This window comes from Dama dama, chromosome 27 (assembly GCF_033118175.1).
Source record: "Dama dama isolate Ldn47 chromosome 27, ASM3311817v1, whole genome shotgun sequence".
NCBI classification, from domain to species: domain Eukaryota; kingdom Metazoa; phylum Chordata; class Mammalia; order Artiodactyla; family Cervidae; genus Dama; species Dama dama.
In genome coordinates this window covers 21,774,492-22,927,924 of record NC_083707.1, presented here as the reverse complement: position 1 = coordinate 22,927,924, position 1,153,433 = coordinate 21,774,492, and the positions used below count along the sequence as shown (strand labels likewise).

Below are 1,153,433 nucleotides of genomic sequence, written 5' to 3'. Positions count from 1 at the left end.
GGTCATAGCTTTTCTTCCAAGGAGCAAGCATCTTTTAATTTCATGGCTGCAGTCACCATCTGCAGTGATTTTGGAGCCCCCCAAAATAAAGTCTGTCACTGTTTCCACTGTTTCCCCATCTATTTGCCATGAAGTGATGGGACCAGATGCCATGATCTCAGTTTTCTGAATGTTAAGTTTTAAGCCAGCTTTTTTACTCTCTTCTTTCACTTTTATCAAGAGGCTCTTTAGTTCTTCTTCACTTTCTGCCATAAGGGTGGTGTCATCTGCATATCTGAGGTTATTGATATTTCTCCTGGCAATGTTGATTCCAGCCCAGCATTTCACTGTTGTACTCTTGCCTGGAAAATCCCATGGATGGAGGAGCCTGGTAGGCTGCGGTCCATGGGGTCGCTAAGAGTCAGACATGACTGAGCGACTTCACTTTCACTTTTCACTTTCATGCATTGGAGAAAGAAATGGCAACCCACTCCAGTGTTTTTGCCTGGAGAATCCCAGGGACGGGGGAGCCTGGTGGGCTGCTGTCTATGGGATCACACAGAGTCAGACATGACTGAAGTGACTTAGCAGCAGCAGCACTCTGCTTAGAAGTTAAATGGGGTGACAATATACAGCCTTGACTGTGGAGAGGTATAAAGCTTGTAAACAGTAACCAGAAGGAAGTTGGAGTACCTTTACTAATACCAGATAAAATAGACTTCAGAACAAGAAATAATATTAGGGATAAAAAGAGGTATTACATAATGATAAGAAAGTGACTTATCTAAGCATATGTAAGGATTCTAAATGAATATGGACTGAACCACAAATGTCCAAACTCCATGAGAGAAACACTGTTAAAGCAGAAAAGTCAAGTTGCTCAGTCATTTCCGACTCTTTTCGACCACATAGACTGCAACCTACCAGGCTCCTCCATCCATGGGATTCTCCAGGCAAGAATACTGGAGTGGGGTTGCCATCTCCTTCTCCAGGGGATCTTCCCGACCCAGGGATCAACCCAGGTCTCCTGCATTGCAGGCAGATGCTTTGCCCTCTGAGCCACCAGGGAAGCCCTGTTAAAGCAGAAAGGAGGGGGTCAAGTTCACAAGTGCAGTGGGGACATCAGTTTTCCATTCTCAGTCATGACAGAGCAAGTGGCCCAAAGATCCATGATGATGAAAAATATCTGAACAACACAACCAACAGCATCATTTTCTCCTAGCTCTCAGCATTATCTTTTTGTAAAATCCACTTCTCTTTTCCTGATTCTTTCTGTGTGATCCCCCCACCAATCTGGAATCGTTTAGATCTTCTTTTCATCTCGCATGCTCTGAGATGTAGTGATAAACTTCCTGAGCTCCTCTTTTCCCTCCTGTTTGTTTTGCCATCTGACTCTCAGATTGAGGGCTCCCTTAAGTATCTGGTGATCTTGAGTGGAAGGCGCTACTGTTGTCTAAGAACTAACCGCAACTTCAGAGACCATGAACTTTATTATGGAGTAGTGGGGCCTTTCTAGGGGTTACTCTCAAAAATTTCTAGAAGTTTCTAGAAGCCTTTCCTTTGGGTCATGCAGACTCTCCAGAAGAGACCCCATCAAGGAAAGAAGAGTTGTGCTGACGAACCCAACCAAGAAATGAACGAAAGGAATGGGGAAAACGGGCAGTCAAGGGATTATTGGAGTCAAAGAACAAGATGACATGAACGGTGGGGGGTTGAGAATTCCCTTAACCTGAATAAGGTAATAAGAGGTGGGGAAAGTTAGGAGGAAAATTAGGGTAAGAGAGGTATTAAATGTGTGATCGCCTGTGCTGTGGAGACAGGGCAGAGCGGAGGGTGCGGGTCTCACACTTCAGTGTTCACTGCCTCCTGATTTCACCTGTGGCCAGGCCTGCAGGCGACCTCCAGCCACCACTGCACCCTGCACCCCGACACCCGAGCCCCGGCGGTTCACAGGACCAACCACTGGCTCATGGGGACCAGTGCAAAATGAACATGCATGGTTCAAAATGTAGTCAGAATTTCGTGGGGGAAATGGGGAGATGTTGGTCAAACGGTACAAACTTTCAGTCATAAGATGAGTATGTTGCTGGATCCAAGATACAGCACAGAGACTGCAGTTAACAAGACCGAACCGTATTACTTGAGAGTTCCTGTGACAGTAGAGCCTTAACGTTTTCACCGTTAGCAACAAGAAAATGGTGATTATGTGAGGGAAAGGATGTGTCAGCTAACCTTCTTATGGTAAGCACTTTGTAATATATAATGTATATATGTTTGTATATATGTTTATCGAGTCATCATATTGCACAGTTTAAACATACACAGCGTGTGTTAATCGCTGAGTTGTGTCTGACTCTTTGCGACCCAATGGACTGTAGCCCACCAGTCTCCTCTGTCCTTGGGATTCTCCAGGCAAGAATACTGGCGTGGATTGCCATTTACTCCTCCAGAGGATCTTCCTGACCCAGGGATCAAACCCATGTCTCCTTCATTGCAGGCAGATTCTTTATCATCTGAGCCATGAGAGAAGCCTCTGCATACAGTGTTGTATGTTAATTATATCTCTATAAAGCTGAAAAGCAAAGTAGCTGTGGTGGGGATAACGAACCAAATCATACAAAGGTTGATGTGGTAATAACATCAAATCTGATCTTTAAACCTTTATATTCAAACTACTGGCAAGAAACACAGTCCCCAAAAGGCCAGGCTTTTAAAAGTATTTAAAACATTCAGGGAAGGAGAAGTCTTTGTGTCTGGACTTAAGGGAGTGAATGAACATTTTCTTCAAATCGGTTGAATGAGGGGATTTACTCAACATTCAAAAAAAGAAAAAAAATGAAAAAAAAAAAAAAAAGAATTTCAACAGAGCACAGCAGACTGTCCACAAGCTGTAGGAACATGAAGCAGACAAGCCCTTGCGGTACGATTTCTCAAAAAAGTAACCTCCCCTTGCCCATTTGAGGGAAGTGGGGTAGGATGGAGATAATTAAGGGAAGAATCAATCTGGTGGTCCCCCTGGCCTGGAGGCAGCCCGCCACCCCCTCATCCATGGTTTTGAGGTCACCTAAGAGGTGCCTGCTGGGTTTCTGAGAGAGCCCTCCCTCCCCTCAGCAGCCTCTCTCTGACCTTGCTTAAATCAATTCTCCTTCCCCTTTCTGTTAATCTTTTTTAAAAAATGTGTTCAGATTTCTCATCCAATGCTGTCTTTAATATTCTTGTTCCTCATGGGTGGACACATTCCCTACTTGTTTACTATAATTTGGTGGGACTTGAGGGGAAGTAGAGTTCAGTAACTGAGACTGGTCTGCCACATAGGGCCTTGAAAAGAAATCCACAAAGAGGGGATAATAGCAAGCTCAGAAGGGGCTTCTGATGACACGTAGAATCTCTCTGCCAGGCCAGCTCTGAAGCAGGGCTCCTATCCCAGCCCCCAGTCAGCAGTCACGTGACCTGGGCATGTTACTGCTTCTCGTTATGCCTTAGTTTGCTTACCTATGCAACAGGGGTACTGTAATAGTACTGCTGATACTGAAATCTTGGCCTTTCTGCACAGGAGCAGAATTGAGTCTTAGAGACAGAGTTCTGGGTGAAATAGAAAAGAATAGCTCTATTGCTTTGCCAGACAAAGGAAGGCACAGCAGGCTCTTGCCCTCAAAATTGTGTGTCCCCAACCTGAGAGGATTTGATGAGGAGTCTTATAGTAACAGTTCATGGGTGGTGGTTGTTCTTCAGTTCCTCAGTCGTGTCTGACTCTCTGTGACCCCATGGACTGCAGCACACCAGGCTTCCCTGTCCTTCACCATCTCCCGGAGTTTGCTCAAACTCATATCCACTGAGTTGGTGATATCATCCAACCATCTTGTCTTCTGTCATCCCCTTCTCCTGCCTTCAATCTTTCCCAGCATCAGGGTCTTTTCTAATGAGTGGGCTCTTCGCATCAGGTGGCCAAAGTGTTAGAGCTTCAGCCTCAGCGTCAGTCCTTCCAATGAATACTCAAGGTTGATGGAGGCTGCTGATAAGAAAAGGACGTAGGCAGGCCCTGCAGTTCTCTAATCTAGTCTCAGATAACCTTGATGATGCTGGATCATGGCATCTGGCTTCATCACTTCATGGCAAATAGATGCGGAAGCAATGGAAACAGTGACAGACTTTATTTTGGGGGGCTCCAAAATCACTGCAGATGGTGACTGCAGCCATGAAATTAAAAGATGCTTGCTCCTTGGAAGAAAAGCTATGACCAATCTAGACAGCATATTAAAAAGCAGAGACATTACTTTGCCAACAAAGGTCTAGTCAAAGCTATGGTTTTTCCAGTAGTCATGTATGGATGTGAGAGCTGGACTGTGAAGAAAGCTGAGTGCTGAAGAATTGATGCTTTTGAACTGTGGTGTTGGAGAAGACTCTCGAGAGTCTCTTGGACTGCAAGGAGATCCAACCAGTCCATCCTAAAGGAGATCAGTCCTGGGTGTTCATTGGAAGGACTAATGCTGAAGCTGAAACTCCAATACTTTGGCCGCCTGATGTGAAGAACTGACTCATTTGAAAAGACCCTGATGCTGTGAAAGATTGAAGGTGGGAGGAGAAGGGGATGACAGAAAATGAGGATTGGGTGGCATCACTGACTCAATGGACACGAGTTTTAGTAAACTCTGGAAGTTGGTGATGGACAGGGAAGCCTGGCGTGCTATAGTCCATGGGGTCACAAAGTTGCTACATGAGTGAGCAACTGAACTGAACTCACAGAACCTTGATGAGTTTCTCTAGTTCCTTAAATCTAGCCTCAGGTGCTTTCTTGGCTGCTCCTCCCTTGATTAGAAGTCAAGGAAGTTCATGGAGGCTGGAGTCTGTCCCCTGCAAGCAGAAAATGGGGGACAGAAAGACTTCTGTGCCCTGGACCCCCACAGGGTGCTGCTTGGTTTTACTACCTCACATGTGTGTGTTACTTGTTCAGTCCAGTCTGACTCTGCAATCCCATGGACTGTAGCCCACAAGGCTCCTCTGTCCATGGGATTTCCCAGGCAAGAATACTGGAGTGGGTTGCCATTTCCTACTCCAGGGGATCTTCCAAACCCAGGGATTGAACCCAGGTCTCCCTCATTGCAGGCAGATTCTTTACTGTCTGAGCCACTGGGTTGGAGGACCTCACAGTGTTGTTAATATAACAGAATGAATTAGTACCTGAAAGCCCCTCAAAAGTTTATTATTGAGATGAAGAGGGGAAGGTGAGTCCCTCATGGCTGGAGCAGACAGCAACCTCTGTAGGGTACTTCCCCCAGAAATGGGAAGACAACGGGCTTTGAAAAGAGGGGCAAAGGTCTGCTTACAGCTTGGGAACAGTTCTCATTTTGCTTTTTGTAGATGCCGATTACTTAGTGTGTGGTCAGGCCACTTAAGGTGGCTGTTCTCTTGGTCTCTATAAATCGCCTGCCTGACCAGTACCTGCTTCACCTACACTCGACTCACTTGACCGACCTTCCTGCATGCTTTCAGCTAGTGACTGTTCTTATCAGAGGGCGGTGAGGGGCAGGCCCCTCTGCTGGTTTCTCTGGTGACTAATGAACACACCTGATGTCGACTCCCCTATAACTGGTTCTCTCCCCTTTCCCCCGGGAGCTGACTGCTGCCATGTCCTGCCTGTCGTCCTCCATACACGGTGGGGTGTCTCTGCAAGACCTTGCTCAGACATGTAAGCTCCCCCATCCATTAAACACTGATAACTCCTTTGCTGACTCCAGGCTCTTTTCTTCGGTCTTGAAGCTGGGCAAGCACAGGCCTTGCAGGTCTGCAGGGTGCTGCCCAGCACTTGGTTTATCAGCTTGACCTTGGCCCAGAATGTGGAAGAGTAAGCCACATGTCTGACCTGTTTGTGGAACCACCCTCTTCTCTCTCCCCCGCTTCCTTTTGGAGGGTCTAGATCCAACCCCGCCCTCCCAGAAGTCTAGTTAGCGACAAAGCCTGTGGGCATCTAGGATCCCACTGGTGTAGGGAGCACGTGTGCTGAGCAAGGCTCTTTTGGTTACTAGAGACTGAAACCCAGGTATTCTCAGGTAGCTTAAGAAAGTTTCGGTGGAAGTAAATAATCAATGACGAAGTTGGGTGGGGCAGGCCTTGGAGACAACATCAATGTACTCTCTCTTCGTTCAGATCTCAGCTCTGCCTGTGTGTGACTCATTTTCTCACACTAGCGTGCACACCCGGGGCTGTGGCCCTGAAGCTGTGTGCTTTGGGGTTCCAGCCAGGCAGGTGCTCTACTGTCTTCTCCAAAGTTGTGCTTGTGGCTTTGTGAGGTTATTTAGTGTTCACAGGCCTAGAGGCATGTGCGCGCTTGGGAGCTAGGGCTTCATTTTGTAAGATAAAGGCCACATCTGAGAGCGTTCTCATCTTCTCAGAACTTGAGTGACAATAAGCAAAAAGCCAATGACATCAGGAGGGAAAACCAGTGCAGAGCAGAATGCTGTCTGCACAGACCTTTGATCTGAGTCCACCTGGGCTGGTTTTGAAATGAGCTGTGTAACTCACGAGCTTCGGAAAAATGCTGGAGCAGAGGCAATTTTCCCTACTGCACCTGAATAAACAAAGGTTCCTGAGATCGCGTCCTTATTTCTCCTTCGTCAAACATCAATCCCCTTTTTAGAAGGGATGCTCACATTTCTAAATTCATATTTTCCATGACCAAAGACCAATTTAATATTATTCTGATGCCACTTGAGAGAAGAGGTAAAATTCCTAGATCATTGGAAGAAATAATATACAGTCCAGAAAGAAAAGAAACTAGAAAATGTAAGATTTTGAGGAAGTGAACGGAAATAAGGCTGGAATCAAAGTATTGTTGACTAGAACAAAAGGCAACAGAGAAGAAAGTGAAGAACCAGGGTAGTACTCAAGAAACTGAATGAGAAGCTATAAGACCTCCTCAGAAACAAACACAGAATAGATAGATAGATAATAGATAGACAGATAGATATGAATTAATAGATCCAGGCATGACCAAGGCATCTTCCTAGATGGCACAGAGTTGAGTGAATATCATCTCAGACCCACTCACAGATGACCACATCGGCTAACCTACAGAAAAACAAGTGGCCCAGCTTAAAAGAGGTAAGAGGGAATTTTCAATATTTGTAAATGATTAGGCAGGAAACTGAAGACCTAAGGAATATACATGGTATTGTTGTTACTTCTCACAAGCTGTCTATGGGAGTTTGGGAGAGAAATTTATTGAGGAAGTGGTTTTCTACCAGATGGTATGAGCCCATTTGGCATTCTGGACCTTCACATAAACAGCTGGGATGAGGTGTTTCTAACCAGAGGGGAAAGGGAGCCCACAAAGATAGAGAAGAATAGTCTTGCCCAGAGACTAGCTGACCTGCTCAGGAAGATGCTAAAGGAAAGCCTATTAGGTTTTTTGTTCTTGTTTAAGCCTATTAGTTTTTTAAAAAATAAAGAAACACAGTAATAAAGACAATAATGATTCAAAAGTTTACTGGACAGAATAAATCTCAATTTTAAACAATGAAAAGATACAATAACTTATGCACTTATGAATAAAGTTTAAACAGTAACTAAGAGGCTTTTATACAAAATATGAATGAGGATGGAGGGAAAGAAAACAAGTATGACATGGAAAGAGGACTAAGCAGGCAAGAGGTTCCCAATGACTCTCATGAGGAAAGTGGTTGAGAAGCAAAATGCTTATGGCCTCAGTTTCCCCAATGTGGAGGAAACGGCCAATAAGGTAAATTCATAATTTTAGTTAATTAAGACTGATATGTTGAAATTCAAAAGTAGAATGTGATGGAAGACCTTACTTTATTAAAAAGAAACATGTATTTACACATCAAGAAAATGTGTAGCAACCTTCATGAAATCAGTGTATTCATCAAGCACGTATTATCTATTAGTAATTAGATATCTATTAGCTATCTAATAGCTAATAGTAGCTATTCTGGATATTGGAATCCAACAGCTGCTCTCAAGAAGCTTATAGTCCATGAGCTCGAATTGCTTTTTGGATTCATCCAGGTATGCGTGCATGTAGCCCGCGAGGCTCCTCTGTCCATGGGATTCTCTAGGCAAGAATACTGGAGTGGGTTGCCATGCTCTCCTCCAGGAGAAGCCCTCATCCAGGTATAAATAATCCCAAATTGTTCTAGTGGGTAAATAACAACGTACCTACAAGAAAGCTGTGTTAATTCACTGAACGCTTGAGTTGTGATCAGTCTTTTTGAAAACACACACACAGAAGAGGGAAAGGAGGACACAGGACCAAGGATGATTGCACGGTTAGACAGATGTGTGAGAACGCTATCAGGAAGAACAAAGCCCAAGTGGAGACAGGGCTTGATTTTTTTCCTTCAGTAAACATTATGGAACAACAGCATGCATACCCCAAAGCACAACAATCACAACCGTATCACTCATTCATTTTCACAACTGAACACATCCATGTAACCAGCACCCAGATTAAAACATCACCAGAACACAGCCAGCACCTCTAGAAACCTCCTCAAGGCTTTTCTAATCATGAAGCACCCCAACCCTCACTCTTGGCTAAGGCTAACTGCTATTTTGACTTCTAACATGATATCTTAGTTTTGCCAAAAATAGTTCACTTTCTTAAAACTGCTTTGCTCAGGTATAATCTGAACATATTTAACTGTGAAATTAAACAACACCCAGTCAAGGTACTGAACATTTCCTTCCGTCACTCTTGAAAAGTTCCTTTGTCGCTTGGTAACCCATCCCTCCTACTCCCCCTGTCCGTCGGTAACCTCTGATGTGTTTCTGTCACTATGTTCTTTGCATTTACTAGAATTTTATGCAAATGAGATCCTACAATAAATGGGATCATATATTCTTTTTTTTTAACTCGTGTCTTCTTTTACTCAGTGTAATGATTTTCAGATCCATCCATGTTGTTTCATAAGTCCGTGGTTTGCTCTTTTGTTTGCTTGAGTAGCATCTATTGAGTGACTACACCACAATTTGTTTATCCATTCACCAGCTGACAGAAGACATAAGACATTACAGGCTTATGGTTATTACAAATAAAGCTGCACAAAGTTGCTGTGAACATCCATGATCCAGTCTTTGGAGAAACATAAGCTTTCACTCTTCTTAGGCAAATACCTAGGAGTGGAATGGCTGGATCATACTGTGTGCGTTTCACTCCTTAAGATGCAGGCAAACTGTCTTCCAAAGTGATGTATGAGAAGGCCAGTTGTGTCCCATTCTCACCACTACTTGCTTTATCAGTCTTTTTAAAGCATATATTTATTCATTTAGGCTGCAGTGAGTCTTAGCCATAACACGTGGGATCTTCAACCTTCGCTGTGGCAGGCAAACTCTTAGTTGCGGCATGTGGGATCTAATTCCTTGATCAGGGATTGAACCCAGGCCCCCTGCATTGGGACCATGGAGTCTTAGTCACTGGACCACCAGGGAAGTGTCTGTGCTTAGCTGTGCTAAGCATGTCGCTCAGTCGCGTCAGACTCTTTGCGACCCCATGGACTGTATCCCTCCAGGGTCCTGTCCATGGGGATTCTCCAACAAGAATACTGGAGTGGGTTGCCATGCCCTCCTCCAGGAGGGAAGTCCCTACTGTCTGTCTTTTTAAAGTTTAGTTATTCTAGGGGATGTATAGTGGGGTTTCATTGTGGGTTGAGTTTGCATTTTCCTGATGACTAGTGATGTGAATCATCTGCTCATGCCCTTCTTTGCCATTTTAATAAATTCTTTTGTGAATTGTTTGAGTGATTTTTTTTTTAATGCCAAGATCAGTTAAAGGGACTTACACAAATGTTCAGAGGAAGAGAAGGGAGAGTGGACCATAGATGCAGTATTGCTGGATAATAAGGACAATGCAGACTCTTTAACGCTTATTTTGCTTTAGGCTTCTATTTCAGGGGAAAATCTGCAGTCTAAAAGGAGGAAAGGCAGGTTGCATATAGGAAGAAACAGTGGATCCATAAAACAAATTGGAGAGTAAGGGAAAGACCTAGTGGTCCACCAATAATCATCTCCCCCTTCTTTCTTTGGGGCTTCCTCAGTGGCACAGTGGTTAAGAACCCACTGCCAACATGGAAGACCTGGGTTCAATCCCTGGGTCGGCTAGATCCCCTGGAGAAGGAAATGGCAACCTACTCAGTATTCTTGCCTGGAGAATCCCCATGGACAGAGGATCCTGGTGGGCAACAGTCCATAGGGTAGCAAAGAGTCAGACACGACTGAGTGGCTAAGCACAACCAATGCAGGAGAAATAAGAGACACAGATTTGATCCCTGGGTCAGGAAGATCCCTTGGAGTAGGAAATGGCAACCCACTGCAATATTTTCGCCTGGAAAATTCCATGGACAGAGGAGCCTGGCAGGCTACACTCTATGGGTTTACAAAGAGTCAGACATTACTGAGCACATACACACATCTTCTTTCTTTAGAATCTCTGAGTTTTAGTTAGATATAGAGTGGCCAGCCTCTCTTTTTGCCCAGGTCTGCAGGGATTCCTAGGATGCAGGACTTCCTAGAAAAGACCTTGGTAAACCTAGAGAGGTCCTTGGCCATCAAAAATGAAGATGTCTATTTCCCAGGCTCCCGTTCAGCTAGATGTGGTCATACAATTAAGTTATGACCAGTGACATAAAGCAAAGGTGATGTCTAAACTTTCTGGAGTATTCACGTTGAAGGAAAGAGCATGCCCTCCCCTCCTTCTTCCCTTTTTGCCTTCCCACTGGCTCGAATGAAGATGTGAGAGCAGGAGCAGGCATGCCCATCCTAATCCATGAGATAGAAGCTGCAGGTTAAGAATGCCACAGAAACAGGAGAGAAGGACGATGAAGCTGCCACAACAAACAGAGGTGCCTACTCAGCTTTTATGTAAGACAGAAATAAATTTCGATTTTGCATAAGCTGATGCTTCAGACCTCCTTTTAAAGTTTTCAACATAATACAGTATACAAGAGCTCAACCAGGCAAGCTAAATGATTTTAAATGGATATAAATGGAGTTTTTGAAGGACTTCCCTGGTGGTCCAGTGGCTTAAAGTTCATGCTCCCAATGCTGGGGGCCTGGGTTCGATCCCTGGTTGGGGAACGAAGATTGAAGATCCAAGTACTACAGTTAAGAACCTGTACAACCAAATAAATAAAATTTTTTTAAAAATTAAAATCATTTTTTTTTTAATCTTCAAAAGAAGGAAGAAGGCCTACACAAACTGCCAACTGGTAAATTTGATGACAGACTTGGGTAATTTTTCTAGAGTGGATTAATAAAATGATCTTGGTGAGTCACTTAAAAAGGCAACACAGATTGCTAGGCTTGGACATGGTTGCACCAAGGACAAGTCTTGTTAAACTTGTTTTGTTTCACTCTTTCGAGATGTTTATTGTACTGGTAGCTCAGCAAAATGTGTGCCTGTAATAAGGCTACTGACAAGAACATATGTGGCATTCATGCAGACTTGTTCTGGATACAACTAGGTGGATTAATAATCAGTTGAACAATCATACCTAAAAGGTATTGAGTAATGTATCAACATCAGTTTGGAAGGAAATTTCAAGAGGTAAGCTTTGATCTAGCTTAATATTTTATCAGTGATTTGGATGACTGGACAGTGAAGTACTCATCCTATTGGCAGATGACAAGAAAAACAGTATATACTAAAGAAGACAGAATCAGAACTAAAAGCTCTTGCTGGCTAGACTGGAAGAATGAAACGAACAAATTGAAGTAATAAATGTGTATTTATATACTCAGATTTTTTTTTAAAACCCATCCAGTAAAAAATGGGGGAGATATGAATTATTATTAAGTGTTTTAGGTGATGGCTCTAAATGAGTCAACAGGGCAAAACTGAGGCAGTCCTGGTTGACTCTGTTAATGGGGTGACAGCATCTGCCATGGGGGGATATGGTTCTGTTAGCAATGTTCATAGTGGCAGTTCTCATGCCATGATCTGAAAGATGTGTAAATAGAGGCACGGCTTGAAGGAGTGGAGGAGACATGAAACTAACCTCAAACATTGGAGGGCTCTCCTCTGGCATTCTAACTGTACACAGACATGGCCCTGGTCCTTCACTCTGACGCTTACATTTCACGCACATGTATACAACTATCACCCTGCTCCTGACCCTCAAATTGCCAGTCTATTACTGTTGCTTATCCTCACATATTGGTTCATCCTGCTGCTGTCTGCTTTGGGAACGTTGTCTTTCTGATTTGAGACCTTGAAATCAAGGAGACTGGGTAGACACATGAGTGGAGAAACTAAGGGTGAGCAGTGTGAATGGTTATGCCCCAAGAACTTCCCGTTAAAGCAGTGTCTTTTCATATTGTGAAATGCATCCAGAAGGCAGTTAAAAGCAGTCACTTTTTTTTCTTTTGTCGGGGGATGCTTTGCTGTGTGACCTGTGGGATGTTAGTTCCCCAGCAGAAATTAAACCTGTACCCTCAGCATGAAAGCATGGAGTCCTAACCACTGGGCTGCCAGCAAATTCCCAAAAGTAACAACTTTTTAATGTGTTCTTTTCTCTGAAGTGTAGAAGTTGCTGTGCTTCTGAGGCTTAATGGGTAATATAGGGCAGTATGATGAACTACATACCTTAAATAACCATCCCAAAGATACAACTGAAACTGCTGAATACAATTTTAAAATACATGTATTTAAAAATGCATTACTGAACTTGCAGGAAAAATGCCTCACAAGCCAAAAATGAAATGAAAGTTAAATCCAGGGAGGGAAGATAGCCCTGACGTTGGCTTTTACCTTGAGACCATCAGCCCAAGTGACCCTGATTTTTCAATAGGTAGTCCTTCAGGATAGGAAAACAGAAGCCAAAATCCAAGGCCTGCCCAACTGTAGAGTCTAAAAGGATATCCTGTGTAATGTTGGGAACCCCCAAGGAACATAGCATTGATAAAATGATAAATTACAAAGAAATCCACCCTAATGAAAAAGACAACAAGGAAACATGTTGACTTTGGATTGGGGTAGAGGGAGAAAAGTCTACCTGGTAAGTAGTCAAGTAAGTCCACCTGGTAAAAGTCTGTCTGGGAAGGTGTGTAAGTCCGTCTCAGTCAGCCTCATCTGAGTTTTGTCCTGTATTCAACTATCTACAAGGTTCTAAAAAAATCTTAGTCTAAAAAGTTAAAGTAACTTCAGGTACTTAGAGAAGCAAGTCAAATCTTTTGTGAAAACTTGAAGTCAGACCTTAAAGAATTTCCAGATAAAGTTCCAAAGAACAGGAGCTCACTCTCGAGAACTACAGAATATGCAAGAAAACAGGGCAACCCAAGTGAGAGCAGACAGAAGACTCAATCTACAAAAATGTCTATTAAGTGGAAGTATCATATACTAACTATAAAATAAATTTGCTTAATTTGTATGTAGAAATAAAAAGGGGAGAGAAATACGACTAGAGAAAAAGAGCAGTAAGAAAAATAACCAAGGATAATTTTAAATGACGAAAAAGAAGTTCTAGAAAATGAAAAATATAATAGTTCCAAGAGCAGGCAAAAGGTCAGTTAAAAAGTAGATGTTTTAAATAACATTATAAGCCAAGTAGATCTAATAGTCATGTGTATAACATTCTATCTAATAGCATCAGAATTTAAATTCTTCTCAAGTGCACATAGAACATGCTCCAGAATACAGCATATTCTAGGGCATAAAACAAGCCTCAATAATAGAAATTAATATTGAAATCATACAAAATATGTTATCTGAACACAGTAGAATGAAATTAGAAGTCAATAACAGAAGAAATTTAGGATACTTATAAATATATTAAAATTAAATAATATATTCCTAAATAACCAACGGGTCAAAGAAGAATTCACAAGAGAAATTAGAAAATACTTTGAGATGACTGTGAAAATGAAACACAAACAGAACAGGGCTTAGAGGGAAATTTATACCTGCAAACATCTATATCTAAAAAAAAAAGAAAGAAAAATCTCAATCAAGAGCCTGATCTTCTACCTTAAGAAATTAGAAAAAGAAGAGCAAATTAAACCCAAAACAAGCAGAAGGAGCAAAATCATAGAAACTAGAGAGAAAATAAATAAAACAAAGAATATAAAACCAAAAGAGAAAAATCAACAAAATGAAAAGGTTTTTTTATTTGAAATATCAAAAAATTGACAAAATATGAGCTAGAAAAGAGAGAGAAGATTCAAATTACTAAAATTAGCTGTGAAAGTGGGGATAGTGTTTCTGATCTTTCAGAAATAAAAAGGATTATAAGGGAATACAATGTTGAATGTTCTATCACTTAAGTCCAAGCATTCAGCAGAACAATAAATCTAGAAAACGATAATAATTTTTAAAAGTCGATAGACTAGATAAAATGAACAAATTACTAGAAAGACACAAACTATCTTAACTGAGTACAAAAGAAAGAGAAAATCTGAGTAGAACTATAAGAAGTAAAGACATTGAATTATCAGTGAAACAAAAACAGAAAGAAAACAAACAAAACACCAACCAAACAATAACTTTCCAAAATGAACAATCCAGTCCCACATGACCTCGCTAGTGAATTCTACCATCTTTTAAGAAAGAATGTACACCAATTCTTAATAAACTCTTCCAAAAATTAGAACAGATGGTACACTTCTCAACTCATTCTATGAGGGCAGTGTTACCTTGATACCAAAATTAAGCAAAGACATCACAAGAAAACTACAGACCAAAATCCCTTATGTATTGACTCAAATATCCTCAACAAAATACCAGCAAACTGATTTCAACAGCTTATAAAAAGGATTATACACCATGAAGAACCGAGATTTTTCATAGGGATGCAAGGTTGGCTTAAGATATGAAAAATAATCAATGTAAAACACTATATTAATAGAATAAAAGACAAAAACCACATAAGCATCTCAACAGAAAATACAAAATTCTTAGAAGAAAACACTGGAGTAAGTCTTTGAGACCTTGGGTTGTATGATTTCTTAGATATGACATGAAAAGCACATACAACAACAGTAAAAGCAGATACATTGGACTTCATCAAAACTTTAAAAAAATGTGCTTCAATGGACACCATTATGAAAGTGAGAAGAAACCTACAGAATGGAAGAAAATATTTACAAAACAGATATCTGATATGGGACTTATATCTAGAATACGTAAAAATCTCTTACAACCCAATAATAAAAAAATTGCTTTAAAATTGTTTTAAAATTTGGGCAAAGGATTTGGCTAGAAATTTCTCAAAGAGAGATACATCAGTAAAAGTATCAGTGAATCTAAACATTGTTAGACTTTCTAGAAGAAATAGAAATATTGTACTATCATCTCTAAACTGTTAGATGGGTAAACATAAGTGACAGGAGAAAAGTAGAATGAATTTTTTAAAAGACAAAAAAAGGACACCAGACACAAAATCAGAAAAATAGGACAAGAAAGTATAAAATGAAAGTAGGACTAGATTCAAATATAATTCTAAATAGAATGAACTCAGTCTTGAATACAAAATTTGCTGCTTACTTTTAAACTCTAGTTATACATCATTTTCAAAAGACATACCTAAAACATGAGACACAGAAAGTTGAAAATTAAAGTGGTCAGCAGAGTGGGGCAGGAGAGGATGGATGGTCACATACCAGGCCACGTCCGACCGAGTTCATGGGATGGCTGCCAATTGTGGGTTGTTGGCTTTGCACCGGAAAGAATTCAAGAGTGAGCCACAGTAAAGTGAAAGAAGGTTTATTCAGGGAAGAAACACACTCCATAGACAGAGGGAGGGCCGTCTCGGAAGGCAAGAGGGATAAGGGAGGCCCCTTGGTATGGGGTTGTCAGTTTTTGTAGGGGTGGGTGATTTCACAGGCTAATGAGTGGAAGGAGTATTCCAGTTACTTTGGGAAAGGGGTGGGGATTTTCGGGAACTGGGCCATCGCCCACTTTTTGACCTTTGTGGTCATGGCCCCTGTGGCGGTGTCGTTTAGCATGTTGATGTGTTACAGTGAGGGTATACTGAGGCTCAAGGACAAGTGAAAGTCAGTTCATCCACCACCCTGGATCTAGTTGCTTTTAATGGGTTTAATGTCATGTCCTTGGGCTATGTCATTCTTTTAAATGTTTTATCCCCTTCCTGTCTCAAAAGGACAGGAAAAAAAATATACCCAAAACACCAAAATAGATAGTGTAACTGTTTTAATGTCAGCAAAATTGATGTTAAGGTGAAACTAAAGGACACAGATTTTCTGTCAGTGTAAGCCAGAAATGTCTAAGGGAGCTATAACAAAAGTGGAATGAGTGACTTCTGGAGTCACTGAATTCTCAATACTTTGAGAAATTAAAATCTGAGGTGATGACCTCTTGGTAGATATGTTAGGGAGGACATTATTAATAAAACATCCAGAAAGGTAGGAATTTGATGACCATACAGTTTCTCTGTATGCCAAAATCCTAATATCTTATCTGATTTTTCCCATTGACTTTCAAATTATTTTATTTTCTGATGGCTAGAAGATTTTCTGATTAGTCATGTATCAGAAGGAAGCGCCTTCATTCCTGTCTCATCTCCTTTTTACCTCATCTCTAAAGTAAAAAGTCTCTTGCACATATATGTCTACATAACAGTGTAATTTTTGTGTGTGTTAGGCTCATTGGAAAAGACCCTGATACTGGGAAAGAGGGCTTCCCTGGTGACTCAGATGGTAAAGAATCCGCCTACAACACAGGAGATCCGCGTTTGATCCCTGAATCAGGAAGATGCCCTGGAGAAGGTAATGGGTCCCCACTCCAGTATTCTTTTCTGGAGAATTCCATGGATAGAGGAGTCTGGCGGGCCACAGTCCGTAGAATCACAAAGACTCAATCATGACTGAGTGAAGTGGCTCAGACAGTAAAGGATCCACCTGCAATGTGGGAGACCTGAGTTCGATCCCTGGGTTGAGAAGATCCCATGGAGGAGAGCATGGCAACCCACTCCAGTACTCTTGCCTGGAGAATCCCCATGGACAGAGGAGCCTGGAGGGCCACAGTCCGCGGGGCTGCAAATAGTCGGACATGACTGAGCGGCTAAGCACAGCACAGCACATCACAATCTGCTCCTGCCTCCTCTGCCTTCTTCTGCCTTCTGCTGGGAAAGATTGAAGGCAAGGGGAGAAAGGGGCGGCAGATGATAAGATGGTTAGATAGTGTCATGGACTCAATGGACATGAATTTGAGCAAATTTCTAGAGATGGTGAAGGACAGAGGAGCCTGGCATGCTGCAGTCCATGGGGTTGCAAAGAATCAGACACGACTTAGCGACCAAGCAACAAGAAGACACACATGTACATTGTTCAGGCTTCAACTTCCTCTGCTTCAAGATTTGTCTTCCAGTCATTTGTCTGAAAGAGATGTTGAGAAAACTCCCAAAGAAAAATATTAATGTCTTACCTTGTCTCACTTAGTCAACAACAGTTAGTTGTCTGAGTCACTAACAGATATGCAAAGAAAGATAAACATATCAAAGTCTTCAGAATACGCAACACATTTTGAGGGTGGGGTGGGTGGCAACTGTTTGGCAATAGCATTCAGCTGTTCTTTTGCAATACAGATCTTCAAGTTTTAAACTGCTAGATCAAGATCTATCCTAAAAATCTCAAAAAATTTCCTGGAAGATGTCCGGATCTGGGAGTGGATAGAACCTGTTCTACCTGCTCCACAATCTTCCAGCAGTGGGACCCAGAGAATCCTATTTTTAACAGGCATCTCCAGAGGAGTCTGAATCACACTAAAGATTGAGAAACATGAATTTAAGATATCTCAAGGCTTTAGTATAAAAGAAGTGAGCTCTTTCTCCATGCTTTTAAGTATCTATTTCTTTAAAATATTCCTTGATTGTCTTTTTTTTTAAACTGGTGACACAGATTATAAAGACATTTGGAGGTAGTGTTCTCACCTTATTTTGAGGAGAAACCATGTTGGGTCCTTTTTTCCAATCATATTTCATTTATTCTCATCAACTTTAAAAGGAGATCATGTCATTACTCACTATAATGGCAGGAATCTGGCCTTCGTGGTCTAAGTCAGGGGTCCTCCAACTTCCGGGATCTAAAACCTGATGATCTGAGGTGGAGCTGATGTAATAATTATCGAAATAAAATGCACAATAAATGTAATGCATTTGAATCATCCTGAAGCCTTCCCTGCCACCCCGCTTCCCTTCTGTGGAAAAATTGTCTTCCACAAAAGCAGTCCCTAGTGCCAACAAGTTGGAGGCCACTTGTCTAAGTGATCTAGGAATGTACCCACAAGAAAAGGAAAGAAATGGTCATGGTTTTGTTTTCTTTGCTGGTATAGATACCTAGGTTAGGGGGTGTGAGTGCTATGATCCTGTAAGAAAGTATAGCAATAGACAAACCAAACCAGCGGGAAGCTCATTGGAAATGTGATCAAGTTGCAGGAGAAGCCAAAAAGAGGGAATAAAAAGAATGAATTTCAACTGTATAGTCATTTACTAAATATTTAAAATATTTAATAATCATTTTTAAATGACAGTAATGGAAGAAGATTAGAAGAAAAGGAAACTTTAGACAGGAAAATAAAAGGTAGCTTTCAGCAAAAGGGGGCAATAGAACAAAGGAATGGCTAACTTTATTTCCTCCTCACAAAGTCTCAGAATTTAATATTTTTACCAGAAGGTGGAAAAATAAATAGCTTTTATTGTACACAGTCTCGTCAAACACAAAATAAATGACTGAATGCAGTTTGGCTTATTTAAGAATCCATTATGTAAGAGTCGTTTAAGATTTATTCCTGACCACAAATGTACTCCTATACATTGAAGCTCTCTGAGAAATAACTGTGTTCCTCTTGTATGTGCCACACATATCTTCAACACTGTTTATCATGTAATAGGATATCAAAAATGCTTGTTGGTTAAATAGTTGACTGCTTTTTGAACAGAACTTATTGTGGACTCACATAATTCTTATGAAATTTGACTGTACTAAATTAAAGAGGAATATCTGGAAGCTTCTTGAGAGCAAAAACAACTCATTTGCTGAAGGATTCCCTGGTGGCTCAGCTGGTAAAGAATCCGCCTGCAATGCAGGAGACCCCAGTTCGATTCCTAGGTCGGGAATATCCGCTAGAAAAGGGATAGGCTACCCACTCCAGTATCCTTGGGCTTTCCTTGTGGCTCAGCTGGTAAAGAATCCACCTGCAATTCAGGAGACCTGGGTTCAATCCCTGGGTTAGGTAGATCCTCTGGAGAAGGGAAAGGCTATCCACTCCAGTATTCTGGTCTGGAGAATTCCATGGACTGTATAGTCCATGGGGTCACAAAGAGTCGGACATGACTGAGCAACTTTCACTTTACTTTCACATATGGCTTTCAGATTTTTCAGCTTTAGGCTGGAATACAGCAGAACAATGCCTTCAAAATGCTAACAGAAAGTCATTTGGAATGTAGAGTTCTTTATCTAGCCAATTTACCAGTCTGCAAGCCACACTGAAAGAATTCAACGTTTACCTCCCTTTATGGAAAAAAAATCACTTGAGTATATACACTTTAAGAAAACAAAAATCAAACCTAGCAATCTCAGTTCAGTTCAGTTCAGTCGCTCAGTCGTGTCCGACTCTTTTCGACCCCATGAACCGCAGCACGCCAGGCCTCCCTGTCCATCACCAACTCCCGGAGTCCACCCAAACCCATGTCCATTGAGTCTGTGATGCCATCCAACCATCTCATCCTTTGTCTTCCCCGTCTCCCCCTGCCCTCAATCTTCCCAGCATCAGGGTCTTTTACTGGGCATATACCTTGAGAAAGCCATAATTCAAAAAGATACATGTACCCCAGTGTTCGTTGCAGCACTATTTACAATAGTCAGGGCATGGAAGCAATGTAAATGTCCATTGACCAATGAATGGAGAAGGAAGATGTGGTATGTGTATTTGATGAAATATTACTCAGCCATAAGAAAGAAAGAAATTGGGTCCTTTGTAGTGATGTGGTTGGACCTAGAGTCTGTCATACAGAGTGAAGTAAGTCAGAATGAGAAAAAAAATCATATATTAATGCATATGTATGGAATCTAGAAAGATAGTACAGATGAACCTGTTTTCAGGGCAGGAATAGAGATGCAGATGTAGAGAACAAATATGTGGACACAGGGAGGGAAAAGGAGGGCGAGATGAACTGGGAGAGTAGGATTGACATATATATATATATACTGCCATGTGTAAAATAGATAACTAGCGGGAAGCTGCTGTAAGCACAGGGAGCTCATCTCAGTGCTGTGATGACCCAGAGGGGTGCGAGGAGGTTCAAGAGGGAAGAGGTATATGTAGACATGTAGCTGATTCACTTTGTTATATACAGAAGGTAGTACAACATTGTAAAGCAATTACATTCCAATTTAAACAAAAAGAAAATCAAAATAAAAAAGATGAAGATATGGAATCCAAAAAATAATGGCCATAACTCAGAACAGCAATAAAATGAATCCTTAGGCTGTTTGTTGGGCAGCAGGTATAAAGATAATTGTTTCAAAATAAAAATAGAAGGCTTTTAACTATTTAACTAGTTATAAGACTTTTCAAACAAACTCATTCAATAAGAAAATGAATTCACTTTAAGAAACAAGTATTATTTTAAAAGTTTCATAAACTTAGTGATAGAGTGAAGGCGATTGTTTCTTCTGTTAACAAGAGAAAAGTAAGGCAAACGGAAGTTTTCTAAAAAAATCTCTATAGCAAAATCACAGCCTATATAAAACAAATGTAACATGATTCTCACTAGCATATGGAGTGTAATGAAAATAAAATATTCAGTCTTGGTTTCTGAAATATTATTTTTGAATCTACACATGTTTAGGAAAAGTGTAAGTGCATTTCCTTCTCCACAGGTCTATCTAGATTTCTTGACTTTACATAAAATAATACGTACACAATTTTATATTTCAAGCACCTTTTACGGGATTTTAGTTTTTTAAATCAATTTATACACAAAGCATGGAAGATTTACTTATAGTTCCAGAACAGAAGGAAAACGTTATAAACCTCTATAATGTATAAATTATGAGATGTAAAGAGAAGAGAGGATATGAGTATAAGGGTGAAAAAAAGAAGAGTATAAGGGTGTACATATCCTCATTTTTTTATAATGAAGACTCTTGTGAGACACTTCCTGAAGTTGAGTGATCCAGAAAGCACTTTCTCTTTGTAATTTAAGGTTATAAAGTAAGCTAGTAGAAGAAGTACTTATAACACAACTGACAAAGTATTGAAAAGAGGAGGAGGACAGAGGTGGGGTTAATAGGCCCAAGTCCTAATCTTTGGTAAGTGAAAATCAATAAAAACTTGCATGTGTTAGATGTTGTTGTTTCCAAATTTTTGCTTCTTCTACATAGTGGATAATGCATCCACTCTGTCATGCTACCTCACAGGGCATGTATGTTGTTATTCCATCACAAAGTCAACGTCTGACTCTTTATGACCCCATGGACACCAGCACACCAGGCTTCCCTGTCCTTCACTATCTCCCAGAGTTCATTCAGATTCATGTCCACTGAGTCAGTAATGCTAGCTCACCATCTCATCCTCTGTCACCCTCTTCTCCTTTTGCCTTTGAGTTTTGGTGCTGGAGAAGAATCTTGAGGGTCTCTTGGACTGCAAGGAGATCAGACCAGTCAATCCTAAAGGAAATCAACCCTGAATAATCATTGGAAGGACTGATGTTGAAGGTGAAGCTCCAAAACTTCGGACACCTGATGCGAAGAACTGACTCATTGGAAAAGACCCTGATGCTGGGAAAGATTGAAGGGCATACATAGTTTCTCCTTTATCCCCATGAGCTCTGGGTTTGGCCATCTGAATTATTTTGAACAATGCAATGTGGGTGGAAATAACAGTGGTTAGCTCTGAACAGAGGCTTTCAGAAGTAACACCTGTTTCAATTGTTTCTCTTCAGCTATGGCCCTCTGCCATGGGAAAAGCATATCCCAAATAATAACAGACACTCCATTAGCCCAAGGCCCACGACTAACCCAAGCCAAACCAAGTCCAGCATGTTGGTAACCAATGACTTGTGAGATTGCAGTGTTTGTTGTAAATCACTATTTGAGGATTATTTGTATGACCACAAGGATTGATAAACACAATTGTCTAAAGTTGATATATCAAGAATTTGAACTATATTATTTAGAAGTAGGGGAGATTTCCATCAGGAGAGGTGGGGTGGCAATGACCAGGAAGGATCAGTTAAAGGCAGTTATCTTTGGGGATGCTGTTGGGTTGAAAGAATTTGAGCCTTTGTTTCATATCTTTCCATCCTATTTGAATTTTTTATCATATGTCTATACCTTATATATGTATATATTACTTTCATATGTAAAATGTGCAAAGTATAGCGCATACTGTCTAGGAGGTGATATAAACCATAAACACACAAAACATTGTATATACCATATCATGAGTCAGCTAATTTGTGTGGGGAAAAAAATGTCCCAGATGATAGGAATTAAAAAAAAAAAAGAGAGAGAAAAGATTGACTCTACTGAATAGGTTGTAGAAGGTAAAGAAGATTGCACTGGAAAAGAATCCTTAGGGATTAAGACAGGTGGAGGAAAGAAGGCCAGGAAAAATAAACAACATAATAAATCTGGAGAGAGGGAGCAGTGAGCTGGCTGGTGTGACTGCAACAGAGAATACTTATGAGTGAGCTGTGGGCAAGAGGGCTGGGATGGGTGGAAATCAACCAGGTTGTGAAGGGCTTGGATGGCTTGAGTAATATGTGTGTGGACAGAGCGGTTTTATGAACTTGGTGTTTCAGGAAGACCAACACGGCAGGGCAGTGTAAGACGGATTGTATTCAGAATCCTCAGAGCTAGTAGAAACTATCTTAAGGGTCACTTAGCCAGGTGGTGTGGCATATTGTGAGGGTTTTGCTATTAGTCACTAAGCTTCTGTTACCACATCTTTTGGATCTAAATCTATAAAAGCAGTGCCTCAGTCCTTTACTAAAAATGTGTAAATAATTCTTCAGGTTGACTGGTGCCCTGCAAGACTGGCAAGTTATGACTGGGGGAAAGAAGGGGCCAAGAAAATGCATTTTATAAATTTCTCAAAGCCATTCTTAGCTGGAAAAGACCTGCAGTCTCCTCTTCCACCAGGTGCTAGTTACCAAGTTTTTTTTTCACTGAGTCTTCCTGAATGTGATCTAACAATACCATGAATTCACATGTGCTAAAACTCAGATTGTTTTACTCCACCTAGCTCTTTTGAACGGAGAATCCATCGTCTCTCCCATTTTTCTTCCTTTCAGATTCATTCCATTTGATTTCAAGTGATGACTGCCCACCCAAATCTACTGTCAACTGACTTGCTCCCATTGCCCTTAATGATTTTTGTTCCTGATAGGCTTTAGCTTCTAAACTGTCTCCTGCTTTCCTTAACCTTAAAAAAAAAAAAAAAAAAAATCATGTTGATGACCTGTCTGACTCTGTTATTTTCAGTGTCTTAGGTTCATTTCTGTCAATGCTTTCTTCACCTTCACTGACCATGTGCCCAAATGGCATATTCTGAGGCTCCTCAGTGTAAGGCCTACTGCACTTGCAGAACCTCCAGCTTCTTCTTCTAACTGGCTGTCTCAGCTTTTCCACTCCTTCATGCTTGCTGACCTCAGACTCCACTGAGTCTATGATCTGGCCGTTCTCAAGATTTCCTCTATTATTTCTCATATAAGATTACAGCCCACGTAAATGTTCAGAGTATATGTGTAGAATTCCTAATAAACCAGCAATAAATCTTGTCTTTTCTCTCTGACTCATAAAGGCCTACTGAAATGCAAGAAACTGGGAGTAATTTTTTTTTTTAATAGGAATAATCTGCAATCTGCTCTCATTTAGGTTTTAAACCTTTATTCTCAACTTCTGGTTCCTAATAGTTTGGTTGGAGTGCATTTCTCACTAAGAACAGGTAAAATCCCTGGACATTGTATATGAAACAAACAAGAGAAAACTCTGAAAGGCAGAGAGAAAGCAATTGACTAAGGACTTTGGGATCCAAGGAATGACAGGACGATGAGTTCTCTGAGCTGTTTTCTGTTGGTTTGTTTTGCCCTGTATGTCTTGGACTGGAGAAGCTGGCAATCCAGGAGCCCGACAGAGCTTTTTTTTTTTAAAAAAAAAAAAACAAAAAAAAAACCCTAAGCAATGCCTGCTCTCACTAGCCAGAGGACCAGGAAAGGCGCAATGTATAAAACGTTTACACCAGGAACTACCCTATTCTGACTTCCCTGCTGGCTCAGATGGGAAAGAATCTGTCTGCAATGTGGGAAAGCTGGGTTAGATCCCTGGGTTGGGAAGTTCTCCTGGAAGAGGGAATGGCTACCCACTCTAGTATTCTGGCTTGGAGAATCCCCATGGACAGAGGAGCCTGACAGGCTACAGTCCATGGGGTCACAGAGAGTTGGACACGACTGAGCAACTTTCACTTCACTTTATTCTAGCCAAAGCCTGCAGCAAAAAAAAAAAAAAAGAAAGAAGAGAAAAAGTGACCTCACTCCCGTCTCAGGTAACTAAAGGCTGAACAGAGGGAGTACCACCTTCACCCTAACATTAGAAGGCACCACTCATGGCCCCTCTACCCACTGCTGGGGTGGTGTTAGAGACCACATGAGGAGCCAACACTTTCACCCCAGACCAACTGACAAGTGATGAGCAAAAACAAACAAAATGACCAAACCTTATGGAAGTGTATTATGCTGTCTAAAACAAAATAATAATTTAAAAAAGGACTTACCTGGTGGTCCAGTGGTTAAGAACCTGCCTTCCAATGCAGGAGACATGGGTTTGATCCCTGGTCAGGGAAATAAGATCCCACATGTCCCAAGGTAACTAAGTCTGAGTGCCACAACTACTGAGCCCACACACAAGATTCCACATGACATGACTAAGACCAGAAGCAGCCAAATAAATAAATAATAAGAATTTTTTTTTAAAAATAGAAGGCTGTGGGCAACATGGAGGGCCCACAGTCCATGCTTAACTGGCAGAGATAAAAAAGAAAAAACCAGTCTCAAACGGTCACATACTGTATAATTCTATTACATAACATCCTTGAATAAAAAAAAATTATAAATGGAAAACAGATTGTGGTTGCCAGGGGTTAGAGGGTGTGGGTGGGGGAGAGATGGGGGTGACTATGAAGGAAAAGTGTGGAGATCTTTGTGGTGATGGAATAGTTCTGTACCTTGATTGTTAGAGAATCTGCACATGTGATAAAATGGCACCGAACCATACACATACATTGTACCAATGCCAATTTTCTGGTTTTGATATTTTGATATTTAAGTATAGTTACGAGTTTATAGCTTTTTAATAAGTTACTGTTATAAGAAGTGACCACTGGGGGGAATGGGTGAAGGGTATTAAGTATGTCTCTGTACGGTTTTTACAACTTCTTATGCATTCATAATTATTTCAAAATAAAAGGTTAAAAAAAGTTATACTCCAATTTTGATACTTATGATAGTCATTAACATTATAATCCAGATTTTTGCAGCTCTCTGCTTTTTGGGGACAATGTTGGGATTTATTGCATTTTCCTGCTTCTTTGAAAGTTACGTAGGGCAGGTCATTTGATTTGGCCATTGAAACACATATACAAAAATGACACTGGGAGAAGTGTTGGGAGACCTTGTGCAACTTGCCATGTGCCCTTCTACTGTCTCTACCAAAGATGAACCATGTGCTGTTCTGGACTCTTCTTCAGCCTGGGCTGATGTCCCCCACCCCCACTGCTACCCCCAAAGGACATGGAGTGCAGGCCGGAAAGGAACTGTGTAAGCTCCCAGCATTTGGGGCTTTTGGATGTAGACATCAATAAACTAATACAACAATTAGTCACCATTACTTGCCCATGCCCCTTACAAATGCTTCAAATGTACTGCTCTTATCACCAGATCCAAAGCAAGGCAACTTCCCCACTGCTTACGATCCCCATTAATCCCCATTAATCCCTGCCTTCACCATGCTGCCTAACCTTACCCATGATCGCCACCCACTTGGCTACTTCCACTAAGTTTAATGTTTTTGAGGTTCCTCTGTGATGTATGTACCTTCCACGTATGTTCTATGTACCTTTCATTCTTTTTTATTGCTGAATAGCAATCACTGTAAACATATACCACACTTAGTGTATCCATTCACCAGTTGCTGGACATCTAGGCTCTTTCTACCTTTCGGGTATTGCGAACAATGCTCCTATGAAAGTTTATATACAACTTGCTATCTGAACATATTCTCAGGTTTTTTTTCCACCTAGGAGTGGAATCACTGGGGGCATGTGGTACTCTTAGGTATAATTTTTAAAGAATCTTTTAAATCAACTTCCAAAGTGGCTGCACCACTTCACATACCCATCAGAAATGTAGATCAGGGTTCTAATTTCTCATCTCACCAACACTTGCTATTTTCAGTCTTATTACAGTCATTATAGTGGGTGTGAGGAGCTTTCTCATTGTGGTTCTGATTTGCATTTCCCTAGTGACTAATGATGTTGAACATCTTTTCATGCTATAGTTGACCATTTAAATATTTTTTTTTGGTAAAATGCCTGTTCTATTCTTTTGTCCATTTAAAATTGGATTATTAGTCTTATTGTTATAAGAGTTGTTTATATATTCTGAATACAAGTCTTTTAGCAGATATACAATTTGCAACTCTTTTTTGCCTGAGATGGTTTTTCTCCCCCCCTTAATACGGTTATTTTTAAAAAAGATACAAACTTCAAAGTGAAGTTTCCTTGTGGTACATTAACAGGCCAATCATGATTCACTTTGTTTCAAAATATTATGTAAGTACTTTTAAAAAGCAACTTTAAACTTTTATTTTAGACTACTTGGAAAATGTAGATAAGCACAAAATAGGATAGTAAAATTCCAGAGACAATCTTCGGTAACATTATTCGCTTCCAGCTTTTGGGCTCTTTCTGTGAACATACCTTTATTTAAAAAATAAAAAGTATAAACATGAGCTTCATCATTCCAACTCTTGGCTGGCAAGCAAGACTTTACAAAAACCTCTGAATGATTCAAGCAGAAAATTTATTATGTCTATGAGTGACAGAGGACCAGGCTGCGTCTTCCCTTCGATTAAGGGACAGCTAGGTACTGGAATTAGTGCCAAGGAAGAGTGGTTCCCAGGGCGGGCACAAGAGGAAGGGGCCCTCTCAGCTCCACGCGGGGGACACTGCCCCAGTTACCCGCGTTGCGGGGGGCCGCGGCTGTTCAGTACCCCCCAAGGCCTGGCTGCCTCTTCCGGCTGTGCCGGTTGGGGGCCTCCCCCTCGCCGCCCACCCTAGGTCCAGAACCTCCTGCATCCCCGGCGCCGGCCTCAGAGCTCAGCACGGCCGGACCGAGGGGCCGCTGACCGTCCTCCCGCTCCGAGTCCTCCGCCGCCGCTCGCGGGTGAGGAGCAGCCCTGGGCTCGATGCGAGGATCTCGTCGGCGCGGTGAGGGCACCGTCCTTTCCTCCCACCCCGCGATCTGCTCGACGTGAAACGGCCCGAGTTGTGCTTCACTTGGGGCGGCGGCGGCGGCGGCCCCTTTGTCCGTGCCCAGGTTCAGGTGGAGACCACCAGCCCGGACGGCACGGCCGAGCCCGTCGCAGCCCCAGCCTCTCGCCCGGGGACCCCTCGCTGCAGGGCTCGGGTTCCGCGCCTCCCCGCGCGTCGGGCCGGCAGGGGGCAGAGGCGCCTAGGAGCCGGAACCTCCAGGGCCCCGAGGGAAGCGCGGCGGCCCCGAGGTGGGCTCGCCGCAGGGGCGGGGGCGGCGCATCCGGGTGAGCGCGCGGCGCCCCCGCCTCCCCCGCGCAGCCGCACGGGCCGCCGCCGCCGCGAGCACGCCGCGCGCGCGGGGAGGACCGCGCCCAAGCGGCCTGCGCGGGTGGCCCTGCGGCCCCGGCCCGCCGCGCTGAGGCGGCCCCGAGCGAGCGGCAGCGGCGGCGGCATGCGGGGCGGCCCGGAGTAGCGCGCCGAGCCCGCGAGGCCCGGCGCGGAGGCGGGGGCGGGCGCGGCGGAGGCGGGGCCCGCGCCGGGCCCGCCCGCCCGCCGGGGGAGCCGCCGGCAGTGGCCGAGAAGGCGGCGCGGCGGACGGCGGCCCGAGAGTAGCGCCCGCGCTGCGGCCCGCGGGACCGCGCCGCGACCGCCGGGGCCGGCCCCGAAGAGCCCCCGCTGCCGCCGCCGCCGCCGCGCGCGGAGCGAGGTGAGTGTCCGCCCGCGCCCGGGCCGTCCCGGAGCCGCGGCCGCTGGCGCGGGGCGGGCGGCGGCGGAGGCGGAGAGGCCCGGCCGCGTCCGCGTCTCCCGTCCCTTTGTGGCCGGCGCGGCCGTGGCCGGGGCGCGGGCGCGCGAGGCGCGGGGTCCGGGTCGGGGACTCGGGGGCTGCTGGACACGCGGCGTCTCTGGTTGGCAGCTGCGGCGAGCAGCGAGTTTCCGTCCTAGTTTGACATTGAGTTGGGACCGTTTTTCTTTAGAAGACGGAAGTTTGTTTTATTGACCAAAAAATACAGCTAAATATGGCTCCTGGTTCGGTCCGGCGGTGTGGTACTTGGAGCCGCGGTGCCAGGCTGACCCTCGCCGGGCCGGCGCGACGGAGGCGGGGAGGACACGCGGGCGGCCGGAGGTGGGGGCTTCCCGGCCCTCTCCCCGCGAAGAGGACCCGGCCCTGAATTAGCAAATATCTGTGGATGGGAAGTAGCGGGCTTTAGGTAATGTGGCAGCACTTCCTGGAAGAATGAATGAATGAAATGTCATTTACTCATCCATAATCAATACAATGCCCGTTTAAAGATTTGCCAGGAATTGTGATGATTTGCAGTGTCATTGCCTCTCTTACCTGGTCAACCTTGCTACGTGAAGGTCCCCCCTCCTCCGAACTTATGACCTTGGCCTCATTCACAGAGCCACTCAGCTAACCAAGCGGTCTTGGCACTTTCTGGCAAGTGTGGGCAATGGTCAGAGTAGTCTTGGTGATTGTGAAGTATTTCTGGAGGGCAGAGACGATACTTTATGCTTAATACAATGACCTGTAACAATTCTTGTCAAGAACCCTGAGAGGCTGGAGGTGGGGTGGGAGTGTATTTTGTCCTCCTTTCACAAATGAAGTTGAGGCCCTGAGAGATTGTAACTTTCCAGGTCACAAGCTAAAGCAGGAAAGCTGGAATTCACAACATCACATCTGTGTCTAGACCTAGATTGGCTATTATGGTAGCCACTAACCACATGTGGCTATTTAAATTAATTAAAATTGAAGTTTTGAAAAATCACTAGCCACGTTACAAGTGTTCAGTAGCCACGTGTGACTAGTGGCTACGCTTGGACTTGTCTAAGACCATTTATCCATTTGTGTATTCAGTAAATATTTATTGAGTGCTATCGTGTATAAGGCACAGTTTTAAGTCTTGGGTATACTGTGGTGAATAAGAGGCAAAATGTCCTTGGCTTTATGGAGCTTGCATTTTACTTGATAGTTTGAGGGATGTTTTCCGTGGTACCTTCACTGCTTTGCTAATTTCGGTATGGTTTGTGATCCAGCAGCATCTCTGTCATCTAAGAGTTTGGAAGAAATGCCGACTCTCGGGTCACAAACCACGTCAGCTGAATGAGTTTCTGTTAAAGTGATTTAGCAGGTCACAGGTGATACACATATCAGATCTCAAGTGATTAAATTTCACACTGAAGGCCTTATTCAGAACACCAGTGATAACTGGGTTTAGCAATTGTCCTGATGGATTGTTTGGTAGGACCCTTAAGCCAACTTTGAAAGGCTTGGGAACACTCATCATTTACACAGATACTTGTTAAATGCCTGGCTTCTGCAGCAGAGAGTCAGCTTTTATGAGAGCAGAGAGGGTGTCTTCCGTTTCTGTGTCTTTTCCAGGCGTGTATTCCCAGAGGCTTTACAGTGCCTGGTAAACAGTAGGCACTCAATAAATGCTTGTTGCATATATTAATGAGCCTATTCAGAAGTCAAAACTAGTTAATTCCAAGCAGTTTCAGGCCAAGTAATTTTCAGGGCATCAGGTAAGGGCATAGCACCAGAAGCAAAATGAAGGTGGATCTACATGTAGCTTTTCAGCTCTAAGCCCCTAGCTACCCCGACCTAAGTTTCATTTCCTGGTTGACTTGCATGCCCCATCACTTTCTCTTTTTAATAATATAAAATAGTATTTATAAATCTGAATCTTCATTCTATGTTAATACCATGTATATACGCACATGTGCGTGTGTGTGTGTGTGTGTATATATATATATATATATGTATCTTTTGTTTTTAAACTAAATTCCAGACTGTATTTGGATTTCGCCAGTTTTTCCATTAATGCCCTCTTTCTGTTCCAGGCTCCAGTCCACGGCACCACATTGCATTTAAAGTCATGTCTCCTCAGTCTTTGGTCTGTGGCAGTTTCTCAGTTTTTCTTGTTTTTTGTAACCTTGGTAGCTTGGAGGAGTACGGTCCTGGCTGTCTTCAGTGGACAGCTTTCCATGGACCAGATAGGATCATCAGTTCTGGGCAAACCCTCTCATATTCAGGAAAGTAAGGCCATGACAGGAACAGCTCCTACTGGTTTGTTTATGTAATATATGAATCGGTTCTGCTTCTGTAACAACTTGTAACTGTAGTACTCGGTTTTCAGTAGCAGACTCAGGATAGGTTCTTAATTGGTTGAGATTCAAAAGAGTGTTTACAGCATTGCATATGAACCCCTGTTTTAAAATATACTGTTTTTATTTTTATGATGGGTTGAGAACTGGGCTGAGGTGGAGCAAGGAAAAAGGAGGGATGAGCTAAAAGAGGTAGCTGGTCAGAGAGGGACCAAGCTGCATGGAGTAACAGACAATGGAGGAAGGAAGACAGGCAGCTGCGTAGAAGAGGACTGGGAGTGAGTACCTACTGTCCGTTCACTGACTCAGTTCACGTGTACTGGGCAGTTACTGTGTATCAGATCCAGTGCTGCTAGGTACTCAAGATGACAGGTGAGACAGCATTAGATTGTCGTGCAGATAAATACATGATAATTACAGTTTGTGCTGGGTGCTAGAAAGAAAAGGTGAAGGGTGCTGGAGAGATAGGAGGGGGGTGGGTGGAGCTGCCGCTTTTGGTTGGCTGGGTTGGTGAAGAAGTCTTCTTTCAGTAAGTGATATTTGCATCCCTCACTCTGGCTTTTGGGGGCCTTTCATTGTTACCCCACACTGCTTATTCCATCTTTGTTGTTATTTCACAACGCACACGTGTCCCTTTCTCCATAGGTACTGTGCTTATTTTTAGCTCCGCGTCTTTATATGTGATTTCTTCTTCCTAGGGTGTCCCCCTGTCCACTTCCACTTGTGGAAGTGCTGTCTCTTGTTCAAGAATTTGCTCAAATCCCATCTCCTTTATGAAGTCTTTCACTGTTGATTTATGCCTGTGTTTGTCTTGCTACTTGAGTGTATGGTGCTTGAGGGTAGGTATAGTGTTTTACATCTATAACTATGCATCCCCAGTCGACCACAAAGCCAAGGTTGATAAGGGGTTGTTACAAAGGTAGACCTACTCCGAAGTGTTGACATTTGGGTAATGAATGTTAGAGCAGTGAGTGAAGGTCCAGTTTTGGGCTTTTTAAAATTAAACTTGTTTTTATGGGGCATGGTTGCAGATCCACATGCATTTACAAGAAATAATCTGGAAAGATCCCATGTACCCTTTACCCAGTTGCTCCCAGTGGTATCATGTAACGCTGTAGTGCAGTATCAGCCACTAGGACAGTGTCACTGAAGCGGTCAAGATAAAGAACATTTCCACACTGCATGGTTTCTGCATGTGGTTCTTTTATAACCATGCCCTCTTCCCTTCCAGCTCTATCCACTTCTTAAGTCCTGGCAATCACTAATGTGTTCCCCATTTCTATAATTGTGTCATTTCAAAAATGTTTTATACATGGAATTATATAGTAAGTACCTTTTGGAATTCGCCTCTCCCCCTTTCCTCCCAGCATAATTCTCTGGAGACTGAGAGAGGGGCTGTGTATATTAGTAGTTGCTTCTGTTTTATTGCTGAGTACTACTTCATAATGTGGATCTGCTTTTATGGTTCTTATAACCATTTTCCTGTTGAAGGGCCTCTTGTTATTTCCAGTTTGGGCTATTGTAGCAATGTTGGTTGAAAAGACAACATTTTCCTCCATGGAATTGTTTTTTTTACTGTAAAAAAAATCAGTTGAGTATATGTGTATGAGTCTGTTTCTAGGTTCTTTATTCTGTTCTATTGATCTGTGTGTTTATCCCTCCTCTAGTATTATAGTCTTGGTTACTATGGGATATAATAAGTCTTAAGTAGGTGTAGAATGATTCCTCCCACTTCAGTCTTCTTTTTCAAAATTGTATTAGCTTTTCATTTCTTTGCCTATCCATATGAGTTGTAGAATAATCTTGTTTATATTTACAAAAAAATCTTATTGGAATTTTGATAGGAATTAGACCTGTATATCATTTTGTGCATTGATGTCTTACCATGTTGTCTCTTCTAATCTATGAACGTGGTATGTCTCTCCATTTATTTAGATCTTTGATTTCTTTAATCAGCATTGTGTAGTTTTATCGTAGAAGTCTATGTTTTGTTAAATTTTGTTGGGTTTTTGTTAGACTTATATATAAGTATTTGTTTTGAGCAACTGCTGTTTAAAATTTTGGGGGATCCATGTGTTCATTGCTAGTATAGAGAAGTATTATTAAAACTTTCTTATGTTGATCTTGTATGCTGCAGTCTTGCTGAACCCATTTATTAGTTTAGGAGTTTTTTGGTAGATTCCTTGAGATTTTCTAAATAGACAACCTTGTCATGTCTACATAGGGACAGTTTTATTTCTTCATTTTCCATCTGTATGCTGTTTATTTCCTCCTCTTATTGATACTGGCTAAAACTTCCAGTACTGTGTTTAAGAAGAATAGTAAGAGAAGACGTCTTTGCCTTGTCCCAGATCTTAGGGAGAAAGCATTCAGTCTTTCACTACGTTTTGGGTCAATCTCAGGCAGTTCATAGTGACACCATTGGCTGGAAATGACCGAGGGCATTCACCTGGGCCTCCGGTGAGCCCCCACCCAGACTTCTCCCCTTTTGGAGCCAGTGTTGTGTCTGGACTGGCCCTGGTGGTTCTTACCATGATTGTAAGAGATGCCTCAGTGACAACCATCAGGGAACTTGGAAAAGGAAAGGTTTGTTACTTACAGGACCTGGAGGAGGGTGCCTGGCACGCCTGAGGCCTCACGGTGCGAGTGTGGGTAGAGAGTGCTGATTGGGCTTCTGCTTTCACTGTGGCTGATGATGAGGTTCCTGGGGTTGTGGGTTCTCTGTTGGTGAATGTAAAATGTAAGAGCAAGAGTTAGGACACAGGAAGGGAAAAGCAAACTGTCAAATGGTCAGTTATCTAATCTACAGAGCTCTCTTGAAAAAACCGAATTTTATGTGTGAGGTGGCCTGGCTCTTTATATTGTATATCTGGCAGTGTGTTTATTCAAGATGGATGTCTTCAGATGCCATCAGAAGCTTAATGCTAGGCATTTATATTGTATAACCAAAAAAGCTGATTGTTGGGCATTTATGCTACATACTGATTAGTGTTAACTGTAGGGTTTTTGTAGATGCTCTTCATCACGTTGAGGAAGTTCCCTTTTTTTTAAATTTTATTTTTTATTTATTTTATTTTATTTTTCATTTGTTTTTATTAGTTGGAGGCTAATTACAGTATTGTAGTGGTTTTTGCCATACATTAACATGAATCAGCCGTGGATTTACATGTATTCCCCATCCCGATCCCCCCTCCCACTTCCCTCTCCACCCGATCCCTCTGGGTCTTCCCAGTGCACCAGCCCCGAGCACTTGTCTCATGCATCCAACCTGGGCTGGTGATCTGTTTGACCCTTGATAATTCCCTTTTATTCCTGTCTTTCTGAGAGTTTTTATCATGAATGGGTGTTGAATTTCGTTAAGTGCTTTTTGTGCATTGATTTTTATGGTCATGTAATTTTTCTTCTTTAGCCTATTGATATGATGGATTATTTTGGTTGGTTTTTAATTGAGCCAGCCTTGCATTCTTGGGATAAATCCCACTTAGTTTTTTATCTCTTTTATATGTTGTTGAATTCTAGTTACTAATAATTTGTAAAGGACTTTTTGGATTTATGTTCATGGGGGCTTTTAGCACTATAAATTTTCCTCTAAGCACTGTTTTAGTTGTGTCTCATGAATTTTGTTATGTTGTGTTTTTTTGTTTTCTCTCAGTTTAATGAATGTATTTATTTCCCTTGAAACTTCTTTGACCCATGGATTATTTAGAAGTGTGTTGTTTAGCTTCCAGGTGTTTGGAGATCTTACTATTATCTTTCTGGTTTTGGCTTCTACTTTGATCCTATTGTGGTTGGAGAACAAACTCCGTATGTTTCAGTTCTTTTAATTTTGTTTTGGTTTGTTTTATGACTCAAAGTATGCTCCATCTTGGTATATGTTCTGTGGACACTTATAGAATGTTTTTTCTGCTGTTGGAGTGTTTTATAAATGTTCATTAGATCCTGTTGGTTAATGGTGTTGAGTTCTTCTGTACCTTCCTGCTTAAGTGTTCTGTCAACTCTTGAGAGAGGGGTACTGAAGTCTCCAACTATATTTTTGGATTTGTCTGTTTCTTTTTTATTTTTTAATGTTGACCATTTTAAAAGTGTTTATTGAATTTGTTGCAGTGTTGCTTCTGTTTTATGTTTTGGTCTTTTGGCCCCTAGGTATGTGGGATCTTTGCTCTCTTAACAAGGATTGAACCTGCACCCTCTGCATTGGAAGGTAAAGTCTTAACTGTTGGACTGCCAGGGAAGTCCCTTGTCTGTTTCTCCTTTTAGGTTACATCCGTTTTTAGCTTTACATATTTTGCAGTTCTCTGGTGCACACAACATTTAGGGTGGCTGTGTTTTCTTGGTGGCTTTACCCTTTCTGTCACTGCATGATGTCCTTCTCTGTCTCTAGTAATTCTCTTTGCTCCAAATTCTACTTTGATATTAACATAGCCACTACTTTTCTTTTTTCCTTCTTTGATTGCTTTCCTTTTATTGTTTGGATGATATATCCTTTTCCATTCGTTTACTTTCAACCTGCCTAAACTGTTTTGTTTGAATTGTGTCCTGTAGACAGCGTATAGTAGGGTTGTTTTTCTTTAACTGATGTTAGCAATCTTTGTCTTTTTCATTGAGGTATTTAGACCATTTATATTGAATGTAATTCTTGATGCTAGAACTTAAGTCTGACATTTTAACTTTCTGTTTATTCTCTCCATTTTTTTGTTTTTGCTCTGCCCCCAGCTTCCTGTGGATTACTTGAACTTATTGTTTTTTTTTTTTCCTTTTTAGAATTCCATTTTAATTTATCTATACTGTTTTTGTGGAGAAGGAAATGGCAATTCATTCCAGTATTCTTGCCTAGGAAATCCCGTAGACAGAGGAGCCTGGTAGGCTACAGTTCATGGAGTCACAAAGAGTCGGACACAGCTGAGCACGTGCACACACACACATACTGTTTTTTTCAGTGTATTTCTTTGTACATTTTTTTTTAATTAAAAATGTTTTTACTGGTGTATTTTTTCTAAGTATTACATATTTTTCTAAGTATTATATATATGTAGCTAATCATTGTCTACTGGTGTCATCATTTTACCTGTTCAAATGTAGCACGGAACTCTTACTTCCCTGTACCTCCCTTTATCCTCCCTCATTTTAATATGATTGTATATATTTCTTCTAAAAACATTTATAAGCACCCTACACACTGTTATAGTTTTTGCTTTTACAAACATAAATGAGTAAACTCAAGGGAAGAAGGGAAGCCTGTTTTTTTATATTTTTGCGTATTGTGTTTTTTCCTGATGTCTCAAGGTTCCTCCCCTTATTATTTATTTCTTTTTTGAGCACTTCTTTAGCCTTTCTTAAGGATATGTCTGCTGGTGACAGACTTTCTTAGTTTTTCTTCATTTGAGGATGACTTGATTTTGCTGTTCATTCCTGAAGGATATTTTCTTTGGGTATAGGACTATGTGTTGTGGGTTTTTTTTAATTTTTATTTATTTATTTTTGGCTGTGCTGGGTCTTCGTTGCTGTGTGGGCTTCTCTCTAGTTGCAGAGATCAGGACTACTCTGTAGTTGGGGTGCATGGGCTTCTCATTGTGGTGGCTCCTCTCTGTTGCGGAGCATGGCCTCTAGGGCATGTGGGCTTCAGTGGTTGTGGCACATGGGCTCAGCAGTTTTTCGCTATAGAGCACAGGCTCGGTAGTTGTGGCACATGGGCTTTAGTTGCTCCACAGCATGTGGGATCTTCCCGGATCAGGATGGAACCTGTGACTCCTGTGTTGGCAGGTGGATTCTTTACCACTGAGCCACCAGGGAAGCCCAGGATTCCGTGTTGGTCTTTTCTTTCAGCACTTAAAAGCTATTGTACCATTTACCTCTGGCTTCTATGGTTTCTTCTTTCCTTTTTTTCTTCTAAATTATAACCTTTTTTATTCTACTGTTTTCTTGTTTTTGTTTTGTTTGGCCGTACCATGCAGCACGGGATCCTAGCTCCCTGACCAGGGATCGAACCCGTGTCCCCTGCACTGGAAGCATGGAGTCTTAACCACTGGACCACCAGGGAAGCTGCATGGCCTCCATGGTTTCTAATGAGAAACCCGCTGTTTGCAGGTTTTTCCTCTGTATTTAAGTTATCATTTATCTCTCACCATCCTCAGGACTTTTTCTTTACTTCTAGTTTTCAGTTTAATTGCAGTAAATATTGGTTTGGATTCCTTTGGGTTTATCCTGTTTGCATTCACTCAACTCCCTGAACCTGTAGGTTTATGTGTTTTGCCAAATTTGGTAAGTTTTTGCTATTATTTCTTTTCTTTTTTAAAAAATATTTATTTGCTTATTTGGCTGTACCAGGTCTTAGTTGCAGCTCTTGGGATCTTAAATCTTGATTGCAGCATGCAGGATCTTTTTTTTTTTTTTTAGTTGTGGCCTGTGGGATCTAGTTCCCTGACCAGGGATTGAAACCAGGCCCCCTGCATTGGGAGCTCAGAGTTTTAACCACTGGACCACCAGGGAAGTCCAGCCATTATTTGAGTGCTTTTTCAGCCCACTCTCTTCTCTCTCTTCTCAACTCTTAATTACTTAGATGTTAGATCTTTTCTTATGGTCCCACAGGTTCCTAAGGCTGGCACTTCTTCTCTAGTTTCTTTCTACTGTACAGATTGAGTAATATCTATTGCTGTATCTTCCAGTTTTGTCCCTTCCATTCTGCTATTGAGTTCATCAACTTTTTATTTCAGTATTTCTCAGCTCTAAAATTTCCATTTTGTTCTTATTTGTATCTCTTCTTTCTTTGTTGAGGTTTTTTATTTGTTTTATTTATTTTAAATTTCAAGCATGCTTGAAATTTCCTGTTGAAGCATTTCTGTCATAGCTGCATTATAATCATTCTTAGATAATCCTGCTGTCTCTGTCATTTTAGTGTTGGTGTCTGCTGATGTCTTTTTCATTTAGTTTGAGGTCCTCCTGGCTTTTGGTATTGTGAGTAATTTTTCTTTTCTTTTTTTTTTTTTTTTTTAATTAAAACCTGGATATTTTCACAATATGGTATGAAATTCTAGATCTTATTTAAGCCTTTGTTTTAGCTGGCTCTTTTTTTTTTTTTTTTTGATACCTCTCCATCAGGGGGTAGGGGGTACCATGGGGTGCTGCCTTGTTACTGCTAGGGATAATAGAAGTACAGGCTCCCCACTTGACTCCCCTTGACCTAAGAAGCAGAGTATTCTCTTATGGCCAGGTGGGGTTAGAGGTCCAGGGTTCTCAGGGAACATGGTGTGGAAGGGTGCCTTGTTACCAGCTGACATAGATGAAAGCCTGGGCTCTCTACTTGGCCTTCTCAGCACCACTCCATTGTGGAGGGGTTTGGGGTGCCTCGTTACCGCTTGGTGAGTATATGGAAGTCTGAGCTTGTTGTACCTTACCTTTGTTGGCCTGGGTGGGCCACAGTTTTTTCTATGATGTTTGTCTGGAGTAGAGTGATTTTCTTTTTCCCCCTAGAGTTTTCTGTCTTGCCAGGATGTCCCATTTCTGGTCCTTTGGCTAGAGAGAGCAGGCTTTTGTTGGGTTTGTTTTTTTTTTTTTTGGTCTGTGCCTGTTGGCATTTCCAGTTGGCCAGCTCCTTCAGCTCCAAGTCCAGGATATATGAGGCAAAGGTAAGACCCAGGGTAGTCACCATTGTGTTGTTCTTCAGGGACTGAGGTTTTGCCTTCTCTCCTCATTTATGAGTTTTATTATGTTTGTTTCTTCCCGGAAGCAAATGTCCCTGACGACCAGTTTTTTTTTTTTTTAACATTTTTCCTTTGTCCTGGGCCAGTTCTTTTCTAACATATGTAAAAAATGAATTACAAGAAAAATGAAATAAAAAATGTGCAATATATAACTTCCAATTTTGTAGTTTTAGATTCAGTGGATGTAAAATTCTGTAACGTTGCTGTCAGTGTTTCTGAGTCTTTACTCTCAGTCTCTGTACTCACTGCTCGTGGAGTATGTACAAGCAGTTTGCTGTCTAAGGACCACACTGACTTTCATTGCCTAGTGTGTAACTCCTTGATTCTTTTTGAAATTAGAAGTCAGTAATCATTCATTCAGTTCAGGCTCTCCTCTGCCATTTTCCTTGTATTTCTGTAGGGACGTCTTCAATGTGAAACCCTTTTAATCCTTAAGGAGGAGGGATGTTTCAGGGCAGATGTAGCATTAGCAATGAGAGTTCAGAGTGCATCTCTGATTTTATATGTCTTATTTCCCCTTTAACTTTTAGGGTTCTTATAAAATGTCATAAGTTATAGAATAAATTCTTATGCATGTTTATAAGAATCCTTTACAGTCACTATAACTTCCAATGTTACATAGAGAATGTATGATTGTTTTGGGTTCTGTAAAGATGTCTAAGCATAGGTTTCTGGTATGTAGTCTGGTTGACAGCCTTCACTATGGGACAGACACTAAGGGACACTAGATGAAGCCTTCTGGGGAGCCTTGAAGTGAATTGAAAACAGTTCCTTAGGTTTAGATGTCATGGTTTTTGCTGGATTTTGTGTCCTCGGTAGTTATGACTTCCTTTTTGTTTAAAAAAAAAAAGTTTTTTTAAAGTATCAGTTTAGTTATAAAAAGAAGTAGAATTTGCATTTGTTGGTAAAGCCACATGCTAAGTTATTGGATTGGTCTTTGGAAATTGTACATTGCAGTTTATAATTTATTGTTTCTCTTCAGGTTAAAGAGCGAGTGAAATTTTCTAGTAATCTGATTTTTCCGTCTCTTGGGATTAGTGAGTTATCAATAAACATTTTACTAGTATTTACAAGTCCCTGTGCATGGCAGGCGTTGTAGAGGGTTAAGTGAGGTCTGACCGCTTCAGAGAGAACTCCATATTCTGTTCATAGTCAGGCTGCAGAATTAGTTTAAATTATTATAAACGTTTCCATGCAAAGAGAACACATCCTAACGAAATAGGACTGTTGCAGGGAGAGCAGGCATGAGAATTTCAACTTTTACCCAGAATCAGGGGCATAAGAGAACAAAAACAGTTTTGCCACTCAGCATGGAGCAGGGTTGCAAGATGGTCTCTGATGGGAAACTTGGGAGAGGGGTGAGAAAGGAGAGGAACGAAGACGGTTAACGGTAGACGGGGCGTCTTTGCGCGGAGCTGGAGCCCTACGACAAGCAGCCTCTGGCACATTTCAGTGCTTGAGCTGTAAGGACGCCCCGGAGAGAAAGGGGCTTGGTAGGAGCTTTAGACTGGAAATGCTCTGAGCTGGAGGAAGGGGTGCAGTGCTGGCGGCTTACCAACCAGTGTTGATGAGCTGCTGTTGCGGGCTCTCACCGCACGAGGGGAAGCTTGGGGAGTGTCGGGGAACAGCAGGTTGATCGAGATAGACTGGGATGTAGGCTGTTGACAGCTGGAGACGGTGCTCCAAAACACACACAGGACACAATGCTTGGAGCACTGATCAGTGCCAGGCACTGTTCTGAGTGTTCCGTGTATACGAATTCATTTATCTGTTGTTTTGCCTGTTTCTTAGCTTTCATTGTAATTCATCTATTAACAGTTCCTGGAGGTTAATACTTTTACCATTATCCCATCGTACAGATGAAGGACGACGGGACCACAGCCCAGGGAAGTTGGTGAAGCTGGGGTCTGCACTCATCCCTCTTTCTGTGCCTTTACATGGCAGTCTGGCTCCAGAGTTTATGGCCTTAACCACTAAACTCTCAGTAGACCGCCTGGTTAGGATAGTGCAGACAAGATAGAGAGGCTTCGAATGCCAAGCAGAAGAAGATCACTTATTTGGAAGACAGTAGAGAGCCATTGATTTTGATGGGACTGTTGGCTGACATCCGAATTCAACTTTGATATGTGTGTAGTTGGGTGACTTTTATTTTGAGACTAGAGGTAGGACCTGAGGCTAGTGCACCTGTCTAGTTGACCATATGTACAGGAACATATAGGTGAATTTTCAGAGGTGTAATCAGTTTTTCTTGTCGGTGAGTGAAGGAAAGAGAGAAGTTAGTCACTGGAGCTCTAGAAGAATATCATCATTAACAGAAATGCAAAAAGACGGGAAAGTTTGTCTGAGGATAGTTGCTGAGTGTGACTTGGGACACATTCAGCTGCAGGTGCCAGAGAGGGACTCCTAAAACCGTCCTGCAGTCATCGTAATTGTGGCGCTTGATCTTGGCAGGAGAGGTCAGTTCTGGAGGTACAGATGAGCGTGAGAAGCATGGAGATGATGAAAACAGGGAGTGGAAGAGAGGGCTGAGAAACGAACCCAAGGGGATGCTTACATTTAGGACTTCAGAGAAGGAAAGGGCCTTTTACATCATCACTGAGCAAATATTTATTGAGTGTCTGCTAAGTGCCAGTTACTGGAAATACACAGTGAACAAAAAACATGGTTTCTGTGCTTGTTAATCAAAAAGTCTAATGGGGTAGAGAAAAATAAGGATAATTAAGTGAGTTATGGGAGTTTTCAAAACTAAATAATGGGGAAATGATGTTCCAGTTGAGATCCAGATGTCAGAAAAGATTTTAGTACAGAGAGTGGGGGCCAGAGGATTCCAGGTAACAAGAATGGTGTGTGCAGAAGTCAGGCGGCAGAAAAGAACTCACCCTAAGGAACTGAAAGATCAGTGTAGCTGAAGGGCCACTGGTGCAGTGGAAAGAGGTGAGATGCAGAGAGAGAAATCAGTGTGGGGTGATGGGATGAGGGACGTTAATCCCAGTGCTGTGGGAAGGCTTTTAGCAGGAGAGAACTCTGTTTCAGATATTAGGCAGATCACGCCACTGCCGTGGGGAGCGTGGTTTTGAGCAGGAGGCAGGATGGGTGGAAGAGAGGCGTGGAGACCAGTGAGGAGACTTGCAGGAGGCCTGGGCTGCAGTGGTGGCGGTGGGTGTGTGAGAGGCTGAGGACAGCGCTAGTGTTTCTCCCAGCAGGCGGCCCGGGCCCTCCCTGGCCTTCCCCTTCATGCTGCTTTTTTCTCTGTTGCGTTGTGTATCATGTTGACGTTCAGTTTATCCATCTGTGTTCCCTCTAGACTGTGACTTCCTCAGCAGAGGTAGGGACCTTCCCTTACTGGTCTCTTAGGCACCGGTACTTCACAGCTGAGGAGTGAGCGGTAATGCTGAATAAGAAAATTCGCCTGCAAACCTTTGGAGGTGCAGGACTGTGGTTAGGTTTGGATTGAGTTTTTCTCTGAGAGGAACTCTAAGGCTGGCCGGTGGCAGTGTTTTAGGGAGAATGTGCTCACTGTGGGGTCAGTATGGCACTCAGAGGCGTTTCCAGGTGCCCGGTCACCAGAGGTCGGGAGGCGACACCGAACAAAGTCAGGAGAGCCGTGGGGGCGGCCTTGTGAGAGCGACTGTCCAGCACTCAGGTTCCGGTGCTCTTGGGCTGGAGGACCTGGAGAGCCTCTCTGCGGTTCCAGCAGAGCTGACAGCAGAAATCCTGTTACACCGTGAGAAGTGGTGGCCGCAGGGGGAGCCAGTTCCCCGAGGAAGCGAGAAGGGGAGAGGGTGGGGTCGATGGGGGCAGCCGGGTGGGGTGACCTCCAGGGCCGCGGTAGGGGGTGGGTGGCAGAGCCGGTGTGTAAGCAGCGGGGTGGCCTGTGCAAGCAGGGGCCCGCACGGGGCTGGCGGGGCAAGGAAGGAGGCGGCGGCTGCCTCGTGGACCAGGGCGGCCAGCCGGCCAGTCATCAGCTCTAAGGACTTTGCTCTTTGGGTGTGCCCCTCCTTCGGGGCAGAGGGTTCTGTTTTCCCACAGGAGCCAGGAATCCTGATCTTTTTAAGTGAAAAGTCCTGATTTTTCAGTGTTGGCAGTTCTTTTTTTTTTTTTTTTTTTTAGAATCTTGTTTTATTGGGGAGAGACCAAGCCCTCACCTCTGACAGTTACCTCAGGAGAAGGGGCTGGTGAGTGTGAGAGACAGGAGGAAAGTGTGTGAACAGGGCTTCCGAGGCTGTGGATAGGGAGGAGTCAAGTGTGCCAGAGGAGAGCACGGCCCTTGAGGGTGGGGAGGGCTCTGAGCGGAGCAGAGGGCTGTGAGTCTCGGGAAGAGAGACTGTGGAGTCGGGGCTGGGGCTGCCTGGTGTGGCCAAGGGGGTGTGCACATGTGGGTGTGAGGTGCACACATGGGCGTGATGTGCACACGTGGCCAAGAGTGTGTGCACATGTGGCCAGGAGGGTATGCACACATGGTCAAGAGAGTATGTACATGTGGCCAAGAGGGGTGTGCACACGTGGCCGGCCGGGCTGGTGAGGCGGGTTTACAGTGGACGTAGTCAGCCTGTTGTCAGGACTTTCTCTGTAATGTTAATATCCTGGAAGTCAAAGCAGAATAAAACAGTGGCGCTGGCCTGGGGTTCGGACTGAAAAGCTGAAAGGTCCAGTGGGTGAGGGGTTTTTGTGTCAGGAGGTGTTATGACCAAGGTTGGATGACTTCTAGGTTGGTAGCTGAGCATGTGGGAAGTGGGATGGGGGAAGAGGAAGTGGCTCAGGGGCAGATGGAGAAGGGCAGATTTGGTGGGGTGAGGAGTGTGTGCGCCAGATGGGCGGAGTGTGGCCGGGTGTGGTCTGTGTCTGGGTTTGGGCTGAAGGATTGTGTAAGGTAGGGGCTTCCCTGGTGTCTCAGGCAGTAAGGAATCTGCCTTCAGTGTAGGAGACCAAGGTTCGATCCCTGGGTCGGGAAGATCCCCTGGAGAAGGGAATGGCAACCCACTCCAGGATTCTTGCCTGTGAATTTCATGGACAGTGGAGCCTAGCAGGCTACACAGCCCATGAGGTTGCAAAAGAGTTGGACACGACCGAGCACACACACACACACACATCATGTAGAATATCGATAAGCAGGTTGGTGTCAGGCTGTGAGACAAAAGACAGATCACAGGATAGAGGCTGATGAGGAAGACAGTGTTAGAAGGCAACTTGAGTGTTGCAAGCAACAGAAGATGGAGGGGTTGGAAGTGGGTAGTGAATCCATTGCTGACTCAACCCATTGGGGAAGGTTGGGTGGTGTCTTGAAGATCAGTCTCAAAATAAGGATACTTTGGGGGTGGGGCCTAAATGAAGCAGCAGATTTTGACTAATCCACAGTTCAAGCTTAACAATTACAATACACTATTTTTAATAATATGGCAAATGTCCTATGTAGAATACTCTCATATATTACAAAAAATGTAATAAAATGACATGTAAGAAGGTTGGGACTGAACCATTTTCTTAGGGCAGACAGGTGGGGCCCACTTGCAATTCACTTTACCCACACCCACAGCAAAGCTTGATTGCCAGCCCTGACCTGTTCTGTTCTCATTTCTTAGCAGCTCCCAGACTTTTGAGAAGTGGCAGTGACTAACCCAGTCAGGCACCTAGAAATCCTTGCCTATATCACTTTCTGCAAGGTCAGGGGCTCAATGAAGGTCTTCAGATTTTCCTTAAACTTCCAGCAGTAGAAGACCTTGTCTGGCTTAGTAACCAGACCATAAGCCTATGGCAACAAGCTGCTGCCTGTTGACTTGGCACCCTCCAAACAAAACTAAACAAAAATGATTATGAATTTAGGGATGCTTTCTTCTCTCCATCTGATGTCCACATGTTCCTGCATAAAGATACTACTGGGAGAGTAAGGAGACTAAAGTCATTTTTTTTTTTTGCATTATTAAGTAATGGGAATTTTTTTTTCTTAATAGAAGTTAATGTTTACATAGTAAAATATCCTGACAGTACCAAAAGTTATACAGTGAAAAGTAATTCTTCTGCCCCAGTATTTTTTTTTTTTCACTTGCAAATGGAAGTCATAGACGTTTCTGGGTCAGACGAAAGTTGCCTTAACTTTATTTTTGTAAATTAGAATATTACAGAGAGACATAAAGACTAAGCTATAGGGAAAGAAACTCCCAGTTGGATGTGATTTTCAGTAGGCATTTTTTAAAAGTTTAATTTGGGTTGTATTTAGAGAAATGAAAGAAGGTAAGGAGTATATTTTGGAGAGAGAGGGTGCTGTTGAGACCAGGGAAAACAGGAGAGGTTTGGGAGAGAACTTAGGACACAGGATGTTAGATATAGACGTTAAGATAGGTTTTGTCAGAGCAGAAAGCAACACAAAGTCACTTAGGATGGGTTTCTCTGAGCCCTGAGAATTAAAAACTTCTTTTCTCCACAGACTCAAAATGGGAGCTAAAAACAGGAGCCAGATTCAGATTGGGCAGGAAAGTGGAAATAAGAAGACGGATCACAGTAGCCTGGAATCTAGTGATGTAGAGTAGCAGAGTACAAGTAGAATTCCAGGAAAACTTGTTGAGGACTTTACACCTAGAACAACCTAGCTGGATAACTGGCGCTTTTCTCCTCCCTTTGGGTAATCTCTGCCCTCACGCGCCACGGGCTTCCCTGGTGGCTTCGACTACAGGGAATCCACCTGCAGTGCAGGAGACCCGAGCTCGATCCCTGGGTCGGGAAGATCCCCTGGAGAAGGGAATGGCAACCCACTCCAGTACTCTTGCCTGGAGAATCCCATGGACAGAGGAGCCTGGAGGGCTGCAATCCATGGGGTCACAGAGTCAGACACGACTGAGCGACTAACACTTTCACTCAACTTCACATACTGTTGAGCTATAATAGAGTTTCATTATGAATATGAACCTTTTAAATGCTAAAGTGTGCAGAACTAGGGAAAAAGGTTTCCACCAGAGAAAGAAAGAGGGGGAAGGTCTGCCCCTTTGTATTTTTGTATCGAAATCAGCAGTGAACCTGAGGTAGGCGTATGCTGCTGTAGTTTCAGCAAGATTATATAGGCAGGAAGAGGTAATTCTCCCAAAAGGAAGTTAGGATGGATGCTAACAGCTAAAAAGAAATGTCTCCTTTTCAATATCAAAAATTTTCATGATTCTTAAAGGGAGCCTTCATAGACAGTTGGTGACAGTGTCAATTGGTGCAGCCACTATGGAAGACAGTTTGGGGGTTCCTCAAAAATTAAGGCTAGAACTACCATATGATCCACCTTCCACTTTTGGGTATTTACCCAAAGAATTAAAACCACTAATTCAAAAAGATATATGCATGCCTACATTCATCACAGCATTATGTACAATGGCTAAGACATGAAAACAAATTGAGTGCCCATCAGCAGATGGGCAGATAAAGAGTATGTGGTATATAGACAGAATGGACTACTACTCAGCCATGAAGAAGATGGCATCTTGCCATTTGCAGTAACATGGATGGACCTTGAGGGTATTATGCTAAGTGCAATAAGTCAGACTAAATACTGTTTGATTTCACTCATGTGGAATCTAAAAAACAAACAGAAAACCAAAATAAATGAACAAACCAGACAAAACAGACATGTTTATGCAGAGAACAGAGTAGTGGTTACCAGAGGGCAAAATGGATAAAGGAGAGCAACTGTATGGTGACAGATAGAAGCTGAATTTTTGGTGGTGAGCACCCTGTAGGGTATATAGAGGTAGAGATACAATGTTGTACACGTGAAATTTATGTTACAAACCATTATTACCTCAGAAATGTTTTTGCAGTTCTTCCCATTGTAGTACCTTACTTGTAGGAGACAGATAATAGCTAGAATTTATTTAGTGCTTTGCTCAATACAGTTTATAATGTCTGATATCAGCCCTTCACATGCTGCTTCCTTAATCATCACAAAAGTCTTGTAATGTGGGTAACCACTTGTGTGAACTTCCCTGGTAAAACGTTCAAGAGCCAGGTACAAACCCAGGTAGTGTGTGCTGCATCGCCTCTGTGCTGTTCAAAAAATTATGAGTTAGTTAATGCTTTTAAATAAAATTGAGTTTTATTAACCTGTGTGTGTGCAGATTTTTAAATGGTGGTACCATGTATCTCTCTCTCTTACACCCAACTTATATAATGTGTTAAGAAAGTTAGTGAGGGAGTTCTTCAACTTCCCAAGGCTTCTCGGCTCTAGATTAGGAATCAGTGGCCATGCTTGTGTCGATGTGCAGTTCTCTCCCAGTCATGGCTTCTCGTCTCCCCACTGTGTGACTGTCAGTGGCCCTGAGTAATCTAAGGCAGTCATGGTAGTCCCATACCCCTTGCTAGCGACTCATTCACAAATAGCCTTGTTCCCATTTTAGGCTGAGGAAAGTGTGCAGAGTCTTCTGGGAAAGACTTTTTTCCTTGTACAAGTCACAGGGAAGAGGCCCATCTCTTTCTGTAGGTATTGTCAGATCTGACTATGAGGCTCTGAGCTGCTACAGTGATCTTGTTATCAAACTCGAGGAGGAATCCAGCTCTAGAATGTGGCTGAAAGAATTGCAGAGGAATGGAGCAGGAGTTGTTAGGCTAAGCCAGTCCTGAATTCCACCCTACCCCTGGAATAACAGTTACGTGAGCCAGTAATTTTCCTTACGTTTAAGCAGTTTGAGGTGTCATTTCTGTTCATTTACAGCTAATGGCATCTCGGCAGATGTCATAATGCAGAATTGCAGTGAGAAGAGATAACAAGATTCCTTCTGCTAGATATTCAAAGTAAAACTATTGAGGTACTGTTAAAACAGGCTGGTCTGCTAGCCTGGGAAGGAAGAAATTGCATGAGGTAGAGTCAGAGGACCCGAGTTATAGTTTGTGCTTTGCCCTTAAGTACCTATGTCACGGGCTTTCCTGGTGGCTCAGTGGTAAAGAGTCTGCCTGCAATGCAGGAGATGTGGGTGTGATCCCTGGATTGAGAAGATCCCCTGGAGGAGGGCATGACAACCTACTCCAATATTCTTGCCTGGAGAATGCCATGGACAGAGGAGCCTGGCAGGCTGCAGTCCATGGGGTGGGTCACAAAGAGGCAGACTGAAGCGATTGAGTGTGCATGCACACACGCATGGATATCACAGAACTAAATTTTCCTATCAGCAGTGACAAGAAGGTTGCCCTGAACAAGCTGCCAAGTACTTTTCATCTCAAACATCCTCTATTTTGGGGCCCATGAACAGTATCTAGTTAAACTTAATTAGGAATTGAGGGTTTTTTTTTTTTAAACAGTGAGCCATCTTAGATTTCTGTCACAGTCTAGGAGCCTCGAGGCACCTTGTTTCTGTGGCTTGTGTGTACATAGCACCGGTAAAGTTTTTAACTGTTTTAAAAACTCTTCCACCCACCCCAACTCTCCAAGGGCTTAAAGCCAGTAGCACTTTTATTTATTTAAAAATTTGTTGGATTTTTTTTAAGATTCTTCAGATTGTTTGTATCCCCCCCATCATGTCTCTCTCTCTCTCTCTCTAACATTTACTGTGGAATATTTCAAATATATGCGCAAGTAGAATAGTATAATGAATTCCCATATATTCATCTTCTCACTTCAGTAATTACCAACATTTTGACAGTCTTAAAGCCGTAGCTTTTTCAGTGCTTATAGTTGGCTCTTCTGGCAGAGATTTTTCTCCCCAGCTAAACTTTGGAGCTAAATTAGGTCTCCCTTGCTTTAAGGTTTCAGTTGTCTGCATTTGTTTGTTTAATACTATTTCTTTAGCATCAGAAGAAGTTACAGCACTGTGAAAACAAGTCTTTCTGTTAGCAGCTGTGTCCAAACAATTACGACTGTTTAGGCATTTGTATTTGTACACGTCACGGTAGGATGAGTTATGCTGTACTAATGTGCATCCCCCAAATCTCAGTGGCTTATATACTAGTTGGCTGGGGACTCTGCCTTCTCCCCTTCTGGGAGCCACGCTGGGGGAGCAGTTACTGTCTTGAATGCCGCCAGCACTGTCACAGAAGGAAGAGAGCAGGCAAATTGTGCACTGTCTCTTAAAGCTTCTTTGCGTCATTTTTGTTCACATATCAGGGGCCTGAGCAAGTCATATGGCTAACCTATATTTTAAGGGGATGGAAAATTGCAAACCTACCAGCTGCCTGCCGAGGGAATCAGAAGTATTTAGTGGATAGCACTAAATGATTATCTCAGTATTGAGACAAATAGAAAGTCTCTTCTGCCTTTCAGCTTTATATGTAACAGCTAATGCTTCAAAACTTGTTTCCTCTCATGGAACAAGTATAGGTCATGATATTAAAATTAACCTCATTGTTTTCTTAGCTCTTGTTTATTTAAAAGCTACTTTCAGACAAGTTATTTAGGAAAAGTTCTCAAGAGAGGAAATACCAGTTTTGAGATCAGATCCCTGCCTCTTTCTGGAAGAGACAGGTTTTCCGTGTCTCTCAGCTGATACGGTGGGTCAGGGAATGGGCAGGATAATTGCAGCTGCCTCACTTCTCTTCAGAGGAAGACCTTTCCCCATCTTTGCCCCTCATCTTCTAAAAAATAGCATTTTGGATTTGAATTCTGACATGGGTAAAATCCTGGTTCAGACCCCTGGAATGTTTCAAGTGGGGCTCAGGATTTTATATCAGATCTCTTTTGTGTATGTCTTTTGCTGGATTCTAACCGTGCCACATGAGTCCTGTCAGTCATAGCACCGGCCATATTTATATCATCTTATGGAGGAAAGTATGTGATCCCCTCTGGTCACTGCTCCAAGGAGCTCTTGGTTGGTCTTGATTTTATAGCCTTCAGGAATGTGCACCAGACCAAGGCAAGGCAGCCAGGCTTCTATGAGGCCTGGCTTGAAAAGATAAGTGAGACCAGCTAGCTCCTCTCTATTCTGGAGAATTTAACCTCCAAGACTGAGTCCGAGGCTCTGAGCCTGTTACAAAGCCAGGGTAGAGTAGAAAAGAGACTAGATCAATTCTCGCTGCCAAGGGTCTTTGCATTTCTGCTTCTGTGTACCCAGCTCTCTGGTCACTTCTGTCTTGCATGGCTTGGGAGTCCTGGTTTCCTTGCATATTCTGTAGGATAGAATTAGTTAGGCATATTTGTTCCAAAGACCCAGAACAAGAGTAGCTGGGGCAAGAAAAGCTGTTCTCGCGCGTCCAAGTCGGGGCACAGATGGCTCTTGGTGGGCGTGGCAGCTCCACGGGGCTCTGGGACCTTGGTAGCTCCAGCTCCCTCCTCTGCCTTCCCGGGGTCTCGTCTTCATCCTCGTGGCCGGAGCGGTCACATTCACATTCCTCTAAGCAGGATGGAGGAAGAATAGAAGAGGTTGCATGTTGTCGTTGTTCAGCTGCTAAGTTGTGTCCGACCCCATGGACTGCAGCACGCCAGGCTTCCCTGTCCTTCACCATCTCCCGGAGTGTGCTCAGACTCATGTAAATTGAATCGGTGATGCTGTCTAACCATCTCATCCTTTGTCGCCCCCTTCTCCTGCCCTCAGCTCTAGTCCTCTTCGGACACCTCAGGAAAGGTGCACAAGACTTCTCATATCAGCTAGAACTTCACTGCAGGGAGACTGGGAAATGTAACCATACTCTAGCTGTCCATGTGCCTTGTAAAAATTGGGGGTTCTGTAACTACAGAGGGCGGCTCAAACAGTGGACCCCTCACGATCTGCTTGGTGTATCTTGAAAGTAAACTCTGTTGCTTAAGCTGTCTTCATGCCTTGATATAAAAGGCATGTAAGTCACCTCTCAGAATGTCCTTTCATTTCATGCCTATTTGTGCCTATTCCACTAATTTAGTTTCAGCTAAACTAAGCAAAGATTCATGTGTCTGTTTACTAAAATGTTCTTTAATCATCATCCCACTTCAAGTACAGTCCTGGGTATTGAGAAAACACAAAAATGAAGTAATACATGACTCCTGCCCTCAAGGAGCTCACAGTTTGGCAGAGAGAGATTAAGTGAATAGCAGCACTGTTGTGTGATAAATGCAGTAATGAAGATCCTTGTTGAAGACAGGAAGTATACTGACTAGGATGGCGGAGAGGACTGCTGGCTGCATCATGCCCCTCTTTTCTTCTGTCAAGACACAGGAAATGAAGGCCGGCGCCCTCGCCCTGACTAAGCGCTAGCCATGGTCAGGGCACCATTTGTGCAAATGCAGACACTCTTACCTGTAAGAACTTCCCAGTGCTTTCCTGTTAGTTCGCAGAGTAAAAGGTTTCTAAAAGCAAATCCCTGAGTCTATCACAGTGAAGAGCAATATATATACACAGTTTATAATATACACATATCTGTATGTACAGTGCTTTGCCATATAGCCTTCTCACTACAAACCTCAGTTATCCAGAAATCCAGTTACCTAGTTTTAGCAAAACTAAGATTTCTTTTGGATATTATCTATATGACAGTCTTTGTTACGATGGTGTTTTTGTTTTACTTTAAATCTTCTTATTTACGTTTAGCCTGCCTCTGTCTGTAGAGAGCTGATCTTTGATCGGAATTAGTGGTACTTTAGGGAATACACAGTAATCTTAGGTTGAAATGGAATTTTTATACAAAAAAATTCAGATCAGTTAAAGTGCTGTCAGCTTATCAGATGAAGGGGATAACTTGAGATTAATACAGCATTGCTCCTGCAGCCTATTTCATGGGATCTGGAAATGGCAGTTTTTCAGACCTCTTCTCTGAAATGGTGTTTTCCTCTTTGATGATTTTACCTGGAGCCTGTCGTTGCTTTCATTGAACTCTTCTCTGTCTGCTCTGTTAGATTATGTGTTAAGTTTATACGTTGAAAACACTGCTATACATCATAGTTTATTTAGATTAATTATAACTAAACTTTGTTTTAATCCTAATCATAAGTACTATCGGGACTTTTAAAATTTTTTTCCTCAGAATTACTTTTTAATATGGAAGGTGAAAAAGACAGATATGGTCAGAAGCATTTGGGAGAGAGCAGTGACTAAGAGACAAAGTGAATTAATTTTTTATATTGATTATAATCAGCTGCTTACTCTTTGCTTATATTAATCCCTTAGATTACCTCTTTGAAGGAGTACACTGTAATAATGACATCTCAAATAATACTTAACATTTTTTTGTATTTAAAAATGGAATGAGTCCCTACCATTTAAATTATCTTCAATGTACACTTGATTCTTTTTGATAGAGGTAGAAATTTATTGATAGAGGTAGAAAATTATTCTGAAAGTAATTATTCTGAAACTAATAGAGCATAGGTAACTTCAGGTGTTTTTGGTTGTTGTTTGTTGGTTTTTTAATCTTCATTGTGCCTGGAATGGTAGAGGTGTACTTGCATGAAGTCACAGAGTATTAGAATCTAAAGGAATAGCGTGTGTGCTAAGTCCCTTCACTTGTGTCCGGCTCTCTGCAACCTGGTGGACTGTGTAGCCCACCAGGCTCCTCTGTCCATGGGATTCTCCAGGCAGAAATGCTGCAGTGGGTTGCCGTGCCCTCCTCCAGGTGAGCTTCCTGACCCAGAGGTCGAACTTGGGTCTCTTAGGTTTCCTGCATTGACAAGCGGGTCTTTACCACCGGCGCCACCAAGGGATAGCAGTAGTTATATAATGTGAGTGAGTCCAGTGCAAAATGAAAATTCGGGGCCTCTTATTAAAAGCCATGAAGAATTTCAAGACTGTGAAAGAGCGTTTAACCAAATGTGGAGCCCTTCCAAGTGTGGGGCCCCATGTGACTCCACAGGTCACAGGTGTGTGAAGCCTGCCCTGCAAGGAAATATTAGTGTACATTTAGTACCGGCCCCTCCTTTTATAGATGAAAATACATAGCATTTATATGCAATGAGATGCTGATACATTATTACCATATAACAGGACCAAAACCTCAACCTTTAAAGATTGCCCTTCTGAAGGTTTCTCTAGGCGTATTTAGTCAGTGTAATTTAAAACTGCTACCAGTTACTCGTAGTGGTCATAAAAATAATGACATTGATAGGTGAAATAAATGATTCCAGAGGATTGTATCCTAAATTGTTTCCCAGTTTTCCATCCAGCAAGGTTTCTCTTTTCTTTTTGTCATAGCTTCTGTCCTGCTGCAAATTTTATTAGTTTAGATTTAAATTTCTTTATTCTCCTGGAAATGCCCTGAGAGTTTCTAATGAGCCTTGAAAGGCCCCACAGGAAAGGGACTGAAGAGAAGCAGAGGACATTATAACCTACAGTGTAGATAATGAGCCCTTTACAACTGAGAATGTGCCTGTGTCAGTGTGGTGGATATTCCATTGCTGTGGGGCACGTGGAAGAACAGGCAGCATGTGTTTGTTATTTATTTTTATATATTTATTTTATTTATTTGACTTTACCCGGTCTTAGTTGAGGCATACAAACTTTTAGTTGTGGCATGTACGATCTAGCTCCCTGACCAAAGGATTGAACCCCTCCCCCCTGCATTGGGAGCATGGAGTCTTAACCACTGGACTACCAGGGAAGTCTACCAGGGAAGTCCCCAGCATGTGTTAGTTATTGAAAGTCTGCTGTATACATCCCTGTCACTATAGTTTTGTTTTTTTTTTTTTTAAATACTTTTATTAACTAGTAATCAGATGGTTTTGGAGAATACCTTTAATTATGACTGCTGATGGAAATAAGTGGAAGCAGCTAGCGCTTGAGCATGATGGCTGGTCACATCACTTTAAAACTTAAATGTTGCTCAGATAGCTACTTCAGGGGGCATTTTTATATCTTGTTTCATTAGCTTAGCCAGTTTTAAATGAGGTTTTAATAAAACTGACAGACAATATAATGTGAAGTAGACCTGCTTTTCTGGCATTGTAGAACCCATTGGATAGCCAACTGAAGAGAACTACTAAAAAAGTTCACGAGCAAACAAGCTACAAACTTAGGAGCATGTTGGGGTTAAGGGGTTTGTGATGCAGACAGCTGCCATGTCGTGGGGCCGCCTCTCAGCTCACATAACAGAAATCAGCTCAGTTGATGAGAAACAATAAGACCTAACACCCTTCTAAATTGAATGATTTGGGGGTCATCTTTTACTGTTTTGATTGTGAAGTTGCCTGCTTGAATGCTGAATCCACTTTACTCAACTTTTCGTTTTTGGCTGACTTTTAGTACAGTCTGGTGTCTAACAGGGAGCCTTTGCTTAAGCGCTGAGCCAGAAGCCGAGACCCGTGACGAGCATACCAGACATCTCTTGCACATTAGGGTAAAAACAGAATAAGGGAAATGATATGCCTGTTTGAGAAGTGTTGCCTTTTACAGAATGGCTCGGAAGTTCATAAAGTGCTTTGCAGGTGAAATTCAGTAATCTGGTGAACATTTTTGGAGTGTGTGTGATGTGTTAGAGTCTGTAAGTGATAGACATAATCCCTGCTGTAGTTAAAGATAAGACCTAAAACTATAGTTAGATTAAAAGTTGGTTCAGTGATGTAGTCACTTTTCTCATAGCTCGGTGAAGCAGACACTGCTCCGCTCCGCGAGTTCAAAAGTGGCTTCCAGGACCCGCAGTCAGAGAGTGGACTTGACGGTCAGACGTACACCTGCGTGATGACGTCAGTAGAGGTGAGGCGCCAGCCGTTCCTCGAGCCCCAGCCGTGTGTCAGCAGGCACCGCCCGGGTCACAGGAGTACAAACCCGGCCTTCACGGACCTCTGTCCCGAGTGGTGTATGAATCCGGCAGATGGATAGGTAGAGGCCGTTTCAGACAGAGGCTTCAACACCTGTGCAGACGGGGAAGCAGAGAGCATGGCCCTGGCGCCTGGGCGTGGTGGCAGGCAGGGCCCCTGAGGGAGGTGCGGACGGGGGCTGACGCGGGGCGGCTCGTGCCGGGCGGGCCCGGCGCTCCTCCAGGCTCGTCTGTGGCTTCCCGTCTCCTCAGTGGCACTGCCGCGGAAAGCCTTTCCTGGTCACCCGGCAGAGAGGAACTGCCCAGGCCCTTGATAACACAGCACCTGTCCTTTTTATTTATTTTCGGAGCGCTCCTTACTGGCTGACGCTTTTTGTTTATTTTTTATTTATATTCTGTGTCCCGACACTTGGCTCCAGTGAGGGCAGGAGCCCGTCTGTCATGTTTATTGCTGTGTCCCTCGCACCTGGAGTCCAGCATACAGCTGGCATCTGCTGCGTGTTTGTGGAACGAATTTAAGTATGAATGTTTTACTATAAATTTTGGATTTTATTCTGTAGACCAATGGCTCTCAATATTATTGTTCTCTTGACCCCTTTATACCAAAAAATTATTGAAAACTTCAAAGTTTTTTTTTGTGTGTGTGGGTTATGCCTCTTAATATTTATCATATTAAAGATAACTTAGACATTTTAAAGACATTAATTGGTTTAAAATAGTAAACCCATTACATGTTAATATAAATGTATTAAAAAAATAACTGTCTTTCAAAGCAAAAAGTGAGTGAGAAGTGTGAAAGTGTTACATTTGTGCACATCTCATTGTCCAGCTTCTCACAGCCAGATTCTCAGATCTTCTTCCCTATTCAGTCTTTTACAATATCATATGTCCCCTATCCTCTGGACTCCGCTATATACTCATGGTGGAATGAGAGTGAAAGGCGAATGGTGACTTGATATTAGTATTCAATTAGTTTTAACCTTGCAGACTTCTTGAAAGGATCTTGAGGACCCCCCACCCCAGATGGGGTCTGTGGACTGCTGTCGTTTTAAGATCTGCTGTAGGTGGATGGTTTTGTAACTTTTTAGTAGCAGGAGTGTGTTCTCAAATATCTTCTACCAAGCTTCAAGGTATAGATAAAGAGAGCTGTAGGGGTTACTGTATGGGTTATTAGAGTGTACCTCTGTTTCTTTGAAGTGGATCGAATTGTGTAATATTAACATATCTGTAGGCTGCTTAGTATCCTACTTCACATCAACAGCAGAGGAAAATGCTCTTAGAATTGTATGTCTAGTAAAAATTAATTGGTGGTATGTGGTGGAAATACTTAATGTTTTTTTTTTTTTAGTAATAGCTGCCTTGTTTAAGGTTGAAGTCCTCACCTTACTCTAGATCCTTCTTAAAGGATTGTTATTTCTTCTTTCCATTGTTCCTACTACCTTCTGGGATACAGTTCAGTTTGCTTACGTTTTACTGTTTGCTGTCTGTACCTCTCGTCCCACTTAAGGTTTTTGAATGCGTTACTCTTTATTTAGTGGTATATGCCAAGTGTGTAGAACAGTGCATCTGTGTTGGGAGTTAGGTCCCAGGACCCCTGAATTCACTTTCTTTCTCATTCCTTGGCTAAGCTGCTAAATTGGCCAAGGAGTTTAATACTTCCAGAATGGGAACATTGTATGAGAGAGTGAGCATAGTGTGTTTGCTCTGAACCACTTGGTATCATAGTTAAATTTCAGTGTTTTATTTTATTTTTTCACTGTTTTATTTAATGGCGGTTAATATAGCATAGCTTACTATGTTTTAGCATGCACTACTAGAATTTTATAAAGGCTGTTTTCCCTAAAATACAACATTATCATTGGTTTGCTTTTATTTAAAAAAAAAAAAAGATTAATTGCAACCAGAGACCTTACTTTCTTAGGTTTACTTTTCCAATAATAAGAAATTGTACTGATATTTTCAGCAACCTTATAGAAATATGTATGCTGTTAAACATTACCTAACCCAGGTTTTTAAAAAACTAGTTGGTTTCTTTATACATCTAAGAGTAAGTAAAATAAAATTGAATCAAGGCCCAGTATGTAATCAGACAAAGTGAGACGGTAACATAATCTAATTCTACTTGCCAAATACAGGAGAAATTCTCATGGTTGGGAGAGTGGAGGAGAGGGGCAGCTGTCAAGAAGCCAGCAAGTGCTTGTGAAGTTGAAAGTCACTGAGTCGTGTCGGAATCTTTGCGACCCCATGGGCTATACTGTGCATGGAATTCTCCAGGCCAGAATCTTGGAGTGGGTAGCCTTTCCCTTCTCCAGGGGATCTTCCCAACCCAGGGATCGAACCCAGCTCCTGCATTGCAGGCAGATTCTTTGCCAGCTGAGCCACAAGGGAAGCCCAAGAATATTGGAATGGGTAGTCTATCCCTTCTCCAGCGGATCTTCCCAACCCAGGAATCGAACCGGGGTTTCCTGTGTTGCAGGCGGATTCTTCACTATCAGAAGCCTTGGCCACTGCTATAAGCAGCATCACCACTAGCTGTATTTAGTATGCTGCTGTGTTTAAAATGCTATTGTAACTCAGGAGCTTCCCTGTAGCTCAGATGGTAAAGAATCTGCCTGTGATGCAGGAGCCACAGGTTCGATCCCTGGGGAAGGGAATGGCGACCCACTCCAGTATTCTTGCCTGGATAATTCCATGGACAGAGGAGCCTAGAGGGCTACAGCCCATGGGGTCACAGAGTCAGACACAGCTGAGCAACTTTCACTTTGCCTCAGGAAACATTCTCAAGTTAGTCTGTTTTGTTATTATGTGGAACTGTTTCTAGTATTTTTTATCTTGAAGAAAGATTACAGTTTCCTCTAAAGCTTCTCTTTTTATAAGTATATCCCATCTCTCTGTTTTGTATGTCCTGTCCTTTGGGAGTTTTCGCTGACAAAGTAAAGTGACCATGTTGGAACATTAGTCCATTACCATCATTATTCCCAGTATCATTAAAAAAGAGATCATCCATTGTTTATAATTACAATACAGTGTTTAAATATAAACTCTAGCTTTATTGTCTGCCTTTTAAGAGATGGAAGGGAAGATTGAGGGATACAGAGAAGGGCAATGAAAATAATTACAGGACTGAAAAGTACAGTCTCAGTTTTGTAGTTCAGTGTTTTAAGGTGTGATTTAATTACTGACTCAATATGTGGTTCTTATGAAAAGAGAAAAACGTGTTTTTAAAGAGTTATAAGTAGGGCACTTATATTCTATCCATAAAAGATAGAATTAAATATAATTGGGCAAATTGCCTTCTTTATTAGGTTCAACATTCAGAAGAACTGCCTAATTAGTAACAGCAATTGATTCCCTAATTATCTTTAGAAGTATGAAGGATGATTCTCATTTAACCATTCTCTCAGTAAATGTTAAAGTATCTGTTTTGCTTGGATATCATAAGTTTATTTTTAAGTTTCACTTACTTTAATTTTTTGAATAGGTAGCATAATAACTTGTTAAGTAGCATCCCCAATTATTAATATTAGAGTGTACTGTTAATATTAGAGTGTACCTCTGTTTCTTTGAAGTGGATCGAGTTGTGTAATATTAACATATCTGTAGGCTGCTTAGCATCCTACTTAACATCAGGAGAAGAGGAAAATACTCATTTCTTATAATTGTATGTCTAGTAAAAATTAATTGGTGGTATGTAGTGGAAATACTTAATGTTTTAGTAATAGCTACCTTGTTTAAGGTTGAAGTCCCCACCTTACTCTAGATCCTTCTTAAAGGATTGTTATTTCTTTCAATTGCTCCTACTACCTTCTGGGATACAGTTCAGTTTGCTTACGTTTTACTGTTTGCTGTCTGTACATCTCTTCCCACTTACGGTTTTTGAATGCGTTAATCTTTATTTAGTGATATATGCCAAGTGTGTAGAACAGTGTTTGGTATGTTTTTGTTAATCAAATGAATCATTTTTCTTTTGGGTTTTAGAAGTAGAGGTACATTTCTTGGCTGGGGGAGGATACTCAGCAACAAACTATTCAAAATGTATAGAGGCTTCGGTTTCTGGCAGTGTGGCAAATTAGACAGTAAAAAAAAAAAAAAGTTTCCTCTTAGAAACATTGCAAATACTAGATCAGATATTCAGAGTGCCTTTTAAATGTGTAGATGAACAGACAAGCAAGGAAACTCCTCAGAAGTCAAAAACAAGACATCTTGAATCCAGGGAGGTACGCTAATGGAATTACAGCTGCTGAGCCAGGGTGCTGGTATCTGTAGATCCCTGGAGGCCTGGACCTTTGGGTTTTCAGGGTGCCCGTGGGGAAACTGTCTAGATAGAGTCTGTGGATCAAGCAAGGTGAGAAGTTAGGTCCAGAGACCCTTGTATAAAGCTGAAATTCTCTAATAGATGTTGGTAGATAAACTAGGAAAAAATTTAAAAGCCTGTCGCACAGTGTGTGGGTGGGGACAGTAGATGTGAGGTGAGGAGGATTGCCTGTCTCAGGTTGTCTTTCATTGGAAAGGTGAACAGTCCTCCCTGGGAAATGATAACTACACGTCCACTCTTCACCAGGTTTGGGGTTGGAGCTCATGCTACCAGAATGGCGCACACACACACACACACACACACACACACACACACACACACACACACACACACACACACAAAAGCCAAGAAATTAGTGAGGAGAGGGGGATAGTTTCTTATTTCACACCATATTTAAAAAAAAAAAATTCCAGATGGATTAAAAACTTGAGAAAGGCAAAGCTTAAGCCTTCAGAGGATGCTTTATGATTTCAGGCTTTCTTAACTAGTTTCCAGAAGCACAGCTGTTGAAGGAAAAGGTTAATAAATTGGGCTGTATTAAAACTAAGATGTTTTGTTTCTTGTTGAAAACAGTGTGTCGGTACTTCCTTAGTGGTCCTGTGGCTAAGCCTCCACAATCCCAATGCAGGGGGCCTGGGTTCAGCCCCTAGTCAGGGAATTGGATCCTACATGCTGCAGCTAAGACCTGGCTCAGCAAATAAATAATAAACTAAAAGAACAGAAAACGGTGTGTAAAGAGAAGTTACAAGTGCACAAATAGAAGTTATTTCTAACACATACAACTGACAAAGACTTTTTTTATCACAGTAATATATACGCTCACATGCATATATGTCAGTACACACACATATGTTAATGTGAAAAGATAAATGAGCAATAGAGAGGAAAAGCTTTTCAGAGAAAAAAATGAATAGCCACTAAATATTTGTCAACAGGGAAATGTAGATTAAAACTACGTTGACAAAATTATAAAAGTTGAATAATACCCCGTACACTCCTGTAATGCTCTATGGCCAAGGTCAGCCAACTTTCTATAAAGGGCCAGATAGTATTTTAGGCTTTTCAGGCTGTGCAATCTCTTTTGTAATCGCTCAGCTTTGCTATTGTAGAGCAAAAGCAGCCATAAACCATACATAAACAAATAGAATGGGTGTGGCTGTGTTTCCATAAAATTTTATTTATAAAAATAGTGGTTTACCAACCCCTGCTCTGTGGCGCCAGAGGTGATGAACTATTAATAAATCAACATGGACAGATCTCACAAGCTGGATTACTAAGATAGCAGAAAAGATATTATCATGTGATTCCATGAATGTACCTTCCAAAGGTGGACATAAAGAATACAGATTTATGGGTTTACCATGTTTACTAGGACTTGACTGATTTTGAGTTCTGGCCTTTTAACAGAGTCTCTGTTGGCCAAATTATCTACCTTTCTTAGAGCATCAGGATTCTTACCTGTCCGATGATGGGCTTAATGGTTCCTAGCTCTTTGGCTTGTTGGGAGGATTTTGTTGTATCGTGGCCCTGAAAGTGCTTAGCACAAAGTTAAAAGTTCAGTAACTGTGGCTCTGCCTTCATTCTCCTTTTACAACCTAAATTTCCATTAAAAGAAAGGATAACCTTTCTTGCTTTGGGAACTTGAGGTATTTTTTTTATCCAGCCTTGCACTGCATGTGGTTAATGTGGCTGATTTGAAATAGCCTTACCCCGAAGTCCTGAGTAAGGTTTAATTTCTTTTAATTAGCACAGTTTGTGAGACCCTCTGATGTTTTAGTGTCATGTTTAAATCACCAGACTTTGTGTAACTTGCTAAATACATGACAAAAACAGCTTCCAGTGTCACTTAGCCGTCCTCTGTAACATGTAGCATTGTAGGAACTCCTTTCTCAGAGCTCTGTCATCTTTTGCTTTTATGTCCCACTCTCCAGACTCTTCTCTGACCTCTTAGACCTTTCAGTTCTCTAAATGTTGCTCACCCCTGAAACTCATGACATAGCAGCTTCTTCAGCTGAAAAATGATAAAACCCATTCAGACAGTTTTCCCCTCGATCTTTTGTCTGTGGCTTCTGTTCTCTGTAACTTCCTTTCATACCATCAGTATCCTGATCACAGATGTTCATATTAGCTGTCTCCTCCCTAAGGATAATGACGTGGTCTAACTCACCTTTATTTTCCCGTGGTCTGGTTACATGCTTGGTATATAGTACATAGGTGCTTAGTATATTGAAGTTTGTGAATGAATGTATTCATAACTTGATTTTGTTCACAAAACACCAGTGTTTTTGATAATTGGCCTGCCAAAGTAGGATTTTAAATCTATTCATAACTCTAAATCAGCTTTTAGCTATCTGAAACAAATTTAAAAGTTGTTTCTTTATATCTCAAAAAATTGTAATGTATTTAAAAGTAGAGGAAATAGTAAAGCGAACCCCTGACACTGGTTTCCATCTTCCAGATTCAGCAAAAGTTAAGATTTGCCACGTGTGCTTCACCTCTCAATTCTTTGTACCACCCTCCTCCCAAGCCCAAGTATCTTTTTTTAAATTAATTTTATTGTAGCATAGTTGATTTAAGATGTTGCATTAGAAACCCAAGTATCTTAAAGCAATAGGAGACATCATGCTGTTTTGCCTCTAACAGTCTTCATAGTGGATCTTTTAAGAGTGAGTATATTTTCACATCTAGCCGTAACGCTGTTATTCCTAATAAAATTAACAATAATTTCTTAGTATCATCTGTTACCCAGTCCATAGTCGAATTTCCCCAGTGGTCCCTTAGTGTCCATTTGAGTTGGCTTGTTGATTCATAAGTCAGACAGATCCACACATTACATTTGGTTTTTGTGAAAAAACCCTTCTTAAGAAATAAAGCAATACCTAGTTTTTATTATTTCTCTCTTCCCCCCTTTTTTTTTCTTTATGCTCTCTCAAGATTAGAGTTCTTTATAATAAAACCAAAATCTTTGCAATTTTAGGTAAAGGGTTTATTTCCTTTAAGACTGCTTTGCTGTTCTTTTTTGTTAATCACTGAACATGTACAGGGCAGTACTATCCTCAACAGCACAGCAAAATGCAGACTGAAAGCTGTTAAATTTAACAGTTTCCTGCAGTACTGTTAGGTCTTTTCATTAAGCCTATAAAACTATTTTATCTTCATTAAAAGTTATGCTCTTAGATAATGTTTACGCATATCTCAAGTATTTTATAGTTATTTTTCTTGAATTTATGATTGTAAGGAGGAAGCTAAATCTAGGCTGTAACATAGTATGTTTGGAAAACTACTTATTGATGAACTTAATTCTTAAGTTCTGACATGGAGAAATATCATCTGTAGAAAATTTACATTTTGGTTATATTTTTGTCAGTAATAAAGAAAAATGTATAACTGTTCAGTGTGTATAATAAGGAAAGGAGCGATGACTCAAGTGTTTAGAGGTTTTGGCAGAATATAATTTTGAGAATTAAGTGGAACTTAAAAAAATAGTGCAGAAGTAATGTTTTGAGTTCTTGATGTGAATTAAATAGAGTTATTTCAGGGACTTTTTCAACAGTTTCCTTGTTAACTTTCTATTATATTGTTAAGTGATTAATATCTTAATTGCAATGGTTTTGGGGGTTTCTGAGAGCAAGAGGCAAATCCTGTGTTTACTCCCAAAGAGCTGAAAAAAAAAATTCCAAGAAAATACACTTGGGGTATTATCTCCTAGTGTGGATCTTAAGTAGCGTCAGTGCAGAAGCCATGTGAAACTAGAAGACTAAATTAAGGGAGTGAGGTAGAAAATAGCTTTTCACAGAAACAAAAGGCAAAGGGCCAGAGTTGAATAAAAACAGCAAGAGAAAATTCAGAAACAATATAAGCAACAAAGAGGTTAAGTGGCGGTAGGGAGAAACCAAATTGGGGGGAAAAAATCCCCACAAAACCTGATATACCACATTGCTGTCTGGTTAAGGGGAGAATCTGAAGAGCATCTTATAATCTCTGGTGCTTATTGTTGTTTAACTGCCAAGTTTTGTCTGACTGTTTTGAGACCCTATGGACTGTAGCCCACCAGGCTTCTCTGTCCCTGGGATTCTCCAGGCAAGAATACTGAAGTGAGTTGCCATTTTCTTCCCCAGGGGATTTTCCCAACCCAAGAAGAGGCCTGCATTGACAGGTGATTTCTTTACCGCTGAGCCACCAGGGAAGCCCTGTAATGTGTGGACCTGGAATATATCTGTGAAGTAGAATTCATGACTAACTGGAATACCATCTTTCTGTAACACAGTAATAGATTAACAAAGGGTTGGTGTTTTGTTTTTGTTTTCCTGTCTTGTTTTAATGGCAACTAAATATTTCAGACCATTATCTTGATCTGATGCCTACCTTCATCCCAGATTTCCATTTTGGTCTGTTGAGCAAATTTAAAACTTTTTCAATCTCAAAAGGTCACTTGAAGTTAACATCCAAGTAATATCAGACAGTGTTTTAAGTGAAGTAATTCTCAAAAGCCTCTTCATGTTTGCAGTCATAAAAGCCAGATTTCATTTAAGGGTCCTGTTGTCCTTTGATAGTTTTCCCCCCTTCTCTCTTTCCAGATGATTCCATGGTGGAGGAGGAAAAGTGTGGCACTGAGCTCTGGGGGGTGCATGGGAGAAGGAAAAATAGGAAAAGGGAATGACAACAGAGATTTCCATTTAGTCTGCAAATGTTTTTGGTTTTTCTCATCCGAAGTCCAGAGCCAAGAGACTGTGGGCTCTTACAGTCTTGTTTGGTATCCAGACTGGCAGGAACAGTGCTGGTGGTAATAGCATAGTACTGTCTGCATTCTTGGAGTATGGTTGGTTGGCCAGTTTCTAGTGAATTCTTTATCTGCTCTGCTTGGCCACCTCAGCGTATACATGTTGCCTGTGCATTTTGGCTTGATCTGTGGGTCAACATCTACCTATGGGTGACATTTAAGAATCTCTGTTTAAAAAAAAAAAAAGAATCTCTGTTTAATATCTGAGAAGTAAAGGACATTTTTTAAATAAAAGATTTTAAACATACGGAAAAGTACAGTAGCAGAAGACAAGGAACAGCCATGAACTCACCTTTTCCCCGTGTCTTATCTTTACGTTTTTTGCTGTTTGATTCTGTGTCAGTTTATATTCGTTTTAGCACTGTTCTTCACGTTTTCATTCTGGGCAGTGAAGTCAGTTCCCTCTCAGTACCCATACCCCGCCCAGTGATTTCTGATTAATCCTTGGTGGTGGTTTAGTCACTAAGTCATGTCCGACTCTTGCGATCCCATGGTCTGTAGCCTGCCAGGCTCCTCTGTCCATGGGATTTTCCAGGCGACAATACTGGAGTGAGTTGCCATTTCCTTCTCCAAAATTAATCCTTACTGGCTACCTTAATCTGTGTGGCAGGCCAGGATATGTAAATTGCCAGTCACAGTACAGTAGTTTGAAAAGAGACAAGAGGAAAGCAGATATTCAGGGAACATCTAGCAACTTGCCACAATTTTAGGTCTCTTACTTTTAAAAAAAAGTCCATTGTAGTTGAAGCCCTTCCTTCTTCCTGAGAATTAACCGTATATGAATGTGTTATATTATTCTCATGCATATTATTTTGTCTTTACATTATATGTTTGTGTCCATGAACAGTGTTTTATTTTAGAATCTTTTAAAACTGTGTATAAGTGGAACATTCTGTGCATATCCTGCAGATTACTTTTTTCCTTCATTCAGCATTATTTACCAGGTTGATATACATAGTTCTACTTGAACTGTGTGTAGCATTGTTATAGGGTTCATGTATCCACTTTCCTCTTGATGCATTTTTAGATTACCTTTCTTCCCCATTATAAACAATGCTGCAGTGTTTGTACATGTTTCTCTCTACACCTGTATAAGGGTTTCTCCTGGGTGTGTACCTGGAAGTGGAATTACAGAGTGATAAGATAGTGCTTTTGTCAACTTTACTAGACATTGTCAGATTGCTCTCTGAAATGACTGTGTCAGGTTGCACTTGGAACAACGTTGTATGGTTTGTGCTTTTTGAGTGTTCATTTAAAAATTCTTCTGTAACCAAGGACTTACAGATACTTTGCCTCATTTTTTTTTTTAAAGTTTGAGGTAGGAATTTTACTTTTACATGTGGATGAACATTTATAGTCCATCCCTTTCATATATTTGTGGTGCCACTTCTGTCATGTACCATTTGCATACTCAAGGGCATCTGATTCTGGACTTTGTTCTGTTTGATTAATCTTTTAATCTGCCTCTGCCCAGGATCACACCGACTACATTCCTATAGCTTGATTGACATGTAGCAGTCAGAGTTGCATTGCCTTGCTGTTCAAAATTTTTATTGGCCACAAAAAAATCAAAATCTTTTGTGGCTTTGCCCTTCAGTTTGATTTTAGGATCTGCTTTTAAAGTTCTTTGAAAAACTATATTGAGGTTTTTCTTGGAACTGTATTAATTATGTAGATTGATACTGAGATAATTTACTTCTCTAATAAATCTTCCATATGTGAGCATGCTATATCTTCATCTTTTAAAAGGTCTTTCTAAGAAATTTTCTTAGAATTCTTAGATGAATTTTGTATGTTTATCTTGAATCCAGCAACCTTGCTAAAAGTTCTCATTAGTTCTAATTGTTTTTATTTTTTTGGATTTTCTGTCATTTCCTTTGTGGTTGCTCTGTTTTTTTCTTTCCAATTCTTAAATCCTTTATTTCTTCTTGTTTTACTGTTCTGAATAGGAATTCCAGTACACTGTTCAGAGGAAAAAGTGATAGAAGGCATTTTTGACCTTTTCTAACTTCATTCAAAGGGAATGCCTCCAACACTTCACCAGGAGATTTAGGGCAGATAACCTTATCAGCTTAACAAAATTCATTCTTTTTTCTAGTTTCCTACCATTTCTTTGTTTTTGTTTTAAATATCATGAATAGATGCCAGGTTGTATTATTAAGTTTAAAAGGTAAGTCCCTTGCAACCATATAGTTATATTTCTTCCCACCACTATCCTTTGCTTTAATATTGTCTTATACTTCATCTGTATGTTAATAAATTGTACAATATAAAGTTAGAAATTTTTTTTTCATCAACCATCTCTTTTAAGAAATCAAGAGGAAAAATCTAGGCTTTTGTATTTACTGATATTTACCATTGCTGATAGTCTTCATTTCTCTTACAGATCTGAGTTTCCGTCTGGTTTCATTTTCCTTCTGTATTTTGAGAGACGAGGTGTTTTGGCTTTTACTTATCTGAAAATGTCTTTGTTTCATGTAATGAAAATTCATCCATTTTTTCCTCTGTATATGATACTGTCTTTTTTTTTCTTCCTCTGGTTGGTTTAAGATTTTCTCTGAATCTTTAGTTTTCAGCAGTTTTAATACGATGTGCTCTCGTTGTGATTTTCTTTGTATTTTGCTTAGGGTTAACTGAACTCAGATTTGCAATTTTCTCTTTTCCACCAGCTGTGGACATTTTCAGTTCTTACTTTTATGTATACTTTTCTGCATATCTTTCTCTGCATAAGTTTCTCAGGTGGAAACTTCATGGTAGGGCTTCCCTGGTGGCACAGTGATAAAGAATCCGCCTGCCAGTGCAGGAGATGCAGGTTTCATTCCTGGGTCAGGAAGATCCCCTGGAGAAGTAAATGGCAACCCACTCCAGTATTCTTGCCTGAAAAATCCCATGGACAGAGGAGCCTGGCAGGCTACAGTCCATGAGGTCGCAGAGTCAGATACGGCTTAGCAACTAAACAGCAGCAGCAGCAAACTTCGTGGTAGATGATGGTTCCTGCTGGATGAGAGTTCCTTGCCAGTGTTTGATGTTGTCAGTGTTCTGAGCTTTAGCCATAGGAGTACATCTATAGAGGTATTTTGTTGTTTGAATTGTATTTTACCGGTGTATGGAGCATCTCTTCATATGTTTATTTGTCATCTGTACATCTTTGGTAAGGTTGCTTTCACTTTTAACTGCTCTGTAAACTGCTCTGAATCCTTACGTAGCTTTTGTTGAAAAAAATCCAATCTGATAACTTTTAATGAATAGAGTTAACGCTTTTTATCTTTATTTAAATTACTTATGTGTGGGGATTTATTTCTGCCATTTTGTGCTTTCTCTATTTGTGGGTTTTTTAAATCATTTTAAATTTCCTTCTTGTTTTATTCTAAATTGACTGGTCTTATTATTTCTTCTTTTTTTCAGTTTGGTTTTTAATTATACATGCTCTTTTTACTTAATTGTTATCTTTTAATTTTAAAAATATTAATCGTAAAGGCCTTAAATTAATAAAATATGTCTGCCCTAAACCTAAACACAGCACCCTTAAAATGCTTTTATTTCAGGTACCTTTGTTTCTTCTTACATGCTGTTGCTTTCTGGTATTTTTGTTCTTTTAACCAAATAATTATTAACTTCTGCCATGTGCCAAGTACTATTCCAGGTGCTGTAGTAATAGCATTAAAATAAAGTTTCTGCCCTCATGAGGCTTACAAGATAATTAATACATATTACATTGTAAATTAGTGTTTGGTGCTAGAATGGAAAGAAAAGCATTAGGACAAAATAAAGAATGACTTAGGAGTGGAGATGTTATTTTGTACATGAGTTTCTGTTGTCCTCAGACATTTTATGAGATTTTTAGAGCTTAAATATGAAAAACTTGATTCCCATGCTGGAGGAACTTGCATTCTAACCAGAAAGTCACAGAAGTTTAGAGAGGTGGGAGCCATCAGCATATGGTGGGTAACGCTTTACCTCTGGTGAATTCCCCAGGGACCTGTGTAGCGTCAGCCTGCAGACACATCCAGGGCAGAGGGGGATAAGCCAGAGAAGACTGCAAGCTTGTTGAGAAAAGTGGGAGAGCAAGGAATGACCCTGGAACCAAGACAAGCAGAAGTTCGGTTCTATTTACAGTTTGTCTGTTCCCCAGATATTAGTAATTTAAGAGGCTGAGACATCAGGTAGGATGAATATAAGAAAGGAACTTGTCTTGGTAGTTAGAACACTGGAGTGATTTGATTAAAAAAAAAGTTTCATTGAAGTGGAGCCAGACCACATTGGGTTGAGAATTTGAGAAGTTAGACACAGAAAATGAAGACTTCTTGCACAGAAGGTAGTAAAGGGAACTGTAATATATAATACAGTGAGAGAGTGATAATTTGAAGGGAAGAGGGCAGCATTGTGGAACTCACGGCTTAGATGGATGTTCTGGCAAAAATGTGAAACAAAACTCCCCTTGGAGACTTTGGGGGCTCTATGGCCAGGAGATAAAGTGGGCCTCTGGGCTGGAGGAGGTTTCCTCCTGGATCTGTTACTTGCCAGAAACCCCTCCCCAGAATCTCTAGTTTTTCCATTGCTGATGGTGGTAGTGTATTTCCTTGTATCTGAGTTCGTGGTTAGGAGGAAAGATGTAAATTTTCAGAAACCACAATGTTCTGTTGTAATGAGTTGACATTTGAATTCAAGAGATAAAATTAAAAACACGGGGCAACATTCCCTGACCATTGCTCTTCAAACGCCTTAGCGTGAGAGGACATTATCGTAATGTGCTAACAAGGCTCTTTCTTATATTCTCTCTACTTGAGACATCAAGTAGAATGGGATTTCCCTTTTCTGAACACACAACCACATCTCCCCATTTTTCTGTTCATTGTCCCCAGAAGTCCCTTGATTTTTCTGCCTCCCTATTTTAACTCATATTGTTTTGTCCACCTGAAATATCCTTTTGCCTTTTCCTAGCTCAGACCAGTTCCCCAGTCGTTCTTCACCATTTTCTCTGCTTGGTGCGCAGTAGCTCCTTGTAACTTGGCACCTGTTGCAGACATAGAAAAGCATGTTGTAAATTGTAAAGTGTCATACAAACTTACTAATAGTATCTGTCCGTCTGGACTGCAAGCTCATGGAAGGCAGACGCTGAGCCCTTTTCACGTTTATGTACATCAGACTACTCCATGTTGTGTCTTGTGCATCCTTGTTGTTTATTAAAGTCTGAATGAATTAGGGATATGTGATTCTCTGATAGGCTTAAGGGTTGTTAAGAATGGGCATGTAACACACCAGATTCTATCTTGCAACTATTACATTTATATTGAAATTCTTCTATGGAATCTCCTTTAAAAGTAGATTCTCTAATTTGGATGCTCCACTGGTTTACATTTCTCTTTTTTCTTCACAGGCTACATAGCTATCTAAATCAATAATTATAGGTTGCATAGTGATGTACTGGCATACTTTTGACTGTAGTATCGCAGAATATCCAATTAAACAGTCAGAGCTTTATCCCTTTGGTAACAAGAAGTCCAGCCCTATGCAGTTTCAGGATTAGTCTGTTAGTGGCCCCGGGAGACAGTCAGGGTCCCTTTTACTTTCTGTGTTCTCACCTTGTCATCCTTAGCATGTTGATGGTGACTCCCCTCATGCCCCCAGGATGGCTCCAGCACTTCTTGGCATGTTCTGCATGCAGTATCCAAAGGCAGAATAGTGTCTCCTCCTGCTTCTCTGTGAGGGAGCGTAACTTTTCCTGAATGCGTCCCAACAGATTTCCCCTCAGATCCTACTGGTCGAGATGTGGTTACTTACACTGGCAACAGGAGTGGAACAGTCACAGTTGGCTGGGACCAGTCAAGAATAGGCAGTCTAGCAGAGAATGATCACTTGAATTCAGTTAGAGGTCTAATGCCATGAAAAGCATGGAGTGGGGGTGGGATATGGAACAGTGTCTGCCACAGGTACTATCTGTGAGTCCTTGGCCTTCCCACTGGGGAAGTTAATATCCTTGTAGATTTCCAAGAAGAGGAAAGATACTTTTTACAATATTTCCACTGAGCTTGGTGTTGGATCTCAGAAATACTGTATTCATTGACTCACTTATTCACATAGTAAACATTAACTGAACACACATTTTGTGCCAGGTGTTGTGCTCAGCACGGGGGAAGTGGCTGAGTAAGACCTGGTCCTCATCCTCAGGTGGTGGCTGGCACTTAGTTCAGTGGAATAGGGTGGCTGAAGTAAAGTGGGGAGGATAGAGTTATTCTGTAATAAACTGATTTTAGGAAATTTATTTTTCAGCAGGAGATGTGGGACATGTGGATTTGGGATATGAATTCATTTGAAAAGCCACTTTGGGGTAAGTTGATCGCTGGGCGTAAATGACTTCAGGGTTGGACTTCTCTTTACATTGGGATTTGCTCTTAACAGTGGCACAGGTTCAGATTTACCCTGACTGGACTTGATGCCTCATATACATGCCAGAAAGTGAGTGACTTGTACTAAAATCCTAGCATAGTAATTTGAGAAATATAACCATCAAGCATAACCACCTGTGGTACTAATTAATTAGCACATTTACTTCTCATTCGTGAAAGCAATGTGAAGACTAAATGAAGATCAGGTTTAGAAATAGAAAGATAACTTACTATATACGGTTTAACCTGCTTGTGTTCAACCAGTAATCCTGACGTGTGGACTGGAAAGCACTCATGGAAAGCGCCAGTGTTAGGAAGATGGAGGTTTCAAGTTTGTCTCTGAGCTTCTCTTTGCAGGACTCCAGTTGCATCAGTACAGATGTAAAATATTCCTAATTTTTTTGTTTCATCTAAGAACGAGCCTTTAGAATTACTGTTTAATATTTACTAAGTGTTTACTGTGAGTGTGTTGTGCATTACTGCATTTAATTCAGGGACTGTGATGTGGGTATGTTTTTCTCATTCAAGGAATAAGGAGGCCCAGGTTTATGCAAATAAAGTACAGTTGCTAGGAGCACATTACTGATATTAATACGTTCTGGAATTGAAATGTGAATTTCAGTATTTGGCCTAATACACCATCACTTCTGTTTTAAAATGCTGATTGTGTTGGCTTTTCCCAAGACCATCCCCAGGTTTAGTGATTGCCTAGGAGGATTCATAGCATTCAGCATATGATCTCTGAATAATAGCTAAGATATATTACAGCAAAAGGATACAAAGCAGTGTTAGCAAAGGGAAGAAGTGAAATCTGGAGGGAAGCAGTTACTGTCTTCCTAGAGTCCAACCTAGGAATAAGCTTAATTCCTCCAGGTAAGCTTAATTCCTTCAGCAGTGAATTTTGACAACACGTGTTAAGTGTTGTCAACCAGGAAAACTCATTAGACTCAGTGCCAGTGTTTTTATCAGACCTGGTAATGGAGGCACCTTCTGCCTAGCATGTACCAGAATTTCAGGCTCCCAGAAGGAAAAGAGATGTTTTGCATAAATCATATTGTTGTACAGACAGTTTCAGTACAGTGAGGCCCGCTTATCATTTAAGGTAAGATTTATATCAGTGTAGGAAACTCTATCACTCAAGTTCCCAAACACTAGCCAAGGGCTAACATTGCAACCAGACCTTTCTAAAGACAGTAATCTCAGGCCTATGTCTTAGCTTTTATGCTGTACGCTGATTTATTCATTCAGGGATATCGTCCTTATGATCTTGCAGCTTCTGAAAAGGAATGCGAGAAGTAGGTATTATGGTGTTGGTTTTGGGGTCCCTGTGACTGCCGGTTAGTTTGATTTGCTGGAAAGACTGCCACAACTCAACATAGTGTTGTACCCACAGCTGCATTTTTATTACAGCCAAAGATACAGTGCAAGAACAGCAGAAAAAAGATATAAACAGGTGAATGTTGGAGAGATCAGGGGTGGACTTCTGAGTCTTCCCTCCGTAAGGATCACAGGAACACGAGTTCCCCTCCAGCTGTGAATGATAGAGACATGTACAAGATGTCTCTGGTCAGAGAAGCACATGAGTGTTATAGCCTAGAGTTCCTGTTGGTAGCCAACTGGTCACATAGGCGTATTCCTGCGATGTGGCCAGCTTTGGCAACTGAGATTTGGGCCCCAGACCAGATACCAGGTGCACGTCATAAATCTTGAGGATCTCTTTAAACAATGCTGACAGCCTGGTACATCCTGACTCACCACCTCTAATATCCTTAACAAATAACCGTGAACATTCCAGGAGTTTCTTTCTCAGCATTTGGCCAGGGGTCATTGCCATGGCCCTAGGCATCCCCCTGGGCTTAGCAAGGACAGGGTAGAACACACCTGCTGTGTTAACTCTTTCCTCACAGACTTCCACATGAAATAATGTTGCATTTGCTGAATGCAAAATTTAATGTTGATATATTCTGTAGAATATGATACTCCACACTTGAAAAAAAATAAATGATAGTAAAAATAGTTGGCAAATTTCACTTAACCTGAAGGGAAGCTTCTAGATTCTTTTCTTTTAGGGATTTATATATAATGGTGACTTTTGGATTTCTCATTTTGTCCACAAACTCTGGTGGCTTAGACAGTAAAGAATCTGCCTGCAATGCAGGAGACCTAGGTTTGAACCCTGGGTTGGGAACATCCCCTAGAGAAGGGAATGGCAACTCACTCTAGTATTCTTGCCTGGAGAATTCCATGGACTGAGGAGCCTGGTGGACTACAGGCAGTGGGGTTGCAAAGAGTCAGACATGACTGAGTGACTAACACTTTCACTTTTCATTTGTACTGTATACAGGTATATGTTATGTTAAAATATCACAAAATTAACAATATTAATTTTATTACATTAATTAAAATATTACAAAATTACACATTGATCTTCTCTCTAGGAAAGTCAGCTTCATGAGAGGCTTTTAAACACAGTGGGATTTCTTTTCTTTTTTTGAGGGGGGGGCGGATTTCTTTTTTTTTTTACTCAGTTTGCAGCTTTACAGAAATAGTTTTGCAGAAAGAAAATAACTCATAGCTTAAAAGTTAACTGGTTCCAGGATTTAAAGCCAGTCTTCACTAGTTATTGCTGTTTGAAAACTGCTTTGTGTTGTGCAAAACAGGAAGACAGAGTAGTTGGGGGAGATTCCATGCTTGAATCTGAGAAGTTCTGAGTTAACAGAATCATACAGCTTCCCTCAATGCAGGGCTTCATAGAACCTTTGGTGCAGTAATATACAGAATGAATCTCTCAGAGCAAATTGAGGAAGTAACATTTCCCTAACTTATTTGATCATGGAATTTCTTTAGTGAGAACTCTGAGGTATGAGTCCTACAAATGGTGTTCTTCAGAACAAAATAGCAGGACGTCGGGAAGCCCTTAAAGGATTTTAGCTAAAGGAGAGAGAGAAACAAAACATCTGTAGAAAAAATTTAAAGAAAACCTTGTTGCAGCGAAGTTTAGTATCTTACACTGTCTGATAAAACCTGTTTAGAAACTTCCCTATCTACATGTCTTTTTCCTGCCAGGTTTCCTGAGCTGGTGTTTCTCTTTTGTAATGTGAATGGCATGTCTCTTGCCCTGGTATTTAATAGTGTGATAACAGTTTCCATGGTGTGGATCGTTGCCTTCATGCTCCTAGCATCTACAGTGTCTGACCCGGTATCAAGAACAGAGTTGGCCAAGACTCAGTAAATATCCAGGCAGCATGAAATGATTGGGACTCTAAAATACTGCTTTTTTTTTTTTTTTTTAAAGGAATAACAATGTAGTAGAGATACTATACATTTATTTTAATAATGTCATTTTGAAGAACATTTTTAGAACTTTTCTTTTGACTTCTTGAATTTAATTCCTCTTCTCATCACCAACTTTTTTTATGACTTCTGTGAATTTTTAATTGGTTTATTTTCTCAGAACAGTAAAATTGTTCCGCCATAGACATATAAGCATTTTTAACTACTGGATTTCTTCTGCAATAGATGGAATGTCATTTTAAGTAATTAAATGGTCAGCATAGCTAAGGAAGGCCGGTGGGTCAGAAGTAGCTAAGGCACTCCTCAACTAGTAAAAGGTGAGAATATTTGCTTTACTGGGTACCAAGAATTGTTGTAAAGCTATAGTTAAGACGCTGTGTGGTGTAGGAATAAGCAGACCAATGGAACAGAATGTAGAACCTCAGAAACATGACTTATGACAAAGTTGACATTGCACACTTTTAGGGCAAGATTAAACTTTCCATAAACAGTACGGAGACAATTGGTTCTCCATATGGAAGAAAATACTCTTGAATCTGTACTTACACTGGAAAGGTAAAACTTTAAAACTTGTAGACATTAAAATATTTTTAATGATCTCTAGGTAGAGAAAAACTTTTTAAGACATAGAAAATATGAACTACAAAAGACACCTCTTATTAAGAAGATAAGCTATAAACTGGGAAAAGATACTTGTAGTACATGTAACCGACATGGATTAGAATCCAGACTGTATAAAGATCTTTACAAACTAATCGGAAAAAGGCAAAACAACTTCACCCAATACAGTAAACTTCAGTGGGTACATTAGGAAGAGGAAATGGAAATGTCAGAAATGGTGGGGAAACTCAAATTAAATTACACACTTACCAGATTGTCAAAAAATTAAATAGTTTGACATCAATAAGTGTTGCCAAGGACATAACACATCCAGAGCTCTCATTTTGCTTTAGAAATCTGGGAAAGCAAGTTTGCCATATGTTGTCATATTGAAAATATGTGTAGTCTTATGACCTAATATCCCTAGGTATGTACTCTAGATCAGTGTTGTGACAACTCATGAATTAAGAGAGATTTTTAACATCTTTAATTGGTTAAGAAATAATTTCATAATTTATAATTTAAAAATTACATGAGATTAAAATTTAATGTCCATAAATAAGCTTCATTTTATTGGAATACTGTCACATTTACTTGGTTACATATCACGGCTGCTTTTGTGGTACAACCCCAGATTCAGGTGGTTGCCACAGAGATCTTACGTCCCGCAAAGCCTAAAATGTTTACTGTCTGGCCCTTTGCAGAAGTTTGCTGACCCCTGGCACATGTGTACCAGGAAACATGCTTAAGCCTAGAAATAACCCCATGCCTATTAAGCATGAAAGGGATAAACTATGATTAGCCCCCTAGTGTATGATTACATTACTATAAGCCAGTTGAGTATTACACAGTGGTGAAAAGGAAGTGACTACAACTACATGCAGCATGAATGGGCTTGAGGAATGTAGTGTTAGAAGAAAAGCAAGCCTCAGATTTTTCCATTTATAAGCAATTCAGTGTCCTTTCAAGTAGCATAGTGTGCCTCATAATGTATAATTGTTCTGACTCGTAGAGAGGAACTTCAGAAGTGGACCAGAGCCTGTGTGACTTTAGGTTTCCTCTGTCTCTGCTCCACTCCCCCCACTTCCACATCCCAGGTGTATGTAAGGAAATCCGTTCAAACTCTCATAAGTGGAAAAGGGGATTATTAGAAGGATTCCTGAGTGGTCACGAAAGCCAAAGAAGAGATAGGGACTCCAGTCACTATGGGACCCTCCTCCTCTCATCCTGCATGCCTCTGTTTGGACTCACCCTCTTGGACTACAGGTCGGCTTTCTCTCCACGATGGGCAGTGTAGCTGACTGTAGCACTAGGTTAGCACAGGCTTCCAGCTCTGTGACTCGGGAGGTGAAGGGCTGAGGGCTTGTGGTTGGCCTGGCAGGTCATTCGGCTGTCCTGTGCCCATGGGACTAGGTCTGTTACCAGAAGTCCTTGGGGTAGGGTGGTCAGAGCAAGAGTCAGAATCATGAGCCAGGAAGCCACCTCAGCCTGTGTCTATTTTCTGTCTCTTCTTTAAAGAGTCTTTAAAGTCTTCTTTTAAGACTTCCCTGATGGCTCAGATGAGGGAGACCTGGGTTCAATCCCTGGGTCAGGAAGATCTTCTGGAGAAGGAAATGGCAACCCACTCTAGTATTCTTGCCTGGAAAATCCCATGGACAGAGGAGCCTGGTGGGCTACAGTCCGTGGGGTTGCAAAGAGTCAGACACGACTGAGCAACTTCACCTTCAACGTGTAAAACAATATGTGGCATTCTGACACAGCTTTGTGGATATCAGGCCTTTTTTGAAGTGATCATTAAAGCATTTGTTGTCTAAGATAGTATACTTGGTGGTTGTGGTGGAAAGACAGGTTAGAATGTCTGTTGAGTGTATTAGTTTAATTTTAAAAAAATCTCAGCAGCATTACCACAGAGATCTCTCATGCTACCCCTTTATGGTCATGAACATTTCAGTCTTTTCCTCCTGTAGGGACATTTAAGATGTTAAAATATTTGAGTCAAAATAGATGTTACACTTGCTTCAAAACATGATATACCTGGACTTCCCTGGCGGCGTAGTGGATAAGAATCTGCCTGTCAGTGCAGGGGACACGGGGTTGATCCCTGGTCCAGGAAGATCCCACAAGCCTTGGAGCAGCTCAGCCCATGCACTGCAACTAGTGAGCCCACGCCCCTCAGCAAGAGAGGTCCCTGCAGGGAGAAGCCCGGGCGCCGCAGAGTAGCCCCCGCTCACCCTAGCTGGAGAAAGCCTGCGAAAAGCGACGAAGGCCTAGCGCAGGCAAAAATAAAAATAAATAGTATGAAAAAATTTATTTGGTTCTGTAAAACTATAACCGTGTACCCAGAACTCATTCCAAAAGTTCTGAGAATATATAGGTATAATACAATTACTTAAAAAAGACATGACATACCGCTGATTTATTCTGAATGACTGGGAGGGTACTTAACCCATTGGTAATAGTGTTTAAGGTACTTAAAGAAATATACAACAGTTATCCTCCTAAAATTTAAATTGTTTCTTTGAAGGGTCCTCACCTCTTCTATATTTACCTGTTTTTAAGGTTATTGAGGTTCAATTTATTATATACAGTAAAATTCACCCTTTTAAGTGTAGTCGTACCTGTTTGGACAAATGGACACAGTTGTATGACCACCACCACAAGCTGGGAGTAGAGGGTTTCCAATTATCACAAGTTTCTTCACTGTCTTTTGAGGGTAGTCCCCTACTCTTCCAAGCCCCTGTCAACAGCCGATCTGATTTCTGTCTCAGAAATAGCATCATATAGTATACAAAATGCAGCCTTCTGTTACTGACCACTTTGACTTAGCATAAGGGTTATGAGATTCATCAGTGCTGTTGCTTGTACATCGAGAGTTCTTTTTGATTGCTGGACTTCTGGGTTGAAGTCTTCACTGTTTAGAGTACCACAATTTGTTTATCCATTCACCAGGTGGTGGACGTGTGGATTGTTTCCAGATTTTGATGGTTATGATTAAGTTGATTGAAAGGTTGTGTACAAGTCTTTGTGTGGACGTATATTATCCTTTCTCTTAAGTAAGATTCTTATGGGAGAAAAACGCTTATTTTCTGGAGAGACTGTACCATTTTGCATTCCACTGGCAGTGTGTTAGTGGTCCAGTTACAGCAGTTCTTGCGAGCATTTGGTAGTTTTCTTTTTTCCTTTAGCTGTTTATATTGGTGCATAGTGGTGTTTCATTGTGTTTTTAATTTGCAGTTCCCTAGTAGGTGGCTTTAGCGGCAAAGAATCCATCTGCCAGTGCAGGAGACACAGGAGACATGGGTTTGATCCTTGGTTCAGGAAGATCTCCTGGAGAAGGAAATGGTAACCCGCTCCAGTATTTTTGCCTGGAGAATGCCATGGACAGAGGAGCCTGGTAGGCCACAGTCCCTGGATTGCAGAGCAGATCTGACTGAGTGCACACACACACAATAGCTAACAATGTTGAAAATCTTTTCTTGTACTCATTTATCACCTGAATTGCTGTTCCGCTGAAGTGACAGTTCAAACCTTTCGCCCATTGTTTTGGATTAGGGTTTTTAAACACTGTATTTGGAGAGTTTTTTATGTGGTCTGGGTACAAGTAATTTATCAGATGAATCATTTGTAAATATTTTCTCCCCATATGTGACTTGTTTTTTATTTAACTGTCTTTTGAAGAGCAGATTTTATTAAGTTCAACTTCCAGTCTTTTTTTTTTTTTTTTTAATGATTTGTGCATTTTATTGTTAGTATCTGAGGACTCTCTGGCTGGTTTCAGAGGTTTTTGCCTCTTTTTTATTCTCCTTTCTCCCTGCACCTCCTGCTTTCTCTGTACTGCTCTCCTTCCAAATAAACACACACCCACTGCGGTTCATCTTCAATTTTAGAATCTAATTGTGCTGCCTTGGAAAAATTAAACAGGGATGGGTACAGAGTTATAAAGACTTACATTTAAGTGTTCTGGGCTGTAAGCTTTGAAAGAAATAACAATCAGCAGGCTTTAGAGAACACAGAGCCACATTTGCAACCTGGATATCGCACCAGCAGTTAGACTGCTTGCTTTGCCAGTGACCAAGAGAGGTAGCCTTGCACGTGAAGTGGCTTGAAATACATGGTATATCGGCTTCTCTGGAGAGATCTGTTGTTCCTTGACACTGTGCATTGTAATCCTTTTGGCCTTGCCCTCACCCCAGTCACTAGAGTTAGCAGTGATTGCTCACCACATGTGAGGGACTTGAGGCAGAATCCAACAGGGCACCTCTGTTCTCAGGGTGCAAGTGGGGAGTTTTGGTTTGATGGAAGGAGACTGATAGGCAAGAAATCATAGTCCCCAGAGAGGTGAGCAGAAATCATACTTCACAGTTACAAGTGTCACTTAGTATTTTGGGGGTGCTTTTCAGGTTGCTGGCTAGCCGCTTCGTGAGGTAGGAAAGAACTGTTATCTTTTTCATAAATAAACTCTCTGGTCTGTCCCGGGTTCATGCTGCATAAAGTGCCCTTGTAAGAAGCTCCTGGGCCCCCCTGGTAGCATCCCAGCCCTTCAGAGCATCTGCGCATTGGCTTTCAGTGGGGGCACCTGTGCCGGGTGTTTCCTCCATCCACCCAAGTGCAGCTGGTTCTTCCGTCTCCCAGGCAGCGCTTGTCACGCGCCTTTGAGCCTTGGTGCCCACGGCTCCATGCGATGACTCCTCATCTGAGGTCCCTGGGACTGCTCCAGTGTGCCCCCAGATAAGTGCCAACGTGCCAGGAGTGTTTCCGGTCTAGCCATCCCAGATTTGGTGACCAGTTCTCCAGTCATTTTCTCAAGATGCTGTAATAGATTGGGGTGGGGGTGGGGCACATAGAAACGAAACTTCGGGGAAGTCTATGCAGTTACTGTCAGAGCCAAGTCCAGGCCTCAGATCTCTCGAGGCCCTTTTCTTCTATGCTTTCCATGAGTCTGTTTCTGAATAGCTGGTGACTAGCATTTTAGAATGGGATTCAGTGGGACAGAGGGATAAGAATCACTCCAGTTAAGCTGCTGTAGTACAGCTACCAGGAGAGCTCATATAAATCTTGGACCATGGGAACTCAATGGGAGTGTTTGAAATGGACTGGGAATTACTGATTTCTTAAACCCCTGTGGCAGTTAATGGCTTAGCTTTCACTTCAGCATTTAATATAGCAGTTGAACAGAACGCAGTTAAGCCCCACGTGTTTAATGGATATGAAATAGTCGCTCACTGTTTTAATTTGTATTTTCCTAATTGTAGTGAATCAAGCCCATTTTCACTTGTTTATTGGCTCTTCCGGTTTCCTTTCTGCAAAGTGCTTGTTTGTGTCATTTACCCATTTTTCTATTTTATTGTGTATATTGATTTGTAGGAGTTATTTGCATGTTTTTGATACTATCAATTTTTATATATTTTACAAGTATTTTTTGAAGTCTGATTTAAAACTTATTCTTCATAGTAAAATTTCATACGAGTATTAAGTTAATCTTTCGATTGTGCTTTAGGTTCTGAATTTTTTAGTTAATCTTTTTTCTTTTTCTGTCTGTAGGTTATGAAAGTGATTTCTGATGAAACTGGATTGGAATAATTTTCATGATCTTTGTATATTTATATATATATATTTTAAAATTTTGCATTTGACTTAAAGTGCCATGAGAAAATTTGCATACTGCAAGGTGGTCCTAGCCACCTCCTTGATTTGGGTACTCTTGGATATGTTCCTGCTGCTTTACTTCAGTGAATGCAACAAATGTGATGAAAAAAAAGAGAGAGGACTTCCTGCTGGGGATGGTGAGTGACATTTTATAATAATGGGCCTGTTTTGATACACATGTTACTTGTTTGTAGTATCTAATTTGGGAACTATAGAATTTTAACATTTCTTTAGATTAATAGTAATCCCTGGCTTTCTATGTATGATGATCTTATTTCTATCAGTTCTCTGGTGGGTTCTAATAACAGTATTAAAGTGTCATGTATACAATTGCTAAATTTGAGTGTTCAGTGTTAAAAGTAGTTAATTTTCTGGAAGTTGTATTACCAAATAATGTAGGGAATCGCATAGCTGGGACTACCAAAACTGCAGAGATTAGTCTAATGTCGTAATGCTGAGTAGAGTGTTAAAATTGCATTATCAGGCATGAGAGAGAATTCTCTGGCCCTCCTATCTCAGTCCTAAGGGAAGAAGTTATTTTAGGTAGATGTGGTCTGGTGAGTTCATTTTGTTAATGCTGTCGATAGCTCCAGTTAGCACTTTTAGGGAGAGCTTATGAAAAGATCAGACTATAAAATCAGTGCTGCATTGAGAACACTGCAGTCTCTGGCGTGGGAAAGGAAGGAGACACCTGAAAAATTCCGTTTTAGACTCTGTGTTTAAACCAAAAACCAAATGCCTCCTTTTATTATTTTTAAACAAAATGAAAATGGCTCTGCATTGTGAGTCAGTAATTTAGCTATTCTGGGCCATGTACTATGTCTGGTTAGTTATAGAATATCTGGCTAAACAATAATTCTGTTTTTAGGAATTATATGTAAATGTTTTATTTGAATATACAGCCATATTTAAGTATCTTACACTTTTATAATGAAGGTACCTGGTCCTTTAAAATTTATAATCTAAAACTTAACTTGCCTACATACTATAATTTTTATAGATGGGATTATGTAACCAGTTCTGTTTATTTTATGGGAAATTTGCCTAAAATTAGTCTCAGTTGCTAACCCTGAACTTTAGTAATACTACTAGGCTAACCCCTAACTTTTAAATTTTTATCTTCCCCATTATGTAACCAGTTCTGTTTATTTTATGGGAAATTTGCCTAAAATTAGTGTCAGTTGCTAATACTGAACTTTAGTAATACCTAGGCTAACCCCTAACTTTTTAATTTTTATCTTCCCCATAATTTTTAATAAGATATACTTTTATACAAGGTCAGCCTATCTGTTGACTTTCCTGGTTTCCTTTAAGGCCCTGCTGCTTAGTAAGTTTGTTGTGTGACAGGACCCTACCTCTTTAACTGGTGTTAGAGCTGTAACTCTGTTGACATTTAAATCGGAGGGCGGGTATTGCTATTCACCATTAAAAAACTAGGATATTTCCAAATGGAACGGATTAACTTTCCCTCACTCCACCCTAACCAATTGCCGTTTATAGTGGGAACTCATGGTGTTCTATCTTAAATGCAAAGGCACAATCATAAGACAGACTGGGACCTCTGTAGTGGGTGAAGACACACTTGGTCTTCACCAATGATTTGTAATGTTTTGAATGTTTTGTAAACTGCTATGTGCTGAGCAGTGAGCTACGTGCCAGTGATACACATTTCAACAGGACAAAATAGTTTCTCCCTTTGGGGAACTCCCAATCCAATAGCAGAGGAAGAATAATAGGCAAATAGTGATATGATAGCTTCCCTGACAGCTCATTTGGTAACGAATCCACCTGCAGTGCAGAAGACCCCCATTCGATTCCTGGGTCAGGAAGAGCCACTGGAGAAGGGATAGGCTGCCCACTCCAGTATTCTTGGTCTTCCCTAGAGGCTCAGCTGGTAAAGAATCCACCTGCAGTGCAGAAGACCCCGGTTCAATCCGTGGGTTGGGAAGATCCCCTGGAGGACGGAAAGGCTACCCACTCCAGTATTCTGGCCTGGAGAATTCCATGGACTGTATAGTCCATGGGATTGCAAAGAGTCGGACATGACTGAGCAACTTTCAGTGATATGGTAGATAGCACACCAGAGGTGTGTGGGAGGAAGGAACACCGTGAGGCCTCTGAGAAGGTGCTGCAGGGAAGTAACACTCAGGCTAAAGATCAGGGTGCATGGGTGTTTATTAGGTTTGATGGGTGAAGGGAATACATCCCAAGCAAAGGAGAAAAGCATGCATAAGATAAGCACATGAGAGAACAGAGTTGATGGATAGGAAAGCGTGAGGAGAGAGCACAGATGAAGCTGGGAGGTCAGCAAAGACCACATCGCAGAAGGCATTTTATAACATGCTGAGGGTTTTGCACTTCATCCTGCAGGCGAGGCATGCCATCGAAGGATTTTAAAGAAGGGAACAAGTAACCTGATGGGATCCTGACTTTCAGAACAGAGTGGCCACTTGGCTGATGTACTGAGAGAGAATGAGACATCTGAGACTGGTTGTGAGACTGCTGGGAAAGTTTGGAGACGTTCCTGGGGCCCACAATAAAATATATCGGAAGTTTGTAGATAGTGGGCTTTACACAGCAGGGAGAGTCACTGAATGTAGGTAATAGGGCAAGTGAATGTAGGTAATAGGGCAAGTGAAACGTCTCCCATGACTCTCAGGTCTCCATCTTTGGGTAAACTGATACAAGGAGGGGCCTCAGAGGCAGAGCAGCTCCAGTGGGAAGGCAGAAGGACGAGTTGTGTTTGGAGCATTTCATGTGCAGGTGCTGGGGGCCGGGGCTGCGTTCTGCAGCAGCAAGTGGCTGGGGTGGAGCAAGGGGGCAGTGCTGTGGGCTCCGGAGAGTGCGGGAGAGACAGGCAGAGTTGGAGAGGATCACGGAGGGTCAGCAAGGGCAGAGAAGGCTTCTGAAAGTCAGAGGCAGCGGAAAAGCCAGAGGAAGTGGGGTCATGGAAATCCAGGAGTGACGGATGTTCGTTCAGGGATTTCACCTGAGATGAAAAAGTGGTTGTGATACATTTCCTAATGGGATTTCTCGTTACCCTAGAAAGTGCCATTTCAGTACCAGTGGACTTGATATTTACTGGTGTGTAGCTTATCCTTTTAGGAAGCTTTGCCACACAGACTACAATAGTTAGAAGAAAGGAATGGAGCAAAAGTTGGTTTTCTGTGTACAGACGTATTTTTTATGTATTCTGAAGAGGTTGAAAATATAAAGGAATGAAGTAATACTTGAAAGAACAAATTCTCAGCAGAGGAGACAGTGGGGTATCAAAACCATAAGAAAAATTTATCCTTGAAGAGGATTCTAAGTTTAGTACGCTTCTGAAAACCACTAGTGACATGAGCATCAGAGAAAAGGAGTAGCTTTTATGCAAAGTACAGAAGTACAGAGTAAAGGAGATATGGTCTGAGAGTGCAGTGTGGAGCCATGAGAGACAACAGCACCTCCTGACAAAAGGAGAATGAAGGTGGGTGAGGGTTGTCAGCTTAGTGGGCCTTGTGAGAGTCGGGTCTCAGTCTGGTGGATGGGACCTCTGTGTTGAGGAAACTTGATATTTACTATGTGGAAATAGCAAGATGGTATTGATGATTGAGAAAGAGGTCAGCAGCGGCAGGATGAGAGAAGGCTGAGCAGTACGATGCCAGGAGGTGAGTTAATAGCTGAAGGGAGAGACTTAATGAGAGGCCAGCGATTCCAGACGGGGCCGTAGAGCATCCATTTTTCAAACTGTGTTTCAAGGGATTGAAGGGAAAGAGTGGGGAAATGACTAAGGGAATGGGGACAATGGCTGCCAAGCAAGAACAGTTTGGAAAATCTGCTCTGACGGGACGTTTCAGTGCAGTGGGCACTAGGCGGTCCCAAATAGTGTAGGAACGCTAAGGTTACTCCTCTCAATATACGGCTACTGAGAAATTGTGGTGCCTGTGAAGAGATCTTTCACTAAAGTAGTTGGGAGAGGGTTGACAGGCAATGGCATCAAGGATGTAGACCTTCTTATTGGGATTAGCAGCTACAGTCAGTGACCTGGAAGAATATAAGTCTCTTCTGTTAGAACACATAAGGTCTCCAGGATCTTCATTCTCTGAGGCGTTTGAAAAACCAAATTAACAACAAGCAGATATGACACTCTAGAGCAGTTGTCTCAGTATTGTAAGGACCTCCTTTCTGAACTGCTTTGAACAGCTTTACAGCTCCAATTTGGTGAAATTTACCAAATTCTGTTCTTTATACTGTTGTGTGCAATTAAGCAGAATGGATTCATTATCCCCATGATAATGCTCATCAGATTATCCTAGGGTCTTACATGTACTCGCTACTCACCTACATCAGGTACCAGCAGGCCTGTCTGGTGATTACACAGGGTTGATTTTATTCTGTTTTGTTTTATATTCTTGAGCAGTTCTCTCTCATGGTTTTATATTTACTTGTATTTTATACACCAGACTGTCTGAGAATAGGAAAATTCTTCTTTTGCTAGAGAATTAGATAAAATTGCCCTTGGAAAAATAAAATTAGTACAAGTTATGTCTTACAAGTATTTTTGCAGCTCCTCTGCCTTGTTGGAATTAACTCATTCAGTTTATGGATTTGGATGTTGCATAGAACATTCAGTATTTTTACAGATACACTTTCAAGTAGGAGTTAATCCTTTGTGCCAGCTCGGTACATGATTTTCAGATTACTAAAATATTGATTATTCCAAGTTTTTACATGCTTATGCTAGAATTACTTCAGTTGTCAAACATTAGGAAGACTTTGAGAACATATCTTATAGAAGAAACTTTAGATAATTAAAAACTTAAAAATATTGTTAGTAAAGACTTTCAGAAACTATTAACAGACTTTTAGTGTACTTAGAGTTTTATTTGTACACATTACAAATGAATTGAATATAAAATTGGAATAAGGGTTAAAACAGGTATTGAGGTAGCAGAGAGTTATCAGTGAATTTTGTTATATGCAATAATATTTTGATGTTAAAAAATTAGGTAATTTGCTTTGTTTATATAATACTTATTATTTTATATAACACTAAGAAAGCAGAAACATTTCAATTATCATTGTAAGCCAAGTCCCAATTTCAGAGATATTAAAATATGGGGAAAATATTTTGGAGTAAGTGAAATTTAGTACCTAAAAACAGGAAAAATTATAATCGCCTAAGAAAATTGCTTGGGAGAAATGCTTTTAGCTTTTTATCTTCCCAAATGGAAATCATCTAACTTTGAAAAAGTGAAAGTGTTAGTCAGTCAGTCATGTCAGACTTTTTGTGACCCCATGAACTGTAGCCCACCAGATTCCTCTGTCCTTGGAATTCTCCAGGTAAGAATACTGGAGTGGGCAGCCATTCCCTTCTCCAGGGGATCTTCCTGACTCAGGGGTCGAATCTGGGTCTCCTGCACTGCAGACAGATTCTTTATGACTGAGCCACCAGGGTTTATTCTACTTCCAAGAGAAAATACAAATTGTAGAAATTTGTAAGATGTGTTAAAGCTAAGGTATGTCATGTGATTTGTATATGTAAATCTCATTTGGCAGCAATCAGAGTGAACTTGTAGTTTTTTTGATAATTAAATTTTCTAAGAAATGAAACTTCTCTACTTTGTCATGTAGATGAAGTTTAGCTAAAGTATACAATAAAATGTTAGTATTGTGTTTTCACATAATACTTCAGAACAAGACTTAGTTACCCCCTTGTCAAAGCTGATTTGATTCTTAGAAATGATCTACATATGAAATTTTATGCCAAAGAAAGTATTTTTTCAGTTCAGGAAAATGATAATATCCAAACCCATTTCCATTGCTTTCAAACAAGTTTCACTGATCTCTTTTTTAATTTACATGAAAGACTGGTAAGTAGAAAATAAGGAAAGTTAATACTTACTATCTTTTTTGTTAGCTGCTTTTTGCAAGTGTGATAGTCTACGGGGTCGCACGGAGTCAGACACTACTGAAGTGACTTAGCAGCAGCAGCAGCAGCAATAAAAGTATTCATAAACTAGTTGCATTTTATCCTGGCATCTTTGCCAAAGAAAATTAGTTTACTGGTCCCCCTTTAATCCTTTGGGATATTATAATTTCTAAATTCAGGTATTGTGGTGGGTTCTGTAAGCAGAAGTCACAAGACTTTTGATTTATGGTCATTTTAAATGTGGCTCTGAAAACTCACATGTATCAGTAGGTTAAAGTATGTAATGTGGGTATTACAGTAGATATTCAGGTTGTTAATAACTATCAGCTGATCAAATTTGTAAAGTATTGTAGCCAGGAAGATTTTGTATGTTGTACAGTTTTGCCCAATTCTTTAAGACTTCCAGGCTGGAGTTCACTATGATGGGGCAGGATTTTAGTTTTCTGGTTATACAGTCTCTTAGGCTATAAGCAATCAAGTTTATACTTCCTAGTCTTACTAGTTCTTACTGTAATTTCTTGAGTGCTCCTTCATACTCCCCCAATCCTCATGGAAAATTTGAAACATAAACAAAATTAGAGAAAACAGAAAATTGGTCTCCCGTATACCCATTCATCTGGAGAAGGGCAAGGCTACCCACTCCAGTATTCTGGCCTGGAGACTTCCATGGACCGTATCACCCATGGGGTCGTAAAGAGTCGGACACAACTGGGCAACTTCCACATACCCATCATGTCTTCAGCAGCTGTCAATGCAAAGCTAGTCTTGTGGCATAGATACATGGTACCTCTTCTTGTCCTCCCCACCCTGCTTTGTTGGTTGTTGTTGAAGAAGAAACTGTTTTCTTTTCTCCAGTTTTCCACAGTCAGGATTTGCATTCTGTTAATGTTTTTTTTTTTTTTAATCATGTCCTCCGTCACCAGTAGTATTTCCTGTGAATTGATAAGTGGGTCCAGGGGCTTGATTACATTCAGAATCTACTCCACCTCACGTTGCCTCAGGCGAAAATATGTTATAGATGGTGTTCTGTATAACTTAATATAATACTCAATTAAAAATTTAAAAACTGAGCAGTGTGAGAATGTTTCCATTTTAACTTTTCTTTAAAGCATCATCTTATACTAAAATAGGGCGCAGGTAACAGAAGGACATTTATAACCAGGGCCACTAGATGTCTCCCACCTACTCTCTATTTGTGCCATGCACAAAAGGTAAGTGTGACTTCCAGAATTCCAGTGCTTTGTACTGACCCCTGAGTGTCCCAATCCCCAAGTCTGTCTTGCTCTTTATTTTCAGAGACAAGTAAGTAGAAACTGACTGTGAGAGTTTAATAATTTATGGTTTTTTAAGTTTTAAAAGTTTATATGAACATTATGTTTCTGTACTTACAGTTTTTATTGTCATTGAAAATTTTTGTCACTGAGAATTTTTTTAAAATTCTTATATTTAAAGAGCTTACTTGGCAAACATTAGATAGGATTTGTTTTTTAAAATTGTATTACAGAGAGTTTATGATTTTTCAAGTTATTTCCTATTATTTTAACTTCCTTCCTGAAATCAGTTTCTAAGCTTCCTAGAATGGGGAACATTCTTATACACCATTTTTTCCTTGATAATTCTTTAAAACAGATTTTATGTTCTGTTTCTGTTTTATGTTGAAGGCATAGTGAGTGATATTCTGCAGCTCTGGTATGGATAGGTTGCTTTATACCTGCTCTGGACAGTTGTCCTGTAGGCCAGCTTTGCCGACAAGCGTTGTTCTCAGTCGGGCAAAGCCTGTCCGAAGAGAACTCCTGGTTCGTCTACTACCATGATGTCGTCAGACATTTCCATCCAGAGACTTTGGGGGGATACCTTAAAAACACACTGCAGGAGAATAAAACTTTCAGCTTAAAAAACAAGTAATGTATAAACAGATAGTTTCATCCCATTCTTACCCTCACCTCATTCTCTATCCGTCCCTTTTAGGTGGGAAGTTTTAACACAATTTTTTCAAATTTAATATATTCTAGAACATAAACATAAAAGAACGTTTTTCTTGGAACACTTTTTAATATCTCAAAAGTATATAACTAGGAACAAGATTTGGGATTTGCTGGTCAGAAATATTCTTCTTTTTACTAATACAGCCAGTCCTCCGTATCTGTGGATTATATGGAGGGGTGACTGTGCCACATACCTTTTTATATAAAGGATTTGTACATCTGCGGATTTTCGTATCCACAGGGCGGGGTGACGCGTATCTTGGAACTAGGCCCTCATGGATACTGAGAAACAACTCTATGTTAAGAGACAACATTACTTCTGAGATGTTCCACCTTGCATAATGCTTATTATAATGTCTACTGTTGTTAATTCTAGGATTCATTGTGATTTATTTTGAATAACACTTGTACTCATGTATTAATTTAGCATATAGTTATAAAATGCCTGTTAAACACTGCTGAACTCCACAGAAGGTACATGAATACATAAAAAACTCCAGCTAATAAAGAAATCATAATCTAGCTAGGTGGGGTGTTATAGGCATGTTTAGCAATCATAATTAGGGAAAGCTGTTGGTTAGAGGGACTTGGCTTCTGGCTCAGTGATAGAGAATCTGCCTGCCAATGCAGGAGATGCAGTTTTGATCCCCGGGTCGGGACAATCCCCTGGAGAAGGGAATGGCAACCCACTCCAGTATTCTTGCCTGGGAAATCTCATGGACAGAGGAGCCTGGCAGGCTACAGTCCATGAGGTCAGAAAGAGTCAGACACGACTGAGCGTCTAAACAACAACAACAATTGATTAGAGACATAGAGCCCTGGATGAAATGATGTGGTCAAAAGTAGCAAGCCCTTGAGAGATACAGAAAAGCTGCAGGAGAGAAGCCGTCGTAGCTGGGCCTTGGAGGACTAGTGTGGGTTTGGTGTTGCGCAGGTAGAGGTGGGAGGTGCCAAGGGAGGAGGCCAGTGTGAACAGAGGCACCGACGCAGGTAGGCCTGAGGCACAGAGAGGAGAGCTGGAGGCGCTGCCTGACGGGAGGGTGAGCATCTGGGGGCTGGGAAGCGGGGAGCCCAGCGGGTGGTAGGTTTGGAAACTTAAATTTCCTGTTAAAGAGATTAGACTCCCAGAGACCATGGGAATAGCACAATGAAGACTGTGCTTTAGAGAAGTTACTGTGGCCACAATATTCGAGATGGGAGTGCCAAAGCCATGCAGTGATTCAAGGGAGTGGTGCATGGTGAGAAGGTCTGGAGTCAGGGCACAGTGTGGAAGCAAGGGACAGGGCAGCCCCTAGGCTGTGTCCCAGATTGGTAGAGGGTGGGCTCAGAGGTGGCTCTGGTTGTTGAGGGCATAGTTTAAACATAAAGGTTATTCAATAGAAACATGAATTAATTGCTATAAAATTAATGTTAGTTAAATTTCCTCCTTATTCTTAGTTCTAGAGCCAGTACAAAAGCCTCATGAAGGTCCTGGAGAAATGGGGAAACCAGTCGTCATTCCTAAAGAGGATCAAGAAAAGATGAAAGAGATGTTTAAAATCAATCAGTTCAATTTAATGGCAAGTGAGATGATTGCACTCAACAGATCCCTACCAGATGTTAGGTTAGAAGGGTGAGTACCTGGTGTGTTCCTGATAGTACTGAACGTGAATGAAAAGTTGTTCTGAATTCGCAGTAAATTGCACTTTAGTGTTGACTATTCTTGAAATGAATGTTACATCGCTGAGTTACTTCTTACCACCACCCCCCACTTAAGAAATAATTAAATGCTGGTAAAATAACATCTTAAGTTCTAGAGATCTTTGGGACCATGTGTTTTAGGCTTTGAAAGATAATTGTTTATCTTGATGGATTTAGTAGGGATTTTAAGCCTCATTATTACCAAAGCATTTATATAATCAATTTTATAAAGGATCATTTTAAGTTGTGTGTATCTTAAAACAGTGAAGTATACAGTCATAAGCATACAAATTACTGAATTGCTACATACATGTTATCCTGTCTAATCATCGTCCAAATCAAATTATAGAACATTTTCCTCACCTCTAAAAGTTCTCTTATGTTCCTTTCTGATCAGTACTCCCAACCCCAGGGGCAGCCATTGTTTTGATTTCTAAACATAGATTAGTTTTGTCTTTCTTTGAGCTTTTTATAGATGCATCTATACTGTTTATAGTCTGGTGTCTCTGAGATCCATGTTGTTGCGTATATCAGAAACTTGTTTTCCATTGCAGTGTGGTGGTTGTTATATGAATATACCATAACTTACACACTGATAGATATTTGGGGTGTTTCCACTTTTTCATTATTATGAATAAAGGCTATGGTGATATTTCTGTGAATGTTTTAGGAAGACCTAGGCTCTCATTTCTATTTGGTGTATATATTGGGGAAAGGAATAGGGTATACACTTATCGTAGCTTTAGCACATTCTTCTAAGATAGTTGTACCAACTGACACTCCCGCTAGCACCTAATGTCCAGCTGTGCCATGTGATACAGGTGTCTGGACTAGAGGACAACAGGCGCTGTTAAGAGCAAGGGAGCTGTCCAGAGAAAGGTGGACAAAGTGAACATTCTAGCTGTGAGACACCCTTAGCCACCTTTCCTTCTGTGGTAATGCTTCAGTAATGCCAGCAGCTGAGCTTTATCCCACCAGGCAAGAGATTGGAGGATCTTTTTCAACAGAATTGGACTAGCCCTAGAGAAAAGGAAAACAACTGCAGACACTGCCATCAGAGATGCTCCAATTTAATGACGGTAGCCTGATCACTCCAATGAAGAAAACTCATAGTCAGAAAGCCTCACATACTGAGAGCTTACAGTCAGTTTCTTGGCATTCTATTTTTAATGTTAGGTAACCAAGAAATACTAGACATCACAGAAAACTCTCAAACATGGAAAGTATAGTTCAGAACTTTAAGCAACTTGGAGGAAGCAAAGACTGACTGTTCAGTTAGAATTCCATCACCACCTAGCTTTGTTCATAGTAATACTTCCTAAGGCCCACTTGGCTTCACACTCCAGGATGTCTGGCTGTAGGTGAGTCTCTACACCATCGTGATTATCAGGACCATTAAGTCCTTTTTTGTACCATTCTGTGTATTCTTGCCAACTCTTGATCTTTTCTGCCTCTGTTAGGCCCTATTCCTGACCTTTATTTTGCCCATTTTTGCATGAAATGTTCTCTTGGTATCTCTGATTTTCTTGAAGAGATGTATAGTCTTTCCCATTTTATTGTTTTCCTTTATTTCTTTGCGTTGTTCACTTAAGAAGGCTGTCTTACTTCTCCTTGCTATTCTTTGGAACTCTGCATTCAGTTGGGTATATACATTAACTATTTCCTTTGCTTTTCACTTCTCTTCTTTTCTCAGTTGTTGGAAAGGCCTCCTCAGACAGGAGGCTTTCTTGCATTTTGCTTTCTTCTGTTTCTCTTTCCTGGGGGATGATTTTGGTCACCACCTTTTGTACGGTGTTTCAAACCTCCATCCATAGCTCCTCAGGCACTCCTGTGTATCAGATCTAATCCCTTGCATCTATTTGTCACTTCCACTGTATAATCATAAGAGATTTGATTTAGGTCATACCTGAATGGCCTAGTGGTTTTCCCTACTTTTCTTCAATTGAAGTTTGAATTTTGCAATAAGGAGCTTATGATCTGAGCTGCAGTCAGCTCCAGGTCTTGTTTTTGCTGACTGTATAGAGCTTCTCCATCATTGGCTGCAAAGAATATAGTCATTCTGATTTCAGTATTGACCATCTGGTGATGTCTCTAGTGTTACCAGGAGAGGGTGTTTGCTATGACCAGTAAATTCTCTTGGCACAACTCTGTTAGCCTTTGCCCTTCTTCATTTGTACGCCAAACTTCCTTGTTTCTCCAAGTATCTCTTGACTTTCTACTTTTGCATTTCAGTCCCCTATAATGAAAAGGACATCTCTTTTTGCTGTTAGTTCTAGGAGGTCTTGTAGTTGTTCATAGAACTGTTCGACTTCAGCTTTTTTGGCATTAGTGGTTGAGGTATAGACTTGGATTACTGTGATGTTGAATGGTTTACCTTGCAAATGAACCAAGATCATTCTCTTGATTTTGAGATTGCACCCAGGTACTGCATTTTGAACTCCTGTTGACTATGAGGGCTACTCCCATTTCTTCTAAGGGATTGTTGCCCACAGTAGTAGATATAATGGTCATCTGAATTAAATTTCCCATTCCCATCCATTTTAGTTGACTGATTCTTAAATGTCAGTGTTCACGCTTGCCATCTCCTATTTGAGCACATCCAATTTACCTGATTCATGGGCCTAACATTCCAAGTTCCTGTGCAGTATTGTTCTTTACAGCATCAGACTTTACTTTCACCACCAGATACATCCACACCTGGGCATTATTTGCACTTTGGCTCAGCCTCTTCACTCTTTCTGGAGCTATTTCTCTGCTCTTCCCCAGTAGAGTATTGGACACCTACTGACCTGCAGGGATGGTGCCTATCTTCCAGTTTCATATCTTTTTACCTTTTTTTCATCCTGTTGATGGTGTTCTCAAGGCAAGAATACTGAAGTGGTTTGTCATTCTCTTCTCCAGTGGACCATGTTTTGTCTCCTGCAGAGGCATGAACCAACAGTGGCCTGCCTTCTGGTCAGGAGTACTGGCAGCAGCAGTCCTGGGAGGCATGGTGTGTTGACATAAGTCCTCTTGCCATTAGTGCTATCACAGAGCCTCTGTCTCTGTCATGGAGACTGCAGACTCCAGGACTGGTCCACCTCAGGCCAAACTACTGGGAGGGAGCACAGCCCCATCCATCAGTAGAAAATTGTATTGAAGATTTACTGAGCATGACCCTGCCCACCAGAGGAAGGCGCATTTTCCCAACAGCCAGTCCCTCCCATCAAGAAGCTTGCACAAGCCTCTTATCCTCGTGCATCAGAGAGCAGACAGAAAAGCAAGAACTGCAGTCCCGTGGCCTCCAGAATGAAAACCACAATCACAGAAAACTAACCAAAATGATCACATGGATCACAGCCTTGAGTAACTCAATGAAACTGTGAGCCATGTTGTGTAGGGCCACCCAAGACAGTTGGGTCATGGTGGAGAGTTCTGACAAAACATGGTCCCCTGGAGAAGGCAATGGAAAACTAGTAATAATTACATAGAAAAGCATCACAAGAAAAAAAAAAAAAAACCTCATTAATTCCAGGGAGTCAATATTATGAAAATGACTATACTACCAAATGCAGTCTACACATTCAGTATGATCCCTATCAAATTACCAATGGCATTTTTCACAGAACTGGAACAAAAATTTTGCAATTCATAATTTGGAACACAGAAGACCCCAAATAGCCAAAGCAATCTTGAGAAAGAATGTAGCTGGAGAAGTCAACCTTCCTGACTTCAGACTATACCACAAAGCTACAGTCATCAAGACAGTATGGTACTGGCACAAAAATAGAAATACAGACCAGTGGAACAAGATAGCCCAGAGATAAACCTACATGCCTATGGGTACCATATTTTTGGGGGCAAGGGGTCAAGGATATTAGACCAAAGGAGGCAAGAATATTACAGTGGGACAAAGATCGCCTCTTCAGTAAGTTGTGCTGGGAAAACTGGGCAGCTACATGTAAAATAATGAAATTAGAGAACTTCCTAACACCATACACAAAGATAAACTCAAAATGGATTAAAGACCTAAATGTAAGACCAGAAACTGTAAAACTCTTAGAGGAAAACAGAATGCTCTGTGATATAAATCACAGCAGGATCCTCTATGACCCATCTCATAGAGTAATGGGAATAAAAACAAAAATAAACTAGTGGAATCTAATTAAATTTAAAAGCTTTTGCACAGCAGAGCAAACTATAACAAGGTGAAAAGACAACCTTCAGAATGGGAGAAAATAATAGCAAATGAAACAACTGACAAAGGATTAATTTCCAAAATATACAAGCTGCTCAGACAAGTCAATACCAGAAAAACAACCCAATCAAAAAGTGGGAAAAAGACCTAAATAAACATTTCTCCAAAGAAGACATACAGATGGCTAACAAACACATGAAAACATACTCCAGGGAACATTTTTTTAAAAATTGTTCACAGAATGCAGTCATGGTTTATCATTACATGGCACAGGTTTGAATAAAGTCAGAATAAGGAAACCATTGAATACTGTGCCTGTAAAAATTAAACTAAGGGGCTGGAGAGGATCTGTTCATCTAGCAAACTGGTTAAGTGGACATCAATCAAAAGGAGCTTCATTGTAAACTTAGATTTTCACAAACTGTACTTTCTGAGTAATTTAATGGCTATTGAAGCAAGCTAGGTTTCTCAGGGACGTCTCAGATTCAGCAATGTTTAAAAGAACCTTAACTATTACTGTTTATAGGAGAGTTGTTTTTGTACTTTAATAATTCCCCTAAATACATCACTGCTATCAATACATTTTATTAAGTGTTTTCTAAAAGTCTTTCATGTGGTTCTTGAAGATACTTTTATTAATGAGTAGTTTTTAATTGTATTATAAGCACTAGTTTTTGCAGAGTGAACAACTTTATGATAGGGAGATCAGTGTTTAAATGATGTGATACTTACGCTTGTACACCAAATTTGGGGCTTAATGAGAACTCTCAGACTTGAAAAACTCTTGCTTTGTGCTGGATTGCTAGTCCAGCTGCTAAAACAGTCTTTCTGGCAACCGTTGTGTCTCTGTGGGACTAGGCTGCTTCCAGGTGGAAGTGGCACAAAATCACTACTACTACTGAAGAGCCTTTTTTTTCCCCTTAAACCTTCTTATTCCATCTGTGTGCTTTTATTCTTTGTTTAAAAACATTCTGAAAAGCTTTTTATTATGGAAATTTTCAACTATATACAAAATAGAGATAATAATGTGAACCCTAATGTATTCATCACCTTGCTTCAGTAATTCCTGAAAGTTCTATTGTGTAGCCTCAACTGCAACAATCTCCATCTCCTGGTATTCACTCTTTGGATGTCTCTTTCTCTGTTGTGCCAGGATTGGTCTGTATGACCGGCAGAACACAGTACAGGTGATAAAGTGTCATCTTCCACTGTCATATCTTTCTGCCTTTTCATACTGTTCATGGAATTCTTGCGGCAAGTATATTGGATTGGGTTGCCATTTCCTCCTCCAGTGGACCACATTTTGTTAGAAGTATTCACGGTGACCCATCCGTCTTGGGTGGCCTTGCACGGCATGGCTCATAACTTCAGTGAGTTATGCAAGCCCCTTTGCCACAAAAAAGCTGTGATCCATGAAGGGGAGGTTATAAAATACACTGTGGTTTCCAATTTGGTCTTTTATTCTCACTTGGATCATTGACTGGGGTCAGCCAGCTGACATGAGAGGAGTGGCGCTTGGGAGAAGCCCACACAGTTTGTGGATTTGGGGGATCAATCAGGTGAGTGAGATGAGAAGCAGATTCCCCAGCCCCAGACAGAGACATACCGTTTGTAAATATTACAGTATTTATCTCTGAAAGATAGGACTCCTAGAATCGGGGAAAAAGAGAAATCATGGTACCATTTTTCATACTTCAAAATATATTTATAGTGAGTGATTCCTTGGTAACCTGAAATGCCCAGTTAGTGTTTACATTTCCTAGTTATGTCATATATTTCCCTTTTCAAATAGTGTTTGTATCAGGATTGCAACTGGTAGGTATCTCTCTCAAGTCTTTCTCAGTCTGTAGGTTCCCTCTTCTTTTTTACCCTCATGGTTTATTATTTGAAAACCAGGTAAAGTGTCTTATGGGCTTCCCTTGTTGGCTCAGCTGGTAAAGAATCAGCCTGTAATGCAGAAGACCTGGGTTCCATCCGTGGGTTGGGAAGATCCCCTGGAGAAGGGACAGGCTACCCATGCCAGTATTCTGGCTTAGAGAAAGTCCACAGACTGTATGGTCCATAGAATCGCAGAGAGTCGGACACGACTGAGTGACTCACTCACTTTCACAGTGTCTTATGTCCTTCCTGAGCCTGCCTTTTGCTAATTGCATCACTGGTACCATTGATTGTTCCTTTCTTCCCTGTAGATCGGTAAGTTAAAGGTGTTTTGTACCAATATCCTTGAAGTCAAATGAGTTCTGGCTTATTAGGTCTATTATATGTCCCATTGGGCTTCCCAGGTGGCTCAGTGGTAAAGAACCCTCCTGCCAATGCAGGAGACTTGGGAGATGCCAGTTCAGTCCCTGGGTCGGGAAGATCCCCTGGAGTAGGAAGTGGCAACCCACTCCAGTATTGTTACCTGGACAATTCCATGAACAGAGGAGCCTGGAGGGCTGTAGTCCAAAGGGTCTTAAAGAGTCAGAAGCTACTAAGCATGCAAATGGTATGTCTCATCAGTCTGTGTTCTCTCACTGAAACTGCTATTAGCCAGGCTTTGGACTACTTGCATTGATTCTCTTAGTCCCTTTTATTTTTATCTTTTCTCATCTTTCTGTTTACTTCCAGGGAGAACTCTTAGGCTGCCTTTCAGCTATTCTTTTGAATTTCTTTTATTTGTTAAATTTTTAATTACTAAGTGCTTGCCATTGTTTTCTGACTTCTTAAAAATATAGGCATAAAACCCTGCAATTTACTTTTTTATTCATGGAAATATTTGTGAGATGTTTAGTATAACAATAGCCTTTTCATCTTTCTAGTTTTTAAAGTAATTTTAATTTGCTTTAAAAAATTATCAGTCCCATGTGGCTGCTGGTAAGTGCCTCAGAGAGATTGCTGTAGCCCAGAACAATTGAATCAGGCTCAAATCCAGGGCTTCTGACTTCTTATTCCCTTCTTTCTCGACCTAATTACTGAAAGTTACTTTTTTTCCCCTCATTTTGTTAACTGTTCCTTCTACTATTAGATAAAATTCTGGAAACAGATCAAAATCTACAGAATTCTGTTTTCTCATTTCAGATAAGGTTCTTTTAGATGATTTTGATGAACTTCTGAAAATTGCTCTGCTTACAATTTTTAAGACCTACAGTTTTGTATTCTTTCAGGTGTTTCCAGTGACTTTGTTATAATTCTGTAAATAGTAGTTCCAAGGCTGATGTATATTTTGTTTCAGTTAAGTAAAATTTTGTAAACAGTATTGTAAACGACTCTTTGTTGTTGTTTTGACTGTGCTGAGTCTTCATTGCAGAGTGGGCTTCTCTGGTTGGGGTGCGTGGGCTCTAGAGCACGCGGGCTTAGTTGCCCCTCGGCATGTGGGATCGGGACTGAACCTGCATCCCCTACTTTGGGAGGCATATTCTTAACCACTGGGCTACCAGTTACCCAAATCTTACTCTTTGTATCTGTATCCTCTTAGAATGTGGTTTTCTACCTGCTTCATGAAATGTAAATTTTTTTGTTTTACAAGTCTAGTGAGTTCCCTGATTTTTTATCTGTTGCCCTAATACATACATGATATAGTTTAAAAAAAAATGTTTTAAAATACTTGAAGTTTTTTTCTTTTGCATTTTCCATTTTTACTGGTGGTCTCCTAATCTTTTTGAATGAAATGGTCTAAAAATTCAGAAAGCTGTAGGAGATAACAAAGCTTTGTACCAACCACTAACTTTATTGAATCTCAATAAGTTGCCATATTCCTTCATATTTTGTTTTTAGCAGTAAAACTTTACAGCTACATTTGAAACCATTTGTGTATCCCTCCCCAGTTATATTCCATTCTTCCCTAACTGTAGGTCTGATTTTTTGCATTTATCACTGCTGCATGTCTTTCTGTCTACCTACCTACCTAAATAATATATAGTATAGTTTCATAGTTTTAACAAATGCTAGTACAGCATATGTACATATTCTTCTACAACTTTAAAACTGTTTTTGTTTAAGCATTGATTTTGAAATTTGGCCATGTCATTACATATAATTCTAGGTTATTCATTTTAAGTGCTTTGTAGAAGTCCATTGTGTGAATATGCATCACAGTTTACTGATTGTGCTTTTACTTAAGGGTTTATATTTTAAAGTTACAAAGTATCTGTAAATATCCTTTTTAAGCCAACATGTTATTACATCTCTTGTACAGATGTAAAAGTTTTCTCTGGAACAGTGCTTTCCGAATGTAGATTTTGGGACTTCGCTGGTGGTCCAGTGATTAAGACTCAGAGCTTCCAATGTAGGGGGTACAAGTTCAATCCCTGGGTGGGGAGCTGTGATCCCACATACTGTGTGGTACAGCTGAAAAATAAAGCAAATTAAATAAAAAAACCTAAATTGCAGGTCATGACCCTTCAGTTATTAATGGATATGAGATCAATTTAGAAAACCTTAGGCCTTAAGTTTGTTTTTTTTTTAAATGATATTTCATACACAATGTGAGTGCCTGTTAGCATTTTAATTAGTGAAATAGAAGATAATCAGAGTATGTTTCATGTAATAAGTTTATTTTTCATTAATCATTGTTTCAGAATATATGTTCTGGATTACTGTAAAATATATTTGTTACCATGGATTATGGTCAGTTTCACAGAGATATGAAATAATTGTGCTGAGAGGAATGCACTTTAAATTTCATAGGATTTTTTAAAAATTGCTCCCACTGTGGTTTCACCAGTGTATGTTTTCCAGCTGCAGTGGATGAGATATTCATGCAGAGTATAGGAGTGGCATGAGTAAGATTAATAGAGGCATGGTCAAGGTGAAGAACTCAAATTCTGATAAAATTCTGATTGTATATTTAAGACAGAGGCTGTCAATGCTGACAGATTGGGTGTGGAGCAAAAGAAAAAAACAGACCTGATGAACTATCTGAATTATAGTGATAGTTTACATATAGTGATAATTTCTTGCCAAGATGGAAAGAAGAGGAGAGTAGAAATATGGGAATAGAAATCAAGAATTGTTAGCACATATTTATAAAATCCTCGCATTCAGGGGAGAGGTTGCAGCTGTAGTCACTAAAGGAACAAGAGAATTTAAAGACAGTACTGGTTGAGATATCTGGCTGTTATCCACCAGGAGTGGATGAGGTGAAAAAGAGGTTAGGGTTCCAGCTGTCAAAGATTGAGAAAAGAAGGAAGATCTAGCAAGAGGCTGAGGAGAGGTGAAATAATGTCTCAAGGAGGAGCTGGCCAACTATGTTAAATCTACTGAGAGGTGAAGTAAGGTGAGACGTCTAAATTGACCAGTGGATTTCAGTGTGTGGAGGTTACTGGACAGAATTGTACCTTTGGAGTAATGGGAATGAAATCATGATTTAAAAGAATGGGGAAACTTTCCATTTCTATATGGCTGGTGGTCTGGACCAACTCTCTAGTTGAGAACATGTAGAGAGTTGGGAAAAAAATACGTAAAAATCATCTGCTTGAAAATGTCTAGAGGTTAGAAGGCAGAGATTAGAAGGTAGTGAAGAATTATAGAGCCAAAATCTGAGAGAAGATAGAAACGCAGAGAAATGAGCTTAGAGTTTGGAGGCTACCTTTACCTAGAGGCATCTACTGTATCTGGAAGATATATTCTGAAAAACTAAAGAGTGCTTTTGAAAGGAAAGAGAAGATAACAGGAGCAAGAGGGACTTGGGAGGTGCCCATCATGTTCCTATTTCTTCATCTGAGTCATGATTACATGAGCATTTGCTGTGTGATAACTCATTCGCTCTAAATTTGTGTTGTTGTTTTTTTTTACACTCTGTTATGCTTCACATAAAATCAACATGAGAAAAGAGTGGGAGAAGCTCAGTGGGAGGGGAAGCAGTGGAGACAGCAAGGACAGCAGTCCTTTTGAGGTGTAGCAGTTGGAAAAAGAGAATTGGGGCAGTAAGCTGGGGGGATCATGCAATCAAGGGCATATAGCACATGTTTCTATATTGATAGAAATGATCCCATTGAGAGAAGTTTGGGAGAGTTATGTTAAGAGCACTGAACTTGAGTAGATGAGAAGGAATATAATTGGTTTCAGACAGGAACAGGAATAATTCAGACTTTGCCTGTATAACAGGGAAGAGGCTCAATGTTTATGATCACAGAAACCTACAGGATGGTCAGTGTGTTGATGAGGGTATGGAAATCCTCATCTGATGGCATTTTCAGTGAAGTTAGAGGTTACACCTGTGTGTGAGGAGAGTGGGAAAGGTATTGGGACTCTGTGGAGATGAGCAGTTTGAAGGGGTTAACTAGGAACTGTAGTGGGAATACTGGCTATGCCAGGAGCCTACTTAAGGTTTGTGTTTGTAAACTGAAAATGAGACCAGTCACCATGCTCGTATGTTTTCTGTATTAATTCAGCAGCCCCAGTGTAGGTGCAAAATCAGCAGAAAGTTGGATTTAGCGAGGATTGGGATAATGCCAAGCTAGTGAAATAGAATAGGGAGAGATACCAAGTGATGATTATAATAAAGGGAAAACATGAAGAGGGTAACAGCGAGTGAGAGGATGGAAGGGTCTGGATTGGAGATCCCAATGAAGGACGATAAAGATCTGGGATTATTGGAGTAACTGAGTTGGAATAAGCCTGGATGTTGGGGGAAGGGAGGAGGGATGGGAGGTGGAAGAGCAATGGTGACCAGAGATTGGGATGCTTAAAATGGAGAGTATCAGTAATGATGTGATCTAAGGGAATAGCATGAAAGTAAGTGGGTGAGATATGGTGGAGGAGAGCAGAGCATAGCACAGATCTGAGAGGCTAACTATTGAAAAATCGACTTCGTGGAAACTCGAATGACCAGGAGTATGACGACAAGACTAGTGGCAGAGTTGGTCGGGAACGCGCCAGATGACTGAACAAGGCTGGGCTGGCAGTTCTGGTAGCAGTGTCTTTAAAGGACCTGAAACTTCTTCAGGAGGAGGGAGAATCATACTCTTGAAACAGCAGTGAGGAACAAGGGAGATATTTACCCCCCACCTCCAGACTCAGTGGTACAGAAGTTGAAAAAGGCCAGCCTTCTTTTGAAAGAACACTCAGGAAACAGTATTCTTGGGGGATATTTTAATTAGTGTAGGATATGGCGGGAATATTCAATGAAGAGATTGTGACTATAAGGAATTTTGCTAATGACAGTAACCATGAATTCCAGAGGACACAGTGGAAAGGCTTACAGATTATGATCTTTAGTTAGCCAGATCACAATTAGAATTTGGGTAATTCATGATGAACTGGAAAGCTTGGTTTTTTTGTTTTGTTCACAGCATTATCTTAGGTACCTCATGATTTTAAAACATTTTTACTAGATCTGTAATTATATATCTATTCTCATTTTTAATATTGTTTTTCTCTTTTTTCCTTAGGCAGTCTTGTTAGTGGTTTGAAATTTTTAAGTTTTTTAAGAGGAGTAGTTATTCCTTTTGGCTTATCCGGTTTTAAAAGATTTGTTCTCTATCTTTTCTTCTGTTTTGTGTTTAATCTGTTTTTTCACTTCCTTAATTAAATGCTTAACCTGTTAATTTAAAACATTTTTGTTTTGTAATAAATTCATCAAACACTAAATTTACATCTTTGAATCAAGTCAGTGCATCCTGCTAGTTTTATGTGTAGTGTGTGCTTGCTAAGTTGCTTCATTTGAGGCCAGCTCTTTCATCCTTATTCATTTATAAGTAGTTTGTAGTTTCCATTTGATTTATGTTTAACCCAGGTTGACTTAGAAGTACATTAAAATTTTTCTGTGTACATTTCCTTTTGCTTTCTGATTTTCTCATTATTTTTTATTATTGATTCCTAGATTAATGATCTGTACATAAAGATGATCTTTTTGTGTTGAAACCGCCTTTGTGATCTAGAAAGTGCAATTTTTTTATGTTGTATTAAAAACTTCCACTGTGATTGTGGATTTGACAGTTTCCCTGGTGGCTCAGATGGTAAAGCGTCTGCCTACAACGCGGGAGACCCAGGTTCGATCCCTGGGTTGGGAAGATCCTCTGGAGAAGGAAATGGCAACCCACTCCAGTACTCTTGCCTGGAAAACCCTATGGACAGAGGAGCGTGGTAGGCTACAGTCCATGGGGTCACAAAGAGTCGGACACGACTGAGAGACTTCACTTTCTTTTCTTTCTTTCTATGTCCTTCTTTTAGTTTATTTTTCAAGTTTGTTGCTTTGGATGCATTTAAGACAATTTACTCTGTGTATGTGTGTGTGCTTATGCATATGTATTTTTTAAACTCAGTGTTCACTGTATCTTTATTGCCTTTCTTCCTCCTGATTTTGATATTGTCATGTCACTTTTAGTTTAACATTTTCCTGGTGTGTCTTTCTTCTTTTTTTCCTTTTTTATTTATAGCCATCTGTATGATTTTTGTTTTAAGTGTACCTCTACTAAATGGCTGAATTATGTATTTTTAAATCACTCTAATAATCTGTTTTTAATAGTTGAGTTTGATGCATATACATTTATTGTGACTATTGACATATTTAGACTTCTTTAAGGCTGAACCAAATAAAATGGATATTCATTCATTTTTTACTTACAGAAATGACAACTTTATAAAAAGATCAATCTAATAAATCATATTTTGTTTACCATCTTTATTTTTTCTTTCCTGCAATACTAATTGCTACATTTTCAACTGGTAAAATTTTTAGTATTCATGTTTTTCTGTCTCTTGGTTTGGAAGCTGCACGTTTTATTTTTATTCCTTTAATGGTGAGATCTGGGCCCATTGTAGTCTGTCAAGGTGTAAATTTACCTATGTGCTCAGCGTGTATAGTGTCCCTTTGATCCGAACAGTCATGTTATTTTTCACATTTAGGACATTTCTAGTTGTAATCTCAAATTTTGCTGTGTCACCGTGCCCTCCAGGATATTCTTCTGGAACTGCCCCTGTGCACATACCAGGAACTTCTTAATCTGCACTGTTAGTTTTTCTCACTTTTTGAATTGTATCTAGATGAATTTCTCATGAATGTCTTGATACGGGCAAAGTCTGGGTCTGCTGTTTACTGGCTTTGTGGCTTTGGACAAGTTCCTTGACCTTTCTATACCTCAGGTTCCTTATCTGTACGGTCAGGACACTAACAGGGGTTGTTGGAAGACTCTAGTGCTTTGAATACTCACTGGTCTAGGATGCAGAGAAGGCCTCTGTCCAGAGAATGAGCTCTCCATCCCAGTGCAATTCTCAGGAAAAGGCGACTCGAAGTATGCTTTTCCATCTTCACTCTTTTTTACTTTTCACTGTCTGGCTTCTGAAGTGTATTCACAATGCACTGTTAAATGAGAACTGTCAGACTGATAGTTAAGTACCCCTCCACTGAGCTGGACAAAACTGGCCAACAGGTGCTTTTCAGACCAATCCCCCAGAGGCGGAAGAGGAGTAGTGTGGGGCAGTGCCTAGAGAGCAGCCTTTTCGCCCCCTTATCTGGATCCAGAAAAGTCTTGCTTGTCTGAGCTGTAGGCTTAACTCCTTGTATAGCTGGAGTGTCAGGTCAGCTTGCAGCAGAACCTTTACCACCTTATAGGATCTCCAAGGACAGGTTTTTGAAGGCAACTGTTGCAAAGAAGAACATTGTTACAGTGTCAAGAAGAATTCAATAGAATTAACAGTCCAAAAAAACCCATTGTTAATGTGTAATCTTAGGGAAGAAGATGAATACAATTTGAAGGCATCTAATTTGGCAATTCCATCCTATATAATTAGTCTCAGATGATTAAGAAATAACAATAATACCACTTATTGAGTGTTTATTATGTAACAGGGGCTGTACACATTACTACCCTGGTGGGTAGTATGCCCAGTTTACAGATGGGGTAACTCAGACCAGAAAGAACTTCTTTTAGGGCTCTTTCTTTGTGATTCTAGTGCACACTTCCAGTTTTGGAGTCTGCCTTTGAGTGCAGCCTGCCTAATACCAGAGGGAAAAAAATGGAAAACTCACCACTGGTTGGATGGAACTTCAAATTCCCATCTCCTTTGCCAGTTGACCTGCTACCATTCACATTTCAGTGTTCCCTCAAACAGCTGCTCTCTGCATTCTGTCCAGGAGTTACAGTTCCACCCACTGGGAGTAACAGAGTAGAGCTCACTTAATCCATCTTTCCTGGAACCAGAAAATATACCCATTTAAAGTGTATGATGCAGTGATTTAAAATATTTATTAATAACTGTAGTAAACTTGCAGAGTTATGCTGGTATCACCACTCTTAGAAAGTTTGTTGTTGAGTTGCTCAGTTGTGTCTGACTCTTTGTGACCCCATGGACTGCTGCACACTTAGTTCCCCTGTCCTTCACTATCTCCTGGATTTGTTCAAACTCATGTCCATTGAGTCCATGATGCCATCCATCCATCTCATTCTCTGCCACCCCCTTCTCCTCCTGCCTTCAATCTTTCCCAGCACCAGGGTCTTTTCCAATGAGTTGACTCTTCGTATCAGGTGGCCACAGTATTGGAACTTCAGCTTCAGCATCAGTCCTTCCAATGAATATTCAGGACTGATTTCCTTTAGGATTGACTAATTTGATCTCCTTGCTGTCCAAGGGACTCTTAAGAATCTTCTCCAGCACCACAGTTTGAAAGCATCAGTTCTTTGGCACTAGCCTTCTTTATGGTCCAGCTCTCACATCCATACATGACTACTGGAAAAGCCATAGTTTTGACTATACAGACCTTTGTTGGCAAAGTGATGTCTCTGCTTTTTAATATGCTGTCTAGGTTTGTCATAGCCTTTCTTCCACGGAGCAAGCTCTTTTAATTTCATGGCTGCAGTCACCATCCACAGTGATTTTGGAGCCCAAGAAAATAGTCTGCCACTGTTTCCATTGTTTCCCCATTTATTTGCCATGAAGTGATGGGACCAGATGCCATGATCTTAGTGTTTTGAATGTTGAGTTTTAAGCCAGCTTTTTCACTCTCCTCTTTCACCTTCATCAAGAGGCTCTTTAGTTCCTCTTCATTTTCTATTATTAGGGTGGTGTCATCTGCATATCTGAGGTTATTGATATTTCTCCTGACAATCTTGATTCCAGTTTGAGCTTCCTCTAGCCAGCGTTTAGCATGATGTACTCTGCATATAAGTTAAATAAACAGTGTGACAACATACAGCCTTGACATACTCCTTTCCCAATTTGGAACCAGTCTGTTGTTCCATGTCCAGTTCTAACTGTTGCTTCTTGACCTATGTACAGTTTTCTCAGGAGGCAGGCAAGGTGGTCTGGTATTCCTATCTCTTTAAGAATTCTCCACAGTTTGTTGTGATCCACACAAAGGCTTTAGCATAGTCAATGAAGCAGAAGTAGATGTTTTTCTGGAATTCCCATACTTTTTTTTATGATTCAGGAAATGTTGGCAGTTTGATCTCTGCTTCCTCTGGCTTTTCTAAATCCAGCTTGTACATCTGGAAGTTCTAGGTTTACCTACTGTTGAAACCTATCTTGAAGGATTTTGAGCATTACCTTGCTAGCATGTGAAATGAGCACACAATTGCACTCATTTGGAAAATTTCTGTTCACCCCAAAAAGGTCTCTGGTGTGCGTTTGTAGTCACTCTCCATTCCCACTCTCAGCCCCAGGTTAAAGTTATCACTAATGTGCTCTATTTATGTAGACTTGCCTTATCTGGCCATTTCATATAAACAGAATCACATAATATGAAGTCTTTGTGTCTGGGTTCTTTGACTGAGGATAATGTTTCTGGGGTTCTCCCAATTTGTGGCATGTCTCCTTTGTTCCTTTTTATTGCCCAGTGTTACTCAGCTGTGTGGATGTTACTTCTGTCACCCGTTGATGAACATTTGAATTGTTCCCCTTTTTTGACTATTATGAGTAATGTTACTAAGAACATTTGTATACAGGAGTTTGTGTGTATACATGTTTCTGTTTTTCTTGGGCAAATTCCCAATGGCAGAGTCTTATGATACTCTTTAACTATTTAAGAAATTGGCAAACTATTTTCCAGAGCAGCTGCACCATTTACACTTGCACCAGCAGTGTATGAGGGTTCTAGTTTCTCCACATCCTTATCAATGCTGCTTTTTTACTGTGGTTTTTACTATAGTCATTTTACTGGGTATGAAGTAGTACCTCATTGTGACTTTAATTGGGGTTTTTCTAATGATATGGGGATCTTTTTATGTACTTATCAGCCATTTTTGTATCTTTAATGAAATGTCTTTTCAAATATGTTGCCCATTTTTAGTTGGATTATTTGATTTCCTGTTGCTGAGTTGCAAGAACTCTTTATATATTCTGGACAAATTATAAATATCAGACATGTGATTTCCAAATATTTTCTTAGATTGTGGCTTGTGTTTTCCATTTTCTTAATGGCTTAATGGTACATTCAGGTACAGAATGTGCTCATTGGCACAGAAAAATTTAATTTTAATGAAATCATATTTATCAGTTGTTTCTTTTACGGATTGTGCTTCTAATGTCACATCACACTTTATGGAACAAGACTGGACTTCTCCCTGCTAAGGTCAGAATCAAGCAAAGGATGCCTGCTCTCCACTTCTTCTCAAAATTGTACTAATCCAAAACTCAGAAGTGCACTGTGGGTACAGGAAGAGAGCCCGAGAAGTAGCCCTCTCTGGTCTGAGATACGAAAAGAGGGTCTCTTAAGGATCACTTTTTTTTAATCTTCCCTATACTCTCAGCCCCTAGGCAATACTGTCAAGGCACACAGCCATGAGAGTACTGGCCAGGGAAGCAACTAAACATCTGAGGAAGGGAAAGCATCTCTTTGATTAGAAGAACTCTGGTCTTCAGAGCATTTGTAGAATTCCCGTTGCTTTTCTTTTTCTGTCTCCCACAGTTTGACCCGAAACACAGATACAGTCTTGGGAAATATGCAGCAGAGAGAGAAAACTAAAGCCTCACTTTCTAGCTATGTTGGAAGACTCAACATAAAAGATATCAATTCTCCAGTACAGGGATTCCTTAAAAAACTAGGAATAAAATTACCATATGGCCCAGCAGTCCCACTGGCATATACCCTGAGAAAACCATAATTCAAAAAGACACATGTACCCCAGTGTTCACTGAAGCACTGTTTACAACAGTCAGGACATGGAAGCAACCTAGATGTCCATTGACAGATGAATGGATGAAAGTTGTGGTACATATGTACAATGGAATATTACTCAGGCATAAAAAGGAATAAATCTGAGTTAGTTCTAGTGAGGTAGATGAACCTGCAGCCTGTTACACAGAGTGAAGTAAGTCAGCATGGAAAATATCATGTTAATGCATATATATGGAATCTAGAAAAATGGTACTGATGAACTAATTTGCAGGACAGGAATACACAGACATGTAGGACACAGACTCAGAGACTGGTGGACACCACAGGGGAAGGAGAGAGTGGGAGGAAACTGAGAGAGTGACACTGAAACATATACATTACCATATGTAAAACAGATAGCTAGTGGGAAGTTGATGTATAACACGGAAAGCTCACCCAGTGCTCTGTGACAGCCTAGAGAGGTGGGATGGGGTGGGGGATAGGAGGGAGGTTCAAGAGGGAGGGGACATATGTATACTTATGGCTGATTCACACTGTTGTGTGGCAGAAAGCAACGCAGCATTGTAAAACAGTCATCCTCCAATTAAAAATAAAAATTTTTTAAAAAATAGATGCATAGTAGCCCATCAAAAAAAGATGTCAATTCTCCCTCAGTAGATGTTCGGTAAAATTCCATTCAGAATCTGAGCAAGGGATTTAAATTTTTATTTGAAAAGGCAAAAGAAATAAAATAACTAAAATAAATTTGAAAATGATGAATAAATTTGGAGGAAATACATTACCCAATTCAAAGACTTTCTATAAAGCTGCAGTAATCCAGTATGATGTTGGCAAAAAGAGATGTATAGATTAGTGGTATAAGATAGAAAGCTCAGAAATAGACCCATATGAAAATGGCTCTTTTTAAATTTTATTTTATTGAAGCATAGTTGATTTACAATGTTGTGTTAGTTTCAGTTGTATAGCAAAGTGATTCAGTTTTATATAAATTATATTCTTTTTCATTATGGTTTATTACAAGACATTGAATATAGTTCCCTGTGGTATACAGTAGGACCTAGTTTGTTTGTTTTATATATAATAGTTTGTATATGCTAATCCCAAACTTCTAATTTACCCCCCACTCACCCCCTTCGCTCTTTGGTATTTATTTGGTTTATTTTGTGAGTCTGTTTTTATTTTGCAGATACGTTCATCTGTATCATATTTTAGATTCCACTTATAAGTGATATCATATAGTATTTGTTTTTCTCTCTATGACTTATTTCATTTAGTATGATAATCTTTCAACTTCCCAGGTGGTGCTAGTGGTAGAGACCTGCCTCCTAATGCAGGAGACATAAGAGACACTGGTTCTATCCCTGGGTCAGAAGATTCCCTGGAGGAAGGCATGGCAACCCACTCCAGTATTCTTGCCTGGAGAATCTCATGGACAGAGGAGCTGGGTGGGCTACAGTCCATAGGGTCACAAAGAGTCAGACATGACTGAAGCAACTTAGCACTCAATGATAATCTCTGGGTCCATCCATGTTGATGCACATGGTATTATTTCACTCTCTTATGGCTGAATAATATTCCATTATATATATTCTTTATCCATTCATCTATTCGTAGACACTTAGGTTGCTCCCATATCTTGTGTATGTACTAAGTCACTTCAGTCATGTCCAACTCTTTGCAACCCCATGAACTGTGACCCCCCCAGGCTCCTCTGTCTATGAGATTCTCCAGGCAAGAATACTGGAATGGGTTGCCAGGCCCTCTTCAGGGAATCTTCCCGACCCAGGGATCCAACCCACATCTCTTGCATCTCCTGCATTGGCAGGAGTGTTCTTTACCATTAGCCCACCTGGGAAGCCCTGAGAACCACTGCTCTGTATTTTTCCTTTTAAATAAAGTTGTTAAAAAGACGAAATTCATCTGTAATGCTAGCGGTCCAGAGGAGTGGTCACCTTGGGAACGGGTGCAGTGGGAGCCTCCGTGGAGTTGGTAATGGTCCGTTTCTTCTTCTGGGTGCTGACTCCTTGATGCATTCACTTTGTAGAAACCCATTGAACTGTATACAGTTGTCAACTTGTGTATATATTTCAGTAAAAAGTTAAGACTCTTCTTTTCCCTCTCTTCCAAACCCATACCCTGTTGTTAAGTCTGTGTGTGGTCTTTCTGTTGTGTTTGTTTTTATTTTTGTTTTGTTTGTTTTTAAAGTAGCATAGCCTTCCACTTGCGAGTTTTCATCCCCAAGGATGAAAGGCTCAGTTGGGACACAGTGGAAGAAAATGGCTTCATAACACAGCCTGTGCTCATCCTTAGCTCGATGTTGCCTTCCTCCAAAGGGTTACCTTCCCTCCAGCCCCACAAGGACAGGTGGCCCCTTCAGGGGAGAAGCTTAGCTGTAATGCTGAAAGCCTCTCTGGTTCTCCTTGGGTGCTTTATGGCTTTTCCAGGTAGAAGGTAGTATATGTGTGTGTGTGTGTGTGTTTACATGTTTGTGATCATTTATAAAGATTTTCCCATATTTTCTCTGTTTTCTGTTTTTGTTTTTAATGAAATCGTGTGGGTTTTTTTTAAATAACTTTTATTTTATTTATTATTTTGGGGTCTTATGACTTCCTTACTATACACTTATTACTTACTCATTATGCATGGGGTCTTCACTGCTGCATGAGGGCTTTCTCAAGTTGTGATGAGCGAGGCTACTCTTCACCGCAGTAGCCCCTTCACTGCAGTCTGCCCGCAGCGCAGACTTTTCACTGTGGTGGCCCCTCTTGTTGCAGAGCACAGGTTCTGGGTGCACAGACTTCAGTAGCTGCAGCACGCAGGCTCAGTAGTTGTGGCACATGGGCTTAGTTGCTCTGCAGCATGTGGAATCTTCCCAGACCAGGGATGAGACCCATGTCCCCTGCATTGGCAGGCGGCTTCTTACCCACTGTAACACCAGGGAAGTCCTGGGAGAATGTTTATGAGTTTGTATTTCTCTGAATGATTAAATTCAGTTGTTTGATTTAGGAAATTGTTATCCTTTTTGTCATCTGTTCTTCTGGGTCCTCATACTCACTCTGCTTTCTGATTCTTCCATCCTGCTTTGAATGATTTCTGTTTTAGTCTTCTTTATTTCCAGTGTTCCGTAGCCTGACTTCCTTTCCATACAACTTCAGAAGGTAATTCCTTAACCTGTTGTCCTAGTAGTGAATCTGACCTGCAGAGCCGGCCCCTCAGAGTTCTCCACCATCTTCCTGTTGGCTTCCAGGTTGTGCACCCAGCTGGCTCCCCAGCGAGCAGTACTGTTTATACATGGCAGATTTACCTCATCGTCATCTAAGTCTCACTGGAGTTTGTTCTTTTTGTTGTTTCTGTTAAGCTAGCTTTCTAGTCACCATGGCTGTATTCTGTTTCCCAATACTCATAAGTAGGATTAGCTTGTGAAACAAGATGACTTATGACTTAAAATGATTCAATTGAGCAATGTTAGAATGTCCTGAAACACATGCCTTGACGTCTGGTTACTTAGTCCTGCTGTCGCCCTCGGGGGGTCTGTTTCTAGTGGCTTCATCTAGCTCACAAGACTGAAAGATGAGACCATGTAGAGCTAGTTTATTGATTCTGTGTGCAGATATTTTGAGTGTGTTTGGTCTTTTCTGATGACTACATTTCTAGACACAGTCTATACTGAACAAGATGTGTGCTGAAATTGCATGGTGGAACAGCAGCATCAAGATTGTGAAGCCCACAGTCAGGCCCTGCCACTCCCTGCCTGGGTCTGTCCTTGGCTTCTCGTCTGTGAATTGTGGCTCCAAGTACCTCACAAAAATATTAGGAAGCTTCAGTGCCTAGTACCTAGTAGATACTCAGTAAATATTAGTTCACTTCCTTTGTGGAAGGGAATCTTTTGTTTAGATTATTCAACTGTTAGCCTGTAGTGGTTCTGATTTTTTGTCTAATGGGATTCTTGAGACCTGTTCACTTTGGGATTAGTGATATGGCCTTGGTACATTCTCCATTAAAAAGAATCAACAGAAGACATATCAGGAGAGGTGCCTGATTTTAAGAATATGACTAACATCTTTAAAATAGTTTCAGTCTAAGCATATATAACTTTAGGTACTGTTTTATTAAATGCAACATTAACCAAAACCTAAATAAATGAGAAGTTACTGAGAGTTGTACCACTAGAACCAACTGCCTTTATTCCTCTGTCACCCCTCCTAGTCTGGGTTACTTGATTTTGCTGTCTTAACAGTTTTACAAAGGTATTTGCTTTGTTTTCAGGTGTAAAACAAAGGTGTATCCAGATAACCTTCCTACAACCAGTGTGGTGATTGTTTTCCACAATGAGGCTTGGAGCACACTTCTGCGAACTGTCCATAGTGTCATTAATCGCTCACCAAGACACATGCTAGAAGAAATTGTTCTAGTAGATGATGCCAGTGAAAGAGGTAAATTTTACATTTAATGCCAATAATACACTACACCTTTTGTCATTAGTGCTTATAAAACTAGCTGCTATCAATGATAGCTGCTATCAGTTTAACCTAATAATTTTATACAAGCTTCTAATTTATCCTAAAAGTTATTTATGACATTTGGTCTCGTTCACATATGCAAACAATTTACACCCTTGTGAAACTTAAAATATTACTTTAATTAGCATTTAGTTGTGTCACATCTTAATCTTGTTTTAAAAAGAGATAACTGTGTAAAAATTTATGCAAAACAGTGGGGGAGGAAAAAAAAAAACCACTTAATTTTGTCAGGATTTTCTCTGTGGGAAGCTCAGCCCGGAGTCGGTGGAGAAAGACTGGCTCTGATTTAGAGCCATGAAGAGAGATTTAGTGCATGGACAGTGGGAAGCATCCCTGCCAGCAGAGCAGAGCCTCAGCTGGGCGAGTCCAAGTTCTCCAGGTTCTTCCGAGGTCTTCCCATTTTCTCCATTCCCAAGGTCAGGCGTGGTCCATAAAAGGGTGCACAAAAGGGTGATGAAGGGACTTGTGGGAAAGTGGTGTATAGTATGTCTCTGATCTCATGATGAGTCTCTGCAATGGCTCTGGCCCAGACATTCTTCCACGAATCTCAGAATTTTTCACGGGCTTTTTTGTTTTTCACAGCACAGCTGTTTAGGATCATTAGGTCATGTGCTTTCCCCAATATTCCTATATTCACATGAGAAAAATTTGGAGGAAACTACAGAAAATGGCTTTTCCTTCCTTAAGCAGCTTGAAACTTCATGACTCATGTTTTAAACCTTTTTTTGTTGTTATCTTCACCTTTCTCGCCTAATCTTATTGCATATGCTAAGATAGTTTAGTCAAATATTATACCTTCTCCTTCCTGTGCCCACACTGCTACTAAGTCACTTCAGTCGTGTCCAACTCTGTGCGACCCCATGGACCGCAGCCCACCAGGCTCCCCATCCCTGGGATTCTCCAGGCAAGAACACTGGAGTGGGTTGCCATTTCCTTCTCCAGTGCATGAAAGTGAAAAGTGAAAGTGAAGTTGCTCAGTTGTGTCCGACTCCCAGCGACCCCATGGACCACAGCCCACCAGGCTCCCCATCCCTGGGATTCTCCAGGCAAGAACACTGGAGTGGGTTGCCATTTCCTTCTCCAATGCATGAAAGTGAAAAGTGAAAGTGAAGTTGCTCAGTTGTGTCCGACTCCCAGCGACCCCATGGACCACAGCCTACCAGGCTCCCCTGTCCATGGGATTTTCCAGGCAAGAGTACTGGAGTGGGGTGCCATTGCCTTCTCCGTGTGCCCACACTAAACATATACATTTAAGCATGATGAAATTTAATTACTTCCTATTAACTATTGGGATTAATTTGCACATTGATAACAATTTAAATCTTCTTGCTTTGCCAGATTGTAGAGGTAAAAATAAATAGGTTACAGCCTTGCTGTCTCAAGGGCCTTGTAGCTTACTTCCTTAATCTAATCAAGGAGATAGTTTATAGTTTATAATTGCATAAAACATTTAATAATAATATATACTATAATTAATGTCAAAATGGATGAGAGCTGTTATAAATTAAGAATACCACACTTAAATAATTACTATTGACAGTAGACATATAAATTTCACCTGAATAATTGTTAACTAGGAATTAATTAATCCCTCTTTTAGAAAATTAACCAAAGTTAATTTAGCAGTGATATATAAAAACATCTCTGTCCTCTGAGTGACTTACTTGTATGTTGAAACTTGTGAAATTAAATGTTCCTCAAGGAGAGAGATTTTTCCTCAGATGAAATGATTTGTTTTTACATTTCCCCCTGTTTTCTCTATCATTTTGTTGCAGGCCTGAGAAGGCTGTGTGAAATAGTAAGTTTTTGTGGGATGTAGCCTAATCAGAAAGATCCATGTGTCCACAACATGAAGTGGCAAAGAAAGTCACGTATCCCAGTTATTTTTTCCTCCCTCATGTGGGCCCTTCTGAATCACCGTGGCCTGTGTAAACCTGTAATTGGAAACGTGTGGGCAGGTGTCTGCCTCCCTGCTCTGCTGGGCTCTTAGTCACCAAGCAGGTCTCCAAGTGTCACTGCACAGCCCTCACAAAGAACTTGGTTCTTCTGTATCTTCTTGCCTGGAAAGCCTCAGGGGTTCTGATTGCCACTTCTGATATTTGGGCACCGCTGGGCGTTGTGCTGTTGTGGTCATAGCTGCAGTCTTGCTGCCCAGACTGAGAACGGTCTGACCTTCTTGTTTGGGTGGTAGCTATGGGCCCAGGAACCAGAGCCAGCTCTCTAAGTCTACCCCTTCCTGCTCATGAGGCCCAGCCAAGGCACCATTAATTCTCACCTGGCTGATGAAATAGACTAGTCTCCCCATAAACATTGTCTCCCTGAAGGAAGCTTTTAAACATGCAGACCAGACCACATCACTTGTCTGATGAAAACGTTTCCTCGAAACAAAGACCTACTATATAACGCAGGGAACTATATCAGTATCCTATAATAACCTACAATTGAAATAAATCTGAAAAATAACATGTATATAACTGAATCACATTGCTGTACACCTGAGAACATTGTAAATCAACCATACGTAAAAAAAATCATGCCTCTGAGGCCTACAACTATACTTCAATTAAAAACAAGCGAACAGCTTTCCTCTAAGGCCTGCATGACCTGGTCTTTGCCTGCATCTCCAGTCTCATCTTGTAATTCCCTGCCCACCCTGTCCCCACAGTTCAGCTCAGATGTTTCATCAGAGTCAAGTTACGTTTAGAGAGGCCTTCCTTGACCTCCCAAGACCAGGTCATGTCCCACTGAACACCTCTCACAACGCTGTATACTCCCCAGCACCCCCTAGAGCTTTACCGTTATACACCCCCCCTCCCCAGGCAGGCACTGTAACTCCATCAGGAAGGACTGTTTGCTCACCATTTTCTCCCCAGTGTCCACAGTGCCTGTTACATAGTAAGCAGTCCAGAATATATTCAGTGAATGAAGGAAAGAGTAATCACAGTCAGTTAATCCTTGCGTTTTCCTCCTCGTCTGCATAGAGTTCCTAACTAGGTTGTGTAGCATGTGTAGTCTGCTCATGGCCTCAGGGTACTGGATTTCACGGTTAACCTGCTGAGACATCAGTAGCTCCATTTATTAAGTATGAAGTAGGTGCTATAATTATCCCTATTTTATTGTTAGAGCAAAATGAGACTTAACCATAAACCTAGGGGTTAACCTCTTAACTACTGTGTACTTCGCATCTGTCATAACTTTACTGTTACAGGGTCTGTGATAAAGATGGAATCTGGATGAATCCCTAGTTCATGTTCAGAGTTATGCAGTTGTCATCTCAAAAGGGTATCTTAAGACTTAGAATTGATACAATGTTCTTAATCTGACATGACTATTGTTTTTCTCATTTTACACAAAAGAAAACAGGTTCTTACTTAAGTAGGGATTAGGAGTCAGGTTTATTAATATTACACTCTAAATTCCTTGCTCTTTAGAATTCTAAGATATCTCAGTTGTTGCCGGGAGCAGTGAAATTTTCCCTGACCTTTACTCTGCCAGCCTCGCGATGCCTGAGGTAGAGATGCCTTGGGATCTGTTTATAGACTAATAGTTGTAAAGATATCTAATAAATAGGATTCTCCCTTATTTTTAGATGACGACGTATCTTCTGGTCATAATCAATTAACCCCCATGGCTTCATTTTCAAAAACTGAGTTTTGAATAAATAGTTCCTAATCCCCCATCTAGTCCTGAGCACATAATTCTCTGTCAGCTGTTAGGAAGACACCTATTTTGTAGCCATATTGCATGAGAGCCACAAAGATGTCAAATAAAATGCCAAGAAAAGTTGTTGAATAGCAACTTTTTTGAGCTACCAGACCATGCATTTTTTCATTTTAATTACAGACAGGACAGAGTATCATAACTTTCAAAGATATAGGACTCAGGGATTAGATTGCTTTGATTCTTAAGCACTTCAAACTGTCTAATTCTGGAAGGAAGACTTACTGGGAGATGCGTTGTGACACAGTTGCACTTGACTGGTCTAAGGTACTAGAATATAACTCATACCTCATCACATGAGATTCATCAAACTCTGAACATAAAGCAATGTAAATGTGTATCAGGTCGGGCAATTCCACAGTCCTGAAATTTTTCCTTGGTTGTTTCCTTGTAGGATTTCTTGCTGTGGGTGAAAAGATGGGCCTTGAAGTCAGGCAGAGCTGACTGTTGGATCTACTCCTTAATAAACTGTATCATCTTGATCAGTTCATTTAATATTCTGAGCCTTAGAATTTCATATCTAAAATAGGTTTAATAACATCTCATAGGGTCATTATGAGGATTAAATGAAATAAAGTCTGTAAAGAGCCTGGCATTATACTAAACAGACATAAAAGGGTAAAATGTTGCTTTTCATCGGGATTGGCATCACCCTCACCTTTTTACTCAGAATCAAATTATAGCTTTCTGGTTCATAAAATCATGGTTATCAGGTAGGAGTTCTCCCCATATTTTTCAGATAACTCCTTTTAGCTCAGATATTTTAGAAAATGTGTTAGCAGACATGGAAACGATCGGTGTTCTGGTGTAGTGGACATAGAGGCCTTTTTTCTCTTTCACTATTGTCATAGCCCTGATTATTCCATTGTTGAATCAGTCAGGTCTTACCACTTCCAGTGAGCAAGAACCATTTCACTCCTATTTGTCTTTTCCTCTCCTGTATGTAGGAATCCCTTTGGGTTCCCACATTTAGAATTTACCCCCTTAATATACCCAACCACCCTTATGGAGATCCCATGGGACAGAGGTAGCCATAGGCATCCTGGTAGCTCCATGTCAAGATTTTCCTTCCCTGGAGAGGTTGTCCTTGTACTTCTTATATGGGGACAAGTTGGAAAGACATTTGCCCACCATCCATTGCTTCTCTGGCATAACTACCAGAAACTAACCTGATCTGCAACTTCTCTTGGCCTTGAGGAAGTGGATACTTTTCTGCTTTTTTCTTTTTAAAATTTATTTATTTGGCTGCACCGGGTTGTAGTCATTACACATGGGATCTTCAGTCTCCCTTACAGCATGCAGGATCCTTAGTTGCAGCTTGTGGGATCTAGTTCTCTGACCAGGGATTGAACCTGGGCCCCCTGCATTGGGAGTGCAAAGTCTTAGCCACTGGACCACCAGGGGAGTCCCCTTGTCTGCTGTTTAAAGTCAGTTATGTACTCTGGAGGCAGGAAATCCTTGACTTAAGGGCACAGCCTTTCTCTGAACTCTCCAGGATAGCTGCTGATTTTCTCTTTAGTTGCTCTTCCCTCTTGAAAGCTCTTTGACTTGGACCAAACTGTCTGTTAAGGTTTCTGTTTGGTCTTGCAGCTACAGCCCAGCATTCTCTTACAGCTTGACCTCACTCCCCACCTCCTGCAAGAAGAACTGCATAGTCAGAGACTATGACAGTCTAAGACAATTCGCTTCTGTCTTTGAAGAAACCACACAGTTTTCTGAACTCTTAACAGCTATTGTGTATTCGTTCCTTCTCTCTATTGAGGTCTGGGTTTAATTCTCTTGAACTACCTTCTTTCTGTTCCTGATCCTTAAGCGTGATTTAAAAAAATAATGATTGAGCCTGACAGAAAGCTCCTTCAAGAAATGTACTAACATGCCTTTGACTGAGCCTGAGCCCAGAGACTCTCTCCTAATTCCTCTACCAAAGGAGAGGCAGTTCTGGCACATTCTCTCAGGAAATAAAAAGCCTTCCTGGGTGAACTGGGTTTGTGAGTCAGGGAGCCTCACTCACAGTGCTCAGTAAATACATGTTAAATGAATACTGCAGTCCAAAGTTGCTTTCCACCTGGGTAATGCCAGCTCACAGGTTTTTCATGTTATTTTCTTAATTTGTTTTATTCCTTTTCAGACTTTTTAAAAAGACCTCTAGAGAGTTACGTGAAAAAATTAAAAGTACCCGTTCACGTCATTCGAATGGAGCAGCGTTCTGGATTGATCAGAGCTAGGTTAAAAGGCGCTGCTGTGTCTAAAGGCCAAGTGATCACCTTTTTAGATGCTCACTGTGAGTGCACAGTGGGATGGCTGGAACCTCTCTTAGCCAGGATCAAACAGGACAGGTAATTTGATGGGATTTATAAATTGTTTTCAGTGCCTTTGTGTTAAACTATGGTAAGTTGCAAGATTCTGTTTCAAAGTAAATATAAAAATATTTTCATCTGAGTTTTCCTTTTAAATACCTATGAAGAGCGCTCGTGCTCAGTTCCTGAGTTGTGTCCAACTCTTGTGACCCCATGGACTGTAGCCCACCAGGCTCCTCTATGCATGGGATTTTCCAGGCAAGAATACTGGAGTGGGTTCCCATTTCCTTCTCCAAGGGATCTTCCCAACCCAGGGATCAAACTTGCGTCTCCTGCACTGGCAGGCGGATTGTTTATCACTGAGCCATCTGAGAAGCCCCATGAAGAGTGCTCTAGACTGAATGTGAAGACCACATTCTAAAGCCTGGAAGCACTGTTTGCAGACTGTCTTGTTAGTGAGGCTGGGGTTAGGAAACTTGTTGTTAGGATGTTTATTGTCTGCTCTCTTCACTGAACAGGAGCAGAACATATAGACACTTATCTCAGGGGTGGTAGGATAAAAAGCCCTGTACTTGTCCCTGCTCTCTAAGGCTGACACGAGGGTCTGGGCAGGTCATCTCCTCTCTGTCTGCATCTTTACTGAGGCTGTATCTCTCAGCCTGTAGCACAGAGTTAAAGGGAGTGAGGAGATACACGTTGCCCCTGAAATGCTTGATTGTATATGAAAATAAGCACTGTAATCTTGGCTAATACAGGTGGAACATTGGGAGCAGTGAAAGTTCATGGTTGTAGTCTTTCATGATGCAGTTTTCAAAGAATTGCCTACTGCTGGGCTCTGGCTTAGTTCCTAGATATCAGGAAAAAACCTAACTAACTTCATTCTGCAGGACCTAGGTTTGTTGCATTTCTGCTTTGTCATTGCAGTTTGAACCAGAGGCTGGTTGTCAACTTAACATTAAGATTTAGATTTCAGCAGGGTAAACTCTTATTAGTCAACTTGAGCATGCGTGCATGCTAAGTTGCTTCAGTCATGTCCGATTCTTTGTGACCCTGTGGTCTGTAACCTGTCAGACTCCTCTGTCCATGGGATTCTCCAGGCAAGAATACTGAAGCCCTCCTCCAGGGAACCTTCCCGACCCAAGGATTGAACCCAAGTCTCTTATGTCTCCTGCACTGGCAGGCGGGTTCTTTAGTACTAGGGCCGCCTGGGAAGCCCCCAAGTTGAGTTTAGTGGGAGCTTGTCATTGCATCTATTCTGTTTGTAAGCAAATGCTGGACCTACATCTCTCCCCTTTCAAAGATGAATTGCCTGGGCAATGAGAAGATACAGTAGCTTTAGGAAGGAGAACACTGCCTGAAAAAGACATAGGATTATTTGTAAATTTTTTTCTGTATGTAACAGATGACTGATTCAGGAAGTGTTTTCTTGCGTAAAGACAGTCTGTAACCTTTATGAAGCAGGAGCCTAGACCTTTGGAGAAAGCAGTGTGAAGTGATGACAGAAATATGAAAGGGAAATTGCCTGAAATAACAACCACAACAACTTCCAGTTGGACCATATGGTAGATGAGGTATCCTGAATAACTTTTCCAACTGAAAAAGCTAAATTCTGGATAAATACAAAACACATTTTTAAGTGCATCACCAGGTTGGCACTAAAGTAAGAAATTTTGCAGCTCTCAGAACGAAGTGCATACAAGTAAGTAGTCCAGACACTAAAGCCAGCTTTCACCTACAGGGTTTCCTGCTGAACTTCTTGAAAGACAAACAGATGGGAGGATAGGAGCCAAGGCCAGGGCCCTGCCTACAGTGTGAAGACAAATAGCAAATATCTGCATAAAGCTAGGCTTCTGTTGTTTGTACTTCTGGGTTAGAATGAGAAGTGAATTCTTTCACACTAAAGGCAACCTGGCTGTTTCAACCTTGATATGGGGTGAAGGAGGGAAAACAGATCTCTCTCAAGAATTTGTAAGCAGGATACAGAAAAAGAGGATACCAGTTCAACTTGTTTTATGTGACTAGTATAACCTTGATAAGAAATCAGAAAAGAAGTACATGGAAAATTATTCAAACCCACTGGTGAACCCTAATACGAAAATCTCACACCACCAGCAAGCTGAGTCCAACTGGGATTTATTAATATCATATGAACATGTATAAAAAACACAGGGATCCCCAACTTCCAGGACCTTGTGCCTGATGATCAGAGGTGGATCTGATGTAATAATAATAGAAATAAAGTGCACAATAAATGTAATGCACTTGAATCATCCCAAACTCACACTTCCCCCACTCCATTTTCATGGAAAAATTGTCTTCCATGAAACCAGTCTCTGGTGCTAAGAAAGTGGGGGACCACTGATAATATATCAGTATATATGTGTATATATAACATATCATTACTACTTGGTTTAATATTAAAAAACCAATTCACAAAGTAGACAATGTTAACATATTTCTGAAACTGTGATTAAAACCCTGTCATTAAAACTCTATAATCACTTTAGTAGATACAGGAAAAAAAATGTTCATTTATGATTAAGATGAGCATTGATTTATGATTTAAAATACTTAGGAAACTATTACAGAATGGAAATTTACAAATTTTAGAAAGGACAGCGAAACACACACATGTTAACTGGCAAACATAACAGAGAAATGTTCAAAGTGTTTTGCACAAGATAAGGATGCCCTGAATTATTCTTATTACTCAGTATTATTAGAAACCTTAGATTTTGCAATAATACAAGAAATAAATAAATGGTGTAAGAATTGGAAAGGAAAAAAACGAGTGCTATCAATTGCAAATGATGTGTTTTTTACAAAGAAAAGTAATCTATACACAAAGTAGTTGAGATAATAAGAATTTAGCAGTGTTGCCAAATATAAAACCACCATAGAAAAGTCAGTTGCTTTCTCCATACCAGCAGGAATAGTTAGAAAATATAATGTAAAAAGAAGAAAAGAAATGATACCATTTATAATAGCAATGGAAATCATAGGCTGTGATTAGGAATATATTTAACAAACGATGCATGAAATTGAAAATGGTTGAAATTCACTGGAAAATAATCTGAACAGAGAGAAGGATAATGTTAATGGATAGAAAAGTCAATATAAAAATGTCATTTCTCCCCACATTGATCTATAAATTCAATGTGTTTTTAATTGAAATCTCAGCAGAATTTTCTTGGAGGAACTGGCTGATGCTGACATTTATATGGAAATACATATTTTAAAAAAAAATAGCTAAAATACCCATGAAAAAGAAGAGTCAAGTACAACTAGGCCTGTCCTACTAGATATCAAGACTTATTTTAAAGCTGTTTAATTGTGGCAGTGATGTATTGATGCAGGGATTAGACTCATGAAACAGAGCCAGTCCATGTTTATGTGAAAACTTGAATTATGACAGAGCTGGCCCTTATGATTACAAGAGACTGTGAGATAAGTAGCACTAGGACAGTTGGTCACCCATAAGGAAAATAAACGAAGTTGGATACTTGATGCATGAAAACCCAAAATCAGTTTCATGAAGACTAAAGACAAATGTGAAAGGCAAAATATAATTCATTTTGAAGATAATATAGGAGAATATGATTTGGGAGTAAGGAAAGATTTCTTAAATAAGACACCAGTTGGATGGGGAGGATACTCTAAAATGTGGCTCCCAAGGGCTCTGAGAAGGGGTAGTGTTCCTTAGAAAGAGCTGTGGTCATGTATGGTTTTTCAGGTGCATAAAAATTGCAGTAACCAAAAGGAAAAAATTTTAGTGTGTATGATCAGACAATTTATATGAAGAAATACAAACTGCAATAAAAAGTACTCATTCTAATAATTAGAAAAGATAAATTTTTTAAACCCAGAGATACTATTTAACATTATTATAATTACACAGTTGTAAGAAAATAGCATCCAAAGTTGATGGCATTATAAGAAAGCTGTATATACATATATATAAAACATTTTTGGAAAGCAGTAATGAGCAGTGCCACAAAAAATTATTTAATTCACTAGTCTCACTCCTAGAAGTTTACTCTTCAAGCAAAAGTGAAAATATATATATGAACATGATCCCTTAGTTTCTTAACAGCAAAAATCTATAAGAAACACAAATGTCCGAAAGTTTATTTTTTAAGAAAGTTATTAGCTTAAAACTGTTAAATATGTAGTCATTAAAAGTGTTATTTTTTAATACTGTAGAGATATTTGAAGTACTTTTCATGTGGCAAAAAATGTAAAAAGTCTGAATGGAAAATGGGTGGAAGGTTATTTTCAATGGGTTATAAATAAATAGGATAAATGATGCTAGCTCGGTAGGATAGAATGGGGGATTTTTTTCACCATTGTCTTTAACATTATAGAATGCATTTTTATTTTAAAAACACTTAGTATGTACTTGTTATGTAGTTGTTATGACAGACCTCAAAAAGGAAAGTTTTCAAAGATTTTTCATCTGCTTTTATGATTCTAGGAAGACAGTGGTCTGTCCCATCATAGATGTGATCAGTGATGACACTTTCGAGTACATGGCAGGTTCTGACATGACCTACGGCGGGTTCAACTGGAAGCTCAACTTTCGCTGGTATCCCGTTCCCCAAAGAGAAATGGACAGAAGGAAAGGTGATCGGACTCTTCCTGTGAGGTAATTGATTCGTCAAACATTTTCCGCAAAGTGTTACTGGCAGGGGATTGTGAAGCTTCGGGAGTCACATTAGAAGGATTTTAAATGTATTTTGAAAGACATGAAGGATTTGTTCACCATATGTGAAGTTAAGAGCCATTTTTCATTTATTTGAAATAATATCATTATTATTTATTTGAAATAATGTCATTATTTCAAAGACGGATTTCTTTTTTAAGTAAAAAAATAAGTTCAAATTTTTCATTTCTATAAATCTAGTGCCTGTGAGAAATGATAGTGACATGCATATGTTCTTTCATTCCTATATGAACAACAGTTTGCAAATCTGTAATTTATGCTTTAATTCAGTCACTAAGGATAATAATATTTAACTTAAACCATCCCTTCAGTAATTTTAAGTGCCAAGATGTGAAAATATTGCCTAAAACTGGGTAATAAAATGTAAGACTTTAAATTCAGACATCTACCATCTGACAAGGTTAGAAAAAACTTGATTCAAGTATAAAAATAACTAGAATTGACAAAAGTATAAAAGGGATATCCATTGATGCATTTCTGCTTTTTCTTTTGTTCTGTATTTGGTCTTATGTAGATCTTTTTTTTTTTCCAGAAAGGGATAAAAAGCTTCATGCTATTGAGGACCTTTAGAGAGAGACCTTGAGCCTTCTGAGCCATCCTAGGATTTATTCTGGTTGCATCAGCCTGTTGCTTCTGTAGTAATTGAGACTTGATTTTTAGCCTTTTTAGCCTTCTCCTCTCCTAGGCTTCCCAGATCTGTCTGCCTTTGAATTGAGTCCAGTTCTGACAGTTGGAGAGAGGTTTCACTAGTTCTGTGCTCTTTGTCCCTAGCCAGCCCAAGTACTCTCCTACTTTCCCAGTAAAGGGACTTTTTCACTCTTTGGCTCACAGTTCAAATCAGCATCTAAACCACTGGTTGTTAAACATTTCGTGGATGATAGACTGCTTTGAAAAATCTGATAAAAGCTAGGAGTCTTCCCTAAACTGGGGGGGTAGGGCAGTAGGCAGGGATGCCTGTATAAATGCCTGTTTTACATGTATAAACAGATGGGTTTGCATAACAGTTCTAGGAAAATTAGATGCCAAACCTAGGTCAGGAAACCCCTGCACTGAAGGATAATGCTGGGTGTCAGCCTATTTCCTTTGACTCCTAAGATATTAGGCTTTCTCATTCTTTTTTGTCTAAAATCAAAAGTAAGTCCTAACTTCTTGGTGGAAACAACTATTTCTTCTGTAAAAGCAAATGCTACCTCCCTCACCAGTGCATGGAATGAGAATGTTTCAGGGTTATGTAGGTGACCAGTTCATCCTAAACTATTATCTCCATGTGTCCTCTGTCCCTAGAATTTAATTACGTTCTCCCTAGTTGGAACCCATTTTTCTCCCATACTCACTCTTCAAGTAAACTTGAAGTTTACTTGGTAAACTTGGTATTCATTTATTTAAATCCTCCTTTGTTATCATTTCTCTGCTTAATTCAACCTATTCCCACCCACTCTGCATACCTGAGCGATGTTTTGTGGCAGACAATTTACTGTACTTGGTCAGGATGATGATCCCCTTAGGAGGAATATATTGATTTTATCCTGTACTTCATCTGCTTCCTTAAAGTTCAGGAAAAGAGCTGCATTGTTAAAAAAAAGAAAAAGAAAAAAGAGCTGCATTGTTTTCATCCTGTTCAATCGTACATCTTTGCAGTGTTTGCCACCCTTTAAAACCTGGCGTGCTAGAGCTGCTGACGTGAGTCTGGTTGGTTAACATGGTCAACTGCATTTTTAGTTGCTCGAAACTCTGGAGTGCATGACAGTCAGATGAAGAAGATCACAAGAAATAGCTTCAACTTACGGAGTTTAGGGTGGAAGCTCAGTCAGGACCTGAGGATCAAGAATGGTACTGAAGACAGTAAGAGCCCTTGGGACCAGGCAGGGAAGGGTGTCCAGGCTGGAGGTGTGACAGCGTGACTGGGGTGCAGGTCATATCTGGAAATCAAATAACTCAGCATAAAAACAAAGCCCTTGGGGCCTGTGAAAGTTTCTGAAGAGTGTGAGAATCAGCATTTATTCCATAAATAGTTAAAAAACTACTTTTAAAAACAAAAACTGATAATAAACTTTAAATTGTTGCAATTAACAGTATAGTATTATGATTGAATTTCAGAACACCTACAATGGCAGGAGGCCTTTTTTCAATAGACAGAGATTACTTTCAGGAAATTGGAACATATGATGCTGGAATGGATATTTGGGGAGGAGAAAACCTAGAAATTTCCTTTAGGGTAAGTTCCCATTGAAAAAAGTAACCTGTATAACCTCAAATATGAATATGCTTTGAATATTTGTGTTCTTTCTAAAGAAAAAATAAAAAGTGAATTTAATATGAGTTTAATCAGACTTCACAGCCTTCAGCCCATAAAAAGTTTGGAGATACTATTAAAGGTTCATTCTAAAGTTTTTTAAGTAAATAATTCAATTATATTAGTAGTACACCTGTAAAATTTACACAGGATTCCCCAGTTGTCTTTACTTTCAAGGAAGTAATTCAAACTCTAAAAGTAAATAAAAACAACATGTAGTTCATAAATGCTACTTTGTTCCTTAACTTCCAAAAACATAATTTTACCTTCTTTAATATTCTGTGTTCTTCTGGTTTGAGAATTTTTCTCTCTTATTTAAACCTGGCCACTTTACCAGCTTTCTGTTTTTCAATAAAAAGAAAAAGGCAAAAGAATTCTGAAATTATTCTAAATTAATTTAACCCAGTCAGCCTTAATTCTTATGCATTTCATGTTCACAAAAATCAACTTATTTTTAGAATGATGTGTATTTCTGAAAATAATGAACTTTAGACACATGGCTTATTGGAAACCATAATGAACTGCACAGAAGTCTAACCCTGCTAGCTAACTGCATTCCTGGTGGATCACCTTGCTCCTTATAAGAGGAGAGGTTTGGACTCCAGAGCATCTTGGAGATCCTATTTGGCTGTATCACTTTATGATCCTGGGAAAACGTTAAAGTAGGCACACTGAGTATTTAACAAAGTCAAGACTTTTCAAAAAGCATTGTAATTGAAAATAGTCTACAGTTAAACAGACTTTTAACTTACAGAAAAATGTATTTTGAAAGGAATAGAAGGATAATTGATTAAGGATGTGAAACCACACTTAATGATCTTCCTTTTACCCCTTTTTTTGTTTCTATGCTCACAAAGACACTAGACTGCTCTCACTGGCCACTGAGTAACTCATGAGTAATCCACAAGTTGAGAGTCCTAGGTTCTGGTTAATGTATAGGTTGTGACACAGGTTTGGAGGACAAACAGGGCTCCGGCTGAACACTCCATGGTCAAAAGTTTTTTGACCATGAACCATATTAATAAATACATTATACATACAACCCATAATGTAAGCATTTCATCAAACAGTATGTCTTGTTACTAAGTGCTGGTTCCAGTTCATCAAATTTGAATTTTATGACCCTTATAAGATTGATGGACTGCAGTTAGAAAAACACTGCTCTGGACCTCACGTCTTTTCTAAATTTAACCTTCAACTTCTGGTTTGATCAGAACCAGAAATTGAGGAGGCACTGACTCTGGGACCATGTAGCAGGAGCTCCACTGCACATACACCCTTGATTCTGTGAAATTCCAGCCATGAAATTCAGTAGATGTGAACAATTTTTTTTTTAACTGCCGGTGTTTAAAAGGCGTCTCCTTTGTGGCTGTTTCCAGATTTGGCAGTGTGGAGGAACTTTGGAGATTGTTACTTGCTCACATGTTGGACATGTGTTTCGGAAAGCTACACCCTACACGTTTCCAGGAGGCACGGGGCAGATTATCAATAAAAATAACAGACGACTTGCAGAAGTATGGATGGATGAATTCAAGAATTTCTTCTATATAATTTCTCCAGGTTAGCATTATTTTGCATTAGAAACACAAGACAAACTTTCTTGGTTTGATCCTAATGCATTCTGAGGAGAGGTAAGAAGGGGTGGAAAAGAAGCTTTGAGCAGAGGCAAGACACTTACCTCAGAGGTTGTTGTAAAGAATAAATGAAATTACATATATAGAAAGTGCTTAGCAAAAGCCTGGTACAATATTTACATCACAGGAGACACAAGAGACACAGGTTCGATCCCTGCATCAGGAAGATCCCCTGGAGAAGGGAATGGCTTACCCATTCCAGTCTTCTTGCCTGGAGAATCCCATGAATAGAGGAACATGGTGGGCTACAGTCCATAGGGTCACAAAGACTCAGACACAACTGAAGCGACATAGCACGCACAAGGGAACAATAGTAATACATGATCCAGTATTGCAGAAATTACTGTTTCAGTCCAGGTACTTTCCATGTTTTTTTTCTTTTTTTTTTTTAAACCTAACTGCAACATTTAACATTTACATGAAATGGTCAGGTATTTCAAGGCCAGTGCAAAGCCCCGTATCATGCCTCCAGGAGTTTTTCTCTGCTCTTCAGGGTTTTGTGGCAACAGCTGTTCCGTCAGCTATAAATCTGCCTGACATTATGATTCTATCCTCTTCCAGTCACCACAAGACTGTCCGGGGTGGAGGTTGGGGGGTGGGTGCACAATTTAGGGAGCTGTGTGAGAAATACCTGACTGGAAACAATTGCTCTGTTTAACATCTGTTTCATATTTGGGCAAAATTGATCTTTGTTTTTGCCTTGGCAAATATTAAAGTTTTGTGATCCCATGTAACTTACGTTTGTGTGTATTGTTAGTGGCATGTAAACTGTTCTCATGTGAATTTAATTTTCTTTGGAAAACGCATTATTTTCTTGTTTTATACCTTGGGAGGTAGATTTGTGGTATGTCACCAAAATGATATTGCTTTTCCTGTTTGGCTTTGTTAGATGCAATATTTAAATAGAAATGCATTGCCTGACAGAACATTAATAATTCAGTGACTTATTTCTTTTACCAGGTGTTACAAAGGTAGATTATGGAGATATATCATCAAGACTTGGTCTAAGGCACAAACTCCAATGCAGACCATTCTCTTGGTACCTAGAGAATATTTATCCTGATTCTCAGATTCCACGTCACTATTTCTCTTTGGGAGAGGTAAAAAAAAAAAAAAATGTATTCTGTGTGGTTCTCACTGATTTGTAAAAAAAAAAAAAGAATAGAGGTTAAACTTCTAACAAGGGTGTACCTGTATGTTAAAATTACTTAAACTCAAGTATGGGAAAGTCCTTGTTAGTTGATGTAGTCTGCCTCATAACTTGAAGTCTTATTAATTTATCATGTTACCTTTTATTAAAATAAGGCTTTACCTCTCACCTTTCACAGTTGGACTTTTGTTATATTAGTGTCTTCAATAGACTTATTTTAACAAACTGGTCCATTTAGTTGAAACCATATATTCCTGAAGGTGATATCCGAGCATTAACTAGACTGAATCAAAGTTTGAGGAACTTCAAAGTAGAATTGTAAAGAACTGACAAGGAAACTTGAAAGACTGTGTATAATCAGTTGTGTTTTTAACACCTGTTTATTTTCCTTTCAGGGCCCAAAATCTCCATTTGGGCTTGTGCGTTAGCATGCCTACTCTAATGATGACTTTAGTCTTTGCTCTTAGAATCCAGCAGCAAATCTTCTTGAAACCTGAAATTATTTATTAATGCTTATAATTAGTCAACACAATTAGCTGTGCTTTTGGAGTTTCGATGCCGATAGTAGAGGATCTGGTTTGAAAGAGGCTTGCCCTTTTACCTTCTGGTGTAATTGCCAGGTGGGCTCAGGGAAGTATTTCCTGTGCCCTGTCCTCGCCATGTTCCTAGGATGTCAACAGCCAGTCTCTCTGCTTCCCAGCCAAAGCTGTGCTGTGTGTAGGAAATCTGAATGGGTCCTTCCCTTAGTTCACGGGTGTGATCAAGTCAGGAGTTCCAGTACTTTCCTAGGGCTGCTGTTATAACATACCACAAACTGAGTGGCAGAGAACATGAGAATGTATTGTCTCACGGTTCTAAGAACAAGAAATCCGAGATCAGAGTGTGGGCAGGTTTCTGAGGCCTGTGAGGAAGACTCTCTCCCCTGCCTCATTCTAGCTTCTGGTGGTTTGCTGGCAGTCTGTGGTGTTCCAAGGTGTGTAGAAGCATCACCCTGAGTTCTGCCTTCATCTTCACATGGCGTTCTCCTGTGTACACATCTGACTCCAAATCCTCCCTCTTTACTAAGACACCAATCATACTGGATTAAGGCCTACCCTAATGACCTTATTTTAATTTGATTGCCTCTGTAAAGAACCTGTCTCCAAATGATGTCACATTCTGAGGGTAATGGGGGTTAGGACTCCAACATGTGAATTTGAGGGGACACAGTTTGGTCTGTAACAGAGACTGAGCTAGGTGGGGCTGGATTGCAGTTGTATAAAGACTTAGTTCACTTCCAGCTCAGGTAGGTTCTTAGGCCTGGTCTTTCAAAGTTTCTGAGTAATCGCACGGAGGGGTCTCTGTCTCCTCAGCCCTGACAGTTTTGCCTTTCTGAGGTTTTGATGTTAGTACTTTAGCCTCTCACCCTTTTCTGTGGGAGGACCAGTTGTTATTTTTTCAAGTCTCTTTCTATCAGGAATTTGTCTCCTAAGCACCAGGAGATGTGGATGGTTTCTGTTTTAATCTATTGAAGTATCATTGATTTACAGTGTTGTGTTAGTTTCTACCATACAGCAGAGTGATTGATACATATATGTATATATACATTATTTTTCGTGTTCTTTTCCATTATGGTTTATCACAGGATGTTGAATATAGTTCTCTGTGCTCTACAGTTGTTTATCCATTCTATATGTAATAGTTTGCTCTACTGACCCCACAGTCCCAATCCACCCCTCTCCCACACCTTCCCCTCGGCAACCACAAATCTGTTCTCTCTGTCTGTGAGTCTGTTTTTGTTGCATAGATAAATTCACTTGTGTCATATTGTAGCTCCCACACATAAGTGGTATCATTTGGTGTTTGGCCTGATAATCTCTGCGTCCATCCATGTTGCTGCAGATGGCATTACTCCATTCTTTTTTATTCCCCTGTGTATATCTGCCATACCTTCTTTATCTGTTCACCTGTTGAAGGACATCTAGGTCGCCTCCAGCTCTTAGCTATTTTAAGCAGTGCTGCAGTGAACACTGGGGTGCATGTTTTAAATTACAGTTTTCTCCAGATATGACTAGTAGTGGGATTACAGGATCATATGGCAACTCTGTTTTTAGTTTTTGACGAATCTCCGTACTGTTCTCCATAGTAGCTATACCAGTTTGCATTCCCACCACCACCTCTCCAGCACTTGTTATGACTTTTTAATGGTGGTCGTTCTGACCAGTGTGACAAAGTACCTAGTTGTACTTTTGATTTACATTTCCCTAGTAATTAGTGATATTGAGCATCTTTTCATGTGCCTCTTGGCCATCTGTGTGTCTTTGGAGAACTGTCTGTCTAGGTCTTCTGCACATTTTTTGATTGAGTCGTTAGTTTTTTGATAGTGAGCCACAGGAACTGTTTGTAAATTTTGGAGACTAAATTGTTTGTTGATGGCATCGTGTACAGATATTTTCTCCTATTCTGTGGGTTGTCTTTTGGTTTTGTTTATGGTTTCCTATCTTTAGGTAGGTAGTTGCATTAAAAAAAAAAAAAAAAAAAAAACCTGTAGTTTGGATGAAAGTTTGGGATGGAGATCTAAAGTTAGGGATTGTCAGTGTATAGGTGGTTTTTAAAATCACAGAACTTGATGAGAGCACCTTGGGGTGAGTGAGTGTAGATGGACAAGAGGGAAAGAATGAGGAATAAGACATTAAGAAACTCCACAATTTAGACATTATAAAGGTGAGAGGGAATCAGCTAAAAAGACTGAGAAGGAGCAGGCTTTGAAATAGGAAGATACCCAGGAGAATGATGTGCCAGTAAGTGAAGGACTTGCATTAAGAAAGAGGACGAGATCGACTGTGTGGAGCACTGCAGAGAAGGAAGACGAGTCCTGAGAACTGGCCACTGGGTCCGTGAGGGAGACACTGTCCGGAAGCGCCTCTCACAGAGTCGGGCGGGTTTCCTTGGAGATGGGGAAGGGACGGGATCTCCAATGGCTTCACAGGAGATCAGGAGAAAAAGTGGAGATGAGAAGTGTGGACAGGAAATTGTGCTATAAAGCTGAACAGAGAAGTGAGTGGTAGCCGGAGGGGTCAATGGGGTTAAAGAAGGGCTTTTCTATTTATTTTTACTAAGATGAAACTGTGCTGATGGCAGTGATACAAAGGAGAAAATTTGAAGATGCTAGAAAAGAGCCACTGATGCTGGAGTCACGTGGAGGGGGTTCATGGTGAGCTCTGATGCACAAGTGGGGAGGTGGTTGGGGGGGAGAAGGCAGTCCTCCACTGCACCAGGAGGGAAGGTAAAGGGGTGGGCCCAAGTCAGGTGAACTGTGGGTTGAGGGCTGGAAGCTGGAACTTTGAGGTGGATGTGAGAGGAAGCTATCTGGTGACTTGATTCTTCAGCTGAACACACGATTGTTGGCTGAGAGTGAAGGGGGATTGTTGGTGGTGGCGGTTTGGGGAAAGAGGGGAAGACGTAAAATGGAAAAGGATTAATAGGATACGGTGGAGCAAATAGATCACAGGGGGAGCTGCAGGGCAGTGAGGAGCTGCCTGGTCGCAGCATCTCCAGAGCCAGGGCGAGCATGGACACCTGTGTCTGTCCTTGGTAGTTACCGAGGCTGCTTCAGGGCTGATGTGAGCTCCCTGCCTCTGAACTTTGTTGTGATTTAAGGAAGTCACCTCAAACACACGAGGGGTATGTGGAGCTCCTTGCCTCATTAGTGAGCACCTGCTCCCTTTGCTGTATCCTCATTCCCGTCAAGGAAGGCCCAGTGTGGGTGAGGCCATGGGAAGACTGATAGCAGTTGCTTACCTTTAGAATGGGGCTTCCCAAGTGGCACTGGTGGTAAAGAACCCACCCACCAGTACAGGAGATGTAAGAGACTAGGGTTCGATCCCTGGGCTGGGAAGATCCCCTGGAGGAGGGCATGGCAGCCCACTCCAGTATTCTTGCCTGGAGACTCCCATGGACAGAGGAGCCTGGCGGGCTTCAGTCCCTAAGGTGGTAAAGAGTCGGACACGACTGAGGGACTTAGCACAGCACAGCACCTTTAGAATAAAGATTGAGGAGCTTTTTTTCTTTCTTTCTTTCTTTGAACCGACCCAGTTTTGGACAACACTTAGGCATTGTTAGCTAGGTCAGAATATAGGCGTATTACAAAGAGCTGCTTGTCTAACCCACAGTAGCTGATTGCCAAGGCAAGCTTGCCCTTTACCTGCCTCTTGCCAGCAGGTTTTGTGTATAAAGAACAGATTTTACCCTCTCTGGCCTGCTTGTTATTGCCTTAGTAACAGCTGGTTTTAAGCACTTATGCCCTTCAAACCAGGCCACGCTGTCCCGGGTGAAGTGCTGCTGTGGGGACTGGGGTTGCTTCCAAGCACCTGCCACAGTGCAGCCAGGGAGCTTGTGCTTGTGATCATAGCTCCTCCTGTGTGAGCTTTCCTTCCCCAGAGACTAGAACTTAGCCCATCAAGGATCACTTGTCATCTTATAAGGGCCCAAGGAAACCTGAAGTCACAGATTTTAGAGCAGAAAGAGAAATCAGAAGGTGTACATTTAGTGTGTCTGGATTCATGAAATCCCGCTCTGTAATTATAACTCTGGTAGGAGCTGAAACTGAATAAATGTGTTTTATTGTGATCTCTAATCATTGTTAATCCAGGAGTTGAACTGTCTAAACAATAGCCACAGAAAGCAAATAAATCCAGTCTTTTACAGTTTAACCAGTCTTAAGGACTGACCATTTGCTTTTCCACCCTAAAATTTTCTGAGCATGAACTTTATGTCAAGCACCAGTCTGATGCTTTATGAATATTAACTCATTTTCCCAACACTTTGAGGTAGGTGTTATTATCCCCCACTTTACGGGTACGTCAATTAAGGCACAGAGAAATTATTTAAGCAACATGGCTCAGGTCACAACCACAAAGTGGAAGAGACAGGGTTTGAAAACAAGCAGTGTGGCTTGAGAGCTTGTGCTCATAACCACTGACACTCATACTCTTTCTCATGTCTAACCAATATTACTCATGAATCTCACGGCAGAGAGTGAAAAAGTCAGTCTAGATTCCTTAGTAGTAGATCCCAAAATACCTTTAATTGCTTACACTGTCCCCCCAATAAGGTGTCAGAATTCTGGAGGAGACTATAGCAGAAACCAAGAAACTGAGGCTCTGATTTCTTGCCTGATTTCATTCACATTCACAATCATCAACTTGTAAGGTAGAAAATAACATTTTAGTGACAGCCGTGTCACTAAGCTAAGGAAGGAAAATCGGTAGCTATTGTGGGCCTACTGGGTGTTGGTTTCTGCTGGGTCTGTTACCTCGCTTACAGGTGAGAAAATGAGATTTTACAGCAACTTCTCCTGCTGATGTCTGATGTCTCTCTAAGGTGCCTGTTAGAAAGGCAAGGGACAGGGGAGGAGAGGTGGATTTTATGGCCAAAAATGTTTGGGAAATGCTGTTCTTTATATCTTATATTCTTCTGTATCTTCAGTCCCCACCCCTACCAGCAGTCTATTAAAAGGCTTTGAGAAGTTGTTCAGTAAAGAAAATCTATTTAAATTTGTTAATCCACTTCAGTCACTCAGTCATGTCTGACTCTCTGCGACCCCATGGACTTCAGCATGCCAGGCTTCCCTATCCATCACCAACTCCCAGAGCTTAAACTCAGGTCCATTGAGTTAGTGATGTCAATCCAGTATTTCCCAAACATACTTGATCACAAAATCCTTTGTTTAATGGCAAGTACTGTTGTGCAAATCATAGTTTTTGGAATCACTCTTAGAATACTGGCCCGCCAAGGTCACATGGCTAGTAATGAGGCCCAGCCCTGCACGTCCCCCAGCCCTGAGCTCTCATGCCTATCCATCTGCCTCCAGACACCTTGAAAGTGGCCATTGCCCCCTGACTGCGTACCTCAGATATTGTTATGATTTTAAGTGTCAAATTTTGAGTAAACAAGTCTGGTACTTATTTCCATTCCAGTATGAACACTCAAACAAGTATATATCACCACCATTTCTACTTTCCATAGTTCACGGGAAAGCAGGTGATTGGTTACATAGCCTTAAGGCTGTATATAGAATTATAGTTTTGAACATCTAATCCAACATTTCTTTAAAAATGTTTGTCCCTAATTTTTTCTTCTTCCAAAGGCTCCAAAATTAACTCCCACCACACCAGCTTATTAAATGATCTACTGCCTCTTGACATCATAAAGGATAGAACTGTTCCCAAAATTCACCCCTAGTCATCCTGGTTTTTCATGTCCTCAAAAAATCATTTCGCACACTCCATAGGTGAGGTGGCCCATATGTATTCCTACAGAAGAGGAGGATATTCCCTGAAAAGTGTCTTCTCTAGCAATCAGCACATGGAAAAACTGCCTGGAGAGCAGCTCAGAGATGCCACTTGTATGTTAAGCCAGACAGAGTCCTCTCTGCCCAGGGACCACGCATCACAGCTGCCCTTTTACAGAAGTGCTTTCTCACTGTGCAGTGCTTCTCCCCAGGCTTCCCGTGTGCTTTGGAGCAGTGCCATCAAGCCCCAGCAGAGGACTGACCTCTCAGTCCCTGATCACCCATCTCAGTGGGGCCACTTCTTGCTGGTCAAGGTTCACTGTCACCAAGACAGGTGTTGGGAAGCCGTGGTTTCCAATCTTTGGAGAACTCTACTTCTCACATCTAGTTAGTAGTTTCCTCAAGGGATGGAGGCTCAGATCTCTTATGTCAGAAAACAATCCAGAGTTGTTCTTAGAAATGTATAAAATAGTATAAAATGTTACAGGTAAAACTCATAGAACAATGCCTAGTGCAGAGTACTTTATTTGCTGTAATTGTTAGCAACATCAGTTATGGTAACATAATCACTAAAGTTGATATAAGATAGTTACAGAGTAACACGAAGTCCAGTTACACCTGGGGAGAATTGTACTTTTTAAATTTTGATTCATACTCAGTTTGGTAAAAGGTAAGTATTTAACCAAAAGATCATTTCATGTGAGAGGGAGAAGCTGACAGAGTAATGTTGGTTCTTCCCTAATCATTTCTGTGACATTTACCACTTGTCTTCAGAAACCTCTACATCTATATTTGAGAGAAAAAAAAAATTGAAGAAAATGTAGGACTGGGGATTGGTAACTTTTTCAACAGTATAAGGAAATAATCAGTTTATATGGATATATGAGTTAAAGACTCATCTTGTCAAAATTGGAACTAAATTTTTTGTCACATAAGAGAGCCGTGATCATCAAGTATTAATTGACTACCCACTGAGGTGCAGAAAGGTGTCTTTCATGCATATTTGTATCTAAGTATAAAACCTTTTATAAAATCTACTTATGAGGTTTCTGCTTTAAAATAATGGATAAAAAGATGATGTGTATTATGCAGTAAAAGAATTCCTGGAGACTGATGTGATATGTTATACCCAGGAGTCTCCTCAGAGTTAGGAGTGGCAGTGTTATGTTAAAATGTTCAGGTGAAGAAATGTTAGCATTAAGGACTTGAAAAATCCTTTATTTGCTTGAACCAAGTTTGAGGTTTTGATGGAATAGCCAGATGGAGGTGACTGGTGATAAGGCAGCAATGCAGATTATTACTATTTCTGAGTCCATTCTGTGCTGGACTCCAGAGTAGGTACATCGATGCCCTGTCTCACCCAGCCTCAGCATAGAGCTAACTAGTCACTTTTAGGAAATTGTCCTCAGAGGATCTGGATTAGACCCCCTCTTAGGCCAAAGCCCCAGTTCTTATTCTGACCCTCTGGGAATAGTAGTTATTCATACTTAGACTGTTGTATCTTCATATGAAGAAAAAAATGAATCTGGACTTGTTAGTGCCTTATTAAAATAGCAGAATAATATGTAGACAGCACATGTTTATGAAAATAAATGAGTTACTTGTGGTTTTAGCTTTACTGCCATGCTATCTATCACACACAACTTTCTTTCCATCTACATAGCATGTAGTTTGTCACACATTTCTCTTCTGGCTTACCTGCTAACGCGTGAGACTAGATTTGGGCTTTACAAATGTCTGTTAATTTGCCATATGCTTTTAAACTACAGTGGTTCAGAGGGAAACAAATATCAAGGAACAGTGCTTAAAATATTCTTCCTAATTCTGATGACTGATTCAGCTTTTTACAGTAATTGACAAATATCTAACAGAAGAGTGGTGTTTGCACTGCAGTATGCCTAGGCTTCCCAGTTAAGCCAACTTCTAGATTCTTTGCTTAGAAAATACCCACCTTAAGTCTCCTAAGAAGTCGTCAAAGTAGTTATCAAAAGTACTGCCCCCTTATCATGGGGGCAAACAGTGTCCACAGGGAGTTGTTCAGTTGCTTTAAAATTATTAGGCAAAGTGGAGCTTACTGAGTTAAATACAAATCCCAGAAGAACAGCTTGGGAATAAAAGAAATAAGAACTTTTAAAGGATTTCTCCTTGAAACACAAAAATTATTATATAAATAGTTAAGAGCTTTTTAGACCACAGAATCTTAGGCCATGATGTGTCCTCCCCACCCCCAACGCATAGACTTTGCCTCAGGAGTTAAAGATTTAGTGGGAAGTTTGGATCAGTTTTAATGTGTGTGTAGATCTGTATGTGTCTGTCTAGTGAGCCTCTCTAACTCGTGGTGTTTTCATTATTCATTTTCCCCTAGATACGAAATGTGGAAACAAATCAGTGTCTAGATAACATGGCTAGAAAAGAGAATGAAAAAGTTGGGATTTTTAACTGTCACGGTATGGGAGGTAATCAGGTGAGTATTTTAGTAAAGCTTTAAAGGGATACTTTTTGGATTTGTTTTAATCTTCCCTTTTTGTCTCATGACATCATTCAGGAAGTATTTTCCTACCTCTAAAGAGCAAATAATAAAGACCTTTAGAAGAATGGAGCCTTCAATCTAATGACTGTTTTTAAAATGAAACATTTGTAGACGGCCCTTTGTGAGAACCATATTTACATTGTTGTACATGAGATTTATTTTGCCCTTTTTAGTCAAACAGATGACAGCTCTTGACAATAAACTCAGTGTTTACAGAGAACTTAAGGTCATTTTTTCTTCTCCTTTGCAAAAATAGTGGTGGCTTTTCTGAGTCATTTATTCTCTATTATACTAATAAAAGTTCAAAAAGCATTTATTTTCAATACTTGTTATTCCCCTGCCAGATCCTTGGGCACATAAAACAGTAACTTAATTTGCTGTTAAAGCTTATATGTGCGTTTTTGTTTATCAGGTTTTCTCTTACACTGCCAACAAAGAAATTAGAACAGATGACCTTTGCTTGGATGTCTCCAAACTTAATGGCCCAGTCACAATGCTCAAATGCCACCACCTAAAAGGCAACCAGCTTTGGGAGTATGACCCGGTGGTAAGTTATATTCCAGTTGAAAATAGGAATAAATATAGGAATAAAATTGTGTGTCATAGGGTATACTATATAAACTACTTTATATCTAAAAGAATGAATTCTTATGGAGCCTGCATACTATAGATCAAATTGTTCTTATACTCCCAAAATTGACAGGAAAAGCAATATAAGTTAACAACAAAAAAAAATACACACATGTTGTAATCTCTCCAGTAATTAAATTAGGGTTGACTCCAGGCCCTGGGTCTTGCTCTCCTGTGGAGCTGTGCCCCCTCCGCACCACCCGTGTGGTGCTCAGAGAGAGGACTCAGAGCCTCCCCAGTAAACCTCACTTCCTCTCCTCGTGCCCGACTAACCTCCCGGCTGATGCTTGTGCTCTGCCATTCTGGAGCCGGCACCGGCATCTTCAGGATGTGTTTCTCTGGTTCTTTTTCTTCTGCTTCCAGCACTGGCTTTCTTCTCTTCGCATCGGGACCGACTTTTGTTGCTACTTCATTTTCTACATACCATCCTACTCTTCTCTCTTGTTGTATGACGGCGAGTGAATGGCTGACACTCAGGCCTCTGGTTCTTCATCCCTGGCTCCTGCCTTGGCCTGACACTGCAGAAACAGCTCCTGGATGCAACACCAGAGCTTTCTCATCTCTTGTCCTTAACTTCTCTATAGCATTTACGACTGCTAAGCAGATACTTTTTCTAAATCCTCTCCATGTTGCCTGTAGATGCCCGACTGTTCAGTTTCTTCGAATAGCTTTCTCTCTTCTGCTTGCGTCACTCTGCTGCTTCATCCTACCCCTTAAATGAGATCCAAACCAAGTTTTTACTTTGGCTGCCTTTTCTCCTTATACTGTGTCACATACGAATCCTGGTCTACTTTCATGTTTCACCAGCTATTCTCTGACCATATCCTGTTCTTTCCTACTTTATATTTAAGGTCATACTGTTCACTCTGCCTGACAGATCCTGCCTGTTCTTGAGGGCCCAGAGTTGACATCACTTCCAGCCAGAAATTAGCTCTGTCTTAATTATAATTGTTTCTGACCCCTGTGATTTTGTGCTTCTCTGTAGTTATTAGGTTGGTGAAAAAGTAATTGTGGTTTCAGACCGTGAATTTTAAATCATTACAACTAGGCTCAAACACATCTTTTCAATCAAAATAGAAACCATACAATCAACACATTTTTGCCAATGAGAACTGAGTTTATTGTAGTATAAAAATCCATGCTTCAGGATTCAACAAACTCTTGGAAAGCATTTTCTGCCTCCTGCTGGTTATGGAAGTGTTTTCCCTGCAAAAAGTTGTCAAGATGCTTGAAGAAGTGGTAGTTGGTTGGCGAGAGGTCAGATGAATATGGCGGATGAGGCAAAACTTGGTAGCCAAATTCATTCCACTTTTGAAGCCTTAGTTGTGTGGCCAGGCGTTGTCATGGGGAACTGGGCCCTTTCTGTTGACCAGCACTGGCTGCAGGTGTTGCAGTTTTCAGTGCATCTCATCATGGGCTGAGCATACTTCTGGTTTTGCCAGGATTCAGAAAGCTGTAGTGGATCAGACCGGCAGCAGACCACCAGTCAGTGACCATGACGTTTCTTTGGTGCAGGTTTGGCTTTGGGGAGTGCTTTGGAGTTTCTTCTCGATCTAGCCACTGAGCTGATCATCTCCAGTTGTCATATAAAATACACTTTTCATTGCACTTCCCAATCTGATTGAGAAATGGTTTGTCATTGTTGCATAGAATAAGAGAAAATAACTTTTTCTGATTTGCGGTCAGCTCATGAAGGCACCCCTTATTGAGCTTTTTCACCTTTCCACTTTGCTTCAAATGCCCGACCATAGAATGGTCATCATTTTCTTCAGCAATTTCTCAGGTAGTTGTTAACCTTCGATGAGCCTCTCAATTGGTGTTATCAACTTCTGATGGCCGGCCACTGCACTCATCTTCAAGACTGTTGTCTCCTTTGCAAAACTTCTTGAACCATCACTGCACTGTATGTTCATTAGCAGTTCGTGGGCCAGATGCCTTGTTGATGTTGCAAGTTGTCTGTGCTGTTTTACAGCCCATTTTGAACTCGTATAAGAAAATTGCCTGAATCTGCTTTTTGTCTAATATCATCTCCCTATTCTAGAATAATATAAAATACACAGCAAGTAATAAGTCATTAGCAAACAAAGCAAGAAATGTGCTTTAAAATGATGTAGAACATAACTTTAAGATTGCATTCTAATAACAGAGTTCAACAATGCAACTGCAGTTAGCTTTGCACCAATCTTAATATTTGTCTCCCAGTCTTTTTCTCCTCTATTAGCAGGATCCTAGAGGATCCTGTAGTATCAAACTACAGTTAATATATATACACACACACACACACATACATACATGTATATCTATGTATGAGAAAGTGTGTGTGTGCAGTAGCTCAGTTAATATGACTGTTGGAAATGGACTGAATATTCTGGAGTTTTCCATGGTGCATGCTGTTGCCACTTTGGGTGTAGCTGCTCCAGGTACTGCAGGATATATGGCATCTCTGACTCCAAACAGTAAATATCAGTGGCACCCCACAGTCATTATGAAACCAAAATATTTTTAAAAGCCTCCCAATTGTATATGTTTATTGAAAAGTGACAGTGTATTTAAATAGGTAACAAACCTATTTATAGTAGCATGAACAAATAGTGGGCTTTTTCCTTAAGTCTGGAGGTAAGTGGCTTCTGGTGTGGGTTCAGTGACACAGCGCTGTCAGGTAACTGCAGCACTATTCTCGGCCACTTTCTTGTGGCCCCTAGAAGGCGGCCTCAGTTCACCGTCACTCCCAGTTCAAGGCAAGAAGAAAAGACGACTGGTACGCTGCTCCTTGAATTCCTCTTTATCAGGAAAGCCAAAGCTTTTCCTGGATCCTCGTCTTATGGGCCATAAGTTCTCAGAGTGATCCTCCAGCTGCGCGGGAGGCTGGGAAAGCAGGCATTTGCTTTTCCAGTCTTTACGGTAGGATGTAGCTGGGAGACAGGGTGGGGATGGCTTTTGGCAGACTGTGCATAACCTATATAGTCTACCACAACAGTTTTTTAAAAAGCAAATATTTGATTAGAAATTAAGGTGCTTCAGGTGATTTAGGATACTTTGAAAGAACCAGTTACGAGTGTAAAGTTTTAAAACCCCTGGAGCATCTTGCAAGCACGCTGGGTTTTCCCGGAGGCAGGCTCTACTCTGAGGTCAAGCCTTAGCATTCAGGATGTTTACCAGGGAGCACCCTTTAGATCAACACCTGTGAAAAGGGAGATGGCAGAACTGGGCAGAGGCGGAGTTAGGCTGCAGCGGGGGTCTCACAGCCTGGCTTACTGCACAGGGAGCTCCGGATGGCCGGTCAGCGTTCTGCTGCCTCCAGTCGAAAACAGCACTCTGGAAAAATAAGATTTATGTCAGTAATGTATCATCTAAACCTAAAGTTGTGAAATCTTAGATTTCAAAGGAACCCTAGAAATAAAATTCAGGGCCTTGTTTAATACATGTAAATATTGAAGCCCAGAATAGAAATTAATTGCCCAGGGTCACAGAGCAGGTAAACAGTGCTACCAGATCTCAGACAAACCTGGGATTCTTGAACAAGGATTCTGTGCAAAGAATTAATCTTTTATTTAATGTCTCTTCTTACATCTTTTAAGTCTTGTTTATATTACATTTTGCAGAGTTTATGATACTTGGCTCTTTTGCTTTGACTGCTTGTAGCTGTCCTTTCTGGAATGAAAATGTAGATTTTTACCACAGTTACATGAGAGGCAGGGGGCAGCAAATTTTTTATGCAGTGATAACTATAGCTATATCCTCCTTTCAGAGGTTACAGTTAGCCCATTGCCTTCATAACCCTTTTTCTGTGCAGATGCTGGTCAGTGCTGGCAGAACTCTGCTGCATACAGTGACCACAGTCCCCACATGGTCACGAGCCCCAGAACTCTGCCCTGCAGTCAGCAGCCAGGTCTCCTGAAGGGAGGGTAGCCCCCTGAAATTATGGGGATTCTGTCTTAATTTTGAGCAGTTAAATACCCAGCATGGATCATAACCTCTTTGTTAACGAACTTATTTTAATGACTCTAAATAAGTGAAATAATGCATTTTTTACTTTTATTAATACTAACAATGGGCCTGATGAAGGTGGCCATCCAGAGAAGCTTTGAAGGGCCGGTGGAACGTTTGAGGGGGTTCTTTTTAAAGTGCTCTGTTTTTGTCCTACACACGACCGAAGGCCTTGGCAGCAGTGGTATGTGTGGGGACCTTCGGCGCTTGGGGCTGCCAGACCGTCCACAGCCGCTCAGGACGTTATGGAACGTTCCGACAGCGCGTGCCTCTGAGCTGGCTGCGCTCTCTGTACACTGTATTAATATTTCCTCATGCCTCGAGAAGTATGTCTCCCCATTTCATCGTTAAGGAACCTGGGGCTATCAGGGAGGTTTTTGCTTCAGGGCGTGTCGTTGGTTTGTGACAGATCTGGGGTTCACTCCAAAAATGTCTTAACTGCAGAGCCCATCCCCTCAACACATAAACTACACGGCATGTGCATAAAAATAAAACCAGCCACAGCCATGCTGACTCTTGCATGTCCTGTTCTGAAGCATTTATAAGGATTAAGTATCTAATCCTGAAGTCGGTGTTGATAGTAAACTGTGACATCTGCGAGTGTGCACTGCCCTTTATCAGCTTCTGCTTGGGCCACAATACAGAAGAAGAAATGACTGAAAGCTAAGATAGCTGTGTTGTAGACAGTCACCAGGTTTTGCTTTGTTTGAAGTTCAAATAGGTACAAAAGAGGCCTTGTAAGAAAAACACCAATACAATATATTAACGCATATATATATGGAATTTAGAAAGATGGTAACAATGACAGCCTATATGCAAGACAGCAAGAGAGACACAGATACATAGAACAGACTTTTGGACTCGGTGGGAGAAAGCGAGGGTGGGATGATTTGAGAGAGTAGCACTGAAACATGTCTATTACCATATGTGAAATCGATGACCAGTCCAAGTTCGATGCATGAAACAGGGCACTCAAAGCTGGTGCTCTGGGACCACCCAGAGGGATGGGGTAGGGGGAGGTGGGTTCGGGATGGGGGACACATGTGCACCAAGGCTGATTCATGTCAATGTATGGCAAAAACCACCACAATATTGTAAAGTAATTAGCTTTCCTACATAGTTGCTTTGGAGTTCTTCACCTGACCAGGGCTTGGTATCATATTCATTAGTATGGTCAGTATGTGTCTCTCAATGCCCATCTGTCCATTTTTATTTTTTTAATTTTCCTAAAAATCAACATGACAGCCTCAGGTCTGGAACGCAGACAAGTAGAGAGGAAGATACATAGCAACATCTGTCAGCCACTAATTAAGGACTGTTTTATAAATCTTATGAGTTCAAGTCTTCAGAAAGACCTGAGTTTCCAAGAACTTGAAGTTTGAAATCAGAGTTAATTTGAACAGCCTTCTCATGGGAAAATGAAGCAGTTTTGAAATACCTTTTGGAAAATAGGCTGAGGATCCTAAATTGGGAATCACTAATAAGTTTTTTTTTTTTTTTTAGGAAATCAAAGCACAAAAAGGGATTTTCTCACAGTATTACAGAGCTTACCACAGAATTGGAACTTAGAATTGAGGTCATCTGATCGCAGCTCTAGCATAACCCACTGTAGTCCGTGCCTCCCCCCAGCGTTGCTGTCTTTACATAGATACATTCCTCCAATGTCTTAAATAATCTGTATTTCATATTGCAAAAACAAAACACTTTTCTACAGAGGAACTTCATAATCACAAAAATACAGTGTTGGAGGTGCTTTGGTTTCCGTCTTCCACTTTCACGTTAAGACTTCCTTTCCTGTCTCTCTCAGAAACTGACCCTGCAGCATGTGAATAGTAACCAGTGCCTGGACAAAGCCACAGACGAGGACAGCCAGGTGCCCAGCATCAGAGACTGCAGTGGGAGCCGGTCCCAGCAGTGGCTTCTTCGAAACGTCACCCTTCCAGAAATATTCTGAGACCAAATTTACACAAAAGAGGAAAACGTAAGGACTGACTGGGCTACCTCAGCATACATTTCTGCCACATTCTTAAGTAGCAAAAAAAGGAAAAGTGCTTTCCTTCTGCAGGATGTAAGGTTTATCAGCCATTAAAACTTTATAGACTGCCCTCGCTTCCACTAGCTGTGAACCAGCCTTCCTGTCCAAGGACGTGCAACTACGTAGTAGCGAGACTGTGCACACTGATGTTTACAAGATTGAAAGAGTTGTTCATCAAGAGTCATCGTAAAGAATACTCAGACTGAAACAATCTACGAAATGTGCTTTCCAGAGAGCTGCACCTTTTATGGTTTGCTTGCACATCAGTGATTTCCGCTGAATGTGCTGTCATAATGAAGAGATGTCTAAGATTTTTTCTGATTAGAACTGGTAGCCAGTATATTAAATACTGATATAAAAATAAATGAAAAAGAACTGGAACCAGATTCAGAATTATGAAAACATTTTTACAACAATTTAAAAAGCAAACTATATTAAACAGGGTTTAAAGGAAATTAAAACAGAAATATGAAAAGTACAATTTGTTATAGTATAGTATCAAATTTCTATATAGATTTTATACCTCAGTGGGGAAAAATAACTGATTCCAATGACATTCATTCTATTTTCATCTGTGATAGTCATGGATGTTTTTTTTTTCCTTGGGGTGCTGAAATTGAGCTGAAAAAAGTGGCTCTTTGAACGTAGTTTTAATTGCTTTCTACAGGTTTTTTTTTTTTTTTTTTGGTTTGTGGGCTGTTGGAATTGTAATTTTTAATTGCCTTCAAAAAAATGGAGATTTAAAGTGGTGTCTGGTCTCACTGAACAAGTTAGATATCTCAGTTGTTCTTGGGTCAACTGGCTTACAGACTTTCCTCACACACACACACAAATTTCTTATTAGAGTTTCAACTTCCTAACTTGATTCAACTGATTATGCTTACTTAACACCCAAGACTCATACTACTGTACTACAGATTGGTTTTCACAGCAATAAATCTTGTTTTTTGTTTATGATTCCACTCAACAAAAGGCCTGCAGAAGTGATTTATAATTTGGGTATTTGGAGATGATACATTTGATGGTTTTTTGGAAAAATTTTTTCACTCCATATTCGGATGTGCTTCATTGTCAAGTGCATATTTAGATTAGTTTCTTGAATTGTAATGTTGATCTGCTGCTTTTTTTTTTTTAATAAAATCCGACTGAAAATGTTTAATTGGCATTTTTTACTGAGTTAACCAAAGAAGTGCAGCTATTATACCACATTATTAGGCCTGCATTTCTTCCCTAAAAATTCCACTTAGGGTAAAACGGTTTTCTTGTTCCGATTTTAAATACAAGATAACCTGAGGATCAATTAAAAGTTGAGTATCAATTAAATTAATGTTTTAATCTAATGGAAAGAAAATCTAATTGTAACATTTTTCCTGATACGTGAGGCAATCCATTGGCCAAAATTACGTGTATTTTCCTTCCTATTTGTAAGATTATATTTAATGATATTCTTTTCTTTATCAGAGACTCTCACTGCAGGCAGTGCTATTTCTTGTGCCTAAGACTGTTTCTGAAAGTTGCATCACTAATGATACTTGCCAAGTTGAGTGTACAGAAGGTCTCTCATACCACATTCAAGTCGACACCAAGCACGCGTGGCTGCTGCAGAGTGAAGCTGTAGTGCAGAATGCGTGGATTCTGCGCCTGGGAAGTCTGAGACAAAGCAGGTGCTGGGTGGGGTTTTCCCTACTCCATGAGCTATGTTCATTCTATCTTTGGTAGGCCTTATGCTTGAATAAACCGGATGTCTAAATTATTTTCATGCTCAGAATTTCAGGATTTTGTACCTAGTGTAGGTTGGTCTTATTTCTTACTGTAAGAAAACTTACCAACAATGTGATTTAAGGTTTTGTTGTGTTTTTTTTAAGAGGGGGATGTGACTGATTTCATTCATGGGTACTTTTAGAACCTGATAGATAATCCCATTGCCTTTATTTTTCTAATTAAAGAATTCCTAAATACGTTGAAAATATAAAATATTCCTGAATAGTTGTGCCTTACATTGGTTTTATTTGAAGTTAAAAATGTATCCCTGTTGTTTATAGCTATTTGTAGATTAGGCAGTGTGCTACTCACTGTTGTAAATTAAATTGGGAAGAAAGGAATGAATGAAAAAGACCATGAAAAGATTTGATCACTTGACCAGTGAATCATTCATAAATGTGACCGTTAAAGATAATTTGAATCTCACAAATCTGTTCACCCTACTCCAGTCCCAACCCATTTTAATATGTCTTTCTGGTCTAATTGGGATCTTGAAAAATAGTACTTTGTTCACCATTCTGCAAATAAGCAGCAGCATGTAGGCCATGTCCTCATTTCCCTGTGCTACATTCAGTTGAAAAACAAAGGTTCCTCTGAAAAGATTTGGTGCTGTCTCCATTTTTCAAGAACTATACCAAGAAAAAATTTAACTCCAGGATTACATGTTCTTCAAAGGAGAAGGAAATCAGAAAGAAGGTAGTATTCCTGAGGTGGTAACTGTGAAAAAAGGTATACAAAGGGCGAGTCCCTTTTTACTCTGCAAATCGGATGTCTTATGACACTGCTCATACTGTCCGATTTCTTGAAGTGTGCTTGATAAATCTACCAGAACTAACAGTTTTGCAGGACATGAGGCAACTCAGTTGTACTGTCTATACACTAGCCACAAACAATTGAGAATTAAACTTTAAATATGCAGTTTATCATCAAAGAAGTCAAATACCTTAAAAGCAATTAACAGATGTACAAGCCTTCTACCCAGAAACTACAAAACACTGCTGAGAGAAACTAGACTAGTTTCTACAGAAAACTGTAATCAGTATGTTCATAGATTGAAAAACTACATACTGTTAAGATCTCAGTTGGCCACAAATTGATCTATAGAATCAATGAAACTAAAATATGGGGCTTTCTTGTAGAAACTGGCAAATATATATGGAAATGGAATAGACCCAAAAGAGCCAAGAAAATCATGAAGAAGGAAGAAAAAAAGTTGGAAGACTTTATACTACTTGATTGTATAACTTGCTTTAGAGCTACAGAAATTAAGAGAGTGTGATACTAAAGTTAGGAAAATAGATCAGTGGATAGAACTGAGTCTAGAATCCACACACACATAATTACTGACTTTTCAACAAACAATTCAGTAAGTGAGGGGGAAGTGTTTTCATTTAGAGCTGGAATAATGATACCCATAAGATAATGAGAAAACACCAAACACTAATGCTTTCACACAACCTACACTTACTCAGAGTGGATCACAGATCTAGATGAATGAGAAGGGTAAAGTAAATCTCCTGGAGGAAAACAGAATATATCCATGACTCTTAGAATAGGCCAGTATCTCAGGGCACAAGAGATGTTAACCATAAAAGATAAAAACTGATAAATTTCACCAAAATTATGGTACTTCCCTGGTGGTCCAGTGGTTAGGGCTGTGCTTCCACTGATGGATTTCATCCCTGATCGGGGAAGTAGGATCCTACATGCCACACCGTGTGACCAAAAAAATAAACTTTACCAAAATTAAGCCCCTCTCATCAAGAAGATGCTATTAAAGTGAAAAGGCAAGCTATGGCCAAGGAGAAAATATTTGCAATACATACAAATGACAAAGGATTTGTACACAGGAAAACAACTTTTAAAAGCCATTGCAAAAGCCACACAAGATAAAAATCAGTGACGTGAATACATGCTTCACAGGAGCTGTCCTAATGTACAATTAGCCCAGGAAAAGAAGCCCAACGTCAGAGAACACAAGACTAAACCAGAAGGAAGCAACGCCGCATGCCTACTGAGTAGCGAGAACGTGGAGCAACTGTCACCTTGGAAAACAGCTTGCCAGCTCCTCATAAAGGTAAATATATGCTTACTCGCTGACTCCACTTCCACAGATACAACCAAAAGAAACAAAGGCTGGTGCCCATAGTATGATTTGTGCAAGAATATTCTCCTAGTTCCAAACTGGGACCTACCCAAATATCCATCCACACATTAGTGAATAATCAAAATAAAGGTATATTTAAGGGCTTCCCTGGTGGCTCAGACGGTAAAGCAGCAGCAGCCTGCAATGCAGGAGACCCAGGTTTGATCCTTGGGTTGGGGAGATCCCCTGGAGAGGAAAACGGCAACCCACGCCAGTGTTCTTGCCAGGAGAATTCCACGGACAGAGGAGCCTGGGGGCTGCGGTCCATGGGGTCGCAGAGTCGGACACGACTTAACAACTAACATACACTGAGATAGTCTGCAATTTAAAAAAGTAAATTTCTGGTAGAACAGGGATAAGTCTAAAAAATGTTGAACAAAGAACGCTTGACACATTACATTATATCAAGTTCAAGGACAGGCAAAACAAAACTAGGGTGGTAACCTCTGGATGAGCATAGGATGGAAATGAGCATGAGAGAATTTTCTGGAATGATGGAAGTATTCTACAAATTGGTTTACATAATGGTAATATGCATAAATACTCAAAATTTATTGAGCTATATATGTATATGCATTTATTACATGTAAATTAGAAAATATGGAAAATCCCTAAGGTCTGGGGAAAAAGGGGGGAGAAAAGGACACATAAACGAGCCACAAATATACTGCTGCATTGAAGGCCTTTCCTCTCCAAGGATGAACTATATTCAGTTCAGTTCAGTCACTCAGTCGTGTCCAACTCTTTGCAACCCCATGAATCGCAGCACGCCAGGCCTCCCTGAACTATATTAGGTTGGTGCAAAAGTAATTGCGGTTTTTGCATTGTTGAAATTTGTCATTTGATATTGGAATACATTCTTAAATAAATGTGGTTGTTATACTTCATTTTAATACACATTTTCTGGTTTTTGTTTTTTTGTTTTTTTTGCTAATGACATTACTTGCTGTTTATTTTATATGTATTTTAGACTGTGGAAAGGATGTTAGACAAAAAGCATATTTGAGTTCAAAATGGGCTGTAAAGCAGCAGAGACAACTCACAACATCAACAACACATTTGGCCCTGTATGTAATTCATTAACATTTGCTAATGAATGTACAGTACAGTGGAGGATCAAGAAGTTTCGCAAAGGAGATGATAGCCTTGAAGGTGAGCATAGTGGCCAACCATCAAAAGTTGACGACTGAGAGCAATCATCAAAGCTGATCTTACAACTACATGAGACGTTGCTAAAGAATTCAGGGTTGCCCATTCTGTGGTCATTCAGCATTTGAAGCAAATTTGAAAGGTGAAAAAGTTCAGTAAGTGGGTACCTCATGAGCTGAGTGAAAATAAAGTTGTTTTGAGATATCTTTTATTCTATGCAACAACAATCCATTTCTTAAGCGAATTATGATGTGTACGATAAAAAGTGGATTTTATATGACAACCAGTGATGGGGCTGAGAAGAAGGGGCTCAGTGGTTGGGGCTGAGAAGAAGGTCCAAAGCACTTCCCAAAGCCAAACTTGCACCAAAAAAACGTCATGGTCACTGTTTGGTGGTCTGCTGCCCGTCTGATCCACTATAGCTTTCTGAATCCCAGCGAAACCATTACATCTGAGAAGTATGCGCAGCAAATCGAGATGCACTGAAAACTGCATACCTGCAGCTGGCACTGGTCAACAGAAAGGGCCCAATCTCCGTGACAACGCCCGACCACACATCTCACAACTAAGGCTTCAAAAGTTGAACAAATTGGGCTACCAGCTTTTGCCTCATCAGCTATATTCACTTGACCTCTTGCCAACCGACTACCACTTCAACCCCATGAATAAATGCATGAAAAAAATGCATCTTGCATGAATAAATGCATGAAAAAAATGAAAAAAAAAGCATCTTGACAACTTTTTGCAGGGAAAACGCTTCCACAACCAGCAGGATGCAGAAAATGCTTTCCAAGAGTCCGCTGACTCCCAAAGCTCAGATTTTTTTATGGTAGAAGAATAAACAAACTTACTTCTCATTGGCAAAAATGTGTTGATTGCAATGGTTCCTATTTTGATTAATAAAGGTGTGTTTGAGCCTAGTTACAATGATTCAAAATTTACAGCCCAAAACTGCAATTTTGTTTGCACCAACCTAACAGTTACCAGAGTTTGGGGAGTGGGAGCTTAGGTCTTGAGCCTAAACAAAGTTGGAGAGTTAAAGATCTGCATAAAGCTGAGACAGTCAGAGGAGTTACATCTACAAGCAAAAGGGTAGGTAAGGAAGTCTGCTGCCTTGTGAAGGAAATCAAAGGGGAATTGACTGATTCTGTCCCTTCTTCAAGTGTAAATGGTGAGAAGACAATGCCACCTCTTTACAGAGGCCTGTTTTTACGTAGATCAGCAGTTTAATGACACAGTCATATTAAGTAGATTTATGGCACTTGCTGGAAATCATTAGAATACAAGTCTTTTTGAAGAAAATCCAATCCCCTACCCTCCCACAAATTATGAAATCATTATCAAAAAGAGGAAATAAGCCCCCAATGTGAATGCTTAAACTTTTTTTTTGCTGGACCTCCCCTCACAAACACATCAAAATTACAACTACATATAGAGCAACTCCCAGTGAAATCAACCTGGGGACTAAGAACAGCTCCTTTACAACCAAGGCTGTAAAGAAACACCCCCACAGAGCCTGGTAAGAAGGAAAGAGAGGCAATCTGGTGGAGACCTGCACCCCTAGTGGGGGACACAGAAGAGGAGAGGGGAGATCACAAGCTCAGGGATCCTCCCTGGAGAGTGAGGGGTTCCGGTCATATAATAGGCATCCCAGCCCTTAAGTCTGACACCAGGAAGATAAGCCCTTTGAGTTGGTCTGAACACCAGTGGGCGTTACCTGAGGACTACAGGAAAGGGAGATTCCCGTTCTTGAAAGAGCACACACTTGGACTTCTTATCCCTGATCACAGTGTGAAGGCTGCAGATGATGGAGAACTTCTCGGGTTCTGGTCAGCTTGCAGGGACCATCCTAGCACACCCCCAAGCCCACACTGGACTTCTGCTGCAGCCCCTCTTCCTCTGGTGTGGCTCTCCACTCAGGCAGAAGCTGCCGTTTGCAGTGAGCATGTGCACACTTGGAGATAACTGGGGTCAGCTACCAGCCCTACCTCTGACCAGACTGGAGACAGCCCTTGCCAGTGAGCCTTTGGTGCGCACACACAGGCGAGAATGAAGTTAGCTCCAGGACAGAGACAAGCATTGCTGGGGCACGTGTCTTCAGGCACACATGGGAGGGGGCTGAGCCATCTTAGTGGGCGGCGTCAACCCCTGCTTCCTCTGCCCAGCCTCTCACCAAGGCATGCACACCAGGGGAAGAGTGAAACAATTACAGAAGTGTATCCACAAGTTCTCAGGCATGTCCTAAACTGAGATGAAGACTGCCATCACACCTGGGAGAAACCCATCTCCCTTGGGGCTCCAGCTCCATCCCCTGAGACCCCAGCCCTGGTCCCAAGAGGGCAGTGATGGCCACTGAGCATCGGAGAAGCCCCAGCTGGCGCCTGGCTCTAGCTCTAGCCCTTCCAAATCCAGTCTCAGCTCCCACCGAAGGGGTGGCTGCCAGCACACCGTGAGCAGAGAGGCAGCTCAGGCTCGATTGAGAACCAGCTCTCCCCCAAAGCTACTGGGTACATGCAGACTGCATAGGATGTTCCCATATAAAGACACATCTTCAGGGGACTTCCCTGGTGGCCCAGTGGTTAAGACCTGCGCTCCCAATGCAGGGGGCCGAGGTTTGATCCTGGGTCAAGAACTGGATCCCATGTGCCACAACTAAAAATCCTGCACACCACAACAAAAAATGAAGACCCTTGTGCCACAACTAAGACCCTTGTGCCACAACTAAGACACACACACATATTTTTAACAAAGAACACACCTTCAAGACCAGGATAGATAACTGCTTTACCTAATTTCATAGAGACAAGGAAAGTTAAAATAATGATACAGAGGCATGTGTCAAAAAGACACATGCACCCCAGTGTTTATGGCAGCATTATTCACAATAGCCAATTTATGGAAGCAATCTAAGTATCCATCAACAGATTGATGGATGAAGAAGCTCTGGTGTCTATGCATGAACACACACACCTCGGAATACAACTTGGCCACAAAAGAAATACAATTTTGCCATTTGCAAAAACATGGTTGGACATGGAGGGCATTACACTTAATGAAAAAGTCAGACAAAAAATGACAAATACTATATGTTATCACGTATAAATGGGCTTTCCAGATGGCTCAGTGGGTAAAGAATCCACCTGCAATGCAAAAGATGCAGGTTTGATCTCTGAATTGGGAAGATCCCCTAGAAGAGAACATGGCAACCCACTCTAGAATTCTTGCCTAGAGTATCCCATGGACAGAGGAGCCTGGTGGGCTACAGTCCATGGGGTCGCAAAGAGTCAGACACAACTGAATCAAGTAAGCACGCACACACTTATAAATGGAATCTAAAAATGAACAAATCAATGTAATAAAAATAGGCTCACAGATACAGAGAACAAACTTAGTGGTTACTGCAGGGGAGAGAAAAGGAGGTAAGAGCAAAAGGGATAAAGAATTAAGATGTACAAAGAACTATTTATAAAAGAAATAAGCTACAAAGATATATTGTACGGCTCAGGGAATACAGTAAAAATTCATAATAACTTTAAATGAAATATAAGCTATAAAAATTCTGGATCACTATGTTGTACACACAAAACTAAAATAATATGGCAAAATCAACTATATAATTCCATTAAAATGAAATATTAAATGTATCAAATGACATTTTAAATATTTGAAGATGTTTAAGTTTGTAAATGAAACACTCATCATTCAAAAGCCCCTTAAAAAGATTGTTAAAGTTTGATCAGTCAGTTCAGTCAGTCATGTTCGACGCTGCAACCCCATGAACTGGAGCATGCCAGGCTTCCCTGTCCATCACCAACTCCCAGAACTGATAGACTTTTGATGGACTTATAAATAGAAAAATAAAAAAAATATAAGCTAAATCTTAAAACTTGAGGAAGAGCTAGATTTTTATTTATAACAAAATATTCTTTTAAAAAAATTAGTGGCTTCCAATTGTGTTAATAATAAACTGCATCATCTACAGAAAAGCCTATCACCCTCTTCAACATCATTTTCAGCTTCTTTCCTTTTTGATCACTATGATCCAACCACCCTGTCTTTCAATTTGTCCAACAAACCAAGCTCTTTTTCACATGAAGGCTTTTGCTTTGCTGTGCCTTTATTATCCTAAAATATCCTACATCTGCCAGCTATTTTCCATTTATTATTCATATCTTAAGTAAATGACCCTTCCTTATAAAGCTTTCCAAAACTGACTATGCAATTCCAAATAGGCACCCCTTTAATTCACTTAGAATCTTTTCCTTTGTCGCTCATAACAAAATGTTTGATCATTTAATTATCTGGGGATTTACCTTATCTTACCACTAAATGATAACCTGTATCAGTTCAGTTCAGTTGCTCAGTCGTGTCCCACTCTTTGCAACCCCACGGACTGCAGCACGCCAGGCTTCCCTGTCCATCACCAACTCCCGGAGTTTGCTCAAACTCATGTCTATCGAGTCGGTGATGCCATCAATCATCTCATCCTCTGTCGTCCCCTTCTCCTCCCACCTTCAAACTTTTCCAGCATCAGGGTCTTTTCCAATGAGTCAGTTCTTCGCATCAGGTGGCCAAAGTATTGGAGTTCAGCTTCAGCATCAGTTCTTCCAATGAACACCCAGGACTGATCTCCTTTAGGATGGAGTGGTTGGATCTCCTTGCTGTCCAAGGGACCCTCAAGAGTCTTCTCCAACACCACAGTTCAGAAGCATCAGTTCTTCGGTGCTCAGCTTTCTTTATAGTCCAACTCTCACATCCATACATGATTACTAGGAAAACCATAGCTTTGACTAGACAGACCTTTGTTGGCAAAGTAATGTCTCTGCTTTTTAATATGCTGTCTAGGTTGGTCATAGCTTTTCTTCCAAAGAGTAAGCGTCTTTTACTTTCATGGCTGCAGTCACCATCTGCAGTGATTTTGGAGCCCAAAAATATAAAGTCCCTCACTGTTTCCATTGTTTCCCCATCTATTTGCCATGAAGTGATGGGACCAGATGCCATGATCTTAGTTTTCTGAATGTTGAGTTTTAATCCAACTTTTTCACTCTCCTCTTTCAGTTTCATCAAGAGGCTCTTTAGTTTCTCTTCACCTTCTGGGATTGGAATGAAAACTGACCTTTTCCAGTCCTGTCCCCAAACATCATTGATAGCATTTACTGACAAATACAGTGCTTGGAACACAGAGAATAAATATATACTTGTTGAAGGAGTAAACCAATAATTGCTATAAGGGTGGTGTCATCCGCATATCTGAGGTTATTAATATTTCTCCTGGCAATCTTGATTTCAGCTTGTGCTTCCTCCAGCCCAGCATTTCGCATTATGTCCTCTGCATGTAAGTTAAATAAGCAGGGTGACAATACACAGCCTTGACGTACTCCTTTTCCTATTTCGAACCAGTCTGTTGTTCCATGTCCAGTTCTAACTGTTGCTTCTTGACCTGCATACAGATTTCTCAGGAGGCAGGTCAGGTGGTCTGGTATTCCCATCTCTTGAAGAATTTTCCAGTTTGTTGTGATACACACAGTCAAAGGCTTTGGCATGGTCAATAAAGCAGAAGTAGATGTTTTTCTAGAACTCTCTTGCTTTTTCAATGATCCAACAGATGTTGGCAATTTGATCTCTGGCTCCTCTACTTTTTCTAAATCCAGCTTGAACATCTGGAAGTTCACAGTTCACGTACTGTTGAAGCCTGGCTTGGAGAATTTTGAGCATTACTTTGCTGGCATGTGAGATGAGTGCAATTGTGCAGTAGTTTGAACATTCTTTGGCATTGCCTTTCTTTGGGATTGGAATGAAAAATGACCTTTTCCAGTCCTGTCCCCAAACATCATTGATAGCATTTACTGACAAATACAGTGCTTGGAACACAGAGAATAAATATATACTTGTTGAAAGAGTAAACCAATAATTGCTATTGTTCTGTAATAAATTTACAATGTGCAGAAAAAATTATTTCCTCTTAGTTCTTCATTATGTGGCACAGTTTAATAAAGAGTCTGTTCATTATAAAAATCATATAAGTCATTTAATAAAATGACATTTTTTTTAAAAGAGGAAAAGTCATGATAATCTATACATGCATTTGATACTCGGAAGGAGGTAAGACAGAGATCAGAGGCTGAGGGAGAAGTTGATTCATGCCTTTCTCCTCACTTCCATTCTTGCTGGCAGTCCATGGCTTACAGATGCATCACTCCAATTTCTACCCTCTTCTACACATAGCATCATACTCTGGGTCTCTCCTCTTATAAGGACACGATATATATACTGAACTGAGGGCCCACCCTAACCTAGTTTGACCTCTTAACTAACTACATCTGCAAAGATACTGTTATGGGTTGAGTCATGTCCACCCAAGATATGTTAAACTCTAATCCTCAACACCTCAGAATACAACCTTATTTGGAAACAGTGTCTTTACCGAGGTAATCAAGTTACAATAAGGCTATTAGGGTGGGCCCTAATCCAATATGACTGATGTCCTTCTAGAAATGGGAGACTTGAACAGAGAGAGACACATGGAGGGAAAAGGACGAGAAGACACACACAACATGCTCTACAAGCCAAGGAGTGCCTCAGGGAAACAGAACCCAGGAGAGACGCAAAAACAGATCACCTCTTACCACCCTCTGAAAGAATCAACTCTGCCAACCCCTTGATTTGGGTTTTTTAGCCTCTAAATTCCAAAACAATAGATTTCTATCGTTTAAGCCACTCAGTGTGTGGTACGTTAAGAGTTTTTGCTTCTTTGTTTTTGGATGCACCATGAGGTTTGTGGGACCTTAGTACCCCAACTAGGGATCAAACCAGGGCCCTCGGCATTGACAGACATAACCACTGGCCCAGGAATCCACAACATGTGGTAATTTGTTAAGGCAGCTCTAGGAAACCAACACGGACCTTATTTCAAAACTAGGTCCCATTCTGAGGTACTCAATAGACATTAATTTTGGGAAAACACTATTTAAAATCAGTACATCCACTAAACATTTAAGGAAAGATTAACACCAGTCCTTCACAAACTGTCCATTAAAAGAAGAAGGAGAAACAGCTCAATTCATTCCATGTGACTAACATTATCCTGATATCAAATCCAGACAAAGATATCACAAGAAAAGGAAAGTGAAAAACCTAAACACCAATATCTACAATGACTGTCAATGAAAATATCAACAAAATACTAGTAAACCAAATTCAGGAGCATATTAAAAGTATTACACACCATGATGAAGTGAGATTTATCCTAGGAACACAAGATTGGTTCAACATATGAAATCCATATAATACACCATATTAAAAGAAAAAAGGAAAAAAAAAAAATAAAAAGAAAAGAAAAAAGAACAAAAACCACATGGTCAATTTCAATAGATGCAGTAAAGGCATTGGATAAAATCGAACAACCTTTTATGATTAAAAAAAAAAAAAACACTCAACAAACTGGGAATAGAAGGGAACTTCCTCAACATAACAAAGGGCCTCTATGAAAATCCACAGCTAACATGATATTTAACAGTGAAAGACAGGATGACTTCCCCCTAAGATCAGGAAAACAAACAAGGATGTTCGATCTGGCCATGTCTATTCACCATGGTACTGGAGATTCTAGACCAGGCATTTAAGCAAGAAAAAGCACCCAGATTAAAAAAGAAAATTAAAACTATCTTTATTTGCAGATGACATGACCTTGTATACAGAAAACTCTAAGGAGTCCACCAAAAAATATTAGAAATAATGAGTTCAACAAGGTTTCAAGATAAAAGATCAATAGTCAAAAATCAGTTGCATTTCTACACCCTAGCAATGAACCACTCAAAAAGAAAATTAAGAAAGCTCATTTAAAATGGTATCAAAAAGAAATACTTGAGAATAGATTTAACAGAAAATTACAAGACTTATACACTGAAAACTTTTTGAAGACAAAAACCTAAAAGATGACCTTGCTGCTGATGCTAAGTCGGTTCAGTCGTGTCTGACTCTGTGCGACCCCACAGACAGCAGCCCACCAGGCTCCCCCGTCCCTGGGATTCTTCAGGCAAGAACACTGGAGTGGGTTGCTATTTCCTTCTCCAATGCATGAAAGTGAAAAGGGAAAGTGAAGTCGCTCAGTTGTGTCCGACTCTTAGCGACCCCATGGACTGCAGCCCACCAGGCTCCTCCATCCATGGGATTTTCCAGGCAAGAGTACTGGAGTGGGGTGCCATTGCCTTCTCTGAAAGATGACCTTAAGAAATCACATATTTATGAATCAAAAGACTTAAACTTGTTAAAACGGTGCTATTTCCCAAATTGAGCTACAATTTCAGTAAGTTCTTACCAAAATTCCAGGTTCTTTTTTTTACAGAAATAAACAAGCTTTTCCTAAAATTCATAAAGAAACTCAGAAGACCCAGAATAACCAAAGTAATCCTGAAAAAAAGGACAAAAGTTGGAATATTAAGCTTCTTGATTTTCAGCCTTTCTGCAAAACTACAGTAATCAAGACAGTGTGAGACTAGCATATGGACAAATAGATCAATGAAATAGAATTGAGACCATTCAGAAAGACTCTTACATTTATGGTCAATTGATTTTTCAACGAGAGTGCCAGGAAAATTTAACAGAAAGAGTAGTTTTTTAAACAAATGGTGGTAGGACAACTGGATATCTACATGCAAATGAAGGAAGTCTGACCAATATATTTAACCATATACAAAAATTAACTCGAAATAGATACAAGACCCAATATAACAGCTAAAATTACAATACTCTTAAAAGAAAACATAAGCATAATTTTCATTAATTTGGATTAGGCAATGATCTATTAGGTATGAATTAAAAGCACTATTCCTATAAAAACAAATATAGAAATTGAAATTCATCAAAATAAAAGAGACTTTGTGTTCTCAGGGGCCCCCATCAAGAAAGTAAAAAAACAAACCAGAGAATGGGAAAAATATTGGTCAATCATATATTTGATAAGGGACTTTTATCCAGAATATATGAAAAGCTCTTACAACTCAACAATAAAAAGACAAATAATCACATTAAATAATGGCCAAAGCATTTGTATAGACATTTCTCCAAAAAAGATATAAAAATGGCCAATAAGAATATGAAAAGATGCTCAACATCATTAGCCATCAGGGAAATGCAAATCAAAACTACAACGAAATACCACTTCACACCCACTAGGATGACTATTTTAAAAAGACAATAAGTTCTGCTGAGGATATCGAGAAATCAGAACCTTCATATATTGCTGGCAGAAATGTAAAATGGTGCAGGTACCATGGGAAACATTTGGCAAGTTCCTTAAAAAGTTAAACATAGAATGATCATAAGATGCAGTAATTTTACTCCTAGGTTTATAACCAAGAGAACTGAAAACATGTCTACACAAAAATTTGTTCATAAATGGTCATAGCAGCATTATCCATAACAGCCAAAGAGTGGCAGCAACCCCATGTCCATCAAGGGATAAATGGATGAATAAAATTTATCTCCATACAATGGAATATTATTCACAAAAAAGAATCAACTACTGGAGAGTGACATCAGCAAGACAGTGGACAAGAATCCCACAGGCCCACCTCCCCCCACAAAGACATTGAGTTAACAACAGTATATAGACCAGAGAACCTCTGTGAGAACTCTAGAGACCAACCGAGAAGCTACGGAACCCAGACTACTGTAAAATCAAGAAGAAACTCCAACAAAAGGGATAGGAAAATTCACATTTGACGCACCTGTTCATGCCCCTTCCTTATGTAGCGTGGCATAGAGGAAGCTCTTGCTCCTCCTTAGGATGGAAACAAGAGAGTAGATCGTGTAGCCACTGGGGCTTCCCTGGTGGCTCAGATGGTAAAAAAAAAATTTGCCTGCAGTGCAGGAGACTCAGGTTCAATTCCTGGATTGGGAAGATCCCCTGGAGAAGGGAATGGCTACCCATCCAGTATTCTTGCCTGGAGAATCCCTTGGACAGGGAACCTGGTGGGCTACAGTCCACGGGGTCGCACAGAGTCAGACAGGAGTGAGTGACTAAACATTACTACTACTGCTGTGTAGCCAATACTCCACCTTGCTTGGGGGCGTCTTGAAGGACTGGTTTCTCTTGTCTGACTCAGAGCATTAACAGGATCAGGACCAAAATTTGGAAGATGCTGAAACTGAAAGCAAGCAACCTATCAGAGCAGCAGTTTTGCATGAAGACACCAAGGGGAGCAAGAGATAAAAACTGAGAGATCAAAAAAAATTAAAAAAAAAAAAACGGAGAGATCCTAGAAACTACAGCCAGGCTGACTGGTGACGACCTTACCTGTGCAAAGCTGGTGTACAAAGACTGGGAGAGGTGGTTTTTTTCTTCCAAATGCCCAAAATCCAGGGGAAAAAAAAAATTATAAGGTATACAAAGATACGTGAAAATGTGGGCCAGTCAAAGGAACAAAATAAAACTCTAGAAACTAATCCTAAAGAAATGCAGATCTACAAGCGCCCCGACCAAGAAAAAAAAAAGAAATCAAAATAACTGCTATAAAGATACTCCGTGAACTAACAGAAAACACAAACAACTAAATTAGGAAAATGATGAATGAACAAAATGAGAATATTAACAAAAAGATAGAAACCATTTTTTAAGCAAGAAAATTCTGGAACTGAAAAATACAATAACTGAACTAGAAAATTCAATAGAGGAGTTTGACAGCTGCCTTGACCAAGCAAGCAAGCAAGCATGAAGGCAGTTCATTTGAAATTATTGAGTCAGAGGAGCAAACAAGAAAAGAAATGAAGAAAACCAAAGAGAGCCTAAGGGACTTGGTGTACATTCTCAGGGGGACCAGGATATACATCAAGGATTCTCAGAAGGATAAGAGAAAGACAGAAAGGGGCAGAGAGTTTCTTTGAAGAAATAATAGCCAAAAGTTTCCCAAATCTGAGAAGATAGATATTGAAGAAACTCAAAGAACTCCAACTAAATAAATCCAAAAAGGACAACATCAAGACACATTATGATCAAACTGTCTAATAGCAGAGATATAAGATCTTGAAAGCAGTTAGAGGAAAGCAATATATCACATACAAAAGGAGCCCCCAATAGGATTATCAGACTTCTCGGCAGAACATTTGAAGGCCAAAAGGAAGTAGTATGATATATTTCAAGTACCAAAAGAACTCAATCAAGAATACTGAATCTTCAAAATGAAGGCGAAATTAAGACCTTCCCAGATAAATAAAAGCTGAGGAATTTCATTACCACTAGAACTGATCTATAAGGAATGCTAAAAGAGTCCTTCAAGTTGAAATGAAAAGACAGACAGCGACATGAAACTGTATGAAATTATAAGGCTCTTCAATAAAGCTAAATGCATGAACAAATGCAGTAACTTCTAATATTGTAATTTTCACACAAAGAACTTAAATGACAAAAATTTAAATAACCATAAATCTATACTACTAAGTACATAATATTTAAAGATGTAAATTGTGACATCAGTAATACAAAATGTGTGAGGTAAAGCTATAAAGGAATAGAGGTGAAACTTAAGATGTTATCAGTTTAAAACAGAAAGTCATAATTTTAAGATAGGTTGTTAGAACTGGACATGGAACAACAGGCTGGTTCCAAATAGGAAAAGGAGTACATCAAGGCTGTATATTGTCACCCTGCTTATTTAACTTATATGCAGAGTATATCATGAAAAACGCTGGGCTGGAGGAAGCACAAGCTGGAATCAAGATTGCCAGGAGAAATATCAGTAACCTCAGATATGCAGATGACACCACCCTTTTGGCAGAAAGTGAAGAACTAAAGAGCCTCTTGATGAAAGTGAAAGAGGAGAGTAAAAAAGTTGGCTTAAAGCTCCACATTCAGAAAACTAAGATCATGGCATCTGGTCCCACCGCTTCATGGCAAATAGATGGGGAAACCGTGGAAACAGTGGCTGAGTTTACTTTTCTGGGCTCCAAAATCACTGCAGATAGTGACTGCAGCCATGAAATTAAAAGATGCTTACTCCTTGGAAGGAAAACTATGACCAACGTAGACAGCATATTAAAAAGCAGAGACATTACTTTGCCAACAAAGGTCCGTCTAGTCAAAGCTATGGTTTTTCCAGTAGTCATGTATGGATGTGAGAGTTGGACCATAAAGAAGGCTGAGCACCGAAGAATTGATGCTTTTGAACTGCAGTGTTGGAGAAGACTCTTGAGGGTCCCTTGGACAGCAAGGAGATCCAACCAGTCCATCCTAAAGGAGATCAGTCCTGGGTGTTCACTGGAAGGACTGATGTTGAAGCTGAACTCCAATACTTTGGCCACCTGATGCAAAGAGCTGACTCATTTGAAAAGACCCTGATGCTGGGAAAGGTTGAGGGCAGGAAGAGAAGGGGACGATGGAGGATGAGATGAGTGGAGGGCAACACCAACTCAATGGACATGGGTTTGGGTGGACTCCGGGAGTTGATGATGGATAGGGAGGCCTGGCGTCGGACGCGACTGAGCGACTGAACTAAACTGATTCATGTCAATGCTTGGAAGAAACCAACACAATACTGTAAAGCAATTATCCTTCAATTAAAAATAAATAAATTTTTAAAAACTGCTACAAAAGACAAGGAAGGATGTTGAACACTCAAAAAAGGGTGAGTTCACCAAGATTTATCAGATATAAATATTTATGTACCAAACTTCCAAACTCCTAAATAGATGAAGCAAACCTTGATAGAATTGAAGGGAGAAACAGAGAGAAGCGCTCTGCAACTACAGAAAGCCCATGCACAGCAATGAAGACCCAGTGCAGCCAAAAATAAATAAATATATAAAAGAAATTAAAAAGAGGGCATTACAATCACAGGGGGAAAGGATTTTAAGAGACTACAATGAACAATTGTACGCCTAATTGGGTAACCTAGAAGAAAAAAATAAAATCCTAGAAACATGTCACCTGACAAGACTGAATCATGAAGAAACAGAAAATCTTAACAAACCAATAGTGAGTAAAAGGATTGAAGAGGTAATCAAAAGCTTCCCCAAAAGAAAAGCCCAGGACCATCTAGATTCACTGGTGACTTCTACCAAACATTTAAAGAAGTAATACCAGTTCTCCTGAAACGTTTCCCAAAAACTTAGGAGGACGTACACTTCTAAGTTCATTCTATGAGGCTAACATTACTCTGATACCAAAGCCAGATAAAGATACTACAAGAAAGTAAAACTATAGACCAATATCCCAGATAAATATTGATGCAAAAATTCTTAGTAAAATACTAGCAAACATAATTCAATAGAACTTTAAAAGGATTATACACTATGACTAAGTGGGATTTATTCCTGGAATCCTAAAATGACTCAACCTATAAAAATCCAAAGAGAGTAGAAGGAAGAAAATAACGATTGGAGCAGAGATGAACTAGAGAACGGAAAAAGAGAAAACATTCAATGAAACAGAACTGGATTTTGTAAAGGGCAATGAAATTAACAAATCCTTAGTGAGATTAATTAAGAAAGAAGAGAAGACTCAAATAACTAATATTAGAAATGAAAGAGAGGGACTTCCCTGGTGATCCAGTGGTTAAGAATCCACCTGCCAATGCACAAATTCGATCCTTAGTCCAAGAAGATTCTAGATTCCACATCCAGTGGAGCAGCTAAGCCCGTGCACCAAACTACTGAGCCTGTGGATCACAACCACTAAAGCCCGCATGCTTCGAGTCCACTCTGCAACAAGAGAAGCCGCCGCAATGAGAGGTCCGTGCACCACAACTAGAATTTACTGCAACATAAGGCCATATACGAGAAGCCCATAGTTGTCATTATGCTTAAAGGTGAAAGACTTGACAGTTTTTCCCGTGAGATCAGGAACAGGCAAAGATATCTGCTCTTACCACTTTTTTCCCCCCAACATAGTATTGGAAATCTTAGCTAGAGCACTTAGACCTAAAACTCTTAGAAAAAAACAAACAGGAAAAACTGTATAACATTGAACATGGCAATGGTTTCTTGGATATGGCATCAAAAGAACAAACTACAACAACAACAAAGACATAGACAAACAAGGCTAGATCAAACTTTAAAATGTTTGTGTCAAAGGACAAAATCAATAGAATGAAAGGCCAACTCTGGAATGGGAGGAAACATCTGTAAAAAGCACATTGTCTGAAAAAGGGGGGTTAATATCCAAAATATATAAAGAACTCCCACAAATCAATCAAAAATAAAATAGCCTAACTAAAACATGGGCACAAATTTTAAGAGATATTTCTCCAAAGAGGATATGCAAATGGCCAACAGGCATATGAAAAGATGCTCAACATCACTAATCATCAGAAAATGCAAATTAAAACCACATTAGATATCACTTCACACCCACTACTATGGGTAATATGAACAAGACAGAAAATAACAAGTGTTGGCAGGGATGTGAAGAAGTTGGAACTTGTGTACTGTTGGTGGGATTGAAAAATTGTATGACCTTTACCTAAAACAGTATGGAAGTTTCTCAAAAATAAAAATAGAACTACCATGTGATACAGCTGTTTCATTTATGGGTACATATCTAAAAGAAAGCAGAGTCTCAGAAAGACATTTGCACACCCATGCTTATATAAGCCCTATTAGCAATAGCCAAGAGAGAAACAACACAGATGTGAATGGATAAATAAAATGTGAGATAGATAGAGATGTAGACATAATCACACAGTGGATTATTACTCAGCCTCAAAACAGAAGGAAATCCTGACAAGGATGAATCTTGAGTACATTATGCTAAGTGAAATATGCCAGTCACAAAAAGACAAATATTATGTGTTTCCACTTAGAGATATCTAGAGGAGTCAAATTCACTGCAATAGAAAGCAGAATCATGGTTACCAGGGGCTGGAAGAAAGAGAGAAAAAGGAGTTGCTGTTTAATGGGGATTTTCACAGCAATGTGAACATACTTAACACTAAAGTATAGTTAAAACGGTGAAAATGATAAACTTTAAGTGTTTTGTCCCCCCCACACACAAATGAACGCACCAAATGCTGGGAGTATACAGAACAACAGGAACTCTCATACCCTGAGAGATGAAAATGGTACAGCCACTTGGAAGACAGTCTGGCAGTTTCTTATAAAACTTAACATACTGTTAACACACCACCCAGCAAACATTCTCCTTGGTATTTACCCAAAGGATTTAAAAACTTTTGTCCACATAAAACCCCCCACAAGGATGTTTACAATAGCTCTATTCACAATTGTCAAAACTTGGAAGCAACCAAAGTGAATGAATAAACTCTGGTATGTTCGAACAATAGAATGTTACCCTTAAAAAAAAAACACATAGTGGAAGCTTAAATGCATATTACTAGGTGAAAAAAAGCCAATCTGAAAAAGCTACCTAATGTAGGATTCCAAATACAATAACATCCTGGAAAATCAAAACTATGGGGACGATAAAAATAGTAGTGGTTGATAGGGAGAGGGTCAGGCAGAGCAGAGTACCCTAAGGGCAGTGAAAATACTCTCTATGATATTATAATGATGAATAAATGTCATTATGCATTTGTCCAAGCTCACAGAATATACACCACTAAGACTGAACCCTAAGGTAAACTATGGATTTTGAGTGATTATGGTTTGTCAATGTAGGGTCACCCTTGGTAACAAGTGTATCACTCTGGTGAGTGATGTTGGAGGCTTTGCATGCGTAGGGGAAGGTGGGTATATGGGAAATATCTGTACCCCACCTCAATTCTACTGTGAACCTAAAATACTGCTCTTAAAAGAAATGTCTTTTTAAAAAAGGAATGAAATACTTCCTAAGGCATGCTACAATATGGATGCACCTTGAAAATATGCAGCATGAGAGAAGCCAGACACAACAGAACACATATTTTATGTGAAGTGTTCAGATCAGGAACCCATAGAGACAGAAAATAAGTTGGCAACACCTTGGGGAAGAGGAAATAAGGAATGACTATGGGTTTCTTTTTGAGATTATAAAAATATTCTGAAATCCGATGGTGGATGTGGCATATACAACACTGTGAAGATACTAAAACCACTGAATTGTTTACTTTAAAAAGAAAATAAGCAAAAAGTCGAAGGGGAAATAAAGACATTTTCAAGTAAATGAGACCTGAGCGCCTCTGCGGCCAAGGGTCCTGCACTATAAGAAATGCTGAAAGAAGTTCTTCATACTGAAAAGGAAACGGCAGCAGGTGGACATTCAGACCTACACCAGGGAGCCAAGAGCAATAGTAATGATGACTACACCCGAGGGCAGCAGGGTGGGGTGGGAACGGCCCTCCGAAGCCGACTCCCGGGTGGTGGGTTGGTTCCTTTGCCATCTTGCTTCTTCACTCTCAGGAACCAGGGACCCCCCGGGTGACTCTCCCCAGGCAGCGCTCACCATACACTCTGTTATTCAGGTGGTGGAGGGGACCCCAGCAAAGCCCCACCTAAGCAGATGAGCCCAGGGTGCTGGGCTACTGCCCTGCTCCCCTGCAAGCAAGCACCCCAATTCTACCCAAGAGGGACACAGTCAGGAGAGGGAGAGACTGACGTCCCTCAAAAGTCACCCCCTTCCTGCCCTCAGACACTGGAGTTGAGCTACTGAAGGTTGCAAGGAAGAAGGGCTGGGTCACACACAGAAACGTCCCTGCAAGCCCGATGGTCTCAGCTCCTGCCTCATGGACCAGAAAGAATCTTCACTTTCTGTCCTCAGCTTTGGGCCTTTGCCAGATTTCAAGATAGCAGGCAATATTGTACTGCATATGCCATCAGAAGAGCAGAGAAGGCGAGGGACACAGTCTCTTCACAACATCTGCATGGCCAATGTGAGAGGGTCAGTTGTGAAAGGAGGCAGTGGTCTTGTGGATAGAGTACAGGCTTTGAGGTCAGAATAACCATAGGTTCGGGCTTCCCTGGTAGCTCAGCTGGAAAAGAATCTGCCTGCGATGCACAAGACCCTGGTTCGATTCCTGGATGAGGAAGAGCCCCTGGAGAAGGGATTGGCTACCCACTCCAGTATTCATGGGCTTCCCTGGTGGCTCAGATGGTAAAGAATCTGCCTGCAATGTTGGAGACCTGGGTTCAATCCCTGGGTTGGGAAGATGCCCTGCAGGAGGGCATAGCAACCCACTCCAGTATTCTTGCCTGGAGAATCCCATGGACAGAGGAGCCTGGTGGGCTACAGTGCATGAGGTTGCAAAGAGTCAGACAAGACTGAGCAACTAAGCCAGCATAGCAATCATAGGTTCAAATTCAAAGTGGGCCACTACAGTATTGTTAAGTAATGAGCCTCCAATTAAAATAAATAAATTCATTTTAAAAAATTCGAAGTGGGCCATTTATCAGCTGAGGGACCTTTAGCAAGGCCTTTCATCTCTGTGGGCCTGTCTTGTCATATCTGAACTGCCTGCCTCACTGGGGAATTAAGACACCTTGACAGAGATGGCATTAACAAATGATTTTTCCCTTCTACTGCGCTCATTATTTGCTTCTGCTGGGACTGAAGCCTGTGGTGGGGGCAGCTGCACCCAGCCATGTGCCAGACCAGACCAAGGACCCAGTGTACAGGGCAGCTGGAAGAGGATCCAGTCCAGAAGAATGGAAATCTGGCCCTCCTTAACCAATACCTGACTTGATTTGACTCTAGCAAAGAGACATTTAAAACTACAGAAAGTGGGACATTCTTGGTGGTCCAGTGGCTAAGACTCCACGCTCCCAATGCAGGATCCCTGGGTTTGATCCCTGGCCAGGGAACTAGACCCCACACGCTCCAACTAAGAGTTCGTATGCTGCAACTAAGACCCAGCGCAGCCAAGTCAATATTAATTAAATAAAAATAAAACTGCAAAAAATGAGAAGAAACAAGTCAGTATTTACTCTTTAGCACTTCTGCTCGGCCCAGCCCACCTGGCTCTATCCTGCACGCTGAGGGTGTGGCTTCCATAAAAGACTGATCTACAGGCCACAGGCAGCTTTAGGGACAAAGAGCTGGACTTGAAACAGGCAACCAAAAGAGAGACAAAAAAATTCTCAGCCAGTCTCCCTCCTGATTGCAGATTCAAAACTCCTAGAGAGAAGATAAACAGAAAGAATTCACCATTATATTAAAAGAAGCATTCATTTCAACTTAGTTGGGATTGTCTCAAAATTTAACCAAGGTTTGAGAGAAAAGCTATGAATGTATTGGACAGTGGATGGCTGATAAAACATTACTAGTAAGCCAAACACTTGTTGCAAAACAAGTGTTTAACATGTTTGGTTTGAAGTACTATTGTACTTTAACTTAAATGTTTCCAAACCAAAGGCCAAATTTATATTTAACGATAAAACCCTAGAGACTTTGTTATTTAAATCAAACAAAAGAAGGATGCCTGCTATCACCATTACCACTTAACAGTGTTCCGGAAGTTCTGGCAATACATTAGGACATGAAACAGAAAGGAGGCAAGAATGTCATCAAGAACAGCAATTTGTTCTCATGATTTGTAGACGATCATCATTTGTTAATTCACCAAATATACACTGAGAGTTTCATCTATGTCCCACACCATTCAGGGACTCAATGCAAACTCCCCACCTTCACAGAATTCACAAGAGAAGGGAGGGTGGGAGACAGATAAAAAATCAAGTGAAACAAAATAAAGAATGTGCCTTGACGAAAACTGAAAGAGGTGACCAAGTGACAGGGCAGAAGGAGCCATCCAACGGCAGGTGAGCAGCTGAGCTCAAAAAGGAGTATTTGACCAAAGCCTGAAAGGTACAGAAGAGCAAGCCAAGGGGCAAGCGGGCAGTGGGAGAGGCCCTGGGAGAGAAACAAGGTCAGCGGGCTGATTAGCAGGGCAGTGTGGACAGGGAATGCTTAGGTGAAGGAAAAAGCCCAAGACAGGCCCCAAAGGCAGGCAATGACAGGGCTAATTACAGGCAGGCAAGAAGATGACTGCCAAAGATGACCATGTCCTAATCCCTGCAACCTGTGGCTACATTCACTTACTTCGCCAAAGAGAATTAAGTTTGAAGTGGATATAAGGGTGCTCATCAGCTCACCTTGAGATGGGGAAATAATCCTGGATTATCTGGGTGGTCCCACTGCAATCACAAGCCTCCTTCAATGCAAAGGAGGGAGGCAGCAGTCTGTGTTAGAGCGATGTAAGAAAGTCTCAACTGGACATTGCTGGCTTTGAAGATGGAAGGGGGCCATGGGCCAAGAATGCCAGCAACCCCTAGAAGCTAGGAGAGGTGAAAAAAAATTATTCCTGCAAATCTCCAGAAAGGAAAATAGCCCTACCGATACCTTGATTTTAAGCCAGTAAAACCCATTTTTGGACTTCTGACCTCTAGGACTGTAAGACATCAAATCTGTGCTTTTAAACCACTAGTTTGTGTTGTTATGACATCAATAAGAAACAAACATAATGGTGTATTACACTGTTTTCAAATATTTAATTAGCACTCCATCACTGGAATAAATCCCATTTAGTCATGGTGTAGAATTCTTTTAGAGATTGGTGAATTCTGTTGGTTAATGTCTTGTTAAAAGTTTTTGGAACTTTTATCCATGAGGGATATTGATCTACAGGTTTTCTTTTTGTGTGTGCTATCTGCATAGTTTAAGAGGTCTTTCTATGTTTTTAAGATATTTTTTGAAGTCTTTATTGAATTTGTTACAATATTGCCTATATTGTTTATATTCTGGTTTTTAAGCTGAGGCATGTGGGATCCCAGCTCCCCAACCAGGGATTGAAACCACACATCTTGGAAGGCAAAGTCTTAACCACGGGACAACCAGGGAAATCCTCTTTCTATATTTTGGATAATAGTCCTTTACTAGATGTGTCTTTTGCAAATATATTCTCCCAGTCTATGTCTTGTCTTTCCATTTTCTTGATACTATCTTTCACACAGTAGGAGTTTCCAACTTTAATGAAGTCCAACTTATCATTTTTTTCATGGATCTTGTCTTTGTTGTTCTGTCTAAAAAAGGCACCATAATATCCAAAGTCTATAAACCTATCCAAATAACATAGGTTTTCTCCCATGCTATTTTCTAGGAGGTTTACAGTTTTGCATTTTACATTTAGATCTATGACCCAGGGCTTTCCTGGTGGCTCAGTGGTAAAGAATCTGCTTGCCAATGAAGGAGACACAGGTTCAACCCCTGATCCAGGAGGATCCCACATACCACAGAGCAACTCAGCCCATGGGCCACAACTATTGAGCTCTATGTTCTAGAACCCGAGAGTCACAACTACTGAGCCGATGTGCTGTAGTTACCGAAGGTCATGCGCCCTAGAGCTCAAGCTCCACAGCAGAAGAAGCCACAGCAATGAGAAGCCCGTGCACCGCAACCAGAGAGCAACCCCACTCGCCACAACTAGAGAAGAGCCCACACAGCAATGAAGACCCAGCATGGCCAAAAATAAACAAGCAAAATTACAAAACAGAACAGATCTATGATCTATTTTAAGTTAACTTATGGGACGGGTGTAAGGCCTGGGTCCAGGTTCATTTTATTTTGTATGTAGATATCAGTTGTTCTAGCATCAACTATCGGAGAGACTATCTTTGCTCCATTGTGTTGCCTTTGCTTCTTTGTCAAAGATTAGTTGACCATACTTCTGGGGCTCTAATTTTGACTCTATTCTATTGATCTGTCTGTCTGTCTTTCACCAACATCCCGCTGTCTTAATTACTGTAGCTATACAGTAAGTCTTGAAGTCGGGTGGAATCAGTCCCCTGATACTGTTTTTCTCCTTCAGTTTTGTGCTGGCTGTTCCTAGTCTACTGTCTCTCCATATGAACTTCATAATCAGCTTGTGGATATTCCATAAAATAACTTGTTAGTTTCCCCTGAGGGTAGGTCTTGTTAGGAAGAACAGATTTCTTGGCATATTTCAAAATGGTTTCTTTTCCCCTTGTGCCAGATGCCCTGAGGTAATTTTTCTCTGATATTTACTGTGGGGATCTGACTGAGCTCCTGAGGGTAAGTCTCACAGTATTGTGGAGGTCCCTCTGTGCCTGGGTGCCCTGGAGTTTTTAACTCTCAGATTTGTCCACCCTGAGCCTCCAGCAATCACAGTTCAGATTTTCCTATCCTGTCACCAGTTTCTGCAGTGAATTCTGCTCATGAGTCTACTCCTCTGGTAAGCAGGGGTAAACTGCAACTTCCTGTATGCGCCTGACTCTTCAATTTTGGGGCAGTGGTTTGCCCTGTCCTCCTCCTCCTATGGATCCAAGAAGAAGTGTTGATTTTCCAGTCCGTTCAGCTTTTTATACATTGTTAGAATGGATGGTGACTTCCAAGCTCCTTGCATGTGAAACTGAAAACCAGAATTCTGTCCTGTAGGTCTTAAACTTCCACTGGTACTTCAATTCAGTTGAGTCACTCAGTCCTGTCCAACTCTTTGTGACCCCATGGACTGAAGCATACCAGGCAGGCTTCCCTGTCCTTCACTATCTCCTGGAGTTTGCTCAAACTCATGTCCACTGAGTCGATGATGCCCTTCTCAACCATCTCATCCTCTGTCATCCCCTTTTCCTCTTGCCATAAATCTTTCCCAGCATCAGAGTCTTTTAGAGTGAGTCAGTTCTTTACATCAGATGGCCAAAGTACTGGAGCTTCAGCCATTAGTCCTTCCAATGAACACCCACAACTGATCTCCTTTAGGATGGACTGGTTGGATCTCCTTGCTGTCCAAGGGACTCTCAAGAGTCTTCTCCAACACCACAGTTCAAAAGCATCAATTCTTTGGTGCTCAGCTATGGTCCAACTTTCACATCCATACATGACTACTGGAAAAACCATAGCTTTGACTAGATGGACCTTTGTCAGCAAAGTCATGTCTCTGCTTTTCTAGAGTTTTTAACTTCTTATAGCTTTTTAATGCACTTCTTTGTATAGTATTTTTTAAGCAGTTTGCTCAAGATACTATACTATTTATATGTATATAACATCAGTCTACTGAGGTCAACATTTTTTCAGTTCAAGTGAAGCATTATGTTTTTAACATTCATCCTCTTTAATTGTGTCCTGAATGTACACATGAGATTTTTAGATCAGGATTAGATTTCCTATTATTGACCTTACAGAAAATAACAAGCATGTGCTTCTCCCGTATCCACAATGAGAGTCAGGTCAATACGATGAGAGCCAGTTCAAATACGAAGACACATGCACAGTCTACATTATAAGTGAGATACACAGAGGAGTGAATTTTGGCCATTTAACATGCAGAAAGAGCAGCTATCTCTCTCCCTTTTTAAGAGAGTCTCCTCGGAAATGTCTTACTCTAACACTTTGAAGTAAATATCTCAAGGATCCAAATAAGCCCAGTTCTCAACTTTTACAATTTACAAATGTCTGTGTGTCCTGGGTTTCATCCCTTTTGAAATTTCAAAAGCTATTACCTGAAAAAACAATGCTCAAACCTAGATATTTATCCTGAAATGTAACTTTTCTGTTCCTGGGGGGATAAAAGGAGGCTGTTGGATGGAAGCAATTAGCTCTACTATTAAGGAAACAGATGCCTGCAGAGCTAGTTTCTGAGGGACGTGAAAACAAACATTCTCCATGTTTACTGAATATTAATTTCTGAGTCTCTGGAGTCCAAGACTTTTATAGGAACATTGAAAAATTCATGTGATTTACTTACCAAAAAAAACTTTATCTCCTTTTGATCCCTTTTACTGTTCGCTATTTACATTTTGATTGTCATAGCTATTTTCTCTAAATATACTGAGAACCACATCAGAAAATGTAGTAATTTTTGCTTTAACCACCAAACATAATTTAGAAAACTAAAGAGGAAGAGGAAAATCTATTGTATTTACCCATAGTTTTACTCTTTCTGTTTTTCTTTCTTCCTTACTGGTGTTCCAAGACACTTTTATTCTTTTGGTAACAGCTTTATTGAAACGTAATTCACATAATACAATTTACTCATTGCAAGTATACAATTCACTAGTTTTTAATATATTAACAAAGTTGTGCAACCATCATCACAATTGTAGAATATTTTTATCACTTCAGAAAGAAATCCCAAGTTCTTTAGCCATCACTCAAGTCCTAAGCAACCACTAATCTACTTTTTCTCTCTACAGATTTGCCTATTCTGAAAATATTATATAAATGGAATCTTATACAGTGTTTTCTGATTGACTTCTTTCATTTCGCTTACAGTTTCAAGATTCATCCATGCTGTAACATGTATCAGTACTTCAAGTCCTTTCTATTGCCAAATAATATTTCATTGTGTGGATATACTACATTTGATTTACCCATTCATGAGTTAACAGACATTTGGGTTGTTTCCACTTTTGATTATTATGAATAATGCAGCTATGAATACTTATGTACAAAATTTTGGGGAACATTTTTCTAGAAGTGAAATTGCTGGGTCATACAATAATTCTGTTTATTTTTTTGAGTGCCTGCCAAATCATTTTTCAAGCAGTTGCACCATTTTACATTGCCACCAGCAATGTATGAGTTTTTCAGTTTCTTGACACCATCAACAATTGCTATTATCTGCCTTTTTTTAATAACAGCCATCCTAGTGAGTGTGAAGTGCTATTTCATGGTGATTTTACTTTGCATTTCTCTGATGACTAATGATGTTGACACTCTTTATAGCTGATTATTGGCCCATTGTATATCCTCTTCAGAGAAATGTTTATTCAGATTTTTTGTCCATTTTTAACAGTTTTTTTTAATGACTAAATTGGAAGAGTTCTTTATATTATAAACACAAGTCCCTTATCAGCTGTATAATTTGAAAATCTTTTCCCATGAGTTATTTTTTCACTTTCTTGATAGTACCTTTTGAAGTACAAACATTTAAAGCTTTGATAAAATCTAATGTATCTATTTTTCTTTGGTCTTTATGCTTTTAGTGTCATGTTTAAGAAACCACTGCTGAGTGATGGGATCAAGATGGCAGAAGAGTAGAAGGTGGAGCTCACCTTCCCCCACAAAAACATTAAAAATACATCTACAAGTGGAACAATTCATACAGAACATCTGTTGAATGCTTGCAGATAGACCTCAGACTTCCAAAAAGGTAAGAAAACATCCAGATAACTGGGTAGGACAAAAGGAAAAAGAAAAAGAAAGGAACCAGGACAGGTCCTGCAGCCCAGGAAGAAAGCAGTGAAGGAGGGAAGGTTCCCACACCCTGGGAAGTCCCCTCTCCAGTGGGGAGATCAACCTGGATGGAAGGGAACATCAGGGCCTAGGAGGTGAGCGTAGCAACTGGTTTATGGAGAGCAGCCAGCACACAAGGTTGGCATTTTCCTGGGAAGTTGGCACTGGCCTGCACTCCCCAGACTGAGATGCTCGTCTTTTTGGTGCAGCTGGGAGCTGAAGCTCAGGCTTCAGAGGTCAGAACAAGGGAGAGAACTGGAGACAGCCTGAAGAGGCTGGGCGGTCACAACTGTGGGTGTATTCGGAGGAGGTCTGGGCCTGCCAGAGAGGCAAGGTGCCATTTTAGGGGGCAGTGCATGAGGAGAGGGGTGGGACCACCATAAGAGCTTCTTTCCCCATGAGTGCTCCCAAGCAACAAGACATTGCCTACAGGAGCTCTGGGGGCAGGCGCGAGTCGCCACCACTGTTGCAGGATCCAGAGGCTGGCCCGGGCCACCTGCACTCCTGCGAGACCCACGAGCAGGCTCCAAGTGCTGCCTCCACTGTCCTGGGAGTGTGTGAGCCACAGCTGCCTATACAAGGCCCGCAAGGAGGTGCCAAGGGCCACGCCTGCTGTCCCGAGGGTATGCAAGGGCCGCCACACCTGCACACCCCAGATGAAGGGAATAACAGCCAGCACACACTGAGGAAAGAGGCAGTAAGTACCCAAACTAAAAGCAGCCCCTTGATTCCAGAGGAGATGGTGCAGTAGGAGGACTTGAGCTCACCTCCTCTCAGGAGAACACCAAAATCACAACTAACAACTGAACAAAGACTGGAACCTACCAAAAAAGGTTTTCAAAAGATAAAGAAGAAGCCACAACGAAATGGAAGGAGGGGTGCTTTTGTGACCTAATCAAATCCCATACCCACTGGGTGGGTGACCCACAAACTGGAAAATAATTATATCACAGAGGTTCGCCAAAAGAGTAAGAGTCCTGAGCCCCACACATCAGGCTCCACGGGGGGACTATAGGGAAGAAGAATCTCTAGAACATTTGGCTTTGAAGGCCAGTGGGTTTTGACTGGGGGAAACAGAAACTCCTCTCTTGGGGGTACACACAAGGTTTCATGTATGCTGGGCCCTCACACAAATCAGTAATTCCATAGGATCCTGGGCTGACTTACTGCGAGTCTTGGAGGGCCTCCTAGGGAGGCAGGGGTCAGTTGTGGCTTACTGGTAGGGGGAGCCAAGGACACTGGTGGCAGAGGCCACAGAGAATACTGATTGGTGTGAGACTGCCATTTCGGCATCAAAACCTGGCTCTAGTCAATAGCCTAGCAGCTCCAGTGCTAGAATGCTTCAGACCAAACAACAAGCAAGATAGGAAATACAGCCCCACCCATCATAAACAGGCTTCTTGAGCACCTAGCTATCTCTAAAGGTACTCCTTGACACAGCCCTGCCCACAGGAGGAACAAGACCCAGCTCCACCCACCAGTGGGCAGGTACCAGTCCTGCCCACCAGAAACCTCACAATCTCCAGTACCAACCTCACCCACCAGGAGGCAGACACCAAGAGCAAGAGAAGCTATGATCCTACAGCCTGTGAAAAGGAGACCACAGAGAAAGGGAAAATGAGATGGCAGAGAAATATGTTCCAGATGAAAGAACAAGATAAAAATCCACAAGAACAACTAAGTGAAATGGAGATAGGGAACTTAACTGAAAATGATTTAAAGTAATGGTAAAGATGACCAAAGATCTCAGGAAAAGAATGGAGGCACAGAGAAGAGACAAGAAATAATAAAGACCTAGAATAACTAACCTTAATAAAGACCTAGAAGAACTAACATACTTACAGAAAAGAACAATAACTGAAATGAAAAATACACTATAAAGAAATAAACAACAAGATACATGAGGCAGAAGAACCAATAAGTGAGCTGGAAGACAGAGTGATGGAAATCTCTGCTGTGGAACAAAATAAAGAAAAAAGAATGAAATGTCTCAGAGACCTCTGGGACAACATAGAACCCACCAACATTCACATTATAGAGGTTCCAGAAGGAGAAGAGAAACAGCCTGAGAAAATATTTGAAGAGATTATAGCTGGAAACTTCTCTAACATGAGAAGGGAAACACTGACTCAGGTTCAAGAAGCACAGAGTCCCATACAAGATAAACCAAAGGAGTACAATGAGACACACGTTAATCAAATTGACAAGAATTAAAGACAAAGAAAAAATATTAAAAGCAACAAGGAAAAAGCAACAAATAACATACAAGGGAATCCCCATAAGGTTACCAGCTGACTTCTCATCAGAAACTCTGTAGGCCAGAAAGGAGTGGCAAGACATATTTAAAGTGATGAAAGGGGAAAAACCTACAACCAAGAATACTGTACCCAGCACAGCTCTCATTTAGATTTGACAGAGAAGTCAAAAGTCTTACAAACAAGCAAAAGCCAGGAGAATTCAGTACCACCAAACCAGCTTTACAACAAATGCTAAAGAAACTTCTCTAGGTGGGAAAATAAGGCCACAACTAGAAACAGGAAAACTGTGAATGGGAAAGATCACCAGTAAAGGCAAACATAAAGTAAACGTGGTAGGAAAACATCCACACTCAAATATAATATCAAGACAAGCAATCATGAGAGGAGGAGAGAACAAATACAGATTACTAAAAAGCATTTGAGGGGGCGGTCCTAAGATGGTGGAGGAATAGGAAGGGGAGACCACTTTCTCCCCCACAAATTCATCCTAAGAACATTTGAACGCTGAGTAAATTCCACAAAACAACTTCTGAATGCTGGTAGAGGACATCAGGCACCCAGAAAGGCAGCCCATTGTCTTCGAAAGGAGGTAGAAAAAAATATAAAAGATAAAAAGAGAGACAAAAGAGGTAGGGTCGGAGATCCGTCCCAGGAAGTGAGTCTTAAAAAAGAGAGAAGTTTCCAAACACCAGGAAACACTCTCACTGGCCAGTCTGTGGTGAGCCTTGGAACCTCAGAGGGCGACATAACCCGGAGGAAAAATAAATAAATAATGAAAACCGACAGATTAGGCGCCTAAGGGCAACTCCCAGCGGAGAAGCAGTGCAGACGCTCGCATCCGCCACTTGCAAGCAGGGGCCAGCCAGGGAGGGCGGGCTGCATTGCTTAGGGTGAGGACCGGGCCTGAATGTCCTGAGGGAACTAACTTATCCCATGAAAAGCCCTAACCTAAGACACCGCCAGGCCGGCTCACAGAACAAAGGACTGAGTGGAGCTAGCCGGCTGCGGACCGGCCCATCCCCCGCCGGAGACAGGCAGGCGGGTGAGGGCAGCCAGAGCCGGGAGGGGGCAATCGCGACCCCAGAGAGGCAGGCAGACTTCATTGCTAACCAAGACTTCTTGGGGTCTGGATGGTGGACATCCGCCGGGAGGGTCACAGCCAGAGACCAGCTCCCCAGAAGAGACACACGGCACACCTGCGAAGGTGCGCCCGTTGTGCACCCAGAAAAACCAGCGGCGGGGACGGGGGAGGCGATCAGACGCAGCCCCCACCTGGGGCGACTCCGCACGCCAAGCACCTGGTCACCCGAGCTGCTCGGACCTGGGACGGGCGCAAAATGCAGGCCCGAGTCTGCGCCTCTGTGGAGAACCCGAGAACCTGAACGGCTTAGACCTGGGGAGTGCATACAACCCAGGGCCCGCCTCAGACAGCTCCCAGCAGAGCAACCTGGAGCCTGAGCAGTGTAGACGGAAAAAGCACACACGCCGTGGGCGGGGGCAAACCCAGGGTGGCCGGCGGAGACACTGCGAGCGCTCCCCACACACGCCAGTGATGTTCCCCAGAGCACGGCTGAACAAGTGAGCCTAAAAAAGTGACCGCCACCGCCCCCTTGTGGCAGGGCAGAAATTAGACACTGAAGAGGCCAGCAAACAGAAGCTAGAACAGAGGGAACCGCCTTGGAAGTGACAGGTGCAATAGATTAAAACCCTGTAGCTAGCATCCACTACATAGGAAGGGGAAGTGTAAGCCAGATCAAGGAACTATCTGAAAATGAACTGACCCCACACTGTCCACAACAACACCAGAGAAAGTCCTAGATATATTTTTACTATTATCATTTTTTTAATTAAAAATTTTTTTAATTTTTAAGTCCTCTATTACTCCTTTAATTTTCATTTTTATAACCTATTACTTTGCAAAAAAAAAAAGACCCTATTTTTTAAAGCAAACTTCATATTTTATAATTTTTGTGACTTTTTTTCTTTAATATTGTTATTTTGAGAATCCAACCTCTACTCTAGATTTTTAATCTTTGCTTTTTGGTATTTGTTATTAATTTCTTATCTTTAAGAACCCAATCTTCAGTACCCATTTTTACTTGGGGGCAAGATTACTGGCTGGATTGTTCTCTCCCCCTTTGGACTCTCCTTTTTCTCCACCAGGTCACCTCTATCTCCCCCTCTCCCTTTTCTTCTCTACCCAACTCTGTGAATCTCTGTGTGTTTTGGGCTGTGGAGAACACCTAGGGAACTGATTACTGGCTGGATCTGTCTCTCTCCTTTGATTCTCCCTTTTCTCCTCCTGGCCACCTCTGTCTCCTTCCTCCCTCTTCTCTTTTCTGTGTAACTCCGTGAACATCTCTGAGGGATTCAGACTGTGGAGAGCACATAGGGAAGTGATCACTGGCTAGCTTGCTCTCTCCCATTTTGATTCCCCCTCTTCTCCCTCCTCCCTCTTCTCTTCTCCATGTAACTCTGTGTACATCTCCAGCTGTCCCTCACTGTGGAGAAACTTTTCATCTTTAACCTAGATGTTTTATCATCAGTGCTGTATAGATGGAGAAGTCTTGAGTCTACTGTAAGAATAAGACTGAAAACCAGAGGCAGGAGGCTTAAGTCCAAATCGCTGAGACCAGTGAATTCCTGACCCCAGGGAACATTAATCGATTGGAGCTCATCAAATGCCTCCATACCTACAGTGAAACCAAGTACCACCCAAGGGCCAACAAGTTCCAGAGCAAGACTTACCATGCAAATTGTCCAGCAACACAGGAACACAGTCCTGAGCTTCAATATACAGGATGCCCAAAGTCACACCAAACCCATTGACATCTCAAAACTCATTACTGGACACTTCAGTGCACTCCAGAGAGAAGAAATCCAGCTCCACCCACCAGAACACCAACACAAGCTTCCCTAACCAGGAGACCTTGACAAGCCACCCGTCCAACCCCACCCACAGTGAGGAACCTCCACAATAAAGAGGAACCACAAACTGCCAGAATACAGAAAGGCCACCCCAAACACAGCAATATAAACAAGATGAAAAGGCAGAGAAATAGGAAATTGAAAGAGGAACGGATAAAGAAAATGTGGTATACATACACAATGGACTATTACACAGCCATAAAAAAGAATGAACCAATGTCATTTGCAGCAACATGGTTGCACCTAGAGATTATCATCCTAAAAGAAGCTAGAGAAAGACAAATGACGGAAACCACTCATATATGGAGTCTAATTTTAAAAAATGATACAAATGAACTTATTTACAAAACAGAAACAGATTCACAAAAATCAAAACCAAACCTACCAGATAGGAAATGTGGAGGAGGAGGGATCAATCAGGCGCTTGGGGCTGACATAGACACACTACTATGTATAAACAGATAATCAACAATGGCCTATTGTATAGCACAGCAACTCTGTTCAATATACCACAATCACTTACATGGGGAAAGTCCGAAAAAGAATCTATACGTATATGCATAACTGAATCCCTTTGCGGTACACCTGAAACTAACACAACACTAAACTCCAACAAAATCTTTCTTTAAAAAAAACTAAAAGAAAGAAACCCTTGCCAAATTAAAGGTCACACAGATTTACTCCTACGTTTTCTTCTAAGAGTCTCATAATTGTAGCTCTTTGATTTTTTTGTTAATTTTGTATAAGATATAAGGTAGGTATTAAGACTCCTCCTTTTATCATTTACTTCTGTTTTAAGAACTTCCTTTAGCCAATCTTTTAGAGTAGTTCTACTAGGAACAGATTCTCTTAGTTTTTTTTTTTTTCATCTGAGAATATCTTAATTTACCTTTCATGCCTAATGGATATCTTCAGTGGATATAGAATTTTGGGTTGACAATTCTAACACTTGAAAAATGAGGTACCACTTCCTCTGGCCTCTGATATTTATTGAGAAATCCATTGTCCTTTGAATTACTTTTCCTTTATGGATATGGGGTCACTTTTCTGTAACTGATAAAGAATTATTTGTCTTTAGCTTGAAGAATTTTTATTATGGTATGTTTTGGTTTGTCTTTCTTTGGGCTTATCATACTGGGGACTTGCTCAGTTTCTTGAATCTGTAGACTATCTTTTTTTTCAAATTTGGGACATTTTCAGCTATAATTTTTTTGAAGACCTTTTCAACCCTGCACTCTTTCTCATCTTCTGAGGCACCAGTTAAACAAGTGTTTGCTCTGTTTTTATTAATATAATCCACAGGTCCATAAGGGTTTTTTAAATTATTTTTTAATCTGCCTTTCCTCTATTGTTCAGGTTGTATAATTTTTCTATTGTTCTTTTTACTGCTTACATGCTTGTTTACTTTTTAGACAGATGCATAATTTATGATACTGTTTATAGCTTAAAATTATACAATTTATATGTATGATATTTATAATTATTATTGTGATTGTTATTTGCCTATAAACCTGATCCCACTTGAGTAATTAATCTCAGTGTTAGATGTGGGCTGCTGTGTCACATCAAATCAGAATCCACCCCTCTCTCACCCTCACATTGCCACTTTTTTCTGCTCAGTCTTAGGACACCACGTCAAAGCAATTTTGCCACAATCATGTTAACAAGATGACCTCTTGATCTGGTATCTCAAAGCAAGAAGCTAAGTGACGCACAATGCCAACAGACAACTAGTTGACAAGACATTTGGGTGCTTCCACCCAGACTCTTCAGTACAGAATCTAACTCATGCCACCTCTCAGAGCCACACTGCAGAAAGGAGGAGCCAGGCTTTGTCCCAGAGAGGTGCAAGGGCAGGATCATGCGATGCTCGGTCAGGGGAAAGAACTTCACACAGGAATACCAGGAGCCTATCACCTTCTAGGATGCCCAGGGGCCAAAGCCTAGGATACCAGCACCGGCTCCAGGGGCATAAAGCCTATATCTGGAAATCTCAATGTCTGCAGCAACCCAAAATTCTCAAATCAAAAAGTAAGGTATATTAAAAAAAAAAAAAAAGTAAGGTATGTCAGGTTGGCAGAGGAATTCAGAAGAACTCAACGGGAGCCCACCTGATAAAAAATACCCGGTGTTATCAGCCTTGGCCATCTTCCACCATCCAGTTGCAGCCAATCTCCTTCATCATAGCACAAGCCAGTCCCAAGGGGAAGACGGCCCTCGCTCTCAGAAACCAAGGGCATGCTAATAAGTATACAGGTTACAGCTGGCCCTAAGGCACCTTGGGCTACCCATCCTGAACGCTCTTATCCAGAAAAAGCTAGGGATTGGTTGTTTTAATGCACTTCACGCAGTAGGTTTTAGGGGGGAAAAGAAACAAACACGTGCAAACACACACATATAGGCGGGAAAAAAGAATCCCAGGCACTCACCCACATTCTTGGGGCCAGTTGTGGCTGCCAGCAGCTGTGAGATGTCTCGAATTCCTCCCAGGAGATATCACGCCTACTCCTGGAGTCTTTCCTCTGAAGAACAGCCTCAACGTGTTGCTTTCCCGTTGAAAAACCAGCCCAGCAGCCAGCATCCTGCGAGGGGAGAGCGGGTCCCTTCACCCAAGCCCCTCCATCAGGGAATGCTCTGGCGTTTGAACACCACGAAGGTCACATGAGGGCCAAGTGTGGGCCTGGTCAAGGAGGGGTTGCTGGTGGTTGTAAGTGGGGTCCCGAGACCCCAGGCTGGAATGCAGTGAGGTCGGAGGGAGGCTCAGAGAAGGGCAGAGTCCCGCCCAAGGCATCGCTACCTTCGCGGGTCTTTCCGGAGGAAGCCGGATCCGGCAGAATCTCGAGAGATCGAAGTGCCTGCGGGAGGTCCTGGAATGGAAACACCTGGGTTCCCTGCGTGCTGCAGGCCTCTCCTCCTGGACTCCTCCTCTCGCCACCTAGCAACCAGACCCCAGTTCTTATCCGCGCTTCATTCCCCCAACTCAGACTCACCGGGCAGGGGTGCCTCGGCCCAGGGCCCTGCCTGGCCCTGGGTGGGTGGCCGACAGCCCCTCTGACTCCAGGCCCACGGCGCTACCCACCCAGGGCGCACTAGGGACTTTCCTCGCCGCCCGCCGTCTAGGGCGCCAAGCCCGGCTCCCCCGGTCGGGGACCTCTTGCCAAGATCTCCGCAGAGGTGGGCGCAGAAAGCGGGAAGAACACCATGCCTCCTCCGACCCAGTCCAGGATTCTGCGAGCGCTGCTGCTGGGGGTGTAATGCTGGGAGTGAGGTGGGGGCCCCCGAGGGATATTACAACATTGAAATTAACCTGTAAGTGGATCCAAAATTCTCCCGGGTTGAGGTGGGGGTGAGGGGCAGAGGGAGCTTCTCTCTCCAGCTCCCAAATAACATGAAAAGTTATTTGCATGTCTCTAGACAAGAATCATTTTTGCATTATCAATCATCTACAATTTACAGAGTTAGAAGATAGCACTTTGGCAAGAAAAGAAAAGAAGGCCAGAATCAGATAATCCCAAAGTGAAAAATACATTTCCCCTACATCTGAGAACCCCAGCTGAAAGCCCCCAGCAGAATTTGGTTACTCCATAGTGAGGCCCAAGGCTCTGAGTTAACCCTGGAAACCCCAGCCACATCACCCTTCCTGATGAGTGGGAGAGACTCTGGCAGCCCACCCCACCCCCAGTTGCATGCTGCTTGTCAGCCTAACAAGGAATTTGGATTCCAGTGGCGAGGATCCTCAAGACTTTGTAGTAACATCTCTGAATGCCTCCAAACCCACTGGAAATCAGCAACTTATTTTTCCGAAGTCTGTGAAATAATTTGCTTCTAACAGGAATGAATCTGCCAGGGAACACCTGACTTTAATTATGACAGACATTGCAGGTCTTTAGAGCAAATATCTATCCAAATGACTAGTTGTTGTTCAGTCACTCAGTGTCTGAACTCTTTGTGTCCGAACTCAGTGTCCGACTCTTTGCAGCCACATGGACTGCAGCATGCCAGGCATCCCTGTCCTTCCCCATCTCCCGGAGCTTGCTCAAACTCCTGTCATTGAGTCAGTGATGCCATCCAAACATCTCATCCCTTGTTATCCCCTTCTCCTCCTGCCTTCACTCTTTCCCAGCATTCTAATGAGTCAGCTCTTCGCATCATGTGGCCAAAGTATTGGAGTTTCAGCTTCAGCATCAGTCCTTCCAATGAACACCCAGGACTGATCTCCTTTAGGATGGACTGGTTGGATCTCCTTGCAGTCCAAGGGACCCTCAAGAGTCTTCTCCAACACCACAATTCAAAAGCATCAATTCTTCGGCTGTCAGCTTTCTTTATAGTCCAACTCTCACACCCATACATGACCACTGGAAAAACTATAGCCTTGACTAGACGGACCTTTGTTGGAAAAGTAATGTCTCTGCTTTTTAATATGCTGTCTACGTTGGTCATAACTTTTCTTCCAAGGAGTAACCGTCTTTTAATTTCATGGCTGCAATCACCATCTGCAGTGATTTTGGAGCCCAGCAAAATAAAGTCAGCCACTGTTTCCACTGTTTCCCCATCTATTTGCCATGAAGTGATGAGACCAGATGCCATGATCTTAGTTTTCTGAATGTTGAGTTTTAAGCCAACTTTTTCACTCTCCTCTTTCACTTTCATCAAGAGGCTCTTTAGTTCTTCTTCACTTTCTGCCATAAGGGTGGTGTCATCTGCATATCTGAGGTTATTGATATTTCTCCTGACAATCTTGATTCCAGCTTGTGCTTTATCCAGCCCAACATTTCTCATGATATACTCTGCATATAAGTTAAATAAGCAGGGTGACAACATACAGCCTTGATGTACTCTTTTTCCTATTTGGAACCAGTCTGTTGTTCCATGTCCAGTTCTAACTGTTGCTTCTTGACCTGCATACAGGTTTCTCAGGAAGCAGGTCAGGTAGTCTGGGATGCCCATCTCTTTCAGAATTTTCCACAGTTTATTGAGATTCACACAGTCAAAGGCTTTGGCATAGTCAATAAAGCAGAAAAAGATGTTTTTCTGGAACTCTCTTGCTTTTTCGATGATCCAGCAGATGTTGGCAATTTGATCTCTGGTTCCTCTGCCTTTTCTAAAACCAGCTTGAACATCTGGAAGTTCACAGTTCACATATTGCTGAAGTCTGGCTTGGAGAATTTTGAGTATTACTTTACTAGCGTGTGAGATGAGTGCAACTGTGGGGTAGTTTGAGCATTCTTTGGGATTGGAATGAAAACTGACCTTTTCCAGTCCTGTGGCCACAGCTGAGTTTTACAAGTTTGCTGGCATATTGAGTGCAGCAGTTTCACAGCATCATCTTTCAGGATTTGAAATAGCTCAACTGGAATTTCATCACCTCCACTAGCTTTGTTCGTAGTGATGCTTCCTAAGGCCCACTTAACTTCACATTCCAGGATGTCTGACTCTAGGTGAGTGATCACACCATCATGATTATCTCAGTCATGAAGATCTTTTTTGTACAGTTCTTCTGTGTATTCTTGCCACCTCTTCTTAATATCTTCTGCTTCTTTCAGGTCCTTACCATTTCTGTCCTTTGTTGAGCCCATCTTTGCATGAAATGTTCCCTTGGTATCTCTAATTTTCTTGAAGAGATCTCTAGTCTTTCCCATTCTATTGTTTTTCTCTATTTCTTTGCATTGATCACTGAGGAAGGCTTTCTTATCTCTCCTTGCTATTCTTTGGAACTCTGCATTCAAATGGGTATATCTTTCCTTTTCTCCTTTGCTTTTCACTTCCTGTCTTTTCACAGCTATTTGTAAGGCCTCCTCAGACAGCCATTTTGCTTTTTTGCATTTCTTTTCCTTGGGGATGGTCTTGATTCCTGTCTCCTGTACAATGTCATGAACCTCCATCCATAGTTCATCAGGCACTCTGCCTATCAGATCTAGTCCCTTAAATCTATTTGTCACTTCCACTGTATAGTCATAAGGGATTTGATTTAGGTCACACCTGAATGGTCTAGTGGTCTTCTCCACTTTCTTCAATTTTAGTAGGTCCCTATTTATCTGTTTTATATATAGTAGTGTGTATGTGCCAAATGACTAGAATTGTCTCTAAAATCTCAAGTTGTCAGATTTCTACAGCCCGCCACCTATTTTTAACAGTGAGAAGCTAGAAGACAACAGCTTCTGGAGAAGTCAGCCTTTGTGATTTAGCAGGACCTCAGTGAGACAGCCTGGAGAAGGAAATGGCAACCCACTCCAGTACTCTTGCCTGGAAAATTCCATGGACTGAGGAGCCTGGTGGGCTACAGTCCATGGGGTCGCAAAGAGTCGGACACGACTGAGCGACTTCACTTCACTTCACTTCACTGAGACAGACGGGGGCTGGGGGCAGACCCCAGGACAGTAGCGAGCAGTCACCTCTCTTCCCAAGTTCCAACACCCACCCCCACACCGCCCCCTGTGTCACTGTGTTTCGTCCTCACTCAGCCTGGCTCAGACCCTGTGCTGCACTCCTGAGGAGGGAGGTGCTGGAGAATGAACCCCCGGGGTGGCTGGTCCCCAGAAACGATGAGCCAGACAGGGCAGTGTCCTTCCTGGATCAATACTGCACCTTCCAAAGCAGTGAGAGCTCCTTCGAGGAGAAAATGTGCCCCATAGTTATGACCTAGTCAGTGCCTGGCACACAGTAGGTCCTGGAGAAATGTGTTTAACCATCCCGATGGCATTCACTATACCCTGCTTTTAGGGAAATCAGACTCCCCACACCCCTTTTGTCCCTGGGGGAGGAGGTTTAGCCTTAGCTTAAAAATGAGCAGCTGATCTAGGCTCCTGGGGAGGCCACGGTAGTTCAGGTTCAGCCCAGCCCTTGCACACACCCCAGGGGACAAGTGCTTAGGGTCCCAGGAGTCAGAGCCTGGCCAGGAGAAGGGTGGCAGGGAAGGACCCAACCCTACAAGGCTAAAATGGAAAAAAGGCCATCACGGAGTTTCCCAGCCTGGATATCATGGCATCTTAAAAGGTGTTCTGTGGGAAATGGACAGCCCTGTAGGTCTGGGAAACTACAGGTTACACAAACCTAGGTAGGTCTCTTGTGTTTCATGGAGTCTTTCTCACCAGAAGTGACTCCTGCTGAAGATGCAAGATGAAGGTGCCAGATTCTGTGAGCAAAGCGCCCTCTGGGGGAAATGCCTATGGATGTCATAGGGTGGGCTTGTTTAGACCAAATCCCTCAATATTCAAAAAACGAAGATCATGGCATCCGGTCCCACCACTTCATGGCAAATCAGTTCAGTCAGTTCAGTCGCTCAGTCGTGTCCGACACTGTAACCCCACAGACTGCAGCATGCCAGGCCTTGCTGTCCATCACCAACTCCCGGAGTTTTCTCAAACTCACGTCCATTGAGTCAGTGATGCCATCCAACTATCTCATCCTCTGTCGTCCCCTTCTACTCCCGCCTTCAATCTTTCCCAGCATCAGGGTCTCTTCAAAGGAGTCAGTTCTTCACATCAGGAGGCCAAAGTATTGGAGTTTCCGCTTCAGCATCAATCCTTCCAATGAATATTCAAGACTGATTTCCTTTAGGATGAACTGGTTGGATCTCCTTGTTGCCCAAAAGACTCTCAAGAGTTTTCTCCAACACCACAGTTCATAAGCATCAATTCTTCGGCACTTAGCTTTCTCTATAGTCCAGTTCTCACATCCATACATGACTACTGGAAAAACCAAAGCTTTGACTAGACAGACCTTTGTTGGCAAAGTAATGTCTCGGCTTTTTAATACACTGTGTAGGTTGGTCACAACTTTTCTTCCAGGGAGTAGCTTTTAATTTAATGGCTGCAGTCACCACTTGCAGTGATTTTGGAGCCCCCGAAAATAAAGTCTGTCACTGTTCTCACTGTTTCCCCATCTATTTGCCATGAAGTGACGGGACCAGATGCCATGATCAGAGACACAGAGTGCCTGAAGAACTATGGACGAAGGTTCGTGACATTGTACAGGAGGCAGGGATCAGGACCATCAATCCCCAAGAAGAAAAATGCAAAATGGCAAAATGGTTGTCTCAGGAGGCCTTACAAATAGCTATGAAATGAAGAGAAGCAAAAGGCAAAGGGGAAAAGGAAAGATATAAGCATCTGAATGCAGAGTTCCAAAGAATAGCAAGGAGAGAAAAGAAAGCCTTCCTTAGCAATCAATGCAAAGAAATAGAGGAAAACAACAGAATGGGAAAGACTAGAGATCTCTTCAAGAAAATTAGAGATACCAAGGGAACATTTCATACAAAGATAGGCACAATAAAGGACAGAAATGGTATGAACGTAACAGAAGCAGAAGATATTAAGAAGAGATGGCAAGAATACACAGAAGAACTGTACAAAAAAGATCTTCATGACCCAGATAATCACGACGGTGTGATCACTCACCTAGAGCCAGACATCCTGGAATTCGAAGTCAAGTGGGGGCCTTAGGAAGCATCACAGTGAACAAAGCTAGTGGAGGTGATGGAATTCCAGGGGAGCTATTTCAAATCCTAAAAGATGATTCTCTGAGAGTGCTGCGGTCAATATGCCAGCAAATTTGGAAAACTCAGCAGTGGCCACAGGACTGGAAAAGGTCAGTTTTCATTCCAATCTCAAAGAAAGGCAATGCCAAAGAATGCTTAAACTACCGCACAATTGCACTCTTCTCACACGCTAGCAAAGTAGTGCTCAAATTTCTCCAAGCCAGGCTTCAACAGTACATGAACCATGAACTTCCACATGTTCTATCTGGATTTAGAAAAGGCAGGGGAACCAGAGATCAAATTGTCAATATCCGTTGAATCAACGAAAAAGCAAGAGAATTCCAGAAAAACATCTATTTCTGTTTTATTAACTATGCCAAAGGCTTTGACTGTGTGGATCTCAACAAACTGTGGAAAATTCTGAAAGAGATGGGCATACCAGACCACCTGACCTGCCTCCTGAGAAATCTGTATGCAGGTCAAAAAGCAACAGTTGGAACTGGACATAGAACAGCAGACTGGCTCCAAATAGGAAAAGGAGTACGTCAAGGCTGTATATTGTCACCCTGCTTATTTAACTTATATGCAGAGTACATCTGGATGAAGCACAAGCTGCAATCAAGATTGCCAGGAGAAATATCAATAACCTCAGATATGCAGATGACAGCACTCTTATGGCAGAAAATGAAGAAGAACTAAAGATGAAAAGATAGAACTAAAAGATGAAAAGAAGAACTAAAGATGAAAGTGAAAGAGGAGAGTGAAAAAGTTGGCTTAAAGCTCCAAATTCAGAAAACTAAGATCATGCCATCTGGTCCCATCACTTCATGGCAAACAGATGGGGAAAAAGAGGAAACAGTGTCAGATTTCATTTTCTTGGGCTCCAAAATCACTGTGGATGGTGACTGCAGCCATGAAATTAAAAGACGCTTGCTCCTTGGAAGAAAAGCTATGACCAACCTAGACAGTGTATTAAAAAGCTGAGACATTACTTTGCCAACAAAGGTCCATCTAGTCAAAGCTATGGTTTTTCCAGCAGTCATGTATGGATGTGAGAGTTGGACCATAAAGAAGGCTGAGCACCAAAGAATTGATGCTTTTGAACTGTGGTGTTGGAGAAGACTCTTGAGGGTTGCTTGGACTGCAAGGAGATCCAACTGGTCAATCCTAAAGGAAGTCAGTCCTGAATATTCATTGGAAGGACAGGTGCTGAAGTTGAAGCTCCAATACTTTGGCCACCTGATGCAAAGAACTGACTGATTGGAAAAGATCTTGATGCTGGGAGAGACTGAGAGCAAGAGAAGAAGGGAGTAACAGAGGATGAGATGGTTGGATGGCCTCACTGACTCAATGGACAGGGGTTTGAGCAAACTCAGGGAGATCGTGAAGGATAGGGAAATCTGGCATGCTGCAGTTCATGGGGTCACTGAGTCGGACACAATCTAATGACTGAACAACAATAAGGACCCTGAGGCTCCAGGGCAGTTGAGAGGCTCATTTAGGGCTCTGCTGAGATGTGAATAGTATTCCCAGGTAGCTCACTGGTAAAGAATCTGCCTAACAATGCAGGAGAAGCAGGTTCAGTCACTGGGTTGGGAAGATCTCCTGGAGGAGGAAATGGCAACCTACTCCAGCATCCTCACCTGGAGAATTTCATGGGGTGGAGAGCTGGGCAGCCTACAGTCCTTTTTGTTTAGTCACTAAGTCATATCTGACTCTTTGTGACCCCATGGACTGGTGCACGCCAGGCTTCCCTGTCCTTCACTGTCTCCCAGAGTTTGCTCAAACTCATGTCCATTGAGTCAGTGATGCCATCCAACCATCTTATCCTCTGCTGCCCCCTTCTCCTCCTGCCCAAATCTTTCCCGGCATCAGGGTCTTTTCTAGTGAGTCAGCTCTTCCCATCAGGTGGCCAAAATATTGGAGCTTCAACTTCAGCATCAGTCCTCCCAGTGAATATTCAGGGTTCATCTCCTTGCAGTCCAAGGGACTCTCAAGAGTCTTCTCCAACACCAGAGTTCAAAGGCATCAATTCTTCGGCACTCAGCCTTCTTTATTGTTCAACTCTCACTTTCATACATGACTACTGGAAAAACCATAGCCTTAACTAGATGGACCTTTGTCAGCAAAGTGATGTCTGTGGTTTTTAATATGCCATTTAGATTTGTCATAGTTTTTGTCCCAAGGAGCAAGTGTCGTTTAATTTCATGGCTGCAGTCACCATCAGCAGTAATTGTGAATCCCAAGAAAATAAAATCTGCCACTGTTTCCTCTTTTTCCCCATCAACTTGCCATGAAGTGATGGGACTGGATGCCATGATCTTAGTTTTTTGAATGTTGAGTTTTAGGTCAGCTTTTTCACTCTCCTCTTTCACCCTCAACCAGAGGCTCTTTAGTTCCTGTTCACTTCCTGTTGTTAGGGTGGTATCATCTGCATATCTGAGGTTGTTGACATTTCTCCAGCAATCATGATTCCAGCTTTTGTTTCATCCAGCCTGGTATTTTGCATGATGTTCTCTGCATATAAGTTAAATAAGCAGGGTGACAATATACAGCCTTGACGTACTCCTTTCCTAATTTGGAACCAGTTCGTTTTCCCATGTCCAGTTTTAATCGTTACTTCTTGACTTAAATACAGATTTCTCAGGAGGCAGGTCAGGTGGTCTGGTATTCCCATCTCTTTAAGAATTTTCCACGGTTTGTCATGATCCACACAGTCAAAGGCCTTAGCACATTCAATGAAGCAGAAGTAGATGCTTTTCTGGAATTCTCTTGCTTTTTCTATGATCCAGCGGATGTTGATAATTTAATCTCTGGTACCTTTCCCTTTTCTAAATCCAGTTTGTACATCTGAAAGTTCTCAATTCACATACCGTTGAAGCCTCGCTTGTAGGGCTACAGTCCACGGGGTCACAAAGAGTCAGACACGAAGGGTCAGACACAACTGAGCGCCGTGGTCCACAGGAACATCCTCAAATCCAGTAACAAAAAGTGTAGTAGGTAGCTTGTCCAGCAGGTGGCACTGTTATACTAGGAAAAGCCTCTGCAAGTGTGGCAGCCCTTAAATCTTTACAACAGTTTTCTCCACTAGCTGGAATTCTGCATTGTTTCTGCTGGACCACCAGGGGTGGTTTAGGGAGGGGAGGATGTAGCCTAGATGTACCTCTAGCACTTCTGTACACGTAGTGACCCCACGCAGGAGAATCCCCTCCGTCACTCACCCAATGGGAAGGCAGACTAGAACACCTCGGTTCTGACCCTCTGTTCCGTGGCAGGACAACCACAGGATAGTGAATGACCCACAGGACCCCGCCCACAAGGCCACTGAAGATTTCATGCCCCTCTGCAAACTTCACCAGAACCCTGTCCTTTGAATTCGGGAGCCTTTTTACTCCAGGAGAACATGGACCCAGGAATCTCACCTGCACACGGGTCAGGGAATACAGTGATGAGAGTCCCTTACCCCAGGACGCCACATTTCCCCTGGCTGGGTGCTCAGGGAACAGACGCGTGGTGGAGCTAGCCCTTCCCACTGGGGGACAGTGGGAGCAGCAGGAAAGGGACAAGGTCAGTTTCCCGTCTCCACTCCTTCAGGGTCTACACCTGAGCTTGCCACTTACTGCTCCCAGCGTCTGGCGCCTGGTGCATGGGCCCAAGGGTTTCTTTCTTCCTCTGTGCAGGCCACCACCTTCCCACCAGCATCCTCCATCCTTTGTGCTCAACCCAGTGACAAGAAATGGCCCGGGCAAAACAGGGGTCAGGGCTTTGCAGTCTTGGCGTGCATAGTAAAAGATGCAGGAGAGCAAGGAGCTCAAAGAAAATTGTCTCTCCCCACACAGAAAAAATTACGTGAGGAGATAATGTCAAAAATATATTGGATAACTTAAAATGGGGTACTAAAAATATTTTAAGGGAATTCTCTAGCAGTTCAGTGGTTAAGACTCTGCTTCCATTTGCAAGGGGCAGAGGTTGGCTCCCTGGTCCAGGAACTGAGATCCCACATGCCACCCACACAGCCACAAAAATTTAAGTATCCTAAACAAAGGTAGGCAAGGGGAACCAGAAGAATGAAAAATAGAGGGCACAGATGGAAAACGGAAAGGGGAGGTCGGGATCTATACGTATTAATAATTATGTTAAATGTAAATAAGGTAAACATACCAATTCAAGAAACAGTTTGTCAGAACGGGTTTTTTTTTTAAATGACCCAAGTACCTGCTATCTACAAGAAACTCTCTTCACATGGGAGCTCAGTCGTGTCTGACTCTGTGGCCCCATGGACTGTAGTCTGCCAGGCTCCTCTGCCCATGGAATTTTTCAGGCAAGAATACTGAAGTGGAGTGCCATTTCCTACTCCGGGGGATCTTTCCACCTAGGGATCAAACCCATGTCTCTTGTATCTGCTACATTGGCAGGTGGATTCTTTACCACCAGTGCCACCTGGGAAGCCCCTATTATAATACAGGTAGGTTAAAAAGAAAAAGTATAAAAACAAACAAACAAAAAATACCATGGAAACCCCAATGAAGCAAAGAAGGGTAACTACAGTAATATCAAAGTAAACTTCAGAGCAAAGAAATCAGCAGAGCTAAAGAGAGACATTACACATTGTTAGAAGAATCAATCCACCAAGAAGGGAAAACACCTCTAAATGCATAAGCACCTGAGAGCAGAGCTTCCAAGTATAAGAAGCAGAAGCTGTCAGAGCAGAAAAGTGCCAGTCCAGTTCAGTCCAGTCCAGTCCAGTGCAGTCCAGTTCAATCCAGTCCAGTCCAGTTCAGTTCAGTCCAGTCCAGTCCAGTCCAGTCCAGTTCAGTCCAGTCCAGTCCAGTTCAGTTCAGTCCAGTCGCTCAGTCGTGTCCGACTCTGCGACCCCATGAACCGTGGCACGCCAGGCCTCCCTGTCCCTCACCAACTCGCGGAGTCCACCCAAACCCATGTCCATCGAGTCAGGGATGCCATCCAGCCATCTCATCCTCTGTGGTCCCCTTCTCCTCCTGCCCTCAATCCTTCCCAGCATCAGAATCTTTTCAAATGAGTGGTAGACACATCCACAATTAAACTTGGAAGCTGCAGCACTCTTCTCTGAAAAAAGTGAAAGTGTTAGTCGCTCAGTCCTGTCTGACTCTTTGCGACCCCATGGACTGTAGCCTGTCAGGCTCCTCTTGCTCCAGGCAAGAATTCTGTCTACTTTTTATGTGTTACATCGAGAAGCACTCTTCTCTGCGTAATATGTTACATAAACAGAGAATTAGCAAGGATAGAACTGAACAAACCATCAATAACTGGAGTTAATTGCTATTGATAGAACACTCCACACAGTCTTTTCAAGCGCACATGGAGCATTTACCAAGACAGACTGTATTGTGAGTCACAAATCAAACCTCCACAAATCTAAAAGGATTGAAATCATACAAATTATGCTTTCTGACTATAATGAAATTAAATTAGAAATAAGTAACAGAAAGATAACTAAAAATTTTCCAAACACTGCCAAAGAAACAGCACACATAAAAAAGAAATCTCAAAGGAAATGAAAATACTTTAATTGAAATTTAAATTAATTAAAATAGAAAATTAAATAATTGAAAATACATTAAAATGAAAGAAAATTAATATATAACATATCAAAATTTGTGGGATGTAGCTAAAGTGGGAGGGGGATTTATTGCCTGAAAGGCTTATATGACAAAATAAGAACTATCTTAAAGTAACCATCTAAGATTCTCCCATAAAAAAATGAGGGAGGGGGTGCAAAGGAGGAAGAGAAAAATAAACCCAAAGTAAGTTGGAGGTGGAAATAATAAGAATCAGTTATTAATGAAACTGAAAATAGATAAGAAGAGAAAAATCAGTGAAACCGAAAGGTGGTTCTTTGAAAGACTAATACAATTCATGTACCCCTGGTCAGACTGACAGAGAAGACAGAAATTACCAAATCAGGAATGAAAAAGTGAATATAACTCTAAACCTCACAGATTTTAAAACAATAATGTTTCTGTGCCAATGAATTTGACAGACTACAGGACATAGGTCAAATCTTCAAAAACCACAAGCTATCCAAACTCACCCACAACATGAAAGATAAGTCAGTCCTATAACAATTTTAAGAACTGAATTTGTAGTTTAAAGCTGTACTTTAAAATCTCCAAGCCCTGTTGTTTTCATTTTCAAATCATTTTCTTTTAATGTAACAGATTTATTGGGATATAATTCACATACCACACAGGTCACCCATTTAAAGTATATAATTCAATAGTTTTTTATATATTTAGAGTTGGGTAACCATCACCACAGGACTCATGCTGAAGCTGAAACTCCAATACTTTGGCCACCTCATGTGAAGAGTTGACTCACTGGAAAAGACCCCGATGCTAGGAGGGATTGGGGGCAGGAGGAGAAGGGGACAACAGAGGGTGAGATGGCTGGATGGCATCACTGACTCGATGGACATGAGTTTGAGTAAACTCTGGGAGTTGGTGATGGACAGGGAGGCCTGGCATACTCCGATTCATGAGTCAGACACGACTGAGTGACTGAACTGAACTGAACCATCACCACAATTTTAGAACGCATCAACACATCAAAAAGAAACCCTGAATCCATTAGCAATCACAACAATCACTTCCTATTTCCTCCCAACTCTTCAGCCCTAGGCAACCACCAATGTAATTTCTGTCCTATGGATCTGTCTACAGTGCACATTTCATATGAATGGAGTTATATAGTACATGGTCTTTGTGACTGGTTTCTTTCTCTTATCATATATTCAAGGTTTGTCCATGTTGAAGCATGTGCAAGTTCTTTATTTCTTTTTATGGTCAAACAATCTTCTATTATAAAGATACATCACATTTGATTGATTCATTCATTAGTTGATGGACATGTGGGTTGTTTCCACTTTTTGGCTATTATGAATAACTATAAACACTTGTGTAAAGGTTTTTATGTGGACATACATTTTCATTTCTCTTGGGTATACCCTTAGGAGTGGAATTGCTTGGTCGTATGGTAACTCTAAGCTTACCTTTTTGAGAAACAGTCAGACTTTTCCAGAGTAGCCCTAACATTTAAATTCTCACCAAGAGTGTATGAAAGTGAAAGTCGCTCAGTTGTGTCTGACTCTTTGTGACCCAATGGACTATACAGTCAATGGAACTCTCCAGGCCAGAATACTGGAGTGGGTAGCCTTTTCCTTCTCTAGGGGATCTTCCCAACCCAGGAATCAAACCAGGGTCTCCTTCATTGCAGGCAGATTCTTAACCAACTGAGCTATCAGGGAAGCCCAAGGTTTGGAGCAAAAGAAAGGGTTATTGATCAAAATGGCACCAACACAGAAGATGGGAGATGTAGGTTTGCCTCGGATCCATCTTACTGACCAACTAGGGTGTTAGGTTTGTAAAGGCAACATTTGGAGTGAGGATTGCAAAGAGTATGACTGTATACTGGCTGACTGGTGATGAGGTAACAGGATGACGTTTCAGGAATCCTATTAATCGTCAGCCTTTCAGGGTCTGGTGTCTAGAGTGTTGTGCTCAGCATGTAGGCACCACCCTCCATCTTAGTTCCTAAAGAATGACACAAAGATCTGTGTCAGATTACGATGTATGCCCTGAGAAGGAACTAAAACTCCATTTTATCACTGAATTATTGTTTCTTGACCACTTTTCCTTTGTTTCGGAGTTCTTTTACTTTCCTAACTAGTAACTGTTTGAGTCTGTCCTTTGGAATTCAGAGAGGGGCTAGGAGACTAAAGCTTTTTCTACAAACACAAAACAGGGGCACAGCGGGCCTTTGGTGTCCAGGAGGGCCCCGCAGGAGACACAGGTTTCAGGCGCAGTGATGGTCAGTCACCTCCCAGGGGCCCGTGGTCAGCATCTGCAGGTGGCTTCCTCTGAGTCAGATGCTGTGCCTGCGTTGCTTTGGGCAGAATCTGATTCAGTTCTTGAGTCCAGGCACCACATCCTCCCACTAAATGGAACACAGAGGTGAGGGTTGGCTCCTTGCAGCAGTGTAATTAGGAAGGACGGGGAGGAAACTCTGGGCAGAAGAACCCCCGGAGCCCAGAGCCCTGCCAGGTAGATACTCTACTTGGCTTCTGCACTGCTCAGCCCAGAAGACACAGGGGCAAGTGAGCTGATACTGCTCCTGGAAGAAGCCCCAGATTCCCTGCCCCCACACCCAGGGCCTCCTGAGCCCCAGGTAATCACACCAGCTGCTCTGCCATACACCCGCCTTCTTGAGAGAGATTATTTTCTACATTGAAAAAATAACAACACTATGATGAGCAGAGCCTGCTTTGAAAGAAGGGCTGAGAGTGTTTGGAAGATGCATGCCATTAGTCGGTTTTATGGCACATTTGCATTTAAATAGATTCTTTAACTCCTTTTCTGAACTTCACAATAAGATAGCCTTAAAAGTTGCTGACTAACAGGGAGGCGTGTGCTTAATTTTCGCTTTAATTTTAGCACCAATACATTGTCTTATCGTAGCCACTCCAGCTCAAGTGACACAAATGCAAGTTTTAAATGAGTTTTCCTGTTCTCTTTGGTTAAAAATCCAATAATTCTTGGACCTGTGTTATAGGAAAGATGCTTCTCTAGCAAGCCCGTCTGGTTGGCCCTGCTCTGAGCTCTTCTTAGGAGTTGCCCAGCTGTATCTCCTGCCCTCTGCAGCTTCCCTCGGTGGAAACAAGACCTCCCAGTGGCAGAAAGCTGTGTGCCTTGCAGGAGAGCTCCAGGGAAAAGGGCTCTTAGTGCCAAGAACTTCAGCATCAGCAGTGGTGTATCAGAAATGGTGTGTACCACCTCTCAAGGTCTGATTATTAAATTTTCTGGAAACTTGCAACCTAACCTGGGACTCCTGCAGGCAGATTCTTCATTGTCTGAGCCACCAGGGAAGTCAGTTCTTCCACAGTTATTATTAAAACTTAAATTATGTAAACTTAAAAGTAAACACATTATCCTAAAAATGAAAGTGAAAAATCTCTAAAATTCATTACTGCATTATTGTTGTATTACCATTGAAACAGAGGGTAGTCATCAGTTAGATGCATCACACCTGAAACCCGCCTTCACTCATCAAGCTCTCTTTAGTTAATTTCACAAAACTTTGCACATCCTCCAAGCCTCATGTAACCTCAACAATACAATGTTGGTCTAAGTTGTAATTGCAGAGACTTGGACTCAGCTATGTCCAGTTTGAGCTTGAGCCAGTGACGACTGGCTAAGACCACTGACCCTTCATCTGGACAGGAGCAAGTGTCAGCTCAATGACCTTTTTTAATATATTTGGCCGCGCTGGGTCTTCACTGCTGGACAGGCTTTTCTCTAGTTGCAGCAAGCAGGGGCTATTCTCCAGCTGTGCTGTGAGGACTTCTCATCACAGTGATTTCTCCTGTTGTGGAACACGGACTCTAGGACACGTGGGTTTCAGTAGTTGTGGCTCCCAGGCCCTAGAGCACAGCCTCTATTGTGGTGCTCGGGCTTAGTTGCTCTGCAACATGTGGGATCTTCTGGGTCACGAATAGAACCCATGTCTCCTGCATTGGCGGGCGGATTCTCCACCACTGAGCCACCAGGGAAGCCCCTCAGTGACTTTCTGATGTCAGAGGGCCCCACTTCAACCCCCGAGTGTATGGATTGCACCAATTTCTGAACACGTCTCATGGAGAAGTCTGTAGCTTATTTCACCTGCGCAAAATGACCATTACCTCACCTTTTTCTGGGCTTCCCTTATGGTTCAGCTGGTAAAGAATCCGCCTGCAATGCAGGAGACCTGGGTTCAATCCCTGGGTTGGGAAGATCCCCTGGAGAAGGGAAAGGCTACCCACTCCAGTATTCTGGCCTGGAGAATTCCAAGGGGGTCATAAAGAGTTGGACATGACTGAGCGACTTTCACTTTCACTTCACCTTTTTCTTAGCTCCAGTTAGCTTGCCCCACACTCCCCACATTCAGCTTTATCTCATAAATATCCCAGGCCCCTTACCTGCAGGGAGTCAGACTTGAGATCTGTTCTCCAGCCTCCTCACTCGGCTGCTTGGTGAACAAACCTTTTCTCTGTTGTGAACCTCGGTGTCTCAGCATTTGACTTGCTGCACATCCAACCCACAGATTTCGCCCAGGTAATACCAGCTATGTCCCTGAAGTCATTCACATCCATGATGTTGAAATAAAATGTACATTTTATGGCAAGACAAGAAAAATTTAAACATAAGCTTTTGCTCTGTGCATTCAGGCCTCCTCCCTCCCCTCTAGCTTGTGTTGTGTATCAGCATTAACCAGCCCTCCATGGAAAGAGGGGCCTGGCAGGCTTTTCAGTCTGTGGGGTCACAAAGAGTTGGACATAACTGAGAGACTAACACTTTCACTTTTCACTTTGCTTCTTGATCTTAAGATGTAGATGACTCACTAGTCACCTTGTACTTGCAGCTCTCTGCAAACTGTCAATATATCCCCTGACATACAATTCTTTGTCTCAAAAACCTTATAACTGTGCTTTGATCTCTAATGGGTAGAACACTCCTCGGAGCTTTCTGAAAGACTGTCTTCCGGGTTATAATGTTCAGGTTGGCTTGAATAAAATTTTCCATTTCTTTCTTAGATTGCTTATTGATTGTTTTTTGCTTTTATGGACAGGTGAAAGGACTATATAACGGTGTTTAGTAAGGTTATGCTGGTGCTTGAAATTGGTGGGAGCAAACCCCCACCCCCAACCTTTTTCTTCAAAGAGCTGGTTGCTAACCTGTACCAGCACACCACTGATAACTGCATGACCCAGAGCAACTACAGGCCTCTTTCCTGTCTTGTTTTTCGGCCTGGGCAGGATGGTGCTGGGAAGACCCCTAGAAGGACGGCTCTCTGCCCTCCTGAGATGGTTGGGACAGTACCCAAGGCCTACACGATGTTTGTATCAATGAGCCCCAGGTAGCAAAGAAAGCAGTGAGCAAGACTGCGAAGAGGTCTGCCCGGCTGCCTGCACATGCCCTCCCTCTCTTGGCTCTGAGAAAACCCCCCAAACAGACTTCCCCGGGCCCTCAGGCCCAGCCTGCCCTCTGACCCTGAGGACACCCCAAGGTTCCTGCCTCCCACCTGGATGGCAGGAGTGGCATCTCACTGATTTCTCAGCCTTCAAACCTGCCCCACCTGCCAGACGGTCCCATCATGGGACTCGTGAGGCCCCTCCTCTCCTCTAGCAACTATGCTGGCTCCCTACTACCTGCCACAACCCTGGCCAACTCCCCTCTCTGGCTCTCAGGGCCCCAGGCTACTCCCAAAGTCTACCCCCAAACTCATTCTTTAGAATGAGGCTCAGAGAGGGAACAAGGAGCTAACGTCTTTGTGCATGTAAGTTGGTAAGAAAAACAAACAAACAAAGAAACAAACGTCTGCCCATTCCAACATCACCAAGGCAAAGTATCCTTTTATCAAAATGAGAATCATTGAAATTGCTTGGAAGCCAATATTCCGCGAGCTTTCTGCCCCATGGTATCCTGGGGTTCGAATTTGCTCTCACCTCCTATTCCGTTTCTAAATCCTGCGCCTGGGCAGGGCATGTGAAAGCCAACACTGCTTCTCCTTCCTACTATTTCACTCATGTTCAGTCACCAGGTTGTGTCCAACTCTTTGTGACCCCATGGACTACAGCCCATCAGACTCCTCTGTCCATGGGATTTCCCAGGCAAGAACACTGGAGTGGACAGCTATTTTCTTCTCCAGGGAATCTTCTTGACCCAGGGATCAAACCTACTCTCCTGCACTGGATTCTTTACCACTGTGGAACCTGGGAAGCAACTCCTTTCAAACCCAGCTCTCCCACATGGCAGGCAGATTCTTTACCCTTTGAGCCATCAGGGAAGGCCCATTAATACCATATGATACTGTCTAATACTATATGATCTAGCAGTCCCATGCTTGGGCATATATCTGGAGAAAACCGTAATTCAAAAAGATAAAAGCACCCCAATGTTCACTGCATTGATCACCATAACCAAGACGTGGAAGCAACCTAAATGTCCAGCAACAGAAAAATGGATAAAGAAGATGTGGCACATATATACAATGGAATATCACTCAGTCAGAAAAAAGAAGGAAATACTGCCATTTGCAGCAACATGGATGGACCTAGAGATTATCATACTAAGTGAAGGAAGTCAAAAAAGAAAGACAAATACCATATGATATCACTTATATGTGGAGTCTAGTAAAAAAATATATATATATACAAAGGAACTTATTTACAAAACAGAAACAGTCTCACAAATCTTGAAATCAAACTTATAGTTACCAAAGGTGAAATGTGGGAGGAAGTGATAAATTAGGATACTATGATTAACATATACATATTATTGTATATACAATAGATAACTAATAAAGAGCTACTATGGGCTGGAACAAGACGGCAGAATAGAAGGATGTGTACTCATCTTCTTCTTCGGGAACTCCAAAATTACAATTTGCTGCTGAAGAATCATCGACAGGAGAATGTTGGATCCCACCAAAAGAGATACCCCACATCCAAGGGCAAAGGAGAAGCCCCAGCAAGATGTAAGAAGGGGGAAAATAGCATTAGAATCAAACCCCACAGCAAAACAATGCCCAGTTGTGGGTGTGACTGGTGATGGAAGTAAAGTCCGATGCTGTAAAGAACAATATTGCATAGGAACCTGAAATGTTAGGTCCACGAGTCAAGGTAAATTGGAAGTGTTCAAATAAGAGATGGCAAGAGTGAACATCAACATTTTAGGAATCAGTGAACTAAAATGGACTGGAATGGGTGAATTTAACTCAGATGACCATTATATCTACTACTGTGGGCAAGAATCCCTTAGAAAAAAGGGAGTAGCCCTCATAGTCACAAAAGAGTTCAAAATGCAGTACTTGGATGCAATCTCAAAAATGACAGAAGGACCTCTGTTCGTTTCCAAGGCAAACCATTCAATATCACAGCAATCCAAGTTTAAGCCCCAACAAGTAACACTAAAGAAGCTGAAGCCGAATGGCTCTATGAAGACCTACAAGACCTTCTAGAACTAACACCCCAAAAAAGATGTCCTTTTCATTATTGGAGACTGGAATGCAAAAGTAGGAAGTCAAGAGACACCTGGAGTAACAGGCAAATTTGGCCTCGCTGTACAGAATGAAGCAGGACAAAGGCTAATAGAGTTTTGCCAAGAGAACGCACTGGTCATAGCAAACACCCTCTTCAATACAAAGAAGACTCCATACATGAACATTACCAGATGGTCAATACTGAAGTCAGATTGATTATATTTTTGCAGCCAAAGATATAGAAGCTCCACGCAGTCAGCAAAAACAAGACTCATGATCTGTGGCTCAGATCATGAACTTCTTATTGCCAAATTCAGACTTAAGTTGAAGAAAGTACAGAAAACCACTACACCATTCAGTTCAGTTCAGTTCAGTCGCTCAGTCGTGTCTGACTCTTTGCGACCCCATGAATCGCAGCAGGCCAGGCCTCCCTGTCTATCACCAACTCCCAGAGTTTACTCAAACTCATGTCCATTGAGTCGGTGATGCCATCCAGCCGTCTCATCCTCTGTCGTCCCCTTCTCCTCCTGCCCCCAATCCCTCCCAGCATCAGGGTCTTTTCCAATGAGTCAACTCTTTGCATGAGGTAGCCAAAGTATTAGAGTTTCAGCTTCAGCATCAGTCCTTCCAATGAACACCCAGGACTGATCTCCTTTAGGATAGACTGGTTGGATCTCCTTGTAGTCCAAGGGACTCTCAAGAGTCTTCTCCAATACCACAGTTCAAAAGCATCAATTTTTTGGCGCTCAGCTTTCTTCACAGTCCAACTCTCACATCCGTACATGACTACTGGAAAAACCATAGCCTTGACCAGACGGACCTTTGTTGGTCAAGTAATGTCTCTGCTTTTCAATATGCTATCTAGGTTGGTCATAACTTTCCTTCCAAGGAGTAAGCATCTTTTAAGAAGAGGTGGCAAGAATACACAGAAGAACTGTACAAAAAAGATCTTCACGACCCACATAATCATGAAGGTGTGATCACTCACCTAGAGCCAGACATCCTGGAATATAAAGTTAAGTGGGCCTTAGGAAGCATCACTACGAACAAAGCTAGTGGAGGTGATGGAATTCCAGTTGAGCTATTTCAAATCCTGAAAGATGATGCTGTGAAACTGTTGCACTCAATATGTCAGCAAATATAGAAAACTCAGCAGTGGCCACAGGACTGGAAAAGGTCTGTTTTCATTCCAATCCCAAAGAAAGGCAATCCCAAAGAATGCTCAAACTACCGCACAATTGCATTCATCTCACACACTAGTAAAGTAATGCTCAAAATTCTCCAAGCCAGGCTTCAGCAATAGGTGAACCATGAACTTCCAGTTGTTCACGCTGGTTTTAGAAAAGGCAGAGGAACCAGAGATCAAATTGCCAACATCTGCTGGATCATTGGAAAAGCAAGAACGTTCCAGAAAAACATCTATTTCTGCTTTATTGACTATGCCAAAGCCTCTGACTCTGTGGATCACAATAAACTGTGGAAAATTCTTCCAGAGATGGGAATACAAGACCACCTGACCTGCCTCTTGAGAAACCTGTATGCAGGTCGGGAAGCAACAGTTAGAACTGAACATGGAACAACAGACTGGTTCCAAATAGGAAAAGGAGTGCATCAAGGTTATATATTAAGCAGGTGTCACCCTGCTTATTTAACTTATATGCACAGTACATCATGAGAAACGCTGGGCTGGAAGAAGAACAAGCTGGAATCAAGATTGCCAGGAGAAATATCAATAGCCTCAGATATGCAGATGACACCACCCTTATGGCAGAAGGTAAAGAGGAACTAAAAAGCCTCTTGATAAAAGTGAAAGAGGAGAGTGAAAAAGTTGGCTTAAAACTTAACACTCAGAAAACTAAGATCATGGCATCTGGTCCCATCACTTCATGGGAAATAGATGGGGAAACAGTGGAAACAGTGGCTGACTTTATTTTTCTGGGCTCCAAAATCACTGTAGATGGTGATTGCAGCCATGAAATTAAAAGACACCATTCAGGTATGACCTAAATCAAATCCCTTACAATTATACAGTGTAAGTGACAAATAGATTCAAGGGATTAGATCTGATAGACGGAGTGCCTGAAGAACTATGGACAGAGGTTCGTGACATTGTACAGGAGGCAGTGATCAAGACCATTCCCAAGAAAAAGAAATATAAAAAGGCAAAAATGTTGTCTGAAGAGGCCTTACAAATAGCTGAGAAAAGAAGAGAAGCAAAAGGCAAAGGAGAAAAGGAAAGATATACCCATTTGAATGCAGAGTTCCAAAGAATAGCAAGGAGAGATAAGAAAGCCTTCCTCAGTGATCAATGCAAAGAAATAGAGAAAAACAATAGAATGGGAAAGACTAGAGATCTCTTCAAGAAAATTAGAGATACCAAGGAAACATTTCATGCAAAGATGGGCTCAATAAAGGACAGAAATGGTATGACCTAACAGAAACAGAAGATATTAAGAAGACTTGGCAAGAATCCACAGAAGAACTATACAAAACAGATCATGACCCAGATAACCATGATAACTCACCTAGAGCCAGACATCCTGGAATGCAAAGTCAAGTAGGCTTTAGGGAAACATCACAATGAACAAAGCTAGTGGAGATGATGGAATTCCAGTTGATCTATTTCAAATCCTAAAAGAAGAGGCTGTGAAAGTGCTGCGGTCAATATGTCAGCAGATTTGGAAAACTCAGCAGTGGCCACAGGACTAGAAAAGATCAGTTTTCATTCCAATCCCAAAGAGAAGCAATGCCAAAGACTATTCAAACTACTGCACAATTGCACTCATCTCACATGCTAGCGAAGTAATGCTCAAAATTTTCCAAGCCAGTCTTCAACAGTACATGAACTGTGAACTTCCAGATATTCAAGCTGGATTTAGAAAAGGCAGATAAACCAGAGATCAAATTGCCAACATTCGTTGGACCATCTAAAAAGCAAGAGAATTCCAGAAAAATATCTAAAGGGATGGTAATACCATCCTGAGGATGGGAATACCATTCCCGAGGAATACCTCGGGAAGCTTACCTGCCTCCCGAGAAATCTGTATGCAGGTCAAGAAGCAACAGTTAGAAGTGGACATGGAAAAATGACTGGTTCCAGATCAGGAAAGGAGTATGTCAAGGTTGTATATTGTCACCCCATTAACTTACATGCAGAGTACATCATGCAGAATGCTGGGCTGGATAAAGCACAAGCTGGAATCAAGATTGTCAGGAGAAATATCAATAACCTCAAAGAAAGTGAAGAAGAACTAAAGAGTCTCTTGATGAAAGTGAAAGAGGAGAGTGAAAAAGTTGGCTTAAAACTCAACTTTCAGATAACGAAGATCATGGCATCCAGTCCCATCACTTCATGGCAAATAGATGGGGAAACAATGGAAACAGTGAGAGACTTTCTATTTTGGGGCTCCAAAATCACTGCAGATGGTGACTGCAGCCACGAAATTAAAAGACGCTTGCTCATTAGAAGAAAAACTGTGACCAACCTAGACAGCATATTAAAAAGCAGAGACATTACCTTGCCAACAAAGGTCCGTCTAGTCAAGGCTATGGTTTTTCCAGTAGTCATGTATGGATGTGAGAGTTGGACAATGAAGAAGGCTGAGCACCAAAGAATTGATGCTTTTGAACTGTGGTATTGGAGAAGACTCTTGAGAGTCTCTTGGACTGCAAGGAGATCCAACCAGTCCACCCTAAAGGAAATCAATCCTGAATATTCATTGGAAAGACTGATGCCGAGGCTGAAACTCCAATACTTTGGACACCTGATGTGAAAAATTGACTCATTGGAAAAGACCCTGATGCTGGGAAAGAGTGAAGACAGGAGGAGAAGGGGACAGCAGAGGATGAGATGGTTGGATGGCATCACCAACTCGATGGACATGAGTTTGAGCAAGCTCCAGGAGTTGGTGATGGACAGGGAGGCCTGGCGTGCTGCAGTCCATGGGGTCACAAAGAGTCGGACACAACTGAGTGACTGAACTAAACTGAACTGATCCGAAGAACTGACTCATTGGAAAAGACTCTGATGCTGTGAGAGATTGAAGGCAAAAGGACAAGGGGATGACAGAGGATGAGATGGTTGGATGGCATCACCAACTTGATGGACATGAGTTTGAGCAAGCTCTGGGAGCTGGTGATGGACAGGGAAGCCTGGTATGCTGCAGTCCATGGTGTTGCTAAGAATCGGACATGACTGAGCAACGAGCTGACTGAAAAAGCTACTATATAGCACAGGGAACTATACTCAGTATTCTGTAATAACCTATGTGGGAAAAGAATATGAAAATGAAAAAGAAATACATATATATATATATATATATATATATATATATATATATATTCATAACTGATTAACTTTGTTGTCCACCTAAAACTAACACATCATTGTAAATCAACTATGCTGCTGCTGCCGCCAAGTCGCTTCAGTTGTCTGACTCTGTGCAACCCCATAGATGGCAGCCCGCCAGGCTTCTCTGTCCATGGGATTTTCCAGGCAAGAGTACTGGAGTGGGTTGCCATTGCCTTCTCCAAAATCAACTATACTCCAATTACACTCCAATTTAAAAAACAACAACAACAACAAAGGGCGGTAAATACATGTGCAACACTATTGTCAAAGGTAGTGCAGAGGCAGCAGATTCATAAGCTGCCCCATGTTCCCTGGTGGGACACAAGCCCATGATGCAGGACAACTTCAGAAGCCCTGTGACTCTCCCACCCACACCTCATCCAGGGCATAAAAAGGCCCAAGATTTAGTATAAGGGGTCCTCTTCACCTCAAGTATAGACAGGGGCTCCAGCAGGACACCTAAAGAGCTCTATTCATGTTATCTGTGGTTTGGGCGGCACCATGGATGGATGTGGGGCTTCCCTGGTAGCTCAGCTGGTAAAGAATCTGCCTGTAATGCAGGGGACCCTGGTTCAATTCCTGGATCAGGAAGATCCACTGGAAAAGGGATAGGCTACCCACTTGTATTCTTAGGCTTCCCTGATGGCTCAAATGGTAAAGAATCCGCCTGCAGTGTGGGAGACCTGGGTTTGGTCCCTGGGTTGGGAAGCTTCCCTGAAAGAGGGAAAGGCTACCCACTCCAGTATTCTTGCCTGGAGAATCCCCATGTACAGAGGAGCCTGGCGGGCTACAGTTCATGGGGCCAAAAAGAGTCAGACACGAATGAGCGACCGAGCATATATATATTAATTAATTAATTTTTGGCTGTGCTGAGTCTTTGCTCTGGGCAATTTTCTGTAGTCACAGTGAGCAAGGGCCCCTCTCTAGTTGTGGTGTGTGTGCTTCTCATTGTGGTGGCTTCTCTTGTTACAGAAAGGGACTTTAGGGCGCTTGGGCTTAGTTCCCTGCAGCTTGTGGAGTCTTCCCAGACCAGGGATCGAATCCGGGTCCCCTGCATTGGCAGGCGGATTCTTTACCACTGGACCACCAGGGACGTCCTCTGGTCCTTCTTACGGTCCAGGCCCATCACGTGTCCTCACTGAGGTACACCTCTCCTGACTAGAGATTTTGCACTCACCAGTCTTCCCTTCTGAAATGCTCTGCCCCAGGTCTCATCCTTCAGGGCTCAGCTTAAATTCCTCCTTCCCGGGACCCCCTTCCCTGACTCCTCCTGACCTCCTTCCACTGAGGTTTCTGCCTTCCACCCCCACCCTGTGACCACCACTCTAGCACTCATTTTCTTCACGGTATTTTGTATTTAACTTTATATTCATTCCCGTGCTGTGCTGTGCTTAGAGACTCAGTTATGTCCCACTCTTTGCAACCCCATGGACTGTAGCCCGCCAGGCTCCTCGGTCCATGGGGATTCTCGAGGCACGAATACTGCAGTGGATAGCCTACCTCTTCTCCAGGGGAACTCCTGATCCAGGAATCAAAGCGGGGTCTTCTGCATTGCAGGCAGATTCTTTACCAGCTGAACCACCAGGGAAGCCTACATTGATCCAATCAGTAGAACTGAGCGCTGTCCTAGGTGCTGGAGACACAGCCAGGAACAATCCAGGCTCACTCTCTTGCTCAGCTGCTCTCCTACTCAATAAGAGAGAAGAAACTGCATCTATTCTGTGGCCCCCAGGCCTAGCACAGAAAAGGGACGCAGTAAGCACTTGTTAGAAGAACTTGTTGTTCCATTAATGGGTCTGTGAAGGAAGTAGGCTTGAACTCATTAAACAGTGTCTTACCTGTAAAGTCTCATAGAAATGAAATATTTGCAAAGCAAATAAACCAACTAGAATACACCAGAAGGTATTTTGGAGCCCAGAGCAAATCTTTTTTGGGAGCAGAGTTCTTTTGTGATGTAAATGATCCATCGCCTCCTCCCAGCTCTGTGTTGTTCTTGAGCTTTCCTCCAGCTTGCGAACCTTCTAAGATTTTAGGTAAAATATGTGTCAGTGAGCATTTTGTGCATTTTTCTGAGGCATTCATATCTTCCACTAGATTCTTGAAGGGTCCGTTACTCCAGAAAGCTCAGAAGATGTGACTCTGGCTTGTGCTTATTTTTCAGGGCTGTCCTGATGCGCCCTTTCCTGGTGAATCAATTGCCTTGGTAATTGTCTGTTTTTAGAAAACGGATCTTTATTAGCCAGTTTTCCATCCAGCCATCATTAAAAGAGTCCCCAGTTACATGCACTTGGTGAAGCCCATTATTTCTAAAGCATAAAGGTTCTACACTCTTATTACTAAGATGGAATAATATACATTAAAGAGGCTGAAAGCAACAAGTCTCACAAAAATATGAAAAGCAAGATAAGTTGCTCAAAAGCAGGAGAGCCCTTGGAAATTTCCAGGCAAAGAAAAAAGAATGCTCTCTGTTTCAAGCTGCCTCTGGGTCTCAGAGTGAACTTTAAGATGAAGAATCTCTTCCCCTAAGAACCACATCAAGTTAATGTCAGAGGGAGTTGTTTTAAGTCCCTTAGAGAAAACCCTGAGCTTCAGCTCTTTTCCTCCAGGAGTCTAATTCCACCCCCACCCTCCAGTCTGCCAGCAACCCAGGTGCCACAAGAGGAACTGTTCCCTCGTCCTGGAGCCTACTTCCCACTTGCTACCTGGGTCACCAGAGGGCTCTTTGCATCAAAGGCAGGCCACCCCTCTGCCCTCCAAGGGCAAATCTGACCCAGAGCTGCCACCTGCATTTCCTCCATAAAAGATTCCTTATCTTTCAGAGGTACATATGGGAATATTTACAGAATTCAAAACACTTTGAATTCTGGAATTTGCTTAAAAACAATCATCTGAGGATTGGGGTAAAGATGAACCAGGACTGGCAGATATGGAATTGCTAAAACTGTATGGGAGATATACAGACGTTTATCATTCTATTATCGTTTGATAATATCTATATCTATATAGATATAATTCTATATCTATCATCTATAACGTTTATCTCCATTCACATATGTTTGAAGATTTCCCCCCCAAACAAGACGCCCAGCAAGGTGATTCCTGGCAAATAGAAAGGCCTTGTCCATGGATACCAATGGCTCCCTCAAGTGGGTGCAGAGGATTCAGGAGGAGAGACAGCCCTGTACCCGCACACTCGGGCTTCCTTCCTACCTCCCTGCTTGACGATCCTTGTAAGGTTTATGACATTTTCAAAGAGCTTTCTAAAGCTTTCTTCCTGTGTCCATAGGCTTTGAGGAAACTGTTCTGACATCTTCCTGGCTAGGGGCCTAAGGAGGGTCTGAATAAACTGAGGCATTTTTTTCAAGGTTCAAGAAGGTTATATACTTTAGGAATTTTTATGTTTTCTTTTTGTTTGTTTCTTCTTTATTGTGGAAATCTTCAAACATATGCAAAAGGAGAACTAATAGAATGATAAAAGTCTGTATATATCTCCCATACAGTTTTGGCAATTCCATATCTTCCAGTCCTGGTTTATCTTTACCCCAATCCTCAGATGATTGTTTTCAAGCAAATTCCAGAATTCAAAGTGTTTCACCTACAAATATTCCCATACGTATCTCTGAAAGATAAAGAATCTTTTATGTCATTATAACCACAATACAATGGCTACATCTAGAAACTTTTGATGATAATTCTCTCATAATATCAAATACACTGTCAATAGTCATCTTTCCTTGATTGTTTCTGTCAAGGAGGAAGAAAACTTTCCTCTACATGTCTAGATTCTTCTGAATTGGTTGGTAAATTTATAAAGCACAAAGGTTCTACACTCTATGACTAAGATGGGATAATATACATCAAAGAGGCTGAAAGCAACAAGTCTCACAAAAACATGAAAAGCAAGATAAACTAAATTGATGTGAAACAGGAGAAAATAAAAAATTTAATTTTATACCTATAGGAACCCACATAAACAAGAGGGTCAGAGATCCTGTTATCAAACCCAAGTTCATGTGTCCGACGCACAGTGAGGAAGAACTCTGAGATACGTATCTGACGGTTCTGGACCTCCCCTGAGGAGGAGCTCGGACCCTGCTGTATTGCCACACTATAGTTTCTTGACGGCCTCCCCCTTGTTTCTGCATTTTATCACTTCCCTATTGGTAACTGACTAAATCTGCCCTCTGGAATTCAAGGAAGGTCTAGGAGGCTGAAACCTTTCTCTGACAAACAAGAAACATGGGACGCAGAAAGGCTTTTGTACCCAGGAGGGCCCCAGAGTGTCCCGCTTGGTTTCAACCACACACACGAGAGGTTCAGAGACAGGTAAAATGAGGTATGTGCCATCCTGAGCTAAGGAACGGGGCTGCCAGAGACTGGAAGCTCACTCACAAAACAATAAGAGGAGCCCGTGTTTGGTAATTAGATGTTTGCTTGACCATATAGATGGGAACACTTGATAAAATTTCTTGCTGGTGATGACTCTCTTCTGGGAAAAATCTCCAATTTAAATTCTTCCAGGTGCTTAAGGGAGGGGCAGTAGTTTATTTTGAACCTGTAGGATCGCGATTGCCTTTAGCTCAAAGGAATCCTCATGCAAAAATGGCATGTTTGGGACAGATTTGCTCTGAACCCTACATTTCATCATTGGCTTTATGTTTATGGTGTGTTTGTTTAAATCAGAATCCACGTAAGCGCCACACTTCCCTGTTGCTTGATAAAGCGCTGAAGTCTCTTTTAACGTAAAACTTCCCTTCCAACTTTTTTTTCCATGTAATTTATTTGGTGAAGAATATGCTTCAGCTTTAGACATTCTGTTTTTTGCTTTTTGTCTGTGTTTCCTGTGAGATTTCTGATTTTTCTTTGCTTTGTCTTTTCCGGGAACCAGGTTGGGGCGGGGGGCATGGTAGTCTTGCTATGATGTCATTAGTCAATATAAGGCCCATTTTAGAGAATCGGCCCTTTCTTTAGCAGGGTCTGGTGCTCCCCCAGCCTCAGTTCCCTGGGGCCCGGTCTCTCCAGGGCACGCAGCCACCCCGGCTGCCTGCAACGGCAGAGACAGTTGGGTTTGGGCCTGTTGGTGTTCATCAAAGACCACCAGGAGGACGCTTGTAAGTCAAACAGGGTTGAGTTTAGTGTCTTGTTGAAATGAGACTGACAGGTGGAAAACTGAGGGGGCTCTCTGGAAGAGTGTCAGGAAGAACCAGATTATGATTTGGACTTGAGATGGGTGATTTGGAAGTGGGCTCAGAGAAGTGCGTTTTGCTCTGGATCACGGGCTGTCTGGACAGAAGGGGTAATCCTGTGATTGTTTCATGAGCCTTACGTGGTAGTCAGGAGAAGGGAAGTGGGGCTAGGGCTGTAAACAGTAAAGAAGTTTCAATCACTCTCTGAGCCAGAAGACGAGTCTCTGGAACATTTGCCAGGTCCCGGCTGTTCCTGTTTTTGTTGATGCTCAGGCGTGATTGTTAGATGACCTTGTTAGTCACTTTCTGAGCCACAAGAGGAGTCCTGAAACATTCTTCAGGTCCTGGCTGTTCTTGTTTTTGTTGATGCTCAGGATGGCCTTGTTTTTATCTGCATCTGTCACACCATCCAGTGGCCTTGTCTGCTAGACGTGTCCTAGGAAACTGTCTTTGTTCAACAGGAGAATATCATGGCCTTGTGGTAAGGGCCAGGCCAGCTCCTGGCTGTCAGGGGCCTTTTTGTTCTTCTCTAGTTATAGCTACAACTGTGTTTTCAGCCTCCTGATGCCTCTGCTGTGAGTCTTGCAGGCCCTGGACTGACAAGGCTGGCTTCTCGGTTTGCTCCCTGCCAGCTTGCAGCTTCATGCATTTGCTGGGTCAGTGACCACTCAGAGATTGGATACTAAATTTTTGTTGCTATGATCTCTTGGCCAATCTCTTTACCTTTTAGGGTTTATGCCTTTTTGTTGTCTCTTTACTGTCTCTAGAGGACCTTGGGGACAGAACAGCAGCGTGTGACTGCACCCCCACAGCGTCTGTAATCGGCAGTCATGTCAGAATTTTGTCTGGGGCGGGCTTCTGTCTGAGAACTGCTCAGTGAAGTCTTTCTGCACTTAATGAGGGGATGCCTGGTACTTAAGTACAAAAACTCCCTCCTTGATAATCTGGGGGAAATGTGTGGGCCACAGGCTGATACTGAGATCAAGAAGGTTCCAATTCCCTCATTTAATGAAAAACTGCATTTTTTCTGCAATTATCCCACTTCATCATCTATTCTGTACCAAGGACTGTGGCATCATGGGGGAGACTCATGGATTCATTTGTTTCCAAAGTGTATTCCCCACAGCTGAGTATCTTTGTTTCTTTAGATCTGCAGCAGTAGAAATGTTTGCTTCTTAGAAACTTTCAAGGTAGTAAATGTACACTATAATAAGAACCTTACATCTCATCTGTGAGAACTGGTATTTTTAATTAGCTGGTAGGACAGCTACTTGTCTTCTTTAAGATATAAATTATGAAAGGCCAAGGGGGAAAATGTCTGTTTAATGCAATGACATGCTTATACCATGCATCTCAGCAACTTGGCTTGGCTCTGTGGAGAAATAATGACGATATTACAAAAGAATCATTGCTAGGATATGATCTCAGGGAACCAAGAATGTTCCACCATGGTCATAATCACACATCCCTTTAATACATTAAAGGTGGAGGGAATACCTTTGTTTCTGCTGCTCAAGATGGAAGTTGGAACTGAGGATAGAAAGTCTGATTCCTGTTCTGCAAATCCTCAAACATTTAAAGGGGCTCATGACAGACTTGTCAAGAGGTCAGTGAGGCAGGGACTGTGTGAAATGGTCTGTGGTGAAATCCATTTACAACACTCTTTAAAACCTTGCTTTTCTGTATATAATTGTATTTTTAAAGAGCTGTATTTGCATGTAGACTGGGATTTGGTATTGGAAGTGAACATAACCTCTGCATAGAATATGAGGTGCTCACTCACTCAGTCGTGTCTGACCCTTTGCGGCCCCGTGGACTATATCCTGCCAGGCTTCTCTGTCCATGGGATTCTCCAGACAAGAATACAGGAGTGGTTGCCACTTCCTACTCCAGGGGATCTTCCCAACCCAGGGACTCAACTCACATCTCTTGTGTCTCCTGCATTGACAGGCAGATTCTTTACCACTACTGGCACCTGGGAAGCCCCATAGACTATGAGGAGGGCATGTTCTTAGAAAATGACCAGTGTCATTGACGGCAGGTACGCAAAGAAGGCAGAATGCCAAAGAATTGATACCTTTGAAATCTGGTGTTGGAAAAGACTTCTGAAAGTCTCTTGATCAGCAAGGTGATCAAACCAGTCAATTTTAAGGGAGATCAACCCTGAATATTCACTGAAAGGACTGATGCTGCAGCTCCAGTATTTTGGTCATCTGATGTGAACAGATGACTCATTGGGAACATCCCTGATGCTGGGAAAGATTGAGAGCAGGAGAAGAGGGTGTCAGAGGATGAGGCAGCTGGACAGTATCATTGATGCAATGGGCATGAACTTGGGCAGACTCCGGAAGGTGGTGAAGGACAGGGAAGCCCGGCGTGTTGCAGTCATGCGACTGCAGAGTCGGACATGACTGAGTGGCTGAACAACAGTTTTGACAACAGCACCACCCGCCGTGATTTATAGCATGACCCTTGTGTGCCGCATGGTGGACACATCTCATTTTCACAGCAGCCCCATCTAGGGGGTGAGGAAAGAAGGCTGGAGAGGCTGACAATATTACACAGTCAGGGAACAATGAAGCCTCAGTTCAAACATGGGTCTGACTCAGCTCAGGTCACCTCCTCCAGGAAGCCTTCCCTGACCTCCACACACCCTCCACTATGACACCTGCATTGTACCCTGGGTCCTGCTATGCACCTGCCGCAAAAGCAGACTGGAACTTCCTCATTTATTCCCAGTCCTAGCTCAAAGCAGCTTCTGGATAAATTCATTCGAAACAAGCCTGATGCCAAGCCAGGCATCTTTCCTTTGTGACCAGGCACTGTCACTGCCCAGACCCTGTGCAGCCCTCTGGCTCAGGAGCCTGGGGACCTGGGAGGAGAATTCTGTGAAAGGGGCCATCTCTTACATACACAAATAAAGTATGATGTCATTAGCACTGGGGCTGAGCAAAGAACGAGCAAAGGTTGAGAGATGGAAGGCAGACAGGGAGGACATTCTCTGTGTAGACACCCATTTTGTAACCTAACTCTTGCTGGCAGCTCCCTCCATGGAGGCAAAGGTTGGATGCATCCAGGGAACCTGTCATGAAAGCCAGAGGTCTGGGGAGTTGGAGAAATGAAGGCAGCCCAGGACAGGGGGCCAACAGCCCCAGAGGACTGAGGGGGCAGAGAAAGCCTCATTTTAAACTGAGAAACGAATCCATGTCTGAGTTTAAGACACAGGGAGAAAAAGTACTCAAAAGAAGCAGGCTCCTGGGTCTGGCAGGAATACTGGGTAGATTAAGCAGTGGGTAATGATATCAGAAATTGTAGATGAGGCTCTGAACCAGTGCCACCCAGGTTTGGATGCTAGCTGTGTCACATTCCAGTGTGACTTGGGCTAGTTATCTATCTGAGCCTCAGTTAAACCCTCTGTAAAATGGGGTGGTGATAGTACACATTTAACTGAGTTGTTTTGAAGATCAAGGTTCATACCCACGAAGAGCTCAGATTTCTCAGCACAGCCACCGTGGGCTGAGCACCTGCTCTGTGTTAGCACCGTGCTAAGTCTGTCTCTGCTCAATCACAGGATCCTCTTATTAGCATCATCCCCATTTCACAGATGCGGAAACTAAGGCACAGATTGCCTACTGCCTTCCACAAGCTCACACAGCTAACAAGCAGCAAAGCCAGAGGCTGAATCCAGACAGAGTGGTGCCACAATCCCTCTCCCAGCCACTTGCTGTGCTGTCTCTCAGAAATACTCTTTTGCTAAAGCAATTATCCTTCAATTAAAAAAAAAAAAACACAAAAAACCTCATTATTCTAAACCTTAAAGTCAATCTCATAAAAATCTATGAAATAGGATGATGTAAGTTTAAATAACAGTACATATTTATACTTGGGCTTCCCTGGGGGTTCAGTGGTAAAGAATCTGCCAGCTAGGCAGGAGATGTGAGTTTGATCCTTGAGTTGGGAAGATCCTGGAGAAGGGAATGGCTACCCGCTCCAGTGGGGACTTCCCTGGTGGCTCAGCGGTAAAGAACCCACCTGCCAGTGCAGGGGATGTAACAGACTTGGGTTCAATCCCTGGGTCAGGAAGATCCCCTGAAGGAAGAAATGGCAACTTGCTCCAGTATTCTGGCCTGGAGAATCCCTTGGACAGAGGAGCCTGGCAGGCTACAGTTCAAAGGATCACAAAGAATCAGAAGTGATTTAGTGACTAAAACAACAACCACATATTTATATATTATATCCAGCACAGTACCTAAGACAGAGAATGAAGTTTAAACACTTTTAGTATTAAAAAGGCAACTCTTTCTGTAGGATCAAGCTACCTGTTGTGGGTTGAATTACTTCCCCAAGAAGGATCTACGGCAAATCTTAACACCTGGGACCTGTTTGTGCTCATTTGGGTGCTCTTTGGTTTATTCCACATGTGTCTAAATTTGTTAAGAATATTGCACACGGACCAGCATTCAGGTAACTGGGATGAAATGTAGCAAACGAGCAGGTCTTCTGTGATAATACCACATGCAGCCTCGGGTGATGAAAGCAAACCCAGTAAATGAAAATTCCACTTTACACTGAAATGAACCCTTTTCTTTTCAGAAGAGTTGATTAAATTCTGGCTCCATAGTTACCTTTGAAATATTGCTTGCCTCGCCACCCCTCCCCCACGGCCTCTGTCTGCAAGAAGGGGAAATGATGGTGGTTAAGGATAGACTTTCTTTGTCATTTCTGTCTGACCAGGAAGTAAGAACCGGTTGGTGATGTGGAAACGGCGGGACCCAGTGGCATGGCCCCTGGAGACAGGGAAGGTTGGGGGTATGGGGCACATGGGGTGTGCCCCCCTAGGCCTGAAGGGACAATTTGAGTCAGCCGGTATAAGCTCAGTAAGAAACTTGTGCTCTGACAAAGAAGTATTAAGCAGTTAATAGGTAGAAATCTCTACAGCCACGGAAGACCACATCTGACTGTAGGAAGACAGGCTCCAGAACTTACCACTGGATGCGCTTCTGTTAAAGAATGGAAGGATGGCTACCTCTGCTGTATCACAGAGGTTAATTCTAAGCAAGAGCAGGAGGTGGGAAGGATCACAGATGGCGCCTGTTTTAATTTTATTTTGTTCTATGTTCTCTTTGGGCTTTCTATGTGTTCTGCCACAAACACCTATGACTTCTGGAATTAGAACAGTCATTTTAAAGAATAAGAGTATTGGGGGAAGGGGAAAGATGGTGTATCTTGCAAGACATCAAGATATGATAGCAGAAAAGTTGCCATAAAATAATATCACTATTGATGACCAATAAACACATGAAAAGATGTTCAATATTGCTAATAATTAGAGAAATGCAAATCTAAACTACAATGAGGTATCACCTCACACCAGCCAGAATGGCCATAATCAAATATTCTACAAACAGTGAGTGCTGGAAAGGATGTAGAGAAAAGGAAACCCTCATACACTGTTGGTAGGACTGTGAACTGATAAACTATTATGGAGAACAGTATGGTGATTCCTTAAAAACTAGGAATAAACCTACCGTATGGGCCAGTAATCCCACTACTGGGCATATATCCTGAGTAAGCCACAAATCTAAAAGACACATGTACCCCAATGCTCATTGCAGCACTATTTACAATATCCAGAACATGGAAGCAACCTAAATGTGTGTCTAGAGATGAATGGATAAAGAAGATGTACATATACACAATGGAATATTACTCAGTTGTGAAAAAGAACAAATTTGAGTCAGTTCTAGTGAGGTGGTTGAACCCAGAGTCTGTTATACAGAATGAAGTAAGTCAGAAAGGGAAAAACCAAATATCATATACTAACACGTATATTATATGAAATCTAGAAAAACGGTATTGTTGAACGTATTTGCAGGGAAGGAATGGAGATGCAGATATAGAGAATGGACTTGTGGACACAGTGGAGGATGGAGAGAGTGGGACCGATGGAGAAAGTAGCATCGACATATCCACTATCATGTGTGAAACAGCTAGCTGATGAGAAGTTGCTATATACCACAGAGAGCCTAGCCTTGCGCTCTGTGATGACACAGAGATGGGGATGGGGAGAGGGGCGGGAGGCTCAAGAGGGAGGAATATGTGTATAATTATGGCTGATTTACGTTGTTGTATGCAGAAACAAGCTAAACACTGTAAAGCAATTTCCCTCCAATTAAAAAATAAATTTTAAAAATATTTTAAATAAATAAAAAGATCACTATTGGAAGGAAAGCTGCAAGCTGTAAGTTTTTACTGTGAGAAAGTAGTTTGCAACTGATAAATACTTGGAGAATACTTGAAACCTTGGAGAATGAGGAATTTGTCAGTATCTCCAGTGTTAGAAATCATAGACAGCACACACCTGGCTCAGAGCCTTGCACTGGCTGTTGCCTCTGTCCCAACACTTTTCCACCAGACTTCTGCCTGGCATCCTTCCTCACTTCTGGCATGACCCTGATGCAGTGTTTCTCAGACCACCCTGTACAGAAAAGCAGCCCCGCACCCCAGCACATGAATATCCCTTCACCAGAATGTCATCCTCCATGACAGCAAGGATAAGGACCTCCCTGGCACCTGAAACAATAGCTATAATAGGCAATCATCATAGTACTCCTTGGATGAATAAAGGAAGTCACTTAGATGTTTCAGGGGTGATACAAATGGCCATGCCAAAGCCTTTGACTGTGGGGATCACAACAAACTGTGGAAAATTCTTAAAGAGATGGGAATACCAGACCACCTTACCTGCATCCTGAGAAATCTGTATGCAGGTTAAGAAGGAACAGTTAGAATTGGACATGCAGACTGGTTCCAAATCAGGAAAGGAGTACGTCAAGGCTATATATTGTCACCCTGCTAATTTAACTTACATGCAGAGTACATCATGCAATACCAGGCTGGATGAAGCACAAGCTGGAATCAAGATTGCCAGGAGAAATATCAATGACCTCAGATATGCAGATGACACCAACCTTATGGAAGAAAGTGAATAAGAACTAAAGAGCCTCTTGATGAAAGTGAAAGAGAAGAGTGAAAAAATTGGCTTAAAACTCAACATTCAGAAAACTAAGATCATGGCATCCAGTCCCATCACTTCATGGCAAATAGACGGGGAAACAATGGAAACAGTGATAGAGTTCCTTTCTGGGGGTTCCAAAATCACTGCAGATGGTGACTGCAGTCATGAAATTAAAAGATGCTTGCTTCTTTGGAAGAAAAGCTATGACCAACCTAGACAGTATATTAAAAAGCAAAGACATTACTTTGCAAAAAAAGGTCCATCTAGTCAAAGCTATGGTTTTTCCAGTAGTCATGTATGGATGTGAGAGTTGGACTATAAAGAAGGCTGAGCGCCAAAGAATTGATGCTTTTGAACTGTGGTATTGGAGAAGACTCTTGAGAGTCCCTTGGACTGCAAGGAGATCCAACCAGTCCATCCTAAAGGAAATCAGTCCTGAATATTCATTGGAAGGACTGATGCTGAAGCTGAAACTCCAACAATTTGGTCACCTGATGTGAAGAATTGACTCATTAGAAAAGACCCTAATGCTGGGAAAGATTGAAGGCAAGAGGAGAAGGGGATGACAGAGGATGAGATGGTTGGATGGGATCACCAACTCGATGGATATGAGTTTGAGCAAGCTCTGTGAGTTGGTGATGGACAGGGAAGTCTGGTGTGCTGCAGTCCACAGAGTCTCAAATAGTTGGACGTGACTGAGTGACTGAACTGAACAAGTGTCATTTTCTGGCCTTAAGTCAGGAGACCCAGGTTTCTCTCCTTGGGGGGCTCCTGAGGGTGACATATACATTGACTCACGAAGCAAAGCCATGGCCTTAGCCACAAACTTCAATATATTCAGTTCCTGGTGAGTTTTCCATGAGAAAGGGGTTTAAAGAAATTAGACATGTAAAACATAGACTTTGGCCCTAAAATGCCAACTCCCACTAAAAGGAACCAGGATTCCTTAGAGAAATGGCTGATTTCAGATCTGGGGCCAAAAGTGGATAAGATGAGCCTGGGCCATCTTATCCTGCTTGAAAACAAATCTCAAAACATCATGACAAAGAAAGACCCAAGGGCCAACTTGAAAAGGCTCCCATGGCTCAAATGTGACCGTCTGAATAATGACAATGTTTTAAAAGACATGAAACATATTAAAATCTATGAGTCCATATTAATATTCCAGAAAAACCCTAAAACTAGTTGATCACCTTAGATAATGCACAAACTTGTTATTCTGAAAACCAATAAAGCATGAGAAAGACTTGAGTTTTATCCTGTTTTTCTCTACAGGCTATATTTCAAGATAACTAAGAAACAAAATTTATTTCTACAGAAAGCCATTCAAGCTAATAAAGGAAGAAGCAATGAGATAAGTAGAAAATCAGCATTTTGCAAATCCCCAGTGAAAAACAGACCTAGGTAGCAATGATTAATGACTGCTAACCATTCAGTGAAAGTCAATGGAATGTATTTGAATGAATCAGGGTGAAAAACGAAACCTGCAGAGCAATGTGAGTTGATGTCACCAAAAGCGGAGAACCTTGTCTCTTGGGGTGATACAATAGGAAGCGCACAGCACCACCTAAGCAGTAATTTTGATGGAAAAGAATCCTGAATCTGATCAAGCCCTCAACTCTACTCCTAGGAAAGGAAACGATCAAGGAGAGAGGAACAGGTTAACAGATAGTTCCAGAAAGCAATAAGCCAAATTCGGAAATGTAGAAAATTCTACAGGACAAATGACCCAGTTTCTTCAACAAGCATATAGTTTTAAAAAAGAGAAGGACAGCTGTTAGATTAGAGGAGACTTGGGACAATGCAATCAAATGTGGTATATGGCTCTTAATTGCATCCTGATTTGAAAAAACCAACTACAAATATATGTTTTCAAGATAATCAGGGAAAAGTGAATACAAACCAAGTACTGGATACTATTAATAGTAGGAATTAGTTGGGCTTCCCTGGTGGCTCAGACGGTAAAGAATCTGCCTGCAATGCAGGAGACCCGGGTTTGATCCCTGGGCAGGAAGACCTCCTCAAGAAGGAAATGGCAACCCACACCAGTATTCTTGTCTGGACAGTTCCATGGACAGAGGCCTTGTGGGTTACAGTCCATGAGGTCGCAAAGGGTCAGACACAACTGAGTGAGTAACACTTTCACTTTTTTCAGGAATTACTTATTTTGTTGAATGTCATATTATGGTTAAAGTTTTTAAGTCATTATGGTTAGAAACATATATTGAAATATTTGCATATAACATAGCCAGCCAAAAAATATAAATGGGAGAGCAATTGGGACAAGAATGCTAAAATGTGGGTCTTTGTGGGAAAAGATGTTGGCCCTTGAAGTTTTATACATGTTTAGCTTCTCATCTACGTGGGAGAGAAGACTGGTTTGCTTCTGTTTAATTTTCAATATATTGTTGACCAATACTTTTGTAAAATACAACAAAAGCAAATTGCCAAAAAAGTTAACTGATACAAAACCAGACATAACAGCATGTAAGTCTAAATTTTTCCTTGGATTCCACATGTATACAATTACATTGAAATAAATACAGTAGGAACAAATATACTATATGGAACATGAAAATAATTTTTTCAACTCTGGCTGTTTTCCACTGAATGTGTGTATATAAGTGATGAATGTGGAGAATTGCTATTACTTTAATAACTTTTTGTTATTCCATAATCATAACTCATCAGAAAGTTATGAGTGAGATAGTGATTCCCCATATTAAATGCCTCAGCACACAGTTTGAACAAAAATCATAGACATCAACATTTGAAGTTTTTAATGTGAGAGTTGAGCCTGCTTCTTGTTTGTTAATTTATCTAACCTTGTTTGGACTGATGGCAACACTACTCACAGATGAAAATGTGCACCGGAAGTTTTCTTTGCTTTGTTGCCATGACACTTCTCTAGAGAAATCAGACTCACAGAGGTGTGAATGGCAGAAGAGTTTGAAGTAATTTCAGCAGACTCAATATATTCATTTCTAACTTGTATCCAAAATGAAGCAAATAATGATGTATTTTCAAGATTCATCTTCAGTTCTCGATCTTAGCTAGCGCTATCAATTTATCCTGTAAAGCTGTACTTCATTTTAAATTATCCATATCCTTTGATGAAAAAAAATATATTCCAGAACCACAGATTCTTACATGTACATTATCTTTTGGTGGAAAATAAATTTCATAGGCACATGAGTGTACAGTAACAGGCTACCACCTACATTCCTGATTGTTGTTGAGGCAGGTAATAAAAATTACAGAAATCCTAAATTTGCTTTTGCCTTTTGATTCTTTGTTGTATTCCTTTTTGGGTAAAAGTTTTAAGATCATTAAAAACCTCTAAGGAAAAAATAAATAAAAAATAAAAACCTCTAAGAGATCAGGCAAATCAGCAAATCTGGAGTCTAGTTTACATCATTAAACACTGGCTCAAACTGACTCCTTATCTTACAGAAAAATGATGAATTTGTTCCACATTATATTCCAAAATAATTTTCCCCACAACAAACATTGTACCTCAGCATGCAGTAAAAGATTATGTTCCACATCCATACATCACATAAAAGTAGAATGACTTGGATAGCTCAGATGGTAAAGAATCTGCCTGCAATGCAGGAGACCCTGGGTCAGGAAGATCCCTTGTAGAAGGGCATGGCAACCCACTCCACTATTCTTGCCTGGAGAATTCCATGCACAGAGGAGCCTGGTGGCCTAGAGTCCAAGGGATTGCAAAGAGTCAGACACGACTAAGCGACTAATGCTTTCACTTTAATTTCAGTGTTGACTTACATTATTTTGTTCTTTTTTATGGCTGAGTAGAATTCCGTTATATATATTTACCACATCTTTATCCATTCATCTGTCGATGGACATTTAAGTTGTTTCCATGTTAATGCATCTTGATTTTATGTAATTTACAGATTCTTAATTAATCATTAAATACACTAGTTCACCTGAATTTTTGTTTTGGTAACAAGGCTTTATCAATAAAGGAAACAGTGCATTAATTCACAAGCTCCTTAATCCAGGTGACTGCTCTAGAATAGTCTTCCATAATTGCAACTGTACTATTAGAACATGCTCTCTTAGACAAAACAACTTAAAACCACATTTGTTGACAACATATTCTTTCATAATTTTATACAGTTCAGAGCTAGTTGTTTATTGGCAATGAAGTTAAAAAGATCCTTCATATCACCATCATGTTCAAACTGCACACATACTAGAGTTACCACATTAACAAATCTGAACATTATTTACACTACAATGAAAAATTCTTGACTGGCTTTATGTGCTCTATGGGTTGGTTTTCTGTATATGAGGCAGTTCCTCCCTGTATTAAGCTATGGTCATTGAAACATTGGGGTCAAGTAACATAGGGTTAATAAATCAATCAATTGCTAGCTTCCTAGTTAAACTCATAATTTGCTAAATTAAAAATAGACAAGCTTGATTAAAAAATTACAAGTCAATTAAAAATAAACAAATGATTAAACTTCTCATATTTTTACACTCTTTTAGATTTCAGTTGCCAAATTACACTGAAAATTGTATGTGTTGCAATGTGGTACATTGGTCACATTGTACACAATTTACCATGTAAGTTTAACAATCCAAACTGTCTATATCCTGCTACTTGAGATGAATTTAATGAGAGGCACTTGGAGGTTGTGGCAAGGTCAAACTGTTATGAAAGTTTCTCAGTGTTTACCCTCAATTTCTGTACCTAATGCCTCATGGATCAGAAACAGACTTTGAACACAAAGGCCCACAGACTATAGTTTGAGTAGCACTACATTATACTTCTCTCTCTATTTTTATGTGTGTATCTGTTTTCTATTACTGTACAACAAACTAATACAAAATTAGTGGCTTAAAACAACACAGATTTACTATCTCAGTTTTTCTGGGTTAGGAGTCTAGGCATATTTAGTTGGGTCCTCTGCTCAGGGTCTCACAAGCAACTGTCAAGATGTCATCTGGGCTGTCTTCCCATCTAGAAGCTGAATTTGGGAAGAATGCACTTCCAAGCCCACTCAGGTTGCTGGCAAATTCAGATCCTTTCGGCTGTAGGGCTGAGGTTCATGCTCTGATTGGCTGCTGCTCTCCTTAGGCAGTTCACAGGGGGCCTGTTGGCTTTTGTCAAGGCCAGCAGGAGAGAGTCTCTGTTACTTTGAATTTCTTTTAAAGAGCTCATCTGATTAGGTGGTGCCCATTCAGGTAATTCTCTCTTTTCATTAACTAGAGGTTACTTGCTTAAGGCCTTCAGCTATATTTGTAAAATGTATTCATTTTTGCCATATATGAAACCCAATCATGGGCATAACATCCAGGGGTGGAGATCATGAAATTTTTTTAGAATTCTTCCTACAAAGTGTGTTTTAAATTTTCTTAATAATAAATAAAATTATATATAATATAGAGAAAATATATAATGAATTATATACAGAAAAGAGCCCTAAAGAGTCCACCAAAAAACTGTTAAAATTAATAAACAAGCTCAGTAGAGTTGAAAGATACCAAGTCAATATACAAAAATCAGTTGTATTTTTACACAGGAATAATGAACTATTAGAAAAAGTCATTAAGAAAGTAATCCCATTTATAATTACATCAAAAAGAATTTTAAAAAGCAAGAATAAATTTAATCAAGGGGATGAAGAATCTGTACACTGAAAACTATCAGACACTGATGAAAGAAACTAAGACATGAATAAATGGAAAAAATATTTTATGCCCGTATGTTGGACAAATATTAGTTAAAATGTACACACTACCAAAAGGGATCTACAGGTTCAGTGCAAACCCCATCAAAATGCCAATGACATTTTTCACAGAAATAGAACAAACAGTCCTTAAGTTTGTAAAAGACCACAAAAGACCCCAAATAGTCAAGCATTCTTGAGAAAGAATGCTTAACCACACTTCGTGATGTTAAAAAGAAATAAGACCCAAACAGAGTTACTTGTGATAAGACCCTATAAAACCTATAAAAACCTTCCCTTTTATACAACTCCTTGGAGCATCTTTCTATTTACTAGATAGGATGATTCAAAGATTCATGAATCTTTGAAAAAAGTCAATTAGATCTTCAAATTTACCTAGTTGAGTTTTTTAAACATTGATTTCAGACTATATTACAGACTGATAGTAATGAAAACAGTAATGGTATTGGCATAAAAACAGACAAATAGCTCAATGGAGCAGAATAGAAAGCCAAGAAATAGACCCATGTGTGTACAGTCAATGAATTAAGAACTAAGAATATACAGTGCAGAGAGGATAGTCTCTTTAATAAATGGTATTGAGAAAACCAAAAAGCACATGCAGAAGAATGAAACTAGACCACTATCTTATACTGTCTGCAAATCTTAAATTGTTGCTCTTTCTCCCAGTAATCTTGATTCCAGCTTGTGATTCATCCAGCCCAGCATTTCACATGATTGTATTCTTCATATAGGTAAAATAAGCAGGGTGACAATATACAGCCTTGTCATATTCCTTTCCCAATTTTGAACCAGTCTGCTGTTCCATGTCCAGTTCTAACTTGCTTCTTGACCTGCATACAGGTTTCTCAGGAGACAGATAAGGTGGTCTGGTATTCCCATCTCTTTAAGAATTTTCCACAGTTTGTAAGTGATTCACACAGTCAAAGGCTTTTGACTGTAGTCAATGAAGCAGAATTAGATGTTTTTCTGGAATTCCCTTGCTTTTTCTATGATCTGATAGATGTTGGCAATTTGATCTCCGGTTCTTCTGCCTTTTTTTTTTAAGCCCAGTACGTCTGAAAGTTCTTGGTTCACATACTGCTGAAATCTAGCTTGAAGGATTTTGAGCATAACCTTATTAGCATGTGAAATGAGTGCAACTGTATGGTAGTTTGGACATTCTTCGGCATTGCCCTTCTTTGGGATTGGAATGAACACTGAGCTTTTCCAGTCCTCTTGAGAGGGTAACAGGTAGGAAGGCCAGAAGTCCCTAAGCGGCAGGAGGAAATAAACTGCAAGTGGCAGATGTTTCTTTCCTCTACATAAAATTAAAAGAAGCTTCTTTTAATTCTGTGTTGAGGACACTCGGTCCTGCGTTGAGGACACTCGGTCCTGCCTTGAGCAAACCAATGCATTTTTCTTATGGAAATGTTTTTCTTAAGCTATGGTAATGAAACTATGTACTTACTTTGGAATCTTCCTTTCTTCAAAATGGTTCCACCTAAGACTAATGTTTTTTTCTTTTCTCAAACCTTGGGCTGATAATGGCTCAACAAACCAGTATTCATGTCAATTGCCTTATCATAGGGGATGACACACCTTGCACCATCCTCTCTCAAAAATGTATACTGTGGGAGAGGGGCCTGGTGAAACCCTCAGCCTTGAGGTGTCTCTTATCTGATTAATAGCTTGCAAACAGACATAAAACACCTCGCTAAGAACTAGCAAGAGGGCATTCTCTCTGCCTCCTTCTGATGTCTACGTCAGAAGCTTTCTCTATCTCTCTTATACTTAAATAAAATTCTGTTACACAAAAAGCTCCAGTGGTCAAGCCTGGTCTCTGTCCCTGGATCGAAATCCTCGCCTCTGGAGGTCACGAATCCTGGCATAGCACACAGCTTGCAGCAGCAACCTTTCACTGTGGCCACTGCTGAGTTTCCATATTTTCTGGCATATTGAGTGTAGCACTTTAACAGCATCATCTTTTAGGATCTGAAGTAGCTCAACTGGAATTCCATCACCTTCACTAGCTTTCTTCATAATAATGCTTCCTAAGGCCCACTTGACTTCACACTCCAGGATGTCTGACTCTAGGTGAGTAATCACACCATCATGGTTATCCCAGTCACTATATCTTTTTTGTATAGTTCTTCTGTGTATTCTTGCCACCTCTTCTTAATCTCTTCTGCTTCTGTTAAGTCCATACCATTTCTGTCCTTTATCATGCCTATCTTTGCATGAAATGATCCCTTGATTTCTCCAATTTTCTTGAAGAGATCTCTAGTCTTTCCCATTCTATTGTTTTCCTCTATTTCTTTGCATTGTTCATTGAAGAAGGACTTCTTATCTCTCCTTGCTATTCTTTAGAACTCTGCACTAAGTTGGGTTTATCTTTCCTTTCTTCCTTGCCTTTAGATTTCTTTTCTTTCCTCAGCCTTTTGTAAAGCATCCCCAGACAACCACCATACCTTCTTGCATCTCTTTTTCTCTGGGATAGTTTTGGTTACCACCTCCTATACAATGTTATGAACCTCTGTCCATAGTTCTTCAGGTACTCTGTCTATCAAATCTAACCCCTTGAATCTATTCATTACCTCTACTGTATAATCACAAGGATTTGACTTAGGTCATATCTGAGTGGCCTAGTGGTTCTCCCTACTTTCTTCAATTTGAGTCTGAATTTTACAATAAGGAGCTCATGATCTGAGTCGCAGTCAGCTCCAGGTCAGATATGCCAATGATACTACTCTAATGAAAGAAAGTAAAGAAGAACTAAAAAGCATCTTGATGAGAGTGAAAAGTTGGCTAGAAACTCAACATTCAAAAAACTAAGATCATGGCATCCAGTCCATTACTTCATGGCAAATGGATGGGGGAAAAGTGGAAACAGTGACAGATTTTATTTTCTTGGGCTCCAAAATCACTGCAAACAGTGACTGCAGCCATGAAATTAAAAGATGCTTGCTCCTTGGAAGAAGAGCTATGACAAACCTAGACAGCGTATTCAAAAGCAGAGACATCACTTTGCTGAAAAAGGTCCATATAGTCAAATCTGTTTTTCCAGTAATCATGTATGAATGCGAGAGCTGGACCATTGAGAGCATCGAAGAATTGATGCTTTCAAATTGTGATGCTGGAGAAGACTCTTGAGAGTCCTTTGGACTATAAGAAGATTAAACCAGCCAATCCTAAAGGAAATCAACCCTGAATGCACTGAAAGGACTGATGCTAAAGCTGAAGCTCCAATACTCTAACTACCTGATGTGAATAGACAACTCATTGGAGAAGACCCTAATGCTGGGAAAGACTGAAGGCCAAAGGAGGAAGGAGTGGCAGAGGATGAGATGGTTAGATAGCATCACCCACTCAACGGACACGAATCTGAGCAAAGTCCAGGAGAAAGTGAAGAATCGAGGAGCCTGGTGCGCTGCAACCCTCAGGATCACAAAGAGTCAGACACAACTTAGCAACTGAACAACAACAGATGTTATACCATACACAAAAGCAACTCAAAATTGAATAAGATTTGAACAAAAGACCTGAAACCATAAAACTCCTATATTTTCTTCTAGGGGAGTTAAGCTCTCTGACACTGGTCTTGGCAATGATTTTTTGGATTTAACTCCAAAAGCAAAAATGGACAAATGGGACCACATCAAACTAACCAGCTTCTGCACAGCATAGGAAACTATCAGTAAAATGAAAAAGAAGCCTAGAGAGTAGGAGAAAGTATTTACAAATCAAATATATGATAAAAGTTAATATGCAAAATATAAAGAACTCACACAAACTCAATAGCAAAAAAACACCCAAACCAAACCATTCAATTAAAAATAGGCAGAGGAACTGAATAGACATTTTTTTCTGAAGACACACAAATGGCCAACAGGTACATGAAAAGGTGCTCAACATCATTAATCACCAGAGAAATGCAAATCAAAACCACAAAAAGATATTACCTCACTCCTATTCAAATGGCTATTATAAAAAAGACAAGAGATAACAAATTTTAGTGAAGATGTGGAGAAAAGAGAACAAGAGTACTCCGTTGGTGGGAATATAAATTGATACAGCCACTATGGAAAACTACCATATGATTTAGTAATCCTACTTGTATGAAAAATGAAAATATCTTAAAAATATGAAAGAGCAGCTCTATAAAAGCAGTAGAACAATAGTGTCACATGACCCTTATTCTCACTCATCACTGTTGGTGTTAGCGAGCCCAGAAACCAGGAGAATGCACAGAGTCTTTGATGTCACTTCTAAGTCTTTTATGGAATGAAATGATTAACACCTGGGGCACGAACAGGCTGGTGGTGGATTTGCTTCCAGGAGAGCAAGGCTCCTGCAGTCTGTTGGTCAGTGGTTTTGATGCTATTGTGTTAGTCACTCAGTTGTATCTGACTCTTTTCAACCCCTTGATCTGTAGCCTGCCAGGCTCTTCTGACCATTGGATTCTCCAGGCAAGAATACTGGAGTGGGTTGCCATTCCCTTCTCCAGAGGATCTTCCTGACATAGGGATCAAACCTGGGTCTCCAGCATTACAGGTGGATTCTTTACCATCTGAGCCACCATGGAAGCCCATGATGCTATTACGGGGCTTCCAATTAGAGCCCCAGGGGTCTGTCTTTGTGCTTATCTTGTCAACATTTTTAGCAATAACTTTGATGTTTATTCCATTTTCTGACAAAACAGAGCTGGGAAGAAGAGATAAAGTGATAGACAACAGAGTGAAGATTTAGAGTTATCTTGGGAGTCAGGAATGTCAAGTTAACACTAAAAAAGATGAATCTGCACAACTCAGTGAAGGTCAGGCTTTACACAGACATCTTCCATGTCACTTGTAAATTATGAGGATGGGAAGATTTGAAAGAATTCCTGTGATAAAAGAGGCCCGATGATCTCAGTCAGTGCCAGACCCAGTGTCAACCAAGAGTCTGACATGGCAGCTAAACAGATGAGTCCAACCTGGGTTTGCAGCAACTCTTTCTGCACGGCCCTCTCTATGGACCACATCTGGGTGTTAACACATAAGAGCCTCTTCACTGGGCTCGCAGTTGCCCAGCCTTCCCTTCCCCTCCTCTCTGGCTGCACAGCCAGCCCCATCATCATAGGTGAGGGGACCACTTCCACATCCCGACACCCTAGCCATCACCAACTCCTCATTGCCTACCAAGTCATGCAGAAAACTTTGGCCTGGAAGGCAAGTGCTCCATGTTTTGGCCAGCTCCTCTTTCCAGCCTCCTTCTCCCCACTCTCTCCTCCATGTTTCAACTGAACTTGAGATCTTACCATTTTCTGAGGACATTCCAGCTTCTCCCGCCCCCTCACAGGCTGCCATCTCTCTCCAATGTCTTCCAGCTGCACCTGCTGAAAGTTCCAGCCTTTCCTTCACCTCACCTTACCTCTTCTACTTCAACCCTCAATCTCCCACTCGGGAAACTCCTTGTTTTTGCTCTCCTTTTAAGGATATGTACTCCTATCATGCCTGATGTGTGAGTGTTGGGATTTCTGGATGGGGCTGTCGTGTGCACCTGATGGGATGAGGCACAGCATCCCAAGAAAATCTGTATTAGGCTTCTCCCAGCTCCTCCTCACCAGGGCTAGGCTGAGAAGTCTCTGCATGAAGAATAATAGCAGAATGAGAATAAAGTGCCAGGATTAAATGTGAACCAATGCTTCTGTTCTACAAAGTAGAACCCCCTAGGAAAACTCAGTAGTAGGCAGATTTGGTTCAAGGTCAAAGTGGGACACTTGCTCTTCCCACATACACCTCAGTGCAGAGAGAAAGGCAGATGGACAGACAGACAGACAGAGATGGAGTGGCTCAAAAGGGCAGAGTCTACTTACCAGAGTGAACACAACATAGAAATGGTGGATGGTTGGCCTGTCACGAGGCTCCAAGTCTTGCCATGGGGAAGACAGACTGGGCACCACAAATGGGAGGTATCTTTTAAGTCTCAGCCACCTGGTCCTCTAGTAAAACAGGTCCCAGTAACTAACCTGGGATCTACCCAACCACAGGCACAACTTTCCCCTTAGAGGGAGACAGGGAGAGCATGGAAAAGAAGCTTGCAGAAAGGTGCAGAATCTTTCTATTCCCAACTGGAAACTACTGGAAGGCTGAGCTATCGTCTTACACATTTATGAATGACCTCTCTGTAATAAGCAAAAACCTGACACATGCTACTCAGTAATTTTGTAGAAATGAATTTGTGACTTACATTTTAAAACTGGCTTTGACAAGCTTGAGTCAGCCAAGCATATGATATACAGAATGGGGAGAAGTAGTCCAAAAAGCATATAAGCAAGATTCCAGTCATTTCTAGGGGTGAGAGGGGCTTTTCCTGAATTACAGAAGCAAGACTAAACAAGATCAAATGATTATGGGACTCTACAGGGACCCTACGGCTTAAGCCTCTAGCAACATAAAGAAGATGCTTCCAGCAATCAGACTTCAAATAGAGGAAAGGCTGCCTTGAGAAGCTGCCTGCAATTAGAGCAATACAAAGAAGACTCTGGTTCTAAGTCGGGAATTACACTCAGCTTCCCAATTTGAGTCTATGAAACTTACTTCATGTGGGATTTGAGAGGGAGATAAGAGAATGATTTGGCCAAACATTTGAAAAGCAGATTTACATTCTTAAAGTCTCATTAAAGAAAAAAAGAAATCCTATTTCTTTTCTCTTTATCCACCCTGCAGAAAATGTGTTTCAAAGACACTTACATCCCATGTGTTTAATTATGCTATATTATCATTGGGTCTTTGGAGTCGATTATAATCAGTCTCTGGGAGTATTGGGGTTTTGCATCATTATGTCGTGAAGTCATTTATATATAGCCTCAAATGAATTAAAATATAAATACTTTTTCTCTAAAAGTTCAAGGTTACCTATGACTTTGAAATTGGTAATTAGCTTTATTTATAGGGACACAGCTGACATTTGACTGAAAAAAAATGCTGCATAGGTTTGGCTGTGTACTTCAGTTAAAGAACAGACATTACTTCAGTTTTACTTTTTTCCTAACAAAAGATTTGTTGCAAAATTAACAAATCTAAAGCAGTTCGGGGCACAAATGATAGCCTGTATATGTGTAAATATATGAACTAATAAAAGCCACCATCTGAAGCTCAAGAGAAAGCCAGCATTTGTAATTTTACAATTGGGTGAGCGCTAGTTTAATTAATGTGATGAACTTGTGAATTTAGTCAATTTAATTATAGAGGAAATAACTGCATTTTGTTTATTGCTTACTTGGTGTGATTAAAAATTTACTGGAGAAAAATCATCCATGAAAGTTATTTTAACATTTTTCTGTATGCCTCAGTGACATTTGGTGAAAAACAAAAAACAATGAACCATATCTTGTATGTAATATTCAGTTATGTTTCTTCATCACAAGCCAAGCTAGATTTGGTCAGAATCAGCCTGTTGTAAATCAGCAGCTGCTGTCATAATTCACCAGAACAAAACAAATGGTGGAAAGATTGTTTATTAAATTGAGCCCCTTCTTTATTAGTCATTTGCTACAATTTTATTTTATAGTCTCATTTCATTCTAATGCTTTCTCTGTCATAAAATGCCAATAATTTCTCTTAGTATTTCATATTAATTTGTCAAACCAAGCTCACATAATACCATAAACCTGTCCCGCCAAGATGTGGTGGGGGATGGGGAAGTCAACTCAACATACCAATATCATGGGCCAAGCATCAAGTTCAATTTCCAAAAGAGGTTATTGTGTACTTTTTAGCACCATCTATGTGACAGGCATCATGCCAGGCTAGTGATTCTGAGTAAACAGCATAGACCAGGCTCCTGGCTTTGGGAACTCACAGTCTGGTGTTGGAGACATTCGCATGATGAAGCCACGGTGTAACAAAGCCGAGGAGCCATGGAGAGAAGGAGGAGGAACACCAGGATCACCAGCCTGCCGCCCAAGAAAAAGCACAGCACTGAGGTGTCTTTTCAGACTTCTAGATTTGAGGGTTCTTTACCAGATTTAACTAAACTAAGGGGAAGAGAATACATTTAGATCTGCTTTATTTTGAAATGTGAAGTAACATATGTGATGGCTAATTTTATGTGTCAACTGAGCCATGGGATGACCAGATAGTATTAAGTACTATTCTGAGTGTGTCTGTGTTTCTGGGTGGGATTACAATTAGAATGAGTAGTAAAGCAGACTGCCCTCCCAGTGTGGGTGGGTCTCATCCAACCCGATTAAGGCCTGGAGGAGAACTCCATCTCTCTCTGAGCTGACACTGGCCTTCCCCTGCCTTTGGATTCAGATGTGGACTGAAAGTTACACCATCAGCTCTCCTCCTTCAGACTTGGACTGGAACTACTTAGCTTCCATAATCACATAAGCCAATTCCTTACAATAAACCTCTTTACATATATATCCTGCTGGCTCTATTTCCCAGGGAAATTAATACACCATAACACAGTCAACCTATGAATACCCCTTAGTTTCCAGTAGAAATGGTGTAACTCTGCCTCCTTGGAGGGCTTCGCAACTCAAACAAGTTGAACTGATATCCTTTCTTTGACCTAAACTGGGCATACGTGTTAAGTGAAATGTGTCAAATTTTCCCGCTAGGTGAGGACTAATCCATTTCACTCCCAGAGACTCCAAAGCATTCTCCTGTGACTTCCAGCTTCAGAAATGAATACTGTCATCAGAAGAAGACAGAACCAAGGTGGCCTCTAGGACAATGATTCGGAAATGGGATGCTCAGACCACTCAGGGCCCTGTTAAGAGGGTGGATTTGGGGGACCCTTCTGATACCTCTGGGGAACCCTATAGGGGTGACTAAACTCACGGATCTCTCTGTGGTTGGAGCACAGTTCAGCAAGATCTCAGGACACATCCTGACAGCCATTTTCATCACTACCTTTTACAATTAATTCTAGAAACACATGTTTTCTAAATGCATCATTATTTCATTTTGCATAATCTTTTTAAAAGAATTTTCTGCCACTTCCAATCAATCTTAGCTTTTGCAGCCCTGTCAGTTCTCATGGACACCTAACACTTCTTGCTGTCTGCCATGGAATAGTTTCGGGATAGAGATTATTTCCTTTCTTCCTTCTCAGCCCCTACTCAAGGCTTTTTCTGTTTAACTTAAAAACAAAAAACAGAAACTGGTCAAATCTGTATTTTTAGAAAATCTTCTCCTAATTGTATTAGGGCCATAGTTGTTGATCTGGTGACAGAAGAAATTCCTGATTGATTCAATGTGCTATGTCCAGATGTTCTGGCAATAAAATTGTGCCCTTGAAGTGAGAGCCTGGCCCCAGACAGAGTCCTGTGGGAAACCCCTCAATGTGGGAACATACTGCTTCACACTTGGGGGAGGTCCCATGCAATAGAGCCCTTCATGACCCCCGCCCCATCCCCACTCACTGTCCTTGCCTCCTGGGACATGCATCCCTGCCTTAGACTGGAGGAGAGAAGGCAGTTTGCAGGCTGAGATGTTTAAGCCTTACTATCCAAGTGCCCCAGTAAAATGCATGAATGTGTTGACATGACATTATTACATAAGGTTCACAGCTTAACTTGCTGAGTCTCCTCCTTTTGGCTTCAACCCAAATGCCCATCAGCTAATGAATAGATGAGCAAAATATGATATATCCATACAGTGAGATATTATTTGGCCAGAAAAAGGAATTGATGAAGCCGAAAACATTACAATAAATGAAAAAAGTCAGTCACAAAATGTACTCAAAGGGCCTTGCAGAACGAAAGCATCAGTGCAACTCTGCAGTGAGGACTCTGGGGAGAGAAACTCTGAAATACAGCTCAGCAATCTGGTTCTGGGCTTCAGTCTTGAAATTTACTAGCTTGATGGCCTTAGTCAAGATTCAAATTTTTCTAAACTTGAATTTTCTCATCAGTAAAATTAGGATAATAGTGTCGTCATTTGTGAGGACTAACTGAGACTATGTGTTCAGTGCTATGGTAGTTTATTACAGAAATGGGCCCCCAATTACTTCTTCCTGTTTCTCCACCCTTGTGGTATCCTCCCACACTGATTCTGGGATTAGCCATGTGACCTGCTTTGACTGATGGCACATTAGCAAAGATAATTTGAGCAGAGGGGCATATCATGCATTGGGACTTCCCTTTTATACCACACAAGTCTACCATGTGAAGATGCCTAAGCTAGCTTGCTAGAGATGTGTGGTTCAGCTGTCAGCCAGCCCAACCACCAGCCATGCGAGTGAAGCCATCTCACACCATCCTATCCCAGTTGCCTGCCAGATGACCACAGCCATATAAGAGACTTCAGATGCAGAAGAATCAGCCAGCTGAACCCAGCCCAAATTACTGACCTACATGTCAAAGACCACTAGAAACACACTTGTAGTCAGGCAAAGTTAGATTCATTTCGAATGCTATAGCAAGAGATGGTGTACACCAGAGGAACTAGGAAGGGGAAGCAGAAGGAGCTTATTATAGGATTTGGGTGTCTGCTAGGTGATTGGGTGTCTGCTGGGTGATTTCATAAAGCACTTAGGGAAGCTGGAGCCAGTTTTTGATTGGGTGCTTTCAGAAAATAGGGCCAGCTTTGTGACTCTTGATAATTTTTTTTTTTTTTTTGACTCTTGATGATTTTTATCTATGAGGCAGGAGGATGAAAGTAGGACTACAGTTGTCAGTGGTAACTCATTATCGTCCAGAAGGAGATATTTAATTACTTTTGAGTTGCAGAATGTCCTTGTCTCTGTATAGTTTCAGGCATGATCACAAAATAGTCTTGCTCTATATTATTGCATCATGGTCAAAGAATGGCCTTGTCTGAGTATTGTTTAGATGCTGTGAAAATTATTTATATACATTGAGGCCTACTGCAGCTTCCAGCTGCAAGCTGTTGGGGCCACTCTTTACTTTTCTTATACAGAATCATGGGCAAATAGTTGTCTTAAGCCTCTAAGTTCTGACATGGTTTTAAATCCAGAAACATATAAGTAATAAGGACAGTTCGTAATGCCTAACATGCATATAACCCCAGATTCCTTCCAGGGTAGAAGACCCTGACTTCATGGGATTCAAGTGGAGGAAGTAAGCAGAATGTGAGGGAGTTAACCAGGACCACCTGAGGACAAGGGACAGTGGGGACCGCAGAGACCCAAGGTGGCCACGTATATGTAGCAGACAGGGCTGGTTGCTGCCTCTTTCATAGGCTGCTTCCCAGTTACAGACCATGATGTTCCATCTTTCCCAGAGTCCACTCCTGGCTGGAGGGGCATCAGGGCAAGGGCAGGTATCCCAGGACCTTTTCTCAGCTAACATCTCTCACAGGCAATGAAAGCCTCTGATGGTCTGTGCACGATCAATCTATTCTGTTCACAGACCTTTCTGTGGGTTCAGCCATCATAAACAATATTGGAACCTACTTTGTTTTTGGTAGAAAGATATACCTGCCTTTGCTCTGAGTACAGGAGGTACTGACCCATTTCAGGGACGTGTGACAGGGGAGTCATAATTCTTGGTTATTGTTTCACCTCTTGAATGACCAATAACCCAAGTGAACTCTTCTGCTTTTTGACCAGGTACTTTTAGCTTAATTCACTGCTGGTCAGGCTCTGGCTGTAAATCTCCTGAGGACAGGACACGCTTCTTGCAGTTACATCTTCTCTAGCCAAAACCTTCAGTGAAGTTCAAGGGAGAAAGGAGGACAGTAAATCTTATTTTTTCCCTTACAAATTCTCTATAGGTTATTCCCTACTGACAGCTTAAAAATTGACTCAAACTTAACCAACTTCTGGGAAGTAGTCTTTCGCTCAGCTACAAGAATGTGTTCTTCCATTCACCCTCAAAGCCAGAGGCAGCCACGTTATCTATGAGAGTCTGTCACAGTTGGTACAGAAATATTCAGATGACTGAAAAGTAGCCATTCTTCCCGACGTCAAGAAAAAAAAGAAAGCATCCAGGTGGTGTGAGTGGTAAAGAACCTCCTTGCCCACGCAAGAGACCTAAGAGTCATGGGTTCAATCCCTGGGTCAGGAAGATCCCCTGGAGAAGGAAATGGCAACCCACTCTAGTATTCTTGCCTGGGAAATCCCATGGACAGAGGAGCCTGGTGGGCTGCAGTCCATGTGGTTGCAAAGGGTCAGACACAACTGAAGTGACATAGCACACACAAATCACCAGTGGGAACACTGGATATCTACGTTGGTTCAGTAGGTTCTTGAAAGAACTTGAGGAGCCCTTTCTTCATTTGAAGCTGTTGTACTGTATTTTATATGAAAATTTCTCATTCAAACCACAGGGGACTTTTGAATTTCAATGGATACTCCTTTCCTTCCTTCTTACTGTATCAAACCAGTGACGAGCCAAACGTTGGCTAATTGCAGAGCCGGAGCATCAACTCAACCACAAAAACTGAGATCACCCACTCATGGCTGTGCAGTTTGTCAGACAGTGGCAATGTTAAGACAGGAGAAGATTCCATATTCTGAAGCCACTATCACTCAGCAATGATTCCACCCACTTCAACCCATGATAAAAATCCACTGGCCAAATTCCTGACTCTGTACTCCTCTGGCCATCACTAATAGTTTTGTATCTGAGTGCCATGGTTTATAAAATGTGCTTCCACCCATCTCACAGGATTGCTAGGAACATAAAATGATAAGCACAGGCTCTGTGAAATGTTATAAATTTAATGTTACTCCATGAAGTCTCACCATAATTCTATCACAATAGGATTCATGGCAGCAGCTAAAACACATGCTTCCCACAAACAACAGGAATAGCTTGTGAGCGCTTCAAGGATAAGAATCATTTCACTCATCTGATTATCCACTGTGATCCACATCCCTGAGGAAACATCTCTAGGACAGGCTTGGAATAGACAGACGGAACACTGAATGAATGGATGGATGGATGGGTGAGTGGGTGGAAGATGAACAGATATGATGGATTATTGAACAGATGCATGCAGGGCCAAGATGATACACAACATGGGCATTTGGGTTGTCAAAACATTAAAATACTTCCACTTTGGTAGGTAAATGTGTCTCCCTGAGCTCTTCAAGTGCTCCCTGTTGTCCTGATTGCCTTGATGCTCCTCCTCCCACAAAGGCCCCAGTCCTTTCCACAACAGCAATTGTAGGGTTATCATCTGGCACAGAATTTCATGCTGATAGGAAATCGAAGTGGTTGATGCCAGAGCCCTCAGTTAATTGTGAAACAGTTCGATCGTCCCTCTTGCTTGGATGGATGATCATTTCATTACTGGGCTAGTTTTAAGCTCCAGGACAAGGTTCTTAATAAATCCCATGAATGAGATTTTAATTTGTTGTCAGTATTTCCTAACTCATAAAATTAGAGTCCATCATAACCCGAGGTCCTTTAAGATTTTAAATTTTGTTGTTGAATTCCTTTTCTTCACCACACTCCAAAATTTCTAAATAATGATTTGCTACATGTGGGGTGGGACTTTTCCTCAAGTAGTTATTTATTATATTAACTCACTTTCTTAATAGCTGGGTTTGGGGAATTTCTTATTAATTATTCCCCTCCCCCCAGCTTTGCTGCTGCTGCTGCTGCTAAGTCGCTTCAGTCGTGTCTGACTCTGTGCGACCCCATAGACGGCAGCCCACCAGGCTTCCCCATCCCTGGGATTCTCCAGGCAAGAACACTGAAGTGGGTTGCCATTTCCTTCTCCAATGCATGAAAGTGAAAAGTGAAAGTGAAGTCACTTAGTCGCGTCCAACTCTTAGCGACCCCATGGACTGCAGCCTACAAGACCCCTCCGTCCATGGGCTATGCCAGGCAAGAGTACTGGAGTGGGTTGCCATTGCCTTCTCCGGCCCCCTAGCTTTATTGAGATATAATTTACATATACCTTTGTATAAGTTTGGGGTATACAATGTGATGATTTGATACATGCATATATTGCAAATGATTGTCACAATAAAGTTAGTTAGCACCTCCACCATCTCACATGATTACCTTTTATGTGTGCTGTGAGAATATTTAAGATCCATCAGCAACTTTCAAGTATGTAACATAGTATTGTTACTATGGTTACCATGCTAGTACATTAGAGCTCCAAGACTTACTCATCTTCTAACTGGAAGCTTGTATCTTTTGACCATCTCCCATTCTCTCCCACCCCATCTCTGGAAACCACCATTTTTTACTCTCTGTTTCCATGTAAATTACTTTCTTGATAGCATGGATTTGGAGGATTTCTATTCCAAGTAGTTACTTATTATATTAACTCACTTTCTTAATAGCACAGGTTTTGGGGGGAAATGCCTCCTAATTATCATGACCAATGGATCCCTCTGGAATAGTCCTTCATTAAATTCTAGGAGAACTTGTGGCAATTGTACACTGACCTCACCAGGCAGAGCTCATGTCACGTTTTGAAAGAAGAGACGTTCGTCTCACACAGACGATGGTCCAGCCTCATTATGCTGGTGCCTCGTTATGTGGCTCTAAGCGCCCCCATGGCCTTCAGCTCCTCCACTGGGGACTGCAGCTTGGAATTCTGGGACAGCTGCCCAGCTGTCTATCACACATGGCTTTGGTGGACTGGAGCCCCCCTCACCCCACTTCACTCAGTTCCCTGCAATAGTCTTTGGGCAGTAATACTCCACACCCTCAACACACACACACACACACACACACACACACACATACACACTTCCCAGTGATGAGGCATAATCTCCAGAAGCAAAACAGTATAGCAACAGACAGGGGGGATAGTGTTTCCCACGGGTCTCTTCATCACTGTGCTGAGCACCAGCTGAGCCCTTTGGCCCATTCTTCTCTGTCCAGACCATGCCCAGGGCACAAAGGAAGGGGCTCCTTTTCATCCCTTTTCAAACAGCTAAGAGCCCTTATCAAATAGCTGAGAGATTTAGTTTGCAAGTCTGGGGCAGAGCCTTGAAATATAGGTTCTTTCCCTTGGGCCAGAGTGCAGTTCTTAGGAAGGTGACCCCTCTCCCCCTCCCACCTTCCTCAAGAACTCAGAAGCAGAAGGCTCACCCTTCTCAGAGTACTGGTCTCAGGGTTGTAGGGCAGGAAAAGAACTCTCTCAGCCCCAGTTTATCTTTGCTTGGTGCATGTCACCTTCTAAAACATGAAGGATGCATCATCTACTATTTGGAAAAGTTTTTCTCAAAGGGAAGTTGATCTCAGAAACATAACATTTAGCATCCAGAATGTGCACTTCACAGCTGGGCCAGGCAATGAAATGGATCAGCCGCGTCTGCATTTTGAGAAGAGAAAAACAGAGTGTCATCCTTCAACAGAGAGTATATGGAAGGATATTTTATAATTAGCTCCACTCCTCTGACACAAAGAATCAAAGAACTGGAATAGCTCAGTTCCCTCCATCCAAGCATCAGGAAAGAAGCCTTGTGGTAATACAGAGAGAGTCACCTTCGACAGTACCTGCCAGATTTTAAGAAGAGACTTTCTTCTTTCAACATCATTCTCCTCTCTCCTACTGCTAGACAACAGGCTGAATTTCCCCTTCAAACATAGCATTTGTTTGTTTGTTTGTTTGTTTGACAAAGTATCACAACTGTAACACATTAGAAGAAAGAAATAACACAGAGAGGAAAGCCTTCCCTGTTTGCTGAATGCACCAACTACATGGGTCTCCGGGGTTACAAGGCTGATTTGCATCACACTCCTGCTCTCTTCTCCATCACCCATTCCCTCCCTGCTTCCCAGAGACCCTGTGAGACAAAGTCTCCACCCTAGCAGATGGCATTTGCACATTTCCACCCAGGACTCTCCCCTCTGCCCCATCCCCCACCCAGCTCTCGCTGCCAGCGCCTGGTTTGAGGCATTCATGTGTTTCCAGGCAGCTCATGCCCAGTGAACTGAAGCTTTGAGCCATGACCTCACCAGGAAGGACTCGCAGCCTGTCTCCCAGCCAGGATGCTGTCATCTGGGAATAAGAACTATGTTGGCTGCAGATGTTCACCTGACCCTCTTGTGCAAAAGCTGAGGATCTGGGGGAAGGGAGACAGTCCGAACAGTCTGACTGGAGGGTCTCATTACAGATGCTCAGAGCCTTTCTCATTAATAGATAACTTCTATAATCATAACATGTATAGATTTCAAAAAGAAAGAAATGAGCCTCACTTCCAAGCTGGGCAGAGAGGAACAGAGGAACAAGAGCCTCTTCCTTTGTCTAGGCACTGGTTCCCGAAGCACTTGGTGAGAGTCAGGTCTGCCCACGAAAACAGAAATCCTTCTCGGTCTTTGAAGAGAAGAATTTGATACAGGGAATCAGTTGATGAAGCTACAGGAGTGCAGAGAAATTCAACAGAAAACAGGAGAAAAGCAGAGATTAGCCACAGCAGGAAGCCACAAACATGCCAAGGCCCGTGAGACAGTTGCAAGCAGAGGGTGTAAAGAGGGGCTAAAAACCAGGTCTCCTGCAGATGCTGAAACTTCGAGATGGCCCCTTGGGAGCTGGGACCAAAAGGGAGGGGCTGCAGAGCAGAAACTGGAGCTCCGCCCCGCCCCCCCAAGGGAACACGGCCACTGCTGAGATTCGAGAGCAGAGAGGGAGGGAGGGGGACGAAAGCAATAGGCAATTTCCTCCCCTCCCTCCAGTTTTCTGCCAGGCCTCCCTTGGCAAGCCTACCAGTGGTCACTGGTAAAGAAGCCCATGACATGTAGCTCCCTATGATCAAAATAGGAGCAGAGGAAAAGCTGGGGTGGATTCGAGGCATATTTGGTGCCCAGTCTTCCTTATTCACTGACTGAATGACTTGGAAGTTACAGTGTTTATAGTCTTTAGTTACAGACTTGAAAGACCAAGATGAAGACCAAGAGGTTAGATGGTGATCCCACAGTATGTACCAGTGTGCCCTTCTGACACCATCGCACCCTTGGAAGTGAGACAGCAGACAGTGGGGCCCCAGGCTGAGCGGCCGAGCTTGTCTCCCGCAGACACCTCAGGGTAAAGATAAAGGCAGGAGCAAAGAGGAGCTGAGCTCTGCTTGAGTGAAAAGATAAGATGAGCACATTTTTCATTCTTGCGGTCAAGGACATCTCCCCAACTAAACATGAGCCAAAAAAAAAAAAGAAAGGTTCCTCAAAGGTCAAAAAAGGGAGAAGGCATTAGTTCATAATATGTCCTGCCAACCTCCCAGACACTCTTGTGCTGGAATCCATCTTGGCTAAAAGATGTGTGCCCACACTGGGAGGTCTCTAAGTCAGACCAAGGGTTAGTTGCTCAGTTGTGTCTGCCTCTCTGCAACCCCATGGCTTTCCCTCTGTCCATGGGATTCTCCAGGCAAGAAGATGGAGTGGGTAGCCATTCTTTTCTCCAGGGTATCTTCTCAACCCAGGGATCGAACACAGGTGTCCTGCATTGCAGGCAGATATGGACACTAAGCAAGATGCAGCAAGATGATTGGCTAGAGGGAATCCAGAAAACTGACCCCATATAAAGAGTTTAAGCCACCCCCCAAAGCTCGTGACTCTCCCACTTCTGTATCTTTCCACACATACTTTTTTTTTTTTAATAAATGATTTAGTTGTTTCACTACCTTCTCTTTGCTGAATTCTTTCTTTAAAGAAGACAATGACCGAGGTCCTGATTCAAGTCCACTGGCCCTTGTAGTCCAGGAGTTATGATTCCTGGTTTTCACTAGGCAGCCTGGATTTGATACCCAGTCAGGGAACTAAGATCCTGCTTCAAGCAGCCATACCCAGTGGCACCCCCACCAATATTAGAAGGAGGAACAAGCATACGCTCCAAGGTGGGGATGAAAGAAGATCCTACAATGACTCTAGGAGATCCCAGGGTGAGGCTGAGAGGGTCACAATTAGAGTTTGCTCAGGCTGGACTCCTAAGGATGGATGGGTTCTGGGGCCTATGAGATGGTGTCATGGACAGCAGCAGAAATTTAAACCTTCAAATTCCACTAGAGGATCTGGGCTAGAGGTAGTCCATGTTACAGCCAAGGGAGGGAAATTAGATGGGGGCCTCTAGCTGTGTGAAGGTGATTTTTTTAACCATATCATGGACTTGCATTCAACAATCTATTTGTTATTTGAACCCCTAATGCTTTGCACCATAATGAAATTGTCTTCCCACTTTGTAAGGCTGGTGGCGGTTGTGCTGTTGCAAGCTGAGCTAACCTACTGGTTATGAGTCCAGGTGGACCTGGGCCGGAGTCCAAGGCCACAGCCTACAGTCCTGGCTGTGGACCTTATCTGAACATTCAGGTCTCTCCTGGAAGACGGGGCTGCTGACAATGGGGGCGCTGACAAGAGCTGTTGTAAGGACTACGTGAGACGACAACCTTGGCAACGAAACACGCAGCACAGAGCCTGGCTCCCAGAAAGAGCTCAAACAACGGAAGCACTGGTCTGTGGGTAGGAGAACACTCACAGCCTTGCCAGGACCGCCTGCCCACAGGCCCCCTGGGTGGGTCAATGAGGTCACAGCAAAGAACAGGCTCCTTGCACTGCCCTTTCAGCTGGGTGCAGACGGCAAATTGCCTTCCTTGTGGCTCTTTAGTCACAAAAATACAAATCACAGCCTGTCAAGACAATCCCAGAAGCAAATGAGATCAGAAGAATGTAGGTTTTCTGGCGAAATTTACTGCTTTCAGATGCCCTTGGAAATCCTGTTATGTTGAAAAAAAGTGAAAGGCCCTCGTAGAGACAGGGAGAATCCAGAAGTAGCTTCTCACTGTCCAGGAGTCTGGGTTGGGCGCCCTGGGGTTTGGGTGGGGTGAAGGAGCAGTCAGCACGCCTGTAGTAATGGACAGATCTCTCCAAACATCTTGGTGCCCATCTGTCCTCTGTGGGCAGCAGAGATGCGAGGAAGGCCTCACTGGACTGGAACACAGGGAGGCCAGAGGTGGCTTTACTGCCGGAGCTGGTTTACTACCGGCTACCACGGGGCTCAGAAGGTAAAGGATCTGCTGGGAATTCAGGAGACCCCGGTTCGATCCCTGGGTCAGGAAGATTCCCTGGAAAAGGGCATGACAAACCACTCCAGTATTCTTGCCTGGAGAATTCCATGGACAGAAGAGCCTGGCAGGCTACACTCCATGGGGTCACAGACAGTTGGACACGATGAGTGATTAACACTCACACACACCCCACAAGGCCTGGGGGACCAGCACACAGGAATGGAGGAGACAGGCGATGGGGAAATGGGGCAAGAGAGGCCTGAGCTCCATGGCAAGAGCCAGGGGATGAGTCAGACAAATAACAATACAAGTAACAGGTGTGGGTCAGCCCTTAACTCACCCAAGTGGGTACCCAAGGCAGCCAATAAAATACACAATTTCCTCTAAGCCTCCTCTCAGCATGAATGGCTCCTTGAGGAACCTACTCAGCTTCCAGTAGACTTCTCAGGCATAACTTTAGGACAGGCTTTTATTTCCTTAGAGCAGATTCACACCCCCTCGGTCCTCCCCACTGTCAAGGGGCAGTCACAATAGCTCTGCGATTCTGTCTATTGTCAAGACAATGGCCGCTCAGAAAAAGAAACTACAGTTCTTGGAGGAAGGAGAAAGAGAGGACAGGGGAAAGAAAGCTCCAGAAACCCCACAGAACTCTGGCCCGAGGGAGCCAGAGCTTCAGCTAACTGGCAGAGGTGGGACCACAAGAGTGTTCTGGAGACAGTAGGTCTGTGTGTCTGCAGGGCTGCACTGGGAGGTATTTCTGTCAGTGAGCCAGCTAATTCACGCTTTATCAGTATTCATTTTGCTGAATTTGGGGGGAAGAATCTGAGCTTCATCTGACTGAATCAACAATCAAACGGTGACCCCCAGGCATTCTCGGTGAGGTGGGACCATGGTGGCTCAGCGGTGGGGGTGGGAGGGGGCGGGAATCTGGGGAAAAATCTGTTATGACAGGCCTCACGGGCCAGACTGATTCAGTGAGCACTGATAAAAATTCTTTGCTTGACCAAACTTTAGTCAGGCTCCTGAACTTTCTCCAAGCCCATCTCTGCACTTCCTTCTAAAATACAGCTTTAGCAAGAGACACCCTCAGTCTCGACATCCAATCAGGTTCCTCACCCCCCTCATTTCCCAGGTGCCGTCTGATCACCCTGGCCTGCCTTCAGCAAGAATCCTGTTAGGCTGGTTTAGTCTGGGTCCCCTCTTACCCCTGATATTTCCTCTTAATAATTTTCCAGGCACTGCCTCCCACTCTGCTCTTTGGCTGTAAGTTCCCACTTCTAAGTCAAAGTGTTAGTCACTCAGTCATGTCTGACCCTTTGCAACCCCATGGACTGTAGCCCACCAGCCTCCTCTATCCATGGGATTTCCCAGGCAAGAATACCGGAGTGGATGCCTGGAGAAGGGATCTTCCTGACTCAGGGATTGAAACTGGGTCTCCTGCATTGGAGGCAGATTCTTTACTGCCTGAGCCGCTGGGGAAGCCCTGAATTCCCACTTGCCTGTGCTGTATTCAGAGTTAAGTCCAATCTCTTTCCCACTGCAGAATCCCATTCCGGTGGTCCCTATGCCTATCGTCATGCATGTGCGTATCTGCTCAGTCGCTAAGTCATGTCCAGCTCTTTGCAACCCCATGGACTGCAGCCCACCGGACTTCTTTGCCCATGGGATTTCCCAGGCAAGAATACTGGAGGAGGTTGCCATTTCCTTTTCCAGGGGATCTTCCTAACTCAGGGATCAAAGCCATGTGTCCTGCACTGGTAGGCGGATTCTTTACCGCTGATGGAAGCCGTCTATCATCATGGTCCCAAATAACAGTTGCTTCACCATCTTTAACAAATATCATGAAGAATTTTTTTCTTTATCAGGACCACCAGCCTCCCACTCTTACCCCACCTGTAATCACCACCACCCAAACATAAGCATTTCCCTCCCCTCTGGCCACACCTGTGGGTTTGATAGGTGGGCCCCAGCTTGATGCTGCACTCTCAGATGAAGGCACTTCTCCGTCTCTGCCCCAGCGCTTCAGAGTTCTTATAGTGGTGCCACTGCAGTGAACGTGTCTCTGCAAATTGGGGTCTGTCCCTGAAATATCTTCTATACCATACAAACACTAAAGGTGGTAACAGACATACATTAAAATAAAATATAAACATATGCTTCAACTTATGTGCGAAGTAAAATCGAATGCTTAATATACAAGCTGTCAGGCTTCCCAGGTGGTGCTAGCGGTTTAAAAAATAAAACACCCTGCCTGCCAGTGTAGGAGACTAAGAGACATAGGTTCGATGCCTGGGTCAGGAAGATCCCCTAGAGGAGGAAATGGCAACCCACTCCAGTATTCCTGCCTGCAGAATCCCGTGGACAGAGGAGCCCGGCCGGCTATAGTCCATAGGGTTGCACAGGGTAGGATACATCTGAAGCCTCTTGGCACTCACAGACGCACACAAGCTGTGGTGAATATTATCCTAGGCAGATTTTTTGCCTAGAACAAACTGGCTGACACTATTCTTTTTTTTTTTTTAACTTTAAAGGTAATATATAAAAGCATTTCTTCACTTCTTCCTCATTGCCTTCTTGTCAGTTCAATCTTAAAGCCAACAACTAGGGCAGAGCAAGGTGGGAGGAAGCCATGGTGGCTCAGGGCAGCGTCCGAGAGCCCAGTTGGGGTGGGGAGGATGTCTGGTTGTGAGCACAGCATGGCACGGGTTTTCTGAGCCCAGGTGAGAAGAGGAGAGCATCAGAGGGAAGTCAGAGGGGGGAGACCAGCTACATACATACACAGATATTAAGGGAAATGGAATTCAGGTCTCTCACTGACAGAAAAGTAAGTTACAAATAAGGGAGAAAAAAATAACATGAATCCTGTGGTGCTGAAATTTATAGTGTCAGCGTGAACTGATTTTGTCATATATATATATGAATAAAGACAGAGAGAAAGATAGATGCAAATGTTTGTATGCAAGTACATAAAGGTAGATACACATATTCCCTAACTCTGGTCACACCTGGAAGCAGTGGCACCGCAAAAGCAATGAGCACACTTAGCTCCCAGATCTCAGCTTTTAAATACCACTCCCAGCTGAAGAAACCAGGTCTCTTTAGAGTAATTCCTGATTCCAGAGCTGAGACAGGGAATCTACAAGATGAGTCGGGATATCTGATTGTGCCAGATAGTAGGGAAGTGCTCAAAGAACAATAATACAGTTGTCGTTTAGTCGTGTCCGACTCTCTGCAACCCCATGGACTGTAGCCCACCAGGCTCCTCTGTCCATTGAATTCTCCAGGTAAGAACACTGGAGTGCGCTGCCATTTCCTTCTCCAGGGGATCTTCCCAACCCAGGGATAGAGCCCAGGTCTTCTACATTGCAGGCAGATTCTTTACCTCTGAGACACCAAGGTTTCCCTTCAAAGAACAATAAGGATATGTCAAAAGGACTTTGGCTTATAGGCCAAATCTGAGACAATTTAAGCGTTAAAATAGATGATAGTTGCTACCAATGCCTATAGTTGAACCAGTTGGTTTTATTACTCATTACAGTGATGGTGAATACACACCATAAGTAACCATGTGTGTGTGCTAAGTCACTTCAGTCGTGTCCAACTCTGTGTGACGCTATGGACTGTAGTCTGCCAGGTTCCTCTGTCCACAGGATTCTCCAGGCAAGAATACTGGAGTGGGTTGCCACTTCCTTCTCCAGGGGATCTTCCCAACCCAGGGATCAAACCCAGGTCTCTTATGTCTCCTGCATTGGCAGGCAGGTTCTTTACCACTAGTGCCACCCAGGAAGCCTATAAGTAACCACAGGGTTTCTCAATAAGAGGATGTCAGAAGAAATTACTACAGGAGCTAGCTTTTGTTTTGGAGGGCTTGGGAAGTGTCCAAGAACATGGGATTCACTCTGGATCGCACACTGTCAGGAAGTGGAGCTGTTTCTATGATTGGTACTTCAACGAATGTTTCCATAGGGAGAGCAGACTAGAGCGGGGATAAGGCTATAATTATCAAAAAGCAGCAGTCACTTAAATGATCTGGGAGAGAGGGATATTTGGTATTTTCATGGGTTGCATTTTGTTCTTATCTGTGCCTAGATAAAATTATGAAGTGGCCTTGTTTTGTCCCAATTTGCCATGGTCTCAAAGTGGCCTTGTCTGACACTAGTGCTCTGTGATGATTAGTGTCCGACAGAAGAGGACACTCAGCCTATAGCTGTGAGCATCAGGCCGGCTTTACAGTGACACCCGCTGTAACCATCAGACTAGATCTCAGCACTCAGGGACTCCATTTTCACTCTCAAATACAATGACATAACTTATGGGACAACATAGGGCTCTGTGAATCCATATAGATATAAAGTAACTGATTTATTAACTAAATTAGGATAATGATGAAAAATTTTTTTTACAATAATAGACTCTGTTTCAGAGCAGCTTGAGGTTTATAGGAAAACTAAACAGAAAGTTACACAGTTCCCATATATTTCACACACATACACAGAGCTTTCCCTATTCTGAACATCTTGTAATGGTGTGGTACAATTTATAAGGCAATATGACTCATAAACCAGAATCTATAGCTTAGAGTTCACTCTATGTGTTGCATATTCTATGGGCTTCGACAAATATGCAATAAATGTATCCACCATTACAATATCAAACAGAATAGCCTTACTGCCCTAAAAATCCTGTGTTCTTTCTATTCTTCCCTCTTTTCCTCATTCTGAACCTTGGCAACCACTGGTCTTTTCACTGTCTCCCTAGTTTTGCCTTTTCCAGAATGTCATCTAGTTAGAATCATATAACATATATTCTTATCAGATTGGCTTCTTTTACTGAGTGATATGAATTTAAGGGGGCTTCCCTGGGTTGGGAAGATTGGCTGGAGAAGAAAACCCACTCCAGTCAAAGTGAAAGTTGCCCAGTCATGACTCTTTGTGACCCCATGGACTATACAGTCCATGGAATTCTCCAGGCCAGAATACTGAACTGGGTAGCTGTTCCCTTCTCCATAGGATATTCCCAACTGAGAGGTTGAACCCAGGTCTCCCGTATTGAGGGTAGATTCTTTACCAGCTGAGCTACAAGGGAAGCCCAAGAATAGTGGAGTAGGTAGCCTATCCCTTTTCCAGCAGATCTTCCCAACCCAGGAATCAAACCAGGGTCTCCTGCATTGCAGGTGGATTCTTTACCAACTGAGCTATCAGGGAAGCCCACCCACTCCAGTAGTCTTGCCTAAAAAACCCATGTGCAAAACAGTCAGGTGGGCTACAATCCACAGGGTCGCAAAGAGTAGAGTCAAGTCAGACATGCATTTAAGTTTCCTCTGTGCCTTTTTATGAATTGGTAGCTAATTTATTTCTATTGCTGAATAATAGCCCATTGTCAGGATATATCATTTATTTATACTTCACTTCTTAAAGGATATCTTGGTTGCTTCCAATTTTGGACAATTGTGAATAAAGCTGCTCTAAGTATGGGCAGATTCCTATATGGATATGTTTTCAGCTCATTTGGTAAATACCAAGGAGTGCAATCACTGGATCATATATATATGGTCAGCCTATGTTCAGTTTCATAAGAAACTGCCAGACTGTCTTCTAAAGTGGTTGTACCACTTCGCATTCCCACTAGCAAAGAATAAGACATGATAATTGCATGTATTGTGATATTCTGGAAGGGATCTTGTAACAGAAAAAGAACATTAGGAAAATACCCAGAGAATCTGACTAAAGTATGGATGCTAATAATGCATCAGTACTGATGCATTTCCAGCTTGTGCTTCTTCCAGCCCAGCGTTTCTCATGATGTACTCTGCGTATAAGTTAAATAAGCAGGGTGACAATGTACAGCCTTGACATACTCCTTTTCCTATTTGGAACCAGTCTGTTGTTCCATGTCCAGTTCTAATTGTTGCTTCCTGACCTGCATACAGGTTTCTCAAGAGGCAGGTCAGGTGGTCTGGTATTCCCATCTCTTGAAGAGTTTGCCACAGTTTATTGTGATCCACACAGTCAAAGGCTTTGGCAAAGTCAATAAAGCAGAAATAGATGTTTTTCTGGAACTATCTTGCTTTTTCAATGATCCAGCAGATGTTGACAATTTGATCTCTGGTTCCTCTGCCTTTTCTAAAACCAGCTTGAACATCTGGAAGTTCATGGTTCACATATTGCTGAAGTCTGGCTTGGAGAATTTTGAGCATTACTTTACTAGCGTGTGAGATGAGTGCAATTGTGCAGTAGTTTGAGCAATCTTTGGGATTGCCTTTCTTTAGGATTGGAATGAAAACTGACCTTTTCCAGTCTTGTGGCCACTGCTGAGTTTTCCAAATTTGCTGGCATATTGAGTGCAGCAGTTTCACAGCATCATCTTTCAGGATTTGAAATAGCTCAACTGGAATTCCATCACCTCCACTAGCTTTGTTCGTAGTGATGCTTCCTAAGGCCCCCACTTGACTTCGCATTCCAGGATGTCTGGCTCTAGGTGAGTGATCACACCATCGTGATTATCTGGGTCATGAAGATCTTTTTTGTACAGTTCTTCTGTGTATTCTTGCCACCTCTTCTTAATATCTTCTGCTTCTGCTTCTGTTAGGTCCATACCATTTCTGTCCTTTATCAGGACAGAAATCAGGTATGCAGATGACACCACCCTTATGGCAGAAAGTGAAGAGGAACTAAAAAGCCTCTTGATAAAAGTGAAAGAGGAGAGTGAAAAAGTTGGCTTAATGCTCAACATTCAGAAAACTAAGATCATGGCATCTGGTCCCATCATTTCATGGGAAATAGACGGGGAAACAGTGGAAACAGTGTCACTCTTTATTTTTTGGGGCTCCAAAATCACTGCAGATGGTGATTGCAGCCATGAAATTAAAAGATGCTCACTCCTTGGAAGGAAAGTTATGACCAACTTAGACAGCATATTAAAAAGCAGAGACATTACTTTGCCAACAAAGGTCCGTCTAGTCAAAGCTATGGTTTTTCCAGTGGTCATGTATGGATGTGAGAGTGGGACTGTGAAGAAAGCTGAGCACTGAAGAATTGATACTTTTGAACTGTGGTGTTGGAGAAGACTCTTGAGGGTCGCTTGGACTGCAAGGAGATCCAACCAGTCCATCCTAAAGGAGATCAGTCCTGGGTGTTCATTGGAAGGACTGATGCTGAAGCTGAAACTCCAATACTTTGGCCACCTCATGCGAAGAGTTGACTCATTGGAAAAGACCCTGATGCTGGGAGGGGTTGGGGGCAGGAGGAGAAGGGAACTACAGAGGATGAGATGGCTGGATGGCATCACTGACTTGATGGACATGAGTTTGAGTAAACTCTGGGAGTTGGTGATGGACAGGGAGGCCTGGCGTGCTGTGATTCATGGGGTCGCAAAGAGTCAGACACGACTGAGCAACTGAACTGAACTGACTGATGCATTGGTTGTGACAAATGTATCAGAGTGGTGTAAGATGTTAAAATAGGGAAAACTCAGTACACTGAATTCTTATACTATTTTTGAAAAATTTTTTTGTAAATCTAAAACAGTTCTAAAGTAAAAAGTCTATTTAAATATTTTAAAAGAAATGTCAGAATTATCACCATTTCACAATACCCCAATGAATGAATACAGGCATTGAGCACCAGTGACTGCCATGATCACAAAAAGAAAGACAACCAGACCTTATGTGTTTTCTGCTGTCATGCTGAAAGAATTAAACCTGAATCTAGTCCAATTTCTACCTCTGGCTGTCAATTTGTAAGAAATGCAGAAGACAGAGGAACATGTTGCTTTGTACCATAACCAACAGAATTCATTATCACCTATCAACAGTGAAAGAAAACTCCAAAATGAAAAACTAGAAAAGGGAATGTAGCAACACACCAAAAAGAATAATGATAATATTAATACCCCACCGTCACCAGCTATTTCTAAAGACTAAAAAGAAAGAAGAGGTTTTAAAAAAAAGCGGAGCTAAAATTAATTTGGAGATGATATACATATATCCCTGAAAACACCAATATAATCAACTAAAACTATCAGAAATAAGAGAATTTAGCAAATTAGTTAAAAAACTTAAACAAAATGATTGCTTTCCTACATGCAACAATAATTAGCTAGAAAACATAACAGAACAAAAGATTCTATTTCAAAATGACAAGAAACAACAGAAAATTTGCTAAAATAAGATTAAAAATGTGCAGTATGTAGAAGAATTTTAAACTCTATTGACAAAACTGAAAGGACAATTAAATAAATTAAATAATTTTTTACGAGATAAGAAAATCTACCATATAAAAGTGTCAATTCCTCCTAATTTTATCTATAAGTTTAATGTGACCTCAATAAAAATAGCATCAGATCAACATCTAAATAATAGGAATTTTAGAAAGAGCAAAGAAAATGGTAGGGGGAAAATTATCAAAGAAAAATACAATTTCTTGAGCAAAGCATTCCAGATTGAAAGGTCCTTTTGAATTCTTAGTACAAAAAATAGAGAGAAACAAGACCTACACTAAATCATATGATTAAGAAATTACAGAACAAAAGCAAATAATAAAAAGGAAACTCAAAAAAAAAAAAAAAAAAAAAAAGGAAGCTCTTAAAAACTAACGGAAAGGGAGAAAAAGAGACTTTAAACAACCCAGGACTCACAGAAACATCAGACCTCTCAGAAACCAACCTTACTGTGCTTTAGAAAACTCACAGTGGAGAAACCCATTCACAATTCTGAGGAAGAAGAATTTCCATCTTATAATTCATATCCAGCTGAGGTATCACTTAAGTCTGGGGGGAAAAAGTGACTCTTTGTTATTGATTTCCTCATTAAAAAAAAACAAAAAACCTATTTATTGTGTAAAAGTTTAAACATATTTAAAAGTAGAGATGACAACAATATAATAAATTCCCATCTACCTAACAACCAGATTCAATAATGATCAGATCATGGTCAATCTTGCTTCATTGATACCCTAACCACATTTCCCCCTCCTATTCTATCAGTTAGTCACCAGTTGAGTCTGACTTTTTGCGACCCCATCGACTGTAGCCTGCCAGGTTCCTCTGTCCATGAAATTCTCCAGGCAAGAATACTGGAATGGGTTACCATTCCGTTCTCCAGGGGATCTTTCCGACCCAGGGACTGAATCCAGGTCTCCTGCATTGCAGCAGATTCTTATCTGAGCTACCAGGGAAGCTTATCAGTGCACCTCTCTAAAAGATAAGGACTTCAAAATATAAGAATAACTTACACCTAAAATAAAATTGAACAATATCATCAAAATCCAAAGTTCAAATTTCCAATTGCTTCATAGATGTCATGGATTTTTTAGAAATATAGTTGGTTTAAATCGGGATCCATGTAAGATCCACACATTGTAAACTTTCTTTTAAATATTTTAATCTATTGTTTTCTCCTCTACTTTCTGTACAAATTATTTTCTTGCTAATGCTTTTTTCCCTCTTGAAATTTATTTCTTGAAAAAACTGGTTGTATGACCTGTTTTTTTTATGTTGCCCATGTTCTAGATTCATTTTGCTGACTGCATCTCTATGATGTCAATAATCTCTCCATTCTCTCTATTTCCTGAATATTGGTGTTGGGGGAGGGTGTAAGTTCCTTGGTTCTGTCTTGCCACAGCGAAGATTTGAAATGGAAGACCAGTGTTACAGCTCAGTTACAGCTCAGTTTTATTCGGCAAGCAAAGGATAGTACACCCTTGAGGCATGAGGGCAGGCCGACCACAAAGGTGAGGCCTTAATCCTTCTTGGCTCCTCTTTTTAAATGTTTTGTCTCCTCCCCCTGAGCCTGCCCCACGTAAATTGGGCTAGCCAGGAGGGCTGTTTGTTTTCACCCGAGGTTCTCACTCCGGTCCGGATTTTCTTTTGTTCCATTTTCACAGGTTTCTGCCTTTCTTTGTCTTTTAGCCACTGCCATTTTGGACTCCTTTTTCCTATTCTAACTACTTAACATTGGTATTTGGACCTAGAGAAGAACAAGGACTTTATTTGACATGCTTTCCCAGGAAGCCAATGAAGATGGGTTCCACTGAATATAAAGGTAGACCAAAGACCTGGGATCCAGCTCGGGAGAGAGACAAGGACACTCTTCCAGATGACACAGAGGTAAGTCCTGCTAAGTCTCCAGTGAGTGCTAAATAACAGATACAAGGAGCAAAGTCCATGTTAGAGTGGGGAGAACTTGGAGAATATGTCTAAGAACAAAGGGAAACTATAGTTACATGTGATGTGTTTAATCATACTGAAAGCACACTTTTCATTCCATAGCAGAGTTTAGGACTAGCCATGTAGAAGACTAAGGAGTAGAAAAAAAAAGTCAAATATCGTTGTGCAAGAAAGGAAATATAAGAAGAGCTCACTGCTGGTTCAGCCATGAATAATATTTTAGAGCAGGAAATGGCAACCCACTCCAATATTCTTGCATGGAAAATCCCATGGACAGAGGAGCCTGGAGGGCTACAGTCCATGGGATTGCAAGAGTCAGACATGACTGAGCAGACATGCAATAATGCAAACACTGAATACTGATTTAATTTAAAAGAGCAATAAAACTACTGAGAGGAGGAGGGAAGGAAAGAGGCTTCAAGGAGAGTCTGATCTTACATTTGCCAGAAGTGGCCCCTCACAGTACTTATGACTAGAATGAGATAGAATTCAGCAAAGATTTTACTCCTGTTTTTCATTTTCATTGATGTAAGTACTCTTATTCATATCAATAAGTAAATAGGAATGGGAGGAGATTGGTTACAGCAATTCACTCAATGCTCTGAACTCCTTCCGACTTCATATCAAAACTCACAAAGGAATATATCATCAAATAACAAATTTAAAACTAAAAAAAAATTTCCTATGACAGTAATATTCCAAATACTTAAATATTTCTTAAACGTGAACATTTCTGAATTTGATTACGATTACAATGATGAATAGTATGTATTTTATCCAAATGACATATCATACTATGCATTATAAATTTTCATAAGCAATTATTAAACATAGAAGAATTAAGACATGCACTTCCAAATGTTATTTTCCATTATTTTCTTTCAGAAAAATTGAAGAAGGTATTATGGTCACAGGAAAATTTTTTAAGTTTTTAATTGCAGTTATCATACATATCCTTTGTTACAAAAAAAGGACTTTAAAAAAAAAAAAGAAGTGTTTGGTGATGAATGAAGCTTAAGTCCTTTATAATAGGATAAAGTTTTTGAGAAAACAGAAAGGAATGGGGATGCTGACTGCTGGGGGCTAGGGGCTGGAGTTTAAATCTGGAGACCAAGGATCTAGAAACTGGGGATTCTGGGGGCTGAAGGTAGAGGATTCAAGGCTCGGGACTGGGGTGCTGGAATAACCCCTTTCTGCACCTGTCTTTCCTACCTAGGACCTCAGGCCTATTTCTTCTCAGTAGTTTTTTTTTTTTTTTTTTTTAACAATTCTGGAAAAAAGACATTGTTCTGTTTTTCCTCTATTTCACATCATTTTTTCCCAATATGTTCCTATTCTTCCATTATCCCTTCAAAATGCTGAGAGCACTTTCATCATCAGAAGAACCCTCTTGCTCTCCCAATGGGACGTGGGGCAGCCATGCTCTGTGAGGGGGCATTTACACCTGCCTGCCTAGGTGACTCAGACAGTAAAGAGTCTGCCTGCAATGCGGGAGACCTGGGTTCGATCCCTGGGTCTGGAAGATCTCCTGGAGGAGGGCATGGCAACCCACTTCAGTGTTCCTGCCTGGAAAATCCCCATGGACAGAGGAGCCTGGCAGGCTACAGTCCACGGGGTCACAAAGAATCGGACACAACTGAGCAGCTAAACACAGCATAGCCTAAGACCAAAATGCAAAGAAGCAAGTGTTTCAGGGACCCGGGGCCATGTGCCTCTTGACAGGCTTCCTCCATCATCCCCAAGGGGCCTCATCAGCGACACCAGGGCACTAGAGTACCTCACAGTCCAGGGTTTCCAAACTTGGTTCTCAGAACCTCAAGGGGAACCTGGAGTCAGCTCCCGTCTCAGATCCAGATGTGCCTGCCTCCTTCCAGAAGGTCACAATGAAATGGAAATATTACAGTGCTAGGAAACAGAAATTGGCCCAAGGGTTTTCCCCACCATTTATTTCCTATCTAAACTCAGGACTAACTAAATAGAGTGTATTTTCTAATAATAACTCAATATTAGCAATGTGGCTTTAGCAAAGTATGATCTGTCATTAAATTATTGTTTTTGAGTTTTGTTGGTTTTATAGTTGAAATTTTATTTTGGTTTTATATAGCCATGGGCATATGTTACATGTTTACACTTAGTATAAAAATAATTTAAATTCATACACGGGGTCTGTTACCTTTCTTTTTTTTTCTTTGAATGGGGACTGTTCTTTGCTTAAATTTGAAAAACACTGCCTTGGTGTATTATTGTGAGAGATTGCACAGAGCAGCTGTAAAGAGAAAAGGAAAGCCAGACCCTGTTCAGACTTGCTCAGTGTCAAGTCTGTCTCAGAGAGTACAAGCATGTTTGCACGCTCACTCACTTAGTCATGTCTGACTTGTTGTGACCCCCTGGATTATAGCCCATGGGCTCCTCTGTCCATGGGACCTCGCAGGCAAAAATACTGGAGTGGGTTGCCACTTCTCCAGGGGGTCTTCCCGACCCAGGGATCAAACCTGCATCTCCTGCATTGGGAGGGAGATTCTTCACCCCTGTGCCACCTGAGAGGGGCCAAGAAATGGTGTAGGAGGTGCTCCTGGGTCCCTGTGAGTAAGGTGCAGGAGGGTAGTTTGGAGACTATACAAAGGGGTAACTGATCCATTGCCCTGCCGTTCTCGGGGCTTTCAGCTACTACTGACAAAAATCCCACGTCAGACCCAAAGGGAATGGCCTGGCCTCAGAAATGTCCGGGGCCAGCTGGACACCCTCAGGACCCTTCCTTCTGGTACCCTCCTGCCCTCTGCATCTCAGCTTCATTCTGGTCAACCGCAGGAGGGATGCCCCCACTGAGGGGATGAAGGCAAAGCCCCAATTTGGCATCTTCCCTGCTTGGCAACCTTAACAGAAGAGACTTCTTTCTGCCATTGTCTGTATATCAGGACCAACACACGTGAACAAGCTTGTGCCCAAGGAATGGCCCAAGCCTGAATCCTGTGCCAAGGAGAGGGTTGGCACTATCAAGAGGGGGTGAAGGGGAGACTGATGATCAAAGGCAATAGCTCCATTCTCCTCCAGCCCAGGGTGCCAGCTGGGGAGTACTGCTACAAGCCCTAAGAGCCAGCTATACCAAGCCCTGGCAGAAGGAGTGGTGCTCTGTAGAAGAGATAAAGGAAAATCTATTCTGATGCTTGTTAAAGCAGTGAGGAAGACTTTGTTCAAGACTGCAATAAGAGAGAGAGGGGGAGGGAGGGAGATGGGGCTCCACTCCATAGCCAGCAAATACAGTGGGGATTTCTAGCTAAGAAGCAGGGGAAGGGGCCAGTGGACAGAAAATTACTAAGAGGAGACATCAAGGGTCCGGGGTTCTTGCTAAACATGAGGCAGGAAGTAGATGGGCCCCCTGCAGGGTAAAGTGATTGAAGATTCATTCCCTATGGACCAAAACTGCAAGATGAGAACAGCAGGACAATTAAGGGAGGAGACTGGGCCCTGCCCAGGCCACATATTTCTCCTTCTGGAAGTCAGGAGATCTTCTCAACCCACACATGTGTAGAAAAGCTCCTTGGAGGTCAAAGGGGAGTGATGTTAACTAATGCCAGGCTACCCACAGGCCTCTTCAGTAGAATCCATCTTGCCTAAGAGGTGCGTGCACACACATGGAAGGATCCTGAGAAATACCAAATACAGACTGTGAACCAGGCAAATCAAAAAGGATTGGCTAAAGGAAACCCAGAAGAAATGCCCCATAAAAGTAATTCAAACTGCCACGAGGTGACTAAGAAACTCTGAGTCTACACATATGTCTATCTACATGTACTGTACTTTTTTCCTCTTAATAAACTTTACTTGTTTCCCTATTTTCTGTCTCTGTGGAGACAGAGACAGAAAAAAGAAAAAAGAGAAAAGAATTCTCTTTTCTGCAAAGTTGAAGGGACAGGGCCCTTGTCACTGACTCCTGGTTGAGTGGCTACGATCTGGTTCTTCCTTTTTTTTTTTTTTTTCAGGTTTTTCTTTTTTTCATTTATTTTTATTAGTTGGAGGCTAATTACTTTACAATATTGTAGTGGTTTCTGCCATACATTGACATGAATCAGCCATGGATTTACATGTGTTCCCCATCCTGATCCCCCTTCCCACCTCCCTCCCCATGGATCTGGTTCTTTCACCGCTGTGACCTGGTACCACTCTCTGGCTGGGAACCCAAGCCCTGCTCCAAGCCACTGCAGGCCAAGGCTACCCAAAATCAAACTGAGCTAACAGGATCCTTGCTAAAGGCAGGCCAAGGATTTGGAACATCAAAGGCTGAGGATGGAGAACTTGATCAAATATCAGGTGCAGGGTATTCTCTCTAAACTGACTTAGTGGTGACTCCTAAGGAAGGACTCAGAAGGCCAGGGGTTGAGGCCTAGTGAGAAGAGGGCTTACAGGAACGTTTGATAAAGGGGACAGAAGGACTGCTTTACTAGGGCTCGGGAACAAGAAGGCCCAGGAGAGATGAGCCTGTGGCCTGCAGGGCTGGAGGCAACACAAGTTGCAAGGACTGGTTATAAGGACAGCTTCATGCAGGCCCTGGGGCTGCCCTGGGGGTGCGGATGTAGGGGAGAAAAGTAATTTTTCATCTTCCTTTCTAGGTTCTGAGACAGATCCCTCTCTGTAATGAAGGACAGATTAACAAGAGAAAAACAAACTGAAGTTTAATAACATGGATACCAACTGTATAATGGAGGCTACCCAGGAAAACTGGGCAAAACTCCCTGAAATGGCCCAAACCACCACCTTAATATACCATCTTCAGCTACCGACAAAAGAAAGATGTTGGTGGGTAGAAGACAAGTTATGGGAGGTTCCTACGAAAAACACAGCAAACATGGGTAAGATTGTTATGCAGATTTAAGTAACACTGGTAAGAGCTTCTTGTGATTTAGTCTTTCTCTTCCTGATACAGAGAGGGGGACATTCTTACAAATGGAGATTTCCCCCATTAATGTACAAAACAGTACAAACAGTACATTCTACTCTGATTTTCATTTTGAAAAAAATTTTTTTAAACACTTCTGGGTGCGCAGGGCTCATGTGGGATCTTAGTTCCCTGACCAGGGATGGAACACAGGTCCCCTGCATTGGAAATGCAGAGTCTCAACCTCTGGGCCACCGGGGAAGTCCTCTACTCTGCTTTTAGAGCTTCTTCTGTATCTGCCTTTTCTCCAAAACAATCAGTTCCCAGTAATCCTTATGCCAAAGAAGCCTATTTGGGAATAGCATATTCTGCTACCCTTCAGGGACCATCTCTAAAAGCATAAACTATTTTAAATCAGTTCAGTTCAGTCGCTCAGTCGTGGCCGACTCTTTGCAACCCCATAAATCGCAGCACGCCAGGCCTCCCTGTCCATCATCAACTCCCAGAGTCTGCCCAAACCCATGTTCTTCGAGTCGGTGATGCCATCTAGCCATCTCATCCTCTGTCGTCCCCTTCTCCTCCTGCCCCCAATCCTTCCCAGCATTAGGGTCTTTTCCAATGAGTCAACTCTTCGCATGAGGTGACCAAAGTATTGGAGCTTCAGCTTCAGCATCAGTCCTTCCAATGAACACCCAGGACTGATCTCCTTTAGGATGGACTGTCCCTTGCAGTCCAAGGGACTCTCAAGAGTCTTCTCCAACACCACAGTTCAAAAGCATCAATTTTTCGTCACTCAGCTTTCTTCACCATCCAACTCTCATATCCATACATGACTACTGGAAAAACCATAGCTTTGACTAGATGGACCTTTGTTGACAAGGTAATGTCTCTGCTTTTCAATATGCTATCTAGGTTGGTCATAACTTTCCTTTCTAGGAGTAAGTGTCTTTTAATTTCATGGCTGCAATCACCATCTGCAGTGATTTTGGAGCCCCAAAAAATAAAGAGTGACACTGTTTCCATTGTTTCCCCATCTATTTGTCATGAAGTGATGGGGCCAGATGCCATGATCTTAGTTTTATGAATATTGAGCATTAAGCCAACTTTTTCACTCTCCTCCTTCACTTTTATCAAGAGGCTTTTTAGTTCCTCTTCACTTTCTGCCATAAGGGTGGTGTCATCTGCATATCTGAGGTTATTGATATTTCTCCTGGCAATCTTGATTCCAGCTTGTGCTTCTTCCAGACTGGCGTTTCTCATGATGTAGTCTGCATATAAGTTAAATAAGCAGGGTGACAATATACAGCCTTGACATACTCCTTTTCCTATTTGGAACCAAAGAATAGCAAGGAGAGATAAAAAAGCCTTCCTCAGCGATCAATGAAAAGAAAAAGAGGAAAACAACAGAATGGGAAAGACTAGAGATCTCGTCAAGAAAATTAGAGATACCAAGGGAATATTTCATGCAGAGATGGGCTCGATAAAGGACAGAAATGGTATGGACCTAACAGAAGCAGGAGATATTAAGAAGAGGTGGCAAGAATAAACAGAAGAACTGTACAAAAAAGATCTTCATGACCCAGATAATCATGATGGTGTGATCACTCACCTAGAGTCAGACATCCTGGAATGCGAAGTCAAGTGGGCCTTAGAAAGCATCACTACGAACAAAGCTAGTGGAGGTGATGGAATTCCAGTTGAGCTATTTCAAATCCTGAAAGATGATGCTGTGAAACTGCTGCACTCAATATGCCAGCAAATTTGAAAAACTCAGCAGTGACCACAGGACTGGAAAAGGTCAGTTTTCATTCCAATCCCTAAGAAAGGCAACCCCAAAGAATGATCAAACTACCGCACAATTGCACTCATGTCACACGCTAGTAAAGTAATGCTCAAAATTCTCCAAGCCAGGCTTCAGCAATATGTGAACTGTGAACTTCCAGATGTTCAAGCTGGTTTTAGAAAAGGCAGAGGAACCAGAGATCAAATTGCCAACATCCGTGGATCATTGAAAAAGCAAGAGGGTTCCAGAAAAACATCTACTTCTGCTTTATTGACTATGCCAAAGCCTTTGACTGTGTGGATCTCAATAAACTGTGGAAAATTCTTCAAGAGATGGGAATACCAGACCATCTGACCTGTCTCTTGAGAAACCTGTATGCAGGTCAGGAAGCAACAATTATAACTGGACATGTAACAACAGACTGGTTCCAAATAGGAACTATTTTAAAGTAACGGTAAAAGATGACTGCATGCCCTTCCAAACTCTTACGGGATTGTTGCAGGAAGAGGGACCCCTTCCATGGCACAGAAGTGGGCTCTTGTCTAACCCCTGGAAATGAATTGTCCGAGGAGACCCATGTGCTGACAAAGCAAGAGACTTTATTGGGCAGGGGTGCCCGAGTGGAGAGCAGTAGGGTAAGGGAACCCAGGAGAACTGCTCTGCCACGCGGCACACAGCCTCAGGTTTTATGGTAATTGGAGTCAGTTTCGGGTTGTCTAGCCGATCGTTCTAACTCAAGAGTCCTTCCTGGTGGCACATGCATTACTCAGCCAAGATGGATGCCAGCGAGAAGGATTCTGGGAGGTGGTCAGACACGTGTTGTCTCCTTTTGACCTTTTCCAAACTCTTCTAGTTGGTGGTGGCTTATTAGTTCTGTGTTCCTTCCCAGGACCTCCTATTGTAAAATAACTCAGGTAAATGGTTACTATGGTGCTTGGCCAGGGGGGGTGGTTTCAGTCAGCTTGTTTCCCCTAACAGGATCACTGTCTGACAGGCCTAAGGGTCACCTGCTGCTCTAAGAAACATGACCTGGTTTGTCACACTTCTGGCATTCTGTCATCACACTGGGACATCATATACCCACTGACAGAAACCTAATAAACGGTTTCTGCCCGATTTTAGGGTCTTCTTGCTCTGGGGACATCAACTAGTTCTGTACCTAATTCAGCAGTCTCATCTCTGTGTCCTTTCACATGATGTATACACTGGTGTCATTTTAAACCATCTCATTGCTCAGGCAATCGACTGGACCAAGTGTTTGTCAACCAAATTATGCAAATGCTGGAACAAAGCTCTAACAAAGGACAGAGGTCACGCCCAGGACGCTCTGAGCATTCCACTCCAAGAAGTTGAAGCACTGCAGGGGGAGAGGGGCGGGCTGCGGGGATTTTCTAGGTCTCCACGGGTACCAGTCTCAGCAAGGGTGGTTGGGAGCACTCTATTTGCATATCTCACACTTCCTTGGTTTAGAAACTTATTGATTCAAATATGCAAAAAAGCCTGGGGGCAGGGACTGAGTAGGTGTGAACGACAGCCTGATGGCTCTGCTTAGCATCAATTAGCATTTCAAAAAGTGTCAAGTTGCTGGAAGACCTTTTTTTAATTGCTGCTAATCGGAGGTTCTAGAGGGACCAAGGAGCTCTCCCTAGGTGCGAATCCCGTGCTAGTAGAAAGGGATCCGAAAAGAAAATGAGGGGGTGGGTGACATGGGGGATGGGGTGGGGCTGCAGCTCTAAGTAAAAAAGGGCACTTATTTCAGAGGATTTCAAATCCTTCAAACTCAATCCTTGAGTTTTCCATTCAGTGGGTCCTCAGCCCCAGGATGGCCACTTTCCTTTAACATCTGCGTGGGTAATGCAGAGACAAAGCCAAACACTAAGGGGAAAAAAAAGATGCTTTTCTGTTCCTCTGCTGTCATTTTATTGTGTTCTTTTAAGGGAAATGGAGCCCGTCACCATAACATCACTCCCTTTCCATTACAGAGGATATCTTCCCTTTGAGCAGTCAAGGGTAGGAGGGGGCAGGAGCTGAAGAGCTGGATGACTTACCCAGAGTGGAAATAAACAAAGGCTTCCCGAAAGAGAACAGGCAGAGGCTATTTATTCAGAGCTTGCTGTGGCAAGGGAGTCAGTCAGCCACCATCTCTTGGGTTTGGCAGAGACTCAAAGGCAGGCAGGGGAGTGGGAAAGCTTTACAGTGGAAAAACTGGAAGGCTTCAGGTACACTCTAATTGGAGTTTGCCGGCATGGGGAAGCTGGAGGCAGCTAACTAGAAGTGGGGCATCCTGTGGGATTTGTTGGGGGAGCTTATTTGGCTTTTTCGAGTTGGTCCCGAGTGGGAGGGTGGGGGTAGGGTGAGGAGGAGTGGTGATTTCAACATCACAACAGAAAAGGAACCTGCTGTCACTCTGCTAGGGCTGGCCTCGCTGCTGCAGGGGTTGTGGGTCAGAGTTCCATTGGAGTGTTTGGTCTGGCCATTATCTACAAGTATGTTCAGTCTCACCAGGGTTGTATTTACCAGAAAAAGTAAGATCAAGCAGAGGAAATGACTTATTCTTGGATCCAGGTAAAAACACCTGCAAATATGGAGCACAGATGGCAACCAGTTCAGGAACACCTATTATTACACCTGCGACAGTGTTCAGGGAACACTGTTCTCCAAGTCCTGTTGTCACCAGGAAAATGGGCTCCCTAGGTTTGCCAAGGGTGTGAGGAAGTATGAATGCCCCAGTGCCTCACCAGGGATTCCAGCTCAAAAGGTTTCCAATTGCTTCATTTTGGGGGCCTCTTGATCAACAGCATATCTGGTGGGAAAGCCCTGCTGTGGTCAGAGCCAGGCATGGGCAAGACATCTGCATGGTGAGTCAGGGACAAGGGGTGGGCAACCACAGGGGCATGAAAACTGATCCGCTCTGGAAGGTGTCCTGTCCAGGCCAAGAGGGAGGCAAAGCTGGAGGAAGGTCCAGTGATGAAAGACAGATCAATCAACAGAAGAAATGAACCAAGGAGAGCTCGAAAACCAAAATAACTGCTGTCACCACAGTTCACTAAGTTGGAACGGAATCTATTTTGTACTGAGAGCAACATGATGGCAAACGGAAGATGTGCTCTCAGCAGTGGCTGGTCACAGATGTCCAGAGAGACAGGCTGCCCAAAATGAACCTCGGGTCCTTTATTATCCTCGCTCCAAGTGGAAAAACAGCACTGCTTACACTGAGCTTAAAGCTGGCGTGTTCGGCACAAGTTATCTTTTCTCATTCATCTTCTTCCCCAGAGCCCTTGAGGCTGGGTGCCCAGGCTAGAGAGGAAACCTGAGGTCAATGGAAGCCTTTCCTGGAAACCTTGACCTGGGTGGCTTCTATCTGCTCTTCACCTGAAGGAGACCTGGCCCTTGAGACTACGTGGAAAGAACTTTGGATTTAGAGTCAGGAGTTGACCTCAGTATTGCATGACCCTCATTAAGGCACATAAACTCTCTGTGCTTACTTTAGGAGTTGTCAAAATTAAGGATGTCATCCATGTCTGAGCCAGGTCATACACTCATTCTTTTTATCACAAGGGGATAGAAAGTCAGGCTTCTGAGAGACAGAAGGCAGACCAAGGGCATCTAGCTCTGACTTTCTGTGGAAGGCAAGTCCTACAAAATTCACACATTATGTAGTTACAGCTTCCTCTGTCTGAATGTGAGAATGTGCAAATGTCTTGGCTTATTTGTCTTTGAGAACAAAACAAACACTTCCCCCACCCCCCGCCCCAAAAGGGCTTCCCTGGTGGCTCAGATGGTAAAGAATCCGCCTGCAGCGTGGGAGACCTGGGTTCAATCCCTGGGTTGGGAAGATCCTCTGGGAGGAGGGCATGGCAACCCACTCCAGTGTTCTTGCCTGAAGAATCCCCATGGACAGAGGAGCCTGGCCAGCTACAGTCCATGGGGTCGTAAAGAGTTGGACACAACTGAGCAAGTAAGCACACCCCACCCCCACCCCCAAAGAAAACAGAGAGGGCTATAACAGAGGTTGAGTCTCCACCACCTTTCCTGGGAGCAAGGAATCCCACCTTATTTCTATCTCTGTCTTCGAGGCAGAAATTCTAGGTTAAAGGTGACATCTAATCACAATGCTCTTCCCTCCCAAGGGATGCAGTGAGACAAGCATCCCCCAAGTCTTGACTACAAATGTTTTTCAACAAGCAAGCATCATTTCAAAACAAAGAGGGGACATTATCAGGAAATTTGCACAACTGCATGTACTTTTCCTTGCTGCAGATACATAGCACATGTCCAGGAGATGAACGTATCCTCCACTACACAATCACTTAAGAAGAAGACAATGGTTCTATTCTTCCGATCTGCTGTCAATGAGAAAGAAAAATCTCCAGAACCAAAGAAGAGATTTTCTCCAAGCTTTCCCAAAATAGTGCCAGAGGTTCTCTATCAGTCAAACGCTGCACCAGCTTGGTCTGTGTTTGTGTTCCAGAGACAGGGCATGACCGAAAAAATAGATCTGATGATGAAAAGAATTATTCTTTTCCTTGCAGACAAGGGATGTGTGTTGACAGAGAAAAGACAAGGCTCTTGCTTAGGTTTGGAGGAAAGAAGGCCAGGAATAAAAGTGCCAACATATTCTTCTTACCAGAAGTGACACTTTTGATCTTATGGCACAAGAAGCTTGCTGAGGAGGGGAAAGTGTCCAGCATGGTCATCGTGGGGTTGAACTTGCAGAGGACAGGGTGGCGGGGTGGGGTTTGAGCAAGCTTCTTATGTCCCCTCAACATTACCCCATCTCTGCCCTGGAGCGCACACAGTCTCCTCAAAGCTGATCCCACTGGTCACAGTCAGAGAGTGAAGGGACTTGCTCATGGTCACTCTGACCCAGAGACTGTGGTCCTGGTTCTTCTGGGTTTGTATCTTAGATGGTTACTCTAGGAAAGAACATTTGGGGACCCATCATTAAAACAGTTCTGGAGACCGCAGAATGCAGAGTTGTCCCCATGTCCCAGAAGCATTTCTAGTGGCCAAGCAAGGCCCTGGCAGGTCAGTGTGGGTGGCTGTGTGTGACCAGTGATTTGGAAGAAGGCCAACAGGATCTGAGCATCAGCCCGGAGATGCTGCTGTCAAGTTGGAGGGCCAGCAATGTGGCTGCTATGGAAACACTGATTCCAGAAGCTCTTATCACCACCAACAAATATGATAAGATGAAATTTAATAGGGGCAAATGTGAGGTTCTGTGTGTGAGGTCAACGCAATTTTCTGGGAAAGAAAATTTAAAAATTAACTTCTCTTCCTTACTGTGATTAGAGTCTTGGTGGATTTATGCAGAATATTGGGGCTGACAGGAACATAAGAAATCCTCCAGCCCAACCAGACACAGTACAGATAAGGACCGGGAAAGACTGTGACCTAAAGAAGACCTGCATTTCAGTGGCGTCCTCAACTCTGATGGAAGCGGTACCATTGTATATGCATGCGCTTGGGGCCACGTCAGGAGTCAGAACAGAGCAGTGGTCAAGAGTACCAGCTTGGGCTCCAGTTCCAACACACACATGCTGTGAAAATTTGCACAAGCATGTTAACCTCTCTGTTTCCTCCTCTGAAAATGGGATAAAAAGTCAGTGATAATTCATAGCAAATTTTCAATGTTAAATATTAAATTTAATATTAAAATATTAAATTTTAAATATTAAACTTACATTATCATAAACTTATTAGATTTCTATTATAAATATTAAATTTAATATTAAAATAAATATTAAATTTTAAATATTAAATTTTCAATGTTATTTTAATGCTGTGTTTAGTACTTTCTGGAACTCTTCATGTAAATGAATATAATGAACATACACATACATTTAGAAATATATATGTTTACACAAACTATTAAACCTCTCTGTTTTCTCATCTGAAAATGCAGGAAAAAGTCAGCATTTATATGCACATATGTATGCACATGTGTGTGCATGTGTGTGTGTACAACTGTAGGTTAACAAAGGACCAAGCACCTGACTCTGAAAAAAGTCCATCTGAAAAATTTAACAGGTTTCAAATAAAAGCAAATTCAACAAGAACAAAGGATGTGACTAGGCTGCTAAACAAGCTAATGACACTCAAGGCTCCATGAGAATTACCAAGAAATGAAACAGCCTTAATCAGGGATTAATCAGACCAGTTTTAAGCCAGTGGTCTCAGCTGGAAATCACAGTGGCTATCAACCAAGCTGACATCTGGATGGTGGGGAATCTGGAAGCCTTGTCCTACAAGGAAAAATGGAGACCATGGGGAGTACTTAGCCAAGAGGACACTTGGTACCGGGGTGGGAGTACTTAGCCAATGGAACCCTTGGTGCCAGGGATGGGATGTGTTTTAGTATCTAAAGTCTATCACGAGGATGACAGTGATTCAAACAATAAAACCAGGACAACAGATGAAGGTTAAAGGACTGAATAGTGCATCTAGACATAAGGATGGAATTTTTAGCAATCAGAGGTATTCACAAATTCACGGTTTTTCATGCTGCAGACAGTGTGCCTCAGCATCGTGCGTTTGAGCAATAAGCAGCTGTTATAAGTGGCTCCTGCATTTAGTCCTTGGAAATGGTAATAGTTACCATTATTATCTCTAATTCTTACAATTCTATAGGGTAAAGAATGTTGTCTCCACTTTACAGTTGAGAAAACTGAGGCTCAAAGAGATTGTTGAACAGATCCAAAGTCATAAATCTAGTAAGAATGAACCAAGATGGACCAAGATGAACCGAGATTCAAATCCAGATCTGCTTCTGAATAGCACATTCATTCCATTATGCCACAACACTGACCTTTCAGTTCCTTTTTTTTCCCCGTTTCCACCTATCCACCCTATTTCTACCTGACTGGTCAGAGTTAAATGCAGAGCAACAAATTCCCTCCTGGCTTTATCTACTTGATCAAAGTGGCTTACAATTTTTTGAAAGAACTCCTAGGATCCTTAGAAAGGAAAATGCAAATAAGGAAATACCGGTAAGAGTCAAACGTCTTGAATGTAACCACAAAGACAATGCCTTAATTAGAAGACAAAATATATCCCTTAAAAATGGAAATGAACATATTATAGGTTCAGCTTGGCAATGGCCTCTACCAAGTGAAATGAACATAGTGTCACGTCTTTTCTCTTTGCACACTACAGATGTTTTCTGCTGGCTGCATGGGACTCTAACTTCTGACTGGGAGGAGGAGTCAGGACTTGTGCCAATGTCACAGAATTGATCAGGAACAGCATATCAAGGGAAACTCACAGGTCTTCATGGGATATGAGAACAGAAGCTTCTAAATGATCAATAAGAAAGTCACTTCCACTAAGATCATTATGGAAGGTCTCTTTCCTTCTCATTTTACAAGTGAAAAAATAAGGTCCAGAGGGATAAAGTGATATTCCCCAAAACCCAGAGTAAACTGGTATCAGAATTTGGGAGTAGAACCATGGCCTTGAATTTCCCTGGTGGTCCAGTGGTTGAGAATTCCATCTTCCAACGCAGGAGACACCGGTTTAATCCCTGGTCCAGGGAGATTCCACATGCCACAGGGCAATTAAGCCTGTATGCCACAACCACTAAGCCCACATGCCACAACTACTGAAGTCCACACATCCTAGAGACCAAGATCCACAAAAAGAGAAGCCACCACACGGAGAAGCCCAAGTACCGCAACTAGAGAGTAGTTCCTGCTCACCACAGCTAGAGAAAGCCCACCGGTTGCAACAAAGACCCAGTGCAGCCCCCTAGATTAATTATTTATTAAAAAAAAAAAAAAAAGGAAGAACCATGGCCTTTGAACTCTATCAGTGGGAGTGATATTAAAGCTGCTGAGGTCAGGTCCCACTTCAGCATTAGTGGACATATATGGACATATTAAATGCTCTACCGAATAATTTACTGTGCATGCATGATTAAACATTTGCAACACAACTGCTTTTTTATTTGTACTTTTGCCAATATTTCTAGGATTTGCTTTTATAAGAGGTTTGTTAAACTACAAATCACATACCATTTAATTCCATCATTTAAAGTATATACTTCAATGGTTTTTAGTATAATTCAGAGATGTGCAGACAATGACCACATTAAATTTTGAATATTTTCATTGTCCATATTCTGTACTTCCCTTCAACCTCTCTAGTTCTAGGCAACTACTAATCTACTTTTTTTGTCTTTACAGATTTTCCTGTTCTAGATATTTGTATAAATGGAATCATGCAGCATGTGGTCTTTTGTCACACTGGCTTCTTTCACTTAGTATAATGTTTTCAAGTTTCATCTATTTGTAGCATGGATCAGTATTCCATTCTTCTTTGTTGCCAAATGATATTTGATTATATGGATACACTACCTCCTATTTATCTTTCATTAGCTAATGGACATTTGGGTTGTTTCTACTTTTTGGCTATTATGAATAATGCTACTATGAACGTTCACACACAAATTTTTGTATAGACATATGTTTTCATTTTTCTTGGATATACGGCCAGGAGTAAAAGTGCTAGGTCATATGGTAACCCTATATTTAACTTTCTGAGTAACTGCCAGACTGTTCTTTAAAGCAGCTGCACCATTTTACACTCCCACCAAAGAATGTAAGAGGGTTCCAATTTCTCTACATTCTCACCAACACTTGTCTTTCTGATTATAGCTATCCTATTGTGTATGAAATGGTATTTGGTTATGGTTTTGATTTGCATTTTCCAAAGCTACCAGGTTTTTATTTTTATATTTTCAAACTGTATCTTTAGCCATATGATTACTGAATCTTTTTATTGAAATGTAACATCGATATGAAAAAACTTTATCCTAGACAATGCTTCATGCCTTATATTCTATTTTGTCTGATGTGACTATTGCTAAGCAAAATTTTTTGTTAACGTTTTCTTGGCATGTATTTTTCTATGTCATTTTGTTTTAAAGAGCCTCATATACAGAACAAGCTGATTTATTTATTTATTGAAACCACTCCAAACTTCAATAGAATGTAGTCCATTCATACTTATTATGATTACTTAAAAGTTCTGCTTTATTCTTTCAAATTTACTATCATTTTTTAACATTAAAAAAAAAGTATTTATTAGGCTGCACTAAGTCTTTGTTGTTGTATGTGGGTTTCCTCTAGCTGCAGTGAGCAGGACTACTCTTGGTTGCTATATGCAGGCTTCTCATTGCAGCGACTTCTCTTATTGTGGAGCACAGGCCTGAGCACACAGGCTTCAGTAGTTGTGCCTCACGGGCTCCAGAGTTCAGGTTCAGTAGTTATGACGCACTCACTGAGTTGCTCAATGGCATGTGGAATCTTCCAGACCAAGGATTGCACCCATGTCCCCTGCATTGGCAGGTGGCTTCTTATCCACCATACCACCAGGGAAGACCCAATTTTTTAATATGTTTTCCTTTCCTGCCTTTTATAAGAGTGATTGAATTTTGCCTATTCCATTTTGTTCTTTTAGCAGTTTTCCTTTAAAACCTAAAGCATGTATTTATACATATATTTCTGTTCATTAGTATCTTTAACTTACCCCTTGAAAGGGAAAAGAAATTTAACAAGCTTCTTTTCCTCTTATTCATCCCTGCTGCCACTCATGTTCCAATTATCTGGAATTGTCAGTTTCATTAATATGAATACTGTGGGTGGTAGTGGTTTAGTCACTAAATCGTGTCTGACTCTTGCAATTCCATGGACTGTAGCCCGCCAGGCTCCTCTGTCCATGGGATTCTCCAGGTGAGAATACTGGAGTGGGTTGCCATTTCCTTCTCCAGAGGATCTTCCCAACCCAGGAATCGAACCTGGGTCTCCTGCATTGCAGGCAGATTCTTCACTGACTAAGCTGTGAGGGAAGCCCATGAATACTGTTAGTAATAACAAATGAAACTAATACTTACGGAATAACTTACTCTATTCCACAATGTATAAGCATAAATTCTTCCAATCTTACCAACATGTTTATGAGATATACACAAGGTTATGTTGCTTTCTAAAGATAATACAAATAATAGTAGAGGTTATATTAATGTTATTCCTCAACATTTATTTAAATTTAACAAGTCTCATTGGTTGTTAAAATGGCCATACTACCCAAAGCAATCTACAGATTTAATGCAATCCCTATCATTTTACCCATGACATTTATCACAGAAGAATATTTCACAAATAATCCTAAAATTCATATGGAACCATGAAAGACCCAGAACTGCCAAAGAAATCCTGAAGAAAAAGAACAAAGCAGGAAGCATAACCCTCCCAGACCTCAGACAACACTACATAGCTACAGTAATCAAAATAGCATGGTTTGGCACAAAAACAGACTTTGGATCAAAGGAACATAATAGGCTAGAAATAAAACATACTTAAGGACAATTAATCTTCAACAAAGGAAACAAAAATATAAAATAGGGGAAGACAGTCTCTTTAGCAAGTGGTGTTGAAAAAGCTGGACAACCACATGTAAATCAATGAAGTTAAAATATACCTCCAAACAATACACAAAAATAAACTCAAAATAGCTTAAGACTTACAAATAAGATATGCCACATAGAACTCCTAGAAGAGAATATAGGCAAAACATTCTCTGACCTAAATCACACCAGTGTGTACTTAGGTCAGTCCTCCAAGGCAATAGGAATAAAAGTGAAAACAAACAAACAGGACCTAATCAAACCTACAAGCTTCTGTACAACAAAAGAAACCATAACAAAATGAAAAGACAAACTATGGACTAGGAGAAAATATCTGCAGATGATACGACCAACAAGAGCTTAATTCCCAAAATACATAAACAGATCATATAATTCCAATAACAAAAAAACAAACAACCCAATCAAAACCTGGGCAGAAGACCTAAATAGACATTTCTTCAAAGAAGACATACAGGTGGCCAATAGGCACCTGAAAAAAATGCTCACTGTCACTAATTATTAGAGAACTGCAAATCAAAACTACAATGAAGTACCACCTCAGACCAGTAAGAATGACCATCATTAAAAAAAACTACACATGAAAACATGACAACTCAAAACCTATGGGATGCAGCAAAAGCAGTTCTAAGAGGGAAGTTTACAGCAATAAAATCCTACCTCAAGAAATAAGAAAAACATCAAATAGACAACCTAACTTTATACCTAAAACAACTGGAAAAAGTAGAACTAAAAACAACAACAACAACAACCAAAATTAGTAGAAGGAAAGAAATCATGAAGATCAGAGTAGAAATAAATGAAAAAGAAATGAAAGAAATAATAGTTAAGATTAATAAAACTAAAAGCTGGTTCTTTGAGAGGATAAAAAAACTGACAAACCTTTAGCCAGACTCATCAAGAAACAGAGAAAAATCAAATAAGCAAAATTAGAAATGAAAAAGGAGAGATTACAACAGACAATGCAGAAACACAAAGGATTATAAGAGATTGCTATGCACAACTATATGGCAATAAAATGGATAACCTGGAAGAAATGAACAGATTCTTAGAAAAGTTCAATCTTCCAATCTTCCCAGACTGAACCAGGAAGAAATAGAAATTATGAACAATCCAATTATAAGCACTGAAATTGAAGCTGTGATCAAAAATCTCCTAGAAAACAAAAAGCCCATGGCCAGATGGCTTCACAGGAGAATTCTATCAAACATTTAGAGAAAAGCTAATGCCTATCCTACTAAAACACTCTCAAAAAACTGCAGAGGAAGGAACACTTCCAAACTCATTCTACAAGGCCACCATCACCCTGATACTAAAGCCAGACAAAGAAAACTACACAGAAAAGAAAACTACAGGCCAATATCACTGATGAACATAGATGCAAAAATCCTCAACAAAATTTTAGCAAACAGAATTCAGCAACACAATAAAAAGCTCATACACCATGATCAAGTTGGATTTATTCCAGGGATGCAAGGATTCTTCAATATATGGAAATCAATCAATGTGATATGCCATATTAACACATTGAAAGATAAAAACCATATGATAATCTCAACAGATGCAGAAAAAGCCTTTGACAAAATTCAGCACCCATTTATGATTAAAACTATTTTTTTTTAAAAAAATGGGCATACATTATACAGAGTGAAGTAAGCCAGAAAGATAAAGAACATTACAGCATACTAACACATATATATGGAATTTAGAAAGATGGTAATGACAACCCTGTATGCAAAACAGAAAAAGAGACACAGAAGTACAGAACAGACTTTTGAACTCTGTGGGAGAAGGTGAGGGTGGGATGTTTCGAAAGAACAGCATGTATATTATCTATGGTGAAACAGATCACCAGCCCAGGTGGGATGCATGAGACAAGTGCTCGGGCCTGGTGCACTGGGAAGACCCAGAGGAATCTGGTGGAGAGGGAGGTGGGAGGGGGGATCGGGATGGGGAATACGTGTAAATCTATGGCTGATTCATATCAATGTATGACAAAACCCACTGAAAAAATAAATAAATAAATTAATTAATTAAAAAATGGGCATAGAAGAAACCTACCTCAACATAGTCAAGGCCATATACGATAAACCTACAGCAAACACTATTTTCAATGGTGAAAAACTGAAAACAGTCCCCCTAAGATCAGGAACAAGACAGGGGTGTCCACTTTCACCACAGTTTTTCAACATAGTTCTGCAAGTCCTAGCTACAGCAATCAGAGAAGAAAAAGAAATAAAAGGAATCCAGATCAGAAAAGAAGAAGTAAAGCTCTCACTATTTGCAGATGACATGATACTGTACAAAGAAAACACTAAAGATAATATCAGAAAATTACTAGAGCTAATCAGTGAATTTAGCAAAGTTGTAGGATACAAAATCAATACAAAGAAATCACTTGCACTTCTATGTACTAACAATGAAAAGTCAGAAAGAGAAATTAAGGAATCAATCCCATTCACCATTGCAACAAAAAGAATTAAATATCCAGGAATAAACTTACCCAAGGAGACAAAAGAACTGTACACAGAAAATTATAAGACACTAATGAAAGAAATAAAAGATGACATAAACAGATGGGGAGATATTCCATGTTCCTGGGTAGGAAAAATCAATATTGTGAAAATGACTATACTACCAAATGCAATCTACAGATTCAATGCAATCCCTATCAAATTACCAATGGCATTTTTCACAGAGCAAGAACAAAAACTTTGACAATTCATATGTAAACAGAAAAGACCCCAAATAGCCAGAGTAGTCTTGAGAAAGAAGAATGGAGCTGGAAGAATCAACCTTCCTGACCTCAGATTATACTACAAAGCTACAGTCATCAAGACAGTATGGTACTGGCACAAAAACAGAAATATAGACAAATGGAACAAGATAGAAAGCCCATAAATAAACCCATGCACCTTTGGGTACCTTATTTTTGACAAAGGAGGCAAGAATATACAATAGGGCAAAGACAACCTTTTCAATAAGTGGTGCTGGGAAAACTGGAAAGTTCTATGTAAAAGAATGAAATTAGAACACTTCCTAACACCATACATAAAGATAAACTCAAAATGGATTAAAGACCTAAATGTAAGACCAGAAACTATAAAACTCTTAGAGGAAAACATAGGCAGAACACTCGATGACATAAATCAAAGCAAGATCCTCTATGACCCACTTCCTAAAGTAACAGAAATAAAAACAAAAGTAAACAAGTGGGACCTGATTAAACTTAAACACTTTTGCACAGCAAAGGAAACTATAAGGAAGGTGAAAACCCTCAGAATGGGAGAAAATAATAGCAAATGAAACAACTGTCAAAGGATTAATTTCCAAAATATATAAGCAGCTCATACAACTCAATACCAGAAAAACAAACAACCCAATCAAAAAGTGGGAAAAAGACCTAACAGAGATTTCTCCAAAGAAGACATACAGATGGCTAACAAACACATGAAAAGATGCTCAACATCACTCATTATTAGAGAAATACAATCAAAACTACAATGAGACATCACGTGACACCAGTCAGAATGGCCATCATCAAAATGTCAATAAACAATAAATGCTGGAGAGGGTGTGAAGAAAAGGGAACACTCTTGCACTGTTGGTGGGAATGTAAATTGATACAGCCACTATGGAAGATGGTATGGAGATTCCTTAAAAAAACTAGGAAAAAAACCACCATGTGACCCAGTAATCCCAATCCTAGGCATATACCCTGAGGAAACCAAAACTGAAAAAGACACAAGTATCCCATTGTTTGTTGCAGCACTATTTACAACAGCTAGAACATGGAAGCAACCTAGATGTTCATCGACAGATGAATGGATAAAGAAGCTATGATATATATACACAATGGAATATTACTCAGCCATAAAAAGGAATGCATTTGAGTCAGTTCTAATGAGGTGGATGAACCTAGAGCCTATTATACAGAGTGAAGTAAATCAGAAAGAGAAAGATAAATATTGTATTCTAATGCATATATATGGAATCTAGGAAAATGGTACTGAAGAATTTATTTACAGGGCAGCAATGGAGAAACAAGCATGGAGAATAGATTTATGGACATGGGAAGAGGGGAGGAGAGGGTGAAATTTATGGAAAGAGTAACATGGAAACTTACATTACCGTATGTAAAATAGATAGCCAACAGGAATTTGCTGTCTGGCTCAGGAAACTCAAACAGGGGCTCTGTATCAACCTAAAGGGGTGGGATGGGGAGGGGATGGGAGGGAGGTTCAAAAGGGAGGGGATATATATATATCTATACCTGTGGCTGATTCATGTTGAGGTTTGACAGAAAACAACAAAATTCTGTAAAGCAATAATCCTTCAATTAAAAAATTAATTAATTAAAAAGAAAAGTCTATAGAAACAAATAAAAAAACTGCACAAAATGGCAAAAAAAAAAAGTTCCAAAAAAACCTCTTTCCTAATTCTAATAAAGTATAAGCGATTTCAAAAAAAAAAACCCTACAAATAACAAATGCTGGAGAGGGTATGGAGAAAAGGGAACCCTTCTACACTGTGGGTTGCAATGTAAATTGATGCAGTCACCGTGGAAAACAGTATGGAAGTTCTTCAAAAACTAAAAATAGAGTTGCCATATGATCCAGCAATCCCACTCTTGGGCATATACTTAGACAAAACTATAATTTAAAAAGATACATGCAGCCCCCTATTTTCACAGCAGCACTATTTGTGACAGCCACGTATGGAAGCAACCTAAGTGTCTATCAACAGTTAAATGGACAAAGAAGATGCAGTGTCTGTGTGTGTGTGTGTATACATACATACACACAATGCAATATTACTGAGTCATAAAAAAGAAGGAAATAATGCTATCTGCAACATGAATGTAACTAGCGATTATCATACTAAAGCTAGAGAAAGAAAAATACCATATGATATCACTTACATGTAGAATCTAAAATACAACACAAATATCTGCAAAACAGAAACAGACTCACAGACATACAGAACAAATTTGTGGTTGCCAAGAGGGAGAGGAGTAGGGGAGGGAAGGATTGAGAGCTTGAAACTAGCAGATGCAATCTAGTATATATAGGATAAATAAACAGCAAGGTCCTGCTGTATAGGACATTCAATATCCTGTGATAAACCAGAATAGAAAAGAATGTACATGCATATATATATATATATATATGCATATATATATATATACACACACACTTATATATATTTACATATAACTGAATCACTTTGCTGTATAGTAATGGCAACCCACTCCAATACTCTTGCCTGGAAAATCCCATGGACGGAGGAGCCTGGTAGGCTGCAGTCCATGGGGTCACTAAGAGTTGGACACGACTGAGCGACTTCACTTTCACTTTTCACTTTCATGCATTGGAGAAGGAAATGGCAACCCACTCCAGTGTTCTTGCCTGGAGAATCCCAGGGACGGGGGAGCCTGGTGGGCTGCCGTCTATGGGGTCGCACAGAGTCAGACACCACTGAAGCAATTTAGCAGCAGCAGCAGCAGCTGTATAGTAAAAATTAACACAACATTGCAGATCAACTATGTATTAATAACATTTTTTAAAAATGAAAAAAAAAGTTTCATTGGCTCCTTTGCTTCTATTTCCTAGCTCTTTCAGATTTTTTTTTTTAAACTTATTTATTTTGCTGAAAAAATAACGAGTATTTCTTTCTGAGATAGTTTTAGGGTATTTCTTTTCAAATTTTATTTACTTATGGCTGCTCTGAGTCTTGGCTACTGTGTGTGGGCTTTCTCTAGTTGCAGCAAGTGGGGGCTACTCTACCTTATGGTGCTTGGACTTCTCACTGTGGTGGTTTCTCTTGTTTCACAAGATCTAGGTGCACGGATGCAGTAGTTGTGGTACATGGGCTAGGTGCTCCATGGCATGTGGAATCTTCCCAGACCAGGGATCAAACACATGTCCCCTGCACTGGCAAGCAGATTCTTATCTACTGTACCAGCAGGGAAGTCTCTAAGGGTATTTCTTACATGTTAAACTGTGTCTCTATTTTTGTTCTCAAAACTTAAAATATTAGCTTGGCTAGATATAAAATTAGATTTAATATTATTTTCTTTCAGAATTTGGTTTTTACTGAGTTAAGCATCCAAGTTGTCTTTGGAAATCCTGAGGCAATTCAGATTCTCATTTCTTTGAAGATATTCTGTTTCTCTCCCTCTTTCTCTCAGCTGTACATAATTCCATTGTGTGGATGTCCTATATTTGTCCAACCAACCTTCTCTACATGGATATCTGAGTTATTTCCAACATTTATAATCACAAACAATGCTACAATATGTAGTATTTTACAGAAGCATTGTCAAATTATTGAGTGTGTATCTTTAGGGTAAATTTACAGAGTGAGACTGCTAGATACAAAGCAAACTCATGTGTAGTTTTGTGAGATATGCAAAATTCCCATTCATAAAGGTGCATGCTTTTGCACTCACACTAGTAATGTATAAGAGTTCCTATTTGTCCACATCATTACAAGCAGTATGTTTTTATATTTTTTAATTTTTGCCAATCTGATAGTATTTGCCAATTAAATAGTAACTCATAGTAGTTTTGCATTCCTCTAATTATGAGTGATTTTTAATATTTTTTTGGTGTGTGAATTGTCTGTTTATACCCTGACTCTATTTTTCTATTGACTTCTTTGACTAACTCTTTACTCTTTATCTGTAATAAATGTTGCAAATATTTTCTCCCACTTTGTAACTCATTGTTTCCTTATAGGTTTTTTGTGTTTATACCATGCAAAGTTTGTTTTTTCTTTTTAAATGTAGTTAAATGAATCAATAATTTCTTTTACTATACTATATTTTAAGTGATAGTTAGAAAGTCTTTCCTTATATCCAGGTTATAAATACCCATACTTTCTTCTAATAAGTGCATGGTTTTGTTTTCATCTTTATACACTTGATCTCTTTATGTGCTCAGTCACTCACCCGTGTCTGACTCTTTGTGACCCCATGGACGGTAGCCTGCCAAACTTCTCCATCCATGGGATTTTCCAGGCAAGAATACTGGAGTGTGTTGCCATTGATCCCTTTATAGCTCATTCTTATTCAGCAAGGGTTCATTGAACATAGAATTCTCTGAGTTCTTGTGTATGGTGTTAGAAAGTGTTCTAGTTTTATTCTTTTACAAGTGGTTGACCAGCTTTCCCAGCACCACTTGTTAAAGAGGTTGTCTTTTTTCCATTGTATATCCTTGCCTCCTTTGTCAAAGATAAGGTGTCCATAGGTTCATGGATTTATCTCTGGGCTTTCTATTCTGTTCCATTGATCTATATTTCTGTCTTTGTGCCAGTACCATACTGTCTTGATGACTGTGGCTTTGTAGTAGAGTCTGAAGTCAGGCAGGTTGATTCCTCCAGTTCCATTCTTCTTTCTCAAGATTACTTTGGCTATTCGAGGTTTTTTGTATTTCCATACAAATTGTGAAATTATTTGTTCTAGTTCTGTGAAAAATACCGTTGGTAGCTTGATAGGGATTGCACTGAATCTATAGATTGCTTTGGGTAGAATAGCCATTTTGACAATATTGATTCTTCCAATCCATGAACACGGTATGTTTCTCCATCTGTTTGTGTCCTCTTTGATTTCTTTCATCAGTGTTTTATAGTTTTCTATGTATAGGTCTTTTGTTTCTTTAGGTAGATATATTCCTAAGTATCTTATTCTTTTTGTTGCAATGGTGAATGGTATTGTTTCCTTAATTTCTCGTTCTGTTTTTTCATTGTTAGTATATAGGAATGCAAGGGATTTCTGTGTGTTAATTTTATATCCTGCAACTTTACTATATTCATTGATTAGCTCTAGTAATTTTCTGGAAGAGTCTTTAGGGTTTTCTATGTAAAGGATCATGTCATCTGCAAACAGTGAGAGTTTCACTTCTTCTTTTCCTATCTGGATTCCTTTTACTTCTTTTTCTGCTCTGATTGCTGTGGCCAAAACTTCCAACACTATGTTGAATAGTAGTGGTGAGAGTGGGCACCCTTGTCTTGTTCCTGATTTCAGGGGAAATGCTTTCAATTTTTCACCACTGAGGGTGATGCTTGCTGTGGGTTTGTCATATATAGCTTTTATTATGTTGAGGTATGTTCCTTCTATTCCTGCTTTCTGGAGTGTTTTAATCATAAATGGGTGTTGAATTTTGTCAAAGTCTTTCTCTGCATCTATTGAGATAATCATATGGTTTTTATCTTTCAATTTGTTAATGTGGTGTATTACATTGATTGATTTGCAGATATTAAAGAATCCTTGCATTCCTGGGATAAAGCCCACTTGGTCATGGTGTATGATTTTTTTAATATGTTGTTGGATTCTGTTTGCTAGAATTTTGTTAAGGATTTTTGCATCTATGTTCATCAGTGATATTGGCCTGTAGTTTTCTTTTTTTGTGGCATCTTTGTCTGGTTTTGGAATTAGGGTGATGGTGGCCTCATAGAATGAGTTTGGAAGTTTACCTTCCTCTGCAACTTTCTGGAAGAGTTTGAGTAAGATAGGTGTTAGCTCTTCTCTAAATTTTTGGTAGAATTCAGCTGTGAAGCCATCTGGTCCTGGGCTTTTGTTTGCTGGAAGATTTTTGATTACAGTTTCGATTTCCTTGCTTGTGATGGGTCTGTTAAGATCTTCTATTTCTTCCTGGTTCAGTTTTGGAAGGTTATACTTTTCTAAGAATTTGTCCATTTCATCCAAGTTGTCCATTTTATTGGCATAGAGCTGCTGGTAGTAGTCTCTTATGATCCTTTGTATTTCAGTGTTGTCTGTTGTGATCTCTCCATTTTCATTTCTAATTTTGTTAATCTGGTTCCTCTCTCTTTGTTTCTTAATGAGTCTTGCAAAAATAAACTCAAAATTGATTAAAGATCTAAATGTAAGACCAGAAACTATAAAACTCCTAGAGGAGAACATAGGCAAAACACTCTCCGACATAAACCACAGCAAGATCCTCTATGACCCACCTCCCAGAATATTGGCAATAAAAGCAAAACTAAACAAATGGGATCTAATGAAACTTAAAAGCTTTTGCACAACAAAGGAAACTATAAGTAAGGTGAAAAGACAGCCCTCAGATTGGGAGATAATAATAGCAAGTGAAGAAACAGACAAAGGATTAATCTCAAAAATATACAAGCAACTCCTGCAGCTCAATTCCAGAAAAATAAATGACCCAATCAAAAAATGGGCCAAAGAACTAAACAGACATTTCTCCAAAGAAGACATACAGATGGCTAACAAACACATGAAAAGATGCTCAACATCACTCATTATCAGAGAAATGCAAATCAAAACCACAATGAGGTACCATTACACGCCAGTCAGGATGGCTGCTATCCAAAAGTCTACAAGCAATAAATGCTGGAGAGGGTGTGGAGAAAAGGGAACCCTCTTACACTGTTGGTGGGAATGCAAACTAGTACAGCCACTATGGAAAACAGTGTGGAGATTTCTTAAAAAACTGGAAATAGAACTGCCATATGACCCAGCAATCCCACTTCTGGGCATACACACTGAGGAAACCAGATCTGAAAGAGACACGTGCACCCCAATGTTCATCGCAGCACTGTTTATAATAGCCAGGACATGGAAGCAACCTAGATGCCCATCAGCAGATGAATGGATAAGGAAGCTGTGGTACATATACACCATGGAATATTACTCAGCCGTTAAAAAGAATTCATTTGAATCAGTGCTAATGAGATGGATGAAACTGGAGCCCATTATACAGAGTGAAGTAAGCCAGAAAGATAAAGAACATTACAGCATACTAACATATATATATGGAATTTAGAAAGATGGTAACGACAACCCTATATGCAAAACAGAAAAAGAGACACAGAAGTACAGAACAGACTTTTGAACTCTGTGGGAGAAGGTGAGGGTGGGATGTTTCGAAAGAACAGCATGTATATTATCTATGGTGAAACAGATCACCAGCCCAGGTGGGATGCATGAGACAAGTGCTCGGGCCTGGTGCACTGGGAAGACCCAGAGGAATCCGGTGGAGAGGGAGGTGGGAGGGGAGATTAGGATGGGGAATACATGTAACTCTATGGCTGATTCATATCAATGTATGACAAAACCCACTGAAAAAATAAATAAATAAATAAAGGGGAAAAAAAGAAAAAAAAAAAAGAATTCTCTGAGTTCTTGAATGTGTTAAACTCTTCTTTTACAGCATTGATACTTGAAAGAAAGCTTGGCAAGATATAAAATTTTTGGTTAACATTTTTCTTTCCTTGAATTTCTTATAAGTGCCTTCCTTTTTTTGCTTTGCATGTTGCTCTTGAGAAGTCTGATGCTAGTCTAATTCTCTTGCCCTTGAAAGTCTTTTTGCCTGGAGACCCTGAGGATTTTTTCTTTTTTTTTTTTATCTTTGAAGTCTGATAGTTCACTGTTATTTCTTGGAATCTACCATTCTGGGTGAATTTTCCAAGGTCGCCAGTAGGATTTATGAACATGTAGATTCAGGCCCTTTTTTTCCTAAAATATTATTTTGGATTACAGTTTAAACATTAGTTCTATAATAATGTTTGTTTTTCTACCTTGGGGACTCTATGTCAGATTTGCTTTGCCTGTCTTCTATTTCAACCACTTTCTCCATGATCCCCTTTACATCTTCAGTATCTTATTTTCATTTTCTTGATTGTTTTTCTGCCTGCCTTCAATGACCCATTATTAAATATTCTCCCAAACCACTTCCCACAGAGGATTGTGGTGCAACCTATGGAGATGGCTCTGGCGGGATTTAGGGTTGATTTTTATACTGACAGCTTATTGAAGTTTGCTGTGTTTTTCTGTCCATTGCTTACCCTAAAGGTATCTGTTACATGTGGTTTTACTTGTTCTTCTTATTGATCTGCATATTTTTTTGAGGATATATGCAGTGATTTGGATTTATGCATCTGCCATTTTTCTTGGGTTACCTAGAATTCTCAATATCATCTTTTAACTCTTTGAAGAGTTAATTTAAATCCCAGACCTGATATATTAACTATATGAATCTCCTGTGGGCCTGTTTCTACTGTCCATTGCTTCTCTTATTTTTGGTCATATCGTCTTATTTCTTGTATCCTAGTAATTATTTTTAAGCCCAAACATGTTATATAAAAAAATCAGATATTACTTGAGGCCTGGATGTTGTTATCTTCCTCCAAAGAGGATTTGCTTTTGCTCCTGGTAGGGAGTTAAGAGGGCACTCTCAATTCCAGATCATCTTAATCCAAAAAGAGATTAAGATAATTTGACATGATTTCAGCTGATATGCTGACTGATCTATTTATTGTTTATTCTTACTCCCAGGAGGTAGTTCATGCCAAAGTCTTGGAGTTCAGCAGAATCTTTTTCTGACAGAATCTGAATTCCCATTTTATTCCTTCTAGTTAGTGAGTCTACTGAGTTCCAGGTTCTACCTTCAAATAAATGTCTCTGCTATTCCGTCCAGCCTTCTGGTTTGGCCTCAGAGGAAGTGCTGGGTGAATCAATCTACTCTGTGCGTGCATGGTCAGTCGATTCAGTCGTGCCTGCCTCTCTGCAACCCCGTGGACTACAGCCTGCCAGGCTCCTCTGTCCCTGGGATTCTCCAGGCAAGAATACTGGAGTGGGTTGCCATGTCTTCCTCCACAACCTACTCTACCATTGTCAAAATACTTTCTATGGCATTTTCCTTGTTTCTTCAAGGAATCAAATTAAGAAGAATCAAAGTAAGATAAACCTCCAATTACTAGATAAATAAGTACAGACAAGCAGTGTACAGCACAGTGACACAGTTAATACTACTGTGATATATACAAAAGTTGTTAAGAAAATAAATCCCTGGAGATCTAAACACAAGGAAAAAAATTTTATGTGCTCTTTTTATGAGATGATGGATGCTAACTAAATTTATTGAGGTAATCATTTCACAATACATGTAAGTCAAACCATTATTCTGTATACCTGAAATTTCTGCAAGTGATGTATGTCAATTATATCTCAATAAAACTAGAAAAAATATATACTAACAATAAAAAAGAAGCAAAGTAAGACCAATTCTGTGAATTTGTCTATCCTGCCTGTCATTCTTCTCTTGTAAATGAACATAGGACATCAGGAAATCAAGACACTGCTACTAGCTGCAACTGAACACCATCCTTATCCTTCCTCCATTGCATGGACATGGCTGCCCTTTAAAATAGCAAAACAAAACACACTGATTGCATTAGTTTCCTAGGGTTGCTGTAATAAATTACCACAAACCAGGTAGCTCAAAACAACAGACATTCATTCCCTCTTAGTTATGGAGATAAGAAGTCCAAAATCAAGGTAAATAACAGCAGGGTCACAGTGTTGCAAAAGCTCTCGAGGAGAATCCATCCTTGTCTCTTCCAACTTCTGACAGCCTCTGGCAGACCCTGGCTGGGGCAACATCAATTCTATTTCTGCCTTCTTTACATGACCTTCTTCCCTGTATCTCTAAAGTCTAATGTTTTTGCCCTTCATCTCCCTTTCCTTTCTCTTCTGAGGACACTGGTCACTGAACATCAAGTCCACTGTAAATTCAGGATGGTCTTCCCTTAAGATTCTGAGCATTTGCAAAGACCCTCTTTCCCCATAAGGTCACCCTCACAGGTACCGGGTATTAGGACTTACATATATCTTTAGGGGACATAATTCAACCTACGACACTGATCACATCCTATATGGCAACTGCTATGATGAATCATTTATATGGATTAATCCATTTTTCACTCACAGCAACACTATTGAATAGTTGCTATTCTTTTGCCCATTTACAAATGAAGAAATTAAAATTACGCTAGAAGCTAAGTAGCTTGCTCAAGATTCCACACCTCATGGTTTAAAGATCTGGAATTCAGACCCAGGCGGGCATAAACCCAGATCATGATATTATATACCATGTCCTTCAGGCATCAGACTTTGTGGAACTACTAAATCCAAGGGGAAAGGACAGCAGACACCCAGTTCTCATTCTGGAAACCATGGACAAAAGGTTGTAAAAGGGATCAGGGTAGGAGAACTTCTTCCCCATTCCTCCTCCTTTCCTCTATTCTGTCTCCAAACATGTTATGGCTGCTCTTGGTCTCTAGGTCCCAAATAAGGTGTGCTGTCAACTTTAGGGGCCCACACATACTTTTTTTTACATTTATTTTATTGTAATTACTATATTGAATTACAATATTACAATATTGTAATTACAATATTGTAGTGGTTTTTGCCATACATTGACATGAATCAGCCATGGATTTACATGTGTTCCCCATCCTGATCCCCCCTCCCACCTCCCTCCCCATCCCATCCCTCTGGGTCATCCCAGTGCACCAGCCCTGAGCACTTGTCTCATGCATCCAACCTGGACTGGCGATCTGTTTGACACTTGATAATATAATATGTTTGGATGCTGTTCTCTCAGATCATCCCACCCTTGCCTTCTCCCATAGAGTCCAAAAGTCTGTTCTATACATCTGTGTCTCTTTTTCTGTCTTGCATATAGGGTTATCATTACCATCTTTCTAAATTCCATATATATGCGTTAGTATACTGTATTGGTGTTTATCTTTCTGGCTTACTTCACTCTGTATAACGGGCTCCAGTTTTATCCATCTCATTAGAACTGATTCAAATGTGTTCTTTTTAATGTCTGAGTAATATTTCATTGTGTATATGTACCACACATACTTTAGTGGTTGCTGCTTAGACGCTCAGTCATGTCCAACTCTCTGTGACCCCATGGACTACAGCATGCCAGGCTCCTCTGTCCTTCACCATCTCTGGGAGTTTGCTCAAACTCATGTTCATTGAATTGGTGATGCCATCCAACCATCTCAGACTTGCTTTTATTGTAAAGTGCCAACAGCCACATAATACTGGTCTGTTAAAGCACAGGCTATTTGGAGTATAGCTGGCACATAAGTCGATGATCCTATAGGAACTTGAGAGCAAACACTGAGGCACATTTGGGCATCGCAGGCAACAGAGGTGGGAGCTGTCGGGTTCTGAGGAAGCAGAGGAGCTCTTGTTCTCTGCTACTCCTTTGTGGGCCGCAGTCTCTCCTCTCCCCTCCGTCCATTAGCGACCACCCCCGGCCCCCAACTCCCTCCTGATGCTAGTTCCCTCTTTGGCTTACATGGTGAAGCTTGCCATGGCCTCACCTCCTCTGTGGCCCCCTACCTAACCCCTGGTTTTTTTTTTTTTTTAGCTCAGGTTATTGGGAAAGAGAGTCTGTGGCCTAGTTCCTCTCCCTACATCATAATGAGAGGGTAACAGGCAGGACGACCAGGGGTCTCCAAACAGAGGAAATAGGCTGCAAGTGTCAGACATTTTTTTATCTCTCCCTTAAACAGGCAGGAGGGAACAAAATCTCTATGGAAATATTTTTCTCTTAAGCTATGTTAATGAAACTATTTATTTGCTTTGGAATTTGCCTTTCTTCAAAACAGTTCCACCTAAGACTAACTTTTTTTTTCTTTTCTCAAACCTTGGGCTGATAATAGCTCAACAAACCAGTATTCATATCAATTGATTTATGACTGGGGGATGACACACCTCATGCCATCCTAGCTCAAAAATGCATATTGTGGGAGAGGGGCCTGGTGAAACCCTCAGCCTTGAGGGGTCTCTCTCATCTGATTAATAGCTTCCTAACAGACATAAAGCAGCTTGCTAAAACTAGCGAGGGGGGCACTCTCCATCCCCCTTCTGATGTCTGTGTCAGAAGCTTTCTCTGTCGCTTTTCATACTTTAATAAAACTCTGCTACACAAAAAGCTCTTGAGTAGTGATCAAGCCTGGTCCCTGGTCCCGAAGCTAAATCTTCTTCAGAGATCATGAATCCAACATCAGTAAGCTATCAATATCACACCAGACTCATGGAGAGTACGTAAACTGGTGGCTTTAAGCTAGGCACCCACTCTGCCTGAGCAGAGGAGGGGCCTATGACGAGGGGTGACATGTCCCACGAGGCCATCGAGGCAGGTGTCCTTACAGGTGCTATGGGTGTGGGAGTCTTTCCCAGGAAGAGCCCTCTCAGTATATTCACCTCATATGCTCACCCACGCACCACGATGAACACACAACCATATTTCACCCATCGTGATGCTCCCTTCAGGCTGAAGAAAGTGTGGGTGAGGGACTTACACTCCTGCCCTGTGAGTGTCTAAGGACCCCCAACCCATCACCCATTGCATGTCTGGCCAAAACCGCAGGCTGAGCTGAGTCCCGCTGCTGCACATGTGACAGCCCACCCTGACTCGAGCCCATGATGGATTCATTCTGGTCCTTGTTGCCAGTTCCTGACCTATGCATAGTTCTGCGTGGAGCTTGTATTATTTTCTGTTTTTGCTGTAACAAATTATCACTGTCTTAGCGGCTTAAAACAATACAAATGTATTATCTTCTTTTTTAAAAAAATTAATTAATTTATTTAGCTGCTCCAGGTTTTAGTTGAGGCATGCAGGATCTTTAGTTGTGGCCCGTGGGATCTAGATCCCTGACCAGGGATTGGATCCAGGCTCCCTGTATTGGGAGCTCAGACTTTTAGTCACTGGACCACAGGGAGGTCCGCAAATGTATTATTTTACAATTCTGAGATTTTGAAGTCTAACGCAGCTCTCAGTGGGTCAAAATCAAGGTATTAGCAGGATTCCATTCCTTTCTGAAGACTCTAGAGGGGAATCCATCTCCTTGTTCTTTCCAGCTTCTGGAAGCTGCCCTCACTCACTGGCTTGTGCCCCCTTCCTCCACCTTCAAAGTCAGTAAAAGAGGTCGAATCCTTCTTACATCACTCTCTCTCTCTGCCACTCTCTCCCACTTTTAAGCACCCTTGTGATTATATTAGGCCTACTAGGATAATTCATAATACACTCCAAATTTTAAGGTCAGCAAATTGGCAGCCTTAATTCCATCAACCTTAATTATCCTTTGCTATACAATATAGCATAGTCACAGCTTCCTGGGATGGGAAAGTGCACATCTTTGAGGGGGGGCATTATTCTGCCTGACACAGAGGTCAACTAACATTTCATTGGGTGCATGCATATGTAGTCACTCAGTCATGTCTGACTCTTTGGGACTCTATGGACCATAGCCCCCCAGGCGCCAACATTTCATAAGGTCCTTTTATATATAAGAAATAGTACTTTGGGCCTCATTGTGCCCCCAAAGTAAGTCAAAACTGAGCAGAGAGGCTATGGACCACTAGATGATATAGACCAATACAGAAATATATATACCTTTCCTTCCACAACACACATGCACATACTCACATGCACAAACACACACACACACACACACACACATACGAAGCCAGGAATCAGGAATTCAATATACAACTTATCCAGAGCTTAGGGAGGGAAAGTAAAGACCAGCCTTAAGGAGACTGTGTTACCTGGATTATGTGACCTGGAACTTGGTGACTTAAAAAAAATGAGTTTCGGTAGAGCAATTTTGAAGGTAATAAATGGAACGGAGATAGGGATTGAAAAGGAGGCAAGAAAAACCAAGGTCTGGTGGGTAACACTTACAGTCCAGAAGTTTACCAGACTAAGAAAGAAACAGGGCTGTAGCAAGATTCTCTTTGTCCCAATTGTTCCTTTCGACCTTTCCAAGATCACGGCCCCACGACACATGTGACCTGGGAAGGCCACAGGAGGGCAGGCTCACTGGAACCTAAGCATGGCAGCAGAAGGCAGCACCCGGCTGCAGGAGCATCAGGTGACCTCTGACCCTCCCACACGGTAAGGTACCCGATGCTTGCCTTAATCACTTCTGCAGCAAGGCCCTAAGTTGTGCAGGCATGTGTTAGGGTCCCGTCAGCTGACAGCTGCTCAAAATGAAGAGAATTTAAAGAAGGGACTATTCACAGACAGGAGAGTTAAGGGAACTGAGAAGCACAGAGAAGAACCAAGGGACATAGCGGAGACGCATTAAATCCACAAGCTTCAAAGGGCAATGGAAGGGGGCTGTTACCGTAACCCAATGAGAGCTGCAGCCATGGCAGAGGGTCTGCTTGATGGGAGCTGAGCTGCTGGGCTGGGCCACGGGCAGAGAACAAATATCTCCACCACTTCCCCTTCTCATCCTCTAATCTGCTGCTGGTGCCACCCACTGACCAGTATCATGAGAAGCCAGAGAATAAGATAACACTCAGCGGACACAGCCTATAGACGTTTTCATTGGAACTCAGACTTTGAGGGCACAGAATGGGAGGGAAGGGTGGAGCCAGCAAAATGGAAACAGTGGAAGATTTTATTTTCTTGGGATCCAAAATCACTGCAGATGGTGACTGTTCAGTTCAGTCACTCAGTCGTGTCCGACTCTTTGCGACCCCATGAACTGCAGCATGCCAGGTCTCCCTGTCCATCACCAACTCCTGGAGGTTACTCAAACTCATGTCCATTGAGTCGGTGATGCCATCCAGCCATCTCATCCTCTGTCGTCCCCTTCTCCTCCTGCCCCCAATCCCTCCCAGCATCAGGGTCCTTTCCAATGAGTCAATTCTTCCCATCAGGTGGCCAAAGTATTGGAGATTTAGCTTCAGCATCAGTCCTTCCAATGAATATTCACGAATGATTTCCTTCAGGATTGACTAGTTGATCTTCTTGCCATCCAAGGGACTCTCAAGAGTATTTTCCAACACCACAGTTCAAAAGCATCAATTCTTTGGTGCTCAGCTTTCTTTTTAGTTCAAATATCCATACATGACTACTGGAAAAACCATAGCTTTGACTAGACAGACCTTTGTTGGCAAAGTAATGTCTCTGCTTTTTAATATGCTGTCTAGGTTGGTCATAACTTTCCTTCCAAGGAGCAAGCATCTTTTAATTTCATGGCTGTAATCACCATCTGCAGTGATTTTGGAGCCCCAAAAAATAAAGTGTGACACTGTTTCCACTGTCTCCCCATCTATTTGCCATGAAGTGATGGGACCAGATGCCATGATCTTAGCTTTCTGAATGCTGAGTTTTAAGCCAACTTTTTCACTCTCCTCTTTCGCTTTCATCAAGATGCTCTTTAGTTCTTCACTTTCTGCCATAAGAGTGCTGTCATCTGCATATCTGAGGTTATTGATATTTCTCCCGGCAATCTTGATTCCAGCTTGTGCTTCATCCAGTCCAGCATTTCCCACGAGGTACTCCGCATATAAGTTAAATAAGCAGGGTTACAATATACAGCCTTGACATACTCCTTTCCCTATTTGGAACCAGCAGGTTATTCCATGTCCGGTTGTAACTGTTGCTTCTTGACCTGTATACTGATTTCTCAGGAGACAGGAAAGGTGATCTGGTATTCCAATTTCTTTAAGAATTTTTCAGTTTGTTGTGATCCACACAATCAAAGGCTTTAGCATAGTCAATGAAGCAGAAATAGATGTTTTTCTGGAATTCTCTTCACAGTTCACATACTGTTGAAATGGTGACTGTAGCCACAAAATTAAAAGATGCTTGCTCCTTGGAGGAAAAGATATGACAAACTTAGCATATTAAAAAGCAGAGACATCACTTTGCTGACAAAGGTCAAAGCTATGGTTTTTCCAGTAGTCATGTATGGATGTGAGAGTTGGACCATAAAGAAGGCTGAGCATCAAAGAATTGATACTTTCAAACTATGGAGCTGGAGAAGACTCTTGAGAGTCCCTTGGACAGCAAGGAGATCAAACCAGTCAATCCTAAAGGAAGTCAACCCTGAAAATTCATTGGAAGGACTGACGCTGAAGCTCCAATACTTTGGCCACCTGATGGGAAGAGCAAACTCACAGGAAAAGACTCTGATGCTGGGAAAGACTGAAGGCAGGAAGAGAAGGAAGAGAGAGAATGAGATGGTTGGACGGCATCACCGACTCAATGGACATGAATGTGGGCAGACTCCAGGAGATTGTGAGTGACCAAGAGGCCTGAGGTGCTGCAGTCCAAGGGGTTGCAAAGAGTTGGACACAACTTAGTGACTGCTAAGTCGCTGTAACAACAACAGCTGATACACCCTATAGAAGTGGTCAGAAGCCAGCTTTGATGGCACAGAATGGGAGGGGAGGGTGAAGCCAAGAAAATACTGGCCCCTACCCACCCTTGGGTTACTCCTATTTCCCATCACTCTAGAAATAAACAGATTTGGCCAAGCTCTTTGCGGGGATGGCACTGCAGAAAGTTTCCATCAGTGACAGTAGAACCCCGGGCTCCAGGAGAGCAGTGGCAGGAAGTTCCAAGAGCAAAGGGAAAGAAAGGCAACAGGAAGGGAGAAAAGGCAGCCTGGTGGAGGTAAGAGAGGAGCCTCGTGGAGGAAGCTCTCAGCTGTCAAATTATCCTCTGCAGAGCTCTGAGCCTTTCTTTAAAACTTGGTGTGCGGAGCCATTTACCCACCTTGAGCTCTTTCCACAGCCCCACATCTGTCGTTATTTTGGAGCTCACAGAGCCATCTATGCTGCTCTTGGGCCCATTCTCGGTGATATGAAAGCACTTTTTAATCGCCACATTTTCTGCTGCAGAGAAAGCCTAATCTGAAGGCAGCTTTAAAACCAACAGCAATCAGCAGAGATCCATCAATTAGCATTTGGTATTAAGCAAGGCGGAACATTTGCCAAGGCGCCAAGGGCCTTTCCACACCCAAACATTCTACCAGGTTCATTCTCTCCTTTTTGAATATTTGGAGCTCTTGACTCAGAGTCCTGACTGACAGGTTTTCTTGGCGGCCAAAAGAATAACCAATTTTCTCCCATAACTCTTTTCTAACACAAAAGGTGCAGCTCCAACAAAGTTCTTAACTCTGGTACATACATTTTTTTTTTAAGGGAAAACTATCTGCTTCAAACCACTCATTATAATTTATTATAACAACACTTCCCTGGAAGCAGGTTCTGTCTATAATTAACTGCTGAGGAGTAGGATGGAGCAACTGTTTACTGAGTTTCAATCGACTTGTTCAGAATTTGTCACCCCCTTGAAACTTAGCTCACAATCAGATTTAAATTCAAAATGTTAAGGAAGCACTGTCAACTTCACACTTTGTCAAGCACTAAGAGAATATTTCTTAGTACTATCCTCTCTTTTTAAAGACTTTTCTTTAGATTATGCCATTTTCTTCTATTTGAGATAGAAAAAATTTTATCCTAAAATACTGATATACTTCTGTCCTTTCTGTGATGGTGAAATATGACAGTTGGACATGAGAGGTAGTTTCCAAATGCTTTGGTAGTTTCCAAATGCTTTGGTAGTTTCCAAATGGCCACTCCTGCTGGGTTGTGAGAATTTCGATATGTGTAGCTTTACTGGCATTTCTTCAACTGAACATCATAACAAAAAGAACTCTTCTTCATTTTTGTCCCATTGTCCCTGTCCTGAGACTTGTACAGATTCTCAGTTTCCTTCTCTATAAAGTGGGGATGATTAACGTATAGTCTACAAAGTTGTTGAGAAGGTTGAATGTAAGCTAAGTGTTTGGCACAGAATTTTGCCTCCAGTAAGCATCTCTTCTATTCTTTGCTAGCCAGGAAAACATGGCAATGACTGAAAAGGATGAGAGAGTATTTTTGCTCATGACCAATCTGAGTCCATGATCAAAATGGTCTGCAAATGAAGTCTCTCACTGAGCCAGGCTTCGGAAATCCTTGATCCTTAAATTCACAACACAGTCACCAGAACTAAATGGTTCTAAATTATGAGTTTCCAGTAGCTAGGGAGACAAACACTTCTCTCAATCACCTTCCTATGTAGCTGTTTGTGATTTTCCAAGCATTTGGCACTGTGGACTAAGGTTTTCTTCTAAATGAAGTAAGAGAGTTGGCCCCTAGTCTTCTCTGGTATAAATTCATGGGACTATTCATAAAGTTTGGATCATTCTTGGCAAGGAAAGTTATTCATAGTGATATGTTTCATCTATAGAGTTGTTAAAGATGAGTTTGAATTTGGTTACATCAAACAATATTAGAAGACCAGCAACAAAACATTTCTGATGCATTTCCTTTTTTGGCAGAATGGAATTAATTACTTTGTGAAGATAAAAGCAATGTGTGGCTATTGCAAAACACTGAAAACAAGATAAGTATCATGCAATAATGAGTTAACTCAGCAGGGGACTTTCATGGTGGTTCAACTGCTAAGATTCTGAGATCCCAATGTAGGGGACCCAAGTTCAATCCCTGGGCAGAGAACTAGATTCCACACACCACAACTGAGTCCACTTGTTGCAACTAAAGATCCCAGCACAGCCAAATTAATTAATTAATTAATTTTTAAAAAAGAGTTAACTCAGCAGACTTGGGCTGCTCAAACCCACACATTCTCAAGCTCTTCAGCACTTGCCTTTGGCCCAGTTCTTAGAGTTGGTCTGTTGAGCCTCTGGAGTAGCCTGCCTGATAAGAGTGTCTTGGGCTGAAGCCTTGGGCCATACCAGATCATTTATGCTAACAATGTGATTATGGGATGTGGGGTCTGCATACCTATGTGTCCCATGACACTAGGACTCGGTGATCTTACGCAGTTACGAGCTCCCCTGGTTGGTAACACTGCACATGCATTGTCACATCTTGTTTCTGGGAAAATTAAGCACTTTCTGTGTGACTTCACTGGGTGAGAATTCGAGGCTTGTCCTGGGTGAGAATTCGAGGCTTGTCCTGGTTTTTCCTGGACTCCATCCTGTGTGCTTTTCCCCTTGGCTGATTTTAATATGTATCCTTTTGCTGTAATAAACTGTAACCATGAGTATAACTGCTTTTCTGAGCTCTGTGAATCCTATTAATGAATCATTAAACAATGTATGGTCTTGGGGATCCTCAATGAAAATATTAAAAACTTAAAGTTAAAAATTTTAAATAGAGCCAGATATCCTAGAGTATGAAGTCAAGGGGACCTTAGGAAGCATTACTACAACAAAGCTAGTGGAGATCATGGAATTCCAGCTGAGCTATTTCAAATCCTAAAAGATGATGCTGTAAATGTGCTGCACTCAATATGCCAGAAAATTTGGAAAACTCAGCAGTGGCCACAGGACTGGAAAAGGTCAGTTTTCATCCAATCCCAAAAAAAGGCAATGCCAAAGAATGTTCAAACTATTGTACAATTGCATTCATCTCACATACTAGCAAAGTAATGCTCAAAATCCTTCAAGCTAAGCTTCAGCAGTATGTGAACTGAGAACTTACATATGTACAAGCCGAATTTAGAAAAGACAGAGGAATCAGAGACCACATTGCCTGCATCCACTGGACCATTGAAAAGGCAAGAGAGTTCCAGAAAAACATCTACTTCATTGACTACACTAAAATCTTTGGTCATGTGGATCACAACAAACTGTGGAAATTCTTAAAGAAATTGGAATACCAGATCACCTTTCCTGTCTCCTGAGAAACCTGTATACCGGTCAAGAAGCAACAGTTGGAACCGAACATGGAATAACTGGCTGGTTCAAAATTGGGAAAGGAGTACATCAAGGCTGTATATTGTCACTCTGTTTATTTAACTTCTATGCAGAGTACATCATGCGAAATGCTGGGCTGGATGAAGCACAAGATGGAATCAAGATTGCCGGGAGAAATATCAATAACCTCAGGTATATAGATGATACCATTCTAATGGCAGAAAGCAAAGAGGAATTAAGAGACTCTTGATGATGGTGAAACAGGACTGTGAAAAAGCTGGCTTAAAACTTAACACTCAAAAACTAAGATCATGGCACTTCATGGCAAATAGATGGGGAAACAATGGAAACAGTGATAGTCTTTATTTTCTTCGGCTCTAAAATCACTGCGTATGGTGGCTGCACCCACGAAATTAAAAGACGCTTGTTCCTTGGAAGGAAAGCTATGACGAATCTAGACAACATATTAAAAAGCGGAAATATCATTTTGCCAACAAAGCTCCATATAGTTAAAGCTATAGTTTTTCCAGGAGTCATGTACAGATGTGAAATTTGGACCATAAAGAGGGCTGAGTGATAAAGAATTGATGCTTTTGAATTGTGGTGCTGGAGAAGACTCCTGAGAGTTCCTTGGACAGCACAGAGATCAAACCAGTCAATCCTAAAGGAAATCAGTCCTGAATATTCATTGGAAGGACTGATGCTGAAGTTGAAGCTCCAATACTTTGACCACCTGATGCAAAGAGTTGACTCATTTGAAAAGACCCTGATGCTGTGAAAGATTGAGGGCAGGAGAAGGGGGAAACAGAGGATGAAATGGTTGGATGGCATCATCAACTCAATGGACATGAGTTTGAGCAAACTCTGGGAGATAATGAAGGACAGGAAAGCCTCGCATGCTGCAGACCATGGGGTCGCAAAGGTCAGACAACTTAGCGACTAAATGACAACAAAGTTAAAATAATTCATTGTCTTACTTCTTAAGATAATGTTTTCTTAAAAATATGTCTATATACTGTTAGTGGGAATGCAAATTGGTACAGCCACTATGGAGAACAGCATGGAGATGCCTTGAAAAACTGGAAATAGAACTGCCATATGACCCAGCAATCCCACTGCTGGGCATACACACTGAGGAAACCAGAATTGAAAGAGACACATGTATCCCAGTGTTCACTGCAGCACTGCTTACAATAGCTAGGACATGGAAGTAACCTAGACGTCCATCGGTAGACAAATAGATAAGGAAGTTGTGCTACATATACACAATGGAATGTTACTCAACTATAAAACAGAACACATTTGAGTCAGTTCTAATGAGGTGAATGAAATTGCAGCCTATTATACAGAGTGATGTAAGTCAGAAAGAGAAAGGCCAATACAGTATATTAACACATATATATGTAATTTAGAAAAATGGTAATGACGATCCTATATGCAAGGCAGCAGAAGAGACACAGATGTAAAGAACAGACTTTTGGACTTTGTGGGAGAAGGCGAGGGTGGGATGACTTGAGAGAATAGCACTGAAACATGTATATTACCATATGTAAAGGTAATATACAAGGGCAAGTTCGATGCATGAAGCAGGGCCCTCAAAGCTGGTGCTCTGGGACAATCCAGGGGGACGGGGTGGGGGGAGGTGGGAGGGGTGTTCAAGATGGGGGACACATGTGCACCCGTGGCTGATTCATGTCGATATATGATAAAACCATCACAATATTGCAATTATCCTACAATTAAAATAAATTAACTTTAAAAATTAAAAATTATACTTTTTTCTATACATTTCAATATTTTGTTAATGGACAATGGATTATATTACATACTCTGTTTAGTAAACTTTTCTCACAAAATACAGAATGGACACATTTCCTTCACCCTTAAATATAGATATATTATTTGTACAGCATTATGTTATATAGAATTTATGGTTAAATTATTTAATTGATCATGTCTGACAGCCATTTGGGTTATTTTCCCTTATATTGGTATTATAAACAATGGTGCAACAAACATCTTTGTGGATAACTTATTTGCAAGCTTTTCTCATTTGTAATACAAGGACCTGTGATACAAAGATTTAAGAATTATGGTGAGAATCACCTGAAGTGACTAATGAGATGTGTCAGAACAGGTCAAGATTTCAGACCTCTAACCAGAATATTCTTGATATCTAAAATGACTGGAATTAGACTAGAATCTGAAGAGATCCTCTTTCAATAAATCCACGGAAACCTGTGTCTACACTATTTTCAACTACATCCATATGAGTTCCTAGACCCTAAAATAGGCATTCTTTCTTGGTCCTGAGGACTTACTTTACTCTTTCCCAAAATAAGAATAGATATATATTTTCCTAACACCAAGCAGCTACAAGATCAAGAATATCTGACTCTGCAGGTAATTTAACGGATTGACACAATAAAACTTAACAATCTTTAGGTAAAGACAATATAGCCCAGAGTCTTTACAATGGCTCATTTACAGTGCTCAGCGTTCAGAAAAAAATACTAGAAAATGTGATCTATAATCAAGAGGGAAAACAGTAAGCAGACATGAATGACTCAGATACTCATATTACCAAATAAGGATCTTAAAAATAACTACTATAAATATGTTAACAAATTAAGAGAAAAATATATAAGATAGGTGAACAGATGGCAAATTCCAAAAGAGAAAGAGAAACTCTTAACAAGAACCAAATAATTCTTTATAGAATTTGAAAATGTAATATCTTAATAAAGAATTCATTGGAGAGTTTAGCTGAAGACTGGACACAGAAGAACTGATCAGTGAAACCAAAGATAGGTCAATACAAAGGATCCAAAATGAACTACATAGAGACAATAATAATTATAAGAAGCAAGAACATCTGGGGACGCTATCAGTCCAGTATATATGTATGGAGGCCCAGAAGAAGACAGAATGGGGAGGAAATATATTTAGAGATAGTAAATGAGATTTTTCAAAAACTAATGAAATATGTCAATCTACATATGAGAATCTAAATGAATCCCAAACAGGATGAGGCACATTATAGTCAAACTTCAGAAAACCAAACAGAAAGAGAAACATCTTAAAACAGTCAATGTGGGGAGGGGGGCATACTACATTCAGGGGAACAACATCAATAATGACCTTCTCATCAGAAGCTATTGAAACCACTAGACAGTAGAACATTTTCAAAGTGCTAAAAGAAAATATTAGTTGATTTAAAACACTATACCCAGTTAAAATATCCTTCAAAAATGAAAATAAATCAGAGACATCTGTGTGTGTGTGTGTGTGTGTGTGTTCAGTCACTAAGTCGTGTCCAATTCTTTGTGACCCCATGAACTGTATCCCATCAGGCTCCTCTGTCCATGGGATTTTCCAGGCAAGAATTCTGGAGTGGGTTGGCATTTCCTTCTCCAGAGGATCTACCCAACTCAGGGATTGAACTTGCATCTCTTGCATTAGCAGGCAGATTCTTTACCACTGAGTCACCTGGAAAACCCACAGACATTTCGAGGCAAAACTAAAATTTATCCCAACAGAACTGCACTGTAAATAAAAAAGAAGAAGCTAAAAGGAAATGATCCTATAAAGACCTAGACCTGTAAGAAGTAGTCCTGGAAATGGTAAAGATATGGGTAAACATAAAGAACAAAGGAAGACAAGCTTATTCTAAAATGTATGTGGAAAAGGAAAGGGCCTAGAAGAACCAGAACAGTTTTGACAAGAAGAATACAGTGGGAGGAATTTTTAAACTTACTATATAGCTACAGTAACCAAGACACTGTGGTACTGCTGGAGGAATGAACACAGAGATTGATGACACAGAATAAAGAACCCAGAAATAGACTTGTACAAACATGCCCAACATTTTCTGACAGAAGTTGAAGTGCAATTCAATGGAGGAAGGATAGTCTAGTCAGCAAATGCTGCTGGAGCAAATGGCAAAACAAAACAAAAAAATCCTGATCTAAACCTCACACTTAACTACTCATAATGAGCCATAGGCTTAAATGTAAAACTGTAAGATTTTTGGAAGAAAACACAGGAGAAACTGTTTGGAACCTAGTGCTAAATTCAGCATCACTAGTGATTAGTCATGATATCAAAAGTATAATTCCTAAAAGAACATATTAATAAATAAATCTTCATCAAACCTAAAAACTTTTTTGCTCTATGAAAGACCATGAAAAGTGAAAGCTGCTCAGTCGTGTCTGACTCTTTGCAACTCCGTGATATATACAGTCCATGGAATTCTCTAGGTCGGAATACTGGAGTGGGTAGTCTTCCCTTCTCCAGAGGATCTTCCCAACCCAGGGATCAAACCCAGGTCTCCCACATTGCAGGTGGATTCTTTACAAGCTGAGCCACAAGGGAAACCCAAGAATACTAGAGTGAGTAGCCTACCCCTTCTCCAGGAGATCTTCCTGACCCAGGAATTGAACCAGGGTGTCCTGCATTGCAGGTGGATTCTTTACCAACCGAGCTATAAGAGGATGACAAGGCAAGCCCCAGACTGGAAGGAAATATTTGCAAACTATGTAAGGACTTGTATCTAGAACATACAAAAAACTCACAAACCCAACAGTAATAAAGTAAACAATCCAATGAGAAGAATGAGCAAGAGACATTAACAAAAATTTCACTGAAAAGATTTATGGATGGAAAACAAACATTAAAAAGTTGTTTAACATCATTAGCCATTAGAGCAATGCAAATTAAAACCACAATGAAACATCATGACAAATCTATTAGGGTGACTAAAATAAAAATAATAAGCGCTGTGAGGTTGTGAAGAAACTGAATCTCTCATACATGGCTAGTGGGGATGTGAGATGGGACAATCTGGAAAACGGTTTGGCAATTTCTTATAAAACTAAATATATTCTTATTTTTTGACCCAATACTCACACACTTGGACATTTATTCCAGAGAAATGAAAATTTATGCCCACACAAAAATCAGTATGTGAATGTTCCTAACAGTTTTATCCAAAACAGCCAAAATATGGAAATAGCCCAAAAGTCCTTCAGTGGGTATATAGAGAAACAAACTCTGGTGAAATGAAATACTACTCAGCAATAAAAAGGAGTAGACTACTGATATATGATGCATATTGCTTGGCTCTCAAAGGCATCCTTCTGAGTGGAAAAAGCCAATCTAAAAAGATTACATACTGTATGACCCCATTTATACAACATTCTCAAAATGTCAGTATTACAGAGATGGAGAACAAATTAATGGCTGCCAGACGATAGAGAATGGAGAGGGGGAGTGTGACTATAAAAGGGGTAGCACAAGGGAGTTCCTTGGTATTGATGGAGCATTTTTATATCTTGATTATACAGTAACACAAATCTATACGTGTGGTAAAACTGCATAGAAACATACATACACATACATACAAACTCATTATTGAAAACTGGTAAAATCTGAAGTAGGCAAAGTTAACAGTATGGCACCAATATCAACTTCCTGGTTTTGATACTGTGTATAGGTAATATGTTACTGCTGAAGGAATACGGGTCAAAGATACACAGGATTCTACTACTTCTGCAGCTTCCTGCGAGTCTGTAACTATTTCAAAAGTGAAAGATTTTGGAAAACTATTGACTATTTAAAGTAAAAGCAGTAACAATGTATGGAGGGGTTTATAACAAATATATAAATAAAATATACAACAAAAATAGCACTAAATAAGAAATAAAGTTAAATACAGTTGTAAGATTCTTACATTGTTTGTGTAGTGGTATGACTGAATTCAAGATTAATTGTCATAATTAAGGCTTCATACTATAACCCCTTGAACAGGCACTAAATTAACTATCTGCCAAGAAGTACAGCTAAAATGCAAATAAAAGAGACAAAATGGAACATCAGAATGAACTTGATTAATTCAAGAGAAAGCATGAAACAAGAAACAAAGAACAGATGGGACAAATAGAAAATAGGAACAAAATGGTTAAACCAACCATATGAGTAATTATAGTAACTATAAATGAACTAGACACTCCAATAGAAGATCATTTGTATTTTTTAATAAAACAGTCAAATATATTTTATAAGATTACACATTAAATATAAGTAGACACAGGTTGAAGGATACACGCTACTCAAATGCTAATCAGAATAAAGTAGGTGCAGCTATGTTAATAACAAAGTGGACTTCAAGACAAGGATAATCACCAGTGAAAGAGGAATATTTCATAATGATAAAAGGATCAGTTTTACAGGACATGACAATCCTAAATATATGCACCCAACAACAAGTTTTCACATACAAATAGCTAAAACAAAAAATGACAGAACCAAACAAATTCTTCATCTTACTTGGGTATTCAACACTTTTCTCAGTAATCTTTAGGATAAGCAGACAGAAATATTAATAAGCATACAAAAATATGAAAAACACCATCCACAAAGCTTTCTTAATTGACATTTATAGAACACCCCACCTAACAACAGCAGAAAACATATTTTTTTCAAGTGCACAGGGAATATTCACCAATACAGACTATTTATCGGCCCATTAAACAAGTCAATAAATTTCAAGCATTGCAATCATACCAAATATGTTCTCTGACCACAATGGCATTAAACTGGAAGTCAATTTAAGAAAAAAATAAGTCTTCACCTCTACATCAGCAGAGTCTTCCTGTCTCAAATAATCTAGATAATATTGTCTCAGACCCTCATTCGCTATCTATGGAAATATGCTATCCTCTCCTGTGTTAGTCAGGGTCTCCAGAGAAAGAAAAACAGCAGGATGTGTATACATACATACATATATATAGAGAGAGATTTTTTTTTTTAATTGGCTCATGTGTTTGTAGAGGCTTAATAAATTTCAAATCTGCAGGGTAGGTGAGCAAACTGAAGACTGTAGAGCTGTCATTCAACTTCAAATGCAGTCTGCTCAGAGAATTCCTTCTAGCTCAAAGGAAGTCAGTCTTTGTTCTAGCAAGTCTTCAAGGAATGGATGAGGCTGACTCACCCTAGGAAGGGTTACTGGTTTACTCGAAGTCCATGCATTTAAATGTTAATCTCATCCAACAAAGACTCTTTCACAGAAACATGTAGAATAATGTTTGACCAAATACCTGGTCACCACTGCTTAGCCAAGTTGACACATAAAACCAACCACCCTGCCTCTCCCCACCAAGACTTCTTAAATTTATTGAATGATGAGCATGCCTCTCCAAACTAACATCTGTCCTAAATTAATTCAGTTTACAAATCATCAGGCCACCTCACATGTGCCATGAATGTGAAAGCCAGCCCCTTCTGCCAAGTTCCAACAAAACCAAGAAACTAACAGAACCGCATTCAGAGGAGGCCTTTGTGGGTGTAACAGACATTAGTGAACACTGGGGGATACAGGCTTCTTCAGCCACGCTAGCAACTTCAGATTATACAATAAAACCCCCACCATGTGACCCAATCTCTTCGCTCCGTCTTTTCCTGTTCTTCCCACCTTCAAAGAATTGTTCATTTCTAATACAAGGCAATCTAGATATTTCTACTGATTCCTTGATGTCTGCCAAACCACCTTCCATCCCAAGGTATTTTCCTAAATAAACGCATAGCCTGGGAAGAATTCCAGGACCAGCTGAAAACCACCATTTCATCTCAACCTTCTCAGCCACCTGGTTTCCCCTTCAGTTCATTTAAATATAGTCTCTCACTTTATTCCACTGCCTTCCAAATCAGTCAAGAGAAGGAAAAATGCTGAACCTATTACATTTAAAACCTAGTAAGTTCCTTTTAAAATAGGCGGCTTTATGAGCACCATAAGGCCAGCAAAGAAGTGAAGGAATAAACATGATTTGTACCGAGGACTTGGCGGGTGTGGAAGAAACACACCCAGTTGTGGGTGGGGGATTGACTCAGATCTGGCTGAAAGCCACTAATTGGGGGGGGGGGGGGGGGGCGGTGGGTCAGGTGCACTGCAGAAATGTGACCCACAGACCCCAGTAGTAAAGGCAGGAATCACTCTCTGGACCCCGTGTCCCCAGCTCCAGCCTGTGCTGAGATGGTGAAGGCGCTTGCCTTTGATGCCTCCCACCTCCAGTTGGAGGGTCCTCTGTTGGAGCTTTTTCCCCTATTGAAATTCACCATCAGATTCCATTTCCGTCTCAAGTCCCTGCCATGTTGGAAAGGAATGTAATCAATGAAACCCAGCTGATGCCCGCAATGGTTTAATCTACCACCTTGTAGAAAAATACATTTAAGAAACAACTAAAAAAGCAATGTCTGTTGTCCACTGATGGGATCGCGGGTTTAACGGTGGGCGTTCCCACCAATGCGAGAGACATTAGGGCAGAAACTTTCTTGAGGCCCTTCAAGCCTCAGTGTGGTCACCTGAGCTGGGTTGGGGGGCGCTGCGTATGAGGAGCAGAGAGCGGCCTCAAAACCCAGATCGAAGCAGGCTGTGCGCCCCAGGCAACCTGCACGAGGGACCCAACGCGGACTAGAGGTGAACGAAGCCCTGCACGGAGACTGATCGCCGACCAATAAGGGGTCCGAGCGGGGGCTGCCCCCGGGCCACCCTGTAGAGCGCACACCCACCTTCCTTCCTGCTGCCGAGTCCCGCGCGGGCGGGGAGCAGGCTCTGCTGCAGACCTGCGTCCCTCCGGCTGCAACACAAGACACGAGGGGTCGGAACAGCGCCCGGGTCCCGTGTTGTAGCCCGAGGTCTCACGCCGTGTCGTGGGGAGCCCGGCCGGCGGGCACCTGCCCCGCTTCCTCTTCCAGGTGGGCCGCGGAGAGTGCCGCTCGCTGGGCATGCGGACGAGCGCGCTGTAAAACACCAGAGGCTGCATCGAGATGGAGCGCTGGGACCGGGCCGTCCTCCGGGGACGTAGGGAAAAAACCCGTGGTCTCCGTGAAAGGCAGCCTGGAGCTGAGGCGTCCGGCTGCGTCCCACGAGCCCCGCGCTCCAGGTGCACGTCCAGCTGATGGAAATGCTCCAGGGAGCAGACCGGCTCACAAATATGTAGCTGTCCGCATGCCTTTTCCTTCCAAAAATGAATTACGGCTGTTTACAAGCCACTAATTACAGTTTATTACAACAATACTTCCTAGGAAATGGGTTCTTACTCTAATACTATGATGAGAATTTTATAAATGCCAGACAAGTACAATGAATTGCCCTGAATTATAATAAATATCTGTGCTTTGGGAGTGAGGCAGTAAACACAACATTATTGCTATCCATTTTCAATGGGCCTATCGAGGATTTATTACTTATTTATGGCTTATTTTTATTCAAAAACTCCTACATATCATTTTTATGTGGATTCTTTGTGGTGAGTCATTTCTAGGCTTTCTTACAAAATAAAATGAGGTCTGTCCAGAATTTTTTAAAAAGGGCCCAAGTTCAATTTCCCCAAAGTTGACCTACTGAAATTTCTCCTCCAGACCCCCTGACAGCTAAACTCTTCGCGGAATCATGGATTGACATGAGAATAAACAGGCAATGCTTATTCTACTCCTGCTCCAATAATGCAGACCATCAGCCTTGTTCAAGAAGGCAACAGGCTTTGAACACAGTTTAGACGTTAAGTAAAACTGCAAAAATTTGATAAGACATGGTTTTCTCTCGATGAAAAACAAGAATTCCACAGATTCACCAATTAGGAAGAAGAGAAATAACAATATTAGGTCCACATTTTACACAGAAACTTAAAACTGAATTGTTGCTTAGTCACTAAGTTGTGTCTGACTCTGCAACACCATGGACTGTAGCCAGCCAGGCTCCTCTGTCCCTGGGATTTCCCAAACAAGAATACTGGAGCAGATTGCCATTTCCTCCCCCAGGGAATCTTCCTGACCCAGGGATCGAACCTGGGTCTCCCACATTGGCAAGCGAATTCTTGACCACTGAGCTACCTGGGAAGCCCTAAAATTGAATAGTTTTGAAGGGGAAAAAAAAAAAAATCCCTTTTCCTGCCTAAAGGACCTAAAAAATTCGCAAGGGCTCTTTCAAGTGACCTGAATTCTCACCATTGTCTCTGAGTGTGTGTGCAGGGACCTCGAAGGCACACATTCCCCAGATAAGTTTTTTCCCCAAACTCCTTTCACTTTTCTGTCCGGTATCTCCTGGAATCATTCACCTTTTAAGACTTTGCTCTGTTCTTGGGGCCCAGGACAGGACCTCTGAGAAGAGAGACCTGTCAGGGGGGCCAGGCCTTGCCTGCTGCCGGCTACTGGAAGAAGCTCCCCCAACCCAGAGAGTCCAGACACCCTATGTCAGCCGTGTCCCCCAGCAGCCAGGCTCGGGCTAAACTCAGAAGAAATGGAAATTCTGTACACGATGATCTGGCTTTTGAAAACCAGCAGAAGTGAGTTTGCGTTAGAGTTCTGTTTTAAGAAAGTGAAGGTTTCCCATCGCTTATCAGCACGTCTGACTGTGAGCATGTGTGGCAGCCTACGGCGTAGTCTGAGAAACTAAGGGACATGGAAGCAGGCCGAGCCCCGAAGGGAAAGCCCTGTGGTGAGGCAATGGCAAGGGGCGGTCAAATCCTAGCCCTGCCAGACAGCAGCAGGGGGTGAGCCCACTCTGTGTGGGCCCCAAGAAACAGACCTGGAGGCTGCAGCCACGCCCTGCCTGTTCGCAGGATGCTAGGAGAGCTGGTCCCCACGAACCAGCCAGCAAATATGTGGGCCAAGCAGAGGCAGAGCCTCAGTCCACAGGAGCCCCTGCGCCTGCCCCCTGGCACATCCTCCAGGTGCCCTGAGCCAGGCCTTCCACCCCCAGTGAGAAGCCTGTCTCACCTGGGGGCTCAGCTGGAACAGCAGAGGGGCAGGCCACCCTGGTGAGGAGAGAGCGGGGACCACCACGGGAGATGGGCCTTGCTGGGCTGGAAGGTGAGTCCAGGCAGGGGGAGCAGGGGAGGCCTGAATGGTGGAGAGGGGCGATGTTGCAGGAAGGTGAAGACAAGAGCAGCCTCCTGTCTCCTCACTGCCTGGCCTGTCTGTCCCCACCCCACCCCTCATGGCCCTGGAGGAACCATCGTCTCCTCCACGCCCCTGCTGAGATGGGGCTGCCTGGCTTGTCTGCATCAACAAGAGATCAGAGTGAAGACAGGATGGGAGTCAAAAAAGCTGAGAGCAAAACTCTCAAAACCCCCAGAGCCCACCTGCAGGACGGGGGGACGCTCAGAGGATAAAGGAGAAAAGATTCTTTAGTTTGATCAAAGAGCAGCTGTAGCAGGTGGACACTGTTTTGAAAGTTAGTCACTCAGTCATGTCTGACTCTTTGTGACCTCATGAACTGTAGCCCACCAGACTCTTCTGTCGGTGGAATGTTCCAAGCAAGAATACTGGAGTGGATCGCCATTCCCTTCTCCAGGGGATCCTCCCAACCCAGGGATCAAACCTGGGTCTCCCGCACTGCAGGTGGGTTCTTTACCATCTGAGCCACCAGGGACGGGGAGACTATCGTAGGTGGAAGGTTAGGGGCCTCCTGAGGACAGTGAAGTCTGGAGTGGAGCAGGACTTGGGGAAACTCAGCAGAGTTTATGTCCTGCAAGGGGGTCTTGGTGAAGTGCAGCTGGAGTTCAGGGCTGACACGGCTGCTCAGAGCACCCTGGCAGCTTCCCTCCAGGGTAGGGCTGGGATGGGTCAAGCAGGGCAGACTAAGGCCTGCAACAAGAGGGTGGGGGGCAGAACCCCACCCTGGATGTGCCTCTGGGATGCAGGTCCCTGTGTATCTCCCGGCAGAGGAAGAGTTCAGAACAACCTGCCCAGGAGTGACGGAGGGGAAGTAGAAGGGGAAAGGGGAGCACCAGAGACCAGGGCATGTGAAGTGAGGGTCTGCAATGTCCTGGCTTCCCTGGAACATGGCTCCTGCCCACAGAGCGCCCCCAGCTGGTCACGCAGATGTCATAGCATCATGGACTCGGAGGCGCACAAGTTCCCATCTGCAGGCCTGGCCCAGGGTCTGACTGACTTCAGGAAGAACCATAGAATCTTAAAGGAGGTGGTGAAGTAAGGGAAGGAAAGACAGGCCAAACAGCACTCCTGGAGTTCTAGAAATCTCTTGAGGACTGGCAAATAAGCAAGAGACGGTGGAGCTACTTGTAAAATGATGAAGTCGGAAATGTTAAAAACGGCCATCATTATGCAGGGACGTGGGCTGCGGCGGGAGCACGGTGAAACAAGGCCCATCCACCTTCCATTATCTGCAGGTTCTACTTGCGCTCTATTTTCTTCTATTTATTTTTATACCCCTTTAAAATAAAGCCTCTACATTAAATAGTCACCTTTCATCCATTTGTAATTCTCTCCCTCTGGGGCACCATAAATTTCTTTTATATTATTATCATATTAGAGAACCTAATATATTTTCTCCCCTTGCCTCCAGAGCACAACTCACAGATGCTTCCAGAGCAGGACGAAGACCACACGCGTCTGCCTTAATACGTTTTATAGGATGGGCCCACTGGCGCCTGTTTTGGAAAGAATGCTAATGAGGAAAGAAAGACTCTGCACCTTGGCTTCTACCTCATTACTAGAGGAAGAAGCACAGCCGTTGAGAAGGGGTATTGAGCTAAAGTAAAAAAAGAAAAGAAGGCGGCTTTTGAATTCTACATTGTGATGCCCTTACTCTGGGACTTCAGACAAGTCACTTAAACTTCCTAAGCCTCGGTTTCCTTCTCTGCAAAATGGGGCTGTTAAACCTGTCCTGGCCTTTGCATGGGGTCATTTTTATAGGAGGAGTAGGATAGGATCATGTTTGTTACCCCTTAAATCTGAGCATTAACAATAAAACATTACATTGATGCAAGCCAGTAGTAGAATGATTAGTTAAGGAAATTATGTATTCTTATATATTCATTATACAAACACTTCGTGAGCTTTTAAGGAAACGGCTACCTACCCCAGTATTCTTGCCTGGAGAGCTCCATGGACAGAGAAGCCTGGTGGGCTGCAGTCTGTGGGGTCACAAAGATTCGGACACGACTGAGAGGCTAACACACTCACTAGTGTGTGTCTGACCCTGTGCTAAGCACCGGCAGTAAGGTGGTGAACCGCGTACCTGTCCAGGCGTCAGGTTGTTATCTGTCTTTAGGGGACAGTAAAGAGGTTAAGAGTGTGGGCTGAGCCAGGGCCTGAGCTTTGGAGCCAGAATGTTCTGGATTCAAATCCAGCTTATAAGCTGTGTAACCTGGGCAACATTACATAGTCCTTGTGAAAACAAGTTTCTCCATCTTTAAAATCAGGGTGATAGTGCCACAATTCACTGGAAGGCCATGACGGGCAGGAGGTGAAATGGCAAAGAACTTGTGCCTGGCACAGAGACCAGGCTTCCCCAAGCCTCCCCACACTCCCGCCTCCCCTTTTCCCGATGCAGTACCTGCTGTTGCTGTCATATGCACCAGCGATGCTGTTTCACTCACGGTGACACGTTTAGACATCACGGCCTACTCCTCACAAAGGGGACCCTCAACGCTGTCCTTGCTGGTGGTCAGTCCAGATCCCACCCAGCAGGGGAAACTCTATTCCCTCCACCTCTGGAAGGAAGAACTTGCTGGTGAGGAAGACAAAGGAGAGGAAGAGGAGTTCGGAGAAGGGGAAGGTCATGGAGGCTGACAGCCACAGACATGGCCTGGTTCCTGCACATAGTAGGGCTCAGCATACTCGGCCAAGTGAATGAACCAATAAAGGAATTGATTTGAGCTTGGTCTTTCATAGGAACCACGGTTATAAACATCTGCATTTGTTGTGCTCCTACTGGGTGCTAGGCACAATCTTAGGGTCCTGACCAACTCTGGCAATAGGTTTGAGACTCACCGACAGGTGTGGGTTACCTTCTGGGGAGATTCAAGGCACATCTCATGAAACTACATACGATCAGTTCAAAACTGCGAAATGTCAACCTGCAGATAAGATAAATTTAGTACATTAGTTCCAGAAGGTAATAGGGAAGAAACTTTTATATTCTGTTATAAATTAATTACTAAAGGGATATTGCCTATAAGTTTAAATTATACATAATGGCCCATCTCTGGGAAACCTACCTCCCCAGGTAATGAGCATTAAGCTAAAATACCTTTGCTTAGCTCACAGTAAACAACCTAACCAGACCCACCTGTGAATGACTGCAGGGAGGAGGAAATTAACACACCTCTGGTAGCTGATGGGAGCCAGGAAATATTTGACTGTCCTCCCTCCCCTTTTAGTATAAATGAAGCCTGAATTCTAACTCAGGCAAGATGGTTTTGGGGGGACACAAGTCTATCATCTTCTTGGTTTGCTGGCTTTTCAAATAAAGTCTCTATTCCTTGCCCCAGCAATTTGTCTTTCCCTTTATTGGTCTGTCACGCGGGCAAGCAGTGCAAGGTTGGTCTCAGTAACAAAAACATTGAAGTTGGGGAAGCCGTTTGGGGCAGGAATGCCTTGGAAGCTGGGTTCCCTCCCGATGAAACCTGTACAGTCTTATCAAACATCTGCTTTCCCTATCTGCTGCCCATGACCAAAAATGAGGCCCACCTCCCTCCAGACTGACCTGACATGGTCATGCCAGACTCCCTGAAACTAAAGTTTCACTTCCCCTCTTCAGGCCTTCTACCTGGGCTCCTGCGACGGCGTCCTAGTTGGGTAGAGACTGCTCTCATCCATTCTAATTGTCCCCACTAATACTACCTCTACCGGTCCCTCTTCTTCCCGAAGAATAAAGTTTAACTGCTTAGCCCAGCATTTTAAAAGTGCTTTACAATCTGGTCTCTGCCCATCTCCAGCTACTCCCCCATCAGGATTTCATTGTCCAGAGAAACTCACTGCCTCCTTACCGCCAACCCCCACAACTTTGCCCACACCATGCCCTCCATGGGCATGCCTTTGCCTGTTCCTACCCTACGGCACTGCTCATCCTTCTGGGGCAGCTTGGGAGTGCCTCATACAAACACATCCCCACGTCTCACCTCCTCAGTCACTGAGATTGAACTCCATTTTTTCATGGCTAAGTCTTTTTTTAATAGTTAATTCTTTTTTATCTTATTTATGTACTTATTTGGGGGTCTTCATTGCTGCCCATGGACTTTCCTCTAGTTGCAGCAGGCAGCGGGTACTCTCTGCTGCGTAGGTTTCTCATAGTGGTGGCTTCTCTCATTGCAGAGCGTGGGCTGCAGAGCGTGGGCTCAGCACTTGTGGCATACAGGCCAGCTCAGTTGCCCCTCGGCATGTGGGGACTTCCAGGACCAGGGATCGAACCTGTGTCCCCCACATTGGCAGGCAGAGTTTAACCCCTGAACCACCAGGGAAGTCACCGAACTGCATCTTTGACACGTCTTTATATGGTAGGACTTTGGAACAATAAATCTTATTTTAAACTCCCAGGTTGTAAATTCCATTAGATCAGGAACTGCATCATGTATGGCTTTGTGTACCCTGTGGTCCCTAATAAGGTATCTTGGACACTGAAGGCATGTAATAAATAGTTGTTGGACAAATTAATATTTAATCACTTCATAAAAGTTCCCCTATTTGTCATGGAAATGGCCTTCTTTCTTCCACAGTCACAAAACAATTCAATATCTCAGAAGCTTCTGCTGGTACCGTTTTCTCAAGCACAGTTATGAATAATTTGTCTTAAAATGTTGGTGCAAGTGCCTAACGTGAAGATAAGAGGTCTGCTTTCCTGTTGGTGTTCATCCTCAGCTGTAATTATCTGTCATAAGAGGCATGAAGAGGTGTGAAGATGAAAGCTTGAAAGGTCGATGTGCCACCTTGAAATCCTGAAAGGGGGAGCAATTATCAGCAGCCCTAAGAGCCCAGGGAGTGGGGGGCACAATTAATCGCGTGTGAGGCCATTTGTTCTGCATGTCATAGAATTCCATCTCCCTCCCCCGTCCCATCCCAACACACAAGCTCAAGCACAGGTGCCCACAGAGTCTGCCTTCTCCCTGCTGGGAAAGAGTCACCCACGGATGCTCAGGTCTGCGGAAGGCAGAAGTGTGCTTGTTCAAGGACCAGAACTCCAAAACACATGAGGGTCCAGGTGGGACCACCCAATCTTCCCAAGCGTGAGCCTCTCAACTTAACTCGATCTTCCATTCATCACTAAGGATCATGATCATGAACATCACTCAGTGTGCTGGGCAGTTGGACTGTGATTTTCTCAGAAGTTCCATGCCTTTTCCTCGCAATTGCGAAAATATTTCGTTTCTGTATCTGCTTTTTGTAATTTTCCAATCTCCCCATGATTGTCACATTCTCTGTGGTCATTTCACGAGGGGACAGCCTGCAGAAATAACCCTTGTATTTGCTAAGGCCAGGAAACAAGCTGACCAAGCTGGTCAAGGATATGTCTGAGCACGGAAGTGTGCTGTTAAGAAGATTTAAGAACTAATGGTCCCTGTTATATTTATCCCAGAGGATCTCAGGCCTTTTCCGACGGGCACCCTGGCTCCCTAGGAAGTTCAAGTTGTAAGCAAAGGGGCCCCAGTTCTGAAAAAAATGGGGTATCTGTAGCAGTGTGTGTATAATCGCCACTTTGTAATCAAGCAGTTAGTTTCAACACAGCAGCATCATTCATCACAGTAAATTAATGGCACTAATTTGAATTTTATTGGTTTTGTAGTTTTTATTATATTCAGTTAGAAATCTGTACATGAGCTTGCATGTTTAACTAGCATTACAATAATACAGTCAACCCTAGGGAGCCAATAAGAATGTTTTTCAGTTCTGCCTTGCAAAATCTTTCTCTGACACTTGGCCTGCTCACCAGGGAGGCTTGTCATTGATTCTGTTCTTGCCAAGATGTTGTTACTTGTGCAAAGTGACTGGCAATAAACATTCATTCCAAAGAAAGCACTGATGATCCACTGGGGAACTAGCTTATAAGGCTATAAAGGGGTCACTCAGATCATCCAGAATGTACTGATACTTGTCTTTTTATTACCATCAAAATGCTCACATAATTTTTAATTAAACTTGTTTTGAGATAATTGCAGAGTCACATGAAGTTATAAGAAATAATACCAAGGGCTTCCCAGGTGACTCTGTGGTAAAGAATCCACCTGCCAATGCAGGAGACATGCATTCGATCCCTGGTCCAGGAAGATTCCACGAAGCAACTAGGCTTGTGCACCACAGCTATTTTTGAGCCTGTGCTCTAGAGTCTGGGAGCCACAACTGTGCTGTGCTGCAATTACTAAAGCCCGAGTGCCCTAGCGTCCACGCCCCACAATGAGAAGCCACAGTAATGAGAAGCCCTCAGGGCAATGAAGACCCAGCACAGCCAAAAATAAATAAATACAATTATTTTTTAAAACAAGAAAATAAATAATACCAAGAGACCCCACACATCCCTCACCCAGTTTCCCCAACGGTAACAACATCTCACAAAACTATAATAAGATCACAGCCAGGACACTGACATGGACAACGACTATCACAAAGTACCAATCTGAATCAGATTTCCCCAGTTTAACATGCACTTACTTATTTGCACTTACTTTTGCGTATTTTTAGTTCCCTGCAAGTTTATCCCATGAGCAACTTCCGCCACCACAGTCAAGACAAGGACCAGTCCCATCACCACAAGGATCCCTGGAGCTACCCTTTTATAACCACACACATCTCCCCTCTATGCTGTACCCACACCACCCCCAAGCCCCTGGCAACCACAGATCTCTTCTCCATCTCTATAGTTTGGTCAATTTGAGAGTCTTATGTAAATGGAACCATACAGTATGCAGCCTTTTAGGACTGGCTTTTGTACTCAGTATAATTCCCTTAAGCTTCATCCAAAGCAAAGTGTGTATCAAGAGTTTGTTCTTTTCTTTATTGCTGGCTAGGATTCCATGGTATGGATGCAACACAGTTTGTTTAACCATTCACCTGCTGAAGGACATCTGGTTTGTTTCAAGTTTGGGGGATATTATAAATAAAAGTGCCATGAGCATTCATGTGCAAGTTTTTGTGTGAACATAAATTTTCATTTCTTTGGGATGAAAGAAGTGAGAGTGAAAGTGCCTATAAGTGACAGTGCCGGATTGTATGGTAATTGCATGTTTAGTTTTATAAGAAACCACCAAAGTTTCCCAGAATTTTTTACCATTTCACCCAACAAAGCATTTTAAAATTCTCCTCAAGGACTTACAGATTTCAGTTTGCAAAACACTCATTTAGCGACTGACATCAGATAAATAAAATATCAGCAAGGTGTCCTTAAGGATATAAAAAGGGAAATGGCTAGTTCTGGATGAAAAAAAATTAACTCTTAATTAATTGTTTCTGTTCAGTCACTAACTCATGTCTGACTCTTCGCGACCCCGTGGACTACAGCACACCAGGCTTCCCTGTCTACTATCTCCCAGAGTTTGCTCAAACTCATGTTCAGTGATGAACATCAGTGATGCCATCCAACCATCTCATCCTCTGTCACCCTCTTCTCCTCCTGCCCTCAATCTTTCCCAGCATCAGGGTCTTTTCCAATGAGTCGACTCTTTGCATCTGCCAAAGTATTGGAGCTTCAGCTTCAGAAACAGTTCTTCAGTGAATAGTTAAGGTTGATTTCCTTTAGGGTTGACTGATTTGATCTCCTTGCTGTCCAAGGGACTCTCGATACTGAAAAAAAACTTTAAACTTTCAAGTATAATAATTTTTTGGCTAACAAACAGTAGAGGCTTAAGTTTTGAGGCAGTGTCCCTTGTTATAGGAAAAACATTCTAAATAGCCTGTTGGCTTTTCAAATGTAAAACAAGTACCCCTTGCTCGGGGCTGGAGGACCATGTGCCCAGCACAGGCGCAGTGCCTTCAGCTAACGACACCTCTGAAGCTCCAATTTCAGGGCCATTCTCTTGCCAGGTTGCTTTGCAGACCCTGGAAACACAGTCACATGTTTCTGTAAATATTTTAAACTAAGATATTCTACCATTATTGCATAAGACCACTGCCTATGTCCACTCCAAAGTCTCCTCTGTCATACTCTCCTAGAGGCCAGGTGACAGTGGAATGGCCATGGCATTTGGGGGATCCAGCATGGGAAATAAGGTTGGGGAGGCATTTGGTTTAGAATGTGAAGATAAACTGAAGTCAGATTAGACAGTATGTAGATCAGAATGGAATTTACAATCTAGCTTAAGTGTTTTTGAAAACAGAATGAAGTTGTTAATCAGACTGGTAGAATATTTCCTTTGTAATAAGTACTCAGTCATGATCATGTCTTGATTTTAAGGTAAACTTTATCCAGTGTTGTTTTCTTAGACCAGCCTTACAAGGTGGGTATTTTGCTTATTTACCAAATTATGAAAACATGATTCATAGAAGTTGATGAACTTGTTCACACTTACTCAGTAAGTGGTAAAACCCACATGGGAACTTGAGCCTGAATATCTACTTTGTTCCCCACTCCCCCACCATTGTGTCCATGTGTCTTGCCAGTCTTTCTTATTCTTGTAGTTTCTACACTCTATTTGGCTTAGGTGGTCTGCAGTCACTTCCATGTTTAGCTAAGTTACTGTCCTGGCACAAGAATGTTCCCCAGGAAGGGTCTTGCCATCCTCTGGGCGGGCTCCTCGGGCCTGGCCATGAAGGTTGAGGGCCCAGGGCCGTATTATAACAAGAATATGTCTTGGGCACCCAGCAACAGAACACTGTGGGGAGAAGGATAAACAAGGTTTAAAATGTACCAAGCCAGGAGCTGGTCTCTGGAAAATTCCTTGCCTCACCAGATGTGTAGAATTGCAAGCAGAAGATTCAGCTCTCATCAACAGCAATCAGAAGGGCCATTCTCTCCTGTCACGAACAGTCTCCAGACTGAAGTGTAGACAATTATAAACTTACCATGTTCTTTTCTTGCTTTTCTAGTAAAACTTTTACCAGAACCTCTGTGTTTATAGGACACAAACCTGTAAATACTCCCAACACTGAGCATGTACGTCTCCATGCAAGTCACACGTTTTCTATATCCCAACGTATCAGATCCCATTGGAAGTATCGGACACATCTTGCCCTGCTCAAGTCTGTCATTCCAGATGCAGTGAATTTTGATCAATCAGGCTCAAGGAAATTATGCTAATGTGAAATTATGCCAAACAGAACGTGTTTATCTTTTGATTCCCTCCAGAGAATATGACGGGTGATCAAAGAGCGTGCAGCCAAAAAAAAAAAAAAAAGGGAAAACATAGAGATATATCAGGCTGTCAACAAAAATATTAGGTCATTTCCCTGGATTTGGTGCTCTTGAAGGCATTTTTCAGCATTTTGAAATTTGAAGTTTATTGTCCTTTTTTTCTCATCCTCTGTAAATATTTGTTTTTTGTGACTAATTTGCACCCACAAGAAAGGGCTCCTCCCTGAAGACTTTCTCTGGGAGACACATGGTCATTGTCTGGATGGACTCGGGCTGTGAACCATTGCCTGTTATCATCTGAGATATTGGGGTGGTTGTTTTCTGGCTTCCCTGCATTCTAAGTCACTTCAGTCATGTCCAACTCCTTGCGACCCCGTGGACTGTAGCCCACCAGGCTCCTCTGTCCATGGGATTCTCCAGGCAAGAATACTAGAGTGGGTTGCCATTTCCTTCTCCAGGGGATCTTTCTGACCCAGGGATTGAATCCACGTCTCATTATGTTTCCTGTACTGGTAGGCGAGTTCTTTACTCCTGGGCCACCTGGGACGCCCAAGCAAGCAGTCCTTTGGTGAAGAAAACAGTCCTGAATCCGCCCTCTGCTCACCACTGGAGAGACTGTCCTACAGGCTACTCAGACTCCTGAGGCCCAGCTACCTGGAAGGGCAGACATTGTACATTTGTTGGATGTCTCTGGAGGCCACCAGGGGACTGTGGGTGAGGGCAGGCTTCCCTCCAGAAAGTGTACCTTCCTTCCTGCTCTCCTGGGGCTGAAGGTAGGGCTTGCATCAGACCTTAGAGCTGGTTGACAGATCTGGGGTCTGCTCTGTGAGTGCTGGTGATATCCAGAGCACGGCTGGGCAGGGGAGAGGCTGGTCCCTCTGGCAGTGAAGTGAGTGGCCCTGGGAGAGTCCCTGAGGACAGGCCTGGCCCCCTGAGCCCTGCTGCCTCCCATCCACTGTCCTGGGGCCTCAGGAAGGCCTGGGTGCCCTACCCCACTTCATAAGAGGGTCAGTCTCACACTTGGAGCCATCGCTTTAGGGAGAGCAGCATTTCCTGAGGCCAAGGTTCCCAGAGCAGGAGGCTCTGGGAGGCCAGCGGCATGGTCAGGAGGCTGTGCTGGAAACTGTGGGGGCCCTGCCCCAAGCCCTGGGGGAACCCGGGACACAGCTGGGGATCCTTGAAGAGATCAGCTTACAGGTGATAAGCTCACAGGGCTACACTAGCAGGGCCCTCAAGTGCTTCTCCAAATCCCAGTGCCCAGGCTGCCTCTGGACAAGTCAGATCAGGGGTAGGACCCTGGAGGGGTGGCCCACAGGCCCTTGCCCAAAGCTCCTCAGGTTATTCTAGTATCTAGGCAAGACTGGGGCCACTGAGCTATTGGAATTTGGGCATTTAAAAGGAAATGTGAAAAAAAAAAAAAAAAAGGAAATCTGATCTTATTTTACAGCCATAGCAGGACATTGCATTAGCTGTATATTATTGTGACTATTAAATTCGTCTATGAGAGTGGTGGGAAAGGTCAGCCTCAAGCCACTCTTTATGATACACGAGACGAGGCAGGCTCAGAGGGCTGGACGCTTTGGTCAGGATCACGCAGCAAGTTGGGGGTTGTGGTAGGCAGAATAATGGCTCTGTCTCATTCCACTGCCCTGTCTTGGTCAACCTCCAGCAGCTGCCTTCACTGACATCCCTTCCCTCCACCCCTACCAGCCCCACCTCAGTTCTTAAAGCAGTCCCAGCTGGAAAGGGAAGTGATCAGTCATCCAGCCTCCCTGCCTAGCCCCAGGCTGAGTGGCCTGCACTGACCACTTCATCCCCCAAGTCTCATTCGCAGCCTTTAACACCAGTGACCGTCACCGGCACTCACACATCCTTGCAGATCTGGCCCTCCCACCAGACACCCCATTTGTTCCTGCCCTGGCTCCAACCCAGGAGCCCTGTCCGGTGCTGAAGTCCCACTCCCCCACTCCAGGGGGCCTCTGGACACCAAGTCCACGTAGGCACAGAACCCTCAGTGGCCTCTGCAGCTCTCAAGCATTGACTACCCTGGACTCTAGGTCTCAAAACTCTGGTAGCTGTCCTTGTCCGAACCACACCTGAACTGGCCACACCCTCTGGAAAGAGGCTTCCCCACCCAGTAGACCCTCCATCACCTGCCAGGCCTCTGTCACAGCACAGGGCTCAAGCCAGGGCCCTGTGGGACTTTCCACCTGCTCAAGGAATCACCCTGCTTCATCACCAGCTCAGAACTGTGGCAGGAAGGCCAGAGGAATATGGCTTAGGAGGTGGGTGCTTTAATAGGGCTTTACTACTGGATTCATTTCCTATGTTGCTTTAACAAAAGACCACCCAACTGAATGACTTAAAACAGCACAGATTTGCTACCTTTCAGTTCTGGAAGTCAGAAGTTTGATATGAGTCTTGTGGGGCTAAAATCACAGTGTTGGCAGAGCTGCAATTCCTCTGAAGGTGATGGGGAGAATTTGTTTCCTTGCCTTTTTCAGTTTCTAGAAGTCACCTGCATTCCTTGGCTCATGGCTGCATCACTCTGACCTCTGCTTGCATGATCACATCTCTCTCTTTGACTCTGGCCCTCTTGCCTCCTGTTACATGAACCCCTGTGATGATACCTGAGTACTCCAGGATTCTCTCTGCATCTCAACATCCTTAACTTAATCACACCTGAAAAGCCCTGCTTGCCCTGAAAGGGAGCATCGTCTCAGGTTCTAGGGATGAGGATGTGGACATCTTCAGAGCCATTTTTCTGCTTACCACAATCCCCAACCTGCTGTGTGATCCCAACCAAACCATCCACCTCTCTGAGCTTGCCACATCTTGTGCATCATAAACCGATTCATGCCTTTTAGCTCTGAAACTATGATTCTATGATCTGGGGCTGAGCAGCTTCCTTTAATGAGATGGGAGCTCAGGTCAGGAACAGGGTCTCTGTTTAATGGGCAGAATGTGCCCGTGGAAACCAAAGAACACAGTGACGAGACCAAGGTCTACAGCTTCTCAACATGTTTTTGAGCACAAATTCACATGTTTGTGTGCTGAGTGGCTCAATCGTGTCTGACTTTTTGCGACCCCATGGACTGTAGTGTGCCAGGCTCCTCTGTCTATGGGGATTCTCCAGGCAAGAATACTGGAGTGGGTTGCCCTGCCTTTCTCCAGGGGATCTTCCAAACCCAGGGATCCAACCCGGGTCTCCTGCATTGCAGGAGGATTCTCTACCATCTGAGTCACCAAATTCGCCTAGTGATTTAAATTTTGTCCTGAAGAAAGCTGGAGCAACATCTGAAATATTTTTAGGGAATTAAGTTTTCTGCTCTTTTATCTCCCTTTATCTTAAGTAAAGTTATCTCATGAAGCAAAGGTGACTCTATGCTGTTGTACATGGATTTAGATCTGCAAGTTCAGTCTTCGAACATTGTTTCTTTTCCCTTAAGTGCTTTGCTGAGCTCACATAACACGCTGTTATCTCCTGTAGCCACTGCCCTCAGCCAGGCTGGGTGGAACGGCTCTTTTCCCTCCCTCAGTGATATTCAAAGGTCTCAGGCCTTGCCCTTAGCTTAGTCCACTTCTCAGCTTCCAGCATGGCCCCCTCCTCACCTGTCTGACCAGGCTTGCTCGGGACTCCAGGGATGGGGAGGCATCTGCTTGGAGCACCCGTTCCCCTACCTCTGCGTCCTGGATCTCCACTGCGCAGAGGCGGGGTGTAGAAGAATGGGCTGGATGGAGCTGGACAAGTGGCCTCCCATGTCCGAGGGCTCGAGGTCAACCCTCCTAGCTGCTGATGCCCTCTGAGGGGGTCATCCAAGCCCTGGTGTCTTGAGATCTGAGACAGGCTTCCTCAGAGGGCTGCAGGGTGCCCTAAGTATTCCTTCACCTGTGCCCTTAGCAGACTTGCTCCATTCAGACTCTTCCAACCCCACCCCAGCCCTGGCCTCCAGGAGATCCCTCACACCCACATGCCCATATACATATATAAACATATATATATATGGATCACTTTGCTATACACCAGAAACTGACTCAACATTGTAAATCAACCATACTTCAATAAAAATAAATTTTTTAAAAAAGGAAGGTGACATCTGAGCAAAGTCTTGAACAAGATGAGGAAGTAGGCCCTGTGAATCTCTTGGGAAAGAACGTGCCCAGTAGATGGACTGATGCCAAGGCCCCGAGGCAGGGGCCTCTGTAGGATTTTCGAAGAAGAGGGAGGAGGCCAGGATGGCAGGAGCAGGGTGAAGAAGGGAGAGCAGCGGGGGTGAGGTGGGAGATGTGAGCGGGTAGTACTAGTGATAAAGGACCATAGGGGCTACCACGAGGTCTTTGGAACTTACTCTGAATTCAAACAAAAGACCCTGGAGGGGCCTGGGGAAAAGAGTGACATGATCTGACTTTTCCAGGATCCCTGTGGATAAACAGACTATTGGGAAGCAAGGTCAGAAGCAGGAAGACCAGTTAGGAGGCTGTTGCAGTGACCCAGGCAAGGCATGATGGTGGCTTGCGCCAGCATGGTAGTAGCGCAGATGATGAGAAATGGCTGGATTCATGATGCATCTTGAAGTAGAAGCAACAGAATTTCTTGACCTATTTGATGAGAGAAGTCCATATTTTTGATGGAAGCAACAGGAAAGATGGAGTTGCTATGGAGACGGGAGGAGGAACAGACTGGATGGTGGGGAAGGAGATAATATTACGTGTGGACGTGGCCAGTCTGAGATGCCTGTTAGGCATTCAAGTGGATGTACAGGAAGGCAGTGAATATATATGTCCGGACTCCAGGGGGGATGTCCAGGTTATACATATACATTGAAGAGCCTCAGCAGTGATGTTTAAAGTTACAAAACATGGAAGAGAATAGAGAGTTCAGAAGTAGGCCCACACAAGTATAGTCAACTGATCTTTGACAAAGCAGCAAAGTCAATTAAGTGGAGAAAGGATAGTCTTTCCAATGAAAACAACTGCTGGAACAATGGAATGTCAAAATATAAAAAATAAACTTAGATACAGACTTCCTTACACTTTTCACAAAAATTAACTCAAAATGGATTACAGGCCAAAATGCAAAACCACAAAACTTCTAGAAGAAAATATGAGAAAATCTACAGTGACTTTGGGCTTAGTGATGAGCTTTTACATGCAACCCTAAATGCATGATCCATGATAGAAAAACTGATAAGCTGGATTTCATTAAAATAAATCTGTAAGACTGGATAACACCAAGTGAGAGAGTGCAAAGAAAAGAAGAGGTCCAAGAACATGGTCCACTGGGCCCTCTCACATTTCTAGCATCTCCACGAACAATTCTCTTGAACTCCCATAGTTTCAGGATGGGAGGGTTAGAGATACAAGTTTGGAAATCAAGAGCGATAGTATTTAAAGTAGCCACCATCCTGCAGGTGATCACCTCAAGAGGGTTCCAGGCCAAGGAGAGAAAAGGAGAAGAAGCAAGCTGTGGGATTCTCCAACACAGATATGCTGGGGATGTGAGGAGCAGCAGCCAACACAGCAGACTGAACAGGAAGGACCAGCGAGGCACATGAAAAGCCAAGTGACAGAGATGTTCCAGGGTCCAGAAGAGAGAACTTCAGGAAGGTGGGGATCAAGGTGCCAAAGCAACTGATAAGCTGCACTGAGAGGCTGAGGGTCAATGATGGCATCAGCCACATAGGGTGACTGGCAACGACACCATGGGCCAGTTTGGTGGAGTGTCACATGCAAAGAAGGATCGCTCAGTTGTGTCTGACTCTTTGTGACCCTGTGGACTATACGATCCATGGAATTCTCCAGGCCAGAATACTGGAGTGGGTAGCCTTTCCCTTCTCCAGGGGATCTTCCCAGCCCAAGGATCGAACCCAGGTCTCGTGCATTGCAGGTGGATTCTTGACCAGCTGAGCCACAAGGAAAGCCCAAGAACACTGGAGTGGGCAGCCTATCCCTCTCTAGCAGATCTTCCCGACCCAGGAATTGAACTGGAGTCTCCTGCATTGCAGGCAGATTCTTTACCAACTGAGCTATCAGGGAAGCCCAACGTCAGATGCAAAGCCCTGCCCAGAATGAGTTTAAGAGGGAATTGAAGAAGAGGCAGGGATAGCTGTCTTAGACAATTCCATTCAATGATTCTCTGAAAAGGAAATCAGAGATGATGGGCAGTACCTGAAGAGGAAGCCAGGTCAAGGGTAGGGGTTTTGTAAACAGAAAGAACTGTGGCAGGTGTGCATCCTGATACAAACGGTGAGGGAAAACTCAACAGCACAGGAGAGAGAGGAGAAAAATGCAGGAGGAAAGAAAGGGTCTATCAGAGAAAGAGAGGGAGGGTCCACACATAGCCACCCGATCCTACAGGACACACAGCAAGATTCGAATGTGGCTGTGATGTTCTAGCCTCCTGATTCTGAGCGGTTCAAACACTGGGCCAATTTCCTCATGAAATCTGCCTTGTAATAGCAGCTCATACTCTGAGAAGCCCCCCAGAATACAAGTTAAATGAATGAATATGAATTTCAGAGAAAAAATGGTAACAAACAAATCTAGGCACGCACCCTACAGTCTCCAGGGCAGCTCCATGATCATCCAGCAACATGAAAGTTTGAACCTTCAAGTCAGCCAGCAATTCACAGCTGATCTTTCACAGAATATCTTCAAAGACAAAAAGCAGTAGGTTATTGCATCTTTTAACACATTAAATTATTATACCTTAAAGTTACTGAAATTTTTTATTTTTCTGAGACTATGAAAAATAGTCAACTGGTCTATATTTTGCTTCATCCCAAGTGCAGGGCAGATACTGTGTTTGCAAAGCATCCCCTGTTTCATCCGCATATAAAACTGTTCAGACAGAAAGCAGATCAGTGGTTGCCTGGGCCTGGAGGTAAGAATCGGGTGAGAACACAAATGGGCAGGAGGCTTCTTTCTGGGGGGATGATGGATATGTTCTAAAATTAGATCACAGGATACATACAACTCTTTAAGTGTACTAAATACCATTGAATTGTACACTTAAAACAGATATTTTTGTGGCATATAAATGACACCTTGCTAGATTTCTAATTTAAAAAAAAGATATGCAAAAAGCAACAAAAATTTACTGTATATTAGAGGGAACTACAGTATCAATATCATATAATAACCTATAAAGGAAAATAATCTGAAAAATAATATATGTGTATGTTTATATGTATATTTAATTTATGTGTATATTTATAACTGAATCACCTTGTTGTGCACTTGAAACATTGTAAGTCAATTATACTTCAATGAAATATATCTGTATACATAAAGAAAAAAATTGTTTTCTAAAGACAGAGAAAACTGTTGGTGAGGACTTGGTCCTGTGGGAGGAGGCTAGGAGAGGATGCTTCAACCCTGTAGCTCCCTTCTTGGCAGCCAAACCTTGCCTTCGGTGCTGTTGGATCTGGAAACACCAAAACATCGATCGAAAGTCAGGGTTCTGTCCAATGCGCAGCCAAGAGCTCCTCAACCAAAGTCTAGCCCCAGCGTGTTTGTGTGGTAGTTTTATCTGTAACTACTCGACCAGCAAGCCACAAAGATTCTTTTCAGCTGAAAAAGAATACAGTGTCTGGTGCTCTTTGGTAAGAAAGAATGGTCCTCAAGACCAAAAGATAGAGTTCACGTAAACCAATTTTTGGCAGTCACTCTGTTCCCATGACATAAAGGTTCCCATTTGCTCCCTTAAGGGTAAGATCAGCATTTCTATAGGTTTGCTCCTATCTTAGGATCTTTGAATCCTTGTCCCAATCCCCTGCTCAAGAAAGTCCTCTATGTGATGAGACTCCAGCTCTTGGATTACAGGTCATTACTCCAGACGCGAAGCTCAGCAGGCATGCTCCCCTCTGCAAAGTGCTCTAAACCCAAGTAACCCCTCAATTCCTACATCCATGGCTGCCTTTAACAGTATATAGCCTCAGCAACAGTCTGATAAATGGTGCTATTTGGCCAGTAGAGAGCAGATCTGTCTAGGTTTTCTATGTGGGTTCCGTCTCCTTCTGATTCAAGGCTCTAGGTCTCCTGAGCTGGGAACTGGGCCCAGTTCTGTCTCCATCCATCAGTCTGCCACTGGTCTCTCTCTTACCTTTCTTTCACCCTCCCTCTTCACTTACCTGCTCCCTGTGCCCTGATCACAGCCCTTCAGACCATCACTATTCACGCAAATATTTCTTTCTGTTTGGTCTGAGCAGTTGAAAGCAGACACTCAAATCCTGGCTCCTTCTCTTGGTCACCGAGCACCTTGGGCAAGTGACTTCGGCCACCTATGTGCCAGTTTCTTTGTCTGTTGTGAGAATGGGCTATACAAGGAACTGTTTACCAGCACAGTCCTGTACCCAGCAGTCAGCGCACAGACATCACTAGCTCTACCCGTGGTCAATGAACGGTCCTCTTGCAATGCCTCTGGGAGAGCTTCAGCTGTCGGGGTGTTTTCCGGTGGTATCATTGTTTGTGGCCCAGGAATTGCCACCTTATTGTCAGAGATCTTCTTTATCTTTCGTGCTATCTCGGGGGTTGCAATTGCTGGGCTGCCAACCCTGCATAACAAACGTGCTTTCTGCAGCTATTTGCACTTATTCCAAGGCAAGCCGGCAAGGCGAGACCAGAGGAGCCTGGGACCTGCCAGGAGTGATGCAGCTGTCCCCATCCCTGGTCTGTCCCCACTCCTTGGCTCTGTCCCTGGACTGAGGAAGCGGCCAACATTTGTCACTGCAAAACCCTTGTCCTCTGTAGGGAGTCATTTTCCCTTCCCAGCCCTAATTCTTTGCCCTTTTAAACCAGAGCTATTATTACTTCTAATTTGCATTGAATGGTCCCTTAGCAACCATTGCACATTGAATGGGATATCAACTTGCTTCTAATGCTGCTCGATTTACCAAAACCTTAGCTCTACCAGAGTACAACTCAAAATGTGACAAACAGAAACATAAACAGCTGTCACCACATCCACATACATAAATATCCTCCTTTATAGAACAGCTGCACCACAGGCAAGTTGACTAGAAGGCACGTTTTGGATGAATCCCATTTTCCCCTCGCCATCAATAAAAAACAACCTCATAAATTTATTTACCCCAGAAACATTTTTGGACCCAAAACAGTGCCACTGTTCTTAAGATTTAAAATTATAAGCAATATTTTTTTAGATTTATTTAGTTTTTGGTCATGCTGAGTAGCATGAGGAATCTTAGTTCCACCACCAGGGATCAAACCCATGCCCCCAGATGTGGATGCACAGATAAAGTCTTAACCACTGGACCACCACGGAAGTCCCAACATATGCAATATTAAATAAGATGGATAATTTCATAGTACTTTTTAAAAACACATTAAATGTTTTAATTGAAATATAGTTAATTACAAGGTTGTATTAGTTTCTGGTGTATGGCAAAGAGATTCAGTTATATATACATATTCTTTTTCAGATTCTTTTCCATTATAGTTTATTACAAGATATTGAATTTAGTTCCCAGTGCTATACAGTAGATCCCTGTTGTTTATCTTTTTTATTTACAGTAGTATAGAAAATATACTTGCTATATATTTTACTATATATTGCTAATCCCCAATCCCTAATTTATCCCTCCCCTCCTTTCCATAAGTTTGTTTTCTGTATCTGTGAACCTGTTTCTGTTCTGTAAATAAGTTCATTTGTTACATTTTTTTAGATACCACATATAAACAATATCATATGATATTTGTCTTCATCTCACACTCCACTTAGTATGACCATCTCTAAGTCCTAAAATACACATTTATTAAGATTCCACCATTTCTAGATAAGATATAAACAGTACTATGCTGGTAAACTAGTTCCCTGGAGGCAAAGAAAGGCCTATTTGTAGTGTCTGCTTATATTCATGGTGTAAATATTCCCACTATGGCTGATTTCAAGCTATCAGCTGTGGCTCATAAAATGCCCAAATATTTAACAACCACAAAGGTTCTGGCACATCACTGGAAGGCAACGTAAGAGTGTACATAAATTGCATCAAGGAAACATAAGCAAAAGTAGGTGAAAAAGAAGTAATGAAACAAGCATAAGGAAGGAAAACGGAGCCAGGAATTAGTAAACATGAAAATGTATACTATAGAGCCCTAGACACAGGTTGAATACTCACATTTAGCTTTAAGAAACTTTCCACACTGCAAGAAGCTTACCTGATTCACAGTGTCCTTAAGACAAAAATAAGTCTCATGCTGAGAAGTGCCAGTTTCCTGTTCTTCAAGTAGGTCACATTTCTCCTGAGGGTGTCTGTAAAGCAAGGGCTGTGAATGCCCTCATCAACACCAGGGTGAGAGCCTGACCTTGAGACTATAGTCAAGTGAAAGCAATGCTGCAGGATGCCGGGCCCAGTCTGGGTCTGGGGACCAGCATTCCCACATCCCCAGTTTAATCCCTGGCAGGTGGAGCTGTGGGTGTACTCCACAGCCTTTGAGTAATCTTCCAGGCTTCTGCTAAAGACCAGACTGTGCTAAGTTTAAAACTCTCCCAGGCAGCTCTCCCTACCCGAAGGTCCTTCTAGAAATTCTAGTACTCACAATATTCTAATGATGAAGCTTCTGCCTCAGGGCCCTGATCAACGAAGCCCTGGGGACTTCCCTGATGGTCCAGTGACTAAGATTGTGTGCTCCCAATGCAGGGGGCCTGGGTTCGATCCCTGGTCAGGGCACTTGATCCCATATACCACAATTAAAGAGTTTGCATGCCACAACTACAGACCCCACATGGTACAATGAAGACCAAAGATTCTGCATGCCACAAGTAAGACCCAGTGCAGCCAATAAATAAATAATATATAAAATAAATATTAAAGAAACCAAACAAACAAGGCCCTGATTTGGGGCTGGGTTCCAAGAACCCATGGAGAAGGCAATGGCAACCCACTCCAGTACTCTTGCCTGGAAAATCCCATGGATGGAGGAGCATGGTAGGCTACAGTCCATGGGGTCACAGAGAGTCGGACACAACTGAATAATTTAATTTCACTTCACTTCACTTCCAAGAACTGGAGCTTCAACCAAGATTCAGGTCAATTTCCAGCCGAGTCAATCCAGAGCTACCCGCAATACTTGGCACCTTGTCATATGAATGGTTGACCACTCCCTTTGAGAGTGAGGCCTCTATGTGTCTGGCCCCCCAGCCCCAGCCTGCCCTTTCTAGTCCTCCCCTTGTCTTCCTTGGCACCACCCTTGGTAAACTCACATAATTGCCTGCGCACAGCTCCACCAACTGGCTCCATTTGAATGGAGATTTGCCTTTATCATTGACACGGGCCTGCATCGGTGTTTCTCAAAGCAAGAAACACTCCTGTTCACTCGCGTCATCACCCGAAACACACTGGATTCAACAAATGGTCTTTTCAAGTTTCTTATTTCTGCTTTTTGAGGTAGAAGTGAAGAAGGTTGAGAGAGGTGTTAAGCAGTTGACAGTAATTACTGAAGGGATGACAGCAACACCTAGAATACACACACCAATCCTGTTATAGAGAGAACCTCGGGCCACCTTGGCCTGGTTTTCCTTGCTGAGGACAAAGCCACCAAGATTTGTACTTCCCTCCAAGCCCCTGGCCTCACCCAGCAGTGAACAGGTTCTCAGGACATCTGGGTAAAGAAATGGCACAGCTTGTTCCATCCTCCCCCAGCCAATATGCCCATCGCTCTACCCTCAAGTCATTTTACTCTCAAACCCAAAAGCACACATGCGTATGCTGCAGCATATGGCCAAGGGAACTCGAAAGTCACAGTGCTTCTCCAGGAAAAGGCCTTTAATGGAGGCCGTTATCTTACCCATAGTCCAGCAATGAAAAAGCTGCTTAATGTAAAGGTAAGTCGCCTATGAGTCAGGGTGTGTGTTTACTTGTGTGTGCACTCACAGCATTTCTTCTTTTCCATAAATTCTGATAGCCCTCTATGAATCGCTTACTTCAGACATAAATTATAACCAGATACAAGAAAATATAGGAACTAGGAGAGAAAATGGTTATTTCTAAAAAGAAGTGGAATATTGCATGATTAATTAAAAGGAAAATTATCCAGAACCCTTTTGAGCCCTCTTTGCAGAAACATATTAATTCCTCTAAGAATCTTTCTCCTGTAAAGCAATTGGTAGACACATTGAGCCAAGCACCCGTCAGTTCCCAGGGCACATGGAACCCACCGCTCCTTCTCTGATGCACTAAACTTATATCTCAAACCTACTACCAGTTGGTTGATGGATCACACAAAACTGCACGTGTCTGGTAGAGAAATGATATATGCAAGAAATATAATTGCAGCAAGTTTTCCACCTGCCCCATTCTAAAGGCATCTCAAGACAAATTTTTTCTGGAGGCCAACAAGAGTGAGAGAGTTTTGATAGAACTTACAAGATCTGTCAAGGTACACTCTGGCATTGTTCATCCCAAATAAATACATGTACGCACAGTTTTATAGTAGCTCTCCTCACAGTAGGTAAATGTCCTTCCCCTGTTCTCTTTTCATTGGCCCTGTCAGATGGAGTAAGCAATAAAGCTCCCTCTCTGTCTTACACTCCACCCCCACCCTACCGTGCAGCTCCTGGGGGCTCTGTCGGGGGTCACAGCTACAGGCAGGGTCTGACTAGTCCAGCCCAATTAGAATATCCTTATTCTCCGGTTTAGAAACAGGCTCCCTCAGGGTGTGGCCCAAGCAGAGTAAAGCACAGGGCCTGATCAGAGGCAACCGGCAGCCCCTACCCCTGCGGCAGGAAGCCAGCCTCGAGAAAAAGCCAACACAGAGGCGCACAAGCTAGGAGAAATAGAGCCATCAGCAGAACTCTGATCAAATCACACCAGAAATTCAACAAGCACCTGAGTCACAAGACTCAGTGAATCTCCTCTTAATGCTTGAGCCTGTGCATTAGATGTGATAACCCGCAAAAAATGTCATGTGTCTTTTGAATTATTAAACAATTGATAGAATGGAAACTACCACATCCTGTGTAACAGACATTAGAAATCCTGGTTTTGAAAGGTGCTATACTGAGAAAAACCAAACAACCAATAGTGACTGTATATTTTATTTTATCTTATTTTATTTTTTTGTGACTGTATATTTTAATGGGGACAATTCTAACAATTCATGCATCACTTTCTACTTACACACTGCTTCTAACAGGATGTGAGTCAGCTTACAATACAAAGACCTATAAGAACAATTAAAACAAGAATTAAATATCCAGGGGAAAATACAGATATATCAGAAAACAGCAATGAAGTATAACTGTTACACTGGAACAAACAATTAAACCCAGAGCATCCTGGCAAACAAAGTAAAAATAAAATAGTAGCTTAATTTTACATAACTCTTACCATCTGAAAAAACTTCACCGTTTGCCAGAAATATGACATTTTTTCCTGGCAGTAAGTAAACTCTAGAGTGGTGGAGTCAATCTGGAAAGTTTAGGCCCCTGAAAAGCTGACATTAGCTGAACCACTTCAGTTTATCTGTCTTTAGAAGGTCAACAAAAGCGTCAACACTAATCTAAGTTCTGGCAGTATTAGAATGTTACCAGATTCTGGCAGAGAAAGGTTAATATCAGCACTTGCAAGAAAGTTCAGGGAGTTGCAGGGAATTTTTGAAGAAATTACATTGTGACACCAGCCCGACGGGGGTGCAGCCAACAGCAGCAGGAGGGCACATGGAGGGCTTGAGCTCGGAGGCCCATCTGTACCCAGACAAAGGAACATGGCAGTAAGGTGGAGAAGCTGAGGGATGGGAAAGCAGAAGGGAGGCCACGTGGGAGCCTTTGGAGACGCAGTTAAGCTGCAAGACCCTGAGGTATGCGGCACGAGACAGAAGGTGTGCTTCGTCGGTTTGTGCTGACACAGGGCTCCACAGTTCCCCAAAAAATATGGAAGCACAGAGAGGCTGTGCTCACCTTGAAAGAGAAAAGGGAACTCTGGACACGATTTAGACTAGCAGACTGTTGTTGGGTAACCACAGCTAATCTTTATTGAGCGCAACATTCCATGAGGTAAAGCATCTTAACAGGAAAGAACAAATCTCACTCCATATTAGATCAGTTTCTTCTACTTTAACTTTATATTCTTATTGCCTTTGCTTGGAGTTAAGAATAGTGTCTATAACCTGAAATATACAGGAAAGCCCATTCTCAAGGCTCTGACCTTTAAGGTCATAAAGGTCATTCAGAGACCTTTCCCATTCATATAGATAAAAAGTTGCAAAACAGTTGCAAAATATTTGTCTTGTTAGAAGTTTACAGGAACATCTGGACCTGAGCTACGAGGACAACTGCAAGAACCAAGGATTCCAACACCAAGAAGGTTGCAATAACCAACCATGACCCTCTCTCATTTTGCCTTTAAAATGCTTTGCTGAAACCCTTCTAGGAGACGGGGGTTCTCTGGGGCACTAGTCACCCATTCTCCTTGCGTGGCCCTACAGTAAACCTTTCTCTGCTCCAAATGCCTATGTTTCAGTTTTGTTGGCCTCACTCTGTGTTGGGCATACAAACTTGCATTCAGTAACAATACTATTATTATCCCCAAGGGGATAAGAATATCTGATGATTAAAGTGATGTTCAGCTTTTTGACCAAAATCCCACAGCTAATAAGTGATGGAGTTGGGAATCGGATCTGAGGTCTTCGGGCTGCAAAGACAGCTGCTCACCTCTGGTGAGCATGTCTATTGCATCCATCCCCTCTAACTGGAGCTCCAAGCTGCAGGGGACAGATTCAAGTAAGCTGTGACAAGCCCTCTGGCTTATGCCACACCTTTCCACTTCCCCACACCATCTCACTCTACCTGCAACCCAGAGATGCAAGATAGGGAAGAGACCAGGGAGCTTTCAACCACTGGGCAACAGGAGCCAGTGTAGAAATGCTCTGTGGGCTCTGGCCCTCACAGACAGCTCTGAAAGGTACTGAAACAGAACTGAGCCCTCTACGCAGAGAGAACTCCCACTCCTCTCTGAATCACTCTCTCCTCTCTCAGAATCACCTCCTAAATTGACTGTCTACAGCAAAGTCTTTGTTTCAGAATCTGGTTAAACAGCAAACTTAAGCAAGAGAAGGCATCAGAGATTGAAAAGGACAGTGCATCAAATTCTTCGCAGGTCCAGACTCTCACTGTGAGAGCCATTGACCACTGCTCTGCTCGGGAGAGAGAGGTTTCCAGGGATGGATCGGCGCAGTGCACTGCCAAAGGCAAAGATTTCAATGGACAAGTATGTCTGACTACACTATATATTTTCTGAAGATTGACTTGTCCATTTCAAAGTGAGTCGTGACAGGAATCATCAGACCATGGAGTCAGCGGACAACGTGAGGTGTTCTCAGATAAATGTATTTCAAAGCACTCTTTCTCTTGGGCAGTTGTACAAGGATGATAAAATGGATCTTTGTAGTGTCACTTGCCAGCTTCCTCAGAAGTGGATGATTTGAAGCAGATAAAAAGGGACACATTGACTCTTTTTGCATATTCTAATGCTACGGGTACTCATTTTAAAAAAAAAGAAGAAGAAACAAAGAAAAATGTTGGTGCCTGGGAAGAAAACTAACCTTCTCCAGGTTCTCAAAAGTGTCACATTTTGCAAAGCTTGAACCAAGGCACTGAGAAAAAGACTGGTTCCAAAGAGGAAAAGGTGACAATAGTCACCCTGCTTATTTAACTTATATGCAGAGTACATCATGAGAAATGCTGGGCTGGAAGAAGCACAAGCTGGAATCAAGATTGCCAGGAGAAATATCAATAACCTCAGATATGCAGATGACATCACCCTTTATAGCAGAAAGCAAAGAAGAACTAAAGAGCCTCATGATGAAAGTGAAAGAGGAAAGTGAAAAAGCTGGCTTAAAACTCAACAGCCAAAAAACTAAGATCATGGCATCTGGCCCCATTACTTCATGGCAAACAGATGGGGAAACAATGGAAACAGTGACAGACTTTATTTTGGGGGCTCCAAAATTACTGCAGATGGTGACTGCAGCCATGAAATTAAAAGACACTTTCTCCTTGGAAGAAAAGCTATGACCAATCAAGACAGCATGTTAAAAAGCAGAGACTCTGTTAAAAAGCAGAGTCTACTTTGCGGACAAAGGTCTGACTAGTCCAAACTATGGTTTTTCCAGTAGTCATGTAATGGTGTGAGAGTTGGACTATAAAGAAAGCTGAGCGCCGAAGAATTGATGCTTTTGAACTATGGTGTTAGAGAAGACTCTTGAGAGTCCTTTGGACTTCAAGGAGATCCAACCAGTCAATCCTAAAGGAAATCCATCCTGAATATTCATTGGAAGGACTGATGCTAAGCTGAAACTCCAATACTTTGGCCACCTGATGCGAAGAACTGACTCACTGGAAAAGACCCTGATGCTGGGAAAGATTGAAGGCAGGAGGAGAAGGGGACGACAGAGAATGAGATAGTTGGATGGCATCACTGGCTCAATGGACAGGAGTTTGAGCAAGCTCCAGGAGTTGGTGATGGACAGGGAGGCCTGGCGTGCTGCAGTCCATGAGGTCGCAAAGAGTCAGACACGACTGAACTGAGTTGAACTGGGTGTCTGCAGGAAAAGCTAGAATGCAGTTTGTAGGGCCCCTGCCCCAGCGCCCAGCACGGCATGGGTTTGCAGCTGAGAGACCACAGCTTAATGACTGACACAGCACTCCATAAGACTTTCAGCCTCAAAATGCTAAAGCCCCAATTTCTAATATTTCCTGTGCTTGGAATTCAGTGAGGAAAAAAAAAAATATGGAGGAAGTTGCAGAAGACCTGTAGTCCTGTGTATGTCAGCAAAAGTGCACTCAGCTCAGAAGGTGAGCTTTGGATAAAACCTGAAGACTGTGAGAGATGGCTCTCCTGCATATTTTAGCCACTTCGATAGGAGTGAGGTGGGCTGAAGAGATGCGCTGTGGTAGAGGCATAAACAAGAGACAGGGATACCAGCGGAAAATCTAAGGATAATGGCAGAGAAAAAGGAAAAGGTGCGGTTTTCTGGTACTGAAGAAAGTGCTCTTGGGAATTCCCTGGTGGTCCAGAGGTTAGGACTCTGTGCTCTCACTGCCAGGGTCTGGGGTTCAATCCCTGGTCGGGAAACTAAAAAAAAAAAAAAAGTGTTGTTCTTTGCAGGGAAAGACTGCTTTTGCCTTTTTGAAGAGAACAGGCATATCACATTTTGAAGAGAGCTTTTTGAAGAGAGCAGGCACATTAAATTGCCTCCAGGTATGCAGTCTCACACCTGCGTTTGCTCTTCGGTGAAGAGGCCACGTGGCAAGGAGGCCACTGCTTGGAACTCTTCTAAGCCCACCTGAGCTCCTTCCCAGGGAATTAACAGACAGCAGTTGCCAGGGTCACTCTCCATCTCCTCGAAACAAGACAGTCCATTTAGTTGAGTAAGGAGAGAACATGTGTTGTGTTTCTGGAATGAAATCTGTTCAAAGGCACAGAATCCATGGATGTAAAGGATTGACTTTGTTAATCTAGGAAGCTCATGTTTAGAGACCCTGGATATCCAAGGTGTTACTGACAGTTGAGAAAAGAAAATCAAATCCTCGGGAAATGACCTCTCTGAGAAGAGTCACACTCAACGGTCAAGGCCTGCTTTTTGACTTTTTGACTCAACGGTCAAGGAGAACGTTTTGAAAACCTCAGGATGGAAACCAAGGGCCCCTCCATGGAGAGGAAGACCCTACCCAACCTCCCAGCTTCCTTTTCTGGCCTCATGGTTATACCAGCCTCAGTCTTACTGCCTTCACAAGAAGGGTTCTTGGCCTCTGGGGACAGGTGCCCTGCAAAGCCTTTTCCTATCAAATGATGATAAAGAGGATGTTGAGGTGCAGGACAGGAAAACATGACAAAAGCATGGAATAAATGTACAAGAATGCCCTGAGGGTAAACGGATCATTCACCTCATGAGAAGCCCCCACAGCTCTAAATGCCTACGATTATAGTTCTGAATTTGGTTTGTTTTTGTCGGGTTTGACTCCGGCCACTCACTCCTGCGTAGCGTGGATGTTTTTCGGGTTCAAAGCGAAAACTCTGCCTTTTATCTTTCTTGTAAGGTTTTTCTAATCTTCACCTGGCATTCATATGCTTCTGGCAACAGACACTTCTATCCCCTGCCTCCTTACAGTTCCATCGTGACTCAACTCAGTAAATTTCAATGCTTTGTGGGAGCTTTAATTAGCTTTGGGGGAAGAAAAGTAATTATAATGTGGTAATAGTCCTTTAAGAAGTCAGATACCTCTAGGATAACTTTCCTCCTTTGAGACCAGAGGCAAAGAACCAAGGAACTTAGAGGGATCTGGCAATTGATGACGTCCCCTCCCCAACCCCCAGCAAACTGTATATAAGCCTTTTGTGTGTATAGGGGGTGCTTTCAAGAGAGAAGTCAATAGCTTTCACCCAATTCCGAGAGAATTTCCTGACCTCCAAAAGACTGAGAATCCTGAACGTGTCTAAAATCTGTTTCATGAATGAATGGGAGAAAATTAACAAATGAATTAAATGGCTTTTGTTGTCCATTCAACTTCTAATCCCCACCCCCACCCCACTCACCTTGCACTTCTCCCACTCCCACCCACCTATACACACTTCGCTCCTTTTCCCGTAATAGCTTATTGTGATTGTTCTGAGCTCGGTCTTTGGGGATCAGCCAGTTCCCTTCAAACCACACATAAGTCAAGGGCTGGTCTGCACACCCACAGTCCCTGGGAGAAATACTCTGGGGAATAATTGACTTCCAGTAACACAATCCTTGACCTTGTGTACAAAAAGCCCTCGAGCTATGGGTGAAAAGGTGTTCTCAGAAAAGGACTGTGACTCCTACAGAAAATCAGAGAGAGAACAACAGAGAGGGGTCTTAGGGGCCACTGTCTTAGATGGGGGCTTCCCAGGTGGCTCAGATGGTAAAGAATCTGCCTGCAATGCAGGAGACTGGGTTCGATCCCTGAATTGGGAAGATCCCCTGGAGAAGGGACTGGCAACCCACTCCAGTATTTTTGTCTGGAGAATTCCACGGACAGAGGGGCCTAGCAGGCTACAGTCGCCCATGGGATCAGAAAGAATCAGACACAACTGAGTGACCGACCACACACACATCTTAGATAGAAGTGAGTAAAAAAGCAGGAGGGTGGGGGCAGAGTCCTCTGGCCTGTGGGACGCCTCTCCTCCATGTCCAGGCTGAGCTTCCGAGCAGCAATCCCTACCCGAAGACCGACCCTCATGCCTGATGTTCATGTACAGACACACACTCACAAGCCATCACCTTCACCTAGCACTTTCTGGGGCCTGTCAGCTCTTGCAGATACTTTTATTCATTCCATCAGCTGGCACTTTCAATTAGGCCCCATGATGTACCAGGCACTATACTAGGCTTTGAGGATCAAAGTTTAGTAAGCATGGAGTCTGAAAAGATGGCCAACCAACAATCACACGGAGGTCATGGTACACCTCGTGAGTGCTGGCAATGCACAGCTCAGGGGCACAATCCTGGGAGCCTGGGGACTCTGTTGTCCATTCACCAGGTGAACACGGCTCCTGGAGCTGTGCTGCCCAGAAGCCCAAGAGGTGACCCAGGGACACACAGGTAGGTGGCGGTTATTGTTCAGTCGCTCCCTTGTGTCCGACTCTCTGCAACCCTGTGGACTGCAGCATGCTGGGCTACCCTGTCCTTCACCATCTCCCAGAGTTTGCTCAAATTCATGTCCACTGAGTCAGTGATGCTGTCTAACCATCCCATCTTCTGTCGCCCCCTTCTCCTCCTGTCCTCAATCTTTTCCAGAATCAGGGTCTTTTACAGTGAGTTGGCTCTTCACATCAGGTGGCCAAAGTATTGGAGCTTCAGCTTGAGCATCAGTCCTTCCAATGAATATTCAGGGTTGACTTCCTTTAGGATTGATTGGTTTGATCTGCCTGCAAACCAAGGGACTCTCAAGAATCTTCTCCAGCACCCATAATTCAAAAGCATCAATTCTTCAGTGCTCAGGCTTCTTTATGATCCAACTCTCACATCCATACATGACTATTGGAAAAACCATAGCTTTGACTATACCGACCTTTTGGAGGTGGTGGGCTAACGGTGGGCATCACCATCCTATTGTAATAATGGCAACTGCCCAGAGGATGTGATTCTACCCTTTGACACCATAGATTTGGTGTCTGTACTGCCTGCTCTGTTCTAGTCTGTCCTTCTCCAGCCTTTTAAAGGCCACTTTTCTTGGGCTCTAAAATCACTATGCATGGTGACTGCAGCCATGAAATTAAAAGATGCTTGCTCCTTAGAAGAAAAGATATTTCAAACCTAGACAGCATATTAAAAAGCAGAGATTACTTTGCCAACAAAGGTCCATATAGTCAAAGCTATGGTTTTTTCAGGAGTCATGTATGGATGTGAGAGTTGGACCATAAAGAAGGCTGAGCACTGAAGAATTAATGCTTTTGAACTATGGTGTTGGAGAAGACTTTTGGGAGTCCCTTGGACTAAAGGAAATCAATTCTGAATATTCATTGGAAGGACTGATGCTGAAGCTACAATCCTTTGGCCACCTGATGCAAAGAGCTGACTCTTTAAAAAAGACCCTGATGCTGGGAAAGATTGAAGGCAGGAGGAGAAGGGGACGACAGAGGATGAGATGGTTGAATGGCATCACCGACTCAATGGACATGAGTATGAGAAAGCTCCAGGAGATGGTGAAGGACAGAAAAGCCTGGCGGGCTGCAGTCCATGGGGTCGCAAAGAGTCGGACACGACAGAGTGACGGAACGACAACAACAACATCAAAGCCTATTAACCACATGGGCAAAGGATATGAACAACCAACCCACACACCTGTCCTGAGCTACCCAGGGCCACTAATTATAAAAATAATGTAAATTAAAGCAACACCAACAAACGGGTAAATGTTTTACAGACTGACATCCAGCACCGAGGATGTGGGGGAATGCACTTCTTACACATTGCTCGTGAGGGTATAGATCCTTACAATCATTTGGAAAGTTCTCTGGCAATATGCAATAAAATTAGAAATACAAATCACCTTTGACCCAGGAGACCCACTTTGGGGAACTTATCCTACAAGAATGAAAGCGCCAACATTGTTTATAATGGGAAAAAAATAAAACTGGAAACATCCTCAATATCCACAATAAAGAAATGGCTGACTACATTATTATATCTGTACCAATGAATATTGCACAGTCATGAAAAAGAATGTTAAATGTATACATATTTGCCAAGAAATATACCAATGGTAAATTGTTTAGCAGGAAAGGATAAAAGAAAATTATGGAGAAATGTATAGAGAAGAGGCTTATTCTTGAACAAAAATATAGGGTGGAAAACCATATACATTTTCATAAACACACACACATGAACACATTTGAGCAAAGAGAAAGGTGCAGAAGGTTACAGATCAAACTGTTCAGATTAGTCACTGCCAATGGTACAAATTAGAGACAGGGATGATTATTGAGTTTTTCTGAATATATCTCTGCTTTGTAACATTTGGTACAATGGACATGATTTTTTCAGTAATTAAAAAAATTCTAGTCAAGAAAATGAGAAGACAAGTCACAGAGAGGGAGAAAATATTTGCCAAAGATATTCCCTGGTACAGAACTGTTGAAGAGAACACTCAACAATAAAAAAAATAAACAACCCGATTAAACAATAAGCAAAAGATATGGTCAGATAATTCACCAAGGAAGTTACTGAGATGGAAATTAAGCACATGAAATGATGCTCAATGTCATATGTTGTTAGGGAATTGCAAATGGAAACAACGAGATACCACTACACACTCGTGTTGGCAGCGGTATCGTTTAGTCACTAAGTTGTGTCTAAGTCCTTTCCACCCCATGGACCGTAGCCTGCCAGGCTCCTCTGTCCATGGGATTTCCCAGGCAAGAATACTGGAGTGAGTTTTCATGCCCTTCTCTAGGCGATCTTCATGACCCAGGGATCAAACCTGAGTTTCCTGCGTTGGCAGGCGGATTCTTTACCACTGAGCCACCAGGCAAGCCCACATACTCATCAGAAGGCCAAAATCCAAAACACTGACAGTAAGAAATTTTAGCAAGGGTGTGGAGCAATAGGAACTTTCATTCATTGCTGTAGGGATGCAAAGTGGTAGAGACACTTTGGAAGAGAGTTTGGCAGTTATTTTACAAAACCAAACATACCCTTACCAAATGATCTAGCACTCCTTGTTATTTTACCCAAATGAGGTGAAGTTTTAAACTGTGCGCTGTTTTGAGTAGTGTGATGAAACCTTATGTCTTCTTGCTCTGTCCTCCTGGGACGTGAACCACCCTTGGACTAGTGTACTCACACTAGTGAGTACTATTTGAGGTTTCAGGCATGCACTGGGGGCCTTGGAATGTATCTCCCTCTGATAAGGACGACTGCTGTATATGACATTGTGGAAAAGGAAAAACTATAAAGACAGTAAAAAGATCAGTAGTGGTCAGGAAATGAAGGGAGGGGGAATGCCTAGGCAGAGGACAGAGGATTTGGGGGACAGGGAAACTATTCTGTATGATACTGTAGTGGCAGATACATATCATTATATATTTGTAAAAACCCATGTCACGTACAAAACCAAAAATAAACCTTAACGTAAACTACAAACTTCGGATGATAAGGATGTGTCAATGCAGGTTCATCAGTTGTAATAAACATGCCACTTTGGTGAGGGCTGCTGATAATGGGGGCGTCAGTGGGAGGAAGAAAGGACGGGGTTATAAGGGAAATTTCTGCACTTTATGCTCAATTTTGCTGTGACTCTAAGACTGCTGTAAAAAATAAAGTCTAGTAAAAATTGTTTTAACAACACTCTAAAAAGTCTAGTTAAGTATTTAGTTTTAGATACAGCCTATTTGGAAATGCCTATCATATAGGATTGGTCAGTCGTGGTCCTGACATTCAAGGGGATGCTAGGGAGCAGTTACAAAGAATGAAATGGAGGTATGTATGCTGCAGTAGAAACACACTCCAGGCCTAGAGATAAGAAAAAGATGACAAAACAATCAGCATGACACCATTTGTGTTAAAACAGAAATAAATCACACGTGTGTATGTTTGTTAATACACAGAAAATTGCTAATTGGAGAATGAGACTCTTTGTGGATGCCTACCTCTGGTGGGCGGTGGAGGGCGTTATTAGGAGGGAGGTCTTATACCCTCCTGAGCTGTCTGAACCTTATATGAGTAGATTAGCTTATAAATAAGTTAAAAGCTGTTTTAGGAAGAGCAATTGCTTTCCTTGCCTCATACCAATATACTGCACTAAGGTGTGAATGGATACCCTGCCTAGCTATTATAGAGCCCACGTCAGCTTCAAATTCACAAAATTACTCATCAGTTTCTACGTGTGGTACCACTTGACCCTCAGGTGTTATAAAAAGAAATGTCATAACCTAGTAAAGGTGTGTCTAACTTAAAGAATTATAGTGATACTTACATTTATATAGTGTTTTACAATCTAGGAAGGGCAAAAAGTCCTCTGTGAGGAATTCGTCTTTATGGAAGTAATATATAATGCAAGCAGTAATTTTAAAGGTCCATCAGAAGCAGAATGGCAAGCCTGTCCTCACTATAAACAGCTACAAAAAATATCAAAACAGGCATCAACACCCTGCAGCATCCCTGCCCATAGCCATTACATAAGCAATTATGAGAAAACCCACTCTACAATATTTTTAAGACCCTCCCCACATGGAAGATCACAACTTACCTTTGGTTAAGACACAGCTTAAAACAAATTCAAAGTGTGTTTTCAAGAGCACCCAGATGTCACTGTTTTTTTCTCTCAAGCTGCCTTTGTCCCAGGGGGGCAGTCTAAGCCCCACCTGAAAGCTGCACTGGGCGATCACGTGTCACAGAGCACAAAGGAACAAACACCCCACACTTCCAGTCTCTCCACTTACCCCCGACAGAGTAAAACCAGGCACAGACAATACATTATGGGGAGACTTTGGGCTAACTTTGGTATATCGTTAGATAATGTTCCTCTCAATCCATGATTTTGAAAAAAGTTTTGAAAAAGAAAAGTTTTGAAATTTGAAGTTTTTAAATGTAGTAACAGGATTAAAAATAAATTTTTCAGTGGAAATGATTCTCATTTTATGACAGACATCTATGGGACAGTATTGTTTGATCAATAGCTAACTTTCCAAGATCATCAGTTCCACACAGGGAGCACACAGTAGCTTCTGTAAGTTAAGATACCAGCAATGGCTGCCATTTACTGAGCACACATTACTATTCACATGCACTCTCTCCAATTTTCACAATAACCCTATAAAGCAGGTACCATCAATCCCATTTCACAGATGAGAAAACTGAGGCAGAGCAATAAAGCCTGCTCAGGATCACACAGCCAGAAAAGGGTGCAGCCAGGAATTGGTCCAGTTCTTCCAGAACTCAAGGGCCACGGCTGACTGGGTAAGGGAGGAAGGCGTTGGGGGAAGGGATGGGCAGCCAACTCCGAGCACAGCAGGGACGGGCAGCGGGCTCGCTGGAAGGAGATCTGGTTCAGTCAGGCCTCCTCCCTGAGAACGGGAGCCAGGCAGTCTGCCAGCAGAGGGGAGCGGCCAGCTCGCAAGGTGCACAGAGACGGGGCTGGGGCAGCCTGTCGTCACTCAGGACAGAACTTTGGAGCAGAGACAGAGGGACGAGGCCAAACAGGGGCAGAGCCCACCTGGGTGGTTCAATCCCATTTATGCCAAAGTCTGAGAGTAATGATCCCATTACAAGGACCTTGCTCTTGAGATCCCATCAGTGGCTTTTCTGTCCCAAGCTGCCACCAGGCACCCGGTGACTGTGGACAACTCTTCCCTCCCCTCCCCTACGGGGCTAGCCATCCCCTTCCTCTATGATAACAGACTTCTACCATGTTCAAGGCAACCCAACTAATGAACCTCACTTCTTGGCCATCCTGGCATTTGCAGATAGGAGGCCAGCTAATTGTGTTTCCGCACAATTCAGCAGTGATTATTATTTCTCACAATTCTGTGGGTTGGCAGGGCTTAGCTGGGTGGTTCTTGTGTTCCACGTGGTTTCTTCTAGAGCTAAGCTGGAGCTGGTACAGCTAAGATGGCTTAATGCACATGACTGATACCTCAGCTGGGGTAGACAGAATAACTGGAGACTGGCCGGGCCTCCTTTCAAGTGATTGCTCAGCATTTAGTTGTCTAGTCCAAGTCTCTTTACACAGCAGCTGGATCCCAAGAAACAGTAAAGCCTAGTAAGGCCTTTCAATGCCTTCTATTGGTCAAAGCAAGTCACAGGGCCAACCCTCACACAAGGAGAAAAGAAATAGATTCCACTCCTTGATGGGCAAAGCGACAGGAAACTGAAACCGTTAGTCACTCACTTGCATCCGACTCTTTGGAACCCCATGTACTGTGTGTAGCCCGCCAGGCTCCCCAGTCCATGGAATTTCTCAGGCAAGAATACTGGAGTGGGTTGCCCATTTCCTTCTCCAGGGGATCTTCCTGACCCAGGGATCGGATCTGGGTCTCCTGCATTGCAGGCAGATTCTTTGCCGTCTGGACCACCAGGGAAGCCTGGTGACATGAGCGTACAAGAATTATTGGCAGCCATCTTTGTGGATAATATACCACAAAATATAGACAGGCAAGATACTTGTCACTAAATAATGGAAGTTGTTGAATTTTAGCTACCAGGTGCCGTCTGCCCTTCTCCCTTTCCATTTTGCTCCTGCCTAGAAGGTGGATGTGACAACGGGAACTTTGGCAGTCATCTGGCAACCACGAGGCAACCTGGATAATGGGAGCTACACACTGAGGATAACAGATAGAACGAAGGACATTAAGTCCCTGGTGAGACCAGCAGAGCTGCTGCAACAACCAAAGACTGCCGACTTCCAGAATATTTACACATTAAAAAATAGATAGATCTCTATCTTACCTAAGCAATGATTATTTGGCTTTATCAGTGACACAGGTTCAATGGGAACAGCCAATAGAAGAAATCACAGAGTCCACAACACAATATTTCTTATTTTTTTAAATATAACTAATAGCACACAATCTGATTAATCACTGAATTCCATTTTGGTGGTTTAGTCGCTAAGTTGTGTCCAACTCTTGTGACCCCATGGGCTGTAACCCACCAGGCTCCTCTGTCCATGGGATTCTGCAGGCGAGAATATTGGAGTGGGTTGCCATTTCCTTCTCCAGGGGATCTTCCCGACCCAGAGATTGAACCAGGGTCTCCTGCGCTACAGGCAGATTCTTTACCAACTGAGCTACTAGGGAAGCCCAAATTCCATTTTAGCCATATAAAATATACTCAGGCAAGATTCAAGGTAAAGATTTAGTGACAAACACTTTGTGCCTCAAAGCTGCTAGACATCACTCACTGGGGCTTATGAGAAAGTGCTAAGAAATTCTTTGATATCAATACTTCCATGTAAACCATGCCTGAGAAAAAGACTTCAATGCTTTTCAGCCAAAACGATGTTTGCGTACCTATCCTGAATTCCTCAACATTTAGAAAGAAATAGTATGTAAAGTTTGAATAGGGTCACCACATCCTCCTCTTCCAAGCCTGCAATTTCAGCCAAACGATCCCTTCGCCAATAATTGGGGTTGATTCATGTTCCCTGTTCCAAATTTTCTTAAATGCCAAGCAAACAGGCAAGTTTTAAAACACAAGATTGGTTTTGTTTTGCTTTTTTTAACAGCTGTGCATAGGAGGACCCTAGGACTAGTAAATTGAGAAGTGGGAAGGACAGACAGGTATCGCAGGCCTGACTGGGGCACACTGATCAAATCTGCAATAACAAATACAACCCTCAACCCTCAAATACAAGGACAGGGGAAATGGCTGCATTGTAGCATAATACATCTCTTCTGAAAAGTAGCTGAACTTGGCTATGTTATAATTTCACTCATTTTCATGTAGAGCTTGGCAAATGTTTTGTTTGACTTTTTGCATATATTTCAGAGGATTGGAATATTTTAGAATCCTGTCTATTTTAAACTTGTAATTAGCTATCTTAAAAAGAACACATTCTTGAAATATTTTAAAATATAATTAGAGTACTACTGCTGCTACATGCAATATTATTAAGACAGTAATAAAAATTTTTTTATGTTGTTTTGCAACACTTTTAATCTTGAATTCTAATTATTATTTACATGAAAGGCATTTCCAGAGAGTCCTCTTTGAGTGTTCATCGGGGTGTAGAAACACACAGCACCTGGCAGTTTATCTCCTAATCCAATTAAATCTGTACATTTGATTATCTGTCAGAAGAAAACTTGCTGCTGACAAGGCGCACACGTTTCCATTCCTACCATGATAACCAGCGATAACCAGAGAGTTCTTAACCAAAGACCTCCTTCCTCTGACCCCAATCGTCTGTCCAGGGTCAGGCTCTCAACAGACACATGTCAATCCTGACACACTCCTGCGGCTAACCCGCGAGCCTCACCGAGCTGGGGGGTCCACCCGGCTGTTTCCACGCGGTTCCTTTTCTTGCCTGCCCACATCTTTGCTCATCTTTCTGCTCTTGGCTTTCCGTCTCCAACCTCTCTCGTTGCCTCAGCACCCTCTGACTTTCGATCTTAAAGACCCCTAAAGTGAAGCTGTTTCCTTTCAGCCGCAGCTCATCACCTGCCCACGCGGTTATTCTGGAGCAGAGACCCAGGCTCTACAACTGGTGGCCAAACACACACTTTAGCCAGGGTCCTGGAGGGCAGGACATGTTTAACGTGCAGCGCTAATAAAATGACCACTCTCTGGTGCCTTTCACACACAGCCTCTCAGGTGCAGAGTTTATTTTTAAGGCTAATACTGTGAATCCACTTGGCAGAAGACTGTCCTTTCCGACCCCCCGACCCCCGCCCTGCAAGATACAACTGTGCCCAGGCAGGTATCCCGAATCACCAGCCGGCTTCGCTCTCCGTTTCAACCCATTTTGCCTACTGGCTGCTTGAGTCCTACGACCCGACTCCGACCGAGACCCCAGAGTCCCTGGACGAGGGCTCACCTGGTCACCGGCGGACCCGGGCGGACGCTCACCTGGCTCTCTCTCGGACTCGGGGGCGGGCTCACCGGTCCCCCCGCGGAGGGCGCGCGGCCCCACCTGGGTACCCCTCCTGCCCGCGCCGCTGCGGCCGCTCTGGAGCAGGCTTTGCGCCGCTGCAGCCCTGCACGCCGGGCTGAGCGGTCACGGGGAGTTCCAGCCAACTTACTCCGTGTGCCTGGAAAGACAGAGCTGCTGGGAATATGTATACTCGCTTTCGCGGGTCCTCGCCTTTCGAGTGACCGCTCTAGGCCAGTCCCCTCCGAGCACTGACCGAGCTCTCCCCGGCGCTCTTCCCTTCTTTGCCTTTGGTTAAGGAATTAGCCTCGAGGAGCCCGGATCCATCGGAGAAAGGAAACTACTTTTCCCCCCTGCTGGTGACGGAGGGAACTGCACCGATAAACAAGGTTTTCTTCCCTCCTTGTTTAGTCCCTCAGTCGTGTCCGACTCTGCGACTCCATGGACTGCTGCACTCCAGGCTTCCCCGTCTTTCACTATCTCCCAGAGCTTGCTCAAACTCATGTCCATGAAGTCGGTGATGCCGTCCAACCATCACATCCTCTGTCGTCCTCCTCCTGCCCTCAATCTTTCCCAGGGTCAGGGTCTTTTCCAGTGAGTTGGCTCTCTGCATCAGGTGGCCAAAGTATTGAAGCTTCAGCTTCAGTCCTTCCAGTGAATATTCAGGATTGATTTCCTTTAGGACTGACTGGTTTGATCTCCTCGCTGTCCAAAGGACTCTCAAGAGTCTTCCCCAACATCACAGTTCAAAAGCATCAATTCTTCCACGCTTAGTCACCGGCTTTACGGTCCAATTCTTACACCCATATACAGGACTACAGGAAAAACCATGGCTTTGACTCTATGGACCTTTATCAACAAAGTAATGTCTCTGCTTTTTAATATGTTATCTAGTTTGTCATAGCTTTTCTTCTGAGGAGCAAGCATTTTTTAAATATCATGGCTCCAGTCACTGTCCATAGTGATTTTGGAGCTCAAGAAAATCTGTCAGTGTTTCCCCTTTTCCCCCATCTATTTGCCAATGAAGTGATGGGACTGGATGCTGTCATCTTAGTTTTTTGAATGCTGAATTTTAAGCCAGCTTTTTCACTCTCCTTTTCACCCTCATCAAGAGGCTCTTTAGCTCCTCTTTGCTTTCTGCCATTAGAGTGGTATTATCTGCATATCTGTGGTTGTTGATATCTCTCCCGGCAATCATGATTCCAGCTTGTTGATATCTCTCCCGGCAAGCATGATCCAGCCCAACATTTCACGTGATGTACTCTGCATAGAAGTTAAATAAACAGGGTGACAATGTACAGCCTTGTCCTACTCCATTCCCAATTTGGAACCAGTTCATTGTTCTGTGCCTGGTTCTGTTACTTCTTGACCTGCATACAGGTTTCTCAGAGGCAGGTAAGGTGCTCTGGTATTTCCGTCTCTTTAAGAATTTTCCACAGCTTGTTGTGATCCACACAGTCAAAGGCTTTATTTAGTATAGTCAATGAAGCAGAAGTAGATATTTTACTGGAATTCTCTTGCTTTTTCTATGATCCAATGGATGTTGGCAATTTGATCTCTGGTTCCTCTGCCTCTTGTGAAGCCAGCTTGTGCATCTGGAAGTTCTAGATTCAGGTACTGTGTAAGCCTTGCTTGGAGAATTTTGAGCATTAGCTTTGCTAGCTTGTGAAATGGGGGCAACTGTGCAGTAGTTTGAACATTCTTTGGCATTGCCTTTCCTTCTATGGGATGGAATGAAGATCATTGTTCTTCCCCAACTCCTACCCCTGCCATATGAAAACTTTTGAAAACTTTCCTTTTTATTAATTTTATTGTATTTTAAGTACCATATTAAGGGGAGGCAAATAATTTTTTGGCCTTCTAACTAATGCAAATAAGAAAAATTAAGATATTCCATGCACTCCTTTTGTGTCCTTTCTTTCTAATGATAGAAAATTACAAACTTAAAAAGATGCAGAAGAGCATAATGAGGTTCTAGCTTTTGGTAATGGTGGATTAATTGTCCTGAAGATAAAATTTCTAAAATCTGAGTGAAAGATTTAAAAAAATTATTTGGAGGCCTTAGGGCTTGACCAAAAGAAAGCAGAAGCTGGAGAGAAGACTACACTTGAAAGATGAATGGAAGTTGTTGAGATTTGTGAGGATGTGAATTTTTAATGAGGGCAAAACACGCAATCCATGAGCAACTCCAGCTAAAGAGTGCTGCAGCCTGACTGGCTTGAAGGAGATACAAAACAGAGTGTGAGGACAGTAGAAGAAATTGGAAGGTTAGGGGGAAATGCAGAAAGGAATTTTGGAGAGGATGAACTCCAAAATATGTATCATATTAGTTTTCTATTGCTGTCACAACAAATTACCATAAGCTTAGCGACTTAAAAACAACACAGATTTATTATCTTCCAGTTCTGGAGGTCAGATGTCCTGTGCAGGTCTCACTGGACCAAAATCAGTGTACTGACAGGCTGCATTCCTTCCTAGAGGATGTGGGGGAGAATCCACTTCCAGATCATTCAGGTTTCTGACAGAATTAAGTTCCTTGCAGTTGTAGAACTGAGGTTCCTGCCTTGCCACTGGCTGTAAGCTGAGAGTCATTCCCAGTTCCACTGCCACATTCATTGCCTTGAGGCTTCCTTCTTACATCTTCAAAGCCTGAAGCTCCAAATTCAATTCCTTTCACACTCTTCAATCCAGGTGCAGCTGGACTGGGCACATCCAGATTATCCAGGATAATTTTCAAATTTTAAAGTCAGTAAACTTAATCCCATTGGTGAAATCCCTCTTGCCATAAGTAACATATTGACATGTTCTAGAGATCAGAACATGGACATCTTTCAAGGGGCCATTATGCTGCCTAGGATAGTCTGCCCTCTAATCCTTCAAAGATGGCTCTTCTTAATATCAATAATCACATTAAATATAAATACACTAGGCATGCCAATTAAATGACAGAGATTGTCAGATTGGATTAAAAACTAAAGAAAACAAGACCAAATTGTGTACTCAGACAGTAAAGAGTCTGCCTGCAATTCAGGAGACCCAGGTTTGATCCCTGGGTCAAGAAGATTCCTTGGAGAAGGAAATGATTACCTACTTCAGAGTGCTTGCCTGAGAAATCCCAAGGACAGAGGAACCTGGCAGGCTACAGTCCTTGGAGTTGCAAAGAGTCGGACATGACTGAGTGATTATCACTTTCACTACCAAAAGAACAAAAGGACTTTACAAAGAAATAAATTCAAAGTAAAAGGATGGGGCTTCCCTGGTGGCTCAGTGGTCAAGAATTCGCCTACCAATGCAGGAAACATGGGTTTAATCCCTGGTCCAGGAGGATCCCACATGCCTCGGAGCAACAAAGCTCATGTACCACAACTACTAAGCCTGTGCTCTAGACCCCAGGAACCACAACTACTGAGCCCCTGTGCTGCAATTATTGAAGCCCAAGCACCCCAGAGCCCATGCTCCACAACAAGAGAAACCACTGCAACGAGAAGCCTGCATACTATAATGAAGAGTAGCCCTTACTTGCCACAACTAGAGAAAGCCCATGCAGAAAAAAAAAAAAAAAACCAATACAGCCAAAAATAAATAAATAAAAAAGTATATAAAAAAGTAAAAGGACAGAAAGATACACTACGCAAACAGAAAGAATAAGAAATCTGAAGTGGCCAACAAGCATGTGAAAAGATGCTCAATATCCCTAATCATAAGACTTATGAAAGTCAAAATCACAATGAGATGTCATCTCACATCCAGTAGGATGGTCATTACTAAAAAGCAGACAAACACACAAAAACAGACAGTGACAAGTGTTGGTGAACGTGTGGAGAAATTTGAACCTTTGTGCACTGTTGTTGGAACTGTAAAATGGTACAATTATATTGGAAAACAGTATGGAGGTACCACATAAACTAAAACTAGAATTATGATATGATTCAGCATTCCCATTTCTCAGTGTATATCCAAAAGATTTCACAGCAAGATCTCATAGAGAGTGGCATACCCATGTCCAATGCAGGATTATTTAAAGTAGTCAAGAGATGAAAACAACCCAAGTGTTCATCAACAGATAAACAGATAAAGAAAACCTGGTGTGGTTTACATGGTGGAATATTATGCAGCATTTGAATCAGTTCTAATGAAGTGGATGAAACTGGAGCCTATTATACAGAGTGAAGTAAGTCAGAAAGAAAAACACCAATACAGTATATTAATGCATATATGTGGAATTTAGAAAGATGGTAATGATGACCCTATATGTGAGACAGCAAAAGAGACACAGATGTAAAGAGCAGACTTTTGGACTCTGTGGGAGAAGGTGAGGGTGGGATGATTTGAGAGAATAGTATTGAAACATGTATATTACCATATGTGAAATAGATCGCCAGCCCAAGTTCGATGCATGAGACAGGGTGCTCAGGGCTGGAGCACTGGGATGACCCTCAGGGGTGGGATGGGGAGGGAGGTGGGAGGGGGGTTCAGGATGGAGGACACATGTACACCTATGGCTGATTCATGTCAATGTATGGCAAAAACCACTACTGTATTGTAAAGTAATTAGCCTCCAATTAAAATAAATAAATTAATAATAAAAAAAGAAAATGTGGTGTGGTTTACATGGTGGAATATTACGCAGCCTTAAAAAAGGAAATCCTGTAACATACTATCACATGGATGAACCCTAAGGACATTAGGCTAACTGAAATAAGCCAGTCACAAGAGGGCAAAATACTGTATACTTGCAATCACATAAAATATCTAAAGTAGCCAAAAATCATAGAAACAGAAAGTAGAAAGGTAGTTTCCAACAGCAAAGGAGAAGGGGAAGGGAAATTAGTGTTTAATGTGTGCAGAGTTTCAATTCTGTAAGATGAAACACTTCTAGAGCTCTGTAGCACAATGTGAATATACTTAACATGATTCAATTTAAAAGCTGTTAAGATGATAAATTTAAGGTTATGGGTTTTTTAACCCACCCTTCCAAAAAAAGAAATCAGAAGAATCTATAATATTTGACAAAATAGACTTTAAGACAGAATATTATTATAGATAAAGAGGGAAATTTCATAATACTAGTAAGGTCAATCCAGACAGAGGAAGATGGAAGACAAATAATGTATGATATTACTTATATGTGGAACCTAAAAAATATAGCAAACTTGTGAATGTAACAAAAAAGAAAACAGACTCACAGATATACAGAAGTAGTAATAATAATCAGGAAGAGGGAAAGGGGAAGGGTAATACAGGGGAATTAAGGGGTACAAGGGGCTTCCCTCATAGCTCAGTTGGTAAAGAATCTGCCTGCAATGCAGGCGACCCCAGTTTGATTCCTGGGTGGGGAAGATCTGCTGGAGGAGGGACAGGCTACCCATTCCAGTATTCTGCTCTGGAGAATTCCATTGACTGTATAGTGCATGGGGTCGCAAAGAGTCGGACACGACTGAGAGGCTTTCCTTTTTCACTTTCACTTTCAAGGGGTACAAACTATTATGTATAAAATAAGCAAAAAAGAGATATTGTACAACACAGGGAATACAGCCAATATTAACTATTGAAACTAACTATTAACATTAACTATGGAGTATAACCTTTAAAAATTGCAAATCACTATATTGTATCCCTGTAACTTATATAATGTTGTACCTCAACTACATTTCCATTTTAAAAAGTGGTCTATCCATCAGATCAATAAACAATTATAAGTTTATTTTCCCAAGCCAAACTGTATCCAGCTTAAAGATACTTTTCATTAACAATCACAGTATTTCAAACAGGACATAGGCAGACAATTGCTAGCAGTATACAACAACCTTCAAACTCCCTTTTGCAGTGGACTACCAAAATCAGAAAGCCACTATAAAACTCAAGGAAGTCTTCATCTGATGCTCTGAACAGGGAGAGTTTAGAGTGAGGGTTGACATTTTACATTTAGCATGTTGTTTAACAATTTTTCCTGACTTTCAGGAAATGGGGATGAAAATGGCTAAAGTATCAATCTGAGGACCCACAATCTAAAAAAGGAACCACTGCCCTTTTGAGTGATGCCATCTCAGTGGTACCACTGCAAAGTCCAGGCTGCCTGGCGTACTGTTAACCAATTTGGGGAGGGGGCGGGTTCCAATAGGTCTCTGGGTTTAGGGGAGTCAAGTCAATGCTACAAGTGGAGAGGGAGAAGAGGACATAAAAACTAATTTAAATCTTCCACACCACAAGGCCTTTGTACCAAGGTGGCAAATGTGTGTCAACATCAAGGAATCGCTCCTTCCTGGGAACCAAGAGGAAGTCTCCCAAAACTAGATGGGAAAGATTTTTTTTCGCCATGTCAATCCAGCTCCTGTTAGTGACATGTACCCTTCCCCCAAAAAAACCAATGGAGTGTCCTGTGTGCTAAAAACCTAGTTTTTAAAAGAGTAAAACAAAATTCTGCATTTTTATAAAACTTGATTTAAAAAAATAGTATTTCAAGCTGTACAGTCAGCAAAAGTACACAGTTACCAGGAATGCACACACTTTACCCAGCATCTCCAGCACCGTCAGTTTTCCGTGCCTGATCTATTTGGGCATCTCCATTATCTGCAGGCTTATTCCCATACTAGAATACTGGCAGGATGGCAGAGTAGAAGGACATGTGCTCATCTTCTCCTGTGAGAACTCCAAAATCACAACTTGCTGCTGAACAACTATCGACAGGAGAATGTTCAGTTCAGTTCAGTTCAGTCGCTCAGTCATGTCCAATTCTTTGCGACCCCATGAATTGCAGCATGCCAGGCCTCCCTGTCCATCACCAACTCCTGGAGTCTACTCAAACCCATGTCCATCGAGTCGGTGATGCCATCCAACCATCTCATCCTCTGTCATCCCCTTCTCCTCCTGCCCCCAATCCCTCCCAGCATCAGGGTCTTTTCCAATGAGTCAACTCTTCGCATGAGGTGGCCAAAGTACTGGAGTTTCAGCTTCAGCATCAGTCCTTCTCCCACCAAAAAAAGATGCCCCACGTCCAAGGGCAAAGGAGAAGCCCCAGCAAGATGGTAGGAGGGGAGAAATCGCATTTAGAATCAAACCCCATACCCGCCAGAGATGCTCGGAGGGCTCAACGAAACCTTGTGCGCACCAGGACCCAGAGACTCCACAGAGACTGAGCCAGAACTGTGTTTGAGTCTCCTGCGGAGGTGCAGGACTGCGGTGTCCTGCTGCAGGGGCAGGGGCTCTGGGGGCAGAGCTCTGGGTCACATAGCCTGTGGCGTTAGCCCGCTTGGAGGAGGTCACCATCAACCCCACCATAGAGTCACGGAGCAAACAACCCACAAGCTGCAGAACAATTATACCAAAGAAATGATCACACTGTTAAGAAAGTTCTAGGACCCACAACAGATTTCCCAACCTGGGTGTCTGGCAGAGGGACTGAGAATCCCCAGGGAATTTGAGTTTGGAGGCCAAGTGGGATTTGATTACAGAATTTCTACAGGACCAGGGAAACAGACTCTGGGAGAGCACAAACAAAACCTTGCGTGCACCAGAACCCAGGAGAAAGTGACCCCACAAGAGACTGACCCAGACCTGCCTGTGAGTGTCCAGGAGTCTCTGGCGGAGGCGAGGGTGAGTGATGACCTGTTGCCTGGTTGGGGGCACTGAGTGCGGCAGTGGGTACACCGGACCTTTTGAAGGAGGTTGCCATTATCTTCATCACCTCCACCATAGTTTGGCCTCAGGCCAAACAACAGGGAGGGAACAGAGGCCTGCCCATCAACAGAAAATTGGATTAAAGATTTACTGAGCATGGCCCTGCCCATCAGAATAAGACCCGGTATCCCCCACAGTCAGTCTCTCCCATCAGGAAGCGTCCATAAGCCTCTAATCCTTATCCTTCGGAGGGCAGACAGAATGAAAACCACAATTATAGAAAACTAGTCAAACTGATCACATGGACCACAGCCTTGTCTAACTCAATGAAACTATAAGCCATGCTATGTAGGGCCACCCAAGACAGATGGGTCATGGTGAGGAGTTCTGACAAAACGTGGTCCACTGGAGAAGGGAATGGCAAACTACTTCAGTATTCTTGCCTTAAGAACCCCATGAACAGTACAAAAAAGCAAAAAGATATGACACTGCAGCTGGTGTGCTGCAGTCCACGGGGTCACAAAGAGTTGGACACGGCTGAGTGTCTGGACTGAACTGAACTGATTCCCATCCTTGCCAGCTTTCCCCTTTTTCACTTTGGGGCCCTTCCTTGCAGAGTTTTTTTTAGGCTTGGGCTCTGGCTTTGGAGGAGCAGGTTTAGCAGATAACCTTACAGATCTTCTCTGTGGATCATCCTTCACCTTGGCTTTATCTTCTTTAGCATCCCCTTCAGCCTTTCTCTTGGGCATAGTGGCGATGGCGGCGAGATGTAGGTATTGGACACCAGGATGCAGCGGCGCACAGGCTCTGGTTGGTCCAAGGGTTGCTCTTGCCTGTTCTTCTAATTGTGTTTTCATGCACCTAATGTCAGAGCTTCAAAATAACCTTAAGCAAAACTAACAGAACTGAAGGGAGAAATAAGCAAACCTACAATCACACTGAAAGATTTTAAGACTCTGCTCTTGATAATTGATTGAACTAGACACAAAAACTCAGTAAATATATAGACTATGTTTAAAATGCTATAGTCCAGGGATTGGCGAACTATGGGGTCTATTTGGGTCTATGACCAAATCCCATGAATAAAGTTTTATTGGAAAATAGCTATATCCACTTGTTTATGTACTGTTTATGGCTTTCTATGGCTGTTTTTCTAGAACTGAGTAGATGGAACAGATCCAAATGGCTTGAAAAACCTAAAAATATTTACTACCTAGCCCTTAACAGGAATTTTGCTAACTTCTTACTTTTCTAGAGTGTTCATGATTTCTTCTTGGAACATTTGTATGATAGATGCTTTAAAGTTGTTTTCAGATCATTCCAACATCTATGTCAATCTCAGTTTTGAAGTTTGTTATCTTTTTTGCCTTGTGAGTTGAGATTTTCCTGGTTTTTTAATATATCAAGTAATTTTTATTGTCTCCTGGAATATTTTAATATTATGCAATGAGACTCTAGATCTTATTTAAATTCTGTGAAGAATAGACATATTTTTGTCTTAGGCAAAAGACTTGCTTAGGTTTGGGCTTCAAGTTCACTCTGTCTTCCAAGAGTTGTAGTTCAAATGTAAATTTAGTTTTCAAAGCCCTTGCAGTACTATTTGGATAGATCCTGATTATGTACAATTCAGATGTCATCTGGACCCTGGTTGATTGTATATTAGTTCAGTTCTCAAAGTCACAGATACACTGAACAGACCCATGAACACACAGCCCAGTGGTGAACCCAGAATTTCATATACAACTTTCTGGGATTTTCCTATAAAATTAAGAAAGAGTGCCTCCTCTCTCCACAATCTCCTCAGTATTTTCCAGTTCCCTATGGTTTCCCTTTTTATTTTATGGCCAGAAAGTGACTTCACTCTGTGTACTTCTGTGCCTGCTCCCATCTTTGGTCAAGTGGCAGAAGCAATAGGGATTTTGGTCAAGAAGACAGACGCAAGAGGGATTGGTCAAACTGGGGAGGAATGTTCCCCTTCCTCAGAGTGTTAGCTCCTGCTGGCTTTTGCCATGGCCTTTGCTGTTTTCACCACAGGAAGGCTTCAGGGCTGGGCTCAAGGAAATGGGGAGAAGAAATAAAACATAGACAATTCCACATTTTCTCTCTCTCTGGGTGTTGGGGGTTTCCTGATAATCAGCCAGAACTAAAATGCATCCCTGGAGCTCTCTCTACATGCATCCCAGACTACATCCCAGGCATACATTCAGGCTAATAACTAACAAAGGAACACAAATGGTAAACTCACATCTAGTGCACTGGTGCTTCAAGCCGAATTCTCCATTTAGCTGTTACTAGTCTATGGGGTTGCCAAGAGTTGGACATGACTCAGTGACTAAGCATGCACGCACATTCACTTTCCGTCTTCCTATAGGTGCTCTATGCATTCTGTCTAGGTTTATAGTAACATTCAGTGGAGGGACAGAATGGAGTGTGCTTGCTATCGAGCCACAAGAGCAAAGATTAAAGAGAGGATATCATCACAGATTTTACAGACATGAAATTAGACATACTACTTTAAATAGTTTATGCCAATAAGTTTGACAATTTAGATGAAATAGACAAATTGCTGAAGAGAAAACTTACCAAAAGTAACACAAGAGGAAATGGAATCTCTGAATAGCTTTACCTATTTTTTCTTGAAGTATAAGTTACTTTCAACATTATATTAGTTTCAGGTGTACAACATAGTGATTCCATATTTTTATGCATTACAAAATGATCACCACTATAAGTCTAATTGCCATCTGTCACCAAAGTAGTCACATATATTACCAACTATATTCCTTACGCTGTGCATCACATGCCCATGATTTATTTATTTTATAACTGGAAGTTTGTATCTCTCTTAGAACCCTTGCCCTATTTCACCCATCTCCCCACTTCTTCCTTCCCGCAACCACTAGTTTGTTCTCTGTAGCTTGAGTCTCTTCTGTTTTATATTTGTTCAATTGTTTTGCTTTATAGATTCCATATAAGTGAAATCATACAGTATTGGCCTTTCTCTGTCTGACATTTCATTTACATAATACCTTCTAGGTCCTTCCAGGTTGTCACAAATGGCAAGATTTCATTCTCTTTATGGCTGAGTAATCTACAGTTCATGGGGCCGCAAAGAGTTGGACACAACTGAGCGACTTTTCACTTCAATGTCCCACTGTGTTTGTGTATATGTCTGTCTGTCTGTCTGTCTGTCTACCGCATCTTCTTTATCCATTAGTCTATCGACGGACACTTAGTTTGCTTGCATATCTTGGCTATTGTAAATAATGCTACAGTCAACTTTGGGGTGCATGTATTTTTCCCAATCAATGTTTTTGTTTGCTTTGAATAAAGATCCAGAACTGGAATTGCTGGATCATATAGTTCTCTTTTCAATTTTTTAAGTAAACTCCATATTTTTTCCACAACGGACGTACCAAATCACATTACTACCAACAGTGCACAAGGGTTCCCTTTTCTCCACACCATTACTTGTTACTTATATTTTTCAGTGGTCATTCTGAGAGGTGTGAGATGATATCTCCTTGTGGTTTTTATTTGCTTTTGCCTAATGACTACTGATTAGTCATCTTTTGAGCATCTTTTCATATGCTGTCTGCTATCTGTATGTCTCCTTCGAAAATATGTCTATTCAGAGCCTCTGCCCATTTTTTAATTAGATTTTTATTGTTGTTGAGTTGTGTGGGGTTTTTAAAAAATATATTTTGGCTATTAGCCCCTTATCAGACATATCATCTGGAAATATTTTTCCCATTAAGTAGGTTGCCATTTTGTTTTGTTGATGGTTTCCTTCATGTGCAAAAGCTTTTCAGTTTGATGTAATCCTATTTGCTTATTTTTGCTTTTGTTGCCATTGCCTGAGGAGACATATCAAAAAATATTGCTAAGACTAATTTCAAACAGCACACTAGCTATATATTCTTCCAGAAATTTTATGGTTTCAGGACTTATATTTAAGTCTTTAATCTATTTTGATTTTTTTTTTCAGAGGAAGAACCAGTCATTCTGTTAGCACTTGGCTCTCAAATACATTAAATTCAAAGTTGCTTCTATGTAAAATGAAGCTCTATGTCTCACTTTGTTTTGTTTTGTTTTGTTGGAGTAGTTGCCTTACAGTGTTATATTAGTTTCTGCTGTACAACGAAGCAAATCAGCCAAATATACACATATATCCCTCCCACTTGGACCTCCCTCCCAACCCCCCCATCTCACCCACCTATCTGTCATCTAGAAAAATGGTATAGATGAACCTATTTGCAGGGCAGGGATAGAGAAGCAGATGTAGAATTAATAGAGAAGCAGAATTAATTTTTTATATATGATGAAAGTGGTCTAGTTCCATTCTCCAACATGAAGCTGTCCAGTTTTCCCACACCATTTATTGAAGAGACTATATTTTCTCCATGTTATATTCTTGTCCCCTGCATTGTAGCTTGCATGCATGCCTGCTAAGTCACTTCAGTCGTGTCCAACTCTTTGCATTGGCTACACAAGCATGGGTTCATTTCTGGACTCTATTCTATTTCACTGATCTATGCGTCTGTTTTTGTGCCATCCCATATTTTTTTATTACTACAGCTTGGTAGTATAGTTTGAAATCAGGAAGTGTGATACTTGCAGCTTTATTCTTCTTTCTCAAGGTTGCTTTGGCTATTTAGGGTCTGTTTGAGTTATATACAAATTTTAGGATTATTTCATCTAGATCTGTTGAAATATGCTTTTAGTATCTTGATAGGAATTGCACTGCATCTATAGATGGGTTGGGTAGTATGATCATTTTAATAATAGTACTTCCAATGCATGAGTCTCTTATATCTTTCCATCTGTTTGTGTCATCTTCAATTTCTTTCATCAGTGTCTTATAGCTTTCTGAGTATATGTGTTTACCACTTTGGGTAGGTATTTTGTTCTTTTTAATACAATTGTAAATGGAATTGTTTTTTTAATTTCTCCTTCTGATAGTTCATTATTAGTATAGAAATGTAACAGATTTCTGTATGTTAATTTTGTATGTGGCAACTTTACTGAAGTAATTTATTATTTCTAATAGATTTTGGTGGAGTCTTTAGGGTTTTCTACATATCTTCACCTGCAAACAGTGACAATTTTCTTTCTTCCTATTTGGATGCCTTTCATGTCTTTTTCTTCTATGATTGCTGTGGCTAGCACTTATTAGTTGAATAAAAGTGGCAAGAGTGCACTTCCTTGACTTGATCCTGACCTTAGAGGAAATGCTTTCAGTTTTTTACCACTAAGTATGATTGTTCTATGGGTTTGTCATAAATGGCCAACTATTGTGTTGAGATATGGTCCCTCTATACCACTGCAGTGAGAGTTTATCAGAAGTGGGTGTTGAATTTTGTCAAAGGACTTTTCTGCATCTATTGAAATAATCATATGATTTTTATCATTTTGTTAATTGGTGTATCACGTTGATTGATTTGTGGATGTTGAATCATCCTTGCATCATTGGACTAAATCCCACTTGATCATTGGGTATGATTATCTTAGTGTATTATTGAATTCAACTTCCTAATACTTTGTTAAGGATTTTTGCATCTATGTTCACTAGGGATATTGCCCTGTAATTTTCTTTCTTTCTTTTAGTGTCTTTGTCAGATTTTGGCAATGCTGGCCTTGTGGAATGAGTTCAGAAGCATTCCTTCCTCTTTAATCTCTTGCAGTAGTTTGAGAAAGATAGATGTTGACTCTTCTTTAAACGTTTAGTAGAATCTACCTGTGAAGCCATCTGGTCCTGGACTTTAGTTTGTTGGGAATTTTTTAAACTGCTGATTCAATTTCATTACTAGTAATTGGTCTGTTCACATTTTCAATTTCTTCCTGATTCAGTCTTGGAAGATTGCATGTTTCTAGGAATTTGTTTCTTCTAGGTCCAATTTGTTGGCAGGTGTTCATAGTAGTCTTATGGTTCTTTGGATTTCTGTGATATCAGTTATAATTTCTCCTCTTTCTGTTCTAATTTTATTTATTTAAGGCCTCTCTCTCTCTCTCTCTCTCTGATAAGTGTGTCTCTAAAAGTTTATCTTTTTAAAAAATCTTTTTCAAAGAACCAGCTCTTGGTTTCATTGTTCTTCTCTATTACTTTTAAAATCTCTACTTCTGATCTTTATTATTTCCTCCATTCTACTAATATGCAGGCTTTATTTGTTCTTTCTTTTCTAGTTCCTTTAGGTGTAAAGTCTGGTTGTTTACTAGAGATTTTTCTTATTTCTTGACATGGGTCTATATCACTAGGAATTTCCCTCTGAGAACTGTTTTTGCTGTGTCCCATAGATCTAAGAAAGTTGTTTCCATTTTCAAAGTATTTTTAAATTTCCCCTTTGATTTCTTCATTGACTCACTGGTTGTTTAGTAGCATGTTATTTAGTCTCCACATCTTTCTTCTTTTAAATGATTTCTAGTCTCATATCATTGTGGTCAAAAAAGATGTTTGATATTATTTCAAGCTTCTTAAATTTGTTGAGACTTGTTTTGTGGCCCAACATGTATTCTATCCTGGAGAACATTTCATGTACACTTGAATGTGTATTCTGTACTTTGGGGGTGGAATATTCTGTATATTCCATCTTGTTTAATGTATCATTTAAGGACAATTTTCCTTACTGGATGAGTAGATGATCTCTCGATTGATTCAAGTGGGGTGTGAAAGTCCCCTACTATTATTGAATTATTGTCAATTTCTCCTTTTATGTTTGTTAACATCTGCTTTATATATTTAGGTGCTCCTATATTAGGGGCACATATGTTTATGAATACTATATCCCCTTATAGTGATCCCTTTATTATTATATAATGTCCTATTTTGTCTTTTATTGTAGACTTTACATTAAAGTCTACTTTGTCTGAAATGAGTATTGTTACTCCAACTTTCTGTTCATTTCTATTGGCATGGACTATCTTTTTCCAAGCCCTCACTTTCAGTCTCTCTGTGTCTTTAGATATGAAGAGAGTCTCTCGCAGGCAGCATATAGATGGGTCTTGTCTTTTTTACCCATTCAGCCATCCTATGTCTTTTGATTGGAGCATTCAGTCCATTTACATTTACAGTGATTATTTATAGGCATGTGCTTATTGCCATCATGTTAATTATTTTCTGGTAGTTTATATAGCTCTTCTCTGTACTTTTCTTCTCTCAATCTCTTCCTTTGTGGTTTGATGATTTTCTTTAGTGTCATTTTTGGGTTCCTTTCTCTTTATTCTTGTGTATCTATTAAAGGTTTTTGACTTGTGGTTACCTAAATATTGACATATATACAGTGGTTTATCTTAGGCTGATAGTCCTTAACTTTCAGTGCATTCTAAAAGCACCATAAATCTTTACCATCACCACATTTTGTGTTTTTGATGTCTTATTTTACATCTTCAACTTTGAGTACCCCTTAACTACTTATTGTAGTTATAGTTGACTTTATTGCTTTTGTCATTTAACCTTCATACTGGCTTCTTAAGTGGCCAGTCCACTCTCTTTATTGTTTTTTTATCTTTACCAGTGAGATTTTTTTCATTCATGTATTTTCTTTTTTCTACTATGGCCTTTTCTTTTTTACTTAAAAAAGGCCCTTTAACAAATTATAGTCTAAAATACAATTTACCAAAATTAATACCAACTTAAAAAAAGATGTAGAGTATCTGAGTAGCTTTATGTTTATTAATGAATTGAATTTATTATCAAAAACTCCCAGAGAAAACCTCAGCATAAGATAATTTCATTAGTAAATTCTGTCAAACATTTAAGGAAGAAATAATATCAATCTTACACAAACTCTTTCAGAACACAAAGGATAAAGGCACAGTTGCCAACTTGTTTTATGAAACCAGCACAACCCTAATGCCAAGGACCTTATATGAATATAAATCAGATTAAACTATACATAAATAAATCATGAAAAACTATGATTTAATCTCAGGACTACAAAGTTTGTTAACAATTCAAAGACAAATCAGTGTAACCCACCATATCCAGGTAGTAAAGAAGAAAAGAAAAAGACTGATGCAAAGAAAGCATCAGACAACATTCAATACCCATTCATTATGGAAAAAATTGTTCAGAACTCTCAGCATATGAGGCACAAAAAAGAATTTGCTTAATTTTATTGCAGGTATCTGTAAAAAATTTACAACTACTAAATTCTTAATAGTAAAACACTATACATATTTTCCCTAATATTGGAAATAAAGTAAGTTTCTCTGCTCTTGCCACTTCTATTGTATTGGAGGTCTTTGCCAGTTCAATAAGGGAAGAAAAATAAACACAAGGCACATAAGTTGAAAAGGAAGAACTGTATATACCCTTATTCTCAGGTGGCATGATCATTTGTACAGAAAAATACTAAGGAATCAACTACAAAAAACAACCTAGATCTGAATCATGGGTTTAACTCTTACTCAAAAACTAATGTGTGAGTTTAACAAAATCATACTAACATACTAACAGCAAATATTGGGAAAGTGAATTTTAAAATAGTCTTATTTACAATACCATCAAAAGTATAAACTATTTGGAACAAATTTCATAAAAGACATGTAAGCCCTGTACAGTGAAAACAACTAAACATTGCAAAAATAAATTAAAGACTTAAATACATGGAGATATAGACTGCATTTATGGATGTAAATTTGGTATTTCTAAGATATTAATTCTCCCCACAATGATCTCCCTACAATTCAATGTAAACAGGCTTCTTTTAGAAACTGGCAGGACAATTCTAAAATGTATATGGAGAAGACAAGGATTTGGAATAGACAAAGCAATCTTGGAAAAGTGGGACAAAGCTGGAGCGCTTACACTACCCGACTTCAAAGGTTCTTACAAAATTATAGAAATTATGACAGTATGGTGAACTTCTCTGGTACGGTGGATAAGAATCTGTCTGCCAATGCAGGGGACATGGGTTCAATCCCTGGTCTAGGAAGATCCCACATGCCGCTGAGCAACTTAGCCTGTGTGCCACAACTACTGAGCCTGTCAGCTGCAACTACTGAAGCATGTGCACTTAGAGCCTTTACTCTGCAACGAGAGAAGCCACTTCCATGAGAAGCCCGTGCACCACAACGAAGAGTAGCTCCTGCTCATGGCAGTGAGACAAAGCCCGGGTGCAGTGACAAAGATCCAGCACAGCCAAAAGTTATTAAATAAATACATACATAAATAAAGATAAATAAATAAGCTATGTGTTCTATTAAATAAAGAGACAGTTTGATATCTACATAAGGATAGACAAATCCATACAACAGACTAGAATGTCTGGAAATATACCAATAGCTAATGATCAATTGGTTTTGACAAAGGTATTAGATAAAGTCAATGCAGGAAGGCCAGTCTTTACAATAAACGTTGCTGAAACTACCAACACCCCTCCCTCATACTACACAAAAATTAATTTGGGATGGCTCATTGACCTAAATATCAAAATGAAATTGCCAACTGTTTAGAAGAAAATATAGGAGAATATCTTATGATTTGGGACTAGATGAGCAATAACCATACAAGAAAAATAACAAAAATAAACAAATTAGGTTTCATCCAAATTAAAACTTCTGTTCATTAAAAGACACCATTAAGAGAATAGATAGTTAAGATTTTTATTAAGAATATATAATGAACTCATACAATTTGATGACAAAAATGAAGGCAATTTTTCAAATGGGCAAGATCTGAAAAGACACCTCACAATGGTAGTCATACAGATAACCAGTAAGCACGTGAAAAGAGCTCAATGTCATTATTCACCAGTCAAGTGAATACTGAAACCACAAAGAGATACTACTCTACATCCATGACAATGGTTCAAAAGTTAAAAGACTGATAACACCAAATAATAGCAAAACTATATAGAACTTTCATACATTCTTGATGAGAATTCAAAATGGTGCAAATACCTTGGAAAAACATTTGGGCCATTTCTTATAAAGTTAAACATGCTGTTTAAAATTCTACTCTTATATATGCAAGAAAAGTGAAAACACTGGTTACAAAAAGACTTGTATAAGAATGTTAATCACAGCTCTGTTTATGATAGACAAAAACTGGAAACAGTCGTATGTCCATCAACAGGTGAATGGATAAACAAAATGTAGTATAACCATAAAAGGAAATATTACCCAGCAAAAAAATCAGTAAAGAAAGTACATACTATTTCTTTCCATTAATGTGAAGTTTTAGAAAGTCATAACTAATCTATGTGAAAGGTGTTTATTATATGATTTGTATGAAATTCTGGAAAGGTAAAATTAAAATACGGTAAGAAGAAGAAGAAGGAGGGGAAGGGAAAGGGGAAGGAGAAGCAGAAGCAAAGTGGTGGCCTCCTTGAGGGGCAACTGACTGAGAAAGATCACTTGGAAGACTGGGGGACTCCTGGGATGCTGGAAATCTTGATAGTCTGCAGTTCATCTTCCAGGGGGCTGGAAATGTTCTATATCTTAATAAGAGTATATTCATTTTTAAGTTGTACATTTAAGATTTGTACATTTCAACATGCCTTTAAAAATGTTTACAATTACTATAATTGAAGGGGGTAGGAAGAGGCAGAGATGGCACAAGAATGCTGAGAGTTGCTGTGTGATGGATGTATGAAGGTTCATTATATTATGGTGATTATTTTGCATATGTTTGAGATTTTTCATAACAAAAAATTTAAATCAATAAATAAACATAACAAACTCACTGCCAACAATTGTCAACTCAAGGTCAATCTATTGTATTTTCAACCTCCTTCAACTTCCTTTCCTTCCAGTATGATTTTGCAGCAAATCCACACTGAGCCCCTGCTCTGTTGCCAGCGTCTGCACTGGCGTCTGCATGAACAGCAACAGAAAGGACAGACCAAGTCCTGCTGTCAAGGCATTCAGCAAGAGGCCAGGTAACCCATGAGTGAATAAGGCAATTTCAGATAGTGAGGTTACTGTGACAACAAAAACTAGCAATGGCAGAGAGTGACTTGGTGGGTGGTCCAGAAGCAGCTCTTTATTGGGGTGGTCAAAGAACACCTTCCTGAGAGAGTGATATCTGAGCCAAGATTGAATGAGGAGGAAAAGTAGCTGTGGAAAGGATCCTCATTCAAAGTCAAGGGCCTGGGGTGGATCTGAGCAGGCCATGTTAAGTGATAGAGAGAAGACTGGCATGGCAGGAGCAGTACTGAGTCCCTGGTAGCTCAGCTGGTAAAGAACCCACCAGCAATGCAGGAGACTCCGGTTCAATTCCTGGGTCGGGAAGATACCCTGGAGATGGGATAGGCTACCCACTCCAGTATTAACGGCTTCCCTGGTGGCTCAGATAGTAAAGAATCTGCCTGCAGTGTGGGAGACCTGGGTTCGATCCCTGGGTTGGGAAGATCCCCTGGAGGAGAGCATGGCAACCCACTCCAGTCTTCTTGTCTGGAGAATCCCACAGTCAGACTGGTGGGCTACAGTCCAGGGAGTCGCAAAGAGTCAGACACGACTGAGCACCTAAGCACAGCACACATGAGACAAGGTGAGGTCTGAGGTGGGGCACTGACCGGCCACGTGGGCCCCGGAAAGGATGCCAGGAGCTTGTGTTCCAAGTGCAATGAGGAGCTAGCAGAGGACGCTCCAGCTCCCCCCAAATGACTTACAGTTTAAGAAGGTCACTTTGCCTGGTGAAGAATGGACTGGGAGAAAGGAAGCAGGAAAAGAATGTTGGGGGCCAAGGTAGGGGTGCAAGCAAAAGAAGAGAGGGTGGCCAAGGTGTGGGGAGAAGTGAGCAGTCCTGGGATTTGTGGAGCGTAGGGAGCCACTCCAGGGGGTGGGAAGAGGAAGCAGGTTCTTGGTGGGGCTGAGAAGGAAGGAGACTGGGTGGGAGGGCAGGTTGTGGGGGAGGGCAAGGGTGCCATCTGGGCCCCATGACATCTGAGAAGACAAGTTGTGATGCAAGTAAAGGTCCTGCCTGAAGGATTGGGATACAGGAGTGCAGTGCTCAGAGCAGACAGAAGAGGAGCAGCGAAAGAAAGTGCGCTGAGGGCCAGAAGAATGAGTGCACGTGCACATATAGTGCGGATCTCCCCTTCTGCTTTACTGGCTAGTGAAAGAGGTCAAAGGACACCGACCCAGGGGAGGGGTTGTATCCCTGGGTCAGGAAGATCCCCTAGAGAAGGCAATGGCAACCCACTCCAGTACCCTTGCCTGGAAAATCCTATGGACAGAGGATCCAGAAGGGCTATAGTTCTGGGGTCACAAAGAATCAGACACCACTGAGGAACTGAGCACAGAGCATTAAACAGAGAATCTAGAAGTAGCTGCAACTTTATTTTAAAAAACTCATACAGAGACACTGGCATTTCACCTATGCCATGGGGTTATGAGGATTACATGAATTCACATAAATAAGATGCTTTAAAAAGTGCCTGGCACATATTCAGGGTTCACTGCATATTTTTTTTAAGTTTCAATTCCAGAAGAAAAAGACTAGCTAGTAAGGAATCTTTACATATCTGGGATTTTTGTCCATCTGGAAAAGAATTCAGTTAGATGCTCTACCTCATACTTAAGTGAAAATATATTTCATGTGGATTAAAGATGTACATGGAAGAAATCAAGCTAGAGAAGTATGAGAAAAACATTTGGGTGAACAGTCAGTTGTCTAGCTTCAGCATAAAGATAAAGGAGGCCTTTTAAAGCTATACAGAAAACCCAGACTCAATCACGAGGAGTCTGATCACATACAAAATCTTGGGGGGCAAAATGCTATAAATCTTCCAAGGATACAAGTTAAGTAAGGAACTGGATCTTGCACGTGCAGATGGCGTCACCTGGAACTTGAGAAAGCTGCACCAGGGTATCAGAGGCCTGACAATAGCCAAGAACAAGCTAAGAGGGGAGAAGTCCAGAATGTACTCCACATAGCCCGCCAAAAAAGCTTTAAGGTTAAAAACAAAGCAAAACCAGTTACCACTAACCTTAAGAAGATAAACATTGTGAATGACAAAAAAGTTAACAGAGTGAATAAAGCTTTTGTAGATATACAAAAGGAACTGGCAAACTTCTCAAAAGGCTGTTCCTTTGAACCTCTGCAGAAACAACTGATATCTCAGCAGTGTCATGAAAACGTACCAGTTAATGTTGATGAAGCTACAAGATTAATGGCTCACTTGTAATACACCGATGATGCATCAAATTCCCCAAAACAACCAATAAATTTAATCTTCTATACAAGAAAAAAAAGTTAAGTAAGGAAACATTGCATCATAAATGACAAGCAGAGGATGAATTTCACAAAAATACCAAGATGCCCAGAAAATGATAAACAACCCAATGAAGATTTCTTTTCACAAAAGAAAATGCAAACATCAAGAAATAACTGAAAAGAGGCTTTATCTCAGTGGTATTTAAGTGAGCTAATGACCTTCGCCTTTTCACCTATCTAATTTGACCCAGCTTTCTTAGATATTGATGCTGGGAGTGTGAATTGCTACAACCTTTCTTGGATGATCTAGGAAATTAAAATATGCATATCATTCCACTCGGTAATTTCTCTTTTAGGAATTCAGACAAAGGAAATAAAAAGCATTAGCATATACAAGATATTTGCTGCTGCACTATTAGAACTAGCAAAGCACTGAAAAAAACTGAATGCTCGATAGGAAAATGGTTAAATAAACTATGGTTCATTACATTTTGTCATATTGTCAGCTACTAAAAGCACATGTGAGTGTATATATATATACACTCTCCAGTATACTGGAGAGATGTGTGTAACTTGTTGTTAAGGAAAAAGGCAAGTAATGTGGTAAAGAACTAATATTCTACTTTTGTTTTCTGTATATGTCTTGTTTTGTTGTTGTTGGGTATGTGGTAATGGTACAACCCATTCCAGTATTCTTGCCTGGAGAATCCCATGGACAGAGGAGCCTGGTGGGCTACAGCCCATGGGGTCGCAAAGAGTGGGTCACGACTGAGAGACTTCACTTCACAGGCATTCCAGGTGGCGCTAGTGGTAAAGAACCCACCTGCCAATGCAGGAGACATAAAAGAAGCAGTTTCGATCCCTGAGTTAAGAGGGCATGACAACCCACTCCAGTACTCTTGCCTGGAGAATCCCATGGACAGAGGAGGCTGGTGGGCTACAGTCCATAGGGTCACAAAGAGTCAGACATGACTGAAGTGACTTAGCATGCATGCCTGTATTCATACATGTGCTTATGTGCGTAATGGCATAGGAGGAGAAGAGACCCAACTGCCAATGTTGATCATCTCACAGAAATACGGTGGAAAGGTGGGATGAGCATATGTAAGAACTTTTCTTCTGAAAAATTAAAATCTGGTGTAAAATAGATACTTTCTCTTTACAAACTTTTGTGTCACGTGACTTCTTTCTGAAAACATTTTTTTTTTTTTTTAATTTATTTTTTTCCATTTATTTTTGTTAGTTGGAGGCTAATTACTTTACAATATTGTAGTAGTTTTTGCCATACATTGACATGAATCAGCCATGGATTTACATGTGTTCCCCATCCTGTACAAATATTTTTTAAAAAACCCCAAAACTAAGGAATGTTCTGATCTCCCCTCTCAACTCTAAATATATCAGTTTCACAAATTCTGAAAATATAAGAAACAAACACATATACATTGAAATAAAATTTTGGAGAATATATCTGAGAAGTGTCAGGTTTTGGGGATCTTTTCTGCTGTTTCTTGTGAGGGTTAAATCAGTATGGTGATGATGAGATGGTGATTCAGTCAATAAGTTGTGTCCAACTCTTGTGACCCCATGGACTGTAGCCCATCAGGCTCCTCGGTCCATGGGATTTTCCAGGCAAGAATATTGGAGTGGGTTGCTATTTCCTTCTCCACTGAAAACATTTTTAAAAACGAAGGATAAATAAGAGTCTAGTACCCAGAATATACCTGGTCATGGCAGCCCACTGCAGTATTCTTGCCTGTAGAATCCCATAGACAGAAGAGCCTGGTGGGCTACAGTCCATATGGTTGCAAAGAGTGGGCATGATTGGAGCATCTTAGCACACACGCATGCATCCAGAACACATTTTTTAAAACTGTAACAACTCAACAACAAAAGGCAAGCAATCCAATTAAAAACTGGACAAAGAACTGGAACAGACATTTCTTCAAAGATATACAAATTGCCAACAACACATGAAAAGATGCTTAACATCATTATGCAAATCAAACCCACAAAGAGATGTCACTTCACACATACTAGGATGATTAGAATTAACAAAACCAGAAGATGAGTGTTGATGAAGATGTGGAGTCCTTGTTAAAAATGGAATTACAGTATGACCCAATAATTACACTGCTAGGTATAAATTCAAAAGAATAGAAACTAACACACCTTCAAGTTCACAACAGCAGTATTCACAATAGCCAAAAAGCAGAAACAGCTCACATGTCCATCAGTGGCTGAATAGATAAAATAGGTGTCAATCCTAAAGGAAATCAATCCTGAACGTTCATTGGAAGGACTGATGTTGAAGTTGCAATATTTTGGCCATCTGATGTGAACAGCCAACTAATTGGAAAAGACTTTGATGCTGGGAAAGTCTGAAGGTAGGAGGAGAAGGGGATGCGAGAGGATGAGATGGTTGGATGGTAACAACAACTCAATGGACATGAATTTGGGCAAACTGGGAGATGATGAAGGACAGGGAGCCCTGGGGTGCTGCAGTCCATGGGGTCGCAGAGTCGAACACAACTTGGTGACAACATATATACACTACGCAGCTATAAAAAGGAATGAAGTTCTGATATATAATACAAAGTGTATGAATCTCAAAAACACTATACTAAATGGAAGAAGCCTCACCAGAAAGATCCCATGTATGATTCCATTTACTTGAGGTTGGTGGCTCAGTGGTAAAGAATCTGCCTGCTCATGAAGGAGACATGGGTTCCATCCCTGGAGCGGAAAAATCCCACATGCTGTGAAGCAACCAAGCCCCAGCATCACAATTACTGAGCTCACCTGCCTCACCGACTGAAGCGGGCAGAACCTAGAGCCCATACTTGGCAACAAGAGAAGTCACCGCGATGAGAAGCAAGCGCATGGGAACTACAGAGTAGCACCTTCCACTTCCCCACTCCCTGCAACTAGAGGAAAGCGTATGCAGCAATGAAGACCCAGCACAGCGAAAAATAAAACAAATTTTAAAAAGCGTTATCAGCGGTTGCCAGGGGCCGGGAGGGAGGGGACAATGGGGAGTAACTCCTAGCGGCGTATGAGGTTTCCCCTACGCTGATACAAATGTTTCCAAACTAGTAACAATGGTATTTGTGCAACATTGCAATGGAGCTGGTCACCTTAAAATGGCTAAGGAGTTAGGTGAATTTCACTTCAATTAAAAACAGAAAATAATAATAATAAAGATAAGCTCCTTAGTGCTCATGCCAAGAGCAGGCTGGACTGGAGACCCGAAGCCTCGCTTCCCCCAGCGGCGCCCTTGTTGGCCGCCACGGCCCAGGTCAGGACCCGGGCTCCCAAGTCTAGAAGCGACGGTGCTGGAGGCGGGCGCATTCTCGGCTCCCAATGCTGCCAACCCAACCCAGCCTGAGCTGCTCCGCTCAGGCTCCCATGTGATGTGGATCCCCAGACTGAAAAATCTGCCTGCAATTCAGGGGATCCAGGTTCGATCCCTGTGTCGGGAAGACCCCCCCTGGAGAAGGGAATCGCAATCCATTGTATGGACAGAGGAGCCCGGTGGGCTACCGTCCGTAGTCTCGCAAAGAGTGGGACGCGACTGAGCGCTGAATACTTTCACTTGACTCCCAGCCCGCGGGGGCCAGGCGGGACCCAGGGGCGGGGCCAACGGCGGCGGAAGGGTCGGCCCCCGGACGTCCGCCCGGACGCCCGCCCGGACGCGGAGGGACCGGAACCCTTCAGCCGAAGGTGCCTGGCTCCGGAGGACGGTCGGCTCCGGAGGACGATCGGATCCGGATGTCAAAGTTCGCCGCTTTAGGAAGCCGGCTTCCGGAGTCTCCTTTTTGCTACCGGGTCTCTGCGGCGTGGGCTACCTGCGGGGATGAGGCAGAAGCACTACCTTGAGGCCGCGGCATGGAAACTACAAGATAGCTGCCCGGGCCAGGCCCGCTACCTCCTGTAAGAGAGAAGGGAAGGGGAGAGGGAGGCGAGCGGTAGGCGGGTGTGTCCCGTCCCTTACGAATGTCTGTCTCGTTTGCAGCTGGGCCTACAGCTCGTCACACGGTAAGGAGGACGCCCGTTGGTTGTGGGTCGGGCTCTGGTGGCCCCGCTCCCTTCCTTCCGCACAAGGAACCAGATGATCTAGAGAAATCTGATCGACCCACAGCCATTATAAATCCGCACCAGAGGCTTCTCAGTTCCTTTAAAAAAAAATAAAAACGAATGCCTTACCTTGCCTGACCTATTGGCGTTTGACACAATTGATTATTCCTCATTTCCTTCTGAAAATGTCACCCCACGAAGCCTTCCCTGGCTTCCCTATTTAAGATAATAGCAGCTCCATCAGCAATCTACATTCTTTACAGTCTTTTTTCTTCTTCCCAGCACTTAACATTTGGCTTTGTGTTCATTGTCTATCTCCATGAATTGTGCTCTGTTCACTGTGGTATCTCCCACAACCAGTGCTTGGCCCGTAACAGTCTCTCAGTGTGAATGAATTTTACATTTTTCAGAGCTAAGTTACAAGCATGGTCCTTAGCTTTTCAATAGTGCTATTCCTAGCACTTAACACAGGACTTAGCCTTAAGTATTTATACAGATGATGTGCCCACCTTCATTTTCAGCAACATCACCTTCACACTTCACCTTTCCCTAAATAACCATGCTTGCTTTTTCACTGTACTTGTACCCAAAAGCCCTTTACCAATAATAGATGGCTTTGTCAAATATAGGTAAGAGTTTATAGTCATCTACAATGACTCAAACTGATGTCCATCGAGTCAGTGATGCCATCCAATCATCTCATCCTCTGTTGTCCCCTTCTTCTCTTGCCTTCAGTCTTTCTCAGCATCAGGGTCTTTTCCAGTGAGTCAGTTCTTCGCATCAGGTGGCCAAAGTATTGGAGATTCAGCTTCAGTCTTTCCAGTGAATATTCATGATTGATTTCCTTTATGATTGACTGGTTTAATCTCCTTACAGTCCAAGGGACTCTCAAGAGTCTTCCCCAACACTGCAGTTCAAAGGTGTCAATTCTTCGGCGCTCAGCTTTCTTTACAGTCCGACTCTCACATTCATACATGACTACTGGAAACACCAGAGCTTTGACTAGACGGACCTTTGTCGGCAAAGTAATGTCTGCTTTTTAATATGCTGTCTAGGTTGGTCAGATTTTCTTCCAAGGAGCAAGCATCTTTTAATTTCATGGCTGCAGTCACCATCTGCAGTGATTTTGGAGCCTCAAAAAATAAAGTCTGTCACTGTTTTCCCATCTATTTACCATGAAGTGTGATGGGGCCAGATGCCATGATCTTAGTTTTCTGAATGTTGAGTTTTAAGCCACCTTTTTCACTCTCTTCTTTCATCAAGAGACTCTTTAGTTCTTGTTTACTTTCTGCCATAAAGGTGGTGTCATCTGCATAACTGAGGTTATTGATATTTCTCCTGGCAATCTTGATTCCAGCTTGTGCTTTATCCAGCCTGGCATTTCACATGATGTGAAAAAGGGTGGGGAGTTAACTTATCTGTTGCTAAAAAGAGGGACTCGATAGAACTATAGTGTTTTGTAAAATAAATTATTGCCAATTTATCTTTGTAGATTCTCATATTTTGAGTTTTGCTTAAGGAAAATTTGTATTTGCTCATACTAAATAATATACTCTTTTGCATCTATAATATTGATAGTTTGTGGTAACAGAATACTCTGATTTGATGATTTATGGGTTTCACTTGTGTAATTTTAGATGATAAAAGCACTTTTGAAGGAACATGTCCATACTGTTTCCAGTTGCTTGTTCAGGATAAATCTCGAGTGCGCCTCAAACCCAAGCCCAAACTGACACCCAAAATACAGAAACTTCTTAATCGAGAAGCAAGAAATTATACACTCAGTTTTAAAGAAGCAAAAATTCTGAAAAAGTACAAAGACTCCAAAAGTGTGCTGGTAAGATTTCAATTCCATTCTGTATAAGTAAACTAGACTTTTCTTTCACTTACGATAAGGTTAAGAATTAGCCTGACTATAACTCAGAGGTTTGTAGTAGTATATTTAGATTGTCAAAATATATACATAAGATTTTTTTCTAGTGATTACTGTTTCATCAAGATACAGCTTAGTTTTGTTTCTCAGTGTTACCTAAAGCCAAAAATCATGAACTCTCAGTGCCCAGATTTTATTGTTGAGCACAATTATTTTAACAAATTTGAGGATTTCTTGAGCTCACCAGTGTGACATCATCTGAACTGCAGTTACCACTAAATATTTTCAGCTAATGGTCCTTTTCTTCAGACACAGTAAAATGTATTAGGCATACACAAGAAAGAGTGTCATTTCTTCAGTCACCCCCCTCTGTGTCAGAGTATGTATTTAAGTTTATGTCCAACAAAGATAAGTGTCTTATGTTCATTCATCAAACGTTTATTGAAATTTTTACCTTATGCCAAACAGTGCTAAATATTGGAGATGTAAAGTGGAATAAAACAACCAAATTAAATTACTTATGGTTTACTATGTAGAGACCAGTACTAGATAGACTTTATCTGCATGTTCTGTTAAAATTTATCAACTATTAAAGTGCCTGGTTATTACCTAGGCACTGTGCTGGGCACGGTGGACACTATGACAGCTTAGGTCTGGCCTAAGACTAGAGTCAGTAACAACTTGGATTGGAACTGCCATATTTAGGAGTCTACTGTTACTGGACAGGTAAGTGCATTTTCATAAAGCAACTTAAACCTCTGTGAATGCATTTTTACCTGCTCATGAACACCAGAGTACTTCTCATAAACTAGTTTGTATTAATTTTGTTGAGGCCTGGGCCGAATCTGGTGCCTTGTGAGTCAGATGTGTAGAAGAAGAGCATTTAGCTGCAAAATGGACCATGTCTTGAACAATGAATCCTGAAAAGAAAGTCAACCTCTATTCCTAATGAAGTGAAGTAGGGTGAGAATTCATATGCCTGGTTTTATAAGTTACTTTAGACTTGTATTTATATATAGATTCACTAAAGGTCTGAAGGAGTCAGTTATTTTCAGTGATATTTTGCCATATTTTATTGGGAAAAGGCTTGGAATTTTTCTGCAAAAAAAAAAAAAAAGTTACAAAATATTGTAAAGATATAAATGCCCAGATATTAAAGGGTGTCTTACATATAAAAATTTAATGAATATACAGTTTATTGGATTAAATTATAAGGAGAAATAAGACTCACTCTTTCTTCTTTTTGTGGCAGTTGATTACTTGTAAAACGTGCAACAGAACAGTTAAACATCATGGAAAAAGCAGAAGCTTTCTGTCAGCACTGAAGAGCAATCCTACCACTCCTACGAGTAAACTCAGCCTGAAGACCCCAGAGAGAAAGACTCCAAGTTCTGCAAAGCTAAATCACATGTCTGGTTCCAAAGGCAAGAGCCCAGCATTGATTTTCAGGTATCTTAATCCATCACGCTATATAAATGGCTGTTGTTAACCCCTGAGTTCTAATTTCTCTGTTTAATAAACACTCCCTGAAACTGCCATAGAGTTGAGGAAGTCATCACTGCACTGACTTCCAGGTGTGTTCCTCTACATCCAGCCTCTCCCTGGGCTCATTCCCAACTGCTCTTAAATATGTCCCCTTCCCACCCCTACACGTCCCCACAGGTAACACACTCAAACCTGCCCATCCTAAGTTTCCTTAATCTATAAATGAACATGCCCTTCTAGACATTCTGACCTGAAATGGTCAGTGTAGTTGACAGTCCTGCTCCCTCTGTCCTGGCCCAGTTAGTCACCAGTTTCTATCCATCCCGCCTCCAAGGTGTTCGCAACTGTCCTCTCCTTTTTCTCTGTGCTGCTGCTGTCTGTTCAGATCATTATTCATCCTTTGCCAGGATTACTACAATAATTCCCTGAGTCTTCCTGCTTCTAGTTTCAAACCCTTCTAGTCCACTATTTATTAAAAAACACAGTTCTGATTAGAAAAACACAGTTCTGATTAGAAAAACACAGTTCTGATTAGAATCCTTTGGTACCCCACTCTGTGCATACGAAAGAAACATATTGGCATGGGTTTCCAGCCCCCACTACCTGGCACCGTCTGTCTGCCTATCACTTGCCTTAATTCATCCTTTGTGCCAGCAGAACAACCAGTCAGGGTTGACTTTCCTGCTCTAAACCTTTATTCTTTGTGGTTTCCCCTATCAGAAACTCAACAGAATGGGGATTTGTGAAATGATGTGAAGTTAACTATGTGACTGGGCACATGTTTTATTTTCAGTAATCCTCAATACTCTATTCATTATGCTGACCAATAAATTTAACTCCAAAGAAACTGTGAAAGGAATGTTTAAACATTTTTGTTACAGAAGAGTTTGGTAACTTCTTGAAATTAAATGACAAACTCAGCAAAGACTGGATTATTTCTGCTTATTAAAAATTGAGGTTTTTATATGAGGATTTGCCATTTAAAATTTCAAGTCCAGTTTTCTCTGTATTCCTGATTATTTTGGTGTTTGATATGACAGGAATTCATCGTGAAAGTTTCTCCTTATAGGATACATGCAGATAAAAGAAAATTTGGAATATTTAAAATAATTAACTTGCATTTAAAACCAGACTGCTTGTTAAGTATATGCAGGAAAGAGAAAGCTGTATCATGTTTATCATGGTTGGGGAGTCAGAAAAGAGATGAGATTGACAAACCCCAAATATTGTTTGGGGTTTGAACACAGTTGGAGAGAATGAAGTGGAAGGAGGCATAAATACACACATACCAGATGGGGAATCGTTTATTCAGTGGATGTTTATAGAGAGCACCCTCTGTGCTTGGTTCTATTAAAAAGCACTGGAATATATAGTTAGCCATACAAAACATCTGCCCTCTAGAGCTCACCTTGTGTAAGGGTGAAAATACAACAGAATGGTACCTGTATGCCTAGGTTGAGATTCTTCACTTTTGAGAAAGGAAATGGTCTTGAGCTATGAACTAAAAAAATGTTTTTGCAGTCCTTGCTTAGAATTGTCATGAATTTTGATGTCAGTCTTACAAGGAACTCAGTCCTAATGAGACTTTGCCTTTAGCTTTGTCTTTCAGGTGTGAAAGAAGCTTCTAGACGTACCCATTATACCTTGTAAATTTTGCCGTTAGCCTGTAGTGAGGAGATTTTTTTTTTTAACAAAGTGGGAATGACTTTGCTGGGTACAGCTACTGCTCATGTGTGGCCATAATTATTACAGAAGAGTAGAAAATGATTATAGTAGTAGGTATCTAGGCTTAGTAGGAAGAACTGTTGTCTGTCTGTATATCTAAGTGTGGCTTTATGTTTCTTTTCAGAACACCTACATCTGGACAGTCAACACCCATTTGTTCCTCAAAGAATGTGAGCAAAACAAAGAAACACTTCTCTCAACTAAAAATGTTGCTTAGTCAGAGTGAATCCAAAAAAAATCCAAAGATGGACTTTAGAAATTTCTTATCTTCTTTGTAAAGGATGGACTATGAAGATAAATGTTTAATGCAATTTCTGAAACTAAAGTTAGAAAAACTGCTTTTTAAAAAACTTGTTTATTCTTAAAATAAATGGAAACTCAGGTCCAAGAGCAAACTTTTCTTGACATTCTTCAGTGTTTATGGAGAAAATACCTAATTGGAATGAAAAACTGAACCCTGCCTGCTTCACAGGGTGATTGCGAGGATCAAAAATATATGAAAGGTAAGTAGTAAATATAAATATGGACATTGAGTGGTTATATTATGATTTTCTCCTCCCTTAAGTTTTCATTATTTATGTCATTTTCTTTCATAAGAAATTGAGACCTTTATAAGAGGTCTACTTACTCCTTTCTAGGTGTCTGTGGCCTTACTGTTAATTCTAAAAAAGTGTAAACTATAATATTTCACTGTAAATGGCATTTCATTTGCTCTGGTGAATACCTACTTTTAGGTCTAAAATTTACATTGGAACATAACACAGTAACAGTTTAGCTATCTTAAGTATTTCCTGGAACATAGATATGCTTTTTTTAAATGATAGGCTAGGATTATATTCAACCTGGGTTTAAAAGCTCTTTAAATAAGTAACTTACTTTATAATCTGTTTCCAAGCCTCTTTGCTACTTAAAAGTTTAAAACTTAAATTTCTTAAGAACATAGAGTGAAGAAAGGACAGTCTCTTCAGTAAATGGTACTAGGAAAACTGAAGAGCCACATGGAAGAAAATGAAACTACCACTATCTCACACCATACATAAAAAGTAAAATTAACTCATAGTGAATTAAAGACTTGAATGTTAAGACCTGAAACTGTAAAATTCCCAGTAAAAATCATAGGCAGTGTGCTCCTAACATCATCATTGCATTATCTTTCTAGATATGTCTCCTCAGGCAAGGGAAAGAAAACCAAAAATAAATGGGATTACATCAAACTAAAAAGCCTCCATACAAAAGGAAACCAATAAAATGAAAACCTGCCGAATGGGAGAAGATATCTGCAAATAATATAGCTGATAAAGTTGATAAACTCATATAACTCAACAACAACAATAAAAATAACCTGTTAAAAAATGGGCAGAGAAGCTGATAGACATGTTTCCAAAGTAGACATACAAATAACCAACAGACACATGAAAAGATGTTCAACATCACTAATTAGGGAAATGTAAATCAAAATCACAATGAAATACCACTTCACACCTGTCAGAACAGCCAGGATCAAAAAAGCCAACAAAGTGTTGGCAAGGATGTGGAGAAAAGGAAACCCTTGTACCTACACTGTTAGTAGAAATATTAATTGGTGTAGACACTGGAAGACAGATTTCTTCAAAAATTAAGAATAGAGCTATCATAAGATCCAGTTATCCCACTCCTTGCTATTTATCCAGAGAATACAAAGACACAAATCTGAAAAGTTATCTGTACCCCCATGTTCATCGTGGCATTATTTATCATAGCCAAGATATGGAAACAGCCTAAGTGCTCATCAACAGGTGAAGATTTAAAAAGATGTTACATATATACAGTGGAATACTACTCCACTAAAAAAAAAGATAAAATCTTGCCATTTGCAATAATATGGATGGGTATGGAAGGTATTATGCTAAGTGAAATAAGTCCAACGGAGAAAGACAAATACCATATGACTTCACTCAAGTGGAATATGAAAAACTAATAAAAATAAATGAACAAACCAAACTGTGACAAACATACAGAAATAGAATACGGTACACCTGAAACTTCATAATGTTATAAATCATTGTTTCCTCAAATAAATAGAAAGGAAACAAGTAAAAAATACTTTTCTTCCATTAGAGCTTGGCAAACTGAAAAGTCAAGGTTATCAAAAAGTTGGCTTTGTAGTTACATGAAGTGAAATTACATTAACTAGTGCCAGCATCAAGGAGGGATGGCAACGCCCATCATTCTGGACTTGAACCACAGGCTGCAGAAGCGGGGCCTTCCCTTTGTGTCCACAGCATCCAGTGCAGTATTTTGGTCATGAGAGAGAGTTTACCTTTCTGGCTAACTTCTCACTGGAACAGCTGATTCTCTTCAGCCCTTCTTGCTTTCCTGTTCCCTTACGCTTCTCCCTGGTCACACACTCATAGTGAGCTCTTTGTAGTTCTCAGAACATACTTTCTTGCCAGCCTTGGACTCTGCACAGTTTGAGTCTGCCCTCCTCCAGTCCAACCCCACCCCACTGCATTATGACGGGCCACTCTGATTACAGAGCTGGTGACCCTGTAGTTGCTGTTTCTCATTGTGTCCCTGACTGCCTAAACTTTTTGCAGACCTTGAGGATCTCACTTACTCCTCCAACACATAGCACAAGCTCTGCAAATATTCCTAAGTTACTACACTTAAATTCCTTCACCTACATTTTCCACAGTAGGTCCTTTACAGTCACATGACTGAAAAGTAGGTAAGAAATAGCAAAAATAGGAATTCTTATGTGGGGAGTGGTTCACATTAGGTTAGTTGCAAATCAAGAACACCATGGATTCTTTCTGTTTGGTAGAAGAGTCTGGGCATCTTTATAGTGTGGACAGAAATTGGTAGAAAACAAACCTCTAAATCTTCATAAGCAGTGGTTTCTTAAGTGACACTAAAACACAGGCAAATATATATACAGATAAACTGGACTTGATCACAGGTAAAAACTTGAGTGCATCAAATGGGAACACCATCAAGAAAGTGAAAAGAGAACTTCCTGAGTGATACAGTAGGTAAGAATCTGCCTGCCAATGCAGGGGACACAGGTTCAATCCTTGGTCTGGGAAGATTCCACATGCCACACAGCAACTAAGCCTGCAGAGCACAACTTCTGAGCCCGAGTGCTCCAATCACAGAAGCGCACTTGCCTAGAGCCTGCGCTCTGCAACAAAGAGTAGCCCATGCTCACCACCACGAGAGAAAAGCCCACATGCAGCAGCCAAGGCCCAGCACAGCCAAAAATAATTTTTTTTTTTTTTGCAAAAATAATTTTTTTAAAAAGTGAAGAGAGGGGACTTCCCTGGTGGTCCAGTGGCTAAGACTCTGAGCTCCCAGTGCAAGAGGCCCAGGTTGGACCCCTGGTCAGGGAGCTAGATCCCACATGCTACAACGAAGACCCAGAGCAGCCAAATAAATAAATAAATAAAATTAAAAAAAAAAAAAAGTGAGAGAACCCACTGAATCAAGAAAATATTAGTATGTGTAAGTCACATTTATCTGTTAAGAGGCCTGAATCCAGAATTACAGAGAACTCTTGAAACTAACAACAGCAACAAAAACAACAAAGGATCTAGCACACAATTCAACAAAGAAAATAAATGGCTCCAATGAGCACATGAAAAGATCTTCAACATCTTACATCTAACATTAGTCATTATGGAAATGCAAATCAAAACAATGAGATGCCATTTCATACCCACTGGGATAGCTAAAATCACAAAAACAGTACAAGTGTTGGTGAGAATGTGGTGAAATGGGAACTCTCACGCATTGCCCCCAGGACTGTAAAATTGTGTAACCACTTCGGAAGAGTTTGGCGGTTCCTCAAAGTTTAAAGAGTTATCGTATGACCCACAATCCTACTGCTAGGTATATATACCCAAGAGGACTGAAAACATGTTGATACAAAAATCTTGTATATGAATATTCATAGCAGCATTATTTATAATAGCCCAAAAGTGAAAACTCAAATGTCTATCACGTGTTCAATAATGAATTACTAATGCATACTATAATGTGGATGAAACTTGAAACGTGTTAACTGAAAGAAGCCTGATACAAAAGGCCACATATTGTATCATTTGATTCACATGGAATGCTCAGAATAGGAAAATATAGGAGGAATAGATTAATGGTTGCTGAGGGGGAGAGGGGGGAATGGGGAATGGACTGATAAATGAGAACAGGATCATTTTTCACAGTGATGCAAATATTCTGGGAAGAAAGTGAAAGTTGCACCTGGGGAGAGGGGAGGAGAGGGTGAGATGTATGGAAAGAGTAACATGGAAACTTATATTACCATATGTAAAAGAGTCAACAGGAATTTGCTATATGGCTCAGGAAACAAAACGGGCTCTGTATCAATCTAGAGGGGTGGGATGGAGGGAGATGGGAGGGAGGTTCAAAAGGGAGGGGATATGTGTGTACCTGTGGCTGATTCACGTTGAGGTTTGACAGAGAACAACACAATTCTGTAAAGCAATTATCCTTCAATATAAAAAAAATTTTTTTAACTTTTAAAAAGAAAGTGAAAGTCATGTCCGACTCTGCAACCCCATGGCCTATACAGTCTATGGAATTCTCCAGGCCAGAATACTGGAGTGGGTATTCCCTTCTCCAGGGGATCTTTCCAACCCAGGGATCGAATCCAGCTGTCCCACATTGCAGGCAGATTCTTTACCAGCTGAGCCACCAGGGAAGCCCAAGAATACTGGATGGAATGGGTAGCCTATCCCTTCTTCAGGAGATCTTCCCGACTCGGGAATCTAACCGGGGTCTCCTGCATTGCAGGCAGATTCTTTACGAATGGAGCTCCCAGGGAAGCCCCTAAATATTCTGGAGTTAGTAATTATTGGGTAACTTTAAAAACCACCGAATATACTAAAACCCACTGAATTCTACACTTTATTTTTTTAAATTTATTTTTATTAGCTGGAGGCTAATTACTTTACAATATTGTAGTGGTTTTTACCATACATTGACATGAATCAGCCATGGATTTACATGTGTTCCCCATCCTCATCCCCCCTCCCGAATTCTACACTTTAAAAGGGTGATTATAATGTGTAATTATCTCATTAAAGCTGTTACTTAAAAAATGAAAATAAACATTACCTAAAAATATTCCAGTGTATGTTGGCAGCAATGTAAATTGGTGCAGCTAGTATAGAAAAGGATATGTAGGTTCCTAAAAAAACTAGAAACAGAACTACCATATGATCCAGGAATCCCACTCCTGGGTATCTATCTGGAAAAACTGAAAACACTAATTCAAAAAGATGCAGGCTCCCCAGTGTTCACTACAGCACTATTTACAATAGCCAAGACATGAAAGCAACCCAAATGCCCATTAAGAGATGACTGGATTAATAAGATACATACATATACATATGTGTATATACATATCTACATACGTATATTAATACATACATATACAGATACACATGATGGAATATTAGTTCTAAAAAAGAACGAAAAGATTGCTTGGAGGAGGGCATGGCAACCCACTCCAATATTCTTGCCTGGAGAATCCCATGGACAAAGGAGCCTGCCAGGCTGTACTCCATAGGGTCACGCAGAGTCAGACTTAGCACGTACACATGCACTGTTATTTGCAGCAATGTGTATGGACCTAGAGAATATTATGCTTCATGAAGTGTCAGAGACAAATAATGTATGATATCACATATGCAAAATCTAAAAAACAATATAAATGAATGTAAAACAAACAGACTTACAGAAATAAACTTGTGGTTACCAAAGGGGAGAGGAAAAGGGAAAAGGACAAATGAGGCGTATGGGATTAAGACACAACTTACTATAAATAAAATAGATAAGCAATAGGATATCACAGGGAATTACACCCATGAATCTTGTAATAACCTATAATGGAGTGTATCTGCAAAAATACTGAATAACTATGTTTAACATCTGAAACTAACACAAGTATATCAAGTATCTTTCAATAAAAATTTTTTTTAATATTACAGTGTAGATTGTTGTTATTTAGTCACTAAGTCGTGTCCAACTCTTTTGCAACCCTATGGACTGTAGCCCGCCAGGCTCCTCTATCCATGGGGTCTCCCAGGCAAGAATACTGGAGTAAGTTGCCATTTCCTTCTCCAGGGGATCTTCCTGACCTAGGGATCGAACCTGCATCTCCTACTTGGCAGGCCAGATTCTCTACACTGTATTCAGATACCCCACACTGGCCGGCAGACCAACCCCCACTGAGCCATGAGGGAAGCCCCTGCTGTGTGCCCTTACAAACAAGCAGTCTGCTGGTGAAGACTGTCGTCTCTGTGGTCTTGCCCTACAGAACCAGCCTGTGTCCTTTACTGACTGTGATCTTTGGCAAATTCTTAATTTCTCTGAGTCTGTTTCATTATTGGTAAAATGAGGATAATACTACTACTTACCTCATAAAGGTGCCGTGAGGACTCCATGAGATGGTACCTAGAAGAGTGGATGGAATATTAAACGTGCTCAAGCAATTTGTGCTGTTATCATAGTTGATCAAAAAAATTTTAATATGAACACCAACAATAAAATGGCTAGATGAATAACAAGATCAAACATTACACTATGGTGGTTGCCCTTTGAACATGTCTCACTAATGATGGATGTAGGCAAATTGTTTTTGTTTTAATTATATGGACAAAGACCCTCTTGTCTAAACAACTTCTCTGAGCCCCTTTTTGACCAGGCTTCATCCTTGGGCTTTGTATTTGGCCTGCCTAGTCCACTTCTAGTGAAAATCCTGCTGAGTCAGTTTAGCAAGAATTCCCCCACCCTCAACATCTGATTTTAGTAACTTTCCACCCACTGACCCTCTCATTTTCTGCTCCCTGGCCATAAATCTCAGCTGCCTTTGGCACAGAGTTGAGCCCCAACTTTCTCCCCTATTGCAATAATTTTGATACCTGTAACAAAGGTCCTGAATAAAGTCTTCCTTTCCTTCTTAACAAGTGTTAGATAATTATTTTTTTCTTTAACAGTATCATCACTTGTCTAATATATCTTCAGTCTAAGTTCAGCAAAGCAATGTGGTTTTCTAACAAGTGACAGACTTATTTTGGTGACTGCTATCATGAGGTGGCATGTAGGTAATGGAGGTTAAGGGAAGTCTGATCTATGCATTCATTTCATGAAGTGCAGAAAATCCAAGTGGTTCGGTCTCCAAAGTTATGTCCAAGAGGTCCTTGCGGCCTCAGTTGGGTCTTTCTGTAATGGCTCTATCCACAGTTGCAAATACAAGATTTATACACACAAGCCTCTCTGGAATAATTCCAAAGCATCTTTTACTTTTCTCAAGGACAGAAATTGTAGCAACATGTGTGTAATCAACATATTCTTACATAAACTGGGCATCCCAAAATATTAGTTATAAATCTTGGGTACAATTAGCAGTTGTCATTAAAGTTAACAGACAAAAGAGTGGTACAGGTGTTCATATAGTTTTTTATATATTCAACCTGTCTTTTCAACCTTGTTTTGATATGAAATACTTAAAATTTATCTTTTCAGACCTATTAGCATTTTAGAGAACATTTTCTTACTAATTTTAATATGCAACTATACACACATACACAGCCAATATATATGTCATTTATACTAAACTATGTCTTTGAATCCTTTCTTAACTTTTAAAAACGTAAAATCACCAGTTGTAGCTTAAAGTGAAAAGTGTTAGTCACTTACTCATGTCCTACTCTTTGTGACCCCATGGACTGCAGCCTGCCAGGTTCCTCTGTCCATGGTATTCTCCAGGCAAGAATACTGTATTGAGTTGCCATTTCGTTCTCCAGGGGATCTTTCCCACCCAGGGATCAAACCTGGGTCTCCTGCATTGCCAGAAGATTCTTTACCATCTGAGCCACCAGGGAATCCCTTATTATTTTAGTTATCCCAAAATTTCAGTCTGAACTTGGGTATTAAATATTTATATTTGGGTTTTTTTATGCTTCAATATTTTGTAATTAGAGTGTATGGATCTAAATAATTCTCCCTGCAATTACTAGCTAGCTGCAGTACCAGCTACTTTTTCTCATATACCCTCACTGGGATTCCCAGGTGGTGCTAGAGGTTAAAAAACCCACCTGCCAATCAAGGAGATGTAAGAGACAGAGGTGATCCCTGGTTCGGGAAGATCCCGAGTAGGGCGTGGCAACTCACTCCAGTATTCTTGCCTGGAAAATCGCATGGACAGAGAAGCCGAGAGGGCTACAGTCCACAGAGTTGCAGAGTTGAACACAACTGAAGAGACTTAGAATGCACGCAAACACAAGGCAGGAGAACTGGTATTTAAATAGAACTGTATTTGATTAATAAAAAGAGACATTTTTAGGTAGGTCTAAAATTTAGCATTTTAATTTTTTGGTCAAAAGCAGGACTATTTAAATGTCTGACTTAGAGGAGTTCCCTTGTGGCCTAGTGCTGCCATGGCCCAAATTTAATCCCTGGTCGAGGAACTGAGATCCTGCAAGTCATATGGCATGGCCAAAAATAAAATCTAATTTGGACTTTTGGGTTTTGGGGAGTTCACCCTCCTCCACTAAGATTCCAGTAAGTACTGTGTTATTTCCTCACATCAATTAAGTAAGAATTACATTTCCCTGAGCTTCAAGGATCTCTAAGGTGCAGTATCTTGTCTAGGATAATAGTCCTCATTAGAGATTATGGCCTATCTAAAATATTGCTGCCATGCCAATTCTCTTCTAAAGAATTTATAAAGTTTCTAACAATAGTTTCATACATGCACATCAAATATGCTAATACTGTCTCTAGGCACTTCCTGGAAAACTACAGTACCTAAATTCTGACAAGAGAAAAACACTTAGACCAGTAAGCCTTTGAAACCTGAGGTTATCAAACCTGGGGAAGTTTCATGATCTTGATAATAATATTATTTACTTTTATTTGGCTTTGCTGGGTCTTCATTGCTACTTGGGCTTTTCTCTAGTTGCAAAGAGGGGCTACTCTCTTGTTGCAGTGCTCCTCTTGCTATGGAGCATGGGCTCCAGGGCCTACAGGCTTCAGCAGTTGCAGCACACAGGCTCAGTCGTTGCGGCTCCCAGGCTCCAGAGCACAGGCTCAACAGTTGTGGTGTATGGGGCTAGCTGCTCCATGGCATGTGGGATCTTCCCAGATCAGGGATTGAACTTGTGTCTCCTGCATCAGCAGGTGGATCCTTAACCACGGAGCAACCAGGTATATGTGTATGTGTGTTAGTTGCTCCCGACTCTTTTAGGATCCCATGGACTGTAGCCCACCAGGCTCCTCTGTCCATGGGATCCTCCAGGCCAGAGTGCTGGAGTGGGCTTCCAGTTCCTCCTCCAGGGGATTTTCCTGCACCCAGGGATCTAACCTGGGACTTCCACACTGCATCACCAGGGAAGCTCCATAACCTCAATTATATATGTAAGCCTTTAAGTAAGCTCTTGTAGGGGAATCATTAACTTCAATAAAAGCAGGAAAATATAGTACATTCTCATAAATTAGTGCTTAGGTTAAGCTGTGAACAGAACCCTCACTTGAGTGTGTATCTTACAGGTCCAGGTCTGAGAGACACAGCCAAAGCTGGGTGACGGATGCTCCTCCCAGGAGGATTCATATATTTTACCTCAGCCAGTACGTAGTTCTCACTGTTGCCTCGAATCCTTTACAGTCAGAAATGGCATTCCTCAAATTATGTAGTTAAACAAACTAGCTACTGCATTTACTGAAGACTAAATCTAGCTAGTTAACAGTAAGAACAAGTAGCTCGGTCCTTGGTCTGCAGTCTGACCCTCTCTCCCTATCAAGACAGTCAATCTCAGTCATAATGACGACAGAGTGAAAGAAATCAGACTGTACACCATGTTTCATTTTTATCTGCTAGGATCTTTATTTCACTGGTCCATAGTCTGACAACTGTTGCAAGTGAGTTCAGATACGGAGTCAAGTTTAATGAAACTAAACGTCATATTCTAACCATTGCATTTCCAACAACATGAGTAGAATAAAAAACGGTGTCACTTTTTGTCACAGAGAAGAGAAACATGTGTACACACACACACATACACACACACACACACGTACAGCTGTGACATAGGGTAGTCAAGGAACAATTCTCAAGACAGCTTGTGTTGTCTGGCCCATGCAGCATGTAGCACGTGCCTGAAATCAGGTTTTCCCTTAAAACCTTACCCTTCTTTCCAATAGACCTACTCTACAGTTAGTCATATTATTCAATATGAGTAACATTTAATGCCTTCAGATTTCCATTGAGCAAAAAGCATGTTTATATACACTATCTCATTTAATTTTCATTTAATCCATCAGTGTTGTTGAGACACAGGTAAAGAACACATTTAAAAAAATCTCTTTGTTTGATCCATGTTGAGTTGACAGAGAGAAAGTCAGATGTCACTCCTCTTTTCTATACAGCTCTCTCCAGGGACTTCCCTGGTGGTCCAGTGGTTAAGAATCTGCCTGCCAGTGCAGGAGACACAGGTTTAACCCCTGGTCCAGGATCTAAGATCCCACATGCTGCAGGGCAACTAAGCCCACGTGCCACAACTACTGAGCCTGCACACTCTAGAGCCCGTGCTCTGCAACAAGAGAAGTCACCACAACGAGAAGCATGCACAGCACAGCTGAAGAGAAAAGCCCATGGGCAGCAATGAAGACCCAGCACAGCCAAAAACAAAACTAAAAAAAAATTTTTTAAAAAAAGCTCTAACCTAGATCAATGGATAAAGAAGCTGTGGTACATATATGCAATGGAATATTATTCAGCCATAAAAAGGAATGCACTTGAGTCAGTTCTAATGATGTGGAGGAGTGAAGTAAGGCAGAAAGAGAAATATAAACATCGTATACTGATGCATATACATGGAATCCAGAAAGATGGCATTGATGAGTTTATTTTCAGGGCAGCAGTGGAGAAACAGACATAAGAACAGACCTAAGGACATGGGGGAGGGGAGGAGGGAGAGGGTGAGGTGTATGGACAGAGTAACATGGAAGTTTACAGCACCATATACAAAATAGATAGCCAGTGGGAATTTTCTGTGTGACTCAGGAAACTCAAAACAGGGGCTCTGTGGCAAGAAGGGTGAGACAGGGAGGGAGATGGGAAGGAGGTTTGGGAGGGCGGGGACATGGGTGCACCTGTGGCTGATTCTTGTTGACATGTGACAGAAGACAACAAAATTCTGCAAAGCAATTATCCTTCAATTAAAAAATTATTCCCCATAGACATCGAAACCATTCTTCTGTCAGTGTTGTACATTTTTTCATACCACTTGCATAGAACTGACAACATTATAATATAGTCAGTATCTGCTTCCCACATTAAAACTGAGTTCTGTAAGGGCAGAGGTGCAGCTTACTCATGCTTGAATTCTCTCAGCTTCCGGTATGCTAACTACCCCATATTAAAGACTCAACATATTCATTCAAAAACAACAGAAACCACATTTGCTATATGAAATGGAAAGGAGGTATTTACTTAGACACCATGTGTGCATGTACTTAGTCACTCAGTCATGTCTGACTCTTTGCGACCCCATGGACTAGACCACCAGGCTCCTCTGTCCATGGGATTTCTCAGGCAAGAATACTGGAGTGGGTTGCCATGCCCTTCTCCAGGGGATCTTCCCAACACCATGAACCACTATTAATTGGGCTCCTGACAGCTTAGGTCAATACAATCTTGAAAAGCTGAAATGGGAATTCTGGACTGGGAAACTATGGTTTTCTTGGGAAACTAGAAACTCTTGATACTATCTTCCTCTTACTGGTCACTACAGTTCAGTTGGCACCATTTTTGAAACTGTAAAGGACTCATGAGACTTTTCACCTAAACAGCGAAGAAATGTATTTCAATTCCTGTTCCAACTCCAGTCAACTGGTGATGGCTGCCTGGAGCTCTGATTTTTGAAGACACATTCAGGCTTCATAGAATTAAAGATATTTGCCATAAAAAAGAGACAGAAACTTATGGGAAGAAGGGCATGTATGACATACATGTGTCGTCCCTGCTCTAAAGGAAACAGGGCATGGGTTCAGACAAACTGAATACTTGCAGAGTTCTGTGACAGAACTATTCTCCAGCATGAGAAAAACTGAAGATGACACAGTTTTGACTTCACAGCCCAATTTTGTTGGCTCTTGATGCTATGTCTTTCTAGAAAGTAAGTGCTTAATCTTTTTTATCTGAAGACCTCTGCAAACAACTACTGACAGTTTCGTCCTTTAGAAAAGTACAATGTGCAGAAGCATTCTAGGATGACATAAAATACAAATCACAATTTCATTAAGCAGCATACAATGAAACAAGTCTATATATCCTTAATAGTATATCAATAAATAAGATTTCTAGTCCAGTACCAAGAAACTCTACACACTGCTATCATATCCATGTAATGCACTGAGAAATATAACAAAACGGAAACCAAATCAATGTTCATAAACAAAAATGAAGGGCTGCCCTGTCAGTCCAGTGGTTAAGACTCTACGCTCCCACTGAGTGGGGCATGAGTTCGATCCCTGGTTGGGGAACTATTATAATAAAATCCCACAAGCCGTGCAGCATGGTAAAAAAAAAACCCTGCAAATATGGAAGAGTAATAAACTGCCAACATCCGCTGGATCATCAGAAAAGCCAGAGAGTTCCAGAAAAACATCTATTTCTGCTTTATTGACCATGCCAAAGCCTTTGGCTCTGTGGATCTCAATAACTGTGGAAAATTCGGAAAGAGATGGGAATACCAGACCACATGATCTGCCTGTTGAGAAACCTGTATGCAGGTCAGGAAGCAACAGTTAGAACTGGACATGGAACAACAGACTGGTTCCAAATAGGAAAAGGAGTACATCAAGGCTGTATATTGTCACCCTGCTTATTTAACTTACATGCAGAATACATCATGAGAAACGCTGGGCTGGAGGATGCACAAGCTGGAATCAAGATTGCCGGGAGAAATATCAATAACCTCAGATATGCAGATGACACCACCCTTATGGCAGAAAGTGACGAAGAACTAAAGAGCCTCTTGATGAAAGTGAAAGAGGAGAGTGAAAAAGTTGCCTTAAAGCTCAACATTCAGAAAACTAAGATCATGGCATCTGGTCTCATCATGTCATGGGAAATAGATGGGGAAACAGTGGAAACAGTGGCTGACTTTATTTTTCTGGGCTCCAAAATCACTGCAAATGGTGAATGCAGCCATGAAATTAAAATACACTTACTCCTTGGAAGGAAAGTTATGACCAACCTAGACAGCATATTGAAAAGCAGAGACAAAAAAAAGAAAAGCAGAGACATTACTTTGTCAACAAAGGTCCATCTAGTGAAGGCTATGGTTTTTCCAGTGGTCATGTATGGATGTGAGAGTTGGACTATAAAGAAAACTGAGCCCCGAAAAATTGATGCTTTTGAACTGTGGTGTTGGAGAAGACTCTTTGAGAGTCCCTTGGACAGCAAGGAGATCCAACCAGTCCATCCCAAAGGAAATCAGTCCTGAATATTCATTGGAAGGACTGAAGCTGAAACTCCAATACTTTGGCCACCTGATGCGAAGAACTGACTCATTGGAAAAGACCCTGATGCTGGGAAAGATTGAAGGCAGGAGGAGAAGGGGATGACAGAGGGTGAGATGGTTGGAGGGCATCACCAACTCAATGGACATGAGTTTGGGTGGACTCCGGGAGTTGGTGATGGACAGGGAGGCCTGGCCTGCTGGGGTTCATGGGGTTGCAAAGAGTCAAGACACAACTGAGCGACTAAACTGAACTGCATATTTTAACCAAATGACGCTTAACACTGACTCTTAACTTTTTATAGTGAAAGCAACTATTTAGAATTTCTGAAATGTCAAGAAACAAGCACTTGGGGAATCTCTTCATTGTATCTAACCTAATTAAAGTATTCAAAGGTAATTATTAAGCTACAAAATATATATCTAGTGAATATTTAAATTCACATATGACTATGATTATATAACATCTGAACATAAAATTGCTTACCTATTGCCCTGGGTTATTTGAATTACCAACTGTTGGTTACCAATGTAACCAACTGTTACATTATATAACTAAAAGGATTTTTAAATTAATAATATGGAGCTTTTTACAAAACACTTAGAAAACACTTCTTCTATATTAAAATAATTAAGTTTTCTGTATATTATTTCTAAGTCATTTGTTTTGAAAAGCACACGCCTTAATAAAAAAAGATCTAAGCCATGTTACAAAACCTGGGTAAGAAAAAATTACATTTGAACCAATCAGTTGGCTCCATCATTAGCAGTTCATTTTTTATTGGTTCCTGGTGGGAAAATTACACCCAACTAGAAAAAGAGCTTTATGCCACTTATATAGAACTTCATCATAATTGTAACTGCTGGGTTCATCAATGGACATAAAAGCAAGAAAGAAAAAATAACTAGAAAGAAGTTAGTCTTTCTCCTCATGCTTTCTAAGATAGGGAAAGATTAGCAATTCTAACAGGGAGAATGCTGAGCACTAATGACTAGGCTAGGGTGTCACACGCTATCAACTAGATAAAGGTACAAGGAATGGGACATGAAGCATGCCTGAAGTGCTGCAGAGCTCGAAAGTGAAAGTGTTACTTGCTCAGTCCTGTCTGACTCTTTGCAGCCCCCGGGGATTATAGCCTGCCAGGTTTCTCTGTCCACAGAATGCTCCAAGCAAGAATACTGGAGTGGGTTGCCATGCTCTGCTCCAGGGGATCTTCCTGACCCAGGGAGCGAACCCTCATCTCTTACATGTCCTGCATTGCCAGGTGGGTTCTTTACCACTAGCGCCATCTGGGAAGTTCAAACAGCAACTCAAAAGAACAATGAACACTAAATTTCCCTCACTTAAGCACACTCCAGCTGCAGTCTAACAACTCAAATCACAAAACCACAACCAAAACCACAACCGCCTGATGGCAGTTTATCACCAAATTATACACATACCTTAACAATCAAACAGCATTGTGAGCTCTCTGCTAGTAACCTGACCCCATAAAAGTACTACGAGATTTTACAACATAAATATTAAGAGCTGGAAAAAGGAGACACTAAATAGTAATGTGATATTTCAAAAAAGCCATGTATTAATATATGATTTAAACTTCTTAAAATTTCTCATTTAACTTGTATTTCCATAAGTAAACACGTTTTATTTATTTATTTATTTATTTTTTCACAAGTTTTATTTAAAACAATAAATATTTCTTTGTATATTTGTATTATGACTTTAAGATGATAAATCTAACTAAACAATGCAACTGAATTTTTCTAAATGTATCTGAATATTAAGCCAATGGCTCTGCATAACAATTTCCCTTAAATCAAAATTACAATTTTGTAACTTTTCCATGATGCAGAGAATTCAAATGTGAAATACGTTACTTCCGAAATTCACTTCAGTCATTCCATTTTAATCAGTGATCCATTTATAAAAAGGGCAATAAAGGGACTTCCCTGGTGATCCAGTGGTTAAGAATCTGCACTGCAATGCGGGAGATGCAGGTTGGATCCGTGGTTGGGAAGCTAAGACCCCACATGCCGCGGGGCAACTAAGCCCACGAGCCACAGCTTCTGAGTCGGTGCGCTCTAGAGCCCGTGTGCCGCGACAGAGAGACCCCGTGCAGCCCAGAAAAAGGGGCGGGGGGAGGAAAACATAGTTTTTCATCTTTGATGGCATCCAGCAAGTTGAAAATAAAATCACAGGGATTTCAGTAACTAAAATGGCTAAACCTGTGGTGGTATAAACGTACAGAGCGCTAATCAGCCTTTTCGATAAGGCAGATGGGGGTCAGACCCCGGACTGCATTACTGTTTCTCCTTCACTCCACCATCCTCAGAAGAAGGATAAGAGATACACTGGACAGAGAAATGAAACAAGAAAATATGGACAGATTTGCCAGGGTGGAGACAGGGGGTTTCCTAACTGTAGAAATAATGCAGATGAAAAGCATTTCTTGGCTTGTCAGAAAAGCATACTTTTTTACAATTGCTTTTGTCGCACCAAGTCCTTTTATTCCCTCTAAAGCTTTTCCATACTTGACAATAAAGTGTTGAGGTAAGCGGTCGACTGCCTAGAACAGTGGTACACAAAACAAGCCTGGAACTTTAGTGTGCATCAGGACTACCCAGAGAGCTTGTGTAAAAGATACACTGCTGGTCTGCAACCTCAGATTTTCCAGTTCAGTAAGTCTGGAGCCTGAGACTTCAGCACTCTAAAGAAGTTCCCAGCTGAGGCTAATACTGCTGGCCTATGGAACCACTGGCTTGGAAGACATATGGTAGTTTAAAAATAAAAGCATGCTTTGGTCAACTCTAAAGTGTTACCATACTCCATTCCCACTAGACTGTAAGCCTTCTGAGAGCAGCCATGCAGTTGAATAATCTCTGTATATCTCAAAAGATTTAACACCACACCTTGAACACAGCAGGCGTTCACTGAAATGTCATCTCAGACCATCCCTGCCAACAGCTCATTCTAACACTACTGTGTTGATATGGAAACAACTGCTTAGAAAAAAGCAATTGGAAATCAAAGTAGGGACTTGCACAGATATGTGCACACTCATGCTTACAGCTGTATTACTCACAAGACTCAAAAGACAGAAGCAATCTCACATGCTGTGCAGCACAGCCAAAGACAAAAAATAAATAACAAATACCTAAGGTGGAAGCACAGGGTCCATTGACAAATGAATGGATAAACAAAATTTGGTATATCCACACAATGGAATACTATTGAGCCTTAAGAAGAAAGGAAATTCTGACACATGATACAACATGAATGAACCTAGAGTGGATTATGCTAAATTTAATGAGCCAGGCACAAAAGAATGAATATTTTATAACTCCACTTATATGAGATGCCTGGAGAAGTCAAATTCATAGAGACAGAAAGTAAATGGCTGCAAGGACTAAGGAGTTCTAGTTTAACAGGTAGAGTTTTAAATGTGGAAGACTTTGAAGATATTTTAAAGTGGGTGGTGGTGATGGCTGCACAATAATGTTACTCATCAATGTAATTACGGCCAGAGTACACTTTAAAATGGTGAATTTTATGTTATATTTGACCTCAATGAAAACAACACAAAATACAACTGGGTGTCATAGCTTTTCATAAGCCTCCATTCTTCCCAATGCTTCCAGTTGTTACTTTTTAATTTGAATGTTCGCATCATGTTATAACTTCACATTATGCAAAATGTGATATGGTGATGGTAGAGCTGCTACACAAACGTATCAACGTAACAGGCAGCATTGTGTGGTGGTTCAGAAGCATAGGCTCATAGTCAAAACTTGGAGCTGGGTCTGAATCCCAGCTTCACCACTTGACTTGTTCAGGGTCTGTATCTTAGCTTCTCCATGGGCTTCCCTGGTAGCTCAGCTGGTAAAGAATCTGCCTGCAATGCAGGAGACCCTGATTCGATTCCTGAGTCAGGAAGATCCACTAGAGAAGGGATAGGCTACGCACTCCAGTATTCTTGGGCTTCCCTTGTGACTCAACTGGTAAGGAAGACGCCTGCAATGCAGGAGACCTGGGTTCGATCCCTGGGTTGGGAAGATCTCCTGGAGAAGGGAACAGCTACCCACTCCAGTATTCTGGCCTGGAGAGAAATTCCATGGACTGTATAGTCCATGTGGTTGTAAAGAGTCAGACACGACTGAGCAACTTGGACTCAGTTTAGCTTCTCCATAGGTAAAACTGGAGTAATCAGAGCCATCTATCACAAAGTTATGTGACCTGCTTACAACAGCCCTGGGGCACAGTAAGTAACATATACATGAGACCTACCATCAGTATGTTATAGACCATAATTTTCTCAGTAGGGCACTGTTTCTCAAAGTGCAGTCAAGAATTACCTGCATCAGAATCATCAGGTAACTCATTTAAAATGCTGATTTCCAGGTCTATCCCAAATCTTCCAAAACAGAATCTCTGGATAGAGGTTGTCCTATATAAAACCTACTGCCGTGAGGCAGAAATAGTCGAATGGCAATGGGAAGCCCCCGAATTCAGATAAAGTGACCAGAGGCCATCCAGGGGTGGGAGCCAGGGGCACTGGCCTAAGGACTAGCCCTCCCAAACTTTCTAGATGGTAAAATCACAGAGAATTCTGATCCAGGAGGTATGTGCCCTTCCTGCAAATGTCCCAAGAGAGGCTTATGAAAGGAGTTTAGCAAACAGTGCCCTAGAGATTCGTTAGATTTCTAGTATTTTCCACTTCTGCTTTAAATGTCGCGAGAGGACCTGTACTCCAGGGAGTTCAAGGTACTATAAGTGAATCTGTTGATTCAAAGGCACTTAGACTGTGCAGCAGGTCATAAAAGCAGATGCAGTTTCATTCTCTGCCCCAAGAACTTGCTACATAATGAACTGTAAAACCCATACTCTTATTATTACTTGAAATTGTCTGGAATTACCTGGAATTTTAAGTCGTCAAGCAAGTCACAGACTTTAAAGCTGGTCTAGAGCAGTGGTTGTCAAACTCAGTGGCATCAGCATCAAATTGTTAGGAATGTAATCAGGCCTTACCCCAGAACCTCTGGGGGTGGAGCCCCACAATCTATAGTTTAATAAGTCCTCCAGGTGCTACTGATGTTCGCTCAAGTTTGATTCCCACTGACCAAGCATCTAGAATTTTCTTTGGCAGTTTCTCCACCATTGCACTGCTGAATACTTCCAGCACTTTCCCTCCCTCCCAGCCCATCCTCATCTCCCCTCCTCACCCCATATCCACCTGAGCAAATACACAAAAATGATCTGCACATCTCAAAAAGAACGTAAAACTTTATTAAGAACATCTTATATTGTCATCAGATACAACCAAAGAAAAGGGGGTAAAGAAATAGGGAGACTTCATCTTCCCATGTGCTATTGCCACCTCAGAACAGACTCATGTGTGGATGGCTGGAATTACAGATGGCAACAAATGCTCTGCATAAATAAATTCAGTAAGTAACACAATGCTCCCTTCCTATACAGAGAAGAACTGAGTTTACACTTTAAAAAGCTGTGATATAGTGCAACAACTAAGACTGCCACTTAGAAACTTCTTCTTAATAGAATACAAAGTGGTTAAGTAGCTTTATGTTATTTCATATAAATTTTTTGAATGGAAAATTCAGAAAAGACATTCTAACTTTCCTAATTAATTTGTACTTTTGAGAGCTTTCTGAAGATTTCTCAGAACCAGTTCAATAATAATAGATGAGTTGCTCATCTACAATGACAACTGACAACCTGGTTTTATTTTAATTTTGCAAATCAAGATGACCAGGTCATCTCAGCTTTTGCTGATCCTGAAAGAGTTCTTATAGAAAAACCCTGATTCAGAGCGCATGTGAGATAAGGTACCAAAATAGCTGCACCTGGACTGGTTTTCCTAGAAGGGGAGGTTGGCTATTGAGCACAGCTGATTTTCCCAGACTCCCAGGCTCCCCCATGTGGTTCTTTTACTTACTGTATTGACAGAAGGAGCAGAGGGAACACCAGGGAATCTGTTCAAATTGCCACTCCAGCCAGCTCTCTGCACTGTTTGTGGAGAAAAGAGTGATGGTATCCATTCAAACCAAATATGCCTACTGCAAGTACGGTGACATGCTTTTCTCTTGAGGGGCCAGGCCAAGCTGCACTCAAAATGCATGATTTGCCTCACGTACACAGTGAAGAAAATGTTCATGATTTAGAATTTGGTATTAGAGAACCCCCAGCTAACCCAGCTAAGTTTCTTGAGAAACTTTCATCCCCCTTTTAGAAAGGAAGGCTATTTACTGCTAAGGCTTACCACATTAACTATCAAGACTTCTAAACCAGACCATATCATTTGTGTTTATGGTCAGTGGATTAACCAACAACTGAAGGCTTGTGAAGACTTGGTCAAAGGGTGAAACTGGGGGTAGGATTCAGGTTGAGTACTATCACTTACAACAAATTGCATCAAGCTCTTTAAAAAAATAATGCATTTTTATCATAAATATTTAGAGCAGATACTGGCATTAAAATCAGTATCTAAGTCAGAAGTCTTTCTTAAATATTTCAACAAACTTCTAGTAGGTTTCAAATCTTCCCAGGAGTACACAGTTTATAAATTAGTATTAAATGGAAAAAAATGTATTTTGAATAAGTCACCACTTTAGTAGATCATAAATAAGGCCAAGATGCTAAAAAATAAGTTAATATACAAGTTTTTGCTTTCACTTTAACAAAGTGGCATACTTTTGTAACAGGTATAACCAGGTTTTAATAATCGTGAATTTGTCACACCCTCCACTCCACGCTGAATCTTTTTCTTACATATCCTACAGCTAGGGACAGAGGTACACAAGACAGAGAGACACCCCAATGTGTAACGCTGCTTCACACCATTTCCTTAGTGCAGAGTGATGTCACAAACGCTGGTCAGGATCTACTACTCGTAATTTGTCAACCACATTACAAGTTCACTACATTCATGGTTAAGTGGATTCGGTTCCTGGGTGAGCTCTCTGTGGGAGTGTTCACAGGGAACCTAATTACTACTGTTCCTGTGGGAAAATGTGCCCCGAGTCCCAAAAGCTGACTAAAAACCTTTGGAATATAAGCCATGTATGGGTGGGAACTACTACTATGTGTGTCTGTTTTGGAGAGGCCAAACCGTTAAAAGCACCGTTCTGAAAACTACTGGCTGCTAAAATTACATATTGGCTTTCTCCTTCACATATAGTAAATTCACTTTAACTATAACTTCTAATACTGAGAAAGAGTGAAGCCATTCAGACTAGTGAGACATAACTGACCTGTGGGATTTAAAAAGCTGTTTTATTGACTAAGATGAATCTTCTTACATCAAAAAGAAAAATGTCTAATATGTAATGAACGAAAAAAATGTTTATCCTAAGTAATCACTGAGTACAAAATCCACAGCTTAACAGTGTGATTTAAAGAGAAAGCAGGAGAGCATGCAATTGCTCTAACACAGGGTTAGAAATAAAAGGTAAAAGTACATTTGTTTTGGTAATTCTAAATATACAAATATAATATTTACCATATCTACCCTGTAGTGTAGGACTGCTTAATTCCCAAATATACGTAATTCAAAAACCTTAAGGAAACATTAAAAATGTTCCAGGCTACTTTACTGAACATTAATGAATATTGAGTTCATGAGATATTAGAGCTAAAAATACTACTGTTTTTTAAAGTTAAATGGCTAAGAGAATATTAAGGTACCATTATTCTACTCTTCTTTTAATCCCACAGATGGCTTTTTATGTTAAAGGGATCAATTATGTTAACAGGAGCTTGATTTGACAAACAGAGATTCCAGAATCAGAGTTGTTCTCTTGGTACAATGTCAAATTTTTTTTTAACATTTCCAAAAGCATTTTCATAGCTATCTACCTAAATAACTCTAAACAGCTTTTAATCAAGGGGTCCCTGTATAACACTCCTTTTATCCTACACTGTGGCTGTTGGGATGGAACCCCTGTTGTGGGAAAGTTCTCTAGGTTCTGATCTGACCCTCAAAACAACATCCATGTTTAGTATTAAATGACCAACCCCTGGGGAATAAGCAATCTAAGGTGTTGAGAGGCACAGAACTGATGTTTTGGTTGAGGAGAAGGGTGAAAATCAAGTTGGAACACCTAGTCCCTTCTACAATCAAGTCCTAACTATACCATAATAAAGTCTCAACCAACCTGATTAGTTCTTACCCTTTAGGAATCACATACTATACACTGATTAGATACTGAAGAAAATAAAGAAAAACATTTGAAAATACATGAAGAAATAGAAACATGGAATTTCTCACAAGGCCCTGGATCAAAAAAATTTACAAAAAGATCTTTTGAAAATAATCACTACTTGTGAGCTTAATACACATAAGAGATTCACTTTTGAACTAAGTCATGTTAACTTACCAATAAAATAGTAAACAAACCAACATTTTAAACAATTTTATAAATTACTTGTCATTTCTTTTTGTTAATGTCACTCTCTCAACAATATACAAAAATAACACTACAGCACTATCCACCTAACCTGTCTCCATCTCTTGCAAAGTCCTGGGCCCTGGAAAGAGACTGGTCATCAATCTTCACTGTAGATGTCCCCCGCAAAGGGCAGGTGCATGTGGCTGCCAGTGACATTGGGCAATCGAGATAAGTCCGGCAGGCTCTGGATCCGGGACCTGAGTTCTTTGCGCACCAGGGAAACTCTGGCTAACTTGCGCTTGTATTCCTGTAACATCAAACCACTCTCATTAGCACTGTGGGAGTTCAGAGAAGAGCCATCTAGCTTATCCAGCTAATGCTCTGCAGAAAATATGATAAAGCACTCAGTTTATGCTGAAAAACAAGAGTTTGTGAGCCTTAGGATCAAGAGAGGGATTTGGGAAATTCTCAAGTAGGGAAACTCATTCTTAGGAAAAACTACAATCTTAAGTTGCTGCCTCACACCTGTAAAAAGAACACTAACATATAAATATATCAATATTTAACTGAAGCATATAGCGTTCTCAGGTATACTGGGGCAAGGATAAGAAAAAATATATATTTATTTCCACAAGCTTAAACTAAAATTTAGCACTTTTTTGACTATAAATATTGGGGGGAAAAGACCCCACAGGAGTATTATCAGTATCTTTGAGTTTATCTCGAATAGAAACCAGATGTTTCATTATTACATCACAGTTTTTCACATTTATCACTACTTTGAAATTATTAGATGAACTGCTAGTGTTACTTAATATATCAGTAAAGAAGCACATATTACTGTACAAGTTTTATTACTTCAATAACTATTTCACTGTAACTTTTTTCTATTGTAATGTTATGCATTTTATTTTCTACATTTAAAATATTTAACTTGAGAAGGGGTCCAAGGCTTCACAGGATCACCAAAGGATCTCAATGGCACAAAGGAAAAAAAAAAAAAAAGGTTAGGAAACCCTGCAAACAGTAGCCTAAGGAATCGGACTAGAAACCAATAAAGATCATGTTTGGCTTAAGGGGAAGAGGCCATTCTCTGCAGTGGAAATATCTTTTATTAATAACTGAAGTTTTCAGACTTCAACCAGGAGACAGGAACATTCTTTACTCCATCACCTAGAAGAGGCAGGGTGTGAAGAGGGGAATCAAGAAGTTGATTGTTATTTCCTCCATAAAGACTTGAAACTTTTCTTCCCTCTGACCAAGGGTAAGCTCACCAAGACAGAGCAGGTGAGTAAGAAGCTTTCATCTGGGGTAGAAGGCCTATCCACAAGGAGCCCCTTTTTGTTTCTCAACTCTGACAGAATCTCCTAGGAAATTTTTGGAGAAACTCAGAATTCTCAAAGGAACACCAGCCTCATCAACTATCAAATTAAATGAGAACCTCCAGAAGCGGGTCCAGAGCTCTTGAATTTTGTAAAATCTCCCCCAAAGGATACTAATACACGAGCCACTTCTCTACAGGTTTTGTCTAAAAATGAAATCAGGGAAGCTTCTCTGTATTAGAGTCCCCTCTTTTAAAGAGCAGCCATGAATACGCCTGGGGAAAGGAGTCTGTCAGAATTTACTACATCCCAAACCGCTCTAAAGCAATGGGGGAAAGGGGGTTTCTGAGGCACACTGGGGAAGTGGGCACCCTGGTAGACAAAGCCAACGAGGCTGAAAGCCGGGCACGTTGTAGGACAGCTGTGGATACATAAGAGGTGTTGATTCTCGCCGTGTCTGCCTGTCCTTGCACTTTTAGTCCATCATGAAGGTCAAGGTTCAGTAAGGGAGTTTAACAGGGATCTAAAACCTCAAGGTCAAGACTTTCCTGTTCCCTTTTCCCCTTTGCCAGTGACACCCTGGCACAGCAGGTAGGTTTCAGGACAGCAGCTCCGAGTGGCTCACAGAAGAGCAGCAAGGTGTTCATTCTAGATACACACTTTTCAGTCCATACACATCTCCACACTTAGCACACTTCCTCAGAATACTCCGGTGGGGGCGGGGGCAAACACAGACCTCCATCTGTCCCATCTGCGTGCATGCTCAGTTGCCTCTGACTCTTTGCGATCCCATGGCAGGCTCCTGTCCATGGGATTTCCCAGCAAGAATACTGGAGTGGGTTGCCACGCCCTCCTCCAGATCTTCCTCACCCATGGACAGAACCCATGGCTCCTGCGTCTCCTGCGTAGCAGGCAGATTCTTTACCACTGAGCGACCAGGGAAGCCCCCATCTGTCCCTGTTTATACTAAATCATTCTTTAATAAGTAACACCTAAAGTTCTCCAAGGTTAGCACGATAGATTCAGATGCTGTTCAAGCATGCACAAAAGTAATTACTCTGCTCCTCTTGAGGCTAGATGTCCTGAGAAGTCTTAAGTGCTTTTAGTGATCATTACTGCCCATCCTAATTTCAAGTTTCTAGCAACCACACAGGCTGTTGTTCTTCAGTTATTAAGATTTATCTTAATCCTTTGATTCAAAGGATCTGTGGCAATTAAACCCTCTACCAACTGGTGACACTGCATACAAAAAACTGGTAAACATAAACAAGAGCTGCCCTTTATTGAATGTCCACTGATACACCAGGCATTAAAAAAAGAACTCATTTCATCCTCTCAGTAATCCTGTGAGAAGACTGATTATTTTTCACAAACAGTAAAAATCATGCCTTCCTCAATTAGGAACAAAAGCAGTAACCAAAAATTTTCTTCTACTGTCAGAATCAGACTTTCATCTGAAAGACAAAAGATTTAAGAAGTTGTGGTTAACCATCTGATGTTAGCCTGAAGAAAAAACCAGATGAAACCTGATTACCCAATTCTATGATCCAGGCCACAGTTCTAAAGGTCTTAAATTGCCTCACTGGATTCCACAGGCCGGTTTCCTATGGCAACGATGCTTATAATAAGAGGTGCGCGTTGTTTCGAATCTGAGGCTCTACCTCAGACGTGGAGGCTGAGAATACTGGGGCACCAATAACTCCTGCCCACCGCGCCCACCCACCCCTAGCCCCCCCATCCCCTCTCCGTTCAGGTGGCGGCGGTCTTCACAAGCAGCTGAGAGGAACACAGGCTGGGCACCCCTCCCCTTCACTAGAGCTCAGGTCCTATAGCAGGGGGAGCACTTAGAGAAAAGCCTGCCACTGTCTCCACCCACAGTTCCACAGTCATGACTCAAAGACTTTATAGGAGGAAAGAAACAGGCAATAAAACAATGCCCTCCTGGGGTCAGAACAAATACCTAACACTGACCTCAAAACAAAATCAGTATCTGGAGGCGATTCCTGCACTCCCATGTTCATCGAAGCGTTGTTCACAATAGCCAAGGCATGGAAACAACCTAAGTCTCTGCCAACAAATGAATGGATAAAGATGTGGTACATATGTACAATGGAGTACTCAGTCATGAGAATGAAGGAAATTCTGTCATTTGCAACAACCTGGGCAAGCCTAGAGGACACTGTTGTTGTTTATGGTCACTAAGTTGCGTTCAACAGTTTTGTGACCCCATGAACTATAGTCTGCCAGACTCCTCTATTCATGGGATTCTCCAGGCAAGAATACTGGAGTGGGTTGTCGTTTCCTTCTCCAGGGGATGTTCCCAACACAGGGACTGAACCCAAGTCTTCGGCACTGCAGGTGGATTCTTTAACACTGAGTAAAAAAATTAGTCAGACAAAGACAAATACTACATAATCTCACTTACATGTGGACCCTTTAAAAAAGAAAAAAGGGTAGAAGCCTTCAGTTATAAAATGAATATGCTCTGGAGATCTGATGTAGAAATGCTGACTAGAGTCAATAATACTGTGTACACCTGTATCTGCTGAGAGTGGACCTTATGTTCTCATCACCAAAAAGGAAAGAGAGAAAAAGTAATGATGTGTAGTGAGGAATATATTAATTAACCTGATTGTTAGTAACCATTTCACAAAGAATACTTATGTCAAATTACCCCACCATACTCTGTAAATATATACAATTTTATGTGACAGTTTCACCTCAATGAAGCTGAAGTTGGGGGCAAAGAAATATCTTTTTATTCTTAGTAAAAAAAAAAAAAAAATTACCCTAAGTATAAAAGGGAAAACACAAATATGGACACAGCAGGATGCATGCAACAGGGACAGTCAAGAGCTTGGGTAGCCTAACCTGATAAGCCCATCAACAGGCAAGGCCACTGCAGGTAAGTCCCTTTTAGTTTTCTCATTCTTTTCTAACTAAACCTGCATTTTGCAAAAACGGCTTTCAAAATATTTATTTTGTATTTTAACCTAAAGAACTTCTTTTTCCTAAAAGAATTTAGCTCTGTTCCAGCAATGAAGAGGATCTGAATTCTAAAGTTAATAAAAAGAGAGAAACTGCTGAAAAGCCAAAGCATTAAAAAATCAGGCCCTTTCCTTTAGTAATAAATACTGAACTGATATATACTGCCTTCACTGCAAAAGTAGTGTTCTATTTTATGTTTTTAAGTCTTTATAAATTTTAATTGAAGTATAGTTGATTTATAGTTGCAAACCCTTGTACAACTAAAATAATTAAGTTATATAGAAAATATATAAAAGAATGTATCTATATCATGTTCTTTTTCAGACCCTTTCCCATTACAGGTTATTATAAGATACTGAATACAGTTCCCTCCGCTATCCAGTAGGTCCCTGTCATCTACTTTAGATATAGTCATCTACATCTGTTCATCTCAAATTCCAGACTGTCTCTTCCAGCCTTTCCCCCTTTGGTCTCTTTTTTCTTTTGTTCTCTTCTGTGATTTGTTGACTATCTTCAGTACTTTTTTGGATTACTTCTTGTTTATATCTATTATACATTCTTGGGTTTGCAATTACTCTGAGGTTTTGGTATAGTAGTCTATATAAACACATGTGTTATAAGTCACTGATCTTTCAATTTCAAACACATTTTAAATACCCTGCCATTTATACTCTCTTTCCCTCTCGGTTACATTTTGCTAACGTATTTTACATCTAATTGCTCTGTGTATCCTTTAACTGCATACTGTGGACACAGGTGATTTTTGTGTGTGGGTGATTTCCTTAATCTTTTACCTGTGAGCTTTTTCATCTCTTAGTTTGTTTCTAGTTGCGGCCTTTTCTTTTTCAGTTACAGAAGTTCCTTTAACGTTTGTTGCAAAGCTGGTTTGGTGGTGCTGAATTTTTCTATCTATTATTTGTCTATAAAAGCTTTTGATTCTCCATCAAATCTGAAGGAGTCTTGTGGGTAAAGTATTCTTGGTTGTAGGCTTTTCCATTTCACTCCCTTCTGGCCTGCAGTTTCTGCTGAAAAATCAGCTGCCATTCTGTGAACCACATGTTTTACCTCATTTCCTGCCAACTGTTTACATGAGTTATTTTATTTCTCCCTTGTTATTCCCCACTCATTCAACAAGGCCTATATTTTTATTCTTAATTTACTTGCCACATCTCCACCAACACCACACTCAAACGGCAACCCTCATGTATACTTCAACATCAGTCAATCAGGAGGTGCAATATCTTGTGTGCAGCGAAAGTGGGGGAGAGCTAGGTTGAAATCTGAACCACTAGAAAAGCTTTTCTTTACAGCTAATATTGAGTAGCTCATGTTGTGTCCAAATTTTCTCATTTCACACGACCTATTTTAAGACCAATCTTTGCCACAGCTTTTCCTACTGTAGTTTCACACCAGCTATTAATCAAGTTAGTTCTGAACTTAATGTTTTCTGGTTTATACATCCATAACTGGGGAAAACACACTCTGTGTGTCTCTGTATCCCTTATAGGATCCAGCAGAGCACAGGGCACGAACAGGTAGCTTCCCTGTGGATTTTCCTGGAAATGAAGTCAAAAGATCTGGGTACAAGCACTGCTGTGAAAGTGCTGCACTCAATGTGCCAGTAAATTTGGAAAACTCAGCAGTGGCCACAGGACTGGAAAAGGTCAGTTTTCATCCCAATCCCAAAGAAAGGCAATGCCAAAGAAGGTTCAAACTACTGCACAGTTGCACTCATCTCACATGCTAGCAAATACTCAAAATTCTCCAAACCAGGCTTCAGCAGTACATGAACCAAGAACTTCTAGATGTTCAAGCTGGATATGGAAAAGGCAGAGGAACCAGGAATCAAAGTGCCAACATCCGTTGATCACAGAAAAAGCAAGAGAATTCCAGAAAAACATCTACTTCTGCTTCACTGACTAAGCTTAAGCTTTTGACTGTGTGGACTACAACAAACTGTGGAAAATTCTTAGAGACAGGAATATCCAGCCACCTTACCTGCCTCCTGAGAAACCTGTTTGCAAGTCAAGAAGCAACAGTTCGAATCGGACATGGAACAACACACTGGTTCCAAATTGGGAAAGGAGTACATCAAGGTTGTATATTGTCACCTTGCTTATTTAACTTATATGTTTAACTTGTAAGTTATATTTAACTTATATATTTAACAACATGCGAAATGCCAGGGTGGATGAAGCACAAGCTGAATCACGACTGGCAGGAGAAACATCAATAACCTCAAAAATGCAAATGACACCAGCATTATTGCAGAAAGCAAAGAGGAACTGAAGAGCCTCTTGATAAAAGTGAAAGAGGAGAGTGAAAAAGCTGGTTTAAAACTCAACATTCAAAAAACTAAGATCATGGCATCTGGTCCCATGACTTCATGGCAAATAGATGGGCAAACAATGGAAATAGTGGCAGAGTTTGTCTTCTTAGGCTCCAAAATCACTGAAGATGGTGACTGCAGCCATGAAATTAAAAGATGGTTGCTCCTTGGAAGAAAAGCTATGACCAACCTAGACAGCATATTAAGAAGCAGAGACGTTACTTTGCTGACAAAGGTCTGTTTGGTCAAAGTTATGATCTTTCCAGCAGTCATGTATGAACGTGAGAGTTGGACCACAAAAAGTTGAGCACCAAAGAATTGATGTTTTTGAACTGTGGTGTTGGAGAAGACACTTGAGAGTCCCTTAGACAACGAGGAAATTCAACCAGTCAATTGTAAAGGAAATCATCCCTGAATATTCATTGGAAAGACTGATGCTGAAGCTGAATCTCCAATACTTTGGCCACCTGATGTAAAGAACGACTCACCGGAAAAGACTCTGATGCTGGGAAAAATTGAAGACAGGAGAAGGGGACAACAGAGGATGAGATGATTGGATGGCATCACAGATTCGATGGACATGAATTTGAGCTGGTGATGGACAAGGAAGCCTGGCGTGTTGCAGTCCATGGGGTCGCTGGGTCAGACACGACTGAGTGACTGAACTGAACCCTCCATTCATTACCTATAATCTTAGGCAAGATGCCCTAAGATTATCTACGCCTCAGTTGCTTCCTTTATACAATATGGGTACCTATTTTATTGGGCTGTGAGGCCTAAATAAGTTAATTTTGGAAGTTTTCAAACTATGAAGTGGCATATGACTGTTGTTTTCATTCTGGGATAGCATCAGAACCATCATGCACTAAGAACAGCCAAGAGAATAAATGTCCTGAAATTTGGAGTTCTTAGTCATTTTAGGGCTGACCCAGATAGTTGTTCTAACATTCCAGTTGCTTAAAATGTCTTCACTATTTCTGAATTTTAATGTATATATAAGGGCTAACTTTTTCTTGCAGATGCCACTAAGAAGTCTGCTCTCTTCTTTCATACGTGACTATGACTTAAAAATTAAAAAAAAAAAAAAAAACCTTAGAGAATTTCAACTGTATCCAGGTGAGGACTGTTAGTAGCCAGTAAAGGCTGTGGTCAACAATTTCAAGCATCATGCCTACCATGCTCCAGCCCTTCCTTCCTATCTACTTCCTGAGGCACAATTGCTGCAGCAGCAAAGGAAAACATCAAGTTAGGAAGCCCAGTCCTGATTCTAGTGAGCAAGCTGTGCAGCTTCTCTAGGTATCGAGTCTGAGTGTAATCCAGGTTCCAGAAAACTCTGAACACAGGTTTTGACAAATCATTCTTTCATCTGTGGAATCAATCTTCAGCATCCCCTTCAAGTATAAAATATGATTGGCCCAGATAACAACCAGTTTTAAAAAACATACATACTAGGATATTTTTTTAGTCAAGAAAACATGGACATCCTAGCATGTTGGGGTTATTAAAGACTTTCCCCACAACAGTTACTTCTTAAAGATGGAGACAGTAATATTTCCACATGACATCTTATTTCTATAGTATTCTTAGGTGTACCTATGCAAACACCTAGGGAATTTAATTTCTCCCTTTATAACTATATGTATCCTTAGTTGAAATTTGATAGTAACAACATACTTGAGGATCTTGGGTCACAACGAATTAATGTTGAAGGTAGAGCTAGTTATCTTCATTCCAAACAGTATCAAGACATCATCTTCAGAACATATTATAAGAACGCCTTAGGCTGATGATAATCTCATAATCCTGCTCCTTTTACTGTTCTTCTGCAGAACTCTAAATGGCTCTGTTCTTTGATATGTATTTTATTATGTCTTTTGCCTCTCTCTAGATGTTATCAAGTCTTTCTTATATGACTATCTTCAAATAACTATTTATTAATAGAAGCTCCAATTCTGACTTTTGAGAATCCAACATAATTTACTTCATTTTGCTTTCCCTGGTGTTGGGACTCTTTGCTATGTTAGAAAGGAAAAGTTAACCAAAGTATTTTTATCAATCAAGATTTTTTTAATACCACTTTTTTTTTTTGAAACAAGGCCAAGAAATTCCATGGTGTCAGGAAAATTAGTCAAGTCTGTTGTCGTCTCCAGGGAACAGAGTATAAAGCAGGTCAAGATCTCAGTAGTTTGCAGTAACCTGTCATCTAGAAAACAAATACCCAAATTTAGTCTGGTATACAGTCCTGAAAATTTTCAAAACTGTAATAATTAAAATATTTTTAAAATATCAAATCCTTTCTATTTTCTTTTCACAGTATCCTACTTGTCTCTGATGGACCCATTTTTCCTTGACCATCTGCAGGAAAGTTCTACCTTTTAGTGGGAAATACTTTAGCATAAATGAATGCTATCTAACATTGTCTTACATCATTCAGCTCCTCTGAGGGCTCACTATCATTTTCTTAAGTATTCTAAAAGCAGGTTTTACTTTAAAGTATCCTTGAAGAACATAATTCCCACCTGTTAATAAGTTATAATTCTACTAACACAAAGGCTCATTAGCCTTCTGGATTAACAATATTCAATATTTACTCAGGGACTAAGATTTCTGCAGGGAACCCAATGCCTACCTGGCTGGGTCTTTAAAAAGTCAGTAATGCTAAATTATAATGAGGGTAGATACTGTTACAAATAAGCTTTATACATTTCTAGATTCATCAAGTATGATCCTAATTACAATTTTGATGTGCTTACTAAATGTCAAACACTGTTTTAAGTGGCCCATTTAATCTTCATAGGAAGAGACTACTACTATCCATGCATTACAGGGCTTCGCTGGTGGTTCACCTGGTAAGGAATCTGCCTGCAATGAGGGAGACCTGGGTTGGGAAGATCCCCTGGAGACGGGAACGGCTACCCACTCCAGTATTCTGGCCTAGAGAATTCCATGGACAGTCTAGTCCAAGGGGTGCCAAAGAGTTGGACAGGACTGAGCGACTTTCACTTCCACAGACAATAAAACTAAAGCACATTGCTGCTGCTGCTGTTTAGCCGCTCAGTCGTGTCTGACTCTTTATGACCCCATGGACTGTAGCCTGCCAGGCTCCTCTGTCCATGGGATTTCCCAGGCAAGAATGCTGGAGTGGGTTTCAATTTCCTTCTCCAGGGGAATCTTCCCAACCCAAGGATCAAACCTGCATCTCCTGTTTGGCAGGCAGATTCTCTGCCACTGAGCCACCAGGGAAGTCCAAAGCACAATTAACCACTTGTTAAGAAACTTCCTCTAAAGTTGACAAAGGTTGAAAACGGACAATCTGGCTTCAGAGTCTTCATTCTTAACCATTATTCTATCTTACCTCTCATATCTAGAATTGTTACTGGGATGGGTATTCTGAAGAAGTGTTATCCAACTGAAATCTACCTTACATCAAATATAGGATCACCACAATCACAGGACTAACAGGTTCCTAAACCTCAAAATCCAACACATTAAGGAAACAAATTTTGACCTATAGTAAGTAGTCTATTCCTTCATTAAAACACCTCTGGAATTTCCAGCAGTGGAGAGGAGATGTCATTTTCTCATGAGTAACAGCATACGGGCTTAAAGATATTTTTAAAAAGGTGGGGCGGGGGTGGTGGTGGTGACCAATGATAGTAGCAACACAAAGACCCAAAAGAAAAGAAACAAGAAAAGGTAAAGGGCCAGTCCAATCAGCAATGATGACCAACATTTCAGGGAAGCTGAACCTATTGCCAATTATCACTTTTGACACTGGAAGGGGAGCATGAGCCAGAAGCCTACAGGCCACTTCTCTGTTAACTTCAAAATCAAATGGAAGGAATGAATTTAAGGAAGTGAGATGTAACACATTAATTTTTCTACTCATCTTATATTTACCCTAGGAAGTAGACTTAATCACGCTTTCTTGAAATTTTCATTGTTATCTTTTAGCCTAAATTATTTTCATCTCCTTTGCGCCTTTTAGTCTCACTCCCTAAGAAAATGTTATCCAGTTACTAAAGAATCACACTATCTCAGGGTCATGGAGGTCAGCTAATTTGGTATTTCCCAAATTGGGTGTCCAGTAGGTTTTCCAGTATGTCATGTATGGATGTGAGAGTTGAACTACAAAGAAAGCTGAGCACTGAAGAATTGATGCTTTTGAACTGTGGTGTTGACGAGAAGACTCTTGCGAGTCCCTTCGACTGCAAGGAGATCCAACCAGTCATCTTAAAGGAAATCTGTCCTGAATATTCAGTGGAAGGACTGATGCTGAAGCTGAATCTCCAATACTTTGGCCACCTGATGCAAAGAACTGACTCACTGGAAAAGACCCTGACGCTGGGAAAGATTAAAGGTGGGAGGAGAAGAGGATGACGGAGGATGAGATGGTTGGATGGCATTACTGATACGATGCACCTGAGTTTGAGTAAGGTCTGGGAGTTGGTGATGGACAGGGAAACATGGCATGCTACAGTCCATGGGGTTGCAAAGAGTTGGATACAACTGAGCGACTGAACTGTACTGAAATTGGGTGTCCTGCAGAATATTGCTGCTGCTGCTAAGTCACTTCAGTTGTGTCTGACTCTGTGCGACCCCACAGACAGCAGCCCACGAGGCTCCCCCCTCCCTGGGATTCTCCAGGCAAGAACACTGGAGTGGGTTGCCATTTCCTTCTCCAATGCATGAAAGTGAAGTGAAAGTGAAGTTGCTCAGTCATGTCCGACTCTTAGCGACCCCACGGACTGCAGCCTAGCAGGCTCCTCCATCCATGGGATTTTTCAGGCAAGAGTACCGGAGTGGGGTGCCATTGCCTTCTCCGGCAGAACATTGCTACACAAGGCTTTTAACAGGCAGGCCATAAACCAGAGATTCTGGGCTGTTCAAGAGCACATATAGCTTCTTTGCGACATCCCTGCTCCCGTCTCCAACATGCTCATGTCCAGAATGAAGCTTCAGAAGAGATTCCGGTTTGTAACATTCCTCAAAAACACTGATATACATAACACAGACAAACATCAAAGCCAATATTTCTCTTGTTCTTGTCAATCTCTTCATGACCACCTTCAGCAACAGCCAACATTGTATTCTCTTTCACTTTTAAAGAACAGTTTCACTGGATACAGAATTCTAGGATGGAATTTCTCCCAACACTTTTCACTCTGCTCTTCTTGAGTGGTTCTGCTGTAATTCTTTTCCTACAGGTAAGAGTTTTTTTTTTTCCAACTTTTCCCAAGGTTTTCTCTTTGCAATTCATTTTTTGCAATCTGAATATGACATGAAAATTCAAAGTGTTAGTTGCTCAGTCATGTCCAACTCTTTGCAACCCCATGGACTATACAGTGCATGGAATTTTCCAGGTCAGACCACTGGAGAGGGTAGCCATTTCCTTCTCCAGCAGATCTTCCTGACCCAGGGATCAAACTTGGGTCTCTCAAATTACAGGGAGATTCTTTACTGTCTGAACCACCTGGGAAGCCCCAACACACCTAAGTGCAAACTACATTTTTTACATCCTGTCAAGTATTTGGCCTCTAAGTTTCCTGGATCAGTTTGATGTCTTGTCATTAATTTTGAAATTTCTTTTGCTTCATTTGTTCTCCTTCTGATATCCCAAGCAAATGTTACGTTACACTTTTCCAAACTGCCCACAATTCTTCAATGTTCTAGGTTTGGTTTTTGTTTTGGAGAAAAGGTTGTTGCTGTTGTTCTATTTTCTTTTTGCATTTAAGTTGGGAAAATCTCTATTGACAGATTCAAGCCCATACATTTTTTTTCCCTCAGCAGTGTCCAGTCTACTGAGGTGATCATCAGAAGCACTCATGTCAGTGTTCATTCCTGGCATTTAAACTTTGTTTTTGATTCTTTAAGCATTTTCACCTCTACTTGCATCTGCTCTTGCATGGTGTCTACTCTTCGTTAGAGTTGTTAACACATTAATCAGTTACATTCCTGAACTGGTGATTCTAAAATTTGTGTCATATAAGAATCTACTTCTGACTTCTTGTTTTGTCTCTTTAGGCTGTTCCTTGCCTTTTGGCATGTTTTGCAATTTTTCAAAAGCTGAACATGATTACCAGACAATAAAAAACTGAGGTAAACAAATCTTTATCTTGAGGTTTTACATTGATCTGGCCAGGATTTGGGCTGTATTTAAGGTTTGCTGTAGATGTAGACAGCTGAGGCTTTTTGAAACTCGTTACTTTTATAGTCCTTTCACATTAGGCCAGGTCTAACTGGAAGAATGGTCTCGTCATTTGGAATATATCCACTAGTCCTAATTCGGCCTTCTTACATAAACCAAACTCTTCTTTCCCAATAGCTTTCAAAGTATCTGAAGACAAGCAGCACGTAAATTATGCCTGTCCTTAAGTCTGATCTCTGATATCCCGACATGTTCAACTGTCCAATGTACTTTGTTTTCATCTCCTTTGCCATCCTGACCCCTGCCTCTGAATATACTGTGGTAATTCCCTTCGCTAATGCGGAATCCAGCCCAAGTTGAATACATAAATCGACAAGCAGCACGTAAATTATGCCTGTCCTTAAGTCTGATCTCTGATATCCTGACATGTTCAACTGTCCAATGTACTTTGTTTTCATCTCCTTTGCCATCCTGACCCCTGCCTCTGAATACACTGTGGTAATTCCCTTCGCTAATGCGGAATCCAGCCCAAGTTGAATACATAAATCCAGCTGTGGTTTAACAAGCATCCATGAAATAGAATTTGTTTTTCATATTCTGAACACTCAGTGTAGCTTAACACTTTATGTTACTACAGCTTTATCACCATGCTAACAGCTACATGATGACCCCTGTTTTCTCAAGAAATGATGCCAAGTCAAGTCATACTGATGCAGTTAGCTTAGAGAAGTCTAAATGCAGGAACTGACAGTGGAAATTTTTAAGTGATAATGAAAGCAATGCAAGATTCACAGATTCCCCATTCAATCTGCACTGGTTATGGACCAATGGTTATTAAACTGTGTGTTAGATAGATGTGTATTAGAGGCAGCTTTAACTCAACTAAAGTTGTAAGCAAATCTGGCCAATAAGCATTTTTCAACTTTTGGCCACTCAGAAAATTTAAAAATGACAATGATCTCATATTCTATAATCTGATGTTTCATGAACAAATTTTTTTTTTCTTTTGGCCTTGTCACACAGCATATGAGGTCTTAGTTCCCAGAACAGCGCCTCCTGCAGTGAAAGCACAGTTTTAACCCCAGATGGGAACCAGGGATGTCCCAAACACACTTTTTCTTTAATCAAAGAAAACTGAACATATTTATCTATGGTCCCAAAAGTTAAAAAGTAACTAAAATCTCATTAGGATTTAGAACACAGAATACATTACTATAGCATAATGTATTCAGCATCCAATAAGTTATCAAAAATTTATCAAATTTACTGATAATGATCTGCCTAATTAATACCTGTATTTCACTGTATGTAAAATTATCTCAATTTTAAAATGCACTAAGTATTAATCCTAAAAAACACCCAAGAATACTACTTTATGACGGAATAATATCACCGGATATTGAAAGCTTCCAAGAATGAAATTGGCTTTGCTTTGAAGCAGTGCCTTTCTTCATAACCTGATCTAAGCATGACCAAATTTGACATGTTTTACAAAGAAATTTTGCTTTAGGACGCAATGCCAGGCAGAGTTCTTTCTGTGAGATGACATTAGTATGAATGACATAAGGTTCTCTTTAAAATTTTCATTTAACTACCTAAGAAGTTCATATTTTACTTCAACAAAAATGATGTGTGCAATGGTATCAAAATTACCAAGACAAATTCTAACATGAATCTTACTTCAAAAAGGAGTGGATAAATAAATTAGAAGGTACAGTTACCAAAAGTACCACTCCCCCAGTAAATTGCAATGGTGCACTGAAGGACTGAGCTTAGAGAGGCAGTAAGGACTTGTATTAAACAGATTAACTTCTAGTATTTTTGATAGTAAGCATCTCCCCCAACCAGTATGGTCACACAGACCTAGGACTTCCAACAGATCCACAGCTTACATATCCTACGTGAATAAATGGACCTCTTTCCTAAGGCTTCAGCTGTCTTTTAAATAAAGGAAACAAAACATACAATAAATGCTAGCCACCTATAATGTTGTTTTAAAAAGTCACTATCACAAACACTTTTTAAAAGATGAGATTGAATATATGTAACTATTTAAAACAAAACAGTGGAGTGAAATACACTGAAATATTAAAAATGAGTTTTCAGAGAGGTTGATATAAACTTTTGAGCTGGAATTTTTTCAGTACTTTCCAAATTTCCTATAATAAACATTAATTGTTTTTATGATGGGAAAATGTTTTAGGAATAAAAGGCAAGGAAAAATTTTAAACTCTGCATACAAACTTACTCAGAAGTTTCCAACTATAAGATGAAGAATGGAGGGAAAGTCAAAAACACTGAATTTTAGAGTTTAAACAGATCTCATAAATCATTAGGTTTGATATCTGCATTTTGAAGATGAGGGGGAAAAGAGGTTTATATTACACAACTTCAAGTTCACACTGTAAGTTCTAAAACCCATAACTCTCCAGTTCATTATTCTAATACAAACTTCATACTCACTGAAGGCTAATCAAGATAAATATCCAAGTTGGATGTAAATCTGTACATTGAGTATGGCTGTAACTCTTCTAACATTTTTCTAATTATGCTTACAATGATATTTTTAACCTGTGATTTTTATAAGATTAAGAAAATACATTGAAATGTTATCAGGAGCTAAGTAGTTTTAATATATTCACTTTAACGTAATTACTTTAATATATTTTTCAAATTTCCTTTGACGATAGTATTAACTAATACTTCAGTGCTTCAGTGTTCTCATTCATAAAACAGGTATAACAGTATCCAGCTCATACAGTCACAAATAAAGATAGGATCAGTACCTAGAACTGCACCTTCATAAAGAGTAAATGCTAAGTATTAGTTATTATTTTATAATAAAACTATAAACTGTCTCCTTACAATGGCGTTTAACTGAAGTATCAGGTTTCAGGTTAGACACTGGTCATTTTTCACCCATATAATGTATGGAAAATGTTTCCTTTATTCAGGATTGGGATATTTCATTCAAGAGGCCAAAGATGTTTGGAAATCTAAATAAAAACCAATAAGCTCTTAGAGGCTGTGAAGACAACCTATTTTCTGACGGATACTAATTAGGGATGGGGCAGGATCTCCATGTGTGTAGGCATTTTCAGTAGTTTACATCACTATGTTGGACTTTCCTGTTAACTATTTCTTAGGGGCAAATTCTTCCCTCTGAATCTGCTGTCTTATAAGGAATGCCTGGTGGTTCCAGTGATGTTACTGTCTTTGTGACTAGACTGTTATGTACAACTTACTTGGGTTGTCATTAAAGTGGACAAGATCCAACATGATTATCCCAGTGAATTATTTTCCAGAAAGAGGTGATCTCTATTACTCCTGGGCCTCATCAGCTTGGAGGAAACACTGCCTTTTCCTCTGCTCCAAGCTCCGATACAGACACAAATGCCTCACCGCTGCTACCTGGCCCAGGAAGGGTGGGAGGTGACCTTCCTGCTTCCACTGCAGCACCTTCAGTCACTGGGCTGTTCCAACCTCCTGCTTCCAGATGTTCCACTTCGGAGCTTAGAATAGTTAAGCAAACGCTCCCATCTTGAGGAGGGCACATGCCAAGATGTGGTTTATTTCTTCAATTCCTATCAGTGATCCACCTTCTAAGCAGACTGCCATTTGAGGGAGGAGGGCACCCATAGCATTTCTCTTATTAGAGTGGAGCTATTATATACATCATATTTAATAAATATAACTTCTCCATTTTATCTATCTGTATCTTTTAAGCAATCTTTATCAGTCATTATAAACAGAATTTTCTGTGGCAATGGAAATGTCCTGTTTCTGCACTATCCAGCAGAGTACCAAGAGCCATGTGTGGCTGCTAAGCGTCTGAAACATGGCTAATACTGGTAACTTACATTTTATTCAGTTGTAATCAAATATCACTGTGGCTAGTGGCTACTGGGTAGTGCAGCTCCTTATCTCTTTACATTTCACCTCAACTCCATGTGTGTCTCCAATTCATTTTTCTTCCTCAAATTTCATTTCATCCCCCTCTCTTCACTGTCTCTATCTTTATATTTGTGTAATATATATACATATACATCTTTATTATATGATATGATAAAGACTGACTATGCATATATACATATACATCTTTATTATATGATAAAGGCAGACTATGCATATATACATGTACATCTTTATTATATGACATGATAAAGACACACTATGCTAGGTTTTATAATTCCTTTATTATATTTTAATATATATTAACCTTTTTATAAGTTCTAGGAGGTGGGAAAAGCTGCCACTCAATCTAACATCTTTAAAAAAAGAAACGTCTGCCTTTATTTTCTCTACAGAAGAGTGAAAACCTAAATCAGTCAAGGAAATAATGTGAATATCACACTTTAATTACATCTAAGACTCCTAACAGAATCAATTACATTCCAGACCAACTTCATTTCTGAGACAATTTCACCTCAGATATCATGAAGAACTACCAAAAGGGTGCACACTAGCATTATTGTACCTAATTTTGAAAAAAGGTAGACTCTATAAACAACAGAGAAGTAAGTATGGGGCAGGTAAGTCCAAATCGCAAAAAAAGATTGAATATATTATTTAAAAGAACTTAGGAATCCAGTTGCAATCACTGAGATGCTAAGAACATAACTAGGAACATAAACCCTTGCTTTTTGACAGCTCACACTACAGATATAAAAACACTTATACTCTTTTTACAGTATCCCTATAAATAAAACATAAATTCACTGGTTAAATGATAAAACAGATATAAACTAGCTAGAAAACCTCCAAGTCTCTTTGTTTTGGAGCTGAAACTTCTGGGGCATTTACTATATGCTGAGCAGTTTAAGCACCCCAACTCATTTACATCCTGTAGTAATCATATAAAGCAGGTATAATTATTATTTCTATTTTATAGATAAGGAAACTGAGGTAGAAAAAGATCAGATGATTTGCCATATGCCACTCAGCTAGTGAGTAGTGAAGCCAGATTCCTAACTCAGGTAATCTGGTTCCAGAGTCCCTACTCTTCACCACAGAGCTAAAGTGCCTGGCTAAGTGTTCACTGATCCAAGATCAAGCTGGTTAACTGGGAAAAATGTCTAATCACAGGCATGTGTTTCTAGCCTAGCCTTATCTCTCAAACACACAAAAATATTTTTATTTATAATTTAAAATATATCCTTAAGAAATTTGCAGAAGAAACAAAAGCCAAAACAAGAAGTAACAAAAGTAAAGTGTTTTCAAGAAAAACTCTTAGACTGAAACACTGACTCAGTAAGATAATACAGACATATGTATTTTAAAAACTAATTACATAAGAATCTGACAAACAACTCCAAGATTAAGAATGGCTGATGTTAAAAAAAAAAGTCTGAAATAGTCCCAAAATTAGCATGGGCAAAAAAATGCAAGAGCTACATTGTCAAAAATATACTCCACCAAAAAAAAAAAAACAAAAAACACCTCAGAGCTAGAAGAAAGTTTATATGCAGCCAAAAAAGCCCCAAAGTGAAGGAAACGGTCTTTCTCAAAGGAAAGCAGGATGTTTGCTTTGATATCCCTACTGCATCAGTAACAGAAGTACAGGAAGAGTGGCATGATGCACGGCACTGGCAGCTTTCTGTGGCCACGGAGCAGCCAGAGCTAGAAGGTCCACGGGAAGGACATCGCAACTTCCGAGGACAGCGGGAAGGCAATCGAGGCGTCGGGGACAGTGCGAGGGCAACCAAGGTGTCAGGGGACAGCGGGAAAGAAGTAGAAGCCTCAGAGGACAGCGATCAGGAGGTGGCAACAAATGTAGCAGATTCCAAAACAAAGGCCAGAAGCAGAGTTTTAATAAAGGATTTGGACAGTAATTTGAGGTAGAGGATTTTTCTGGCAAAAACAGAACTATGTTCAGCAATGTGGAAGTGAACATTATTTTTCATACAAAGTTAAAAGCACATTGTATTTCCTTCCTGACTGCTTGCCCAGTCCCCATCTCTTCAAGAGAGAAAAGCTTCATCTAAATTATTTCATCTGACTGATGACTGTCATTTATAACTTTATTGCTACTTCCATCTTGGGTACTCCTTTGGAAAAGGTATATGGATTCATTACATATTCTAATGTATTGTTTATAGATTATAAGATAAAGTCAAGCACGTATCTGCTGATACTTTTTAAGTTGACCTGTCTTTATACTTAGAAATGTCTCTTAATAGTAGGCTTCCCTGGTGCCTCAGATGGTAAAGACTCTCCTGTAATGCAGGATCCCTGGGTCGGGAAGATCCCCTGAAGAAGGAAATGGCAACCCACTCCAGTAATCTTGCCTGGAGAATTCCATGAACAGAGGAGCCTAGCAGGCTACAGTCCATGGGGTTGCAAAGAGTCAGGCATGACTGAGCAACTACATCACTCACTATCACTCAAAAAAGCTCTAAATTATTCATGTTAAAATATTTTATTTATTGGAATTAACTTTAACATTCTTTAAAGAATAAAAAAAAGACATATAATTATTTACTTTGCTTACTGAAGTGATCTTTTCTCAGAGCTCATTACTTTCATCAAACATGTACTTTCAAACACCTATTTATTTGTACAATTCCTAAACCCACAGATTAGGAAAAATAATCTATAAGTAGAGAGAGAAAATGCTTTAAGCACCAACTGCAAGCAATAAAACATATAAGAAGCTAACCTACAAAGAACACATGTGAAAGTTTCATAAAAAAGCAGACAGTAGCAGATTAAGCAGTATTTAACATTCACATTAAATAGGTCCAAATACTCCTATGAATTTCACCAAGCTTTATGGGCAGGACTATTTTCCAGTTGTTAGACATTTATAATGCAGATTCTTCTATGTCTCACTTTAACAAGCAACCTGTGCCTGTGGGGACTCCCGGCAGCACAGGGTGGGTCCAAGGACCACCTGACTGAGGGGTACTGGGTGGCATGGCTCCTGTGCTGGGGAAACAGAGGCAACGCTCCAGTCACGTCTGGGCCGACTAGGCAAACTCGCAGAACCCTTGGTGCTAACATCTCCTCGGATGCCGATTCCCTATGCACCTGCCCCAGAGCTGTATCATCTGTGAACTGGCCAACTAAAAGCCAGTATTAAATCTCTTTTTTTCAACAGAGATCAATAAAACACTGACAAAACTCTCCACTCCCCCCATTAGAGGACCATGCTGTAAGCAAGAACAAGTACAACAGAAACAGCAACATCAACAAAACCCCACAGGACTATTAAAGGAAAACAACAGAAATGAGGAAGAATGATGAGAAAAGATAAACAATGTGGCATAAAGATTCAAGAGAATCAACATATATAACAGGAATTTAAGGAGAAACTATGGTAGCTCAGACGGTAAAGAATCTACCTGTAATGCAGGAGATGCAAGTTCAATCCCCAGGTTGGGACGATCCCCTGGAGGAGGGCATGGCCACCAACTCCAGTATTCTTGCCTGGAGAATCCCAAGGACAGAGGAGCCTGGCGGGGTCCATGGGGTCACAAAGAGTTGAACACAACTAAACAACTAACACTTTAATAAGAAATTAACAAAAATAAATGGCAACACACATTTTTCTGATAAAAGGGTACAGCAACGTCAAGCCAAATTAATGAAAGGCCAATATTCTAGATATGTGATAGTCAAAGTGTTAAATGTGTAGGAGAAAAGAAAAAAAAAGGTAACTAGGCCAAATGAAAACCCAAGAACTCTACATTCAGCCAAGTACTCATATGTGAGCAGAAAGGAAAGCCACTCACAGACATACCAAGACTTGCACTAATTTTGCTATTCGTCAAGACTTCCACATGTCTGTCCTTTTTTTGACATAGTTGACTGGAATAGCTTTTCAAGTAAATTTTTAAATGACATATATGAATAATGTAATAAAATTAAAAAATAAGAAAAATACGATTGTCTACAGACCACTAAAAGGATCTAGGATTCTATAAGTGAAACTGGTCGGTAAAGAGCAAAGAGAAGAGAGGGAGAAAACTAAAAGAGAGCTATTATTTCAAAGTATGCAATTTCAATATCAATAGTAGGTTGTGGTTTTTACCTATAATTCCGGATTTTTGGTATAATCTACGTTTTCCCCAAGAATGTATGTGAATGTATACAAACACACACACACAAATATATAAACATATAAATGAACAAAAACTTTTGTGAAATTTTCTAAACAAAAGTATGTAATAAATTTCTAGCTACTGTTCAGAAAATGGAGATTACTAGTCTGAAAACCATGTGCTCCCTTAGCATCAGAAACATTATTCAAGCAGAGGCTAGTTAACCTATCTTTTGAGAAGTGTGCTAAAATAATTTCCAGCATTGTGTAAATTAGATGATCTCCAAACCAAACATCAATCTAATACTACAACTATCACTTTTCAAAGAAAAAACTCAATTAAAAAAATGGACAAAGGACTTCTCCAAAGAAGACAAATAAATCACTGACAAGCATATGAAAAGATGACTATTAGGAGAACACAAAGCAAAACCACAATGAGATACCATTTCATGCTCATTAGAATGGCTATTGAGCAACAAAGACAGAAACAACAAATACTGACAAGGGATATGGAAAAAGAGGAGCTCTGTACATTATTGGTAGGAATGCAAAATAGCTGTGGCCATTATAGATGGTATAGTATGGCAATGGCAGTTTCTCAGAAAAATGGAAAACAGAATTACCACATGACTTGGCAATCCCACTCCTGGGTATATACCCAGAAGATGTGAAAGCAGGGACTCAAAAAGATATTTGCTATGAACCCATGTTCACAGCAGCATTATTCACAATAGCCAAAAGGTGGAAGCTGCTCCAGTGTTCACTAATGGATAATTGGGGAAAAAAAGAAAAGTTTATACATATTATAAAGTATTATTCAGCCCTAAAAAAGAAAATTCTTGGACTTCCCTGGTGGTTCAGTGGTTAAGAGACCACCTGCCAATGCAGGGGACAAAGGTTCAACCCCTGGTCTGGGAAGATCCCACATGCTGTGAGACAACTAATTCTGTGCACTGCAGCTACTGAAGTCCATGTGCCCTAGAGCCTGTTGCTCTGCAACAAGAGAAGCCACTGCAATGACAAGCCCCACTCACTGCAACTAGAGAAAGCCCTCAAGCAGCAACGAACACCCAGCACAGCCAAAAATAAACTCTTTAAAAAAGAAAATTCTGGCATATGTTATAACATGGATGAACCTAGAGAATATAATCCTAAGTGAAATGAAAGTGGTAGTTGTTCAGTAGTTTGCAACTCTGTGCGACCCCATGAACTGGAGCCTGGCAGCCTCTCTGTCCATGGGATCCTCCAGGCAAGAATACTGGAGTGGGCGGCCATGCCCTTCTCCAGGGGATCTTCACACCCCAGGGATTAAACCTGGGTCTCTTGCACTGCTAGGTGAATTCTTTTATCATCTGAGCCACCTGGGAAGCCCCTGCCGTCAAAAAGACAAATATTGCGATTACACTTACATTATATATCCAGTATAGACTTATTCACAGAGGCCGTTTGTCAGGGGTGATAGGGAATGGGGAGTTGATTAATGGGTATAGTTTCAGTGCTGCTACATGAAAACAGTTCTGCAGACTGGCTACAAAAGAACATGAATATACCTAACAGTATTGAACTGCACACTTTTAAAAATGGTTAAGATGGTCAACTGTATATTTATCTTACAATTTTTTTAAGTGTAAAAGAAAAAAAACTATACCATTACTTTAACTGCTCCCAGAATTTATCCCACTAAAGATTTTTCTGGGTATTATGCAATTTAAAGGATTTGGTAATAGGGCAAAAGCAAAAAAAAAAAAACATTATGTAAAATAATGGCTTTTGGTATTTATTGCCAACTGTCTTTCACAAAGAATGGGTGATACATGAATTTACATCAACAGTGTAAGAGACCCACTCCCATCTCCCCTTGCCATTGCACAGGATGCCATTTCATTTTCTTAAACTTGTAGCTAACTTGAGCATGAAAATCATATCATGTATTACTTTTTCATTTTTCCCCTACTTCTAAGAATTTATGAAACCATGATCACAGATAAGCATATTCTTAAACTGGAAAAAAATAAATGCTAAACAGAAGGCAGGTGGCTAAAGAAATACTTCTTTACAACAGAGTATGATCTAGATATTAAACGAGAATCTCTGGAATCACAGGAAAATATTTACAGTACACATGTAAAAAGGACAATGTATAAAAATGTCATTCATGCTAATGCAATGACTGACCCCATCTTCCAAATCTTGTCAAGGGTTATTTCAAGAGGAATGAGACTTTAGGTGATATCTGTGCTTACCAATAGTTTCTAAACTATGAGGAGCATGTACTACTCATACAGTATTTTTTAAAAGAACTAATATTTATTGGCCCCCTCAAGCTAGCTCTCGGAGAAGGCAATGGCACCCCACTCCATTACTCTTGCCTGGAAAATCCCATGGATGGAGGAGCCTGGTAGGCTGCAATCCATGGGGTCGCCAAGAGTCGGACACAACTGAGCTACTTCACTTTCACTTTTCACTTTCATGCATTGGAGAAGGAAATGGCAACCCACTCCAGTGTTCTTGCCTGGAGAATCCCAGGGATGGTGGAGTCTGGTGGGTTGTCGTTTATGGGGTTGCACAGAGTCAGACACGACTGAAGCGACTTAGCAGCAGCAGCAAGCTAGCTCTCTAGTTTAATATCCTTTTAGTCAATGCCAGAATCATTTGCACCATGGTTTCCAATCTAATTTATCACTGATTCCTCTTACTCCTCTGACCCAATTAACAAATTATGGTGATTCAATTGTTCCCCATACCTGCCCATTCCTTTATTTTCTCATTTACTATCATCAACTATAGTTTAGGCCTTCATTACCCACAATATAAAATTTCCAATTAAGTCCTATCTGGTCTTCCTATTGCAAATCTCTTGCCATTCTAATCCACTTGGCAACTACAACCAGGTTTCCAAACACTGCTAATGCTACAAGTCCTCTCTGGCCTCTGGGCTGTTATAACCATCTGCTCAGCCAGCCATCCAGAGCCCATCACAATTTGATCCCAACCTACTTTTCAATCTCATCTCACTCCTAATAATTCTCAGCTGCTACAGTAACAAGAAATAATTGTAGCAGCTGTCAGTTATTGAGCACTTTACTATACACAGGGTGCTAACTGCTTTATATGCATAAATTCCATAATCACAATGCTTCTCTTGAAGGGTATTACTGGTATGAGTTCTCTTCCACAAAGGAGTTAACAAGCAGAAAGCAATTAGAGTTTAGTTCCTCTTTTTACGTAAACGAAGAAACATAGACGAGGACTGATTTCATTTGTAGCTACAGTTCTTCCACCAGGTAGCACCGTGATGCTTATAAATTCAGCACTTATGGACTGCTGAGTATTACTGTTTGTTATTCATGTTTTCTAATATATCATTAAAGTGTTATTCTACTAAAGACAAAAAGTAAACAGGTAAAATAATTTTAAAATTCCAAAATGGTCTTTCATTCTTTTGTTCAAAATTCTCAGCTGCAGTTCTAGAATCCACAGTCCTTTAACACAAAACCCCTTTTTAAAAAAGTACTGGGCTTATACTAATATGACTTAAAAATTAACTTATTTTCTGCTGAATATAATTTTCTTCAAAAACCTCAAGTATCTTTAATCATTTTGTCAAAGCGTCATTCTTTCTGATTTAATTACAAAAGAAATCATAAATTTAAAATACAAAGATTACATACTGCTTGCAAACTGTATTTGTATTAGCATTCATTCATTCATTCATCATTTGATGGCCAACTATCATTTTACTGACTCAACAAAAACACCTGCCTATTAGGAAAAAAAGTACTGCTCCAAACCCTTAAGGTATGACAATAAATATGAAAAACAAAGTTCTTCCTCTCATGGTACTCACATTCCAGCCATATACAGATATAACTAAGTATATAATAAAGTTTTAAATTTCAAACAGTGGTTTAAGTTCCATGAAGAAAACTTAAAAAAAAAAAAAAAAGATAATGTAATACAGTGGGAGGAAGCAATATATCAGCAATGTAATCAGGAGAAGGGTAGGTGGAATTTAATGAGACAAGGGTTCTAAGGAGGTGATACAGGAATGAAAAAAAAAAGGAACCAAGTTCCCAGGTGGCGCTCGTGGTGAAGAATCCACCTGCCAATGCAGGTTAGACATGAGATGTGGGTTTGATCCCTGGGCTGGTAAGATCCCCTGGAGGGCATGGCAAGCCGCTCCAGCATTCTCGCTGGAGAATCCCATGGACGGAGGAGCCTAGCAGGCTGCAGTCCACAGCGTCGCACAGAGTCTGACACAGCTGAAGCGACTAGCACGGAAGTAAAGACCAGGAGACAGCACTGCAGCCACTTTGGTAGCAACTGGCAAAGCATAAGCCCTGGTGTGAAAACTTGCTTCATCTGCTTAAACTGATGCCTCTGAGACGTTACAAGATAAGGTTAACAGAGACGTGAGACTAGTCATCTCACTGGCCATGTATGGGGTCTAAATAAGATCCAAAAGTGTAATAGGAAGCATTGGAGAGTTTTACACAGGGGCCTGATGAGACCTGTTTTCTTCTCAAAACACCAATCTAGCTCCTGTGACGCAGAGTTAAGAGAAGGCACAGGAACCTCAGCTGTTAAAACAACAGAGGCAACAGACAACAGTGTGGTCTAGCAGGAGTTATGAAACATATATTATTACTTCTATTTAATTAGACACGAAAGGTCTTCCGTTTACATAACAAACTGAACTCCACTCCCTCCCCAAAAGTCACTAAAATAATAAAACAAGCTATCAAGGCAGAAACCCACAAGGAAAAAGGAGGAACCACAGTATACAGATGTCCTGGAAGTTTTAGAAAACAGAAAAAAAATGAAACAAGGGATAATGACCAAGGGTAACATAATTCATCCTGAGGAAGTTTGGACATTCTGAGGACTCTGAGGCACCAAGCTCCTTGAAATGTAATGGTGAGCCTTGTTTTGACAATGAAGACCAAACAGATACATCTTTCCATCAATCTGTTAAAACTCATCCCATGGAGCCAAAAGATGAGGGATAAGAAACTAAGCCAAAGACCTGCTCCTGAGGATCGGAATCACACAGATAAGAGGTGAGGCACTGCTCTGAACACAGATGTCCTATGTTAGCTACTGAGCAAATGTGAACCATTTTCTCTAGAGAAAAGCCATGGCCCAGAAGAGAAGACCTATACAGATTAACGATTATCTGAGAATCATCAAAGACACTGACCTAATATAATCTTACTGAAAGTCTTTAACATGAATCAGCAATTTCATCTTTAGGAATTTATCACAAGAGGTAAGTGAGTAGGGAGTTAATAAAAGAGATGTTCACTGGGAACTCCCTGCAAGTCCAGTGGCTAGGACTCAGTGCTTTCATTGCTGAGGGGTCAGGGAACTAAGATTCCACAAGCCTTGCAGTACGGCCAGAAAAAAAAAAATGTTCACTACAATATTGTTTATAGTATCAAACCAATGGAAACAGTCATAAAGAACAGATAGTTATGATATATCCACACACTAAAAAAGAAAATAGTCACATGATAAGATGCATATATCACCTGAAAAGGATAACAGGCAAAATACATGGACCCAATACATAAGGCTAATAAGCCTTTTGCTTATACAGCTTTTCTCCCATGATGAAAACAGCTTACTGGAATAGTTATTAAAAATAATTAAAAGATTACATAATCCTTGAAAAATGGATATATTAACCATAGCAGTTTTAAACTTAAATGATATTTCAGCCTCAAAAAATAATCTAATTAGGACACTAGTAACATTTGCTTCTTTAAAAAAAATTCATATAGCTCCATCTTATTAAGTTAATTTTAAATTTTAATGAAATCAGTATGATTTCAATGGAAAGACAAAGTATAAATAAATAACTAAAGATTCCATAAGCAGTTCTCCATATTCTTACTACTATGCCCTTGAATGATTCTTGTAATTTGATAAATCAATAAATAACAATCGAAAAGCTACATGCAAACACCTTTAGCATTTCAAAATCTTTAATTCTGCATCTTCAGTGCTATATATTTAAAATATTCTTATTTCTTATATTGAGAGATATAAGCGTTTCTAATCACTAAATGTTTCAAGCAAAACAAAATTTACCTTTATGCATTTTTAAAAAATGGAAATTAAACTTTCTGGAAAGCAAAAAATTTTATAAAAGCAAGCACTCTTGAAAATGCCAAGTAAATTAAGAAATGTCTACTTAGGAAGATGTCATTTAAAATATTAATTATAAATAAAGGCAAATACAAATAAGACAGTAAGAGGGAAGAATTCATAAGCACAATAATCATTAGAAAAAATTAGACAAGAAAAATAACAAAAAGTAATAAAAACAAGAATCTACCAAGTAATTAAATGCATGTAAAACAAATAGGCCAGTAGAATAGAAAAATGACTACATTCACAAATATACATGTATATACAGAAATAAATATGATCAAAATTATATTTTAAAATACAGCAAAATAGACTATCATTAAATGACTAGTCATTAATCAATGACAAGGGGACATTTACTATCACTTTCAAACAGTTAGTTATATCCCTATATCATATATATCATGAACAAAAAGTCCTCATGGATAAAATTATTAGGGAAAAAAACTACAGAAAACTTGTATAGTATTTTTCTAATTATGAATTGAGAAGGCAATCCTAACTATATTCAAAAAACCTAGAATTTATAAAGGCAAAGACAAATATTAATTTGTCACGGAACCATAAACCTAGAACCAAAGTTAAAGAGATACAGGAAATTTGCAGCAGAAATGAAGTGGCTAACAAATATTTTTAAACGACCAACCTAAGCAAACAAAAAAAAATATTTTTAACCTATCAGCTATGCAAAAAAATTGTAATTTTTTATATGATTCATTTTTAAAGTTTTTATTGAATTTGTTACAATATTGCTTCTGTTTTCTGTTTTGGTTTTTTGGCCAGGAGGCATGTGAGATCTTAAGTTTCCCTGACTGGGGAGTGAACACACACCCCATGCATTGAAGGCTAAGTCTTAACCACTGGACCATCTGATTTTGCACCAGATAGGCAAAAATTTTAAAGATCACTGACTTCAGTATTGGGTGAGGTTGTGCAGGAAAAGATGCACTCCCACTTCAAGGAGTTGAAAAAAGCAAAATCAACATTTAACCAGTCATTCTTATTGACCCAGCTATTCTATTCTACTTCTGAGACTCAATCCTACAGATATATACTAGCACAACTAAACAAACCTACATCAACAGGATGTCCTCTGTAATACTAGCTGTAATGCACAAAACTAATAAAAACACCTCAGTGGGTACAATCTGACACCATGAGGGACAGACGTAAACAAACAATATTCATACCATGAATATTATGTCCTCATTTTTTAAAATCAGGTAAATCTGAATATACTGATAAAAGACTGCAAAGGATAAACACTATCCTCTCTGACAGCTTTCCCACCCTGACTTCTATAACTTGGCATTATGATTTGATTTCTCCTTTTAAGAGCCATCAAACCATGATTTCCAATTTTCTATGGAAGTCTACCAATTTAAAATTGATCAAAGTATCATGAGATAAATAGGTATTTTTAAAAAGCCTGTTTTTTATACCAACTGTATCATCAAAAGAAAAGTTACCTGCTTTAATAACCAGCTACAGTTACAAGTCTAAAAAATGACTCATAATTTTCAAAAATTTTTTAAAACACTTCATGTTTTCATTGATTACAAATGTTTTAATACTGGCTTCCTTAAGAAATATGAAATAGCCAATTCCTGAACCGATACTTTATTTATAATCCCTCCTTCTTTTTAAGAGCAATTAAGGACATGTCAATACCTGGTCAATCACACTTAATGTTCAAGGATGCCTGACAAGTGAAAACTATGTGATGCTATCACAGCTGATATGAGCTGACCTCTCAGTCTCAACTTCAAAGGGCTGCCACCTATTTGGCACAAAACATGTCTAAAAAACTCAAATTATTTTCACATCTTCTGACAGAAGAATCACCTAGTTATAAATGATAATTTACAAAGAGTGCTACGGAACAACTCCCTAGTTTATTAGAAATCTAAGTATTTTTTACTTGTAAGAAACATCTGACACAATTTAGGTGTTTTATGGTAACAAAAATCTAGTCATTCTAAAACACAACAAAAAAGTTCTTAGAACACCTTATTTTGAGAAAAGTGACTATCTCTAAGGAGGGAGGAAACAGAGATAGGGCTTTAGCTGCTGCTATAATCTTACATTGAAGCAAAAACTGGAAGCAAAATTTTCATTCTGGAGGCAGATTGCTTGGGTTCTAAGCAATTCACTACCTCTTTATGACCTTGAACAAATTATTTAATCTCCTTCCATTTCCTTTATTTATAAAATTTGTATAAAAATGTTTCCTGCTACACAGGATTAAATCAGTTGATATACGTGAAGTGATCAGAATAGTACCTAACATACGGTAAATTTCACTGCCATTATTATCATCAGCCTCACTACCTGTAATTGTCAATCACGAAATCTGGCTTCCTGGAAGGCACTGGGATAAGAGGAGGTTAGGTCGGATGGTATCTGATCATTTTTCTACACATTTCAAAGATAAATGCTATTTTTGTAATCAGTGATATATAACCAGTTTAAGTGGGAAAGCAGTATGAAGTGGAATAATGAAGTTTCGGTCTTCAATTTTCAAAAACATGAGACAATTCAGGCTTTGGAGTTTGATATTTATTTTTAGCAGGAAGAATATGCTAAGGTTGATGACATCATTAGAAGATACGCCCATGTCCAATACCTGCAACAGAAGCTCAATAGAAGTTAAAGAAACCATACCAAAGACTAAAGACAAAAATTACTCATTACTTACCCTTAATTCTGCTAACAGTAAAACAAGTAACAGTGTGTTTAAGACTGAAGTTCCATCACAAGGTCAAAAACTGGTAAGTTAATTATCAAACTTATTTTTTGGAAAGTTCTATCTGTTCTATGTAAAATTGGGCATCCTCTCTCAAGGTGAGCGAAATGCCAACAACTATGCTTTGAGTGTGTATGTGTGAGCAGAGGAGGGGCAGGCTGAAAAGGGGTAACGCTATACGGTGCTGACAATACCGGTGGGAGAGCTCTGAGGCTGGTACTTAGTCAACTGCGATCACAGTAGAAATGGTAATCGTCTTTGGCACAATTAGAGACTGCTAAAACAAGAACTAAACTCTAATAAATAAAAGCAACTTAACAGATGCAGCATCATAGCATACTTAGAAATTTAAAGAGAACTGTCTTAAAAGGGATCCAGACATTAGAAATTCTAACTATTATTAGAAAAAGAAATTACTATAGAAGCAAACAATTTTAACAAGAACTAATCAAATTAAAGATTCTGTTAAATAAAATCAAATCTGGTTCATTCCCTACCCCTGACAATGGCTATTCTGCTCAAAGGAAATTTGAGTTTCTTGTTTTAACCCCTGCACCTCCAGACTTCTTGTCAACAGTATCAATCATCATTCAATTTAAAGAAGCAATAACCTTCTACTTAAGGGTGTGTCCAACCCGAGAGTGGAGTAGAAATATGTTAAGATTCAAGAATGGAATAATGAAGTAACCCAAAGAGTACCTTTCCTAAGCAAAAATTATAAAACTGCCCAGGAATAGGGAAACTGGGGACTGGCATACTGATAACAGAAAGTCTTTATTTCTTAATTGTATACCCAAAAGACTGCATGTACTCAGAACAGGAATTAAGTCCAAACAATACTTACTGTAGCTAAGACCAGACTTTATACTAACTGCTATTTTCCCATTATTTTTGTTATTGAGGATAAGGGTTTAAACACATAAGATGAATTACTATTACTGGAATATCACATGAGTAATTTTAAAACACAACCAATTTTTGCTCATTTCAAATCTCTTCTTAGGCAGACTGATTTGGTTCAAGTAAAAAACCAATTAATGTAGCTTAATTGGAGTAGCTTACCTGGGCCATTGTCTAAAGGGGTCTATGTTCAAAAAGTCAAAATGTGCAAGAATATTAAGCTATTTTAAAGTTCCTACCAAAAAGAAATTTAATAAACAAACACTAAATAAGGAAAAGGTTACGCACTTCCAATTTATGTTCTTTCTCTGCAAGGGCTTCCTTTTGACAACGAAGAAAATCTGCTAACATTCGAGTGAGCTGCTTCCTATCATCTATTTCAGCCGCCAACCTGCCGTTGTAGTCTGCCAGCAACATACAAGCATCCTCTACCATTTTAGAAAGTCTTTCTCCAGACTCTTTATCTAAGAAAAGCACAGGATAACGAAAGTATTACACAACAAAAACAATGCCATATGCTGTTTCCTTACCCTATCCCCCTGAAAAGTTCACATCAGACTTGCTTTTCTTACCTGTTATTTTATCTAGAAGGGATACTTCTTGAACTTCAACAGGCAAAGAAGCTATCCTTTGATGAACTGCTGCATCACCAGAAGCTGCGTTTTCTAGATCTTGCAATGCTCTAACGAGATCTAGAGTCTAAAAAGTTAATACAACTTTAGAACCAAAATTAGTGAAGTTTAAACAAATATAAAAGACTTAAATTCATTTCATATTCCTTAATCTGACTATCTATTAAAATGATGTGATTCATCTGTAAACCAAATATATACAGTGGTAAGAGGGAAGGCAGGCTATAACTTCAACCTGGAGAATACAAGTTTTATGAATGACATATTCATTATATTATCATTATACTAATACATAAGAAGAATTTCTAGTACTAAATTAGATATTGGGGGAGTGGAAAATACAAATCATCATCTATCATAACACAGAAGAGCCCCCTAAATTCTATCTCCCAATGAAGTAACTAAAGCATAAGAGAAATGCACTTCTGGAATATGTATATTCACAGATACCTTCAATTATTCTATAGTTTGTTACTAAGATCATTAAAATATTACAAAGTTCTATATATCTGGTGACTAATATTTATATAATGCTTAATCAACATTTTAACATCAATATTTTAGTTGCACTGTTTTCATACCAGCTATAATTAGGAGGGATGGGCAAATCTTTGCTGACAATTTCATAATTCATAACATCCCTAAAATTATTCCAAAGAAAACTGAGTAAATTTTCTTTTTCCTAGTCTCCATTCCCATCCACATCCTTTTACTTTTTTCTTTTTTTCAATCTCTAAGCCTAGATTCTGGAACACTAAGAAATTACACACATACATGAAAAGTGTAGGATATTATTAACTCTGTTCATATTTAGATGACACTGACAGCCAGTTTTGAATTTTTCTTTAAGCTATCCCCTTACAAAAAATGTTATTACTGGGGTCTAGCATACAGCAAATAATCAAACATGATTAGAATTAATGGGACCTAGTAAGAAATATACTATTCCCAGTGTGCTTTTAATTCATTACTATGTTTTTAAAATCCAAATATTAAAAAAAAATTATTTTGTTATATTTCCCCACTACAAGGAAAGTGAGCTTAAGAGCAATGACATGACAAGGAAGCTTGTTTCTCATGATGCCACAAATAACTTACATTATTATTATTTTTTAATCAGATTTAGAAAGTTCTAAAATTTTCTGGATTTCTAAGAAACCCAGCTTTATGGTTTTGACAATGTATGCATGCTTTAACTACAAACTACTCTCATTACACCTTCACACTCCTACATGAAGACAGCAAACTGACAACACTAGCCTAGGACTTCCTGAGAGAGGAGAATGAAATGATTAGATCCTATAAAGAGAAATCTTTGCCATTCTGAACCATTGAGAATTAAGCAATACAACTAACCAGAAAATGGTCATCATAAAATCAAAAGCAATTGCACTGTATACAACAAGAACTAGGAAGAGTCACGTCAGAAACTCCTAGAAGTACAACTTAGGTTACTCTTTCATCACGGAGAATAGTAAAGGGTCAGACCCTTTAATTAAAACTGGAGTAAAATACTGTTCTTGGAGTGAGTTTCAGTCCAGGTCTCCAAGTCCATGGAGCACTTAAATTCGTATTACTCTAGAGGATACTGATTCCTGCAAACCACGTCTGCTTCCAGACAAAGCTCAGCAGGAACCACATTCTGGCTCCCATACTGAGTTACGTTCTGTACCGTTTGTAGCCCATGAAGATATTTACCTTGTTTTAAGAGTATGGCTATGTCTTCATTTTCTCCTTTAAAATTCTATCTGTCCCTCCTATATGTTTGAAACATAGAAGGAGGAAGCTTTAAGACTCAATGTCCACATAATTAAGGTAAAAATGTCTTTTTGGAATCATCTGATGGTTAGAAAATGCTATACTGTATCAACCTGGGAGGACATGGAGTATTAAGATAATGATTCTAATTCATCTTATTTTACCATGGAACTACTTAGTTCCATATGGTTACACAGAACTGTATGAATACATACTTGTTAACTCTAACATGCATTTTTAAAAGCACGTTTAAAAAATGTTTAAACATGCACATTTAAAAGCAAAAATACTTAAAAAGATTGTTTATCTCTGGGCATGGAATTTTTAGCATACTTAAACAATAAAATAGTCGTACATTTTATTTAAAAGAAAATTGTTGAAATGGTGGATATCTCACCAGATCTAATCGTACCTGGCAATCAAATACTTTCTATGTGAAATATAATTGCCTAATATACAACACACATTAAACATAAGTGATTAATTGAAAAATAACTTATTCACATAGCTTGTTTCCTGTACCCAGAATTATAATAAGTCAATTTACAGAAATAAAATAGCAAATTAGTAAAGCTTGATGGCTACATGAAATACTAGAAATATAACTCCCTCAACAGAGAAAAACTGCTACCTGTGGTGGTTCACTTGGAGATCCTAGAGAGGAACAGTTTTCATTCTCATCCACCTTTATCTGCTCATACGTTCGTTTCCTAGGCTTCTTGTCACCATCTGAGTTGAAAGAACATTTAAGTTTTAATGAGAGAATGCATTTCAATGAAGAGATAATGATAAAAGATTATATACTTACAAAGAGCTTGCTTAAGTTGTTCTAACACATCATTTTCATAAACAGACCTTTCTTCCCAAATAGATAGCACTCTTCCAAGGTGCTTCTTACAACTTTCATCAGTTTCACTAAAGAGAAGATAAAAACATTAACAGTAAAATGCACAGTGCCATTGCAAAGATAATGGTGGTTTTAAATACAATGGTCACCCATTCCCTGAAAAAAGCTGCCCAAATGTTTACTGAGTTTAAGTAAGTGATCAGCAATTCAAGGATGAAGTGACCAAGACAGACATACTCTCTGCTTCCCTTAAAAAACTTAAGAGTCATACTATTAAGAAAAAAATTACAAAAAAATGATGAAAGTGCTAGTACTGGTGACAAGGGGTTATCAAGAAGGTACCTCTAACCTAATGGGGGCTGAACATAAAGCTAAGGAAGACTGCTAATAGGTGATTTTGAAGCTTATTTAACAAATATTTACTGATGAATGTACGAACTCTGACACTGGAGATACAAATGGAGCTTTATGGCAGCTGTTATTTCTAAGAGCCACAAAAGAGAACAGAGTGTTAAAGATGGGTTTAACAGAGACATGGCCCAATTCAAGAGAGATCAGGAAAGGTACGGTAGGAAAAGTATTTGAGGAAATGATATATTTATTCTGAATTCTAAAGACTGGACACACAGAAGTGGGAAACAGCCCACTCCCAACCACTAACCACCACGTTCACCACTCCCACTGGAGACTGAACTACTATGATCTCTTGCCTGGATTTTTGTAATGGCCTTTCATTGGTTTCCCAAGCTCTACTCCTTCATCCTATTCTCTACTAATGTAAATATCATACTGCTCTCAGTCCTCTAAGAACTAGCAATTATACCAAGGAAAAAAGCAAAGACTTTGTTTACCCTGGGCCACAAACTGGGCATGTTGACTTCCCGGCTACCTTTTAGACCACATTTCCTAAATACAAATCTCCTTGCTGATCCTCAAATATGCCCAGCACATGGCTATCTCACTGTGTCTGCCTCGAGTTTTCTCTACTCAGGATCCTTTCCTGCTAGATAGTCAAATGGCCCGTTTCATCCTACCCTTCAGTCTCTGCTCAAACGCTACCTCCTCCAAACTGTCAATCCTTACCTCATGAAATAACTGAGTCATCACACTCTCTGGCTCCTTCCCTGCTTTATGTTTCTTCATAGTACTTATCTCTTTATTTTGTTTACATTTTTAGATATATTCACTTGTATTATTGTGTCATCCACTGAAATTTAAGCTCCACTAGAACAGAACTTTATAGTTCATTTACTACTGTATCCTCACTGACCAGCACAAAGTAGATGGTCAAAAAACATTTTATGGAATTTTAGGAAGAGGCAATAAATTAAAAAAGCCGAAGCCAGAAAGAACTACAAGTTCAGTTAACTTCAACTACATAAATTAAAGTGGGGTGGGGGGGGTGGCGATGTGAGGAGGTAGAGAAATGTGAGCAGGAGTCTGAAGTAGACTGGGCCAGGGAGAACACCTGAAGCCTTACTCAGGACTTCAGACCTGATCTCTAGAGAAATGAGAACCACTCAAAGACAAAAGACTGTTATAGTCAGTTCTACAACTATGGCTACAGTTTCCTAGATGGATTACACAATACTGGAGGCTACTGCAACTATACAGAAATGACATTATGGTAACTGGAATGACAGGAAGTCTAAGAACCAAGGGAACCATACGTACTATATGGGATAAAGCGAGTGAAGGAGAAAGGGCAGTGTGATGTATTATAAATCATGATACCACAAAGAGTTCAAGATAACACCTAATTTCTCACAGGGGCATCCGGATAGATGAAGTTGTCATTCATCAAGAAAGTGAACTCAGAGAAGGAGCAAGTTTGACAGGGGGGAAGGATATTGTGAATTCAATAACAGACATAGTTAAGTCTCAGATGTGTGGAAGCATACAACTAGAAATCAACAGGCAACTGGATATACCTACAAGACTAAAAGGAAAAACACTGGACTGGAGCAAAGATTATCGGCTTTTAGGGTGTGGATAATAACTAAATATATGAAATGTATAAAATCACCCAGAGGGCTAGTAGAGAATATGACACCAGGAGGCCTTGGACTGAATTCTAAGAAACACCAGCACCTGAAAAGATGGTAAAAGACAGTATCTAAATTGAAGGAAAAATAATATTAATTTAAGAAAGCAATATACAGCAGTGTTTCATACTCTGTAATTCTTTAAAAAAAATGCATCTACTGTGACTAAACTTCAGGGCATGTGGTGAGTATATTTTCATCCTTAAATCATTCATTCAACACAGATCATTCACCACTGAATTCTACAAATTAGACGGATGTAATTGCCTACCCCAATGTTTACCCAGTAATCTACCAAATATTTGCATATAATATCTGGAAATAAGCATTTTAAAAGCACAGACTTATAGCTTCAGAATTTTTCTATAACAAAATTTTCAATAGGCTTGTGATTATTTTAAATATTCTGTATTTACAAAGCACTGAAAAATGTTGTGACATATACCCACACACCAGGAAACATTGAAAATCATTATACACAATACAACAGAAAGGGGTAAGTTTTTCCAGAAATACTAGTTGGAAGATTAATCATTATAAGCACACAAATTTTGAATTCAACACTTATTCATTCTTAATGAACTTCATTCCAATATGGCAGTTGCTTTTGGTCACGAAATAAACAGGTGAACTCCAAACCCAAACGCCCACCTGAGCAAAACCTTTTCCTTCACACAAATATTTAACACATTTATAAATGCCATCACTGATAAGTCTTCTTAAATGAAAACTTCAAAGAAATACAGCTTATTTTTTTATTTTAATGTCTTAAGTTTTAGCAAAAGGACATGTTAGACATTTATAACAGATTACCTAGTACTCAAAACAATGATCATACCTGGAAACATGCTTAAAGGCCTCCACTATAACTGGTGCAAAATCTTTTGTAAACTCTGGCCCCTTCCTTTTGCTGTTCTGAATGACATCATTAGCTAGGTAGAGAAAAGTAAGCTTCCTGTTCGGTTTGGCTGGAAAAAAAGAAAAAACTAATTAAAATACTCTCAACTTAACTGAGACAAACTTTCTCAATACCTGAAGTTAATCAGTTTGAGAACTACAACTTACTAGCCTTTGTATATTAGGCTCAACCCCAGCTTCTCATTCTACTGCTAAATTCAGCAAGTCAATATTCTTTAAAGGATAACTACTCCACTGCTTCTGCAGATCACTCACAGGAGAGAAAAAAGAACTCATGAGGCAGAGGTAGCCAATAGAATATTCCTACACTTTTACTAAGTCACCTAGACCACTTATCTTTGATTAGTAGTCTCATCATTAGTTACAAATTAACAGTTTTATACATGGAAATCATCACATCTGTGTAAAAATGCATTTCTGTGACTATTCTGTACTAAATTTTATTAAAACTATTAAACACTACATGAAATACAGCCACTTAAAATAAGATGGTGACTGGTCATGTTATTAAAATGGTACCTTAAATCTTAACTGAATTTACGACTATTTTATTGACAATACATATACTGATTTAAAAATCAATCATTAAGTTACTGTGAAACAAAACAGAACAAAATGTAAGAGAGGTTGAAAGAGGCATCACTTTGATCAATTACAGATTTTTTCACTTACGAAATAAGTATTTGTCAAGCTAACAGAGTAAATGTTAGAGAAACGAAGTGGACAAAGTTTAGATGTTTCCCCTCTTCGGATTACATGGCCTTAAATAACTGATTCATCTTGAAAAAAATATGCCCCTACTCACAATATTCTGTGGGTACGATTATCCCTCTCAAAGAGCAGACAAGATTTCAATAATCTAACCAGAATACATTTTTACTGATTAAATGTTAAGTGGCATAAAAGTACTGAATATGACTTAAAATTCATACATACATACATATGGAAAAATTAGTTGAACACAACCGTTCATACTGTGTTCACAGTACAATTTTACTAGAATTGGAACCATTCAAAGTTGTATAGTCATATTAAAAAACAGCATACTTTGTGACATCCACATCACACTGGTGTAGGCGACTTACTCTAAGGACTGATAATCCAGTGTACTGTTCACGTGGGTCAGTTTATTGGATTTAAGGCAAATATTTGGGCAGACAGCATTTAGTCCTCAAGATATGAGTATTTAATTTAAAATTTAAGCCAATTTTGAGTTCACATTTTTCTTTTAGAGACTGTAAAGTACTGAGTCACAACTGATCAGACCTCACAAACCTGCAGTGCCCACTGACTGCATAACCTGATTTGCCTGTCTAAAGTTGCAGTCTACCAATTACTGGGCTTTCAAAAGTTGCTGGCACAGAATAAAGATACAGGGAGAGATGGCAATAACAGAGACCAACTTCTGATTCTTCTGGCTCTTGTCTAGTCAGCTAAACCATAGAGTACAACTGATTAACATACCAAGACCCTTGCCTGTGAAGATTATAACAGCAGATTTCCAGTATTCAACCTTATCTTTAAAAAAAAAAAAAAATTCTAACCTTTGCCCACAGAAAACCTCACACAAAGAAAAGGCCTTATTTAATCTAAGTATTGAAAGTATTAATCCAAGTATTTGCATTCTTGACATCAAAAAGAATTTAATACTCAAATTAGTTCTTAGCACTTTATATATATATAAAACCTAATTTAATCCAAATAATATAAGGTATCATTGTTATCTGCATTTTGCAGTTGAACCAAAATAGACATCAAAAAGGTTATCTGTCCACAGTGAGACAGCCAGGAAGGAAGCAGTCATGATTTGAACCACAGAGGTCCAACTCCAAAGCATTTCCTCATAACATTAACAACTGGACTATGCCTCCCGTCATAAATGAAAGTGGGTATCACTTTTTGAGAAGATTTAATAGCAACTCAACCAAACTGTTTCAGAATGTTAACAGTATTATTCACAACAGCTAAAAGGTGGAAATAATCCAAGTGTCTGTCAACAGATGAATGGATAAGCAAAACGTAGTATATAAACACGAATAAACTACTACTCGGTCTGCAAAAGAAAGAACATTCTGACACAAGCTACAATGCTCAGATGGTAAAGAATCCACCTGCAATGTGTGAGACCTGGGTTCCATCCCTGAGTTGGGATGATCCCCTGGAGGAAGGCATGGCCACCCACTCCAGAATTCTTGCCTGGAGAATCCCTATGTTAAGTGAAACAAGCCTGCCACAAAAAGACATACACTGTATGACTGCATTTGTATCAGGTACCTAGAATAGTCAAATTCATAGACAAAGTAGAATGGCGGTGGTCAGGGGCTGAGAAGAGGGAGATATGGAGAATTACTGTTTAATGGGGATAGAGTTCCAATTTTATAAGAGGAAAAGAGTTCTAGAGATGTATGTTAATGACAGTTGCACAACAGTATAAATATACTTAATATCGCTAGAACTTCACACTTAAAAATGATTAAAGTGTTCAATTTTATGTTTATTTTACCACAAAAATTTTAAAGTATATATTTTACAATTTTTTAAATTTGTGAGCTACTAATCTCTTGAAAATAATTCAGAATCATTTTCTGCAATGTATACTAAAGTAAAAATTTACAAGATTTCAACATACATTTCCCAGTATATTCCAAAGGACGAACTCTGTACCAGGAGCGCAACTTTACAGTTGTGCTTGGTCCAAATACCAAGACAGTCTTTTCATTTTTTCCCTTGTGGAAATCACACCAAAATATAAGAAATACCTAGAAACTGCCATAAATTATACCCTTCTCCAAATTTTCAGGGGAAAAAAATGTACTGCCATTTAAAATTTTATGTAGAACAAATAATAAACTAGTGGAACAAATTACAATAAGCAATTCCAGAAGAAATCACATTATTTTCAAATAAATTTTTTTATAAATTGTAAATAAAAGATCCATAAATTGTTTCTAAAACACACAAAGCTAACAACAAGGACAAACAAGCCATTTCACAATTTCTTAAAGAAACAACTCTATTGGCAACAGAGTGTAAGGCTAAATAATGGGTCTGACCTAATCAATTCCTATGCTTTTACTGTTCATAGGGCTCCCTGTAAAGACACCAATTTTCCCAATCTTCCATTCAATTTAACTCATGTTTATTTAATATTTGCTGTGTGCCATGCTGGGTTCAGACCAAAAATAATCTTTCCTATTCAATCAGGACTTTGCAACATAAAAACTGGCACAAGATAGGTCATGTGACTACGTTAGTTCTTTTTTAAAAATTCTCTCTCCACTGATAATATGACACCAACACTGAAAGCAACCATAAACTCAGTATTATATCCCAGTTAGTCTACCCTGGAGAAATTCATGGAGAAATCCATGGACTGTATAGTCCAAGGGGTCGCAAAGAGTCAGATACGACTAAGCGACTTTCACCTCACTTCACTTAGTCTGTGTGTACACGGCTATGTCTGTACCAATGAAGTATAAGCCAAATAAGGACCAGTCAACATATTGTGAGAAATCATTTTCTTATATCTCACCTCACCAAACAAAACTTTAACCTCCTGTAGGTACTAAGCACAAAGCTTCCCAGGTGGCACAGTTCAGTTCAGTCGCTCAGTTGTGTCCGACTCTTTGCAAACCCATGGACTGCAGCACGCCAGGATTCCCTGTCCATCACCAACTCCTGGAGTTTGCTCAGACTCCTGTCCATCGAGGCAGTGATGCCATCCAACCATCTCATCCTTTGTTGTCCCTTTCTGCTCCCGCCTTCAGTCTTTCCCAGCATCAGGGTCTTTTCCAGTGAGTCAGTTCTTCACATCAGGAGGCCAAAGTATTGGAGTTTCAGCTTCAGCATCAATCCTTCCAATGAATATTCAGGACTGATTTCCTTTAGGATTGACTGGTTGGATCTCCTTGCAGTCCAAGGGGCTCTCAAGAGTCTTCTCCAACACCACAGTTCAAAAGCATCAATTCTTTGGCGCTTAGCTTTCTTTATAGTCCAACTCTCACATCCATACATGACTACTGGAAACATGACTAGATGGACCTTTGTTTGCAAAGTAATGTCTCTGCTTTCTAATATGCTGCCTAGGTTGATCACAGCTTTTCTTCCAAGGAGCAAGAGTTTTTTAATTTCATGGCTACAGTCACCTCTGCAATGATTTTGGAGCCCCAAAAAAGAAAATTTCTCACTGTTTCCATTGTTTCCCCATCTATTTGCCATGAAGTGATGGGACCAGATGCCATGACCTTAAGTTTTTTTGAATGTTGAGTTTTAAGTCACTTTTTGACTCTCCTCTTTCACTTTCATTAAGAGACTCTTTAGTTCTTCTTCGCTTTCTGCCATAGGGTGGTATCATCTGCGTATCTTAGGTTATTGATATTTCTCCTGGCAATCTTGATTCCAGCTTGTGCTTCATCCAGCCTGGCATTCCCCATAATGCAGGTGGCACAGTGGTAAAGAATTTATGGAGATGCAGGAGACATGGGTTCCATCACTAGGTTGAAAAGATCCCTTGGAGAAGGAAATGGCAACCCATGCCAGTATCCCTACTTGTAAAATCCCAAGGACAGAGGAGCCTATCTATGGGGGCTACAGTCTATGGGGTGCAGAGAGCTGGATGCGACTGAGCATGCACGCACACACACAGGTACCAAGTATAGGTCTTTGTCCAGGGACCTTGTATATGGACAGGTGAAATGAAGTCGCTCAGTTGTGTCTGACTCCTTGAGACCCCACTGACTGACTATAGCCTACCAGGTTCCTCTGTCCATGGGATTTACCAGGCAAGAATACTGGAGTGGGTTGCCATTTCCTTCTCCAGGAGATCTTCCTGACCCAGGGATTGAACCCGGGTCTCCCGCATCGTAGGCACATGTTTTACCATCTGAGCCACCAGGGAAGTCGCCATATGAACAGGTACATCAAAACAAATAATAACAATTACTAAATTCAGAGAGCTAATCCCTGAAAACATAGTATTACGTAAAAAGTTGAGCATACACCTCAAAAAAGACAAAGCAAGTTCAGTTCATCACACAAGTAAGAAACAGTAATTCAGAAAGAGGGCTTTCCTGGTGGCTCAGTGGTAAAGAAGGCGCCTGTCAATGCAAGAGACACAGGTTTGACCCCTGATCCAGGAAGATCCCACAAGCCTCGAAGCAAGTAAGCCCGAGCGCCACAGCTACTAGAGTCTGGGAGCCACAATTACTACTGGGCCCAAGGACTGCAGCTACTGAAGCACTGAGCAGGGAGCCCATGCCCCTGCAACAAGAGAAGCCACCACAATGAGAAGTCCAAGCACAGCACCTACAGAGTAGCCCCGGCTCGCTACTCTACATGGCAGAGAAAAGCCTGCATAGCAACGAAGACCCAGCACAGCCGATAAAAATAAATTTTAAAAATAATAAAAAAAAACCCCACAAACAATTCAAATAGAAGATCCGTTTCAAAGCTTCAAAAAGATTAGACCAGGCCATTAAATAAAGAAAAAGAAACAAACCCATTCAAAGGATTACAGAAATGACGTCTAGTCTAATTCATAATGAATTCATAATTTAGTTTTACTTCTTCATAATCAGATAGGATAATGGTAAGATCACTACTTATTTTCTTACACTGTTCAGACCACATGCCTACTTGCTTTGATATGATATGGAATATTATAATCTAATTTAATCACTGTGTTCTATGGAGACTGAAATTTACAACCACAGTAGATGATAATGCCGATAAATACAACAAATAGCTAAAAAAAATTGTTATCTATAAACATTATGAACTTTCTTTCCAAGAGACATCTTTATATAGAGAAGCAGCAAAAAAAAAAAAAAAAAATTACATACACATGCATGTGTACACATACACACAAAATAATGAGTTATCAGTGCAATTCTTACAGAAGGAAATAAGAAAACCCATTATCTTGAAACAAAAATCTACTCAATGAAAAAAAAAGAAAAAAAAAATCTACTCAAGATTTATTAACTGTTGGACAGCCTCACTTATTTCCATGATAAACTGATTCACAGACCAGAAAACATGTTCATATGGATGGCTAAGGTGGTTGTAAGGCAGAAACTAACTTAGTAATACTCTTTGCCACAGAAAATGCAAAACCAACAGATGATTCTTGAATGGATTCTATCTATCCCAGATGGGACAAAGCGTTCAGTCAGACACAGATGGCTTCTTCTTCACAGGTTAGGTGGGTGAAAAATGGATAGCGCTGGCGTATTCCTGTATCACTGCTAGGATGCCTCAGACTTTTGGTAGCCCATCCCTTGCTTAAAATCCTTCCAAGATTTTCTATTGTTCTCCACATAACATTTTAAATCCTTAATACAACCTAAGGCCCAGAAAGATCTATCTCCACCTCAACACTATTCTTTCTTCAAGCCCCAATTTCCTGGACTCCTACTCCTGCTTTAGACCTCAGTTAAACGGGTTCCTCTGGTTTTTCTCTGACTACCCACCACAAACTGGTGAGGCAGTCCTGATATGCTCTCATGCCACCTCATACTTTCCTATGGAGCATTTATTCCAACCATTTAACTGTTTTTATTTAACCTAGTGCTTCCCAATTAAATTCCATCAAAAGTAACAATTGTCAGGCTCATCCACCAATCTATGGAATCAAGCCCAGCAGCTAAGTCATAATTTGCTCAACATTTACTAAATCAGTAAATTTTGGGCTAAACCTTTATGTCTGTAGTTATTTGTTCTATTAACTTAGCTTCTGGTCTTCACCTCACCCAGCAGCTAAAAGGGGAATGCAATTACACTACTCTCAGAAACCTCAACTTCAAATTCACATTATGAAAAGACAAACTTTCTTACAGATACAGCTACTCCAGTTCAAATATTTTCCTTTCCCCCCTCCTCCATTCTAGAGTTCTCACAAAACATAACTCCACAGAAAAATAAGCAAACAGTGTGAATGGGAAGGTCAAAGAACTACAAATGTTAATCAATTAAAGCCAACTACCACTTTCTACCTATTTAATTGATCAAGACAAAAGTCTGACACTAAAGTTGGCAAGAGTATGAGTTAAGATTATCCTCTTTAGATACCTTCAAACATGATTAACATTTCAATTAGTGTGACTTTTTACAAAAATAATTTGGCAATACTTATGAAAAATGTAAATGCACAAATCCCTTAACCCTGCAGATTTCCCTTTTAGGACTTTATCCTATGGGATCCTCTCATAATGCACAAAAAACCAAGAAGGATAATCACGAAACAACACAAAAGACAGAATTAGATAAATCATGATATATTCATATAATCCATACTCTACAGCTATTAAAAAGTGAGACAGATTTATATACAGATATAGAAAGATATCTAAGACATATTATTGAATTAAACATATCCACACAAGCACACACACAGTAGATTGCTTTACTTTGAGGGAAGATCAAGAAAGACTCTGAGGGGGATTCAGAATTACTAAAAAAAAAAAAAAACTGTCAAAACAGGAAACACATGAGCTATATATTAAACGATGCACGTGAGCCACATACTGAATAGGGCTCCTGGGTAGTGTGGACTTGCTGCTCTTCCAAAGCACAAACTTCACCCCGGACCACTGTACCACTATAAAAGACAATGCGAACTGGAAAAGATCTACAGAATACATGTCACATTGTTCATGTTATGCATATAGAGAACTGAAACTATAACTTTTTTGGTCTATTAAAAATAATATCTTTAAAATAACACTAAGTTTCTTAAGACCTAGGCACTATTCTAAAAGTTTATTACATATTTCTTTTAATCTTCTAAACAACCCTACAGAGTAATTATCCCCATTTACCAATGAAATAAGTGAAGTAATTACATGCACTCAGAGAAATGCACTGAAATCAAATCAACACCTACTACAATCCCTAAATAATATTTTATTAACAAAAGCAGGAACTACATAAGATGAGCCTGTAACATCTTGTCATGATAGAAGGTAAGAAACCTACTTTAAAAACTACCAGAGTTGTAGCCAAAGGACAAAGGCAATGCTCCAGGATACCGCCACTGACCAGAGTATCAAAAAGATGACTCAATGGTCTGAAACATAATCATCTAAAATCTGTAAGTTCATAAAAAATACTTTAAAAAAGTGGTTGCTAAGTAACTGATCTAGTTGACAAAGGGGGGAAAAATGAGCCATTTAGCCTCCTTTTCCTGTGTGAACTGTATTCCAGAGTCAATGGTTGATGAAGGGAAGTTCTTATACACAAATGCTCAAATTTCAGCATGCTCAGAATCACTTAGAGGGCTTGTTAATACGCAGATAACTGGTTCCTACTGACACAGTTTCTGAGATAGGTCTGGACAGGACCCAAGAATTTGCATTTTCAACAAATAGGTGACGCCGATGCTGCAGAGGCCCATGTTTTTGAGAACCACTGTTAGAACTCTGGATAATAAACACAGAAAGAATGAAATAATTAAAAATTCATAATTTTGCAACTCCTGATAAAAAATAAAGAGTCTAGCCAACTACCATCACAAGCTGCTAAAAGCACTTGGTGAAAGGTGATGGTGCATGTGTGTCTGCACCCAGTCACATCTGAGCTTTGTGATCCCAAGGACTATAGCCCGCCAGGCTCCTCTGTCCATTGGAAGAATACTGGAGTGGGTTGCCATTTCCTCCTCCAGGGGATCTTTCCAACCCAGGGATCGAATCCACATCTCCTGAGTCTCCTGCATTGGCAGGTGGATTCTTTACCACTGCCCCATCTGGAAAGCCTGTGAAAGGTGATAGGGAACTTTATAACAGATTCACAATGATACAAATAAATTCACTGATCAATCTCACTTTTAAACAGAAAACAAACTTGATATTAGATATCTCTTAATGTGATGCAGCAAGAAGTACATAAAACAGGCAATAAAGTATTCTTTGAAAATGACACCATAGGATGGAATCAGTCAAATGCCTAAGGAGGGAAATTATATAGTCCATCTGATAATCTCAACAAATAAACTGCATGAGAAAATGTGTGTGGGGGGACCCACAAATTTAAGAGATCTGTTAACCAAATGTCATAAATGGACCTTGTTGGATTGTTTTGAACATTAACTACAAAGAGACATTTTTCAGGGAATCTAGAATACTGAATATGAACTAGGTTCAAAAAAAAAAAAAAAAATCAACAAAGTTAACTTTGTTAGGTGTGACAGAACTCTTACAATTATATTAAAATTTTAACATAAAGCTTACTTTATCAATTATAAATATATGTAAATATTCTGAAGTCTAGGTTTTGCTTTAAAAAAAAAAAAAACCAGGAAAAAAACTATCAGGGTAGGGAAGATTTAGGGAGATGAAATCAGAAAGATGTAACATTAATAATGCTGAAGCTGGGTGATGGGTTCACTGAAGTTCAAAATCTTATTGTCTCCTACTTCTGTATATAATTTTGTCTATCATAAACAGTTAAAAATCTAAGTAAAGTTGGAGTGTAAAAAGTGAATTCTCCTTTCATCTCCACTCCCTTATCATGAATGAGCTCATTATTATAGTGTGTGTATCCTTTTCACACAACTCTGCCTTTGCAAATACCATATACTCATTCACTTGTCCACAGATACCCACATACAGAGGATTTTTTTCTTCAATAAGATCATGCTATACATAATGTTTTGCAGTTTTTTCACACTTCAAGTATCCAAAGCATTTTTGTATTCATAAACAGATCTGTCACCAAATTCTTTGGGAGCCTCATTCCTTTTAATAACTACTTAATTGATGCTTTTGAACTGTGGTGTTGGAGAAGACTCTTGAGAGCCCCTTGGACTGCAAGGAGATCCAACCAGTCCATCCTAAAGGAAATGAGTCCTGAATACTCATTTGAAGGACTGATGCTGAAGCTGAAACTCCAATACTTTGGCCACCTGATGCGAAGAACTGACTTCTTTGAAAAGACCCTGATGCTGGGAAAGCTTGAAGGCGGGAGGAGAATAGGATGACAAAGGATGAAATGACTGGATGGCATCATCAATTTGATGGACATGAGTCTGAGCAAGTTCTGTGAGTTGGTGATGGACAGGGAAGCTTGGTGTGCTGCAGTCCATGGGGTAGCAAAGAGTTGGACATGACTGTGTGACTGAACTGTAGTCACGTGATACATATATATGTTGTTTCAAATCTTTAACATCTTTTATCTTTGTAAACCTGAGCAAGTATGTCTACAGGATAGATTCTAACAGGCAGAGGTGATAGGTTAAAAGGTATGTTGTTTAAATTTTGACAGACACTGTCAGGCTGCCCACCAAAGAGGGCAACTGCGTGTATTCCTACCACATGAAAATGTTCATTTCTCTACATCATCAACATACTACTATTAATATTTAAGGTCTCTGCCAATCCCCCCAGAGTAAAATGATTGTGTTTTTATTTGTAATTCCCTATATACTACTAAAACTCATTTATTTATGTTCCTTCTTTTGTAAATTGCCTATTCACAGCATGTTCCCCATTTTTCTACTGAGCTCTTTTTCTTATCATAACTCACAAGAGCATCGTATATGTGATGAATATTAGCTTTTTCCTATCTTAGGTAATGCAAATATATTCTGCGAACCTGTTGCTTAAAACCAAAACTTGGTAATTTCTGCATTCAGGTATTTTATAATTTTATGTGGCCAAATCTATTTCCTATATGACTCATGGCCTATACTGTATTCATGATCCAAAACTAGAAATTATAAATATATATTTTTTCTTATATGACTCTATAGTTGAATCTTTTCAGTGCTGTATCTGTAATTCACCTGAATTAATTTCATATATGATATTAGTTAGGAATCTAAGAATTACTTGTTAATATCCTCTTTGGCCTTCCCAGGTGACGCTAGTGGTAAAAAAATCTGTCTGCCAATGCAGGAGACTTAAGAGATGCAGGTTCAATCCCTGGGTCAGGAAGAGCCCCTGGAGGAGGGCATGGCAACCCACTCCAGTATTCTTGCCCCGAGGATCCCCATGAACAGAGGGCAGGCTACAGTCACAGGGCTGTCAAGAGCTGGATACGAATGAAGCAACTCAGCACCCAGCACATCCTAGCTCTCAGCCCATGAATTTCAAGTGTCTAAGTCACCAAATGCTCACATAAAATAGGTCTCCTCACAAATCTCTACTCTGTGTCCTCCATATATTATTATTCCTGTCCCAATAACATGCTCCGCTCACTTCAATGTCTTCACAGTCTCCATGGATACCGAGAAGGACATACTATTTCTATTACTGTTTTCTGGTCAAAACTGTCAAAATTCTCAAGACAAAAACTGCCGTGGCTCTTTCTGCACATTCATGTTTTTCAAAGATTTACAGAATTAGAGTTAAATTTCTCATTGACTGTTCTGAAGTTACAGATTAATATGGGGATAATTGACCTCTCTGCAATCAAGTTTACTTAGCAGTTTTACATACTATTGTATTTTAAAACACATACAATAAAGGCATGCTTTAAAGCAATAAAAAGCAAAAGTGCTTGGCATACAGCTACATTAAAATAAACTTGTTAAAATACTTAACACATAAACCTGAAAATATCCTATAATATCAAAGACAAGAAAACACTGGTAGAAAACACTAGTCTCAGAGTTACAAATGATGTGTCCCAATTCCAGTATAAAGACCAATTTGTAGGAGACTTCTGCTTCTGAGAAGATAGAGCAGACATACATTTTTCTAGTCCTCCTCAAAGTAAAACTACAAATCCTGGACATCATAAATAAACCAAACACAGGAGAAAAAAAAAAAAGAAGGTAGACTGGCGAGGGGCCTTGAGAGTTCAACACAAGGTGGGTTCCCAGAGTTTTCATTTTGCCTCAGATATCTCAGATTCAAAGTTGATGAGGCCAGCAACCCAGAAGTCCTAACAGGTGCAGATATAAAAACCTCCAACAGAAGCCTTCTCACTCTAGTCAAAGGAGTAGGAAAAGGGCAGCCTAAAAAGACAGAAAACTTCTAGAAAATAACCTACCTACTCCAACCAAACACACTACAGAAAGGAAAAGAAAACAGAATCAGTGGCCCCACTCGCACCCACGCCAGCAAAGCCCGTAACGTGGAGCATAACACCTCTCTAGAGCGGTGTCAGAGAAGGCAAAGCAGAGAGCCTGGGCTTCCACCCCACCCAGTAGGGAGACAGTCCTCACTGGGGTGGAGTCACAGAAGGACTAGTGGAAAGTCGGGACCTCCACCATGGTCCAGCAGTATTGGGCCCACACACTCACTCCTACACGTCTGTGGGAGCAGGGGAAGTCTCACGGGACGCTAAAACCCCCATTCACACACAACAGTAATGAAGAAGACCTCCCTCCCCTGATGGGGTGGTGTCACAGAAACCCAGCTAAAATAGAATTCGATAAGGTCCAAAGTCTCATAACATAATACCAAAAAAAATCTATGGATCAAGCAAAAAATCCACCATACCAAGCATCAAGATCTCAAACTGAATGAAAAAAGGCAATCAATAGATGCCAATACAAAGATGACAGAGATTTGAGAATTTATAAAAAATTTTAAGACAGCCATCATATAAATGCTTCAACTAGCATATGCAAATATGCTGAAAATTCAAATTTTCTGGAATAAAGCTGAAGCAGTACTGAGAGAAACTTGTAGTACTAAATGCACATGCTAGAAAAGATGAACAAGTCTAAAGCCAAAAATATAAGCTCTTACCTCAAAAACTGACATTAAGAACATAAAAATAAATATATAAAACAAGGAAATAGGGGGAAATAAAAAAAGTAGAAGCAGAAATAAATGAAAGTGACACACAAAAATAAAGCTGCTTCCCCCACCCCAGTTTTTGAGATACAACTGACACAATGCACTATATCATTTAAGGAGTACAGCACAATGCTCACATATACCATGAACTGACTGCCACAGTTAAGTTAAAATCTGTCATCTCATATAGATGCAAAAAAAAGAAAAAAAATTAAAAAAAACTTTTTTCTCCTTGTGATGAGACCTCTTGGGCTTTACTTTCTTAAACAGAGTCATATATACCATACTAAACTGCTAGTCACTCAATTGTGTCCAACCCTTTGCCACCCCATGCACTGCAGCCTGCCAGCTCCTCTGTCCATGGAACTCTCCAGGCCAGAATACTGGAGTGGGTAGCCATTCCCTTCTCCAGGAGATCCTCCCAACCCGGGGAGCAAACACGGGTCTCCCACACTGCAGGCGGATGCTTTACCACCTGAGCCACCATACAGCAATGTTAATGACAGTCATGTCATCATTTTGTACATTACATCCCTACTATTTATTTATCTTAAAACTTAGTTTGCACCTTTTGACCATCTTCTACTTCTAGCAACTACAAACCTGATTTCTTTTCCTATGAGTTTGGGTACATGGCCTTTTTTAAAAAAAAAAAAAGAAAGAAAGAAAGATTCACATATGAGTTCATACAGTATTTCTTTCCCTGATTTATTTCACATAGCATTATGTCCTCAAGGTCCATCCACATCGACCCCATGGGCTGTGGCACGCCAGGCATTTCTGTCCATCACCAACTCCCGGAGGCTACTCAAACTCATGTCCATCCAGTCAGTGATGCCATCCAACCATCTCATCCTTTGTTGTCCCCTTCTCCTCCCACCTTCAATCTTTCCCAGCATCAGGGTCTTTTCAAATGAGTCAGTTCTTCACATCAGGAGGCCAAAGTATTGGAGTTTCAGCTTCAGCATCAATCCTTCCAATGAATATTCAGGACTGATTTCCTCTAGGATTGACTGGTTGGATCTCCTTGCAGTCCAAGGGGCTCTCAAGAGTCTTCTCCAACACCACAGTTCAAAAGCATCAATTCTTCGGCACTCAGCTTTCTTTCCAGTCCAACTCTCACATCCATACATGACTACTGGAAACATGACTAGATGGACCTTTGTTTGCAAAGTAATGTCTCTGCTTTCTAATATGCTGCCTAGGTTAATCACAGCTTTTCTTCCAAGGAGCAAGAGTTTTTTGTTTTCATGGCTACAGTCACCTCTGCAATGATTTTGGAGCCCCAAAAAAGAAAATTTCTCACTGTTTCCATTGTTTCCCCATCTATTTGCCATGAAGTGATGGGACCGGATGCCATGATGTTTGTTTTTTGAATGTTGAGTTTTAAACCAACTTTTTCACTCTCCGCTTTCACTTTCATCAAGAGGCTTTTTAGTTCTTCTTCACTTTCTGCCATAAGGGTGGTGTCATATGTGTATCTGAGGCTGTTGATATTTCTCCTGGCAATCTTGATTCCAGCTTGAGCTTCATCCAGCCCAGCATTTCACATGATGTGCTCTGCATATAAGTTAAATGAGCAGGGTGACAATATACAGCCTTTCATATTGAAATATGTATTTCAATATATTAGCAATAAATATGTGAACAGTAAAATTAAAAATACAATATCCTTTTAAATTGCTCCAAATAATCAATATATTTAAATGTAAATATAACAAAACACAGGACTTGTGTGCTGAAAGCTATTTGAGAGCTATAAAAAACATCAAAAATTATAAATAAATGGAGAAATATACTATATTCCTGGATTAGAAGATGTGACATAATTAAGGTGACAATTCTCCCTAAACTGGATTAATGCAACTCTTATCAAAAACCCTAAGCAAAATAATCTTTATTGATATAGACCAGATTATTCTGAAATCTGTTGAGAAAGGCAAAAGAACCAGAAGAGCTAAAACAATTCTGCAAGGAATCAATCTACCCGATTTCAAGACTTTCACATAGCTAACAGAGTAACAAAGATTACCTGTGGCACTGGGGAAAGGAGACACACATGGATCAATGGACTAGGCCAGAGAACCCAGAAACAGACTGGCACAAATATGCGACAAAGCAGTATACTTTTGACAAAGTAGCAAAGCAATTCAATAAAGGAAAGACAGTCTGCTTTTTCAACAGAGGATACTAGATCATTTAAACATTGATCTAAATTTTACACCTTATATAAAAATTAACTCAAAAAGGAATATGGACTTAAATGCAAAACTATAAATATTTTACAACAAAACACACAGGGAAAAAATCTTTGGAAAAACAGGTCTAATCAGAGTTCTTAAACTTGACACGAAAAACATAATTTATAAAGAAAAATTTGATCAACTAGGATTAAACGGGGGTGTGTTGGGATTGAGGTGGATGTAGCTAAGAGGCAACACGAGGGATTGCTCGTGGTGATGGGTATGTTCCATATTTTGACTATATCAATGTCAATACCACAGCTGTGATGTTTTGCAGGATCTATAATATCAGAGAATTTTTTAAAAAACTAGTTGTCTGTGATATTACCATTGGCGAAAGCTGGCAGCAGGTAAGTAGGATCTCTCTGCATTATTTCTTAAAACTGACTGTGAATCTATAATTATAGAAAAATAAACACTATTTTTAAAAATATCATGTTTGGGGGCTAAAAAATGACTACACCAGCACTTCCAGAAGAGGGTGGTTAGAAGAAAAATCCAGAGTTCAACTCTACATTTTTATTTATAGACATTAATATCAATTTCAGTTACTTAACTCCAAAAGAATCTGAAAGCTAGAGCTTTAAAAATGAAAACAATTACTACACTGAATTAGGCACAATGAGCTAAAATAAAATTAATGTGAAGCACTCATGGTCTCTGTTAATCTGAAAACAGCTCTCAAACTTTCTGGTCTCAGAATCCCTTCATGCTCTTATACCCATCAATATGTACCTTATTAAAAATTAAAACAGAGGAATTCTTAACATAATCTTTAAAATTACATGTTAACACAAATAGCATTTGTTTAAAAAATACATTTCTCCCCAAAAATCTTAAATGAGTCATACTGTTTTACATTTTTGCAAATCTCCACCTCAACAGAATACAGATGGATTCTCCTGTCTCTCTATAGAATACACTACAGTACATTGCTTTACTGAAAGTAATGAAAAAAAGCAGACCACACCCAGATAAACTTGGTAAGAGCAAACTGTCTGAACAGTTACATAGTTGCGGATATTCTTTGAAACTACACCAAAATCCAAAAAGCCATAGTTTTTAAAAAGATTCTAAATTGCAATATGGAATCTAAAAACATATTGGTGAACTTCTAAAACTCTCTTACATTAAAATACTTTAATCTACCATGCTCTTTGAATGGATCTTTGACTTACATATCATTTTGTAAATCACACATTAGTTTCTTGATAAACATTGGTTTGCTTTTATTAGGTAATTATTTTTAAAAATCACATTTGCAAAAGTATAACTACTGACTTCATTGGAAGAGTGTTTAAAAGCACTGAGAATCAGGTGTCAGGCTCAAGATAGCACATTAAGCACATTAAGTTTTCCAAAATTCTAATTTTTGCTTAAAAATTTTCCAAAATTCTAATTTTTGCTTGAAAATTTTATAATGGACAACAAATACTGTCAGTTGTCTCTCTTGATTAAAGAGAGTCATTACAGTCATTTTGAGAAAACATCTGGCAAATATCCATGTCTCAATAATCACAGTTTCGCGCATCAGTCAGTTTTTTCAAACAAAATGGTATTCCATGAAAAAAGCAGCTGGTTTAGCTCAGAAAGCAATCACACAGGTGTATTTCCTCCAGAATCTGCAGTATACAGAACTTCATGTATACCTCTCATTTTGTTACACAGATTATTTAAAAGACATGTAATCACATCTAATGTGATTCTCTAGTCACTGAGAGCTTTTCCCCTACAATCCGGAAAAAAAGAAGAATGCTCACTTTCACCACTTTTATTCAACATACTACTGAAGCTTCTAGTGAGAGCAATCAGGCAAGAAAAAGAAATAAGATCCAAATTAGAAGCAAAGAAGTAAAATTATCTCTGTTCATCGATGTTACTTGTTATAAAACCCTAATGAGTCCACAAAAAACTTAGAAATAATAAATGAATTCAGCAAACTTGCAGAATATAAAGCATTCAAAAATGAATTGCATTTCTATAAACTAACAATGAACAACAGAAAAAATAAACTAAAAATTCTATTTATAATTTTATCAAAAAAGAATAAAATACTTAGGAATAAATTTAACCAAACAGATATAAGGCTTGTATACTGAAAACCATAACAAGAAATAAAAGATACAAATACACTGAAATATATCTCATTTTCATGGATTGGAAGACTTAATACTACTAAGATAACCATATTCAAAGCAACCTACAAATTAAATGGAATCCCTGCCAAACTGCCAATGGCATTTTGACAGAAATCAAAAAACCTAACGTAAAATTCGTATAGATTTCCAACTGATCCTAAATAGCCAAAACAATCTTAAAAAACAAAATTAAAGTTAAAAGACTATTCCCTGATTTCAGTACCTAAGAGAAAACAATAGTAATCAGTATAGTATAGTATAGGCATAAGGACAGACGTACAAACCAAAAGAATAGAATAAAGAGCCCAGAAACAAACACCTGCATATATAGTCTTCACTAGTCAGTATGGAAATGAAAATTAAACCACAGATACTACTTCACAATCATTAGAATGTCTTTTTTCAAAACAAACAAAAACAGAAAATAATGTGTACTGATGAAGATGTGCAGAAATTGGAATCCTGGTACACTGCAAGTGGGTGGCAACGTAAAATGGCACAGTCAGTGTGGAAAAGAGTACAGTTGTTCTTCAAAAAACTAAACACAGAATTACCACATGATCTACCAACTTCACTTCCGGGTACATACTCAAAAGAACTAAAGAAGGGACTCACACAGATATTTGTACAATCATGTTCATACCAGTGTTGCTCACAATAGCCAAAAAGTGGAAGCAACCCTAGTGCCATCAATAGATGATTAACTAAAAGCTGGTATATAGATATAAGACTATTATTTAGCTCTTAAAAAGGGAAAAAAGCCTGACACATGCTACAGCATGGATGAACCTTGAAAATAATGTTGTTAAATAAGCCACTCCCAAAAGAATAAATTCCATGATTTCACTTAAATGAGGCAACCCAGAGTGGCCAAATTCATACTCACAGAAGTGAGTGGTTGCCAGAGGGTGGGAGAGAATAGGGAATTTACTGTTCAATGGGAATGGAGTTTCAGTTTGGGAAAATGAAAAAAGTTCTGGAGGAGGATGGTGATGACAGTTGCAAAACAGTGTGAATGGACTTAACTGTACAGTTAAAAAATGGTTAAAATGATAAATTAATATTATGTATATTTTACTAAAACAGGGGGGAAAAGGTTAAAGTGTTAAATTTTATGTTTCATATATTTTACCATAATGAAAAAAGCCCAAGCACACACACAGACACATGCACACAAGTGTCAAGATTTAATAAAATCAGTAAGCTGAGCTACTGTGATGAGCATAGTCAGGAAAGTGACATTTTTTAGCTGTGAGCATGCAGTTTGAAAAATACAATGATTACTAGTACAGTCTGGTGCTTCTGCCGTGATTAATGATCAGGCACTACCAGTTTTCACCCACTTTTCCTTTTACCCCATCAAAGAACATACCAACACAGTGAAAAGAGCTGTGTGAGAGAGAATATCTTAGTATTTGAAAATAATTTTTACCTTGTCTCATATGCTTCCTAAAAGGGTGTTGATGATCCACCAAAGGGGACCCAGTGACCACACTTTTAGAACCACTTCTCTAAGAATAGATAAATATGGGAAGAGCAGAACAATATGATAGACTGGAAAAGCCGGAAATTTTTTCCAAGTCTTCCTCAAACAGGTAAATGTTTGTAATTGGAGTTCATTATTAGCCTTAACATGTCAGAAGTTTCTAAAAATATGATGATGGGCACATAACATATACAAAATGTAGTTTGTGAGGACAACATAAAGACATACAAAAAGGTGTTGAATCATCTTTTAAAATTTTTTAATCTTTTTAATTAATTTTTACTTTATTTATTTTGGCCACACTGTGCAGCTTGCAGGATCTTAGTTCCCCAGTCAGGGATCAAACCTGGACCTTCAACAATGAAAGTGCAGTCTTAACCGCTAGGCTGCTGAGGAATTTCCTATATCTTTTCTGAGTTGAGAGGAAATTCATATAAGTTTAAATTAACAATGTTAAAGTATATAACCCAGGGACATTTATCATACAGTTGTGCAACCATCATCTATACCTAATTCCAAAACACTTTTGTCACCCTCAAAGACAACCTCAGACCCATTCAAGTCGTTCATTTCCCATTCCTCTTCTCCCCAGTCTCTGCCAATGACTTTCTCTCTTTTCGGATTCATCTATTCTGGATATTTCATATAAAAAGGAATCCTACAATATGTGACCTTTTGTGCCTGGCTTCTTTCACATCACATGTTTTTGAGGTTCACCCACATTGTACCATGAATTGGCATTTCACTCCTTTTTAAGGCAGAATAGTATTTCTGTGCATGGATATACCACATAAATCTATTCATGCACTAAGGGACAGTCAGGCTGTTTTCACCTTTTGGGTACTGTGAATTGTACTGCTATGAGTATTCTTGTAAAGTATTCGTCTGAATACCTGTTTTCAATTCTTGTGAATACATACCTAGAAGTAAAATTACTGCAAGAGTGCTAGTAAAAGAGGTGGACGGGACTTTCCTGGTGGTCCACTGGTTAGGAATTAACCTTCCAATGCAGGGGCATGAGTTCGATTCCTGGTGGGGGACCTAAGATCCCACATGGCAGGAGGCAGCTAAGCCCGTGAGCCATAACCACCAAGCCTATGGGCTCTAGAGCTCGTCCATCGCCTGGCCCTGCAACAGAAGATGCTGTATGCCTCAACTAAGACTCCATGAGACAAATAAATAAAGATTAAAAACTAAGAAGATGAAGGGTTAGGCAGCAGGGTGGGACAGGACACAAAGTACTGCTAAAACAGGAATAAAAAAAGTTGCAGGTATGAAGCGAGGCGTCCAGACAACCTTTAAGTTCTGAGTTTAGGCAACTGGTAGACAGTAATTCTTTTCACTGAAATAGTAAATATAGGAAGAGTAACAGGGAAGTGGGACAAGAGTGGGGAAAGATGATAAATTGTTATTTTGTACATGTTAAGTCTGACGTGCTCAAGAAATACCAGTGACATTTAGACTGCTAAAAAAGAAAAAAAAATTACTGAATCATCAGCAGAGTGATGGCAGAAAACATATTTTAAGGCATCAATTATAAATATATAAAGTGAAATTATTTTTAATCATTAAAAGCTTTCTACATTCTAGTTATAGCATATTAACTGTATTTTTAAAATTCTAAAACAACTGCTGCCATTGTTCAGTCACCAAGTCACGTCCGACTCTTTGTGATCCCATGGACTGCAGCACGCCAGGCTCCTTTGTCCTCCACCACGTCCCAGAGATTGCTCAGATTCATATCCATTGAGATGGTGATGCTATCGAACCACCTCATCCTCTCCTCCCCCCTTCTCTTTTTGCCTTCAATCTTGCCCAGCATCAGGGTCTTTTCCAATGAGTCGGCTCTTCGAAATAGGTGGCCAAAGTATGGGAGCTTCAGCTTCAGTCCTTTCAATGAACATTTCAGGGTTGATTTCCTTTAGGATTGACTGGTTTGATCTCCTTGCTGTCCATGGAATTCTCAACAATTTTCTCCAGCACCACAATTTGAAAGCATCAATATTTCGGCATTCAGCCTTCTTTATGGTCCAACTCTCACATCTGTACATAGACTACTGGAAAAACCATAGCTTTGACTATACTGACCTTTACCAGCAAAGTAATGTCTCTGCTTTTTAATACACTGTCTAGGTCTGTTATAGCTTTTCTTCCAAGGAGCAAGCGTCTTTTACTTTTGTGGCTGCAGTCATCATCTACAGTGATTTTGGAGTTCAAGAAAATAAAATCTGCCACTGTTTCCACTTTTCCCCCATCTATTTGCCACAAAGTGACAGGACTGGAAACCATGATCTTTGTTTTTTTGAATGTTGAGTTTTAAGCCAGCTTTTTCACTCTCCTCTTTCAGTTTCACCAAGAAGCTCTTTAGTTTCTCTTCACTTTCTGCCGTAAGGGTGGTATCATGTGCCTGTCTGAGGTTACTGATATTTCTCCCCGCAATACTGATTCCAGCTTGTGCTTCATCCACCCTGGCATTTCTCATGATGTTCTCTGCATATATGTTAAATGAGCAGAGTGACAATATACAGCCTTGACGTACTCCTTTCTCAATTTTGAACTAGTCCCTTGTTTCATGTCTGGTTCTAATTGTTGCCTCTTGACCTGTAAACAGGTTTCTCAGGAGGCAAGTAGGGTGGTCTGGTATTTCCATCTCTTTAGGAATTTTCCAAGGTTGTTGTTATCCACACAGTCAAAGGCTTTAGTGTAGTCAATGAAGCAGAAATAGATGTTTTTTCTGGAATTCTCTTGCTTTTTCTATGATCCAAAGGATGTTGGCAATTTGATCTCTGGTTCCTCTGCCTTTTCTAAATTCAGCTTGTACATCTGAAGTTCTCAGTTTATATACTGTTGTTGCAAGCCTAGCTTGAAGAAGTTTGAGCATTACCTTGCTAGCATGTGAAATGAGCGCAATTGTATGGTAGTTTGAACATTCTTTGGCATTGCCCTTTTTTCCAAATGGAATGAAAACTGACATTTTCCAGTCCTGTGACCATGGCTGGGTTTTCCAAATTTGCTGGCATATTGAATGCAGCACTTTCACAGCGTTATTTTTTAGGATTTGAAATAGCTCAGCTGGAATTAACACCTCCACTAGCTTTGTTCCTAGTAATGCTTGGAGGGTAGGTTAATTGTATCTCATAGAGTTCTATTTATTTTGGTAATTATATCTCAACAGAGCTGTTACAAAACAACAAAATGGTCACCTCTCTTTTTGGTTACATTGTATGTATCAAGGATATCGCTACTTTGTTCTTCTTAAGGGCCCTGGGGTATATCTCTCTGGGGGTTTATCTTTCTTTCAAGGAGACAAAGATAAGCAGACAATAGGGGAAATCGTCATAAGGGCATTTATCATAAGGGCATTTGACACGGCATTTCACCTACTCATTCTTACATTTTGACCAGTACTTTTCCCTACCAATGTCATTTAACCACTTCAAGAAACTAAAAAATGCCAAGCTTAATACAAAATGTTCAACTAATTTTCCTTAGTTTATTTCTTGACATTCCAAATTTGATCAATCCTTTCAAAAATACTTATTCTGCAGAGATAATGTGAGGATTCAAGATATCACAGTAAGATGTCTAAAACAATGCCTGGTACTCAGTTAATCACTGTCATCATCATTATGCTAAAGTTGATGAGCAAAACTGCACAGAACAGGGAGGACATCACAGAACAGGGAGGACATCAAGGTTATGTGTGCCCTACAAAGCAACAATCATGTCACAGAAAGGAAACATTTGGCAGAAAATCCCATGTCACACTGAAAAATGCAGCAGCATGATCACCTCCACAACTACCATCATTTCTATCTTCACCATCAACACCCAACACTTCTCTCCCCTAAAGCATCTATTTATATGCCTTTAATTTTTTTTTCTATTTATGGAACATTTAAACCTATGAAAACATTCCCAAACTCAGCTAACAGAGTATCTTCTTATCATTTTTCCCAGTGCTTCAAAAAATGTTTCAAATACATGTACTATAAGCTACACAGATCTGTTTTCATTTCCTCTCTCCCTTGTGGTAGCCACTACCTTGGCCTATCCAGTCAAGCATGTTTTCAAACTTTCACTATATGGCATGATGGTCTGCACCTTGCTTTCTCAGCTCAACATTTTGTTTGTTTGTTGTTTTTTAATTCAGTCATGTTGCTTCATGTAGATCTAGTTAATTCATGAAAACTATTATATTACTATTGTATGAATGTAAAAATATATTTGTCCATACTCTAATGAGATGCTTACACTGTTTATCTAATTTTATTAACAGGCTACAATAATTTCTTGAGTTTCCAGGATATATTCACAGAACTAGTAGGTCAGAGGACATATGCCTTCAACTTCATTAGAGGTTACCAAGTTCATTTCCTTTTTCATTAACTAGAATCAGCAGTCTAAGAGAGTTCTTGTTTCCTGCCCTCCTCACCAATCCTTGGCACTGTCATACATTTTGTGGGGCCATGCTCCCTCAGTTTGCAGGATCTTAAGTTCCCTGACCAGGGATCAAACTCAGTACCCTCCCCCCTTCCCACAGTGAAAGCTTAGGGGCCTAACCACTGGATCATCAGGGAATTCTCTGTCATACTTTTTAACTTTGCAAACCAAAAGGTCTAATGTAGTACTTCACTGATTTATGTCTTCTTGATTAGTAAGATGAGTATCATTTACTGGTCTTTCAGGTTTCTGCTTACGTGAAATGCTTTTAACAGTATGGCCACTTTTCTACTGATCTTTGGTAGTTCTTAAGAATAGTCTGGATAACAATCCTTATGCTCTTATGCTCTTTCTCCCTCCCCTCCAAATATAAACAATATAAAACTGTTGCTGATTTTCATATCTAATAAGGTAGATAAGCAAAGATAATTCCTGCCTTCTCAAAGTTCATAGCTATTATCCAGACATTTATATCTGTGTTTCTCAAACCTTTTTGGCCACTCGCAAGTGAATTCCTCCATGAGGGCCAATACACACACACTTAACACATGAAGTGAAAAACAGGACTGTACATCAGTTTTTTCTAAGGAATTAACAACGGGCAAATACACAAGAAAATCACAGCTTGTCTCCATTCTATATAGACAATTTGGATATGGTATTAATACAACATATGGCTTTCATATGGATCAATACACAAGCATCTGTTTGATTAATTACGGTTTGCTAAAATGCTTAATAAATAATAGCAGGTACATCAAGATGCCTGAAACAACAATTAAGAGTCTACTCTCTTTATCCAGTGAATTAAGAATTAAGGTATAAATCCAGACTAAGCAGATCAAATATTTTAATTTTCAGTCGCACCATCATACAATCAGTTCTCCTGGGTAAATATGCTCTGCAGTAATGAAATGATTCTTCTACATATTTTAGTGACAGCAGACTTCAGCTGGAAAAAAGTTAACTTCATTTACAGAAGCACTATCGAATGCTTTGTAAAATAAAGACAATACCCTAAAGACGTATAATAATAGAGCAAGAAAGTACCTTAGATCACTTAACTAATACATTTTCAGGTGAGACACTTGCAACCCAGAAATTAAATCTCCCTAATCCAGGTCCTCCTAAAATCTACAGTCCTCTAAAATCTACAAATTAGGATTCTTTCCATTACATCATACATCTTCTTATTTTAGACTCTCCCAGTCTAAAAACTCTGATTCCTCTCTTGATTTTACAAGATTGAGTATTGTGTTATAGAAAAGAAATTATCTCCCAACCCCATAACAATCTCTTACTTTCTATACTTCCCAATTTTGCCCTTCCCCCTCTGCTCCATTAGATTGTACACAATGAAAAAAAGAAAAAAACCTGACTGCCTAAATTTCCGACTGTAGTTAGTAGCGGAGTCCTAAGCCCCTGGCTACTGTTTCCACGTTAAACCTTATACCTTATCCAACAACACCTACTAAAGATAGCTTCGCAGGAGGCGCGGTGCAAGCCGCTCCTCCTCGCCCGCAGCCCACCGACGCCAGGGAGCCCGGGGCGCCGGGTAAGGGCGGTGCGGGGCACCCGGGGGCTGGGGTCGCTGGGGGAGTGGGGATCCCAAGGAGCGCGGGGAGGGGGATCCCGGAGGCGGCAGAGAACAGTCCGGGGGGCGAGGAGCGGCCGACTCACCTTTCCGCAGCTCCCGCTCCCACACGGTGACGATGGGCCGCGAGTGCTTGCGATGGTGGATGAGCCACAGGGACAAGGTCTGCACGCTCTGCTGCGAGTTGCTCAACTCCGACAGCTTCTTCTCCAGCGCCGCCTCAGAGAAAGCGGACATCCCTCCGACACCGCGTTCGCGCCGTCCCACGCGGTGGGGCTGAGCGGAGGAGCCTTTCACCGCCCCCGCCGCGGCCTCGCCCCCTCACCCCACCCTTCCCCACGCCCTCACCACCACTGCCGCCACATCCAACACCAGCCGCAAACCAGCAAGATGGCGTCCAGCCGGCAGTGACGTCACGGCTGACCGATGCCCCGCCCCCCGACCAGGCGCGGCCGAGAGGCGGGAACTCCTAGCGGAAGGGGCGGGACCGAGGCTAGTGCTGGAGAGGCGGGGCGGGCCTGGGCGGGAGGCGGGGCGGGCCTGGGCGGGAGGCGGGGCGGGCCTGGGCGGGAGGCGGGGCGGGCCTGGGCGGGAGGCGGGGCGGGCCTGGGCGGGAGGCGGGGCGGGCCTGGGCGGGAGGCGGGGCGGGCCTGCGCGGGAGGCGGGGCGGGCCTGCGCGGGAGGCGGGGCGGGGTTGGCCAAGCTCGTCCTGGGAGCTGTCTTTTCCAAGGGATATTTAAAATCTCTACATAGGTGTTTAAATTTAGTTCAGCCACTTTGGAAGATAATATGGCGTGATATAGTCCATTTTATTATACACGTTTCTTGTGACCCTGAGATTTCTCTAAGTGCTATCAATGCTAGGAAAACACCAGCATGTTTGCCAGGCCTAGAACCTTTCTTCTGGGAGAAACTATGTCTCCAAAGGGGTAATTAAAAATCCCTTGAACACCAGGCGTTGTGTGGTCCAGCTCAGTAACAGAGAGGGGTTGGGACTTTAAGTAAATGGCTAAATTATTTGTGGTAGTTCATATTACAGAATACATGCAGTAGTTTAAAAGATTTATAAATCCAGTGGTGGATTGGGTTTTTTTTTTTTTAAGTTGCAAAAGAAAAGATACAGAATAATGTTCCTTTTATAAAAATGTATATTTTATAAGAATTCATAAGTATGTAAATGAATGGCAAAAAGGTCTAGACAAATACACATTGCATTAATAGTGGTGTAAAGACAGGATAAGAATTGGCACCCTTAAGCTCTGTCTGAATTGTTTTCATCTTTTACAAGAACATATTCATGTATTACAGAATTAAAAACTAATTTCAGAATTCTCATAATTAATTCAGCACATTTTGATATAGCATTTGTCTGAATTATGATACATCACAAAAGAAACAGAAGAGGAGATGCTGTCATATTCTAAATATGAATGCAAAAAAAAAAAAGGTATATAAGAAACCACAGGAATGCCTAAGCCATGTTTTGAGAAGCACTGCTTAAGAACTTCCCACCAAGTAGGCATCAAATAGACCTATTTATTTGAAGCAGTGGGTGCAACACATTGTAGATGTACGTTAGTGCTAGTCACTCAGCTGTGTCCAATCTTTGCCACCTCATGGACTTAGCCTGCCAGGCTCCTCTATCCATTGAACTCTGCAGGCAAGAATACTGGAGTTGACAGCCATTCCCCTCCAAGGGATCTTCCCGACCCAGGGATCAAACCCAGGTCTCTTGCATTGCAGGCTGATTCTTTACTGTCTGAGCCAACAGGGAAGCCCGAAGATGTACTAAGTGCAATTAAATTGTATGTTTTCAAATAGTTAATTTTATGTTATGTGCATTTTATTTCAGTAAAAAAAAAAAAAAAGAAAGAAACCTAATAGCAATGACTACATTTATTTCACATTCTCCACATTGCAATGGACCCAAAACGGTTATGAGGGCTCTTATGTTTACCAAACTTAGGATAAAAGAAAATTTACAAGCTAAAAAAGTTCAGTCCTAAGTTAAATTTTGAGGGTTTTTTTTACTTAAAATTTTTTTATTTTTAATTGAAGTGTAGTTGATTTACAATATTATATTAGTTTCAGATGTACTAAATAGTGACAGCATTTTTGTAGATTATACTCTATTAGAAGATGATAGCTATAATTCCTTGCGCTCTGTATATGTAAATCATTAATAAGCTTATGTTCAATGGTGTATTTCTCCAGTTAAAGGAAGCATACTGATGTTCGTATACAAAGACATACAGTAACAGGGTACAAAAGATTTCACTTACAAGTTTCCAGATTTAAATGTTCTTGTCAAATGATAACATGTGTAATACATTTTATGAACTGAAAGAGTATAGAGATTTTTTTCAATGCTCTCAGGTTATCACAAATTAATCCTTTATACAATATATTACTCTCCTCTATTCTGATAATAGTACTAAATATAATAAATTAGGGAAAGCTGTTCAATCTTATCACCAAAAGTTATGCATGGCTACTGTCTTCACCAGTCATCTAGCCAGCTTCTATATAATTTTAGACCAGGAGCTTTTAGGTTATGAAGATGATCAGAGAAAATTTCAATAAAAAGGACCTAAGCAAGTGCTGGTATCAAGTTACACGACAGTAAAATTCCAAGGTATTGATCCCTGGGTTCAAGTCTCTCAATTAGAGGGACACAAGCCATCATCAATTCATTGTTCCAGTTGTCTCGTGAAGCATAGTAAACCATCCCAAAACAGTGCCTTTTCAAACAATAACAGTCATTTTATTTTAGCTCAAAAACCTGAGGACTTACCAAGGTCAGTTAGCATTTATGAGGTCACAGTCAGATTGTGGCTAGAGTCACCTCAAAGGATTCTTTGCTCATGTTTGATGCCTGGGCTGGCGAGAGTCAAACCACTGGGAGGTGAAGGAGCTAGGGCCCTCAGATCCATCTCTTCTCCTTCCTCCTCTTTTCTTATCTTCTCATCTCCTCCTCTTCTCCTTCTTCCTCTTCCTCTTCTTCACCTCTCTCTCTTCCCCCCTTCCCTTTCTCCCTCCCTCCTTCATCTTCACATGATCTCTCCACCTGGAGACCCCAGAATATGCAGATCTCTTAGACTACTGCAGAAGTCTCCTAGAGTGACTGCCCCAGGGCCAACTAGAGGTCACACAAAGTTGCTTCTATCTTTTCTGTTAGACAACACAGTCAAAGGCCACTCCTATTTATGGGAGTAGGACATAGACTCTTTTTTTTTTTTTTAATTTTTGACTGTATCACATGGCATGTGAGATCTTAGTTCCCCGACCAAGGATCAAACCTGTGCCCTCTGTGCTGGAAGCACAATAGAGTCCTCCTCTTGATGGAGGGAGCACCAACAACCCACAGACATGTTTCCAAGCATCCCACTGGAAGCGTCCCACTTTTTAACTTCAGTTAGTCATTGGTATAATACCTAACGCCTAATGTGATTTTCTTGTCTTTTAGGTAAAACACGTAATAAAACTAACTGTTGGGTTTGTATCCACTTTCCTATGAGTGCTATTCAGTCCCCTCTAGTATCTTTTCCTCATGAATCAAACATCAGTTGATTCTGGTTAACTAAATTCAATTTGTTGTTATTTAGTCATTAAGTTGTGTCCAACTCTTTGTGACCCCATGGACTGTAACCCACCAGGCTCTTCTGTCCATGGGATTTCCCAAGCAAGAATACTGGCGTGGGTTGCCATTTCCTTCTCCAGGGAATCTTCCCGACCCAGGGATAGAACTCATGTCTCCTGCATTGACAGGCAGATTCTTTACCAGAAAGCCACCAGGGAAGCCTAAATTCAATTAATAACAATTTTTTTTTTGGCCTTACGATGTGGCCTGGGGGAACTTAGTTCCCCCACCAGGGATTGAACCTGTGCTTCCAGCAGTGGAAGCACGCAGTTCCCACCACTGGGCCACCAGGGGATTCCTTACTAACAACTTTTTATATGGCTTACACCACAATAGGCAAGACATTCACAAGTCTAACATCCCTGTCATTTCACACCCAGGAAGGGGATGTTTCTGTCTCCATCAAAGTGGAGGAAAGGGGATGCTATATGTTGCGGTAGAGAAGTAATGGGAAAGGTAAGTGAATGCCACCCAAGTCTTCGAAACTCTTTCAAAATTTCATAAACGTGAGCAGGCAATGATCAAAATAGAGTTGTTGTGGATATAATATTGACCTCTCAATGTAGAATATATGTTAGTGTAAAAGAAAAATGTATTTATGTTTCTATGGGCTTCTCCGGAATCTTTAATAATACCAAAACGTTTCAGAAAACAAGAAATAAGGAGGTCAGGTATTTTGGCCTGTACATGTTCTCTCCATACACATAAATATTGCCATAAAGCCCTTGTCACCTCTGATCCAACAGCTCATCTGCTAAAAAAGGAATATGAAGCTCTGACTTTAGTTCAACAGCAGCTAATGTTCTCTAAACAACCTTCTGATGAATGGGATCTTGACAGTAGATCTGAACTTCAGAGTGAAATATCCTGCAGGCTGACTTTATCTGCCCCTGGTTAAAATAGGGAACTGAGAAAGTAAAAAGATAATCTGAAAGCTGATAGCTAGTGTTACCCTAAAACAATGAAACAACCAGTTATTTTTACCAGCAGAATGAGTTTATTTGGGAACAGCTTGCATGTGTTAAACCGCTTCAGTCGTGTCTGACTCCTGGCGACCCTGTCGGGGATCTTCAGGACATACAACTGTGGTATGCCACAAGTAAGTCCAGTAAAACATGAGAGAAAACTCTTACAGAGAAGGGAAAGTTGGGAGGAGCCGTTAGAACCAGAAGGTCCATTGAAGGAAACGGGAGTTTCAAATACAGTGGCTTTATCATTGGCTGGGCTGTTGTCAGGCAAGGAGGGAAAAACTCCCCTCCTTCTGGTGGACGTAGTGTGGCTTCTGCTGGAGAGACAGGGTTTCTCTCTTCCTTTGGGGATCCAGTGATAAGTGTGTGAGAGCGCCCTCTTCTGGCCTCCCAACTCCATTTTAGTGTTGTTCAGTTGCTCTGTCGTGTCCGACACTGGGACCCTCTGGGATGCAGCATGCCAGGCTTCCCTGTTCTTCACCATCTCCTGGAGCTTGCTCAAACTCACGTCCACTGAGTCGGCAATGCCATCCAACCATCGTCCTCTGTCGTCCCCTTCTCCTGCCCTCAATCTTTCCACTTTAGTGAGATTTACCTTTATTAATTTTCACTCTAGGCTGTAATGTCCTGGAGGAAGAAATGGCAACCCACTCCAGTATTCTTGCCTGGAAAATTCCATGGACAAGAGGAGCCTGGCGGCTGCAGTCCACAGAATCACAAAGAGTCGGACACGACTGAGTGACTGAGCCCACAGGCAGTAATGTTGCTAACAAAACATCAAGTTAGGCCTTATAGGATATAAACAATTACCAGACAAGGCCATTCTGAGACTGTAGTGAAACAAGACAGGGTCAAGGCCCCCTGAAGCCATGAAAATGGCTAAAATCTTCCTCTTATACCTACATGAATGATTACAGCTTCTTTACCAATGATAGCTCCTGCCCAATCTTAATCCCTTGGCAGTCCAGATAAAAATTACCAAAGATCTACCAAATTGTCCCTGTGTCCTGAGAGCACCCAATCCAGGACAGGTTCCTGCTTTCCCTAAAGACTCCTTAGAATCCACCAGCATAAGCTCAGATCTTGTAATAAACTCTTCCCAATTCCTTCTTAATGACACATCCCCACACATCCCTATACATTCTCTGGGGTGGGCTCTTCCTTGCTGCAGCAAGCTAAATGAACCTAATTTTAACTTTAGATGGTTCTTGTGGTCTTCAGCTAGTGAGTTTTAATATGGGATAAACATCAGAATTTTAAAAGTGGTTAGCTATATGACTGAAATGGTAATCTCTTCTTTCCAATATTTATATTTCAGTATGGTTTGACTTTTTGACCACAAGCATATATTATTTGTATAATGAGAAAAAATAATAAATAGAATAAACAGATTTTGATTGGGGTAAGGGAGGGACCGCCAATGTGTATCCCTTGTCTATAAGAAAAAGGTCATAGTCTTAGCATGGCATGCAAGGCTCATATGAACTCAGTTCTACCATTCTCAGCAGCCCCATCAGCCACAGCTCCCCTCTCTGTGTTCTTGAGCCCTCAAGCAGTGATAAAACTTTGCTAATTATTTCCCAAATCCTATACAATTCCATTTTCCACTGCTTTATTCATCTATCATGCAAACAATATCCTTCCTGCAAACACCTGGCCTTTCCTTCCCCAAATAAAGAAGCTCCTTTCAAAACTGGTTTGAATTGGGACTTCCCAGGTAGTCCAGTGGCTAAGACTCTGTGCTCCCAGTGCAGGGAACCTGAGATCGATCCCTGGTCAGGGAACTAGATCCCACATGCCTCAACTAAGAGTGCACAGGCTGCGACTAAAAAAAAAAAAACTCGCATATGCCACAACTAAAGATGCCACAAAGGAAGATGCTACGTGCTGTAACTAAGACCTGGTGCAGACAAATAAATAATAAATATTAAAAAAATAAACAAAATAAAATTGGCTTGACTCAACAGACCAGTGGACAAACAAAATGTAGTATATGCATACAATGTGATAATGTTCAACCATAAAAAGGAGTGAAATTCTGATACATGTTACAGCACAGGTGAATTCTGAAAACATGCTGAATGAAATAAGCCCAACCCAAAGGACAAATATTGCATGATTCCAATTATATGAAGTACCTGTGCGTGCACGCTAAGTTGCTTCAGTCGTGTCTGACTCTTTGCAGCCCTGTGGACTGTAGCCCGCCAGGCTCCTCTGTTGATGGAATTCTCCAGGGAAGAATACTGGAGTGGGTTGCCATGCCCTCCTCCAGGGGATCTTCCCAAGCAAGGGATCAAACCAGCATCTCCTGCAGTTCCTGCATGAAAGTGAAGACGCTCAATTGTGTCTGACTCTTTGCAACCCTAAGGACTGTAGCCCACTAGGCTCCCCTGTCCATGGTATTTTCCAGGCAAAAATACTGGGGTGGGTTGCCATTTTCTCCTCCAGGGGATTTTCCTGAACCAGGGATCAAACTCAGGTCTCCCGCATTGCAGGCAGACTCTTTGCCATCTGAATCCCACAGTTCCTGCATAGCAGGCCGATTCTTTACCCCGGAGGCACCAGGGAAGCCCCATAAGTAACTAGAACAGGCAAATCCATAGAGACATAAAATAGAATAGAGGCTACAGCAGTTGGGAGGAGGAGGGAATGCACTGCACTGCAGATGTTTGCTTCTTTGTCCGTTTCCACTTCTAGATGGTGAATCCTCGAAGGACCTAGAACAGCTTGGAGCCACTGTCTTGATTCTTCTTGGGAACTCCATAGGAAGAATGCTGGAGGCCAAACAAGAAGGCCAAACAAGCTTTGGGAGATCTTAATAGAGCTTCATACAAATTGAAGGCAATTTGTCCAGGCTTCTAATCAGTGCCTTAGTCATGTCTATAATGTCCTAGCCCATTATATCTCCAGCCTCAGTTCAGAAGTCAAGTCACTGGAATTCATCTTTCTACTAAGGGCCTCATTTTTTTTTAAAGCTTTTATGGTAAGTGGAAACTTGCTCACTCTTTGACTTACCCATTGTCCCAACTTTACCCTCTGAATTCTTATTAAGTGAGTCTATTTCACTTTCATGTGACAGCCCTTCTGGTATATGAAGACCATCATTGTATTCACTCATTAAATCATTTTTTAAAATGTATGCTTGAATAAGAAAAAAGCAACCACTGACCTTGGGAACTAGTGTCGTCCTCTCAGCTAGGTCTAGGTGGCATCAGTCATTGGCCTGGCACTCACTGACAGGCAAGGCATTTTCCTTGATGGACATAGACAATCTCACAGAACACCTACCTCAATCTAGACTGCCCTGTGACCTTGACAGCAGGAGGTGAAACAAAACAAAAACCAGATCCCTTCAATAATCGTATCTAAGCGGCTATAAAAAATAGGGTCACTGTGTAAACCACAAAAAAACTGGACATCCCGCCTCTCCCTGTTAGTATAACTGCTGCTGCTTTACCAATTACAGTGTTAGCCTTGCACTCTTCCCTCTATCCTGAAAAAACTCATTCAGATACGCCACCAGGGAGTTATTACAGCTTCCAGGCAGCGTCCAATCCAGAGCAAAGCCCCACTTCCTTGAAACCTCTCCCAAATCTCCAATATACTTACTGCTCTAAGTCCTTGCTAACAACTACAGAGTCGCTCCACAGTTCCTCCTGGTACCCTTTCTCCCACTTTGCAAGAGGCCGGCAAACCACCTTGTTTAACTGCGGGTGTGTAACTATGGCCCGCCTGGAGGACACGGACATAGAGAACTCCTGATAGGAGCTGGGCCCTAGGGATGGAGCAGTGAATAAATGGACAGAAATCACTGCCCCTCATAGAACTTATACGGAGGTGAAGAGTGAACCATGTATGTAAGTGTTATATGGCGTGTTGGGTTGAGTGCCATGGGGAAAAGTAAACAGGGTCGATGGGGTTGTGGGGGAGTGTTGATGTGAGTTAGAAGTTTTTAAATGCTTAGCCAGGGAAAGCCTCACTGAGATGACACTTGAAAATCTGAAGGAGGGAGAGCATGAGCCAAGCAGTTATTTCACGGTGTGTCAAGGTGAGGGAAGGACAAATGAAATGGTGCTAACACAGGAGCATGCCTGGTGTGGCTCAAGAAACAGCAAGGAGGGCTCATATGGCTGGAGTGGGGTGATCAGAGAGGAGAGTCATAGGAGGCGGGCAGAGAGTAAGACAGGGCGGGGGAGGGGAGAACAATCACATAGTACTTCGAGGACTTGGGCTTTTACTCTGCAATACGAAGTTCTTGAGAAGTGTTGAGCAGAAAAAGGACATGGTCTTATTTACATTTCAATTTTAAAAAGCCAACACTCTAGCTGCCATGTTAAGAAGAGACTGAGGGGGCTGGACCAAGAGGTTAGGACAAACCCGACACAGGTTTCCCCGGCTATCCGAGAGCAGAGTGACCCTATAAAACTTTTTCTAAGCTGAAATGATGGAAGGAGAAAAAGCAATTGCCTTAGGACACATCTTGCCAATGATGGAAAAAATAAACTGCGATAAAACACAGATGCTCACGCCAACAGTGAAAAGCTCAGGCGCCTTGATGCTGAGGTTCTGAGTGCAGTTCAATTCCCAGGGAAGGAGCTTGGCGGTGCCATTCTCCAGTTTTGGGTGCAGCCTCCATAGCCTGCGAGCTGCAAAACAAACACTAAACACTAGTTTTGCTTTTCTCCTTTTTTCCATAAAAGCGAAAAATCCTCTTGAGATTTCTTTCAGTTAGTAGGTATTTTCCGAAAAGCAAAGTGGCAAAACTCGAACTTTCTGAAACCTAGGAGAAACCTGTACTTGTGATAATCCAGTGAAGGATGATGGTGAGTGAGACCAGGCCAGAAACACTGAGGGTGAGAAGCTGGCAGATTCTGGATATATTTGGCAAGTAGAACAGGCCAAATTTACTAAGGCAAGGCTTGAAAGAGAGAAAAGTCAAGGAAGACATTAGCGTTCGCAGCCCGAGCTGAAAGTGGAAGGCTGACCATTGTCATTGACTGTGGGAAGACAGTGGGAGGGCAGGTTCCTTAAGGAGGAAGAAACAGAAATTCATATTAAATTTGCAATTATAAGTGAAGATGTTGGGTAAGCAACTGAATAGCCTACAGTCCAGAGGAGAGGTCTGGGCTGGAGTTACAGTTGTGGAGTTTGGTGATATGAAGAAAGAAAGTGAAAGTGGCTCAGTTGTGTCCGACTCTTTGCCACAGTCCATGGAATTCTCCAGGCCAGAAAACTGGAGTGGGTAACCTTTCCCTTCTCCAGGGGGTCTTCTCAACCCAGGGATCAAACCCAGGTCTCTCGCATTGCAGGCGGACTCTTTACCAGCTAAGCCACAAAAGAAGACCAAGAACACTGAAGTGGGTAGCCTATCCCTTCTCCAGGGGATCTTCCTGACCCAGGAATTGAACCGGGGTCTCCTGCACTGCAGGTGGATTCCTTACTAACTGAGCTATCAGGGAAGCCCTAGTTCAGAGGAGAGGTCTGGGCTGGAGTTACAATTTTGAAGTTTGGTGATATACAGTATTTAAAATCATGGGACTGCATGAACTCACTAACCAATGAGTGCAGACTGACAGAGAAGATCTCAGGGCACTCCTGTGTTTAGAGGTTGGGAAAATGAGAAGAAATAACCTAAAAACAGCCAAAGGATATTAGCCATTGAGATAGGAGGAAAGCAGTAGTGTGGAATCCTGAAATCCAAAGAATGCATTAGAAGAAGGGAATGATCAACTATGTCAAATGCTGCTACTTAGCCAAGATGAGGATGAGAATTGACTAGCAATTCTGTGTTTTGTCAACTAGCAAGATTTAGCAATATTTTCCTTTGGTCTTTTCTTTTCAGGAGAAACATTTGATTCTATAATCCCTTTTTAAACAAAAAATCACCTTCTAATGCACGCCATAATTTACCTATGTATCTTATTGTCTGCCTATTCTTCTAGAATGAAAGCTCTATTAGGGGAGGGGTTTTTTGTCTGTTTCAATACTTAATAAAATATTACATAGACTAGCATCTGATCATAGTCGAAGCTCGGTAAGTATTTGCTGAATGAACGGTTTTCAGGTCCATCGCTATGTTGGCCTGACGTTTATGAACACACCCGTTTGGCAATGTTTCTCTTGAACCATTAGAGTATGTTCTGGTCAAATCCTGAAATACTAGAATGGTTCCTCTTTGTTCAAAGCCTGGTGTTTTATGGTGCAGCCTAGCAAGCCCAGTCTGTCTGGCAGGCAATCACCCCGTTCTGTCACACCTCCCTATTCAGCACTGCAAACTTCCCTGTGAGTTGAAGAAAAAGTCCAAGGCCAGCCAGCCCTACAGAGCTCAGGACAAGACACATCTCTAATGTGGAATCAGGTATTTCAAAGGAAATGGCAAAAAAGGACATCAGACAACAGATCAGGAAATCCTTTTTAAGATGGGGTGCCCAGTGAGAACTCCCCCAATGTTTCAGCTTTGGAAACTGACAGGACCTGAAGCCTTTTCTGTGGCATCAAGTGGTGCTGAGACTTGTCACACCAGTGAATTTAACTGAGCTTCATTTTCCTTATCTGCAGTATGAAATTAATCAGGTCTATACTGCAGAGTTGTTATGCAGACTGAGAGAATTATGTTCAGGACTACAACAGACCTTAATAAATGCTATTATTCTTTTTTTTTTCTTTTTGGCTGAGCCATGCAACATATGAGATCTTATTTTCCAGACTGGGGGTTGAACCCTTGCCCCCTGCTTTGGAAGCTCAGAATCTTAACCACCAGACTGCCAGAGAAGTCTCAATGCTATTATTACTTCATAATTACTTTCCATTTGCTTACTGTTTACAACTAACATAAAGTGGAAGAGCTTTTTTTTTTTTTTTAATTGTAACTCCATACAGTAAAAAAGGAGAAATACAATACTTGTCCTTTTGTTTCTGGCTTATTTCACTCAGTGTAATGTTTTCAAGGTTCATATAAATTGTAGACAATTTTATTTTTAAATTGCATTTTTTCTTAAGAATGAGAAGTTCTGCAATATGCAATCTCTTATGTGGTAAAAGAGTGGTTTGAATCTTTTTCCATGACCACTCAATTCTCATGTTTTATGTATTCCTCCTAAACAAGAACAGAAAATACCTTTATATTAATTCAAATATTTGTGCCCATTAGCAAAACTTATCAGGATAACTTATTAGCAAAGTTATCCTGATATAGATCTTATATAGATATGTTAAATGAAACTGGCCCTTTTTATCTGCAGGAAAGGAATAGAGACACAGACATAGAGAACGGACTTGTAGACACAGCGGGAGAAGGAGAGGGTGGGACGAATTGAGAGTAGCATTGAAACATATTCATTACCATGTGTAAAACAGATAGCGAGCGGGAAGTTGCTATATAACACAGGGAGCTCAGCCCGGTGCTCTGTGACAACCTAGAGCAGTGGGCTGGTTTGGGGGGTGGGAGGGAGGTTCAGGATGGAGGGGACATATGTGTATTCAGGGTTGATTCACATTGTTATATGGAAGAAACCAACACAATATTGCAAAGCAATTATCCTGCAATTAAAAATAAATCTTAAAAACTGGTTCTTTAAATTGACACAAAACAAAACAAAACAATTATTGAACACAAGTGGCATCACCTCTAAATTATGGCCATCCTGTTTATAAAACTGGAAGTTGCATTAAAATTCCACAAGGCGGCAGACTGGTTCCATTAAATCAGGTTTACTGCATTGATTTAAATACAATCTAAACAGTCTGTATCAGCATTCCCAAGTTAAAAAAAACTTTCTGAGCCAACACAAGGAATCTATGAACGCATTTTCTCCCAGAAACAACTTTGCAAATGATGATTAATTTTGTAAATCAGTTCATAAGTCTTTACCATTAAATTAGTTGCAATAGAATCATAGAAATTTACACATAAACTTAAAAATGATTTAACTATATAATTCTTGCCCCGATGCAAATATATTTATTCTTGGCTTAAAAAAACATGGCAGTTCTATTGTACAGCACAGGGAACTGTACTCAGCATTATGTAATAACCTAAGTAGGAAAACAATCTGAAAAAGAATAGATAAATATATAACAGCATTGCTTTGTGTGCATCTGAAATTAACACACTGTAAGTCAACTATACCCCAATATAAAATAAAAATTTTTTAAAGAACCCTTATATTTACCTTTCCTCTTAACAAAATGCCAGTGGAAATTTAAAATTTTACAGTTGCTGTGGAAAATGGTATGGCAGTTCTTTAAAATATTAAACATAGAATTATGATTCAGCAATTCCATTTCTGGGTATATACTCAAAAGAACAGAAGCAGATACTCAAACAGATATTTGTTCATAGCAGCATTATTCACAAAAGACAAAATATGGAACCAATACTACATCATTGGACAAATGGCTAAATGCAATGTGGTATATACATACAGTGGATACTATTCACCTTTCAAGAAGAAAGACTGTGATACATGCTTCAACATGGATGAACATTAAAAACATTATACTAAGTGAAATAAGCCAGACTCAAAAAAACAGATATCATATGATTCCATTTATATGGTGTACTTAGAATAGTCAAATACATGGAAACAGATCCAAGGGCTGGGGGTAGGGAAGATAGGGAATTATTCTTTAATGGATACAGAGTTTCAGCATAGGGTGGTGAAAATGCTCTGAAGATGGGCGGTGGTGATATTTCACAACAGTATAAATGTACTTAATGCCAGTGAACTGTCCGCTTAAAAACGGTTGAAGCAGTACCATTTATGTGTTTATATTTTACCACACACAAAAAAGGCATCATAAAATAAAATTCAAGTGCAGAAAATTTATCGTGTATGCGCTCATGCTCAGTTGCTCAGTTGTGTCCAGCTCTTTGTGACTCCATAGACTGTAGCTTCTCAGGCTCCTCTACTTATGGGATTTTCCAGTCAAGAATTCTGGAGTGGGTTGCCATTTCCTTCTCCAAGGGATCTTCCCGACCCAGGGATTGAACTCGTATCTCCTGCCATCTCCTGCATTGGCAGGTGGATTCTTTACCACTGAGCCACCTGAGAAGCCCCACAGAAAATTAATAAAGAATACTAAATGGGATGGGACTTCCCTGGGGGTCCAGTGGTTAAGAATCCACACTTCCACTGTAGAGGGGTGCGGGCCCCATTCTCAGTCAGGGAACTAAGATCCCGCATGCTTCACAGTGCAGCCAAAAAAATAAAAATAAAACTCCCCCACCTTACTGTATATACTTAAAATTTATAATTGTACATCCACACCCTTGTATAAATAAATAATTTGTACACTGTACAACTAAATTACCAAAAGTTTTACAGGAAAATTTACTTTTTAAGTTTTCATTGGAGTTCTATAAGCTTTAATACATATGTAGATTTGTGTAATAATTGTTAGAATCAGGATACAGACTGGTTCCATCACCTCAAAAAAACTTGCATTACCATTTTATAGTGACACCCTCACCACAACACTAACCCTGGGAAACTGCTGACCTGTTCTCCCTATCCTATTATCTCCTCCAGAATGTCATACAAATGGAAATATCCAGTATATAACCTCTTGTTATATCTCTTCCACTTAGCACAATGCCTTCGATATTCATGGAAATTGTATATATCAACTGCCCAGTTTTTTTAAAGAGAAAAGTAAAAAGTTTATTGGAAAAGAAAAGTACATGTGGAATGATGCAGGGGTGAACTTCGAGAGGGAACCGGGGCAGTCTTCTGGGTCTTTGTGTTCTTTTTGGCCAATTGTATTGGTTTTTTCGTTTTTTCCCCCATTCCTGAGCATTGCTATTTTGTTCCTTACTGGATAATACTGCATGGAGCAAACACCAGAGTATTATGTATCCATTCAACTGTAGAAGGATATTTGGGTGGTTTCCAGTTTCTGGCAATCCTGTATAGAACTGTTATACAAGTTTTCACGTAAATATAAGTTTTAATTACTCTAGAGTAAACACTCAGAGAGGGACTGCTGGGTCATAATGTAAGTTTACTTTTATAAGTAACTGCCAAAGAGATTTTCACAGTGGGTGTACCTCTTTGCACACCTGCCAGTGTATGCAACTCCCAGATGTTCTACATCCTTGCTGGTAATTGGTATTGTCAGTGTTTTTTATTCTAGCCATTCTAGTAGGTGAGTATCTTATCTTATCTGGTAGGTGAGTATCTTATCATGGTTTGAATTTCCCTAATGGTTAATGATGCTGAACACCTTTCATGTGCTTATTTAAATATCACCACATGTCCTTTTTGGAGATATGTCTGTTCAAGTCTTTTGCCCATTTAAAAAAAGCAGGTTGTTTTATTGGAGTCTGAGTTTTTTATATGTTCTAGATACATGTCCTTAATTGAATGTTATTTGCAAATATTTTTCTTTCAGTCTGTTGAGTCTCTTACATTCTCAATAAAACAAAATTTTTCATTTGATGAAGTTCAAGTTATCAATTTATTCTTTTGTAGACTGTCTAAGAGCTCTTTGCCTAACCCCAGGTCCTGCGGATTATCTCATGTGTTGTTTTCTAAGAGTTTTATGGTCTTGTACTTATGATCTATTTCGGGTAAAATTTTGTACAAGTTGTTAGGTTTAGGTAGATGTTCTTTTTTTTCCTGTAATGTTCAATTATCCCTATTCCATTTGTTGGAAACTTCTGAGTTCTCCATTGTGAACAAATAAGTTGGCTATATTTGTGTAGGTCTATTTCTGGACTCTGTTCTGCTCCATTCATTTGTATATTTATCTCTTAACCAACACCAGAGTCTTGATTATAGTAGGTTTATAGTTAGCCTTAGTTTTTGAGAAGATGACTGTGATTGACAAACTGTAGTTAGATTGATTAAGAAAGAAAAAAGATGCACTTTACCAATAGTAGGAATGATATCACTCTAGAACTTCTGTTGTTAAGAGGATAAATGAATACTCTGCACAGCTTTATGTCTATAAATGTGGCAACTTACATATAATGGACCAATTTTTTGAAATACATGAATTACCGAAACTCATTAAACATGAAATAGATGGCTTGAATATTCCTTTATCTATTAGAGGAATTGAATAGATAGACTAAAAACCTTCAAAGAAAACTCTAGGCCCCAGATTGTTTCAATGGTGAGTTCTAACAAAAATTTAAAGAAGAAATAATACCAATTCTGTAATTAACCATTTCTAGAAAATAAAAAAAGGAAGAAACACTCCCCTCCTCATTTTATGTAGCCAGCATTCTTCTGACACCAGCATCAGACAAGAACAGTACAAGAAAGCTGCAGACCAATATCCATCATGAACTTAACAGAAACAAAAATCCTCAACAAAATATTTGCATATTGAATCCAGCAATATACACAAAGGATAACACACTGGGCTTCCCTCATAGATTGGTGGCAAAGAATCAGCCTGCCAATGTACCAAGACACCGGTTTGATCCCTGGGTCAAGAAGATCCCACATGCTATGGAGCATCAAAGCCCATGCGCCACAACCATTCAGTCTGTGCTCTAGAGCCCAGGAGCCGCAACTACCGAAGCCCCAACCTCCTCAGAGTCTGTGCCCCACAACAAGAGAAGCCACTGAAAGAAGAAGCTTGTGCATGGCAACTGGAGAGGAGCCCCGGCTCTCTGCAACTAGAGAGAAGTCTGCACGGTAACAAAGACCCAGCACAGCCAAAAATAAACGGTTACATCTAAAAAAAGATAACATATCACGTACCATGAGATTTACCCTAGGTATGCAAGGTTAGTTCATTAATTAAAAATTAATCTACCATACTAAATGTATCAACTGATACCAAAAAAGCTTTTGACAAAATTCAACATTCATTCATGATGAAAATTCTCAGCAAACTGAGTAGAAGAGAACTTCGTTAAGATGATAAAAAGGCATCTCCGAAAAACTTACAGCTAACACCACACCTAATGGTGAAAAACTGACTGCCTCTCCTGCTAAGATGAGAACAAAGCAAAGATGCCCAATGTCACTGTTCCTATTCAACATCACACAGAAGGTCTTAGCCAGGGACTTCCCTCGTGGTCCAGTGGTTGAGACTCTGTGCTTCCCCCACAGCAGGTACAGGTTCCATCTCTGCTTGGGGAACTAAGATCCTGTACGCTGCACAGCACAGGGGGGAAATAGGGGAGAGTCTTAGCTGATGTGACAGTCATAGTTTAAGAAAAAGAAACCAAAGGCATACTACATAGAAAATGTCAAGCTATCTACAAAAATCTCCTAGAATAAATGAGTTTAGCAAGGTTGTAGGATATACAGTTAACACAGAGAAGTCAATTGTATATCTACATATTAAAAGAAATTAAAAATTGAAATTTAAAAAAGAATGATTTATAACGTCAACCCAAGTGGCACTAGTGGTAAGGAACCCACCTGTCAATGCAGGAAACATAAGAGATGTGGATTCAATCCCTGGGTCGGGAAGATCCCCTAGAGGAAATGGCAATCCACTCCAGTATTCTTGCCTGGAGAATCCCTGGACAGATGAACCTGGTGGGCTATAGTCCACAGAGTCACAGACTCGGACACAACTGAAGTGACTTAGCATACAAAACCACAAAAGACTTAATTTCAATAAAATGTTTGCAGAATTTGCAGGCTGAACACTATACACTGATGGAAGAAAACTTCAAAGACTAAATAAATGGAGAGATATACTGTTGCTCAATGATCAAAGACTAAATATAGTGGTCAATTCTTCCCAAATTCATCTTTAGTTTTAACCGTAATTCTAATGAAAATACAAGCACAATACTTAAAATATTTTTTATATATTTTTTATATATTTATATATATAAAATATTTTTTATATATTTCTGCCATACAATAACAAGGATCAGTCATAATTATACATATATCTCCTCCCTCTTGAGCCAACTTCCCTTTCCCTCATCTCATCCCTCTAGGCCATCAGAGTGCCAGACTGGGCTCCCTGTGTTATATAGCAACTTCTCACCAACTATCCATTTTACACATGGCAGTGTGTGTATACCGATGCTACTTTCTCCATTCATCCCACTCACTCCCTCCCCCAGTGTGTCCACAACCCATCCTCTCCATCTGTGTCTCCATTTCTTCCCTGCAAATAGGTTCATCAATACCATTTTTCTAGATTCCATATGTTTGTGTTAATATATTTTTCTCTGACTTGCTTCACTCTGTGTAACAGGCTCTAGGTTCATCCACATCACCAGAACTGACTCAAACTCATTCTTATTATGGCTGAGTAATAGTCCATTGTATATATATACCATATCTTCTTTATAAAGGTCCGTCTAGTCAAGGCTATGGTAGTCATGTATGGATGTGAGAGTTGGACTATAAAGAAAGCTGAGTGCCGAAGAATTGATGCTTTTGAACTCTGATGTTGGAGAAGACTCTTGAGAGTCCCTTGGACTGCAAGGAGATCCAACCAGTCCATCCTAAAGGAGATCAGTCCTGGGTGTTCACTGGAGGGACTGATGTTGAAGCTCAAACTCCAATACTTTGGCCACGTGATGTGAAGAGCTGACTCATTGGAAAAGACCCTGAGCTGGGAAAGATTGAGGGCAGGAGGAGAAGGGGAAGACAGAAGATGAGAGGTTGGATGGCATCATCGACTCAATAGACATGGGTTTGGGTAGACTCCGGGAGTTGGTGATGGACAGGGAGGCCTGACGTGCTGCGGTTTATGGGGTCGCAGAGTCGGACATGACTGAGCGACTGAACTGAACTGATGGATGTGGTTGCTTCCATGTCCTGGCTATTGTAAATAGTGTATAATGAGGGTACATGCCAAGCATAATACTTTTGGAGACTGAAAAATTGATTCTAAAATTTACATAGGAAATCAAGGAAATAGAATAGCCTAAACATTTTGGGGAAAAAGGTATGCATACTTGGAGAATCCATGATTTCAAGACTTAACTGATTTCAAGAATTATTATAAGGCTACAGTAATAAAGACAGAATAAAAACTTCAGTAATAGACTCAAACAAATATGGTCCAAAAGCTGTAGTAATAAAAACAGTGTGATGCTGGCTTTAGGATAAATATATAGACCAATGGAATAGAATAGAGAGCCCAGAAATAAACTTATAAAATATGGTTTTCAACAAGGGTGTCAAGACTATTCAGTGGAGGAAAGGACAGCAACAAATGGTGCTGGGAAAACTGGATATCCACATGCAAAAGGATGAAGTTGGACCTTTATGTAACACAGTTAATTCAGAAAAATTAACTCAAAATGGGTCAAAGAGCTAAAACTATAAAACCATTAGAAGAAAACATAGGGGGAAACCTTCATAATATTGGACATGACAATGATTTAGACATGACACTAAATTAAAGGTACAGGCAACTAAAGAAAAAACAAATTGGACTTCATCAAAATAATTTTTTTGTGTGTGCTGAATGACAGTATGAACAGAGTAAAAAAGCAACTCAGAGTGAGACAATATATTTGCGAATTGCATTATCTCATAAAAGATGAATATTCTGAATATGTAAAGAATTCCTACAACTTAACAACAAAAACCAAACAACTCAATTTAAAAATGGGCAAAGAAATCTGAGTAGACAATTCTCTAAATAACATATACAAATGTCCAATAAGCACATGAAAAGATGCTCAACACCATTAGACATTAGGGAAATGGAAGTCAAAACCACAATGAGGCATGACTACCAAAAAGCAATAAACAAACAGAAAACAAATACTGGTGAGGTTCCAAAAACTGGAACCCTGGTACTAGTGGGAATGTGGCATCGTGCAGTCACTGTGGAAAACCATATGGCAACTCTTAAAAAACAGACATAGAATTACCATATGATCTGGCAATTTCACTTTTGGGTATATTATATACCCCTCAAAGAACTGAAAGCAGGGAAACAGATATCTGTACTTATGTTCATATTAAGAGTAGGGTACTTGCAATAGCCAAACAGTGGAAACAACTCAAATGTTCACTGATGAGTGAATGGATCAACAAGATATGCTATATACATATAATGAAATATTACTGAGCCTTAAAGGAGAGAATTTTTGAGATATGTTTCAACATGGATGAACCTTGAAGACGTTATACTAAGCAAAATAAGCCAGACTCATGTGGGCAAATATTGCATTGTATGACTCCACCTATACGAGGTACCTAGAATAGTCAAGCAGTAAGTAGGGCCATGGTTATCAGGAGCTGGAGGAGGGAAAAAAGGGGAATTATTGTTTAAAGGGTTGAGCTTCCCAGGTGGCGCTAGTGGTAAAGAATCTGTCTGCCAATGCAGGAGACATGAGATGTGGGTTCAATCCGTGGATGGGGAAGAGCCCCTGGAGGGCTTGGCAACCCACTCCAGTACTCTTGCCTGGAGAATTCCATGGACAGAGGAGCCTGGCAGGCTATATATAGTCCATAGGGTCGCAGAGTCTGACACAACTGAAGCAACTTAGCATGCAATGCACATTTCAGTATGGGATGAGGAAAGAATTCTGGAGCTGAATGTGGTTGATGACTTCACAGTGTGAACGTATGTATGTAAAGCCTCTGAACTGTACTTAAAACTGGTTTAAATAGTGAATTTTATGTCTTTTCCTTTTTTTAAAAAAAGGAAAAAAATCCATGCTAGCTATCAATGACATAGCTATAGAATTGTGGCAGCTTGCTACTTCCTTTAATATTCATTATACTTTGTATGTAAGCATATAAGTTGGGAGTTTCAAGCGCCACTCCATCTTTGGAATAGGAGTTTCTTTTTGGTCTTTATCAGTTCCTCCCTCTCTGCACATCTCCCTTCCTCTCCACTGCTACTCTTTCTTAAACCCTTGACTTCATAGGATGGGGATATTCAAGGAGACAAGTCTCTAGACTTCTCAAATTCTAGTAAGTTTGTTTCTAATATGCTGAAATGCTTTTCTTTAATCCCGAATGAGAATTATATTAAACTTGTATCTTTCCACTTCACTCTGTTAACATGGTTTACTACAGTAATGGGTATTCTGTTTAGGCATCTTTGTATTCCCAGGGCCACCTTACTTGATTGAAACATACACTTCTGAGTTTGATTTGCTGTTTCATTTAGGATTCTTGCAGGAGACGTACGAGATGTGGGTTTGATTTCTGGGTTGAGAAGATCCCCTGAAGGAGGGCATGGCAACCCGCTCCAGTATTCTTGCCTGGAGAATCCCATGAACAGAGAAGCCTGGTGAGCTGTGTATGATCCATAATGTTGCAAAGAGTCAGACATGACTGAAGTGACCATGCATTCACTTTTGCTTTCCCTTTTTGTACTATCCTGTGAGGTTTTGTAAAGGTCTGGAGTTTTATCCAATTTAGAAGCTATAAGTTAGCCTGTTTGTCTTGTGGATTAGGACATAAGACATGAACTTCTGGGACACAATGGACTTTACTGTTGATAGCATAGCAAGCAGCATGAGCAGCATTTGAGACCCTCTTGAGCATCAGGTCTCATAGGAGCCAAGGGAAAGTTCGCAGGTGGATGGTGCACATGCTGAGTTTGTGTGGCACTGAGGAACACTGAGCCTGGGGAAACCATCTCTCCTATACAAGGTCTGCTCTTTGTCTTCCACCTCATCTTTCAAGGTTGTTCACTGAAAATTGGCCCAGACAGAATTTTCAGGGCCTTTCATTCTTGACTTAACTGCAAGAACATATAGGGAGTATTAAGGTATCAGGCAGATTGCCTTTCCCAGAATGGTTTTGTATCAAGTTACATTAATCTCAATTAACATGATGAATATTCTTTTTTTCTAATCCCATAATCTACTTGGGTAATACGTGTTGCTTGAAGTTTTGGTAAATCTACAGCAAAAGGGTGTTATTTTGAGAGAGGCTCGGGACAACTGTGATGTGGTGGTCATTTTAACAGTTACTGATTTTCAATTTTTTCCTGGAGTGGACATTGATATTTTTTCCAGAAATATTCATAATTAATGATTGTTAATTATGTTAATTATCCAAACAATTAATGATTGTTTGGATCTACTACATCTCTATTTATGTCTCCTTCTTTATTCAAGATATTATTTATTTGTACCTTTTCATTTTCTATCAGTCTGTTAAGTGTTTTCCCCCAAACAGCCTTTGGTTCATATTCTAGTTTCTGCATTGTCCTCTGATCTTCAATCTCTCCCACATGGAGCCATGGGAACCAACTCCTTAAATCTTCTATATACTCACTAGTGAGTTCAAACTGGAGTGCAAAGTATGGTTGCTATCATCCTGTTTTGTGAGCTGGTCCAGCACACCTTCAATCTTCAAAATTTCTGTGAAGGAAGTAGGTACAAGTCGTCTCCCAAACTCCTGGAGGAACAGTTTCCAGTGTTCAGAATTTCATCTTGCACTGACCCAGCAGTGGCATCAGGGCGGGTCTGTGGGTTTCTGGAGCACAGTAATCATTTAGCCTGAGAAGATGTCCCATTTTATCCTTTCAAGCACTCCCCTCGCCCACCCCAATCCAAGTAATTTTCATTAGTCAGACCCCTCTCACTTGGTTTGGGGAACAGAAATGCTGGTCCAAAATTGTCTTTCAGTACACAGCTGTACAGTCTTGCCCAGTTGTTTTTTTTTTTTGCCCAGTTGTTCTTGATTCTCCTTAGAATCTAGGGTATCAGTGCTTCTTCTCAAGCTTAAGTTCTGGGGTTTGTTTTTTGTTTGGGGGGGATTTTTAAAGTTAGGGACAGCTTTGAACAAACTGTGGACCAGTATTTTCTGAAGTGTCCTTTGTGATAAAAATGTAAAAAATTGAATAAAGCCACCTAATACAATAATACAAATGAATCGATAAGTATATATAATCTGGGTTATACTTAAGAAAATCAGACATCTCAAATTCATAGAAATAGAAAGTAGAATGGTGGTTACCAGGTGCTATGGGAAGGAAATGAAGAGTTTCAGTTTTGCAAGGTGAAAAAGTTCTGGAGACAAATTGTATAACACTGTGAATATATGTAAAATTATTGAGCTCTATGCTTAAAAATGGCTAAGATGGTAAAAAAAAAATAACAGGCAAAGAAAATCAGAATATATGATATGAAGCTGACATGGGAATTTATTTTGTAGAAAAGCAACAACTAGAGAATGCCATACAACCCTAGTACATCTAAAGTACTATATATAAAAATGACAACTGCTCACAACAACAACACTGAAGCACTGATACCAAAGATACCAAATTACTTTCTGAATCCAAGAAGTCAAATTATAATCAGTATTGTTTTAATGTTCTTACATATATTGAAATTCTAATATGCTGACAAGTGGTAAATCAGATAACTAGAACATCCAATAATGTACCTTTGGGTGATATATAGCTTGGTGATATCCAAGTCTTTTGACAATACATAAACTTACTCATACTCATCTGGCATATCTCCACACATATTTTAAAATTCTAATTTCCTGGTCAAATGATGTATTTTGCAAATTATTAAATATATTTAGATGCTTTTGCTATACAAAGTTAAACGTACAACTAATTTAGTAAAAAGTGCTGAGGTTTTATTGGAAATTAATACTCTGACAAAAATGTTTATGAATGTACTCTGTACTTTAGTAATACTGCCTTTTTTCATTTATATCTAAATTTCCCCTTCTATTTAATAACCAGTTTTGATTTTTTATACAAAATCTAGAACTTCTTAATTCATATAGATTCTTCTCTTTTTCTTCTTATTTCTTAGCTTAAATTCAGTTTAAGCTTTATTGGTATCTTAAGCTTCATGTGTATTCTTACTCCTAAACACCAGCAGTTTTTCAGAGGCCTAAAATCCAGCATGGGAATCACTATATTAAATTAGTTCTAGAAAAAAAAAATTAAAGATATTTTCTTCTGAAATATACAGAACATGTCATGCCAAATCTCTTGTTTATACAATAAACTGGTAATATTGGTAAATTGCACATACAGCTTATATTCCCAAAACAGAATAACTTAAATATTAAAACGTACCTTTATGTTACCACCATAACTGACCTTATAAGCATAACAAATGACAATATTCAATACAAAAAAAATCACAAAATCCACTAACCTTAAGTGCTACGGATCACATCGTACAAACTCATCTCCCTATGACCTATTCAAACTACAGACAGCAAACTATAGCTTTAAGCTACTCCAGCATTTAAACCCTAATTAGAAATTTATACGAAACACAATTTTATGTTCAAATATGGAAATAAGCAACATAATTCCAAAACCCAAAAGTATCCCAGCATTCTGTAAAAAGAAATATCCCCAGCGGCTACATCCATGGTCACTAGCATCATTGTGCAACATCTCAGGTACCTTTAAAACAAACAAACAAAGAGCAACCTTTAAGTTTCCAGAACCATAGATTTTAGAAGAATTTCCAGGACACTGTACTAGCTTTATATGTAGCTGGATATACCATCAGTCAATTTTCTAAAACATGACTCTAGCTAATAATGTTACATAGCATTTCCTAACAGTTAATTAACAATGATTACTCATGGTCTGCTCAGCAAGTCAAAATTATATTGATCCAGTTTGCTCCACTGTAAAATGGAGAGCTACACTGGTTACCCTGCTTACTGTCTGTATTTGTACATAACATATGGTTCACTCAAAGTTCAGAGATACGGAAATCTTTTAACATATAAAATATAATCTTAGCAGTAAGACTGGCTGAGACTGTTAAGTGGACTTTGGTGACAAAAAGACATAACTCCTTTATCTGTTAGTAAGGATCCTTTAAGTGTTCTGATGTATACACAGTTTGCCAACAGTATGTGGCTTGTACTAGGTTTCTCACAAGTCTATGTACAATTTTTTGCCTGATTACTGAAACTCTACTCTCAGAAAGACACAGCAGAAGCGGGTAGATACTTCTGTGTATCCTGATACACATTAGGCAGGACAAAGATGTGCGTGTGAGCAACAATCCAAAAAGATAAACTAGTAAGGACTTATATTTTATATGCTACTTTGTTGAGCACAGAATCTCACTGAAACTACATTTATGCTACACTCTTTTAAAAAATGCTGTTTCACTGAACATTTCTATTTCACTGTTAGTCAATTCTGTAATTTGACTTCTTAAAAACTTACCATATCAACCAGAGCAACATACATGAACAAGCCTGCAGTAAGTGCAAATATCCACATAGAAACATTCTCAGCATAATGACCAATGAAAATTCCTGTGGCCATTCCAAGATACGCCAGCATGGCTGACAGGGCATTATAAAGAACAGCCTGCTTAACAGTCATGCCAGCCTTGAGTAAGACAGCAAAGTCGCCTTTAACAGAAAACACAAAAAGGCAATTAAAATCATTAAAAAAAATCATTTTTAAGACATATACCCAAAAGACATTCCAGATTTAAGAAATCCTCCAATTTTGTTGAGGAGTGGGAAAAAAAAAAAAGGCAAAATTAAGAATCACCCAGGGTTAACAGAGATAATCAGTATAAAACACCCTAACAGTTTGAAGAGGAACTAAAAAGCCTCTTGATGAAAGTGAAAGAGGAGATTGAAAAAGTTGGCTTAAAGCTCAACATTCAGAAAATTAAGATCATGGCATCTGGTCCCATCACTTCATGGGAAATAGATGGGCAAACAGTGGAAACAGTGTCAGACTTTATTTTGGGGGGCTCCAAAATCACTGCAGATGGTGATTGCAGCCATGAAATTAAAAGATGCTTACTCCTTGGAAGGAAAATTATGACCAACCTAGATAGCATATTAAAAAGCAGAGACATTAGTTTTCCAACAAAGGTCCGTCTAGTCAAGGCTATGGTTTTTCTGGTGGTCATGTATGGATGTGAGAGTTGGACTGTGAAGGAAGCTGAGTGCTGAAAAATTGATGCTTTTGAACTATGGTGTTGGAAAAGACTCTTGAGAGTCCCTTGGACTGCAAAGAGATCCAACCAGTCCATCCTAAAGGAGATCAGTCCTGGGTGTTCACTGGAAGGACTGATGTTGAAGCTGAAACTCCAATATTTTGGCTACCTCATGCAAAGAGTTGACTCTTTGGAAAAGACCCTGATGTTGGGAGGGATTGGGGGCAGGAGGAGAAAGGGATGACGGAGGATGACATGGCTGGATGGCATCACCAACTCGATGGACATGAGTTCGAGTAAACTCCGGGAGGTGGTGATGGACAGGGAGGCCTGGCGTGCTGTGATTCATGGGGTCACAAAGAGTCGGACACGACTGAGTGACTGAACTGAACTGAACAGTTTTATAAACTAAGATATCTTTTATCCAAAGTTTTTCTTAAGGTTTCTTGTTTGTCAAAGAACATCAGTACCAAGAATCTACTACTGTGCTCTTACACTGTCTTCAAGGGGCTTTTAACTGACCACAAGCAGGAAGAGGGGGTAGAGAACACACAGGAAATGATCAGCAAAGGATTAAAGAAGGCAATATACTTTATAATTAAGAGCTGAAGAATCTAATGTTCTGGTTATAAAAGAAGAAAAGAAATTAAGAAATTAAGATCAAAGTACTTAAGAGAGGCTTCATGAAGCCTGAAGGATCTAGAATGTGAGCACAAATCAGATGTTGAGGATTACAAGCATTGAACAGGAAGGTGGGATGCCTTCTAAATGGCAGAACACACGCCAAGGGACAAAAGTGAAAATGGTGCTACAGGTGTGCAGCCACCCGTAAGAAGAAAATCAGGGACACACACACACAGAACCCGGGCAACTCTGGGAAGGCTTTAAGTCCTGGTGACAGAGAAAAAGAATATTCAAAACACAACTCATCAACTTCTCTTTCTTTTTAGTTCCAATGAAATTCTCTTTGTCAAGTTCTCTCTGTTAACGGAAGATGACTCTTTATTTGCCTGTGGTCTTATTCCTATTCTGTGTACAACGAAAGCAGGGCCTCACGTCACCACAGGATGGTAAAAGAAGGTATCTGGCAGGGGAAGAGGACCAGAGACGGGGCTCAGGGATCTGTTTGGCAACCCAACACAGGCAATTGTATAATCACAGTTGCAGGGCTAGAATTCTGGCTGGAAACAGACTCGTCCTCAGTAAGAAACAAAGCTAGCTAGAATAGTAGACTTACGAGAAGCCATAAATGAGAAAGCCTGCTAGAAACTATCGTTAGCAAAAGCCAGTGACACTGAGATATGCTACCCACCTGGAAAATACCATTTATAGGGTTCTCTTACCTAATTCATGAGGCAACTCATGACAAAACACTGCAACAGAAGTACTTAAACCACTCGATAAACCTTCAGTAAAAGCAGCACCTGTGTAAAAAAAAAAAAATCACTGCATTATTTTGTAGGTGTGTATTTTTAAAATTTGTATAGCACATACAATGAGGTAAAAGAAATAAACTATATTCTGGTGGTGAATAAACAGAACTTTCTCAACTGCACTCTGTAACTTTTTCATAACTAATCTTAGATTACATTCAATTAGGCTTAAATTTCCCAAAGGAGCACAAGCAGATATGATTGAGAAGGGAAGGCTGGGCTGTGCCTTTGAGTGATTGAATGATCTTATACAAACCTGAGAAGTAACTGCTACCACATAAAGCACTTATGGAGAAATATAAAACAAACTGATTTAAAAGGTTTATGGGGAAAAAAAACCTCAGGAATCAAGAGTACAAATATGTTTCCTAGCCTCAGAGGAATCCACTGTGTAATTAGACTTTTTTACATTTATTCTTTCAATGTCTTGATAAGGGACGGTTAAGATAAATAACTCCCTGCTTTTAAAAGATAACACGTTATACAACTGATTGTTTGTAAAACCATGACTGAGCATTTGCACATCCTTCTGAGTCCCTTAAGTTGTGCATGGTGCAGAGGAGGAAGGGCATGGTGCAGAGGAGGAAGGGCATGGTGCAGAGGAAGAAGGGCATGGTGCAGAGGAGGAAGGGCATTGTGCAGAGGAGGAAGGGCATGGTGCAGAGGAGGAAGAGCATGGTTAAGAGGAGGACGTGTATGGTGCAGAGGAAGTGCATGGTGCAGAGGAGGAAGAGCATGGCGCAGAGGAGGAAGTGCATGGTGCAGAGGAGGAAGAGCATGGCGCAGAGGAGGAAGTGCACGGTGCAGAGGAGGAAGTGCACAGTGCAGGGAGCAGGGCCTGGGCTCATCTCAGCTGGGCGACAAAACAACACGGCCTTGTTGGACCTCGCCTGTCTGCTCTGTAATTATTTCCATGGCTCCTTCTAGAATTCTGTCTGTGAGCACACGTGCTCATTCATGTTCGACTCTTTGCAACCCTATGGACTATAGTTGACCAGGCTCCTCTGTCCACGGGATTTCCCAGGCAAAATACTGGAGTGGGTTGCCATTCTCTTCTCTAGGGGATCTTCCTGACCCAGGAATTGTCTCTTGCTTTTCCTGCTTTGCAGGTGGATTCTTTACTCTTGTGCTGTGCCACCTGGGAAGCCCCTCCCTTCCTGTACTAAATTACTACAATACGTAAATATTCTATTATCTCTCAATGGTAGCACAACTTACAAAAAGTCTATAATTCTTCTTTGGATAGGGATTAGTAATTTAAACTTTTCAGATGGATGAAGGTTCCTTTAGCATAAAAGAAAAGGTGGTGGAAAAGATACTTTCACTTTAACACATACTATTTATATTGCAGATAAGGGAAAGTAACTTTTGGCAGCTACAATTTAGTTAAAGGGCCAAGCAGTTTCTAGCACTTTTTCATCTTATCTCACATTTATCAAGTACATCACTGTCAAAGCAGTCAAAGAGATAACATTTTGAAAACCTTGGATGTTAATAGCCTTATCAAACCAACCTACCCTTTGCTAAAATCAGCAGCTTAAAGTGGCATTTTCAGAGATAAACGAACAAGGGCCGAAAGGTAGAGACATACCAATTGCGAGGCCATCGCTGAAATTGTGCAGGCCATCTCCCATGATCACCATCCAGGCCAATGTGGCAATGCCAGCATCTTTCAGCTCCTCCCGAGAGTAGCGCTGGCTGTGGCTGTGGGGGTGGTGGTTCTGGTGGTGGTGGTGATGGAGAATATGATGGTAGTCATGATGGTGGTGGATGAGATCATCAGACTGGCCAAGTGTATCATGGAAATGTGAATGGCATTTATTCTTGCACCCTCTGGGTACATATTCATTGTAAACTTCCTGCGGATGGGCATGAGCTATCATGACCTCCTCTTCTTCCAAGATTGCTGGCTGCTGAGAATCAAAGTGGGAGGGCTCTTGTGAGTCAGCTCGTAAATAGCCTTCAGGTCCTAGATGTAAACATAAAGGACATTGAGACAAAGTCAAATGGCTCTGTTAATGAGCACATTTCAAAATCTCCACTGACAGAGTCAACAAGACTTCAAAGCATGTCAACTCTCTCACATATTCCTGGCAGACTAGACTTTAGAGTACTGTTGATGAGAAACATCAGTACGTTTTAGTGAATTTTAGAAGTTAAATGATTTCACTAAGAGTGGATTTTAAATGGTAACCTTCAGGAACCGCCCCAGATCCTCCCTTAAATTCTTTTGCCTCCCTATGTTTTTCAAGATAGTCTTTTTTCCTGATTATAAAAGAAGCACACACATTTTAGAAAAATATTTCACTGCTGACATTTAAAATATTTTAGAAAAATAATCCAGAAAAATTGGAAATAAAAAACACACATAATTCTGTCATCTGAGTTCCTCTCTTTCAAAATTCAAGGGAAAGCAAAAGAGAGGAATTCCTTGGTGGTCCAGTGGTTAGGACTCGGTGCTTTCACTGTCAGGGGTCTGGGTTCAATCCCCAGTCAGGGAACTAAGACCCTGCAAACCATGTACTGTAGCCAAACAAAAATTAAAAAGGAAAAGCAGAAGAATGTGAAATACTATCATCACCAAGAAACATTTATCTGTGTAAAGTAAACTGCAACAATAGGTTTTGTTTTGTCTTTTTTATATACTGGCATCAACTTTCCTGGGAGCATTCTTGACACTATGGTCCAATTTTAAAAGTTATTTCCTCTCATCATTATAAATTCCACTGGAAACTCTGAAGACGGAATAGGTGCGGGAAGACAAGTGAGAGTACTTCGCTTGCTCTTTAGAGAAGACCAGCATGCTGGAAACAAAGGGTGGACAGGAAATCTTAGGACTGCCCAGTAGCAACAATAAAGTTGTTCTTCCTCCTCAGTCAGCAACTGAGTGTCTACTCTGGGCCAGGCACTAGGACACAGTGGAGCAGGACAAAGTCTCTGCCTTCAGGAAGCTCATGTTCTTGGGGGAGACAGACACTTAACAAGGAAACACAGGTATAAATAAGGTAATTAAGGCACTGGCCGGCATGGGAAGAAAATAGAAAAGGGGAATATGAGGAGAGTGAGTGGGAGACCTCTGTATTGGGATGATCCAGGAAGGCCTCTAAAAAGGAGATGTCTGAGTTGAGATTGAAACAATAGGAGGAATTTATATGAAGACCTGGGAGAAAAGTGCTCCAAGCAGAAGAAACTGAATATTAGCCTCTGAGACAGACCTGGTAAGCTCACAGGATGAAAAGGAGGCTGTGCGGCTGGTCAGAGTGAACCATCGGGGAGAGTTGTCATCATGAGCCATTTGGTTTAAAATTTTAATTTTAACAGAGCCTGTCCAACAAGAAATGCCACTCTAACAAGTTCTAGGAAACACAGTAACACAGTAACTTTATAGTGAAGAAACATGGGAGACACAACCTTAGCCAAGTGATCAAAATTACCATCACTGCTATGTGACCAAGCATCATGGTGGGAGGCAGGTCACGTCACTGAACAGGATGTAATACACTTTGTGCTATTCTTGCCCAAACTGATCAACCGAATGCAAAAACAACAGACAAACTCAAAATGAGGGCCAATAAGAGGCAGCATTTGACCCTGAATTGTACTCTGGATGATTTTTTTTTCCTTTTGGGGGTTAGGGGAGGCTCAAGAAATTATTAAGATAATTGGAAAAACATGAAAATGGTCTATAGACTAGAAAATGACATTGTATCAGCTTTAATTTCCTGGTGTTGATCACTGACCTGTAATTGCACAAGAGAATGTCCTTTCTCTTAGGAAACAGAACAAGTGTTTAGAAGCAAAGAAGCATCACTTGTAACTTTCTCTCAAATGGTTTAGAAAACAAAATGAGTAGTATGCATACACAGAGAAAGAGAGAAAGATAAATGTACATAAAATAACTGGGGAATACACGAAGAGGCAGAGGAATTCCTGGAACTTTCCTCTAAGTTTGAATTTACCTCAAAATAAAAAAACTATAGAAAGAAGACATATAAATATACATAGAAATAACCAACTCACTGGCAATTAAAAGAACGTCTAAGTTTTAAAAAAAGGGGAGGGATTCCCTAGCGGTCTAGTGGTTAGGACTTGGCACTTTCACTACTGGGGCCCAGGTTCGATTCCTGGTTGGAAAACTAAGATCCCAGAAGCCTCGTGGCACAGTAAAAAAAAAAAAGAAAAAGGACGGGAAGATTAATGGGGGTGGTATATGGTCTCATCTCTTCCAGATAGTCCAAGCTGCCTGCAAATCACAGACCAATGGACTCCCTCTAGCTCTCAGATTTATAAGGACTTACGATCATCTGCATCTACTTTCTCCTCATTTGTTGAAAGTTGAGATTCATACTTGGACAGCTGCTTTTTAATCTCCACATCATCATCATTTTCAGGTTTTTTCTGATTCTGTAACAGCAAGGAAAAGCAATACTTGAAATAAGTGGTTTAGTTATGCATATGCCTTCAGTTAAACAGTTAAAAGATTTCATAGAAAAAGACAACAAAGTAAAAGACTTCAAAAGGAATAAACCCCATCTAAGGGCAAGGCCTGCACTTAACTTCATAGCACCTAGTAGTTTGTTTTAGGCATAAACTGTTCAGAAAAGTAAAGGATTATGCACCAGTAATATGAAAGAAAAATCACACACTCATCTTTCTGCATGTCCATGAAAACAGCACTGCATCCCCTGGGAGCTATTTAGAAACACATGATCTCAGGCCACACCCCAGAGCAAATGGATTAGAATTTGGATTTTAACTAGGTCTCCAGATGACTCATACACACATTAAAGTTGAGCTCTGCCTCAGGCCATCAATTCAGAACAAGCAAGTCCTCCTGGCAAGTAGTGATCTGCTAACCAACTGCCTGGTTTCCTCCAATGCCTCTTTTGGGCAATGAAACCTCATACTTGCCACACTTCTTATAACTTTAAATTATACTGTGATACTGATATGTATTTGTTACTAAAACTAAAATACTTTTGCTGTCATAAAACACCATTACCAAGTTTTCTCTTTTGAAACAAATCTCTAGTGGTCAGTCTTGAATTTATCACTAGATTTTTACCAACTGAATACCATACTTGAGATACTATCCGTATCTCAGAACCCAAGAATGAAAGTCACTGTTAGAACAATGGGGCCTGTGTATTACCGACTTATATAGAATATTTAGGATAAGGAAAACTGTCACAAAAATAATCACCTTCTTATTTGCAGTATCTTTTGAATATGACTCAATCCCCACCATAACTGAGATTTCATTTTTAACTCTAACAATATATAAAATACCTGCACATTTTTAGGTTATAAGAGTTTTTAAAAGGAAGCACATACCAATCTTTATACCTACCCCTGGCATGATGCCTCAAACACAGAAAGTACTTAAATATTTGTGAAAATAAGTGAATTCAGGATACTTTAAATCACTTAATTGATGTTTCATTTCTTGTTGAGCGATGAATATCTCAGTTTTTAACCAATTCTTTCATTCCACAAGTATTAAGAGCCTCTAATGTTTCCTGTGCTGAATCCTGGCAATACATCAATACACCATAAACCAAGATACACATAGTCCTTGTTCCCATGGAGCTTATCATCCACAGGGAGGGAAGTTTTATACAGGTAATGATTACACAATTTTTTGACTGCAATCTTTGATACACTTTACAAAGGACAAACACACAGTACTACAAGAGTGTATAACATGACCTAAATAATTCCCACGACAGGATTCATTGAGAAAGTGATGTTTATGCCAAGACCTAAAGATGAGCAGGAATTTGCTGGAGAAGGGTGGGGAGGATTAATCCAGGCAGGGAGATGGCATGTGGGAGGACCCTAAAGCAGAAAGGGAGCAGCCCTTTCTTTAACTGAAAGAAGTGCAAGGTGGGTGGGGTCTGGTAGGTCAGAGACTGGGCGGCTAGAAGCGAGGCTGGGTAAGCGGGGAGTCCAGACAGTGCAAACCGTGGACTATGGACTTCATCCATCATGAAGCTATGGATTTCATCCTATAAGCAATGAGATGTACGAGAGAAAGGATTTTCAGCAGTGGTGTCCAACTTCATCAGACTCATTTAAACAAATCACTCTGCCCCCCCCCCCCCCCAACTCTGGATTAGAAGAGGATAACAAAATAATGCAGACAGTCCAGTCAGGAGGCAACTGTTGTCAGTCAGGTAAGCCGAGCTTAGACCAGAACAACAGCAAGGAAGATGGAGAGAAACAAATAATTTCACTTCTGGATACACTTAATAAAACTAGGTTGGATATGAGGATTAGGGAGATTCATAGATGATTTTCAGGTTTCCAGCCTAAGCAAGAAACCTGAGAATCCGGTAGAAAGAAAGTCTGAGGTAGAAGTGTCATAAGAGCCTAACTACACACCAAATATGTGATTCAACCCTAATTCAAATAAAGAGATTGACATATATGGATGTCTTAAGGGAAATCCTAGGTAAAATGTTCCATTATAAGACCCTGATGCTGGGAAAGATTGAAGGTGGGATGAGAAGGGGACAACAGAGGATGAGATGGTTGGATAGCATCACTGACTCAATGGATATGAGTTTGAGTAAACTCTGGGAGTTGGTGATGGACAGAGAAGCCTGGTATGCTGCAGTCCATGGGGTCGCAAAGAGTCAGACATGACTGAGCAACTGAACTGAACTCAACTAAACTGATGCGTCTGAAGAGCTATCAATGCTTACCATGTAAGGAGTAGTTTTTTCTTTTTGAGAGAACTAAATGAGATTTAAAACTGTTACATGAGTAACACTAAGATCTGGATGCCCTTGAAAAAAGATAAACGCAGTATTTTCTAAAAAGGAAGAGAACATGAAATGTTTGTGAAACACCTGTGGGAAGTCTTTGCCTAGAAACTATGCTTATTTACTATTTAATACTTCTTGTGTGTGTGTGCTAAGTTGCTTCAGCTGTGTCCAACTCGGCGACCCTATGGACCGCACTTAGCCTGCCAGGCTCCTCTGTCCATGGGATTCTCTAGGCAAGAACACTGAAGTGAGCTGCCATGCCCGCCTCCAGGAGATCTTCCCAACTCAGGCACCGATCTGAGCCTCTTACATCTTACTTGCACTGGCAGGCAGGTTCTTTACCACTACTGCCACCTGGGAAGCCCTTAATGCTTCTTAAACATTCAACAAACATTTACCAATCCTCTACTGTGTGCCAGACACTATTCGAGGCACTGGAGATATAGCAGTAAAGAAGATGGAGCGGTCCTGGCCCTTAAGAGCTTATATTCTAGCGGAAATTATTTGAGAACAGAAATTTCAAACTTCGTTAACTACCATCCACAATAATATATATGTAACACAAAGAGTAATATATGGAATGTACTGTAATATCACTGTTGCATTTAAAAACATGCGTCAAGACACAAGACTGATTTCACAACTCACAAATAGTTATAACCTAAAGAGTCTGAAAAACATTGATCTGTATTAGACCACAGACAGCCTACCTCTTAAAAGTCCTATGTTAGAGCACCAAGTTAATAAACAGCACTCTTTAGGTAAAACTAGAAAATTACACTGAAATTAGAATGGCATTTGAACCTTAAAATGATTTTTTTTTTAAGGTGAGAATAATCCCAGAGAATGCAGAGGAGGAGGATATAGCCTCAAAGCCATCCAAGTGAAGCAGCAGGGACAATGGGAACATGGAAGACTTCCTGGATTAAGAAGGAGTCAGCTCTTGTTGCTTTACCTGTCCCTGTAAATTGACATTCAGTAACAGTTCAAAATCTGCAGTTTGAGATTTTAGTGACTATAAAATCCATAAGGGCAAATATTCACAGGATGGAGGAGGCTACTCTGCTCACATGCACTGGGTTCCCAACCTGAGCTCTAAGCTCAGCAAGAATCAACTATGTTAGTTGTCAAGTCTCTTCATGCCAGCTATACCTGCTATTGCAAGCGCACGATTTAATTACATGTTATTCAGACTATGAAATGCCAGTGAGAAGAGTTACTGCCATGAAAATTTAAGTTGAATGCTTCTGAAAGATTCAAAGGCAAGTTGCTAATTATATAAGGCAATCACTGTATAAATCTTTTTAATTTACAAAAAATCTAGATTCGACATTAAAATAGCTTTACATGTATGTAACCTCTTGCTCAATTTAAGAGAAACCAAAACTGGAAATTTAGAAGAAGTAGCAGGGCTGCAGAGAAAAAAATGATCATTATAGAACTCTGACTCCAAGAACATCTTGGTCAACATCAAATGATCAGAATATGAGCACACAAATATCCAAACGTGTACATGTCATTATTAACAGTCCCCATGAGGACAGTCTTTTGACTGATTTACCCAGTCACATCAGATAGGAAGAGGAAGATAACCACAGGCAACTCCAAAGATATTTTCACCAGATACAGAGCCTATTGTTGAGCTTCATATTATTTCTGGGGGCACTTTGCAAACAGCAAGTCTGAGTGAGTCAGACAGTCTTTCAAACAAAACATAATATTTAGCTACTGAGTAATTTAAAAGCTGTACATACTTACTGTACATAACTCAAAGAGTGTGGGGTAAGTACACACCCATGAAACCACTGCCACCATCAATGCCTTGTTTGGTTATCTATATAGATATTTACCCTTGCCTGTGACTCTGAAGGGAATACTGAAGACAGAGAAGTCCAGGGTTACTGACTTCTATGAATGCTTCTGGGAGCAAAAAGGTACTGAACCTCCTCACAAATGAAGATCATACACCTTGGAAAAGCTCTGCGAACAGTTCAGTTCAAGTGCTGCTCTAAATTAATGTCCAATGCATAGTAAGTACTCAGTACAGTTTTTCTTACCTTTTTCTTCTTATCTTTAAATTGCTTGATCAACGTGAGGACATGTTCAACAAGAAACATGAAATACAAGCCTCCCAGAGCTGTCAGCCCTTTCCATGTAGAATCAAAATAGGTATTTTCTTGCATGTTTTGAGAAGAGAGGTGGCTGAAAAGTGGTCCCCTCTTCATTTCCATTGCTGCTTCTTCATGGCTGTGACTATGGTGATGACTTGCATGAGACTAAAGGCAAAATAATACAGATTTTATAAATTCGTTTCACATGTCAGAAAAACTGGCTAAGATAATTAACATCAAATATGAAACCATTCAGAATTACGCAATTAACATTCTACTTCAGAATGAGGGGAAGTTTAGGATATTAAAAGTAAAACTACCAACAAGCAGCAGTGACCCAGAGCTAAACATATATGACGCACAATGGCACTTTAGTGGAGTGGATCTACTCAGTGTAGAGACAGACACATTCTCCAATGATCCTCATAACATACGGGTAGAGAGTATTTCCAATGTTCCTCCGTGGCCACAAATAGGTCTCAACAGGCATATAGTGTCCACTGCTCATACCTCCAGTGGAAAAGCCCCACCACTGTTCTCAGGATGCGTCCAAGAAGCCCAGTCTGGGTAATGGGCCCTGGCCAGTGCCTGAGACCCAGGCACCCTGCCCCAGCGGCCTGCAGCTGCGTGCAGCAGGAACTTGTCACTGTGTGTCAGGGACCCAGGTGAGGTGCACACCAAGGTGAGACTGGGGGTCATGGATACAACCCATACAAACACTCCTAGAAACTAAATTCCCAGCCTTTTATACATTATCAATACAGAGCACAAACTGAAAATATATACACTCACTATATAAATTTATAGATGCATGCATATATATTAGTACTTAATGTTGAATAATAAAACACACTGAAGGTGAAAGTCTCTCAGTCCTGTCCGACTCTCTGCGACCCCATGGACTCTACAGTCCATGGGATTCTCCAGGCCAGAATATTGGATTGGGTAGCTGTTCCCATCTCCAGGGATCTTCCCAACCCAGGGATCGAACTGGGGTCTCCTGCATTGCAGGTGGAATCTCTACCAACTGAGCCACCAGGGAAGCCCTATAAAACACACTAATGGGATAAATTATTTACTTACATGTGGAAGAAGGTGTAAGAAAGCATCACCACTCAGTGTCCCAACAGCCAAGGCCACAAGGAAACTCAGAAGAAACTTGAAGAACACCCGATTCATGAGTGGCACTAAGATAACGCCCAGCAAAGACAGGAAACTGATGACGGAAATGGCGATGAAGCCACCAACCCAGGCTGTCAGAACGAGACAGAGCAGACGGCAAGGCAAACAACTGATCAACTTTCAGAGTGAGGCTGCGGAGCGGCACAAAGTCATCTGTAAAAGCAGGGGCGCTTACACCTGTGACTGATTCATGTTGATGTCTGGCAGAAACCAACACAATACTGTAAAGCAATTATCCTTCAACTAAAAATAAACAAATTTTAAAAAAAGTGGGGCTAAAGAAATACAAACGCAGTGGAACAGAACTGTGATAAGAGAGCAATAACCAAGAAGCTGGATCAAATGTGACTGAACCCCCTGGGCAAAAGGCATAAACCTAGGAGAACATTCTTCAGAGAGGGTCCACCTAGTCAAAGCTATGGTTTTTCCAGTAGTCGTGTATGGATGTGAGAGTTGGACTATAAAGAGAATTGATGCTTTTGAACTGTGGTGTTGGAGAAGACTCTTGAGAGTTCCTTGAACTGCAAGGAGATCAAACTAGTCAATCTTAAAGGAAATCAACCTTGAATATTCATTGGTAGGCCTGATGCTGAAGCTCCGATACTTTGGCCACCTGATTTGAAGAACTGACTCATTGGAAAAGACCCTGATGCTAGGAAAGATTGAAGGCAGGAGGAGAAGGGGACAATAGAGGATGAGATGGTTGGATGGCATCACCAACTCGATGGACATGAGTTTGAGCAAGCTCCAGGAGTTGGTGACAGGCAGGGAAGCCTGGCGTGCTGCAGTCCATGGGGTCGCAAAGAGTCGGACACGACTGAGCAACTGAACTGAACTGAGGGTGAAGGAAGGGGAAGGTGTGGTTACCAAGGATGAATTCTCAATCACTTGGGAACTGAGCTTACAGACTCCTCTAACAGTTAAATTATGAGAGAGAAGAGGAAAAAGTTAGGAAAGAAGGGAAGAAAGGAGAAAGGAAAGGAAACTGGGAATCAGTAATATCCTCAGGAAACAAAGCAATCAATTCTTCATTATAGGTTCTGAGCAACACAACTTACACTATAACAGACTGTATCCTGGTTTCATGTATTAATAAGAACACACTAGGATTAGGCTCCTAAACAACTCTGACCATTCTCTAAACAATGTGACAACATACAAAGCAATCCCAATTTTTACTTTTTTATTTTTATTTTTTTTAGCAATCCCAATTTTTAAACTGGAGGATAATTGCTTTACAATGTTGTGTTGGTTTCTGCTGTACAACAACATCAATCAGTCATAAAGATACACATATCCCCTCCCTCTTGAACCTCTCTTCCACCCCACCTCATCCCACTCCTCTGGGTCCTCACAGAATGCTGGGTTGAGCTCCCTGTGCTGTATAGCAGCTTCCTGTGTGTACATGCTCAGTCACATCTGACTCTCCAACCTCCTGGACTGTAGCCCTCCAGGCTGCTCTGTCCATGGGATTTTCCCGGCAAGAATACTGGAGTGGGTTGCCATTCACTTCGCCAGAGGCTCTTCCCGACCCAGGGATTGGACCCGAATCTTCTGCATTGGCAGGCGGATTCTTTACCACTGAGCCACCAAGGAAACCCCCAGCAACTTCCCACTAGCTATCTATCTTACATGTGGTAATGTATATGTTTCAATAGAACCCAAACTTTTTGAATGACCTTGACATATCCTGTGGGAGGACCTCAAACAAGCTACTATTTAACGTATTTTCTGGTTTTTATTTTTTTAAGGGTAAAGCTAACATATTTCCTTTCTTCACATCCAAGGCAGAGAACAATTAAGATGATATATTTGAAAAAAAAAAAAAAAAGATGATATATCTGGAATTATGCTGAAAAATGAGTAGGATGATGTAAATAGAAGAAAAAGCACAACATAAATACATCTACTGGCAATGATTTTTACCCAAAAAAGGCAATTTTACCTATTTGTAAAGAATAGGTCTTTGGAGGGATTTCAGCTTTCTTTTCACTTGTTGTATGAATCAGACACGATCTAGTATCGATCTGATTGATGATGGCTGGGCAGAGATAGTTGAACTCGGTGGCGTTCAATGGAACCTGGATGCCCATGCCATGAGATGTAAGCAGCTTCGAGGCACTGAAACACTGAAGAAAAAAGAAATAAACGATGAAATCTCCGAAAGGCATTCCCGTTAGAGAATCTAAAAAAGCTGCTGACAAAACACCCTTTCCTTACTGAAGCTGCTTCTTTACTTAAGATAAATCAAGATCGACTTTTGCTTTAAGCACTTTGGAATTTGCCTCAAGCTACCTGGAGATACTATACCATAGGGGTGATTTCCCATCTCTTCTGAATATTTCTTCTTGGGAGAAGCAATCATGTCACTAGTCACCTCTGCAGAAAGCCTCAAGAGGAATAAGTTTGAGGATAAATAGATATTTGCAAGCCTATTAACTCACTGTATAAACCTATTAAGGAAATGAGCTTTAATTTCGAGATGGGTTCATTAGAGATTGAGAAATATGTTGTTTCTGTACTAATGCTATCATACCTGGTCTAAACAAGCCCAAAACATGTCACTCTTCCAGCAATGACGGTACTTGCAAAACTTAGCTCAGTGCTGTGTACATACTTGGCAAAATAACACTTCACAACGAGAGAATATTAAATTCTGTAGATCACTCACTCTGGCAGAGGGCAACACTGGTTAATGAAACAAACCTGCACCAGCATGCAGTTGTTTCAAAAATTTAATTAGATGACAAGCTTAGTTTGAAGAGAATCTCTGCTGGAGAATATAAGCTCCCTCTTCTCACCGAAAAAAAAACAAAACAAAAAACCCAAACAAAAAAACCCACAAAAAAACCACTGGCACTAGCACCTGTTTCTCATCTTCTGAAAAGCTATTTCAAACTCCCACAATTCTTGGCCACTACTACTCCAAACAGATTTTATTACTAGTGTCGCTATGGGAATGACCATTAGTAGGATTATCCCAGAATTAGCACAGTCATGTGATGGTCTGAATGAAATACTTAAGTTCTGCCCATTAACGTATACCAACGAATGCCTTGCTGTTGACATCTCTTAGCCAAGGCAAACTGTGTAGAGCCTGGAAGTCTAGCCTCGCAGAAGAAAAACACATGAACTCAGGACCTCACTGCCCAGACTTTTCACTTGTCCAGCATGTAACTCTAGGTAGCAGCTCCAATTTCCTTCACTTTACAAGTCACTGTGATCCCTTTGTCAAGGAGGCAAAGCTGCTCTTGCATTCTCTGGCCCTTTAAAGCACATCTTTCCCTAAAACATGAATTCTAACTCCTGTTCTTTTGATCTTCCATTTTACATTTTTTTTTAATAGTATTCACCTTTAAAGATTTTCTCCCCAAAATAATTTGATATGTTTTAAGTTCTATATTAGAAAATAGCTTCACCAGGCAGCATTATTCTTACTGAAGAACTTACCCCACAAGTTTTTTTTATCAGGAATGTTTTCAACATAGTGGAGACACTTTGAGCTAAGTGTCTTGCTGAGAAAGGAGAAATTCCCCTTTCAATGAACTCGCCATTTTATTTTTAGTTTAGAGAGAATGGCAATGACAGGATAGACAGCAGGCATATTGATTAAAATAACAAGAAACATCTTACCTCCTGAGTATTTTCACCTGGGCTTCTGGAATACATAAAGTCTTTTCTGGGCTCACTTATTGATTCATTGGTTCTCCTACTAGCCAGTCTGCTTGCCCGGCTCTTTTCTGTGACACTGGGTGGAGTGGAACTGTTCACATCTTTGGGGAGAAGTTTTCCATGTTTTGGAGTTTCTATGGTCTCGAGAAAGTGAGTTCCCTCAGAGACAGCATTATACACAGTTGAGGTCACTTCACTAGCACCAACACCCTCCTTGATTAAAACATTCCTTCTGCCACTGGCATGTTCTGATCGATGAGATCCCTTCCCGTGGCTGTTTCTTGGGTCTTTGCTTGAACCATCAGAGTCATGGTCTGGGCAGAGAGTTTTCCGACTAGTTTTACTGGAAGCAGCATGATTATGGTGAGAGTGATGCTCATGGTCAGAGTGATGCTCATGATCAGAATGATGCTCATGGTCAGAGTGATGCTCATGGTCATGGTGTATATGAATTCTCTTAATCTTATCTATGCCTATATTCTGAAGCAACTTTTTGAACCCTTCAATTGACAGGGAATTATTTTCTCCATAGCGGTGGAAAAGCTGCTGGAGATGATGCTGCCGTGCGGTAACTGCCAAGTCAACATTAATGCCAGATTCCCAACTTGGAATAATTTTCTCAGTGGTCTGAGGGAAAGCAGTGGCTGGTCCTACTTCATGAAGGGGATTTGTGACTGACAGAGTCAAGGTCAGGATCAAGATCACTGATAAACTCCTCGCCATCGCACCTTCCTACAGAAGACAGAAAACAAAAGGAAAGAAACAACAACCTTGTCTTCACTTCCAAAACACTTTGAATTAAGAAATCTCATGCTGAAAACTGATGTCTAATCAAATAACCAAGTTTAACAGAGTACTATCTACAGTGATCGGTGTAGTGCTAGATACTGTAAAAAACAAACAAAAAACCAAACTGGAGTCCTGGGCTCTATGTCTGCATTGCTGAAACATGGGAAACAACTGGAGAGCAGTTGAGTGCTAAGACTCTGTAATTAGCACTATAAAAGCAATAGAATTTCAGAGACAGGAGGGACCCACGTGGTCACAGCCATATTGGCATTATATCATGTTTCAAACAAGAATTCCAAACAAAAGAACACAAAATCCAAACTACCTCCCTCCACCACGACTACTACCATTTCATAGAACAATCTTTTAACATAAAAAAAAAAAGTAAATATGGCAATCAGAATAAGCCACATTTAAAATTTTTTTCTTAAACCATATATAAACCTATTTGAGGCCTTTCTCCCCCAAACCCATTCTTCAGAGGCAACCAATTTGGCCAGTTTCTTGAGAATCCCTCACTCATACTCGGGTACATGTGCGCCTTAATCATACTAGTGGGATCTTTTGTTTTTTAAACTCAACAAATGACATCTTTCCATGTGAGTATATTCAAAGTGATCACATCTTTTTGAAAGACTGCACAGTAACAGTTTTTTAAGGAAATTAAACTTTATTAAAAAACTGTGTTGCTCTTATTTTGCTATCACTCATCCGCATAATACTGCTGGGAACCAAAGAACTATGTTCCAAAGAGGAGTTAGGGATCCAGCTGAACCTTGAAAAAGCAGAATTCAGTTAAGCAGACGAGGTAGTATAGGCCAAAGAAGCAGCTAGACTAATATCTCAGGACCCAGCCAGCAGATGCCCAGCGCCAATGATGGGTGGTGATCGTGACCAAATTGGTCTGCCTCCAGTGAAAGTAAGAGGAGGTCGGGCTCCGGAGTGAGATGGCAAGGGCGAGGAGCAATCGAGCTCTACCACCTTCAGCTCTTCTTCCTCGGACCAGCTGGTAACACCTATTTTATACGGAGAGAGAGGAAACCACTCGCATGGATGTATGTGGAAGTGCTCCAAACGCTGTCAGCAGTATTGCACAGCTGCTGCTTATCGTACTGTGAAAAGAGGACGCACGCACTGTCACCAGGCTAGACTCCTAAAAGAACAATCCTTGGGGCCCGAAGTTTTAACCGGCAGAAGAAAACCTTTAAGAAATACACGAGGAGCGAGATGGGTGGGACAGCCCGGACGAATGGCTCAGGAGCAGCTCCGTGCCTTTCCCAAGGGAGGGAAGGATGCTTAGGGCGGTCCCAGACCCGACGACGGATCTCCTTCCCCGCAAGAACACGTGTGGGGGAGAAAAAAGCAGAAGGAAAGGGCCTGGAGAAAGGGGTGAGCGGAGAAAACGGGAAAGAGCGCGCAAAACTGCCTCGAAGGGCTTTTTATTTTTAAACACCACAGTACTCTCTCGGAAAATTGAGGTGAACAGGACAAACCGTTTCCTTATCCCGTTGGAACCCGAAACCCGCTGTGCACCCCAAACTGGGAAGTCCGGCCTCGCCGGCCCCGCGGGGTTCCCCTCTCCGCCCGCCCTTCCTAGACCTGCGGGACTCACCTCTCCGCGGCCTCGCCGACCCCCGGGCCGCTCCCGCGCGCCGGTTCAAGTTCCTGCCGGCGGTGCGGAGCCGACCCTTACTTGTCTCCCTAGAGATCTCTACACAGCAGGGAGGGGCGGCGGTCTCATCGGCCCGGCTGCCCCTCGGTCGGGGTAGCGCCGCGCAGAACCCGGCAAGCCGCGCCCCACGCGCCGCCGTCGCCGCCTCCCGGGAGCAGGAGGACAATTACTAATTAGCGCCGCGCGCAGCACGCTGCCGGGAGCCACCGCCTCCGCCGGCCTCTGCTGTCGGGCATGCGCAGTGCGGCTCCACCCCGTCCCCGGCGGGCGGATCCACGGGTCCGCCTGTTCTTCGGCGCCGCGGGGCTCGAGGGGGGCGGAGACGCGGTCCCGGTGCGCGCGGGGCGGAGAGATTTGCCCGGGTCTCTTTCCTCCAGCTCCTCCGTGCCGCCCGCCTCTCTAAGAGACTCGTTCCTCAACCCCCCACCACCACACCAAGCCAGCCCCGTCTGCCGCTGGGATCCCGGCAGTGAGGGCAGCGGGACGTTCTCTGGGCACACGAGTCCTGGGTCTTTCTGGGGGGTTCTGAGCGCTTCCGGTCGCGTCTGTGTTCCCGGGACGCAGGCCGTTCTTGGGCCACGATCCTCGACACGAGGGCTGGTAGAGGTTACCACACGCACTCTGGGCCGCTCGGGCTGGGGTGGGGGTGGGGCGGGCCCGGCGGAGGCGGGGTCGCCCCCGCCCCGCCCCCGGCCGCCTCGGAAACGCGGTCCGGATAACGCCCGCGGGAAGACGCGGCGGGCAGGCAGTTCCGCTCCGAGGGCGGAAGTGCGTGCCCAGGTTTCGGCCGCTGACCAGACAGCAACATGGTGGCACCCGTGTTGGAGACGTCTCACGTGTTTTGCTGCCCGAACCGGGTGCGGGGAGCCCTGAGCTGGAGCCCCGGGCCCGGAGGGCTTCTGGCCTTCGGCACGTCCTGTTCCGTGGTGCTCTATGACCCTCAGGTGAGAGAAGTGGCCGGACCCGGTCCGCTTCTGGCGCCCCATATGCTGCGTATGCTCGGGGGCGGACTCTGTAGACGCTGCTCCGGAGCCTGGAGATCCGGTGTGCGGCCGGATCCACTTCTGGAAGGGTGTCTGGGCGGTGGGCCTGGCTCTGGCGCGCGACACTCGCCTCTCGCCAGTCTCCTGCGCTGCGTCAGCCTGGGGTCACCGTGTCCTACAGGTGGCCTGTAAGCCACACATAGAATTTCAAACGGTGACAACCTTTTCTGAAGCATTCTGTAGCACTGTTAAGGAATCAATTTGGGTTTGAAAAGATTTGCATTTAAATGTGGGTTAAAGCCATCTCACAGGTGCCATCTCATTCTTTTAAAATTTAAAGTTTTTCTTTTCTGTTTGCCTTTAGCCAATGAACAATATTATGATAATTTAAGGTAACCAGTGAAGGGATTCAGCCATACATATACATGTATCTGAGGCTATCTCATTTTTGTATTTCCCTAAGTGTTACTTAATAAACTATTGCTGTTTTCAGTTTCAAAGAAATATTTCTTGCAGTTTAGCTTCGGGAGTGGACATTTTAAGGAATATGCCATTAGGGCAAAGGTCCTAGCAGGTGGAACTCCTAAGCACTTATCCATTCCCAGAACTGCACCCACATGATTATTTTCTTGGCCTTTTCGCTACCAAACTTCACAAGTGACTAGTTTCTGCATTCTTCCCTGAGTTCATTGTGACCTCGTTCCCACTGGCTGATTTTGGACAATACAGTTAGTGTTGCTTCTCAAAAGAAGCCTAAATATAAAAAGTAAAATACTGGGAATTAAAATGCAATGTAGGAAATAGCTTTTTTTTTTTTTTTTTTTTACTAGTTTATTGCCAAATTCAGACTTAAATTGAAGAAAGTAGGGAAAACCACTAGACCATTCAGGTATAACCTAAATCAAATCCCTTACGATTATACAGTGGAAGTGACAAATAGAGTCAACGGATTAGATCTGATAGAGTGCCTGAAGAACTTTGGACGAAGGTTCTTGACATTGTACAGGAGACAGGGATCAAGACCATCCCCAAGAAAAAGAAATGCAAGAAAGCAAAATGGCTGTCTGAGTAGGCCTTACAAATAGCTGTGAAGGGAAGTGAAAAGCAAAGGAGAAAAGGAAAGATATACCCATTTGAATGCAGAGTTCCAAAGAATAGCAAAGAGATCAGAAAGCTGTCCTCAGTGATCAGTGCAAAGAAACAGAGGAAACAATAGAATGGGAAAGATTAGAGATTTCTCCAAGAAGAGATACCAAGGGAACATTTCATGCAAAGATGGACACAATAAAGGACAGAAATGGTGTGGACCTAAGAGAAGCAGAAGATATTAAGAAGAGGTGGCAAGAATACACAGAAGAACTATACAAAAAAGATCTTCATGACCCAGATAATCATGATGGTGTGATCACTCACCTAGAGCCAGACATCCTGAAATGCCAAATCAAGTGGCTCTTAGGAAGCATCACCGTGAACAAAGCTAATGGAGGTGATGGAATTCCAGTTGAGCTATTTCAAATCCTAAAAGACGATCCTGTGAAAGTACTGCACTCAATATGCCAGCAAATTTGGGAAATTCAGGCATGGCCACAGGACTGGAAAAGGTCAGTTTTCATTCCAAACCCAAAGAAAGGCAATGCCAAAGAATGTTCAAACTACCACAAAATTGCAGTCATCTCACATGCTAGTAAAGTAATGCTGAAAATTTTAGCCAGGCTTCAACAGTATGTGAACTGTGAACTTCCAGATGTTCAAGCTGAATTTAGAAAAGGCAGAGGAACCAGAGATCAAATTGCCAACTTCCACTGGATCATCAAAAAAGCAAGAGAGTTCCAGAAACACAGCTATTTCTGCTTTATTGACTATGCCAAGGCCTTTGACTGTGTTGTGTTGTTTGTTGTGTGGACCACAACAAACTGTGGAAAATTCTTAAAGAGATGAGAATACCAGACCACCTGACCTGCCTCTTGAGAAATCTGTATGCAGGTCAGGAAGCAGCAGTTAGAACTGGACATGGAACATCTGACCGGTTCCAAATCAGGAAAGGAGTATGTCAAGGCTGTATATTGTCACCCTACTTATTTAACTTGTATGCAGAGTACATCATGAGAAACGCTGGGCTGGATGAAGCACAAGCTGGAATCAAGATTACTGGGAGAAATATCAATAATCTCAGATATGCAGATGACACCACCCTTATGGCAGAAAGTGACGAAGAACTAAAGAACCTCATGATGAAAGTGGAAGAGGAGAGTGAAAAAGTTGGCTTAAAGCTCAACATTCAGAAAACTAAGACCATGGCATCTGGTCCCATCACTTCATGGCAAATAGATGGGGAAAGAGTGACGGACTTTATTTTTTTGGGCTCCATAATCACTGTAGATAGTGGCTGCAGCCATGAAGTTAAAAGACGCTTGCTTCTTGGAAGAAAAGGTATGACCAACCTAGACAGCATATTAAGAAGCAGAGACGTTACTTTGCCAACAAAGGTCCGTCTAGTCAAAGCTATGGTGTTTCCAGTAGTCATGTATGGATGTGAGAGTTGGACTATAAAGAAAGCTGAGTGCTGAAGAATTGATGCTTTTGATCTGTGGTGTTGGAGAAGACTCTTGAGAGTCCCTTGGACTGCAAGGAGATCCAACCAGTCCATCCTAAAGGACGTTAGTCCTGGGTGTTCACTGGAAGGACTGATTCTGAAACTGAAACTCCAATACTTTGGCCATCTGATGCAAAGAACTGACTCATTGGAAAAGACCCTGATGCTGGGAGGGATTGGGGGCAGGAGGAGAAGGGGACGACAGAGGATGAGATGGTTGGATGGCATCACCGACTCAGTGGACATGAGTTTGAGTAAATTCCGGGAGTTGGTGATGGACAGGGAGGCCTGGGGTGTTGCAGTCCATGGGATCACAAAGAGGTGGGACATGACTGAGCAACTGAACTGAACTGAGTTTATTAATTTTATTAAAAAGCCCATCATCCTAGACATACAGACAGAAGATGAAATGGTTAGATAGCATCACTGACTCAATGGATATGAATCTGAGCATGGTATGGGTTATGGTGGAGGACAGAGGAGCCTGGCGAGCTGCAGTCCATGGGGTTGCAAAGAGTCAGATGGAACTTAGTGACTAAACAACTACGGACACATGACACATAGACGACCAGCTGGCAACTGAAAAGATGCTCAACATCACTAATTAGAGAAATGCAAATCAAAACCTCAGTGAGGTATCACCTCAGACTGGTTAAAATGGCTATCATCAGAAAGTCTACAAATAATAAATATGGAGAGGGTGTGGAGAAAAGGGAACCCTCCTAGGATGTTGTTGGGAATGTAAACTAGTGCAGCCATATGGAAAACAGTTCAAAGTTCCTTAAAAAACAGATTAGAGTTACCATATGAGCCAGCAGTCCCACTCCTGGACATATATCTGGAAAACAATGTTCATAGCAACACTATTTACAACAGTCAAGACATGGAAGCAATTTATATGTCCATCAACACATGAATGGATAAAGAGGATGTGGTGAGATATATATATACACATACACATACACACAAGGGAATGCAACTGAGCCATGAAAAGCATGAAGTAATACCATTTGCAGCAACATGGATGGACCTACAGATTATTATACTAAGTGAAGTGAGACAGAAAGATAAATGCCATGTGGTATCACTTACATGTGGAATCTAAAAAATGTTACAAAGGAACTTATTTACAAAACAGAAATAGACTCAAAGACAGAAAACAAGCTTACTTTTTTTTGCCTAATGGGAATGGGGCAGGGAGGGATAAATTAAGGCTTTGAGATTAACAGATATGTACTACAATATATCTTATAGATAAACAACGAGGACCTATAGTATAGCACAGGGAGCTATGTTCAGTATCTTGCAATAACCTATAATGGAAAAGAATCTGGAAAAGAATAACTGAATCACTTTGCTTTACACCTAAATCATTGTAAGTAAGTCATACTTTAAAAGTTCCATCATCCTCCTATCCAATGCAGAGTCAAACTTATAAATGAAATAGTTCTACTCATTTTTCTTGACCTTGCTTGCCTCCTTCCAGTTTTTGTTATTACCATGCACTCTTCAAAAACTTTATTTTATTGAAGTATAGTTGATTTATAATGCCGTGTAAGTTTCTGTGTACAGCAAAGTGATTTTAGTTATACATATATATAGTAGCTTGCTTTTGCAAATTCCAAACGCTGAATCCATCCATCCTTCACCCTCTATTCCCCTTGACAATGACAAGTCTGTGTCTGTGAATCTGTTTCTGTTTTGAAGATAAGTTCATTTGTGTCATATGTTAGATCCCACATAATGATAATTGTCTTTCTGACTTTCCTAGTGTGATAACCTCTAAGTTCATCCATGTTGCTTCAAATGGCCTTATTTTATTCTTTTTTTATGGCTGAGTAATATTACCTTGTGTGTGTGTGTGTGTGTGTGTGTGTGTGTGTGTGTGTGTGTGTGTGTGTATCACATTTTCTTTATCCATTCATCTGTTGATAGATATTTAGGTTGCTTCCATTTCTTGACTATTGTAAAGATAATGCTGCTTTGAACATTGGGGTGCATGCATCTTTTGAATTAGAGTTTTCACCTTTCCCAAGTATATTCCCAGTAGTGGAATATCTGGATCATTTGGTAGTTCTATGTTTAGTTTTTTAAGGAACCTTTGTACTGTTTTCCATAGTGGTTGCATCCATTTACATTCCTACCAACAGTGTAGCAGGGTAAACCACTGCTACAACCACTCCCTCTTCAGCATTTGTTACTTGTAGACTTTTTAATGATGGCCTTTCTGACTTTCGTGAGGTGATATCTCATTGTAGTTTTGCTTTCCATTTCTCTAATAATTAGCGATGTTGAGCATCTTTTCACATACCTCTTGGCCATCTGTGTGTCTTCTTTCTAGAAATGTCTAGATCTTCTGCTCATTTTTTGAAAATTTTTGTTGTTGTTTTTGTTATTGAACTGTGTGAGCTGTGTGTATATTTTGGAAATTAAGCCCTGGTTGGTCACAACGTTTACAGATGTTTTCTCTCAGTCTGTAGGTTGTCTTTTAGTTTTGTTTATGGTTTCCTTTGCTATGGTATAAAAGCTTATAAGTTTGATTATATCCCATTTGTTAATTTTGCTTCTATTTCTGTTGCTTTGAGAGACTGGTCTAAGAAAACATTGATACAATTTTTGTCAGAGACTGTTTTGCCTATTTTCTCTTCTAGGAGTTTAACAGTGTCATGTCTTATATTTAAGTCTTTAAGCCATTTTATTTTGGGGTTTGATGTGAGGATGTGTTCTGACTTTATTGATTTACATACAGCTGTCCAGCTTTCCTGACACTTCTTGCTGAAGAGACTGTCTTTTCTGCATTGTATATTCTTGCCTCCTTTGTCAAAAATTAATTGACCCTAGGTGTGTGGGCTTATTTCTAGGCTCTCTGTTTTGTTCCATTGATCCATATGTCTATTTTTTGCCAGTGTCATGTTGTTTTGATTACTGTAGCTTTGTAGCATTGTCTGATGTCTGGGAGGGTTATGCTTCTTGCTTTGTTCTTTTCCATTCACTCTTAACTGGCAAGATAAAGCACATAAAACCAAGGGTAAGCTTTACATTGGCCATCAACTAAGACTGTAGATGCCTATCTTTCTGCAGCTGTCTAATGGATTTGTACCCATCTCTTCTACCACATTTCTATTTTTAATGATAAATTGGTGGCTATCTCAGGGGATTTTAACATCAAGAAAAAAGGTGTATGGATCCTAGAAAGTTTTGTTAAGTATTGTTGGCTGGGTATTTAATTAAATACAGGATTAAATGTGTCAGATGCTAAAGTGAAACTTTGGAGATGATGTTCGTTCAGCAAACTTTTGAGGCTAGCCTTGAACTGAGTGGCGATGACTCAAAAATAATGAGTTATGACTCCTGTCCATCAAGGAATTCTCATTCTAGTGAGAAAGACAATGAAATACTTTAGCAGGCTCCGATATTTTTGGCTCCAGGGACTGGTTTCATGGAAGACAGTTTTTCCGTAGACCAGGGATGGGAGGGTATGTTTTGGAATGATGCAAGGTCATTACATTTATTGTGCAGTTTATTATTATTACATCAGGTCCATCTCAGATCATCAGGCATTAGATCCCAGCAGCTGGCAGCCCCTGCTGTAAATTGTTTCCCAAACTCATATAACCCATATGTGAACTATATTAGCTTATGCACATTTCCCTTTGTATACCTTTTTCTCAGCTGTGAGAGTTCCAGTTGACGGGCGAGCAGGTGTGAAGTCAGTGCTCCAGGCAACCGGTAGAGAAAGGGCTGTAAGAGGAGGGCCCAGTAGGCATAGAGTCTCCAGCACTGGGGGAAGTAGAGGAAGCCCAGGTGTGGAGTGATCTGGTGAAAGCAGCAGTCTGAGGATCTGCAGGCAACCTGGCCATAGGCCCTGAAGGGATCTGATGTCTGAGGACTTTCGTAGTTGTGGCCTAGTGACCTTGTATCGTTAAGGCTGAAGAACCCAACACCAGATCAGCCATGGCATGCTAAGTAAGCCATGGTTTTGCATCCGTCAATCATGCATTCTCTGAATGAAGGGATTTTTCTTTTGGTCAACCAAATTCTTGAATCTGTATAAGCATGGTAAAAGTAGGCCCTGAGACCAGTGAGAACATAGGCTCTTATCTAGTCTGGGGTTTTGGAGACAGACTCCCTAAATAAGAGAGTAGGGCTGAGTGAATGTGGAGTGGGGAATAAGGCAAGAATGAATTTTAAAAAGTGAATGGATGACTTAAGCCATGGTTAAGTTTATGAGTTAAGGTGATTCTGTTTGAAGTAATCCTGAACATTTTCTGAAATATGATTTTTATTAATTTATCAGCTCCTCTGTGGGATACATTCCAACATACTAACTGGTGTTTTCTCCTCTAAAGAAAAGGGTTGTTATCACCAACCTGAATGGTCATGCTGCTCGAGTCAATTGCCTCCAGTGGATTTGTAAACAGGATGGTTGTAAGTATTAATCTGACTTCTCTTAGTTTAGCATTACTGTATCTGATATTATGTATTTAGAAAAAGAGAAGAAAACTGACATGCCCAATGAAATATCTGACTTATACTACTTCTACTTTGTAGCAATTGAAGCATGGATAACACAGCAGTACTTAGGATGAGGGTAGAGGCAGCCCCTTACTGAGGCGAGAGCCCTGCCATTGCCCACAGCTTTTGATCCAAAACCTGTATGCAGGGCTTGTATTGGAGCCCAGACTGGGATTAAGAAAACTCAGCCTGTAGGTAGTCTGTTTCTGCCACAGACAAACAATCGGTTTTTTAGGCAAGGCATTGCATTTTTGTTGACCCTAGTTTGCATCTTAGTAATATACAAAAAGTAAAACTTTGGACTAAATCAGTCCTGATACCTATGAGGTCAAAATTATTTTCTGAATAATACTAAGAAGTTATTCCTAGTCTTCATTCTGTCCCAAGTATGCAGTGCCATTTTCCAGTGGCTATATAATGTGTGATGTTGCCACAGTTTAAACACAGGAGCAGATATGAAAATTCAGGTGTGTTCTAATAAAGTCAGACTTTAAAGAAGTTTTCTGAAATATTAAACAGTGCCTTTCTTCTTATTAATTTTTTTGTTTTGGAGAATACAGGGTTTCCCCCTATAAAAAAAGTTATGTTAGTTCTTGTTATTTGTAAGTGAACTAATATATAAGTATTTTCAAATTTCTTAGTTTTAATTTCTGTTGTGATTAATACTGGCACATATAACCTATATAAACAAAAGGTCTTTGGGCTCCTCAAAAAATTTTATGAGTGTCAGTGAGTGCTGATATCAAAACATTTGGGAATTGCTGGACCAGATTATCTCCAGGTGTCTTTCATCTCTGAGATTCCACGACTCCAGAATTTTTATTTAACATTGCTTTTAGATGGGCTTCTAAAATCCTGTGGAAATTCTTCATGTCTTAACTATACCTACTATCGTGTTTTTATGGACTCCGAATTAATTTTATTTTTTGATTTTGCAACTATTTATTGAGAGCATTCTGCTGCTGCTGCTGCTGCTAAGTCGCTTTAGTCATGTCCGACTCTGTGCGACCCCATAAATGGCAGCCCACCAGGCTCTGCCGTCCCTGGGATTCTCCAGGCCAAGAACATTAGAGTGGATTCTGAGCCAGGCCCAAAGGCAGAATTTCCTGAATTAGTGAGACTTGGCTATGGTTTTATCTGTGACATTAAAAAAAAGTTTAATAAGCTATTTATTACAGTTGGTAATGCAAGGTTAGTCACGTTAGGTCAGTAAAAACCATTAAATAGTAGAAAGAGTGGCTGTTAGTGCATATATTAAAATACAATTGTAATTATATTAATTGCCACCGAATGACATCAAAGTCTACTTGAATCTCAGTATAGGGATTCCTTTTAAAGTATTAATTTGGGCTTGTATGTTTTATCTTCCCTTTAAAAGTGAGGTTACATAAAATGAATTGCTTGTGTATCACTGAAATCTATTATAGTTATGATTGATTTTCTCAGAATTGGGTTCTATTGCCAGATAATTCAGGTACTCTTTCTAACTCATATATCAGTGACATAAAATTCTAGTGATATTATTTTATATTTTTAAAACATCTGATTCTTATCACATTACTTTCGTGTATCTTAGAGCAATTATCAGAATCATATAGTTAGGTCGGTGGCTTAATTGCCATGACACATGAAGAAATTAAAGGCCAAGATCGCAGCTGGCTGGCAGCAGGGTTAGGATATGAGCCTGGGACTTTTGAGTACAAATCTAATGTGTTTAGATAGTCTGCCAGCTGTTTCACCTATCTAAACATAAACCAGCAGAAATAAATAAACGGAAAATCCAAACCAAAATTAGATTATTTCCCCCTTTTTGATTCTTATTCATTTTCTTCTATCAATAAGAAGTAAATGTTTGAAGGAGCTATTTTGAAATATGTGTTTGATTTCAAAAATATTTCATGTACTTGATAGCACCAGCTAACTGTAATGGCTGGTATATGTTATTTCCACCCAAAGTATTTAGCCTGAGTCTCATAAGGAAACAACCAGACAGATACACATTGAGGGACATTCAGCAAAACAACTGACCTGGACTTGCATTGTAACAAAAGGAGAAACTGGAAAGTTATTCAGGATTAAAGGAGACTTAAAAGATGTGTCAATCAAACGCATAATGTATGGTCCTTAGATTTTTGACTAAAAATGAAGTTACAGAAGACATTACTGGGACAATCTTGGGAAATTTTAATATGTATTATTACATAACATTACTATGTCAGTGTTAACATTCTTGAACGTGATAATTATATGTGGTGGCTCAGTGGGTAAAAGATCCACCTGTCAATGCAGGAAATGCAGGTTCGATCCCTGCATTGGTGAGATAGATCCCCTATTGAAGGAAATGGCAGCCCACCCCAGTATTTATGCCTGGGAAATTCCATGGACAGAGAAGCCTGGTAGGCTACAGTCCATGGGGTTGCAGACAATCGGACACAACTGAACGACTAATCAACAACAATGTAGGAGAATGTTCCTGTTTTTGAGAAGATTAGGGTAAAATATCTTGAGGATCAAAGGTCATCATGCCTCCAACTTATTTTTGAATGGTTTGTCAAAAGCAAAAATGGAGGTGTGTGTACATACAGAGAGCAAGATATTAAGCAAATATGGCAAAATCTTAACAGTTGGTGAATACAGGTAAAGGTATGTGAGTTTTGTTTTTTCCATAGTTTTGAAGTTTTTTAAAATAGCTGAGAAAAAAATGCTTCACTGAGATACAATTTTTTTTCAGCTCCTTCAACTGAATTAGTTTCTGGAGGATCTGATAATCAAGTGATTCACTGGGAAATAGAGAATAATCAGGTGGGTAGATATGTTTATGGTTATAAGAAATGACTGTCATATCTACATTTATTTTCAATTTTTCCTGTCATTTTTCTTGTGTTCCTCCTTGATGAAGTGCCTCATTCTTGCTTATCAGTAATCCAGATCCTGTATCTTCCATGTCATAGGTCCTGTCCCCTTCCTTCTAATACCTGCTTCCATATTCATAGGCTGTCAGTCATTTCTTTGAATTTCTTATCATTTGAAATAATTTACAAAGTGCTCTTACATGGGCTGTTTTGTTTTCAGTGACCACAAAAATTCATACTGCTGTGTGCATAGGACAATGGTTGCCTTGTGGATATAGATTTATATAATTTTGCATAATGTTATAATATGCAGTACTGGGTGTGCATGGACCTCTGTGGATGGACGTTTAGGTTGGTTCTAGTTGGAAGCAGAGATTAAAAATGTGAAGTTGGTGCATCAGATATTTGAACATCTGCCATGCAGAAGATACAAGTGAGGCAGAATCCTATTCATGAGTTGTGCATATATATTGAGGGCAAAATATGCTTAAATAACTACAGATTTGTTTAATAAGTACAAAGGTGGCTCTGTGGGTGAGTGCTTGCACTTGCTGAACCACAACCATGCTGCTGTGAAAGTTCAATAGGGATTTAAGAGGCAGCCTGTGAGTTGAGTCTAATAGTATGAGATGATTTTCTTAGGAAGAATGAAAGGGTTGAGGATTCAAGGTAGGAAAAATGCATGAATCAAAGCTCAAGTAAGAAAGGAGACCATTTGCTTAGAAGTATCCAGTTTCCACCATAGCCTAATATGTCTTAAGGGCAGGGCTTTTCGAGCTCGTTCAGAGAATTATTCATCTTTAAGCTCTGTAAAAAGGAATCTTTGGTCACTGTGGAAAAACTATACATACACTTCTCTTAGAGAATCATTAAGTGTACATGAGCATAGTGAAGGCTCTGAAAAGTTCGACATGGACAGACCTCATCTTTTTTCAACCAGTGTTTCCTTCAAGACTGATTCCCCACCCCCCTTTAAGTCCCTTAGCAGCCATTGTAACTTTGAGGAACACAATTTTGGAAATATTTCTGGATACCACAGAGTGGGCAGTAGAAGTGTTACTTTTCTAGTAAGAAGAGGAGGAGACGATCTTGTGAGACTTTGGGTTCAAGAGTTTGTTCTTTATGAACAGGCATTTGGAAGTCATTCAGGATTTCTTGCCTGGAAAAGCCCATGGACAGAGGAGCCTGGTGGGCTTCTGTCCATAGGGTCACGGGAGTCAAACTCGACTTAGCAACTAAACCCACCAGCAGCAGCAGGATTTCTAGGCAGTGGAGTATGTATGTTAAAGGAAAATGAGTCTGACAGGAGAGTGCCAAATTGGGGTAGGAAAAAATATGAAATGTATTTTTGAAGGCAAAATGATTTTGGCATTGACTAGATAGTTGCCAAAGGAGTGGGAAGCTCGTGGGTAGAGAAGTGAGAAATCAAAAACAGTGGGATTCTGTCTCTGGGCCCTGGAAGAAAGATGCTTCTACAAAGCAAAATAGGCAAGTGGGAGGGAAGATGTTGTAAACATTTTACTTGTATTGCTGGCCAGACACCCAGACTTGTCTCCAGAAAAAGGGGCCAGGTTTGGGGGTGGGGATTGTGGAGTCACTTAGACTTGAATGAGAACTGCAAAGGCTTATGTAGCAAAGCAGTTCCTGTTTGGACTTATCTTGGCAGAGGAATACAGAGAGAACCACTTGAGCACTCGTTTTTGAGACCTTGAGTTGAGACTTGCAAGACTCTTTCATCAGGGGTGCTCTAAGCTTCTGTCAGTAGAGAGACTTGCAGGCTAAGTATCTGGTGGCAAATAGAGAACTTAGACATGGCCAGAAAGGAGGCTTGAGGCCAAACAGGAAGAGGAGGAAGATGAAAGGCATCAAAGAGGGATGAAGGGAATAAAAGGATTTGGGGGAAGGAGTCACACATTGTAACTTGAGAGGCTTAAAGGTTCCGTCTGGTATGCATTTTCACGCACACAGGTGCTCACTGCATCTTGACTTCTGATAAAAGGAAATAGTTCTAAGCTGGCATAATGAGAGATTTGAGTCTTTGACCAGTGGGCATTGTTTTTTAACAAGCCAGTGAACTTGAGAGATTTGTTTTGTTTGATCTTTTAAGATTCTCTGAGGGTTGAAATAAAATTATGCTTAAAGATGTGAAGTGACATAGAAAACAAATTTATGATTGCCATAGGGGGAAGGGGATGGGGATGGGGTAAAATTAGGAGCCTGGGATTAGCAGATAGAAACTATATAAAATGAATAACACAACAAGGCCCTACTGTATAGCATAGGGATCTTTATTCAAAACCGTAATAGGAAAGGATATGAAAAAGAATATGTATAACACAATGTAACACTGTAAATCAATGATACTTCAGTATAAAATAAAAGATAAAAAACAGGTGTGAAATGAGTTTTTCCACAGATTTAACATTTGGGAGGTAATTATACAGACTCAGATAGCATTACCAACTGAGTGGACATGAATTTGAGCTATCTCCAAGAGATAGTGAAGGATGGGGAAGCCTGGCATACTGTAGTTCCTGGGGTTGCAAAGAGTTGTACATGACTTAGTGACTGAGCAACAATAGTAACAGTAAATTTTAAATACCAGGAAGTATAAAGAAGGAAAAAGACACAAAATTTCCGTGGCTAACATTCTAATGAAGATTGTTCCATATCTCTAGTGTTTAATTGTGTACTAAAGTGATTTTGTTTACTTGAGTTTTAAAAAGTGTTTTTTTAAAGAAAAAAAAGTTGTTTTTTTTTTTTCAGAGAAGTCAAAGGTTAATGACTACAGGAAGTTAGTGTACAAAGCCTTATACATAACTATTAATTGCCTTTTTGAGTGGCAGAGTTCTACTTAAGTAATTGGAAAAACAATTGAGATATTTAAGATAACTCTATTTCAGCAGACAACAATTTACAAAACATACCTCTCAAGGAAAGTGGTAAATCTTACATATTTGGAACTCTAAAAATACACAATAACAGAACAACAGAATAACAGAAATGTTACCACAGGGCATAATCTTGCATGACAAGCAGGAAGACTGATAACCAGGTGGGATTTTCCAGTTTTTGCCAGTTCTTTGTTTTGTAGCTCTGCTTGATACATGCAAGTATTATGAGTGGATGCTGAAAAACTTGGTAAAAGTTTGATGGAAAACAGAACATTTACTCAGTTCCAAAACATAATCTCACATATTACCACAGAAAAAATTTTCATAGTGAAAAAACATGGTTAACACTACCTTTGCTAAAATATCAAAGGTAATTTCACTGATAATGGAACAGGCTGACGTTGCGTGTCTCCTGGTGTGTTACACTGATGTTGTGATGATGTCACAATGTCAGCCCTGAATCTGTTCATGGGGAGACATCAGAGCAATCCTAGAGGAGGAGCAGTCCACAAATCTGGCCTGTAGTCTTCAAAAGTATCAATGTCAGGGATTTTTGTTGGCTTAGAATATAAGTCTAAAATTATTTAATCAGTTTCCTATTAATACTTTTTTTTTTCCTGTTAATACTTTTAAGTTGATTGCAATTTTCCTGAGGAGTGTATGATAAGTATCCTTTTACATTTGTCTTTTATTATCTGTTAAACTAGTGCTGCTCTCTCAGAGTAGGTTCTTAGATGTGAGATTGCTATGTCAAGGGATGTGCACATTTTGTGTGTTGTTAATATGATCAGACAGACTTCTCACAAGTTTATGTTCTTCTCAGCTTGTTCATGGTCAATCACTAAGTTGTGTCTGACTCTGCAACCCCATGGACTGCGGCACACCAGGCTTCCCTGTCCTTCACTATCTCAGCTTGAGAGGACTGACTTCTGGGTCAGGCATTTTAACAATGCCTTTAATCCTCTGATTCTAGTTAAGTGCAGGTGAAACTGATCATTCTTTTGTTTAACATAGCGTTTTTGTTTTTCTTTGTGATTCAGCTTTTAAAAGCAGTCCCCATCTACGGCCATGAAGGCCCTGTCTATGCTGTGCATGCCGTCTACCAGAGGAGGGCCCCAGACCTTGCCCTGCACACACTGATAGTGTCCGCGGCTTCCGATTCTACTGTTCGGATCTGGTCTAAAGAGGGTTCTGAAGGTAGGTTTACAGACGTTGTTCCAAACAGGTGAAATAGTAATTATCAAATGAACAGCATCTTAGAAGAGCATCCTCATAATTTTTTCAGTCTTTCAAGCAGTTTTTGAAATGTTATATTTCTAATCTGCATGTTTTTTTCTTTTGCACTTTTCTAGAATTCCTGTTTACCAAACTGTTGATAATGTAAATTCCTTCAAAGCATTTTCATTTAAGTCTTTTTGTTCTCTGTAACCTTGTTCTCTTGTAAGGTGACCATTACATGTTCTCTTAAAAGCTGACCATTTAAATTCCCATTGTCACTGGGGGCTCAGGATTGACTTCTCTCATCTCCCTGCTGACGTCCAGGGTTCTGATGATGCCACTGGACCTCTCTAGGTGGATAAGCTGAGTTAGTTGTTCATGGTGTGTTTTATTTCTTAGTGACATGCCTTCAGACCTTGAACTTTGGCAATGGATTCGCTCTGGCTCTCTGCTTGTCTTTTTTGCCTAATACTGATGGTGAGTTTCCTGCTAAGTGTATATTAAAAGAGCAACATATTTTTATATCTTCATACAACCAGGACCTAAAAGAAACATATTGGATCTTAATTTTGTGTCTAAATATTTTTAGGAGACAAGTTGAGAGACATGAATAACATACTTTTGTTCTCAGTAGTCAAATGATCTGTGTATAAAACATAAAGTAAAGGGGGTGACTGTTAGAAACGTCAGTAGTTGTTGAAAATTTAAGTGATTTAATGTGAACTCAAGATTGATACTCCTATTTATCAGATATATGGTCAGTGTAGATGTAATTGGGAAAATTGCCTACCTCTGCAGAAGGTGGAGGTCTGGGATAAGTTGAGAAAGTACTAGGGATGGGCCCTGTGAGCATTTCTCTCAAGGTGACAGCCCCTTCCCATCGTGCACAGTGACAGTTTGCCTCAGACCACTTAAAATCTCTAAAATAAAAATGTCCTTTTGCTGGGAAGCCCGTCTGTACCTGTCTTTGATTATTCTCCACCAGGATGGTGGCCAGTGCACGTCAGACAGTCTTATGGCTCCTCAGTTGCCTGGAGGACAGAGCTGGTGGGCAGAGGCTGGGCCTGGAACCCTCCAGGCTGTTTTGCCCTCTGCAGTGGGAACTGCAACTCCGTGGTCTCACGTGATGTTCCACTTTCTGCCAGGGCTCCCTGGGAGGAGGAACTGCGCATGTTCTGTTCTGGTTTTCGTTACATAGAATTTCATTTCTTAGCATCTGCATTGAGGCTGAGTGACTGGAGTTTTTTGGCTTTTTTTAAAAATTGATTTAAAGAAAACTAATTTTACAGTCACAACTTTCATAGCTTTTTAACCACATAGTTATATATGTGCTTTTATTTTGTTCTTTAATTATGCCATAGATTTTGTTTTATTATCAAATTATTGAAACATACGGTCTTCAAAGTAACAAACATACCCTTAAATCTTTGTGCAGTAACCAGTATGCTGGGCTCTTAGTCGCTCTCCTGGATTTTTTATTATTCACTTGGGCTAATGATTCCTATTAAATGTTCTGGCTGACATGGTTAAGTGCTCCCAGCTTGTTTTTACTGCTGAGCTCTTTTTACTGCTCCTTCTATCGTAAATGACACAGAACAGAGGAGAGGATTCTGTTAATAGTCATTCTTTGCCAAGTATCCATTTAATGGAACATTCTAGAATATTCATTTTATTCCTAAAGATGTTTATTGAGTGCTTTCAATTTATTTGTTCAGTGATGTGGGAAATAGAAGTCGAGGCTCTACCTAGAACTTAGGACCCCGCATAGGTGATTGTCATAACATAGGATGGATGTTATGATGTTGTATGATGTTTTATATATATATATGTTATATGATGCTTACAGTGATGCCTCTTTTTCCTCCCAGTGCCAGTATTAGCATGTGGCGATGATGACCGCAAAATTCACTTATTTGTTCAACAAAACAATCAGGTAATTGTTCATGTTTCTTTAAGAGGCTAGAATTATGTTCTGCTTAATTCCATATCTTAAGACAGACTTTCTAGGTTATAGAATTTGGGGGGTGTTCTAATCTAAGCTGACCAATCCAATAGGAAAATCTTTTTGACAGTCCTCTGTTAAACTGCTTGTCACTCTTTGATCACCAGGTACTCTGCTGCTGCTTTGGCCTCCAAGTCCAGAGTTGTGGAAGACAGGTCGTTAGGTGGGGAAGAAGAGAGGGAAATGTTGTAGTAGTATTTTTTCTTAAGAAATTTAAATGAAGTGTAACATACCTACCGTGAAATACACCCCTAGCAGTGATTATTTATCCTTGTAATCTTTTCCTGTTCTTTGAGTGGTTAAACCAGAGGGAAGTTTCAGAAAGAGGGTTGGTTAACCCTGTGCTCATTTAGTTAGTAGTGAGTGAGTGAAAGTCGCTCAGCCGTGCCCGCTCTTGGTGACCCCATGGACTATTCAGTCCATGGAATTCTCCAGATCAGAATACTGGAATGGGTAGCTGTTCCCTTCTCCAGGGAATCTTTCCAACCCAGGGATTAAACCCAGGTCTCCCGCATTGCAGGTGGATTCTTAACAAGCTGAGCCACCAGGACAGCCCAAGAATACTGGAGTGCATAGCCTATCCCTTCTCCAGCGGATCTTCCCGACCCAGGAATCACACCGGGGTCTCCTGCATTGCAGGTGGATCCTTTACCAGCTGAGCTACCAGGGAATCCCTAGTTAATAATAGAGAGACTTGTTTCTTTGCATTTTATAAGAAAGTTAAAAATCATTGTGTTCAGCCGCCCAGCTTTTTTCTATATTGTATCCACAGCATATGTCATTTTACCTTGTGAACAGTTGGTGTATTTGGGGACTACAGATATTATCTACTCATGACTCCTCAGTTAAAGGATATAGAAGATGAGATTTTTTTCATTCCCAAGTGAAAACTCTATCTTACGACTGATCAGATAGGGTTCCCAGTTTTTTTAAAAAAATGCAGGAGGAATGGCTGAGATCAAATGAAGTCACTGATATACATTAAAATATTAAATTCTTACATTAAGTCCTGTGATTTTTGTTATCTTACTAGTTTCAGAAAATGCTTTTTCTCTCTGGACATGAGGATTGGATAAGAGGCGTGGAATGGGCAGCCTTTGGTCAGTATGAAATATTTCTAAAGTACATATAATGCAGACAAGTATGTGTAACTTTCAAAAAAGTAGCCTCTTAACGTTTAACATTTTCTTTGTATGTGACATTTTTCTGTTGGCCCAATTAGAAAAGAGGATACTTATCCTTTGTATTAAGTATTAGTTGCGATGGCAGAGGATGACATAGGGTGATCCTTACAAGAGGACACTAGCTATTACATGTGCAGACAGTCTTGAGAAGTTCTTCGTGGAAATTAGTAGATTGTATAGGAATACCAAATATTATGACTATTAGCATTTTATGTGTATTTGTCAATGTCATTGAAAATGAATATAGGTCAAATGAAGGAAAGGGAAGCACAGTCTAATTTTTTCGGGAAATTTAGAAAGGTGTGTATTGTAGAAGAAAAACTCATACTTAAATTTAAGAATAGAATGTTCTAAAAATAATAATATCTGTTTTTTTAACCAGGAAGAGATCTTTTCCTAGCAAGCTGTTCGCAAGATTGCCTGATACGCATATGGAAACTGTATATAAAATCAACATCTTTAGAAACTCAGGAAGATGATAATATAAAACTGAAAGAAAATACTTTTACTGTAGAAAATGAAAGTGAGTAATAAGGAAAATATTTAATGCAGTAATTCTTAGATTTCCTAGCTGATTTATTTATCTGTATCACTACACACATATGTGAAGGTTACGTTTTCAGAAGTATCAGATCCCTAGCTGAAACTTACACTATGCATTTTTCCTTTTTTATTTTTATGTGAGAGTAAGTAATTTTTAATATATGAAACTTACTTTTCTAAACCTTGTTAGGTTTTTTTAGTTGCTGAAAAGGTTTAGTATTTTGTCAATAAGTTAGTTTGTAAAATTTTATTTAAATTTCAGTTTTAGCATAGGAAGATCTGAAGGAATAATGTGAATTATTCGTACCTTTGTTGGAGGATGTTCATAAGAGACAACTAAATTCCTATATTTGAATGGTATATGTAGTTCTGATTTTCTTACTGTCTGGCATCAGAACAGTACCCCTCCATGGTAGGTTCTGTTGGAATGTTGTATTTAAAGGAGATAATTTTCTATGGATATGAAAATCATAATGTTAATCCTTATTAAACATTGTTCATCCAGAAATACACTTCTTTGTTATTACTCTTCTTGGTTATAACACCCATTAGAGTTGAGATTTAGTGACAGATTTATGGAGAGAACCAGGAAATACTATAAGCAGCATATTGTTTCCAAATATGAAAACTTCTGTGGTATTTTCATTATTTATTTTGTTTAAAAGTTCACAGTACTGATTTGACTTCCTTTATTTTTACATTTATCTTAGGGGTGTTGTCTCTTTTTAGTGGTAGTTTAGACTATTTCACATAATGAGTGAGGATAGCAAAGGAGGCTGGCATGTTTTTTTTTTCTTTTTAATTATAGAATAAGAGTCACTGTCCCTGAAAATTTAAAATAGAATATATACATTAATTTTTATTTATAGCTAAGTAGGCAAAACATAAAGAAAAATTTATGCATCTTTAGAATTTATATATCTTTTTTCTCCTATAATTTTGAACAAGGGGTAAAGTTAATGAAATTTAGAATTAATGTTTTTTGTTGAATCTAAATCATGTTCTGTTCTTATTTTTTTTTTTAATGTAATTGTATAACTGAGTTGGTTATGAAAATGTTCCTTTTAAAAAGAGCTTTGTGGGAAGAATCTATTTTTTTTTTTTTTTTTGGTTGTAGGTATTAAAATAACATTTGCGGTTACTCTGGAGACTGTACTGGCTGGTCATGAAAACTGGGTAAATGCAGTTCATTGGCAGCCTTCATTTTACAAAGGTAGGAAGAAAATCAAACACAAAGCCCTCATTTCAATTAAATCTGACTGATAGAATTTTAAGCCGACCAAATGAAGTAGAGGATATTTTTGAGTGTAATTAGAAAACTCAGGGACTGCCCTTGTGGTCCAGGGGTTAAGAATCTGCCTGCCAGTGCAGGGGACACAGGTTCAATCCCTGGTCTGGAACTAAGTTCCCACATGTCACAGGGCAACTAACCTGTGAACCACAGCTGCTGAGCCCACGTACCCTAGATCCCGTGCTCCGCAACAAGAGAAGCCACTGCAATGAGGAGCCTGTCCACTACAACTCGAGAGAAGCCCCTGCTTGCTGCAACTCGAGAAAGCCCTAGCACAGCAGCGAAGAGCCAGGGTGCCACAATGAAGACCCAGCCCAGCCAAAACAAACAATAAAAAAAAGAAATCTCAAGTATTAGACATTTTCATGTGGGCAAAGTATAATAATACTGTAACCCGTTCAGCTAGCTCTTCAATTTCATTGAAAGTTGTATTTCTAAGAGGGAAAAGTATGATTCCTGCTTTGATGCCAAAACTGCCATATGGCTTTTAACTTTTTATCTTTTAAGTTTTTACCTGGTCCTTGTGGGGTTTAAGAGAAATTAACTTTCAAGTCAACTTCACTTGATCCTTTACCCTTGGAAATACAAAGTTGGTAATACCAAGCTACATCATTTATGACTAAGTAAAGATTTTCCTTCTGTCTTTTGCCCTTAACCTCTGTTTATGGAGTGATGATTGTGCGCCCGTTCAAGTTGGCACTGAGGTGTAGAGCTGAGCGTGGCAGCCCCGTTTTCTCCTTCCAGCCCCTTCCCCAAGACAAGAGTAGAGAGCAGCAGGAATTAATGCTCAGGTAACACCACCCAGCTTTTATTATATTGTGTCATATTTGCTGCAGTTGAAAAAAAGATAAATTAGATATTATAGGACTTCCCTGGTGGTACAGTGGATCAGAATCGCCTGCCAGTGCAGGGGCCCTGGGTTCGATTTCTGGCCTGAAAGGTTCCACATGCTGCAGAGCAGTTGAATCCGTGTGCCCCGACTACTGAGTCCGCGAGCCACAACTGAGCCCACGCGCTGGAGCCTCCAAAGTCCGTGCATGTAGAGCTTGTGCTGCACAGCCAGAGAAGCCTCCGCAGTGAGAGGCCCTCGCTCCCCTCCTCGCCACAACTAGAGAGAGCTGCGAAGCAACGAAGACCCAGCACAGCCAAAAATCAATGATTAATTAAAGTAAGAGATAAATTAGATACAGATATTGGGGATCCCTGTGTAGTTTTTCCTGAACCCTTCCCCCTCCATCCTTCCCTTAAGGCTGAATTCAGTGTACGTTATTCCCATGCAGTTTTTATCCTTTTATACTGTACATTTATGTAACCATAAACAAAATTGTTTTATACCTGTTAAAATGATATCAATATGCATTTGTGCTTGTACAACCTGCCTTTTTAGCTTAATACAATTGGCTCTATAGTACTGTAATAAATGTGTAATACTTTCACACAAATAATAAACCATCTTTAAGAGCATTGTACCTTGAAAAGTACGGTAGTGCAACACAACGGCTGGCATACAGGGGCTGGCATTGAGTGAACAGGCAAGAAGAGTTACTGACAGGAGGAGGGAGAAGAGGTGGGACATGGTAGAACTGAAGGGTTGTCAAAAGATGAAGGCCAGGCTGCAGTTTCACTCAACACCTGATGTTGATGGCAAAGGATTGGTTCTTTACTGGATTCAAGTCTATCTAAGCCTGTTGAAGAAATGATCCAGTGATGTCTGGGTAGCAGCTCTTCTTCTCTTGTCATAGATGACAAGGTAGCACTGGATTGTATTCTGAATGGCTGCTGCAACCTTCGTGTGTACTGGTCTACGTTCAGGTCCTGTGCCTGAAAAACCAACAGTACCTCCTCAGATAAAATCGTCTTGCCGTTTCCTGTGTCATGAATCTCTTCAGTTCTTCAGTTTCTTTTTCCTCTCTTCTCTCTTCGTCCTTTCTGTGGGCCTCCCGATTCTTCATTGGAGGTCTTCATTAGAAAGTGCCTCGCATCGCACACCAAGAAGTTGAGTGAAGTCGCCCTCTTGCAAATCTAGCTTGAAATAAAGACACTGTACCCCTGGACCCTACAGAGCTGTGAAGCACACAAAAGCATGACCGCCCATAGAGGATGCACACGGTGACAAACGTGTGCTAGACACATGAACCAGCTTACATGGCTGGACATGGCGAACACTGCCTCGTGAAAGTGTGCAGTTTGTATTTTTATTTAGAGGACTTAGTGTAGTTTGTTTTTTTTCTTTAGATGGTGTCCTACAACAGCCAATGAGATTGTTGTCTGCCTCAATGGATAAAACCATGATTCTCTGGGCTCCAGATGAAGAGTCAGGAGTTTGGCTAGAACAGGTAAAATGTGAATATTTAAGGAACAGAAAAATGAGTTTATTAAGCAGTAAATCCCAAGGCTGTGTTCCTAGAGCTACAGATGTTCCCTTTTGTGTATGTTAAATAGGTAAGAACCTAATCTCTGGAATCAGTGGTTTCTGTTGTGAGAAATTGTTTATGACTTGTTTTCTGTGTATTGTTGAGTAGGTTCGAGTAGGAGAAGTAGGTGGCAATACCCTGGGATTTTATGATTGCCAGTTCAGTGAAGATGGCTCCATGATCATCGCTCATGCTTTCCACGGAGCATTGCACCTTTGGAAACAGAGTGCTACCAACCCAGTAAGGAAAATGCTTTTAAATCATTTCTGATCAAATAGAGTAAATCGTAAGTGAAACCTTGGGAAACAGTGATGTTTTACCTCTAACACTCTTCAGAAACATAGTCGAGGCATTTGAGTTCAGATGACGTCACTTTTTCTGTAGATGTTATTCTGTTGTTATACTAAGTAAGAAACTTATGCTCTTCTAAGAATAAAATTCAACTGTCTAGCATTGTTGCAATGTTAAAATTTGCATGTAGTTAAATTTTCTACATAAGTGAAGTTTAAACTGCATAAATTTTAAGCTCTCCCTTAAGCTATATACATTTTGTGATGAGTTTTTCCTAAAATGTTTAATTTCTTTGTCTTCTGGAATATAACATAATTTGATGTTTTCCCTATTGGATAGCTAGGTGCTCCACTGATAATTTGTTGAGTTGTTGAATGACTGACTGACATAAGGGCATTTAGAAGGACCTGTTATTTTATGATGGAATATATTAATGCTCTCAGGGGCTCTTGATATGTGTAATTCTAAATGATCCTGCAAATATTGGGCTTTTCTAGATCTTTCTTACACTTTTTACTCTCTTGGAGAGGGATAATCTTCCTCTAGGTAAGTGTAATAGCTGCTATACAGTATTATTCCAATCTCTTGCTTCCTAATTTGCTTCCGACCTACTTCTCTGGATTTGGGGAAAGGGGATAACACGAACGGTGTTAGGAGCACGTGGATCTTGGCCCCAGAAATTATTAGCTATGTTTCTGAGGACATCACTGAACCTTTGTCTCCAATTCCTCATCTGTAAAATATGGACAGTAATAACACCTACTGAGAGGGATTTCGGAGTTTTGCCAAGAGAACACACTGCTCATAGCAAACACTCTCTTCCAGCAACACAAGAGAAGACTCTACACATGGACATCACCAGATGGTCAATACTGAAATCAGATTGATTATATTCTTTGCAGCCAAAGGTGGAGAAGTTCTATACAGTCAGCAGAAACAGGACTGGGAGTGGACTGTGGCTCAGATCATGAACTCCTTATTGCCAAATTCAGACTTAAATTGAAGAAAGTAGGGAAAACAACTAGGCCATTCAGGTATGACCTAAATCAAATCCCTTATGATTATACAGTGGAAGTGACAAATAGATTCAAGGGATTAGATCTGATAGACAGAGTGCCTGAAGAACTATGGATGGAGGTTTGTGAAACTGTACAAGAGGCAGTGGTCAAGACCATCCCCAAGAAAAAGAAATGCAAAAAGGCAAAATGGTTGTCTGAGGAGGCCTTACAAATAGCTGTGAAAAGAAGAGAAGTGAAAGACAAAGGAGAAAAGGAAAGATATACCCATCTGAATGCAGAGTTCCAAAGAATAGCCAGGAGAGATAAGAAAGCCTTCCTCAGTGATCAGTGCAAAGAAATAGAGGAAAACAATAGAATGGGAAAGACTAGAGATCTCTTCAAGGAAATTAGAGATACCAAGGGAACATTTCATGTGAAGATAGGCACAATAAAGGACAGAAATGGTATGGATGTAACAGAAGCAGAAGATACTAAGAAGAGGTGGCAAGAATACACAGAAGAACTATACAAAAAAGATCTTCACGACCCAGGTAATCACGATGGTATGATCACTCACCTAGAGTCAGACATCCTGGAATGTGAAGTCAAGTGGGCCTTAGGAAGCATCACTAAGAACCAAGCTAGTGGAGGTGATGGAATTCCAGTTGAGCTATTTCAAATCCTGAAAGACGATGCTGTGAAAGTGCTGCACTCAATATGCCAGCAAATTTGGAAAACTCAGCAGTGGCCATAGGACTGGAAAAGGTCAGTTTTCATTCCAAACCCAAAGAAAGGCAATCCCAAAGAATGCTCAAACTACCGCACAATTGCACTCATCTCACACACTAGTAAAGTAATGCTCAAAATTCTCCAAGCCAGGCTTCAACAGTATGTGAACCATGAACTTCCAGATGTTCAAGCTGGATTTAGAAAAGGCAGAGGAACCAGAGATCAAATTGCCAACATCCGTTGGATCATTGAAAAAGCAAGAGAGTTCCAGAAAAATATCTATTTCTTCTTTATTGACTACGCCAAAGCCTTTGTATGAACCACAACAAACTGTGGAAAATTCTTCAAGAGATGGGAGTACCAGACCACCTGACCTGCCTCTTGAGAAATCTGTATGCAGGTCAGCAAGCAACAGTTAGAACTGGACATGGAACAACAGGCTCTTCCAAATCGGGAAAGGAGTACATCAAGGCTGTATATTGTCACACTGCTTATTTAACTTATATGCAGAGTACATCATGAGAAACGCTGGGCTGGATGAAGCACAAGCTGGAATCAAGATTACTGGGAGAAATATCACTTAACCTCAGATATGCAGATGACACCACCCTTATGGCAGAAAGTGAAGAACTAAAGAGCCTCTTGATAAAAGTGAAAGAGAAGAGTGAAAAAGTTGATTTAAAACTCAACATTCAGAAAAGTAAGATCATGGCATCTGGTCCCATCACTTCATGGCAAATAGATGGGGAAACAGTGGAAACAGTGACAGACTTTATTTTCTTGGGCTCCAAAATCACTGCAGATGGTGACTGCAGCCATGAAATTAAAAGACGCTTGCTTCTTGGAAGAAAAGTTATGACCAGCGTAGACAGCTTATTAAAAAGCAGACATTACTTTGCCAACAAAGGTCCCGTCTAGTCAAAGCTATGGTTTTTCCAGTAGTCATGTATGGATGTGAGAATTAGACTATAAAGAAAGCTGAGCGCCAAAGAATTGTTGCTTTTGAACTGTGGTGTTGGGGAAGACTCTTGAGAGTCCCTTGGACTGCAAGGAGATCCAACCATTCCATCCTAAAGGAAATCAGTCCTGCATATTCATTGGAAACACTGATGCTGAAACTGAAACTCCAATACCTTGGCCTCCTGATGTGAAGAACTCATTCATTTGAAAAGACCCTGATGCTGGGAAAGATTGAAGGTGGGAGGAGAAGGGGACAACAGAGGATGAGATGGTTGGATGGCATCACCAACTCGAGGGACATGAGTTTGACTAAACTCCGGGAGTTGGCGATGGACAGGGAGGCCTGGCATGCTTCAGTCCGTGGAGTCGAAAATTTCGAGTCAGACACGACTGAGCAACTGAACTGAACTGAACTGAGAGGGATTTTATGATGCTAAAATGAGGTAATACTTGTACAGTGTGAAAATCAGGGCCTGACACGTATTTGATACTATATATTTTAAATAGATGAAAGAAGTCAGAACATAGAGCAGAATTGAGTCAGCAGAGTTTGAATGTGCATCTAGTAGCTTCACTTCCAAAGTAAAAATTCATGTATCCCGACTGGTGCAATTGATCAGTGCGTGATACTTCTTTAAGTACAGATTCATGAATTTGCTTGACCTTTAGTTTGTGAGCTTTGTAATAGTTGTGTCATATACAAGGATTTGAATTCTCAGTACATGCAGTGATTCACTTTTCTCCTTTGTATCTGCCATTTGGAGTTGACCTTTAAGATTGTTTTTACTATCAAATGAACCAGGGAATCATTATCTATGACACTTTCAAATAAAATTTTTTTAGGATAAAGTTAATTTTGTTCTTAAGAACTTCTCTGAGCCATATTTTATCTGGTCTTAGAGGGCCTTCATTTGAAAAAGCATCAGATGAGTAGGGAGGAACTCTTCTACTCAAGCCAGAGGACAGAATTTCACTTACTTTTGCTTATAACTTGATTTCAAATTTATAATAGCAGTTTACCAAATAGAGTAATTTTTTTAATAGACTGTATTTTTTAGAGAAATTTTAGATTTACAGAAAAGTTGAGCAGAAAATGGAGCTCCCACTTACCCCTGCCCCCCCAAGCATGCTCAGCTGCCTCCACCCTCAGCATCCCACACATTTGTTACAATCAAGGGCAATTTCTAAAAACAGATGCTGCCCTTCAGAACTGTGTTGATAGTCAAAAGTGCTGTACTTTTTTCAAAATCTTTTGGGAACTCCCATTAGTGCTAACTTTAGAGTCAATTTTTATATCACAGAAGAAATTAATAGCATTTCTTTGTTCCAGCCTGTTTATGTTTTTGGCCAGAAAATAATATGGCTTAACCACATTCATCAGAGTTGGCTTTGAATGACCTTTTAGCTATTTATACAGATTTGATTTTTCTTTAAAGTTCAAGTTCTACACCACTTGAGTTGTTCCAAAAGATGCTTGGTGGACATTTTCTGTATTTCATTTCATTATTTGTTTACTGGTTACTGGTGCTGGCTCCCTCAGGAGGTAGACTAACTAGGTTTAATTTAACCTCTGTCCTCTACACCTGCGGCTTTCTACTTAACAGAGAGCTGGTCAGGCATACACTCAGAATCTACAGGCTCGTGTTACCCAGTACTCTTTATTATTTAGTTTGACAAATAAGTACTTGTGTATTATTGATACCTAGTATGTGCCAGTATTGTGTAAATATAAATTCATCTGACTATCGTAATGACTGTAGGAGCTAGGTAGCTCTTTTTCAGAAGAGTTATTTGAGGCACAGAAAGATTGGGTAATGTCTGGGTTCCAGGAGGCATTCACAAATGACGAATGGAGGGGAGTTCCCCAAGGAAACTGCTTTGAAGGACCCAACACATATTTGAATGTTTAAGTTCAAATCTATTTGACTGGAAAACAGATCCTGTTACTGTGAATTTCTATCTTTTTTACTTAACTTTTCACCTTGTTTGGGAGCCGCGGTCTTTTCCATATCAGACCTGAGGACTGAAGGCATTATCAGACTTAATTTTGAATGAAAATACATTGATTATTTTGATGTATCATGAGCACTTTCGTTGCAGAAAGAGTGGACTCCAGAGATTGTTATTTCAGGACACTTTGATGGTGTCCAAGACCTAACGTGGGATCCAGAAGGAGAATTTATCATCACTGTTGGTACTGACCAGACAACTCGACTTTTTGCTCCTTGGAAGAGAAAAGATCAGTCACAGGTAAAATATCTTCCTTCTTGACGGATCCACTTGAACATCCCTGAGCTCTTGAAGAGAGGGGCAGCAACATTAGCCATTAGGGAAATGCAAATTAAAATGATGAATGCCACTGCACACCCTCTGGGATATCTGAGGTATAAAATACTGACAGTGGCAAGTGTAGTAGGTTGCAGAGAGACTGGAACTTTCATACATTGCCAATGGGAATGCAAAATGTTATAGTTACCTTGGAAAATAGGTTTCTTAAAAACTGAAGCACTCCAAAGAAGACATACAGATGGCCAGTAGATGTGTGAACAGATGCTCAACACTAACCATCAGGGAAATGCAAATCAGAACCACAATGAGATACTCCCTTTCGTCTCTCAGAGTGGCTGTCATCAAATAGATAAACAGCGAATGGTGGCAAGGATGTGGAGAAAAGGAGCCCTCCTGCCTTGTTGGTAGGATCGTAAATTGGAGCAGTGCTATGGAAAATGGAGTGGAGTTTCCTCAAAAAATTAAAAATAGAGCTACCCCATGATCTAGGAATTTCATTTCTGGGAATTTATTTAAAGAAAACAAAACACTAATTTGAAAAGACACATCTACCCCCATGTTTATTGAAGCATCATTTACAATATTTACATGTATTTATTTAATGTAATTATTGTAAATATTTACAATAGCCAAGATATGGAAGCAGCTAAGTATCTATTGATAGATGAATAGGTAAAGAAGACATGGTATATATACAATGGAATATTAGCCATTAAAAAATGAAGTCTTAAATATGTATATAACTGAGTCACTTTCTGTACAGCAGACATTAACACAACCTTTTAAATCAGCTACACTTCAGTGAAATTAAAAAGTAAAAAACAATTTTAAAGAGGAAAGTAAAGTCTTGCCATTTATAATAAAATAGATGAATCTAGAGGATACTGTGCTAAGTGATACAAGTTAGATGGAGAAGGACAATCGGATGTATATGTGTAACCTAAAAAACAAATGAACAAACAAAGTGAAAACAAACTTATACAAAGAACAAATGAGTGTTTTCCAGAGGTGTGAAGCTGGGCGAAATAGGTGAAGGGATTAAAAGGCACAAACTTTCAGTTGTAAATAAGCCACGGGGGTATGATATAGAGCATAAGGAATATGGTCAATAATGTTTTAATAACTTTGTGTGAGGACAGGTGGGTGGTTACTAGATTGATGATGGTGACTGTTTTGTAATGTATGTAAATGTTAAATCACTATGTTGTACACTGTGTTGAAACATAATATTACATATTTCAACTGTATTTCAGTAAAAAACCTAAGCATATGTATATTCTTTGTAATTCAAACAATTAAAATGTTAGTTGCCAAAATGTGTTTACTTTAGTTCCACAAAGTTCTCTTATACCTTGTAATTTTAGTTTTAATTCATTAGGAAACTCTGTCAGATCTGCAATAAAAGCTAATTTCTAATATCATATAGTGTCACTTAATAGTTGTTGAGCCCAGTTTTTGTTAAAGAAACTTTTCAGTCTTGCCCTACGCTTTCAAAAACCACAATAAAACTTTACCACTGATAAATCATTGAACTGTGCTATACTACAAAGTATACTCAGTTTCTGATGAAAATTCATGAAACTGACTGTGGGTCAGGCTGTGAGTGCTAATGAAATTGGCCATTGGCATTTCTGCTTTAGCAGCACTTTGGTAGATTAAAATTAATAGAGAACATTGGGAGCAGTACTATAGTCAAGCAAAAAAGGCAGATGATTTTGGAGTGGTTTTCTGTGACTCTTGGTAATTTGCTCCCAATATGTCTCAGTTGTTGTTTACTCAAGATCCTTTAAAAAAAAGAAAAAAATCAGTAAACCAGACTTTATCCAAAATGTGAAATTCTGCCCTTTGAAAGACACTATCAGGAAAATGAAAAGATGAGTCACAAGCTGGGAGAAAATATTTACAAAACACATATCTGATAAAGGATTTTTATCTAGAGTCTATAAAGAACTTTTTAGAACTCAGTAAAAATGAAAACAAACAATCCAGTAAAAAAAAGTGGGGGGTAGTAAATGGGGCAAAAGATATTTCTCTGAAGATGATATATTAATGAAAATAAGAACAGGAAAAGATTTCAGTACCATTAGCCATTAGGGAATGCACATTAAAGCTACAATGAGATACCATTATACCGCTGTTAGAATGATTAATGTGGAAAGCTGACTTGCACAAGTGCTGATGAGGTGTGGGCAGCTGGATCTTTCTTACACTGCTGGTGGGATTGTAAAATGTATAGGCACTTTGGGAAATAATTTGACAGTTTATTAAAAGTTATACAGTCATCATTCAATTATCATACCCATAGGAAGTGTTTACTCAAGAGAAATAGACGCATATATTCATACAGAGACTTGTACATGAAAGTTTGTGACTGGTTTCTCAGTAAGACAGCTGGAAACAACCCAGATATCTGAGTAGGTGAATGGATCAACAATTTGTGGTATAGCCATACAAAAGGAATACTACTCAGCAAGAAAAAGTATTGAACTGTTGATGAACACAACAACATGGATGAATCTGCCCCATGGTCACATTTCCGTGGCATAATGAATGATTTTGTGTTTGATACTTTGCTTGTCGAAAAGAATTCAGTTTTTGAAATGTGTGATCATTTTTTTTTTTTAATCTTTTTTGGCACCCAGGTGACTTGGCATGAAATTGCAAGGCCTCAGATACATGGATATGACCTTAAATGTTTGGCAATGATCAATAGGTTTCAGTTTGTGTCTGGAGCAGATGAAAAAGTTCTTCGAGTATTTTCTGCACCTCGGAATTTTGTGGAAAATTTTTGTGCCATTACGGGTCAGTCACTGAATCGTGTGCTTTGTAATGTGAGTATTCCCCTAAATGTTTTAAGTAGATCTTGCCACTTCATATAACATTTTAAAGAAGTTTTACCTAAGGCTGTAAATGGAGAATATGGGTAGAAAGGAAGTCAAATCATTTTATCATTGGCTTGATAATTTCTGCATATATTCTGCAATAATTTAAATATTAGTATAAGAAATTTTATAACAGATAAGCCCAAGATACTGTAAAGAATTAAAATATTAAGATACAAATACTATGTATGTTCACTGTGTTTGGTAACTGATAAAACACAATGGGTTATATTTTCAAGGAGATTATCATCTTGATGTAGATAAGGGGTAGTGGGTATGGAGCTAATGTACTTACAATTGTTAGATAAAACCAGTTAATTGCTGAATCTTGTGTTGGCTAAAGTAATAGTCATAGAGGGAAGTGTCACTGAGAAAATGGAGCTTCATTAGAATTTTGAAAGGGGTAAGTTTTATTAATGTTCATTTTTACCCTCTTTCTACAAAGGATTTGAGCACTTATAAAAAATATATAGGTTATAAAAATTATCAAGTAACCAGTTTTGAAGGAAGGGAAAGCAAGTAGCCAGGTAGTTGTGTTACACAGAAATGCATGTCATACAGTCCTTTGCAATCCTTAGAGCTGGGTCACAAATTTGCTTCTGAGCTTGAGAAGGGTAAGTACACTTTTAATAGGCAGAAGGAAGGAGAGAAAGAGAGCTGTGGAGTGGTCAGAGCTGCTTGAATGAAAAGTGTTATCAAGGGAAATGGAGAACTGGGGAAAGGTCTAATGGTGGAGGACCTGGGAGGCAGACATAGTTCAGAGTGGTACTGACGACGGGTCCTGAACAAAGGAAGTGATGAAATGCGCTTTGTGGGAAAGAGTGATGTGGGAGCAGGATACCTTTGAGCTCAAAGACTTTGAAGGCAGGGATGTTAGCACCAATCTGGGTGAGATTGGAGAAGAAAAGGAGAATCGTTTTAAAGGAAATGTGCAGCTGCGCTTCCTAGAGTGTATCATGGACACCTCTGGCCACAGGCTCTCTTGATTAGGTAAAGAAGAGGAAAGATTCTGTTACATAGTTTCTAATGCTAATGGACAGTAGAACAATATCAAAAGAGGGGCCTGGATTGTGGTCATTAGATGGAGCATGATGGTGGAGGGCTGGTTGGTTTGAGGATCTAACAATTCTAGGGATTGAAATGTGGTGGTGGGATTTCGTGAGAGGTTAGTCCCTGGTATATATTCAGTTCTGTGTCCCAAGATACAGAGATCCTATAGACTGGAAAGCCACTTGCTGCTTTTTAGATTTTTTTCCCCATATTAAATATGTAGGAATGCCTCTTTTTTGCACTTTTCCATGGTGTTTCATTTTCTTGGTTTCTAAAATAAAGCATCCAGGTAACCAGTGTTGGTGAGTTTAAATTCCCATTGCTCATGTTTGTGTTCAGTTCCAACCCCTGCATTAAAGTTTAGATTTTAAGAAATGCTGTTAGCTTACGGACATGTGCCAATTTTGATGGTTAGTGTTTGTTTCACTTGTAATAACTTAATTGATATGCAGCATATAAACATTATTGTCACTTTAAAGAGTAGTCTGTTATAAAGTTTTAAAATACGCAAAATTTTAGGTATGTTTAATGAAAATACTATGACTGTGGCTTCCTGGGAAACGTATGTTTGCATGAGCATCACCAGGGATGTACCCATGAGACTCTCTTGTAAATAAAGGTTCAAGCCTTCCATTTTTGGCCCACTCTTGGCTAGAAGCCATCACAGTGCTTTCCTTGTCAAACCCTGAAACCTGCTGAACTGCGAGGGTTCAGTGAGCTGGTGGATGAGAGGATACCCAGCTTTATGGGTTTGGTGGGGGCTGGGGTTGGGGCTAGCTGGGACCTGTCCGCTGGACTAGCATTTCATCTCTTGGTTCAGGAAATGGAAGTCTGGGCAGATACCCTCAGTGTAAGTGGTCTTTACACCGCTTCTCAGCACTAATGAGCATAGCATTTTTTCCCCCCCCACGGTGCCTGAAGTAACAGTATCTTTTAGCATTTAAGACATGTCTCACACTTTTTATTCCAGCAAGATGGTGATCTTCCAGAAGGAGCTACCGTCCCTGCTTTGGGATTATCCAATAAAGCTGTCTTTCAGGGTAAGGCTGAGTTCATCTGAATTCGTCTCCAGAATTACTGAACCTATAATGGTACTTACCACCTAGTTACACACTTGTATAACATGTACTAGTGTTCGTTACAGGTGATTTCTCTTTTTATAAATCACAGTACAGGCATCTCTGCTCTCTGTCAGATATTTCATGGTAACTACTCTGTGTACCCTTGCATACCCTGAAATAGGTGCTGCTTTTACAAAGTGTATTTCATGGAGCACTTACAACCCCAGATACTAATGTGGGTTGCCTGAAAAATGTGTTCCATAGTTTATAAAAAGTTTGGGAAATAATCGGTCAAAGGAAAAGGGAGGAATTTTTGTGAGATTGACCACAGCACATATGGAAAATACCAGAGTAGTGGAAATACCCTTGGCTTTGCAATCACGTGAATACAGTTGAATAACCCTCTTTTGATGTGCCACCACTTTCTCACTGGTGGCCTTAACATTGGGATGTGTGTAGGAGACATAAAGATGGGACCATGTTCATGATGTTGATACTTCTTTTAAACTAGGAGATATGGCTTCTCAGCCTTCTGATGAAGAGGAGCTGTTAAATAGTGCTGGTTTCGAGTATCACCAGGTGGCCTTCCAACCCTCCTTACTTACTGGTAAGAAAAGGCAAAAGTATGGTTTACTAGAATCATTAGTACACATAGTGTGGTATCTGTCACTGCTGACCTAAATACGTGCTTCAGAATTCACTTGCATGAAAATAGGAAAATTAACTGCAACACTGTAAATTTATTATAGAACCTCCCACTGAGGACCATCTGCTGCAAAATACTTTGTGGCCTGAAGTTCAAAAACTGTAAGTTAAACTACACTTAGCTGTTTGGTCTGATTCTATCCTAACTTGTGATATTTCCCCCCCCAAAATTTGGTTTTCTCTTTTGCTTTCCTCTTAGCTACATTCCCCCACCCCCAGATCTAAAGATCTCTTGGTTGCCTTCATAAGGGGTGAGAATCAAGCTTTACTTAGGTTTTTATAATGCTGTGTATTATAGTTACTAGATTTATTGGTTTTGATTTTTTAAAGTAGAGAGGCATAGCACCATTTAAAATATGTATATATATATATATATATTTTTTTTTTTTTTTTTTTTCCCCTACAGTGGTTCCCTATCTGAACATTTCTGTGGTTTGTTATTAATATTTATTGTACTGACTGGCTAGGGGTTGAAACTTGTATTTAATTTAGAAGTTTGAATAAGTTATATTATTGCTAGGAAGTTAGATTTTTCTCTACTCTCTGCTTTACAGAAATGTTTCTTAAAAGAACTGTGTGTTAGCTAGAGAGATTAATCTTTTCACATTAAAAAATTTTGCAGCATGAGAATAGATACATTTCATAATACAGGGTCATCCATTTTCTCTTTTTGAATTTTAGATATGGACATGGCTATGAAATATTTTGTGTTGCTTGTAGCAATTCAAAGACTCTGCTTGCCTCAGCTTGTAAGGTAGGGAATGTTACTTTTCTATTCTGCTTGGTCATAGGTTATTTAAATCAGGCTCCTGCAAGCTTAGTGATGCAGGCAGAATTCAACATGAAAGGCCACAGGTGCCTGATTTTTCTGAATCTTGCTTTCTCTGCCTCTTTTCCATCTGTCTCTGCAAAAGCTTGCAGTTGCCTTTTAAATCTGTCTCAGCTGCACATTTTTGTTTTTCAGTACTTGGCTTGAGCCGAGTATTCCCCTACTCAAAAGCTATTTAATCAAATATCTGAAAATTAGACCTAAAATGTGATAAAAATTTTTAGTAATGGGAGTCCTGGAGACACAGGGGAAGGCAAAACCCCATGTGCGTTCCATCTGCCCATTTCTCGGGGCCACTCCGGGTGCTGACCTAAGGGAGCCGAGTCCCTTGCCCCATGCCCCGGTGAGGCAGGGGGCAGCCCGCTCAGCGAGCTGCCAGCAGGGGGCTCTGCAGAATTGTACACTTGAGACACTGGCCTGGGAGAATGATCTTGAACTTGCTCTTCAGTATTTATATACTGTGGAGGATTATGTGAAGGATCTGAGACCCACATATTCCTCTGAATTTCCTCAAATTTGTCTACTTGTTTTAAACAAGAAAATACATTTATTTACTTGTTTTAAGCATGATGGTGAGAGCTGCCCACCTGGATGGCCACCTTTGGGTTTCTTTGTTTTTGGTTTTCTTTCTGTATGTTTGTTTTTTATCCGTGCTCTTGCTGTGGCTTCTTGCTGTTTGCCTGTGTTGAGTTGAGGGTCATCCTAAGAAATAGTGTCATGCTTTTTTTCCCCCACCCCTCTGTTTATTGTCCTCTTTGTGAGGGTGGTCCTGAGAATTCTTCTGTCTGTTAATAACAGGGGCCTTTGGGAGGAATAGGGAATAATAGCAATAACAGCTGTGCTTCTATTGAGCAAACTTTTTTGTGTCATAGAGCACTGTTAACCATATAATTATTTTCTCCTTTTCAAGTTGGCTCACTTGTAACAAGTATGGGCATTTCTCTTTTAAGCTAACATTCTGTAGCTGTTTTATTTAGGTGTCATGAGTGTACTAAAGGAGAAGAGGGCAGCAGAGGATGAGATGGTTAGATAGCATCACTGACTCAATAGACGTGAACTTGAGCAAACTCTGGGGGATTGTGGATGGCAGGGAAGCCTGCTGCAGTCCATGGGATGGCAAAGAGTTGGACACGACTTAGCAAATGAACAGCAACAAAGTACTGTAAATTGCACTTTGAAAGTTGGACAGTTTGATAAATTTTGACATATGTTTATACCTGTGAAATCATCACTACAGTCATGATAATGAAGATACCATCAACCCCCAATCCTGTGCTGTGCTGTGCTTAGTCACTCAGTCATGTCCAACTCTTTGCAACCTCATGGACCGTAGCCCGCCAGGCTCCTCCACAGGGATTCTCCAGGCAGGAGTTCTGGAGAGGGTTGCCATGCCCTTCTCCAGGGGATCTTCCCAACCCAGGGATTGAACCCAGGTCTCCCGCTTTACAGGGAGATTATTTACCAGTATAGTTATAAACTTTGTGTGCAAGTCTTTGCATAGAATATGCTTTCATGTCTCTTGAGCAGATACATATGAGTGGAATTGCTGAGTATGGTAGATATATATTTAAATTTTTAAGAAACTAACAAACTGTTTTCCAAAGTGGTTGTACTACATTACAGTCCCACTGGCAATGTATGATAGTTTCAGGTGCTCCACACCTTCAACAGTACATGATATTGTCAATGTTTTTAACTTTTACCATTCTGATACTTCATAATATCTCACTGTACCTGTAATTTGCATTTCCCTAATGATTAATGATGTTGAGGATTTTTTCATGCGCTAGTTTTCCATCTGTGTATCTTCTTTGTTGAAGTATCCATTCAAATCTTTTGCCCAGTTCTCTATTGTATTCTTATTACTGAATTTTGAAAAGTTCTTTGTATACACTGGATACTCCTTTATCAGGTATTTGCTGTATAGATGATTTTCACCAGTGACTTGCCTTTTCATTTTCTCAGCAGTGTTTTTTCAGAGGGCAGAAGTTTATGTTTTGGTGAAGTCTAATTTATCAGCTTTGTTCTGTGTTGTGCTTCTTGTGTAGAATCGAAGTACCTTCACCTGACTCACAGATCTACATTATTAAGCATGATGTTTGCTGTGCATTATGACTCTAATTCTTTATCAGGTTGCAAAATCTCACTACAGTTCCTAGTTTGCAGAGTTTTTATCAAGAATGGATGTTAGATTTTGTCAAATTTTTTTCTTTGTTGGCATGTCATATGTTTTTTCCCTTTTAATTTATTAAAATGATGAATTACATTGAATGATTTTTCAAATGTTGAACCAGCTTTGCATTCCTGCTCATGATCTATATGTATATACATTTTTTAAAATGATTATTTTTATTGAGGTGTAACTGACATATATAACATTGTATTAGTTTCAGGTGTATGGCATAATGATTCGACGTTTGTTTACATTGGGAAGTGATCCCCCATAGCTAACATCCATCATCATACATAGTTAGAAGAAAAAGTTTTTTCTTGTGCTGAGGACTTTTAAGATCTCAGCAACTTTCAAATATGCAGTGCAGTGTTGATGATAATTGCCATGCTATACATTATGTCCCCCTGACTTAGTTATTTGTAGCTGGACATTTGTACCTTTTGACTCTTCACCCATTTCATCCAGCCCTCAATCCTTGCTTCTGGATAGGTGTTAGCGCTGTTAAGTTTTCCTGTAAGTATTGTTTTTGAGGCATTCTGCAAATTTTGGTATGTTGTGTTTTCATTTTCATTCAGTTAAAAATACTTTCTAATTTCTTCCATCTTTTATTTTTTAACTATAGGTTATTTTGAAATACATTAATTTCCATATACTGAGTATTTTTAAGATATCTTTCTGTTACTGATTTCTAATTTAATTTCATTTTGTTTAAAAAGTAAAGTAAAGCTTCTATCATTTGAAATTTAATCTTGGTAAATTTCCATGTTCTCTTGAAGAAGGTGGATTCTGTGTCTGTTGGGTGGAGTGTTCTGAAAAATATGACTTATATTGGTTGATAGTATTACTGTCTTTGCTTGTTTGGTTCTTTTGTGGGTGGCATTTTGAAATCTCTCATGACAATTATGAACTTGTCTTTTAATCTTTGCAGTGCATTCAGTTTGTACTCTATGTGTTTTGAAGCTCTGTTGTTAGATCCTAAGCATTTATGATCATTATGTTCTCTTAATTAACTGATTAGTTTATTATTATGAAATGAAACTCTTTATTTCTGATAATAGTTTGTGCTCTGAAATCCACTCTGTCTGATGTTAATATAGCCACTCCAGCTTTCTTTCTTTTTTTGGTCACACTGCGAGGCTTGCACCATCTTATTTCCCTGACCAGGGATTGAACCCATGTCACCTGCATTGAAAGCATGGAGTCCTTACCTTAGATGCCAGGAATTCCCTGGCTTTCTTTTGAGTAGTGCTTGAGTTATGTGTCTTTTTTCATCATTTTACTTTTAAGTTATTTGTTAACTTTTATCTCAAGTGGATTTCTTGGAGGCAGCATATAGTTGGATCTTATGTTTTTCTTGTCCTAATAATCTTTCATTTTAATAGGGGTGTTTATTAGACTATTTGAAGTTAATGTAATAATTGATATGATAGATTTACTTTATCATCTTGCCATTTGTTTTCTGTTTAATCCATCTGTTCTTTGATCCATTTTACTTATTTTTGGTGAAATAATTACTTTTTATAATTCCATTTCACTTCTTTCGTTTAGCAGATACAAGTCTTTGTTGTGTTATTTTATTGGTTGTCTCACAGTCTATAGTATGTGTCTTTACCACAGTTTAGCACCAAGTAATATTGCACTGTTCATGAGAAAATAAGTATACTTTCACTTCCTCCTACTTTGTGGTATTTTTTTTTTTTTTTTTGAAAACACAAAAGGCAAATTTATTTTAAACAATAGGAAGATACTAAGTCAAAATGGCTAGCAGATGAATACAAATTAAAATCACAACTTCATTTTAACAATTTTCATTTAGATTGGCAAAGATTAAGTAGGATAATAGCAAGTCATTGAAAATGTGGTGAGAATATAAGCTGAGACAACAATTTTGACATATCTCATAAATCTGAACACTTGCATATCCTGATCAGCAATTCCGCATTATTATACATATCCTCAGATTTCAACTCATTATACTAAGAAACATGCAGAAATATGTTCATTGTAGCAATTTCTATATTACCAAAAAGGGAAAATGATCTAAATGTCCTTCTATAAAATAATGTATAAATACATCCTGTAATATTCCCCCAGTGAGCTATTATATAGAAGTCACAATAAACTGTACCCATGTAAAATAATACAAATAAAATTTGGATACATATTGATGAATGAAAAAACCATTCACAGATTTAAAAACATATGACGCATTTTTATAAACATCAAAAACAAGCATGACTAAACAGTATCTTTGTGCCTGCTGCTGCTGCTGCTAAGTCACTTCAGTCATGTCCGACTCTGTGTGACCCCATAGACGGCAGCCCACCAAGCTCCCCGTCCCTGGGATTCTCAAGGCAAGAACACTGGAGTGGGTTGCCATTTCCTTCTCCATGTGGTATTGTTTTTGTACATTTTGCTTCTTTACAGAAATCCCGTGATACTATTATTTTTGCTTTAATAATCAATTATCCCTAAAGAGATGTAAATAATAAAAAAGTTTTTCCATCAGATATAATTTTCCTTCTGCTTGCAGGATATTCTCTAGCATTTTTTGTAATGTAGTTCTGCTGGTTAGGAATTTTTTCAGTTTTTGCTTGCCTGGAAAAATGTATATATGTCTCCTTCATTTTTAAACTGTACTTACGGTAGGTAAAGAATTGTTTGTTTTCTTTTCTGTACTTTAAAAATGTTGTTTTATTTTCTTCTGACTTGCGTTGCTTTGGATGAGAAGTCCAGTGTAATTTTTCTTTGTTACTCAGTAATGGGTTTTTCCCCCTCCATGTGCAGTTTTTTGTTTATCACTGATTTTAAACAATTTGATTATTGTTGGTATAATTTTCTTCCTGTTTCTTGTGCTTGAGTTTTATTGAACTTCTTGGATCTTTTGGTTTATTGTTTTCATCAAATTTGAGGGCCATTAGCTTTTTAAGTATTTTTTCTTTTCATCCTTTTGCAGACCATAGTTACACCTATATTTGGCTGCTTGATGTTGTCATAGGGTTCAGTGATGTTCTTTTGTTTTTTTGTTTTTTCTACTCTGTGATTCTTTTTGTCCCTTAGGGGTAACTCTTCATTGTTGCCAGACATCAAGTATTTTGGAGTGCCATTGTTTCATGTATTTTGTTTGATCTTTTAGTTTTTTTCAGACAAGATAGTAAATCTGGTCCCTGTTACTTCGTATGGACCAGAAGTGAAAGTCTCTTAACTACTAATTACACAGTTAATACAGAAATGTATTTTGTAAAAATACAATACATGCTTGTAGAATTATGTAAAATACATACTTGAAAAAATAGTATGGCAGCTCCTCTAAAAATTAAAATAGAACTATACCATATGATCCAGCAATTCTGCTTTTGGGTATTTATCCAAAGAAAACAAAAATGATAATTTACAAAGATAAATGTACCCCTATGTTCATTGTAGCTTTATTTGCAATAGACAAGATATGAAAGCAACCAAAGTGTCTGTTGATAAAGGAATGACTAGGAAGGGGTGGGGTGTGTGTGCACTTGAATGTGCAGTATTACCCAGCCATTAAAAAAAGAATGAAATCTTTCCATTTGTGGCACCATGGATAGACCTGGAGGGCTTTATGCTAAGTGAAATAAGTAAATAAGTCAGACAGAGAAAGACAATGATTTCATTTATATGTGGAATCCAAAAAACCAAAACAAATGGACAAACAAAACAGAAGCAGATTCATTGATACAGGGAACAGACAGGGTGTTTTCGGCGGGGTGGACGGATGATGGAAATAGGGGTATAAGAGGTATAAACTTGCAGTTACACAATAATTCACAGTTTCAAAATAAGTCACAGGGATGTAAGGTGCACATAGGGAACATAGTCAATAACAAGGTAAAATATTGTATGTTAATTATAATTTTAAAAATTCTGATTCCACCGCCAGTCTCTAATCATTCGTCATTTCTAATCCCAGTCTATCTCTTCTCAGGGGTTACTATCTGGTTATAGAATTTATAGTATCTTCTCAGAATTTGTGGTTTTTATTTATGCAGATACATGAAGAATACTGTAGAAGCAATGTGTTACTTTGAAAAGTGGTTTTGTTTGTTTTTTCCAGTTTATTTCACTCACATTGCTTTATTGTTTCATCTCTGTCCTACAGGCAGCCAAGAAAGAGCATGCCGCTATCATTCTCTGGAACACTGCATCTTGGAAGCAGGTGCAGAATTTAATTTTCCACAGTTTGACTGTCACACAGATGGCCTTCTCTCCTGATGACAAGTTCTTACTAGCTGTTTCCAGAGATCGAACCTGGTCACTGTGGAAGAGGCAGGACACAATCCCACCCGAGTTAGGTAAACAGCTCCTGGCTGGGAAGAGTACTAGTGAGACAGTTATGTCCATGTACCCACTTTGAGCGGCTGTGGGTAAAGTGAAATGATAACAGGGTGAAGGCCAGAGTCTGGTTACTGGGAGTCTTTCAGAGTTTTGTGACAATTGAGGAAGATTTGACCTTCCTTGTAAGGATGATAATGTTTTCAAATATCTCAGTTAAAGAAGCATAAAAATCTGTATGAACAAAATTTAGACTTTGCAGATGGTTACAGAATGCCACCTTAAAACCAAATGGATGATATATACTGAGGATTTTATGGGACAGGAATAATGAGTATACAGTTAAATTATCCACCTCTTTTACACTGATAATTTAGACATCCACTTGGCTTCCCTGGTGGCTCAGATGGTAAAGAATCCGCCTGCTATGCAGGAGACCCAGATTTGATCCCTGGGTCAGGAAGATCCCCTGAAGAAGGGAATGGCTACTCACTCCAGTATTCTTGTCTGGAGAATCCCATGGACAGAGCAGCCTGGCAGGCTGCAGACCATGGAGTTATAAAGAGTTGGACATGACCGAGAAACTAATATTTGTGAATAACATGACCCCTGGGCAAGATGTTAACACACCTACCTGCCTTCTACTTTGGACCTGGCATAAAATGAAAAAACACTGAAAAGGAAAAAAAAGTTTCCTTTGTGTACTTAGAGCAATAGCCTATTATTCTTCCAGTTTCAGTGAGTTGGTAAAATCTAGAGAGTGTTTAAAGTACTTTTGTGTTATTTAATGCTGCTTTTAATTTTTTCATCAATTAAAACCTATATCAATTTGTCTTACGATGTTTTCAGTTCTTTGGGTTTTTTATATTTTAGAGAATACCAAGTACTATGACAGATACTGAGCAGTATATGTTAAAACAGACTGATTTCATTTGCAACCAGTGATTTCCTAACATATATACTTTACTTTTTAAAGTTAAAGTGAGGCTAATAACATATCTATATTATAATGTGTTATATCTTTGTGGATTGTTGACTAATAGATACATTAGTCTTCCCTCGATACACAGTTACGTCATTTACGTTTTAGTCCCTGTGAGGGCTAGAAGTTAGTTACCCTACACTTAGAATCTTACAAAGGAAAAGATTTTTTTAAGTTTGTTTGTTTTTTTACATTGTTTAAGGGTGCATTATTTTTTTTTCCATAGCTTAATACACAGATTTGGCTACTTCCTGAGTAAGTTAAATTTCTTGAGGCTTCTTCTGTAGGCATCAACTGAACTTTTAGTTAAGTGTCCAGAAGATGTTTTACATCAGTCACTTCAGTTCAGTTCAGTTCAGTCACTCAGTCGTATCTGACTCTTTGCGACACCATGGATTGAAGCACGCCAGGCCTCCCTGTCCATCACCAACTCCCAAAGCTTACTTAAACTCATGTCCATTGAGTTGGTGATGCCATCTCATCCTTTGTTGTCCCCTTCTTCTCCAGCCTTCAATCTTTCCCAGCATCAGGGTCTTTTCCAACGAGTCAGTTCTTCGCATCAGGTGGCCAAAGTATTGGAGTTTCAGCTTCAGCATCAGTCCTTCCAATGAATATTCAGGACTGATTTCTTTTAGGATGGACTGGCTGGATCTCCTTTCTGTCCAAGGGACTCAAGAGTCTTCTTCAACACCACAGTTCAAAGGCATCAGTTCTTCAGTGCTCAGCTTTCTTTATAGTCCAGCTCTCACATCCATACATGACTACTGGAAAAACCATAGCCTTGACTAGATGGACCTTTGCTGGCAAAGTAGTGTCTCTGCTTTTTAATATGCTGTCTAGGTTGGTCATAACTTTCCTTCCAAGAAGCAAGCATCTTTTAAGTTCATGGCTGCAGTCACCATCTGCAGTGATTTTGGAACCCAAGAAAATAAAGTCTGTCACTGTTTCCACTGTTTCCCCATCTGTTTGCCATGAAGTGATGGGACCAGATGCCATGATCTTAATTTTCTGAATGTTGAGTTTTAAGCCACTTTTTCACTCTTCTCTTTCACTTTCATCAAGAGGCTTTTTAGTTCTTCACTTTCTGTCATAAGGGTGGTGTTATTTGCATATCTGAGCTTTATGACATTTCTTCCTGCAATCTTGACTCCAGCTTGTGCTTCATCCAGTTCAGCGTTTCTCATGATGTACTCTGCATACAAGTTAAATAAGCAGGGTAACAATATACAGCCTTGATGTACTCCTTTCCTGATTTGGAACCAGTCTGTTGTCCCATGTCCAGTTCTAACTGTTGCTTCTTGACCTGCATACAGATTTCTCAAGAGGCAGGTCAAAGTGGTCTGGTATTCCCATCTCTTGAAGAATTTTCCACAGTTTGTTGTAGTCCACACAGTCAAAGGCATGGTCAATAAAACAGAAATAGATGTTTTTCTGGAACTCTCTTGCTTTTTCAATGATCCAACGGATGTTGGCAATTTGATCTCTGGTTCCTCTGCCTTTTTTAAATCCAGCTTGAACATCTGGAAGTTCATGGTTCACATACTGTTGAAGCCTGGCTTGGAGAATTTTGAGCATTACTTTACTAGTGTGTGAGATGAGTGCAATTGTGCGGTAGTTTGAGCATTCTTTGGGATTGCCTTTCTTTGGGTTTGGAATGAAAACTGACCTTTTCCAGTCCTATGGCCACTGCTGAGTTTTCATATTTGCTGACATATTGAGTGCAGCAGTTTCGCAGCATCATCTTTTAGGATTTGAAATAGCTGCCCTGGAATTCCATCGCCTCCATTAGCTTTGTTCTTAGTGATGCTTCCTAAGGCCCACTTGACTTCACATTCCAGGATGTCTGGCTCTAGGTGAGTGATCACACCATCGTGATTATCTGGGTCATGAAGATCTTTTTTGTATAGTTCTTCTGTGTATTCTTGCCGCTTCTTAATATCTTCTGCTTCTGTTAGAACCATATCATTTCTGTCCTTTATTGTGCCCATCTTTGCATGAAAAGGGGTATCTCTAATTTCCTTGAAGAGATCTCTAATCTTTCCCATTCTATTGTTTTTCTCTATTTCTTTGCACGGATCACTGAGGAAGGCTTTCTTATTTCTCCTTGCTGTTCTTTGGAACTCTGCATTCAGATGGGTATATCTTTCCTTTTCTCCTTTGCCTTTAGCTTTGCTTCTTTTCATAGCTATTTGTAAGGCCTCCTCATACAACCATTTTGCCTTTTTGCATTTCTTTTTCTTGGGGATGGTCTTGATCACTGCCTCCTGTTCGTACAGTGTCACGAACCTCCATCCATAGTTCTTCAGGCACTCTGTCTATCAGATCTAATCCCTTGAATCTGTTTGTCACTTCCACTGTATAATCGTAAGGGGTTTGACTTAGGTTATACCTGAATGGTCTAGTGGTTTTCTGTACTTTTCTTCAATTTAAGTCTGAATTTGGCGATAAAGAGTTCACATCAGTCACTAAAGAGTGACTAATCAGTATAATATCATTTCCTACTAGAAAAAATAAATGTATTCCCATAGTCTTCTGGTGAGGGGTTTGCTCCCTGGCCTTGATCTGTTGTAAAAGACATCAATTTATGTGTATAGATTGATGACTAAATTACATGATTTATATGGCACTTAAACATAACTTTCTAACAAGGAAAAACCAGGTTTCTCCACTTTGAGAGTAGTGCATAAATGTGTTTCTTTCAGACCCAGTCTTCAGCCTCTTTGCCTTCACTAACAAAGTCACTGCTGTGCACAGCAGGATTATTTGGTCCTGCGATTGGAGTCCAGATGGCAAGTATTTCTTTACTGGAAGTCGGGACAGAAAGGTAATTTTGTTTTAACTTTGTATTTTTTCAAATGTAAGATAATAATATTACAGGTATCTTTGGATTAAAAAAAAACACATAATCCTAATTTTCTAATATGGTTTTTAAAATCATTTATGTATTCCCTCCTGTATTTTTCATATGCATACATAAAAAGACTTTCTTACTTGTTAAATTCTATAAATACATGTCTCTGTAATATCACCTACAGAGGAGACTCTTCAGACTCATTACTAATATCAGATGGTCCCAGTGGGAGAAAAGTAGTCAATGAAATGGGTTAAGACTATCCATACTTTTCTTTTTCATACTTGTATGAATTTTAAATTCTGTGAATAATTGTTTTACCTTTTCATTCATTGGAGGAGGTGGGGTGTGTGAGTGTGTGTATCCCAAGCTTTGAAAAAAATCAGGATAAGTGAGCTAGCAATAGGTTTTTGGCCTTGCCTCTTGCCCTTGTTCTCTGGGAAATGTTTGCCTGGCCCTGTCTTTCCTCTAGTGTTCATGCTCTTTAAAACATCCATGGGATCACAGAGTTGTACACAATTGAGCAACTAAACAGCATGGCTATAGAGAGAAGGTGATTAGGTGGATGAGGATGTTGATGGGGTGGGTTGGGGAGTTTGAATGGAAATTTTCATTTCCAATATATCGTTTGTTATTTCTTATTATTAAAAATTCTGTGTGTAACTGTGATTAGAAATAAAAGTTATTTTAAAATGTTAAAAAAATATATATATCCTTTCCTTCTCTGCAGTTGCTGCAGACTAGAGGTCTGAGGCACCTGAGCGTCTCCTTTCCTCTCCCGCCCTCTCAGTCCTAATCGTGGTATTACTGAAGCAGAGGACTGACGGCATGTTACTCAGTGACACGGAAGTGTCGGCCCCTGACACGCTCTCTCAGCCCTTCGCCCCTCTCACTGGCCTATCCGTGTCTCCCCGGCATTTCTCTGCCTACTCTCTGCAAGCTGCTCAGGCAGCAGGGCTGCTTCCGCCCTCCATGGTCAGGCCCGGCAGCAGACGGCCCAGCTGTGACTCAGAGACAGGTCACGGCTGAAATGGACGAAGTATTGTCCATCAGGCAGTCTCAGGAATGCCTTTCTGCTTGCCTGGGCAGAGTCTTCTGCTCAGTGTCTCTTTGGTCCTAAAGTTGCAGCTCTTGTCTGTTTCACTGCCCTCTCCATTTCTTTGTGATCATTCACACCCCTTCGAGGCCTGAGCTTCCAAGAAAGCCTCATTTCTTCGATTAGTATCATCAAGGTTGGGGCCTCCTGAGAGCTGAGCTGATTCTCTGAACCGGGGTGGGGCATAGAGTAAGAGCCAGGGACTTGGTTGGTTTCATACATTTTAAGGTAATTTCTTGGGAGAAGGCATAGGCACCTCGGTGAACCTAATCTCACTGGATCAGAACTGGTTTCCTGAGTATAAAGAGCAGGCCTCTGAGCAGGGACAGTCGACTTTGGCCCAGCACACTTGGGTAGTTGAGATCTCAGACTTGTATCTCCTACACGGTGGCTTCTCTGTGATGCTTGAAATGCTAAGAAGTCCTGGATCACAAATGAAAATGATGAATTAAAAAATTTCAGAGTGTCACCTATGCTGTTGAAACTCTAACGCATTGCCATTAACAGAAACCTTGCAGAGAGAAAGTGTTACAGAGTTTGATCTGTCTGTGCTAGGTGGTTGTCTGGGGTGAGTGCGACTCCAGCGACGACGCCATCGAGCAGAGCATCGGGCCCTGCTCCTCCGTTCTGGACGTGGGTGGAGCTGTGACTGCCGTCAGCGTCTGCCCGCTGCTTAACCTTTCCCAACGGTCAGTCTTGGTGTGGGGGCCTCATCTCATGTTTCTTTAAGAAGACCACTTAGTCTCTCAGTGTATAGCCCTCTTATACTTTAATCTGTGGGTTCTTTCAGCTTCCAAGTTAACTTTTTTAAAATAATGCTTATGTTTCTCATAAGAATTTCTAGATTGATAGAACTTGATGGTATTTAGAGTGGTGAAATAGAGATGGGGAATGTTGCTCAAAGGTTCTTATTTTACCAAATGGTAGATGGTGATACTTTCTCTGTAACGAGTATCTTTAGTAGCCTGAGGGCCCCACAGCCAGCCAGGGAAGCGCTGGCTCGCGGGCCTTGCCCACCAGGGACAGAGGTAGAACTGTGCACCCTTGATGTTTAAACTATCGTATGTTTAAACTATCCAAAATATAACTTCAAATACAGTTCCAAACAACAGCACCCTTGATGAGAGGCGGCTTCTCGAGTGCACAGCAGAGCAGCGCGTGGATCCTGGGTCCAGAGTCCTTTCAGCCAGAGGTAGTCGGGAACCCTGAAGAAATTCATGTTAAATTAATCAGTCTTCACGCTTCTCTTAAAAACAGATACGTGGTTGCAGTAGGATTAGAGTGTGGAAAGATTTGTTTATACTCCTGGAAAAAGACCGATCAAGTTCCAGAAATAAACGACTGGATCCGCTGTGTAGAAACAAGTCAAAGGTATTTCTTTCCTGTTTTTGCTTCTACCAGATCAGATAGACATCATTGGAGTCTTTAGCAGCAAATCTCATGCCTCATTTGTGTGGAGAAGAATACAAATCCATTCCTGGTGCTTATCTCCAATTGGTACCTCTATGTTTTATGACAGTCTCTTGAAATTGATATTTGTTACTATCTTGCACTTATTTTTAAAAAGTTTATTTGACCACATGGCTGGTTTGCCTGATATTATCTTTAGAGATAACACATTGGAGATGAAAATGAATTTCAAAATGATGGGTTTCAGAATGTGACCGACCACAGTAGAATCTTGGGAAAATTTGATTCAGAATGTTGGTGATTTTTTTGGAAATATTATAGACTGTGTTTGGTAGCCAGATCTCATGTTTGAACACTTCAACTCAGCTCCTGAAATGGAGCAAACCACCAGGTGCCGCTCCCAGCCCTGTGACCCCACTTCAGGCGGAGCGAGGGCTCCGAGCCTTGGGCCTGGGTGCCACCTCTACTGGCTCAGAGCGCCTGCTGCTCACTGCCGCCTCCTCAAACGCCTGCCTGGACAGCAGGGATCACTTGTCAATCAACTTCACCCGTTTATGCATTAGAAACGACGAGACTTGCAAAAAATGTCACACATCATTCTGTTAGTTTTTTTTTTTTTAGGATTCTTCAACATTCGTATGTTTAAACTATCCAAAATATAACTTCAAATACAGTTCCAAACAACAGCACCATGAGGAAGGTCACTGACTTGATGACAAGAGACATGTATTGTATAAGCTATTTCTTCCAGAGGAGTTTGTCTCCTTATCAGCAAAGCATGTTAATGCTTATGATGATTGTATTTATTTAAGTATATTAAAATGAGATCTGATTTGCCACTGCTTCTCTCATGGCTTCACTCCCACTTCTCTGAGTCTGGGTTTGGCTGTTGAAACAGTTCATGCTGCTGGCTTACCTAAGAGGTAGCCAATGAAATTCCATATTTCAGGCATTTGAAATGTTCTCTCTTGCCGGCTTCCCCTCCCTTCTCTCCCTTCCTTTCACCTTGCCCTGCCCACGGTGCTCACTGCCTCTGCCTGGTGCCCAGACCACTTCTGTGACCTGAAAGTGCAACACTGCCAGGAAGCCCCTTAGAAAGCATGGGCAGGGGGCATGTACAGAATTTGAATTTCTCATTAAAAAAATTTTTGTGTCATTATGATGACTTTGGATTTGCAAGAATTGATTCCTGACTTACTTTATATTATTTGGATTGCTAACATTACAGTTACCAAATTAGTAGTAATGTTACCTGAAAGACTTAATTTCAATAGCCATTTCTTGAATTCCACTGATCATTAAAGCAAAATTTGACAGAAATGCATTGTCTATTTCTTGCTGTTTTTGGTGGTGTCCTTGGTTGGTAAGTAAGATGTTTTCAAGGTTAAAATAAAATTGCTAAACTGTTAGTGATAGCACATCTTGATGTTCAGGTTTTGACTTCCATTTATGTTAACAACACTAATAGGAAGAGCATACTAATTTTATTAATATGAATTGAGCAGCCAGTAAAATGTTTCATAGTCGTAGCATATGTTCATCTCATGATTTCTCTTTGTTTTAGCCAAAGTCATACACTTGCTATCAAAAAATTATGCTGGAAGAATTGTAATGGAAAGACTGAACAGAATGAAGGAGAAGGTGCTGAATGGTTACAGTTTGCAAGCTGTGGTGAAGATCACACTGTGAAGATACACAGAGTCGACAGGTGTGCGCTGTAGTGGGCTTAGTGAATACAAGCGTGTACCCATCAGTGTCTGAAAGTATTCAACGTGTAAATGGACAGCCTTTCTTTACCTCGTACTTGCATCAAGTTTTGTTTTTAAGCCTTATGGCAGTAGTCCTTATATGAGTCTCAGACCCTCTGAAATAAGATGGAAGCTGCAGACTCTTTTCTCAAAATGTTTATATACGCACACACTCTCAGAACCTCACCCTTGCTTTCAGGGATTCAGACCTGCATCTGTGTGTTTCTGATTGAGAGCCTCTGTCCCTGCTTTCTTCATGACCAAATTTGCCTAATTCTGTTATTTTCGTCTTCTGTTTTCATATGCTGCTGTTTGGGACATTTTATTATTTACTGCCCTCTTCTGAGGGAGGACCTAAAAAGTAAAGAGATAAAACCCAGATTTTAACAGTCTTTGTAAATAAACGGACCACACTTTGTGTGGTCTTGACTCCTTCCTCCTAGTGCATACCAGCCATTCTAGGAACTTGGCAGGTGGTTGTGAGTTTGAATTGCAGTCCCTCCCTTCTCCTGTTCCTTTAGGGTTTGACTTAAAGTAGAACATCCCAGCATTTAAACTGACAGATGAAGGGGCTGGAAAGTAGAGTTCCGAATCATCTGAACCTCTGTGAGGTCACGTGGAGGAATCATGAGAGGAAGGATGAAGTCATGAGAGTGAAGGATGTCCCCAGGGGGAGTGAGCAGTAGGAACAGAAGAACATGCCAGAAAGAGTATTGGGTGTGCCCGCGGAGGTTTGGGAAGTGGGCCACCAGAGCTGAACACTCGCTCGGGAACTGGGTGGGGAGAGGCTCAGGGGGTGCGGGAGAGCCTGCGAAGCTGGAGGCATCTGACCCCGTGGAAACGAGCCGCCTGGCAGACTGCCCCTTAAACACACACTGTACGTAATAAATGTGCCGGAAGAGGGAGCGGTGGGAGTTTATGCTGTTGTCTAACAGGACATTTTGCTTCCAGAGGAGTTCAGTGATACTTAGTCTAAATGAAAGTTTTTAGAGCAGAACTATCTGCTATTTTTAGTCCAACAGAAATACAGTGTGAGCCACCTATGTACTTTAAATTCTTCTAGTACCCACATAAAGTAAAAAGAGGTGTAATTTATTTTGATGACCCATTTGTTTTAACCCAGTATATCCCAAATAGGGTCATTTTAACAGACAATATAAAAAGTTACAGAGATATTTTACCCTTGTATATGAAATCGTTGTATCCTACAAAGTGCAGTTTACATTTAGAACCCATCTCAGCGTGGACTGACCACATTTCAAGTGTCTGCTAGCCATCTGTGGGCTACTGGCTATACCCATATTTGGACAGTGCAGTTCTGAACTACAGAATCTCTATAAATTTGTCTTAGACCTTTAGTGGTGTGTGTGTGTAAGCACACGTGTGTGAGCGTGTATGCACCAAGGCAGTGAGCACCTCAGCGTCTTAACCTCAAACCAGGATGCCCTGAAGTGTGATTTCTCTGCTAATCTGGGGAAGAATCTGGATCTCCCCATTGGCACACAGTAGTTTGTTCAGTTGCCTCGTGTGTGGGACTTCAGAACAGATTCAAGTGTACTTAACAGTCCTTTGGAACCTTCTCCAGCACACCCTAAGTTCTCCTGAAAGCAGCCCTGGCCTTGGGGAGGCCAAGTTCATGGTTACTGTTTTACCAGTTGTAAATAGTTTTCCCAAGTTGTCCTGACGCATCTGTGTCATTCAGTTTCAGTGAGTGCTCCCAGGAGCTTCATACACACACACTGCAATTTTACGATGATGATCTTCTTTTTAAAAATTCTGCACTGCACTGTCTTTGCTAGTCTTTCTCTAGCTGTGCCCCAGCTCCTCGTGGTGGTGGCTTCTGCTGGTGTGGAGCACGGACTCTAGAGCACTGGCTCAGTAGTTGTGACCCACTGGCTTAGTTGCTCTGTGGCTTGTGGGATCTTCCCAGGCCAGAGACTGAACCTGTGGCCTGTGCATTGGCAGGCAGATTCTTAACTACTGGACCACCTGGCAAGTCCACGATGGTCTTAATCTGTTCTTCCCAGGGAACACTTTGAACCGTACTCTGGTAGTTCATAACATCTAAAGCAAAGGGACAGTCTTGCAGCTTTGCTCTGGAGGAGCTGAAGAGTATTTCAGGATCCCAGACCTACCCATGCCGGTTTGCCCTGATCATTTCATTTCTCTGCCTGATTTACAGCATCAAAGTTCAGATTGATGCCAAGTGCCAGTCTAAGCAGTCTCTTCTGACCTGCAGGACTTTCCTGGATGGAGGAGAGGTGGTTGGGTTGTGTTCCCGGCAGTGTATATCTTGGACAACTAAGAGCTAAATCCCTGCCTTCGCAGCAGCCTTGGGGGAAGCAGCTGTGGTTAGTGATTCCAAAGACAGACTGGGACTGGGGGGAGACTGTGCCAATTCAGGGATAAAACAGAGGGACAGAATCATCCTCTCCTAAATGAGAAGTCCTCGCCATGCCAGGAAATCCTGGCGGTCTGTAAGGAAAATGCAAGGCCTTCTTACCCACTCTACAAATCCTGTGTACTTCTCAAGGGAGTCTGGGTGAGGGTTGGAACCCAGAGGTAAGGAATCAGAGTTGTCTTTGAACCCTGGCTCACATTGGCTGTGTCTGGATAAGCTTTTCTCGTCTCTGTAAGTGGAGATAATGTGTCAGTCTGACCTTGATTCAACTCTGAAAGAAGACGCAAAATATTCTTTGTGGCTTATTGCACGAACGAAGTTTTCTCTCTAAAAAGGAATCTAGGTAGGCAGGCCAGGTTGGGGAGGGAGACTTCACAACCTGATCAGGGTACCCAGGCTGTTTGCCCTCATCCTTGGTGTGTGGCTTCCTCACTCTCCAGGATGGCTGCTTGGCCTCCTGCCATGATCTTTGCATCCCAGCCAGCAGAAAGGAGGAAGGCATAAGAGGCCCCTAACTTTAAGAAAACTTGGAAGTCCACACAAGTTCTGCTTAATCTCTGTGACCTGAATTTTATCTTGTAGCTGTACCTCAAGAGAGGCTGGGAAATGAAATCTTTATTGCAGGTGGTTCTTAGCTGAGAATTGAATTGCTTTATTCTGGAAGAGAGGACAAATGTTAGTCTCATTTCATAAAAAGTAACCACCTTGTGGGGTTGTTTCGAGGATTAAATGAGCCAATGCATTAAAAATGATAGTCCGAGGTCTGGATTTAGTAAGACACCAATAATTGTTAACTGTTACAATTAAATAAAGTTCAGTTTGTGTCACCTCCATAGAGCCTTTCAGTTCAGTTCACTTGCTCAGTCATGTCTGACTCTTTGCGACCTCATGAACCGCAGAACGCCAGGGCTTCCTGTCCATCACCAACTCCTGGAGTCCACCCAAACCCAAATCCATTGAGTTGATGCCATCCAGCCATCTCATCCTCTGTCGTCCCCTTCTCCTCCTGCCCTCAATCTTTCCTAGCATCAGGGTCTTTGCAAATGAGTCAGCTCTTCGCATCAAGTGGCTAGAGTACTGGAGTTTCAGCTTCAACATCAGTCCTTCCAATGAACACCCAGGACTGATCTCCTTTAGGATGGACTGGTTGGATCTCCTTGCAGTCCAAGGGACTCTCAAGAGTCTTCTACAACACCACAGTTCAAAAGCCTCAATTCTTTGGTGCTCAGATTTCTTTATAGTCCAACTCTCACATCCATACATGACTACTGGAAAGAGCCTTTCCATAGAGCCTTTATTTTCCCTCATTTCAAGGATTCTTTCTCTGAATTCATAGTATTTTATTCTCATTTTCTTTTATGGCCTCGGTTGCTTCCTATCTTTTTTTTTTTTTTTTTTTATTAGTTGGAGGCTAATTACTTCACAACATTTCAGTGGGTTTTGTCATACATTGATATGAATCAGCCATAGATTTACACGTATTCCCCATCTTTATTAACGTGTATCTTAGTGTTAGTCTCTCTGTGCCCAGCTCTTTGCGACCCCATGGACTGTACCCACCTGGCTTCTCTGTCCATGGGATTTCCCAGGCACGAATACTGGAGTGGGTTGCCATTCCCTTCCAGGGGATCTTCCTGACCCAGGGATCAAACCTGGGTCTCCTGCGCTGCAACCGGATTCTTTACTGTCTGAACCACAAGGGAAGCTCATATATCCTAAGCGGTATAAATCAGATACTTTCTATGATAAGAAAAGTTTGTCTCAAAAAAGATGCAGGGAATTATTAGCTCATGTAATGGAAAGAAGTCCAGTGGTAGGACAAAGCACAGGGGTGGTCTGACCAGGGCCGTTTCCCTTCCTCTGATTCTCAGCCCTGCCCTCTCCACGTGTCAGTCTGCTGAGGCTGCCCTTCCTCGTGGCTACGAGAGGGATGAGGGCAGCCCCTGAGGTGACAGATTGCCTTGCTCATTCACATCAAAAAGAAGAAACCCTTCAGAGTTCTCTGGTGGTCCAGTGGTGAGGCCTCAGAGCTTTCCCTGCCAAGGGTCTGGATTCAGTCCCTGGGTTGGGGAACTAAGATCCTGCAAGATGCGACAAGGCCAAAAAAAAGAATAAACTTTTAAAGATGAAGACCCTGACTCTACTCTAAGTGAGCCTCTGGACGAACCACAGTGGGCAGAGGCAAGCACACCTCTGGCTGGAGCCTGCCCACCTGCTGTAGCAAGAGCGTAAGATCAGCTGTGCTGGGGCTGGAGGCAGAGGCAGCCCCGCTAGGACCACACGGGGCTGTTTTCCGAAGCAGAGTCAGAGGGGCAGTGGGTGCTGGCTAGGTAGTGAAAGCCAAGTGTACAAGCCTATGAAAGCCTGAACATCAGGGCATCTGATTTGTTTTCCATAGCATCTAGCACAGTTTATCTATCTAGCACCATGTACTGTCAAATAGTTGCTGATTTCGAGAATAGGTTTGATAACACGGCTGACTGGTGGGGGGGGCATTCTCCAGTGTAAGCCACCAGTCAGTAAACGGAGTAATTGGCAGCAAACCCTTTCCCTGCCCTGGTGGCATAAAGAGGGGACAAAGAGCAGGAAGAAGATGACAGCGCAGAGGGGAACAAGAAGGGAGTGGTTTGGCCTTGTTCATTCACTCCTTGAATGAACAGGGAGAAGCCAGGACCCCAGGGAAAGGGCCTCAGGAAGATGCCTGCTGTGGGTCCACCCACCCTTTCGCTCCTGTGGTCTGCCTAGTACTGGGTGGGGTCAAGGGGGTTGTTTTGGACATGAACTTGGATATAATAGAGCCTTGTTCCCAAACATGGTGATTTTGAGCTGCCCTTTCAGCTTCTATTCACAGAGAAGGTCTCCTGTCACTCCAGGGGAGGGAGCTTCCTGGGGTTTTCAGATCTTTCTTTCCACTGCTCTCAAGTTATTTCTACCAGAGCTTCCACCCTACCAGGCTCTGCTGAGAACCCGCTCCATTGCTGTTTCTCTTACTTCCTGCTGTGCAGGTTCTTTTCTTAAAAATACATATATATATTTAAAATTATATATAAATAAAAATTATATATGTGTATATATATATTATTTATTTGGCTGCATCAGGTCTTAGTTATGGTTCGAGGGCTCCAGAGTACACGGGCTAAGTAGTTGCAGAGCTGGGGCTCAGCTGCCCTGCGGCATGTTGGGTCTTAGTTACCTGAACAGGGATTGAACCTGAGTCCCTGCATTGGAAGGCAGATTCTTAACCACTGGACCACCAGACCCTCTTCTGATTTCTCTGGTACCAGGATATCTAGGTCATTGTTCTCATTGTTGGGGAGGTATGCATTTCACTTCTAGCAGGAAACGCTAATTTCATCATCCAAACCAAATTCAGCCTCCTCTGAAACATCCACCCTCATTTTACCTGTCAGGAAATATGATTCATTGTAATTGGCAGCCTCCAACCTTCTCCACAATCAAGAGGCCTGGGGGGGTTTAGCCAATAGAAAAACCTCTACCTTTCCTCACCATTTAAGACCAGGCCTTTATAATGGAGCTCCCATCCCCACCCAGACAATGAAAATGATCACTTAGGTCACTGCATAAGCGACCTCACCTAGCAAGTTCAATAGTCTGACTTGTCCTCGTCCTAACTGGCTTTTCAGGCTTCTCACCACCAAGGTGCTCTGCTCCGGCTCTCCTCCCGTCTCTGATGGTACCTTCTCACGCGTCAGTGGGGTGGAGGCAGGTGACTCCTAAATGTCACTGACCCTGGGACTGTGACTCTTCCCTTGAACACTCCAGAGTTCCTGGGATGACCTGTCCACAGGCCCCTCCCATGAGTTGTGTCTCCAACTGACACTGTCTTTCCTGAGGCTGGGGCCCGAATTTTCGCCTAGACGTCCTGAACTGAGCCCCATCTTCACTCCAATATACCTCGGCCCCTCCTCCCTGCATTCCCCCAGTCTCCTGAGCCAGCCCCCCTCAGTCCCCATCTGTTGCTGAACTCCATCACTTCTGCACCACCTGGGCCTCAGGTCAGGCCCTCACTGCTCCTGTCGGGCCTCCTGCCTGGCCTCTGGCGGGCAGCATTGCCTGCAGCCTTCCTGGGTAGGAAGAGCCTCCCCAGGCTTTTCCTCAGCGCTGCCAGGGTCTCAGACACACCTCCTCCCATCCCTCCTGTACCCCAGACAGGCTCCTCGGCGTTGGGGGGTCTGACAGCTCTCTCACCTTCCTCTCCATCCTCTCCCCTCATCTCCACACTGCAGCCTGTGCTCCAGCCTCAACCAAGGCCCTGCTTTGGGAATATTCCGAGCCTTCTGTGCCTCCAGGCCACTGAACACGGAATGCTCCCCGCCTCCCCCTTCTCCAGGACCCTCTGGAGTCCCAGGTGAGGGAGACGCAACCTTCTGAAGGAAGGCCCCTTCTCCGGCACTCTGCAGCATGGAGGGGTGATCTGGTTTGCAGACCCATCTTCACTGTCCTGGGGGCCTCTCAGCCCAGAGGCCGCCTTGTGGACTGTTGTCTTCCCAGTGCCCACCAGGTTCCCAGCAGGGAGCAGCTCCTCAGTGGACACTGAACGACTGTCCCTGCCAGAGCCCATTTTCATCTGCAGTAATTCAGCCTTGGACAGTTGCAAGAGGACCACCCCACCATCCGGCCTGGTCACAGTCATTAGACAGTTCACCTCTCTGGGCCATTTTCTTGCTCAAAAACCTTCAGAATGATATTCCAGTCCCTTGGCCTGACTTACAGCCTTTCAAAACCCAACCCCCAAACCGGCCCTACCTCCTTCCTTGACCTCCACAGTCTCTAACTCTGAGAGGCACTCTGTTGCCAAACGAGCACATGAATGAATACTACACGAATGAAAGTCTTCTGTAGAGTGGAGATCCTCGAGGGCGGAGCCCATCGCCAGGGAATATGGCCTGAGTACCACTTAGTGGTACTGGATCAGGGACAAAGGCTTAGTGGACTGGATCAGGGACAAAGCCCCACCAAGGAGGAGGGACAGGGCTCCCTCACCTGTCTACCCAATCTGGCTATGAAAGGGAAAGTGTTAGTCGCTCAGTTGTGTCCGACTCTTTGTGACTCCGTGGATGGTAGCCCACCAAGACTCCTCTGTCCATGGGATTCTCCAGGCAAGAATACTGGAGTTGGTTGCCATGTCCTTCTCCAGGGGATCTTCCCGCCCAGGGATTGAATCCAGATCTCCTGCCTTGCAGGCAGATTCTTTACTGCCTGAACCACCACACATATTTTTCATGGTTCTTGGTGAGAGAGGGCCATCCAGGGGATCTGAAGAGTCGTTTCACTACCAAGTTCTAAACTTTGGGTCCTGAGGCTGGCTGCCGGGACCTCAGCATGGACCAAACCATTTTCTGAGGTCCCAGGGCCAGCAGCTAGACCAGGGAGGACGAAGCAGTGGCAGGCCTATAGCACAGGAGTTTATTGAATGATGAACATGTGTAAGACACTCACTGGTGGGGACTGGAGGTTCTACTTCAGGCGGGGTAGGAGTGAGCAATCTGATTTCTGACAGTCACATTCTGGCAGGAGAGGCCCAGAGAATCTTTGTGAAATGCACGTGAAGGTAAGGCGCCCACTCCCGATGTCCCCCTCTGCCCCACCCTCCCTTCTTCACTGTGGCCCAGGTCTCAGGCTTTTTCCTTTGGGGTGCCTTCCCTGGACTCCTGGTTGGAAGTAGCTCCTTTCTGTCCTCCCTCCTGCCATTCTAACCTGCATTCTGAAGCCAAGCAACAGGGCACTCAGACCCCATTGTCTGAGTCTTGTCCCTACGTGGCTATAGGCACAATATCTTCACATCCTCCGGAGCACATGGGGCCCTGGGCAGAACCAGGAGCTTAAAGATACTTCTTGACTTAAGGGGTAGTTCAGTGGTTTTTAATGACCTTAAGTGTTCTACACTGTACATCAAAGGACACAGTCAACAGTGAAAAGGCAACCTACGGAACAGGAGATAACATCACAAATGATGTATCTGATGAAGGGTTAATATCCACACTATATAAACAACTCCTACGACTCAATAAAAAAAAAAAAAAAACCAGCCAATTCAAAAAAGAAGGGGGGCAAACGATTTGAACAGACAGTTCTCCAAAGATGACATACAAATGGCCAATAAGCACCTGAAAAGATACTCAACGCCACCAGTCAGGAGGGAAATGCAAATCAACACCATAGTGAGAGGCCACCTCACACCCAGTAGGATGGCTTTACTATAACAACAAAAATCTAACCAAACCAAATAAAACCAGAAAGTAAGGACTGGTGAGAATGTGGAGAAATTGGAACCCTTGTGCACTACTGGTCAGAACGTAAAATGCTGCAGCTTCTATGGAAAACAGTGGTAATTCCTTAAAAATTAAAAATAGCACTACCATATGATCCAGCAATCCCACTTCTGGTTATATATTTGAAAGAACCGGAAGTAGGATCTCAAAGAGATACTCACACACCCATGTTTATAGTATTGTTTATAATAGTCAAGCAGCAGAAGTATTCCAGTTGTCCATCAGTTTGGATGGGTCAAAAAATATGCTACATGTGTGTGTTATATGTGTTAAATATGCTATATACCTATGTGTGTGTTAGCTGCTCAGTCGTGTCCGACTCTCTGTGATACCACGGTCTGTAGCCCACCAGGCTCCCCTATCCATGGGATTCTCCAGGAAAGAATACTGAAGTGGGTTGCCATGCCCTCCTCCAGGGGGTCTTCCTGACCCAAGGATCAAAACTGGGTCTCCCACATTGCAGGTATATACCTATAGTGGAACCTAAACATATATGCGCACACACACACACATATGTGTATACATATGTGTACACATATATATACATATATGCACACACACATATATTGTAGGTATATACCTATAGTGGAACCTAAACCTATATATGGATCACAATAAACTGTGGAAAATTCTGAAAGAGATGGGAATACCAGACCACCTGACCTGCCTCTTGAGAAACCTGTATGCAGGTCAGGAAGCAACAGTTACAACTGGACATGGAACAACAGACTGGTTCCAAATAGGAAAAGGAGTACATCAAGGCTGTATATTGTCACCCTACTTATTTAACTTCTATGCAGAGTACATCATGAGAAACGCTGGGCTGGAAGAAACACAAGCTGGAATCAAGATTGCCAGGTGAAATATCAATAATCTCAGATATGCAGATGACACCACCCTTATGGCAGAAAGTGAAGAGGAACTAAAAAGTCTCTTGATGAAAGTGAAAGAGGAGAGTGAAAAAGTTGGCTTAAAGCTCAACATTCAGAAAACTAAGATCATGGCATCTGGTCCCATCACTTCATGGGAAATAGATGGGGAGACAGTGGAAACAGTGTCAGACTTTATTTTGGGGGGATCCAAAATCACTGCAGATGGTGATTGCAGCCATGAAATTAAAAGACGCTTACTCCTTGGAAGGAAAGTGATGACCAACCTAGATAGCATATTAAAAAGCAGAGACATTACTTTGCCAACAAAGGTCTGTCTAGTCAAAGCTATGGTTTTTTCCAGTGGTCATGTATGGATGTAAGAGTTGGACTGTGAAGAAAGCTGAGCGCCGAAAAATTGATGCTTTTGAACTATGGTGTTGGAGAAGACTCTTGAGAGTCCCTTGGGCTGCAAAGAGATCTAACCAGTCCATCCTAAAGGAGATAAGTCCTGGGTGTTCATTGGAAGGACTGATGCTGAAGTTGAAACTCTAGTACTTTGGCCACCTGATGCGAAGAGCTGACTCATTGGAAAAGACCCTGATGCTGGGAGGGGTTGGGGGCAAGAGGAGAAGTGGACGACAGAAGATGAGATGGTTAGATGGCATCACCGACTCAATGAACATGGGTTTGAGTAAATTGCGGGAGTTGGTGATGGACAGGGAGGCCTGGCGTGCTGCAGTTCATGGGGTCGCAGAGTTGGACACGACTGAGCGACTGAACTGAACTGAAACCTCTCTCTATATATATAGGTATATATATAGGTATATATATATACACACACACACACATATACATATATACCTATATATGTATACACACATACATACACATTTATACATATATATATATATACATATAGCAGGTATATACCTATAGTGGAACCTAAACCTATATATATGTATACACACATATTTATATACATATGTACCTATACACACACACACACACACACACACACACATATATATATAAGAAGTAAAGTAATAAGTGAAGTCGCTCAGTCATGTCCGACTCTTTGCAACCCCATGGACTGTAGCCTACCAGGCTCCTCTGTCCATGGGATTTTCCAGGCAAGAGTACTGGAGTGGGTTGCCATTTCCTTCTCCAGGGGATCTTCCCGACTCAGAGATTGAACCCGGGTCTCCCGCATTGCAGGCAGACACTTTACCCTCTGAGCCATCAGGGAAGCCTATATATTATTCAGCCTTAAAAGAAAGTGAAGTCACTCAGTCGTGTCTGACTCTTTGTGACCCCATGGACTGTAGACTGCCAGGCTCCTCTGTCCATGGAATTTTCCAGGCAAGAGTCCTGGAGTGGGTTGCCATTTCCTTCTCCAGGGGATCTTCTGGACCCAGGGACTGAACCGGGTTCTACCTGCATTATAAGCAGACACTTGATCGTCTGAGCCACCAGGGAAGATCCTTTAAAAAGGAAATTCTAAACACATTCTACCACATGGACATTATGCTAAGTGAAATAAGCTAGTCACAAAAAGACAAATACTGTTTGATTCCACTCATATGAGGTACTCAGAGTAGCCAAATTTTTATGTACATAAAGTAGAATGGTGGTTGCCAGAGGCTGGGGGAGGGGGAAGAACTCCTTCTTATTTAATGGGTACAGAACTTGTTTTGCAAGATGAAAGGAATTCTGGAGATTGTTTGCACAGCAGGTGGATGAACTTGATACTACTGAACTGTGCACTTAAAAATGGCTAAGAACGGACTTCCCTGGCAGTCCAGTGGTTAAGGCTCCAAGCTTCCAATGCCGGGGTCGGTTAGATCCCTGGTCAGGGAATTAAGATCCCATATGCCTTGTGACTAAAAATAAAAAAAGGAGCTCTGGCTTCTGAAGAAAAAAAAATTGCTAAGAAGGTAAATTTCATGTTATGTATATTTAACACAATTTAAAAAAAAAATTTTTAAGGAGTTCTGACTTGGCCTATTCAGATTGTTTCCTAGCAACTTTGTCCTAAAGTAGCACCCTTGTGGATTTCAGACTTGTTACGCGGCCACATAACATCTTGAGAAGTACTCCGTCCATTCCCCATGAAATGACCTAGGCTGTCACTCCTCAGGGTGCAGTTCAAGGACGTTAACGTCAGCATCACCCAGGCTCGTTAGAAACCTAGAACCCATCCCACTCCTTCCAAACTTAATTAGAATCTGCATTTTAATAGATTTCCAGATAATTCTTGCAGGTTAATTCCTGAAAAACTTGTCCTCACGGAGAAGAAGGGCATTAAAAAGAGGGGTGAGAGGAGCACCCCCCCCCCACCATCCCGCCAACCTAGAGGTAGGGAAACGGAGGCCAAGATGCCCAAGGTTCCTGCTCCAAGCGTGGCTAGAAGGTGTGGCACAGGGAGGTGGGTTGGGTGATGATGCTAAAGAGCAAACTGGGGCACCCATCCATCGATGCATTCATTCCTTCCAGAGTAAGATCCCAGGGATTCTGCTGTGAGTGAGATGAGCCAGAGCAGTGTTTGGGCAGAGTCCATCCAGGCAAGGGCGAGTCTGGGCACCGGCTCTAGTGCTGCAGCCTCTGTACCCAATGCCTCCAGCCTGGGCCAGAACAACCACCACTTCCACCCCCCTCTCCACCAGGGTCTGTCTCAGATCTAGTACTGGGGGCTCAGTTAGGAGGGCTGGCTCTCACAGGGGACCACTGGGCAGCAGGAACCTCGGGGGTGCTTTTTATACACACAGAGGCTGGTCCAGGGCGTCTGCTCCACTCATTGTCAGGCATCCCAAGGCGACCGCAGGCCTGGCGGTGGCACAGGCGATGAACTTGTCTCCTGGGCTCCCTTCCCACCACAGCTTGCTTGAGGGCTGGGACAGGAAGGAAGGGGGCAGAGCACAACCATTAAAAGAATGATGAAACTATTGAGAGGAACAGGATGTAACCAAAACTGGTTAGAACCTCCTAGGCCCAAGATGGCAGATGATTTGACCTCCAGCAGACCTTGCGCCTCATACACTCACTCTAATACATTAGCCTCTGCTAAAGGGCACAGGCACCAGTGCCAGCAGCAGTTCCATAAAAAGTCAAGTGGATGCCACCCCAGTTCCTGAAAATCCCTGCCCCTTCTCCAAGACAGTATATTCCTCCCACTCATTAGCCTATGAAATGACCCAGCCCACTAAAAACTTAGCACCCCACACTTCCAGGCATCTCTCTCACCTTCGGAGACAGTCCACACTCTTGTCTATGGATTGTGCCTCTAACTAAACCTTTCATTTTCCTGTGGCTTGCTCTTGAATTCTTATCTGCATAACCTGCCCCGAGGATAGATATGACCATGATCATCCTCTCATGCCCCATTTTTCCTACTACAGAGCCAGTAGTCCATTCCTGGGGCCCCACCGTGGGTCTCCAAGGACCGGAATCTGAGTCCTCACCTTAGCTCCCTCCAGACTTTCCGGCTTCCCACAGTGGGTTCAGCACAGCCCCCGCTTGGTTCTACACCCGCGGCGCCTTCCCTTCCCTGGGCCTCCAGGACTTTTCATTCCATCCTGGGAAGCGGTCCGCACCTGCCCACCCCGCTTCCTCACTCTCTCCTGGCCTGGCAATTCGCGCACGTGGGTGTGACCCGGCCCTCCACACTCGAGGCAGTGATCCCCTCGGATACAGGGCCCCAGATGGAGCGGAGGAGGAGCTTTTGCTTGGGTTGCACTCGAACTACCCGGTTCCGAACGTGCGCACCTGCCTAGACTTCATTAACCAAACTCTTGGATCCTCAGTGTTTCTCCTCTTTCACCGTTTGCTCAGCCGCATTCTCAGACGCCGAGCGCACGCCCCACTGGGGAGCCGCAACCCTGGACAACGCCCTGCCAAACGCCCCGCCCCGCACCCTGGAGTTCCTCCGGGGAGAGTGAGGGTCCCGGGCGCTGCGCTGGGCTCGGGCCAGGGAAAGTCGGGCCGGGAGGATCTCCAGGTTCCAGGATTCCCAGCAGCAAAAGCAGTTCATTGCATCTTCCATCCGCCTGTCCGTGGGACCGCAGATACAGGAGAACTTTGCGTTCCCAGGGTCTGGGGGCATCTCCATGGACTGCAATGCAAAGCGGGCAACCACGGGTACTGCCTCCCCCGGCCCCCAGGTGGGAAAAGGGCAGAAAGGAGTGAAACTCCGTGAGTCAGCTCACCCGGGCCTGCCCGGCAGGCCCGGAGACGCGCCGCCCCTCGGCGGGGACGCGGTGCCACTGGCGGGCCAGGAGGCGCGGCCGGGGCGCGGCGGGGCGGAGTCCACGCGGGCTGGCCCGGGCGCTTCCCGGCCGCTACCAGCCTGGACGGCGCGGCGGGCAGGCCTGGGTCATGGCCGGCGGGGCCGCGCATCCGGGGGCCGAGCTGCTGGCCTTTGCGCGGTTCCTGGACTCGAGCCTGCAGCCTCTCGTCTACGGGTACGGCCCGGGCAGCCTGCACGAGCTCCGGGCGCGCGAGTTTGGCCGCCTGGCAGGTGAGACCGGCGGGGGGAACCTGTGCGGGGCTGGTAGGGGACAAGAGGTTTCTAGAACCAACGTGCGGGGTTGGGGGGAACTTTTGTTCCGGGCGGGAGCGCCGTTACCTCAGTGGCGTCGCACTTTGAATCGAAAGAACTGGAGGGATGTGTCCACGCGCCCTCTTCGTGGACGCGGCTCGCTGAGATCCTACCTGCAACCCCAAGGTTTGCTGCTTCTTAGACCGACGTGATCCTTTGCTACCTGTCTCTGCCCTCCGGGAACAAGACTAAGGATTCTTTTGGCCTTTGCTTGCCCGAGAGACTCCCGGCTCTAAAAGTCCAACTGGAGACAGGGTTGCAAAATGCAGGAATGTCCGGCAGCTGTGACTGTTCGTCTGCTCGCCCGGGGGCGGGAGCGGCGCTCGAGCGGCCAGCGCGTGGGGTGGGGACCGCGACTCTGCGGGCGCGCGAGGTGGGGACCGATGGGCTGCGCTCCAGGCTCTGGGTTGCCTCGCAGCAACTTTTCTTTTCGAAGTCTCATTTTTTTTCTCACTCGTGTAGGTAAAACAATGCCTCGGAAGTGCAGCTCGGTGGGGGACCTGAAGAATTAGCAAACCGTGCAATTTGGACTTTTAAGTACAGGACGAGCTTGTATATTGGACGTGAGGACCGGGATCACATCGTGCCTTGGAGTTCCGCAAGGCGGAACAGGCAGTTTAAATTGAACAGTCAAGCTCCATGTGGCCCGCGGTCCTCTCAGCCCATTGCTGCAGGGCGGGAGGGGACCACACGCATTGGGTCGGGACTCATCCTTTTGCCGGGGACCTTGTATGAGGGGCTTCGCCAAGCCTTAGAACGGTGTGCTGGTTGAACTGGGAGGTATGAGGGGTAAGGAGCATGTTGTGGCGCCGGGCACCGGGATTTGAGGTGCACTTATTCTGGGCTTCCCTGATGGCTCAGACGGTAAAGAATCTGTGTGCAATGCAGGAGACGGGAGTTTGATCCCTTGGTGGGGAAGATTCCCTGGAGAAGGGAATGGCTACCTGCTCTGGTATTCTTGCCTGGAGAAGTCCATGGACAGAGGAGTCCGGTGGGCTACAGTCCATGGGATTGCAAAGAGCAGGACAGGACTGAACATCTAACATTTTCACTTTATTCTGTCTTGGTGAACAGTGTCACTTTCCAGCTTGTGACAGAACAGCATCATGATGTATGTCTCATTAATCAGCTCTTTGTGTCATTTTCTCATGTTTCAGAAAGTGATTTTTTTTTTTTTCCCTCCTTTGGGATCTTTAAGGGCTGTGGTCCGGTCTGTACTTACCTGGAGAGGCTCCAGGAGGAGACAGGGGCCCTCTGGCCGTCTCTCTTCTCTCCCTGATCTTCCCAGTCCCGCATTCACCTGCTGGAGACAGTTCCCCTTTACCCTCCCGATCTCCCTCTCCTCTGAATTTTTTTGGTTATGGAAACTTTCCACCCACAGATATAGAGACAGCTATAGAATAAACACCCCACAGGTGCAGAGGAAGTGAGAAAGGTGTCCCATTCTTTTCAAGCAAATCCCAGAGGCTGTTATTGTTCAGTCTGTAATTATTTCAGCATCCCTCCTCCTTAATCATTCCCTGATACCCTCCAAGCTGTGATCTCTTACACCCATCATTAGCTGACCCCTCCTCTCAACATCACCTGGGAAAGTAGGAAGTAGGTGTCTCTTTGTTTCATTCTTGTCTCTCAGTGAACAGCATGCTTTTCCCCAGTGTAAAATTTAGCTGTGATAGGATCCCAGGCTAGCCTGAAGTGCCCCTTTAACATCTACTCTATTTGTGGTACTGTTTTGTGATTATCTGTCTATCTGTCTATCATCTATTTGGTACAATTTCCCAGCATTTCCTCTACATTATGATTGTGGTAGACATTTATGGACTAAACTCACCCTTCCCATCACTGGGAGTCTTGGGAAAATATCCCCCCTTTTTCACATGGAAACAAATGAACCAGCAAGAGGGCAGGGGAAAATAAGCAAACCAAAATAACTTAAGATTCCTCCTCTTCTTCTTTCCCCTGACCCCTATCCACACCCTCTCAAAGTTTTCCTTCAGGTTTGAGAATTTGGCTGGTTAAGTGGTTTGCTCTGGATAATTAAATGCTTAACCTTTAAGTGCTAAAATATTTCCCAACCCATTGAATGGGAACATCCTTGTTTTCTTGAAACGAGCTTGTTGATTCCACAGATGTGGTTCAAGTGGTTCTTAAAGCCTCTGGGTGCCGATTGATGGCCACTCACCTTACGTGGAACCAAGAACTGAAGTTACATGAGCCAGAGCAGACCCTGGGATTTGCTTTCTTGAAGACCTAAAGCCAACTAGTTTAGGGGTCTTTTGCCTGTGTGGTTCAAGTGGTTCTTAAAGCCTCTGGGTGCCGATTGATGGCCACTCACCTTACGTGGAACCAAGAACTGAAGTTACATGAGCCAGAGTAGACCCTGGGATTTGCTTTCTTGAAGACCTAAAGCCAACTAGTTTAGGGGTCTTTTGCCTGTTTCTTCGAATAATAACAGCAGTGCACTGTAGCTCTCCCTAATGATGGGTGGATAACAACCTTTCTTTTGGTGTGGTATCTTTCTATTTCTGAATCTTCAGTAAATGAGAACATTATTTGAAAACTAATGTTTTGGACTAGGTAATACATTTAACATGGTACCAAATTCAAAAGGTGCCAAAAGAGGTTGAAGAATGGCCAGGGGGTCCCCCCTCACTCCAGCTGCAGCCACTGGGGCCACCCCACAGTCAATTGCTGCCATTTATGTTTTGTATGCCTTTCCAGTGCTTGTCTATATTTACATGTATGTACACATGTTTGTTTTTTTTCACATGCTTGAGCCATAATGTTTCTTACCTCCTGACATAGTTCACATTTATTTATGGTCTTTCTCTGTCACTAGCATACAGCTTCTATTTTGTCTATTGTTATGTTCCCAGCACTTAGAACAGTGCCTGAAACAGTAAGTGCCCCCAAAATATTTCTTGAATATGATAAACTAGGAATAAAAGGAAACTTCATCAACCAGATAAAGAACATCTACCAAAAAACCCATGGCTAACCTCATACTTAGAGGTGAAAGAATGAAAATTTTACCCTTGAGATTAGGAACAAGGCAAGGGAATCTGTTCTTACAACTTCTATTCAATATAGTCTTAGAAGTTCTAGCCAGGAAAATTAGGCAAGAAAATGAAATAAAAGTCATCCAGATTGGAAAGGAAGAAGTAAAACATCTCTACTTGATGAGAGTATAATCTTGTATACAGAAAATCCTAAAAAAAAATCCACATACAAAACAGAACTAAAAAACAAGTTCAGCAGAGTTGTAGTATAGATCAATATACAAACATCAGTTCAATTTCTATACAGTATCAATGAACACTATGCTAGTGAAATGAAGAAAACAATTCCCAAAGCCTCAAAAAGAATAAAATACTCAGGAACAAATTTATCAAAAGAAATACAAAACTACAAAACATAAAAGAAATAAGAAATAAAAGAAGACCTAAATAAATGGAAAGACATCTTACATTCATGGACTGGAAGACTTAATGCTGTTAAGATGTCACTACTCCTGAAATTGACCTAAGACTCAATGCAATTTCTATCAAAATCCCAGGTATTTTTTTGGACAAGTTGATCCTAAAATTCATATAGAAATGCAAATGATTCAGAATACCCAAGGCAATCTTGAAAAAGAACAAAGTTGAAGGGTTTACACTTCCATAAAAGGAAAGGTAAGTAAGATTTATATAAAGTTACAATAATCGAGACAGTGTGGTATTGGCATAAAGATAGAAACATAGACCAATGAAGTAGAATTGTGAGTTGAGAAGTAAACCCGTACATTTATGTTCAATTTATTTTCATCAGAATGCCAAGACTATTCAATAGGAGAAAAAACAATATCTTAAAAGGTGTATCCAGAGACCAAAGACTGAAATTGGACCCCTCTTCAACACTGTATTTAAAAATTAACTCAAAATGGATCAAAGACCTAAATATAAGAGCTAAAAGTAGAAAACTCTTAGAAGAAAGCATAAGTATAAATCATTAGGACCTTGGACTAGGCAATGGTTTCTTATGACACCAAAATCACAAACAATAAAAACAGACAAATTGTACTTCATCAAAATTAAAAACATTTTTTTTCAATGGATACCATCAAGAAAGTGAAAGAACAGCTAACCAGGGAGAAAACATATGTCCACACAGAAGTTTGTACACACATATTCATATCAGCATTATTTATAATGGGCAAAAATATAACCAAATACTCATCAGTAGATGAGTAGTTAAACAAAATATGTGGCATGCCATAAAATGGAATACTATTCAGTCATAAAAAAAGGAATGAAGTTCTGATACATGCTACAGTATGGATGCCCCTTGAAACTGTTATGCTAAAGGAAAGAAGCCAGACACAAAAGCCCACATGTTGCACGATTCCATTTATATGGAAAGTCCAGAATAGGTAAATCTATGCTGTGCTGTGCTTAATCACTCAGTCGTGTCTGACTCTTTGTGACCCCATGACTGTAACCCGCCAGGGGATTACATTCTAAGGGGATACTCTAGTCAAGAATACTGGAGTGGGTTGCCATGCCCTCCTCCAGGGGATCTTCCTAGCCCAGGGATTGAACCCAGGTCTCCCACATTGCAGGTGGATTCTTTTACCCTTTGAGCCTATAGAGGCAGAAAATAGATTGGTGATTGCCAAGGCTAGGGCTGGATTTGGGGATTGAAGTAATGGCTGTGGGGTCTCTTTTTGGGATGAATGAAATGTTCTAAAATTAGATAGTGGCCATGGTTGCACAACTATATGAATACACTAAATTGTAAACTTTAAAAGGACAAATTTTATGGTACGTGAATTAATCTCAGTAAAGCCATTATAAAATAAATGAAAAATGTATTCTGCACAAAGCAAAAATATTTATTAAGTACGTGAAAGAATGAATGAATCCATTCACATGTATGTTCTTGAAAACATGTCTTGGTGTTTGTTGCATGGCAGTACTTACAAATTACCAGATGGAAGTATTCAAATTCTTTCTTTTAAATACGTAGACAGTGCTGCACTGAATGTCCTCATTGACAGGCCATTTCACAATTTGTAAGATAGATTTCAGGAAGATGAATTGCCAGGTGAAGGAGAGTTTGCATTTTGAAAGCATAAGTGATACTGCTAAGTTGCTGTTCATAAAGAAGTGGTACGAGTTTTCCCTCCTACAGCCATGTCCCAATGGGCCTTTTGCCCATACCTCGCCCACACAGTGAGTTATCCAACCCTTTGATCTGGGGCAGTCTGATTGGTAAGGCTCCGTATCTCGCTGTCATCTAAATTTGCCTGTCTCTGTTTAGGGGAGAGACTGGAAAGGTCGCCTCCATTCCCAGGCATCTCTGAAGGCTTCAGAGCTGTTCTAAGGTTGAGGACTGTGGAAGTCACTGTGGGAAAGTAGAATCAGGGCTTGACGGCCACGGAGGCTGCACGGAAACTCCAGAATGGGGTGTGAGTCACAGCGTGAAATAGCTTTGCCATCCTGAATCAGGGACGTCTGCTAGGCTCCTCCTCCTCCCCTGTGCGGGCTGCTCCTCCAGGTTCAGAAGAGACCTGGTTCATCAGGAAGGCTCTCAGGGCCCTAAGGGTCGTTAAGTGCTGAAGTGCAGTTCTTCCATTGCTCATGACTTTACTTGGATTAAGAAGCGCACATCGACAAGGGAGGGTTGGGGAGTGGAGAAGGACTGGCAGTTTGAGATTAGCAGATGTAAACTGGCTTCCCAGGTGGTGCTAGCAGTAAGGAACCTGCCTGCCAGTGCAGGAGATGTAAGAGACTCGGGTTTGATCCCTGGGTCAGGGAGATCCCCTAGAGGAGGGCACTGCAACCCACTCCAGTACTCTTGCCTGGAGACTCCCGTGGACAGAAGAGCCTGGTGGACTACAGTCCATAGGGTTGCACAGAGTCAGACAAAACTGAAGCAACTTAGCACTCATGCGCAAACTATTATATATCGATGGATAAACAGCAAGAGATCAAACCAGTCCATCCTAAAGGAAATCAGTCCTGAATATTCATTGGAAGGACTGGTGCTGAAGCTGAAACTCCAATGCTCTGGCCACCTGATGTGAAGAACTGACTCATTGGAAAAGACCCTGATGCTGGGAAAGATTGAGGGCAGGAGTAGAAGGGGACAACAGAGGATGCAATGGTTGGATGGCATCACTGACTCAATGGACATGAGTTTGAGCAAGCTCCGGGAGTTCGTGATGAACAAGGAAGCTTGGTGTACTGCAGTCCATGGAGTCGAAAAGAGTCAGACAAGACTGAGAGACTGAACTGAACTGAAACAGCAAGATCCCACTGTATAACACAGGGAACTGTATTTAGTATCATGTGATAAACTCTAATGGAGAAGAATGTGAAAAGAATATTAAAAAAGAAGAAGCACATGTCAAGAGGCTGGGAGAATCAGTGTCCTGTTGTTATGTCTAAACACATCAAATAGGCACTGGCTAGGTTCACACAAAGCAGATCTGGACAAAGTGAGTGAAATACCTCTGAAAATAATTGAAGCTTTATTTTGTATTTTCTTTCAGGAACTGTCTATCTTGACCATGCAGGAACCACATTGTTCCCCCAGAGCCAGATTACAAGCTTCATGAAAGATCTCATGGAAAACATTTATGGTAAAGAAAAACACAGTATAATTATTGTTTGCATTGAACTTCAGCCAGCTATTGGATTGGCTAAAAAGTTCATTCGAGTTTTTCTTTCACTCCGAATGAACTTTCAGGCCAACCCAATACATTCAGCTGATATTCCTATTCCTAATAAAATGTCAGATGGACAGGTGGGAACAGCGTTGAATACACAGTGCTGGGCAAGCCCCTCATGAGAGGAGGTCAGGCAAGCACCTAGGGTCAGTCCCGGAACACATGTGCTGCTGGGTGGGAGGGACTGGTTCAGGGATACGCAGGTAACCTCCAGAAGAAGGGGTCGGTGTCAGGAAGGAGGCCTGGGGTACGAAGGTGCTGCGTTTGGTGGTGGGGTGGCCCTGAGGGGCCAGCGCTGTGCAAAGGATGGGACAACGGGAAACATGAATTCATTCACTCCATCAATGTTTATCAAGCCGCCCTGGGGCTGGGAGCATAGCACTGTAATGGGAAAAAGTAAATACATTCCCTGCCTTCATGGACTGCGGTCTAGGAGAGACAAGACCTCAATCAAGTGATTCCAAATAAATGTAAGAAAAGAAAAAGTAAAGTAGTGTAACACAGAAATAAAGTAAATTATTAATGGTGTGAAGGGCTGTGACCCAAAGGCCCCAGTGCCGGGCAGCGGGGGGAGGTGGTCTGTGCAGAGTGACGGTGAATCGGCAGTGTGGCTATCAGGGAAAGCTTCTGCAGGAGGGGACGGATGCTGGAGGAGGAGCAGGAATTCACTCGGAAAAGAGGAGGAGAGGGCATTTCAGGCAGAAGCAGCAGCATGCGCAAGGACCCTGCAGTGATTTTAGGAACCAGCCCCCAAACAGGGAGGGGAGGAGAACTGTGGAGAGAACAGAGAGCTGGGTAGGCACGGTATTCAGTTCACTTCTTCCACTTGGTGGGGGTGTGGAATCTACAGAACAGCTCAAAGGACATGGCCCAGAATCTATGCTATAGCCCGTGAGGAGGAACTTGGTTTAATGGCTCAACTATTATTATTTTGTCCTGCTTGACTGTTTTCCTATCTTTCTGCACTTTTTCACTTCTCTGATTAAATATACTCTTTGGAACTCAGGGAAGGCTGGGTCATACAGTATTTTTTTGGCTTAACTTTGAGAAACTGAAGGGGAGGGTATTGGAGGAACACACCAGGAGTGACCCTGACTAGTGACCCTGCGACTTTGTCTTTGTAACCTGCCAGGTAACCCTCACAGCCAGAACATCAGCAGCAAGCTCACCCACGACACAGTGGAACACGTGCGCTTCAGGTGAGCAGATCGGGGCGCCCGCCTGCATGGGTGCCTGTGGGTGGATGGACTTCCTACCAGCTGCCCACATCCTACAGAGGTGCTGAGTTGGTTTTGGGAAGACCATGTTCAGCTAAATGGCCACACATGCACACTGCTAACCACCATGTCAGAGGTCAGGAAGGTGAGCGTGAGCAGGTGCAGAGCAGGGCCCATCACAAGTACAGGCAGGCGCCTCTGAGGTGTCCAAGCTGTTGTGTGTGGCTCTGGGCTGGTGCCATCATTCCTGGGGGTCAGAGTGACAAGGAGTGACCCTAGTTCCTAAGTCTTGTTTTCGGGGAGAAGAAAAGTGCTCTCTCTGGTTTTTTCCTTTACGTATTTCAGATTTAGACACCTTGTTTTTTCCATTTCTCCCCTCCCTTTTACTAATATTTGCACATAACAAGTTTTGCAAATAATTTAGGTGGTACCTAAAGATACTTGACTCAACACAATTGCAAATTATTTCCTACTTGAGAGTGACACCTTTTGCTATAGGGTTGCCTGTGTTAAAAGCAACGTGAAACAAGTTGATGACTTAGAACTTGTTATGACAGAGCCAGACAGTAAACCAAGAAGTGGTGTTTTCAGCTGAGTTTAAGATAGTTATGGATTTTGTCTTATCCACTTGGGGGTGGGGATTTGGGAGGCTGGGTAATTTTGCCAGTTTGCACCTCTTTGCATCTCTTCCCCCAGCTTCCTTTGCCCCTGACCTCACTTCACCATTGTGGCAAAGACTATCTGGTTTTTTTTTTTTTTCTAGCTATTAAGATAGAGAGGGGGGCTTCCTTGGTGGCTCAGTGGTAAAGAATCTGCCTACAGTGCAGGAGACGCAGAAGATGTGGGTTTGATCCCTGGGTTGGGAAGATCCCCTGGGGGAGGAAATGGCAACCCACTCCAGTATTCTTGCCTGGAAGCTTCCATAGACAGAGGAGCCTGGTGGGCTACAGTCCATGGGAGTCTCAAAGAGTCAGGCACGGCTGAGTGATTGACCACTCACACACACACACACACACACACACACACACACACACACACACACACACACACACACACACACAGTAGATCAACGTCTTATTAAGTAGAAATACAGCTACCTCTGAATATCTAACACTGGACGGAGACCATGGAGTTGCCTGATGCTGTGCTTCTTCCAGGATCCTGGCGCACTTCCACACCTCCCCAGAGGACTACACGGTGATTTTCACCTCCGGGAGCACGGCTGCTCTTAAACTGGTGGCAGAGGCTTTCCCGTGGGTGTCCCCAGGCCCGGAGGGCAGCGGCAGCTGCTTCTGTTACCTCACCGACAGCCACACGTCCGTGGTGGGCATGAGGAAGATCACCGCGGCCATGAACGTCACTTCCATCCCGGTCAGGCCAGAGGACATGTGGTCCGCGGACAGACAGGACGCGGCTGCGGCCGGGGACCCCACTGGGGACCCGGCTGGCCAGCCTCCGCATCTCTTCTGCTACCCGGCTCAGAGTAACTTTTCCGGAACCAGATACCCCCTGTCCTGGATAGGCGAGGTCAAGTCCGGGCGGAGGCGCCCTGCAAGCCGGCCTGGGAAGTGGTTCGTACTGTTGGACGCGGCCGCCTTCGTGGGCACCTCGCCTCTGGACCTGTCGGTTCACCAGGCCGACTTTGTCCCCCTCTCCTTCTATAAGATCTTTGGCTTCCCCACCGGCCTGGGCGCTCTGCTGGTGAATAACCGTTTGGCTCCTCTGCTGAGGAAAACCTACTTTGGAGGAGGCACTGCCGCTGCATACCTCGCGGGAGATGACTTCTACGTCCCGAGAGAGTCGGTGGCTGAGAGGTAACCTGGTGATGGGAGTGGATGCTGAGCGTCGGCATGGCCGGGGCCTGGCGCGTGCCCCCTGTAGGACTGTGCAGAGGAGGCCGGTGTTGGCTGGTTTGTCCACACTAGGCCTGTGAAGCCCATGTGTGGGCCTCTCCACAGCTGTGGGAGAGCAAGGGCTTCCGGGTAAGGGCTGTGAGCGGAAGACATGAAGGCCTTCCAGGGGTAAGGAGGGTTGGCACCAGGCCTTTGCCCAGAGCACCAATATGAGGGGAAGCTACTGAAGCAGTGACTTTTTTTTATTATAATTTTTATTTTTTTCAATTATGAAAGTATGATAACTCGGGGCTTCCCCGGTGGTTCAGTGGCAAAGAAGCTGCCTACAATGCAGGGGACGTGGGTTCAATTCCTGGGTCAGGAAGATTCCCTGGAAAAGGAAATGGCAACCCACTCCAGCATGCTTGCCTGGGAAATGCCACGGACAGATATGATAACACAATAATAAGAGACTTGGATAACACAGAACAAAGTTACATGTAGTTCCACTATCTATTGCAATTATTTTTTTAGGTAGATAAATTAAGATTTTTTTAGTTGGAGTTTCAATATCAAACTCTCAAAAATTAATAGAATGAATATACAGAGAAGTAGAAGGATATAGAAGACCCGAAAAGCACTATGAACCAATTCAACAAGCACAGCAACCCACTCCAGTATTCTGGCCTGGAGAATCCCTTGGACAGAGGTGCCTGGCAGGCTACAGTCCATAGGGTCGCAAAGAGCTGGACACGACTGATGCGACTGAGCACGCAGGCGTATGATTTTTGCATAGCAGTAGGATACAAATTCTATTCAATTCCCATAGACTGTAAACTTGGAGATACTGGAACATATCCAGGGACGTAAAACAAGGTGCTGAAGCAGTGATTTAAGAATTTGGTACCATTTGGCACGAGTGTGCACACGTGTTGACAGCATGGCTGTATTTCAGCAGCTACAAGCAGCTCAGCTTGCTCTCTGGTCAGCAGGAGGAGTCAGTCAAATGAGAGGCCACCAGATTCAGGAGTGCTGCTAACAGCAGTCTCTAATAGCACCCCCACCCCAGGGGGTGATTACCAGGGAAGTTTGAGGGCTTGCAGCTCCTTGCCTGGGTTTGGTGATCTATGTGTTTTTCTCAGGGTGCAGGGGCAGGTTGTGTGGGAATCTCCCAAATGGCAATGGCTGGGGCATGAAGATTGAAGGTATGAGAGTGGAAATGGCAGTTGATCCAGGGTTCTGCGGGGGCCAACAGCGGGTGGTGGTCAGGTACCATGAGGTGGGGCCAGGACCTGGTCACTGTGCTGGGGCCTGAGAAGGCCACTGGGCCTGAATGGGAAGGGGGTTCAGATCCCCCACAGACCCAGGTCAGACTGGAGGGTCCTGCAGGAAGGGGCATGGCCTCGACAGTAGGGTCATAGCCCAGAGTGTAGGTCCCGGAGCTGGGCTGCTGGGAGGTGGCTCCTCTGCCACCAGCCGTGGGAATCGGGGCCTGTGATTTGACCTCTGCCCCTCATGTTTGTCCTGTAAAGTGCATCTCTTAGAGGAAACAATTCTTTAACACTAACATAGGTGAAGCACCAAGATTGAGTTGGCAACAATACATTATGAAGCTATCCGATGTCTCTCTTATTTAGAACTTCTCCATAGATGGGCAGTTCTAAAAACAGGAATGCTAATGTAGAACCTCTTGAATCCAAGTGTGATAATATAGCGTGTAATGTAACCAAGTGAGAAAAGAATGACAGGCACATCATATAAATTAAAGGCAGAACAAAATAACAGCTGAAATTTTATTAAGCCAATAGGGGCACCTGAAGGTGAGGAGGGACAGGGCTGCTCATTACAGGTGGGGTGTGGGTGTGGGTGGGTTGCCTCTTACGGTCTGGGTGAATTGCCTTCTTGCAGGTGCTGCACCAAGATTCCCAGATAGCTGAATGTATTTATTTACCATTAGAAGTCTCATTTGGGGAGTTTCCCTGGCGGTCCTCTGGTTAGGACTTGGCATTTTCACTCTGGTGGCCCAGGTTCAATCCCTGGTCAAGGGACTAAGATCCTGCAAGCCATGTGGCCAAAAAAAAAAAAAAAAAATCTCATTTTTTTCCTTCTGAGCCTAGATTAGAGCACGCGAGATTTAATACCCAATCCAAATGTTTCTTGAGCATGTACCTGGACCATGCTCTTTTAAAAAATATTTATGTATTTGTTTGCTTGGCTGCACTGGGTCTTAGTTGTGGCATGTGGAATTTTAGCTTCCTGATCAGGGCTAGAACTCGGATTCCCTGCATTGGGAGTGTGGAGTCTTAGCCATTGGACCACCCGGGAAGTCCCATATTCTTAACTTTTTCTATTTCATAACCCAATGAAAACAACTTTTGATGGAAACATAAAACCTCCCTTTTCTCCCGAGTCTATTAATTTTTGATCAATAAATACTTATTTACCATTGATCAATTAATAGCTGAAGTCAGTACTGCCTCAGTTCAGTTCAGTTCAGTCGCTCAGTCATGTCCGACTCTTTGTGACCCCATGCATTGCAGCACGCCAGGCCTCCCTGTCCATCACCAACTCCCGGAGTTTACTCAAACTCATGTCCATCAAGTTGGTGATGCCATCCAGTCATCATGTTTAATTTATTACAGACTCATATGGTCAATTAATTATCAATTGATTCATTGTTAATTCTGTATCTTTACTAATTGCCATTTGTTTTATAAGAAAATTCACATTGTGGTAGTGATATTTTGAGCAACTCTTATTCCTAGAGTATTAAAATACAAAACACAGTATTTCCATTGAAAGCTTCAACCTGCATAAGGCTGCTGTTTTTCACCACTTCCCTGGTAACTCAGCTGGTAAAGAATCTGCCTGCAATGCAGGAGACCCTGGTTCAATCCCTGGGTTGGGAAATCCCTTGGAGAAGGGATAAGCTACCCACTCCAGTGTTCTTGGGCTTTCCTCGTGACTCTGATGGTAAAGAATCTGCCTGCAATGCGGGAGACCTGGGTTCAATCCCTGGGTTGGGAAGATCTCCTGGAGAAGGGAACGGCAACCCACTCCACTATTCTTGCCTGGAGAATTCCATGAACAGAGGGGCCTGGCAGGCCCCAGTCCATGGGATGCTTGCTGGAAACTCCTTACTGTCCCCAGCTCTCCCCTCGATAATGCAGCAGCCAGAGGCATCTTATCAAAAGCCAGGCCCTATCCAGTCACTCCTCTGTTCAGAGCCTTCCAGCCACTCCTCTGACCCAGGGTGAAATTCTCTGACTTGCCCTCCGAGCACTCCCAGACCCACTGATCTTCTTGCTGTTCTGACTCCATCTGCTCAGGGCCTCTGCTGCACCCCCTCCTGGGAATGCTGTTTCCTTCTGAAACTGTGAACTTAACGATTTCAAAAATGAGCAGTTTCCCTTGCTCCCTACTTTCACTCCGCCTCTGCTTGAGTGATCTTCCTCGGAGAGGACGTCCCCTGACCGTCTCATCTAAAGCAGCCGCCGGCCCTTCAGTGCACTTGTCGCCCCTGGCTTGCGCTTATTTGGCTTCCCTGTGTGTTTGGCTTCCTTTATTTCAGTGCCCTTAGAAGGATGGAGCCCTGTGAAGGCAGGAATCCTACTTGTCATGTTCACCGCTGTACCTTTAGCAACCAGAACACTGCCTGGCATGCGGTCCATGGACAATAAAGATTTGATGAGGATTTTGTCTAAATGAACCATTTAAAAAATGTAAATATAATGAACAGCTTGATAACAGGAAGTTTATTGAGAGCCTTCTGATAACTGTGGTCTTGTGGACTTTGGAACGATGGACTTGTTAATAACCTGGTGGCTACACAATGGATCTTACTGAATCGATGCCCTGTCAGGGGTGCTGTCTTGGGGTCAAGGGCAGCATTGTAGGAGCCACAGCACTTGAGGCTGAAGTCAAGTCTGAAGTCTTCCGAGGTCATGACTGTACTTCAGGGCCCCTCATCATCACTGCTAGCCCAGCTGATATAAGCTGCAGAACAGGTCAGAGCCAGAGGTAGCCTGCGTGTCTTGGCTGTGACAACCATCTGTCTCGAGGCGGGAAGGGAGACAGTGTATAACGCAGCAGAGGCAAAGTCTCCATAGACCGGAGGCGCAAAGCCCTGATGTCACATAACATGAAACGCGCATGGAGGCTTTGGTCACAGCTTGACCTTGTCCCTCTCCCCACTGTTGCAGGTTTGAAGATGGCACCATCTCCTTCCTTGACGTGATAGCACTAAAACATGGATTTGATGCCCTAGAGCGCCTCACAGGTCAGTGGACATCTTTTTTTTTTTTGGCTCTACCAGGTCTTAGTTGCAGCACGTGGGATCTTTAGCATGTTAACGCTTAGTTGAGGCATGCAGGATCTAATTCCCAGACCAGAGATCGAACCCGGGCCCCCTGCATGGAGAGTGTGAAGTCTTAGCCACTGGACCACAGAGAAGTCCCCTCAATACACATCTCTATCCGTGTGGCGTTTGCTCCTGTTGCCTGTGTCCTTGAAGGGAGCCCTGGCACGGATGGGATCCAGATGAGGAGAGAGTCTGTGTGAGTGACCCGCAGCTCCACACTGATGCAGGCGGAGCTGATTCTGAACAACTTCCAGAAATGATTTTGCGGCAAGAGCGAGAGACTGGACCTTTCTCTCTCTTTCTTTTTTTTTTTTTTGGTGGGTTAAAATAATGTTATAAGAATAGAGACTTTCCAAATCCTAAGATTAGTAACCTCATAGAAGCAGAGGAGCCATCCTTGGTCCCTGCACTGGGAATGCTTACAGATCCTGAGAACTTACAAAGCTCTTAATTCACTGGGTCTTCCCATGGGGGAGCTTTGTGATGAGCCCACTTTGCCCACAAAGGAGCTTATACTCAGAGATTAGATGCCTTCCCCAGGGCCAGGGAACCTGGGAGGGCTAGGGTTTAAACCCACGCAATCCTAATGCCTTACCCGAGTCCCCAGATGTGGTCTCTGCCGCTGGCTTTTGCAATGACATGTGCTTTCTTTCCTGACAAGAGCTTGGGGTGTGTGAGCAGGTGGGGGACAGTCCCCATAGTCCGACACACAGATGGATGCCACATCCCATCTTGTGTGGGTGACACAGGGTATAGGCTGGAAGAAGCTCTGCCTGGTGAGCCGGGCCTCCCCCCTCCTGCTATGCTCCAGTTGCTCTTTCAGAGGCTGAGCTTCTAGGACAGGGCAGCACTGCTTGTCCTGTCCAGATGGGGATGGAGTTATGGTGAACCAGGGACTCGGCATAGCAGTTAGGCAACCCTTTCTCTCTCTGTCTCTCTCTCTCTCGTCAAAATAATGTAACCCTTAGGTCCTCAGCCTAATCCCAGCACTGCAAACATACAGGACTTGCGGAAGGGCTGTCCCGACAGTAACGCAGGCTGGTGAGTGGGCATCACCCAGACAAAGAGGAGACCGTGAAGACAGACATTGAGAAACAGGCACTTTTTCAAGGAAAGATGCTAACAAGGTGTCCAAACCACAAGGGACAGAGTCTGACAGAGCTGGGGTACTTCTGAAAGCAGATTGACAGTGTCAACTCCGCAATAAGGCAGACCCTGATTTTTCCTTACTTAACTGCTCTTTTTTTTAGAAAAAAATTGTGGTGAACTCTATGTAATATAAATGGCGCCAGTTTAGCCATTTTAAAGCGTGTACAGTTCAGTGGCATTAAGTGTATTCACACTGTAGAGCAATCATTACCACTATCCATGTCCAGGATTTCTAATCATCCCAAACTTAAAAAACAGTACCTCCTCAACTTTCCCTCCCCCACCCATCGTACCTCTATTCTTCCTGTTTCTATGAATTTGCCTATTTTAGGCACCATACATAAAAGGGATAATACAATATTTGTCCTTTTGTGTCTGGCTTATTTTACTTAGCATAATGTTTTCAGAGTTCATCTGTGGTATAACAAGTATTCTTCGCTGCTTTGTATAGTGTTAAACACTCACAATTTGTATGATTTAAACACTCACAAAAAAACAGCAAAAAAGAAATATGTTTAAAGACAAAATTATACATTTCTGCAGTCTGTTACAAAAGGGTCTAAATTAGCTGAATGCTTAAGTAACATTTTTTTTTTTTAAATTTTGAAAAGGAAGATGATAGCAATTTCTATGGAAAAATTCCATAGAAGCAGTAGTGGTAAATTGTCATTCAGTACCAGTGACCTAAACATTTATTGTGTGGGCAGTACCATATTCTGTTTACAAGTACAGTAAATTCCCTACCTATGAACCTTCAAATTGCAAACTTTCAAAGATTCAAACATGCGTTCTTGTATCTAGCCACCTAAGTTAGTTCACGTGTCTGGTGTATATTTTCATATGCTTGCATGCTCTACAAGCAGTTGTACCTTTGTGTACTGTACAGTACGGTAGAGAGTGTGATGGTACAGTATCTTTACTTCAAGACCAAGATGTCTGGAAACAAGGTTAAAAGCAGCAGTGATGTAGCTGGCATTACTGTACTTTTCAAAGTGCTATACTGTAAGATTAAAAATGTTTTCTTTTTGTGTTTGTTTTTTGTGTATTACTTGTGTGAAAAGTATTAAAAACCTATGTAGGTACAGTACTATATAGCCGATCATAGGCTAACTTTGTTGGACTTATGAACAAATTGGACTTACAAATGTACTCCCGGAATGGAACTCATTTGTATGTAGAGGACTTACTGTGTGTAAAATCATCAATATGAGGTCCAAGTTGGCCAGTTATAATGATCTCATCTTCATAGAACCGAGACGGTGAATTTTACATAAAGTTCATGATTCCCTTTCACTTCCACTTACTGCTCTGAGGCGGGATAGAGAACATCCGGCAACACACCTTTACCCTGGCTCAGTACACCTACGCGGCCTTGTCCTCCCTGCGGTACCCCAACGGAGCCCCGGTCGTGCAGATTTACACTGACTCTGAGTTCAGCAGCCCAGAGGTGCAGGGTCCGGTCATCAGCTTCAACGTGCTCGATGACAACGGGAACATCGTTGGTTACTCCCAGGTGCGTTTTCTTTTCATCCTGCCAACCTGTGCCTATCAGAATCGCTCTTGTCTGCAATTCTGTAGCCCTGAAATTTGAAGACAAGGCCTCTGGGCCCTTGCAATAGTCATGACAAATCCTGTGTACTGTTGGAGAGGCCACTGGTCCCCCCTTAGAGTCTCTGTACTTCCATTGACATGTAGTTCTAACAAGCATGGGCTATTTAGTTCTTTAGCCTACTTTATTCAGCCAGTGGTAGTCAATTTCAACTAGGAAGAGAGGCTGAGTCTCTGATGGCAGTGGGAGGGGACAGCTGACAGCTTGCCAGCAAGGGAAGACACCCTAACACAGTGTAGACAGAGCAACCTGTCCGAGGTCATTTCACATACCAACAGCTTGGTAGCCCCACCGTTACATCAGACCGTATTGCAGTGGCACACAAAATCCTGGGCCTCTTACCACCGTTTGTTTACATGTTTCTTGGAACTCATTACTCTTTTTTTATGACAAGTAGAAATGATGTCCTTAGTAGCGCAAAAGCCCTTATTTCTGCTGTAGTTCATTATAATAAGTTCAAAGTATTTGGTAAGCTGGTTATAAAACTGTTTCTGCAGATACACCCTTTGTATGCATTTTCTCAAGAAAACACTGTAGGTAGTGGTTTACAGGTTGGGGACTGCTTGGATCCCTGTGATACTGAATAAGCTGGTCACTGCTCAGTACATTAAAAAAATCTAGAGTCACACTGAACACTCAGACATGGCAGCAGGTGGTCACCAGATGGGCTGTGACAGATTGGGCCTGGGGAGCCCAAGCCCCTTCCCAGAGCCCGGGTTTCTAGAACTGCTGTGAGGAGTGATTTGGTCATCACATCAGTTTGGAAGATGCTGCTTCTCATCCCTTGAAAGCCACTCTTTCCATACATCTATGTTAAATCCAGACTTTCTCAGATGGAATTCATTTCTCAAGGAATTCATTCCTGTCCCTGCTTCTCATGAACTTTCTTTTTTCAATGAAAAAAAAATTTTTTTGGAAGATACATAAACTTTCTGAGGACAAACTTGAGAATTGTTTTCTGGAAGAAATGTTGGTTCTTACTGGTGTCCAGGGACCAACACTCTACAATCATTAGTTGTCTCTTGGGTGAGTTGCTTTTGAAGATATTGGCACCCCCCACCCCTTACATATATAGCAGCAGAAGCAGCCCAGCGTCATTCAGAAGCAGGCAATTTTAAATGCTTTTGAGGGGTGGTGTAAAACACATTGGGGCCAAAGGTTTACCTTCTCAAATACGTTATTCTGGGTAATTGGTACAATAAGTTTCCTTCTTGAATCTAAAATAAGTGTATTTTTGAGGGGTGTGGAGGAGGGCAGGCCGATGACTCTGAAATGTGCTGTGGCAAACATAATATGGAACTCAGGTTGGGCTGCTCACCACTTAAAAGTCAGTGAAGCGGGGGCAAGTGTCAGTAGAATGGAAAGCTATTGAGTCAGAAAAGCTGAAATCCAGGGAGATGGTGGACTCATGTCTGAAGACTAACTCCAAAGATTCTGCTCAGCCATGACAATTTTTAATGGGAAAAAGGGGAAAAAAATCCAAGTTAATCATTAAGGTAAGAGGTCAGGTTCTTTGTCATTTCTCATCATGTGTAGACCCGCTGATGTCTCCTGATCTTCTTTTGGATACTGTCTTGCCTGCATGGTCCACCTGCAGATTTGCCAAGGGGAGCTGGGGGTACAGAACCATTCTTTAACTATGTAATTCTTCATTCTTACTCCTTTTAATCCAGAAAAGGGATCAACTGGTTAGGCCAGGCATTGTGTACCTTCAGTAGAGTGTAAGTCAGAAGTTAGGTTAAATGTTACATCGTGATCTCATTTTTGTAATTAAAGTCTGAGAAAAACAGAGATGAACAAATAGAAGAGGGACAAAAGAACTGCTTACAAATTCCCACTCTCAGGGATCATTCCATTTCTGTGGGAATAGGGGCGAAGGTCTCTCTTCTGTAACTGCTCCATGCTGAGAAAGGGTGTCTGTCTTAGAGTGAAAGGTGTCCACATGGATCTGAGGCATCTCTTTGCTGGCCATTTTAGTTGCTGGCTTACCTATGTGGGCAGGGCAAGCTACAGTTATTCTAATGCCCACAAAGATATAGATTATTATGAGCAATAGTGTTAATCCCATTCTCTCATCAGACACTGAGTCTGTGACTCTGTTGTCCTACTTGTTGACGACTCGAGCCTGCTCTTTTGTGACTCTTGGAGGCCTGGGCGGTTTCAGTTTTTCTGCGAACAAGAGTCAGGGGACATAGAGGAGACTTTGTACTTGGGTGGGAGTGGGGTTCAGTTCCAGGCAGAATGGTGAAAGAATCACCTATTTGCCCAGAGAAGCAAAGAGGAAGATCTCCCCAAGGAGAGGGAGTTGCCCATCTTGGTGTCTGCCTGACTTCACTGGAACCCTGAGGTCTCCCACAGGAGTTTCTCCCTTGTGCATCTATAGAGGAAGCTCATTCCATGAATAGAGGTCATAGCTGGGGCATGGCCAGCTGTGTCAGCTCAGGAGAATCCTGGGTTTGCCTGGTCTTTGTCACATGAGGGAATTCCACAGAGATTTGGAGAGTCTTTGGAAATATTACATGGCATCATGGCTGGGTTGGCTGTCTCTTTTTCAGGGGATTTGTGAAGGAATTGAGCCTTCTGTGAGAAGCTTTTGGGTACCTGTTTTTGATATCCAGGCCTCCTCATTTCAGTGATGCCTCATTGGATGACATCACCGACTCAATGGACATGAGCTTGAGCAAGCTCCAGGAGTTGGTGATGGACAGGGAAGCCTGGCATGCTGCAGTCCATGGGGTCGCAGAGAGTCAGACATGACTGAGTGACTGAACTAACACAAGCACCTCCTCATTTCATTTTCTCCTCTGGTGAAAGTCAGTCTACCCAGTGGTCAAGTGGGTGGGTTCAGATTCGGGCTGCCTTGCGCTGGCTCTTTGAGCTCGGGTGAGGTAATGTCAGCTCCCCAAGTCTCTGTGAAATGAGGTAAGAATGTACCCTGATGACAGTTTGTCATGAGGATTGAATGAGATACAGTATATAGCTCCTTAGTGTCGTGACTTAGCAGCAGCAGCAGCAGTGTCGGGCTGGCATGAAGCAAGTGCCCCATTGTACGGTGAATACAGCACTCATCTTGTTCCAGCAGCCAGCTCCTTCACCTGGCTGGGCACTGGCCAAACCTCTGTGGGATTCCAAAGGTCTCAGGGAGAGAAAAGATGAAGTTGTGATGAGAAAGTAGAATGAAGGGCAACTGTGGCCCAAACAGCCTCTTCCACCCACATGCTCTTCTAGGTGGGGTCCCTGTCTCTTCCCCTTGAACCTTGGCAGTCTGTAATTCACTCATATTCAATAGCACACCTCCAAAGGTGACACTGCTTGGCTTTGGAGGCTAGGCCAGAAAAACCCATGCAGCATCAGCATTGCTCCCTGGGGCATTCACTTTCGGAGCCTCAAGTTACTGTGGAAGGAGGTTTATCCTGAGTGGCCATGCTGTGAGGAAGCCACAAGCAAGCATGTTGGTGACTGTCCTGGTTTGAGCGAGGCCAGATCCATCTTTGAGAAACTGAACCTCGAGGGAATTCCAACCCCAGGCACGTCACTCCCAGCCTTCTAGTCTTGCCAAATGAGATCAGCCATCTCTGGGCCCTTTCTGAATATCTGACCCCCTGTAGCCATGAGCACAAGTCAATGGTTGCTGTTCTATGCCTCAATGTCTGGGTGGCTCGTTTTGTGGCTGTGGTAGCTGGAATAGTGAATACACTCTGGGTCAGGGAGAGGGGTGCACGTGGGAGACTTCTAATTCAGCTTGGCGGGAGCTGGGGTCGGGGAGCTTTCCTAGAGACTGTCCCTTGAGTGGAGGTCACCTGACCCTGGAGGTGGAGTTGACCAGACCCAGTGGGGCCGCCAGGCCTCAGCACAGAAAGCAGGGAACTCCTGGGTTTCATCAGCAGAAATGGCTTCTTCACACTCTGACAGTCCAGGGTGATGGCTAAAGTGCCGACAATGTGGTCTCCACAAAGGTGTGTGGGAGGCACCACCGTTGTGCCCGCCCACCAGGGCGGCCAGGCAGACTCTATGCGTGGTGACCTATGTCTGCAGACACAGGTTTCTGGCCACCCTGCATGTTCTTCCCAGGAAGGAAAGTTTCAAAGCCTTCCGCAGCTGGGCAAGTTGTGTTTGTTTCCTCAAGTGCAATTAGAGGACTTCTCTGAGTTTAGCCTGAGTCACCAGGGCTAAGGGCCCTCCCTGGGCCCCCAGGCCCTTGGGGGAGTGGAACCCCGGACCCACAAACAGAGGAACTGGCACAAACATCCCTCGTGCCAGCTCACCTTTGAGCCTCGAGAGCAAGAATCACCTGTCCGGCTTCCAGGGGAGAGGAAAAGGACTTGGAACTTCTGGACTGAATTGCAATTCTGTGATTGAACCTAAAGTCTAGGATATTATGAAAAGCACATCGGTAACAGGCAGTGTGAACACAGTGATGTTTGTAGTCTGGGCTGGGAGCCAAGGCAGGGCTCCTATGAGTGGCAGCTCTGCCAAGGTCTGCTCTGGGGTCAGGACAGATGGTCCTGGTCTGCCTTGGCTAAGGACAGTGAGGAGCTGCCCCACATCCCAGCCACACTCAGATTTTATTCTTGCGAATATCACTTGAAACCTGTGGGGTCTTTTTTTCAAAAATTAATTCCTTAAAATTCTTTTCTTTTTAACAAGTGAGATCAAATTGATGTATAACATTGTATTAGTTTTAGGTGTACAACACAGTAATTCTATATATGTATACATTGGGAAATGATTTCTACAAGTTTAGTTAACATCCATCACCACACATGGTTATAAAAATGTATTTTCTTGTGATGACAACTTTTAAGATTTACTCTCTCAGCAGCTTTCAAGTATATGATACATTATTGTTAACTATAGTCACCATGCTGTATGTTATATCCCCAAGACTTATTTATCTTATAAGTACAGGTTTGTAGCTTTTGATCACCATCACTTCATCCCACCCTCCCCTGCCCCTGGCAACCACTGATCAGAATTTTGATTTGATTCCACTTGTGTGATCATACAGTATTTGTCTTTGTATGACTTATTTCTTAGCATATTTCATTATGACTGACCAAAATGCCCTCAAGGTCCATCCTTGTCACAAATGGCAGGATTTCCTTTTTTTTATAGCTGAACAATATTTCACTGTGTGTTTATATACATCACATTTTCTTTACCCATTAATCCTTTGATGGATACTTAAATTGTTTTCATGTCTTATCTCTTATAAATACTGCAGTAGACATGGGGGTACAGATCTCTTATCAAGACAGTGATTTCATTTCCTTCAGATAAATACAGCAATTCGTTCTACTTTAAATTTTTTGAAGGATTCCTATACAGTTTTCTATAGTTGCTGTGCCCATTTACATTCCCACCAACAGTGAACCAGAGTTCCCTTTTCTCCATGTCTCCCCAACTCTTGTTATTTGTTGTCTTTCTGATGATAGCCTTTCTAACAGGTGTGATATTACATGTTAGATACTAGATATTTGAGAGGTGATATCTTATTTTAGTTTTAACTTACATTTCCCTGATAACTAGTGATGTTGAGCATGTTTCATGCACCTTTTGGCATTTGAATGTCTTATTTGGAAAAATATCTATACAGATTTTCGACTCATTTAAGAAATCAGATTATTTTAAATGTGAGCTCTCAACTTAGAATTTGGTGCAATATTTTTCACTTTTCACAGCCATATGTCTATTACCCAACTGGATAAGCTTTAATTATCAGTAATGTTTTATAAAATGTATTTAGTAAACCCATGATGGATCATAGCACTTTAGAGAAAAATTCCAAGCTCATATTTTCATTTTACTGTTAGGAAAGAGAGACCCAAATGTGGACCTGAAACTCTTTTCAGTCCAGGCGGTCAGAGTAAAACTGGACATTCCTAACCCTAGTTCTGTGTCATATTAAACCCATAGGTGGATAAAATGGCCAGCCTTCACAACATCCATGTGCGAACCGGCTGCTTCTGTAACACTGGGGCCTGCCAGAGGCACCTGGGGATAAGCGATGAGATGGTGAAGAAGCATCTTCAGGTTGGTACTGGAGCCGGTGGCCCAAACGCTGGCCAGCCAGACCCAATGCTCTTCACCAGAGGCTGGACCCGTGTCTGGGGTGGGGGCTGGTCTTCGGGTTCATTTCTCTGAGCCCACCCTGTGAACATGCAAAGAAAAAAGGGTCAACAAAATTAGAAAATGCTTCAAGATAGTGATTCCATGCCAGGCGTTTTTTAGTTTGAGGGCAAAAATTTAAAGGCAGTAGAGGACGTTTTTGTTTTGTTTGTTTGTTTTTTAATTCAGAAGATGACTTTTAACAGGGACAAGCCAGTGTGAAAATGTGCTCATACATGCAGAGGGTCCTTAACTAGTTCAGTCCTGCCAGAGTGAAATCTGCAAGCTAGAAGTTGCTCATCCTCTGGCAGAGCGAGGAGAGGAACTTTTCCAGCGGGCGTTCTGCATTACTCAGGTCCCCACCCTTCCGGTCACTTCCCTGAGGTGGGGTTTGTCACTTCAAGGTACATTTTAATTTGAACCATTTCCTAAGCCTAGTTTGAGTGGCAAAAAGCCTTATTTATATCAGAATAGTTTATAAATAGTCTCTTTTGGCTACCACTAAATAATGAATATATTAGATCCCAACCAACCATGAACTGTGTTCTGCTTAAAAAGAGAGAGGGAGTCTCCAAACACAAATGAATGCAATTCCAGATATGATATCGAACCTGAGGAATGCCATGGACCCATCTCTTTGGGTATCTGACTTGGCTTCAGCTCTGGAGAGGTAGGCCACTGGAGCAGTGACCAATACATGGCAACAGGGCTTGGAGAGGCTTGGGGACTTCTTGCTTTTCTTTCCCCACCTCCCGGCCAGGCCCTTGGTGCTGCCTTTGGCTTTCATTATGGGCTTGGGCCAGTCATTCCCTGGGGCAGCATCTCTGTCTTGCCCTTTTGTCAAAAGGCAGCGGCAAAGGATACAGGCCTCCCTTTGATCCTGAGAGAGTCTAAAAGGCATGGCCAGCAAGCTCTCCTCCCCCTTCAGCCCTGGGTAGACCAAGGAGCTGACCCATCTGTGCTTCTGAAACTTCGGTATGTCTTTTGATGCTGTTATGGGTCAGCGTTGTATATATGGCTCTGGTAAATGCTTTACATGAACAATTGCTTTTAAATTAAAAAAAATTATTTATTTATATTGAAATATGGTTGGTTTACAGTGTTGTGTCTTTTAAACTTTTTAATGGCCCCTTGGGATTGGTATAGATCCCCGTTCACAGTGAGCCACATGATATCCAGAGAGGGAGTCGCTGTGCTTGTGGAACTATGCCTGAGGCACGCAGCTCTTCTTAGTGTTGCAGTTCTTTTTTCCAAGGTTCATTTTACCTTCTATTATCAACAGAAGTTGTTTTACAGAATGGTTTCTGGTCCATCCGTGAGGAGTGTTCACTCTGGCTGACTTGTTTCTTTCTCCTAGGCTGGTCACGTCTGCGGAGACGATGTGGACCTCATAGATGGGCAGCCGACGGGCTCTGTGAGGATTTCTTTTGGATACATGTCCACGCTTGAGGATGCCCAAGCCTTCCTCAGGTTCATCATAGCAACCCGACTGCGCCCGTCTCACGGCCAGCCTCTCCCTCTGGCCACCCCCGGGGAAGCTGGAGCCCCGCCAGAAGACAGCGAGGCTCAGAACGCCGTGCCTGCCATCCGGGCCAGAGGTAGCCACTCACCTCAGGAAGACGCTTCCCCACACTCTGGGGTTTGGAACAACTCGCCCGCCACTGTGGACACAGAGGGTCCGCCCCTGCTGGAGGCCACCGGAACCCAGCAGACCACTTCAGAGAAAGCTGCTGACGTCCCGGATGGGGACCTCAGGTCACACGTTGTCACCAACCTTTATCTCTACCCGATCAAGTCCTGTGCAGCGTTTGAGGTGAGGGTTTCAATGGCAACTAAAGAGATTGCTTCTTTTGTGTTTACTGTATAACGTTTTTTGATAAAGCAAAGAAGAAAAGTTCAGGAAGTGAAGGGAAGCATGCAGAAAATCAAAACTTCAGTACCTGCAGCACACAGGCTGAATGGTTGCAATTCCCGGGCCCTGGAGCACAGACTCAGTAGTTGTGACCCATGGGCTTAGTGGCTTTGCAGCATGTGGGATCTTCCCAGACCAGGGATCAAACCTGTGTCCCCCGGGTTGGTAGCAGATTCTTATCCACTGCTCCACCAGAGAAGTCCTCATTCTGCCTTTCTTGGTTTGGGCTGACTTTTGACCATGACTCTGCTTATGGGAATCCCCGAGAGGACCCTGTTTCTGGGTGTGACTACCTAGTTACTGTTGATAGTTATGGATGTAACTTTCATGCAGAAGCATTTTACATAACTTTGGTTCATTTGATCATCAAAACAATAATATGAGGTGCTAGGTAATATCATCCCTATTGTATAGATATGGAGCCTGGGGGCTATTGAGGTTAGGCACTCTGCCCAGGTCATGACCCCCTAATAAATGATAGGGAAAGAATTTGAACCCAGGTCTACTGACTCCTTGGGTCCACGCTCTCCTGAGTCCATCTGCTTAGCTTTCCCTGTGAAGGTGAACTACATAATGTCTGCAAACAAGCTGGCCTGACAGTCACCTGACCTGGGAGACGGGAGGGCTTGCCTTGGTTGGCCAGCTGGCCCTGACCCCTCCTGCAATGACCGAACTTCCTATGAGACTATCTTTCTATGATATGTGTGTGTCCCAAGTCCCAGGCAAAGTCCCAACCTCCTGAGCCTCTGGGATCCCAGGCTCCCTAGCTCCTCATTGGATATTCCATGCTGAAGGAGACTGTCCTCCAGTCAGACCATGAACAGGCAAGTTCTTCTCCACCCCTGAAAGCAGGCAGGTGAGGAGTGTCAGGACTCTGTTTTCTCAGATGAGTCATGTCCTGTAGAATACCGTGCTGCACACAGAAACACAGCAAGAATCAGTGTCCCATTTTACAGACGAAGACACAGACTCAGTAAGGTTTCATATTTTGCTAAAAGTCTTCCATCCATCTGCTCATTCAGAAACTATACACTGAGTGCCTACTACCTGCTGGGCCTGCACCTGTGGTGCAGTGGTGAGCAAAATGGAAATGGTTCCTTCCCTCAGGGAGGGCAGTATCTCAGGAGGAAAACAGACACTTTACAACACACACACACACACACATCTATCTATCTATCTATCTGTTTGTCTGTCTACCTATCATTTATCTGTCTATCCATGCATAGCCATGATTTCACATTGATACCTCCAATTCCAATCCAACACCACAGGGTTTATTTAGCCATCCTCTGCTCTTGTAAATCCTGTGAGAAACCTGGCTCCCATTGCCCTCAGTGAATACTTATTTGCTCACATCCTTCTGTAACCCAACCTCCAGCTGCAACAGCTGAAAGTTTGCCCTTCACATGCCAACACAGATATGGTGGCTGAAAGCTTGACCCAGACAAAGAGGAAGAAGGAAGGCGGAAGCCAGTAAATTCAATGTTTAGGTGGCAAATCAAAGGATTGAAAATGATAGACATGTTCCAACAAGTGGGTGTAAGGAACAGCGCCGGGCCTGAGACTGCCCTTCTAGCGAGCTCACAACCCAGCCTGCCTCAGTGTCTTGGATGCTGACAAGAGACGTGAGTTTCCATGGGGCTTCCCTGGTGGTCCAGAGGTTAAGACTCTGCATTTCCAAAGCGGGGGATGCAGCTTTAGGACCTCACATGCTGGGGGGCGGGGGAAGATGAGATTCCTGGGTCAGAGATAAAAGGCTGTTACTCACAGCCTGCAGGTAGCAAGAGCTTCATGTTTGTGTTGCTTTTCTTTCCCCCCACACCCCAAGAAAGGGTCCAGAGGGGCCCTGGTGGATGCTCTGCTCATATTTGGGAGCCCCTTACTCAGGAAACCTCTTTCATAATAGGACGCCAGCCAAGCTGTGTAGTCCTCAATCAGGGAGGAGCTGATACGTTTGTGATACTGGGCTGTGAGCAAACCTTCCCTCTACTCCAGAGAGTTGTAGAGCTGGTCACTATACAAACATCCTCGACAGGAGAGTCTGGAATAGAGGAGAGTGTGCTTCTGCTTGTTAAAACAGTCATGCAGAAATGAGAGATCCAGGGAGAAATGCTACCCAATAATAGATTGTCTTCTAAAAAGCTATTTGTCATTCAAAACATGTTTTCCAAAAGAAATAGTGACTTAGTGGTCACTAATATCGCTGGGCTCTACCAGCAGAAGCAGCCATGGTCTATGGGCAGAGGATGTCTGGTACACAAGACAAGTGAAGGGCAGAGGTAAAGCCATCTGTGGATCATCTGTTATATTCACTTGCTTTACATTTTATACTTGTTTTGTTTTTCACCTAATCCTATGATAACAATGTCCGTTTTATATAATACGTGACAGAGCCAAGGCTCAGAAAAGTGGGAAGTTGTCCAAAGCTGATAACTGAAGGAGGTGAGATCTAAGCCCAGGCTTGTCAGCCCTCAAAGTGCCTATCCCACCCATCCCCCGCTGCACCACATTTCTGCTTCTTGGGTACAGGGCTTCCCCGGCTGGAGGAGCAGTTTCCCTTCACATTTCCCCTCCTTGAGATCTGCGCCCCGCTCACCCCAGGCCTGAAGCTCCTCTCCTTCACTTCCTTCCCCTGAAGCCTCTGTCTTCAACTCAGGTCCCTCCCTCGAGGACCCACCCCAATGTGCCCCTGATTAAATATTCTTCCCTTTTATCATTACCCCCGATTGAAGTTTTCAGACTCCTTTGGGTGGTTGACTTGAGTGCTCAGAGGAAAACAGAAGGGTGAAGTTGATCCTTGTACAGTTGTGCAAGAATGCTGGTCTCTCTTTTTTATTTTTTTCCCATGTATTTTAATTAGTTGGAGGCTAATTACTTTACAATATTGTAGTGGTTTTTGCCATACATTAACATGAATCAGCCATGGATTTACATGGATTCCCCACCCCGATCCCCCCTCCCACCTCCCTCCCCACCCCATCCCTCTGGGTCTTCCCAGTGCACCAGCCCCGAGCACTTGTCTCATGCATCCAACCTGGGCTGGTGATCTGTTTCACCCTTGATAATATACATGTTTTGATGCTGTTCTCTCAAAACATCCCACCCTCGCCTTCTCCCATACAGTCCAAAAGTCTGTTCTGTACATCTGTGTCTCTTTTTCTGTTTTGCATATAGGGTTATCATTACCATCTTTCTAAATTCCATATATATGCGTTAGTATACTATTGGTCTTTATCTTTCTGGCTTACTTCACTCTGTATAATGGGCTCCAGCTTCATCCATCCCATTAGAACTGATTCAAATGAATTCTTTTTAATGGCTGAGTAATATTCCATGGTATATATGTACCACAGCTTCCTTATCCGTTCGTCTGCTGATGGGCATCTAGGTTGCTTCCATGTCCTGGCTATTATAAACAGTGCTGCAATGAACATTGAGGTGCACGTGTCTCTTTCAGATCTGGTTTCCTCAGTGTGTATGCCCAGAAGTGGGATTGCTGGGTCATATGGCAGTTCTATTTCCAGTTTTTTAAGAAATCTCCACACTGTTCTCCATAGTGGCTGTACTAGTTTGCATTCCCACCAACAGTGTAAGAGGGTTCCCTGGTCTCTTAATCATAATACTATTTCAAAAGCAGTGGTTGGTGTGCACCCTTCTTTAACAAACAGCTGGCTCCAGAAGAGCCCTGCTGGGTGGGACTTCTACACAGGCAGTGCTGAAAGCGGTGGGTTTAACCTGTGGACGAAACTGCAAAGACCTGGTCCCACACTATTGATATCTCATTATTTTTCCCCCTAATGTGCTTTTTGTGTTCTGGATCCTATCCAGAATACCACGTTACGTTTAGCTCTCGTGTCTCCTTAGGCTCCTCTGGGGATGTACCAGTTTCTTAGACTTTCCCTGTTTTCAGAACCTTGATTGTTTTAAGGAATCCTGGTCAAGTATTTGTTAGAATACCCATCAGTTTGTTTTTATCTGATGTCTTTCTGAGGATTAGACTGGGGTTTGGGGTTTTATGGCAGGAGGACCACAGAGATAAAGTTCTCATCGTATCGTGTCAGGGTACATAGTTACCATTGTGGCTTATCACTACTGATGTTAACCTGGGTCTCATAGTGTTTGCCAGATTTCTTCACTGTCCAGTTCCCCCTCCACCCATTCCCATACTGTATACCCTTTAGAGGCAAGTGACTAAGGGTAGCCCACACTTAATTGGTAAGGAGTTACACTCTGCCTTCTTGAGAGGGGGCCATTTACGTCAATAATTTGGAATTCTTCTATATGAGAGAGTTGACCTTCCTATTTAATCATTTATTTATATCAGTATGGAATCATGGGTATTTATTTTATATTTTATATTATAATCCAATACTGTGTATATGTGTGTTAGTTGCTGTTGTGTCTCAGGCTTTGTGACCCTGTGGACTGTAGCCCGCCAGGCTCCTCTGTCCATGGAATTCTCCAGGAAGGAATACTGGAATGGGTTGCTGTTCCCTTCTCCAGGGGATCTTCCCGACTCAGGGATTGAACCCTGGTCTCCTGCACTGTCAGCAGATTCTTTTCCAGGGAAGTCACCAGGGAAGCCCAATCCAATATTACATTCTTATTATTATTGTTGTTGTTCAAATATTTCTGTTTTTTTCCCCCATTGGACATGCTTTCAGTTAACTCCTGCATTCTTTTGATGTACCCCCATTATTTTGTTTTTTTGAGCGCTTCCTTACTTTTCCAGCACTACAAGGTACTCCTGGCTCATCTTGTATATTTCCTGACCCAGCCCTAGAATAAACCATTTCTCCAAGAAGTCCTGGTTGTTTTTATTGGAGAATGGTACTAAGTGCAAGATCTGGGCACTGGGCATAATTTGTATTTTAATTTTGTAGAAATATGAAGAATTGAGGAATATACATATTTTATACACTTAAAATGGATCAGCTTAGTGACCATTTCAGTGGAGCCACAATTTGTGCAAGAAACACGTCTATATTACCAGGACATGCCTGTTCAGGCGTCCACCACTGTGGAAGGACACACAGCAGGAGCAGCAGAGACCTGTGCGGAGGGGAGTGGAGCACAGGCTGGGGCAGAGACCTGCCTTCCACGTCCCGGCTAGATACACCTATTGCCCACTCAAAAAGCACGCTAAAGTGGACAGGATGGAGACTGGATCTGGAGGGTAAATGGAAGGTACCTCAATCCCATAGTCTCCTTTGCACTGTCTTCTTCTTTTTAAACATTCATTCATTTGGCTGCGTCAGGTTGTAGTTGAGGCACACGAGGTCTCTGCTGTGTGATGTGGCATCTTCGGTTGCAGCACATGGGCTTCCCAGGTGGTTCTGGTGGTAAAGAATCTACCTGCCAATGCAGGAGACACAAGAGATGCAGGTTCGATCCCTGCATCGGGAAGATCTCCTGGGGAAGGAAATGTCAACCCACTCCAGTGTTGTTGCCTGGAGAATTCTATGGATAGAGGAGCCTGGCGGGTTACAGTCCATGGGGTCTTGAAGAGTTGGACATGACTGAGCACAGACACACATACTCTCTACTCCTGGCAGGCACTCAGGCTCAGTAATTGCGGCTCACGGGCATTCTAGTTGCGGCATGAAGGCTCCAGAGTGAGGGCTCAGTAGTTGAGGTTTGAGGACTTACCCACTCCGAGGCACATAGGATCTTAGTTCCTTGACCAGGGATCGTACCTGCATCTCTTGCATTTCGGGGTGGATTCTCAATCACAAGGCCACCAGGAAAGTCCCTGTCTTCTTTGTTTCCTTCTCTTCCACACTTTCTTCCTTCAAGAGTCTGTGCTGAATTCCTGAAGTCCATCTGCATCTGTGCAGCCCCTGTACAATAAATGAGAAGATCATTTTTGAGGAGCGCTGGCTTAAAATACACTGACTTTTTTTTTTTTTTTTTAGGTGACCAGGTGGCCTCTAGGAAGTCAAGGGCTGCTGTATGACCGAAGTTGGATGGTTGTGAATCACAACGGCATTTGCCTGAGTCAGAAACAGGAGCCCCGGCTCTGCCTGATCCAGCCCTTCATTGACCTGCAGCGGAGGGTCATGGTCATCAAAGCCCAAGGTCTGAAAACGGGGTTCACTTTTACAGAGTGGTTGTCCAGAGTAGCTTTATTCTCATAAAGTAAAACCACGGCTTTTCTTCTACTAAATATTAAAATATTCCAAAAAGAAGTGAAATGATGTCTAGAAGAGACAACGGGAAGTTTGTTCCTCTTGTGTTTTTTGTTTTGTGTGTGTGTGTGGAGGGTATTTCTGGGAAAAGGTAAAGATCTGATAACCCAATCAGAAAGTAAAGAGGTGTCGATTTTGAAATTATATGTTGTCCTTTCACTTACATTAATTTTATTTCCTTCACTCTTCATAGGTTCTGCAAGCTTTAGTTCTTCTTTGTGGATTTTTATTAGGAACTGTCTTAACACATATGAATGTAGACCAGCTCTGTCCAGTGGACCCTTATGTGATGATGGAAATGTTCAACATCTTCATTGTGCTGTTTGGTAGCCATCAATCTGATGTGGCCACTGAGTATGTGTAATGGGACTAGCAGGATGCTGGAGCTAAACTTTAAATTTTATTTAATTTTAATTAATTTAAATTATTACATGTAGTGGCTACAGCGTTGGACAGCACAAACGTGAAGAACAACATACTTACATCATCCTGTTTTAACAAACTTAGCATTTGGCCACATTTGCTTCAATTTCTCCTCCTCCTCTCCGTCCTCCTCCCCCTACCTCTGCCCTCTTATTACCCACCGCCTTTCTCCTTTTGCCACATCCTCTTTCTCCTCTTCTTTCTTTTAAGAAATAAAAACGTTACAGAATAGATGAAATTCCCTATGTACTTCTCTGTGCTCTCACTCCTTCTTCTGTACCCTACCTATCATTTACAGAATATTCCAGTTTCCCTCCTAACTTATAGCTATACTTTTGTGATATATCCCATTTCCATATATTCAGTGATTGTGTTTCTTGGCTGTAGGTGTTCCATTCTGTTCCACTGGTTTATTTTTTCTTGAACCAATGAGCCAATGTTACTACTAAAACTATATACTGAATCTTAATAACTGATAATCTACTTCTGCTTCATGGACTATGCTAAAGCCTTTGACTGTGTGAATCACAACAAACTTTGGTAAGGTTTTCAAGAGATGGGAATACCAGATCACCTTACCTGCCTCCTGAGACACTTGTATGCAGGTCAAGAAGCAACAGTTAGAACTAGACATGGAACAACAGACAGGTTCAAAATTGGAAAAGGAGTACGTTAAGGCTGTCTATTGTCACCTTGCTTACTTAACTTACATGCAGAGTACATCATGCGAAATGCCAGACTGGATGAAGCTCAAGCTGGAATCAAGATTGCCAGAAGAAATATGGATAACCTCAGATATGCAGATGATACTACCCTAATGGCAGAAAGTGAAGAAGAACTAAAGAGCCTCTTGATGAAAGTGAAAGAGGAGAGCAAAAAAGCTGGCTTAAAACTCAGCATTCAAAAAACTAAGATCATGGCATCTGGTCCCATCATTTCATGACAAATTGATGAAGGAAAATGGAAACAGTGACAGATTTCATTTTCTTGGGCTCCAAAATCACTGCAGATGGTGACTGCAGCCATGAAATTGAAAGATGCTTGCTCCTTGGAAGAAAAGCTATGACAAATCTAGACAGCATATTAAAAGGCAGAAACATTAGTTTGCTGACAACAGTCCATATAGTCAAAGCTATGGTTTTTCCAGTAGTCATGTACAGGTGTGAGGGTTGGACCATAAAGAAGGATGAGTGCCTAGGAATTGATGCATTTGAACTGTGGTTTGGGGGAAGACTCTTGAGAGTCCCTTGGACAGCAAGGAGATCCAACCAGTCAATCCTAAAGGAAATCAGTCCTGAATATTCACTGGAAATACTGATGCTGAAGCTAAACTCCAATACTTTGGTGACCTGATGGGAAGAGCCGATTCATTGGAAAAGACCCTGATGCTGGGAAAGATTGAGGGCCGGAGGAGACGGGGATGACAGAGGATGAGATGGTTGGATGGCATCACTGACTCGATGGACATGAGTTTGAGCAAGCTCCAGGAGATGGTAAAAGACAGGGAAGCCTGGTGTGCTGCAGTCTATGGGGTCACAAAGAGTTGGACATGACTGAGAGACTGAAAAACTACAGCAAGAACTGATAGGGCTTGTCCTACCTCATGCTTCCAAATTGTCTTGGCTATTCTTGGCCTTTTGTTCTCTGTATGAATTTTAAAAGATGCACACAATTGTATAGCCACTCCCATAAACGAGATACAAAACAAGCAACAAAGCCCCAGAAAACTCCTTCACGCTATCCCTTTTCAGTCTCTCTTTTCCCCATCCTTAACACCTGGCAGTCAAAGCTCTATCACTATGGCTTTTTTTTTTTTAATATACCCTTTAAAAATTATCACTCTTAGTTTTTTTGAGGATGTTATATAAATGTAATCACGTAATCTGTGACTTTTTGATATTGGCTTCTTTCACTCAGCATGATGCCTTTAAGTCCCATTTAAGTTACTGCATGAATCAGTAGTTTATCCTTTTTAATTATTGAGTAGTATTCCATTGTATGGACATTCCAGAGTGTGGTATGCCCTCCTTTTATCTACTGAAGGGCATTTGAGTCATTTCTAGTTTTAAGCAATGATGACTAGAGCTGCTTTTATCATTCATGTACAGGTTTTTGGGTGCTCAGAAACTTTCATTTCTTTAGAATAAATACTAGGAGTTGATTGCAGGGTCATATAGTAAGGATAATTTACCTTTAAAAGAAACTTCCAGACCATTTTCTGGAATGTATTGTTTTCATTCCCACCAGTAATGTATGCAAATTCCAGTTGCTCCGCATCTGGTCAGTTTTTGTCAGTGTTTTTATTTATTTTAATAGGTGTGTAATGGCATCCCATCATGATTTTAATTTGGTTTCCCTACCGGCTAATGATGTTAAGCATCTTTTGATGTCCTTGCTTGCTCTCTGTGTGTTCATTTTGACCCGTAGATTACAGAAGTGTGTTTATTTCGATGTATTTGGAGATGTTCTTGTTTTCATTGTTATTGATTTTTAGTTTAATTCCATTAAACTCTCCAAAAGAGAATATTTACTTTGTAGATTTTAAATTCATTAAAATTTGTTAAGTTCTAGCTTATAACCAAGAATGTGTTTTATTGCCTTGAGTGTTCCATATACACTTGAGAGGAATGTGTATTCTGTTGTTGGGTGGAGTGTTCTATACATGTTAGTTATATCCACTTTGTTGATCAGTAATGCTGTTTTTCTATATACCTGCTGACTTTTTATGCACTTGCTACTAGTTCTGTTAATGACTGAAAGAAGAGTGTTGAAGTTCTCAGCTGTGATTGTAGATTTATCTGCTTTCTCCTTAGTTCTGTTAGTTTTTGCTTCACATAGTATTATTGACTTCTTGGTGAGTTGTCCCCTCTTTAAACAATGTTCCTCTTTATAGATCATAATTTTTTTTGTTTCAAAGTTTGAAGTGTGAAATTCTTTGTTACAAATCCAGCCATTCATCTCTGTTTTGGTTAGTGTTTGCACAGTATATCATTTTCCACCTTTTTATTTATTTCTTCTAACCTTATCAATATTTACATAATATTCCACAAAATGTATTCATTTAAACTGTACCATTCAATTATTATTATTCTTGTATATTCACAATCATCACCACAATAAATTTTAGAATGCTTTTTCATCACCCTAAATGAGAAAGCCCATACCCACTAGGAGTCACTCCCCATTCCCGACCTCATTCCCAGTCCCTGGCACTACTAATCTACTTTCTGTCTCTATGGATTTGCCTGTTCTGGATGTTTCATGTAATTGGGATCATACAATATGTGACTGACTTCTTCCACTCAGCGTAATGTTTTTAAGGGTCATCATACTGTTGAATAATTAGACATACTTATTTTTTTATCCACTTATCAGGTGATGGATATTTAGATTGTTTCCACTTGTGGTTATTATGAATAATGCTACTATGAACACTTGTGTGTAAATTTTTCAAAATTTACTTATTTTTAATTGAAGGATAATTGCTTTACAGTATTGTGTTGCTTTCTACGAAACATCAACATGAACCTGTATGGTTGGATGGCACAGGTGGGCTACAGAGGAGGTATCCACGGAGAAGGGCCACCACGAATTCTACTCAGGCGTCTTGGCTTCATGCCTTTCCCTGTATTTTTAATAACTCATGAAGGATGAGAAGGCATGCAGAGTGGCAGCATGTCTCAGCTGTTCCAGCCTTTATCAACAATCTTATACTCTTCAGTGGCCTTGGATCAATTTCCTCTAGTCTCTTCCACATATTTTATTCTAAGTTTATATACATATGTTATATGCTCCTTTGTATGTATAATGTGTATAAAAACTTTTTAGAAAAGAATCACTTCCCAGCTCCACTGACATGGTAACAGATTTTTTTTTTTTTTTTAGCGCTAATGATGATTGATTCAGGAATCCAATTTGATGCTGACTCCTAGGAGCTAGGAGAATTGACACTCTATGCTGACATCCTTTCAGAGCGAGCCTTCATGCCAGCCTGTCTATTTCTAGAAGATCTAGGTAGCTTAGAGAGCAATGACATCAGGATGTGGAGTCATCCAGAGGGAGAGACATCTTTCAGAGGGAATTTGCAGCATCACAGGGACTATGGATGTGACTGCCCCAGTGCAGGGTCTCCCACGAGAAAGCTGCTCCGTGCACCTGCTGTTGGTGGTGCTAACAGCGATGAAGAGAATCTCTGTGTTAAAAAGAGATTTCTAAAAAAAAAAAAAAAAAGAGATTTCTAAGACCCAGCCACTTATTTGATTCAGCCAATTGCCTAACTCATTAATTCTTGTATATTTCAGAATAATGGACTTTAAAAACATATCCTTGTTCTTTTTTGCATGATGATAAATTTGTCTCTAACCTTTGTTCATTAGGGATGGAGCCTATAGAGGTGCCTCTTGAGGAGAACAGTGAGCAGGTTCAGATTTGCCAAAGCAAAGTCTGTGCGGACAGGTGAGGCTGTGGCAGGTGAAACTCTCAGGGAAGGGAAGAACAAAACCTCACTTTGTAGACTTTCTCTCTGGTGCTTTGAAAGATGCACCTAAGGCCATTTTCATTATATTGAGCACTCATGGTTCCCAGTATAAGAAGCCTGAGCTCACGCTATCCAACAAAACAGGGATAAATAATTGCAGACTCAGACGGTAAAGAATCTGCTTCATGGTACAAGAGTTGTGAGCTCAATCCCTGGGTCAGGAAGATCCCCTGGAGAAGGGAATGGCAACCCACTCAGTATTCTTCCCTGGAGAATTCCATAGACAAAGGAGCCTGGTGAGCTACAGTCCACTGGGTCTTGAGTTGGATATGACAGAGTGACTAATGCTTTCACTTCCACTTCACTTTCACCCTGAAATGGCTGTATATCTCTCCATGGAAGATTTGCTATAGTACATTTCCAAAATATTCACCCAAAATTCATTACTCTGATTGAAAATGTGCTTTGATGAGTGTTTAAATCTGCACAAGAACTGGCAAGAGGGTACAGAGTGTGCTCACCCCATGGGCCTCCAGCACGGCCAAGGCCCACAATGCCCAATTGGGTAGAGCACCATCCTCACACTATCACCTTCCCACCTTTCCTGAGCATGTACTTCCAGAGGTGCTAACAGCTTGAGTCCAGTTCAGATGTGTGTAGCTTAAGTGTTTGACACATCCCTTCATGGCTTACTTATTCGCAGTGCAGAAGGAAATGCACTCTGATCAGAACTGTGCATATCATGATTTCTGAACACAACTGTACCCACTGACTGCTTTACTGGGTTCACTAAAAGCCGTTGGCATTTTAAAAGTCTTCTACTAGTATATGAATCACTAGTGAACTGTGAAGTTAATAATTTTTGTGTTTGGGGGCTTTAATTGGTTGGGGTATTAGATGTGCTAGGTACCATAAGATCAGGACCCACAATCAGAACATTTGTATTCCACATGTTTTCTGGTTGAGATTAGATTTAGGTAAAAGGAGAGGTAGAAAGAGAAATTTCTAAAGCTTTTAATTTGATCTGAAAACTTTGTAAAAGTCACACTCTCAGGCCTTCCCATGCCTTGGAAATTTCTCTGCAGCTTCCTAAGCACACCTGTCACTATAGGTGTCTATATTGCTGGGGACTTCATTATATTCTATTACATTCTGTTATATTATACTATATAACATTTTGCTATTTCAATTACTTAAAGGAATACTATGTAACGTTCACCATCCTTCCTTTTTCTTTTTTGCCAGGGTAAACACATACGATTGTGGAGAAAAAATTTCCAACTGGCTGTCAAAGTTTTTTGGCCGTCCCTATCATTTGATCAAACAAAGTTCAGACTTTCAAAGAAATGCAAAGAAGAAACACCGCAAAGGTATTACACTTTGGATTGCTTCTTAAGGGACAGGAACTTGAACTCACACTTGCAGGCATGAACATCAGTCCACAAAATGGGTTGACAGGGTAATCTGCTAATGAAGTGGGGGTGGTAGGCTTTTGGCAGACAGGTGCTGAGGTGATCCCACAGGTCAGCAGGACCCACACGTGGTCTTCAGACTGACCCTGAGGAGACTGAGGTGGGCTTGCAGGCTCTGCTCAAGCTCTCTGCCTAAGTCCTGCATGTTTAGAAATGGGTTAGTTTTTGTTTTTTGTTTTTTTTTAAATAAAAACATCGGTAGGTTGCTAGATCCTAAGAAAATCTGGATTTTTAGTCTTGGCCCTGACACCAAGTGATTGTGAGACCTTGGCAAATCCTTGAACCTCATGGTGTTGAAATTCTGCAGACCTCAATTACTCAGATTTAAGGGTTTTGACAGTTTTTCCTGCTGTAAGCTGTTGTGAGCATAAAATGAGACTTTAGAGAAGAAAGTACTTTGAGGTCACAGTACCATATGCGAAGAGTGAGCTTTCAAGGTGTCGGTTCCAATGTCGCCTTCTCAGGGGACCCTTGCCTGACTGCCCTCCTATGAACTAGAGCCGCCTCTTGAACCTCAGCTCATTCCCTGTTTTATTTTTCTCTGTGGCTCTTTTTTTTTTTTTTTTAAATCTTTTGGTCATGCCACAGACCATGTGGGATCTTAGTTCCCTGATCAGAGATTGAGCCTTTACCCCTTGGACTGGCAGCATGAAGTCTTAATCACTGGATCACCAGGGAGGTCCCTCTGTGGCACGTTTCACATTCTGTAAGGCAAACATTTTACTCGGTTTTCCTATTTATGTTCTGCCTTCCCTCTGCTAGATCATAAACTCTGTGAGGGAAGGGTTTTTCTCTGCTTTGTTCAGTGCTTTGTCCTCAGTGTTTAGAGCAGACTAATAGTTGCTCATGGTAGTTGCTCAGTAAATACTAGATGACTAAATCAACAGACTGGATAGTTGCTACATTCCTGATTTGGGCAGGAATGACCTGGCTTAGTCACTAGCTCTCAGGGAGACTGGCTTGTAAGTCTACACCTGGAATGAGTCTTGGAGGGCTTCAGGGAAGAGGTGAGTTTGGAGTTACATTTTAACCGGAGAGTAGGAATATTCCAGGCAGAGAGAGGCAAGAAGACTGCTGAAGACTACTGGCTGGGCTTGGCATTTCATGGGTTCAGGGAAGGGTTTAAGAGGGTGGGATGTGGGTAGGGGGGTGTTGGGGGTAGAGCTGGGGAGATGAGATGAACGTGTTGCTGAGTCAGAAGCACTATCTTGTGGGTGGTAGACTCATTGCAGAATTCTATGCTGGGGAGTTTCATGATGCTGCTTGTATCAGAAAGACAGCCCTGGTGAGGTATGGAGGCTGCAATGGAGAGAGAGAAGAAGGAAGCAAAGAGGTCAGGCAGGCTCTGACTGTCCTGATGGGAGATGGAACCTGGGCAGGTGAAGGGAGCAGCAGAGTGAATCTGTTGCCTGCTCGATACAAGATCAGGGAGTGTCAGCTTGTGAACATTATATTTCAAGGATGCCATTTATGGTGGTGTGGTCTCTGATGGTCTGGGTCTAGGTCTTTGAACACTTAAAATTTTTAAACTACACTACCTCTTTACATTGTCAGCTAAATTTTTTAAAAGTAGTTTAAGCAGTTGCAAAGGATGTGATTTCCAGCATGTTGCATATATACAGGCTTACCTTGGAAATATTGTGGGTTCAGTTTCAGACCACCACAAAAGCAAGTCACACATTTTTTCGGTTTTCCAGTCCATATAAAAGTTATGTTTATGTTCTACCATAATCTATTAAGTATATAATAGCTTTAGGTCTAAAAATCAGTGTACATACCTTAATTAAAAATACTTTAGCCTTCAGCAAGTCATAGTAACATCAAAGATCACATAACTTAGGAACATAGATCATATAGTAACATCACAGATCACCGTAACTAATATAATAATGAGAAAGATTGAAACATTGCGAGAACTACCAAAATGCAACACAGAGACATGAAGTGAGCAAAAGCTGTTGGTGCTGTTGGGAAAATGGTGCAATAAACTTGCTTGATGCAGGGTTGCCACAGACCTTCAATTTATAAAAAGGTACCTGCTAGGTACCTGTGAGGTTCGATTAAGGTGGAATTCAATAAAACGAAGTTTGTGCATGCTGTGAGCTAAATTGCTTCAGTTGTGTCCGACTTTTTGCAACCCCATGGACTGTAGGCCGCCAGGCTCCACTGTCCGTGGGATTCTCCAGGCAAGAGTGTTGGAATGGGTTGCCATGTCCTCCTCCAGAGGATCTTCCAGATCCAAGAATCGAACCTGTGTCTCTTTACGTCTGCTGCATTGGCAGGTGGGTTCTTTACCATTAGTGCCGCCTGGGAAACACAAAACAAAGTACACTTGTAGTCATCAAAATGAAAACACGTATTTTGCCCTTTTAAATATAAGCCAGTGGGATCTCATTATCATAATAATTTGATTCTTATGAGTATTCATTAAAAAATATGCATATGGACAAACTATTTTTTTTGTTTTTTTGGGTTTTTTTTGGCCCCACCTCGAGGCATGCAGGATCTTAGTTCCACAACTAGGGATCTAATCCATACCCCCAGCAGTGGAAGTGTGGATTCTTAGCCAATGGATCAGCAGGGAAATCCTGAAAAACTATTTTTAATGTACAGAAATTATCTTTCTTTCCTTTTCCTTCTTCAACTTGGATTGCCATTCCACTTCCTTGATGGAATTTTATCTTAGTGTTATACATTTTAGGTTTGAAAAATCTTTCCTTGATCACCCTATCATATTTACCTGAAACTAAAATTATATATGAATTGAAATGCATAAAATTTTTTAAAGTTTACTGTGATTGTAGAGTCTCAGTGTTAGGACATTTTTTCCAGGTTGAGTTCTTATCATGATTTTTAGTAATTAAAAAAAAAAATCAACACAGTTGATCAAAGCAATAAAAAGTATATTATAAAATTTGAAAAATAGCTATTAAACAAAGAGAAAAAATAGTGGAAAATAAATCTCTTAATGAGATGACTGACTGCCCATGATTAATTCCTGTGTCCATGAACTGCTATCATCTATTATAGCTGGTGCTGGGCGTTGGTTCTTTTCTGAAGAATCTTATTTAAGTCAATAAAGAGTTGGGGATGGGGAGGTGGGAGGGGGGTTCAGGATGGGGACACATGTAAATCCATGGCTGATTCATGTATGGCAAAAACCACTACAATATTGTAAAGTAATTAGCCTCCAACTAATAAAAATAAATGAAAAAAAAAAAGAGTTGGGGATGATGGAATTTGGTTAGCGCAGTGTCACTCAAACCTTTCTTCTGAGGCACAGGGATCTAACATCAGATGATCTGATGTTAATGATCTGATCATCCTTAAGATCAGATGATCTTAATCATCTGTCACTTGACAGCTTAATTAATTCCTGCAGTTTTGTGGTTAGCAAAGAATTGGAAGTCATCTGACCTACAGGAGAATCATTCACCCACACTTGAGAGACTTTTATTTTCTCAGCACAGACTCCAGGGCTGTGAATGGGACTTTTGTTTTTCCACCCAGGAGATTTTTAGCCCCAGGGCCAATATGCCACACGAAAGGTGCGGTCTTTCCCAGTGAAGGGTGAGAAGGGCCTTTTGTGGACACCTCGCTGCTCTGATGAGCTGTTCTAGCAAATAAGCCATGGAGGTAAAGAACCTGTAAGTGATTCTCTTGGCACTATCCATTCTTTGGTAATCTGGCATCCACAGGCCTGAATCTGAAACAGCTCCCTAGGTTTTGGTCCAGGCAACACTTTCAAATCAACATCTTGTATAGTGACAGCTATGGTGCACCCAACAAGCGGCTGATCAAAGCTGGGTGACAGGTTGAGGCAGTTCTGCATGGCTTTGATATTTTCTTCCACTCCTTTTTCAAAAAAAATTCTGTAGTTTTAAAACTTGTCTTATTTCTATATATCTAAGGTCAATATTGGGCTTCCCTAGTGCCTCAGTGGTAAAGAATCCACCTGCCAATGCAGTGGACGTGGGTTTGATCCCTGGTCCAGGAAGGTCCCCTGAAGAATGAGATGGCAACCCACTCCAGTATTCTTTCCTGGAAAATCCCAGGGACAGAGGAGCCTGGCAGGCTATAGTCCTTGGGGTCACAAAGAATTGGATGCAACTTAGTGACTAACAGCAAAGTCAATATTACAAACTTTGCCAAGGGCAAAACCCAGCTTTTCCTTAACTAGATTCCCTGACTAAATACAGATCGTCCTGGACCCAGGACCCTCATCAAGGTCCTTCTTCTTTCTTGGGGAAGAGTCCCGCTACTTCCCCACAGCTCCATCTCTTCTCGAAATGTTGCCTCCAAGTCTCCTTTGCTGGAACAATTTAACATCAGCATTTTATTATTTTTTTCTAGATTAGTAACAGAATCTTCTAGGAGCTAATTTTCTTTCTGTTTGAATTATGTTTAGAACATTTTTATTATTCCCACGGGCACCAATCTTTCCCTTGTAGAAATAATCTGTATTATTTAAAAATGCAAGTCAATAGAACCACAATTCATTTGCATTCCAAGAAAACAACTCTTCTCTTAAAATTTATTTAATTTAAATTTTTGAATTTAGTATTATTGACATACAACATTATATTAGTTGCAGGTGTATGACACAATTTGATATTTGTATGTATTGCAAAGTGATCATCACAAGTCTAGGTAACATCAGTCACCATACATAGTTACATTTTTTTTTCTTTTGATGACAACTTTTAAGATTTACTCTCTTATCAGCTTTCAAATAGGCAATACAGTTTTATTAACTATAGTTGCCACAGTATACATTATCCTCCCCAAGACTTATATATTTTGTGCTTGGATGTTTGTACCATTTGATCCCCTTCACCCATATCGCCCATCCCACCCTGTGCCTTTGGAAACCACCAATCTGCTCTATGAGCTTGTTTTGTTGTGTTTTGTTAGCTTGTTTTTTGGTGGGTTTTTGTTGTTGTTGTTTGTTTTTTTTAGATTCCGCCTATAAGTGGGATCATACAGAACTTACCTTTCTCTGACTTATTTCATTTAGCATAATGCCCTTAAGGTCTTTCCATGTTATTGCAAATGGCAAGATTTCATTTTTAATGGCTGAATAATATTCCATTGTGCATGTATACCACGTTTTCCTCATGTGTTTACCCATCAGTGGATACAAGTTGTTTCCCTGTCCAGCAGCCCTTCTTTTAAATACTCCATCCTTTTTAGATCAGTCTGCTCATACAACAGCTGCCCTTTCTCTGGTGAATGAGGCACAATATCTGCTCATAAACAGATCCAGTATTTTGGAACTTCAGCAGCAATTAAGCACAAGGTAAGATTCCTTTACTATTTGCTATTTGCCTTGGGAAAGAATCTACCTGCAATGCAGAAGACCCAGATTCGACCCCTGGGTTGGGAAGATCCCCTGGAGAAGGGAATGGCTACCCACTCCAGTATTCTTGCCTGGAGAATTCTGTGTACAGAGAAGCCTGGAAAGCTACAGTCCGTAAGTTCACAAAGATTGGACGTGACTGAGTGACTAACACTTTCAGAATAGCAGACAGGTGTAACCACTTGCCCCTGGGAGTGAGCCAGTTACCTGCCCAGAGAGAAAAATTCTGAGAATCTTGAGTCCAGACCCTTCATTGAGAACCTAAGGTCCACAGAAGTCACAAAACTTTTTGGGCCAGTTTACCTTAATCTTTTAGAGGGTTCTCTTCCAGTGTTCTTCTTGATGCCTTCAAGATGCTTAGTGGAGAATCCCAACTCTTATTGTCTAATCATTTCATTTCTTGACATTTGCTTTAATGAATGGAATTGTCAGCAATTTGACATAGCTGTTTTGCCCACCCTCCCACTGTTCCCTGGCCCCTAGGAGCCTTGTCCTACTTCCACAGTTATTTTGAGTGAAAATAGCAGTTATGCTTTTCCAGTTATAACTGTAGATATCATTTGTATCATCATACAGAACTAGCACCCTTGCCTGCTCACTCCCACCCAGAGATCTCCCAAAGACTCTGGAAAAGTCTGCTCCAGAAAGGGTCTTGGGTGGTTCAAGCCCCCTCACTGTTCCAAAGAGGAAATTGAAATCCCAAGGTAATCAGACCACTGGGACAAAAAGAGCTATTATGTAAGCTATTATGTCAGAGACAGGCGGCTCATTCATCTACACCCGTCTGTAAGCTATTATGTCAGAGACAGGCGGCTCATTCGTCTACACCCGTCTGTGCCCTGAGCCAGGCTCCTGTGACTCTCACATGCCGTGTGGTCCTCGGCACCTGTGTGCACACACACAAACATGTACAAATGTAGCTTAATAAGAACAACAAAGATGGACTTTTGTAGTAGTTCCTGTTTATGTGTGTGCTCAGTCGCTCAGTTGTGTCTGACTCTTTGTGACTCCTATGGACTGTAGCCCACCAGGCTCCTATGTCTGTGGGATTTTTCAGGCAAGAATACTGGAGTGGGTTGCTATTTCCTACTCCAGGGGATCTTCCTGACCCAGGGATCAAACCCGTGTCTCTTGTGTCTCCTGCATTGGCAGGTGGATTCTTTACCACTGCGTCACATGGGCTTCCCAATTCGTGTTTATCATCATCTGCAAAAACAGACAATGGTGTTCCCTTGCTGAGGTCCAGCCTGCCCTGTTTTGGGGGCAGTAACGTGATGCATGGTCCCTGGGTGTTCACTGAGTTTTCCCAGCACTGAGTTACCTTCATTCTTAGGTGCTCAGAGCCCTGGAGGGATCAAGTTTGTGGTTTTTTGGAATTCTTGGTATGGAAGAAGACGTGGCTTGATGCAGCTCTGGTTCCTATCAGCTGGTTTAGTGAAAAGCTGACAAGTGGTGGGGGGTAGGAAGGACAGGTGATCAAAGATAAGAGAAACAGCCTGTGGTTAGTACATGGTGAGCGTTCGTGGTTCTGGTTTCGAATTTGATGGATGCTCTTGTATACATACTGATGCTGATAGCTTTTAGACATAAAACTTTCCCTTTTATAAAGCACAAGGGAGGGTTTATCACCTGGAGGATAAATCCAGAATCAAAGGATATTAGGACTGGGACTTGCTAACCCTCTCCTTTCCCACAGGGACCCTGCGGTTGTCACTGGTCCTGGGAATTACACATAGTGCAAAGCTGGACTTGGTTATTCTGGTCCCTGGCTTCTTCTGGCTGTCCACTGTTTGGAGGGGATTGGGATACAGACACGGACCCGTTTCTCTCCCCCAGAGTCTTTCAGTTCTATCTCCAGGCAGACTCCAGTATGCTCAAGGATTTCCCCCGAAACTTAAAAGTTTTATTAATGTACAATGAAGTGCAAAAATCATAAGTACATAGTTCAGTGAATGTTTACAGATGTCTGTATACCCATGGAGCCACCGCCCAGATCAGGCAGTGGACATTTCTAGTTCACCAGACCCCTTCCTCATGCCCCTCTCAGTCAGCCCCATGGAACATCACCAGTATGGCTTCTTTCACTCTAGAACATGGGTCCCCAACCTCCGGGGTCTAATGCCTGATGATCTGAGGTGGAGCTGATGTAATAATAATAAAGTGCACGATAAATGTAATGCATTTGAATCACCCTGAAGCCATGCCCCCACCAACCCTCATCCAGGAAAAATTGTCTTCCATGCAACCAGTTCCTGGTACCAAAAAGGTTGAACTCAACTTAATGGGCTTATATTGTGTGCTTGTCTGCTGAAGTTTTCAGATGCTTTTTCAGTGCTTTTTTACCTTAGGGATGGGATGCATGGAGGTACAGGGAACGTTTTCATGGTACCTGTGGAGAAGGGAAAGGCTACCCACTCCAGTATTCTGGCCTGGAGAATTCCATGGACTGTATAGTCCATCGGGTCGCAAAGAGTCAGACACGACTAGCGAACTTCATTCATTCATTCATGGTAGTAAACAAAAATTTTAAACAAGAAAATTACATAAATAACATACACCTAGTTAAAACTGCTGGAGAAGGCAATGGCACCCCACTCTATTACCCTTGCCTGGAAAATCCCATGGATGGAGGAGCCTGGTAGGCTGCGGTCCATGAGGTCGCTAAGAGTCAGACACGACTGAGCGACTTCACTTTCACTTTTCACTTCATGCATTGGAGAAGGAAATGGCAACCCACTCCAGTGTCCTTGCCTGGAGAATCCCAGGGACGGGGGAACCTGGTGGGCTGCCGTCTGTGGGGCTACACAGAGTCGGACACGACTGAAGCGACTTAGCAGCAGCAGCAGCAGTTAAAACTGCAAACAGGATGGAAGTTAGGAAATAAAGTTTTTTAATTGAGGTGCAGTTGACAGGCAACATTATATTAGTTTCAGGTGTGCCACACGAGCCCATATTTGTATATACTGAGAAATGGTCACAATAATTCTAGTTAACATCTGTCACCACACATTGCTGCAAAAATTTTTTCTTGTGATGAGTACTTTTAAGTTTTATTCTCTTAGCACCTTTTAAATATGCAATAAGTGTTTTTTTAGACAATGCAGTTATTATTAACTATAGTTGCCATACTGTACATTACACCCCCATGACTTGCTTATAACTGGAAGTTTGTACCTTTTGACCCCCTTCACCCATTCTGCCCACCCCTCACCTCTGGTAACCACCAATCTGTTCTCCATAGAAAATACATATTAAAACCTCCCATGTATATACTCTATATAGCTTTATGATGGTCTAATATCCAAAAATATCCAAAAACAGTGTGAGCTCTTGGTACTTTTTAGGTCCTTGGTAGTTAAGCCTGTTGACATTCTTTAAATGCCTTGTCCTGGCTCACCTTGTAGAATTGGTATTTTCTCACAAGTTTATCCACTTGACCCCTGTTCACTGGGTTACCAAAGTTCTTCATCTTGTCAGGAAGGATCGACTCATCCATCACACTGCCTCTTGTGAGCATCTTCATTGGAGGTGGGACCACATTCCAGGGGAGATCCTGGAGGTCCGACAACAGAGGTGTGTCTTTTAGCCTTGCACTCATGATAAAAGCTTGTTCTGATCATCTAAGCCTCAGGCCACAGTACCGTTGATGAACTCAGGCATCGAAATGGCAGAAATGTTGACTTACTACAATAGTGCAATTATCCATGCCTCCCCACCTTTTCTCTTTCTGGTGTGTCTTAAATAGCTGTGAGAATGGCAAAGAAGAATTATTCCCAATGAACAATCTCATCTCACGATTCCGTGCCAATATTATTACCAATGGAACAAGGGCTTTTGAAGAAGAGAAATGGGATGAAATTTCAGTTGGTTCCTTGCGTTTCCAGGTAAGTTCTGAGAAGTCCTGTTATCTTTCCTTAAGGGTTGTCAGTGGGTATTGACCTCAACCCTTGGCTGGGATAGTAGCTGGTAGAAGGGAATCCCACCCTTGGGGTTGACTCTTCCCTACAAAATCTCAGTGGGAGGGTATGTGACATCTGCATCCTGGGTCACCCCTTAGAATGATCCATCCATCCTTCCTTCAAGGGGGTGGGTGGCAGTTTCACATGAAGAAGAGAGAATGTACAGGTGATGGAGGTACAGACCTCATTGCTGTATCTAGACTAGCTATTTCTTGGAATGCTTGTGTCTGTGAGAACTTCCTCCTCTTGAAACTTGCTGTCTGGAGCTCCTGGAGGACGTCCCAGATGCTTTATGGTCCTTCGGTGCCCGGGGCGGCTGTACTTCTCACGATCTTGCTTCTGGCCTCACTGGAAGCCGGGGAGGAGCTTGCAGTCAAAGGATGAGGCACCAAGTTGCCCTACCTCCCCAGGCTTTGGGGTCCCCAAACCCGAAGTCTTCAGCTGACATCTACATTCCTCACGAGAGTGGATGAGGCCCCCGAGACCTGAGCCCCGTGGCCTCTCCCATCTCCCCAGGGTCAGCACCCCTCCTTCTCTGCCTGTTGTGCGGACCTTCTCTCCATCCCCTCAACAAGCCAAGATTCCTGCCTCAGGACCTTTGCCCTTGCTGTCCCCTCTGCCTGGTGCACTTCTCCTGCAGCTCCTTCAGGTCTAGCTGAAATGTTACCTCCTTAGGAAGACTGTTCCTGACCCACCCGGGGTCACGCTCCACACAGTGTATGCTCATTTTCTCAGAGTGTAGGAGAGTGGGACCAAGTCTGTTTATTCCCCACTGTCCGTCTAGGGCCTGGAACAGTCCTGACCAGAGTCAGTGCACCATGGTTGCTGACAAAATGAATGGCCCGGACAGCTAAGGATGAGCTGGGGACGGAAGGACGGGTCCTCTGCACAGAACATCACTCTAACTTCCAGGAAGGCAGTACACAGTGATTTAACCTCTAAGGGAAGATTTCAGAGTTCTGCAGGTGCTGGGTATGCTGTGCGTGCTCAGTCACTTCAGTCGTGTCTGACTTTTTGCAACCCCATCGACTGTAGCCCGCCAGAGTCCTCTGTCCATGGGATTCTCCAGGCAAGAATACTGGAGTGGGTTACCATGCCCTCCTCCAAGGGATCTTCCCCAGCCAGGGATGGAACCTACGTCTCTTATGTCACCTGCATTGGCAGGTGGGTGCTTTACCACTGGTGCCACCTGGGAAGCCCTGCAGGTGGGGGTAGCGATAAACTGCAGGGCACACACACATAGACACGCACACGAATGCCCCAAAGAGCTTTTCTATCCATTTGCCTCTCCAAACTTCCTCTTATGCTGGAAGCTGCTCCCCCTTGAAAAAGCGATCTCTTTTCCCTCCCGCAGACCTCTCTCTGCGCCAGCCTTCCTGCCCTTCCCCTCATCTGTCCATCCTGACTTCCTCTTCTTCATTTTCTATTGCTGTGTCCTGGCCATGCTGTAAAAGCGTCTGCTCTGACTTATCCTGCCTGGTCCAGAGTAAACACTAAATGTATGGTAGATGGAGAGAGAGGGAGAAAGAAAGGAAGAAAAGAAGGAAAAGGAAAGAGAAAGAACTACAACTAGACTAGGATCACTCTCAGAAATTTACTTTGTAACACGTAAGTTGTAAGATACTGGGGACATGAGTACAAGAAAGGCTTTAAAAAACCTCTCTCAGATGCTTTGCTTTCTTTAGGTCATGATACTTAATAAACATTAATTAATGAAAGTCAAAATATACATGCCCTTTGACCCAATAAATTTACTTGTAGAAGTATATCCCGTAAAAAGTACTCTTACAAATAGGTGAAGATATATTAAAAATTACTTATTGCAATACTTTATAAATATAAAAATTGCAGAATACCTTAAATATCCATAAGAGGGAGGTTGATTAAATAAATTGGGCTATATCCATACAATGTTGTCCTATGCAGGTGTTAAAAATTATAAGCTATAGTTAATATTGTGTCTTTCAAAAAGTAAATGCTAAATGAGGAACCTGGGATTAATGGATACGCAATGACGTATATAAAATAGGTAAACAACCAGGACCTATTGGATAGCACAGGGAACTATACTCAGAATCTTATAAACTGCAATGGGTTATTTTTTTTTCAGATGACTTTGCTGTATACCCAAAACATCATAAATCAACTATACTTCAGTGATAGCAAAATTTTTAAGTAAATGCTTAAGAGATGTTTATTGGTGGTAATACTCAGTGCTGAAGTAGTTACAATGCAAAAAAATCCAGCACATCTCTTTTGGAAAGCAGTTTCTCACTGGGTATTATCAAGTCATAAGAGCTTTATACGTATTGACTTTATAACCTCATTTTGAGAGATTTAGTCTAAAAGATTCAAACATGAGAGAGTTATGTGAATTAAGACCTTTATGGCAAGATTATTGATCAAGCAAAGCATGAGAAGCCGTGCACTTGGCTTCAAAGGAGAAGAGCTGAGTGCATCCACGCACAGGCATGCCAGGCCTTGGTGCAAACTGCAGTGTGTTTCACAGGGGCACCTGTGGTTGCGTGAACTATTTGCCCAAGTCTCAAGTGATCTGTGGCCATCACAGCAGCACAGGGAGTGTGGCTGGCCATCTCCTCCCAGAAAGTCCTGCCATCAGTGCTCGTCTTCCCTGGAGGAAGCCCCACATCCCCTGATAACCACCTGCGAGCCACGACCACCCTTTTCTTTTTCTACAAAACCCTGCTGCAGTGGTCTGTCAGCTGGCAAACACATGCGGGCGATTCCCTAGTGGGCATTGGGAAGAGGTGGCACTCTTGGCTCCTTGCAGTTGGAGTGTTTCTCTGTGAGTCTGAAATTGGCTGTTTACAACCATTCCTCTTGGACCCAGATTCCTCCCTGCAGAGTGGGACAGTCGGGTCAGTTTCATGACAATGCTGTCTTTTCCCTTCTCACCGCCCAGGTTTTGGGACCTTGTAACAGATGTCAGATGATTTGCATCGATCAGCAAACTGGACAACGAAACCAAGATGTTTTCCAAAAGCTTTCTGAGAGGCGAGAGAGAAAGGTAAGCATGATTGCTAAATATGACACCCCATCTTAAGATCCTGATGCATTGTCTACACTGGAATTAATCCTTAATAATGCTGTGATTTTTAGAAGTGGGAGAACATTCTAAGGCTGATGGGCTACCATCAAGGTTCAGACTTTGTGACACTATCTTATTTTTCCTTTCCATTCATTTCCTCACTTTAAAAAAAACTGTTTATTTTTAATTGGAGGATAATTGCTTTATAACGTTGTGTTGGTCTTTGCCATACAATAGCATGAATCAGCCTGTAAATAGACATATGTTCCCTCTCTCTCGAATCTCCCTTCTACCTCCTACCCCACCCCACCCATCTAGGTCTCACTTTTTTTTTTTTTTCTTTTATTTTTTTTTGGCTTTTTATTTATTTATTTATTATTATTATTATTTTTTTTTTTCCAGTGGGTTTTGTCATACATTGATATGAATCAGCCATGGATTTACATGTATTCCCAATCCCGATCCCCCCTCCCACCTCCCTCTCCACCCAATTCCTCTGGGTCTTCCCAGTGCACCAGGCCAGAGCACTTGTCTCGTGCATCCCACCTGGGCTGGTGATCTGTTTCACCATAGATAGTATACATGCTGTTCTTTTGAAATATCCCACCCTCACATTCTCCCACAAAGTTCAAAAGTCTGTTCTGTATTTCTGTGTCTCTTTTTCTGTTCTGCATATAGGGTTATCGTTATCACCTTTCTAAATTCCATATACATGTGTCAGTATGCTGTAATGTTCTTTATCTTTCTGGCTTACTTCACTCTGTATAAGGGGCTCCAGCTTCATCCATCTCATTAGGACTGGTTCAAATGAATTCTTTTTAATGGCTGAGTAATATTCCATGGTGTATATGTACCACAGCTTCCTTATCCATTCATCTGCTGATGGGCATCTAGGTTGCTTCCATGTCCTGGCTATTATAAACAGTGCTGCGATGAACATTGGGGTGCACATGTCTCTTTCAGATCTGGTTTCCTCAGTGTGTATGCCCAGAAGTGGGATTGCTGGGTCATATGGCAGTTCTATTTCCAGTTTTTTAAGAAATCTCCACACTGTTTTCCATAGCGGCTGTACTAGTTTGCATTCCCACCAACAGTGTAAGAGGGTTCCCTTTTCTCCACACCCTCTCCAGCATTTATTGCTTGTAGACTTTTGGATAGCAGCCATCCTGACTGGCGTGTAATGGTACCTCATTGTGGTTTTGATTTGCATTTCTCTAATAATGAGTGATGTTGTCACTTTTTTTTTATTACGTGTATTTTTGATGCTTTCAAATCTTTTTGAAGAGATAAGGAGTATAGATAACAAATAGTTACAAGTGGTTAACCACTTGTAAAAGAATGAAACTAGAACACTTTCTAACACCATACACAAAAATAAACTCAAAATGGATTAAAGATCTAAATGTAATACCAGAAACTATAAAACTCCTAGAGGAGAACATAGGCAAAACACTCTCCGACATAAACCACAGCAAGATCCTCTATGACCCACCTCCCAGAATATTGGAAATAAAAGCAAAACTAAACAAATGGGACCTAATGAAACTTAAAAGCTTTTGCACTACAAAGGAAACTATAAGTAAGGTGAAAAGACAGCCCTCAGATTGGGAGAAAATAATAGCAAATGAAGAAACAGACAAAGGATTAATCTCAAAAATATACAAGCAACTCCTGCAGCTCAATTCCAGAAAAATAAATGACCCAATCAAAAAATGGGCCAAAGAACTAAACAGACATTTCTCCAAAGAAGACATACAGATGGCTAACAAACACATGAAAAGATGCTCAACATCACTCATTATTAGAGAAATGCAAATCAAAACCACAATGAGGTACCATTACACGCCAGTCAGGATGGCTGCTATCCAAAAGTCTACAAGCAATAAATGCTGGAGAGGGTGTGGAGAAAAGGGAACCCTCTTACACTGTTGGTGGGAATGCAAACTAGTACAGCCGCTATGGAAAACAGTGTGGAGATTTCTTAAAAAACTGGAAATAGAACTGCCATATGACCCAGCAATCCCACTTCTGGGCATACACACTGAGGAAACCAGATCTGAAAGAGACACGTGCACCCCAATGTTCATCGCAGCACTGTTTATAATAGCCAGGACATGGAAGCAACCTAGATGCCCATCAGCAGATGAATGGATAAGGAAGCTGTGGTACATATACACCATGGAATATTACTCAGCCATTAAAAAGAATTCATTTGAACCAGTCCTAATGAGATGGATGAAGCTGGAGCCCCTTATACAGAGTGAAGTAAGCCAGAAAGATAAAGAACATTACAGCATACTATCACATATATATGGAATTTAGAAAGATGGTAACGATAACCCTATATGCAAAACAGAAAAAGAGACACAGAAATACAGAACAGACTTTTGAACTCTGTGGGAGAATGTGAGGGTGGGATATTTCAAAAGAACAGCATGTATACTATCTATGGTGAAACAGATCACCAGCCCAGGTGGGATGCACGAGACAAGTGCTCCAGCCTGGTGCACTGGGAGGACTCGGGGGAATCGGGTGGAGAGGGAGGTGGGAGCGGGGATCGGGATGGGGAATACGTGTAAATCCATGGCTGATTCATATCAATGTATGACAAAACCCACTGAAATGTTGTGAAGTGATTGGCCTCCAACTAATAAAAAAAAAAAAGATTAAAAAAAAAAAAAAAGAAATAGTTACAAAAAAGAAAAGGAAAAAAAAGGGACTTCCCTGGTGGTCCTGGTTCAGACTCTGCACTTCCACTGCAGAGGGCATCGGTTAGATTCCTGGTCATGGTACTAAGATCTGCATGCCATATGGTGTGGCCAAGAGCGGGGAAGAAATAGTAAGTAAAGTAATTCTGTCATCTTGTTTTCTTTGTCACAGAAATCTCACGAAGAAAAAAAAAATGCCTTAGAGTGAACAGGATAGCTGCCCAGAAAGATTCAATAAATTTCACTGTAATAAGTTTGTAAGTCATATTCTTGAGGCTAAAATGACTGTTATTATGGAGTTTAAATGATAAAAGCTGACTTTCTAACAGATGATTCATTAGGAAGACTCATTCTGGGCTCGCTCTTTCTGTCAGGACTTTCTCTTTGCAAAGTATTCCAGAAAGCCAAGTAAGCAGTCAGGCTGCATGGAACAATTCTTGAAAATTAATAGAAAGAAGGCAAGTGTTTCATCTCTTTCCAGTAACAGCCTGGCAAGTTAACTGATGGTAAAATGTCTGCATTGTTTCTTGTGTTTCTCCAAAGCCAGAGTTTTTGTTTCACAGCCACTGATCGACAAAACTTTCCTTGCAGATGTGCACAGGTGTGGTCTGCAGAGCGGCTGCACTTGGGTGTTACACTAGTGTCTCTCTCTGCCCAGGTGCAGCCGGCCTTGTCAGCTGGGGGCATGGGGACCTTGAGTCTGCCCCACACAGGTTGTCAGGAGAGGGGACGGGTGGGCACGAATGCTACTAGACATGGAAGTGGTATTTCTCAGCGTCACTATAATTCTTGTGTGCAAGTCTTTTATTTTCTCAAATTTTGGAATAAATTTAGATTTATAGAAAAACTGCAAAGAAAGTACAGAGAACTCCTATGTATTCCTCACCTACATGTACACAAATACTAAGGAATTGATTTGGTTCCGGTCCCTAGCCTGGGGCCTGGACCACGGTGCTGGCCAACTGCTATAATCCCAGGAATGAAGAGACCTGGGAGCATGTCTCATATTCTAAAGGGTTGCTCCTGGCTCACTCGCACTGATGGCAAACCTGGAGTAAACTCACACGACTTTTCAGTTTGGACCTTCCATCTTTATTCCGGAGAATTTGGAGAACTCAGTGCATATCACACGTTCTTATAGAAAATGCAGAGTTTTGCCCATATTTTCACAAAATGGCTTTTGCATCAGGGAACAGAGCAGAAATCAGCCTGACAGTGGGTCAGAAGCCCAGAGCAGGACAAAGCCCTCCTGTGGGAAACTCAGGGGATATAGGCAGGAAGAAAGACTAGAAGGTCCAGCAATAAAAAGGTGTGGAAGACTATTAGGAAAAAACTCTTCAGAATGAGAATCTGTGGTGTCATTTTTTTTTTTTTAATTTTTAATTTATTTTTATTTTTGGCTAGGCTGGGTCTTTGTTGCTGCACGTGGGGGCTACTCTGTCGTGCGGCACACAGGCTTCTTGCAGTGCTTCCCTTGTTGCAGAGTACAGGCTCGGTAGTTGTGGCACATGGGCTTAGTTGCCCGGCAGTACATGGAAGCCTCCTGGACCGGGGATGGAACCAGTGTCCCCTGCGTTGGCAGGTGGATTCTTTACCCCTGGACCACCAGGGAAGACCAGGGTTCTCCCTGTTTCTCACTGCTTCTACTACATGACAGACAGGACATATCAAGTCCCAGGACCTGTCTTTAAAGACCCGACTTAATTTTAGTGGAACATTATTATTTGCAAAGTTATTTTAACTGCTAAAATAACCTGTCTTCCTGGTGTTGCTGTTTTGTTCACAGGTGAAATTTGGAGTGTATCTGATGCATACGTCTTTGGATTTATCTTCTCCATGTTACCTCTCCGTAGGATCTCAGGTGCTCCCTCTGCTGAAAGAAAACATAGAACACCATGATATACCTGCTACTGAGAAATTTCAGGATGCTATCTCCTAAATTTTTTTTCAGTATATTAAAATTTCTCTTTTACCCTCTTCATTCTTTTTTCTTCCAGTTTTATGGAGATATAATTGACATACAGCACTATGTAAGTTTAAGATGTACAGCACAATGATTTGAATTACATATATCATGAAATGATTACCATGTAAGTTCAGTGCGCGTGTGTTTAGTCATATCCGATTCTTTGTGACCCCATGAACCATAGCCTGCCAGGCTCCTCTGTCCATGGATTCTCCAGGCAAGAATACTGGAGTGGGTTACCATTTCCTTCTCCAGGGTATCTTCCCAACCTAGAGATTCAAACCTGGGTCTGTTGCGCATTGGCAGGCCGATTCTTTACCACTGCGCCACCGAGGAAGCCCCAAGTTCAGTGAACCATCTTGTATAGATATATTGGGCTGGCCAAAAGTTTTGTTCATTTTTTCCACAAGATGGCGCTAGTAGAGCTTAGTTGTCTAGCTTCTTTTGAAACAATTTTATTAGATTAAAATATTGTGACTGCTGTCATATCAGCATGCATTAAAAAAAAACATCAAAATTAGTGAATTTTTATATTGCTATTTTAATATTGAAGATGAAGAAAAGCAACATTCTTGGCATAATATGCTTTATTATTTCAAGAAAGGTAAAAACACAACTGAAATGCAGAAAAAGATGTGTGCAGTGTGTGGGGAAGGTGCTGTGACTGATGGAATGTGTGAAAAGTGGTTTGCAAAGTTTCGAGCTTGAGATTTCTCACTGGACAATACGCCACAGTCGGGTAGACCCGTTGACGTTGATGATGATCAAATTGAGAAATTAATTGAGAACAAGCACTGTTACACCACATGGTAGATAGCTGACATACTCAAAATACCCAAACCAAGTGTTGAAAATCATTTGCACCACTCGTTATGTTAATTGCTTTGATGTTTCAATTCCACATAAGTTAGGCGAAACAAACCTTCTTGATGGTATTTCCACATGCAATTCTCTACTGAAATGTAAAGAAAAATGTTCTGTTTTGAAAACAAGTTGTGACAGGCCATGAATAGTAGATACTATACAATAATGTGGAACAGAAGAGATCATGGGACAAGTGAAATGAACCACCACCAACCACACCAAAGTCCGGTCTTCTTCCAAAGAAGGTGATGTTGTGTATATGGTGGGGTTGGGAGTTTTCTGTCATGAGCTCCTTCTGGAAAACCAAACAATTGATTCCAACAAGGACTGCTCCTAATTAGACCAACTGAAAGCAGAACTCAACGAATAGCATCTGGAATTAGTCAACAGAAAATGCATAATCTTCCATCAGGATAATGCAAGACCTCATGCTTCTTTGATGACCAGGCAAAAGCTGTTACAGCTAGGCTGGGAAGTTTTGATTCATGTACTGTGTTCACCAGACATTGCCCCTTCGGATTTCCATTTATTCTCTTAATGGAAAAAATTTCCATTCCCTGGAAGACTGTAAAAGGCACCTGGAACAGTTCTTTGCTCAATAAGATAGAAAGTTTTGGGAAGATGGAATTATGAAGTTGCCTGAAAAATGGCCCAAGATAGTGGAACAAAACGGTGAATGTGTTGTTCAATAAAGTTAGTGGTAAAAATGAAAAATGTGTCTTTTATTTTTACTTAAAAAACTGAAGGAACTTTTTCAGCTAACCCAATAAAATTAAAGAAATGGAAACCAATACAATTTTTCCTTGTGATGAGCACTCTTAGGATTTGCTCTTTTAACAACTTTCCTATATAATATAAAACAGTGTTAATTATATTAATCAAGTTGTACCTTACATCCCTGGGACTTACTTATCTTATAAGTGGAAATTTGTATCTTTTGACTGCTTTTATCCAATTTTCCCACCCATGTCCCACCTCTGGTAACCACAAATTTGATCTCTTTTTCTATGAGTTTATTTTGAAGTGTAATTGACCTGCAATATTATGTTAGTCCCTGGTACACAGCATAGTGATTCAATATTTCTATTCTTTTCAAAATGATCATCAGGATAAGTCTAGTTACGATATGTCACCATAGAAAGATATTACATAATTGACTATATTTCCCATACTGTTTCATACCCCTGACATTTATTTTGCAACTAAAAATTTGTGCTTTTTAATTTCCTTCACCAGTTTTCTTTCTCTTGCTCCCCTCCCTCTGGCAACTACCTGTTCTTTTCTTTGTATCCATGACTTTGCTTAGTTATGTGTACTTATTTGTTTTGTTTTTCAGATTCCACATATAAGTGAATTCATACAGTATTTGTTTATCTCTGTCCAATTTACTTCACAATTAGCATAATATCCTAGGTGCATCCATGTTGTCACAAATGGCAAGATTTCATTCTTTTTTAAAAAAAAATTTTATTGGAGTACAGTTGAATTACCATGTTGTGTTAGTTTCAGGGGTACCGCAAAGTGAGTCAGTTATACACATGTGTACGTCCACTTTAAGATTCTTTTCCCGTGCAGGCCTTTACAGAGCATTGAGTAGAGTTGCCTGTGCTTTATACAATGGGCTCCTATCAGTCATCTGTTCTACGTATAGTAGTCTGTATGTGTCCGTCCCAGTCTCCCAGTTTATCCTCCCCGCCTTATCCCCTGGAAACCATGAGTTTGTTTTCTACGTCCATGACTCTCCTTCTGTTTTGTAAATAACTTTATTTGTATGCTTTTTTTAGATTTCACATGTAAGAGATGTTATATGATACTCGTCTGTGTCTGACTGACTTCACTCAGTGTGACCATCTCCAAGTTCATCCATGTTGCTGCAAATGGCATTACTTTGTTCTTTTTTATGTCTGAGTAATATTCTAATGCATATATGCACCTCTTTTTCTGTTTATCTACTGATGGGTGCTTAGGTTACTTCCATATCTTGGCTGTTGTAAATAATGCTACAATGAACACAGAGATGCATATATCTTTTTGAATTAGTGATTTAATTTTCTGTGGATATAAACTCAAGATTAGAATTGCTGGATCATCTATTTTTAATTTTTTGAGGAACGTCTATATTGTTTTTCATAGTGGTTGCACCAGTTGACCTTCCCACTGTTACGTGAACTGGAAGTTGCTCAGTTGTGTCTGACTCTTTGCGACCCCATGGACTATACAGTCCATGGAGTTCTCCAGGCCAGAATACTGGAGTGGGTAGCTGTTCCCTTCTCCAGGGGATCTTCCCAACCCAGGGACTGAACCCAGGTCTCCCGTATTGCAGGTGGCTTCTTTACCAGCTGAGCCACAATACCATCCCACTAATAGTACACAAATGTTGCCTTTTCTCTGTACACCCATTAGCACTTGTAATTTGTCGCCTTTTTGATAATAATTATTCTGACAGATGATTCTGACATCTCATTGCAGTTTTGATTTTCATTTCCCTGATGATTAATGATGTTGAACTTCTTTTCTTTCTTTTTTTTTGGGGGGGGGGCAGACATTTGTTTCTCAGTTCTGGAAGTTGGGAGTCCAAGATCAAGGTGTTGGCAGATTCAGTGTCTGGTCGGGCCCCTTGTCCTTGTTCACAGCCAGCGTTTCTTCCTGTGTCCTCACTTAGTAGAAGGGGTGAGGGAGCGCGCTGAGATCTCCTTTGTAAGGGCACTAATCCCACTGAAGGGGACTGAGCATCTTTTCATGTGCCTGTTGGCCATTTATGTCTTCTTTGGAAAAATGTCTATTCGGGTCCTCTGCCCATTTTTAAATCAAGATTTCTTGTTTGTTTGTTATTTATATTGAGTTGTATGATTCTTTGCATACTTTGGGTAGTAACCCCTTATTGGATATACCATTTGCAAATATCTTCTACCACTCAGTAGATGGCTTTTTGTCTGTTGATGGTTTCCTTCACTGTGCGGAAGGTTTTCAGTTTGACATAGTCCCGTTGTTTCTCTTTGCCTGTGCTTCCCTTGCCCTGAGAAGACATATCCAAAAATTTTGCTGACAGTGATGTCCAACTGAGTGCCACCTAGTTTTTCTTCTAGAAGTTTCATGGTTTCCATCTTACATTTAAGTCTTTCATCCATTTTGAGTCTGTCTTTGTGCATGGTGTTAAAGAATAGCCTATTTTGATTCTTTTGCATGTAACTGTCCAGTTTTTTCCAACACTGCTTATTGAAGAGGTTGTCTTCTCCACATTGTATATCTTGCCACCTCTGTCATAGATTGAAAGTGTGCACAAGTCATGTCCAACTCTTTGCGACCCCATGGACTGTAGCCTGCCAGGATCCTCTGTCCATGGGATTTCCCAGGCAAGAATACTGGTATGGGTGGCCATGCCCTCCTCCAGGGCATCTTCTTGACCCAGGGATCGAAACCACGTCTTTTAAGTCTCCTGCATTGACAGCCAGGTTCTTTACCATTAGCGCCACCTGGGAAGCCTGTGTTAGACATATAATCATTCTTAATTAGTTGACATTTTTAGTGAATCTCACTGGAAATATTTAACCTCCTCCAGTTGGAGGAGGTTGGAGAAGGCAATGGCGCCCCACTCCAGTACTCTTGCCTGGAAAATCCCATGGACAGAGGAGCCTGGTGGGCTACAGTCCATGGGGTCATGAAGAGTCGGACACCACTGAGTGACTTCACTTTCACTTTTCACTTTCATGCGCTGGAAAGGGAAATGGCAGCCCACTCCAGTGTTCTTGCCCGGAGAATCCCAGGGACAGAGGAGCCTGGTGGGCTGCCGTCTATGGGGTCACACAGAGTTGGACACGACTGACATGACTTAGGAGCAGCAGCAGCAGTTGGAGGAGGTTACCTTACTCTTACTTGGCCTTTAGAAAGACAGTTTAGGCTCTCTTCTTGTACTGGGGAAGGTAGTCTGTGCCCAGTGATCTTGAGGAAATGAGAAATGGCCTCCCTCCACTGCATGTACAGAGGAGGCAGGTTTCTCCTCAAGGCTGAGTGTGACTTGTGCCCACCTTTCTTAGGAGAGGTTTGAGCAGGATGTGTTGCTCGAAGTCACGGGCCAGCAACCCTCTTCCTCCTGCTTCCTACCCCTGCCCACCATTCCTCTCCCCCTTTGATTTGCACTGAGCATTGCTCGCGTGCCTGAAGACATACTCAGTGACTCAGTTGTGTTATGTGAACGCCTGTGCTCCTGTCCACAAACCCATTAGACAGGGTTGGTTTATCTACCCAGAGCCTCCAAATGCTAGTGAAACGAGGAACTTTGGAGGTTGAAGGATCCCATCTATGCCACCTCTAATGAGCACTCCTGCTGCCTCCAGTTGAATATGTCCAGTGATGGGAAGCTCACTCCCTAAAAAAGTTACCCAAAACACTGAGTTGCTCAACAGTTCTTTGCCATGTTGAGCTTGTTTCTGCCTCCTGTGATTTCCAGACATGGGTCTTGCCCTGTCATCAGGAGCTACCCAGGGTGAGTATGTACCCTCCCTCCCCACCCTGCCAAGTCCTTCTGAAGCATGGAGTCCATGTGTGAATCCCAGGTTGCTGGCCAGACCTTTAGTACCTTCCACCTATGTTGTTCATTTGTCCCATCACTTCTTTTCCTTAAACCCCTGCCCAGCCCTGCCTATAGCATATTCCTAAAGCTGGTCTTACCTACTACTCAATTATTTAACATGTCAGTCTCAGGCTTCCCTGCCTAATCTATTCAGAGCTCTTGAGAATAGGAGTCAATTTGTTTCCTTACCTGATTTGTGGGGTTTTGTGTTGCTCCTAACATAATGTGGGCTTTGAAAGATGAGGAGCACCTCTGGCAAGGCTGTTGAGATGTAGCCTTGTGCACACCCTCTCATTTGGTGGCAGGATTAATGATAAGAAGTGGCCTCTGACTTGGTAGTTTCTGAAGCTAGTGAACGAAGAGGCAAATGAGGTTAGAAGGTTTTATTATTTCAAAGAATCTGTGAAAAATTCAGCCTCTTTGGAGACCCAGTGATGCCGCACCATGTATCTGGCCCCATGCTCATCCCCTAACTCACGGGACAGTCATGATCTGACGTGATGGCCTCAACCAGCCCAGTTTCATACGTGAGGAGACTTCCCAGACAGCATGCCACCCAAGCTTGCATACCATCACATATGAGTGGAGCCCAGTAAGAAAGCACGTTTTACAAGAATTTGGTCACGTGTCATCAACATCTTCTCAGGATCAAAGGACAGTTTATTTTGTTCTTGTCTACACCCATGTCACTTTTTGCAGTCAATAATTTTGGGAATGATTTCAGATGTTTTAATGCACGATTGTTTTAAAATTACTTATATTACCGACTGCACATCTATCCGTCTCCACCAGACTGTGAGCTCCACAAGGATAGGGCCTGTGTCTATCTGGCTCACCAGTGCATTTCCAGGGTTGGCAGATAAGGGATGCTCAGTAGAATTTGTTAACTGGCTGGATTTATTAAAGCTGGTCCTGTTTTTATAATAAATCAGTTGATTTTAAGTGTAAATTGTCTTTTGGGTCTAATTTCAATATTTCTCATATGTGTTTTTAGCTAGAAGTGTATTTTGTAGCTTCTGTAGCAATGGTTTCCTATTCAGATTTCTTGGGTATTTATGATTCTGAGTCCTTTCTTTAATTCCCACCTCCTGAACTTCGGCCCTATGTGCTTCTAAAAGAATGTGAAAGTCAAGGGCAATGGCACATCTCTTGAATTTAATTCTAACACCATATCTTAGAAAGTCAATTTGTGTTTTTCATCTGTCCTCAGTATAGGCAACATCGGTGTCTTTCTGGGTGTTCCCTTCATGGTTCTTACAGCTAGGAAAGAGGTTCTCTTCTACATGCTTTATATTGATTCCTTTGAAGGGGGGTGGTGGTTTAGTCACTGAGTCATGTCCAACTCTTTGTGAACCCATGGACTGTAGCCTGTAAGGCTCCTCTGTCCATGGGATTCTCCAGGCAGGAATACTGGAGTGGGTTGCCATTTCCTTCTCCATTCTCTTCTCCTTCTCTTCATTCAAAATGTGCTAAACAGGTTCCATGGCTACAGAAATGAAAGAAACAAAATGTACATTCAGAGTTCTCACCATAGACAACCCCAAGAAGGGAAAGACAGACCAATACATCGTCTGGTGTGATATGGAATGTTTCAAAAATATGCTATACTCCGAAGCATGCATTTGTTGTTTGGCGTTTATTTAAAGGTGTCCAGGAGATGTTCTTTAGTGAGAAAATTCCAGAGGGGTAAAGTACAGTTGAATATTGCTGAATATTCATCTCTGATGTTAGAGGTTGACTTCTAGGCCAAGATGGTCGAGTCTGCATTCCAGGACACACAGCCAAAGAACTCATTTAGAACTAGGCCCTCCATACACATTCCATAGACTTATCTATGTGAAAACAGAATAGAACTTTTATAACATATTACTAATAGCCAGAGTTGGTAAGGGCCTAAGTGTCCATTAACAGGAGAATGGGAGAAAGGTGATCGTGAAAATGAAGGGATTGGAACACCATGTGGAGAGAGAAAGAAGCACATTTCAGAACATGTGCAGTAAGAGTGCCAACAAATCAAGCAAAGCACTACCATGCATTGCTCTAGGGGACACGCGTGCATGCTAAGTCGCTTCCCCTTGTGTCTGACTGAGACCCCATGGACTGTAGCCTGCCAGGCTCCTCTGTCCATGGGATTCTCCAGGCAAGAATACTGGAGTGGGTTACCATGCCCTTCTTCAGGGGATCTTCCCGATCCAGGGATTGAATCCAGGTCTCCTCCAGCTCCTGCACTGCAGGCAGATTCTTTACCGCTGAGCCACCTGGGAAGCCCTTTAGGGTACATACATCCATAGAATAAGGATAAAGAAATGGATAGGATGATAAGTTACACATTTTAGGGGTGGAGAACTAGAAACAGGGAGGGCACATGGGGCTTTGGCTCTACTGGGAATGTTTTATTCCTTTTAAGTTCTCTTTCTCTTCCTCAAAGAGCACAACATTGATCAAGAGAAGGTGCCCTGCCTGTTGAGGTACCCTATGTGTCCCTGAAACTAAGCCAAAAGCAGGCTCATGAAAGCAGGGACTTGCATGTAGGCTAATAGATTTGCTATGTTGGTAGCAGGTGGTATTATCTGAAACTTATGAATGGAATTTTTAAGAAAGATTTTATGTAATTGTGGTAGGAATGCTTGACGTGGGATCTACCCTCTCAAAGCTCTAAACGCACATACATCATTGACTGTAGGTGCAATGTTGTACAGAGGGTTTCTATTCTTCTTGTTTAACTGGAACTTTATGTCTTCTAATTAGTAACTCCCATTTCTTCCTCCTCCAGCCCCTGGCAATCACCATTCTATTCTTCGATTCTATGAATTTGACTATTTTAGATATCTCGTATTGTTGTTCAGTTGCTAAGTCCTGTCCAACTCTTTGCGACCCCATGGACTGCAGCATGCCAGGCTTCCCTGTCCTTCACCACCTCCCAGAGTTTGCTCAGACCCATGTCCATTGAGTACATGATGCTATCTAACTATTTTATCCTCTGTCACCCCCTTCTCCTTTTGCCTTCAATCTTTCCCAACATCAGGGTCTTTTCCAATGAGTCAGACATCTCATATAAGTAGAATCGTACCTGTGATTGGCATATATTTCATTTAGCATAAATGTCCTCATCCATGTTGTCACTTGTTGCTGAAGTTCCTTCTTTTTTAAGATTAAGGATGAATAGTATTCCACTGCACGTATGTATCACATTTTCTTCATTCATTCCTCTGTCTGTGGACATGCAGGTTGTTTCTGTATTTTGACAACTGTGCGTGGTGCCGCCATCATGGGAGTGCTACTGTCTCTTTGAGGAACTGATTTCAGTTCTTTTGGGTAAATATCTAGAAGTAGGATTGCTGTATCATATGGTTGTTCTATTCTTACATTTTTGAAGAATCTCCATGCTGTTTTCCAGGGTAGCTACACCATTTTGCATTCCTACCAGCAAGTGTGCAAGGGTTCAGGGGACTTCCCTTGTGGCCCAATAGCTGAAACTCCCAATGCAAGGGCCCCAGGTTTGAGTCCCTGGTTAGGGAACTAGATCCCACATGCTGCAGAGCTCCCGTGCCACAACTAAAGATCCACATGTCACAAGGAAGACGGAAGATCCTTCATGCCTCAACTAAGACCTGGTGCAGCCAAATAAATAAATAATATCTTTTTATAAAGTGTGCAAGGATTCAAGTTTTTCCAACAAGTTTTTCCGACAAGTTTTCACCAACACGTGTCATCTTTTGTCTTTTTTCATGATAGTGGGTATGAGATATCTCATAGTGATTTTGATTCACACTTTCCTGATGTTAGAGACATTGACCATTTCTTCATACACCCACTGTTCATTTGCATGTCTTCTTTGGAGAAATATCTATTCAATCATTAAGTCAATTTTTAAAAAATGGATTATTAGTTTGTGTGTATGTGTACAGCTATTAAGTTGTAGGAGCTTTTTATGTATTTGGAGATTAATCCACTATCAAATATATGGTTTGCAAATATTTTCTCCTATTCGGTAGATTGCCTTTCACCCAGTTGATTGCTTCCTTTGCTGTTTAGAAGTTTTTTAGTTTAATGTAGTTCCACTCATTTACTTCTTTGTTGTTTTTGCTTGTGGCTTTGATTTCATTGCTGAGACCAATGTCATGAGGCTTTTCACCTATGCTTTCTTCTAGGAGTTTTATAGTTTCAGGTCTTATGTTTAAGTCCTTAATCCATTTTCAGTTGACTTTTGTGCATGGTGTAAAATCAGGGTCCAGTTTTATTCTTTTGCCTGGGATATCCAATTTTCCCAGCATCATTTGTTGAAGAGACTCTCTTTCCTCATTGTGAGTTACTGGCACTCTTTCCAAATATCAGTTGAGCATATGCATGGGTTTATTTCTGTGGTTTCTATTCCATTCCATCAGCCCATACATCTGTCTTTATGCTAATACCATATTATTTTGATTACTGTAGCTTTATAATATATTTTGAAACAGAAAGTGTGATGCCTCTAGATTTGTTCTACTTTCTCAGGATTGATTTGACTCTTTGTAGTCTTTCATGATTCCATATGAACCATACAATTGTGTTTTTTTTATTTTTATAAAAAATGTCATTGAAATTTGATGGGGTTTGCATTGACTCTATAGATTGCTTTGGATAGTTGGACATCTTAACAGTATTAAATCTTCCAATCTATAAACATGGGATGTCTTTCTATTTTTTGATGTTTTCTTTAATTTCTTTCATCACATTGTACTTTTAGTACTATCTTGAATAGAAGTGGCAAAAATAGGCATCCTTGCCTTATTCGTCAACTTAGAGGAAAAGCCTCTAGTTTTTCACCTTTGAGCATGATTTTAGCTGCGGGCTTTTTTTGTGTTTACCGTGTTGAGTTACTGCCCATCTATGCCTACAGGCAAGGGTGTTGAGTCTTGTCAACTACTTTTCTGCATTTATATACATGATTATGTGATTTTTCATCCTTTATTCTATTAATGTATCATATTAATTGATTTTCATATGTTGAAGCATTCTTGCATCCAAGGGATAAATCCCCCTTGGTCATGGTGTATGATCCTTTTAATGTGCTTTTGGATTTTTTTTGGCTAGTATTTTGTTGAGGATTTTTGCACCTTTATTCATCAGGATATTGGCCTGTAGTTTTCTTGTGGTGTCTCTGTTCAGTTTAGTAAGAGTAATACCGGCATAAAATGAGTTTCGAAGCATTCTTTCCTCTTCATTTTTGGAGCATAGCTTGAGAAGAATGGAATTTAATTCTTTAAAATGTTAGAATTCACCAGTGAAGCCATCTGATCCTAGGCTTTTCTTTGCTGGAAGATTTTTGATTATTGATTTAATCTCCATACCTGTTGTAGGTCTGTTCAGACTTTCTCTTCATGATTTAGTCCTGGTAGGTTGTATGTTACTAACAACTTATCCTTTTAAAAAAGATTATTCAGTTTGTTTGAGTATCATTTTTTTGTTGCTTGTTTTTTCTGGTTGTGCCATGCAGCATGCAGGATCTTAGTTCCCCAGCTAGGGACTGAACCTGTGGCCCCTACAGTGGAAGCCCAGAGTCTTAAGCACTGCACTGCCAGGGAAATCCTATAATTATTCATAGTAGTCTCCTATGTTCCTTCTTACTTCTGTGCCATCAGTTGTAAAGTCTTTTCTTTCATTTCTGATTTTATGAGCTCTCTCTTTTTTCTTAGTCTAGCTAAAGGTTTGTAAATTTTGTTTATCTTTTAAAAAAACTCAACATTTAGTTTTTGTTGATTTCACCCGTTGTTTTTCTCTTTTCTAGTTCTTACTTCTGTTCTAATCTGTTATTTCCTTCCTTCTACTAACTTTGGGCTTAGTTTGTTCCTAGTTCCCTGGGATGTAAAGTTAGGAAAGTCATATTGTTCATTAAAAAACTGCTTTGCTTTTGATACTAGTGAAAACATTATGGAAATAAACCTTGTTCGTGATCTGCAGTGGGTCCTCTGTACCTTCCATCCCACCAGATGGTAGTCTTGAGAAAGGGAAAAGCCACAATTCCTGCATTCAGTGAGCCCGATGATTCCTACCAGGCAATCACCAGACTGTGGTGTTTTGAAGGAGGTCCTGGGACAGGGGAACATCTAGGAGTGAGGAGGTTGGCCCAGGGGAGAAGAAGGGAAAGCCCTGCAGTGATGGCCAGGGCAGCGCCATCTCTTCTGGGTGACAGAAACCTGTCCAAGCTGACGCTGACTGGTTGACTTCCACCCACAAATATCTCGGACCTCCAGCGTCTTCCACAAGGGAGGAGCTGAAAATACCACTTAGGACCATGCCCCAAACTTCAGGTTGTGGTGAGAGACGTTAAGCCCTGCAAGGTCAGCTGTGCAGTGGGTGGCATTTGCTCTTCAGAGTGACCCTGCCCTGATTAGAAGACGCCACTGGGACCAACTGAGTGCCATCTTTCTTGGGTTCCTTTATTCAGCCAGTGAGCAGCTGAGGAGAGCACAGGCTGCAGGGATCCAGGGGATCTGAGATCCACTGCTAGAAATGAAAGTCTGTGGGGACTTGAGTGGTGTTTTGACTGATGCAAATGGCCCGCCTGAGACCCTGGCAGTGGATGAAGGCTTCACCGGGTGGGCAGTGTTCAGAGCACCTGGTCTCCAAGCAAGGCTGAGGCTCTTCTCACTGCAAGGGCAGTTCAGAGAGTAACTGGAAGCAGAAGGAAATCTAGGCTCCAGCTGACAGATAATTTCAGCCTGTCCTTTTCTAAATCTTTTTTTTTTTTTTGGAGTGGGGATACTGATAGAAATAACTTCTATCTATCTCACTTTACAAATCCCCAAATTAAAATCATGGCAAACATCATCCCATATTACTAAGTCACTGAACATTTCTAAACCTCATCTGAAAAGTAAGAAAACCCTCATGAAATTGCTTGACAAAGGGGACAGTTTGTGTGTTTAGCACCGGGCCTGAATAAGCCACGGCTACCGCCTGGTGGCAACATTCGGTAAGTGCAGATTTTGTTCCTTCAAGATGAAAAATAGCTCAGATTGGGTGCTGCTGCTTAGACGCTCAGTCATGTCCGACTCTTTGCAACCCCACGGACTGTAGCCCGCCAGGCTTCTTTGTCCATGGGGATTCTCCAGGCAAGAATACTGGAGGGGGTTGCCATGCCCTCCTCCAGGAGATCTTCCCAACCCAGGGATAGAACCCAGGTCTCCCACATTGCAGGTGGGTTCTTTACCATCTGAGACACCAGGGAAGCTCCAGATTGGGTGAACAGCTCCTAAATAGAAGGAAGGCAAACATTAGGATGCTTCTGACTCCCTGTCTACCTTCCTTAATGGAACAACTCTGATAAATTTTTCTATGTTGATATCAGAGTCCTTTAAAAAGGTGGTTCTTAAAGTTCGTTCCTGAACTATTTCTTGGTCAGAGGGACTGTGAACCTACATTGCATCAACCATTTTTTTGAGGTTGCCTATTTTCCTTAGGATTTTAAAGGATGCAGCTTTGAATTGGTAGTTCTCTTCCTGTCTCTCCCTCTCTCCCCACTACCATTTAATATATAATACCTTCTGTCGACTACAGATCCAGGTTTTGTGGCCCCGAAGACTGCACAATCTTAAAGTCATCTCGAAGGAAAGGGATACAAAATAAAAATTGGGCACAAAAGCTAATATTTACTTGCATAGAAGTGTCGGGGCTTAGAAAGAGGTCTGTGCAAGTGAGGGGCCCTGAGCTTGAGCTTTGTTACATTTGCGATGACTCCAGTTTTGCACGGTTTTCTGGCTGCTCTGTTTTCCTGGTACAACTAAGCGCCTCTCAAAGATTACTCTGCTTTTCTCCCAGTTTATAGAATATACCAGGTTTTATTCACTTTCTAAGATAGACAGCCACTTGCAGACCTTTCCTGATCTTTTCTCTCCCACCCGTGGATGAAAAGTGTCTTCTGTCATCACGCTGAGATAGTGACTCACCCTGAACTCATCATTGCTCCAGCTGGGACCGAGACCGGAGAGGTTGATGAGTATGTGAAATGATGCATGGCTGCAACTGTATTGTAAATAATTAAAACATACTCCTATAACAGACATACAAGTTTCTAGTTTTAAATTTTATAAGTGAGACTGTAGTAAATTTTGCTTTTGAATATGGCTATTTACATACTTACTTATTCATTTATTTTTGCATTTATTTTTCCTTCTTCCAAATGATTTCCTAGAAACAAGAGTGGGATTCCAGGATAATTGTTAGGTATTGTTAAAATGTTTTTCCAGTAGAAAGTTACTGACTTACAACCGTGGTGTTTCAAAACTGTGCTGGCCCAGTCACTTCAGGTTCTCTGAGCTTGTGCTCCTGTAAGAAAAATACACTCCATTTCTTGGTGTAGCTCCTTTTGTTCATGGCAGCAGGCAGAGTCTGGAGAAATGAGCCAGAGGGGCTTCAGGGTCTGAAGAAGGTAGGAGTGTGCCTGGCAATGAGAGGTGGGGGAGGGTAAGTGAAACTGTGGAATGAATGGAGTGTTCTCAGCCCTCCCCCACCCAGTTCCCAGTGAGACGATGAGGTCCCCTCTCAACATGTGGTATGTGTGTGCGTGTGTATGAGTATGTGTGTTTGTGTGTGCATGACTTCAGTCATGTCTGACTCTTTGAGACCCCATGGACTGTAGCCTGCCAGGCTCCTCTGTCCATGGGATTCTCTAGGCAAGTATGCTGGAGTGGGTTGCCATTTCCTCCTCCAGGGGATCTTCCTGACCCAGGGATTGAACTCGTGTCTCTTGCATCCCCCGTCTTGGCGGGCAGGTTCTTTACCACTGCGCCAACATATGCGGGGCCCAAGACAAAAATTTAAATGGAGGCCTATAAGCATACATTTAAATATAGTTTAAAAAGTGAAAGTCACTCAGTCATGTCCGACTCTTTGCGACCCCAGGGACTATACAGTCCATGGCATTCTCCAGGCCAGAATACTGGAGTGGGTAGCTGTTCCCTTCTCCAGGGGATCTTCCCAACCCAGGGATCGAACCCAGGTCTCCCACATTGCAGGCAGATTCTTTACCAGCTGAGTCATAAGGGAAGCCCAAGAATACTGGAGTGGGTAGCCTAGCCCTTCTCCAGTGGATCTTCCCAACCCAGGAATCAAACTGGGGTCTCCTGCATTGACTGCAGGTGGATTCTTTACCAAATGAGCTATCAGGGAAAGCCACAAATACATTTAAAATTCATAAATCAAACAAAATGTTAAGTAAAATATGCTCTTCCTACTTTGACAAATACACCTTCATAATGACTTGCAAGGACAGATCTGAGTTGAGGATTCTGACTCCGTGGCACTCCACACAGGAAAAGGTCAGCAAGAAGAAAGCTGGCCCAGCCTGCTTACTGCCATGGCCTACACCCTTCCTCCTCCCACCCCTGAGACACGAACTCCAGAAATGTGGCCCCTGGATCCTGCATGTCCAGACACCACCTATACCCACTGTAAACAGCCACCCCATAGTCTCTTCTTAGGGCTAGGGGGCAGCAGGGGCCACCCTTAGGGGGATCACCCAGGGAAGAGACACATGTGGGCACTGGGTATATGTTCAGGGCCATCTGGGCAAGGGATTCTGTGGTTCCAGGTACCTGGAGACCAGTCTCAAGAGAGAGCAGCTGGAGCCCCAGGTATGTATGAACACTTGGTACAATGGACTCCTTGCCCTTCAAGGGAGGGGTGGGCAGACTGAGGCCCTATAATGCATGGAGCCTAAGGCTGGGCCCCCGTTGCTCTGGGCTAAGAGATGTACTGGTACGAACTTTCCTGGATAAAGTAAACTACCCAAGAAAGAGGACCTAAAGATACTCAAGGAAAAAGCCATCTGTCCACAGCTTATCTGCAGTGAAGCCCAACAGGCAAAGTGCCTCAGTTATACCCCAGAGCTTCCAGTCAGCTTTTAATATGAGTGAACAGCCAAGGATCATGAGTATTTAAGGATAAATTCAACTCTAATAGAAAATGACAGAGAAAGAGAAAGGGGAAAAGAAAAAACTCTCAAAGAACAAAGACATGGTACAATGAAATGAAAAAGTAAAAAAAAAAAAAAAAAAGAAAGAAATGGAATCAATAATATAAGGGAAATCCAGAAAACAAGAACAATGTATGGAAAATCAGAAAACAAGAAAGAGTTCTTGAAAATTAAAAATGGGAATGCTGAAATTAAAATTTAGGTGAGGGACTTCCTTGGTGGTCCAGTGGTGAGGACTCCACACTTCCACTGCATGGAGTGTGAGTTCAATCCCTGGTGGGGGAACTAAGATCCCACATTCTGGGCAGCACACCCAAAATTTAAAAAAAAATTTTTTTTTCAGCGAAGGAGAAGGAACATATAGTTGAGAAAACTCTCACAAAATGTAGAACAAAATAATCAAAGAGATGAACAGGGTGGAAAAGTTAAGAAAATTAGAGGGACTGGTTAGTGTCCAATATCCAAATAAGAGGAGTTTCAGAAAGAGCAAGCAGAGAAAACTGTGGAGAGGAAATTATCAAAGACATGATACAAGAACATTTCCACAAATCAAATAACTGGATCCCTAGGCTAGAAATAGCAGTGGAGTCTCAATATGATAAATGAAAATGAACTCATACCAGAGTAATTTATCAAGCAATTTCAATATACTGGGAATAATGAGAAGGTTCAAAATCCTCCAGAGAGAGGGAAAATAAAAAGTTACATATATTATACAAAGTAGGTAATTACCAGACCACACATCTTCTCAATGGCAATAATGAAGCAATGCCTCAAACTGAGTGAAAGTCATTTTCAACCTAGAATTGTATATCATGGGTGTTAGACTGTTGCAAAGTCACTAAGACCTCCTGGAATGTGACTTTGCTTCTCCCATCAGGGTGTGCTCAGTCACTCAGCCGTGTCTGACTCTTTGCCATCCCATGAACTGTAGCCCGCCAGGCTCCTCTGTTCATGGGGTTTTCCAGGCAAGAATACTGGAGAGAAGTGTCATTTCCTACTCCAAGAGATCTTCCTGACCCAGGAATCGAATTCATGTCTCTTGCATCTCCTGCATCGGCAGGCAGATTCTTTACCACTAGCGCCACCTGGAGTGCAATCTATTTCTCTACTCTTTTAATCTAGGCTGGCCTTGACTTACTTTGATTAAAAAACAGTGGGGAAAGTGACACAGCCAGCATAAGCTCTGAGCTCAAGGTTCAAGAAACTCTTCAGGTTTTGCTCTTGAACTCTTAGTATGCTACCCTAGGACTGCCAATGGGAAAAAGCCAGGTCTAACTTACCGGATGGAGGAGAAGAGACTCCTTAGCCAAGTCTACAAGTTCATTAGATACATTTTCTATCTTCCAAATTTCTGTGGGCAATTGTTTTCTCAATTGTTTTATTGCTACATAACACACGTAACCATATTCCCGGTTTTCAGTAGTGATTTTTTTTTACCCCTATTTCTAGGACCTGGCTTCTTCACATGCTAGTTTCAATCCCATATGCCCAGAGAGTGAGAACAGAACTGTAAGGATTCTTGAAGCCTTAGTTTCAGAAGTCACACAGTGCCACTTTCAACATGCGCTGTCACGGTAAGTCACACAGTGATCCCCATTCAAGGAGTGGGGAAATAGACCGCATATGTTGATGGGGCAAGCGGCAAAGCCACATGGCAAAACGGTGGGAGAAAAAAGGGTGGGAAGGGATGTGGCCAACCTTGCCAACAGCAGTACCACACCAAGGCAAGTGTGGGGCTGTCTGCGTGCTAGTCACTCAGACATGTCCAACTCTTGGCGACCCCATGGACTGTAGCCTGCCAGGCTCCTCTGTCCATGGGATTCTCCAGGCAAGAATACTGGAGTGGGTTGCCATTTCCTACTCCAGGGGAACCTTCCTGACCCAGGGATCAAACCCAGATCTCCAGCATTACAGGCAGACACTTTACCATTTGAGCTACCAGAGAATAAAAATTACTTTAGACATGAAAGTTTCAAAAATTTACATTTTCTCAGAAAGCTACTGGGCCATGTATTTTTTTGAAAAAAAAATTGCAAGTGTAAATCAAGAAAGAATATGACATACCATCTGAGAACCAGGGGTTCCCACACAAGAGGGATGTCAAGGAAATCCTGAGCAGGAAAGGCTGGGAGGAGCAGGAGGGTGGAGGACGGCCAGAGGGATGTTTCTGAGAGGCGTGTCCTAGGGGTAAAATATAGCATTGAGAAATTATTTGATATTATTGAAAGAGGCATTTTCAGAGCTGCTGCAGGATATGAGCTCTAACCGGCTGCTCAAGAAAAAAATAAAGAACTGAAAAAAAAAATTGAGGCAAATATTAACTTCAGAAAAAACCGAAAAAGGTGTTCAAGAAAGGCCATGTAATCATGTGAACTACTTGGCATAAAAGTGAACAATAATAACACAACCATCATTTAAAAAATCATGAGGACTCCCCTGTTGGTGGAATGGATAAGAATCCCCCGGCCAGTGCAGGGGACACAGGTTTGATCCCTGGTCTGGGAAGATTCCATGTGCTATGGAGCAAGTAAGCCCTCCCGCCACAACTACTGAGCCTGTGTGCTGCAACGACTGAAGCCGGTGGGCCTAGAACCTGTGCTCCAAACAAGAGAAGCCACTGCAATAAGAAGCCCGCTCACCACCACAAAGAGCAGTCCCTGCTCGCTGCAACTAGAGAAAGCCCACACAAAGCAACAAAGAGCCAGTGCTGCCAAAAATAAATACATAAAAACCGTTATTGCTGTTTAGTCACTAAGTCATGTTTGACTCTTTCATGACCACATGGACTGTAGCCTGTCAGACTCCTCTGTCCATAGGATTTTCCCGGCAAGAATACTGGCATGGGTTGCCATTTCCTTCTCCAGGGGCTCTTCCTGACCCAGGGAACCCATGTCTCCTGCATTGCAGGCTGATTCTTTATCAATGAGCTACCAGGGAAGCCCAGAATAAACATCAATAATAAAAAAAAGACTCTAAAAAAATCATTGAATAAGAATTTAACTAAAATCGTGATGAAACTATATTGGGATGATGGAGAAAGGAAGTCTGTAATGTAGCATGATATAAAGTCAGTATATTCTCTAAAATTAGTTGATCAAAATAGAGCAGTGTCCTTATTATTTAAAAGTGAGTGCCTCTGGGAAGTGAGAAGGGATGTAGGTGGTGATCATGAAACAGGGGGCTGGTATTTTTTGTTATAAATCTTGACCTTATAAACTACAAGAAGTTAAAACAGAATGATTTCAAAAGATACATTGAGAAAAAAAGTTGGCTGTTAATCAGAGGAAAATATTATTGCTAAGAGCAGTTTCAAGTGAGTTGTCAGGGCAGAAATCCTCAAAAGAATTGAGGATGGCCTCTATGATTAAATTTTTTAAAGGTTTCATTTTAGGTGCCAGTCCCTATTTGAAGTTTTAAAATTAAAATTGAATAAGACAAATTCCAATCCTTAAAGTCTTATGGTTTAGAAGAGCAGGCATACCAGTAAGCAAGTATTTTCAATGCAACATGAAAAGAGTTACCATAGCCACAGTAGAAAGTAATTTGAGACCACAAAGGAAAGAGATACTGTCCTTGTTTGGGCGTGGAGTTGGAGATGTCTCTCTAGAAGAGCTGATCTTAGAAATGTGTGTTGGAGGATAAATGGGTTCAGCTGGCTGACTAGATAGGTAAAAGCACTCCAGATTGAGAAGCTCACATGAAAAATCTCAGCAAGTTTCAGTCAGTTCAGTCACTCAGTCGTGTCCGATTCTCTGCAACCCCATGAACTGTAGCACGCCAGGCTTTCCTGTCCATCACGAACTCCCAGAGCTTATTCAAACTCATGTCCATCAAATTGGTGATGCCATTCAACCATCTCATCCTCTGTCATCCCCTTCTCCTCCTGCCTTCAATCTTTCCCAGCATCAGGGTCATTTCAGATGAGTCAGTTCTTCCCATCATGTGGCTAAAGTACTGGAGTTTCAGCTTCAGCATTAGTCCTTCCAATGAATATTCAGGACTAATCTCCTTTAGGATGGACTGGTTGGATCTCCTTGCAGTCCAAGGGACTCTCAAGAGTCTTCTTCAACATCACAGTTCAAAAGTATCTATTCTTCGGCACTCAGCTTTATTTATATGCTCAGCTTTTCTTAACATGCTCAGCTTTCAGCATGTTTGGGAAAGGGTAATAATTCAATGTGGCCAAGTTGTGAAGGAGTAAGTCTGGAGTAGTAAACTGGAGCAGATCTTAGACAGTCTTGTGGGTCATGCTAAGGGGTTTGGCATGTAAGGATTTTCCCCTGAGGTATGACACATCTAATATACATCTTTGAAAGATCACTGGCTCTGAGACACTGTGGAAGCTCAAATGTAGGATGCAAGACTGGGGATGGGAGACACATTGGAAGACTAGCATAGGAAGTGAGGGCTAGACAGCAGGAGAGTTGAGAAATATTTCAAAGGCTGATTGAGTGACAGGTCATAGTGACCAATAGGAAGATATAGGACCCAGAGATGTCTCTGATGTTTCACTCATTCATCAGAATCTATGGTGTGACTTTTCTGTGCTAGGCACTCTGCCAGGCACTGGGGGTGGGGGGTATATAAGGTTGAATACCACATGGTCCCTGCCCCACATTGGTTTTCAGTTTAGTGGGAACACAGATATATATTAAGAGAAACTGTAGTGATGCTCTATTTTTATGAGGAGAACAGAGCCCAGAGGAAGTGAGAAGAGCTGATGAAGCGGGAGAAGGTGAACTTAGAATGGGTAGAACTAATGAAGCTGAGAGAAGAGAGTTTGAAAAAAGTGTGGTCTATGGTGACAGATGCTGCTGAGAAAGTGGATAGGAAGGCTGAGGTGTCCCCCTAACGAGGCAACGAGGATGGCATTCATGGTCTCAGAATAGCGGGGAGGGCTGTCCATCAGATATTTTGGGGTGTGGAGCAAAGCGGTGGTGAGGATGCTGAGAAATGAATATAGCTCTTGCTTTCAGAAGCTGATCAGGAAGTAAAGAAGAGATAAGCCACGGAGAGGCAGCCTTCATAAAGATGTAGTTTTAAAGACAAAACACTTGAATATTTATGCTCATCAGGACCAGCTGTATCACTTGTGGATCCCAATGCAGAATGAGAATTCCAGTCCTCTTGTTAAATTGTTATGAATTTAAGGACCACAATAGCAGAGCATGAAACCAGTGCGGGGCTCTTCTAAGAGCTGGGATCTGTGGGCCAGGTCCTGATTCTCAAGGGGCAGGAAACTGGAAGGCAGGAAGAAGGAGGCTAGATCAGTGACACAAGCTGATCCCAGAAGAGCCAGGAAGGGACCCAGGATCCAGATGGAAGTAGATCCTTGAGCAAGAAGAAAACCAGGGCTTTGGTCATCTCTTGAGATGGAGGAGACAGAAGATGGACATGGAAGATGGAGAGGAGGGGAGCAGAAAGGGGAGGACTTCACCCTGGAGCGAAGATCTTCTTTACTGAATAATCTGTAGGTGAAGTGGCAGAAGCTTGTGGCAGCCTGAGAGGAATGGAGGGCCACGCTGAGCAGTGCAGAGAAACCTGGGGGGAGCAGGCTGGGTCATTAGGAGCGGCTGCTGCCGGCAGCGGATGGGGCGGGAACAACCTGGAGACCTGCTAGATGAGGCCAAGAAAGTGATGCAGCATGGAGGTCACTGATGGGCTGGGATTCATGTAGGGACAGAGGTGAGAAATGGGGCGGCTAGAAAGATTGGAGGCCTCCCTCACTGAGGAGGAAAGAAAATGGTGATGAAAATGGGAGGGTAGGAGGCAGGGGGTCCAAGGGGATGGGATCTTAGCCTCTTCCCAAGAGCTGACGGTTAAGTCCGATGTACTGGCCTGTCTAAAGGACTCGGGCAGAGTTCTGCAGGCACGAGCAGGTGTCACGGATCATGGTTATTTTAAGAACAGGCGTAAGCCTGCACGTGCGACGGGGAGGGTCCACGGAAACGGAAGGTCACAGGTGCGCGTGAAGAGGCTTAGCGTGGGACGCGGTTTTCTTCCTCTTGAAGCCAGAAGGGGAGCCACAGGTCACAAAATCGCCTTGTTTAGATGCGGATGTTGAGAGCCACTGAGTTTATTCCACGAGACCTGCGTGAGGCACGAGGAGACCCGGGACCTTGGCCATAGCCCGGGAATGGAGGGAAGCGGGAGTTCTTATTGGAAACGAAGGGGGTCACCCTCGAGCAGCGAGAAGCCTTGAGGCGCGGTGCAGGCCAAGGCGGGCAGGCTGCAAACCTTCCCTCCAAGTCCCTCTATGCCCGGTGGGTCCCTCGCTCGCCGCGGGCTCCCTGCGTCGGAAGAGCCCCTGCGGCCCCACTAGACCCATTTAGGGCTTTCGAAGACCTCACTGGCCAAGAGGCCGTGAGGATGCAGAGGGTCAACCAGACACTCAGCCCCTGAAGCCTCCCGCTTGGCGCCCTCCTGGGCTTGTTTCTTAAGAATGGCTGCCAGAGATCCCCGGTTCACCCTCCTCCTTCTTAGCTTCCTTCTCGCCGGGGGAAACCTCCCCGGAACCCTGCCCAGGGCTCCAGGTGGCTGCCACTATCCCGCTTGCTTGCTTGCTTGTCGGGGTTGGGGGTGGGGTACGGGGGGCTTCCTCGCCTCCTGGTGCCCAGCTGGGGCTTTCCGAATCCAGGCAGCAGGAGCCCTGCCGCCGCCGCCTTCATCTGGAAAGAGTTAAGCCTGTTTTCAGATGGATAAGATGCCCGAGGACGGCTGTGCCCCCCCACCCCGCCCCCACACTTCGGTTCCCCGAGCCCCGAGGGGTGCAGCTCGGCCCGGGCGCCCCGGCCGGCGGGGCGCACGTGCTGCCAGGGGCCCAGGCGGCGTCCGCGCTGCGGGGTCTGCCCGCGGAGCGGGGCGTGGGCGGGGGGCTTTCGGCCAGCGCACTCGGCCCAGGGCTGCGGATATTGCGCGAGCCGCTCTCCCTTTCGCGTTCCCGGCGGCGAGTCGCGTGGGTCCCGGCGGGTGCGCGGGGGACGCAGAAGGGGAGGAGCCGGAGAGCCCGGGGAGGAGGGGGCCCGCCGGCCCCGCCCCCGTCCCGCCCCCCGCGGCTGGAGCCGGGGCTGCAGCCAGGCGCGCCGGAGCCTGCGAGCCCGCGAGCCAGCGAGCGGCGGCCGCGGCCTCCCCTGCTTGCGGTGACCCCCGTCGATCCCGGGGCCCGCGCCCCCCTGGGGCAGGGATGCATCATGGCCACGCTGGCCTGCCGGGTGCAGTTCTTGGACGATACGGACCCTTTCAACAGCACCAACTTCCCCGAGCCCAGCCGGCCGCCGCTGTTCACGTTCCGCGAGGACCTCGCGCTCGGCACCCAGCTGGCCGGGGTCCACCGATTGCTGCGGGCGCCGCACAAGGTACGGCCGGGCGGGCGGGCTGGGCCCCCTGGGCGCAGCTCCTACTGCGGGGCGCGCCGGGGTCGGGGCCCCGCGGGCGAGCTGAGCTGGGTGCGGCCGGGGGACCAGCGCCCAAGGGCAGACCTCCCCTCTCCCCGTTAGGCAGAGGGGTCCGGGCGCGCGCCGGCTGGCTCGGGATCGCCCCGGCCGGAGAGGAAGACAGCCCAGCGTTCCGGCCCAGAGCGGGGGCGGGCAAGGCCGAACAGGTGCGGCGCCGACCGGAGGCGGGATGCAGAGGGTTCCCCGCGCCGCGCCGTTAGCTCGGCTGGGTGGGCGGGGTGGGCTCGGACGCCCGCAGTCGGTCCACGCACTCGGGCGGGCGGGCGCTGAACTGCGCGCGGAAAGAACCTGGGCTCTGGGGACTCTGGTCTTTTTGAGGAGAGCCCCGAGCGACGCCCGGGACAAAACCTTTCCGACCTCTGGGGCCGCTGCAGGCGGCAGCGCGACCCTCGCGATAAAGCACGCTTCCCGGGGACGCCTCTCCTTCCTCCCCCGGGGGCGCCGCGGAGGACGCCGCCCGCGCGCAGCGATCGTGCTCAGAGCAGCCCCCTTTTTCTTAAAAGAAGCAGGTGGTCTTGGGGGGAGCAGTGGCCGTGGGAGGAGGAGCGGGGGCTCCGAGGGGCGGCCCGCGCGCACAAAGCCCGAAATGAGTGTCCCCTGGGAAGAATGGCTTGGGTTTTTTTTTTTTTTTTCTTTCTTTCCTTTTTTTCTTTTTTAACTCTTTGCGGGACAGGCATCTTGCAAAGTGTGTGTGTTGCAAAGAGAGCTGGGCACTGAAAGCCAACCATTTAGTTTACCCAGGAGAACCCTTCCTCCCACTTAAATAGAGTGACTGCATCTTGAATTACTTTTCTGGTACTCCTCCCCCCCTTTAGGGTTCATATCAAAGCTCGTAGATGATTTATTCTACGGATCAACAACTGATAAATATTTGGAAAAGATAACGATGACAAAAAGAACAAAATTGATTTTTAAAAAAATTCCTTAGGTTTCTGTATGATGTTCACCTGCCTTGGACGAAGAGAGGGAGGTTGATGTGGAAACCGGTGAACTTTGGCAATGGTGTCTGTTGCTAGTGTATCACGGCTCCCCCCTCCCCTCCCCCAGCCCCCACTACTTAATGAGTAACCTGTCTTCAAGAATGAGGAGTAGGGCAATTCTGTTTCCTTTCTCTGTGTTGGTGCAAGATGGATAGTCCCGGGAACCCCTGTGGCCATGAAAGGTTGGGTTGGGAGATGGGGAGACAGAAAGATGTCTTGTGGATTCAGCTTATCAGGATCACTTTGTCAGTTACTTTAGGAGGTTCTTCTCAATCAATGGATTCAGTTAAAAATCTTTGCAGGGCTTCTTCAGCATCATGGTTATTTCATTCATTATGGTCTCTGATTATAGTGATCCTTTGTTGAGACCACAGAAGACTCATAATTGTGGCCCTGTGACCTTGAAGTGGTTTCCTTGGATTTCAAACCCGGGGTTGACCTTTCAAGCTGGAAACTGACATACATTTTTATGTTTCCGTGGACGAGCCCGGTAGCCTGCTCCAGTGTTCCTGGTCTGGTAGGAGATCCCGATGCCCCAGCGTTACGTCGTCCCCCACCCCCACCCCCTGGGAAGCCACAGCACAGCTGCTGCACTGGCTCCCAGCGATGACCCTTATGGAATAAATGGAACCTGAAGATGTCCCACAGAGACCCTTGATCCCTTGTCTTGGGGGGCCTGGCCAGCCTCAGTCTCAGAGTTTGTTGCCTGAAGACCCCTGTCATACCGTCAGATGTGTGGCATTATTGTTCACATCTCGAGCCGACTAAGTGGCTGGTTGTATTAGCCAGGGTTTCTATAAAGCAGAATTCAGGGCATTTCTGTGCCCAGGTGCGATTACTACTGTAAAATGCTGGTTAATTTCCAGCAGGAAATCTGCCAGGTTGAATGATCCATCTGTGATAGACAGAGCTAATGAGTTTTGAGTGCTTGGTATGTAGGTGTATGCATGCTCTCCTAGGGATGTCAGTGCGGGATCTCATTTCATATTACATGTATCTGTGAAGTGCAGACTTTTACTGGACCTGTTTGATGGATGAGGAAACTGAGGCTGAGAACAGTTGAGTAACCTAGTTTCTCTGCTAGGAGCGGGGAGCTGATATTGAAACCTGGTCTGTGTGACTTGAGACCCCACTGCTGTTCTGCTCCCTGGACCAGTCGTTTGGCCAACTCCGCCTCTACTCTGGCTTCCGTTCCATTAACTTGGGGAGTTCCCGACTCAGTTTTCTAGGCCAGGTACTTTTTGGCCTGGGGCAAGTGAATGTTCCTACTAGCTTGAGTAAGAGCACTGAGACAGAATTGCTGACCTGGTAGAGTTCACAGCCAGAGGGGGAAACAAATCGTTACCAACCTGGCTATGAATTAGCTAACAGTGAGGGAGTGGGCATGCCCCTGCCATGGGTCTCCTTGAGCCCAGCCTGGCAGGAAGAGAGTTTCTGGGGCAGGGGACATTCTGGGTGGTGAGAGGGGAGAAGTGTGACTGTGAAACTTCGGAAACTCTTAGCATCCTCAGCCATCTGACCTGGGGGTGCAGACTTTTGCTCGAAGTAGATGGCACACACAGAAAAGCGTGCAGGCCCCGAGTGAGCAGCTGGATGAATTGTCACTAAGTGGACACACCTGTGTGACAAAATCGCTCAGTCGTGTCCAACTCTTTGCGACCCCGTGGACTGTAGCCCACCAGGCTCCTCTGTCCATGGGATTCTCCAGGCAAGAATACTGGAGTGAGTTGTCATTTCCTTCTCCAAAAGACCCTGCAGAGGGTCTTAATTTGTAAAGCTCCCCTAGGGAGTCTCTGTGCTGGGAACCTCTGAACTGGTTTATCCCTCACATCCATCCCAGACCAAACTTGAGCCTATGTATCTTTTCCTAACCTTGGGAAGTATGTATAAATTTATCTCTTGTTTGCTGACTCCATTCGAAATTAGTTGTTCATTTAAACCATTGACTTGGACAGAAACAACACATTGTTCTTATAATGTTTTATCTTTTTTTTTTCCAAGCTGCTAGACTGAAGCTCTCCCCCCCAGCTTTTTATAGTAGTTCCTTGAGGATGGTTAAACAAATGATTAGTCTCATAACAAAAAGGTCAGTATAGAGAACAGGTACCCTGTTTTCACTGGGGAGATGTTTATTCTGGTGGTTATATATTTTATCTGGACAATGTGAGGCCTTTTGTTTTCAAATGCTGCATGAACAGGTGTTTATTTCTGGTTTAGTGCCTTAAAAAGAATTGTAATTATAGGACTTCTAATTTAGAAAAAGCTGTGCAGTAGAATTAACAGAATCATGGACCTGTCAAAGCATGAATGTATTTGGATTGATTGGTGCTAAAGGCAAAGACTCTAAGGATTCTTATTTATTTTTGAGAGGCAAACTGAAATTGTAGAATATTACAAAGAAGTGCTAACTAGCGTGTGTGTCAATATGGCAATTATGACCTAGTAATTTAATTCAGGAAATGTTTCCATGGCTGCTGCGGACTAGAAAGTAGAGAATAATAGCTCCCAGGTTCTGGCCACTTGCCTGCGCCAAGCACTGTCCCAGACATGCATCCTCCTGCCAATCCTGAGACCACCCCATGGGTCAGGCACTGCGACGGTTGCATCTCAAAGCCGAAGAGCCTAAGCAAAAAAAAAAAAGTCAGTGGGCCACGTGAGTGGGAAGTTCCAGAACTGGCATTTGGCACCAGGTCCAAGCCCTTAATGACTCTACTTTTGTGTCTTGGGTTTCCTCCTTCCAGGCAGCCCGCCCACGTTTCAGAGTTCCATCCTCTCATTGGATTAGCCTGCACGGAGCCCTGTTCTTTCCTTTCTCACCGCCTTTCTTTTTGTGGTTCCCTTGCTGCCTCAGCTACACCACTTGTAAGACAGCTGATTGCTGTGAGGATTGGAACCTTGGTCCTCCGCATGTGGGCTGGGTGTCACCTGGGCTCTTAGAAATACACTCAGGCCTCCCCAGTCCTGCGGAGTCAGAATGTGTGTTTTCCCAAGATGCATCAAAGATTCCTGTTCACACTGCAGTCTGGGCAGCGGGGACTAGAGGTCATTTAGGTCAGACTCAGTACAGGGCTCAGAGGGTTCTCCATGCATCCCCTGTTCACACATACCTGTCTTGAGGTTAAAGACCTGGCTGCCCAGTTCTCCAGGGTTCTCCCTGAGGCTGAGCAGCACTAAGGCTAAGCATGCACCGAGTTGATTGATGGGCGTCAGTTTTAGAACACAAATCCACTGGTATTACTGCTCTAATGAATTTCCACCTTAATCCTCTTAAGGGACACATCTGTTTGTTACATTACATTAAGATTTTTTAAAGATGAGGTCATTAGTGAAGTTGGCCAGTGTGTAGTGTCACATAGCATCTTAGGACAAAACTGTTTGAGAATGCCGTATGAACAGCTATGAGCGTCTCGAAGCAGAGTTGACTCCCAGTCTACCGTAATTAGCTCAGTTGGTTGGAGCTGGGCTATTGAGATCAGGCTCATGGGACTGAACCCTTTATGGGTCAGTTGGCTTTGCGCCATGCACGGCGACAGACTGCATTGGGAACCCAGTTGGATGTCCAGCGGGTGCAGTCATGACTCCCTGCCAGGGTCTGGGTGGGGGTGGTCTGGCAGAAATCTTTGGGGGTGAAGGGCTAACATATAAAGGGCTTGCTCTAGGCACTGTTCAGTGAGACTCGGCGTTACAACCCCAATGATCTCACAAGAGTTTGTGCAGACCGACAGTGGTGTCCCCAGTTAACAGATGAGGAAACTGAGGCACAGGGAGCTTAGGCAGGTTGTCTAAGGCCACGCTGCTTTTAAGTGGAGGAGCTGGGATTTAAGGTCAGGTCTTTTTTTACTCCAGAGCCTGTAGCCAACTGTGTCCCATTATTAGAAAACCAGCAGAGCACGGGCTCTCTGTGCTGGGGGAGGGGCGGGGGGAGGGGCTGTCTGTCACAGGCTGTGACTGAAGTCGGTGAGCCCTGCTAAGTCCTTCCAGTGCAGATGCTCTTGGGAGTCTGTGCCTTTTGCCCTCGGAGTCCAACCTGCTTCCCTTTGGAAAACACAGTACCGCCTTTGCCCTCCTCCTCCAGACTCTGAAATGTTCGTCTTTCACGGTGGCAGATTTAAAACTGATTAACACGCTGAGACTAACTCAGGAGCACTCCCAACCCCCAACTCTAGCCTGCTTTCCCCTCCATGGTTTAGTTCTCTCTGAAGTGTCCCTGGAACCTTCCCGTCGTCAGATGGAAGACAGTCACCTCTCCTGCAGCCGCCACACTGTGCCACCTGCAGCCGATGCCCCGTTGCCTGTGGCCAGCTCAGGAGTGTCCTGGCTTTAAACCTGCTTTTCTAATCTGAGTAGCCGGTTCCGTGGCTGTGGGGCATTTCCAGTCTTGAGTTTGTCAGCATCTGGTCGTTTACGGAGGCAATCAGGCTGCTTTTTGTTTTGTTTTGTTGTTTTAGCTATTTTATTGGGATATGTTTCTGTGCCTTGTTCTGAACTAAGTAAGAAAGAATGGGGGAAATTGTTACAGTGAATGCTAAACCTCACCACAGGGATGTAATCACCAAAATCCAGATTGTGGGAAATTATAGTTTCTCTAACAAATAAATAGTAAAGGAGAAGATGGAGATGGAAGGAAACCTTAGATTAAAAGAGATTTAAGAGATATATCCACCAGTTGCAATGTGTGGCTCTAACTCTAAATTCAAACAAACACATTACAAACAAATATTTGAGACCATTGGGGAAACCTGAATAGTGCCTTCTTGATATTAAAAATTATTAAAGTTAAGTTAATAAAAATAAAATGAATAACAATATTTAACATTAAAATTATTAAAGTGTATAATAATATTGTGCTGTGTTTAAAAGAAAAGTCTCTGTGTTTCAGAGATATACTGTAATATTTATAGATGAAATCATATAATTTGCTTCAAAATAGTCTTGGTTGAGGGGCAAGAAGTAGGTGGGTGAATATATAGAGGAAACATTACAAACAAATATTTGAGACCATTGGGGAAACCTGAATAGTGCCTTCTTGATATTAAAAATTATTATGGATATATGGGTGAGTCATTATACTATTTTCTGTACTTTTTGATATATTTAACTTTTTTTTTTTTTAATAAAAGAGATAAGAAAACTAGGTTATGGGTTCTAAGGTTCCCTTTGGGTTCACAGTCCTTTCATTAAGTGTCACTGTGTGTCCTAGGTGTGTTTGCTATGACTGAGATGTCCAATCAGCAAATTTTTTTATAGTGCCTCTACTGATATTTAAACCCAGTGTTCCCATCCTTGACCCGCTACTGCTCTGTCTGTAGTTTTATTAAATGAAAGCGAAAGGAAAGGAAAGTGAAGTCACTCGTATTTACCATAAACTGTTCTACACCTTGGACTTTCAACCCTGGCTTTCTACAGGCTTTCTACAAGGGTTTCAACCCTTGGACTTTCTACACCTGGCTTTCAACCCTCGTGACCCCCGTGAGGGGACTTCCGCCTGGTCCTCTGACGTCCTCACGCAGGCTGCAAGCAGCTGGAGGGATGTGAGCGCCGGACCCGCGGGGAAGCAGCCGACTGACTGCCAACTGAGAGGCACAGTCTCCGCTGCCTCCCTGACTTCTGTCTTGTCCACAGCTTCAACGGGGGTTTCTGGGCTCCCTGATCCCCTAAGTAGTGCATTCTTGGGCTAACACCCTCCCTCCGCCCCACTGTCTTACAAACCCTAGTTTGTAGCAAGTCTTGATGGAGTGAGGTGGACGTTCCCTCCTTGCCTGGGAACCTGGCCATTAACAGGAAACAGTGAAAGGTTAGAGATGGGGTCCGTTCATTGGGTTTTAATGGAGGGAACAGTGTAGGAATCAGGCCGGTGTGACCTGCTAAGGAGGAAAGGGTCAGAGGCCCTTCTCTCCTCCAAACCTCCCTCAGCGGCCCCTGCCATTCAGGGTCACCCAGGCCCTTGAGGGACTGGCCTGCTGCTCCCTGAGGTCTGGTTGCTTGGTTTGTTTCATGGTCTGCTTGTGTCTAGCCCTAGAGCTTGGAACAGTGCCTGGCACATTGTGCATGTAGAGTAAATAGCTGTTGAATGAGTGAATTATCAAAGGCATTAGAGTTGAAGGGGAAAAAAAGGGGTCTCCTCACCCCAGCCGTGTCCACGCAGAAGTCCCTTCTGTGAAGCCTCTGGTCAGACATGTTCTAGCTGCTTCTCCTCATGTGATAGAGAGCAGTTGGCTCCCTCCCTTCAATGGTGGCCTTTCTCCATTTTAAAAAAATTTATTTATTTTTTAATTGAAAGATAATTGCTTTACAGAATTGGGTTGTTTTCTGTCAAACCTCAACATGAATCAGCCATAGGTATATGTATGTTCTGTCCCTCTTGAACCTCTCTCTCATCTCCCTCCCCATCCCATTCCTCTGGTGGTGGTTTAATCACCAAATCGTGTCCTACTCTTGTGACCCCAAGGACCAGGCTCTTCTGTCCATGGGCTTTCCCAGGCAAGAATATTGGAGTGGGTTGCCATTTCCTTCTCCACTGGATCTTCCCAACCGAGGGATCGAACCAGAGTCTCCTGCATTGCAGGCAGATTATTTACCCTGAGCCACCTGGGAAGCCCCTAGGTTGATACAGAGTCCCTGTTTGAGTTCCCTGAGACATACAGCAAATTCCCATTGGTTATCTATTTTACATATGGTAATGTAAGTTTCTCCATTTTTGAACTTTATTTGTTAGAATTTATTCTTTATTTGTCCTGATTTTCACCTGAAAAGTGGATCCTCATATCCCCACAGATGGGGATGAAAGTGGATCTGGATCATTAATTGCCTAAGTGAGTCCAGGAGGATGGAAATAGGATGGATAAGGCAAAAGAACCATGACCTCAGGGTTTGGTAAGTAGAGTGACCTGCGACCTGCAGATAGTGCTGGAAGGAGTTATGGAAAGTGTGTATACTTTTCCCAGTGATGACAGAAGTAAAAAGCTGCTTTCTTTTTGTGTTAAAGCTGAGTTGTGTGGATTGTTTTTATTACTCAGATCAATATGTATATCTTGATATGTGTATGTCTGGTACCCTAAGGCATCTTCACACTTGCAGTTCCATTTTGCTGTTTGTGTGGAATCAGGGAGACATTGCTGGGGAGAGGTTCCAGCTAACAAAGCTAGATTCAAGGAGGGGAAGGCCAGGGAGCAAAGAGTCTGTCCTTATGAAACAAACAAACGTCTCTTCCCATCACAGAATGAGCATGTGTATGTATTTTGAGACCATGGAAAAGCACACTGAAGATATAGAAATCATGTTTCTTACCACCCAAAGGGAACTATTCTTAACATTTTCTACCAGAATTAAAATATAGCATTATATCTGCATACTTTCCCAAGTCACTAAATATTCTTGGAATGTATCATCTTTAATGCATGTACCATGGCCCATATCAGCATTGCTCCCATACTCTGTGAGGGAAAAGTCTCTGTTTTCTTCAATGTTTATTTGTCCTGTTTATTTCTTCAATGTTAAGTTGCTTTAGTTGTGTCCGACTCTTTGAGACCCTATGGACTGTAACCTGCCAGGCTCCTCTGTCTATGGGATTCTCCAGGCAAGAATACTGGAGTGGGTTGTCATGCCCTCTTACAGGGGATTTTCCCACCCAGGGACTGAATCCGTGTCCCTTATGTCTCCTACACTGGCAAGTAGGTTCTTTATTACTAGCGCCACCTGGGAAGTCTTCCTTTTCTGGTAAGGGCACTAATCCCATCAGGGGGTCCTACCCTCATGACCTTATTTAAATATAATTACTGCCCAAAGCCCCTAATAGCATCACATTGAGGAGTAGGGCCTCAAATATTGCGGAGACACATTCACTTCATGACAGACAACACGAGTTATAAAATTGTACATATGTAAATATAGGTAAGAAATGTTTAAGATGGAACAAGTAGCTTCCTTCTTCCAGACCTGCTCACTACACCCCTTCTGCGTCTCCCTCTTTGGAAACACCCTGAGAACTGCTTGTCAGCCTCAGGTCCTCTAACCTGTCCCGTCCCTTGCTTTCCGTTCCCTGGTCATCCGGGCTCTCATCTGGACTCCTGGCTCTGGATACAGGAGATCTGATCTACCCCCCAACCTGCTTTCTCTGCCGCCGCCTCCTCCTTGCTGGTGGTTCCCCACTGTTATCAGGGTCAAGTCGCAGCTTGTTACAGGACACCCAGGCCTCTCTGGGACCTGGCCTCCTGTCTCGCACTCCCATTGACTGGCCTTCCCTCCCCATCCCTCCTGAGTCCTGGCTGTGCTGAAATGCTTGCAGTTTCACAAAGAGGCTGCCCTGGCTGGTGGTTCAAGCCCATAACTCTCCCCAGTCCGCCCCTCCACCCTCCAGCCTGGAGGAAGACCATGTCTGCGGGTCACCTCTGCTGCCTTTCCCAGCCCCCTCCCCGTGTTCCGGGCGGGCTGTGCCCCTCGCCCCCTCCCACCTGTGATGCTCTGATTCTTCATCCCTTCTCACCATCTCCCCACCAGCTGTAAACCCTCAGTAGCGGAAAGTGCATTTCAACTCCACACTCAGCTCAGAGTTCCTCGAACAGTGCCTGATACACAATAAGCCCCAATAAAAGAACCAAAGAAGGTTAAGTGAAAAAAGTGCAGGATATATTTATATACATGATGACTCCAACAGGAGGGCCTTCAAGAACCAATATCCTCAAGTCTTTATCAAGTTCCTAATCTCCAAACATGATTTGCATGTTATAATTTCCCTCACAAACTGGTGAGGTATAATCAGCTCTTCAGAGCCTCAAAATCTTATTTTCTGGCCTCTTCCACACCAAGCCCAGGCCATGCTCTGAGTCAGGAAGCCTGGGGTTGGCCAGAGCAGGCCCACCGTCAGTCAGCGTCATTTCTTGTTGCGTTGGCAGGGGTGGGTGCGTGCTCCAGGGCCCTCCTGGGTGGGGGTCATGAGGTCTGCTCCCAGGGGCCAGGCTGGAGGCCTGCAGGGCCAGGTGGGGGAGCACTGCCTCATGCCGGGTTTCCTGTTTGTCCCTGAGCCTTCCTGGTTGACTGCTACTGTCCAGGCTGGGCGTGGGGAGGGTGAGGAGAGTTGTGAGCTGGTGTGTGTGTGTCTGGGGTGGGGGGTGGAGGCAGAGGTGGCTGCAGTGAGTGGTGGGAATTCCGAGCAGAGGGTGGATCTGGGAGACTGGAGGGGTGTCCGCAGAGTCCAGCCACCCTTCTCGCCCCCGGGGGAGATTCAGCCCTTTGCCAACCACGGTGGCTATGGGGAGATTTTATTTCAGGGGATGGCACTCACCTAAGAGGGATCTATTACCCTTTCTCAGGATCAGATCGTAGCTGCAGCCGCCGGAGAGCCTGGCTGGCTTCAGATCACAGCTTCCATAAATCACCAGCCCCTCTGGCTTCTGCACGACCGGGGAGTTTCTCAGTGGCTGGTGTCTGAGTGCCCCGTGCCTGGAGGTGAGGAGGCCCGTCTGGTCCTCCTGGGGTCCCCCATTCAGGTTCAGCAGGGCCGGGTGTCTGGGGGCAGGGAAAAGAGAGCAGCTGGGTACCCTGTCCAGAACAATAGTCACGGATATGAGCGGTTTTTTGTTCCCAGAATTGGGTGCATTTTTGTGGACGGTGATTCATCCCTGAATACGCCAGGAGCAGAACCACGGCGTGTCTGTGCAGTTCACAAAGCACTGGGACGCAGGCTCGCCTGGCTGGTCCTCACACAGCCCTGCAGGAGGGGGAGATGGGCTATGCAGGCCCTGTCTCCAAGTTGGGCAAACTAAAGTTATGTTGCTTTCAGGACTGACACACAAAGATGGCTAGAGCTCACATACATGTCTTCTGACTTCAGGCTCACTACGGAGTGAACACAACTGGGGGGATATTTCTGCTGAGTTCATAGACCTCACAGGTAACCACTTGGTGATTATTATTATATATATATATTTTTGAGAGCTGAGGAGCAGGCGGGGCTGAGTGGGAAGCTTTATTTCTATCGATGCCACTGATCCCAGCACATGATAATTATCTCCTTTATTGTGGTGCTTGGTTGGAGGAATAAGTCAGAAAAGTGAAACAGCCTCTAAAAGCAGCATGTGACTCACATCTCAGTGTGATGTAGGCAGCCTGGCCTGTAGAAACGTCAGAAGTGGGAAAACTCCGTGTGGACCGCACAGTCCAGAAACCCTCCTGGAGAGAGCGGTGGGGTGTGAGTGGGTGAAAGGAAACGGGAAGGCCGTCCACGCAGGTGAGAAGCAGATGGGAGGCGTGTGGAGATCAGGTGCGGATGGCTCTGGGTGAGTGAGAAGGGCCTGCTAGCTGTGGGCCACAGGCTGGGCTGGTACCGGCTATGAGCACAAGACTGAGAAGTTACTTCCATTCCATGTAGTGGAAACATGAAGGGAAAGAAAGGGAATAGGAGGAAAAACCAGAAATTTGGGAAGGAAATGATTACAGAGAAAAATCGAGGGAAGGGAGAAACAGGGAAAGGAAGACAGAGTAGGCTGGTCGGGCAGTGACCACAAAGCCACCTTGTGACGAACGCCTGGGAGGATGAAGAACTCGGGGGGACCTGGCCTGGGCCCTGGGCCAGGGTTTCCCAAAGCCCACGGCCACGTCACCGCTGATTCCTGGTGGGCTGAGGGGCTCACCAACGAGGCTTCAGGTATGACCCTTTCTCCCACCTTCCTCGCTTTCGTGGGTTTCTGCTCAGTGTCAGACTCTGTTGGGGCCAACGCAGGCATCAAAGTGAGTGAAAAAAGGGTGGGAGAAGTGGCTGGGCTCCAGTTCCAGCCCGCTCCCTCTCCTCACACTTTTGAACATAGCATCTCCCTTCCGGGGCTGTCCTGAACAAAACCAAAAATGGATCCTGCTATTGCGTGTCCCTGGGGACTGCGACTTGGCCTTCGTGGTCTCCAGCCCTACTGCCCCATGGGCCTGGGCCGGCTGTGCCCCCGTTCCCGCTCCTTCATCTCCCCCACCTCCCCAGAGGCACCGCAGAGACAAAGCAGAACCTTCATCCGCAGCTCCTGCCCCCTCTAGCCTGTCTGCCTCTTTCCATGTGCCCCCTCCTTCCCGACAGGGCAGCTGTGTCCCCTCTCCTAGCTGGGCCAGGCCCCTTTCCTCTGGATCTTCGACCCCTGCTTCCCTCTGGGATCCCTTCTTTAGCCTTGCGATGGACTAACACCGCCTTCATCCAGTATTCCACCCGGCTTCCTGTCTTCTACCTTCACCCCTCCTCCAACCCAAGTGTCTTTCGAGCTTGTCTGAGCCCCTCTGTCTGGCTTCCTCGCCACCAGCCCAGCCACAGCGCCCTTGCCGTGGCATGTATGGGCTCAGTCATGTCTGACTTTCTGCGACCCCAAGGACTGTAGCCCGCCTGGCTCTTCTGTCCATGGAATTCTCCTGGCCTGGATTGTCATTTCCTTCTCCAGGGGATCTTCCCGACCCAGAGATTGAACCCAGGTCTCCTGCAGCTCCTACACTGGCAGGTGACTCTTTTACCACTTTCCACCACCTTGTCACTCATGCCCAGACACCTTCCAGCCTTTATCTTGCTTAATCTCTAAGCAGCACTTGCTGTTCCTGAGTGTCTCCTCTGAGGAATGCTCGCTGTCCCAAGTGTGATGGTGAGCGATCCACCTTGCCTGTGTTCTTCAAGCTTTCTCCTCCCTCCTGGCCTCAGCTCTGTCCCAGGACCAGGACTTCTTGTAGTTTATTCCTTTCCTGGGTGGCTTCCAGGGCTTTCTGACAACCCCCTCGTTGGCATCTGGGACCCCATGCTGTCTCTCTGGTCCTGAGTCCAGCTCCCCAACTGCCCTGGACAGTTTCTTTTGGGTGTCCTGGAGATGTTGAATGCACACTGTGTCCACGTGGGATCGTGATATCTTCCCCCAGACCCGTCCTGCCTCAGTGAGGAACATCACTGTCCGACCAGCTGCCCAAACCCAGAACCGCCCCCCCCCAACCCTGACTCTCATCTCTTAGCCGTCACAGTCTGGTGATTCTGGCACTTCTCTCCCCATTCCATGGATAGTTCTTGGCTATAGAAAGTGCTTAGTAGAGGGTGAAATGGATGAAGGATAGACACGATGGTATATGAGGAAATATCTGTCATGTGGCAGTTGTCCATGGCTGTGAACACATCACTCCGAAGCACAGAAGCGCTCTAAAGTTGCTTACAACATTTTTATTATTGCTCATGATTTCCTTGGACCAGGAATTTCGGGGCAACTCTGAGCACTTTTGGCTCAGGGTCTTTCATGAGGCTGCAGTGAGGTGATGGTGGGGCCCAGGACCATCTCAGAGGCTCTTCAGTTTGGTGTCCAAACCAGGAAGATGCAAATAACTGGGAGTTCCTTGGGCATCTCTCTATGTCTCTTTGGTCTCTCTACCAGATATCTTTAGCATGGCTGCTTCCAGATAGCTAGACTTATGTGGCCATTCAGGGCTCTAAAGAGCGAGGACCAGGATCAGGTGATATTGTATCACTTTTCCTAACCATACTCTCCTTGCACTGTACTCCTTAGAATCAAGTTGCCAAGCCTGGCCCATGTTCAAGGGCAAGGGAACTAGATACCATTGTTTTCTGGGAGAAGTGTCAAAGAATTTGTGAACTTTTGAAAAAGAAATCTATATACAGTGAAATTCATTTTTATTTTTGATGTTCAGTCCTGTGAATTTTAATATACCCATAGGCTTTTTAATTGAAGTATAATTGACTTATGGTATTTTAGTCATTTCAAGTGTAGAGTATTGTGATTTAGTACATTTTTGGAGGTTATGCACCAGAACAAGTGTGAAGTGAAGTGAAGTCACTCAGTCATGTCCGACTCTTTGCGACCCCATCGACTGTAGCCTACCAGGATCCTCAGTCCATGGGATTTTCCAGGCAAGAATACTGGAGCGGGTTGCCATTTCCTTCTCCAGGGGATCTTCCTGGTCCAGGGATCGAACCCAGGTCTTCCGCATTGTAGGCAGACGCTTTACCGTCTGAGCTACCAGGGAAGCTAGAACAAGCATAAATTCTTGTAACTACCACAGGATACAGAGCAATTCCAGCAACGTGGAGAATTTCCTAGGCCTTCCCCTTTGTAGTCAGACACCCCCTTACCCCATCCCTGGTAAACAGGGATCGGTTCTCTCCTTATAGCTTTGCTCTTTCCCAGAAAGCCATCCATAGAAATAAAATCATTTGTATGTAACCTTTAGAGACTGGCTTACCTCACTCTGCACAATACCCCTGTGATCCATCTAAGGTGCATCAGTGGCTCATTCCTTTTTCATGCTGAGTGAGGTTCCATTGTATGGATAAACCAGTTTTGGCTCAGTGATAAAGAATCCACCTGCAATGTGGGAGACCCAGGAGACGCAGGTTCCGTCCCTGGGTTGGGAAGATCCCTTGGTGGAGGGCATGGCAGTCCACTCCAGTATTCTTGCCTGGAGAATCCCATGGACAGAGGAGCCTGGTGGGTACAGTCCACGGGGTCGCAGAGAGTCGGACACGATCGGAGCAACTGAGCACGCATGCACGTTTGTTTATCCTTCCACTTGTTCAAGGGTATCTGTGTGGTTTCCAGGTTTTGGTGGTTACAAACAAAGCTGCTCTATGCATTTGATCTGGAGGCTGATCTCTTTGCTTCTTTAAGTCATACCACCTTTTCTGCTCTACTGATTTGGGTGGAGGTTTTATGGGAACATAAATTTTCATTTTGCTAGGATAAATCCCTAGAATTGGGATGACTTTTTGGCAGAGGTTTACCTCGCTCTCTCCTTAGCAGGACTGTCAGGAGGTTTTTACTTCTTGGGCAAATTACCCTTGGTCAGAAGAATTTGTTATTTGAGTCTTTGGACTTCAGAGTATAATTACTTTTGAAAACACTGCCCACAGAAAGGACCATTCATTTAAAAGCCGCTTACAGTTATTCTTTATTTTTAAGCCTTCAAGGCCCTACCGTGGCTGCATCGGGGTGTCCCCCCCCCCAAGTCCGGTTCCCCTGAGGGCTGACGTCACCCTGCATTCACGCCACACTCTCATCCTGCAACTCTACAAAGGGGCGATGACCCCATGGAGCACAAATCACCCGAAATTCCGCAGTTGGCAAAATACCATAAATAAATGAAGAGCAGCCTTGGAGAATGTTAGCATATGAAAACTGCACTTTGATCACAGAGTGTAGAGATGAAGTAAGCAGAAATGGGGGCAGGGTAGGCAACTGAGGGTGTGCGTCTCTTCCTCTGAAAGTCAGAGACCAGGCCTGAGGTGAGGGAGGTGACTGGGAACCATGGGAGGGGTGGCATATTGAAGTTCAGAGGCAATAATATGAAAGATCCAGGTTTTGAATGACTTTGACCTCTTTACCAAGGGAAAGCTCCATGTCCAGAAGGTCGCTAAGATCTCATGATGTCCTTCATCTGAGCTTTCTGGTCACCCCATTTGTGCTTGGCTGGATGAAACTCCCAGCCTGGGAGCCTGCCTGAAATACAGAGCCCCCCTTTCGGCTCCTCTTCCATTCGTCTGCGTTCCCTGGGAATACCTACCTTTCCAAGGGCACTAGAGTATGCAAATTAGGTCAAGGACCTAAAGGGAGAAGTTCTATGTGGTTCTTCAGGTACCTTTAGGAACCGAAGATGTCGCTTTGTGCATCCTTTAGGAAAAGGAAGTTCAGTGTGAAATTCGTACCTGACCTGTGCAGCAGTCTTTTACTCACCTCGCACAGATGTGAGTTCTTGCTCTTTGTCAGGTTCTCTGCAGTGTATCTGGAAGTCAAAGAAGAATAAAGCATGGGCCATGCTGGCAAGAACGCATAGGCCATGATGGCAACAGGCTGGCCTGGTGTCCTAACCGTAGGTACCACTTTACTGCTATGAAAAGTGCATTGAGAGCTCCAGACAGCCAAGTCATGGTGAACTTACACCCGTCGCCTCCTGGGTATAAGTTAGGGACTTAGCTTATGCAGGAAGTTGTGATTTGGCCTTGATTTAGGCGAGTTTCATTAGAAACTCTTGGTTGTGCCGGGATGTTGAGGACGTCATCAGCATCATAGCTGCACCCCCTGAGAAATCAGCCCTCCTCTTTCTTCTCCAACCTTGGGACTTTTCCTGGTCTCTGTCCATTTCCTTGGCCACTCAAGAGCTCTGCATTCCAGATTCGGCCTCTAGTGACCAAGTCTTTCTGCTCTAATGCATCTTCCTAATTCCGAGTCTCTTGGTTCCCTTGTTCACTCATTGTGTAGAATCTTTCACCAGGTTCACTTATAGATGAAAGTGGGGGGCTTATGCAGAGGGGATGTGGGAGTTAAGGCAGATCTGGGGGCCTTGGGCACATCCCAAGATTCTGAACTTTGCTTGTAGCATTAGAGTTCATGCAGTCTTTGGGTTGGGGGTCCCGGAGATAAAAGCCCAGTGCTTTTTGGGCCCCAGTGCTTTGTGGGTGCTCACATGTGCACCCCGTTATTTTCTGCCCCATGCCTACCTGCAGGGTGACTCCCCCCAACCCCTCATACTGTCCCAGGGAACCGGATTGGTGCTCAGCCAGGCAAAGCCCCCATCTCATCTGTCATCAGCCTGACTTTGGGAGAAGCAGGATCTTCTGGTGAGCCACCCCCAAGGCTGTGACCTGCCAGGCTGGCCAGTGGTGGCTGATGAGACCAGGAGTAAGAGCTAATCCTGGGCTGAGGAGCAGGAAGGAAGGGAGGTTCTTTGTGTCTGGGGCTCTGGGGTCTGTAAGCCTCTCTTCTCCCCCGACCCTGCCTTGGAGAGCCGTTGCTTTCATTTCACCATAGTTCCTGCCCAGTCCTTGAATCAGAACAGGCCATTAAGTCAATGCATGCTATTCTGCAAAGTCTAAGCAGTTTAAATTTATCATTCTGGGCAGTGTTTGGTGATTGGAGTTGGCCAAAGCAGGGGGATCGGTGCAGGGTGAGGAGAGGTTTTGCCCCCCTGCACACCCAGGACCCTGCTCTCTTCTGCCTTCTCAAGCAGGTGGAGGGGATTGAGCTCCGCCACGTTGAAGTTGTTCCTGGGCAGCAGTGGGATCGCTCTCATTTGACTGCCTGGGTCATGGGGGCTAAAGATCCACCTGACAGGGAGACGCTCAGCTCTGAGGCCTTGTGGAGCTGTCTGTGCACATTCCATGGTGTATTTTGGTCATAATGATCCATCATTGTCAAAGGACCTTAGGTGTCATTAGCATTTTAATAGTTTCTGATCAGTTTCCACTTCTGAGGTGGCGCTGGTGAGAAAGAACATACCTACCAATGCAGGAGACATAAAAGACCCAGGTTCAAACTCTGGGTTGGGAAGGTCCCCTGGAGAAGGAAATGACCTTGCCTGGGGAATCCCATGGACAGAGGAGCCTGGCGGGCTACAGTCCTTTGGTCGCAAAGAGTCGGACACGACTGAACAACGAAGCACAGCACGTAGCTGATTAGCAGTGTTGTGATGCTGATTTTGGTAGCACATATACTAAAATTGGAAGAATACAGAGAAGATTAGCATGGCCCCTGTGCAAGGATAACTCACGAATTCGTGAAGCGTTCCATATTTTTAATATTATCCCCGATACCTGCCACCCTAGTCTTAGTTGGTGGTGGAAGAATGGTCTCAGAACTGTTTGACTCAACTGGCCATTTAGGTTTAATAGTAAAAGCCTGGTTAATGATAACGGTGCATCGTAAAACCTTCAGAAGGAAAGGAATATGTTTTGTGGAACATTTGTTTTGTGTGTGGCAGTTTTAAGTTATTTGTTTTTAAAATCAGTACTTTAAAATGGAAACAACTTAACTGAAAATCTGTCACAGAATTTGAGATCCATTTTAAAAAGCTTAGTGAGAAAACAAAAAAAAATATTGTGTTTCAGGTGTACTGCAACGTGATTCAGTTATGCATTTACAAGTATCTATTCTTTTTCAAATTCTTTCCTCTTTTACTGTGTTTCATAATACTGAGCAGAGTTCCCTGTGCTGTATAGTAGGTCCTCAATGGTTATCGATTTTAAATATTGCTTATCCTCATTGCTATGTGTTGTTTTTCCAGAATGTATAAAATTATTGCCTTCCCCTCACTTTAAATCACCTTGGAGAAGGAAATAACAACCTGCTCCAGTATTCTTGCCTGGGAAATTCCATGGATAGAGGAGCCTAGCGGGCTATATACAGTCCATGAGGTAGCAAAGAGTTGGACATGACTAGTTATGCGTGCACACACACACTTTATTTATTTATTTATTTTTATTATTATTATTATTTTTTTCCAGTGGGTTTTGTCATACATTGATATGAATCAGCCATGGATTTACATGTATTCCCAATCCCGATCCCCCCTCCCACCTCCCTCTCCACCCGATTCCTCTGGGTCTTCCCAGTGCACCAGGCCCGAGCACTTGTCTCATGCATCCCACCTGGGCTGGTGATCTGTTTCACCATAGATAGTATACATGCTGTTCTTTTGAAATATCCCACCCTCACATTCTCCCACAAAGTTCAAAAGTCTGTTCTGTATTTCTGTGTCTCTTTTTCTGTTTTGCATATAGGGTTATCGTTACCATCTTTCTAAATTCCATATATATGTGTCAGTATGCTGTAATGTTCTTTATCTTTCTGGCTTACTTCACTCTGTATAAGGGGCTCCAGCTTCATCCATCTCATTAGGACTGGTTCAAATGAATTCTTTTTAATGGCTGAGTAATATTCCATGGTGTATATGTACCACAGCTTCCTTATCCATTCATCTGCTGATGGGCATCTAGGTTGCTTCCATGTCCTGGCTATTATAAACAGTGCTGCGATGAACATTGGGGTGCACGTGTCTCTTTCAGATCTGGTTTCCTCAGTGTGTATGCCCAGAAGTGGGATTGCTGGGTCATATGGCAGTTCTATTTCCAGTTTTTTAAGAAATCTCCACACTGTTTTCCATAGCGGCTGTACTAGTTTGCATTCCCACCAACAGTGTAAGAGGGTTCCCTTTTCTCCACACCCTCTCCAGCATTTATTGCTTGTAGACTTTTGGATAGCAGCCATCCTGACTGGCGACACACACACTTTAAATCAAAGAGCTATGGCCAGCCCCCGGGTCAGGTGCAGGGGTTCATGAGAAGGTGAGGAGAAGCCAGCATCCCTTTGGGGGACCGCCCGGTGCTCAGGAAGTGTGTGTGGTTGGTAACAGGGACTCTTCCTCCTCTTTCTTGCTGTGATGCTAGGTCACTGAGGTAGGGGGGAAGGGCAGAGCCTTCCAAGAGGGTGGCAGCAATTGGGGTAGAAGGAAGACAGCAGGTGTCAGGGCCCAAGGTCAGGTAAGAGGAGGGATGGATGGTGAACATGAAAGAGCAGTGGGTGGCCTGAAACTGCCTACCTTCCAGTCCAGCCCTTGGTGCCCTGAGCCAGGAGAATGGCCAAAGGGACACCCTGCTTCCTCTTGGGAGGATGACAGGGGGCGGGACATCCTTAGGGAATCTCCAGGAGGGCAGTGTATTGTGTCTCTTTTCTTCACTGCTGAATCCCAGGCTGGCCCTCCTTGCAACAAGGTGGGGGATGGACGCGGGGAATGAGACAAGCAGAGACACGGGAGGAGCTGGGGCGGCCCTGAAGCCTGCAGAGAGGAAAGGACGGGCAGGTTCACAGGGGAGCTGGAAGGTTTGGAGTTGGGCATGTAGAGTTGAGACCTCAGGGTCCAGCCGGCCACCCCCTTGGGTTACGGTTCCTTACCAGCCCGTCTCCCGGAGGCCAGGGCCCCTTCAGGAGACTGTCTCCATCTCCAGTGACTGCAGGGTGCCCTCCTCTGTCCAGCCTTGTCCCCTTGCATTTTCCATCTCATGTTTTATGCTTCAGCAGCCCGGCCGCCTTAGTTCCTCACATTCCTTGCTGTTTCATGCTGGCCTGCCCTTGCTTTGACTTCACCCTGCCCTCTGTCCCGGCCCCCTCCTCCTGGTTGGGTCATCGCCTCCTCCTTACACAGATGGCTCTGGTACAAACTCATTCATTCATTCCACGGACCCTTATCGCTGCCTGCAAAGTGTCAGATGGGACTGCTGGGTGCTGCCACCTGCCCCCACCCCCCCCCTCCAGGCCATGTGGGTGCCCCTTGTGAGCGCACCTCCGATCTCTGTTCAGTCCAGCGTAATGATTTTATTTATTTATTTTTTTCAGCGTAATGATTTTAAAGCACAGGCCTTGTATCCCACAGACACATGCTTCCTATCTCTCTGTGCTTCAATTTGTATATCTATGAAATGGGAATAATAACACCTTCCTTGGGGAGGGGGCTTCAAGCCTAAAATGAAATTGTCCCTGGAAGGGACTGAGCACAGCGCTTGGCCCACTCAGAGACAGGGAGGAGTCCTGAGGTTGTTTGTCTGTCTTGTAGCATCACAGGGTTGGGATTCCCTGACTGGGCCCCTTTCCTATGGTACCAAGGGGGTGGCTTCGAGAAGGAAATAGGATTTAGCCAAGTCTGGAGTGCAGAGGTGGCATTAGGTGCATGGGAAAGGGGAGAGTAGGTTAGAGGTGTGGAGAGCGAGGAGTGTGAGGTGAGTAGAAGCTAACCGATGAAGGGTCTGGGATGCCAGGCCCCAGTTCTGGCCTTGGTAACCAGGATTTGGTCCATCCATAGTGGGTGCTCATGATCAGCCAATTTGGGCTCAAGATCCAAGGCCTTCAGGCAAACTGAGCAAGGCAACCAGTGTATTTGAGTGTCTAGAAAAACATGTAGGATCTTGTGTGACATAAGTGATCATTGAGGGGTAAAAGCATTTGGGGAGTAGTAGTTTCAGCACTTCCAGAATACTCTGCCAAGAGGACCCGGGGCTGGGGGTTGGGCAGGAGGGATTGGAGATGTGTAAGTGGTGGAACGAGGAGGCAGGTCTGCTGCCGGTGGGATCAAGAGCTTCACTTTGCCTGAAACTCTGGGAGTACTTCCTAGGGCTTCCCAGGTGGCACCATGGTAAAGATCCCACCTGCCAATGCAGGAGACATAAGAGACGTGGGTTTTGATCCCTGGGTTGGGGAGATCCCCTGGAGGAGGGCATGGCAACCCACTCCAGGATTCTTGCCTGGAGAATCCCATGGACAGAGGAGCCTGGTGGGCTGCAGTCCATGGGGTCACAAAGAGTTGGCCACTACTGAAGCAACTTAAAACGCAGGCACTGGGGGTGCTAGAATGGGTGGGTAGAGGCATTCTGATATGCCTGGGCTGTTCTCCCCCAAGCCAGCAAGGGCTACATTCTATGAGTAATAAAACATGCTAGCTCAAGTCTCCCATTAACTGCAATCTTTCCTCACAGAAGATCCCATCCACTGCAGACTTTTAAAAAGTGTCTTTGCTCATGTTAACTGGAAGAATTTGCTGGTGCACCCCACTGCAGGACTCTGTGTTCTAAATTTTCCTTACCGTCTGCTTCGCTTGCTGCTGCCAACTCCCCGTCTTTTGTGGCCTGGGTGACTGGTGCCTGGAGAAGAGTGTGTTGAGCTGAGTTGAGAGAAGAAAACTGGTTTGGTTAGAAGAGTCTTATTTTGGATCCTGTGGCCAACGGCCAAAGTAATTTGACGTGCTTAATTTGATATTCCTGGCCGTCCACAACCTGAATTCAGCCCGTCTTTGTCCTGCTCTGCTGTTCCCTGACACATTGATCTACCAGCTGTTTCTTGCCTTTTCAGGCTCCCTCTTTAAATATCCAGAGAAGGAAATGTCAACCCACTCCAGTATTCTTGCCTGGAGAATTCCATGGACAAAGGAGTCTGGCAGGCTACAGTCCATGGGGTCACAAAGAGTCAGCTACAACTGAGTGACTGTCACTCACTCACTATTTAAATATCCATAAGGGGAGGTCCCTGGCAGTAAATACAGAAGTTGATTCTGGGCCTTTGTGTCCTAGTGTGTTTTCCAGACTGTTTACATTTGTGAAGGTAGGTTTGGGGAGGCAGGAAAAACTTCCCTTTAGGCAACTGTACCTGCTTCCTGAGCTGTTCTTTGACTGAGTCACACTCTGTACCAGTGACTAGCTACTCCCTTTCCTCCAAACCTTCCTAGATTACAGGGGCTGCTCTAACATTTGTTGCAGCCTCCATGAAGCCTGCTCTGCTGAGCCTGGCCAGAAGTAATCATCCTGCTGCTCGCCTTCCAAGTGATGAGTTTCTACCTTTCCCCAGTTTTCTTTCTCTTTAGATTATGATTTGTTGTTGTTCAGTTGCTAAGTCATGTCCAGCTCTTTGCGACCCCATGGATTGCAGCATGCCAGGCTTTCCAGTCCTTCATCATCTCCCAGAGTTTGCTCAAACTCATGTTCATCGAGTTGGTGATGCCATCCAACCATCTCATCCTCTGGCACCCCCTTCTCCTGTCTCAGTAATTTTGAACTCCTTTTCTCTTGGGAGAGGAGGGATGCTCACTGGCTAGGATCCTGCTTTCATGGATCTCTGTATCCCCTGAAGTGATTGCCACTGCCTCCTTTAACTCCTTTTCAGTCATTTATTTTCTTTTTACTTTTCTTTTCTTCAGATTTATAGGATTAATTTTTAAAAATGAGTTTTCCGTCCTGGTTCTAGGTTTCTGGTATGTATTTTAGGAAGTGACTGAAGATGAAATCTGTAAAGATCATTTGCATTTCAAGTTTAATTCCTCATGTTACTGTCTAGTCTCTAAGGTCCCCTGGCCAAAAAAACAAAAAAATGATTCTTAACCAGCACCCGGCTGAGAAGCTGAAAGGCTGAGTAGAACTACAGATAGTCTCATGATGCTGAGGAGATAAAAATGACAAGTTAAGGGCTTATTACAAAGGTGGAGAGATCCTGGAAATACCTCATGGTTATAAATACCCTGTTGCTTCACTCAGGAACCCTGAAGGACTGTATCCTAGGAGAAATGGCTTACTAAAAATAGGCCAACAGTTATAAAGATTGAAACCCAACCTCAAATTAGCTGACCAGAATAGACCAAGTTTACAAAGATTGAAACCAAACCTTGAATCAGCTCAACCGCTGATTGGATTAAGATAATCTGTTCCTGATCTAGTTGCCTGCCACAGACTAAAGAAAATCATGTAACAACATCTAGCTCCTTTGCAGTTTTAAATATATTTATATAAAACATTCATCATTTAGTTAAAAAAATATAAGGCATATAAACAGGCAGGATCAAGAGAAGAAAAAGATGCTCAAAACAGACCCACAGGTGATACACATACTGTAATTATCTCTCAGTGATTAATAGATTCAAGAAAGAAAATGACAAGATGGAGATTTTGATCAGAGAACTAGAATCTACTTATATATAAAAAATCAGATAGAAATCCTAGAACTGAAATAGTCAGTGATACTAAGCATGCTTGTGAGCTAAGTTGCTTCAGTTATGCTCGACTGTGACCCTGTGGGCTGTAGCCAGCCAGGCTCTGCTGTCCATGGGGTTCTCCACTGGTGGATTTAAACAGTGGCATAGACTCAGCTGTAGGGAGATTTAGTGATCTCTAATAGAAGACAAGTGAGTAGAAATAGCCTGCCTAAGACAGGGAGAAAAAAAAAGATGAAAAATAAAGGAAATATCCACCAAGGCTAAATGATACATAATGAAAAGGCCTAACACACATGTAATTGAAATCCCAGAAAAATAATGGAAGAAGCAAAATTCCAGGAGATACTAACAGAATTTTCTGAAAGCAATGAAATATACCAAACCACAAACTAAAGGAGTACTGTAAGCCCCAAGCAAGAGAATATAAAGAAAAAAGAAATTTGTCAGTAATATTTCTGAAAACCAAAGACAAAAATGAAATCTGAAAGCAGCCCAAGAAAAAAGACATAATTACCTTCGAAGAAAGAACAAGAAGACTGAACTGAGCCCTCAACTGTAATGATGGACTCTAGAAGACAAGTATATCTTGGTACTGTTGAAGTTTTTATATCTAGATTTCCCTCAGAGACAAAGGTGAAATAAAACCTAGACAAGTAGAGACTGAATTTACTGTCAGCAGATACATCCTAAAAGTACTAAAAGGAGTTCTTCAGAAGGAGGCATATGACCCCAGGTAGAGGTGTGGATATGTAGAAGAGAATGAAAATCAGTGGATAAGGTAAACATATGAGTAAATCTAAATTAACTACTGACTGTACAGATGTCTCATGGGATTAAAGTACATGTAAAAACAAGATATACAGCAAGGAACGGTACAAAAGAATGAAGGGGGCAAATCGAATTAAAGTGTTTTAAAACTCTTATTTTCTGAAGAATGGGAAGGTGTTAGTAAATTATAAGTCAAGGATGTTGTTTACATGATACCCTTAAAATAATAGTAAAATAATATTAATTAACCTAATAGAGAAGGAGATATTTAAAAATACAAGATTAATCTAGAAAAAGTTGAAAATTGAAATAATTGAGAGAAGAAGGGACATTAAACATAAAGGACAAATAGAAAGCAAATAGAACGTAGATTTAAATCCAGATCTATCAGTAATTATATTAAATGAAACTGGACTAAATATTCCAATTAAAGCTCTGAAGTTGTGAAATTTAATTTAAAAACATGTAGCAAAATCCTATTAAATGCTACTTGGAAAAAGATGTTAAATATAGACATATAGGAAAACTGATAGTAAATGAATGTAAGAAAAATATACCAAGCCAAAAAGGTGATATTGGAAATGACACAACGTAGACCGTAAGATAGACTTCCCAGGTGGCTCAGTGGTAAGCAATCCACCTGCCAGTACAGGAGGTGCAAGTTTCATCCCTGGGTCAGGAAAACGCCCGGAGGAGGAAGTGGCAACCCACTCCAGTATTCTTGCCTGGAGAATTCCTTGGACAGAGGAGCCTGTTGGGCAACAGTCCATGGAATTGCAAAGAGTTGGACACAACTTAGTGAGTATGAGACTTTAAGACAGAAAACACTTCTAGTTAAAAAGAGGGGCAATTCATCAGGGAGATACCAGAAAACCTATTTGTTTGCATCTAGTTATAGAATGTATAAAATTGCAAGAAAAAATAGACAAATTTATAATTAGAGTGGGTTTTAGCATACTGTTAGTAACGGATTGTAGAAGCTGACAAAAAATCTGTACAGCTATAGAAGATTGGAATCAGTTCAGCCGCTCAGTCGTGGCTGACTCTTTGCAACCCCATAGACTGCAGCATGCCAGGCTTCCCGGTTTGTCACCGACTCCTGGAGCTTACTCAAACTCATGTCCGTTGATTCGGTGATGCCAACCAACCATCTCATCCTGTCATCCCCTTCTCCTCCCGCCTTCAGTCTTTCCCAACATCAGGGTCTTTTCCAATGAGTCAGTTCTTCCCATCAGGTGGCCAAAGTATTGGAGTTTCAGCTTCAGCATCAGTCCTTCCAACGAATATTCAGGACTGATTTCCTTTAGGATTGACAGGTTGCCTCTTCTTGCAGTCCAGGGGACTTTCAAGAGTCTTCTCCAACACCACAGTTCAAAAGCATCAATTCTTTTGTTGCTTTTGTTGTTGGACCTTTGTTGGCAAAGTAATGTCTCTGCTTTTCAGTATGCTGTCTAGATTGGTCATAACTTTTCTTCCAAAGAGCAAGTGTCTTTTAATTTCATGGCTGCAGTCACCATCTGCAGTGATTTTGGAGCCCAAAAAAAGAAAGTCTGTCACTGTTTCCATTGTTTCCCCATCTATTTGCCACGAAGTGATGGGACTGGATGTCATGATCTTAGTTTTCTGAATATTGAGTTTTAAGCCAGCTTTTTCACTCTCTTCTTTCACTTTCATCAAGAGGCTCTTTAGTTCTTTATCACTTTCTGTCATAAGTGTGGTGTCATCTACATATCTGAGGTTATTGATATTTCTCCTGGCAATCTTGATTCCAGCTTGTGCTTCATCCAGCTGGGCATTTTGCATGATGTGCTCTGCATAGAAGTTAAATAAGCAGGGTGACAATATACAGCCTTGACGTACTCCTTTCCTGATTTGGAACCAGTCTGTTGTTCCATGTCCAGTTCTAACTGTTGCTTCTTGATCTGCATATAGATTTCTCAGGAGGTAGGTCAGGTGGTCTGGTATTCCCATCTCTTTTAGAATTTTCCATGGTGTGTTGTGATCCACACAGTCAAAGGCTTTGGCGTAGTCAGTAAAGCAGAAGTAGATGTTTTTCTGGAATTCTCTTGCTTTTTTGATGATCCAACAGATGTTGGCAATTTGATCTCTGATTCCTGTACCTTTTCTAAATCCAGCTTGAACATCTGGAAGTTCGCGGTTCACATACTGTTGAAGCCTGGCTTGGAGAATTTTGAGCATTACTTGCTAGCATGTGAGATGAGTGCAATTGTGTGGTAGTTTGAACATTCTTTAGCATTGCCTTTCTTTGGGATTGGGATGAAAACTGACCTTTTCCAGTCCTGTGGCCACTGCTGAGTTTTCCAAGGTTGGAATACTAATAACCAAAATATCCTAACTGATTATATAGACCACTACACCCAAGGATTGTGGAATACATGTTCTTTACAAGCGTACATGGCACAAAATTTAGTATATTCAGGTCTTAAAGAAATTTATTCTGTAAATTAAACCCTTCCTATAAAGAAATCTCAGTCTCACATGTCTTTAATAGTGAATTTGCCAAATATTTAGAGAAGTGGGACCAATCTTATACCGAGTCCTCTGGAGAATGGAAAAAGAGTTAAACATTTCCCTGTTCATTTTATGAGACTAGCATAACCTTGTACCCCAGACCTGACAAAGACATTACAAGAAAGAAAAACTGCCTCAATCTCTTTCATAAGTGAAGATATGAATCTAAGCAAAATATTGGCAAAATAAGTTCAACAGTATATTCAAATGATAGGCTTCCCTGGTGGCTCAATTGGTAATCTACCTGCAATGCAGGATACCTGGGTTTGATCCCTGGGTTAGGAAGCTCCCCTGGAGGATGGCATGGCAGCCCACTCCAGTATTCTTTCCTGGAGAATCCCATGGACAGAGGAGCCTGGCAGGTTACAGTCCATGTGGTGGCAAAGAGTCGGATACAACTAAGCGACTAAATACACATATTCAAACAATCAGACAAAGCAGCAAGCTAGATTCAGTCTAGGAATGAAATATTTGGTTTAATATTAAAGTGTATTGTTATTAAATATGCTAACAGGCTGAAAGAGAAAAATAATTTGTTCACAATAACCCGAAAAAGCATTTGATAAAGTCAAATTTGATAAAGCATTTGATAAAGCATTTTGTACCCATTTGTGATAAAAAACAACCTTAGCAAACTTGGATCTCAGTGAACTGCCGATATTGATAAATTATATCATTTAAGAAATAGACCAAACATTATATTTAAAGGTAAAATTTTGAAAGCCCTGAAATTGAGACTGAGATAGGGAATTTAGCTGTAATCACTTCTTTTCAACAAAAATTAGAAAATAAAAATGACAGGAGTCAAATCATCCCATATCTAGGGATACATTTGACCGAAGATATTTAAGACCTCTACTTAGAAATGGGAGATATTTAAAAACACTAAATTAAATAGATATAAATGTTCATAAGTTGGAACCTTCAATAGTGTAAAAATGTAATTCCAGTTAAAATCCCAGGAGATTTTTTTTGGTAGAATTGCCAGATGGATTCTAAAATTTGTGTGGAAATGCAAAAGGTCAAAAATGTTCAAGATAGTCTTGAAAAGAGGAAAGTTGAAGCATTTACACTACCAGAAATCAAGAATTCTTTTAAAGTTACAGTAAACAAACCATTATGGTATTGGTGCAAGATTTGATAACTAGACCATTGGAACAACGTAGAGCCCAGAAACACGGCCGCACACATGGGTGATGACAGAGGTAATGACGCAGGGTAGTGGGAGGAGTTTGTTCTTTCAGTAAACAGTGCTGGTCTGTGTGCTCAGTCGTGTCCGACTCTTTTGCGACCCCATGGACTGTAGCCCGCCAGGTTCCTCTGTCCATGGGATTCTCCAGGCAAGAAAGCTGGAGTGGGTTGCCATCTCCTCCCCCCAGGGGATCTTCCTGACCCAGGGATTGAATCTGAGTCAATGTATTGACATACAATACCTATGTATTGTAGGTGGATTTTTTATTGCTGAGTCACCAAGGAAGCCTAAACAGTGCTAGGTCCATTAGATACCCACATGGAAATAAATGAATCTTGACCCTTATCTTGCACTGTATCCAAAATTCAGTTCCAGATGGATCACAGATCTAATGGTGAAAGGTAAACGATACAGCCTTAGAAGATAACAGAAAAATACAGTCACAGCTGTGGGTAGGCAAAGATTTTAGACAAGGTATAAAAAGCACTAGCCATAAAGGGATCAATGTGATAATTTGGAGTGCATTAATGTTAAGATCTTATTCATCAAAAGACATCAATACAAGTGAAAGGGCAAGTCACAAAGTGGGAGAAGATAATTATGCACTCTGTGTGTGAACTGAAGTGAAAGCCGCTCAGTTGTGTTCAACTCTGTGACCCCGTGGACTATACAGTCCATGGAATTCTCCAGGCCAGAATACTGGAGTGGGTAGCCCTTCCCTTCTCCAGGGGATCTTCCAAACCTGGAGATTGATCCCAGGTCTCCCATATTGCAGGCCATAATGCAGGGCCATAAGGGAAGCCCACTCTTTGGGTATGTGTATGTATTTAACAAAGGACTTACATTCAAAATGTATAAAGAGCCTCTACTTTTACTAAATAAGAGAAGACACAATTCAACAGAATAGGCAGAAATTTTAAACAGGCACTTCAAGATGATATCCAAATGGCCAATAGACTTTATTGATCAGGGAAATGTAAATTAAAACTGCATACCCACTAGAAGGGTTGAAATGTAAACGCACAGTTGGCAAAGATGTGGAATCAAAGGAATACTTGCATACTCACTTTTCAGTGCTCTTTTGTAGCTGCAAAGCTGAGTATCTGCGTGCTCTATGATCCAGCAATTCCACTCCTAAACAGAGACCCAAAAGATATGTATACATACATGCCCCCAAAGACATACAGACATATACACACACATACACACATGCATAACAAATGATGTGCATCTATTAATAAATGTCTACAGTAGTAATTTGTGTGATAGCAAAGCAAAGCTGAAATAATGCAAAGTTTATCAATGTGGAATGGATAATTATATTCATACACTAGAATACTAAAGAGCACTGAAAATATATGGTTATATGTAGTAACGTGGATGAGTCTCATAAACATATAGCAGAGAGAAGTAAAAGAAGACCCAGGAGAACATTTACTGTAATTTGTATCAAGTTCAATATGGGGAAACTAGTTTATAATTTTATAAGTTAAGATAGCTCTTACCTTTGGTGATAAGGAGGTTTAAGTGGCTGATTGGGGCTCCTGGGGGTACTGGTAATGTTCTCCTTTTTTGAAATCTGAGTGGTGGTTACATGGGTGTGATCCCTGTGAAGATCCATTGATTTGTATACTTTTCTAAATGTGATACTTAAATAATACTGTTAAAAACCTTGTTGAGAAAAGCACAGAGGATAGAAGCAGTTGGCTTTTGCCATTTGAAGACTGGCTGTCTGGAAAGAGTGAGGTGATGATAAACTTCCTGATTTAGGCCCGTCCCTGATCACCGTGAGTGCTTTAGCATCGCGGTCTCTGAAGGGCCTGAGGTCCAGGAAGCAGTGAAGTATCCATCTCTGTGGCTCTTGGTCTCCCTTGGAGACACCGGAGCCCCCTGGGCTTGGCCGTATCCATAATAGATGATGCTGGCAGGTTCGAGCGCAGTGGGCAGGACACAGGAAACCAGAGACTCCTGTTCCTCTCCCCTCCCCTCCCCTCTCCCACCCCCTCCTCTTTTCTTTGCTGCAAAGAGCTGGAATTCTTGCTCAGGAGTCCACACCCACAGATGAAAAAGACAGAAGGATATTTATTTTGAAAAAGGACAGATGTAAATTCATATTTTGTAGACGAGACGCAAGTGCTTAGACTTCAGAATGTTGTTGGAACATCAACCCTGTGGGCAGTAGAGAGGACTGCTTTGAGAAGGCAAGAATTGCATTTTCAGAAGCTGAATGAAAAGATGTGAAAAATTTTATTCAGGGACTGTTATGGACTGAATGCTTTTTGTCCCCCTTCCCCAATTCCTGTATCGAAGCCCCCAACCTCCAATGTAAAGGTACTTGGAGGGGGGGACTTCTGCAAAGTAACAGGCTTAGATGAGGACATGGCGGGTGTGCTCTTGATGGGGGTATATATATTTAAGTGCCCTTTTATTTACCTAAAAAGCCCTTATAAGAAGTGGGGCCAGGGGAACTGCTTCTCTCCATACTACACTCCAAGGGAAGCCCATGGACCTCACAGGGTGGCTATTTACAAGTCAGGACAAGGGCCCTCACCAAGAACTGAATCTGTGGGCTCAGTAATCTTGGACTTCCCAGCCTGTGTGAGAAATACACTACTGGTGTTTAAGTCACCAAGTCTACAGTGTTTTGTTATAGCAGCTGGAGCTGACTAAGACAGGGAAATAAAACTTGACTTGGTTTAACACCTCTGATTCCTTCAAGCTGGGGTGGTTGCTGCTTTCCTATGGATTTTATCTGCAGAGTGGGACCTCTGGGACCCACTTTATCTGGGACCACTGGGAAGCCCAGCCTGTTCATCTTTTGTGAGCATGGTAGTCAAGTTGAAATAAAAAAAAAATGCCCTTTGTAAGAACTAAAGTTTTCAACCTGGTCCCATCTTGGTATTGAGAAAAGTCAAGGAAAGAAACCAGAAACACTTGAGTTTCTGGGAACAGAAAGTTTCAAATATGCACGCCGGTACCATAGTTAGGTTGATCTCCAAATCAGGGTTTCCCTTTAAAATTTGCTTGTTTTCAGTCTAACCAAATAGGTCATAACGTCTTATTTACTCCTAAAAAAGTGATCATAGAGGAATTTGCTTTTGGGTCTTAATTTGTGCCTCTTCGCCTATGTCAAGTGGGAACTGCAACTTGTTTTCTCCGATTTAACAGACAGTATGTTTAGGTGGTATAGAATTTTCTCCACAGATTTCATACTAATAAGATAGTTTAAACTGCTCTACTTCTTGAGAAAAGAATACTGGCTTGTTTAGTTTGTGAAAAAGTCAAAAGAATGTCAATGGTTTAGGAAACAGACTTAGCAGGAGCAGGTGGCCAGCTGAGTTGTCTTCACCACACCCACCGTTTCTGTGCGCTGAGTCTGGCATTTTAATCCAGTGATTCAAGAGTCTGCAACGACCAGTTATCTGCACCAGCCAAAAATAGGCACAGAATCTGTTGCTTTGCATGGTATCTCTGCAAAGCGTGTCACGAGGTTTTTTTGAATTGGGAGATTTCCCTGCTAATTTGGGAAGCAGCTGAGGAGACCGACAGAGGTCTTGAGTGTCCCTGGGATCGATGCTGTCCTCCCTAAGGCGGCTCAGGTCTTTCCCCAGTTCCCCAGAGCCTGACTTTTCCCACAGCAGTGCTGAAACCACAGACTGCATCAGCTTTATTTACAAAAAAATTTTTAAATTGTGTTTATCAAAGGTAAGTAAAATCCACTGGGTGCTGGCACAGTGCAATTAAAGTTTTGTGAGGATTAGACATTGCTACATATGTAGCATCTAGATTGTGCTTGGAATAGGGTAAATCCTCAAAAAATGGTTAGTCACGTAGGTGTGTTGTGTGCTAGCCATGGCTAGATGCTTTACCTACAGAATGTTGACTCCTCACAACAGTTCTGCAAGATACTTATCTACTTCTGCAAGATAAGTAGCTCTGATTTTGGGCTTCCCAGGTGGCACAAGTAGTAAAGAACCTGCCTGCAATGCAGGAGACATAAGAGATGTGGGTTCAATCCCTGGGCTGGGAAGATGCCCTGGAGGGCATGGCAAACCCACTCCAGAATTCTTGCCTGGAGAATCCCATGGACAGAGGAGCCTGGTGGGCTACAGTCCATGGGGTCATAAAGAGTCGGACACGACTGAAGCGACTTAGCAGCAGCAGCAGTTCTTATTTTATTAATTAGGAAGAAGAGCTTCAGAGAAGTTAAGTAATTTATGTAAGGTCACACAGCTGCTGAATGGTGGTGCTGGGGACTGAATCCAAGTCCATCTTCTCTTCCTCCTTCTCCACCACTGCTGTATTCTCTCTAAATCTGTTTCTCAAGTTGGGATCTGGGCTGCCTGGAAAGTTTGTGGAAGTTTTCTTAGGGCGGTTGTCTATGAGTTTATAGTTTGAAAAATATTGCTTTGTGCAAGAGGTCAGCAAGTGTTTTCTTTAAAGAACCAGATAGTAGTTTATGCTTTAGGGGCCATACTCTCTATGTTGCAACGACTTAATTCTCCTACTGCTGCTCACAGCATGGGCAATATTTAACCAAATAGGTATGTCTGTGTTTGAATAAAACTTTATTTATGGGGAACTTCCTGATGGTCCAGTGGTTAAGACTCTTCTTCCAATCCAGGGGTTGTGGTTTTGATCCCTGGTCGAGAAACTAAGATCCCATATGCTGCATGGCATGGTGAAAACAGAAATTAAAAAATAAAATAACATCTGGAGAGACTTAAAAAATCCAAACCTTTGTTTATGGACATGGGTGAGTGGCCGGATTGGGCCTGCAGGCTGCTGTTTGCTGACCCCTGCTTTATTCCGTGATCCCTTCTGTTCTCTTCAAACCCCTGCAGCTTTGGGTGCTCCAGCTTTCTCTGTCATCTTAGCAGCTTCTACTCTATCTGCTCAGTTGTCAAAATCCCACATTCTACAAAGTTCCTGACCTTATGGAACCAACAGCCGGGTGGGGAGACAAATGTATGGCATGTGGTGAAGGGTAAGAAGAAGGCAAGGGGTTGGAGAGTGATGGTGGAGCAGAGCCCTACCAGAAGGGAGGCATAAACTACGTGGCTGTCTCAGGTGATGTGTTCCAGACAGAACAGCAAGTGCAAAGGCCCTGAGGCAGCAGTGTGCTTGGCCTGTCTTAGAAACAACCAGGAATCCAGAGGGGCTGGGGTGCAGTGGGTGAGGGCAAGAGTGGTGGGAGAGGGGCAGGCAGGCAGGTGAGAGGCAGTTCACGGAGGGCCTTGGAGGTCATTGCAGGGCTTTATAATGAGTGGCCACTGCAGGGGGGCTTGGTTAGAGCAGCTGAGTGTCATAATCTGACTCATGGAACAAAGGATCCCTTTGAGCTGCTGAGTGGAGAGAGAGGAGGGGGAGGCTGGGAGCCATTTAGAGGAAGATGGTGGGAGAAGCCTATAGATTCTAAATATGACACCAGAGCCAATGATTTTCTAACCGATTGAGTAGGATGTGGGAGGAACAGAAGGGTCAAAGTTGACTTGGGGTCTTGGCCAGAGCGGGTGGAAAGTCAGAAAGTGAAAGTCACTCAGTCGTGTCCGACTGTTTGCACCCCCATGGACTGTATTGTCCATGAAATTCTCCAGGCCAGAACACTGGAGTGGGTAGCTTTTCCCTTCTCTAGGGGATCTTCCCAGCCCAGGAATTGAACCCAGGTCTCCTGCATTGCAGGTGGATTCCTTACCAACTGAGCTATGAGGGACGCCTATGGTAAGTCAGAACTGCCCTTTGCTGAGAGGGGAGGATTGTGGGAGTAGATTTGCTGGGAAGATGAGATCAGGTGGGATGTGTTGAATTGGGACTGTCAGTTGATAACCAGGTGCAGAAGTCAAGTAGGCAATGAATTTGTGAGTTAGGAGTTTAAACTGGGACTCTACAGAAGAGAATCAGCAGGGGATGGGTGGCCTTCAAAGCCAGGGGTGGGTTGGGATTGCCTAGGGAGTGGGTCAGAGAAAGAGTGGGCTGACCTGGAGGCCATGGCACCCTCCTCCCCCTGCCCTCTGCACCTGCCAATTTCAGGCCTCAAGAAAGTGAAAAGTGAAGTCGCTCAGTCGTGTCCGACTTTTTGCGACCCCCATGGAATGTAGCCTACCAGGCTCCTCCCTCCATGGGATTCTCCAGGCAAGAATACTGGAGTGGGTTGCCATTTCCTTCTCTAGGGGATCTTCCCAACTCAGGGATCCAACCCAGGTCTCCTGCATTGCAGGCAGACGCTTTAACCTCTGAGCCACCAGGGAAGCAAGACCTAAAAGCATTTTGAAGACTTTCTTGGCAGTCCAGGAGTTAAGACTCTATGCTCCCAGTGCAGGGAGCACAGGTTCAATTCCTGGTTGGGAAAGTAAGATCTTACATACTGCACAGTGCAACCTAAAAATAAATAAATAAAGGAGTAAATACAATGAATAAATAAAGGCATTTTGATAGCTTCCTTCCTAGTCTGTTATCTGTGGAACTACCAGGGCTTCCTGGAGCCCATCACCCACCAGGCCCCTCCCCTCTGAAACCTTTGGGGTGTCTGTGCAGCCTGCAGGAGAGTGTGGGGTACCAGTCTCTCTCCTGTCCTCCCTACACTGCTCATCCGCAGTCTGCCTGCGGGCAAAGCCAGTGATGTCTGCTGCTGTCCCTGCTTGTCCTCAGCCTGCACGGTTCTTCCCACCTGCAAGCACCACCCCTTTCCCCAACATCATGTCATAAATCTGTGTAGCTGTTGTGCTGAAGACATGAAAGGATTCTAGAGAGATGTCAATCATTGTGTGTGAAGACTGACATCTTTAAAAAGTATTCTCTTGCCATGATGAAGAAGGTATTGGAGATGTGGTCATGTTTGGAAGACAGAGAGAGAGTGGATAAGTTGAGTTTTAGCCATAAAGGGATGAAGAAGGGATGAGGCCAGCTGGCATGGTGGTCTTGTCCAAGGGTGAGCAGGTTCCCAGCAAAGCTATGCACCCAGGAGCCACATCCCAACAGGAGAGAGCATCCCAGGGAATAACTTAAGCAGGGCTAACTTAAGAGTAACTTAACTGGGGCACTGCTGGCCTGCCCCGAGCAGCCTGGGGCTGAGGAAGAGCAGATAGCTTTCTCTTGTTTCTATCAAGTGACATCAATTGATAATGCCTGCCTGGGGGTGCAGTCATGGTCAGGTCTCAGAAGAATGAAGACGGTCATTGATTAGTCATGTCTACCGGGAGTCTGTGGGGCTGGGTTTGCTTCAGGACCACCCTGGGTGTTTCTGAACTAACAGAGCTGTCCTGGGCACAAGAGCACTGGTTCTCTCCATCCACCCGTGGGGAATCCTGCAGTGTGATCTGGCCACCCATCGAGCTAGATCTGACTGGAAACTAACCAGCGGAAGTGCAAAGTAACCAAACATATTCGCTTTTAAAAAGTCACAGGTTTTCTCCTGGTGCTTTGAAGGTGACCCTTCGCATTGTTGTGGTCTGTGTTTTACATCATGGAGTGAATTACACAGAAGCGTCTAAAGAAGTGAAAACAAAGCATCTGGGAGAAAAGTACATCCCAAGTAGCAGGAGAGTTCTTTCACCAAAAGGAAATGATGTTTGTGAAAGTATTTCAAGTGCTATAAAGTGCTCTATAAATGTAACGATTTATTATTATGTGCTGCTGGAGGGAAACCAGCTAAGCCATAATACTAACAATTACAGAACAGACTCCTACAATTAAGTTGGAACTTGAAGAGAACCTCTGAGGAAGGGCTTTTCCTGAACTGGATGAGGCCCTTGCTGGTGAGCCCAGGCTGATGGCAGGGACCTGTGTCCCATCGGGGCTTGTGGTCCACCATGGAGAGCGGCAGTCTATCCAGTAGGGATCCAGCCCAGGCAAGGGTGGCCGTTGCCTCCAGTGCTGTGTGAGTTGGCTTCAGATTGGGAGGCAAGCTAGTCACTGAAAATGACTGTCTGCTGGGAGGGCATACGCCAGAGCTGGCCTGAGCCAACCCCTACCCTCGAGAGGAGATCTTCTCTGCTCCCTCCCAGCCCCTTCCAAGCCCCTCCCCTGCCCTTTCAAAAAACCGATTACATCAGATCACAAATATTCTTGAGTACTAATTTCTTTATAAGACTCTGCTTCTTCTGATTCCCTCCAAACTGGTGGGAAATCCCTCCAAAACTGGTGTATATCCAGTTTTTTCCTATTTTCTTTCATAAAAGAGTGAAAAATTATGAACAATAAGATACAAATAATTTTCTCTGCTGGTATTAGATAGAAAGAGGCTATGAAATGTTCACTGTCAGTAAGCATCCAAAAATGTTGAATTGGCGGGTAATTTTTTTTTTTTTTTGAGGTGACACAAACTGAACTTTATTTAATTGTAACAGTTAACAATTATTGGTGTCTTACTAAAATGTTGAATTGGCGGGTAATTTTTAAAAAAAATTGTAGTTATTTTATTCTTGGCTGTGCTGAGTCTTTGTTGCTGTGAGGGCTTTTCTGTAGTTGCAGTTCAAGGGCTTCTCATTGTGGTGGCCTCTGTTGTTGAGGAGCACAGACTTTAGGGCGTGCACGATTCAGCAGTTACGGCTCCTGGGCACAGGCTCAATTGTTGGTTGCACACGGACTTAGTTGCTTCGCGACGTGTGGGATCTGCCTGGATCAGGGATCGAACCGGTGTCTTCTGTGTTGGCAGGGAGATTCTTCACCACTGAGCCACCAGGGAAGCCCTGAACTGGCAGATAATTTAAGAGTCTTCAAGAGGAGGGTTTGAGCCACTCTTCTTGGTTTCTATATGTACTCAACTGACAAAGAAACAGGACTGATTGTCACAAACTGCATTAGAAGTTAGTCTCTCTATAGGTCCTGCTTGTCCCTCTGAGCACATCGATGTCAGCAGATGACGGATGTGGCATTTGCTGCCCTGGGTGCTTCCCTCTATCACCATATGGCTTCTGGAGGATGCATATCTCCTGTTGTAGTGGTCTGCATCCAGGTAGGAGGGAGAAAACACACAGTGAATTAAACAGGGGAAGTTTAATACAAAGAGTTACTAAACTCTGATGAAAGAGTAGCCATAGGATAAATGAAAACTCCTTGTGGTACGTACCCCAGGGCTGGGGGAGAGCAGTCAAGGAAGGACAGACTTGGAAGGGGTTCAGACCTTGTTGGAGAAGGTATAGTTGACCAAACTGGACGGCAGAGAAATTTGCTGGTTTCACTGGTCCTCAGTCCCTGGGCAAACGGGAAGCAGGCCTCCAGGCTTCAGGCAGGGTAGGTGAGTTGCTGTTGTGGGTGTGCCATGGGTGGGGGTACTCAGCGCGGGAGGCTGGAGCACAGGAGTGTGCCTGGAAGGCCACAGTCAGGAGGACCACGGGAGAAGAGGCTGGGGGAGGTAACGAGGGGGCAGAGGGGAAGAGGATGCCAGTATGCACAGGAGGCTGGAGGGCCCGATGTCTGTCCTGGGAGGTCTCTGCAGGGTCTGTGAGGTTGCGGGAGACAGCACCTGCTGGGTGCAGCGAGCCCCCCTGGATGTCCTCACCCCATACCATCAACTGTGTCCCCCTGCAGTCCCTTTCTTCTGCATCGTCCCTCCAGCACCCTCTGCTGAGAAAGGTTAACATCGTGCTGCTATAAAGGAGAAACACTTGAAGGAGTTGCTTTCATTATTGCAGAGCATGTGTTGAAGGGTGAATCTGGGGCTGAGAGGGAAACTCATAGACAACTGATTTCCTTGGCTCCCTTCCCTGCAGCACCTATGGTCCCAGGACATCTGTGAGGAGGGAGGGAACCCCATTCCTCTGAACCACCCTGTTTGCTCCTGAAGATTGGCTCACACAGGGGCTGGCTCGCTGTTGTTCAGTTGCTCAGTCGTGTCTGACTCTTTGTGACCCCATGGACTGCAGCACGCCAGGCTTCCCTGTCCTTCACCATCTCCTGGAGCTTGCTCAAACTCATGTCCATTGAGTCGGTGATGCCATCCAGCCATCTCATCCTCTGTCTTCCCCTTCTCCTCCTGCCTTCAATCTTTCCCAGCATCAGGGTCTTTTCTAATGAGTCAGCTCTTCACATCACGTGGCCATAGTATTGGGGCTTCAACTTCAGCATCAGTCCTTCTAATGAATATTAAGGATTGCTTTCCTTTAAGATTGACTGGTGTTCCACAGTTGATTGGAAGATTGAGTCTTCCCCAACACCACTATTCAAAAGCATCAATTCTTTGGCATTCAGCCTATGGCCCAACTCTCATATCCATACATGACTACTGGAAAAACCATAGCTTTGACCTTTGTTGGCAAAGTAATGTCTCTGCTTTTTAATACATGTCTAGGTTGGTCACAGCTTTTCTTCCAAGGAACCAGCGTCTTCTAATTTCGTGGCTGCGGTTACCATCCACAGTGATTATATAGACTGCAGTTTCTCTGCTGGCAGCTGGGGGAGTGAGGACAATGATGGGGAAGGACTGTGACCCTCATAGGCTGCTGCACGGCTTGAGGTGAAAGGATGTGTGTGTGTCAGAGACTAAGCTGCCACAGGCCAGCACCCCTGCCTGCCAAAGGGTGTGGTTTAAGACTTTAACCTGACCTTGTGGTTGCTGCTGCTGCTGCTAAGTCGCTTCAGTTGTGTCTGACTCTGTGCGACCCCATAGACGGCAGCCCATGAGGCTCCCCCGTCCCTGGGATTCTACAGGCATGAGCACTGGAGTGGGTTGCCATTTCCTTCTCCAATGCAGGAAGGTGAAAAGCGAAAATGAAGACGCTCAGTCGTGTCTGACTCTTAGCGACCCCATGGACTGCAGCCTACCAGGCTCCTCAGTCCATGGGATTTTCCAGGCAAGAGTACTGGAGTGGGGTGCCATTGCCTTCTCCGGACCTTGTGGTTGGGGCAGTGGCATCTCTGATGGCTCACAGAGGGTACTTCCCTCTCTCTCTTTCTCTCTTCAAGCTAACTGGAGGGGCAGAACGCTTGAAAGATGTGTGTTTCTGCAGTCCTGGACCACTGCTCCCATCATAGCTTGGGCAGTTCCTAGTTCCTGTTTTCTTTATTGCTGCAGGTCAGGCAAGAAGGCAGGTTCCCTGCCTGTCGCAGTGAGGGCTGGATCCAACTCTTGGCCCGTGGAGTAAGGGATCATGTTTAAGTCTGGAAGGGCCCCAGCTCCTGGAGATCCTGACTTCATTGATCTGAGCTGGACCTCGACATCATGATGCTTTCACAGCACCGCCAGCTCTGCGCTGTGGTTTGAAAGCCCAGCCAAGGGGAGGACCCCTGGTTTGAGTCAGTCTCCACTCCCCAGGCTCATGCACTCCTCCTTTTACTTGTTTGTGCGTCACTCAGCTGTCGCCTGGGGGCATCCTGAAGGCAGAGCTTTCTCATCCTCTGGTGTATCTGTCCCCCACTCCGTCCCTGGCCGGTGGCAGCCTCTGCCTGCCTCAGTCTGCACTGACCAGCCCTTGGTTCCCTGACATCGGTGGAGTTGCCGGTGCCCCCAGGTTTATCTCAGACTCAGCCCCAGAAGCTCACTGTCTCCCCTGTGAGTGAGGAGGTCTGACTTTTCTAGACTTTCTCAGGATCTGAAGGAGGAACTGAGGGTCCTGGAGAGGATGACCATGAGGCCTATCACAGCCACTGGCTGACTTTGTCTCGGAACACTTTACCTGCTGCCTGTAGCGGTGGGCGTCTGTCAACTCAAATCCTTCTCCATGTTGTTTACAGACTGAAAGGATTCCATGTAGCTCCCACTTAATTGGAGGGGATGGATTCAAACCATAGTAGAGCCACCCAGAGGAATGCATGATACTACCCTTTTGGGTTTATAACCATTCCTGCCTTGGCATGCTCTACCAGGAGGTGTTCTGGCCATTTCCAGATGTGAACAGTCCCTCTCTTGGACAATCCAGTTGTCCCTCCTGGAATATAGTGGGGATGGGGGTGGGACCTCCTTTGTCCCTGTCTAACAAACCCCATTGGAGCAGTTCTCAAAGTGTGGTCCCTGGGCAGCAGCTTCAGTATCACCGGGGTATTTGTTAGAAGTGCAAATCCCATCCCCTCACTGATCCTGGAACTTTGGGGGTGCAGCCCACAATCTCTGTTTTAAGAAGCCCCCAGATGACTGATACATGCTCATGTCTAGGAACTGCTGCCTTACCTAATAGACTGGATGCCTTAGCACACTGCAAGTGCGGCATGTACTTTTCTCCTCTTTCTTTTTGACTTCAGAGACTTTGCCCCTACACATCCCTCTGTTCTTCACGAGTGCCTTTTGAAATCACATCCATGTTCCCGGCCAGAGTCAGGAGTCACTTCATTCATGAAGCCTTACCTGATTCCCCTTTTCCAACAGGTGTGTGCTCACCGCCCTGGGCACCCCTCCCCATTGCCTGTGGTCCCCTCCTGGCAACACTAGCATCACTGGGCCCTCCTTGTATTGTTTTTGTTCAGTTGCTAAGTTGTGTCCAACTCTTTGTGACCCTGTGAACTAGAGCATGCCAGATTCTCTACTATCCCCTGTAGTTTGCTCAAGTTCATGTCCATTGACTTGGTGATGCTATCTTACCATCTCATCCTTTGCCACCCTCTTCTCCTTTTGCCTTCTGTCTTTCCCAGCATCAGAGCCTTTTCCAACAAGTCAGCTCTTTGCATCAGGTGGCCAAAGTACTGGAGCCTCAGTATCAGTCCTTCCAATGAATATTCAGGGCTGATTTCCTTTAGGATTGATTGGTTTGATCTGCTTGCTGTCCGGTGGACTCTTAAGAGTCTTCTCCAGCTCCACAGTTCAAAAGCATCAATTCTTCGGTGCTTAGACTTCTTTATGGTCCAACTCTCACACATGTATATGTCAAAGTCATAGCTTTGACTATACGCACGATAAAGGGCCCTCCTCAGAAATGCAGAATCCCAGCCTGCCCCACTGATTGAGTCAGAATCTGCATTTCATAAGATCTGCAGGTGATTCCTATCTATTTTAAAGGCTAGGAAGCACCTTTTAGACCACCCTGAGTGTACTAAAAGAAATATTTTTTTTTTTAATGATTACATTTTAATGATAACTTATTCATTAGGAAAATAAATGGGATAAAGAAAAGCCCAGAAATTGACGCTGCCATGAGCAGACTTTCAGGGGTCAGTGTTAACAGCCCATCTTTGTTCTAGGAGGGACTGTATTCAGATGACCTTTAGAGACAGGAGCCATGCTTTAAACGACAGCTAACACTATGTCTTGCATAAACCAGCTGTTCAGTAACTTAAAAAACAGGGAATTCAAGAATTCTCTACTAGAATAAAGGGCTTCCTAGGTGGTAAAGAATCCATCTGCCAATGAAGGAGATACAAGATAAACACGGGTTCTATCCCTGGGTCCGAAAGATCCCTTGGAGAGGGAAATGACAACCCACTCCAGTATTCTTGCCTGGAGAATTCCATGGATGGAGTAGCCTGGCGGGCTACAGTCCATGGGGTCACAAGAGTCAGACACGACTCAGAGACTGAGCATGCACACATCCCAGAAGTTGGAGTCCTCAGCCTACTAAAGAGGTAGATGAAGGCTGTTTCTGTCTGAGGATTTCATGGCTGTTAAATCCTGGTGCAGTGACCAGAGTATCTCAGTCTGAATCCTGAGGATGTGAAGCTTGGTGAAAGCGCTGCAGGCTGCTCTCAGGCATGGTCAGGATCTCTGTTCCAGGAACCCACTTTCTGACCTACCCTGAGGACTGGAACTGATAAGGTGGTAGTAGGTTTTACTAGAATTCTCCAGTGAATGTGGCGGGGTTTGGGGAGAGGGGGAATTGTCCTGCCTGCCACTCTGGCTCAGAGCCTCGGGGCTAATTTAATCAGTCCTGTAAGGGGCCGGGCAGCTGGGGAGAGGCTTTCTGAAGCACTCCAGGGCCACCTTCAGCCCGTTCAGCACGCCTAGCTGCCTGCCCTTGTCTTTCTGTAGCTGTGGCCTGTCCCCACCCCCATTGGCCTTGGGAGCAGCTGTGAGCCTGTGGGACCCGATCTGGGCTGTGGGTACACATGGGAATCACCTAGCAGATAAAGCTCTGACCTTGGAGTCCTCATGCCCAGATTCTAGACCTATGCAGCATTTCTCAGCTCTGAGCTCTTTGTCACCTTTGCTTGAGCCGTCTCTTCCTCAAGAAGAGTCAGAGATGGCTGCCTCGGAGTGGGAGGTGGGGTGGGGGTGCCCCATGTGTTCCATGGGAATGTCGCTGCATGCATCACTCTTCCCAGCCACCAGATGGGCAGAAATGTGGGTGCTCCTTGCCAACCTCTGCTGCTAGCTGGCTCTAAAGGGTCAGTGCAGGGAGAGTGTGAACGGTTCCTGCTCACTTGGTCATTCCCCTTCATGAGGGCGCATGAGGGTGTGTGAGAAGCAGGTATATCTGTGCGCGTGATGATGGTCTGGGCCTCTCGCTGCAAGAACAGCACCTGGGTTGGTGGCAGCCTCATTACAGGACGCGGGGTGCTTTCAGACACATTGGGACTGCTGTGTCAGCCTGGCCAGGGCGTTTCTCTCGAACATCTGGGAGCAATCACTTTCTGCCTGACCGAACTGCGTGGTGGCCCCAAGCAACTCCACATTTAGGTGAATTGCAAAAACAAGCAGGCAGTCATGCTCATGAATGCATCTCCGTGCAAATGGCAGATGCAAATGGTTTTCCAGAAACACCTGCATCCTTTTACCTGGAGTGCCCAAGCAGAAAGGGACCCCAGCCAAGTCCTGTCACAGACGTGCCACTGCTTGCACTGGAAGCTGCTGCAACCACCTTGGGGACCTGAAAACTGTTTTTATTTTGGCTTTTTAAAAAAGCCAACATTGGAGTGTGCTTTTTAGCTGCGAAATATCTCTAGACCCCTGACGATGACTGAAGATTGATCCGAATCTCACAGGCAGTAGTCTCTAAATTCACAATTTCACAGCGGAGTTTCACTCAGCAGATCATATGCTATGTTTAAAATTTTCATTGATTCCCAAACTTGATCATCAACCATCTTAGATTGAAACATTTTTAAACTGAAGGTCCAATTCTCTGGGCTTTCAAATGAGCTCAGAACATACCTAGGGTCAGTCATGTGATGATAAATTCTGTTTTTGGTTCCAGAAATGCATTTCCTGCCTGATGAGTGGGGTCTCCGAAGACTCCAGACCTAATTTCTGTGATAGCCCTGCTCCTACCTGCAGGGTATAATGGGAATGAATAATTTCAGAAGAGCTGACAACTTTTTTTCTTCAAACCTGTATCAAACATCAATTAAAGATGACAATATGGGGGGTTTTTCAGGGAATACTTACTTGGAGCACGTGGCATCACAAATGGAAGTTTCCTGCCTTTGCTGTCACTGGCATGTGGCTCTTTGGAAGGTCATCCTTCAATGCCTGGGAGCCCCAGGAGAGATCTGAGAGATGTGTGGTCTTCTGTTCAGGAGCAAGGGCAGTGGTTTTATTTTTTTTCTGATTAAAAATGGACAAGTTGTAATTTAGAAAAAAATGGATGCTTGTGGATTTTTAAATTGGATTTAGAAAGCTGTGGCGCAGAGTACAGGGCCCAGTATTTAACCCCCCCTCTCACCAGCCCTGTGCTTTGCCATACCAGGTGTGGAGAGGCGTTGTCGCTGAGCAGGGCTCTCCTAACCGGGGAATCAGGCATCTCGATGGGGCCCTCTGTTTGCTATGGCAACAGGCAGTGGGGCAGTAGATGTTGACTTGGGTACCTGGGTTGCTGAGGATCTTACATGCTTAGTTGTTCAGTCGTGTCTGAGTCTTTGCAACTCCATGGACTGTAGCCCACCAGGCTCCTCTGTCCATGCAGATTCTCCAGGCAAGAATACTGGAGTGGGTTGCCATGCCCTCCTCCAGGGCGTCTTCCCAACCCAGGGGTTGAACATGGGTGTCCTGCATGGCAGACAGATTCTTTACCATCTGAGGCACCGGGGAAGCCCACTAAGGGCTGATGGCACAAACATCAGTGAGCTCCTGAAGCAGAGTGTTTGGTTGAGGGGTTTCACCTGATCACTAAACTAGGGCTGTCTGGTTACCTTGTTAATGAGTTACTAAGGGAATGGAGCAAAATACCCTGCTGATTTCATGCTGCTGATTTTTAAATCCTCTGTTTACTGAGAAGAACATTGGTGCTATGTATGGTTGAAAGTAAGTGAAGAAATTGGACATTAAATCCTAGAGTGTTTTGAGGATAAAGGACCTTTGAGTTACCTGAGCCAGGGTCCAGATGAGTAATGGAAACAAGCCAGGTGGGCAGGTGATGTCATGTCCGACTCTTTGCGACCCCATGGAGTGTAGCCAGGCTTCCCTGACCTTCACTGTCTCCTGGAGTTTGCTCAAACTCATGTCCATTGAGTCGATGATGCCACCCAGCCATCTCATCCTCTGTTACCCCCTTCTCCTCCTGCCCTCAATAGCACTGCCCAAATAAAGGGTGGACACTGCTTCAGCCTGGCCTCTCTGGGCCTGGAAGAGATGGCCCTGGGTTTCCAGATCCTCCCATTTTTAAAGAGATACTGGAAATCTGAATTTTATGTAAATTTCTTTTAACTATTGGCAACTAAACATAGATATTTTAAAATGCCACGTGGGCAAAATGAGCACAGCAGGAGCTGCAGTTTGCACTCTGATGTCCCGTCTGCCTTGTCAGATGCTGTTACTATAACCGGCCCGCCGCATGTTCCACCACTGGTTTGGTGGCAGCCTGCGGCGTGGAGGCCCAGCCTCTTGTGTCTGAGGCTGATATTCTGGTCTCCCCAAGGCCGATTTCTGGGGACGCTCTAGAGTGACTATGGTGTTCTGGCGGTCCTGGCTAGCGGGCAGCTCACCCTGTAGTGTTCTTGGAAGCTCTTCCTAGAAGTCCACAGTCGTGGCCAGCTGGACTTCCCTGAGGCGTGGCTTCTGCTCCTGGGTGTTCATATCATACATGCCAGGGGGAGCTGGGTTCTTGGCCAGTTTGTGTGTTTTCCTAGGATACCAGTCAGTAGACCTTCCCTGGGGCATCGGCTTAATCCCCGCACACTTGGGCTCCAAGACATACTTTGCCAGCATGAGAAACAGTTCACACAAATACGGCAGAGCGTGAGGGAGGCGCTGGAGACTGGATGAAGAGGGAAAAGTTCCAAAGAGATTGGGACCACTGCCCCTCCCCCAGCCCCCTTGCAATTTCTCCTCTTGGTCCTCAGCCTAATCTGAGCCATCTGTCCTCCCCCAGGGGAGCTGAAGTTAGGTATTGTTGGCACCTTTATTTAGAGTGGACCCCAGGCCCCTGTATCAGATCACCTGCCGATGGTAGAAATAAGTGTCCTGAGCCGTGCGCACCCAGACCCTCAGAATTAGAATATAGGGGTGTCACCTGGGAAGCTCCTTACAGACAGCTCCCTGGAAGGTTAGTGTGCACACAGCAGCATAAGAACCACTGTTCTAGGGATGGCGGAGTCACTGGGCAGTAGGGCCCTGTGATTCCAAGTCATGTTCTATAAGCCCTACCAGGCAGGGATGCGAACAGACCAGAGGAGCTGGTGGTCAGCTAGCCGGTTCTGGCTCACAACCTAGAACCCAGGAGTCAGCGTTGAGTGGTGGCCCCAGGACTGGTCTCATGGGTATGTGACAATGTTGTCACACAGAGCTCTGCACTTGGGATTTAATGCTCTGTAGCCACAGTTTTGAAATTCTTACCTTTACTATTGATTTTGTGCCTTTTAAAAAATTTAATAGAATCAATAATTTTGAATACTTCAGTAAGGGCATTGTTTTGTGTAACTGACACTTTTATTACTGTGAGTGCACAGGGGTGAAGAATACAATGACTAGTAAACTTAAGCGTCTCTGTCTTGATTCTTGCTAAAGTTCCAGTGGTTTTCCCCAATACCAGTGCAAAAGTTAGTTCAGTTAAGAGGCTATAATATCAAGGTAGTTTTGACCTGGTGGATTCCTGAAATAGTCTGAGTCCTCCCGGGAGTCTTCAGGCCATGCTTTGGGAACCACACTGGTCAGTCTTGAACATATTTCTTTTTTCAGTTCTTTCACATCTATGTGGGACAACGGAGCATGCGCTGGGGACTTGGCGCCTTTGCGCACGTGCATTTTTGCCGGCCTTGGCCTCCTTTTCTCAGACCTGGTCTCTGACTGGCTGTTTTGTCTGCTCGCCCCACCCGGTGACTTCTGTCCTGTGCCGGAGTAGGGGCGTGGGTGCCAGTGGGCATGTGCCCACGTGCTGAGTGATGCCGGTGGGGGTCTACACAAGCCCTGTGAGTGTCTCTGAGCTTGAGGCAGCGCAGTCATAACGTGCAGGTTTAAATGCCTCTCTGGGCTTGGAGGAACCTTCCCCTGGCTTTGCTCTGGTCCCTCTGGCTGATCCTCTTCTGTCCTCTCTTCTTTGATGCAGTCACTGAATGTTGGAATTGCAGAGGGATTTATGCACATCTTCCCTCCGAATTGGATATTCTGTTGTAGATAAGGACACAGTCTCAGGAGCCAGGCGGTCTGAGTTGAGTTGCTACTGATTGTAATGATCGTGGCAAGTTGTTTGACCAGTTACAGTTTTGTGTGTGTGTGTGTGCATTTTACATTAATTATAAGATGAAAATAATAATAGTATCTTCCTCATAACTTGTGTGAGGATTAAATAATTAATGTTAATTCATGTCAAGTGAATAGTAAATGTTTTTAGCTATTAAATAGATGTTTGGGCTTATGTTACCCAATACAAGTTCGTGTGCTCAACACACAGTGGCGGTGTAGTCACTGAGTCATGTCTGACTCTTGTGACTCCAGGAACTGTAGCTCGCCAGGTTTCTCTGGCCGTGGGATTTCCCAGTCAAGAATACTGGAGTGGTTGCCATTTCCTTCTCCAGGGCATCTTCTGAACCCAGGGATTGAACCTAGGTCTCCTGCATTTCAGGTGGATTCTTTACTGATGAGCTACCAGGGAAGCTTCTCAACACACAGTGAGGCTAAACAAATTGAAACTTTGGAGTTTGTAGCAGAGAAACGTTTATCTCAGGGCTGAGCAAGAATGGATGGCTCATGTTCAAAAGACCCTGAACTTCCTGAAGAATTTTGGCAAAGCATATTTAAAGGCCGGGTGAGGGAGGGATATCCCAGGATATGTGATCAGCTGGTGCACAGTTCTCTGGGTGATGTTGAGATAGCAGGGTGGTTGGCATCAATCCTTAGGTGTCGGAAGGTCTGGGGGCTGTGTGCTCATGGCCATCAGGTAGTTAATTTCTTTCATTTGGTGGTGGTTTTTAACATCTGAAAAAGTTATGAAATATGCATGAGATAATATTTTCTGGGGACTTCAGAGAGGAGCTACAGCAGAGGATATGGGGCAGGGGTCTGTCCAGGGGAGGCCTCCTAGGGTCTTGCTCAGTTGTACATCTGGCTATAAGGGACTAGCTTGTAGCAGACCAATACTCCTACCGAGAACAACCTTATAAGGTAAACAGAGGACCAAAACCCATGTGTTTGAAGGCACTAGAGAACTCCAAAGGCGCCAGGGCTTGGGAGGCCAAGATTTGAGAGAGAAGAGAAATTTATTGAGGTCATACTCACTAAGTCTGATATTCTTAGTTCTTTTTACTGTGATGCATGTACCAGTTCATCAGTGGCAGGTGCAGAGACTCTGAAGGTAAGCAGATAGTGACTGTGAGGAGGCTGGAAAGTTAAGTAAAGTTACTATTCATAATGCTGGGGAGAGGAAAACAGAGTAGAAGAAGTGTTAACTGAAATCAGGCAAGGCATACAGAGACTGAAACCCAGTTTTGAGTGAGCTCAGTCCTTAATTGGATTACTATGATCTACTCCTACGGCTACCAGAAGCTAAGGAAGCTCTCTCTGGAGGAAGCTGTTGCTCAGAACCTTGAGCTTTTTTTTTTTTTAATAAATAATGATTGTATTCAATAAAATGTACCTGGTATATCCAGAGACATGATCAAGGGGAAGGGGGAGCCATAGAAATGTCTGTAACTGTTCTAGATACTAGAGTTACTAGATGTGATCTCTAAAACATGAGAAATACATTCAAGAAATGAGGCAAGATGGAGAATTTAAACAAAGCAAAACAAGAACACACACACATATATATGGAAGCAAATGAAAGTTGTAGAATGAAAAATACAGAAATTAAAAATAGGGATTTCTCTGGTGGTCCATTGGTTGGGAATCTGCCTGCCAGTGCAGGGGATGTAGGTTCAATTTCTGGTCTGGGAGGATTCTGAATCCCTCAGAGCAACTGGTCCCATGTACCACAACTACTGAAGCCTGCATGCCTAGAGTCTGTGCTCTGCAACAAGAGAAGCGACCGCAATGAGAAGCCTATGCACCATAACTAGAGAAAGCAACAGAGACCCAGTACAGCCAAATAGATCAAGAGTAAATAAATAACCCCCCCCTCCAAATTAATAGAGTGGGTGGTTCAACTAAAGATTAGACACAGATGAAGAGAATATCAATGATGTGAAATATAGATCTGTAGAAGATATTAAGATGTATGGAGCACAAAAAACAGAAAATGCAGAAAAGAACATGATAAGCATGTGGATCACGGTCTAAAATATGTGTTGGAGTCCTCGAATGGGTGAAAAAGGAGAATGGGGCAGAAGGAATATTTGAAGAGATAATGGCCAGTATTTTCTCAAATTAACAAATGACATCAGCCACAACTTCAAGAAGTGCTATAAATTCCAGACAGGATAAATACAAGGCAAACTACACATAAGCACTTCACAGTAAAACTGTTGTAAATTAAAGACAAAGAAAATATTAAATGAAGCCTGAGAAAAAGAGATTATCTTCAAAAGAAAAACAGTAAAACCAGCATCTGATGTTTCATGTGAAATGATGTAAGCTAGAAGACAGTGAAGTTAATAGTTTGTGAGTGCAGGTATATTTAGTTTTATTGTGTTTTGCAGATACTGTGTTTTTTTTTTTTTTTTTTAATTGAAGTTTTTTGGCAACCTGGCTTTGTCACATGGTGGTTAATGTTTTTTATTAAAGCAATAAAATATTTTTTAAATGTACATTTTTTTTAGATATAATGCTTTTGCATACTTAATAGACTGTAATATAGTATAACTTTTAAAATTTTTTATTTATTTTTAATTAGAGGATAATTGCTTTACAATAGTGTGTTGGTTTCTGCCATACCTCAATATGAATCGGCCATAAGTATACATATGTCCCCTCCCTCTTGAACCTCCCTCCCATAAGAAACCAAAAAATTCATGTGACTCACTTTATTGCAGTAGTCTGGAACATAGCCTGCAATATCTCCAAGGTAGCCTGTACTTGAAGCAAGTAACTGCTAATTTAGAATTCTGTTGCCTGCAAAGATATCCTTTAAAATAAAGGTGGTATGATAGCAAAAGCACAAACAACAAAAGAAAAAAATAGGTTAATTGTACTTGATCAAAATTGAAAGCTTTTGAAAGGACACCACTGAGAAAGTGAAAAGGCAACTCATAAATTGGGAGAATATTTTGGAAACCATGTAGCCAATAAAGGACTTGTATGTATAATATATAGGGGATACTTACAACCTGATAACAAAAAAGACAATCCAAATTAAAAATGGGCCATGAATTTATACAGTCATTTCTCAGTAGAAGATATACAAATGACCTGTAAATATATAAAAAGATGCTCACAATCATTCGTCATCAGGGAAATGCAAACAGAAACCATGAAATACCATCTCACTTTCATTAAGATGGCTATCATCAAAAAGAAAACAAGTGCTGGTAAAGTTTGGAGAAGTTGGAACCCTCGTGCATTGCTGGTGGGAATGTAAAATGGTGTAGCTGCTTTGGAAATCAGTCTGCCGGTTTCTTAAAATACTACTCATAGAGATGCTGTGTGACTCAGCAGTTCTCCTAGATACACACCCAAGAGAAATGAAAGTATATGTCTATATAAAAACTTGTACACAAATATTCATAGTAGTTTTATTCATAATAGCCCCAAAGGGAAACAACCCAGTGTCCATCAACTGTTAAATGGATAAATCAAATGTGGTGTATCTGTGTAATAGAATATTATTTAGCAATAACGGGAGTGAGGTGCTGATAAATGCTATAGTAAGGAAGAAATTTGACACCTTTGTACTAAGTAGTGGAAGCAGCTAGTCACAAAAGACTATTGTGTGATTCCATTTATATGAAATGTCTAGAAAGGTAAATCTGTAGAGACAGGAAGTAGATTCATGGTTTCTGGGTATAGAGCGGGTGAGAAGTTACTACTAATGGATAATTGTGATTTCTTTTTGGGATGATGGAAATGTTTTAAAATTGATTGTAGTAATGGATGGACAAATCTGTGAATATACAAGCCAAGGAATTGTATACTCTAAATAGGTGAATTATATGGTTTGTGAATTATATCTCAGTACAACTATTAAAAAAAAAAAGTGAAATAGAGGTGTTTCTAGAAAATAGGAACTGAGGAAATTTGTTGCCAGTAGACTCTCACTCAAAAACTGCTAAATAGACTTCTTCAGGCAGAAGGAAATAATCACAGATAGAAGCACGGAAACCCAGGAAGGAATGAAGGGCAAGAGACCAAAGTGAAAATGTGGTTGAATTTAAATGAACATTGACTGCCAGACAATACTATGTCATAGAGTCCAAAATACATCTCTCATTATGTTGAAAGGTGTATACCATATTAAAATGGTCTAGGGCCCTTACATTTTCTGGTAAGTGATAACTCATTCATAGTAGGTTCTGCTGAGTTAGGAAGCCAGATTATTTAGAGGATAAATTACTGAAAGAATTAATAAAAGAATATATAGCTAGGAATAAGAAGAATAATAAGAAGGAAATATGAAATAGTAGAGAATAATGCTTTAAACTAAAAAGATGTTAAGAAAGGCAGAAAAAGTAAACTAGAACATGTAGGTCAAATAGTAAATATGTAGATTTGAACCTAGACAATAGTAGTCAGTTTAGGTTAACAGACTTTTTAAAAATGCTTTTATTAAAAAAACTAAGATTGTCAGATTGGATAAAAGCTATTATCTTTTTACAGGAGGTACATATCAAATACATGGGTACCAAATGTTGTAAGTAAAAGACTGCAACTCTAACCCAAAGAAACTGGTATGACCATCCTAGTAACAAATGCCAGAATCTGTAAGGCAAGAAGCGTTACTAGAGATAAGGGGGCATCTCATGGTGCTAAAAGACTAGGAAATAATATTTTCACTAGTAAGTCTAAATCAACTAATCAAATATTGACATAAAGGAAAAATAGAAAAATTTGCAGTTGTGGTGGGAAATTAATATACCTCTCTATAGAATAAGCATATGAAGAGCAATAAAGATGAGATTTGAGAAGCTCATTTAACAAGCACTGCAGTTGTTGAGTACACATCCTTTGTGCTTACTGGGCCATAAAATAAGTTTCAATAAATTTCAAGGTTCTAGCATATAGCACCGGGAACCTACTCAATATCCTGTGATAAACCATAATGGAAAAACAAAAGACTATACATATGTATAGCTGAGTCACGTTACAGGAGAAATTAAACACAACATTGTAAATCAACTATAGTTTGATAAACTTTAAAAAAATTTCAAATAATGGAAATCATACAGAATGTATTTCTGGCCATAGTGAAATTAAACTAGAAATAAACAGTAAAAAAGATGCTAGAAAACTCCTAAATATTTGGGAATTATGTAATACACACTCCTAAATAGCCTGTGGGTCAAAGAAGAAATCCCAGTGGAGTTGAGAAAATATTTTGGCTTTAAGGTAATGAAAATACAGCATATTGGATCTTGTGGTCTGTAGTTAAACCTTACTTAGAGGAAAATTATTGTCTTAAATGCACATGATTGAGAGGAAGAAAGACTGAAAATCTTCACGTTTTATACATTAGAAAAAACCCAACTTATTAAACCCAAAAATACTGAAGGAAGGAAATAGCAAAGATAACAGAAATTAATGAGATAGAAAACAGACTTAAAATAATGGAAAAGCAATTGGCTCCTTGAAAAGACTAATAAGTGAATAAAAGAACTCTATTAGAGGAAAAATGGGAAAACACAAATTACCACTATTAGGAACAAAAAGGGGGACACCTTACAGAACCTCCAGCCACAAAGAACTAGCTGTTATCTTAGGTTCACTCGTGCACTTGTGAGCTTTCAACCGCCATGTTTTTATTCATGCCCAAATCCCCAAATCCATTTCTCTACTCAACTCCTCCACTTGTTTTGGACATAACACCAATTTTATCCTATCCCCCTGCCCCCAACAGTTTTTTGTATCATGTTTCCCGTGTTAGTAAATAGTAGCACCGTGTATTAATTTGCTCAAGCGAGACACCCTGTGGGATCCCTCCACATCTGATGAGTCGCTGAGTCGTTCTCAAGTTTCCTTCTTCCCTTCCCCTCTTTTGCTGTATCACTCCTCTCTCTCCTTTTCTGTTTCCACTGCTTCCACTGTTGTCCAAGCCACCTTCAAATTGCCCGCCATTCTTTCAGTGGCCTCTCATTTATCTTCCCCCTTCTGTCCTCATATTGCAAAGTGATCCTGCATGCATCTGTTTTCAACCAATTTCACAGCTTTTTGTTGCCTTAGAATCAAGTCTAAAATCTACTATGGCCAATAAGTCTTCCCCTCCGGAGCCCTGGGCCTGCTTTCTTTTAGTATCCCTACTTCTCAACCTCCTCTGTGTCAGGGCTTTTATATCCATCGTACTTCAGCTCCCTCATCCCTCCAGTGAAAGTAAGAGCAGAAACAGCAAAGTTACTACTAACTCCTTGTTCTCCTCTTTTCCCTGTTTGGTGTGTGGGCCCCCACACAGCCGTGAATGCCCGCTGGAATCCGGCTTATCATACAAGGACATACCGCAGTGCCAGGTCCGAGAAGGAGCACAGGAAAGGATTATTCATCTGAATGAGTGAATGAAAATAGATCAATAATGACCCTGAAACTTGCTACTGATAACTGTTTTTCAACTTGACTGAATGGGAGACACATGTACACCCATAGCTGATTCATGTCAATGTATGGCAAAAACCACTACACTATTGTAAAGTAGTTAGCCTCCAATTAAAAAAAAAAAAAAAGAAAGAAACAAAATGGAAAAACGCAAGTGAATATAGTCTGGCCTTTTTAAGGGAGAAGCTTAATGGATTTTGGTTATTTATTTAATGATAGAAAGGTCCCTTAATATCATACAAATATTTGCCGTATTATCACGCTTGCTCAATTTAAGCTCTTAATGGCAGAAACCTTGCCTTTGTCTTTCTTCTAGAATTTGGCAGAAGCCCTTCCTTTGGTTGGTGAGCTGTGCAATTTTGTTGACTTAAGTAGAAGTCTGGGGCTTGATTTGGAAGCTGCTTAAATCAATATCAGGATGTTGCTTCTCTCACTGAGGTTGCTGGCCACAAATAACATAACTTACTAAAGGTTTCTGAGGAAGTAAAATCCAACCGCTCTCAAAGTAAATACATTCATCTTATTTCATAACCCATATATGCTTGATCTGCAAAAATATTCTTGTACTTAACCCTAAAACATTTATGAAGTACCCACAATATATTTGTTGTTCTGAAGTGGCTAAATGGGCCCCTAGAGATTTAGAAATTCAAATATGATTTGTTGGGGTTAACCAACAGGCCTGATTTCTTCTGATATCAATGTGAGTCAGTTTCCTTTGGTCTTTCTCTTAAAGAAAACTGACCCAGTGTTCCTTTTATTTTTAAATTATGTTCAAATCACAGCTTTGTGTGAAACTATGCATTTTTTGTTGTTGTTGTTGTGAGATGTGCTATGCATTTGAAGGGAATGAACGTGGAAAGTCCGTGTAGTTTGAAGGATGGTGAAATGAGCGCCGTGTCCTCACTCCCCGTCTTAGTAGGTGGCAGGCGGTGGCTCTGCGGCGTGTGCGCTCGTCCGTCGGCCGTGGCCCTCAAGGGGTGGGGGCAGCCAAAGCCCACAGAGGCTTGACCGGCCGAGCCAGGATTCTGTGAAGGTTTTATGAAGAATTGTGAAAGGGACATGCGGCCTTGCTTGTTGGAAAGCTGTCCTTCCTGATGGTTTTGCTTGTCATCCGAGTTTCTAGTCTCTGCTGCCTTTAGAAGGAACCACAAAGTTGAGGGAAGCCGGAAGCTTCATGACTGCCTGGCCGCCAGAGCCCCAGTGGAGGGGGAAACTGTAGCTGTCTCAGAGCTGACCTGCTGCGATGCCTGCCTGCCTGCTACTCTGACGGACAGATGAGCCTGGAGTGGGGGACCCAGGGCGCCCACAGTGGACCCGGCCCTGGAGCGAGACGGGCCCACAGCAGGGCTTCACTTCTGAGCCGGGAGCAGGCCCAGTGCCGTCAGATGGGCCCTGGGCTGGCTGTTGCCATTTTGAACGTCTTCATCATTTTTTCTGTTCGGATGTGCATTTTGTACGACGTGATGAGGGCACGGGCTCAGAGGGCCTGGGATCGCAGCTCCTGCAGGGTTTCACCTCCTGCCGCCTCCTCGCCTTCCTGGGGGGACAGTGCAGCTGGCTGTGCCCCCACTCGCTGGGGCGCCGGGCCGTTCCTCCCAGCAGCTGCTGCTGTCTCCTGTCCTCTGCCCTTGGTCCCTGGTGGGGGCTTGGCCTCCAGGAGGGGCAGGGCCGGCATGTATGTGCCATGGTGGCTGAGGACCGGGCATGGGGCTGGTGGTCCTGCCTTGAGCCAGCGGTGTCACGGTGTGTTCAGCAGGCACCTTCGTGGGGCGAGCCTCTTACCCACCTCAGAGCCAGCCACTGAGCACTCTTGAGTCTGAGGCCGCAATCCCTGGGGGCCCACCTGCTGTGGATGGAGGTGACAGGCTCAGAAGAGATTGGCTGAAAGCAACAAGCATGAAATGTGGTCCCACCCCAGTGGGTCTGCTGGGCAGTTCTGCTTTGGGCCAGTCTGCCGCGTCATGGCTGGCCCTCTCCTGGGTCGGTCATCAGCTGGCGGCTCACTCGGAGCCTTGGGGAACCAGATTGGCCCTGCTCGGCGTGTGGCAGTTGGCAGGCTGTTGGCAGGGGCAGTGGGAGCAACCAGGTACCCTGGAGTCGGGGAACCCGGGCTGCTTCGGGTGGTGGCCGCGTTCCAAGGGCAACAAGAGAGGCCAGCCATAGTGAGCAGGTGTCTCTGAAGTCTCTGCCATGTGACATTCGCCACCACGTTGGCCAAAGCAAGACCCAGGCCAGCCCAGAGTCCAGAAACCAAGAAGGAATCCACCTCTTGATGGAAGGAGCTGCAAAAATGTGGATGCAGGGATGGGAGGAACCTCTGAAATGACATCAGCAAATGACATTTATTTTGATTTTTTCTTTTAAAAATCAGCACGTATTTTCCCACTTCTGAACTCTTACCAAAATTAGCTTAAGATTAGACCTCATGTATTTTTTATAGAACAGTTCTGTGCAAATCTATTTCAGAGTTCCCCAGAACTTTATTGCCTAGACTAAGGATTCCTTTAGACCTGCTGCCAAACCCAGATAATCATTAAACCACCCCAGTAACACGCCGCTTCACCGGATTAAGGAAAGAAAAGAAAGTATAAGTTGAGATGTGACGTCAGCCTCGTTTTAGGTATTTTTTCCTCCCCAGGATGGTGAGCCTGCCTTTTCCAGTTTTTGAATGCCCTGTCTTTGTAGGAACTGTCAGGAGAAGGCGGGTGACCTCGTGCAGGTGGTCTGCAAAGATGGGAGGGCTTGTCTTATGTCTCCAGGGCTCTGGGCCCCATTTTAACGGTTTGTTTTGGCCCAAAGGAGTGGCACAGAATTCCAGAGTGTTTGGAAGGGTCCCTCGTGTGGCTCTGTGACTGACCCCCTCCCCAGCACCCCAGCCCCACCAGATTCCTGGTCCCCTGCCATTCACCTTCCCCAACCGCTGTCCTGAGATCACCCTGCACTGCTGTCTTCCCACCGGCCTTCCGGCTCCGTCTTGTGTCCTGAAATGCCCAGCAGTGTCCTGGCCACCAAACCCAGAGCCAGGAAAGGAGTGCGGGGGCCACACTGCCAGGGCATCAGGGTTGACATGAAAATCGCTGGAGTCAGGAAATTCCCGGGCCCTTCCATCATTTGGGAAGACATTTGACCTGAGAGGCCCGGGGTGGGGGGATCAGGTTCCCTTCATGTCAGGAGGAATTGAGGTTCCTGTGAGGAACTGGCCTGGCAGGGAGGCGTCCGGGTGCTCTTCTCTCTGGGCAGAGTCCGAATGTTTCTGTCTGACCCTTTCTAATAACTCGACTGGAGTTAAGCGCCCCTCGCCGCCTGTTCGCCTCGTTGTCACGTTCTCTCGTAACTGTTAACTTAGTTATCCCTGACAAGACTGAAGCCTGTATTTGGTGTGCCTATCAATTTGTTTGTAACTGAAGCTGAACCCCAAAGTACTGAGGGGGTTTTACTGTTCGTGGGTCAGTCCAGCCCAGTAGCTGTGTATTCCTCCTGCTTGGCTCACGTGATGGTTTACAATTAATCGTGCGTCTGGGGTGTGGTGATGGCGGGGCTCATGTCGTGGAACACAGTGGCCAGCGTGTGCGGATTCATTTGGCATCTTCACAGGCTGCCTGAGTTGCGGGGACCCCTTCATGCACACGTGCCCCAGCTTGCTAAGGGGAGCAAGCTGACCTTGCCCCCTTCCTATAGCCCTACTGTAAGCCCCACTTTCAAGGGACTAAAGGGTACAGAGTCATCATTTCTGTTTTAGTTGAAGGACTTGCACAAATCGCCCAGGTGTTAATTATGGAGGCAGGGTCATGACACCTGGCTTAGGAAGTCAGGCAGCCTTTCTGCTGGAAGGGAGGTGTCCTGTCTGACAGAGGATGCTTGAATCTCAGGGGCTGTGGCTGCTAATTACAACAGAAGGAATACAACTGAAGGTGAACTTCCACACATTTTGACAGTTGGTTTAAGTGGCTTTTCATTCTCTTCTGTGTTCTATTAATGTGTCATACTTGCTTGACAAAATGATCTTTGAGGAAAGGAAGCCCATATGTATTCCTTGGTGCCCAGCCCATGGGTAACATATAATTTTGTTAAAATTGAACCATGGAAATGGCAGTAGCTACTGATGCTCTGAATGTGAGGAGTGGAATCATGAGAACAAGCAGTTCTGCTAAGGTTTTGGGATTCTGTGGTTGGGAGGCTGGGGTGGCAGCGGGTGGGGGTGGCCCTGTTGTGATTTGGGGCTGCTGGGAGCATGAGGAGGCAGGTACCTGGTGGGTCAGGGTGAGCAGTGGGGCCAACCAGGTATTCACCCCAGCTGCTGGGAAATAAAATCAGGAGGCATAGGGTGGAGACGATTTGGAAAATAACCATGGTTGCCAGTAAGAATGGTGGCTCAGATGGTAAAGAATCTGCCTGCAATGCAGGAGACCTGGGTTTGATCCCTGGGTTGGGAAGATCCCCTGGAGAGGAAAATGGCAACCCACTCCAGTAATCCCATGGACAGAGGGACCTGGTTGGGGGTGGGGTGCTATAGTCCATGGTGTCACAAAGAATTGGACACGACTGAGCGACTAACACTTTTTCATATCTGCTGGCCCCCAGTGATCCACATCTGCTCCAGCTAAGGAGGAAAGCACAGGACTGGGGGAAGGGTGAGGACCGAAAGCCTAGGACAGGGTGGCTCAGCCTTTCGTCCACTGCTTGCTAGTGTCCCCTTGAGGTGCCTCAAGTTGACGACCTGGGAGGGCCAGAAGCAGCGTGTGCTGAAGCTGGTCTGGGTGGTTCGAGAGGGAATTTTGTTCAATGCAGCCATCATGCAAAATTAAATTATCCTGTATCAGTATTCAATGAATAAAAGCTATTAGTATATCAGAAGCAAAGGTAAAAATATTCAAATATATACACATAAGTATATACTATGTATAGGCATAACTGAATCCCTTTGCTTTACACCTGGAACTGATAATATTGTGAGCCAACTCTACCTTAAAAAAGTACTCAAAACATGTTACTTTCTAATTGTTTCATTGCATTGAGAGGTTACTTTCATCTCCTGAGTCTGTATGATAAAAATACTATATGCTGGTGAGCTGCAGTGTATCTCTTTTTAGCTCCACACTCAGTGACTTCACACTGGTAGCTTGAAACTGGCCATGGTGGGAATATTTGTACCACATATGCGTGCACGTCTTGCCTCTCTATACAACAGAGCAGTACTTCCTCTCTGACTCGGTTCTCCCTGTCTGGCTTTGAGTGTGGACCATAGCCTCCGAAAGCCTTCAACCCCCTTGAGGGGGAACCAGAAACTCTATCCAAAAGCTTCCTTCTTTGGACTCGACCATTTCCAAGGATGGAGGCAAAAGAAATGATCATAGCTTAAAGGGCTTTCAGTCTTCCCAGGTGGCTCAGTGGTAAAGAATCCATCTGCCAACGCAGGAGATGCAGGTTCACTCCCTGAGTCTGGAAGATCCTCTGGAGGAGGAAATGGCAACCCATTCCAGTCTTCTTGCCTGGAAAATCCCATGCACAGAGGAGCCTGGCAGGCTACAGTCCCTGGGGTCTCAAAGAGTCAGACATTCCTTAGCGACTGAGCATGCAAAGGGCTTTCAGTTTCCTTGTCTTCTAGTCTGTTGATGATATGTGGGATTAAAAATGAGCAGAAGTGTTGATACTGTCAACAGAATGGACCACAAAAGCTTTATTAGTTGGAAATGCCAGTAGGAATTAAAAGAAAGAATGAGCTGCAGTGATTACAGCTCCACGTCCACAAGGACCAGTGAACACGGTAACGGGTTCCTTGTCTAATTAACATTTCCACCTAAGAATGATAAAGTCTGATTTTAGTTTACAGGAGACTCGAACCCAGGAGACTCCTTCTGCAGGAAATCCTCTGCTTCCATAGGCAGGGAAGCCAGCTCCCTGGGTGTCCCCCCCAGAGCTTAAGCAAACCTCCCCTGAGTGTTCCCCCCAAACCCTGGGCGCACCTCCCCTGAGTGTTCCCCCCACCATCGCCCCCTGCAACCTGGGCACATCCCCTGAGTGTTCCCCCCACCATCCCCACCTCCGCACCCTGGGCGCACCTCCCCTGAGTGTTCCCCCCACCATTGCCCCCTGCAACCTGGGCGCACCTCCCCTGAGTGTTCCCCCCACCATTGCCCCCTGCAACCTGGGCGCACCTCCCCTGAGTGTTCCCCCCACCATCGCCCCCTGCAACCTGGGCGCACCTCCCCTGAGTGTTCCCCCCACCATCGCCCCCTGCAACCTGGGCACCTCCCCTGAATGTTCCCCCCACCATCCCCACCTCCACACCCTGGGCGCACCTCCCCTGAGTGTTCCCCTCACCATCCCCACATTCGCACCCTGGGCGCACCTCCCCTGAGTGTTCCCCTCACCATCCCCACGTTTGCACCCTGGGCGCACCTCCCCTGAGTGTTCCCCCCACCATCGCCCCCTGCAACCTGGGCACATCCCCTGAGTGTTCCCTCCACACCCTGGGTGCACCTCCCCTGAGTGTTCCCCCCACACCCTGGGTGCACCTCCCCTGAGTGTTCCCCCCACACCCTGGGTGCACCTCCCCTGAGTGTTCCCCCCACACCCTGGGTGCACCTCTGACACCAGAGTACAGTGAGTTTGACCCGTCGGGTCCCACCTTTCTCAGATCAGGTTGCCCATCTGTAAAGTGCCAGTCAAGAATGTTGACCCTCACCAGCATGCCTTTAATAGTTTGTTATTAGAGAAATAAAACAAGTGAATCAAATAGGATTAACCCCTTCAAATGATTTAACTATTTCTTACAAATAACAAAGAACAAATTCCTTTCATTCTGTGGAGGATAACCAGAAACGTGGAGCTGTGGGGGTCTCTGTAAGAATTAGCAGCTTGGTATAGATGCTGATTCTGGACAAGTTGACAGTCTTTATTTCTCTTGTTCAGGATAATAAAGCTTTTCCATCAAAGGAGACTAATTCCTTGTTTGAAATCTCACTTATAGCAGGAGGATTAGCAGGCCTTTACCTAGATGTTTTGAAGTAGCCACGTATTTGCCTCCACTTCTCTCTAGTCTCCTGGCATTTTGGAATAAGAGCTTTAACTCATCAAGTGGATGAATAATAGGAGCCACCCTTACAGCCTGAGAAATGAAGCATGAGGTTATATACTTGGACTTTCTCATAATGTTCATCTTTGGTTAAAATTACTTTCCTGCGTTTTTAAGTGTATGGATTATTCTAAATGTCATGTCATGCTGGCTAATTGAAACAGCCTCAGAGTCTTAATGACTTACTAGAGCAAAGGCTCATGTCTTGCACTTGTCACTGTCCAGGATGGGTCAGTGGGGGCTGGGCAGCAAAATGCTATCTTCCATGCAGTGATTCGGGGACCTAAGCTGCTTCTGTCTGGGGTCTGCTGGTTTCCAGACTTGGGAATCCTCTCTGGCTCCTCTATATTTGGCCACAGGCATGAGAAGAAAGGTGTACGGTTGGGTAGGAGTGTTTTGGCCAGGCCTGTTGGGATTCTTCCCTTTCACTGATATTCCAGTGGTCAGTACTCAGTTACCCAGCAACAGCACAACTATAAACCTGGGATATATGGTCTCTGTCCCCAGGAGGAAAAGGGAATGGAGTTGGCAAGCTTGCAGCATTACCTTGGCCAGACCAGAACACTCAGATCACCAAAGCTGCATTTTAAGAGTGTATTTTCAAGTCCTCAGAAGGTCTCTGGCCATAGAGCAGATGCAGAGCATAGTGGTCAAGAGCATGACCTAAGTTCAGATTCCCTGAATTCAAATCCCACCTCCATCACTTATCAGATATGACAAGTGTCCTAGTCTGTCTCGGTGACTCAGCTTTCTCATTGTGAAATGGGGATAACAAAGAAAATCACTAGAGTTTGTGTGAGAATGAGATGATGTAACATATGTAAAATGCTTAGAGTTATGAATGGATATAATTAACAACATCTAAGTGTTTGTTAATGGGCTTCCCAGGTGGCTCAGTAGTAAAGAATCTGCTTGCTAATGCAGGAGATGCAGGTTTGATTCTTGGGTCAGGGAAGATCCCCTGGAGAAGGAAATGGCAGTCCATTCCAGTATTCTTGCCTGGGAAATTGTGTAGACAGAAGGAGCCTGCGGACTGTAGTCCACGGGGTTGCAGAGAGTTGGACACAACTTGTCTTCTGAACAATGACAACAACAACAAGTATTTGTTAAATAAATTTTCTAAAAATGAGACTAGTAATAAAGAGACCTATTGTCCTTTTTGGTGAGTTGTCCGTTCCAGTGTTCTTGCCTGGAGAGTCCTGTGGACGGTGGAGCATGGTGGGCTGCTGTCTCTGGGGTCACACAGAGTCGGACACAACTGAAGCGACTTAGCAGCAGCAGCAGCAGTTGAAATATATTGCCATTCAGATGAAGAATGTTTCTTTTTGTTGTAAAAATGTTTATTGAGCAACTATTAATTATAATGGGCCAAACCTGACTATAGAATCTGAGCAAGTGGGTTTGTCACTGAGTCAAAGGAAACAGCATGTTTTCTCCACCAACTTTTCCTTTTAAACTCTGTGTCTATCAATCCATGGTCCCATCGGCATCTTAGTTTCCACTCTCCAAATCCATGGCTTCTTCTGGGTCCCTGAGAGTGAAAGGTGACATTGGCCCAGTGCCTCTCCTCCCCTGGCCACGTCTTATGGGTCCTGTCAAGGTCATTCACGTAGTGGGTATGATTTCTGTCTACCTGTTAGGCAGTTTGCTTCCAATCTGTTTATATGATATACAATATGTATATATGTGCTACCTCTTCCGTTAGGATCCAGATTTGGGGATAATGCATGATTTTATTTATTTATTTTTTAATTGATTTATTTTAAAATACTGATTGATCGATTTGGCTGTGCCGGGTCTTAGTTGTGACATGTGGGATCTTTAGTTGTGGCACATGGGATCTAGTTCCCTAACCAGGGATCAAACCCCGGCCCACTGCATTGGGAGCATGGAGTCTTAGCCTCTGGACCACCAGGGAAGTTCCAGGTAATGGTTGATTTTGGAAAACACAGGAGGGCAACAGGAAGTGATTTCTGGGTTCCAGCCCCCACCGCAGGAGCAGGCTGGCTTAACAGGCTCTTTCTCTTGCAGCTGGACGACTGTACCCTCCAGCTCTCCCACAATGGTACTTACCTGGACTTGGAGGCCACGCTGGCCGAGCAACGGGACGAGTTAGAAGGCTTCCAGGATGACGCTGGGTAAGACTGAATGCTGTCCCTGCCAGCTGGTCCCGACCCTCCACGAAGTGGGGCTTCACTGAGGCCTTCAAATATTTTGGAGAAATCACCATAGCTTTCACCTTGTCTCACTCACAGTCACACAAAAGGACTCACTCACCAGGAGTAACTGCAGACCCTTTGAATTTGAGTAGCTCTTCTTGCTAAGACTACTCAGGGGTTGGAGAATTTCTGGTGTAGTTTAATTAAGCATGTGATATTTACATTCAAAGTTTCTTTTTAAACCAAATGTAGTTAAATCAATATTTTACAGATTTTAGTGGACTGACAACTATTTTATACATTGTTTTTAATGGTAACTACTGGATATTTAGTTTTTTGGCAGATGCCCCTTTAGATCATTTTATACTGTATCATCTTTTGAACTCATTACAGTGGAAAAAATAATTATTAATTATGTTAGTTAATATCAAGTTACTTTTAGCCTGTATCTAGAATTGCTTAGTATTTCTGATTGCTGTGAGTTTGAATAAAGCAATTCATATAAAAAATCAGAAAAATGTACAGAAAGCAAAGCCACTGTAGGAATATACCCATACAATTAGCCATTCCTATATTTATTAGATTATTTTTTCAAGTGATTGTTTTCTTCTCTTCCAGATTTTCTTAACTTTTCGTATCAAAATAATTTTTAACTCCCAGAAGAGCCGAGAGTAAAGCATTGACATTTTCCAAATAACCCTTTACCCAGCTTCCCATGATGCTAACATATTACATAACCAGTGCAAATTTGCCCAAACCAAGACATTAATATTTGTAAAATACTATTATGTATTTATTCAGTTATTGAAATACACTTTGGATGGGGCCCCCTGCCTCCCTTTCTACTCCTCATTCATCCAGAACCAAGTCTGTCTCTGATTTTATCACCTTCCTCCTTACAAACCTTCAGGGGCTCCCTCTTTCTTTCCAAATAATGCCCAGCCATCTTTGTCTGCTATTCAGAGATCTCTTCAAAAATTCTTTTGAGGCTGCCTTTCCCGAGTTAAAAATATATTGCAGTCAAATGAATATTATCTGAGGCTCAAAAAATGAGGAAAAATGGGAACCTTCTTGGTGTTGCTTTCCTACCTGACACCAGAATATATTGATGACTTCCTGGGTTTCCTCTGCTTTAGTACCTATCACAAATTATGGTCCTTTCTCCATTAATGGTCCCCTTAATTATCCCTCTTCTCTGCTGCTAAAATTCTACTAGGTCAGAACTGGGCCTGCCTGAGTATCCAGCCTAGCATTTTCTCAACACATTAGAGGCACTAAGTGTACACTAGGAGCCAGGTGAACAGAGGAGCCCAGAATGGGTTCCTGAGTGTCATGCACTTGAGCACCAAGGTCAGGGTCCTTGGTAGGAACCCAGTCAAGTTCTCTGAGGATGCCCTTCCTGTCTCCTGAGTGCATTCAGAAGCCATGGAAGACCTGGGAAATGCCTTAGGCTGTGCACACATGAGGGGTATCTCTATTAAGTCACATCAAATTCTACTCATCATCATTTAAAAAAATTACATTGTTAAGACTGAAAGATTTAAGGAAATTCCTTTGCTATCATTTTTACCAAGTGTTTGACAATGACATCCTTTTATTTAAGATGTCAGCATTAGGTTGCATGACAGTCGAATGGGATGGCTTCATATTTCATTGATCAAATAGATCTCAGGAGTGTTATGAGTAGATCATTGCCAGTTTGAACAATGTCCCTAGAGGTATTATGCTTGAAGACCATGACCTGTCTGATACATTTTTTTTTTCTTGTCAAAACATGACTAGTTTGGAGATGACAACTTGGAAAAAAGTGTTAATATATTAGCTAACAGTATCAAGAGTTCAGAGTGGGGAAGAAAATAACCTTATGGAGCACCTTACATGCCAACCACTGTGATAGGTACCTTATTCATGGCATGTTTGTTTACTGGTTCATCTCCTTAATAGGCACAAACATGGGATTAGATTTTCTGATCTCCATGTTTCATTTGAAACAACTGAGGGTCAGGAGTTAAATTACATGTCCAGGGAGGCAGAGCTGGTAGAAGGTGGAGCAACGTTTGACCGTAGGTGTGACTGGTTCCAAGTCCGTGCTCCTCTGCCATCCCAGGATCTCCTGGGATGTACATTTCAGGTTCTCCTGAGGATGTACGCTGGCACCTGAGGGGATGTATGGTTGGTTCATGGAAGTGCTTCCTCAGTTCCAGGCTAATTTACTGTCTGTAGCTGGAGCAACAGCTACTGCAGAGGGGCTCCATCCCCTGGCCCTGAGGCTACAGCTCATACCGTAAACATGGTGTCCAGATGCCAGTTTCTTTGCAGCCATGCCCAGCAAGCCAGGGAGCCTGTGGCAAGCCCCCAGAGCAGATCCTGGGGCTAACCTCACTTGGTTCCCTTCTGAGCCGTCACCTGACCATGGCTCTGTCTGACAGGGGCAGCCTTGACCACATTTCTGCACCCTCATGGCATGGGGTGCTGGGGAAACAAGTTATGGAAGGATGTCGGGTAGCCGCACGTTTGACTGCTGGGCCCCAAACCCACCTCAGAATGGGGTTTCTATCTGAAATAGTCTTCATCTGTGGGATTCAGCCTTTGTCCTTTGGAACACATCCAGGATGACTTTCCTGTTTATCTGGAAGAGTGTGAAGAAGCCACCTCTCCTGGTCTCTGGTCGGCAGAGCCCCTGGGCCTGGTCTGGGCTGCAGAAGACAGGCCAGGATGGTGCTGTCCTGGCATTGCTGGGTCACTCTGGTGATCCCTGGGTCCTGAGCACTTCTGTGAGCACTGGTGGCCTGTGGTGAGTTACTGGGCGCTGGCTGGAAGCAGCCTGACGGTGGAGGCTTCCTGCACAGGAGGGAGATGTCTGGGTGCATCTGCAGGGAACGCTTGCACTGAGTGGCCCTCCTGGGTCTTTTTTTAGAGGTTTTGGCATTTGGCAGAGTCTGTGTGCCTGAGAGCTCATGCCTCCCTCAAACAGGAGTTAAAATATAATTTCCTCCTGGTTAAGAATTGCCCTTGTGAAGCGTGAAAAGGGCAAATGAGACCATTCTGTTTCTTGATTTTTTTTGTTGTTAAATTATAGGAAAATACCTGCTCACGCTGTGGCCACTTAATGAAGATGGGTGGCAGGGTGTGTGGAGATGGTGGTGGTGTCGGTTGAGTGTGTTCAGAGTCAGTTTTTCTTGCTGGAGGAGCTGGTTTCTTTGTTCTTGTCCATTACCCTGCTCTTTTCTGCCAGGACTAAAATTTAACTTACCCCTTGTTTATAATGATCACTCAGATTATATAGCTAGTTGGAGAAGAGGAGAAAGACCTTCAAAAGTACAAGGACAAAGCAATTATCATGCTAGCAGAGTAAAGCCAGGTCTGTTTATTGCCTTCCAAAGCCAGCGAAGTGAGCAGACACAGCAGGGGGCAGTGGAAACCGAAGCCCCTGGGTTATTATTCCCGACCCTGCCATTGTGCAAGATGGGGCAAGTCACTCTACCTCTGATGGGAGTTTATAATAAACTCAGGACAGTGTTACCCAGTCCCATTTCCCTCCTTGTATTAGCAGCGACCCCAACAGAGGGTCGCTGAGGAGAGCGTAAAGAGCAGCAGTGCGCAGTAGTTAGGGGCGTGAGTTTTGCAGCTAACCTCAGGGCTGTGTGACTATGGGAATGTTACTTTACCTCTCTGAACCTCGGTTTCCTTGTAAGTGGGGAAATCATAATATAACCATCACACTGCCTCCTTGGGTTGTTGTGAGGTAAAATATGATGATGTATCTAAAACATTAAGCTGGTTCCCAGCATGTAAGACAAACCCAAAGCTAGCAGCTTTAGCTATAATTACCGTCATAGTTTGAGATCATGCACTGATACGGCAGTCATTGGGTTTTAGGATGGGATGGGGTCTGTGCAGAGCACTCATGGGGAGAGCTCATTTTTTTAGTTAAGAAAACCGAGGCTGGAGCCTTTCACGTGGGGCAGAGGTGGCCCAGATTCTGCCTCCCCCAGCCCCCAGCCCTGGACCTTGTTGCTTAGTCCCACCCTCCCTGCCTCTGACAGGAAAGGCACATGGGGACTGTCACAAGGAAGTGGGGTTGGAGGTTAGTCCTGAAGGCCAGAGGGTGTGCTTTGCCAAGGTAGCAAGGGCCACAGGTCGGGGTGTGGTAGACCTGTGAGTGGCCCTGAGAAGCACCGGGCTTCAGGGACGCTGGGAGGACCTGCGTGGTTGTTGAGCACGTCCCCAGGTGCTCCTGACCGGGAGGAACCCTGGACACTCACCTGTGCTTCGGCTGGACTCCCCTCAGGCCTTTGCTAGAGGGTCGGCGCTGAGACAGCGCTTCTCTCTCTCTGTTTCCTCATCCTGACACCCCCACTCCTGTGCCCACCGCACTGTGGGGGTGGGAAGGTCAGATGAGATGAGACCCCGTGGAGTGGGGGTGGGGAGAGCACAGTGTGAGCCTCAGAAATGAAGGATGGGGGTGGGAAGGGCTGTGAGGAAGCCCATTCGCAGGGGCAGGTGGGCCCCCACCCCACCCCGCCAGCCCCCATGATTGGGGAGTGCAGAGGAGTTTGGGGAGAGCTCTGGTTTGATTCTTAGACACCCAGCTTCTCAGCCTGCAGCACGTGAGCCCAAAGATCCATGTGTAGGTAGCAGGGGTCCAGGAACCCCTGAGATTTCTTACAGTTTGTTTGGGTATGCAGGGTTTGGGGGTGGAGAGGGGTTTCATAGGATGCTCAAAGAATTCTTTACTTTCCAAAATGTCAAGTTGGAAGGAATAAGAAGCCGTTTTCCCTCCTTACTGTCTGATACAAAAGTTAACCTGTGACATCTCTGTCAAGGTTTCCTTGGCATCTGGACCTGGTAGAAAGGGAAATCACTAAAATACATTTTAAACCCAAATATGAAAACCTACTGAACTCAAAAAACCAAACCACAAACGAAAAACTTTAACAAAAGAGAGATTCTGGTTAAAGGTGTGGGTGGGACGCAGTAAAGGGTTTCCCCCGACTTTTCCTCTTAAGCCGGGAGTATAGGTATGTTGTTGTCTGAGGCTCTCTTGGCAAATCACCAAAGAATTAAGGATCTCCCATCTTCTCAGTGCAAGGCTCAGACTGCAGACCATCAGCCCTGCTCTGGTTACGGGTGGGTGGGTTCCATGCTGACCTGAGCAGGGCAGCCCAGAGGCCCCAGCACACCGGCTTTGGGTCAGTGCTAGACCAGAACCTCCAATCACCCTGGGAGAAAGTCACTTAGAAGTGCTTGGGCAAGACAAATGAGCTTCCATGCTGAGTAGACAGTGGAACTGGTGTGGCTCTAAGTTCCCTTGAATGCCAAATTGTATGATAGAACAAACATGGTGACAGGTAGGAGTCACGGAATCCAGGTGGGTGCTGGGCTTTCTGGTGTGGGTTGGACTCAGAAGAAAACTGACCTGCAAAGGGGGAGCCCTCCCAGAACCTCTCCAATAACAGAGCAGGGAGACTGCAGTCAGCGTGGCCCACTGTGAGGGGGGAAGGCAGTGAACCTAATGGGTCTGAACCTGGTGGCCAAGGAAGGCAGGTGGACTGGGGCCTGGGCCAGCAAAAGAATCTGTAGATATGATGCTAGTCGAGGGAGGGAAACAGGAGAAGAAAACGGATACCTGCCTTTAGGTGGATGGTATACAGATGGTGGACTACTTAGAGAATTAGGGTGGTTATGGGGGGCAATTTGGGGAGGGGGAGAAGAGGTTTATACATGTTAATCTGGGATTATGTCAAGCCACCCTTAAGTTGCAAGGTGGCCAGGTGAGAAATATTGGCCTGGGACTCAGGTGAGGAACATCAAGGCCCAGAGAGATTGGGGGTGATCTCTTGGAGTTGAAAACCAAAACCTTCTCTAAAAATTGAAGTCTATTAAAAAAATTAACATTTAATTACTTTTATTTTTGAGGGGAACAGCACCATGTGGCATGTGGAATCTTAGTTCCCCAGCTAGAGATCAAACCCGTGCCCTGTGCAGTGGAAGCACGGGGTCTTAACTGCTGGACCACTGGGAAGTCCCAAGTCTGTTTCTTAAAAAGTAGATAATTAAGCCATTTCATGGGTAATAAATTGATTACAAGATGCTCTTAGGAACCCAGGCTTCTTTTATCTTTCTGCTCTGCCATCCTGACGATATAGCTTTCATCTTTCATCATAGTTACAATATGGCTCTCCCACCAGCATCACATCAAGCCAGGAAGTTGTATGTTGAATAGGGTACAGTTTTCCATGATGTAAACAAGAGATTCCAAATTATGGCAGGTTGTGTATAAAGGTAAAAATTTCTTTCCTGTGTAAGAGTCCAACTATAGGTAGTCTTTCTTGGGACTGGTAGAGCAGCCATTCATCTTCAAAATGAGAATTCCATCTCTGTATCTAAAGTTGTTGCTTCAGCTTTTCCCTTTTCACCCTTATCCTAGCTTCCAGAAAGATGGAAATGGACAGAAGGAGTGCATGTCCATTCTGTGGGCACATAGCTTTCACTTTCATGGCATCGGCCAAAGCTTAGGTTCATGATCATGAATTGTGGGCTTCAGTCAATTCAGTTCAGCTCAGTCATGTCTGACTCTGTGACCATATGGACTGTAGCATGCCAGGCTTCCCTGTCCATCACTAACTCTCAGAGCTTACTCAAACTCATGTCCATCGAGTCAGTGATGCGATCCAACCATCTCATCCTCTGTCATCCCCTTCTCTTCCTGCCTTCAATCTTTCCCAGCATCAGGGTCTTTTCCAGTGAGTCAGTTCTTCACATCAGGTGGCCAAAGTATTGGAGTTTCAGCTTCAGCATCAGTCCTTCCAATGAATATTCAGGACTGATCTCCTTTAGGATGGACTGGTTGGATCTCCTTTCAGTCCAAGAGACTCTCAAGTCTTCTCCAACACCACAGTTCAAAAGCATCTTCGGCACTCAGCTTTCTTCATGGTCCAACTCTCACATCCATACATGACTACTGGAAAAACCATAGCTTTGACTAGATGAACCTTTGTTGGCAAAGTAATGTCTCTGCTTTTTAATATGCTGCCTAGGTTGGTCATAGCTTTTCTTCCAGGGAGCAAGCGTCTTTTAATTTCATGACTGCAGTCACCATCTGCAGTGATTTTGGAGCCCAAAACATGATTTTCTTTTTTTGAATGCTGAGTTTTAAGCTAGCTTTTTCACTCTCCTCTTTCACTTTCATCAAGAGGCTTGTTAGTTCCTCTTCACTTTCTGCCATAAGGGGTATCATTCTACATATTTGAGGTTATTGATATTTCTCCTGGCAATCTTGATTCCAGCTTGAGCTTCATCCAGCCTGGCATTTCACATAATGTACTCTGCAAATAAGTTAAATAAGCAGGGTGACAGTATACAGCCTTGATGTACTCCTTTTCCTATTTGGAACCAGTCTGTTGTTCCATGTCCAGTTCTAACTATTGCTTTTTGACCTGCATACAGATGTCTCAGGAGGCAGGTCAGGTGGTCTGGTATTCCCATCTCTTGAAGAATTTTCCACAGTTTGTTGTGATCCACATAGTCAAAGGCTTTGGCATAGTCAATAAGGCAGAAGTTGATGTTTTTCTGGAATTCTCTTGCTTTTACAGTGATCCAACAGATGTTCGCAATTTGATCTCTGATTCCTGTACCTTTTCTAAATCCAGCTTGAACATCTGGACGTTCACAGTTCATGTACTGTTGAGGCCTGCCTTGGAGAATTTTGAACATTTCTTGGAGAAGGAAATGGCAACCCACTCCAGTACTCTTGCCTGGAAAACCCCATGGATGGAGACGCCTGGTGGGCTACAGTCCATGGAGTCGCAAAGAGTCGGACACAACTGAGCGACTTCACTTTCTTCTTTCTTTGCTAGCATGTGAGATGAGTACAATTGTGCGGTAGTTTGAGCATAGTTTGGCATTGCCTTTCTTTGGGATTGGAATGAAAACTGGCCTTTTCCAGTCCTGTGGCCACTGCTGAGTTTTCCAAATTTGCTGGCAAATTAGATGTTACCAAAGCATAATATCATCCTATGTTGCAGACAAGGAAGCTGAGCCTCATAAAGGCTAAGTAGCTTGTCCAGGATCACACAGCTGGCTTCAGAGTTTATTCTTTTCACCTCTGCTATCTCCTAGGGGAGACCAGAATGTATCTGGAGATGAATGCAGTGACAACCAGCTCTCTTGGACTTTGAGCCTCCGAGCAAATTAATCTTCCCTAGTACTACTCTTTATAACTCACTGATGACTGTGTTAAACCCTTCTTCATCCCCCAGACTGAGCCCTGGCTGAGTCTCAGAGGTTCAGAAGCTTCCTAAGAGGAAGCTTATCGTGGGGCAACTGCTGGGGGACCCTTGTCTCTGCTTCTGCTGCATTGTCCAACGTGTGTTTTCTACTCTTGACTGAAATCATAACTTAGTTCAGTGGAGGAATAGCTGGAAGCATTGACTCTGTTGTTGACCACAAGAAAAAGTCTTCATGCCTTTGGCTCCATGCCACTCAAGAAAATAATGTAAGCACTTGTTCTTACATTGCAAAGACTTTATAAGTTTTCTTACAAAAGTATTTTCTTGAGAGACAGGTATAGGACCGAAACACACAGGTTTCTGCAAGACTTATTTGGTTAAACCAGATCTTCTTCCCAAGGCCATAGACATTATTGCAGAAGCTCATGTATTCTGAGAAAGCAGGACATTTGGGGAAGTTCCTTCAGCGATAGTGCCATCACGACCCTGGCATGTGTGCCTTGGCTGAGGTCTCCTCCAACTGAATGTCTGTTTTAGTTCTCTCATCACTTGGGTGGCATTGGCCTTGGGTGTGGGCAGCTGATTGGCGTGGCTTCTCCCTGAGGCCTGTGATGTTTCTCTGGCAGTAGCTGTGCTGATAGGAATGGAATCTGAATCTCCCTGGGGAGCTTTAGGTCAAGTTAAACTGCCTCTGCCTCTTGGTCACCAGATCCTCATAATTGATGCACTCCCATTTCACTCTCCTGCAAACAGGCAAACTTGGAAGGAGAGGTAGCTACAATACTGATCCAATTAGCCTGTATCAGTGAGAAAAAGACCATTAAAGTGTATATGATGAACAGGCATTGACAGACTCTCACTGAGTTTAGGTTTTGGAACATGGAAGCTTCATGAAGGCAGATATCAGAGTTTGTATTAATTAGGGTTTTCCAGAGAAACAGAACTAGTAAGATATGCCAATCCATCTAGTCTAATCTAGCTAGTCTGTCTAGAGAGATTTATTTCAAGTAATTGGCTCACACCATTTTGATGACTGGCAAGTTGAAATTTGTAGAGTGGGCCAGCAGGCTGGAAATTCAGGTAAGAATTGAGGTTGCAATCTTGAGTCCAGAATATGCATGGCGGGCTCATGGGCAGGATTTATATGTTGCTGTCTTGAGACAGACAGTCCTTTGTGGATCTGGTACAGAGTCCAGCACACACTAGTCACGAGTGAACATGTGTGGAGTAAGGGAATGGATGAGGGCACACCCAACTGGGAGGCAGCATCAGGGAGGTGGGAGGTGTACAGACTCTGGGGTCAGGCTGCCTGGGTTGCGTTCGAGCTCTGTCACGTTCTATGTGACATCAGCTATGTTGCATAACTCTTCTGGGCAACAATTTCCTGACTTTCAAAATGGCAATCATATTACCTACTTCATAGGAGTTTTCTGAAGACTAAATCTGTATAAAGTAGTTGGAACCTCATCTGGCACTTGATGAGCATTCCATAAATGTTAACAACTATTATGATGATTATTTGTTGAACCCAGACTGACATAGTATCCCACTGGGGAGAGGGAAAAGCATACCCATGATTATTTAATTTTCCTCTGAAAATTTTAGCTGCAAAATAAAAGACAAGGGCATATTTACTAGAACAATGGGGATAAACTGATTATTTTTAAATGGATGAAATGATTATTTCTCTAAAAGAAGCTAAATGAATCAGCCAAAAGATTTTTAGAGTCAATAATAGCAGCAAGATGGCATATGTAAAAGAAATGCATAACAATCAGCATTACCCAATTACAAAATACAGTGGTGGAAGGAGGGAATCTACCAAATGTAAGAGACCTTTTGATGGATGTTGTCTATACATTGATATTTGATGTAGATAAAGAAAACATGGACATCTTATAATTCTTGAATTCTTAGGATTAACCTTATTTGGTCCTGTTTTATTATATTCATGTATTTTATATTTTGGTTTGCCAGTTTTTTTAAAAAAGATATTTCCATCTTAATTTTTTGTGTCCTTTTCTGTTAGATTTTAATATTGAGGTTAAACCAGTTCTTTAGAAAACCTGGGACACTTTTTATCCTTAGTAAACGCTGGGGAAGGTTCTGAGTGGGGCACTTGTGCAGCAGAGGGCAGGATGATGCGAATGACGTGGAGTCAGGCTCTCTGCTGTCAGCCCAGATCTGTTTCCATCAGTCACATGACTTTATGCAGGTTATGTTATTACTACTAACTTTTTATGTAATTACTACTAATAATTTTTTATGTAATTATTACTAATAATTACTACTAAGTTTTGCTCCTCTGTCTGCAAAATGGGCACAGCGGTGGTACTCACTCCAAAGGTGGGAGAAAGTCGGGGTGGGGGGAGATGAAGGACAATGGTTGTGGACCTGGGTGCACTCACCACCCCCTGGCCTCTGCCTTGGCAGCCCCTCTCCTTTGCCATGGGATCTCCTGGGATCTGGCCCCTCATCCCCCGTTGAGGGCCTTTAGTCTCAAATTCCACTCAGATTTTTTCCATCATTGGATTCTGTGCAAAGGGGCAGACAGGGGAGGGGGTGGCAGTATTGAGACAGAGGATTTATAAGTGATAAAGACAAGTTAAAAATATGTGGGCCTTTTTTATTCTATGCTCTCTTAAATTCCCCTCGGGTTTAACTTTACCAATCTAATTGCCTGTTTTCTCAATATACGAGCACAGAAAAGATGGCACCTCCATAATGGTGGGCTAGTGGCTTCCTCAGAAAGACTGTCCTAGTTCTTATACAGGTGCCTGGATCCCTTGTGACCATGGGAATGGAGAATTCTGTGGGAAAACTGAAACACCTCCTCCAAGTGAACCTTTGCAGTTGTCTGAAGATAAAAGTATGGGCTCTCAATGGGCCCTTCTGAACTTCTCCAGAACTCCTGAGGAATTCTGAACTGTTTTCTCCTGCCGTCCTGTGCTTCCTCCTCTCTGGGCATCTCAAGCATGTATTTTGTCTATCGCTCATTTATTTTTGACTTATAACTGCTGGTAACATGAGTTACAAAAAATCTTGCAGGTTAGAGAACTTTGGGTTTGCCATTTCCAATAGTTAGGGTCTGGCCTCTTTCAGGGGCTCACTGGTTGCTGCTCCCAGCTCTGCCCCATCTCAGCTCTGGGGAGACTGCGTGACTGGTGACTGCTGTTCCCACCCCACCTGTCCTGGTAGTTCACACAAAAGGCTGTTCAGCAACTCAGTTCAACGCACTTAATGGGATATTCCTCCCTAGTATGGTCGACCATAGGAGTGGAAGGAGTGTCATCACTAGGAATGTCTAGAGAAATTTAAATAAAATAAGATGGGAAAGGAATATGTTCCAAATGAAGGGTCAAGATAAACTCCCAGAAGAATAATTAAATGAAATGGAAATAAGCAATGTACAAGAGAAAAGAGTTCAGGGTAATGGTTGTAAAGGTGATTCAAGAACTCAGGGAACCAATGGATGCACAGAGCGAGATGTTACAAGAAGTTTTTAACAGAGAGTTAGAAAATATAAAGAACAACCAAGTAGAGTTGAAGAATACAATAATTTTAGTAAAAAAAAAAAAAGAACTAGAAGGAATAAATAGCAGAATAAGTGAAGCAGAAGAATGAATTGGTGAGCTGGAAGACAGAATGGTGGAAATCACTGCCAGAGAACAGAATAATGGATAAAAAGAAATGAAGACAGTCTCAGAGACCTCTGGGAAAATAACAGATGCACCAACATTTGCATTATAGGGGTCTCAGAAGGAGAAGAGAAAGGGCCTGAGAAAATATTTGATTAGATAATAGCTGACATCAGAAGGGAAACAGTCACCCAAGTCCAGAAAGCACAGAGTCCCAGGCAGGATAAACCCAAGGAGGAAGATGCTGAGACACAGAGTAATCAAGTGGACAAAAGTTAAAGACAAGGAAAACTATTAAAAGCAATAAGTAACATCCATGGCAGTCTCCATATGGCTGTCAGCTAACTTTTCAGCAGAAACTCTGTAATCCAGAAGGGAGTGGCATGATGAGAAGGAAAAACCTACAAACAAGAATACTCTACCTAGCAAGGCTCTTTTCAGATTTGACGGAGAAATCAAAAGCTTTACTGACAAGCAAAAGCTCAAAGAACTCAACATCACCAAACCAGCTTTAAAACAAATGCAAATTGAGACAGTAGCATTGAAACATGTACTTTACCATATATAAAATAGATAGCCAGTGGGAATTTGTTGTATGATTCATGGAGCTCAAATGTGATGCTCTGTGATAACCTGGAGCAGTGGAATGGGGTAGGAGGTGGGAGGAGGTTCAAGAGGGTGGGGACATAAGTATGCATGCGTGCGTGCTAAGTCACTTCAGTCGTGTCTGACTCTTTGTGACCCTATGGACTATAGCCCGCCAGCTTCCTCTGTCCTCTTTCTAACTCAGGGATCGAACTCACATCTCCTGTGGCTCCTGCATTGCAGACAGTTTCTTTACCACTGAGCCACCTGGGAAGCCTGGACATATGTATACCTATGGCTGATTCATGTTGATGTATGACAGAAACCAACACAATATTGTGAAATAATTTCCCTCCAATTAAAAATAAATCATAAAAACAAATGCTAAAGGAAGTTCTCTAGGTGGAAAAGAAAAAGCTATAACTAGAAACAAAATTACAAAATGGGAAAGCATACCTGTAAAGGACTGTTAAGAGAGAAAAGGATTTTTTTGTGCATGAAGAAGATAGTTTTGAAGAAGTCTGTGTTTATAGGAATCTCAAACTTGTCTTTGATGATGGGTCAAGTGTGTATTTGTAAACTCAAGACTGGTACCTTGCACATAGCAGAAGTGAAAAGGAGGGACTTGTGGGCATTTGAAGGGACTGTGAATGCAGACTCTGCCTACGAGGAGCTGCCGGATAGTGGCTGCTCCATATTTTTGTAGGACCATGTGAGTGGTTTTCTTTTCTCCTTTAAAAGAATTTTAAAAAGTTTTTTTTTTTGAAACCATGCTTTCCCCTCTTATCTGGTCTCAAGAATAAAACATATGATCTGGTACTATAATTCCTGTGACTTCATATTTATAATATCATGTGCCCTGGCGAGATTCATGTCCCCTTGTCTTCCAGCGCAACCACAAAGCCAGGAAACGGGAAAGCCCTGTGAGACTCTGTTATACACGGAGCCCTGAGGGGGAGGGGAGAGCGTGGCCTGCAGAGTGATGGGGAGGGAACTCAGCTACAGAGACACCAAACTGATTACCCGCTCCTGTGATGGTTCCTGGCTCTGTTTAACCTGGCTTCCCTCTTTTTTCCCAAAGCTCAAAGTGTTTTCTACACCAGGAAGACAGAACTCATGTGCTCCCCATATATCTTCTCTTATGTGCTCTGGGCTTTGGTTTTCCTCTGTAAGAGTGGGCTGAGCCTTTGTGGGAGGAGAACGGGGGTTGGGGGCATCCTATATCTTCCTCTATAAGAAATGAAGTGAAAAGGAAGCAAAGGTGAGACAAGGTGCGGTGTAAATTGGCATCCTAATGACAAGTAGCCTACATGCTGCCTTTACTGGACCCCATCTTCCTGTTGGAGCAATAGAGAAAAGCGGTGTCTTGAATTGTCACACAGCAAAACAGTTCTTTCTGATTGCCCCACTAAGTGTGTCCTTCTGTATATCTGAAAACATGTAAAAGTAGCCATGGGAATGATCAAGCAGATTTGTGCTGTTATATTCCAGGGATTTCACTTGATGGGCACAGATTTTAAAATCTTCCCAACATGGTCAGGCATGAGTACATGTGACTCTGTGGAGCAGACCAGGTTTGGCAATGAAATGCCTGTGCCAGTCTAATAGAGTCAAACTTCATTGTTTTATTTTCTGTAAAGTCCTGTGACATCACAGTATTTCAGGATAGATAGTTATTCAGTGTGGGTTTCTGCTTATCTGGGGCCTCCCCAGGTGGGCGTGTCCACACCATCAGGTTGATTGACAGCAGGTAGGGTCACCTTGCCAACCCCTCTGACGCCAATGAATGTTTTGTCTCCTGTCTCCATTAGGCGGGGCAAGAAGCATAGCATCATCCTAAGGACACAGCTGTCTGTGAGGGTCCATGCCTGCATCGGTGAGTGACATCTGCAGAAGAGGGTGCTTGCCATCTGCCCTTGGAGATTACACTTGTGATGATTGATGCCACTTCTGGGAATAAAATGCAGTATTCACTCTTATGCTATCTGTGCTTGGGTTAGTCCCTAGCACAGATGGTTAGAGTTTTTAGGGAAGCAGTTTCTGGCAGTTGTTTTTGTAAGCTACCTCTTTCATTCTGGCTTTCTTTGCTGTTTGGCTGGTGAGTAGAGCTGGAGGTAAGATGGATTGCTGATGAGATTCTTTCTGGCGATGTGGGCAGAAATGAGGTTCTTCATGGGGCTGTGCCAGGGTGAACCTCTAGCCAGATGAAGTGACCTTCATGTGCCTCCTAGTGACTCTCTGCAGCCCCCTGGCCTGTGGTCTCAGGCGATTGAAAGGGAAATCAGGTCAGTACAGGACGGACCACACGTGGATGCATAGCAGTCGATGTTGAGCAGATTATTTGTGGTTCAAATGGCCTGCCTGTGGTCACATAAGAAACCTCACCGGCGCCCATTCCTGCAGCCATTGATTTTCCCGGACCCACTGGTTTCTCCACTGTATGCGTGGGCTGGATGGCAATGAGAGCAATAATTTATGTTAAGCAGACAGACTCCATGGGAAGGTTTCCTCCTGGCCTTGGGCCAAGTTGAGGCAAGTATGTAACATAAAAAGAAAAAGAAAGGACCTAAATTTCGCCTTATGCATAGAAGTTTTCTACATCTGAGTCATTTTACATTTATTTAATATGTGTCATGTCTTAATTCAGGCCTCTAATTAGGAGTGCATCGGTCATCCTGCTGAGGCCCAGTCTACATCTGGAGTGTGGTGTGCATGGGTGCAGTGGAAGGAACCATTTCCAGTCCCGCCTCCTCCTCCCTGCTTTCCTGTTGGAGACCCAGGGATGGGGTGAGGGAGCAGCTGACGTGGAGGGGAATCTCTGTAATTCTGTTTCATTTGGGGATAAGTGGGTGAGGCTATGAGTGTCTTGAGGAACAACCTTTGTCTGACCCTGTGGCTGATGAGTAATTGTGCAGCAGACACAAAAACCTCAGGAGCTGGAGGGTCCGTGTGTCGGGAGGGTGCATGATCTTGTTGGAAATGAAGTGAGAGAAATCTGTGGGATCTTCAGCACTGACCCTGCTTTTCAACTGCCTGTAGCACTGAGTGACCTTAAAATATGCACAGGCACTTGGTTGTATTTAATCATTTACTTCCTTGATTACCTGCTTTATAGTTTTTCCAATTATTTTATGTGTGTAAATCATGCCTACCTGTAGAAAAGTCTTGTGATCTATGACTTTGGATAAACTCCCTTCTGACCCTTGTCCTGAATCTAGAACAAAGCCAGGTGCATACAGTGGGCTGAATACAACAAATACTGGATACTGGTTGAAATATAGAAGATATCCAGTCAAATTTGGGACATGAGTGTGAATTGGTATTTCCTAGGAAGAGTAAGGCACTGGAAAGCAGATTTACATTAAAACAGGCTAGATCAAAGTCCTAATGGGCTAACTTGTTTTAAAGAAAATTCACTTATTTGCAGTATACACTTAAAATGTTTCAAATACAGGATTTTTCTAGCTAGCTGGCTTCCATGTTACTGACTCACTGCATTAACTGATATATTGTTCCATAGTCCCAGGTGATACATGTAAGCACACATCTCATCCCCATGGCAACTGAACCCCAGCAGCCAGTCCAGCCTAGCCTGCTATCTCCCCAGACCTGTCTACCCAGGTCTTCCTGCTCAAAGGGTAGAACTCAGTGTTGACAGGATCAGTGTGTTTGTTCCCAAACCTGTTTATGCCAATTGTACTTGCTATTAGAATTATGTAATTAAATGGGATGTGAACACTTTATAAACTGATTAAGTATGAGCATACAAAGTCACTGCTTTGAGTATGTTGAAAAAGATTCAAAATTCCTTACTATAAAAGCATTTCTAGTCAATGTGAGTGGGTTGTGAGAACCATAAAAGGTGTAGTGTTATAAAAATCCAGAAGGATTCTGGTCTTTGTAAGTATCTTCAGTACTTGCTCCACTTCAAAGACACCAAGATTGGGCATCAGAGACTGTATTATGTGAGTGGCTCATGAAAGAAAGTCCATGGGGAGTCCCACTAGACCTTTATTCAAAGAAAGATCATGGCCCTAAATGATGGGCAGGTGCATCTCCTGAGCAGTGTGCCTGGCAACCAACTGTGTCTCATCCCAGAGAAACTGACAGTCAGTCACCATGGCTGCAAGTCTTAAGGTGCACATGTGTCATTTTTAAAAGACTTTCTGCTTTAATCGCTTTTCACCATTAATTACCTCAGGCCTGAGTATATTAAATGAGAAAATTTGACTGTGTGAGTTAATGTCAATACCCAAGAAGGCAAAGTTTCTTCTTTGTTTTAAAAAACCCTCTTTGTCCTTCTGTTTCCTATTATTGACAAGGTGTGAAATAGATTTAATAGCGCAATACTAAGTGTTATCCTTTGGTTTATGTTTATACAAAGGAATGAATGCATCCTATGTGTGGTGTACCAACTGCCATTGTGACATAGTTTTTCCCTTCCCAAATGGAAATATTAGGTGAGATTTCTTTGGGATTAAAAAAAAAGCAACAACAACCAAACCTGGAACAATCGTCAGTTGAAATGGCAAAGGGAAACTTGACAGAGGGAAAAAACCTTTTTCACATCAGTTAGTTGAATCCCTGTTCTTTTTCAAGATCACTTCCCCTCTTCCCCATATAAGAAATGGTTGAATGATTACAGGCATGGGACAGTGACTGCTGTCAGCCTAGCACCATATGCAGCTCCCCCAAAAACTTTCCTTCCCACTGCACGATTGGACTGGAAGGATCCAGGATCCCTGTAGGCTAATGGGCTTAAAATGCCGTCAAGTGAATTTCTCTAAAGTTGTGTTTTCTTCACCCTAATTCTCTCCTCCTTCACCTCTGTTTTTGCTAAGTATAGGAATGTTTAGAATCCAGGACTGCTTGTTGATGAATTGGAGGGAACATGCCTTTGGAATTCTCCAGTGTTAACATTGGAACTCTGTACCCGTTGGGATGAGAGTGGAGTGGAGCCTTCATGATTAGCGACCGAGCAAACCTCATGAGAAATGAAAGCCACGGGGCGCTGCTGTGATGGTCCCAGCCAGAAGCTGAGTCAGGGGTCTTTGCTGATAGCACAGCAGGAAGCTGGAGTGAGTTTTTGGTACATAGAGAGGCCCCATGCTCTTTGTACCTCTGGACTCCTCTCCACTGTATTACTTTGCACATTTTTAGTATGACCGCTTGATGTAACATAAAGTAGCAAACACCGTATGCCTTTGCCCTCTCCTTCTTCTAGTTTCAATCCCTCAAAAAGACAGTGGTCAAATTGTGGAGATGAAGTTAACAGATACAAAGTTAAAAAAAAAAATCTATGACAGGCATGTGAGGTCTGCATTTAATGAGGCTAGCTAGAGAAAAAAACTTTTCTGGTCCCAGCAAGTGATCCTGTTGCCAGAAGTCAGAAAAATGTTCAGCGGGCCAATTAGCCCTGATGACTAAATCTCATCATGAAGAGAAAAGGAGTGGAAGAATTGTGGGGCAAGGAATGGAATTGAGACTTAAAAAAAGTAAGGTTTGAAGTCATTAGGATCCTAAAGTTAATATCTGCAAGTCTTCTACGGGCTGTCTTTGAAGGCATTGTGTTTGACTTCAAACCTCTGTGCTTCAGTTTTCTGAAGCAAACCCTGTCTTCTCATCTAGCAAGTAAACCCTGTTGATTGAGTCTCTGGGAGCCATAGGGCTGACACTTTCAAGTATGCAGCATAGAGTTAAACAAAAGGATAAAAAATTGGCTGAAGATTCCAAAGTGCCATTTATGCTAGTAGTCAGGAGGAACAACCCATATGAGGGGTCTTTAAACCTTTTAGAGTGTGTTTCACCAAACCTCTGAGATGACAAAAGCTGCCTGTGAGAGAGATGTGAGGTTGACAGAAGCTGGCAAGGTGGCAGAAGTGATCAAGCTCTCCATGAGCTTAGTTTCATCTCTCATTAAAGGTCAAATCACAAGGATAAAGCCAGTTTATTTATTTGTTTATTTTGGCTGTACCGGGTATTCACTGTTGCATGGGCTTTTTCTCTAGTTGTGAGCGGTGGCTTCTCTTGTTGCAGAGCATGGGCTCTGCAGCACAGACTCAGTAGTTTCGGAGCAAAGGCTTAGTTACTCCCTGGCCTGTTGGGGTCTTCCTGGACCAGGGATCAAACCTGTGTCTCCTGCATTGGCAGGTGAATTATTTACCACTGAGCTACCAGGGAAACCCACAAGGATACAAAAACGACATAGGGAAAGGCTGTTTCATCCACTGATGCAGAAGAGTAGTTTTTCAGCAACTGAAACATCAGCAGAAGAAAGCACCAGAATATTTGTAGAGCGTTTTCCTCTTCCGAGCTCTGCAGTGCAACTGTGTGCTTTGCCTTACTCTGTTACAGCAGAGAGCTAAGTGATAGTGGAGCGTTTCTTCAAGAAGAACCTTCTAGAGCAAAAGTGACTGCAGCGATTCAGCTCACGTGCCAACAGATGGAGAAGCAGTGGCTCCCTGGGGCACGGTATTGAGAAGGATCCCGAGGCTGGGTGCAGTCTTCTTGGGAGGGATCCTGTCTCAGTGCTGGCTTTCACTGGTGGTGATGGAGGTGGTGTGTGAGTGTGTGGTGTGGGGCTCTTGGTGAGGTATGGACTTGGTCCAGTGTCTGAACCCCCTCTGGTTACAGGGTAGAGAGCCGAGCCCTGGGCTTCCTCTGCAGAGAGTGGGGATGGAGCTGTGACCCACGAGCGCTGCCAGCACCAACTCCTCCCTTTCTCAGGTTCTTTCTTCTTACACCTGTTAGTGTGAGCAAGAGGGCTTGGCTTCGAAATCCTGACTCTCCCTTTGCAGAAGGAGACTTCCAGTGACTGTTTTTTGTTTTAGATTTCCTCCCTTTTATAATAAGTCTGTGACCCATTTTCGCCCAGAGTTCTGCTCTCTAGGTAAAGACAAGCTCTCTGGATTAACCAGATTAAACACTTCTTATCATCTGTTTCCTATTAATCTGTCTCAGCTCCCAGATGACAGATCTCACGAAATGTCCATGTGCCTAGAAGGACATTGGATCTGGGCTGGGGAAGATCGACTTGTTGGCTCTCTTCACTCTCTCTGGGGGCTGCCTGCCTCTAAGATGCCTTATGGTCAAACAGTGATCGACAGATATGCCCCCCACCACCACTCAAAAATAAAAAGGAAGAAGGGATATGTGAAGGAGGTGAAACATACCACGAGGTTGTTAAACAACACATCTGTCATAAGAGGAGATAGATCACAAAGGATTTGTTGCCCAAAATTGAAACAACAACTGGAGATTAAAGAATTGTTCTACCACCTTCAGACACACGAGTAAACATAAATGTGGGGGTGAATAAAGAAAAGGAGACACAAACCTATGAGAGAACACAAGAACCTTCCAGATGCAGCTGGATACTCAGGTCAGCTACGGAAATTAAGAGGCATCCAGAAAGGAAATATGGATGTGGGCAAATGTGAATTTAAGCCCAGGCAAGAAAAGCAGGTGTATCAGGGTCTCTTATGGCAGCTGTTTCATCTTTGTGCTCTCCACTGCTGTCCCAGGATTTTTCCATATTTAAATGATTAATTCATTGCCTCTGTAGGACTGTGTTACCTCTCCTCTCTAGGATCTCTGGATGTTGAATGATGGAATTTAAATATTGCCTTAGAACCATTACCTTCTGTTTGTTTGCCTTGTCCTAGTGAAATTCTTCCCTGGTGGTTCAGAGGGTAAAGAATCCGCCTGCAGTGAGGGAGTCCTGGGTTTGATCCCTGGGTTGGGAAGATTCCCTGGAGGGTATGGCAACCCACTCCAGTGTTCTTGCCTGGAGAGTCCCCATGGACAGAGGAGCCTGGTGGACTGCAGTCCATGGGGCCTCAAAAGAGTCAGACACGAATGAGTTACTAAGCACAGTAGAGTGAAATTCTAGCCAGTGACAACAAAAAATTGACACTGAAGAATGTAGTCGTATTGGTGGAGACACCTGTAGCAGATGTTACAAGTTCAAACCATGTGCTGGCAGTTAGACTCCAAATTTGCTGTCCAGTAGAACCTTACTTCTATCCAGAAAACAACTCCTGGTAAGGAAATCACTGTGCTTTTGATTTCTTCAAGACCGATCTTTCTATAAATGCTTTCCACTCCCAGGTCAGACCTGATGGTGGAGTGTAATGCAAGCTCTAGTGCCTGGCTCTTGGCACCAGTGTCTGTCCCCATGAAGAGACAACCTCATTTTTATCATGCATCAATAAGGCTGTGTGTCAGAGAACAAACACTTTGTCTCCAATTTCTAGAGACATTGATATCCAGAGGACTTAGGAGCTGAAAAGGATGGATGGCTTGCAAAGGTCCTGCTGCATGGGGATTCTCCAAGGATTGGGTGAACACTTGTTTACTTTTCAGGTCTTGCTGAGAGACTTGAAGACACAGATTTCTAGGGAAGGGGATTCTTTGAGCATTTCACCAATTTCTTTTGTGTTAGAAATACCAATGGGAAGTATTTTAACTTGTAAAAAAAAGAACTTGCAAAACATTAGTAGTTCAGAAAAATATGTAGCCAGTTTAAGTTTTAATTTGAAGGGGAGAAGAAAATGTTGGAGGATTTATTGTAAGTGCTATTGGTCTCAAGTTCACATAATAGAGTAATAGTGACAGAATAGCTTGCTCCTTGGGAAAAAAAAGTTGTGACAAACCTAGACAGCATGTTAAAAAGCAAAGATGAAAAACAAAACAAAACAACAACAACAACAAAAAAGCAAAGATGTTACTTTGCTGACAAAGGTCCGTCTAGTACAAGCTATGGTTTTTTCAGTAGTCATGTATGGATGTAAGAGTTGGATCATAAAGAAAGCTGTGCACCGAAGAATTGATGCTTTTGAACCGTGGTGTTGGAGAAGACTCTTTGAGAGTCCCTTGGACTGCAAGGAGATTCAATCAGTCAATCCTAAAGGAAATCAGTCCTGAATATTCATTGGAAGGACTGATGCTGAAGCTCCAATACTTTGGCTACCTCATGCGAAGAGCTGACTCATTGGAAAAGACCCTGATGCTGTGAAAGATTGAAGGCAGGAGGAGAAGGGGATGACAGAGGATGAGATGGTTGGATGACATCACTGGCTCGATGGACATGAGTTTGAGCAAGCTCCAGGGGTAGGTGATGGACAGGGAAGCCTGGCATGCTGCAGTCCATGGGGTTGCAAAGAGTCGGACATGACTGACCAACTGAAGTGAACTGAGCAGAGTAGAAGATGAGAAAAGCTTATATAATTAAAATCTTGTTATCATCACTGAAAAGAAGAACAGCTTCTGTTGTTAATTACACCCAGAGGTGACATGCTTTATCTGTATCCTAATAACTGTACTGTGATGGTGTAGACAGGAAGGGAGTCCACTTTACAAGAACATGGGGCAGTCTTTGTGGGAGGAGGTGTGATGCTAGGTGTGCATTCAATACTTCAGTCACTTCCTAGTCTCTTAAAAAGGCTCCACTTTGGATTTAGTGGTGAACTTACTAACAATCTTAAAATTAGATAATGCAGCTACAAGTATTTCAAAAGTTGTAAAATGCTACAAAGAAGATTAGTTTGAGAAGAACTCTACTAAACTGGAGCTTGTTTGTTGTTCAGTCGCCCAGTTGTGTCTGACTCTTTGTGACCCCATGGACTACAGCACGCCAGGCCTCTTTCTGTCTGTCACCATCTCCCCAAGTTTGCCCAAGTTCATGTCCATTGCATCGATGATGCCATCCAGCCATCTCATCCTCTGATGCCCTCTCCTTTTCCCTCAATCTTTCCCAGCATCAGGGACTTTTCCAGTGAGTTGGCTGTTTGGATCAGATGACAAAAATACTGGAGCTTCAGCTTTAGCATCAGTCCTTCCAATGAATATTCAGGATTGGATTTCCCTTAAGATTGACTGGTTTGATCTCCTTGCGGTCCAGGGGATTCTCAGAAGTCTTCTCCAGGACCACAGTTTCCATCAGTTCTTTGGAACTTATTTACCTTGGCCATTTAAAAAAGGCCATGTGAACCACGTTCACTGGATGACACTTTTGCAGTATTTCTCTTCTCACCCATATTGCATGGACCTTCTCTGCCCCTCCTGAGCCTTGGGAGGGGCTGAGAAGAGTGGACATTTTCTCAAGACCACATGCCTGGGATGGAGAGGGAATAAGTCTTGACGCTGTCTATTCCCTGACTGGGGGTCTTTGCCCTGGCCTGATACTTCTCTTTTTAGGCTATTTTATGTAACCTCCAGGCTTCCCTGGTGGCTCAGTGGTAAAGAATCCACCTGCCAATGTAGGAGACCCAGGTTCTATCCCCTGGGTCGGGAAGATCCCCTGAAGAAGGAAATGGCAACCCACTCCAGTACTCTTGTCTGGAGAATCCCAGGGCCAGAGGAACCTGGCAGGTTATAGTCCATGGGGTCACAGAGTCAGACACGACTGAGCGACTAAACAACAACAACAACAACAATATAATCTTTAGCTCAGTCTTCATATGTGACTGCAGAACGATGCAACCCTTCTGGTTTAAAAAGTCTGAGAAGTGCTGCTGAAACATCTAATATAACATTTTTCCCAAACGAAGTTTTGCCAGGCTTCAGAAGATGGTCTTCCAGCTGAGTTCCCCCAAGTGTGGTTCACAGATTGCCTTAGGGGAAAGGAAACAGCTGAGATAAATGGATTTCACCCTTCAAGAGCTGACCGTGTTTAGCAATGCAGTTACAATCCTTTCCTCTGGGTTGAGCTGCCAACTCCTTTAGATGGAACTGGAGCTTCTGAGTCCCTTCCTGGCTCCATCTTGACCACTGGACATGTGGCCCCTCATTTTGGGCTTCGTGTTAGGACATTTCTGGGAACTATTGCCTCTGGCTTTAGGAGCTATCCAGAAGGAACAGCAGGGTTCTAGGCAGGAAGCTGTTGAGTCCTCCTGCTCCTGGATTGGAGATTGGTTCATACCTGAGGAGATCTATGATATAGGGGTTCCGTCCCAGGTAGCCACGAGCTGTTGAAGCTAGCTTCTTGAAGGTGGACTGTTTTGTATCCAGCCTACAAAACAAAGCAGACCTCAGCTTATTTATTGAGTAAATAAAGCCTCTTGTGATACTATGGTTTCTATTAAGAATGTGTATTTGATCTTCATCCTATTTCTGGCATAGAACTCCTAAAACCCTTGGAATTTCTTAAGTGGTAAGAGCAACAAAGATATTTTTTGTTATGTTAACATGGTGACTTTTGTACCCCACGTAGGGGTGGGAGCTGGTTGCCGATGTTGATAGTGTGTGCTTAGTCGTGTCCAACTCTCTGCGACCCCATGGACTATAACCTGCCAGGTGCCTCTGTCCATGGAGTTCTCCAGGCAAGAACACTGGAGTGGATAGTTATTTCCTTCTCCAGGGGATCTTCCCAACCTTGGAGATCAGGGTTCCAACCTGATTGAACCTGGGTCTCCTGCATTGCAGGGGCATTCTTTACCGTTTGAGCCACCAGGGAATCCCCACCACGTGATTAGAGGTTTGGAACTTTCCAGTTTACCCTCTGACCTTCAGGGAGATGAGAAGGGCTAGACAGAGGTTGGATGAATCACCAACGGCCAATGATTTAATCAGTTATGACCCTGTAATGAAACCTCTATTAAAATCCCCTAAAGTATAGGTTTCAGAGAGCCTCTGGGTTGGTGAACACACAGGGATTCAGGGAGAGTGGCATCTGGAGAGGACACAGAAGATCCTCACTCTTGCCCTTGACTTTGCCTGTTGCATTTCTTCCACGTGGCTGTTCTTGATTTATATCCTTCTATAATGAACTGGTGACCTAGTGAGTAAAATGTTTAAGTCCTGTGAGCTGCTCTAACAAATTAATCAAGCCCAAGGAGGGGTTCATTGGAACTTCTGATCTATTGCTGGTTGATCAGAAGCACGGGTGAAAACTTGGGATTGGCTTCTGAAGTGGGGTGGGGGCCTTCTTGTGGGACGACTTGTGGGACAGCTACTGCACTATGTAGATAGTGTCAGCATCGAGGTGAATGGTAGCACACCCAGCTGGTGGGCTGAGGATGGCTTGTTGGTGTGGGGAAGCCTAGACAGACACACAGATGCACACACACACACACACACACACACACACACACACACAAGAATTGGGTCCAGGAACTCAAAAGAACCACTGAAAAGGTTGTAGAACTGACATGTATTTAATTCGTTTACTTTCAGAAATGAATTTCTTTGGTATTTTCTCAGAAAAAGAATAAAAGGCAGTAAACAGAATGTGGAAGAAAGTAGAAAGTAACAGCTGCGCAAGTGGGCAGAGTATCCTTTAAAGAGTGTTTCCAGGAGAACTCTCAGTTCTGGAGGTCTCATGTGAAGCTGGAAGTGCATAGCCTCTGGTCGCTCATGGCCTGGGTGCCAGGCAGAGTGATGTGAGTGGAGTCTGGGGGCCACTGTCTGCCTCTGCCCTGGGTGGTCTGGGTCCCACATGGAGCTGTGACCTTTAAATCTGTGTCCTGAGGTTGGAGGTAAGATGGTGGTGATTTGGGCTAACACCCTGACATAAGACTGGTCTTCAGAACAGAGCCTGGGTCATTGCTTTTGGGGAAAGGGGTGAGATGCTCTTGGCCCCAAATGTAGCAAGTTGATGATAGACCACTGAAGAACACATGAAGAAGATGGTGAAGCGTCATGAAGGGTGATTGTGGATCTTTCTGGGGCTGGTGATGGAGTGTGCCCCAGTGGGATGCTGATTCTAATTGTTCCGAGCAGGGATGGCCAAGACCTGGTGGTTGACCTGTGCAGGTGACATATAATGACTTTTGAGAGCCTTCTAGCCCCACTGTCTCCTCCTCTTTGGGAGGATACTTCCTGTGGGCACAGTGTGTGCCCTGGATGTCGCCTAGGGATGGATGGATGGATGGATGGATGGATGGAAGGAGCACAGGGATTTAGGTCTGAAGATTTTGTCTGAAAGCCGAGTCAGAATCATTATGAATCACACTGCTCTCCCTGCCACGCACCTTAGTCCAGGGGAGGAGGACCAACACTGGCTTCACCTGGGGCGTTTTGGGAGTGGACGCTGCATGTGAGTCATCCCCAGGCCCCGTCAGCTGCTGTGGTGAGCACCTGCTCCTTGCAGGGTGCTTAACACAGGTTATTCCATTTATCCTCCTGACACATTAATTATCTTTACAGAAGAAGAAAGAGATTCAGAGAGGTTTGCTCGCTCGCCCAGGGACAGAGAGCTGAACTGCAGAGCTGATTCACATCCGTATCTGTCAACTGTTAACTGGAAAAGTCCTGTTGTGTTATTTTTTACGAAGTTTTCCTTTTAGACAAGCAGAAAGGGAAATTTCCACGGCATTTCCTTCCCACCAGACCCTGAGCAAAGTACTATTTACTTTAGTCCTCACAACAGCCTCTGAGGGGAGGGGATTACTGTTCCCATTTATCAGAGGAGGAGACTGAGGCACTTGTGGTCTGCTTGCTTGGCTGAGGTCTCGACGGGAGTACGTGGCAGAGCTGAGATACTCATGTGGGTCTTCCTGACTCCAAGGCCTGAACTTGCATTGGCTGGCCTTTAGCACTGATGACCATGCTCCAGGCATCTGCTGAGCCTTCGAGAGAACACAGAGTCTAGAACCAGACCTGCCCTGAGGAGCTGTGTGACCTTTGGCAAATAACCTCATCTCTGAGCCTCAATGTCTTCATTTATCAAGAGGGGATATTAATGATATCTCTTTAAAAGTATTGTTATGAGGATTAAATAAATATTTCATTGGTGCTGGATCCAGGTTTTAGAAACAGTTTATATTGAGTATTGATTTATGGGCTCAAAGAACAGGTATGTACTTTAGAATCAGACAAATTGGGGTTTAAATGTAGCCCTGAATCTTTGTGTCCATGAGCAAGTTACCCAACCCTTTTAGGTCTGTCTGCTCATATATGACAGTGAGGACAAGTGGGTCCTGACGCCTCCCTGCTGGTACTGATGTAAATATTCTTGGAGATGGTGTCCGTACAGATCCAAGCATGGTGCCTGGCATGTGTTACTTGGGGGCAAATGGTGAATATTATCGTCGTTGTGACAAAGTTTGTATTTTGTTGCTTTACAGCTTGTTAGAGCACAGTTGAAATGTGATTATCCAGTAGTTCTTAAAGTAAATTACCTATAAAGTGTCTGATTTATTCATAGGTAGAAGTGACTTGTAGGAAATCCATGTCTTCTCTCCAACTCTTGAAGGACCTTATTCAGAACTGAATCTCAAGATTGTATGAGATGATAAACTGCAACAATAAACTGTAGAACTCTTATTTAAATATGAATGCAGCTAATACCCAACTAATCTGGTCAGGAAGCAACAGTTAGAACTGGACATGGAACAACAAACTAGTTCAAAATTGGGAAAGGAGAACATCAAGGCTGAATATTGTCACCTTGCTTATTTAACTTCTATGCAGAATACATCATGCAAAATGCCAGGCTGGATGAAGCACAAGCTGGAATGAAGATTGCCAGGAGAAATATCAATAACCTCAGATATTCAAATGACACCACCCTTATAGCAGAAAGCAAAGAGGAACTAAAGAGCCTCTTGATGAAAGTAAAAGGGGAGATTGAAAAAGTTGGCTTAAAACTCAGCATTCAGAAAACTAAGATCTTGGCATCTAGTCCCATCACTTCATGGCAAATAGATGGGGAAACAATGGAAACAGAGACTTTATTTTTTGGGGCTCCAAAATCACTACAGATGGTGACTGTAGCCGTGAAATTAAAAGACACTTGCTCCTTGGAAGAAAAGCTATGAAAAACCTAGACAGCATAATAAAAAGCAGAGACATCACTTTGACGACAAAGGTCTATCTAGTCAAAATTATGGTTTTTCCAGTAGTCATGTATGGATGTCAGAGTTGGACCATAAAGAAAGCTGAGTGCTGAAGAATTGGTGCTTATGAACTGTGGTGTTGGAGAAGACTCTTGAGAGACCCTTGGACTGCAAGGAGATCTAACCAGTCCATCTTAAAGGAAATTGGTCCTGAATATTCATTGGAAGGACTGATGCTGAAGCTGAAGCTCCAATACTTTGGCTACCTGATGCAAAGAACCAACTTATTGGAAAAGACCCTGATGCTGGGAAAGATTGAAGGCAGGAGGAGAAGGGGTCGACAGAGGATGAGATGGTTGGATGGCATCACTGACTCAGTGGACATGAGTTTGAGCACACTCCGGGAGTTGATGATGGACAGGGGGAGTTTGCATGCTGCAGTCCATGGGTTCTCTAAGAGTTGGACACAACTGAGCGACTGAACTGGACTGAATGTATTTACAGTATGTTTTACTTGCTGCCCTTTGCTGATTGGCAGACAGATTTGAAACTATAGGTCGGTAAATTTCTGTTAACATTCTCTTTGGTATTACACAGTGGATCTGGTCATCCCAAGACCTGAAGGGCCATTCTGAGTTCCTGGTTTCTGTTTAGCTAGTGACATTGGGGTCATTATTGTGGTTCTCTTCTTTTCAGTTATACTGGTTTTGATACATTTTAGAATGCTCCAGCGGAGAAGGCAATGGCACCCCACTCCAGTACTCTTGACTGGAAAATCCCATGGATGGAGGAGCCTGGTAGGCTGCGGTCCATGGGATCGCTAAGAGTTGGACACGACTGAGCAACTTCACTTTCACTTTTCACTTTCACATATTGGAGAAGGAAATGGCAACCCACTCCAGTGTTCTTGCCTGGAGAATCCCAGGGACGGGGGAGCCTGGTGGGCTGCCGTCTATGGGGTCACACAGAGTCGGACACAACTGAAGTGACTTAGCAGCAGCAGCAGCAGCAGCAGCAGCAGAATGCTCCACATTTGGAAAGCATTGAACAACATGTTTACTGAACAACTCTCATCTTCACTGAAATGAAGTGGATTTTGTGTTAGTGAAAGGCAGCCTCTCTCCCCGATCCTTTGTGTTCCAAGATCGTGTTCTCCAGAGAGGACTGCTGAAATGGAGGATAATGCTTCTCAGAAATCAAATAAGACAAGTATATGAAAAGGAATAAAAACACGGAGTGCTAGTTACTTTGTATTCATAATTTTAGGGTTGAAAAATTATGCTCTGAACACTGTAAAAGTAGTAAAAAAAAATTCCAAGTTGATATTTAGAAAATGTTCAAATAGATAAGCTGTTCCAATGGTACCTAAAAATATAATCAATATCTTTATTTACAACAGCTATGCTATTGTTGTTCAGCTGCTCAGTTGTGTTCATATCTGCGATCCCAGGGGCTGCAGCATGCCAGGCTTCCCTCTCCTTTACCATCTCCTGGAGTTTGCTGCCCTCTTCTCCTTTTGCCTTCAGTCTTTCCCAGCATCAGGGTCTTTTCCAATGAGCCAGCTCTTTTCATCAGGTGGCCAAAGTATTAGAGCTTCAGCTTCAGCATCAGTCCTTCCATTGAATATTCAGGACTGATTTCAGCAACTATACTAATGATGGTAAACTCACCACACATATAACAGTAATATTGTCAGTTGATTTAGTATCCTGGGGATTTTAAAAAATGACTTGTTTGGCTCAGGGTACTTTAGAAAGCTGCCCCATGATGTCACGCTCTGGCCCTGTGGCCCCTCATCAGAGTCACTGGACATGGGGCTTGGGTGCTGGAGTTGGTGACGGTGAAGTCGGTGGCTGAGGATGGGCGGACCAGGTCCTATCCCCTTCACCAGGCACTGGCTCCAAGGACTCCAAGGCCACCAGGAGGAAGCAGTGCAGAGTGCTACGCAGTGCTTTGCACTTCATCAGAAAGCCATAAAAACAATTACCAGCCCATTATGGACTCTGAAAAGGAGCTCGCAAAGCTGCCTGGCTAGCAACTGCCAAGGCCGGGTGAGTCACTGATGCAATTTGGTGTAGATTTTTTTTTTTCCTTCATGGAAGGTAGTGAAATCTTGAAGAAAAGTGTGTCCATTGAGATGGCCTCCCAGGATGCCTGGAACAGCTCAGGCCAGGCAATTTGAGGTCAACATGCTGGTATGTACCCACTACAGATATCTGGATGGTGGGACTCAGGGGCAGCTTAGCCTTGGGGTTCTACTTGTAGCCCTGCCTTTCTTTGACTCTCCTCCAGGGTTTGGGATTCAGTCCTTTCCACGGTCTGACTTGAGGCCCTGTCTTTGTCAGGATTCTCTGGTGGCTCCAGGCTGTGGCTTCTGGCTTGGGGGGCTTGTGGAATTTGGGGTCTCACTCTTGGGCATGACAAGAGACTGCTGACCTGGGCCTTGTGAGGAGGACTTGTGTTGTTACCTCCAAAGGAGGTTGTATCTAGAATCCAAGATTATATATTTAAAACATACTGGTTTTTATTTCGTAGAATCCTCCTCTGGCATCTCTTCATTTTTCTTAAACAAATGGCTTAGAAGACAAAATAAGAAAAAAAAAAAATCAGGTGTCGTGGACAGGGCCTGCTCAGGTCTGGGGACCCAGACTGTAGTTGAGGGTATTGGTCCCTGTTCAGGGGTGTCCTAATTGAGGAGAACTGGAGGACCAGGGTGGAGCCATGGGAGGCAGGATTCTGATGCTGCTACCAGCATTGTCAGGCAGCCAGACCCGGGACTTGGCACTGACTTCTCCAAAAATGGAGACCCTGTGTTTCCCTTCAGAGCTGCTGAAAGGACTGGTGAGCCGGGTGTCTGTCTTCGGTCAAAAACCTGACGCCTGGCAGCCCTGCGGGATTTCCATGAGCTGGAGCTTTGTTGTTGCTATTGTTAAGATTCAGCAGTAACTTATGAGTAGGCTAGAAAATGTACTCTCATTTATATTCCTGTGATGTGAGAGATATCCAGCTTTCCACCTGACTTAGAAAATAGCTCATCAACGTTTATGGAATGAATGCCTCCTGGGTGTCACCATCATGTCAAGTGCTGTAAAGGAAATGAATCAGTACATAGTAAATGTAGTACAAATAGGAAGCAATTTTTATTAAAGTATAGTTGATTTACAACTTTATGTTAGTTTCTGGTGTATAGCAAAGTGATTCATATATATATATGTATACATATATAAACTTTTTCAGTTTCTTTTCCATTACAGTTTGTTATAAGATATTGAATATAGTTCCCTGTACTATACAGTAGGACCTTGTTGTTTATCTGTTTTGTATATAATAGTTGATATCTGCTAATCAAAAACTTCTAATTTATCCCTCCCCCTCTTCCTCTTTGGTAACCATAAATTTGTTTTCTATGTCTGTGAGTGTTTTTGTTTTGAAAATAAGTTCATTTATATCATTTTTGGATTCCACAATGTAAGTGATATCATATGGTGTTTGTCTTTCTCTGTCTGACTTCGCTTAGTATGATAATCTCTATGTTCATCCATATTGCTACAAAGGGCATTATTTTATTCTTTTTTATGGCTGAGGGATATTCATATGTATATATATATATATATTTATACCACATCTTCTTTATTTATTCATTTGTTGATGGATATTTAGGTTGCTTCCATGTCTTGGCTATTGTAAATAGTGCTCCTATGAACATTGAGGTGAATGTATTATTTTGAATTAGTTTTTGTCTTTTCCAGATATATGGCCAGTAGTGGGATTGCTGGGTCATATGGTAGCTCCGCTTTTAGTTTTTTAAGGAATCTCCATACTGTTCTTCAGTTACTGGATCAATTTACGTTCCCACTAACAATGTTAGGAGGGTTCCCTTTTCTCCATACCCTCTCCAGTATTTGTTATTTGTAGACTTTTTGTGATGACCGTTCTGACTGGCATATGGTCATACCTCATGGTAGCTTTGATTTGCATTTCTATAGTGCTTAGTGATGTTGAGCATCTTTTCATGTGTCTACTGGCCATCTCTATGTCTTGGAGATTCGTCCGTTTAGATATTCTGCTCATTTTTTTTTTCTGTCTATATTTTGATTGGGTTTTGTTGTTGTTATTGAGTTCAATCAGCTGTTTGTTTACTTTGGAAATTAAGCCCTTGTTGGTCACATCATTTGCAAATATTTTCTCCCAGTCTATGTGTTATTTTTTCCTTTTCTCTATGGTTTCCTTTGCTGTGCAAAATCCTCTAAATTTAGTTAGGTCCCATTTGTTCATTTTTGTTTTTATTTCTGTTGTCTTAGGAGACTGACCTAAGGAAACATTGGTACTACTTAAATCAGAGAATGTTTTGCCTATGTTCTCTTTTAGGAGTTTTATGGTGTAATGTCTTATATTTAAGTCTGAAAGCCATTTTGAGCTTATTTTTGTGTATGTTGTGAGGGTGTGTTCTAACTAACTGATTTACATGCAGCTGTCCAGCTTTCCCAGCACCACTTGCTGAAGAGACCATCTTTTCTCCATTGTATATTCTTGCCTCCTTTATCATAGATCAATTGACCGGGGTATGTGGGTTTATTTCTGGGCTCTCTATTCAGTTCTATTGATCTGATGTCTGTTTTGTGCCAATACCACATTGTTTTGATTACTGTGCCTTAGTAGTATTGTCTGAAGTCAGGGAGCAGTTCCCTCTACTCTTGTTTCTAACTGGAAGCTATGTGTTTGAAATTTCCAACTCTGCCCTAAGCTCTGGATCTGCTGTTGAGATGTGTGCCGTGTCCACTGAAGACCTGAACTTCATCCATGCCTGTCCCCCATCCCCCACTGGAAGGGTTCCAGCCTGCCCACCACATGTCCCTGGTGCTTTTTGCGTGGGAGTTTCACCGTTCACCTCTCAATTCTCCAGGTGTGTGATCTGTCCATGTCCCGTTTCCCAGGGCAGGGATGGAGGACCTTCCTCTCCCTGAGGGCAGAGAGGTAAAGCGGCCTTATAGGAGGAAGGAGTTTGGGGTTTCTAGAAGCCAATCATAGAACTGCTTTGTGCCTCAGTTTTCCCACGTGAACTTGGGGACCTAGTTCATATAAATACTGGAAAATTCTCTGTATACATGTAAGACATGTTCTGAGGGAGTCTTTTTAATAGTTTGGTTACACTGGTCTCTCTCTTAAATCTTTTGTCTTTTTATTGTGTTTTTCTCTAAGAATATTTGTTCATAAAATTTTAACTATACCCTCCATTTCTCTCTTCTTGATTTCTGTAGCATACCATGTCTTTCTGACTTTTCCTTGATTCTTAAACTAGATACAAGGCCCAAGCTAAGCAGAGAAAACCAAACAAAACATTTGGAGCCCCTGCGTGCCTCCCTCCGTCCGCTGTCTCTTAGAGAGAAACAGGAAATGGACCCAGTGTGTTCTTGAGTCTGTCGCTCAGCTCCTGAAAGGCCCAGGAGGTCAGAGTTGGGCAGGCGGCCCTCCATTTATGCATTTTTCCTAGTGCACCCGATATCATCTGATCTTGGAAGCTAAGCAGCGTGGGGTCTGGTTAGCACTTGGATGTGAGACCGCCTGGGAATACTGGGTGCTGTAGGCTTTTTGCCTCCCCTCTCTCTCTTGGGATTCTCTGGTGGCTCAGACGGTGAAGAGTCTGCCTGCAATGAGGGAGATCTGGCTTCGATCCCTGGGTCGGGAAGATCCCCTGGAGAAGGAACTAGCAACCCACTCCAGTATCCTTGCCTGGAAAATCCCATGGATGGAGGAATCTGGCAGGCTACAGTCCATAGGGTCGCCAAGAGTTGGACATGACTGAGCAACTTCACTCTCATTCCTTAGGAGGGCAGCACTCCTAGACCCAAGAATGGAAGGAATCACCTCCTTATTCCAGGTAACTTACCTAGTTATTGTCACTGTCCTTTCCCAGAGGACTGTGTGTTAAAAGCATGCTGCCTGTACAGATAATCCTTAGGATGATGTGACATGGATTTTCACTCTCCTTGGATGTGACTACATCACAGGGAGCCCTGAGTCCTACTCTTCCTACTTCCAGAGAGAGCAGGGACTCCTACTCAGCATCCCAGGAGCACACTGTGGCCGCCCCTCCCTCTTCACTCCTGCGCAAGGAGAGATGGTGGGTCTGGGAGAAGGCAGTGAGCAGGTGAGGCTCAGCTCTTCTCCTCTTCGTGTGTCCTGTTTTGAGGACCCTCCAGGTCTTGGCTTTGCCATGGGCCAGCAGCCTGTCCCTCTGGTGGGCCAGGGGTCACCCCCTGGGCTGCTCGGGATGCCCTCTGGCCCTAGGGGCGAGGCCAGCTCTCTCCTGAGCTGCATCAGTGGTCCAGCCCTGTTGGTCTGTCTGGCATGCCTCGTTTCCCACGTGCTTCTGACTTTAGGAGGGCGAGACCCCATTAGCCCCACAGAGAAGATCTCTGCAGACTGGACTCCGGAGTTGGGGATGTGGGTCCTTTTAGCTCTAACCCTTCTCCTGAAGGCAGGCAGGGCGCTGCCTCGTCAGGCAACTTAAAGAGATGCGCCGTGTGCTCAGAAGACGGGGGTGGCATGTCCAGAGTCGAGATGACAGGCAGCTGCTCTTGCCCGTCTCCCCTCGGCCGGGATGGCGGCTCAGGGCAGGCTATCTGCGCCAGGCTAAATTAAAACTGGAGTTGCCCGGAGCTTTGTTCTTTTTAAGGCTGCATTATTTGAGGTGAAAGAGAGGGAGTGAGTCTCAAATAAAGCGTGACTCTGTCGGGGGCGTGTGCTCACTGTTGTCGATAGGGGAGGTGGAACCTGTTCCAGGGCTGGGGTCCTGCTCCCTGGGCGCCATGGCCACTGTGCCCGGGACTGCCTGTTTTGATTTTGGGGGAGCACAGTCCAGACCTTTGATATTTTCTGTTAACACTTGTCCAAATACTGTAACAAAAGCAATATAGCACATCGCACTCTGGCCTCTGCAGCCTGGTGTACCAAGGTGTGAACAAGCGGTGGTTTTGAGGTGAGTGCACTTGTGGCACACTTGCTTGCGAGAGTGACTACATCGTGAGTGACCACGTCGTGAGTGACTACGTTGTGAGTGGCTGACGTAGCAGGGCGCGCGTTCGCCATGACAGTGGTTCTGTCTCCCCTGACATGACTCTCCACTCAGAACATTCGGAGGGGGAAGAAGGAATTACCAAACTAGTAAACCCTGAGATCTAGAGTAATCATGTAATAGAGTTTATGGAGAGATTGCACGATTTGGGGGGAAATGACAACTGGAATACACAGACTAGTCACCAGTCATTCATGGATGAGACCAACTTGCAAAGATCAAGAGTCCACTTCTGTGGACAGGGAATGGCGTTGCCTTAGCTTTCTTGCTTCTTGCCCGTGAAGTGAAGTGTGAGTGTTAGCGGCTCCATCCTGTCTGACTCTTTGCGACCCATGGACTATAGCTCACCAGGCTCCGCTGTCCATGGGCCTTCCCAGGTGTGAATACTGGAGTGAGTTGCCATTTCCTTCTCTCCACACCCCGACTCCACCACTAGAAAGCTGCATGACTTCTCTCTACCTCTTTTCTCTCCTGTTGAGCGAGATAGTCACCGGGGGTTGGGGGTTGAGTTGACCCACGTGGTGTTTAGAATCCCATCAAGCACACGGCAGGTGCTCTGTAAGCACAGTGAGCAGATGTGGGCAGTCTCCCAGCACAGTGCTCCTCAAGGCGCACGGTGGTCTCCAGCCCTGGGGATAATAAGGGAGGGGCGTTTGGGATCCCAGTGAGAGTCCAGCTGCCTTTTCTTCCCCAGTCCCTCTGGAGTTTCCCTGAAGTACTGATGAGAGGTGAGGGCCACAGCTGAGGTGTCTGCTCAAAATGCTTGCCCTGAGCAGGGGTCGGAGGAAGGGAGCTCCCCGCCTTCCCAGACCCTGAGCCCCCGGCTGCTGCTTCCCCCGTCCCTCCCCTCTGGATCCAGCCACGCTGTGCAGCCAGGGCGAAACTTTTCCTGGAACCAGGCGGGTTGCATCTCTCCCTCCTCTGTCCAGCTTTGTCTGTGTTTCATGCTCTGGCAGCTCATTTGTACCTCACCGTGAAGCCCATTCTTTCTCTTTCAGCTACTGTAAGGGCAGACGGGCAGGGCGGTTTTAATGAATTACTGTTTTCTTTTGGAGACGACGCTTTCATTATAAATATAATCACGGACTCATAGCCTTCTGGTCCTTACATATCATTTGCCAGTTAGGATAATGGACTAAAAATGTCCCTGGAAGAGTGACGGGGACAAAGGTCAGCCTGTAACTCAGCCCTGGGTGCTGGCAAAATGAGGTGCCTTGCCAACTGGAAGCAACATAGATCCAGTCTGCCCACCACATGCATGTGCTGAGAGGTCCGAAAATATTCCTGACCTTTGAGAAAGAGAGATTAAAATTAGTAGGCAGCAATGTGGCGGCCGGCTCCTAGACTTTGCGATGTGGTCATGCTGGAGTGTCTGCCATGCCCACCACATGCTTCTGGGACGGCTGCAGGGCAGAAGGCCGTGCTGCTCGATATTAGAGTTGAATAATGCAACGTAATGTCGAAAGCATTTAGGATGGATCTGGTGACTAATGTGATGTTTCCATCCGTTCCTATAGAGGCCTTGGTCTTGCAGGCACTTCCTCTCTCATTGTTTTGTTTCCTCTCCTGCTTGGTAGTGTTGACATTTGGAGCCAGAGACTTATTTATCATGGGTCCTCCTGTGCATTTTACGATGTTTACTGGTATCCCTTACCTCTACCTGGCTTCCCAGGTGTCTCAACTGGTAAAGAACCAATGCAGGAGCCACAGGAGACATGGGTTTGATCTCTGGTTCAGGAAGATCCCCTGAAGAAGGAAATGGCAACCCACTCCAGTATTCTTGCCTGAAAAATTCCATGGACAGAGGAACTTGGTGGCTGTAGTCCATGGTGTCACAGAGTCAGACATGATCAGCACATACGCTGGCATACGTGTACACACGCACACACTGACTTCTGTATACTAGATTCCAGTAGCAACTCCCCTAGTTGTAACAGCAGAAAATTCCTGCAGATGTTGCCAGATCGGGGCAGAATTGGCCCCAGTTGAGAACCACTGCTCAGGAGCTGCCCCCCAGGAGGGCCACCGAGGGACTCATGAGCTGCAGTCATGCCTATGTTGAGAGGAGTCTGATTAGACTGATTCACACCAGGACAGTTGGTGATGGGTTCCCTCAGGAAGCCAGTAATCAGGAGCCCCAGCTGTGTACCTAGTACTGTGTTAGCCAGAGGATGCAAAGTTGAGTGAAACTGACCCTTGCTGTCTAAGAAGCTTCAGAAAATGGGTGTTTTGATGGGGCCAGGAGTCTTCCCCTTAAATTGTACTAAATGGGCTTGTTCCTCACTCCTAACTGGGTTGATGTGATTTCCCCACCCTCACCATTGTGAATATCTGGTTCTGTTGGTATCCCACAGGAGGGCAGAAAGCTAATCCATCTGGACCCACAGGGCTGGGGTCTACAGACAGACTGGCCATAGGAAAAGTCTTGGGAGGTGACAGGTTTGATCAACGCCTGGAAGGGTTTAAGGAGGTGACGTGGAAGGGTTGAAGGAGCCCCTGGAGAAAAGACACACAGTTGGGCATGAGGAGGAGCAGAGTAAATCTGGGAGTAGAGAGAATACTACCTACCTGGACTGAAGACCAAGGCATTAAACGATGTGGGTGTGTGTGGTGGGTATGAAATATCAGGGTTTTCTGAGCTGTTGACTGGGGGGGATGCTACCTGCTTCATGGGTTCATTGTTTCAAACATGATGATAATAGTTTAAACATTGTGCTGCCCAAATAAAGAGTATTAATAAAGTCTTTGGGTACACAGTCTTACAAAAAGACAATGAGATTTTTACTAAGTAGAACATAAGGGAATTACTGAAATCAGATTTTGAGCTGGGGAGTAACATGATGGGAATGGGATTTGTGGAAGAATATTCTGGAAATCACTTTGCTGACAAAGGTCCATATAGTCAAAGCTATGGTTTTTCCAGTAGTCATGTATGAATGTGAGAGTTGGACCATAAGGAACGCTGAGTGCTGAAGAATTGATGCTGTGGTGCTGGAGAAGACTCTTGAGAGTTCCTTGGTCAGCAAGGAGATCAAACCAGTCAATCCTAAAGGAAATCAACCCTAAATATTCACTGGAAAGACTGATGCTGAAGCTGAAGCTCCAATGCTTTGGCCACCTAGTGCAAAAAGTCCCTGATGCTGGGAAAGATTGAGAGCAGGAGGAGAAGGGGATGACAGAAGATGAGATGGTTGAATGGTATCATTGACTCAATGGACATGAGTTTGAGCAAACTCTGGGAGATAGTGAAGGACAGGGAAGCCTGGTGTGCTGCAGTTCATGGGGTCACAAAGAGTCGGACACAACTTGTGACTGAACAACAATAGTAATTCTGGAAATGGTACATAGGATGAATTGGATGGGGAGGAGCCAAGAGGTCAGGGTGGAGGCGAGGAGGCTGGTATTGCTGACTAGCTTCCCCCACTACCAGAGCACTGGAGAGGGGCTTGATGGTGGAGGGGAGCTCCAGGGTTATAGCTGTGTGTGAACTGTGATTGGAGGAAGCAGTGGTTGGCCTTGATTCCACGATTTACTGGTTATAGTTAGACTTTATCCTGTTTCCCAAAATGATTGGAAGTTGTGTAGAGTATTAAAATGACAGAAAACAGTGTGTCAAACAAATATGGATCATGACAGATTATAAGCACCCAAGAGATAGAATGATCCCAGGCATCTGGGGTGGGTTAGTTACTGCAGCTGTTATTAAACCTCCTGCTGGTTTAGTTGTGAAGGGAGACCACTGCCATTGAACCTTGATGTTTCTCTTTTTTCAGTGTATCCCTTTGAGATAGTCTGGAGGGAGCAAAGACCCTGACGCTGGGAAAGATTGAGGGCAGGAGGAGAAGGGGACGACAGAGGATGAGATGGTTGGATGGCATCACCGACTCGATGGACATGGGTTTGAGTGGACTCCGGGAGTTGGTGATGGACAGGGAGGCCTGGCGTGCTGCGTTTCATGGGGTCGCAAAGAGTTGGACATGACTGAGTGACTGAACTGAACTGAACTGGAGGGAGAAACTGTATTTTGGCTCTAATTTATTTAGATCCTCATATTGATACAAAGGCACAGATATTTTAAAACAGGTTTACAGGTTTTATTATGCTCAAATCTTATTAAAGATTTATAAATACCCAAATCTTATTAAAATGGGCATTTCTTATATTGAGCCTCCTTGAAAAAATGGAAGCCCCTTTAAAATTCCTTCCTCGTTGATGTCTGAGTGATGTCATTTCTGTTTTTAACTATACCCTTTCTGTGGCTCAGCTGGTGCCCATGGAGCATGGCAGATCTTGGTTCTGGTTTCTTCCAGGGCCCCTAAGGGTTGTGGGGCATATTATACTGGTGCACAGATGTTTTTCAGTGACATATGTGTGGGCTGAATTCTGCAGACAAGGCTTACATTTTGGTTTGAAGAGACTGGAGCAGGGCTCAGAAAAGCCTAGGAGAAAAGTGACCACATGTGACCAGTTGTCCATCCGTCTCCAGGGCAGACGGCAGGGGACGTTTATCAGGTGAGAGTTACTGCCTCTCTGGGCAGAGACAGAGCCCTGATGGCTGGCTTGGGGTTTTGATGAAGAGGAATCTTTGTTTTTTCCCAGCTATTAAAACCTGCTTCTGTCTTTTAATTGGTTCGTATTTATAAATTATGTTTTCCTGGAATTGTTAACTGTTCTTCATCTGTACAGGGTCTTTTGCATTTAATGCAGTTGACTTGATTTAGCAATTAAACTGTAATTTTATCCTTTTGAATACAGCAGTTTGAAAATTAGAAGGCATAAATGACAAAGAGTGAACAATCCCCTCCCATCCCTGCCGGTCACCCTGTTTTGGCCTGTCAGTGTCCTCAGCTTCTTATGCATCTTTCCAAGGATGGTCTAAGTATGAATGAGCAAGTATGAGCACACCTACACATGCATGTGTAGTCCTTGGCTGTGTAGTGATACAGCCATTTATTTAACTGGCCCTTTCCAAATCCATGCAGTGATAGTGAATTGTTGAATGAGAGGACCCATAGACTTTGAATGGCTATCTGAAAGCAGTTCAAACAATGTTCTTTACGAGTATTTTTGCAGACCTTTATGAGTATTTTGCAGAGAGAAAGCGAGTCAGGGGATCACCAGCAATTTCCAACCCTGCACAGTGGGAGGACAACTAAACCTAAAAGAAACCCAGGACCTGGGAGGAGTGACTGATTTGTGGAGACAGTCTGTGCGTTCAGTTTTGGGCATGTTGAGACTAGAATAAGGACCAGATGTCTTACTTAGAAAGAAAGGTACTAGAGGCATGTGAGAGAGGAGAACTGGTTACGGGTGTAGGGTTGCTTCTGATGCTGAACTCAGACACAGGGGTGGATAGAATAGCCCATGTTTACCCATTTACTTTAAGTCACATTCCCGGAAGGGTCAGAATAACAATACTTAGCAATAGAGAATTAAGGTTCTGTCTTTACATTTGCTCTCTTCATTTTTTTTTAGTTCCCTGTCTACACTGTCAAAGTGTTCAGCTCCGCTCTTCATTTCAGCCCTCATTTCCTTTTAGTTCTATCAGTACCTTCATGTTTGGAGGTCACTGTCAATCCTTATGAGCCTGGTGGGCTATATAGTCCAGGGGGTCGAAAAGAGTCAGACACACCTGAGGTCACCACAGAGAGAGAGAGAGAGAGAGAGAGATCAGTCCTTATATTCATACCTTTCTAGTTATCTTGTGTGTCTGCAGCTCATTCTCCAGTTAGGAAGTCTTTGAGGTCACAACTGTTTTCATAATTCTGAGACATTATTTCCCCTGTTTTCAGCTACTGTCTTTCTCTCACAAGTGCACAGTAGAGTTATCCAGAAGTTACGTGACTTGTGATATCACGGCAGTTTAAATGCATTAGCAGACAGGTGAGTCTGGCTGTTTGGTATTCGGAGAGACCATAAAGAGATTTACAAAAATGAAAGCCAGGCTACTCTTCTCTAAACTATGTCGGTTTACGAAGACAGTTATTTTTCCTAAAATATGTTGTTTATGTTAGCATATAGTGGGTTTGTTGTTTGACTACATAAAACATTAAAATTTCTCTGTTTTAATTTATAAAAGGTAAATTATGTGGCTATCACCCATGTAAACAAAGCTCCTTGGTCTCTTTTGAAAAGTGTGAGGAGTTGGAGATAAACTTGAGGACCCTCATTTAGTAGATTTTTTTGGGGAGAAGCTTCAGGGTTTTGCACATTGTTAAGTTTATTGGTACATTTATACTTAAATTGTTGGCTCTACATGATGTTGTCGGCTCATATTTTCTTTCCTTGTTACTCTCTCCTGCAAAAGTGTTGCTTTTGAAAACTGAAGACCATCCACTTTTCTTTCCTTTATATGTCACTGTTTATGCTAAGACTCGCAAAGGATTTTTTTTCCTTCTGTGAAGTTCAGTAATTAGACTGTGTCTTGGAGTAGGTCATTCTGAGCTTGTGTTCTTAGGTAGATAGTGTGCTCTTTTAGTGTGTATTTTCAAATACATATGCTTTTTAATTTGAGGAAAGTTTTCTTGTATATTAGCTTTTGATATTGGTTCTGTTTGCTTGTTTTGCTTGTCTTCTTCAGGGACTCCTGTTCTCTCTGTGCTAGAGCTTCTTTGTCTGCCTGTCATCATTTACTTTCTTTTGAATCATTTTCTTCTTTTAGAATTAAAAGAAAAAACTCAGCTGGAACTTCCCTCATGGTTTAGTTGCCGATCCTCTGTGATCCCAAGGCAGGGCGCCCGGGTTCAATCCCTAGTCCGGGAATTAGATCTCACATGCCACAACTAAGAGTTCATATACCTTAATGAAGATCCTGCATGCTGCATCTAAGACCTGATAAGTGAATAAGTATTAAAAAAATTCCTATTTAACTTTTTTACATACCAAAGATCATCTGTTGTATTTTTTTACTCTTGTGTTTCTTCCAGTTTAATAAGCATATCTGAATATTAGTGATTTTCTTTTCTTTAAAGTACCTGAATTCTGTAATTCTATTTCTGTGTTCCCAATTCTGATTTATATTGTTCTTTCTTGTCTTATGTAATTTCTCTACATTTTTTTATCCCATTTTAAAAAAGAAGTACAAAGGTTACAAATTTGATTTGTTCTTTAGATATGTCTTTCTGGCATGCTATTCTTGTCTATAAAAATGTTATTCAGCTCCTTATTCTCTTTTCCCCTGTAATAACTCTGTGTGCAATTTGACCTTTATACTTCTTTGTTGTTCATGTGAAATTAGTTTTCCTGAACTTTTAGAAGGAGGCTTGGTTCAGAGTTGTTTTTCTGACTTCACAGAAAAGCCTATTTTAGTACAGTGTTCAGAAACATGACTGGTTGCATTCTGAGATTTCTGGGCTCTCTTTCTGTCTCTCCTTTTTAATTGAATCATCACTTTCCTTTGTACTGTTGCTTTTATCTTGCTCAATTTTGATTCCACTCCCAGCAGTTACTCTATCCTGGAAGGATGTCCCGGGGACCAGTGTTAAGAGTTCACAGGGACTAGACTGCTCCAGTCTCAGAGTCCAGCAGTGGGCTCATGACTTGCCTTGGGTTGGATTGGTCAATACCCTGCTCAGTTCCAGCTGCTATTCTCATATCAGCCTGCCATATTTTCCAGTGAATACCTGTTAGCTATTTTGGGTTCTTCTGATCTCACGTCTGTCAGGTGCCTCATCACTTTCCTCTATTTTCTGCTGAACAGATGACAACACCACAATACCATGCAGTTGGTGGTTTGTCCTCATCCACCTGTGTTTTAGTGTTTGTGGAATTTTTTCTAACCTAGTTGTACTTGACATTTGTCGTTTGACTGTTAAGGCTGTTTTTGAGGTTTTTGTTTTGTTATCTGGTTGATTTTTTTTTAAAAGATAGTACTTAGTAAATTAAAAATATTTTGAGATAATTATAGATTTACATGCTGTTATAAGCATGTTATGGTTACATTCTGTTATAGCATACACAGAGAACCCATTTCTCTATTTTTATGTGGGCATGCCTCTGTCACTGCCTCCATCTTCATGGAATCCTCTCTTTATTGGTAATTGTTAAAAAAAATTCCTTAAAGTTATTATTTAAAATTCATTTTACCACTGTATAACCAACCCCGCAAAACAATAGTGAATGGTTTAAAGATAGTGGATTCCTTTCCTATTGTATAAAAGAAGTCTGAATGTTGCATTCCAGAGCTAGCTAGTATCACAAGTCCAAAGTCATCAGGGACATGGTTCTCTCTCTCTCTTGATGTTCAGGCACTCTTGGCACATCCCTTCCTGTCCAAGATAACTGCCTGAGCTTTAGTCATCACTTCTGTATTCCAGACAGCAGGGAGAAGGGAGTGTGAAGAGACTTTCTAGAAGTTTCTGCCTACTTTAGATTGGCCTGAATTTAGTTCTGTGACTACAGATAGCTGCTAAGGAGTCATGGAAATGAATTCTTTTAGCTGATTGCAGGGCCACCCTAAGTAAAACTGGGGTTCTTTTCCTAAGAAAGAACAGGTGAGTGAATATTGAGGTAGGCAACTCGGAAACAGAGTTTTCCTTCAGTGAGCTTGAGCACAGGCTTGCAGAGAGTGAATAAATATGGTAGAAGTAAAAAGGACATTTTGAGTGTGATTTTAATCTTGACATCTTTTTCTTATTAAATTTATGCTGTTTTGCAAATTAAAACAATTCAGTGCTATGAATCAAACTTTCTGCACAAATCTCAGGATGCTGATGGAATCAGAGTCGGCACAGATCTTTCATCTCCTGGGAGCAGTGCTGGGAGAGGGGAGACGGCTCCCCTGTCTGCCTTTCTGGCAGTACTTCCTAAGTCACTGTCTTTTAAGTGTGGTAACAAGCCGACTCCCGAGAACATCCAAGCTGTGATGACTGTGGATTTAAAGGGTTCCTTGGCATCCTAACTTTGTCGATTTAGATTGGTAAGCATCCATTTAGCCTTTGAAACGTAAGTACCATGATGAGAAGTTTGGGATGACTTTTCCATTTTCATGCTGAAGCTGGGATGTCCTCATGGGATCTTTTGCAGTTCCCTGATGTACTGGAGACAAAGAATTTGACAGAATACAAGTCTGATGTTGGGTTGGGGGAAGTTGTATTGGGCTCACTCTTGTATGAAGTGTGACAAGCCACACATGGTCTCTGGTGACAGTGAGGAGGCTCACCTTCTCGTTGCCATCATGTGTGTGTTGGCTGTTGTGGATAATGCTTCTGTGAACATTGGTGCACATGTATCACTGTAGGATCCTGCTGTCTATTGTTCTGGTCATATATTCATAAGTGTTGTTACTGGGTCCTGCGTGTGTGCGTGCTCGGTCATGTCTGACTCTTTGCAACCCCATGGACTGCAGCTTGCCGGGCTGCTCTGTCCATGGAATTTTCCAGGCAAGAATAGTGGAATGGGTTGCCATTTCCTCCTCCGTGGGATCTTCCCAACCCAGGGATTGAACCTGTGTCTCTTGCATCTCCTACATCGGCAGGCAGATTCTTTACCACTGAGTCACCTGGGAAAACCCTGCTGGATCATATGGTACTTTTAATTTCTTGAGGAAACACCATATTAGTTTCCATTGTGGCTGCACCATTTGACATTCTCACCAACAATGCATGAAGTTTTGATTTCTCTATATTCTTGCCAACAATTGTTATTTTTGATTTTGGTTTGACAGCAGCAGCTCCAAGGGGTATGAGGTGATATCTCATGGTGGTTTTGATTTGAATTTTTACCATTAAATTTTTGAATCCTTACTTTCCCTATCTTCAAATGGAGAAATCTTAGGCTATTCTTTATATGTTGAATGGGCATTTGTTTTGGAGTCAGATTTCCACGTGGTCCATGTGCTGCCACATGGGCTAAAAGAAGCTTCCTCTGCGCTTCATGGAGTTGTGTGTTCAACTCTTGTAGTAAAACTGTTACCTCATTATAGTTGTGCTCCGGAGCCATATGAGTTTTACAAAAAGAAAGTAAAATGGAATCACAGAGGCTCAAGTTAATTGTCTTTTAGTAAAATCTTTGGATGCATAGAGACTTTTTTTTTGTTTCTTATTTACATTTGAAGAAGATCTTTTCATTGCTTGTTTCAAAATTACTTGCTGTTTTCCAAAAGGTTAAAAATTAAAATTCTGCTTAATTGGGAGAGGTGCTAAGCTTTGAATACTGTAATTACTCATATTAGAGCTGCATTGTAATAACTAAGGTCCTGCTAACATTTTAGCTGGTGGTGGGGGTATGGGAGGTGGTTCAGGCTCTTCAGCAGCAAGGATTTGGTCAGAAACAGAATCTTCAAGAAAAAATTTGGCGTTTTTTCCCCTTAAGTAGACCACTTACCTTTAATAAAATAATATATCTTGGCTCTCAGTTTCTCCATTATTTCAGCTGTTTTCATTTTCCCTTGTGCCTCATCTTTCTTGCTTTTTCCCTTCCCTTATTCAGAACCTCAGGATTTTGAAATACCACCCTCCACTTCAGGTCATGCTTGTTTGCAAGCTGGTTTCAAGTCACACATGTTTGCAAGCAAGTTATTGTCTGTTTCTCCCTTTAATCACTGCTTTTTAAAAAAAAATTGTGGTAAAATATACCCCCGTCAGATTAACCATCTTGGCCATTTTGTAAGTGTACAGTTCAGTGGTATTTAATTATTCACATTGTTGTGCAACCTTACCACCATCCATCCTCAGAATGAATCTCATCTTGCAAATCTGAAACCCCAGACACATGAAACAGCAACTCACCATTTCTTCCTCCCCCTGGTCCCTGGTAACCACCCTTATACTTTCTGTCTCTATAAATTTGATGACTCAGGTTCCTCACAAAAGTGGAATCATACAAAGAAGAGATAGAGATACTGTTCGCACCCACTTCCCTTCTAAACAGGAGGGGGAATTTTCTTTTTTTCAATCTGGTTGGTTGCTCTCTGTCTCCCCCAGCCCCTGTTCTTCAGTGGAGACCCCCGAACCTTGCTGTACAAAGTGTCGTCTCTAGACTGGCAGCGTCGGTGCCCCATGGTTAGGATGCACCATCTCAGGCCCCACCCAGATCGCTGGGTGAATGGTGAGCACTTTCAAGGTGGAGACGTGCCGCCCTGGTTGATTTTGAGAAGGAGGCGTCTGTGAGACCCGGGCCTGCAGGCTGGGGAAGCGACGGGCATGGGGGGTAGTCTTCTCACCCAGGCTGTCCACGGAGATGAGAACAGCCCCAGCCCTGGGACAGTGGGGATGACTGGGGGTGGGGGGCAGTGGAGGGCTCACCCGTGTGGCCAGGAGGTGGGTGCCTACAGCCATCTCCGTTGAGATGGAGGCCTTCCTTTTTCTCCATGGACAGTGGAGGAGAGGACCTAGCTTAGAAGCAGGTGGTCAGAGAAGAAAAGGGGATGTGCGGACGTTTTAGGGAGGAAAGCCTGGGAAGGGGGTGGAGGCCACAAGCTTCTGTCTCTATGTCTCAGTTGTGAAGGTGGCAGTTTGGCTGGCCTCTTGTTCCGGCAGGACCACTGGGTGACTCTTCATTCCAGACGTCAGCCTCTGAGTACTAGTTACAGAAAAGAAATGTTTCAGATAACGTGATGCATGGTCTTTCTCACCCGCCAGGAACATCTGAAGGAGGAGCAGGCAGTTGACTTCAAAAGAGCGCGGGCTCAGGAGCTGGATGCCAGGTTCCTGCCCATTGCCTACTGCTGTGTGACTTTGGTTGGGTTACTGCATCTCTCAGATCCCCAGTTTCTTAGTCTGTAAAATAAGCACAACTACATCCTGTACTCTCTGGGCTTTTGTGAGGATCAGATGTGAACAAGTAAATAAAAGGGCTGGAAGCCTGCAAACTCTTTGCTTCCTCTGGCCTCAGGTTTCATGGGTGAGGCTTCTGTGTAGGAAACCTCACCTGGGGTGCACCTCCGGTTGGCGATAGTTGGCTCAACCAACCGGAATGCCCATCTTGCCAGTTTATTGATTTGGAAATATGTTAGCCACCCAGGAGATGATGCCGGCAGGGGTGTGGCTGGCTCCTCTCTCCCCTCACAGGTCGGCAGGCTGGGAGCTGGGGTGCAGACAGGTATGAGGGGGGAGGTTGGTTGGCTGTGTGACTCAGGTATTTGATGGTGTCAGGTGGGGGAGCCCAGTGTGACCGGCCTGTCTCACAGAGACTGGAGGCTGTGGGTCAGGACAGGTTTCCCTCAGTGCTGCTGCTGGCGGGATTGTGAAGATTTTTACACTAGCACCTCATGCATTTAGGTACATATGTGCTTTGCTTTTATTTCCAATATTCTGGGAGGTGGGTCATAGAGGATCTTGCTTTGATTTATGTCGGAGAGTGTTTTGCCTATGTTCTCCTCTAGGAGTTTTATAGTTTCTGGTCTTACATTTAGATCTTTAATCCATTTTGAGTTTATTTTTGTGTATGGTGTTAGAAAGTGTTCTAGTTTCATTCTTTTACAAGTGGTTGACCAGTTTTCCCAGCACCACTTGTTAAAGAGGTTGTCTTTTTTCCATTGTATATCCTTGCCTCCTTTGTCAAAGATAAGGTGTCCATAGGTTCGTGGATTTATCTCTGGGCTTTCTATTCTGTTCCATTGATCTATATTTCTGTCTTTGTGCCAGTACCATACTGTCTTGATGACTGTGGCTTTGTAGTAGAGTCTGAAGTCAGGCAGGTTGATTCCTCCAGTTCCATTCTTCTTTCTCAAGATTACTTTGGCTATTCGAGGTTTTTTGTATTTCCATACAAATTGTGAAATTCTTTGGTCTAGTTCTGTGAAAAATACCGTTGGTAGCTTGATAGGGATTGCATTGAATCTATAGACTGCTTTGGGTAGAATAGCCATTTTGACAATATTAATTCTTCCAATCCATGAACACGGTATGTTTCTCCATCTGTTTGTGTCCTCTTTGATTTCTTTCATCAGTGTTTTATAGTTTTCTATGTATAGGTCCTTTGTTTCTTTAGGTAGATATACTCCTAAGTATTTTATTCTTTTTGTTGCAATGGTGAATGGTATTGTTTCCTTAATTTCTCTGTCTGTTTTTTCATTGTTAGTATATAGGAATGCAAGGGATTTCTGTGTGTTAATTTTATATCCTGCAACTTTACTATATTCATTGATTAGCTCTAGTAATTTTCTGGTAGAGTCTTTAGGGTTTTCTATGTAGAGGATCATGTCATCTGCAAACAGTGAAAGTTTTACTTCTTCTTTTCCTATCTGGATTCCTTTTACTTCTTTTTCTGCTCTGATTGCTGTGGCCAGAACTTCCAACACTATGTTGAATAGTAGTGGTGAAAGTGGGCACCCTTGTCTTGTTCCTGATTTCAGGGGAAATGCCTTCAATTTTTCACCATTGAGGGTGATGCTTGCTGTGGGTTTGTCATATATACATATGGGACCTAATGAAACTTAAAAGCTTTTGCACTACAAAGGAAACTATAAGTAAGGTGAAAAGACAGCCCTCAGGTTGGGAGAAAATAATAGCAAATGAAGAAACAGACAAAGGATTAATCTCAAAAATATACAAGCAACTCCTGCAGCTCAATTCCAGAAAAATAAATGACCCAATCAAAAAATGGGCCAAAGAACTAAACAGACATTTCTCCAAAGAAGACATACAGATGGCTAACAAACACATGAAAAGATGCTCAACATCACTCATTATTAGAGAAATGCAAATCAAAACCACAATGAGGTACCATTACACGCCAGTCAGGATGGCTGCTATCCAAAAGTCTACAAGCAATAAATGCTGGAGAGGGTGTGGAGAAAAGGGAACCCTCTTACACTGTTGGTGGGAATGCAAACTAGTACAGCCGCTATGGAAAACAGTGTGGAGATTTCTTAAAAAACTGGACATAGAACTGCCATATGACCCAGCAATCCCACTTCTGGGCATACACACTGAGGAAACCAGATCTGAAAGAGACACGTGCACCCCAATGTTCATCGCAGCACTGTTTATAATAGCCAGGACATGGAAGCAACCTAGATGCCCATCAGCAGATGAATGGATAAGGAAGCTGTGGTACATATACACCATGGAATATTACTCAGCCATGAAAAAGAATTCATTTGAACCAGTCCTAATGAGATGGATGAAGCTGGAGCCCCTTATACAGAGTGAAGTAAGCCAGAAAGATAAAGAACATTACAGCATACTGACACATGTATATGGAATTTAGAAAGGTGATAACGATAACCCTATATGCAGAACAGAAAAAGAGACACAGAAATACAGAACAGACTTTTGAACTTTGTGGGAGAATGTGAGGGTGGGATATTTCAAAAGAACAGCATGTATACTATCTATGGTGAAACAGATCACCAGCCCAGGTGGGATGCACGAGACAAGTGCTCCGGCCTGGTGCACTGGGAAGACCCAGAGGAATCGGGTGGAGAGGGAGGTGGGAGCGGGGATCGGGATGGGGAATACGTGTAAATCTATGGCTGATTCATATCAATGTATGACAAAACCCACTGGGAAAAAAAAAATAATAATAGGTACATATGTGCGAGTTTATTTTATGAGTTTATTGAGATGTAAATCAAACATACTGTAAAACTTTAGGAAGTGCCTTCCTTTATTTTTTTTTATTTTTTTATTTTTTTCCTTTCTTTATTATTATTATTATTATTTTTTCCAGTGGGTTTTGTCATACATTGATATGAATCAGCCATGGATTTACATGTATTCCCAATCCCGATCCCCCCTCCCACCTCCCTCTCCACTTGATTCCTCTGGGTCTAGAAAGCATTCAGAATTCTCCCTGGCTTTATCGTGTGTTCACAGATTTGTACAACCATCACCACTATCTAATTCCAGAACTCTTTCATTAATCCTCTAGAGAAACATTGTACCCAACAGCAGTTACCCTCCAAGAAGCTCCGTTACTCTTCATTCCCCGCTCCACGTCCTTGGCACCAGTAGTCTTCTTGCCTCTAAGATTTGCCTTTTCTGGAAATTTCATACGTGCATGTGCTCAGTAGCTCAGTCATGTCTGACTGTTTGTGACCCTATGGACTGTAGCCCGCCAGGCTCCTCTGTCCATGGTATTCTCCAGGCAGGTAAGAATACTGGAGTGGGTTGCCGTTTCCTTCTCCAGGAGATCTTCCTGGCCCAGGGATCAAACACCCGTCTCCTGCGTCTCTTACATTGCTGGAAGATTCTTTATTACTGAGCCACCTGGGAAGTTTGGAAATTTCGTATAAATGGAGTCATATGATGTGTGGCCTCTGTGTCTGGTTTCTTCCATTTAGCATGGTCCTTTTCAAGCTTCATGGCTTCTCTTGTGGCTCAGATAGTAAAGAGTCTGCCTGCAATGCAGGACACCTGGGTTCGGTCCCTGGGTCAGGAAGATCCCCTGGAGAAGGAAATGGCAACCCACTCTGGTACTCTTGCCTGGAAAATCCCATGGATGGAGGAGCCTGGCAGGCTACAGTCCATGGGGTTGCAAAGAGTCGGACATGACCAAGCAACTTCACTTTCACTTTTCACTCTTCATCTTCACTGTAGTATGGATCAGTTCTTGATTCTTTTGTGTGGATGAACACTGTTCCATTGTATGGACTTAGCACGTTTTGCTTATCTATTTCTCAGTTGATGGACATCTGAGTTGTTTCTACCTTTTTAGCTATTAGGACTAAATGCTATTGTGAATATTCATGTACACTGTTTAGGTGAACATACATAAGTTTTTCAGTTCTCTTGCATATCTACATTCTTTTAACATTCATTAAAAAATCTGTTGATTTCTTTAGGTGGGAATCTTTTTGCACAAGGTGCTTTTGAAGTTGTGATTGATCATTTTAGCCCTGAGAAGAGAAGATGGCATGGAGCAGGGGCCTCTGGGGCAGGCACAGGGTAGGAGAGAAGAACCGAGTTGGCAGGCTTGGCCTTTTTAGGTTTTCATAGCAGAAAACCTGACAGAGCTCCAGGGGCGAGAAAGCCAGCCGCCTCTTGCTCTTCCTTTCATCGTGGCAGCCAGGAGGCCTTCCTGAGTAAAGATCCATAAACTGTGATGACTGCAGAGGACCTGAGTGCTCCTCTTGATCAATATCCAGGTATCCTGGTTAGTATCTCAATGTGTACGTGAAAGTACCCCAGGGAGGAAGGATGACTTGTCCACAGTCTCACAGTTGGCAACCAGCAGGGCCGGGACTAGAGCCCACTCTTCTGTGACTTCGATCCATCATCTTTCCCTGACATTCACAGCCTCTCCTTTGCAGTGACACTGTGGGAGCCCTTTGAAGCTCGGTCCTTTATGTCTGAAAGGGAAATGGCTTTGTGCAGAGCAGAATTTCATCTCTCTCTGAATTTTAAGGCCTTAACAAGTATGTTCCACTTTTCAGAGTATCCAAACTAGAACCACAGTGAGTTTTCATCAGCTGTAGAAAACCCACCGTTTACACACGGCAGCCTCTTTTGTTTCACATCTGCCAAGAGGAGCGTTGGCCAGGCCTGAAGCTGTGGCCAACGGTGACGCAAGTCAGAAACTCCAGCTGGCCAGAGGGTAGGAAAGTTCTCCTTGGTTAGACTTTGCTAAGTCATGACAATGAAGTGAAAAATCTGTGAGCAGAGTTTCGTGGGGAAGGGGCTATGGTGGTGCGGGATGCAGGTTCCTGGGCTCCTCAGGAACTGCTGGGTGATCCCCTCCAAGGCCAGAGCTGGAGTGGGCTCCGGGGCCCCTGGAAAGCTCTGGGCAGGTGGAGGGAGCCGGGAGCTGTCTCTGGGGCTTCCGTTGTCTTCTCTCCTCTGGGGGCTGTCCAGGGCTGTGTTCTGTCCTCCACAGCCTGTCTGCAGCCCTCCCTTTGGAAAGAGACAGGCTGAATAGGTTGGACATTGCTGAAGGTGACAGGTACCCCAAGGCGTGCCTGTGTAGAAAGGATTGTGATTAACTGACAACCCCCCCTGATTCTCTTCCTGCCTTAGAAAAAGGTGTCTCAGGGGACTTCCCAGGCAGTCTGGTAGTTAAGACTTCATCTTCCAACGCAGGGGCTGCAGGTTCCATCAGGGAGGTGAGATCCCACATGCCTCAGGCCAGAAACCCAGAATGTAAACAACAGAAGGAAGAGCATCACAAATTTAATAAAGACTTTAAAAGTGGTCCACATCAAAAAAAATAAAGATGTCTCAGATCATCTCCAAGGTGAGTGCCACATCCTCCTTTGGTGCTGCTTACTGAGTTCGGAACGTTAGAAGCCCACACGTGTGCCGGGGCAGTTTTACAGATTCATTCTCTCACAGTGAAATTTATCATTCAGGGGTCTTACCATTCATCTTTATAATAAAAGTTATGCTCCAGAGTTTTCACACTTAGTTATTACAAAAAACACTGGAGAGTTTAGTGAAAAACACAAACTAAAATGTCATAAGAAGATATTAGCAAAATACAGATTTCTTTTTTTTTAATTCAACAAAAGGATTTTTTCCTTATTCTTTATTTTTGTTATTTTTTTTTAACACCTAAACATTTTATATTGGGGTATAGCTTAAAAACAATGTTGTGGTAGTTTTACGTGAAGAGCAAAGGGACTCAGCAATACATATGCATGTATCCATTCTCCCCCAAGCCCCCTCCCATCCAGGCTGGCACAGAACATTGAACAGAGTTCCCTGTGCTAGGCAGTAGGTCCTTGTTGGTTATCCATTTTAAATATAGCAGTGTCTACATATCCACCCCGAAATCCCTAACTGTCCCTTCCCCCAGCAACCATGAGCTCATTCTCTAAGTCTGTGAGTCTCTTTCTGTAACAAGCTACAGATTTCATTAGAGTAATTTACTTTGTGAATTGTTCCGGAGTTTTCCCAGCACCTGTCAGTCAAAGACACTTCAATTTCCCGTAGGAATAGTGGTCACTGGATTGGGATGTCCGAGCAATTTCCAAACAGAAATAGTGTCTGGACCGCTCTGCAGCCCAGTGGGGTTTGACTTCCTGGGGGTGAGGCCTGGGCAGTGTGTCCTTTAAAAGTTTCCCCAGGTGATTCTCAAGGGTGCTCACTCACACCCCAGAGCCCTTGGGGTTATGGTAGCTGAGCCCTTGGTCTGCGTTCCGCCTGCATGAAGTGCTCGGCTTGTGGATCACATTTCTGCCTCATTATCAGGGAGGTTTCATTGTCCCCTCCATGCAGAGTCAGCTTCCCAGGTAAGTAGCTTCAGGCCTCCCACCTCCAGGCTGTCCCTTGGAAGTCTGGGCAGTGACGGCCCCCATCCTGGGCCTCCCCCGCCTCCTGAGCTGTCCTGCCTCCTACTGAGCCCTCTGGAGAGCAGCCCCCACCCAGGCAGGTGCTGAGGGCCGTCTGCCGAGGGTGTTGGTGACACAGCTCCTGGAACACAGGCAGCAGCTCCGGGGCTGGCGATGGTCCGTGGCCCGGGCCTCTTGCTGCTCTGTGACCTCACTTAACCTCCCCAGGTCTCCACTCCTTCGTCTGTAAGTGAGGGATCGTAGTGCCTGCCTTATAGGGTGGCTGGTAGAATTAAATGAGATCGATGCATGAAGACTTGGCAAGCTGCTGATGCAAGGGTTGTGTATCATGTGGCCCTCCCCCACCTGGCCCCAGATGCCTGCAGACCCGGGCACATGGATTTGGTAGGTCTGGGCGGGGCCTGAGATGCTACTTCTCTGCCAGGTTTCTAGGTGAGGCCAAGACCTGAGTTGTCAGCTCCTGGGATTCTTGTGCACCCATCGCAGTGGCTAGGAGGGTGCCGATGGTGTGACCCCAGGGCGAGCTGAGTCCTTATATGTCCACAGTGCTGTCCTGCCAATTCTCGGAGCTGAGGGTGCCATCCTTGCTATTCTAATTGTGTTGCTATCAGTGCTTCTAGCTTTTGTGTAGAATTTTTTCAGTCCTTCCAGTTATTAATCATTCAGTTCATTTCAGTCACTCAGTTGTGTCCAACTCTGTGACCTCATGGACTGCAGCATGCCAGGCCTCCGCATCTATCACCAACTCCTGGAGCTTACTCAGACTCATGTCCATGGAGTCAGTGATGACATCCAACCATCTCATCCTCTGTCGTCCCCTTGTCCTCCTGCCTTCAATCTTTCCCAGCATCAGGGTCTTTTCAAATGAGTCAGTTCTTCGCATCGGGTGGCCAAAGTATTAGAGCTTCAGCTTTAGCATCAGTCCTTCCAATGAATATTCAGGACTGATTTCCTTTAGGATTGACTGGTTTGATCTCCTTGCTGTCCAAGGGACTCTCAAGAGTCTTCTTCAATACCACAGTTCAAAAGCATCTTTGGCACTCAACTTTCTTTATGGTTCAACTTTCACATCCATACACGACTACTGGAAAAAGCATAGCTTTGACTAAACAGACCTTTGTTGGCAAAGTAATGTCTCTGCTTTTTAATATGCTGTCTAGATTGGTCATAACTTTTCTTCCAAGGAGCAAGCATCTTTTAATTTCATGGCTACAGTCACCATCTGCAGTGATTTTGGAGCCCAAGAAAATAAGATCTCTCACTATTTCCATTGTTTCCCCATCTATTTGCCATGAAGTGATGGGACCAGAGGACATGATCTTAGTTTTTCGAATGTTGAGAAAACTAATCACTACATATAAGGAATTATATATTAATACTGTGATGTCAAATTAATACACTATTGAATGATGATGCATTGATGCGCTGTTTAATTTTCCTGCTTTTATGAAGTCATTGCTGTTTTATTTCCCTTCTCCAGGGAATCTTTCCGACCCAGGGATAGAACCCAGGTCTCCTGCATTGCAGATGGATTCTTTACTGTCTGAGCCACCAGGGAAGCCCTCTTTTATTTCTTTTTTTTTTTTAACATATCAGATTCCAGCAAGTAGAGCAAGAAATGGACATGATGTTGGAAGTTTAGGCTTCATTCCTGGTGCTGCCGTTTAGTAGCTCTTCCCACAGTCCTTTATGTGTGCATCTGTGAAATGGGTTGAATAGTACCCACAGAACTGGGTTGTTAAATGGCAATGATCTGGAGGCTCAGATTCCACCATTTTGTCTAGTTATATTTTAAGGCAAGAAGTCTTAATTTGCAGAAGAATTTAGGTCAAAAATAAAAACATATTTTTAAAGCTCTGGAGATGTTCCTCTCTATTGCCCTCTCTGATTTGTTTGGTGGTGGTGGTTGGAGGGGGTTGTTATGCTAGAAGCAAAATTGATAGCATGAAATGCAATGACTACAGGATACAATTTAAATTGTAAAGTTTTATTTGTTTTGCCTACATGAATGTGTGACATCTTTTGAATAAATAAAATGCAGATTAAAATAAGAGAATCAAAACCCCAGAGGAATAAAGCTCAGGACCAGTATTTCTAGAACTCAGGAGGAGCAAAGAACACATCTGCATAAGGTTCCCAAGGAACCAGCTCTGAGGACATTTTCAGATGACTGTGAATGTGTCAAAATACAGAACAGATGTGCTTCCTGTCTGCATGGAGGAATAACTCCTGCTTGTGACTGTAAGGTTCATGATGCTGGGAATTGCATAATAATTATTTTCCCTCTTCTCCCTCTCTGTTGGTTAAATGAAGCGAGGCAGTTTCTATTTAAAACTTGGTGCTGCGTGTCATATTTGCCTGTGGGCTTCAGAAGTTGAAGTAACTGATCAGGAGTCTGTGCTCAGCATTGCTAACTAAGCACATAGTAGGTTCTTCATAATGGTCACATCGCAGATTTCAGGAGTGGGGACTTTGATCAGTGCTAAGTTATACTGTGAGCTTCCCCAGTGGCTCAGTGGTAAAGAATCTACCTGCCAATGTAGGAGGCGTGGGTTTGATCCCTGAATCAGAAAGATTCCCTGGAGAAGGAAATGGCAACCCACTCCAGTATTCGTGTCTGGAGAATTCCATGGACAGAGGAGCCTGGCAGGCTAGATATAGTCCATGGGGTTGCAAAGAGTTGGACATGACTTAGGGATGAAACAACAAGTTCATATTGTGGCCTCTTGGCTGGTTTTTAAAGCAAGATGGCACCTGCAAACACATTTAGAGGCAATGGGAGATGAGTGCTGGCTTCCATGGAGTGTTCATGGGCTGGTCCTGGGTCCCATGTCTGCTGTACGCAGCCGTTAGCAGCATTCCTGCTGTATGTGGACTCACTGACTTATGTACTGGGTATGTGGTGTGCCCCAGAAATGTGTGTTTAGGCTCTCAGAAGGACAGCTCACAGGCCCACCAGTCCCCCTCCCTTGTTTATTATTTTCATGTTTTTGAGAGCTAAATATTACACTTTTGCAAGAGTTTCCTGAATTTCAGAGAATCTCTCTGTGTGCTTGAAAACACAGGTTTGGACACATGTGGGGATGAGAGTGGTGGGACCTCTGACAGCGTCAGGAGTGGGTGGTGGTGAGAGAGGGATTCAGAGTCCTCTTACACATGATGCACCAAGAGGAGGGCTGGTCTGATTAGCAAATTCTGTTTTTGAAAGTTGTCTCCCATCTAGTCTACCAGTCCTTCTCCGTGGAATGAGTGAGTTTGATCTGATTGTCTTTTACCTGAAATCAGCTGCCCACTGGGACTGAGTGCTCTTATTTTTGGAGTGTTATTAGGGACTTTTGGAGTTCATAATGCATATTCTGGCTGGTAGCTCAAGAGTCAGAATAGCCTATAAATCACTTTCCTGGGTTCATAAAGAGGAAGGGCAGTTGGAGGAGGTTGTATGTTAATGGTGGTCCCCAGTGGGCCCTCAGGGGGTGTGATCAGACCACCCTCGGGTTCTCATGCTGGTATGTCACATCACCCACACATCCACCGACCCCACCCACCTGTAAACATGTAAACATCCCTGCTGAGGGATGAGGTCATGTATGAGTTCAGGGCTTTGCACACAGAGGCCCTCAGGGGCACTGATCTGAGTGAAATGTGTAGTCTGACTGCATCACATATGAGGATGCTCTGCCGTCCTCTGCTTTCCCTGCCCCTCTCTAGCTACCCTTCATCTTCCTCCTCCCAGGAATGTCCTTGTTCCCCTTCCCCGATCGTGCAGGAGCATGGTCCAGAGTCACCCGTGGTGGTTTTAAAAAATTTATTTATTTATTTTTGACTGTGCTGGGTCTTCATTGCTGCGTGGGCTTTTCTCTAATTGCAGCAAGCGGGAGCTACTCTCTAGGTGTGGTGCACAGGCTTCTCATTGCGGTGACTTCTCTTGTTGAGGAACTTGGGCTCTAGGGCGATGGGCTTCAGTAGTTTTTGTTGCATGGGCTTAGTTGCTCCTCGGCATGTGGGATCTCCCCAGATCAGGGATGGATCCCGTGTCTCCTGCATTGGCATGTGGATTCTTTACCACTGAGCCACCAGGAAAGCCCTTGAGAGGTTTTTGAAAAAGCAGATGGAGGCAGACCCAAGCTGCTTTTGTAAGGCTTTCTGGGTGATTCCAGTGTTCAGCCAAATTAAGAATTACTACTTTACAGATTCTCCTTCTGCTCCAAGTCTCCACTAGTTCATTGATCCTCCCTAATTTGCATTCCGTCACTAGTGTTCTCCCTGTTGTCTGAGCTCGTGAGCGATAATGATGTGTTAATAGTAACAGCCCTGATGCTCTGGTCGCACATCGGGACTGTTGGGAGCCTCACGCTCATTATTTCAGTCTAATTCAAGTCTTACAGGCTTGCAAAAAAGTAGGTGTTGTCATCTTCATCTTACAGATAAGAAAACCGAGGCCTTAAAAGATTCATGGACTGCTAAAGTCAGACACAGGTTTTAAGTGGGAGGGCAAGATTTTGAATTGAGGTCTACCGGAATCCAAAGCCATGTCCTCTCCATAAGTTAGGCTACATCACTAAACTCGGCTTTGAGCTTTGCAGACACCCGACACTAATTCATATCCAATGGAGAGTAGGAGTCAGAGTGTGGCCTCTGCAGTCAGATGGCCTGGATTTGAATCCTGGCTCTGCTGCTTGTTGGCTGGGAGCTTGAACATCCTACCTACCTTCTGTCCCTCAGTGTCCTCATCTGTGAAATGGTGATAATAATAGTACTTTCCTTGTTGGGTTGTTGCATGCTGAATGGAGGCTGGTACATGATTCACGATTGTCAAATGTTTTTTTAGAATTGAAGTGTAGTTGATCTATAATGTTGTGTCAATTTCAGGTGTACAACAAAGTACAGCAAAGTGAATGTTACACATACATATATATCCACCCTTTTTAAAGATTCTTTTCATTATAGATTGTTACAAGGTAATTGAGTATAGTTCCCTGTGCTATACAGTTGGTCCTTGTTCATCTATTTTATATATAATAGTGTGTATCTGTTAATCCCAAACTCTTAACTTACCCCTTTGGTATAAATTTACTCCCTTACCCTTTGGTAACCTGAGTCTATGAGTCTATTTCTGTTTTGTAACTAATTCATTTGTGTCATTTTTTTTTTATTAGATTCCACATTTAAGTGATATCTTGTGATATTTGTCTCTGTCTGACTTCACTTGGGTCAAATATATATATTTTTAAGCAGCACAGTCCTTTCTTTATATATCTTATGAGGGAAGCAGGTGTAGGGCAGGTGATGGTGAGGCTGGGTGAGGATGAGGCCTGGGCTGCCCACGTTCCTGTGGAGAGGGGCCCCTGCAACCCCGAGGACCGCCTTTTGTAGAGCCCCTGAGGGTTACCCTTCTCCAGGGTAATTCTCCGTTCTGTCCATTTACTAACCTTTAAAATCAATGACAGCAAATTTACTTGTTTATTATTATGGTCAGCTGTGGTGGCTCAGTCACTCAGTCTTGTCTGACCCTCTGTGACCTCGTGGACTGTAGCCCTCCAGGCTCCTCTGTCCATGGGATTTTGTAGGCAAGAATCCTGGAGTGGGTTGCCATTTCCTTCTCCAATGGTCAGCAGCAGAGGAAAAGCAAAAGCTGAATGGTGTGCAGAAATCAGGCCATATGCATGTGGAATCTTAAAGATGGTCCTGGTCACTAAGAAGAATGTCCACCTTAGCCTGGTGATACTGTCTCCGCTGGCAGGATGTGCAGGGCAGGGTGCGCCCTGTGGGTGGTTCTATCTGCCCAAAGAAGGGTGTCTGAGAAAGAGCGAGCCTCGTGCTTCTAGGTGGGAGTGGTGTGGGCAGGGCTCACAGGTGTTACAGGGCAGCTGAGAGTTGCTGAGAACGAGGAGTGAAGGGCATGGAGGGCACCGGGGAAGGGAGCTCTGTTGGCACCGAGTGGGAAGATGCCTTCCAGAGACTTCTTGGCAGACAGGGACCTCATCAGGGAACGATCAGAGCTCAAGAACAGCACACGTTGGCTCACACCCGCGACATCGTGCCGGCAGTTACCTGGAGCAAGGGCTGGATTGCCAGGGATGAGCACCAGCACGGCCAAGGGGTTGTCAGGAAGCAGCCAAGGGTAGAGATATAGGGATCTGGCTGGGGCTGGGGGCTGTCCATGATGAGGAAGACAGAAGCTGTCCAGACCCCAGGAGCCAAGCCCCCAGTGTGTGGTGGGTTGTGTTTTTGGGAAAGGCAGGCCTCATGACCCTGCTGTTAAAGGGACTCACTAATGGGCTAAGTAAAGAGACTGAGGCAAGGGGTCACAGTGTGGGTAGGTTGACCCGGTCATTGTTATTGCTGGGAGGGGCTCCTAGGACTCTGCTCACTGCGCCTGCTGGGGAGCCAGGCCAGAGATGCAGTGACTGAGTCCGGGGACACAGCCAGTTAAAAGCAGGGCCGTGGTCCAGTGCTTCTTACAGAGCTGAGCCTTGCTGCCTGGAGAATTCCTTCCTTTCCTGGGAGAAGACACCAGAACTGGCATCCTCCTGCGGCCGTGGGGAACCTTGGGAGGAACTCTTCCTCGAGTTTGGCCAAGGGCTCAGCTTACCACCTCTAGCCTGTGCTTTCCAGGGTACAGAGGAATGAAGTCTGAAGCATGCAGGCATGACATCCTAGACAGGAGAACTGATGTCAACACAGGAGACTGCAAACCTCTTCATCCGCCTCATTGGCATCACGCCTGCTCCTCTCCTTCCATACTGGTTGGCCCTAGTTGTCTTGCACTGTTCAACACAGAGCTTGCTCGTCCAGCAGACCTTCTGCATTTCATCTGTCTTTCTGTGTACCCCACATGTGTGTTCCCAGGGACGCCTGTATGTTTTCCTGGACTTGCCTTCCCTTCTCCTGGGCTCAATGCTCCTTGTCTCTCGGCTATGTGCTCTTGGTGCCAAGCACTGCGTCCATTTCAGGGCCCAGGATGCAGTAGGTGCTCAATAAATGTTGATTGAGTGATTGATTAAAGATGATGCAGTTTGTAGCCAGTCTCCAGCAAGTTCTATACAGACTTCTGGCTGCTAGGAAAAAAACCACAACTTGGATATTTGTCCCAGAGCTCTGCTGGTGCGGTGGGGCTGTTCCAACAGCTGTGGAGGCAGCCTGAGGAAGAGGCATCGCTCTTCCACTCTGAGTGGAAGTGACTTGGTGGTGGATTGTCCTGCTCGCACTCAAACTTCAGAGCAAAGTGTCCTCTCTGCCCAGAAGCCTTCTGTCCATTCCACTCATTGCTGATGGAGAAAGCAGTCAGAGCAGCAGTGCTCGTGAGAAAGGGCTTGATCAGAGGGAAGGGAAGGGACGGTACCCAGGAGCCCCACCCGCACCCCGGCCACAGTGCTGTGAACCTACCCTAAGTATAGCCTCTTACATCCTTTTTTATTTCTTTTTTTTAAAAGAGAGGCTCAGATCACCAGCCCAGGTTGGATGCATGAGACAAGTGCTCGGGCCTGGTGCACTGGGAAGACCCAGAGGGATCGGGTGGAGAGGGAGGTGGGAGGGGGGATCGGGATGGGGAATACATGTAAATCCATGGCTGATTCGTGTCATTGTATGACAAAAACCACTACAATATTGTAAAGTAATCAGCCTCCAGCTAATAAAAATAAATAATAAAAATAAATGAAAAAAATAAAAAATAAAAATAAAAGAGAGGCTTATAATGAATAGTAACCCGCATACTACACAATTCACTCAAAGTATGCGATTCAGTAGTCATTAGTATGACAGATTGTGCAACCACAATTTTAGGACATTTCATCTCCCTAAAAAGAAACTTCATATCCATTAGCAGCCCCCCTCCATGCCCCACTCACCTCCCCAGTCCTGGCAACCTCTCACCTCCTTTCTGTCTCAGTCGATTTGCCTGTTCTAGTGACTTCATTATAAATACATACTGGAGTATGTGGTCTTTTGTATCTGGCTTCTCTCACTTAGCATAATGCTTTCAAAGTTTACTCAGCACTTCATTCCTTGCTGTGGCTGAGTAATTTTCCATTGTATAGATATACTATTAATACATCTTGTTTGTTCATCAGCTGATGGACATTTGAGCTGTTTTGACTTTTTGGCTCTTGTAAATAATGCTGCTGTGAACATTCGTGTGCAGGCTTTTGTGCGGTCATGTGTTTTCATTTCTCTTGGGTAGATATATCTAGACAGCAATTATTAGATCATGTGATAAGTCCATGTTTAACATTTTAAGGAACTGCAAAACTGTTTTCTGAAGCAGCTGTATCACTTTACTTTCCCACCAGGAATGTAGGAGGGTTTCAGTTTTTCCACATTCTTGTTAGCATTTGTTGTTGTCTGTCTCGAGTTATTGTCATTTTAGTAGGTGATTTTGATTAGTATTTCCCTTGTGATTAATCATGCCAAGCATCTCTTTAAGTGCTTATTGGACATGATTGTTTTTGAAGAAAAGTTTTTCAAATCCTTGGTCATTAAAGAATTGAGTATTTGGCTTTTTATTTTTATTTTTTAATATTTGATATTTATTTATTTATTTTTTTTTTATTATTATTTTTTTTCCAGTGGGTTTTGTCATACATTAATATGAATCAGCCATGGATTTACATGGATTCCCAATCCCGATCCCCCCTCCCACCTCCCTCTCCACCCGATTCCTCTGGGTTTTCCCAGTGCACCAGGCCGGAGCACTTGTCTCGTGCATCCCACCTGGGCTGGTGATCTGTTTCACCATAGATAGTATACATGCTGTTCTTTTGAAATATCCCACCCTCACATTCTCCCACAAAGTTCAAAAGTCTGTTCTGTATTTCTGTGTCTCTTTTTCTGTTCTGCATATAGGGTTATCGTTATCACCTTTCTAAATTCCATATACATGTGTCAGTATGCTGTAATGTTCTTTATCTTTCTGGCTTACTTCACTCTGTATAAGGGGCTCCAGCTTCATCCATCTCATTAGGACTGGTTCAAATGAATTCTTTTTCATGGCTGAGTAATATTCCATGGTGTATATGTACCACAGCTTCCTTATCCATTCATCTGCTGATGGGCATCTAGGTTGCTTCCATGTCCTGGCTATTATAAACAGTGCTGCAATGAACATTGGGGTGCACGTGTCTCTTTCAGATCTGGTTTCCTCAGTGTGTATGCCCAGAAGTGGGATTGCTGGGTCATATGGCAGTTCTATTTCCAGTTTTTTAAGAAATCTCCACACTGTTTTCCATAGTGGCTGTACTAGTTTGCATTCCCACCAACAGTGTAAGAGGGTTCCCTTTTCTCCACACCCTCTCCAGCATTTATTGCTTGTAGACTTTTGGATAGCAGCCATCCTGACTGGTGTGTAATGGTACCTCATTGTGGTTTTGATTTGCATTTCTCTAATAATGAGTGATGTTGAGCATCTTTTCATGTGTTTGTTAGCCATCTGTATGTCTTCTTTGGAGAAATGTCTGTTTAGTTCTTTGGCCCATTTTTTGATTGGGTCATTTATTTTTCTGGAATTGAGCTGCAGGAGTTGCTTGTATATTTTTGAGATTAATCCTTTGTCTGTTTCTTCATTTGCTATTATTTTCTCCCAATCTGAGGGCTGTCTTTTCACCTTACTTATAGTTTCCTTTGTAGTGCAAAAGCTTTTAAGTTTCATTAGGTCCCATTTGTTTAGTTTTGCTTTTATTTCCAATATTCTGGGAGGTGGGTCATAGAGTATCTTGCTGTGGTTTATGTCGGAGAGTGTTTTGCCTATGTTCTCCTCTAGGAGTTTTATAGTTTCTGGTATTACATTTAGATCTTTAATCCATTTTGAGTTTATTTTTGTGTATGGTGTTAGAAAGTGTTCTAGTTTCATTCTTTTACAAGTGGTTGACCAGTTTTCCCAGCACCACTTGTTAAAGAGGTTGTCTTTTTTCCATTGTATATCCTTGCCTCCTTTGTCAAAGATAAGGTGTCCATAGGTTCGTGGATTTATCTCTGGGCTTTCTATTCTGTTCCATTGATCTATATTTCTGTCTTTGTGCCAGTACCATACTGTCTTGATGACTGTGGCTTTGTAGTAGAGTCTGAAGTCAGGCAGGTTGATTCCTCCAGTTCCATTCTTCTTTCTCAAGATTACTTTGGCTATTCGAGGTTTTTTGTATTTCCATACAAATTGTGAAATTCTTTGGTCTAGTTCTGTGAAAAATACCGTTGGTAGCTTGATAGGGATTGCATTGAATCTATAGACTGCTTTGGGTAGAATAGCCATTTTGACAATATTAATTCTTCCAATCCATGAACACGGTATGTTTCTCCATCGAGTATTTGGCTTTTTAATAATTGTGTTGTAAGAATTCTTTGTATATCCTGGATATAAGTCCTTTATCAGATATGATTTACAAGAATTTTCTCCCTCTCTATGGATTGCCTTTTCACTTTCTTGCTATTGTGCATTTAAGTATAACTTTTCATATTTTGATGATGTCCTGAATTTACTTTATTTCCCCCCCAGTGATTTTGGTATCATGTGTAAGATTTCATTGCCTTGCTCAAACTCATAAAGGCTTATGAGGAAAACCTACCTCTACCCCTGACATTTAGGTCTTTGATCCATTTTTGAGTTAGTCTTTGTACAATATATGGTGTGAGGCAGGGGTTCAGCTTAACTTATTGATATCCAGTTATAGCACCATTTGTTGAAAAGAATGTCCTCATACATTTTTTTGAATGTCAGTACTTTGGTTTATTTATTTTTGATCAGAGGATAATTGCTTTATAATATTGCATTAGTTTCTGCTCTACAACAATATGAATCAGTCGCATGTATACATATATCCCTCCCTGCTGACCCTCCCTCCTACCGTCCTCCACCATCCCACCCCTGTAGGACATCACAGAGCCCCAAGCTGAGCTCCCTGTGTTATAGAGCAGCTTCCCACTAGCTATCTGTTTTACACATGGTAGTGTATATATCTGTATATATGTCAGTGCTACTCTTTCACACGTTTTTTAATGAATTAATAAATATGTTTTAAATTTCACTTCTCAAGTGCTTTTGATAGCATGGGATCTGTTATAAAGGAAGTTATTAAATTAACTCATTAAACTTATATGCAGGTCAGGAAGCAGCAGTTAGAACTGGACATGGAACAACTGACTGGTTCAAAATTGGGAAAGGAGTATGACAAGGCTATATATTGTCACCCTGCTTATTTAACTTACATGTGGAGTACATCATGTGAAATGCCAGGCTGGATGAATCACAAGCTAGAATCATAATTACGTGAGAAATATCAACAACCTCAGATATACAGGTAATATTACTCTAAGGGCAGAAAGTGAAGAGGAACAAAAGAGCCTCTTGATGAGGCTGAAAGAAGAGAGTGAAAAAGTTGGCTTAAAACTCAACATTCAAAAAATTAAGATCATGGCATCCAGTTCCATCACTTCATGGGAAATAGAAGGAGAAAAAGTGGAAACAGTGATAGATTTTATTTTCTTGGGCTCCAAAATCACTGCAGATGGTGACTGCAGCCATAAAATTAAAAGATGCTTGTTTCTTGGAAGGAAAGCTATGGAAAACCTAGACAGCATATTAAAAAGCAGAGACATTAATTTGCCAACAAAGGTCTGTCTAGTCAAAGCTACAGTTTTTCCAGTAGTCATATATGGATATGAGTGCTGGACCATAAGGCTGAGCATGAAAGAATTGACGCTTTTGAACTGTGGTATTGGAGAAGACTCTTGAGAGTCCCTTGGACCGCAAGGAGATCAACCAGTCCATCCTAAAGGAGATCAGTCCTGAATATTCATTGGAAGGACTGATGCTGAAGTTTTGATACTTTGGCCACCTGATGCAAAGAGTCTACTCATTGGAAAAGACCCTGATGCTGAGAAGAATTGAAGGCAAAAGATGAGATTGCAGAGGATGAGATGGTTAGATAGAATAACCAACTCAATGGGCATGAGTTTGAGCAAGCTCTGGGAGATAGTGGAGGACAGAGGAACCTGGCATGCTGCTGTCTATGGGGTCTCAAGGGTCAGACAACAACTCACCAAAGGGTAACATTTACTTATTATTATGTGATTCTGAGTGAGGGAATCAATTGATTTCATATTTCTCTATATTTGAAACTAAGCTGAAGGATATTTAGTCACAGAATTCTAGTTCTTAAAACACACCAGGGTCTTGCCTTCTTGTTCTTATCTTTCAGTGTTTTTTTCATTTTATTTACTGTTTGTTTCCTGTATTTACTTTTTTGTTTTTAGTTTTTTATGGTATGATATAGAGTGCCTACAATTAAAATGTTTGGAGCATAAAATAGAGCAGTTACCCCTGTGGATTTATCTTCATAATGTGGGCTGAGTGGTCCTGGAGAATGCTGCAGGTATTAGTTTTTAGAAGGAGAAATGAACCAAGATTTTGGTTCCTCTTCTCAAAATGAGAGCACTCTTATTTCAGTGCTATTTGGTACTCTTGTGCCTCTGATTCTAAAACACAACCCCCATATTGGGCCTGGGAGGTTGGCCTGCTTGCTGACTCTTTCCCTTTGAGTAACCCCTGCTCCATTGGCCTCTCCACTTCAGCCCCCATCCACACACTCTTAAAGCAGAGACTGCCCTGATGGGCCATCTGCAGGGTGACAAATGGATCATTGGAGCTGTGGAGAAGGATTTGAGCCCTTTGTGTAAAGCGTGCTCTGGGCTTGCCTAATTATAAGCAGGACAGTCCTGCCACCCCCCTGCCCCCACTTCATGTGGGTGGCAAGGGGGTATTGTTAATAGTACTCAGAGCCACTGCCTTAGGGGGGATGGTTGGAGAGGGGACAGAAAAGCTGTTCAAACCCAGTGCCCTTTCTTTAGCACTTTCAGAACAGCTGTGATGAGGAAGTCTGTACAAGGGCTTTTGTGTGTGTGTTCACACACTCATTTGAAGAGCAATGCAAGATGAAGCTACTTACCAAGAAAAGAAAGACTAGTTCTAGTATTTAAAATTAAACTCAAATTTATAGAAATGTGGATCAATCTAAGGGGAAAGGGTGATACCATTCTTAAAAAAGAAAACAGAAATGTTGCTTAAACTCAGGGTGATTGACAGGTGACAAAGAGTAAAATCAGACTTATTCTTAAGCAGCTGGAAAGGTATTGATATGTCTTAGAAAACTATCATGATGTTTGCTCCATGTGAAAGTCAGTGTAATTCTGGAGAGGTGTTGTCCAGGTGAATTTATTCCCACTAAAGCAAAACTTAAGGTAGAGAGAATAATTTTCTTCTAAAATATTTTTTTGAAAGTCAGAATATCTTTTGCTGTAGTCATTTCAGACTTTCTGTTTTGATTAGAAAAAAAAACCACTATTGTATAACATTAAGATAAACTGATAAATTTATGTGATTATGTAACTATTCCTCACGTAATATCATTATATCAAGACTGGTCAACAGAAAAATAATAGAACTCTTTATCACCAAAACTGTGATTTAATAGAAAAACCTGTAATCACTTTTTAAAATCCAGGTGCATATCAGAAGTGTCTTGGAATTTTTTGAAAAACACAAATGCCCAGGTATTGCTTTTTTTTTCCACCAGAGCTCCAGATATGTTTCTAATGAGCAGTCCTGTTTGAAAACATCTGGACTATATGATGATCTTTTACTTTTATCTAGTTTGTTTCACTTTTTTTTTTGTTTGTTTGTTTTTTTGTTTTATTTTTTTTTGTTTCACTTTTTATGTATCATATATAGTGCTCCCGTTTCTTTTATGTTTTCATTTCTCCATCTCTTTTTTTCTGATGTTCTTTCTCAAGCCTTTATCAAGCATAGTTAGAACAGCTTTTGTGTGTGTGTATATATATACACACACATATATGTATAATGTATATAATTTAGAAAACTTAATGAATTTTTGCCTAGCTAAAAAACTTATGACATTTTGATTCCACTTGTTTTACTTAGTATGAACAGAATGCTAGATTTCTAATTAAAAAATAGATATGCAAGAAGCAACAGAAGTTTACTGTATAGCACAGGGAACTATAGTCAATACCTTGTAATAACCTATAATGGAAAATAATTTCAAAAATGATATATGTGTATATGTATAACTGAATCACCTTGCTGTACCTGAAACATTGTAAGTCATCTATACTTCAATAAAATATATATATTAGGGAAAAAAATATTGGTGAAGTTCAAAAGTTTGTGAAAAGAGTATAAAGAGTGACTATGTAAAAGAGAAAGAATGATATGAACATTTTCTTATCTGCTTGGTGGCACATCTCCATGGAATATGTGTCCCAGACACCTCACTGGTGAGGGGTCCCTGGAGCCTGACTGGTCCACTGTCTATGTGGGCGCGTGGTGAACCTTGTTCAGTGAGGAACATGATGGATGAACCCGTGACAGGCAGGGCCAGAGCCAGAGGCCTGCACCTCTCCTGGAAACACAGTCACAGAACTCAGACACTCTAGTTTTCAGCAGTCTTCATGAGAAACTTCTCAAAAAGGTCGACTCTTTTCTTATTTTCTAAGGTAAGTGAAAAGTTGTTGCTAGGTTGTGTTTGAAGAAGACCGCCTTAAGATATGGTGTCTTGTGAATGAGTCCCTGGCGACGTTCTTCCTGCCCAGAGGGAGCGTGCTGACATCCCAGTGATGCACACGTTCGGATCCACCCCTGGAACGTGTGCTCAGAGCCCTGTAAGACAGGGCCCTCTCCAGAAGCTTCCTTCATGTCTCCCGTAATGAAACCAGTATGAAGCGTGGCACATTCTAACTGGGACCCTTGGAACATGGCTCCAGGTTTTCCATGGACTGTGCTCTGAGCCTAGGCCTGCTGACCGGAGCCTCAAACCCTTGCGCGGCAGGCGTGGGGTGACCAGGGCTGCTCTCCTTGTGGATGGCAAGTTGCTTGTGGACTCAAGATTGACGGTCCCACACCAACCCTTCTTTTGTCAGTCGTCGCCACACCCATAACGTTGGGTGGCTAGATTTATATATTTTATCCATGGCCAAAATATATGCTTCCTTCTCCAGAACTCACCACATCCTACATATAATTAAATTTTTTTGCTGTGGTAAAATACATAGAACATAAAATTTACCATTTTAACCATTTGAAGTGTACAATTCAGAAGCATTAGTTGCATTCAAAATGTTGGACCACCGCCACTGCTATTTCCAAAACTTTTTCATCTTTCCAAGCAGAAACTCTGTTAACCATTAAGCAATACCTTCCCATTCCCCCCTCTCTCCAACCCCTGGAGCCTCTGATCTTCTTTTTTGTCTCTATGAACTTGCCTGTATCATTTTAAGATTTAATTTTTTAAGAAGATTTATTTATTTTACTTTGACTGTGCTGGGTTTTCATTGCTGTGTGCGGGCTTTCTCTGGTTGCGGCGAGTGGGGTCTACTGTTAGTGCTCAGGCTTTTCATTGTGGTGCCTTCTCATGATGCAGAGCCTCGGCTCTAGGCACGTGGGCTTCAATAGTTGCAGCATGTGGGCTCAGTAGGTGTAACTTGTGGGCTCTGGAGCCACGGACTCAATAGTTGTGTTGCACTGGGCTTAGTTGCTCTGCAGCATGTGGGATCCTCCTGCACCAGGGATCAAACCAGCGTCCTTTGCATTGCAAGGGAGATTCTTAACACCTGGACCACCAGGGAAGCCCAAGTTTTATTTTGTAAAAACCGTTTAAAACTGTTCTTAGAAGCAAAGTCTACAGAAGAGTTCAAAGTTTCGATAGAGTCCTTCGGGTTTTACAGTTTTCAGCGGAGCACGTTGAAACCAACAGGTCTCCCTCCCCTTGCTCGTCGTTGCTGGGAGAGACGAACAGAACATGGCAGGAGGGTGACCGGGTCCTTGGGGCGCTTTCATAGATCACACACGGGAGTAGCTGCATGGAGGTCCACAGTCACAGCAGCTGTGCGTGGCAGCCTTCATGAGTGAGTCATTCCTGTTTGAAGACCAAGAAGGTACTTTTCATTGAGAATTGCCATCAAAGTTTTGACCTCAAAACGTCCATCTCTTTCTGTTACTCTCTTCTGTCTTCTGGAGAGTGCAAAGGACACTTTGTAAGGGAAGATCATGCATGATTAAACATCATCATATTTAGCAGAGTGAGTTTCAGAGCCGTAGGTAGCAACAGGGCTAAGGAGGGCTAAGGACACCCTGGGACAGTGTGAGGGGAGCCCCTCCTTACCTGAAGCTGCCAACCACTTGCCCACCCGTGTCGTCTCCTCCCCAGCCAGTCCCTGGTACCAGCCGCGTGCTGGGCTGGGGGGAGGAGCCGGGGGCCCCAGCTGGCTGCCTGTGATGATAACAATGAGGGTAACAGTGCAACCCCTTCCACACCCCCATTCCTTGGGCACATTCTATGGGATGGGCCTGGGTGGGGTTCTCGAGCTTTCTCTTGAACTTGTGCAGCACCCCCCCGCCCCCCCCCCGAGAGAGGTGGGTTTAGCATGGGAAGAGGGACGCTCCCGGAGGTCAAGTTGCAGCTTTCAGGCCAGCCCTTGACTAGTGGTCACAGCACTGGGCTCCCAGGGCCGTGTTAGGGGACTGCCTGATCCCTGGCCAGTGCAGTCCCACCCTGAGCTGTGGAGCGGCTGGGGCAGGGTGCCCACTCCAGGCCACTCCTCTGGCCATGACACAGACACCTGGGTAGCCAAGGGACCTGGCCATCCGGAGAGAGGGTGGGGGCCCGGGGAGCGGGGAATGCAGGGGAGGGGTGTCGGGGGTCTCCACCTCTGGGCCTCCTGGCGGGGAGACCATCACAGGGTTTCAGGGAGATACAGGGCCTCCGCTGAGTGCACCTTTGTCATTGTGAACAGCACAGGTGGGGTGGGGACAGGCCCTGATGGCGATAGCAATCAGAGAAAAGAGTTGGCTCTTGAAATTGTGTGTTAGTACTGATTCACTTTGCACAGAGGAAAGGCCCCCACGTGGCACTTGCTCATGCTTATTTTGCAGTTGACCCTTGAACAACTCAGGGGCTGGGGTGCCAGTCCTTTGCTTAGTCAAAAACCTGAGTATAACTTACAGTCAGCCCTCTGTATCCTTGGTTCCTTCGTGACCGAGATGGTTCTGCCTCAGTGGGTTCAACCCACTGTGGATCGTGTACTGCTGTAGGATTTACTTTTGGCAAAAGCCTACATATAAGTGGACCTTCACAGTTCAAACTTGTGAAGTTCAAGGGGCAGTTGTATTTCTATCAGCTTTATGACCTTATTTCCTAGTTCACAACACATCAGCAAAATCAAGTCAGGAGGGAAAAGTGAGGCTCCTTTGATACACATGCCTAACAGCTAAAGTGGAGGGTAGGATGAGAATCAATTTCAGCAAGTGAAAGGGGAAGAAGAGATTAAGATGAAGAAAAGTTGAGCTTTATGCATCTTCTTGGTGTGCAAGGATTTATTCAAACATTGTTAAAACTTAAACCATTCAGTCTGTTACTGAGGACAAACGGTTCCTTTTAGGCTTCATTTCATTTGCACTGTTTTATCCAGGCAATAAATATTTAATTGGTTGATGTTTTAAAAGTTTACCAGGCTGCGGTAAATCTATATTTAGCATAAGCCCGAGTAACCTTGTAAGTCATTTCCAATAGGATTAAAATGATCAGCATGCTTCCTAAGTCCTAAAAGAAATGTGAAGCTCTGGGGCACATTCAGTTGTACATTTTTAATTTCAGATGGATGTTCATGTTCCACCAGCAAGTTTTTTTAAGACTGCATATAAGGCTGGTCTTTTTCTTTCCCCAGGGATGTCCCAGTGTCCCCACAGGAGAAGGAGAGAAGGATCTGGTCTCTTTGAAGTTTGATCCAACCAGACGATCATCAGGGAATCTTCTTTGTTGTTTTATTTGTGAATCAGCTGGAAATAAATTTGCCTTTCAAACAGATCTCAAACACATAAATGTCTGAGTGTCATAGATATAGCCATAACCATCTGTCATTCCTCTGAAATATGAAAATGTGGGTTGGACATCACTTAGGAAGTGTGACGAGTCCTTGGCTTCTGTCCTGAGCATCCTTGTCTACCTCACTGCTCACCCGCCGCAGGTGACCAAGTGAGCCATAATCTACTCATTACTACAGCCTCCTTCCAAAACTGGTTAATAACACTCATTTTGTCTGATCTCTAATTTCTACATGTTAAGAACATATATTTTTATTTGTCACGTTGTTCCCGTGAGCCCTATCTCTCCATTCTGGTTGCTACTGCCATGATTTGGGGTTCTTGACATCTCTCTCTTGGAGACTGTGGCCTTCTCCCTGGGATCCCTGTCCTCCACTGAGATTCTCTGCCAGCCCTTCATGCATTCTGCAGGGTGATGTCCCCAAAATGCAGACCTGACCAGGACATTCTGCGGCTTAAAGCCTTTCCAGGCCTTTCCTTGTCTTCAGGCCACTTCTGTGCCCCAGACACAGGGGCTCATCTTCCTGCCAGCCAGGGTCCTCTCTCCCCTCCTCTGCCTGCGACGGCCACCCCATCTCCTATCTCCTGTACTGCCTGGGTTTCTCATTGCTGTCAAGAAGCAGTTCAAAATGGAAGAGGTCTACTTGTTTAATTCTATTTCAGTTTTCCCCTGTTGGGTGAGAGATACTGGAGGAACCAGAATATATATACACATGCCTTTATCTCATGAGATTATATACCTTAGAAACCTCTTTCCTGAACGATGTGCTTTGTCTTTTACTGCTGTTGTGTATATTTCTGAGCCAGCAAGGGATTGTCAAGAGAGGAAGAAGACAAATATGAAATGTGCAGTGATGGTCCCTCCCCAGAAATTTGGAAAAATATAAAGTCATTCAGCAAATGAGCTACCTTAGAGAAGATTATAATGTTGGCCTTATCTTCTTTTACCAACTTTCCGCTTCCCTGACATTCACCTAATCAACTACTATTAATTGTCTTGGAAAATTTTTTTTTGTTTACACAGCTTTTTAAGAAAATGAACAATTGCCACCACATTGAAGAAAGTTAGGCCAAAAAATGTTACTCTTAACAAAAAGAGATGAGCATTGGGCATATTAACACATATAATTCTATGTATTATAAGATGCAATCATATTCTTTGGTTTTTCTGCCAAAAATGAGACTTGTTGGTTTTCACCTTAGCGATTCACTGACACTTTGGAGGTGGGGTGCCATTTGGAATTTGGAAATGCTGCACCTTCAATCCATTTAGACAAATGTCCCCATTTCTGATTAGGCCCAGAGTGGGGGGTGCTCTCCCAGAATTGAGATGTTCACAGCAGCTCCACAATTTCGTGGATTCTGAAAAGGGATTTCACAGAGATTAGCATTCAGAATGTTTGTCTAAGTCCAAGTAAAAGACTTTTGGGGTAGAAAGATTGAATAAAGTGCTTTATCCTCTGCTGCATTTTTTCCCCCCTCTTTTCTTTAGAAAGCAGCCCTGTTGCTTTTGTAACAATTTAAAAATATCCCACCTGAGTTTGGATGCTTTGTACTCCAGAACTAGATGGTTTGGGAGTATTACCATGGACCCGAGTTGACAGAGAGTTTAGGTTTATGATGCAGAAAGCATTCAGGGAAGGCATGTGACATGTTTACTTCTGCTGCCTGGCTCTTAAGGGGTGACACGAGTCAGGACCCCTTTGTCAGAACCCACATGCTCTTCCTTAGTGGGAATTTGACTGTGATAAAGAGGCCTGAAACAGCGGAGGGAATTCTCAGCGTCAGAGAGAGAAGAAGGGTAGGAAAGTGTAGGGCTGGAAAAAGAACTTATCATGTTAAAATTACGGTTTATTCGTTATAAAATAGGTCTGGCCATAAACATATTAAATTCTTGCCAGTATCTAGTTCAAGGAAAATGTTGTGAAATAGCATTGCATGCAGTAAAGAAAATTTTAAAACAATTATCATTTGCTGTCTTCTCTGTAGTCAGCCGGACTTTGGAACCTGGCTCTTGGGCTGTGCAGTCGTCAGGAGCTTGTACTTTTTCCCCTGTGATTCTGGCTGTGCTCTATTGTTGACCGACTCCCCTTCGGTTCAAGTGGAGGCCTCCTGGGCAGCTGGTGGCCAGGGCAGCTGTGGTGGCCCGAGTCAAGTGCGCCCCTCCCATGGATGTGGCTCCCAATTTAGCTGCGGGGTTTGCGCATAGCATGCCACAGCCCAGCAATCTGAGCTCTTGCTTTCTGTTTAAAAAGGCAGATGCTTCACACATGTTTGCCCGAATTGACATAAACCATGGAAGGAAGGAATGCCGATGCGCCTTCGTTACCCCGTAGCAGCTTGTTACTTGTAATTTTTTAGGTTTCCTGTAAGATCACATGCCGAGGGCAAAGCAGCGCTTGTGCTCCTGCTGGGTTGGGAGTCTCGCTGTTTTAAGTGCCTGAGTGATGGGTGGACGGGGAGTCTGTAGACAGCCAGTGGGTGAGTCTGATGGACCTCAGGGGTGGGGGGGCTTCCTGGGCCCGCATTGTCGCAGGTGGCCAGGGAGGAACACAGTTGAGGGGAGGAGGGTGCCTCTGTCTGGTCTTTCTTTTGGTATCAAGAAGAGCAGATGCTCGAATCACGGAATTAGCCTGCCTGGGGCGGGTTTGCTCTGGAGCACAGACTACTGGGAAGGCCTAAAAATAAGACCGAGAAAGCGTTGCCCCTTTTCTTGAAGACAACGTCAGCCTACATGACTTGGGAGGTGTCAGACGGCTCCCGACTGACCCTTGTGCCAAGTGACACTCAGCTCTCTCCGTCTCTTCCGGGCTCAGCTCTGCCCGAGGTTGATCCTGTAGAGGCTGGGAAGGGAGGATGGAACCCTGGGCATGTCTCACAGTGGTCCTGGGTTTATTCTCATCTGACTGCACCTCCTCGGTCCTCCACGGCAGTACCAGGCCCACGTCAGCCCTGAATTAACTGACGGTGCGTACTTGAAAGCTGACAGGCCACATTTTGGGGGTGCCTCTGGCCATCACGTACAATCAGGGGTCATGCAGACTGAACCTTACAACTTGTGTATGCCTTGTGGACCAGCTGCAAACACTTAGGAGATGTCGTGTGCCCACCTCGAATTGCATCTCCTGCTTACCACCTGGACAGGTTGCCCCCTCCAGTGTGATCACACACTTATCAGTGCCCCTCTGCCCACCCCAGGTAGAGACCGGTACCTGTGTGCACCCCCCCAGAAGGGCATCCCAGAGGGATCCAGAGTGAGTTTGGGAGCGGATCCATTAAATAAACAAGCTGTTTATTTAAGCGGGTCTGTTAAATAAGACAAGTTTTACCTGTGGCTGGCCCTCGTGAGCACAGGACAGCTGGTTTTATAATAAGGCTTCAGCTAACCACAGTTAGAGTTTGGTGTTAAATACTCTCACCCCCGCACTTCAGGTTTATTAAACACAGTGTTGGCCTAAAAGTAAGAACCAGCTTCTGGGAACGGGTCAGGCCGGAGCCCTAGGATTTGGCTAGTGTCCTTTAGCTTTTCTGTGATTAGCTGAGATGCTTGATAAATTCTTTTCCCGTTCCAGCAGCTTTATGACCGTCGGGGTCTGGCTGTCTGGTGCGGCAGTTCGGGACAGTACGTAGTTGGCGTGGTGTAAATAGTAAGTGGGGACATGTCTTGCCAGCCTGTTGTTTCAGCTGATGACTTCAGTCATGCTGGAGTTTTGATGTTTATCACTGTCTCTTTCACCCCCACTCTTTTCTTACCCAAAAGACAAATGGTGTGGTTAAATATGGCCATGACTCAGCCACGGCTCAGCCCAAGCCCAGTAGTAGCCATGAGGAGAGACAGAGTCACCATCACAGGTTCTGTTGGAGCTGGCATGCAGGCCTTTCAGCGGTCTCGGTTTTCACTGAGGTTTAATAGCTTATTATCAGAACTTATTCTGGCAATCATCTAATAAAGTATGCCTTAGCATGTTTCAAAAACTAAAATAATTTTTTAAAATGAAAGTGCAGATTATTTGATTTGCCAAGTGACATTAACGTGTGAGGAAGTACACATAATTGAACTAAATCTAACTTTTTTTGCTTAGGTAACAAAAGTGAGATGGTTTTGAATTTTCAAAGACTTAGGCAAGCAGTATATGATGAGGAAGTTGGATAGCTTCTTTTGTGAGACTTTTCTCATTTTAATAAAGTTACTTGGCCCTGAAAACTTAAGTTCAGTTGAGCAAAGAGTTTGTGGCATGACTACTGCAAGGATCTTAAAGTTTGCAACCTAAATGAAGACTGCAATTGTGTACAATTAATTTGTTGTGTGGGTTAAATTTTAGAATGGAGAACAGAAGTACAGTGGTGACTGGCTTAAATGTCTTCTCCCTTGAAAAAGTGTTTCAGAGCAGTAGAGGTGATAGGTACAGCTGAATGCGTGAATGCGGGTCTGAGTCCAGTGGGGTTGCCGGCAGATCTTTTGGAATATTCCAGAATCAGTAGTCAACAAGAGGACAGTGGTAATGTGCAACCTCGATATCCAGCCAGAGCTGCCATGAAATTTGGTGGTCGTTTGGGGTCACATGCCATTTCCAGGGGTCAGCAGGGCCATGCTGGTTTCTGGGGGGGTGGGTGGGCAGCACCTGTGCAGATGAGCAGTCTGTAATGGGGAGAAGGGAGGGAGCATGCCACCTGAAGAAGGAGAACTCTGAGGGGTCAGCATAGGAATCAGTAGGGAGACTGCGGCCAGGATGGAGCCAGGATGAGAAGAGCAGGGCTCTCATGGGTCCCAGGGGTAGGGTTATAGACCAGGGGTGGCGTTTCAGCAAGGTGAAAGAAAGTGAGTGTTAGTCACTCAGTCATGTCCGACCTTTGTAACCCACGTGGACTGTAGCCCGCCAAGCTCCTCTGTCCAAGGAATTCTCCAGACAAGAGTACTGGAGTGGGTAGTCATTCCCTTCTTCAGGGGATCTTCCTGACCCAGGGATCGAACCTGAGTCTCCTGCTTTTCAGGCGGATTCTTTACCATCTGAGCCACCTGGGGAAGCCCTTTAACAAGGTGTATCGTTTTTATTTTAATTTTTAAAAAAATTCTTTGCTGCTAAGTCACTTCAGTCGTGTCCGACTCTGTGTGATCCCATAGACGGCAGCCCACCAAGCTCCCCCTTCCCTGGGATTCTCCAGGCAAGAACACTGGAGTAGGTTGCCATTTCCTTCTCCAATGTGTGAAAGTGAAAAGTGAAAGTGAAGTTGCTCAGTCGTGTCCGACTCTTAGCGACCCCATGGACTGCAGCCTACCAGGCTCCTCCATCCATGGGATTTTCCAGGCAAGAGTACTGGAGTGGGGTGCCATTGCCTTCTCCATAAAAAAGTTCTATAATTAAACTCTAAATTTAACTTTTTGGGGAAAAGTGGCACATCCACATACCTACACCTTTGAAAGGTATAGAATGATATATGGTAAAATGTCCATCCCTTTTACCCTAGCCATGTTCCCCATTCCCACTCCCAAAGTTCATGTAATCACTTTGGGATTTACCATCACATGTAATAGTGTTATTAATTCCTTGTGTTTTTATGTGTGAAGAGAAATATATAATTTATCCCCCATTTTAAAATAAAAAGGTAATATATTATGTGTACTTCTTATTCACTTAGTATTTCTTGAGGGTCTCACCATATTAGTAAATAGCTTCCTATTTCTTTTTGACAGCTCTATAATATTCTAATACGTGTCTGTAGGAACCTTTTTTAATCCATTTCCTATTAATGACTAGTTGATTTGTTGCCTGTTCTTGGGCATTAGAAACAATGCTGCAGTCAGTAACTATATATGTGCCATTTTGAACATGTGCAGGTTTATCTGTGGGATAAACTCCAGAAGATGGGGATTAAATGTGGGTTAAATGACGGTTGCACTTAGAATTTTGACATATTTTGCCCATTTGTTTTCCACAGGACTTGTTCTTTTTTTCAACCAGCAATTTGAGGTTGGTCAATTCAAATGTGTCGGAATACCTCTTCAGGCATCAAATGGTGATGCAGAAAGCGTATTGTATGTGCAGGTCTGAAAGCACCATCAGGAATGTGACAGTAGTGCTTCCCAGAAGTGCAGGGAACCCACTGTCCTGGTTTTGTGTAAGACAGCCCCCCAGACAGCAGTGCTTGTAATTCCTGCCCACTGGTGTGCTGGCGTGTGACTGGCCTGGGTTGCAGTTCACCCTCCAGGCTGCCCAGGGCGGGTGTCTTGATTTAATCCCCCAGCAGCAGCTCTGGCTGAAAAAGCCTTCTGAGAAACAAAGAGAATCCAATTCATATTAGAAAATATAGTGTCCTTGAGTAAGCCCTTGGTGAATTAGATCTGATTAAATTAAACACTGATGGAAGCTTTTAGCAGACATGTAGGAAGGACGCATCAGGAAGATGAGCAATCAGCTTATATTTTTTTAATATTTTTAACATTGAGCTGAGAAGAATAAACATTGCCACCATTTTAACATGAGACATGAAACTGTCAAGCTGGGGTTGGGATGTTAGGAAGTACAGCCCAGGGAGCCTTCCTGGGTCTCCCATTGCCCTAGCTTCTCTGCCATTCCTGGCCCCCACCTCCAGGCCTCTGCCCACTTCTTCTCCTGAAACTTTGTGTTGTGTCCAAATCCGCGTTCTGCTATGAATTTTAAAATTTAATGAACTTTTTCCCAGTAATAAGAGCAGTTCACATTGATGGTAGAAAATTTACAATATTTATGATTCAAAGCCGTGATTACAGTTTTGGAATTTGTTAGAGATTACATTGAGATAGAAAGAAGGAATAAGCAGCCATGAGAACGGATGTTGGGAATGGGGATGAGTTCAATTTGGGTGAAGTTCTCCAAGTATGTGGAACAGCTGGAACCATCCCACCACATTTTTGACCACTGGGAAAGTATAAAGAAAAGGCATCCTAAACAGCATTTTGCCAGGGTGAATCGTGATGAGAATCCCTGAACACACAATGAGAATTAGAAAGATGGTGGATGCTAAGAATGTGTTCTGGGTCACTGATCACACAGAGGGGCAGTTTTGGAAATAGTCTTGCTCTCTTTTCAATTGAATCATATTGCTTGGTAATAGCAACAGCAGACACTTCTTGGAGACAATACCAACAGTGAGGTTGGTACCTAGGTGAGTAGAGCATGAGGAATTGTGGGGGATCAGTTGCTAGACTTCTTTAGATGGTGGGTTCCCCATCCATTGACTTGGTGTTTTGGACGTGCCTTCTACATCAAAAGCAGCCCACACATCCAAAGAGACAGAAAGTACAGATACTGGTGTGAAAGAAGGAACTAGCATATATTCATTGCTTACTTCATTCTAAGCAACGGTCCAAATGCTTTCTATACACTGTAATAGTAACTAATGATTTTGGATCTGGACTTTGTGGTAAGTGCTTTTATTTGTTCTCATTTTCATCTTTATAATACCCCCAGACTGGTTCTCTTTTTATCTTCATTTTCCATAAAACTCAAAGAATGTGCACAAAGACACCCAGTTAGTAAGCAGCTTTGTTTAGTCCTCATCCACCAAGCAGTGTGGGGGGAATTATGTTTAAGAATGAGGGCACATAGTGAGAAAGTAGCTCAGTTAGGATTTGAACTCGAATCTGTCTTCGCAGGCTTTGCTCTTTCCCATTATAAATAAGGCATAAGTTGAGCTCTGTTTCTAGAAAAAATGTGGGAGGAGATTTGAGACAGAAATGCTGAGGTTCCTGCAGAACTTAATAAAAATACATGTGTTCTTCAAATCATGGAGATCTTAGAAGAAAAACAATTATCAAGTTGCCAGAATGTACAAAGACATTTTAAATATGAGACAAGGATGATTATGTTGCCAGCAGAGGGATTCTTTGCAAAACCATATCTGATCCTGTCTCTCTTCACCAAAAAATAATCCTTCCTGGTTCCCATTGTCTGCAGAGTGTGAGTCTTGGCACATCTGTTGCTGTGGTCAGTCTCCTGCCACCTCCCTGGGCAATTCACACAAGCACTTCTGTCTCCAGGCCTGAATACTCTCTGTGTGTTCATATAATGATGCAGTCAATGCTCTCCTCGCTTCCCAAAGCTACCTCTCCTGTCTTTCTTGCAAAATCTAGTTCAGTCTTAATACTTTGGGGAAGGCTTCTTCAGATCCCTCAGGCAAAATATAGTTGTTTCATTTTGTTACCCAGATGTTTGCTGTTCTTACTCTCATGAGTTCAGTACACTGGTTTGCCACCATTGGGGGAGTCTCCAAGTGGTTCAAAGATCGTCATGGTTTGAGGCTCTTTTCTCCACCAGGAGCATAATGCTCCTGGTGCCTAACTCAGAGTCTGGGACACTCAGTCAATGTTTGTGCAATGGGTAGGCAGATGGATGGATGAATGAATGGGTAAAATGTTTGAATCATCCCATAAAAAATATGATACATGGTTAATACCTTATTCTAAGTTAGAAAGTATTGCAGCCACAGTCACTGCACAATGAATGTAATTACTGATATTTTCATTGTTTCTGAAAAGTAATCATTCTCAGATATTAGGATGCAAAATGAACTTTGAAGGAAAGGTGTTATAGCTATGTATCTCCCAGTGGGTCACAGTCAGGAAGTGTTAAAACTTTGCATGTTTGCTTTCCCGCTTCTCTAAAACCTACTCTTCCTTCTTGGTCTGAGATGAGCTCTCGATGAAGATTTCCCTGCTCACCAGCCCCAGACCCTCTTGACCAGCCTCTTCAGGGAGCATCTATAGCTGTGGCTGTCAGTTATTTTGAAGTTCATTTCCAAGGTGTATATCATGACTTTATTTTTCATTAATTCTGCCTTGGGTTACTATTGATTCCCCAACCAGATGGTATTATTTAGGGGGTCCTACCCCCTAAATCACATTTGTCCTTTCCTCCCACCCCTCAGCATGTCTGTGGTGGTAAGCATGTTTGTGTAGTAAGCATGAAGGACATTTTTGTTGAGTCTGTCACTCTCTTACTTTGTCTTGGCAAGTTGAAAAATGCCCTTTCATACTTGTGAGGAACAGAGCCCCGCTCAGGTCTGCTTCAGCAGAGGGGATTTGCTATGAAGACGTAGGGGTGTCTCATGGGACAGACGAGGAGGAAGAGCAGGGAGCTTGTGGAAGAGGGTGTGGAAGTGGGGTGTCCTTGGCTACCAGGTCTGTCTGCCTGTCTTGTTGGATGGCCTCTTGTCCCTCCTCTTCCTGGGGCCAGTGACCCACCCTAGTTTCCTCTGTTGACCGGACCTGTTTGCTCTTTGACGTGGCAACAGAATGAGCACTCAAGGGACCATCCTACACTTTCTGACATTTAATAAAATTTTTTTCACACTTTCTTTTTTTATTTTTAGGAGGAGGAACATGACTGGTTCCTTTAGGTCAAGTGGTCTTCCCTGCTCCTGTCAGCTGTGGCCAGATAGATGGGGTCACTGGGTGTCAACATTTTTCAAGCAAGGTAGTGAGAATACATTGTCTAAAGATGGTGTGTGGGCTGACTTTTCTAGTGAAATTTAAACTATGTTCCAGCAGGAGTCAGTTGAAGTGAAAATGTTAAATTAATTAAGGGACCAAGTGCTAACATTGGGCTTGCCCCGTGGCTCAGCGATAAAGAATCTGCCAGCAATGCCAGAGATTCAGGAGACGTGGTTTTGATCCCTGGTCGGGAAGATCCCCTGGAGGAGGGCATGGCAACCCACTCTAGTATTCTTGCCTGGAGAACCCATGGACAGAGGAGCCTCGTGGGCTACAGTGCATGGGGTTGCAAAGAGTCAGACACGACTGAAGTGACTGAGCACGCATGCACATGTCAACACTGCTTGGAATAAAGAGACAAACTGTGCAGGTACATGAAGCTTTATCCTAGGAAGAGGTGCCTCGTGAAGGGTTTTGAGGTCCAATTAGAAACTGGAGGTTGTTTTTCCCAGAAGCCCCTGCCACCAGGAACTCTGAGGAAGGCGCATGGCAGGCGTGGGCTGGGGTGTCACGGAGGTGGCTTCCTTTGTTGTCAGAAGCAGTGCTGTGAGGCACAGGCTTCTTAGGGTGTTGTGTGCATCTGTAGTGTCTGTTTAGGGGAGGGGGATGGGAGTGACACCTTGTACAGTATTAATTGCTATCAGTCTGAAGGGATTAGCAAACTTCAGTGGGAAATCAAAGCTGAAAAACTAGATAGACTTATACCTAATGAAATTCAGAGTCCCGGCCAAAGCAGGTGACGAAAATACCCAGTTCTGTATGGCAGACCCGAGCAGGAGCCCTGCAGGAGGCACTTCTTACAAGCCACCCAAATATTGCAGCTGCGCCTCCATATTTATTGCCTTTGTCCCTTGAAGCTGGCCTCGGGTACATCTGTTACAGATGCAGCTCATTCCTTTGCTATGGGGAAGGAGAATGGCTTTAAAGAATGTCTCTCCGCTTTTTGCCTGTTAACACGGATTAAGGAGTTCTTAGGGCTGGAGAAATAATTCGGAGTCAACTCTGAAAAGGAGTCAGAGGCTTTGACTGGAGACAAACTCCATGCAGGGCAGGAAGGGCCGTGTACAGTAGAGCTGAGGGCGGAGCTGCGGGAAGAAAGGAGGGGCTTCTTAGGGGAGAAGCCTCTCCCGTCCCCTGGAGCATCCTGGAGATAGCTTGTCATCACCAGCACTGAGGGGTGGGGTGGGGGTGGGGGAGTACCTTGTTGCTTAGCAACACCAAAAGTAGAGGAGCAGCCATCTGAAGCGCTGACCTGGTGGCAGACCTGAGCATCTTCCTCTGGGGCTTGTTCGCGTGACAGAGCAGAGCCTGACCGGACCTCGAAGCCCCCAAAGAGCTCAGAGGCAGGTGGGTGCTGTTGCCTCATGCAGGCCTCAGCCTCGGGCTTGTCTCCAGAGACCTTGAGATTCTGGGTATGAAGCTGAAAGACCTCAGAACACAGGAGAAACTTTTATCTCTTTTTACTGTTGGAGGATCTTGACTTGAAAGAAAACAAAGATATGGGACTTTGACAGCTCCTTGCTGTACTCTAAATTATAGGTTATTTCATTGTACCTGATTTCCAATTGCCAGAAGAGTAGGGTTGGGCAAATCAGCCAGTGTTAAAAGTGGAAAATAAGCAATGTTAAAATGGTTACTTTATTTTTATTATTTTTTGTTATTACCAGTATAATATTTATTTATTTATTTATTTATGTTAGTTGGAGGCTAATTACTTTACAGTATTACAGTGGTTTTTGCCATACATTGACATGAATCAGCCATGGATTTACATGTGTTCCCCATCCTGATCCCCTCTGCCACCTCCCTCTCCATCCCATCCCTCTGGGTCTTCCCAGTGCACCAGCCCTGAGCACTTGTCTCATGCATCCAACCTGGGCTGGTGATCTGTTTCACCCCTGATAGTATACTTGTTTCAATGCTGTTCTCTCTGAACATCCCACCCTCGCCTTCTCCCACAGAGTCCAAAAGTCTGTTCTGTACATCTGTGTCTCTTTTTCTGTTTTGCATATAGGGTTATCGTTACCATCTTTTTAAATTCCATATGTATGCGTTAGTATACTGTATTGGTCTTTATCTTTCTGGCTTACTTCACTCTGTATAATGGGTTCCAGTTTCATCCATCTCATTAGAACTGATTCAAATGAATTCTTTTTAATGGCTGAGTAATATTCCATAGTGTATATGTAACCACAGCTTCCTTAAAATGGTTATTTTAATCATAGAAGCTTGACAGTAATCTCTAGTGAAGTCTATTCTACCCAGTACATGGTTGATAATCAGTAATTTCTTTTTTTTAATTAAATCAAAAAAGTGAAAACTTGGGGCAAGTTGATAAGCATATTGTTAGAATTTCTAAATGCCTACAGAATTACTAGGAACCAATGTCATGGGTTAGCTAAGAGTGAATGGAAGTGACTTTGGGCTGTTAGATCTTATTTTAGGAATACACTCGATAGGGCTTCTTCTAATATCCTAGTGGGCTAGATGTTAGATGAACTCACCATTTATTTAAAGACAATCTGGTTGGTGTTTTTTGTTTTTGTTTTGAGCCATCAGAAAGGGACAGGCAGATTCACTGGATGTCATAAGGCTGTCATATCTTCACCTGAAAAAATACTAGTGTTCTATATCTGGAGGGCTTACTCAAAATGGTTGAAAGTGACAGAAAGCTGATAGGAGTACCTAATGTTTTATGACAAAGTTGAGATGTTGATAGGTTGGAATCAACAAAAAAAGTGAAACATAATTGAAATAAATGTCCTGCCTCTTGGGTAAAATTTTATTATGTGAGTATAGAAAGATACTGAGAAAATAGCATTTTTATAAAAGATGACCAATGTGCTTTGTTGTTGTTGTTTGGTCACTAAGTCATGTCCGACCCTTTGAGACCCCATGGACTGCAGCAGGCCAGGCTTCCCTGTCCTTCACTATCTCCTGGAGTTTGCTCAGATTCATGTCCTTTCAATCAGTGATGCTATCTAGCTGTTTCATCCTGTATGCTTTAGTTGACTACATTTTACAAAAAATAAAGCTATATAGGATGAGATGGTCTGTAAAGCTTTATATTCTTTCAAAGGGATATGTAGACTCTGGCTGCAGTGATCTGTAAGCCACATCTTAGGTGAGCCTCTGACTGTTTGAAGGGTGTCCTGAACAGCATGCAGGAGAATTTGGGGGCAGCCAGAGGGCTGAGGGAGGCCTGGCCTTGAAACCTGGCAGGGTTGTGAAGAGCATCTTCCTGATTTTCATGATTGTCTTGGGGAAGGAGCAGGCCTGTGCTGGGCAGCTCCCCTGGGCAGCACTACTTCTGTGGGGAGAGGTTACTGGTGGACGTATTGGGCTCAGGTTTGAGCAAGCCTGTTGGCTGGGTTAGGATGCATTTTCAGTGTGTGGAAAGTAGAATTTCGTGCCCTCTGAGGTCCCTTCCAAATCTTAAATTCTGCAGTCCTGGACACTCTGCATTTTGTTTTAGTTTCAGAGTCAATAGCATATGGTTTAGAGATGAGTTTGTGATTATAATTTGGGTTGTGTAATACTATAGAAGGAAACTGTGATCGTTGTGCGTACTCAGTTGTGTCCGACTTGTCCGACCCTGTGGATTATAGCCCGCCAGGCTCCTCCGTCCATGGAATTTTCCAGGCAAGCATACTGGCATGGGTTGCCATTCCCTCCTCCAGGGGATCTTCCCAACCCAGGGATCGAACTCAAGTCTCCTTCATTGGCAGGTGGATTCTTTTAGCCCTATATAGGACTGTCCTTTAAGTAGAAAGTTCCCAAAGAAGCGAGAGAAACCGGGACTGTTCTGCAGAGCGCAAATTTTGTTGACTGTCACTGTGATGATAAAACAAACTTGTTACGTGAACGATGTGCAGTCCCTGGAGGGAGTATATGGGGGAACATATCATCAGAATTTGTTTTGCATTTAGTCACTGAAGGTTGACTCCATCTGAGGAAATCTGAAGATTAAAAAAAAAAAATCCTGTTTTCCTCTGGTGATTCTTTTTGAGCATTTCCGCCTTCCAGTAATCATAGCTTTGTTTTACCAAGAAAGCTCTGCCTCGAGGGGAGCTGTGATTTTCAGAGCCGTTATTACAGCTGGCACGAGCGGCCAAGGCCTGCCAGGACCGTGGTCGTCCTGGAGATTTTCTTCAGAAACAGACCCTGATTGCTCTTTATTTTTGCTCCTGTTGTTTTACTCTAATTTGTAATTTAAAGTCCACTCCACAGAGAGTCCACAGAGCGCCAGCTGGATACTGGTTTAAAGACTTTGCTTTCTTTCTCTAGTTTTTAAATTTTAAAGAGGACTGTTGATTTTGGTGGTTGCTGTTTCGAAATCGGTGAGATGTATCTTTCTGTTTCCTTAACTTCGGTGGATGGGAAGGTTGAAAACAAAATTACCAGCTTCAGATTTATGTTAAAGGTCTTTTCCTAGTAAAGCGGGTAGGTCCGCCCCGGCCAACTTCATCTTCCATCGATGGAGGGAAGGAACCATGGGGTTTCTGAAATTAGTCCTCTGATTGCAAGTTGTCATCTCAGGAGACCTGGGAGTGTGTGCCGTGTGCCTTGCTATGCTGGTCCTTCTCTGGACGTGTCAGGGTCACACGTGGAAGGGAGGAAGGCAGTCTGGTGGGGCCGACCAAGACAGTACTGGGACTCATGGGTTGTGGTCAACCGCAGAGGGCAGTAAATGGCACCTTCTTGCTGCTTTTGAAAAGCAGATGCTTAACCTCCTATATAATAACGCTGTGCCTTGACTCTTGCTCGGTGTTCTTTATCATATGTTTGGACTGTATTGTTTGGAGGGCATGGCTTTTCTTTTTGGTACTATGATTCTCTGCCTTTGCAGTTTAAGTTAAAGCCTTGTCTTTCTGTTTTCCCTTCCTGTTAATTGTTCAAATGTCTTAGGTTCATTGACTCTTGAACAAAATCACTCATATAACCCAGAATTAATAGAACACCATAAAGTCTTCTTAAACTGCTTTTGCTTTGGGCGTGTAGTCCTTTAGGAAAGCAGTTAGGCAACATGTACTTACATGTATTACTTTTATTATTATTAGGAAAGATCTTTACAAATTTATTCTCTTTGTCCCAGTAATTTCTGGGAATCAATCATAAGAAAATCTTGTGAAATACAAGACATAAACATAAAGAATTATTTATAAGAATGAATTCTAATAAGTATTGTACATTGTTACCTAAATTTTTTTCCTTATGATTTTTTGGTGTAATTTTTCACTTATTCCATCAGTAGATATGGTTTGTACAATGTACATTAGTTTCATTTCAGAAAATAAAAAAAATTCAAATTATGAAAAAAATAAGTATTGTCAACAAACTGTATGTCTAATAGTTGCAAGATGGGTTTTGTTTCTTCTTTCTAATTATTTGCATTTTCAGCCTCTTTTAAAAATGTGTTCATTTGATTTGTTCCAGCAGCTAGTGGGTCACATCTTGTATGGGTGAGAGGCTAGACTAAATGAGATTTAAATTACTTTGCTTGAGTAGCTAGTGTAATGAAAAAAATACTTGGCTTAGGATATTTCATAGTTGTTGATTGTGTACCCTGGGCTTCTGTTCCTGGAAGATAGTAGATGAGATAACTTGAAAACCCTGCTCTCACAGGCCACTTAGTACTGCTGTCTGTAAAACATTGAGTATCCTTTTAAGTGTATGGCAGAGATGACAAGAAATCACAGGCAATCACCAGTGTTCAAAATTCTTTCCATCAGTGAGAGCTATGTGAGCTGATACCAGAGCAGCCTTGCAAAAATGGGCCAGTTTTGGTGACTGCAGAGCACCTAGGAGGCTGTGGAGATAGGAGATGAGACCTTAGGTTTTTGGAGGGTGAGGATTCCTGTTTAAAGTTAGACTCCTCAGGACCACATGCTAGGTGAAAGAATGGCCAGGGAAAATATGCCCACCAGACTAAGGAGATTAGTAGGAGGTTTACCCCCTCTAGCTTGAGACAGGTGTGGTAGGATTTGTAATCTCAGGTGTACCCTCACTTGGGTTTGCGGTTTAAATGACATTACTTGTGTAAGAATCCTTAATCTGATTAATTAGGTTAAGAGGGGTCCCAAAGTGGAGATGCTTTTCTTGAGGGACACTGTACTCAGGCTGCATGGGATTCCCACGTATCAAGTATTTCTGAAGATGGACTCACAATCCCAAATTAAAGACCCCCAAGGGAACCATCTAGCACACCTGAAGCTTAGTACACATGAGTATTTCATTTAAATACTCAGTAGACAAGTTAACCATTGGATTAATAAAATTGAAGAAGAACTTGTATAATGGAAGATGGATGAGAAAAATTTACTGAAATTGTATGAAGCTGCATACTTCACTTAGGATACGGATTGAGAGTTTTGGAAGAACAGCGAAACCAGGGCAAAAAAGATAATGTGTGCATTTTATTACTAAAAGCTAACAAGTAATGTCTAACATCATATAACTTTAATATGTAGTTGAATGTTTCCAAACATATTTTGTATTATTTTATGAGACTAACAAACTGGGTGAGACTAGTAATTGCTGCTATTTTGAGCACTTGCTATGTGTAAAGCCTTTTTTTCATGCTTTCCATTCCATGAGGAGGTGTGGGGGCTCTCTGCTGTTTCTACCTGTCTCTTTTCCCACTTTCCCTGGTAATGGCACTTGCTACCCCTTTGGGGGACCATCCTTCTCTAAGGATGTGGGGAGGCTTGCCTGTGAATCAGGTTACTTCAGATATCCCTGGCTCTGGGTCCCCAGTGGGCAGCTCTCTTCTTGGAATCCTGATCATGAGGTAAGTGCCACAAGGATGAATCTGATTCAGTTCAACAGCAGAGTCCTCTGAAAAGACTGCTTATAATTTGTTGCCCACATCCCCAGGGCTACTCTACTTCCGGCCCTTCCCAAGGCCGAGCCATTAGCTTTTCTTTGGATTCTGAGAGCTACTCTTATACTATTAATGCATTTTTCTTTTTCTTTTTTTTTATGGTATTATTAATTTTTAATGTGTAAAGATTTTTAAAATATATATATATTTAAAATAAAACATTGACTTGATTTAAATAAAAATAGTAATAGTCATACAGGTGGTAGGCAAAAATGGCAAGAATTGCAAACATGGACTGAGCTACTGAACTAAACTGACAGGAAGAGGTATAATGAATAAATGGGGTGAACTGTATGGTGATGGATGACAACTAGACTTGTGATCAGCATCCACACTTCTTCCATGAGAGTTGATTCTTTTTCTTTTTTAAAGCCAGTTACTCTCTTGCTTCAGTTCAGTTCAATTCAGTTGCTCAGTTGTGTCTGACTCTTTGTGACTCCATGGACTACAGCACGCCAGGCTTCCCTGTCCATCACCAACTCTCGGTGCTTGCTCAAACTCATGTCCATCGGCTTGGTGATGCCATCCAACCATCTCATCCTCTGTCATCCCCTTCTCCTCCTGCCTTCAGTCATTGCCAGCATCAGGGTCTTTTCAAATGAGTCAGTTCTTTGCATCAGGTGGCCAAAGTGCTGGAGTTTCAGCTTCAGTATCAGTCCTTCCAATGAATATTCAGGACTGATTTCCTTTAGGATGGACTGGTTGGATCTCCTTGCAGTCCAAGGGACTCTCAAGAGTCTTCTCCAACACCATAGTTCAAAAGCACCAATTCTTTGGTGCTCAGCTTTCTTTATAGTCCAACTCTCACATCCATACATGTCTACTGGAAAAGCCATAGCTTTGACTAGACGGACCTTTGTTGGCAAAGTAATGTCTCTGCTTTTTAATATGCTGTCTAGGTTGGTCTTAGCTTTTCTTCCAAAGAGCAAGCAAGGGGCAAGAGACTCTCTTGCTTACAGTCATAGAAACTTAACTGATTTAGTAGGTATTTAACTTCTCTGTCTTTTAGATACTAAAAATTGGATGTAGAAAAATCATATGATTTCTCACAGCCCATAGGATCAGTAAGGGCTAGAGGCTGAGTTTGAAGCCAGATCTGGTCTGTTCTAGATGCTCCTGTTGCCTCGTTTCCTTGTAGCCTCCCTCCAAAGTAGCTCTTTTGTCCATTGAGACGGATCGTTTCCAGGTCACATATGCTTTCCTTCCATGACAATATCTCCATATACTTGCATGTCTTTGGGATGGAGACTTGTCAAAAGTTAGTGCTATGTACAAATAAGTTTTACTTTTGGATTCCCCCTTTATTAGTTTTCTTTCATTGCATAGTAAATTACCACAGACTTAGGCCTCAACACAATACTTCCTGTTAACAACTTATTTCTAACATTTAAATTAGGAACTTACCCCAGTTTTGCTTACATGGGGGGCTCAGGGTCTCACTAGGCTGAAATAAAAGTTCAGCCAGGCTGTGTTCTCATCTGAGGCTCAGGTTCTTCTCCCAAGCTCACTGGTTGTTGGCAGGATTCAAGTCCTTGAGGTTGGAGGACTGAGGTCCCCGGCGTCTACAGGCTGCCTGCCCTTCCCTGTCATGTGATTCCCTCTTCAACCCATTAGTGGCAGTTGCTAATTGAAGATCAACAGAAAAGCTCCTCTGCTGATTTTTATCTCTTACCTCCATACCCTTCATTAAAGGACTCACTTGATTAGGTCCCCACCCCTTGCCCCACTCCAGGAAATCTCTCCTTTGATGAACTCAAACTGATAGGGGACTAATAACATCTATAAAATGTTGCCATCTTTGCTATACAGTGTATCTAACCATGGGAGTGATAGCCTATCACATTCTCTGGTCTCACCCACATTTATGGGAAGAGGATTATACAGAGTTTGTGTACCATGGAAGGGAATCTTGGGACCATCTCAGAATTCTGTCCACTACACTCCTCTGAACACTTGCCTCAAAGAACTTACAACTGAACAGGATTAGCAACATTTTTTTCTTACATTCCTCTCCTCCTCAGGGCTTCCCTTGTGGTTCAGCTGGTAAAGAATCCACTTGCAATGTGGGAGACCTGGGTTTGATCCCTGGATTGGGAAGATCCCTGGAGAAGGGAAAAGCTACCCACTCCAGTATTCTGGCCTGGAGAATTCCATGGACTGTATAGTCCATGGTGTTGCAAAAAATCAGACACAACTGAGCAACTTTCACTTCACTTCACTTTCCTCCTCAAGTTCACTCATTAGTACTTTATTATTAATTTCACCAAGCTCTCTGTGGGAATGTGCTCTATTACTACTTTTACCATAAGTGAAGAGGTTAGAAAATTTGCTCAGTCTTAAAGTAGGTTGTAATTTTCTGAATCTAGAATATTCTGAGCCTGGGATTTAGGCAGGTAGATAAAGGATTGTCCGTAGATTACTGCTAGTTTGTGAACTGTTTATCAGTTCACAATGAGTTAAATATAGGACCTAATTGTAAGCATTTAGAAACATTAATAAAAATTCAACATTATTAGAGTATCCAAGAAAGGGATCAATAGCCAAATAGTGTTGGCCAGAGTATAAGAGAGGTTGGATGTTGTTGGACTCATGTGGCATATGAGGCATGCATCAGTCATGTGTAACATCAGAACTATGCTACAAGGAGTGATTTTATTTTTAATCAACTGTATTGAGGTATACCTTTCATTTCAGAAAAACGCACCTATACAAGTGACAATTTGATAAGTTTTGACAAGTGTACCACATCCATATAATGACCACTAGCACAAGCAAGGTATAGAACATGGCTGTGTTCCTAGAAGGGCTGCCTTGGTGGCTCAATGGCAGAGAATCTGTCTGCAATGCAGGAGACGCAAGTTCAGCCCCTGGGTTGGGAATATCTGCTTGTGGAGGAAATGGCAACTCACTCCAGTCTTCTTCCTTGGGAGAATCCCTTGGACAGAGGAGCCTGGCGGGCTACAGTCTATGGGATCTCAAAGAGTCAGACACAACTGAGTGACTGAGCATGTACTTCTAAAAAGCTCTCTTTTGCTCCTTCTCAATCATTCTAGGCTTTGTCCCCTTTCTTGCTCCTTCCCTTCCAGCCGCTGGTAATCACAACTGCACTTTTTTTTTTTCCACAACTGCACTTTTTGTCACTGTGGATTGAACCTGTCTTTTCTAGAGCTTCACGAAAATGGAATTACTTATTCACTATGTGCTCTTTCTTTTTTTTTGGTCTGGCTTCTTTTATTCACCACAATGATTTTAAGATCCATTTATGTTGTTGCTGTGTTATTGATAGTATATTACATTTTATTGCTGATGACTCAGCCATTGTGTAGACATACCACAGTTTAACTATTTGTCAAATGTCAAGTATTTATTGACACTTGTGTTTCTAACTTTGGCCATTATGAGTAACACTGCTGTGAACATATATGTACCAGCTATATATATTTTTCATTTTTCTTGTATAAATACCTAGAAATGGAATTTGAGTAATATGGTAAGTGTATGTTTTATTTAATAGGAAACTGACCAAATTTTTTTCCAAAATGATTATGCCATTTTACATTAATACCAGCAGTGCATGAGAATTCCAGTTGCTCCATAACCATGCCAACACTTGGTATTCCAGTTTTTTAAGTATTAGTCATTCTAATAGGCTTGTCATTGTATTTCATCTGGGATTTGGTTTGTTTTTCTCTGATGACAAATAGTGATGAACTTCATTTCACATGCTTATTGGCCATCCAAATATCTTCTTTGTGAAGTATCTGCCCAAAACCTTTGCCCGTTCTTTTTTATTGGATTGCTTGTCTTCTTTGAGTTATGAGTTCTTCATGTGTTCAGTTTTTTATAGCTTAATATTGTTAGCTGAATGTTATTTGTCAGTAAAATTATGTTAATTATTCTTAACCTTAATTTAATACTGGCAAAACAAATGTCACTGGACTTTTTTTGTTTTTGTTGTTGAGAAAAGTCTCCTTTTCTGTGTGAACAGTAGCAGTAAACTAAAAGGTGACAGTGGAAGTCATTTGAAAGCAAAAGATTTGATATTAGTTTTAGTTGACAGTACTAACCTTCATACATTCAGTTCGGTTTTGTAGCCATAATTAGCCAAATAAGCTACCAAACACAGTGTGTTATTTTCTGAGAAAGTACTGGCTGATGAAGAGATCAGACCATTAATTCTTAAAAAGCATTTTCAGATAAACCAAAGAAATACAGTGAAAAACAGAAAGAATTCTTTGAAAGAAAGTATTTAATTAAAAGAGCTGACAGATGGAAGTGTTCACTATTTCATGTGTCAGCATGAGTATTCTGTAGTCTTATTGTTAAAGAACAGTTTGATTTGCTAGGAATAAAAAGGCAATATATCTTTGTCCACACAGTGATGAAGGACTGCATCAAGGATGCTCATGTGGGAATGTTCAGTGACTCTATGGCCAAGAAAATGGCTCAGTACCACTTTCTAGTGATGTATTCAGAAGCTGGCTAATGATACAGAAAGCCAATGCACAGAATAAATAGTAGAGAATTTTTCATTATAGTTTACTAACTGGCAATTCTAGTAAATGTGTAATTTGAACATGATGTCAATATAGGAAGAAATCTTTTTAGTTTCATTGCTGATAAACGCAACTAATTCTGAACTACTATATAAAACCATGAAAATTTACAGTCAACAAGTTTAGTTTGAAATTTGAGTTTTGTGTAAGGGAGCATGTCCTGACAGCATAGAAGAATATTCTAGAGCAGCCACATGGTGTAAGAAGCTTGCTTATGGTGTAAATCACTCTACTCCCCCTCCACTGAGAAAGCCGTGGTTCAGAAGAATGTCATCTCAACAGTGTGCTTGGTGGTGATATAAAAATTGTAAATATGCAAAGGCATTAAAGATTATCCTCCGTTATGTGACACTAATTATCCTCCCATAATATGGGTGCTAATTATTACAAACTGTTACTGCATCCTGAGGTACTGTGGTTGTCTATGGAAAAAACATCTCTGGAACATGAACTGTAATATAAGCTGTAGTATTTTTTGAAGACAGGAAACCAGTTTGCTCTCAATTTTTTAAGAATAGGAGTTAGCTAGACTTGCTTAGTTGTTTGATATCTTAGGCATTAAAACTTCCATGCAACAAAGGAATGCAACATATTTTTATTAATAAATGGCAGATAAGATCAAAAGACAGAAACAAAAGCTATGTGTGTAGAAGAACAGAGTTTGCAGATTGCTAGTTTATGTTCCATGACCATGCCTGGTGCCACTGCCTGAAACTTCCCAGCCACTAGTAGCTACAGCTATTACTGAAGCAGGTAATGATCTTGATGTTGCATCTCTAGGAAACATTATCACTGAATACTAAATGATTTTATCAAGCATTTTGAATTTTATTTTCTATCCAAAAAGCCAGGCTTGTGAAATTTATGGATCTCATTTCTTCTTACTTCATCAAAAGATAATTTAACTTTAACTATCCAGGATAGATTGGGAAATTGGCAACTACTGAAGGATTGAAGATGCATTTGAAAACATGGCATCATCTGCTTTCATTTTGGATAAAAGTTAAAAATTAATGTTCTGAACTTGTCAAAGTTGTGCTAGTCTTTTCACCCATTTTCATCAACATGCCTCTGCAAGATTGGTTTTTACAATGTGATGGGTGTTACTAAAACAAAATAGGAAACAACTTACCTATACATTATCCCCTGAGAATAGCTTTGTAGATCCATCCTAGAATAGATAAGTTAAAAAGCAAAAACTAGAGTAGTTTTTCCCATCTAAAGACTTTAAATACTGATAATACATAGCTTTTATTCTTTGTATGTGTATTAGGTTTTAATGTGGTAAATCAATTTCATTTGCAACTTTTTGTGCTACAACAAAGTTGTGAGAGTAATTGTGACTTAATTGTATGCTTTCTTTTGTATGCTATTTTGTGTAATTCTTTTCATTTTTCTGAATTATGTTTTTTTCAGATTATATTAAGACAGGATTTTGTGTATTAAGTCTAATGATAATGGTATGAATTCGTATGTCCTGTTGTATGTCCTTTACTGGTCATTCATTTTTGTTATAAATAGTTTACCAAGGCATTGGTCAACAGTGGATTGGAAATTACAAGCTGACAAACGAATGCTTCAACCTGGGTAGTTTGAGAAGCACAAAAATGAATGTTTGGTTTCTCCTTGGGAGCATTTATTTTCAGTGGCATCTCCCCTGGTCTGCCTTCTGCCTCCTACCTCTGCCGAGGTGGCTTGTAGGGTCCCTGGACCAGTTTAGTAGCACTTTTCACCACAGGGCTAGAGGGAACCTTGGTGAATGCCTTAAGTAGCTCCACAAAGAACGTCTGACCATAGAAGGCGTTATCCAGAAATAACTTAGGCTTATCTGCTTAGGTTTACCAAGCAGACCAGCATGGTGGGTGTTGTCAGCAACGGCTGCTGCTTCAGCTCTGAGGACACACCAGCACCCCAGCCCTCTGTCTGCATTTCCTCACTGATGCCATCAGACAGGAAATGTGCTTTCAGGTTCAGCAGCTTGGTACTTGCAAATGCAGAGACCTTTTTTCATGTGTCCTCTCTTTCTCCCAAGTCCTGGAGGCTGTTTGCCATCTGTGATTTTTAAATCCTCCTCTCCCACTGGCTTCGCTGGCAACAGGCTGCCCTGCTTTCTCCCTTTTCTTTTTCTCTCCTCTTTCCTTCTGGCAGCTTCTCCGAGTCCTTTTCCAGCTCCTGGTGTGACACCCCCTTCGGCCCTTTCCTCTGGTCTCACTCTGTCCGCTCTCCTCCAGCTGTGACTTCAGGAGCATTTCTGCCTAGCTCCTCCCCTCTGACCTGGATCTCTGTCAGTTCCCGAGATGTCATGTCTCGCAGCCCCTCGGAGTATTGACCAATCAGTAGATCGCTTTTGATGTGGACGATTTTAAAGTGTTTATTGAATTCATTACAATATTGCTTCTGGAGGAGGAAATGGCAACCCACTCCGGTACTCTTGCCTGAAAAATCCCATGGACAGAGGGGCCTGTCCATGGGGTCTCAAAGAGTCCCCATGATTGAGTGACTGAGCATGCACAATATTGCTTCTGTGTTATGTTTGGCTTTTTCAGCCGTGAGGCATGGGGGATCTTAGCTCCCCAATCAGGGATCGAACCCGCACCTCCTGCATTGGAAGGCAAACTAAACCTTCCAAATCTTAACCAAAATCTTACCAAACCTAAACCAAATCTTAACCACTAAATCACCAGGGAAGTCCCTTTAGCAGATCTCTTATCTGAAGATGGTCCCCAACCCTGAGGCCCGGGCAGCTCCCTCATCCTTCCCACTCGCCCGGGCGTGGAGACGGTGTCTGGTGTCCACTGCCTGAAACCTCCCAGCCTCGCTCTCCCCACTCCGTCCTTGGCCTGCCTTGGCTCAGGCCCTCACTCTTCATCTGCTCCCCATTGCTGCCTCCTGGCTCTTTCCTCCAGCTTCTTCTCCACTCAGGGATCCAAGTTTTCTCTTTGAAAAACAGTTCTGATTCTGGTCTGACCTCTCTGTGGGTGCGGGGTGAGGTCCAGACCCTTTGCAGCCTGGCCCAAACATGTCTGGGTTCACCTTGGACGACTCTGTTTACCTTGAACACCAAGTCATGCTGAACAGTCAGGTGCTGATGCAGGCCATTTAGGATCTGTGTTATCTGCAGCACAACAAAGTTAGTCTATTAGCATCTCACAGAAACTGTGGGCAAGAGAGAATGTGAAAGTGTCAGCCAGGAGAGGATGCCAAATGGGAAGCAATAGTATAGCACCTTACTGATGAAAGTTGTGTAAAAGGCCCTTGAGGGTTTTTTTTTACTCAAGGGGACTCTTTCATTGTGTTGTTCAGTCGTTCAATTGTGTCTGAATCTTTGTGACCCCATGGACTGCAGCACTCGAGGCTTCCCTGCCCTTCACCATCTCCCAAAGTCTGCTCAAACTCATTTCCATTGAGTCAGTGATGCTGTCTAACCACCTCATCCTCTGTTGTCCCCTTTTCCTCTCACCCGCAGTCTTTCCCAGCATCAGGAGCTTTTCCAGTGAGTCGGCTCTTCCCGTCAGGTGGCCAAAATATTGGAGCTTCAGCATCAGTCTTTCCAGTGAATATTCAGGGTTGATTTCCTTTAGGATTGATTGGTTTGATCTCCTTGCAGTCCAAGGGACTCTCAAGAGTCTTCTCCAACACCACAGTTTGAAAGCATCTGTTCTTCAGTGCTCAGCTTTCTTTATGGTCCAACTATTGCATCCATACTTGACTACTGGAAAAACCATAACTTTGACTATATGGACCTTCATCGACAAAGTAATGTCACTGTATTTAGAGTATACTTTTTCTAAAGATTTTCATTGATCTATCCATAACCCTGGACCCTATGGCTTCCTTCTCAAAGGATCTTCAGTTTTTCAGCCGTGGATTTCCTCTCTCCAGGGCTGCAGAAGGGCAGCGGCATCACTAGCTCACCTGGCTGTCTCTCCTGCTGGCCCTTGTAGGTGCCTTGTCACATCTTTGGATCTGCCCCAGATACAGCAGAGAAGTCAGTGAATGTCTGAGGAATGAGGAAATGAATCCCCCTGCGTCCTAGGGCTGAATCAGTGCTTCTCATACCTTAATGTGCGTGTGACTCTCCTGGGGATCTTGTTAAAAGGCAGATGATGTTTCAGTAGGTGTGTGTGTGTGGCGGGGGGACCAAGGTTCTTTGTCTCTCGCAAGTGCCCAGGTGATGCTGATGTTGTTGGTCCAGACCCCATGCTTTGAAGAGCTAAGGATTGAACCCCTCACCTTGGATAAATGTAGGGGCCATTCAGCCAGCCACCTGCCATGAGGACAGGCAGCTGTCACCATCTGTAGTAGGAGCAGGCTCCAGGGTATTTCAGGAAGCCTTTCTGCGTCCGCCTGGGGGAAAGCCTTTTCTTCCTGACAGAGGATGTGGTTACTCTCCTGCTTCCCTATTTGAGGAGCCCCGTGGAAGGGTTGCACGCACGTGGGATGGAAGGGATGTAAAGCACTGTCCCAGGTGGGCGCTCTGACCAGCTGACTCTTGAGTCTCCATCTGGAAAATGCCAGCTCCAGTGGAGGATGTCCTCAGCCTTCCTGGTGCTCCTATTCTGCCCCAAGAGCCCGAGAGCCACCAGTGTGTCCCCCTGCCCCCCACCAAGAATACAGAGATTATCTTGACAGGATTGGCTGAGGCTGAGTTCCAAAATTTTTGTTAATGAACCTAAGCACCTTTATGGTCGAAAAAAATCCAATCCATAATAAAGTCTATTAATATCTCCCCACATATCCACATAGTTCACATACTTGTCATTTTTAAATGGCTCAGTAGTTACATTCCCTCAGGTTGTCTGGCTAAGGCCATGTGTAGCCATTCCCTTGAGGCTGCTGTTGGCTCTTCTCCAGGTTTTTTTCCCTTGAATTTTAAGCAGAGGGGTTGTGACTGTCTGCTGAATTTATCCCCATCCTCCCCAACCTCCATTATTGCCTTGGGTAAGCTTTTACAATTTATAGCTCACATGGTCAGGTCATCTAGTTATATGATCTTATGGCCCTGCTATACTTTTGCTTTTTTGATGATGTTTTCCCCAATTGTAATTACATAATTATTTGCATGGTGATGTGTTTCAAGTCAGTCTTCCACTGGATTCTCAGTTCCAAAGGCCAGCCTTCCTGCATCTTTATCATCACAGTGTTCTGACCACCTGGAACATGGCTGGGGAGCAAGTAAGTTGCATTAAGAAGCTCGGGCTTTGTGGCTGGACTGCAGGCACGTCAGGCGTGCCTCACGTAGCTGCACCAGCCTGCTGGCATGTGTCAGGTAGCCTCCGTGGACCAAGCATCCTGTCAGATGCTGTGTGCTTAGTCGCTCAGTGGTGTCTGACTCTTTGCGACCCCATGACTGTAGCCCGCCAGACTCTGTCAGATGCTGGAGATATACCAAAGGATGTGCGTGGACCCTGCCTTCAGGTAGCTCACATCCAGCTGGGAGAGAGGGAAGGAAAATGGGCAATTGCACTTCATTGTTTGAAGTGCCAGCAAGTATGGAAGCACAGGGTTCTTTGGAGACACAGAGAAGGAGGACCAGACTGAGGCTGAGGTCTAAAGGAAGTCAACCTGGTGACAGGGAGGTCTGAATTGGGGTCTAGAAGGCTTCAGCACATGTCTGACAGCCTTGTTTGGGGCTGATAGCTGCTGTAGTGGGCAGAGCCCTGGCTGGCAAGATCCTTCTAGGCGTTGTGTTTCCTGGTGCATCTTTAATTTGATTTTTAAGGTCATTATAGAGATGGCACATTGGGAAACCACATATTATAGGGGAAGCCTCGCTCATACATCTGGGCTCTGCAGTTGCCTTTATGTGCCTTAGTTATGGACAGCACAGTTCTGCACTCTCTCTCCCATCACATTTGAGATGAGGTTCCTGCCTGTGGACAAAATGTACCTACTTATTGAGTTGCAGGCCTTCCCAGACAGCTAAGTGGTAAAGAATCTGTCCGCTAATCAGGAGACGCAGGTTTGATCCCTGGGTTGGGAAGAACCCATGGAGAAGGAAATGGCAACCCACTCCAGTATTCTTGCCTGGAAAATCCCGTGGACAGAGGAGCCTGGCAGGCTACAGTCCTTGGGGTTGCAAGAGTTGGACACGACTTAGCAAATAAACAACATAGAGTTGTGGACTCACTGAATTTTTTGTTGTTGTTGTTGGACTCACTGAATTTGTGTGGTCACAGTAGAAGGGACCTTGGTCAACTAGCAGGGACATGTTGCATCTTGGGAGATAAAGTGTTTCCCACCCAACCCCCACTCCCATTCCCCCCTCCCCCTTCAGAAAGGCCAAGTCAGATTCCGCTAAGCGAGGATTTTTCACTTGAGTTCGTGAAGTCAGTGAGTAAAGCTGAGGAACAGAATAATAAATTACTGATTACAGAGTGTTTCCTCAATGAGTCATGGTGTGTGAGTGTCATTATTTTTCACAATTTAGAAATGTCATTGCCAGCAACTGGAATACCCAGAAACTTTCAGACACGGGACGTCCCGTGTGTTCTTGAGACGCCCCCTCCCTGCTCCCATTTCCCCCGCAGCCCCTTCCTCTTTGTTCTGTTTTATGTAATATGTTTGCAGGACTGTGGTTCAAACATTCCTCTGAACATGTGGCATTTTTCAAGCAGAAGGTAGTCCATGGAGGCCATCAGCTTTTTTTCTTTGCTTTGAAGGTATATTCACGATAATATGTTTATCATACAGAGAACTGTATGTCCACATGTAGCTCAAAAGTAGTGGGTTTTGTTCCTTAGCTCTTTATAAATGGATTTCCTCTACTAGATTTTTTTTCATCACGTGACTTTCTTATGTTGACATGTGACATTCTGACATTGATACGCGTATTTTCCTTTCAGTCTGTTTCTTTGTCCCATCTCATGTGGTTGCACAGGAAAAACGCAGCCAACTTCCCAAGAAATGAGAATTTGGTGGAAAATTTTGTCTTTCTATTTTAACTTTTCATTTGAAATAATTGCAGATCTCCTCCTCATCCCCAAATTGCATAAATAGTACCTAGAAACATAGATTTTCTGTATGGGCTTCACCCCCCTCCCCCAGATATTATATCATCTGATAAACCACAGTACAGACATCAAAACCAGGAAATTGTTATTGCTGTGGTTCCATTGGGCTTCCCCAGCGGCTTGGCAGTAAAGAACGCATCTGCCAGTGAGGAGATGTGAGTTTGCCCCCTGGATTGGGAAGATCTCCTGGAGAGGAAAATGGTACCCCACTCCAGCATTCATGCCTGGGAAATCCCATAAGAGGAGCCTGGCTGGCTACAGTCCGTGGGGTCGCAAAGAGTTGGGCATTACCGAGTGACTAAACAATAGCAAAGATGCGCTGGTCAAATTTTTGTTGGTTGTCCCACTATTGTCTTTCTTTTTTTTCAGTTCTAGGGTCCAATTTGGCATCCAGTCCAGGATCTTGCATCTCATTTTAGTTGGCACATCTCCTTAGTATCTCCTGGTTTGTGGTCATTCCTCATTCTCTTTCTTTCACAGCCTTGACCCTTTGGAAGAGCACTGGCCAGTTATTTGGTAGACTGTCCCTCAAAATGGATGTGTTTGATGTTTCCTCATGACGGAATTTAAGCTATACATTTTTGACAAAAGTACCACAGAAAAGTTGTGTCCATCTCAGTTTATCCTAGGAGGCGGGACGTGATACTGATAGGTTCCATTGCTGCTGATGGTAGCTTTGGTCCCTTGGGTGAGGTGCTGTCTGTAAGCATTCTCCACTAAAAAGTTACTCTTTCTCCCTTTGCAGTTAATAAACATCTTGTCAGGAAATGCTTTGAGATCATATAAAGGTCCTGTATCCTGTGTCTCATCACGCTTTCAAATCCCTTGATAATTCTTGACTGTGACGATCTTAACGATATTTGACAAATGGTAATTTTCTGTTTCTGTCATCCCAAATGCATGTATGTGTCAGAATTCCGCTATAAGAAACAGTTTCCCTCTTCTATGTATTTATTCATTTACTTGTTAGTATCAGTATGGACTCAGGGATATTTGGTTTTATTCCATTACTATCATCATTTATTTTGTGGCTCAAATTGTCCCACATTTGACTATTCGGAGATCTTTTGAGTTGACTGCTGTGTCCTTTAGATCCTTTAACTAGCCCTACATCATGTTTTTTTCTACTTTTTAATTTCTGGTATCTTGAAATACTTTATGCTCATTTTATACTTGCCCTGCCCAGTCCTGGAAGCAGCTATTTCTCCAAAGAGTTCTATTTCTTTAGTGGAGAATAACATTTAGAAGCCAAGATCTTAGGAGTTAGATATACTCATTCTACATTGGTTTTATATCTTCTCAGAGCACAGAACTAGAAAATATGTTTGTATATACACATGTACTTCCTTGTCTTTACCTGTATATATATATATGTGTAAAAATCTTTGAATTTGTCTGAAAAACTGACTCTAAGTTACCTTGTTGTTGTTCAGTTGCTAAGTTGTGTCTGACTCTTTGTGACCCCATGGACTCTAGCGTGTCAGACTTCCCTGTCCTTCATGCTCGCCCGGAGTCTGCTCAAACTCATATCCATTGAGTCAGTGATGCCATCCAGCCATCTCATCCTCTAAAGTACCTACACAGTGCTTATTCTCGTCTTTTTTCCATTTATTATTTATATCTCTTTTCTCCATCAAAGAGACACCTGGATCCTGTTAGCCACAATATGTTTACTTATTTACTCAACCTTAAAAGGAACAAGAATAAAGTACAGTAGTTACCAAATTGTTAACTCATGTGGCTCTGGGGAAAAAGTTACTGTCAGGCTAAAGATTTATACTCTAGTATCTAATCAAGAAGTTACCTATTTTCCAGTTACTTAAGTTACTCCTTTTCTTCCCCCACCCCCTCATGTTATTTTATTATTCATTTGTGGTACAGTTTGATTCATTTACTGCTTTTTGTACTCCATTTTGGGTTCCTTTCATATCTTGGTTGATTTTAATTGTTTATTTTTGACTATGTCAGAAACATAAACAAGATTTTAAAAATCAAAACGGTTAAAAAGGTCTTGCTTAGGAAATGTTACTTCCTCCTTATCCTTTCTCAATTTCACATTTCCCCCTCTTTCCACCTTGTTCCCACCCACACCCTGTAGGTAGCCAACTCCTTAGTTTCTTTCTCATATTGTATTTCTTGTTGTGCAAATGAGAAGATACATGAATATTTTCTTATCTCCTCTTTCTTATACAAAGGTAGCATGCTATAGATACTCTTTTACACTTTGCTTTTTTTTGGCTAACAGAATGTCCTGCAAATCACTTCATATCAGTTCATAGAGATCTTCCTCAATTCTTCTTAGAAGCTGTGTTAGATTCCATTTTATGGATATACCATAGTTTTTTCATCGATTCTCTTGTGTGTAAGCATTGTCAGTTGTTTTCAGTGTGTTTCAATTACAAATGGTGCTGCAATAAATAGCCTTATACATATGTATTTTCACGTTGTGGGAGGTGTACTGTCAGGGTAAATGCCTGGAAATAAAAGATAAGTCAAAAGATAAAAGTGCCTCTACAGTAGAGATACTGCCAAATTCACCTGCAAAATTCTGGTTGGAGAATTTGAATAGGACAAGCTTAGCAAACTGTGTTTGCCAAAGGTGGTGGCTGTGATGGCATTCAGTGGTTGTAGAGATGGGCATGAGTGGTTCCCTTGGAGGGTGGGGAGCTTGACTCATTGCCCTGTCCCTCCTCCTGGCTTCTAGGGCAATAAGATAGTGTAGTGGAAAGAGAATGCAGGCCGGCTGGGAATTTAGATAATCCATGCTTTTCCAAGCTACCTGGGGGCCATATGAGATACTTGTCGTGGTGGTGAATGAAATGATCTCTTAGGGAAAGAGCATGGAGTGGAGTGGAGGAGTGAGAGGTGGGTTAAAAACTTCTGGGTTTGAGTCCTGCCTTGAATTTTAGTGGTATGATTCCTAAGCAGGCTTTTAACTTTCCTGGACAATTAGAATAATAAATACCGATGTATGGAAAGTGCATTTCATGGTGTCTGGTAGGGTTGATATGGTTGGCCTGAGGAGTCAGTAAATCATCAATGGAGTCCACACAGTGAACATTACTTCCCAATCCTGTCCAATTTATTTGCAGTAAGAAGGGGGATTCTAAATCATTCTGCTGACTGACCATGGGGCTGTGTTTAAAAATCTCTGTAAAAATAAGCTTTGTTTTACTTCAGTCTTTGACAGACTGGCTAAGGGCGTGATTATGAAAGTCTGGGCCTCTGCCTCATCTCAGCTTTCCTCTTTCCAGTTGAGGATGTCTGGCTGGTGAGTTCCAGGCGTCTCCAGGTGGTACCACCAAGGCTGGATCTACTTAGCCACAGCAATTGTGGTTGTAGTCTCCTGGATCTTAATACAAGTCACGTTGAAAATAACGAAGTCACGCATTTCTTGTAAGTCAATGAATGAAGAGTTCTTGACCCCCTTTCAGGGTTTTCCAGGCTCTCCAGTGTTTTTTTGTTGTTGTTGCATTAAAAGCTGTTAAGCCTTCCTCCAGGCTTCTGCTGATACCGACACCCTGAATCCTGTTCTGGGTGAGGCTTCGAGGACAGGAATGTGTTGCTAGGACAACAGATATTAAAGGGTTTTTACATTGCTGAAGAATCATCAACAGTTAATTCTGCTGCAAATCCAGGACCAATCCTTGTGGGGTAAGCCACTGAAAAGCAGACTTCAAAATGCAGTGTTGTCACCCATGACTTGGGGACCCAGAGCTCTGGGGACCTTGTCTGTCTACCTGCAGCACCGAGGGGCCCTCGAGGTTCTCAGAATGATGGATCCTTGTTAGTGGGAGCCTGAAATCACCAGCAACTTGAGAAGCCAGCAACAGCCAAACTCTCTCTTAACAGCTTTAGACTTCACATATTGATTTCTCCTACTCAGCAGCATCGGCCTCCGTGGGCATTTTTCTTTTCCAGCATGCTGTCTCCTCAGCACCCGAGTCTGCTGTCCGGCAAGGTCAGGGGGATAATTCCTTGCTGGCACGTTTTGCCTCACTTTAATCCACATGTCCCAGATTGAACCCTTTTTGAATGGAAAGGCTTTGTAAGTCCATAAGGATCTGCAAGTAAGCAGAGAAAATTGAGGGAGGTGCCCCAGTTGGGGAGGTTATGAATTCACATCTTGTGCAAGGTCACAGTCCCGACGGAAAGCCGCTCATGTGCAATGCCAGTCCATACACAAGCTCAATTCACGCTTTTGTTGCTTCCCCACCCTTAGTATAAACTGTTGCTCTGATAGATTTTAACATAGCTGTCTCCCGCCACAAGTGTGATTACTGAAAGGTGAACTGTTTTATGAACTGCAGACCATGGCGTCCCGAAGAGGCGGACACGACGGAGCAACTGAACTGAACTGTTTTACTCCTCTGTTACCCTACTGGATACCTGTCCTTTAGGCTTCATCGATAAAAGCTTATCCAAATGAGTAAGAGAGCTGCTGATTGTGGTGGAGGAGAGGAGATGAAAGCCTGCCTGCTCCTTCCCTTGCCGGGGAGGCGGAGTGCATGGCTGAAAGTCCATGGACCCTTGTCTTCTCCGTGCCTGATCACCTAAAAGGCATTTTGACACAGTACCCCATGGCAGCTCCTTGGCATTTGGGTTTGAGCTGAATTTCTGTCAAAGCCCACAGTGTCTTAACGATGGAGTATGCATACTTAGATTTGTGTTCCTCAGACCCGAAGTTCAGGGTGGCCCTGGGGCAGCACCTTAGCTGGCTGCCTTTACCAAAGTGTTGTTGAGATCTTTTCTTGTTATCTTAGCTTTATTTTTAGAAACTCTTTCCGACTGTGTCTTTCCTTTCTAGGAGGATTAATTAAATGCATGATCAATGATGGATAAAATGCAGTAATACTTCATCTCCCAGACCTTTGGGTGAGAATGATGTTCAGGATGGGGCATGCTGGCCCTGTGGATTAACCCGTGTCACTGCAGATCCCGGGTGTGAGCACATGTTGGAGGGGCCCAAGTCAGAGGGTCTCTCATGATGCCATCATCTGCGTGCCTTTGTGCTCGGCGGCCTGGGGACATGATATCTGACTTGGCCTTGGTGTATGATGACAGTGTCAGGGCATCGTCAGCCTGACCTGGCCCAACTTGATAGGTTTAATTTTTTTCCACTTGAGCAGGTCTTTTCCTATAGGGCAGCGGGGCTGGTGTGGACTGTGGAGGCTAAGGCTTCATGTAGTGTGGACCACATGCATCTCTTTGCCTTCAGTGTGGCTGTCAAAATGACTGATGGGCATGAGACGGGGGATGGACAGCTCCAGCCTCAGGAAAACATCCACAATATGGCAAAAACTAGCTATTGTCCCCTGATGGCTATTGCAACATTATTTATCATTATTTATCATGAAACTCTGAGAGCAACCTTTTTGTTCAATTGCAACAGGATAAGTTGAAGCACACTATTGACTTGATGGAATATCCTGCAGTTATTAACCTCAATTTTAGCTTAGCAACCTGGAACAGGGTTGTTAAATAAAAGCAGCTTTTGGACTTGATTTAGAAACACGTTCAATGCATGTCTGGTTAAGAAGCTGGTGCCGTCGGTCTCTTTGGAGGAGGGGAACCTGGCAGCTGCAGGGACAGGATAGGGAAGAGGTGTTGTGCCTTTCGACTTTTACACCATGTGAATGTTTTCCAAAATAAATAACAAAGAAGAGAGGAATGTGTATAAATTGAAAGGAAATACAGCAAAAGGAGGATAGTAGTTGTGTTAATAGTGCTTAGTTGCTTAGTCGTATCTGACTCTGTGACCCCATGGACTGTAGCCCCCCAGACTCCTCCATCCATGGGATTCTCCAGGCAAGAATACTGGAGTGGGTTGCCATGCCCTCCTCCAGGGAATCTTCCTGACCCAGGGACTGAACTTAGGTTTCTGCTTTACAGGCAGATTCTTTACCATCTAAGGCACCAGGGAAGCCCATAGTTGTGTTAGGTGGTGCCATAAAGGGTATTTTCATTTTATTAATACTCTAGACATCTTAAAATAAGAAATAATGATGACAATTATAATTATTATTATTGTTGTGAATTTAAAAAGCAAATGTGAAATATATGTGGCAAAAAGGATTTCCCTGAAGTGGCTCAACGTTGGAGAAAGTAGAGAGTCCCCTCTGGATGCCATGCGTTGCTGGATACGGAATAGGGTAGGAGTCCTGTCATGTAGTACAGAGCAACCGCAGGTATGTGACAGTGATTTCATTGGAAGCTTGGGTTGAATTTTTAATTTGTTTCAGAGGCACACATTTGTTATAATAATGAAGACCAGTATTTAATCATAATCCAGCCCTCTTCTGCAGAGCCCTGGGGAGCCCTGCCTACATCTCCCTCCTCATTAACATGCCTCTGCCCCGGGCTGGCCCTTGTTGAGGCCTGAAGGTGGATAGTGGTGAACCCTACCTTTCTCCACGTGGCTCCCTGGAGCTGGGCTGGCCTGGCTGCCCTGCCTACCCCCGCATAAGGGAGTGCTTTTGCTAGACAGCCTCCTGTCTGCTCAGGCCCAGGCCAGGGACAGGACCTCAGATCCCTGTCCCTCCTCCCCCTCTTGCTGGGCCCAGTAAAGCTCCAGGCAGAGTGTGCGGGCTGACTCAGGCTGGGGTACCTGGCAAGGGGCCCTCTGGCTCTCCCTGGGGCCTCCCATAGCTGGTCTTGCAGTTGGGAAATCTGCTGGGTGCCTTGCCTTGCTGGGCTCCCAACCTCTCTGGGGTTTCACCCCCACTTAACCTGCTTGCCCTCCCTGTGACCAAACATGAGGCTTTTATCTGTTCTTCTTTACTAAACCCAAGGCTCTCTGTTCGCCCTTCCCACCCCAGCTAGCCCCGCTTCAGAACAGCCATTTCTTTCTTTCTTTTTAATATTTATTTGACCGTGTCAGGTCTTAATTGTGGCACACGTGATCATCTTCCATCGTGGCATGCAGGCTTCTCTCTAGTTGTGGGGCGCAGGCTCAGTCGTTGCCCCATGGCGTGTAGGATCTTAGTTACCAGGGACTGAACCTGTGTCCCCTACTTAGGAAGGCGGATTCTTCACCACTGGACCACCAGGGAAGTCCTGACAGCCTTTTCTCAGTGTTTTCTTTACTGGGAGTGATGGGAAGGACTCCCTTACCCTGAGGCCCCATGGGGGTGTTTGCATTTAAAAGATTCTTGAAGAGTACAGGGTTTTAATCAAAGCAATTAATCCCTAATGGTAGAATTACAGGCTGCCTTGCAGGGACATGCTGACCCTCAAATCACTTGGAAACTGCCCACATGTTCTGTGTTTAAAAGCACTTCTGTCACTGGGCTTGATTGCTAGATAACTGAAAGGAAATGGTGCATATATATTTAAAATATTTATTGTGTTTTTTAAGATAAAACATAGAAGGAAGGCACAGCATATTAAGTATATAGCTTGAATAATTTTTGCTCTCTGTGCTCAGTCGTGTCTGACTCTTTGCAGCTCCGGGGACTGTAGCCTGCCAGGCTCCTCTGCTCATGGAATTTTCCAGGCAAGAGTACTGAAGTGGGGTGCCATTTCCTACACCAGGGGATCTTCCCGACCCAGGGATCGAACCTGAGTCTCTTGTGTCTCCTGCATTGGCAGGCAGATTGTTTACCACTAATGCCACCTGGGAACTTTCAGTACTATTTAATTCTTGATTTTCTTTACATGTTCACAATGTTCATACTGTATATGCCATCGTCATCCTGATAATATAGGTGTAGGGTAGAGACTCTTATGGTACCTGCCTGGTGTCTCAAGAGCCAGGAAGTGGGATTGGAACCCAAGTCTGTGTGACCCCAGAACTTCAGTCACTGTGTTAACTGTTTCCCTCACTCTTACTCCCTTCTTCCCCAACATTTTCACCAGAATTATACTATAGGAGATAAATACATTATAAAATAGCAACAAAATGTAAAGTCTAAAAAAAAAAAAAACAACCATAGTATTTTATGCTTGGTTAGAATTCTTGGAATTTTAAAAACATTTCCTTCCTTGTGTTCTGATATACACAATAGTTTGTTCAGTAAGTTGTTCATCAAACATAGACCTTAAAATACAAATTATTTAGAGAAAAATGCTTTCTAAGTTCAGTTTGATGGTTGATTCATTTCTGAATAGGTGCCCAGGGTAGGAAACATTAATAAACACCAAATTATGGTTATAATTAATAAAACACCATGATTATGGTTATAATCATGTTGGAAATAACCATATAACCATATTCTGGTTTGGGGAAATTTTGGAAGTCATGTTTTTTATTATAGTTTGATAAAGGGAAAGAAATCCACATTTGATGAGCAGCCAGTGATAAATCTAGGAGAGAATTATTGGGAGAGGGCAGGCAACCAGGGTGCTCCCCGGAGGGATGGAGAGGACTGGGGGGCTGAGCTAAGATCATCTGTGGTGTCTTGAGGTGAAGTGTATAAAATAAGGGGGTGTTTGGGCTAATATTCATAATTAGTATTTTTAAAGGAAATTCACTGTATTAGAGACTATTTAGAAAACAGGCATTTATTTTAAAAATTGAAAAAATTAACTTCAGGGCTTCCCAGGTGGTGCTAGTGGTGAGGAACCCACCTGCCAATGCAGAAGACTTAAGAGAAGCAGGTGCAGTCCCTGGGTCAGGAAGATCCCCTGGAGAAGGGAATGGCAGCCCACACCATTATTCTTGTCTGGAAAATCCCATGGACAGAGGAGCCTGGCAGGCACAGTCCACAGTGTCGCAAAGAGTCGGACATGACTGAAGCGAGTTAGCACACATGTGAAACAACTACGTAATGGGCAATGAACCAGAAAAGCCGAACCTGGTTCCAGTCTGGGTCTCACAGAAGAACAATCAATCACTTTCATTCACTGACTGGTACCAACTACGATAGTCTTTTCATTTAGTTTCCTTTTTACAAGCTAAACATACCCGTGTTTACATTATGAATTTTCTTAGCAAACCACTTTCATTTCTTTCGTGATTCCAAGAGGGGATTTGATTCCAAATCACTTGAAAAACAAAGGGTTTATAACCTTGTTCTGACATCCCAAATTAATCTAAGGCATATCTCGTGATCCTGTGATGGTCAGCATGAACTGAAATATGATGGGTACAGGAAAGAGAAAGCCAGTTTATACATCATGTTAAAACATGTAGCCAAGGTCTCGGATCTCAGAGCTGGTGACTGTGTCCCCTCAGGAAGTCAGCACTCAGCGGGGCCTGTCTTGCAGAGAGGTCATGGTAAAGAGAGGATTTGGCAGCTGAAAGTCATTTCAACAGAGCTGAAATTGGTTTTTCACTTTCTTCAGAGTGATTACAAATCCCTCCCATCCCTCCCTCCTTCTTCCCATGTCTGTCCAAACTCACAGCTGTTAGGATGGAAGAGCCAGAAATCTTGCCCTTCTTCCCACCAGCAACCATGGTGTCGCCATCTTTCTCTGTTACTCTTTGGTGCTGTGGGAAGTAGATGGACTTAGCCAGTCTGCTCATTCCTCAGACATCTGCCTCCTTTCTCCTCTCCTTTCCTCTCGTCTCTGAGTCCTGGGGGCTGCACACCACCTTCAGAAATCTGCCTGGCAGGAACTGAGTCCTCCCCAGGGCAGAGTGCAGATTTTCTGTGGGGGTGGGATGAGGGGAAACAGGGGAGAAGGGCCAGATTGCTCACAGTTACTGACTAGTGGTTCTGCACCATCCACCTATAGGACTTGTTTGTCAGAGATGTCATGTCTCCAGAATTAATTAGACTGGGTCAGACTGAAATTTGCATTCTCAGGCCACCACAGTGGCTCGGCCCACCCCTGGCCTTGGTGTCAGCCCCCTTTCAGCCTCAAGCCAGCCTGCTCTCCAAGCTCCTTTCTTTCCTGCTTGAGATTCAGTCTCCCAGATTCGCCCCTGTAAATGTGTCTTTAGCCCCTCCCCAATCAGCAGCCTCACTTGCCTGCGACTTCCTTTGAGCCAGGCTGGGTTGTGGATCTGCTCGCCCCCCCCTGAAAGTGACTGGTCAGGATGGTGACCTGTGAATGCAACTCATTGTCATCAGGGCTTATGAGAATGAGGAGAGTGCCTGCTGGCATTCTTTGTGCCACAGCTGTTGAGAACATTAAGGCTTTAACCTTAAAAGCACCTCATGAGCCTTTTCAGTGCTTGTGCCCCCCTTTCAGAGCTGCAGGATCGAACAGAAGTTTTCCTTGGAGAATTAAGGAAGAGTCCACCTACAAAGCAGGCCTGTCTGACTTGGAATTTACCATGTGCTGTCAGTGTGGATCAAGAAGAGAGGCCCAAAGAATTTGAAAAGTGAAAAGAAAACATCTTAACATTTACAGATTATTATTTCTTGTTTTTGTAATAAGAGCATTTAACATGAGATCAACCCTTTTAACAGATTTTTAAGTGTACAATACAGTAATATGAACTGTAGGCACAGCATTGTACAGTATATCTCTAGAACTCATCTTGCATAACTGAGAGTTCGTGCTCACTGATTAGTAACTCCCCATTTCCCCTCCCCACAGCCTCTGGCAACCACCGTTCTACTCTCTGCTTCTGTAAATTGGACTATGTTAGATACCTCATGTAAGTGGAATCATACAGTATTTGTTCTCTGACTGGCTTGCTTTGCTTAGCATAATATCCCCCGGGTTCATCTATGTTGTTGCATGTTTTAGATTTCTCATTTTTAAGGCTGAATTCTGTTACATATCACATCTTTTTTATCCATTCATCTCTTGATGGACACTTGGGATTGTTTCAATAGTTGTAGAAACAACTGTTATTGTTTCTGTTGTGAATAGTGCTGCAGTGAACATGGGATTGCAGATACCTGTCCAAGATTCTTAATTGAATTCTTTTAGATAAATACCCAACATGGAATTGCTGGATAAAAATGGTGCATCTGCTATGGAAAACAGTAGAGAGGTTCCTTGAGAAACTAAGAATACAGGCTAAGTACTTTTAGCACAGTTCTTGGTCAAGCTTAACTGGTGTTGCCCTGAGGATGTAATCATTTTCCATTAGCTTTTTGTATCAGATCAGATGCCACAGAGACATCAGGATCAAGGAATCAGCTTAATGCATCTCTGGGTATAAAAATACCTTTCATTGGCAAAGGTTTTCCTCTACAAGAGGATTTGATACCTGACAGTATAAGGTGGGTCAGGTGAGAACTGAGGAGAAGAGTCTTGGAGGAGAGTCAGCTCTGGGACCCAGAAGGGAAGGGAGGAGCTCGATCTTCAGAACTGTCCTGTCAACCCCAGCCATATTGCCCACCCCACCCATGCACTCGACTCTGGCATTGGGGGTGCTCCCCCTGATCCTCACATGGAACCGCTTTAAAAAAAAAATTATTTCTTTATTTATATGTGGCTGCACTGGGTCTTGGTTGCTGTGTGCGGACCTTCCCGAGTTGTGGCGAGCAAGGGCTAACCTTTGCTGTGGTGCATGGTCTTCTCATTGCGGCAGCTTCTCTTGTTGCAGAGCACAGGTTCTAGAGCATAGACTTGGTAGTTGTGGTGCACAGGCTTAGTTGTTCCATGGCACGTGGCATCTTCCTGGGCCAGGGATTGAACCCCTGCCCCCTGCATTGGCACATGGATTCTCAACCACTGGGCCCCCAGGGAAGCCCCACATGGGGTCTCTTAAAGAGGCTTTAGACCCAGGCTTTGCTTTCATGGAGCATATATCCCTGAGAGGACTTGAGTGTCACATATATGTGGTGGTGGTGGTGTTCAGTCACTCAGTCGTGTCTGACTCTTTGCGGCCCCATGAACTGCAACATGCATGACTTCACTATCTTCCAGAGTTTGCTCAAGCTCATGTCCATTGAGTTGGTGATGCCAGCCAACCATCTCATCCTCAGTCGCCTCTTTTTCCTCCTGCCTTCCGTCTTTCCCAGCATCAGGGTCTTTTCCAGTGAGTCGACTCTTCGCATCAGGTGGCCCAAGTACTGGAGCTTCAGCTTCAGCATCAGTCCTTCCAATGAATATTCAGGGTTGATTTTCTTTAGGATGGACTGGTTTCATCCCCTTGTCTAAGGGACTCTCAAGAGTCTTCTCCATACCACAGTTTGAAGGCACCAATTCTTTGGCGCTCAGTCTTCTTTACTGTTCAACTCTCACATCCATACATGACTACTGGAAAAACCATCGCTTTGACTATAAGGATCGTTGCCAGCAAAGTGATGTCTCTGCTTTTAAATACTCTGTCTAGGTTTGTCATAACTTTTCTGTCAAGGAGCAAGAGTCTTTTAATTTTGTGGCTGCAGTCACCAAATTGCTCACAACTTTGAAGTGGGGTCCAGATGCAGGGTGTGATCCTGGGGCTGGAGCTGGGAGCCAAGGGATGTCAGGACAAAGGGCATCCTCCTCATTTTTCTGTTACGAGTTTATCCCTGAATTCTGATAGAGCTCAGAAGAAAGTTTCTCAGTCTGTTTGGATATACCAGAAATTCCACCAGTTCAATTTTTTCTTGACTTTATCCACCTGGAGCCTGTCCTTCCAGCCTGCCTCTTCTGCCTCCACAATCCCCTTCCCTCTTGGTCCTCTGACAGGGGGCAGAGTCGGTATCCTGGTTCCTTGGCCTGGAAGAGGGTATCCCCACATTGAACTGTTCTTTTACTACTTTGAACCCATCCTCCCTCTTTCAGCTCCAGCCAGCACCTAGCTTTCCATATCATGAAGTGACCCAGTTCGTTTTATTTATTATTTAAAAAAAATTTATTTATAAATTTATTTTAAAAAATTTATTATTTAACTAGGTCTTTGTGGCTTTGCGTGGGCTTCCTCTAGTTGCAGCAAGGGGGGGGCTACTCTTTGTTGCAGTGCAAGGGCTCTAGGACGTGTGGATTTCAGTAGTTGCTGTGCATAAGCTTAGTTGCTCTGGGGCAAGTGGAATCTTCCTGGACCAGCGATCAAGCCTGGGTTCTCTGCATTGGCAGATGAACTCCTATCCTTTGTGCCACGAGGGAAGTTCCAAGTGACCCATTCTTTTTCTTCTTTTTTTGCTGCACGGCAGGTGGGATCTCAGTTTCCTGACCAAGAATTGAACCAATGCCCCTGACTTGGAAGCGTGGAATCTTAACCACTGGACCACGTAGGGAAGTCCCTGACCCACTTCTTACTTCCCCCACTTAGGCTTCGGCTTTCTATAGTCTGCAAGTTTAGAACACATGCCCGTTTATCTCTGATTTTCAAACCTTCCAAAGTCAGATCCACTTTTTATAGAGCAAAGGCAAAAACCCGTAAGGAAAAAGAAAACTGGAGAGGAAATGACAGCAGAACAGGTGTCAGGAATATTTCTGAAACCAGACTGCACGTGTTCAAGCTGCTGGATTTAGCTGGAGGTCCCTTCAGTTTCTTATTGATTCCCCAGGATAAGCCTTGAAGTGACCGTTCCCAAACCTTCTACCCTGCAGAACGTCTCCCACAGTCTTCTCTCCCTGCTTCTGGCATGGAGCCGACCCAAGGTGCTACTTTACATCCAGCCTTATCAGCATTGGCCCTAGGAGGAGCCTGTTGTCAAGAATTGTTTGAATTTGGAAACAAAAGTTGTTAGGGAGGTATCTTGGGATTGCGTGAGGAGAATGAGAAGGGAGAAGAATCTTGAGGGTTTCACTGTAGATCCTTTGTTTTGATCATATTTATATAATGATGAGGCTTCCCAGGTGGCACCAGTGGTAAAGAACCCACCTGCCAAAGCAGAAGATGTAAGAGACTCGGGTTTGATCCCTGGGTCAGAAAGATCCCCTGGAGGAGGAAAATGGCAACCCACTCCTGTATTCTTGCCTGGAGAATCCCATGGACAGAGGAGCCTGGTGGGCTGTGGTCCATAAGGCTGCAAAGAGTCTAACATGATTGAAGTAGCTTAGTATGCATGCATATAATGATAATGTGTCTATCATAATTCTTTTAGGGTAGAAAACTTTTACATATGTCCCCGTACTCTGGAACTTCCCTCCCACCTCCTTCCCCATCCCACCCCTCTAGGTTGTTACAGAGCCCTGGTTTGAGTTCCTTGAATCACACAGCGGATTCCGTTTGGCTATTTATTTTACATCTGGTAATGTAAGGTTCCATGTTACTCAGTCCATACATCAGGGTGGAAAACTTTTAAATAAAATTTTATTAAAAGAGATTTGTTTTACACTTGGACAGGTGCTGGCAGTATTTTTTGAACTTCCTTCTTTTTCAAAGTTGTCTAGGGATCACAGGGAAATGTATTTAATATGGAAAAGAGCCAAAGAATTAAAAAAATATATGTCAAGCATGCTATGAGTCCTGTCTTCCTCAGGCTGTGTGTTGGGTCAGCAGGTATTGGAGTGAACATTTCAGTATTTATTGCACACACTGTGATCCTGGCTTCAGCTGCCAAGGGGGGCAAAGGTAGAAACAGATGGGGCTGCCTGTGGCCTTCTGCGGGAGAGGAGCAGACCCATCTCTTTCCGTCCATGGTTTGGTTCTGTCCTCCCCTCGCCTCCTAGTGTCTCTTCACAGCTGGGACCACCTGCCAGAGCTGAGTGGCTCCTGGACGCTGCATCCCAATGCAGAAACTCTGCATCTATAAATTCCACCAACTCCTCGCGCATCCCGGGTATGCACTGGTGTTTGGATCCACCACCCCAAGGGCCTGTACTTTTCTGGTGTTTTCCAGACCTCCTGCAGAGTTAATGGGGCTCTGTTCCTGCTGAACTCCTTTTGTCCGGAGCAGTGAACAGTGACAGGTGAGTCCAGCTCCCTCCGCAAGTGCGGTTATCATTAACCATGGGCCTCAAATAGACCCTTTAGCTATGCATGATTTTCCATCTCTGTGACCTCTGATGGTCTGTGCTGCATCAACTTCTGACAGTGACTGGAAGCAGTTTTCTGAGAAATGTGGAAGGCTGCCCAGAGGACTGGGGTTCAAGTGCAGACTTTATCAGCTGCACCAGCGCAGCAGGTCTTAGGTTAGGTATACTGATGGCTTTCTTTCTTGAAAGAGGGGACAAAGGGTAGTTGATTGTAATGCATTAGAAGGTATCTTGAAAATCGCTGCTCATCTCTTGTCAAAACAAACGTGCGTTCTTACGTCACAGGTAGGGACTCAATAGGAGGAGAAAGCTGCAGCCATTGTCGAGTCTATAGTCCTCAAGCTGCTCATTGAGGTCTTTCCTTAGGGGTGGTTGGAAAGGATAGGATTTAGAAAAGGCAGAGGAACCAGAGATCAAATTGCCAACATCTGCTGGATCATCGAAAAAGCAAGAGAGTTCCAGAAAATCATCTACTTCTGCTTTATTGACTACTCCAAAGCCTTTGACTGTGTGGATCACAACAAACTGTGGGAAATTCTTAGAGTTGGGAATACCAGACCACTTGACCTGGATCCTGAGAAATCTGTATGCAGGTCAAGAAGCAACAGTTAAAACTGGACATGGAACAACAGACTGGTTCCAAATAGGAAAAGGAGTACATCAAGGCTGTATATTGTCACCCTGCTTATTTAACTTCTATGCAGAGTACATCATGGGAAATGCTGGGCTGGATGAAGCACAAGCTGGAATCAAGATTGCCAGGAGAAATATTAGTAACTTCTGATATGCAGATGATACCATGCTTATGGCAGAAAGTGAAGAAGAACTAAAGAGCCTCTTGATGAAAGTGAAAGAGGAGAGTGAAAAAGTTGGCTTAAAACTCAACATTAAGAAAACTAAGATCATGGCATCTGGTCCCATCACCTCATGGCAAATAGATGGGGAAACAGTGACAGACTATTTTTGGGGGCTCCAAAATCACTGCAGATGGTGACTGCAGCCATGAAATTAAAAGACACTTGCTTCTTGGAAGAAAAGCTATGACCAACCTACGCAGTATATTAAAAAGCAGAGACATGACTTTGCCAACAAAGGTCCGTCTAATCAAGGCTATGGTTTTTCCAGTAGTCATGTATGGATGTAAGAGTTGGACTATAGAGAAAGCTGAGCACCAAAGAATTGATGCTTTTGAACTGTGGTGTTGAAGACTCTTGAGAGTCCCTTGGACAGCACAGAGATCCAACCAGTTCATCCTAAAGGAAATCAGTCCTGAATGTTCATTGGAAGGACTGATGCTGAAGCTGAAACTCCAATATTTTGACCGCCTGATGGGAAGAACTGACTCATTGGAAAAGGCCCTGATGCTGGGAAAGATTGAAGGCATGAGGTGAAGGGGACGACAGAGGATGAGATGGTTGGATGGCATCACCGACTTGATGAACATGAGTTTGAGTAAACTCCAGGAATTGCTGATGGACAGGGAAGCCTGATGGGCTGCAGTCCATGGGGTCACAAAGAGTTGGATGTGGCTAAGTGACTGAACTGAAACTGAACTGAAAGGAGAAGAAATAGAAAAATGTGAGAGAGGTTAGACGGCACATAGAGCTCCAGGTTATATCCAACCTGTGAGGAAGTGGGAAGTGAATCAAGGGGTCAGGGGAGAGAAGTTTTATGGAGCAGTCTCCAAGATGCGTGCAACTTGGGTGAGAGGGACAGGTGAAGAAAACCTTGAGGATGTATGGCTGTGTGTTGATGCCTAGTTAAGAGATTTCAATATGGATTTAGAAAACCGTTGAAGATTCATTTGATGTTGGGTTTCATTTAGTTTTTTTTTAATGAATGCAATGTCATGCTGGGCACAGCTGTGGCAGTTACTCATCTTGGTCTGGGTCCTCCTGTGATGGGTCATTGTGTGGACTTCCTGGTAAAAGTTGTAGCCCTCAGCCTTGGTGGCTTATCCTTTTCAGATGTGGTAGAAAACTCTGTAGTAAGTACAAGCTCCTGAACAGAGCATGTGGTTTTTGCAAGAATTTTGGCTTACATTCAAAGACTAATCGTGTCTGAACCCAGCAGTAAAAAGGCGGAGTATTCAAAAAGAAAAAGAAAGAGACAGCTTTTGTAATTTGACTTTATTGGTAAAATTGGTAGAGCTGAAACTGATTCCGTGGAGTTGGACAGGCTTGCTTGATGGGATGAGGATAAAGAAAACCACAGCGGCTGCTGCAGCAGGTGAACACTGATGTGTCTGCTCTTGAACTGTTTTTTCTTTGAGTCAGTTCCTGCTCTTTGTTTTTGGCAGGGTAGGGGAGAATTCTAAGTAAAAAATTTTAAATTGAAGTGTGGTTGATTTACAATGTTTTATTAATTTCTGTTGTATGGTAAAGTGACTTAGTTTTATATATATCTATCTATATATAGATAGATATATAATTCTTTTTCATATTCTTTTCCATTATGGCTTATCCCAGAATATTGAATATAGTTGCCTGTGCTATACAGTAGGACCTTCTTGTCCATCCGTTCTATATGTAGCAGTTTGAGTCTATTAACCCCATATTCCCAGTCTATCCCCACCCCCCCACCCCCACTTGGAAACCTCAAGTCTGTTCTCTATATCATATTTTAGATTCCACATATAAGTGATATCATATGGTGTTTGACTTTCTCTTTCTGACTTATTTCACTTAGTATGATAATCTCTAGCCGCATCCTTGTTGTCACAAATGGCATTATTTCATTCTTTTTTATGGCTGAGTAGCATCTTGTTGCATGTGTTTACATCTTCTTCACCAACTCATCTGTCGATGGACATTTGGGTTGTTTCCATGTCTTGACTGTTGTGAACAGTGCCAGTTCCTGCTCTTGCTTGATTTCTCTGAGAGAGCTCTCCAGAGCCTTGTACAGTTAACTCAGTAAAAGGCTTTTGTTTCTGCTTCACCATGGGCCATGTAGCGAGCAAAGATCTAAGGAGTCAAATGCCAGACTCATAGTCCATCGTGTTTTATTTCATTAACATCTTGAGTATTCTTAATATTCAGCCAACACGTAAGGTCCTGCGCTTATTGAAGAGTAAGTCCTGGAGTCCCCAAGAAGAAGAATGTTTGAGAATCCTGAAAAAGAGGAAAGGGGGAGCAGGAGGAGTGGATGGGCGCCTTCACATCCTCTAATCCCCCTCTTCCCACTCTCCGGGTCAAAGGGCACTCTGTCTGGGAGATGGGATTAAAGCAGTTGTGTGTGTGGTGTGAATAATTGAATGACACATTCTCTCTCAGGCTATTTGGAGGCTCGAAGGAAACATACAGGCTCACAAGAATGACTCTTTGGTTGGTGGAATGAGGAAGAAAGATGGACATGGAGACTTAGTAGTTAGGTTGAGCAGTGGTGGCAAGGAGGGTGGTCTTGGGACCCCTTCTGGCTGTCGTTTCAGGTGGTCTTTTTACCCCTTGCTCCTCCATAAATCCCTAAGGACTGAAATAAAAGAGGACTGAACAGTTTTTCAAATATATTTTTTGGTGGCCTGTAGCTTTGAACCACCCACCCCTGGTCACCTTTACGTAGATGTCTGTATACCAGGTGATGCTGCAGAGAAGACAGAAAAACTGAATCGAGGCTGGGAGTGTCTCTGAATTAAAATAGTTCCTGCCTCGACTGAGGGCCTCCTTCCTGCATCCATTGGCCTGGTGACGTTTTGCTGCCCTGAGGGGAGGTGGGACAGTCCTCAAGCCTTTTTACAAAACATATTCTTTCATCCTTATTTGGTAGAAAGTCAGGCTCCCACCAGGCTCCCACCATTGCCCTCCCAGCCCCTCCCCTGCTCCCACCATGAACTCTCCAAATGACTCCATTGAACCATATGGATGACTTGGCCAAACTGGTTTTCACGAGTCCTTCTTACCTCCCCTTCCCCCCTGTAATCGTCAAATATATTTTAGTGCTTTCTAACCTTAAAAAAATCAATCTCTGTGGAGCGTGACCTGTTTTTGAGCTGCATTATTTTATCTACTTGTATCCCTGATCACCTGGTCCAGGTAGTTTGTCAGATTTCTCCTCTCAGTTAAAGTCTTTCTTCCTTTTCCAAAATGGCCTCTTTAGAAGAAAGTCACTACATGTAGCCCAGTTCAAGGGGTGGGGAGGTGTGCTCCATCTATTGGTCTATTCTTCCCCTTTATTTATTCATTCTTTTATTTATATCAGGACAGACCTGTGAAGATTTATTTTATATTTTATATTATAATCCAGTACTACTTTTGAGCAGGAGTCTTGTAAGCCACACATTCTTTTGCACGTGGGAGATTTGAATATAATCATTGTGTTCTATGCAGTGGAGCCTGGAGGTCATTTTCCCAGGAGGCCTTGCTCTGAGCTGCTTCCTGAACAGGCCCAGCGGCCTGTGTGACCCTCAGCATGGACGATGAGCTCTAGCCCCTAAGCTGTGTGCAGTGGTCCAAGGGAACCAGCGATCAGAGGGCCCACTGGGGGCAGCGGCACATGCCCCACGTGACCATGCAGCTGTTGATTTGAGCCTCATTGCCCTTCGCTTGCTGTCTAACCTTGGACAAGTCACGAAACCTCTCTGAACATCAGTGTCTAACGGGTCAGATGAGGACATGAAGACCGGTGTCAAGGTTGTCATGGGAGGTGAATCAAGAGGGGCCTGTCCAGTGCCTGACGTGGGGAGGTCAATGGTTCAGTCCCCTGCTTGCCCCTGTTCCGCCTCCTCTCCTGCTGACCAGGGAGAGTGAGGTCTGCCCGGAGTTTGGTGGGGCCCCCTCGGTCAGGGCAGAGGAGCGCTGTTGGAAGTGGAGGTGGGGCTGAGACCTTCAGGAGGTGCTGGGGACTGAGAGGGTGGGACAGAAGGGTGTGGCAGGGGCCTCCCTGCAGAGTTAGGAGGGTAGGCTTGGGTGGTGTCTTTCTCCAGGTCCTCGGACCCATGCCCTGGGGCCGGCTGCCCTTTTCCACCACTACCCTCTGCTTCCAAGCAGGACTTCTCTCCTCTGGGGCACGGCATCTTTTCACCAGCCTCTCTCTTCACTCGTTCCTGGAGGGAGAAGTGATTGTTAAACCGCCAGCGTGGCAGGCACACACATGAAGAAGAACAGCATTTCCCTGTCCCCTTCTCTTCTTTTTCCACGAGATTCTTGCTGAGAGAATAAAGCCTTTAACACTCCGCCAAGGTTGGGTGAACCTGAACTTGAACTCAGGCTGGTCTCATTTCAAAGCCTTTGTATTTACGCACTTCACCCTCACGGTTTGACAATGACTTGGCTCATGAGTCGAAGCTTGCCCGGCACTGGAACCTCAATTAGAGGTATTTGAGGACTTACAGCATCTCAGAAGGCTCGAGGATTACCTGCTTCTGCTTCTCATTGCTTCTAAATTCGCTTTTGTGGACTAGCCTGGGATCTCATCCAACAGAGGCAACGTTGCTTTCATAGGGAAATTTCTTTTTAATTTCAAGTAAACTAACTTACCAATAAGTTCTTGGAACCTAGGTAGTTCGCCTTGCAGACTTGGGGTTCTGCCTGTCTGTTGTGTAAGAAGCAGCAGGATTCCAGCAAGGAACGGGAGATGTAGTGGAAAGAGCACTGTCCTGGGAATTGGAAGACCTCTGCCTTAGTCATGGGTCTGTCACAAATAACAGGGAACCTGAGCCAGTCCCTTCTGAGCCTGAGATTTCCAATTTTTTTTCAATAAGATCAAGGTGGCCTAGAAGATCTCTTTTAGATCTAAGAACTTAGGGTCCACTGTAGAGTGATGTGCAGAAGTGGAAGCATTTGTAGTAATTAATTTAGACAGACCTGTTTTATTAAAGTTACTTTATTAAAGTTACTTATTAAAGTTACCTGTTTTTACTTATTAAATCCCATGTGCCCCAGTAGGCTTGCTCACTGGTCAGATGCTGGAGAAAAAGAAGATTAACCTGGGGCTTTGGTGGAGCAGTTTGAGTGCAAGCAGGAAGGTATCCTTTCATTGAATTCTCTGGTCTTTGCTGTATTACATGGCCCAAAGTAACCTATATATGATTCCTTCTGATTATCTGTTACTGACCCTGGTAGGTTCCCAGTAGATTAAAGACAACAACAAATATCTGTCCACTATAAGGCAACCCATTTCAGCTCTGGTTTGCATGATTTCTGGTTTTTATTATTAAGATTGACAACTTTGTTAATGGGAGTTTTTATCTCCAGAGATTAACTGATTTTTATCTCTAGAGCTAAACCATTTCAGCAAAATCCAAATTAGTTAGATGGCTGTCCTTGGTTTCCATGATCTCTGTACAGTCAGGACTGAATACTTGGGAATTCCTTTCAGATAACCTTGCAGTCTCTGACAAGCTTTTAATCCAAGTGTCAGTTTACTTACAGAAAACATAAATATTCTCAGTGCTTTCTTGTTGTGTGTAGGCTTAGGAGACACTGGAAGTTGGGGAAATTAAAATCAAGCAATTTCTTAGACGTGCTAAATAGATGGGGAGATTAACAATACAATTATCATCTTTAATTTTTTTCTTTATTTGGGTCTCTGTTTACTATAAAAATACTCAGAGACATAAAATCCATTCAGAAAAATAAGTTCTTAAGCTAAAAGGAAATCCGTAATGTTGATGGAAATGTTCCCACAATGATAGAGCAGGTAATGTTTGCAATGAGATTAAACAGGAGAAAGCAACTGACTCTAATTGTGTTTAATCAGAAGAGCCTTCTGTTTTCAATAGCTGGCATTTGGCTGGGACCATATCTGTGGCCAGGTTGATAATTCTCTTGGGAAACACGCCACTGTACTTGAGTTTTCAGATGAGTGTGTCGATATTGACGTGTTGAAGAAATGAACTGCGTGCCTCTCTGATAAAAGATATCTGGGGAAAGGATTAGTAAAGAACAAGTCCGTTACAGAGCAATAAACATTCCTTTCATTAATAACATTCGAATGGTTCCTGAGGACATTTTGCCGCCCTTAAAGTTCTTCCAGGAAAGGCTGTGAATGGCAGCAGCACGTACACCGCTGTTGGGAGATGATGCAGCCAGGCGGACCCCTGGGTCCTGGTGGGGGCTTGGCATGTGCTGCGTGCATGATGCTGCGGTGCAGCCTGGGCCCCCGCACCCAGGAGGCTCTGCCAGGCCGGACTGGCTCCTGCGGAGTGAGTCAGGCCCAGTCAGGGAAACTTGGGTCAAGAAGATAAGTTTCCATCAACTCCCAGAGACATTGCATTTATTTTCCTTTGGAGACTGCCAGTGTGATAACTCGCAATGGAAAGGATGTGTGTGCAAGTGGAGAAAGAGAATTCCAGAGATGCAGCGTCAGGAAGGGAGGTGTGGATGGGTCTCCAGCGGAGGGGGCAGGCCCGGGAGGAGGCGTGGACGGAGAGAGAGGCCCCAAGGAGTAGGTGGTGGTGGTTTGGCTTCAATGGAAGCAAGAACAAAGGCTCTTAGCCCTCTTCTTTGTCTCTCTTCCCCTCCCTCTTCCTTCTTTCTCTGGTAGCATAGGGCCTGAGCATACACAGGATAGCTGCCCTTCAGTATCTGCCTGTCCGTCTGTCCGCTGGTCTGTCTCTCTCATACCCACACACACACACACACACACACACACACACACACAAACTACCATGGGATGCTTAAGACTTTTAAAATAAAAGTAAGGCAGAAATATAGAATAAAAATAGTGTGGCACTTGTAGGCATAAAATAGATAAATATCCATAAAATGGATATCTGAGAGGATTTCATGCAGTGATATTGGCGGCCACCTTCCTGTCACTGAGGGTCCAGAAGTGACCTGGCATAGCCAGAGGCCTAGGCTGACAGGGTTGAGACTGTGGCCTGGGCTTGCTTCTACAGAACATTGAGGTGGGAGCCAAGCGTCTGCACAGCCTTTGTGGAGGTCCTTCTGGTTTATTATCCCAGCCCTGACACGATCACCCAGGGATGCTGTAGAAAGTTCTGGGCTCCTCAAATATCTGTTGGCGATTGACCATGCACCCAGTGATTTAAACCAAAGATCCCCAAGTAACCTACTTATTTTAAGGGAAACACCTATTGTTTGATACTGGATTCCCAGGATGGTGTTTTAAGAATGATTCTGAGGTTGTGCCTGGGATTGGTGGGTTCAGTTAAGTAGTGCCTGCCATGAGGTCAGTGGGAGAGATAGGTATTTCTCTTCCTTCTCTAATCTAAATCCTTCTATATCATATTAAACTTAGATTTTCCTCCCTCTCTTCTCCACACACTGGTGCATTTTACCTGCATGGACCGTGATTGGCTCTGACCTCAATTGTGAAGCATAAAATTAGAGCAGGACCTCAGAGTAGATGATGCTTGTCAGTTGCTTGTAGACCGTCTTGCTCTCTCACTGTCTTGTACACCGTTGTTCCCACCTTCTCCCCATCTCCCCGTGCGTACAGATCTTACAGGATGCTGACAATGCTGAGGGAACAGAGACTCATCACCTCTCCTTCCTAGCGCTACTCTGCCCAGGCTGAGTCACTTCAGTGCATGTTCTCCAAGGAAGAGTAGACCCCTGGGCCACCCCGCAGGCACTTGGTTACTCTAAATGGGTGAATTTGCCCCTCAACTCAGATGAGTTGTCTGGGCCTGGCCACCTGGTCTTCCCAGACCCCATCCCCTCCTGCTGACCAGCAAACCCAGCTCTTTAAAGAAGGTGGAGAAGACACTGCGTTGTAGGGGAGGGATGAGGAGGAGTTGGGTCCCGTTTCCCAACCTCTCCTGGCACCTCCCACCTTCACCTTTGTCCTCGGAGACAGAAGCATCCTCCTTGCTTATGGTCTTGCTCCTCTGGTGGTCTGGTCATCCCGAGAGACTGCTGACACTCCGCCAAAGGGTTCTTCTTCCTGGGTGGTTGGAAAGTCGTTGTGGAAACAAGGTCATCTACACATAAAGCTGGAAATGCCCTTTCTGGTGTACCCTGTGGTCCTGAGAGAGGACTGCCTGTGCTGCCGAGGAGGCAATAGCCCTTCCTGGGGCTGCCCCGTGGAGCTCTCTACCCTGGGGACAACTTCTTCCTTCTGGCTCAGTCATGAGGTGGTCCAGCCCGGCCCCCACAGGGCAGAGGCCCAGGGCAGAGGCTTCAGGCTCCTCAGCGTATTACTGGGTCCCTTGACTTGCCTCTTCTCATATAAATAGTGTTTATTTATAAAACTGAGAAAACCTTCCTCACCAGACTCGGAACACTTGCCACACTGTGTTCCTTGGCGCCTAGGGGGCACCGTGCTGGCCTCTGTGTGGAACAAATGGCCTCCCTGCCCCGCCTGTTTATCTTTCAACCCTCACAAGAGATGGGTGCTTTGGGAAGGGGGGCTAGAGTTGGGATGGAGGGGTGGGGATGGACATGACACCAGGCATCGTCCAGAGCACAGGTGACCACGCTGCAGACTGGCGGCAATGGAGACATTTGTTAAACCCAAAGGACAAGAAGCCACGGCAGATTTGTGCAGTTTGAAGGCAGAGAGGAGGCCTGGCCCCTGACCCTGGATTCAGCTGGACAGTCAGGGTGGACCCCGGGCTCCTGCAGCCCCCTCATCGCGCCCCCCCCCCCCCCTCCAACTCTCCACTGGCAGGAAGACAGATGCTCCTGTGTGAAGCTTCAGGGTGTGGGAGGAACAACAACCAGAGAAGCAACAAACAGGAGCAACAGCCAGAGAAGCAGCACACATCGGCCTCCGACTGCTGACCCGGGGACGGCCATGCCCATCCCCGTGGGGCCCTGGTCTGGCTGGATTGTCTCTGATGTGACTCCCACCTTGTGGACCCTGTAGCACCGGAGCTCCATGGGTGGCGGGACCTCTGCCCCCATCCGGATGATGTGGCTGCGAGGCCCAGGAACAGGGAGGACAGGGGTCTGGAGGGGAACGAGGTACTAAGAATAGCCAGCGAGACTCAGTGATAAGGGCCTGGATGGTCGGGGACGTCAGTTGGGGACAGGGGAGGCGGAGGTGGTGGGGGAAGAACAGGGAGATAAGATAGGGCCTGTGACACAGGAATGCACAGCTGGGAGCTGGGGCTCTGGAAACGGCTGGAGGGGGCCTAGTGTTGACAGGGTGCCCCAGCGGCCGTGGGTGACGGAGCTGCCCAGGGGCCTCCCGGGTGTGCCCTGAGGATGGGAGTCGGGGCGAGGAAGGGCGAGCCGGCTCTGAGCCGCTGTGCATCTCGGAGGCAGCCGGAGTGTAGCGGCTGAGTGTAGTGCCCTCCCCTGCCAGCCTACATTCACGATACTTTCTGAGGGAGGAATCTGTGGCTTGGAGGTGGGAAGGGACCGCTTCAAAGTTGCGGGCAGAACTTAGTCCAACCCCAGCCCTTCCAGGTCCTCCCACCTCCAGGCCAGGCCCTCCTGTGGCTGAGACTGACCCTCTATTCTGGGGGCACAGGGCACCCCAGGTGGGGCCAGCAAGGGTGTGGGCATTACTCATCGCACAGATGAACCCTGGGCACCTTCTCACTGCAGGTCTGGGCATTATCACTGGGGGTGTAATGGGAAATACAGCAGACAAGGCCTGGCCTCCCTGGAACTTGGGGAAGATGTGCTTAGTTGCTCAGTCATGACCAATTCTTTGTGACCCCTGTGGACTGCAGCCCACCAGGGTCCTCTGTCCATGGCATTTTCCAGGCAAGAATACTGGAGTGGGTTGCCATTTCCTACTCCAGCGGATCTTCCCAACCCAGGGATCGAACCCAGGTCTCCTGCATTGCAGGCAGATTCTTTACTGCCTGAGTCACCAGACGGTAAATAAGCAAATGATGCTGCTGGCTTCAGATGACACCAGACAGGAAGCTGAGCCATGCGGGCCTGGAACTGTTCCTGCTTCTGGACTTTGACATTGTTGTACTTGGGGGTGTTTACTCTTAGAACTGGGACCACTTGGATGCTCCCTGAGAACTGGGGTGAAGTTTTCTGTTTTACGTTTGTCCCTGTGCCTCTCCCCAGCCCCCACCCCAGGTCCAGAGCTGCACACAGTGAGTACTGACCCTCTTGAGGTTGGATAACTGTTCACTTGTCTTTGTGAAACTTGAGACGTTTCTCCCGGGATTAGGTCCTGTGGATTTGGGTGCAGATTAAGGGGTGTCATAGTCAGAGCTGACACATTGAGTGCAGCACTTTAACAGCATCATCCTTTAGGATTTTATGATGTGTGATTTGACTGTGTGGATCACAGCAAACTGTGGAAAAGTCTTAAAGAGACGGGAATGCCAAACCGCCTTACCTGCCTCCTGAGAAAGTGTATGCAGGTCAAGAAGAAACAGAACTGGACATGAAACAAGGGACTGGTTCAAAACTGGGAAAGGAGTATGCCAAGGCTGTATATTTTCACCCTAGTTATTTAACTTATGTGCAGAGTACATCATGTGAAATGCTGGGCTGGATGAATCACAAGCTGGAATCAAGATTTCCAGGAGAAATATCAGCAACCTCAGATATGCAGATGACACCACTCTTAAGGCAGAAAGCAAAGAGGAACTAAAGAGCCTCTTGATGAAGGTGAAAGAGCAGGGTGAAAAAACTGATTTAAAACTCAGTATTCAAAAAACTAAGATCATGGCATCCAGTCATCACTTCATGGCAAATGTGTGGGGAAAAAGTGGAAATAGTGATAGATCTTCTCTTCTTGAGCTCCAGAATCACTGTGGACAGTGACTACGGCCATGAAATTAAAAGATGCTTCCTTCTTAGAAGGAAAACTATGACAAACCTAGCCATTGTATTAAAAAGCAGAGACGTCCATCACTTTACTGACAAAGATCCATTTAGTCAAAGCTATGGCTTTTCTAGTAGTCATGTACGGATGTGAGAGTTGGACCATAAAGAAGGTTGAGTGCTGAAGAATTGATGCTTTTGAACTGTGGTTTTGGAGAAAACTCTTAAGTATCCCTTGGACTGCAAGGAGATCAGCTAGTCAATCCTTAAGAATATCGACCCTGAATTTTCATTGGAAGAACTGATGCTGAAGCTCCGACACTTTGGCCACCTGATGCGAAGAACTGACTCATTGGAATAGATCCTGATGCTGGGATAGATTGAGGACAGGAGAAGGGAATGACAGAGGATGAGATGGTTGGATGGCATCACTGACTCGATGGACACGAGTTTGAGCAAACTCAGGGAGATAGTGAAGGACAGAGAAGTCTGGTGTGCTGCAGTCCATGGGGTCACAAAGAGTTAGGCACAACTTAGTGACTGAACAACAATGGAACTTAGAACTCTGGGCCTTGATGGCCGAGCTGGCTGACAGCGGTGCAGATAGCTCTCTCCCGGGTGCTGCAGTTGGGGCTGGGCCTTGGATCCAGAGCATCGGTCCCTCCCTTGGCCTCACGTTCTGCAGGATGGCTGAGCTCCCCTCAAGGGGTCCACCCCCTTGTCCTTCAGCAGGGGGTGTGTCCTTCAGCAGGGGGTGTTTAGGGCACAAAACCCAAGCTACTTCAAGAGGTCCGAGAAATCACACCCTTCCCACTCAGTGATTGCCGCCCCATAGGCCACTGATGCAGCCTGAAAATAACTTGGCAGGAATGTCAGGCTCCACAAGGGGTTGCACGGCCCCGTTGTGTTGGGTTGGATGGTGCTCCCACCAGCTTTCAGGGGCGTTTGAGTGTTTCAGAGTCTGGGATCCAGCAAGCCCTGGGAGAAGCTTTTGGAGTGGCAGTGGCTCTCCGAGGATGCTTCAGGGCACTGTGGCTAAGCCAGAATGAGCATTATTATTTCCACAAATCAAGCCATTTTCATGCACATTTCCCCTGGTGTCTTGATCTGTGTAATTATGGAAAGTGTATGTGTGGGAAGGCATCTTTGGAAAATGCGTCCCTGCTCTTTGTCAAGAGGCTGACCTAAAAGTGTAGGCAAATGGTTCATGAGGCGATTCTGTAGTGGAGAACTGGCAGGCATTCCAGATGGTAGATGGTAGGAGAGCGTGGGGCCTGCTTTCTGTTGCTTTGTTCCTCTGGACTCTGAAGAGGTCAGATGCAGATGAAGATCAATGCACAAAGAAGAGAGATGAACATGGGCAGCAGTGGGCCTATCCTTTTTGATAAAAACTTTTTTTTTATTTGTTTTTGGCTGATTGGGTCTCTGTTGCTGCAGAGGCTTTTCTGTAGCTGTGGAGATCGGGGGCTCCTCTCTATTTGCGGTGCACGGGTTTCTCACTGTAGTGGCTCCTCGTATTGCGGAGCATGGGCTCAATAGTTGTGGCTCCTGGGCTCTAGGCCACAGGCCCAATAGTTGTGGCGTACAGTCTTAGCTCCCCCACGGCACGCGGGATCTTCCTAGATCAGGGATTGAACCTGTGTTTCCTGCACTGGCAGCGAATTCTTTACCACTGAGCTACCAGGGAAGCCCTGATATATGCTTTTAAAGTCGGGAGACCCCCGGATGGGGTTTCTGTTCTGCCCCTGAGCAGGAACTGCACCCTTCACCACTATCTCATCATTGCTTAACAGGCGCCCAGCACAGAGTAGATGCTCAGTAAGTATCAGTGATGTGACTGAACGTCCATAGTTTCCTGGCCTCAGTTTCTTCAGGCATAACAGGAAGGAACTGGATTAGCTCAGAGATGGTCATGTTCATCATTCAAGTTGTGACAGTTGTCCTATAGGACAGGAGAGCTTTACTGAGAGGTTTCTGAGGCTCAGATTTGGCATGTAAGTAGCAGGGTACGCACTTTCTAATGGGACTTTCTCCCATCCTGGGCTTTCTATAACCTGTGTGGTTCTATAATGACATACCATTAATACATTTAAAATTGATGAGATGTAGCCAGCGTAGCGCTCGATGATGTGTACAGATCCTGGATCCATTGGCTGACTTTGCATGTTCCCTGGTGAAAGAAGCGCCTTGTCTCCTGGCGATGAAACCCCACAAAGTCAGCCAGGGTCCCGCTCGGCTCTGGAATGTCAGGCATAGTGTCAAAGCCCCCGGACCCTGATGTTCCCGCTGGCGGTAGGGATGACAAGGCCAAGGTCAGTGGGTTGGAAGTGAAGTCACAGGTGAAGAGCTGTCAGGTGGCAAGCGTTTAATGAGTGGTGAGTAGCTGGCAGCTCTGTCCCTGGACTGGTGACACCTTCCGACAGAGAGGCCATGGCATCTGGCATGACAGCCTGCTTCACCTCTCTGAATGGGGCCCCGGGGCTTTCAGTCTTGGCTCTGGAGGCCCATTAGTGTTTCCTTATGGCTCAGATACTGCTTCATCAGGGCTTCCCTGGTGACTCAGTGGTAAAGAATTCGCCTGCCAATACAGGGGACATGGGTTCCATCCCTGGTCCGGGAAGATCCCACATGCTGCAGAGCAGCTAAGCCTGTGAGCCACAACAGGAGAAGCCACCGTAATGAGAAGCCTTTGCACTGTGCATCACATCTAGAGAGTAGCTCCCGCTCACTGCATCTAGAGAAAAGCTCATGCAGCCACGAAGACCCAGTACAGCCCCAAAGCAAAAAGAAATACATAAAAAATGTGAAAAAGATATGGCAGCATCCCAGAGGTAACAGTGCTAACACATTTCCCCCATAAAATGAAAGGGCAGAGGAAGCGTTCTCTTTTGAGTCGATGGATTTGAGAAGGTGGGGATGCTGTTCCTGGTCCTCTGTGTCGCCCCAGGAGGCAGAGGAACACCAGCCCATGCTGTGTGGATGTCGCCGGGAGTGTCGGGAGCTGTGAAAGCCCCGCTGCCCCCTTGGGAACCCGCAGTCTCACACCCAGGCCTCAGCACTTGCTCCCGCCTGCGCGGAGCTGGCTTGCATCCAGCTTCTTGATGCACGCTCCTGGGTTTCCTGTGGTTGCACCTTCTTCCCAAAGGCTGCAAGGTTGCTCTGGGCAGAAACCACCCTTTCTACATCCCTCGGTGCCCCTGTGTGTCTGCAGGGCGAGTGGTTGTCACCAGCTGCCCTGTGCAAATAGCCCCCGGTCTCCTCCTGTGCACTGGCCTCCATCAGCACAAAGAGTGGTCCGTGTCATTAGGATGGAAACAATGATCTATTCAGTGCTTCTCCAAGTAAAGGCTCCTTTTGTCCAGACTGCTGACTTTGAAAAGTTCTTCTTGAGGTTTTGCTGTAGGAAATTAGAATCACCAGTGCAGAGACAGTCAAAGAACCTCCTCATTGGGAAAATGACCCTGTTTAAAGGGAGCTGGTTTTCTGCAACTCCCATAGTTGCTTGTCCTTTCATCTACAGTGTAAGGGGTATTTTCTTTACAGTACCTGGAAAGGTTATTTGTTTTAGGGACTTAGCTTCCAGAGTACAGTTTTTATTTTTCCATCCCAGGGAGTTTTCCATGAATGAGATGATATGAATGATGATTTCCATAGCTTTTGTGGGTAGTAACAAAATAGCTGTGAAAGAGTCCAAATCAGGTAAAGAAAGAGTTGCTGTTTTCAGTCATTTTAGTACCAGGATTCTCGGGACCTCAGCAAATGTTGAGAGGATAAAATTGTCAAAATCAGGTGATGTTGCTTGGTGGGTGGGTGGGTGGGGGCGGCAGAAAGGAAGTCCTAAATAAAAATGAAGACAGTGTTAAGTGCCAGTCCCATTTCTCTGTAGGGTATGTTTTGTTGCAATCTTAAACATACAAATTATGTGGTCTATGTGATTCCCAGCAGAGATGCAACTGTTATGAACTTCAAAGCTCAAATTAGTGTCTGGTTGTGTTTTCAACTACCCTGCTGAGGGCTTTGTGTGAGTGAGTTTGGGGTTGCTGGTGTTAATATAATGGCAGCCAGCTACGTGGGTTGCTCTTACATCATCCCCGTGTTATGGATGAAAAAAAGCTATTTAACTTGTCCAAGGTCCCATATTCAGTAAGTGAAGGAACAGGGATACACCATAGTTTTCATCCTTCTAAAATGTACCGTCCAATGGGTTTTGGTAAATCCACAAACTTACGCAACCATCAGCAGTATCTAATTCCAGAACAATTCCATCACCCCAGAAGGAAACCTTATAGCCATTAGCAGTCACTCCCCATTCTGTCTTCCCCTCTTCTGCCCTATCTAACACTAATCTGCTTTCTGTCTCTATGCATTTGCCTATTCTGGGCAGTTCATATATGAGAATCTCATACTATTGGGTCTTTTGTGACTGGCTGCTTTCACTTAGCACAATATTTTTGAGTTTCATCTGTGTATCAGATTATTTTTTATTACCTCATTATTTTTTATTGCTGCTAGCCCCATGTGTGTATACCACATTTTATTTATCCATTCATCAGTTGGTGGACATTTTGCATTATATTCGCTTTTTGGCTATTCTAAACAACACTGCTATGAACACTGTGTGAGCAAAAGGACCTGGATTTTGAACCTATCTCTTAGCAACTCTGTTGTCTGCATGCGATTGCCACTAATACTTTGCATCTGCTCCAACGAAAAAATGGGATTTTATGATAGGCAGACTGCTTAGGGATTTGTTTTCAAATCTGAACCAGCTTCCTTCATCTGTAGGCAGGACACCAACTCAGTGAAATGTAATGAAGTATTCTAACCTTGGATTTCACTGGAGGCTCAGTGGTAAAGAATCCACCTGCTAGTCCAGGAGATGTGGGTTCACCCCCTGGGTCAGGAAGATCCCCTGGAGGAGGAAATGGCAACCCCCTACAGTATTCTAGCCTGGGAAACCCTATGGACAAAGGAGCCTGGAAGGCTGCAATCCATGGGGTCGCAGAGTTGGACAAAACTTAGGACTAAACAGCAGCAGCTCTAACCTTGTCCACTCCCAGTGTGGTCTGTGGGCCAGCAGGGCCAGCTTCTTCTGGGAGCTTGTTAGAAACGCAGAATCAAAGATCTCGCCCAGACCTGCTCAATCATAACCTGCATTTCTACACAATCCCTGAATAATACTTAAGCTCATTAAATTGTGAGAAGCTCTACTGAGTCACTCGGCTCTGATTTCCTAATTTCTAGTCTAGGGTTTTGTTTTGTTTTCTCTTCTGTGTTACCTCTGGGCATTTTCCAAGTGCATTGCTGTTCTATAAAATATCTAATAACTGACTCAAAGTGAGATATGGAGAAACCAGTACCCTCTCTGCATTGACTCAATGGAGTAGATAAAACTAAAAGGAAGATATTTTAGCATCACTCTTCATCATTTTCAGAGTGTGTTGCTAGTCTATTTTGGGCCAGCAGTGTCTAACCTCCCTCTGTAGAATTTCCACTCCCCCTGGAATGTATCAGTGGCTCTGATAATACCTTGGTTAAGAAAACTCTTTACTTCAGGATATATTTTTTTGAGCATCTTCAGATATTAATAATGCTTGTGTATCAGGGTTCTCTAGAGAGACTATGCCAAAGCCTTTGTATGGATCACAATAAACTGTGGAAAATTCTGAAAGAAATGGGAGTACCAGACCACTTAACCTGCCTCTTAAGAAACCTATATGCAGGTCAGGAAGCAACAGTTAAAACTGGACATGGAACAACAGACTGGTTCCAAATAGGAAAAGGAGTACATCAAGGTTGTATATTGTCACCCTGCTTATTTAACTTCTATGCAGAGTACATCATGAGAAACGCTGGGCTGGAGGAAACACAAACTGGAATCAAGATTGCCAGGAGAAATATCAATAACCTCAGATATGCAGATGACACCACCCTTATGGCAGAAAGTGAAGAAGAACTAAAGAGCCTCTTGATGAAAGTGAAAGAGGAGAGTGAAAAAGTTGGCTTAAAGCTCAGCATTCAGAAAAGATCATGGCATCTGGTCCCATCACCTCATGACAAATAGATGGGGAAACAGTGGAAACAGTGGCTGACTTTATTTTTCTGGGCTCCAAAATCACTACTGATGGTGACTGCAGCCATGAAATTAAAAGACACTTGCTCCTTGGAAGGAAAGTTATGACCAACCTAGATAGCATATTAAAAAGCAGAGACATGACTTTGCCAACAAAGGTCTGTCTAGTCAAGGCTATGGTTTTTCCACTAGTCAGGTATGGATGTGAGAGTTGGACTGTAAAGAAAGCTGAGCGTCGAAGAATTGATGCTTTTGAACTGTGGTGTTGGAGAAGACTCTTGAGAGTCCCTTGGACTGCAAGGAGATCCAACCAGTCCATCCTAAAGGAGATCAGTCCTGGGTGTTCATTGGAAGGACTGATGCTGAAGCTGAAACTCCAATACTTTGGCCACTTGATGTGAAGAGCTGGCTCATTTGAAAAGACCGTGATACTGGGAAAGATTGAGGGCAGGAGGAGAAGGGGATGAGAGAGGATGAGATGGTCGGATGGCATCACCAACTTGAGGGACATGGATTTGGGTGGACTCCTGGAGTTGGTGATGGACAGGGAGGCCTGGCATGCTGTGGTTCATGGAGTCGCAAAGAGTCAGACACGACTGAGTGACTGAACTGAACTGAGACAAAACCAATAGGATACATATATGGAAGCAGAGATTTATTATATCAATAGGAATTGGCTCACACAATTACAGAGGCCAAGAAGTCCCACTGTCTGCCATCTGCAAACTGAAGAACCAGGAAAGTTGTGATGTAGTTCAGTCTGAGTCTATGGTCCAAAAACCAGAAGTGCTGATATCTGAGGGAAGGAGAAGATGGATATTCCAGCTCAAGCATAAAAAATAAAGCAAATGTGCTCTGTTTCCACCATTTTGTTCTATCCCAAGTCCTGAGGATTGATGATTCCACCTGAGTTGGTGAGGGTGATCTTTACTGATTCTACCAGTTCAAATGCTAATCTCTTCTGGTAACACCCTCAACGACACAGCCAGAAATAACAGTTTACCAGTTACCTGGGTATCCCTTAACTCAAATTGACATGCAAAGTTGACCATCACAACTATGAACCCATTTTTAGGAACAAATCTGATCCCAATATTGTAGATCCCATATCCCATCCATATGTTATGGTCAGAGGGCAGTGACATCCAAGTTCTCTACTGAATTTTTAGTTCCTTTCCTTCTGAATTTCTTCTTCTATTTTCCCTAACAGTTGAAGATAGAGTTTAGGAAGCCACACTTTTTCCTAATATTTAGGCAACAGAGAACAATTAGAAGACCTTGGAAAGGACTTAGAGACACCTAAAGAGACATCTTGCTTTTTTGGTTGATCTTGTAAAACAGGAATGACTGTTTCCAGAAGACACACCTATTGGTTTGCTTTACTGACTCCAGTATGTCCACGAGTACATGGTTTTCCTTTGTTTTGTCTCATAAAGTAGCTCAGGACCTATTGAAAGGACTCATTGATAGTGATGGGGATGTGAACTGAGAGGAAGGGAATTAGGATTGAGACATCAATATTATGTCCACAGGTTTTGGCAAATACCTTAAAGAAAATTCTTGTCCTATCCCATCCACCATTTGGGCCGTGCCCTTCTAAGTAGGATGCTGAGTATTTCGAGTAGAAGGCAGACTGCAAACTGAAGGCTGGAGCTGTTTCCTTGCAGCTGACAGCCTGACACTCCCTAGAAGGTGAGGAGGGCTCAGAGGGACTGAAATCCAAGAAGTCAGTGCCTGAGGAGAGTGGGCCGAGAATGGGGATAGAGGTGGGGGGAGCCCTGGGACTGTCAGGGAAGAAACTTGAGCTGGCTGAGGTCTGGGTAGCTTGGCTCCGTGGCCTCTGCCTCTGACCTGGCCTGAGCCCTCTCCTGGCCCCGAGTGGACCTCTAAGGCCTCTGGCAGGTTGGTCCCCTGGACTTTGGAAAGTGTGGCCAGTTTCCCTTCAAGTTGAGACCTGAGCTGCAGGCCATTCTTGGTTGGTTTGGGGCTCAGCTCAGTCTTCAGGGTTTTTTGAGGAGGTTGAATATCCTCAGGCTCTAAGGAGCATGGGGTTCTGAAATGTTCCCTGGGTGGAAGTCTTCTGGCATTTCATATCTTCTGCATTTTGTGAAATGTCAGGGTTTTATGTGCTATGGCCACAGATCATGAAAACTGTGTGTGTTGGTAGGGAAGGGACTACTGAGATTTACTGGAGAAAAAATTATTAATCAAAAACTGCAGTTACTGGAGTTAATGTGTGACCCAGGAGTTCTACCCGTAGTTTAACTTTACCCAAGAGTTAAAAACGTATGCCCCCATAAAAACTTATACACAGATATTCATAAGAGCACTATTCACAAGAGCCAAAAGGTGGAAACAACCCACACTTGCATCAGCTGATGAATGGATAAACAAATGTGGCATATCCATCCATATACAGGAAGATTATTCAACCATAAAAAGTATTGGTATACTGGTACGTGCTATAATGCTTCCATGCTGGCTCATTGGTAATGAATATGCCTGCCAATGTAAGAGACAGGAGTTCGACCCCTGGGTCAGAAAGATCCCCTGGAGAGGGAAATGGCAAGCCACTCCAGTGTTCTTGCCTGGGAAATTCCATGGACAGAGGAGCCTGGCAGGGTCCATGGGGTCACAAAGAGTCAGACACGACTTAGTGACTATGTACTCAAGCATGCACATGCTATACCATTGAAAACATTAGTTTAAGTGAAGAAAGCCAAATATAAAAGTCCACATATCATATAATTCGTTTAATAGGAATTTATCAGGATAGGAAAATTCATAAAATAAAAGGATTAGTAGTTGCTTAGGGCTGGGGGAGTGGTGACTACAGAGGGACTGCTAATAGGTGTGGGGGTTCTTTTTAGAGTGATGAAAAAATATAGATAGTGGGACGGTTGCCAAACTTTGTAATTATACTAAAAATTATTTAATTGTACAGTTTAAAGGGTGAATTTTATGGTACATGAAGTATATCTCAATGAAAGAAAGTGAAAGTGAAGTCGCTCAGTCGTGTCCAACTCTTTGTGACCCCATGGACTGTAACCCACCAGGCTCCTCCGTCCATGGGATTTTCCAGGCAAGAATACTGGAGTGGGTTGCCATTTCCTCCTCCAGGAGATCTTCCCGACCCAGGGATTGAACCTGGATAAAACAAGCGAAAAGCCAAGGTTAACACCTTGTACTTAGAGAATAGAAAGTCTTGGGACCATTTCTTTATTCTCTAATTTAATCTGTAAAGGGTTTTTGCTTGCAGGGTGGATGGGAGTTGGTTGCTTTCATGGCAGTGCTTCCCTCATCCCTTGGCTTCTAAGTGGTTCATCCTCTCTCTTGCCCATGTGTGGCTGTGCCTCCATTTTTGACAGGCCTGGGTGCTCACGTGCATCTTGGTGCTGCTCCTGGACTAAGCTATGTGCAAGCATGGTGCCTGCAGGACCCTGGCAGCTCAGCCGGCTAGCATTCTCAGCCACCCTGTGGTCTCTGCAGGGACCCAGCTGTGGCGTGCAGAGGGCTGTGGCTGATATTCTTCATTGGCTGTCATAGAGGATGTTTTAAAAAGTCAAGCAGTTTAAATCTCAGAGGGAGATGAAGAAGCACAAAGGAAATACTCAAGGGGAATTGAGAATTCTGATGGGAAGGACCTGCTGCTGAAATAAAGATTGACAAGCTGATTTCTGAGAAGCTTTCCCTGACATAACTAGGAGTACTGGTTATTATAAACACTGCTTAGTTTAAATAATGTTACTCTATTCATTTAACAAATCTGGAAGACTGTATGCTAAAGTCTGTAAGGGTGGGATTCTAGGAGACTTTTACTTCGTATATGGATATTTAATTATAGTGTTTTATTATTTTTCTGAATAATAACAGCATTTTCCCCAGTGGGAATGTATTACTTTTGTAGTCAGAGAAAATAAACACATTAAAAAATAAAAAAATAATAATGGCCTGGATAATATTATCTAGAACCTGTGAGTTAAAACATGTGCTTGTTAGAACTTACAACTCACTAGGTCTGTTAGGGAAGACATGAGCCAAAGATTGGTCTAGAGAGATGTATTTTTAAAAGCATTTCACTAATATAGTGATTCCCGGTTTACAAAGTTTGTGCCCTCACTCACTCATTCAGTCTGTCCATCAACCCATCAATCCTTTATCGAGTCCTGTCACTGTCGCAGTGCTGAGTAAGCCCAAGGATGCTGAGGTACCCTGGCCATGATGCGCGATCTCCCAGAGTACAGGGGTTTGCTGATTGAAACATGTGCTGTCTCCCTGGGTCCTGCTGTCAGGAGGACTGACAAGGGCCTGAAAGCCAGGCTCATCCCTGCCAGGGTGGGGAAGGTGATGCCATCAGATGGGCAGGAAGGAATCTCTGTCTTGTTTCTGTGGATGCCCCTGTTGGCCATGGGGTTCCAGACTGTGGGATGAAGCCCATTTCTCCATCCAGGGCAGAGGGCAGGCAGAGCAGCAAGCCTGAGAGAGGAGAGAGCCCGGCTGTGTGAATGAGGGAGGGGTTCATGCTGTAGCTTCCTTCACTGTAAACTGGGCTAAGCTTTGAGAGTGAGCAGAGCCCACGAAACTGCAGTCATCCTTGGAGGGATCCTAGGAAGCAGTCACCTTTCTAAGGGAAGGACTGGCGGAACCTTGACCCTGTGGGAGGTCTGGGAATGGCAAGATTGTGCTTAGTCGTTCAGTCATGTCCAAGTCTTTGCTGCCCCATGGACTGTAGCCCGCCAGGCTCCTCTGTCTGTGGGGATTCTCCAGGCAAGAACTGGAGTGGGTTGCCAGGCTCTCCTTCAGGGCATCTTCCCAACCTAGGGATGGAACCCGGGTCTCCCGCATTGCAGGCAGAATCTTTACCATCTGAGCCAATGGGGAAGCCCATGAATACTGGAGTGGGTAGCTTATCCCTTCTCCAGGGCATCTTCCTGACCCAGGAATCAACCTGGGGTCTCCTGCACTGTGGGCAGATTCTTTACCTTTTGAGCCACCAGGGAAGCCAAAGAATACTGGAGAGGGCAGCCTATCCCTTCTCCAGCAGATCTTCCCGACCCAGGAATCAAACCAGTGTCTTGTGCACTGCAGATGGACTCTTTACCAGTTGAGCTACCAGGGAAGCCCATGGCAAGATTGATGGGGGCTTCTTGTTTTTTCTCCTGGTGCCCCTTCCAGTTTCTCCCTTCCTGAATCCTATTTTCACTGAATCTCCCCGTTGCTTGGTCCTGGTTGTCAAAATATTGAAATATATCATGTTTTATTACTTGCTGTATTAACTGAGCACACATGCATGCGTTAATTGAATAATTGGAAGGCTTTTATTCTTAATTTTTTTACAGATGTGTCATATGTTTTCTGCTTTTTCCCTCTGAAAAATTCCTCATTACAGGAAAGAAATCAATTTTTCCCTTACCATTGTGTTTGTTTTTATGGGTTAATGACCTTTAGGTGGAAAAAACAAAGACGTATAAGGACTTTGGGACCAGAATAAGTGATTTGATTAAAACAAGGTGATATCTAAATTCCCTGGGTGTCCAGATCAAGGTTGTATGACTTTTCTCCTGACTGAGCCTCTGAACTGAGGAGGTAGTGAAGCTTGGATGTTTTATGAATCACTGGCAGCCAGACGGGACACAGTAGAGGCCAAGTCATTGATGGGGTGTGAAAGAATGAGCTAGGGGGCAGCGGAGGCCCCCCTGAGTGGACCCGTTTCCCACAGCTCTGAGATCTAGGGGTGTATGGGAAGGGGGTGTGGACTGGGAGATTTGGGCTACCTGTCTAGAGTGATGGTGGGGATGCCTGGGAGCAGCAGTTTCTTAACGATGGCATGGTGGCATTTTGTGCCTGCTGTGCCCTCTTTTGTAAGCCACCTTCAGATGAAAGCACCACTCTCCGAGATGCTGCTTCGGGCCAGGTCTCTGATTCTTGCCCCCTGTCGCTAGGAAAGGGCTGCAGAGTACTTGTCACTTTTATGTCTAAGTCAGATCTTAAGCCAGCTTGAGTCACTGAATCTCCACGATCAAAGGCAGCCATTTCACATCTTTTAGCCACTTCAAAGCAAGTTGTGGAAAAAATTAGGAATCTGGAAGCAAATTGAATTATACATCAAAGAAAAACAATCTCCTGACCTTTTTTCCTTCCAAAACCAACTGTTCCTAAGCATAAAGATCCAGGCGGGATGCTGCCGATTCCGCGTTGGGGGTGGGGTGGGGTGGGTGGGTGCAGGGGATGGAGGTTCAGTTAAACCAAAGGGCTTGTGGAACACTTTCTTGACAAGGAACGTTCTTGGAGCCGCCGGATGTGGGAGAAACACAGGGTGAGGGTTTTGTCAGGAAAGTACTCATGGTTAGTTGGGGAAGCAAGAAGGGCACACAGCACAATTTCTGTGCTGGGGTCGTAATTCAGGGGTGAATTGGGTGATGCAGTGTGAAGTGTGGTGATGGATTTCACAGCCGGGCTGTCGAGTTTGGTGACAGGACGAAGAGGGGCTCTGGGAGAAGGAGAGGACGGACTGGACCGTGGGGTGTGTGTGAGAGAGGTCAGCCCCATCTTCTCAGTTGAGGTGGGAAACAGGGGCCGTTGCAGGGGGGAGCAGCCCCAAGAAAGATGAGTCCCTGAGGCTAGACATGATGTCAAAGATAAACGAAGCCAGACACTGGTTCAAGAGGCGAGGGCAGATTTTAATCAGTAATAGGCATGATAGGGGGAAGAGGCCAGTGTGAACTGAACCCAACTTTGATTTGTAGGGAGGTGACTGGTCTGTTTGAGCAGAGTGAGGGGCTAGGGAGGGGCCTCAAGGGGAAACATTATAAAAAGCTGGAAGGGAGGTTGGTCCATGTGAAGCCCATCTGGGTTTTCAAACTGGCCCTTCTTCAAGTTAGGCTTCCTCCCTCCTGCCGAGGCTGGAGACAGAGCCCTATCTCCAGGTGTTGGCTGGAGCAAATAGTAAATTCCTTTTGGCAGCCCTGAGTTTTCTCAGGCAGGCACTTTAACAGGGGTGTGAGCCATCCTAGGGATGTGGCCTTGAGCTGTTAGAAACTGTGCTAGTGTTTGTTCAAGTCTTTACAGGCCAAGGTTGACGGGCCTGGCCAGGAGGAGGGCTCAGAGGAGCCCAGGGTTCAGTCAAGGTGAAAACCTCCATCGGGAGACATTTGATGTGAAGAGGCAGGAAACGGAGTTAATGACAGTTTTCAAAGTGGGGACAAATTCCTGGCATGGATATTAAAGGAGATTAGATTGGCTTTGAGTATTAATTACTTTTCATTGACTCTTACAGCCACAAATAACCAAAGCGATCATTAAATTTTAAAGCCTTTTATTTATGGAGGCTGTCTTGGGGATCTAAGAAATCAAGTAATTTTTATCCAGTGATATGAAAATAGTCAAGGCATGCATATATTCCCAGCCCTCTGTGTATGCGTTGATTACCAGGAAGGTATTAGATGCTGTGCTGGGTATTGTGGGAGGTAAAAGATCAGTCCTTATCCCTGGGAGCTCTGGGATGCTTACCATCCAATGGAAAGGCCCACGTGTGGAGAGTTGGCAGCACATGTAGAGACGATCGGGTCTTCTGCCAGGAAGTGAGGGCAGAGGCAGGAGAGTTCCTGGACAGTCCGGAAAGACAAATGCCCTTGGCATTCTAGAGCTGAATGGATGCAGGGATGCTGTGGTCCAACAAACTCACTTCATGGTCTTGACGCATGGATTTGGACCAACAGACAGCAGAGAAGAGGCTCTGGGAAGGGCAGAGGGAGACCCCAGGATGTGTTTGAGGATTCAGAATCTATTCCAGTGTCAGTGAATGGGCAGGGGTTGTTTTTTTTTTTTTATAATAAACTTTTATGTATTTATTTATATTTGGCTGCCCTAGGTCTTCATTGCTGCACTGGCTTTTCTCTAGTTGCTTTTCTCTGGCTGCAGAGAGTGGGAGCTGCTCTCTAGCTGTGATGGGTGGGCTTCTCATTGCAGTGGCTTCTCTTGGGCACGTGGGCTTCAGGGGTTGCAGCTTGCAGGCTCTAGAGCCCAGGCTCAGTAGTTGTGGTGCTTGGGTATAGTTGCTCCACAACAAATGGGATCTTCCCAGACCAGGGGTTGAACCCATGTCTCCCACACTGGCAGGCAGATTCTTTACCAACTGAGCCACCAGGGAAGCCCTGGGCAAGGATTATTGAACAGAAGGTTCTGAAAGGTGAGCAGTAATTGGTCGCCTGCAAGACTGGTGTATTCATGAAGGATAGAAAGGTTTTTAATGTGACTTTTCTTGGTCTACCTGTCACCTTAATGTTAACAGACTACCTTAATCCAGGCCATTGTTACCTCATTTTTCGATGGATGGAGCATCTTCTTAACAGATATCCCTCCTTCCTTTGTATCAAGTCCCTTGGATCCCTCCAAATGGTTTTCCTCATTGAATGTAGTCAGAGGGACCTCTGGGTTGCGTCTCTCTTCTCTGCTTAAAACTTCTCAGTGGCTTTCAGTAACATTTATCTTCCCTTGTCCTTAATGTCGTCCATTGGTCCCACTCTGATACTCCTGATACCCTCACACTTGTAACTCTTGCCTTCCCAACCCCTCCACTCCTTCAGACCACTAATGCTTTGCTTCTGTGATCTTCTAGACTAGGACTTGAGAATATTATCCTCTATTAGTATTAATAATCTATTATTCTCTAGTATTAGAGAATATTATTCTCTATTTCTTCTTTTCTACTTAGAAGATATTAAAGGGAGAATTCTAATTATAGCTTATATTGCATATATAAAGATTAGGTTTAATGGATTTTGTCAACTTCAGATAGTCAGTGAAGCTCATTGCCAGAATCTTTAGTATCTTTTCATGTCCTGTGTGCACCACCCCCATCTTGATCTTGGTGGCCATTCCTTGTATCTTCCTTGTGTTCAGTTGTTTGTATGGGTGACAGATGTCATGAGTGATTTCTGTCTTACAGAGATGGGAGTGAGCTGTATATATAGTATAATCTCAAGAAAACTAAAAATTATGCCTTAAATACCCCAATTTTAAAGCAGTTCATCTGATTTTGGTGTAAGTCTTTCTAACAGATACTCTGTTTTTCCTTGTTTATACCTTTGTCTGTTAAATAAAGAATTCTGAACCTGTTCACTGTTTAACACTTTCTTTGTCATTACATGAACTTCAGATCCTTTCTGGTCCTTTTTGTCTAGTGAATAGTTTTCCAGATTTACTCGTTTCCTTCATATTTGTTAAGTTTGTAGCCACTTTTGTTGGTACTGTCATGAAGTTTATAGCTCCTGAGAATTTCTCACATTTTAATCTGCTTTCATTTGTCCCAGTAGCAGCATTTTAAGGAATATTCAGTTGATCACATCATAAAAGGTTATTTTCAAAATATATAATTTTTGGAATGTATTTGATGAAAATTAGCATTCATTTTTCTTAGACATATATTCTTAACTTTTTTTACAGTGTTGAATGACAGGATTAGATATTTATTTATTTGCAGAAAGTTTAAATCAGGAGGGAATGCCTGAGATCATAGGACCAGATGCATAAATGTAAGATGCGTGATCCCCCACCTTTCCACTCCTGCCTGCCCCTCAGTCCACTGCCCAGTTAGGCAGTGCTGGTGCCCCCACTTCCTTCTCCTGACTCCCCAACATGGCTCTTCCCAGCTGTAGTTGCAGGGGGCTAAGTCAGAAGCAAATTAACCATTCCTAAAACCAGTCGTGCAGAATTAGCTGTTAAAACCATCACATTGAATGAGATCGCTGAAACTTCATGAAATAATGAAGACAACAAGTATATTCTGCAAGTTGGGTTTAGGCAAATGAATGTTCTGCAAATTGGCCCACTTCTGTGTGGTGGCACCTGGATGACCCAATGAAAGATGGTTTTCCTCCGAGCCTTGGGTGGTGCTGAGGGCCAGGTGCCATTTCTTCCTGCGTGCTGCTCCAGACACCCCTAGCTCCCCAAGCCGTACCTCACTTTGTGTACTGCTTCTGGTTTGCTATGTTCTAACAGCAGGTCACCACGCACAGGAGAGCCACGAACGAAGTTTGGTTTAATTCTGTAGAGAAGTATTTGCATACATGCATGGAGATGTTAATTGTCCAGTGTCCATCAAAGGTTTCCATCGTGCAAAATTGAGGGGAGCTGAAATGTCTGCTCAGGAGGAGAGTGGATGCAAGCTTAATCCTGGTCCTTCTATTTGAGGAACATGCAGCAGGGCGCTTTTGCCTCTGGCTTCAAGGACATCATCATTGTTGCCAACTATTTTAGTTATTCAGAGGTCTTCTCTGCTTGTTTAGCTTTTCTAAATAAAAAGACTTTATTCCAACAGTTTTAGAGTTTTCAGACTCTAGAAAAGTGGGAGAGTGACTTCAATCATTTTACTCACTCTTGTATACAACATCTAATATAAATTGTAGCAGGCAAACAGCATTTGATCCCTAATTTATATCTTGGTAGCAGCCAGGTTCAGTAGGCTAGACTAACTGCAATGTTAGAGAATGATTTGTGTTTCATATATATAGGCAGGCATTAGTAATAATCTCATTAAGCACCATGAATTGCCCCCAGGTACTTACTCTGCTTCTTTGTGACTCTATGGACTGTAGCCCCCCAGGGTCCTCAGTGGGATTTCCTAGGTAAGACTTCTGGAGTGGGTTGCCATTTCCTCCTCCAGGGGAATCTTCCTCACCCAGGGATCAAACCCCTGTCTCCTGCACTGATAGGTGGATTCTTTATCACTGTGCCGCCTGGGAAGATCCCAGCAAAATGCTCGTATCTCTCATGTCCTGAGTCCTTCCTCCCTCGTGGCATCAGGAGAGTATCCAGACTTCTCTGGAAACTCAAGCTGTTGCAGGAAAGGGGACCCCTTCCAGGGTCCGAAACTGGGCTCTTGTCTAACACTCGGAAAAGAATTGTCCGAGGAGACACGTGCTGACAAAGCAAGAGATTTTATTGGGAAAGGGCACCCGGGTGGAGAGCAGTAGGTAAGGGAACCCAGGAGAACTGCTCTGCCGCGTGGCTCGCAGTCTTGGGTTTTATGGTGATGGGATTAGTTTCCGGGTGGTCTTTGGCCAATCATTCTAATTCAGAGTCTTTCCTGGTGGCGCACGCATCGCTCAGCCAAGATGGATGCTAGCAAGAGGGATTCTGGGAAGTGGACGGACAGGTAGTGTCTCCTCTCGATCTTTCCCGAACTCTTCAGGCTGGTGGTGGCCTATTAGTTCTGTATTCCTTATCAGGATCTCCTGCCATAAAACAACTCATGCAAATGGTTACTATGGTACCTGACCAGGGTGGGCGGTTTCAATCAGTGTGCTTCCCCTAACAACTCCCCCCTGAGAGACTTCATACTCAAGATGCTTCTTGGGAATTGGGGCGGAGGTCTCTTTCTTCTGTAACTTCTTCCTGCTGTGTCGGGGCGTAGGCCTGCCTAGCAGAGCAGAAGTCTCTCTCTACCTTTCCTGAAGCTTGAGGCCTCCAGGATGAGTGGAGCCGGTATTTTATGCCTAAGCATGCGGCTAGGTTTTGGGATATCGTGGCTGTAAATGAGGGCCCATTGTCACTCTGAAGTGACCGAGGCAGCCCAAACCTAGGCACTATCTCCTTCAGCAGAGCCTTACAGACTTCTGTAGCTCTCTCTGTCTCAGTAGGGAACGCTTCGATCCATCCTGTGAATGTGTCAATAAAGACTAGCAAATAAGAAAACCCTTGGGTCTTTGGCATGGCTGTAAAATCTACTTGCCAGTCCTCTCCTGGGTATGATCCCCGATGTTGGACAGGATTAATTAGAGGAGGTGGCAAGGGTCTGGTTTTTGAATTATTTTTTTAGACAGGTATCACAATTTTGTGTGACCTGTCTAACAACCTTAGCTAACTGGGGATGGTAGAGAATAGACTTAAGCAAGATTTCTAGATTATCTCTTCCAAAATGGATGCTCTTATGTAAGGGGTTAGTAATTTTCCAAACCTGAGAATCAGGGAGTATTATTTGGGCCTGATCAGGCTGAAACCACCCATGTGACCCAATCTCCCACCCCCGCTCAGCATATCGGGAATGCTCCTCTGGGGTATAATCTGGAGTCAGGGTTTCCTTGGGGAAAAGGGGGCAGATAGCAGTGGCAGAGGTAGCTTTCCTGGCAGCTCGTTTTGCCTCTTGATCAGCTTTCCTATTTTCCTGGGCCTCTTTTTCTTGCCCCTTTTGGTGACTCTTGCAGTGGATGACAGCTAATTTTGCAGGAAGTTTGACTGCCTCCAGGAGCCTGAGAATGAGCTCTTTGTGTTTAATAGGAGAGCTTCGGGCACTGAGCATCCCTCTTTCTTTCCAAATTGCTGCATGGGCATGCAGAATAAGGAAAGCATACTTAGAGTCCGTATACACATTAATCCTCTTTCCTTTTCCTAACTCCAAAGCTCTTGTCAGGGCAAAAAGTTCAGCTTTCTGGGCTGAGGTGTCTGGGGGAAGAGACCCACTTTCTTTAGTTTTTTCTAGGCTCACTACTGCATATCCTGCTTTTCTCTCTCCTTTTTTTACAAAACTGCTGCCATTTGTGTACCAGTTTCCTCTGGGTCAGATAAAGGTGTCTCTGATAGGTCCGGGTGAGAAGAGTATAACTCGTCTATGATTTGTATGCATTGGTGATCCAGAGGGGAAGTAGGGGGATCTGGCAGTAAGGTTGCTGGATTTAAAGTCTGGCAGACCCTCAACCTTATTTTTGGAGTGTCAAGGAGGAGGGCTTGGTATTGGGTGATCCTTCCCCCTGTCATCCACCTGTCCCCTTTAGTTTCCAAGACTTCTTGCACCTGGTGAGGCGTATACACTGTGGTGGGCTGACCCAGGGTCAGCCTAGATGCCTCCTTAACCATAAGAGCGGTGGCTGCTACTGCCCGGAGGCAAGTGGGCCACCCTCTGGCCACCTCATCTAGTTGTTTTGAGAGATAAGCCACGGGTTGTAATACGGGCCCCATTATCTGCCCTAACATCCCAAGAGCAGTTCCTATCCTTTCAGAAACATAGAGTCTAAAAGGCTTCTCCAGGTTTGGGAGGCCTAAAGCTGGGGCTATAGTGATGGACTCTTTTAGGGCATTAAAGGCCACCTTGCAGGTCTCATCCCAGTCGAGTGGCTCTTCCTCTTTCCCCCTGAACTTTTCATATAGGGGTTTGGCCAGATTGCCATAATTAGGAATCCAGATCCTGCAAAACCCGGTCATTCCTAAAAATCCCCTAAGCTGTTTTTTTGTTTGGGGGTACGGGGTATTTAAGATGAGGGATTTCCTCTCGGGGGTCAAGCATTCTTTTTCCTTCTGTAATTATAAATCCAAGGTATTTTACTTGGGTTAAGCTAATCTGAGCCTTCTTGGGGGATACTCGATAACCCTTTTCATATAGGAAATTTAGGGTTTTAATAGTGTCCATTTGAGAGCTGGTAAAATCTGGACTAGCTATGAGCAAGTCATCCACATACTGTATTAGACTACTGTTCGTTAAAGTTAATTCCCTTAGTTCTCTCCCCAAGGAAGTCCCAAAGATATGAGGGCTATCCCTAAACCCTTGTGGTAGTCGAGTCCAGCAGAGTTGTATGGTCTCCCTCGTTTCCAAGTCCCGCCACTCAAAAGCAAAGAGTTTTTGGGATTTAGGATGGAGAGGAATGCAAAAGAAAGCATCTTTAAGATCCAAGACTGAGAAGTACTTGGCTTTTCCTGGTACTTGGGATAGGAGGGTATACGGGTTTGGGACTATGGGGTGGATGGGAACCACAGCTTCATTAACAGCTCTTAGATCCTGGACGAATCGATAAGATCCATCTGGTTTTTTAACGGGCAAGATTGGAGTATTGCAGGGGGACTCACAGCTGATTAGAATTCCAGTATCTCGGTATTTGTTAACTAATGGTCTAAGACCCTCAAGAGCTTCTGGTTTTCAGGGATAGTCTTTTCCAGGGGTAGGGAGCATTTGGCCTCAGAGAAATCTTTACCGGTGGAACATTTATGGCTAAACCAGGGCTGGAGACATCCCACACCTGGGGATTGACCTCATCTAGGAAAGGGACAGACTCTTCCTTTTTTACCTCTGACTGTAAATATTTAGACACTAGGCAAAGAAAATTATCAACTTCTACCTTTTCCCAAGTCACTTTGGTTTGGAGGCGGCAAAGAAGGTCTCTCCCCAGTAGGGGAGCAGGGCAACCAGGGATGTATAAGAAGGGGTGGGTTTCTTGCCAATTTCCCACCTTACAAGGGAGGGGCTTAGTAAAATTCCGGCTTTGGGGTTTTTCATCTACCCCTATCACCATTTTAGTCTGGGAGTCTAAAGGTCCTAATCGGAAAGGAAGAACGGAGAAGGCAGCCCCCGTGTCTAGAAGAAAGTTCACATCCTTACCTTCTATTTGTAGAGTCACCCAAGGGTCGAGAGGAGTGATCTGGATCTCACCATTCGCGGGGGTTTCTCGAGCCGCTGGGCACCGTCAGTCCTGGTCGCCCAGAACTAACACAGAGGGAGCAGGTGTAGGGGTCGCCATACGCCTTCCCTTAGGGCGATATGGACACTCCCTTTTCCAATGTCCATCCTCTCTGCAGTAGGCACATTGGGTGCGGCTCAGCCGCGGTGGATTGTTAAGATCTTTTTTTTCCTTGCTCTCCCCGGGACTCTCGCATAGTGGCAGGATGAATCAAGGCCAGGATTTTAGCCTGTTGTTGGGCCAAGGCCTGGGTCTGCCTCTCTATTCTCCTGTCTTTTTGGACTTCTTTTTGCTCCCTTCTTGCTTCCTCCTCCCGGTCCCTGTTCAAAAACACCCTATTTGCCTCCTCCACCAAATCGGAAATTGGGGTCTCTGGTCCTTTTCTTAGTTTTTGTAATTTTCTCCTTATGTCTGGAGCTGCCTGGGTTATGAAGGAATGGGCCAACAGGACTCGTCCTTCCATACTTGTTAAATCTGTCTCGGTAAAGTTTTTAAAGGCTTCTGTGAGTCTGCCCAAAAAAAGAGCTGGATTTTCATTCTCTCCCTGTGTAACCTCTTTTATCTTATTATAATTAACAACCTTTCGCACACCGTGGGTCATTCCCTGTAGTAGGCAAGTAATGAGGTGTCTTAAGGATTCCTTTCCTGCCCTTGTATTAGGATCCCAGTCTGGCTCTGTCGAGGGAATTGCCTCTTCGGCAGGGGCCAGACTGACATCTACCCGCTGTCTTTCATCAGCCACTTTTCTAGCCTGATCTAGGATTCGAGCTTTTTCCTCATCATTACAACACCGGGTGAGGATGACCATTATATCCCTCCAGGTGAGGGAGAAGTTAAGGCTAAGACGCTCAAATTTATCCTTAAATTTTTGGGGGTTCTCGGAATATGAACCCAATTGTTCCTTGCATTGGGTAATGTCTTGCATAGAGAACGGAACATGAACGTGCATAGTTCCCCGCTCCCCATCTGGTACCTCTCTTAGGGGGCAGATTTTGTCTGAGGATGACCTTTTCTTCTGTAGAGGACAAAGCTTACTTCCTGATCATAACCCCATGGGGGAGGGGACATATGGAGGAGGAGCCGAGGCGACTGGGAGTGACTCCCCTTCTGATCTCATGTCTTCCAGGCCCGGGCTCCTGACTTCCGGGCGTGTCTGACCCTCCCTTCCTCGTGGCCTCTCTGCTGAAGCAGGGGAGGTCAAGAGAAGGTCAAGGGGATCTTCTGTTTCAGGCCTTGCTAAAAGGATTTTGGAAGAGCATTTATCGAAGTCCTCAAGCTTATATTTTCCCTTTTTTTTTAGAATCCTGGTAGAGGGCCATAAAGGCCTGAACATAGGGAACTTCCTTGTATTTACCCACACGTTTGCAGTATAGACTGAGCTGTAAAATGGTGTTGTGTCCCAGTGATCCTGACTGGGGCCATTTTTCCCCTCCTCCCAGGGAGTAAGTAGGCCAGTACTGAGTACAGTATTTGATAAGTTTTTTCTTTTTTAACCCTCCCAGTTGGTGTCCCTCCCAGTTGGCCAAAAGACAACCGAGCGGGGTGTCTAGAGGGAAGCTAGGCTTATTTTCCATTTTAGCGATGGTATAGCCTATATCTCGTTCCCAAGGGACCAGTACTGGGGCGGATGCCTCTATATCTGACTCTAGAGAGATTGTAAGCTCTCTCCTGGTCTCAAAGGGCCTGATTGTATAAGCGCCAAAGGAAATGTTCGGTAGTAAGCACAATCAATGGGGCTGTAGGGCTGGTCCCAAAAGGTAAATTAACCCCTAAGGATGTATCTAGGGTGTTAATTTTCACCCAAGACCAGGTGCGACTATACTGAACCCCGTCAATCACTTCCACGTGGAAGCACTCAGCCAAATGCGCAATTAAATGGCTGAATTTATAGAAACAGGGCACCTGATGGAGGGCTTCTAACGCCCGATCGTCTCCCCAGGAACAGAAAGCACAGTTGATGGGGAGCAGAGGGCGTAGCCTCTCTGAAAATCTCTTACAGAGACCCAGAACTTCAGGTCCAAGTATTGACAGACAGAGTAAGCGGAAATAACTTGGGTCTTCAAAGAGAGGGAAGAGGGCCAGGTTGAGAGAAGAGGAGTGGGACGAGACAGAAGGTCTAGGAGTGGGGGAGAGAAAGAGAAAAAAGGGGTGGCCTTACAGACGTCTCCTGCCACCTGCAGACACCCAGGCATTACGGGACTTTTCCCTGGGCTTCCAGAGAAGGGAGGACTGGAACTCGGCCCTACCAGAACCAGAATTCGAGTTCTCTGCCAAGAGGAGGTGATCAGTCTCCAATCCTCAGCTTAAGCTGAGGCCCTTCGACCAGATTCCTGCGTCCAGGACCGGGGGACTAGAAAAACGGGAAGGATAGGAAGGGCTAAGGAGAGGACAGAGAGAGGGAAGAGGAGGGAGGTCAATAAAGTCTCTTGTTCCTTACCGGTCGGGGCACTCTGGCCAGTTGTCCGCGTCAGGAGGAGACCAGGGACAAAAGGGTCCCAGTTGCGGCCGCTGGGTCTGGTCCATTGGCAGGCAAGCTGGCCCCTCAGTACCCCGAGTGGTCAGGATGTCAGTCCCAGCGAAGAAGATGTCCCTTCGTGGTCGCCATTTGTTGCAGGAAAGGGGACCCCCTTCCAGGGTCCGAAACTGGGCTCTTGTCTAACACTCGGAAAAGAATTGTCCGAGGAGACACGTGCTGACAAAGCAAGAGATTTTATTGGGAAAGGGCACCCGGGTGGAGAGCAGTAGGTAAGGGAACCCAGGAGAACTGCTCTGCCGCGTGGCTCGCAGTCTTGGGTTTTATGGTGATGGGATTAGTTTCCGGGTGGTCTTTGGCCAATCATTCTAATTCAGAGTCTTTCCTGGTGGCGCACGCATCGCTCAGCCAAGATGGATGCTAGCAAGAGGGATTCTGGGAAGTGGACGGACAGGTAGTGTCTCCTCTCGATCTTTCCCGAACTCTTCCGGCTGGTGGTGGCCTATTAGTTCTGTATTCCTTATCAGGATCTCCTGCCATAAAACAACTCATGCAAATGGTTACTATGGTACCTGACCAGGGTGGGCGGTTTCAATCAGTGTGCTTCCCCTAACAAAGCCACTTGTAATGATAGTTTTCCTGTGCTGTGCTGGGATAGAGGCATTGGTAGTCTTTTTGCTTTTGAAAAGCATAATTTCTTTTTCTTCTTTTCTTAAAGCTTTTAAGGTGTTATTCTGCTGGTATTGGAAATGAACCTTCATTTCCTTCAGCTCTTTTCTTTCACTGGAAGAGAAAAGCAACAGGACTTGAAGGAAGAGGGGAGTGGGGAAAATCATTGCTGCTTTCTGTGTTTGCTCTCTGCATCTCTTTTCTTAGTAAATTGCCTCAGGAATTTCTGCAGTCAGCTCTAATCTGCTCTTGAAAGACCTCTATTGGACCAAACTCTTCAAGTGAGCCAAAACTCTCTCTAAGACTACCGGGTTTGGGAGGAGACAATGAAAAGAAAGGGGGTATTAAGACTGTGAAATTTCCTTAAGTTGTAAATGTGGCTGGGAAAAAGGGGGAAAACTCCACTTTTGGGGGAGGCAGCACTTACCATCTTCTCCTCTTCCCTCTCTTTTTTCTTTCTTCCCTTCCCACCTAAGTTGGTTGCAGCAGAGAGTGGTTTTTTTTTTTTTTGGTCTTGGTTATTTTGCCTGTTTTTATTATTTTTAAATTAATCTTTATTGGAGTATAGTTGATTTAAAATGTTGTGTTTCTGCTTTACAGCAAAATGAATTAGTTAAATAGTTAAAAAATATATATATATATATATATCTCCACTCAGTTTTAGGTTCTATTCTCATATAAGTCATTACAGAGTATTGAGTAGAGTTCCTTGTGCTAAGCAGTGGGTTGTTATTAATTATCTGTTTTATATATAAGAGAGTGTATGTGTCAATCCCAACCTCCCTTTCCCCTTTGGTAACCATAAATTTGTTTTCTGTATGGCAGCAGAGAGCTTTTTATACATTTCTGAAAACGGGCATTTTGTGTTCTACTGGTACCATGGACAGATACCAAAAAATATTTTTGTCTCCTCTCGGTATTTTGAATTAGCATCTTACTTCAAAATAAACATAAAATGCAAATGACAAAAATTTGACTTTTATTATCACTTCCAAAGTCAGTTAAACATGGCAATTTTGGAAATAGGTTGAACACATCTTTATATAAAACACCAAAGACAAAGGTATTTTTTATCTGACAGCTGGTGTTTTCGAAAGTTGTTCTCTCCCCTCCTACCCACTAAGGAAAATGTCCTTTTGCTACCACATCAGAAGCAGTGTTTCTGAACTTGTGATTTCTGCCATTAATTTAGTTGAAATGAATTCATGTTTCCTTAATTCCTAACAAGGGTGTGAAGCAAGCTTGTGACTATTTTATGCCCAGACCTGGGTTGGATTTCTTAAGGAATTAGGCAGAAGGTGGGTGGGTGTGTGTGACACTTTATCTGTCTTAAAGATCGTGAAAGTTATTCCTAGCTCTCAGAAATTATAAAAAAGAAGGGGGCAGAAACAGATCAAACCCTCTATTCATAGGATAAGAGGAAGAGGAGGGAGGGAGGAAACTTTCATTCACTTCACAGAAATGTATTCTGTATTGTTATGTGCCAGCCACTGTTTAAGGTCCTGGGGCCACAGCAATGCATAAATTAGACAGAAGTCCCCGATCTCTGTGAACCTTCCACTGCAGTGAGAGTGGGAGAGAGATAGATGATAAACCGGGTAAAAAAGTAAAATATAGAGTGTGACAGTGATCAATGGTATGAGAAGAAGGAAAGGCATGGGGTTCTGAAATGTGTGTATTTGAGTGCATGTTGGATATTTTAAAATAGGGAGCCAGGGGAGCTCTCAACCAGAAGGCGATGTTTTCAAGGGAATGGCAGGCTTGTAAGAGAGAAGCAGGGTGAGCAGCTCTGAGGCCCCTGCATAACCCAGCTGAGGGGTGACTGCTTCAGGCCAGAGGGGTGGCAGGTCAGGGGTAAGAAAGGTTGGATGAGGAATTCCTTGCTAGATCAGAGTAGCGGGTATGGGAGAGAGAAACAGGAAGCCTGGCCTCAAGGTTCTACCTGAGCCTCTGACACAGACCCTGTGGTCCCTTCTCTGTGACCTCTGCAGCTGTCACCGAGGGTTTTCAGTTTGTGCTGTTTTATAAGTGAGTGTTTGTCACTCGGTCGTGTCCGACTCTTTGCAACCCCTGAACTATAGCCCGCCAGGGTGCTGTCCATGGGGTTCTCCAGGCAAGATTGCTGGAGTGGGTAGCCATGCCCTTTTATACTTGGTGTAACTGCTTCCACATTAGGTAACACACTCCCTGAAGTCAATCTAGTTCCTTTTTGTCTTTCTTTCACCCCTCCGAGAGTCCAGTAAATGTTTGTTGACTTGAACTGAATGGTCTTTTCCAGGATCAGTGCTTTAGAAACACAAACCATTGTTGAATACCTACCCGGTGTAGAATGCATGACTCAAAATGTCAGTCATGATGGAATCTTCCGTGAGCCAACTAGGCGCGCTCATGCACTCTGAACGCCAGAAGGAGAGGCGGGGCCTTGTTCCCACTGCGGCCCCCGAGGCTCACTGTCCTGACTCTAGAGCCACCCAGGTGACCTGCTTTGGTTGGGGGTGGGGGTGGTTTGGAAGAATCTGGGATTTTACTGGGTGGTGTGTTCTCTGGTTAGGAGGCCAGTCACTGAAAATGACCCAGGGTTTTTAGTATGTCCCGAATCCAGGACAAGCCAATAAGGCAGTATGGCGGCTGGAGGGGCAAGAGCAGTCTGAGGAGGGGGGCACTTCCGGCCATGAGGAGGGGGCACTTCCGGCCATGACCTGGCTCATCTTGCTGCTCCACTCAGCACAACCATCCAGTGTTGCTGAGCCAACTGGGTGAGGAGAGCGGTAGTCACCTCACACCTGCCCTCTTCTCTCCCGGGCTGGTCAGCCTGGTCTGTTTTGCTCTAGTTTAATCCGTTTATTGAATGTGAGAATCACAGATGTGTCAGGAGAGTCCACGCCCCACTGGCCCCTTTTGTTTCATTACCAGTGAAAGGGCTTCCCAGGTGGCACTGGTGGTCAGGAACCCTCCTGCCAGTGCAGAAGATGTATGAGACCTGGGTTTGATCTCTGAGTCAGGAAGATCCCTGGAGAAGGACATGGCAACCCACTCCAGAGTTCTTGACTGGAGAATTTTCATGGACAGAGGAGCCTGGCGGGCTACAGTCCACGGGGTCACAAAAAGTTGGACACGACTGAAGTGACTAAGCACTGCACTGCACACCAGGTGAAAAAAGTCATAATCGTGCTAGTAAAATGCATCTCCAAGTATTTTCACAGGAGCAAGTGGGTTCTGTGTTACCCCTGTTTTTGATAAAGGGCTGGCTCAGAGGTGATCTGTGGGGAAGTGGTGGACTGCCTTTCTTAGTGACATCTTGATTACCGTACATTTCACTGTTGGGCAAGCACTGAATCGTCTGTGATGCTGGTTACTGGGCTCTGAGGAGCAGGTTTTGGAGCAGAGGCTCTTGTGGTAGCCCTCGGTGCAGCCTTCAGATTCTAACTTCCCATCCCTGGAGGAGGGGGCTCTCCTAGAAACCCAGGCATTGTCCTGGCCCAAGGTCAGTGCTTTTCCCAGCATGGTCCTGGACCCTCTGAGTCCGGTGGAACTTCGCACCGCCCCAGATGGACCAACTCCAGGTCTCCGTTCTGCTAGCTCCCAGGTGATTTCTCTGCACATTCAAGCATGAGAAGATCAAGGGAACCAGGCATTAGCTGGTCTGTTTTAAAATAAATCACATCGTGACAATCCCACCTGTGGCTCCTTCTCCATCATGAAAGTTCCTCTCCTCCAGTCAACCACGCCTCTCATTGCTTCCCTTTTGTTGCTGATCCTCAAAACTTTTGTCTCTTCATGAGTCTCTTAAATTCAACACACGCTGCCTCCAAAAACGTGCAACCAGTTTCCAATGATTTGCTTTGCTCTCGAACTGGGTGTGACTGTACCCGCCTGCCCCTCCCATGCCATGTGTGGGCCTGGCTAGAGGGGGAAGCTTAGCTCTTTAACTTCTGACTTGACTCAATGTAGCTGCTAAAAATCCTTCCCCGTCTTAGGGCCAACTTGGTTTCTACATCCTGTAAATACAGGTATGAACGGGTGGAATGAGGCTAAAATTGTCTCAGGTCCCAGTGAGAATCCAAAAAAACAAGGCTTATAATTTTTAGCTTGGGAGAAAAATGAAACAAAACCCCCGCTTCCTTGAAGGGCAAAGCAAGGGTTTGGGCACTCGGTTTTGTTCTAATGGCACCTTCGTCCGCAGTCAGTGTTTGAGGGAGCCTCTGAGTGTGCTATAATGACGGGTGTTCAGTCTCTTTCCTGAGGACGGAACTCCAGCCCCCCAGGGGGTGTGGTGAAGGCTGGGGCCCTGCTGTCCGACCACAGAGATTACTGAGGACAGTTTCCATGCCTGTGGCTCCGATCTGTGTGGAGGCGGGGCAGAGCCCAAGGGAGACTGTCCGGGGGGCAGCGAAGACAGCCACCCCTGCCGGCCTCCCAGTCCTGGTTCTGTGGGCACAGCCTTTTAGCTGGAGTGGCTGCCTAGAGAGTGGTTCACATGGAGGGCGTGGCAGAGCCAGCCCTGTACCCCGTTATCCTGCACTCCTGTTTTTACTCCTGGAAATACCTTCAGAGCTTGGAAAGGGGTGGGAGTCACTGTCTGAGTCTGAGGGGAGTGTGTGTGGAGCCTGTGCATTAGCGAAGGTGGGTGGTACATCACCTGTACAAAGGTGCTTTAAGCCCCACTCCCTTCCCCACTGTTGTCACCTGTAGTCAGAAGCTGAACGCTTGCCCTGCTGAAATAACCAATCTGCAGTAGGTCTGCCCGGATTCATGGTGACTTGACAACTGTATTGTGATGTTGGAAGGGCACGCCCTTGCTGGCGTTTCCTTCTCAGTGTCCTGTAGTGGTGACTTAAAAAAATTTAATTTTATTTATTATTACTTTTGTTGGGTGCATGGGGTCTTTGTTGTGGCACATGGGCTTGGTAATTGTAACCCGAGGGCTTAGTTGCCCAGCGGCATGTGGGCTCTTAGTTCCCTGACCATAGATTGAACCTGTGTCCCTACCTTGCAAGGCAGATTCTTAACCACTGGATCCCCACCAGTGACTCTCTTTCTAAAGCCTCCCTTGGCCCAGAGCCTGGTGCCGCTGGATGATGGAGGTAGTGAGGGTGAGCTCGCACCCAGGAAGCCCAGCGTGGCCCGCAGTTTCCTCTTCAGCTGCTCCTCGCCCTCCCTCCTTGAAAATCCAGTGCTTTCCCTTGAAGGAAACCAGGTGAATCAGGTGGCCCCCCACGTGGAACTGTTTCTCTGGAGGCTGAGGCCCTGGAGGAGCAGGGAGGTCAGAGACAGCCGGATCTGGGGAGCGGGCCTTCTGGGCTGGGGCTGGGAGCGGGGCAGGCGAGGCTGGAGCCCTTTAACTGGCTGACACGTGGCACCACCGTGGCAGGTCACCAAGTAGACTGAGTGAGCCTGAAGTGGCCCCAGCCTGGTACATACTGTAGGGACATAGTGTTGGCTGGGTGAATGCTATTCACCTGAGTAAGCAACTCATTTTCCCAGAGTTTACCTGCCCTCCTCTCTGTCCGGTGTCACCATACAGCTCCTTATTCTGTGGGAGGACTTTAAACTCGATCAGTAGCTGAAGGTATCTAACTGTGAGTCTCTGTCTCCCTTTAGATTCGAAGCTCCTCATGGTAGCACTGTACTGTGCTCATCTTTTTTTTTTCCTTTTAAAAGGAAGATTTTATTATTTATTTATCTGGCCACACCACACGGCATGTGGGATCTTAGTTCCCTGACTGTGGATTGAACTCATGCCCTCTGGAATGGAAGTGTGGAATATTAACCACTGGACCCCCAGGGTTGTCCCATATGTCCATCTGTGAGGCCAGGATGCAGTGCTTCTCCCCTAAAGTGCCTGCTTGTAAGTGATTGTTCAGAGTCACAAGCCCCCTTCCCCGTGAGGTGTCACTGTCAGTTCAGTCGCTCAGTCATGTCCGACTCTCTGCGACCCCATGGACTGCAGCACGCCAGGCTTCTCTGTCCATCACTAACTCCCGGAGCTTACTCAAACTCAAGTCCATTGAGTCAGTGATGCCATCCAACCATCTCATCCTCTGTCGTCCCCTTCTTCTCTGCCCTCAATCTTTCCCAGCATCAGAGTCGTTTCCAAGGAGTCAGTTATTTGCATCAGGTGGCCAAAATGTAGGAGTATCAGCATCAGTCCTTCCAATGAATATTCAGGACTAATTTCCTTCAGGATTGACTGGTTGGATCTCCTTGCCGTTCAAGGGACTCTCAAGAGTCTTCTCCAACATCACAGTTCAAAAGCATCAACTCTTCGGTGCTCAGCTTTCTTTACAGTCCAACTCTCACATCCGTACATGACTGCTGGAAAAACCATAACTTTGATTGCAGGTGTCATTGTACAGCTCCCTATGCCATGGGAGGACTTACAACCAGGCCAGCAGCTGATTTCATTAGGACATGTGTACTGATTAAGTATCAAGTCTAGAAATACCGATTCCACTGAGAGGTCCAACCGTAGTTGTTCTGGTCCTCCTCTCTGATGGAGGCTGCCAGAAGCTGAATCCACATTGTTTCCTGTGTTCTCCAGGATGCTGGGCTTAGCTCGCTTTTACCGTGAAGCGGACAAGAGCAGTCACTCTCGGCTTGTTTCATCTTTTCACTGCACGACTGCTTGCTCAGCCCTCCTCAGCACAGGACTTGGAAATAAACCCAGAGGGAGAGTCAGGAGGTCAGGGAGGATAAGGAGGCAGCTTGTCCTTTTGATATGTAGAAACGTTTGGTTCAGATATGTTGATATGTAGAAACATTTGGTTCAGGAGTTTGCTCCACATGACAAAACCGGTATTTAAGGTTTGCTGCGCTTAATTGTAAAAATAACAACATGATTTTCCTTTTACTGTGGTCCCTCCTCTCTCTTGGTTAGTGAATAAACTCTGAGAACAGTTGTTTTAAAAACCATTTTCTCTGCTGCAGTTTTGTTGCATGCTATGGTACTCACTGTAGACTAACAGCCGTTTTCATCTTGAAGAATACTTGCAGAGCCTGGCCCCATGGGGTGGGTCAGGTGAATGCCTGAGTTTTGCCGTCTTGGTTCCATGACATGATTGATGCCAGGTTGTTCCCTTTTGACCCCAACTAATGATCCTTATCTTCTCCCCAAGGGTTAGACAGTCACTTCTTTTTCTCCAAGTGTTTAGGGCAGAGATGGGGAACATATTCCCTGTCAAGAGCCATTGACCCCAGGAAGGAAGAGAACATTTCTTCACAGGAGTGATAGTGCCTTGGAGAGGCACCCCCGGGGCCCAGCTGGGCCTGTCTGAGCTCAGGCGACCTTCTTAGCAAGAAGGAGCTGACAGATGACAGGAGCTGCCTTGCTAGCTTGGGGTCAAAGGCCTGACTATTCACTCTGGAGGGTCTTGGGTGTGTTCTAGAAACATATTGAAGCCTTTGGGGCTGGCAAGAGAAGGAAAAGTCATCTTTATTGGGCAGTAAAATGTGCCAGGTGCTTTGCCAATATTATCGCATTCTTTATCACGTTGCTTTAGAATGTTGGAATGTATGTTTTTTAATCCTGTTTTGCTGATAAGAAAACCAAGGCACAGAGAGGAATTTCTTCCAAAATGCTAACATCAATTTAGGAGCGGCAAGATCCAGGGCCATAATGGAATGGTGCGGATGCCACGTACAGACCAGAGCAGTACATGGTGCGGGGCGAGGGTCCTGCCAGCTGGTCGTGCAGGGGAGGACAGCAGAAGTGGACACAGCGTCCCCAACAGTGGGCACGAGAGAAGCTGGGGGACCACTGGAGGCAGGTTCTGTGAGCTGAGTCAGGGGATAACGGAGTGTTTCACCACGGCCAAGACTAGGACAGTCCTGGCTGTGGTCAGTGCCCAGGTAAGAGGCTGAGTAGTTTCACTGCGTGTTCTCAGGAGCTGTTTGGGGTTGGGGTGTGTGGCTTGGAGCCATTGTACTGAGACGATTCTTATCTCTTAAATTGCTCCCCCTGGAGAGTAAAGCCACGTTGGGCCTCATGCCCCATTGAGAGGGTTGGTCTCCCATGCACATGGCCACAGGCTCTGGATGCTTCCAGAAGCTCAGATAGAGAATGCACTGGTTTGATCAGGAAGCTTCTTTTCCATTTGTGCCCAGTCAGGGGCTGGTGAGAAGGGCTGAGCTGCGGGCAGTGACTGCCATCATGCTGTGGCCAGGTCAGGGGTGGGGACCCCCCCGGCAGTGCAGTTTCTGTGTTGTTGTGAAAACAGAACCAGAAAGAGAAATATATGTCATTTTTTTGGGGGGAAAAAAAGCATGCGTTTAAATGTTTCCACTTAATTCTGAAATTAAGAAAGGGAATGATAAAAGCTCATAAATTATTTTGAGTTCTGCAGAATCCTAATCTGGGGAGAAGAGAGGAAAGGAAGCAGGAGCTGTAAGGGGAGGAGGTGGGAAAGTCAGGAGGGCAGGGGCCAAGCCAGTGCAGGAGAGACAGGCGTGGAGATGGAGGGAGCGGAAGAGATCTGAAGGGAAGGGTGCCCATCACCTGTTTTTCACACCACTGGTTGCCACAGGGTGTTTTTGCTGCTTTTCAGATGCTAATGATCTGATTACCCCGGGTCAGCAGCCTTTTTTGCAGGTGGTGTCAAAGTGCGGACCCTCTGGGCCCCAGCCTGGGTCCTGAGGGCTGGACCAGTGACCACAGGGATGGATGGTGTCTGAGGGCCCTTCTCTCTCTCCACCATTCTTTGATCCCGGGGAAAAACGAAGGCGTGTTTTGAACAGAATTCCTATTCATTAAGTGGCTGGCACTAGCTGACCCCAGCCTTTTTGCCTCTGAGAAGGATCACTTTTGTTTAAGAAGAGATGTGAGCAGATTGGACAGAAATGCCCTTCGCTGGGGCCCAAAGCTAGCTGGTGCCCTCCGTTCAGAGGGAAAAATCAGTTCCTATGAAGGGATTCAGAACTCAGAGCTCTGCCTGGACCGCCTTCCTCAGTAAAGGTGAGGAGGGTGGTGGCAGGGTTCCCAAGGTCGCAGGCAGAAAGAACATGGACCTGGGTGGGGCTCGGCAGGGGGTGATGACAGATGAGCAACTGTAATTCCAAGTCTGGTGCAGTGTTTCGGTCGACAGCTCCTTGGAGGCTGCTCGCCTCTTGCAGGGGGGCCTCCCATGTTCCTTGCTAGCACCGTGCCTGTGTGCCCCCATCTGCTGTTGACACATTGTCTTTGTCACTGACTGCAACCTTCATGAAGCCAGGCTGTGTCTCATGCATCTCTCTTACTCCCCATCCTGGCATGGCACTTGGAGCCAGTGATCATTTGAAGGAAGGGAAGCCTGCTGAGCGCTGCAAGAAGCATCCTGGGATGCCCAGGGTCCTGAAAGTTCTCTGTGTCCTGCTCTTCAGAAGTCAGGGAAGGCTACAAATCTGGGCTAAAACCATATACACAAATATGCCTGGAACTTCTCTGTAGATGGTCTTTTAGGGACTCATGGTTAACAGATCCTGGTCTTAGGCAGTAGAGGGTCTGCATATGTCCATGAGCCATGTATCCCGAGCCTGGTCCCTTGCCAGACTGTCATGGATGCAAGTTGGTTCTCAAGCAGGGAGATCACATAAGTGCATGTGGAGAGAGACTAGTAATGCTTTGTGGAAAATATGCTGAGTCTCAGGCCTGCCCCCACATGTGTACAGAGGAGTTACACAAAGCAGTGCCCTTCATAAACCCCAGGCTTATGGCCCTTCACTTCCTGTGGTTCACCTTTGATATTTTCTGATAGACACCATTTTGGTGGGAGGGCAGTTCTAATGTTACAGAAAAGATTGAGCAAAAAGTCCAGAGTTCCCATATGCCCTTCCAACCTCCCCCAGTTCCCCCAGTTATCAATATCTTGCATGAATGTGGTACACTGTTATAATTGATGAACAAATATTGTTTTTCATCATTATACATTAAAATTTTATGCGTTATACATTTAAAAGTTTTATATTGGAATATAGTTGATTAACAGTGTTGTATGGCTTTCAGATGTGCAGAAATTGATGCATTTTTATTGACTCTAAAAATTGTAGTTTGTAGTTTATCAGGGTTCATTCTTTGTGCTGTCTGTTCTGTGGGTTTAGACAAATTTATAATGAGATGTCGCCATCATTACAGTACCATGTAAAATACTTTCACTGTCCTAAACATCCCCCATGCTCGACCTAGTCGTTCTTCTCTCTTTCCCTCCGAGTCCCTGGCAACCACTGATCTTTTTGCTGTTGCCATGGTTCTGCCTTTTCCAGACTGTCAGATTGTAGGAATCATACAGCGTGCAGCCTTTTCAGATTGGCTTCTTTCACTTAGTAACATGTGTTTAAGGTTCTGCCACGCCTTTTTGTGACTTGACAGCTCATTTCTTTTTACCACTGAACAGTACTCCATTATCTGATGTACTGCATTTTGTTATCCAGTCACCAATGAAAGGACATTGAGGTTGCTTCCAAGTTTTGACAATTATGATCGTAGATATGCTTTTCGTGTCTTAGGAAGTGTGGCCACAGGGGTGTGGCAGACTGGGTCTGTATCTTTGGGGACTGGGCTCATTCACAGAAGGTGAGACTAGCATCTCCTTAGGTTCTAACCTGTAAAGCTGTAACCAGGCCAGGTGTTGGGGGCATTAGGAGTCTGGATGGTTAGGGTTCCTCCTGGGTTTTGTTCTAGCCCCCTTAGTCAGTTTGGTCAATTAATTAATCAATTATTTATTGAGGTGTTAGGTCCTGGGGATATACAAGTAAGTTATTCATGGACCCTGATATCAGAATGCCCACAGTTTAGTGTGGGGACAGAATTGCCAAAGAATCCCTACTGTTGGGAATATTTAAACAAACACTGACTGAATAATTAAGGACAATGGCTGATTCACAGAGTTAAAAGGCACCGCCATCATCAGAACTCATTCCTGCTCGAGTGATAAGTGTGACGATAGGGATGAATACTGTTGGGGGATGGGGAGGTGAGGGAGGTGTCTGCAGGAGGAGGTGACCTGATACACAGGGAGGTGAGAGGTGGAAGAAACCAGGAAACCCTATTCCAGGCTGGAGCGTGAGGCTTCTTCTGATCCTCAATGAACCCCAAATACTCATGGATGTCTCAGGGGGTCCTGTTCAAGGCAGGGGCACTGCTCGCTGGCAGTGAATGTCCAGGCTCCTCCAGGGTCCTGGCTTCTCCACCAGCTCCGTTGGCCAGGCTGGAAATCAGCACGTCCCCGTGCTTTGTCTCTCAAGTCAACCCCTCCTTGTCATCCTGAGGTCATATCTTGGTTGCATGGTTCCAGCGTTCTCTTATCTGGTTTTCCTCCTCCTGCCCCGTTCAAATTATCTGCCCTCATTGGCCAGACTGACAGTGAACTGGAAAAAAAAACCCTGTCTCACTGGCTTCCTTCTCGCCTGAGAGACAAGAAGCTGAAACTCCAGGGCACAGCAGCTGGGCCCCCACCCGGCTCCGGCGTGGACACTCTGGGTGTCGTCAGCCTGATGCTGTCCCTGCACGACCAGCCCACGCGCTGGCCCCACTGAAGTGCAGTCCACTTTGAACTCACTTCCGTCCTCAGCCATCCAGGCTGCATGCTGCTCTTCGCCTCCTCACGCTCCCCCTTTGCTCAGCCCTTCTCACACTGGTTGGTTTTCACTCGAGCCTCTGAAGTCTGTTCCACATCACCACGGCTGAATCTCCATCTGCAGCCCCAGCTTCACAGGGTTTTCCACTCCTTTCTCCGTGGCCCCTTCGTATTGCCGTGTCCTTCTCACATGGCAGGGGCTTGGTCTGGGACAAGCCTGTCCCCCCCAGTCGGCCATCAGCTCTCATGAGACTGTATTTATTTTCCTCTGTCACCCAAGTGCTCAGCATACTCCCTGCTTAGTGAATAATAAAAGACTGTTAAAAAGATGATGTTATAAATACATAAAGGAAGATTGCACTCTAAGTGATCTAAGGATTAAAGAGGTCATCTTAAGCAGTCTTGCCTCGTTGGGTCTTGGGACCTTCTCATCATTCACGTTTAGCCTCTTCCACCCTCAGGCTGAGGGGGCTGCCCCTTGGCCAGCTGGGGAGCCCCCTCATTCATCCCACTCACCATCATCACCACGGGCACTTGTCTCGGTTGATGCCCAGAACAGAAACCCTTGCTTTTATATGTGTGTGTTTTCTCCTGAATTTACTTGGTGACAGGAGTGTCATGGTGAGGGTGTGAGTGAGTTTTAGTGGCCCAGTTGTTTATTGTATAAACAGAACGTAAGGCCATCTCCATTTCTACTAGGCATCTTCTGTTACTCTTCCGCACTTCTGAGAGCCTGTTATCCCAGCGCTGGGGACAGCCTTGATGTCACTTCTCTGGCTTTGGTTCCTTCACCTGTGAAATGAGGATGTTGGATTAGATCAAGAATTCTTACCTCTGGACCATAGGATCCCCTGACGGCCTGTAGGAAGCTTCTGTGTACCCACACTCTCCGAAACTGTATTAACATTTTGTGTGTCTGAACATCTTTTTATAACTTGTGTATGACTTTCAAATGAGTCTGAGACTCCCAATCACTGGAAAAAATGGTTTCCAAAATCTGACCCAGCAATTTTTTTTTTTTAACTGAAAAATAGTTTCTACGGTGTCACTTTTTTTTCCCCTTTAAAATATCGTCATGGTAACCGAGTATCAGTTTCAGGCTGAGAGGGGTTATTCTTCCCAGTCACTGGTGTATCATGTGGCACTTTTGGATTCAGGGGAAGAATTTCCAGGGTAGAATTTCTTTGACTCACTCGGTGTTGACAGTAACTTGGTCTGTGGGCTTCCCCAGCTGGGGAAGAGAAGCATAGCCTGGGCTTGGCCACTGACCTTCAGATTGTCTTTTGTCACATTTTGCCAGTTCTGAGTGGGGAGTCTGATGTCATAGCTACATCCAGGCAAAGCAGAGGCTCATTTCTCATTGCCACATCTGAAAATTCATGACGGTCGCGGTTCTCTGTAGCTGGTGCAAACAGAATTTTAAATATAGACGTGGCATTTTGCCAATGAATAAATCTCCTGTCTGCATGTGATGTCTTTCATAGCAGCCCAAGGATAGAAAGAGGGTTACTGTCTTTCCATATAGAGGAAGGACCCCTAGGTCTTGATCCCAGTTCCCCATGGAGTGCTTGGTGACTGAGTTTGCCTCTTGATGAGATAAGAGTGTGCTATAATTGTTAAAGTCAGTGAGTTTTATGGGCCTGAAAACACGATATCCTGGATGTATCTCTCACTCGCCTACTTCCCCAGACTTACCCACAGATGCCTGGGGTTCTTCCCCTCCATATTCTTTCATCAACATAACCAGTTTTTTATCTGGCTTCACTGGTGGCTCAGATGGTAAAGAATCTCCTGCAATGCAGGAGACGAGGGTTCGATCCCTAGGTCAGGAAGATGCCCTGGAGAAGGGAATGGCTACCCACTCCAGTATTCTTGCCTGGAGAATTCTATGGACAGGGGAGCCTGGCAGGCTACAGTCCATGGGGTCGCAAAGATACGGACACCACTGAACGACTAACACTTGGCTTCACCAGTTTGTTATACTGGTTCCTTGTCATGTTTTGGTCTTTGCCCCCATGCTGAGGTTTTCTTCATGGTGCTCCTGCCTGAGCAGGCAGCATAGGACCTCTGTGGCCGTGCTTTTCAGCACTGAGATTTTTGAGCCACACAGGTTTCTTTCCAAAGACAGAAGGTCTCTGATGGCCTTTGATTAATTTGCCCTCAACTCATTATTGTAAGCTAGTTTAGCGTATAATACAGTAATTACATCTCTTAAAGGAACATATTTCACTTTAAACAGAATCGTGGAGAGGAAAGACGGGAGGGCTTATAAGACTTTAACAAATGATGTTCTGATTACACCTCCTTTCCCTACCACCTACCGTAGGCTCCCAATTGCCCTTTACTGAAAGGTGAATGCCTGCCCCCCAGGCAGATTCTGCCTGGAATGGTGGAGGGGGAAGAATAAATGTACCTGGGCTGTGCTTCACCTGAAAAATAATGAAAGGATGTATAATTGCCCCCTCCTACAGCTTCTCCCCAGTTGCTGGGCCCAAAGCCCTCCTCCCTCCAGGGGACGTTCTGAGCCTGAACTGCAGGCCACCCCTTTCTGTGCTGGCGGGAGGGGCCTTTGCACACTTCTTACCTGGCAGTGTCAGAGTTTCGGAAGAGTGGACAACCTTGGGGAATACAGGCTGATCCCAGCCCTACATTTTTTTATTTTATTTTATTTATTTATTTATTTATTTATTTATTAGTTGGAGGCTAATTACTTCACAACATTTCAGTGGGTTTTGTCATACATTGATATGAATCAGCCATAGATTTACATGTATTCCCCATCCCAATCCCCCCTCCCACCTCCCTCTCCACCCAATTCCTCTGGGTCTTCCCAGTGCACCAGGTCGGAGCACTTGTCTCATGCATCCCACCTGGGCTGGTGATCTGTTTCACCATAGATAATATACATGCTGTTCTTTTGAAACATCCCACCCTCACCTTCTCCCACAGAGTTCAAAAGTCTGTTCTGTACTTCTGTGTCTCTTTTTCTGTTTTGCATATAGGGTTATCGTTACCATCTTTCTAAATTCCATATATATGTGTTAGTATGCTGTAATGTTCTTTATCTTTCTGCCAGCCCTACATTTTACACATGAGGGTTCTACTTTGGGTCTGACTGTTGTGTGATCTTGAGGTTTGTTAGGAAGTGTCCCACATTTTACTACTTAGACCCCAGTCTCCCCCCTCCCACCCCCCCAGGCACCTTTTCCCCTGATGCTCTGACTAAGGACTCTCAAATTGACTTTCAGTGGTAAGAAACATGTTTTTCCTTACAGCTCCCACCACCCGGTGGGAGGGGAGTTACACCACTCTCGCCGGCCTCTGTTCACAACCCAGGTGGACAAGGAGGAGAAAGGAGCACCTCTGAGCTCCTGGGAGACGGGTGAAGGTCACATACAGGTCGAGGCTGTGAGGCTCCCCTCTTTTGCTGGATTCATCTGGGCTCCGCCATCCCTCCCTGTGCTCAGCATTTGGGATCTTTTTTTCTTTTGCATCACCTGATATGCAGGCAGTGTGCACACGTGGAATTCCCTCCCTTGGGACTTGGGATCCATGAGGACTACACAGTGTATCAAGTATAGGTGGAGGGTCAGAGGACCTCTAAGCTCTGCTCCATCATCCACAAACTGAAGCCAAGGGTTCATCTGCACCTGTGTACACAAACCCAGAGACATGCATGTGAGACCTACATAGAGCAGAGCCTGCCGTCGTTGATGGCAGACCGAGGACACACCAAGGTTATCAGTCATCCTCACTGAGGAAGCTTTGGCTTCACCATGTAACCTGAGACTGAGCGTCACACCTGAATACATAGGCTAGAAGTAGGACTTCTTGATGTTCAGTAGGCCCGCATCTAGGAAGCACATCAAGCATACCCTTGGGAAGCTGGCAGGCCATCCTCTGTTCCTGGGCGAGCCCTTCACCCTCTAGTCTTGGCTGAAGAGGAGGCCAGCACAGCCATGGTGAGTCTGACTTTGTGTATGATGAGGCCTGGGTGCAACATAAAAGGAACACCCGGTTCCTTGAACTCAGAGTGTCCCCCAGCATTTAAAGCTCCAAACCACACCACCCGTGGCCTGGGTGGCCCAGCAGCACGGAAGCCAGGACCTGGACTGGGGAGAAGGACTGCTTCTCCTTTGGCCTGTGTGGGCCTCTTGAGCCCATCAAAGGGCATCAGCAGTCTTTGGTTTGGGTGCGATGTCTGATGTGGGAAAACGTCTGCTGGCTCCTCTTCTACCAGGAGGAATTGTACCTTTTCATAAAACGACAAATTGTCATTTATGAACATCCTTGGTCCCTGATCCTTCCTCACCTCTAGGTAAACAGTGGTGTCTCCTAAAGTATATGTTCATCAACAGAACAATCAGGTAGGGCAGAGGGGCTGTTTGGTACCATGCGTTTTTTAAGATAGATGGCAATTTTGAGTTTCAGTTAAGTACTGTTTATTTTATACCACAAAGTTGGTGTTCTTTCTAGAGAGGTAATATCAATTGCCTTTTCAAAAAAAAATATCAGTACTCTAGAGTAATATTTCTTTGAATGAGTATTTGGTTATTTAAATTTCTACCACAAGGATGGTGATTCCAGTGTTGTTCTCATATGATTTGGGGGCCAACTCATGACATTTATTAAAATGTCTACTACATAGAACAAGGAAAGGTTTGCAGTACTTTGGGAGAGGGTGTCTTTGGTCATAAAAATGAAATTTTGCTCCCTATCATTTTTATTAAAGATTTAAAAAATTGAAAGAAAAAGCTACAATTTAACAGACACCGGGTGGAAGGATTTCTGAGGTACACCTCACCTAGGACTTTATAGCTAGAGTTAAAAAACAAAGTATTTCAAAGGATATTTCAGCCGAAATATATAATATAAATAAAGTTAGTTGCTCTTTTGAGCTTTGATTTTAAAAACTAAAACATTAAAATTTACAACTTGCTCTCAGAAGTCTGTGTGATAATTTTCTCACATTAAAGACAGAATTATTATTTGGAAACCATGCTATTTTTTTTCAGCTTTGTTTGAAATGTTTGTGCCTAGTCATGTCTGACTCTTTGTGATCCCAGGGACTGTAGCCCTCCAGCCTCCTCTGTCCATGGACTTTTCCAGGCAAGACTACTGGAGCAGGTTGTCATTTCCTACTCCAAGGGATTTTCCCAACTCGGGGATCGAACCTGCATCTCCTGTCAGCAGGCAGATTCTTTACCAGTGAGCCATCTAGGAAGCCCTCTTGTTTGGAATAGATAACTATTTAAATAAAGTGTATAACTAATTTTTAAAAAGTTAGAGACAATTGGAATGAAAATTGTTTACTCCTTGAATAGAAATTACTGTTTGTTTTAATTAAGACAACTGGCCAAAACAAAAAAGGACAGGGAGAGATTTTTGGCACCACTCAAGGATTTCTTTGGCATTTGTTCAAGGATGTTTCTCATCAAAGGGTGAGGCCTCCCTGAGGTCTTCTGTCCTGGTGTCACAGAGAAGTTATTTGTGATGTCCTGGAGGTTAAAAACACAGAGAATGCATACCAATTAAAAGACAGATTGGATAAAAACAAGTTTCAACTGTATCTACAAGGAATTCTACATAGACAGGTTAGAAAGAAAAGGATGGGGAAAAGATAGACCATGCAAACACTAACCAAACACTCATCATTTAAGTATCAGAAAAATAGACTTTAAAAAGGAATATTTCCGGGGAGGAAGAGAAACATTACATGGTGCGTGCATATGTGTGTGCTCAGTAGCTCAGTCATGTCTGACTCTTTGTGACCCTGTGGACTGTAGCCCACCAAGCTCCTCTGTCCATGGGACTTCCTAGACAAGAATGCTTGAGTAGGTTCCCATTTCCTCCTCCAGGGGATCTTCCTGACCCAGGGATCAAACGTGTGTCTCTTGCATCTCCTGCATTGGCAGGTATATACTTTACCACTGTGCCACCTGGGTGACCAATTACATGGTGATAGATGGTCTATTAACCTAAAATCCATAGCCTTTCTAATTGTGAGTATACTCAACAGTTGAACTTCAAAGGACCTAAAGCAGAGGCTCATAAAACTGAAAGAAGAAATAGACAAATCTAGTATAATAGAGATTTCAATACTCCTCTCACAGTAAAATATAGAACAGATAAACAGAAAATTGATTAAGAGAAGACCTGAGCAGTACTATCATTCAACTTGACCTAGTGATTATTTATGGAATGATTCCACCAATAGCAGCAGAATACACATTCTTTTCATGTGTCCATGAGACAGTCATCAGGATAAACCATATTCTGGGTCAGAAAATAAACCTTAATAAATTATAGATATTTGATATCATAACAAAGTATATGTTTTTACCATATAGAAATTGAAATTGGTAACAGATATCTGGAAAATCCCCAAATGGTTTGAAGCTAAGCAGTAGCATAGCTCCTAAATAAACCAGAGATTAACATCAACAACAAAAACTCCACAGGTTTAAGTTGTTCCCTTTTGAAATGAATGAAATGTTCACAACCATTCAATTTTGAATGGAGAGAAAAGAAAAACAATATATATAAATTTTCAGAATGCTGCTGAAGTAGTGCATAGACAGAAATTTATAGCATTAAATACTTACATTCAGTAAGAAGAAAGTCCTCAAATCATTTAAGTTTTCACCATAAAAATATAGAGCAAAAGAGCAAATTAAGCCAAAAGTAATAAATAAAATAGAAATCAGAAAAACAATGGAAAATGGAATGAAAAAAATGGAATGAAATTAAAAGCTGATTCTTTGAAAAGATCGATAAAATCTATACTCTTATAGCCTGATTGACCAAGCATGAAAGAAAAGGGACAGATCACCCATATCGGGGATAAAAGAGAGGCTGCAATAGTCAGTAAATGGATAAGGGAGTATCATGATGAACAGCTTTATGTTGTTGAATGATATTGAATAATCCATAGTTTAAAACCTTTTATTAAAGGGAACTCCAGGTGCAGGTAGCTTCATTGGAGAATTCTGCCAAACATTTAAAGAATGAATAATACCAAGTCTACACAAATTTATTCTTGAAGATGAGAGAACACTCCCAATTCATGAGGTTGGCATCATCTCAATGTCAACAACATCACAAGAAATGAAAACTGTAGATTAATGTTTCCCGTGAATATGAATGTAAAAATCCTCAACAAAACATTGTAATTCTCAACTGAATTTTTTTTCTATTAAGACTTACTCCCTATTTGAACCCTCCTACTCTGTTGGTAGGAATGTAAATTGGTGCAGCCACAATGGAGAACAACATGGAGTTTCCTCAAAAAACTAAAAATAGTTGCCAGATCCAACAATCCTACTCCTGGGCATTATCTGGACAAAACTACAATTCAAAAAGATACACACACCCTTCCTGTTTATAGCAAGAACATTTATAGTCGCCAAGACATGGAAACAACCATTGACAGATGAATAGATAAAGATGTGGTACATATATTCAGTGAACTATTACTCAGCCATAAAGAAACAATGAAATAATGCCATTTGCAGTAACACGGATGGACTAGAGATTATCATACTAAGCAAAATAAGAAAGAGAAAAACAAATACTATATGATATCACTTATATGTGGAGTCTAAAATATGATAGGAACTTATCTATGAAACAGATTGACAGACACAGAGAACAGACTTGTGTTGCCAAGGGAGAGGGATGGTGTGGGAGGTTTGGATTGGGAGTTAGGGACTAGCAGATGCAAAGTGTTACATATAGAATGGATAAACAACAAGATCCTGTTGTATAGCACAGGGAACTATATTTAATATCCTGTAATAAAACATAATGGAAAAGAATATGGAAAAAAAAAAAACAGAATCACTTTTCTATACACCAGAATGTAACATAACATTGTAAATCAACTATAGTTCAAAAAACTACTTAATCTTCATTTTAAAAACTGCTTATTTTGATTATAGTTGCTGCTGCTGCTGCTGCTAAGTCGCTTCAGTCGTGTCCGACTCTTAGCGATCCCATGGACTGCAGCCCACCAGGCTCCTCCATCCATGGGATTTTCCAGGAGTACTGGAGTGGGGTGCCATTGCCTTCTCCGTTGATTATGTACCGAGTGCTAAAACCTTAGCAGCCAGAACACAGCAAACCATAATCTTCATTTACATGAATTGGAAGCCATGACAGATCACTGGTAAAGAAAGGAGACTCTAACTGGAATATTGTGAATCTATGAAAGATATGTTTCTGCCCATCGTTTGGCGTTACATAAGCAAGAAAGTCTAATGCAAGCCTTATTATGTTGTAAAGAGGTACAACAAAGAGGTACAATTGAATTGAATCTCTCCTCTACTGATGCCCTTCCTGGACAAGAGAAATCTGCCCTTGTTCTTCCCAGTATATTAGCCCCATGCTTGCATTTGAGAACTTTATTCTTATTAGAAGTGGTATTGGCTAAAAACAAAGTCTGTCCCTCTAAGATTTCAGGTTCTGGTATGTTAGCTGTAGAAAGTGGAGGAAGAGTGATCTCCCAGGGACCTGGCTTCTACTACAAGGCGGACGCAGTTCACGCTATTTATTCAGTTCGGTTCAGTTCAGTTGCTCACTTGTGTACGATTCTTTGCGACCCCATGAACTGTAGCATGCCAGGCTTCCCGGTCCATCACCAACTCCTGGAGCTTACTCAAACTCATCTCCATCGAGTTGGTGATGCTATCCAACCATTTCATCCTCTGTCATCCCCTTCTCCTCCTGCCTTCAATCTTCCCCAGCTTCAGGGTCTTTTCCAATGAGTCTGTTCTTCACATCAGGTGGCCAAAGTATTGGAGTCAGTGGCAGGCCGCCACTGACCCTGAGGAGACACTCAAACAGAGTTCTGGCTCAGTCTCTCTGGGGTCTCTGGGTCCTGGTGCACACGAGGTTTGTTTGAGCACTCTGAGCGTCTCTGGCGGTTATGGGCTTTGATTCTAAACGTGGTTGCCCCTCCTACTGTCTTGTGGGGCTTCTCCTTTGCCCTTGGGCATGGGGTATCTTTTTTTGGTGGGATCCAACATCCTCCTGTTGACGGTTTGTTCAGCAGCGAGTTGTAATTTTGGAGTTTCTGCAGAAGATGAGCACATATCCTTCTACTCTGCCATCTCTATTTATTCCCATGTCTTTTGAGGCCACACATATATTAATACTTTAGAGGTCAACTGTGAGTCATTGGGCCTCATTTTTTAGGGTCTGTGATGAATTAGATGTTTAGTTTGGGGATGGTTGATTCCTTTGGAGTCTTCCCTGCTCCTTGTGTTCAGGAAGACAAGGAGTGATTCTCTCTCAATTGAAACACTGCGTAATTATCAAGTGACTGGGGATTGCATATTGTATTTACAGGTGGGGAGCTGCATGATGGGCAAACACTAGGAGGCCCTGGGGTCAGACCCCACAGAATCCTGCCTCTGCCCCTTAAGCTGTGTGTGTAGGTTGTGAGTCTGGAGGAGACTGGCCTGCACCAGGAGCTGAGAGAACAGGGTGTCTGCTGCTTGACGAGTTGGTGTGTGTGTGTGTGGGGGGGGCAGGCCTGTGTGACCAAGGGATTGGCAGCCCATGGAAAGGATTTGGGGTTTGTTACTCAGTGCCGTGGGCAGCCACTGAAGGGTTTGAGTGGGGGCAGGGATGTTTTCAGGTGATTATTTTCACCCTGTCCTTCTGGCCTTGGTCTGGAGGATGTGTGAGAAGAGGGGAAGTGGACAGGGTGTCCATAGGAAGGCCTTCGAGGAAGCTATTGCCATTCGGAGGCTGAGCCAGGCCCATGCTCCATCATTTTAAGTTTCTCTCAGATGGGAACCTTCCATCACCTCAGATGGGGCACTTCTAGAGCCACAGTACAAAGGGGCATGTCCTCCTCACAACCAGACTTCTGCTAAGTCATCTAGATCTGTGCATTTCATCCCCTTCCACTCACACGAAAGGAGAACATGGCTCTGCCCATCACCTCCCCATAGGCTGGCTTTGAAGCCCAAGGTTGCCAACCATGCAGGTGACATTACTTTGAAATCTATAATTCTAAGTATTTTAAGTAATTCTGCTCCATCATATCAGTGATGGATTTAACACACAAAACCATCTTCCTCTAGATCTACTATTATCTGTTCCCCCTTTTTGGATAATGAATCCAAGGTTTAGAAAGGTAACATACTTCACCCAAATCACACACCAGGTTGAAATGCAGGCCTTTGGATTGCTTAGTCTTTGCTCTGAGTTCATTTTTCACTACTGTATCCTCAGTCCCTAGAACAGCGCCTGGCAGGTGCTCAGTAAATGTGTGCTGGATACTTTATATTGGGGCGCTCTGACACACAGTGTTAGGAACCCAACCCCAGGCACCTGAGCTACCTGGGAAGCCGAGCGGAATCCACACTCCTGGGAGTCTGCATGCACCAGAAGAAGTGGACGCTCCCTGCATTCTCCATGCCTTCAGCATATTCTGGCACTGCCCCTCTGACCAGTGAGGACTTGGGGCATACCCATCTGCCACTTCTGCTCACATTGACCTCTGGAGGATGGATCCTGGGTCAGGCTCCCCTCCTCGTGCATTAGGCCTGGTACCTATTACATATGACTGGTTATAGAATTCAACCTGAGTATCGAGCACCAGAATATTGACAGGGGCTCCTGCGTCTGCCTTGCTCCAGGCCAGGACCTATCTTTGAACCCATCTCACATGAGGGAGAGTCCAGGTACAGGCAGAGCTAAGACTAGGTCCCTCCTGGAAGGGCCGGCACCAGGTGGGGGCCAGTCAGTCCTTAGAGACACCGTGCTGCTCTTGGTTCTCTTGAGGTGAGCCTCAGATCCCAGGGAAAAGGAAGCAGTTTGAAGCCTCCTGAGCCCAACTGTGGAGAGCATGGTGATGCAAGCCTGTGAGACGAGGAAGCAGGAAACAGGAGGATGAGTTCCGTTTTGGCTGTGTTAATTTTCCTGATAGAGTTGGCTATCAAGTATCAAGTCTGTGGTGGTGGTTTAATTGCTAATTTGCGTCTGACTCTTGGGACCCCGTGGACTGTAGCCCACCAGGCTCCTCTGTCTGTGGGATTTTTTCAGGCAAAAATACTGGAGTGGCTTGCCATTGCTTTCTCCAGGGTATCTTCCTGACCCAGGGATCAAAACTGGGTCTCCTGCATTGGCAGGCAGATTCTTTACCAACTGAATCACTATGTCTGTAAACAGCTGGAAATGGAGCTCTGAAGAGAGGGAGGTGAGGGCTGAGGGTGCAGATCAGGGCACTTCCCCACACTCACAATCCCCTCTTCCTGCCTCCTGTAATGGCTGGACTGTTCTTTGCACCATTAGAGGTGAGGCTGCATCCTGAATGAAATGAATATTTGTTTTACTCACCTTTCCAGCGGAAGTTCTGTAATTACTCACACCCTGTCTCTGTTTTTACCATCTGTTGAGTCAGTTTAATGAATTTTATATGGTGTGTTCTTTATTTCAGAAAAACTATACAACTCCACTGGACGAGATTTAAGAAGGGCCCTCTTCTCCCTGAAGCAGATATTTCAGGTAAAAAAAAAAAGAGTACTGTCAGGTTCTGTTTTTGCATTGCTGTGGGATTGGATGCAGACAAGTTTATGCCTTTTACTGATTACAAAAAGAGAAACGCTTTAGAGTACAAAGTAAATTTCGGTCAAAATATCAGTTAAGAGTATTTTGACCATATCAAATATTTCAAACAATAGGAAGTAAAGAAAACATCATCAGAATCACAATATCTTTCCATGTTTACTTCAGATTTAAAAAAAATACCTACTAAGATGTAATTGAAGTCTTCTGATCTGCTGCATACTGGCCACCCTCTTGGGGTCTCTTCTCTACTGAATGTCAGATATAGTGTTTACCATGCAAATGCACATTTCTATACTAATGGTGAATATTCACCCACAACATGTGACATTCTTTTGTGTCAATTGTATGTGCGTGCTATCATGCAGCATGTATCCTGATGCAGTTTACTTAGTGAGAACGAGATCAGTGTGGGCATGACCCAGGTAGCTGTGAGTGTCCACTGTGTGAAGGAAGCACAGTTTGTCTTGTTCATCCTCTGTTGGTGGACATTTGGGTTCCCCTCCAGGGTTCTGCTGTTATAAACCATGCTGCTAGGGACACGCCCCCTCGTGTGCATGTGTAGGCATCTCTGTTAGGTTCCATCTTATCCTTTGCCCCAAACTTTCCCTCTGCTTCTCCCCTGGGCAAGTCACGAGCTTAGTGAAGAGGGTTGGGACTGGGGTGCAGGCAAACTCCAAGCTGTCACCCACAGGAGACTTTAGGGGAGAGAGACAGAGAGCCAGGGTATGAGAGTGAGGCCACTGTGCCAGGGCAGGGTCAGGAAAGGCAGGATGAACTTCGTGGAGAAGATGGCGTTTGCATTGAGCTCGTGTCTGCATAGGTTCAGCGTTCTTGCTCTCATATTAGACTCTAGGGTGTAGTCAGTCCATTTCTCTTTAGTTCCCATCTCCTTCATATCCTTAAAGAAATTTCTGTCAGTGATAGCTCCAGCCTGAGTGACTGTCTTCTTCATGGATGTTTCCTGTCTCAGGGGGATTGGCAGAAAGGCAGGCCAACAGGCCATCCCGCCTTCATGTTCTTGTCCCATTTTAAAACCTGTTCAACCGTGCACGCCCTTATCTTTTTCCCAGAGTAGAACCCTTCTCAGTGACAGTGTTTTTGGAGACAAGTCCTCATGTCTCATCTTCCCACACTACAGGTGTGACCCTGAGTCACCGTTGTCCCTTTAGATCGCACATCTCAGAAGTGCCTTGAGGTTTGGGGTCATCCTTGGTTCAGGCCGTTTCTTCTGGGAGAGTTGTAACAGCTGTTGTGGACACTGTTCGGTCCTCCACGACTCAGTCCATCCTCCAGCTTCCACCAGAGGGGGCTCACGAAGTCCTTCTCACGCTGGTTCCGTGTAGCCTTATGGGTTACATCTGAATCTCTCAGGACAACGCTGAGGCCCTCTGGCCCTGGCCTCTGCAGCTCACCTCCCTGTCCTTTGCTGCAGGGACATCTCACTGTGATTGTGTTCTGGGAACAAGCCATGCCCTTTCTCTTCTGTTCCTTCGCCCCCGGACCTATTGCTTCTATCCCAGGATGGTTCCTCCCCACATCCCCTCCCCATGTCCCTCAGTTTCCCACCTCATGTCTCCTCTTGCCAGGGATTCTCTGGATGAACCCTCACTTCAGTCAAGGGCTCTCCAAATACCTCTATTGCTGTGCTTACCTCTGGAACAGAGCTTGAGATGCTCCAGGGCGCTTGTCTGAGTCCAGTCACCTGTGAGCTCCCTGGAGTCCATCACTGACTCTTTGGAGCCTCATGCAGTGGCTGGTGCTACTGAAGCAATAGATGAACAGACCGGGTGATTGGAATACTCTTCTCAAGGGTGTTTGTCTTCAGTCTTTCCTCTCTTTTATTTGAGTAAATGCTTCGCTAATTACTTGTCCCCAAGTTTCACTTCCCATGTATTCATCAGTGTCTCCTTGCTTTTTTTTTTTTCAATTTCAGTAAGCTTTTTTCTCCCCCCCAAACTTATTTACTTTTAATCGAAGGAAAATTGCTTCACAATATTGTGTTGGCCTCTGCCACACATCAACATGACTCAGCCATAGGTATACATGTGTCCCCTCCCTCTTTAACTTCCCTCCTATCTCCCGCCCCTTCCCACCCCTCTAGGTTGTTACAGAGACCCAGGGTTGAGTTCCCTGGGTCATATAGCAAATTCCTATCAACTGAACAAAACAGAACTTACTTTACCCTCTGTTACGTCCTTCTCTCGAACTCAGATTCCTGACGGCAGCTGGGCTGGGCTCGTACTATACTGCCGGAAGTCCACACTCATGACACTCCACACCCTCACTCGCATCACCCGCCTCACTGAGTGTCCAGTTGGTGGCAGAACCACGCAGAGAAGAGCTCTTCCAAGTGACTTTGAAACATTACAGTTTATGTACTCTGGGTGGAATATACTCTTAGAAGATAAAGAACCACACACACACATGCAGATCAACTGTTTATAATAATCATTTTGCTGGTAGTAGTGTTAATATTGCTATTCTGATACTGCAGTTTGTGTGTTTTCTAATTTTGTTATTCTTAAGAGTTCTTAAGGATTAGGGTTCTTAGTGTGTGGAAGAAAGTTGATAGAAAGATAAAACAGTTAAGTTAAGAAAAGCCTGGATTTCTGAATTTAATTGGAAGTATTGAAATGAACCCATGGTGTTTATTATCCTAACAAACTTGCAAAACATATTTCTAGGACTAAGTTTATTGAAAAGTACTAGAAGCAATGATCAACCCTTTAGCAAAAACCACCACTAGCATAGAGACTGTGGTCTTAAAATACTGAAAGGAACCAGAGTTCCTTGGAGAAATAGCTGACTTCAAGTCTGGCCTAGGAAATAGGTAAAATAAACTTGGAACATATTATTATAGATAGCAAAGAAGCTATCAAATATGACAGAGAGCAAAGAAGCTATCAAATATGACTAGGATTATTGCCAAAGGAACTTGGGAGCATGTTGAAGGGTCTCCCATTGGCTGGCTGAAGATGGACAATATGAACATCAACAAGCATGATAATTACATTGGATTGAAGCACATCAGCTTAATCTGCATTTATGAGTTCATAATAATACTAAAGAATAACAATGAATTGGTCACCAATGGAAGAAAGATGTTGGTGAACCAGCCGTTTATTTTGAAAAATGGGTAAAATTCTAAAATCACACATTTATCTTACTTATTCCTATATGAGCTTTAGGATAATCAAATAGTAGTTGAGGGAAGGTATGCTTATAAAAATATTCTAGCTATTTAGTAAGAAGGAGTGATATAGTTAGAGTATCACTTAGAACATCAGAGTTTTGCAACCCTGAATGAATTAATGGATCTAGGTATGGAGCTTCAAGACCTGCTGACGCAATGGAAATGAGATGCAACCAGCTATTTCGTACCTTCTCATGGAAACTCACACTGCCATTGAGGATGCAGTCACACCAACAGATTCAACCCTGGATGTGTCTGATCCTGCATCTCTATGCAGTAAACAATTTACAAATGATCTAAGACAGAGGCACATGTTAAACCACACTACCAGTAATCAACACAACCCAGAATACAGGCTACTCTGGAGGACAAATGATCTAGCTTCTTCAACACACCGATTACAAGGGAAAAAAAGAGGTGATTTAAAAGACATTTTAGAGTTGTATCAACTAATTGCCACATGTGGATCTTATTTCAATCCTACTACAAAATGTCAAAAAAAAAAACCCTGTAATTTTGAGACAGTTGAAATTGGTCATTGTCCAGTTGAAACTGGACATTTGATAATATTAACAAAGTATTCATTTTTATGTTGAGTACATAATTTTTTTATGGTGATTACATAATTTTAAAAAGCGTTCCTATACTCTGGAAGTACATATTAGAATATTTATGGATTAAATCATGTGACATCTGGGATTTGCTTCAAATGAATACGGCAGCAGACAGGGTGGGGTGATAGATGGAACAAGATTGATGTGAATTGATTGGCACCTGGCTCCCTAACTTGTTCTGTCTTCTTTTGTATGTTTCAAGTTTTCCATGGTGAAAAAGTTAAAAGATAAATTGAACACATGGCGATCTAGTTTCATACCCCCTCACCATGTTTGTTCTATAGTGTTGTCTGTCTGAATTCTCAAGGATACTGTTTCCACCTTCTACTCAGCAGACACGTATTTTTGAACAGCCTTTGTTGGCATTATGTAGGCAAGAATGAAGACATTTGCTCCCAGAAGTTTAATCTATTTGGAAGACCACAGACCTGTCCATCAAATAGCTCCATCCCACAGGGGTCTTGGGTGGATTCCACAGTCAGCAAGCTGTCTGGAGTTTAGATCACCTTCTCCCACACCCAAGTGTCTGCATCTCTATCATATCTTAGGTTTCTTTGATGTGTGGAAGTTCCTTTTGGAACTCCAGTTTAAAGGGTGTAAAAACACAGCCATTGGTCATTTGGATTGAGTTGAATATTCCTTGATTAACAGGTGTCAAAAAAATTATCACAGGTTAAAGTGTGGCCATTAATCTGAAATTCAAGGATGATCTCTTATTAGTTACTGTTAATATGTTGATTTCATTGGAGTCGGAAAGCAGTGTTTCAAAAATCATTTATTAACGCCCATATACTTTAAGGTATGTGTTCAAAATCTTGTATATTGCCAATTTGGAGGATATTTTCTACATTTATTATCAGTATATTTTAATTTCCTAAATGCCTTATCTACATATATGCATCAATTTAAGTTAGGGTTCCGGATTATTTTTATAAACACTGCCCAGTGTCTTTTTCCAAGAACCTTTGCCAGACAGTCAGCTCTCTGCTATATTAATATTAGTGATTAGCTTGAGTGGTTTCTTGAGAGCTTGTTCTCACTTTTTCACCATGAAGTCATGTGTGAATCTAGTTTTAGTTAAAGTAATAAACATTTGTTACATGCTTGGAAAAACTTTCTGACTAGACATGAGCTCATCTAAATGTTCGCTTTTCACATATGCTGGTGGAAAAGAATATGGATGGAGGGAGAATTATTTTTATTTCCTTCATACATACGAGTGTAAAGTGATTTTCCAAAAATCATGATATTGTCCCATTTTCTCTTGCTTCCAAAGCCATGATTATCTTCAAGCCTGAGTTAACACAGCTGTCTTTCATTACCGTCAGGGCACGGCCATGTTCACCCCTCCCCCCAGTGCCCTCTGAATGTTAAGAGTGTGTTTTTGGTTCAAAGGGAGTAGCTGCCTGGCCTGCCACCTCCTCCCCACCCCCACCCCCTTTGCTCAAGTCCTCCATCCATATAACTGGAAAATGCCATAAAATCAAAATGAGAGGCTGCTTTCAACATGGAGACAGGAGAGTTATGCCAGTGTGTCTAAATTATTTTTTTCTTTTTTGGAGATAGACCATGGTTGCTGACCATTCCTATAATAATAACCTTTCATTATTCTATTAAACTTTCTACTACTTACATCACTGAGGTTTTTCATTTTTGCTCTGTTGTTATAATTGAAGATGAATGTATCCTAGCTGCATTTGAGACAAGGCAGGGTCCAATCAAGGAAATCTCCTCCCAAAAAAGTAGTGGAAAAGTTTGTCTCATAGAGCTCTATCGAACCTGGTACTCCAGGCAAGGGGCTGGCTGGGCCATAATTAGGTCATCTTGGCCAAAGTTTTGCCACTCCTGAGTCTTCATCTGTGAAGGGAAGGCAGGATTAGATGAGTGATTCTTGAACTGGTGGCCCTTTAGGATGGATTTCCTTGGGAATTTAATGTCAGAGCCTGGACCCCACCCTAGAAATTCTGGTTAAACCCTTCTGGGCGGGGGCTATGTCCTGTTCCTTTTTAAAGCTCCATCGATGATCCTGACGTGAGGGAGTCAGGGGTGAGAAGACGACCCTGAGCACCTCTGAATCCCCACAGAGCTTATTAAGCACTGGTTGCCCGGCCCCACAATGGAGCTTCCTGACCAGTAAGTCAGGGTGGAGCTGGGTACTTTGCATTTCTAACCAGTTTCCAGCTGATGCTCAGGTGCCTATGGCTCCAGAGACCTGTCTTTGAGAACCACCCTATTAGATGACTCCAGTGGTTCCTTCCAGGTCCTGCTTTCTGTGATTAGACTGCAGACCGACCGCAGTGGGGGACAGTGTGGCTGCTCCAGACACACGGCCGATTCTCTATTCTGCCTCCTCACTTGTCCTGTGAGCAGCACAACTTGGAAGGTGGAGAAACTACTCCCTTACTTTCTCAGATGCTGTTTGCAAGACCCTCGTAACCTTCCTTAGGGACTGTCCTTTGAAACACACGGGTGGCTTTGAATCCTTCACAGGATAGTCTGTACTGAAACCCAGTGTTTCCTGTGTTGAAACCCAGCAGGTTTCAGTGACCGGTCCCTAGGGACCTGTGGGGGCCTGGAGCCTGGTGATTTCTGAAGAATGAAAAACAGATCACTATAAATATTCCTGACAGTCAGGGGATTTATTTGCTTTATCTTTATTAGCTTGCCCAGAAGGCAATAATTGGTCTTTGGCAAACAATGATGTGAAGACTGGTTGTAAAATTCCTCTGGCAATAGTTAAGATGCTTCATTTGAATAGAGCCGAACAATCTTCAGAGGTCAGTCTGGAGTCAGAGGCTTGTACGTAGTTTTCACTGCACAGCCTGGATGGAGGATGGACTGGGACAGTATTTGAAGTTTCTCTCTCTCTCTCTCTTTTTTTCTTTCCCTGTTTCCTGCCAGGATGACAAGGATTTGGTGCATGAATTTGTAGTGGCTGAAGGTCTGACATGTTTGATCAAGGTGGGAGCTGAGGCAGATCAGAACTATCAGAACTACATTCTGAGGGGTAAGTTACGCTGGATGGTTGGTACCCAGCCCCTCCAAGAACTTCAATACTGAGAGCTTTTTAAAAAGACTTGGATTACCAGGTAAGGTGATGAAGACATCTTGTAGCAAAAGATGACACCTTCATCAGGTTTTATCAGTTCTCATAACTTAAATTAGAGACCGAGTTCATTTTACTGACTTTACGTGAAATCTCTTCCCAGTCGTTGAGAAAAGAGAGCATTCTGCACACTAGGTTCTTTATATTCTCTTTTACTTAGTGAGGAAAGGGACATACCAGGTGGCTTGGAAAAGGCCTGCATTGCAGCACAAAGCCCCCTAAAATCAACAAAGCCAATTATTACCTGGGAAAAATACCATCTACAACTTGGATTATCACGGGGAGTACCTGTCAGAAGCACGCATTCCTCATCAGGTCTGGGGCGGGCCCAGAATCTGCATTTTACAGAAGGATGCTGAAAACTACCTCTGTAATTTCGTTTTTTAACAAAGTGGTGCATATGTGGTGTTTGAAGCACTGATTACTCTTCTAGTTCATCAAGTGAATGCTCTTTTCAGAGTTAAAGTATCTTTGTGTATCTTCATGTAAATAATTTTCTTTGCTTCCATAACGTCTGTGAATAGGCAGGGCAGGCATTATTAGGTTGGATCGTGTGACATAGCTATTATCAGCAGTATTAACTTAGCAGAGAAAAAATTTAATGCAGTTCAGTATTGTCTCCATCTTGCAGTTGAAAAATCTGACTCAAAGAGGTTGAACACTTGCCTAAAAAATTCACTTCTTCTAGTGTGAAGTGGACCACGGGCCATATACAGGCACTGGGGCACATCATGGCTGATTGGGGTCCTGTTTCCCCTTCTGCACCTATGCCTGTAACTCCACAACTCTGTGTTCCTATAAGAAAGAAAAAGACCATCCTTTCTTTTCCTTGGATGAAGGCAAAATACACAAAATGTGATTTAATAGCAAATGTCCTTGGTTAGAGTTGAATGAGGCGCGCACAGTGAAACAGTCTCCTGCAGTTTCCTGTTGTGTTTTAACCGTGAGAAGGTTTCTTATGTTCTGAGTTGTGACCTAGCACCTGGAACTCTCTGGATCCTTCCCTGTTTTCTCTGCTTCTGGAGAGCCATGGCAACAACGGCAGAAGCCAAAGGGAAAACTGAGCACTCGTTAAAACAATTTTAACAATGTATTGTCATAAAAAAAATTTTAAGGATGTATTGTCATGTCAGTGTTAATTATTTCTGTTCATTTTGATAAATGCCACGTGTGTGTGTGAGAGAGGATACCTCAGCCTCAGTTTCTCTGCTCCATGTGTTTGTGAGGCTGGCGAGGCACCTCCTTCTGTCCACCTTCTATCTTTTCCTGGAAGTGTGGAAGAGTCTCACTGCAAGCTGTTGGTAGAAATGCTTTATGGATGAATTTTATGATTTCTGATCTCAATGTCATTAAATCATTTATATGGAAGCTTTTACGGTATGTGTAGACAAATTAACCATAGACTTTGTCCTGCAAATGCAGCAGTCCTTCTGTGTCTGAAAAGATGTAGAAAAGCCTTGATGCTCATCCTCATATTTCCATCTACACTGGCTCAACACCTGGAAGAGGGCATGGCACAGAAATAAGGAGCATTTCCTCTGGGTTATTTTCCAGGTTACTTATACTGTGGATGCTCATAAGTTGAACCACGTGGAAAGAAGTATACCTAAAATTGCCTAATTCTGAATACTGGGTCCAAATTGACAGTGTTTTTTTGTTGTTGTTATTGTTGTCATGTTTAAAGTGTACATCATTTTCACTTAAAAAGAAAGTCTTCCCCAAAGGATGCTGGCATGAATACACAGACCTCCACACACCTCTTTAGAACTAATAACCATCTACATGTTTATGCTTCTGACCCTTACCTAGGAGTGTATATATGCATTTTTATAGAGCCATCATCAGTATAAGCATCTCCATTCATCGGCCTCCAAGGCTGGAGGGAGTGGGGTGGCTCTGCCTGCTATGGTCAGCCCCCTCTTATCAGGAAGGTAAAATTCTTGTCAGGAGCCCCCCACAGACCTCCCGTGGATTAGAACTGGGTTGCACGACCACCTGTAGCTGCAAGAGAGGCTGGCATGGTGGGTGCTTGGCTTCCAGGACTCTGAGGGGAGTCAGGCAGCGAGAGAGAAGGGATTGGCTTTGTGTCTGCAGGTTGCTCGTGTCTGCCACATGGGGGGAGTGAGGAAGGAAAAACTCAGCCCAGCTGAGAAAGCCTTCTGATAAGCAGTCCAGCGGTGGCCTGGTTGGAGATAGAGAGGCATCTGTCTGTCAATGAGGGCATCATGATACAGGGACAACGTAAGCTCAGTGACTGTGCAAGGTCCCAAGTAGTGAATTGTGTCCATGGTACTTGCAGGTGATCAAAGATGGTGTTGACCTGGAATCCTTCAGCTGGGCTCCCCACCCAGTGTACACTTATCATTAAGCTTGTGGTGGCTTATTGATCTGTAGTATCCTTATCTGCACTGGAAAGACACCAAAAGCCATCACCCAATGCTTGAGAATCAGAACTCCCAGGCACAGCCAGGGGAGAGCCCTGCCAACCACCTGCTACTTCTCTGTCCCGGAAGGAATGCCACTGAGGTAGGACCCTCACATAACAGGACTGCCTAATCTGTGAGGAGACCCCACGTCTCCATTGCCACCACCGAGATCTTGCCTTCTGATTTTGATTTTCCAGTGGTGTCTGTTTATTGGAGGCCAGACGGCCACCATCTGTTACCTGGGAAACGAGTGAGCGCCCCCTCGCATTCAGGTTACTACAAGATGTCCTGCTTTCCATGCAGCTGAGGGGCCTTTGCACACTTCCACTGAGTCTCAGAGAACTTGGGGTAAGCAGGGCACTGGGTGCACACGTTAGCATGTCTGGACATATCTGACTGAAGCCCGTGCCAAGAAAGTGCACTTCTGAGGGATGTAAAGGACAGATTTCTTAGGCTGTGACTTTTGTGCTTTGATACAAGGAAGCTATCATTTTTCCCAGCCCACGTGTTGAGTCATCCCTTCCTGACCTTGAAGACATGTGGGCTTTTCTAGGTTGTGATCGACTGCCAGCAGCCACCAGACAATTGCAATCAAGGATAGCCTTTGAATTGCCTCTTTGTCCAACCTCATTTTAGCCAAATTACCTTGGGTGAAGGGTGGTAAAGCCAGATGCAGACCAAGAGATAGAAACTTGGAAGAGGTTTCCAGTTTGGTCATTCACCGTCCCCCGGGGAGAACATGTCATGCTGCCCTGGGCCCCTCGGGAGAAGCACGGCAGAGGGTGAAGGCTGGCACCTCTATTGCGTTGTCCACAGAAGGTGGGGTGAGCAGGATTAGGGTTTGCACTGTGTCGGTGGGCCCCAGAGTTCAGGGGCCGTGAGGACAGAAGTGTCCAAGGCCCACATGGCAGGCAGTTGGGGGTGTGGACTTGAGCTGCTGGAGAGGGGGACTGACTGACCTCTAACCAGAGCCTCCAAACTGAGCCCAGACATCATCTGGAAACTCTCTCACAAGCCATAAGGTGGACCAGTTGTCCCAGTGCTGTGGGGGCGTGTGCCCTTCACAAAATTTCCTCAGGAGCCCTGGCTGTGTGACCGTCTATAATGCCCCCAGATCCAAAGGAAACAGGAGTGTTTGGAGGACCCAGTCCCTTTCACATCTGCTTTTAGGATCTTAATTTATATTTATTTTTGCACTCAGACCTCTGTCAGCTCTCTCTCTTTTTTTTTTTTTTGAGTATCTGTTGCCCTGTGTTGAGGGTGTATCTGCTAAGACGTAAAGACAGGTTTTGACTTACGGTGTAGCTTCGTACTCTCCAAAAATGTGAGCCGGCTGCTGGGAAGAGGTCTTAAAGGCACAACATGCAGAAATAATATTTATCTGACTTACTATTCTTGAATGGTTATACCTAGTGATCTACAGGGTTTGTGTGTGTGTCTGTGTCTGAGAGAGAGAGAGAGAGAGCTTGCCCATACTTAATATATATCTACTAAGGAATTTTGAATCTCACAATTATTCTTGTTGAAGTAAGACCTTGAGAGCTACATTCCTGGGAACTTAAACTTTCCATGCACAGGCTGAGCATTCACAATAGGCCACGTCAGGCCCTGGGGATGTGCTGATAAAAACCAAGATACAGCCAGGTCCTGGAGAAGCTCCCCAGAGGTGCTGCCTGTGACCCGCTTTATATGTTATATCGCAGATGTCTTACATGTCTAGAATTTGCATAGAGGTGATTTGCTTTGGTGAGGAAAGAAAAAGATACATAGGATCAGTAAGACCAGCTGCCTTTTCTGGCTGTCCCTCAAAAGAAGCTGCCTCTTAAAGGCTAGTTTGAAGTGGAGAAATTTAATCATTTTTCCTAAAGCAAAATACCAATTAATTCTTAAGTATTCTAGTTCTAAATTCTAATGACTAAAATACCTAGTCATTATCAGAGCTGGTTAAGACCTTAAACTCCTTTAAACTCAGCCTTTGCATTTTGGGAGAAAACTGCAGATACTGTGTTTGCTCCTAAATTAAAAAAAAAGAAAAGAAATTGAAGTATAATTGCTTTACAATGTTGTGTTACTTTCCTCTGTACAACACAGTGGATCAGCTACATTTCTTTAAATGTGTTAATGATTGTCGACATTTAAAAATTGAGGGATTTGACATTAAAAAAAAAAATCCAGATTTCTGGTGTCTTTGGAAAAACTGAACCAGAGAATTTCAGTGCCTTGCCAGATGTCACTTAACTAATGGAGGGAAATGCCTTGTGTATAAGGGGATCTCTTAATGAGGATCAGGACTTGTGGTCAGACAGCTTTGGTCAGGATCTATATCACCAGGAACCAGGCAGTAGTACAAAAGGATCAAATGGTAACCAAATGATGATGAAACCAACATTCTCCATCCCAGGAAAACTTTAATGTTTATCTTTTGACATTTCAAAGCCAAGGAGGAGAGTGGAGGTTGGGTTCAAACTAGATGAGGGAGGGTAGAGAGGGGCCCAGACTGGCACCCAGGTGGACAGATGAGAACAGAAGGGGGGAGCTGCTTACTTGCTGAGCCGAAGTCCATTCCTTGGCTACCTTGCTTTCTGCCCGCCAGCCAGGCCTGACTCTCCTCCACCCCTTACCCTAGTCCTGAGCTGCACCCAACTGTCGGGGAGGAAACTTCCTCTTTCTTACCTCTTGCTGAGTCAGGACGTCAGGGGCTAATCATGGCAGCCACATGGCCAGTTGTGTGGATGACCCAACAGCACATGTCGTGGTAGTCTTTGTCACAGCCCCCTGCAGAGAGGGGAGCTGAAACCAGGGTCACGGACAGAATCCTCCATTTGATGTTTTTCCTCTTCTTCGGTCTGTGTGGTGGGGGCTGTTCCCAGTAGGAAGTCATGTTGGACATCACAAGTTAGCAGCCCATGGGGCCAACTTGACCCTGCAGAGATGAGAGTCTCAGGGCATCAAGGTGAGTGGAATAAAGGTGGCCCGAGATGGCACAGCTGACAAGAAAACCTCATCAACACTGATATGTAGATTAAAAAAAAAAAATGGAAATAGAGTTAAAAAAATTTTTTTCATCTCCTAGTTTGTGAAGACACAATTGTCTGAAAAGCAAACAGCATAAAAAGGAAAAATGTAAAAATCACCCATAGTCCCATAAAACAAAGACCATTTTCTACGCACCCATGTACATGCTTGTGTTGTATGTGCCTTTTACAAAAATAAAGTGACCTGTCCACATGTTGTCAGCCACGACTCCTGGAAGGGAACAGTGGACCTTGGTGGCTGGCTTTGTGACATCTCCTAGTGTTCTCAGTCACTCAGTCGTGTCTCTTTGCGACCCCATGGACTGCAGCCCACCAGGCTCCTCTGTCCATGGAATTCTCCAGGCAAGAATACTGGAGTGGGTTGCCATTTCCTACTCCAGACATCTCCTAGTCCTTGGCACTGTTCTTTAACTTCTTTAAACTGCTTCTCCCTCACCTAAAGTGATAATACCTTTTTTATAGGACTGGTGTCAAGCTTAAAGAGCTCATTGTTGCTGTTTAGTCGCTAAGTTGTATCTGACTCTTTTGTGTCCCCATGGACTGTAGTCTGCCAGGCTCCTCTGTCCATAGGATTTCCCAGGCAAGAGTACTGTAGTGGGTCACCATTTCTTACTCCAGGGGGTGTTCCCTACCCAGGGATTGAACTCGTGTCTCCTGCGCTGGCAGGTGGATTCTTTACCACTGAGCCACCAGGGAATCCTAAAGAGCTCATAGAAAGATCTAAATAAAGGTGTGAATTGTAGGTATGACAGTTGTTATCAGTAGTAATATTATTAATGCAGTAATCATCTGTTATGGGCTGAATTATGTACCTCTCAAATTCATGTTGAAGTCACACCCCTCAATACTTCAGAATGTGACTGTATGTGAAGACAGGTGGTTAAGTTAAAAAGAGATCACTGGGCCCTGATCCAGTATGACTACTGTCCTTAGAAGAAGAAGAGATTAAGTCACAGACCTGTTGGGGGGAAATGATGTGAGGACACAGGGAGAAGAGAGGCAAGGAGAGAGACCTCAAGAGAAACCAACTCTGTAGACACTCTGAACTTGGATGTTCTCCAAACTCTGAGCAGTAAATATCTGTTGCTCAAAACCCAGAGCCTGTGGTATTTGTCACAGCAGCTCAAGTGACTGATACATTGCCCTTGCAAGAGACCCTGGGAGTTATTGGGTAGTACCTAGGGTGAAAGTCCTGGGGATGGAGTTGTTGGGTTTGGAGCATGTGCGTCTCTGTCTTGTTTTGGGTTGAATAATTGCCCTCTGGAGTGGATAAGTGAATTTATGCTTCCATCCATGGTCTCCATTCTGCTCGTTCACTCCAGGCTGGGGGTGTTCATTCTTTGTAATCTTTGTCATTCCTGGTGATTGCGTGTGTGCATACTAAGTCCCTTCAGTCCTGTCCAACTCTTTGCTATGTTATGAACTGTAGCCTGCCAGGCTCCTCTGTCCATGGGATTCTTTAGGGAAGAATACTGGAGTGAGTTGCCATGCCCTCCTCCAGGGGAATCTTCTGAATCCTGGGATCAAAACTGCATCTCTTGTGTTGGCTGGTGGGTTCTTTACCACTAGCGCTACCTGGGAAGCCCGTCATTGTACAGAAGTGTCATTCCTTTTTTTTTTTTTAATTTTAATGTATTTATTTTAATTGGAGGCTAATTACTTTATAATATAGTAGTGGGTTTTGCCATACATTGACATGAATCCACCATGGGTGTACACGTGTCCCCATCCTGAACCCCCCTCCCACGTCCCTCCCCATCCCGTCCCTCAGGGTCATCCCACTGCACCAGCCCTGAGCACCCTGTCTCATGCATCGACCCTGGACTGGCGATCTGTTTCGCATATGATAATATACATGTTTCAATGCTATTCTCTCAGATCATCCCACCCTCGCCTTCTCCCACAGAGTCTGAAGGACTGTTCTATACATCTGTGTCTCTTTTTCTGTCTTGCATATAGGGTTATCGTTACCATCTTTCTAAATTCCATATATATGCATTAGTGTACTGTATTGGTGTTTTTCTAGAAGTGTCATTCCTGATGATTAGGGCACACTTACTCCTATGGACCAGTTTTATAGTCATTTTTATAAAGTAGTTTGTTTTTTGGTTGTCATTATGTTAAATTTGTCCATAAATTTAAGAAGAATTGATATCCTTATTTAAAAATTCAGAACTATTGCCTACCTGCTCTTTCATGGCCTGGAACAAATCCTTTGCAAGAATATTTTCTCCATCTAACTCTTGTGTGCCATGTCGGTTTCCTTCTCATTTGTTACAGAGCTTTCTGCATATCTCCCCAGGTGTTTTTGTATTTATTTTTTCTTGTTTATTCATTTTTGAGTTGGGTTTGATATTGACCACATGAAAGGATGAGAGGGTTCTCTTGGGTCTTTTTCCTGTTTATATTGTAAACTTGGCATGGGAGTGTCATCTAAGAAAGTTCTGTCTTGCCCTTCTTGGATGTGTTTTGCTTCAGTTGGGGAACACTGTGTCTTGGGGCCTGGATTCCTCAGTTGTGGCAACTGCTTGGCTAGGACTGGCTCATGAGTGAGATACCTCTTCCCTGAGGGAGTGTTAGCTTCCTCTTCTTTTGTCTTTGCATGTTGGAAATTCTCCCTTTGAGGACTTAGATGAGCATCATGCCTGCTGGAGACTTGGTCTATCAGTTCTGGGTGCTCACCAGCTGTGGTATGTGGGTTGGGCATGGCTGGAGAAGCCGGGCCACTCATAGCTGTGGGATGTGGCCTCCACATTTTGTTTTTATTCTCATTTTCTTCCCTGCTGTAGTTTTTGAAACCTCTGCTTTTGGTGTCTTGGTGCCCTGGTATATCTCAGCTTGGCCTGACATTTCTGTTCACACGCTTGGCATGCTGCTGGGGACATGGCCTCCGGGTTGAACCAGTCACAGACCTGCCTTGGGCTTTGGTCAGGACAGGAAAGTCACAGCCTGCCCTTCTTGGGGGAGGGAGGCTGAGTCATTCTTGCTGCTGCTATTGGTTTGTGGTGACAGAGGGTCGCCCTTGAGTGGTCTGAGTGTCCCTTCTGTGATGTCTCTTGCCACCCCTTCCATCCTCACCCTCCGTCAGGCCTCTTGCATCCTTCTTAAAAAAAAAACTGGGTCAGAGAATATCAAGAGCTGCACTTATGTCTTTCCTTTTCTAGCCCGTCCAGGCACAGGGGCCAAAAGTGGACTCATGCTGAGGCCCTTTGGGTCGTTCCCGTGGCCCATGCGATGATGCGATATTGTGGACTTGTACAGGTTTTCTCCATGACTTTCTCCCAGGAGAAGGAGCTGGTTGCTGGAATCGCCACTCCTCACAGGCCTGCTGCAGTCTCTGGTGTATTTAGATGGAGTCCTCAGGGGCCGTAGTGTGTGGTGGGCTACCCCGAGTCTTGGGGCTCGTGGAACCTCTTCTCCACTTGCGTTTCTCATTGGTTATTTGGGTCGATTGAAAGGAAGGGGGTTTGGAGGCTTCTCATTGTGCTGCCATCTTTCTGGAGATGTGAACTCGTCAGAATCATCATCGCTTGTGCTCTGTGTCCTGGCAGACCCTTAGTCTGCAGGGCTGCACGCAGGAGCATGGTAGGTCGAGTGGGTGAGGGAGCAAGCGAAGGCCAGAACCGGGTCCTAACCTTTGATGGGGCACAGTGCCCTGTGTTTTTCCTCTGGGTTCGCAGGTGAGAGAGGCAGGTCCTGGGATGGACCGCAGGTAAGACAGGCAACTCGCATGACCTGAGCCCTTCACCACCTTGGGCAGCAAGCAGGATGTTTACCTTCAATATCCAGTTCTAAGTGGGCACTTCCAACTTTAAACACAATCTTGGTTTTCCCGGAACTTCACCCTCTTACAGGGTATTTTTTTTCCTTATAGTTAGACAGTGCTTGTCTCTTGGTTAACTTCACCTTAGAACAGATAAAGCTTTTCTTTCAAGTTTTAGTTTTTCTGAAGTAAAAACCAATGATTAATTATGTTGAATGTAGCAAGAATTAAGTAATAATAGAAACACTCCATAAGATAGTCTTTGTAAAGCAATGTACGACTAGGTCTCCCTGGCCAACATTATCCCAAACCTGGAGCATCGTTACATCAAGATCACGTGAAACTGCTGATCTGTGACCATTTTTACCCAAGACAAGGCATAGCTGAATGGTTTAACTTAATATTATCATAATTCATTCTTAGGCTGATAAGATGCTTATTTACAATTCACCTTGCATTTTACATGGGCTTACCTGGTGGCTCAGACAGTAAAGAGTATGCCTGCAATGTAGGAGACCCAGGTTCAATCCCTGGGTCAGGAAGATCCCCTGGAGAAGGAAATGGCAACTCACTCCAGTATTCTTGCCTGGAGAACCCCATGGACAGAGGAGCCTGGCGGGTTACAGTCCATAGGGTTGCAAAGAATTGGACTCGACTGAGAGACTTCACTCACTTTGCATTTTATATAGAATACAAGCCGTCTGGAAATTCAGGCCAGTTTATAGACCAAAAAAAAAAAAAAAAAGAAAGAACGAAAGAAAAACCATTCTCCCCCTAGAAAAGAAACCCTTGCTATTTTGTGCAGTCATGCCTCCAAGCACTTCAGCCCCTCACAGTCTCAGCCAAAGAGATTTCTCCAGAATTTCCATCTCCATTAGCAGCCCCCATCTTCTTCTTTTATCTGAGATGAGAAGGAAGAAAGTAAAACAGAGTTATTTGGCCTTTCCTATGTGTGGAATTTTCCACAACTAAATCTCGTTGCTCTGTGTTCATCAGGAATTTTTCCACTTTATTTACACCAAAGATGTGTCTCCTCACTCCGTCCTTCTCTCCTTATTCAGTGGAGTTTTCCAGAGGAACTGCTGGCAGAGTGTACTTTGAATCGCAATTATTATTTCCTTGGCTATAACCTTATCTTTTACATAGTCTTTATAGGGCTTATACTTACAAATCCAGGCTTATGATAAAACAGAATGTCTTAAGCAAAATTTAAACCTAGCCTCAAACATGGATTAAAGTTATTTTCCTGGCTGGGATTTACTGGGGAAATGTCAGTTTCTGTATTCGTAAATTCTTGCCTTTTAGAGTTTTGAGGGCTCTTGGCAGATTGAGTCACTACCCTGCAGGACACCACTCTCTCCTGAGACTGACTTCCCTTGCCATTGAGATGCACAAGGTCCCCAGCCTGGTCCCTCTGCAGAGCCTCAGACCTACAAAGCCAGCAGTGTCCTGGGTGTCCCACATGTGCCACGTCCAAACCCCAACCCAACAGCTTCACCCCCCAGGCCAGCACTCCCGTGGCTCTGTTCAGAGTACGGATGAAGAGCACAGTTACTTTTCATATTCAGGTACTACCTGGGGGCCTCCCAGACCCCTCACTCTCAACCCCTCTCTGTCATCATTAACTACCAGATTTGGGCTTCCCTGGTAGTTTAAATGGTAAAGAATCTGCCTGCAATGCAGGGACTCAGGTTCGATCCCTGAGTCAGGAAGATTCCTTGATGAAGGAAAAGGCAAACCACTCCAGTATTCTTGCCTGGAGAATCTCATGGACAGAGGAGCCTGGCGGGCTACAGTCCATGGGATCGCAAAGAGTCGGAACACAACTGAGCAAGTAAGCACACACTGTTCACCCCCTTTCAAGTCTTTGCACCTCTTTTCATCCCCGCTGTTAGTTTCTGAGATCAGACCATCATTTTTTCTGTCTGGATCTGCTCTCCCAATGCCATAACTAGCCTCTCTGTTTTCAACCCTGTCTCCTGTGGTCCATTTTGCCCCCTGTTGCCTGACTGACCTTCTGCAGTGCCCAGCTGGTCTCCCTGGTTCTCCTCAGGTGAAGGCCTGGCCCACCCCTGTAGGTAGCACCCACCTTGGTCCTGCTGTGATGTCCCTGTTCAGCCCTCTCCCTGGCTTCAGCATCACCCCTGCTCAGCTGATTTACATCTTATCCGTTGCTACCTGCTCATTCTCAGGATGAGGCTCAGATACAGTGTTCTGCAGGAGACCTTCCCTTGCCCCTCTCATATTTTAGTGCTCTCTGCTTACTCTGGTCTTCACACTTACCTCACTAATAATAAATATTTGTTGAGCATAGATTATGGGCCAGAGACCCCAGGCTAATCCCCTGCACCGTACTTGTTTTTGTGTCAGTTTCCATCCTTGATGCCAGGCTCATTTTAGGAGCTCAGTGAAAGACAAATGATAGAATGTCTGCAGGGAAAAGAACTCATGACTCCTGAGGAAGCTGCTGGTTTGTACTAAGAATTTGGCAGAGTCTGGACTTGCTAACCTGAAGTCTTAGCTCACCATATCTTCTTGTTTTGGAAGTACTATAGCACACATTGATTGTTTTTGGTTACTTAGAAAAAAGCTAAATTATTGAATTTTTCTTTTTGAAAAGCTTACTAGTTCAGTTCATCAATATATTGTATGTCTTACCCTTTTTTAAACTATTTTCATTATTGAAGTATAGTTAATTTACAATGTGTTGATTTCAGGTATACAACAAAGAGATTCAGTTATATGTGTGTGTTTTCTTTTTCACATTCAGTGTATATCTTGACTTTAAATTTGTCATGATTTCTGCAGATAAATGGTATGCTTTATAACTGGTTTTGGATCTCAGGGAGTTATTTACTTGCCACCAAAACAAATATGCTCTGACTTCCTTGGTGTCTGGAACTCGTCGACTTTGTGGTCCCAGCTCCAGCCTGCTCTTTGGTGTCATGTAGATCTTCAACAGATATTTGATGGAAGGAAAATAAATAAATGAGTGAGTGAAAGGGGATTCCCCAGAGTCATGACACAGAGCTCTGTCTTGTTCTTACTCAGTGTTTTCTGAGTGATTGTGGCTAATCATGGGTGATCAGAAGACTGTACAGTGTGGGGACAGCCACATGCTAAATGATGAAGTGCGATCTGGAGGGTTTTCACTTGGTTGGTTTCTGGTACCCTTGCCATGTCAACCGCGTTATCCCTTGCTTCCTTTCCTCTGTGTCTGCTTTCTCCAGCTCCTTAAAGCTGGGCTCTGCCAAAACCACTCCTGTGCTAGGCTGGTCTGACTCATTTCTGGAGTCAGTTCCCACAGGCAGAGCAATGCTCTGTGGCCCCCAGCTCACACACTTGTCTCTGCCCCCAGTGCCTTCCTGGCTCCAGGGTTCCCTGAAACACCACAAGGGCACTTGATTGTCCCAGGATTAGAGCCCTACTCCTTTCTCTCCCAGGTAGCCCTGTCCTTGATGGGGCTTGAGCCTGCAAGAGTTTAAGGAGGGAATAAGTTTAGATAGTTTGGTAAGTAAGGGGTTGTTTGTGGAGAAAGGGACTGAGTTGCTTGTTGCTTTTAGAGGCAGATTAGGAGCAATGAGTAGGAGTTACAGGAAAGTGGCTTTTGACTGAAGACGAGCTCCTAAAAGAGAGTTGGAAAGCGAGTTGCTTTCTCTTGCCAATGTAAACTGATCATTGGTGACTTTCTGGAGCATTCTGTTGAGGATTCGGAAGCCACATCCAGCATCAGCAGGAAAGTGAGCCACGACGGGTTAGTGATGTCTGTCAACAGCCCGAGCGGTGGGAGTGAGGGCCGGAGGACCAAACATGGCCTTTGCTTCTCCTGGGGAAGTACTAGGCATTTTCAGAATGTTTACTGAGCTGATTTCAGACAGGTGTGCGGGACAATTAGGCTTCCAACCACAGAACAGACTACTTTGCAATGGGAATGTTCCAAAAGAGCCTGGGGTTGAGGACCTGTTAGGGCCACTAGGATTGGGGTAGGGTGCTACTTGGTGACCTTGTAAATTCCTCCCAGCTCTGAGATTCTATGATTCTTAGGGTGCTACTGGGTGACCTCATAGATTCCTCCCAGCTCTGAGGTTCTGTGATTCTAAGTAAAACAGAAAAAGCAGAAGGGATGAATGCAGAGCCATTTGATTCTGCCTCTTTTATGTGTTATGTATTAGTTGTCATAGGATTCCCAGGCTACTACTGAGCCTATATTGTCCTTTTTCAGAAAGTTTCAAAGAAGCCCATCTGGTTGCATGGCATGGAGTCCAGCCAAGTTATGGGAAAGATAAACTGTGCTTAGCCATTTCAGGGTCAGTGTTCATAATGATCTGCAAGAGTCTGAGGGTTATTAGTGAGTTTGTATCCAGGAGTTCATCTGTTCATGGTGAGGTCAGGAGCACAGGGGCCAATGGGCACTTGTTCTTTCTCCAGAGCCTTAGGACTGGCGGCACAGAGGGCTCGCAGCAACACCGTGGATTTGGACTCATTGCTTAAACAAGGCAGGACTGGAGGAGTGGATTGGGAGCTATGAAAAGAGGCCCACAGACACAGCCATTTTCTGGGCTTTCTTCTTGACTTCCCTGCTGCCTCTCCACACCAGCATCGCCCTGATCCAAATAGTTTCTCTCCCTCTCTGCCCCTTGCTGCCTCACACTGTTCTTTCCAGATCTTCTTCCTATCTTTCCCAGCATCTCCAGGTCTTAATTAGAGGGCTGCGAAAAGGCTGATTTCCCCCAAAAGGCTGATCTCCCCCGATTCTAGATTTCATTGTTCTTTGTCAGTTTATGACCCTAGTTGGTCTGTGGTTGCAGGCCTCAGTAAATGAAGATGGGCTGGTTCATTCATTCATCAGTGAGTGTGACCTGGCGGCCTTACCTGAGTCAGTCACTTTGGGGTCTGACTATGGAGAAACAGAGAACAATACAAATAAGTACTGTAATTTGTCCTGTATTAAGTTATGCAGTTAAGTCCAAGAATAAAGTGCGAAGGAAGAGTAATCTTAACTTTAGTAGGGAAGGCAAATGGCATACTGTGGTCAAGGAGGAATCTGATATGGCCCAAACGATTCCGTTCCCCTGGTTGACATCCTATATCATCCTTTCTCCTTGAGTGTGGACAAGATCTGCGATTATGATGGATGTGTGAGTATCACAGAACCACGATTAGGTTGCATTATGTGGTAAAGGAGAAAGGGTTTTACAGATGCAATTGCGGTCCCAAATCAGTTGAGTTCAAATTGGTTAAAAGGGAGGTCATTCGGGGAGGGACACACTCTTCTGCTGACCTTGAGAAAGTGAGTTGCCTTGAGTTCTCCAGCCGCAATGAAGCTGATGCCGCCAACAACCACGGAAGCTTGGCAGGGGCTCCCCAGCCTCAGAGGGGACCACAACCCCAGCTGCCACCTTGATTGCAGCTTTGAGACACCCTCAGCAGAGGACCCAATTAAGCTCCGCCTGGACTCCTGCCCCATGGAAATGGTGAGATAATAAATATGTGTTGTTTTAGGCTAAGTTTGTGGTACTTTGTTATACAGCAATAGGAGGTGAATACATTTAGCTGCAAACAGTCTCCACACAAAGACATCTGGATGAGCTGAAATTGGTATAAAATACCAGATGACCTCACAGGAGGCAGAGATCTTGGGCGATGGTCAGTGGAGGGCATCATGAGGACAGTGAATTTGTCTTTTCTTCTTGGGCCCTACAGACAACCACGTGCCTGCCACCCATTCCAGCCGAGTTCCCCGGGGGTCCCTGCTGCTGCTGGCGTCATTCTCTCACGCTGTCTCCTGGGACCCCTCCCTCAGGTGGCAGTTGCTCCTTTGGACCTCTCTGATGTCGGTGGAGCCCCTGCAATGACAGGGCTTTGTGCTGCACACGAATGAGCAAGTAAAGGAAAAAGCGATCCAGAAGAAAGTTCAGTATTTCCAGTATGCCGGTGTCAGGAGAGGATGTGGTGATCTGAAAAAGATTGGGCTGAGTTTTAGGAAGCAAAGGGAAGTTGATAAGCAGTGCCATGGGTCTTCTTGCCCATGAACTTGAGATGGGTGACCAGGCTCCGGGAACAAGGACTCTGGGACAGGTCTGCAGAGATGGTTTTTGCTCGTCTTCCTCTGCCTCCCCCAGCTGACTCCTTCACATGTTCATGCATCCAGCACATGCCCTGTGCAGGGAGCTGCGGTGGGACGGGGAGAGCTCCAGCCAAGACCCCACACCGCAAGGGATTTGGCAGTGGCCTGAGGATAGGAACCATCAATGAGGATGGATATCCACAAAAACACTGTATTAAGTTGGGTTTTGGATGAAAATCCTGAAATCCTGTTTTCTTCTCTCAACTTTGCTTGTATCAACATTATGTTTCCAAAAGTGGTTGATGCATTAAGTACTTCAATCCTATAGCATCCATTTCAAAGATACATGAAACTGTTTCTCAGTTATTCTTTGCTCAGTCATTCAAGATGTTTGCTTTTCATAATTCAGCTTTTCTTTTTTAAAAAAGAATCAGCTTAATGTATCATGTTTCATGGGAATTTCATAAAAGATGAAATGTGGTTCTTGAATCAATTATTCATTCTCATGTAGGCAAAACACAGCATAGAGGTTTCTAGGCATTATCAGGCTTGGAAATAAAGGAAATATGTAATTTTATGGTTTTGTTTCTAAATTCCATCTGGATTACAGAATCCCTCTGATATCAGTTGAAGTCCTAATATGAATGGTGCTTGGAACCAAGAATGGCTGATTTTTTTGTAAATTACAGTTGAGATAACAGGGACCTTCTAGATTTCTTAAGAAGCACAGCTTGTTCCCAGCCTGCCTGGACTGATCCTGAGGGTAGAATCAGTGGGTGATGCTCCTTGGTGTCTGTGGATGGCTCCTGGGAGCGTGATCCCACCTGAGACCTTCTTGACTGTTCCCCCAGGATCCTGTGCCCAGTCAGAATTGAGCAAGCTGGTTGCTGTTGGACTCTTTATGCCAGGAGGCAGAGCCATATTGTCATTTGACTCATCTGGTCTAAATTAGCTTTTCTGATGAGTCATGCAGTGAGAGACGAGTATAATTTCTCATAAAAAGGATTTCTCTAGAAGGTGTAGCAGGTACCCTGTGAGTATTCCTCTCATCTGCCAAACCTTGTATTAAGTTGGGTTTTGGATGAAAATCCTGAAATCCTGTTTTCTTCTCTCAACTTTGCTTGTATCAACATTATGTTTCCAAAAGTGGTTGATGCATTTTAAGTACTTCAATCCTATAGCGTCCATTTCAAAGATACATGAAACTGTTTCTCAGTTATTCTTTGCTCAGTCATTCAAGATGTTTGCTTTTCATAATTCAGCTTTTCTTTTTTAAAAAAGAATCAGCTTAATGTATCATGGTGGATGCCTTGAACAACAGCTGGTGCTTCTTTGCCCATAGTCTTTGGAGGCTTGTTGGCCATAGGACGCTGCAGGAGGTCATGCTTTGGGGCTGCTTCTCCCCATGCTGCCAACAACAAGGGTGGTGAGTATTCAAGAGCTTCCTGCGCCTGCCATCTCTGCCAGCCTCCAGGTATCCTGCCATCTAAGGGTGTCTCCTGAAAGTCACCCTTATGAGCCTGTGGGCCAGCCATGGGGCCCGTTCCCTTGCTTGGCTGATGGCTGCGAAAGTGAAAAGGTAGATATTTATATTGCCAAGGGGCTAATATGGCATCCACTCTGGCTCTGTGTGGGGAGGTACATGAGGCTGAGCTGCGTGCAAGTGTCTGAGTATATCATGTACCTGACCTCTTCCTTCTTCTCCTCAGCTTAATGCAGGGTTTCTTTTTCCTCTTTGTGATACCTTTGCCCTTCCAGTGATGCCTTCTTTGGGTCCTCCTTAAAGCCCTTGGGGATGCCTTCCCACAATACAGAGTATTCATAACCATTTATCCTCTTGTCCTTCTCCCCAACTAGGTGAAGTCCTCCTTGTGGACCAGACATTCTTTTTTTTGAACACTTAATTTTGTATTAGGGTATAGTGGACTAACGATGTTGTGATAGTTTCAGGTGAACGGCGAAGGGACTCAGCCATACATATACATGTATCCACTCTCCCTTAAACCCTGCCCCTATACATGCTGCCTCCTAACACCAAACAGAGCTCCATGTGCTACACAATAGGTCCTTGTTGGTTATCCATTTTAAATATAGCAGTGTGTACATGACCTTCCCAAACTCCCTCACCGCCCCTTCCCCTCCAGCAAACATAAGATCATTTTCTAAGACTGTGAGTCTGGACCAGACATTCTTATTTGTGTCTGAACCCTCTGTGTCCCACTCTGAGCAAGCACCTCAAAAAGGGCAAGTTACTTGCTTGTGTGTGTCTGTGTGTGCGCGCTCAGTCATGTCCAACTCTTTTGCAATCCCATGGACAGAGGAACCTGCCAGGCTCCTCTGTTCATGGGATTTCCCAGGCAAGAATACTGGAGTGAGCTGCCATTTCCTCCTCCAGGGATCTTTCCGACCCAGGGATCAAAGCCACATCTCTTGCATCTCTTCCACTGCAGGTGGGTTCTTTACCACTGAGCCACCTGGGAAGGTACTTGCTAGACTTTTCAATAAAGGAGTCAACCAGTGACTGATGTCTAGGGGTTCTCAGGGGGAGAACAGATCTGTGTAATGAAGGTAAGACAGAGATGTCTTAGAATCAAAAGTTGAAAAAAACAGAAAGAATCAAAAGACATGAATGTGATTATAACCAAAGCCATGTCCATGCACCCCTGGGCAGTTAGGTGGAACCTCGACATTCTTGACTTGTGCCATGGAGGCTGCCATGTTAGATGATGGGAACCTGAAAGAACAAGCCCTGTCCTGGGCATCAGGAATGCTTTGCTGGGAAGGGAGTGTTCTCTGTTTCTGATCAGAGCCCTGTGTTTCTCAAGAATGAAGTCTGGCTTTCCACTGTGTGCACCTCTTTTACCCATGCAGAGGGCACAGCAGAGAGAAGCAGAAGGCAGTTGCAAAGCAGTGCAGGTTCAGTTTGTGTGGAGCCTGCACGCACATGCACTCAAGTCATGTTGGACTCTGTTGATGGTATGGGGTCTTCCAGGCCCCTCTGTCCATGGGATTTTCCAGGCAAGAATACTGAAGTGAGTGGGTTGCCATTTCCTCCTCCATTGTGGAGCCTGGGCCACCTGAAAAACTCAGCCAAAGGCCACCGGCTTTTTTTTTTAGCAGGACTTCTCAGGGTATTGAAAGAGAACGTGGTTGATTTGTTGCACTCGGCCTGGAAGGTTTTGGGTGCTGAACGAGTGAGTTGACTTCATTGCATAGCTTCTGCTCTTTCAGAAACCTGAGCTTGCGCACATGACCTCAGCTATCTCCAGCCCGGCTTCCGTGCCAGTGCGTGTGCAGCATCATGTTCACTCTGCTTCTTGCACCCTCACAACGATGCTCATGGATTGGTTCTGCACGTCACAGGTAGCGCCTCTTAACCTCCAGGGAGGATCTGACCTTCAGCAAATATCATCATCATTTGCTCTAAAGAGGGCGTCTGGAGACAGATCTCTTAGTTGCAGTTTTGTAAATAGACGTGACCATGGGCGATACTCAGGCCAACTCTGGCTGTTGATTCTGAATATCTTGTTGCTCGAAAGTTCCTGTGTTTGTTCTGGAAAGGCAGCGGCATTCAAGGACAGAGGGGTTTAAATGCGAATTCCTTATCAGACAGATAGAATTTGACATGCGATTTTTTCTGTTCTTTTTCTGTTTAGCCGGATGCTCCTATTATACAGTGAGGCAGTGGCCATATCTTTTTCCAGTATTTTCATGGCTAAGATTTGGGAGTGGTTTACTTCAGCTGCTTTATATTTCCAGGGGGAGAGAGCCTTCATTGAGTAAGTGCTTTCAATCCATCTTAAGTTCTGATCTTTTTCTTTTTAGTACAAGAAACTAAAGAGACATAGGATTTTGGAGAATATGTTCATATCACATGTATAAAAGAGGTAATAAGGCTGAGGCAGTCTAAAGTCTGAAAAGCCATGTAATTTGGAATGGAAGCCTATTGCCCAGCATTGGCAGTCAGGCATCTGTAAAGGTTCCTGGCAGGGCTGTGTAGCAGCAGGCTCTATGAAGTTTAGGCTGGATTCTGGGATCATCGCCTTTGACCTCAAGAACCTCTGCTTCTTGAGAGACACCAGCCTCCCTGGGTGGGAGGTTTGGTCCCATGGTGGTGAGTGGCCTTCCATGTCTGCCCTTTTACCTACCAAAGGCAGGAAGGGAGAGGGTATGGCCAGTAGGGGAGAGGACAGATGGCTTGGGATCAGGAAGATGGAATATATTTAAGTTTAACATAAAAGAATATGCACTCATTTATTAATTACTTCTCTTATCAGTCTTAAATGTAATTATTTTGAAATATATCAAGCAGGTAAAGGCATAAGGAGTAATAAAAATGAACTTGTGTGCATCTATCACTCAGTTTAAGAAATGTCACCAGTATGTGATGTGGCCTTTCCTGGCCACTGCATAAAATAGCACCACCTCCAGCTTGCTCTTCTTGCTTCATGCTTCTCTGCAGGGCACCACACAGTCTTTCCTACAGCCTGTGTTACTGGGAGGTGCTTTCTTTTCTCTGTACCCCCCACGAGAGCGGGGGCTTCATCCATTTGGTCAATCAAGTGTCCCACATGCCTAGACCATCTTCAGCACAGAGTCTCATGCTGTGAGTGCTTGAAAGACGAGTAAACACATGATGTGAGACTCTTAACAAGCTGTGAGCCTGCCCCTCGCCTGTCTGTTTCACTGCCGGGTGGTGGTCCGTTGTTGGAGTACTTGGCCACTATCAGCTTCCCAGTTGGTCCACAGTTAGGCGGTGTCCCATTTTCTGGAATTGTAATCAATGCTGAGAGAGGTTGAAGGCCAAAGGAAAAGGAGGTGACAGAGGATGGGATGGTGTGATGGCATCACTGACTCAATGGACATGGATCTGAACAAACTCCACGAAATAGTGAGGACAGGGAAGCCTGGAGGGCTGCAGTCCATGGGGTCAACTTAGCGACTGAACAACAACAATCAGTGCTACCCCACACATTCTCCTAGTGTTTCCTTGTGCATAGGTGTGAGTTCCTCCAGGGTGTACACGGAGGAGTGGGAGTGCTGGGCCGAGGGGGCCTTCATGTTAATATGTAATGTGTTATGTGTTTTCACACAGCTGTGTGAACCGCTGTGAAGGAACTCAGGCATCTCGCATCCACGCTGTTGCTTCCCGGCTTTTGTTGTGAGTCTCGTCCTCCCTGAAGCCCCGGTGGTGAGAGACCATGTGGCTGCCGTGGCTGCCGAGCCTCGTTCTGGAGTCTTGGGGCTGGGAGAGACTTTTTCTTGGCTCCTTTCCCCCGGCCCCTGGGGCCTTGCCCCTGTCACGGTGCTGCCAGCTTCAGTGTTCCAGCCAGGGGCCGGTCTGCTGGGACGAGGGGCCTTAGAAGCTGCCGGGTCAGCCCTTCTCATCGCGCCATAGAGGAAATGCGTTCTGAAGGGCAGAGGTGACTTGGCCATGGCCTTGCTTCCCTGGTAGCTCAGCTGGTAAAGAATCCACCTGCAATGCAGGAGACCCTCGTTCGATTCCTGGGTGAGGAAGATCTGCTGCAGAAGGGATGGGCTACCCACTCCAGTTTTTTTGGGCTTCCCTGGTGGCTCAGCTGGTTAAGAATCTGCCTGCAATGCAGGAGACCTGGGTTTGATCCCTGGGTTGGGAAGATCCCCTGGAGAAGGGAACGGCTACCCACTGCAGTATTCTGGCCTGGAGAATCCCATGGACTGTGTAGTCCGTGGGGTCGCAAAGAGTCGGACATGACTGAGTGGCTTTTACACTTCACACACTTCTCACTTGGAGCTGCAAGTGTTACAGACCGAGGTGCTTCCCAAAACGCTCACGACAGCCCCGACAAGGATGGGCACAAACAGCCTCTGTGTGCCTCCCTTGCACTTTCCACATCTGTGCACCGGCCTCCGATGAGCGTGTGGCCCAGTGCACACAGCCACCCCATGCTCCTCCCCTTGGTGATGCTTTTCTCGATGGTGACCTTGCTGCGACAGTCTGTCCCTTAGCTTTCCCCTCTTGTTTCAGGGCTCACAGCTACTCTAGTTATTGGGACCCGTCCCCCTTCCTGTGTTCTCAACAACTAGCCCCCACTCCTTCTTGGTCTCTCGAAAGCACTTCTTGTGTCATTGGGAGGGGCAGGGTGTCTCCAGGACACCTCTGGTTACATGAATTCCTTGGTTTAAAAGGAACCTCCTTGATATTTAAGAATTTTGTCTTCAAAAGCAAACATATGGCTCAGTGGAACAGAAGAGGGAGCCCAGATATAAACCCACCCACCTATTTGTTATTGAGTTGTATGAGCTGCTTGTATATTTTGGATATTAACCCCTTGTCAGTCACATCATATGTAAATATTTTCTCCCATACAGTAGGTTGTGTTTTCACGTTGTTGATGATTTCCTTTGCCATACAAAAGCTTTCAAGTTTGGTTACATCTCATTTGTTTATTTTTGCTTTTATTTCCATTGGTCTAGGAGACCAGTGTCAATTAACCTATGACAAAGGAGACAAGACTATACGATGGAGGAAAGACAGTCTCTTCAGTAAATGTTGTGGGTAAAATTGGACAGACTACATGTAAATGAATAAAATTAGAATATCCTTTAACATCACATATACAAATAAACTCAAAATGGATTAAAAACCTAAATATAAGACCATATATTGTAAAACTTCTAGAGGAAAAAATAGGCAGAATACTTTTAAGCATAAATTGCAGAAGTAATTTTTTATATATATCCTAGACCAGTGGAAGTAAAAGCAAGAATAAATAAGTGGGATGTAATCAAACTTGAAAGCTTTTGTACAGCAAAGGAAATCATCAACAAAGTGAAAGTGCAATCCACTGAATGGCAGAAAATATTTGAAATGATATGGCTGACAAGGGGTTAATATCCAAATACACAGTCAGCTCATACAACTCAGTAACAAAAAACAACTCAATCAAAACATGTGCAGAAGACCTAGACATTTCTTCAGAGATGTTCAAGATCACTAAGTATTAGAGAAATGCAAATCAGAACCACAGTGAGGTATCACCTCACTCTGATCAGAATGGCCTATAAGAAGCCTATAAGTAATAAGTGCTGAAGAGGGTGTGGAGAAAAGAGAAGCCTTGTACACTATTGGACAGAATGTAAACTGGTGCAGCTACTGTGGAAAACAGCATGGAATTTCCTTAAAAAGAAAAACAAAAAACTAGAAATAGAACTACAGTATGATCCAGGAATTCCACTCCTGGGTATGTATCCAGAAAAAACAATTAACTGTATTTCAAAAAGATAACATGCACACCATGTTCAAATAGCAGCACTATTTACTATAGCCAAGACATGGAAACAGTCCAAGTGCCCATCAATAGATGATAGGCGTAAGAAGATATAAGATACACACACAGAGGAATATTACTCAGCCATAAAAGGGTGAAATAATGCCATTTGCAGCTATATGGAAAGACCTAAAGATTATTAGACTGAGTGGAGTAAGTCAGACAGAAAGATAAATACTGTATGTTATCACTTATATGTAGAATCTAAAAAATGATACAAATGAATCTATATTCAAAATAGAAACAGACTCACAAACATAGAAAGCAAGCTTATGGTTACCAAAGGAGGGAGAGAGAGGGGTAGGGTTCAATTTTGGAGTATGGGATTAACAGATATCAACTACTACATGTTAAATAGATTAAAAAAAACCAGGGTTCACTGTATAGTACAGGGAACTATAGTCAATATCTTTTAATACTCTACAGCAGAAGATATTATGAAAATATATATAACTGGAAAGAAAAATCCAAAAACAAAACAAAACAAAAACTGTGCCTTGAGTGTCCTGCTGATGCAGCAAAACTTCGAGAAACAGGTTGTATCTAATGTGAGTCAGAAAAATGTCTCCAAAATGGGACTCTCGGGGTTGGCTCTTGATCCAGCTCCTCTCCCACCCTCGGCTGTCTATCCATTCAGTCACATGTCTCAAGCCAGAGTTGTGGCCCCAGCCTGGCTCCTCCGGGTTCTCCCGTGTGTGCCCCGGAGTCTGTCGCCCTGCGGGGTACCTCTGCCCTCCCTTTCTCCTTTCCTCAGGGCTTGCACTTTCTCTTTGACATCGGACTGTCTTTGCCCATCTCCCTCTGCTCTTATACCAACCCTTGACCTTGTCGCCTGCCTACTTCTATTCCCCAGCTCTGGAGAAATCTCCCTACCTTTTGGCTTTTATGACATCAGTGAAGGAAAACCCTGAGTTCCTCCCATGCCCAGACTGTGCCCCTACACGTGCACTCTCCATCCCTGGAATTTGGGCATAGCTGTCTGGAGCTACCCAGGAGCCCTGGGTATTTAATCTCATGCCCACGTGCCCCAAGGGCCAGAGGAATAGGGAAGGGTTGTTGCGACCTCATGGACTGTAGCCCTTCAGGCTTCCCTGTCCCTCACTCTCTCCCGGAGTTTGCCCAAACTCATGTCCATTGAATCAGTGATGCCATCCAGCCATCTCATCATCGGTCACTTCCTTCTCCTCCTGCCCTCAATCTTGCCCAGCATCAGGGTCTTTGAATATAAGAGAGAGGGAGGATAGTTGTGTTTTCAGTTAAAGTGTGGGGTACAGTTGTGTTGCTAGTTGTAGACAAGATGAAGGATGCTGGTCTGTTGCCTCATGCCAGTCAGGCTGCCATGGGTTCAAGAGTGATGCGTCCTCATCAGCCAGGGGGCAGTTCTCTGGAACAAAAGGCAGACCAAGTTCTGTAGCGGGGTGCAGGGGTAAGGATGGTGCAGAAAAATGTCAAACTTAAGGGAGCTGTGTGATGTGGGGCTTCTAGGTCAGGTGGCACTGTGGTGATCGAGGCCATTTCCAGACATTTCTCCAGAGCCTGCAGGGCACTGGGCCTAGAGACGAAGAAATAAGATGAAGCCCCCATGCCCCCCATGCTTTCTGGCCAGGGAGGCAGAGATGTCAGAAGTTGGCTACCTCGTCCCCATGGGTCAGGCCTGAAACCACAGAATCCCTCCAGTGTAGTGGGCCCCAGGTGACAACCCTCCCAGCTGGGGGTGAAGAGGGGGAGCAGGGAAGAGGGGTAACAGAGTCTGGAGGGGCATGGCTGACATGCAGGAAGGAAGGCATGAGTGACAGCATGATGCCTGCCTCGAGCTTCTGGCAGCTTCCATCCTGGGGGGGCAGAGTAGGAGTGAGGAGCACTGAGGTCGGGGGGCAGTGGGCCCCGGGGTGTGCGGGTGTTGGGTGTCCTGTAGAGGGTGCAGCAGGGGGCAGGGTGGTCAGCAGGGGTGAGGGGGCCCGGTCAAGGTTTGTTCTGCAGGTTGCCTTGGGACTGGGGGACAGGAGAGAGTGTGTGGGGGTCAAGAGAGGTGGGGTGGTCCTGACCGCAGCCCTGGGGTGAGGTCCCGGCAGCTGCTTCCCCTGGAGGAGGTGGAAGTATGGTGTTTGAGGGAGAGGATACATCAGGTAACCACAGGTTCCCGCCGTAGTCAAAGGCAATATCGCTCAGCAAGGCGGGGAGGGCCGCAGGGGGAGCCGTTTAAGGGTGTGTTGGAGCTGGAGCTGCTGGTGGACGTGTAGGTGGAAATGTCAGCCGTTGGGTGTCTGGGTCTAAAACTCAAGCGGGAGGCTGAAACAAGCCCTTCAGGTTTGGGCAGCACCTGTGTTACCCGGGGGGAAGGGGCGGAGAGGCGTGGGCCTTGAGGACAGCTCTGGGCCTGCCAGCCGGGGCTCTCGGCCTTCATGTCCTGAGGGTTGACGGGGTTGTGGGGTCACTGGTTAAGCTGGAGGCCGGCTGGAGTCATCACGGGGCCCGAGGGTGAGCAGGCTTGGGGAGTGCAATGCTCTAGAGCGAAGCAGCAGCTTGGGGCCTCCAGCAGGCAGGGGGCGCGGGGAGGGGAGGAATCAGGAACTGTGAGGGAGCACCCTGTACTGGTCAGAGAGGCAGGAGGAAGCCCATTGAGTGGTCCCAGCAACCCCGGGACCCTGCACTCTGAGCACTGCAGGTCACAGGCGAGGTGGGAATCTGGGGCTTCATCAGTGGAAACCACGAGAACTTCGCTGGACTTTAGAAGGAGGGTAGGTCACTCACAGAAGCTGTGTAGATAGCTTTTAGCACCAGGAACTCAGAATTCTCAAAGTCTTACTTTCTTCCTCTGTAAAGTGAGCTATGATGCGTGTCTCCTATAGGTTCCTGTAGGGTTGAGTGAATACAGGGGGGATGGACTCAGATTCTCCCAACATGCTGTGAGAGCTGCAGATATGCTCGGTCTACTCCTGGCCCTTTGGCCAGGGGTGGAGGCTGGACTGGGTCCTACAGGCCAGACTGCCTCCTGGAGATGGAACCTGGTCTATGCAGAGCCCGTGCAGAGTGCTGTCTTCTGAGTGGGCTGTTAGCTGTGCCACGGCGTGAGCTCAGGGATGTAAGCTGCTCGTCCACGCCCGATGGCTCCTGAGAAGGTCTGAGGGCCTTGGTGGTGGTCTCGTGGTGCGCTTTGCATGGTGAAGAAGAGGGGCTGAGTGATCAGCGGGCTGAGTGATCAGTGGGTAGTTCTTATCACTTCATGCTGGCCATGAGGTCACCTGGAAGATGGCTTAACGTCTTAGTTATTGAGGAAACCATAGTACAACCTGGCCTGCCCTCCAGGCTTGCAGACAAATTGTAAGGTAAAGAAAACCTGACAGCCAAGTGTCCCTGAGGGTATATGTGTGCATGCATGTGTGTATGTGTGTGTAGAGGACAGGAGTTGGGAAAGGGAGAACTCAGTAGTGTGATCTGATGTCTAAATATATATTGCTGAGAAATACCATTCCCATTAGTGTGAAGAATCTGAGAATTCCAGCATTATAGGGGCACCTGGGATGATTTTGCATCCTTGGCTAGTGGGCTTGCTAGTTCCAGTGAAAAGAGACTGCTCACCTCTAGAATGGGCCTCGTCCCAATTTTGGACATTTTCGACTAATAAAAGTCATTTTTTTCTGAAGTCTGCACCATTGTAACATCCTCCTCTTGGCCCGGGATGTTGGATGCACAGCGGCTCTGATCCCTGTCACAGCCCTTCAGACGTCCGGTGACAAGTGTCACATCCCCTGCCTCCTCTGCCCCAGGGCTCAGGAGACAGAGATCGGCAGCTAAGTCAGGGCGTGGTCTTCCCGTCCGGCCAGGGTGGTTGTTGCTGTTGTTCAGTAGCTCAGTCGTGTCCGACTCTTTGCGACCCCATGGACCGCAGCATGCCAGGCTTCCCTGTTTCCCGGAGTCTACTCAAACTCATGTCACTTGAGTCGGTGATGCCATCCAACCATCTCATCCTCTGTCGTCCCCTTCTCCTCCCGCCTTCAATCTTTCCCAGAATCAGGGTCTTTTCAAATGAGTCAACTCTTTGCATCAGGTGGCCAAAGTATTGGAGCTTCAGCATCAGTCCTTCTAATGAATATTCAGAACTGATTTCCTTTAAGATGGACTGCTTGGATCTCCTTTCAGCCCAAGGGACTCTCAAGAGTCTTCTCCAACACAGCAGTTCAAAAGCATCAATTCTTTGGCGTTCAGCCTTCTTTATAGTCCAGTTCTCACATCCATACATGACTACTGGAAAAACCATAGCTTTGACTAGACAGACCTTTCTCAGTGAAGTAATGGCCCTGGTTAGCGCTGTGCTGTTCCTCCGTGGTGAAGAGGGATGGCGGCTGCTCATGGCCAGCTGTGCCTGGGGAGGGTGGATACAGGGTGGATACAGGTGAAGTGGAGGAAGGACGTTCCAGCCGCTGGGCCTGGAAGGGGCCTTTCCCCACCCCGGGTGACTCTCTGAGGTAGAATTTGATTAGTGTGGCTCATAAGTCCAGCATCTACCTATCTAATCAATTGCCCTGGGTTGTTATTGTGGATCAGTACCTTCAAAAGATGTTGGGCAGCTGAGTCTAGCCTCCTCATTTCCTCTTTCCCCTGTTTTTCAAAGCTGTGCTGAGCTGAGTGGCTCCCAAGACCCCCTTCCCTACCCTCTCCCAGCTCACACAAAAGAGGGCTTGTTTTCCTGGTGCTAACTTGCAAACCCTGGGTCTAGCTTTTTTCTTGACTGTATAAACGTACTGTCCTTAGAAGGCCACTCAAAACACTCAGGACCATCTGTGAAAATTGACCTCTGCTGTGGGGGTGAAACGGGGCACAGAGGCCCTACTGGGCCACTTTGATGTCTTTATCATGTTTTTCTTGTGTTTCTTGTCCCATTTGTTCCTTCAAACTCTCCACCCCCCTGCTACCCTAGGAAACCCACTCTTTCAGATTTAAAAAAAAAAAAAAAAGTCAGTGTCACAAACAAGCTTAGCATCACCAGAACAGTGTTACCTGTGAGTGAATATGCAGGACTCAATAGATTGGTCAGTGGCTTAAAGTGAATGTGCAGTTTTTACTCTCCAAGAGCAAAAATTACATGTTCTCACCTGACAGCTTCAACCAGATTAGAAGATTCAGATGGTCCCTGGTGAGGGGTGCTCACGCTGCTTGCCCAGGGTGGTGATCTACTCACCCACTGCCTGCTGCCTGCCCCTCCCCACGTTTGCCCCTCTGCCTCCCCGCCCCCCGCCCGCCCCTGTTCCTTCCTAGTTGCTTCAGGGAGAAGAAAAGGGTTAATCTGAGGTATGAACACTTGAAGATCTTGAAAAATAAAAAGCTGGGTCAACGAGGGACACATTTATCAGGAACCCCTTTAATCGGGCCCCATGTTACTTTCCTTTCCCTGAAAACAGAAGGCTCTTGGAGGGAAGAAGTCTGCGTTAGAGGATAGTTTAAAACAGTTGTGCCTGTCACATTTAAGTTATAGCTACAGAGGCAAATTGGGTGCTGCTAAGTTGTACTTTAATGAACAGGTCATTATGTAGACACATGTTTAGTTTGTCTGGCAGCTTTAACAACATATCAGGGATTCACTTTTTGGCCATTTTATTTACATGATTAATTTATGCCGGAGGTTACTTTTCTGTTAAGGGCCAGAAGGTAAATATTTTAGGCATTTTGGACCAAGAGCAAAACTGAGAATAGTGAGTAGTTACTTCTATGATAGGAGAGAAAGTGAATTTGCACATTCTTTTTATTAAGTGAGTTCAAAATATAGTAATGATTGAGTACAATGTTTTTATAACTCAGATTTACTAATGATACAAATGGAATTCAAGTGGAAAGAAATAACATATCACTTAATTGAGGCCCAAAATTAGTGTTGCTTATTGTCAAATTGATCCCCAGTGTTTATCTGTGAAAAACAATTCTTAGCTTTACAAAACAGCTGGTGAACCAGGTTTGGCCCGTGAATGGTGGTTTGTCAAGCCCTGGTTTATACAAATGCTTTGCTTAGAAAAGTGGTCATCCCCCAACAGATAGGACCAAGATAACTGTCTGTCTGGTCTTATAAAATACAGATTTCTGTAAGCATAATGGCCTCTGCCTATTTGAGAACTTTGTGACACTTTGATTTTAAACAACGTGCTCTGGATGTTGGTGCAGTTTTATAGAGAAGTCTCGGTGACTTCCTGTCATTAACAAACACGCATTCGAGGCAGTCTGTGTGTGTCCCATTGTGCCGGCCTAGGCCTTTTATAGTCGGCTGTGAGCAGGGATCCCTCACTGAGCTTGTCCTACTGCGTATGCAGGTGTTTTCCCCATCCAGGCCACCTGCCTGAGAGGCTGCCCTGAGCACAGGCTCCCTGCTGGAGCAGAGGGGCGGGAGCAGCTTCCTGGTGAGGATCGAAGCAGGGAGGAGGAGGTGGAGGCCTTGTTCCCACACTCCTGTCGGCTCTCACCGCAGGGAGGCTCCTCACACCAGGCCAGTCCCCACCCTGACTCTGCTAGCAATCCTGGCCCCATGCAAATGCCCAGGTGATATGCCCTTTACCCCTTAGTTCAATTAAAATACTGTTAGTTTTCAAACAGAAACTTTTCTAGAAATACCAATTGAAAAAGGAAAGAAAAACAGAAGTGGAGAAAGATAAAGTCATTGGGTCAGAGCAAAGCTTGATCAAAACATTCTAACCTGAGTGAAATCTGACGTGGCCTTGGTTTCCCCTAAGTGGAGGGGCCCCTCCCCGCTTGCCCTGACTTATTTTGAAGCCAAGGCCTCTGCTTGCACCACTGCTGTATCCGATCAAGCCCCCAGGCTGCTGCTTGCCTGTGGGGTGGTCCCACTGGCCCATTTACTCTGCAGACACAACACTTGCCCCCGCAGCATCAGCTTTGCACTTCAGGGTAGGGGCTCCAGCCTGGGAGACTCCCCATCATTGACACTTGCTGTGGAGGAGGCCCCAAGTCCTCCAGCTTTCTGGGCCTCCCCATCTGTCATCATCACATCAGGCCGCTGCTCTGGGTTCCTCTGCTCCCAGCGTGGGTTCCTCCTGACCTTTCTCTGTGCTGTTCTCAGATGGGGACCTGGGACCATCATCCGTTTTTGATGATAGGTGCCCCCCACCCCCACCCAGGGAATCAGTGGAGACCACATGGGTAATCTGGACCATCACCCCTCCCTAGGGACAATGAGGTGCCCTTCCTCCTCCTTGCTGGGTGATGTCAGAGCAGGCCACGGGGACAGTCAGGACTTTTACTGCAGCTCAGCTGAAACAAGGGCAAGAAGGTTACCAGAGACAAAGAAGGATGTTACCTAGAGATGGAAAGATCAGTCTACCAAGAAGGCATAGCAGTTGAAGTGTGTATGCACAGAACAGTGGAGCTGTAACACATGTGAGGCCAAAACTGATAGAACTGAAGGGGAAAATAGACAATCCCATGCTTGTAGCTTGAGACTCCAATACCTCTCTCTCAACAAAAGTTAGACAGAAAGGGCTGTAGAATACTTCAATAATGCCATCAAACATTTCCAGAACAGTCCAGCCAATGAGAGCAAAATACATAATCTTTTCAAAGGTTCATGGAATAGATACCGAGATGGGCTATATACTAATAAATTTGAAAAGACTGAGATCATATTCTCAAATCACAGTGGAATTAAACTAGAAATCAATGACAGATAACAGGAAAATCTCCAAAGCCCAGGAAACTAATGGTACCTTTTTAGATAATCCATGAATCGAAGGGGAATCCTCAAGGGAAATTTAAAAACAACATATGTTGAATTGTATGAAAATGAAAAACAACATATCAAAACATATAGTAAAAGCACCACTGAGAGGGAAATTTATAGTGCTAGATATTTGCATTGGAAAATAAGAACAGTCTCAAATGAATAATCTCAGTTTCCACTTCCAGAAACTTGAGACAGAGCAAAATAAACAAACCCAAAATAAGCAGAAGGAAGAAAATAATCAAGGACAGGAACCAGTGAGATTAAAAAGAGAAAATAGAGAAAATCGATGAAACAAAACATTGGTTATTGGACAAGATCAATGAAATTGATATATCTCTAGCAGGAAAGATAAAAGAGATAAATTACTAATATCATGAATGAAAGAAAGGATGTCCTGACAGACCCTGCAGACATTAAGTGGATAATAAGTGAACACTGCAAATGACTCTATACACACAAACTTGACACCTTCAGTTAAATGGAGCAATTGTTCTCAGTAGGTGAAAGGTTAAACCAACTGATAGGCCCTACCATGGAATACTGCTCAGCAATAAAAGTAATGACTACTGGCACACACAACCTGGATAGATCTCCAGGGCATTATTCTGACTGTAGAAAGCCAGTCCCCAAGGTCACATCCTGTCTTACATTCTGTTTATGTAACGTTCTTGAAACAGCACTACTATTGATATGAGAAGCAGGGGTTGCCAGGGCTTAGAGACGGTGGTAGTGAGTTAGGGGGAGGTGAGTGTGGCTGTGAAGGGGTAGCACGTGGAGGATCTTGGTAGTGATGGAGTAGCTCTTGATCTTGACTGTAGTGGTGGTTACACAGATCTGCACATGTGACAAAATGACACGGAGCTATCCATACACACCAGTGCTCATACCAGTTGTGAAGTTCTTGGTTTTGATACTGTACTATTGCAGTGTGAGATGTAACCTTTGGAGGGAACTGCTGAAGAGTGCCTGGGACCTCTCAGTACTACTTGTGCATTTTCTTGTGTGTTTTTAAAAAGATTTAGGAGCCTTTTTTTTTTTTTTTTAAGGTGGCTTTGTTGATTTATTTTTGACTGTGCTGGGTCTTCGCTGCTGCCAGGGTTTTTCTCTAGTTGTGGAGAGCAGGGGCTGCTCTCGGCTGCGGTGCACAGGCTTCTATTGCAGTGGCTTCTCTTATTGCAGAGCATGGGCTCTAGGGTGCCTGGGCCTCAGTAATTGCGGCTCCCGGGCTCCAGAGCACAGGCTCAGCAGTGCTCCGGCTTAGCTGCTCTGCAACACGTGTGTCTTCCTGGATCAGGGATTGAACCTGTGTCTCCCGCGTTGACAGGTGGATTGTTTACCACGGAGCCACCAGGGAAGCCCCTTTCCTGTGTATTTTTGTTTCAAAATAAAAGTTGAAAGAGTATCAAGGCATCATCAGTCTTTTAGCTGCTATAAATCCAGTACCCTGTCCCCAGCAAAAAAAAACCACAGTTAGCATCATCTCCGTTAATGGATTTGTTGTCTGATGAAGGGACATCAGAGTCTTCACGCTGACCCTTCCAATTCGACCCAGCTCGAGTCCTTTGTGCACTTTGGGTTGGGCTGGCTGGAATTCGGGGCATGGGGTAGTTGAAGGAACCTGGGAAAGATTTGCCAGGGAGGGCAGGCAATACTCTAATTATTTGAATAGTTCAAATTTGCTGTGTGTAGGCCCTGAGGCCAAAACCGGGGCCAGTGGATGGAAAGTATCCAGAATGAAATTGGGCCTCAGGGTAAGGGAATCTGGTCACTGTCCAGGGAGGGCAACAGACTACAGCTTTCCTGTTGCCAAACCAGCTTGGAGTGGTGAGCGGAGACTTACGGGTGTCCACCAGGGATGCTGTCGAAGTGGTGACTGCCATGGTAACAACGGGGCCTATGAGGCACCTTTCGGTGGTACACCACGGCCGCTGGTCAAGTTGTGATGAAAGAAACGCCGTCACTAGGTGAGTGGAATGAGGCGTGATGAAACCTTCAAATGGACCATTTATCAGTCTTCATTGTTTTGAGAAAATTAAAATCAAAGCTTAATTTTCTGGGATTACTTTTGGTCCCATTAGAATACTGGGCTTCCCTGGTGGCTCAGATGGTAAAGAATCTACCTGCCATGCAGGAGACCTGGGTCCAATCCCTGGATCAGGAAGATCCCCTGGAGAAGGAAATGGCAACCTTCTCCAGTATTCTTGCCTGGAGAATTCCATGGACAGAGGAGCCCAGTGGGCTACAGTCCATAGGGTCACAAAGAGTCAAACACAGCTAACACTTTCTATCTTCATCAGTTATCCATCTTTGTTATTTTGAGAAAATTAAAGTCTGACTTTCTGGGATTATTTTTGGTCCCATTAGACCTCTAGTTTCAGAGTAGGAATGACTCGGGCCTTGAGGCAGATTTGAGGGGGATGTGCTCATTAAAGTCTCCAGAAGGGAGAACAAGAGCAGTAAGGAATCAGGATGTGAGCAATGCGGGGAGAGGCCTGGTTCTGATGCAATGATGGGGGTGCAGGTCCACACATCCCTTCAAAGCCTCGGTCTCAAACAAATAGAGACCCTGCAGAACATTCTCTGCTGCCTCTGGCTTCATGTAGCCTGCATTGAAGCACCGATCCCTCTCATTATGTTGTGCCAACAGGCATGCTCTCCTGATCAAAGCAGATTCCTCGATGACACACAGAACTGCGGGCCTGGGGTGGAGTTGCCGTGAAGTGTTAGGCAGGTTTTGTAGGGCCTTTAAGAAAGGACGACATTCTGCATCTCGAGGATGTCCGATTGGGCTAGGTTCCAGTTAAGGCAGAGATTGTTCGCTTAAATTGTTTGCTTATTTATACTTGTGTACATGCATTATAGTTTCCATCAACAGTTCCTGTTCTTAGAATGGCTCTCAGAAGTGTGGTGGCTAAAAGTGTAGGTAGTTGATAGAAAAAGAGCCCTACAAACGAAGATCATTCATTGCCTTGCCAGGCACCCTGCTGAATTTGAGGTCACCTGAGCTAGAGCTTTCATAAACAATCGGAAGGTGGGCTGGGGCAGAAGGGTGCTCATGGTGCCAAATGTAACTTAGAGATGTTAGGGTTTTGCTGACTAAAGGTGATTGCATTTGGCGTAACATAACTGACAGCGCTGCTGTATTCAGGCCTGTTCTTGTATGACCAAATTCTCTTTACTGAGTGGTATTCTCTGGTGGCTAAGATGGTAAAGAATCTGCCTGCAATGTGGGATACCCGGGTTCAATCCCTGGGCCAGAAAGATCCCCTGGAAAAGGAAATGGCTACCTACTCTCCAAGTATTTTTACCTGGAGAATTCCATGGACAGAGGAGTCTGGCGAGCTATAGTCCATGGGGTTGCAAAGAGTTGGACACCACTGAGTGACTTTCACTCACTCACTCACTCAGCCAAAGGTGTAGTGATTCCCTGCTGGCTCAGTGGTAAAGAACCCCCCTGCCAATGCAGGAGATGCAGGTTAAAAGAGAGGGCATTCTTCTGCCCAAGCTCACCTTCCGACTGTCTTTGAAAGTTCTAGCTCAGGTGACCTCAAATTCAGTAGGGTGCCTGGCAAGGCAATGAGTGATCCTCATTTGTAGGGGGCTCTTTTTCTATCAAACCCCCTGCATATGGCTGATGTAGATTCGATCCCTGGGTCAGGAGAAGGAAATGGGAACCCACTCCAGTATTCTTGCTGGGAAACCTTGTAGACAGAGGAGCCCTGTGGGCTTGTGTCTGACTCTGGCATGCACGAACAACGGCTTTATGCAAGCGTGAGGGGGAGGGTGGGATGGAAGAGTGTGGAAAGAGGAGGGGGAGTTGTTCATATAAAGTGATAACAGGAAGGGCTGGTTGGCTAGAAAACAGTTTCCAGGGGAAGAACTGGAGGTAGCCCATCCTAAGGCCAGCCCTGTGGTCACTCCATGTGGCATCTGTTTCCAGGCTCTGGTTGGTGGGACAGAAGACACTTAACCCCATTCCCATTCCCTCAGTCTCTATTTTCCATAACCTTCTTCTCCAGGCTGACTTGTCCTCACCAACAGGGAGTATTTGGTTCTGTTCTGTTTCTTTTCCCATTTAATGTCATTTTTCAAAGGGAGATTATGAGAGGAAATGTTGATATAAGTTTATTTATTTATTTTTTGCTTTCAATTTTAGCAGCCAGAAATCTAAAGCAAGGTATAGATATATATGTATGAGATTCCAAATAGAGTGAGAAGTTAGTTAGGTAAAATGTAGAATGTAGAACTAGCCCCAGGACATTAGGATAACAGCAAAGTTGTTACATGGTTGAGGGTCTGAGTCCATAGTTCCTAAAATATTTGTAAAGTTTAACCTTTTTAAAGTTGGCATTTAACCTAATGTGTCTCTTTGTCGGACAGAATTAGAATTGAACCTCAAATTGAACTGAGCTAAGTCTCCAAGTCATCCCCTTTGAGAATTCTGAGAAATTAGTGCCCTCTCTTTTAAGTACTTAGAGATCATCAGATACCAATACTCTATGCTTTTAAAGTGCCTTTTGCTTGTATACTAGCTTGAGGGGAAGGTAGAAGATACATGCCAACATCTGAAGCTCCCAGGAAATACCCCTTGCCAGTCCAGTCCTCACCAGCCCCACATCAAAGCTGTTTAACAAATGGGAACTTGGATTCCAGTTTATAACACTGGAATTAAAAGGTTGACATAGTGAGGACAGAGCTATTATAAGGCGGATGATTTTAATGGGTTTCCCCATAGCTCTTTGTAGAGCTAGTACTATACTTGTGTTTTTATGATGAGAGATGCCTTGTGAAATTAGATCAGAACTGGAGCTCAAAGAGGAAGTACAGCCCCTTGTGATCTCCACAGTTATTGCATTTTCATCTCATGGATGGCGAGGTGGATAGAGCTGGAGGCACTTTTATCTGTTTCACAGGTTGCAATCTCCTTAATTTATTTTTATTATTAAAGATTTAAAAATTAGCCTCAGTTTTTGGTAAATTCTAAGAAAAATAATGGGCAACCATTTTAACTAATGTTTTCTAAAACTGAAAACAAAGAAATTAAAGGAAAGGCCACTCAGTTGCGTTGCGTATCCTATATTCTTGGCTTTGGTGTTTATTCTTCCACCTGGCAAATATACATGATATGCTCTGAATTTTCATCTTCTTCCAAGAATCAACTTGCTGAAAAGACATTATGTTGGAAAAAATCCACTTTGTCTTAAAACACTTTTTCCCCCATTTTCAAAAGTTTGATCTGTTTTTCTCCAAAAAAATTTTGGCATATTTAGAAAACAAGAATTTAAACTTGAGATTTGTAAAATCTTTGTAAAATAGATGAATTTGTAAGTTGTCAAAAATGGTTAATAAAGCTTCAAAGTTACTAGGGGCATCTGTATTGCTGAGGGACATGTTATTATATTTTGAAAACATTTAGTACGTCTGGAAGCACAAAAAAGTGAAGAAGGGGATTTGTTCCCTGCACTGGTGATTTTAATGCATGAACTTGGCAGGGTCACGGTGTCCAGATATGTGGTCAAATATCATTCTGGGTGTTTCTATGAGGGATTTTAGGATGAGATTCACATTTAAGTGAGTGGATGCTGAGTAATGCCAACTGCCCTCCACTATGATTATGTGGCTGAGCCTTATCTGAGCAGTTGAAAACCTGGATAGAATGAAAGACCATCCTTCTACCAGCAGGAGGGAGCAGGCTTTGGATTTGAACTGTAACATTGGCTCTGCTGGGATCTCCAGGCTGCCAGCCCACCCTGCAGGTGTAGGATTTGCCAACTTCAGTAAGCCAGTCACTTAAAATAAGTCTCTATATGTATGTACACAGATGGGTGGCGCTAGTGGTAAAGAGTCCACCTGCAATGCAGGAGACATAAGGGACAAGGGTTCGATCCCTGGGTTGGGAAGATTCCCTGGAGGCAGGCACCACTCCAGTATTCCTGCCTGGAGAATCCCATGGACAGCGGAGGCTGCCAGGCTGCAGTCCGTAGGGTCAAAAAGAGTCAGACACGACTGAAGGTGACTTAGCACGCACTAATGGATACATATATACATACATATTTGTGGGTGTGTGTGTATGTGTGTGTGTATAAAATATATTGGGTTGGCCAAAATATTCATTCAGATTTTCTGTAACATCTTACAGAAAAACCTGAATTAACATTTTGGCCAACCTAATATATATGTGTGTGCTTATCAGTTCAGTTCAGTCGCTCAGTCGTGTCCGACTCTTTGCAACCCTATGAACCGCAGCACGCCAGGCCTTCCTGTCAATCACCAACTCCCAAAGTCCACCCAAACCCATGTCCATTGAGTCGATGATGCCATCCAACCATCTTATCCTCTGTTGTCCCCTTCTCCTCCTGCCCTCAACCTTCCCAGCATCAGGGGCTTTTCAAATGAGTCAGCTCTTCGCATCAGGTGGCCAAAGTATTGGAGTTTCAGCTTCAACATCAGTCCTTCCAATGAACACCCAGGACTGATCTCCTTTAGGATGGACTGGTTGGATCTCCTTGCAGTCCAAGGGACTCTCAAGAGTCTTCTCCAACACCACAGTTCAAAAGCATCAATTCTTCGGCACTCAGCTTTCTTTATAGTCCAACTCTAACATCCATACATGACCACTGGAAAAACCATAGCCTTGACCAGACGGACCTTTGTTGATAAAGTAATGTCTCTGCTTTTTAATATGCTGTCTAGGTTGGTCATAACCTTCCTTCCAAGGAGTAAGCGTCTTTTAATTTCATGGCTGCAATCACCATCTGCAGTGATTTTGGAGCCCCCAAAAATAAAGTCAGCCACTGTTTCCACTGTTTCCCCATCTATTTGCCATGAAGTGATGGGACCAGATGCCATGATCTTACTTTTCTGAATGTTGAGCTTTAAGCCAACTTTTTCACTTTCCTCTTTCACTTTCATCAAGAGGCTCTTTAGTGTGCATATATATATATATATATATATGTATATTTTATGTATATTTATCCTCCATTGGTTCTGTTTCTCAGGAGAACCCTGACAAAACTCTCTCCTTTGGAAAAATCCAACAGCAGAGGAATCTGGTTATCATAAATTTAACTGCCTGGGATTTTCCTTGAGAGCCTGGTGGGACCAAGGGACCAGGTACCCTTCCTACCTGTGTCCAGAGAGGACAGCTCAGGGTACTCGGGGAAGAGGAGCCCATTGAGTCAAGAAGGAACTCTGATCTTTCTACTCTTGATGAGCAAGAGAGAAGGTTCTTAAAGTTTCTAGATGCTGAAAAGCTTTCAAAGCCAAGTTGGGCTAAGGTTCTGAAGGCCTCAGAGCCCTGCCGCCCACCAGGAACTCTTGGTGGAAGGGAAGGAGCAGGCCCAGTGTGTTGACATTAAAGTGTGGTCCATGTGAGTGCTGTGGAGAAAGGCACTAAAATGTCACAAAGTGCTTATTCTCCCCAGAGTTCCTTCTCAGTCCACTTTAAGTGTTTGGTAATATGGCCAGCAGTTAGTGTTTCAAAGAGCATTCTACTTCTTAAAATAAAAGTGTTTAGGGATAAAGAACACACTTCTAATCTCTTGCAGTTTATCTCTGTGATGGGGGCTGGATACTTTATGACTAAAACCCAGATGAATCGTCCAGGACATGGGGAGGGGTTTGAATATAGTTGTAGCTAAATCTTCATGCCAAATGTATAATTCTTTTTAAAGTCCTTTTATCGTCTTCTGGCACATAGTACATGTTCATGAAGTACGTCATGTGGATGAGAAATTCTCTGGTTGTTCCCTAGAGAGGTAGATCGCATCTTTATTTCTGTAGTTCGGTCTTTAACTCTCAGAGCAGACTGGATATTACCCTTGAAGGAAACCTCCTGACCACCTAAGGAGAAGAGGTGGGCTGTGGACTCAGTGCTGGAGGCTGGCACAGGCTCCCTGACCAGCACACCCCAACACACACACACACACACACACACACACTCATATGTTCTTTACAGCAGAGCTACACTCGGCCCACTCGGGAGTCGTTCATGAGGATGGTCATTCATCACGTGCCCATCACATGTTGACTTTCCTTTTTACTTCTCCTTGTTTGTTCCCCCACCTAATTACACCCAGTCTGTGGGTAAATGCTTTATGAGCTGGGGCCAAAGCCCAGGCCTCCTCTCCACCTGATGAATCAGGTTGTGTCTGGAGTCAGCTCTTACTGTGAGGTGCCAGGGCACCTGACTCATTCGGAGGCTGCCGGCTGCCGACGCTGCGGTGCCCGTCACGGTCACGGCACCCTGCTGCCCCAGAGCCTCTGGACCTGCAAAAGTTTTAGTGACCTGAGAAGCTGGCCAGAGATCGAAAAGAGCAGAGGAGAGCCAACCAGGGTTGTGGGGCAGTAAATACGTGTTGGAGGAAAACCTAAAAACCAGGTGAGTGTTGGCGGACGAGCCGGGGCTTGGCAGCCCAGTGCCGCTCCCTGCTTTCCTGCCGAACCTACTTCCTCAGTGGTTTTGCTTTGAACAGAGCGAGGGGTACTTTTCCAGCTCAAACTCTAAAGAGAGAACATACGTAGATGTGTTTATCTTTAAAAAACGATAAATAGCCGATTTTCGGAAGCTGGGGTTTCTTAAAGTGCTGGGCAGATAACTTCAACTTTCTCAACCTGGTTTTCTCATCTCTAAAGTTAGGATGATAATATTATCTACCTGTGTTGTCATGCGAATTCAAGGAAGCGATGCTTGTAGCTTCTTCTCAGTGTTGGAGATACTAGGATGGTATTGTTGTTGGAAATTCAGGCTCTTACTTGAAGCTTTGGATTTTAATGTTGATCCATATTCAGCCCCTTTTCACTCCTCTCTCCCTTGGCTTTGGTCGACAGAAACTCATTCTGTGCCCAGTAAGCCAGGAGCAGGGCATACAGTGGTGAACAAGGCAGAAGTGGTCCTATCTCACGGAACTTCCCAATCTGGTCAAGGCGGTAGATAGGAGTGTGTAAAGGGTATACGTACTAATGATGGGGTGAAGAGAGATAAAGTGGGACTTGGCGTGAAGGGATGCAGGTGTGAGGTGGGCAGACTCTGTTTTATGTAGGATGACATTTTCTGAATCCTCAGCAACCAGCCCTGCTGCTGATACCGTGTCAGCTCAGAGGTGTTTATCATGAAATGTTTTGAAGTGTGGGAAACAGTGTCTGTACCTCTGTATATATGATTATGTGTGTGTGTGTGATGTAGGTATATGTGTGTGTTCTTGTGCGTGGGTGGAGAAGGTGCCTCTTCCTTGGTGTGTACTGTGTTTTATCTTTATGAAGACATTGTTGAGAGAGAGGAATTCTGCAGAATTTAGCAGAATTTATGTAGAAAGTAGAGGATTTGGAAGATGCTAGTGTTTGGTTCTCCTTCAAGTAGTGATTGAACGGAACTACCGAATTGTTACTTCTTTGACGTGTGGAAATGTGTAAAAGATAATACGTGTCTCTGTCTGTTTTTGTTTTTTTTAATCTCCTACTTTAGTACCAAAAAATGCTGTTTAAAACAAATTTTATGCTCCTACAACCATCGGAAAGGCAGGGTACAGGTACCTTGTGAGCTGTGTGTGTGAGTGGCTCAGTCGTGTCCAACTCTTTGTGACCCCGTGGATTCTAACTTGCCAGACTCTTCTGTTTATGCGATTCTCCAGGCAAGAATACTGGAGTGGGTAGCCATTCCCTTCTCCATGGGATCTTCCTGACCCAGGGATCGAACCTGGGTCTCCTGCATTGCAGGCAGATTCTTTACTGCTGAGCCACCAGAGAAGCCTGCCCTGTGAGGTACCTCCTCACAAAGGGCTATCTTGAGCTCCTGTTTCCGGGAAGGACCCCTCATGTGTGCTGTGGGCTTGCCTTTTGGAATGTAACCAGTGTGAAATCTGTGCGTCTCACATCTGTGTGTGTGATGGCAGATTTTTCTTCCTGGAGAATAAGTGCTGGGGCTGAATGTCCTAAAGCCCTCTTCTGTAGGTGCACAGGAAGAAGAAATCCCGCTCAGACTGCATTTCCTGAGGCCGTCACTCTGCTGGGCTTCCTTTTCCTGTGTTTCTGGTAATCCTCTGCTTTCAGTGTCACTACAGATTGGGCTTGCTTCCCGCCCCCAGGATGTACTTACCACTAAGGTTCTTCGGGGCAGTTTGGGTGCTTTTATTCCACATCGTGTATTCCTCAGCAGTGTTCTGTTTCTTTGCACCAGCTCCTGTTGCTTATGCTTCCTAAGTTTTGCTATTTCATTGGGAAAAAAAAAAAAAAAGATTGACCTTGGTCAGCCTAAAAGCAGCTTTGACCTGACAGAGAAACTGACCTGGGCAGCCTTGAAGCACCTTTGTGTGAGATGGCTGGTGAGTTTCAGCTTTGGGGCATCAACAGGGAACGGTCATCCTAGAAGCCTAGTGATTTTTCAGATGCTGGTCTATTGTTTTCTTCAGGGGCTGTGGCATTAATGAGCAACACTGGGAAGTTCCCCGAGTTCCCTCTCCAGCAGCCGGAAGGGAGGAGGCAGGCTGGAAGGGTCATCAAAGAGAGAGCAGTTTCTTCTCTTGCAAGCTGTAGCGTGTTTTTTTATTTTTTGCTTGTTTGTTTTTTTCATGGAAGATAATGTTCAATTTTTAAAAATTGGGTTATAGTTGCTTTACAGTGTTGTACTGGTTCCTGCTGTACAACGAAGTACGTTGTTTTTTAACTCGGGCTTTAGGACCTCAAGTACATCGAGAGGGATGGGTGTATTAGCTATTCACCCGCATCCCTACCTCACACAGTGCATTTTCGTGTGATATTCATCAGTGCCATTAGGGCACCTGTTTGCATGGCATGAAGAAGTTAGCAATGACCTTGGGTGCTTACTTACTGCTTGCCTTTGAATCTTAAATGCTGGCTCCTTCAAGCCTCTCCCTCTTATTTCTTTCATGGGGAAATCAGTACAGAAACTCAAAATGAGAAATATGCTAGGACCATAAGGTCAGTGCTGCCCAGGACGGACAGACTCTTGACTGAAGTGTGGACTTCAGAGCTGATTGTCCCTGCCCTGAGCCAGTCTCCTGGGGAGAGCGTAACCCCAAACCCTGGACCGTGCAGGTACACAGTGACACTGAGGAGAGAGGCACCCTGAGGGGCCAGCGGATACAGGAGAGTATGGGCAGGGAGGGCCAGGCCCTCAGCAGCTCAGGGCTGTCCATCCCGCAGGTGAAGTTCAAGGTCTAGTGCACCATCTGGGGGGGAGAGCCCCGCCGCTCTCCACCGCCATTGTTTCAAAGCACAACGGCCAAGACTCACAGAACAACCAAAGGTAGAAAAGAGTGCCTGTTGTTTATTCCTTACTTTGAGGAAGATTTGTGCCATGCTAAGCCATCTGATTTTAAAATCCAGGACAAAGACCTTGAACATTTATCTCCACAGGTAAATAAGACAAAAAGAGAGAGAGAAAGAACACGGGATGGTGAAACCCTTGAGAAAGGCAGAGAGGGAAGGGACATTTGTGGGAGCTGGTATCACTTGCTTGTAGCTCTGTACATTCTGTGACCTTTTTTCCTGTGGTGTGGGGCCAGTTCCTTCGTGAAGTAGGTAATTTTGAACTTAGGCTTTGGAGCAAAGAAAAAAAAGGATTAAAGTGGAGGAGTGAAATTGGGGTTTGATGAGTGTTTAAAACAAAAGGTTGTTCATTCACTGAGCTGAAGTGACTGTATCTGTTTTGTACTTTCAGTTTTACAGACTATTCCTTTGTCTATTTCATCAGGTGCAACTATTAGTATTTCAAAACTGCTCTTGAGGTCAGAGGGGCATATAATAACCTATGCATGCTTAGAGTCTACAATTCGATATGTTTTGACATAGGTATACACAGGTGAAACCACAACTACAATAAAGAGAGTGAAGGTTATCCATCACCCCAAAATGTGCTGTGTTATCCATCACCCCTTATAGTGCTTCCATCCCCAATCCCACCCAGCCCTTTCCCAGGCAACCAGTGAGCTACTTTCTGTCACCATAGATTGCTTTGTATTTTCTCAGATAAGTTGAATCATATAGTATGCATTCTCTTATTGTCTGGCTTCACTGGTGCACCATAATTATTTTGAAATTCACCCATGTTGTATGTTATTGATACTCATTCCTGTTTATTGCCAAGTGGCATTCCATTGTATGGACATACCACATCTGTTTATGTATTCACATGTTCATGGACATTTGGGTGTTTCCAGTTTTAGACATTTGTGTTCCAGTTTTAACAGTTTCAGAATAAAAATATTATGAACATTTTTGTACAAATGTTTTTGCAGACATAGCTTTAATTTCTCTGTGAAAGTGTTAGTTGCTCAGTTATGTCCAACTCTTTGTGACTCCATGGACTGTAGCCCACCAGGCTCTTCTGTCCATGGAATCCTCCAGTCAAGAATACTGGAGTGGGTTGCCATGCCCTTCTGCAGGGGATCTTTCTGACCTAGGGATCAAACCCAGGTCTCTTGCACTGCGGGCAAATTCTTTACTGTTTGAGCTACCTCGGTAAGTGGCTTATGGTTCAGATGGTAAAGAGTCTGCCTGCAATGCAGGAGACCTGAGTTCAATCTCTGGGTCAGGAAGAGCCCCTGGAGAAGTGAATGGCTACCCACTCTAGTATTCTTGCCTGGAGAATTCCATGGACAAAGAAGTCTGGCGGGCTACAGTCCATGGAGGTGGTTTGAACTTACATTTGTCCAGTGACAAATAATGTTGAGCATCTTTTCTAGTGCTTATTTACCATCTATCTATCTTTTTTGGGTGAAATGTTTGTTCACATCTTTTGCCAGTTTTTAAATGGAATTGTCGGTTCCTGATTATGTAATATTTATTTCAGTTTTTTTGTTTTGAGAGTTCTTTATGGGTTACAGATGCAAGTCCTTAATTTATTTGCAGATGTTTCCCCTAGTCAATAACTCGTCTTTTCATTTTCTTAATGGTTAATGTCTCCTTTCAAAGAGGAGACATTTTCAATTTCAAAGAAGTTTAATTTATCGGGTTTTTTTTTTTTTCTTTCATGAAATGTACATTTAGTTCCATATCTAAGAAATCTTGACCTAACTCAAGGTCACAAAGATTTACTCCCATGTTTGCTTCTAGGTTTATAGTTTTGGATTGTAAATTTATATCTATGTCTTATTTTTGAGTTAATCTTTGTACATGGTATAAGTCAGGGTTCTTTTTTTCTCCCCTATGTATAAACACCTGTTCTAGTACAATTAGTTTGGAGAAAACCCAGCAATTATGTTTTCTCTATTGAATTGTCTCCAAATTTTTGTTAAAAATCAGTTGCCCATATATATGTGAATCTATTTCTGGACTGTAAATTGTTTTCCATTAATTATTTGGTCTTTTTTTTATTTTCTAGGTTTTTAAAATTTATGTATTATCTGCATATATCATTATATTATTAATAGTTATAGGTGTACAATGTTATTATTTGATATTTGTGTATAGTGCAAAGTGATCCCCACAGTGTCTAGATAATACCTATCAGCATCATAGTTACAAAATTTAATTCTTAGGAGAGAACTTTTAAGATAAGTTCTTTTAGGAACTTCCACATATACAATACAATATTTATCTATCTAGGTGCCAGTACCACACTGTCTTTATTACTGTAGTTTTATAAATCTTCAAGTCAGGTAGCATAAGTCTTCCAGTTTTGTTCTTCACTTTTGAGGGCTTCCCAGGTGGCACTAGTGGTAAAGAACCTGCCTGCCAATGCAGGAGATGCAAGAGATGTGGGGTCAATCCCTGGGTCAGGAAGATCCACTGGAGGAGGGCATGGGCAACCCATTCTAGTAGTCTTGCCTGGAGAATCCCATGGACAGAGGAGCCTGGCGGGTTGCAAAGAGTCAAACAGGACTGAAGCGACTTAGCACAGACAGCACAGCCTAAGTCTTCCAGTTTTGTTCCTCCCTTTTGAAGGACCTGTATTAAACCTTTTACATTTCCATGTGAATTCTAGATTTGGCCTGTCACTTTCTAGAACAGAAATCCTGCTTAGATTTTGATTAGGAATGCACTGAATCTTTAAATCAATTTGGGAGGAATTGACATCTGTAAAATATTGAGTTTTCTAATCCATGAGCATGGTGTGTCTCTTTTTTTTAGGTCATTAATATCAGCAGTATTTTGTAGTTTTCAGTGTATAGGTATTACATATTTTTAATGATGTTTATCCCTAAGCATTTTATATTTTTGATGTATTTTTTAAAATGTCAACTTCTAATTTTTCATTGGTACTACATAGACACACAACTGAATTTTGTGTATTGATCTAGTTTTCTGCAATCCTGTTAAGGTCAACTTTGCTTATTTGTTCTGCTAGCTTTTTTGTGAATCCCATAGCATGGTATTTTTACCTAGATAATCATGTTGTTTGTGAATAATGACAGTTTAACTTTTTCCTTTTCAATCTAAATTGCTTGATTTTTAAATTTTTTTAAATTTAAATTATTTATTTATTTTACTTTACAACATTGTATTGGTTTTGCCATACATTGGCTTGAATAAATTTTTTCTTATTGTACTGGCTGTATAAGGTTGAATAACGTTGAATGGAAGTGATGAGTGGACATTCTTGTTCCCCATCTTAGTAGAAAAGCATTCAGTCTTTTGCCATGCAGTATGATATTATCTGTAGGTTTTTTGTAGATATCCTTTATCAGGTTGAGGAAGTTCCCTTATATTCCTTGTTTGCTGAGAGTTTGTATCAGAAAAGTACATTAGATTTTGTTAAATGATTCTTCTCCATCTATGGTGATTATCTTTTCTGCTGTTGATATTATGAGTTACATTGATTCATTTTTAAATTGTCCAACAAACTTGGATAAACTCTACTTGGTCGTGATGTATTTTTAATATAAATTGTTTGGTTTAATTTGCTAAAATTTTTTATTATTGTTCATGAGAACTATATTCATGTGAGATAATGGTCTATAGTTTCTTTTCCTCTGATGCCTTTGTTTTGTTACCATGATAATGATGGTTTCATCAGGTAAGTTAAGAAAATTTGCTCCCCTTCATTTTCTGGAAGAGTTTGTGTAGAATTGGCATTTTTCATTCTTAAATGTTTGATAGAATTCACCAGTATATCCATCTGGATCTGGAGATCTCTTTCTGGGGAAAAAAATCGACAAATTCTATCTCTTTAATAGATGTTGGACTATTCAAGTTACTTCTTTGTTCTTGCATAAGGTTTTGTTAGTTTATATTTTTAAGGGGATTTGTCATTTCATTTATCAGTTTTTTTGGCATAAAGTTGTTCTACTACCATTATCATTTTCACATCTGCAGAGTCAGTAGTGTTGTCGTCTGTCTTCTTTTTGGTTCTGTGATTTGTGTCCTCTCTTTCTCCCTCCTCCCTCCCTCCCTCCCTCTCTCCCTCCCTCTCTCTCCCTCCTCCCTCCCTTTCTCTGTCTCTCTCTTTCTGATCGGCCTGGTTACAGGTATGTCAATATTACTGACTTTTTTCAAAGAACTAGATAGGTTTCTTTATTGTTTTTCTTTATCATTTCATTGATTTCTCCTCTGATCTTTATTAATACCTGTTTTATGTTTACTATGGGCTTAACTAACTTCTTTTTCTCATTTCTGAAGGTGAAAGCTGAGGTCCTTGATTTGAGGCCTTTATTCTTTATAATATAGACATTTAGTGGTAGAAATTTCCCCCTAAGCCCTGCTGGTTAGCAGCATCACATACATTTTGATATATCACTTTCATTTCATTCATTTTAGAATACTTTGTCATTTTCTTTTTGACTTATTCTTTAACCCTTGGGTTACTTTGAACTATGTTGTTTGTAAATATTTGGGACTTTTCTGGAGATCTTTCTGTTATTGATTAATTCTATTGCGCTCGAAGAATATTCTTTCTATGACTTCAATCCTTTAAATTTATTGAGACTATTTGTATAGGTTAAAATCTGTTTAGTCCTTGGGACCTGAGTAGAATGTGTATGCTATTGTTGTTGGGTAGAATATTCTATAAATGTCAATTAGGTCAAGTTGATGGATAGTTTTATTCCAGTCTTTTACTGATTTTCTGTCTACTTATTCTATAGAATACTGTGAGAGTAGTGTTGGAGTTTCCAACTGTAATTCTGAGTTTTTCTGTTTTTTTTTTTCTTTCAGTTCTGTCAATTTTTGCTTCAGATACCTTGAAGCTCTGTTGTTATGTGCATAAACATTTAGAATTGTTATTAAATTGACCCCTTTGTTCTGAAGTGACATTCTTCATCCCTGGCAATATTCATTTATCTTAAATCTATCTTGTCTGATAATAACATTAGCATGGTTTATCTTTTTTCCCATCCTTTCACTTTTAGCTTATTTTGTCTTTGTAGGAAAAGTTTGTTTTTTGTTGGAAGTATTTTGGTACTTTTCCTCTGTGTCCCAATTGGGGTAGTTTCTCTTGCCATGTCAACTTCACCAATCTTTTCTCCTTCCTTATTTAATCTGCCATGAATCAACATCTGATGTAATTTTCATCTTGGAGGTTGTGTTTCTCATCTAGAAGTTAAGTTTGCTCTTTAATATTTCTCATTATTATGTCCATAGTTAACTTTTGGTTATATGGAATACTGTTGTAATACCCATTTTAATGTTCTTGTCTGATAATTATACTATCTATGTTAGTTCTATTTTAGTTTTGGTTGATTTTCTCCAAACTCAGAACATATTTTTCCTGCTTCTTTGAATGCCTCGTAATTTTTGTTTTTATTGAATTCCAGACTGAACTTTATCTCATTGCATGCTGATATTTTTCTATTCTTAAGAAATTTGTTTTGGGATAGTTTTAATTTATTCTGGGACAGTTAAGTTACTTGGAAACAATTCGATCCTTCTGGGTTTTGCTTTTAGGATTAGTTAGGTGATATCAGAGAAGCATTTAGTATAGGGCTTATTATTTGCCATGACTAAGACAAGATCCTTCTGAGTACTATCCCCAATTTTCCATGAATTATGAGATTCTAGTCTGGCTGGTGAGAGTAGCCCAATATGAGTACTTCTGATTGTTTGGGTGTCTCTTTCCCTGGTCTCAGGTCTTTCCCTTGCATGTTCTGATGAGTACTCTGCTGAATACTCAGAGGGATCCTCTGTAGATTTCCAGATTCTCCTCTGGGCTACACACTCATATTTGGCTCTGTGAATTCTTCTTACCTTGCTCCCCCTGGTCTCCCAACTTAGCATCTGATGACTCCCTAGCTCTGCCTAGGGTCCTTTTCCCCGTGTCATGCCTGGGAATTTTCTCAAAGCGGTAAGGCAGCGTTTTGTACATCTTAGGCAGAAGAGGAAAGGTGATGCATATTCCTTAATCTTGGCCAGAACAAAAGTTTTGCAGCCATTAATATTTCAAATGTGTTGACAGTATATAATGATTCACAAAAAATGATCAAAGTTTTTATGAAAATCCTGTCTCTGGGTACATATCTTAGTAGTAGCAGTACAGTGTCCGACTGTCTGTGACCCCGTGGACTGTAGCCCACCAGGCTCCTCTGTCCATGGGATTCTCCAGGCAAGAGGACTGGAGTGGGTTGCCATTTCCTACTCCAGGGTACATATCTTAAGTAACTCTAAAAATTAAAGTGATACTGTGCACATAAAAATATTCTATACAGCATTATTTGTGATGGGGAGTTAGAAGAAATCTAAGAAAAGGAGAGTGGTTAAAATTACGGCATATCTATGCACTGTAATATTAGGGGTTATTTTAAATGATAATTCCAAAGATTTTCAATGTTAAAAATGCTTAATATTTAATATTAATTTCATTAATGATATGGTAATTAATAGACCATGGTATACCATCATTAGTTGTTGTTTTTCATCATTAAAACCTCATAAAACATTCATCTGGATAAAGACTCAAAGAGAATGCACCTAATGACTGCATTTTAGGGAGCTTGAATAGATTTAAAGAATGTATTCATCATTGTCCTGGAATCCATCAATTTGGAATTAATATGGGAATTATTCTTTTAAATTTATCACAAAGTACTTGAAGTATAAAAAGATATAAAGAAAAAGAAGATAGCTGTGGACACACTATTAACCTTAAAAAAATCAAAATGAACAGTGTCATTGATGCTGCCTTGCATGGCACCCAGCAGTTGTCTTTCTTCCCCTCCTGTCCTGACTGCTACCCATATTAATCTCTCATCCTTTTACAGTCCTGTGTATATGTTTGCAAACTTCTTATAAATGTATCATGTTGTTGTTCTGTGATTTAACAAGATTAAGACTCATCCTGGTGTATTTATTTTTGTCATAGAGTGGCATATTTGTGTATGGATACACAGTTTCACAAGCCATCTCCTAATGATGGACATTTAAGTTGCCTCAGTTATTCAGTATTACAAACACTGACGTTATTAAAATTCTTATATGTATCTCCTTGTGCACGTGTGTGAGAATTTCTCTAGGTTAGAACGTGTTAGTGTGACAGAAGTTACAGATTTGTGAGGCTGACAGTTACATTTGATGGAGCTGGGTTTCACAACCTTTCTCGTTTTACCTGTTCTCGGGAAGAAAGGTTGCTTTACATCTCCAGATGTTCCCCCTTTAGCACTTTGCTTGGACAGAACACATTCGTGTTTTCTTTTTTTTTAAATAATTTTGTTGCTTGTATTTTATTCATTTATTTTTATTGGGGTCTAGTTGCTTTACTATTTTGTATTAGTTTCTGCTCTACAATGAAGTGAATCAGCTGTGTGTATTCATTTATTCCCATCTTCTTTTTTTTTTTTTTTTTCATTTATTTTTATTCCCATCTTCTTGAATCTCCCTCTCACCCGCCCCTCCAATCCCATCCATCTAGGTCACCACAGAGCACCCAGCTGAGCTCCCTGTGCTACATGGCAGGTTGATTTTTAAAATCTTTTCTCTTTTTTCATTTATTTTCAGGGGAGGCAGTGCTGTTTTGCATGTGGGATCGTGGTTCCCTGACCAGGGATCGAACCCATGCTCCCTACATTGAAAGCATGTAGTCTTAACCACTGAACCACCAGGGAAGTCCCAAACACACTCATGTTTTAAACTGAGCTGCACAGTGAGTTTTCCTCCTTGTGTAAGGTTGGTGCTCCCTGAAGACGTGTCTGTTCCGGTTTTCGTCCCTGTCTTATTCTGAGCTCCTGTCTCCAACTTGCTTCCTCTGAAGACCTCTTTCCTCCGAGCAGTCCCTGGCTTCCCTCTCCTCCATCAGAAGTCAAAGAGCGCTGTTCATGGGAGTGACTAAGGGCCACAGAAATGATCAGGTGTCCCTTCTTTATATATTAGTAGGAGGATATGCAGTGTTTGTCTGGCCTGAAGCTTATATGAGTTGGGGTTATAAAAGTGAAGATTTTAGAATGAGAAGATGAATCACAACAAATTACAGATTATTAAAGGCTGACAGATACGATGGACATCTCAAAACCTAGAAAAAAATCTTAATATTTTTATTACTCATCTCACTAACATGCATCTATAATACAGTTTTCCCTGCATTTTTGGACTGTTTTCTAACCTCTTAATACTGCAGTGATGTTTATCACATTTTCTACAGAGAAAGCAAGGAAAATAATTCAGTCTTTGTTCTGATGTGATCAATTAGAATTTGTTTTATATTATTGCTAGTTTAGAGTGAGGATCAGCAGACTTTTTCTGTAGAGGATCAGATGATAAATATTTCAGGGCTTGGGAGCCCCGTGGCCCGGGTAGCAACTTATCAACTCTATCTTTCTGTGTACAAGCAGTCCTGCTCAGCATGTCAATGAATGGATGTGGCTGTATCCCAACAAAACTTTGTTAATAAAAACAGGCAATGGAGAGGATTTGGTCAATGGGCTGTAATTTGTTGGACCATAGTGTTGCCAACCCTTGTTTTAGACTGTTTCTTTCATCTTCACAGGTCATTTATGTTAATCTCTTGGAAATGTCTGGGATATTTGCAAATGGGGGATCCTCCGTTAGTGTTCTTTCATGTAGGAGCTGTAGGAATTGGAAGTATATGCCACAGACAAGCTTCCAGCTCTTTCCATCCCAAGTGCTGGTTTTCCTCCCATCCTGTAACTTGAGGGTCCCTCACACTGAGGTCACATTCGTGTTGCAGTCTGAGCTCTGGGCCTGCCTCTAGGGTCACACAGTCCTCTGAGTTGCCACACTGGCAGCAGGAATGTTCTAAGGAATCACTCCTTCATCGGGACAACCAGCCAAAATCTAACTGTACATGGAAGAAGCAGTAAACCATGTAGATACATCCCACTAAACCCCTACTTCACTTCCATGAGCTACATCTTCCAAATGCTCATGATGGTTCTACCACCTGCCATCTGAGAAAGTGTGGGGGAGGGAACCAGCATGGATAGAGACCATGGTCTTAAGTGATGGCATTAAAGTGCCTTCCTTTTGCAAGTCACATGAAAATATGAGGCCATCAGAACACATGGCTAGGGCCCTTCCCGAGGTCTGGGAAGAGTGAGGGCCTCTGGTACTAGTAACCCCTGTCCCCAGCATAGGTTACATTAACCTCCTAGCAGATGGATGCTTGAACCTTACTTTTCTTTGTGGAAAGGAAGCATGTAAGCTGGGAAGAGGCATAATTTCCAAGGCCTGTTCCTTCTGGGGCCCTTGCAATGATAGCCCAAATGCAGCAGACTTCTTCCCCTGCTCTTGAGTCTGTCTGAGTTTTGGGGAAGTGACATGTGTCAGTGTGTCCTTGGGCACCAGGAGGGAGTATGTCACATCTTGGCCTGATAGCTGGCGTGAAGAGGGATACACATTGCTGAAATTCTTCTCTGACTTCAAAACACTGCCTGCTGCTGCTCCCGTCTGCCCCTGGTACTACAGGCTGGGCTTTGCATGTCCCCAGCTAGAGCCCATTCACCTGTAAGCTGACCTTGAGGCCAGAGCTCCCCCTAGGAGGGAGGTGCAGGGCCCTTGTAAGAGTGTGGAGGGTGCTGGCACATAGAATCTGCTGATGGAAATCGTGGCAGGCAACTGCTTATATTCTGATCTTCCTCTTATTTCACTTGGAAAGGCATGACCAGTAGTTACTCAAGCTTACAAGAGCCAAATATGTATTGTCATCTCTCACTTGGTTTTCCCTGCAGCCCCCTGAGAAACATCACCATCTCATTTTTTCGGAGGAAGGATTTGAAGCATCAGAGGTCAAATCGCTTATACAGAGTTGCTTGTTTGATAAGAGGTGATGCTGCCTGGCCTCAGACCCAAGTTTCCTGGCTTCTGGACCCAGACTCGTGACTGCTTCCCTGGCCTACCCTATGCTTCTCTTCTTCCAAGGCTGATGTGGAGCGAGGGGTCCAAGCATTCGCCATTCCTGACAGCTCTGTCCATTTGGATGAGGGGAATCCAGCCAAATGGGCCTAGCAGGGTGCCTGGCGCTTAGCAGATGCTTGTGGCTGCTGGCATGAATGAATGCATTTGTCAGTCCTGGGAAAGGCCAAGAGAGTTTGGGCCAAACGGAGGGCAGCGCCTCACACAGACTGCCGTACAATGTGCTGCTAAGACGAGCGTGAGTCCTGCAGCAAAGCTGTATACTAGTCTTCAATGAAAACTTTTCATAGTTTTTTTTTTACCTTAAATTTATTTATTTTTTAATTGAAGGATAATTGCTTTACAGAATTGTGTTGGTTTCTGCCACACATCAACATGAATCAGCCATTTTTTTCTTTCTTTTTTCAGTTGTAAAGAGCAAATGGGTTGCTTATGTTGTGTTGAAAGAGAATCTTTAATTGTAGGATATAAAGCAGTGTTTGTCAGTTTTTTTTTAAATGATCACCTTCCTCGGGGGCCTTTTAATATGCATCTTGTCCTTAATTACCCTCATTCAACCCCCATGAAGTTTTAATGCCCCAGACTATGTATCTGTTATGTACTATGTCCCTGTAGAGGAGCATAAATTATTTGAATATATATGGAAGGTATTTTTGCCCCTAAGAACCAATTTTCTTGTTCTCACCCCTGTTGAGAATGCATGGTCTAAAGTGTTTATTCAGTTTTAGTAGCTGGTGACTTGTGAAATGCTCATATATTTATAGAAATGAAAACAAAGTACTTGCCAATGACAGCCCTTAATGACCATTAGCATGGCAAAACAATCAGCTCTAATGAACATGTGATTACAGCTGCCAGGAAATAGCTATTAAATGAATGCGAGTCTAATATGCTGGCCGCAGAGGCGGGATGGGTGGTGGCGAAGTCCATGGACGCGTAGCCTTGTGGCCTCATCAGCTCCACAGAGGCTGCACTAGTTTTAAACCTGCTTGTGCTCAGGGAAGCGCCCAGTACTGTTGGAGCTCACACTCAGCTCCGGAGACATCGAATTAGTTGCTTTTGGGATTTCCTGCTGTGGACATCAGGCCATTGGTTTTTAGTCAAGTAGTGTTTTGATAAGATTTTATTTTTACTTATGGTAATAAGATATATATATGGTATAATTTACCATTATTACTATTTTAATTGTACAGTTCAGTGACATTAATTACCTTCGCAAGCCTGCACTAACATCGCCACTATCTCCTAAACTTTTTCATCACCCCAAACAAAATCTGTACCCATTAAGTGGTAACTCCTCATTCTCTCCTCCCCCACCCCCTGTTCTTGTCTCTGTGAATTTGCTTGTTCTAGACATTTCATGTAAATACAGTCATTCAATATGTGTCCTTTTGTGACTGGCTAATTACACTTGGTATGAATTTTTTTCAAGGTTCACTCATGTGTCTGATAGGATTGTTAAATGTGCCTCTGTAAAATGCATTCACACATACTTCAGTTTTTTGGAATGAAGATAATAGAGTGGACATGCACAACCAACGGAGAGATTTATTATTTACTTTTCTCATATTAAAGGAAGTTCATTATTTTTCTTCTCTGCCTTTCTTTGAATGTCACCAACTTGACAGGTATGAATGAGTCACAATAGGAAGGTTTCTAATTCTTTGACTATTAAGCATATTTTGGTTTTGTTCTAGATCATAAAATACACATAAAATAATATCATAAAATACATTTGGCAAGCTCGTAATACTTCTAAAGAATTCAGGCTTGGCATGAACTGTGGAAAATATTGTCAATAAGCCTGCAGGCACTAAAAAAAAAAAAAAAAATCAGAGTAGTACAAGAGGACACCCTTGACTGATTCCTGATATTAAGGAGAAAACATTGAGTTTTTTCATCAAATACAATGTTAGTTGTAAGTTCTCTTTTTTCCATAGCATTTTCCTATAAAGTCTAGAAAGCTTCCCTCTGTTCTTAATTTGCTGAAATTTTTCCTATGGCTGAATGTTGGGTTTTGTCAGATGCTTTACCTCCATCAGTTGCCGTGATCATCTAATTTCTCTTCTATAGACAATTGATATGATATACCACATTGAGTTTTGCATATTGAACCAGCCCTGTGTTCTTGAAATAAACCCCCCTTTGTTATGGAGCATACATTTAAAAATATATATCAAAGCAAAAAAAAAAAATAGTTTGGTTTTGGGACTTCCCTGGTGATCCAGTGGCTAAGACACTGCCTTCCCAGTTTCGATCCCTGGTCAGAGAACTAGATCCTACATACTGCAACTAAATACATTGCATGCCACAGGCTCAGCCAAATAAATAAATATTAAAAAAAAAATTCAGGTTTAACTAAGTTGTAGGCAAGTGACTACTACATAGGATCCACATTTTTAAAAAGTTCTTGAAATTCCACTGTAGAGGTTCACAATAAGGTAATTGAATCCTCTGGGAAGAAGGGAAGGGATTGTCATATTTAAAAACATAATTTTTTTGTATTACATAATGCTATGATTTTAAAATAATGTTTACAAGTGAAAATTTAGACTTGCACCTATCAAACAGGTACCTGTGTAAAGCTCGGCAAACATGAGGAGGCCCTGGAGCCATTTCTAGCAATTTAGAGCTTGGGGGGAAACAGGCTGGGCTGGTGCTCATTTCACATGCTAGCAAGGTCATGCTCAAAATCCTTCAAGCCAGGCTTCAACAGTATGTGAACCGAGAACTTCCAGATGTACAAGCTAGGTTTAGAAAAGGCAGAGGAACCAGAGGTCAAATTGCCATCTGTTGGATCATCAAAAAAGCAAGAGTTCCAGAAAAACATCTACTTCTGCTTCATTGACTATGCTAAAGCCTTTGGCTATATGGATCACAACAAACTGAAAAATTCTTAAAGAGATGGGAATACCAGACCATCTTACCCATCTCCTGAGAAACCCGTATGCAGGTCAAGAAGCAACAGAACCATACACAGAACAACAGACTGGTTTGGAATTGGGAAAGGAGTGTGGCAAGGCTGTATGTTGTCACCCTGCTAATTTAACTTCTATGCAGAGTACATCATTGAAATGTCGGGCTGGATGAATCATAACCTGGAATCAAGATTGCCAGGAGAAATATCAACAGCCTCAGATATGCAGATAATACGACTCTAATGGCAGAAAGCAAAGAGGAACTAAGGAGCCTCTTAATGAGAAGGGTGAAAAAGCTGGCTTAAAACTCAAATTCATAAACCTAAGATCATGGCATCTGGTCCCATCACTTCATGGCAAAAGAAGGGGAAAAACTTGAAACAGTGACACGTTTCTCTTCTTGGGCTCGAAAATCACTGTGGACGGTGACTGCAGCCATGTAATTAAAAGACACTTGTTCCTTGGAAGGAAAGCTATGACAAACCTAGGCAGTGTATTAAAAAGCAGAGACATCAATTTGCTGACAAAGGTCCACATACTCAGAGCTATTGGTTTTCCAATAGTCATGTACAGATGTGAAAGTTGGATCATAAAGAAGGCTGAAGGCCAAAGGTTGACGCTTTTTGAATTGTGGTGCTGGAGAAGACTCTTGAGAGTCTTTTGGACAGCAAGGAGATCAAAGCAGTCAATCCTAAAGGAAATCAACCCTGAATATTCTTTGGAAGAACTGATGCTGAAACTGAAGCTTCAATAACTTTGGCCACCTGATAAGAAGCGCTGACTCATTGGAAAAGACCCTGATGTTGGGAAAGATTGAGGGCAAGAGGAGAAGGGGGTGGCAGAGGATGAGATGGTTGGATGGCATCACCAACTCGATGGACAGGAGTTTGAGTGAACTCCAGGAGATAGTGAAAGATAGGGAAGCCTGGCCTGCTGCCGTCCATGGGGTCCCAAAGAGTCGGACGTGACTGAGTGACTGAATACAGCAGAGCTGGATTGGTGGGAACCAGCACCACATACCTGGTCCCCGTCATCACTGCCCCAGTGGAGATCAGAGAAAGTGGTCGTCAGGATGTGGGAACATTATTTTTCCTGTTTGCCTTTGAGTTTGATTAGAAGCAGATGCTGATAGATAGTGCGGTGAGAGTCCTGCCTAACCAGGCACTGGCCTCAGGTCGTGGTTTGGTTTAGCAGGGACCAGGGGTTCACATCTCCTGCCTATGCAGGAGAATCACTTGTGGATGATTTTGACAGAAACAGATGCCAATTAAGTCAGATGTGGGACTGGAGAGGTTAGTGCACATTTGCGTGCTAAATCGCTTCAGTCATGCCCAACTCTCTGCAACTCCATGGACTGTATCCCGCCAGGCTCCTCTGTCTATGGGATTCTCCAGGCAAGAATACTGGACTGGGTTGCCATTCCCTCCTCCAGGGGGTCTTCCCCACCCAGGGATTGAACATATCTTATGTCTCCTGTATTGGCGCGCGGGTTCTTCATCACTGGTGCCACTTGCGAAACCCAGAGGGCATAGACAGCTGTGGTTAAGGATTCTGAGGCAGTGACTTTTCCCTGAGAACCCTGAGTAGGTCAGTGTTTTGGATGATGGTTGCCAAGAAAATCACAGGATTTAGGTCCTTTTCAAGGGGCAGGGAGGGGACACCCAGGAAGGAGCAAGCACCCTGTAGGGGGGCCTGCAGCAAATCCCATCCAGATGCAGATTCTCTAGCAGTTGGTAGAATTTTAGTAAGCGAAGGAGTTTGATAAGGTAGGTTTTTCTGGAAGTTAAAATTCTAAACATGTTGAAATTGTAAATAGAAATGCAGACTTAATATACTGAAAAATACTTCAATTGGTTTAGGTAGTGCTCCACAGTAAACTGTTTCAATGGGGTCTCATCTGGGATTCCAGAACTGCAAGTATTAATATAAATACCTATTAGAAGAGTGCCTCCTAGTGCCAGATACTTAGTATTACATCCCCGTGGGGACTTGAATGTTTCAGAAATGTAGGATTGTGGAGCTGGAGGGCTTTGGAGGGCTTCAGGATGAATCCTGTATCTCCCAGATGATGGACTTAAAGCCCAGAGAGATTAACTAGCATAATGACATCAACAAGAACTGCCTGACCATCACCATGTGTATACATAATCCCATTTCATCCTGACAACATAGAGTCCAGCTGGGATGGTTCTTCCAATTTACAGATGTGTAAACTGAGGCCCAGGAGGCTGGGTAGCTTGTACTTTTTTGAGAACTAGGGGATGGTGGAGGCAGCATGAAGGCCGGCATCTCCCTGGGTCCAAGCCCGGTGAGTTGTTCTTGATGCTGCACTGCCCTGAAAGAGGAAATGAGCAGAAGCATGGGAGGTACCTTTTCTCTTCTCCTGCCAGGGAGCTCTTCTGTCTCCTTGAAGCTCAGTATGTCCCCTCCTTTACGGTTTGGCTCTGTTGTCCTCCCCCAGGAAACCTCTAATTACTCAGGCTCACACCAACCCTGCCCTTCCCTGAATTCGGGTGTTTTATGAGCTCTGTCCCGCCCCGCTTGGGCTTAGTTGCTCTCTCCAATCTTCATGCCTCTTGCCTCTGTCACAGAGGCTCATACAGGAAAGCCATGCACGAGGGGAAGTCCCGTGTGTAATGCCTCCTGCCTGTCCCCTCCCGAGGGCAGGGGAGGAGCTGCTTCTCCCGGGGTCCATCAAGGGAGCCCTTGCTACTGACGCACGGGGCTGCCCCAGGTCCCTGTGGGAACAGCAGGGTTAGACTGAGTCCATGAGGTGAGCAGGACGGCCCGGTCACTGCTGAACCTGTGGAGTCCACTTCTGGTTCATTTCATCTCTGGCTCGGAGGTGTCTTGGGAAGGCCATGTGCTTCCACTGGTATTTCATTGGATAGAAGTCCTGGAGATCATTATAGAACAGATGATTAAAATGGCTGTTTTTCTTTTCATGGAAGTTAGGAGTCTGCCAACATTGTTTAGAAGCTCAGAACCTGCTAATACAGTAAACCTGTCTTCATTCCTTTGGTTCGTCCTTATCTAAAAAATGGAAGAATGTGGAATGAGAGAGACTGAGCAGAGAAATACTTGAGGCCACGGAGGCCCAGCAGCAATAAGACTCCCTTCATGGAGGCTTACTTTGAAACCTTCAGCAGGGGGATCTGGAATTTAAACTTTGATGCTGATGGGCAGGTAAAGGAATGGGGCAGAACAACATCCTATATATGGCATTAGATGGGAGATGAGGATGCAGAGAGTTTTGTTACATGATGTCCTGGTGGGAAGGTCCAGCAGAAGGACAGACAGAAAATCCTGTTTTAAGGGCCCTGCATGGAGGAGCCTCTCTCTTTGGAGAGTTACAGTTGAGGCTTATAAGTGTTAAGAGAGGCCCTTAGGTCTGATGTATTTTAAAAATTTATCTTAGGGACTTTTTTTTTAGGAAACGGGCATTCAAGGGTAGAGAGAGGTTAGTCAGTTTTTCCAAGAAGGCTTTTGAAAATTTGCATTGCAAATACTGCTAAATGTCAGCAGGGGACTCAAAACTTTGACACCTTGTTGGAGCTCTTGGTGCTGATTAAATTCTTGTCTCCAGTCTAGAATTGGCAGCTTATTCTCCTTAATTTTCATGCAGTAATCAGTGCTGAAAGACTGTTTCTTTGACAGTTGCCCTTGGGGAAAACTGGGCCTGGGCTTGTTATTTAGAGCGGACAGGACGGGGGAAGAGGATAGTAACAAGGCAGACGCCAAGGTCTCCACTTAGTTCCAAGAATGTCAACCTTATCAACCTCTCTTCAATATTTACTGTGCGTTTTGGTGCTTAATGGAAATTGGGGATTGGCAAATCCATTTCAGAGTTAAGAAGAGTAAATTTTAATGGTCTGATTAAAATAAGTTGAAATCACTTTTTAAGATGAATTAGCTCTTCCCAGGAGATAAGGTTTTAGTGATGGGCATGGTTTTTTCCTTTCTGAAGATAACCTTAAGAACTCTCATGGCAGAGAGCCAGAACCACTGTGTTCTGGTTTAAGAAAGTATCATCCATGATCTTGTGCTTCCAAGGCCTCTGGGGGGACAGGGAGTAGTGAATATACCCAACCACACAACAACATCCATCTTTACTCCCAATGGGCAAGTCACAGATCACCCTCTTCCAAAAAAAAAAAAAAAGTCCCCAAACAAGAAAACCAACTCTGGTGACCACTCATAATGGTTTGCAGCAGAAAGCTGTCTTTGTGGGTAAGGTCATTTTTCTTTAATTTTTCATATGTCCAGTCTGTTATTTTCTGTACTTTTAGTTGAAATAAATAGGCATTATTTGCAATCACATTTTCAAGTGGTAAAATCTCTCATCCAATGGAATGGCTGTAGAATATATTTTCCTTCTTACTGCTTTGTCAAATGAAAATCAAATCAAGAATGGGAAAATGCAGTTGAGGAGGTCTAGGGAGCTAAAGTCTAGGCATGATAACTGTGGTTAACAATACTGTGTTGAATTATGAAAATTTGCTGAGAGAGTAGCGTTGTGTTCTTTCAGCATGCACACAAATAGTAACTATGTGAGGAGGTTGTATGTGAATTAGCTTGACTTCATGATCATTTCATTGTGTATGTGTATCACATCATCATGATATATACCTTAAATATTAACATTTTTTATTTAAAAATTTTAAAAGTTCAGGAAAAGAGAATGATAAAGTAAAGGGTACACAACATAAACAATTACTGGAGCTATGTAAAATGTCTATGGGTAAACAAGAGTTACTTGCACTGTTTCTGCAACTTTTTTGTTATTTTGAAATTATATCAAAATTAAAAGTTACCCCAAGATGCAAAAAATAAGTAGTAGGGAGGTGATGCACAAAGGTACCTTGAAATACTCAGAGAAATCTTTTGTTTCATGGTGGAACTCTAGAGTCGAATATGCAAGTGGATGCTTAATTTACAAATAAAAGCTTTGTCCAGGACATTAAAAAGGGCTAGTTTGTAGTCAAGTGTGTGATATGCCTACAGTTATTTCAGTGCTTTTTTTAAAAACCCAACCACATTACGTTAAAAAAATCCTTTGGCCTAAACTGTATAATTCCCTTAAGAAGGTCATGCATTTCTGGAATCTCCGAGCCAATTTACAGAGTACGTGTGACCTATAATTTCACTGTAATATCGAAGGAAAGAATGGATGAGGGGCTCATTAAAAGACTACTCAGGGCAGCAGTGTTTAAGAGCTCTTTGTTTAAAAAGTCAGATGACTCTGCCAGGAAGGAATTATCTTTCAGCTTCTTTCATGGCATTTCTGGCATCTTTGGTCAAAGGAGAGGGCATGAACAAGCAGGCAAATAACTGATGGGGGATTGTTTCCTTGGGGTTGTTGTCTCTGATGTATAAGAAGTTCTTTTTAAAAAACAATTAAAAAATTATATCTTTTTTTAAAAAATTAGCTCTGGTTTTTGGAATTAATATATACTTTATATTTAAGAACTTCTTTTCTTAAAAGCAAGACACATGTAACTAATTCAAGTTTGATAGTCTTAGGATTGAAGCCCTTCACGGGAGCAGAAGGTTCAGACGTAAAGAAGCCCAGTTGGGGTGGACAGGAAGTTGAAAGGTGGGTGAGAGGCTGGGGATGGAAGGGACCTTGGGCCTTGTCCCCAGGCGGAGGGAGCCAGGTGGTCCTCCAGCTTCAGTTGATTTAGTTGATGGTTTGGAAGATTCAATGGCAGCATCTTTCATGGATTAGAAAGAGTACAATCAAGGTAGGTGGACCAGCTGGGTCATCAGTTGCTGTAATCCCAGTGGAAGCTGAACCTGAGGCAGTGATGGAGGGAGGGAAAGGTAAATTTGAGGCCTGTTTTAGAGGAAAAAGGAGGGAATTAGAGGAATCACTGGAGGTGAAGGATAACGGAAGGGCAGGAGTTTGGAATAATAGATTCCAAACTTTTGTGGCTGAGATCTATAGGAGAAAATTCATATTTATATAAAATAGAACAAAAATAGAAACAGCCCTTACCTGAAATGAAGTGCACTCTGTTTTCTATTCTGTTTTGTTTATTGAAAAAATCCATTGCTGGTCTGGACTCACTAAGTTGATTTCATAACCCACCAATGGTGTTTGAAAATACAAGTGTGCAGTGAGCTCCAGTGTCTAGCCTGGGTGATTGGGTGCTTTTAACAGCCCGCCTTTGGGACCTACTGCAGTAGACTGGCTGGCCGTGTCAAGTGTGAAGGGGGAAGCAGTTAAAACCCACCAGTCCTTCCAGCAAAATATCTAGGAGTTATCTATGGCCTGTGTTAGGGTTCCTTTTAGAAGATCCTTTAACTGAAAGGCTTCCAGCTTTAAAAAAGAAAGGAAAATAATAAGGAAAGAAGGAAAATAAAAATGGAGGAAGGGAGAAGAGGAGAAAGGAAGAGAGAAAAAGGATTGAAAACCATGTGGTTAGACTATTGAGGCAAACTTCTGAGTGGACCCTGACATAGGACTTTACTCCAGGCCATCCCTGTGTTGCTGTTGAGTTGTATTCTAAAAGCAGAGCTGGGAGGAATTCTGCCTGAAATGGCAAAGCATAGAAGAGCCTCTCTCTCCTGTTAAATGTGACTGTTTGTTGTTGTTTAATCACTAAGTCATGTCTGACTCATTTGAACCTCGTGGGTGTAGCTTGAAGTCTCCTCTGTCCATGGGATTCTCTAGGCCAGAATACTGGAGTGGGTTGCCATTTCCTTCTCCAGGGTATCTTCCCAACCCAGGGATCGAACCTGCATATCCTGCATTGGCAGGCGGATTCTTTACCACTGAGCCACCAGGGAAAAATACATAAAGCACCTATTCGAGGATCTTTTTTTTTTTTTTTTTCTATTTGAGGATCTTGAAGAGTAAATGGTAGTGGACAAATTGGGAAAGAAGATTAGAATTTGAAGATAGTGCTGTGATAGTGCTTTTAACATTTTTCTTCTAGTATTTCCTGATCTGGACTCAGATCAGCTCTGAACCCAAAGTGGCCGTTGATGTATTCAGAGAGAGTTCTAGAAGAAGCTTTCTACTTCTGGCTTGAAGTAGGATGAAAAGGGACTCTAGACACTAAAAACTGCGAAAGTCCCCCATGTTTCTTAGTCTTTTCTCTGTTATCTTGAACTCCTGCCCACAGATAATCCCATGGTGAGAACAGCTGTGATAATAATGAGAGAACAGCAGGAGCCTGCAGGCACCTACAACTTTGAGGCATAAACTTCTGCTTTTACTGAGAGGGGTTGTAGTCACAAGGTTGTTGGGGTGAATTCCATTTGTATTTTTCCCTGTTTTCCCACTGCTTGGCCCCAGATGTGGGCACAGTCACAAAAAGTATGTGGCAGAGCAAGACAAATAATGGCCCCACTCTCTGATTGAAAGACTAAGAAAGGGAGCCCCAGGGAACCTAAAAGTATCAGGGAGATAATGGAAAAAGAGGAAAGAGACCTACAAAATTTTTCATGAGCCCCTGGGCTCACCATAAGCCACATGCATGAATCTGACCCTAAACAGCATCCCAAAGACTTTGAGAGCTGAACAACAAGATAGACCACTGCCTGCTGCCCAGTGGCTTCCAGACTCACCATTGGGTGTTTGGCATGCAGGGCCAATCCAGATGGCACAACACAGGCTTTGAAAACTGGACTGGCATTGGAACCACAGCTCAGAAAAGTCAGGTCAAACAAGTGGCTTAAAAGGAACAAGGTTAATTGCCTGCTTAAACAAAAATGTCAACCTTTTCTGGAATATTTAAACAAAATTCAGCCATCATTTTCAGGGTATCCAGGATATAAGCCAAAATTAGCTGACATACAATAAAGTAGAAAAATTCCAGCTTGTGTAGGAAAAGACAAATCCGTTGACCCCAGTGCCAAGAAGACATTGGTAGTGAATTTGTCAATTGCTTTAAAGAAGCTAATATAAAAAAAAAGGAAGTAAGAGTGAATACTGTTGAAGTGAATAGAAAGAAAGTCTCAGAAAATAAATATAAAATATAAAGAAGAATCATTTTCTAAATGGAAAATTTAGAAATTAAAAATTAATTAATATAAAAATCTCACTAGATGGACTAATTCCAATTAGATTGGAAATGATGGGGTTTAGTTCAGATGTACCATTAATTATATTAAATGTAACTGGCCTAATCACAGTGATTGAGAGACCAAGATTATCAGACTGGATACAGAAATAAGCCCCAACTAAATGCTGCCTATAAGAAACCCACCTTAATTATAATGCTTTAGTTAGTTTAGAAGCAAAAGGATACAGGAATAAGTATCATACAGACACTAATAAAGAAAAAAAGCTAAATTAACATTAGAGAAAGTAGACTCCAGAGTAAAGAAAATAGCAACAAATAAAGAAAGACATTATAAAAGAATTGATTCACCCAGAAGTGGAAAACCTGTACAGCTTCAAAATACATGAAGCAAAAGCTGAGATAAATGAAATACAATATGGAAAAATCCTCAGTTGTAGTTGAAGACTTCAGTATTCCTCTTTTAGTAATCAATAGAACTGGTAGACTGGAAATCAGCAAAGCTATAGTGGAACTAAATAACATCACCAACCAACTGGTTCTAATAGACATTTTTAGAGCATTCTACCCAACTATAGTAGAATACATATTCTTCTGAAGTGCATAAAAACATTTACAAAGATCATTTCCAGGATCATAAAAATAACAAATTTACAAGACTTGAAAGCATCTATTTTCTGACCATAATGAAATCAAACTAAATCAGTTATAGAAGGATAACAGGAATATCTCCAAATGTTTGGAAATGAAACAACAAACTTTTAAATAATCACATGTAGAAGAGAAATTTTCAAGTAGAAATTAGAAAATAGCTTGAACCAAATGAAAACAAAAATATAAATTAAAATTTGTGGGATGCAATTGAAACAGTGCATGGAAGGAAATTTATAGAATTACATATTTCTATAAGAAGAAAAGAAAATAATCCATGATATAAACATTTTCATTAAGAAACTAGAACATAAAAGGAAAAATAAACCCAAGTAAGTAGAAGGAAATAAATGATAAATATAAGGGTAAAAACTAATGAAATTGAAAACAGAAATAATAGGGCTGGACTATTGAAAAGCTGGACTTTCCAGATGGCACTATTGTAAGGACTTGCTTACTGATGCAGGAGATGTAAGAGACTCAAGTTCAGTCCCTGGGTTGGGAAGATCCCCCGGAGGAATGCATGGCAACCCACTTCAGTCTTCTTGCCTGGAGAATCTCTTGGACAGAGGAACCTGGCAGGCTATGGTACACAGGGTTGCAGAATCAGACACGACAGAAGTGACTTAGCATGCACACATGCTGGGGAAAGTTAATTCTTTGAAAAGCGATAAGAACAAATAAGCAATAATGACAAAGAAAAAGAAGACACTCATTGCCAACATCCATAATGATAGAGGGGCTATCATGACGGACTCCACAGACTTTAAATAACTAATAAGAGGATACTATGAACAACTGTAAGTAAATAAAATTGATACTTAGATGAAATGAGCCAATTCCTTAAAAATCACAGACTACCAAAATTCACCCAAGATGAAATAGATAACCTGACTAGCCTTATTATTGTAACAGTTATTGTCTGTGACTATTAAAGAAATTTGATTTGAGGTTAGCAGTCTTCTGAAAATGGATTGTCCAGGCTCAGATGGTTTCCTGCTAATTCTGCCAAACATTTGAAGACAAAATAAAACCAATTTTATATAATCTCTTCCAAAAACAGAAGAAGAGGAAATGCTTCCTGACTCATTTTATAAGACCAACATTACTATGCTGCAAAACTGGACAGAGACAGGATACTACAGACCACTGTTTCATGAACAAAGATGCTAAAATCCTCAGCAAAATATCAATGAATCAAATTCAGCAGTATATAAAAAGAATAATGCACCATGGCCAAGAGGGAATGCAAGGCTAGTTCAACATTTTAAATTCACTCTGTAACCCATCGCATTATCAGTCTGAAGAAAAGCCATTTGATAATATCAGCTGATACAGAAAAAGCATTTGACAAAATTCAGCATCGATTTATGATTAAGAGCTCTCTTAACAAACTAAACACTGGGAGACTCTTTGCCTTGATAGAGGGCATTGTACAAAAACCTATAGTTAACATCATAATTAATGATGAAAGACTACATTCTTTCTCTTTAATATTGAGAAAAGGTAGTTGTCCACTCCAACCACCACTATTGAATATTCATACTTAACCAATGCAATAAGGCAAGGAGGAATAAAGGGAAGTGGGCTGCAGGGGATATAGATTGGGAAGGAAGAAATAAAATTGCTCTAGGTCACAGACATCATTATTATCTATATAGAAAACCTCAGTCTGCAGAAACATAATCCTGCAAATCCCTAGAATTAATGTTTAACAAAGTTACAGAATACAAAGTCAAAACAAGAAAAATTATTTTTATTCTAATGCTGAATCTCCAATACTTTGGCCACATGATGCGAAGAACTGATTCATTGGAAAAAACCTTGATGCTGGGCAAGATTGAAGGCAGGAGGAGAAGGGGACGACAGAGGATGAGATGGTTGGATGGCATCACTGACTCAACGGACATGAGTTTGAGTAAGCTCCGGGAGCTGGTGATGGACAGGGAGGCCTGGCATGCTGCAGTCCATGGGGTTGCAGAGAGTCAGACATGACTGAGCACCTGAACTGAACTAATAATAAATAGTTAGGAATGCAGAAATTTTAAAAATATATCCAATAGCTCAAAAAAATATGAAATACAAATTTAGCAAAAATCAATATACAGAATCTCTAGTTAAAAACTACAAAGTACCAATGAAAACAGAGAAGATCTACATGATGACATAATAGGATCATGGGATGCAAGACTGAATGTAGTAAAGATGTCATTCTTCCAAAATTTATCTGTAGATTTAATGCATTTCCCATACTATTAGGTTGGTGCAAAAGTAATTGCAGGGTTTGCATTACTGAAGTTTGCTGTTTGATATTGGAATATATTCTGAATAAATGTGGTTATGTTATACATCACTTTAATGCACACTTCTTGCTCTATGGTTTTTTACTAATGACTTATTACTTGCTGTTTATTTTATATTTATTTTAGACTATGGAAATGATGTTAGGCAAAAAGCAAATTCAAGCTATTTTCTTGCTGGAGTTCAAAATGGGTCGTAAAGCAGTGGAGACAACTTACATCAATAAAGCAGTCAAGACAACTTGCAGCATCGATAAAACATTGGGCTTACCAGGCAACTCAGTGGTAAAGAATCTGCCTGTCAATACAGGAGATGCAGGAGACTCGAGTTTGATCCCTGGGTCAGGAAGATCCCCTGGAGAAGGGAATGGCAACCCACTCCACGATTCTTGCCTGGAGAATCCCAGGGACAGAGGAGCCTGGTGGGTACAGTCTGTGGGGTCACAAAGAGTCAGACACGACTGAGCAGCAGCAGCATCCTATCAAATAGTCAGAATATGGTCTGAGACCCATGGAATATCTGTGTGAAAAAAGAATATCCATCTAAACCACACAATTTCTAAAAAAAAATTATCTCAAAATGGATCATATATCTAAATATTAAAAAAAATTTTTTTTAGAAAATAAACTAATCGTAACTTTGTTTGGGCAGAGGGCTCTCCGCACTTTGTGTCTTAAGAGTCTTTCATCATGTGCTTCTGTTCAGTAGATAATTGATGTGTGACTTCAGTGACATCCTTGATACGACTGACACTTACTGAGCACTGACTCTGACAAAGACTCTGATCTAATTCAGTCCCTACAACGCCTCTGCAGAATAGGTACTACAGTCTTACTATCTCACTTTTGAGATGAGGGAACAGAAGCACAGAAAGTTAATAAAAATGCCTCGAGAAAATTCCAAGAGCAGTGTTAACAACAAATGGCCTGGTCTTTCTTTTCAGACCTGTGCTGTCATTACGCACCATCCCCACTCTGTTCTGACACGCTGATACTCCTCATCCTTCTTCAAAATGGAAACCTGTAATTTTTGTGGCTCCTGTGACCCAGATCATCTACTTTTCCTGTCTTTTTTCCCCCTCCCTTGTGAGTTTTATTCACAGGCCCTCATCCAGGCTGGTGTTTTTCTGCTTTTCGAAGCGTAGTATGATTTTAACCCACTTAAATCTATTTAGCGCCATCTTGTGTCTGCATTGGGCTTTGCAGGAAGGAGCTCATTGGTTTCAGGGTGGGCTCTGGTGCAGGGAGATCTAACTTGAAAGCTTTTGCTTCTCACAATATTCTGACAAACTAGCGTGATCAGAAAATTGATTCCATTCGATGTGGACTTTCTGGTGACTTTCTTCCTCCAAAGTGGGCAGTTAATAGAACCTTGAAGGGAAACAGATCATGGAGAAAAAACTTACAGAAATTCTCACTTTGACTCACTTTCCGTAGCGATGCCCTGGCTTGCTGGGCTTTCTGCAATACCAGAGGCCCTGAGAAGTCAGTGGGGAGGCTTTACTCCCTGGCTTTTCAGCCTTGGGAGGGGGGAAGGGCCCCCCAAGGGATGCACCTTCCAGAGACTATAAACAGTTTGCATCGTCTCCCCCGTGCCATTGCTTTGGAAGATGCTAAAGTCTGCGATAGTTGCTCAGTCGTGTCTGACTCTTTGCAACCCTATGGACTGTACCCCAACAGGCTCCTCTGTCCATGGAATTCTCCAGGCAAGAATACAGGAGTGGATAGCCTATCCTTTTTCCAGGGGATCTTCCTGACCCAGGGATCAAACCCCGGTCTCCTGCATTGCAGGCAGATTCTTTACCGTCTGAGCCACCAGGGAAGCCTAGCATTTGAATTTGCTTCTCCAACAGTGGAACTTGAGTGGGAAAAGGACAGTGATGCAAACTCCTCTTCCCTGGAGGTTTGCCAGTTTGTTTTGGAAGGGAGAGGAGGAAAGAAAAAGCAAAAAGAAAAAATGGGGCAGGATGTGCTGAATTCTCAGAACTCTTCCATGAAGTGGGAGCTTTATCTTACTGAAGGAGGGAGGGGTATGCCGAGAGGGGTAAGCTAGTAAAAAAATTCTAAAAACCAGGAAAAGCACTTAACACTTTGCATTATGCAGTCTTATTTAGTTCCTTTTTGTTTATCTGTTTGCTTTCCAGTTAGAGAAGTAATAGGTACTTGTAATGAAAAACAAGGAAAACAAAAAAGTAGAAGAAAATATATCCAAAGAACATATATCATGTCATAATGCTTAATATATCATGGGGTTTCCTTTCCTTCAGTGCTTGAAGATCTTAGTACTTTATTGAATTATATAATGTTTCTCATTTTCTACTTTTTAACTATTTTATCAGAAACAGCTCACAAGTTAGGACATAGGTTTGGTAAATTACTCTGTATGCGGTGTTCTAGTGGATTTTATATATGTGGATGTGTGGATTTTAGTTGATGTTTTGATGTTATAGATGACACTTCAGGGCATATTTTTGCTTCATTCTCTTTCCTCCCTTAACTTAGGGTTATTTCCTTAGGATAGTTTGTTGAAATCACATTGGCTGAGGAAGAGCTTCGAGAGGACTTTCAGGCTCTGCGTAGAGACACAGAGGAGTCACCTGTCCTGGCTAGAGGTGGACTAAGCCGCTTGGTAGTGATGGAGCTTGGGAGCACTTTTCAGAGCCTCAGTTTTTCCTCTGTCATGTGGGGGTAGTAATACCTCCTATACAGCCTGGCTCCCATGTTAATAACGCATATAAAGTCCCCCCCCCCCCCCAAATCTTGAGACATGGTAGACACTAAATGGTAACTATAGAAACTATTTTTAAAACAATTACAGCACTAAATAGATTACAGGACTTGTACCAGGAATGCATGAAGTTAGTTATTTAACTTCTGCAGCAGTTGATACCTAACCATTTCTTTTAAAAATGTCTTTGATAATTTAAATAAAAATGCTACCTCATTATTGTTTTATTTTGCATTTTTATTATAGTAAGAATGAACAACTTTACTATTGTAAACCAGTTTGTCTTCTCTCTTGTGTTGTTCACTCACTAAGTCATGCCCAACTCTTTGCGATTAATCCCATGGACTGCAACATGCCCCACTTCCCTGTCCTTCACCATGTCCCAAAGTTTTCTCAAACTCATATCCATTGAGTCGGTGATGCCATCCAACCATCTCACCCTCTGTCACCTCCTTCTCCTTTTGCCCTCAATTTTTTCAAGCATCAGGGTCTTTTCCAATGAGTTGGCTCTTCACAATCAGGTGGCCAAAGTATTGGAGCATCAACTTCAGCATCCGTACATCCAATGAATTTTCAGGGTTGATTGCCTTTAGGATTGACTGGTTTGAATTTGGCTTTTTTATATTGGCATTTAGTATTTTCTTATCAACTTTTAAAATAAATAATTTAAACCTTTATCATATTTTCTGTCATGTGTCCATTTATCTAGCATTATGTTTTTATGTCAAAGTTTGATTTCCTTTGTGTATTACATACTTTTTCTCATCAAGATGAGAATGTGGTTGTGACTGTGATCTCTTCATTATAAATTTTGTAAATGAATTTTTATTGGTCTGTGATATTTCTTGCAAATAATAACAATTTTATGTATTAATTTCTAACCATCCTACCTTTTATTATTATTCATGTCTTGTTAAATTTGCCTGAAACTCTCTAGCATGGTATTAAATAATCACAGGATTAATGGGCATCATTTTAAAATTACTTCTGATTTTAACAGGAATATCTCTAATATTTCACCACCAAATAGAATATGAATCTGGTATTTCCAAAAATATACTGTTTATTGTGTCAAGGATATATTCAATTAGTTGCTTAAAATTTTGAGTTTTTACATATATAAGAACGTACTTTTTCTCAGAATGATTATGGGATTTTGTTATCTATTTGTTGGATAAAATAATAATAAATTTTCTGACATAACACATATATTTGTATGTTTGGAATTAGTGGATACTCACATTTTATGTTTTATTTACTGTTTTCAGTCAACACCATTTCATCTGAACTGTTTCCTACAACCTGCATATAAAGCTGTATGTGTGTAAAGCATAAAAGAAAGAATATAGGAAAAATATGTCAACACGTTAAGAATAATTATAAATTATGAGATTATGAATTATTTTCATTTCACACCTCTTACTTTAAGTTTTCTAAAATGAGATATTTTACTATTACCAGGAAAAAAGGGTTGCCAAAAGTGTCAATGCCATACCAATTAATTATGACTGAAATGAGATTTAGCAGGTCAGATGTAATTCAGTGAAGCCTATTTATTTAGAGTATATAACCTTTGTTTATTGATTTTCTAGACACCAAATTATTTTGAAACTAAGGGAACTGAAAAAAATTGAGTTAGTATTTGTTTAAAAAGTGTAATAATATATTTTTTATGGATAATGACAATATTTGGTGACTGTATTGTCCTTAACTAAGAATTTATTTGGTAATGACAATTTTTTTTTCATAATATCTGACATTTTAAAACCCAAAAATCTTTAGAAAGGATTACAAATAATACTTAAATACATATTTATCTCCTATCTAAGGATTCAAATAAACTTAGGATGGTTCCATAGCATCTGGGACCAGCCTGACCACAGGCTGGGGCACTGGACAGGTTGCTTTGAGAACCTCTTTCTGTAACTGGAGGCCACGACCCAGACACCATCTCATACATATCTGTGTCCCGTCTGGGACTTCACCCAGATATAGAAACAGAAAACATGCATTTATACATCAAGGCACAGAGAAGCAACAGTCACTAGATTTGGTGCCTTAATTGCATCTTCCAGATACCAGGAATAGCCTTTGTTTCTTCTTGAGAGGCCCACACTTTCTGCAATGAGATTTTGCTAATTTCAGAGCTCAGGAATCAAATCAGAAGATCAAATCTTCAGATTTGATCATTAACATACAGTGTACTTAAAGTGTGAGAATCTCACTTGACATTATGATCATTGGAGATGTTATTTACATATAAAACCATAATATCTCCTTGCTTCTTTTTCTCTTCTCTTTAGCTTTGGGCCAGATTATGTTGTACGTGGATGGGATGAATGGAGTAATAAACCACAATGAAACCATTCAGTGGCTGTACACTCTCATTGGGTCGAAGGTAAGAGATTATGGTTGAACATTTTATTTGGTTTGTATGTCATACACCTCTCTTTTTGTTATGCTCTCTGGGATGGTTTTGCAAAAAAGAAGTCCTGTTTGGCTCTGTTCCAGCCCTGTCAGAGTACAAACAAGGACTATGATTTTATAGATTAAAAACATACCCAAATTGCACAGAACTTATTAATTTTTAGTGCATTTTAGTTATTTTCTTTTTTTTTTTTTTAGTTATTTTCTTTTAAGCTTTTTTTTTTTTTTTCTTTAAGTTTTTGGCTGCCCCTGCAGCGTACAGGGTCTTAGTTCCCCAACCAGAGATGGAACCTGTGTACCTGGCAGTGGAAGTGTCTTAACCACTCATACTAGCAGGGAAGCCCCTTCTTTTAATTTTTAATCAAATACTTTTGGCACCTTTGGTTTTTAACATTTAATTAAAACATTAGGCAATGGGTAGAGCATTAATCTTGCCAGTGGTAAAGCCGAGTGCGTGCTCAGTCGTGTCCGACTCTTTGACCCCATAGACTATAGCCTGCCAGGCTCCTCTGTTCATGGAATTTTCCAGGCATGAAGACTGGAGTGGGTTGCCATTCATCTTACCTAATGTATTTCATGTTTAATACGGTCAGTTACTTAAGTATGTGTATGTTGCATATATGTATATGCATATTCCTGTATGTATAGATCAAAGAATTTGAGTCTGCCTTTCAATTCTGCCATCAATTATAAAAGTGACCAGCATTTACTCACAATTCACCCAGGCACCATAATAAGTGCTTTTCCGGTATTATTGCCTTTAATCCACATGAGGCTACTGTAAGGTAAATAATGTCCCCACTTTGTAGTTGAGGAACTCGTGCTTGATTCTGAGGGTCTCTCTAGTTTCCCCCACGGATCTTGGGGATCCGTGTCTGTCTGGTAGTGCCTTGTCTGTGAGTCCTCAGTCCCTGGGGCCATGGCCCCGAGGAGGAAGATCCGCCATGACACTCGAAGATCCGCCTTGACACTCGAAGACCCGCCATGACACTCAAAGATCCGCCATGACACTCGAGGGGTGTTGGAAGCTGAGGGAGCCTCTAGCATCGTGCTCTCTAGATTCTCAGGTGGGGCCATGAAGGACCTGGCTGGAAGGCAGAGTTGGAGGAAGTCAGAAGGGATCCCGTCTTGAGCAGAAGCCAGGGAATCCAGGCTGGAGTGTGGTCAGCCTGTGGGGTGAGGCAGCATGGTGGACATCACGGTGATGAGAGTAGGCAGCAGGGTCAAATGGGGAGAGTGTTGGGGGCCTGGGTGGGGAATTTCAACCTGATTTAGACATGTTGCAGAGTCAGCACAGTTTCCTGGGGGTCCCTGCAGAACCTGTGGTCATCCCAGGCTTCCCCATCCCTATGTTCCCTGCCACCCTCACAGTGGCGAGCCTGCCAAGGCTGGTGGGCACCAGCCCTGGGCTCTCGGGCAGAGTCACAGTCCTTGGTATGTGATACCCACTGGGTCCCAGGTCTTTGGTTGACCCTCACATCTTCTGCTCAATTTTCCTTTTCCCAGTATTATTGTTAATAGAGTCTCTTCTCCCATATTATAATAGAAACAGTTATGGTTTTTCTTAGAAGACCGAAAATCTTTTCTTCTCCTTCTCTTTTTTTCTTCCTCGTCCTTCTCCTCTTCTTCTCTTTAAACATTTGGCTCTGTTTTCTTTGGGAAATGGATATGCCTTTATTTACAAAGTGCTTTAGGTGACCTTGCAAGCTGAGTGGCATGATGGGCCTACTGGGTTGATTTTGCAGGCTGAGGGAAGATATGTATCTCATATCCTGCTTCAGTGTTTTCTGATTTTTCCTCCCTTCTGCTGAGTCTCCTTAACCTTCATGTTCATTGGGAAACTTCTCCCTCCCCTGGGCTCTCTGCAGGGTCTCGAGGACCCCAAAAGCTAGGGAGATGGGAGATTTTGCAATGAAAGCTGACTTTATTATGGTCATAATAAAATGCCGACAACCAACCCTATTTAGAAACAGGAATAAAACCTAGCAGCTACCCTTGTTACTGGAAAATTGACCACCTTTTAGCTCATGACCAGGAAGGAGTAGAGGAAGGGTAAGATCCTGGTGGAGGGAGTGGGAGGGGAAAAAAGGATGGGAAAGGCATGGAGAAGAGGAGAGAGGGAGAAACGGATGAGGGGAGAGACCAGGACCAGGAAGAAAAAAAGGAGAGGAGAAAAAGGAAATGGGCCTAACGAAGTGGCTGCATCTGCTCAGTAGATGGGAGGAAGACTCACAATCTTCAGTATTGCAGCAGTACTCTGTCGATTTTTCTTTGGCATCATTTTGCAAGGAAAATAAACACTGGGAAAGGAATATATGGGACATCTTTATTGACTTATAAGTAACATGGGGAAATCATGAAATTCAAAGCCCTCAGGAATGAGATGTAGGACTTATGTTTCCCCTCTTCTTTCCCTGTGCAGCACACACAGTGTTTGGGACCCTGGGCATCTCTCTGAGGCAGGGCATTTCCCTCCCCCGCCCAGGCACTCGGGGCATCAGCACTGATAGGTCACTGCTGGATCCTTCTTCCATCTTTCATTTTCCCTACAGTGGTCTCCAGCTGCTGTGTTCAATACCAGACCAGGCATTATGCGGAGGAGAAAATAGAGCCAAGGCTCAGCCTAAGCCTTGGGGCTATTGGTGTTGTTAAGGGACTGTGGGGCTGCTCGGAGCCTGTGTCCACTCTGTAATGAAAGAGGAAGGTCTCAGCTGACCCTGCAGGGAGTGCTCAGTTGCAGGCTACTGGCTGAAAGTCAATAGGGGCAGCAGCCACCAAGTGCAGTTTTAATGAGATCACTTCTTTACAAAACCAGTATGGTGACCTTAACACTCCCCCTCACCCCCATGACTGGGGAATGAGATCTCTGCCAGGAAGAACAGGTGAATCAACATGAAACCCTAAGTTTTAAGAAGGAAGCCTCAGCCTCTCCTTTAATATACAGCTTGGGCGATATGGCCACAGAGGTTTTCCTGATTCAAATTAAATTAAGAAATAAGGAAAGCCAGGGGTCCCAGGTTTTTCTTTTGACTAAGATTTCTCAGAACCTGAAGGACAGGAACCCTGAGGTTCTGTTGTTTGTGCCTTAAACAGGCACAGAGTTGATGATGGAATCTGGGGTTAGAGAAGCCTTGCCATTCTGTTCTCATAATTCTTCATTTTCCTTCCATGAAAGGCAACAAGTTGTGTCTGCCAGCAGGCCATTATGCAATATTTACAGGTATTTGAGTCTCATAACCAGAGGAGGAAATGATCCATTTGCAGCCAAATAATTACATTTTAAAAGAAAGAAAAGGTGTTTTTCAATAATATGTTTCATTCTGTTTACAAAAATCCATCTTTAAACTTCCCAGTCAGAGGTAAGAAGCAGATGCTATCCTCATGACTTTTCACACAATATGGATTTTTTTCCCTCTTCAGTATATCTGGAAGTCTCATTAACTGGGGTAAGGTGATTCGGCTTGTACAATATAACCTTTCGTTATTATCATAAAGAGAGTCTGTTTTTCTTTATCTGTATGGATCGCCTTCTGGCCATGGGGGAGGCCCCAGTAGCCCTTAACCTTCTTGTAGGTTTCATGACCTCCTGATATTGTCATGAAACCTGCCCTTTCTCTGTTGCTCTCGCTGCATTTTTCTGTCGGCCCCATTGCAGCTCATTCTTCCAGCTGTGCCCCAAATTGCTGGTCATAGATCTCCAGACTTACTTTGTGCTGTGTGGGGCTGGCCCTGCGCCCTGACTCCCATGTGGCACAGCTGCTAAACCTGAGTCAAGGGGAGCTCTGGCCACAAGCCCCTTTCACACACACACACACACACACACACACACTCTCTTATACACCTTAGAGACCATGCTCCCCACTCCCACAACAAATACACACACACACACACACACACACACACACACACACTGGGGATGTGGCTCAAAGTTTCTCGTTAGGACAGTAAAATGATGAGAAGTAACACTGGGTGTGTAGGATGGAGGTAGTAGGGGAAGAAATTAACAGGGCTAGGGAGCTTGGGGCCTAACATGCTATCAAAGCCCTGAGATAGTGAGACCTGGCTAAGAATTGCAGCAGAAATTGATGAAAATCTGGAGACATTTTGCAGAATAGCTTCCTTGGACTAGATTTCTGCATGTAGAAAAACAGCTTGAAGAATGAAAGCGAGGGTCATAGTTTTGAACCTGGGCAGCTATGACTAGGGCATTGCCTCCAGCAGAGGTAGTGGTGGTGGTGGTGCTTAGTCGCTCAGTCGTGTCCTGCTCTTTGTGACCCCATGGACTGTAGCTTGCCAGGCTTCTCTGTCAATGGGATTTTCCTGGTAGGAATACTGGAGTGGATTGCCATTTTCTCCTCCAGGGTATCTTCCTGACCCAGGGATCGAACCTCAGTCTCCCACATTGCAGGTAAATTGTTAACCATTGAGCCACAGGGAATTCCCTCAGCAAGAAAAGAAAATTTGGCAGTTGGGCTTCAATAGCTGGAAAGCTTTGACATACTGGGTAAGATGAAGGCAGTGTCCCCCAGGAGAGCTAAACAGGTGTATCCGTGGTGCCAGGAAGTGCTGGCTGGTTGTGAAGTAGAGGAGGTTTCGTCAACCCTTTGGTCATGGTCATTGGCAGTCACTGCCAGTGTGATCCACTCAGATGACCCACAGTGGGTGGGATCTGAAGTGCTTTTTCATTTTTAATTTTTTTTGTTAATTGTTTTGAGATAATTGTATGCTCACATATAATTGTTAGAAATAATACATAGAGATCCTGTGTAATCTTTACCCAGTTCTCTCCAAAGATAACATCCTCCAATACTGTACTATAGTATCACAAATCAGGCAGTTGAGATTTTGGTACAGTCAAGAGACAGAATGTATCCATAACTAACAGGAGCCCCAATATCACTTCCCTCCTATTCCCACCTCAACCTAAATCTGGCAACTATTAATCTGTTCTTCATTTGTATACTTTGGTGATTTCAACAAAGTTATATGAATGGTAGGGGCCACAGCATGTAACCTTTCGGAGTTAGCTTTTTTCCCTCAGCATAATTATCTGGAGATTCATTGAAGTGGTTTTTGAGTAATGTAATATCAAATAGAATTCTAGCCTTGGAGAGGTGGCAAAGTCTTGTTCAAGATGTTCTGACATTCACCAGCCACATTCCCGATACTTCAGCAGAGCAAGTGCCATTTCCCTCAAATGGCCATTACTGAACACTGGAACTGTGGGAAAGCCTTACTTGTGGGGACCCACCTCCATCTCTCTGTCATTAACCAAATGCCTTGCACTGCTTTCTGGAATAACACACACTCACTTCCCCATGGAAATACTCTTAAAGTATTTAAAGACAGATATCATGCCATCCTGACTCATTGGAAAAGACCCTGATGCTGGGGAAGACTGAAGGCAGGAGGAGAAGGGCACCCAGGATGAGATGGCTAGATGGCATCACCAACTTGATGGACATGAGTTTGAGTAAACTCTGGGAGTTGGTGATAGACAGGGAGGCCTGGCGTGCTGCAGTCCATGGGGTTGCAAAGATTGGACATGACTGAGTGACTAAACTGAACTGATTATGCCATCCTGTCCAAGTTAAATTCGATGGTTTCCACAGACAGTCCTTGGGGATGTAGTTTGCCGTTCCTCATCATTCGAGTTAGCAGTTTCTCTGTCCATCCAGTACAAAGGATCTTGCTATGGTAAAATCCCAGAATACAGCGTCACCCTTCTACAGACCCCACCAAGGCATTCAGCGGCAGTCCTGGGTGTTAGCTCCAATCAAACTAATAATTCACTAAACCTCCCAGGTTTTGTTTTGTTTTTTACTCATCCGCATTTGCCAGTTCCTTCCATTCTGCATCTCTGTGATTGTTTAACACCTAAATGCAGAGCTTTGATTTTTTTCCCATTGATTTCAGGCCAGAGTTCCAACCTCAAGATCATATTCACTTAGGAAAGGAAAGCTTTAGGCTTTAAATGCTTTTTACTTCTAGCATTTCCATTTGATTCTTACAGTTTCCCTTTGCTGAAATTTGTCATCTGTTTGTGCGTGGTGTTTACCCTTTCCATTAGTCTTTAACATGTTAATCATTGTGAATTTTATAGTTCTAATATTGCATCAAATCTATGGATGTCTTTGTTTCTTGTCAGCACGGGTGGGGAATTGGGCCTTTTTTATACATCTTGTAATTTTGATTGAAAGCTTGGTATGTATAGGACAGTATAGGCTAAGGTAGGTAGTGTTTATGCCTATAAATGGGCAGGTCTCTAATACTAAGCAATTAGAGTAGAGAGGTTTTCAGTTTTCTCTCAAGTGGAGCAGGGCTTGATTTTGCTATTGCTGTAATATCTTCCTTTACCACCTGTTTCCAAATTCTATTAAGTAATTGTGGTTTAGATGAGAACTGGCTTGCTAGAGAGTTTTTCTCAATGTTCCCTTTTCACTGTGAGCTTTGAACATTTTCTACACATCTAAATCTCAGAGGGAGGTCAATTTCCATGCCCCTGCCCCTCACCAAATGGAACCTTCTGTGACCTGGTGCTTCCAGGACTGGACTTTCTCTATTGCCTTTGTTTCCCACACTGGTCTTCAACAAGGCCAGTGTGCCTGGGTCTTGAGGTGGGACTGTCTCAGTGATCTTGTCCCTCCCTCAGTGGTAGGAGGACTCTAAAAGGTCTCTTCTGAGGATGGGCTCCTGCCCCTGTCCCAGCAGTACAGAGTCTTATTCTTTTCCATTCTCCTACACTACCTGTGCTTCAGGGGCAACAAGATTTGCTACCCTTCCCTGCTGCTTACGGCTTTTGTATCACAGAGGAGAAGACTCGGGATGTGGTTTCCTGCCTATCCAGGTGGTCTGTGGCTGCTCCCTTTCTCCTGTGGGGTGTTTGCTGTTGTTCTGGTATCCAGGCTCTGCATCCCCCAATCTGTGCTGTGGGAGACTTTCGTAGGTCTCAATCCCTGCCTCAATCTTCCTCATGGTGCCATGCAAGTCCTTGGAGAGTAGTGTGAATGGATGCTAAGTTCCTTTGTGTCTGTAGTTCCCAGGGCTTCCACACTCTCATGACATTCTACTCCTGACTGTTAAAACTGTGATCTGAGTTTTACTTACTGCTCAGTATGGTGGCTCCCATCCTCCTTCTCCACTCTACCTTAGATGGGCCATTGCTGTGTCCTGCCTTTTCTTAGTGGAAGGAAACTGTCCCTTTTTAGATTTCATGCTACTTGGTTGCTGTGAAATCCTGGCTCTCTAATGGGTTCAATAAAAGTTGATTTTAATGATTATTTGGCCTTTTCTTACTGTTAGGTTTGGAGCAACAGTCTTTGCCACTTTTTAAGTAGAAGTTAGAGCTTCAATTTTGTATATTTAAAAACACATTAAATAAAATTCCGTGAGATCTACCCAGTTCAGTTCAGTTCAGTTCAGTTGCTCTGTTGTGTCTGACTCTTTGAGGCCCTATGAACTGCAGCACGCCAGGCCTCCCTGCGCATCACCAACTCCCGGAGTTTACTCAAACTATGTCCATTGAATCGGTGATGCCATCCAACCATCTCATCCTCTGATGTCCCCCTCTCCTTCCGCCTTCAATCTTTCCCAGCATCAGGGCCTTTTCAGATGTGTCAGTTCTTCGCATCAGGTGGCCAAAGTATTGGAGTTTCAGCTTCAGCATCAGTCCTTCCAATTAATATTCAGGACTGATTTCCTTTAGGATGGACTGGTTGGATCTCCTTGCTGTCCAAGGGATTCTCAAGGGTCTTCTCCAACACCACAGTTCAATGAATTCTATCAGATTTTTATGTTTAACCTTTCTAACTTATTTGAATTAATCTGTATTTTGTTAATAGAAGTTTGGATTAAAACTAATTTCCTGATGCAGTTAGAGATAACTGATTGAAGAAAAAACAGCTTAAGTTTATTGGTATAGTATGAAATCTTGATATTAAAAAATAGCCTTTTAAAACTTTTACTGATTTTTTATGATTGTAAGAGTAATATATTCTCTTTATACCAAACTTTAGAAATACAAAATTAAAGTAAAAATCACCAGAAGTGCTATTACATAAAGATTTTTAAACTTTGTACATTTCCTTGTAATTTTCCTACAATATTTTCCTGTATTATTGTAGTATTTAAAAAACCTAACATTTAATGCCTGTGTAATTAATATTAGGCATATGAATGTACTGTAATTCATTTGATATTTCTCAGACTGTAAACAGAGAAGGCAATGGCAACCCACTCCAGTACTCTTGCCTGGAAAATCCCATGGATGGAGGAGCCTGGTAGGCTGCAGTCCATGGGGTCGCTAGGAATTGGACATGACTGAGTGACTTCACTTTCACTTTTCACTTTCATGCATTGGAGAAAGAAATGGCAACCCACTCCAGTATTGTTGCCTGGAGAATCCCAGGGATGGGGGAGCCTGGTGGGCTGCCGTCTGTGGGGTTGCACAGAGTCGGACACGACTGAAGCGACTTAGCAGCAGCAGCAGCAGATTGTAAAATCAAATTATTTCTGATTATATGCTATATTTAAAGAGCCTCTTTGTTTTTTGATGAAAGCATATTTAGTGAATGAGGTTGTGTTTGAATTTTTTCCGTGTTTAGCAGTATTTCATTAGGTAAGGTTTTTTTAAATCCCATGAGTTTTTTTTAATTTTTAAAAATGTATTTATTGATTTATTTTTGGCTGTGTTGGGTCTTTGTTGCTGTGCATGGGCTTTCTCTAGTCGTGGTGAGTAAGGGGTACTCTTCACTGTGGTGTGAGGGTTTCTCATTGCAGTGGCTTCTCTCGTTGCAGAGCACGGGGACCTTGCAGGCTCAAGACTTGTGGCACCCGGGCTTGGTGCTTCATGACATGTGGAATCTTCCCAGACCAGGGGTCAAACCAGTGTCCCCTACATTGGCAGGCAGATTCTTAAACTCTTGACCACCATGGACGCCCCCAAGTTTTAATGCAGGTTCAATCTGGGGCTTCCCTGATAGCTCAGTTGGTAAAGAATCCACCTGCAATGTGGGAGACCCTGGTTCGATTTCTGGGTGAGGAAGATCCACTGGAGAAGGGAGAGGCTACCCACTCCAGTGTTCTTGGACTTTCCTGTGGCTCAGCTGGTAAAGAATCCATCTGCAATGTGGGAGACCTGGGTTTGATCCCTGGGTTGGGAAGATCCCCTGGAGAAGGGAAAGGCTACTCACTCCAGTATTCTGGCCTAGAGAATTCCATGAACTGTATAGGCCGTGGAGTCACAAAGAGTCGGACATGACCGAGTGACTTTCACTCACTACAGTAGTATTTGTGTCAGAGAGAGATTGTGGGTACAGAGAGCCACCCTTCCCTTTCTACTGGTTATTTGGCTCTGTATACCCAGAAATCCCTGGAGGAAGAAATAGCAACCCACTCGAGTATTCTTACCTGGAGAATCTCATGGACAGAGGAGCTTGGAGGGCTACAGTCCATGGGGTCAGAAAGAGTTGGACATGATTGAGTGACTGAGCACATAGGCACACACCCAGAAAACTAATTCTCACTGATTTGATCTCTTGGATATCCGTATAATCTCAGTAGAAGGAAAAGAAAAAAAAAAGAAATTTTACTAGACATTTTGGGAAGAATTTACTAGTCATTGAAAACCAGAGGTTGGAGTCAGACCTTAAAGGAGCCAGCAGGCTGAGGGGACCCCAAGATCCAGAATGGGTCCCCAGCCACAGGGCTGGAACAGCATTTTTTTTTTTTCATCCTGCTCTGAGATGATTAGCTTCAGGGAGCTGATTTGTGGCAAGAACCACAACTCTCCAAAGGCTTATTGATAAACCAGAACTGCAGCTTACAAATTTACATAGTCAAGATCCCTTATGAATGTAAATGGGAGGAAACAGGAATGAGGTGGGACTCTGACCCTTCTGCCCTTTCGGGGCAAGTGGCCAAGCACTTGCAGCTGTGTTCCAGCTTCTGGGAAATGGGTGGCTCTAATATGGAAGAACATCTGGGATGATGTAAAAGCTTCACTGTAGCCGATGTGCTGTTCCTCAGACAGAGATGTTCTAGGAGAGTTGGGTGGACAGGATGACTGAAAAAAGCATAAGCTTCCAGGAGACCCTGGGAGCAGCCCTACCAGCTCAGGCCATGCTTTGCCAGCACTGCTGACCCCCATCCCTGCAGCCTCTCTCTACCTGCCAGTACTCATCTGCCAGCCCTTCTCCATCCACTCTAAGGAGATGCCAGCTGACCGCCACACTCTGGCTAACAGCACTTTCACCATTCCTGAGCTTGGCAGTTGTCCACTGTCATGTTTCCAGGGCTGGTTATTTACATAAGAAAGTTCTTTAACTTTGATTATTGCTCAGAGAAGGATATGTGTCACATTTCCCCATGGCTTATATTTTTGCGCCAGAGGGAAAGCTGGGGTTCCTTATAGTATGGTAGAAATCAGATTAGCCTTGGTTTTCTTTGACTCCCTCTAGAAATTAGCTGTGTGACCAGTCACAGAGCTTTCTGGACCAGGAGGTTTTGTATTTGAAGCTGGGGATAGCAGTCATGGGAAAAGTACCCACTCTGGTTGATTTCCCCCCCTTCATTTTGCAGGTACTATCGAGGTGTTCCCTGAGGCGGTATTTTAGTGCAGGGTTTCGGTAGTGCTTATATAACAACAGTGGATTTATGTTACCTGTTATCAGCTAACTCTTCATAGTTTCATTGAGGAATCTATCCCAAAGGAAATTTAGCAAAGTGGATGTTTTTTTGGTCTTGTTCACTTTTAGTCATTATTCTGTACAAAAACTTCCAGGTAACCCCCAGTACTTTATCTCAATAGAAGAACATGTTCTTTTACAGCATTATTTACTACTTTGACATTTATTTGAATTATTTTTGAATTTTTATTTTTGTTGTTTAGTTGCTAAGTTGTGTCCACCTCTTTGCAACCCCATGGACTATAGCATGCCAGGCTCCTCTGTCCTCTTCTATCTCCCGGAGCTTGCTCAAACTCATGTCCATTGAGTTGGTGATACCATCCAACCATCTCAACCTCTGCTGCTGCCTCCTCCTTTTGCCTTCCATCCTTCCCAGTATCAGGGTCTTTATTTTTGAATAGTCTTCTGTATTTAGCATTCTGCAAGATTTCCTGCGACTAAATAGTAAGAATTTGAGGGTTTCCCAGCCCCACAGTTGGCTACTTCATTAATCACCAAGTTGGTTCCTTTTCTGCAAATTGCATTGGGTCATACATGGGTTGGCCATTAGGCCCTGTAGCCATATCACATGGGTTTGGTGCAGGTAACTTCCTGTCCTGGCAGGTGAGCCAACTTTGGGGTCTGCACCCCTCCCCCCCCAGACACCTGAAAGCCTTGGCTCAGATTTTTAGCCTCAGGGAGTATATTTTGGCCTGTACTTTATTTCTGATAAGACCAACCTCATTCTTATGATGACAGCACAAAAGGGGAGAGATTTGGACCCCAAGATATCTGATAACCAGTTACAATGGCTTTGGGGCCCATTCTGAGCTTTTTGCTTAGGAATTCTGAGCTTGAGTATATGTCTTTGGAGTAAAGCATTTAAGAGAAATTTGATAAATATCTTAAGTCACTTGAATTTTGTTGTTGTTCTTGTTAAAATATTTAGTATATTCTTAGTTCTGGTTAGCTTGTAAACTGTGTGGCAAAGCTTTGCGAATCAAGTTACCCTCCAATTTCTAATTCAGTTTTAATAACCAGCATCCACTTCTATAACGTACTTATGCTTTTTTTTAAGTGGAAATGAAACAGAGAGAATGAAGCACGTCTTTCAAACCCCCTTTATAATTTAAATCCTGAGGTTTGGAAATTGTTTTCTTTCTATGGTTGCTGAATTTTTAGAAGAGTAGGAATTTGGAGACTTGGGGGAATACTTTGATTTCTACTTCATAAGCAACGTATTTGACCTGCTAGGTGAAGTTCTTGGTCTTCTCTAAGTACCATAAAACTTGAAGGGAGTTCCAGTTTGCTTTTGTATCTGTTTATTTCAGGCTGTGCTGGGTCTTTGTTGCTGTGCAGGCTTTTCTCTGGTTGTGAGGAGCTGGGGCTCCTCTCCAGCTGTGGTGCACCCGCTTCTCGTTGCGGTGGCTTCGTTTGTTGCGGAGCGTGGGCTCTATGGCGCTCAAGCTTCAGTAGCTGTGGATCCCAGCTCTAGACTGTAGGCTCAATAGTGTGGCTCACGGGCTTAGTTGCCCCCCAGGCATATGAGATCTTCCTGGATTAGGGATCGAACCTTTGTCTCCTGGATTCCCAGGCAGTTTCTTTACCACTGAGCCACCAGGGAAGCCCTCTAGTTTGCTTTTAAGAGCAGAATTATTGAGGAACTGCCTCTTACTCCTTTTCCATAACAACTGGTGGTTACCTTTTATCTAAACCCTAGACAACCAGGTTCTGTACAGGCTGACTCCACGCCCTCCTTGTGGGTTGTTGACCTGGAAAGTTAAACCACAGCAACAACAAAGCCAGCAAGCCCTGTGGACACCATCGTCCTACTCAGTCCCCGCCTCCCTGACACGGAGGTGACACTGCAGTCCTGGGCTGTCCGTGGGGCCTCTCTGGTCTTCGGAAGCCTCACGCCCCCTGCTTTATGCTGTGTAGGAACAGAGAGGAACAGCTGCCGTGGAGAGTAAGGCTCACACTGATGAGAAGCACAGTTCACCGCTGGCTGCGTGTTCCTGTCCTCGTGTGACAGGGTTGTCTCAGATTCCTGTTCTATACTGTGATTTAGCGGCATGTTTAAAGCAACATAAAACATAATTTATTATGATGGACAGCACTAAAATAGAGTACCAGTTTTTCCTAGAATGTAATTATAGGTGATCCTTGAATTATGCAGAGGTTAGAGACCCAGACCCTCCCAGGAGTTGAAAAATGGTGTATAAATTAAAGTCAACTCTCCATATCTGCGGTTCTTCCATATCCGCAGTGCTGTACCCGTGGTTCCGCACCCATGGATTCAAGTAGCCGCGGATCATGTAGTACCATAGTATTTACTTTTGAAAAAGAAAGAAAACTTCCTATGAGTGGACCTGCACAGTTCAAACCCATGTTATTCAAGGGTTGACTGTATATAAAAGTAGGTAATATGTAGCCCAAAGGCTGAATGTAGACTCTCCCCTCCGTGTGGTTCCTCCAAACCCTAAATTAAATGGGCTTATTTGTGTAAGCAGGAACCTGAAGGCTGTCACATCGCCCTTTGGGTCCCTGGAAGCCCAGAAGGCTGGCTAGATCAGATCTGAGCCTGTCCGACCACCTCTCCTCCCCAGTGTAAGGGCCTGGCTCTGGGACGTAGCTCTCCGTCCTCAGTAGCCTGACTCTGACGGCCCATGGCACAGGTAATGCTCTCAGCCATGTCACTTGGAGGTGTTCTGTGTCCTGTCTCCAAAGCAGGATGACTGTCTCCTTAAAGGCAAGGCTACAGCTTCCTGACCCCCCCGCCCCCCAGGGACCCTCAATGGGTGCTAGGCATCTGGAAGGCACTCAGGACGTTGAAAGAAGAATCAGAGAATCTTGGAATTGGGAAGGACCTTAGATAGCTTGGCCAGCTCATCCCCATCCAGGTTCTGAATTGCTTCTGCAATAGCCTTAACAAGGGCCACTCAGACCCTCTGATGTGGGGAATCTACACCCCCCAGCGTCTGGTTGGTCTCAGAACCACTGCTTCTGAGACTGACTCCGTGTTGCCCAGGTTACTGTTTTGTGACCAATTGCTTTACCTTCTCAAGTGGTTCATGCTCCATAAGAATGAGAATCAGTTCTTAGTGACTGCCCCCAGTGCTAGACAGATAGGCAGAATTTTGAGCCTGTAAGTTATTTGTGATGAAACTGCCCCTTAGAACATGAAGGAGCACCAGGCAGAGATGAAATGTCATTGGAGGGTCACTGCCACAGCCCTTTGAGAAGCCTCCAGTGTCTGAACCTTGTAGTGGTGTGTGTGCTGGCATCCATGCCGTGTGTTCCCCACCCCTCATGCATGGTCCTTGCTCCCGCTGCCACGGTGGGCCTGCCTCTCCTGGTCCATCACTAGCCTCTCGTTGACCTCTTCTCAGCAGGTCAGGAAGCTCAGTGGCCACTCCTGCTAGAATGTGTCTTAGAGTAAGTACAGCGGATTTTTAAGAGCTCTGAGATGATGAGCAGCGTGTTTGGACTTGGAGGAATAGCTGTGTGGCCTCCATTGTGGCTGTTCCAAGGTTTTAGGGGGTTTTGATAGCATTCCAGATACTTGAGGGCATCAAATTAAGTGAATTCTGGAAAAATGAGCATTTGGTGTAGAAATCTTTTGAAGTCAGGAATTCTTATTACCTTCAAGTCAGTACAACAATGCTAATGAGGTATTTCAGAAGAGGAGCTCCACTGGTTGTGTTTTGATGATTAGTTGGGACATGCTAGCAATTAGTACTGTTCATTTCCATTAAATTAATGTGCTAATGCACTCTTTTTTCTAAAGTAGTTTAACTATATAATATGTTTGTGATTAATTTTACATAGTAAAGCTTCCAAACACACATAAACATCAACTTAGACCGAGTAGAAGCCAAATTCACAGAAGCCTAAAATCATGAATCAGAAGAGTTTAGGGATTTTTTAAAAATAAAATTACAGCAGCAAAAGATCTCTAAGCAGAGCCTTCATAGCAAAGGAGAAGATGACGTGAACAGGCATGTTGAGACTAATAGGGAAAGAAGGCTTCCCGAGAAAACAGTGGTTTCTTGCTTAGAGAACCTTGTAAGGGAGAGTGGGTCCTTGGGTACCCTGTCAGCCAAGGCCCCGTGACCACAGAGATGCCCAGGAGGGAGCCCAGATGAGACCAGCTGATGGGGCCATGGGCTGGGCAGCAGCCAGGTTCTTTCCCACGAAGGCACCGAGGAGGCTTAAGCCACATAATAATAGTCCACCCACCGAGGAGGGCGCCAAGCCTGGGCTTGCTGGGTTGTTTTATTTACTTGAAGACATTTTTTCTGCTCTACATGTACCAAGATAGCACAGTTGATTGTGCCCTGCCTTCCTCTCCTACCCCCCACCTTGTAGTTGCGGAGAAAAACACTCTGGAATTTAGTCTATTCCCAGTTAGGGAGAACAGAGAATGTGGGACGCGGGTGACAAAAGGTGAATGTGCTCTAGAGAGTTCAGAGCCCTCACCAGAACTCAGGTCCCATTTGATAAGGATGTCGCAGGGCGGACGGATGGCAGCCCAAGGCGCTGCTTGTCTTGAGTGCACTTGCGGGGTTGGGGCCCAGCCCTGCTGAGGGCTGGAGGGGCGTCGGGGGTCGGAGCGGGCTGAGACTGGCTCCACACACATTAGTGGTTGGGTTTGCAAGCCACGCCTTGGTGAAGAGGGCACTCCAGCCTGCCCTTCGTGTGCAGTACTGACGCCGCAGCCCCTTGGAGGCAGAGGCGGTTTCTGCTGTGTCAGAAAAAACAGCATCTCCGCCACCAGGTGGCTTCTGCTCTGGGGCTTCCCTGGTGGCTCAGCTGGTAAAGAATCTACCTGACATACTGGGGACCCTGATTCACTCCTGGGTCAGGAAGATCCCCTGGGGAAGGGACCCACTGCTCTAGACAGGCGTGACGTGTATCAGGTGAGTGAACGTGTATGTAACAGTTTCAGGTCACGAAAAAGGACGTGAATAAAACAGAACAGGTTGACGTGAGTGACCAAGGGGCTCCTTTAGATGAAGTCATCAGAAAGGTTATTTCCCACGAGGGGAATCTCTCAGACCTGGAAGATAAGGAAAGGCCAGTCCTGTGGTGACTGGTGAGGGAATAGCCAATGAGAAAACTCTTGAGTCAGGCACAAGCTTCAGTATGTGAAAAACACACTGTCGCGTGACTAAAGAGAGGTGGCTGACGGGAGTGCCCCGGGCAGAAGGGGAGTGACAGGGGATGAAGACAGAGAGCTTGGTAGTGACAAAAAGCTCTCAGGGTTGGACGCCACCCTGAATGTGATGCAGAGCCAGTGGAGGGCTGAGAGTGCCAGGGTCACTCCGGCTGAAGTTTAGAGAAAGGGCTTCAAGGTGACAAGCCCAGAAGTACTGAGGAGGCTCTCACGGTGGTCTCAGGTGGGCAGGGAGAGGGAGCTGTGGGCAGAGTCAGGGCAGGGACAGCTGCTGACAGCCCTGATGGTTAGAGTCATTGTGAAATTGGGAGGGAGGAGGGCAGGGTGGCTCCCATTTGCAGTGAGTGAATGGTGGGGCCTTGTCCTGAGGTGTGGACTTGTGGAAGGAACACACTGGAAGTAGTGGGTGGGACAGGATGAGCACAAGTGCAAATTGAGAGAGTCCTTTTTGGGCTACATTGAACTCGAGGGCCCATAAGAGTGGCGAGGTCAGGTGCCGGGTCTGAAGGGCATTGAGTCATAAATGGGATTTACAGTTAAGGGCCTGGATGAACTCATCTGGACAGAGTGTGTGGCAAGGGAGCAGGATGGGGGAGTGAACTCTGAGGCCTCCCCACACCTGGAGGTTGAGCTTCTTAGAAGGAGTCAGCTAGTGTAGCCCCCTAGGGAGGAGACTGTGGTCAGCCATGTCATGAGGAAATTGCTTCTGGAGGGAGCAGTTGATTGTCACGTGCTGCTGAGAGTTGAGCTAAAATGAGCCTAGAAGAGTAACCACTGGACACTATGGGAAGTGAAAGTGTTAGTCACTCAGTCGTGTCTGACTCTTTGTGACCCCATGAGCCTGTCAGGCTCTGCTGTCCGTGGAATTCTCCAGGTAAGAATACTGGAGTGGGTTGCCATTTCCTTCTCCAGGGGATCTTCCTGACCCAGGGATTGAACCCAGGTCTCCTGCATTGCAGGCAGATTCTTTACCGTCTGAGCCACCAGGGAAGCCTGGACAACATGGAGGCCATCAGCAACCTTGACAAGAGTAATTTAATCTGCGCCGTGGAGATAGAAGCCCTGTCAGATTGGGTTGAGGAGTCCATGGGATGGAGAAGGGGAATCAGGGAGTATGGCAACTCTTTGGAGCGATTTTCTTATGAAGGGGAGCTGGAAACCGTGGTGCTGGCTGGAGAGAGCTATGGAATCGAGGAAAAGCCAGCTGGTTTACTAGGGGAGATGACAGAAGACAAGGGGTGAGAGGGGGAGGTGGGGTCATAAATTTGGAGAAATGACTTGGGGTGGGTGATGGTTTCACCCTGTCCCCCCGGCATGTGCAGGGCTCCACATCCCCCCCTAAAGTGCACACCTGGCCATGCAGGAGTCCCTGGGCCTGCAGAGCTGGTGGAGTGCCTAGAGCCGGTTCTCCGCAGTCACAGAGAGCGAATATGGGCTGATTGGCTGCTAGGGTCATTCATTCATTCCACGAGCAAACACCTCTGAGCCCGCTCTGGCCCAGGTGTGGTTCCGGCCCCGCAGACCCCATGCACAGCAGCCTGTCTCCCCAGGAGAGTGCTTTCTGCCCATGGGGTAGGGGTGGGAGCAGGCGGGCACTGGCCAGCCACCTGCTGGAGGCCCCCCCCAAGGAGCAGCCCTGAGGCAGATATGCTGTTTCCTAGAAGGGGGATTTGAACCTGTTTCCAGGAGGAAGGTGGTGTGTGATTTCTTTGAGAAGGAGGAAGTGGGGTGCAGGAAAGGAGACATGAGTCAAGATTGCAGTGGCAAAGCCTGTGGGGAGGGGTGGGGGGCTGAGCTGGAAGCCCCAGGCTGCCACAGCCCACCCCCGGCGGCTGAGTGAGTTAGGGATCAGTGGCGGCTGCATTTCTCCAGGTAAGTGACCTTCAGTCCCCATGAAGAGGGGCCCTGGGCTGAGTGAGGCTCCTCATGAGTGTGGTACTCTGGGCCCAGGACTGTGGGGGTGAGGACCCAGATGGCCTTCCCTGTGCAGTTTTAAGAACCTGGACTTGGTTCAAGCGTCCTGTTGCAGCCTCAGACAAGTCATTTAGCTTGCCATGCCTGCTTCTTCATCAGAAAAAAAATGAGATTTGATTGCTGTACGTCATAATGATCTAGTCTGGTTAGAATGAAGTTACCAACCCAGCAACCGCCGCCTCCTGTATTGACAGACAACCTGTGTGAGCCCTGAGGCCAAAGACCTTGGGTTCAAATTCTGGTTCCGTTTCTAGCTGTGGGATCTTGAGTTGGAGACTCTGGGCCTCAGTTTACTTATCCGTGCAGTGGGGTTAATACTGACACCTGCGTTCTGAGGTGTCTAGTGAAGGAATCTGCGTAATTGCTGAGAAGAGTGGCTGGGCTCCAGCTCTGTCAGGACGAAGCCTGCAGACGTCCCCGCTGTATCTGCACCTGCACGATGGTTGTGTCTTGTCTCCGCAGTTCCGCCTGGTGGTGAAGACAGCCCTGAAGCTGCTGCTGGTCTTTGTGGAATACTCGGAGTCCAATGCACCTCTCCTGATTCAGGCCATCTCTGCCGTGGACACAAAAAGGGGTGAGTGATCCCTGCCCGCTATGTCATCCAAGTAAAAGTGTCTCATATAAGATTTCCACTTTTTGTTTCCATGTTCAAAGCAGAATTAAGAAGGAACAGAATTCCCTTTGTGTGGACTTCTGACATCAGGAAACAGATGTTTCAGGATGCACATGTATAAAGATTAGGTGAAGGAGGGAACAGTGAAAGAAAAGCACCCCTAGCTGACCCAGGCAGGACAGGTCAGATTCCAGCTTATCTTTATGCTCCATCTTCAGCCCCCACAACTGAACACACAGAACCAGCTTGTTCTCCTCTTTTCCCATCCTGTTGGGGTCACTTTGGCTCCTTCCTCTCTTCCCCTCCCTCCCACCTGCTTTATTGGCTCTCACCCCACAGTGTTCCTTGAACATTCCTTGCATCTTCTTCACCATCTCTCACCAGATATCCTTTGCCTCCCTGAAATGCTACCTGCCTCTCTGTTATTGGAAGATTCTTCTAAAGCACAAATTTGGTCACATCATTTTCTATCTGAAACCTGCCAGTGGCTTCCCAATGCCCACAGGGTTAGGACTGACCCTTCAGCATCCAGTCCCTGTTTACCCGCCACCCCCACCTCCCACCCAGACTGCACCAGGCCCGCCCTACCTTGGATCAGATGAGCATATTCTTTCAAAGCCCCGTGTGCCCCTCATCTCTGCTGTGTTGTTATCATTGCCCATTCTCTCAGGAGTGTGTGTCCTGCTAGACGGTGGGGTGCCTGTCGGCTCTGGGTGTCCCGGCACCTGGCTTACCCATAGCAGGAAGACCTACTGCCAGCCGGCACACCTGATGACAAAGGAGCTTTGGATTTGGTTTACGGCATGACATGCTGTGTCTCCTTTAGTATTGTGAAGTCTGATTCTGAAGTGGGTTTTTGTTTTGTTTTATTCTTTTAAACAGCTTCCCTGGTAGCTTGGATGGTAAAGAATCTGCCTGCAATGCAGGAGACCAGTGTTCAATCCCTGGGTCAGAAAGATCCCCTAGAGAAGGGCATGGCAACCCACTCCAGTATTCTTGCCTGGAGAATCCCATGGACAGAGGAGCCTGGTGGGCTACATTCCATGCAGTTGCAAAGAGTCGGAGATGACTGAGTGACTAACAAATAGGTTTTGTTCCTCAGTAGGACATTTTTATTAATATTTTCATCCCCACAAAGACTCTAACAAGAACAAAAACTTGTTAACATTAATTATTTTCTTTTTATAATGGAAATACTCTGTAGAAAATTTGGAAAAAACAGTGTAAAGAAGACCATAAAAATTTACCTGTAGTCTCACCAGATAGACAGAATCGCTGTTAACATGTTGGTGTATGGTTGTATGTATGTATGGACACACATGTTTATGTACAAGTCAGCTCAGGGACAACTGACGAAAAGAAATGAGAGGCCTATGTAGCCTTCTCTGATTCAAACCACTTGTGTCTCTGACTCAGTGTTGTTCGGAGACCCACATTCAGGACTGAATACAAAGATGAAAGAAAGCAGCTTCCTAATTGCTGTGAAAGTTTGAATATAAGTTAATGAAAGTCATCCAGGACCATGAACTGGGCTTCTGCACATTTCCCACACACTCACGGGCAGATGTCAGTCCCCAGCATGGTGGAGTGCAGGAGGGAGGCAACTCTAGGCCTGCGTGTGCATGTACCGCAGAGACAGTCCTAGTGTGTGATCAGGGGCTGTGAGTCTGGAAGGCTGATGGCAGATTGGGGCAGGTTTTTCTGCCCAGGCTTGTTGCCATCTGAAACATGAGCATGAAGACCCTCACGGCCTAAAGCACATCACGGGGACCCCTTGAGGATCCTAATGAAGGCTCCCAATGACTCAGAAGCCAGGGTGGGCTTTCCCAAGGCCAGTCCAGGGCTGAGGGTCAAAGGTGGATGTTTGGGAAGAGAGTGAAGCTGATACTTTCATTCCTCCTTGGAAGAAGATTCATACTGTATTCTCCAACTCTTTGAGTTACTTTAGGATAACTAGCAGATTCTTCATTTTCCTATCCTAAATTTCAGGTAACCCTTGGGCCCTTGTCATGTGGGCCGTGTTAGAGCAGACAACCTTCTTATGACCTTGAGGTTCTCGCTTGACTTCACTGGTTTGGGAGCTCAGAGCGTCCTTCCTCATGCATATCTCATGGAGAGACCATTTGGGGTAAAGGAGTGATCCTGAAAGCAGCCAACCCCAAAGTATCCACCTGCAGGCCCAGCTGTACACTCAGCTGTACTCTCTCCCCCAAGACAAAGCGATGGCCGCTCTTTCCCAATTTGTAAAAATAAAGTCATAACAGTGAATGGATTGTTTTCCCAACCTCATGGTTTTCCAATGAAATTTCTTAAGCTTTTGGAAAGTATTGTCATCTGGCTGCTACTGAGCACTAGCAGCTGAGAACAAAAAGGATCAACACTGATGGAAAAACTCAGCCATAGCTTATCATGTGTGGTTCAGTCGCATATTTGTCTATGACATGTGTGGTCTTGGCCATGACATTATAACACATATATATAACACCATCCTATATTACTGCTAGTAAAACTGTTCCTGAACTTTGTGCTGGAATTGCACACATAAATATGTCATGCTGTTCTGCAGAGGGAAGCATGACTTGCAGGTGTGTTTCCACCTGGCAGGTTGAGAAGCTGCTCTCCAGTCCCTCTGGACTGGAGCAAGCGAGTAGGTAGACATGCCAGAGGTGACCAAGGGCCAGCTGAGTACGTCCATTTCTACACAAGTTTATAAATCCACCATAAATGTGACTCCTCAAGGTGGTTTTGGACTCATTCTTTTGGAGGTTAGGGTGGAGAATGGGCCTGTTAATGTGCATACCTTTTTAGTAGAAAGGAATTCTTTTGGGTGATGAGAAATGGTAGGTTTAGAGAATCAGCAAGGAAAGTCAACAAGTGAGCCACAAGTTCTCAGAAATTACTAGCAAATGAAGTTGTCCAAGAACAAATTCCTCTGATTGCTGTATAAACAGCGCATCCCACACATGGGTTAATGGGAAAGGTTCATTGGTGAGCATGGATGGACAGATCGCTGTTCTGCCAACAGTGGGCCAGTTAGGGAGCAGCAATAAAAGCTGAGGGATTTAGGTGTATCATAGGGACTAATAAATATGTATGAATTAATGAAAATTAAAAGGGCCCCATTTGATCGTGGCAGTTGGCACTTAGGCTCAGGTGCTAGAATGAAACCATGGATTTGAGTTAGTCTCTAAGGCATGGCTCAGGGTCATACCTGTCTGTGCAGACTGCCGGCACGTCTTCTCCTTTGCATGTGTCTTCAAGTCACTTTCCCTTCCTAGTGGACAGGGCCAGGCAGGAAGAGAGAATGGCAGTAAGCAGTCACGGAAGCCCATGGGAAGGCTTTGCTTTGTCATTCCGCCATCATCAAAGACTTCTTCACTCTAGTGATTAGCAGGAAACTGGTCGAGAACCCCCTGCTCCCCTGGGCAGGGTGCCCCTCCCTCTGACTGTTTGGGTTTCCCTCCCAGACAGAGGGTGGGGGTAAGTGACCAGATGGGGTACCTTATTTTGAAATTTCAGTCATAAATCTTGAGTACTGCTAATCTGGGTTCAGCACTGCTTTTGAAGAGGTGCCATTTTTCATTTGAATGTGAGGTGATGAGCTATGACATAATTTTTAAACATGTGTCTCACACATGATTAACGGGGTTGGGGAGGTGGGTGGAGAATCCAGACATCCTTTCCAGCCATCTTGTCTCTGACTTGTGCTCAAGGGTACATTGCTCTGTGAAGACTGCACTGAGCATGGCAGAGGTCAGAGTGCACAGAACTCAAGCTGTTTCCATGGTTGTCTGGAGCAGAAGCGTATTCGTTAAGTGTTCATCTGTCACAGTGAAAGACGTGGAACACGGCTCTGGGACCTTGTGTTTGAGTGTTAGACCAACTCGCATACAAGGCGTCATGCAAAATATTTTATTTTCTTTGGGGTTTAATACAGAGACTTGGAAGAGAGTAAGAGGACAGGAGTATTGAGCAGTTTATCCTGTGCTTACTAATTCTGGGTTGAGAGTGGGGTGACGTGGTTTGCTGGGAGGAGGGGGCCTGGCCAGGAAGCCTGCGGGGCAGGCCTGGGGGGCAGCATGGGCGTCCCCTGGCCACCACCTCCTCTCAGTGACAGCTACTGCTGGCCAAGTGCCTGTCACACAACAGACACCGTTCTAAGCGTTTTTCATATAAAATTCATTTGTTTAACAAATATTTAGGGCTTCCCTGTGGCTCAGAGGGTAAAGTGTCTGTCTGCAATGCAGGAGACCTGGGTTTGATTCCTGGGTTGGGAGGATACCCTGGAGAAGGAAATGGCAACCCACTCCAGTACCCTTGCCTGGAAAATCCCATGGACGGAGAAGCTTGGTAGACTGCAGTCCATGGGGTCGCAAAGAAATATTTAAGTGCCAATCATGTGCCTTCGAACTTCAGAGAGAAACCAGGCTGTCATAGATCCTATACTCACTCCAGTGCTGGAGGTGGAGTTGGAGAGAGATGGACAGTGATGATGAAGGAAGTGACCATCTCCTGATGTTCTGCATCAGCACTCAGGAGGGGCAACAAAGCGCCATATCTCTGGAACACCTCACAGTCAGCCGCTAGGGTAGATGTTATCTCACCAGTTCACATGCCTCCCCCGAGCCTCTGTTCATTCCACTACTCTGTTCAACTTTGTTCTCTGTTATGTGAAGGGGGAAGGTCATGTGGTTTATGGTCTAATACAGGGCCACCCCCTACCCACACATGTTATTTGCTCAGTCATGTCCAACTCTGTGACCCCATGGACTGTAACCTCTGTCCATGGGATTCTCCAGGCAAGAATACTGGAGTGGGGTGGCCATTGCCTTCTCCAGGGGATCTTCCCGAGTCAGGGATTGAACGTGGGTCTTCTGCATTGCAGACAGATTCCTTACCATCTGAGCCACCAGGGAAGCCCCAGGGAAAGTGTTAATTGCTACCCACACATACACACACGAAACCCCATATGGAGCAGTGAAGGTGTGGATGGAGGGGGGCACTGAAACTGGATCATTTAGTTCTGACAGACGGGCTCTTGGGACAGCTACAACTGCTGGTGCTTGATGAAGGCCAGTTGGAGCCCTGACAAGGTATTTGTGTTGAACTAGAAGGTGTCCTCACCTTCCCCTTCATTCTTCTAAAAATTTCCTATTTTCTGGTCCCCAAACAGTCAAAGGATAGTGAACATGTATCCCCATAGTGTCTGATTACATACAAATTTCCAGACTCAAGAAATCCTTAAATGATAAAAAGGGAATCAAATATTATAACTGAAGAACACTTTTTGTGTATATCTTTTTTAAACTTTTTTATTTATTTTGGCTGTGCTGGACCTTCATTGCTGTGTGGGCTTTTCTCTAGTGACGGGGAGTGGGGCTACTCTCTAGTTGCGGTGCATGGGCTTCTCATTGAGGTGGCTTTTCTTGTTGGGGAGCACGGGTTCTAGGACGTGAGGGCTTCAGTACTTGCGGCACATAGACTCAGTAGTTGTGGTTCCTGGGCTTAGTTGCTCTGTGGCATGTGGGATCTTTCCAGACCAGGGATCAAGTCAAATCCATGTCTCCTGCATTGGCAGGTGGATTCTTTACCACTGAGTCCCCAGAGGAGCCCCGAATATGTTTTTTATTAAATGAAGCCCCTGTTTGAGTGCTTTCATTATAATGGATAAAGTGGTGCATAGATACGTGTGTCTGCATAAGAGAGAGAAAGAGACAGGAGTTAGACCATTCACCTCTCTCTCTCTGGGATGCTTGCCATTGCTTCCTTCCTCTCCTTCCACAGGCCCCATTTGACATCTTTGGCTCCAAATTAAGCAACCAAGAAGCATTTTGGGGCCTCTGAGTCCCACTGGGAATTATTTGCATCAGTGCTGTCTTTCTTGGACAGGCTTTTCTTTACCCATGTAGAACTCATGTTTTCATGTTTTGTACTGAGGTTGGGTGTGAGTGTGAGTGACAGAAGTTGCCCTTTCATAAGCACAAGCAGAGGCATTTAGAACACTTGACCTACACTTAGACAATGAGACCTACTGACCACATTGATTATCTTGAGGACAGAAATGGTTACTTCGCTGGGCTATGAAGAAGAGGTGTGGACGTCAAGATAATTTGATGATAAATATCAGCAAGAAGATAATTCAGCAGTTAGCACTCAAAGGATCTTGCTTTTGTGTTCAGAGTAACAAAGGGTCATAGAAGCTTTGTCATAGATTTCTAGTTTGGACTAACTGAGCAACTAGCCCAAAAGAAAAGGCATTTTTTTCCCTTGCTGAGATCACCAACAGACCTGTACATGAAATTTTATCTGTGTGTTTCATGTAGTACAGTAGGTGCCTCATCCTTTTTAAATTCTCCTGTCCTGTCTCCTTACTGTGTGCAGTGAACTCTCTGGTTCTTTAAAAACTACCCCAGTTTAAACCCACCCTGTGCCCTCTCAGAGATCCCCATTCACTAGTCAGCAGACATTTTATTGAGCACCTACTATGTGCCGGGCACTCTGCCAAGGGCAGAGAGACAAGACAGATGCCATCACTTCCCTGGGGGAGCTTTTGTTCACAAGACCAGGAAATCAGCTCTTACATAACCCATCCAAGAATCAGCATTTGAAACCCCACTGGTTTCAAGTTATTTCAGAATTTACTTTTATCAGCAAAAATAGGCAATATCCCTTCGAGATCTTTATAGAGAAACCAGGAAAGAGCTGCGTGTTCCACACCACCTTGCCAAGGGCAAGGCAACACTTCACCGCAGATGTTTATCCCCAGTGTAGGAAATCATGTCTGCGTGTGTGTCCCCCTTGTGGCCTTGGCCTTGGCTCGGTGATCCTGAACATGCAGGGTTTTCCTGCCCTCCCTGGAGCCGTGGGACAACCTCCATGAGCTTCCACCACCAGTCTCACTGAGGAGTCACTTCTTGCACCAAACCCTCCTCAACCATCTCACTTCAAAAGACAGACCTCCCTTGTTGAGTGACAGACGTGGCTAAGCGCTTTGCCTTCTAATTGCTTTTACCCTGTGCTGACATGTGTTCTGTGTTTGTGCCTGACTGTTCCGTTTGACTGTAGACCTTTTGAGGGCCACCTTCTAGAGACCCAATTCCTTGTACCTGGTTGATGCCTAAATAGTATTTGTGACTTGATAGAATAGAGATAATATACTTCTGTTCTGGAAATGTTTGCTAGACGGACGTTTCACTGTTACTGTTTTGAGTCCTTTGCTTGAGTGACTGTAAAGCTCTCCTGAATCCTCTTTCCTTGCAGGAGATGGACACACACAGAGAGTACTTCCAGAACATTTCCATACTCGGAGAGTAAAATGCATGGTCTATAAAAGCTGCATATACTTGGATTTTTTAAACAATTGCCTATTTAGTATAAAGGGGACTTTTCAAGCAAACTAATAGGCATCCTACATGAGGAATATACATTTTCAAGTAGACAAGGATGACACAGCATATCATCACCTCGTTGGAAGGATGTACAGAGTCATGCTTTGAAATTTGGTGAAAGGCATTACTGTCATTGGGTGATGAGTCTGGATAAACTGTGATGTGAGTTGGATAAGGAGTCCTGAATTGCTGTTTCTCATGATTTTTGCTTTATTCATAGGAGTCACACCCTGGTCCAATATCATGGAAATCCTGGAGGAAAAGGATGGGGTCGACACGGAATTGCTGGTTTACGCGATGACTTTAGTGAACAAGGTTGGTTGATGTTTGTTGTGGGTTGAATTATGTCTCCCGCAGAAGACGTTGAAGTCCTGACCCCAGAGCCAGTGAATGTGGTCTTATTTGGAAATGGGATTTTTGCAGATGTGGTCATTAGGGTGGGTCCTAATCCAGTAGGACTGGTGTCCTTATAAGAAGAGGAAGGAAGAGACACACAGAGGGGAGACAGCGTTCACACTCGTCCATGAGGAAGGCGGCCTTTGAAGGCAGGACTGGAGGTTGGAGTGATGCATCTGCCAGCTGAGGACCACCAAGGATGCTGAGGATTGCCAGCAGCCGGCCCCAGATGAGGCAAGGAAGGGCCCTCCCCTAGGGCCTTCAGGGGTAGCACAGCCCAGCCGACACCTTTTTTATCTTTCCAAAACCAGGCTTTTCATTTTTGAAGGTCTGCCATGTTTCTGGTGGGTGCCGATGGTCACCTTTCACACTTGCGCCAGGTTGTCTGTGCAGCCAGTGAACAGTGTGGCCATCAGCAGACCAGGCCAGAGAGGTCCCCTGGGGCGGCTCTGTCCGGCTGCTGGTCCTGAAAGCTTCTTGCTCCCGTTCATCTGCAGTGACTTTGCCCTCCAACTCCCAGATCTTCATGCTGAGCCTGCAGCAGCACCAAGGCGGAATAGCCGGGACTGAAGCACGGGGCTTTAATGCTGTTCCCTCCATCTAGCCCGTGAAGGTGCTTGCCTTCATCGAGGTCCCACAACATGGCTCAGCCAACCTTACCCCCAGAAGCACAGAGGGATCCATCTGGAGAGACAGTCAGTGTTCAGACAGTGTCTATGGCCCATGTAATTGGTCTTCAGCTTACAGTTTACCAAGTTTCGTACCTAATTTCAGTCATTGTAAGCCACTAAGTTTGTGGTACTTTGTTATGGCAGCCCAAGGGAACTAGTACATGTGAAAAACCTAAAATTTTCCCTCTGAAGAAGCCCACACCATGTACACCCCCCATGCTGGTGGCTGGAACACGCTTCAGCATGCCTCTTCTGGTGTTCATACATGTGAAGGCCCGAGTTGTCTGAAAAGTTTCTAGACTTTAGTTTTTCTAATGAAACCAGAAAGAGGGTAGCAAGACTTTTATGGCTACTTTTCCTATCAAGATGTCCCCTTAACATTTTTCCTTAAGAATGTAGATGAACAAGTTTTACTCATTTTTTTCCACTTAGCTGACCAGGGACAGTCCACTCTCAGGACTAGGGTTCCCTCGGTGGCCTGGCCCTTCCTTATTAATAACTGAGGGAGGGTGGGATGGTTATCTTCGCCCCGAACCCCAGACAGCACATCAGCCACCCTAAGGCCCTGCCTTTATACTTCCCAGGGTGCCAGGTACAAGCCTAAGGACCAACTGCAGTGATGGTTAGTTCTTCAGAAAGGACTGAGAATCTCTTCCTGAAATACATTTGGAGAAATATGAACTAAGAAATATGAATTGGTAGAAAGCAACGTAATTATGAGAAGTAATTCTGCTAGATATCAAGATGTTGTGTAAACTTGAGGGATTAAAACAACGTGGTCCTGACTTTTTCCTTGGCAGATGGTTGAAGCAGAGAGGCTGGAAACAGACCTCAATGTACATGCAATGCACCCTGTAATTGAAATCCATAGGGGATGGTCAGCGTCATTTATGACGGAGAGAGGTTTTGCTAAGTGGAAATAAATGAAAACATGCTTTGACTGTACAGCAAAATAAATTTCTGAAAGATTGAAAAGTTCAATGTAACACACCAAACTGTATAAAAAGAAGAAACAGAGGTGAAGATCAATTGGTCTCTGGTCAGTGAAGGTTCGTCTAATAATATAACCAGTCAAAAATATTCCAAAGAAAAGGACTTAAATACTTCACTGTATTAAACTATAAAAGGTCATATTTACAAGATGAAAACCACCAATAAAAACTAAAGGCAAGTGGCAAACTTGGAATTCGTTTCCAAAAATTGGGCAGAAAAGGGTACAATCCTAAATCCATTAGGTTGGCACAAAAATTCATTCGGATTATTCCTTAAGCTGGTCTGGAAAACACAAACAAACTTTTTGGCCAACCCAGTAGTATGACCCCAGTTGACAAATGAATGACATTAACCCTACTAAGCTTGAAAGAAATATGTAGTTAAACAGCAAGCCATTTTCTCCAGGTTACATGGGCAGTGATTGCTTTTTAATGAAATGCCAGTTGATGATGAGGTCATGGGAAATTTCCTACAGTCCTGGTGGGAAATGGACACCGCTTTTCTGGTTGATAATCCTAAGAATTTGTTTTTGATTTTCAAATCTCTTTGTGAGTTAATTTAGCATGAAATTTGAAAGCAATTTTCTGTTGGTTTTTGAAAATGAAGGTCATCTATTTCCTGTCATTTTCAGTCACTGACCTTGTACTGGAAAACACTGAATACAGCAAAAAAAAAAAAAAAATGCATTTCACTCTTGTGCGGTGTGTTCACATAGTGGTGGAGGCCTTGCTTGGTTCAGTAGTGACCCTGGCGGCAGCCATGTGACTTGGGCTTCTGCTGCCAATCACTGGCCAGGACCCAGTGCGTGTCGCTCTCCTTGGCACCACATGGCCTCCAGCATCCAGGAATTCCTCGCTTACTCTTTCTCTTCTGGCGGTTCCATCCCATATTTGTTAGTCCTGGCCCAGGGGAAGGTTCCAAGGACACAATTCCAGGTGCCATCCTTTCCTCAGAAAGACCAGCAGGCACCCATACTGGGTTTGTTTGGTTTTGCTGAATTTTAGTCACATTGATCGTTCCAGCGAGTAACGTCCTCTGAGACCCGAAACATCATCACGCGTTGACGTGCTAATGTGGCTCTGGAAAAAATGCAGACTCTGAAATCTGGGAAATTGTATTGCTTTTCTAATTTTTCTTTCAACAAAATGGAAGAGAGCCTAATAATATGGAGTTCAAAACATTAACATTTTTATGACAAAGCAAGGGTACAAAATCCTAGCCTGCTCAGGGCTCTGAGACTGAAGTCTACTCCCTTGGTTAAACAGATACATTAATGAGGGGTTTCCAAGATCCGGACTAATCTCCCCTGAGCTCTTCCCCTCCCCTCCATCTCATCACTAGATTGAGTGAGCATCAGGAACGAACCATTTCTCACCCTGCAAGCTGAAGTTGTGTGCTGTCCTGTCTCAATCCAGCTGCAGTCCTCTCAGTGGGCCTCCCCCACTTTGGGAGCTCAGATATTGATCACCTTGTAGAATCAGATGAGGCAGGTGGGGACATGAATAACAAGAGGTGTCACTGTGGGGCTGGCTTGGAGCATTTAGGGAAGGCGACACCAGGGAACCCTGGGGAGGGAAGTTACTCTAGTGGAGCCCGGCGGGTGAGTAACCTGATGGGATTCACACTGAGTGTTTGTTTTTAGATTTGACTATGTGGCTTTTTAAGTTATCATACAGTAAAATTAACTCTCTTCTTTTGGTATTTAGCTGTGGAAGGTCTAAAACATATAAAGTCATGGATAACCTTCACAATTAGCATATAGAATAGCTCCATGTCTCCCCAAAAATCTCACACTCATGTTATCTTTTTATAGTGCCATCCTGACCCCCTACTCATGTCCCTGACAACCACAGATTTATTCTCCAGCACTGCAGTTCTGTTATTTCAAAAGTGGGACCCATACAGGATGTAACTGTTTGAGGCTGACTTCCCTCACTCAGCACAGTGCCTTAGAGATTCATCTGTGTCACTAGGTGAATTAATAGTTCGCTCCTCTTCACTGCTGCGTCATGTTCCGTTGTGTAAATACACCACCATCTGTTATCTCATCATCCACTGAAGGAGATTTGGGTGTCCACAGCTTTTGACTTTCACAAATGTTCCTGCTGCAGTGAACACTTGTGTATAGGCTTTTGCTACCTTGGTTTTAACCCTCAAGAAGGATTTGATGGAATAAGTGAAAACCCAGGGAAAGGAAAAGAGAATGTTGGCTAAGACAGAGATTTCTCCTTTGAGAGGGGCTGTAAAGATTTACTTGTCACAAATCCTGGCAAGGCAAGGTCTGAGAGAAACCAGGGAAGGGGGTCCCTAGTGTTGTCTGAGAGTGGAGGTGTCAAGAGACATTTGCTCACAGAGTTTTCTGGAGTGGCTGCCACCATTGCCAGAAGTAGGCACGTTGGCCATGAGTGTCAGGGTAGACATCAGAAGACAGGGCCCAGGAGGGGTGAGAGTGTGTCAGAGTTTGCGGAACATGTTAGAGAATCCACTGAAAATAGGTGAGTGTGTGTTTTTGGGCTGCACAGCCCCCTCCCTGTGCGGACAGAGAGACAAGCCATCTTTGATTGTGGTGCGAGGCCAGCTCCCCTACGGCCACACGTGAGAGGGGGTGGCATCTGGATGTGCACAAGCCTGCATTTTCACTGTGGACATGATAGATGACTTCTCAATACCCTCAGTTCTGTGCCTCTTACTGAGCAAGGACTCCCGGAGTCTGGTTCTATAGACCATGGTTTAATTTTTTAACAGTAATCCCCCTACCACCCCATCATGGTCGGGCTTGCAAACGCAATGAGGATTAGTTCTAGGAATTTAACCCCCTGGACTGAAAGAATCTCGATTGACTCTCTGCAGGGAAGAAAAGGGAAGAAGAAAGGAGGGGAGCTGGATGCTGAGTAGACAGCAGAGGCCTCTCTCTGTGCCCATCCTACCCCCGCCCCCACCCCGCGCTGTGTAGAAAGTTTGGGATCTAACACTGAATGTCAGCTCACCTGTGATGGGCAGTCAGCAGTTAGTCAGGGCACCTCTGGTCATTAGCCCTGCCCTGGCCTTTATGTCACCATTTCCCTCTTTCTCATCTTTTATTTATTTACTATTTATTTGGCTTATTTGGGTGCTTCCTTGTTGGCTCAAACAGTAAAGAATCTGCCTGCTATGCAGAAAACCTGGGTTTGATCCCTGACTTGGGAAGATTCCCCTGGAGAAGGGAATGGCAACCCACTCCAGTATTCTTACCTGGAGAATTCCATTTACAGAGGAGCCTGGTGGGATACAGCCTATGGAGTCGCAAAGAGTCGGACACGACTGAGTAATTAACACTTGCTCGCTTGCTCATTTATTTGGCAGTGCTGTGTCGTCTTTGCCATGTGCAGGCTTCTCTTCTGTGGCACACGGCTTATTTGTACTGCAGCATGTGGGATCTTCCTTCCCAACCAGGGATCAAACCCTCATCTCCTGCATTGGAAGGTGGATTGGTAACCACTGGACAACCAGGGAGGTCCCTCCCTCCCTTCATCTTTTAACAAGTTCTAGAGTATTCAGTAAAAGAAAAGATGGACTTGTTCTGATGAGAAGGTTCTGTGGATGGGTATGTACTTTTTAGGTTAGGTCAGTGGACTGCTGTCTGCTAACCCAGTTGCGACTGCCTTGCCTGGCACCTGCAGACACCCACATATGCTTGCACACTTGGTCACTTTGGTGTGAGCACCTGTTTATTTATCACAGCTGCTGACTGGTTCACAGCCTTCCGTTTGGTGTCCTTGCTGGGGCTCCTGATGGATTAAGCTGTTGCATCGCAGATATTTTTCTTTAGTTTCTGGTCTCAACGGCAGTGAGTTGTATCCTCTTCATTCAGTATAGAAGGGAAATAGCCATTACTTGGGTTAGGAGCAGAGATATTTCTTTCCAATATTAATAACCCCAAAATAGAAGTGTTAAAAGAAGTTGGTACCATGAGATGATCCTTAAGAAAATATTGGTCTTTTTCCTTTCAAGGCAAGTCACCATGTTTAGAATAATTTTGAAATGCAATAATAGTGAAATAAACAGGGAATGAAGCTCTGTGTCTGAAATTCGAAGCCAGAGCAGTTTGTTTAGAAGGCACGAAGACTGGAATAGCAGGTCTGAGCACAGGGTTTTATTAGTTATTATTTAGTAACTTCCTGCTACCTCCCCACCCTCATCCCCCTCATTTATAAGATAAGGAGCTTTGAGTAAATCACCCCAAGGGTCCTTCCAGCTCTAAGCAGAGGCCTGATCTGAATATCATCCTTCTTTTAGGAGGGATGGGGTAGAGAGGAAAGTGGGAGGGGGTTCAGGATGGAGGAGACACGTGTATACCTATGGCTGATTCATATTGATGTATGGCAAAAACCATCACAATATTGTAAAATAATTATCCACCAATAAAAATAAATAAATACATTTAAAAAAAAAAGAAGCAGAATCCAAAGAGAAGTTGGCTTTTTCTATCCTGGGTTATCTTTTTGTCTCTTGGTTGCCACTTTGAAATTTCTCACATTGCCGTAAATATCTTAGACCAAGGGGAAGGCCTACAGAACCGAAAGAAAAGGGAATCATTAAATTGTTCTAACTCCAGCTGTTGGTAGATCAATGTTAACGGGAGTTTCTAGTATGTTAGTTTCCGATTGCCATGTAACAAATTATCACAAAGTTAGCAGCTTGGAATATCACAGACTTACATCTCGCAGTTTCCATGGGGGTGGGGCCCAGGTACTGCCCCACTGGGCCCTCCGCTGAGTCTCCCAAGACTGCAGTCAAGGTGTCAACCAGGGCTGGCGTCTCGTCTGGAGCTTGGATTTCCCTTCCAAGCCTCTGTGGTTGTTGGCAGAGCTCACTTCCTTGCAGCTGTGGGACTCATGGCAGCTTGCAGCTTCTTCTGGGCCAACAGGATAATGTCTTTTCTGGTCTCTCTGCTCAGAAAAGGCCTAACCCCCTTTGAATGGCTCACCTGATTAGGGGAGGCCCACCTGGCTACTCTCCCCTTTTTCAGACTTAACTGATTTGGGACCTTAATGACCTTTCACCTTTGCCCTATCATGTCATGTCACCTAATCATGAGAGTGGGGGATTGTACAGCACCTGTACCCCAGGTGTTGGGATCTTGGGGTTCAGTCTGCTTACCACACTAAAGAAGCTTTTTTCTCCAATGAACTTGTCATCTGTCTTGCTTTGCTCCAGTTGTTATACTTGTGGCCACTGGCTACCATGCAAAAAATGTCCCGTGACAGTCCCCTAAGACACTGTGTCCTGTTCTTCATTCAGACCTTGTCCGGTTTGCCCGACCAAGACACCTTCTACGATGTGGTGGACTGCCTGGAGGAGCTGGGCATTGCAGCCGTGTCCCAGCGGCACTTAACCAAGAAAGGGACTGACCTGGACTTGGTGGAGCAGTTGAACATCTATGAGGTAAGAGGATATGCCTTTTAAGGGCCTTGTACAGCTCAGACACATCAAAGGCCGAGATAAACATCCTCTAGACCAGTGGTTCTGCATGCAGTGTGGCAGCATTCACAACACCTCGGAGCTGCCAAAATGCAAGTTCTCAGGCCCCACCTAAAACCTGTTGAAGCAGAAACTCAGAGGCTGGGCCCAGATCTGTGTTGTACAACCCTCCAGGTAATTCTGAGGACACTCCAGTGTGAGAATCCCTTATTGGTAGCTTGCTTGCTTATTGATTGAGTGATTGCTATTTTAAAGAACATTCATTCTTGAGGGGGGAGAAAGAGCGAGAGAGAGGCATGGAAAGCATGTTTCCTATCCTGCCGGTAGAGCTTCCGGCAGGCTCTACATACTTTGTAGAGTCCAGTGCGGAATGAAAATGTGGGAAAAATGCTATTAGAGACACTAAACTTTTCACTTTCTTCTGCCTTGTCTCTTGCCTCATCATGGTATTTAAAAAAATTTTTTTTAATTATTTTATTTATTTTTGGCAACTCTGAAAAGTGAAAAAGTGAAAGTTGTGTCCAACTCTTTGTGACCCCATGGACTATACAGTCCATGGAATTCTCCAGGCCAGAATACTGGAATGGGTAGCCTTTCCCTTCTCCAGGGGATCTTCCCAACCCAGGGACTGAACCCAGGTCTCCTGCATTGCGGGCAGTTTCTTTACCAGCTGGGCCACAAGGGAAGCTCGTGAATACTGGAGTGGGTAGCCTATCCCTTCTCCAGGGGATCTTCCCAACCCAGGGACTGAACCCAGGTCTCCCACATTGCAGGCAGATTCTTTACCAGCTGGGCTACAAGGGAAGATCGTGAATACTGGAGTGGGTAGCCTATCCCTTCTCCAGCAGATCGCTGGGTCTTTGTTAATGCACGCAGGCCCTTCCTCTCTAGTTGCAGCAAGCAAGGGCTACTCTGTAGTTGTGGTGATAGAAAGCTCCTCCGATTGTGGAACATGGGCTCTAGGGCATCTGGGCATCAGTAGCTGTGACTCACAGGCTCTAGAGCGTGGGTAGTTGTTGTGGTGCATGGGGTTAGTTGCCCCGTGACATGTGGAATCTTTCCGGACCAGGGATCAAACTCCTGTCCACTGGCAGGTGAATTCTCAACCACTGGACTACCAGAGAAGTCCCTGTGGTGTTTTTTCTGTTTTTTGTTTTCCTTTTGCTACAAGTATGTACTCTTTGGAGAATATTTGGAAAATACCAAAAAATGTAAGATAAAGAAATCACCCATAATTTTATTTACTAACTGTGGTTAACATATTAGTCTGTTTTTCTAGCCTTTTTTTTGTGTATGTATAGACTGTCAACTCCAGAGAATGCCACCCCACTCCAGTACTCTTGCCTGGAAAAATCCCATGGACGCAGGAGCCTGGTAGGCTGCAGTCCATGGGGTCACAACAGAGTCAGACAAAACTTAGTGGCTAAGCAAGAACAACATTAATTTTGGGGACAGTAGTCTGTATACAGTGTTGTGTACTGAATTTTTATTAGTAAATATGTTTGAACCATTTTGTCATTGAATCATCTTCAAGAATTTTGTTTTATTAGAAACATAATATCCTGTTTGTATGCAAGTACCGTAATACATATAACCAGTTTCTCTTTGTTCAGATTTAGATGACTTCCAAGGTTTTGCAATTATAAATGCTGTTATGATGAACAGCTTTGTTCATAAATCTGTGTGCACATAAAGCTGACGTCCTAGGAGAGGTATTTCCCAGCTAAATGGCTCCACTGTAATCTTCGCTGGGTAGAAGTGGAGAGACTGACATGTAACTTACTACTTCCTAAAAGTTACTCTCACAAGTGACAAGCAGAATTATCTTTGTAGGATCTTAGGAGAAATCAGAGGAAACTGAGTCAGAAAGTCTGCGGTCAGAACGCAAAGCTCCCCACAGCCGGCCAGCTCTCTGTGCTCCTGCTTAGGGCACCCTCTCCTCCAACGAAGCCTCACTTAGTCACCCAGTTATCTGCTCACACTTTCATGTTTCATTATCAGTGAGTGATGGAGGGGTATGGAAGACAGGATAACATAGGGGTACGGTAAGAATACTAAAGATGGAGAAAGAAGGGAATAGACAACTGGCTCACAGGACTGTAGAAGACGGACTTTCCCCAATACAGACACCTCCCTTCCTCACCCCCTTAACTCCTGTTCAGAAGCTCAATCTCTGCTCAACCAGGGGCTTGTATGATTATAGCTTGAGATTCTGTGTGGTCAAAAGAAATGATTATGTGTCCGACAGCTGGGGCCAGCAGAGTTAAAGCGTCAGGATCCTTCTTAAGTTTTTCATAGAGGCTGCTTGTGTCTTCTGATTCAACTCTGGTGAATAGCTGAGTCACTTTCATGTCTGAAGATTCAGCTGGCTCAAGGACACATTCTACTTGTTGAAGGGAGAAAATCAAGTCGTGCTGAATAATATCACTCACAGCATAATTGACACCTACAGTGCACTGTGGCTGAGACTTCTCAGTGTTTTATATGACAGTTGCTTGAGTTTCAATCCAGACATATCCACCATATACCAGAAGACAGCATCATACAGGTGAATTTCCCACCAGTGAACCAACTGGGAGAGAATTTTGAAAAGTATGCTGGATCCCTCCCCCAGGAGACTACTTTCGGCTTCAGGGCACACTTACTTTCCAGGCTGCCTTCCTCTCAAGCTTCCTCCCAAGCTTCCTCCCCGTCTTCCTCTTTCCATTCATGCCAGTGTTTCAAAAGGTGTTCTGGGTCCACCATCTTTCTTTGGTCAAATGGCATCTGCTTAATATTTTAGCATTAAGTGCATATGATTCACAAGTGTAGATTATATGTGTCACTCAAAGAACAACAAAGCAGACACCCCTTGTGATAGTTAACTTTATGTATCAGCTTGACTGGGCCACAGAGTGCCCAGATATTTGATCAGACATCATCGTGTGTCAGTGCAGTGTGTATCCTTAACCTTCTGGGTGAGGTTAACATTCACATTGATAGACTGAGTAAAGAAGATTGCCCTCCTCCCTGTTGGCAGGCCTCATCCAACTTGTTGAAGGCCTGAATAGAACAAAAGGATGAGCAAGAGAGAATTCACTGTCTGCTGATGGAAGTGAGCTGGGACGTAGGTTGCCTCTTACCTTTGACCTCCAGCTGGAACTGACACCATTGGCTCCCTTGGTTTCCAGGCCTTTGGGCTATAGATCTTGGGACTTCTCGGATGCCATAATCATGTCAGCCCATTCCTTATATTAAATCTCCATATATATCTGATTTATTTTGTTTCTCTGGAAAATTCTGACTACTACACTTGTGTTTAAGAGCAAGAATATTACCAGTAACTCAGAAGTGTCCTCAGTGGCCCTTCCTGGTGTCATTCAACTAACTCCCAGCACCATTCTCTTGCCTTTTTTTTTTTTTTTTAAAATGGTTTTGTCTGAAAATAGCTATTCTGAGCTAACACAAATGATCATATTATCAAGTAAGAATTGACCATTTGAGATCTTGCTGTCTATAGCAGAGCTATACTAATCTACCTAGGCTACTACTTTCCAGAATACACAGGTGCAGGGATGCAGGGAGAGATCTGGGCCATCCCTTGTGATTCCTACGTCTTTTTCTTATGCATCAGACGTGGGCTTTCTGACCCGGAATAATAGACAGGGTTTCCGAGTGTGATTTCCAAGTCACCTTGCCCTGCGAGTAATATCCAGTTATGAAGCATCCCTATTACACAGACCAGAGTGTCATGGCTTATCAATCCATAAATTCTGTGTTCACTTAGTATAGGGGATCCTTAGCCAATCCTGGCCTGCTAAAGACATTCTAGAAATAAGAACTCTCATTTTAGGAAATGTCATCAGGCTATTTATTAGATAGTCTAGTTATTAGCATATTTACAAAAGATTAGTTGGGGTCATTGCCTTCTTTCTTTCCCTAGAAACATCACTCCTATGAAAGGGGTGGAGGGATTGCAGACCAGCTGCTTTAACTCCTTCCTCCCTGTCTGTATCCCTAAACAACACATGGCTTTATTTTGTCTTTTTATAAATGGGACCATACCACATGTGCCTTCCTACAGTTTCTCTTTGGCTTGATTTTGAGACCTGCCCATGTTGCTATGTGGAGTTCTAGTTTGCTCATTTTCACTGCTGATGAATATATCCCAATTTATTTATCTGCTCTTCTCCTGGGTGTTGGCTAGCTACAGTTTTGTTGCCATGACAATGCTGCCATGAGCGTTCTTGTCCTTTTTTCTTTGTGTGTGTGTATGCATGTGCAATACTTACTATGTTTGGGTATCAATTCTGTTCTTGCTTTGTAAAAATATTTAGAAGCTTTTCTTTTTTCTTTCTGCTCTTGTCTCTGGTCTTTGATTATCTGATAGAGCTCCCTTGGGAAATTGTGTGGGCTTATAATGATGATGATGGAGTGGCAGAAGAGGTGTGTGTGTGTGTGTGTGTGTGTGTGTGCGTTGGAGGTAGGAGATCTTTGGTAACTATGCTTTATTCTATGGATATTGGTTTATGTAAACTTCCTATCTTTATTGGTATTGGCTTTTATAAATCATGTTTTCCTAGGAAATATCCATTTCATCTGGATTTTTAAAGTGATTACTAAAGAGATATGTAAATAGTCTCTTATGAATGTTTCTAATTTCCTTTTCTTGAGAAGTTATTTTGCTTTGTTAATTTTTGCGGTTGTAATTTCTCCCCCTTTTTCCTCTAGGTTAACTAGTGGTTTGTCTATTTTGTTGTTGTTAATTTTGACTTATATATGATTGTCAGTGCTCTTCTGTTTTGTAACTCAAAACATTCTTATCTTTATGATTTCCTTCTTAAATTTTCTTTCAATTTACTTTGTTGTCCTTTTTAGATTTTAGAGTTGTTTATCTGATTCATTTCTTTTTATCTTGTAATCATCTTCTCCTTCCTGGAATATAACCCACTTGGTCATGATGTGTGTTTTTTTTAATGTGCTTTTGGAATTCTGTTTGATACTTATTTGCTTAGAGTTTTAGACAAATGGTCATAAGTAGAGCTGGCCTCCATCCTTATCCTTCCCCCAGCTTTCCCTCTCTTCTCTTTTTGTATGCCATCCCTATCAACTTGGGCATCACTGTTATGCTCACATCATAAAAGAGTGGTGCTAGTGGTCATGAGACCAGTCTTGTACATTGCTGCTGTACAATGCATTGCTGGTGGCTGTGTCTATGGGTGTCTCCAGGGTACCTCTCAGACTGTTCCTCATCAGTGTCCCTCCTGGCTCTTCTCTGTCTCTTCCTTTTCAGTGTTGGGGTTCTTCATCAGACCTCCTCTCTCAGTCTAGGCAGCCTGAGCTGTGACTCACCCAGTGAGTTCAGCAGCTTTGGCTGCAGCTGATACCTTGACCTGAGCTGTCTGCAAGGTTCATGGCTGCCTGCCCCTCTGCCTGCTTGTCTTTTTGCATTATGTTCGTTTATTCGTTGAAGGTATGTCATGCACTCTGAACATTCAGAGTCAGAAGATCTGTCCCTGTTCCAAGGAACTTTCATTCTGTAGTCTCAGACAAGCAGAGGGCTGATTTCCCAGCAGCTATATTTGATGGCACAGAGGGGCATGGAAAGTGTCAGAGGAGCTCAGATTATGTCAGACAGGGCCACCTAAAAGCTGCGTATGACATGACCCAGCCCTCACAAAACCCTATATTCCGCCCCCCATGACAAAAACAAAATTCCTGCACAGTCTGTTCGTTTCTCCACCTCTGCAAAGAACAGTCTCCCAGGTTACAAACCTGGAGCTGTCCTGGACCTCCTTCTCTCTCCGCCCATCCTCATACTTGGAGGTCTGATGGCTGAAGACTGCAATTTCTTCTCCATTCCCCTAGCTCAGGCCCTCGTTTTCTCTTACCTAGATTATTGCCATAATCTTCTCATTCCTTTGTTCACCTGTGAGTCCGTTCACTGAACAGAACTTCATAAGCACCGATTATGTACCCAGCGCTATTCTAGGCCACGGGACTCAGCAGCAAACTAGACAGACAAGGCCAGTGCCCTGAGGGGATGCACCGTCTCATGGGGTGCAGACAGTGACCCATACGTGAGTAAGCTGATACCCTGAGGCTGCATGTCTGTGAAGAAGAGAGACGGGGTGAGCTGGAGGTGAGACACTGAGTGGATGGGCCCCCACCCCCGGCCTGAGGAGGTGGCCTAAAGCAGGACAGTGACAGAGTGGGGCACAGTGGAGGCTCTGCCTGGTGTGAAAGGAGGCGTGGTGAGGGGCAGTGCCTGGGGAGGATGGCACCTGCAGGACTGCGTCCCCGGGGGCTTCTCGGCTTACTCCCCCTTCCTCACTCCCTGCAGCTGAAAACAAGGGGTCCTCCTCAATGACAGGTCTCACTACACCGTTCCTCCACTTAGGAAAATAAACAAGAGTGAATGAATGAATGAATGAATGAACAAAAAACCTTAAAAACTTTTTCACACCCCGTGGGTGAAGCTGGAATGCCTTGAGTTAGTTCAAGAGCCAACACCATCTGTAACCTTCAAGCTGCCGTGGCCTTGTCTCCGGCAATTCCTAAGATGTTGCTGAAGTTTCAGCCACACTCCACTCCTCTTGTTTCCTGAACGTGGAAGGCAGGTCACCACGGAGCTTCCCTTCCGTTCTCCTTGCTTTGCCTGGACTGTTCTTCCTTCCTGTTCTCAGGTTGGCGGACTCCTTCCCCTGCAGGAGTCACCTCAGATGTCCCCTTTTCCGCATGGCCTCCTTGGCAAGATACAGGAGTCCCGGGCTTGTTGCCTGCGCTTTGTTTATAACCCAGGAGGGAGTGCTTGCCTGTGTTCACACCTCACACTGAACAGTCCTCAGGATGCACTTGCCTATTGGTTTGCCTTTGTCATCTGTGTCTTTCCTGTCTAACCTCTGTGTTCAGCAGTGCCTTTGTCCAGAGTAGAAGTTAAATACTTGAGTGAAGGTCTCTTTTAAATATCACTAATAGATGCTGGGCCGAAGGAAGGGCATGATTTAATCAGAAATCAGCCACCTTAAAGGGAAGATGCCTTGGGTAATCACTCAAGGTGAAAACTGAATGCTTGGGTACCAGATAGAATTAGGATTTTTATTCTTATCTAAAAATTAATGCACTTTTAAAAGTGTTTGGTGCCATAGGACAACTAAGTTGTGGGGGCAGTGAGGAGCCTTATAAGCAGTACCAATATTTTCCTCACAATAGATTATAAATGTTTTCAAGCCATTGCAGAGAACTCTGTTGGGCTTCTAGAATTCTAAACAGTGGAGGATGTCTGGTGACCATACGTCCTGGACTTCCTGGGGATAGTCCCAATTGCAATTAATTCCATTTTAGAAAGGTGATTTAATCCATGTTTAATTAAATTCATTTGAATTTTTATAGTTCCAAGTGATTCTTTCAAATACATAATTTCACAAATCAAAACCAAAAATCTTTTTGGATTGTGTTCTCACTTTTGATGCTGAAAATGTGGTCCTTGTAATGGGAAAGGCATCTTAGAGCTGAAGACTTTGGGGGTGAGGGGGTGATTGTTACTGTTAGGAATAATTAATAGGTCCAATCTCTTCAAATCCTTCCTTGTCAAAGGTGATTTTTAAAATGTGTATCAGTTAGCTCTTGCTGCATAACAAATATGCCAAAAAGAGTGATCTTAAAATAGCAGTTTTTGCTCATCATTCTGGGGGTCAAAAATTTTGGCCTGGTTCAGCTGAGAGATTCTCATAGAGCTGCAGCTATCTGGTGACTTAACTGGGACTGAATGCTCTAAGGTGGCCTTATTCACCTGGTTTGACCTTTAGTGGTGGCTGTTGGCTGGCTATGTGTCATCAGCAGGCTAGCACATACTTCTTCACATGGTAGCAGCATTTCAGAAGGGAAAGTCTCAAGTGCAAACACTTTTCAAGTGTCTGTGTCTTCTGATGTCATATTGGCCAAAACAAGTCAGGTAGAAAATTGTAGACTCAGTGTAGGAGGGGACTACACAAAGATGAGTGAACAGAGAGGCATGATTCCCTGGGAGCCCAGTACCATAATCATCTGCCACAACCTGTTCAGCCTAATAGAGAATTATCAGCATAGTTCCTTCTTGAAATGGCAGCACTGGCATCCATTTCACCTAAAAGCTGAATCAAGTTGTATAGGTGTGCATTAAAAATAAAGTGTGGGAGAGCAATTTGGAAAATGATTAGATCTGCTATGTAAATATGGTTGCCTGTCATGGAGGTTAGTAGTAGTATAACAACATAATCTCAAAGAACTGTTAGTAGCTTTTGGCCCTCACTAAGAATGTTCAGATCGTTGAATGTTTGATGATATTAAGAAATTATTTTAAGCAGGACAGTGGTATGGTGGTTATGGTTTTTAAAAATCCTTATCTTCTAGGGATATATACTGATATATTAATGGATAAAATTATATGATCTGGGACTTAATCTCAAAAAAACCTGGCTGTGGGGTCAGGGGCAGGGAGTAAATGAGACAAGATTGGCCAGGGTTGATAATTGTCAAACTATCATAGGTGATGACACAAAAGTCTTTGTACTCTTCTCCATACTTTGCATTTGTTTGGAAATTTCCACTAATTTTAAAAAGAATGTTTAGATCAGTTAGTGGGCTCAGAGATAGGTAGAAGTTGTCCCAGATGCCACCTTAGTTTGCTCTTCCCTGCTTTCTTGGTAGGATGGGGTAGGGTGTGCAAGCAGTCAGTGCTGGATTCCTCACCTGGGTTTTAGAGACTGTTCTACATTTGATTAAAAGAGTCAGAAGGCATCTGATCAGGGGCTCAGTAGCAAAACACCCCATCATTTGGGTGAGATTAGAAATTGTTCAGGACACGGTTGATCTCACTTTGGGTCCAGGGTAGGACACCACACTTGTGGTTAATTAGATCTGACACCACAGATTCTGAATAAGTCTCTTGGTAAGTGCTGTTCTCTCTCTAGGTCTTTTCCAGAACTTACTGATCTTAACTGTAATTTGTAGTGCGCCCTAGAATCTAAAGAAACTGGAACTGCTACCATAGCCCTGGACATGAAAGCAGGTCTCTTTCCCTGTCATCAGTGGACACTAGTGATTCTAAGATTCTTCATGTAAAATCAAAACTGGGAGTGAAGACCAGCCCCAAATTTCATGTTACAGCTTTCTTGTCTGCCAAGCCTGAGGCTGCCATTGTAGCTCCTGGGATTGTGATTCCCACTTACCCCTACCCCCATGCATCCTTTTCTTTGTTTAAGAAGATGGATACTTTGTTTAGGATTGGAGCTTTACACAGCTCTCACTGAATTCTATTTTATGGTGTCACGTTGATAATTTTTCAGTACTTTTCATTTAAACAATGATTGCCTCATCTTCCTTGAGAAAAGGCAGTTGAAGTAGATTTCACTTTGTGCACACGCCATGTGCCTCTCTGAAAGGCACTGTGACTGGAATGCTATTTGATCTTCGCATCTCTGAGGTTAGACAAGGAATTAGAAATATCTGAACTCTACTTTATCCCCTAACCTTATCATTCCAAATATGTGCTTAATTAGAAGCAGAATCAATATTTCAGGTCAGAATGAGTTCAAGTGGTCTAGAATTTTTATGTCTAAAAATGAAGAAAAAATAATTGGCTAGTAATATTTTAAAACACTGTGCTTGGCTAGGTATATAATCATTGTCAAACTTTCCCCAGAGAATACCATTTACAGTGTTAAAGTTGAGGTGATAAAAGTGATTAATCAAACACATAATTTCTTTCCCAGTTCTTGCAGTTACACTGCGGAACACCCTTACCCCAGGAAACAGACTTTCCAGTGAGATTTTGTAACAGTACAGCTTTTTCTGAACTCTTATCCATTCTTACCTCAAACCTCCCCAGATTATGTCTGCCTAGTAAATTCTAGGGGAACAGAGCAGTCAAAATATTATTAGATTGTCCTCATCTATCTGGGAGTTTGTTATAGAATGTATCTGGCTTGTAGATGGAAGAGTTTTCACTAAATCAGTCTTGTCTAAAAGCTAGAGCTGGAGTCAACTGCAGATGGAGCAGATCCAGGGAGGCTTCACTCCTGGGAAACAGGCGGTGCATTTCAGGTGTTCATCCTTGTAAACCGGATGAGAGGGGCCAGCCTGGCCTTGACTCGGCCAAGCTTACCATGCTGTGTGAACACATTTGGCATCAACACTTTGGACATGGGAAACCACTGACTTTGCAATAGCCAGGTTTTCTGTAGACAGGTGATGCCAAAACCAATAGCATGGTTAGCCATTTGGGTCTTTATATTATTTCTCCATTCTCTCACTTTTCAGGACCAGGTTGTGAAATGTGACCAGGAGCACCCCTAAGGTTGGAAAATAGGCACCTCTGGGGACATGGGACTGTGTGGGTCTTTGGGCGTCAAGTCAGAGAGACTGTTGGACTTGCTTGGGCCTGGCCCACCCGGCTGTTAGGTGGCCTGCCCAGGCAGTTCTGTGTGACGTAAGAATCTGTGGGTGTTCCAGGCCCTGGGTTGGGACGATCCCCTGGAGAAGGGAATGGCTACCCACTCCAGTATTCTTGCCTGGAGAATTCCATGGACAGAGAAGCCTGGCGGGCTACAGTCCATGGGGTCACAGAGTTGGACGTGACTGAGCAACTAATAGTTTCCCTTTTCACTAGGCCCCTTCATCTGAGGGCACAGGCTGGGGAAGAATTGTCACATTTATTGAGTACCAGCCACAGGGTAGGCCCTACCCCAGCTGCTTTACATGCATTATGTAAGTTATTCTTACCACAGACCTGCAAATGCAATCCTGTTGGCCTCATTTGGTGAGCAAGAGACTCTTGAGCAAGCAATTTGCTGCAGATGATGCCTGGTCTGTTAGCCACACAGAGGTATAGTCAATGACAGCTCCTCGGCTGTGTAGGTTTTGAGAAGGGAGGCATACACATAATTGAAGAAACTGGAGAAACAGATAGGTATAGTCCACAGTTGGAAAGGGTGAGCTCCTGTGAGGAGGAGGTATGCACAGAAACAGTGGGCGTTGATGTCAGAAGACCTATGGAGTAGGATCCAGGATGGAGGAGATGAACAGACGGCAGAGCTGAGTCTTTGGCCAGGCCTCACCCAACTGGGGGCAGGGCGAAAAAATCCCTGGGAAGAGGGCAGGGGTGTGAGGTGTGGGGCCAGTTGGCTCTGGTATCTGTTGGGTTGGCCCAAAAGTTTATTCTGACTTTTCTGTAAGAGCGTATGGAAAAATCCGAACGAACTTTTTGGCCTACCCATATTTGAACGCCAAAGTGGCCAAGTGTGAGTGCTTTTAAGAGGAAATTTTCTAAAAGTCCTAAATTCTAGAGATCCAGTCTATTTCTGGTCTATATTTTTGTGATCACAGGTGCAAGCAGGCTCCACACCCACCCGAGGCCAGGCTTGGGGGGTCCCCTCCACCCCCATGCGTGGGGGAGTCTCAGATCAGGCCTCTCAAATGATCTGCAGGTGAGGCTGTTCATCTTGCCTGGAGTTCGTGGTTCCTGCCTCTCTCCTTGCTGCTCTCTGAGCAGCCTCCCTGGGAAGCGAGCTGGGGGTCAGGACCTCCAGGGCTTCCTGTGACGGGGTTTCAGGAGACACTCCACCAGAGAACACCAAGTGGGGGGCAGTTCACGAGAAGGAGAGATGGCCTCTAAAGGGCAGTCCTGGGGTGAAGAGCCCATCTAACTACAAAATAGTTCTCAGATCTTCTCGTGACATCAGTTGACCTTCTCGGATCCATCTGGGAAGATTCGCAGTGGCGAGCATCTTTCGGTTTGGAGGCTGCGCTTTGGGAGGTGCGTGGTTGTGATGACCTCGGGGAGAAGCCCCTGCTGCAGGATGGGAAAGGACGGAGTTCAGTGCCCTTTAGGGTGGGACTGTGAGAGGCCTGACCTTGCTCTGTGCACTCTCTACTTTTCCAGGTGGCACTCCGGCTGGAGGACGAGGACGAGACGGCAGAGCCGCCCCCCAGCGGCTGCCGCGACCGCAGGCGGGCCAGTGTGTGCTCGGGAGGCACGGGCAGTGAGCCCCGGGGCCTGGACCGCAGGCGGAGCCGCAGGCACTCCGTGCAGAACATCAAGAGCCCCCTGTCGCCCCCGTCCAGCCCCTGCCCCCTGTCGGCTCCCGACTTCAAGCCCAGTCAAGTGCGAGATCTCCGGGAAAAGTAAGCATTAACCCAGCCCTGGGGAGGGGCGCAAGGACCCCTAAAAGGGGAAAGGAGGCCCAACCCCACAGGTGTCCTTGACCATCCCAGCCTTTCCTATTCCCTGCCTCTTCTCTACCTTTAAGCCATCATCCACAGTTACCCCAAAACTTCCCAAGGCACGGTGGCCCTGGTGATGCACTCAGACTTGATCTAACTCCCTGAACTCATCTTCACCTACTTGTGTTTTTATATTATTTATATTATTAGCGTCTCAGTTAATGTCTGTGTAGAAAGCTATGCTTTATCAACTAGAAAAGAATCCAAAACACAAAACTTTGGTCTAGAAATAAATGGTATGCCACCACACCAATGTGAGATTGTTAGAACCTGAGGTACTCATGATAATACATAGTTGAGGTTAAGTAGAACAAATATGTACTTTCACATAATTTCAGTAAATACTAATGCTGTCATTTATTCAGTTAGTCATATAGCATACATTTTTTTGAAGTGCATCTTATAGGCCAGGACTGTTTGCAACCATGAAGACATATGAATGGAAATAGTATGATCTCCATTTCTGTGAACCTCCTATCAGGACTGAGAGAAAGTAAGAAAGAAGAAAGGACATTAAAAAGAAACAGAAAGATTGACAATCCCATGAGAAATTATGTATGTCCAAAATACAAAGTTTGACAAGATCTCTAGGAACTCAGAAGTAGTTCCATAACACAGAGGTCCAGCTGAAGGATGGCTGTGCAGTTCTGGGGTCTGAGTCCAATTCTGTCTTCCCAAATGGAAGCCCTCAGTTCACTAGGATGGTGGACCTCCGTGGACCAGTCTGTGCCAGACAGCTCCACCGGGGCTGACTGATACACTCGTTGCCAGTGCTCCTCTTCTGCTGCCGGTGGAAATCCTGCTTGCATTATTTGGCTGGAGCATTTTCTCCTACCTGGGACCTACCTGGGAGCCACATGTAGGTCAGGAGGCTGCATGATGAAGAACTGAACTCAGAATAGGTGGGATGACCTTAAGACAGTGATTCAGATATGTCCCTTCCTCTCCGTCCCTAAGGGAACACCCATCCGCACTCTACTAAGAATTGACTTGAGCAGTCTGGTACCCATGGGATCCTGGAACATGAACCAGCCCACACCATTGGGTGCCTCCTATTGCAGAAGGAGAAGGAGGGCATCTATTTGAGAATGATGTGGAAAGAAAATTGAAACTTCTGAGCAGAATGAGAAATGGGAACATTTACTGTGAAATTGCATGTTGTGATCTAAGATCTTTGAGAAACTCAGGCAATTCTCACAGGGTCCTGAAACTCCCTGTAGTGCTGTTTCTACTGGTTAGAGAAATGAGTATGGAGAGAGTTGGGCAAAGTGGACTGAAAAATCTATTTATGATCACCAGGGATGCTGAAGGTGGGAGTTAAGAGGCTTCGGCGGTAGCACTTGGTATATGGTGCTCTGCCTGCTTTGTGTCATGTTTGTTCCTGTTCTCTTTCTTGTTGTTACACTTTTAAAGATTCCTGAACTGTGACTCGGGTGACCACGCCTTGTGATATGTTGGCAAAGGCAATGACAGTGAGTTGGACCGCTTGGGCACAGTCCACAGTTTTGAGGCTCTGGCCTTGGTGGGATCTGGAATAGGACACTCTTTCTGAGTGCTCCCGCCTTAGTGTTTTCAAATAGGACTGATTTTTCATTTTAATGAAATGATTAATGTAGGCTTCATAGCATTTGCTTAAGAAAAATCCACTTTCCAGTTTATAAAGAAAGATCATGGTTTTAAGATTGATGATGATGAAGTGGCTTCATCTCTGAAGTCTATTGGAGGGATTTTGCCCTGTGGCCACAAAGTCACAGCATGATTTTGGCAGAGATGGGAGTAGGAGAGAGGAAGAGGGTGACGAGTAGCAAATCGGGAAACAGTCCCTGCATGCATAGCTTAGTCACCTGCTCAGCATCTGTGTCTCAAATGTCACCTTCATCGAGAAGTTCATTGTGCTTGATTGCCCGTAGACCTTGAAAGACACAGACCCATACCTGACCTAGACTACTTTTCATCTGTGTGATCATTCTGGCTCTGCTTACTGCTAACTTGTAACAACATGCCTGCATGCATCACACATGAAGAATTGTAGGCGGGATTGGTTAACTCTGTGTCCCAAATAATGCCAACACTCTTGAAAAGAAGGTAGAACTATGTTACAGATTAGAGATTCATGTTGTCCTCAAATGTATCTATATCTAGCCCTCTGTACTGCTTCTTTTACGTAGCTTGAATTGTATTCTCCTGATGATCCTCTCTAGGGTCCAGGCAGGACAAGAATCATTATCCTCACATTACAAATGAAAAAGCAATCAGGGGCTTGGTGCCTTGTGACAAATCTTAGAACCAGGGGACTGAGCCTTGAGTTAAATCTAAGTTTTTGACCTTTGCCTCTCAATGTCCCAGTCATATGCTTCCCACCCGCCACTCCTAAACATAATCATTGAGTGAGATTTGTACTTCTGGACTTTTTTAGACAAGGAATTTGATTTACATACCATGCAGGTATATTTTTATTCAGGTTCATATGAAAATTCAGAGTCGAACAGGAGAGAATCCCAGAGTCTTCTTATAGACCTAGGCCTGCTAGGCTATGAGCTTTACAAAGGCCTAATAAGGCTTGAAACTCACCTTGCTTTGGTTTCCGAAGAAGTAGAACTCCACAGTGAGCGCTCACCAAATAAGGTATGTGTTTATTGTTCATCTGCCACCTAAAAGTACTTTTTGTGATCGTGTGTGCCATAGTTTCACCTTTGCAATTAAATTTACAGATTTGATTGGAAAGAAGAAAAAAGTTGGTGCTTTCATTTTTTTTTTTTACCAAGAAGTTTATTTTTAACATTTAATCATCAAAAGAGCCAGTGTCTCTCATTTAAATTGTAATAGTAGTTAATGTTAGGACTAAAAAGTTTTCAGAGTTGTCTAGCCCACAGCAGAAGCCCATTCTATGCCCTCAGCCTCAGACCTTCTCCTCTCTGAGGCACCCCATTCTGCCCTCGAACTTCTCAGCTCCTTAGGAAAGCCCCCTGGTCTAAATTTGCTCCATAATGTGGTAGCTTTATTATTGCTTAGAATTTCACTATATGGATAAAATTTCCCTGAAATGTTTCCCTATTCATCCCGGTTCTCACCACTGTCAGCACGCGTGAGGTCCTCTTCCTGTTCTGTGTGACCACCTTTCTGAGAATGAACATGGCCTGGGACTTAATATGTAAACTTGAAATTTCATCCTGTTGACTTCCACACAACATTCCAACCCGCGGAGGTAATTTTGAGCTTCATTTAGTCACTCCTGTTAGCAGTTGTGCCTTCCAGCTTTCAGCCGTGTGTATATTTGAATACACATGGACGAGTGACCTGGCGGGTAGTGGATGCTGACAGCAGCTTGGTGCAGACGACTCCCATGTGCCTCGAAGTCAAGTGTTGGAAACATTCTCTGTCAAGGGCCAGATAATAAATATGTTAAGTTTTACAGGCCAGTCTTTGTTGCAACTACGCAATTAAATTCTCCCTTTGTAGCATGAAAGCCGCCACAGACAGCAGGTAAGCAAGTGAGCATGGCTGCCTTCCAGTGAGACTTTATTTATGGACACTGAGATTTGAGTTTTACATGTTATAAAATATTTAGATTTTTTTCCCCCAACCATTAAAAAAAGTGAAAATCATTCTGACAGACTGTACCAAACCAGGTGGTGGGCCACATTTGGCTCACAGGCTTGCCAACCCCTGTTCTAATGGGCTGGGTTTCTTGAGGGAAGTTGATGGGGAATGGCAGAGATGACAGAGAGGAGTATGTGGCAGACAGAAGCACTCATCATCCCCTAGGAGAGGACTGTTAGGAAACAGCGTCCTTAAGTCCAGGGTTATAGCTAGGAATATTCCATGAAGACGTGGAGGCTGTTTGCTGATGGACGCTCATGAGTTGTCAGTGGATTATTGACGGGGTTGGAGAAAGCAGAGGTGAGTCAGATGAGGGGACGTACAGAGCCAGTGGGGAGGAGGGCGTGTGGTGATGACTCCAGGAAAGGTTGGGCTGCTCGGGGAGGGGGACTGGGATCAGTCCCAGTGGTGCCAAGAGGAGTCGTCTTCAACCTGCTGTCTGTTGTACAGTCTATGAAGGTGGTGGTCCCCTCCCCATTTGACAGATGAGGAAACTGAGGCACAGAGTGGTTAAAAAACTTGCCCCAGATCTCACAGGTTTGGTAAGTGGCCTAGTTGAGTTTGCCTGCACTCAGTCAAACTAGTCTCTGAATCTACAGAACATGTTCTGTGGTGACAAGCTTTTTCTCTTTTGAGGATGAATTAGAGAAAGGGTGTGACTGGTTGTTGCTGACTTCTTGGTGCTGACCAGATGGAGGGGATGTGATAATCCTCTTTTCTTACAGCTGTCCACTTAGGTCTGGTCATGATGTTGCTGGAAACCTCCAACAAGGCAAATGTTATTCTCTCTTCTGCAATGTTTTATGTCTGTGTGAATGAAAATTTGTTATACCTTTAACGTATAACCTCCCAAGCCTGGGAGGCAAAGCTTTGTGAATGGACTACCCTGTATGTTTCAGGTGATAGACAGCATTCTTTTACAAAAGGTATGGAGCCTGCATAGTTAGGCACAGGCAACCGAGCCCAAAGGTTAGAGCTAAAGGACTAGATTCTATACGCAGTCGGGTTTGTTCTCTGTTACAGTAGGTGTTGCATAATTGGTGTTAACCTACAAAACTTATGGCTCGGATGACCTCAGTCCTGGCTCCTGGGGAACGTTTGGCCAAGTGCAGTATGGGAGCAGCCACTGAGGTTATTGAGGGCACAGACATGACCTTCTCAGCTACAGTCCTCACTTCCTCCCCAGGCTTGGCCTCAGTCTCCCCCACTGTACACTCAAGGTGATGATGCCTCTTTAATAGAATGGCAGGTGAGTCAGGAGAGGCAGTGCAAATGTGTGATTAGCCCAGTGTTATTCCAGTCACTACATGCCCTGGAGCTTTCCCGGATATTGTTCTATTAAAGAAGGTAATTGTTAAATAAGTATGGATAGGAATGGACGAGAAGATTCTGTGAACTGGCTTGAACATGCTAGAGGATTTCACAACTAGCTCAACAACCACTGGTACCATGAGCAGCAAGTAGCTACTTGGGTAGGTTTATCTGATGATAATGATTTGCTAATGAGATTCACCAGCAAGGGATGTGACCTCTGAAGGTAGGTGTGATTAGAATATAGCCAGTGATTCCAATTTACCATTTAATCTCCAGGAAGCCCTTTGTGGTCTCTTGAGTATTGAACGGCAAAGGGTGTTCAAAGGGTGTTCAGCAAAGGAGGGAACGTGGCTTGGGTGGGAGGGTGGGAGAGAGGCAAAGGGGCATGAACTTGGAACTGAGAGAACCTGCACCAAGAAAGGACAGAAGCAAAAGGTATGAGGGAGTGGTTACTTTGCAAAGCTTCCTTCTGATTTCTGTGACAGCACTTCTGGTTTCTCAGAAGGTTCACTGTGACCAGATTACCTATTTCTTTGGAGGTTTGAACTTTGCTGCATTAAATTTGGGGATTACTTTAGATTGTGATTTCTAGATTTTCTAGATTCTAGATTTCTAGATTCTGAAGACAACAGCAAAACTGTAAAAATGAACAGAACTACTGATGAGTTTTAAGTGACGAAGTGAGAGCGAGGTAGTGTTTCAGCCAGACCCCTCTGGGAACAGCCCAGAGGCTGCATGAGAGGAGAGCAGACACAAACAGGGAACTAGGGGGGCCCTGGAGAGGGATGGAGGGGCCCGACAGGAAGAAGGGGAAGTAGCAGAAGGTGATGAGGTATAGGATGGATATCACTTGTAGGAAGGTGAGTGGCGGGTATGGTGGGAAAGAAGAAAGGGTTTGGGGGTGATCCCCAGACAACCAGTAACTTAGGGTCATGGGATGGCTCAGACCACCAAGTAAGCTGTGGGCATTTTCAGTTTGAGGCGTCTGGGTCACAAGTAGAACTTCCCGTAGGCAGTTGGATAGGCATGAACTGAAACTCACGTACATCTAGGTGAGGGTTGAAGCCTGGGCTTTGACCTGCCCCCTCCCCCCACCAACTCTCCGTAACCCAGGGAAAGCAAACCATATGAGTAGAGAAGTGAAAGGATAAAGTGTAGAGTTGTCATTTCATGGAAGTCTGAGAAGGTGACTTACTTCCCGAGTCAATGAACCTTGACCTTGGTCGTCTTCAAATGAGAATGCTTCTCAAGCCAGAGTAGCCTTATTTGGTGTGATGTTGCAGGAAGGGGCAAGCCTTTTGCTATGGGGGTGGTGAACACATCTCAAAGAAAAGGAAAGATTCTTATTTCTAGTTAAGTCTTTGGCTTGCTTCAAGAATTTTCTTCTTTTGGTGTCAAGCTGGCTTGCCCTTGACCTGTGCAAACGCCCCATTTCCTATAGTATACACATTCCCATCCATGTCCTGACTGTTCACAGCCCTTTCTGGTAGAGTTGATTCTATTGGCCGTTCACACAGGTATGGGAGTGGGGGAGCCCTTCTGTAGAGCAAGCATCTCTCTCTTTAAATCCCGGACAATTCCAGGATCCCTTTGGATATGGAGCAGGGGCTTTCTAATGATTGCTAAGCTGAGCTGATTAAATCCTGTTGTGGAAGGAGGAATGAGCGTATCTCTGACAGGAGTCTATGGAGGGAGCCTGGTAGTAAGTCTTTTGAATGAGCAGGGAAATATGAAATCATGAAAATGTAGGCTGAGGAGGGCAGATCTGGCATGGCAAAAAAAAAAAAAAGGAGTGTAGAATGGGCAGAGATGATGCTGGGGAAGCATTTTGCAAGGAGCTCCTGGGGAATGAACTCTGGAAACTGATAAGGAGAGATCCAAAGAAAGGGAGACCTGGCCTAATGTTATTTTTATCTCACACATGTGCTCAGTGAGCTGACAGTGGTCACAGGAACATCATATTCATGTTGAGAAAACACTGATTTCTAAGGCAATTAATGTTGAGCTTTCTGAGCCTGATGAGAATGAACAAGGGCCATCGTTGTGGTCCAGGTTGGTCTATGTCAGGGAGTCACTGATTCTCCTAATGGTGGAATGGAGTCTCAGTGTCATGGGCAAAGGGTCAGAGCTGGTAGACACCTTTACACCTGAATACATGAAAAGAATCTGAAAGAAGGAAAGATTCATGCTTCTTCCAGTCCTTAAAGGGAAGAGGCATTTATTTCCAGCCTTAAAGAAACGATCACTCTGAAACCTCTGAAGCACTCTGCCAAGCCTGTGCTTGGCATCCTTGCTGTTTCTAAAAGGTCACAGAGAATTCCAGTCTACCTTCATCCTAGTTTCTGTTCTGCTCTCTCAGGCCTCCAAGAGACATTTAAGGCAATTAGATGGTATCTCTGGCTTGGAATAAAGTTTTTTCTAAAGCATAAAATCAAAGCACCCACAAAAGAAAGTAGTGAAGCACCCCACAGTCTGTAGTTTTCACTGGATTGATTCGTTCTACTCCTGAATAAGCCTGCAACTAGGCTACTAATTGTGTTTTTTCTACTGATATTTATGCTGTGCAGACTGGAATTCTATTATATTCAACTTCTCCATGTTTTCAGCAAAAATAATGTGCTGGATCCATTAGTATTTTATTCTAAAGCAAAATAGCAAAATAATGGCTTATGCATTAAGTTTCTGGTTGGTTGGCCAGTTACTAGGTATATTCAGTATCCATGGCCTGTGTTTAATGCTCCTTCTAAACTCTGAGTGTTACAGGGATAATAAATATTTTCCTGTCTAACTTTGGGTTCTCACTATGGAAACATCAGAGCAACAGCAGAGCTTAGATGCCTTTTCATTCTCTTGGCTGGCAAAAAATCTTTTGAGGAAAGTGTCTTCTTTTTTGGTGGATAACAAACCTCTGTTTTTGAATGAAATCACTGCTCCAGTTGGTTGGAGATATGTCTTAAATGATTAAGATCACTAATTGGAAAATTTTAAATCTCTTCTTGGGGCCTTGGTAGCCTAGAAACAGCCTTGAAGTGAACAGAAAGTGTGAGTCATTGGGAGGCTAAGTTCAAACTCCAGTTGAAGTGTTTGCTGAGGGATGCAGATGGAGCCCAAGAGGGCACTTTGTCTGACATAAATTTAACACGCTGTTTCTTTTTCTGTTTGTTTTTAAAATGTAAAGTTTAATTTTTTATTGTGGTTATATATATATATATATATATATAAAACTTGAAATTTACCATTTTAATCATTGTTAATTTTACAAATTAGTGGCAATAATCACATTCACAGTAACACACTATTTCCATGAAATACTTTTTCATCTAATTAATATGTCATATGCATCTTGTAGAACTAAATAGGGCATTTAAAATGCCTGCATCTTATCTAAACCTTAGTACAGAGCTTTCTAACGAGTTGCCACAAATGATCACACCTGTGTCAAGACACTGATTTTTTTTTTTCCCCCCCCCTCAAGGCAACCAGGCAAGTCCAGGGTGACGGGGGCACTGGGCAGGTCTCCGGTCCCTTAGTCTGGTGGCTGTGTTGTAGGTGGTCATGTCTGAGCCCTGTGCAAGGAGGACCAAGAAGCCCTGTCCAAGGCTTAGGTGGAAACATGCAGTGATGCAGGAGCCATGAAACCCATTTGAGTTCATGGCATCAGCAGTTCCTCCTGGCAGGTTGTGTGATCTCGCCCTCTCTGGACCTCGACTTTCATATCTGCAACAGGCGGAGATCTCCAAGTCATCTCCCCAGTTCTTGCCACTCTGTCTGTTGACCATCCAGAGCAAGTGTCTCCATGCTGAGCACCATGTGAGGTTCACAGGGCCAAAGATCTCCAGCAGGCAGTGAGTACTCAGACTGGCTGTCCTTGTGGACCGGGTCCACTAGAGAAACAGAGGAGGAGTAACTGCAGGCAGAGAGAAGGGCTCCTTCAAGGACCCCCAGCTGAAATGCCCATGGAGTTGGGTGGATAGCTCAATAGACTGATTAAAACTAGGGTGAGGAAGTTGATGAAAGGAGAGTGGGAGATGAAGTTGATGAGATGATGGGAATATTTGCTGGGCAAGTTGGACTTTACCCTCAGGTTAGTGTATACACGTTGGAGCAGGAGAGGTTCGTGTGCAAAGTCCCATCTTGTCTTCTGGTCATTTCCTACTTGGCCAACAGCACTGCAGAAGTTTTTCTCATTTGAATACTTCCTGGTGCAGTTGATGTCTTTCTCCCCCACAGACATGTAAACTTTAAGGGTGAGAACCTCTATTAACCACTGTACCCCAGCATCTTGCACATAGTAAATGCTCAATAAATAATTGTTGGGTAAGTGGAAAGAGAACTCTTGCCATGTAGTTACACTTCTTTACTTTTAAAAAATGTTTGTATTGTTACTTATCATGGGAAATCTCTGTACCTTCTGCCCAGTTTTGCTATGAAAATCAAACAGCTCTAAAAAATCTGTTTAAAAAATTCTAATTGTTCAGAGTTGAATTAATCATAATCATGGTACATTGGCATCATTGGTCCATGTGTGGCCCTCTCCTAGTTTATTTTATGTAAGATATACTTATTAATATAAAGAATATCCATGAGACTACAGTCCAGCTAGAAACCCAGGGCATTACCTTTAACTTACTATAAACTTCCAACTTTCAAATCTCTGGACCTGGGTAACCAGCACTCTTAAGTATTGCTTAACATTTTCTTATGGGTTTATTGTTGTTTTTACTAGTATCAGTTATGCATATATATATTATATATAAAACAATAGTATGTTGTATAATTTTGCCTTTTTGAACTTTATAAAAAGTGTTATCATATTGTAGCATCTCCTTGCAGTTGTTTTCTTCAGTCCACATTTTGCTTTCAGTGTTCATCCATATTGCCACGTGATGCAGAAGTCTTCCGTTTCCTCTGCTTGTAACATACCAAAATATCTTTACTGTTTTTCCCATTGGGGAGCATTTGTGTTGTTTACATTTTTGTCAGTTACAAACAATACTGCTGAGAATATTCTCAGACTCACATCATCTGCACATTCTTTGGCTTCCTCAGGGTTTCTCAGTCTTGGTACTGTTAACATTTTGAACCGAATATGTCTTTGCTGTGTAGGGCTGCCTCATGCCTTGTAGGATGCAGCATCTAAGCCTAAATGTCTCCCAACATCAAAACATGTCCCTTGGAGGACAGAATTACCTGGTTCAGAAGCACTGCCCTAGGCTATAGCAGTCTGCTCCTAGGTGATGCGAATCACACTTATGATATGAATTGTCGACCTTGACATGATAGTGCCAGTTACTTTGCCAGAGTGGTTACACCAACACACACTCTTATCGACAGTGTATGAGAGCCAGGTGATCCGTATGCTCTTCAGTGCTTGGTATTATCTTCTCACTTCTTCATTTTGCCAAGCAGATAAAAAATATTATCTCATTGCAGTTCTGATTGATTTATATTAAACTCTGGGTTTCAGATATCACTTCATACAAATTTATTGGCCATGATCATGTATTTTTCTCACTTTTACAGTTGTATTTTTATTGTTTTTTAAAAACTATTTTTTCATATTCTTGATATGAACTGTGTGTTAGTCGCTCAGTCGTGTCCAACTCTCTCGATCCTCTGGACTGTAGCCTGCCCGGCTCCTCTGTCCATGAAATTCTCCTGGCATGAATACTGGAGTGGATTGCCTGCTCTGAATGTGTTGCTTTAGCTCTTCCACTTCCTGATTGCTTTGGTCTTAGAATATGCATTAATGCTGTTTTAAATATGTTGTATTTTTAAAACATCTCTGCAATATCCATTTTCCTTTCTGTTTGTTTTTTGAAGTCTGAGGAACATGACAGCAGCCTGAGACCCCAGTTCGGGGAAATTGCTTTGGCTTTGACGGAAACTGTGCCCTGCAGAATTGGTCAGTCTGTGGGCCGGTTGCTTTTCTCATGTGAAGAGGGTGGACTCCAGTCTGAGACTGTGTGTGGTAAAAAGGAAACCATCTGATGGGTGCAGAACAAGCTTGTGCCCTCGAGTAACTCCTCATCAATTGCAAACAAGCAAAATACCCCTAGAGTTATTTGAAAGCCAGAGGCCAAAGACCCAGAATGCCTTAGTACAGTATAAACAAAATTAAATTATATTTTAAGAGAAAATTCAAATAAAAGCAAAATTGTCTGATCTGTTTCTTCAGTCTTAAGTATTATCTGCATAAAACATCATTCTTTTTGACTAATTCCACTAGGATGAAATTAAATAAAATCAAGCATAGAAAATCTGGTGCCCTTCAAGAGGGCATTTCCTTCTCCGTGGGTTTGTGTTGTTGGGCACGGGCAGCACTTTGACCAGGGAACTTCTTGGAAGTGGGTTTCCTGAATGAGTCATTGTGCTGCCTGTCCTTGGTCCTGCTCTGCCACTCATGATAGTAAAGCTGTAATATGTACAAGTCACTGGGAGATTTATTGCAGGATCAGAAGATGTTGAGCCCAAAGAGGAAACAGGTTGGGATGTAGATCAGAATTGCTGTCAAGGAGATCAAGCCAGTCCATCCTAAAGGAAATCAAGCCTGAATATTCACTGGAAGGACTGCTGCTGAAGCTGAAGCTCCAGTATTTTGACCACCTGATGCAAAAAGTTGACTCATTGCAAAAGACCCTGATGCTGGGAAAGATTGAAGACAGGAGGAGAAGGGGACAACAGAGGATGAGATGGTTGGATGGCATCACTGACTCAATGGACATGAGTTTAAGCAAGCTCCAGGAGATGGTGAAGGACAGGGAAGCCTGGCGTGCTGCAGTCCATGGGGTCGCAGAATTGGACATGACTAAGTGACTGAACAACACAATACACCTTTAGGACAGCTACATGCAAGAGAGAAGGATTAAAAATACATGGTTTGCACAGGTGGAAATTATAAAAGGGAAGGTGTTGTTATCCGCCACTGGTTGGGAATGCTTTGCAGAGTACTGTGACCTCTTCCTTAGTGAATCAAGTCGAGTTCTGAGTATCCATTAGTGGGGGATGGTAGAGATTTCCTAAGAAGGCCTCAAAGTCAGTGATGATGATGAGAGAGCTAGTAGCTAAAGCAAATTGATTAGTTCACTATATACCACTCCTTTTCAAAATGCCTTACGTGTTAACCCAGTCCTTCAAGAAGGCAGGTACCGTTGATATCCTAAATTGGGATGAGAATGGTGGGGCCCAAGGTCACAAACTGGTAAGTTATGGAGCTGGAGTATAATACAACCTAGGCAGCTTGGCTCTGACCCTCTCCAGCTGCAGAAGACTTTGCTTATAAATGACTGCAGCACCTGGGGGAGCAAATGAAATCAAGTTATTTTGAAGGGCGGTGCTCCATGTTTTGTGTTTAAGAGGAGAGGCCTGTTGGTTGGCAGGGTAGAGATTCATGGGTTCTGGGCAGACCAGAAGTAATAACATTTGCAAATTCCTCATCTAGCTGAGGGAAGGTGGCCTCTGGCTGAAGGTTGAGGGTACAGGTTTTAACTTGGCTGCTGTTAGAGCAGGGAAGGACTGTGGTTTGTGAGGGTGAGCTGTACCCGACTCAAAAGGACAGGTGAGGTGTGCTCACTTGGGGCTTGTGGCATTACAGGAGAAGTCCTGTCTTCACTGTCTCACTGACCTCGTTTCTGACAGAGACACCCCTCGATCCAGGTATGAGACATATGACCATGGGATTGAACTGATGCTTCTCTCTTCCTTTCCTGCCACATGTAATCAGTCACTAAGTTCAGCCGTGTCTGTTTTAAGCTTTTTTGGATCCATCTCTTTTTCTTTAACCTCACTGCTGTCGCCCTCTTTGCCCTACCTCTTTATGAGACTTGCATAACCTGATCAGCACATTTTAAGAAAGAGGAATTATTGATCAACCTATTCCCAGAAGATATGTGTAAAAAATTCTTAATAATTTTGTAATCAATGATACTTCAGTTAAAAAATTCTTAATAAAAAATTAACAAATAGAACCAAGATGTTTATATTAAAAAAAAGGGTAACATAACAAAGTGGGATTTATTCCTGGTATGCAAGGTTGGTTTCACATTTTAAAAAGCAGTGTAATTCATTGCATTTACAGAGAAAAAGGGGAAAATCATATGATTATCTTGGTGAATGGAAAGAAAGCATTCGATAGACTTCAGCACTCATATATGGCAAAAATTCTTAGTAAGCAAGGAAAATTCTTTGGTCTGATAAAGAATGCTTACAAAAAATACATGACAAAGCTCATATTTCCTCCTGATATTTGAGACAATGATAGGATGCTTAGTATCATCACTTCAATGTAATATTGCAGTTCCTAGCCAGTGTAATAAGGAAAAAAAAAAAAAAAAGGAAAAGCATAAGAATTGGAGCAAATTAAATACAACTATCTTTCTGGGCATCCCAGGTGGCGCTAGTGGTAAAGAACATGCCTGCCAGTGCAGGAGACATAAGAGACGTGGGTTCAATCCCTGGGTCAGGGAGATGCCCTGGAGGAGAAAATGGTGCCTCACTCCAGTATTCTTACCCAGAGAATCCCGTGGACAGAAGAGCAGGCTACAGTCCACGGGGTTGCAAAAAGTCAGGCACAACTTAGCAATTGAGAAACAACAACAGTAGAATTAAGTTTTATATTTAGAAATAAATTTAGAAGAAAATATATAATACCCATACTGAAAATTGCAAGCTTTAAAAGAAATTAAAGGATATTGGAATAAAGTTTGATGTAAATAAAGGATATACCATAATCATGGATTGGAAGACTCAATATGTAAAGTTTTCAGTTCTTCTCCAAATTTGTGTGTAAATTCAATACACTCCTAATTAGTAGTCCATCAGAATTTTTGTGGGAAGTGACAAGCTGAGTCAAAAGTTTTATGAAAGTATAACGGGCCAAGGACTTAAATGTTGAGTGTCAAGATCTATCATAAAACTATTGTAGTTCAGATAGTGTTCAGAGATTCTCTCAAAGGTATAAAAATTGATTAATGGTGAGAAAAAGTCCAGAAACTCACAGATACATACCTGATTCATGATAAAGATGATACTAACTTGAAGAAAATACGGGCTTTTTACTAAATGGTTCTGGGCCAATTGTCTGTCTATGTAGGCAAAGAAAAAAAAAGTATCTGAACCCTATCTCATATGATGTGCAAAATAAATTATGGATAAACATCAAATATAAATATGAAAGGTCATATAATAAAGCTTTTAGAGAGACAAAGAAGAGACTACTTTTAAGACTTTGGTGTAAGGAAAGAAAATTTTAGAACAGGACAAAAAAAAACACTAACCATCAAAGGTTAGTGTAGATCACAAAAAACTGTGGAAAATTCTTCAAGAGATGGGACTACCAGACCACCTTATTGCCTCCTGAGAGATTTGTATGCAGGTCAAGAAGCAATAGTCAGAACTGGACATGGAACAACAAACTGATTCCAAATTGGCAAAGGAGTACGTCAAGGCTATATATTGTCAGCCTGTTTATTTAACTTATATGCAGAGTACATCATGCAAAATGCTGGGCTGGATGAAGCACAAGCTGGAATCAAGATTGCCAGGAGAAATATCAATAACCTCAGATGTGCAGATGACAGCACCTTTATGGCAGAAAATGAAGAGGAACTGAAGAACCTCTTGATGAAAGTGAAAAAGGAGAGTGAAAAAGTTGACTTAAAACTCAACATTCAGAAAACCGAGATCATGCCATTTGGTCCCATCACTTCATGGCAAATAGATGGGGAAACAATGAAATCAGTGACAGACTTTATTTTCTTGGGCTCCAAAATCACTGCAGATGGTGACTGCAGCCATGAAATTAAAAGACACTTACTCCTTGGAAGAAAAGCTATGACAAACCTAGACAGCATATTAAAAAGCAGAGACATTATTTTGCCAACAAAGGTCCACATAATCAAAGCTATGGTTTTTCCAGTCACGTATGGATGTGAGAGTTGGACTATAAAGAAAGCTGAGCACCGAAGAATTGATGGTTTTGAAGTGTAGTGTGGAGAAGACTCTTGAGAGTCCCTTGGACTGCAAGGAGATCAAACCAGTCAATCCTAAAGGAAATCATTCCTGAATATTCATTGGAAGGACTGATGCTGAAGCTGAAACTCCAATATTTTGGCCACCTGATGCGAAGAACTGATTCATTGGAAAAGACCCTGATGCTGGAAAAGATTAAAGATGGGAGGAGAAGGGGATGACAGGGATGAGATGGTTGGATGGCATCACCAACTCGATGGACATGAGTTTGAGCAAGTTCTGGGAGTTGGTGAGGCACAGGGAAGCCTTGCATGCTGCAGTCCGTTGGGTCACAAAGAGTCGGACACGAACTTTGTGACTGAAAACTGTTCCGTTCAGTCACTCTGAACACAGTCACTCTGAACGGAACTGTTCAAAGGAAGAAATGATAAATGGGGTCCCGTTAAGATTAAGAACTTACATTTATTAAAAGATACCATAAAGTGAATGCAAAGACAACCTACAGGTTTTTAAGGCAGAGTACTTAGACGCTTCAAAAAAAGGGTATCTAAATAGGCACTAAAAGTATAATAATGTGCCCAACTTCATTGGTCATCAGGGAAAGCGAACTAAAGCTACAGTGAGACCTTACGCTCAGATTAGATGGCAAAATGAAATAGGCAAAAATATCAAATCTTGGCAAGGATGTGGGGACAACCAGAATGCTCATAGACTATTTATAGCAATGTAAATTCATCCATTTATTTAAAAAATTGTTTGACAGTTTCTAATAAAGTTGTACTTAAAGCATATCTTATGACCAAAAACACTAAAAAAAACATCTACTACAGTATCCATAACAGCCCTATGCAAAATAACCCCAAACTGAAAAGTACCTGGTTAGCATCAACAGTAGAACGGATAACTAAATTATAGTGTATTCGTGTGAGAGAATGGTATACAGCCACGAGAAGGCATGATCTTTAAGTACATGTAGCCATATAGGTGATTCTCACAAGTGTAATGTTGAACAAAAGAATCTGGATACAGTATAATTCCTTTAGATGGAGAAGAAAATCAGGCAAGGTTGACCTGTGCTGTTTGAGGTAGACGAGGGGAGCAATTAAACAGGAGCATTGAAGGAATGCTGATTACATGGATGCGTCTATTTTGTGAAACCTCAGTGATTCGTGTGCTTATCTGTGTATATTTTATATTTCCGTAAAAAGTAAAAACCATGACTAAAAGACAAGTGGGGCAAAAGAGTTAAAGATCTTGGCAAAATGATGGGTGCAGTGAGAATGGTCAGTTCATGAGGACTGAGGGCAAGAAGGAACTGGTGGAGGACAATCTTCCTCTAGAAAATAGAGGCGGATACTGAGGTTGCAGAAGAGTTATGGTGGGAGGAGAGAAATGAGAGATTTGGAGGAGAGGGGCTTGTGGTTGGGGAGAGGGGGTGCAGGTGTGGAAGTTTGCATGTAGGTTTTCCGAAGTGGGCTAGTTCAGTGTGATAGTGAGGTCCAACACGTCAGGGCTGAAGTGAACAAAGGTGGAGGTCATTGGAGTCCAGTCATTTCAGTCCTTTTTGCACGGGATTAAGAAGCCCTCAGGGTGTTGGGAAATCAATCAGTTATCAAAGTCTGTCTTTGTGTAGCTGCAGGAACAAAACTCAAGTTAAACTATCTTAAGTGCAAATGAGAAGTTATTGTCTTCTGTTAGTGAAGCTTCAGAAGTATTTTAGATCCAAGTATTAAAACTGTCACAGGGACTGCTTTCTTCTCTCTCTCCCCATTCCCCTTCCCATCTCTCTCTCTCCAACTCTGCTGTTCTTGGACCATCATCAGCGACAGACAGCCCTCCTCCACTCAACTTAGGGTGTCCTTGTACCTTCTTGTCCCTGAAGGCACCAGGAGAAATCTCAGGGGTGGCCTGGATGGAATCCACCTAGGCCATGTGTTAACCCTTGAAATGGGGGGGAATCAGGCCCCCGCCCCCAGACACACTGACTGAGAAGGAGGGAGTAACATGCAGAAACCACCTGCCCGCCTGGAGGTTGGTGCTGGACGGAACGCAGTGGAGACGTGAGGACTGCTCCCTGCTGGCCCAGGGCAGCCCAGAGCACAGCCACTGCACCTTCCGTGTGCAGGAGGAGAACCTCCTGGGAGGCCTGCCCAAGGCCAGAAGTGGCTCTGAGTCCATGTGGTGGGGGGATGGGGGGAGCCGGATGGGCGTATGCAGCGCAGTCTCATCCAGCCAACTCAACGCAGAAATTTGTCTTGGGCCAGGTGATTGCATCTCCAACCCACACTTAAATTTCTCCATCTCAGAACTGTCTCCTCTTCTCCTAACAGATTAAGTGTGCTCTTTTCATTTCAGCCAGCTGGAGGTTTGTTGTTGTTTTTGGCTTCATCTTCCTGTTTGTCTGTAATGCTTATCTCGCTTTTCCATCTTGTCTCTGTGTGCATTTCTCTTTTCCTGGCCTTGTCTCAGGGTTGAGGAGGAGGAGGAGGAGGAGCAGCCAATCACGGAGCCCAATTCAGAGGAAGAGAGAGAGGACGATGCCCCCTGTCAGGGCAAGGACAGGTACTGAGGGCTGGACCCTCCCGGGCTCCCACTGAAAGCCTGGAGGCTCCTTCCTGGTGGAGAGTTTGCAGCATCCTTCTGTAGCCTCCTCCCTTCCTTACTGGCTCCCTCCCTCACTGGTTCCCTCACACAGAGCCCCAGAGTGACTAGCTTCCTAGAAATATAACTGAGCACGTTTTCCCTAGAGGACTGCATTTTTACTCAAACACTGCCTCCCTCACCACGCTTTATGGAAGATACACCCAGTTGCTCTCCTCCCCACTGTGCCCTCCCTGAGTGCTTGGGCTCAGTCACATTGGCAATAACTAATGAGACGCTCAGAAAATTTTAACCCTTTCGGCCCTGTAGGAAGAATAATTCCATGTGTCCCCTTCTTCTTGCTAATTTTACCAGTATAATGTTATCTAAAATATGTGGATGACTGCTATGGTAATAATGCACTTTGATTTGTATCCAAATGGACAGGACCACTTTTTACCCCCATACAGCACAGAAAAAAAAAAAAAAAAAATCCCAGCATTTATTTTCATGCCCAGAATGACTCTCAGAGCTATGCAGCCCTTTGGGGGTTTTCTATCCTCTACTCACCTCTCCAAGGTGCATCCTTTCTGTCTTCAAATGATGTTAACAGAAAGGCACCTTGCAGATACTTGTGAATTTGGTGGGTATTTCCCCCCAAATGAGGTCTGTATGAAACATAAAAGGTGATCATGGGTAATTTCATTTTCTGATATTCAAAAATAATTCTATAATCAGTTCCTTCACTTGATTGGTTACACTGCACTTTGATATTTTTGCTGTTAGTTTTTCCACAAATAAGCAAAGTCAGAAGGGTAAAATCTTTCTTTTACCAATTTCAAAGTTAATGGGATTCTTTGCTGCCGTGACCCCCTTCTCCAGGTCACCAACGCACGTAAAAGTTCTCAGGCCCATTGGATGCGCTGGAATGTCCATGGCTCTCTGGGGCCATGGACTCCTCTCTGAACTGCTTCTCCACTTGGGAAATGTCCAGGAAGAAGCCAGCAGGATGTAGAGACGGAAAAGGAATGACCACTAGGTGTCCACAGAGAGTGAGGTGCACATTCAGGAGTGAGGGGGAGAAAGGTGGGCATTAACCAGGGCACCCCCTCCCTGGCCTGTGCTGAGTGCCAGGCTCGGGGGTAGTGACTTTAGTTAGGGATGCTCTGGGAAAGAGGAGGTTCAAATGACAGTCCCACCTTAGGCTGAGAGTGAGCCACAGAAAGTTATGTGTACCCTCAATAAATACACCCGTGTGGTCCCCACGTGCTTAAGTGTACATGGTGTGACCACCCACACAAGCCCTTCACCCTCAGGGACTGAAACAGTTCAGTAGCACCCCCAGACCAGATGGAAGAATCTGGCTGGAAAGAGCAGCCTCTAAAGGCGTCCTTACTACCATTGCCGCCTTTACACGGGATGGTTGTTGACACAGATAGACGGCGGTTTATCCTACCCCGGCAGTGTCTTTGATGGCATGACTGGTGCTGTAGGGCATCTTCAAAACAGATTAGACTTTTCTGTTTTAGGAAGCAGAGGGTGTGCACATGAAACCCCAGGGTTTGATCTCGGCCAGGGTGTTCATTAACATGGATGTGATGTTACTCGCTCCCTGGTGTCAAGCTACTAGACTTCAAAGTGGTGGGAAAGGTTCCGCTTCCTTCTGTGGGCTGGTGTCGTCCATTGCTTCCTCGTCCTGCTGGCTGTTTCCTTGGATGCTTGCCTTGTGTACCCGCCATGTGTGTGTACCATCGTATGTACCCCCTGTGCCAGGCCTGCCCTGAGCACCTCCGTGTGGTCTCTTCCCATTCTCCCTCTGAGCCAGGAGAACCAGTATATCCCTGCTCTTATACACAGATGGAGCTCCGAATTTGAGGTAGGAAAGAAAAAAAAAAAACATAGCTCATGTTCCATTTCCAAATGGGCATGGCCGGGAGTCAGGTTCTCTGGGAAAGGGACTATGGTTTTGAAAACTGCAGAATTTAAGGTAGATTCTCCAGTGGGCTTCACTGGTGGCTCAGAGGGTAAAGAATCCACCCGTAATGGGGGAGACCTGTGTTCGATCCCTGGGTTGGGAAGATCCCCTGGAGGAGGGCATGGCAACCCACTCCGGTATTCTTGCCTGGAGAATCCGCATGGACAGAGGAGCCTGGTGGGCTAAGGTCCGTGGGGTCGCAAAAAGTCGGATACGACTGAGCGACTAAGGACAGCACAGGACTCCAGTGACAGAGGTGGGCATCAACATATCGAAGTGTTTTCAATCCAGCCCTGAAGGTGGGAGTCTCCATGACTTCTGTCTCCACGGACTTCTGTCTGTGGCAGAGTCAGGCCTGCCTGCAGGGGTCTAGATGTCTAGGGTTTAGTGGTAGAGGAGACCCCGGGGAAATGTGCCCGTGAACCAGGCAAAATGTGTCTTCACTCTGCCAGCCCCTCATTTCCAGTTCTTTGCATGTCCTGCTGGCATCGTTTCTCCTCCTCCACACTTGCTCTCAGGAAAGGATCCACAAGCCCTAACTCCTAAATTTGGAGTTTGCAGTATACTGCATCCTCAAGTCTGGGCTTTTTAGGAGGAGGGCAGATCCCCTGTTGAGCAAGACAAAGAAATGAAGTTCAAATTATGGAAATTCTGGTGCCAACACAACTGGCAGGGAGACCCTTGTGGGGTGAAGAGGGGAGGTGCAGAAGAGCCTTTGAGGCCCCATGAGATCCTCTCACAAAGGCCCCTGTTTGCCCAGAGGCCAGGTTGGTTTGACTTCCCAGACTGGCCAGCCCAGGGCGTCAGGATTATTGGGAAAAGTGGGGTTTCCGGCTTCTATGCCACAGGTCAAGAAACACCGCCGGATTCTGAAGCCGGCGGCCCCGACGGTAATGAGTTTTTACACGTCCTTTCCCCCTTTCCTAACCTTGGCTCCCTCTCTCCCCAATCTCTCTTCCTCCCCTTTCTCCTCCTCTCCTCCTGCTCTCCTCCCGGCTGCTGCAGCAGCGAGGCCCAACCTGCCTCGGAGCAGGTCGCCACCGGAAAGGATGCAGCCCTCGCCGCTGCCTCTCCGGGGAAGCCGCTGCCAGCCAGCGCTGCGGCAGGGACCCCCTCAGACAGAGGGTCCTCGGGGCCCGCGCTGCGGCCGCCCCCCAGCCCCACCCCGGCCGCTCGGCCCCCCTCCACTGCACCCGCTCCCCCGAAGGCATCACCCAGCAGAGAGAAGCTGCCCTACGTGCCCCACAGCCCCTTCCACCTCTTCTCCTATGACTTTGAGGATTCGCCCTTGTCCACCAAGGAGAAGGAAGCCGAGTCCCACCAGGAAAGCAGGTAGATCCGGCCCCTGCGGTGGCCTGTGTGAGGCTGACCCCCGGGAAGGTGACCCGGGTGTGTTAACTGCATCCTCCTGCTTGTCTTGCACTGTGTTTGTGTGAATTCGGGTCAGAGCAGAGGGCAGCAGTTGTGTAAAGTCCCTGATCACTCACTAATTACAGCATGCAGGTAAACTATGGTCTTCCCAGGGGGGCGCTAGTGGTAAAGAACCCACCTGCCAGTGCAGATGTAAGAGACTCCGCTTCCATCCCTGGGTGAGGAAGATCCCCTGGCAGAGGGCTTAGCAACCCACTCCAGTATTCTTGCCTGGGAAATCCCAGGGACAGAGGAGCCTGGTGGGCTAGAGTCCATAGGGTCGCAAAGAGTGGGACAAGACTGAGCGACTTAGCGCACACAGAAGAAAATCCTGTCTGTGCCAATTGAGGAGCTCTTGGGTTCTAATGCCATTACTAAAAATGGATTTATGAAGTTCAGGTTTATAAACATAAGCATGATGTCAGAATCTAAAGCACGCCCCCCACCCCACCAAGCCCATCTCTCTTAATCTGCAGAATGCAGCGAGGGGCTTCGCCAACTTTCCAGGCAGCCTTTTGAGTGAGTTTTCCTTCCTTTCACAGTTCCTCTGATTCTCTCCATCTGAGCACGTATTCTGCCTCCGAGCCTTACAACTTCCGGTCTTTCTCTTCTAATAGGTGGGTGTCTTTTCTTTATCTCCTTTCTCTTTTTCGTAGCTTTCAGTTTTTATTCTCATGTATATGATTTTCTTTCAGACACTGCTCATAACTTCCTGTGAGATGGCAAACAGTTGCAGTTTTGAATCACTTCCTGGGCATTAATTTAATTATGTTTTAAAATTTTGATTGAAGTCCAGTTGACTTACAGTGTGTTACTTTCTTCTCTACAGCAAAGTGACTCAGTTATACATATATTTTTTTCATATTCTTTTTCACTATTTTTTGTCACAGAATGTTGAATATAGTTCCCTGTGCTATAGTGTAGCACTTGTTTATCCATCCCGTATATAATAGCTTGCCTCTGCTAACCCCAGACTCCCAATCTAGTCCTCTCTTCCCCCTCCCTGGGAATCTGCAAGTCTGTTCTCTATATCTGTGAGTCTGTTTTTGCTTCATAGATATGTTGATTTGTATCGTATTTTAGATTCCCTATGTATTATTAAGTGATACGGTATTTGTTTTTCTGACTCACTTCACTTAGTATGATAATCTCTAGGTCCATCTATGTTGCTGCAGATAGAATTATTTTGTTCTCTTTTATGACTGATATTCCATTGTATATATTGATATATATCTAACTCACATCTTCTTTATCCATTCATATGTTGATGAACATATAGGTTGTTTCCATGTCTTGGCTAATATAATTGCATTATTTACATTTGGATGCTTCAGTGATTCCTGTGCCAATGGGAGATGAGGCTGAGGGAAGGAGGTGTGCAAATCAAAAATGCTCAGGCAATTTTCAGGTGTTTGCCAGCTTACCTATGTGCCTGTTCTTCACTGATGCCTGGATCAGGACCTCTCTGCAGAGCAGAGAATGGGGAGCAGAGAGTTTGAATATTTTAAACAATCAAATTGTCCAAGATCAGTAATAAAAATCAGTATTAACTGATGGTCCATGTATATTCAGTGAGGAAATGGAGGCACAGAGTGGTTTGGTGAGTGGAGATGCCTTACTCAGCCAGAATGGCTTTGTAATACTGTCGGGAGTGTGTGACCTCCTGTTTGAACACCTCCAAACAGCAAGTTCTCTACCAGTCTCTTTTAGGTCTAAAATTCTGAGTTACTGTGATCTTTCACACAATTTTCATGAAATGCATCTAGCATAGCTCTTATGTCCCTTGATAATAGTATCTGTGTACAAGTGATGAGCCACACGTTTGACTGGAAGAAAGATATTCTGGCAAACCTCATCTTCCCCAGCAGGATAGTGTTAGCCCAGGATGGTGATGGGCTCACAGGCCCTGACGGGGCTTTCTTGGTCCCAGGTCCCTCCCACGTGGCCCCAGGCTTCAGTACCACTCACGGTCCTGGGGGAATGAGAGCAATAGAAACATGGAACTGGCCAAAACAGATATACACATAAATTGAGAAAAGCAGTCTCATGCTTGTGAGGCTTCCCAGGTGGCTCAGTGGTAAAGAATCTCTGTGCCAATGCAGGAGACGCAGGAGATGTGAATTCGATTCCTGGGTCAGGAAGATCCCCTGGAGGAGGGCAAGGCAATCCACTCCAGTATTCTTGCCTGAAGAATCCCATGGACAGAGGAGCCAGGCCGGCTACAGTTCATGGGGTCGCAGAGGCAGACACAACTGGGCACACACGCATACTTGTGAATGAGGATCAGCTTGATTTAGCTGGGGAGAGTTTATAATTTTTAAATTATTTGAAAGGAATTTGAATACCATATAAATATTGTTTGTACCCATTAATTTTCTGATGTTCACTCACTGTGGTTGTCCCAGGTCAATATGGGTACAGATTTGACTGCTCAGTAGTGGACTGCAGTTGAATGGGCTATAATAGAAACCAAGCAGTTAGTCATTAAAAAGAATTTTTTAAAAACAAAAACAAAAAACTCTGTGCAGTGAACTCAGTTAGTTTAGCTGAAATTGAGACGCAGAATTGGACAGACCACGAGGTAGTCTAATTAATTGTTCAACCATTAGAGAAACTAAAGAAGGGGAAATGACTCTATGCTTGTTTTTTTTCCATAATGTTTTTGAGACATAATTTTAGTAAAGTAACACTGTTAAAACATTCTCCGGGATGCCCACTTTTGGTCTGGAAGGGGGATGGTTTTAGATGCTTGTGTAGAATAACAAGCTCAATGTCCAGACAGCTGGGTGATGGCAGGGCTGAAGCCAAAGCAAGGAGCCTGTCTCCCGGAGGATCCTGGGGTCTTGGGCAGCTTCCTTCCCTCCTGAGCAGGGCCCACTGCCTGCTGCTTCTCTCCTCTTTCCTGCTGGGCTTTTTCTCCCTTCTCTGCTGTTTCCTTTCTTTCGTATCATCTTATTCTTTGCTTTTCTGTCTTCTCTGTGGCCTATGAATAAAAGAGGGGCCCTCTTTTATTTTAATTTTTTTATTGAGGTGTAATTGACATAATGGGCTTCCCTGGGACTCAATGGTAAAGAATTTGCCTGCCAAGGCAGGAGACACAGGAGACATGGGTACAATCCCTGGGTCAGGAAGATCCCCTGGAGAAGGAAATGGCAACTCACTCCAGTATTCTTGCCTGATAGATCCCATGGACAGAGGAGCCTGGCAGGCTACAGTCCATGGAGTCACAAGAGTCATACACAATTTAGCCACTAAACCACCACCACCACTTGAGAAATCAAGCCAACACTCACTTAGAGAAGAAGCAGTTAACCTGCTAGACAGGCAGTGTGTTGGGACTTTTAAGAGATGAGAAAATGAATGCCCAGAAACCAAGTGCCATGCAGATGGTGTGTTAACAGGTGAGGCTGGCGGGGTAGCTTTGTGAGTCCCCATCTGCCTGCCGGGGTGCCTGGTACTGAGCACAAGCTGACACATGATAGTGAAAAGACAAACAAGAAGCCGACACGGCAGACACAGCAGACTTAGCAACACAGGATAGACTGGGGGTAATAGGAGTGTTTTAGGTTCTATTATAATGTAGTAATTCATTAGGGAAATCTGAAATTTTACTTCTGTACTCTGCTTTTTGAAATAGGTGATCTTTATTTTATGCTCTCTTCTACACATTATTTTTTACCTTTAAGGATTTATTTTTACAATTATAATCAAACTTACTGTATAATATTATAAACTGATGTTGCATGTGGTATGTGTGCATGTATATACATAAACACACTATGAACATTTGCCATGTTTTCACTTATAAATTGGCAGTCATTTTTAATGGTTGCATAACATTCCATCAGTGAATGTTACATCATACTTTCTTATCCTCACACTGTTACCTAGTTGGGTAGTTTCCAGTTTTTTGCCATGATCTCAATGAGGCGCCAGTGAGAATCTTCCTGTGTAATGCTTTTAGTATATAAATCACTGTAAGTAAGGTTATGTTAACTTCCCCAAAAGTAGACTTATTTGATCAATGGATATCCCTATTTTGAGATCAAATGGCTTCCGAGAATGGTTAGTACTGATTCTGTTGGTGGGAGCTTGTACTGGATTCACTGTGTATGGGAAGGTCTTTGTGCACTTTCATCATAGCAACCTTTAGAGTCCCACACACTCCAGCAGTGTGTCCTAACCAATTTAGAAGAAAGAGTCAGCCCTGCCTTGTCGCTGAATAGGTTGTGAGACAAAGCTCTGCTGATGATAGCTGAATCCAGCTTTGCTAAAGAACAGCTATTCTGAAAAAACAAGAGAGCCCTAGACTTTAATAAATCCTGAAACTTGTCAGGGTTGACTGGGAGATGATGAAAGCTCATTGAAAATTAATGGCTGTCATTTTGGTTCTGAGGACGTGTTGGGTGAAAGTGTTGGATATGTGCACCTCTAAGTGGCGGGCCAGCCTAGAGGGTCTGGAGACAGTTGCTGCTTGATTGCTGGGCATGCAACAAGACTATGGCGTCTAGTAGATGAAATTGATTCAGAAACACCTAAAGGAGAATTTTTTAGTAAGGTGTTTCCTTAGTCAGTTGTCTGATGTTTTCTGCAGACCTTTGATGGAATTAACACTAATTGTGCCACCACCAGGCTTCCCCAGTGGCTCAGCGGTAAGGAATCCACCTGTGGTGCAGGAGACGCAGGTTTGGTCCTGGAAGCAAGAAAAATCTTCGTGATTCGATTCAAAGCAATTTGGATTCTATTTATGTTAGCAACTAGTGTTAATGTACACTTAGAAAGGAAACATGAGGATTTTGTTTAAGCCCTTTGTCATAACCCGCTACTTAGCATTTTTTGGACTTTGGGAAGCTTCTCTAATAAGAAATAATAAAAATGAAGAAGTTAGTAAGTTTCTTTAAGTTAGGGTGATCGCTAACAGTGCTACCTTTTCTAGGTAGCACTTTTCTAGTGCTAATTTTTCTTGTAAAAATTAAGAGAGTTTGCCGAGTGTTGATCATCTAGTGACCTGTACTCATTTCTCTGCCCCTTCCTGCCCCCAACTTAACCCTCTGTACTCTTCAGATACAGCAGCTTTGGCAACAACTCTCATCACTCCTCGAGGCCTTCGTCTGGATCCAGTGTGCCCACCACCCCCACGTCATCACTCTCACCCCCACAGGAGGCCAGGCCGGACAGGTGGGTTGTATGTACTGATCGCTTCCTTTTCCTCCAGCGAAGGGAATCAGTTGAAGAGTGCCCAAAGGGAGTTTGGGATGGACATGTACACACTACTGTATTTAAAATGGATAACCAACAAGGACCCACTGTATAGCACAGGGGCCTCTGCTGCATGTTATGTGGTGGCCTGGCTGGGAGGGAAGTTTGGAGGAGAATGGACACATGTATATATATGACTGTGTCCCTTCACTATTCACTTGAAACTATCACAACATTATTTGTTCATCAGCTCTACCCCATTACAAAATAAAAACTTTTTTTTAAAAAAAAAGAGTGCCCAAAAGAAAAGTATAAATAAAAAGAATAATCTGAAATATTTCCCTTGATGGAGTATAGTCCAAAGGTAAGACTATTTTCTCTTTCACACTGTACTATATAACTATTTTATTAGAGGTGGTAGTTTATTGTTAATACTGTCTTACCTCTCAACATACTAAAGATAGGCATGCCAATTTGTTCTAAAATATTTAAATGTGAATGTTTTGATTCACCCCTTAAAAAGTGTTCTAGATTTTGTGTTAACCCTGCAATTTGTTATACACATCTGTTTTCGCCTTTGAATGATTCATTCTATGTAAATCAGGAGGTAGTGGGCCCTTTAAGGTGTTGTTTTATTAATCTAGGACCTACCAGAAAACAAATGAATTATATGGGTCCGTGGATGGAATTTAACTTGGCAAGAGTATTAATTAGACCACCAGAAAGGAACTTATTATTACTCCTAGAAGCAAGGGATTGCACAAGGATGTGTTTACAAGGGAAAGGTAAGGCCTGTAATTTCAGAACAATTAAAAACAGCTTCCCTTATATGGCAAGAGTGCTGACTTAGAGAAAACTGGCTAGGGTTCCAGTTCACTCACTGGGAAGTTATTTAACCCCTGAGGGTACGTGCCAATTATGTCAACCCTTACCTTAGAGGGTGGTTTTCTGAGCAGATGATAAAGTACACTTGAACCCCACTGTGTGGGTCCAGTGGGAAGTGACAGTGTACGATGATGTGACATAATGTCCAGCAGCTCGTGATTGACCAGAAATTGAGATATGAGCAATTCACAGAGGTCATTTGCCTCTAATCCCAAATTTAAAACAAACTCTACCTGAATTCCATATTTGCATGGTCTCCAGTATATTCTGAAGGGTGTTTTGCTGACTGGAGATTTTGGAAGAAGGGGGTTGCCCTGCTGCACACCACCTTTAATTTCTAAAATAGTACCTAAACCCCGTGGTGTCAGACTCCCAGGTGGCACGGTCCAGTGTGGTCGTGAGTTGGTCACACCTTGGCTCGGCTTGGTCCTGGTCATAAGGTAACAAATGGATTGCCACGAAATCTCTGCCTTTCACCCTAGGGCACTCGTTCTGGGGTTCAGCTGAGGTCTCTTGTGCTCCTAGAGAGGTCACCTGGAAAGAGAACCTTTGTCCTATGAGATGTGAGATTTGAGGCTAAAGTGAGGACTATTAGAATCTGACTTGATATTGCATCACTTCTCTCACACCTGCTAGGTCGCCAGCTCCTTAGGAGCAAGGAAGCAGGCTCCATTCTTTGCTATAGTTCCTGGGGCTAGGCTGTGGAAGAGTCGAGGTGAATGCCAGTTGAAGGATCCAGGTGAATTATCCACTCACTGTGGACAATTTGGAGGTTTCTAAGGTTGAGAAATTGGAAGGACAGGAGGTCCACGGGTTTCCCAAACCTTTGCCTTCAGGGGAACGTTGTTCCCAGGTCCTAATGGGGAAACCCAGGTCCCATTTGAGCTGGAAGGTCCAGGAGCTCAGGACCCTGAAGGACTCCTGTCCGTGCCTCTTTCCTGCTGGGGCTAGCTGAGTGTCCCCTGAGGGGCTGGGCGGATTTAGCAGGGCAGGGAGGAGAGGAGCTGGATCCCAGAAACCCTTGAGTGCCCTGGAGGAGCCTGGACTTCATTCCAAGGCCCTGGGCTGTTAGGGTTCTGAAACAGCTGGTGCCGTGCACTCTTTGGTCCACAGGGCAGCTGGAGCCACAGGGGCAAAGCCGCAGGGCCCAGGGCCCCTCGAAGCTGCCTCTAAGTCAGAGAGAGCTGACCCTGCCCGGGAGCGGCAGACGCCTCGGGGCTGGAAAGGAGCAGCGCGTTTGTGCAGACTTGGCTGCCACTGGGAGGTGGAGACAGGGGAGCTTGCGGATGTTAGAAACAAGGAACTGAGATGGAAGATGTAGAACGAGAAGCAGAGCGAGGATGGAGATGTCCATCTTGGGGTGCACACGGCCTGAGGAGTGTGTCTGACACCCCGGGAGGTGCTCCAGTACTGGTGGGGTGAGGGCTTCGTGGTCCTCAGTTTGAAGAAAGCACTGGGTTGAAATCCCTCGGAGGGAGCCCGCACGCTGAGACCCCATCACTGGGTAGCAGCCGAGGCAGGGACGCCTCCTGTTCTGAGCTGCCTCTTCACCCATGTGCACTCCTGCCACAGGAAGTGCATTATATCACTGATTCTACCAGCGAGGAAGGCTTCAAAGGGTTTCTTACTCCCTTTCCATTTGCATGATTTGTTTTTCAACCATCACCATCTGTGACTTTGAAACATCAGATGTGCCATTCCATTAAGGCCAGAAAGCCACCAGGCCTGGCCGTATCACCACTTTCTACTCTCACTTTGCCAGCTTATGCTTTGTGAATATAAAAACCAGTAAAAACAAGAAAGGCCTTAATTCTAGATCATATTCGTATCTCACCAGCCTAGCATATTATGTCAGTTGTATTTATAATATTTATTTTTATAGTTTGATTTTTTCTTTTTTTTCTCTTCCAACAACTGGATTCTTTAGATGTCATTGTAATCTATTTTTACATTTACAAATATGTTCTATCTTATTAAGATACAGGATTGTTTTGACCGACGTATATACTTCAGGAGGGTTTGTAAGATTTATCCTTAAGATGTTTTATATACTCCTAATTATTGAAACCGGAGAAGACAATGGCACCCCACTCCAATACTCTTGCCTGGAAAATCCCATGGACGGAGGAGCCTGGTAGGCTGCAGTCCATGGGGTCGTGAAGAGTCGGACATGACTGAGTGACTTCACTTTCACTTTTCACTTTTATGCATTAGAGAAGGAAATGGCAACCCACTCCAGTGTTCTTGCCTGGAGAATCCCAGGGATGGGGTTGCACAGAGTCGGACACGACTGAAGTGACTTAGCAGTAGCAGTAGCAATTATTGAAACTCAAAAGAAAAACTCTTAGAAAAAACATTGCGCTCTTATGAACAATTGCGTTTTTGCAGTGAGAATCCACATGTTCTGTCAGAACACTCTGGACTAATAAGCAACATGACAAGACCCCATGCATTACTGGGGAGTTCTAGAAACCCTTTTCCTTGATTTGGAAACAAGATTCACTTCCCTGAAGTCCTTAGGAAAATCACGCCAACTAAAACACCCCTTCAGGCAGGTCAGCCCGCTTTGGGACTACAACTGGGCATTATCGTGAGTTTAGAGTTTTCATATTTTCCCAAGCATATTAGTGTGTTGGATGTTAATAAAACTTGGAATGATAAATTGACCTAGAAAGGAAGAGCTGAAGAAACAATATACAAATTAAGTCAAGCAGGGGTATTAAAATGAACCCTTCTCCACATCCCCTGTTACGGCTTTGTTTACAGGGCTCTTTTAGAAACAGTGCAGCATTAACTTTCATGAAATTGCAGTTTGAGTTGTACCAAAACAAAACAAAATAAGAAGACCAGAACCATTTGCAGAAGCCCTCAGGGATACAAGATGCAACTGTTTAGTGAAAGCAGACTCTGAAAATGCTTCAATTTTGAAAATGTGCTTTTTGAGTGGAAGCATTCTAAATATTTTCTTTTAAAAAGAAAACAAAATTACAAGAGTATTTGAACCATTCATCTTCAAGTATTCAAATAAAACAAACAGGCAGACAATCATCGCAGCGCGGTCACTTTGCGGCTCTGGCCTGAGCACATCCTCTCTGCATCCCCACCGCGACATCCCCCTCTGGTGGGCCTTCTCAGAAGTGGCAGCTGCAGGCTTGTCCGCTCCTTCGGTGTTGTGACCGCAGCTGCTAAGGGAATTCAAGGGAGCAGTGAGGCCGGTGCTGGGGGTTGAAGGTGCCTTGAGGCGGATCAGTCTTTGTGCTGGGGCTGGGGAGTGCGTGCTCTGGGAATGAGGCCCCTGTGCTGTGAGCTGGGGGTGGGTGGTCATGAGCAACTGAAGATGCTAAGAGCTCAGTGGGTGCACCTTGGAGATTTTAGGACGCCAGGGAGGGCTTCTCTGTAGGCCTGCCAGTATGTGCCTTAAGTACCAAGTCTGCCCTCTTTCCCCCTTACATTAGTGCTATTGTCTGCTGTAAATGCCAGTCACCTGCCTGTTTTACACACTCGTGTCAGGAGTCCTTAATATACGTATGTGCCGTTCCGAGTCACTTCAGCGTGTCCAACTCTTTGCAACCCCGTGGACTGTAGCCCGCCAGGCTCCTCTGTCCATGGGATTCTCCAGGCGAGAATACTGGAGTGGATTGCCATGCCCTCCTTCAGGGGATCTTCCTGACCCAGGGATTGAACCTGCATCTCTTACGTCTTCTGCATTGGCAGGTGGATTCTTTACCACTAGCACCAAGGCCCTAATATATGTTTACATATAGCAAAGCAATTATACTCATTAAGTGTACAAATACATATGTAACAAAATGTTTCCCAGGCAGCACAGTGGTAAAGAATCTGTCTGCTGATGCAGGAGATGTGGGTTTGATCCCTGGGCCAAGAAGATCCCCTGGAAAAGGAAATGGCAACCTACTTCAGCATTATTGCCTGGGAAATTCCATGGACAGAGGAGCCTGGTGGGCTACAGTCCATGGGGTCACAAAGAGTTGGACACAAAAATCAAAGCTTAATTGTTAAAAAAAAAAAAAAAAGAGTGCTTGTAAGTTTGGGAATTGTTTACCTTGTATAGTCATCCCAGCAGAGTTTTTTTTTTACTTTCTGGAAGACTGTAAGCATAGATATTAGCAGTGATACTTCCTTTAGAAATAAAATGGATAGTAAGGGATAAATAAAAATTTAAAGTTGCAGCTTTTTGTGTATTATTGTCTATATGGGCCTTTGGTGTATGTAGTAGCATTTGAAAGGTGTGAAGGGGTGCACAGGTCGAAAGTGAACCTTCTTCCTACCCCGTTATCCTCCCCCAAAGCAAGGGCGCCTTGCAATTCCTTATGTGTACTTCCAGAGATATTTTATGTTAATATCAGCATATATGTGTTTAATGTAGGTTTAGAGAAATAGTAACACACTGTACAAACTACTCTGCATTCAGCTTTTTTTACTTAAAAATTTATCTTGGTTCTCTTTCCATTTTGTTGTTGTTCAGTCACTAACTCATGTCCGACTCTTCGCAACCCCATGGACTGCAGCATGCCAGGCTTCTCTGTCCTCCACTGTCTCCCAGAGTTTGCTCAAAGTCACAGCCATTGAGTTGGTGATGCTATATAACCATCTCATCTTCTGCCGCCCTCTTCTCCTTTTGCATTCAGTCTTTCCTAGCATCAGGGACTTTTCCAGTCAGTCAGCTCTTCACATCCAGTGGCCGAAGTATTGTAGCTTGAGTTTCAGTGTCAGTCCTTTTAATGAATACTCAGGGTTGATTTCCTTTAGAATTGGCTGGTTTGATTTCTTTGCACTCCATGGAGTCCCATGGACTCAAAGGTCTTCTCTAGTACCACAATTTGAAAGTGTCAATTTTTCGGCCCACAGCCTTCTTCATGGCCCAGCTCTCACATGACTACTGGAATAACAAACACTTTGACTATACATACTTTTGCTGGCAAAATCATGTCTCTGCTTTTGAATGTCTCTTTACAGCTGCCCCATTCTTTTTAATAGTTTGTTCTCTGGGTGCTGTTTCATATACCCAATCATGTAATGATGGGCCCTAATGATACTGCAGTGTGATTCTTATCTGTGTGTCATTTTGCACTTGTGTGATTATCTCTAGGACAAATGCCTAGAAATAGATTTAGTAAGTCAAGTTTTTGTATCTTTACAGTTTTGATTGATTTTTGCCCAGTTGCTCTTGGTGAAGATTGTACCAGTTTTGGTTCTCAACTACAATGTGTAAAAGGCCTTGTGTTCCCAACACCTCTGCCAGAGAGGCACCTTTCAAGTTTTCAACCATTGCTCTCCAAACAGTGAAGAGTTGTATGTCATTAAAATTTAAATTTGTGTTTCTTGTTATGAATGAGTATGATTTCATATGTAAAGGCACCCTTCCTTTCCTGTGAATTTGTGCTTCGTGATCACTGAGTTCTTTTTCTCACTGAGGTGTCCAGGTTCTTTATAAACTCTAGTAGGTGTGCCTATTACTTTCCTCAGTCATTGGTCTTTTTACAACATTTGTGTGTAGAACAATTTAAATTTTGGAATCACATTTATTAATCTTTTCTGTCTTCTGGGTTTTGTGTTCCCTGTGAGGACAGCTTTTTCTCCTATGGTGGAGGTGGTTTTGTCGCTAAGTCATGTCCGACTCTTGCGACTCCATGGACTGCAGCCGGCTAGGCTCCTCTGTCCATGGGATTTCCCAGGCAAGAATATTGGAGTGTGTTGCCATTTCCTTCTCCAGGGGATCTTCCTGACCCAGGGATCAAACCTGTGTCTCCTGCATTGCAGGCAGATTCTTTACCAACTGAGCCGCCAGGCAAGTCCCTTTTTCTCCCCATGGGTTTTTCTAATCGTTGGATTGTTCACCAAATGGTATTCAGACAAGTGAAAAAATTGTAGCTACAATTTTCTCCCATGGTTTCTTCTAATATTTTTGTAGCTACAATTTTTACATGGAAATATTTTTTCTACCCGGAAAGTTATTTTGGCATATGGTGTGAGGCAGAGGTCAAAGTTACATTTTTTCACTTGTTTGAATACCATTTAGGGAAAAGTCCTTCGTTTCCCTGTCGGTTTGCTGTATACCAACAGCAATGCAGGCTTGATTATGTGTCTGTTCAAGCTGCTTCCATAGGAGCGTCTCCCATATCCTCCAGTGCCCACCTTCTCAGATGGATCAAGCATTTGAGGCTGTCAGGAGCCCTCTTTCTTCCCCAGTCTTTGGAATGTGACTGTATCATGTGCTACCTTGAAACAGTCCTGCTGTTTTTGTAGTCTGCTGCTGTGGGGTTTTGTATGGTGATTGCCAACACTGGAATAAGGAGCACAGGGATATTTGGGGAAGCTGGGACCACGTGGTTAGGATGCGGGTGGGAGCCTGACATGCTGAGCCTAAGCGCTGACTTGGAAGATCTCACTTCCTGTGACCCCTAGAATACCTGTCCCCACCACTGATGCGGTAACTCCTCCCCCTGGATGAAGGTCTCCTTTTCCATGCATTGCCTGCCTACTTTCAGTTACTTTGGCTCTTGTAGGTCTCAGCTGCTTGCAGGCCCGTCAAGCATTGCCCTGAGTATCACTGGCTGGTACCCGTGTCTCCCTCGTCCTGATTTCCTCCTCCACGTGGACTGCTCTGTATGGGTGTCTGGGTGCTTCTGGCTTCCTGTTCTAGTCTGCTTTGGCCTTTTATTATTTCTTGCCTTTGCTAGTATCTACATATGCCTTGAGGTTCTACTTGTCTGGTTTTCAAATCACTGCTTTTTCTGAATATATGATCCGTGTGTTTTTCTGGATCCCAAACACTCGCTGGCTATGTTCCATCTCTTGGTCTACACAGTACTTTTCCAAAAATTGTGTCAGTAGAGTTAAGAGCCCCACTGTCCGATGGGCTTTAGTTAAATTTTTATTTTTAATTTAAATTGATCAAAGTAGATGAAAAAATATCACTGAAAAAAATCTTGAATAGCACTTCAATGGAATAAAAGGCATTGCCTTTCTTTGTGATCACAGTTAATGGCATAGAGCCCACAACGGCCAACGGCAGAAAAAGACACCAACGCAGACAGATTCCCTGCCATTCAAACCAAGAGGCGGCGAAGCTGTGTGCGCCTTGTGCCGTGCACCAAGCAGGCCTCCTGGTCGCCTGCTGCTAGGTCCTGGTAGCAGTCTTGTTACAAACAAGGAGTTCCTGTAAGGCATAATGTGGCCTTGATTAAGTAATTGTATTACAGCCAAAGTGCCTGAGAGCAGAGTCACCGGTCCGTTAACAGAGGGAGTTTGCAGTAGGGTCTGGCTTCCTGGTGGCTTCATCAGTGACTGTGGGCATTAGGGGACCTGGGTTCTGTGTCAGACCACGTGAGTTTTGGATCTGACTCCTTCTCACCACTCCTACCACCATAGATTTAGCCCAGGATCTGTGTCATGCCTGGACTACGTATTGCAGTGATGTATGTCTCCTACACTTTCTGAAATACAGATCTGAGCAAGTGACATTTCCTTCTCAGCAACCTTGAGTGCCTCCCACCACTTATCAGCAAGGCTCACCTGAGTAACATCGTCTCTAGGATCTCTCAAGTTTGGGTCCCACATATGCCTTGCAGCTTTGGCAGCCATCAGCATGCCCATCCTCACTGTAACTTCAACCCCACGGAAATGCTGCCAGGCTCTCCCAAGGCCCCCTTCTTTCATATTTGCTCTGTCCTCTAACCAGCCTCCTCCTCTGTTCATTCAGTCACTTCCTTCTCATCCTCCAAGACCCAAGTAGGTGACATCTGTCTGTAAAACTCCTCTGACTTCCTCAGGCAGAATGAATTGTGACAATTCTTATGGGTTCATGCACCTCAGTTTTAGCTCTCAGCCCTTTGAATCATTATGCCTTCATCCTTTTGTTTCTGAAATGGGGTTCACAAATGTACCGTGGTCTGCGGTAGTGAACCTGGGTTTCACAAAGCTGTGGCATAAAGATGGCTCCCCTTCCTAGACTGGGCATTTGATTAAAGAGTCAGGGAAAATCTTTCAGATAAGCAGGACTGGAGAGTCCACATGCATGTAAATTGTAAAGATAAAAGTGTGTGTTTTTGCGTGGAAGCACTTTCTGCTTGTCCCATGTTCTGCATCCCATGTCTGCACGTCCCAGCAGCCTTCTGACTGCTTTGCTACTGAGTGGCAGCCATCTCTACATCTCTACGGTGTGAGATCCCCCTTTCCTCACTGCCCTTCTCCCACCTCTTTGTCAAATAACCAGGAGAACAAATGCATGAGCAGTGTTAACGGCTTATCTTGTTTCCTTCCTTTGGAAAGTGAGATTAGAGTCAATTTTTAAATTTTTATTTTATTTTTTTTGGCTTGCAAGATCTTAGTTCCCTGAGCAGGGATCAAACCTTGGCCTCTAGCGGTAAGAACGCTAGGTCCTGACCACTGGACTGTCAGGGAATTCCTAGGAATAGACATTTTTATTCATGTATTTATTGATATTTTTAAATTAGACAATTCTATCACCCTTGTTTACTTAAAGAATGTCTATAGCAACCTTCCTACATGGTGTAGCTCAGTTGGTAAAGAAACTGCCTGCGATGCAGGAGACCCATGTTGGATTCCTGGGTCAGGAAGATCCCCTGGAGAAGGGAATGGCAACCCACTCCAGTATTCTTGCCTGGAGAATCCCATGGACAGAGGAGTCTGGGAGGCTACAGTCCACGGGGTCGCAAGAGTTGGACACGGCTGAGCGACTAAACCATCACCATCACCACAGCAACTTTAAAAAGTATCGATATATATTGTACTTCTGTTGGGAAGCGAGAACATTCACTTGTGTGGAAGAGAGTTAGGTGAGATCTGTAACACCCAAGTGCAGTTATCAGTCATCAAAATAGTACAGATTGAGTAGCTCTACGCATAGAGCCGTAGACACTTAGTTTGCCTGCTATCAGCTGAGCCCTGAACCACCTTTCCTGCTGGTGTGCCCTCTCCTAGTGGGACAGCCCTCGACAGCCGGGTCTCCAGTTGTCATTGGCTACAGTGGTTTTGCACTGGCATTGTGCATAGATCACAGAGTGAAAATGGGTAGGAAGGATAGGAAAGAATTCTCCTTCAGAAAATGTATTTCTGGGTCCCTGATCCCATTTCCCCTCTTCCCACAAAGCTAGGCCATGAGTGAGTAAGTTTTACTATTTTAGTGGAAGAGACTGGGTTTCTAAGTTGATTTTGGAAAGTGTGTGTGTGCGCACACATATATAGATAGAAATATAGATTAGTATCTAGATAGCGATAGAAACACACACACTCCTTCCTACCTTTTTTCACTCTCTAGTCTTTGTACAATGCTAGCGCAAAACCATGGGAGCCAGTGATGGCTGGAAACCTGTTTGGGCCTGTGAACACACACCCCCCCACCGCCCCCCACACATACTCTACATATTCATCCATTTCATTCAGCAAGTATTTATTGGGTGCTTAGAATGTGCCGTGTATGCTGACCTGGGAGTCCAACATTGAATGAGACCCTGTCCCTGGCTTCATTGAGTTTATACCCTGGTGGCAGAAACAGAAGATGAGCAAATGGTCAGCAAATAAATATTGTGAAGGAAATGAACTTTTATTGAGGAAGTGGAGAAAGAGAGGCCATCAGGGTGGGGACCCCAGCACGGGTCCTGCATCCTCGTAACGGACACCTCTGGTAAGAGGTCTGGGAAACTGAGTCACCAGTACAAGACAAATCACACCCTGTAGCCCTCCCCTGAGAGGGGAGAGTGTAGGAGGGAAGGTGACGAGGGAGATATGAAAAAAAAAAAGAAAATAGAGTGATTGCACATCTTTCTTTAAGTCGTGATCCTGAAGATCTGCAAGAGTTAGGAGATTGTGTTTGGAAGATATGTCTTCAGAGGAGAGGCGAGCATGACAATGAGGGTGGGGGTGGGTGGCAAGGGGGTAAGTTGGCCTGGAGTGGAGACGAAGGGAGAAGACCAAGAGGATGGGCCTCACTTCAAGCCAGCATGGCCTGGAAACTGGGACCTGGGAGGGGCTTGTGCAATCAGTGCTTTTGGAAGCTGCCAGGAGAATGTGTTAATTATGAAGCCAAATATAGGTGGACGTATGACGGAAAAGGACTGACCTCCTTCTGGCTAGAGGACTCACTTGGTCTTAGACGGGAGGGTGGGAAGTAAGACAGAAGGGGCAAGAACTGCTGCATTCCTGGGCTCGGGGCCTGCAGAAAGGGCAGGTGGACAGGACAGAGCGTGACGCCAGCCAGGCCGGGAGGATGGCATCATCCTTTGTGTGTGAACCAGCACAGTCCGTGAGACCACACATGGGACCACTCTCCACGCGGCTGCGGGAGCTGTGCTGGTCCCTCCTGTGACCGGGAAGCTCAGACCTGCACGGAAGTGCTGTGTGTCCGGCTGGGGAGGAGAAAGTGGAAGGAACCTTTAAAACCACATCCCCATCTTCAGTGACAGCATCCTCAGGGTTGTAGCAGTGTTGATGAAGAAAAGTTATCTGTTTCTTAGGGCTGCCTTGAACTTGCTCATTTCATCATGAAAGCCGGGATATGGCCCTGAAGGTGTGAAGAAGGTTCTGATGTTTCCTTGTTTCAGGGCAAGCAAAATGCCTTTTATAGCTGGGCACATCCCAGAGTTTCCACTTGTCCATGATCATTAGACTGGGTAACCCCAGTTTAATAAGCAGGTTGTGACGACAGTCTCACCGTTGCAGGAAACCATACTGCATCATTGAATTGCCATCTTAGACCTCAAAGTCTTCATATTAAATCACCTTCTTGTGAATTAGTGATAGTTTCAAGTATCAATTTGTGAGGTTAGTTTGGGTTTTGTTAATATTTAACCAGAGATTATGATTTATTTTTGATATAAGCAATGTAATATGTAAGATATAATAACTTTATATAAGATATATTAGATGCTATATTGTTATATAAGATATATAACATTGATATAATAAATGTAATATATAAGATTTGCTTCTTGTATGAAAAGATTTTACTCAACTCAAACTTACCAAGGAGCATTTATTTTAAAACAGCGTTTGCAGTATGATTGACGTACAGAAAATTGCACATAAGTTTTGACATATGTTTGGCCAGTGAAGCTATTACCACAATTGAGATAATGTTCAAATTTATTACTCTAAAGCATTTTCTCATGCCCTTTTGTGATTATGGCTGCCCTTCCCTATCCCCAAGCAACTACGGATGGCTTTCTGTCATTATAGATTAGTTTGCATTTCTAAGAATTCCATATAAATGTCATCATGCATTAAGTACCCTTGGAGAGGGGTTGACTTTTTTCAGTTAGTGTAATTGTTTTGAGACTCCTCTGTTTTGTTGCATGTTTCAGTAGTTAAGAACTTTTTATTGCTGCGTAGTACTCAGTTGGATGATTGTACCACAATTTATGTTTACCTCTTGATTGACACTTGGGTTCTTTTCAGTTTGAGCTATGAATTGTTGTTGCACAGTTGCTAAGTCATGTCCAGCTCTTTGCGACCCCTGTGGACTACAGCACGCCCTATCTTCTGGAGCTTGCTCATACTCATGTTCATTGAGTCAGTGATGCCATCCAAATATCATCCTCTGTCACCCGCTTCTCCTCTTGCCATCAGTCTTTCCCAGCATCAGGGTCTTTTCCAATGAGTCAGCTCTTTGCATCAGGTGGCCAAGGTACATTGGAGGTAGAGAAGTACAGGTTGACAGGTTTTTTTCTTTCAGTGATTTAAAGATGTTTCTCTACTTTCTAGCTTTTATTGTTTCTGACAAATATTCTGTAATAGTTTTTGTACCTCTGCATGCAATATTTCACTTTTCCTCTGGCTGCTTTTAAGATCCTCTCTTTATCACTGGTTTTAAAATTTTGATTTTGATATGCCTTGGTGTAGTTTTCTTCATTTAAAATTTTTTTTGTGTGCTTGAGTTTTGTTGAGATTCTTGGATCTATGGGTTGTAATTTTATCAAAATGGGCAATTTTTCAGTGCTTATTTCTTTAAATTTGGGGGTACCTTTCACCTCTCCTTTCTTTTGATAACTTCCATTGCACATATATTGAGCAACTTGAAGCTTTACCAAAGTTTATTAGTGCTCTTGATTTTTTCAGTCTTTTTTCTCATTGTTCATTTTGAATAGTTTCTGTTTCTATGCAAGTTCATTATTTTTTCCTCAAGTGTCAAGCACCTTTTCAGCTGGATTTTTAAAAAATTGAAGCATAATTGACATATAGCATTACATCAGTTTCAGGTGTACAACATAGTGGTTCAACATTTGTATACATTGCAAAAGGGTTAAGATCAAAAGTCTAGTTATGATCTGTCACTTTCAAATATGAAGTACAGCATTATTGATGATAGTTATATTCCCATGACTTATTTATTTTATATTTGGAAGTTTTTAATCTCTTAATACCCTTCACCTATTTTGCCTAACTCCTCACCCTCCTTCTCTGGCAACCACCAATGTTATGAGCTTGTTTAGTGTGTTCATTTGTTTTTTTTTTTTTTTTAGATTCTAAAAATGAATGAAATTATATGATATCTGTCTTTCTGTATCTTATTTCATAGTGTTCTTCTGTGTTATCACAAAAGCAAGATTTTATTCTTTTTGTGACTGAATACTATTCCATTGTGTAATATATACCACATATCCTTTATCCATTCATCCATCAGTGAACATTTCGATTTCTACATCTTGCCTATTGTAAATAATGATGCAATGAACATAGAGATGCATGTGTCTTTTCAAAGTAGTCTTTTTGTTTTCTTTGGGTAAATATCTAGACATGTAAGTTTTGGATCATATGGTGGTTCTGTTTTTAATTTTTTGGAGGAACATCCATACTCTTTTCCATAATGGCTGCAACAACTCATATTTTACCAACAGTGAATAAGGGTTCCCTTTTATTCACATTCTTGACAACACTTGTAATTTCCTATCCTTTTGATAAGTCTTTCTGACAGGTGTGAAATAATGTCTAACTGATAATTAGTGATATTGAGCATCCTTTCATGTGCCTGTGGGCCATCTTTATGTCTTTTTTGGAAAAAGTCTACTAGATCACCAGAACGGAGCTCTTTTTTATACCTTTCATGTCTTAACATGTTAATAGTTTGTTTAACTTCTTGTATCTATGGCCTATAGTCATAATAACTTTTAATGTTTTAGTCTTCTAGTTCTACCATCTATGTCATTTCTGAAATGTTTTCAGTTGATTGATTTTATTTCCTCTTTATGAGTTATTTCTTAATAGATGCCACACCTTGTAAATTATCTCTTTTTTTTTTTTTTTTTGATTCCTATAAACATTCTTCAGCTTTGTTCTACGGTGTAATTAATTCAGAAAGTTTGGTTCTTGCAGGCCTTGTGTTTTTAGCTATATTAGGCAGGACCAGAGCTATGTCTAATCCAGTATTTTACCACTGTTGAGGCAATGACCTTCTTAAAACTTTAACTCATGCCACCTGACTCTTTGGCTTCTGCTTCTTCCTAGTGTCTCGGATGGTAAAGAATCTGCCTGCAATATGGGACAGCCCACTCCAATATTCTTGCCTGGAGAATTCCACGGACAGAGGAGCCTGGTGGGCTATATATAGTCTATGGGGTTGCAGAGAGTTGGACACGACTGAGTGACTAACACTTTCACTTCCTCTCAACTACATATTCTTTTCCTACCTTCCAGTTCCAAGTCCTGGGCACATGACTATGATTAGCTTGGCCTTCTACACCAGAAGCCTCACACACCACTAGACAGCTTGCCTTTGGATGAACTGCCTTTGGGGAGGAACCTACCATTTTCACTCAGCTGCTGCCAGGGGCACAGGGTCCTACGCATAAGACATTATCTCAGCAGGTCATCATCATGTGTTTTCCCTTAGAGAATGGGCTGAGCATGTAGACACATGGAGACTAGTGTGTACAGTTGTATCTGACTTGTTATTCAGCATCTAATTCATTCATTAGGTGACTCATCATGCATCTCTTCTAAGTGTCAGGAGACAAGGACAAATGAGCAAACAGGATCTGGCCTAGAAATTTAGGCTGCAGGAGGAAATATAATAATATATGTGGAAATGATGAAGACCAAATTTAGGGTACTGGTCATTTTTAGGAAAGAAATGGAAAAAAAAAATTTAAACTGATGCATGTACTGTGGCAAGTACTGCACAAATGGCATTTTACTAAGAACACGTGGTGTGGGGAGGGGAGGAATATAGGTCAATATTAGGGTTCCAGCCTGACAGGCCTGTTTAAAAAGCTCAGCTCTGCTACATCCTGGACTTCTCTGTGCCTCTATTTTCTCATCTATAAAGGGGATAATAATAGAAATTAGTACAAGAAGTTGTACTGATTAAAAGAGCCATTTTGTGCAAAATAATTGGCATACCGTGTTGTCTCCATAAATGTTCACTCTGATTACAAACCATATTTCAGTGCAGTCGAGTTCCTGCTCCAGACATCCCAAAAAGGGAAGCCTGAACCAGATGGGATTTCTGGGGTAGTTCCTAGAGCCTTTTGCGGCCAAGATTAAATATTGCAATTCCTCTTGCTCAGAGTATATCATCCGCTCCCTTGCAAAACCTCTCTGGCCTCTGGCCGCCTGCATGCTTGTGTGGCTTCGCTTGGTTGCAGCTTCCTTGGGTGTAACTTAGATGACTTCAGCTTCCCAGGTGCATTCCGGGTGGCATGCAGTCCTCATCACAGACCCCGCTCGGAGCCATGACAGAAAGGTTCAGATCAAACCCACAGCCCACTGTAGCCCCTCACGCTGAGAACTGCCAGTGTCGTATTCCAGATCTGGCCTTGGAGACCACAGCTCAGACCTTCCTCTGTGTTTGTAGATTTTACACTCCCAACATAAAGTGATGTCTGATGAGTGCCTACTGTGACCCAGATGCTGTTCTAAGCAGGCTTCTACATACACTCTCACATAATATGGAGTATTATTATCTCCATTTTACAAGCAGGTAAACTGAGGCTCAGAGAGGTTAACTGACTGGCCATACTCAGGTTTTCTCAATCTAAAGCCCTGCATTTAATACCTTTATACCACAGCTGGTCCCCAGGCTGGCCAAAATTAAACAGTGCAACAACTTCCAATCACTGTAGGTGTTTTCTTGAAAGATTTCATTTGAAAGGTAAAAATCTGTTAAGGATGCCTTTATAAAGAGAAAAATTCACTATACTAGCTTGAATTTTGGTATTTGGATATATTTGTTTTTAGCAATGATTTGAGATATTCCCTTTGTGTGGTTTGAATGCTTTCTAGCATTGATATTCTAGGTGAGCTTATTTCCAGAAACAGGATTTACAGGGCCAGAGTTCATACTCTCACATATTGGGCATATCTAGATAGAGGGATACCTAGGGAAATTTAATTTGTTAATATTATATGTGTAACTCTTGGTTCCTAGTATGACCAAAATGGCTTCTGTGCATCTGGGACAGATAAGCTCACGGGGCCCTTTGATCGTCCCTTCCAGCTTCAGGGGTCTGTGTTAGGGCATCCAAGAGAATGGGTCTTGAGTTATAGAAGGCACTGTGCTTCACTTTAGGAGAAGAGGAACCAGTCTTCACTGCTTTGCCTTAGCATCTCACATCTTTCTTCTGAAAGGAAAGATCTTCCATGTGTTAACACTGCCTGATGGTACGTTCACATGTACTCTGGCCTCAGACCCAACATGAGGTCTTCCTTTGCAGGGTCTCAGTAGACAGGGGATCACCTGCATTTCCCTTCCTTAGAGGTGCCCGGGGAAGAAATGACCGCATCCACTCAACAAGATGGAACCCTTTTTATTTTCTGAAGTTCTAATACTCTTCTAATTTTAAACAAGCTCCAATGTTCTCATCTGAAACAAGGAAATGATGTTAACGAATGATATAGAGAAGCTTCACTGTGAACTCATTAGTATAGCCACTAATGACCCATTATTAAGTTACCATGCATGAAGTTTTTCCTGGAACAAGCTGATATATTTAGAAGAACAAATTAATGTCAGAAGTGCAAGGGGAAATGGCAAGGTTCTTATTTAATTCCTTACCCAAGAACTTTTCTCTCCTCTCTCTGAAAAGAGAACTCAAAACCGGAAGCTGCTGGTCCTTACAGAGACCACCACACAGGGCAGGCTGAGAGCTGAGCTATTAACAGAGTCAGATTCACCTAAAATAATAGTCCTATATAGTGCATGCATGCTAAATTGCTTTGATCTTGTCCGACTCTGTGCGACCCTATGGACTGTAGCTCACCAGGTTCCTCTGTCCATGGGATTCTCCAGGCAAAAATAATGGAGTGGGTTGCCATGCACTCCTCCAGGGAATCTCCCAACCCAGGAATTGAACCCACATCTCTTACATCTAACCTGCATTGGCAGGCCGGTTCTTTACCATTAGAGCATCTGGGAAGCCCCAGTCCTACATGTGGGGTACCTTATTTTTTGTTTAATTTTTTGTTTTCAAATTCTGTGATTGCACATGACTTTTAATGTTCAGCTAGCTTGGGGATTCAGAGATCCTTGGGCTTCCCTGGTAGCTCAGATGGTAAAGAACCCACCTGTAATGCGGCAAAGCTGGGTTCAATCCTTAGGTCGAGGAGATCCCCTGGAGGAGAGCATGGCAACCCACTCCAGTATTCTTGCCTGGAGAACCCCCATGGACTTAAGAGCCTGCTGGGCTACAGTCCATGGGGTTGCAAAGAGTCGGACATGACTGAGAAACCAAGCAGAGCACATTTTCATGTATGCTTTCATATTTTTTTAATTATGCATGAATCCCTAAATAGTGTGTGGTTTTGCTTTACATGTATTTAAACTTCATAAAAATGATAACATTCTCTTCATGTTCTTCAAATTACTTGTCACTGTCAATATACTATGCTTTTAAGAATCATCCAAATTAGTCTATATCACTCTATTTCATTCATTTCTTCAGGTATAGAGTATTTCTTTGTATAAATATGCTGTAATTTTATTTTGTTTTTCTATTTGTTGATATTTATGCTGTTTCAAGTTATTAGCTGTTAGCAGTACAAAGCAGTGTAATATATTCTATTCTTGTACATGTCTGTCATCTTTATACATGCAAAGGTGTAAAGGTGTACTCTGTAGTATAAACCTAGAAGTGGGTTTTCTGGGTTGTAGGATAAACACATCTCCAGATGTATTAAGTGTTTCTCTGAAAGGATTTGCTCAACTTACCTTCCCAGATGCAATCTATGGGAGTTCTTGTCTTGTTTTGTGTCCGTGCGTAGTGTACTCAGGCATGAATTTTTGCCAGTCTGCAACCTGAGCGGTGTGAAATAATATCTCACTATGGGTTTAGCTTGCATTTCCTCTCCCTGAATCCTAGTGAAGATGAGTATCGTTCATGTATTTATTGGCGATTTAATTTTCTTCTTCAATAAAATCCCCACTGTCTCTTGCTCATTTTTCCTTTGCCTATTTTTTCCAGTGGGTAGTTTGTCTTTTTCATATGGATTCAAAGGAGTTCTCTTTGTATTGCTTACTAATATTTTGTGGTTTGTATGTGTTATAACTAGCTTCTCCCAGGCTGTGGCTTCTCTTTATTCTTATGTAGTCTTTCAATGTATATAAATTTTAAAATGTAACGTGCACATGTACTAAAATTTCCCTTTTTGACTGCCCTTTTGGATTTCTGGTCTGAAAAAATTCTTTTCTATCCTAATGTATAGATGTTGTAAAGTTTTGCTTTTTACATGTTTCACTTAAACTTCCCAGAATTTATTTTTGTGTTTGGTATGAGGAGGGCTGCTGTATTTTTGTCTTACACAGTTAACAGTTGTCTCAGCACCATTTGTTAAATAGTCCATTTTTTGGTTTGTTTGTTTAGTCACTAAGTCCTGTCCGACTCTTTTGCGACCCCATGGACTGTAGCCTGCCAGGCTCCTCTATCCATGGGATTTCCCAGGCAAGAATACTGGAGTAGGTTGCCATTTCTTTCTCCAGGGGATCTTCCCCACCCAGGGATTGAACCTGTGTCTCCTGCATTGGCAGGCAGATTCTTTACCGCTGAGCCACAGGGGAAGCCCAGATAATCCATTATGTTCCTACAAATATGTAATGACATGTCTATCATGAATCAAGATGCCATTTGTGTATGAATCTGTCATTCTATGTCTCTGTACTTGCACCAAGACCACATTCACAATTAACCACTGTGGTTTTAGAATAGGCTTGATATCTAGTGGGGCCAGTGATCCACTTTGTTCTTATTCAAAGTTGTCTTGGTCATCCTTGGATCTCAGTTCTTCCATAAACGTTTTGGAGCCACCTTGTAATGTTCTGAAGAGCTGACTCTTTTGAAAAGACCCTGATGCTGGGAAAGATCAAGGGCAGAAGGAGAAGGGGACGACAGAGAATGAGATGGTTGGATGGCATTACCGACTCAATGGACATGAGTTTGGGTCAACTCTGGGAGTTGGTGATAGACAGGGAGGCCTGGAGTGCTGTAGTTCCTGGGGTCGCAAAGAGTTGGACACGACTGAGCGACTGAACCAAACTGAACTGAACTGTAATGTTCCATGAAAAATCCTTTTGGAATGTTGAATGAAATTGATTTGAAATTGTATAAGTTGAAAAAGAATTGGCATCTTGACTGTATTGAATCTTTCTATATGTGAATGTGATATAGTTGTCATTTATTTAGGTCTTTTACTAAGACTTTATGTCTTTCCTATAATGAAGTAATTTGTAGTTACCATGTAGTTAACTTAATAATTGTTGCTGATATATGAAAATACAATTACTATTTGCACATTTCACATTGAGAAACCTTGTTGGACTCTTATTAATTCTAATAACTTGTAGGGTTTTTGGATTTTCTAAATAGATCATATTATCTGCAAATGATGACACTGTATTTCTTTCCCTTCCTTATGCTTTTATTTGTTTATCTTATCTTAGTGTACTGGCTAAGACTACCAGAATAATGTCAAATACAAGCAATTCTAGGGGTCTCCCTCTATCATTTCTAATATTAAACTTAAATGTTTCAACATTAAGAATGATGCTTACCATAGTTAAAAAAATTTGTTTTTACTAAATATCCTATTGTCAGGTTTAGAAAATTTTCTTATGTTTCTAAGAATAATGAGTTAATTCCATTCTGTTTTCCAAATTGTTGAGTTGACCACTCATTATGCTTTAGAAACATCATAAAATTTTTAATATATAGTCTTTTCATACATAGTCTTTTGATATATAGTCTTGATATAATACTCCTTGAATGTTTTCTAATTTTCTGTATATTTCTTCTTTGACCTGAATTAATTAGAAACATTTAAAAACTTTACAATTACATGGATTTTTCAAATGTATCTTCTTGTTATTTTTAACTCAGTTGTATTGTAGTTAGGAAGGTCGCGCACGTGAAAACCAACTCTTGTCATTCACTCATTAGCTTGAACTTTGTCCCAGGATTGACTGTCAGTTTTTAAATAGTTTCTGTGTATTTGAAAAGATTATGTTTTCTTTAATTTGGGGCACCAGGTTTTATATATATATATGTATATATATATATATATATATACATCTGCTAGGTAAAATTTATTAATCAGGTTAAACAAGTCTACTTCATTCATAACAGTTTCTCTCAGTTACTGTGTGAGAGGCGTAGGAAACCCGTCCACCTGATTGTGGATTAGATTTGGCTGCATATAACAGAACGATAAATACATGATAGTAGCATAAAGAAGATAAAAGTTATATAAGACATAACTTTGTTTATATGGATGATAGAATTCTCTCTATGCCTAAGGATCCAAGTTGACATATTAGATGCCTAGTGAGCCCAGACTGTAGGTGTTACTGAGCTTAGATCCGACTCCTCACTGCTCAGAAATCAACACTCAAGATTCAAGTGCCAGTAGAAACAGAAAGGTTTCTTTAATCAGAAAGCCAGCATCCTGAGGAGAAATGGACTCATGTCCCCAAATCAACTCCAAACATTTTTCTCAGCCATGAAAATTGTTACAGGGAAAAGGGGGAAATAATCTCACTTAATCATTGAGATGTGTGCATGCTCAGTCACTTCAGTTGTGTCTGACTCTTTGTGACCCCATGGACTGTTGCCTGCCAGGCTCCTCAGTCCATGGGATTCTCCAGGCAAGAATACTGGAGTGGGTTGCCATGTCCTTATCTAGGGGATTTTCCCAAGCCAGGGATCAAACCCGCATCTCCTGCACTGCAGGCAGATTTCTTTACTGACTGAGCTAGCAGAGAAGCCTTAATCACTGAGACAGAGGTACAGATTCATTGCCATCTCCCATTGCATGCAAGCTTGTCAACTCCTTGTGATCTCTCTTTAGATGCTATCTTGTTCTCACAATTTTTCATAGGATTACTGACAGGGAGACTGGGGAAAAGATCAAGTCATCTGTTAGTTACTTATTCTTCATTTTTACTTCTTTGATCTAAAGAAGAAACCAACAGGAAGCAAGATACTGTGTGATCAAAAGGTTTGAAAGGTGTGCTTGGGCCAGAGATGAGTAGAGCTTGGGGTGCCTGGTTTAAAGTTAGTTATAATATAGTTTTGCTCAAGTGACAAAAAAAAAGGGGGGCCTCCTGCAGAGAGCTTTCTCCTGCTGAAAGCTGCTTACAGAGGGTTTGGTTACTCCCTCTCCGTAGCAAGTGGGGATGATGGTTTCTTCCCTCTCTTTCTCCTCCCACCTCTGATGGATTGCCAGAGGTGACTCACCTTTTCTCGGGAAAACAGCTGTAGGACTTACGGCAGAATGTGTGTGCTGCAATAGTCACATCTTTCTCCTGTGCTGAGGGACCTTGTGTTCCCCACGAGGCAGGCATATTCATCAAATTAAAGTAGGCTATCACCCAAGCTATATATCAGAAATATTTGTGTCTTAGTTTAGATGTTTTCCCAATAAACAAAGGTCCAGTTGTCTGTAACAGATTTTATTATTCCCCAGAGGTCCAACAGACTCTCCTTCCCAGCTAACCTTCTTTATTTTTAATATAGTTACCTAATTTTGCCTTCTTCCACCCGTTCTCCTAGCTTAACATTTTCTGTGGTTCTCCTCTGTTTCTTCACTAAGGCCTTCACATAGCTGATCATCCGCATCACAGCATCTTCAGTGAACAGTCCAGATTATTTGTGTGGTATCATCAAGAATCAAGTGCTGTCCTTTGAACAAGCTGCTTGTTCATGGACACTTCTTGATATGGGATGAAATTTCCTTAATTCCATTCAGATTTCAGACCACTGACATTTTTTTTTCTCCTTATCTGTCATCCCAGTACCTTGTTTTAAGATGATACAATTATTTGGGGAAGTATATTGAGAAACTGGTGTATGGCAAAATATTTTTAGTACACGTAAAGGAGAAAACAGTTTTAGGCTGAATGTTTCTTCCAGGTCATCAGAGTCTTATCAGAAACCAATTTTAAAATGCACGTGTGTGTATGGAGAGAGAGAATATATATTTATATTTTAAGCATATTCCTGGAATACTTTTTGATAATAATAGCACTCATTATTGATGACTGCTTATATGCCAAGCCTGTTGCTTGGTATTTTATATGCATTATCGCCTTTTTGTCCTCCGAGCACCTAAAGCAAGTTACTTATCTCCATTTACAGATGATGATCTTGAAACAGAAGACCTGAGACACTCAGTAATTTCCCCCATCCATTACCTAGGTACTGGCAGACCCTCAGTTCTAACCAAGGCTGACTGATTCCCACATTAGTACTTTTAATCACTGGACGAGCCACTCAAACATTGACTCATTGTATCTTTAGGTCATCACTGAGTGGTCTTCTCACGTCATCCTTTAGGCAGCACCAAGAGTCCTTGGCAGCAGAGAGAGAGAGGCGACGACAGGAGAGAGAGGAAAGGTTGCAGCGAATAGAACGAGAGGAAAGAAACAAATTCAGGTAAGATGGATTTAAAAAAATTTTTAATGAACTAAAAATTAAAGCACATGCCTTCACTGTTGCATATGGTTAATACTGGTATTAAAGGATTAGGGATTAATATGCTTGCTTCTGATGCTGCCTCTGTTTTCAAGAAGAGCAAGCCTGAAACAGGCTTGATCTGGTTTGTTGTGGCCTGTCTTCCTTTAACCTATGGCAGGAAGCAGAGCCAGCCAGCCTGATTCAATTAAGGCCTGTGTGTTCTTGGGGCCTTCATTATCTAAAATGGTTTTATCCAGGCCTTCCTGAAGGCAGAGGACCTAATTGGCTTAATTTGACATTTTCCCCTGAAGCTATTCATGTTTTATTCATATTCTATTGGACACCTAAAAGAAAATGCTTTTCCACTTTCTGGTTTCTTACTCCTTGTAGCAATATTTCATATTTTTTTAGGCAATAGTATTTCCTCCTATGGGGGAGAAGAAGGCATTGTATTGATTAGTCCCAGGCCATTGTCCCCGCTGGTCCCTTTGGTTTCTGTCCAGCTTTAAAGATGTGTTCTTGGGTGGCCCACTCCAGTTTCTGTGTCTTGGCCTGTCTGCTCTGCTGAATCCAGGATCTCTCCTCTTCTCCTTGAGTCAGATCAGCCTTTCCCCCCATCCTCCTGATCAACATCCTAACACTCCTCTGGCCTGGATTCATGCTGTGGAATTCTTTTTAAAATGCTGAACACTTGGTTCATCTTTTCTTACACCTTTCATTCCTCCTACTCTTCCTTTGTTCCCTTGTCTTTCCCCTCCTTCCCTCTTGCCTTCTCATCTCCTTCCTCCGCCCTCCTTCATCTTCCCATTCATCTCTCCCATAGTTTCTACACTCTTTTTTCTTCTTATCTCTCTCCCATCTCCACTTCCTGTTTCTTCCGTTTACTTTTTTGGGAAACAGTCTTCGCTCAATTACTCCCAGCGAAATCTACAAAGGATGTAAAGCATTGTCAATGAGGATTTACAAGTTCAATAATGTTTTTTCTTTTTCCCAGCAGCCAGAAAGAGTACAGACTTCTCTGTTTGTGGGATTTTCCAGGCAAGAATACTGGAGTAGGTTGCCATTTCCTCCTCCAGGGGATCTTCCTGACCCAGGAATCAAACCTGCATCTCTTATGTTCCCTGCATTGGCAGGCAGATTCTTTAGCACTAGTGCCACCTGGAAAGCCTGTATATAATCATAGAAATGAGCAGAACTGTGAATTTGCCTTAACCATAACTCACTACTATATGAAAACAAGTATCCCAAGTCTGGTGGTAAAAAACTAATCCCAACTTTTGTAAGATGGGGATTAACAAGCTGCATGAAGTAAAGCAACATCATTCAGTTCAGTTCAGTCGCTCAGTTGTGTCTGACTCTTTGCACCCCATGAACCGCAGCACGCCAGGCCTCCCTGTCCATCACCAACTCCCAGAGTCCACCCAAACCCATGTCCATCGAGTCAGTGATGCCATCCAACCATCTCATCCTCTGTCGTCCACTTCTCCTCCTGCCCTCAATCTTTCCCAGCATCAGGATCTTTTCAAATGAGTCAGCTCTTCGCAATAGGTGGCTAGAGTATTGGAGTTTCAGCTTCAACATCAGTCCTTCCAGTGAACACCCAGGACTGACTTCCTTTAGGATGGACTGGTTGGATCTCCTTGCATCCAAAGGACTCTGAAGAGTCTTCTCCAACACCACAGTTCAAAAGCATCAATTCTTAAGCACTCAGCTTTCTTTATAGTCCCAACTCTCACACCCATACATGACCACTGGAAAAACCATAGCCTTGACTAGACAGACCTTTGTTGGCAAAGTCATGTCTCTGCTTTTTAATATGCTGTCTAGGTTCGTCATAACTTTCCTTCCAAGGAGTAAGCGGCTTTTAATTTCATGGCTTCAATCACCATCTGCAGTAATTTTGGAGCCCCCCAAAATAAAGTCAGCCACTGTTTCCACTGTTTCCCCATCTCTTTGCCATGAAGTGATGGGACTGGATGCCATGATCTTAGTTTTCTGAATGTTGAGCTTTAAGCCAGCTTTTTCACCCTTCTCTTTCACTTTCATCAAGAGGCTCTTTAGTTCTTCTTCACTTTCTTCCATAAGGGTGGTGTCATCTGCATATCTGAGGTTATTGATATTTCTCCCGGCAATCTTGATTCCAGCTTGTGCTTCCTCCAGCCCGGCATTTCTCATGATGTTCTCTGCATATAAGTTAAATAAGCAGGGTGACAATATACAGCCTTGACATACTCCTTTTCCTATTTGGAACCAGTCTGTTGTTCCATGTCCAGTTCTAACTGTTGCTTCCTGACCTGTATACAGGTTTCTTTTTTTTTTTTTTTTTAATTTTTATTATTATTATTATTTTTTTTTTCCAGTGAGTGGGTTTTGTCATACATTGATATGAATCAGCCATGGATTTACATGTATTCCCAATCCCGATCCCCCCTCCCACCTCCCTCTCCACCCGATTCCTCTGGGTCTTCCCAGTGCACCAGGCCGGAGCACTTGTCTCGTGCATCCCACCTGGGCTGGTGATCTGTTTCACCATAGATAGTATACATGCTGTTCTTTTGAAATATCCCACCCTCACATTCTCCCACAAAGTTCAAAAGTCTGTTCTGTATTTCTGTGTCTCTTTTTCTGTTCTGCATATAGGGTTATCGTTATCACCTTTCTAAATTCCATATACATGTGTCAGTATGCTGTAATGTTCTTTATCTTTCTGGCTTACTTCACTCTGTATAAGGGGCTCCAGCTTCATCCATCTCATTAGGACTGGTTCAAATGAATTCTTTTTAATGGCTGAGTAATATTCCATGGTGTATATGTACCACAGCTTCCTTATCCATTCATCTGCTGATGGGCATCTAGGTTGCTTCCATGTCCTGGCTATTATAAACAGTGCTGCGATGAACATTGGGGTGCACGTGTCTCTTTCAGATCTGGTTTCCTCAGTGTGTATGCCCAGAAGTGGGATTGCTGGGTCATATGGCAGTTCTATGTCCAGTTTTTTAAGAAATCTCCACACTGTTTTCCATAGCGGCTGTACTAGTTTGCATTCCCACCAACAGTGTAAGAGGGTTCCCTTTTCTCCACACCCTCTCCAGCATTTATTGCTTGTAGACTTTTGGATAGCAGCCATCCTGACTGGCGTGTAATGGTACCTCATTGTGGTTTTGATTTGCATTTCTCTAATAATGAGTGATGTTGAGCATCTTTTCATGTGTTTGTTAGCCATCTGTATGTCTTCTTTGGAGAAATGTCTGTTTAGTTCTTTGGCCCATTTTTTGATTGGGTCATTTATTTTTCTGGAATTGAGCTGCAGGAGTTGCTTGTATATTTTTGAGATTAATCCTTTGTCTGTTTCTTCATTTGCTATTATTTTCTCCCAATCTGAGGGCTGTCTTTTCACCTTACTTATAGTTTCCTTTGTAGTGCAAAAGCTTTTAAGTTTCATTAGGTCCCATATGTATATATGACAAACCCACAGCAAGCATCACCCTCAATGGTGAAAAATTGAAGGCATTTCCCCTGAAATCAGGAACAAGACAAGGGTGCCCACTTTCACCACTACTATTCAACATAGTGTTGGAAGTTCTGGCCACAGCAATCAGAGCAGAAAAAGAAGTAAAAGGAATCCAGATAGGAAAAGAAGAAGTAAAACTTTCACTGTTTGCAGATGACATGATCCTCTACATAGAAAACCCTAAAGACTCTACCAGAAAATTACTAGAGCTAATCAATGAATATAGTAAAGTTGCAGGATATAAAATTAACACACAGAAATCCCTTGCATTCCTATATACTAACAATGAAAAAACAGACAGAGAAATTAAGGAAACAATACCATTCACCATTGCAACAAAAAGAATAAAATACTTAGGAGTATATCTACCTAAAGAAACAAAGGACCTATACATAGAAAACTATAAAACACTGATGAAAGAAATCAAAGAGGACACAAACAGATGGAGAAACATACCGTGTTCATGGATTGGAAGAATTAATATTGTCAAAATGGCTATTCTACCCAAAGCAGTCTATAGATTCAATGCAATCCCTATCAAGCTACCAACGGTATTTTTCACAGAACTAGACCAAAAAATTTCACAATTTGTATGGAAATACAAAAAACCTCAAATAGCCAAAGTAATCTTGAGAAAGAAGAATGGAACTGGAGGAATCAACCTGCCTGACTTCAGACTCTACTACAAAGCCACAGTCATCAAGACAGTATGGTACTGGCACAAAGACAGAAATATAGATCAATGGAACAGAATAGAAAGCCCAGAGATAAATCCACGAACCTATGGACACCTTATCTTTGACAAAGGAGGCAAGGATATACAATGGAAAAAAGACAACCTCTTTAACAAGTGGTGCTGGGAAAACTGGTCAACCACTTGTAAAAGAATGAAACTAGAACACTTTCTAACACCATACACAAAAATAAACTCAAAATGGATTAAAGATCTAAATGTAAGACCAGGTTTCTTATCTCAGAATTTTCCACAGTTTATTGTAATCCACACAGTCAAAGGCTTTGGCATAGTCAACAAAGCAGAAATAGATGTTTTTCTGGAACTCTATTGCTTTTTCGATGATCCAGTGGATGTTGGCAATTTAATCTCTGGTTCCTCTGCCTTTTCTAAAACAAGCTTGAACATCTGGAAGTTCACAGTTCATGTATTGCTGAAGCCTGGCTTGGAGAATTCACACCATAATTGTATGGTGTATCTTGAGCTGTCAGGTTTCTACGAAATGATACATGGAAAGGCCAGACCTGTATGCACCATTTCTCATGAGGTAGCTCTGGAAGTTTTCACTTTTGGAAAGACCAATTTGTAAAACCACTGGAACAGGTTAAATGCTTCATGATTCAGGGCTTTCTGAGAGATCCACATATTTCACCACCAAATAGCAGCAGAGCATCTGACTGAGACACATGGAAAATTCAGAGATTAGCGTACACATTTAAGATTTTGATTGAAAAGCTCTTAAAACAAGGTACCAGTTCTGGGAAAGATGAAATCAGTATGCTCCCTCTTGTCTCTTCTATGCCATCACTCAATGCAGCCGTCAGTCATGGACAGATTTAAAGCATGGAGCTCTGAAAACTCTGAACTGGAAAAGGGAGCAGGTGAATTGGGGATGGAGACTAGCATTCAAAGTTCCCCCAAAACCAGGGAGAGGTCACCATTTTCCCCTCCAATATCACATGGCATGACTCAAAATCATCCCCAAACCCGGAAGCACATACCAGGTGTGAACTGAAAGAGCTCTAAGAGAACGCCTCTTTCTCTGGACTGTTGTTGTTGTTCAGTCACTAAGTCATGTCCTACTCTTTACCAACCATTAACTGCAGCACACCAGGCTTCCCTCCTTCACTGTCAACCAGAGTTTGCTCAAACTCATGTCTGTTGAGTTGGCGATGTCGTTCAAACATCTCATCTTCTGTCACCCCTTCTCCTGCCCTCAATCTTTCTCAGCGTCATGATCTTTTCCAATAAATTGACTCTTCGCATCAGGTGGCCAAAGTTTTGGAGCTTCAGAATCAGTCCTTCCAATGAGGAGCAGCAAAAGGAATTCCTGAGGGTTGGAGAGTTGAGAAGTCTCCTGTTTAATCTTATTTTTTTCTTTGCACCTCTCCCAGCCTCCAAGCAATATGGTTACAGAAGCTCAGTGATGACATTAGTGTCCAGGCAGGTGCCTAAAACTCAGGGAGGGAACCCTTCCTATGCTCAGAAGAGCGTGATGCAAGAAAACATTTTTTCTCTGGGTCTCCTCCTGCTGCATTGCCCTGTATGCAGATGGAGGTACTGAAAGTCTGTAGCAGAGCAGGGAAAGTGAAGCCCAAGTTTTTTTGCCTAGAGGACCAAGAAGGGAGACCTAAGGAGTCCAGAAAATTATGGGAAAGTTACAAAAAGCAGAGAGGTCAAGAGAGCAATCCCGAGGTCATCTCTAGTTTGTGCACATGTGACTCAGAACCTAAACAGGATACCACAAACTTTGAAAATTAAGTTCAGAGTGGAACACACTTAGGAACACACTTAGGTATCAGACTGGCCACTGGATGGTGCATATAAGGACCTGATATGAATAGCATTAAAAATATTTGAGAACTGATCTAATACTGGAACCAGTATCAGAAGGCAATCAGAGCTTACAGGCTGAGCCTAACTTGCTTCATTGCCTGCTAAAGAAAAACAGTCAAGATTCTTCATAGAATTTAAATAAGGCTCAGTGTCTCATAGCAAAATATTTAAAATATACAGAATGTAATCCAAAACAATTTGTCATAGGAATCCAGGAAAAAAAAATCTTCAAAGGGAAAAGAGACTCAAAATATGCTGACCACAAAAGGACATAGATGTTGTCATTATCAGACAAAGACTTTAAAGCAGCTGTTATAAACATGTTCTAAGATGAAAAGGCAAATACTTTTGAAACAAATGAAAAGTCTCTGCAAAGAGATGGAAAATATAAAGAAGAAGCAAATGGAAATACATATAGAAGCAGAAAATACAATAACCAAAATAAAAAAGTCTTTGAATGGTTTTAGCAGCAGAATAGAAATGAGAGAAAAGTGAGTGAATTTGAAGATGAAAGAACAGAAATTATCCAATCTGAAAGACAAAATGAAATATTGAAAAAAAAAAAAAAAGAACAGTGCCTCATGCACCTGTAAAATAATACATCTAGCATTTGTGTCTTTGAAGTCCCAGAAGAATAGGACAGGAGTACATTGTAATATGTATTCAGCCCATATATTGGAATTAGACCTGGGCAACCTCATCTTCAGAGACCATGCTCATAACTAACTGTTCACTATTTTCTCTTGGTCACCAAACAATCTCACTCATCATTTAAGAGCATAGTGAGATCTTGGCAAAATAAGCCTGTCTAGAAAGGAATGCTGGTTATCAGTACAGACCACACAGAACTACTGATTATGATGACTTCAATTCTATCCTGAAAATCTGAGGATGTGAATGAAAAGAAATTCAAAGAAGGAAATAGGAAAAGCTTTATAGAATCATGCCTGGGATTAGCCATATGGCTGACCCTCTATCAGCCACCTCATTGATATAAGTTATTTATGTTCCTTGTGCTGTTTTCTTTGCAAAGCATTCTTATCTGTTGTTATTTTTGTTGAATATTATCTTAATTTTCCCGGGTTATGGGAAATGTTATTTCTAGTGTAGTAAGTGATGAGAATGGATATTTATAAATTATAACAAATTTGTGCCTTTGTGGCTTTTTCTCCCCGCTCCTAACCTGATTTAGTTGCTCTTACTATCCCTTTATATCCAATTATCAGTGCACAGAGGGGTAGAGTACTTAAGCTACCTTATGAGGTCCAGTGTAGAAAACTGTGATGTCAGAGTTCTCCAGGAAAATAAAGAGTTTATTGAGAAGGGACTGACCACGCAGCCTTTAGCTTAGATTCAACTTGGAACCTCAGCAGGAGGAACAAACAAGCATTAAAATTAGACAGATTTGGGCATATTATGGATAAAGACAAGAGAGAATGCACAAAAGCTTCCAGTGATCTCTGCTTAGAAACTGACATGTGAGGGATTCAGAGGAAGAATCTTGGGCTGTGGAAGGAATATCTAAACTGTAGAGTGCAGTACAAAATGGCCAAGACACTTGAGCCCACTCAGATTTAAATCTTGAGATGAATGTTGGGAAGTTACCAGAGCTTGGTTGTGTGGTACTCACCTCTGAATACTGTTGCTTGCTTGTCATTGCCATATCTTATTGATGAATTGGTTTACCTTTTAAAAATCTTTTTGTCTCACCACCCTTCCTCATATACTTAAAGTCTTCTTTCTGAAGAGTAGTTAGAGTTCTGAGTGAATCCAGTAATCCCATGTTTTCATCTCTGTGATTTTATAGAAGAATTTGGTAGTTTTAAAGTGTAGCCTTTATGTTTATTTTTAAAAATTTTAACAATAACCACTTTGCATTTCTGAGATGATAGTAGGCTTTCATGATATACTCTGTTAATAATTTCTTGGCAATTTTTTGAGTCTCTGATTTTGTTGTTTTCCTTCCCCATTTTGTTTGTTTTGCATACTTCCATTAGCCGAGAGTATTTAGACAAAAGAGAAGAACAAAGACAAGCAAGAGAAGAAAGGTTTGTATATCTTTTCTTTTCCATTGTAACCAAATGGCACGTGACTTTTCACTCTTAACCAAGCATGCAGAGGAGACTTTGTTAGTCAAAATACAATAGCTTCACCTGAGACCTAAGACCTTGGGGAGCTGGCATTTTGCAGAATTGAGTGTCCTGGTTAGCTCAGTTTTCCAAGAAAGCACAGATTAATTATTTAGTGCCATCATGGTGTGAGATATATGTGTCTGTTCCTCCAAAATTCTTCTCCAAATAAACATATAGTTTAATGTGGCATATATATATTAAATGTCTTTTTACAACCACTGTTGAGCCTGAGTTAGGTGTCCCTCCTGTGTGTTTCCAAGTCATTTGTTCAGCATTTCTTCAACAAATATTTGAGCCCACAGACTATGCCAGGCACTGGCTAGGGTTCTAAACCTCCCAAGATTCTCCCTGGAGGTGCCTGACCACTTAGCCATCCCTTTACTGAACTGTACTCAGTTCCTGGATGGCAGGAACCATACGTGATTTTCCTCGGCGTCCCAGTGCCTGCCATGGGGCTTGCAGGTAGCAGACACTTAGGAAGAATGTATTGAATAAATGAGGCTTCCCTGGTAGCTCAGTGGTAAAGAATCTGCCTGCAATGCAGGAGACATGAGTTTGATCCCTGGGTTGGGAAGATCCCATGGAGAAGGAAATGGCAACCCGCTTCAGTATTCTTGCCTAGAGAATCCCAGGCTCCTAGACAGAGGAGCCTGGTGGGCTATAGTCCATGGGGTTGCAAAGAGTCAGACATGACTTAGCAACTAACCAACAATGAACAGTTGAATAAAGGAGCAAAAGAACCAACAGCTTTAAAATATTTAAGCTGTAAACCAGTTTGTTCATTTCAATGGCAACATACTTTGGATCCCTTTAAACCATATCAAGTTAATATATTCAGTGTCTGGTAAACTTAGATAAGCAAAGGAAATTGTTTTTGGAAGTAGACCAGCAACAGGCAAGTTTACACCCTAGCACTGTCCAGCTGTACAGTTGTGAGAGCTGGACCGTAAAGAAAGCAGAGTGCCAAAGAATTGATGCCTTTGAACTGTGGTGCTGGAGAAGACTCCTGAGAGTCCTTTGGACAGCAGTAAAATCAAACCAGTCAATCGTAAGGGAAATCAACCCTGAATAGTCATTGGGAGGACTGATGCTGAAGCTGAAACTCCAGTATGTTGGTCATCTGATGCAAACAGCTGGTTCATTGGAAAAGTCCCTGATGCTGGGAAAGATTGAGGGCAGAAGGAGAAGAGGGCGTCAGAGGATGAGGTGGCTGGATGGCATCATTGATGCAATGGACACGAACTTGGGCAAACTTTGGGAGATGGTGAGGGACAGGGAGGCCTGGCTTGCTATAGTCCATGGGTCACAAAGAGTCGGACCCAACGGTGCGATTGAACAGCTGTCCAGCCTGCAGTTACTCCCTTCACCACCAGGTGGGGGTTACTGCACGGAGAGACTGGAAAGGCTGGGTTCATACCAGAGCCAGTCCGGAACCAATCAGTCTCTGAACTATGCCAATAAAAAGTGGAATTGTGCTAATTTTTTTTAGACACCATCAGCTAAATAGATCAGGACAGTCTGAGACAGGGAATAGTGGAGACTGTCTGTGTTCAATTTAAAAATTAGATGCTTACGTCAGCCTCATAAACAAAACTATGGCATTACTTTAATTCCAGTGTTCTATTAGATTATTGCCATCCTGATAACTAGTTGTGGCCAGCAAATTTATAGTGAAAGATGCTGGTAAAGAAACAAAGAAAGTCTAGTAAGTACCTGTTTTTTGTTTTTTGTTACACTGGAGGACATGACATATATCCTGGTTTAAGAAATCAAATTTTGGCACTTCCTTGACAGTCCAATGGTTAAGACTTCGCCTTCCAACGCAGGAGGTATGGGTTCGACCATTCGTCAGGGAGCTAGGATCCCACATGCCTCATGACCAAGAGACCAGAACATAAAACAAAAGCAATATTATAACAAATTCAATAAAGACTAAAAAATATGGTCCACATTAAAAAAAAAAAATCTTAAAAAAAAAGAAATCAAGTTGTATTTTTTAGCTTTTCCCCTGGACTCTGAACTTTTTTGAGCTTTTGGACAACTTGACAGTCATGTTGTGTCTGTACAGGCAGGACTTTAAAGCCCCTGGAGAGAAGATCAGGTACTGTGTGTGTCAAGGTCTGAGCTGGCTCAGACTGGAATCTAGTTTTTTCCAAATTGCTGAGGGCTGCCTCTTTCTGCGTGTTATTTACTACTCTTTCTCCCGAAGTAGAGCATCACTTATCTGGAAAACTCATGCAGAAGAGGTTTCTACTCCTCTTCTCTGGCCTCTGCTCTCTCCCCCACACCACCCGCCACCCTGGGTCTTCTTAGCTGATGCAGGAGTGGGTTCTCCATGGCCCCACATGGGATTCTTTCCATACAGCCTGCATCTCTGTTTATCTGAGATTTGGGGAAGCAGTCAAGTGTTTTACTTTGATTTGGACCAGTCACTTTTCCTGGTTAGTCAGCTGCTTGAATTACCTGGTAAAGATGGACGTGAGGGAGATATACTTTCATCCCTTATTGGAAAGCAGTTGGGAGTTCCTGGTAAGCCAGGAAAAGATAAGATTTCCAAGTTATAATGGAATTTGGAAATGGATGGGAAAACTAATGGTGATCAGAGGTGGAAAGAGACATGGAAGAGAACTCCATCTGTTAACTCTTCAAGGTGGAGCCAGGCATGTTTATTTGGTCCCATGACTCTTAACCCTAATGTGAAGACTCAGAAAAGACAGCCAGACTCTCAACAGAGAGGTTTTGAGGTTCATATCACCTAGCGTAACGAGATGAATGTCGTTTTGCTATTTTGAGGGGTAATGGCCATGCATACAAATTTGGTTTAATTTTTAATTTTAAAATTTCATGTCATCCCATTCCATAATTTTAGGTAAGCTGTTTTATTGATAATGATGCAGATCCAGGGTAAGTCTCTGTTAGGTCTATTTCTAATTTTTTGTAAGTAGTATAAGAAAGTCTCTGTCTGATGTTGATTGACTTGATGTTCACGAATGATTCTGTTTTTAGGGGTGATAAGGGATGAGATCCAGGCTGGGAATCATTGGGTTGGGGTGGGGGTTGGGGTGAGAGTGGTCTGAAGGAGGTGGCAGGACTTGCAGAGGAGGTGCCTTATGGGAAGCAGAGGTTCTGGGGACAGACTGCAAAGGGGACGGCTGGGACTGGGTGACGATTTGGGAAATTATGCATAAAAGTGATCCCGAAGCAGTAAGAGCGGATTCTGAACATGGTCTGAGGACAGACTAGAAGTTAGAGGGAGCCAGGTTTTGGTTTAAGGGAGAATTTCAAGCACTTGGGTGGCAGGAAGAGTCGGAGTAAGTAGGTATAATGAAAGGTCACTCAGGGTTTCTGTTGGACCCTGTGTAAAGAACCTCTTATGCCCCCTGCATGGCAGTGACACCAACCTGCCACCCACAGCCCTGGTGGGCATTGCTGCTGCTGCTGCTAAGTCATTTCAGTCGTGTCCGACTCTGTGCAGCCCCACAGACAGCAGCCCACCAGGCTCCCCCGTCCCTGGGATTCTCCAGGCAAGAACACTAGAGTGGGTTGCCATTTCCTCCTCCAATGCATGAAAGGGAAAAGTGAAAGTGAAGTCGCTAAGTCGTGTCCAGCTCTTCGCGACCCCATGGATTGCAGCCTACCAAGCTCCTCCGTCCATGGGATTTTCCAGGCAAGAGTACTGGAGTGGGGTGCCATTGCCTTCTCCGGGTGGGCATTGAGCTCATCACAAAGTCTGTTTCTCTAATTCTTACTGAACTATGAGTGCCACAAAGGTGCGTGTTTTCTTATTTATTATTAAATCTCTAGTGCCTACTGGAGATTTAATAATTTAGATTTGAGCAAGCTCTGGGAGTTTGCGATGGACAGGGAAGCCTGCTGTGCTGTAGTCCATGGGGTCGCAAAGACTCGGACACGACTGAGCAACTGAACTGAATGCTTTTAGTTTTTAGCACATGACAGGCACTCAACAGAATATTTAATAAATAATGAAAAGATTAATGAATTAGATATGGACAGAGGCAGGATAATGAGACTGTTTCAATGAGGGTAGGCAAAATGAAAAGTATTTTGAGTTGGGGGGCATAGTCTGTTGATAGAAAACCCAGTACTTTGTTCCTAGGAGGCTACGTCAGAGTCTGTTGATTGGAGGCGGTGTTGCTAGGCAGCTGAGACGTGACCGTCATCAAGTGGGCTGGCGGGCTCCTAGGATTGAGCACCACTTAGATCACTGTTTCAGGGAAGGTTGGGATAGAGGTCCAGCTTCCTCTCCAGGTTTTGCCAGAGGTGTCCATGGGGCAGGAGAGGTTGCTGAGCTTGAAGGTCTCCATGCTGGGTAGCCTGACGCTCCCCGAGCACGCGCATCACCACTTCGCCCATCACAGGAACACAGAAACATAGCGGCTCTTGACACTTGGGCCTCCCCACCTCTGCCATTTTTTAATGCTAATTGTGGAAAAGTATACATAACATATAACTTACTATTTTAACCGTTTTTAAATGGATAATCCAGTAGTGTTAATACATTCATATTTTTGTGCAACCAGCCTCCAGAACTCTTTGTCTATAGAATTGACCCCTTAACCCTTAATCCTGCCGTTTTTGTCTGTCATGTATACATCCTAGGAACAAGTCAGATTAAACCCCTGACTCTTCCCCTCCGCCTGTCTCAGGGATCCTCAAGGGTGACATCCGTGAGCCGAGAGGTGCACAGGAACAGTCTTTGAGAAATCTACCCAGACCCTGGACCCCTGGGGTCCCCCCTGAAAATGGGGGCGAACCCTTTGGCTGCCAGCACATACCTGCCAGCCTGGCTGCCCACAGGGAGCGGACCAGAGAGGCCAGGGTGTGGCTGGCTGAGATGGAGGCTGGTGATGGGTTGTCCTCCTGGCCTGAAGCCTTCTGTGTGGGGCTTCGTTACTTCTCTCCCTGATTTTGCTAGAGCATCACTTCCCTCCTCTAGGATCCCCATCTCTGGGACATGTGCAGACCCTCTTGTTTGCCCTGGATTCCTTCTGCCCCCTGCCCTTGTCGCAGAAGGCTTGGACTCCACGTGGGGACACCTATGCCCGTGATGTGATCTCCTCCTGGCCTCCCAGCCTTCCTGGCCTTCCATTTGCCTCCAGACCTTTTATAATAAAATACAGGCCCCAACACTTGCCCTCAAGACCACTGTCTTCCACCATTCCTGTCACTTCCACCACCTGGTAGTTTTTTTGGGCCCATCTACATTAACTTCAGACATATCTCCTTTTTGGTACCTTTCCTACTTTTTGAGAGATGACGTTGTTGGCAAGGAAAGTCCAGAGTTTCTAAAGCTTTCTTTCTGGGTCAAGTTTCACCCTGTTAACCATGAGGCAGACATTTGTAAATGCAGATCCGCTTCATGCGTTTTTACCAGAGAGTCACCAGGAAAGTAAACTCACTCCCCAAGAAAGTGAAATTGGGTGGCCCTGCCCTCTGGCGCCCTGGGCCGCAGGGAGACGAGAACAGGTGGGCTGCTCCTGGTGGGTTCTTTGCCTGCTTCCCTTCAGCCCATGAATGCACAGCGCCCAGGGAAAGAACTGAGGATGGTAATCTTCCTGTTCTCAAAAAGTCCTATTATCTGCTTGTTGAAAACAGACATACACATGTGAAATGATGACTAAATATGCCAGGCAGTAAATGTAAAATGCCATCTGAGTTGAATGGGTTACATGTCCAACATGAGTTCAGAGGCAAGGGCAAGATCACTTCCAGCTGTGGTGGTCAAGACAGGCACCCCTGGGGGAGATGCGCGTGTGAGCCCGTCCCGGGGCCTGGCGGGGAGAGCTGTGATGACTGCAGACCTGGGAGCCACGCCCCCTGAAGGATGGATGAAGAAATGTGTGCTTTCTAAAGGCATTCTTTTCAAAGGTTCAATTTGTGTGCTCTGCCTTTCTTATCCAGCTGAAGTAAGAGTGCCATGTATGCAGTGTCTGGGTGGGGGCTACCGGGTCTAGGGCCGGGGGCTTGCCCTTGGGAAGTAACTGAAGCAGTGAATTCGGGTGGATGTGAGTAAGGGTCTGGAATAAGCATTTGCAAAGTTTTGTGGTGGGTATGATAGTCAAAAGGGGTTTCCCACGTGGCGCTAGTGATAAAGAACCTGCCTGCCAGTACAGGAGACATCAGAGACGTGGGTTCGATCCCTAGGTCGGGAAGATTCCCTGAAGTTGGGCATGGCAACCCACTCCAGTATTCTTGCCTGGAGAATCCTGTGGACGGAGGAGTCTGGTAGGCTAGAGTCCATAGGGTTGCAAAAGAGTTGGATACCACTGAAGCGACTTAGCATGCACACGCACATGATAGTCAAAAACCTGCTACAGCTGAGTTCATGAATTTATTCCTGAACAAATAATGGCGGGTAAAATTAGCAGACATCTGGAAGAGGCACATATTTCAGAGTTATTTTGGTCTGATCTATAAAGTGCTCTATGAGGAATATGATTGGTAGCTGGTCTTAATAAACAGTTAGTGGGTTCTGCCTGCCTGAAATGCAAAACAGATGTATCCTTGTTCTTTTAAACTGACTTTGATGAATAAACTATATGTGACGTCAGGGCCAAGCTATTGGATGTCTGAGTCCTACTCAGAAATATTTTAGAATATAAAAAACTTTCCATGGTCGACACCGAGAGAACAAAGTGAATTCCAGTCACATTGCTGTTAGCATTGAAGCAGGTTCAGAAATCCAGGGAGTGCTTCATCCAACAACCTTTTGGTATTTGGGGGCATTGTTCCTCTCTGCTGCACCAGGGCACCCTCCCCTTTCACAGCTGTGAGCTCTGAGGGCGTGTGGTTTTCAGCTGTCACTGTTGGGGCTTTTTGATGGTCATTACTGCTATTTGGCTTGTTTGCACAAATGTTTCCTAAAAGAGCAAACTAGGATTCTGCAGCAGTGATCTGGTATCTGGAGACTGTGATGTTACCACTTCCCCCAATTTGTTTGGTTATGAATGATGCAGGATTTTTAATCATTAGCATCTTGGCGTTGCTGGGTGTTTTTGGCAGACGGGCCCTCCAGCCAGCCCTGCGCTGTGCTGTGTGCATCAGGAAACCAGCTCAGTCTGCAGGTGTTTCATCCATAAACAAGCACCAGCCACGGGCTCCTCTTTCTTTTTACGGAAACCCTTTGGAATTTAACTTTCAGATACAAATACTTGGAGCAGTTGGCAGCTGAGGCGCATGAGAAGGAACTGAGAAGCCGGAGTGCGAGCCGGGGCAGAGCTGACCTCTCCTTGGACCTGACCTCACCGGCAGCCCCCGCCGCCCCCGCCCCCCTGGGTTGTAGCCCTTCATCTCTAGACTCGCAGGAGGTTCCCACGGTATCATCCTCCTCCCCGGGAACGCCTCAGCATCCCCAAGGTGAGTGAAGGGAGAGTAGAGGGGAACTGATGGGGTAATTAACATCAGACAGGCTTCTGGGCAGCAGGAACCATCCCAACATGCAAACTCATACTGAGAGGCAGCTAATGGGAAGCTTCGGGGGTGGCTGTGACCTGAGCTGTCACTAGTAACAAGGGGTTTGCAGAGCCACTTATTCCAGCAAAATTATTTATAAAGCTTGTCAGTGTATGATCACTGGAAAGGGAGAATGCCAAAACTAAGGCTCACTTTGACACTTAATCCTAGTTCACAGGATAATAAGCTAGGATTAATTTATTCCTCTGTCATTTGCATGTTCTTTATTTATTGGATCTGCCCAATAGGGTGACCCCTTTTAAGTGCTCCTCCGGTAGGAATTGTCGGTCTGGTTTAAGTTACACTGATAAAGGATAAAATTAATCAGAGCAAACAAAGAAACATGGACCTCATGCAAACAGAAGTAAAATATTGAAGAAGAAATAAAAAGAAGATAGTAAAGATGACTGGCCTGTGGTATGGGGGTGGGTGTAGATGCTTGTGTTAGATGCAGACAGACAGGCTCTCCCTGGAGAAATTGTCTGTCGTCTTAGCTTTATTTGGAGAAAAACAGTGCCATCATACACTGCAGCCTTGGAGCATCAGCAGTTTTCCTGATGGCTCTGCAAATTGTGGGTCCGTTTTCTTTCACATTGTCAGAGAGGACGGTTCTTGGGTACAGGCGCCTAACGCTGCGTGTTGACTAACCCTGCAGCCAGCACTGTTTGGTTTAATCGAGTGTTATGGCTTGCAGCCTGCTGTAGGCTTAGCCAACTGAAGACAACGGAGACACTAAACTTTTAACTCTAGGAGGGTTGACTAAATATGGCGTAAAGTCTAATTTAAACAAGGCAGGACTCCATGACCTCAGCAGAACTGGCTGTAACTGAACCATCTTGTCTGTCCGGTTCTTTGCTGGCTCTCCGAGCCTTGGGGCTCAATCTCCTGGAGCAGGCTGGTTCCGTCCCAGCTCCCCATCATGTCCTGTTACTCCTGGTCCCAGAGCCATGGAAGATTGTCCTGGGCAGATGGCTCAGTCCTAGATGAGTAATGTCGGTCTTAAAATGTTAAGACTCCGGGAATCAGGAAAACGGATTTCTCTGTAACAGCAGTGTGCTTTCCAAACTCGGCCTGATATCACTGTTCTATCTAAATGGTGCTATTTCCAGAGGCCATATAAAAAATATTCCCCCTGCAAGCTGTGGTTCAGGACTTAATCTGGGTACTTTTAACTCTAAAAGTTGTTATCTCTAGCACTTTACAGAAGGGTTTTGTCCAAACTATGATGTACAGAATGGCCCCAAGCTAAGAAGGAATTGTCAGTATCTATAAATACTGTTTGTCCTCGAGATTTTTAATCTATTTGATGTTTGTGGCAAAACCAAGACAGTTCCCCAAGTATTTTGTCCAGTGTCAGTCAAACTTGAAGCCATCCTATCCAATTAAAAAGAGAGTATTTTAAACTTTACTCAGAACACAGGAAATATTTTGTATGTACATAATAAGCATTTGTGGAAAGTTATTTCAGTGTGCTTTCAGAAAGATAAATAGCAAATGTAATTTTCCTCTTCAGAGAAGGGGTAAACAGAGACTAAGATTTCAGTTTGACTGAAATCACACCCTAAGTGGTTATCTACATCAGAAAAAGGAATATTGGACTTGAATTTAGACACAGTTACAAATGAACAAAATAGCATTGGTATTTCCTTTTTCCTTAGGGAGAGGGGAGAAGCTGTGACTCTTATAGAGTCTAGAAACACTTCCATCATATATCAAGTTATTGTCATCCATCAAATCAGTTGGAACCATCAAAGTATTCTAACATCCTTGTCCTAGTACATAACCAAGTTATTCAACTGGAAATTCTAAGTGTAGAAGAAGAAAGGCTGTAAGAGGATGCTCTCAAAAGAACTGATGAAACATCTTTCTGATTTGGAGCCTTTGGACCAGAACACAAAGTAGATGTGACATAAAGGTTTTTCTCAGCCTGGTCTGTTACCATTCTTGGAAGCATTCTAGCTCCCGGTTAATGGTCTCATCTTTCAACCAGGTCCCCATTTTCAAATGCTCAGAGTAATTTTTTGCTGATCCCTAATATTTAGAATATTCCAACAGCTGGGAGAAGTATAAAATATATAATCACACATCCAGATGTTTGTCCTGCACCAAACACCTGGCACACGGTCCAAACATGCCAGGGGTTGACTCGCTTTTTCATTCTTTATCCTTGTGGGGTCATGTGCTAATAATTCATTTCACATTTCTGTAGCACTTAGCTGCTTCCTTCCAAATGCTGCTCTTTAATCCTTTGTGGTACATCTCAGTAAGGAAGGGAGATGCTCTTATCCATACTTCATGGAGGTTCGGATAGATGGGGATGTGCTTCAGATCTTGCTGGTGCCATGCTGGGAGTAAAAATCACTGTTTTCACTCCCAACCCAGCCATTCATTGTGTCATGCTATTTGTGGAGATGCTCCCAAGAATCCCATGCCATCCCCTCGCTGACCCTCTCCCCAGTATCTATCAAAATTGTGGCCTACATTTCAGAATTATATTTACAAAAAAAAAGGAACAGCAAATATTTATCCCTGAATTATATATACCTTAGGGTTAAAGGTCACTTTGTGAGTTCTTACTTGAATTCTGGAGAACTTTTGATAACAGAATATATGAAAACATTAAAGCTTTCTCTCCCTTTTCCCTTACAAAATATATTTACAAGAGGGAAGAGTTAATGGTAAAATACCTGTAGCATTATGTGGCGTCTAGTGAGATCTTTCAGCCAAAAACCTTCCCAGCTAAATCTGCTGTAACTTTTGTGTAAATCATGCCACTACTCCTACCATCAAGTCATTGTGTGCTTCAATTATTTTTCCATCTGGCCCTCTTGTGGCTCATAGCAGGTGTTTGTCCCAGTGGTGCCTAAAACTGGTGTGATCTGAATTTTTTTCCTTTGGGTAAAACTGCCAGGTCCAAACCCATTCATGTGCTCTCATTTGCGCTGTGCTCTCTTTAATGGAGACAATGAGCCTCCAGTTTAGGTAACCAAGGAAGGACCTCTCTCTTCATCCATTGCTTTAATTATTTTTAAAAATTTTATTTATTTATTGGCTGCACTGGGTCTTCACTGCTGCAGAGATGGCTTTCTTTAGTTGCGCGGAGGGGGGGCTTCTCTTCGTTGCAATGCAAGGGCTTCTCACTGCAGTGCTTCTCTTGTGGTGGAGCACAGGCTCTAGGGCCCAGGGCTTCAGTAGTTGTGGTTCCCAGGCTTCAAAGCACAGGCTCCGTAGTCGTGGTACACGGGCGCAGTTTTTCTGAGGCATATGGGATCTTCCCCGGGCCAGGGTTTGAACCTGTGTCCCCTGCATTGGTAGGCGGAGTCTTATCCCCTGGACCACCAGGGAAGTCCCATTGCTTTAATTATGCTTTCCTTATTTTCACTGAGCCCTCATGGAATCCATCAGAATATCTATCCAATAAATGTATTTCCTGTTATTTTAAAGCATTCACAGATGACTCTGGAAACAAATAAGTTTTTCTCACTAGGTAGAGAAAAGGTGCAGTGTTCTTTTGGAATGGAGTTTTTCGATGTGGCTTTAAGGAAATTACTCTGAGGATTGAAAACAATGATAATCTAGGAACTCCCTGGCAGTCCAGTGTTTAGGACTCTGCACTTTACTTCCAAGGGCCCGGGGCTCAATCCCTGGTTGGAGAACTAAGATCCTGCAAGCCACTTAATATGGCCAAAAAAAAAAGGATAATCTATGGGCCCACAGTGAAGTCAATGCAGCAAGGTAAACTATTATGCCAGTGGGTGTCAGATCTAGGTAACCTATTTCATGGAAACAAAGTGTAGAAAATCGCTGATCTCGAAACCAGGTATTGACGGTGGTCCCTGCAGGATGTCTCAGGGTTGAACTTCCTTCCTTGGAGGCTAGAATTGTGTTCTTCCTAGGCTCCCTGGCTCAAATACCTGAGTCCCTCCTGAGGTTAAATGAGAGAAATGACCATTTCCCAGGAGATGGAAGATGCTGTCAAGAGTTGATAAGGTGATTCACTCATTAATATAGCCATGAAAACACAATAATGGCTAGATTATATTTCTTATTTTGAGCTCGGTACTCTTTATATTACACACAGAGCTAGCATGTTAGAGATGCATTTAGAAATTTATCATACTCTATTAATTCTATGTCAAGGAAAAATATGTTCAACAGTGTGATTTTTTTTCTTCCTGTAATTGATTCCTACATATATTCAAATGTCTTACTCTTTGGCGCTGGAGTAATAAAATGTGGCTAATGTGGTCATGGCCTATTCACCAGCACTCAGCTGGAGGCACTTACAGAAATTATGGGCATGGTAAACTAATATTTTCTCTAAGCCAAGAATAGAACCTAGGTCTCCCACCTTGTAGGCGGATTCTTTACCAGCTGAGCCACCAGGGAAGCCCAAGAATACTGGAGTGGGCAGCCTATCCTTTCTTCAGGGGAACTTCCTGACCCAGGAATAGAACCAGGGTCTCCTGCATTGCAGGTGGATTCTTTACCGGTTGAGCTATCTGGGAAGCCCCTAAGCATTTATAGTACTGGTGAATATGATAATTCTTCTAGTCTCCTGATCTTCAAACCTAGAAATAAAATATAGACATACAGTAATGGCATGAAATGTTCGATTTGTTTCAGTGAGTCATCATGTTTCATCATTTTCATTCATCATGGCTGTTGTCATCGTTACCAGTCACTGACTGAGCATCTTTGTTACCTTCATTGGGTAACATGTTTTTGGTGTTCTTCAGGCAAAAAGGTGCTCTCCTAGGTGACCCTGTCCGCAGGGTAGAGATCAGAAACATCTGGCATCCTGTTTCCAGCTGGCACAGAAGTGATGGAATATTATCCATCATCAGCCTAATGCATGCTGGTTCTCTTGCATAAAGCTTCTGGACACCTCCAGTCCAGGATTTCGTGAGTTGGCAGGAAACTAGATTCCTGGTGGTTCTGTGACTCAGGGCTGCCCCACCTCACCTGACTGCTGCTACTTAATGCCATTTGATCAATGAGACAGAATCTCTCAGGGACTCAACCCAAGGGCAAGGCCAGGGCCCTGCCTGCTATGCCTGCTGGGGAACTTTTGGGAGCCTTTGTGAATCACGGGAGTTTTCTGCTTGCCATTTCTCTGTTTCTAAAAAAAGGAACAGACAATACTTTCCCATTTTTCCTCTTACAGAGAATGACAGTTGCCTGCAGTGTGTCTTCTTGTACCATTTTATAAAACATTAAATAGTCCTGAGTTTTTTTTAAGCAAAGTATAAATCCTACTGAAGTTTACTTAAGTAAAGATAAGGCACAGAGTGGCACTGGGACCGTTGTTAAAGCAGGATATTATATGAGTGCCATGATCATTTCATAGATGACAAATAGGCATCAACATCTGCCAAAGGTCTGAGACTTCACCCTACTTAAAAGCTAGTAAGTTAGCCCGCCATGATCTCATGGATGTTGGCAGAAGACACGAAACTCCTGGGTCAGAAACAAAGGACTTTATTACTCACAGCGATAGTAGTAGCCAAGATATCAGCATTTGTGCCATTTCTGCAAGTCCCAGTTTCCACAAGGTGATGTGAATAAGCCCACGTGACACCTGCACACACACTGAGTGGAACCCTGAGTTTAAGGACCTCAAGTCTTTATTGGGCAGTAAGCTCATCTTCCCTTTGTCCCAGAGGGAGGCATGAACTTGCTCACAGTGGGCAATAAACCAAGCAGTGGTTGGCTCCAGAAGGAGACCGTCTCAGTCTTACAAGGCTGTTTTCTATGTATACCTCCTTAGTAGGATGGTCCAGAATCAAGGCTATGGGTGGCTTTGCTTGTAAGACTCCAGAAATGAGAGACCCATGGAGACTTGTTTCTAAGGTTGGGGTTATAGTGATTTTTAACCAACCTTTATCATCAAATTTTCATTCTAAAAACTGTTTAATGTAAACAAAAAAATCCAAGTTTGAAACAGCCGTTGGCTTGTTTGTTCTTATTTGACAAGAAGAAACAGTATCAGGAGCTGTAAAACCCAGTCTGGAGCAGGTGCTGTGTGCATCTGGAGGTGCTCCAGGGCATCCGGAGAGACAGGAGTGCCTTTCATCCCAGGGGAAAGCCTTGGGTAAGTGTTTCCAGGCACAGTCAGAAGGCCTCCCCAGGTGGGGGCTGTGGAGCTTCTTCAGTCAGTGTGATACAGCAAAGAAGAATAACTCTCAGGTTTCTTCTCGTATCCTTATCTGTGCTCAGGACCTCGCTCTCTCCTCTGCCATCTCCACCTCCCCTCTTTTCCCCCTAGCGCCCCTCCTTCCCCATACCCCTGCCTTCCCCCACCCACTCCCACAAGGCATTTGTACAAAATGATACAACACCAGCAGTGAGGCAGGATAATCAAACTCTGGTTTTCCAGTCCCTATAAAAGGATGCTTTTTCAAGACATTTTTGAGTTCCACAAATCTTTAGAGCTTTCCAAAGCTGTGATATCTTCTAAAGAAGCCACCTCCACCAGATACGTTGGGAAGTTCCAGTAGCTTTTTGTTGACTTTCTAGGTTAAGCAACTCTGTTTCTTCTAGAACTCTCTAGACTCGAACATGTGACTGGGCTTTCATGTCATTGTCTTCTTCTGTCTTTGTGTTTTCATTATCTTGTCTCAACCTTTGTCCTCATTTTGTTTCGATCTCCTTACCAACTCTTCTTATAGCTGCCCCCTAAGTGTCAGATTTTTCCAGTATTCCTTCTCCAGCAGCCCCCTGTGTTCACGCCACACCTCTTGTACCTTCACATGCCCACCTGTGATTTTCCACAACCTACTGAGTGCTGAAATCCACCGTGTCTGCCTCTCCAGCTGTGGCCTTCCTGAGCTCAGGACTCATGTGTCCAACCTCCTTAGACGTCACCATCTGAATACTCCTTAGACTCTTCAGACTTACCAAGTACCAGTCAGGGGCATTTTGATGGGAGGTGTCCCTCATCTCTCCCCCATAAAACTAGCAAATCTGCTCATACCTCCTAGTCCTTGTCTGGTTAAGACCATTTCTCTTGGCCTCCTTATTTAAGTTGGAAGCAAATAGGTAACTTTGACTTCTCCCTTAATGCTTACCCCTACATCCAGTCAGTCACCAAATGTCAATGTGCTCTTTTCCCTCAAATCAGCCCTCTCACTTGTCTCCCCATCATCAGTGCCTCAGTTCCAATTTAACCATCTCTGATCTGGACCATTTCTGTAGCTTCTATTATACCTCACCTCCCCAGGTTCTTCTTATAGCCCAACCCCCTCCCCTCAAAAGAAATCATGTCTATAGCATGATTTTAAAATCCGCTAGTGACTCTCCATCATCTACAACATGAAGTTAAGACCTTGGGTGGCACTCAAGATTCTTGGGTATCCAGTCCCTACAGTGAGTCTCTTACCACCATAACCACCTCTACATGTTATACTCCATCAGGAACAAACCACCCCCATGGTGGAAAGGTGTCTTGTTCTCTCTCTCTGTGTTTTTCTCTTGAGCCATTCTTGAATCTCATGTGTCTCTTGTGGTTTAAACAGCTTGCTGCACCCAGTGTGACTTAAGAGTTCAAGGACCTGTAGTTGGTGAGAATGTGGCCCATGACTGTCAGCCCAGGACTTCTTACAGCGTTCCACTGAAGTGCGGTGAAAACTGGATTGTCAGAACTCTGAGGGCGGGTGTGGGATCTACAAGGTGGTATCTTCCAACAGGACGTTTGAAAGTAATTTTGAACATATATGGATTTCATCTTAAGAGGTATTTTAGGCCCGAGCCTGTTTGAAAACTCTGGCTCTAATTTTGAGGACGAAGCTGGGCTGTATTTTAAAGGCATACAAATTCTTTAGACCAGTGATTCGGTATTTTGCAGGTAATATGTGTCTTTTTTGGAATAAGCTGAAGTGGACTGAGTTTGGGCCCATCCTAATGAACCTGTTCCTACAAAGCAATGATTCTCAGCCAGGAGTGGTTTTTGCTCTCAGGGGACATATGGTAGTGTCTGGAGATATTTTTGGTTGTCATAATTGGGAAGGAGCTGCTATTGGTCTCCAGTGGGAAGAAGCCAGGAATGCTGCTGAATATCTGACAATGCATATGACGATAGGCTGCAGCCCCCCCCCCCCACAACAAAGACATATCTGACCCCAAATATCCAGAGTACTGAGTCTGAGAAATCCTGCTCCAGAGTAAATCTGAGTGAACAGCTTAGAAAGACTTGGCCCAACACCAAAGGCAAAATCTAAAGAATTTTCAAAGTTGTGAGCATTTTCTCTTGGGACCTTTTTCACATTTATATGATTAAACCACAAGTTTAAAGTCCATGGTGTTAGTTATTAGCTCTGAACTGAGGAGGTCCCTGGAATCTACACCATTTGGAGCAGCTATTATAGAACTGGCTGGCCCAAGCCTCAGTTTCATAAGACCTGCCAGAAAGCCAAGTCCTGGCAAAGTCATCGAGACACCAACACAGACTGAAATCAATTGAAGCCACCCAAAGACTTATTAAATTCAGATCTTTCTACCAGCCGTTTATCTCTTCAAAGAGAAATTGCATGACAGGGGATTCCAGTTGGACACTCTGGACTCAGCTGTCAGGGACATTGATGAAAGCAGGGCTGGAACGTTCGTGCCCACTTTTTGTTTTGTTTTTTTCAGGAATGGTTATGTACTTGTCTTTTATGGCTTAAGTCACCCACCACACAGTGTAACATCATGATTAACAGCCCAGGCTTTTCAATCAGGCCGATCCAAGGTCAAATCCCAGCTCCACTCGTCAGTAACGTTCTGTTGGAAGTAGGTGACGCATGCTCAAAGGGCCCATGGGCAGGCCGTGAAGGGACCTTGTGCAGAGGTGCAGAGTGGGACCTTCAGCGCGCACGGAAGTGCCCAGAGACAAGCAGCAGTGGGGAACTGCCAACACCGTTTCTGCCTCCAGGCCTGGAAAAACTAAAGGGGACAGCTCGAACTGGGTAAGAGCCGTAGCCTTGGGAAGGGAGCTCTGAGGACAGAAATGCTGGCCTGATATCTTCTGCCCAACTGGCCCCTCATAAAGAGCAGGGACATAAACATGCCAGCCTCTCCTTCCTCCTGCCTTTGCAGGTGCCTCCCAAGGCTGACCCATCTGAAAGAGAGGGAAAGCAAACGCAGGAGCTCCACCCTACAGAGGCCGGCCTCCCAGGGCACAAAGCAGGACAGAGAATGGGTCTTGGAGCAGGCCAAGAGTATCCAGCATGCTGTGTGGCCCTGGATGAGTTACTTAACCTCTCTGAACACCATTCCTCATTTCTCACATGGGGACATTAATCTTCATGTCGTTGGTAAGAGAAGTAAATAGGGTGACGTGCCCCTGTTTCCTGGGACAGCACCCATGTATCAAAGGCACTCTGTAGATGGTAACTTTTGTTTTTAATTCACTTAAGGCCAAGCAGAGCCTGAGGTCAAGTAAGATCAGATGAGAAGTTAGTGTGGGGCAAAGAACTAGCTAGCCTGAGTTGATGTCTGCCCTAGCTGACTTGAAACAGGGATGAGCTGCCTGAAATCCTCAAGAGCTGCTCGTTCCTCTTCTCTTGCCCAGTTTTGTGATCTGGTTCAAGGACATCTCGGTCATTAGATAGGGCACCCTTTTCTCTTCTCTCAACAGACACAGGTAGGTTTTCCCTCTTCCCCTGTGGTTCTCAGGTTGATGGTTTTCATCCTGGCTCCCAGCCTCTCTGCTGTAACATCTGTTTCCTTTGGATAAAGACTCCCTTTTAGTGGTCGTGCTCAGTTATGAGTCCTTCCCCACAGGCTGGCAGCAACCCAGTTCCTTGTTACTTCTTCTGAATATACTGTAGATCTCTGCCTTCCTATTGTATCTTCCATATTCTATAAATTATGCTGTGTGTGTGTGTGTGACTCAGTTGTGTCCGATTCTTTGTGACCCCGTGGACTATAGCCCACCAGGTTCCTCTGTCCATGGGATTCTCCAGGCAAGAATACTGGAGTGGGTTGCCATTCCATGCTCCAGGGGATCTTCCAGACCCAGGGATCGAACCCAGGTCTCCTGCACTGCAGGTGAATTCTTTACCACCTGAGCCAGCAGGGAAGCCCACGTTATCCCCTACCATATCTCTTTCTAAGGTTTAACTGTTTGGCTGAGTCGGGTCTTTGTTGCAGCACACAGGATCTTCGCTGTGGCATGTGGGCTTAGGTGCTCCACAGCATGTTGGGTCTTAGTTCCCTGACCAGGGATCGAACATGCATCTCTTGCATTGGAAGGTAGATTCTTAACCTCTGGACTGCCAGGGAAATCCCCCATATCTCTTCAGACAGTTTAATTGTTTTTCTTTCTCCTCCCTTCTACTACCCCACCTCCAAACTTAAAATTTAAAGTTCTCTGAATCAGGTCAGTGCAGGTTCCGGCCAAATACATTTTTCTGGCCTTTGCTAAGCGTGTCCTCGCGATGCCAAGATCCCATCAGTCTGCTGTCTCAGGATGTGGTCCAGGAAGACAGATCCCAGTTCTGGACGCCTTCTGTGTTGCCAAGCGTTTCTCGCCATGTCCTCATTTCATTTCCAAGCTTGCACCCACCGCGGGGAGAAGGGCTGTCTGGCACCTGGACCTGAGCCTTCGCTGTTCCCTCCCACCCTCGCTTTCTGAGAGTGGTGAGAGACCTCTCCCCACAGAGCGGTTGGGGGTTTAGTAGACAGTTTGTGCTCAGGCCGCTGGCCTGCAATACCCCCACGTGCCTTGGATGCGAACACACTGCCCTCCCCCGCAGGGGATCCCTTGCCCGTGTGTTCTTCCAATGATGCCCTTAATGCATTTTCTTCTCCTCTTGAGCCCCTCTGGCTGGCATTTACCTTTCTCCTCAGCCTCTTTGTCTGCAGGGTTTTCTTCCTGAAAGTTCACCCAACACTGACCAGGAGCCTCCCCCTGAAGCTACTGGCCCATCTCAGCTGTCCCCGTGGGAACTGTGGTTTGTCTGTGATGTGGGTATACTCAGGAGTTCTCTTGGGTCAAGTGGAACATGGCCCGTCTCTTCCTAAGCACCCATCACCCCACGCAGTGTGAAGTCCCAGGTCCCTAACTCACCTTCGAGGCTTGTTGCCCCAGCCCCTGACCCCAGACGTCTTTCATTCCTCCTGCTTGCCCCGTGATCCTGGTCTCTGCACATGCTTCTCCCTCTGCCCAGAACTTTCATGCCCAGTTGTCCCTCTTTAGTTCCTTTCCACCCTTGAAGACCGTGCTTACCTACCGTTTTAGCTCAGGGTCTTAGGACCCTTCCCAGGCTTTGCCAGAAACCCTTGCCAGACCCTCCCAGGGCACCATGCCTTTGCTCTTGGAATATCCATCACATTTATAAATATTTTCCTATTGTGTCTGGTGGGAACCGAGGGGCTGGAGTTTTCCCTGTGTCCTCTGATGGTGGGGTTTGCCCACCTTTGCTGTACGGAAGTCACGGGTGTTGTGTGGGATCTCTTGGCATCTCTGAAACCTCCGTGACAAGAGCTGGGTCTGTAGTGCTGGGTCTGTATGATCCTGTGCTTCTCACCACGGACACCATTGTTGGGTGTCCCTGAAACGTTGTGAGCAATTTTCATCCCTCGGTATTGGCAAATGCCTTCTCTCTCTGAGGACTTTCCCTGCAGGCCTGCGTTGTCCTCCTGGTTCCCGGGGACTCAGCCAGTGTGGATGGTACTTCCCTGCAGTGTGCTGGGAGAGCAGCTGGCGTGGCTTGGGGCGGTGACTCCAAAGGAACAGCTGTGTGTTTGTGGAGGGGACTGTTGGTGATAGCTGCTGCTGTTAAGTCGCTTCAGTCGTATCCGACTCTGTGCGACCCCATAAACAGCAGCCCACTAGCCTCCTCTGTCGCTGGGATTCTCCAGGCAAGAACCCTGGAGCGGGTTGCCATTTCCTTCTCCAATGCATGAAAGTGACAAGTGAAAGTGAAGTCGCTCAGTCGTGTCTGACTCTTAGCGACCCCATGGACTGTAGCTTACCAGGCTCCTCCGTCCATGGGATTTTCCAGGCAAGACTACTGGAGTGGGTTGCCATTGCCTTCTCCATTGGTGATAAAGGTGCAGACAAAGAGAAAGCGAAGGGGAGCAGAAATGTTGTGGAATTCAGTGTCTAGTTTTGGGGTGTTTCCTAAGTGTCCATGAGAACTTTCTGAGCAGGTACTAGTCCCAAGACCACACTGGGGGCCCTTGGATGTGAAAGGAAGGCAAAGTCTTGGCCCCCAGGTTACTTGCGCCTCGTTGTTCCTGGGCTTGATTAATGCAGCTTGAGGAGGGCTCGGCTGTGCATCTTTTCCAGGGACTTCTTGTTTCCCAGGCCCCTCACTTGGCTGCCTGGCCCCATACCACTGTGACCCTGCTGATGGGATTTTACATCCTTTGCCAGCCCGGTGGTGAGCCCTCTGAAAGCAGGGGTGTGTGTTGTGTCCTGGACATACCTGTCCCCTGGTATATTCTGTGCAGAACGGGTGAGCAGCCCAGATGTGTGCTCTCTGTCCCCTCCCTTCTCCGTCTTTGGGTGTTTGGCTTGACTGGACTGTGTGTGAATGTTCTTTAATTGGTTCGTCACTAGAACAGCGTCACACACTGCAGATTTGCAGTGAGGCCTTATGGACACTGAGCCTGAGTTCTGGTCAGGACGTAATTTTGGAGACCACGGTCTCCCCAGCAGTGATGAAAGAGAGCACCCCAGTGGTCAGATCACATATTTAAATGTCTGCTGCAGGAAGTAAGGCCTGAACAGAGTGGGATGAAATTACACTGTTTATTCCCCAGAGTTATTTCTAGAGCTTGCAAGTCCCTTGCCTCACTTGTCCCTGAAGTCCCTGGCTGATCAGGAGCCAGAGTCACTGCTTCAAATGGAAGGATGCATGACAGTGCAGTGTGTGTAGGCTGGAGCCAAACAGCTGTCAAATGACGGATCCTTCCCACTTTGTCTGCCAGTCTCCTGGGGATGGGGAGCAGACACAGGCTGATGGCAACCAACTGCAGCCGTCTCCCCGTCAGCGATAGAGCCCCACGGAGGCACCCTCGCCAGTTTTCGCCATATGCTCACCAATTAAAACTTAAGCACGCCACATGCTAGGCTGTTGGAAACACATTTTCATTTTGATGTGGCTATTCTGAAGTAAATGTGTGTAAGAACATATGCTCTCTGTCAACCCAACAATGGCACTGCTGTTGCTAAAACTATGCTTTTGCTGTGCTGGTAAAATGAGGGGAGTTGGGTATCTCTTTGCTCAGTACTCTATTATCAGATGAAAAGGCAGGTACCGTACAGAGTCCTTCAACACCGAAGGGAATTTTTCTCAAAGGTCTGTTCACTCTCTCCATGTGCCCAGCTCAGTTTTTGCTTTTAAGGAAAAATACTCGACGTCCCGATTCTTGGGCACGCGGGTTCATAGTTGTGTGCCCTTTACTGTCTTCCTGCTGCTGCCAGCCAATGTGTCTCAGGCTGGAAACTGCTCTCACATGACCCGACGGGGCTTCCAAAACCAGCCCTCTTGGGGACACCCGGGAGGGGCACCCAACAGGCTGCAGAGGACCTGTGCCACCTCGCCCTCATCTTCTCCATTCTCCCCAGGAAGCCGGTGCCTGTCCTAGGCTGGAGTCCCCAGCAGAAGACTTGCCATGTGTCATCAAGCCCAAGGATGGGGTGGTGGGCAGAAGTCCCTTTGTGCTGTGCATCCAGTTCCCACCTGAAGGGCCCTGGGGCAGTTTTGGGAAGAAGATCACTTCCCTGGGGTGGCTGGAAGTTACCCAGCACATAAGGAGAGGCTGGCATCTCATCTCCCTACTGCCTCCCTCTCCAGTTCCCAGACTCATTCTCTGGGGAATACAGCCTGAGAACAGATGAGGGGTGGGGGTTCTGGACCCAGTGAGGCCTGGCAGAATGACTTCTTGCTGGGATGCTGAAGGGCAGCTGGACCCCCTGCCCAGCAAGGCCTGAGCTTTGCTCTTGCGTAGTAATGCCTCTGCCTGGGCTGCTGGGGGACTGCGCTGGGCATCCCGTTCCAGACATCCCTGCTCACGTGAGCTGGCAGGCTGTCCCCACAAAGAGAGAGCCCCCTTCCCCCGTCATCTGCCTGTTCTCAGGTGTCTGGGCAGGCTGCTCACACTTCTGCCATGCACAGATCCTGCCTGAGTCTCTGTATTGCTTCGAGCAATGTGTGTGTAGACTTAGAACACGTGTTGGTGGTACCACCAGGATTCCAGCCGTGTGACGCCTCCTCACCTGGCCTTCACAGAAGACTATTTTTTTATTCCCAATCATTTTGCCGTCCATCCATAGCTCACAGCTGAGAGGGTTCCTCTCTCACATGCATATGGTAAGCTGTGTCATTTCCCGGCTTCTAGGGGATGTTGTCCATGGAACCTGAGCCACAAATCTCCAGCTTTGAGGGGTTTACAAAGAGTTCTTTGCCTATGGGTGATTCTTATAGATAGCTTTCAAGTGTATGGGCTAACGTCACATTGAAAGTGAAAAAGTAAAAGTGTCAGTTGCTCAGTCTTGTCCGACTCTTTGTAAGTCCATGGACTGTAGCCCACCAGACTCCTCTGTCCATGGAATTCTCCAGGTGAGAATACTACAGTGGGTAGCCATTCCCTTATCCAGGGGATCTTCCTTAACCAGGAATCAAACCCACATTTCCTGCATTTCAGTCAGATTCTTTCCTGTTTGAGCCAGGGAAGCAAACATCACATTATGAGCAGACATAATTCAAGCAAAGGGTGACAGACCTCACTGGGTTTAGTCGCTGATGAAAGCTCTGACTGGGACTCCCCTGGCGGTCCAGAAGTTAAGACTGAATGCTCCCACTGCAGGGGCGTGGGTTCTATCCCTAATCAGGGAACTAAGACCCCACATGCCACACAGCTCAGCCAAAAAAAAGTAAAATTACCCAATGAGTATTTATTTATGTCAACTAGATGTATTTTATATCAACTGATAACTTAAAAGAAAATCAGACTGCTTTTTGCTAATCAAGCTTGATTCACCATGAACTTATTTCCTCTTTCCCTGAAGAGCTTTCCTGGTAGCTCAGATGGTAAAGTGTCTGCCTACAAAGCAGGAGACCCGGGTTCGATCCCTGGGTTGGGAAGATCCCTTGGAGAAGGAAATGGCAACCAGCTCCAGTATTCTTGCCTGGAAAATCCCATGGACTGAGGATCCTGGTGGGCTACAGCCCATGGGGTTGCAAAGAGTCAGACATGACTGAGCGACTTCACTTCACTTCACTTCCCTGAAGAAGCAAAAGGATCATGTATCAGTCTGCTATTGCTGTGTGACAAATTACCACAAACATAGCTGTTCAAAACAGCACTTGTTTATTATCTTATGGTTCCCATGGGTCAGAAACCCAGCCTGGCTAACTGGGTTCTTGGCCAGGGGTATCTGAAGGTTATGGTTAAGGCTGTGGCTGGTGGGGCTCTTATTGGGAGGCCCCAGGAAGAGTCCACTTCCAGGTTCTTTCAGTTGTTGGCAGAATTCAGTTCCTTGTGCTTGCAGGACTGAGGTCCCTGTTCCTTGTTGGCTATTGGCCAGAAATCATTCTCAGCTTCTAGAGGCTAGCACATTCCTTGCCAAGTGGGCCTTTCCATCTTTAAAGCCAGCACGGGTGGGGCAAATACTTTGTGTGCTTCTGATCTCTCTGACATCCTTTTCTGGTGTTAATGAGAAAACACTCTGCTTCTAAAAGGCTCACCAGGTTGGATCAGGCCCACCTGAGTGATCTCTGTATTGTAAGGTCGAGTGACTTGAGACATGAATGCCAGCCGCTATCCCCTTCCCCGCAGTGTTTGATTGAATGACCAGGCGACGGGAGTCTTAGGGCCACTTTTGAATTCTGCCTGCTGGAGACGGCCCCAAGAGATGAGCCTCACGTCTGGTCTCCCTTTCGCTCGATGTTGCCTAGACATTCCCGTCCTCACTGTGATCTCCGCTGTTGTCTCCCCCAGCCAGCGCCGGGGAGTCTGGGCCTGAACCGGAGGCAGACGTGGAGGCAGAGGTGGGGCAGGTGGCCGATGAGGCCGGCCAGGAGCTAGCCCCTGCCGGCGCAGGAGCAGAGAGCGAGGTGGAGCGGGCCCTGGAGCCGGAGCACGAGGAGCGAGCCTCCCTGAGCGAGAAGGAGCGGCAGAATGAGGCGGTGAACGAGCGTGACAACTGCTCGGCCTCCAGCGTCTCGTCCTCCAGCAGCACGTTGGAGAGGGAGGACAAGGAGGACAAGCTCTCCCGGGACAAGGGCACGGGTAAGGAAGCCCCCCACCCAGGGCACCCAGCACGGGGCACCTAGCTCACTGGTCTCTGAGTTGACCTGCTGGCCCAGCTCGCTCCCCAGACGGTGCCCCTGTCTGGAGGAGGGTGCATGTCCGCACTCAGCCAGCCAGCAGCTTCCTGCCCCCCAGATGGGCTCCTTCCCTCTGACATGCAGATGTACCACCCCTTTGCAGCTGGCAAAGGGCCATCAGGGACTTCTCCTGAGGAAAGTGCCCCAGCAGAGAAATTCCTCAGCTTCCTTCTGTTAAATTGTGAACAGTAAGTGTGGCTGTCTTCTGGTTTAAATTTAGAGACACGTCGTGTTGTTTTCTGCTCCCTTGAAAGAGTTAATTTTGCAATGAAGTATGTTGAACTATTGTTACTAAACACTTCAGACCAGAGCAACTTTGGTAAAAATGAATTGTATGAGTACTTTTTAAAAGGGCCAGTTCATAGCGTGCTGAGGTCAGTTTGATGGGCTCGGCTGGAATGTACGTAATTTAGGTAATTTTCTACAGTCTACTCAGGACCACTGTATTCTTCTGTATTAAGTATGTGCATTTTCTTATAGAATCATACCTTTTTGGTGTTATGGATGATAGTCATTCAGTTTCACCTGTTTGATGGTGACTTTATGTTTAGGGACCAAATGGAATGTTAGTTCTCATTAGGGACTCGGGGAGGGTGCCACAGAGGGTTCTAGAAATTTTAAGTGATTCAAATTATGATTTGAATTATTTTTTAAATTTTTAATTGGAGGAGAATTGCTTTACAATGTTGTGATGGTTTCTACCATACAACAATGTGAATCAGCCATAGGTATACATATGTCCCCTCCCACCTCCATCATTTGAATTATGATTCATGAGTGACACCATGGAGTTGGTGTTCTACCTCATGACTTGTGTGTGGTGTCAGGAAGCTACCTCTCTGAACAGACATTCCTCACCTGTGGAGACATGTCTTATGGGGCAGTCTTCATTAAGTTACACAGTGACACAGATTCAAGGATCCTACATCTCAGGCCCGGAAGGCAGCATGAAGGTTCCACAAGGGACTGCCGATCAGTGGCATGACCCATGCATGATGTGTTAGTTCACAGATTAAGAATACAGTCTCCCTGAAGCCTGGACAAGTGAACGAAGATTGAATGAATGAATGAAGCCACAATTCATTCAGGAGACCTGTCAACCAGTGGCTTAGTCTAATATTTCAGTTTTCACAATTATATAATTATATTTAATTCTATACATATATCTAGTCTCAATGAAAAGGGAAAGGCTTTGAAGACTTTGTTTATGTCTTAGGAATCATTGCATTGAAAATCTTGTGTCTGGTTGAATACATGGGTGCTAAAAGGATTACATATATTGATACTAAATTTCTTTCAAAGTCAGATTATAGTTATACTGTCAGATTTTACTGGCTGTTATTCACATTTAATGTAATTTTGGCCACAGTACAGAGTGTCGGGTAAGTCTTGTTGATCAGTTTGACCTTAAATCATGTTTTATTGCATTATGAGTAGCTTTAAGGATTATTCATCATAACTAGGTTTAGCAAGCCTAAAACATATCAAAAAGTTGGTTAGTAAAAATAAGCCAGGGTAAAGAACTTTCTTGGATCAGATTGCCCAATATCCTTCCAAATAAGGACAACTTTCCAAAAATGGAGACTCTACTCCCAGTGAAGAACCATTGACTTCCTACCAAAAGCTGGTGGTGTCCAGGAATTGGAGCTCTGCAGTGGCTTTTCTGCTTCAGTCTGGTGCTGTTAAGAGATGTGACCATGTTTATTTGTTGTAGCTTATTGGTTCCTAAAATATCCCACTGCTCACAGGCACCATCAGCAACCATGGAATCAGGGAAGCTTTGTCCTCATAGTTCTTGCTTTTCAGAATCTTCTCAACTAAATCAAAAAGGCAATCAAAGTGATTCCCAATCTTTTTTCTAATGGTTGTAGCTATTAGTTGAGAATGAACTTGTAGAGCTTGAAAGAGATTCAACTTATTGAAAGTGTGTGGTTTTATTTTTCTTTGTTTTCAGTGTGGCACTCCCTGGCATTAGAATGAGAGGCTTTATCGTAGCATAGATTACACTTTGTTGTGTGGAGAAGGAAATGGCAACCTACTCCAGTACTCTTGCCTGAAAGATCCCATGGATGGAGGAGCCTGGTAGGCTACAGTCCATGAGGTTGCAAAGAGTCGGACAGTTGTAGTTACTTCCAGAATCATCTTTTGTCTCTACTTGAATGCAGTGAGGATGGGGTTGTATGTCTTGTTCATTGTGAGTCCTTACTTCCTAGCTGGGGACCCAGAACATAATAGGGGCTCATAAAACCACTGATGAATGAAGAAGGATCAGGCTAAGATGGAGAAGCCCCATTACTCCCAGTTCCTCCCTCTTACAACTAAAATAAAGCCCTGGATATAATAGAACAGCTAATCATAGAAGGACGCTGAAAGGTGAAAAGAAGGAGGCAGACTGCCTAGGAGTCTTTTGACTTGAACGACACAGCAGTGAAGCTTCAAGGAAAGCTGATTCCCTTAACCAAAGGATTGGGAAAGGCGATGCCTAACAGAACAGAAAATCTGTGCTGCTCTTAATAAGTGCTCTATCCTATGCAAGGTCTAATGGAAACTATGGCACTGTCACACCTCTCCTCCAATCCAGTGGTTTCAGTAAGACGGAAGAGGAGGTAGTCTTCTGTACACACCCATATGGAAACGGGAGTGATGGTTCTCCAGTTCCCTGCCCTCCCTCAACCCTGTAGTGTCAACAGGACTCAGAAGGGAACCCGTCTTCTGTCGCCTGCCCCGTAGAAGCAGATTGCACTCCATTCCCCTGCTGGGATACTGTTGGCCTAATGGGGAGTTTATAGTCTATCCCCTGCAGGAAGAAGCAAGTGGATCTCAATTCTTCCAACAGGGTCGAGTCAGTGGGGTCCTGTGGGGATCTGAGCCTTCACCTGGACCGCAGTAGGACCACACTTAATGAGGACCTGGCGGAAAGACTGATAGCCTTCTCTCTCTTCCCATGGCCACTCTCCTTGTCCTCAGTGCCAGTGAGGTCCCAGGGGGAGCCAAGCCTCCATCCCCACCCAGCATTAACAAGGTGGAATGATGTGGTTGGAGGTGGGACTCGACATTGGTGGGGACTGATGGAAAACTGAGCCTTCACTTCACTTGGAAACAGTGTGCCAATGGGAGTCAGTGCTTCACGTCCACTGGGAAGATGCTTCTGGGGTCAAGGGGCTTCAGCCCATCTACACTGAGGGAGTGAGTCAGCCCTCTTCCTGATGACAGTGGGACCCAGCAGGGAGCTGAACATATACCTGCACCAAGACCTATAAGCTACACCCTGAAAGGGTGACTATCTGCTAAAAGAGAAGTCTAAATATGATCCAAAGTCTATCACATAATACCCAACACATCCAGGATATAATAAAAAATCACTCATCATGTCAAGAAGCAGGGCACTGACATCTTGAATGGAAAAACACCATCCAGAGATGCCATTATTATGGGGACTGCTTCAAAACCTTTGACAGGTGCTGGGATGATCTGTCAAAAGTTTAAAAGCAGTCACCATAATAATGCTTTAGAGAACAGTTACAAACTCTCAGGAAATACATTAAAAAAGTCTTAGCAAAGAAATTTTCAAAAAAGAACGAAGGGAAAATTATACAACTGGAAAATACAAGCTGAAATAAAGTATTTGACATACTTTATAGTTGATTGGAAACAATAAAGGAAATAGTTAGTGTATTTGAAAACAGATCAGTGGAAATTACCAAATCTGAATAGGAGAGGAAAAATAGACTAAAAATGAAAGGAGCCTCAGGGACCTATGGGACTATGTCAGTAAAACTGACATTCATTTCATCTAAGTCTAAGAAGAGGAGAGAGAGTGCAGTGTGGAAAAATGTTTGAGGAAATAATGGCTGAGATTTTCCCAAGTTTTGCAAAAGGCGTAAGTCTACAGATTTAAGCTGAGCAAATCCTAACAAGGATAAACCCAAAGAAATCGACACCAAGACAAATGACAATCAAACTTATGATAACTAAAAGCCAAATAATAATTTTTTAAGACAGAAAGAAATGATGTGATACCTATAGAAGAGGATATATATAGTTCAGAGGATAGTGGATTTCTTGTCTGGATCACCAAGGCCTGCAGAAAGGGAGACAGCATCTGTCAAGTGCTGAAAGACCATAACTGTCAACGATGAATTACATGTACAGTAAAAGTGGCCTTTAACAATGCAGGGGAAATAAAAACATTCTCAGTAAAGAACAACCAAGAGCATTTGTCATTAGTGACCACCCCTTGAAGAATGGCTAAAGTAAGTTCTCTGAACAAAAAGGAAATGATGATAGAAGATGACTTGGGACTCCAGCAAGAACAGAACAACAGAATGGGTAAAAAAAAATAGGGGTAAATAAAAATGCTGTATTTTTTACTCACGAGCTTCTTAAATCATATTCGATGGTTGAAGCAAAATTGCATGTGCTATATGGAGTACAGCATATGTAGAGGAAATACTTAAGACAACTGTATTTTTAAAAGTGGGCGGTAAAGGGATATAAGTGGAAGTAAGGTTTCTGCACTTCAAAGTAGTAAAACATCAATTTGTTTTTGTTTAGTCTCTAAGGTGTGTCCAACTCTTTACCACTCCATGGTCTGGCCCACCAGGCTCCTCTGTCCATGGGACTTGCCAGGCAAGAATATTGGAGTGGGTTGCCGTTTCCTTCTCTAGGGGATCTCCAGGGCTCAAAACTGCATCTCCTGCATTAACAGGTGAATTCTTTACCACTGAGACACCAGGGAAGCCCAATACCAATAGACTAAAGAAGTGAGTGTGTATACTGTAATACCTAAAGCAACTACTAGGAAAATTACATGAAGCAATGAACTCAAAAACACAATAAATAAGTCACATTGAAATTCTAAAAAATGTTCAAGCAATCCACCCAAGACCAAGAAAGGAGGAACAGACACTGAAACAAGGATCAAACAAAACAAATAAAACAGCACACTTAAGTCCTAACATATCGAGTGAAAGACAGAGATTTGAAGAGTGGATAAAAACACCAGTCAACTACGTGCTACCTATACAACACTCATATCAAATGTAATGACACAGGCAGATGGAAAGTTAAAAGCCGGGAAAAGATGTCATGCCAACATCAAACAAAGAAAAGCCGTATTAATGACTATTAATATCAGATGAAGTACACTTCAGAAAAAAGGAAATCGCTAGGGAGAAAGAAGCACCCTACATAATGATTTTATAAAAGACATGAATGAATGAAGAAAGGAAACTTGAAAGCCGGCATTTAAGATGTTACCTGATTATAACAAGGAGCGCTGTTTCGAAGGCGCGGCTAGAGGGGCCCCTTCCTCTGCCCCCGCTTTTCCGAGGGTTCCTGGTCGGCTCTCCCAGCAGCCCCTCCCGCACAGCCCAGCTGCGGGCGGGAGGCGAGGCGTCGGGCCGGGGTGTGGTAGCACCTCCAGGAAGGCAGCTGTGCCCTGTAAAAAAAAAAAAAAAAAAAAAAAAGATGTTACCTGATTATGCTCTTTGCCCTGTTGCCAAAATAAGAAATTGCCAACATTTCCCAATCAATGGAGAGAGTGAGGCGGTCTGTTGAAAGAGACTCAGTCACTTTATCTGCCACAGCTTCCTGGCTTCAAAGCAGTCTCCCTATTTACGGGACTGTTTGAGCAGCTGTAGTGATTTTCCCATCATGTCCTCAAATGCCACCTCCTGTCTCTTTGATGGTGGTTATCGTCAAAATGTATTTTGTTTGTGAAGCCAATCTCCAAGAGGACCCAAGACCTCCTTGTTCTGGTGTTAGGCGCTTGGTGAGCTTAGGCCACTGTTGAGCAGAGCATAGAGGACAAAACTACAGTGGAAAAATCAGAGCACTTGGGGGCCTTTGGGCTTCCCCAGTAAATGCCTCCTCAAAGGTGAAGGCACAGCCACAGAGACCAGTGTCCTCCCCCAGCCTGTTTGATCCAGCTCTTTGGAAGACAAAAAGCTCATGCTGCTCATGTCCTCGGCCTAGGTCTCCTGCCCCCGCCCCAGATGAGCAGCCACAGAGGCCCTTGGATATCTGATGGGACTCACAGCCTGAAATGCCCACTGCACAGCCCTGCTGGACCTCAGGAAGCAAACTCAGAGGAATGACATCCCTGACCATTATCCATTCATCCACTCATCCTAGATGCTGGGGATACAACAGGGAACAAAACAGACCCAAACCCCTGCTCTTGTAGAGTTTACGTTCTGAGGAAGAACACAATTTAACAAATAATAATCGTTCCAATAATGGGACAAAGGCAGCAATAAACTCAAAGAGAAAAGTGTGTGGAAGATCAGACAGTAAGACATGCTCAGGTAGAAAAAAAAGCAGGAAAAGATCATCAGCTGTGGGTGAGAGGGAGTTGTCCACAATTTTAAATAAGGTGGTCGGGGAAGATTTCACTGGAAAGATTTCACTATTTGAGCTAAAACCGAAAGGAAGTTGAGAAGCAAATTGTGTGATTAACTGGGTTTGCCCCAGCAGAGGCAAAGGTCCTGAGGCTGGATCACGTCACGCGTGGTGAGTTCTAGGAACGTCAGATCAGTGCTATTGCTGAAGAGGTTCGTGTGTGTGTATATGGGGTGGCGGCAGTGGTGGAGGTGGTGGTAGGAGAGGGAGAAAAAAAAAATTCAGGTGGGATCACACATGGATTGTGAACACTGACAGGTCACTGGCTTTTTGTCTTGGTGAAATGTGGCACCGTTGGAAGACTTAGAGCAGAAAGATAAGTTGGACATTGCAACACATCACATGGCTCTGGGGTTGAGAACTCACTGTAGAAGGACAAGCGTGGACGCTGAGATCAGCTGGATGCTCCCCTGTTGGCAAGCAACCTCGCTAGTTCAGACTGGGGTTGTGGCAGGAGTAGTGATGAGAAAAGTGATTGGATTCTGCATGCAACGTGAAGATTTAACTAACAGGACTCTGCTGTGTGGGATGAAAGAACAGGATAAAAGTCAAGGATGACTCTGAGGCTTTTGGAATTGGCAGCAATTACATTGGATGGATGAAGGATGGGTGAAGTGGCTGCAACTGAAGCCAGAAATGACTGCAGGAGAAGCGGGTTGGTTGAGTGGATGGGACTGAGGAAGAAGATGGCATTTAAAGGCCTTGAGACTGGATGAGATGAAGGCTAGGAAAGGGAGTGTAGATGGAGAGAAGAGGTCCACAGACACTTAAAGGTTAAAGATAAGGAGGAACCGACACAGGAGACTGAGAAGGAGCAGCCAAAGAGAAGGCAGCAAGCCAGGTGAGTGCAGCGTCCGGGAGGCCAAGTGGAGGATGTAGGTCAAGGATGAGGGGGTGACCGCTGCGTCTAGTGAGACAGGAAGGTCATAGGTCACCCAGAAAGGAGCATCTCTGAAACAGAGCAAAAACTTCATTAAACTGGGTTCAAGAGAGAATAAAGAGAGAAATTGGAAACAGCAAAACAACTCTTATACAATGCTTTATTTTTTGTTTGTTTTTTTAAACTTTTTATTTTGTATTGGGGTATAGTCGATTAACATTATGGTAGTTTCAGGTGAACCTCAAAGGGACTCAGCCATACATACACATGTATCCATTCTCCCCCAAACTCCCCTCCCATCCAGGCTGGCAGGTAAGTTTGAGTAGAGTTCCATGTGCTCTACAATAGGTCCTTGTTGGTTATCCATTTTGAATATAGCAGTGTGTGTATGACCTTCCCAAACTTCCTAACTCTCCCTCTCCACCCCAGCTTTACTTTAAAAGAAAGGAGAAAATTTGGATTATAGCTGGAGGGATAAGTAGAATCAAGTGAGATTTTTTGTTTTCATTTAACAGGTAAAATTATACTGTGTTTATATACCAGTAGGAAAACCTAGTGGGAGGAGCATGGGAGATGCAGGATGGAGAATCACTGGAGCGGATGAGTCCCACCAAGAGGACAGGTGATCAGTAGTCACAGGACAGACGTGGTCAGCGTTTAGGTGCAGGTGGGTGAGTAGAGGCAGAATGGAGGCCCTGGAAGAGCTCCGACTTTGTCTATTAAGTTTTTGAAACAGAAAGCAAGGCGAGGCTTGCAGAGGATGAGTTGAGTATGGAAGCCTAGAGGAAAGAGGAGGCGTCTGGAAAGCCATCTAGGAGAGGTCACGGATGGGGCTGCCAGGCAGCATTAAGGGTCTGCTGAAGACTGGTGGCCGTATGACCAGTGGTATGGTCTGTGCATTTCTCCAGACTGTTTGGCTTCACTGGTGTGGAGGTGGAGTAGGGGGAAAAAGGAGTGATTCTACAGCCTTTCCAGTACCTGCCGTGGGTGAGGGGGCATTTCCTTGCCTCCCTGTGTGTAGTTAGGGCAGTTGCCCTGAGTGGGTCCTGACCAGCTATCATGGGTGAGCAGAAAAGACGAGAACATTTTTTCCCATGAGCCTAGGCCAGGGCCACAAGCTGTTTCACACCTATGAGAGTATTGGGTCCCTAGAGTGAGCCATCGGCCCTTTGACACAGCATCTCTTTCTGATCAAGAGCATCTTGTCAACCACGACCACCTTCCTCTTCTATTGCTTTATTTCTGGGTCTTCCTGATTCCTCCTGTGTGAAATGCCCACATGTTGCCTGCTTGGTTCTCTCATGGCATGGAGACCGCTGTGATGTCCTCATTTTTTTCTCCTGTGTACTTTCAGGTTTGTGGTCCGCGGGTGTTCAGGATGCCGGTGTAAATGAGCAGTGTGGCGACATCCTCACCAGCAAACGGTTCATGCTGGACATGCTGTATGCCCATAACAGAAAGCCCGCGGATGACGAGGAGAAGGGGGAGGGTGAGGCCGCGAGGACCGCGCAGGGGGCGGAGGCGGTAGCCAGCCTGGCCAGCCGGATATCCACCCTGCAGGCCAGTTCCCTGGCCCAGGATGAGAGTGTCAAGAGGGTGGACGTTGGCTGTCTGGACAACCGGGGCAGTGTGAAAGCCTTCGCGGAAAAATTCAACAGTGGGGACCTAGGGAGGGGATCCATCTCCCCTGACGCGGAGCCCAATGATAAGGTCACAGAGAAGGCCTCGGCTCAGCCCAAGACGGAATCCGACTACATCTGGGACCAGCTCATGGCCAATCCCAGGGAGCTCAGAATCCAGGACATGGATTTCACTGACCTGGGCGAGGAGGATGACATTGACGTCCTGGACGTGGACTTGGGTCACCGAGAGGCCCCAGGGCCGCCTCCCCCGCCCCCGCCCACCTTTCTGGGTCTGCCGCCCCCACCCCCTCCACCCCTGCTGGACGGCGTGCCTCCCCCTCCAGTCCCCGGTAATTTATTGGCTCCCCCTCCAGTATTCAATGCTCCTCAGGGCTTAGGGTGGCCCCAGGTACCCAGGGGTCAGCCAGCATTCACCAAGAAAAAGAAGACCATCCGTCTGTTCTGGAATGAAGTCCGGCCTTTTGAGTGGCCGTGTAAGAACAATGGCCGCTGCAGAGAATTCCTGTGGTCGAAACTGGAACCCATTAAGGTGGACACCTCCAAGCTGGAGCACCTGTTTGAGTCTAAATCGAAGGAACTGTCCGTCTCCAAGGTATCGCTTGCCTCCAGCATGCCTCTTCATTTGCTGCGTTACTTACAGTTGTTAGGTAGAATGGAGAGTTTTGTTATACATAAAATGCCCTTTGTGTTGCTCTTACTAATTGCTTAAAAAGGCAGTTGGTATAAAAATCTGACTTTTCATCCAGTGCCCTGTGTCACACATTAGGTGTGAGCTAAATGAGTAAGAGACCTTTTGTTGCTAACAAAGCTAGCAACTTATTAACACCGATAGGCAAGTAGCTTTCCAAGAACCTAATAACCTGGAGGAATAAAAAAAAACAATGTTTACCCAGGGATTGTTGGCATAGCCTGACGGCAAATGATGACATTCTCTAGAGGAAAGTAGACTTGCTAATTTATCAAACACACTGACTTCATTCTGTGACTGTGTTTATTCATGCTCACATGTGTTGTTTATGGTTGATAGTGGTTTAAACCTCAGCTGTAAGACAGTAAGCTATGGGACATTTCTTCAGTTAATCCCCTGGCTGAGTCAGCTTGCTACCACTATCTGGATGCTTCTATGCAGTCATATAGTTAGCATCCTGTAAACGTTATACGTGTATCTAGATTTCTTATTTCTCATAGATGTTTGAGAACCCTGAGGGCATTGCTGGTGTAGTGTCTTTAAGAGAGATGTTCCATCTACTTTTATAAATGAAGACCTTTGTATATGAAGTTATTGGGCATCAAAGGTAAAGTCATGACTAAGGAGCACTGCTGAAAAGGCACGTGATACTGGATCACAGATTTTATTTCTGATGATTCACTGCATTATCAGGGTCTCCTTTACATATCTTAAAGAACTGGTCTAAAAAAATAACTCTTGAGATCCTGGGTATATTTCAGTTTTAAAACAGGTTTAAGACTGCCTTCTCAGGGCCCTGGAGTAAGAGAGAACACTTTTTAAAGGCTAGTTTAGAGTAAACATGCCAGAATTTACTATCGCGAATTAATTTCGGCTCCGTGGGTTGCTCCGTTTAGCATCATTTTGGGTGAGTATAAACTGAGTTGGGCTCCTTGATCTGCCAGCCGGGCTCCGATTTGGAGTCAAAGTGTGTGCAGTTTCCTCAGGCAGGAGTATCCTTTCAAGAAGGACCTGAGGATGGAGTTTGTGCCTGTCACCATGTGTGATACTGGTGATGTGTGATGCTGAAAGGCTAGGTCGGGAGCTCTAAAAGGTTAACTTCCAGTTAAAACCTGTACTGGGGCCGGGGGTGGGGCAGGGGAGATGGGTCTGAAACTACCTGCTGCTCTTCCCGAGTTGGCCTTTACCCTCGAGTTGATGTCTGCCCAGTTCCAGCAAGGATGTGAATCTGAACCATTTCCAGCCCCACCCCATCCCCAAGTCAGAATTCCAGCTTTTTCCTGTTTATGAATCCAGCTGCCAAGATTCAAAATAGAAAGCCATGCCAGCCAGTCCTGTCCCCCAGCTGGAAGTAGAACCCTCTTGTTCTCTCTAGAAAACAGTGCCACGGGAGGTGATATTGCTCTCGGTGTCTCTGTGTCCTGACTTCCAGGACTGGTCACGTGTGGTGATGAGCCACCCTTATGGCCCCTTCCGCTCTTACTGTCAGACCTGCCATTTGGGAGAAGGCTGGCCTGGCGTGGTTAAAAGAGCAGTTGGATCACCCAGGACGTGCCCTCGCTCCCACTGATCTGGTTGGCATGCCTCCTTCATCCCACTCCTTCCCACGTGAGCCCCTCTGGCTGCCTGGACCCTCCAGGCTTATCCTGGTTGCTCCTTAGCCTCAGAGGTTGCCGGCTCTTGACTTGGGGTTAAGGGGTTGAGGAATTAAAGAGTCCCAGTTGACAATGAAGGCACTTCTGACTTCATTTTTTATGAAAGAAATGGCAAAGTGAAAAGCTTCTTGAGAAGACCCCGAACGGGTTCACCTCCCCCACTTCTTCTCTTGGCTCCACTGTGGTCAGTGATGGGAGCCTGGTTGGCGCGCTCTCAGTGGCCCAGAGTTCAGTTCTTTCTTAAGTAAGTGGTGACCTCTTGAAAACCTGTATTGCCCAGCTACAAAGGCTCACCTAGTTTTTATAAAGTGAGAGCGTAAGAGGGAAGTAGCATGTTGAAAAATTTACCTGATCCCAGAATGTCCTGCAGTGGGACCCAGGAGCCCATTTTCGGGAGGAGGGGGACGGCTAGGAAATGTGAGCAGAGACTAATTTGCAAATGTTACAAATGGCGAGGACGCAGATTGGAGAGTTGAATCTGTTATGTGGGCTAGTACAGCTATAACCAATTTCACGTTTGTTTCTAATTCTTGACTATGATGTTCATAAAACTTAGCTGTAAATAGCTACTTCCACATTCTGGCTCATGAGAAGTTTTTCATTAAGAACAATAGAGTGCATCGAAAATAAAATATACTTCACAGGGCAGCACAGAGCAAAGGGAATCAGTTGTACTTTGCATCAGAAAACTTAGATCAGACCAGTGTTGTGGGGCATGGTGGTGACCATCTGAGTCATCCCCTAGGGACTCGTGTGCCAGATCCAAGGCTGGGGTGACCACCTCATGGCGATGATAAGAACAGAGAGATGTGCTTTGTGATTTCCTTTCCAAATAGTGTCTAGAACTGGATCTACTTTTCTCTTTTGGCAGGCAATATACATACATACATATATATGTATATACTTACATATACATATGGGCTTCCATGGTGGCCCAAACAGTAAAAAAATCTGCCTGTAGTGCAGGAGATGTGGGTTTGATCCCTGGGTGGTAAAGATTCCCTGGAGAAGGGAATGGTTACCCACTCCAGTATTCTTTTTTTTTTTTTTTCATTAATCAATAAATGTTTATTGAGCACCTACTGAATGTTAGAATCTACATGTTCTGAGGATACAGTTCTTTTTTTTTTCCCATTTATTTTTATTAGTTGAAGGCTAATTACCTTACAATATTGTAGTGGTTTTTGCCATACATTGACATGAATCAGCCATGGATTTACATGTATTCCCCATCCCGATCCTCCCTCCCACCTCCCTCTCCACCCGATCCCTCTGGGTCTTCCCAGTGCACCAACCCTGAGCACTTGTCTCATGCATCCAACCTGGGCTGGTGATCTGTTTCACCCTTGATAGTATACTTGTTTCAATGCAGTTCTCTCTGAACATCCCACCCCCGCCTTCTCCCACAGAGTCTAAAAGTCTGTTCTGTACATCTGTGTCTCTTTTTCTGTTTTGCATATAGGGTTATCATTACCATCTTTTTAAATTCCATATATATGCCTTAGTATACTGTATTGGTCTTTATCTTTCTGGCTTACTTCACTCTGTATAATGGGCTCCAGTTTCATCCATCTCATTAGAACTGATTCAAATGAATTCTTTTTAATGGCTGAGTAATATTCCATTGTGCATATGTACCATAGCTTTCTTATCCATTCATCTGCTGATGGGCATCTAGGTTGCTTCCATGTCCTGGCTATTATAAACAGTGCTGCGATGAACATTGGGGTGCATGTGTCTCTTTCACATCTGGTTTCCTCAGTGTGTATGCCCAGGAGTGGGATTGCTGGGTCGTATGGCAGTTCTATTTCCAGTTTTTTTTAAGAAATCTCCACACTGTTCTCCGTAGCGGCTGTACTAGTTTGCATTCCCACCAACAGTGTAAGAGGGTTCCCTTTTCTCCACACCCTCTCCAGCATTTATTGCTTGTAGACTTTTGGATAGCAGCCATTCTGACTGGTGTGTAATGGTACCTCACTGAGGTTTTGATTTGCATTTCTCTGATAATGCCACTCCAGTATTCTTATCTGGAGACTATATGTATAGCTTTTTAATAAGGTAGCTTTAATTATGTGTTGCGGAGAAAGAAAGAAATTTTGTGCTACATTTCATCACATTGTGTTTTTGCTGTTGGTCTAAGATGTGGAGAATGTCATAATACATGATTAAAATGACCCCAGAGTTGGGTGTGAGGGCAGAAAACCCCTGGGGATGGGGAATTACCCTCCATGGTTTTGACATCATCCCGAGAAGCCCCAGGAAGTGGCCTTCCAAGCTGTATGCCTCTAGGGCAGCCGAGTCCCTGTTCCTTCCAAAAGAGCAGCTTTTACATCCCCAGATCCAGACAGACCGCGGAAGGTGTGGAGCAGAAGAGGGGCCCAGAAGGAAGAAGGGACCTGGCTTCACCTTTGGGGACTCTTGGCTGTCTTATTCACCTGGGTTCATTGCTTTACTGTGGGGAGGGGCCACTGGAATGGATTTGGATACATTTGTTTGACTTTATTTACCTTGAAGTTTTGAACCATTTCATAAACTATTAGTAGTGACTTTTTAAGAAAATCCAGAGATGATTTATTTCGTCTGGGGTAAGCCCCAGCCTGAGTTGTTTTGAAAGGCTCCCCCGGGACTCAACCAAAGCTATGAACCATTGATTTAAAGTGAAAAATAAAGCACCAGTGAGGGGGGCATTGCTCCCACCATCATTCTCCACGTTGACTTCACCCCTCCCCCACTTCTGTTTTATTCTCCAGAGAAGAGAAGAATATCTTCCTATCCTTTATGCAAATTCAGGTCATAAGGGAATGTTATTTTGTTTAACAGCACACTCAGAAAACCTGAATTCTGCCTGGAAATTCCAAGCCCAACTTTGGGACTTCATTGGGGTGATCACACACCGTAGTGTATCCAGGATGGTCCCCATGTATGCCGGAGGTCCCAGGGGAATTATTAAGGTCACTCTCTTCACCTCTCAAAAGTCTTTCAGCTAGGGTACTGGATAAACTGCAATAACATTGGAAATGTAACTGTTTGACAGTTGGCCTCTGCTGTAAAAACTCAAAGAGCCAATGTGGGAAATTAACATTTTTTTTTTCTAAATTTACCAATAAGCAAGCCTGTTCTGGCCAGTTCCACAGAAATGTTATTCCTAACTAAACATTTTTCAGCTTTATTTAGGCTTCCCTGATAGCTCAGTTGGTAAAGAATCTACCTGCAATGCAGGAGACCCCAGTTCAACTTCTGGGTTGGGAAGATCCCCTGGAGAAGGGATAGGCTGCCCACTCCAGTATTCTTGGACTTCCCTGGTGGCTCAGCTGGTAAAGAATCCGCCTGCAGTGCAGAAGACCTGAATTCGATCCTTGGGTTGGAAAGACCCCCTGGAAAAGGGAATGGCTACCCACTCCAGTGTTCTGGCCTGGAGAATTCCATGGACTACGTAGTCCATGGGGTCTCAAAGAGTCGGACACGATTGAGCGATGTTCACTTTCATACTCTCTTTTGTGGCTTTTTTGCTGTTGTTCTGTCTTTTGTCTTCATGCTTTCCCACGTATATCTCCCTCATTACAGAACTTGGGAAAATTTCATAGCAGTCACATCGTTATGACATCTGTATTGTGGCATCACTGTCATGGACACTTTCTCAGCGGACAGTTTTGAAAATATCCTGTGGCGTCACCCTTTTGGCAGCTAGAGGGGAGCGAGGAGGAATGATTTCCCATTTCTAGAACTCGTGCCTCGCTGAGCTGGCCCTGGGGTCTGTGACAGTGATGCTGACAAGCACTTTGAGAGGTCGGTCGCCTTTCATGGAAATACTCTCAAACTTAGCAGTATTCTCCAAGACTCTGAGTTCTCTTAATAAATCATGTCCTTAGCCCAGTTTCTATTTTCAGTCACTGTGCCCTCTGGGATGATAAGTTCTGTGTGCTGAATATCCACTTTTTAAAACTGCATCCTTTACTGCTAGTAAAATTGCTCTTTAAAAACTCAAAGCGGTGATTCTCCATGGCAGCATTTCAGAAAACTTTGGAAGGCAAGCCCTGTCCACCTGCCTGGACTGCAAGCCTCCACGATCTTTGCCCAAGCTCTCTTCCCTACTCTACTTGCTTCATCCTCTCCCCCAATGTGGAAGTTTGTGCCTTCACGGTGGCCCTTCTCTGGACCTTAGTCATCTTTATCATGGCATGTTGTGGCAGAAGCCCAGGGGCTATGCACAGAGATGGAGCAGGGTTTTGTGTTTATTTCCAAGGACTTAGCGATGGGGTTAGCGATGGTGCAACGTATGCACTGTCTTCAGGAGCCCACTGTGCTCGACCCCAGAGCCTCACAGAGCTCATTAACCCCCAAGTGTGGAAGGATGCTTTCTCAGTCACTGACAGCTCAGTTCCCAGGGCTGAGATGACCCTGGCGTCTGTTGGGCACCTCAGACTCCTTTTAGCATCGGTGAAAACTTCCTGCATTGTCTCTAGCTGTGGGGACATTATCCCACATCATTCATGAAAGTGACAAGATCAGACCTTGCTGCATCTTTGAATGGCAGGGGGCTGGGCAGGGGGATCCCTGTTTTTATATCCTAAGAAATATTCTCTGATCCCTGCCTTTCATTTCCTATTTTTAAATTGTGTTGTTCTTTCTGAAAGAACAACTTTTTACTCACCCAACAATCCTGTCTCAAGCCTTAAGACTTTTTGCAAGTCTAAACTGGTGACTCTGGTCACACTCACATCTTTTAGACCTCTGTGCCCCTGTGCCCACTCCTGATTAAGGATGTCAGGACCTCTGGGATGGAACCCAGGCATCACTGTTGTTTAAAAATGCCCCTGGGGATTCTCTTGTGTCCCCCAAATTGTAAAGCACTGGCCTAAATAAATTACATTTCCTGGTTTTCCTTCAGAAAATGTCAGTAGGTTGATCAGACATGTTTCCTTCCACAGATAAATGATGTTGAGTTTCTCCCAGTCGGAGGTGGTAAGTTAATGTTTGCCCATTCTGCCCTCAGCCATGGAGGCAGCCAGGTCTCCTGGCCAAGAAGGAGACTGTCCTGTTCTTTTCTCCAGAATGCCCCTTCCCATTAGTCCTGGAGTCCAGTCTTTGGACTCAGAGGGAATTTAGCATGTGGCAATAACAGCAATTTTCTCCTCCTCGAAAACAGAAAGCAAGACATCCACTACCATCTCCTCTGCAAGGAGACCTTCAGAAGCACTCCAGATAACTCACTCACTAGATCTGCTTCCCACTCGGGGACTCCATATTCCTGGGGGTCTGTGCAGACTCTTGTGAGCACCCATGAGTTCATTTCAGGGAGCCCTGGGGGAGTTGCCAATGTCCCTGGGAAGCAGCCCTGGAGGCTAAATTGAGAACCAAGTCCCTGCACTGTCCCCTGGGGCTATCACTATTGGGGTGGGGACACTGCTCTGATCTGACACTCAAGTGTACCTAGGTGCCTTTCATCAGTAAATGTAGTACATGCACTAGTTATGAAAAATGTGCATTGATAAACCATGTATTTTTAAAATGTAATGTCATTAGGTTAAAAATGATTTTTTAAAAAAGAGCCAATAGTGTAAAGAGCAAAAACACTATTTTCGAGGTATTGGCCTAAGTACTTTACATGTATCCATACCAATAATACTATTCTTTTTTTTTTTAATTTTATTTATTCATTCATTTATGACCACGCTGGGTCTGCATTGCTTTACTCAGGCTTTTGCTAGTTGCGGTGAGTAGGGTCTGCTCTTTGTTGCCTGGCTTCTCTTGTAGAACACAGGCCCTAGGTGCATGGACTTCAGTAGTTGTGGCTCACAAGCTTAGTTATTGCATGGCATGTAGGATCTTCCCGGACCAGGGATTGAACCCATGTCCCCTACATTGGCAGGCAGGCAGATTCTTTTATACCGCACCACCAGGGAAGTCTCAGTAATACTATTGTAATGGTCCTAGCAGACACTTCTGTCATGCTTGCCAGAGGCTGAGTGTTTCTCTCACTGATTTACATCCGTTGTCTTATTTCATCCTTCTAACAAATCCTGCGAGATTGGGTCCCAGATTGAACAGGAGGCACAGAGTGGGCAGTGACTTGCCCAGGCCGCCAGGCTGGGAATGGGTCAGACCCCAGTTGACCCATCTGAGTGATTTGCTGCTCTGGATATTTTCAGTTACCCTTCAGAGCTCCTGTGATCCCCAGATTGCATTTTGTTTTGGCTACTTTCAAGTTCCTGCTCTGGACACTTCTTCATTCTCTTCCCTTAGGGATTTTTAAAAATCTTGCCATTTTTTGAAAAAGACTCTTTCTCCTCAATGGTCTGTGTGCTTTGCTACTGCAGTTTCAAATTTCATTTGGTCTGTGATTTTGAGCAAGTCGGTGAACTTCTCTGAGCCTGTTTTTGATTATGGGTGGGGTGTTGTGGAGAAACCAGGCCTGAGCCTGTATGCCTGACCTCCTGGGGTTGTTGAGTAGACCCAGGGCAACAGGGGAGAATGTACTTTTGTGCTGTGCTAACAGGTCTTCATATGCTATTGATTTTCTTATCCTTTGTCTCATGTGACTTTCCTGAGATTCCAGTGTGGGATTTTAAATAGCCTGTAAGTTTAAGGACTACTATTTAGCATCAAAGTCTTCCTTTCCACCTTTTCGTAACTGCTGCCTGAATGCTCACCCTTCTCTTTTCCAAAACTGAATGATTATGAGGGGAAGTGATGGTCTTACCCTCAGGATATTGAACAAAATCAGGTTGTGGTCACACATGGTGGTACCCTACCCCTGTAACCATTCAGAATCAAGTTTGGCACTTTACTTAGAAATTCTGAAAGCAATTGTTCTTGGAAGCAATACTTTGTTGCATCCAAAAACCTGATGTGCTTGTCTCTTCTCTTTGAGGCCTCTGGTCATCCGTCTCAGCATCGGGATTGGTGTAGCCCCACAGTCCCCCGAGTGGACCTGAATATCTGGTTTAACCATTCTAGAAAATCTTCCTGTTGTGTGTGACTTTCTGCCCCTTGGAGTGGCTGAGTTTGCAGGGCCCAACCTCTTGGACTTGCTTGGTTTTAGAAAGCCCACTCCAACCCAGGGAGCTGACCACCAAGTGAATCTGGGCTCTACCGGGGCTGCAGAGAGAAGTCCCAGCCCTCATCCCAAGCCCTGGCAGTTAGCAATCCGTGCTTAAATGGAGAATCCCCTCTGTGCTTCTCAGAAATTCTGTGACTCTTGTGGCCTTGGGTGCTGCCTGTTTGAAGCATCCTCTTGGAGGGGCTCACTTCTGCTTCCTGAAACTGACCCTCAGCCCTCTTGAACAGCTTGGGGGAAAGGAGCTGAACTGCCTCGGTGAACTCCTTCCTGGCCCTTCTCTCTAAGAGGTCTCTGCTAGCCTTGACAGCATCTCTTTCCATAGAGGGTGACCTCCGTTTCTCCCCGTTTTGGCTGTTACATCCTCTCCCCGCTCCCTGCAGTCCTCTTGGCCAAGTCAAGAACAAACAAAACCCTACATTCCGTCCAAGCCTGAAGCATTTCTCCAGAGACAGTATTTCTGGGAGGGCAGCTCTTGGCATGTTGGAGTCTCCCTGAGAGTTGCTACTTTGAAGGAGGTTCTGGGTGTCGCCACCTCGTTCGGCTCAGAAGTTCAGCTTCGCTAGGCTTTCTGGGAGCAAACCAGAGCCTGACCTCCTCCCAGAGTGCCCCCTGGCCCTTCAAGGAGCAAGTTCCTCTTTTACCTTGAGTACTTCTGGACATACTGGGGGCAGTTGCATGTCTAGAGACATCCCCACCCTGGTTTCCCCACTCTAACTTACGGTAACTCTTTAGCTGGGCAGCTATCTCGCCCGAGAGACAGTTGTTCCAATTTTCATGTTCAGCACCCTCAAGTCCTGCATCCTGCACCTGGGACCCGACCCACAGCTACTCCATCAACATCCTTTTCTCTCTGTCAGTTCTTGAGCCCTGAGGGCACAGGTTTGGCTGATTGACCGTCTATCAAAGAACTGAGGGAGATACCCTTATTTCCTGTTGCCCCAGGATTGACCATTGCTTTCAGTGGCATCCTGGCCCCCTACATTTTTTGTTGGTCTTCATGAAAAATGTCCCCACTCAAAGAGTAGCCACCTAATAGTCACTCAGGAAATACTATTTAAGGAAATGAGATCTACAGTTGAAAAAAGGCAAAAAATATAATAAATAAGGGACGATACCCTGCCAACCAACAAGAGACAGTTGAAGGACTGAGTTTGCTTTTCAGCCTCGTCTCCTGCCTTTGCCAGGGTTTGTCATGGATCATCACTGATAATGTCTTGGGACTCCAAAATCAGCAAAAGGGTCTCATGAGGTGTGGCATAACCTCACCATGATGACCCTTGGCCATTCTCACACAAGCCTATGTTCTTGCTTTCTGCTGTCTTTTTTTTTTTTTTTTTAAAGAAGAAAGATCTGAGTCAGTCCAGTCTGTTATGATGTTAACCTACCATACTTGTTGTTTTTACTTAAAAGTTACTTTGGTTCCGTATTAGAATCAGGCTTTCATAATGGATTGTGGCTTATGGTCTTGCTGTCTTGTTGGAATGCCCTGGATCATTGTATAGACAGCTTTCTCTGTCCTATTATTCTATTCTATATTATCAGTATAGCTGTTTAGTGCCAATGCCACACATTAATTATATCAGTTTTATAAGTTTTTATGGCTGATTGGGTAGATATTTTATATATATATATATATATATATATCTACTTATGGATCTTTTTACACATATATTCTTTCATAGTAACTTTAGAATATTTTCAAATTCCCAAAACATCTTCTTGGAATTTGATTAGCATCATCTTAAATATATGTGCTGTGCTGTGCTTAGTCACTCAGTCATGTCCGACTCTTTGTGACCTCATGGACTATAGCCTGCAGGCCCCTCTGTCCATGGGGATTCTCCAGGCAAGGATACTGGAGTGGGTTGCTGTGCCCTCCTTCATGGGATCTCCCAACCCAGGGATCGAACCCAGGTCTCGTGCATTGCAGGTGGTTCTTTACCTGCATATATAATAAATATATGTTATTTGTGTATAAATTTTATGAGGCGAGATAATGAACATCCTTTTAATGCTGAGACTTCTTATTCAGGAACATGATGTTTCTTGTTTGCCCACATCTTCTTTTATTACTCTCAAGAAAATGTTGTCACTTCCTTCAAGTAGGTCCTGTATTGATATTTCCAGAGGTTTGGAGTTTTCTTTTCTTTTTTAATTAATTTATTTTTGTTGAAGGATGATTGTGTTACAGAATTTTGCTGTTTTCTGTCAAACCTCAACATGAATCAGCCATAGGTGTACATATATCCCCTCCCTCCCGACCCTCCCTCTCATCTCCCTCCCACCCCACCCCTCTAGATTGATAACAGAGCCCCTGTTTGAGTTTCCTAGCCCTACAGCAAATTCCCATTGGCTGTCTATTTTACATATGGTAATGTAAGTTTCCATGTCACTCTGCATACATCTCACCCTCTCCTCCCCTCTCCCCGTGTCCATAAGTCTATTAGAGTTTTCTTTTCAATCATTTATTTGTTTTTGGCTGTGCTGGGTTTTGATGCTGTGCGGGCTCGTCTCTAGTTGTGGGGCACAGACTTCTCCCTGTGGTGGCTTCTCTTGTCGAGGAGCATGGGCTCTAGGGAGAGCAGGCTTTACTAGTTGCGGCTCGCAGGCTCTAGAGCATGGGCTCCGTAGTGTGGCTCATGGGCTTAGTTGCTCTGAGGCATGTGGGATCTTCCTGGATCAGGGATTGAACCCGTGTCTCCTGCAGGTGGATTCTTTACCACTGAGCCACCAGGAAAGTCTGGGGGTTTTGTTTCCTTGTTTGTATGTTGTTTTTCGGAATGTGTCTGGTCTTGTGTAAAATACAAATCAACTTTCTGATCTCCTGCCTAGAAGTATCACCTCCTGTCATCCTCCCAACCCTGTTCCACCTTTGTTGCATCACATCTTAGCCCTTCCTTTCCAGAAGCCTTTAGAAGGTCATTTAACCTTTCCTAACCTCCTTCACAAGGGACCCTGTCTTATATGCTTTATCTCCTCTTTTCATCATTGACCAATTTCCCATTTTTCTCATTTCAAACAATGGACAGTCACAGACTCTCCGATCAAAGAAGTACAATAAGAAAGCAAGTCTCTGAGAAGGACTCTTGGCAAGAATTAAGATGGATGGGTTTGGGGTGAGAAGAGGATGGAAGCAGGAAGCCCATGGTGGCTGCCCTGGGAGGCCGGCGCCAGGGGTCAGGCTTGGGATGGAGGTAGCAGGAAGGAAGGCCAGGGCCCAAGAGACTTTATGGAACAGGATGGCTGACAGCCGCTCAGACATAGGACCAGGTGAAGGACATGGTGAAGGTCACTCTTGCTGATCTGGAGCTTGGAGGATTGAAATGGATCAGAATTGATAACGGCTAATCCCTAGATACCAACATGTGCTCCTGGGCACAGAGCACTTTGGCTTGTTCTTGCAGATGCTACTCTGGGTTGTTGTGAGGGGAGGAGACAGTTGGGCAAGCCTACATGACCCACCCCTCATCTTGGGCAGAGAGGCTGCCAAGGCACTTGAGGGGTCAGTGGCATCCAGTGGAGTCTGTTTCAGTTATGAAGAAGAGCATTTAAAATACCCACTTGTATAAAATCCAGAGAGTTAATAATTCAGCTTCAGATATGACTAATTCTTATTCCTTCCTTCTCGAAGTGGGTGGACGTGCTCTGAAAACATGTCCTCTGTAGAAACAGCTTCCCCATTATCTCAGGATGCCCAGAGGCTGGCTTCTTCTCAACTTATGAGAGCAGAGGGTGTCCATTGATGTGAACTGAGTTCTGCTAAGAATGAGGAAAAGGGCATGTCAGGCTTAGAGCCACCCCCTGGGTCTGTCCTGAGTGCTTGCTGTAGGTGGACACTGGCTGAGGGGGGCAGGCTGAAATCTGAGCGGTGCTTCTCTTTCAAGGATTTGCCGTGGGACTGTGTCTCCCTCGGGGTGGGCATCTTGCTCTCATTTGCACAAAGGCAGCGGTGGGGCTGGGCCTGCTCAGGCATCTCTGCAGACTCTGTGGATGGGGTCTAAGGTCTAATGATTCCTAGGGAATCCTTGCCTTTCTGTCAATGCCTCCTGTGCTGGAATCTGGCTCTGGGTTGGTGCCTCTCCCATGCCAGGTCCCAGGCTTCTGTCTTCGTGCTGCCATCCATGAGGCTTCATTCCGTACACTCACGAGATGTCTCACTGCTGCCCTCCAGGCCTCATGTTCACATTCTAGGCAGGAAGATGGAGGAAAGGCAAAAGGCATGGCTCACGGGTCCAGCGCTTTTGAATCAGGAAAACAGAAACCCAAACTGCCAGCCTTAGCTGCAAGGGATCCAGCGAGGTGGTTGATTTCACTAACATATTACCAGCCTGAAAGAAATCCAGGCCCTGTTGGTGAGCAGAGAAGAGGGACTAGATGTTGGGCAGGCCTCCTGCAGTGCCTGGAGGAGTGGGCACCCCGCCACCCCAGGGTGGGCACACAGGTCATCACATCCCTCTTCATTCCCTTCTTCAGCATTTTGTCAAACCTTTTCTCATGCCTTTTTAGCATTTCAACAAAGTAATATTTTTTTAATAATTTTATTTTTATTTATTTATTTTTGGCTGTGCCAGGTCTTTGTTGCTGCACAGGCTTTTCTCTAGTTGCTGTGAGTGGAGACCACAGTCTAGTTGTAGTGCATGGGCTTCTCGTTGCGGTGACTTCTCTTGTTGCAGAGCACAAGCTCTGGGTGCGCAGGCCTCAGTAGTTGTGGCTTGCAGACTCTGGAGCATGGGCTTAGTAGCTGTGGCTCACAGGCTTACTTGCTCCGTGGCATGTGAGATCTTCCTGGACCAGGGATTGAACCCATGTCTCCTGCATTGGCAGGTGGACTCTTAACCACCAGACCACCAGGGAAACCCCCAAATAATATTTTAAAGTAGACGTTTCAGGAGCTCCTGATAAACTTATTGGCTTAAACATATAGAAGACAAGCTTGCCCTGCAGAGTAGGGGTGCATTTATGCCACGTGTCCCTGGGAGCCCACAGTTCCAAGCCCATGACACACCCACAGGAATTGTTCCTCCTGGCCACCAGGCGCCCAAATGGCTGGGATGCTTTCAGTTATTTTCTTCATGAAGAAGTTGTAATTTATTTCCAAATGCATGTGTAAGGACCTAAAATAGAATGTTAGCAATTGAGCTTGGAAGGGCTCAGTAGGACTTAAGGGGCCGCGGCCAGTTTCTTCCTGCCAGCTCCCAGCCTCTAGTGGTGCAGCAGTCGCTCAGCTGTACCAGGCCCAGCCTGGTTCCTTTCTTCAGAGGAGAGGCTCAGGCCTCAGTGCAGGAGACCAACTGGCGTCAGCTGCTTGGCTGAGACCCGCCTGCAGAGGGGTTCTGAGCAGCTGACTCATGGAGTCCCCTGATGTGGCCCTGGCAACTTCCAGCTTCATCCCTGGCAGTTCCCTGGAACTGTTCAAAGGCCCTTCTCCTCTCCTCATTGGCTCCCCCAGCCCCAGGCTAGTCCTATACAGTCTTTAGGGTCCAGCTCATGTGACAGCTTCTCCAGAGACCCTCACCCCCTCCATTACCAGGTGAGTTGTTCCCCCGAAGCTGGGCCCCTCACTCAGGGAGCTCACCCTTCAGCGTGCTGCACGGTCTCACCCATCCTCGTCAGCCCGGGCTTGTTTCATGAATCAGAATCATCAACCTCCAGGCCTGGGGGCCCCAAGGGAGGCTGTGCAGCACAGGGAGCTTGCTGACCAGCCCCCTTCCGCCTGTCCCCGTTTCCAGCTGCCTTTGCTTTCCTAAGAGCTGACGGGGAAAGTTGGGGACCTTGTCATCATAGCTCTGGGCAGAGGAGAGCACTGGCTCAGCACCTTACACCCTTCCTGGCTTCTGGCCGTGTGCCAGCCCTGGGCTGGCCACAGGGGCTGCCCTGAGGATGCCCGGGACAGCAGGGGGCATGGCCCCCTCCTTGGCCTCTTTGCCAGTTCATCCCATTCTCCTCTTTGCCCACCCAGCGGGCCGCATCCAGATGTATGAATGTGGCAGAGACTGCTCAGGTGTCAGGGCGGAATGCCGAGAGGAGCCCTGGAGATGCAGAGGGCTGACCCGCCAGCGATGCCGGGTTCCCCCCTGGCTCCCATCTCCTTGGCGCGTGGACCAGCTTTCTCCATCTCTGGGCATGCACCACACGCTCCAGGGCCAACCAAGGCACATTCCAACACCTCGCAGCCCACAGGAAGGGAACTCAGAAAGGTCTGAATCCTGTTTCCACTGCTTCTATGGAAAAAAACAGGGTGTTTCTTCTTTTTTTTTTTTTCCTTGCAAAATATCACATTTTTCCCAATTGAAGGAAAATCAATTTTATTTTGTAATGTGTCTGACTCGAGAAGTTCCATGGCCGCCCCCCTCTTGGCAGCTTCTTGGGGCTAATCCCTGATCTCTGCAGTGCTGAGCGGTAGCCAGTCCCTCCCTGAGCTAAACCCAGGCCATTTGTTTTCACCTCTAAATAAGTCGTGAGTTTGCTTTTAATGGAGGACCGAAGATGAGGCATTAATCTTGGATTCTCCTTATTTTATCACAAGAAAACGGCTGCAGATGGAAAAAAGCAGGAGATCATTGTCCTGGACTCCAAGAGGAGCAATGCTATTAATATTGGCCTGACGGTCCTGCCCCCTCCAAGAACGATTAAGATAGCCATTTTGAATTTTGATGAATATGCCTTAAACAAAGAAGGGATTGAGGTAAGAGGAGCTCGACAGAGTGTTATTTATGTTCTGTTGCATTACTGTCCAATATGACTTTCTTTCTCCACAGGGTGGCTTGCCACTTTTTTGTCTCTGCCAGACTCTGAATAGTGTCATAATTCTCACATCCTTTTTTTAACTTCTGGGGGTGGGGGAAGAAACCCCACTTTGCTTATTGGGAAGTTCAGGTTTATTCATTAACTTCCTTCTGACCACATTCCACCTGCCTCGACGTGGAAGAAGAACTTGACAGCCTCCACGGGGCACTGGAATGCCTTCTTTCACATTGCTTCAAACCAAATACGTTTCATGAACAGTCTTAAAAGTAGGCTTGTCTGTGCACGCTCACCTCCGTGTCAATGGCTTTGTTTGTCTCTTGGCGCCCATTGCTGTGTGTAGAGATGGGTTTCACTTGATCAGCTGGGGAACCCAAGCCAACTGAGTCCGCAGCATCTGTTGGCCTGAGTGGCACAAGTGGAGAGAAGTTGACGTCCTGGCTGTGACTTTGTGACCGGTGGGTGCCCCCGCCAGAGCCACAGCCCCCCTGCTCTGCCAGGGTCCAGCACGCTCCGCTGTGGGCTGGTGCCCATTTGTGGGAAGTTCAATCTCCTCTTCTAGTAATAGAGAGTGAGTGAGTGGAGCCAATGGCTTGGCCCACAGAGTCCTCCAGGGGTGTGACCGGCCTGGGGACCCACTGGGTAGAATGGGGAATCTCAGGACACTGCTTCGTGACATTCGTGGCACCCACGCCTCCTCCTATTGGCACGGAGCCCTGGATTCCTTGAAAGCATCTCCGTACTGGAGGTTCCCGCATACCCAGTCTCATTTGAAAGACTCGAGAGTGAAGGAAGCCAGTGAAGCCTGGCTGCAGTGAGGGAGAGGGGCTTCGGCAGGAGAGTTGGAAGTGAGGAAGGGCTGGGGGGCTGTGCCGGCCGCACCCCCAGGCCTGAGTGTGAGAGGGGGTGGTGGGGGCCATGGAGCAAAGTGGTGCCTGAACCCAGGTGGGCAGGCGTGCCTTGTGCTTTGGAAAGCAGAGGCCTCCACAGCAGAAGCTGTGTTCCTAGAGGTTTGTACAGATTGAGTACAGATTTCAAGATCCATGCTACCCAGAACCTTGGAATGTGACCTTATTTGGAAGTTGGGTCTGTGCAGGCGTGATCAAGCTAAGATAAGGTCATCCTGGATTAGGGTGAGCCCTGCTCCCCTGGCTGATAGCCTTCTAAGAAGAGAGAGAAGTTTGGACACAGACACAGCGCGGAAGGCCATGTGTACACAGAGGACACCCAGAGGGGAACGCCCGTGGGATGATGGAGGCAGAAACTGGAGGGATGTGTTTACAAGACAAGGAATGCTGAGAAGTGCCTGCAACTTCTAGAAGCGAGGAAGAGGAAAGGAAAGAGCCTCCCCTTGAGTCTTCAGAAAGAGCATCGCCCTGTGGACACCTTGATGTTAGACTTCTAATCTCTCAGGCTGTGAGGGAACACATTCCCGTGGTTTGAAGCCCCCCAGTTTGCGATGCTTGGTTATAGCAAACCTAGGAAACCAGCTAAGGCCTGAGCAGTTCTGCCTTAGAAGCACCCACACGGCCGGTGCCAGGAGCAGGTGTGACGGGGGACGTGCATTGGCCACTGGCTGGAGAGAGAGTGGGGCCCGAGCCCTGGAGTCAGGCCAGGCAGCACAGGCAGGGAGCGAGGGCACGTGGCAGATGCGGGAGGGGGTCCAAAGGAGACAGCAGGCAAATACAGAGGGGGACACCGAGGCAGCTGCCAGACAGTGGGAAAGGAGGGGGCAGGGCTGGCCTCAATATGGGGCAGCTTCACCATGGGGCCCCCAGAGCAACAAGGGAGAAAGGAGTTTGTGTCCGTCAGGCAGGTGGGGGCTGCCAGTCGGCTCAAACCAAGTGCAAAGTGTCTCTCACACAAGTCAGATGACATGGTAGGTGCTCGTGCATGATTTGGCCATCCTGTTTACTTCACAGGATCTTTGAAAGATTGCAGAAGCTTCAGATTCATACATAGAGAGGCTTCAAATGCAGCCAGAGGCAGCTTGATTGAAGGAAAAAATGACAACCTTCCCTTTTAAAAATATTTCCCCTTCTTGCCATGAGAACTTGAAAGTCCATCAAAAGAGACGGATTCCTTTGGTTTTGCCTTTGTTCTGTCCCGAAATGTCAGTCTCCCTGGGTAGGGGAAGTTTCAGATACAATAGGTTACTCAGACTTTAGAATGAATCAAATTACTTTTTCCTTTTCTGACTGGTTTCCAGCTGAGCATCTTTTTGCGCCAGGAAGGAATGATGATAGGAAAGTAATGATGACAAATAAAGGAGCAGCAGCACATTAATAAACTAGACTTTCACGGGTTTCCTCCTCCGGGCCAGACACCAAGTAGGGTCTGCTTACAGAGGCTCATCGGAACCTTACGAGGTGCATACTATTATGTTCCTCATCTTAAAGTTGAAGAGGGTGCATCCCAAAGTTAATCTGTCTGTGCCCAAGCTCACAAGCCAGTAAGAGGTCAAACTGAAATGTGGTTTATAGAGCCTGAGTCTAGAGTGCAATCCACGGGCCAGCCCTGGGGGTGGCTGGCCCAGCTGGGCTCTCTGGGTCTGGACTCACCCACGGAAAAGAACAAGAGGGAATCTGAAAGGGGAGTGAGGAGACACATGGGACACTGCAGTCTGCATCACAGTCCTGCCTACAGTTTTCCTCCAGGAGTAGCTGGTGTATGAAATGGTGTACGGTGAACAGATACGGCCACGGAACACACTGCCTAGCCCTTCCTGAGAGTTTGCTGTGTCGTGAGGCTTCGGTAGATCATCATTTCAGTGCAGTTCAGTTCAGTCGCTCAGTTGTGTCCGACTCTTTGTGACCCTATAGACTGTAGCACACCAGGCCTCCCTGTCCATCACCAGCTCCCAGAGCTTACTCAAACTCATGTCCATTGAGTCGGTGATGCCATCCAACCATCTCATCCTCTGTGGTCCCCTTCTCCTCCTGCCTTCAATCTTTCCTAGCATCAGGGTCTTTTCCAATGAGTCAGTTCTTCACATCAGGTAGCCAAAGTATTGGAGTTTCAGCTTTAGCATCAGTCCTTCCACTGAATATTCAGGACTGATTTGCTTTAGGATAGACTGGTTGGATCTCCTTGCAGTCCAAGGGACTCTCAAGAATCTTCTCCAACACCACAGTTCAAAAGCATCAGTTCTTTGGCACTCACCTTTTTTTATAATCCAACTCTCACATCCATACATGACTACTGGAAAAACCATAGCTTTGACTAGACAGACCTTGTTTGGCAAAGTAATATCTCTGCTTTTTAGTAGATCATATATAGTCATAAAGATGGAGTTACACATTTTTGTCACAGTTTTCATTGGAAGCAGGATTTCTCAGTTGTGGCTCTATTGCCATTCTGGGCTGGACAGTTCTTTATTGTGGGAGCTGCCCTGTGGGTTGTAGGGTGTTCACAGCATCCCTGGCCTCTGCCCATATGATGCCAGTAGCACTGCCCCAGTGGTGACAACCAAGAGTGTTTCTTAGACTGTGTCAACATACTGTGGAGGCAGAATCACCCTGACTGAAAACCCCTTCTCTGAAGCTGCCTGAGTGAATGCAGAGAGAGTGTGTATTTTCAATGCTTGTCGGTTGTAGCTGAAAAGAGTCCAGCAGAAACCACTCCTTGTGGGGAACCTGTAACCCAGGCCCTCCCGTCGTTACCTGCTGCCTGTGACCACTGATCTAGAGGCCCGCGGGGGCAGAGATGGTGTCCATTCTGCACAGAGCCGCTCTCCCAGAGCTTATTGTCTAGCCTTGTTCAGAAGTTAAATCAGGGCTGAGAAGAGATGGAAGTCATGTCCTTACAGATCTTTACTAATATGATTTCCAGCTTATACCCAAGTGGCCTTTTGCTAAACCATCTGCTCTGTAGCATGGCACCATGGTCTAATGGGGCTGCTTGAAACCTCTGTGTACCCAGACGTGATTAGGATGTATTCACTGACGTGTTGCTTGGCAACTCCATGTTCTATATCTGACTCATGAAAACCCACAGGAGTAGTTAACTAACTTCATTAAGAAAGTCATTCTTCATAAGATTATTAAATTTTAGACTATGATGGGGGCCCATCCCTAAGTTGCATTAATGATATTTTCCCATGTAAAATGTCCCTGAGGTATCATACTTTGCTGACAAAGATTCATCTAGTCAAAGCTGTGGTTTTTCCAGTAGTCATGTATGGATGTGATGTATGGTCAAGTTGGACCATAAAGAAAGATGAGCGCCAAAGAATTAATGCTTTTGAACTGTGGTGTTGGAGAAGACTCTTAAGAGTCCCTTGGACAGCAAGGAGACCCAATTAGTCCATCCTAAAGGAGATCAGTCCTGAATATTCATTGGAAAGACTGATGCTGAAGCTGAAGCTCCAATACTTTGGCCACCTGATGCAAAGAACTGACTCATTGGAAAAGACCCTGATGCTAGGAAAGATTGAAGGCAGGAGGAGAAAGGGACGACAGAGGATGAGATGGTTGGATGACATCACTGACTCAATGGGCATGAGTTTGAGTAAGCTCCAAGAGTTGGTGACGGAAGCCTGGTATGCTGCAGTCCACAGGGTCACAAAGAGTCGGACAAGACTCATTGACTGAACTGAAGGAGGGTTTTCTATTTTTCCTTGCTTTTTTCATTTTTGTAGCATCTGTGTCCACTCAGAGGGTTAACACAATTGAATGGTCCCAAACGACATTTAACTTGACACTGCTTGGCAGCCAGGACAGTCAGCATCCTAGAAACAGACATTCCCTTTGGCTGCCTATACAAAACTGCAGCATCTTTGCAAGCAGTTTGTGCTGGAGAACCCCGTCTGTGGGTCCCTGAGTGAGAGCCAGGAATACACAGTTGAACCTGAGTGCAGGAGCCAGTCAGTGGGGTCTGCAGGCCCAGGAACCAGGATGTCCTGATGACTGGCACCTTAGCCACACTGGTAGTTTGTGGAAGTACCATGAGCACGGAGGTGGTGCTGGAAAGTAGGAGGAGCCCCTGGGTGGGTCTACAGCTCTGCCTCAGTTGATCCAGCTTGACTTCAGGCACCACATCTTCATCTTCATATTTGCTGCATAATTCTGCCTTACCTGCCTCACCAAGCAGTCACAAGAATGAAAGAAGATACCATCGAAAGAGAACCTTGAGAGGTTAACCTTTAACCTTGAGAAGTTTTATTTTTTTTTTTTTAAATTCTCTATGAGACTCCGTGCATGATGGAAAGCCATTATCTCATGGGATGGCAAGTTGCAAACCATCCAGCCTTGGCCAAAACAGCTCCAACTTTTTGCTGTTAGATACTTATCCAGAGTCATAGCCAGGTTTCTGTTCAGAATTCACAAGGCATGATGATTACTTATTATGGTCTCATCTGCAGGTGAATGAGATGGCCAAACCCCAGAATATTTGGGTCCATAAAAAATAAGGCTTAGGCATTTTTCTCTGAAATATGATTTTCCGATACAAAAGCAAGCATACTTAAAGCAGTGCTAGAGAAACACTGTCTGGGGGAAAGCAAAAAACCGCCGAGATTATTATGTCATGGTCTTGTTTGATGTTTTTCTCCTTGTGCAACCAGATGATCATCACAGGGTCATCAGTAAATCTACTGACGTGGTAAAGAGCAGATTAAAGGTATTCTCATTCTGTTATCATCTGCTCATGGAAAAATGGGGGCCGTCACCTTATATAAGGTAGCTTTGACCTGCTGTCCCCTGTCTTATGACTATTTTTATTGTCAGTGATGTGTAAAAAAAAAAAAGTAAAATTAACTGGCAGATGGCAACCTCATAAATCTTCAACAGTGAACAAATGGTTTAAATTAGTCAGAGAAGTGAAAAACAAAAGTAAGAGTGTTTGATTACTTTCCCAAAGGAAAAAGGCAACAAAAGTCATCACATGAAAATGCCTTCTGAAGAAGGGGGAAAGTGTTGACAACTTTGTGTTTTGGAATCCTTGTACATGCTTAAAACAATTTGAACATTAAGAAAATTAGAATACAAATTCTTCATTGAGTTTCCCTTTTGAAAACTAGTTTAAATGCTGAGTGTTTTGAAATAAGTGGCATCTGCTTGGATTGTTTTGGTCTTTTTGAAGTGTCATCTGTATGGGCAGGTGAGATCAATAGCATCAGTCTGCGGGTCGGCAATGGGCTGAGCATCTCCCCAATGCACCATTCCTCCCACTTAATCTGTGTTTGGGGCATGACAGAGAGGATATTGGAAAAAGAAGTATCTAGAGCTCACCACCTGTGAACTCACTCTGACCCCACCCCAGACACATCTTCAATACAGTTTGTTGTCACTGGCTTCTGATAGCCTCCTGAGGCTGCCCTCTCTGATAACACTCATGAGCCCAGGACAACTACTATTCCACCTACATATATCCTGAGGCATGATTGTATAAATATCTGCACGTTTGCTGATTATGATGTCGTGTCCAGTCTTTTATGTTATTCTTAATTTTTTGAATTAATATGGAGTAAAATTGACTTCATGTGGATCACAACAAACTGGAAAATTCTGAAAGAGATAGGAATAGCAGACCACCTGACCTGCTTCCTGACAAGTCTGTGTGCAAGTCAGGAAGCCTGTTAGAACTGGACATGGAACAACAGACTGGTTCTGAATTGGCAAAGGAGTACATCAATGCTGTATGTTGTCACCCTGCTTATTTAACTTATATGCAGAGTACATCATGAGAAATGCCGGGCTGGATGAAGCACAAGCTGGAATCAAGATTGCCAGGAGAAATATCACTAACCGCAGATATGCAAATAACACCACCCTATGGCAGAAAGTGAAGAAGAACTAAACAGCCTGTTGATGAAAGTGGAAGAGGAGAGTGAAAAAGCTGGCTTAAAACTCAACATTCAGAAAACTAAGATCATGGCATGTGGTCCCATCACTTCATGGCAAATAGATGGGGAAATAATGGAAACAGTAAGAGACTTTATTTTGTGGGGCTCAAAAAATCACTGCTGATGGTGATGGCTGCCATGAAATTAAAAGACGCTTGCTCCTTGGAAGAAAAGTTGTGACCACACTGGAAAAAAAAAATAATAATAATAAAAATTAAAAAAAAAAAAAAAAGAAAAGTTGTGACCAACCTAGGCAGCATATTAAAAAGCAGAGACATTACTTTGCCAATAGGGGTCCATCTAGTCAAAGCTATGGTTTTTCCAGTAGTCATGTATGGATGTGAGAGTTGGACTCTAAAGAAAGCTGAGTGCCGAAGAACTGATGCTTTTGAACTGTGGTGCTGGAGAAGGCTCTTGAGAGTCCCTTGGAGAGCAAAGAGAACCAACCAGTCTATCCTAAAGGAAATCAGTCCTGAATATTCATTGGAAGGACTGATGCTGAAGCTGAAACTCCAATACTTTGGCCACCTGATGTGAAGAACTGACTCATTGGAAAAGACCCTGATGCTGGGAAAGATTGAAGACAGGAGGAGATGGGGATGTCAGAGGATGAGATGGTTGGATGGCATCATCGACTCAATAGACATGAATTTGAGCAAGCTCCAGGAGTTGGTGATGGACAGGGAAGCCTGGTGTGCTGCAGTCCATGGAGTCATAAAGTCGGACACAACTGAGTCACTGAACTGAACTGAAAATTGACTTTAGGGGAGTCCAGATCTATTGAGTCTTAGTGCTTAGTTGCTCAGTCCTGTCCAACTCTTTGCACCTCCAGCAACTGTAGTCTGCTCAGCTTCTCTGTCCATGAGATTTTCCAGGCAAGAATGCTGGGGTGGGTAGCCATTCCCTTCTCCAGGTGAATCTTCCCGACCCAGGGATTGAATCCAGCTCTTCTGCATTGCAGGCAGATTCTTTACCATCTGAGCCACCAGGGAAGCTCAGTTTAAAACATATAAATTCCTGCAATGACCAGTGTAGTCAAGCTTCAGAACAGTCCCATCTGCTGAAAACGCTCTTGTGCTGTCTCTTTCTAGTCACACCCTTAACCCACCTAGCCCCTGGTAACCAAGAATCTGTACTCATCACTATGGTTTTGTCTTTTCAAGAATGTTACATACATGGAGTCATATAGTGAGTAACCTTTAGAGAATGACTTCTTCCACTCAGCATGATTAATGCCTTTGAGATTCATCCAAGTTGCAGTTTGTATCTACAGGTGATCCCTTTTTGTTGCTGAGTATCATGAGTAGGGATGTACCACTGACTCTTCATCTATTTGCCCATTGAAGAATATTTAGCTTCATCCAGTTGCTGGCAGTTATGAATAGAGCTACTACAAATACTCAAGTACAAGTTTTAGTGTGATTTTTAGTTTGATTTTTCCAGGGTAAATGCAAATGGAATTGCTGGGTCACATGATAGCTCTGTGTTTAATCTTTTGAGGAACTGTAATTTGTCTTTTCATTCTCTTAACAGTGTCTTTCACAGAGAAAAAGTGTTTAATTTGAATGAAGGTTAATTTATCAACCCATTCTTTTTTGGTATCATGTCTTGGAGTTCACTGTGTAACCTGGATCACAAAGATTTTCTCCTGTGTTTCCTTCAAAAAGTTTTGTAGTGTTACCTTTATTTTGATATCTGTGATCCCTTTTGAGTTAACTTATCTAGAAGATAGTGTTATCTAGAAATTAATTTATCTAGTTAACTAGAAGTTATCTAGTTTTCTGGAGGTTAACTTATCTAGAAGGGCTTCCCTGGTGGCTCCGATGGTAAAGAATCTGCCTGCAATATAGGAGACCTGAGTTTGATCTCTGGGTCAAATAGACCTCCTGGAGGAGGAAATGACTACCTACTCTGGTATTCTTGCCTTGGGAGTTCCATAGACGGAGGAGCCTAGTGGCCTCGTCCATGGGATTGCAGAGAGTCAGACATGACTGAGCAGCTCACACTTTACCTAGAAGCTAGGTTTCAGTTGAGGTTCACTTTTTGCATATGGATTCCAGTTGGTCCAACACCATTTGTTGAAAACACTGTCATTTGTCTATTGACAGCCTTCACACCTTTGTCAGAATCACTGGGCCGTCTCTGCGTAGGCTATTTCTGGATGCCCTGTTTGGTCCCACTGATCTATGTATCTAACCTGCACTGCAGCCCATGCTACACTGTCTTAATGCAGCTTTGTGGTAGGTCTTTGTGACTCCTTCAAGGGCGTCCTTTTTCAGAATTATTTTGGATTGACTATTTTGGTCCTCTGCCTTGCCATATAATTTTTAAAAGCAGCATATCTATATCCACACAAAAAAAATCATACTATTTTGATTGGAATTGAGTTAAATTTATGTATCAGTTTTGGGAAGACTAACATCTTGACTATGTTGAGTCTCTCAGTCTCTGAACACAGTTTATCCCCTGTTTATTTAGTTCATCTTTGATCAGCATTTCTACTTTCCACAGGCAGATCCTACACATACTTTGTTAGATTCATCCCTAAGTATTTCATTGTAAACAGTGTTTTTAAAAAAATTTAGTTTGTAATCGCTCCTTAGTAATGTACAGAAATAAAATGGATTTTTTTGTGTGTGTATTGACCTTGTATCATGCAACGTTGTTTACTCACTAAGTTGTTTTGTCGATTCCTCAAAATTTTCTATGTGGACAATTATGCCATCTGTGATGGGGACAGTTTTATCTTTTCCTTTCCAATCTGTATGTATTTTTAAAATTTTATGTACCTTGATATGATTTCTACACAATGTTAAATAAGAATGGTGAGAGTGGACACCTTGTTTTGTTCCACATCTTAGAAGGAAAGCATTCTCCCTGTCACCATTAAGTATGAAATGAGTTGTGGGATTAACGTCACCTGTCAAGTGGGAAAAATTTCTTCTATTGTAGGTTGCTGAGTTTTTGGTTATGAATGGAAATTGAATCTTATCAAAATTTCTTTGCATCAATTGAAATGACTGTGTGAATTTTCTTGTTCACACTGTTAATCTGGTAGATTAATTGCATTGATTGATTTTTTTTGTATTGAGCCAACCTTGAGATTATTTTAAAATATATTGCTATATAAAATATAGCAATCGATTTATATATCTTAAAATATTGGAATTTAGTTATATACTCTAAAATATTTTGTTAAGGATTTTTTACATCTGGTTCATCAGGATATTGGTCTGGAGTTTTCTTGTATTATCTTTGTTGAGTTTTTTTATTGGGCTCATTCTAATCTCATAAAAAGGACTTGAGAATTGTTCCATCACCTATTTGAGTTCAAGCCACAAATTCTGACCTACCTTCCGCAGACTGTGGTCCCAGTTTCAGCTCAGTTTTCAAAGTCCAGTTAAGGTCTCAGAGCCTCTGACATGCAGTTGAAGGTCAGATTCACACATGAGCAGTTCAGGGAGAAGCTCAGAAGTTCTGAAACAGCTTTGTGCCCTTGCTTGGCAGGCTCTTCATTTTTCATGACCTCCCCATTGCTTTCCAGTTTTCTGGGGCCTTCCTTTTTAATAAAGCTGGGACTTTAGCTACCTCACTTTGCCATGCACTTGCTATCACTGTGCCCATGTCTGGGGTTAAGCCAAGTGAGGGGAGAGAAGAAAAGCAACAGGGGTTGGCCCCACCTCTTGGGGCCACAGCTCCACTGATTGGAGAGGAAGTTTCCCTTCATGTGAGTTTTTGGACCTGCCAACCCTGCTGCCACCACTCGGAGACCCTTTCCCACACCAGGAGAAAGAACTCGAAGGCTGCCCTGGAGCTGTCTGTCTGCCCCTGATACACTCTTCCAGACTTTGGGCTGCCTGATTCCAGGTTGGAGAATACCAGAGGGAGAATGGTCAACTCCTTACCAGTTCAGTTGAACTTTTAGTTCTGGTCTCTTTTCCCTCTGTCCACCTGCTACTGTTGATTTCTTTTACAGTCTTCAAATAGCTGCTCCCTGCCTACTGTCCAGGGTGTGTAGTTGCATTCTGTGGGACAGTGCATCTCTCCCAGAACTGGAACTCCTTCCCACACCTTATCCAGAGGTTTGCCATTGTTGAGCAGTAACTAAAGCTGCTTAGAATTAATGAATTAATGTAAATTACTGAAAAGTATGGTGCAATGTGTATTTCTTTGCTTTGATATTCTCATTTGTTAAATGAGAGAAAAATAATGACACCTTCTCTTTAATAATGTTGTATGTGCAGCGTCACATGATGGGAATTTTGACCTTCATTAAAAATGTAATCACTAAGGAATCTGAACTTATAAGACTCATAATCCTTCTGACACCTGTTTGTTTCCTCTGTTTTCCAAAATTGACTTTTAGCAGAAACAAATAGAAGCAGAAAGTGATACTCTTTCCATTAGTAGGTAAGTATTGCTCTTTGTAAGGACCATCATCCTTTTTTCCTTAATTAGACTTGAGTTTGATGTTAAAATGTTGTAATTTCTATATAAAACTTGAAATACATTTGAAATATTTAAAACAATTAAAATTATAGTATCACCTGTAGTACAAAAGTTAACCTGAGTTCTTTGGAAATGATTTATTTTTGTAAGATCTGAAATTAATCCATGAGAAGAAACATATGTTCTTAACATGTTTCACTTTATTTCTTAAGGAACAGGGAGCTGTTCTCTAATCTTTTATTGTTTCACCTTTCTCTCATCTCCCATCCCTTTCTTGCCTGGAATATTCTTCATGTACAAGACTCAGGAAATTTGGGAAAGTTGCTTATGAAACTGGAGATTTAAAGAGAGAGAGATGGAACGTTAAAACCATTGCATGTGAATTTAGATGCTACGTAGGGCTTCTCTGCTAGAAAGTTTATTTGTATATAGCGCCTGTTTATGATGAGAGCCCTGACAACAGAATCTCTCTCCTACCTGGCTGGAAAATTACCCTATGAATTTGGAAATGTCACAGGGTCCATCACTAAGAGTATACGATATCTTTCCATCTTTCCAGAAAATTCTAACCATGATTCCCACCGAAGAGGAGAAGCAGAAGATTCAGGAAGCACAGCTGGCCAACCCTGAGGTGCCCCTGGGCAGCGCAGAGCAGTTCCTCCTGACACTCTCCTCCATCAGCGAGCTCTCGGCACGGCTCCACCTCTGGGCATTCAAAATGGATTATGAAACTACAGAAAAGGTAAGCGCTTAGGAAGCAAGGCAGCCAGTCTTATGTCCCCAGGGTTGAGAAAGTCCATTTTTTTTAGTGGTGAACGTAATGAAGTGTTATTCCTGGACAGGGTTTGAAGGGTGAGTTGATGGTGATGGGGTCGTGTCTACATTGAGTGTCAAGCAGACTACCAGTGAGGGGTTATTCTAACCAACTAATAAAAATAAATGGAAAAAATAAATAAAATAAAAATCAGCTAAGCATGGTAAACAAATAAATAAATAAATAAAGTGTCTGCCTGACACCAGCCTCTGATACTTGACTGGTTAAAAAACAACAACTGTTAAATGTTTTTCTGACTCTATATGCTCAATGTAGAAAATGTAGACAATACAGAAAAGCACAATATGGATAGTGACTTGTAATCCTTCTATCTGATGATGGTCACCTCACTGCCATTGACTGTGGTAATTAGCAGGTCATGGGGTTCCTTTGAGAGAGGCTCTCAGTAGAAAACCTGAGATGGACAGATTGCAAGAGGTTGAAAGGAGAGTAGAAGGAAAGGGACTTTGATAGTGAAGGCAGGGAAGACTCATCTCAAATAGAAAGTAGAAGAAGGAGGTGTTCCCTCTGGTCTGGCATGAGGTATTTTTGCAGATTGAGCAGAAGGAATCAATGGAGAGAACAAGGGAGGGATGGACGGTGAGCTGGAGGTGACCTTGAGTGAGAAGTGCCCTGGGGAAGGTGGAGAGGCTGTGTGATCTTCTTCTTTCTGTAAAGGACAGAGCATGTTCCTTACTGAGGGCCACACAGGTAGCAGTGGGCTTAGGGTGTTTCAGGAGAAACTGCTGTGTTTGACTTCATTCCAGAATTGGACAAGGATGAAGTCTAGGGGGACTAAGGTAACTTGGTTGCAAAACCTGTCAGCATGTTCAGGTGATTTTCTGTAGCAAAGTGAGGTAACTTCCTGGAGAAAACAGGTCATCGAGTCAGTCTTGGCTGGGGACTGGTAGGGCCTGCTGAGCAGAAGTAAGGCTGCAAAGAATGAAGTCCAAGCTGCTGGCTTTGGGGTCCATGCTCGGGGAGAGCCTCAGTGAATACACTGAGGTGGGGGCCTGTTATGAAGCAGTAGGACAGAGGGAAGGAGAGACTGAGGCCATGAGGTTATAGGACAGGCTACATGTCTGAGAGAGTGGGAGTTAGGAAGGTGGTGGGAGTCATGAGGATTGTGGTCTTCTAGAAAGTAACCCAGGCCAAGAGGTGGCCAGCCACAGGGTGCCTAGAGGGGATGTTAGGAGACCTGGGCCCTGGGACAGTGATGCCAGTTTCCAGCGTCACCTGCCTGGGAGACAAAGAGGAAGACTGTGGTTCAGATGCTGAAGGAACATGTGAAGGATGAGTTCTGTAGGCATCAACCATAGTCAGGAGAGAACTTGGGAGACGGGCAGAAAAAGGGGAAGACACCTAGCCAAGCTCCTGTGGGCCACAGGGACCCACCTAGTCTCCACTGAAGCGACTCTGGGGCCAGACTTTCTCCTGTCACCATTCTGCTCTTTTCCATACCTGAAAGCTTGTGCCAATCACATGGGATTGCCTTATACTGGGAGGACTCCACTGGTTATGACCTTGTACAAAAATGTGAAAGAACAAAGTAAAGCCAAAGTGTACACTCTATCACCTTCTAATTTTTTTTTAATTGAAAGGAAGTGGCAGAACCACTTTTGGACCTGAAGGAAGGAATAGACCAGTTGGAGAACAATAAAACCTTGGGCTTTATCCTGTCTACTCTCTTAGCCATTGGGAACTTTCTAAATGGAACTAATGTAAGTCTCCCCATCCTTTTTCTTCTGCCTCCCTGGTCACAGAATCCCCGCCCTTCCCTTGCTGGTGGATCACTGATCTTCCGAGGCACGGTTGAACAGTTTTCACTGGTGTTGTTTTTTGGTGAAAATTTAGAGGTTTTGTCCTTAAAATATCAGGGCTTATTTATTCAAGCCTGTATCTTGCTACAAATAAGAAAATGTAAAAAAATAAGCACATTATTCCTTAGGAAGCTTGGCTCCTGTCACAGTTGACTTTGGAAATATTTTCTTCTACAGTTTTTTTCTTTTTCTTTTTCTCCCTGAGCTTATCACTTAAATATTTGTACTCATACACATTATAAACACACTTAAACAAAAAACCGGCCTGTCTTTAGCCAGGAAGTAGAAAATCCCCAGCAGGGAAGGGTTTAGGAAGTTGTGGCTGCCTACATGGCAGGAACCCCACGCCCAGCACCCTGATTTAGCAGCAGAGCCCTGGCCCATGGCTGACGGCCATGATCAGGAAGGGCTGGAGGCTCATTTCTCTATCAGGGTGGCTGGTGCTTGTGTGGTCTGCTAAGGCTGTTGGATCATGTGGCCTGAGATGCTTCAGTCCTAAAGGAACTAAATATTGGGCTCCTCCAAGAGGGTGTTAATTCTAACCATTTGTACCTTTCGACCAGCCTGCATAACACTTGTTCTCCACATCCTCTCCAGCACTTATTGTTTGTAAATTTTTTTGATGAGGGCAAACATAGAGAACAGCAAGGGAAGAAGGGGGTGGGACAAATAGAGAGAGTAGCTTTTATTTATTTATTTATTTTTTATTTATTTATTTATTTTTGTGGTATAGAGTAGATTTTTATTTTATTTTGTTTTTTTTTTTTGAAACCTGTCAAGTTTATTGTATTTTTTTTTCCTTTTTTTTTTTTTTTTTTTGGGTTTTGTCATACATTGATATGAATCAGCCATAGATTTACACGTATTCCCCATCCCGATCCCCCCTCCCACCTCCCTCTCCACCCGATTCCTCTGGGTCTTCCCAGTGCACCAGGCCCGAGCACTTGTCTCATGCATCCCACCTGGGCTGGTGTTGCCATATGTAAAACGGATAACTAGTGGGAAGTGGCTATATAACACAGGGAGCTCAAGTTGGTTGCTCTGTGACGACCTAGAGGGGTGGGATGGGGTGCGGGGGTGGGAGGGCGGTTCAGAGGGAGGGGCATATGTCTACTTAAGGCTGATTCACATTGTTGTATGGCAGAAACCAAAACAACATTGTAAAGCAATTATCCTCCAACTAAAAACAGAAAAAAAACACTTGTTCTTCCATTCTTTTATGTTATGTTCCCCAAATAGGCCAAAGCGTTTGAGTTAAGCTACCTCGAGAAGGTTCCAGAAGTCAAAGACACGGTGCACAAGCAGTCACTTCTCCACCACGTGTGCACCATGGTGGTGGAAAACTTCCCGGACAGCTCAGATCTGTACTCGGAGATCGGGGCCGTCACCAGGTCAGCCAAGGTATGTGTGGGGCACGGAGGAGCGGGCAGGGCCCCTCTCCCCCAGAGCTGGGGGTTTGCACCCGCCATCTCTACAGAGCGCAGGCTCTATGAAGTGAAATGCCCCTGTGCTGCTTGCAGCCCCTGCTCTAGAGTTTGTGAATAAAACTCGTCTCCTGCCGTTTCTGATTGACTTTTGAGATCATTTTCCCATCTCTGGTTCTCTGTCAGATTCTTTCCTGCTGAGGTATGTGAGGCAAGCCTGCCGTTCCCAGTCAGTCCTAACCCCACACCCCCTGGTCAGCTGCCATACTCACCAGGCTGGCTTCTCCAGAGCAGAGAAACCACCTGGCTGGTTTTAGGTGACAAAAATGTCCAAAAGATGCAATTTGGCTCCCCCTGAAACTTCCATAGGGCCCTGCAGTGAGGTGTGGAGCCAGGAAACTAAGGGTATGCCTGGCCCCCTGCCCCCTCACAGATTGGCCATGCCTGTGATCTTACACCGAGGGAAGTTTTATGGGGCTGTAAACAGTGTATAGCATTGGCCCCTTAGCTGCAGTCTCTTAAGCTTGCTGCTGCTGCTGCTAAGTCGCTTCAGTCGTGTCTGACTCTGTGCGACTCCCTAGACTGCAGCCCACCAGGCTCCCCTGTCCCTGGGATTCTCCAGGCAAGAACACTAGAGTGGGTTGCCATTTCCTTCTACAGTGCATGAAAGTGAAAAGTGAAAGTGAAGTCGCTCAGTCGTATCCGACTCTTAGACCCCATGGACTGCAGCCTGCCAGGTTAAAATCATGAACTTTGGTTTAGTCGTGAGAGCTGGACAGCCAGCTGCCCCCACTGCAGGAGCATCATTGCAGCCAAATAACCACAGAGGGATCCCAAAACACAGCAGAGCTGGGGGACGTGAGGGTCTTAGAAGCAACAGGGAACTCACGGGGAGGGCTGTCAGTAGGACATAGGAGCCAGGCCCGTGTGGGAAAACTCCCAGAAATACAACCTGGTCGAACTGCATTTAGTTCTGGGACTCACTGGAGTCTAGTATGGTTGTAGGAGGGCTTCCCAGGTGGCTCAGTGGGTGAAGAATCTGCCTGCAATATAGGAGACACTAGACATGTATGTGAGTTCAATCCCAGCATCAAGAGGATCTCCTGGAGAAGGAAATGGCAACCCACTCCAGTGTTCTTGCTTGGAGAGTCCCATGGACAGAGGAGCCTGGTGGGCCACAGTCCATGGGGTCACAAAGAGTCGGACATGACCGAAGCGTCAGCATGCACACATGATTGTAGGAGAGGCTGTGGTGGGCAGGAAGGGGGAAAGGCTTTGCTAAGTTCCCCTTCAGGGAGCTCTCCTCTCTCTGTCTTCCCCAACAGAGCTGGGTCTTGGGGACCTGCTGCCTGGGACCCTCCTTCACCTTCCTCTAGCTGGCAGCCGCCAGATGCAGTGAGCAGTGGGCCCTGAGCCAGCGTGATGGGTGGTCCTGCCTTGAAGCAGAAACAGGCTTGACCAGCAGTCCTGCAACTCTGAGAGTAGACAGACTTTTCTATTTCATAGGCACTCTTACCATATTTACTCTGTGCCAAGCCCTGTTCTGAAATCTTTAGAAATACTACTTTACTATTCTAACCAAGGCAAAAAGCCCCTCTGAATGTCCCAACAGGAGTCTTCTCGTTGCTGCTCTGCCATCCCCCCATGAACACCTTCTTAGAAGACAGTTTGTTAGGAGTAATTCTTGAGATGAAGTCTTCCTGGCCTCTGGATCCCATTTCAAGAATAAGTCATCTTTTTACATCTAGTCCTTTGTTCTTTCCAGGGCCTTCTACTGGGTGGACTCTGCTTGTGCTGGCCCTGGCTTAGGGCCCATGAACCAGGCTTGTCCCCCCATTTCAGGCCTTTCCTTGTTTAAAACCTGACTACACAAGCCAGAACTGTGGGTTGCTTCTCCCTGCTAACCTTGGCAGTTATGAAGGATGACTATTGACCCAAGTCAATAATCATGTGACTTCAAACAGGAGGCCAAGAGGGCCCCTACCACCACTTCTTAGCTTTTACTCTCGACGTTGGGAGACATTGAGGGGCACCTTCTGTGTAGACAGGTACACAACCTACATCAGGGATTCCCCAGCCACATTCATTCCATCCCCTGACGTGTTACTTTGGGGGTCATCATTGCAACCCCCCAAGGAGTGGGTAACGCTAGTGTCTAGAGGAAAACTTTGTCCCACCAGGAGTTGGGGGGAAGTGAGTGGAGGTGGGCACAGCTCTGGCTGCTCCTAGAGAGGCTGAGGTGGGGCGGGGGGTGTGCCTCACAGGCTTGTGCAGTGCTGACAAGTCAGGTTAGCTTTCAAAGAGAAATCGTGACAAGTGGTCACTGACCTGACCCCACAGCTCCAGAAGTGAAGGCAGGTGACCGTGCAGGCTCTCCCTTGTATTAGTTATCTACAGCTGTGTAACAAATAACCCCAAAAGCTAATGGCTTAGGATAATGTATTAGTTTCTTAGGGTTGTTGTGACAAAGCATGACAAACTAGGTGACTTAGAAAAACAGAAATAATTTGTCCCACCCTTCTGGAGTCCAGAAATCTGAGATCAAGTTGTTGGCAGGGTTAAGTTCCTCTTGAAAGAGAAATTTGTGCCATATCTCCCTCCTGGCTTCTGATGGTTTTGCTGGAAATCACCCCAGCCTCTTCCTTCACCTTCACATGATGTTCTCCTTGTGTGTCTGCATCCAGATTTCCACTTCTTGTAAGGATACCAGTCATATTGGACTAGTGGTCCACCCTACTCCAGTGTGACCTCATCCTAATTCAGTTAATTACATCTGTAATGACCCTATTTCCTAATCAAGTCACATTCTGATATACTGGGGCTTGGGACTTCAACATATGAATCTTGGTGTGACACATTTCAACCCATAATAGACAGGAAGAAACATTTCATGAATGGTTCTGTCTCAGATTCTCTTCTGGAGTTTCAGTCAACATTTCAGCTGAGGCTGCCATCATCTGAAAGCTCAACTGGGGCCGGAGAAGTTCTCCCCATGGTGGTTCACCCCCCTGCTGGTTCTTAGAGAGGAGACTCCGTTCCCTCCTACGTGGGCTTCCCCCATCCTTGAGTGTCCTCATGACATAGCAGATGGTCTTTCCCAAAGTATGTGATCTGGGATAGAGCACATAGAGCTCCATGCAGATGCTCATCCCTTTTGATGACCCAGCTTTTACCTTCTCTTCATTAGGACCAAGTCACTACAGCTGGCTCACATTCAAAGGGAAGGATTGTTGGCTTTGCATTTTGAAGGTGTGAGTGTCTCAGAATCTGGCGCACTGTGTGTTTTCCCCATGCTGTCCCTTCTGCAGCCCCGGCTCTTGTCCCTGAGTTGCCCTGCCCCAGCCCAGACTCACGTGATAAGATCTGACTGCCTCCCAGCACAGCTCTCTGCCCTCTTACACACAGAAAGTGACCCATATGGGGCTCTTGTCAGGAGAGGGCTTCCTGGCGATGACCCTGCTTGCAACAGAAGACCAGGCCAGCTGTCTCCCCAGGGCGGAATATTTTAGGGACAAACCTAGGCTTTTAAGACCTGATGGTTACGAACTTAGACTCTGGAGCCAGAGATATTTGGGTTCAAATCCCAGCTCCACCACCTCCCAGCTATGTGGCCTCCCGAAAGTTCCTTAACATTTCTGTGCAAGAGTTTCTCCTCCAGGAAATGGGGCCAGTGATAGGATCTGAGGCCATGAAGTAGTGTGAAGACTCAGATCACGGTGGTGCCATCAGCGCAGCAGGCAGCCAGCTGAGGCAGCCCTGCAGCTCTTCCTCAAAAGATGCTGCATTAATGTCCCTCTTCAAACACCTTTTGGTCAGAGGCTCCCCACCTGCTTTCCACTGGCAGTGAGGTTGCTTTCCCTGCCTTTAAAGGCTCACACTGGAGTCTCTTCCTTGAAAACTCTCTCTCACGTCATGGTGTCCGTTCACCCACTCTGTGCCCACTGCAGTGCTGGACAGGCATCACCTGTTAGACCAAGGACTCAGTACATTCTGAGCTGAACAGAAGTTATTAAATTTATTAAAGTTACTAAAAATATTGTGACTCAAAGTCGCCGCCAGGTGCAAATGATTAGACAGGTTACAACGGACTTCAAAACTCCTAGACTTCTTCGATAGTACGTGTTGATCCCAGGTCATCTGGATCCCTTTTTAGACTTACACTTTGAACTAGTCAGTCCTACTTTTCTAAGGCTGCATTTCTTTTTCTTTCAGTAACATGTCAGATTTTTTTTTTCAGCTCCACTGTATCATAGGAAAATGTAGCCTTCTCTAATCTGGATACCAAATGCCTTTGTTTTCAGGCAAATGATTTTTCTCAATGTCCCATACCCCCGAGTGCTTACCCGAGTCCCCAGCCTCTGCCTAAACTTGCTTTCTGTTTTTGGCACCTGTAGCACCCAAGAAATTCATGACGTGTGGTGTCTTGCCTGACCCCCTGGACATCCCCTTTGCTCAGCACATCTTTATCCTGTCTCGTGACACATCTTCTCACAGGATCAGCCTTTCTTGACTTGGCCTCCTCCATTATCTATCTCAGGGTGGGGCTGGAGGTCTGAGGTCACTCCAGCCAGTCCTTATGGGCACTCACCTCCAGGCCCTGCTCTCGTGAGCACAGTCACAGCATCTGAGCAATGGCAGCTCACCTCGCCACAGTTTCTCTTTCTCCTCCTGACCCTCATTTGCTGGTCCCTCGTCCTTTCCCTCCATCTCTCAGTCTCCATCCACCTCTGTCGCCTCCCTCTAGCTCACTGGTCTGTCTAGTTCTCCCTCCCCCCTCCTAGTCTTCTCAATGTCTTTCCTCTCTCTCACCTCTCCCTCCATTAAATATCCTTCAGTGTATTTACTTCATGGATAACTCTCTGGTTCCCATAATTTTTAGACTAGAAATTCCATCAAAACATTCCTTTAGAAAGCCTCATCTCAGTTCACTTCAGTCAATACCAACTGGTCCCACTTCCCCGAAGAGCAAAATGAATGCTCTATCACATCTGTTCTGTGCACACATGGTTTGCATCTGCTAACAGATGGGGGTGGACCACACACTCTGAGTCTCACCCAGACACCGAGGCCTGGTGGGTCGTGTACATCCTCAGAGCTCTGTGGTCACCTGTCTGTACAATGTGCCTCCTGTGGAACAGCAAGCTGGTCTCTTTCTGCATTGATCTTTCTGCATTGGCATGCACTAGCTTCTCCCTGAGTGTTGTTTGAATGAGGGAATGAATGGATAAATAATTTGTCACACAGTGTAAAAGTGATCATGGTGAAGAGAAGCTGGCTGCCCCTTAACTGGCCCCAACATATTAAGACCATCCATGTCTGAGTTTGGTGAATTCCTCCAACCTCAAGTGAAATATCTAAAGAATAAGAGAGCTCTGAAAAATTTTATGAGACATCTGCTCAGTTCGTCTTGTACTAGGGTTCATTGATATCATGTTTTAATTTACAGTTCCCAAAGACTTTCTTAAGATTTCTTTCCAAATATGGCAAAAAAAAAAATGACACTTGTGTTCAGTTCATTTGGAGAAGTTTTATCACTAAATAATGTGATGTAGAGATAATGACAAATACACATGTGGATAATTTTTAGGCCATAAATATGTTTGTATTTCAAGATGTAAATTGGGTTCTGATGTTTGTTTCTTCCCGGAGGCAGTTTGGTTTCCTGGGTCAGGTGGATGTCCGGTTATTTCAGCACATTTGTACTGTTCTCTCTCTGATTTTCAGGTTGACTTTGATCAACTTCAGGATAATTTATGTCAGATGGAAAGACGATGCAAAGCTTCATGGGATCACCTCAAGGCAATTGCAAAACATGAAATGAAACCAGTTTTAAAACAGCGAATGTCAGAGTTCCTAAAAGACTGTGCAGAGCGAATTATAATTTTAAAAATTGTCCACAGAAGAATAATTAACAGGTGAGTGAATTGAGGAGTTCATGCAAATATCAGTAAAATGGCATGTTGAAAATATTCTGCAAAACAAGATGTACACATACAAACATTATACTGAGTATTCTTGGTTCATAGCATTGTACCTTTGATGGACAGTCCACTTAATTTTTCTTACACACACACATGGCAGTAATGCCATTGAATCTTGGAAGAAATCTCAGAGATAATATCATCCAAAAGTCCTACTCGATCAGGAATTGGATTTGTAAGATCTCTGGCAAGTTGGCCCCTGCGTCTCTGCACCTAACTGAGCAATTCTGCCTATAGAGAGTACACAGCCTTGCAAGGCAGCTTGACTTATTAGGAAAATCCCTTCTTCATGTTGTCCACAGTCTGCCTTCCGAGACCTTTCACTCCTGGATTCTCCGATGGCTGCTCTGTATTGAGCCTGCCTGGAGGCGGACCACACCCCACAATGGGCGTCATCCTCTAGACCAGCCTTCCTCAGAGTCCCAGGGTCCACGAGGCCCCGGGGAGACACAGCGGTGACGTGGCAGGCCTTGCTTTCTACAGGGAGGCTGGTGAGGGTCTAGGGCGGCTCCACGGTGGTCCAGAGCTGTCTTCCCTGTACGTGGTAGCAGCATCGGGATGGGGTGTCCCAGCTCCCCAGGTCAGGCCATTTCCTACCAGGCACCCCCCACTTTGTTCTCCTTTGTCTTGTCGCAGAACGTGGCTGGAGGCCCCTCACGCTGGCCTCTGGAGTCTGAGTGCTCTGTCCTGGGCCTCGCCCCGTGGTGACCAGATGTGCAGGCCTGCAGGCCGTGGTTTCCCTGGAGCAGGTGCTCTGCCAATAGACCTATTGAAACAGGCCTCACTGCAGCTCTGTGAAGGCAGGCCTCCCTCGGGGCGTCTAAACTGCAGGCCTTCCGCAGAGACCTGCACTTCAAGTTCACTCCCACTCCTGTGCTTGAGTACTTTATTACTGTCTCCAACAAACATGTGGCATGTTCGCTTACCCTTGTACATTTCACATTTTAAAAAATCTTTTCTCTTTTCCTTCCCTCCCTTCTCTGTCTTTCCTTCTTTCCCTCCTTCATAGGCACCCACACTGAATTTTTAAAAACCTCCTTTTCCTGTCTGCCTGTGAACCCTCTCCCAGTGTGTATCATGTACTGTTTGGGTAATCATACATCCTGGGCCTTGATCCAGGCTTTTTTGGTGGGCAGGGGTAGTCTCTAAGTGTTAGACCGGACAAGAACAGGGGACAGAATCTTCCCTCCAGGTTGACAACTATCTGTTACTCAGTACTTTTGGAATTTAGTTGTTCAGCTGTAAGTCTCTCTCCCTGGACTTCATCTGGACCTCACAGCTGCCCTCCGGGTAGGAGGGTCTTATCAGAGGTTTTGTCAGATTTCTTACTGAAAGCAAAGTACACTCTGCTTTTAACATGGTTAAAGAGGGGAGGCAGAGAATGTAAGCGGCTTTGGCCCTCCATGCTTTGTGTGATACAAGCAATTTCCAACTTAAAATGACTCAAATAAACAAATAGTTTCCATTTGGAATGTCAGGAAACTGGAGCAGTTTTATGAAAGTCTTGTAAAGCTATTATGCCTGGTCACAGTAACCATCTTATCCCAGAAAGTTTAAAACTCTGTTTTGCTGATACATCTGTTCCCTAAGCTATTGTGTATGTCTGTGTGTTTATGTGTGTGTGTATGTATATATATACATGTGTGAATATATATATATTGCATGTGCAAAATGTATATAATGCATATAACATTTGCTCTGATTGCCTATTCTTCCTGGTAAGCTGGTTGCCCAGCTGTTGCTTGCTCTTGTGTGACCTGGATCCCGGAGGCTCATTATTGGACACCCATTTGGCCTCCCCCTCTTTTCTAGCTCCCATGGAGCTAATGGGGCAGGTGCTTCCACCTCCCTTTCCTGTCTGATGACACTCCCCCACCCCCACTTAGTGACTCCAATGGCCCCTTTTAATAAAGGGGCAGAAAGAAGAACTTAGGCAGTTCTCTTAAGGCAAAACCTGACTTTCAAGCCGTTGCCTAAGAACATCTTGTTCGGGAGGTCTGAATCGACAGGCTAACCTGCCCTTTTTGCTGCTGTAGTGACAGGCATCCCCAAATCTGTGGGTGTGCAAACCCCTGGCCAAGTCCCAGAGTCACTGGCTACAGTTACACCACAGCAGGCCCTGCAGAGGGGGCCAGGTGAGAGTTGGGAGGAAGGCTTTCCTGGGAGGCCTGGAGAGCCACAGCATTCTCTGGGGAAAGGCAGGTGGAAAACAAGTGAACACCCACACTGGCTTCCCGGTGCCCCCAGATCCACCCCTCCCCACCCTCAGCCAGACACCCCACTCATGGACACACGTGAGGGAAACGGTGGAGGGTGGAAATGGTCAGAGATGTTTGGCTCGTGCCTCGGGACACTGATGAGAGCAACTAGTGCCTCTGCAACCTTTAGACTTTCTTGCCATGTGTCCTGAAAGTTACAAACTTAACAAAAATCCCTCAAACCACTGTGATGGGGTGGGTGGGAGGGAGGCTCAAGGGGGAGGGGATGTATGTGCACATAGAACGGATTCATACAGTTTACAACAGAAGCTAACACAACATTGAAAAGCAGTTGTACTCCAGTTAAAAAAAAAATTCCCTAAAATGTTTTATTCCCTTAAAGATACACCCATTTTGCTCTTCTGTAGGAAGGCCACAGTCTTTCCTCTCAAATGGACATCTGAGTCTTTTTTCAAGCGTGCGATGTACTTACTTCTCTGTTTGCACAGTGTATATTTGAATCATATCTCCAATTTATATGTTAAGATTGGATCCCCTCTAGATAAAAATAATGTTCTAAAAAGTGGAGGATAAGGAAGCTTGGGTTGTATTTATGTATGAAAGAGGACTCAGCTGTGGTCTGATTGGTTCTCCCTTGATTCATCTTACATATATTTGTATATTATAGTATCCTATCCTAATGCATATAACATCACATCATATCTCCAGGGAACAATGTCAGGTAGTAATAAGAGCCAGGAAGAAAAATTAAAGAGTATAAAGGATACAGGGAGTGGCCAGGAGGTCCTGTTCTACATGGGTGGTTGCGGGAGGCTTCTCAGAGGAGGTGGTATTCGGACAGAAACTTGAGGGATAAGAGAGAGCAATCCAGGCTGCTGTCTGTGGCAGGGATGCTCTGGGCTTAGGGAAGAACTGGCCCCGGATGCCTTGTCAGGGCCTGTGGTCCTCCCAGTGGAGTGACTGCCTGCCCCTCCTCACAGGCGTTGCAAACTCTCAGCTGTGTCCCCTGAGGGTCCCCTTCACACCACATGGGGGGCCTGAGGTGGGCTTGTGCAAAGAATCACGAGGCGTCAAGTGTTACTGGTGTCCTAGGCAGTGAGGTCAGAGAGGTCGTGGGGCGGGTTTTGAGTGAGACACCACATCTTGTTTATTCATCTGTTGATGGACACTTGGATTGTTTCCACTTTGGGGCTGTCACGAATAGTGCTGTCATGGGATTGTGTAGGTTTTGTGTGGACCCATAGTTTCATTCCTTTTGAGTAAATGTGTAGGAATGAAGGGGCTTCCCAGGTGGCACTAGTGGTAAAAAAAAAAAAAAAACCCTCCTGCCAATGCAGGAGACTTAAGAGACATGGATTTGATCACTGGGTCAGGAAGATCCCCTGGAGGAGGGCACGGCAACCCACTCCAGTGTTCTTGCCTGGAGAATCCTGTGGACAGAGGAGCCTGGTGGGCTACGGTCCATGGGGTCTCAAAGAGTTGGACACAAGGACGTGACTTAGCATGCACGCATAGGAATGAAACTGCTAGGGCACAGAGTGACTCTGTATTTAACTCTCTAGGAACTCTGTCTTTCCACCACGGCTGAACCGTTTTGTGTTCCCACCACTACCGTGTGAGGTTTCCCGTTTCCGTGCATCCTCACCAACACTTGTGATTGTCTGTCTTTTTTTATTATAGCCATCATAGTGAGTATGAAGTGTCTCAGTGTGGTTTTGATTTGCATCTCCCTATGACTAATGGTGTTAAGCATCTTTTCATGTACTTATTGACTGTTTGCCAATAATCTTTTTGGAAATGTCTATTCAGATCTTTTGTTAATTTTTTATTTGTCTTTTTAGTGTTGAGTTGTAAGATTTATCTATATATTCTGGACATAGATCCCTATTAGACATGATTCACAAATATTTTCTCCATTCTTTGGGTTGTCTTTTCAATCTTGAGAGTATCCTTTGAAGTTTCTAATTTTGATGGAGTCCAGTTTATCTATTTTTTTTTTCCTTTGGGTGCCTACGCCTTTGGTATCATATCTAAGAAATCATTTTCTCATACAAAGTCATGAATTTTTATACTTTATTTCTTCTTAGATTTATGGTTTTAACTAGCATTTTTGGTTGTAAATAGCAGTTTTCTATCCCTTTCTAATTTTATGTTGTATGCTTTCCTTTAGTATTCTTCACAGATAGAATAATCTACTGTCTCTCATTTGAAAAACATACCAAACCCCTATTAAGCTGTACAAATTAGAGTGATCAAAAATATTTTTTCTACAATTAGTGATATCAATTATACATACTGTTTGTTGTATACAAAAATTTTCCTTTGTCTCCTGGTAACTTCTCTCTCATTTCCTGAATAACTAAAAATTAGACACATCTTTGCTCATTTTTCTTTTCTAAAAGTTTTAAGTAAATAGAATCCAGTAACTTAATTTATATACTAAATAGCTGAAATAAATTTTATTTGCTTATAAACATCTTTTTACAAATCATTAATTAGCATGTTATTCAAAATATGTTCCTGTCAATTCCATCTATTCATTTAAGTCCCCTAAAATTGCTAAGCAGCATTTCTTTACCCCTACTCAGTTTTCATATGAGCTAGAAAACGTGCAATACTTTTCTTAAAAGTGAAAGTGAAAGTTGCTTAGTTGTGTCTGACTCTTTGCAACCCCAGGGACTATACAGTCCATGGAATTCTCCAGGCCAGAATACTGGAGTGGGTAGCCTTTCCCTTCTCCAGGGGCTCTTCCCAACCCAGCGATTGAACCTAGGTCTCCCGCATTGCAGGTGGATTCTTTACTAGCTGAGCCACCAAGGGAAGCCCTTTCTTAGAATAGTACTTTATCATTTTTCTTATAAAAGTTTTACACACCAATTAAAAAAAAATTAAAACACAGATAAACAAGTAGGAAAAAGTACTTAATCTCCTGAAAATGCACCACCTCCGTCAGTGAGAAAGTTAGTTGAACTTGACTTCTGGTTACATTTTCACTCTAAGTTCAGTTCAGTTCAGTCTCTCAGCCGTGTCCGACTCTTCATGACCCCATGGACTGCAGCACGCCAGGCTTCCCTGTCCATCACCAACTCCCAGAGTTTACTCAAACTCATGTCCATTGAGTCAGTAATGCCATCCAACCATCTCATCCTCTGCTGTCCCCTTCTTTTCCCGCCTTCAATCTTTCCCAGCATCAGGGTCTTTTCCAATGAGTCAGTTCTTCGCATCAGGTAGCCAAAGTATTAGAGCTTCAGCTTCAGCATCAGTCCTTCCAATGAATATTCAGGACTGATTTCCTTGAGGATTGACTGGTTTGATCTCCTTGCAGTCCAAGGGACTCTCAAGAGTCTTCTCCAACACCACAGTTCAAAAGCATCAATTCTTTGGCTCTCAGCCTTCTTTATAGTCCAACTCTCACATCCATACATGACTGCTGGAAAAAACCATAGCTTTGACTAGATGGACCTTTGTTTCACTCTTTAACCTCAAAGAACCCCAAGAACAAAGAACAATGTCTTTGGGTGATTGGGTTTTATTATTATTTTTTTAACCGAAAGTCTGCAGACAGCTGATTTTTGTGTCTTAAACCTGAAGTCCTTGCCACCATTGTTTTTTTCACGGCAGGTTCCACTCCTTTCTCCTCTTTATGGGCCACCCACCGTATGCGATTCGGGAAGTGAACATAAACAAGTTCTGCAGGATCATCAGTGAGTTTGCACTGGAGTACCGTACCACCAGGGAGAGAGTTTTGCAGCAGAAACAGAAACGGGCCAACCACAGAGAGAGAAACAAGACCCGGGGGAAGATGATCACTGATGTAAGTTTCATGAAGTCGGTTTCTTTATGTCATTTATTCTGAATGTCTGATCAACCATAGAACCTCTCCACAGTTTAGAGACTGCACTTTTCTCTTCTTGTGACCGTGAAAAAAATGTTCCTCTTTTAAAAGGTGCTCTTAAACTGTCCCTCTACCACTTCGGTGAAAACCTGAAATATAATGAACTTCAAACTAGGGTGTAAATTCAGGAGGGGTGGCTGGTGGAGGAACTTTAACCTACTACACAAGTAATTAGCTTGGTGGGCTGTGTGATGCTAATGACGTTGAATACTTGATTCCATCTTCAACCCTTATGAAGTGGCTAGAATTGAAAGAGGAGAAGAAAAAGTCTGAAAGATGACACTTACCATAGGAAGACAAAGGTTCTGATTTGGGAATTGATTCAGGATTTTAATAATTGTGATAGTATTAGCTAATCAATCAGTTGACACCTGGACCACCCATTCTAGGCATTTGAATGGAGAAATAACTGATGTGGTTGCTCAAAGACATAATCTTATGGGCTCTTGGCAGTCTCTTGAGTTAGAAAATAAGAGAGGAGAACCCAGAGGGCAGTGAATTTAGCAGGAGTCTCTGATGGCTCCTTGGGGAGCCCTGCACACTTGCATGCCTCCCCAGCCCCTGGGCTTGTCCTCCATCTCTTCCACCTCAGCACCGAGCCGACACGCACCATGGGTGCCTTGTGGAGGGCAAAGCCCTGTGTGAAGACGCCAGAGACAAAGACACGTAGTTATGGTGCCTCTTTCTGCTGGGCCTTTGTGAAATTTGTGCTCAGTCACTGCAGTCATGTCCAATTCTTTGCGACCTCGTGGACTGTAGCTTGCGAGGCTCTGCCCCTCTTTATATCGCTCTGAGAAGCAAAGTGCCTCTTAGATCCAGGGACCAGAATAGGTGAAGGATTAAGACACAGAGAGTGACCTCATCGTGGGGGTTGCAAGCCTCTGCTAAACCCAAGTCAGGCAGGTTTCTCTGGGAAGGAATAAGATCAGTTAAGACGACCTCACTGAGGCTGCCTTCTGTGCCCACGGTGATCAATCATCTTGTAAGACATAAAATAGCAAATATGATTGCTATTCCCGAGAGGTGTGACCTTCTCAGATGAATTATTTTAGAAACTGTGTTTCAATTTTAAGGCATTTTGAAGGAGAACCAGAGACTAGTCTCCTTACCATTCACCCTACCCTTGATCCTTGTTTCCTTGGAATTTGCTGAAACCTTAGGCAGTGCCCAGATCACATTTCTGCAGAAAGGACCCTTTCTACAGATTGTTCTGAAGACCAATGCCATCAGATGAGTCTGCTATCTCCTCTCGTAAAATCTGGGTTCGACTGGATCTTCAGCTTCCTGGAAAGACAGCGACTCAGGAAGCAAACTGAACCACTTGGGCAAACCGTGGCCCACATTTCATTCCAAAGTATTATTTTAAAAAGTTTAAAAAGGGAAGTAGTTAGGTTTGTGGCCGTGAGACACACTGGATTGTGAAAAATACAAACTCAATGTGCTTATAATTATGAAAACACATCAGAATTTCTTGCCAAATTCTTGAGATTTTTTTTTTTTTTTTACAGATCCCACTAATTTTTAAATTGTGTCCTTTTCTGAAAATATTCAGTCCTCCTATTTATAAACAGGGGTAAATGTTTCTAGAGTTGGATTCAAAAATACTTAAATTCGCATTGAAATCTGGACAACGCAGGTTTCTTCAGGGTTCGTCCTCAAGGTGGCCCTTGTTTTTGATGGGGCGAGTGACACCATTCATGTAGAAAGATTGCCATCTGCTGGAAGATTAGGATATTGTCACTCAAAGCAAAGTTTACAGCTTCAGGTTTTTCCAGTTCTCAGTTAAGCACCCATTGTGTACCCACCAAGGCACAGGGCTCCTAGGAAGATGTGAGTACAGTAGCAGATAAACTTGTACCCCAAGGGTGTCATGATCCGGGTAGAAAACGACCCATATGCACAACTGAAAACAAAAGCAGGCAATAGAGAGTCGCAGAGCCCCTGAGCATCAGAGCTGGAAGTGGTTTTTAGAGAAAACTGTGGGAAGTCATTCTTAATATAGATGCTGAATAATGAGGATGGAAGTGGTTGCAATTAGACAGAGAGGACTTTAGGAAAACCATCATTTTATGAGGCACAGAGAAGTCTGGGTAAAATCTGAAGACCCTGCATTCACAGTCAGCCCCATACCTACTCTCTCGTGCCTCTCCCCCATCTTCTTTCTCCATTTCTGAATGGGCAGACGGCCTCCTTTCTAACTCTCCAGGAGTCCTGCCATGTAAGGGTCAGTGAGAACTTAACTCACGCCTTTTTCCTTGTGTCCTAAACTAGTTCCAGGCAATATAGTGCATACACAAGACAGCATAAGGCAAGTGTGGCCCTTTCTGCCTTCATCACACCTTAGATGGGCAGTGAGAACATAGGCTGTCCATCCCAGGACTCTTAGAGCCCTGCTGAGGGCCGTGGTCCTCCTGGGTGAGATCCTTAATCTTCCCCAACCCCAGCTTCCTCTTCTGTGAAAAGCAAATGCTAGTGACTGGGGGGTGTTGAGAGAGTTAGAGGTAAGCACGTGTGCTAATCACTGGGACAATGCCAACTATCTGGTTAAATTAAAGAAGCTCTAAGATTAAAAAAAAAAAAAAGTCATCACTCATCACAAGGCTGATTGCCTGGAGGCAGTGTAGAACTGGAAGCATTTTGTCATTTCGGCTCCCAAAAGTTTAGTCAGTTCTGAAAAACCTGCGTCTGATTTGCCATCCTGGCTTGTAACCTCAGTGGAAACACAAGTTAAATTGAGGATGTGTTTGATTTAGAATTAAGAAATTGACATGACTTTCACCCTCAATTTGCTTTTTGAAAAGGAGTATTTTATTTGGTTACTTAAAGCAGTTTGGCTGGTGATAATTAAAAGAATGGTGTGTCCGTTCAGACAGCCTCCACGAGGGACAGGTAAGATTTTAAAAATTGTTTGATGTTTCTGAGGAAAGAGTCAGGGGACCCATCCTGTCCAGGCAGTGGTCCCCCTTGTCCTGAGTGGCCTGTGTGTAGGCCGGTTCAGGGGGACCCAGACCTGGCAGCCTGGGCAAGGAGAGGCTCAGCACTCGGAGTGAGAGGAGGGGACACAGTGGACAGACGGACACAGGCGGAGGGAAGTCCTGATGGCTGGCAGGCGGTGGTGTGTTCCCTGGGACATGGCCAGCCCAGTGACCGGGGAACAGAGGTCTTTAATGGTCAGGGGACCAGGTGAACCAGTTATTGTCCTCCAAGGCAGCCTCAGGAAATTGGCCTGACCTTGGTCAGGACTGGTCTTGGGGCTCTCAGAGAGAGTGTCCAGACAGGAGGGCTATGCAGGCAGGACTCAGCAACTCACATCAAGAAGGGTGTGCCCTGGGTGCGGTGGCTGAGTCCTTTTGCTGGAATTTGATGTGGCACTGCCATGATCTCATCTTTGCTGACTTCTGTGCCTTCTGAGAATCCTTTCTGTCTTTCCCATCCTGTCCTGTCCTCTCGAGTAGACTGACGAAGAAGACGAAGTTGAGGTAGGATGTTTATAAACATGGAGAATGCCACGCGTGACCCTCCCGAGTGTGCCGTAGAATCTAACCTGACATGAGCAGCATGGCGCGCCAGCCCTGTTCAGCATATTAAACCTCGCATGACTGTCTCCTGCTGGGTTTCCGTGTGATCACTAACCTCCTTACATGGGTTCTCGTCGTGGTGTGTGTCCCAGGGACTGACTGAAGGGAAACTGCATTTTCCTAGCTGTCCTGGAGTCCCAGGCCCTGTGAAGGGTGGCAGGGTCGGCGAATCTCTTCCTCCTGCTGGACAGGTGGACAAGGGGTGGGATGGGTGGTGGCTCCTTCCCCGGACCCTGGTGCAGATGCCAGAACCAGAGGCCAGGGCAGGGCTGCCCAGACTGAGGATGAGGAAGGAGCCACGCAGATGGTACGAGCCACAGCTGTGTCCTGGGCTCCAGCACCAGGGCTGAGATGGTGGGTAAAAAAGAGGAAGCCGGGGATGGATGGAGCTGCTCTTTCAAGTGTTATTCTAACTGTCTTTTGATTTTTCATCCAGATGTTTGTCTTTGTGTGCATATGGCCTGATACTATAGCATACCTCTTGTAAAACATATATGCTTTGTTCAGCCTAGAATTAGAGAATCTCATCATGGGAGTGTAATGCTTGTGAAAACAACTGAATTTTTGACACAACGAGAAGTGAGTGTTGCCAGACTCCATTTCAGCATGAATTTCTGGGCCATGTTCTGACCTGGGCCCTGAATCAAACTCTTTTGGGGCCTTTGGCAAATCACTCCATCTTGGACGGCCTCAGTTTCCTTCTCTGTAAAGCGAGGGGGACAAGATTCTGCACCTGAATCCCACTTTTAAAATTCTACCATAATAAGTGATCCATACGAACGCTTTAACTGCTTTCTGGCACCACATTTGAAAAAATAAATCGCGCTGTATCTGATTAACAGGCATGTTTCAACACTCACATCCAGCCTTTGGTGTTAGAAACAGATTTGGTTTCTGAGTTCTTCCCAGAGTTGCAGTCCATCATTCCTTGCCGGCTTCCAGATTCTAGGGAATCTGCAGTGAGCCGGGAGACAGACTACAGTAGAGGGATGGGTGTGGTCCTTCCGGGACCAAGGCTTTTCTTTCTGATAAGAGAACTTGCCCCCCATGCAGCCGTCTGTCATCAGTTCATTGACGCCCTCACTGACTGCAGTCACTAACACGTCTGCCAAATGCACATAAACCAGAAAAGAGAGAGACAGAGAAGGCTTTCCTCAGCTGGAGGTTTGCTGAGCTTGAGTTCATTTTTGGGGAGTCACCTCATGCCGTAACCCCCTTGCTCTTGCAGTCTGGCAAGTTCTCCGGTGGTTCCCCGGCGCCCCCAAGCCAGCCACAGGGCCTGAGCTACGCGGAGGATGCTGCTGAACACGAGAACATGAAGGCTGTGCTGAAGACCTCATCCCCCGCCGTGGAGGACGCCACCCCGGCGCTGGGCGTCCGCACCCGCAGCCGCGCAAGCCGAGGTAACGCCGTCTTCCGGGGTCCCCCCACAGGGTAGAGGTGACTGTGTGTCTGTCTGGGAAGTGGACGGTCCACTCCCCGGGGCTCTCTATACTGACATCATCATTCACTCACACCTTTGTGACCTGCCTTCATAGCTTCATTTCGAAAACAAGCAACCTTCCCCAAAGCACAGCTTAGTTCACACAGGAGGCCTGAGTCCTGTGAACGAACCCTGTGGGTTAAAGCCGAGATCAGCAGGACTTCCCTGGTGGTCCGGTGGCTAAGACTCTGCGCTCCCAGTGCAAGGGGCCTGGTTCAATCCCTGGTCAGGGAACTAGATCCCATGTGTCACAACGAAGAGTTCACAGCCAAATAAAAATAAATATTTTTTTAAAAAAACAACCAGAGATCAGCAAACTATGTCCTCCAAACCACAGTGAGCTGGCCATTTACTCTTGTAAGTCAGGTCTTAGTGGAACACAGTCACCCTTGTGTTTATGTGTGCTGTTTATGATGCTTTTGCACTGCGGGGCAAGGTCGAGGGGCTGCGACAGAGACTGCAGAGACCATGGAACCTAATGTTTTTCCTCTCAGGCAGGGTACAGAACAAGGTTGCTGACCCTTGAATTAAAATGCTATCCCTTTTTGCCTTTTAAATCCTTGGAGCAGAGAGGAAACTAAGCTTCAAGATGGTAAAGACAGATAAGAGTTTCCAAGTTTGTTTCATAACTTGGAAAGGATTTTTAATCTGAATTAAGAATTAAGATGCATTTTGCATCTGAGAGTGCTTACCTGTGTTTCCCTGGTCTGGGCTGATGCCACGTTCACCTTCCTAAGTTTCCTCTCTGCCTGCAGGATCCAGCCCATGCTATTCATGTGATATGTTGAGGTCCCCTGGGGTCTGGTCCCCTCCGGGCCCCCACATACTTGGTTTTCACTTGGTCCCACATGGTGTGCATCACCCTACTCTGCACATCCTGTGTCTCCCTGAGGGCCCATCATGGCTCATGCTGTCCTCTCTCCTCTGCCTGTCCTGTCACCACCAGAGTCTACCTCCTCCACGCTCTCCACCTCACCATGAACTCCTGAGACCCCAGGTTAGGTCTCAGGAACTTACAAACTTTATAACTAAAGAGGATGAACCCCTGGAGGACGGACTTTCTCCTCTTGGTGTTTGCTTAGCACATACTGTGCACACAAATTAGAAGCCATGTATTTATTGCCCAAATTGAAATGCTTTAGAGTGTAAAAGTGGAAACCGTGACAAACCTGATTTTCTTGGGCTCCAAAAATCACTGCAGACATTGACTGCAGTCACGAAATTAAAAGACTCTTGCTCCTTGGAAGAAAAGCTATGACAAACCTAGACAGCATATTAAAAAGCAGAGACATCACTTTGCCGACAAAAGTCCATATAAGTGAAAGCCATGGTTTTTCCAGTAGTCATGTACAGATGTGAGAGTTGGACCATGAAGAAGGCTGAGTGCCAAAAAACTGATGCTTTCAAATTGTGATGCTGGAAGAGATTCTTGAGAGTCCCTTGGACTGCAAGGAGATCCAACCAGTCCATCCTAAAGGAAATCAGTCAGTTCTGAATATTCATTGGAAGGACTGATGCTGAAGCTGAAACTCCAATACTTTGGCCACCTGATGAGAAGAACTGACTCATTGGAAAAGACCCTGATGCTGGGAAAGGTTGAAGGTGGGAGGAGAAGGGGACGACAGAGGATGACATGGTTGGATGGCATCACTGACTCGATGGACATGAGTTTGAGGAAGCTTCTGGAGTTGGTGATGGACAGGAAGGCCTGGCGTGCTGCAGTCCGTGGGGTGTTGCAAAGAGCTGGACACAACTGAGCGACTGAACTGAACTGACAGTGTCCCTAAATCTAGTTCCTTCTCCCCTTCTTAATGCTGGATGTTTCTCAGGGCTTTTTCTTTGATAGGCGGCTAAGAATATGCCGGAAGAAGGGATGCCTATCTCCGCCCTTCCCCACTGTTATCCTGACTGAGACACAGATGGTAAATAGAGCAGTCAGCCCTTGTGCTACAATTTTAATCCCAGACTTTACCCCAGACACATGCAGGTGTTACTGTTCACATTCAAGGATCAGAGATTAGGTTCTCTGCGATTTGGTCTTTCTGAACCCTCTGATTTTCAGGTAGTGTTGGACGTAGAATTAGGAAAAGAAAATAACTTATTATTTGGCAAAGCACAGGCAGCCTTTTGGTGAGCAAAAGCAGATAGATGCGACTGTGACAGACCACAGTCCTGAGTACTTGGTGTGGGACATTCTGATTGTCTGATTTTTCACGTGGAAAGAAAGGTGCCCTCTTCTTGGCCAGTGCTGGCTATAAAAGGCCTCCATTTCTCAGATCAATTAAGCAGTGACAGGAGAGAAAGAGTGTGTAAACAAGACAGAACATAAGAGGAGAGAAAAAAGTTGGAGAGATCAGAAGGTGAAGAAAATAATATCATTAAATGCTGAGCAGTAGAGACTGTCAGTCTAGACAAAGCATAAAGCAAGGATAAGAATAAAACAGCTTTGCACTGTTGGGTGTGAGGTTGGGAATCATTGGCTCCCCCAAGGCGTAGGGCATCCTATGCATGAGTCTGTCTGTGCCCCAGCAGCTCCCGTAGCCTTTGTCTCCTAGGCTAACCGTGGCCACCAGGAGAGCAAAGGCAGCGTGAGCACCTGCACCGTAGTGACCCCAGCCATCAGGAGTCGAACTGCTGTGCCTTCGTGGACGCAGGCTGGTGCAATTAAAGCCACCCTGGGAGGTGGAGTCCAATGTCGCTGTGCTGTGTGCTTACTCACTTAGTCGTGTCTGACTCTTTGCGGCCCTGTGGACTGTAGCCCGCCAGTTTCCCCTGTCCATGGGGATTCTCCAGGCAAGAATACTGGAGTGGGTTGCCATGCCCTCCTCCAGAGTATCTCCCAACCCAGGGATCAAACCCAGGTCTCTTTCTAATGGAACATAATTGTTGTTGTTGTTCAGTCACTTAAGTCATGCCCAACTCTTAGCCACCCCATGGACTGAAGCACGCCAGGCTTCCCTGCCTTCACCATCTCCAGGAGTTTGCTCAAACTTATGTCCGTGGAGTCAGTGATGCCATCCAACCATCTTGTCTTCTGTTGTCCCTTCTCCTTCTGCCTTCAGTCTTTCCCAGGATCAGGGACTTTTGTAATGAGTCAGCTCTTTGCATCACGTAGCCAAAGTATTGGAACTTCAGCTTCAGCATCAGTCCTTCCAATGAATATTCAGGGTTGATTTCCTTTAGAATTGACTGGTTTGATCTCCTCGCAATGGAACATAATGGGTTGTGCTAATTTTAAAAGAGAAAACCCTTCCATAGTGGAAAGGACAAAAAGAAAAAGATATTGCTAGCTTTGTGCAATGTGGGCTCATTTTCACTAACTGATAAAAAGGATTAGAAAGGAAAGTGGTTCAGTCTCTCTGCACTTGCGGAGACTTCTGCTTTCAAGTGGCATGTCACAGGGAGTAGCAGGTCACTACTCCTGCTACTGTAAACCATCAACTTTAATAAAATAACAAGAACTTCCCTTCAGGATACATCAGAGAACTGTGAAAGGAGAGAACTAGACAAATTAGAATTCTAGGTGAGCTGAGGGCACCTCTCTGAGAGCATTCACCTAGTCTGGGCCCAGGCTGAGAGTTAGATTTGCTGTGAGCAGAATAACTTTAATAGTGAAGAGAAGCCAGCAGAACTTGCAGTAGTCATGTGAGCTGGCATAAGAGGATGGAGCTAGAGAAGCTTCAAATGCAGACAATTTTCTTCATGGGATATTTGCTAAGTACTGGGGCAGCATGAGGAGGTGGGGAGGAAGAGGCCGTGTCAGAAAGGCTATAGAAATTTTCCTACAGTCTTTATGTTCTGAGGACACAAAGACAATTTAGAGTAAGCACCTTCAACAAATGCATACAGATAGTTAAAGACAGAGATGGACTGATTCTCAATGAAAACTGCTATTTGGCCCCAATCCTGCTGAGTCCTCCCAGGAGGCTCAGTGGTAAAGAACCCACCTGCTAATGCAAGAGACATGGGTTTGATCCCTGGGTCGGGAAGGTGCCCTGGAGAAGAAAATGGCAACCCACTTCAGTATTCTTGCCTGGGAAATGCTATGGACAAAAGGAGCCTGGTGGGCTATAGTCCATGGGGTCACAGAAGAGCAACTAACACAATAAGAACTGCTCAGTCCTTCACTATGTCTGCTTAACAGAAAGGGCAAAGATGAGGGGGAAATGACACTGACTTCAGACTCTGCATTCCTTTCTACTCACAGTACAGTACATAGTCAAAATTAAGAGCCAGGAAAACATGAAAATGTGACCAAGAAGAAGAAAAGTAGACTAGAGCAGCAGATCCACAGGTGATCCAGATGTTGAAATATGCAGTCAAATTTAGCCATTTATAGTTGTTTAAAAAAAAAAAAAAGGAAAATAGAGACAGATTGATCAAAAGGTTGAAATTTACTTAAAAGAATCAACTGGAAATTCTAGAACTGAAAAGAAAATATCTGATATGATTAAAAAATATGATGGGTTTAACAGCAGAGTGGTACCAGCAAAAGAGGTTGGTGAGTTCAAACAAAATAGGTTAACAGAAAATATACAAACTGAACCATGGTGAGAAAGAATGAATGAAACAAAATGTAAGAGATTGGTGTAGTGAAATGAAGTAAAAATCCCTCAATCGTGTCTGACTCTTTGCGACCCCGTGGACTATAGCCTGCCAGGCTCCTCTGTCCATGGAATTCTGCAGATCAGAATACTGGAGTGGGTAGCCATTCCCTTCTCTAGGGAATCTTCCCAACCCAGGTATCTAACCCAGATCTCCTGCATTGCAGGAAGATTCTTTACCATAAGAGATAGGTGGGACACAGCCAAATGGTCTAACATATGTGTAACTGGAGTATCAGAAAGAAAAAATGGTAAGAAGTAATAATTGAAGAAATAATGGGTGAGAATTTTCCAAAGGCTCATGACAGATAGCAATCCACATAGTTTAGAGAAGTGGCAAGTCCAAGGAGGGGCTTCCCTGGTGGTCCAGTTGTTAAAGATCCACCTTCCAATGCAGGGGACGTGGGTTAGATACCTGGTCGAGGAACTGAGATCCCACCTGCCTCGGAGCAGCTGAGCCCTTGCACCACAACTGGGGGAGCCTGTGTGCCGCAAATATGGAGCCCCGTGCTTTAGAGCCCATGCTGTGCAACAGAAGTCAGCATGCCAGAAAGCAAAGACTGATATTTAAAGACTGATATTTAAACAAATCCAAGGAGAGGAAATACTAAGAAAACCCTACCTAGGCATACCACAGACAAACTGCCAAAACCCAAAGATACAGATAATGTCTTTAAAACAGCCAGAGAGAGAAGAGGGTACTCTCTGAGGAGCAACAGTAAGAATGATAACTCACTATTAATCGAAACTATGGAAGTCAGAAGAAACTGGAATGGCACCTTTAAAACTGCCAAAGAAAAAAAGAAGTTTCTAACCTGTTAGAAATCTATACCCAGGGAAACTCTTTTAGAAATGAAGGTAGATGTTTATTACAGTAATATAATATCTATTTGGATATAATTATTTTCATTTTAGACTATTTCTTTGTTAGATTTTTAAGGGAAAAATTAGTTGCAGTGTTGTCTTTCAAACTACAATTTGCCTATTTTTTAAAAAAATGAAGTCCAATCGCTTCTCGGCCTTTTGGCTAAGATCAAGTGTAGTATCTGTTCTTATCAGTTTAATATCTGATACGTCCTCTATCCGAGGACAATATATTAAATGGATTTTTGGAGCTGGGAGTTGGAATAGGAGCTTGCTCCGTCCACTCCACGCATCGACCTGGTATTGCAGTACTTCCAGGAACGGTGCACCCCCTCGGGGGAAAAAAAAAAAAAAAAAAAAATGAAGTCCAAATAAAATGACATGGTACTATCATAGTCTGTAATGTTTTATCTGCTCCACCATCTCTCTCTCTGTTTGCATATATTATATATAATAAGTTACACAGACATCTCAGTATATATCAATGTCTTTCTAGCACCTGGGAGACCCTGGGGAGCCCCCTTGGAGTCTAAGGTATGGGCAGTGTTCTCCTGTGGCTGTATGTATGTGCACAAGTCCCAGAAAGGGAAGCATGTACACAGCCAAGAATGGAACGGGCTTCAGTGGTAATTGGGCAGTGAGGAAAGTAACCAAGGGGAGAGGGGATAAAGAAGCAGAACCAAAACTGAGGTCATGAGAAGATGATAGCATCACAAAACTGAGTCTGAAGGTCCTGGACAGATGGCCAGATACTCCTTGTGGGCATCTCCTGATATGTCACAGTGCAAGCAGATCCCCAAGAATGTGTAAGATGGACGTATAGGTAATTCTCAGTGGAAAAATCAGATGATGCCTTCATTTCTGGCTCGTTTTAGGAGCCAGTTATATTGTACTATGAGCGAAGACAATTGCCTGAGCTTTGTGTGTTTTGGGAAGGGTAGCTTGGCATTTCAAAATGGGGCACAGAATCTTAAATCAATAGAGAAAAGGGAAAACAGGAAATTGCTGGGTAAAATGCAGTTGTTCTGTTGATGGCTTTGTTGTGAGGAAGGCTGTGGTTCAGAGGCTCTGCTGAGCCCAGTCTGAGAGCTCTGCTGCTGCAAGGCCTCTTGCCTTCTATTAGAACACCTAGACAAGCCTGACAATGCAGGAAAATTCAGCAATTTCAAAAATTCATTTCTGAGAAGAACATATTTTTAGAGGGTTTTATGATGCTGAAAACACTAACCTTCTGATGGAAACAAGTAGATCAATTGTCATTAGGTATAAGCAGGAAAAGTTAAAATGTCCTGATTTTCTATATCCTAATGTTGTAAGTATGCTCCACTCATAAAACAAAGCAATTTTTTAAAATGACCCACAACAAAAGCCTTGTTAGCAGAAAACATCATTGTCCTATGGCCTCTGTCCTCAAATACATGCAAGTGGTCAAACACAGGAATCCTGATTCTCGTTTGCCAAGTATGTATTTTTAATGTATTTAATTTAGTCATCTGAATTTTACTAGCAGAAATTATGACTAAATTATAGTATATTGCATATTTTCTGTCTATAAAATGTACAGTCTGTTGAGCTGTGATCAACTATTCCCTACAATTTCTGTTAATATCCAAACACCAAAGTTTTGAAAAATTAGTATAGAACTCAAAATTTAAGATAAGTGTTTACTAACATATTTTCCCTGTAGTTTGAGAAAAGCTGACTATTCTTCAGCTTTAGCTGGACCTTGGTCAAGTTCAGGGTACCTGTGTTCCACAAACACAGAGTCTGAGAACACTCACTTGAGAAAATTCACAATTTTGAGCACATTGTACATCTTTTTTCTTACAGAAGCATATTTCCCATCTTAGAGAAGAGATTTCACAGAAAAGTTGATCAGTCACAAAGTTCATTTTTGATGAATCAAAAGAGCATTCATTTCTAAGTGTTTAATATGATTTGAGAACCCATGTTTTTGTGGTACTTTCTTCTTGCTGGTCTAGAGGCAGGTGCTTTCATGTCAGACTGGGACTGTCTTAACAAATAGCTATAAACAAATTTTTTTCTGGTCAGGAAGCAGATGAATGTACCAAAGAAAATGTTGTTTTGGGACTTCCTTGGTAGTTAAAGAAGTTGGTTAAGACTCTGCCCTCCCAATTCAGGGAGCCCGGGTTCGATCCCTGGTCAGAAAACTAGATCTCGCATGTTGCAACTATGGCCTGAGAAATAAATTTTGTGAAAGTAGACAATGTGTGTTCCCTTCACTTTCCTAATGGAAGAGGGCAATCCTGTTATGATTTTTAAAGGATAGGTAATCCAAAGATGAACCATATGTTACAAAATCCATTGACTTTTATTTAACTGAATGAGCAGTTAGGGTTAGTTGACATACACTAGGCACATACAACCAGAGATAGACAGCTGAAACGTAGCAAATGTCTCAGGACATTTCTGGAGCGCATCACTGGGTTTCTGCGATGTGCAGGGCGCCATGTAGCATCGGGAGGCTACCCCCCACCCCCCACCCCCGCCATGACTACAGGACCTGGCAGGTGGAGACATATCCAGAACAGTGAGAGATGGGGACACAGCTGTGTGACTGAGGAGTACAACATAATGTGCCGCTGGCATGATTCCTGGGAGGCCAGAGCCCCGAGGGTGATGGTCCCAGGTCACTGCGGTGCCCCTGCAGTGGGGACAGGTCAGCTCCCCGGCCCGCCAGGCTCCGCCCTGACTCCGGCTCCGCTGGGCTTACTGCCGATGGGCTTCGCTGCCGCGGTGCTGTGTTCTCCTTCTCTCTGAGTACCTCGTGCTCTCTGGGTGTTTGATTCTTCAGGATCCGCTAGTTCCTGGACCATGGGCATGGATGACTCGCCTAACGTCACGGACGATGCAGCTGATGAGATCATGGACCGCATCGTCAAGTCAGCCACCCAAGTGCCCAGCCAGCGAGTGGTGCCGCGGGAGAGGAAGCGCTCCCGCGCCAACCGGAAGTCTCGTGAGTGTCTAGGAGTCGGGATGCGGGACTCGGGCTCCTGGGAGCAGCCTCCTGGCGCTCTATGACCCGGGAGGGCGGGGACTCCGCGGTGGGATTTAGTGAATTGTCCCTGGTGCCCGGAGGGCCCACCTGTGGTCTTCGACGAAAGGGTTTTGTGCTGGAGCATCAGCACTGGCCATTGAGGAAGGAGGTGTGCTGCAGCCGCCTGTCCACCGTGGTTGCCATGTCTGGTCAGGCCTCCCCTGGTTCACACGTTGTCCCCGGGAAGGTCTGAAAGGCCTTCGATGACCTTGGTGTGCAGGGATGGATACAGTGGGCCAGTTGCCAAGTACTGCCCTGAGTGCTTTGCTGCGGCCATATTTCTGCCCCTCGCCCAGCATCAGGGGGGCACTTTCTGGGCTGGAGACTGTTCCCCAGTGGTTCACTGCTGCCCGTGAACGTGCTGAAGATGAGCCGAGGTGGCAAGTGATTTTACAGGCATTGCTGCTGCTGCTGCGTCGCTTCAGTTGTGTCCGACTCTGTGCGACCCCATAGATGGCAGCCCACCAGGCTCCCATGAACAGAGGAGCCTGGTGGGCTGCCGTCTATAAGGATGGTTAAAATCGTTCATTTTAGCCTAGGTTGATCAGGCTTTTAAAAAAATTTCCTACCAAATAGAGGATATTTCCTGCTCCCTTTTACCTGCTCCCACTGGCTAAATGACAGGTGTGGAGACACCTCTGTGGGCACCAGGCTGAGTCTCACAGGGACGGCTCACTTTGAGAAGCAGGTTCCCTGAATCCTTTGACATGGCCATGGCCCTCCTGTGTTTCAGAAGAGAGCTCACCCCCAAAGCCTTGGCCTGCTGCCGGTCACTCAAGAGACAGCTTGAGTCTCCACCAGCTCAGCCTCCGGGAATGCTGACTGGGACAGGGATTTCTGATGTTTCGTAAAGAGGATGCCTGGTCGCCTCCCCTTGTCTTGGCTCCCAGAGTGAAAAGAGAGTGACCTTCAGGAGGCAAGAGTTCAGTAAGAACTCAAACTCAGAGCCTCCCCATGCAGTGCCTCCCTGCACTCACCGGGGGTGGCTGCGTTTTGGGATGCATGCTGTGGACGCCCTGGTTCTGTTTGAACCATCGTCATGCGTGTTTCCGGGGTAAATAACTCTAAACCAAATTGCCACAGGCTCTCAGACCCTGCCCCTTTTATATCGTTGCGTTTAGATTCTAGTGGACATTTTCCCCAGAAAAGTAAGTGCCGCTCAACACCGCTTGCAGGGAGAGGCAGAGACTCGCAAACTACAGAACTTGGGGGGTGGGGGCTGTGGTTCTCAGTGAGTGAGACAGGAGGCTGGTTTTTGCTGCACTCCTAGAGGAGGTCCATCCTGCTGGTACACGCTTCAAGTACCTTCTTGAACTGTGGCTCTCAACCGTAGGCGCACATTAGAACTTCCTGCAGAGCTTTAAAAATGCCAGGTGTCTGGGCTGGACTCAAGCCGACCTCCGGAGAGCCTGTGCGATGGGGTCCTCCCTGTGCCCCCGGGTGACTGGTGTCACTAGAAGGACTCTCGCTCCACTTTGTGTGGCCTCTGCCACACTCTCTCCATTTTTAAAATAGAAACCCATCATTCAGGGGGACTTTTTACATCTTTAAGAATCTGTTTGTGGACTCCAGCATCGCTGTCTTTATGTTTTCCAACATTTCGCTGTTTCCTGGTGCTACTTTGCCATCCTCCTGGTGCTCCCATGTAAAATTTTGACTAGGGGCTTGCTACTTAAAGTTGTTCCTCAGACAACGTGAGCATCTCCTGGAGGCTGGTTAGAAACACATGTTCACAGGGACCTCTCCAGGGCAGCTGATTCAGAACCTGCATTTAACAGGATCCCTGGGGGAACCGAGCACAGTAAGGCGGAGGTGGCACTGGGGTCCGAGGCCAAGACTGGAATCGCAGGGTCCCCAGATGTGCACATCTTGGGGGGCAGGCTCTTCTCCAGAAGCTCACCCTCACTGTCTCCTCACTGCATGCTCCAGGCCAGGCCTGCACGTGCCTTTTTCTGAAGAGTGTGAAATAGCATTCTTTATGTTTTAACTTAATTTTTCTCTGCACACAGGGAAGGTCTAACCTCTTGTGGTTTGCATCTCTTCTGCTTTGTATGGCTTGTCTATGTCATTTGCATATTTTTCTCCTGCTGTTTGCATAATCAGAAATCTTTTTCTTAAATAGCTTTTTTTTTAATGAGACTTATGAAAGGCTTTTGGGGTCTTAAGTAGATTATCTTCAGTATTTGTCCTTTATTGAAAGTGAAAGTCGCTCAGTCGTGTCTGACTCTTTGTGACCCCATTGACCAGGCTCCTCTGTCAATGGAATTCTCCAGGTCAGAACGCTGGATTGGGTTGCCGTTCCCTTCTCCAGGGAATCTTCCCAACCCAGGGATCGAACCCAGGTCTTCCACATTGCAGGCAGATTCTTTACCGTCTGAGCCACCAAGGAAGCCCTTGTCCTTTATTACCCTCCTCTTATTTACTTTACTAAACCAGTAACCAAATGGAAGAAACCATGCATCAGTGGGCAGTGGGCAACCTCAGTGCAAGAGTCTCCATTGGGAAGAGCTAGGGAAAGCACACTGGGGGAAGTCGGACCACAGGAGAGGAGTAGACAAAGGATGCCAGGCCAGGGATTGCCCTCCAGAAGATGGGCAGGCTTGGGCCAGGGATCTCAGAGAAGGAGACTGCATGAGACAGGGGCCTGACCAGTCCCTGGAGGCCCAGGCTATGTCTTCCTCCTATATGTTGTATGTCTGTGTTGGCAAAGAGTGTTGGCCCTGCCCTCTGGCCAGATTCTTAGAGAGACACATAATGTCACTGGGAACAATAACACAGTCATAATTAATTTTCCTCTTCAGTCTGGCCAGAGAGATATTTTGCCTGTTTTTGTGGTTGACATAAAATAATTTCCTGTGGTATCGTTTCCATTCCAATCTTATGCAAAACAGCCCTATATTCTTTTTATTTAGCCAAACATATTTTGTCCTGTGATGCAGTTGCTACAACAAATATAGCTCTGCATGTATGTAAGTGTTTATCTGTAACAGGTTTCGTTTATTAGTGATGGCACCATCCACAGAAATTTGAGATGGGGAAGTTACTCTGATTTCTATTATAAAGGGATGTAAACTCCAGCTTTTCACAAGAAGTTAAAGGAACGAGAAAAAACCAATTTGCAAAATCGACATGAAGTTCTGGTTGGGGCCTCACCCTGGAACAATGCTGCATCGGATTTGATTGTTTAATGGTGGCGATGAGGCAAGTGGATAAATGAATAACTAACATATTTGGGCTATAACTCACTTAGCTAAAGACAATAACAGTCCAGCTGTTGCAGGAAACCAAACTGAATCCAGCCCATAACCTAGAAATTTATGACCTGCAAGCCACTCGAGACTCCTCGTGTATACTTAAACTTCTGCTTTCATGTTTGATGCTGGTGGCCAGGCTTACCCCCACCAAGAGTCCTGCTTAAAGCCTGAAATATGCAGCCAGTTGGGATACGCCCAGAGCACCGTATTGAATTCCCAGGTTCCCAGGCTCTGTTCTGCTGTTTTCCCAGCTGGAACCATCAGGGTCTCAATAAGTAAAATGTTTTGAATTGTCCAGTTGATATCTAGCCTGTAAAATGTCAACACAAATGCACCTCATATGCTCCCCAAGAATCTAGCCAAGGCTCTTGAATCAGCTGGTGGAGGTGGTCGAAGAGAGCATTCTCCAAGCCCTTTGTTTTCTTCTTATTTTGGTTTTTCTTTTCATCATATTGGGGCAGGTATCCATCTGGTCAAAAAGTTCATTTGGGTTTTTTCCATTATATCTTATGAAAAAGTCCGAATGAACTTTTTGACCAACCCCATACTGTGTCCGGGCAGGAAATGGCAACCCACTCCAGTATTCTTGCTGGAAAATTTCATGGACAGAGGTGCCTAGTGGGCTACAGTCCATGGGGTCGCAAAGAGACTTGACTGAGCACACACACACGCACGCACACACACACACACTTTGTCCCCGGGCTATTTGTTCTCTTCGGCCTCCCGAATGTTGGTCTTCCCTAGAAAACCTTAAAGCTGACAGGCATCTGAGGTCTCCTTCCCACTGTGATTCTGCTTGACAGGCTCGGGGTCTGGGGAGGAAAAGGGCCCTTCTGTTCTTTGCTCTGGGACCCATCTTCGGATGAGAGTCTCTGCCCCGCTGGCTGTCTGCATGTCGCCGTTAGCCTGGCCTGTCACAGGGCAGAACGGGCACTAGGGACTCGCGGTTTGCCTTTTACTCTTTCCCAGAGGAGCCCAGGCCTTGTCCCACTGAGAGAGGCCGGATGCCCCCTCTCCTGCTGTTTTTCTCCAAGGAGGAGTCTGGGCCCCACCTGTAATGTGACCATGGATTTTTGGGCTCAGGGCTATGTTTCTATAAAAATGCGATCACTTTGATGTGACCTACAAGGAATCCAACAGTGTCTTAGGAATATAACTAGGTTCTTTACAAGAACGATGTTTCAGTGCGAGGGGCCAGAAGTCTGATTCTAGGAGCTGCTGGGAAAGGAACATTGAACTCTGACTTGATTTCATGACTGGACTCTCACCTCACCTCTTACAAAGCTTCACCCTTCCTCTTGAAGGGCATGTGACGTGTTCATGTTGATTCAGTATAACAAAGATCTTATTTTACGACATATTGAGGGGTGTTGCCATGCTATCTGTTACAGAATTCCATGGAGGAAGAGGCTGAACAAATCTGAAAAATTATTGACCCTGTTTTAGGGAAAATGGTAGCGATGCCTCACAAAATATTAGATTGAGTGCTGGATCTGATCAGTTCTCAGGTTAATTGTAATTTTCCAAGGTGGTATTTGAAAATGTCCAGAAATTTTCCCACTAATCCCATTAAGAAAAATGTCCCTGCATGTTATTTACATAGTTCTTCCCTCCTTACAAATTTTATATTCTTTTATAGGGCTAACAATGGAAAGAGCCAGAGGCTTTAAAATAAATGCTGTTAGAATACAGTAGAGTAAATCTTTAGTAAAAGGACCAGAGTTTCTCAAACTTTTGTCTTCTCAACATCATTACTGTTTACTCGGAGCCTAAATATACTTCCAGCTCATTAAAGCTGGACTGATTGCCCCTCTGAAAACAGCTAAGGGCACCCACCCATGTACACAGGCCAGGGCACAAAAAGATAAATAGAATCAGTCCAAGAGGGAGCCCAAAGTCTCCTAAACCTGGTGGCCAGTCAGTGCCTTTTAGAGAGCCGATATGTAAGGGACGGGCCTTTGGGGAGAATTGCCACCCCCATCAGCGCCCCCTCCCGGCTACAGGAGTAGAGTGGCCAGAGAGAACGGAGCTGACAGCAGCTCACTGGTTTACGGCGGCCTACTCTAAACCTATGGTGGGTGTCCAGCCCTTTGCACTGGAAAAGAAAGATGGGGAAGTGAGGAAGGTATTTGTAGCCTGGCTCTTCACTGGGAGGGTCTGGGAGGCAGGGCTGGATGGACACAGGAAAGAGGCTTTGGAGGAGTTTGCCAGGGGTAAGCTGGGAGGCATAGTTAGAGCCTGGGGACTGGGGAGTGAGGCGGTGCTTTCAGAACAGACCCCAAATCATCTGAGCCCTGGAGGCAGGTCCAAAACAGGGTGTACAGGCCCTGCACACAAGCCCACAAGAGCGGAAGCAGCCCCTTGCTCTGGAGTGACTGGGACTCTGGTGTAACGGAAAGCTCAAGCCTTGGAGTTAAAGAGACAAAGCAGAGTTTGGACGTATTTCCCTGTGCTGAATGGCTCTCTGGCTGTGTTTTCAGTCCCATAGCCCTCCCAAATTGCCAACTAGCGTGTTGAAAAAGGAGGGTGGCTTCTGTGTCCTTCACCATATCTGTCTGAATGGCAGGCACCCTTTTGCCCGGAGTGGAGGTTCAAGAGAAGGGAGGATCCGTGAAAGAGAGGAATCTGAGAATTTGTCTTTCCTTCATCAGAGAGCTATTCTGGGAACAAAGCAGAGGGTTCTCGGAAGGGGGCTTCGGAAAGTGCCAAGCACCTTACTGACAGGAGGTGACAGTGGTTCATTGTCTTTGCTGCCAAGTTCAGATGGAATCCATCTCCATGCTTGAGAATCTGCACAGTCATAACACAGAGGGGACTGGCTCCCATTTAAATGGCTTGGCTTCACTGGGCCTGTCTTCTTCCAGCCAGCGAGGGTGGTCATGCCAGCCTCCCGGGACGGTTGTGAGGGTTAAGTGAGCCACCTGTGGTGGGGTCTCACCATCCCCCTTCCCTTCACGCTGGTGTCCCAGGGCCCTGGTAGGAATACGAAGCTGCCTGTAGATAGATGTGTAAGGGCTGTGGTGCAGAAGTCACCCAGGAGCTTGTGCACAGAAGACACGCCCACCTCGTTATCACTTTGCTACCATCACTCACCTCACTCCCCGCACACCACTGTCCACCTCACTTGGTCTGCTGTAACTCGTGGACAAGACCCATCTTGGCCCTTTCTTTTTACCCCCAGGACTCTGGTACAGTGGCTTGCCCCTGTACACAGAAGCTGGGTTGTCAGCACTGTGTGTGTCTAGTACTGTTGTGACTTCTCGGATAAGCACTAAGGAGCTGGGCTTCATCTGCAAAGGGTGAAGGCAGTTCTGTCCTGCTCAGGACTTTCAACAATGCTGAGAACTCTGAGCCCAGAAAACCATGGAGAGAACTGTTTGATTTCTTTGCTCCCTGGCCAGACTCCACCCTCTCTCCCCCATGTCCTCCCCCACTGCGTGACTCATAAAAGGCAGTCTGCTTTTGCATTTTCACTGATTGCTTTCTGTTCAGTGCCTACCTAGGGACCAAAGAGATGGTGGAGGAGCGCTGGATGAGAACATAGCTGCAGATCTAGGAGGGAAGTGGGGTAGGGACTCTGCACAGCCATGACCGTGGCCAGACCAGTGGTTGTAGAAAGTGCCTGATACCATAAACGTTGGGCCTCCCAACAGTGGCTGAGTGGTAAAGAATCTGCCTGCCAATGTAGGAGGCAAGGGTTCGATCCCTGATCTGGGAAGATCTCCTGGAGAAGGAAATGGCAACCCACTCTAGTATTCTTGCTTGGGAATTCTCGTGGACAGGGGAGCCTGGTGGGCTACAGTCCATTGGGTCGCGAAGAGTTGGACACAGCTTAGTAACTGAACAACAACAGTAATGACCATAAGTGTTGCTAAGAGCCATCTCAGCGTGAGTGAACTTATTTCTCTGTCAGGCCTGTCGCCACAAAGGCCATCACCTTTCTGAGCAGCTTCGCTGTGTCTTAGTCAGATGGCAATGACTTAAGTCAGGGATATGCACCTTCCAGGAGACCCGTCTTCCTGTCTGGGGTACGTATAACTGCAGCAAGGACTGTCTGATTCTCATTCCATTTAGCCTGCCACAGATCAGCTGTTTCACTCTCAGCCTTAAATGTTTCTCCTGACTCAGACAATTGCCCCCATGCGGGGACTGGACCCCTGCTTCAGTTCCCCCACCGGCTGAGGGCAGGTCCAGTCCTATTAACACTCCTGTTTTCCCCCCTAGTTCCTTCGTCCTACCGAGTTTTACATGGTTCTCTATATTCTTTTCCGCTGGTCAGGTACTCCTGTCCACTCTCAGCTGGTGTTCTGTATGCACTTCTGTGTCTGAAGATGTATTCCTGATGTATCCATGGAGAGAGATGTACTCCACGTCCACCTACTCCTCCGCCTTCCTCTTCCTAAGTCAGGGATCTGAATCTCCCAGGTCAGGATGCACTGCAGGGGTCTCTCCCAGAGACACTAGTTCTTGGTGCCCCAGGCTGAGTCTATGAAGTCAAGTTTAAATCAACCAGCTTTGGGAACCTTGGCCCCTTGCTGTTGTCATTCCAAGTTTTTTTTTTTTTTAGCTTTTTATTTTGAAAGAATTTTAAGACTTAACAAAAAAGTTACGCTTACTTCAAAAGTAATCTCAGAGAGTTGCCTTCTATCCTTCACCCAGCTCCCCGCAGTGTTAACACTCTGCACACTGTAGGATAATGTGTCAAAAAGTTAACTATTAACTCAACTGCAGTCTTGACTCAGATTTCACCAGTTTCCCACTAATGCCCTTTTCTGATCCGTGATCCTACTTCGAGTTCCATGTTGGATTGTCATCATGTCTTCTCAAGTCTTCTCTGATCTGTGGCAGACATTCATGACCTTGACACTTTCAAAAAGTACCGGCTAGTTATTTTGTAGAAAGCTGTCAATTTAGGAAACCTTGTTTTTAATAGACAGGATTTTGTGTGAAAAAAAGATGGAGGGCAAAAGTAAAGAAATTAACCTAAAAGGTTAAATAACTGACATTGACCAAAAAAAAAAAAAAAAAAAAGCCAAAACCCACAAAAATCCCACAGAATGTCTAGCATTGAATTACTAAGAATGACACACAGCTCCTGGTATTTAAGTCCAAAGGGGCAGGACTGGACCCATCATTTTTCTCCCTCAGTAGACAGGTCCCTCCAGGAACAAGGGCTGCATAAACGAACAGCTCTGATAGCAGCTGGGCCAGTTACTTCCCAATGCCAAGACGCAAACATGTAGGACATCTTCAAGCTCTGATGTGAATTCCTGTGATCCTAGACGTGCTGTTCTCAGGATACTCATCAGAACAGTGTTTAGGATCTTAGGGATTACAAACAACAACAACAACTAATTTCCAGATCACTTGGCATTATATGAAAAAAATGGAAAAAAAAATCTGTCAGTGATTCAGAGGTGAAAGAGCACACATATGGCTTTCTGTCACGTGGAAGCAAAACTCGGTCCGTTTGCCATCAGAATGAAAGATGGTCGGTGCATGGGCTGCCAGGCTTGTCAGGGCACAGCTGTCTCCAGGGTGGGCTCTGGTTCGAACGTCTTGGCCCAAATCCTTCTCTCCCACTCTCTTTGTGCGCGGGGGCCAGGGTCTCTGTCTCTCCATGCCGCTGTTGCTCATGCCCTGTCCTCATCTCATAGGGTTTCCACACAATTGGGATGAAATAATCCATGGTAGTGCTCAGGAAACGGCAACCACAATCGTCATTCTTCTCAGATTCAACTTAACAGTCACCTGGGAGCACTTTGGAGGATTAAACAAAATTTTTTTTCAATTCAAGGGTTGCAGGGGGAGGCGGGGAAGAAAAGAGAAAACAAACTTAGGATTTTTCCATGAGCCCCAGACCCCCCTGTGCCGCATGTTGACCGCAGAGGTGCCCTGGGTCGGATCCCAGGGCTGGCGTTCTGGGAGCTGTCACAAGTGCCTGGGGTGTCGAGTGGCTGCTGGTGCCAGCAGAGTGACCCGGGCCGTCTATGGAAGGGCTGCGGGGCAGACAAGGATAAACATTTCCACGGTCTGTTCTCTGTTAAGCAGCTGCGGGGAGGGGAGGCAGTCGCATGTGACAGGCCGGGGAGCTCCGAGGCAGCCGGAGCGTTCAAGCAGGCAGCAGGAGGGGGAGGCAGTGGAAAGGGGCCCAGACGTTATCTTATCAGATGGAAGCCAGCCCCCCCCCACTCCCCCGCCTTCCTCCTTGCTCGCCAGCACTTGAGACGTGCTATTTGAGAATGCCCTGTTTGATGGGAGGCTAGTTTCTGCTGTGTGAGTCCCATATTCTGCTGATCCCCTCCTTTTCATACGTCCCCAGCCCTTCTTTGCTTTCTGGAAATGTTCTGCGTGAGAGTCACCCCCTGTGCCCTTCCCCTCACTCCACGTCCCCGTCAGCTCCTGGCCTCCTTGAGATGACACTTGACTCGAGGTGGAGGCTCCTGTAACCTCTGTTGAATGAATGAGTGAACTTGACGAGCAGGTAGACAGACACTGTAAGGATCCTTTCCCTGTAGGACTTGAATTGGGGTACCAGGCTGATTTCAATTACCTGCATTTCACATCTACTTTCCACTGGTAAGGTGAATTAACTTTGAGTTTTTTAGCAAAGTGTTCAAATTCTTAAGGTCCTCTTCAGGGTTAATATATTTCTGGGAGAATTTATCTGAATTGTCAGGAACGTCTACAGAAAGTAGGATTCCATAAATGGGGCAAATTTTTCTTTGAATCCCTACCTTTCAGGGACTCATCTGGCAAGCAGAGGGACATTTACTTACACTGGCTTTTTGCCACAGCAGAGAAAAGCCTGGACTGGACGGGTCTCAGGGGTCTATGGCGTCAAAACATAGGAGTAGACCATGAGGTTGAGGGCAGCAAGGCTGGTACAGCACCATTAAGCTTTATTCTGTTCTCTGGGCCGCTCCCGGATCGGCTGGCCCAAGGCCCATATCTATTAGGAGAGTATAGCCTGTTCTATAAGGTGCCAGGGTCCTTACTCAAATATTTACATGAACTGAGCACTCTAATTATAGGGCTAACATGTAAACAGAGGTGAGAGAGGCCTCTTTCAATGCCCACCAGTTCGTGTGGTCACTGGGCCAAGCGTGTAATCCACGAGGGTGCAGAGCTGCGCAGAGCAGTGGTCACTAGCCGTGCCACCTCCTGTTGCCAAGGAAACGTGAGATGCCCTCAAAGTGCAGCATGGACTTCTTCAGACAGAAGCTTGTATCTTGGATAAGAGGTCTCAGCCGTCCTTGTCAAGAATGAGAAATATTTCATCTTGTTTTCTGCCACTAAAATTATTATCTATCTTTAACAAACCCTTGAAGGAGTGTTTAAAGAACATAAAGGGTATTACAAAGTAGTATTTTTATTGCTGCCCCATAGAACAAATTCCATTACTCAGTTACATGCAATCTGCCTCCAGCCAAGGCTCCGGAGCCAAGCATTTTGTCTGGATGAGTTAGATACTCAGTCTGGAGCCCAGGACGTCTGGGCTTGGGGGAGGGTGAGCTGGTGCAGGAGCAGCTGTGGCCAGGGGGCTCTGGGGCCATGCTGGGCTTGGAAATGCAGTGGTGTGTGTGTGGTGGCCTGATCTGAGGGTACCCTTCACTGCACAACTTTGTGCTGCTATTAAAAACCCTAAGTGTATCCATTCTTTGAGTTAAAGAGCTGAGCAAACAATAGGTTCTCCATGAAGTATCTGTTGACTGACTGATGGATTAGGTGTTGGCCCCTGTCCAAAGTAAGACTTCCCTGCTGGCTCAGATGGTAAAGAATCTGCTTGCAGTTCAGGAGACCCAGGTTCGATCCCTGGGTGGGGAAGGTCCCCCTGGAGAAGGGAATGCTTATGCACTCCAGTATTCTTGCCTGGAGAATCCCATGGATAGAGGAGCCTGGTGGGCTACAGTTCATGGGGTCGCAAAGAATTGGACACAACTTAGCGACTAACACTTCCCCTTTCCTGTCCAAAGTGCTGATTCCTGGGAGAGAAAAAAATGTTCATTAGTTGGTATTAGCCGCTGTTTGTTCTACCAGAGAGAGACCTGACTCTTTCAGGCCCTTTGTCCACGGGCTAAGTGGGCTTTTGCCCAGGGAGGCATCGTTATGGGAGTTGTCTGCAGACACTCGAGGTGGGGACCTCACCCCTGTGGAGGCCTCAGAGAACATAGGCCCCCTTGTCATAGAGGGAATGTGGGGAATTAGATCTGGCAAGGAAAGTGAGAAAACAGTAAGGGTGAGCTTTACTTTCTCTGCATTCTGATCAAAGGCCTTCCCTGGTGATCTCAGGGACTCTCTAGTTGATTGATGATTTAGAGTAGATGGGAGATCTATGACACATCGCTTCTGAAAATAGAACAGATATCCCAAACTCAGTATGACTTCCATACAGAGTAAGCCAAATACAATTTATCAATTCAGGAAAATGTAATTAGGAAACTTTTCAAATGAAAAGACCAGTCTTGGAAGGGCCAGCTGCCTCATCCTTCAGCCTTATCCAGCCTCTGCTTTGACATTGAAACTGATCACACTAAACAATGGAAAAGCCATAATGTCAGGCAAACATAAGCCAATTCTCAGTCGGTTAAATATGAGTGTTCCTCTGACCGCCAGTTGTAAACCTCAGGGCGGGAGGTCACTGGGCCTTCTTGAGCCGTGTGTGTCTCAAAGAGACCATCCAGCAGGTCCACTCAGAGGTTTGGCCATTTGCTCCTTGTCATCGAGTCCACACGGAGTCAGTGGTTCTCCTCTGTAGAGGCTCTTTGATGAGTTGAAACTGAGACCACGGCGCTCTTGGGGGGCTCATCCTGACGACTCCCCCCTTGTGCCAGGTTCTGCTAACACCTTGCTGGGGGGCCTCTGCAGAGGTTCGTCCCTGCAGATTTGCGGGATCATCTCACCTCACTTGCATCCGCGGAACGTGTGTTTTCCTGTACTCTGGAATTCCTCACCAGCTCTGATCTGCTCCTTGTGCTGGGAAAGGCTGCGCTCTCAGCAGGCCACCTGCATCTTGTAGTTCGCACCCTTTCTCAGACAGCTCATGAGGGTGGGCCTCTCTCTGCCCCACCCCACCACACAGTCCCCTCTCTGCCCGACTCTCCAGGGCAGTGCCTGGGTCATCTCCAGGGCAGCCTCTGGCAGCCCCTAGATTTTTTTCCTGCCCTGAAAACAGCCAGTCAGCCGGGGCTCTTCAGCAGGGATAGGGTTGGGCCGGGGGTCGTGAGCGCTGTGACTGCTCGGGGAAGGGGCCTGGCTGCTAACCCTGCCCTCTCTTCTCGCCCCTTCGTCTCTGGCCCCGGCAGTGCGGAGGACCCTGAAGAGCGGCCTGACTCCGGAAGAAGCGCGGGCGCTGGGCCTGGTGGGCACATCGGAGCTGCAGCTGTGACCCCCACGGTGCCCTCAGAAGCCTGTCTACACCGAGTGCGAGCTCCTGCTGGGGGGGAGCCCCTCCAGTGGGAGGTGCAGAGACTCTGACGCCTGAAGCTTCTGAAGGGGGGGCGCGTGTGTCTAGATGTTACTGCCCGGCTTGTGACACGGACTCCGGCATCCCCTTCCTGTTCTTTCTTCATCGTGTCCGCTGTGTGTCTCTCTTTTCCTTGGCACCTGGCTTAGTAGTTCCAAAGCGTGACGCCTTTTCTGTGCCAGGAGCAGCCCCTTTTCAGGAGCAGGGCACTTCCGTCACAGTTACCATGGTCATGATGCAGTTTGGTTAGGTTCACAGACTGGGTCCCTCCACAACACCAAAACATGCAGATGTCCACTCCAAAACTGTACACAGAGGAAAGCACAGATTGTTTACTGGTTGTGGATTTTAGATGTATTATTAATAAATGTTTATACAAATTCATAAATGTACACCCTGTTTCAAATACTAAATAAACAGAGTTTAATGCCGTAACTGGAAACCTTTATTCTCCTGCGTAGAACCTTAAATAGCTCCATAGGCTCGGCTCCTTCTGGATCCACAAAAAGTCTTCTCAGGTTTGTGAGAAGGACCCTGGCTCCATATGGCCTCCAAGCCCTTTGGATTTTCTTTTGTTTGTTAATTGAGTGAAAAACGCTGACGTGTGCTCTTTGTAACTCCAGATTAATTAGGCACTGTCTTCCCGGCAGTACAAGTTAGCAATAACCTCCCATGTATCACCTTACCCGCATGCTTTGTTTTTGCTCCTTTGTGATGCTGCAGCAAAAACTAGCGTTTAAAAAATCTAAATTCTGCAACTCACTCACAGGCCTTTGATGTTAAAATTCATTTTCTCAAAGAATTTACAAAGTCACCAAAAGAAAAATGAAAAGTTGAAGCTTTGTCTGCAGAGAACTTCAGAATGAGAAGTACTGTCCTTGGCGCTCAAGCACAGCCATCAGAAGCTCAGGAGTCTAGAGGGGAAGATGCTTGAGCTGCTCTCAACCACAGAGCCACTCTGAGGGGCCTGAACTCCTCCACAGAGACCCTCAGCCCCTCACAGGGCACATGGCTCCCTCTGAAGAACCTCCACCTCCGAAAACAGGGGACGGTCAACAATTGCTGTTGCTCAGTCGTGTCGGACTCTTTGCAACCCCATGAACTGTAGCCCACCAGGCTCCTCTGTCTATGGGATTCTCCAGGCAAGAATACTGAAGTGGGTCGCCATTCCCTTTTCCAGGGGATCTTCCCAACCCAGGGATTAAACCCAGGTCTCCCACACTGCAGGCAGATTCTTTACCGTCTGAGCCACCAGGGAAGCCCAGTATTCAAGGGGGTGGTGTCAAAAGATGGTCAGGTCACCAATTCTATCAGTGTCTCACCTCCAGAGCCTCTGTGACCCTGTGTTCCTGAATCTGAGAAGGTGTCATGTAGAGACAGGATGCAGTCCTGTGGTCTGAAGCACTGAAGATAATATATTCACCCCACTGGCCTTTGTGACTGTGCCCAGCCCCGCCCCCCAACCTTCTGCGTCTCCACTCTCTGGGAGACAGGGAGCTCTTTCAAACAGGCATTTGTCAAATAATACGTGAGTACCCCAGAGAGCCTAGAACCTGCAAAAGTTAGGTCTGTGTATTCCAGACAGCTGAGTTTATTTAATCACTTTATTGAAAAGGGTGCATAGGGTATTAATGTTTATTTCCTTATGGTTCTAAATAACGTGTATTATATTCCACATGTGGTTTAATGGTTTGTCAAAGCCTCAGCCTGGAATATGAACATGGAGTTTCTGTATCACTGGGGATCGTGATGGGCAAAGAAAAGGAAGATGAATTTTTTTCCCACACATTTAATGAACAAATATTTTGATGCCCTTCCAAGGGTCCCTGGTGTTCTGCTGAGAGTTACTGCTGTAGAATAAAAGGTCACATTTGGAAAGAAGTGACTGAATAAATCTAATGTTAATTTTAATTTTATTTTATGGATTAAAATATTCTCAGAGGGAGCAAGCTAAGTCATAATTTCTTGGTTACAGCTAGGTAAAGAAGGCCTCCTTTTACTGGAAATTGGTTAGTAGTTTGTAGTGAATCTGAGTGATTTTCTTCTGTAGTTCATTTCCTCTTCTTGTCACCATTCATTCTGTCTGCCTCTACTGGTGTTTTTAATTCAAGAAGTTAAATTTTTCTTAAAGACTTTTGAGGAGCATTAAAGTGAATAGTACTTTGCAGTGTGAGATGTTGCTAATTGTGCTGGTCATCACTATATGTATTCTTGTGCCTATTTCTTAATCTGGGTTGAAATTACAAAATTGCTGGTAAAGAAAGGCAAATATCTTTCTTTTAAAGATACCTGTGTTTTAGTTTCTTTGGAGTCTTGAGGGTTTTTTTTTTTTTTTTTTTTTTTTCTATTTAAGAAATAACTTACTGAGAAGGTTTAAAGTGGAGGGGAGGGTGCACAAAGATGTAACATGCTAATGGATGGGAAGAATACTATGAAAATAACTATACTATTATGCTCAGGCAATCTACAGATTCAGTGCAATCTCTATCAAAATACCAATAATGTTTTCACAGTAGTAGAACAAATAATTTAAAATTTTATGGAAACACAAATGACACTGAATAGCCAAAATGAACGAGAGAAAGAACAAAGTTAGAGGCATCACAGTCCATGATGTCAAACTATACTGCAAAGCTACGGTCATCAATGGTGTGGCACCATTACAAAACAGACACATAGATCAACGGTACAGAATAGAGAGCCCACAAATGACCTCACACTTACATTGTCCATCTGTGACAAAGGAGGCAAGAACATGCAGTGGGGAAGATACAGCCTCTTAGATAGTGTTGGAAAAATGGGCCGCTACATGCAGAAGAATCAACCTGGCCTACTCTCACACCATACACAGAAGTAAGCTCACAGTGGATTAAAGAGTTACATATCAGGCCTGAAACCACAAAGCTTCTAGAAGAAAACATAGGCAGTGTGCTGTTTGTCATCGGTCTTGGCAATATTGAGTTTTTTTTTTTTTGCTCAGGCAAAGGAAACAAAAAATAAATGGGACTACATGAAATTAAAAAGTTTTTGCACATTGAGAGAAACTATACACAAAATGAAAAGACCACTTACAGCGTGGGAGAAGACATTTGCAAACAATATATCTGAGGAGGGGTTAATATCCAAAATATCCATAGACTGTCTATAACTCAATGTAGGAAAAAAAAAACGATTAAAAAATGGACAGAGAGCCTGAATAGACATTTTTCCAAAGAAAACATATAGATGGCCAACAGGCATCTGAAAAGATGCTCAACATCATTAATCATCAGAGAATTGCAAATTAAAGCTACAATGAAATGTGTTGGAATGGTTATTATAAAATATAAGACAACAAATAACAAGTGTTGGGGAAAATGTGGAGAAAAGGGGAACTTCATTGGTGGGAATGTACATTGGTGTAGCCACTATGGAAAACAGTATATAGGCTCCTCAAAAAAATTAAAAATAGAATGATGATATGATCTAGCAATTCCACTCATGGGTATTCATCTGAAGAAAGCAAAAACACTAATCAGAAAAGATATATGCACTCCTATTTTTATTGCAGTATTATTTATAATAGCCCAAATTGGAAGCAACCTAAGTGCCCATCAGTAGATTAATGAATAAAAAGATGTAATATATATGTGCACACACACTGAGTGGTGTATTAGTCATAAAAAGATGAAATCTTGCCATTCTGACAACAGGGATGGAACTAGAGAGTATTATGTTAAGTAAAATTAGAGAATGACAAAAACTGTATGATTTTACTTGTATATGGAATCTAAAAATGAAAACAAACAAACATAATAAAACAGAAACAGATTCACAGATATAGAGAAAACAGGTGGTTGCCTGAGAGGTGGGGGTGGGGGAAGGAGAGAAATGGGAGAGGGAAATTAGGAGGTTCAAACTTCCAGTTATAAAATAAATGAGTCACAGCTATGAAATGTACAGAGTGGGGAATATGGTCAATTACATAATTTTTTTTTTACAGTGACAGATGGTAACTAGACTGATCATGGTGATATTTTGAAATGTATAGAAACATTGAATGGCTATATTGTATACTAGGAACTAACACAAAGTCATAGTTCAATTATACTTTAAAACAAACTCTCGGAGAAAGAGGTCAGATTTGTGGTTACCAGACACAGCAGGTGGGGGGAGGAGGAATTGGATGAAGGTATTCAAAAGGTACAAAGTTTCAATTATAAGATAAGTAAGTACTAGGGGTGTAATGTACATGATAAATAT

General features: G+C 43.0%; 8 protein-coding genes, 4 non-coding genes and 1 pseudogene across 20 annotated transcripts; 10 read left to right on the top strand and 3 right to left on the bottom strand.

Moving 5' to 3' along the window:
• The first annotated feature begins 69,260 nt into the window (after window positions 1–69,260).
• On the top strand, window positions 69,261–143,481 carry GALNT1 (polypeptide N-acetylgalactosaminyltransferase 1). Of its 3 annotated transcripts, XM_061130663.1 has the most exons (13): window positions 69,261–69,318; window positions 78,812–79,053; window positions 88,253–88,427; window positions 109,972–110,138; window positions 116,074–116,281; window positions 120,717–120,887; window positions 123,063–123,180; window positions 124,638–124,818; window positions 125,853–125,992; window positions 134,679–134,777; window positions 135,256–135,390; window positions 141,268–141,441; window positions 142,957–143,481. In XM_061130663.1, the coding sequence occupies exons 2-12, from the start codon at window positions 78,915–78,917 to the stop codon at window positions 141,412–141,414; spliced, it is 1,680 nt and encodes a 559-aa protein (XP_060986646.1). In that variant the 5' UTR covers window positions 69,261–69,318; window positions 78,812–78,914; the 3' UTR covers window positions 141,415–141,441; window positions 142,957–143,481. The 3 variants fall into 3 exon arrangements, with proteins under 3 accessions (XP_060986646.1, XP_060986645.1, XP_060986647.1); XM_061130662.1 differs by having other exon boundaries at window positions 141,268–143,481; XM_061130664.1 differs by lacking the exons at window positions 141,268–141,441; window positions 142,957–143,481 and adding an exon at window positions 140,964–141,201.
• On the top strand, window positions 100,592–100,663 carry TRNAC-ACA (transfer RNA cysteine (anticodon ACA)). Its single transcript has one exon. It is a non-coding gene; the product is annotated as a tRNA-Cys (tRNA).
• A 158,484-nt stretch (window positions 143,482–301,965) lies between the features above and the next one.
• On the bottom strand, window positions 301,966–344,676 carry LOC133047609 (zinc finger CCCH domain-containing protein 18-like). Its single transcript, XM_061130908.1, has 4 exons — window positions 344,479–344,676; window positions 342,823–342,899; window positions 336,257–336,598; window positions 301,966–302,038 (listed from the first exon to the last, which is right to left on the bottom strand). Exons 1-4 carry the CDS (start codon window positions 344,674–344,676, stop codon window positions 301,966–301,968), a joined length of 690 nt encoding a protein of 229 aa, XP_060986891.1.
• A 7-nt stretch (window positions 344,677–344,683) lies between these two features.
• On the top strand, window positions 344,684–357,057 carry LOC133047608 (ribosomal biogenesis factor-like; annotated as a pseudogene).
• Window positions 357,058–360,850: 3,793 nt separating this feature from the next.
• On the top strand, window positions 360,851–372,230 carry C27H18orf21 (chromosome 27 C18orf21 homolog). The gene is made up of 6 exons (XM_061131233.1): window positions 360,851–361,019; window positions 361,102–361,124; window positions 362,801–363,000; window positions 364,289–364,485; window positions 366,371–366,749; window positions 367,406–372,230. The coding sequence occupies exons 1-5, from the start codon at window positions 360,943–360,945 to the stop codon at window positions 366,522–366,524; spliced, it is 651 nt and encodes a 216-aa protein (XP_060987216.1). The 5' UTR covers window positions 360,851–360,942; the 3' UTR covers window positions 366,525–366,749; window positions 367,406–372,230.
• A 12,805-nt stretch (window positions 372,231–385,035) lies between these two features.
• RPRD1A (regulation of nuclear pre-mRNA domain containing 1A) lies at window positions 385,036–450,004 on the bottom strand. Of its 5 annotated transcripts, none has more exons than XM_061131057.1 (8): window positions 449,742–450,004; window positions 424,929–425,058; window positions 422,007–422,113; window positions 421,830–421,927; window positions 419,381–419,507; window positions 419,097–419,272; window positions 388,288–388,485; window positions 385,036–385,797 (listed from the first exon to the last, which is right to left on the bottom strand). In XM_061131057.1, exons 1-7 carry the CDS (start codon window positions 449,890–449,892, stop codon window positions 388,336–388,338), a joined length of 939 nt encoding a protein of 312 aa, XP_060987040.1. In that variant the 5' UTR covers window positions 449,893–450,004; the 3' UTR covers window positions 385,036–385,797; window positions 388,288–388,335. The 5 variants fall into 5 exon arrangements, with proteins under 5 accessions (XP_060987040.1, XP_060987039.1, XP_060987041.1 ...); XM_061131058.1 differs by lacking the exons at window positions 385,036–385,797; window positions 388,288–388,485 and adding exons at window positions 390,783–390,954; window positions 391,472–391,567; XM_061131056.1 differs by having other exon boundaries at window positions 385,036–388,485.
• A 22,288-nt stretch (window positions 450,005–472,292) lies between these two features.
• On the bottom strand, window positions 472,293–492,804 carry SLC39A6 (solute carrier family 39 member 6). The gene is made up of 10 exons (XM_061131412.1): window positions 492,642–492,804; window positions 490,202–490,972; window positions 488,514–488,697; window positions 486,470–486,639; window positions 485,333–485,551; window positions 480,804–480,909; window positions 478,097–478,474; window positions 476,416–476,496; window positions 474,340–474,530; window positions 472,293–473,556 (listed from the first exon to the last, which is right to left on the bottom strand). Exons 2-10 carry the CDS (start codon window positions 490,961–490,963, stop codon window positions 473,404–473,406), a joined length of 2,244 nt encoding a protein of 747 aa, XP_060987395.1. The 5' UTR covers window positions 490,964–490,972; window positions 492,642–492,804; the 3' UTR covers window positions 472,293–473,403.
• TRNAE-UUC (transfer RNA glutamic acid (anticodon UUC)) lies at window positions 478,934–479,006 on the top strand. Its single transcript has one exon. It is a non-coding gene; the product is annotated as a tRNA-Glu (tRNA).
• Window positions 492,805–493,463: 659 nt separating the features above from the next.
• Window positions 493,464–544,783, top strand: ELP2 (elongator acetyltransferase complex subunit 2). 2 transcript variants are annotated; one of them, XM_061131166.1, is made up of 23 exons: window positions 493,464–493,645; window positions 500,627–500,705; window positions 503,524–503,594; window positions 507,579–507,735; window positions 508,156–508,233; window positions 508,784–508,987; window positions 509,625–509,689; window positions 510,792–510,858; window positions 511,325–511,465; window positions 512,603–512,698; window positions 515,012–515,112; window positions 515,299–515,430; window positions 520,269–520,418; window positions 523,100–523,288; window positions 525,360–525,429; window positions 525,962–526,057; window positions 526,200–526,257; window positions 526,837–526,909; window positions 533,290–533,482; window positions 537,147–537,268; window positions 538,947–539,080; window positions 539,649–539,762; window positions 541,366–544,783. In XM_061131166.1, the coding sequence occupies exons 1-23, from the start codon at window positions 493,508–493,510 to the stop codon at window positions 541,520–541,522; spliced, it is 2,685 nt and encodes an 894-aa protein (XP_060987149.1). In that variant the 5' UTR covers window positions 493,464–493,507; the 3' UTR covers window positions 541,523–544,783. The 2 variants fall into 2 exon arrangements, with proteins under 2 accessions (XP_060987149.1, XP_060987148.1); XM_061131165.1 differs by lacking the exon at window positions 508,784–508,987 and having other exon boundaries at window positions 493,466–493,645.
• Window positions 544,784–555,470: 10,687 nt separating this feature from the next.
• On the top strand, window positions 555,471–611,767 carry MOCOS (molybdenum cofactor sulfurase). Its single transcript, XM_061130756.1, has 15 exons — window positions 555,471–555,628; window positions 562,245–562,334; window positions 563,554–563,620; window positions 564,796–565,452; window positions 569,673–569,749; window positions 572,293–572,492; window positions 578,505–578,621; window positions 580,054–580,509; window positions 586,524–586,686; window positions 591,596–591,674; window positions 592,942–593,066; window positions 598,362–598,467; window positions 602,273–602,411; window positions 605,410–605,514; window positions 610,030–611,767. Exons 1-15 carry the CDS (start codon window positions 555,487–555,489, stop codon window positions 610,180–610,182), a joined length of 2,676 nt encoding a protein of 891 aa, XP_060986739.1. The 5' UTR covers window positions 555,471–555,486; the 3' UTR covers window positions 610,183–611,767.
• A 20,970-nt stretch (window positions 611,768–632,737) lies between these two features.
• FHOD3 (formin homology 2 domain containing 3) lies at window positions 632,738–1,151,324 on the top strand. Of its 2 annotated transcripts, XM_061130778.1 has the most exons (28): window positions 632,738–632,956; window positions 694,798–694,904; window positions 709,191–709,255; window positions 866,262–866,329; window positions 873,101–873,206; window positions 943,812–943,906; window positions 962,212–962,323; window positions 969,971–970,065; window positions 977,091–977,234; window positions 989,170–989,411; window positions 1,006,863–1,006,955; window positions 1,009,957–1,010,280; window positions 1,010,901–1,010,975; window positions 1,015,423–1,015,536; window positions 1,038,204–1,038,338; window positions 1,046,437–1,046,487; window positions 1,053,734–1,053,948; window positions 1,069,978–1,070,268; window positions 1,079,003–1,079,883; window positions 1,095,221–1,095,379; window positions 1,107,291–1,107,473; window positions 1,109,147–1,109,266; window positions 1,110,605–1,110,766; window positions 1,116,514–1,116,704; window positions 1,122,611–1,122,803; window positions 1,127,691–1,127,865; window positions 1,136,229–1,136,390; window positions 1,149,031–1,151,324. In XM_061130778.1, the coding sequence occupies exons 1-28, from the start codon at window positions 632,792–632,794 to the stop codon at window positions 1,149,111–1,149,113; spliced, it is 4,806 nt and encodes a 1,601-aa protein (XP_060986761.1). In that variant the 5' UTR covers window positions 632,738–632,791; the 3' UTR covers window positions 1,149,114–1,151,324. The 2 variants fall into 2 exon arrangements, with proteins under 2 accessions (XP_060986761.1, XP_060986760.1); XM_061130777.1 differs by lacking the exons at window positions 1,006,863–1,006,955; window positions 1,009,957–1,010,280; window positions 1,010,901–1,010,975 and having other exon boundaries at window positions 632,743–632,956.
• LOC133047844 (U6 spliceosomal RNA) lies at window positions 650,455–650,561 on the top strand. Its single transcript, XR_009690856.1, has one exon. It is a non-coding gene; the product is annotated as a U6 spliceosomal RNA (small nuclear RNA).
• On the top strand, window positions 1,133,557–1,133,747 carry LOC133047884 (U2 spliceosomal RNA). The gene has a single exon (XR_009690891.1). It is a non-coding gene; the product is annotated as a U2 spliceosomal RNA (small nuclear RNA).
• Window positions 1,151,325–1,153,433: the final 2,109 nt, after the last annotated feature.

Excerpts from the sequence above, each read along its gene's own strand:
- GALNT1 (XM_061130663.1), top strand. The coding sequence starts at position 78,915 with ATGAGAAAATTTGCATACTGCAAGGTGGTCCTAGCCACCTCCTTGATT. Across the intron at positions 88,428-109,971 it reads CCAGATGTTAGGTTAGAAGG|GTGTAAAACAAAGGTGTATC; the intron begins GTGAGTACCTGG and ends CTTTGTTTTCAG. Across the intron at positions 125,993-134,678 it reads ACTATTTCTCTTTGGGAGAG|ATACGAAATGTGGAAACAAA; the intron begins GTAAAAAAAAAA and ends ATTTTCCCCTAG.
- LOC133047609 (XM_061130908.1), bottom strand. The coding sequence starts at position 344,676 with ATGCCCAAGAGAAAGGCTGAAGGGGATGCTAAAGAAGATAAAGCCAAG. Across the intron at positions 336,599-342,822 it reads GACGGTGCTGGAGATGCTGG|GCAAAGAAGGGAAGAGCGCC; the intron begins GTAAAGTGTGTG and ends CCTTAACCAAAG. Across the intron at positions 302,039-336,256 it reads CCGGGTCCGCCGGTGACCAG|GTTGACATTTCGCAGTTTTG; the intron begins GTGAGCCCTCGT and ends TCTTATCTGCAG.
- C27H18orf21 (XM_061131233.1), top strand. The coding sequence starts at position 360,943 with ATGAGGCAGAAGCACTACCTTGAGGCCGCGGCATGGAAACTACAAGAT. Across the intron at positions 363,001-364,288 it reads AAGACTCCAAAAGTGTGCTG|TTGATTACTTGTAAAACGTG; the intron begins GTAAGATTTCAA and ends TTTTTGTGGCAG. Across the intron at positions 364,486-366,370 it reads AGCCCAGCATTGATTTTCAG|AACACCTACATCTGGACAGT; the intron begins GTATCTTAATCC and ends GTTTCTTTTCAG.
- RPRD1A (XM_061131055.1), bottom strand. The coding sequence starts at position 449,892 with ATGTCCGCTTTCTCTGAGGCGGCGCTGGAGAAGAAGCTGTCGGAGTTG. Across the intron at positions 422,114-424,928 it reads GCCTTTAAGCATGTTTCCAG|TGAAACTGATGAAAGTTGTA; the intron begins GTATGATCATTG and ends TCTTCTCTTTAG. Across the intron at positions 417,789-419,096 it reads AGAAAGAACATAAATTGGAA|GTATTGGACATGGGCGTATC; the intron begins GTGCGTAACCTT and ends CTTCTGTTGCAG.
- SLC39A6 (XM_061131412.1), bottom strand. The coding sequence starts at position 490,963 with ATGGCGAGGAGTTTATCAGTGATCTTGATCCTGACCTTGACTCTGTCA. Across the intron at positions 486,640-488,513 it reads GACCTATTCTTTACAAATAG|CCTGGGTTGGTGGCTTCATC; the intron begins GTAAAATTGCCT and ends TCGTTCTGACAG. Across the intron at positions 480,910-485,332 it reads TTAAAGATAAGAAGAAAAAG|AATCAGAAAAAACCTGAAAA; the intron begins GTAAGAAAAACT and ends TTGCTGTTACAG.
- ELP2 (XM_061131166.1), top strand. The coding sequence starts at position 493,508 with ATGGTGGCACCCGTGTTGGAGACGTCTCACGTGTTTTGCTGCCCGAAC. Across the intron at positions 511,466-512,602 it reads TTTTACTGTAGAAAATGAAA|GTATTAAAATAACATTTGCG; the intron begins GTGAGTAATAAG and ends TTTTGGTTGTAG. Across the intron at positions 533,483-537,146 it reads CACAATCCCACCCGAGTTAG|ACCCAGTCTTCAGCCTCTTT; the intron begins GTAAACAGCTCC and ends TGTTTCTTTCAG.
- MOCOS (XM_061130756.1), top strand. The coding sequence starts at position 555,487 with ATGGCCGGCGGGGCCGCGCATCCGGGGGCCGAGCTGCTGGCCTTTGCG. Across the intron at positions 578,622-580,053 it reads TGGTGAAGAAGCATCTTCAG|GCTGGTCACGTCTGCGGAGA; the intron begins GTTGGTACTGGA and ends TCTTTCTCCTAG. Across the intron at positions 602,412-605,409 it reads TTGGTTCCTTGCGTTTCCAG|GTTTTGGGACCTTGTAACAG; the intron begins GTAAGTTCTGAG and ends CTCACCGCCCAG.
- FHOD3 (XM_061130778.1), top strand. The coding sequence starts at position 632,792 with ATGGCCACGCTGGCCTGCCGGGTGCAGTTCTTGGACGATACGGACCCT. Across the intron at positions 1,010,281-1,010,900 it reads GAGTCCCACCAGGAAAGCAG|TTCCTCTGATTCTCTCCATC; the intron begins GTAGATCCGGCC and ends TTCCTTTCACAG. Across the intron at positions 1,010,976-1,015,422 it reads CGGTCTTTCTCTTCTAATAG|ATACAGCAGCTTTGGCAACA; the intron begins GTGGGTGTCTTT and ends TGTACTCTTCAG.